Source organism: Anser cygnoides, chromosome 4, assembly GCF_040182565.1.
Source record: "Anser cygnoides isolate HZ-2024a breed goose chromosome 4, Taihu_goose_T2T_genome, whole genome shotgun sequence".
In the NCBI taxonomy this organism is placed as follows: domain Eukaryota; kingdom Metazoa; phylum Chordata; class Aves; order Anseriformes; family Anatidae; genus Anser; species Anser cygnoides.
In genome coordinates this window covers 34,041,161-35,053,938 of record NC_089876.1, presented here as the reverse complement: position 1 = coordinate 35,053,938, position 1,012,778 = coordinate 34,041,161, and the positions used below count along the sequence as shown (strand labels likewise).

At 40.3% G+C, this 1,012,778-nt stretch overlaps 15 protein-coding genes, 4 long non-coding RNA genes and 1 other non-coding gene across 65 annotated transcripts; 11 read left to right on the top strand and 9 right to left on the bottom strand.

Moving 5' to 3' along the window:
* Window positions 1-3,225: 3,225 nt before the first annotated feature.
* Window positions 3,226-229,766, bottom strand: LOC106042458 (uncharacterized). The gene is made up of 8 exons (XR_010831078.1): window positions 229,233-229,766; window positions 223,105-223,315; window positions 109,868-109,967; window positions 53,502-53,568; window positions 43,363-43,499; window positions 37,424-37,612; window positions 21,146-36,526; window positions 3,226-5,971 (listed from the first exon to the last, which is right to left on the bottom strand). It is a non-coding gene; the product is annotated as an uncharacterized lncRNA (long non-coding RNA).
* Window positions 10,988-21,706, top strand: LOC125184568 (uncharacterized). Of its 2 annotated transcripts, none has more exons than XR_010831081.1 (2): window positions 10,988-11,037; window positions 20,933-21,706. It is a non-coding gene; the product is annotated as an uncharacterized lncRNA (long non-coding RNA). The 2 variants fall into 2 exon arrangements; XR_007168787.2 differs by lacking the exon at window positions 10,988-11,037 and adding an exon at window positions 18,796-19,189.
* Window positions 229,767-269,429: 39,663 nt separating the features above from the next.
* On the bottom strand, window positions 269,430-274,759 carry SPRY1 (sprouty RTK signaling antagonist 1). Of its 3 annotated transcripts, none has more exons than XM_066995968.1 (2): window positions 274,603-274,759; window positions 269,430-271,674 (listed from the first exon to the last, which is right to left on the bottom strand). In XM_066995968.1, exon 2 carries the CDS (start codon window positions 271,617-271,619, stop codon window positions 270,654-270,656), a length of 966 nt encoding a protein of 321 aa, XP_066852069.1. In that variant the 5' UTR covers window positions 271,620-271,674; window positions 274,603-274,759; the 3' UTR covers window positions 269,430-270,653. The 3 variants fall into 3 exon arrangements, with proteins under 3 accessions (XP_066852069.1, XP_013046818.1, XP_013046817.1); XM_013191364.3 differs by lacking the exon at window positions 274,603-274,759 and adding an exon at window positions 273,157-273,565; XM_013191363.3 differs by lacking the exon at window positions 274,603-274,759 and adding an exon at window positions 272,785-273,012.
* A 23,062-nt stretch (window positions 274,760-297,821) lies between these two features.
* Window positions 297,822-488,598, bottom strand: AFG2A (AFG2 AAA ATPase homolog A). Of its 5 annotated transcripts, none has more exons than XR_007168731.2 (17): window positions 487,978-488,598; window positions 487,594-487,718; window positions 486,834-486,991; window positions 483,074-483,132; window positions 481,406-482,035; window positions 478,961-479,090; window positions 478,239-478,295; window positions 477,242-477,365; window positions 475,689-475,944; window positions 463,313-463,467; window positions 456,228-456,437; window positions 445,195-445,248; window positions 444,714-444,793; window positions 431,467-431,593; window positions 334,198-334,362; window positions 316,545-316,701; window positions 298,027-298,164 (listed from the first exon to the last, which is right to left on the bottom strand). XR_007168731.2 is itself a non-coding variant. In XM_048078139.2 (17 exons), coding segments are annotated over exons 1-17 (3,018 nt in total). In that variant the 5' UTR covers window positions 488,489-488,598; the 3' UTR covers window positions 298,027-298,163. The 5 variants fall into 5 exon arrangements, 4 of the variants coding, with proteins under 4 accessions (XP_047934095.1, XP_047934097.1, XP_047934096.1 ...); XM_048078139.2 differs by having other exon boundaries at window positions 316,545-316,720; XM_048078138.2 differs by lacking the exon at window positions 316,545-316,701 and having other exon boundaries at window positions 297,822-298,164.
* Window positions 488,506-502,706, top strand: NUDT6 (nudix hydrolase 6). Its single transcript, XM_066995994.1, has 5 exons — window positions 488,506-488,536; window positions 488,595-488,900; window positions 494,010-494,065; window positions 497,890-497,944; window positions 501,395-502,706. The coding sequence occupies exons 1-5, from the start codon at window positions 488,506-488,508 to the stop codon at window positions 501,781-501,783; spliced, it is 837 nt and encodes a 278-aa protein (XP_066852095.1). The 3' UTR covers window positions 501,784-502,706.
* FGF2 (fibroblast growth factor 2) lies at window positions 497,309-530,072 on the bottom strand. Of its 2 annotated transcripts, XM_066996670.1 has the most exons (4): window positions 529,707-530,029; window positions 509,327-509,430; window positions 502,234-502,462; window positions 497,309-501,764 (listed from the first exon to the last, which is right to left on the bottom strand). In XM_066996670.1, the coding sequence occupies exons 1-3, from the start codon at window positions 529,891-529,893 to the stop codon at window positions 502,277-502,279; spliced, it is 477 nt and encodes a 158-aa protein (XP_066852771.1). In that variant the 5' UTR covers window positions 529,894-530,029; the 3' UTR covers window positions 497,309-501,764; window positions 502,234-502,276. The 2 variants fall into 2 exon arrangements, with proteins under 2 accessions (XP_066852771.1, XP_047934104.1); XM_048078147.2 differs by having other exon boundaries at window positions 497,309-502,462; window positions 529,707-530,072.
* BBS12 (Bardet-Biedl syndrome 12) lies at window positions 509,346-603,602 on the bottom strand. Of its 18 annotated transcripts, none has more exons than XR_010831449.1 (18): window positions 602,490-602,586; window positions 600,268-600,344; window positions 596,980-597,117; window positions 592,055-592,198; window positions 577,367-577,539; window positions 576,380-576,734; window positions 573,626-575,150; window positions 572,853-573,027; window positions 569,751-569,869; window positions 559,183-561,813; window positions 557,234-557,402; window positions 554,934-556,734; window positions 550,837-550,958; window positions 549,742-549,993; window positions 547,944-548,013; window positions 539,996-546,473; window positions 531,159-532,598; window positions 509,346-509,430 (listed from the first exon to the last, which is right to left on the bottom strand). XR_010831449.1 is itself a non-coding variant. In XM_066996669.1 (10 exons), the coding sequence occupies exons 9-10, from the start codon at window positions 569,855-569,857 to the stop codon at window positions 559,656-559,658; spliced, it is 2,265 nt and encodes a 754-aa protein (XP_066852770.1). In that variant the 5' UTR covers window positions 569,858-569,869; window positions 572,853-573,027; window positions 573,626-575,150; window positions 576,380-576,734; window positions 577,367-577,539; window positions 592,055-592,198; window positions 596,980-597,117; window positions 600,268-600,344; window positions 602,490-602,586; the 3' UTR covers window positions 557,423-559,655. The 18 variants fall into 18 exon arrangements, 1 of the variants encoding a protein (XP_066852770.1); XR_010831439.1 differs by lacking the exon at window positions 549,742-549,993 and adding an exon at window positions 537,741-537,896; XR_010831444.1 differs by lacking the exon at window positions 549,742-549,993 and having other exon boundaries at window positions 531,159-531,292; window positions 532,412-532,598.
* LOC106042429 (uncharacterized) lies at window positions 564,229-568,508 on the top strand. 2 transcript variants are annotated; one of them, XM_048078145.2, is made up of 5 exons: window positions 564,229-564,380; window positions 564,812-564,967; window positions 566,061-566,189; window positions 566,289-566,426; window positions 566,646-568,508. In XM_048078145.2, the coding sequence occupies exons 1-5, from the start codon at window positions 564,378-564,380 to the stop codon at window positions 566,733-566,735; spliced, it is 516 nt and encodes a 171-aa protein (XP_047934102.1). In that variant the 5' UTR covers window positions 564,229-564,377; the 3' UTR covers window positions 566,736-568,508. The 2 variants fall into 2 exon arrangements, with proteins under 2 accessions (XP_047934102.1, XP_047934103.1); XM_048078146.2 differs by lacking the exon at window positions 564,229-564,380 and adding an exon at window positions 564,403-564,520.
* On the top strand, window positions 572,029-590,134 carry LOC136790811 (uncharacterized). 2 transcript variants are annotated; one of them, XR_010831456.1, is made up of 5 exons: window positions 572,029-572,376; window positions 586,115-586,182; window positions 586,365-587,318; window positions 587,412-587,498; window positions 588,381-590,134. It is a non-coding gene; the product is annotated as an uncharacterized lncRNA (long non-coding RNA). The 2 variants fall into 2 exon arrangements; XR_010831455.1 differs by lacking the exon at window positions 572,029-572,376 and having other exon boundaries at window positions 585,678-586,182.
* ADAD1 (adenosine deaminase domain containing 1) lies at window positions 602,124-695,824 on the bottom strand. Of its 4 annotated transcripts, XR_010831454.1 has the most exons (22): window positions 695,339-695,583; window positions 694,926-695,135; window positions 693,329-693,505; window positions 690,858-691,025; window positions 690,239-690,307; window positions 689,597-689,722; window positions 688,568-688,691; window positions 688,182-688,352; window positions 686,843-687,069; window positions 685,098-685,335; window positions 684,478-684,610; window positions 677,436-683,579; window positions 644,425-644,604; window positions 642,608-642,749; window positions 642,362-642,496; window positions 641,710-641,931; window positions 634,728-634,830; window positions 630,631-634,066; window positions 629,485-630,028; window positions 621,308-621,491; window positions 607,852-609,138; window positions 602,124-607,480 (listed from the first exon to the last, which is right to left on the bottom strand). XR_010831454.1 is itself a non-coding variant. In XM_048078117.2 (12 exons), the coding sequence occupies exons 2-12, from the start codon at window positions 695,122-695,124 to the stop codon at window positions 683,466-683,468; spliced, it is 1,746 nt and encodes a 581-aa protein (XP_047934074.1). In that variant the 5' UTR covers window positions 695,125-695,135; window positions 695,689-695,824; the 3' UTR covers window positions 682,380-683,465. The 4 variants fall into 4 exon arrangements, 3 of the variants coding, with proteins under 3 accessions (XP_047934074.1, XP_047934075.1, XP_047934076.1); XM_048078117.2 differs by lacking the exons at window positions 602,124-607,480; window positions 607,852-609,138; window positions 621,308-621,491; ... (6 more) ...; window positions 644,425-644,604; window positions 695,339-695,583 and adding an exon at window positions 695,689-695,824 and having other exon boundaries at window positions 682,380-683,579; XM_048078118.2 differs by lacking the exons at window positions 602,124-607,480; window positions 607,852-609,138; window positions 621,308-621,491; ... (5 more) ...; window positions 642,608-642,749; window positions 644,425-644,604 and having other exon boundaries at window positions 682,380-683,579; window positions 695,332-695,585.
* IL21 (interleukin 21) lies at window positions 615,843-620,721 on the top strand. The gene is made up of 5 exons (XM_013191330.3): window positions 615,843-615,977; window positions 616,103-616,138; window positions 619,941-620,078; window positions 620,526-620,606; window positions 620,707-620,721. Exons 1-5 carry the CDS (start codon window positions 615,843-615,845, stop codon window positions 620,719-620,721), a joined length of 405 nt encoding a protein of 134 aa, XP_013046784.2.
* Window positions 673,096-676,566, top strand: LOC125184558 (uncharacterized). Its single transcript, XM_048078148.2, has 4 exons — window positions 673,096-673,502; window positions 673,612-673,650; window positions 675,152-675,289; window positions 676,079-676,566. The coding sequence occupies exons 1-4, from the start codon at window positions 673,365-673,367 to the stop codon at window positions 676,187-676,189; spliced, it is 426 nt and encodes a 141-aa protein (XP_047934105.1). The 5' UTR covers window positions 673,096-673,364; the 3' UTR covers window positions 676,190-676,566.
* A 128-nt stretch (window positions 695,825-695,952) lies between the features above and the next one.
* On the bottom strand, window positions 695,953-813,326 carry BLTP1 (bridge-like lipid transfer protein family member 1). Of its 11 annotated transcripts, none has more exons than XM_066996656.1 (87): window positions 813,190-813,326; window positions 804,708-804,837; window positions 800,982-801,098; window positions 799,093-799,171; window positions 798,351-798,415; window positions 795,009-795,195; window positions 793,763-793,844; window positions 793,068-793,261; window positions 787,473-787,552; window positions 785,531-785,681; window positions 783,623-783,779; window positions 782,879-782,957; window positions 781,894-781,985; window positions 781,141-781,258; window positions 779,869-780,024; window positions 779,050-779,147; window positions 777,864-778,042; window positions 777,618-777,724; window positions 775,281-775,489; window positions 772,992-773,219; window positions 772,274-772,411; window positions 771,739-771,915; window positions 769,337-769,465; window positions 768,329-768,448; window positions 765,961-766,238; window positions 765,010-765,260; window positions 764,285-764,543; window positions 762,976-763,819; window positions 762,060-762,130; window positions 761,194-761,367; window positions 760,755-760,875; window positions 760,053-760,199; window positions 759,555-759,682; window positions 758,902-759,104; window positions 756,712-756,909; window positions 755,832-756,043; window positions 755,377-755,528; window positions 754,424-754,574; window positions 753,168-753,320; window positions 751,671-751,911; window positions 749,915-750,063; window positions 748,605-748,824; window positions 747,603-747,761; window positions 745,901-746,076; window positions 745,185-745,360; window positions 743,801-744,507; window positions 742,642-742,881; window positions 742,116-742,209; window positions 740,597-740,647; window positions 737,437-737,643; window positions 737,078-737,316; window positions 736,276-736,520; window positions 734,787-734,892; window positions 732,366-732,463; window positions 731,882-732,067; window positions 730,768-730,936; window positions 730,079-730,290; window positions 729,651-729,849; window positions 729,023-729,082; window positions 727,822-728,048; window positions 727,126-727,326; window positions 726,800-726,930; window positions 725,237-725,360; window positions 724,137-724,246; window positions 722,519-722,609; window positions 721,918-721,980; window positions 720,045-720,289; window positions 718,922-719,137; window positions 717,345-717,525; window positions 715,961-716,153; window positions 713,674-713,835; window positions 713,419-713,558; window positions 712,200-712,401; window positions 711,573-711,776; window positions 711,280-711,459; window positions 708,564-708,701; window positions 707,964-708,224; window positions 707,156-707,306; window positions 706,722-706,879; window positions 705,999-706,191; window positions 705,599-705,816; window positions 704,754-705,005; window positions 703,979-704,182; window positions 702,314-702,508; window positions 699,276-699,410; window positions 697,996-698,161; window positions 695,953-696,651 (listed from the first exon to the last, which is right to left on the bottom strand). In XM_066996656.1, the coding sequence occupies exons 2-87, from the start codon at window positions 804,802-804,804 to the stop codon at window positions 696,435-696,437; spliced, it is 15,273 nt and encodes a 5,090-aa protein (XP_066852757.1). In that variant the 5' UTR covers window positions 804,805-804,837; window positions 813,190-813,326; the 3' UTR covers window positions 695,953-696,434. The 11 variants fall into 11 exon arrangements, with proteins under 11 accessions (XP_066852757.1, XP_066852760.1, XP_066852764.1 ...); XM_066996659.1 differs by having other exon boundaries at window positions 707,964-708,221; XM_066996663.1 differs by having other exon boundaries at window positions 716,057-716,153.
* Window positions 813,327-827,507: 14,181 nt separating this feature from the next.
* LOC106042448 (uncharacterized) lies at window positions 827,508-849,299 on the bottom strand. The gene is made up of 3 exons (XR_001211118.3): window positions 848,910-849,299; window positions 829,186-829,463; window positions 827,508-828,519 (listed from the first exon to the last, which is right to left on the bottom strand). It is a non-coding gene; the product is annotated as an uncharacterized lncRNA (long non-coding RNA).
* Window positions 849,300-849,902: 603 nt separating this feature from the next.
* On the top strand, window positions 849,903-892,134 carry TRPC3 (transient receptor potential cation channel subfamily C member 3). 3 transcript variants are annotated; one of them, XM_048078133.2, is made up of 12 exons: window positions 849,929-850,656; window positions 859,131-859,902; window positions 869,429-869,614; window positions 876,391-876,555; window positions 878,397-878,613; window positions 880,347-880,580; window positions 882,225-882,489; window positions 884,104-884,299; window positions 886,111-886,320; window positions 888,443-888,526; window positions 889,662-889,737; window positions 891,209-892,134. In XM_048078133.2, the coding sequence occupies exons 1-12, from the start codon at window positions 850,412-850,414 to the stop codon at window positions 891,349-891,351; spliced, it is 2,793 nt and encodes a 930-aa protein (XP_047934090.1). In that variant the 5' UTR covers window positions 849,929-850,411; the 3' UTR covers window positions 891,352-892,134. The 3 variants fall into 3 exon arrangements, with proteins under 3 accessions (XP_047934091.1, XP_047934090.1, XP_013046812.2); XM_013191358.3 differs by lacking the exon at window positions 849,929-850,656 and adding an exon at window positions 858,145-858,578; XM_048078134.2 differs by lacking the exon at window positions 876,391-876,555 and having other exon boundaries at window positions 849,903-850,656.
* LOC125184569 (U1 spliceosomal RNA) lies at window positions 880,682-880,850 on the top strand. The gene has a single exon (XR_007168790.1). It is a non-coding gene; the product is annotated as a U1 spliceosomal RNA (small nuclear RNA).
* A 33-nt stretch (window positions 892,135-892,167) lies between the features above and the next one.
* BBS7 (Bardet-Biedl syndrome 7) lies at window positions 892,168-910,837 on the top strand. Its single transcript, XM_048078135.2, has 19 exons — window positions 892,168-892,344; window positions 892,449-892,514; window positions 892,594-892,656; window positions 893,224-893,399; window positions 894,020-894,206; window positions 894,788-894,860; window positions 896,298-896,414; window positions 897,698-897,828; window positions 898,588-898,672; window positions 900,157-900,259; window positions 900,831-901,023; window positions 902,510-902,584; window positions 903,647-903,712; window positions 905,381-905,520; window positions 906,517-906,681; window positions 907,792-907,901; window positions 907,985-908,088; window positions 909,583-909,706; window positions 910,589-910,837. Exons 1-19 carry the CDS (start codon window positions 892,309-892,311, stop codon window positions 910,723-910,725), a joined length of 2,151 nt encoding a protein of 716 aa, XP_047934092.1. The 5' UTR covers window positions 892,168-892,308; the 3' UTR covers window positions 910,726-910,837.
* A 31-nt stretch (window positions 910,838-910,868) lies between these two features.
* CCNA2 (cyclin A2) lies at window positions 910,869-918,624 on the top strand. Its single transcript, XM_048078123.2, has 7 exons — window positions 910,869-911,420; window positions 912,092-912,207; window positions 912,570-912,793; window positions 913,372-913,576; window positions 914,553-914,666; window positions 915,187-915,320; window positions 915,773-918,624. The coding sequence occupies exons 1-7, from the start codon at window positions 911,006-911,008 to the stop codon at window positions 915,822-915,824; spliced, it is 1,260 nt and encodes a 419-aa protein (XP_047934080.2). The 5' UTR covers window positions 910,869-911,005; the 3' UTR covers window positions 915,825-918,624.
* A 501-nt stretch (window positions 918,625-919,125) lies between these two features.
* Window positions 919,126-924,215, bottom strand: EXOSC9 (exosome component 9). Of its 2 annotated transcripts, none has more exons than XM_048078122.2 (12): window positions 924,056-924,214; window positions 923,805-923,899; window positions 923,218-923,337; window positions 923,016-923,118; window positions 922,429-922,566; window positions 921,869-921,951; window positions 921,450-921,582; window positions 920,912-921,000; window positions 920,570-920,716; window positions 920,186-920,361; window positions 919,791-919,869; window positions 919,126-919,254 (listed from the first exon to the last, which is right to left on the bottom strand). In XM_048078122.2, exons 1-12 carry the CDS (start codon window positions 924,200-924,202, stop codon window positions 919,173-919,175), a joined length of 1,392 nt encoding a protein of 463 aa, XP_047934079.1. In that variant the 5' UTR covers window positions 924,203-924,214; the 3' UTR covers window positions 919,126-919,172. The 2 variants fall into 2 exon arrangements, with proteins under 2 accessions (XP_047934079.1, XP_047934078.1); XM_048078121.2 differs by lacking the exon at window positions 919,126-919,254 and adding an exon at window positions 919,271-919,385 and having other exon boundaries at window positions 924,056-924,215.
* A 16,551-nt stretch (window positions 924,216-940,766) lies between these two features.
* Window positions 940,767-962,879, top strand: ANXA5 (annexin A5). 3 transcript variants are annotated; one of them, XM_013191357.3, is made up of 12 exons: window positions 940,767-940,925; window positions 947,101-947,185; window positions 948,299-948,393; window positions 949,992-950,105; window positions 952,345-952,435; window positions 953,362-953,441; window positions 953,883-953,939; window positions 957,088-957,181; window positions 958,419-958,514; window positions 959,044-959,102; window positions 961,198-961,320; window positions 962,348-962,879. In XM_013191357.3, exons 1-12 carry the CDS (start codon window positions 940,917-940,919, stop codon window positions 962,408-962,410), a joined length of 966 nt encoding a protein of 321 aa, XP_013046811.1. In that variant the 5' UTR covers window positions 940,767-940,916; the 3' UTR covers window positions 962,411-962,879. The 3 variants fall into 3 exon arrangements, with proteins under 3 accessions (XP_013046811.1, XP_013046810.1, XP_047934082.1); XM_013191356.3 differs by lacking the exon at window positions 940,767-940,925 and adding an exon at window positions 941,130-941,370; XM_048078125.1 differs by lacking the exons at window positions 940,767-940,925; window positions 961,198-961,320; window positions 962,348-962,879 and adding exons at window positions 941,130-941,370; window positions 959,205-960,226.
* The last annotated feature ends 49,899 nt before the right edge of the window (window positions 962,880-1,012,778 follow it).

The following is a 1,012,778-nucleotide window of genomic DNA, read 5'->3' as shown; positions in this document are numbered from 1 at the left end:
GCAGGGATTTCAGAGTTTCACGTGTTGGTAAGGCTGAGCAGGTCACTACAGTTCAAAACAAAGAGGTCCAGGACTCCTATCCAAACAGCTGTGGTTCATATTTGAATTTTAGCCTGCTGGATGGTGAAAACCTCAGACCTTGTGTTCCCCAAGGAAGTCTTGCATAAGCTTTGGTCTCAGTTAGTGAAGCATAGAGAAAGTAAAAGGTCCAGAGTGCAGCTGACTTCGGAACACTGAAAGTAAATGGTCAAGCTTCTCTCAGCTATGTGTATGCATATAGCTCATGTTAACAGTAATGGGACTAACGTGCATATTGATGGTCAGCTATATCCACAAAGTAAGCAAATTAGGAGGAGCCAAGAACAATCAGACTTTGTTATATTTTAGAATTTTGCCAAAACAATAGCTAGTCCAAAATTATTTTATAGGTTAAGCAAATCTGTCCATCTGCAGTGGGATTTCATCTTCCCAGCAGAACTTACTTGGTTATTTACCAGCTTTTCAGTAGTTCAGTTCTGATAAGCGAAGCAAGTCTCCAAGAACTCTTGTGCAAAAACGAAGCAGCTGTTTACAGAGATGAGACATTATGGTTGAGGAAGCCTCCTGGGAGCATTGTGACAGGCACAGCACTTACAAACTGCAGAGATGTGAGAAGGAGGGAATTATGTTTAATTTTGTGATCTCTTCTGCCTGGTGGGAAAGTGGTTTTGGAAGACTGGGAAATTCATATGAATCTGATTTGATAGTTGGAGGACAGAAGTTCTTTATTGACAGCCTGGGTGGTGCTAACACAAATGTGCCCCTTTACACTTCACTGATGGGTTACAGAGAGTACTTCTAGGGAAGTGACGTTCATCCTCCTTGTTTTTAAACCCCTGGGTTGTCCCTGAGTCTTCAGTAAGCAGTTGTTTTGAAGGGATTTCTTTTGAGATATTGATGTCAGTAAAATTTGGACGGAGGCCTCTAACACAATTTCCACAAACTACCATTCAATATAGCCATTAGCTGTATTCAGTTGCCACTAGCCTGTGTTTGACCAAATTTGCTAAATGGAGGGTTGCGTTCCTCACAGTTAGCTGTGGGATTCAGCCATGAGCTGAATTAGCCAGAGATTAACAGACACTGCACAGTCATTTCCCTGATAAATCTATAAAAAACATAGCCAGACCTTCAGCAGCCCATCAGTTATACCTCAAGCCATTCAGCCTCCTGCTGTCATTCCCCAAAGAGATTGTCATCATTAGCATAAGAAACACAGGGGCAAGAGCAGAATTTGTGCTCTTGACTGAACTATTGCTATGAGACCTGTAGGCTAGAGGAGTCTATTTCATGTAGGACTTCATGGGATGACTGGGGAGTAAGAAAGCTCTCTTCCATCTCTTTGGTAGAAAGGTGCTGTAAAGAGGAAGATGTAAAGAGGAAGATGTGCCTGCTTTATCTCCATTGGTGTTTGGAGTGGCATGAAGCAGAAGATATGAGCAGGTTCAACAGATATTTGTGGTATCTCTGGGAAAATGGAAAGCATAACTACAGTTATAACAGTATATATACATATATACAGTTATAACTACAGCTAATTTATCACAGTTATCATTGGAGAAAACACTACAGATGGTTCTTGGTAGTTTCTTTTTCCCTGAATATATCAAGGGTTTTGTTTTGTTTTGTTTTTATTATTTATTGTTGTTTGTTTCTTTGTTTGGTCACTAGTACGCTACCAAAAGCAAATCAGAAAGCAAGTGCCAATAAAAACTGTGACCTGCACATTTTAGGCAGGGGTTGGCTGGCTTTGCTTGTGGCACAGCCTCCATCTGTTTGTCCATTTAATAGAGAACATGCAATGCCCTTAAAAAAATTAATGTCTTTATTTGAATGAAAAGCCCCTGGAGGACGTGATTTAAAACAAAGCAGTACCTAGCATCAAGGATGCTGAAACACCTCAAATAAACAGCCTTTTGGTTAGCTTATGTATGTATACACACAAACATACATATATATCTCTAGGTTTTCAATTCCCCTCTCAGCTCTTTCCAGGGTCCCACACTCCACTCCCTCCATCTGCATGAGCTCTAGACACCACTACTTGTGTCACACATTCTGTAAGGAACAGCATTTTTTCCCTGCAAGTCTTTATTATTGTTGGTGCTGAGATAATACTTAGCTTTTCCAAATAAAACATAGGCTCTCCAGAGCTAAACAACTAATACAGACAGCTAGTGGGGTAAAGGTCCTGTCTCAAAAATCTTCAAATATTGCTGAGATTGTTGTTTATGATTTTTGTTCAGAATATGCCAGAGTGTGTGGTGGCTGAGGATGAAACAGTAATAAGGAATGTAAGCTCATTCATTTAAAATTATTTATCATAATAATTTATACTTTTGATCTCAAGTCCCTAGGGACTACCCCACCGTTACTAATCTGTATTTAGTGCATGCTACCAGCTTTTTCCACATTCAGAACTCTATCAGATCTGTACAACAAGGTAACTCAACCCTGGGAGACCAGCAGCCTTTTGAGATTGGTGACAAAGTTATCACCTGCTTAAATGCTTTGTAGTGAGGTGATCATTCTTACAATCAAGACCATCAGTCCCAGAAGTAATTTCTTAAATGAATCAATGTGTCTAATATTTTTCTGAAAAGTAGTAGTTTAGGAATTAAGTCAGAAAGCAACTTCACTTGTAGGGGACTTAAACTGTTGCAGGTACTCACAGCAAACATTACTGGACATGTCCCTGGTCTTCTTCTTGAAGACTTTTTTAATGGATTTGTTTCTTTAAAGGGAGAATGTAGCCTTTTGAGACCACGACTTGGAGAAGTAGGACCTATTTCCAGCTTTGTCAAGCACTGTGATCATGAAAAGGTCAGACATTCCCTTTTCTTTCCACTCCCCTGTTCTTCTGTGTTACTGGTGTGGCCATGCCTATGAAGCACAAGGTAATACTTCTAATTTTTCAGCAAGTTGGAAGAACTCCTGTGGTTTTTTTTTGCCCCCATAATCACTTTGTTATATGTTAGTGATCACTCAAATCATGTTCTAGTTTGAGGCTGGTCATGGATATTATTGCTTTTGGCATTAATAAATGGTTTTCTAAACAGCACATTTAAATAGGGAAACAGTTATTTCTTCCATGTCAATGAGAACAGAAGGTAACTTACTTGAATGTTTGTGAATTCTTATATTCCATTCAATTTTGTTACATGATTTGTCACATACTTTTACTATTCACTCTCTTTTGACTATGATACCTTTCATGTTATACCTCTAAAACTGTTTCTGTTTGTTGATTTTTTCAACACTTGATTTTCATTATTTACATACCATTTTATGAAAAATCAATAAACACAAAACTTCTCACTAGTTATCAGAATGCCAACATTTATTATAATTAAATATTTATTCAATATATAAAAACTTTTTTCCACTTAATACAAAATTATCCATCACTGTAGAACAGTAACTTCCTAGACAGTGAAAGAACAAACCAAATTTTATTTCTGAAGAAAAAAAAACTTCATAAAACTTCATACCTTTAAACAATCAGAAGTGTTGGCTCCTCAAAGCAATGGATTGACCCATTCTGAGCTTGCTCAATGTCTTAGTGTCACACTCAATTTCGACAAAAACATCTACTTGTATAAAAGAACAAAACAAAACACAAAAAAGTACACTATCACAGTAATTTCTAAATGCTACTTTCACAAACATCGATGGATGCTTTAAACTTTCAGCTCCTGAGTTGTACCAATTATTAACTGGTATGTTGAAGGATTTGAAAACTTCACCTGGAGCAGAGAAGCAGGTCATTTTGTTGAAAAGAATGACTTCGGGAAAACTGAATGCTTCTACAGAGGAGGTTTGTAAATAGGTTCCTGCCTTGTTTCCTTTCATCATTTACAAACAAGATTACTTTCCAGATGCAGCTAAACTGATTACTGCTTTTAGTTTGTGTGACTAACAGAAGGGAAATTATCACTTACCATGAACTGAAAAGCATTGGAAAAATAATGATGGCTCTATTATCGTAAAAAAAAATATAAAAACTGGCCCGAGAAGACTACTAACTTAGATCAACCACCCACATTCATAATGGTGTTTTTCTGTTTATCATATTTACATAAACATTCACTGTTTATTTGTAAGACTTCAGTTGGCACTTCTCGTACATCCTAAAATTTCATTGACTTCAGTGGGTATATAGCCAGCTCAGGCCTAATGTTTTGAATTACTCATTGTGTATTTATTTCTATCTGAATGAAATTCTGGTAGTATACCTCCCAGTCTAAGCACCAGGCAACTCTTTAATATTTACACTGGAAACAGAAATCCATAATCAAAGGAGAATTTCTGAAAAGATTAGGCCATGTTGGAAGTTCTGGTCTTAGTTACAAAATGATTCATCAATTCACTGCAGTTTTGAAGCTAATATAACAAACCTGAGGTCTGAACCAAAGCAAGTAGCCCAAAGTTAGCAGTGTTTTTTTCCTTCCTATAATCTCTGCCAATCCCAGTGAGGCATGTTTATTACAAACTTTTACAAATTATATGCTAACATAAACCCAAGGCAAATCCTTGTCTGGAAAAAAGTTCTTGGACTACTAGTAGAAGTCTTCTAAAAATATAACTCAGAAAAGTGTATGACTTGAAATAGAGTCATTTCAAGGGTAATTTGGGTTGCTATGTCTTCAACACACAGATGAGAAATCTGTGATTTCTGGGCAGATTAGGTTTCTGGCTATTTTTTAATGTGTTTAGATTTTATGAAACAGCCCTTGGAAATACTGTTAAAGCTGAATCAAGGATTAAGCTTATTCACTTCTCTTATTTCTGTCAGTCTTCATTGTAGGAGAAAGACACTCATGGACAACCTTCTGTTTAATCTGATTTCACTTATCACAATGAGTTTCATTTGCAATTTATTATCTGTTTGGATCCCAGTTCATGCTTGTGCAAAATGGTAGATTATTATTTTCTTGGTTTCTTCCGAGATGTGTATGGTAAGTGATTATTTAGGGCACAGTCTATTTTCCTGGATTTACACTCCAAAATATACAGTTTTCCAATCTAGATGCACCTGCATCTAGACGTTCTGTATCAATAACACTGTAAATAGGTATAGAAATTAAACCTCTTCATTTGTGCCTTTCTGCTCATCATTTACCAAACACTGAGGCAGGGTGTGAATATAGACCATGCTTGGTGCTTTCTGTGACTTGTTCACAAACTCATTCAGTTTCAGCCTCAGAGAAGCTGTAGGAGTCTCATGTTTCTTGGTAAAAGTTGGGTTAGACCATTACGATTCAATCATTTTATAACATTTATGAATCATGTGGTCTGCAAAAGTGTATCACATAAATAAGAGACTAGCTCCAGTCCCAAGCTGTCACAACAGTCACAGAGAGGAGCACTGAAATCCATGACCATGGGTAAAGGGGTCCCTGCACTGATGTAGACCTAGCACAAAAATCATTTTTTTTAACATTATTCTAAAAAATCATTGTTTTTAACGTGTTATTCTAAAGGACATTTGAGTTGAAAGCACATCAAAGGTCTTTGAAGCTGGTGCCCTGTGTCAGATACTACTATATCACAAAAATCCTTTCATGAGCTAATCAAGCTTCAAAGCAAAAGCAATGAATTTTTTCATCTGGCTGAAGCAGTTCTTGACTGGCAGGCATATCTTTGAAAACTGTCATCATCTTCTGCCATTAGATAAGTTTATAACATTTTTAAAATCTGTGTTGTCATCAAATCCCACCACTTCTCTACTGGTGGTTTTCAGAGAAAGTACCATCAAGAATAAAATATTTATTGTGGAAATATTACTCTTACTCCTCTACAAGAGATGATCATAGCAAGGCCTTTTGAGTAAGTTTCTAAAACATTTCAAAACATTGAGTTGGAAAGAACTTCCATATTTATTGTTGCTTGGAAGTCTTCCTGCAGCGTCTTCTCTGGCCTTTCCGTCACCCTAACAAAAAACATGAGCATGTGAATGCAAAACGTGATATATCCCTGACAATTTTCATGCTCTGTCTCTCTTCACAGCTAGGACATTTAAGAAATTAAAAAAATAAAACAAAATACTTGACATTTATTGAAGGGAAGAGGTTATGGAATTATGTCAAACAGAACACTAGGAGAATAAAGCCTGCCAGTAAGTTTAACTCTTTCTACAGTTTTATTGCTCATCATAATTATTAACATCTTTAGTTAGAACGCCATTTGGATATCATTAAAATAAATGCAAACGATCTTGGATTGTCCTTAAGCTTTTTTTTAGACATGCTTTTTTTGTCACTCAGCTCACTAATGAATCATTTTTATGATAGAATACTAAGGTATGTACATTAAACAGATTAGCAATGTCCAATGTCCCATTGAGCTAGAAATAAAATTGCACAGGTTTATTGTTATATTGCAAAGGACTTGAAATAAATGCTTGTGAAGAAAACTGCAACTTCATTTAACAAACACTTTGCAGTGCATCCTTAATACACTACATTCACGTTATGAACCTGGGCCTTCTGGAACTGAAGTCAATCTCAGTTGGAGCTTTGCCTTTAGTTGGGTTGCAACACCCTCTCCATATATTTTTACGTCCCATGTAGCAACAAGAGGAGGAGACAGGGAATCAAACTGAAAAAAAGTCTCAGACCATTTGAAAGTAATTTGTTCTCTGCCTGCTAAACAATCTGAGACAGTGATTTAAATTAATCCACTTTTTCACTGAAGCAGGGTAGAAGCACTTGGTAGGGTATATAACAAATCTAAACTGTTGAAAACGTAACCACCATATAAAAAGTAGGAATGAAAAATTGAGACAATAGTTTCTTAAATTGCTCCTCTAGATCCACTAAAGGATATCCGATTGCATACTCACCAAGGCTTTTGCAGTTCTAGCTAATTACTTCTTCCAAAGCCAAGAGATTAGGTTGTTTTTTTCATACCACTTTTCTAGAAGTACTAATTCATCTCAAATTGATTTCATCCTTAATGTAGCCAGATAACTAAATGACTTCCTTGCACAGTTTGCCAAACAGTCTTCCAAAGCACACAAAGTCTCTCTGAATTATAGATAAGGCTACTTAGCTAACAGTACATTTTGGCACATATTACAAATATGGTCCCAAAGGATCATTTTTGTTATGGAACACAACACAGTCATGATTAATAAATTGCATCTTTATATAGCACGTTTTGAAGATAATGGCAAATAAGCAAAATAAAAAGTTAACAAAAGACAATATTCTTCCCTCTGCTTGCATGGGAAAAGGAATTTGAGGAAAGAACTTTTGCCTCTTCGTCTAAAGAATAACACCAGGAAATCTATGTGGTAGGATCTTTGCAATCTTTTTCAGTTTCCTTCCTCTATAAATATTTCCTCCCATAGTGGGTATGTGGGAGAAAGATCAAGTTGGAATAACTCCCTTGAACATCCTTTGAGCAGGAGTGCTACTTGCTTTTGGGGGTTGGGTTTCTTTCATTTTTTTGCTTTGATTTTTTTTTTAAGTTCAATGCAGAAGTGATGACTGAGCAGATTCAATGAGCAGTCTGTGTACCCTCAGGGAAATACAGACCCACAGGACCTCCCCAGTGGCTTCCAGTCTTAATAGGACTGAAAAGTCATTGCTTTGTTACTGTTATCTTTAAAATGTTAAACTAGAAAGTGAAGATTTTCTGCCAATCTGAGCCTAAAACTGAAGAGTCCAACAGTTTAGGTCTGGAATAAAATACATCTGCTTAGCATTTGTGCTTCCTGCTGGAAATCTCATTGCAAATTCTTCCAGAGCAACGTTCCACAGACATCTGTAGCCTGTCATAAATGGAGTGCCCCTCCAGCCACACGTTCACACAAACATTCAACTATGTGCTCTCATGAAATAGCAGGAGAATGGTACCTCTCCGTGTGATATGAGTTTGGTTCAGCACTGATTCCTCACTTTGCCAGGCTGTTACAGCTCAGCTCACTGCAGAGGTAGTCAAAACAATCTGATCTCTCTGCCAATTTGCACATATGGCTTTCTCTGTGCTCCCTGTAGAAGTATACAGAGTAAAGGATTTTGCTGTTTTTTTCCTTTTATTCATCTTAATAAAGTTTTTCTCATCAGACAATGGTATCTTCCATGATTTTTCTGAATTTAATAGAAAAGTTCTGAAAAAATAGAACGACTCACTGTTATTTCATTCTGTATACTGAGACAGTGTTCATTGTGGTATGGGTGAAGAAAATGATTTTCACAGGTCTCTGGCTTGATATTCCATCCTCATATGTATATGACCCTGTGATTGAATACTGATTGCACTAATTTACTTGAATGATGCAGCTGTCCCTCAGTAATCCTAGCAGTTTGCGACCATCAAGTACCTGCCTGTCAATCTGATGTACTCTGTGTTAATAAAGTACTCATTGCAACAGAAACCTGAGTACCATTCCCTCCTCTGCCAAGGAACATTTAACTAAGTTGATCGATCAGTTGCACTCTCCTCCCCATCCCTCAAAGTAAGCAATACACACTAAGCAAAAAACCTCAGTAAGATCAGAAGCTGGGAGCCAGAGACATATGCTTTCAGGCCAAAGAGGATTTTTGAAAACAGGTCCCCACTTAGGTGAGTGCTTTAAATACTGGGATGGGATTTCCTTTGGCCAGTTTGAACATGTTTAATTCAAAGACCAGATTCACGGTAGAGAAACCTAAGTAGAGTAAAATGCCTTACTCTAAGGGATACAGCTGACTTCTTGCTGTTTTTCTCTGGAAGAGTTCAGCTCGCTTGTCTCCAGTGACATTACTCTGAGCTGACTTAGCTCTTCCCGTCCGTTCATTAAGGAAGAGAAGTGCCTACACTTGGAACAAAAATCCCTACCAGCTGGCAGGATGCCTTCAAGTTAGGTGTTGCACTAGCCAGCATTGTATTCTTTGCAGATTTACCCCTGAATTTCTTGCATGTAAAGCTGCTCTTTTTAAATATTAATTGATTAAATAGTAATTAATTAGAATTAGCTTTCACTCAATATTCTTCAAGGTAGTTTTAAGATGCAGGCACCAATAACAACTGGCTGTATTCAGAAGAAAAATGTGGCTTACACTGAAATCACAGTTAAGAATAGATGAGATACATAACATTTCTTAGTTTTCCCCTATGCTAACATTTTCTGAATAACTACTATCTATGTCCAACACATTTTCTTCTTTTTTGTTCAGTTAATGTTCTGTGTTTTGACTTATACATGTTTGTCCTGTAACACTAGCAAAAGAATCCTGTTGTAATTTTGATAATCTTTTGCATAAAATTTCATTTTAACTTAGGATGATCATGACAATAAAATTTTGAAAATGGCTTCACTGAAGTCTAGTTTTAGGTAAGCAAATATTTTGTATATGTCCTCATTTCCAGCTGAAAGCAACACTGTTACCATAAGAGGGTTAAATTCATGCAGCTAGTGCCATACTTAAATCTCTACAACTAACTTGGAAAATTCTCTGCATAAGCATTGCACGCGTAACATCTTTTAATTGATGTATTTGAAAATTAATTTGACTTATGATAGCTTGAGTTTATCTGGTACCTGAGTTTTTCTTAAAATTCCTAGACTCTGACAATGTAATCAGGTGTTTCCATCATAATCTTATCCACTTAAGTAAATCAAAATAGAGTTTACCAACATTGTTTGGAATTTATCTTTCTTTTACAAAAGGTTTTTTGAGGGCATAAAGATATTTAGTAGGGCCCCTTGAAACAGACACTAACAGGCCGAGCTCCAAAATTTTACCTTTTTTACATCTATAACTTCTCTTCATCTAAGAAAACACACACACACAACAAGACCCACAATTTGATGCTCTGCTTATGTCTGGCAAGAACCCTGATGGCAGAATTAGCTTCAAGAAAGCAAATGTCGTCTTGAAATATTTCTTAGCATTTTTTGTCTGATCCATAATTACACGCCTTCCAATAAAAAGGAAGAAATAACTTGTTGTGTCTGATGATAGCTGAGGTCTCAAATTCTTTCAGTATCAATAACACTTTCCTTCCTGTATTTGACTTCATTCCACCTCATGCTGACCAAAGTTTTTGGCAGTGAAAGGACATGTCAACTTCTGGACAAATCCTGCATGGCTGTGTATGGCATAATCTACAGCTGAATGGAAATGAATAAGTAATTATCAATCTTTGAAACAATGGCTATGTAAAGCAAAGTATCAGACTTGCAGCTTTTTCTAGCTCCTCATTAACAACTCAGTTAAAGTCATTTTGGGTGAATTAAAATTGCTCCTCAGATTACACATTTCTATTAAGAAAAAGGAGGGGGAGGGATAGAAAAGGGGGAAGATAGGAATTCAGGCCATACAGGTCTTTTCCTTAAATGAAAGACAAGGCATATTGTCTAGTAGTTGGGATAGATTACTGAATATTTTATGTTCTTTTTATTCCTGCTCTCTTCCTATGTCTTCCTATGTGAGTTATGAAAGTTTGGGGCAATTGCTTAATGCATAATTTAGGTTATTAAATAAGAGATTTGTCTTTCATAAAGATTAAGCATCTGAATGTTCTTCACGTAGATCTGAGCACTGGGTTTCTCCGTCAGCTCATCTGTCTCTCTCTTTTCCAGGAACATAACTTTTCAAGCATGCATTATTTTCATATCTTCACTTTAATTCTCCTGTCCTTTAGTTGCAAAAATACAAGCAACAAAAGACTAATTGCCATTTCCACCAAACACTTTGAGAGTCATAGGCAAAGAAAATATGAGTAGAAAGGATGAATATTGCCAGCTGGTGATCTTTTTTTCCCCTTCCTGGCAACAAATTCCTGTACTCAGACTGAGTGGATGCTTACACAACAGTTTTTTCTGAGCAAACTTCTGAAAACACTGCAATTTGCCAAATGTGTCAGAAATCACTCTATGTTCATCTAATTTCCTTTTTTTATTTTTTTTCTACGAAGACAACAAAAAACAACTAACAATTTATTTTCTCTTGATTTCAGTGGGACTGAGAGGCAGAGATTTTCATTTTTCCCCCACTATTTGGAAAGGTAGGCCAAGGGGATTTTGGACATCATTGTTTATCTATCAGATATTTAAGAAGGCTGGGATTAAGACTGGGATTTCAGAAGCAGTCAATACTGTCCTAACCTTGTTTCTGTGGAAGTCACCAGTAAAATTTTTATTAACTGATGGCATGAGAATCATGGTCCTTTGGGGAATCTCTCTCTCTCTTTTTTTTTTTTTTTTTTTTTTAACCCAAATGCAATGCCTTTATTTCTTTCAGCCAGGAGGGACCTGACCTAGTATACTCAGCCACCCTCAATACACTTCTCTTAAAACAACAGCAGGCCATCAGATGAGTTTCACAAAATGGTTTTCTGGCCACAATGTGCAGTTGTTTAAATAGCATACTTAGATTAATCTTTAGCACAATTAAGCTCTTGTCTTTCTGGACATTGTTGATAAATACAGCGGAATGATTAGATGACAGATTAAAATTAAGAAAACTGAAAGTCAGGTTCTTGCTTATCTCTTTTCGCTGTAGGTGAAGAACTTTTACATAACTTGTCAATTAGACACCATCTAAATATTAAGGTACCTGTTCGTGTTCATGTTTAGAGAGATATCTCTAATAGCTATGAGTGACAAAACTAATATCTAAAGAGATTTCTGAATGCTAACAAATGTGCATTAATATTAGTATCACTGGGCACATGGCATTGCTAATAACACTTCTCGTGGCCTGCTGCGAGGGAGGTGAGGTATTTGCTGAGGTCTGCTTACCTGTTCTGTAAGACGGTAGCCTAGATCACCAACACCCACCTCTTTTCCTTGTACTGCTGACATGTGTCCTTTCATGCTGTTTTAAAAACACAGGTAAGGTTCTGATAAATTTAATGTGTGTGAGTCATCTGAAGGTACATTTTCAAAAGTCTCCTCAGCTGCTCAGATGAAAAACCCATAAAATTTCCAAGGCCTCCTAAGACATTAAGTCTGAGGCAGGCATTATTTCAAGAGGAAGAATTGGATAGGGACCACAAAAAGAAGGTTAGCAGGTTTTGCCTTCTGCACAGGTCCATCCCCCTGCATACCTCATCACTGAGGAAGGTGGTTCAGGTTCTAATTTTCAGAGCCTTTGATCAGAGAATTAAACTGGAGTAAATATCTACCTATTTTCTCATCTGTGTTACATCACATGAACTAGCAGCAAAGAAGATATGGTCTTTCATTTTTGAACAACTGCAATGGATAGCACTGCAGTCAGAAGGTTATAAGTAAAATTGACTAGCTGAAATAACACAAGAGTGTCACTACAATAAAATATCGATTCACTCCCCCTATCTCCTTATCCTTCCTTTCTAGGCCATGCCTACAAATAACAAATTAATGGGACTTCAGAGAAATGAATAACAGTCATATTTTTAGAGTAGTTAGAGGAAATTTTTTTAAGTGTACTAGATAAAATGCTTTATAAATGTTGACCTTACTGAACAACTAAGAAATTCTGCCAGGAGTGTTGTCTGTAGTTGTTAGAACAGTGTATAAAGAAAAGGTTTAAATTTTGCAGGTATGTGTCTATTATGTAAAATACAGAATATATGTTAATATTGCAATGTGGTATTAACCCAAGTATATGTTAAAGTTTAGAGACATGATGAAAATTTAAAAGTTTTGATTATGAACTTTGGAAACCATTCTTGTAAATATTTACCCCAGGTACAAGTATGTCTCAAGAGTATTCATAATAATACAAGGTGTGTGTAAATTTTCTAAACAAAATTCTCAATTTGTTTTGGATAGTAACATCCTTGGGAGGAAGGAAAGAATTTAATTAAAAACATATATAGCATTGCTATTCACAAACTCATCCAAACAAAACAAGTCATAAATCAAACTGGTTTTGTTTAACTCTTGCAATATGTGTGACAAACATATATACACCCCACCCCCACAAAAAAATAAAATAAAATCTTTCAGAACAAAACATTACAGATAGAGGTGAAAGATATTTCTTGACTAGAAAATGAATTGAAAAGTGGAGTGAGGCTGGGACATGCTAAACCCTTTTACAAACTCAAATCAACTTCTGTGAGTAGCATTGTTCCCAAAACTGGGGCAAGTGAACTACTTTTCTTTGAGGTGAAAATAGGTAAATAAATAAGATTTTGAATTTTTAAACAAGCTTTATCATTTTGAAATAGATTTACATTTTTTAAAGTGTAGATCTTTTGAAAACAAATTAGAAGCTCAGTATTCTTGAATACACAAAGACAAAACAAAACATTTCAGTCTACTGCAAAGGAAACAAGCATTGTGTTTAGAACATAAGGAAGTATTCTGATTAACTGGGAGTTGGTTTTGAATTCACTGTCCAACGTACCTGACCTCCCCGTCATCCTTATGTCCCCACAACAGAACATGTCTTCCTTCCTGACTGAACTCTCCTGGTCTTTATGATGACCCTCACATGAAAACATTCTTATTCATGCCGCTCTAGCTCTGTCGCACCGTATAGGAGAACTCATAAAGATTCATCACGTATAAAATTAAGCTAATAGTGCAAACATGCAATTATTCCCTAACTTAAACAGGCAGCTGCAGCTTTCTCCTGTATTTACATTTTTTGGCTAATAAGCACATACGGGTAATGTTGACTCTTGCTGAACTTTGGAAAAAAAATATATCCCATACAAAAATCCATTTAATGGAAATTATTCAAGTGAATCTCCATAATATAGATTTTTTAGGTTTAATCCATTGTGATAAGTCGAAAAAAAAAATTGCATGACAATTGGGTCAGTGTTTTGAACATCTGAATGGCAGTAAGTAGAAGATTAAATCATTTAGAACTTTTATATAGGTAACATGTAAAGGCAATCTAGCTAGACATTTAGCTGCAATAAATATCACACCTTTTCCATTTTGTTTCTCATTTGACTTTAAAAATTTCATCTGGCAGTATTCCTGTAATTACTAAGCAATCCACAATAAAAGTTGCAATTCTTCAAGAAGAATATGTGATAATAATACCTAATAATGCAATTGTATTCTTCCTTTAAATGCAAACAGACCTTCATTTTAAACATGGACCACTTGACAAATTTCCATAATGCATGCATCAGATATATTACAATGCACTTTGGAAAACTGCCAAGTAGTGATGCATTTAGGACTTCAAAATTAAAAAGTCAATTAATTCTGAAAATGCGATTGCAAAATAAATCTTCCATCTGTGAACATAAGGACCTCTCTAGCTCAAAGAGGTCTTAGAATTATCAAGTTGCTTACATTTTACAGTCCATGCACCTCTTTTGGAGATTGCCACTCTTTAATCCTTTCAATTTATTAATACATGTAACTATAGAAATTAACCAAAACATAGAAATAGGTTTTTTTTTTTTCTTTTTAATTATTAACTAGAAAAGGGGAAGGTGTTAATACTCAGTAGTGATTTAATTTCAATGGTTTAATAGGAAATTACATCTCATTAGGAAACCTATAATTGCTATCACATGAAGTAAATTCAGTAGGTATAGAAATGGGCTTGATTTATCTTAAAGGAAAAAGATGGAATGTTACTATTAGCAGCTACAAGAGTGATCTTCTTCCATGAAAATGACTGTATTAAGTCAAAGCCTTTTAGTTAACTTAGTGTTTAGTGCCGGAAGGTGAACATACTTCAGCATGAGTATAGCAAAAATTTTGAGTTTTTGATTAAAAATAGTACACATCCAAGTAATTCTCAAATACCTTATGCATGATAACACTGAATTGGTTATAGGATATAGATTGTTCACTATTAAACACAGTTTTTGAATCCAATACTGTGCAATGTACTGTAAATGTGCTGGAGAGAACAGACTGATAAAAAAATCAAGAGCAAATAGATTTTTGACTGAGACAAAATATAGAGTATTACCACACTCAGGAAGTACAGGACAATTAAAATGGAGGGAAAGGGAACCGGAAGAGGAAAGGAAAAGGGAAGGGGAAGGGGAAAAGGGAAGAGGAAGGGAACAGGAAGGGGCAGAGGATCATGATACAGTAGAACAAACACAAGAAAAAAGAAACACTGGAAAATCTTCAGCTACAGAAAATTGACATATCTCCATGGGACTTGTACATGAGCATATTAGTTGTTATATTCTTAGTTTATAGGAGACACAGGAATGGAAAGGATTTAGATACTCATGACAGATATAGAGTACAACAAAGAGCTCAATAATACAAGAGTGAAAATAATAGATCTAAAAGAAATGAACCCACTGCCACCCACAAAGATAAACACAATACTGTGAATTTCAACATCATATTTGGACCAAAAAAATAGGAAAAGAAGTTCTATATTACTTAACGGGCACTCACAAGTCCCTTTTTCTATGTTAAGTCCTGGGTAAATTCCCAGACATCAGGAGTCTAGGGAATACTTCTGCATAGCTAAACTCTAGAGCAAAGCCCAAGGCCATCTCCTGGCAGGACAGAGACAACAGATGTCAAGTCTATCTGAGAGTGGTGTACATGAGAAGCCTGCCGATGAGGGTTACCTCATGTTAAAAATAGCTTGAGGAAAAAATTGGGGGTTTTGGAAGGGATAGATAAGCAACACGTCTGGGAGGAGGACTGAATTTCTTACATTGTTCTTGGTTTGAGGGTTGCAAGGGGCTGTGGCTTCCATGAGAAGAGAGCTAAGAACCTGGACATCACTTAAGATAGAGTAAGTGGCTAAATGGGGTTTTAGTCTGTAAGTAAAAAGTATTAAGATGATGAAACAGGTACTGGTAAGACCACTGAAAAAAGAGTAGACTGTCATCATCTTCTCCAAGACAGTGCATTTGCTAAAGCATCTGACAACAGGCTCCTTCAGAGCGGATGGTCTTTGCAGTTTTAAGTCACCAGTGTCTCTGAACAAGGAAGTTTGTGTATGCAGATCTGACTACTCTCACATGCACATAACAAGCCAACAGTCTAAGTGTTTTGCTCAGACATGTTACAGATCTGCACCTACATTAGATGTGTACACAATGCAAGCCTAACTTTGAGAATCTAGCCCTTTCACACTAAGCAGTTTAGTACGTCTCTTTTCACTGCCCTCCTCTGTGCCTTATCCCTACATGAAAGCAAAGACAACATTTGGAACTAAAGTCACTAAAAACAAGTTCATTGCTACAGTTCAAGCCCATGTAAAACTACCATGCTGTTGCCTTGTGACAGCAACATAGTATGTCCTGAATGCTGGTTTTAGTGCATTTACTCTTCCAGAGCATCACATATTTGAGTAAATGGGCTAACGTATGATGCAGTTCTGGTCTCATCACAACATGTGTAACATCTGGGAGAACTGCCACTCGTCAAGCCAGCCAGGGCCCTGCTGACAGACAAAGTGAGCATTATACTGAAATGCCATTCCTCAGCTGTTTGCAGAATTAATTTCCCTGTAGAATTTTCTAATTAGTTGGCTCTTTCCAGCCCATTCCCCACAGAGGAAGCAGAAAGGAAGCAAAAGGCTAGCACCTGCTCCTAAAGCTCTGGCTGGGAAAAATAAAAAAAAAATAATAAAAAAAAAATTTAAGGATGACATATACAGTAAGTATTTAGGCACTAGAAAGTCTTCTATCCATGCAGCTGTGGGGATGAAGTAACTCTGTTTGAAAGCTTAATGGGGATTCTTCTGTGGGGAAGAATTTCCAGTGGCTCACATTCCAGACAGTTAACCACATTACCAAGGGGAAGAAAAAGGGATTTGTTCAAGCGTTAAGAACTGTCTTTAAAAAAAAAAAAAAAAGGCCACCCTGATCTGAAGAAAAGACAGACATATTAATCCAGGCCTGAAGATGATTTTGTATGTATCACCTATGTGTTATTTTTGATCACTTTATTTTCCATAATTTCAAATTAAAATCCATTATATGCTGGAATGCAATGTATGATATTATCTCAGGGGTAACGACTAACACCACAGAGTTTGCTCCTAACAAAAGTGAGTCACTGGAACAAAAGAAATAACACGGTTATTGCTTTGAATTCACATGCAGTGTGTTATTGTGCAGGAAGAATACATGAGAGGTATTTCATGGAAAATAAAAGTAATAACAAAACAGTCCAAGAAAAGCAGTTTGCATTTTTGACTACACAGGCTTTTTCATAAAACAGTTTATGATACTGAATATAAAGGGAGATGATGGTCTACTAAGGGTAGAAAACATGATAAAAAAGCTCCCTTACTATGGCTATTAGAATAAGCCAAAATCACTTCACTACGCAATTTTCACTGTCTTTTCAAATGGTAGACCTTACAAAATATGTTTGGATAAGAATGAAGGTTTTAGAATAGGGATAAGCGCACCATCTCACTAAATTAATTTGCTGTGTTTTAATCAGCACAATGTGTGAATTAGGCCTTCAGATGAGCAAGAGTTGTCCATTAATAAGCTAGAGGGTTATTTTTTGTATAGTTGCAAAACTTCTTTGAAACTTGCTTTTAACAGAATTGAAAGATGTGAATAAATGCATGTATATAATTGGAGTACGGGTATGGGGAACCAAAAGACTTTTTAGTTAATAATATAATGATTTCATGCACTAAGATGCAGTCTACTTCTTTATAAACTCATCATTCTCCAGTACAGCTTTAGAAAAACAAATGCTACAGGGAGTGTAGGTAGGACTAAAGGTTGTGCTAGGCCAAAAGAGGGGAACAAAAAGATAATATTGCCTGCCTGGGACAAATGCCCAGACCTTGATCACCACTCAAAGACAGTTTTGAAATAACGTAATTAAATAAAAAGAGGAGGTGCAAGGCAAGGCTATTCTTTCTTCTAACTGACAATGCTTGGTAACATTTTCTGTTATACTGTTTGTCTGTGAAAAATTATTGTATGACTGGCATTTACCCTTGTCATATTAGGTGGTGGCAACATGTTTTTCTTATAAGTCTATAATTATTTCAAGTGGTCTTCCCCCTAGAAGCCATGTTCAGGAGGAGAATTTTAAAATTAAAAAAAAAAAAAAAAGTAAGCAACGTTCATTTATATTCCTCTGAACTGGTACAGCTAAATTCATCTGCGGCTTTGAAAATCTCCCGTGATACTTTAGTCCAGCCCATTAACTGCACCTGTTCTTTTTTTCTTTTCTTTCTTTTTCTTGGCCATTATTTCCCTTTCAATAACAGGTGTCTGGCTTTTTAAGAATGCATAGAATATTTTATTTCATTACTGTCTAGGCATTTCAACTGAAAAAAAAATCAAAAAATCCTCATCCCATTATTTCCCACTTTGAAATTCAAAATAAACTGTGGAAGAAGGAAGAAAGGTTGTTTGTGTTTGGAAAGAAAAGAAAAAAAAAGAAAAAAAAAAAGAAAAAAGAAGAAAAAAATGATAACTTACAGAGAAACACAAAATGAAACAGTAAATCTGTTTTCCACAAACAATGATCTAAATTAACCAATGTTATGGTTTTTTTTTTCTTTGACAATATAATTTCTTAAAGGACAACATTTCACCCAAATCATTTTGAATTGCTTCTAATTTAGAAGTAGACTTTTAACAAATAGAAACATATATAGGCTGCAACAGGCAGCTGTTCACCAGAAGAGCTCTATCCTCAATCACAGAATTGAGTTAAATTTAAGTTACTTGGGGATCACTCAAAAAAGCATGCTGTTTTTTTCTTTGCAGGTAAAGTGATAGAGAATAATGGTTTGAGGAAAGACAGCATTTTTTCCCAAGTAATTAAAGTTCACAATGTTTTTTTCTAAATGTGAAGTCAAGAAAACAAGCTAAGGAAACCTTGGTTGGTTTGAGGAAATAATCTCTGCTTATTTATTACACAACAAAATTAAACATATATTAAAAATAAATATAGTTGTGCCAGTGACCTTTAAAAGAATGTTTGAGGATATTATATTGTTTGTGCTCTATTTTGCATTCAATTAGTTTTAATTAGTTTACTGTAAATCTAAAACACACAAAGAAAAAAAGTCTGTAGAAAGGAAAATAATTTTTTTCTTTATTTTTTCTTTTATTTTTTCTTTTTTTTCCTTTTTATTTTTTTTTCTGGGAAACCTCTAACTTGTTGTAAAGAAGAATTCTGCATCATAGTGATGACTCAATCCTTCTTTCTCTCAGTTCCCAAGAAAAGAACAAAGGATAACTTCTGTGCCTTCCCAAAAAGTTTAGAAAAATACCACATAGATCTGTGAAGGTAAGCACTTGACTCAAACACCACAATATTGTTTCAAGGAACCATTTATTACTGTGAGTGCTATTTTAATGCCACCATTGTTTGTTGTTACCTATGTTTTAGGACATCAAAATGTCACCCATACAAAAAAAAAAAAAAAAAAGGACAGAAAATTGTCTTGGTTAAAACTTTGACAAGTATCTATCACCAGTGAGCACAATATAAGCAACAAAATATAATTTGTATGGTTTGATATCATTTGGGTGACAACTTTCAAAAGCCTGGCTTTATGGCTTGCTTTCCCTTCTTCTGTCTTCACCTGGCAGATTTTATCTGCCTGCTCCAGAAGAAGCCTACAGAGATACAGTGGTCCTCCACACTTCTGCTCTTTCTCTCTTGTGCTGTCCTCCCTCCTTTTTTTATTTTTTTTTTTTGCATCATCTCTTTCTCCATTGAGATGGCTCGTATTGTTTTCCCTGAATGTGCTCAGCTGGTCTAATGTTAAATGACATGTGGTCAGATCCTAAGCTCCTGAGCAGACTCACTGACCGCTTCTATTTACAACACAAGGTGTAGCAGCCAGAGAGGCTAGCAGGTTGTGACATGCGTGTTAATATCACTTTACTTTTTCATATCCTTATCTCTAACACTAAATCTATGTAGCTCAGGATATGAACTGCAAATGAGAGATAAGGAACATCGTAGTGCTTATCAGGAATGATGGAATTTGAGATTCTGAGATTCTGAGGCTTTTTTTTTTGGGGGGGGGGGACGGGATTTGGTGGTGGATTTTTTTAATGAGAGGACTGACTGATGTTTATCAGTTGACCCCTGTTTCAGGTAATGAAGCAGCTGGCAGGGAGCTATTTATACTGATTAGATTGAGTGAACTGGTATTCAGATTAACTTGTGATTTCCCCAGTATTATTTGTACAAATTCTTTATTACTCTGGATAATTCTCCACTTCATGGGTTAGGAAGTGGAAATGACATCCTCTTGGATCACCACTACCAGCTCACCATCTTTTATTATGTGAGACAACATGATGGTCATAGATTAACCCAGCCTCTTACTATTTTTTTTCAGTAGTAAAATTAAACTCCTGTGAAATTTGGTTTTCTGTAACCAAACAGCCATAATGCACAGCTTGACCATCTAAGAAAGATTTATGGTATTGAGAGTAATCAGGATATTACTTCTAACCAGTGTTTCTGTGGCTAAGACAACTTCTGTCTTCTCTCAGAAATTGGATGTTTCTGTAACCAAAGCAGTCTTCAAACCTTACATGTGCTGAGAGTCCCAAAAGCTCTCCTGCTCTGGCTGGAAGGAGTTATAAATATTCTTTCCTTCTCTCTCCATAGTTAAGCTCATGGCCTGCAATATCACTGTGTCTCTTTCCTTTTTCACAAATAACCTGTTCTCTCTCACTGTTTTGTCTCAATTGTCTGCTACAAAAGATCTTTGCAGCAGTCCATCAGAGGGGCAGATTCACAACCAGTTTTCCAAATGCTGCCTAATTGCAACTACAAGCACAAGCCCAACAGATCCTGAAACTACAGATGAAATTTTCTGTACAACAAGTAATGAGTTATCACACATGTAAACTAGGATTTCTGCTATACCAGTGAACACATTTTCATTGACATTTCCTTTTCCACCCTGAGTATGAAACCTCATATTTCACATATCTGTGTAGCAGACCAGGTTGGGTTTCCATGAATGGGTCGCACTATGTTTTTTTAATGTTATTCAATCTTCTACAGGCTGATATCCAAACCAAGCAACTGAAATAAAACATGGCTTCCTTCCCCGAGATGGTTTCATAGCCCAGCTCTCCAGCTTTCTCTCCTACCACAAACATGCAACACAATTGTGCAACAGCCTAGGAAGGAATGGTGAGATCAGAGCCGTGACTGCAGACATCCTGACATGGGGATCTGGCAGCTATTCAACACAAACACAATTAGAAGACTTACCCTTGCATGAAGTATTTGCTTTCTTGATAGTCACCAGCCTTAACCTCTAGGAATGCTTACGAATCAGATAGCGTTCCTTGAGGAGGGCGAGCCTTTTCAAGCTCGTCTGTCTTGCTTTAGCCAAGACAGACATAAAGAAGAAAAATTCCACTGCATCATGCAACTTCTCCAAGTGAAAGCGCTTCAGAGGACAGAAGAGTTGTGGTCTCAAATCTCTGCCAAGGATTCAAGAACCAAAGATCACATGTTACTTGTTTCTCTCTCCCTCCATTATGATCAGCAGGAAAAAAATAACAGCATAACAGACAAACCTTGACATTCACAGCAAACGTGAAAGTAAGGGACTCCCTAAGTCCTGCTCATTGGCTTTATGTTACAGGAGGCTTCTCTGGCAATGGCGATATCATAGAATGATGCATTTGTGACTTTGCATATCTTAGGAAACTTGGAGGATGTGTGCATCTGTGCAGCTCTCCATGACTTTGTTCATGTTTTTAGAAAATGTAGCCTATCGTACATGTGTGTTACCCAACCTACAATAAATTCTAAGGTATGACAACAGCAGTATTTTCATTGGTTTATTCCAAATAGTGATAAACTGGGGGGGTTTCACATAGATTAAAAAATCTTAAAAAAGGCACTAACAGCCAACTTTATATAAAATAACTGCTAGCAAATAAGTCAAATGTCCATCTGGTACAGCAGTTACAAAGGGAAATTCTTGTTCTGAAATGCCCAAGGAGTAATATTATTCTCACCTCAGGCTGTGCTGGTGACACAAAAGAACTGCACAGAAGTAGTACCCAACCTTAGAAGTGTAACATAACAGTACTGAGGAGAAAGTTACTTAGTGGGATTTCCAAATGATGCAGTGCAAAGTGCCATGGGTACTGCAGTTTACAGACAATGGAGCAACTTAGCCAAGCCAAGTAGAACACCACACAAAGAGTATACTGCTGGATTCTTATGTAACTTAGTTCATCCTAGATATCTCTATACAGCAGAATTTCCTCACAGAAAAATTTGCAGTCTATCTTACTGACATAACATGAAGCAAAATAATCATAAAAGAAAATGGTAAGGATAGGTCTCATGCAGAAATATTGGACTGAACTTAGAGCTCCTGAACTGTATGACCTGCTCAAGCTAACCCGTCACCTCAGTGCGCAAGCACTTATTCAAGAAACAACACTGAATTGTTTTACGCCCTTGAACAGCAGCTTAACATCTGCAGGAGGAAAAGTTGTGCATTTTAGCTTCCTTCCCAAGGGATTAGATGCACTCTTCCATTGTTAGTAACTTTCAAATAACAACTATTTGAAAAGCAGCAGAGAGTGCCAAAATATCAGATGTCTGAATCCAGTCAGAACGAGATGCTCCCAAAAACATTTCTAACACTATGAAATTTCCTCCCCTCCTCAAATATCCAGGGAATTTCTTTTCATAGTACAAGGAGAATAACAATAATGCCTCAGCCTGATATTAATGGTCACACAGTTCAAGTAAAAGAGCTGCCTTGTGTTATTAGGGTGCACATGAAACAACCAGATTATGCTCAAGAGACAGACTGACTATCATAGTGTTGGTATTAAAGCAGTGGCACTAAGCAAGCAAATACAGCAAACACAACTTATTTCTGGAGTAGCTCTGTTGACATCTGCAGACCTACCCAAGCCTGGCAGTCATCCCAAAATAAAAAATTGGTAACCAAGTATGAATGGTTTCTGGTCTTGACTTCTTGTAACTCCACTAAAGAAGCACAATATAAATCTGCAACCCTGTATCCGGGCAACAATTGAAATAAATCAAGAAAATGCTTGCAGCCATTCCGGATTGAAAAAAAAAAAAAAGAAAGAAAGAAAAAAGAAAGAGATTTCAAAATCTATCAGTGCTTACAAACGAGGATGTTACTTTCCCTTTTCTTATCCAGAACCACCCTTAATTGAAAGGATCAGTATCTAAAGCAACTGGTGCTGTCCTGTGCATGAATCCCCTTTGCACCTCTTCCTTCTTATTTCTTCAGTGTTTTTATTAACATTAGTGACTTATCTAAGTATTAGAATGTTTGGCTGCTTGGAAGCTTATCAACAGCAAATTTTATGGGCTGTTTAGTGATGGAAACAGGAGGAGTTGGAGCTCTCCCTCCCCTACTCCCTCGATATGGAAGTCTTCAAGAAGCTGTGGAATGTGCTCTCTGGTATTTTTGGTATCTTTAAAGTGTCAAGAGTGCAGAATTTCTCTTGTCAGTTGTCACAGTGTGACTCACAATTAGAGCCATCTGCTCTGCATTCACCTCCCCAGGGGCACCGCTCATTTTTCACCAACTTCCTGTTGTTGACAGCACAGTTCCTCCCTGTATCACTCTCCACCAGCACCCATACTCCTCACAGACATTGCAACAGGCTTAAACAGATTTCCCTTGGGAAAGCCTTTAGGTTTGTTTTGCTAGTGGTTGGGGAAAACATAGCCTGTTGAGAAAACCCTGAAGGCGGAGGCTGTTTCTAAAGGAACTGAACAAATTCCATTGATTTCTTTTTTTCCAGGAAGACTCCATTGTTTTCAGACCTCCTTCAAAAATCTCAACATTTCCCTAACTCCACTTTAATTTCAAGCAGCAGAGAAGCTTGAAAAATGAAACATTATTTGTACTAAGTCCTTCTAAATAACACATGGAAGTGGACAACCAACACTATCTAAACACTAGGCAAGCAATTTTTCAAATACTAGAAATAATTTTGAATAACAAAAATCTGATGGGCAACACACTGTGTTCCATTTTCCCTCCATCCAATTAAAAATAAAAACAAAAAAAGTCATGCTACAGACTTTTCACACCAAATGCTTCTGCTGAGTGAGGCTAACTACCCCATGCACAACGTCATGCTGATGCAGTTATACAGTTGCTGGGCTTCATGTCTGGACCACATAGAAATACCACCTACACTGAGTATGCCTAGATGACCTCAGGTAGAACTGTATGTTGCAGATCTACCCATAGCATTTTTGCCTTTAAAGCCCCGTGGGCTGGAAGATTGTTGCTTAGGCTCTGATTGATTGTAACTGCAAGTGTTGGTCACCTATATAAGCAAATATTTGAGTGACAGTAGCATTTTTACCCTTTCAAGACTTCCTACACTAAGGGCTAGATCCATTTAAGCCATCAGAAGGCTACCAGTTCAGGGAAATAATAACTAATCTTTCAGGGGCCACTCTCTTGGACGTGTACACATGGCTGAAACTGTAAGCTCCCATGCAGTGAACGGAGAGAATGAATGGACATCTCAGAAAAGGAATGAAAACAGGCAACTGGTTAGGCGTCACCTGTCACTCTTTGCCCAACTGACTTAATAGAAAAACAAATTTGAGATTCTGCTTTCCATGGGAACTCAGTTTTCTTGATATTATCCCCAGTACTGCAGGAGCACAAGGTCTTAGATATCGTCAGATACTGTAATCATTCTTCTTTGTTAGGCCTGGCTTTGATCACGTTCTTCTCTTTTATGTCTACTGCATAAGGAGTAGCCTAACAGAAAACTCAAAAAATCATCATAGTATAAAAAACAACTCCCACAATAGACCACAAACTGTATGCCCAGAACACTTTTGGCTGAGTCCTTTGGGCAGGTCCTGGGCCCTGTGCCTGACCTGACACTGGTGATAACCTCTAATATCTGTCATGCCCATAAACTGAATAACTGATGTCATCTTATTTTGCACTACATCCTAGCAATAAAGATTAGTTGCATAACTTCACTGTGATTTGCTGGGTCTTTCCAGAACTAGTGGTTGGCTTCTCCAAGGAACAGGCTCTCTTATATATTTACACCCCTCTGAACACAAGTTTAGCAGACTTCAGATCATGATGCATCTGCATTCATTCAGTCACATCACGTCAATATGATGCACAGAAGCCTTTCATTTGCTTTCTAAATCAGGATAGCATAACAGCTGAAATATTTCTCACTGACCCTGTTCTTCAACACAAAACTGAACTTTTCTTCATTATTTCAACATTCTCTTCACCAGGATTCTATTTAAGGTCAACACAATTTGGGCCCTGGATCCACACTGCTTAAATTATTCCAAAAATATGAATCCTTGCCAGTTTAATCAAGAAAATATGTTCTAAAGAGAGATAAAACACATCCTCCGTTTAAAAACACATTTCCAAAAAGCAACTCTAAACTCATCTCATAAAACTGTTATGAAATCCCTAGGTCCTCCAAACATGAGGACAAGAACTCTCTGCAGACTAGAATATTAGTTCATATTTGTTGGGTAATCTAATAAACCCAGACAGGGAGAAATTGGAAAGAGAAAAATGAAGGATTCTATCAGTGCTGCCTCAGATTGCTCATCTAGCGTGTGCCCCAGTTATCTGTACTGAAAGTTTTCAGTGTTTCACAGCTGAATTGCCACTCAAAATCAGCATTCACTGAGGCTATGAAAACCTTGATTGTAAAATATCTCTGCTTGCAGGATCAATTTCAGACCTGCCTCTAAATGCATTTGCCACTCAGTACTTATGGTTCTGATAGACTGATGTGCAGTCCTGTAGCATATTCTTTTTACAAATGACATACCTGTTGATCTGGCCACTGATTAAACACAAGCCTCCTGGCCTTAAGGACTCTTTCTGGTAACTGGTAAGTATAGACAGATATCCATTCTCTTGTGGTTTAACATACAGTGCAAAACAAGGGCAGGTATTTTCCAAAATCCTCCCTGTTAAACTTTCTTGTTCTCCTTTCCAGTTCTTCCACTGTGGTAACATTCTCCTCACTTAACTGTCTGAAGGTGGACTTGCACTGACTGGGAAAGATGTTTTGCCATTTGCAAGGCTACCAGAATTGGATATGACAGTCTATCCCCCAAACTTTATTCTTATTATCTGTGTTTCTGTTTCCTGTTCATTATTTGACATACACTTGTATTTTCAGCCCATTCACTGTAGTAGTGTCCAAATGCTTTAATTATGGAACCATAATCAAGGCTTCACAGCTAAATAGGTTTTTCTTCGCAAATAAATTTATGTTTGCACCCGAGGTCATACCTGCCAGAACTTGAGAGTTTTAAAAGTAACATCCAGTCATAAAGACTGAGACATACTTTGAAATTTAATGGAAATGCACTCAGTTAATAGTGTGTTATATAAGGGCAAAATGGTAATAAGGTTGATTTAAAAAGTAAAATTATACTGAAGGACCTCTCTTTTCAAGTAGAAACTGTTTAATGTATGAAAACTATTGTGACTGAAGGAATCTGGTTTTGCTCTGAAAACCTCAAGCATTACGTCACAGATAGACCTGAGGCCTAGCATTTTAATAATTAATTTCATAAAAGATCCCAAGAGCAATAGAAAGGTCACAAAAGCTATTCCAATCCATGGGCAGTTAAGCAGGAGAATGCTTCAATGCCCTTTAGCCTTTGAGTGTGCTGCAGGACAGGGGAGTTTGGTGCTAAATGACAAATTGAGTTAGAAATATTTGAGCCATAAACCATAGTAAATCTTTTAGCACTTGAAACACCATGTGACACTCCAAACTGAGAGCAAATGAAGTGTTAGTCTATGCATGTTTAAAATGCATGGAGGCTGTGTTTACTGGATTATCCATTTCTTAACTATGTCTCCTTTAGGAGTCTACAAGCTGATGTCCAAAGTCCCACCAAAGGAGACCTTTTACAGAATGGTCCTCTAGCATGGTTTAAGAAAAAAAATAAAATCAAATGCATCTAACTGAAAGCAAAATTATTTAGGTTGCAAAGTCAAGCACAGCCAAATTAGGAAGTGACAGATTTATGTGTGCCTGCATAACCTCTACTCAGCCCTCTTGTAGGTCCTGTGCCCTGAGTGAGGCAGAGGTCCTTTGGAAAAAATAGTATGTGATTATGCAATTAAAGACTATATCTTAACATAGAAAGGGGCTAAATTAAGGTTTTGCTGGCAGCTATAAATATGACATTTCCTAACATTTAAGTTCTGGTCTTTGCAATATTAGCACAGAATTTCTGGCAGGTGACATCTTTGGATGTTTTTTATATATAGGTAAAAACTAATTCTAGTGTGATTCCCTAGCTGTTTCTATGACAGAACAGCTTTCTAGTTACCTGAACTGAAGAATGATTAAAACTCATCTGGAAAAGAATGCTCTTCCTAAAATAGGAACTGTTATGGCCTTGGAGTAGGGTCAACAGAAACTTAATATAAGTTGGTTCTTCATCCTTTGTTTCCTGGCCATTGCTGAAGCCAATATGGAAATGACAACACTGAAACAAATACTCCTGCAGCCATGATCTGAATCGTACCACACACATTCTTCTTCTTGTGTTAATTACTCCAGTAATAAAGTCCTCAAACTAAATTCAATAGCAATTGTTTCATCCTACTCAATTTTGAATGCCTGCTCAGAGTTTCTTAGGAAGATTCATTTTGTCAGGAACCTTACAGATTACTACCACAAGCCTCCTGATCAATATTATGACACATTTCCAGGAAGAAGAAGGTCTGAAGAAGCTGGCACCAACACTGCTGCCACTTCTTCACAGCAAATCCTTCTAGGCCTGTCCTGTTCTGACATGACTCTTTCACAAGCAAGGAGAGCACAAGCATTTCTGCTGCTTCATTCACCAACAACCTTCTTGCTCCTCTGCTAAAAGTACACAGCGGAAGCCAGAATAAACTTTGAACTGAATTTAGGTCAATGTACTTCTTGTTATTTTAATCTTTCTCTTCTTTGTTTTATGGATTCAGTCAAGGAAATTAAATATTAAAAAAGCATGTTAGTGCAATGCTAGCTGAGCCTGTAAAAGTGCCAAATTGATGAATGAAAAGTTACTACAAAGTTGGCCACACTGTACAAGTATATGAATGTATAAAGTCATCACCCTTCAAAATAACAGAAATAGAATAGAATTCTATCCTTCTAGAACCTGAGTCCTTATTTTGCACATGTGGCATTTTTGGTTGAAAATTTAGCACAAACTCTGTATATTCTGACAGTCATAGGAAAAAAAAAAAATGCTTCTTGCCGTAGCTCTTCAATGCCAAGCAATTTCTTACCAGGAATAAATATTTATAGATAATACATACAGATCTTAAATACTTTAAAAAATAAAGGGAAGGGGGGGAGACGGAGGAGGGTCCAGATTGGGAAATATTTCCATAACAAAAGTAACTCCAAAACACCTTGGATCTCTAAAATATTGTGTGCTCCAAAACACTGTGGCAAACAGTATAGGTGTAATTAGGACACTGTTGTCTTGACAACATCATGCAGGAAATGTAAGACTCTTGATTCATGAAAGAAAATAGTAGCACTATTCTTTTAATTCAGAATTACTCAAGAATCTCAGGACTGTCACTCGAAATGAACCAGCCAAACATCTATCAAGATGAACAATACCTTTACTTTGAGAATACAATGTTAAATCCAAAATGAAGGTATTCTCCACTGAGGGAAAACAAGAAAAAGGGGAAAAAAAAAAAAAAAAGAAAAAAAAAGCTATAAAAGTTGTAGAAACTATTCTGGATGTTCTTTTTAATATATAATTATCACAATGAAAAAAGATCCTGGGGTCTGTCACCCGTCACCCTTACCCAGAGGGCCAGTCAACCTTTCCAATTGGTTTCAATTGGCTTCACATCTGTCTGTATCCTCTTGTGTTGCTAAATGGAAAAGGAATTAAGGAAAGTTTAGGACTAACAGCTGGACTTTGCAGAACAGCAAATCCAGCTTCAGAGCTGTTACCAAACTGATCCTTACAGGACAGAAGGATATCCTGTCAATGAGGACCAGATGGAAGAATGGCAATGAGGACTGTATAGCAGATCTCAGAAGTTATCACAAACTATTCTATACAGCACAAAGCAGACAGGAAGCTCTAGAAGCCTCTGGGCTCAGATGCGAAATTTATAAAGAACTCAGAGACCACTTCTGGGTGCAAACCAGTACCAAGCTGGCTCCCACACAAGAAGCCATTTAGTTGTAGCAGTGAAATGCTGCACTGTGGTGAGCAGACGTAATGAAAAAGAAGCACTGGCTGCCATTTGAGGAGCAAGAACTTCAGTCTGCTAAAGAACAGCTTGTGAAAAGGTAGAGCTATCAGCTCTGGGGTGTGTGACATGCCCAGCAGGCAGCTTGACAGAGAAGTCCTCAACTTTGAGCATGTTTTCACTTCAAAAGATCTCACTTGAATGCAAGGATATATGCTGGCAACAGCAGGCTCCTTTGAGGTACCTTTCCCCTTCTAGACATATTTACCTAAGAAATTTCATGCACAGAAAAGAATGAGTGAAAGGGAATATTCAGATACATGACAGAAACAGGGTTTATTGTTATTTTTTTCTCAGCCAGCACTTTGTTTTCTTTTACTCAAAGTGACAGTCATAAAAAGCTATTGTAGCTGAAGCCCACTAAGAAACAAACCACACTTCTCCTTGCAATGCAGAGGGTAGGAACCATTATGTTGTTAGTGTGCCATTTGGAAATCATGCAATGCATCCACTTACTCCTCTATTAAATTAAAGCATTTCCTGTAGCAATCTAGGCCGGATAAAGAAAATAGGTGCTATTATAAAAGCCTTGTTTGACTAGCCTTTTTTTCTGCAGGCCATTAGAAAATGGTAGCTTATACATTTGAATTGCAGGACCTCTTACCTCCCATCCATTACCAACATGACATAAACGCAAAGGGCTGCCCCTGAAGCCAGAAAAATCCCTGCAGATATACAAGTTGTAAATGAGACAAGGATTTGTCTGTAATGCTTTCCCCAAGTTATGTATTCCCTGCACTGCAGGTTCCTATCTCTCTGGCTAGTCACTCTGTTTTTCAGCCTCTGCTCTTCCTGTGAGACCCTCCCGGGTGTCTGCTCCTCCCTGCATTCGATAAGGAGATTATTTGGAATGGAAGTAGACAAGCACAGGTGGTCAGGCCACCTGCTATAATCTATTCAGTGTTTTTGGACAGTATAAGATGGCTTGGATTCAAATTTTTATTTCCTCTCTCTCTCTTTTTTTTTTTTTTTAAGCTAACATTAGCTTTCAATTAATTTATGCAGGGGTCTGAGAAGAATTATCACTATTCCATTGGCTCTGGAAAAGCAATTTGCTAGAGTACTGTACCCATGACAACAGGTTCTTCCTCTGCATTATTTCCAAACCTCTGGCAGGCCCAACAAAAGTGCAAACCAAAAGCTCTTTTAAAGGTTCATTCCCTATCTCTCTTTCCCTTGACTGCCTGACAGCTCCACATGCCTAATTGCCCGCCTGCTCCTGCCAGTTCCCAAATGTTATGTAGCCATGCACAGCGTAAAGGAATATCTCACTCCCTCATTTGCCTGTATTGCAGTCAGGCATAGTCTCAGCCTCAAAGGGCATCTGCGTTAGCGATCTACTGTGGCAGAAGGTTTCTTTTTAGTGCCAATTTGCCTACCACCCATACTTGCATTTTCTGGCATCTTCTCAAGTTCACCACTGGTGCAAAGCTGTTTGCCTTGTGTTGGTAGGGTGAAGTTGCACATGTGGGCATTAGTTGTATGTCCCCAGTGCAGACACCAGTACTCCATCACCTCACTGTCTACACATGCATCATGCCTGCCTGGGACCAGCAACTAGTGCAAATTTCATTGCCTATGGAGACACAATATATGCATAAAGTCCTGTACGCATAACAGGCTACAGTTCAGAAGAGTAAATTACAAACTTACATGTCAAACAGTGAGATTAAAAAATATAAGGCTCAGGGTTTGGTCAGGTTCTTGGTTACTCTAAAAATAACAATAATAATAATATAAAAAAAATGCAGTGTTGGTTCAAAAGCAGTCACATTTTCCATGAACATCACTTGTATAGCAAGACTCAGTCAGATATTCCCAGTTTAGCCCAAGAGGGGAAGGAAAAATCCATTAATTGCATGAAAATCTACAAAAGATGGCTGAGCATCAAATGTAAATGATGCTTTATAGAGTTGGAGTCTAAATTTGAATCAGCTGGAATAACCTGAATCCCAGAAACTACACTGACAAGGAGTATGGAACAGAAAAATATGTTTAAGAGCCATACTCCAGTTTGCAGCCAGGGTAAACAAATATTTCCTCAGCTTATTACACGTTCAGCTTTTATAATCACAGGAGCACTTTTTATATATTCAGCAGAAACATTTATGCCAGATTTTAACATATATCAAGAAAATTTTGGTTAAACATATCTGAATAACTTTTGCTTAAAGTAAGGTTGGGTTTCCTTGTCATGCATATCAAGCCTACTGCAGGAAACACTAACAAACCCTGAGGTCATTTTATGGCATGCATCTATGGGAGCACAACTAGTAGCAACGAATGCAAAACAAGCCTTTCAGGTGCACTTGTCATGAGTGCTCTTTGGGGTCTAGCAGTTAACAAAGAGCAACAGTTTTATAAAGTCACTTGAGAAGCTGAAGATAGAGTATTTATTCCAGAGCTGATATATAATGTTAGACAACTTGCTTTTCATCTCAGTATTTGTTTCTGCCTGCACAAACTAGGGATAAGTTTATTTTCTTCTGTCAGCTTTGAAAGAAAAATGTCTCGTCATATCGTTATTCATTACTGAACATTGCTTCATTTGCATTTATATATGATATCCCTGTTTCTTGAGGTGGTATTTTGCAACATATAAAGTCAGATGCATGCAGTGTTTCATTTATGTTGTACATATAACCTTTTCTGGGATCCTGCAATTTGCCCCCAGAATTTACTTAACCCTTAGCTCTTAAGTTGACAAAAAATTGGACTCCGCAAGCCAACAGTGTAGACCTAACTGAAAACAAATCTTTAGAGTATACCAATAATACAAAGGTTTACCTGTGGTTATGAAGGGAATGTACGCGGACTCTTTCACAAAGAAACACTGTGTATGCCATTCTCCTCAAGAGTGTGTCTTTTATATCTTCAGTACCTACAGGAGTGATCAGGAATGCACAGAGTTTGCATTCCTTCAGATACACTATCTGAAAGTGTTGCCCTTTGTTTGCTTTCCTTCTGTTTTGTTCTACTAGTCCTTCATTGTAAAAGAGACCTGTTTATACATTCCATTTTTCTTGGTCTTCTTGGCACCTTGCAGTCAAACTCTACTCCAGATTGATCCCTTGATTTACAATGTAGTGGAAGTACAGTATATGTAAGATTTAGGAACAGACAAAAAAGCATACTCGCCATCTGATGATTTCATTTCTAGCTTTCCACCACCTTTTGTTATTTCGGGGTATTTTTTCCTGGTGGGAACAGGCGCATTCAGCTGTTGTTTTCATGCTGAAAGTTTGTGTGGAAGCATTTCCCTGTTTTTTTTTTTTTTTTTTTTCCAGACATGTCTTTCAGCATGTTTCCAAAGGCTTGGAATCAGCACATTGTGTTGTGACATGTGCATACTTGACATTGCTTTGTTCTCTGACTTCCTTTTGCTTGCAATCTTTAGGAAGTTATTTCATAATTAGCAAGGAATTTTGAGTCAATGTTATTGCAGACCCAGCATATTGTCCTCTGCCATCTGCAAAGAAGAAAGCATGGAAGAGCAAGGGGAAGAAAGTAATTTTAGTGTTTTTAACTGGTTGAAACACATAGCATTCTAGCTCCAATTCACTGCTCAGAGAATCATAGCTGTGGCTGCAGCCATTGGAGAAAAAGAGTTTTGGTATTACTACAAACATCTGTAACTAAAGGAAAAGCTAGAGCATTACAGCAACTGTCCTTAGTTTTGACACAATTTTTCTGTGTTGTGCTCCAGTTTTGTAATTCTATCATTACAGAGCAAAAGTGAAAAGGTACCAGTTTTCCTGAGAAATGTATCTAGAATTAACTTTTTCTTCTCAGCTTGGCATCTTTATGTAAACAAAGGCTGTTCATGTAGCCTTTAAACAGAGATGATATAAAGTAAATATCAGGTCTTATTTGGTCTCAGTGGCAAATATATTCATTTTTAGCTGACTTTTTGAAAAGCAAATCTTATGGTGTTATTTTTCTTGCTGAATTTTAGACCACCAGCCTACTGGAGCGCAGACCAGACATCAATTTGTTTTGAATTGTTTCCCTGTCTGGCAACCACAGCTGAAGAAAGAGAGGAATGGCACCATCGTGGGAATGAGAGGACATCTTGAAAGCTGTTTCGGAAAAACTTTGAAAGGGAAAGCCCTGCTTTCCTACAGCCCAGTCCAGCACCACATAACTGTGCCTCTTGAACACCAGGTGGGACTTGGGGTCTATGTAGGGTCTATTCCTCCAACACAGGATGTCCTCTGCCCAGGCACTTTCCTGCAGGGGCTGGATCCATTGCCTCTGTGAAAGACTGTGGTCCTAACAGAGGCTGACATCTGCCATAGGTGTCTATTTATACTTCACATAGCAGTACTGAGAACACCATTAACATAGTAAAGGTACTGAAATTCTTACCATCATGCTACAAGAGTAAGAGTAGCACTAGAAACTGCAGCAGAAAGCAAGCAATTCTAAGTACATACCTAGGTTAATATAAAAGAGACCTTCTCAACCTGTAACTCTGTCTAGCTTATTTCTGATACAAATTTTGTTATGCCTTCCAAAGCCCTGAAGAATTAGCCTGATGTTCAGCGATATAGAGGTCTACAAACCTCACTGACTCCCAAAATTAGACTCTCACTGCTAAGTGCCTGAATGTGGAAAGGAGTCAGAGACATACACCATGATCAGCTTCTTACACTTCAGTGAGACATCTCATACATCATGGTGTAAAGCACATATACTGGACCTTGCTGAACATTAGCTCATTCTGGATGTAAACACTCAAGTTCTAACATTTTGACATTACTGCATAGTAGATGTATGATTTATAACAGCATCAACCAGGCAAATTTAGTTTATCCATTTTGGAGGAGGTAGGGAAAGAGTATTCTAGTCAGTATTTTGAGAATATTTCTCTTTAAGTGCCATAGAATACACATTATATATAATTCAAAACACATCTTTTTTTGTCAGGAAGCCTTATCTTCCTGTTGAAATGGAGAGAGTCTTCCTTAAATTAAGTGAAAGTGTAATGAAACTACTGCTTCAGACTTCAAGAACAGACTTCAGGAAACGCTTTTTTTTTTTTTTTTTTTAAACAGATACCTATGGGAGCTCAATGCATCAGTAATGAGTCTCTGATTTCATTGTGCTAAAGTCTCCATCTACTCCCCTAAAAAATATGTCTTGAGTATGTCTACACAGTGCACTGGAGCATAATACAGAGACACCCAAATAAACAGCAGCTAAAATAACTACTGAACTGGATGCCATAGAAGTCTTTGGCTTTGAATAGAAACACCAAGTCCATCAGAGTAACAGCAAGTCCCAAATACTGAGTGATTATTCAAATAGTGAGCAAGACAAAACAATTTAGATCCCAAGCTTTATAATGCTGCCTAATCTCTTTCATTGTGAACTCTCCCAACGAAATCTGTATTTCAGATTTCAGTAGTAGAGGGCAAGTACATCTGAAAGTCTGTACAAGAATCACTTGCAGTGCAACAAGGAACAAAATCTAAAAGTATATATTTGCCAGAAACACAGTGATAATAATGGGTATAACTAAAGCAGAAGGAAAGGAGATTATGGTGTAAAATCTAACACAAGAAAAAATAATCAACAACAATAAAATTCTTCCCTAAAAAAGAAGGCTTTTTTAATATTGGAGATTTGGGGGTTTGTTTGTTTATGGTAATAATTCCCCCATGATTCGTTTTCCTAACTCCATAATCTAAGGATTACAATGTATGGAGCATAAAATGAACTAGAGCAAAGAGTAAATTGTCTCTCCCTTGCAAACTTGTTTTCAGTCATTCAGTAAATGTTTTCTATCACTGGAATTTTCCTCCAATACAAAGGACATTGTGGCTCCCCACTCATGATAGTTGTCCTAATTGGAAGTTAATATAATGTCCTTTCCTGCATGGAGAACACCGGACAATTCCTTACATATTAAATAATTCCTTTGGTAATACATTTTCCACATGCGGACACCCAAATTGATATGCTAGTATAGTAGGTAACTGCACATAGCCACAGATAGATTCACAATATTCCTCTAAAAACTGCTCAGTTTATTTATTTCTTTTTTTAACAGAACATATCAGAATAATCTATCATTTTTCAGCACTGGTGTCATTTATTAGTGTTATCTTAGTTGTACTACTTTCCTTGTCACATCATAAGTTAACCTTTCCTAATCACTACCCTGGACATTTACCAGGCTTTCCCTGGGGATATGTTTAACTAGAGACACGATTTTCCTGTTATTATGTACTCCAGGGCTCTGAAAGCTCATGTTGATTCTAGTCGGAGACTGTAAATAAATCCATGTGAGTCTGATGCTGGGGAACTTAAAGCATTAAGTAGATATGTGCCTAGTTTAAATGAACTCCATAGTCTGCAGAGTGGTAAGAGCCCAATCCTTGAAGAACCCTGCCATTTACTGAACAATGGAAGCCCTCTCTTTTGGAAGCTTAATAGAAATAGTTTAATGTCGCCCTCCTTTCTCCAAACACCCAGCAGTCATCATTCCCTAGACACACTTCATTGGCTGGTTAAAGCACTGTGGTGCTGTGAAGGACCAAAAACAACTGCTGCATAATCCCCTTCAAATCTGCACTGGACTTAAACTAGGCACTGAAGCATCTGCACAGCCTAAACGTTTTCCCTATCAGCAGTTTTCTATGTCCCTTCTCTGCCGCTTGCCTTGCGCGTGGATTAAAGGAGTGTGGGACACTCTCCTAAAGCTGCAACCAGATGCTTAATCCTGGCACCAACAAGCAACAAAATGGTAGTCAGAGATCCTGGAAAAGGAAAAGCTCCTTTGTAAACCACTACAAGGAAACACTTCCTTTAAAGAGAAGTAATTCATGTGATAGACCATTACAAATCAGTACAAAACTAGAACAATACCTTGAAGACCAAATGGCCTGGTTAAAAAACAAACAAAACAAAACAAAAAACAGCCAAACAGCCAAACAGTAATCGCCAGTTTTCATTAGCAGAGATACTGACAAAACAGAGCTGACCATACAACATCTACACTCTGAGGGATATTTTTCTGCCTTAACAGGGCAAGTTATTGCCAATACATCTCAAAATAAAGTTTTCTGAGTATAGGAGGGGATCCAACAAGAGACGTCCAGCTGTGCTGAATTAAAGCACTCCACTTAAAACATCCCATCAATCACAGAGCAGGAGAGTGCTGACGTTATTTGTATGAAATGTAAGAGTGCTATTACTCACCTGCAATTAAAAAGAATAGTTTGATTTGGTTTCTTGCCGAGAGTTATGTGAATATTTTCCCTTTTGCCAGGTTATGAATTTTGCCAGCTTCCATAATCTGAAGGTAGCATTCCAGGTTCTGACTAAATCGTGAACAATGACACGATACAAGTCAGAAAATTTTGGAGGGAAAATCATTATTTTTCTGAAACCTAAATTATAAATCCATTTTATATACCTTTTATGTATCTATATTCTCTGCAATAGGCTGGTCTGCAATGTCAAGAAAACACAATTTTAATTGGCACGCTTGTTGGCACAGTTGACAAGAGTCCAAGATCTGTATGGAGACTGAATTATTCTATCCTCCCTAGATTTGGACCCTCAAGGCATGGATTAAGATGAGACACTAATGGGGCAGCATGCAAAAGCTTGTATTACTGAGACAGATCTCCTCCATGGATAAAAAGAAATAGAAACCTTCAAACTTACAATTCTAAATGAGAACAAAGCTACAGATAAGGGAAAGGGGTCAGACAAGGATCTAAGCAAAGATTGGTAATGTAATGAAAGCATCAGAGCCATCTAGAGGGGATTTTGGCTAGATTACATCTTCCAGCATTAGGAACAAGAAGTCCACAAGGCTCTGAGTGCAGGCTTATACCATGTCTGGCAACGTGAAACATTTCACATGCGTTAAATGTGAATGCAATTTAAAAGACAGAAGACAAGCAGAGGCAAGTAAAGAGAATTATTCTGAAGATGGAAACTCTTTGGGTAAATGCATTTGATTCTTTTTTTTTTTTTTTTTAGCTTCAAAATTACAGTTTTCTACATATTATAGCAACTCTTCTTTTTAGCTGACATTGAGCACGTCTCCTAACAAATTACTAGAATTTCACAACGTTCATCAGGGTAAGCCCAAATAAAAACTTCGGGGCATCAAAAAATCCTTTTTTCACTCCCAGAAACATTTGCCTGATGATTTCCCTCACAGCAAAGAAAAAAAGAATAAAAAAAAAAAAAAAAGGAATACTCACAAGAATAGAAAACATAACGTGAGAGGAGCACCTGTGCAGCCATCTTAGAGCGATGCGTTGATTCAGCTCACAGGGGCATCAAAGTCAGTGAGCCAGGACTGGAGCACTTAGCCCTGGGTATAAGTTTCAGCTGCATCTTGGTGCTGAATTAGACAGTCATCCAGGTGTCCATATGCACACCTTTGGTTTCTGAAGGAAGGAAGTCAAGTTTGTGAGCCCAAAGGAAGCTGCAACATGCTTCAGTGAGGCCCCTGTCTGAAGTCTTTGGAAGATTCCACACAGCACTGACCTAACACAAGCAAATATAGCCAAGAAACACGATCCATGTGTTGCAAAAACAGGCCTTTTTACTACCCACTGGAGAAAAAAAAATACATTATACTGTGTTCGTTTGTGAAAATATATCTCAGAAAAGTAGGTATGCTGCCCCTTGAGCTTTCTAGCCCCATTTTCTCTTCAACACATGGCTGAATTCTCATGCAGAGCAATTGCCTGGAGGCCTTATTTCTGTAGAGCACCATGTTATAATGCAGGGAAAGGTTATCAAAAATGCTAGCAGGAAGTGCACATAAACAGTTTCCTTTTGTTGCATCACTCTCTCTTCCCCAAGGTATTCTGGGTCTTTCAGTCTCAATTACAAGAAACCATTTAAATTCTTTATTCATAGAGTTGATACTAAAAAGCAATGACTAGTCAGTATCTTACAAAACACATGTATTTTTTTCATGCAAATCTTTATATATCAGTTCCTTTTCTTTTGTTTTTTACCAATTTCCTGAACTTCTTGAGGATGCTTGAGGAGTTAGATAACACAAAATAACCTGTCTTCTCATAGAAGAAGGAGACAGAATGATTTGAAACTAGCTTATCTTAGGGTCATATCCTGTTATTGATTTTTTCAGTGCTCCCTATTGATTTCAGAGGTGAGTTCCACATGCAGATCAATACCAGGATATGGTCTTTATTAGTATACTTCTGGTCATTTCACTCTACACTAATGCCTCAAAACATATGGAGCTAATTATGGCATTCAACATTAGTTTGGCCTTTTTTGTCTTTAGAGAAGAGTTAAGTCTTAATTTGGTCAACAAAATAATTTGAAAGGATTGTTTGGTGACTTCTTGGTCATTGGTCCTTTAAAGATCCTGTGACATATTTCAGGGCAGGACTGAACTACAGTAGCAGAGACACATGGATAAGCATGTCCTTTGACTAGCCAGTAGTTGCACGCTAGCACTGGTACAAGGTTCCCAGTAGCAGTTTCAGACAGTGTTTTGACAATGAGAAACTCCCTGCATTGAGCCAGGGGTCTGATTCTTCTGATCTAGTCTAATATTTTAATGACTACACATACTAAAGGGATATATATTGGGCACTTAGATGAAAGTTCACCTACTATAAATTTCTGAATGCCATCAACACCTTTTACTTAAGGGGTCTAGAAGAACCCTTAGAGAACTGCAATTTTCAAATGGTTCCAGAGTTTTTACCTTCTAGGGCTCAGAGCCTCAGGTGATCAAGGGGAAAAAAAAAAAAAAAAAAGTCAGTATGTATTTACAAACTAGCCACCACCATGAGGGATGAATTACAACAAAATTTTGCCAATTGCTATGGTTCATAGTTAAACTTTGGCTCCCAAGTTGCAGTCAGGCACTCTGCCACCCAGAGCCCTAGTGGCTGTCTGAGAGCTCTACAGTGGAGTGCGGCCTATCTGTTTAAAAGGGGCAATGGCAGTTTGGAAGTTCCAGTTTTGATACAAAATTTAAAGTGCACAAGAAGCAAGACATGAATTGTCTTTAAAGAGATGGTGCCTTTTCACTTCTCTTTGTCCACAGCATTTTCTTCACAGATGGAGGCATGGAAAGTATTAGCCATTGGGCTAGGCGAAAGTTCTCCCTCTTCAAAAATCCAAACTTCTACACTGAGTTGTAACATTTGCAAAGCTAAAATTCAATCCAGTATTAAAAAGCAAAGTAAATAGAACCCTTCCTATAGTCTACTCTTACATTATCCTTCTATACTCTGAATGAAGCACCAAAATATTAATTCCCTGCATTCAGAAGGCCTTTTAAAAATAAATAAATAAATAAATAAGGGCAGAAAAACAAATAACCTTGTCATTACTTCTACATTAGAGCAGAAAACAAACAGTTGAAAACCTTTTTCATCTATTATATGGTCAGTTCATCCTTCTATTCAGATGCAATAAATGGACAGTTGCTTATCATATCATAACTACTGCATAAATCTAGGTATATTTGATTTAACTGAAGAGACCAAAGGAACAAATGAGCAAAGAAAAGAAACCAGAGGGAAAACAGAGCTTCACCATTTGCTCAACTGCCTTGGAGCTATAGGAAACGTCAGTGCTCTATTGACTTTGCTTCTCTTGTGCTCATTTACATCACTGCAGGGCCTGGCCTATGTTTTAAGAAAATACTGTTCTTTTTCAATTGTTAAATAGTGACAAAGTCCAGGTGACCCTACCACAACGTCTGAGTGGTTTATGTCAAGCCTGGAGACAGTGACTCATGAAGTCACAGATGATCAGTTGATAAATGTCACCGGTATCAGAAACTTGGCCATTAACATGAGTGATGTGAGAACTAAGAGGTTAAGTAAAAGCTACCTTCATAATGAGTTTGTGATACAGAAAAGCAACATTATGAGCCAGGCTTGGATTTTTGTTTTTGTTTCTCATTTCCCCTTAAGGTGGATTTAGTTTTGTAACTTTGCTTGTGGTTAAATTCTTTGCAAGGTTTTTTAATGCAACATACATTTCTCACCCACTAGTTGTCTGGGAATAGTCTACAAGAAATGTTACAAAGAGGTTCAGATGAACCATGGTGTAGAGTATAACTTTTCAATACTACTGCAACAATGCAGTCTGTTTGCAACAAACTGCTAGGTTTTGGAATTACCATAGCCTCAAAGTGATTCAGCAACTGTTTTTGGAAATGTTTGTAGTACATGTACTAGTATGTACTAGTTCTAGTATAAATGTTTGGTATGTACTGCATTAGTACATAGTGAGTTCCCTTACCTGCAGTTAAACATAGGGCTAAGGACTTTGCTGAAGCGGGGCCCTGACAAAATCTTCCAAAATGACTTAAATATCCAAATTTTACCTGCTTAAATTTATAAGCATGAGATACTTTAGAGAACCATTTTGCATAGCCTTCTTAGTTGCAATTCAACAATTCAACATGTCACTCAAGTCATCATGTCAAACTGGCATTCCACTTTAGGCACAGACAATTTCCTAATCTTCACTGGTTTAAAGAAAAAAAAAATTACGATATAGAAAAACTCAGGGAGGACCCTTTGGTTTTTAACACTCAAAACCTCACAAACTCTTTATTAAGATAGTTTACAACATTCAAATAGAAGCTAACGTTGCACAGTGGTGATGACTATGTAAGAAGCATACACACTTCACTTGCAGTACACTTAGGACACCATACCTTTTCAGTCCTCTCTCTTTTCTCCATCCTCTTATCAACTACACTTTGTTTAAATAAATAGTAATAATTTAAGAAAAGAAAAAAAAAAAAAAAAACATTTTAGGCCATTAACCTTACAGCTAGACTTAGCAGAATGTGATGCAGTCATTGAAGGATTCAGAAAAGGAAAGAGAAAGGGAACAACAATTTTCATGGCCTACGGAGAATTCAGGCATAACAGAGAACATCCCTTTCAAGGTCAAGTATTTAATATTCAGCACACTAGTAAAGGTTTCCCATTCTCTTTCAAGAGCATAGTCTAAAGTATAATCGCTCCGATATCCATCAACAGATAATATGGACCATTAGCAGAAACACATTTTGCAGAAATAGATCAATTACTGTAGTATTTCATTTTGAAATTTAATTAGTATTTACCAACAAATACAGAGAAAGAAAAAAAGATGTTTCTCATCAGTTTTCCTGTACAAAATTATTTTAATTTCTTTAGCATACAGTAAGAATAGAAAATTAATCAAAATCAGAATGAAATATCTTACACGTTATTTTCTCAACCACTTCAATAAGAATTTATTTTGGTGGAATTTCTGGTCTCTTGGGAAATGTGGAAGTTTTGTCTCTCTCTGGTATAGAAATAGGCAAGGAAAGCTTTAAAATATTGCCTAGACATTATTTTACTCTATGACACCCATCCTAATTCTGATCTTTCTCAGTTCCTGAAAGCAGATTCATTTACTCATCCCTTCCCTTCAGCAGCCACACTAGAGCCACACACAGCTCAACAAGTGCACTTGATACTCCCCCACATTTGTATTTTCTTTTATCCTTATGGTCTCCACAACCTGTCTTCCTTCCCCAGTAGACGCCCATGTAAGAGTTCTTACAAAGTCTGATGTCCCCAGTTTAGAGGTTAGCACAAACATAGGACAAAAACCAATGAATACAAGTTGTAACACCAGAAGTTTAGATCAGATATAAGGGAAAGTTTTTAACCACAAGATAGATCACTGGAACAGGTTGCCCAGAGAGGCTGAGGAATCTCCATCCCTGAAGATGCTCAAAGTTTGACTCAACCAGTCCTGAGCAACCTGGTCTAGTTGGACCGTTATTGAGCAGGGGGATTGCACTAATTCTCTGGAGTTCCTTTCCAGCCTAAGGTATTCTTTGTATACATTCCCTGTCTAGTGAATTCTTTCACTTCTTTAATCACCAGAACAACTTAATCATAATCACCAAATATTTCAATAATAATACTGAAGGTAAGTAGGCAGCAATGCTGTACATGCTTTCACTTTCATCAAAGGCAACAAGACCCCCCAAAAAAATCAGACAAGAGAAAGCAGATATCTTTCAAGAAGCGGGGCTACAGATCATCTAGCAGGCTTCTTTACCTTTTTCTGCAGATTGGGGAATGGTGGCTGCTGAGTGATGACCCGATGAGACTAATAACATATATGCTGACAGATGCTCTAAATAAAGTGTCAAAGGATGATTTCCAGAAATACCGTGCAAAAGTACTGGGGATAATTGTTATCTGATAAGTTACTGCACATTACCAATTAGCTGTATATGAGATACTGCATCTATTAGATTTCCTTATTTGTAAACCTCCAGAAGACTCTGTAATTGATAGTAGGAACATATCATTGATCAAAATGCCATTATCTCTGTCTAGAATAAATGCAATGAATTAACAACATAATAGCAAATAATAATAATAGTATATTAGACAATATGAATCTCATAGCAAAACCAAAGGAATGAAATACTATGCTTGGATTTCAAAGCCAAATAGATGCCAAACTTTTATCCCAAAATGATAAACTGAAGATGCAAATACATTTTACATGAAAAAATTAGAAATTGCTAAGGATCAAAATTAGACTCATACCATGCCATTAAAAGGTAAACATGCTGCCTTCTTTCTTTAGAGTAACAATACTCATAGCAGCCAAAATTTTTGAAAAGGTATCTTATACAAACCTCCTGAACTTGTTCTTAGACTTCAAGGTAAAATTCTTAACTCTTAAGAATGAAAACTATAATAATGTTCAAATTTTAACTACAGAAGGCAATATAGTAAAATACAATGTTTTTGTTTTTTGTCGTTGTGTTTTTTTGTTTGTTTGTTTAAAAATCCTGAAGTTGTCTGTATTCACTGATTTTACTTTTATTCATTTTTAATCACTTTTTGCCTGAATTCTTTCCAGGGTCAGCAGTAATTTCTACCACTTGAATAAGGTAAATCAGGAATCTAAAGGCAGAAGAGGAGTAAGTGCAGAAGAATGAGGTTTTTACCACAACCTTCTCCCAGTTATCCACTCATCTTTCCATGTCACATTCAGGGAGAGCAACTGCAACTGTCACAACAGACTACTGACAAGAAAATGCTTACAAGAGATTTCTCCCACCACTAAACTTCTGTCTGCAACAGAGATCTTTTAAGGCAACATAGAGACAATTTCCACATCTTACCTAGAATTTTTAGTAGATCAGAGAGGCTGAGTGGTTGTTTTACGAACTCTCCACCATCATCATCAACCCCAAAACAAAGTCCTGGATTTCTATCTTGGACTTCTTGAAATTGCAGCGCCGGGTAAATCAGGTACCTGCTGGATTCAGAAATGATTTGACATTCATCATTTGAAATGAAGAACTGCTATTTGGCTAGAAGTAATGGGAGGCATATTCTAGGGCTAGAAAGGTGACTTCTAATTGCAGAAAAGAGCCAATATACAAATCTTGTATCCTTTGCAAGCAAGATACAAGATTGCAAGATGATTACATTTGGAATTAGTAGCATGCAATCCGTTTTAGGTATCCCTTCTGAAATTTCTGAGCATGTATCACAATGCTAAGTAAAAAAATAAGAATGGTTTACCACACTTACAGGGAATCAGAACTGTCTAGCTAATATCAGGAAAAAAAAAAAAGAGAAGAAAAAAAAAGAAGTAGTAGAAGTAGAGAAGCAAAGAAGAGTTTTCCTTGTGAGGAGGAAAAGCAAAGGAGTGTATTTGAAAGAAGATATAGGATCTGTCAGATGGGCAAGCTAGAGCTGGCTTTCAAGTGAAACAGGACATAACTTCACGCTAATACATCTGTATGAAAGCCACCTTCTTTACAAGGAAACCAACAAACATAAAAGCTCATATTGTCATTTGTGCTGATTAGTTGGCTTCTAATAAATGACCTGAGCTGTCTGCAACACTAGAGCACTCACCAACTTGAAACTTTTCCAGAGGCTGTTCTGTTTATTTCTGTTGCACTCAAATCCACTTAACATGGCACAGTAATAAACACCTCTTTCACTTAAGTTGTCCTGATAGCCAATAGACTTATTGGCAGGTGCTCTCAAAATATAGTAAATAGTTGTCTGTCTCATCCACTAAGAAGCAGACCTCACTCTATGTGCAAGTCTGCCACGTCTTCCTAACTTACCTGCTGTTTTACTGCTCTCATTTTGTTCAGTTGTTAGCTATTAACCACAGACAGTTTTTCCATACATTTTTAAGCATTTTGCATAATGCTTAATTATGCAGCTACAAAAGACATGAAATGTCTCAAAGTTCTAGTTTAGTAATTGTCATCAGAAGGATTAGGATGGCTTGAAGTCATAAAGGTCCGTTCTGAACAGAACTGCCATGCTGGAGTTTAAAGTTATGGGTTTAAATTTAAGCATGCTATGGTAGACTGATCTACCAGACGAATGATATAACTTTATGATATGACCAGTGGTTTCTGGCCTAGCTAACATGGGATAGATGAGACCATTTACAATTGTGTTGTTGTTGTTCTGTCTTGGAATGAGATAAATATAGTGAAAAACATTCAACCAGATCCACAACACCTGACCTTGATTTAGGACCAGTCAGATAGCGTATGTTTCAGGAGTTGTAATGGCAGCCTATGTTCTTGTTTTTCGTTTCTTTTTTTTTTTTTTTTTTTTAACAAAGTAGATATGAGAGGACTTCTGTTAACAGAGGCTCCTGACAACAGAGTGCATATGTCTCTTCTTACTCAACACAAGGATTGTTACAGGAAGGCAAAGACAAATTCAACTCCTCACAATATCATTTCATTTACACACTCTATCCAAAGAGCCAGCTGAATAAAATCAATAAAGAATTGATCTAAATCTTACATGAGATTCAAACACTGTTGTAAACCTGTTTTTAAAAGCACTGATTTGTAAGTGTTCTCAGATTATTATTTTTTCCAATAAACTCATGAATTTAAATTTGAGCTTTAAATGAGTCCAAATGAGAGCTTGCATGCAGCAAAACCTTTACCCCCATTCAGTTTGACATAAAATGTATAAATATTACAAAACATCCTCCTTTTCTGTACACATATAATGATCTGGTCAGAGAAAATTCTGGCAGTAATTTTCAAAGGACTGTTTCCACAAGTAGTGGTGATGCACTGCTGGTGGACACAAGAAGGCCAGGACGTCAGAGGACCTGCTTCCTCTGAGACAGCCCCCCATCTTAGTCCAACATCATCAGCTGCCTTGTTGGAGAATTGATGCCAGTGGATCTGGGGATGCCACTTACCCAACACCCACAGCCAGCTGCAGAGTGAATGGTTTCTTGGGGGTATGCCCTGCCTTAGCCATCCTGCTCTGCGGCCACCAAAGATATCTGCTACTTAGGGTATCAGAGCCCCACCCTGGAAGGAGGGCTTCTAACCCAGGCTTTCTCTGCACCTACCAAAGCTCTTGTGTTATTTGCCTCAGGGAGCAGGACAGCTCTGTGGCTGTCCATCACTAATTTTTATCATCTGGGTGAAGCTAATCAATGAAGACAAAGAATGGAGTAGCTGTTTTAACATTTTTTTAGTGGGACTACTGTAGTCGTGAGTTACCAATCAACCCCTGTAATTATATATAATATAACATATAATTTCCTCTCTTAACCAATAACATATTTTCTCTTGCAACCATTTAGCACATAGTGAACTCATGCTTTTAAAAAAGACACAGAGATGACTGTCTTTCAAAAACAATAGCCAGTATAGCAAATGAATGGCTACCCCCTTTTGGTAGATACAAAGCTCATTTCAAGAGGGAAAAAAAAAAAAAAAAAAAGACTATAACAGTTTCATTTTAGTGCCATAATAAACTAAAGTTATATTGCAGTGGTGTCTGCAGTGCCTAGTAAAAGCAAGCACCCCCACACCTATCAGGGTAGATCCCTGTCTCCACATAAATGCTTACTAAAAAAACTAAGCCACCTTAAAGGAAGGATTTTACTGTCCTCCTGCTAAATGGTCTTCATAAGCCATTTGCTCAACTCAGTCCTGTGTCTTGTCAAGAACACTGGCTGTATACGACACTTGTCAGCATTTGTTCTCACCTTCCATTCAGTTGTATATTTTTATATATTGACAGCTTCTATCATCAAATGTAATGACCTCTTTTAGACAAAGAAATAATTGACTAATGAGATCTTCTTTTATTTGCCTTAACAAACCAATTTCTCAGCAAGCCCTCAGACCATTAAAAAGCACGTTCAGTTTATATATAGCAGGAATGTGATGCAGAAACCATCTACACCTACGTCACCAGGACAGGTGCATAAGGATGAGACACAGAGGTTACTGACTTTAATATATAATCATTATTTTTATCTTAATCCCATTTATTTCACTGCCTTCAACAAAACCATGTCTTCTGTTTCATACTATTTTTGTAGTAAAATGTAATACATTGCACTAAACAAATTTCTCAATGAGCCTGAATCACATCTTATGCACAGTCATTTCCTTAGAAACATATTTTCTATTTCCATTCTACCAAAAAAAAAAAAAGTATCTAGTGGTTGGTGAGACTTTTATCCAACTTCCTGTCAAGCATTTCTAATATTCCTTGTCTTCTACATTAGCAAAAATTTTCTTCTTGAAACTTACACAAGGCAATGCAGACCCTGGGAACATTCATGCATTTGCATTGGGACAGTCACCTATAGTTATGCATACCTCAATAGTCAATGATACCAAACAAAATAAATGTACAGAACATAGATAATAGTTACTATGATTATTGGTTATGAGATGAAAGGAGTAATTTCCATCACTAACAGGTAATCCAGTTTCTGAAAGAATGGCAACTCTTTAATACTAGCTACAGTTAAGCAAAACGTACTTCACAGACTTGACTCAAGACTTTGGAATCATTAAAATCAGAACAATGTATGCTACTTTAGAAATGTATTCCCATAGTAGCACAAACGATAAGCACTGAAGTGTCACAGATCATGTAGAAGATATCTGAGAAGGATGTTCACTCATTTTGATATATGGGTTATTTCATCAAATGCGGATTTTCAGTAATAGCTTTTGAAGCTGCTAAGGAGAATTTCCCAAGGGAAGTGCACATAACTATACTCGTTCTCAACAAAATCTTTCTTCTGTAGGGCGGGGAGCAGATACAATACTTGCAAAGACAGTTTTGTAAGAAAAGCATTTCTGTTGCCTGTACCTGTTCCCAGCCAGTAGAACACAGCTTGGAACAGGTCTCTACTAGACAGCAAGGGTGGAACGAGGTTTTGCAAAACAAAGAGTTGGTTCCAGAAAGGAAGAATGTGCTGTGAATAACTGATCTACCACAAAAGAAAAGGAAATGGAAGGAGAGGTAATTTCTTCAGGCTTTGTTGTAATGCTAATTTATGAGATTAACTCTCCAAAAGAGGAAACATACCTGCTGGATGGTACAGCTTGTATAGAGTGGAGAATTTAACATACATTTAAAACTCAGCAGCTTCGGTGTGTAATGTTCTTTGTTATATCACTCATGGGGTCATGAGAAAAAAAAACACTGAACAACCATACTAAGCTGGAAGTCAATTTAATGCCTATCTCCAGCTCAGTTGTAAGGCCACTGTAGAGCACAATATTGGCTTATCACACAATACTATCTGAGATGGACAAGAATCTGGTTTGCACCAGGCTATTTTCACACATGCACACACACACACACACACACACCATGTTGGCAGCAATTCAGATCCCAATTGTCTCAGCTGCATTTGTAATTTGTCCACAGAAAAAAAAACACAACTATGAGCTTATACCCCAAGGCCAGCCATAAAGAGTAGAACTCAAGGAAGCAGGTAGAAAAGGGCTCTCGTACAAAAGACAACCTCTACCCGATCGGACAATAACCCTTCCAGTCCTGGGACTCTAACTGGCACTGAGGAGATGGCCCCAGGATGTGAGGATGAATTGCTTACACAGCACGATGTTGCCCTGTGGAGCATACAGGTAGGATAGGTAACAACCCTTCCCTGGGAATTTTCTTGGTGGAGCAGCTACATGCTGCCCCCATGTTACACAACCTTTGCACTATCCTTCAGCGTGTGAGTTTGTCAGTCTGGCACAGAGCACTACGTATACGTCACCTCACAGCTTATCACACCTGCTGGCAGAGGCTCTGGAGCTATACCACTCCCTTGAATCTTGCAATTATGCACAAAAGTGGATATATGTTGCTCACCTGACCTCTTACTTGCTTGTTGGAAATGCAGATGACAATGCACAATGCAGCTTCACATATCTTATAGATACAAAACTAGCTGTAGAGCTACAGTATACAATAAATACTTTTGATTCAAGACTTTGCATTTTTCTCCGCAACTATTCAGGACTGGCAACACTGCAGAAAATGTGTCACCTATTAGCAAGAATTAGCTTTAATTAGTGGAAGTGTACCTTAAAAAAAAAAAACAAAAAGGACCAAGAGAAGTAATGGAAATGCTCTATTAAAAGCTGAATTCAGCCACCAGAAAACTATCTTGCAATTTATTTTGGCTACACCTGAAGGAATCCTTACATGTGTTCTGTATTATTTTCCTACAATGTGTACCTGTTTAGCAAAAAAAGGAAACACATTTATTGTTAGTTAACAAACCAGACTGACTTTTTGCCCTTCTACTTAACACAAACAGACAAGCTGAATTCCCTAAAACAGTTTATGCAAGTTTCAAGGCAATAAATTGTACTGTTTTATCTTTTAAAACACCTGAGATCTGAATTCACCCCAACCTTTTTCACAGTAGTACAGAAGCCCGAAGGCTGGCCTAGGTAGTAGGTGATCTTCATTTGTTTCCAGAACCTCCTTATTAGTAAGCACAGGCTGTGGAAGTCTTTCTGTGCTGGGTTCCTTTCATGAATTTGTTGTTGTTGCTGTTTGGTGTTGTATTTTTTTCATTTGAGACTCTGCAGATCTTTTTATTAGAAAGTCTGTGGCCACACAATTGTCTCCAGACCACCATAAAATGTCAGGAGACACCTCCTCAGAGCATGTGCAGCTATCCTGTCTCAGCTTCTCCCCAGCTGTGCTCCTTCATGTAGCTTCTTCATACCACGCTCACTTAGCCAGTGCATCACAGAAGCTCCCTAGGTCTCCAAGTACACAAGCCTATTTGACCTAAATAAATACCCAATTCTGCCACCTTTAAGCAGACCACAAATTTTTCCAACACATTTCTTTTCGCAGTGTAGCAGCACTACGTTCAGTAAAGGTGGCAGAATCCAACCTAAAGAGGCTTGTCCATGCACAGCACAGATGGACGACAGCTTTGCTGGGAACTTCCTCTGAAAGCCCTCTCCAAATTTACCATTCTCTACATCTGAGCAATCAATGACTGATGAGTATAACGCCACCCTCATTTTTATCACCATCAATAAAGCCTACTGTGAACAGAGCTTGTGCTGCATTACAGACTTTCTAATTATTTGTTCAGCACTTCTCCAGTGCTTGAGATCTGTGTAACAAAGCAAAGCCTGTGTATCCTATAGCCAGTTGTTACAGGTTATCTGAAGTCACTAAAATTTTCTCCCTGTGGAGTTATACATAAATATCAGATTTTACAGACAAGGATGCAAAGTCCTAGCCCTTTCATGGGCTCTCTGCTTTGAACACTAGTTTGGCTATTGGGTTGAAATTTCATCTACCAAGAAAACACACACATATAAAAATAAGTAAATAGTATTTTGTCTACCTTACTAATATATTGTAGATTTTTATTTAAACATCATAAAATAAGCTAGACTTCATGGAGAAGTATAGAGCTCTTTACTCACATGTGTAACAAAACAGCCTCACAAATGATTATATCAATTATAATAAAAATCCTACACTCTATTAATTTAAGATAGGAAATATAGCACTAAAGGAAGATAACACCTCCTACTGTAACTCCTTTCCCTGAAGACTGTACGTACTCCACCTCCCCCCCCCAAAAAAAAAATACAGTTACACCCTTTTTATTTTGCTACCTAGCACTCACTCACTTTACAAATTTATAGTTTCCTTATCCCTTTTAATTCTAATCTTTTGTTTTTCCAAACATTAACAACAGTTTCTTACTGGTACATAGAGTTTTTGTTACAGGTGTGGTGGTATCAGTATGGCATAGAAAGCACAGAGTTATGAAAGCACATATTGCACACAAAGAGCAAAGACAACATAGATTTGCTTCATCTCTGGCCCTAAGGCTTCCACGACCTTTCTCCAGTCCTGTTTCTGTCACAATCACACTGCTTCACCAGATGTACTCACCATTGCAACAGACCTTTTCTTGAACAGTAAACATTTAGGATGTTTCATGGAGATGGCTAGGGGCTTGCTAACAAGAACGAACATTTTGAAGAAATCATAACACTATTACAATCAACAATCTTTGCCACTAACTTCAACAGACTCAGGACTAAGCCCTCTCTTTATTTATGTTGTTGTTTTAGTGATGTGTATCACGGAGAGGAGATTTTGCTAAGCAACCAACAAAAATCGTATGCCAGTTCAGTTTCAGTCAAGACTTTTCCCTAATTTGCATAAAATTTGACTCAAAATTTGAGTTTCTGTGGAGAAAATAAATCAGGTAGGTTTAGGTTTCACTAGAAAAGTTACTCTCAACTTTGGTATGTCACTGTTTGCTTAAAAAACATTCTTTCTGAATTCCACCACACATTTTTTTCCCCTCTAAAGAGTTTTAGGTCATTCTTGCTAGAGACAAGTAGATTTCATCAAGCTGCAGAACTACTTTGATGGTCTGGAGTGTATTTTACTGGGTCATGGATTTGCTGCCTATGATATTTGCTTAAGGAGCATGTCATCATATCTCAAATGATAACAGTACTGTCATTTGAGCACTTTTATCAGGTTTTGCTGTTCTGGCATTCAATGAACCATGAAACTCTTTACATACACTTTTAAATTATTACTGAGGCAAGTGAATGAAGTCAAATTTGTATTTTGGGGTGCTTTGCTGTTTTTCTGGCTGCTAGTTCTCTGAAGTTTCAGGCTGTGGCAGCTGGCAGTAGAGCTTTCCTGTCAGTTTTCTTTTCCCTATAGGTATGTGTGTTTCTGTGTGTGGCTTGGTGTTTCCATGGTAGGGTATTTTTGGTGGTTTTTTTTGGTTGACTGGTTGGTTGGTTGTTTTTTTAGGTTTGATTGCTTGGCTTTTGTACTGTGAGCAGATGGATTCTTATTAAGACTGGGTTCTGCCATCATGTGAAGATGCAAGAACCACAGCAAAACGGATGAGGTAAGACTATAGGTAGCAGATAAAAATCTTAGTTAAATGTGACACCCCCTGTACTGAGAATCTTTAGCTTATGCTAAAAGACTAATGAGTGTGTCTAAAAACTCAGAAATAATTTAGAGTACTACGCCACCCCATCCCAAGGTTGCCTTTAACTGACAAAAAATCTTCTAGTCTCTTTACCTAAGAATATTCTGAGAAACCAGCAGAATAAGGAAGTGGGGTTTATTCTGAATAAAACAACATCAAACTATATTTATACAAAGTTAAACAGGGAAGGCATCTCTCACTCTAGGGCAGCCAAATTATTTAAAAGGGAGGAGGGGAGAGCAAGGATCATAACCGAAGTACGTGCCTTATCAAAATTGTCAGGGCTTTTACATTCCATTTCCTTGTGATAAGCCCCTTGTGCTGAGCTGGTATTCGGAAGTGAGCCCAAAGGGCTGACTGATAAGTTTACATAAGGAAGGAAATAATCAATTTAGGGCTGTTACTGAATGAGCTCTTATCATGTTCATTTCCTCACTATTGCTTCTCAAGCTAAATATTACATGTTTAGGAGCAACTTCAAAAGACTTACCATTCTAGCCTCTGCATTTTATTAAGGAAAACTGTTTCAATGGCATGAAGCATTTGCTTGCACCACAAAGGGTACAGTTCACACTTTGACAAACTCTCATTTTAAGACACTACTATGCTGAAGGAAGCAAGACATTCTTGCAGGGAGGCTACATTTTACCAGCCTACTGTTTAGTATTTCATGCACAGAAATGAGATTTTAAAAAGCAGTACACTCATTTTCCTTTCCACCTCTGTGAGTTTCCCCCCTTCTTTCTATAATGTATTTTGTCTAACTGCTTTAGTCTACTTTTTCTCCAAGAAGTGTGATTTTTAAGACCTTGATGACAAAAGCATGATTTGTGGGTGTACATGACTTGTCATGCTGAAATTAAAAAACGTGGCTCTTACTTTGAGTCGACATTAAACTGTTAAAAAAAAAAAAAAAAAAGCATCTGGTGAGTGACCCACTATAGCCCCTTTGTCTACAGTAGCTTTGCAGGGCTCCTGAGAGGTTCACTGAGAGCAGAATTGTTTCCACAGGATCAAAATACAGTTAGTGGTAGAGGGTGGGGAGGGAGAGTCCCAACTTAAAAAAAAAAAAAAAGGAAGGTAGCAATTAATAGATTTTGGCAAACTGGTTGTATCATGAATTGGTACCCAAATGTAATGCACTTACAGATTTAATAAAGTACAGCTGTCATATGACATTATACGGGGATAATATTTGTTTCTCCATACTTGATCTGGCTCATACCTTGGTCACAGTCAGTACTGAGCAGGATTTACCTAGGTCTTAGCTGGGATATTTATTTTTCCACAAACACAGATTACATTTATATTCTAACATGCTTATGACTGGACTGTGCCCAATGATTTAAAAAAAAAAAAAAACACAAAACACTGAGATGCTGTAACATTTTCACTGCTATAAAACATTCTTTACTGGCATCTGATTGCTCTAGCAAGTGCTGTGGAATAAGCCAGTTGTGGCCAATTCCCTGTGCCAATGAATTTGACAATGATACCATGAACAAGCTGCAACTAAGGAAAAGGTCAGAAAACTGTGCCTTGGAATGGTGTCTGAAGTGCATTCGCATTTAGAACCAAAATATGCAGTTTAACAGTCCATTTGAAACGAGGGGAAATAATAATGGTAATAAAGTGCTGAAATCTTGAAAATGCAAGCAGAGAATGGGGTTGGGTTTTGGGGAAGGGGGTTGTTTGTTTGAAGTCACAGGTTAAATTAGGGACTAAGTGATGCTTTGCTTTTAGGATACACATGGGGTGTAATCCACAGAAAGCCAAAGTTAGGAAAATCTCTAGCAAGATATGGCAAAGACTATACCTGACCCTTCTCCATCGAAGCACATCTGCTATTTGTCACCTGAAAATTACTGGATGTAGATTCGGTTAAGAACTTAGTTGCCACCTGATAGTCACTGGCTTGAAAACCACAGTGAGAAAGACAGAGTTCTCTTCTGTTTCTGGTCAACATGGATATAGGAAACTCACCATTAATTCTTCCTTAGACTACTGCAGTGCTTCCAAAGCTGGAGCCAGATTTCATGTTCATCAGGAACTGCAAAAAACACAGAAAGCAACGGACTTGGTATTTAGTAGAGCAAGTAACTAGGAAGAGTCTTCCATTAGAGTCTGTCCTCTGAATTCTAAAGGATACAGGTTGTAAGAGATAACCTCTCAAAATGCAATCTCAAACTTTCCAACTTGTGTTAGGCCTCTGTGGAAGCGTAGGAATGCAGTGGTTTTGATCTGAGCTCATGCTCAGACAGGAGCTCAATATATAGCAAAAGAGAAATTCTGGCAGGTCCTCTTCCCTGAGGGACTTTCATTCTGGAATTTACTTCTTCCCCCGATCCAGTACAGCCTGGATTTTTAGACCATCAGGGCGCTTCGTAACGTTCATCCATTCCACTGTGAACAGCCTCCTTCCCAAAGCTACCATTATCAACAGTTGCCTTGCTCAAGTTACAGCACTGTTGGATCCAGGTATTTCATTCTAGCACATTTGTAATTTACTGGGGTAGATTTATTTATGGAGTGGACCACTTCCCTCCCGGAAAGGTTATATACTTTTCACCACCTATAATGAATATATAGTTTAATGAATTCATCAAGAGCCTGATCCAAAGACCTTGAAATGAAGGGGCATCTGTTCAACAGTTTGCTGCCTCTAGAAAATGCAGAACACTCAGCTTGGATTTTATATAACACAAAAGATGATGCATTCACATTTAACAGCCAATTTTAAGGAAGAAACTTAATGCTTCTCTCTTTGGGCCCCATGATGTATGCAGTCTCTGGATCTCAGCTAGGCTTTGATCCAAAACTCTTGACCTAACTCTTCGAGGTACAAATACTGCTGTACAGAAATTGTTTGATATGGATGTTCTCTAAAACTTTTCCCAGAAAACTCTCAAATAAAACAGGCATTGTACTTCAGTAAGTAGTCCTATACTTCTGAAGAATGGCTGACATTAATTTACAGAGGGCAACAAAGTTGTCCGAGAGTCATCAGGTGCTAAAGAGATAGGCAGATCTTTCCTGTTTAGTACATTCAGTAAGATGAGAAGATCATTGAAACAACGTGGTAATGAGTAACCAATTGTTTTGAGCAAGACTTCCCTTGGTACTATGTCTGTACACTTTATAAATCATTGACAGGTTTGCTATGCAAGTGGTCCCTGTATAATATATCCCTTGTATAATCTGAACGTTGGTTTCTCCACGCTCAGTTGATCTTTCCACTGCAATTTGTTGCAGGCCTAATAGCTGCTTAAATCATTTCTGACATCTAAAAGCATAGGCCAGAGCTAAAAGCATAAACCAAAACTCATAGGCTTAGCTGCAAAATTCAGGCTCCCACAGCTGAGTGTGCAAAAATCTGCATTAGGCTTCCGACGTTGTCAGTGCAGCGTGCTCAGAACCTCCAGAGCAAGTTTACTCTAGTAAGTGTCTAGCTCCAGTTCCTAATGTCTCAATTCAGGGAATCACAATTGGAAATTCTGGCACAAGGGCTGGGACACTGAAAAGAGGGTTGAAATTCTGGATTGAGTAAAATCTGTGTGAATTCTCTAGATAAGATTACAATTCTGTGGAGTGACAAGAACTCTGCATGGCCCAGCACTCAGGTATTCACACTTCTCTAGCAGCTGACCACGATGTGAAATCTCAGCACTTACTGCCTACACAGTCTCTTGGAAAACATGGAGACTAACTGTCAGGGACTCCAAATGATCGCAAATGATCCAAATGATGTCTTCTCTGAGTCATCAAAGGTCAGATTGCTAGCAGCTGTTTCGTGGAAATGGAAGCATGAAAATGGTAACAAAGTAGAAAAAAATGGAAAAAGACACCCCATTACATACATGCAGAAAACATTTTTGAGTGCAATGAAACAAAGGTTCTTTACTATATTAATCTGTGTAGCACATGGAGTTTCATCTTGTAAGGAAGGGAAGTGCTCAGACTTGGTTTGATTACCTCCACCAGCTTTAATATGTAAGTACAGCAAAGCTTGATCTAAAAATCACTAGTAACACTATGCACATGGCATAAGTCATCACTGGTCTACACGTGTTTCATTTCCATCTTACACAGGAGTGCTAGATGGGTCGTTTAACCTTTTGGATTCAGTTTGTCTGTGTAAAAGGGCTATTAATATTCACTTTCCTCTGGAGGATATTCTTGTTATTGTTGTTGCTGTTACAGTTGGTCATTATTACTAAACCAGAAAACTTTCACATCAGTAACACGAGCTTATGTCACCTGCTTAGGATTGCTGGGCTGCCACTATACTTGTAGTTAATCATAAAGTGGGTTGGCTTTTTTGTCTTTACTGTCTAATGAGAAACTAAATATATACCTACTCTGGGCTGATAACACTGGATACTGCGTGCACTTGCAGACCCTAGAAACAGAAAGTTTAGTCAGATGGTAACGGATTTCTGCAAAATACTCTGGATTTACACCAAGAGGAATGAAATTGAACTGAACTTTTATTAAATTGGTCTGTGTTTTGCAATCACAGGCTTACTAGCCTACTACCAAAATTTGACCTAAAAGGCATAAGTACCAGTGCCAAAAATTGTATTCTGGCCAAAATAAATATTTTACTTTCAGTAAATACATTTTCGCTTTCCTGCCTAAGACTAATGTTGAATTACAGCTGAAAAGCTCAGAAGCCTTCTGCTTCCAATGTAAGCTACTAATGAACATAAGGGACATTCTGCACCACAGTCCAAGAGCTAGCAGGATCTTCCAGTAAGAGTCTAGGAACTCCATAGAAGCATGATCTAATGGAAAAAAATATGACCAAACGTAATCCCCAGTAGTAACATTGCCTATATCTGTCATTTTCAAGAATCATTTTTACTGGCGTAACATTAGCTAATCCTTGGAGTTCTCAAGTGTGCCTACAAAAGTATTAACAAAAAGGTTTTAGAAAAACATAGCTCAAGGCTCTGCATAAAATTGCAGATGATAGCTTTTATTTTATTATTACTATTAGTCATTTATTGGAAAAATGGGGCACTTCATTTGCATCAGTAATTTGCTCTGGTACCCTTCAGTGTAATTTGATAAACAAACACACCGGAAAAGAACATGCAGCAAAATGAAGATGAAGATGGTCAGCTTGGAAATTTTTAACTTCATCATAAAACTGATATCCCCAGAGCAAATCAATAGTGGAATTCAGTTTGAATGTCTACCAGCCCTTTAAGACCTCTTTTCTTGTATTCTCATTTTTCAGTATGCAGTAATCTGTGCAATTTGAAGTACTAAATTAGGCATCTGCATTCTCAGTGTTAACAATGCAATTCAGGAGGTCACTCCAGCCACGCTCTTAAGGCCCACATTCAGATTCCCTCCACTTAAGAGTATCATTACAGCTGCAAGAGGCAGTTATGCAGATCACTCATGGTGTGGCAGGAAATTGGTCACAGCATGGTGTACATTTCTCCTTGTTATCATTATTTTCATTCACAGAAACAATTTAATAACCAGCAAAGGAAGAAACTGCCATAAGCTTTAGGTTGTTTTGCCTAGTATCTTGGCTCTGAGCATTGAATTTCTGTCACTAGGTGATATGATAACATTAGTAAATAATAATAATAATAATAATATGATAAACATATCCAGAAGATAGAAGAAATACAATGTCTACCATAACTGCTCCTTGAGTTTCATTTTGTCTTTTTCTCACTTGTATTATGGCACACTACTGATTGTCTGCTTTCTTGTATGAGTCACATCACAAATTATATCATTTATTCTTTCAGGTTGCTCAGCTGATACCATAAACCATGGACAGCAAAGTTTGCCTGACACCTTAATGTAATCAAAAGTGCCCAGTGGTACAATTGTCTGCCTGTTGACTGCTCTGCCTATAGGGCATTTAAAGCAAAGAAAACCAGTGTGTTTGACTGCATTTTTTTGCTTCATTTCTACTTGTCTCGTCCCTCCATACCTCTACACCTGACGCTTTCTCCCACTTTCTCTTGCCTACCTTTCCACTGCCAGTGTAACCTCTTTGCCCTTCCCTTTCCTTCCTGCTCAGTCTCCAGTGATAAATGGATCCATTCTGTTCCTAAGCCTGAAACTGAAATCATTACCATAAAACCCTGTAAAAATCATGTAAGCTCTTTTAGGTATGTAGTTTAGGTATTCTGCAGGTTTTAACCAACAACCATAACATCAAGTGCCTGCAAAAATGCAGAGTCCAAGTGAGCATGCAGATCTAATTAAACATGCATCTAAATGAAACAGAAACAACAGAAAATGTACAAGAATAGATTGAAACATCAACTATGCATCACCCTCTTCCCCTTATCTGCCCCATCCAGTCCACAGATTTGGGTCACGAAAACGTTTGGTAAACTTTCTTTTGAACCTGTTAGCTCATCAGCTTTTTATCGTATTTATTTCTTTAATTTAACTGCAAAATTTCATATTTTTAAATTCAATGAGTTGTAAACATTTATAATTCAAATGCTTCAGATTACCTCCCCCCCCCCCCCCCTTTTTTTTTTAAGAAGTTTTGTGTTCCTAAGGCAGAAGATATATAGATCTGCCTTCAGCAAATTATCCTGGTATAAGATGAATTTGCCCTAAGGAAGCCAGGTTATAAAAACATTTTTCAGAAGTACATATACAGTTTCCATGCATTATAATTCTGGGTTACACTACATGTTTGTTTTTTTTCTTATTTGTCCTTGCACAAAATGCTTGTATACAAGTTATTACTGCACTGCTTCTGCATGCAATTCTTTACATATTTTTATTTGACTAACAACATTTTGCAAATTATCAAATATTATTCCATCACACAATGAAGTTGGTGAAAATCTTTTTTTTTTTTTTTCCAAAATGTGGGCTGCATTTACATTGCTTGGTTCTAATATATTTTATATGTCAAAAGTCATAAAAAATCCTGTAAAAAATAATGTTCAACAAGACTCCACAACAATTAGCTGATACAAAAATCAGGAGTTAAGATTTTTTTTTTAAATGAAGTCAATGTTAATCAGTTGTTGTGCTGTCTGCTTCAAGGAATTCAGTTTGAAATATAATGCCTTTCAAGGCTGTATTTTAGAAATATTTTCCCACAATTTCCGAATGATGAAAGAAGTGGACACATAAAAAAGTATTCTTCTCCAACTGTTCATGTACTGCATGTTATGGCATGACCTCTACTTTCACTGTTCACTCTTTATTCTGTAAATAATAGATAATTATACATTATATAAAATTATAATCATTGTTAATTTGTCATTTTCAAAGAGTATTTGGAAAACAGAGCTACCTGTGCAATATATTTGGTATTACACAACTTCTGTTTAAGAAGAATATGTGGAAACTTTTACTATTATGGAAAAAAAATATGCAAAAGTAGAGTGTCCATTTCTAAGCCTGACAGAGGAGAAACTCCTTTCCTAACCCGTGATTCATAAATACACCATAAACATCCCTCTTTGTTTCAGTGCTTGTATACTTCCACTACTATTTAGTGGAACAATTTCACATGTGACATTTCTGGTTTTGTCCATGACTCACAAAATGGGCAAAAATACCAGAAATCCACAACATTCACTAGCTATTTAGACTTGTTGTTCCTGAGCAGTTTTTCTGCCTCTGCATACACTATCACAAAGCCTAGGAACAACAACACTGCTGTGGGTTAGGAAGTGTTTACCGCCATTCTTGCAAGCCTCAGTTGTGAGGCTGTGATATACGAGTCTTCAAACTGCAGACTGTGCCAGGGACAGCCCAAGGAGTTGACCTAATTTAACTGTGACGAGCAGAAGTAACAGGAGCAAGGAAGTGGGGAAGTGAAGCAAGCTGCTATGTCTAGTAATCAAAGGATGTTGTTGCTTTCAGCTCACAAGCTATGGCACACAAAATGCCACAAGAAAGTCATTTTCCTGTTTGCACTGGGAGAGATGCTAGAGGCAAAGAGCCCCAAGCCCTGCTTGATGATACCCAAGCATCTCTGACAAGTTTTAAAGAATGACGGAAAAGTGAGAAATCGGGGTCTTGATTTTTCAGGTATTTAAGGTCTGACTTTTGTTAACAAGAATGTAGAACAGAAATGGTGTTGTTTTATTTTATTTATTTTTTGTTTGTTTGTTAAATCAGATTCTGAATCAATACTTGCACCGTTCCAGCAAAATGCCACTGGACTTCAGTTCAGGAAACAGAAAATACCAAAATGCTGATAAGTAGTGCCTCCAAGCATCTATTAAAAGTCCTATGTTTTATATATGTCGTTATATATTACTGACATTTTATATAATATCATTCACTGGAATAATGGCATTATCCATTCGCTTCTTGCTTGTCTTTCAGAAAGTGAAAGGCATAATTCTAATGCCTTTAATAACTTTTTTGAAATAATGACCATTGGTTTGTACCTGGAGGAATAAGCTGAAACGCCTGCCTTCGCATGTATTTATGGTTTACATTCAGCTCTTGAAATGTGGTTCCAAACTACCAAACCCACAACAGCTGGTTTCAGAAACTAGCATTTCATATTGTTCAGTATCAAGCATTAAAGCACATTAGAGTATGGAAGGAATGCCATGAATGAACTGGGTTCCTAGAGTCCCAGGAGATTTGTTTCAATTTCTAATCAAACTGGTTCCCAGACTTAATTCAATCAGCCTTTATTTTTCCTACATGTTGGCAGGAAAAGGACTTTTTTTTTTCCAGAAGCAATTACTGTAAATATAGATGGCTAAGCACTCAAGCAGCATATTAACAATTCTAAATCCTTTTCTTCTGCTGTTGATCATAAAAAAACCTTCCTTCCAAGCAATTGTAATGTCTCTCTTTATGGCATAAAATGAATAAAGAAAGGCCAACTGGGCTAGAATGACTGACTTTTTCATACTTACACAGATTGAAGGTGACCTTTTCCAGTGTTTCAGACTCTCTTTATATCTTTAGAAATAACTGGAGACTATTTAAAGCTTATCTTATGGTTGTGATCTTTTGAAGTGCATCAGCTATATTAGAAGTGAAGGAAGACAATGAAGGAGGGGGAATGAAAAGAACTGATACTGTGTTACCACCCGTATTTACTTCAACCTCACTTGGAAGAAATTTGTCCAGTTAGAGGATAGTGACTTCCCATATTACAATCAACAAGGGAACCCGACTACCTAAGTAATTCTGACTTTCACTGCTAAAAGCAGCGTACAACTGCTTTAAATGTTAATCATGTGGTGACATGACATCCTTAAGTGTTGAAAAGACAGCGGCCCATGATAATGGGAAGTGACACACTGCAAAGAGAACCTATTTGCAGCTGGCAAAAGCATTAGGTTTGAATAATGGACTTCCCAGATAAACCAGCAGAGACAACTGGAGCTATATAAATACATATACGTACACAAAAAGAATGGGATTGAAAAATCACAGGATATAGGTTAATTTTAAATCAGTGCAGAAGCTGGTTTCTAGTTCTTGAACTGCCAATAAACTACACTAACCACATAACTATGACCACAGCTGGTACCATAGAAGATCTGTTCAGCTCTGGAGACAAACTTGTCAGCAATCCCTGGCAGAGAAAAGGAGGAAGGTTACCAAAAGGCAGCAGCTTTCCATTCCCAGCACCTCTGCAGAGAACCTTCTGCTTTGCACTACACAGCATTTTGGTATATTTGCTTGGGTTACATTTCCTCTTGTTATCATTTCCATGGGCATGGGAAGCCTCAAAAGACCAACACACACTTTTACCCATACACAGTGCAAAGTGGCAGTAAGGGCCTTTTTACAGAAAATTTCCCAATCATCTTAGTTTAAAGGCTTATACTTAGAGAAAAAAAAAAAAGAAAAAAAGAAAAAAAAAAGTCACTCCTTCATAATTCACATTAAAATAATATTGACATTATAATGCAAAACCACACAGGAAAGAAATATGGAGACGACATAAGAAGAGACAGACCTTGTCCCTTTTGGGACCTCGTCTGATGTTGAAAAGATAGCAGAAAGGCAGTTCTCAGCTTTCCTTCCCCTTTTTAAACTCAGAGCATCCTTATATCCCTTCAGCATAGCTTTTAGTTTAAAGAATAATCCTACAGTGTTTTCACACCCAATGAAAAGACTGAATATAAGTGTGGTAAACAGACTAAAAAAGATCTGAGGAAGATATCATCAGGGGAAAAAAAAAAAAAAGCATGACGTTTACATTTATACTACCATTTTTGCTTCAATGACCCAGTTTCATTATCTTTTATGAAAACACCCAACCTTTCAAGATTTTTTAAAAACTTTTAAAGATTTATTTTGCTAATTTATTAGCAGGTATCTACACTGATTTTCTTTCCTTACATGAGAAAGTGTTATGATGTTCATCTCAGCTTCATTTAATAAAAGTCTTCTTTCTGGTAGCACAAAGTGTTGGGACATCACCTAATGCCTAAATGCCAAAGAAGAGAGATTTAATTTGCAGGTATTACTGGGATTTACTCATGTTTTCTTCTTGTTTATTCAAGCAAATTTCTGTAGTATTTCCTTATTGCACATTCTCATTCTATTTTATCATCGTAAAGTCAACTCGTCACATTTGAAGCAGAACACTTAGTTATTTATGTGATTTTTTTTAAATGCTTAATTAGATGTTTTAACAATGCCTAATTGTTAGGCAATAATTTACAGTCAGGATTGATTACAAAGGAAGCTCCTAGATCACAAAGGCCCCAGTGCTTTTGAATGGCTTCTCTGCGATTTTGTCCATGCATGCTGCTGTATGCATAAAGGGTGACATCACTCATCTGCATTATTGTGCTGTACATTCATCAAAGTGCTGATTAGAATCTAAAAGTTCTCATATAGCAGTAGGATTTAGTAATTTGTAATCAGATACATAAGAGCGAACAAAAGGAAGTATCAGGGCTTTCAAAGGGAGTTTGTGACCTTCTTGTGTAGGTTCTGGAATAACTTTCCCCGTTGATTTTAAATTGTACCTGAATGGCAATATTAACCAAGCAGCTAGACATATATTACAGGTGAGGGAAAGTTTTCCAGTCAAATATCCACTGTGTAATTACACTGTAATATTTTACCGTGTATTTAGGAATATTAGTACATGAGAAGGAAGAAAGACATGAGCAGCTTGGTACGGTGAGACTGTAAGGCTCTCAGTTTGTTGTGGCTAACATTTCTAGCAGCGATTTTCTCGTTCCATGAGGGCATGCTGCTGCATTGCTGCTGTGTTTTTTAATTAATTTTGGGCTATGAAAGCTTTTCGTTGAGCAATAACAAGGACTACAGTGAACATGTGTGGGATACTATGTGAAAAATGTAATGCTAGCCAACATTATACCTCTGTAGTGTGCATGAACCCTCTTTCTCTGAGGACATGTAGAAGGTTGCAAGCTACATCATGATAGGAAGCAAGCCAAGCATTTTATTTTTATTTCCATCAAAAAGAAACCTATTTCAATAGGGTATTTGTCTCCCTTTAGACCCAGTCTCCTACCTGCATAAAATGTCAATAAATCATTCCATACTTGACTATTCAAGCACAGAGCACATCCCAAGGAAAGTTTACAGTTTCAAGTCAAGACATCTTTGTCAATGACCTCAAGGCTCTCACGGATCCCAGGTGGAACACAGCTCACCAGTTCAGTTCTCACTTTCAGCCTCCTAGGCAATACCTGTTATTTCCAGCGTGTTATTAAATTACTGCTCTGCTTACAAAATGCAGATATGTTTAGACAACAGGCAGGGGTCTTTACTCCCACCCAGAGAAGCCTGCATATCTCTTTTGAAGCCACCGATAGCGTATTTGGGCACAGATACTCAGGTATCACCTGCTGCAGCAAGATCCCAGTGCCACAACACAAATCTGCACGAGCCCCTGGACTTTCCGTCCCACATGGAGGCCTGCCAGGACCCCACTCGGCAGCACGGGGCCGCTTCAGACCGCTCAACATTGCCTTCAGCTGCAACATCTTCTCAAGGGCTGTTGCAGCAGCTGGGGCTTGCCAGAGTTCACAAATGGTTTAAGAATCCCTCCCACCTCACCTCGGCGATGTCCCAGGCGTGCTCCCCCTGTGAAAGGCAGAGCCGGGGGGAGCTGGGGGCCAGGCTCCTGCAGCTCGGCAGTGCCAAGGAATTCCCTCCTGCATCAGTGGTGCAAAGGCAATGGATGCAAGCCAGGGGTCTAGCTCAGAAACTGTTCATTTTAGATAGCGGTTCTCCCTGTGCACTCCGCTTCCGTTAAGTGAAAAATTACCAGGTGTTAGCTAGCATTCAACTAAAAGTGACAAGGAACACTGGGAAGCATTTCCTTCAACTGACTGGATACCGTGCACTTTTCTGAGGTCTTAAAAATTTAGTTTCAAGCAGTTTTCCTCAAAATGCATAAATGTCTATTACTGCAGCTTAGGGGACGGAACATTCCTGCTTACTCCAGAAACACAGTTACTTGTCTGCACATAGCTGAATTCTGGCAACACAACTGATTTCACCTATTTACAAAGATTTAGTTCACACTGTTAAAACAGATCATTTCAGTAGATCGAGAGAATAAGAATTTAAGAATCCAGAAGAAAGGTCCCGGACAGGGGCTGTCTGAGTCTGCTGTTGTTTTCCGCTGCAGCCTTGTTTTTCAGAGCTCTGCCAGCACTAGCAGCTTCTGCTCACAGAGGGATCAGAAAATTATTATTTTTTGTTCATGATTATAAAGAAAGTGGTTCCCTCTCTCTAGCCCATTTTCTGCCTTGTTTCATTGTCAGTAAAACTTCATTGACAGCAAGCAGACTGAAAGGGGTGCAAATGAATGCTGATTCTGCCCTGCTCCTTTGTTTCTTGAAATCCAGCCAAAATCATCGCGTTTCATATATCCCGAATAAAATCATAAATCCTTCCCCATGGGGAGCAGCGTGTTCCCCTTGAAAGTTGGCCTGTGGTTGCAAACCACTTAGGGAATATAGGCCAGGTTTCTAAGGCTTGCTCTGTAACTGAAACTGGGGCATGCCTAAGTTCTTTGTAATACATAACTGTTGTTTCCATTGCTATGAAAATTTGCATATTTCTTAAATAAATTTCCTCTCTGTATTTATATATGTACTTAAAATGTTGATAGCTGAGCTGCCAGATGCTATAGATGGTCCCAGCTCAACTGGACATACGGAATCTATTCTGCCTTACGCAAGGGGAGGATGTGACTCTAAGTGTAAAATTTCAAACCCATTTTTATATGCAATGTTACTTATGCTGAAAAGTTGTTGGAGATTACTTGGGTCTGACCTTTATGATATATTAATATGCTTTTGCCTTATTTTGCAAAGAGTTTTATGTGCAATCTTCACCATATAGATAACTATAAGAATGTGCATAAATTCCCATACTTCTCAGCTGTAGATGTCAAATGTCACACGTTACTGTCTTGTAAGTGTATTGCTTACATTGCAGGACAGCAAGCACCACAGTCTAAGTATGTAAGCCAGCATTTTCACTTCCATGACCATACTCTAAGCATCCTGATTTTGCCTTCACATGCCCACCATTTCCATCACTATACCCAGGTTTTCATTAGAGCTTCTGGTACACTCACTTCTCTTTCAATCTAATGTTCTTAATATAGATGACATGTGAAAAGTAAAAATAATATTCTACACTTCTTTAACATGGTAAGTAGTGGCAGAGTAATACAATACAAACATTCCAAGTTTCTGTTTCAGACAATAGACTGTCTCCTACAGTCTCAGTGCAAAAACATACATTTTTCTCACAATTTTCATTATTAATCTTCTCCTAGATGGTATAGCACACAGTAGATCTATATGTTCATGGAAATAAATTTCAAGAGGAAGAACACTTTGGTAAAACATCCTTAGGCATTGGAGTACTCTTGAGGGAAATCACATAAATCAACATTTTTCTCTATATACATGAACTGTTCCCAAAAAAATCAAGAAATGGCCACTCTACTGAAATCCTGGTAATTATCCTCATATAGCATCTGAAAGCAATGATCTGTCATAGCCCAGAAAATAAGTGAAGCCCAATAAATAAGCAGTTCTTGCCAGAAGACAGAATGTTTTTCTAAAACCTCTACATGCTGTTTTTTGACTGGTTTTGTACAGCAGGTTCATTAAGTTATTAAACCCTTTCTGTGAGTTAAAGATCTTCTGGTGTTCCTGACACCAACTGGCACTAGGTGCACACCATGAAATTCCCATCTCTTTAACTAGGAATACCTCTGTTTCCTTTTCAGTCTGCATTGCAAAATCAGCAGCAACAGCATGCTGTTCTGGGTCCGTGTTCATCAACGATTTGTGCCAGTAGCTCATTCAGTTTCAGAACTGCCATGGTTTGTCTTCAAGTAAGGGGAGTTTGTTCTCTTCCATGCTTTGCCTTCTTTTTTTTTTTTTCTTTTTTCCCCTCTTCATTAACTGGATGTGAAGTAAAATGCTAAAGCACTGTAAAATCCAGTTTATTATAATTCAAAAATACCAAATCCGGTAATAACTATCTTACATGCTAGGACCCTGAAGTTGTGTTACAGTATTGCACAGGAATAGATTTACCAGGTTTAGTGTCAGGAAATTGCAAAAGTGGTTTAAAGTCACTGTTGCTCCAAACCCCAAAGCTCCACCAGATGCAGGAAGGTCAGACTCAAATAATTTGGCCTATTTCAGTGCTCCTATGTGCCCTGGAAGACAACCTTTCCTGCTCAGGATTTTCCAGCTTCTGTCATGGGACTCAATTAAACAAACATCAGCCAGCCACCCTCTGACCTTAGCATACATCTCTAATGATCGCATTATTTGTCCATCCATAAAGTGAACAAGTCTAAGGCCTCAGTTGTCATAGTAACTTGGATAAGGTGTCAAAGAGAAAACTGAAAAACTGATGTTACACAGGCACCAAACAGTTTTTCTAAGAAGCAAGACTCCTTCTAAAAGGAACACAATCTGAAGAATACCACAGCCCTCTGCGATACTTTGCCTTTCATGCTCTCTACTGTTACAAAATATTCACCACAGAAACAAACTTCTCAAAAGGCAGTTTTCCGATATAATTTAGGGAGTCTCCTGGACTCATATGTATCAGAAACTGCTAGCCTAACTCAATTACAATATTTGGTATCCTATTATGAACTCAGCAGAGCCAAAAATGGGGTCAAAGGAGAGAAGAATGAGAGGAGGATGAGGAGAGAGTGTGGCCATCATGGCTATGGACAGAAGAAGCAGGAGCAGTCACTGCAGAAGTTCAAAGTCTTTTCCCACTTGAGTTTCAAAAAGAAGTTGCAATTCATTAATTCCTGTGTCACAGAACCCCATAATCATTTGCAACCACTATCAACCATAGAAAAACAAACTGTAGCTTTGACTAGCATTCACGGGAGACATGGGATAGACTTGGGGAAGTTGCTTTACGTTTCCCTGTCCTGTGAGATGTTTCTGTCCATGAAAACTCCTCTAAAAGCTCATTTTGTGATTTGAGATGGAAATGGATATCACTGATTCCTCTTCCCCTCGTAAGTCTCCTCTTGCTGGACACTTACCTCTGAATAATTCTAATAGATTAAAAAAAAAAAAAAAAAGAAAAAAAAAAAGAAAATTCAAGTCCTCCTCACAGACCACATCAACCTATTAAAATTCTTTTGGGAATGGTTAGTTCTTCACAAGCTACCTACTCAGTTGCTCCTTCCTCTTTCCAAGAGGCATTGGTGCATCTCTAGTTGGCATCTAAGACTGCTAGAGAAAAGCTAGCCTAGAGAAAAGCTAGCATGCAACTTTCTGTGCACGAGCACAATTAAAAGCATCAAGGCTTTGCCAAAAGCAGAGAACAGTCATTGTGAGACCTTAGACACATGCACTGAAATGAAAGTTCAGAAAGTGTTGTCACAGATTTTTTATTAAATTCTAGGTTATGCTCCTTTGCTTAAATTGGGAAGGCCTAGCCCTTGACCTCTCCCCTATTTTTCCCAGCTACCCAAGTGCAGTGCACTGCTCCAGGAGAATCATCTCTTCATTGCCACCATGATTGTCCGGCCTATCCTCAAAGACCACGGAAGGCTCCCATACACAACTGGGAAGAAAGGAAAAAAAAAAAAAAAAGAAAGAAAGAAAGCCCAACCTCAACATAGCAACCCAAGAGAAGGGACAGGTATCTGAACCTCTGTCACCAAAGCCTGAGCTGAGCACAATGCGCCCTGCAGGATGTCCCATTTTCAAAGCCAAATGTGAGGAAGGACTTTCCTTTGCTCCTGCATTCCACAGTAATGCCCAGTGGCTGTCTGCAGCTCACTCACTCCAGCAATTACAATCTCTGATTAAACCGCATAATAACTTAGCTAGCATTTGAAGGGCTGGGACATAATTCTTATAAGCATTATACCCCTTGTGTTCTGAGAAGGAAGGGAAAATGACTGTAGTAATCCACCATTGTAGAGAAATGGGATGTCTGGTTTAAAAGGTATTTTACGCCCTCTCTTTTCCTGGCTCTCTCTACTTGCAACATCTCTGTGGTGAATTTCTGAGTTGTATGGGCTGGTGGTTTTATTGCTTCCTAGCCATAAATAACAAAGCCAAGTCAATTTTTTAAACCTATTACCTGTAAAACAGTGTCAGAGATTATAAGATTTTTTTTTAACTTTATTTATAAGGGAAATTAAAGTCTTTTGCCCTAAACACAGTCTCTTTTGCTGTGGAAATACAACAGTTGCATGTCAGGGCCATCTTGTGTTAGCTACATGAGCTCTGCAGGAAAGGCTACTTGCTTTTGCTGAATTATGGCAAAACTGCCAACAGAATAAAATCACCTCAGCACTGGTGTGCAAATAACTTGTAATAAAGCAATCGATTAGCAGAGTACAAGAGTAACTGTGGACAGTGAACAACACACTGAGCTTTAAGGGAAGTGCCATGGCAGTGTGTTTAGCCTTCAAGCTACACATTCTACACACATCAACAACACGTAAGAGACTAGCACATTAGATTCATATGCTAAAACTGCAGACCTCTGGGACCAAAACTCTCTCTTTTATTATTTGTTAACATTACCGAGCACAAAAGATCAGTTCTCGAACATTAATTCCAAATAGAATAATATTGCACTAACAATGTGTCATTGCCTTACCACAGTTCATCTGATGACAAGACAAAAATCATTGCACACTACCTGGTTGAAGACAAACTAATGGCTATGTGCTCTTCATAGCCTGACCTGGCTTGAGCTTCACATGTAGAAAAGCCTATGAGGAGTTCCCTTACAGAAAGGTGACAGATTTGTGCTGTGCGGGGTCTCTGGGCAGATGCCAAGGACCATTCTCATTTTGGAAGCAACGGATAACAGTCCACAGGGAAGAACTGTATTGTAGCTAGCTGTTATGTACAGAAACCATCCTTGAGGAGCCCAATCAAGCTGAAATAAAACTATCAAGTTCTATGCTAAATAAAAAACACTGAAGACCCCAGAGAAGAAGAAAAAAAAAAAAAAAAAAAAAAAAAACTGTTCCCATCTCAGAGAAAATGAGATGGGAAAGGGGTAAAAGAGAGGAGGAGGAGGATACCAAGAGAGGCAAACTGGTGCTCTTCCAGAGGAATGTGAGTCAGCATTGCCTGCTGTTAAGGTCTGTGGATTATTTACCACAGCCTAGCTAGCCCTTAAACAACAAGAGAGCCCTGAAGTAGACACATGATGAATTTTCTCTCTCAAGTGGACTACTTGAGCTACACTCCTGTGGTTTTTGAAACAAGAAGAGATACTCCAGCAAAGACCAGTATAAACCATATCTTAAATTTAAATATTTATATTTTCTATATATTGCACTTGAAATTCAGGCTGCACATAAGCCACAGATTTTTGAGAGAAATGAAATAGTTATCATAGTTCAGAAATAATGACACAGAATTTAGCAAGCACTGAAGAGCTGCTTCATACTATTAAATCTCATCTTTAGAAGAAAACTGCATGTCATTGACTGACACAGATTATAATACTTAGGCTTAAGGGGAAATGAGATGATAGGGCTCTTATATTAATTCTTAAGTGGATCTGCAGCCAAGTACTCTAAGGAAAAACACAGTAAGTCAACTCAGCATCTGCAAGATCAATATAATTCCTTAAGAGGAAAAAGTTCTGTGTTTAACTTATTTTTCTCCCACAGGGGACTGTGTCAGACTGTTGCAGGAAGCAGTAAATTGCAGAGTTTGTGGACTCTGTTCAGGCACAACAAGAAATCATTGTAACTCAAGTGATGAAGTCAAAACTACAGGAATCCAGTGGAAACTATTTTTCATGCTCTGAATTGCAGCTAGAGTTGTGGCTTTAAACTGTGTCAAATAAATGGCACTGCTTGAGACCCAGATCTGCATAGTCTTAAGTACCAAGCTGAATCCAGCTCTTACAGATTTTAATGAGTCCAAGAATAAAAATCACTTTTCTTGGGACTAATTTGTTTCCACAGAGTATTTCATGACTCCAGGAAAGCTCCTTTCTTTCTCAATAAGAGAGACCTAATCCCAAGCAGCTGCTGAATTCACATTCGATTAGTGTGGGTATGGCAAAGCACTTAACCCACTCTCAGCTCTTACACAGATCCTCACAGCACTTTGTGTCCACCCCAAAAAGATTCCAGTTCACTGGACTGAATTCCAGATTCTGAGTTTCAGTTTACCAGGGATGCAGGACAGGCCTGGGGTGTGAGACCTGTTACACAACACGAAACTGTGTGAAGGTAAAAAAGAAACCTGGACTTGAGTGCTGATCAAGAAGATACCATAACCAAGTGGTGTTTAGGCTGGACGTCAGTCCTGGGAGCCAAGCACATGTAAACAACTTGTTCCATCAAGAGTTTCGTTTGCCTCGGCCAACATTACAGTGGCTCAAACTTCCAGTTTCACTTCTAAGAGTTTTTCAAGAGTGCTGCTGCTACTTTTCAGACCTTTATCTCCAGTCTTACACCTATGTTTCCCTCACCTCTTCCCAGTGGCTTCAAAATCCTTCTCTCTCTAGAAAGATCCATAACTTTTCTGAAGAAAAACAGCCCATCATTCATTTCTACTGCATGTTTGGAAAACAGCTGACACCATCCATCGAACAAGGGCTCTCTGCCCTTCTAAGCTTCCCACTGGAAGAATTACAGACTCTACAGACTGTAGTGGCAGACACTTCAGAAGCAATGTTCAGTAATAGTAACAACTATACTTGAAACTGTGAAAAAGGACTAGATTGAATAAAGTAAGTTTTAGAATACAAATTCCTTAGAATTACTAGCTATAACTGGTTAGAAAGTTTAGTCGGATATAATAAACCACAAAGATTTTTTCCCACCTTCTCTTGGAAGACAGTTTTGATGGGCAGGTCTCTACATTGCATTGCACAAGTCAACATGTGCTTTATTACTACTACAAAATCTTCATTCTTGTTTCTAGCTTTGAGGAAGAACCTGAGATAAGATGTGAATATGAAAAGCATTTCCACTACTTTACATAAATTATATCCTAACCAGGTCATACAAGTAATAGTTCTGGTTTGGAGGACTTGAACATCCAGGGGAAAGCAGAGAACTGATTCCAGTTAAACTAAATTTGAATCTTCAATTTCCCTTTGCATTATCAAACATAAGAAAAAAAATATACCCAGCACAAGTTTAATTTCTAGCCCCATTCAGAAAACCCCATATTCATCTGTGGCAGACAGTGCACACCCCTCAAGTTCATACCTGCAAGCTATGGGAACCAGGAGGCCTGCTACCTCGATTTTGCACAGGTGACTTTCTGGCCAACAAAGTGATAGATGCAACCTTAAATTCAAAAAGGGGCTGAACATTTCATCCCAGATCTATGCCTGTGACAGCGCTCTTTGTACGGCAGAGAGAATGGAAGAAGGAACACAACATGCACAGTTACTCTCTGAAGAACAGCCAAACGGGTATAAACTGCCAATGTCAAGTGAGGAATAGGAAGCAGAATGAAGATGATTCAGGGGCTAATTAGAGAGCGGACAAAACCTCTTTCTATTTTCCTTCCTCTGCGTAGCTCTTCCCATCTGACTCAGAAGGGTGGGTGACCAGCCATTTAAGTACGCCCAGACCACTGAGGATGCAGGTCACCTTGGTTCGCAGACTGCTGGGCTCCTTGTCGCAGCGACATGCGTGGCTCTCATCTGCAGAAAGATCTCTCAGGTTGGGAGCCTTCCCAACCCCTTTCCGGGTAATTCTCTGCTTGGAAGAACCAAGGCCCAGACCTTCCTCAAGGAAACAGCTCTCATGATATACTTTCCCTTAGCTTATGTGGAGGTATGGAGGACAAGGGCTTCTTTATGTAATATAAATAAAACTACCAACAGAAACTCAAGCACATCCCAGTGGCAGGAAAAGGATTCTAATCTGACATTCTGATCTTTGACGAGAACAAGATAAGCACCCTTTTAAAAATGTTTATTCTAATGCATTCAATGTAGGACAGAGCCTCTCAACTGATCCATTTTACAGTACACATGATGTGTATTTTGCCTGATAGCAGATTTTAACCTATGTTATTGAGGCACCCATCACATCCAGACTTGATGGGACAATCTCAACACGAACAGTCAGTGAAGAAAGCACCTGATGGATTTGGTCAAATGAAGTCTGTGGCCAATTTTAGAGAAGAATTAATAAAAATAAAAAAAAAAAATGGCCACAGGATTTCTCTTCCCATCTCAGGGAAAAGAAAAAAAAAAAAAACAAAGAAAGAAAGAGAGAAAGAGAGAGAGAGGGAGGAAGTATGGGAGGAAGGATGGAAGGATGAAAGAAAGAGAGAAAGAAAGAGAGAGAGAAAGAGAGGGAGAGAAAGAGAAAGAGAAATAGAGAGAAAGAGAGAGAGAGAAAGAGGGAGAAAGGGAGAAAGAGGGAGAGAGGGAAGGAAGGAAGGAGGGAGGGAGGAAGAGAGAGAGGGCATTATTTCAGCCATAAGGGAAGAAAAAGAGAGAGAGAAAGAGAGAAAGAGAGAAAGAGAGAAAGAGAGAAAGAGAGAAAGAGAGAGAGAAGAGAGAAAGAGAGAAAGAGAGAAAGAGAGAAAGAGAGAAAGAGAGAAAAAGAGAGAAAGAGAGAAAGAGAGAAAGAGAAAGAGAGAAAGAGAGAAAGAGAGAAAGAGAGAAAGAGAGAAGAGAGAAAGAGAGAAAGAGAGAAAGAGAGAAAGAGAGAAAGAGAGAAGAGAGAAAGAGAGAAGAGAGAAAGAGAGAAAAGAGAAAGAGAGAAAGAGAGAAAAGAGAGAAGAGAGAGAAAGAGAGAAAGAAAGGAGGAAAGAAAGAAAGAAAGGAGGAAAGAAAGAAAGGAGGAAAGAAAGGAGGAAAGAAAGGAGGAAAGGAGGAAAGAAAGGAGGAAAGGAGGAAAGGAGGAAAGAAAGGAGGAAAGGAGGAAAGGAGGAAGGAAAGGAGGAAAGGAGGAAGGAAAGGAGGAAAGGAGGAAGGAAAGGAGGAAGGAAAGGAGGAAGGAAAGGAGGAAGGAAAGGAGGAAGGAAAGGAGGAAGGAAAGGAGGAAGGAAAGGAAGGGAAGGAAGGGAAGGGAAGGAAGGGAAGGAAGGGAAGGAAGGGAAGGAAGGGAAGGAAGGGAGGAAAGGAAGGAAGGTTAGTTTTCCAGGACAGTTACCTATGAATTCACATTGGAGCAGAGCAAGGTAGAAGAAAATCAGACTCCAGAAGACTTCTTGGATCATGATTACAAGCCCATCCATTAAGGAGATGAAAGAATTGAAGGGCCAAAGGTGACTGATGAGACTCTGGGGAGGCAGAGGAGAATTGGTGCTCAGCCACAGCCTCCCAAGGGTGCCTCAAAAGGTAGTGCTGCTCACCAACCCCCATGCCAGGTGACACGCAGACACAGAGCAAAGAGAAAGGCCACACCACAAGCTGCAGGAAACAAACAATAATGTCAGACAGGCATGGAAGCACAAAAATACTGTGAAACAATCCTAGTCACCATACCCGCAACATCACCCTTCCCAAGGCCGTGGACTGGTAGCATGTTAACGAAGAGGAGTCTGAAGGACAGCAGCGAAGTCACTTTCTGCATGTTTAGAAATTGCCAAGCCCACACATCGTTAAGAAGTGCTTGTTGGACAAAACAAGAGATCAACGTGGCATTATAGACCGGATGGAGACATCACGATAGTGACTAATAGTGGGGAGAGGAAAAGCCTTCAGCCTGAGGACAAGCAGATAGCAAAAAGATGCCAAGGGAAGGGGGCTGTACTCGAAACAGCGATCTAGGAGCGTAATCTTGGCAACCACACTCTGGGGGAGCTGCACAAGGGAGGGCTGCAGTTGTCATGGAAGAGACACAAGGAAGAGCCTAGTCAAATATTTTAGCTGGATAAAAACTGCTTTACCATTAAGTTAATATAAAACAGAGAATCTACAAAAGTTACAGCACAAGCATAGGTCAAGCTGAAGACTGAACTCAGATTACGGGTGACAGGTTGGACCATGGCAACATGCACTGTGGTCGAGAAAGGAAATACATTCCAACTTGGAACTGGGCAAACGCATCATTTCACCTCCCCTCCACCCCTCCACGTTTTTGAAAGAGCTAGCATGGAGTACTTGATAGCTGCTGTGACAATTTCCTGGCATGATCTTTAGTTGCAGATGAAGAATGTCGAGGCTTAACTAAATCATCTTCAGAGAAAAATTAAAGATAATGGTCAAAAAAGCCCTGAGGAATTAGTTAATTCAATAACTCTCCATACAGTGTCGTGATTCCAGTGCTTGACATCTTAGTGCTACAGGAGGTCAAAGGCCTGAACACAACTGCTGTCTGCTTCCACATGAATGTGGAAATCCTCCCTTTGCCATAACCTTAACTTCCTACTTCTTGCTGTGAAGCTAACTGACCTGGCCAGAAGACAAGAATTCCTCCTCATGAAAAACACTGAGGTTTTGGCATTTGCCATTCAGACAAAAATGAGGGATTTCAAAATATTTCACCACAGGGGAAAGAATGTCTGTGAGCTACTCCAAAGAAGCACTGAATGCACTTGTCTAGTGGTGATTCAAGTCTGCTCTTCTCAATTTCTGTAGCTGACTTTTCAAAGAAAGAGGGGAAAACATCCAAATCTTCCTTTTGGATTCAGCTGTTCCTCTGAATAAAATTAAAATAGGAGGCTGAATGTTTCCTTCTCTGTTTATGACAGGCCATTATTTACGCATTCTTGAGATAAACTATGGGAAACATAAAGCAGGGTGATTTCTAACTGAATCAATAAGGATGAAAGATGATGAGAATAGTTTTTGTATCTGGTATACAGAGCATAGCATCAGTTAAAAGCTGCACAAACTGCCAAGTGACTTAATAACCAGACGTACTTGGTGCACAGTCACTGAGTACAAACATGTCATGTACAGCTGACAGAGAAGTCGAGGCAGGAGCTGAACACCTATATGTCATGGAGTATCTTGTGGGTACAAATCCATGCACCACCTGTGCAGGGGGTGACAGAAGCACCTCAGTCCTGATACTTCAGTGGCACTGCACGTGTACTTGGGAAAAGCTCAGCCCAGAGACGGTACAGTTGGGATTAGCCAGGAATATCACTAAGTAAACGGTTAACATTATCTGTCTTTGCATCCTGTATAATTGTGGCATTTAGCTCAAGTTGTTGGAAAGGGTCTGAAACCAATCACATTCTGGTTAATCTTACTTGAGTAACTGCAGCTGGCTGGCCGGAAGAGAATTACTCTAAGATGAATTTGTAGTGTCTTATAATAAGGGTTACCGTTACCCAGCAAGAAGCATTCCTGGGCCAGCCTTGCCCCATGTTCTGAAAGACTGAGGAATGCACGGGAGGAGGAGAAACTTTTTATTTGAATAGCTTCCGAATTTTTTCATGCTTTGCCTTGGTCCTCCTCTCCTTTTCCCAGCCACCCTGTTCTCACAGCAGTCGAGACTCTCTAGTGAAACTTGCTTAGTTATCTGGATATTTTTCTGGATAAATTTGCCTTGTGGCTAGAGAGATAAGAAATTTTCTCATTTAAACCTGTCTTAGAAGATATCTGTAGTAAAAATGAGGCTACTCTGTTTCACTACACACCTATCCAACTGAATAACTCCTGCGTGCTTCTTAAACCCAGAATACAGAAGTACATGTGGTTTTATAAGGTTACATAAAAAGTTATAAATGTCTTATGTAAGTATTTGTCTTGTTCATAGTCAATGGGAACTATTTGTACATGTAAGGCAAGCAAGATTTACCCTGTAATGGGTAATCCTTTCTTCATTTAATAAATAATCCTTTGTTTACTTTTCCTCAGTTCTCAAAGTCAGTCTTCAGAACCTAAAAAAACAACCCATGACCTCATTACCTTCTCCCATCGTGGTGCTGGAAGCCTAGGGATGACTGAGCTTATGTTAACATGCTTGCAATAGCAATTAGCCTTTTTTCCTCTCCTTTGAAACTGGTCTTCTGATGAAGGCTGTTCAGAGAACGGTCATGATGTTTTATACATGATTCGAATGCAAATCTCTTTCACCTGAGAACCCAAGGTAGAAGCTTCCCCTGAAAAGTGTAGACCTTGCTCCCCATAAATATTATGTGAGGTAGCCCAGAGGAGAGTTGTCTGCTACTAAATCTACTGCTGGCCTGCACAATGCTGAGTAATGCAGGTAATGCTGACAGGAGAGGGAGAGCTGTGCCTGTGTGTTCAGCTGACCCAAATGGGGCTTGGCTGTGTACTCACACCCACACGCAAAACCTGGTTCAGAAGCTCAAGCAAGCACGAGTAGCTCTGACCATGGTGCAGGCACAAGATTTACCCTGGGCAGCACCCAGACTGCTGAGTACCTTCATTTGGGCACACCAGCTAGTTGCCAAACCTAAAATTCAGGAGAAGGCCAACGTCAAGGCAGCTTTTAGCTGCAGGTCCACTAAGGCCCTATGGCTGGTATTTAGACTGCAGTATGCCTCTATACAGCAGAGACAGGGCCAGTACGGAGTCAAAGGGCCTGGCCTGGAAGAAGACGATGACCAAAAAGAAAGGTGCAGCGGCTCCAGAGAGACGTGCTTGCAGCTACAGGGCTGGGAAAGCAGATTGTGGGCTGTCCCATGCCCCTGGCCAGCTGAAGGTGGCCAAAACACTTGGAGGGCAAGTAAGTGGGCACAGCTGTAGGGGCAGCCTGTGGGGTTCTCAGCCATACACTGAGAATATGGGTCAGCCCTACCACCTGCCCTGCCTTGCCACCCCACGGCTGCATGCAGCAGGATTGGACATGGAGGAGAAAAGATAGATTTCAAAACAAGCAGGAATTTCAGGATTTATTTCAATGGCTGCTATTTCTTTTTTGTGTGTTTCACCAGCCTATGGCTTTGCGTGACTTAAAGTCTTCCCAATTTCAGACTCTGAAACCTCCCCACTACACATCAGGGCCATACCCTAATCAGCTCCTTCAACTTAGAAAAATCTGCTGTAAAGGGGGAAGAAATTCTGCTTGGACTAAATTATTTCCTATCCAAATGAAAGCCCCTTAAACAATGCAACAGCATTTTACTATATATCATCGTAAATATTGACATGATTTATTTTAAAATGGTTATTAAAATTAGGTTCCTAATCCCACACTGAAGCATTTAAATCAATGTCAACCTTTTCCAAAATGGCAAGTATTCAACCAATACCCCCTGAAATATATGGTGGCCAGCACTTTTGAATGTCAGGCCATTAATTTATGTGTCTATCTTTCAGCATCCAATTTTGCTTGACCTATATTTCAAAGATGTCTTATAAAAGCTGGAGAAGGAAGAATTTTAAATTCTGGCAACATTACAGCTGTAGCTATCAATGCGGACTTGATTTAGTAATAACATTGTTGTGAAACAGACCATAAGAAGATGTTGTTTAAAGTGGGACAAAATAATTCATAAGGCTCCTTTTATTTTTGGTAAATTATGTACAGTGCTGCCTGTATTCCAGTTCCTGTAGCATACTTCCTACCATCTGTTTTCCATTTTTCTTTAATTTCCATTCATGCCCTTTGGCCTATTCCCTGTGTTCGGAAGAAAACAGTAATTAAAGTTGACATTATCTCTGTGCATTTTCCAGACTACATAAGTTGAAGTGTTTTTTTTGTTTGTTTGTTTTTTTTCCACGTCCTTATACTCTGGCTCATATCTTTTACTACAAGATCAACCCTACTGTACTTTTTTTTTTTTTAAGGATCAACACATAATGACAAATTACAGACTGTCATCAACCACAGTAATGAAGAGGTCTGATTTTTACTGCATCTGAGTTCTATCATTCATTAGCACAGGTTTCAGTAAATAACCTGTTTTTTGCTAGAGTATAAAAAATATCTTTAAAAATATAGAGCAAAGTAAGACTAGCATTATATTTCTGACAAGCTCCTCACACTATCAGTAGCCTTCTGAGGTGAAACTTGTTACATGCATCATTTTTGTCCCACAAGCTCAGAATAATTATTCATTTTCCTATTTTGTATTCATTTCAGGTACAGACAAAATGACATCTTTTTGCCCATATGTAAGAATAAACTCTGAATAAAACATCTGCTGACCTAAGAGACTGTCTCACACTCAAAGTGCTAATCCAGGACCTGCTTTTACTGAAATTGTTTGTTTTCAATCTATAATAACCATAAGTTTTATAAGTCTGCTTTGTCCATAAAATTATACACAGTGATTCAATAATACCAATGCTTTTGTCCATAGATTAGCTAGAAGGTAAAGAAATACTGGAGCGTTGTTACTTGAACCCAGCAGTCGCAGCATCCAAAAGGGCATAAGTGCATCGGTGTGCAGGGAACAAATTAAAATAGGAACCTTGCCAGCTCTGCTGCTTTAGGAGATTTCTGCAAGGACAGAGAATGAGAGAGACAAGCATGTCCCCTTCTCATTATGTACATTCTGTAGGACAGAAGGACTTTGATTCTCCAGATTCAGAGTCATTCACACAATAATAAAGGTAAATGAAGGCTTTCAGCTGACAGCTGAACTTGCCTTGGAATTGAAGATCTGCGTGATCTCTCTCTTGTTTCTTAATTTTCAGTTTTTAGTATTAACAGTGTCTAATCATAAGGTTTGCATGTAACATAACCAAATCACCATCAGAACTTTACTTAAGAACAACAAGTTACTGTGTCTTTCTCTTGCAAATCAACATTTGACTTTCAGTTAGTCTTATATTAAGCCGTATTTCATTACAATCGTGTCAAAACACTAAAATACAGCCTTTCTTTGACACTGGAGTTGTGTTATATGACCACAGTCTTGTGTTTTGTGGCTGCCTTTCTAGGAGTCATATATTTTAAATCTGATATATGTATAAATCACTTCTTGGGAAAGGGAAATAATATCATTAAAACCATATATATAAACTCTTGAAAGATTTCCTCAGTAAATACTGTCTTACAACAGCTACAGATAGTACACAGAAAATACACGAAACGTATAAAATGTGTTTGCAATGTACCAAACAGTTAACTGAAAATACCTGGAGGATGCCCTCATACCAGCCTAAAATAAAAGATAAGTATAAATTCAGAAGCCGTGAATTAGCTTCTCAAACACATAGCAAAGAATGAACCTGCCTTCTTATTTCAACATTTCTATGTGCCACATAAAATAGTTCAAAACCCATAAAGCACCACAGAAATATTCTCAAAACTGTAAGGTAGAGCATATCTTCCTAAAAAGGGAGAAAAAATGGTGACATAAAGAATAAGTTACGAAATTATATGAAACAAATAAATAGGATACACTGTACTGAATTCTCACTGAATACCCATCATTAATGAAGTCATCCTTTGGATAGAGATTTACATAAATTATATATGCACACATGAATGTGTGGGTGTGTTTTCCTATCAATTTTGTGGTTTGTTTGTTTGTATTGGAAATATATTACCATAGTATTTTAATGATAAGAGCTTATTTTCTAATACTAACTGGGGTTCTCCTTAGGAGTAAGCTGAGTTTAAAGCCTAAAAAGGGATTATAACTTTCTGTCAAAGAAGCTGTTTTCCATGAAACTAACAGTATCCCAGCCTGCCCAGTGGAAGAGTTCAGAGCTGGTTAAAGGTCCAGCCATCACACGGCACAATGACCCGTGTGATGATCACTCAGATGATCACTTCTTTCTGTTTTCCCACCCCTTAGCAAACTTTATAACATCACAGAGAGCAAGCACGACAATGACAATAGACAACTTTTATCATCATTCACATCCCTGCAAAACAAGCCACTGGTACAACCAGCCTGAGACCCCGTTCAGATGAGCAGGAGGAAGGTCTCCCTTCCCTCACCGCTCATTCAGTGAATCACTCCACTCCACCATTTCACTTCAAACCTCTTAATTCTCCTCCCCTATCATCTTGCTATCTTCTGTCTGCTCTTTCTACATTTTTCATTCACCATTTCATTTTCACTTCACCATTTTGTTTTCTGAGTTCACTTTCCTGATGTGCTGCCAGACTGTGGCAATGAGCACACCGAAACAAGGATATCACCATGTCACTGGCCAGAGGTGAGCTGCAGATGAGGAACTCGTACTCTGGGTACTTCCACATTGATTACAAACCTTTTGCTTATAGCTGGTAAGATCCAACCATTCTTCCATTGCAATAAATTTGTTACTTTCCTCTAGCTCATTTTCTTTTAGCAAAATGAACTTCAGCTTTGTTTGACGTTTAATAAAAAATAATAATTTTCTGAGTGATCTCTAGAAGGTCAGACAAATCGAGGGCCATGCCATTTGTTGATTCCTCTGTGCTGATTTCAGACGGCTGTATACGAAATCAGTGTAGTTAAAAATGTAGAGGTTTGTTGTCCTTCATTTTAACGTGGTTTAATTGTTGTTGGCAGGAACAGATAGCTAAATTGATAACATTGCCCTGACAACCAGCACTGGGCTTGGGAATAGAGTCTTCCAGCTTCTGATGTCAGCGTTGCCTTCAGTGGAACTCTTAAGATGCTCAAAACTATGCACAGTAACAAGCATTTCCTGTGCCAAAGGCACAGGTATCAAAAATTAAAATAAAATAAAATAAAATAAAATAAAATAAAATAAAATAAAATAAAATAAAATAAAATAAAATAAAATAAAATAAAATAAAATAAAATAAAATAAAATAAAATAAAATAAAAACAAATCCACTATGGCTAATTTTTCAATGTAGAGGTAAGCATATTATTTTGTAGTCTCCTATGTTGCAGCTGATCTTTGGAGTTAAGGCCACGTGCTATTCATTATTTGCTATTTTTTAAACTTGTCAAGAAAATCTGTCAGTATAAATCATAACTCTCTTCATACCATATATGAAGCTTTGTCAAGTTTATGGATAGTGAATTGTGATGTAAAATTAATCTTCAGTGTAGAGTGTGAGGGTTTTAACTTGTTTAGCTTGTTACCAAAAAAAAAAAATTGTTACCAAAAAAAAAAATTGTTACCAAAAAAAAAAACTGACCAATTTCTTTGGTCAGTCTTACAAAATGTTTTTCAGAACTCTACAGAGAAAGATGTAACTACTGGAACTGATTTCCTTGTTTCCATGTTCCCCCAGTTCCCTGGTATATCCTTTGCATATTTCATCTTTCCTCCCACTTGTTCAAGGACACACTAAGCACTGTTGATGTCTCTGCTCTGATTAAAGCAGAGTGTAGATTCCCTTCAAACATGAATTAGTGCTACACAGAATGAGGATGTATTTAACTTCTTAGAAATACGTCTTGTTTCTGCAATATTCATTGCATCCAGATCAATAAATCATTTAAATCCTACGGGACTGAAACTTCCCGAGGTACAGAGGTCAAGCTACAGTGGAACTAGCAAATACCAATTTCTCACAGATGTGCAATTAGAACATCTGTTTGTGTCCTCTATGCCTAATAAGATGTTTATTCTGTTAATTGTAGGCAAAACATAGTTAGCCATTGTATTTTTGTTTTTGTTCTAACACGAGAAACATCCTATATTCAACTTAAACAAGCCGTCAGCATAGCAATTAGTCACTGCCATATCTTCAACAGAGGGTATTAAGCCTGGCAAAATTTTGGATCACAGATGCCAGTTGACTCAAAAGTAGTTTGCTACAGTTTCTGCCGTAACGAACAAACAGCAGAGACATGTCAGTTCACTGAATCACCTTATTATGTTTAAATCCAATGAGTTTCTGTTCTGTAGATATAAAGGGAAGCTGGTGAGATTTTATACAGCTGTTGATTTCATATGAGTGAATTAAAACTAATCTGATCTCTCTTAGACTCCAGTCTTGAGAACATGTACGTGTATTTAGCTTCCAGGTTGTGAGAAGTTTGCGCATTCTCATCTGTAAAGTTTGCAGCCTGACAGCATTTGCATCATACAAAACAAATGAGAAGAAGTGTTGTAAATGAAACTCTATCCATAGTGGTAGATGCCTGGAAAGTGGAGCCAAGGCCTTTGAGTCTATTCATGCAGGACGGAGGTATTACAAGACAGAAGAAGGAACACCAGACTGAGTCCAGAGTCTTCTCCAAACTCCTGTTTACTTGTGACAAAAACTTGGCATGCTATTTAAGTTCCCTTTGTCTCGGTTCCTCTGTCTATCTCTGCAAAACCAATTAAGATCCAGAGAGGAGAACCAGTTTCTCTAAGTGCTAAGTTCATTATTATTGCTCCTTTGGGGGCACAATTCCCTTACTAGAGAGGATTAGGTTGCCGGTTGTCACTTATCAAGGCTAACAAGACACAAACGTAGCAAATCCATGCGCTTTTGCTACCTTTGTTGTTGACAAATAACTGCAGTGTCTTAAGAGGATGCATGGTCTAACTGGCTTTGAACTGAAAACCAAAACTTCCATTGGCATTTTTGCATGAAGGGAAGTACTGTGCTGACCCGAAGTGCCCAAGGCAGCAATTGTTGAAAGCATGCTGATCTTCCTACCTCTGCTATCACCACCCAGTTCAGAAGGTGCCTGACTGAGACATCAGCTCCTGACAAACAAAGCTTCTATAAATCATCTTCTGCTTCACCTGCCCTCCTAAAAGCATAAGCATTATTTTTCAACCAATTATTTCTCAAATGCATAATCATTAGAAATGTCAGTAAAATAATAATTCGAGGGTGCTTCCTGTTAACTTTGTTAATAACCACATCCTCTGCTAATAAACACCTAGGCCTTTGGCCTCAAGTTTATTTAGCCCAGGATATGGGTATTATTACCTCATTAAGAGGAAACACCCTCAAGATATTATTTAAGTATCTCCAGAAGGAAAAACAGCTGAATGAAAGGGATGTATAGGCCAGCTATTGAAAATTCACTGGGTGAATTTTAAAACATTCTGCAGCAACCAAGGCAATTTTACATGTAAACCATCAAAAATTAGATTTACATTACATAAAGAAACAGCTACTTCTTACATTATAGCATGCAGTTGCCTGCGTGTTTACAGGAACAAGCTGAAGGCAGGGGAAATTAAGGGAAGGCCATTATTAAATTACCTGTGCACTGAGCATTTATTAATAGGTTGATAACTATTGGCTTTTCTATTGTCCTCCTTTGCTCTTATGCTGGAAAATGTTGGAGATGCTGTGCTTTACTTTCCCCAGCAGAAAAGGCTGCTTTTAAATGAAACGTGATAAAACTGTTCCTATAGCACTGTCCCTTCAATTCACATGCTTAAATCTCACCATGTGGTTAAGTTTTTATAGAATCTAAAGCTGGGACTTTAAGTATTATCATATCCTTTTCAATGGAAAACAATTTTTAAATATCTTAGGGTCTATTTCCAGTACCATTTTATATCTTCAAATACCGCAGCATCATTTTACACATTTCTCTAGACAGGCACACCATTAAAAAGGTGGGGTGTTTTTTTTGTTTGTTTGTTTTGTTTTGTTTTGTTTTTTAATTCTTAGCAATGAAAAAGTAATGATGTCAGGCAATGATATGAACAGTAAGTCTTAGCTCCTCAAGAACAAAATGTTTTATATATTTTCAATGCATATTCATTTGAAGAATTACATAGCAATATTTCAGTAGAGACAGGGACTGAACAGATGCTCTCACTTCACAAATCACATTTTGAAAGAAAATTTTTAAAATACTGACTGCAATACTTAGCAATGTGTGTGAGAAAAATGTCTACAATTTGCAATGTGAACGCCACTTTTCATGAAATAAGGACTTGAGAGTCACAACCGGGAATGGAAAGTGCTAAGAAACAAGATTAGTTCAAAGAGAACTGTATATGCAGTATACATCAATTCAAGACAATTGCTTTAATCTGGCATAGCTTTATGTTCAAAAAATACATTTAAAAAATCCACTAATAATGACCAGCGTCAAATCTGCAATTGAGAGAGGCCTGTCTCCCTGCTTTATACTCTTGTTAAGTCAGTAAAACACAACACGGAAAGTCAAGCCCACTGCCACCCACAACATCCTCATTTACAAACTGATGAAGAACAGCCCAGATAGCTGGACACAGGGGTGGACTGAAAACTGGCTAAACCGCTGGGCTCAGAGGGTTGTAAATCAGCAGCATGATACCCAGACGAAGGCCAGTCACCAGCAGGCATAAGATGCCACAATAATTTCATCCTTGTTTACAAACACTAAGTCTTAGAGTTATTATGTACAATATTCAACTCATTCACACTCAGAGGTCAATTCTGTAGTTGAACCAAAGACATCACAAAGGATTCCTGGTGACTATTTTACTCGTTATATGGCAGGTAAATACAGTGACTCTGCAACAGTTTGGTTCAAAGATCAATAGTGAGAGCCACTCGGTATTCCTGCAGTTACTGCCTCCCCATTTTCAACTGCAGCTCACTCAGAGCTCCCCAGCCTCAGTGTTCACCCCACTCCCTCATCAAGCATTTGGAAAACAATTAAAATATAAAATGACTAAATGGCAAGGGTTCCTTTATGCCATAGCATTGACAGAATAATGGAAACTTTACCTTTGATGTGGAGGAAGTCTGAGGATGATTTTTACTACAAATAAGTATAATGGCTCCAAATGGTTTTACAAATATTTTACTCATGTTCAAGGGCCAAGAAAAGAAGTATCCACTAATACTGGGCTTTTGCTTTCTCTTCTCCTCCTTTTCTAACAGAGACTCTAACACAAACATAAGCCTAACTAGAAAAACATAAATCTTAGTTAAAGTTTTATTCACATTTTATAAAAGCTTCCTTGCTTTGTTTTTTCGTTTGGTTGGTTGGTTGGTTGTTTTTTGTTTTTGCCTTCCCCACTGTTGGGCCTTCTGCAAGCTTTTTAGGGTTATTTTGTATGCAACTGTCATAGAATAGATGAATGGATATAACAGAAAAGACATTGTATTTTGTATCTCAGTGTTCACAATCTGAAAGTTAAAAAAAGGAAGTTTGACTATTTTTTTTTTCACGCTGGCACATAAAAACTACAACATCAGAGCAGCGGAAAAACTCAGGGACATCTTTTGTTGACTTTGGAGAACCCAACAGTGCTGGAAATGAGAATGATCAGTAAAACGAAGCTGAAAAGGGCAGCAAGGGAAAAGAGACACAAAATGGAAGTGGTTAATTTGAAATACCCACGGGATCTCTGCAAGGGACTGGTTGCCATGTCTGCACGCCTCGGGAAGGACTAAGAACTTGTGTTTCTCCTAGCACACAAAAAATTTCACCAATCTGGCCATTAAGGAGAGGGGCGGAGGGGAGGAGGGGTTGACAGGATTTGCAGAGCCAGCCACAAAGAGCTATTTTTGCAAAAGCAGAGGTTCTACTACAGGGAAAGAAACCAAAAACACTCTGACCTCTAAGCTCTTCCTGACTTACTCATCAGTGTTTATGGCACTAGGGACTTGACAGAGGCTTTCACAAACTATGTCACCATCTTCCTAAATATTTTTTCCAGAACCACACAGCCAGGTGTTGTAAACAGTGACCCCACCATCCACAGATAGAATGTGATCACGGGCAAAGAGTACTCAGGAGAAGCCACTTCACACCACAGGTCCTGCATAAATGCAAGTGGTGAACACAGTAGAAATGTCATTTTAAAAAGAGTACAAAAATGTAGTTTGGAGAATGTCACTATCCATCAAAATAGAAACTTTTTTTTACAGCACCTGCCTCTTCAGCACCTGCCTTCCTTTCTCCTCCACCCCCAAAAGGAGATCATAATTTCATTTTGATTTTAATGCCTTAATTGTGTAGTAATACATATACAGTAATTTTTGAAAGAAAAATTGATCCATTTTTGAAAACATAAGGTTTAGAATGGTTAAGACACACCTTTAGCTTTCCTAATGCAAAATGTTGGAATATAGTACTACTTATATTGAAAATGGGAGGGTTTTTCAATAAATTGGCCTTGTAGTAGTGCATTCATGTAATAATACCAGATGCTATGAAATTATGCCAACTCTGTTACAAGACATACATTTTTTTCTTTCCCTTTTTTTTCTTTTTAAGGATTAATATAAACCTATCAGGCAGTTGCCATTAAACAGACAAGGAATGTTTTTCTGAGACCATCATTTTCATTTATTTATTTATTAACTTTTTGTAAGTTTATCTGGGGAATGCTATATTACCCAATTTGAATTTTACATGTATGCCAGGAATTACCCCTAAAGGAATTATGTCTCTCAGGAATTACCCCCTAAAAGATGTCAAAGACTATGTCATTCAAGATCACCTGCGTGTGAAAGCTAGCTTTGGAAGACATCTTAGCACATAACTTCTCTCTTACAGAGACAGGACTACCACAAGGGATGTATCTGCTTTGTATATGCAGCACTGTGCATTACAGCTGTTCTGCTTATTGCATTAGTTTGCTGTATTATTTAAAACTTTAAAACTCTCCTGAAGATACTGCAGCATTTCTGCAGATGTTTCAATGCAAAGCAGCATGCAGAGGATCTGCCTGTCTGTACACAGGGCCTGACATGCAGTATGACAGGCACATATCAGCCTCAGCACAGAAATTAGCATTTTGATTGTGTAAGTACTTTTTGCCTTCATTTTCGGTTTCTGAGCTTGGTATGATTCAACAGGAATGAAGTCAGGCGATGTAAGGGGAAGCCAGAGGATGATGCCATTATTGCAGGCTAACTTTGATGCAATTGCTCCACAGTAATCATGTATTTTACATATGGACACAGGAAGGAAGGGAAGAAGGAAGGAAGGAAGGAATCATCTTATGTTCTTCTTAAAATTTAATGATTTGTTAATTTGGACACAGGCTGCCCTGAAAGGAAAAATGTTTGGAAAAGAGAAAGAAAAAATTCAAAGCTAGAAGACAAAACCACTTGACTGCACTAAAATTATGAACCCGAGTATTCGTAAGACAGATTTAAGTGAGCCCATGAGGAAAACCTGAACATAGGGTTGCTCAAAATTCAGTCTGCCACTTCTTTCTCTTTGGGGCTTCCTGAGCTTCCTGCATTCAGATCAAATCATAAGTTTTTTGTTTGTTTTTGCAATTTCAATACAGATCATTCTGTGGGGAGAAAGAGCCACATCCTGGCTCTCCCTCTAGAGCTGATGCTTTCTGCCTCAAAAACTGCAAAACAGAAAAACAATTCCTCCCATTAGTTTCCCCGTGTTTCCATTTTTTGCATGCATGCAACAAATGAGTTCAGCATTTCTTGCAGCCTCGGCACGTTGACCTCCCATCTGAGTGGGGGGAAGAACCTCAAGTATGCTCAGGAGGCGGCTGAAGCTCATGGCTCTGCTACCTGCGCTCCTTCTCGCTTGAGCAGCACCCACCTCCAGCTGCCTCTCTGTCAGCATACCAGAGCCCTGAAGGAATGGCATGTTTGTAAACTAAACAGGAAGAGGAATAAGCCAGACACTTACATCACCTGACAGATGTGTTTCTCAAGCACGCAAGTTTATTTAAGGCTTTTTCATGGCGTGTGTTGACCCAAAGTCAATACATAAATGAATAAACAAATAAAGGGGGGGGAAGAAAGGAAGGAAGGAAAGAGGGAGGGAGAGAGAGAGAATTGGTATCATGCTCAACATGTTTTGCACCCTGTAAAAGGGAATTAAATGACTCAAGCTCCCCACCCCCCTCTCCCTTTATGTCTGGAAGTGAGCCCTTCTGAAATCCTATAGCTACTGGCAGCACAGCCACACATAATAACATGGTAGCAACACATAAAACTGTCAGTCTTCAATGGAAATGGATGGTTAGGCTGAGGGGGTAAACAGACTAAATCAATTTGAACATGCATGTTAAGGACTGTGAAAGGGCAGAGTTTAGTGCTGCTAGGCTGGAAAACATTTGTCTCTGTCTCGTTGTATTTCCCTGCCATTCAGCGGCATCCACCCACAGGCCTCTCACTTGGCTCCAGTCAGGCTCCATGGCTGATTAATGGCAGCTGGAGGTGTCCAGTAATTTCCTCACCTAATAATAAACTACAACCCAAAACAGGGGTTCCCCTCAGGCCCACATTTAACATAACTCTACTTACTACCAGGAGAAAGCCAATTACCATGTGTCTGCTCACGTCTGTGAGATAATGCACATTTAAGTGGCTTTGAGAGGTTACTTAGCTGACTTTGGACATATCATCTTTGTCTATGGCAGAATAAACAAAGCTCAGATAACATCTGCATCACTCTTTCAAAGGAACTGTAAAAGAGACAGAAAAAAAATGTGGGGGGGTACATCCTCACAACTGGAAAATAGTCTCCTCTAAGAAATCTGAACAGCAACATGACCTTGAAAACAGAGCGACTTTCTTTCTCTTATCCTAATCCCAAGGTCACCAACACACACAATTACAATTTCAGTGGCTGAGGCTTAAGCAATCAGTCTGGCTCACCACTTCCTACCCAAGGGTGCCCAATAAAGCATTTTATATGAAGACACATCCTCAACAAGAACTTTTCCGGATTTTGTTAGCAATTGAAGCAAAGCCTTGTTACTGAAGGAGTGGTATGGATTTGTGCCTTCAGTATTATGACTACAAAGACAATATTGTTTACATGGGTATCATACTAATTACATAGTATTACCTCTACATTAGTAACTGTACTGATCTAATCATCATCTAGTCATCAAATCATGAGACTTCTTTTTAATTTCCTCCCTTTATTTTTTTAATGTTACTTAAGTGTGTGACATTTTAACTTATATACAGTTCCTTGACTGAAGGGACAGAGATTTGGCTGACAAATGATATTGGTATTCAAAGCATGATATAATCTATTAATCCATTAAATGACAAAAGTTTAACATGCAAAAATGCATGCAGGAATATTCCATTGTACACCCAGCAGACCCCCCTGTAGTCCAGGTGCCCTTGTGACAGTATTATGTATTTTCCAGTAACAGATTGCACAGTTTCTTTTCCCCAGGATGTGACTGCAAAGTCGACAAAACTAAGAAGCTGAAACTGTGTAATGTGTATACAGAAATGCAAGTAAATTCATGGGTGATACGTATTTATCTATACAGCACCATCTTAGACATAAATAAGAGTAATGCCACAGATTATTTCATCACAGATTTCAAACTCTCATACAGATATATGAAATAAATAATATAGAATATACAAAAAATACTGAACTAATATTCAGTTTATATTGTCTTGTATGTCTTGCAAAAAGAAGAAAGAAGCCTGAGTATCCCATTTTCTTGGTGCATGGACTATCACAAGCAATGCACATGCCAACATTTTTGCAGCAGTTCTTCCTTTCTATAGGGACAGGATATACTTGGTGCCAAAAAGGAAGTAAATGGTGTTCCATATGGCTTGACAGGTCCTTACAGTTCTTAATCTCTGTCAAAATTTGAAAATGAAAAAATGCATGTGTTTATGTGCATGAGTGTGCTTCTCCACAGGAACAAATCTAATTAACATGTGCACACTGAGGAAAGATTGTCAGACACAGACCACTGCTGGCAATATCTGGTCACACAGGCAACTGCTGGCACTAGGGGATTAAAAGGTAATATAATGATTTCTTCAAAAGTATTACAACAGCTTGGGAGGAAACCGATTTTCCAGACATCTGTGCAAATGGATTTTCCATTCTCTTCAAAGGTCTTTTTCTATCCCTTCCCTATCTCCCCTCCCTGAGGCACAGATCATCAGAAGGAAATTTAAAACAATCCCGGAGACTGTTTTTATGTTATTCCCTATATAAAGGCATAATGCCATTTCTGCCATAGATGTCACTACACATAACCTTGCAATATATTAGAAACTGAGTAAAAAAACAACAGTGAACAAGGAAGCAAACTCAGATACAAAGGCAATACATTAGGAATTGGTGTTTTCAATCATGTTAGAGCTAAGCCATTTCACAGAAGGTGCTAGTTCTAACCAGTAAGTTGCAAGCAAGGCCACCTTCAAGCAGCACTTTCTAAAGGGCTGGAAGGAGACAAGCTATTTTTTTCAAGAGCAAAACATCTCGTCTTTTTTCACTGTTGTTCTAAAAGCTGAGGCTCATGTGTAGAGTCTACATCTCCTCTCAAAGAGGAATACCTACATAAAATCTCCATTTACAACACTTTTCCCATCTCAAAAGCCTACATATGTGGTAGGTCAAACCTACATGTTAGTGATTACAGGACCATAGTGGAAATTATGCTTTCCACAGCCACAGAATTAATTCTGTTTAAAACCACAAATGTATTAAATTCAAAGCCATGTGAAAGATCGTCTCCTTCAAAGATACACACACCACACAGCTTATTTTCTAAGTATATCTTAATCTTCCTGACTGGTGAGGAGACTTTCTCTCACATTGGACAGCAGAAGGTAGGTACAGAGGCAGGTATAGCACATTTCCAAAGTTTGCCTCAGGAGTATAGCAATTTTGCTTACATTTGCCTCAAGAACAAGCAAGTACAACAGTTTAATATCACACAGTTAAGCAGCTTCCTAACACAAATTGCAATCACCACACTACTAGAAATTACAACAGGGACTCCTTTAACTAGCAAATGAGCTGTATAATTACCATAAACCATGTAAGAATTGAATTTGATGAGCGTTCTGACATCATCAACAATATAGATTTATGGTGGCTTGCTATTAGCACTTACTGTATTATGTTTTGTATTAAGGAGCAATAAATACTTTTTCTCTGTATATTAATTATATATTTTACATATGTTTAAAATAAATGCTTTGCTTTCTCCACATGGGACAAGTATTAATATACTCTGTGTTTTTCTTTCAGTATTATGTCAAACAAAACTGGATCAGTTCTGTAACTGGACACATCAGAAGCAAGCTCAGAGAGCACACAATGCTGCCCAAGAGAAGGCTATTCAGTGTTTTGCAGATGTTAGCTTTCACCTGCCTCTTCTGCGGTTGCCTGTCCCCGTTGATCACAGTCAGACAAAGCACCCCAAAGTAGGCTGCTCCATGGCACATGGTACCGATTCAAAGAGGGGCAGTTGAGGGGACAAGAATCTCTCCACAACCGGCCATCTTCTGTCCCACCTCCTTCCCCTAGGCCAAGGGCAGGCTTCCAGTCCTCAAGGGCAACAGAGATGGGAAAAAACTGAAGTAGACACATTCATTCTCCACCAAAAGGAAACCATTCATAAGCTTATTCCCTGCATTACATCTACAGAAGGAGGTGAGACCCAAGTCCTAAGGTGCGGGTGACTGCATTTCAGGTCATGTAGTCTTAGATGAGTACACTGCCATATCTACAGCCAAGCTAGTTGTCTCAGATCCCCCTCCAGGGTCAACAAAGAGAGATGGGAGGTTTTAAATACATGGTTCACTTGATCAGTTTTCAGCTTTAGCATCAACTACACTACAGAACCAGCCTGTCCTATAGCAGAAGTCCCCGTATTTCCCCATTTACTGCGAAAGGGGCTGAGTACAGTAAGTTGAAAGATGTTAGAGATGTGCACCTGGTCATGTTACTCCTTTACCTTTTCAGCTAACCACGAGCAAACCTGGTGATCTCACTCCTTTCCTGGATCACCACTTCCACATTCAACAGTTTCTTTGGCCATACCTGTGCTTTGCTCATGAAAAACAATTCTCTTCATTCCAGCTCATGGTTCTGTTTCACATTTTTGATGGCTGCCTTCAGCTGCCAAGGTGACCAATGAATCTGAGATATTAATGCAGTCTCTGAAAAATTATAAAGGCGCTCCTTTTATTTTATAGGTAATAAATCTTAAGTGAATGGTTGGAGCACATTGGAGAAAAGATATCTTTTGTCGTAAAGATAAAAGAAGCCATTTGATTCTTTTTCTGTCCAGATATATACCAGTAAAACTATCCAGATAAAAAAAGCTTCTATCTTACCAGAAAAATAAAAAAGGGGGAAAAAACTAAAAGCAACTTTTACCCACAAAGCTTCCAGTGATTTTTTTTATTTAGTTTTACTGCTGGTAGTATTTATACAGCTAAAATAGTCCCAGATTCAAAACTCAGCAGCAGAAGTTTTGACCTGTTAATCTTGCATACACTGAGGCAGCGCTGTAACAGTTAAACTGCACCTAAAATTCAAGTCTGATTTACTTTTCTCTCCAACTTCACCTTTTCCTGATTTCATAAAATATCATGTACTTACAGAATTACTGATTTGTCAGATCACAGCTCCTATGTGACTGCGCTCAGCAAAAAATGCAGAGCAATTAACTACCACCCCCATTTATTTTGGGGGACAAGAACTTCCAGTCCTTTCTTAGACAACAGTGAGCTACTTTACATTATTAATCAGTGAAGCCAAAATTCAGCATGATCATATCTGTAGCCTATTTCATAGGCCACACAAGTCCTCCCTATAAACAAGAAAAAGTTTATGGGTAGAGTTATATTTTCTATTATACTAATTGCTATGTTGGGAAAAAAAAATCTTCCAGGCACAAATGCCCTTTTTAAGATCTTGCGAGTTTTTTTCCCCAAATAAATCTGTGCAACTAATAAAATCTGCTTCTCCCTTCTTATCTTTCCTCCCTGATATCCTTTAAACATCATATCTATAACAGCACTGAGCTCTCCTATATATTCTCTGACTCCCTCTCCTCTATCAAATGAAATATAAACTGCACATCTTGCAAAGCTACCTCTGCATCCGCATTCAAATCCCTTCTAAAACAACTCTTTTGCCATGAGGACTGCTAAAAACATAGGCTGCTGATGTGCTGTGACAGCTGGTCTGCCTCTCCCTGTATTTAGATTGTTGGTTACAAAAGGCCTGCAGAAACTGGTTTCTCGTTATATGTTTTTCTGGTTTTGCATCTAGTCCAACAGGCCTCTGGGCTCATGACCTAGGTTCCTAAGCAATATAACTAAACAAATAAATAATATTAATAAAGGTAGACTGGATGTTGCCTGGGCCATCTCTGTGTGGACTACATCTTGGGTTATTTGATTTTATTTTTTTTTTAAGGACAAAGAAAATCAGTTGGAATTAAAGACCTCTCTCTGTACCATAAACCTGAATGTTTCCAAAAGGAGGTGCTAGTATAACTGTAAAGGAAAATGGCACAAAAATATAATGAATTTACTTGGGGTTATTAACCTAACTTGTCACGCCATCCTTTCTTCTTCAGAATCACACACACATAGACACTGTTCAAGAAAAGTTTTCTCTACCACACCTAGAGGAGAAAAGCACACGCACTGTTCTGGAGATTTTCCCCACAACAGAGCCCCTTACTTCAAACTTGATCTAATGCCCACCACTGTCAACCACAATTTTCTATCAGGCTTAATACACACAGGGTTCTTCGACAACTGTAATGGAATTATTGGGGAAGCGATGTTCATCAGTTTGGAAAAGACTCCCCAGTAAAAAGAACTGGGAAATGCTAAAATTTTGGCATTGAGTTGAATCTGCCTCAAAGATGGACGCAAGCTCGCTTTTGTTAATTTTATGTACTGAGGCTCTGGTTTACAAGTCTGCCTTTGAACCCAAGGATCTTGCAAAGCTGGCCTGTGCTGGCAAGGGGCTGAGCTCTTTAATGACCTCCCCAGCTCCTTCAAACGCATCTTCTAAAGCCATAACACTACTCCTTCTGTGCCCAGATTACGTGTTCCCATACTAGGGAAGGGGCGAACAAAGTCCAAAAGAAAAAGGAAAGCTGCTCTCCTGTCAGAGCCTCGGCTTATCTCAGCAGCCCCCTATTTTTAACTCGATTGCAAACGATATCTGTGATCAAAGGGCCAGAACCCCTGGAGGAGCTTAGGCGAACAGCGTGGTGGCCGCAATTCTTCCTGATGATTTGTAAGCAGGAAAGGACTTTTGACATGAAAGACAGCTTAAACAGCACAAGAATAGCAATAAACCAGCTGTAAAATGCTTAACATTGCCCTTGAACTAATGCAAATTGTTCCAAACAATTTTCTTTTATTTTTCATTCTTTTTTTTTTTTTCCTTTTTGCAGTCCCTGGATGCCCTGCTGGGACATTTAAACCGTCACATGCTCACCATACAAAAGCCTATATAAGTGGGGAAATACAGTGTACTAATGTGTTTAGAATAAGGGAACCAAACAAGGTCCACAATTCAGATCTGCTGCCTTCCTTTCTTTTGTTCGAGGAAGTGTTCATTAATGACTAGCTTGTTTTGGATACTGACTGAGCTTCCAGACAGAAATGTTGAAGGGTAATTTATTGGCTTAAAATACTCAATTAAGCAATTGAGGAGCTAGCTAACAAAGTAAGTAGAAACTGAATATTCTGAAAGTAAATTAGTTGGGTCACTGAATATTCTAGGTGTTTAGAAAATGATGGTATTTACATTCCGAAATTCAGCAATATTAAAGAAGAGCAATAACAAATGCTAGAATATAGAAATTATATTTCAAGGGAGTGCTCTCTACCATAATTGCTCCCCACAGAAATTATACTACACAGAATCCTTTAAAATCACCTTTAAAAGCATTCTTTTTTTTCCCCCTCCACATGGATCTATGGTAGATTTTTCATTTCAAGCAATAACACATATCCTTATCACCAGCGATTAGTTATAATCTTTTTAAAAAATCCAATACAGCATAAAATATAACCATATAGCAGTTAGAGACAGGAAGGACCAATGAGATCATTGGTCCATTTTCCCAAAATGTTGAGTATTGTGATAGCTCTGTAAGGCAGGTATATCAGCTTTTACAAAAACACCAGTAATTAGAAGTAGTTTGTTGCGTACATGTATTTAATACATTAAAATTCTCTGGTAGATCTGTTCTCTTGTTTCTATTTCTTCCTAACAATGACTGTGGCCTTAGAACAACACCTTTATTTTCCCTCAAAATCTTTTTCATTCCTAAGGTCACTGTATGAAGGATTCACAGTAAGAAATGAAGAAACATAATGGTAAAAGATATTGTATTTCAAAGAGTACTTAAGTATAGACTTAACTCAGATGGAAGAAAGTGGAGTTTAAACAGACATTTAAAGTCAAACTACGTCCAAATCTACAGTTCTGATTGGAGTCAGGGAGAGTAGGGCATGCCTAACTCTTTGCAAGGTTAGCAAAGGCTGTGGTGGCAAATGGGAGAGAGAAGTTAGATTTTTATTTAAGATTTTATTTACTTTTAGTTAAGTTAAATTGGTTAGAAGACCTTAAATCTAAGTTTAAATTCAGAAAAAAAAATTACATTCAAAATTCTTCAAAAAACATTCAAAAAATACGTTCAAAAAATTTCAAAATCATAATTCAAATGAGCCCAGGGACACCAGAACATCTATGGCCCCTGTATGTTATTATTCTATGTTATTGTTCATTTTCCCTAATTACCTTATTAATCAAATTAACTTCAGAACAGTATGGTAAGAAACACCACTGTTTAACACTACAGGTGAGGAACAGGAAGAGAGAGCTGTGCATCCATGGTCATAAATTCATGAGGTTTGTGACCAGCCTAGGATGTGACCTCAGGAATCCGAGTTCCAGTATATCAAGCCATATTTCTTCTGATTTCATCCCCTGAGGATTTCCCTAACAATAACAGGATATGCAGTTTTGCTAAATCTGTGTAGATTGGGAACCTCTTCAGCTCTTATTTCTGGTGATGCTGTAACCACTCCCTTTCTATACTAAGCACTCAGGGCTTGGACTAGTTTTAGCTAGCATTGTTTGAGGTCCTGAATGTAACCATTAAGTAAAGTATCTAAAATGTTTTTGACTCTCAAATATGATGTCAGTGAATACAGCTGATTAACATTTTAAGACTCAGACTCAGTCATTTTTCTTTGATTCTAACGATCTTATGCTCAGCAAAAAACCTTCTATTGTTCTATTTTATGTAAAATTTCAATAACTTAAGAAAAGCTGCAAACATTTTACTGACTTCCGTTGTTCTTACTTTGTTTCACTTTTTTTCCCCCATGGATACGTTATGAAATAACTATTAAATTTGCGAAGTTTTATAGCACCTTGCCCAACTAGCAAAGAAAAGTCACTGCCTAGCTTTGTCTCTGTTTTCCTTAAGACTAATTTTTTCAAGTGTTAGAGGTTAATAACACTTATTTCATCCATTGCTTGGATCTAATAAAAGCAGTGGGGCATAACATTCTGTAAAACCAGGCAATAGAGGAAATAACACTAATGTTAACCTCTAACATAAATGTAGTGGTAATTACCCTGGTCTACTTTTAAAATGAATGCCTTTTGTAGTCTCCCAAGTGGCATAGAAAAAAACTCCTCTCTCTCTCTGTTCTAGTTTCCCAGATCAAGAGCAATCTATGTTATCCATTCCTGCTTTTCACATACCCTTTTTATGCCATACTTCACAGTAATAGACCAAGATGTCACACAAAAGATAGGCACACTGATACAGATATAAAAGGAACAAACAGTGATAGCTACCTTTAATGTATGTATTTAAAATGCAGAGGCAGCTTCCTGCCAAAAGGCATTTCCCCTGCTTTTCTTCTGCCTGAGATTTAAACAAATTGGAGTAGCATACACTAAAAGGCAAATGATATACTTCAAATTCATTCATAATGGCATAACTGAGAAGATTTCTTCTTGTGACCGCTCAGACATATACTATTATTTTATTCATTAAAAATAAAATAAAATTGTATTTTAAATAAACTTTTAAAAGCTGTCTTGTATAGCTTTTGCCAGCTTTCAATCACAGATTTCTAGGTTGGAAGAGACCTCAAGATCATCGAGTCCAACCTCCGACCTAACACTAAGTACTCCACTAAACCATATCGCTAAGCTCTACATCTAAACGTCTTTTAAAGATCTCCAGGGATGGTGACTCCACCACCTCCCTGGGCAGCCCGTTCCAATGCTTAATAACCCTTTCGGTAAAGAAGTACTTCCTAACATCCAACCTAAAACTCCCCTGTCGCAACTTTCGCCCATTCCCCCTCGTCCTGTCACCAGGCACGTGGGAGAACAGACCAACCCCCACCTCTCTACAGCCTCCTTTAAGGTAACTGTAGAGAGCGATAAGGTCGCCCCTGAGCCTTCTCTTCTCCAGGCTGAACAAGCCCAGCTCCCTCAGCCGCTCCTCATAAGACTTGTTCTCCAGACCCCTCACCAGCTTGGTCGCCCTTCTCTGGACTCGCTCGAGCACGTCCATGTCCTTCTTGTAGCGAGGGGCCCAAAACTGAACACAGTACTCGAGGTGCGGCCTCACCAGAGCCGAGTACAGGGGCATAATCCTTTTGGGATAATCCATCAAGTGCATGAATACTCTTTGTCACCTAAAAGACCCCGTTGATCCAAATGGGACAGCCCCAGTCTTTGCGTGCTGATAGTACATACTGAAAGTAGAATTTCACCTATACTCATACATTTTTTCTCAGGATTAACCTTAATTTCCGTGTGTCTTCATGCATGGTAGGAAAGACCATAACACTTAGAGGTCTAAGTCATTACATAATACCTTCTACCCTAAAATGGTCCTCACCTAATGGCATTAATTTTATAATAGATATATCAGAAACAACAAAAGGTTAGATGATGGTAATTTAAATGTTTCTAATTTAAATATTATGCAAGAAGATAAACAAAATGGAAATTATTAAGTATTATTCTTACTCATTTTAGTGTATGTGTTGATATGGACCATAGGACATTTTACACTTCCATGTTACATATCTTCAAAAGACTTTTCTGTGTTTAGGAACTCAGCATGCTACTGCTGATAGATACCACAGGACTAAACTAGAACAACACATTCAGTTACAAATATACTATCATTGAAACAATGCCTAACCTCTGGTTTCAAGAGCACAAGATCCAGTCACTACTATAACTATTCCTGTTATAATAATAATTCGGCAGTCTGCACCAAGGACCTCACAAACAGAGCAGAATGTCACTGGGCACTCAGATCTTTGCTCTCCTGTTGCTAGTCTTAGCATACATTCTGCTAAAGCAAAACAAAATTAAATCAAATTTGGAAAAAAAAAAAAAAAGAAAAAAAAGGTGGAATTCCTATTCCCTCTGCTTAGACCTGCAAGCACAGAACTAGTCACACATTTCAATTCTTTTCAGTGAAAACGTAGATAAGAGTAGATCTCTAAGGTTTAGAAAATTTCAAGACAGAAAGAAAAACTTGTATTCTGTCCTGCTGTGTTACAGATGCACAGCATCTCTGGGAGATCAGACTATAAAGCAGAACACAGGAGGGAGGTTAATAGTAATTTGCTTTGGTGGAGATTATTTTCAAGGTAACTGGTTATTTTGTTTCACCCTCACATTTGCCAAGGAGCATCTAAGGAATGAAATGCACACATGCAACCAGATTAAGGACCATCTGCTTTAAGGAATATCCAGCAAAACACACAGATTCAAATGAGTAAAAGGTGTATGGGTGTGTATACATAGCTATGCACATGCATGGACACACCGATAAAGTTATATAGGCAGAATACCATAGAGATACCCTCACAGCTCATTTTCAGAGAGAGGTTCTATGAAGAAAGAACAGACAAATACTTGCCTGCAATGATAGTGTTGTCGTTTTCTGGGACTCACCTAGAACTCTGGACCACTGTTATAAAGAAATGCTCTCTTATCCCTCTCTCCGGCTTTGAACCATTAAATAATGCTACAATTCAGTTAAAGAAAAACTGAAACACTGTGACCACATGTTGCAGTTCTCCAGAACAGTTACTGTACTGTACTTCACTTTCTCAAAATCCCTTACTACCTGTTAGGACCACCAGACTCAAGAGTCCTGAATCTGGTGCCAAGTATTTACTTGGTAGATACAACTTAACGACTGATGAAGATGATAAGGAGTGCTGCAGGCAGAAGACTTCCTGGGAATGTGCACCTTATTACTATAGGTATTAACTAGCAGAGTGGACAGAAAAAGTTGAGTGAAGGGTGATGGCGATTGTAAGCATATTGGCAAATATGCTCGAGTAAATTAAAGGAAAAACACAGAATGATGGGTGAAAACAAAACCAACGCAGAGTAGTGAGTAACTTCTGCAGAAAGGCCAAAACTTGGAATGGAAAATGGGAATGAAAAAGGTTTTGAGGCACATACCCAACTTCTCTGAGTAAGCTTAGATACACAGCATAAAGTCAAAATGGAGAAACCTGGATACCCATCCAACCCCCATGAGCTACCTGGTACAGAGGGAGACTGAGACTGTTTGCTGTGCTGCCACACTAATAGTCTTCAGACGCATTACATTCACTGAATTCTTTTCTAATAAGGCAAGACAGCAGAGTTCTTTTCTCTTGACATTTATGAAGCCTGCAAAGTGGAAACAATCAGTACTTTGTCAACACCTGACATTTAGCCTGACCTTTTTTTCATAATTATATTAGAAGGCTAGACTGGACCCGAGAACATTTGGAAACCAGCTGGATTTATAAACAATAAAGTATACTTAAATCCACTATACTGAACTGAGCCAGTTCAGCATGGATTCCTCAAACCTTAGAAGACATATTCACAAAATTGCAGCATTGTAAAGCACCTTTTTAAGGAAATGGACCCAAGCTCCATGCACAAAATATAAGTACAAACAATCTTTTCATCACTGTCTTCACAGACTGACTTTGCTTCAGGAGGTACAATCGTAAAGGGAAAGCACAGTCTTCTGAAAGCTTTGCCTAAAACCCCCAAGACGCTTTCTGGATGCTAAGTCTCTCCCATGTAAGACATGGATATGACTGCACGACAGACAAAAATCATTTCTAGTGATTGATTATTATGTTATTCATTTATATATTTTACTTATTTCGTAACTTCATTTTATTTGCAGGTCTCCTGCAAAACATGCTGAAGTGGAAATGTGGAAATATGTCCAACAGCTTCACTACATCCAGGAACTGATTACATCTTTTTGCAGAGAAACAACTCTTCACACCTTCATTACTCTGTTTCAGGACATGTTTGGACACACCAATGCAGATATCATCCCTCCCTACATCACAGACTTTTCACTGTCTTCCAAAAGCAGAACTGTAGTCTGATTATCTCAGTCCTCTACATCATTACCATTTACTTTGCCAATAGCTATGTCTGTGGAATCTCATCTCTCCAGAACTTCCTTGTTAATTAGGGGACATTCTCCCGCACCTTGTTAAAAAGGCATAACCTGAAAGGAAGGAAGAGAAGATGTCCTGTACTGGAAACATGGGCTTCTCCCTAGCATAGGAAAAGCTATGCCCCAAAGAAGTATTTGAACAAAATAATCTTTCTAATGCAAGAGAAACAATATTATCATAGTCCAGCAGCTATGAAAGAAGGTATTCTGCTGTACCTGCTGTGAACAAGGCCCCTGCTTTAATTATGTCTGAAGCTTGGTGGCAAATATCCGATCCCCAACTGAAGGAAAGAAAAGGAACCAGTATTTTTTTTTCCCATTCATTTGTTGGCTGATTATTCCAAGTCTTTGACACTTTGACCTTTTGTTCTTTATGAACGTGCCCTGGGTGTACCTATAGGGTCAATTTAAACTGGCCAAGAGCAGTTAAATCTGGCTTTATACAGTGCTTTAAACACTCTCCACAATGCCCAGTGCCTCCCGCCCTCCCTCCGTTCTTCCTCTCCTCTCCTCCAGCACTGAAGGACAGACCCCAGTCCTAGCTGTTGGTGAGAGCCAAGGACTGGTGAGCATATTAAAGATGCAAAGTATTTCCTTTGTGACTAAACACAAGTACAAGCATCGCTAGCTGCTATGAGACTTACTGCATACATGACAGCAGTGCTGGCTAGTCACTGATCCCAGAGATGAACTTTGTTGATGATCACAATAATAAAAAGGACTTAGAGAGATACCAGTATGAAATTGTTGGCCTCTAAGGAAGCCCTCTGTCCAAATGCAATCTGCAGCCAGCTTTTGGGGACAGATGTCTCATTAACGACTTCAGAAAGCACCACAGAGGGAATAAAAAGAAAGGGAAATTCAGGATAAGGTACTTCAGAAAACATTGTTTCAAAAGCCTAATTGCACTGAAAGGTTTTGATCCTAAACATCAATTGTGCATTATATATTTGACATCGTTCAGACAATTCCAACTGCCCTAATTGAAGCTGAAAGGAGATACTCTGGCAAACTCTAGCTAAAGGATTGAAAGGCAGGAGTGTAGGAAAGCTTAGGAGAACAGTTTTGCTGCCAATATTAATGTTCTTCTGTGAATTAGATACACAGGGAGCCTTGGGAAACAACATTTCTAAACCAGCATCTGACTGGCATGCCCAGAATTAGGCCCGAAGAATAACCAATTATACTGCCCATGAAGCTGTGCTAAACAGAATCTATGTGGCAGGACTTCTGTTATACCTGTGTCCACAACAGAAAAATGCACCATGTTTCAGAACACACAAGCAGAAGTGCTAAACATATACATAAGCCTTTTCAGGCCTATAAACCACTGTACTCACTCCCTTTTCTGTTTCTATTCATGCTCCCTCCATTTTTTTCTCATATTTTCTCCCATGTGTTACACTTTCCAGGTATTTCAGGCACCTTTAACGTCCACCACATCCAGTGCATTCAGAGGAGCCATATACTTCCACTAAACATTTCCACTCACAAATGTATTCAGAACAGAGTTGAGCAGCTGCAGCAACTCCCATGCTACTAATTCAATGTAATTTAGCTTTACTTTGTAAATAAACACCTATCCCCTACTCAGATAAGAGCCCTGCAAATAAGTAAATACATTAGTACATTAGGTTATGCACCAATACACTCCAAAAGCAACTGTTCAGTGGGAGGAACCCATTACCATCCCAGTTGATGAACCACAGATACAGTAACTGACGTAACCCAAATGACCCAATTTCTCTCTCAGTCAGATAAAAGAGTTATACTGCTGAAAGCCTTGTGGGAAAGACGAGATGGAAGTTCACAAACAATCCTATGACTGGTTACTGGCCTGTTCTGTAGCAGAAAAAAAGGGAATGCTAGGTTTGATTCATCAGCATTATGAAGAACATCTTCATAACTCACTATAAACGGCAAGCCTGTAAGAGGCATCGAGTGAAACTTTCTCTGCAATAACCACAAACTAATTAACTACCCTCCAAAAAAAAAAAAAAATGCTAGGAAAGACTAGAAATTAGGAAAGACATGAAATGGTACTTAGCGTACAGATCGAGATTTACATTAAAATGGATGGAAATGGATGGAAATTGGATAGTTCCGTATGGAACAATACTGAAATCACTAAGCAAGTACCAGTGACCCAGCCCCTAGTATGCAGCCTGTCCAAAGGAGCCTAGTGCTATGCCCAGGCTAGTCAGAAAGGGGATTTGAATCATTCTGTGTTTTAGCTTTAAATAACCATGACATTTGGTATTCAACAATTGAGCAAAATAATCTTCATTTAAAAACTGTTTATAATTTAAAAAAGGGGTTATTTAAAATTAAATTGTTGGCATTCGATCTGTGGAAAAACATCTCAGTGCTGGGTTTTCATCTATCCTGTAAGTCTATCTTCAACTGTCCTAAGTAAAACTGTGTAATTCAACTGTCACTCATTTAGGAAGGTGGGACAGATCTATTACTGGACTCCCTCCTCAGAGGCCACTGCATATTGCCTTCTCTTCCGATCTGCTGTGGGATTTTCTGGTGCATACCCTATGGGCATATATTCCAAGAGAATTACTGTATTTATTTAAACAAACTGGAAAAAAAAAAATCTGTTAAGGCAAGTAATGATGAAAAAAAGCCACAAGTTTTCTACATCTGTTTTAGTTACACATGGTAACCAGGGAGATGAAAATATCCACGGTCTTTGGTTCTGCTACTCATAACAAAGTGCTTCTGCTTTATACACTGAATGGTTTCATTTGATTTTTTTAAGAGACTGAAAATAAACATGATCTCTATGCACAGTTTCCTCTGTTTTCAGGAACTATGACCTTTGACTCCTGTAAATCTATTTAAAGCTAATGTCTAAAGTTGTGTTGTTCCAAGGATGTACAAAATATACCTAAGATTTATGTAACAATAAATCTTTTCTGGGCTTTCCTTTGTCAATTTTATTTCATTAACCAAAGCCAGTAACCAAAAGAGCTACACATCCTCTGGAAGCTATCTAATGTGTTATTTATTTTTATTACAAACAAGTATTTGTTTGTATCCCATATTAATGTTGAAAGCAGGTGAAGACAGTTAGGATTTACTGTCACCCACACACACATGTGCAGTAGCATTACAAACAAGAGTTATTATTACAAGAACTTGTTTCATGCCATGATAGGCATTCATCTCTGAAAGCAGCCCCATTAAAATAATACATGAAGTGCATGCTACTGCAGATAGCACTCTTGAAAACAGTGTTTTCTGCCTTCTGGAAGTCATGGGAAACATTACAATATTAACATTTTAAGATTCAGTTTTTGAGATCACCTTGATCCTTTTATTGCACCCTTAAAACCAATGTGGCTGCCTCCATCAGCCGCAGCTTAACACCAATTTAAACTGTTTTTAAAATATTTTTCTTCAACCAGAATTACTGAACAAGAACTACCTCCAGTGGTTTGGACACACCAGAAGTTTATGAAAAAAGCCTGGCATAATCATCATAAACAGTAACAGAACTGCAGTTTCAGCCACATTACTTCGTGCTATATCACAATGTGATGGGAAGTATTATTTACTTCCAGAAACAAACATTCTGAGAACCACACATGGGATCAGAAAGAATGGGGTTGAGATACTTTTGTGCTTGTCTGCTTCCAGAGCAAGAGCTCCTAAGTTCATCCAGAATCACTGGTGGCATGCTGAGCTAACTAGCACATTAGCCTGCATGGCAAAATCATACCGCTTGGCAAGCGGAATTGGCTAGAGGGACACAGTTGGTTATTTATACATATATAAACTATTGCTTTAAAACAACTCACTTCCCAGAGACGAGGAGAAAAAGAAAAAGAAAGAAAAAAAAAAAGAAAAAAAGCTAAACTGGGAGAAGTTACAAAGGAAAGAACAAGTGAACCAGCAACTATTTAGGAAAAAGTGTATGATATGGGAAAAGACCACAAAACCATACACAAAGAAAGACAGTGTCTTGACTAAACCACCAGCTGGGTCAAAATTAAGACAATAATGGAGGAGAATAGATACAGTACATAACTCATGGAAAAATAGCAGTCCGCAATCCATAGAAATCGGGAGTTATACACAGTGCAGAAACCTGTCAAAGAAAGCTTAAAAATGAATGATAGAAGTGTTAAGGACAGCAAGTGTTGTGTTTTGGTTTTTTTTTAATAAATCAGCCAAAACAACAAAATAAATCATCTTAGTACTGAGATCAAGGTCCACCATAGTTAGCAATGGTTAAAATGTTAATATCAAGGCAGAAACAGCATAAGCCTCAAAGCTGGGGGGAAAAAAAAAAAAAAAGACATCACTGGATGAAGTTTAGGGTCAAGGTAGATGGTATCAGCTACCTATAACCACATTAAAACCAATTGACTCCTAGAAGAGTTGGCTGACTATACATCTGGCCCGATGAAGTAATTTTAATAAATCTTTTAATAATGGGGAAATTCAAGACAGGAAGAATGCTAACGATTTGCCAGCACCCACAAAGGGCAAGTTGGATGACCCAGGTAATTACAGGCTGGTTAGTGTAACATCTATTTTAGGCAAAATAATGGAAAACCAATAAGGGATTGAATTGATAAAGAACTCTCAGATAGGAACATAATTACTGCCAGTTGGCATGTTTTACTGGAAAGCAGATCTTGTCAAATATATCTTATCCCATTCAATCTTTTCAGGAGATTATATGTTTTATTAATGGAAGTAACTGTACAGATACAATAATCTCGGACTTCTGTAAGACACGCAGTTCTGATTTCTTTAGCATTACCCAATGTCAATGAGACATATCAATGGATTAAGATGTAGCTTAGAATCGTTTGTCAGTGAGGAATAACCATTGAATGGAAGATACCTGAGGGAGGTCTGTCAAATTGGTATTAGGTGCAATGCAATTCAACATTTTCATTGGTGATCTACTAATATTAATTTCTACTGACCTCCATAGTGGGACTTTCACAGAGACATGTATTTAGGCCATTACAGACCTATACAGTGGGATGCTAGATCTTTAAAAGCAGGAATAGAAAGGGATTTAGGCATGAGTGTATAAATTTAAATTGGGCTTGATGCTTTAGCAAATATAAAGAAAGAAACCTTAGATATATAAATGGAGAAGTATTGAGTAGAAGTGTGTTTTAACCTGTAGAGCTGATTAATCCACTGCAAAATATTTGCTCACAGTTTTGATGTTCACTTTCTAAAAAGAAGATAGGAAAACTGGAACAATTAAAGGGAAAAAGCTACAAAAATGAAGGCTGGATAAAAATTCTTTACACTGAGATGGGATACACTTCAAGACCTCACTTTCTTCATTTCAACTGACAATACTTGAGCAGAATAATGATATATAAATACCTTCGTTGAGAGAAAATACCAGACACTAAAGAATTATTAAATTTAGAAAAAAAAAGTTTCAAGATCCAATGTCAAGAAACTGATGCTGGACATATTTAAATTTAAATAAGGTATTTTAAGCTAATTATTTACTCCTGGAGAAAAAGGAAGGGGAAGGGGATGGGGAAGGGGACGGGGAAGGGGAAAAAATTCTCCATCTCTACATATTTTCTAATCAAAATTAGTCTTTTCCAGAAGATATGCTTTAGTCAAACATTATGTTACTAATAGGGTTCAATACAGAATCAACTATCAGAAGTTGACAGATTGTCTTGTTGTGCTTCTTGTATTAAGCTATATAAGCATATGAGTGAAGCAAAATTGTTTTTCCAAGCTAGTTAGGGGAAATACATAAGAGACTTGAAAACTAGGTATAAACCTTATATTGGCTCATCTCTGCATCACTGAGAGGTAGACGCTAATTGCCATTGATGGTCCTTTTCTAAGGATGGCCTGGTGAAAAGCTCCTACTGTGCTATTCCTCAGAGAATGCTATGTCAGAACTTAATTCTGTGTAATGTTTAGATTCAACTTTCCTTAACTTGTACTGGGCAGGCACTAGACCCACTGAAGCCAATCAGTTCAAACAAATCAGGGCTTGTAAATAGGGGTTTATTATCTTTGATAAAGCTGTGGCCCCCTTTTGTTCACAACACCCCCTTTTAAGGCAGTTCCTATGTTCCCTTCTGCAAAGGGAATGGGCAAATGGCTGTGCTAGGTCCTACCACAGATTATGTCACTTCCCAGAAGGACCTGCAGGACGTACTGCTGAACGGGTTGGTACCATACAAATATCCAAACATTGCCTCTCATAAGTGAAGGGGAGGAGTTTCATGTAAGATCTTGTCTTCAAGCACGAAATTACAGAATATAGGAGCTTTTAATTAACAACAACAACAACAAAAAAAAAACACTTCAGTACTATCTCACATTGCATCTAAGAGGACATTCCCAGCCTTTTCTTCCTACCACAATAATGATTTTTTGTTTATCATCATTAGGCAATGGATGTTCAGGAAGGAATTGTTCCTGACTTACAGGTCTACAAATTTCAGAGGACATAAATAACACGGAATAACAAAAAGGGGTCTTTTAAAGTGCAAGTCGCAGATGAAACAGGAACCTTAAAAAGATTTGAGTATAAACATATAAGGCAAAACTTACAAGCCAACTCAGGCAGGCTGTTCTGTTCAGCAGGGATGACATGAAAAAAAAGATGGTGATAATATGAGAAGCAGATGGGTTTGGGAATACTGGAGGAGCAGATGGGGAGGACCGGGAACAGGAAGTTTGATGTGGGAGGACAGCTAAGGAGGGCAAGCTGTTCTTACACGCAAAGCTATGAAAGTGGTGGCAAGCTGTTTAAACTTGACCCTGTTAACAGATAAGGAGCCAGTAGAGAGATACAAAAGAGGGATACAGTGTGATCAAGCTAAGCAAAAGCTAGGCAGATGCATTTCATGGTCACTGGAAAGGGTTCTACTCGGTTTAGGGAAGCCAAAGCAGTGGATGGCACATGGAGGACATGTAAAAAGAGAATCTGCGGGAACCAACATCTATGTTGATTTTAAAAAAATAAATCAGTTGGCTCACACTGCAAGAATTACTCGTTAGATTTGGGGACAGATGTTTAATTGATGGAAATCAGAGGAGCTATATGAATTTCAACGGAACTATAGCAATTTACAATTACTGGCGGGTTTAGCCCTGTTTCTCATTAACTAACAATATATCATCAACAAATAACGTACTTTGTATATTTACAGCACTAAAGGACTATTATTTTTAGACTAACAAAGTTATTTTCTTTTCAAAATGAGCTAAGTTAGCTGATGTTTCCTCCCGTTCACAATTCTGCTGCTACCACTGATGGCCATTTTCACTGGCTTTAGCATAGTAAATATTTGATATTTTCTCAAGTATTATGTCATTTCTCAGTATACAGCTCACAATCTTGTTGCTTAAGTTTATATGGCATGCATTAGTCAATTGGAGATTGACATACGAGTTTGATTTAGGTTAATAAATATGAACCAGAGCAGAGGACGAAGAATTCAATTTATAACCACTAAGATTGCAAGGAAAATACAGCCGAGAACAATGTTGGCATTCCTCAAAATAGCAAATATAAGTGTGGTTGTGGTTAGGAGAGGGAAGTCAAAGGGGAGGATTTTCCAAAGTAATGGAATAGAAATTTTACAGTGGTTTGTCTGGTCCTTCTATTCAGAGAGTTTTTTAACTGCCTAAATAAAGTAAGTACAGAATTGTAAGTACAGTATTTGCATTCTGAATAACCGTTTTTGCCTGAGGACCTAAACTTATTTTATTAAGCAAACGAGCAAATAAGTAGCAAACACATCTAGAAGATAAAAATTAATTCTAGCAGAATGTTTTCAAACTGTGAGGCTACATCATATGACCACCTAAGAGGCCTTCCACCTTGAAAAAAAAATCAAAATCTGAATATTTTCTCCATTTTGGTTTGTTCTTTAAAAAATTTAAAAATATATATCTTTGATTCATTCTTCCAATCTCTGCATTAGCAGGGAGAATTTTACTGTACTTAAAGGTTTTCATAATTGAAAAAAAAGGCTTCACCAAAAACTACTGCCTGAAATTTCTCCAAAGTTGCCTAAGATAACTCTTCATATGTACACACAAACCACAGACGTGAATGTATGAAAGACAAAATTCTCCTCTGTGTCCAGCAGTAATTTCTAAAAGGAAAACAGAGATCAGGAATAAGGAGACAGCTGCCTAGAAAATGGACATTTTTTGTTTCTCTCCTAAACTATGATACGGGGAGTTTCTTCATTTCTTTCCCCCACTTTCCCTCACTGGTCTTAACATCTTACTCTGTATCTCTGTATGTTGTACAAACATACCATCTAAAAAATACCATTTTTTTGCCATAGTCTCATCTAAAAATACAGATTTTAGATCGAGAATAACCTGATTCGTTATCTTTACCCTTACCTATGTAACCAGACCAGGTAAATTTTTCCTCCTTTTTCCTGGTATTTTTATTCCATCTCCTTTAAATTTTATGTCAAGTCTACTGCTGTCTTATTTCTTCTCAACATGCAAAATACAGCTGAAGTCTGTCTCTTTGACTGTGGTGGGTTAACACAGGTAGGCAGCTAAATATGACAGAGCCACTCACTCCCCACCCAGTGAGATGGAGACAAGAATTGGAAGGGCAAAAGCGAGAAAACTCATGGCTTGAGATAAAGACAGTTTAATAAGTAAAAGAGAAAAAGGACAAAACAAAACAATGTAAACAAGTGATGGAAAAAAACATCACTCACCAAATCAGCCAAATGATGCCCAGCCAGTCCCTGAACAACAGCAACCCCTGGCAAATAACCCCTCTCTCTGCCCCTTCCAGTTTTATTGCTGAGCACAATGTTACATGGTATGGGCTATTCCTTTGGTCAGTTGGGGTCAGTTGTCTCTGCTGTATTCCCTTCCAGGTTCTTGTCCATCCCAAGCCTACTCGCTGTGCGTGGGGGCAGAGTGAGAAACAAAGAAAGCTCTGATGGTATATAAGCATTGTTCAGCAACAGCTAAAATATTCATGTGTTATCAACACAGTTTTGGTCACAAATTCAAATCATAGAACCATACAAGCTTCTATGAAGATAATTAACTATCACAGCAAAGAATAGTACATTGACTCATCAGTTTTGACCTTATCAACCTTCATTTTCAGAGCCCTTTCTAATCATCAGTTGCAGACTTAAATTTTAGCTCCTTGTCATCAGTTATATGGTACTATCTTCTTGACTCTCCTTGTCAAGCTTTGTGCTACCATCCACATTTGCTAATGTTCAATTTTGTCTACTGCTCTTTCTGTCATTTGCAAATCAGTTCTATTATCTGTTTTGCAAGTATCTTCTTTGGATAGAATAAGGCCTTATGTGTGTTTCTTTCTCTACTGATATTTAATGCCCCCTTAAAATCTTGCCTCCTCCATGTTGCTCATCATTAATTGAGGTTAGTTGTATAAAAATCACTGGATTTGTTATCCTAATCTCTATTTAATTTCTGTTCTTTTACAAAACCTTAGTAGATGCATTTGAGAAGACACATGAATGGGCGCTACAGAATCATTAATAAAATGAAAATAAAGAACATCACACCCCATACATACACAGATATATATTGCTAACAATGATGATGATTATGACAGTGTTCAGTTAAAATCCCAATGGTAAACTTATAGCTCCTTAAATTTTTCAGATCTCAAAGACACAATTTTTATTTGGGTCTAAAACTAAGCCAAATGATTCACTCCCACAGATTTGTTACTGGTAACTAACCATATACCCATGGTTACATAGTCAAATAGAAGTGCTCAGAAGGATCTTTTAAAAAGACAGTTCTTTTCGAAAGAGAAACAAAGGGTTACTGATTAGCAACAGAGCAGCAACTCTGGTCGGGAAATGTCTTAAAGTATTAATAACCAAATACACCTAGATGAATATAAAATAACACATCTGCTCAAGCCATTATAAAGTCATAGAAATACATTTGTATTGGGCACTTACAGTTTCCTGCTTGTCTTCTTCCTGTTCCCCATCGATTCCATAATGTATTGGCATTGCTGAACAAGCTCTTGGGAAGTACAATTAAACAGAGTTTCAGAAGCTAAAGAGGAGGAATACAAAGAGAGCTTGATTTAGTTTGCAGTAATGGCAACAAACAAAACAAGAAAAATACTTAGTGTAAGAAGTGTTTTTCTACGGAAATCCTAGCCGTGGTCATTTTGATTCTAGCAAAGGATGTCAATATTGAAGTAGTTCAGCTTAGTGGAAACATTTAATTCTCATGAGTGCAGCATTCTAAGAGATCTAGAATGTCCAAGCTAATAAATATCTCAGGTCAAATTAAATAAATCAGTGTGGCAGCATTGTAGGGATTTAATTTTATAATCTACATATAAGTTTACAGTACTGCAATAGACTTTCCCTCATTTATTTATGCCTGTACCAACATTCATCCATTTAGCAACTCATAATGTAATCAAACTAGGAAAACAAAGCCCTGCATGCTACATTAGTTTTCATTATACAGCTCAGGATTACATTCGGCCTTTGTATTTCTAAATACTACCCTATTCGGGGTACCTGAACAGATCTGTTATAGTAGCATTGGCCTTCTCTCAGTTGGTGGGAAATTAGAGATTTATCTAAGTCCTTAAAGGCCGTTAAAAGAAAGTTGTCCAATCTTTTGTGGTAAGAACAATGTAGCAGGGAGAAGATGCCAACAGAAGAGGAAGCAAGACCACGGATGCACACATGGATGTGTGTGCTGAGCATGACGCTAGCTGCAGACTGCACAGTTTGACTGATTTCTGGGGATACAGAGCTGCTATGACAAGGTATCCTTTCATGGTGACTTTCAGTCTGTACTGCCACACTTTTACCTCAACTCTGCTGATTCCAAATCCAAAGAGATAATGTGGGACTGACTATGTTCAATCAACAGAAACTTGAACATAATTCATAGATAAAATGCAAATAGAATTGGATGTAATGGAAGAATACATGAAAGTGAAAATTCTTAATATTCTTAGTATTGAGGAGCATGAACATGAAAGATGTGACTAGGTTATAAAAATTAACACCAACAAGACAGTTTAAAAACAAACAAAAAAAATTTTAGGGCACGTTTAAGGCCAGACAGCTAGAGATTCATGCCAACTGCTACGTAGTTTGTTTGCCCCATGGCAATCCCTTCAGTTTCTATTCCCAAACTCTAGATGCCCCATCAGATGTGACCTGTCCTGGAATATTAACATCTCCCTCCATTTACCACATTTTACAAACAAGTCAGCAACAACAAATTCCCATAAATTTCATTTCTATAGAACTCACAAAGGCTAGAGATTATGCTGTGAGATGATAGCCACTGATGCAAAAAGGCTTCTTCAAATAAACTGTCAGATTTATTTCAGACATTCAGAGTTGGCAACCCATCTCTTGTTAGACTCTCTTCCAATCCCATAAACTAGGAATTATTTCTGACTTTATGTTCACTTGAAATTTTGGCATTTTGATGTATACATCATGGGATCTTTTTCTGTTCTTTCCCATACTGATTATTGACTCATATTGCCTGAATTTTTGCTACAGCACTTACATTTGAACAACAGCCATAACCTAAGAATAGGCACAGAAGTCACCTTTTCCTACATCATCCTAGAGATTTGGGCTAGAACTGCCAATAATTCAACTCCTTCCTTCTTCCCAACCCTATTTATCTGCCATCCTATGACTTCTCTTATTAGTAAAGGGGTTCTTCTCACCAGCATCCTTGGGAAGCAGTATTCCTGCACACTAGAAATGAAAAGTAGTCTGAAAAAAAGTGTGTTAATACTTTGCACTACCACCTGACCATTTTTATACAGACTTTCTGGGAGAGATGGAGATAAGTTTCTGCATGACCTAAATGCTCCAGAGATAAATTGAAAGTTAACGGTAAGATACCATGTCTGGAATACTCTCTCTTGTGAAGTGCAATTTTAATTTCCTGATCACTTTCCTCAGTCTCATATAATGCAACAGTCAGTTTTTCATAGCTCAGCTAGGTATAGTCAGTCAGGTTTTACTCTCATTATGTTTTTCTTATGTTGTAGTCTATCTGTTTGAGCAAATAAACTCATCGCCATCGAACACTAGCAACATTTAAAACGTCTTTTGCAGCAGCTCACTGCAAAAACATTTGGGCAGTAGACTTTATTCCTGGAGTTCATATCAGAAATCAGTCTCTTCTTCTGCATTCATGTACTTTACACATTCTCCCATACAAATGAAAAGTTAGCAACAGTTGTGAACACTGTGATAAGGTAGATGATAGTCTTTTCAGACTGTTTCAAAGATTTGGGGAGGACATCTTTGCTTTATTTTTTATTTTTAATCTCTTTTTTTTTCAGGCAAGTAATAGGTATCAGACCTTCCCCATCTCATGTGCACAGGATGCGAATAGGTTCTACAACACTCTAAGAAGCAAAGCATAGGAAGGCCTAGCGGCAGGGAGAAAACGGATCAAGGAAGAAGCTGGCGTTGCCCACCTGTGTGATACTCTGTATGTGTCTTACATCTCAAAGACTGCACAGCTAGATAGTTAATGTGCATTAACATTCACTCTGCTCAAAAAATGCATGTTTTTTAGGATGAGGACACTGGCTGCTGGAAAAAATGCATGCTTTGGAGAGTGAAGGCATTAACTTCCTTTTTATGTTTGCTATTGTAATTATACTGTCCTGATTTCAAATTAAAGACACAATAGCTTTTGCTATTCCACTATGTAATTATAGATTTCTGTAAACATTCTTTCCTTTGGTGGTTTGCTCTGCGCACACACTTTTTTTTGAAATACATAAAGCAATCAAAATAAATTCTGAATCAAAACAGGGAGAAAACAAATGGCGCCTCAAATATTCCCTTAAAAAATAGCTCTGTGCATCATCTGCAGGCACTTTTGTCATCTGTTGCTATAATAACCACTTTGATTACACGAACACTCACCAAACTGTGCTTGGCTGACTATTGGGCACTTCCCAGCAGCTAAATGAATAGCTCTAAAGTACTGCTCATTTCCAACTCAATACCAGATTTTGTCCTATCATATCAACAGCCACGCAGCCAAGAAACCGAGCTTTCTTGCACATGGTCTCCATGGTGTTTATGTGTTTCTTCCCTAAACAGACAGATGCAGATTAAGCAATGCATGTCAATCTCATTATGAGACTGTGAAATGTGCAGAAAGTTTGTTACACACTCATGCAATCATACACATTGTGAACATCCTGTTTATTTGGACTGTTCTCTGATGATTGGCTGTGGTGTTTCAGCACATTACTGACAGCTGGGAATTGCTCCAATGGAACATGCTTTTCCTATGACAAAGATCCAGAGAGCAGCAGTAACAGTAACATGTGTCTGCCCATTATTTCAGACATAAGGGGGAAAGAAAGAAAGAAAGAAAGAAAGAAAGAAAGAAAGAAAGAAAGAAAGAAAGAAAGAAAGAAAGAAAGAAAGAAAGAAAGAAAGAAAGAAAGAAAGAAAGAAAGAAAGAAAGAAAGAAAGAAAGAAAGAAAGAAAGAAAGAAAGAAAGAAAGAAAGAAAGAAAGAAAGAAAGAAAGAAAGAAAGAAAGAAAGAAAGAAAGAAAGAAAGAAAGAAAGAAAGAAAGAAAGAAAGAAAGAAAGAAAGAAAGAAAGAAAGAAAGAAGGAAAGAAGGAAAGAAGGAAAGAAGGAAAGAAGGAAAGAAGGAAAGAAAGAAAGAAAGAAAGAGAGAGAAAGAAAGAGAAAGAAAGAAAGAAAGAGAGAGAAAGAAAGAGAGAGAAAGAAAGAGAGAAAGAAAGAAAGAGAAAGAAAGAAAGAAAGAAAGAAAGAAAGAAAGAAAAAGAAAGAAAGAAAGAAAGAAAGAAAGAAAGAAAGAAAGAAAGAAAGAAAGAAAGAAAGAAAGAAAGAAAGAAAGAAAGAAAGAAAGAAAGAAAGAAAGAAAGAAAAGAAAGAAAGAAAAGAAAGAAAGAAAGAAAGAAAGAAAGAAAGAAAGAAAGAAAGAAAGAAAGAAAGAAAGAAAGAAAGAAAGAAAGAAAGAAAGAAAGAAAGAAAGAAAGAAAAAGAAAGAAAGAAAAAGAAACTGTCACAGCGCAGCCCCTCCAAATGAATAGCACACTGGTTGTCTGAGTTGTACTTGAGCACCACTAGACAGGCCCTCGACGACCTTTGGAGGCCATCTGAGATAATAAATCCTTGGACCCCCAGTTCCGGAATGCTTTGGGCAAGGTCAGGATGGCAAATTTCCCACTTCCACAATATCAGATGTTACGGTAATTCCTTTTAGCTAATGTGTAAGAGCAAAGGAATGTCTTCAAACCTCATCTAGGCCCTGTGGAATCTGTTGAAAATGCATGACAGCTGCGGGCTTTGGCTGAGGTCTGCCTGTGAATATATGAGATTTGGAAGCCTTTCAGACAAGGAAAGGAGGGAATGACTGTACATTCAATGTGTACCATTGGTCTCCCGCCCTCCCTTCCCAGCCCCATTTCACACAGCATAGCTGTATCACAGCTCTATGGCCATGGCTGTCATGCATTCTTTACAACTCAGTGTCGCAGCTAACATCCAGCACAGAAAAATACGGATGTGCACGTGCATACACCTACACACACACAAAGAAAGGGGGAAAGAAAAAGAAAGAACAATTTCCCTAAGGTCTGAGAACAGGAAATCGCAAAGCTCATCCATTTTTTATAAAATGGTAGACAGCAAAAGTAAGCGACTTTGCTATGTCCGGATGCCCAAGATGAGGAATCCCACATGGATTCACTTGTTACCTGTTCTCCAGAACCCAGATAAGACACCAGGTCATGCTAAAGATCACGGCCCCCTCTGACATTCTTACTTGCAAGAAAAAGTTCAGGGCCTTTTACACACCTATTTTCACATCACTAAGAGTGGGTATATTTATCTCCTTTGCAGTCTTGTGCTTTCCAAGGACTTCATAGTCTTGGCTTCTCTGACATGTGGGAAACCCTACTTTCTGTGTGCAAAAATTGCTAAGATACAAAGCAAAGAAAGATCAAAAAATTGCTTTAGAGATCTACCTCCACTATACATAACTTTTCAGTGTAGTAAACAGCCCAGACTAACACAGGCTTTTGAATGTTTCTGAACCTCAACGGCGTGAGGAAGCTCCCAGCACATGGGGTCTTCTTCAATTACTGTTAGTACTCCACACAGTGTTTCATAAACTTTATTATATTGCATTCTACCATGAAGCCACCTGCATATACAGTGCATCCATCTTTTACACTGAAATTAGCAAGACCCTGTTTTATGAGCAAGAATAGCCATTACATTTTTTTCAGTAGTAGTAGTATAAAATGAAGTAAAATAACAGATTCAGCAATATCTGAATGCAATGCACTTGATGATGAGAGACTAGGGGCAAGTGCTTTCCCCAGTTTCCAAAAGGGATCTTTTGTTGTCAGAAGAATCCAAAGGGATCTTTTGTTCCCAAAAGCAGCACTGAAAGGACTAGTTAGAGAACTTGAAAGCAGATCTCAATATATGTGTGGGCGTGCCTTACATGCCATGTAGCAAAGAGGGAAGAGCAACTGGGAAATTAGAAGTACATTAATTATAAAGACTCAAGTTGGCACACTTGTGGCTTCTTGCAAGCAGCTGAAAAGTACAGTCAGTCTAAATTTATCAGCAAAGACTGCTAACAAGAGGTAATGGTGTCTGGTAAAATCTAAATATACTGAAAACTTTTCCCATTTTTGTCAAAAGGAGGAGGGGTAGAGAGGTTGTAATTTATCCCAGATTTTCATGGGAGTAGAAGAGAAGACAATTTCGTTGATCATTTTAATGTAAAGGCAGTTGAAAGGACTGATTTAAGCAGAAAGATAGAAGAAAAATAATGTTTTGGCTACTTTAGAATGCCGGTCCTGAATTAGAGAACTGTAGCTGCTTTGTTCTACCATATATCTAACAAACATCTATCTACACGCATGTAGCTCTACAAAATGTGTTTTAAATGAAGGACAGTATAATTATCAAACACTGAAAAACAATGTCATATTTGATACCGCAAAATATTTCAAATCCCCCACATACACATACTTGGAGGATTATAAGCAGTATCTACAGATGTAACCTGTTCAGGTTTATAGAAGTCTGCACCTGCAAAGATAGAATTATCTTTATTCTTGCACTGATCACTGTGTTAAATATCACCTAAAAACAACTCCACTATCTAGCACTATGCAGAAGGAAACTCTCTGTTGGATGATCACTACCACTTTCTAATTCATCCAAATATGTCTGAGGCCCATTTTGCACTACATTTAGCTAACTGAATATTACTAGTCATTCCTGTCTCTTTCGTCTGCTCATGATTTTCAGAGCAAACAATATATTTTGAGACAAATTAATCGTTCGTTTATTAATCTGCCTTTCCTCAGCTGAGGATGCTTGATCTCACCTCATGCCACCTTGGATAATTCTTGACCTCCATTGCAAACAGGCTTAAGATGTTCTAGTTTTGATTCAGAGTCATTGTAAAGGATACTGTATGTTGCAGTGCTGGACCATACAGACACAAACAGTTGTTTTATCCAAGCATACAAAAAATATCACAGTACAATACTGTCTTGAACACACAGGTGTCAGTATAAATTGTATACTGTCCTAAATGCTTTAATATTTAATATTTGTATATATATACTCAAATATACATAATTGTATACTCATACATAGTTGTATACTGCTTTGGTAGGTAAGACACACTTTCAGATTTGTACTCATAGGTATGTAGAATCAGAATAATCAAGGTCGGAAAAGACCTCCAAGATCATATGGTCCAACTGTCCCCTAACCACCACAATCAGCCACTAAAAAGTGTCCCTAAGTGCCAGGTCCAACCTTTCCTTAAACACCCGCAGGAATAGTGACTCCACCACCTCCCTGGACAACCCATTCCAATGCCTGACTGCTCTTTCTGAGATGAAATTTATCCTGATTTCCAAGCTGAACCTCCCCTGGCACAACTTGAGGCCATTCCCTCTTGTCTCATTGCTAGTTATCTGAGAGAAGAAGCCGACCCCTAGCTAACCACAACTTCCTTTCAGGTTGTTGTAGAGAGCAATAAGGTCTCCTCTGGGCCTCCTCTTCTCCAGACTAAATATAAGTGTATGTATAGAGAGGAGTTCCTGTACTTATACAGGAGTTCCTAAAGGAGGGGCCCATAACCTGAGTGTTGACCCATAGCATTGCAAACCAGACAACAAAGTGGTCTCTTGGAATATGTTTCAGACATGTCTTAGATTTTCTTTGACAACATCAGGTCATACCTGAAAGTCAGTTCACAAGCCACAGTGTCATCACGCAGGTAGAGGAGTTAAGAGGAGACTCCTGTGGTTTTGCATTAGGAAAGGATTTTGTGAATGACCATTTGCACAGCACTTATTTCAAAACACTGAGTAACACAAATGATGGGAAAGCAAATGGAAATATAGCATGCCAGGAAAGGAGATACTTCATACATTGGTATGAGACTTTGCTCAATGATCCTCCACCACTGTCTCTTCCCTTCCCAACACATCTGGTTCAGAGGAAGGACAAAGACAAGTCATTTAGTCTCTTCTCTGATTTTGTTAGTTTCTCCTTCTTTGAATGAGTACTGTAAAGTGACATGATTTCATATACAAATTGCTTACATGTTGATTTTGCCAGCAAACACTTAGTCAGGGAGCCACAGACACATAGTATTTCTTAATCTATTCCCAGATTTTCTTCTTTTAACTGTGCACAGAAAACTGATCAGATCATCAAGCTGGAAAGTTCTTATCACTCACCCAGATGGAATTTTCTCTGGAAAGACAGAAATGAGAAGCTCTGAATCTATCCCAAAGATAAAAAGGGAAAAAAATAATAATAAAAGAAGTCTCTTCATTCAGTGATCAATAGGTCTAATGCACGTCTGCCAAGGGAACATCAGCAATAAAATACATTTTGCAATTGCTATAATCAACATGAATCAACCACACCGATTTGTTTTCTGAAGCAGCAATATTTCAGAGCTGATGTAATCTTAAAAAACAAAGTCTAATTGTTCGTTTGTCATGCCCCTGGATATAGAAGTCCTCCAATCATCAGCACAGGAGAAAGAAAACAAGAAATGTGTGAAGAACTGGTATAGCACCAGTCATTTGAACTTCCGTTTGCTTTTCCCAGTTTTCCTGGGAACACGTATCGACGGATCAGTTTTTGCATTACCAGGATAGAGTCCTTTATATGTAATCCTTATAAAATATTACAGCAGACTAAGAAATGAACCAGAATATTACCCTAACACTACTGTAATGGTTGGTGTTGTTAATGCAGATTATTGTACCACATTGTTCTTAAGAAAAAGGGAATGACAGTACACTAAATCAAGTACAATTCTCTTTTTAGTGTGAAAAACTAGCCACACCTTATTAATAGACAAATTCTCCACAGATATTATTAGTCTGTCTACTGCATTAGACATGGTTTGTAATCCTGACTCTGCTTAATTGAGAGTTTTACCCTTGATTTCAGAGGGATTTTACCTACTGCCCCTGCTTTTATGCAAACTTCCTGACCCCTGGTAAAGTGTGTGAAGAGCCTAAAGCGAAGGAAGAGCTCCGTTTTGAACATGCTATCAAGCTTCAAAACAATCTTTCTAAAATTACAGCTACTGGAAGCCTTCTTTCCACAGGTCTATGGACATGCTAATTTTTTTCCCTAGTAAATTATCAGACAATCCCTCCCACAGTCACAGCTGATTTGCTTCCATATTCAATAATTTTCAACAGAGCTTAATCAATTCAGCAAAAGAGAAGTTGCATTAAAAACACACAGAATTCATGAGGATAAACTTTCTTTATCAAATAGCAGAGGATTACTTGTGTGATCAGTGACTCTTTCAATTATATCACTGGGGCAGATTAAGCACTCTAACTCAACAATAAAAATATAGAATAAATCCACAGAGTTACCTTTGTCTCAGGTAAACTCACCTAGAGTTATACAACTGTCAAAGAAATCAGAATTTCACCCATTCTTTAGATTATAACATTTCAATAATGTGTTTGCAATGTGATAACAACACTGTTTCAGAGCATCCATTTTTAAGAACATGATAAATAATAGGTCCCACTTCTGTCCATTTTTTCAAACAATGCAAAGCAGAATTCAACTTGCATGCTAATACATAATAAAGACGGTAAAAAAGAAAAAAAAAAAAAAAGAAAAAAGAAAGAAAACAGCTACCAAAAAAAATATATAACACCAATATGGGCATACATATTCAACCTGAATGCCAGAGAAGCTGCAAAGTGCTTCACCACAGCAGCCATTCCCCTCTACATAAGATTATTTTCCAACGTTGGTCTACACAGGAAACTTGCACATGTTTAACAGGTAAAGAGAGTATAGAATCCTCTGCTAGGAAATATTTGCTGAACATCAGGTGATGCCAATACTAAAGAGATGTGTTCTGCCAAGAAGACTTCCAAGCGTTTTTTCAGTATTCATTTTCTAGTCTGCATTTAGATAGAAAAAAAAATCTCTCTCTAATGCATAAGTAGAACAAAACTGTAGCAGCCTTTCCAAACGTCTAATTGTATAAATAGTCATGATTCCAAACTGCATGTAATAATTAAAGTAGCATGTTCTACTTCAGGAAAATCCATTTTTTATATTGGACATCACCCTTGGTTACACCAAGTGGAAGAACATTTCTGCTTTCTGTTACACATGCTTTTCATTTGGTATCTAAAAGTGATACTGCCATATGATATATAAGCAAAAGAGCAAGTGGGTGGAAAAAGTACTTCGGAGACTAACATTTAAATCTTCAGGGCCTGCTCCTAGCACAACAGAACCACTTTTAATCAGTTTATCCCAATGCTGACCTGAGAAGATTGTCTTGTTCTGTCAGTTCCTAGGACCTGTCCACATACCCGAGAGCTGCTCTGAGAGCTCCTTGCCCAGCACAGGCAGCCCCACATCCCTTTACTTACTTCCCTCAACCCAAGGACTCCATCTTCTGCTGAACACCTTCATTTGCCCACATTGAGCAAGTCTGCACTGAGTAGACAAGATGAAGCATACCAAGACCATCTCTCAGCTTACCTGTGATATGACACAGAAAGAATAGGAGTGGCACCAGGCCGAGAGGTCCATGCTTAGCAGGACCTCCTCACACAGAATCCACAGCTTCTCTTGACACCAAGTTTCCCAAGGGACAAATTGTCACCTCCACTCAGAAAATTTTGAGTGAGGACTGATGTAAGCTTTTTTTTTTCCTAACGCTTGTCTCACTGAACTGACTTATTCTAAAACTAGGCAACACTACCAACAGCATATATACATTCTTGTCTCTACAGATCTAGCTGCACATCTAACTCTAGACAGACTTGTTTACATAACCTACCATTTTTTCAGTAGAAGGAGATAAGTAAAGTAAAATTTACATTACATTGTACCAAATGCATTACTGTTAACAAACACAGTATCTTGGGACGTAAATTATCAGAGGCTTATAAAAGAGTATTTAAAAGATGTGGCTTGGAAAATACAGAAATACAGAACAGGAAGAAAAAAATATCCACAGTAATCCCAAAATAAACATGGCAGCAACATTTGCAAATTGGAGGCAATTTGCAAAAGACAAACTTCCTTAGGTAAAAGTACTTACTATTCAGGACGGTTTAGGTTTCCAGTAAGCAGCTCTTTTGAGATCTGCTTTTATAATCATTCCTGCCTCAAAAAGAAATATTATATTTCTAACAAACCTGTATCAGCAAAATCATGTTGTCTACAAAGTCTGACCAATTAGCTGGGAGGCTGTAATCTGCATATTCGCTCTTTTCAATTGCATTGTGTCATTTGGGCCTTCTCCATTTGCAGGGGACACAAACGAGAAAAGTTTTGATGTATGCTAATTGATGTTTGTCCAAGCATTATGAAGCAATAATCCACAGGAGCCACAGAAGCTTTAACAAGGCAAAGTGAAGTGAACAATCAACATTTTCAGTAGATTACTGCAAGTCCACACCCCACCAAAACCAACTTAGAGCTTGTCTTCTTGCCACAGTGATTCTAGAAATACAGAATTAATAATGCTTCCTATTAATCCTTTCTATTATGTAGCCCTGCACACTGGCTCACAAACCAGCACACAGAGCCCATAACGCAAGTCTCCATAAGACCAAAGCGTGTTTCATGGCCATCTTATCAGCTGGTTTGTACTAGTTAGCTTTAAGTTGGGAATGAACAAAACTTTTTGGAATTGTTCTTTTGGACTAAAGTGTTTTTGTAGAATATGAGGGAAAATCAACCTCCAATGATGAGGCTGCGCAAATTCTTATGCCTTTGATTGCATAACAGAAAGTCATTAGTATACACGTATCTTTTCCTTTTCTAAACAGGGCATGATATACTGACAGTTCAACAGAATTTTAGTTTAATCTTCTCTTCCTCTCCCTCATGGCACAGTGGATTTTCAGATCAAACGCTATTGTGAAATCACAGACAAAAACATGAGAAACCAAACTGACAAAAATCTGCTTATGGCCCTTTTTTAAATCCATTTATGTGCCAATGCTTTACCTTTTTTTCTGTAACGTCGCCATTTTTAGTCATAAGATCATAATTTCAAAAGAAAAAGGTTAGCCCAACAGTTATTCATATAGTCTTGCAGCAGGTGAAAGAAATTATTAAATTATTCTTAATGACAGAGCAATTAGGATCAGACCTCATTAAACTCAGCTGTATTTGGTCTGATATTATCAGCCATCTAATACCCTAGAATTACATCCTTGTATTGTAAAGGACTTCAGTCGTGCCAGAGTAGGATGAGGCAAAAAATTATCTTTGTTCCTCAAGACCAGCACCCTCATTTATGCTGTGCCTCACGTTCTCTCAGAAAAGCAAACCACACAGTACCTGAAAAGATTCAAAATACATCTACCTTAACACTGCTATATCCAAGATGGTTTCACATCAAAAGAGGCTGGCAAGAAGAAAAAATATTCTTTATTGTTCCAGGTGTTATTACTGCAAAAATAGGGGCAAAGAATGCCAGAAACTTGCCAGAAACAGCCAGAAACAGCTGTTCAGCTACTGTACTTCAGTAGCTCTGCCAGAAGCTACCCCTACACATCTCAGCCTGATCAGAAGCACTGGGACACTTCATTGTACTGCTCACACAAAGCCACAGGGGTCTTTTCAACAACCCACTACTCAATGGGCAGAGTAATTCATTCATGGTCCTCCTCTTGTGTAAATCAGGAAGAAAAAAAAAAAAAAAGTAGTCTTTTGATATATTTTAATTTTCAGACTTGATTAAAAAAAAAAAAAAGGAAAAACAAAAAGGAAAAACATGACCAACAGGAGGAAAAAAAAAAAAAAAAGAAAAAGAAAAAAAGGACAGCTTTAGAACACCATCTCTATCCAGTCTTTCAGTCTTCCTTTTTTGGATTTAAGTAGGAAATCTCAAGGAAAGTAGATAAATAAAATAAATGAACTATACTTCATTTTGAACCTGTACATTTGGTGATGTTTCATTTTAACTCAAGTGACAGCAAGGTTCAAGTTCAGAGAACTGCTAAATAATGCTAGAAGTTAAAGGTAGGAAAGATCTGCTAGACTGTTCAGTCCTACCACTACCAGTGCTCTGTGTATTGAGGCATGCTTTCTGTACTGGTAGTGATAAAGGGTGCAAAAAGTACCGGTTTTTGTCATTTCCTTGGGCATTTACTCTTTAATTAGAGACAGCTCAGCATTAACCTCCATACAATAGCCCTTTAGAAGTTATTGAGGATGAAACTAACATGCCACAAAAAGAATTTAAGAGGTTTCTACATAAATTAATCTATTAAATGTAGTAAAAATGGTAAACTTCTATTTTTTCAAGGTTTTAAAAATAGATCCTATATCAGGAATAAGAGTCTTTACTGAGTTGCAAGAAGGTTCAGAGACTTTACATAAAGAGTATCAAATCTAAAGGCTTTCCTTACATATGCTCACAATGGTACAGCACTTATTTCACAGCATTATAAGCAAGTAATCTTCTCAGTTACCAGGGATAGAGGGAGTTTGTGGGTTTGGCATGCAGCCGAACAGGATATGAACTGCAATGCAACAACAGGCAAATAAGCAGCGTTCTCGTTACAAAATCCTTTAGTTCCTGAAGCTAGACCTCATAGCCCCAGAGACTCCCAACACTTTCATACAGGCATTTTGGAGTTAATAAGATACTTCTGGTTTGATGAGTCCGCAGACAAAAAAAAGAAAAATAAAAGCTCTCCATGAAGGCTCATCTCCCATCACAGATCTGTTATGACAGATCCCAAAACACCGTCACTGTAACCAGCACTCTGAAAGGCTGCTCACCACTGGTCCCCTAGTTCACAGTTAACCCTATTTGACTGCACATAGGAAAAAAAAAAAAAAGACATAACTCCACGCTTTTACTGAAAAATAATAAAAACACTGGTCAAAACAAAAATTAAAATCCATTTAAACCAGCAAAAGAGTTTTAGTGGGGAAAAAAAGGCTGATCCATAGCCAAATGCTCTGTTAGAGAACTGGAGAGTGTAGCTGGCCTGAAGCATGCATACCCTGCTCTGCTGCCTGCTAAAGTAAAAATTATGTTTACATGTACAGACAATGAACTCTGCACATAGAGTTCAGACCTTGGGCTTTCAACCCTGCCATCACAAGGCCTCCAGATCCCAGCTAGAGAAGCAACAGGTTTAGATGCACGAAGCAGCAGGCTGTTACCACAGAGGACCAGCTGTCAGACTAACTGCATTCACAACAAGAGCCTACAGCTCTTATCCTTAATTGTTGTTTTAGATAACTGAACAAAATAAATTCTGTCCTTCCCTTTTTGGGTATTCACAACAAAAAGCAAATGCTACAAATACTCACTTATCTATTGAAAGTATGACAGGTAAGGTCTAAAGGGTTCAGTTTTGTTTCACATTTTTATTGCATTACACTTACATTTCACCTCTGCATCTCACAACAACCTTTCAATTTTAGATTTAGTAAGATAGCTCTGCATGAGTAGCTGTATGCAAAATACCTTATTTTGAATCCAGATCCTTATTTACAATGGGATATTTTCTACTGGAGATGGAAAGAGAAAACAGGAGTGGTTTTGATTTTATGAATTGTCTATGGCTAGGGTGTTATTTTGCAAATATAAAATCTAGAAACTCCTAAAAGCTTAGATCCTACTCTTGATGATTTGTGCTTGCAATTCAGGATTGTATTTAAGATGTTTTTTATATTCAGGGATGGACACACTTCTCTTTCTCTACAAAGAATATATATTGCAAAAAGGAGGAAAGAATTGTATCTTCTACCTGCCTTCTACTTAAGTATTCAGGTACTCACAAGAGCTTAAAATGATTTCATATCAGGAAGTACAGAGGTGAAGTGCTGCATTTACACCACTGAAGCTGAGAAAGCCAGAAGACTTTATGGACTCTCCCTTGCACAATGAATGTCACCAATACACCAACATAAACTTCTTAAGCAGAACTGTCCTGCAGGTGATAGCCTGTAAGTAAGTGAACTACACACTCACACCATCACAAGCACTGGAACTACCCCAAATCTAAGGCAGTGTAGAAGCAAAGCCTTGGCTTTGCACATACCGCATGGTGACAGCACTACCAGAGTAATACATCTAGATTTCCTGTTTCCTTTTTGTTCTAGTAGAAAGGACAACTGATGAACTGATGAAAAATAACTGAGACATCCCATACCGCAAGGGCTTCTGAAGGCCAGGTCATTTGTCCACAGCCAGAGCAGGCGAGTGTCAAAAGATGTGATGTTCAGGCGCTGTTTGGATGCTTGCCCTGAGCAGATGCACAGCTTACCAAAAGTGCTTAAAAGGCACTTAGGAAGAACACAGCAATACTTTTGGCATTTCTGCTTTCTGCCTCAGCCAGAAACAGAAACACAAAGGGAGCCAAAAGAGCTCATATACAAGCATTTCAGTACCTTACAGTTTTGTCTAAAGACTGGTTACAAACCCGGAGAGGCTCAAGGTGTGTGTGCTAGCCACCATATTTACCCAGGGTGATTTGCTTCTCCTCACTGTGGGATGGACTCACTAACCAGTTTGCATCACAGGCATCATTGCAAGCATCCCACTGAAATCTAATACCTCATCAAAATCTGCCTACAGAGACCAGTAGAGAAAAACCAAGAAAAGTACAACAGAAGGACAATTTCTTCGGAGAGTCACATTTTTGTTTGCTCTTTATTCAACACATTTAACCATTTCCATGACCCACAAATGTCATGGTTTTTCTTCTTCATTCAATTTCCCTTTATTCCCACCGACTGGCAGAAAACATCCCACCTATTTTAACAAGTCTTAGGACAGTGACATTGATATCCAGAATCAAATCATTTCAAAGTGGGGCCACTTCAAACTATTGCTCACCTGAAAACAAGCACCTTTCATGATGTGCCCCCTTAGTAAAGCTCTGTACTGTACTCAGAGAACTTCATCACTGCTCAGGGTTACTAAAGTTCACCAGCAGTAAACATACTAATAAATGTATTGACTTTTTTTTTCTTTAAAACATAAAGATCCCAGAGAATGATAAAAGAGAGTGCTTCAGTAAAGGGGGACAGTTTCCTTCTGAATGGTTGAAGCAGAACCTTCAACCTTCAGAATAACTGAGGTGCAATGTATACACTTAATTTCAGCTTTGTTTAGCTTTCTTAGACTCCAAGCCACCCCACTACAAGATCCTTTTGTTTTTAAAACTTTGGGTAATAAAAGAACCATCCATCAGCTGTCAGGGGAGCTATCAGGAAGCAAGTTTCTAATCCCCACTCACGTATTGCAGGCGTTTCCTGGAACACCTGCACTGCCAGTTTTCAGAAAAACTACTGGGTGAAGGCAGAAAGCTTTGTGGGGGCTCAGAGCAAACCACGTAAATAGCAGCAGTGGCAAAGCCACAGGAATTTGTGTGTGCGCACGCACATGTGTGTATGTGTATTTGAGGACTCTAGACAAATTTGTTCTGGGATCAATATGGTTTGTGGATACAGCCTTTTCACCACGCTACCCTGCTGTTTTCCTGGCTTTTGGTAACAGATGATAATTGGATACACTACCCTAGAGTAGGAAGCACATAATATGAGAAAGCTGCTGTTAATTCAACACACAGGTCTTTCCCCGAGCTGGGGGACCAATGGTTATGAGCCTCATTACAGATGACTGGGGGGTTACAATTTGGCACCAGCTTTGGAGATTTTATCATCTGATGCTAGTCCTCTTAGGAACAAAACCAAAATCTTCTGAATGCTTATGCAAAAGACAAACTTAGCACAAAATTTGGTTTTGGGTTGTGTTTTTTTTTCACTTTTTTTTTTCTCCTAGTGTGGACCTGAGTTTTTCAATTAAGAAAAGTGACTGACAATGTTTACCTATGGCCAAGGATGTGAGAGGCCCAGGTTTGACTTCACTCAAATCAAAGCAGACATTTCCCCCGTACCACAGGCCAGCTACCATCCACACCCCTCTCCTGAAATTAATGCATCTTACTGCCAGTCTTATTCACTGCTGTTGGGGAGAGAGCAGTTATGGAGGGAGATGGAGGGCCATAAATTCAGAGAGCAAAGAGAAGGTAGCATCGTGTGTCTTAGATGATACTGCAGAAAATAGATAGCTCTGTTAGCAACCATTCTCTCACCATGACCATCTCACCAGAATCACCAGAAGCACATACAATGAATGAATGATGCTACTCTGTAGCATAAAACTGCTTGCCTTTCTACAACTGCATACCTTGGGTCCAAGAAACCCAATTCCTAGCCCTATTCTGATTGTCATTTTCTTTCTATTACACACTTTAAATTCAAAGTTGCTATCTATGGATCACCATTGCTCAATTGGGATACTCCTGTTTGCCTCTCGGATCTTTCAAAATTCAGAACATGACAATCATGTAGCATCTGCAAAAATAAAAATACCCAGGATAAACACTTTACTTGCAGCTGCTAGTTCTACTGGGCACTTTAATTCCTGGTGCTAAACTTAGTACAATAAAAAAGGGAGTTATAAGACATCAACTTCCCAAATCTACCCTGAAAAGTTTAAAATTGATCTAACAGACATCGCGCTTTGCATTACGATTGCTTCTTTAACATGTGTTTTTCAATACTTACAAAGCTACAACTGTAATTACTAGTCCATTACTACATCTGACTGCTCCAGAAAAAGGGCCACGTGGAACTTGCCTTTCTAAAGCAAAACCCAAAGGCTTTGCCTAAATAGTTTGTACTTGCTTAACTGGCTATATCTTGGACTAGCAAAATACATATTTATTTGTTTAAAAGGAAAAGAAAAAACACATAAAGTAAAAATAAAATGAGTTTTCACAATGACCAAGTTTGCATCGAGATATCTTCCCAAAGATATTAAAGAAAGTTCCAAGTCTTACAAACACCATTTTTTCTACAGGAATCATGTTACCAGATACACTTAATTTACCCCAGTTTACATAAGAGAAGAAAAACATTCCAGATATCTATTTCAAGTAAATTATAAAAATGGAGAGAATGGATTTTTTTGCCTAGCATTTTAGGATTTTTGAGATGGACCTTTTTGAACTATCTACCTGATGTCTGAAGAATGTCTATAGAAAAATATTCTCCATTGTTTTCTCCAATCCTCCTTTATTTTCAAGGTGCTTGATGACTGATAAAACCTGCACAATTTTTGTTCCAATGTATACCAGTGAGTCTGTTTAAGTGGTTTCAAATTGTAAAAAAAAAAAAATAAAAAAATCCCAAATTCAGCATAAAACAACACGGATGAGGAAGCATTAAATAAGATCCTCTAAAACATGAAATACCAGAAAAGAACGACTAAACTGACCCCTAAAGATTAACCAAACCCTCACACACATTGTTATTCTTTTCATCCAGGCAGTTAGGCAAAATTCAGGATGAGGTGGGCTGTTTCAAGGAGGAGGAAAAACCAGCGGTGGAGCCAAGTGACTTTTATGCAATCCTGCTTAATTACAAAGAACATGCACAGCCCTGTTTTCTTGCTGAAACACAATGCCAGTTTTGTTAGACGTTTTTCTTTCCCTTTTGACGACATTTGACAACAAGTAGCAGACATTTTGATGTTTCCATTCATGTCTTTCTATGATAGGTTCCTGAAATACCAGGAAGACTTTTCTGTACAACTTTCTTACATAAAGGAATGTCTGCTTCTCTACTGACATGACTACACCCACTCAGCAAGTCTAAAGAGATTTATCAGCTAACATTTTGGGTTCCTTGTATAATCAGTTGTGAGAAACAAAGCTCATGTCATCCTAAGGTAAAACCTAACATAGGTCAAGTGAATGAATCAGTCTATAAGTGTCTATAAAGGAAGCCTAGGCTAAATTTCTGTGAGATAAAGGCTACCTTTTTTTTTTTTTTTTTTTTGAGAGAGAGAGAGAGAGAGAGAGATTGAAAGAAGAGAAACATTATTCCCGGCTTTGGGAATGGTCCCAGCAAAACAATGATGCTGTTGGATTAAGATTCTTTGTCAAACAGGTACTGGATAGATAAAGTTAATGATTATGCCAGAAAAATGAAAAGTCTTCAGTACACAGCAATAACCCAGCATTTCTGGTGTCCAGGATATCAGCAAACCATCTGATGGGAGTCATCTGACTGTCGTGTTAGTATTGTGTAGGTCGATATCCTGTCCCAATTGTAAATGTTATTTGTGGTACAATCTCCTTCTCGCAACAGCCATTTAACACTTTGGCTTCCATGGGAAATAGGTAAGAGAAAAATCCAGAGAAATATGAAAACATACAACAATGTAAAAGGAAAAGCACTACCCAACTTGAGGAGAGCTAGAAAATTGATTATTCATCATTTATAACATAAATAGTACAAATATGCACTTACACTATATAAATGTCGACACTATTGGGCTCCAAATCTTAGGACCTAGTTACAGAAAACAAGTCCTCTGCAGAAAGAGGCAGTCCCTGTTTAGGTGGGGCTGTTTATCTGTCCCTAATTATGTGCCTATTTTTCATTACCTCCAGAGCTGCTGTTCCAAGGAAGAGTATGAGTCGAGCTGGCATACTCTATCGCTCTTATAAGAGCTTCTGGTTACAGCTTAGCACTTTAGAAAGTGAAGAGACAGACTAAGACTACCAAAGAAAATGAAGATAAACAAGCAAAAGTTGTAACTAATAAGGAAATTAAAAACTAAGATCAAAGATAAATAGTTGCTTTGTACCATCTGCAGTGTGACACTATATTCCAACACGAGAAACCATCGCACTACCAACCAGTCTCCTGTCTGATGCTGAGAAACACAGATGTTCTGCATCACCAGCTTTCCTAAAAGATGAATCTGCCCCCACATTTCACATAACAGTGTTTTGTTGTTGTTTGTTTGTTTTTAATGGCAAGAGTCATTTATCCTGGACTTTTCTGCATTACAATTGAAAAAGTTCTTAACTGAGTACATAGTGTTTGTGTGAACTTGTGCCATCATTGAGGAGTCCAAACTGCAAGCTACCTGTAAGCTACCTTGACACACCAGAAGCTCCAGGTACCTCAGCCCTCCATTCGGGTATTATTTGACATTTTCAAAACTGCTACTGACTTTCTGAGCCTCATGGTTCACCCTACTTTTCCCCCAAGGGGAAAAAGACAATTATCATGTCCCTCAGAAAGGCACATCATGTTAGCCAACTCTGTTCTACACAGTGATCCTGTCTGAAGGATAACCAACCCACACGTTGCACCAAGCACACAAGTATGCAGCCCACAACAAATTCCACAAGGCGGCACAGAAAGGTTAAATGTCACAACACTGAATCAACCAACAGCTTACAACTTTCAAGGATGCACTTACCATGCTCAAGATAACCCATGCTGCTCTCATAGCAAAGAGAAAGAGTGTTTCCAATACTGAAAGCAACTGGACTTTGGAAGAAGCACATAATCCTAGTTTGCATGACAACTGAAGTGAAATTCTGGTTCTGATGAAGACAATTGGACCTTTCCAGTTGATGTTATTGAACTGGAGCTGACATTCCACCCTAGAAACTTCCCATTGAAAACATACTACTATAAACTTTCTTTCCTCAATCACATATTAAAAACAACAACAACAAACAGAAGACTCACAGCAGATGAAACAAAGGAAGTCTCAGATGTAAACTGAAGTGTGAACTCAGATGTAAACTTTTTGTGCAAAATGTCTCATGGTTAGATTCCCAAATTCATTTTCTAATGTGTTAAAGAAATATCCTGATTTACTAAAATCACCAAAGATGCATATTTAAGACTCAAGCCATTAAACAGACGGCATGCTTTTTCTCTGATCTTCTTATCAATGTGAGTTAAGGTTAAATCTCTTACGTCTGGAAAGACAGAGAGCAAGTACAAAAATTGCTTTTGATAATCACTTATTGCCTACACTAGAACAATAAGTGGACTGTGTCATTACTTGGAAGAGATGAACTGATTAAAAAGAAAGAATGACTGTATCATTAAAAGCAGAAGAATTATAATTCATTAATTATTTTGGCACTGAACCACCATGTGTTGCATGCTGTATCTTGCATCCTCTGTGTTGTAATTTAGATCCTCAATTTCAATATCATTATCAGGGGGAGTCAAGGGATGCCATTGTATGTTGCTTTACATCTCCTTTCATTTAACTGGCAAGTACTGTCCAATCTTTCAAGAAATGCTAATATTTTTAGTTTTAAGCTGCTGTTTTTTCTTGAGAGAGCTGTTACAAGTAACAAGGGGATTTGTTCTCTGCTGTAGTATCTCTAACTAGAATTAATTCTTGGGATAGAGTCATTGCACTGGCATTGCTCTTCTAGCAGCATAGGAAAGAAAACAATGATGAGGGGGAACATCTTGTATGCTCACCAGTCACACAACTGGTGAACACAGTCTTAAGTAAACTAAGAACATACCCAAACTCCACATCACTGATTTCTCATCCAGCAGGAAACTAGCTTGCATGACCAGGAACATCTGCTACCACTCAGCCTTGGGATGATAAAACTTATATAAGACACTATCTTATGCTGTCAACAATTCTGTTTTTCTTTCATTATTCAGGTACTGGCCATTGCTAAATAATTACAGTGGGATTTTCACAAAGAGCAGGAATGTAACCCTTTGCTACATATATAGATTCCAGCATATCCTCTCTTCTGTGATAGCCCTGACTCCTTAAGTACGAATGCATTTTATTCACATTAATATGTAAGACAAAAATCATCCATCCCTGGCTGCTGCTCCCACAGTTACGCTGGGGCTGGATTCTCAAGAGGAATGTTGATTTGGAAACTTGCATAGCACACAGGCATTTTCAGCATTTTAGTACATGCTGCTCAATGCTTTCGTACTGCTTTAGAGGCCAGCAGAAAGACACTGTATTAGCTGTATTCAGGCCTCTGTAGAGCTGAGTTTAAAAATCATCAAATCTGTGTTGAACTAAATATTATCGTTAATAGGATATAATCCTTCTTTCCAATGGCTGCAGGAACAGTATTTGCAATCCAGTACATTTTCTATCTGGGCTTTTGCAATAACATTTATTATTACTCTACTTTAAACATGAAATTCAGCGAGAGAGGAGGGATCTACAACATTTCAGTCTAGGCTCTCTGACTGCATTTACATTAACTTTGTCATTCATATCAAAAGTATAGAGTATAATGTATACTGTAAAACATACTCCAGAAACGTACCTAATGCACTCTTATCACTAAAGGGTGTTGAGTCCCTAGCTCCAAATTAAATACAATACAGCACAGGCACCAGGTCCTTTGTGTGAACTTTTCCACTTTCCAGATCCACTCCTACTGGGATTACTAACTTCTAATAGACACAGCCTGTATCTACAGACTGCTGAGAGCAATCTCCTATTGGCAGCATATGTGAGCTTCCCTCATACAGACACAATAGACACTTAACAGCCTTCTTCCCCACCAACCAGGTCACGTGTGGTGGGAGCCATCACACGTGATTAAACAAAACACAGAAGCGTACTGATTTCACAGGTAGTGGCGAATACTACGAGCAAAATAGATGGCACCCTCTGCTGTACTCTCAGAACATTTTCTGAATGTATTTGTTTAAAAAGAACAAAAGTTTTTAAAAGTGATTGGGGTTTTGCACACCACTAGCTGAACAGCCGGTGTTATGGCATAGTCACATGAACCAGTGTTTCCTTTTGCCCACTCCGTAAGAAAATGTTCCCTTGCTTGTATTTCTACTGCTGCCCTTTCTACCTGGGTGCTTAACACATCCTGCTTAATAACACATCATTTAAGACCTCAGAGAGCCCAAAGACATTTCACTGAACCTTGCAGCATCATCTTTTTGCTACAACCCTACCTGTGCTGACGTGTAAGTTCAGGTAGCCCACGTAAACCAGTTGCCTGACATCTTGTTCAAAGTCATCCTCCTCCCACTGTGAGCCCTTCTCTAAAACAAAGACAAACCACAACAACAGCATGCTCTGCTCCAGAGCTTTTCAATATGTGATGGCACAGAGAGGGTCAGAAAGCGATCAGAAATAGATCCCGGATGATTTTCCATCCTTCTTCTTTGTCTCTGCTTGTGAAGACTTTTCAAATACTTGTAGCAACATACAAAACTAGATATTGCTTTGCTTCTGTTTAGCTCCCAGCAAACGACAAGAAGCGAGGAGCACCCTGCATCTCGGCACCACAGAGCACCAGAGCCACCCGGCCACTTGCTGCCCTTCCCTGCTGCTCTCAGCTGTTTTCACTCTTACAAGCTCCAGTCTCTGGTTTCAGCTTCCATGGCAGGCTTTATTTTTTAACAGAGCAGTAATTGTACATGTTAAGCATTAGAAACAGCAGCCCATTAACAATGTGAAACAAATCTGAGAACTGAAATGGCTATGAGGCAGCTAAACCCAGTGCAGCAGCGTGGTTAGACCGCTCCAGGTTTAAGTGCTCCAGAAAGAGGTAATGAATGGTTCTCAGTGACGTGGCTTATTCTACCAGAAATTTGCCAGGCTTCCTGGAAATGATGTGCATTTCAGCAAAGAACTTTAATTGGGATGGAATAAAAGAGATGACCACCACATAGTTACTTGTGCAGTGTGGAGAGACAACCTAGGAAACACTCAGTACAGCATTTAGAGTGCATCCTCCTGAGATGGCAAAGATAGCAGTTCACCTCTGTGTTCTCTGCTAGGAAAGGATTAATTCTGAAGCCAGGTTCTCCCTCAGTATAGTGCACTAACCACAGGACTAACTATTTAACTACTCTGAAAAGTCTTGCTCTTCCTTCAGGAAAGACAAAATAAATAAATAAACGTGGCTTGGTTTCACCCTCATGGGGATATCTTGGTGACAAAAAATCTGAGAGGCTAGATCACTGTTTCTTCTCCATCTGTGGCTTCCTTCTTTTACTGAAAGCCAAAAGTTTCACCAATCACAGTGATGCAAAGGTTCCAGGCCCAATTCAACTCTTCATGAAGTGTGAGTGGCCAGATGACACCGACATGTAAGTGAGATTTGTTTCATCATGGCTTGCTTTGCCCTTTCCTCCCATATGCGTGATCTATACAATTCCCACGTGGCACAGGGTCTGCTAGTTGTATAGGCAGTGAGAAACTCCAGCTGGCTTATCCTGTAGCTGCCTGCTTCATCATCTGCTTTAAAGTCCTTCCACAGGACACCAGTTCCGGTGTCAGTTTAATTCCTTGATCTTCTTTCAAAACAAACAAACAAAAAATAACCTAACTCCAAAAATCTGGAATACTAAAAATCAGGAAAGACTCTTCTGGATTTCAGAGAACTTAAAACCCAAGGAACTGGAGAGCTGAGAAAAACTCTTCTCTCACAGGAGCTCTATCAAGCCTTGGTATATTTGTCAAAGAGAAAAAAGATGAAGGTGGTGTGACAATCTCACAAAATACACTAAAATTCATTCAGGATCATTAAACATAAATGCACAAAATCCATTTCAGGATGTATCACTAAATCTGTGTCCTGGTCTGGCAGTCTTCACTAGAAGTCACTATTGACAACTGTTGGAAATAGCATATTAGGCTACAAAGACCTGAGGTCTGAACAAGAATGGCAACTCTTTTGTTAAATACTTTTTGAAACAACTATATCCTCAATAAATAAGCACTCATACTACTCTACTAAATCAGCTCTAACCAAGTGAATGTTTATAACCACGGCTAAAATAAAAATATCTCAAGATTTTAGTCCTGAAATTACAGAAGTGTTACAGATTATATGAACTCAATAAGGTCTTCATTATTTTTATTGAATTGATGCTAGATTCTAATTAGAGTATCACAGGAATGCTTAACTGAATAAAATAAATGGAATATAAAACAACATTCTAGAGAGGATAACTCTTAGCATCAAATGACCATCTTACAGTCTTCTTTTTTGACAAATGCTTTCCACAATTTTTCATCTTTTAACACTTCCCACAGATTGCTTATCCTACCATCTTTAAATTTTTGTTTTTACAGCTTTCCACTTTCTTTTTGACACTTGCTGCTTCTTATAGAAAACATTAAGTACACGACCTTTAGCCATCTCAGCCTCAGAACAGATCCTTGAATCATTGCTACAGTCACAATAAAATAAAATAAAATATAAAATATAATATAATATAAAATAAAATAAAAATACCACCTCAGGAAAAAAATAACAAAACTAAAACAAACAATAAAAGATTCTTTAATCAATAATTCTGACATAAAATAAATGACAGTAAATGGAATGACACAAGTACAACACTATTAGGAAATCAAATGCAAAACAAAAAGAATCTCATTGACTTGATGCAGCCTTGTAACATACAGAGTCAGTGAGCTGTGCAGGATTATTTTGAATGTATGTACATGAGTTAAAATCATACTTTGTTTACAACCATTCATTGAATATATGAAATAGAGCTCACTATCACAGGCTGTCTCATGGTATAGCATGTTATATTTAAAAAGCAGAAAACTGTTTTTTGCAGTTGTTGGTTTATATATATAAATATCTAAAAATTATATTGCCTTATATTATTTATTGCCTTATTCTTTTTAGTTCACAAAGAGCTGCAGAACAAAACAAATTACTTTAGATCTATAAAAGTAATATTTTTTTTATTTTTTTTTTAATCTTTCAATTTGTGACAAAAAAAAATCAGTTCTCTCCTTTTTTTCTGCAAGTCAGCCTGGAATAAGGAGTGTTGTCTCAAATAAATGTTATTCGGGAAAACTAATATAAAAAAATCAGTGTTATTCAAAGACAGCTAACCCGTGGATTGATTAGTGACCTGTCAATACGCAGCCTGCTCTGCATGACATTTGAAAAAGTATTTCAAAATTTCATTTTAACACATACTCCACTAGTAATGAAAAATGTGCTGTCACTGATAAGTGGCCTTACCAGAAGAGTTTGTGGTGAAAAGGCTTTGAAAGAAGGAAATGGAAAGGGTATGGCCTTTCATTACATTAGGTAAATCTATTTGACCACAGAGAGGCTGAGACTCTGCTGCTGAGGTTACAAGCTAAACAGGCCATCAACTTAATTAATGTACGACTTTTCAACCAAGGGCACATTTTAGCTACACCCAACGATCAATGTAATTCCTTTACAAGGTTAACCCTCTGCCATCAGAGCCGACTTTGGCAGGTAGCCCGTGAGCAGCCCGGCACCACTTGCGAATCTCTCCTAAACCACCTTGGGGGAGCAGCCAGTTCTCAGGCTGCGGGCGGACAGCTGCAGCCAGCTGCACGCCGAGAAACGCAGCCCCCAGCCAGGCTGCAAGCTCCGTGCCAGATGACTCTCTTCCCTCGGAAAATGGTGGAAACAGCAGCAACTCCACTGCCTTCAAAGCCTGCCCTCCCCTCCCCTACCTCGAGACAGAAAGGTGGCCAAAGCTGGGTGATTAACCAGAAGATGTTTCCCACAGTCTTCCAGTAAGCACATCCTGTACTCTGATAAGTACATTATCCTATTCTTCAATTCTGCCTTAAAATCCCATTCTTCTGCCTGACAGCTCCTGTCTTGCATACAAATCCAGTATTTTGGATTCCTGGTTGGGAGGCTGTCACTGGGCTTTTGAGGATGGAAAGTGTTACTCACGCAGAAGTCTTGTTGTGAAACCTGAAACCAGGTGAAAATTCACCGTTTCCTCCTTCCCTCCCTCTCCCCACCCCAGGGGCTCACACCAGCTCTGCAGAAGCTTTTGCCAAGTTTTGGGAGCATTTGAGCACACCTGGGTTGAGCCTCCAAAGCCAAGGATGTGTAGATGTTGATGGAAATTATGCAAAGCAAATGCAACCCTCCCAGAATTTCACATCACCTCTGCTGTGCTCCTAGTCACTCCTGCTATAGTTGACACAGCCTCCCTGGTCGGATGAATAGTGCTTTTAAAGCTGTATTCTGATCCACTTTTGTTCTTGGCTAGAAACACATGCAAAACATGTGCCTTTCTCTGCTTGCAAATAGTTTCATAAAACTGAAGTTTGGTGACATTAAGCACAAGAGCACCATTAAACCCAAACCACCTCTATGCAGTAAAGCAGTGCATTTTCTATGCACACCGGGGACCTGGTCCAAACAGGGCTTGGCTCAATTGGCCCATGGTCACCCTGTGCCTCACTTCTCCCTCTGGAAAGCCCTGGACTGGGGGCCCACAGCAGAGCCCATGTGTCCTGGCTCTTACCACTTACATTTCATTCTATCTTCACTCCAAAATACCGCATCCACTAACTCTGCATGAAACCTATAGACCATGTTTAGCCTACAGTATCTACCTTTTTCGGCAAGATATTCAAGTTTTGATTTGTAGGCATTAAGTGACAGAGGCACAAACCCATATTACAAAGGGCACTATCTACATAGAAGTTACAGACGTGATAACTATAGCTGAGGCATGGGTGCTCACCTCTCTTCTCTCTGAGACACTCACTTTCAGAACAAAACACATGTTTGAAGAGGGTGAAAGGAGGTACACAAGCCAAAATGAGAGAGGAAATCCAGTGCTGTGAACAGAATTTGCTTATGCTATTAGTCATTTATGAAATAATTAGTGTTACTTACATGTTATCTCTACCGCACTGAACACAAACACTGGGATTGTTTCCTATATTTCTCTCTTCTTGTACAGTATTTAAAAACAAAAGAGAAGTTGGGGCAATTTGAAAATCTTTTCTCATCTGCCAGCATAGAAGAATCCCACCTTCCTACTCCATTGCCAGTTGCGTTTCAGCAACCAGCATCAGTTTCCTTTTTTTTTTTTCTTTTTTTAAACACCAGCAACTGTTTTCACAGAAATGATTGATGGTCAGTTGCCTACTTCTGTACCTCTTCACATTTTGGGCAGGGAGAGCAGTTCAGACCCATCGCTTCCTTTACCTTTGGCTGTTCACTGCTCTGCCCCCTCTACATCACTTGTTCTCACTTACCCTCCCGACAGCATCAGCAATAACCCCTACCTCTCCCTCCCCTCAGGATCACTACCTACACTTTCCACAGCAGCAGGAAGGGACACAGTGCTTCCACTGTGCAGCCTCACATCACAAGGGCACAGCCCACCAGGCAGAATGTGGCATGGGGCAGGTCCCCAGTGAACATCCCATACACAAAATGCAGGGAATTACAACATGCCTTACTCTTATAGCCATACTGTAACTCCAGGTACTTTTGTCTCTTCACACAATTAAGTCTGCTTTAGCTTGCCACCTTTGAGAAAAGGGTGATGGGACTTTTGTGCCTGAGGAGTGATGCTTGCCTGGACTAGCAGTGCAACAGCAGCACAATCGATGATATCAGACCCAGAGCTGGGGTTAGATCAGCTGCAAATGACAGTTTTTTAAGGATTTCCTGTCATAACCTCACCTCCTTTAAAAGCACATTTGCATGCATCTGTCTCTCTGTGTGTCACTGAGACTGGCTTGGTCTGGGAAAGCCAGGTAGCAAATGTGATCCCATTTGGAGCCAGACCTTTCTTTCTTTTCAACATAATAAGAATGGGTCAGACAAAGCATCCTGATTTACTCAGGTGGAGGGATTTTTCAGAGAGGAATGGAAAAGGAGTGGGTGTGGTGGCTTATGCTAATTATCATCTATTTATTTTGGGAGATAAGCTACTTATACATGGTATGTTTGGTTTGGATTAACTTGGGCAGACACAGAATGACTGTCCACAGTTTGACCTTGACATGAGTAACTGGCCTTTGGCAGGGAAGGGGGACATTGACAGATATTGCCTGAAGAAAGGAATCAGTCACAACCCCAACTGCTGCAGAAGTTGCTCTGGGCAACAGATCAGTGCTGAGAAACACTGGCTGGAAACGGCAGAGGGGGCAGGGGAAAAAATACAAATCGTGGTCACAAAAAAGGGAGAGCGAGGAAGAGAGGGTTGATGTGGGGTGCAGACACCTCCTGTTAATATCGTTTGGTTTGGAATGACAATGTTTGTACCGAGCTGAACTCGAGGACAGGAAGAGGCAGACAATAGCACAAGGCTGCTGCATTGTTCATCGAATGTGCTCTTTTCTTTCCCCTTGGCTTACCCAGCTGATCATTATGTAACCAATCAACTGGGCTAATTTTCAACCTGTCCAGGATATTCTCAATTATGTATTCTTTACAGAATGTCGTGGCTTATTTTTAAAAGGTCCAGAATATTTCCTGTGATTAATGTCTGGATTAGTCGTTGTTTTACATGGTATATAGACTTGGGTAACAAATCTTAATCCCAACTGAAAGGGCAGTTCAACATGAGCAAGCTTTTAATTTAAGTATCTTAACAAAGGGATTATATATTCTTCCCCTTCCTTACAAATCTTCAGAGGAAAAATACAGCGATGGCAGATGAAGTGGGGCATGAAACACATATTGTTTTCTGTTCTGGGAAGGTCTGCTTAAAAACTGAGCAGATTTCAAAATGACAAAACAATTTTTCCTGGCAAGTTCGGTATCAGGCTTTGTTTTGCTAAACCTGATTATGTACTTTGGCTCCACAGCACAAGCATATGTTCCAAACCAATTTAGTCCCTGCTCAGAATGAGTCTCCTTATTTGTCCAACAGCTTCAGAAATCATTTTTTCATGCTGACTTTGAGTGACCGTTTAGCACACACTGCAAAGGTATTCCAGGGACAACAGACCTCTGCAGCAACTGAATGTCCGATTCATGCCTCTTTTTTTGCACTTCTGGTCAAGCTGCTTTAATAAAGCTTTCCTTTTTCTTTTTAAACCTGCTAGCTGTATCACACAGGTTCCAAGGGAAAAAATCTCAGACTGCATTAACTATACAGTAAAACATGGCAGACATGGATAAAAGGGATTAAAAATATATATATATAACAGCCAGGATTTCAAATATAGCCCTCCTTTCCATGTGTTAACACAACACAGAAGTCTTCATATGTGCAAAACTCAGAATTAAAGATAGAAAAGATGCCCAGATCTATGTAACCTTTCCCATATCCTCTTGCAAGATTTTGGCTATTCTGAGACACTTCTAGTGCTCTGTCCAGTTCAGCTTCTAATTCCTGAATGAGATTTGTGTGCTGTCTTCAGGCAGGATGGACCAAAGGAGAAGACTGATGCACAGGTTTCACTAGCCAGAACCATCCCTCACAGTCAGCAGACAACTTTTTCAGATTCAATGCATTCTCATATTGGCAAAGCTACTAAAATTCTGTCAAATAGTTTTTATCTTTTGCAAAGGCCCATTCATCCACACTAAATATTCCCCTTCACTGTTATTCATGTATTTCCCATACAGTAAACATTTACTGGGCATCTTCCACTCTGAGAGATATCTGAAAGAACACAACACAGTTGTACTTGCTATGAGAGCAATGCATCTTAATATGGAGACCCAAGAAAACCAAACTAACAACCACTAGCACAGTCGCCTGGTTTGACTAGGCAAAGGAAACCAGTCTCTCCAGGACCAACAAAACAGTCCCAGCGGAACTGGATCTCTCTGCGTGTAGAAAATCACAGGGCACCAAAGTGGCTGGCACCATTAGCCAGCTTTGCTGTACTTTCTGGCCATGGTGACTATCTTTGTCAGCTTAGGAAAACCTAGACCGGGCACTTTACCAGAGGCTTAAGACTCACAGTTGAGCTGGAGACTCCTTCCCTGGCAATTTCATTGTCACAGCAGCGTCACCACTGGACCTTATCGGTGGGTTGGACAGGCCACCCAAGATAACCCATAATAGGCAGGCAGAAGCAGTGCATACCAATGCTTTTAGCTACGCACAGTGACAGTGAGCAAACAAACTCTATTTAACACTTAGGCCAGTGCTAATATGACTTGGCTAATACAAGAGATTAACCTCTCTCTGCTGCAAATCGCTCTTCCTGCAAAGAAAAAAAAGTATACCAACTTGCATACCTCAGGCAAAAATTTTAAGCAATAGTGCTTGTTGACAGATCAGCAATATAACATATCACACTCAGCTTTCCTTGCTCAATGGGAATGACAGATATTTCAGAGTTTCTGATTGTCTTTCACCAGGACAAGCAGCCCCGGCACAAATAAGATTGATTCCTTTGCTTTCCCATAGAACTGTTTCTGGAAGTAAAGGTTAAGGTGTTCAGCTCTACTCGCTACTATAACAGGTGGACTAAGGAGTCTCTTATAAAAAAAAAAAAAAAAAGATTACTAAAAATATTTCCAAGGGTACTAAGAAGTCTAAGTCTCAGTGTCCCAGATCTCTATGATGGAAGGGGAGAAAGTCCTTAATTAGTACCAGATAACCTGTGGGTACAGGATGGAGAAAATCCAAAACAAGTCCTACCATCCTCAGCTCCACAAATCTGGGCCCCATCAAGCTCTTGCAGTGTGATCTCCAAAGACTTCAGGAAAAGCCATGTAGATTACATGGGTCTTCTGTAAAAAGAAAATCACTCAGCATATTTTCTTGAAAGCCACTTACTGGTGGCTGGTCACATTTACAAGAGATCAGAATAAGGTGTCTAGAATAACAGTCTTCAACAGCAGTGCCGACGCACATCTTTGCAGGAGATTACAACTTTGATTAAAATTTCTAGGCCTCCCTCTGTTACCCACAATGCCTTCTGCCTCCAGGTGCTGAGCTGAGGGGTACAGGCCTGTCATACTGACAGTTTCTCAAATGTGACAGGTTTCTGCTACTCATGCGTGAACTCACTCCAGGATCTTCTTGTAATGTTATCAGGCCGAAATAAACTCTTTTAGTCTGAAGTAATGGATTGTGTTTCCTTAGGCTCAGGAAAGAGAGGCCTGGAATAGATAATCTTTTGTGGCTGCCATGGCAGTCCCACCCAGGGCACCGTCTGGGGATATGACAGGGCTTTGCACTCAATCAGCATCTAGCTTGCGAAATCTGGGTGGTCGACCACACAGTGCCTGCTGCAAAAGGGTCAGCCTTTCCTCTGGTCTAGGAAAGTCCATCCCTGAGCTGTGGCTTCTCCCAGAGAACAGTATTTGGACAGGCCAAGCCCAAACTGATCTTCTGTAGCAGGCCATCAAAGGAAACAGGACTAATGGGCACTTAACTGTCTATTAGGTCCAACAAGGTTGCACTCATGGCAATAGTCTCAGCAAGCTGCAAGTAACCATGGCCGACTTTTCTCAAGTCCACTGTGACATGACAGCACAAGCCAGCTTCATGACTTTTCTCTCTTAAGGCATTATCAAAAGAGGAAACGTGCATTCTCCCAACAAAGCAGTGAATTATCTCAAAAAGCCATCTAATCAACACACACTCTCCTGATGAAGTCAAAGATCTGTAGTTCCCTCATCCTCTGTAAAGAACTGGGGCTGTCAGGATCCTGAGGGTGCCAATAGGTTTTAGTTACCCTAACCAGTCTCACCTGTCTCACTCATGCACTTTCCTATGGGCCCAGGAACCCCACTAAAACTAACCCAGTGGTTAACGTCACTCCTTGCCCACACTGAATGTCTAGAAGCAGCAGGAGTCAGGCTGACAAGTCCAGTGAGGACCAGGAGGGGACATGGTTGGGCACAGGTATACCTATGACATAGCTAAAGCTCACCTGTCTATCGGGTCCTGACTGTCGTATCTTGGGACATGAAGTGTTCCTTGAGATCTTCCAGAATTAGTTCAAAATGCCAAAGTCACTTCCAGCCCAAAACAAACCTCTCAAATCAGACAACAAAAGTGAATTACAGATATATGCTATTTCAGTTCTCACTTCTTAACAGCTTTTCTTTTAAAAATATAACAGAATTGTTGTCACCAAGAATATACGCTATAGTGTTATGTGCTCACTATGTGTCTACTCTGATCAGGAGGACACTAACACAGCAGCCCATTTGTCAGTCATTGAGTTTTACCACTTCGTTTTCTAATCAGTTCCGTCAGTATTTTGAGGAAAGCCTTTAGGTGACCATCTTGGCTCATTTTCACACTTGACAGCATCACTGAAGCATGGCCTGTGGAAGTAGCCAACACTTGTCACAGCTGCCTTTTTTTTTCTTTTTTCTTTTTTTTTCCTCTTTCCCAAATTCTCAATTTTGATGCTGCCATTGGGCTGCCATAAAGTGTAGAGGCAGCTTGTATTTCTTCACCTGATGTTTGGTAGGCATTCCCGATCCATAAAATGACCACTTGCACTTTTTGCCCCAGACTCTCTGAAGGTATAAATAACTCATGCTCCAACGTGCATAAGAGTATAGAAAATTCCAGTAAGTCTGACAAGAGGTTTACCACCTCCTTATCTAGGCTGTAGTATCCAAAGAGCTAATTGCATTAGGCAGTCCTCAAGCAGCTAGCCCACAGCCCGAGTTACAAAAGTCCATTGGTCTGACCAGAAGTACTCAATGTAGACAAGTAATGATTAGCAGCTCTAAGGAACAAATACTGTCCAAGTAATTCAGAGCTGTCATATTGCATTTATCAATATCCCACACAGTTTCAGCTGGTCTTGTAAGGTTCATCTTCATCCACGGCAATTGCTCACTTTTAGGGTCAGAGGCAACACCTTGCTGTAGCCATCTCCAGTTCTGACAGGACACTTTAATATTTTCACAATACAAATAAGAAAGCCGTTGAGGATGAGATTTTCTAATGATAGTTTTCTCTTGGATGGATTGAAGGACAAAAAGGAAAGAGGAATGTTATTTCAATATCATGGTTGTGGTTATTTACAGATATCTCACAATAGATATTCCCTAGCTAAGTTTGTCCTATAGAGTAGATCCTACAGAGTAGAAGGGTTGACAGCAGTCAATTTAATTAGTTTTCTTACATGGAGTAACTACATTTGTGCATTAAAGTTCCTGCCTAGCAGGTTTAACGGCTTGAGATTCAAAACCTGTAGGACACTCAAGTGAGACAGTGACACAGAAGTGGAATTTGAGGACAAAAGCAATAGACCAGCCCTAGATGAATGACACCTTCTCCCACCATTTCTTTTAATTTACCTTGAATAAAAGGTAAGGATGAACTTTTCACCAGAAAGTAATGAAATTTGTCAAGACGGTGTATGCAAGCATGAGACTGTACAACTACGTGCCCTATAAACTTAAGCACAGTTATTTACATTCTGCTTGTTTTAACACTTTTGTTCAGCTGCTTGTAACATCAAGCTTTTCTTTTTGTTCAGATAAACCCATTTTTTCTGGAGTGTTACTACCATCCGAAGACTTTACTGCATACTTCATCGGTAGCTGCATTCCAGTTCTGAGTGAATTGCTTCTTCCAAAGCAACTGTGTTTAGCCAGCATGAATTGAGAAGTGCTAGTGTAAGGTACAAGACATGGCCTACCTGAGTACATTCAGTCAGACTGTAAGGAGATGTGAGGTCTCCTAGACTACGACTAAAAGCTTTTGCTCAAGGAAACTTGCTCAAGGCCTGCTTATGTGAATAGGCAAGACGGGGTTGTTCAATCTAACACCGATTTTCCACTTTCTACTGCTGTAGCACTTAGACACAATGCTCCCTTGTTAATTAAATGCAATTCCACTCTCCACCAAACACATATTTATTTCTAAGCATTTGTTTTTAAGCAATTCCAGGAAACAAGCCCTCTTGCCTGTTCCTCCCCCTCCATCAGCCCATCTCCCCCTTCCATTCACCGGAAAGATGTCTTTTAATTCTGGCCCTCCACGTATCTCCAAGCTAATCCACAAACAACTGTGCTGAGGGGAAAAAGCATGACAGCCCTGCTTGGGGCCCAGGGTGGCAAGCATTGCAGAGACCCTTTTGTTGTCCCCCAGGTAGGATGTTTAGCTCTCCATCCACAGAGCCTAAATTCCTTTCTCACCACACCCAAGGTCATTTTAATGAAAATTCCAAAACCCATGCCAGGGGGATAGAATTGCTCCTAATCCTTCAGCAACACGTCATTTGATCCCCAGGCCCACTGGGGTTATTATTGTGTGTCTGCAGAGCACAGCAAAGCAGACAGGAGTAGAAAAATGGCAACCACTGCAGGAGATCTGCTTCCCGTTCCCAACCTTTCTTTCAGATGGCTTTTTTTATTTTCCTCCTCCAGAGCACATTCACTGCCTGCCAGTTTTCAAGGGATAATGCCATGTTTTAAGTCACCCTCTGCCATTCCCTAGAAGCTGCACAAGTTTTTAATGAAATTAATGAGGAAGTTTAATTTTAAAGGCAGATTGTTTCCTCTGGTTTGCATTTTGAAAGGAACTGCATGTCTGTGTGGTCCACGCCTTACAGTACTGTACTGATGTTTTACATCTGTGCTCAAGCAATGCTTTAGCATCATGAACAACAACACAAAAACAAAATTAAAGCAAAATAGCATTTTTGGCAACATATGTAGAGGAGGAAAAAGAAGCTAGTCCAGTACAACTACATTTTTTTCCTGGAATTCTTCCCACATTGATCCAGGGGCCTGTGTTTTATACAGACAGCTTTTGGTAGATAAGGTTTAATTCTTCTTTGGTTTACTTTCCCCCCCCATGGCCTATCTGAGCAATACTTCCCTTTCCCTATCATGCTGAGATCTGGAAATCCACCGTGTCCCTGCCTTAGGATGCCCCAGGCCTCACACACATCTGCCTGCCTGTTCTTATTAGCACCACTTGCCTCTCTGGCACAGAGATTTCAGACATTTCTGCCCCTGCCAAGATGCACATATATAAATTAGCAAGTTTCCTCTCCTAGATTTAAATACTTGTAGGGTTGGGCTCACTAGCTATTTACTACCCTTTCATCTCTTCCCAAAATGTGAAAATTTCCAGTGTGTTTCCTACGAGGAAATAGGACAGGGAATTTCCTTCCATAGAAGCAATACTCAACTTACATAAAGGCTGTGACTGCTATAAAACATACTACAAAAATGTTTACGATTTTCAGTAAAATTTGCCCACTTCTTTTCTGCTACCTTTCACTTGAAAATCCCAAAGCTGAGCACAGCTGAGATGGGTATCATTATATCAAAGATGAAGTGGTAGCACAAGAAATGCAGCTGCGTGGCCAAGGTCACCAAGCATGCTGTGGTTGAGACAGGAACAGATAGCAAAGCTTTCAACCCAGGCTAGGAATGTATCCCGGCTTTCTCTACACCTGATAGGGACTGTAAGGGAGCAGTACCTCGAGCAACTCCTCTTCCAAATAGCTGCCCAAATCACATTGCTCTGGGATGAGGGGTAAGCAGAAAGCTTTGCTACTTTTCTGAACACTTCTAATTGTTTCACCGAATCTGCAAGCACTTAATTTTCTTAACTGCAGTCAGCTAATAGTGCATTGGCTTCACTCTGAACTGCTAAAGAAGCATTGTTCCTACAAGCTATAGAGACGCAGCAGTTAAAGGTACTTTGTCCCATACCCTAGAAAGTAGCACATCTGAACCAAGAAGCTAAGCTGCTCCAACTGCTCTCCTCAGTACAAATCCCATAACGTGAATGTTACCTTTATGCAACTGATCCTATCCCTCATGCCACCCCCATTCCTAACACGTGATAAACTGCAGAGGAACAGGTTCAATTACATTGAACATTATTTTATTCATTTTTTTAAGCCAATTCAAAATACATACTTGCCAGTATACTGGCAAACTGATGCCCTTTATGACAGAGGCCAGAAATTATTATTGGATATGCTATCAAATAGACTACTGTATTGTTACCAAGGCCTGGGGAAGTCAGTTTATTTCCCTATAAATTTTCTTTAAAACTCAGATTTTTTTAAAAAGGAGGTTGAGTCACATAAATATAGAGATTTTAAAATATATATATAAATAAAAACTACTATTTTTACCTTTTCTTTTTTGCAAGAACTAGTAGCTATCTGAATGCCCACCCACCATCACATCCTTTGTCCACATATGGAGCTCACCATGCATATTATCTCTCCCTTTTAACTTAGTTTCATTCACTACTAGCTTTTCATAACAATTATTATCCTGTAAATCATTCTTGTTTTATGTGATATACTTCACCGTTAGCTGTAAAGAAATGGTAAATAGGGCCAAATCTACTGACAAACCAAGCTAGAGCCAGGAATGATGTAAACACATTTGCTCTGCCAATCCACCTTCTTCCATCCTGACCTGTCGTACTTTTGTTATTCTAGGCCTGGGCCCGATCAGAGACAGTTCTTTGTGCCAAACGATTAGGTAATCACACTCACATACACACAAAACTTAATGAAAAAAAAAAAAAGAAAGAAGGAAAAAAAATAATTAAAAACATTCATCAGATTTTAGTTTAAAAAAAAAAAGAGCAAAGCAATTGACAAAAGAGGAGAGGAGAACACCACTGGGGATGACATGTAAAGAATAGGTGGATTTGTTTTTTTTTATGTTATTTTACCTATTTCTTTTTATTTATTGGGGGAGGGGGCAGTCTGGCTTATGTTATCCTGTAGCCATTGTACAGGATGTTAGGAGACTGATTGATTGATCACAACTCAGCTTGTCAATGACCAGCATTATAAAGGTTGATGTATCCCCTGTGGAGGAACTGTGCAGACAGACTTGACTGATGGATTGAGTATAGCAGAGTCCCACACTAGTCTGAATTGTAAAGGTTAATGCCATACCACACAGGGGTCCTCCTGATTGATAGGATGTTTGACTGGTTGGAGCCCAGTCCCACAAGGATCACAATTCTGGGGGTTTGTGGCATGCTGAATTCCTCAACCCAACACAAAGCCAGGCTCCAGTTCACATGGCTTTCTTACATGCTAATCAAGAAGGTTAATTCATGACAGGTGAGGATTGCTGCAGCTTTCTATTTGTTAAGTAAAATGAAGAAATGATTTAATGTGGCACCTATCTTGTGGACGGCTGCACAGTTTTGGAGACAACGTCTGCAATGTCACTGCTTTGTTCACAAAGGTGCATTATAAAATCACCCAGGAAAACTTGGAGTAGTCAAATCTTTCCTCAAATCAAGCAGTCTGTCTTTGCAGACTGAGTCTTACTGTTGAAGAGAGCCCTTGAGCCTTCCACATTGTCTCAACATAAAACCGTATACTCTTGCAGAATTAGGATAGCTAATACTGTCAGCTTCACGCTTTTCTACCCTACTGCATTCATGCCAAAATAGTGAGAAACAGAGGTAGGAAATAACTGTTTACACACACTAACCAGATATTCTCCCAAGATCTAGTACACTTTTAGCATAAGGACATTGTAGTTACTTTAAAAATAAATAATAATGTGGAAGAAAATTCCAAAATTATCTATGCCATCCTGAAGCATGAGTTATGTAGCAAGAAAATATGTTTTGGAGCACAGGTTGCCTTTCACAAGTTTGGGCTCCAAAATTTTTTGGATGCCTTAGATCTCATCATTTACTGCATCTACTACGATTATGAAAGATGATTTATATTTTATTCAGTATCTTTCAGTTTTAATACATAGTTTTCTAGCACGCAGTCAAAAAACAACTAGAACCTTGTTCCTTTTCAATAATTTCCCTATCTATTATTGTGGTTTTAATAAGAAACAATGTAAAAAATATATTCACTCAGACTGGGGACAAGTAAATTTACTTACAAACATAACAGTCTATATGTCCTCCAGATATAAACTCCATCTCCAAACTGACAAAACTCTTCTACTGCCTTGATTTCCCTTTCTTCCTTTGGTACTTCGTTTCTCAAAGAAGAGAAGAGTCCTGAGGTGTAGTAGGTGTAAACCTTTAAACAATGTGAAAGCAAAAGTACCAAGCTAGTAGACTTTCACTGTTTTCCTCACTTCTAGAGTAACTGAATTCCCATGGAAAGTCTCTGCTCTACATGTTTCCTGATGTGCGTGATGTATTTTGTATCTAGATTCTTCAAAATCTCAAAGTGATAAAAGAAAAGTGATATATGGCAGCACTGCCCGTTATTGGCAAAGAAACAGTGCAAATCAAGTACGGATATTTCATGTATATTGAAAGCACAGCAATATATTGAATTCCTTCAAAATAAGAAGTAAAAATAGTCATCACAGACCTCATACAGAACAGAAAGTGCAGGCTGAAATCAGAGCTAAACCCTATGTAGCCTCTGAGGTTACCTAAAGTCCCGGTGTTCTTCCTGCTGGTGGGGCCACTGAGGAGAGAACAGGAGGAAATCCCCACCCAACTTTTTTGGGCCACTCCATTTCATACAAAGGAAAAAAGAAAAGGGAAAAAAAAAAAAAAAGAGAGAAACTGATAAAATGGCAGGTTGGAAACCACAGCCGTTCCCCCAGAGGGTAGCACACTCTAGTTGGCAGAAGAACAGCTACTACACAAGTAGTAAATGGAATTCTTCTACTACAACAGAGTGAAGCACTGCAGGCCAGTTTGAAGAATAGGTGTAGGTGTAATCCTTGAACAGTTGCACAAAGAATCAGTGTCTGCAATTGACTGTCACCTGATGACCAAAAGATAACTGCAGTTAGAAAGTCTAAGGACTTTAGCTGGAGACCCAAGAGAAAAGGAGAAAGATTACATGTTCTAAATGGAAAAGTACCACTGCTAGGAATCAGTGAGGTAAAACTAAAAGTATCTGTAATGAACCCACAAACCTTTTGGCCTGGTTCATCATTAAAATGTGTTTCTGTAAGCCAGTTAAGTCCTCTGGAGCAGAAATGGGGGGGGAAGGGGGGGGGGGGGGGGGGTGAATCCGGGCATAGTTGATATTAGCATGAGAAGATGCACATATTCCCAGTTCTGACATTTGGAAATCCAAGAAGGAATTATTTTGAAGTCATCATCCTCAGAAAGAAATAATTACTGTTACTGGAAATCATGCTTTCTGTAACCTCAACTGATGTGGCTTAGATGCATGTATTTTTAGGAACTTTTATGATTTAAAAGACAGAAAAATATATACCTAAGTATATGCAAGTAGGAAAAACCTTGAATTCCATTTTGCAAGAAAATTGTTCTGGAAACAGTTATACCTTTTTAACCAAAGGTATCTTAACAGCCTACCTTTAATTTTAATATATTCCAGCATGTGTCATGCAGAAGGAGCAGGAGCATTAATGGACATGGAAAAGACTGTGGGCAGGTCATACATTATTTGTACTGAAAGCACTGAATACTCACAAAGGAAATGTGACAGAATCTATCAAACTGCGTATGACTTCCTTGCCGTGAGTCAGATAGATTTTTACCTCCATGATTTTATTCCATTCCTCCCACTGTTAAGAAAAAAATATCTTCTCCATTTGTGGATAGAAATAAGCATTAGTTCCACCCTTGACTCATACCTTGCTTTCCCGACTCCTTGCAGCTGAACAGTCTGAAGGTACACACAGCAAAGTGTAACTAATTGCAAAGATTCACTTTGCCAGAGTAGTTCAGGCCAACGCTTACCCAACATACTTTGCATCATTCCCTTGCTGTAGACACTGCTCTTCCCTCCTACACAATTATGTTCCCCTGTCAAGTTTTGTTTTTGTAGCTGTGTTATCTTCTTCACTGGAAGATCTGATATAGCAAGAAGAACTCTCATTTCACATACTACTAGACAGTCCTGGCACAACCAGAGGCTTTTTTTTTCCTTTTGTTTTTCCTCTCACCAATAAGCTTTTGAACCCTTCTCTTTCCCAGACAATCTGATTCTCAGGCAAACTCTAGCAGCTGCAGGCTAAATGCATATATGCTTCCTCCCAGCTAACATGCCATATTGTCTAGAAAAATTGCATTCCTTGAGCTGTGAGTTAAATACAAACAAGAGGTCTGGCTATTCATGAGAGTGCATAAACCTTGATTCTACATCTTCTGCCTGGTTCAGAGGCAGGATTTAAATCCAGGTTTCTAAAATGAGCCTGACTCTAAAACCTGATTCTCCTCTTATTTTCATTCCACTTTGTATAAATATCCTAACATTCAGTGGATACCCATATGCCATATGAATGAATACCTTAACAGTGATGTTAGCCTCCCTTACGCTCTCCCTCTGGCCTGATCCCATATCTTTTGCCTAGGCATCTCTTACTACCTCTTTTAGTCAGCAAGATTTTTGCCCTTAGGCTGGATCCACCCAGATTGCAGCCTCAGGTTGATAAGACACGTGGATACCTAACTTAGAGCTGCAGATACTGCAGGGTAGGGGGACACCCAAATCCCAGGCTGTTTAGCCTGTGTCTGTCTATGCTATAGCTTTATTTCCTTCCCACCCATCCTTTCTATCAAAGAAAGGATGATCTGTAATATGCCTTCAGGACGAAAATAGATGAAATTAGTGGTAGCAACTGGCATTTTTGTTAACTACAGTCCTAAAAATGCAAACGGGTTATTTCAACCAACTGGTATATAGTTGGAATCCAAAACTTCCTTTCACAAATACCAAACAAACAAACAAAAAATGAAGCTTTTATGCTTGCTGTAAAGAAAATTAAAACATTCTTCAAGAAATAAATTCCTTACTACATCTCACATTGTTTAATGAGGAGTTTTGTACTGAACATGTTTATCGAAGGGGGGTCTCCAAATGGCATTTGGAAAGAATGCAGCTAAGACCTGGGTGGGGAGTGGGTGGCCTCCCTGAAGATATTTTTCCTCTCTATTCACGTAGCTACTGTGCAATCTTCCTTCCTGGAACTTAATCACCAAACTAACAACAGAGTTTCCTCCCACTCTACCCCAACACATTACACAGTTGACCATTCCAGAAGATGTTACTAGGCAAATTATATTTTTCTTTCCTCTTTATGTTCATTTCCAGTATAATCAGTATAATGTGGGGAGATCTTCACTTAACACAAACTTGGGAAGTCTGGTTTTCAGCCAGGACACATTTGCAAATAGATAGCATTGGGAACTTCCGCGCTGGGGCTTGTTTTTTTTTTTTTTTTTTTTTTTTTTTCCAGAGGAAGTACTTCAGAGAAGTAAGTAGGGAAGAGTTGCATACAGTTACCTAAATAAACACTGGAGGAAAGTGACAGAGCCTCAGGGACATGAAAAAAAAAAAAAAAGGAAATGATTTGTGGATATGACGCTTCCATTTAATTTGTTGCACACCTCCTTCTTGTACATGACTCCCACTAACTTAATGGAGATCAAAAGTCGTGGTCATCTGTGTGCTGCCTGAATCTCTCTCTTATAATGCATATGGTGTAGATGTCCAGTCAGTCCTAAACACCATTTCAGCTTACACATGCTCCTACCAGGACCCTTAACACAATCAGGACTCGCATCACAGGACATTGCTTGGTATCTGGTCTCTCTAGCCCAGTTTTAGAAGATCCCTGAAGTGGGACACTAACAGTTTACTTGACAATGAGTCCTCTCTTTGCGTGTCTCTAACCAGTTAAGCCTGGTTTTATAATTGCCCTTTTACAATGCTCAATTACAAGCCAAGGAAACGAGCAGAGGTAAAGCAGCGCATAAGCTTAGCTCCCCTTGGCAATCCTGAAGAGCCATATATCACGAGAAAGAGCCAGAACATTACATCACCATCTCAACATATGTTGATGCAGGCTCTGACAACCTCTTCAAATCCCTGTTTTTCCCTGTGTCATTATACTTGAGTCTCCCTTTACAGTATGGGAAGCACTTACTGGCTTCGTACAGTTGGCACACTTCAAGTCAGGTGAGATGAGTGGGAAAGGATAATACCTGCTTTGACATTGCACTAGTTGAGGCCTAACAACTCTGTGCTCTCAAGATTTTGGTGGCAGTGCAGGTATGAACTGGCAAAAATAAACTTACCAGAAGTTCTCAAGCAGTTATGCTATTCAGTGGCAAATGAACAAGGGATTTTGGAGACCTAAATGGTAACTTCCTTAAGTATGCAAATAAGGGAATAGAGAAGATAAGAATTGAAGACTGCATTATAAGGTCTGACCAAAGGCCCACTGTTTGTAATGTCACATCTACAACAGTGATCAGTAACATATTAATAGCAAAATATCAGAACTGGAAAAATAACGGTATTTTCCTAGTATTCTCTCCTGGACCTGAATGAATTACAGGTCAGGGTCTTCTAGCCAGAAACAAAACCTTAAATGTGTTTTCCTCCCATTAATTTGTTCAAATGTTTTTTCTGAACTGATATTGCAACATTACCATTGGCAAGAATTAGAAAAGAACCCATAAGTCCTAAACTGGCTTTCCTTATCATGAAATATTTTACTATGTCCCCAAAGAGAATTAGACAGCCAAGCTAGGTAGTGTTAGCTCATTTGTGGTCAATGACAAACAAAGGGAAGCATGTAAAAAAAAGAAAGGTGTTTTGTGTTCAGGGTAATGTATTTTCCCTCTGTTGATCTAACCAGCAAATAATATTTCCACACCTTAGGCCTCATGTTATGATAATAAGATAGTTATTGAGCTTATGAACTGCCTCATTTTTCTGGTGGTTGGCTAGGTACATTGTGTTTCTTTAGCTTAATCACTTAGGCACTGTAACTTTGACATCTGTAAGCAAGTCATGGGTGCCCAAACCATATAAAACAACATTAATGTTTGCAAATTTAAGCAAATAAATTTCCAATGTAGATTTTAAGTCAGTCTGTGAGGTCTGTCTGCCTAAGTAAGTATTCTGGATCCCATTTTCTGCTTTCCTGCCACTATGATGTCCAAAAGAGCACCAGAGACATAAGGACATTTCTCTTTGACCTTGCATTATATGTTTGTGACAAGATACAGGGGGGGGGAAAAAGAGCTCTGTGCTGTGCAGGATTTTTTAATTGTCTTAAATAGTTTATAGATCAATGCTATTAAAATGAACACTGCCACTCATAACTACAATTTTATTTTGTTGTGTGTCAGCTTTATATTAATGTGAAGGCATAAAACTTGCACAAAATGTAGTCCTTAAAAACATTGTATGGCCTTAATTTTCACTTGGAGAAGAAGCTCTTCAGCATCTTGCAGAGATGCTATCAAAAGGAAAGTGCTGGAAATTCTATTCCGGTCTGGAAATCCCATTCCCAGATGACCAGACTATGTGCTTCTGAAAACTTCCTATGGTTTACAGTGGCATCTTTGAAGAGTAGAATGAAAATGCTTCTAGTTCTCTAAACTACTTTATGTCACCCCATCAATGAAAGCCTGAAATCCTATTTTAGGAATTCATCCTGCCTCTTCAATCCTAATTCTTTGCTTATGAGGCTTCAGCTAGCACACTCCCTGCAAATTGTTCAGGTCATATATATATATATATATATGTATGTATGTATGTGTTTAGAAAACTAACATTAGCAATGTGTCATACTCTCCACTGTGAAAGGTCTGTGTGGATACAGTGAATGTTGGTTCACCTTGGCAAGTTACTTCTTTAGTACATGGTATGTAGAATTAGGGCAGTGATGTATGTACGGCTGTTCACGGTTTCTAAAAGCTGGAGAAGCTTGCCATGGGCAAAAGTATGGTTCTACTGTTGCAGAGTCCTTGAGGGCTCTGACTCAATTAAGATTCCCCCCACACCCACCCACCCACGATTTCTAGGGTTCCTTCCAGGAAAGATAAGATCTTCCTTGGAATTAGATAAGGAAGTTGGTGAAGAAAAAGAATAATGGAAAAGTGGCAAAGCAATAGGGACAGCAGCCAACACACTTAGTAATAATGAATAGAGTTGGGTAATTATTCAGTTATTTTTCCAGAAAATATTTATTTTTCACCAGAATGGCAAAAAATAACTCAGACTATACAAAAAAACTGTGACCAACTTGTTTCTGAACTCATCAAATATTTTTAGCTGTTCAGGGGGAAGGAAAGAGTAGATAAACACAATAGTTGTTACTCCCTCCTTTTGTTTTGTTCACTTAAACTTGGGTTTCTCAAAATTTACTGTCCTTCCTCTGCTAAAGGGAACCCAAATTAGGATGCTCATCTTGTGAGGAATACATTTCTGGCTATGGATATTTGCAGTTCATCTTGTTGAAACTGATACACGTTGTAAAGCTGAGACAGCAAAATGAGGCAAAAGACTTTTCAGCTTTTGCTTTGGTTAATCATTCAGGGATGACATATCACTGTCCCAGGTCTTGTTTCAACAGGTAGGTGGTCTCCCACTGAAGTAACATCGAAGAAGACCAGAGATTAAGAACAGCCTTGCAGTGAGCACATTTGCTCTTGGAGAAAAGGGGGTAACAACCTGCACCAGTCTGGCAGATAAGTCACACCTGGACCTCCCACAGGTCAGGCTAATGATCCAAGTCTTCTCACAGTCACAACACAGCTTTTATGAGTCCAGTCCTCCATTTCACTTTCAAGTCCCCAAAGCACTTGTGTCGGGAAACGCAGTGGGAAGGGGAAGACTGGCATGCATACATATCGTTTCATATTAAAGAGGAAGAGAAGGATGGTCAGGTACCTGATCCACACAGAACTTCATCAATGTGACAGCCAAAAACATTAAGCCCCACCTTCTGAATTGTTGCACAGAGGTCAGTTGCATTTCCTCATAGCATCCACCAAATTTTAAGCTATATCTACTCATCAGAAAAGTACAGTAAATGCTCAGAACAACAGTTGTCAGGTAACAAATTTCCATTTCATTGAAGATTTTGAAGTTTAGTTTCATTCCCGTTAGAAGCAAAATATCTAAGACTATCAACATTTTGCTTCATAATATCAAAAAGGCATTTCAGCCTTCCTCATTTTCTTCAGAACACTTAATGGGACCGGTTTCACAACCTGCTTCCGTTTCACTGAAACTGAGTTTTCTGAGAGAACCCAAATGATTCTAAAAGGGAAAACAAGTGAAAAAGAGCATCTCAGCTCTATTTCTAAGTTGCAAAGCCATCTGTCACTAACATTAGGGCAGATGAGGATAGTTGTTTGCTACGTATTCTGGCAGCCTTGCTACTGCACAGTCTGGGAACAAAGTCTTTTTATAGCTGCTGTACATGTAATGAAACTACATGGTTGCCCCATAGGCTTTAGCTAAAAAGAAGCACCAGTGGGGAAGGAAAAAGCAAAAATGACCTCTATACAATTGCTTTTCACAGTCACTTCAGTAAACAACTTTACTTAAAGGAGTGGCAGCAGGAAAGAAACCTTTTATAAAAATATGTTTATGTATTAACCAAAATCAAATTAAAATGTACACTTCAAAATTAGGACTCTGTTCCTTGTGTTGCACTCAGATAATCAAGACATGGATATGATACCACAGGATGCAGAACCATAAATTTTGTATCTTTGCAAGTCTGAAACAACTGAATACTGGATGTTTCAGCCTGACGTCTCATTGAAGATTTCTAGAACAATGTATGTTATGAAAATAATTCTTCTAGATCACCTGCTACACAGTTTTGAAAAATAAAAGTATTTGACAACTGTAACTTGTACATAGCTCACATTCAGAATAGTAATATTCCTCTCCTGAACTGCTAATTCACCAAACATCACTAACTCCATGCCTGAGAGAACGCCAATTAAAACAACTCTAAAAGAGGAAGAAAAATAGTAAATATATATATATATATATATATTCTCAAACTCCAAAATGCCAAATTATATCCAAGGCAACAAACAATGCAAGGTACTCAACTACCCCGTGAGTATTTCCACCCACCAAACTCCTTCACAAGCAGCCTCGCTATCTCTTTAGGAAGTCTGTATTAAAAAATAATAATTGCAGAATTTGCTTTAATCACAGAGGATTGGGTAAGATTTCAGATATACTTAATTTATGAGTAAAGAATGCACAAGTGCCAAAGCAAGACATCTGCAAGAGAGTGTTAACATGGTAAGATTTGTACCATTTACACCAGGTTTTCCTTAGACACAAGGATCCCATCTCACGTATGTAACAGGTCAATTGTTTGGATAATCCTTGGCACCTTTTGAAATCTAGTCCTGAAGTCACTGATCTAATCTCTCTAGGAAGAGGGGCCTACAGGTCATATTCCTACAAATTCTCTTACACTGAAGGCACAGCTCTTATGAGGCACAGCCAGGCAGAATGGATTTCCTGAAGCCCAGGAAGAGATGATACTACATAGATAAATCTGTTCATCAATGGATCTGGGAGGGTTCCTAAATGGAAAGACAGCAGAAGGACCCAAAATACAGGGATGGAATTTCATTTTTTTTTACAATGATCCATTTGGCATAAACTCAGTTTAGCATGATAGTTACAGCTAGGGCATTCGTCGCTATAGTGCTTGTCACTAAACACTCATACTAAAATTGGTAGGAACGTTTATGCTTGTAATAGAATTGAAAACTAATTTTTTTTCCAGGAAAATCAATCATATTCACATTTGTAAAACTGTTTCATGTCCGTCCCACCAGCTTATTTTGTACACTATACTCCCATACGTTTGAACTCAGTCCCTGTACACTAAAGGCTACTATTTGATCAGAGAAAAGACAAGTCCAGTGCTGAATGTTAGTCACAAAACTTGCAAAAATTCAAGCAGTTAGACCATCAGTGTCCCATTGCTGCAGTTTTTGTGACTCATTATGAAAGTCTGTCTGCACCTACCTTAGTGGCTGTAGGGTTGTGTTTGCTCTGGTGTCACTAGCAGCCGTGCTGTTAGCTTCTACAGGAGACCCAAGCCTCTCATTTTCTTTCCCTGAAAATTTTCACGAGGAGTTGCTAACTCACTTTCTCTATACTTCCCCATCATTACGTTTTTCCAATGGTCCCAAGGAATAGAGGTGATTACTATTAGTTGACATGAATTGACTAATCTTGCAACTTGCCTTAGTCCCAGTAATGTGAACAAAAATTGTATGCGTTCAGTGTCATCTTCAGTAAAGCAAAAAATATGAGCACCATCACTGTTAGATGAAGCTCTCAAGTGGCAAGAATTAATTTCTGCCCTTAGCTATGTAGATTTTCTCACAGGGGGAAAAAAAGCTGGGGTGGGGATGGGGGTTAGAAAAAAAGAAAACAGAAAAGGGCAGTCTCTGATGCAGAGCAGTCATTAGCAGAGAACTAGCCTGAGTCACACACCAGCCTTTAGAAAAGTTGGTTGATATTTCTGCAAGCATTATCCACATACTCTTGCCATCTATAAGTGAGAATCACCTCTGTTTCTATTTCAGATGACAAATGACAATGACGTTAAGAACTAGACTCAAAAGGAGTTAGCTCTAATTTTCTGTGAAAATATAATTTGTATGTTTTTTCACATTGAGTCTGAGAATGCCAAATATCAGGATGACTTGACAAAAAGACTGGTTCTTCCTCCTCTCCAAGAACTCATTTTGGGAAAAAAGAAAAATGAAAAAAAAAAAAAAAAGACTTGTTTCCTCCAAATGTAATTCTTCTTCCCTAAATCAAAATACTATTTTTTTCTTCCAAGTCTAGAGAACACTTCTCTTGTGACTCCCACCCACTTGAAACCTCCCAACACTTGTTGCAAGGACACTAGCATCCAGATTGTCATAAAATAAGTAAATAATGCCGCCATACAATGATCCTTTTACCTTAAAGATTAAAACCACAAAAATATTAAGATTAAAACCACAAACTTGACACTGATCCTCCTTTTTGTAGTTTTCTTGTTTTGCAAGCTACATGCTAACATGACTCCTCACCTGGTTGTCCTTATTCATGCAAGTCTCTTACTCTTGTAGCATGACTGCAAAATTATTTTCATGCAACTTCCTTACAAAGAGATATTTTGTTTAATTAACAGACATTTTGCACTTTGGTCATATCCTAAAATGACTGCAAACCCTGAAACCACGGACAGAGGATAGCTACCAAGTCTGTGTGACTGGGCTGACATACACCATCTGATAAACTGTCAGAATTACCTTTTTCCTCTGCATCATTTCTTCCATAGTTAATACATGAATTCTTTGTGTTCAAACAGTTTTTCAGAAATCCCTTCCATTGCAACCTCCCTCTTCATCAGAAAGTGTCCTGAACTTTGATGAGTCATTCATGCAGTAGAAAAACAAAATTGGGTTCAAAGCAGTAAAACAGCAAGTGCCATGTCAAGAGCAAGATACTGTGACTTGACTGGTTTATTTATCAGTATCAAGCGCAATTGCTAGTCTCAGAGATAACATTATTGAAATTCCGGCTCTGCATGAGCAACGTGCTGCAACATGTTTCCTAGCACAGTTTATCACCAAGTACTTCTTACAAGCAGTTCAACAGACTTCTGCCCAGAATTGGGGTATTTTCACTTCCTAGATTCAGAATTTAGGGTTCCAGAAGCAAAATTAGAGTCGGAAAACACCCTTCCCCATTTTTCCAAGACAGAAAATCATCATGAGTGGAACCTCTGGATCTCCAGTTCTGTGAGTGGCTGGTGCAAAGCGAACAGTGAAGATTTTCATTTAATTTGAATGAAACTTTTCTGATTATAGTAATTCACTTTTACTCTCCACAAAATGAGCTATTATTTGCCTCTAAAAAAAATTGAGCATCAAGAATTCAAATACCTTCACTTTTATACCTCTGACAAGGGATGGCTTAGACCATTATAGATGCTCCCAGGAAGGAGTATTTCTGCAACAGTGTTTTTCCCCTCAATAACTGAGGCTTCTTTAAGAAATCCAATAATTAAAAAAATAAAAGAATAAAAATAAAAATGAAAGTTAAAGCTGGGGAGAAAGAGTATCTTGGAGGGGAAGTGAGAAGAAAAACACACAGGCTTATGCAGCCAGCCATCTGCAAAGCTGAAGGTTTCACAAAGAAAGAAAAGCCTCCACTGTTCCTGAATCAATGACTTCCCATTTACAAGCTAGCTGTATAGAAAGAGATTCAAAATGGCTCTCAAGGAATTCATGCCAACCATGAGGTCTGTTTTCTTTGCTGTATTCCTCCACCACCACCCCCCTTTCTTTCACAGTCACAAGGATGTAAGTATTTATCAGTCCTGTACCCCTGCCAGCATACACTGGAACGAGTCAAAGAGACCTGGCATTGAATCACAGGGATTTGTGTTGCTAATAAATACAGCAGGCCCCATCCATTGTTGATTAATTTTGACTGAAATCTAAACACCAAACAACAATCACTCTTCTGAGCTGCTTTGGTACCCATTAGTTTGTTGTGTTTATTAGACAAGACTGTATTCTTTCAAGTTTATTAACAGCAGATTAGAGAATCTGCAAACAAATATATATGTTTTATTATTTAAAGGTGTGGGCACCATACACTAATATTTTTAGGACTTGACAATAAATCAAAACAAAAATCAGTGCATCGCTATAATAAGCAAGAAAAAAAAATCTTAATGTTGAAGAGCAGCACGGTGCCAGCCCTTAACATTTTTTTTTCCATTTCCATTTCATTTACATATTCAGATATTTCATTTCACAAGATGCAGAATAGCACCTCTGGAGAAGTGCATAGGCCAAAATAACAAAACAGAACTGGAGAGGAACCATAGAAATTACATTAGTTCTTAAGGCAGTTCATAGTAAATAGCAGGGTTTGGGTATTTTCATAGTATATTTTGTAGCTTTAAAAAAAAAAATCCTTTACACCCTGCATTAAGTTTCAGGAGATGTTTTATTTTCCAAATCAACATAAGAGCAAGCATTCCAGTTGAGCTCAGCAAAAACAGATTTCACTAGTGAACATTTCAATTTTTCCCCCCCAAGATTTTGTCAGGAAACGAGACAGTAGGGATGCTGCAAAAGGCCCTGTCAAGTTGCCTTAGTTCCTAAATACATGGTCAACCTTACTGTGACCTCTAACGGAGCTGAGCACACCCAGCCAACTAGTGTCTTCCCCTGCCTATGGCATACTCATAGAGCTTTCTGAATAGGAGGAGGTACAATCTTGGCACCCAGCTTGTAAGCTTAGAAAGGTTAAGCTTCCACCGCACCGAGAAAATGATTGCTTTTCCAAGCTTGGAGTTTCTTACAGCTTTATGAACTCTTGAAATACTGCATTCCTCTGCCTTAAAGCTACAAACACAAAGGCAAGCAACCTAACTGGGCTTGGTTAAATAACTGGGCAGGTTACACAGCCTCTGGAGGTGATACCATATTTCTAGGATTATCTACACGCATTCTCAAAACAAAATACAGAAAACTGTAAAGAACCTCTCTATTGAAGTCAGATAGAAAAAAAAAAGCTTTGTCTAGGATGTGAGTGGTCACCGCAGAAGAAAAATAGGGAAATATTCATCAATTTTCTACTTACAGTATCCATTCAAGACTCTAAACAATACAAAATGATGTCCCTTCATCTCTTGACAGAAATAAAAAACAGGGTTTTGTCTACTCATATTTTAATTCATAGACCAATAAAATATATAAGATTTTTCACCAAGAGGGTGGTTGGGCACTGGGACAGGCTCCCCAGGGAACTGGTCACAGCACCGAGCCTGCTGGAGTTCAAGGAACGTTTGGACAATTCTCTCAGACATGATCTGACTTTTTTATTATTTTTTTCGGGTGGTCATTTGGGGACCCAGGAGTTGGAATCAATGATCCTTGTGGGTCCCTTCCAACTCAGATATTCTATGTTTTTTGTCTCTGTCATAAGTTTGATTTTAGTTATTTATTTCTCTTCAGATATTCAGAAGCCTTTGAGTTTAAATGCCAATAAATTAAAGTGCATCATTATTACTTAGATGGATGACAACACGAAATTACCCTCACTGTTTTCTCGTATGGCATTTTAACCCAATCAAGGATCAAACCAAGGACAGTTCAAAAGAATTAAAATACAGCCTTCTTTGTTTGATGCGTTGAAGTCAAATAACGATTTCTGCCTCAAGGGAAGCATGATTCATAACCATTAGTTAGAAATATTTTAAAAAAAACACATACTATTAGAGTTTGCAACTTAAAATTTCTAGAACCAACAAAATTCCACTTTGTTTATATCTGTGCATCCTTGACAGGGTGGACACTAAAGGTGTGACTGCAGCTACTGGAGACAGCTCTGTGCTGGCTCTACCTGAGGTGCTAGGGCAACTGTGGGAGCTGGGGGTTCAGACTCAGCTCTGAGTTAGACTCCAGAATTAGAATTGTGTCAACACTTTCTATATTTGAGAAAAAAATAGTATTTAAAAGGTGAGTTTAAAAAAGTGATTTTAAAAGTTTAAAGTGAGTTTAAAAGGTGATTTAAAAGGCACTTGTGTTTTTAACAGCATAATGTATCATTTCTCCTTTTCTTTAACTCAGTCTAACTTTATTATGATTGCCACTGTATATCAGACAGACATTTTCACTGGGTGGGCTTAAACTCCTAAATCTTAAATTCATCTAAAACTCAGTAACATACCATTTTAAAAAGCAACACTATTTTCCAATAAGAGCAACCTTATGCTTCTAACAGAAAATTTATTTTCCCATAGTGTTGTCTTCTCACTAGTTTTATGAGAAATTTTGGACTGACCTAATAAATAACCCTTGATAAACAATCCAATGTTTGTTCTGCAGATCAAATAGCCAAGTACCCAAATAGGTTTTCATTTGATGGACTCTCCCAAGCATTATTTCAATATGCTGTTTTCTCATAACAATATACCATTGCCTGTTATTGATGACCATAAACTCATCCAAGAGGAAAAGTCATGCTGATCTTTCCATGGCTTACTAGTTTTCATTGTAGATTTAAATCTTATAATTTATTAATCTAGAGATGAAGGGTATCTAATAGAAACTTTGTGGGATTTAAGAGGTTGTTTTGTATTAGTTTTCCAAAGATAAGGAAATCTTTTGGCAGAATATCTTCCTATTGTGTTGACGAACCTATCTGCACAATCAGATGTGTATGTCACTACAGACAAAAACTCATAGGAGGGCTTTGCTTCAAAGGCTTATTTGTTAGGGTTTTTTGCCATCTCCACTCTGGCTTCTGCTGTATACAAATCATCTCATGTGTTCTTCTTTAAGATGGTCAAACACAACCATTCCTCCAGCTTTTCCAAAGTTCTCATAATATGTTCTGCTGCCAGAGACTGTAATTGCCACAAAGAGGTTAAATTGCACAGGAAAATAATCTTTTCGCATTTTCACTGGCACATGACAGACAACCTATACAGCAGAGTCCAACATACTTCAGTTAAATGTATCCAAGTAGATGTAAATCTAGTTTTAAAGTGGTTTAAGTATCTCCAGTTGATTTCAGTTGAAACACTCTTACTACTTTTACTGGTATAACTTCATTATATTTACTCCCTGTAAGCCATCCCACTAGGAAGCATTGGTCAACATCTGTATCTCTATACAAATTAGTAGGAAGTTCCAACTGAAGCCCACAGCAAAACTCCCCAGAAAGATTCCAGAAATTCTAGATGTTATGCAGTGATAGTATGCTTTCTGTACTGACATGGTAACATTTTGACATTTACATATGAGAAAAATGTAGAAAGATAATACCAAGTCACTGGCAAATTCGGAAATGACTTGCCTGGAGACAAAAGGAGGGAAGTCACCTTAGCGCTTTAAAACTTTGCCAAACTACCAGAAAATTCAATTGTGACTATGTTCCAAAGATTCTTGAAGAAGTTCGTAGCTTTCAGCAAGACAACATCACATGTGCATTGCTGGTTGCTTGCATCATTGTTCAGGTTTATTAATATGATTTTCAAATAGAACTGTGCATTTCACCCAGACAGCCTATGCATTTAGGTCTACAAAGCTGTCTTACCAAACAAAGTGAGTAGGCTGGATAACTAATAAACTCTAAAAGACCCTCTGATCAATGCAGTGCAGGAAACACACAGCCTTTCCAAAACCAAAGCATTCTTTAATTAGTTATTTGGTCCTAGACAGTCTGTATACATTTACTTGACAATGTTTACCGTCTGTAAATGTTCGGCAAAGCAGACAATTTCTTCAGACAATACATGAGTTTCAACAGACTAATTCCCTTAAAAAACAGTCCCCCTAACTTGAAGGAGAAAGTCTTGTGCTAAATTTATCTTTCTGAGCTGCATCTCAGAATCTGTTATCACGTCAAGAGGAATAAATATATTACAAATCAGGCATCTTAGCAGGTTTTTCAAGCAATTTCCAAACCAGGCATCTTGTCTTGAACTTCCTTTCCCAGCTACTCCATGTAAACATACAATCATCTCTTGGCTAAAGTCAATACAGTCACAGAAGGACAGAGGTCCAATAGCTGAGTCAACATATGAATACTGTATTATTAATTATGACAAAATATTTATGAGAAGACAGCTCCAAATCTACTGCATGGCAGGGGACAACGATGAGGTTACACTTGCAGGATTTTGGTTACTCAAGAAGCCCAACTGACTTGATTATAACAACAGTTCTGTTGAACATTGTCGTGAGTACTGTATTGGTTATGTTAACCTAAAAATAACACCAGGTGGAAAGCACCCCTGCTCGGTGATATCCTACTACCACTAATGCAGCAGATTGTTTCTAAAATATTTCTGTCATACAGATGATTCAAGTACACCTAATTTTAATTTGTAGATATTAATGTTCCTGAGCCATACTTTCAGCCTGTGAGTCAAGATAGCCTCAAACCTAAAAGCAAGCCAGCTAAAGTCACTCCATATTACTCAGTTTGAGCTATTATCATGAAAACATTCACACGTTTTCCTCCCCTTTTCTAAATCTTTACATTGCCTGCTCACTGCTTGGAAGATTGCTCTAACTTTCCTCCTAACAAAATCACTGAAGACCCCAGGCTAACCTTGAACACCAGGTTCCCAATAGCCCCTCTAACAGATGAGATGTATGTAAGGATAACCTGTGTTAGGCTTAAGACAGTGCTATGAAACAGAACGGTTCTCACCCACTAATGGTTTTAGAGTGATTTTTACATTTTTCTACTATGCAAAAGAATTTGGCATGCACAGCATCAATTTTGAAGGAGGCTAACGCTGCTAATGAAGGATTTTCCAAATAGCACAAAGGAAGCATTTAATTACATTTGGGCCTGTTGAGCACCCGAAGCCTAGTAAAACAAGTCAAAAGTGAACTGAGAATAATAAAATGGCATCTGTGTTTCACTTTAATTCCCTGAGTGAGATGGGGAATTTGCATAACATTTTAACGTAGAGTAAAACTGCAGCTCTTGGGGTTAACTCCTTTCAGCAACGTGCTAATGAGACGAACACCTTACAGCTAACCATACTAATGATCCTATGTAAAATTTTAAATAGGGATAGGATTAGACAGGAAACTCCTCTTTTGCATGGTGAATTTGGAAGATCTAAAGAGATTTGTAGTGCCTGCAGAGGCGTGGAAGTTAAAGCCCAGATATAAGAAATACTGAGCTCGTTATTCAACTGAGATGGCTACTGTAGCCCTGCTTTATTCAGTGCACGTGTTATAAGAAGTAATTTTAGATGCTGTCTCCAGGGATGTTTCATATGTTTGGTTCATTCTTATGTCTCTTAAGGTTATACTTCCTCACATACTCTTTTCTCTTAATAATATTAATATCTACAGCTTGAAATACCTTCATTCTTCTATTAATTAAAACTAGCAACTGTTCAATTAACCCCAACATATCCCATACAGTCATGCATTTCTAAGCCACCTAGCAGGATCTTGCAGTTGGAGACAAGCTATTCACATCATCCAGTCTTACTATGGTAACTGCTGGAAAGTAATTCACTGAACTTAGTTATTTGAGGGTCTGTTCACAAAATGATACCAAAACATTCATGAAAATTGTTTGTTTACTGATACCAACAAGTATTTTGTAGATACCAGTTTTAAAATTAACTAACATATATGTTTGTTTTTTTGTGTGTGTGTGTTTTTTTGTTTTGTTTTGTTTTTGTATTTGCTTTCAGATCTACAAGCTAGCACTACTTTTAATTTCTACCTTTAAAAAATCTCACTAGAATCGCAAACTGGGGCACAACTGCATCATATTGAGTCCATTTTTGAGACTTCTTTGCTCAAAAGAGGATTTAAAGGTCATCTTCCCAAATTTGTCTTGGTGCGTACACCTATCCAAAGAGTTTGAGGATTTGGTAGTTCCATTTTTTTTATATATATATAATGGGTACTTTTCCCATGAAAATGTGATTAAATGGGCAATGATGTCCAAACATTACTACGTCATTTGCAGCATAATCACACAATGACCTGTTTTATATCTTAACCTAGGAGTCTGCAGTCCCTGTACAGTCACTGGAGAAAAAATCCTCCAAAAGATAACAATGCCTTTTGTATGTTTAGAGGTAGACTGCTGTTCCATATTACTTCACAAACTCTCTTACAGGGCATAAATAAATTTTTACTTCCTTGTGTTCCTGCCAACCACTGCTTTTCTTTCAGCACTGATCATTATTTCATATTTCTGAATGCCAGCATCCTCAACTTAAAATTAATAAAAGACCCTTCTGGTATCTGTGCAATGCTCTGTTCATCTTCTTCTATGGTGCTGCCCCCATGAAGAACTCCTTGAGGCCAATAGCATAATTCTCAATCCCCTTCTCCAGGTCATACACACTACAAATTCTTGCAACATAATATGATCCATTGCTGTTCTCCAAATATCAGGCATCATCCTGTGCAGGTTATCAGAGCTGGCACAGTTCCATGGGCTGTTCTGCATGCTCTGAGTTTCACATGCCTTTCTCAGGTATCAGTACTTTTGTATCATGGATTTTCTGTCAAGTTCTAGCACATTTCAATTGCTTTCATTAGTGTTAAAAACTTTGAGTGTTCATTAGCAACCCCAGGAAAGTTATGTTCCACAAAACAGTCTTGCATTTTATCAGACACTCTGTTAACCTCCCAAAATTGCAATAGTGGCTTTTCAGCCTTAAAGCATTTAACGGCTTGGGAAGGCCTTACTGTCTGTGCTGTCATTATTCTTCAGACATTACAACACTGTTTTAGTTTGCTTCCTTTGCCTAAAGTTACCAGAGGTTTTAAACAGTTTTCAGTTATTGCAGCAGAACTGCCTATTGTCAGTGGCCATTACCTGAAATACAGTTGGAAACATTATGTGCTTTTTACTTGTCATCTGTATCACCAGTCTCAGTGGTGGTAGATGAGGTAACTGCTCAGTTCTTCTGAGAATATTTATCTTTGGTCACTACATTTTTGCCACTGTGTATTTGTTCAGTAATCACTCAAAACTTTTGACAGAAGCCTCTCTATGGTGTACCTGTGCTCCACAGCCATCGCTGCTATTTAGTGTGGTTACTTGCACAACAAAACAGTTACCTTCTGCTGAAGTCTCTTAATAGCTCTCCCCAGCAATCATCTATCAGATAACCCCTTTCATCACCCCTGATCTTTAAAAAGAACTGCAGTCATGTCAGGTTTAGACTAGCTACCTGTAGAGGTACAGAAAAGGAGTAACAGAAGTAAAGAGATTTTATTAAAGCTGTGTCTGTAATATGCATACTAACTCTACAGATCTCTTTACAAAGATATAATTTCATACCCTTAGATTTTCATGCACAGCAGAGATCTTTAACCCCTGCAACATCTAATTGCAATGGCACAAAACCAGCCTCAGAATGGCTTAGAAGCAGCAACAACCTCTGGAAGTTTCAAGGCTTTGTAGCTTTAAGGCCTAAATATTTTAATTTCTATTGCTATTAGTTTCAAGATTTGTAGATGCCTGTCTCAGCAGCTGTAAAAAAAAAGCAAATACTTTTCTCACTGTAGATTATTTAAAGCAACAACAACAAAAAAAAAATCACTATAAGTTTATTTGAAATAAGAGTTAATCAAGTTTCTCAAGTTATCGGTGTTCTTTGAGTTGTCCAGAAATTACTTTATTGGGATGGAAGGACAGAAGGCAAGACTTCAGAATTAAACACTAGAATGAGAGTCATTTAGGCAAGTTTACATCTGAAGTTGTTTCAGTTCACCAAACAACTCCCTCTACTGAGCCTTTCCAGCATGGTGCCACAAAACAGGTAAGGTACAATTTGCTGTCTGACCGCAGTATGATGAACTCAATAAGCAAAATCAAGGGACAAAACAGCAACACACAAACACACACACCCCAGGGACTGACTTAAGTACTCAATGTACTCATCCTTACCTATTTCAGTTATACCTGCACACTGTGCTACCCTGGCAAATCCACAAAGAACCAATACAGCAAATGATTTACTGCCCAAGTACAGATTTCTTTTTAAAATTAAAGTTTTTATCTTTTTCTTTTTCCCTGTCTGTAAACACAGTCAGAGTACTTGTACACTATGCTGCCTCTGTCTGGAAGAAAAAAAGGAAAACTTGGAAATTCATTCAGTGGTCTGTAATTTATATGGTTTCCCTCTGGCACTAATACTCTGACTAATGACATTCAGAAAGACACAGTTCAATGTAAAAAAAAAAAAAAAGGCTGAAATTATATCACAATCAGTACCTCACAGGCTAACAAACTTCAGACCTCTATATTTCAATTAATCACAATCCATCATGCACATTGGAAAAGGTATTTCAGGCTCCATATCAGTCACCATAATTAATTTAAAGAATTAGACTCATGACAGGCAATATAATTAAAAAAGGCAGGCTTAAAAGGAGTTGGATAGAAAGATTGTTGTGTTTGGGTTTTGGTTTTTCTTGTATTTTTTTTTTTAAAACAATGTCATCTTCCAGTAACTTTCCTGTTTCATCCTCTTCCATCTCAGCCTCAGAGGTTACAGACTTTGCTTCAAAGAATTTCTTGGCACTCTTATAGTCATAAAACAAATATTCTATAACTTCCAAGATCAAACACACTTTGGTGGGATGCAAAATAGCTACCTCTGCTCCAGTTTGGGCAGACACGCTTGTAAAGTATTGAATTTTTGCCTCTGCACCTGAGCAGCACATGATATATCATGAAATATGCAGGTCTTCATTATGTTTGCGTTTCAAAAAGATTGCTGTTTGTCCTTCCCTACAATTAGAACTAGTATCTATTTGAATCTGCTTTTCCAAAATGAATCAACCATATGCAAAACATTCATAAAGAACCACTTCCACTTCAGAAACTCTAAGATTTCGTCTAATTCCACTTACTCCCATTTGATATCGTAAAAGTTGCTGTCTCCTAAGGATATTGTTACAATATGCTGGAGTTTTTGAAGAAAAGATGGCTTCTTTTTTGGGAAGAGCCTTTTATATTTAGGAAAGAACATTTGATGATTTGTGGTAGAGGATGAGGGGACAGAAAAGATATCAATACAAGGAAGAAAAAAAAAAGACAAAACCCTGTATAGGTCCAAGTACAAATATTCCCTCTCCATGTTTGCCAGTAAAAACTGGACAGGAATAAGTCTAAGGGTGAAAGGTATTCAGAAGCCTTAACATTAAGCAAAAAGAAAAGATGAAGACTTAAGATAAAACAAAGTAAGCTACACAGGGATTTCCAGCAATTGAAGCCATTCGTGTCCCAAGAGTACTTCTTACAGACATGCTTACATTCAAAAGACACGCACATACATGCAAGCTTCAAGATGAAGCAGCAAGATTAACACAAGTATTCCCAAAGGACTGAATTCCCTGCTCCAAAGGTTGGAGAGAAATAAGGTCTCTAAGCCATTCTGCATCATCTTCTCTCTGTTGCTACCTAATTCTGGGCCAATAAGAAGTAAATACAGTCCCTGCATAACACATAACCCGCAAGCGCTCCTCCCACTCCCACTCTTTTTCCTTCCTGTAACGCAGTGACAGACATCACAAGCTCCCCTTAAATCAGTATAAATCTTCCCTTCTTTTGTTAAGGCAGCTTCCCAGCTGCTCTGCACTACAGAGAGCAAAGCCACTGGAGCAAAGACTAAGCACCTTGTTGACCTACTGTTAAAGCAATCGGGCATGCATCAAACAGGTGCGTGGTCATACTAGAGAGACGGCATATATAGAAGGAGGCCACACACCAATCTGCAAAGCTGTTGTCCAACAGTTCTCTTCAATAACTTAGGCTGTGCTGCCAACACTTTTGGCTACAACAGCAGGAATCATTTTTAAAAAAAGAATATGCATATAATTAGTCAATTATAATCAGAATACTGTGATCCCGTGGAAGGGACAAATGCTGCAGTGCCATTAACTCCTTGTAACCTTTCAACAGAAACCAGGTGAACTGAGTTACCTCCAGTATTAGCTCCTAAAATGTTCTCTTGCAACAGGCATGGTAGGTTCCCAAATTCACTGGGCAAGGTCAGGGTCTTAATAGTATAGCATAATATATGTAAATCTTTCTGCTCTTTTTTAAAGACCAAATTCAAACATGCTAATTACCAAATCTAATTACCAATATTTAATGTAATAAGTCTAAAACTATTACAGTAGCTTGACTTTAAAAGTAAAAAAAAAAAAAAAAAATTCAACTTTGTAATGCAAAATGAAATCAGACAACGTTTTATGAAGAATTTTATATTTACACACACATGTATATGTGTATTTATGTACACAAAAATACATACCACTCTGTTTGTTCTTCTAACATATAAGCTCAGAATTTTGTTCTATAGAAAACACTGCCTTGGAATAGAAACATTTTTCAAGTTTCCAAACTACCACAAAGCTCAAACACTGTTTCCCAGCATGGTTTCTGCAGTAATAAGTGCAATGGAAAAAAAACAAGGAGAAAATTAAGAAGTTAGTATTCAAAGCAGTGTTTGAAAAATACACAGTGAATGAGTCACAGGCCATGTTTTTGAACAAAAAAATAGAAAACAATATAGAATTCAGTAAGAACTGATGTTTTGTATGATGTAGGAATTAAGGAATCTGTAGGAAAAAGTATGGGCTAACAATTCTGGCAAGTATGGGCTAACAATTCTGGCATCTTGTAATTTGCTGCAGAATAAGATACTCAAAAGTTCTTTAAATACTATTTGTGAGCAAGAATACAGTCTCTGAGAAAACATACTTATTCCCGGCTTCTAGCATTTTTCAACATAATTCTAAATTATGCAACTATAATGTGACTTCCTCTGTCTACACCTATCAAGGAAAAACAAGTGCAGTTCGGTATAGATTATTAACCCTGTTTTACAGTTTGGAAAATTGATATGCAGAGGTAAAGTGAGCTACTAAGGTCAAAGACAAACTCAGCAAGCAAGAAAAACAGAAAGAACACCCAGTTCTCCTGACATGGGATTTGCTGCTTTGTCAGTTGTTGCATACATGTTAAAGTTCTGCTTTTTTCTCCACGGTGACTTATTCCAGCTATAGAATAAGGTGCTCATTGAGATGACAGATGTCCAGTTAAACTCCTCAAGGCTGATTTTTAATACCAGTAATCCTCAGTGAGTAATTCTACCAGGGCTACCAATACTATACTAAAGGACACTGTTGCCACCACATTTTCTGAACAGTAAACACTGCAGTGCCATTATGGCCATCGTACCACCACAACTGGAAGTGTTGATAATCCAGGGCTTGGAAAGGCCATCTGCTTTGGAGATTGGTCACACACTCTTAGTACATTAAGTTAATATCTAGTGCCATCCTATTCCATATGCCCCTGAACTCTTTCCACAGGTTAAGGGGATAAAGCTAATACACTGTACTAATAAATAGGCTTTACAAGTCAGGAGGATCTCAAGGACTGGCAAAGGGAAAGCTAACACATTTAGTAATAATTAGAAAGCATTAGATGAGGAGGGATAATGAGACAAAGATTTGGATAGACATGAGTCCCCAGCACTCAGGTGAGCTCTCTTCCCTACATAATTTTCAAGCTTTCTTCAGAGATTACTGATAGGGACTTACAAGCAAAATTGTAAGGCAATTTAAAAAAAAATACTGCTTTCCATATACAATTAATGCCATTTTTCTATATTACAGTAACAGCCAAAGAACAAGGAGGGCCTATTGTAACGGGCCCCCACCAAATAAGACCATCTTTTTCCCCTGATGAGTTTACAATTCAAGTAGACCAGACAACAGACAAGGGGAGGTACACATCATCACACATCCTACCAGCAGTACACAGCACCTGAGGACCACAGTGTTAATCTTTCTGCTGAAGGTGATCCATACCTTACCCCTGAGCAGAAATGCTATTTTCCTACTTATTCTATCTAACCGCATTGTTCTGCATGGAAGGTCTCTGAAAACCCAGGATCCCAGAGCTGCTCACCCTCAGCCCATTTCAATTGCAGTCATTCTTTAGAAAGCTGCATCAGAATTATATCTTTCATATTTTGTGGTGCAGGACAATGAATCACGCTACTCTGTCTTTTCAGCAGTCTATGTTTCTCCATAGCATCACACTTTCCAGGAGCTATTGAAGTTCTGAAGAGACGACTGGCATTTAGACAACAGAATATTGAAAAGGTCAGGGCTGTGCGGCACAATGCAGCCATTCATGGGGCACATCAGCTACTGAAATGCCATTCCTTCTTTCGGATGACAAAGGCCACAGAGCACAACAGGAAACAAACCAGCATAATTGCGTGCCTTCACAAACTAACAGGCTTTGATTTACTTCATAAATCATGAGGTAGGAAAGATCATCAAATTCTTTCAAATGTGGCTTCTTGAGCTTTCAGTACTCACCACTGTCTGCTGAGCACTGTAAGCCAGTAGTTTCTTGTCATCTTCATCACAGACTGCTTTGGTTCCCTACTGCCCCTTCACTTTGGAGGCAGGACTATCTCCTCGCACCTGTTCGCTCAAACCATGTTTAACCATAGCCAGGTAGCCCTGGATTGGGTATTTAGGCTATCCTGCTAAAACCTTCCCAGCCTAGTATTTCCTATTCAAGCTCTCCAAGGAGGAAGGGATACCAGTATAATCTCTTCTCTAGATAGGCTTAAGATCATAAATCCCCTTGAGATCTTCCAGTAAAAATGCATGTAGACAGCTTTTGCTCAATTCTTTTGTTTCTGCACACCTCAACTGACCTACAGGACTAAACCTACTAGTGGTGCTAATTTTCTAGACCTCACAAATTTCCCGATTTTGAAGCACAAGGTTCTTCATTTAAAAACAGAGTAAGAAAGTATCACCACTTTCATTAAGAATTGCTGATTTTTTTTTTTAAATGTCCTTAATTTGTCAACTGCACTTCTGAACAAGGCCAAAAAGCCTCCTCTCTACACAATGCTAGGATCAGTCCACAAAAATCCTTTCTTTTCATTCAAAGTTGCATGTTGAGTCAAAAAATCCCTTTCAACTCCCTCAGCTAAGCCTCCCTTAACAAGAAACAGATGTCATTTGCAGATGAGATTGAGGGTAGCTGATAAACTAGGAGGTGAGGGCTCTGCTTGCCTAATTAAGGCATGAAGTAGGATGTTCATATCAACAACAATCCAGCTACATTCACCGCAACCCAGACCCTGTTTGGAACCACCACAGAAATTCTATGATTCACGGACTTCCCTGTAAAGTTTGTAGCATTTCTTATTCTCTTGCATAGTACACTTGAACTTGAAAATAAAACACTTTGGTATTTTGTTCTGCAATACCTCACTAATCAAATTAAAGCTAGACTCCAAGGCAAAGTGAGACAACCTCAGTACAATTAATAGACTTTAGAGCAGCATATGCTTTGGCCACAATTTCTTTTCATTCTTTCACCAGGTTCTCACATGTAACTGCAAAGACTACTGTGAGGAAAGGCTCTTAGCATTTCCAGAAAACAAGTCAGTAGTATGAAGAAAGATGTCCTCTTGCCAAAATTTGGTGCCAAGACAACCATTCCATTCCTCCTGCTCCAGAACCACCCTTGCAACATATGTAGGGGAAAAAAGATTACCAGTCCTTACTGACTTTCTATGAGGCTTCTTCACCACTTTTGCTATCATTTTGCACACATGAAGATGAGAAAACATTTAAGACCAAGTTTGTGATCCTTCTTCATTTTTCTCAAGACATTGGACATACAACCTAATGGTTCCACAGACACCAAATTCCTAACTAAACTATTTCCAGGGAAGCAGTGTTGTCTGAAGAATTGCTTCTAGGATAGTAGAATCATAGAATATCCCAAGTTGGAAGGGACCCATAAGGATCATCGAGTCCAACTCCTGGCACCATGCAGGTCTACCCAAAAATTTTTCATCCAAGGTTCTACTAATCTGTTTAGAGTATCTCTAACAATCCTTTAGGAAATGACTAACAGTAAGCTATGACTTCCAGTGAAGAAGTTTCAGTAAAACCACTTGAGGAAGAAAAGATTCCACTTTTGTCTAGATTTCTTGATTAAAATCCAAAATTAAATGGAATTAACTACATAAAAATATTTAAGTTTAGGCTGGATTACTTCAGTGTTTTGCAAAAATATTGGTTTCCTTCAGAACAGTACAACTGTAGGCTTTCAGGTACCCACCTGCTAAGTCTTCCACGTGTTGTAAATGGCAGACACCTTGATGCAGACCATTAACTTGGATCAGAAATCGCTCCTGTTTTATTGCACTGTAATCAAGGTTTGGTGCCCTTATGAACAGAATGAAACAGAACTAAAACTCATCATGCATTTTTATTTAACTCTGTATTGAGATTATTAGAATAATAAAAATTCTGTAAAGAATCAAAACCATGCTGTGACCCTCACTACTTGAATTCCTCTCTAAGCACATACTAGAAACCTAAAAGCTGCAGGTTTATTTTGTTTCTTTTATTAAACCTCCTTCTAAATATTTTGCAATTTAAAGTGTTAAAAGACAGCCAGTATAAGAAAGGCAACTGGGGTTGACATTTTCAGTGTCAAATATTTAGAGCTCAACTGTCCAAACTATAGCAGGACATACAGCTTCCAGTAATGCACAGCACTATTCACTCTCAAGAAAGCTCAAGAAAGCTTTAGGAGACTGCAGCATACTTACCATCTGTGAAAAATTGTACTAGGTTGATGAAATTCTTTGGTATGAAGAGACAATAGCAGGCAAGTAAAGTTAAAAAATGGTACAGATGTGCAGACGCCGAAGAAAGATTTGTTTTTCTCACACACAATGTCACAACCAGTTTAGACTCCCAGCTTCAGTAAGCAAGATGGACAGGGTTTTTTTAGGATACCTTTTATATGTTTATCTTAGTTAGAACTACATTTGAAGTCTGAAATAAAAAGATTGCTTTGGGGCAATATATTTCAATTCATGTGTCATAGTTCCACAGCTGAAGAATGTGTTTTGGTTTCCATAGTCAAATTTATATTTCATTTATAACTCAGTTTAGCATGATGTTTATCTGTTTTCACATTTCATGTCCTTACTGAGGTAGCTTTGTAAAATACACCTGTCAAATTCTCTCCTCAACCTTAACCTTCCTCCAGATGTAAACTGAATGCACTGCATAAAAGCCTATTAAATGAAGCTAGAACTAATTCAGTAAAAAGACCTGTGACTGATTAAGATGCTTTTCATTTCCCTTGGCTTATGTGGAGAGTAAAATAAGAAAAACAAACATAGAAGATAACTGTGCTCTGTTAAAAGACAAACCTTAGTATAATAATTATCTAGCAGTATTGAGTGCCACAGCAGGCAAGAATCCAGTTAGTATTCAGTAATTATGTTCCCTCTTATTTATAAGAATTATGCTTTGACATAGGTGAAAGTCATTTAGAAATGCTCCCATTCTCCAAGGCCCCAGCTATATTTATAATGCTGTGTCCCATATTATTTCTCCTGGTGTTATGGCAACGAGGGATAAAATATTTAGAGAGCTATCAAGTTCTGACAAGGCCGGGCAGCAGGCTCTGCATCACCACATCATATTAAATCGGGGAAGGATGGGTGTGAGTGTGAGAATGTGTACACGTGTGTGCGCCTCTCTGCACACGGAGGCACGTCTGTCAGGTCTGCAAAAATAACAGGCACAGAAATGGTAAAATGGGAGGATGGAGAAAGGGGGCTAACGAAACTCTGTTTGTTTCTTCTTTAAATCTCCTGGCTAGAGGCACTTAATCATAGTATAGATTAGACTGTGCTGACTCATTTAAAAAAGAACTTGAAACTCAAGAAAGCTCACTTCTTTCCTACTTAATTTTATTGTTATTATAATAGAGTGAGGCTAGACTTACAAGATCACTGAAAGCTACAGAAAGATTTCTTTCTACCTCAGTAACTGAGAGACTCCTGCACAAGTTAATACCTCTTTTTTTATTATTATTTTTTACATGTCAGTGAACACAGCAAGCTGATGACTCTCCCAACCAGGTTGCATGTACTATTGAGTATGTTTTTAACTAAATGAACATTCACATCTTGAGCCAACTTCAGTTTTCCAGCACACTCACTTTGTACCAGTCAACAGGTTCAGATCTGCATTCAACCACATGGCAAGTGACTTCACTGTGCTAACGTCAACAGATCAGCCTGCACTACTGCATATGGAGCCTAACCAATCAATATTGCTGCCACCAAGAAGCTGAAGCAGGAAGATTGCCCCAGCAGTTTGTTTTTTATACCTCCTCAGTCTCCCAGCCACTTCAGGCAGTTAGTTCACAGGATTTCTTGAGTAAATTTATATAACAGAAAAATAAGAATAAAAAACACTGACATATTGCCAAGGACCTTCTAGGCTTATCACTGGACAAGAAGCTTTAGAGATAAGCTGAAGAAACTCTGCTCTGAATAGTCAGAAAAGGAGAAAATAATACTAGCTGTGAAGCAGCAAGCTGGATGACAAAGTGGGACAGTCCAACTGCCCAAAGCTTGTCTTGCAGAACAGACCAGCCCAACTGGCAACCCCTGCTAAGCATCTTGGAACCCTAACTCTGAAGATCTTGTGCATTGCCTCTGGACCTCAACCTTAATTTTTGGTCCAAATCTTAACCTTGATTTGGCCAACCTCTTTTCAGTTGTTTGTGGGGACAGGACAAGGGGTAATGGCCACAAAATGGATCACAGGAAGTTCCACACCAACATGCGAAAGAACTTCTTCACGGTGAGGGTGACGGAGCACTGGAACAGGCTGCCCAGGGAGGTTGTGGAGTCTCCTTCTCTGGAGATATTCAAGGCCCGTCTGGACGCCTACCTGGGCAGCCTTCTCTAAGGAACCTGCTTTGGCAGGGGGGTTGGGCCCGATGATCTCTCGAGGTCCCTTCCAACCCCTACAATTCTGTGATTCTCTGATTAACATGAGCAATTGGCCTTTCTGGATGCCAGGTATATTAACATACCCTCCTAGAGCAATAAAACAGAGCAGTGTCACAAACTCACCAAATGGTTGAGGTTGGAAAGGACCTCTGGAGGTCATCTGGTCCAACTCCCTGCTCAAGGCAGGGACACCTAAGGCAGGTTGCCCAGGACCATGTCCAGACAGCTTTTGAATATCTCCAAGGAGGGAGTTCTTCTTCACAGAGCCACTATCCTGTTCAGGAAGAGCTGAGGTTTTATTCTCACTCAGGCTAACTTCTGGAAGTAATTACTAATAGATGAAACCAAAATTCAGCTGAGCTGGTAAGTACTTCAAGTTTTCCAAAATTAGCAACTGTCATGAGTTTTGACACGACAGAGATTCTCTGAAGATTGGGCTTTGACAACTGTGCTGCTCAGTTACAGCCATGTCAGCAATACCACAAATCCATTGCCATCTGCCATTTCTAAAACCTGCTAGAAGGATGGGGTGTTGTGAGGGGAAGAGGAATTGTCTTCTTTTTGTATGTTACACGTGTAGATGTCAAAATAAGTCATTGTGCCGTTCCAACACTTACTATAGAGGGGCAACAGGACAGAGCAAGAGCATCAGGACTATCCCCTGCCCAGATCCCATTCCAGTTTCAAACGTTCACACTGCCTCCATTCTCCAGCAAAAGCTGTTCAACCTTTGCATGTAAAGGAAATTTACAATTGCCTCATAATGCATCTCAGTTTACTGGCTACTGAACTTCCAATTGTGAAAATATTCTGTAAGCTGATAGTAGCTTTTGTAATAAAAAGAAAGAAAAAAAAAGAAGAAAAAAAAACACTTAATTGTTCTTATTCAAAAATATAAATGTAATACATCTCACTCCCTGAATTCTTGTTATAACTGTCTTATTACTTAAAAGTATAGTTATTTATTTCACAAGTCATGGGTTATGAATCACAAAGGTGTAAAATTCCCCTTCCCACCCCCAAAACAAACAAAAATGGAAAAATGCAAAAGGTCCTTAGTTAACTTCTGTTTTTAATCCAGCTACAAATACTAACAAATAAGGGGCTCTGAAACCACTTTTCCCTTTACAAGACACCTTTCTTTTGGTTGTCTCTTCTTTAAAAAAAAAATAAAAATACAGAATTAAAACCAGAAGACCGAGTAGGAAAACCTGGGTTTCCAGTTCAGTTGATAAAGATCTTCAAAACAACATCCTACGCTTTAGAAACAAATTAGATATTTTATATTTAATACATAGTGTACTCTGAAAACATAGAGAAGTATGTAGACTTATGCAAAATGACCTCGCAATAAATAAAAAACACTGTTCATGTCATGACTCCATCAGCAGTCCGTGAAGTATGTACACACCACAATATTTACACAGCTCATTTGTAGCCAGATGGCTCCCTGCTGAATACCAGAACATAGGCTCTGGTGCCCACCCCTTTCTCCTTGGTGAGGGAAAGCACCACCAAGGGCTCTGGTTTTGGCATATTGCCTCTGCAGCACTCATGGGGAAGGACAGGCTTGTACCACTTCTTCTCTGACAACGTAGGTCACCCAGATGAAATGGGGAGAACTAAACTGTTTGCCTCCAAAGACTATTTTCAGAGATTTGTTTCCCTTCAACTACCTTCTGTAAAGAATTAAAACTGATGGATGAGTGAAAGTAGTAAGAATGAACACAAGACACCCTAGTGGGTCAACTTTATTTCAGTGTAACATGACTAACTTGCTAGTCTTCCGTCAAAAGGGACCACTGACCTCAAAAGAGAAATGTATGAGCTCCCATTAAAAAGAAATGGTATCTTTGATAGGGGATCTTCTAGGTAGGGATTTTTGAAACGTGTCTGTATACTTCTTTAGTACATTAAGAATTTTTCCTCGACAATCAGAAGCCAAACTTTAGAATCTATTTTACAAACCATTTCAAAGCACCTTGTTCATACTGCAGAGAAAAAAAAAAAAAAAAAAGAAAAAAAGAAAAGAAAAAAAAAGAGAAAAAAAAAGAAAGGAAAAGGAAAAAAAAAGAACAGGAGGAGGTGGATAAACCAGTGGAACTGAGACTGCACAAATAGGTCTCATCTGGATCTAAGTATATCCAGATACACGCTAAGTGCCAATTCCTTAGTAAGCTTGATAATAAATCTAGCACACAAGTGTAAAAACTACATACAGGAACTGAGACTTCTTCCATTAAGAAGTGGACTGTAAGCACATACAACTTTTTTTAAAACCACTAAGCAAATAATAAACACACACCTCAGCAAAAAATAAACAGCAGAACACAGCTCTTTAGGATCCCGCTGCTCTGCTTTTACCCAACTGTTTTGCCTTAAATTACCTTTTACCATTGTCTGAAGGACTTAATTGTTTGAATTATTCTTTTTCTTTTTTTTTCCCCCCATTATTTTTTCCCTCCAGCATCATCCAGCTTGTATAAAAGACCCATTGCCCTCTTGTGGCTCTGTTACTTGTGAGCAGACTCTTTTCACAAGGAAGCTGAATCTGAGAATAGCCCATCGCAGACTTTTTGTACCTCTTAAGATTTGCATCATGGAAGGAAATGCTGGCTTATGTCCAGTTCCGTGATTTACTGTAACCTTCCAAAGGAACATCCAGTTGACTAGTACAATTTAGTAGTCATGCCAAAAACAAAGAATAGCAATATTTTTGGCATGTTCTTTTTCCAAACATCCAAACATACTGAGAGAGATTGTGCCTGTTTGCTATTTCTGCATTCAGAACCTGAGATGCTGTGTTCAGTTCCCTTATTATTCTTATTTGAAGTCCCATTTTTGATGTGGCTCACTGATGTGTCAGAGACTGAAACCTCACTACTGAAAGGACATTATTATTCCCTCAGATCAATAGAAATGCGATTACATTTGATCATATGAAAAAAAAACCACCACACAGAATGCATGGAAATATTCACCAATACAATGCACCAACCATGTAAAGCACAAAAAATGGGCAGCAAAACAAAAAGTAGAAATCTGTCTTTTACTCCCAAATAACCCTGCTTTTGCTGTTTTATGGTTTCTAATCAGCACAAAGACTCATGTCAACCGGCATTAAAAGCTGTTATTCAACACTTCTCTCCTTCTCTCTCACATCATATCAAGCAAATATCGATAATTTGCTCTTCATACCTACTTTCTCTGAATGAACCCTCACACAGAATCCTTCACCTTCCCAAGAGGGTTTCCTTCACTGTAGCCATGAAAACAGCAAGATCAAGTGGAAAGCAATAGAGCAGGTTATTTTTTCTACACCTTTTGTAGAACAAGCATGTCAAAGAACTGAAATGAGACAGCAGATAGATATAACTGAGAACACCAGTGTCTATATATTATCTCCACAGCAAAACTTCAAAAAATATTATGACATCAAATACAGTGGTTATCAGATTTCTAGTCATCTTGTTCAGTTACAACTTAGCCGTACTTAATCACTATGACCTACCTTTATGAAGATCATAAATTACTAATCTAAGTTGCTTTACTCTCATTAGCTGACCATTTTTACAATAATATATTCAAGAACCATTGCAATGTCTGGATTAATCTGTGAGGCAAATTTAATAAAATTCCAAGTCATCTTCCTAGGTAAACTGAGAAGTCTGAGCTGAAAAATGCCTGGAACTTACTGGGGCAAAAGAATCACTGATTATTATTTTTCCCTTAAACTTGTATTCCATTCACTGCCCCAAAATTCTGGCTGCACAGCAGCAGCAGGTGGATAAAAGATTTCTGTTAGCCAGATTGAGCTCAGGAATGTGGAAAATGAGCCCAAAGCATAAAATAAAGAATAATTAAAAAAAAAAAAAATGGAATAATCGATGAACCTCCAATTCATAATTGGCTAGTGAAGTACATAGGATACAGGATGTGCAGCTTTATCTGTTTGTGCTAGCACACCTCAGCATCTGGCTGTCATAGTAGATGTAAATTTGGTGGCAGATGTTTCCAAGAATCCCTGGGGAAAGGCTGTTTTTGTAGTTAGAAGCATACAGGGAAGCTTGTTCATTTTGCCACGTTTCTGTCACCCTTCCATTTTGAATCATCACTCTTCTCCCCCTTGTCTGTCTGTCTTGGACAGGACAAGCCTCTTGGCAATGGCTGACTGCACTGAATCTTCTCCAAAAATGTCCTCACTGTCCCAAGTTCCTAATCTTTCCATACTTTCTCCAGTTTCATCCAGAGACCACTGGCAATAGCCAAGGCCTCCTCAAATACTGCACATTCAGGCACAGCCCAGATGCAAACTTGTGCATCAAACCTCCACATCCACGGGCCACAAGTGATATTTTGCCCTACAGGTTGCCTCTAGCATTGCATAGTGTCCCTGAGAGGATCACACACCTCTTACACACCTTAGCACTGTTCAGCATTCATCAAGTGGGAATTGGCTAACAGCCCAGTTGAGATGCAACAGAATCATATCAACAACCCCTTCTCTTTACCCATCACAGTAAACGTATAAACCACAACTGACGTATAAACCATTCAAAGTTACATTTCCCATCTCAGTCTGCCTGCGTTGCTACTACCTCCCTCCTTGCTCTGTGAATACAACCTTTGGGAAAACAGCTCCTACAATCCAAATTCAAACATTAATATACAACCTTCTTCAAGCCTCCTTTCATTTAGGAACATCTATCTATCCCAAACAAGAGAGAAAGCATATCTAACATTCTCCTGACTCAGGATAAGAAAAAGGTTAGTTTTCCACAGAATACATAGACCACATACTTGTCTGCATTTTAGGTGCCTGATTATACCCACTTCCCACGTCCAACTCTAACCTGAAAGATGGGGGAAAAATACATTCCATGCTAAGAATGACTCAGCTCGTACATTTCAGTCCTGAATGCAGCTTTTGACAAAGGAATCAAAGAATGTTAGATACCAGTCAGTGCTACTAAATCAGAAAATTTATTTCTATCATTGAAAAGAAGCCTAGCTTTAATCCCTAAACAAGCAAACCAATTTGGAAACCACTCTGTACCAAGTGGGCTGAGCACTTTTCAGAAATCTAGCCCATCACATCAGTTGTAACACATTTACTTCTTCATTTATTAGGTGCCTTTTTTTTTTTCTTTATTTTATATCCCAGAACCTTAAAGCTCAGTTCAGTACCACTGCAGATAGCCATGACCTTTAGCCAGGATGAAAGCCATGAATTCATAACCTACACACAAATGACATCATACTACATTTCCAACCCCTGAAGGCATGTGGTCCCCCACTTGGCACTCTCTTGTTGGAGCTCCCTGCCCTCTGGCTCTTGCACAGCTGTTTTACTCACAGTCTTGGAACTAAACTGAATTTCTACTACTTCTGTGATTACTCCTAACTTTCTGTTGCTAGTCAATATGCCTTCTAACATTTACAGACAGACACCATGACTCAGTTGGTTTCAATTGTCCTGTAGAGGTATGGTAATGGACAGGAATTCTTTCAGAAAGTGACAAAGAACTAAGATTTATGAGCGTCTTCTTTAGTTGCAAGAAGAAATTAGCTCCTTTCAGAAAACACTTAGTTTTATGGAATCGTGCATTGAACTTTTCTGGATTTCAGATCTGGCCATGCTACTTCTTAAGTTCCACTGCAAAATCCTAGAGCCAAGTAGCTGCAATTGTGAGCAGCTTTGGATTCGTATCCCAATTCTAACTTAAATTATTTCATTTGAGCCAGCTGGGCCCATTTTACATCCAACAGCTAACTAGACCTTTCCATGTCATGAAAATATTACACAAATGCCCGTTAGTGTTTCCCAGGGGAGAATACTCTCCAACAGTCATTAAGAAAAACACTAAAGAAACATCATTTATTTTCTAGTACTTTTAAAAATACAACCACATCAACTCAATAGTTACAACCCAACCTGCTTTGAGACAAGACCAGGTAAGTCTTCCTCCTCTTTTCCCCCTTTCATTTTGAAGACGTGGAGGATTACCCTATTGCCACTCACCACAGGCTCTGTGAGCTTCACAGAACCAACAGTCAGAACTTCTCCAAAGCCAAAACCACAAGACCCTTTTCCTTCAGCATGAGGACAACATGCCTGTAGGGCTCTCAATAAGATGGCCTGAGGCATATCTTCGAGCAGTACCTATTTCATGCAGGAGAGGGCAGTGATATACATATGCACACGGTTAGCAATTAAATGTATGTGCAGTTGGACACACTTCTTTCAAGTGCACGACTCTCCTGAAGACTCAGAAGCTATTCATCATCATGTAATTAAATCAAGGGAGATGTCACTATGGCACACAACCACCTCATGATGCAGACTCAAAATGAATGCAAGTACTTCAGTGCTAAATGAGAGGAATAAATGCCTGGGGTTGAAAAACAATTGTAAAAGGTACAGGATATTCAGGTGGGAGAAACAGATTCTGCTTGGGAGCAATCAGAGATCCGCATCAATTTGTCATTTCTCTGAGAGCTGACAATTCAAATTTTGATTTCATATAGGCACCCACAAACATGATCAGAACAGCAAAAGGGAAGGAGCTTTGTATCCAAAAGCTGAAATCTGCAAGATATTTTGTCATTGGATGCAGTAAAACCTAGTCATCTAAACACCAGCATGGATCTGAATCTTGAACATATTTCAATAGCAAGTTAGTGAGACTTGGAAAACCTATAAAGACTTGTTCCCAAAACACTGTTTACTGAACTTTCAAGAATATCTCTACTTATAGTTTTGGAAAATATTCAAACTTCTCAAGGCTGAAGTAGATCCCAAAGATGTTTATCTGGATTGTAATTTGGTTGACTCTTTTTTCCCCCTCCTTTTTAATACAGAGTTCATAAAGAAAACCTTAAGAAAAAATAATACTCCTTAATATAAAGATCAGAAACTAAAAAGCATGATTTAAAGTGGACTAATGTGCACACAGAAAGGAGTACAGATAAGATAAAACCAAGCAAATGGTATTTGCACATCCCTCATGTGTCCAGTACTAGCACCACCAAGATACATTAAACACATATCTTAGGGTAACCGATAGCAATCTGCACAAAATTTCATTTAGTAACAAATTTTGTATTCAGCCAGCCTACAGGGGAAACCTAACAAGCGCACTGAGAAGTCCAGTACATCCCACAAAACATCTTAAGGGTAAAGCTTCACAACTGGGGGAGGCAGGAAAACCTGCTATGTGGGAGTGCTCACCTGCTGCTAGAACAAAAGCAGGCCTGGAGACAAAACTGCTCCCTACAACTGAAAAGAGCTCTAGAAAGAGCATTGCTCAAAACAGAAGCAATCAAGAAGAGAAACTGGAGCAGCACCCTGGCTTCCTGGGAAGAGCGGGGCATGGACACGGACAAGACGGGTGAGTGCCCTGCAGGGCACTGCCAAAGCAGGGCAGCGTTCATACAGCACGAGTCACTTAAAGGTTACATATTCAAAGACAGTGATCCAGTTGAGTTCAGCTCAGGAGTCAGAAATTAGTATATAGTCTTACAAACAAAATACAAATATATATTCTTCTGTCTGAAAGGAGCCACAGCAAAGGATAGGATCACCTACACCATGCAAAAAACAGGAATGGAGTAACTTTGCTCAATGCCTTCCTGTCTAGAAACAAGAAGCCACTAGCCTACCGACCAGGTCAGCAAGCCCTCAGAGACATAAGGTTGTAACCAGCTAAAATAAGTGGTTGAAGTTGTTCTGAAGCAAGCTTAGGAGATTGGGTACCATCTAGGTATACCAACCCCTACCACCAAAAGCACCCAACCCTGAAATGAGCAGCCCCAGTTGAACCTGTACTCTTCCTTTGGGTATGCTCAGTATTCCTTCCACAATCCAACTCAGTCTCACATTGCTCAACAAACCACCCCACAGAAACATCACACAATGTACCAAGAAAGATACCATCGCAAATTCTAGGCAAAGCATCCCTTTGTTAAGAGCCTAGGGGGAAGGAACTTCTGCTCAAGCAGTTTTTGGGAGCAGAGGGTGATCTGTGAATGGTACATATGTTTGCAAACAGGTGCAAAGTGCCTGCGCATCACCCTCAGGCATAATAAAAACCACCCCAACAGACATGTTATCAGCATGGGCTGACAAACAGGCAAAGCATCTGGCACCTCCAGCTGCAGCATCTGGGAAAGGCAACCAGGGGGCTGAATGCCAGCTACTCGCCCCATGCTGCTAATGCTGGCCCCTAAGACTTGTGTGCAACCCATACACATGGATGGTACATGCACACAGAGCAGAATACCATAAAAATAAATTAATATTTAGCTAATGTAAGCAGCCTACTTGTTTAAAGAGAAGAAAAAAAAAAAGATGCAATGAAAGAGCAGCTCAAGTATACAAAGAGGAAGAGGACATTAAAAGATCTCTTCGTTTCAGTAACTAAACTGCGGTAACTAGAGCTGTATCAACAGTACCTCTTAGTGGCCATAGTAATCTGCTACCAAAAAAGGGAACAAGAAGGAAAAACAAGTCATGAGTGGAAACATTAGTGAGCTCAGAAAAAAAAAAAATAGAAATAAGGCAAAGTAGAAGGATCTGGTACCCTACCCGGAATAACCTTGGAGGCAGTGTTTCTAACAGATTGTTTTTCCCCCTTCATCTTTTGACAAGATGAATGTGAACAAATACAGCTCAGCCTATCTCTGTATGCCACATGTACACACTTTCCACAAGTCCTGCTACCACCATTCCCCCAGGTCTTGAAAATTCATGTTTAACGTGTTTAAAAGAAAAGAAGCCATTGGAAATATTTCAAATATGTAAAGAAATTTCCAAACCAAGGTAAACAATCTTCATATTCCTTTCCACCTGGGCTGCAGAAGGGGCACATGGGGAATGGGACAAGTATACATTTACAGTCTATCTAGATACTTAAAAATAACAAAGCATAAAGTTATTTTCAACACCCCCACACATCATTTCTGCAAGCTGTGAAGGGCTGCCAGAGAATTAGACAATCAATTTCTACCTAGAAAGACATGGACTCTGAAGAAGGTGGAGCCATGTGCAAACTGTCCATGGGGCCAAGAAGCACTTTTCTTTGCCTACCTGGATCATCAGTATGCAGATCATGAAGCACAAGGCATGACATCCAGAGCACATGGCTAAGGCAAGACCTGGAAGCATAAAGAATAAAGAGTGCACATACTATTTTGGGGAGATCCTGAGTGTACACTACATTACAATTAAAGGAATGAAGAAGGGAAACAATGAGAACCCAAGCTAAATCTTCATGGACATAATCATGCAAGTGCTGGAAAATACAGAATGAAACAAAGCCTGCAGCCACCACTTCACCTCACCAAGACAGCCTAGAGAAGAGGAATGGTATCATGTAACATCGTACAACCTTGATAAGCTTAACATTCATTCAATTTAATATAGGAAATAAGCAAGTTCACCACTGACTACGTCTAAAATAGTACCCATTTGGTATATAGGAGTGCTCAAATGTCCTCTACCTATCACTTAATTGCAAGCTGGTGTGCTAAACTTCCTCTGACTCTACATCATGCCTGTAAATCTTCCAGCCAGTCATTAACTGCCTGGTAAAGGGCTGGCACCTCATATATTGTCACTTAATTATGTTATGCTACATTGGGCTTCCTAGGAGGCACTCATTTAGCACAAAAACACCTCTAAAGAAAACCATGTAGACAGACCGCCCGAGCCAGAGACGACGATGAATGCTGCTGACAGGGGAATAGAAATGGCAAGTAAAACTGTCTTCGGAGCGGAAGGAGGAAACGTAGCAATGGGGAAAAAGAAACCAAGCATGGATATTTGAACCATCAGATAAACAGCGGCTGACAGGACATTTTAGATCTGGAAGGAGGGGGGCAAAGGAGGAGGAGAAGTGCACCAAAGTGGAAACAGAAAATTACCCTCCTGAATGAACGAGATGTGTTTGGAATGAGTCACAGGGGAAGGCAAGTGCAAACATCAGCAAGTCAAGAAGCTGACTGCGCGGTACCTTGCTCCTGAACCCAGTCTTCAGAAACAAGAGACGGCTGAATAAACACAATGAGAAAAAACAGCCTGTTCTGAGCTCCTACCTTGGCAGTGTTGAAGTTAAAATGCATTTTGGGCACAGTACTACAAGCACAAGGAAGACATCGCCCCTACTGACATCACCACAGGCAAAGGACATCCAGCACCTCACAATTGTCCTTCCTTCTTACACCAGGGGAAAGATACAGAAACTAGGAGATGCTTCAATGTTTGTTTTTTTACTATGGAAGGAAAAATAACCCTGCTGTTGTACAACACACACTGTCTTCAGAACCTATTTGCCATCAAAATCCAGACCAGCAAAAATGAGCAGAAAATAGCCATATAGCCAGTGAGGGATATAAAACAATGTATGCGCTTCAGTCATTGGAGCCACTAGAGTCTTATAACACAACGCCTTGTGGATGCAGCATTTAAAAATAAGTCTACAGGAAGGCAGGATTGGATCTTTTGCTACTCCAAAACTGAGAAACATTTAGACCATTTAAGATGACATATGGCTGCAGATGAAGTTTTATTCCTCTCCTCTGACTAATTTTATTTCTCCTCCCCTATGTAAACATCAGCATTTCTCTCAGTCCCAGTGACATCCACCTGGCTGGAAGTCAGTACTGTTCAAAGCCCTGTTGCAACTGCTGTGTTTGGCAGCTTTACACTGAAGTCTGGTGTCATTCAGCTACATCAAATCATTGGACAAAGTCAGGAGTTATTTGGAAATTGCCAGTTTGGGCCAATATACAAATAAGTTCCCTCCCCTCCCCCCCAGTAATATATTTCATTCGACATCACCAAATTTCAGGTGGTCAGAATTTAGGTTCAAAAAAAAAAGTTTCATGCACACATATCCCTGATTTGATTGAATAAATTGTCATTTTTCCCCATTTTTTCCATTGATAAATGATGCTTTCTACTTGTGAAGAAGTCTAGCTTCTTGACAAAGTGCAAAAGAATGAGGTAGGAAGTGAGGATTCTCCCTTTCATCTCCCAGAGACCTCGCAGGAAAAACATCCTATGGAATCCATGGACAGTAAGAGATTAGGGACACCGCTTGTCTATAGGAGACCAAATTATTTACTACCAGATCACCACATATCAGTAGTCTTCCTGGTACTGAAGATGTTCACTGAATAACTTCAGGTTCCTAGGTGTGCAGTTGACCAGTCACTGTTAGGCACTCAATGGCCTTAAGTGCTACTTAAACAATTACCAAAACTGCACTTAGAGGATTTCTAAAACAAGAGGCAGCTTCGGTGTTTACTCCTCCAGGATGGAGAAAATAAGTGAATGGAAACGTATCCTTTTCCTTTCCTTATCTTCACATCGCTTGCCAGCAAAGGTCAGCTACACGCTCACAAACAACCAGCTCATACAATCTGCGATATTAGCGAAACCTTAGTCACCAGTTCCAGTTGCATACAAGTATAAATAGAAGCAGTGCCGTGAGCCTGTATAAGAGCTAGTCAGGAAATTATACCACCATTTCCCAACCCACACAAAAGCATTTTAGGAAAATGAACAATTTTCAACTTAATTGGAATTTCCATTTTGCATACAAAGTTAAATTTTGTTTGGTTTTGGTAACTAAAGCCTTTCCTCACTTCAGTAAGTTTCAGCATTTTTGAAGACAGCCTAGAAATTTAACCCAAGTGGAAAAGTTTTCATTTAAGTTTCTCATTTTATCAGAAAGTTTATTTCTCTAATCCCACAGACTTTTGACCAAATTAACCAAGCAGTCTTGCAGAAAAAATCCATTTCAACATACAGGACTTCTACCTTCTTACTTAATTATTGCACATTCAGCTCACACTGTACTGCCCTCATCCAAAATCAGAAATCTGAGTGTTTACCCTGGGCTTTTTTCCTAGTATTATTTACAAAGGTTGAAATCAATTTGTAAAACTTACTCTAAACCAGTGCAAATATGTTTTGAAACATTCATTGTAAATGTCATCAAACAATGCTGATATCAACATTTTGGACAGCTTTTTACAAGTACTAACAGTGCACAAAATCTGAGAAGATTAGTATCTCACTGCAAAATTATAGGCAGATGACAAGGCTTCAGATAAATTACAGCAGCATAAATTCGTACTGTTTTCAGGTCACTGAGATCTCTGGGCACGCCTCAGAACTGTCTTTTTTCTTTTCACTATGGGGATAGAGAAGAGAATCCCCATAAGGTGCTGCATGCAAGAGTTTCCAAACCTTTGGATAGATCTACCTTTATTAAAGGTGCATTGAGTTAAATTCTGAACAGGGAGAGGAAAAGGAAAGATAATTGGAAATAAAAAAGGTAGTCATGATACATAGGAGGTGAACTAACCAAAATTTTCATCCCAAATTTGAATAACTTTCTCAGATCTCAAAAGAGTTTACCATGTTGACTGCTTTTTGGTTCAATGTGTATTCACCCTGCACTACAAATACAGGTATAACATACAAATATGGCAACTGCCAGTCGGACTTTCTGTCTACCAGAAGATATTGTTATTTCTGTGTTCCTTTGGGGGAGAGAAATGTCCATTAGTATCCACTAGTAACTGCTAAAGATTGCACTTAATTGAAATCTACAAGTTTTAATATTTTGAGATGTAAGCCATCTGATCTCATCTGTTTAATTTTCATCTCCATTTTGGTAGTAAACCCTGATCTACAAACCTCCCTCAAAATTAGCAAACTCAGAAAGGAAGCAAGAGAAGAAAATAAAAGTCAGAGCAAGAAACTGGGCAGATAGATGCTGTCTCTTCTCCCTCTGTCTGCAGCCCAAGCTCATGGATCCCCACCCTTTTCGTAAATTAACATCTAAGCTACCCTGAGCTGCAGTCAAGACCATTAGAGGGAGCCAAATGTTTTGGCCCAGCAACTTTGTAACAGGATGGGATCTTTAGACCATACACTTGTTGGGCAGGGACATACACTGTTAGTGGGTGAAATTCTCAGTGTTCAATGCTCAAATTCCACTGAATTTAATGGAGTTACACCACTGATTATTTGGCCTAGCACAACAGGTTTCCATTTCTTCCTTCCTTAGGCAGCTTTTTAAGTTCTCTCTTCCTCTTTTGGATAAGTTGACTTAAAACTAACGAACAAGACCAAAAAAATGACTATGCTGAAAAAAACAGCTCCAATCTACAAGCTAAAAAGCAACCTGCCTAGGAAATTTGGGAGAACAGCAATCCAAGGCAGTACCTCCAGAGGTACTCTGCTCAAGACCAGCTGCTGGAGGACTGAGATGGCAGCTTGAAGGGCCACAGTCTAACCAGCTCTTCACCACTTTTATCAAAGATGGCAAGAGCATGTGTTCCCCCCGCCACATAACCTACACACCACACCCCAGTGGCTATGTGAACAGCAGCCACCTCCTCACAAGCCCACTCAACAGTTCCTTCCAGAGGGGTTTTTTCTGTCAACATTTTATAAGTCACTTTGGAGACACTAGCATGACACATAATACTTCACTTTGTAGTACTTTGTCCCAGCAGAATAAGCTTTCTTCCTGAATCCAACAAAACCTACGGAGGAAATACTTTTGTGTTCTTTCCTGTGCTATTTTCTTAACTATACTTAACCGTAAGAGTTACCTCAGTAGAAAATTTTCCCTCATGGAAAATCCAGACCCCACTTCTATGGAAAGATAAGAAGGACTATGATGTTAAGTGACATGAAAATAAATAATCTTCCACAATGCTTCCCATAAAGTCTCACCGTGCCTGTTAGAAGACCAAATAATATGAGTGGAAAATAACTGACCTTAACTATTGGCTGTGATAGATACACGTAAAAGAGTTTATTCAGTTTTTATAGAGGGCACCAAAGATACATTTAAAAGAGATTTAACACTTGCCAAGTTATGTGTTATGTAAAACATTGTTTAATTAAATACACTCAGATCATCTGAATGGGGGGGAGTTATTGAGGGAGGGGGGTTGGAACAATTGTTTTTCTTTTTTTTTTCTAATCAGCAAATATTTTCACTCTGAAGATCATTAAATTAATCTTTACATACAGATTGCTTATTTCAAAGCCATGGTTAGACTATATGTGCTGTACTTTACCCATATATTTATGGTATTCAACAGAAAGCCACGTGTCCCTGTATGAGATCACATTTTATTAATCCATGTTGAAGAAGATGCACGTGTTGTTTGTGTAACATAAGCCAAGTAATCACTTAAATTGCACCATTTTTCAAAAGGGTCCTATATCACTGTATCCTTGGAAGCTGAAGATCTACTTTATACCAAAATGCGGTTCAGTCCAAGTCTCCTTGTCTCAGGACTCATGCTCAAAACAATAAACTTACTTCAAAAACTATTCCTCTATCGTAAGTCCTATTCAAGCACACCAAGAGGATAATACATTTAATGTTACCACTCAGGAAACAACATGCCTTATCCCAGTAAATCTGGGCTCAAAACCTGGAAACAAAAAGGAAGCAGGGAGAGCTCTTAAATCTTTAAAGATATGTGAGACAATACTTGCTATAATAAACACAACTTGCAATCATAAATAAGCCTTTGGTAGAAGTAATATTTCACTATGGATTCAGCAAACTCTCTAATAACCAGACATTTACATACTCCAAAAGCCTATTACAGAGTGAATGAGAATGATGATTAAGTATAGAAGATTATTAAATACTGTCTTTAACACAGTCTAAAGAGCACTACGTTCGAAGATAAATGTAAAGCAAGTTTATAATCAATTTATTGTGTTTATCTGTTCACAGCATCAAATTCTGCTTGGAAAAAAAGTGCATCTGGAACCCAACAGGGGGATCACCCAGGAATATCTTAATGTAATAGAGTAATTGTATTGTGTGCTTCCAGAATTCAGGTCAGTACTTAGACAACAGAGATTTTGGGGAGCTTATATTCAGTGGTCCCAGGATAAATATACTAACCACATTTCTGAGTCTATGTTTGGAGAATCTTCCATTTTGTCATCAAATTAATCATAACAATAATAATTTCTAGCAATGTTCCTACTCGTTCACAGCTGAGGGTGGCATTTTTTTGGTGAAATAAATCTTACATTGAGTAGAATGTACAGGCTTGTACAAAAGTATCATCACACAAAAGCAGAAATCTATCTATACTCAAGTTCAAAATGAACGTCTGTGGGAGACCAAGTACCAGACCAAGGTGTAAGCCTCGTAGCCTAGCGTCTACACTCCCACATTTCTACAAAAAGCACAAGTGAAACAAAACATGCACTTTCCATTCAGCATCATGACCTTACAAGGACTGATCCCAGGGCCCTTCTCAGCCCTTGCATCAGAAACTACATGAAATGGTGAGCCATGGATTACGGAACCATTCTGCCAGAACAGGGTGGCTGGAAAATCTGTGCTACAGCATAGGTCTTGCGAAGTCCCACACTGACACGTACCCAAGGGGATAGATCAATTAAGCACAGACCTAGCAGGACACCTGGAGACATTTAAATGTATATAAAATTATTCTTCTGAAACCACTAAGGCCACATTTAAATGACTAGTGGTAGATACACAACTGAATGTCTCTGCCATGATTAAACTCCACAGTGCAATCTGGACCAACAGAATTCAGACTTGCATAAGCAGATATTTCTGCTGTTTCTTTCCTGTGACATAAAGTGTCATACCTTGCCTTCTACCTCAGAACTCCAAGTCAAGTAAAAAGCTAGCCTAGGTGCTGGTTTTTCCTTTGCTAGAAGAAATTTCAGACTGTTTATTTGCATACAACCTAGCAGAATACAGACCAGAACAGAGAGATCTCTAAAAATCTGACACTGACACCACCTTCTGCAATGGAGTTGCAAAATCCCACTCCAAATCACAGTTTCTGGCATTCATTTATTACCACCAGCCTTCCTTAAAAATAAATCCCACCCCCCCTGGGTTTTTAAGACAGCAGGCCAAAGCGTTTTGGCTCAAGTCTTCCCAAAAAATATGTCACGTCTGAGACAGGCACCCAACAGTTGAACATTTCATCCCAAAGTGTGAGACGTCTGGCAAAGTTCCAAAAAGCTGTGCACAATATTACAAGAGAAAACCTTAGGGGTCACCAACCTCACCTATAACACCTACTGTGGAAGGTGACTTTGAATGAACTTAATCCTGTCACGCTGGTGGTTGGGAGATTTCCCACATTCTCTTGGGGAGGTACTGTGACTGCATCCAATATTTGTGACCCAGAAGGCTGCCAGCACACTGTATTCTCCACGATGTCCCCTACCAGAAGATGTATGCTAAAGCCATAGCTGGGACCTACAGCTGGGAGACAGCCTCAGAACAGCTTTCTCCCCCACCCTCACCCACCCACCCCCCTTTTCAAACCACTGAATATTGGCTTGAATTTTCTCGTCAGAGGAATGCGAGTGCTGCTTAACAACTGGAAGACATTACCCAAGGAGGATGTGGAATCTCTATCAATGTAGCCTCTTCAGAACAGGTCAGACAAACATCAGTCAAAGGATTTGGTATAGCTTTGGGGAAGGAGCAACCCAGGGAACTTGCTAGAGATCAAAGCTTCCAGCAACGATTGCTCTAGGTCCAGGATACGCAACAAAGAGCAGAGAAAAATGTTCTTGCATTAAGTTTATTGAAATAGAGCTGCCTGAAATGTTCATGTCAAAATCAAAACCAAGCTGAACTTCTCCAGTTTAAAGCTCTGCTCCACAGCCAAATAGAAATACAAGCCTATCGTGCATGAATGAATTCTGAATGATTTGAGCTGGCTTACAGGTTTACAATGAAAATCAAGCACCCCTGTGCAAAAACTAAGAGTTTAAAGTTTCACAGAAAAAAAAATAAAAAAGCTTTACTTCTAAAACTTAAAAAAAAAAAGGGGGGGGGGAGTCTTTGGGGTTTTTGTTTTGTTTTTTGGTTCTTTTTACTACCTCATGACAAGCAAACTCCCCTCAATTTTGCCTAGACACAGTTGTATTTTCTACAGCTTGCGTGACCGACAAATCTTAAAGAAAATTTCAAGTACAGCAAACTCAAAATAGAATTTTGGAGAAGATCATTTTTGTATGGAAATCATCAAATCAGAGAAGATTTTTTTCACCCTGTTGTCCTCCAGAGCTTGTACTTTGAGCATGTTTTCCAAGAGCAACATTGGTTCTGTTTGCAATTCGTCTCTCCAGTGAACATTTTTAAACTTGAAGAAGTGGCAGGGGGAAAAAAAGGAGAGGTCAGAAGACAAAAATGTGAACATATTTAAAACAAGGATTCTATAGCAGTGGGACAGTTCAGTTTTGTGTGCATGTATTTTAAAATTTAAAGGAAGTCTCACTTACAAGGCAAAACCGCTAGTGGTATGAATTATATGGCTCCAACTTCCTCCAGCTTGGCAGGGTGGTAAGAGCTCTGCGGAAGGCAGCCACTGTGGTTTGACTCTCTCTCACTGATAATAGCCGACCCTCCCTCCGCCCCCTGAAAACTCAGCACTAAAAATAAGAAGGAAGCAAAAGGAGAACCATTTCCTTGCCAACACCAGTAGCTGGGAGGCCTGGAATGATGCCATTAGATACCCTGCTATTTATTGCCCATTTCCACCCCATAGGAAGCTTGGGGAAGTAGTTGCCAAAAGAAAAAAGACGGGAGAAAAATAAACCTTCCTGTTTGGCTTAACATTTGACAGGACAAAGTCAGATAATTCTAGCTCTACATTTTGCACGTTCTTGCCCACAGTTGTTTTCCTCCAGAGGCTCCTTGTAAAAACAAACAAGGATTTTTATACATCAAGGCTTTCAAAGCAAACACAGGAAGTATCTTCTTCAGTCTCCTACACGGTCTTTTCTCTACTTCGTTTGCTGCTTCGCTTTCTTCACTAGACACTCCTGTTCTGGACAGCACAAAACCTGGGCAGTTACTGTATATACTCATGAAATCAGTTTCCTTGAGAAATTACTGTTTTATCAATACCAAAAGCACTTCAAGTCAGACTCAGTTTTAATAAATTGTCTTGAATCAGAAACATGACTGGAGGAAAGGAAGGGGAAAGAGTGGGGGAAAAAAAAAAAAGCCATTTCTGAAGAAATTTGCTCTCTCCTCTTTGTCCACTTCAATGATGATTCAAACAAGTCTCCTGTCTGCCCAAAGTAGGTCACATCTGCTAGGCTAGAAAGGCTTTCTGTCGACATGCCTCAGCATGTCTTTCTTAAGTTGTTCCACTTAAATTAAATATTACTGAGCACCAAGGCAGACCTAGTCAATCTAAACTAGTAATCTAGGGTTTCCAAAGCCTACTCCACTGAGGACTTGCCATTCACAATCTATATCAGAAATGACAATAAAATTCAAGACTTTTGGAGGCAATTTTGAGGTGAGGGAAAATGTCATAATGTGTATTTTTGAACTTGCCAAGTTGTTTTCTCCTTAATTCTTCATCCAAGTAAACTTAGTTTAGGAACTTAATCCAAGTACGTAGATATTTCCAGGTTAATCAAAACTGCACTCATTTAATTTTTTAATGAATAAACTGTTTGCCAATAAAAAAATCCCCAGCCTCTAAGGGAGGGAGACAACCATCCTTCCAACATTCCTTGCAGTTCAGGGTCAGTCTTACAGCTATTCACGTGGCTGCTATACCCTCCTTCATTCTTAATCCCCAAATAACCCAAGTCATAAAAATGTTTCATTTCTACAGACAGACACACCCTCTGATGAGTATTTACCTCAGGGAACACAGTAGCTAGCCCTTTTGGGGTCAGCATTGATCCTTTCTGAGCCACTGCAGATGAGTAGCAGAGAACGCCCCAGCCCCATGTCAGATACCCAGGTACTCTCCATGCTCTCTGCCCCAGCCTCCTGACCCAGCCGGACTCCAACGCAGAGGAAATCCAGGCAGTGACACAACTTCTCCAGCCAGTCACCACTGTGGGTGAGCAGGACTGGGCAGATCAGATCCCACCTGCCCCAAAGCCTAGAGATGCTTCAGTACAAAAAAAATGCATGCAGTGGGAACACATGGAAATACGTCATTAGGACAGGGTGGGACATTTACTTCCCGTCCTGCTAAAGGTTTTCGGATTACAATGACAAATTCTTCCACAAGAGGACAAAAATGAGGAGACAGAGCGAGAGAGATCTCCCTCTCACCCCCATTTAGGAAAAGAGGCATCCACACAGAACGGCTACAAGCCCAGTAGTCATAGATCGTAACAGTTAAGGAGCAGGAACTTGAGAATCAAGACCTCATGTTTGGCGTGCACATCTCCTGCATTCCCAGGAAAAGCTTTACCCTCCAGGGTATTGGCTATTCTGAGCTCTCTGGTCTGGCTTTGCACAGGAACGCAGTGCCAGATCCCAGAATTTTTTCCTCGCAAAAGTTTCATCCAAAGTGACAAGTTTCCATGAAAGGTTCTGATGAAAAAATGTTCTCTTGGAAAATTCCTAGCCAGCTCTAATCGTCATGTTAAATCATGGCCTCAGATTTACAGCACTTTGCTCCACACATGTTGACTGGAGCCTAGTAAAACTGTACCGAGCTATGGTTCCTCCTCCACCCCTCCTCTGGGACATGTAAAATAGTGCATCCTCTGGGTCCTATAGAAACTCCTGGTCAAAAATGCAGTACTTTTTTTTTTTTTTTTTTTTTTTGGGGGGGGGGGGGGGGGGGGGGGGGGGGTTGATAACAAAGTCATGTTATTTATTGGTAGCAAAGCATCCAGACCCAAGTCTTCGTAACTTTCCCTTTTGTATTCACCTAGTCCTACCAAGCTGTTCTCCAAGCAAGGCCATCTCAGCTGTCCTGTGTGAATGGTGTGGCAACGACCTCACAAGCATAGGAGATTTTCTGTTGCTTGAGAAGGGTTACAAGCAACTCAAATTCTTCCCTTGCTTCTGCTGTTTCAGAAGAGTAGTGCTGTCTTCTAAATAAGCAGAGTCAGTTGAAAACTGCAGTGAATCTCCCTCCAATGTAGTGCACAATATGACTGAACTAATTCTGCAAATTCAAATATTTGAACCTCAATTCCCAGCTTTAATAGAATTTCTGCCTGCATAGAAATTAAGTCATTTTCTCTTGGCAGTTTTCAACATCAAGTGAAAACGACAGTTTTCCTTCATGAGCACTAAAGATCAGAAGGCAGTCTAGGCCCCCACACTTTTACATTTTAGGAGGATTTTTTCCTGTTCTTTGTAAAGCTTGCAACCTTGCCCTTCACATTCCCGTTATTTCCTTCTTTTAAAGGAAAACAGCAAGGACTTAGAACAAAGATAGCTCCACTTATATGCCATTCTTACCATAAACCCTGGATTCATCTTAAATTTGGGCTGAAATATGGTACAGTTGTCATATTGGCACTAGAAACTAATGATCTTCATGACTTCCTGTGTGGCAACAGGCAAAGAACAGACACTGAAGGCTAAACTGTCTTGAATTATCTCATATTTGAGGTAGGCCAAGTGTAAGTACATGGACAGTTCCCCTGGAGCAAATGAAGTGCAGTAATGTGTTATTCCATGGCAGTACATTTGTATGCTAAGCCCATACACTTGTAGCTTTTGATCAGTCAAGACATAGTTGATCTGACTTTGACAAGAAGTAGCCAAAGGAAATGTGAACCCTCAGTCTCCAAGCAGATTTCTTCTTGCCCGGGTATTACAATCAGAATTACTCATTCTGAAGCACAGCTCCAAACCATCAGCCTACATATGAAATGTAGCAGCCTACCTGGAATGGGAATAGAGCCATTCAAGCGTGTTGTACAGGCAACACTGTCAAATTTAGTTTCCTCTTACTTTAAGTAGTAAAGACTTGTGACACCAGAGCTGTAATCAAAGTCCTCTGATACTACTAAATTCAGAGAAATCACAGTATCAGTAAAGAAAGAGCTGCTATCATATACATCTTATAGATGTACATGGCAATCGCAAGGGCATTGTGGTGCCTCCCAGTTTCTGTGCATTCAGATAGAATAAGGCAAAGAAAAAATATCCGCCTTCAAACCTCTTTTCCCTATACTGTCAAAACATCAACTACTCTGCCATCTTATCCTCCCCAGCTGAGAGCACACTGCACTTTTACAGTGTTTGTACTTGCTCTGCTTAGAATTCAATTTCCTCTGGCGATCTGCATGCAGGCAAATATTGCCAATGGCACTAATGTATATTTGTTCTTCTTGAATTGCATACAGAAATATTGTTGCTATGCGGCGAGCACAAAACAATCCAGAAGTCACCTGACATCCTCCATCAAACATTTCGGAGTCATCAAACTTAATTTCCCCTTTGTGCAATAAAACACCGAGAGGAAGCTTTAATAGATTGTATTATGTAACGGTTCTATAAAAATAGCAGGCCAGCGCTGGAGCACTTCCTTCCTGAGGCCCAATAACCTATGCTGAAAGGATACACACTGGTCTCCCTGGCAACCATGAGAGATGACACTAGGGGAAAAGCAGCAACAAAAGGACCATTTTTTGCTTAGCAAAATAAGGTCTGGCTTCAAGCTTGCAATACAGTGAATGCCGAGTGCCCGACAGCGAGAGAACCGGTTAATAATTCTGCTCAGGTCTCAGTGACCTTGCAAGGCTGTTAACACTTTTCACTCCTTTTTGCTCTGCCTGTTAAAAACAAACAAACAAAAAAAATGCACACACAAAAAGCACCTCAGCAAGTAATACAGTTTGTCTTTTTTAATTTAAAATTAAGGAAGAAAGTTGAGGCAGGGCTGTTAGAGTTTCATCTGCTTGCATTTCCAGAAGCCATTCTCTTTCTTCCCTCCATTTTGTGTAGATGGCTGGATTTTCACGTTTTTTTCAAAAGACTCCTTTCTGTTCCCAAGCTCACCATGTTTGGTACCCCATTGTCCAGCAGACAGCTGTTTTCGAGACCCAGCCTTCGCATATACCCAAAAAACACACTCCCTCCCCAGGAAAGGTGATACAGCACCACGCTGAAGGCAGAACGTGGTGGCCCAGACCACGTAACAATAAGGCCGTCTCCCTCGCCTTACTCAGCCCTCCCACAGCCCCCATGCTCCCACGGGGAACCACAGAGAAAAGTGACAAAATGCTTTTTGTTTCAGTCCAACCATAAAGGCTGGAAGGTTCCTTGTGGCATAACCACATGAGCTTATTCTTGCCACCTTCAGCTGACCCTGGCCCATTTTTAACCCTTGCTTGCTGCAGCAGCTCCAGCTGAGGCAGTTCTCACACCACCAAGTTGCTTTCTTCACTTGCCTCTCAGAAACTTCTGGCACATTTGAGTATTGCGTACTGCAAAGCAGCAGTGGTAGTGAGCAAACATGCATGTTTCTGAGAGGGGAAAAAAAAAAATCAGTTGTTTTCTCCGAAATCTGGAAAGCAGCTGTCTCCTAAGGCTCATTTTCACCCTTTATGAAAAATTCCCTTCCTCCTTCTTGTCAGTCAATAACAAGGGAGGAAACGCATTTGAACAGGAAATGTAGTGGTACATAACTCTCCTGCTGAGCAACCATACCATCTTGAAGTGATCCTGCGCTCCTCACGCAAGAGAGAGAAATATCACACATTCTGCAGAAGGGGAAACCAAGCAATGGGGAGACGAGGTGATTTATCCACAATACCTCATTACTCCAGAGCAGCAGGAAGGAGAGGAATCCAAAGCCTGACTAACATCTACCCCTCAGCAGTATCTGTAGCACTGACATACCTCACAGGCAAAACATAAAAGCATAGGTTATGGCCATGAAAGTGCCTCTCAAACTGTCCATCATTCCCCCTTCATCTGTAACAGTCTCCCTTGTGATTTCAAAGAAAATCTTTGCATCCTAACATGAACACGATAAACATTGCAACTCTTCTTTGCAAAGGAATTCACAGGTGTGAACCACTGTACGACATTTGGCATCACTCCTCACACAAAATAACTACTGCACCTAAGAATGAAAAGGTGCATTATAACAACAAACGTAGTCTCCTCACAACAGCTCTCATTTGACATAACACCCCAAAGGCAGTGCAACAACATGTTGCAAGTAACAAGAACTTCACTATCCTGAGAGGCTTTAAGAAATTTTCAGATCAGTAGTTTGCCTATGAAGGGATTTGCTCCAGACAAGCAATGTGAAAGAGCATGCAACATGTGCAAGAGCATAGTTTGGTTTTGATTTAGATTTGGTTTGGGAATTTTTTGTTGTTTTGGGGTTTGGGGGAGGGAGGGCTTTTTCTGTTTGGGTGTTGTTTTTTTTTAAAAGGGCACAGACTTCCATCACCAGCCCTACTCACCCATAGACGCTCACACTTTAATATGTAATGGATTGGTAAGTCATATTACTAACGGATGCAAAGTAAAAGAAAATCAAAGTCCTGTGGAGATGGTCTCTAACCAACTGAACTGTGAGGTCACTATATTTAGTAAGGATTGCAAAAGGGTGTTTTAAAACAAAACAAAAAAACACACAACTCCATATCTAAATCAATAAAAAATAATTCATTTTTAGCTTTATTAAAAACAATGAAATCCCCTCTGGTGCCCTTAATCTTTCCATGTCTGCATTTACATATATATGTTTATATTAGGCTATATTTTAAACTCCTGAAAAATAATGTTACTGTGGTTTTTTCCTCTGGTTTCACAAGGCTACAGAGAGAGGCAATGTTTCAGACGGGAGCCGTCCCCATTACAGAAACAAACACAGTAAATGATCTTTCTTTATGGTACCACAGACTCTAGAAGTCTGCTTTTAACATGTGCTGACACCGTGCCAAACTTTTTAGCTACAGCAGCATAAAGACAGAAGAAAACTTCCCTCTAATTATGTTGCTTAATATCAGGATAACAGCAAGATTTAGGGCACAGACTTTCAGACAACATTTGAAAACAAGTTCTTAGCAACTTGTGATCGCAAAAATCCTAGGGCATTTTTAAAAGTAGTATTAGGTTGTTAAGCCCAGGTATCCTGGCTGGAATTTCATTTCTGGTCATTATAGTTCACTTGTTTAAAGCATGTCTTCAGTTTTCAAGTGGATATTTGGATATTCCTCTTCATTTCCTTTTAGAAGTGAAAAGGTGTTTGCTGTGGCTGTATTTCAGCAAGGGATTAAGTCACCCCTACGTGTTACCTACTTCACGGGATCATTCACATTCCTCTAGACCTGTTCACACTGGGTGAAATTCTCCCCTGTGCTGAAGGCCAGCACACAGCCAAGGCATTGCATAAGTATTTAAGGGATTAAACAAGATTTGAGGGGTGTGTAGGCACTGCAGCTGGATAAATTTCCTTCAAGATGATTTAATTCTGACACACTGACCCTTTGAAATACATACATGAGGCCTTTCTGCAGTGTCCGGCTTAGAAACTGGTGAGAAACACATGTTTCCATCACCTTCAAGGAAGTTACACCCACACATGCCCCTGTGCATAAATTCTACCCAGTGTGGTACGGGGACAGGTCACCAGGGTAGTGGTGCGATGCGCTGTGATTCCCAGTCCTGAGGCTAGCTCTGACAACTTGCCATAGTAAGGTAGCAACAGACCACAAGGACAACCATTGCAGAAAAGTTCAACCCCATTAACTCCAGCTGCCGAAGTCAACAGGATAGCATGGGATGGAGCCACCAAATTGCAGAGCAGTGTCAGTGAGGGAATCTGGCCCGGAGTCCCAAGAACTAGAGAGCAGAGCACTAGCACGGGTGCGATAGCAGCACAGTGCACGCGTTCATTGCATCCAGCTGCACAGGTAGCATGTGTGGAGGCTGACTGGGTGATCGCTTAGCTGCTCATCGGCTCCTGCTCTACCTGCACTTGCTATTTGGGAGCTGCCAGCTAAGCAGACAGATTTGCTGACTTTGGTTCAGGCTTCATTAACTCAGAGAGAAAGCCCTCTATCTATCAGAAAAGCTTCACTCATTGCTAATCAAGCAGCACCTCTCATTTTCCATGCTACTAACAGTGCCCACTCATGCTCCTGATAGGGCGCCACTCAGACTGAACTTGCTTACAGCCTAGTTACTTAGTTACTACATTAATTAAGCACCTAAGTACCTTAACACATTAGGATTTAAAAAGACAGTATGAGTTCACTGGACATTTCCACTTCCGAGTCACAGCAAACAGCACAGAAAGAATTAAACCAGCTATAAAGACCTCAAAAAACATAACCCTCACATAAGGCAGACTATTCATTAGGTGTAAGTTCAGAGTCCAATTCTGTTTGAATTTTAAAGGCAAAAACAAACAATATATGTGCTTCAAAAAAATGTAAACACAATAAGGGCAAATTCGCAATGAAAGAACATAGTAGCTCCATAGGAAGCTGAATTCTCTGATATTTTTAAGAAAAAGCAAGCTTTAAAACAAAGTATATGTCAGTATCAGATCTTTCAGGTTTGCTTCTTGATCCTTCTGCAGTCAAAAGGTCTCACCTGATTAAAGCAGGTGCTCATACAGTAATATTTTCTAATTTGGAGCAAGAGGTTATGCACAAGACCATAAGAGCTACCACACTGTTTCAGAACAAGATATCTATGCCAACACCTTGTCCCCTGATAACAGCTGAGAGCAGATGGATAAAAAAGAGCAGAACTGGGTGAGCACAGATACCTCCCTGGCAGTCTCCCAGCAGCCAGCCATTTGAGGATCAGAGACTTCCTGTGCCAGACTTCTTTTTATCTGTTTAGTCACCCTCAATTAATTTCTCTTTCATGAACCTGTCCAGTTGACCCTTGTACCTATAAAGCACGCTATCTGGTTGCTTTAAGTAGATAGACAGGTATCCACGGTATGCGAGTCAGCAGCATTTTACTGCTACTGAAGGAAGGAAGCTGCAAACCAAGAGCTTTTGCAAGACTGCATGCTTAGCAGCTCACGATTGCACCACCACCACCCCCCGCCACGCAGGCTACGTGATGGAATCAACAGGTAACAAGAGAACTCGATAAGACAGGTGAAATCTGCACATCTAAATGCTGCAAGTTCATAGGGACACAGCAGTTGGGAGCCTGAAAACAACTCGGGATTCAAGTTTTATAACCAGATAGCTGAGCTCAGCCTCAGAAATATCTTAATGGAAGCCGAAGTTTGCAGGCGCATCTCTATTTAAAGTGCTATAAATTTCACAATGGCAAGATTTATCGGAGGACAGCACAGAGAGGAATTACTTTCTTAGGTCCAAATCTAAGAAAGAGAAACCAGTCACCAAAACCACTGACTAATAGCCTTTAATTAGTCCTCCATTAGAAACCTGGTTGTGGTGACACAGTAAATGAAGACAAAGAAATGAGGTGGCATAGAAACGCTCCAGACACACCACTGTGATTTTGAAGCCAAAATTCCGCTGATTCTCATTACAGAAATATCTCATAAAACTAGAAATAAATCCACAAGAAGCATCAAAGCAGAAGTTACTGTCTCCTGGCACTTCTGAAAGATTCACCCACATTCCTCCTTCCTGTTGTGCCAGCCAGAACTGCAGCACTTAAGTCTTACTTGAGCATCATAAATAGCCCTTAAGTGGAATTGAAGTGATGCAAAGCAACCGTGCAGACCCCTTGCACAGGAGGGAATTTTACCATCTGTGCTCAACATGGAAACCAGTCAGCACTGCATCTGCTCAGTGGGCCATCTTCAGTCCTGCAAACAGCAACCGAACAAGATACTTTTCTCTCTAGATGTCTTTTCTGAGGTGAAATTTATTTATATATATATATCACCTCAGAAATATTATATATCACCTCAGAAACCTTATATATATATATAAGCTAGTCATCCTATGACAAAAGATTACTGCCTGTTTTATGAATTCAAAATGAAGTAGAGTAGAAGGAAGAAGTTGAAGACATAGAAAACCCCTTTGGAAATAGCTGGAAAGGTCTCCGAATGGCAGCCCAGGCTTTTGACTACAGAAGTACAAAGAGATTCTTGCAGACCTCTTTTATTTATTCTGCATTGGGCAACTCTGACTGTGAGACAGAAATGGCTAATCCAGGCCTGAGAACTGAAATATTAGAGGAAAAAGCAAGTCATAGACACCTAATGAGATCCTCCTAACACATATACAGAATAAAACCTGTGCAGATCGCCTACCATCTTCCGTTTGCCCTTAAAACAGGCAGAGAAGTTTCTTGCTGCCTGGAAAAGGACAGGGAGGGAGAGGTCACGATCTCACCCTTGCTCTGCACCAGTGCACATGCCTCATTCTTGGTAGGGATGTTAATGCTGTCTCTGATTTACACTCTCCAGAGACCCCTGGAAGGAATCTGCCTGAGCCAGCCAGAGCACTGCAAGGATTCCTACAGCATGTAATCCAGTAATATCATCCCAGAGCCACAGACAAGCCTTCTACATGCAGACCCGTTGCTCAGGAATTCATGCTCTCTAAAAATAGAAAACCTTACGCCTGCAAGCATATCGCCCTGACACACGTTAGCTTCTGTCACCAGCAGCGTTGATGAATCTGCTACTTCTACAGCACACCACTGGGAATCTCCCCTAAAAGTCAGAGAAGATGATGGAAAAATCCAGAGACATAAGAGAATAAAATTTCTCTACTTATTTTGTTACTTTTCCAGTAAGTATTCCATTTGTAGCAAATATTTTGTGTTTTGACGGGTGCACAAAAGATGTCTCATGCAGAGACACAGTTTCTTTCTCTCCAAGAGCCTGCACCACTGCTACACAGGTCACATTCGCTCAGGGGACAGCTGTGCTCTGCATATCATCCTTCACTCTCATGAATATATCTCTGCTGAAAATTGCTATTCAAGAGCTGAGGCCACTGCACTAAACAGTGCACACAGTGCAGCTCTCCAGTAAGGGAAAACAAGCTTTACACATGCTGGGGTCTTGAACAGTTATGCACCCAAACCTATAGTGAGTGGTCTTCTACAGCAGTTTATGACAGCAATAATTTATAGACTCAAAATATGGCTGTATTGTTTAGTGTAGCAACAATTAAGACAAAATGGCTGTATTTGGAACAAGGTACACTGAAATAAAACCCACTGTTTTTCCAAACTACGCTTAACTTCAGTTTTTAGCTAATTAAGATGTTCAGAGTGTGATTTTCAGTTTGGTTTTCAAGTGTACTACCCTCTCTTTTCACCTCCATGATTCTCTCATAAAGAACTGAAAAGAAATTCTTAGCATTGTTTTCTTCCTCTCTTTCTAAATCAAGCAAAACAGAAAATAGATTCTTCCAGAAAAAAAAAAGTGCAAAATGAAACTCTCTGTGTCCTGAGGTAGACTGAGAACAGTCTACCTAAAAAAGAAAAAAAAAAAAAAAAGTCTCCACTATATCCTGGCTGCTCCTAAGTTGCAGGTTGAAGTTCTGTAGGCCCTGTGGCATTAGCTGGGATTTCCTTTAGGCACCCTCTGGATGAAATTTAATTCTGTCTCTGAATCACAATTTTAGATGTGACTTTTTTTTGCTGTTATGTAACTGGCACATCAAGGCAAACATTTGGAATAGAGCTATGAGTGCAAGCCACATTTGTTGCTGAATAAACAAAGTTATTCCTACAAAAAAAAAAAAAGTGTACTTCAAGGTATAAAACAATTGTGGTTTTTTGACCAGAGGAAAAAAAAATCCTTAGCCTCTCATTTGGATAGATACCTAGCAAGAAATACCACTGTTGTCTGAAGCACTGATTAAGGCCAAAGGCAGAGAGCAGCTAGGAGATAAGCCATTAGTCTGACCTAGCAAATCATATCCTTTGTTCATCATGTTTCCTGGGGATTTGAAACAGCTCTTCCCATTCTCTCAGAAACCAGATAAATAGAGAATGATGGCTTTAGAGCTTTTCAAGTGACAATAACAGGAGGAAAGGCAGGCCTATAATAACAGACTTTAACAAGGGTAGTACAGTTGACATAGGAACCCATATATTGGCTTATTGAGCAGATTCCTCCCCCGCAAAATAAAGTTTCCTTCTTCACATGCAACTCTAGTAAAGCTTTAGTACTTCCTATGGCCACGTCCCTAATTTAAAAATAAAAATAAATACATGCTGAAAAGGCAAAGCTACAAGACAGGGTGGGGAGATGAGCCTCATTTTTCAGCTTTAACCGTTTCATGAGTCTTACCTGATTTCAAGTGTCTGATAAGTACCTGATACCAATTTTTAAGTATTACACTGAAAAAAAATAGGCATTAACAATGCTGCATGTAAAAAACACTTTCTGCAGTTAGAGAATAATAAAGAGCTGGAACAGAACACAACAGTCTGCTCCATTGCATCTGTTCTTACTGGTATTACACCATCAAAGCAATGCTACACTAGCACTCAGAAGAAGTGGAGATAGTGTGTTACAGCTTAATTAAGCTAAGAGAAAAATTATTTTCACTTTTCCTCCAGATGTTCCCACACTCACCATATAAGATGAACAGAAAACCCACAATAAGGTTTGTGGTTAGAGCAACAGTAAACCCATTATCAAATTTCTCTGAGACTGTTCTGGAAGTTTACGATGTAAGAGTAAAGTAAAATTTTATGCACCTCATTAGGCATATCACACACCTCTGAAAGTAAATATGACTAACCTGATTTGGGACTATCTGGGAGAGAAAGGGTTCACCAACCATAGGAAGAAATTTATTTTGCATGGTATTATAAATGAACTCTAAATTCTGCCAGCTTATTTGGACAACTCTTACATACATAAACAGCCCTCATCTTTAGTTTGGTGCCTTTAAGTTCAACACTTGTCTAAATAAATGTTGTATTCTCAAATACAGCTATACTGACAAAAAAATGGTACAATATTCCATGACACTCGACAGTTGGATAAGGAATCCTCTCTACAATGCTTCTGACAGCTACTCTGTGCAATTCAACAGATTTATCACATATTTCTGTTTATCTTTCTATAACCATACAGAAAGAAAGAAAAAACAACAAATTTAAAAACTCCAGCTAAAATGCGGTAATCTGAAGTTATTCCTGGATTTTGGGCATGTAAGAGAGACTGTAAAAACATCCTGATGGTTTGTAGTATTTCACCCTAACAGTTGCAGAACAAATAAGAAAATAAATTAGCGCTAGATCAAAAGTTGTGTGTGTTTGGGGACTTTATGGCTTTTTCCCTTTTAAAACACAAAAGACACTCCTCACTGTAAGGGAAGTTTCACAACTTTGGAGCACCTACAGATCAGTCAAGCAGAAAAATACATGTAAGATGTCCAGAACGCTAGACTGTATGGTGGCTTCTACCAGAATATATACCAGCAAATGATCTCCAGCATTTCAAGGCAATAGGACTTAAATCCCACCAGTGAATGGCTGGATAGTTCCCAATAAAATATAAAAACAGCCTCCTTTCAGAGTTTGTCCAGAAACAGGCTTGAACAAAGTCAGTGAAGAAAAACACAGTCTCATGCTGTGTATTTGCCTACTTTTAAATGTCTTGTGCCAATGGGGATCCCAGAAATTATTCTAGGAGATAGGTAGTTTCCTGAAGCACTCTTGTTGGTTTAAACAAAATTACTCCGTTTTTGCTCAACTCAAGATTCACATAAACTAAAAACCTCAGAATAATTCTCAGGTCAAAACCACGAGATCCAAAGGAAAATGGCTAATTTCACATAGTTTTGATACTGAATCATATGGTAAAGTCTCACACAGTAGTTTTTAGGAAAACGTGTTTACCCAAAAGTGGATAAACAAAATCTGTGAGGAGTTCACCCACAACTACACTTTTAAAGAGTTCATTCTTGGCACAGACGGTGACACCTCCCTTCAGCTTGAATGGAAAACTCACCTGCTTATGCCAGGACTAACTTTGGTCACTAGCATCTGCAAACATACAGCAGAGGATCTGCTTTCCCACAACTAACTGAAGTTTTACACCTTTGTCAATTCACCCTTTTTGATGAGGTACACAGCAGCAAAACAGCAGTCAATCAGGATGTGGGCTAGTTTGTTTTCAGAGAGATTCAATATGCAGCAGACACTGTGCCATATTTAAGCAATAAAGAGCACTGCTTCTGTCCATCATAAGAACTTGTTTGGAATTATAAAGACATATGGTATTTTTAGAGGCTGAAACAAACATACTGACTCACAGTCACCACTGCCAATTGAGAATAAGGCACATTTACTGATGCAACCAATGTTCCACTTCAATCCGCTTTCCCATCAAACCTCAACGTTTTATTTTAGCTGCAAAAAGGTTTATTAAAATCCTGCAGCCACATGATAACTCTCTCAACTGAGAAGTGTAGTGTGAGGCTTAAAAAAAATAAATCGATGCAATCCTGCTCCTTTTAAAAAACACCCTTTCTGAGCTGCATTCGGCATTCTGCCAAATTCATATTTTCATTTAATAAAAGCACCATAAAGTCAATACTACAGATGTTTCCATGATTTTTACACAACCAGAATCAGGAGATCTGAGATAACATCTCCAACTCTGTCACCAACTGTAACTTCAGACAAACTACTGAATGCTTTGTGGATTGGACTTATTGTTCTTAATTTGCAGATAATAACAATTTGCATTTGTACCACAGTAGCATCTTCACCCTCTTCCCCACAAGCCTAGGTTTTCTATTACATGAGAGTAAGAGACAGCCACAGCTGACAAGCATATGTTTGTTTACCTACCCTTGTCAGCGAGAGCTTGAAGGTTAAATCCTAATACTTACACTGTACGGGTTTGTGGTTTTTTTTTGGTGCTGCTGTTTTAATTTGTTGTACAGAAGATGATGAACATGTTACAGTTATCACTTGGTTGCAAATATACCTCTTAGAGTAAGAATATCTTTGCGAGAAGTTACCTAAACTGGGGTCCTCAGTCTTCCCTAAATATTCAGTGCTCCAAGCAAAACATAGCCAAGTGAATGACACCCTGCTGTTCTCCTAGATGACAGCAAACAAAAAGCACAGGAAAAATTTATACCGTAGTGAATCATATGCATATTTTGACTGGTGGAAGCTCTGCCAGAGAATGGAAAGAAAGATTAATTTAGTTGGTTTATCCCTTCCCTCGACCTCCACACAGCCTAAAACAGTGCCTTCTTACAAAGCCTGCCCACATCCTGGCTCCCCTCCAGGAAGGCACTGGTGTATGCAGGCTGCGTATCAGACAGCACTTTGTCCTCGCCAGGATGTGGTCTGCCTTTGTAACAAGGCCTATGCAAATGGATGCCCAGGAGCCCTTGCAGCCGACTGTGGCGAATACCACTTGTTCCTTCACCAGACATAAATGAACTGTAACTAGCTCAAAGCAGAACAAACAATATAAGAAAAGAAGGGAAAACATCCAGATTTAACCAGATTAACGATAACAGCTCTCCTGAGGAAAGACTCCCTGAAGAGGAGAATTCAGGAATTGTTAGCAGCCATTAACCAAGTTTCTAGTTCATGACGTGCCATGCAGTGAAAAATACAAGTCTGTGATTTCCGTTGTAAAAGTATTTGGGAGGATTAACTTTGCAGAAGACACACTGGCCACAGTGCAAACTGCTGTCCTAAGTGTTTCGTATTTGTTTTGCATCCGCAGCATCCTACTAAAAATAAAAGCAAGAGGCAAAAAATGCATACACCTGTATGGAGCTTAGCTACAAGTGCACAGCTGAACCACTGAAAAGGTCACCATTCCTCTGCTGCACTAAACTCTCTTGGCTCATCTTGAACCCTTCTTTCAGCCCTTTCACTTAGCCGAGAATACTCAACTTCAGAAAAACTGCTCCTTCACACAAACCACAACTGCAACACATGCATTAAAAGAGAACAATGAACAGCAAGGAATTTCTAGTGTTTTTCCCTCAAACTTTCTTACTGTAGTTCTGCCATCACTCTGCTAAGGCATGGTCTTTGGAAAAAGATGAAAATCATTAATGCTGTGACTCCATTTCTGAAAGCAGAGACATTAGGGTGACTGAAATCTGAAGTACTAATACTGTACTGGAAGAATGGGTGCTGGCAGCAAGCTGTTACCTCATCAGCAGGCGTAGATCTTGCTAATTGCTTTCAAGCTGGATCACAGAGTAAAAAAAATTCTATGAAAGCTGTAAGAAACAAGGAGCAAGCAGACTAGCCTATCTCATGAGTAACACAAGAAATTCACCTCAATCCACATATGGACTCCATCACCTTGAGTAGGAAAAGAAAGTGTCAGTGGACCATTAGATCCAGATATATCACGTTCCAAGTGGCACTCTTGGAACACATTAAAGGACAGTTTTGTCCTAGCCAGCATGGCTGACATGGAAATGACTCTCCTCTCAGAAAAATACCAAGCTGTTCAGCAAGTTAAGGACTGGGACCCAAGTGTTAAAGGTCAGAGACCCCCTGCTTTCTTCACATGTCTCAGGACAACTAATGAAGAAAATAGAAAGGGGAAAGCAGAACAGTTAAGTTTTCTGGGCCCACTATATTTGCAGCATCCTCAGGCAAACAAACTCAAATGCCATCCTGACCCCAGCTGTTCCTTTTCCGTGGAAGAACTGGGGACCATTCATCTTCCTTAACTTTTGAGAACAGTTTCACTGGCAGCCAGACAGCAGAGAAAGTGCATCCAAACCACACTGACAACATCCATGAGCACGCACCAGCATGCTTTCTGCACCACGCAGCTCGAAGGAAGGTGCTTCTCTAATCAAGAGATCTAGAGCGCAGCAACTAGGGACACTGCCCTTCAGATTTCTGAGCAATGCCTCTCCATGCTCAGTACAGAAGGGGATCAATAGCACTTCTGATTTTCACCTACTGTTCAATGACTGGGGATCTTTTTTAGTCTTAAATGCTCGCTGCTTGCACAGCTGTTAGCTGACAGGCAAGTTGCAGCTGAGGGTCAAGTCAGCAAACATAGCAAAGGCTGATGGTAGTCCAGGACACTGAGTCAATGCATCAGAACCTGTTGTAACAGGACTTCCAGCCAAACCTATTTTTCTTTTTAATCTCAGTTATAATCAACACTGGGGTTACGTGATATTCCAGAACACCCTTCCAAAAAATTAACTTTAGGTTTATAAATCTTTCTTACTCACTTACAAATCACCTGTGACTGTCTACAAAGATTTCACTCTGATAATAACACTTTTCTGTGTTATAGCACAATCTCCAACAACTTCTTGCTTCATGTTCTATTTCAGCTGCTTTTCTCTTCCCAGAGCACCACCACCTTTTTCCCCCAGCCAGTTACCTTCTGTTCCTAATGGAGATAGGGTTAAATTTACAAAGTGTTTTTATCCTAATTACAAGCCTTTCAGCTAGTACCTTGGTTTTAGCCACAGCAGGAAATGATATGCAAAATATACTTTCATGCATCTGACAGTCCCCAAAACTACCGGTCATATAAATTCTGCCAATTTACTCTAATTAAAGCTAAGCAGTGTCGTGTGTGTTTAAACGGTCAATCTGTCTTGAAGTAATTATACCTGAAGGCAGGAATACATCAGGGTTTCCTTCTCTTGGAATTAAACTCAGATGGGCAACTGAGAAACAGTCAAGGGACATTTGCTAATGATTAAATCCAAATCACATCTCCTTTCAGTGTTCGTACCAAGTACAAGCTGCTGCATGGATGCTGATGGATTTGTGGAGGAAGGAGGCAGATGGTACAAGGCACTTGTCAACACCACATTGCCTACACAAGGCTCTCTCTCACACCCACTATTGCGGAGGCTTGCACTATGAAGCAATGCACTAGGGAGTCAAAATGAGACTCTGAGACAATGTAATATATGTTCACTCCCAGTGATAAGATTTCTTGCAATTCTTAGTCATTTCATTTGCAATGTAACCGCTGCACTTACTGAGGATCTGTTTAATTCATCTTTATTGTCAACTCTGACCACCAGCACAAAGATGAAGAAAGCCCTCTTCCACATCCAGTGTGGAGTTCAGAGCTCCCTCTCTCTGCCTCTGGAAGCTCTCAAGTCTTTGCATTTCATTTTGCCTTGTGAAGTCAGCTGAGCATAGAGGCCCTGAGACTGTAAACAGATTCTTTATGGGAAGTTGTCCTTTTAAGGAGACAGCTTATACAGAAAAATGCCTAGGCAACATCAAGTTTCAATGTAAGCAAAGTTGGAAGAGCATCATATAGAGCTCCCAGAGGGCAGAAGACTGTTAAAGTCCCACCTTCCTCTCTGTAGTGTCAAAAGAAGTCTGTCAAATTTTGCCTTTTTTTTTTTTTTTTTAAAGAGAAGACTAAAAACTTCTAGAAATAAACAACCACATTGATTCAGTTAGCTGAAGGGGTTGGACTGCTCCATCCAAATCCTCCTTCCTGTTCTCACATACGGAGCAGGGAGCACAGAAGGCACAAAGAGAATGAGAAAAGAACAATCATTAACCACTAGCTACACTTACACAACCATATTTTCAGTGCCACTCAACAGCATGTAACTCCAAATTCATAACGCTCCCGGCTGTGCTCAAAGACTGTTAGTCAAAAGGATGCTTACTTCAGCCTTCTGGGAGCTGACTAATTGAGCTTTCTCTCTCTGGGATCTGACTATCCCATCCTGTCACACGGGAAGATGATTATGAATGACAATGTGAAGAGTAACTTTTTAAAAAGGTGAAAAAAATCTGACTTGAATATTCCACCTAGATTCCCATCCTTTGCTGGTTCACTGAGGTGATGTCAAGATTCCAAAAAGGAGAGGGACATACCAGCAGAAGACAGTCTTCTTCAGTGAGGACCAAATTTGCTGCTATTCAGGTGATAACAGGCCTACAAAAGCTTAAATATATATATATATAAATGTTTAATCTAAGTGCAATTTCAGCCTTCAGAAACAGCACCTGAAAGAAGAAAATTATAAAAAGAAAGTCTGAAAGACCTATGCAGCTTTTATCTGTAAGCTATGATTTGACCATAAAAAAAAAAAAAAAAACACCCCACACATAAGGCTTTTCATCAAACTTAGGCTTGCAGTCCTTTTTCAAAAACAGGTGGTACTTCAGGTCCCCTCTTATTCTCCCTGTATTCTTCTCGCCTATTTACCTATTTTACACAAAAACGATTTTATTTTAGTTGGATTAAAATATTAGTACATATGCCTATCTTTATTCCTTTATTATAATAAATTCCAGCTATACTAATCACAACAGGCCAGTTCTTCTTCCTATTCCCTGGAACTGGTCCTTTCCAAAAGTGCCAGAAGCATATTTCTTCATGTGTACCTAAAATAATCTGTTGGTAATTATCCAGCAATATCCTGGGTTTTTAAAATGCAAGCATAAACACAGCAGATATCTTTCTATGACAGAATTCACTGCTTACTTTTTTTTGTTAAAATACTTTTAGGACCTTAACCTGCTAAAACACCTGGGGTGGAGGGGTTGTTAAAAGTTACTTTGGCACTAACGAACTGACAAATAACTAGTATGGCGCACAAGAGAGAAGAGACAAAACCGAAGAACACATTTGTCCATCATCAGAGTAGGCAAAGCAGGAGCAGCTGTTTTTGGAAGATATTTTCTTGAAGAGGTACCTCACAACAGAGTACCCAAAACTGCGCTTTCCATTCCAGTCTCTGTGGACTTCTGGTTGCCAGATGACTGTTAATCAGTACTAATTGCGAAGATGGGCACTAGGATAGGAATATCTGTCCACCATGAAGTAATCTGAGCCAGTAACTTCATTGTAGCTGATGTTACTGGTTTCAGATCACTAGCAGAAGGTATGCCTGTGGCCTAGCAATGAATAATGATAGAACACTGAACTTATCTCCTGAGATACCTAGTCTATTTTAGCTCAGCTAAAAACAGATGAACTACAACTTTTACAATCAAACCTGATTAGCCTAACCCAAGCTTGTTTCTCACTCACAGCTGTCTCGCCCTTTAAAAAGGGGGGGAGAAGAAAAAATGCCGATTAAATATCTTCATAGAGAATATTTTAGATTCCCTTCCTTCCCCCTAGCAGGGATAATGTTTGTATCTTCATCTTTTGGACATTTTCCAGAGTGCTTAACTTTGGAATTTACATGCTGTGCTTGCCACAGCAAGTGTCTCTTTAGACTAACGCTATATTGGTCTACATACTGTCACTCCTCCTTTTCCCCAGAGCTCGCAGTAATGAGTGGACAACTTCTTTGCAGTAATTGTGGTCTGTCAGAAAAAACAAAGGAGAGGAAGTGTGTATCATTTGGCTGTCTGCTTAATTTTAGCGTAACCATTCCATTTTTAGGTACGCATAGTCTACAATAGAGTGGACATATCCAAGTTTAGCACACAAAGCTCTAAATAAGACTGTTACTTTACAAAACCACAGCACAGAATAGCAATTGTTTCTAGCATGGTAACCGCAGTGATTGAGAGATGCCCAAAGTAACTTGTTTTTTAAAGGAGAAACTTCAGTGCATGGTGGTACGCTCTGAAACCACACATATAAATGGATTAGGCCATGAGCACAGCAAACAATAGTTCCATTACTTTGGCTTAAGTCTGTTTTCACAAAGCTAGACAGTACTTAAAAAAAAAATCTCCTTGCTCTTTCCAATATCACTGGAGGGCAGGGTCAGGAAAGAGATATTTTCTGCAAGCGCACACCAGGATATGCTAATATTATCAAGCCTTTTGCTTTGTCGTCAGGCTATTCTTATTTTGCTTCTAATGCTACATGAATGTTTGACTGCTGTTTTCAGTCCACATAACAGCTATATTACTGGAGGTTCCAGTCTGTTGTTTTTCTTCGAAGCTAGGCTTCAGTCTTGGTTAATGTTTGCCCAGAAATATGTAATTGCGGACTTCCTCCTCATAAACCGTTCCAGAGCACCGGCTGCCATCCTTCCATGCTATTATTATCTCTGTGCCTGCAGGCTAGAGCAGGGTGTGCTCTCACATTTGAGAGGATAGATAACCCTTTCCTTGCAGGAAAGGCACTGGATGCCTTTGATTGCTGCAGCTGCTACTAAAGAAGATTACCTGAAAGTTTTGTCAGTGTAATTTTCTACCCCTAGATTATAGAATAAAAATAGTTTCAGCACAGGCCTAATAAGTCACAAATAGATCTAAGGGAACCTGAGATTAAAACAAACCTTTCAAGCCATCTGCTTCATAGCCATTGCATATACGTTTCTGAGCTTCTTAGTTCTCTATTCTGCCCAATCGTCCACAATTAAAAAAAAAAATCAAGAAAAACAAGCCCATGTTCTATATTTTTCCTATATTGTTAAATATTCTCATGTACAGCAGGAAAGAAGAAACCTGGACTACTTTCTGTATAAAGCTCAGATTTTCAAACAAAAAGCCATATAATTCAGTATAAGAAACATTTCTAGGGAAAAAAAGGAAGGAAAGGAGGGAGGAGAGGAGGAGAGGAGGAGAGGAGGAGAGGAGGAGAGGAGGAGAGGAGGAGAGGAGGAGAGGAGGAGAGGAGGAGAGGAGGAGAGGAGGAGAGGAGGAGAGGAGGAGAGGAGGAGAGGAGGAGAGGAGGAGAGGAGGAGAGGAGGAGAGGAGGAGAGGAGGAGAGGAGGAGAGGAGGAGAAGAGGAGAGGAGGAGAGGAGGAGAGGAGGAGAGGAGGAGAGGAGGAGAGGAGGAGAGGAGGAGAGGAGGAGAGGAGGAGAGGAGGAGAGGAGGAAAAAGCATTTATTCATTTTATTTTGGACAAATTATTCAAGCCAATACAGTGCTATAAATGCAGTATCAGCAATGACAGTAAAGCCTCAGGCATTAGTAGATAGGTAGGTGATGTTCAGAATTTAAAGTGGTGAATACGCCTCAACAGAGAAATCCCAACACATGTTGAGCTCCTCAAGAGATCTTTAAAAATCTATCCTCCCATGAGCCTTACCCACATCTTCCAAGGATAACATGGAGATATAGAGGCAACATTATGTAAAAATGACGAGGTTTGCAATAGAACAACCTCAAGAAACTTGAGAAATGAAACTGATGAAACCTGTTTAGATACTTTGTAGTTGACAGGTCTTCTAAGGTCTTGCTCAGATCCCTGCTGATGATACCCTGGCATGCTTTCCAGTCCTGACATTCCCTCTTTGCCCTCAAACCATCCAGGTCTGGGACCTGTTGGAGTGTGTTGAGGCTCACATCCAGTCTATTCACCTGGATTGCCTCTAAGGAGAAACAAGGGGAAAGGGAAATTCAGTTTGAGCCCAGAATCTCACCCTGATAAAGACTGAGGGCATGTCTAGCACATGCACCTAGTCCCAGAGACTGGGAAGCCTTCCTGTTTCAAGTACTACAGCATAGTCTAAGATGTTCACTGTCCTTGAACAGGCAGATCACACTAAACAGAGCAGATCAGGCAGAACTCACACACACTAAACAAGATAAACCTGTGTCCAGCTCCTCTGCTCAGAGAGATTAGTGGATATCTGAAGTGCAGTGAACTAAGGCAGTACCTCAGGTGGAGCAATGGTCCAGTGAAAAGCCTTTGCTTTCTTCCAGATTAAAATTCGCTGATGAGCAACAGCTGGAAAAAAGTTTTTAGCAATCACATAAATCAAGAGGTATCTTTATTTCTGACAACAAATGGCTATGAAGCACTTGATGTTTTTAGTAGCTTTCAGATGCCTCTTTTTCCTGAGCTCACTGAAGACTACACGGCAGTTCAGAGAAGGGCGATGTTCCACACAATGTGTTACTAGAGAAAGGTACCCTAAAACAGAACAGAACAGCAGTGACAGCTTAGAAAACTTTAGAAAGACTTACTGCTAAAAGGCAGAGGCTGTTTTTGGAAGGGAAGAAGGACTAACAGAGTCTCCGGATAACAAATCGGAGTTCTAGAGACATTCAGAATGGACTCACACAGAGAAATTAATGAAGAACTAAGTTTACTCAAACCCAACACCATTTGCCATGCAAAAGAAGTCACCTAGTCCACCTGTACGTGAAAAGGGTTCTAGGCACACATACAATGGAAACTGTTCTGAATCAGTAGTTGCTTTACAAGACTGACAAACCCTACAGAATTTAAACACTGCCAGCCCAGACAAGTATCTATGATAGTCAGCCATTTGTTACTGTCTGCCCTAGGATACCAGGGTGCCAGGATATCACACAACCAAAACCTTTGGGGTAAGCTGCCATCTTGCAACAGTGTAGTAGATGTCACAGGGACAAAAAGCAACTGCATGCACAACACACAATACCTCAGACATTAGTCAGGAACTGCTATCCAGCTTGTCTGAATAGCTCGATCGTAACTATTTGCAAATCTTTCTTCATTTCCCATTAATAACTGCAATTTTAGAGGTGCCTTTTAGTGAAATGGTGAACAAATTCAAAACTCTTAATTATAAGGGATTTCATGCTAAGTGACACTGAAATCTCAGACCACTAATACTGAATGAAGCAGACCCCCGCTGAGTAGTTCCTGAAAGAGAGATTTACAGCTGCATCTCACTGAGAGCCTGTATCACAAGATAAATTACAGTGAAATGCTATATCTGGACAGGTTTGGTGGTTTGTTTTTTTGTTTGTGTTTTTAAGTTTACAAATCAGTAACCTCTGATTCCATTTCACGAAAGACATGCTATTTATTTTTATTCCTTCCCTAACTTCAGTGACTTCCCTTAACTCCCGAGGAAAGTAGACTATCATGCTTAACTTTAAAAGCTTAATTTACTTAATTGCCTAGCTTAGTTTCAACCACTAAAAACAAAGGCTAAGAAAATATGGTGGTGTTTGTGGACTTTTTTTTTTTTTTTTAGGAAATGTCTGCTGGAAATTATCCACAAATTTACCAATAAAATTAACACACAATAACTGCAAGTTGTGCTTCTGATCCCAACCATCCTAAGTCGCTGCAGTACCAGATATGCGAGCATTCACGCACTCATGAGCATGTATACACACAAGTTTGAATTAGATAGCACAGCTTTGCTGCCTTAGTTGGCCAGAAGAGTGAAGACTTACACCCATTGCTCATTAATGCTCTTTAATATTCAATAATGACAAATGATCAGGATAGCTCCACTTCTTACCTGAGAGAGAGGTAAATTCAACAGAAAGGAAGCATTTGGATATGAAGAACTATTTTTTCTCACAAAGCCTTCTGCAACTTTCCAGTAATTTGCATGTTTCCACGTATAATGCAATAATTGAAGCGTTAAAGACATCTGCATTAGAAAGTTGAAAATCACCCTATGAAGTCCCTCTATAAATATAAATATTTGGTTTACCAAATACTCAAAAAGGTCAACAAGAGTTTACTTCAGGAAGGAATTGTAAAAAGAAATAGAAGATGAACTACAGGATTGGGCCTCTGGCATAGAGTAACCAAAAATTAAAAAAATAACCAGAGTAAGATCACTTTTGAACATGAATTCCAACAAAACCAGCTTATTGCTAGAAGGCAGTTTAGCTACTGAAGATTTGTCCTTGAATTCCTGTTGAAATCAATCCATAAAAATCATATTAAAGGATTAGGCATCAAACATTTAAGTGTTGATGTGTGTAAGAAATTCTTCACTCAGACTGCTGACCTTACATTCTTAAGAGGATCTTTTGCCCCATAATAAAGTGTTCACTGTCAACAGTAATTCTTGTGTTTCGTGCATCTGTTGACAAAGTCTGAACAGGAAGCTTTTCTGCAGGTAAAACTTGCAAGTGCTGTGCTCTTACAGGGGTTTTATACAAAGCATGATATAGGATTCAGACATTTTGGTGAATGGCAAAGTACTAGTCTTAATATTTATGCTACAACTGAACTGTGTAACACACACATTAGACATTTGCTTGAGAAAATTCAAAGTACGCACACTGAAGCTTGGGGAGCTAACAGCTATCCTTGTGCATCTATACTTCTGTTACCATATATATTCGTTAGGCATAGATGCACTCGGAACAACAAGCATGCAGGAGAACTCAAGAGCATACAAGCAAGTGCTTACATTGTGTCAACAGTCCTTGACTGATGAATTACAATAAAAGCGTACACTGCACATATTCTTATAAAAATGCTCTATTAGGTGTCTGCAACACTGAACTCACAGAGCACTGAAATCACCCCTGTCCATAATGTCCCTAATAAGCATAACACTGAAGGACTGTGAAATTTTGAAACACAAAATTCCAGCTGAGCTTTCACAGCACTGGTGCTATTCCAATCTGCATGTATCGCATACCTATACATGCTCAAGGTGCACAGTTCAGCCCTTTTTGCCTGCCAATATATGCCCATAAGCCACCTGTTTTAGCAGGGAGCTCAAAGCAAGGAGAGAGGCCCAGGAGAAACATTTCTCCCTTACAACTGTCTCACCAATTTCCAACAGCACATATCCAGAGAAGGGCAAAAATCTGCACTACAACTGCTCAGTAGGCTGCAACCAGAGAAGAAACAAACTAAATCAGCTCACTGCAAAGAGGATTGCACTTCCTGCAATTCCTTGTTGCAAATCATGCTGCCCTGACAGGATTGAAATCCCTGCAGAAATGCATGGAGCAGCGAGGTCCACTGTAGTCCCTCAGTCTGTCAGTATCTTTAGTGGGGAAAAGGTGACATATTTTATCTTCCCTAACCCTTCTGCCTGTTTACAGAAATCTATGCTCTGCTCTCTACTTGCTAGAATTTCCAAACGTTGCATTACTCACAGAAGTTGCATCACTCCACATTAAAACCCTCGGCACATATGCATCATTTTGCATGCCATATGTTTACTTTCCACATGTAAATTTAAACTATAAGCACTCAGATACAAAAGTTACATCAATTTAATCAGAGTTGATATTAAGAAAGGTTGAATTAGCATAAATTGCCAAACAAAAATACCATCTTCATTTCTCTGCAGATAATTTTCTAGCAGAACCCTTGTGAAAAAGTCTTGCACAGTGATCATGAAATTTACTGTGAGAAGACAGAAAAACAAATACAGAGAAACAACAGTTCTTCACATCTTTGGGTGAAATAACACTTCGTGTACTTTTCCCCAGCTCCCTAACTCACTCTAGGTACCCTATATTAGCCCCAAAAGCATCTTTTACTTTTCACAGAATAGTTTACATAGGGAAGGACACTTGGAGGTCATCTAGTCCCACTTTCACCTCAGAGCAGGTCCAGTTAGATCAGGTTGCTCAGGAACTTGTCCAGGAAATAATAGATGCAGTATTAAAGCACTAGAAAAATCATGAAACATTTCAAGGGAATCATTTTGGAAAGTAATTAAGTTAACACATGGAGCCTGAATAGGAACACTGAGTTTGATTACAAATCCCACTCCTACTGCTTTACTGGCCCACCACTACCTTGAAGCATGGGTCCTGAAACTTGGAGCTTCAGATTCCACTCATAAAACTAAGAAATCAGGGAGGGAGAACAATCACAGCCACCCCTGCACAGCACAGGGCGGTTTCACTAACAAGCACTGATGCATTTTGGAAGAGCATTCTTAAGATAGATGCTATTAATCTGAAAGTGAAGAGATGCCTGATTCAAAACAGCATTTATGAGGCAAACACCAACTGCCAAGCTACCTCACAATTTGCTTTTGTCAAGGAAATACTTTCTCAATAAGAAAATCTTGCCTCTTCTCCTGAAAGGCAAGAGGCAAGTGGGTTATGCCAAACACTGCCTGGTTTATACTGAATTATTTCTAGCACATCTAGTGAAGCATTGCTCAAAGACAAAGGACAGAGTTCAGGGTAACAAGCGATCAGTCACGTCTGACACATACTGTATTTCCACAAAATTACTCATCTCTTTGAGGTCTGACACGTGTTAAAGGATTTTTCCTAATTCACGCACAGAAGCCTTGTAAATAAATGGCAAGTGTTCCTATGACTAAATAGCTACTTCATAGATATTTTGACATAAGTGCTCATGGAGTTTCCAATAATGCCATCTTCAAAACAAAAAAATACGCACTTCTCCTCCTTTCACTTGTTTTTCAGGAAACCACATTTTCAGACTTCCTGTAGCTGACACAGCCTGGGTTAGTCAGGTGGTGTTGTATGGCAGCCCACAACTTAGGGCAGAACTCGGGCTCCCCATGGTGATGCACCACAACATACCAGGTGAGAAAGCTGACTAGAAAATGAAGAGGAGCTTTGATTTGTTTCCTTTTTTTTTCCCCCTCCTTTCCTGGCGTGACCTCCAGTTAAACAAATTGGCTGCCAAGTGAAATAGGAAAGATGCTCTGAGCTTAACTGTGTGGTTAGCACATCACATCTTTCTAGGAGTTACTACACAAAGCTAAATCCAAAAGAGGGATTTGGGCATCTCTCTCTGGTAATACTAACTGCCTTCAAGTCCTGACCTATCTAATCCTAATCCTGAGGGTCTCTAGGTTTTCATCAGCAGATAAATTCAGAATGTAACTCTCAAGACACCAATTTTCTCACTTCCTCCTTCTACAGATGGCATTTTCAGGCTAACTTCTCTTCTTCCTACTGCAGTCGTGAGCCTTGCTACAGTAAACACGTTGGCTCCAAACACAAGAGGAAATCTAGCCCCAAAAAATTTTCAGGAAAACTTCCTGGCATCAGGTATGTAGAGCAGGCATCCCCAGCACAGCGTCAGCCATACCATGCAAATGTAACTCTAAGGAGTCATTTTATCACAAATAATTTCAACAGAAACATCCAACCAATAGATTTGTCCCGTTATTAGAAACGGCTTGAAATAGTGAATTGTTCATTATCCCAGGGTGCTGAGAGGGGAGATAGCAAATCTAATCAAGTCCCCACAGAATGCAATCACCTGGAATCCCAATTTACAATTAAAAACTTTAGGAATCACCACCTAACAGACATTTTTCTACCTTTCAAGAAATAACAATATGTCACATTAAACACAACCAAATTTTCATCTCACTCCTCTACAGATTTGTACAGTCATCAACAGAGTTTTCTCCCTAGAAGTGGCGACAAATGAGAGACACCATTCAGAATCCCTTCACATTTACAGTTTGATTTCCACACACTTGTGTGTTAAACAGTAAAGGGGGTTGTGACAAGGGCATTACAGCCAGATGTCAAGTTACCTTTCAAATATCTGTGTATTCAATTCTTATTAATTATGCTACTGTAAAAGTCATCTGAGAGTGTACTCACTCCCAAAGTCAGTGCCATTTCAATACTTGGATTGTGCACCTGGAACGGATGGTCTCCACCTGGTCATTAATTGTTCTCCTTACTGGTTAATAACACTACTTATCTGGGACTCATGTCCCTACACACTGGTAGAATTGTTCCCTTTCTTTTTGTATCTGCACATCTGCCAAAAAGCCACCGTGTACTATACAGCTTAATAGCTATTGAGCGAGCTACACCCATTGCTCTTCATTTTTCACTAACATGCACATTCTCTAACAAGTAATCTGCTCCTTCACTTAGGAACTCTTTGGTTAAAATAAAAAATAAAAGACATTCCTACATTCCTTGACAAATCTAGAGCATAAAGGGCAAAAGCAACACAAGAAAAAATGAGCTTGCCTTCTCTTTGTGTGGATATCTACTGCATAAAGCCAGAATGCTTGGCCTGAGCTGGAGAGAAACACTGTTGTGGCACAAAGCAATTTCGTTTCCAGGCTAGTTCAGTCCTGCTTGGTTTTACCCACTTGTGTTTGTGGATTCCTACAAAGTGAAAAACTCAAAGCTTATACTCAGGCTAGACTGGCACAGTGAGAAAAGAGAGTTAAGTGCTTTCTTCTTTCTCTTAGTTCAGAGTTTTCCTTTTTTACCTTGCTCCTCCCTTCCAAACACTTTTCTCCAAAGTAACTGTGACTCCAAAGTACATAGAAAGGTTTAAATGAAATCCTGCTAACACCCTGACTGTTAGAATGACTTAGGCTGCAGAAGTATTAAGCCTACATGCTTTAGGAGGAGACTGGATAAGTTCTTGCTTTGCTATATGATTTATTTGAACAGTAGCAGACCTGGAAAAAAAATTTTTAAAGGTAACATGGGCAGACATTATATACAGAGGCACTTCAAAAAACTAATATTATAATATTGAACAAACATGGCAATGCACATATTTGTTTTCTTATCCAGACTCTTTCCTGTATCTTTCTGCGCCCAAGTCTCACTGGCATCAAACCGGTGGCCACTAGCATAATCATGGGCATTAGTTTGCCATGTAGGATATGCTTCAAAGTTCCAGAATTAGCTTGAAACACTACAACTCCATTTCTCTCAGCACATGAAATATTAGCAGTCAAACTGCTCTTAGCACTGAATAAAATGCATAAGGCACTTGGCTTTTGTTAACAGTGCTTATTTTGGATATGCAACTCAAGCAATGGTTTGGATCTAAATTCACAGTAATCCTCAGTACAAAACTAGGCTTAAAAAAGTTACTGAAGTCCAGATGCTAAAATAAAGCCTTCGGGAACAGCCCTGATTAGCTGGTGGGGCGTAAGTGCTCTGTCCTTGGAATAGCTTGGCAAGGAATTGTCGGAATTCCTCCCTCCTCTTTCCTGGGGGGAGTGGATGCCATAACAGCTCCCAGAAGGACGACACTCCCTTCCTCTCGCCTGCTCAGCTCCCTGCAGGGAATGGGTCCGGATTTGCTATGCAGGGTAGCAAGGGGGGTGGGACATATTCTTCTCTATTCACTGGACATGCCCACAATCTGAACCCAAATTATTTACTTGTAATGTTGCCATGAAAGGAACCACTTGAATTTTTGCTGCATTATAAGGCTTGTGTAAATGGTTGCTTTTAAGTGCTCCATGAAGGCAAAGATTTGAGAGATACTTCAAACATATCTTCCACTACAAAATCCCTTTTTTAAGAGCAGTCACAGACTAAAATCCCCAGATGCAAATAACCAAAAGCAGTCCTGTATTTTAGATCATGGAGAACTCCAGACTCCTTCACACAAAAGATTACCTTGACTTGTGGGTTGGAGGGTTCAGGGGAGAGGGATCCAATAGCTTTTTATCAACGAGTCGAGAGCAATAATGTTTTGTCTCAACACACCAGAGTCTTTCATCACCCTGTGATTGCTAGCATCATCTTTTCATTTTGGTACCCTCTGTTTTAGGCACTGGATTTTTTCGTGTGGTTTACCCAAAACATTGGCATCACAGTTGTAAACTCAGAGCAGAGATCATGAACTTAATGCATGGAACAAGGATTACCTGTACAGTTTTATCTTGTTCTGACACCACGCGGTCTGGTGATAGCACTGGTCTTCTCAGGCTAATCAGTTCAAGCTTTGGCTCAAGTCCACAGGCATTTACTCATACGAGAAACCTTGCGGGGTTACACACTATGGGCAGCACATCAGGGTCCTTTCATTACACTGCTGCATTCATCTCCACGCTGCGTGTCTCAGAGTATGCAATAGCACTGGAAAAGAATAGAGAAAATTGTAACGTACTAAGTAAAAGTTAAAAGTAGAGGACAACTTCTAGACAAGAAGCAGCTAAGTAAATTGGGACACACCAGCTGGCTAAGAGAGCATAGAATCAACATCTAGAAAATTATGAATGGAATGAAGTGGTAAAAAAAAAAAAAAGCAGGAGGTGGATATTATTTACTGTATCTAATAAAGGAAGCTAGAGAGCCTGTTTTTAAACTGGCAGCCACTTAGAAAGAGAGGCCAAGGGCAGTGCTTTTTCATATAAAACAAGAAGTGTGAAACTCAGTGCCACAGGGATTTATCAAGCAAAGCAACCTACAGGTTCAAGTGGAGATTAGAGAAATGGATGAGGAATATGTCCAGCAGCTGCTACCAAGCACAGCAGTCTGAATGCAAACTTCAGACTAGCACATGGCTATATGACTCTGTCGGAAGCTAAAAAGATCACTTCAAATATATACCCCTTTTCTCAGGCTCTTTCCCACTCCCTCTCTTGCTGGCCCCTGCTGGAGACAGGATACTCAATCACAATAACCTTTGATCTAGAATGACAGTTGCTCTGTTCTCATAAATTTCATTACTTGAGTAAGTTTCACACTGAACTTTACAGACCATTGAATCATTTTCAACACTTGTTATTACAGTGCGTGACAGGATACATTCCTTCTTTCATGATTTCTCATTTTCTAGAGATGATCTCAAAGCACAAAACCAACTCCCTCTATACAAATTTGCATTCAAGTAAATCTTAAGGAGACCAGAGAAAACCTCTTGAATATTGTTTGGGTTTCACATATCAATGATGAAGACACAAACAACTAATTTAAAGCTTCTTACTTGATCCATTGAGCCCTGCAGCCTTTGCAATGGCCTTAGGTTGCAGCTCTAGTGCTAGTATCCCATTACAGACATTCACCGTAACGTCTTTGGCGCTTCTCTTGGCCAGGAACCTACTTGGCACGACAGCTGCACAGAGTTTGCTGGAATCCTCCGGGTTTACAAGGAGTTGTTTCATTTGAACATGGCATGCTCCTTTTGTTTACCTGCTGTTTGGTCTCATGGTGCAACCCGCCCTTCTTCAATCACTTCACAATGCTTATAACACAGTCAGAGGTTTTGTTACCACAGGAGATTGTGGTTTTCACAAATTCGAGCAGGCAGCTTTTGTTGAATAATTCTCATACACAAAAAAAAAAAAAAAAAAGGCCACAGACCAAGTTGCAGGTTTTCTACCTTCCTCTCCACTCCTATCCTTCCAAAAATCGAAACGGAGGAACCACACACTATAGCAGGTTAAAGAAGAGGGCTGAGCAGCTGCCTGCCACATGACAAACACCCCAATACCTGTGATGTGCTACACTCATGGGCAAATTGCTACCATAGGTCATCTTGTGTTTATTTGCTCCTCAGTGCTTTCTCCCACCATAGCCCTAGAGAATTTTGACTAAATATTGGGAAAAAAAAAAAAAAGCTTTAATCATGAATAATGGAATTCCAATTACAGTCTTTGAAGCATTCAGTTCAAAACCATGTTCAGTTCTCCCTTCAGCTTGCTATTTAAGTAGGCCAACCCCTGTCACCACAGTGGGCACACTGGACTGGATATGAAGTGATCAGCGCAAGCATAAAGACCAGTATTAACTACAAATTCCTCTGCTTTCAAGGAACTGTTTAGCTTAATGATTAAAACCTCATGAGTGCTTGAATTGTGTGAACACCTGTTAGCATACTCTGGAAGAGAAGGTATTTGCTTGCTTGTTTATTTGAAAACTCTAAGATATATAGTAGATAAAGGAATTCTATTTGGTTTTCAAAAAGGCAGTTTCGGGAGGAAAGTACAAAGCTCCAGTACAAAATCAGCACGTACAGTTTCACTGTTTAGCTTTTGTTCATGCAAGATTTCACTGTCCTGTAGGCGAGGTAGTCAGAACTGCAAGTACTGCACCTTTAAGTTTCCCACTGCTCTGCTCTTGTAGGTAGCTGTACTAATACCCCCGCATCCCTGCATATCAAGGAAGTCTGCACACTTAACCTGTAAAAAAAATAAAAGAAAAAGAAAAAAGAGGGAGAGGACCAAGATAATAAGGAACTAGACTGCCTTCACAACCTCAGCTCTACCCTTACATTGCACATGTGCATTACTTTTTGCACAAACAAATTCTTCAGCAATAAAAATAGTGGTCGCTGAAAGACTTTTCCCTCTTTGACAGTTACATCCAGGCAACTTTCTGCCTAAAACTCACTTTGACTCTGGATCTATTTTTCAAAATTTTCAAGAGGTAGCCCCCCCCCAGGCATTTGCATCCCTGTTTGGGGAGGGGAAGAAAAAAGTTTAAAAAAAAAAAAAAACCATGCTACGAACTGTCACATGGCAGAGAACAAGCCAGGAAAATATCAGCCCAAAAGAGGCAAGTTTTAGAAAGCTGAAAACAGGGTTACAATAGGATTGCTTATATAATCTTAATTATAGAGGATGTTTCTTCTATAACCACAACGGCATACACATGGCCTACAACTACGTGTTAGAGAGAACAGTAGCTATTCCACTGGCTTCTCCCTGTGCCTAACCCCCTTCTTCCTGCATTTTACAGGGCAGAAGAAATTCATTTGCACCCTCTCCCCCCAAAATGAAAAGGTTAACTCTCATTCTAAGGAGAGACGAAAGTGTTATCACTACTACAGAATGATATCAATCTAAATAACCCTCACACTCAGTAAATCAATAGGATTTTTCTGGTTGCATAAGAACAGCAGCCACACAGTGTTTGCACGGGGAAACAATCAATATGAATTTCATCCAAATACGGAACTGACAACAGCAGGGGATGTGACCTAAGGAAGGAGATGGGGGAGGGAAGGGGGCTACACAAGAGGAGAAAAGGAAAGCGTCAAAGGCACTGGAGTCAGGAAAACCCTTCCAAGTTTTAGTGCCTCAGCGACCTCCATTCATATCTTGAGAAATGTCAGAAATCAGGAAATATTACTTCAGGTTGCATGCTTCTGTCCTGGCCTATCAAACATGTGGAGTAGTAACAGCAAATTACTGGAAACTGCACTTTGAACTTAGCCACTGGCAAGGATCCCAGGCAAACAGAAATGTAAAAGTTCCTTTCCTCCGTGGGGCCTCTTGTATGGGGGTGTCCCCATAGACGTTCAATAGCTGGTTGCAACAGGTTGGAATGAGGCCCTGAGCCAGAAAAACAAGCCCTGACCAGTATTATTTCCTACTGCCTATGTTGTTTATTAAAAAGATGTTTTGGCACATCGCTCCCAGCTTTGTTGTGCTATATTAGAGGTTTGAGTCCCATCGAGGAAAAACTGGCACCATTTTCACAAACTGTTTACTCCTCCTTTTCTTCCAAGATTCGGCCTCGTGCTTCCCTGTATGCACGACTATAGGTGTGACCTAAAGATATATTTGAAGAAGAATTAGAAACAGCCAGACTGGTCGCTAAGCAAAGACTCTGGATTTCCTGTGATTAGAGAGGTAATTAGTCTCTAAACTCTATCAATATTTCTAGCACAGACAGAAGAAACAACATTTTTCCACACATCAGACTTCCATAACGCTGTATGAAAAAAAAAAAAAAGCTACACTAAAGTGCTCAGGAACGGTAACTTGATGTTATTAACAACCAAGAGAGTGCCGAGTGAGTGCAGAAAGGCATTGTAGGTTTCCCCTTTCCGGAGGTGAAGTGATCAAAAGATTGGTCTCTTTACAGTCTGATATATTTCTAAGAAAACCCAATTTGCACAAGCAAATAAACTAGCTCATTATAAAACTAAGGGGTCAGCCTGAGTCAGATAAACTCGAAAGTTAGACAGCTGAAGAAACAAACTTTTATTTAAGCCACAGCACAGGTGATCCTAGGAGGAAATGGTAAATCCCCACAGATCCACAACTTCCACATTGGGCCATAGAGGGCAAGGGGAATGGAGGTGTGGGTAGAGTATTTGCAATTTTCTGGAGGCACACAGCTCACCACACACTGAATCAGGAACAACAGATTCCAATTCTGCATATGAAGGGGCAAAATAAAAGGCAAAATGCCATCACATGTTGTAGTCACAACCAGTAAATCAGATGTTACTGCTCATACCTCACCACGTTTCTTGATCCTACAAATCATTATGTGTAATTTTTTTTTTTTTTTTTTTTTTTAAAGAGAGCAGGATTTTCCTCTTCTTCCCTTCTCCCCCATCTTGGGGGGGATGAGAGGAAATAAAATAAACCTTGCTCCGCTCACTGCTTTTGGAGATTCAAAATGAAGAAAAGGCAAGAAAGGGACCATAGTAAGAAAAAGGACCATAGCATTTGCCAGGTATTTAGTTTCTCCATTTGTGTTTCCTTGGTTTGCCTCCCCCCTCACAACTGACACCAACTCCCGCCTTAAGGATATCTACACATATCCCTCCCCACAATCATCCTGAAGTTTCATCTAGTCACTCCTCCTACAGACACCAGCCTAGGGAGCAATGTACCCTCAGTCAGGTCCACAGCTGCTGAACCCAAGTTCCGTTTTTCTTTACTGCTGAAGGGAAAAAAACATGACCACATCAGGACTGGTGAAAAGGAATGACCAAAACAAAAAAAAGCCTGAACATCTTAGCAGCTATCAAGAAAAGATCTTTTTTCCAGTAAGTTTAAATATAACCTTTCCGGAGGTCAATCAGTAATGTTTTATTGAGCTTTATGGAAGCTTAGTATGGAGTTCATTCTCAAAAGGAAGAAACTTGTATAAGAAAATAGTACACTAAACCTCACAGATGTTTCTGTAGAGGCTCCAGATCAATAAATCCTGTTCCCAATGAGACATGCAAAGGCACTTACAAAAACAGAGTGCTCATGACGGTTTCAGCCCATTATTATATGTCATAAGGACAGCACTATTTATGCCGTGCTCTGAGCCTCTTTTTCTTTTTTCCAGTGACATTATACTGCAGGCTGCTACAAGAGTAGTTTTCCTGATCGCACTATCTTCTATGCAAAACTTATAATCATTGTTTAACATAAACTTGCCACATCTTCAGTGGGAGAAAGCAGTTTACTACGTATTAAGTTGAAATCTAATTTTGCTCTAAAACTAATTCTGCATTTCTTCTTCACTTCCATAGTTAACACATGGAAAAAAAAAATAATGTCTGAACTACCATAGACATGTCTGTACAAAAATGGCATCATTAGATCCCCAATCCATGACACTAAATGTTATTCCTTGACACCATCTCAAGCAAAATGATGTCCTATTACCTAAATAAGGCTAAATATTTTGTACTGCTTATACAGCAGAGGACAGAAAAGTTTTGACATTTTATAAATAAATCAATGATTTGAGGCATTTGCTGGCTGTCTTGAATGTAAGAAACATGCCACAGCTGGCAGTAACATACCTCATCTCAGGTGTTAACCATGCCAGAGCCCAGCTTCCCTGTTTCTTCTGCATGCATTTGCTTCACATACAGTAAGGAACTACATTTCAGAGCATGCTTTAGTACCTGTGTGCCATCCTAAATCTTTGATATGCTATGTGGTTATGGCATCTAATAGGCTTTCACTGAGAGCTGTGTCATCCATAAAATTGGGCTAACAACTTTCCCATTGCATACAAGCAAATTCTACTTTGTGGTGTTTTCCCAGGAACAGCTCTAAGTAGTTAATGCTGGTCTGGGCTTTGCTTGTTTTTAAACTTTATTAGCAGTTTGCACTAAGTGGCACAGGTTTATTGACAATAAAGCTATAAAGCAAAAACTGAAAGCTGAGTTATTCCCCCAGTGCTGAATTATGTATCTCATGGATCAGACCTGGAGCTGTGGGTGAGCAGGTTAAGTAGGAGTAAACAGGAATTCAGTGAAGCATAGTTTTGCTGAAGAAAAAAAAAAAAAAAGTTTTAAAGCATTACCCACCTTCTGTACTGCTTGGACTTCACGGATCACTGAATTTATCCCAGGGAGTAATGTTAGATGTCAACACAAATTCTGCTGGTTAGCTCATTGCAACACGTAGTAGTTGAAGTTACAGCTGACACATCATCAAATGAGAAAATCCACTGAAGTTGGGAAGAAGGTTTGTTTTGAAGGATGAAAGAAGAAAAATTACCGGGGTGGGGAGGTTTGGTGGAGTTAGGCCAATTTCAGAAACTGTATCATTAACCATTTTTCATTATTACAAGCACTGTTATGAGGGTACTGAGCTGTCACTTCTATCATGGAGACAGTATGCATGCAAGCAAAATAATTCTTTTCCCTTTTTTTCCTTACTTTTTCCCCCTTTAAAAAAAAAAAAAAAACTCATGCTGTTATTAAAAGGTCGGAGGGGAGTGGGGGTAGCCAATATTAAAAGGGTTTGATAGAAGTTGCTCAGTCATTACGATTTTGTTGTATTCTCTCCCCCTGCCCAGCTCAGATTTGGAAGGACTCATTTCTTAAAGCCACCTTAGTTTTCCCCCACCTTTTTGCATTTATAGTAGTGATTATTCTAACATTTTTTGTATTTTGGAAAATTTACAAGACTAAGATATCCTTACCACCACCACATTTCATTTTCCACCATCAAAATTAGTTCTGACTCCATGTAAAATGTACCTATTGCCTGTGTACTTTTTCTTTTTTGCTTAGTTTCAGCACAATATATATATATCACTTATCTCCTAATTTCCTGAATATGATATATATTTCCTCATTGAAGTCACATGGCAACACAGTCTTACTCTACAGCTACAGCAGCTTTGGTCTACCCTGCCAGAGGCATCAAATTACCAGGAATGTCGAAGCCCTTCGAAGGGAGGAGTGGGTTAGGGGGAGAAAGACAAATACTTTTAAGATCTTTCCAGAGAGCACGTGCTGCCCTGAGACAAACACTGAAGTACGCAGCTCATTCTGCTTGCAGAGAGAATGGATGGAAAAACAAGTGGAATGGTGGTTTTGTATTCAGGGAATGGAAGTTTTCAGACAATATTTGTCAGTAGAGTTGACTGACAATCTCCCCAGAACACATATGGAAGAGCCATCCTAAATACTGGAAGACTGCACATGGTAACAACACAGCCCATGCCACACCAGGCAGCTGGCTTCCCAGTTATGTCACTTTTCATGCAAGGTCAAGGGATCACATTCTGTTCTACCTTGCCCTAGTAAGCAGATTACGAGTACCGTAACTTCACTGAGCTTGCTAGAACTGTATCATAACCATAAAGGAGAACAGGAGAGACCAATTCCCTTTTGGAAGGAAACATTCCTTTCTTCTCTAGCAGAAGAGCAGGCTCCGCACGGTTTGAAGCACACAGAGGAATGGAACAAGAACACGGTCAGAAGGAAAAATAAGCAGGGTGGGGCAAAGGAGGGGGGAACATGTAAAAATCACAGCTGATCCCCTTTCTCCCATACACTAATACCTTGAGGAGTTCAAAGGTTTTCCATGCCTATGGCATTTAGCAATTATAATCGCACAGTAAAATACCTAAGGTTAATGAGTAACCTCTAAAGGAAGTTACTTCACATAATGACAGCAATTTCTCTGAACTAAATGTTAATAATCAGGCCTGTAATACGGTGAGAAGGAAATAGTGGGCAATTGGCAAATGGAACTCTGTTACCTAGTAACAAGTCCTTAAGGTATGAGCCTGAAAAATTTGAGCAGGCAAAACATTTCCAGGCAGGCAGAACAGCGTGGCAAACAGAAAGCATTCTGTAAAACCAGCGACTGTCCATGGCATGGAAAGTGGAAGCAGGTGCAGCAAATTATTTTGCTAACAGGCAGGCTGAGGTAGAATTAGCTAATGGCAAAGTAAAGGAAACACCGCCATGTAATCAGCAGTAAGAGCAGGGCAACGAAGTTCACGTTACTCCGTGCAACCCATCAAGCAACAGCACTGAAGATAAACTGGAATGCTGTCACTGGTGCTTATGTTGTTCATATTTAGCCCTCCTGCTCCTGTGCCCTTTCCCTGCCTACCATGCTAGGAGCAAGAGCTTTGCCGTGGCTTTGGGTGCAGCCGTGTGCGGTGCTGTCAGCGGAGCACTGCTGAGTCAGCCACAACGCCCCGGCTGCCAGGCTAGGGAAACTGTTGCAGAAGGGGTTTCAACACCTTAGCTATAAATGGGGCAATAAGTGCTCTGATCCCAGTCGGGGTTATTGCGGTTTGTGATGAGGAAGAGCGTCAGGATGACTGTCACACTCATACACACAAAACAGGATGTCCCAAATGCTCCTTTATAGCGATAAACATACTGGCAAAGTTGTCTAGCAAATCCATCTCCTCTCAGACACAGTTAAGGAAACCACATATCCTCATTCTCCATCTCAAAATCCTTTTGGTCAAGTATAGGAACTGCACAGGAAAAAAGAACTTTGTCAACCTCCTTCACGCATTTTTTTGTGATAAGCAAATACCACATTTTATCTCAAGCTGGACAAACCAGCTCTTCACAGAACAGTAGCAAATCCCATGTAAGCCACAGCTAAAAAAAAAAAAAAAAAATTTTACTACAGCAGCCGTGCTCTCCCAAAGCCAGCCCTTCACCCATTCTTTGCTGACATGCTCAGAAGAGAGCACAGAACCATCCAAACACTGGGATGTGTATATTCACTTTTGACTCTTGATCACTATCACTGATTAAAGCATCATGAGCAAACAGGATAATGAAAGAGGCTTCATCCAACCTTGCCTCATAACGTACAGAATGCTTATTTCCAGAAGAAATTAATTTTAATCTATTAAAAAGAAGCTATGGAACTAGGAGGTAGTCTCATTTTCAGCCCCTATGTCCTAGCTGAAGGTTTTATCTAACATTTACTGGGAAAGAAAGTCTGTTTGGAGTTACTGGCCAGGTTGGTACACCCTTATATAACTTTGTTGACAGCAAATGTTTCTAGAAAGTGTTGTGATAATGGTAATATTGCTAAAGTCTCTGCACAGAAGCATACAGCAGCTATTTTCTTTTGTAAGATGAAAAAAGGTATTATTCCTGACTGAGACTGTTGATTCATTTACAATCAGCAAGTGCGGCCAATTTGTTTATTTGCTTGTTTTAGTAAAATCCAATCATAACTGGCCTCACCGTGTTTTCTTGGTGAAAGAAAATCCTGTTCCCGATTTTCTCCTTATCTTAAAAACAAACAAGGAAATTTGATTTTAAGTTGTTATGTTAATGCAAAGGTAAATTTGATTTTTAAAATCCACAAAGGCCAGGAAATTCACAGTTAAACTTAGTTCTAGTCTGTGAGCAAAAACAGTATTTTCATTTCACGATCACAAGTCTGAAAAATATAGCACAGATTAGTGTTTCCATGTTAATATAAACTGAGATTTGAGACAATCCCTGAAGGAGATGACTCTGGAAAAGGAAGCCGCAGAGAAGCCAGGCCATTAACTTGAGAACTGGAGAAGGACAGGACCGTTCTTCTTTTGGTGATGCACTATAGGCTACAGTGGCCTATTTCACTTCTTTCAGCAGATTTCCTTGCAAGACAAAGTTTTACTTTACTTTTGAAGAGAGATGACACTCTACGGGCTAAAGTTAGGCAACAACGTGGAGCTAAGTATTTAAATAATTCTGACACTGAAAACTTGAGATCAGTCTGAAATTCAAGTCCCTCCCTAAGAGCATTTCTCAGGAGCAAATACCTGTTTAGCCTTCAAGTGCTACGTTTACCACACTTGTCCTTGATTAATCTGATCTAACTTCACTGGATTGAAATACCCAAATCAGCTGTGTCTCCTTTTCATCATATTTGGAATCATAAGAAAGCTAGATAGAAATGACCAAAGAAAAATACCCTCAGCAAAAATCACATAAAGGCCATTTTAAACAATCAGATCATGAGATTATTTTGCTGGTACACAAAGCAAAGGAAGACCAAGTTCATCGAACACTTAGTCCTAACCAGGTATCCATTCCCAGAAAGAGAATGCATTTGCTCCTCATGACATAGAAGTATATTCCTAAATCATGAAGCTATTGGCACAGTGACACAGACTGCTAATAAACATGGGCCGAGTCTCATGGCAGTGTAGCAATGTTGCTTCTAATACTTGCACAGGTTCACCTTGTTACTTTACCCTAAGTCAACAAGCCGTATCATGAGTATGAGGAGGATGGTATTTGGTGAACAAAAGTCACTAGTCACCAAGAGCACACAGGTGAAATATCAGCTACAAAACCATAGAATTATACATACAGAAATAATTACAGATTTGGCAGTTGCTGTTGTTCAGATATCTAACTCCAGGAACAGAGAAGCTGACTGCTTTTCAGGAACAGTCAAGTACCACCTTCGGCCCCTTCACAGCACCCAAAACCAGAAGCAAGCAGAATCTCAGGGCTCTTTCTAGCTTGTTCCAACAGAAGCCAATATTCAGCACTGCACTCTTTGGATATTTGCCTTCAAGGAAGTCAAGGGAATGGGCAAGAAAAAGGTGGGTCTCACATGGCCCGTGAGCACGAAGTGTACTTCACGTGCCAGGGCAACACTGAGGCATCTGGCAGCAAGGCCAGGCTGGCACAGGGGCTACTGGGCAATCAGAATCCGTGCAAGGAAGCAAGACAGCAGGAGCTACTTAAGCCAGTGCCACTAGGTCATCCTGGGACATGGATGCATACACAGCTTTGTTCCTTTCCATTATGGACAGAGCAAGGAAGCTCCTGTGGAGCTGCTGGCAACACCACCTGCAAGCTGTTCCTGGAAGAAACAGAGAAACACACTGAGGTGTGCGGTTTGTAGCTTGAGGCATCTGGAAACATCTTGACTTTGGCAGGCTGCCTGTAAGGTCAGGAAAGCTGGCTGCCCCTCACCTAGAGGGTCACCAAGGACAGGCTGAAGCAGCTGAGGGGCCATGGCTGCAGATATTCTCACTTTGGTATTTCACAGTTAGATTCATAAGATGTGTAGCCATTCAGAAAAGGAAAGTTCAGTCATTGACATTTTTTTATAATAACAACCAAAAGCTGCTGCTAAAAACCTGTCGTCCCTCTAGTACGTACCCTCAAAAATTTCACCCTGTAGGCTGACAGTAAAGATGTTCCAAGCAAACTCAACAATGAACTCTTCCCATACACCTCAGCCTGATCCTGCCTTTGCATACGCTGCTCTTATAGTAGAAGAACCTCACCGACATTCATTCTCAGGCGACTCCTTTTACACTTCTGTTAGGGAGATCAGAAGGAAGCCTCGTGACTTATAATCCATAGTTAAAACTACAAGAGCATAAAGACAAGTTATCTGACAGAATGAAAGTTAAATAAATACAGGTGCCTTGTGGTTGCTACTTGCTGATCTGGCAACAGTTGTTAGTCATTTCATCAGAAGGCCCATCTGCAAGGATCTGAGAGTCAATTGCTTTGATTGCCTGCCCTTTATGTTGTCTGGCTCCTCTTCACTCAGCCTCAAGAACCAATGAAGGCTTCGGGTAGTAACAGAAACCTATCCAAGCCATGCTGTTTTGCAGATGTTTAAAAGATAAATGCACAAACTGTGAAGGAGCTCACACAATACATGGCAGACGTTTTGATTAACTGTCCTAACTAGAAGTCATAGACTATAGGCTCTCCTAGCATGTGTTTTGGCTTTTAAGAAAGGAAGTTAGTAATGGGGTTTTCTGCAAGTGTCTGTCAGTGGGATAATTTAGAGGCAGCTCAGCCCACTGCTCTGCAGCGGGTGAAGGCTGCACTGTCCTGGAAAAGAGGCAGTAGTACTGTTGGGAGAAGTGGGAATCAGATCCCTTTCAGGGAGGTGTTATGAGGACCCCGGGAAGCTGCAGCCACCACTGGGCTCAAGTCAGCTTCTGGGGAGCAGCTCCACAGTTACTCCACAGCTTCAAAGGCATTCCTTCTCCTTGTTTCAGTCTGCTCAGTGGCCTGGATACCAGGGTCAGGCACACAGCCCTGGGTTCAGCCTTTTGGGAATTACAAGGGGAATGAACAACAGGCAACAAGCAGAGCGTGAGGTGACACCTGGGACTCTCTTCACAGCATGCTCAGGCTTGGAGTTTTTTCAGAAAGCCAAGCAATGCAATGGTTATATCTTCACAACCTTAAAATCCAGGACAATGCTGTGTTAAACAATTTTGTGCCAAAAAAGTAAAACCATCACATTCATAAAGTACCTCCACAAGTCCAGCAGTGAAACGGCCCCATGCAGTGAATGGCTTATACACGGGAAAAGGTCACATCCACACATGCAACTTAGATGCTTGCTGCTGAACTTCTGTCTCTCAGATTTCCTGTACTGAACAATATAGGACAGCCCCAGACACACACTAAGCATTGCAAGAAGCGTTGGCACAAACTGACAAAAACCAAAAGAAATTCAAATTCAAGGCTGAAGCGCTTTTCTTACCTCATCCCATTGTACTTACTTATTTCAGCACATAATTGCTAACATCCTTCATTGATCTGAAATTCCTGTGGATACAATAAGACCAGCCACGGATGGATGCTAGCTTTCACTTTGAGTTTATGTGCCTTTGTTACAGCCCCTAGGATCAAAATGTATAAAGCTTTCAAAGTGTCAGTGACCTAAATACATTTCTGAAAGCCGTGAGTGTGTTTGTGGGCACCCCTCACGATGCATGCAGCCCATTTCCTGCAACCACACCAAAAGCCTTAGGTTCCCCTGCACACAACAACTCCTCTTCCCAGACCCATTTGTTTGTCTTTTTCCACTTACAGTCATAACATTATTTTCTCTTCCTCCTGAGCTCCACATTAGCTATGGTTAACTGTCACTGGACATCCCACTTCTAAACTCTGTATGCAGCCCCATCTGAGGAGATTGGTGTCAATGCTTGGAGGCCAAAAAAAATCAGTGGATCATAGAGGCTTTATTATCCTGAGACAGAGGACAGATGTACATCTGACTTTTTTTTCATATATATATATATAATATATATATATATATTTTTTTTTTTTTAACTCCCAAGGCAAAAGGGAGCCACTGAGATTACTGTATCATACAAGAGTGTAGTGGAATAGTACTGTAGCATAAAAAAGAGGAACAAATTGGGAGATGCATACAAAAATTTTCACATATACTTTTCATCAGGAAGAGGAAAGATGTAATAATATTTCCCACACCTTTAAAAAAAGGACCAGCATACTATTTTTCTATTTCAGTATCACACTTTTTAAATTCTATTGCAGTGCAGGTTATTTAAACTTGTTTAAAAAACACTCTCCAAGAAGGACTTTATGGTTATTTCTAATGGCCCAGAAGAAATATATGATCTATCTAGCTGTGTTTGAAAATGCTGAACTCTATCTACGTATTAAGAGCATATCACACTGAAGGTCGAAAAAAAATATTTTAAGGTTTTTATGTCACTTTCCAAGAACAACTCAGAAAACATTAGTGAAAACCATACAAAAAACGGTGGTCTTGGGTTTGCCTAAGAGAACAACAGGATCTGGAAAAGAAAGGGGCAAGGAAGCTATGTGGATACAAGAGGTCCTTCCAGTAACCATTTAGGAAGGACACTCAATTTCTGTATGCAATATCAATACATTTTGTTGAGATGGAAATTTTTAATGCACAAACATGTCCACATATATAGCAAATCTATTACCCAGATAAGATAAAACCAAATCAGACCAAATTCTCAGGGAAATTGAGAGAACCTCATTTTAAATAGCTGCTCACCCCATCCATCCCCCAGAATCAATCTTTAAGCTATGCAAAATACATTAAGATTTGGATATTTTAAAATAGTCATCTAAACCTAAACTTATCTAAACCATGACAGCCCCTACAGTGAGCTGAAATGCAGCAAAAGCACAGGTTTATTCCAGAACTAGTTTCTGTGGTTTCATGAAGACTTTTTAAGCATTCACCTCAACCCCTCTTTGGTTTTGAAGTATTATTTACTAAGATACCAGACTCCTCTACTAAACACAGCTTCGTTAAAACTCCCATTTCTTTTTCTTGCATCAACATGGTTTGGGAGAGGGACACAGCTCAGATCCAGGCTTCCTCGTGGCTAAGTGCACTCAGCAGCAGCCAGGAAAATGGGTCAGTGACTGACAGACCACTGACCCTGCTCCAGGCTGAAACGCAGGATGTGTCCTAATGCTCGGGGAACCAGAGGGTTTGTTTGCTGTCAGGGAGGTGAGGGTTATCAGCACGGCTCTGAGCCCTTCTCCAGGGAGCAGAAACATCCCCAACCTGCAGTTTGGGGCATTTGTGACCTTAGGAAATGCTCCAGAGCCCTGGATGGTCTCTCCCTGCTCCTTCTTACAAGGCTATCATAAGGCATGTGTATAACCTTCTTAGCTTCCCACAGAGTAACCTGGATGAAGGCCTCAGCTGCATCCCCCGTTTGGGAACACACACACGAGCCCAGGGACACCATCCTTCCCCACAAGGCTGGTTGGAGAGGTCCCCTGGTTGTCGCTGCCAGACCTGATGGGGCTGTATGGGCTCCATGAGCCCACAAAGCGCTGTGATGCAGGAAGGGCAGCCCCCACCACCACAGCCCTCTCAGCCATTTCTGAGGGACACCACCACCACGCTCTTGGCATGAAGACAGAGCCACAAGCAGATGTGAAGGGCTTTTTGAGGCTCACGACAGTGGTAAATTCAATATCTGGAAAGGAACAATCAGCATGCCAGGCAGTAGTTTTATGGGAGATGCTGGCAGTTGTCATCATCTTTCCTCCCTCGTTCCCTTCTTCTCCCTCCTCATTCTGCCCCAAACCCATCCCCCTACCACTCCACTTCCCCAAAAAAGAACCAAATTTCACACACACGCAGCAAAAATTCAGGGCACTCTGAAGATGATGTATTGACAGCGTAGCGCATTTTCCCTTTTGTAAATTCTGGGGAAATCCTGCCTGGGAAAGTGATATATGGACAGCAAAAGACCCTCACCCTCAAACCTAATTAGAAGATTAGAAGCCTTCACTGTTCAGCAGGGTTTTGAGAGGACAGAAGCCCAAGGCAGCTGGATGGGAATATGAAACATACTATGCTCCAGCAGCTTTCTCGTATTCTTCCTGTGACCAAGATCCATCTGTTTATCATCAGCTGCAATACAGTCTGAGACAAAGTGCATTGTTAATAGGGTGTGTTTGAGAGAAAAGTCACAAGGAAGTGCCCAAAACTAAGTGATTTCTGAAAGTAATAGCTACAGAGCATATAACAGCATATAACACAGTAGCGCTGCTCTAATGGATATTTTTCTTCAGTCATCGCCATTAACTGTGTGTTTTTGCTGGCAAGATTAAAAAAAAACAGAAGTGGCAAAGCACCTTCTGTAGTTAAGAGACACTAATTCTTAACACATTTTAAGGTTTGTAAAATATGATACATGAACATAGCTGCAAAATAATAGTAATATTTAAGAACAGAGTAAGCAGGAAAAGAACACAGAATTTACCTAATTCAATGGAAGATGTTATCTTCCTTCTAAAGGACTATGGAGATTTTGGACCCCACAAAGATTTCAAACCTGTTAATTACTTTATCCTTTTAACAGGTAAAAAGTGAAATAACTACACAGGAATTAATATTTGTGGAACTATAAAAACATACATGCATACACATGTGCACCAAAATAAATGGTTAAAAAACCTCATAAAACATGGTATAACCAGGCCAATGCATGCTCAAGTATTTGAAAAACTTGAATTCTAATTTTCTTTTTTTTTTTCTTGTGAGGAAAATTGGAGTTGCAATAGAGCATCAGAACAATAGTTCCCTTTGTCTATAAGCTTGCCTCCAACAGTAACCCAGGCCAGCATTTCAGAGTATGGTTACTATTCCTCAAGGAATAGTCTTATAGTACCTTGTACCTATGATAGTACATACTAATTCCAAAGTATTAATTAGTTTGAATATCCTTCACCTCCCAACTCAAGTTCCTCTGTCTCTAAAATATCAATATGAAGGCATATATGACTAACTCTTACTATTACTCAGTAGCTAGAGATAATGATTTTAGGCCACAATCCTACTCTATTCATCACTGTATGAACAGGAGAAAGAACCACAAGATTGCACCACTGCACTTCACGGAAGCACTGTGAACATGCAGCTGAACAGATTCCACTGAGGGATGCCCCACTCTCGGATATTGCCCCACAGCCTGGGTATCAGATTCTCTACTGCTGAAAAACAAAACAAGAACATCTCAGAAGTAGAACAATTTCTACATGAAGAAGTCAAAAAGTCAAGGTCTATCTAAAAAACAATTATATCTGCATATTTATATATATATAGGTTATATAGTATGTCATACACTATATAACGTGTTTATAATATAGTGTGTTATTATATAAATATGTGTCAGAGTTCTTCCTGTGGTCACCTATCTGCACATAGCTATTGGCTTTTTATTAAATGTAGTGGGTGCACATTACTACATGGAGCAAAAAGCTGGACGCCAGGGAAGTAGAAGCATGTTAAGAGGGAGACTAAAGCACACAAAATGCTATCTAACCTGCAGGAGGGCTTAAGTCAGCTCTCCTGAAGGCTCTAACTCAGGAATAGAGACATCTTGCAAGTGGCACACCCTTTAGTTTAAATCAAAGGTTATAGGGTGGATTTTTTTCCCTGTTGCCCTTGTTTCAGCTTTCAGAAATTTAACTACTTTCTATGCTATCAAAGCATTCATTCATCATCTTGATTTCTTGCCCCTCCCATTGTAAATGTTATTCTGACTACATTTTACTAACTTTTGTACAGTTGCTCTTCCTAGCAGGCTCACCAAAGGTTGTCTGGAGGAAGGTAGGCATTAGAGTAAGTCACGCAGGTTATTTCATCTCGTACCAGAGATCTTATATGCATGCTTATTTTATAAAATAAAAATGCATTTTTTTTTATAAAAGATAACTAATAAAAATAAGTAGTTTCCTTTTCTATATGTACATACAAATGAAAGATGGATTTGTCTGCTAGTAGAAGCTTGAATATCTGAGTTGAAAGTCAGGACAGAAATAAAAGCTCAGACTGGATCTTTTCCAACAGGACCTAAACCCGGAAGAATTACAGTAGTCTTGTGATACAGAAAGAAGTTATATAACACTTGCCATTCCCTTTTAGTAATTTCCACAGATTACTTCAGTTTGTTCTATGGACATGTTCTGTATGCAAGGCGATCTACTTTTCAGGTTCAAGCTGCTATTTATTACTGGGACAGATGACCCCAGCAAAAGAGTCACTTTATTTCCTAAATTCACGGAATTTAAAGCTAAACAAGTCTCTTGCATCACTTAAGATCACATGGTCTGTACAACATGCCATTCAATCTCTGTTCATCCCCGTAGTTTGTTTGGTTTAAGCAACTCTTTCAAATAGGCATGCAGTGCTGATCTGAGTATTTCAAGATACTGGGTGTCACTTTGCTTGGTAGTTTATCACTTGGCTTGGTAGTTATTAAACCTCACTGGTAACGATACGTGCCTGACCTCCGAGGTGTTTTTTTTTTTTTTTTCAAGTTCAGCCTTTTCCTGCTAAAGTACAGAGCCCTTACGTACCTATTTCCTCTCCACAACAGTGCTTAAGCACTGCAATCAAGTCGCTCCTCAACCTTTTTTGTGATAAGCTAAATAGATGGAATTCTTGATCTCTTTCCCTCCATGCAAATCTCAAGCTTGAAAGCTGGCTTTCTTGCCACTCTTCAGTCTGTTAGCATCTACTTAAAAGCACAGGCAGGCAGAGCGTGCTGTACTCCAGTGCCAGTCTCACCAAGGCTGTATACAACCCACTTCACCACTGCGTTGTTCATACATCAAAGATTAGATTAACTCTTTCATCCCTTCTGAGCTCCAAATCATTTCCCAGATACATTTTGTGGGATACAGCTCCCATTCGGGAGCCAAAACCTCAGCTTTCTGCTCCTAGGGGAATAACTTTGCATTTGAGTACAGTAAGGCACATTTTGTCTGAACGGGAGCAACTCCTTAAGCTATCCACATCACCCTGCAGGACAGTGCTCCCTGTGCTGTTGCTTTCCTTTCTCCTGCAGGCCCTTTTAACAGGCCCAAAGAGAGGCCATGGCTTACAGCACACAGGTTATGGCTAACCAGGGGAGAAAGTCTATGCTGTGGCATGCCAAGGGGTCAGTATCTGGGACAGGTGAATTGGAAAGTGAATATAAAACATCCTTGCTCACACGTGTGGGAGATGCAGCTGAGTCCTGACTGACTATACCATGGTCAGCAGAGAAGACCTCCTTTTCTAAAGAGGTAGAGAACAGGTTTAGCATTTCTTCACAAGCCCTAGTCCCTACTCATTAGTCACAGACTCCATTAAAAGCACGATATGAAGGAGAAAAAGACTACCACCTCACTCCAACAAACCTGTGAAGACATGAATCTGACCCAAGACATATCAGTCACTTGTATTTGTCTATAGTTTTCTAATAACCAAGGAATCTTCCTCACATCTCATGTAGCAGCAGTATAATACTGTATAGACATGGTATTGCCAAGAAAGGGGCTGAGTTTTCTCGCAATGAGTTTTGCCATTTAAAAAAGAGCAAAATAGACAGCAGTGTCCTGCTTCAGTGAGGCGATACACAAGGAGCTCTAACAGTGTGCCTGGTCTCCCAGCAGGCCTTATTCATGCAAACAAGCTCATTAGCTTAGTCAGGATGTGTCACAGGATGAAGCAGAAGTGAAGAAGCCAGGGCACTGTCAGTAAGCACTGGTAGCCTTTTGTGGTGAGGGAGTTGAAGAGAAAGGGAAAAGGGAGGAGAAGTCAGTCACTTCATGAAGCGAAAAGGTTGCCCAAACCCTGTTCACTTGCTTGGGTTGATTATTCTGGCTCAAACTCCAAAGTGAGTTATAGCTACCCAGAAACAAATCCCAGCTGCAGACAAAGAGAATTCCCTGTTCATTTTATGAAAGGCGTTTAATTGGGGCTTATTTTTAAACAGACCACCTTTCACATCCCGTTGCAGCAGGCTTGACACTTTTCCCTTCAGCTTCCACTTGAATTGCCACTGAAGCCACCATTAAAAGGCAACGTACTTCAGATTAAAGGAAATAATCCCTGATTTACTTTGTATTGCAGATGACTTCTGGAGGAAAAGCACATTCTGCCAGCTGTTTCCATTTCATTGTGCTTTTTTGTTTTTGAAAGAAGAACATTTGTTTTCAATTTGTCTATAAATAATAGAGGAAAACACAGCTGAGGGGCCCAGTGTGATTTTTATAGAAAGTTCATTTTTAGAAATCTGATAAGCTTATAACCACATATGTTTGAAATCAGAGTAATATAAAATACAGAAACTTAAAAAAACTACTTGTCAAGCAATCTAATATTTATTTTATCTAGCACTTAGCAGCATTTGTCAAATATCATGTGTTGGGGGAAACTTTGGACCAAGAGTCTGAAAGCACAAGGAAATATCTTGTAGATCTTCAGCAAGATACTGACCCAGAAGACTCCCCAACCCAGAAGATACTTAACACGTGAGTAGCCCCTACAGAGTCAAAAGGTTTGCTTGCCTGGACAGCGTTTGAGCACGATGCTATGTCAGGACAGACGACTATTGCCTGCTGTTTTGAGAAACAAATGGAGACAGAGCCTGAACTGCTAATCAGGTGTCTGCCACCAACTGCCTGCTGTAACCTCAAGGACTGTCTCAGGTCCTCCATCTGGAAGATGGAATTAGCAGAATAGTATTTAACTGTCCTGAGGTCAAAACTGTTGGGGGTTTTCCCTAGCTTGAGAGTGATCTTGCAAGCCAGCACAAGAATTACTTAGCTCATGTTTATCAAAATGAGTCATGAAAGCAATGGACTACACCTCAATTTTACTCAAACTGCTTTGGTATGGACCAGACATAGATTACCAATGCTACTGATGACATCTGTTCCTCAGCCCTACAGCCAGCACAGAAGTAAATCTATTTTCAGATGAGTGGGGAAGCATAAATAAGTCCTGATGACAACTAGAGAACAACAGCAAGCCAACTAGTCCCCTTATTTTACCTATAAAACCTGTATCAAAATAAAAATGTCAGGAAGAGAAAAGTTATGCCAACATTGTACCAAGAGAAAATTCCCCAGCCTGAAGAATTTTGACTATTCGGTATGATTGCTGATTTGTAATAGATTGCTGTACTATATTCCAATACAAGGAGAATGGGGCAAAAGGGGGAGGAGGGCAGAGATATATCTCCGATATAATAGCATGGATTAGAATATTAAAGTCTCTCTTCCCAGTCCTAGTACTATAAAGACTGTTTGTAATCCTAGTTTGTCCTCTGTTTTGCTTAAATATAATCACTGTGTGTCATGCCCATGCCATTTAACTGATATACTGTAAAGCTGTTCTTCATAATGCAATGTTGAAGAACGTTTCAGATCTGACTCAAATAGTTAACCTGAGTAGCTGAAGCCACTGGAAATGCTGTTCTTGGAGAAAGGCAGTTTTCTGCTTGCATCATGGCTTGTGAAAGCTACAGGAAGCCATTAATAAACAGAAAGGTTTTATTACAGAGACTCTGGCTGCTACCTCATAACATTTCCACAAAAGTCAGAAAACCCAGCCTGTTTCTATCAGCACAGTACCTGGAAAAGATACAGCATATAGCCTAGAGAAGCTTCTAAACCTTCACAGGAGAGGTTGAATTTCCTATACAAGGACGCACGCTCTGCGTTAAAGGAGAAGCTAGACTTCTGGGAAGTTTCCTGTGGAAGATTTGAGGTCAAAAAGGAAGGTCACCGTGCATCAGACCAGCTGGCTGGAGCTATCTGTCCCCTGTGGGGAAACCTCCCAAGAGCTTATCGGAATGACCAGGCGGCAAAAAGAGGAGACTACCGAGGGGCTCAGGGAACTACAGCAATCATCTCTGTCCTTTAATCAGTGTCAAATCCCTGCCCTTAAGAGCAATCACCGGTACAGAGGTGATTATTCGGGGGCCTAAGGGGAAGAAAATGGGGCAGTGGCCACTGCCACCCCTGATTGGTAAGGCAAACCCTGCTTACATGCCTCTGAGAATTGCTTCCTCTTCTGCTTTTGTCTAGGTAGCAAAGAGGCATTATTTCCTAAAGTTTTAGTGAGCCCGTGGCCACCTAGCACACGCAGCAAAGGTGTCTGTTCTTTCCCTATGGCCTGTGTAGTTGGCAGTATGGACTGCAGATTATATCACATCTGGACTTTTGGAGAGACAGAAGGGGAATTGCTGTGTCCACAGCCTTCTCAGCCCTTCCTGCAGGTGCTCTGCTGGCAGCAGGCTCTACTGCTCCCCAGGGAGGCAAGCAGTGCTCCTTACTGCAAACGTTAGGAGACAGTAACTTGTCATTTCAAGAGTATGTTCTGTTTTCAGATAAACACGTGGAACAGGCTGCTTGATGAAACAGGACATCTTCACAAAGGAAGCCAGCACAGCTCTCAGTGGACTTCATCTTGATTGTGCTTGCTTTGACATGAGCCAAAAGTAACTTCACTGAAACCCAAGGGAATTATTTTTGTAAAGTGCACTAGGGTAGGAGGTTGCCTAAAGGCCTTAGCCCCTCTTAATCTAAAAGCAACGAATTAAAAAACACCCCCCATAATCTCCGTCTTTGTAATATATTGATTCACATTGCCCACATACACACCCTGGGAGGACATGACAGATTTGTTCCCGTCATCTTTTACCACTCCTTAAGGAAAATATGTAACCAGCATCCCACCTGTCACATACTGAGTCACCTCCCAGTTAAACACGTTTCTTATTTGGATTTTTTTTCCTATTCAACAGATAAACATGTTTCATTTGTCAGTACAGCTCACTTCCTCAGGAAAACTGCTGAAGGTTATGCTCTAAAGAAAATGCTAATCATCCGCCAAAACCCTTGCTGTAAGGCACATGCTTATACTGTATCCCTGGAAACAATAAAAGGCACGGGGACTTATTTCAATCAGATGCAGTGGGGAGGGGGTCCTCTGATGCTGAAAAGGAAAGGGAATAACTCCGTTGGCTTGCTGACCAGTTTTGTCACACAGAGTTAACATCCTGCTGTCGTGCTGTAATTCTAAGCGTGCTGGTTTTACGCACCATGATGCGATTTAAAGCGTGTATGGAAAGCTGCTAATGAGTCACCCCATCGGGCTGCTCTGTGCCACAGCAACAGATAAGCTCCGCGTGCACCCAAGCTGTCTGTAAGACCCCGTGGGTGCTAGGGCCCCAACCCAGCCAGGAGAGCTGACAGCTCCAAGCCTCACCAGTGTGCAAGGCTTGCCACAACACAATGCCCTTGCTCCCCTTAGGAAACTGCTGCCGTTCCCCTCCCCAAACCATCCTAGCACCTCCCTTCACTGCAAAATGCCACTGATGTGCACAGATTTTGGCTCACGGGACCAAGGGAGCTAACAATTAATGCTCTTGCAATAGGGAGCTCCTACAGTGCACGTTAGTGATGATTATAGGACATAACAGGAATAGTAAATGTCCAACAGTATTACACACACCACAAATGAATTTTATTTATCAAAGTGATTTTTGTCCAAGAATCTTCATATTCCAAGCTTTCTCCACACCTTTTGGGGTATTCTCAGTCCTTCAGTGGGCACAAAACATGAGGCTTATTTGTGCACAGAGCAGCAGGAACAAGTTTGGCATCGCCACTCTCTTAGCTTTGTGCTTTAATCAAACTCTATAGAAGACCGAGGAGGCCCAGGAACTGGCCTTACTATCTCTAATGTCAGGAACTGATTACAAAGGCACCAGTGGCTCTTGTTCTTGCCAATACAGCTCTAGTCTGATAGAAAATTACTTGACTGAGGGCTGGTTCAGAAAGGAGCCATAAACTGATAATATCCACATTACTACAGGAACCAAGAACTTAATCTCTGATGGTTATTTCCCAAGGTAAATATTTAAATAAACTAACATCTAAAAAATAATAAAATGTAATTAGAGATAAGCAAGGTTATAAACTTTATTCCCATAAAATGCAGGAAATTTTGTTTCCAAATCCCCTCAACATATGATGGGATTAAAAAAATCACTATGATAGAAATGGACATTAGAATCTAAGAACATATTTCCTATTAATAGCAAAAAAATATTTCTTGTAATGGGAAGCTGTCAACAGACACACAGCAGCAAAAAAGGGTTGGTTTATTTTAGCACTGTCTTTAAGGAGCAGTACCCATTTGGACATCCTGCCTATTTGCACCTGCTTACAGTATCCAGATTGATTTGCCATAGTAAAATACTCCAAGTCACTCATAAAAGATGTATCTCCTATCCAATAATCTGGGAAGCATTATGAATGTGCAGGCTTCTTTGTTCTTCCCTTTTTTTTCTGTCTTTTGAGATGAGAAAAGCGTCTATTTTATTGCCCTAAAACTTCAATTCAAATCATTATTCCTTTATTTGAAAAGTAAGAAGTTGCCATTGCTGTCTGTTGTGTCCTTCCTTGACACTTCCTAAATCCTTCAAAAAAATTAACAATTTAAGAAAAAAAAAAGCATTTTAGACTCAAACTCAGGCATAGAGATTGCAGTGAACCGCAGCCAGGCAGGGCAGTGAGACAGAGCATCAGCCTGAGCCTGCAGGCTGCCAGCCCTGTCATCAGCCCGAGCCTGGGGAGGAAGAGGAGGAGCAGAAGGGAGCAGAGGGCTGCAGCAGGTGCGGTGCTTCAATTCACAAGTGTGCTGACCCTCCATAGGAGCATGGCAGGAATTTCAAATGGGATTAGCCACCCGGACAAGGGAAAGGTCATGCTTGACATTTCCACTGGAAATTCTAATGCAAATAGACCTCTGATACTTATGACATTTTTTCACACACATCTAATAGCCATACATATGTAAAAGGAAAATGATAAAATGTGATGACTAATTTATGTAAATCTCATGAAGGCAATAATGTTAAGGGCTGACTACCTAGAAACATTAGTCAGGCAAAGGAGCACAATATTACTGGATTCTTCTTGTATTTGCTACCATCTGAAATGGGTTTATTTTGATAGGGCTATTTGTTTAGCTTTCAGAAAGTGCTCAATGCTGCACAACAAGCAGGCTGCAGAACCCATGGTAAGGAGCACAAAGTGATTTCTTGGCTTTATTTTGGATGGCTTTGGGTTTTGCAATGGGGAGAGGAGGTGGGAGTGTGATGGAGGGGAGGCTCATTTTGCTGTCTGCAAAGCCAGTAACTTTCAGCCTACCTCTGACTTGAATTTTTACGCACTGTAAAATCCTGTCTGAACACCCAAGGAATGCACATATCTTGAGTCAGATACCAGTGCTATTTGTGTATGATACTTGCAATAACATGAAGGTTACATAGAAAATGGATTTGTTAAAACAAAGCCTTACCTACCACAAGGAGCCTTAAGAAGAGCACTAAATCATGTCCAGCTGCTCCCAAGCACTACAACATCAGCTTGCAGTTACACCTATTTCTACCATTTATCTTTATAAACAAGTTTCCTGTCACTGTTTTCTTTCTTAGCTGCCAAGTTAGGCATTACACAAGTGCCCTGGTTACTCTACCTAAAGCAGAAAGTCAGAGGTATTAGGCTGAACAACAGGAGAGGGGTCTGATATTTTGGGTGACACACCTTTGCTGTTGCCCTACAACACTAACTGAACAGCACAGCAAACCATGGGAAGTGCACTGTGCTATTTGCAATAGTCTCCCACCACAGAAGGAAGATAAATAAACCACAGCTAAATATAAGCTAGGTGGAGAGAACCCAACACCTTCAGAGGTCTTACTCAAAGTTTTGCTCTGATTGCACCTAGGTACAGATTTTTTACCCTGTTTGTTAGCATCATTTACTGTATTTCAATGCGTTTATTCCTGCACTAACATAATTTAAAGGGCAGTGCCTCATATTTTCCCTGGCTGAGGGTGGGGAAAACATTTAAGCTCCTTAAAGCTTGTTTATTTTTCTTGAGGCTAATTACCTGCCCGCAATGACTTAATTTTGCTTATTACAAGTTTTAAAATGACAAGTTCATCTGAGACCGGAAAACAGTGATACTTTTGCAACAGTAAAAGGCCACAATCCTGTAAGTACTTATGCATATGCTTCACGCTTTGCATGTAAATAGTCCCATTGACTAAATCCCAGTTCTTTGAAAAGAAAGAAAAGACTGAAAGAGAATCATTGTTTTCCCAGGCAAACAGTTCGGGAGAAGAAAGGAACAAGATAGAAATATAGAGAATTAACTCATTTCCCTTCTCCTACCACATGCACATATACTGAAGCTTGTGAAGTGATTTCAGGTATCTAACATTTCTCCTATAAAAGTAACCTGTTTTGTCAGGGACTTAATGTTTTTACTAATTCTCCAGGGCAATTTATTTAGTCAGATCTAATATGGTACAACTTTAAAAGATTTTGAACAACCAAAGAAGCACTCCATTTGATGTTCAGCCTCCCTGACTGATCCTGATGATATATATATTTTTTTTTGGGGGGGGGGGGGGGGGGGGGGGGGGGGCAGGGGGAGAGACATGAAATGACTCCTTCATGAAGGAAAACTTTATTTGAACTCTGTAGAAATGAAATAATCCCATGCTTCCCTTAAGCTTCCTGGTTAGATCCATCCCCATTTCTTCTGCTGTGGATGAGCCCAGGTGTATTGCTACAAATGGAATCACCCCCTGCTACAGCTGGCAGGACCGATGAAAACAATATTGCTGCTGTCAATCCAGTGGCATGAGGGCTGGGCCCAAATTACAACCTGGCATGAGCTGAAAGTGGGCTTGGACCTAGCAGTGAAAAATGATGATAAGCAGCCCAGCCAGAGCCACCTCCAGCTGAACACAAGAGAAATGCTGAGTGCTACTTCTAGCCACAGAGGGGAACAGCCCGTCCCCAGCAGAGGATGGGAAAGATCAAGACTGAGTCTAAGAGAAGCTTGTGGTTTATGGCTTTCCTGATCCAGGCAGCACATAGTAAGAGCACTTCAGCAGCCAAGTTGACATATTAAAACCCATGTCGAATCTGCAGCACTGGAGGCAGGCAAAGTAAGTGTGTGCCAAGTATGACACCAAACCAAAAGCAGGTGACCCTTGTGCACCATCAGTGAGTAACAAGGCACAAGCTATGACTTTGCAAGCGAGCACCGCCTTCTGGGAGGATAGAAGTTATTTTAGGAGGACTGTGACCCTTGATTTAGGGCATGAAATGACCATGTATTGATGTGGGTTAGAACATGACTTCCTCTGTGAACATCTTACCACAGATGCTGCAGAGAAGCTAGGTAAGATAGCCCACATTAAACCCTGTACTGCTGTGGTTAGCTTGCTGAAACTTCAGCTGGCTTGCATATCCCTGTACTACGATGCAGCCAGAAGTGCTGACATATATTTAAGACCCTTCACTTGTAGGCATACCGTGAGAGCTGCAGGCTGTAGCCCAGCCTAGTGGCCCACAAGATGTATTCAGCGGGTAGAGGGTTGTCACTATCGGTGGAAAAAAATCTGAAAACATGCACAGATAGCTAAAAACAACATTGCTAGCAGACGATAAGATGCCCATGACTGTTGACAGTGGCAAAGACGTTAGTAAGTGGAAATAGCCTTATATTGCACATGCGTGGGTTCCTCTACAGGATGATAACTAGATACACTGTCTTGCCCAACAGTGGGTCATGCTTTTTCCATTTGATAAAAAGCACCACTCCTTCTGAAGTTTCTTCTGCCATTATCAAACTTTCAAACCTGAGTAACTCTCGTGTTGCTATTACTGAGCCTGCATGAGAGATTTAACAAGTGGAAAGAGTGAAAATAAATTTGCTAGCATGAATTTTCCTATAACTGCTCTTCATCAGATTCTTGTAATAAAAGGATCCTAGATGTGCACAAACTAAAAACTTTATTAAAGCAACTTGGAACAGAGCTACTGATTCAAGGTTCTTTCTTTTTTACCAGATAACGTGCAAGTTTATCTATTGCCGACACTGTCAGTCAGCCCACCACAAGCCAAGCCCAGACCCCCTGACAAGTTATCCTGTACAATACTCTTAATTTATCAGGCAAGGGGAAAATGGAAAAGGAACTTCAGTAACAACATTACCTACTGTACTTGGGGAACAGTTAGAACAGAAAAAAAGTGTAAAAGCTCTTCCAGACATCAACTTCATGAAGCGAGTCTCGCCCCCCACTTCAGCACAAACTCCCTCCTGCTTTCATGTCAAATGCCGAAATGCTACATAAACCCCCTGCAGGATAACAGTGTCAGGGATGACCCACAACTCTCCAAATATATTTGATCATGCAGGTGCCTTGACAGTGAGCACTTCAGAGTTTACCTTAGAAATAAATAAAATACATTGTTCTTCAGTGGTTGAAGAATTGATTGATGGGTACTTTTGAAAGACTGTGAAAACACATGGATATTCTTCTATGGAGAAATATGTAGGAGTGAAAACCTTCATATACCCTCGTATTTGGCCTAACTTTCATTACTTAACAAGGAGCTCTTAAACAGACTTTGAAGTGAAAAGCACTGTGAAACTTAAGCACACACAAGAAATGGCGACATTGACATTGTTTGTGCAAACATGATCTAACCAATTTGTATGCAGCACACAAAACATATACCTAACACACATGTACACACACTGCACATCTTGGATCACACACTCAGGTATTTATTTTTTTTTAAATATAGCATCCCTGCCTCATTTTACATATGTTTAGTGGGAAGGTTGGACTCCCACTCCATGCCATCCCGTGTTGAGGCCTAGTAGCACAACACTCAGGCCCCACGGTGATGGAATGATTATTTACTTCAATGTTTTTTTCCCCATGATGCTGCTCACCCCAGTAACCACTTACTTCACTTCCACTAATTGGTCTTAACAACCCCTGTGAGACAGATATCGTTAACATGCAGCTTTTAATGGTGGAGCATGAAGCTAATTGGCTTCACTTCGCAAAATTCCAGTAGGAGTCGGTTGCCGCCATGATGGCCAGCAGGTGGCCTGACAGAAAGGCACACATCCCTCACCTTCCTCCCCAGGTTCCTCCATCACTTGCCTACTGCTGTTAACATAACAAGCTGCAAGTGCCAGCTCTGAGGGTCTGTCATTAGCCTGAAGGACACCACAGCAAGGAAGGGATCACCAGCATCAAACCCATCCATCAGCTTAGGTGCTCAGTTTGAGACACCTGGGAAGCAGCACTTGAAAGAAAGGCGCTCCAGCTACCTCAGTGGCTTCAGAAGTGCTGCAAGCCAAGCATCAAAAAAACAAAAAACAACCCACAGCGTTATCTACCACCTGCAAAAAATGAAATTTTAGTGACCAGGAATAGGACATATAAAACTGCCCAGAGAAACAACCATTTGCGTTATCCAGTCTCCATCCCTTCTTGTCCTGCACGTACCTGCCACACCTTTATGTCCCAGACGTGCAATCTAACACAACCAATGCCATCAACTCATCCTCTGTGCAAAAGATGGATGGTGTTCAAGCAGCAGAGTCCAGGAGTAGCCCCCAGCCCCACGTGACGGGGACATCACAGCCAGGTACCATTCCCCCTGAGCCCAGGTTTTGGGCAGCCGCAGCCCAGGGAACAGAGCTCACAAACCACAATCGTGATGCGGGACACAGCCAATTCAATCTGCAGATACGTGCGCTGTTACCCTGATGGAGCAGCAACAGTCAGAGTTACAAAGCTGGTGATGAATCAGCGAGTCCAAGAGAGTTTATATATAAATATATTTTAAAATATGTTATTTAAGGGAGCAGTATAGCATGCATCAGTAACGAAGGGATTGTGGCAAACAACAAATTATCCCCTGTAGAAAGTTCCAACAAAATTTGGTAATGACAAAACCCAAAAGAAAAAATTCCATCAAGGGTAAAAAAAAAAAAATTAAAAAAAAATAAACACTAAAAGCCTTGCAGAACAGTGATCTTTCCTCCTTTAACTTCTACAGGACTGGAAGCCAGATGTATTTTTTTTTCCTCCATTTTGCCAGACTGCTGAAAACTAAGCCATCTTGAACACATATTGAAAACTTAATTAAAAAAATCTTCTTGATTATTGCTTTTGGATCACCAAATAACCTACAGGATAACAGCTTCTCTCCTATCTCTAAGTCAGTCTAGAACAAGTTGGAGGGGAGGGAGGGAAGAAGGTGGGCTTGAGGTTGGGCTTATGCTCAAGGGTAGCTTACCCATTTCCTTTCTATAGGGAAGAGACTTTTTTCCACATTAAGTAGATGCAGTATGTTTTCTCTTTAGCAGAAAATAACAGACTAGTATATGATTTATATGCTAAGTGAGGTATAATGTACATTCAAATTCTAGTTTTTTTCTTTAGTAAAAAGAAAATCTGTAAACCCCCCTACTTTTCTTCTTACTGCATTTTACTGAATTTCCTTTACCTTTATTAAACACACTTATCTGCCTAAAGAGGAGGCTTTCCAGTTTTCTTTCTGAGTCTATCAAAGCTGCTTTTCAGAACAAGAGGCATCATTTCCTCCAGGGCCTGAGAGGGTCTCCCAAGAAATAGTTTCTCCAGCCACCCCATTGGGGAAACAGAGATTCAAAGCCCAACACCAGCTGAAGTGTTTGGGGTTCCTCTTTATGGGCAGGCTTCAGCTTACCTGCCTGCACAACCACATACGAAAATGCTGTCAAAGAGGAACAAGGAGCAGCTTGGCCCCTCACCACCACCAAGCTTGGGAAGGAGCACACAGCAATAGGCATCGTTGCACGAGATGAATATTAAAAAAAAAAAAAAAAAGGGACAAACACACAATTTGTTTTGCAGTTTATTAACGGAAATGTTTTCCTATAATTAATCACGGTCCAGAAAGCTGCTCTATAGCACGCCGTGCCTCCCTGCCCCCAGCTAGCCCCCATGCGGCCTGAAATTTTGCAAAGCCCTGCATTGTTCTCCCTGACACCGGATCAGCCAACACAAAAAAGCAACTGCCAGCTCAAAAGCAATCCGGCGATAGAGCCTGGTGCTATCTAATCAAGGGCAAAAGGTCACTTCCGAACAACTGGGCAATAAAAGATTATTTCCAGCCGCAGAACAGAAAGGCCCCATGGTGGATGCTTGAAAGGGGGGGGTGGAAGGAGGGCAAAAGGGCTCCCGTCTGTGGGAGGAAGTGCATTGAATACAGCCAGCAGACGGGAACCATCTGGCTTTGTGAGCAGTCTGTTCTTGAGGAGAGAGAAAAAGCCCCCTCAGCGGGGCCGCTGACTCCGTGCATCGATTCAAGCCGCCTCCCCCCCGCCCCAGCTTGAGAGCAGCTTTCCCAGGCACGGGGACTCGGAAGGGGAACTTTCCCAAGGGGCAGCCACATCTTATCGGGGGCCAGCTGCAACAGAGGGCTCTGGACCAGGCAAGGCTGTTTTCACCAGCTGCGTTTTTAATAGCAAAAGAGATTTTTAGCAGCATCCCCTCAAAACACCTCAGCACTCATCCCCACCATGCCTGCACACCGGGCTGGATGGACATCTCCTCAGGAATTAACTCGGAGCATGCAAATCGCCTTCATCCAGAGCCCGCAGAGGAGGAAGTCAGGAGCACTGCCAGTGCTTTGGGAAATATTCTCCTTTCCAAAAGGCAGTGGGGTGGTTGCTGCACTCCTCTTTACAGCTGGCTGTGGGTCACCCTGGCTCATCTGAAAGGAAGCTGAGTTCAGAGGTGCAGCTTGATGTTCATTGGTTTCTAAATCTGAACCTCTGAGCGATTGCCCCAGCAAGCCCAAGGACTGGGGCTCGAGCAAATATCCTCCAGCTAATCCTGTTGCAGTAGGGGGGAAACGAAGCAGTTAAATGTCCAGTTTATCAACAGAAAAACAACAACTGAGCCTTTGTCCTAACAGGGTGCATTAGGAAACCGTTTGGCAAGGCTCATATGCATGAGAAACCAGGGCAGCTGGGAAACACTGACGTATGTTTTAGAGAGAGCCACGAAGACATCGGATGAGAAAAATACTCCTTGCATTGATTTTCTCCAAGGTCAGCTTCAAAAAGAAGAACTCAAGAATTCTGAACGTGTCTGACAGAGCTTGACACTTGAGGGTTTCATTAAAAAGTAACCCTCACCTAAAAAATCCTCAAAGCAAGAATTAAAACTCAGAAACGTGACAGAACAGGCCCTCCACCATAGCCTGCTTGTGACAGGTCAGAAAACAACATGACCAACATCATTTTGGCCAAATGGCAAAACCAGGGCTGCAACAGCTGCAGTATTTATCATAAGCTAAGTCACAGGGCAAAAACACCAGCACTTCCACTACAGTCTCACCAAAACACTAGATATCAAACAGATGTGGAACCACACAGAATATAATTTGGAGACGAGGCCAAAAGAAAAGCCTGGAGTTAAAATGGATCACTGTATAGTGCAATTAAAAAAAACAAAAAACCACACATAACCAGTGTCACTCACCCACCCCTTACTCCTTTTTGCCATTCAGTACCTCTTCTCATTTTTTACCCAACTAAAAGTTTCTAATCAGGTAAAAGCATTTTTCTCTAAGGATTTTAAACACTCAAAAAGTATTGGAAAAGCACAAGCAAAAGCCTGTGCCTCCACTTTTCCTATTTCCTCAGGAGCTGAGCAAAAAGCACTGCATGGTTAATCAGGGCAAGGTATTCAACCCACGCAGCATACATGGAAATTGTGTTCCACTCACTGTGCAAACCCTGTGGGGAAAACAACCTGAAGGCAAAGTGTGCATATATATATTATATTTATATACAAATGTGTGTGTGTGTGTGTATATATATATATATATATATATAAAGCAGGCGAATCTCAGGTCAAGTCTGTTGCTGCTTTGATAGCAATGCTTTCAGCACTTCAGAAAGTAAAAACACTTATTGGAGTGATGAAATTCTGCCTAGAGGAAGACAACTAAGAAAACACATCCCCATAGCAGTCCCCTTACAGACAAGGCAAAAGTAAATGATGAGGTTGTCATCAGGAAGAGCACAGCCCCAAAATCCCAGGGCACAACCTATGATGGGAGTTTACATAGAGCTTTTAAGGAGAAGCAAATTAAACCTTTCCTTGAGTGCCCTAAAAAAACAATAATAAAAAAAAATCCCCAAATGGGTGCTTCCATACTACAGCTGTGCAATATTCATATTTCAGTCACAATCAAGACAAACATCTGGAGCAGGGGGGCAGTTTCTAGTCCCAAGTACAGTAACAAAAAAAAAAAAATCATTTCAGAGCCACATCAGCATCCGTTGAGGCCAGAGCACGCCCCAAGAGCCCTATGCTAAGCAGCCACCCTGGTTTCCACTTAGCATTAATTACAAGCCTCTTTCTTAGATAGTTTGGCAGCTTTGTGGTTCAAGGAGGAAAGAAAAAAATATATCCTATTAAGTGTAGCCCAGCAACCCAAAGACTGAAAGATGGGAAGCTGTTCCCAGCATGCACAAGCAACAAAGTTGCACTTAAAAATAGAGGGTTTAATTGGAAGACGCATTTCCAAAGTACCTTGCTTTCCGGGGGCCACCTGGATGGGGCAAGGTACGCTATCAAGCATTTAATGCCCTCCAACAAGCAGCTTCCCATCCCCGGCCACATACAGGGCTACACTTACAAGGTTCTAAATGTGTACCCTTTGTATCACAGAGGCCACCCAAAGGCCCTGTCCTGGACAGGGATCATCTCTGGTTACGCACCAAAGGAGTAAACATACATTCATATGGCAAGTACCTCAACGTGGTCTCTCCAGAAGATGCAGAACAGGTACTTTGCAAAAAGCAGATAGTATAATTCTCATACCAAATAGCTGAAGCTTAACCACAGGTCAAAGGCCGTTTTTTTCACCAGCACACTATCTGAAGTGTGCTACTGCAGACTCTAGCATCATAGCATAGATTCACCAAATATACACCAGGTGCTCCAGCGCAGCTCCAGAAAAATAGAAGACAGCAACATGATTCCTACAGCTATACAGTGACATATTAGCCCTCTAAAGTAATAAACAACCCCCCAAAGCTTAATATTGCAGATCTTGTGGAAGGCCCAGAGGAGATCAAGACAGACTGTGAGCTGTATCCAGAAGAACAGGCCTAAAGCTTACCCTTACATCTGAGCAAAGGCTCTTTTCCTAGGTGTGGCTCCTCTGAGATGAATTTGCACCTGCTGATTTTGTGGAGTAACGCAGCTACTCCCTAGGAGCAGAAACGAGCCTGCGCAGGAGCCTCTGATTGCTCACAGCTTTCAGGGCAGAAGTTTTCCATTTCACACTGAGCTTTCAGATCCTGGAGCACCAGTCTACCTTGTCCTCAGTATCCTAACTTGCTTAGCCAACGACCCACAGGTGCACTGCTTGATCTTGCTGACTTGGGATCCTGCAGGGTTGTACCCTGAGGGAAATACACTGCAGTAATCTACTCTGCAGATTAGGCGTGCAATCACTATTTCTTACATCCAGTTGTAAATCAGACGGTTTCCTGCCTAGGCCTAGATAAGAGGATAACCCCTAGGCTATGCACCAGCTGACAATATCAAGTCCTTTTGTTAAGGAAATGATTGCAGATGACTAAGTTCTTTCACCTGTTTCCCTTTGCCAGGTAGCATCTCTGCTGTGTGCCTGGACTGAGCTAAGCTCATGGAGACAAGCATGAGAAACTATTAGTCCCCTAGAAAGTGGAAGTCAGGGGTGTCGGGGACCAGTAACCAAGTGTGGGCATCAGGGTGCCCAGCCAGAACGACAGGCCAAAGCCGGGAGCAAGGGCTGCCCAAGTGCTGAGACAGCTGCTGAAGCTAAGGCTCAGGTCCCATGGTGGAGGAGCTTCTCCAAACGAGCCTTAGAGAGGATCCCCTGTGTCCCCAGCAGGGGAGCTCCAAAAGGACAACTACCCCCACCCAAAATGCTCCCTTTATAATGAGCTTTTAAAGCAGTCATCTTTGAGGCCATAATTTTTGTACCCAGTGGTTCCCTTTCCATACTACCTTCTTACTAATGACTCCAGAAAGCATAATAAAAATACTTCATACAACACAAATACATGTAATAAGTTGGAAAAGTCCCTTGAGATCATCAAATCCAGCCATCACCTAGCACAACCAAGTCCACCCCTAAACCACGTCCCTAAACACCACATCCACACATCTCAAATACCTCCAGGGACAGCGGCTCCACCACCTCCCTGGGCAGCCCATTCCAATGCCTGACCACCTCCTCCATGAAAAAAATCTTCCTGACATCTAATTGCTTGTAGTGTGTTGTTTATTTTAAGTACAGGAATGACACGGTAACATCTCATAAAGTACCCATTATGTCAGCATTAGCTGTTCTGGGGGGAAACAGGCAGGAAGATGGGATGGTTTTCTTGTTGTCCCAGAGCAAGGTTGAGATCTGAAGGCGGGCCTTCCTGGCTCAGGCTTTTGGTTCACACTGCTTCTTGCATACATAAAGTATAAAATACCACTTTATCAGGACACTGACTTTTTCCAACGGAAGGAGTAAGAGTGTAAAACAGGTTCCACCACCGCTTATGATCAGGCTGAGGAGTGGGAATTGTTTCTCTGGAAGGAAGGCCTGGAGTCTCAGGGTCTGCTGGCCTCCCCTTGCACTTGTACCTCTGCCAAGGCTGGAGTCGGGATGGGGAATTTTACACACTGTTTGCCCTTCTGACTCCGATGTGTCATCGCACATCCTCATCCAACTCACCCATTGTTTCTGTGTTGTCATTCACACTTCTCCTCTCTTCGGCGCTCGTTGCAGAGCAGCTCTGTGGGGTGCCCACCACCGTAGCTGCAGGGCCTGGGGCAACTGGCTCTGTCCAGCAGGCTGCGATGTCATGTCTCGTAACCCATCAAAAGCACTTTGTTTAAAGCAGAGAGCAGATGAGATCATGAGACGTCTTAACTATTCTGTGCTTCTGGCATACCACCCACTTATCTGGGAGGCATTGTGAAAGGATATTGTAAAGGTTACGTATAACCAAAACAGAGCAGGCAGGCATTCCTCTGCCCATCATTTGTTTTGGCAAATTTACATCCTCTTTGAAAAACACGATGGAGGCATCATTTTCTGCAGCAGAACATCATGTACGAGCGAGGCTGACAAACAGAACGGTCTGTCCAAAGTCACAGAGGAAATTTTTGACATGTGAGAGGAAAAACTTTGTTTTATGTTGACTGTGTATGCAAATATCCCCACATATCATCTCTATGCCCACAGAAGGCAAAAGCAGCGAGAGGACGGGGTTATCTATCATACAGGCCATGTCATGGGACATATTTTTATCACGAGCTGTATTTTATATAAACACTCCAGAAGAGTCAGAAAAGTGTCTCTTTGAAAATATGTCTCAAAAAAAGTCAGAAAGCGAGCCAGAGGCAGAGATGAAAAATGCAGGAAAAAAGAACTTCATTGAGTTTAAGTGGCAGTGGGTGGGAGTCACCTCACGTAACTCCAGCCACCTAGCTCTTAGGCATCTGCTTTCATCTGCAATTCCTCCACAGCCATCAGAGCGGGGTGCCTTCAGCAGCAGGGCTGGATCCCAGCCTGCACAGCACTGCTTTCACAAAGCCCTGTCTTGCTGGGGGTCTGGCCAAGGCGATGAGCAGGTCCAGCTGAGGGACACCAGCCCGGATCCTGCAGTCTTGCCCCTCCATGTTAAGTAAGAAGAAGTATTTGTAGTGCAATGGCAAATAATTATTCAGTAAGGGAGGAAAATATATTATCTCAGCACTTCTAAGTCAAGGTGCCAAGAAGCACTGCATTTCCTCAGCATTATCCTCTGCCAGGAAAAGGTAGGAGAGTTGTCTGAAAGAAAATGAGTGTGTGTATTTATAACCGAAAAAAAAAAAAAAAACCACTCCTTACTCCTGTAAGAGAAGTAAAAATGCAGTAGATGCCTATGGTGTCGAGTTCCAGCTGGACACAAATTGAAAAAATTAAGGGTTATAATTATTCTCTTGATTTGAAGAAATAGTCTTTATTGAACACACATAAAACATACAATCACTTTTTTTCCCATTGTTTTAATTATCTTCACTGAAACTTCAAAATAAAACATTAAGAGTATTAAGGTTTACAAATCTCAAATGCTAGGCATGTAGATAGACAAAAAATACATCAAAGTGCTCCTGTTCACTTGCACCCCTGCAATTGTTCTGTTCCTCTTGTAGTGTAAGCCCTATACATCAGGGTCAGGACTTGGCTTTATCTTGACTATTCCAAGTTATAAATTAAAGGCAAGATGGACTAACAAGGTCAATATTTTTAAAAGCCTGTAGTTAGTTTCCGAAATCCATATGTAGAAACTGAGTTAAGCTTGATTTTCAGAAATTTTCAGGTTGCATCATCCAGTGAACAAAACCAAATTTTAGGTAATCCTTCATGAGCTTCACTGCAGGCTCCCATTTGACAGAGTACATTGAGCAGAATTTGCAGCTAAACCTGATGCACTTGTTTCCCTATTACCTGTGGAGCTGCTGAATCTACATACCAAGTGCATTTCTGTCCTCTCAGGTGGACAACCACCGGCTGGCCTATGTAACCTGCCCATCGGCACGCTCCTGATACAGCCGTGTGTAAGTCAGGAACTTCTGGGTTCTTTGGATTAAATCCCATTGGAAACAGGAATAAAGCAAATAGGAGATGGGCACCCTCCCACTTTGGCTGGTATTTCCCTTAGACATACAGTGTGGGCGATCCTTGCCAAGTTCACCAGCACATTTGGAAACCTTGGGAGTGAGCATCAGGCGGGGACGATGAAGGGCACCTGGGGTGGGTTTGAACGGAGCAGGGACCGCTCTGCTGGGGCACCCCGATCCCTGCAGCTGCAGAGATAACCCCAGGTCACCCCAGGCTACTCCAGCTTTTCCTCTGGAGAACTGGGACAACAACAAATAAACCTGAGACAAGTGTGGGTACAGGAGGGGCTTATGCTGCTAGACAATTAGGGAAAGGTAGCTGTAATAGAGAACTGCACTGTAAATGTAAGTTACGTGTACAAATTTATGTTGATGCTACAGCAGTTCACATTTCCCTAATGCAAGGGAACGAGATTTACCAGTGGTAGCAGTAAGAGGCAAAATTATTGAACTTTTCTAAAATGTATTGTAGTTCTCAAAAAAAAAATAAAAATAAAAAGGAAAACCGCTTTTTCACATCTATCTCCAGTGTCTTCCTAAATTATCAACAAGGAACTGGAGAAAGAAGGAAATTATCACAATCACAAGAACAAAGCTACGAATTAGGCAGTTTTGCAGCTTGGCTTTAAGACTCTGCCCAAAATTTCTCCCTCTTCTTTTCCAGAGCTCCTGATGAAGATCAGCAACAGAAGGCCCACCCATTCATCTGTCCCAGCTCTGAAGAAAACACATCCAAAGTTTCTGCCACGTTTACTTCCTTTGGGGATTGTTTCTATTGCAAGATTTACAGTCAAAAGGATATCACCTAGGTCACAGAAGTAAGAGCTACAACAGGAAGAAGGAGAAACAGAAGTGGGTTAATGAGTCAGACAGTTTTTCCGATAGCCTTGCAGATGGTGAGAACAAGAAGCAAAAGCTGTGTTCACAGTTAAAGCTAATGAAACGCTACACGCCTCATAGGAAACTCAGAAACACAGCCATAAACTGCAGAATTGCTTCTCATTTTTTTCCCTTTTTTTTTTTTTTAGTACTTTCTCAATTGTTCAAGTTCATGTGGATGGTGTGCATGTACAGAATTCCATCAGGTGCTGCTAGAAACTTCTCCTTTTTGTCTCATAGCCCTATATCCATATGTGTAGTCTCAGTAACTACCTACAAAGCTGCACCTTCAGGCCAGGAAGTAAGGAGAGAGAGCAGATGACTGTCCTGGAGCCTAAGATCTCATTTAACACAGAGAGGCAGCCCTAACGCTAAGGCTGCAGCCTCCAGCTATGGCACTGTGTGAAGTTTTCCCTGCTGCCAGAGACAAGCACCAGAAGTCTCTTCCCCTGGACCTTCAGTCCAGGTGCCCTGTATTTAACGAATGGCTGCATCAGCATTACCGACAGAGGCAGCAGCTTCTCGGGCCAGCAGTCCCACCACCAAACCCTGCCCTCGGTTGACAAAGGGACAAACAGAACGAGAGCCTGCCTTGGGGCAGGGCAGTGTAGGAGATGCAGGGTTTCACCCAGAGCAAAAACATGAGCAAGGCTCCTTGTATCAACCAGGAATTACTGAAGCAGGTTTTGCCATAGCAAACTTTTCCATCTCTCCTCCAGTTTTTGCACACATAACGTCTGCAGATGCGAAACGCAAGAGGGCATTTACATACTGGGCAACTACTTTATGTGCATGCACGAATCTCCCGCTTACTCAGGAAGTTTCCACATACGCAGCAAGGCCAAATAAATAGTTAGCTCTACAGGCAAAAAGAGAGACGTCTGTGCCAGCACGTTCAAAGGTCCATTTTTATTTTTCCCATCTTTTCAAAACTTGCCCACATACTGCCTCACAGCCTGCAACATGCAGGCACAGAGCTTACTTCTGAGGCTGGCAGCAGGTGACACTTATCCTGATGTTAACCTCTTCCCTGCTACCCGCGAGGAACTCAAGCATCCCGATTCAGACTTTTCCTCTCTGCCCCAGCCGTGTGCAGTGTATTTTTAGATAAATACTAATAATGATGCAAGAGAAGCTTTTTTTTTTTCCACCTTCTTCCTAGGTGCCCACAGATAATTATCAAGATAATGATAAACAAAAGACACATATAGCTTTATGTGGTAAAACAAGCTTCTGTATTTAAGATAAACTTTAAAGAACAAGTGGTTTCCTAGAACTGAATATACATAAGAAAATATTTAACCATCCTACATAAATGTCAACAAGGTTTGAGAAGTGTGCACCTAATAAAGGAGATAGAGGATACAATAAAAAGGGGCCCTAAATCAAAGAGCAGGTTCTCGACAGTAAACACTCACATACTGGGCTGACTGAGACAGGCAGACCATCCAGGCTCTGCTGCTTATCCTTCATCATTTCTAGCAACCAAACATCTCCTCCACTCTGCTTTTTCCTTTATTTGTTTGGATGTAAATTTGACCCATCTCGCTAAGGTTACGCCTGGGACCGCATCCACAAGACGGCATCTGTACTGGGAGCTCAGGGTCGGCTTCTGCCTCCATTTAAGGGAGGGAAGGAGGGAAGGAAGGGAAAAAGGAAGGAAAGAAAAAGAAAGAAAAAGAAAAAAGAAAGAAAAAACGCAGAGCAAACATTATCTATTGTTAATTACCTGTAAAGTAGGGCTTTAGCCACTTCCCCAGCTTCTAAGAGCTCTGAAGTGAAACCTGAAAGAAGCCACCCATTGTTTCCAATTGTGCAAGAGCCAGGAGCAAATAGGGCTCAAATTGCAGCTCTGAAAGGCAACAGGAAATTGGCATCCCGGTAATCTGCTCCCGACTATTCATAGTAACAAAGGCTACATTCCTCCTAAAATATTCACCATTAGAAACCCAAGGCTGATCTATTTAGTAAGGCCCACAGACTAAATCTGTGGAAATAAAGGTTTTTAATTAGAAGGCCATAGGATATGGCTCTGGTTTCCAGCCCCGCAAGTAACATGTATTACTTGTACCTCCGCCTCGTTTCCCACGTCTCCCAATGCAGGCACCCAGAGATCAGGATCACTGCCGTTCTCAAATATTAAAATACATATATATTAATAAACGTGGACCTGTTTGTTACAGATGGATCGCACTGCACAGTGTGCTGTACCAAGAGCATTTTAAATAGGTCCCCGTGTTAGGATTACAAATTTTTCCAACCAAGAGTAAAAACATTGCTTCTAAATCATCATAGTCGGATGCATGCACGCACACAGCCTGTGGCATGTTACAACATCCAGTGTACAAATACCCTCTAGAAAGTGCTACAGTTTAGACCTTAAGCACTTTCACCGTTCATTCATCTCTCTGTATGGAGGAATGACTTAACAGTAAAACACCACGCTGCCAGTCAGACGCTAGTGCCTCGCAGCGTGACACCACGCAACCCTCAGGTCTCGGCTTTCCCAGCAGCAAGAGAGAAATATTTCCCACAGAGCTGCTTTATCAGGCATAGTTCATTTAAAAGAATTTAAGTACAAGCGCAAAATGCTTTGAGTTACTTGGTAAGGAGGTACTATTGCACTTTTTGCCACCTGAACAGATAAAGTTATCCCCTATCAAGTATGTTAGAGTTGTCAGCAGGAAGAGCGAAGCAGATTAACAATTACAGGGGATGTTATCTGCACCTGGCAGCAATGATGGATGACTGTGGAAGCACCACAGCGAGTGTGCCTGCTCCAGTGTGAGGCAAGAGATGGAAAGGGGAAAACAAGCCCATGGACTCTAAAAATCAATATTTGAGAAAAAAAAAAATTAAAAAAAAAAAAAGAGAGAGAGAGAGAGAGATGTGGAGTCTCCAGACAGATTTTGTATAAGTCTATCACTTGCTCCTACAGTGATCCTTTGTTTAATGCAGAACTGATGCATTTTCAACTATAATATGTTTCCATACATTCTCTTGCAGGTCAGTAAGCTCAAGCCTAGGTACCAGGTACTGCCAAACTTTGGCAAAGCTCATATCCAGATTTGAACTTTGGACCAAAACAAAATCCCAAGATCCAACTGAACTGTATTTCCCACCCTGACTAACCAGGATCACCTTCACTGTGACTCGGAAGAGAGACAGAGCATGCAGAAGTGCATTAAACCAGCAAGTGCCTCAGCAGCAGAGCAGCACAGATGGCTCATACAGCCAGAGCATTTGTCATCCAGAAGTCCACACAGTGTAAAATAATGAGCAAGCATACAGTTATTCTCTAAAAAGAGGGGGGCATGACATGACAGGAAATAGATTGTGATAGGAAATAGATTTTTCTGAAAACAGATTTTTGAGCAGGAGCAGCTAGGAAACCTCAATGTTAAAAAGAAGGTACCATGCCATCTCCTAAAAATCAAGTTGGGGAAAAGCCATGGAACTTTCCCCTTTCTCTCTGGCAACTGGTTTATTCATTTTCATTTTAAAGTGTCTTTCTCAAAGTGTGCAGATTCAAAAGCATCAGATCGAACACCACAAAAGTAAGAAATGATGCTTTTGAAGGGATCTTTCCCATGTCAGATAACACCAACTTTTCTTCCTGCTTAACATGTGGAAGAGGAGCTCTCACAACACTGGAAGAACTGTCATATGGTCTGGAAGTTGAAGTATTCTCCAGAAGATGAGCAAGGCAATTTAAAATATCCATTAAGTAGATAACTTTAGCATGTAGTTAGGGTATCCCAGCTGCTTCTCCCAGTTACTTTATCATATAAAGTAGGAACACTAACACTTACGAATCTTAATCATTCCTAAGACAGTGTGTGGTATGAACCATCCCAATTAATAAAAACAAAATAAGAAAACAGGAAAACACCCTACCGCCAGAATCGAGTCCGTTCAGAACTGCTTGCTGTGACATGAGACACTAGTGGACATGCACTGATGTTTGGCAAACTTAGTCACTGGTGTAAACCCGTTGGCTTCGTTCAGAAGAAATACTCTGCATTATAAAACCAGTCATACTACGGTAGCAGGCCCGAAGGGTCAGGCAGTATGCGAGCTCCATTGTGCTCCCTATTGCACAAACACAATAAGGTTCAGCCCTTTGGGGTAGAGCCTCTGTCGAACATTTGTGCCTTTTGACAATGTGTTCTGTAGGATATTTGTTTTCAGATTCATAGCACTGTACATGTATACAAAGGTTTACAAAACAGGGCGTGCTGACAGTGCAAGAGAGGCACGGCTGTCACGCACACCTTTCTCTGAGGATTAAACAAATGGATGTTTCTTCAAAACCAAGCAATTGGCAATAATTACATTTTTGAGCTGAAGATTGCTAGTTTTGTAACATGCATGACAATGTCATCCCCTTGGGATTGCACACTGCTTCCTTTCCTTTTACAGTACGGGCTTAGATTCCATTCCAAATGCACTGTATCAAGAATACTGAAAGATCACAGGGATTTTCTGGTCCTTTCTGAAGTAAAAAGTAAAAGGGTTTCACCCCTCTATAGGTAAACCTAGTAAGGTTATGTGTGGCCTACAGGAAATCTGTCCCACATTTGTATTTACTAATAAGTACATGAGGAAGTGTCTCATCTAAAGACACCTTCACCTGGAGAAGCGGGAGCAGCAGCTGCAAGCATTACACCGGGAAAATGACGGCATTGCATCTCTCAATCACAAATGCACACCGAGCAGCAGATATCACTCTGGGAACTGAGCTTTCTTCCAACTGTATTGGCTTCTGATATGGTGGCCGACATGTACATATTCCTTTTCAGCCTTTAAGAAACACCGAGTCTGGATTTACCTGTTAACACTACAGCCAAAGCCCGCAGTATCTAACAAAATGCACTTACCCAGACATAGCCAAGTACTCCCAGTCCAGCTGAAGAAGAGAGCAGATCCGTAACTATACATTGCTACCTGTACACATGAAAACAAAGTGCACACACAGTGAAAACACAACTGAAAAGTATAATGCTTGCAGGAATCAACACCTCTGCGGTGTTTAGAGAGGGCCTGGGCTTTGGCACTGTGGTTGGTGGCGGGGATGTGCTCTGAAAGAGCTCCCATCTCCCTGCTGCAAGGGAGTAGTCACAGCACAAGGGAACACAAAGGGCCCAAATGATCCTGTGTTGGGATTTCACAGCACTGATGCAGCACCAGAAAGCAGATCCAGGGGCTGTGCTGACCACCTGACACACAGCCCAGCCCTATTCCCTGCGGGACAGCGGCACATCAGCCCCAGATACTGGTTACAGTCCGAGCCCTCGCTCTAATGGGGGAGGCAGAACATGATGAAGGCAACTTTCTGGGTAGCTTTGAAGTTTTTCAGGTAGATCCTTCCAATAAGTACAAAACTTCACATGAGCCCCCATGGCCATGTAACCACTGGCAAGGGTTGAAGCCACGTCTAAGCTACTCCCATCAGTGAAAGCAAGATGAGAAATAACCGCAGCTAGGAAGGAGAAACATTTAAGAGCTGCCCTGAAAGCGGCTTGCCCAGGGATGAAGGCTAATCAGAACAACACCTGTGCAAACCACGCACTTTGTAAGGCTGGTAAATCCAGTTGTGTGATAGTAGGACAATATTGTACTCCAGGTTGTTTTTTTTTCAAAGCACTACCATGACTGACAGAAATGCTCCAGCTGGAAGAAAGCCAACAATTAATCAGGATTCCTCAGCATTTGGAGGTAATTTCAGCAGAACAAGAAACACAGAAGTATCAGTGAGTCCTGAACATTCCTCCAGGACAAAAATCTATTACTTCATATAAGTCCATTAAAACACTTCATGTAGCCCGTTTAATCCCTCTTAACAGATTTGCTTTATCACGGGGAGAGGAGCTAATCCTCTCCCACCTGTCGTTACGATACAGAACCATAAACAAGAGCAAGCACTCTTCATTTCTTAAGTACTATTCCCCCTCGGATAACACTATCAGCCACACTAGCATTAGCGTAACGAAGCTGTCTCTAGCGGAACACCTTAACTCTCCAGTTCTCACCCTAACAATGTATTCCCGCGGCAGGGAACGTGGAAACTTACCATCTGTTTCCAAGTCTCATCTCCTACCACCGGGTTCGAGATGCTAGGTAAACAGAGACTGTTTCCAGCCTGGTGAAGCTTCCCTTTTCCCTTCCTCCCAGATCTTACACCGAGACATTTCGGCACTCTGCCGCGTACAACCAGATGGCCAGCTTGCTCACATCCATCAGCAACCTATACAACTAGGTTACTAGGTCAGCTGCGCTTCTTGCCTAAATACACAATTCTTTTATACCACCTACTCTTCTTTTTTTCAAAATAAAAACTATCAAAGCTATCTGAAAATGGCTAAGAAATAATTTTCACCTACATTGTTACAGCAGCTGGACCGCGGACACTGTAGGCACCGTACAGATGTGGAAGAACGGACCTGAACAGCACACTGACAAAGTTTGGACTGAAGGACTGAAATCTACACTTCAGTCTCCCAGTTATCAGAAGTCCCATTAGCATTTAGCAAACCTGTTCACCCCCTCACAACAAGACGCTGTATCTGTAGGTGGTCATTCCACTTACTGTACTGTAGGCAGTAGAACAGATCACAGTGATTGATGCTTTGGGGATATGTGAACTAATTACTGTCCCTTCAACGTGCGGAGGCTTACTTCGTGCATCTGTCAGCTCACTTACCACCACACACCCACCAGGAAGACATCCATTTGCCCTCACACAACCCTGGTTGGTTCTACACTGCAAAAAGCCATCTGTCTGCCCGAGAGACGTCACGGCCACTGCCATACAGTAAGGCAATCATCCCACATCCTGACAGAGCCAAAAGTGAACTCAAAGAGATGGATGTAAAGTACAAAAGGTGCAACATCTCAAACAAGAAAGGAAAGGAAACAAATGAGCTATTTACTTCTGCTTCTTCAGTGCTGCCTTCTCTGGGTAACACCTGGCACTTAGAGTACTGCTTCAGACACACAGTGAATGGTTATCACCTAATTTCTGCATAGGTCAAAGTTCCTCTTAAGAAACAACACTCTTAAATTATTCCCAACTTCAGTTAGTAAAGACTACTTAATCTAACTAGAGTATGTTTTTGTTTATTTCTTAGGAAATCTGGACCAACGGGGTGATGCAGCTCATAATGGAAGATGGTCACAGAAAGACTATGTGCGAGTGAGTCCTTTGGGCTTTCTTCTGCTCTGCTAAGAAACAAACCCTAACAAAACCTCACATAAGCCACCTGGCTGAAAAAGAGAGAGATAGAAGTCAACAACATAAATAGTTTTTTTGGTTGGTTGGTGGTTTTTTTTTTTTTTTTTTTTGAAGAGGAGGAATAATTAACACCATTCAAGCAAACATACTCAACACAGAGCTGGATTGCATCCAGTTAGGAAACTGCAATTGGCTCGGTATTTCTGAGTGTCAGTACACAGTCTTAAAAATGGCCCTATCTGACCAACGGTGACTGTTTGACAAGGATTTCATTGTCTCCCGAGGGCTGTTTGCAGCTGCCACTGTTAGAGAAGTATCAGTGATAAGGAAGTAGTGCTGAGCAAGTCATTTACTCCTCATTCTTCTCTTGGCTTTGCTTCATCTCACGAAGAATAAATTGTGGAAGGCAGATTATATACATATACTGCTACCCCACAAGGCTCCTCGTCTGTAAGTTTTGTCACATTTATGTGCAGAACTGAGATTGAGAGAGCAGTATTACCAAGAGCATACTGTAAAGCAAGTTGTTTCTTAGATGTAACATTATTATGATTTCGCTGTGTACCTCACAGAAATTATACATGCTCTTTAATAAAGAACGCATTTTTTGGTCAGCTTTGATGCAGTTAACTACAAAAGCCCAGCTTACTCCAATCATCAGCACACTGGGAGTTAGAACAGCTTGAGCATGGCAATTCAAAGCAGAAGACTTCAAAACGCAATATGACACATTTGTCACATTATTAGTGTTCCTTAAGTGGAGTTTCTCTAGAACCACTTACTCTGAATACCATGTGGAATTACATCCATTTAATAAACTTTTTACTTCAAGAGAATTGTGGTGTTAGCCTTGACCCACATGGACAGAAGAATGAGGTTTCCCCATTCACTCTTAATGAAAAGGGGTTTTGTTGAGTAAGTGTTAAATGGCCACAAGTAGCTGTGACACTTGGGTCACCCTTAAGAGCCTTTAATTTAAAGGCAGAAGGTGGATTCAGTTGACATTGGGAAAACTTATCGGAAGAGAAACAAATAAGCCACGCATATATATGTGCGCACACACACAAATCTCAAAGCTAGCAAACTGCAGCAACCCAAATTCTACTTTATATCATAATTTAACCAGCCAAGAAGGTCTATATAGGAAAATTTAGAATGTGTTTACATCTTAATTTGGTATCCTTTAGGAAACTAAACCTGAAGTTATGGTTTCCGCCTCCACAACTACATTTAATGCTCTGGTAAATAAATAGGGCCTACACCTCTTGGCACTGTTGAGCACAATGCATACATTCAATTGCAAAAACTTACTTGATCAATGGTTAGCAAACTTAAAATTAGGGAAACTAAACTAGAGCACAGACTAGTGGTTTTGAAGTATCAATAGGAAGTTACTTGCTACCTGACAGACCACCTGACCAGAGGAAGAAAATAACAAGAACCCAGAATATACAAATGTAGCTTACAACCTGTCATTGTAACAAAAGAACTCACGAGCCATTTTCATTAATTAATATATTTTCTGCATTATAGTTAACATATGTACTTTCTTCGTGTCATCCTTATTTCGTTAAGTATTGATATTTTGTTATATTCAGACATGAGTACATTTTCAAAGTCTTTTGCAATAAATATCATAAAATAATAGAGATTCACATAATAAATATTCTTTACAATAAAAAAAGTTTTAACAGACTTTTGTCTTAAAAATAGTTGGGATTCAACTTTGTGTTTTATACATAAAATATACAAAAAAGGACCACAATTTGTGGCTAAGGCAATAAAACAGGGAGCAGAATAAAATTATAAAGTACAGAGCAGAGCTAAATTCACTAAACCAGAGGATCACAAGAAACATTAAAGATTCAAGAACGTTTAGGTGACTCAATGACACCTGAAGGCTGTTTGGATATATGAACACCACCAACTTTAATATCAACATGATACTGATGGACTATAAAACAGGAGCAGGAAGGTGGAGTGAGCAATATCCTTCAAAGATTTGACAGCAAGAGAAACAAATGAGTACAGTTGCAGCCATAATGTCTCCAATGTGAAGATCTACATAGTGTAGCAAAAACTCAAGTTAAAAAAAAAAAAAAGCAAGGGGAGAAACAATCAGCTAGCTCTCAGGACTGAGAATATTCCAAAAGTTAAGACAAAAGAGGTGGAGGCAAAAAAAAAAAAAAAAAGCAGGCTGCTTACAGAAGAATCAGGCCTTTCATTTGGTAAAGCCTTTATTTTACATCCCTCTCCAGGAAGAGCACACTCAAGAAGTTATTTCACAATCCAGCTCACTCATGAAAAGTTACTCCTTGGTACCCCAGGGGGTTAACGACAAAAAAATTGCTGAGAAGGAAAAACATCTTTGGGAAGATATTCAGAGCAAGAAGCTGCAAGAGCCCAGCGAGCCCTCACTGTCTCTGTCAGGAGTGGTTCAGTTACAAACTCAGACGACCCTGCCAAAGTGAGCGGCAGACGCAGATACTAAGTCCACACTTACCAAAGAGCAGCAATGACTACGTAAAACGCTCCACACTCAGTTGAGTGAATACAAAGAGGAGAACAAAGATGCAAAGGGAAGAACTTGTGTATTTGAAGTGGAGGGAGAAAGCAAAAGAGCAGTCTCCCCACCCCCCTAAATGGGGGAAGGAAAAAAAAGGAAAAAAAGATCAGCTACAACCTGAAAATCAAAGTTGGAGGAAGTAAACCTCCCTCCGAAAATCATGAGGGCTTGCCCTGACCCCGGGAGGGGCAGCTCTCCAGTTTACAATAGACAGTGTTGGAGTTCTTGCATCGGCAGCCTGGACGATTGACGCGGTCGTAACACCCTCGACACAGTTTGAGGCATCCTTTTGCAGGAGGGTAGCAGAGCAAGCAAGGCAAAAACAAGGACATTGCTCCCATGCACAGGTACCTAGAACAGCAGTGTGACTGGGAGCAGGAGCAGGGATTATCCGCGTACGAGTCCCCTTCATCGTCGTTTGAACAGTGGTAGAAGATCCCTTTGACCAAGCACATGCAGGTGCCGTACTCCACCATGCTCTCCGCGGAGCACAAGCACTGCCGATTGCAGGCCAAGCAGGAAGGAAGGGCCCTCGGGGCTGTGCACTCACCACATTTGCACTTCCCACACTGTTCGCAGATAAACTTGTGCTGTGTCAAGTCCTCTTTCAGAGGACCCTTCAGATCATCTACAATCAAAGACGACTGCTTGGGCTGTGTCCGGATTGTCCGGTCGGACCTGTGGCCTGAACCCGGCCTGGATGGAGGCGACCGGCCCAGCAGTCCTTGCTCTGAAGAGGCGCTGCTGTTGCTCCCAGAGCTGGCTGCGCTCCCCGTGCTCGTTGATCTGCTCAAGACCGGGGCCCTCACGTTATGCTGATGTGCCACATGTCCCACGTGACTGGGTCTGTGTTCGTAATTATTATTCACATTAATCGGTATAATTTCATGAGTCCTTTCATGCTTCTCTTGCCTTGGTGCTGTCCGCGGACCAGCTTTTTTCACCACAGATGGACCTTCGGTGTACTCGTTGCTGCCCCTGATGGCCTTGATCTGGTCCAGCGACAGGATCGTTGTTGGCTGGCTCTCTCTTTCATAGTCCAACCGCTGCCGGCTGTCCAAAGAGGGCTGCTGAATCACTACTAACGAACCACCACCGCTGCTATGTTGACTTTGGGGCTCCATCTGTAGCGATCTCTACCTCTGGCATTCAGCGGGAACCTGGCATGCATCTGAAACCCTAGAATAACAATAAGAAGTCAGAAAGTGTAAATAAACATTGCGTGTGTACATATATACATACAGACACAAGATCAAGCGCAAAAGAGGAACAAAGAACAGGATACTTTTTGAAAATAAAAGTGATATGGCAAACCACAAATTGCCCTAGCCACCTGGCGCTGATCTCTTTCAGCAGGGGATTACAACAACGCTGAGGATCTGGCCAAAGTCCAGCAATGGGGAGAACCTGGGTATGGCATCATAGGTGAGGAATGCTAAGGGAGACCCCTTGCCATTAAAATTACAATTCAGAAAGAAAATAACTATAAAAATCAGCATTAACCTGCAAGCTCACTTGGCAAGCCACAGGAACCAAGTGCTTCTCACTTGCTACCGAGCTCAATGTCTAATTAGCAATAGCAATTCTGCCTGCCCCCAAAACTAAGTTGGAAACCTTAAGGAGCAATGCCAGGCTGCGTTCTGCAGGGCAGAATAAAGAGCACGCACAATTCTCACTCTTCTGGCTTAATCTGCAGCATCAGAAAGCTAAACAGATTTGCTTGCTAGCATGCTTTGGTAAGTATCCTTTTTAAGGTGAGGTACGTGCACTATAGAGCCTTGAAATAAGCACTGTCAAGTGGATGAGAAATTCTCCGTAAGGAACTCAGCATGCAAATCTCATAAAACTAAAATAAGGGTGCAAACAGAAGCAATAAGGGTGCAAACAGAAGCCTGTTTTCAAGTATTTTCTGACCAAAGGGCAGAGTGTGAAAGAAAAACAGGTAGAATAGAATAAGATAAATTAAGTGTCAGATAAGGACTTGTTTCAAAAAAAAAAGCTAGGTACTTTTAAAAAACAGAATTAAAAAATGAAAAACAAAGAACAAATAATATTTCCCAAGATAAACTGATTAAAAGCTTCTGAAATACAAATTCTTCTATTCAGTCTTTTTAACTATTAACACACAGGTTGCCGATCTGGAAAACTGCAGTGACAGTTCTGTACCCACACGAAAACGTACATGAGACTACCTAAAAGCCAGATTTATAGAGAGAACCCATAAAACAAACTGTTTTCCTTTACCGAAAGCCCTAGACAAACTCCCTGCAAGATGTCACGTACTTTTACCTGAAGGAGCAACGAGATGAGCGCTAGGTGATCGAGCACTCCCAAAGAACCCATCCAACAACCGCGGAAACGTCTGTCTCGCCTCTCCAGCCCGCAGGTGGCACGGAGCTGTTCGCAACGCGAGCGACGCAGGCACCGTGGGCGCACGGAGAAGGACACAGCAGGACTTATCCTAGCAGGGAGTCATGCGTCTGTATCGCTCTGACCGCTGTAACAGCTTAGTACCAGCTCCTACCTATCAGGACGCAAAAGTCTCTGTGCTGATCCACCAGCCGAAGGATTCATTTTACGTTTAATGTCACCTGTGAGGGCCTCAGGGTCACAGGCTTAGGAAGAAAGCAAGAGAGAGAAGCAGAAGGAAACCGCACTCACTTCTGATTCACCCGGCACAACACGCGGCGTCCCTCCCGAGCGCTGAACGCAAACCCACAGCGCGCCAAGGCCGAACGAAGGCGCAGGAGGAGAGATTTACAGCCGCACCGGCCAGGAGCCGGGCTCCCGGGGGAAGGCAAAATAACATCCCACGGAAACGCGACGGACAGCCAGTGCCATCTTCGGGGCAAAGCGCGGCACCAGCGCCGCGCGCAGACCGCCGAGCCCGGCCGCGGGGCAGGCAGAGGGCGGCAGGGGCCGAGGGAAGCGGCGAGGAGGGCACCCCCGGCCCTCGCCGCCCCCCGGCACACGGGGCCGCATGAGGCAGGACGGGGCGAGGGACCCGGCGGCTCCGCACCGCTCCGGGGCTGGCCGAGCCCCGGCCCCGAGCTGCTGCGGCGGGCGGCGCCCCCTGCGAGCCTGGCGGGGCGCGCAGCTGACGGGGAGGAAGGAAGAGGAGGGGAAAAAAAAAAAAAAAAGGAGAAAAAAAAAGTTATGAATGAAAACAAGGGCTTCCCCCCCGCCTTCTGCGGGGGGAGGGCGCAGCCCGAGGTCGCTGCTCCCTGCGGAGGGCGGACTTCCCGGCGTTTAAAGCGCCAGCGCACGGCGGCACGGCCGCTGCCGGGGCGGGGAATCCCCGCAGACGGCTGCGGGCAGCCGGCACGGCTCTGCACGGCTCGGCACGGCTCGGCACGGCTCCTTCCCCCCCCCCAGCCCCCGCGGGGTCTGTCCGGAGCCCCACGGCCGCCGGGCACCACCGGCCGCTAAGGGCCGCCCGGGCTCTGTCAGGGCGCCGCCGCGGACCTCGCCCCCCGCCCCGCTCCGCGCCGCCCGGCACCTGCTCGCCCCGCCGCTTACAGGCGCAAAAAGCACGCCCCGAAACCAATTACCTCCTTAATGACGCCGGGAGGCGCTAATTGCGGCGGGCCGGGCTCCCAGCCCACCCCGCCGCCCCTCGGGGGTCGCCTGCCCCTCGCTCCCCCGCGGCTGCTTCCAGGGGCAGCGCTCTGCCCGGCCGCCCGAGGCGAAAAACGCACCAACAGCGATAATAAAAAGTAGCGATAGCGATAGTAAAAGCGGTAATAGCGCCGATAAAACAGCTCGCGCCTCGCCGAGGCGGCTCCGCGGCTCGCTCCCGGCACCGGCGAGGGCTGAGCGCGGCCCCGCAGCGCGGGGGGCAGCCGGGGAGCGGGGCTGCGGGGCCGGCTGCGGCCGGAGCCGTGCGGCGGGCGGCTGCCATGTGCTCGGCGCTGCCGTCGGCGGCCGGGTGACAGGCTGCGAGCCCGGCCGCCGCCTCGCCGCCAGGCGATCGGCGCCGGCCAACGCGGAGCGCCCGCGGCTGCAGCGCAGCGGCTCCGGGGCTCGCCCCGCCGCCCCCTTCCCTCTCCCTCCCTCTCCGCCCGTCCGTCCCCGCACCTGACCCGGCCCCGCAGGCGCGCAGCTTACCGGAGGGCGAGGTGAGAGCCTGCCTGCCGGGGCACATTGGCGGCCCCGGCGCGGAGTCCAGCCCGGGCAGTGCAGGCAGCCTGGCGCCGTCCCGCCGCCGCGCCGGAGTGAGCGCGGCCGCGCTCCGCCGCCTTTCAGCGCGCAGCCCCCGCCCGCCGCCCGGCCGCGCCCCCGTGATGCCGATGTGTCACCGCGCGGCGCCCCCGAAATCCCGGACTGGACTCCGCCCGCGCACGGCTCCAGCCCGCGGGGGCCGCGCCGCCCGCCCGCCCGCCTCCCGCCCCGCGTCCCTCCCGGCACGGGGCGGCCCCGCGCCTCCCTCCCGCACGGCTCGGCCCGGCCCGGCTCGGCACGGCCCGGCCCGGCTCGGCCGCGGGTGGCCGCCCCCGGCCCGGCCAGCAGGGGGAGCGGGAGCCCCGAGGGGCCCGGCCCGCACGGAGGGGGCAGGGGTGCCAGGGGCAGGGGTGTCGGGGGTGCAGGGCTGGGGCCCTGCCGGTAAGAGGGAAGCCGCTGCTCGGTGTCGAAGCTCGGCGTTGACCCGCCTGCCTTGCAGGTTCCCGTCACATGTTGATCAGTGGAGGAATCGCAGCGCTGTCCTCACAGCCCTCATTTCTGTGTATGTGCTACCTATCGCGTGGCCACAGGTCATTTAGAGGCAACTTGAAGAACGCGGGAAAAATGATATTAAAAGAAATCAGCATTTTGGGAGTTATTTCTAAGAATATGCGACGCACTGGGACATGCGAGGCTTTTTAGGACTTGGCTAACCATCCCTAAAGTCCCATGTTTATCCAAAATATTCTAACTGGCTTTTTGCAATCTCTTACAGGAAACTGAAGATCTCCCACCTTTTGTCCCAAATTAAACACACACACACACTACAAATAACTCAAAACTGCTTAAAAGGAACCTCCATCCAAGACCAAATAATCCTTACAAACAAGAAAATACCCGTGCAAAGGTATTCTACTGTGACATCCTCTGTCCACCCAGATCACACTCACTGTCCCAGTGCAATTATTTTTCATTAATCTTCACCAGCCTTGGAAAGAAAATAGCCAAACTACATTTTCCATTTCCATCACTATACAAAAAAAAAAAATTTCAACAATGTATTTCTCCATGAAATAAATACAGATGAACTATCAATTCTGATATATCATTCTGTTGTATCATCTGATACAGACGAACTATCAATCATACAGATGAACTTCCCATCACAGAGGCTTCAAGTGACAAACATGGCCATAAAATATGCCAGTTCATCATTAATTTTGCAAGGGGGATTAGAAAATGTGATTTCTCACCAAAAGCACTCTCAGACACACCACAAGCAGAAAGCAAAAAAGTAACTTCTGGAATTTCTGAAACCCACCTGAACCCTTTGGAACCTACCACTCTTCCAACTAACAGTAATTCCTACTGAAGAACAAAAATAACCAGCAAAAATTAACAGAAGTTACTACGGGAGTGTAGCGCTTCGCTGTGCAAATCTATCATCTCCCACTATATTTTAGCTTTATTTCACACACAAAAAAACAGCCCTCTGTTTTAAGTAAAGATGAAAAAACAGCATTATGTAGGTGTGCTACACGTACTAATTCTTGCAGCGGTGTCGACAGGAGGAGCATCGGCGGCAGCAGTAGGTAAACTGCAGATAAACTGCAGATAACCGTGCTGCTGGGGTCAGCGGGGCTCTGCTGCACGGCCAGGCACACTCGCATCTAGCAACCGACTGTCTTCTCACACAAGTCAGTGTGTTTCTTTCCTAGGAAACTGCTGTGAAAACATTGCTTAACACCTTTTAATGCACATCTCCAAAGCGGGTACTACCTTAAAAAACTATGCCAAGCGTAACAGCTTGATTTTAGAAATACAATACTAGGCTTAAATGGGTCAGTAAAATAATCAAGAATCCTGGCAGCGGTTTACTATCACTTGGCACCAGGACGAGCACTTCACTGAAACGAGGCAAAACCCTACAGCTAAATCAGAAGGCTCTCCACAGATTCAAGCAAACATGCCTGCATCTCACGCAAGTCATCTCATTAGATTTTTCTTGGAAATGATAGCAGTAAGAAGCTTTTGTTAGAAAAAGGAGAGCTAAAATTCTGGAGAAAAAGTTGGCAGCTTGGAAGAGGACTGACACACCTTATGACTACATCCTGGCACAACCTTAATTTGAGCACTGACAGACAGACGGGAATCCAAACTGTCCTCCGAGGAAGCCTCTCTGTTCTACTGACAATAAAAGAAGTCAAGAGAGACCAGCCCTCTGTGCCCAGCGCTAATCCTCATGACAAACCTCCCAGAATTAGGTCCAGGAGACTGAATGACTGCTGATAGTCGTGATTCAGTCCCCGTTTCCGCTTTCACTTTGAGGATCATGTACAGGAGATAATCTCCATGTTCTGCAGTCGTATACTGCTTCTCCCTTGTGCAAGCTTCAGGGTGCCAGAAGACATGTTGCACAGAATAAAAGCAAAGCCCATGGTTGTTCCGTTGGTTTTTTTTTTTTTCCTTTTTTCCTAATCCACACCCAGAAGCAGCTTTCCTAAGTCACTTGATTGAGCTTTATAGGTAATGAACTACACCTCTGTGAAGATGGATTGAATAAATCATGGTCCTCCCACTATCAGTACTTAGTGACAGTGCTGCTGTGTTGCATCCCACCTGGGAATACCTTTGTATTTTCCCCTAAGCAGCATCTCCTGGCTCCTGCTAGGGCACAGCTCCCAGCTGAGAACGGGGACACGTACCCGGTCCCAGACGTTGGCACCTCATTCCGCCTCCCGAGCGGTGCGAGGTGGCTTGGTTTGTGAAAAGCAAAATCTATCCTGTCTATCATCACACGCTATCATTTCAGACCAAACAGGTGACAAGGCCTATACTTGAAGGCTTCGATATTACTGTTCCCGTCACTCATCTTCCTTGGTGATAACTATCTTGAGCCAATATGGCTTTGAGTAAACTCAGCACAGAAAGCGTCTACCTTTGCGCAAGGTACTTGTCAGTTAATAACCAGCCTTCACAGCTGTAACAACAATGCTGAAGTTATACGGGAATTTAAAAGCGATTTAGAAAACAACAATGCACGTTAGCATTTATAGCCGGATACAGTTATAAACAAAACCGCTGTGCCGGCCGTCTTACCCCTAGCACGCGTAGGCCGCGTTCCCCCATGCTGTGCAGCCAGAAGCCTGCCGGGGCAGGCGCTGTGAGGAACAGCGGGGCTCTGCAGCTCCCAATGCCTTCGTGTGGCAGAAGCTCCGACGGTGCACTTTGTAGGTGCCAGTGTTGGAAAGCTCAGGCCCCACAATGTGCTCGGAGAGCCTCAAACCGAGCACAGGGAGACAGCATGCATTCTTTAGGAGAAGACCGCTGTAATTGCGGATTTTTAAGATAGTAGGCCTACATATATATGTGTGTGTAAATAAAACTACCATAGCTGTTAGACATTGCTGTGATATTGTGGACACAAGTATTGTGGACATTTTCTTATCAGCTCATTGAATCACAGAATCATAGAATTACAGAATATCACAAGTTGGAAGGGACCCACAAGGACCATCGGGTCCAACTCCTGGCTCCACACAGGACCACCCCAAAATCAGACCCTATGTCTGAGAGCATTGTCCAAACCCTTCTTTAACTCCTGCAGGCTCAGTGCTGTGACCATGTCCCTGGGCAGCCTGTCCCAGTGCCCAACCACCCGCTGGGTGCAAAACCTTTTCCTAACACCCAGCCTGACCCTCCCCTGTCCCTGCTCCATTTCACTGAAAATGCTGGCAGTCCTGGCTGAAGCTGGTTGATGCGTGGGATGAAATAAAAGTATGCCACAGAGCTGAAGTGAAAACTATGCCTGCTGTGGTGAAGGCGCGCCCTGAAAGACAGGGTGAATCATTTCAGAGTAAGAAAGAGAAAGTGAGGGATGACGGGAGGTAGCATTTCCGATCACACTTTCTGCTCGACAGGTTGACCTTTATCTGAGATCAAAGGGACCCGTGGCTGGGGATTTCTTCAGCTCCTGTGCAAGGAGTGTTCTCGGGGCGCTGCAAAGAAGTGCAGCCACATACAGCTGCTGCTCCTTGCTGTCAGTGCACAGACTGGGGATAGGCGCACGGGAAATTCTCAGTTGCAAATATAGTATTGACTTTTCTCTTTAGAAGATAACATCAGTTTTTCTTAGAGACGGAAGAGATAGCACAAGGCAGCAGCCAGGTAAGCCTCTGAGAACAAAGGGACAAACCTCGACGTGAACCTGCTTCACGAGCATTCAAATGTTGAATCGAGGTACAGGGGGAAGTGCTGCAGAGCGAGGGCTTTGCTCTGTGACCACATTTATACACCAATGCCCAAATAATGACACCAATTAAAAAGAAAGAAAATTCAAAGGTTTGTACAGTACATTCAGAGAACGCGCCTTCTTTCCCTGTCTCTTGCACCAGCAGAGACAAACCAATGTTTTCCAGGCATATTCGTCCCAGACATGGTCAGCAGCTGGAGGTACAGGGTTCTGTGCTGGGGATAGGGGTTACTGGTAGGCATTAGCTATTTACAGATCACTGAAAAGTCAATTCCATAAACAGGGATTAGCAAGAAACACCAAGGCAGGCTGTGGCTCAGAATATATATCAACTTTTGGCCTTCCCAAGTGGTAGTGCTTACTGCTGTCTTGCTTTTGCTGTCAAAAATGTAACCGAAGACAACTAGCATGGATGGAAAGCTGTAGAAAAGACAGCACATCAGTGAAGACACCGAGCAAGAGGCAAAATTGCTCTCCAAAGCACAGGGCACAGTGTGTCTGTTCATTGCTTGCTGTTCACTTGTCATATAGGCAAGGGGTCTGTTCACTTTGCCCCTGCAGATAGCCACAGCTATTTGCTTTCTGATCAAGTTTCTTTCTTTCTCAGAGAACTGTCTCTTAAGACTTCACGTTTAGCTGCTGTACTAATTATCTGGCTTTATACAAGGCACTCTAGTGAGGTACCAATGATGTCTTAATTACTTTGTATTCATTTTTAATTCTTTCAGCAAATCAGCTAATTAATATTGTTTCACCTGTCTGTATTAAAAAAATCCTTGTGAAAATGGAAAATTATCATTATTGCGTAACACAGATAATCATTTATACACATCTATTGTAAATGAAATTATCTGCAACTCTTTTATTCCTGTCTGAGCAGTAAGCAAACTACTTTTACAATCCATTGAGACATGACTCCTTGCACAGAAATTAGAATAATCTGTTTCATTTCAATTTTCAGCTATACTGAGGGTTCACATTTGTTGAACTGCTTTATTACAAGTACGCATACCGTAGTTTTAAAGTTGCCAAGTAGAAGGAAACGAGGTTCTGTGAACCTGAGAACAGAGCTAAATGTTTAAAGCTCTTCTTTCTTACGATTCTGGATTATGCACATTTCACAGTGTCTTGGTCCTGACTTTTGGTGTCTCCTTTGACCTACCTCTTATTTGAAGGTCTGAGTGCTCAACTTCTACAATTTTACCAGGTGAAAATTTAGTCCACACATGAGGTGAGGAGGCTTAGCAAGTCCCAGCTCCCAAGAAGGAAGCGACAGATATTGAACATGAAAGCCCATTACTATGCCAGAGGGCACAAAAAATCCAAAAGATCTCATGTAGTGGAGTAGCTCTCATTTCTCTCCTTTGAGACAGATCATTCCAACAGGAATTATATTTTTGAAAGGTGCTGGGCTCCCAGATCATGGCATCAAATCCAAATCCCAGTCTCCCCAGTTTTATTCTGCTGCATCTTTAACATACAATTGAAATAAGAAAACCCCAACATTTATGTGAAGACTGGACTGTTTCAGTGCACGGAGGGAACCTGGGTAATTTGATTTCTGCAACCATCTGAATTTGAGTAGGTTCTCTAAGCCTGCTTTTCCTTTTCTCTTGCTGCCTGCCACAGCTGAGTTAGGTAACAAACAGGTAGAGCTACAAAGCTTCTCACAGCGGGATTAAGTACTGTAGGTCTAGCTGTGTATGTGCTGAGAGCTGAGTGAAAGGAGGTGGCAGTTTTAATAATAGCTGATAAAAAAACTAGCCAGAGGAAATCCACCATGACTGAATAATAGCCTTTCACTTCAAAAACAACCGAGGAACAAACCTTTCCCATTTCTGTTTGAGAAGTGGCCACTCCCCGGGTGTGGACTGCATTATCAGAGGAAGAGAGAAAGCTCTGTGCCAATTTAAAGACATTGCTCTGTGCGTGTTTTTATTATCTAACCACTTGTGGAGACTCGGGTATTAGTACATCAGCACATCTCTAGGAATGCCTACTATTTGTCAGGTTGTGCAATCTGTCATTGTCAGCCGAAGGAGGGCTCGGGAGCAGCGTTTCTAATTTGATTTGAAAATATACATGGAAACCTGAGACTGCTTTTAGCAAGAACGGTGGGGTTGGCCTAATGAACACAATCTCTTTTGTTGTTCTCCAGAACAGTGTGTCAACAACTAAGTTTAGATTCCCTCCACAGCTGTAACAGCTTCTGTAGAGAAGCTGTAACTTATGTCTATGTCACATTCTTGGTTCTGCTTTACCAATTGGAAGGCATTTCAATGAGATTTTAGAGCACAGCCTTCGACTCGCTGGAATGCAAGCAGGATTTTTTTTTTTCTCCCCGTGGATCCCTAGAAAAGAAGTTTGTGCAGAGTGATGATGTTTTTCAGTGATACTTCTTCCTCTGCACCATCACACAGGTGTACAATACCCAATGGTGCTTATGAAAGTGTGTATCCAGAGACCCAGTTCTAAAATAGACCTGGCATTGTCATTGAATTGGGACCAAAAACTGGCTATAGGAAAATGAAAATGCTACTGAATGTCTCTGCAGGCAGAGATGCATGCATTTCTGGCTGCAGCATCATCCCCTTCAACAAATAAGTATTTAAGGACTTGACTTATCATGGAAAAAAAAAAAAAAAAGAAAAAAAAAAAAAGAACAAACTTTTCCTTCACCCTTTTATGGTTGAAAAAACATGGAAAATGTCTCTCACTGCCACTCTAAAATAGTACAAAGTCACTGGCAGTTTGCTGCATCCCAGTAAGAGAATGATACAGTATTATTTTGCTATTAACCTGTATTTATCCTTGTCCCATTTTCTGGGTCTTCTTTGAAAGACTGTATAGTGCATTTGGCAATTCAAGTATTAAGTGCCAAGATATCCCTTGTGTGTTTGATGTGGTTTGTTGCACTTTGCTTTCAGTAACTCAGTGAGAGCTTGCTAGTCACATCTTGAAATTTTGCTCATAATAACAACTGTCTGACAAGGTATAGTCAGTGCCAAAGGCCTGAATCTGTTCCTAGGGAAATCAAATGTTAATCTTGGTTTCTTTTGGGATTCACAAAGTCAGGAGAGTTCTGTATTTTGGGAGTAGTTTGTCTGTTTGCTCTTTGCTCTATGCCTATACATCCCATATATACAGAAATATCAACCCTCAAGAGTTTTTGGTTCGAAAAAATGAGATCTCTCTCCCTGAAAGTGACTGGGAAATCCCTGACAATAAAGAACATAAAACACATGTGACAGTGCACATACTGTCACGTTACTGATGAAACCCTTCTTGTTCCCGTCAGGCTGGCAGGCAGGCTGTAGCTGAGGCAGGAGCCGTGCTGCTCCCGCCGACAGGAGCTGATATGAAAGCCTGCACTGCCTCTCCTGCTGGCTGGCACCCAGAGGAGCATGTACAGACACACACCAACACGTGTACATTATGACACCAAAAACTGGGGGGAGGGGGGGGGAGGGGTGTCCCTCTTTCAGACTCCCTCCGTCATGCTCTATTTTGAAACCACCACAGCGATTCTTCTTTCTCGGATTCATTAAACATGCTGCTCTCGTGAAGCCAAAGAGCTTCGATGTATAAAGGCCACGTCTCCTGTTAAACATATGCTGTTTAAAACATCTCAAAGCCTAATTAGGATCTTGCATCTATTCCTTCCCAAGTTCAGGAAACAGAACTTCAGTAGTTTTGAAAGATACGCAGAAAATAGTATAATACCCTTCCAAAGCACTGCAATAACACTACTTCAGATGCATTTTTTTTAGATCATTGCTATAATACCCAAGTATTTACAAGGGTGGTACTGTACTGTTGCTTACAGCTGTTAGCTTAGATTTACAATGGTATAACCTGGCCCCCAGGAAGGATCTGAATAAGTATAAAAATACAAAGTGTGCCCAGTTGAATGATTAAGAGCCTCATCCAAGGGAAGAAGTGAAAAATAGAAAGTACAGTGCCTTTTCCAGCGTTCTTACTGAGCATGTTTCCAGTGCTTTTTATGTTAGCTTAGAAGCGTAGACATCATTGCCTGACTGAACTCAGTGTTTCCTGTCCTATTTGCTAAATAAAGAAAAAAGAAATCTCCCTAGTGGGTTCTATTTTTTTTGTGCACAAAAGACTAGACAGAGACCTCAGAGTATTCAGAAAGGTCTTCTTCAGCTTCAGCAGATATTGAGGTCAACTGCTCAGCTGCTATTTAAGTCCGTACCTCTTAAAGCAAGTGCAACAGCTGCCATCCAGGACTGGCTTTCAGCCCCATGGAGGGTAATTAGCAAAACATCAGTCTGTAAGAACTTAAACACCACCCCGTTCCTACAGCACACTAAGCCTGCTTTTCTAATTTTTCTCCAAATGCCCAATCTATATAAAATTTAAAAAGAAGCCTATCACATTCTTATGCTGATAAGATACATTTTTCAGTATGTTGCTACTGTATTCTGAATTTTTGATGCAGGTATGGTACAGGTTGCTCATCAGGACTGTCAAAATTCAGTGGTACTCATATTTTATCACATAAATGCTGCAAAGCATGGAAAGTAAATAGAGAACAATTTTTTTTTGGAACTGGACTGGTGTCAATGATTATTTTTTAAAACTGTTTACCAATCATTTCTTAACTTGCTATATTAAAAAAAAAAAAAAAAAACTTTAAGTCAATTACTAACACTTCTGTAGACTCATTAGCTCCTGTAGACCTAATTTCCAGGGTGCCACGTGCTTTAAAAGTCAAGGCTCAGCTCTTCTTAGGAAGCCAAAGAAAGAACCAGTTGCTTACAGAGTTCTTACCAAGGCAGGAAGGGAGAATTTCTATCATCTAACCTCCTGAGGCAGATCTTGAAAGTGTTGTTTTTTTACTCTTAGCAGTGTTATTGAAACGTACTGCCTGAGCACTAAACAGTACCAAGTAAATTCTATGGCTGTTATCGGTCTCAGTTGCATTAAATTACTGATACCACTTTGTATACTCCAGTCACAGCAATAGTTAATATGGAAGATAACTCAGGTGAAAGGTAGGTGAAAAACCTTAAAAAAAAATAGAACTTCTGTGAAAGAGTTTCTTCCTGAATCATAGGAAATATTTGATATTTAAAATAAGCTTGGAGTTTCAGTCAGCCACTGAAAGAGTTAAGAGAGCTGAATCTTCAACCATCCCATACCCACATGAATTGCAAACTAGTAGAAAGTGCAGATCTTTTCTGTGGTTGAGAGGAACAAATTAGTTTATCATGGCTTTCCATCATTCCAGGAGATATCCTCCCACCACTCCACTCCAAAGAAAAGAGAGAAAGGAAGAACCATGGCAGAAAAAGCAAACAGTTACTTGTTATGTGGACAGCAAACGGAGAAGGCATGCAGAAGACTGCACATCTGTGAGCAGCAATTAAAAGAGGAAGATCAGGTGGATGCCTCACTGAGGAGATGCTGAGAAGGCTGCAGAGAGCCATGAACCACAGAAGTGACTGAAGTGGAGGTGGAAGTTAAGTGACAGTGAGTTTACTTGTTAAAAACAACTCGCCACCAAATTCACAAAATATCTGACTAGGATATTCTATCAGCTCTTACACATCAACAATAATCTTCGGACCGATCAGGTTAAAAATGGGCATTCAAAAATGTCGGGGGAATTTTCAAGTATGAAAAAAAAAACACACCACCACTTACAGGGAAAAAAACAACTTATTATACTGACCTCTGGATATGATATCCCTATCACGTCAAAGGAGCAACATTCAAAAAGGAGTATGGGAACCTAAGAAAGAGCACTGAAAGAGAGTCTTTCACTTTGGAGTAGGAAGTAGGAGTAGGACTGGGAAGTCAGTCTCGGGTACATAGACGTATCAATAAAAGCTTATTTAATCTCCAGCACGTTTGTAGGTTCCCTGTTAACTGATGCTGGGAACTTCTGAAGGTATGCATTTTCTAAATTACATACCTCTTTACTTGTACTGTTAGTTACCTGGATACCAGTATGTATGCTAGTTTGTACCTATAAAGATGCAAAGTGCAAGAGATGTAGTAAATAGGAAACACTATTTCAACTTTGCTCACTGTGGAACAGGTAAACTGCTGACAATACAGGCAGTACAGACAAAAGACTGTTCATTGGCTCTATTATAAGTTTAGCCATTGAATTACAGGAAAAAAAATCAAGATTTTCTCAGTGCATGTCATGAGAGATCAGCTTGATTTCGAGTGAAAAAAGGGGCAGGCAACTTCAGTAAACGTTTTTTAAAACATCAAGTGTATTTTAAAGGCAAGTTGAAGAACAGGCTCCAGACCAAAGCCTTCAAACAGGAGGCTCCAGTCAGCATTTGGATGCACGTTTTCTTCCTCATCCTTGACAAGGATTGCAGATGCAACGCTCCAGAAAGAGAGCCCGTATTTCCTGATGCCCTTTCAAGCTCTGAGTTAAAAAAACAAACAAACAAACAAAAAAAAACCAAAGACGGAGTTCCCAGTGCTGTGGGCTTCACTAACATTAAATGCATTTATTAATATTGGTAAAAAAAAAAAAATCAGCTTCACTGCAAATAAAATGAATGTGCATCAAATTAGCTATTCAAAGCCTGCTTAGAATTCAACACCAGTCCATCGGGTCTTGAAGCACGCCCGTAATGAAAGCAAGGCCCACGGTTTAGGACATGTTATTAACGTTTGGTGCTAACCTGACCAGTGCATTGTTTTATCTAGCTCCCAATAGGTTTCCTGACAAAGATCATTACCAAAAAGTGAACCTCTGAGGGAAACAAAAGAGAGGCCTTCATGAAGTACTTTACAGTTGTAAGTAGGAGCCAGCTCTTACAACATTCAATACACACACGTTGTTTTCAGTGGAAGTTAGATTGTGCCTCCTTTTGCAAACCCAAATGCAATGTAACTTTTTGCAATACACTTTTTCACAATTTACTTTTCCTGAGGTGAACTCCATACCCTTAGCAGAAGAGTGGTCTGACCACAGGCAAATAAAAGCAGAAAAGTGAGATCCTGATACCCCCATCCAGTTCCCTATCACACCGGTCTCCCACTGACTCGACTCTACCAGAGTGTGCGCCTCAGTAACAGCTTGCAGACGTTACTGTATTACACGCTTGCTTGGTGAAACGTGCCATCTTTCACATCACTTCCACATGACAAATATTCTCAGCACTGCTTTCCGCTCTGCTGAGCTGCATACAGGAAGAGGATCCTTTCTGACAGCAAGTGGCAAAGTGAAAGCGTAGCAGCGCACAAGGAGAGGGCAAGGTGGAAAGGGCACAACAAAAGACAACGAAAGCTCAGCAGAAAGAGATCAATAGAGTTGGACTTGTCTTCTTGGCGGTGATTCACTAATTCATTCCACATTTCACAAAAGAAGCATGAATAATTTCTCCTAAGGTGCTGAAAAAATAATGCAAAAATAATTTGCAGCACCTTTGCACCACATATCTAAACGCTGCGCTTCAAACTGCTGTGCTCCCAGCTACTCCCGGCGAGAGAAGTGAACGGCATCTATGTATAAAAGAGGCTGTGGCTGAGCTCCTGGAGGAGAAATACCTCTGCGGCAGGGCCTGTGTTCTGTGTTACTAGCAGTCATTAAAGTAATTGCTGGTGCTGTAAGCAACGGGGCAAACACAAATTGATAGGTACTGTAGATGCATCTGACAGGGCCATACACACACTAGGCTGCTCCCGTGACAGTGCTGCGTCCAACTGAGAGCAGTGTGAGTACTTTTTAACATAATATCTCAAGATCAATGATTAGTTATGAGATTAATACACCCAGAAGCCTTTCGAGTTGCCACTTGATGTCAAAAGTGAAAAGAGCTTGCACTGGGAAGTCCACTGCTAGGGATGAGGCACCAGAAATCCCTTGTGCAGAGGGGGTTGTTTCACCAAGAGACCTGCCAAGGAGAAAACCTCCATTACTACACTTAATGCTCCATCCTAGCAAGACTTTAGCCAGACTACATTCTGTTCTAACTTTTTCTTTCGCTGTTTCCCCACCCAACTTCATACAAATTCTTATAAAGGTTATGTACAGACTTGTACAAAATTGAGACTGACACTAGCTGTTGGAGAATTTCCCAGAGCAAGTTTAACAGAGATTATATAACATGTTAAATCTTTTTTTTTTTTAATATAAATGTTATTATACTACTAGTTTCTTCTTCCTAGCTTAACCCTCCAACCACCCTTTCAAACAGTTAATTACGTTTTGTAGAGATTAAAAACCCAAGGTTATTATACGCATTCTGTTTCCAGCCCTTACATAACACAGGACAAATGTGTTACAACTGGAGGGTCTTAGCAAGTCATAACAACCATTATTCTCTTTCCATATTTATTACTATCAAAGTCAGGGGTGAGGGGGGTGAGGAGGAGCAATCTTTCCTTTAATTGATATAACAGGAGAGTTTAGAGCTAGTACAGAACTTTATTGCTATTCTCTATTTTTTAATCAGATATCTTAAAGTACTTTACAGAAGAGGGAGAATGCCTCAGGGGGGAGAAATAACTTCCAGAGGTGTCACAAGAAGAGCAGGCTAGGGCTGCAGTTCAACTTCCTTGACTCCCAGCCCAAAAACCTTCCTACAGAACCACAGTTTCCAGCTGTGGGAAAGTAGCCTGGGTAAAATAAGAGAGCTTCCATTGAAAAACAGTCTCAGTTTCAGAAAAAGAAAACATTTCATAGATGGCTATTTCATTTTATCCCATAGAGAAGAATTTTAACATCATGTGTGATTGGGAAGCACAGTGCAATTTTCAGGAGCTTAAGACATCAGTGGAAATGTAAGTTTAACATATTTCATGCAGATGGATGTGTTTTAACTCATGCCATCCCCAAGACCCAAGGAAGGAAATAACCAGGAGGCTGAAAAACAGACAGCTCAAGACTAACATGGGGGAAGATAAACGCATGGCTTGCACGAAGCAGAAAGCACTTGGAGGTATTTGTAAAGGAGAAACGATGAAAGCTGCAGACCTCATGTTGTTGTCCTGCTGTGACTGCCCTTCACTGCAGTAGTCCCTGCTGCTGCCAGATAACTGTAGCTCTCACAGTGGTCAGACAACATTTTTGCCCTTTTTTTCTTGCCTAGGAAGCTCTCCTCCTGTCCTGTGAGGACCTATTGGTCAGTCTGTCTGACTGTCTGCCTACCAGAGACCACTGAGTGGAACCAAAATAACTCAAATTGCTCCAGTGCATGGCAAGGTGTGCCAGAGGAGAAGTTAGCCTGAACACATTTTGCTCTTACCTCCAAGCTCCACGGGCTCCTAACTAACTTCAGAAACCTTGATAGTCCTGGTCTGCACAGCTCTGTTTCACTTCAACTCTTGTTTCCTCTGTGGTCCCCCAAGATAATATAACAGGATAAACTCAGCTTAAAATTGCAAGGCACCGATAATACTGAAAGACACTGACTGTTCACAAAAAATCAAGCTGAGTCCAATCCTGACAGAACTAACTTCAAGATACAGAGCACATCTCTGTGCAAAGCCATCTACAAGATGCCCTTCCCAAATAAACGCTTTTGAAAGCGCACCCAAGGCAGAGTGAACCACACTTTGTTCTGGAGGAACCGCCAGGCGAAACTCTTCTGTTTTTGTTGAACGTCCTTGACGTTCACGTACTTTCATTTTAGATACCATGATAATAGGAACCTGCAGTAACACGGATTTTTCCTTTTTAATCTACAGTGATTTCTTTTAATGGGGTTGGGGCTTTTACATTTCATGTTTAATATAAAATGTGAAGGCTAAGAAAGAAGGCAAGAAAGCCTAAGGGTTTACCAACAATCCTCTCCTCTCTGTCCTCCAGCTGATGCTCAGCATGAGGCTGATTTTGTCATCATACTGTACCAGCTTCTTCCTGAACTCACAAAACATACCAGATTAATTTGAAATAGTGACTGTGTCCATGCCAGGGCGGATGCTGCATTGCTGGCAGGGGAAAAAAGGGGGATTAGAACTGCAAATGGTCTAAAGCTCGTTTGGTCACTGTTGCAGAGCTTGCCAACAGTGAAGGCCACAGAAATGGCCAAGGGCACTGCCTCGGTTTCTCTTGAAGTCGCTGGGCCTTCCTGCAGCACGGAGCACAGCACAGGGATGCTGCTCTTCTCGGTGCTCTGCTCCAGCCCTGCCTCCGCAGTGAAACACGGCTGCTCTCTCCCAGGGCAGGGCTCAGCTCCATCTCTTCGGGGTGCTCTTCTGGGACCCTATTCTGGGTGTCATGCAGTTGAGAAGCAAACTGTATTTCCCTGATTCACAGGACCCGTGTTTTTAACCTTCCACTGGCAACTGCCTATGGTTCGAGAGAAAGCTCTTGCTCACCTTCCTTTCACAAAGGTCTCCGTCTTTGCCCTGAGCCAGCTCCTTTCCTTTGCAAAGGGACCACGACTCTGCACAGTTGTCCTGTTCTCCTCAACTGTTCTTCTACAAAAAGGACAGAAACCTCTTCTGTCCTTCCTGCCTTGCAGCGTGTCTCCCCCACCGCTCCTCCTGTCTCATGCAGCTTCTTAGCACACCAGCCTCCAAGCGCCTGCTCTCCCACAAGCCAACCACCCTCTGTCATGTTCTCCCAGGGGAAAACCAAGCAGCGTCACATGGAAGACAGCAGGGAGGAACAAAAGGGTCAGCTGAAGGTACAGGATCCTTTTGATGGCTACAAACACTACTAGAAAAATAAAACCTCTTTGAGTTTGTTAATGTTGCTGCGGATTTTCCTTCTTCTCCATCTCATTGTTTTTTATGTGGGGTTTAGAAATAAACAATGAGCAGACTGAGAAGAAGGAAGTTTTCCACACGTGCTTTCTATTAATTTCTCTTCCTCTCCACTTTTTCTTAAATTTTACTCCTTCACCTTTTCCATCTGTTCTCATTGAGAAAAAGGGCAAAGTCCCCCCTCCTCACTCACACTAGCTGATACTAAATTTCTGAAAAATTCAGACAATTCATTTTAATTTTTTTTAGAAGTTTTTGCAACAATGCTTTCCCCTGCCAATGTTATGACAATATTTACAAGAGGAAAAAAAATCTGTAAAAAACATTATTTCATTCCATTCTAGCTATAACAGGTACAAGTAACGCGTACAAGTAAGCCATCGTGGTGTTCAGGTTGGCTGAGAAAGGGTTTTATTATATTCTTTAATTACCCTAAGTTAAGGATGACATCAGGAGTCTGGGGACTGGCTTCCACCCCAGTAGTAAAGGTCCATGAGTACGTCTGCAGGCCACTCCTCTGTGGACACAGAGACCAGTTTTGGAGGAGAGGTGAGAATTTCTTTTTCCTGGAAGACGGCAACTGCAAGGGTGTTCTTCCTGCTCCAGGGGAAGCAGTCAACAAGAGCAATGCCGAGGCTGGGGTTGGCCTAGCAGAGCTTAGTCTTTGATGTTTAAAAAAACCCCAAAACTGTAATGTCTGACACTTCATGTACAGCTGAAGTAGCTGAGAGAGTCAAGCTCCAGAAACACATCTGCTCATCCAGTGCTGATGAGGTTAACGCGATCAAAGCCAGACTCCACTTAGTGTTTAGCAGTGAGACACGTCCTAACACAGGGCAGGGTGACTACAGCCCTACTTCAGTTCACAAGCACACTGGAATCAGCATCAAAATAACACAAATCAGCCTTTGCTCTGATTACCATCAGGATTCTTACTTTGTCTCCCTCTAACTCCATCAACCCCCACATTTCCAAGCTAAAATCACTGTTTAATTTTGGGGTAATCTTCCTCATTCACGTTTATTTTCAAATTCTTCTCTTTCTCTTCTCCCCCCCCTCCATCCATCACTGCTAACCAAGAAAGGCTTCTCATGCTCTGCTGATTCAGGTGCCTACCTTCTCACCCAGCAGCCAAAAATTCAGATCCACAGCAGTCAGGTATGCGAAGAGCAGCTCTCCCACCATCTTCTTTTAAGTCTCCCTGGCAAGAGCAAGAAGAGGCCTAACAAAGCTGTATGCAGCCAATTGTGTTATCAAGGCACTTGGCACTGCCAGCTGATCCTTGATTACTATTCATCCCCCAGGAAAATAAAACACCCTTTTGTAGTAAAGTGTAACTGGTTACTATGAGGCACTACATTAACAAAAGCAGCTTTTTACCAAAATTACAGATGATGAAAGCCTGGAAGTGGAATTAGACCAAGGCAACCAGTTGTTTCTACACGTTTCAGAGAGAAAGCAGACAGTTTAACCAAGATTTTCACAATGCTAACAAGAAAGAGGTGGATGACTTCGGTTACATGTCTGTACAAAAAGTGGTAGCGAGTTCTGTAAAACAAATTTACAGATAACATTCTCTGTTGCAGTGACTTTTCTGTTGTAGCATCCAACGTGTGTCACTGCCAGCACTAGTAACCTCAGTATTCACAGGGTCTCTGTAGTATTTTTGTGCTTTTCTTGAAATCCACGCAGCAGTTTTTGATAGGCTTTTACATTTCCACTTTTCTAAGGGTACTGCTTTTTAAAGAGGATAATTATCTGAAAGGCAGCACTTACAGGGTAGAAGGGTAGAATTCGCTGGTTTGGTGGAATAATCCCCATTTAGGTGGTGAGGAAGCATTCCAGAATATTACAGGTTTTGTTCGTGTGCTAATCTACTTAAGCACCCATTGGCCTTCACCCCCCCCAGCATGTGTGCTTTAGGGATCTTTCATTTCCATGGCCACTATCAATGCAAGAGCTCTCCATTAAAGCCGCAGTACATGGGTTTAGACTCATGGCAGTGCAGCACGCTGACTAAAGGGACATTCACCCCAGAAGAGCTATATGGCTTTGTCCCCTCACCTGCCAAATCCTGTTCTCCTTTCTGCATAACCAGTGCCTGCCTGTACAAGGCTGCAATAGGACGTGCAAGTGCTGCACACACTCGTGCTACTGCTTGCATCTTGCATCAAGCACAACCAACTCTCAGCTAACACGGCAATCCAAATACCATGAAAATACCTCACACTTAATGCAAATGAGGCCCTACGAACACATTTCATGTCCTCAGGTTTAGGAAAGCTTGCTGACTGTAGGGGTAGCTTTAAACCGCATTAAGCAGAGCAAGCTCTATGTAAGCAGCTGCCCCTGTGTGAAATTTGAAGCTCTCGCCAGTGGTGTGAAGAAAAGACATGACCTCATTATTCCACAGCCCAGATAATCCATTCCTGGATAAAGTGAGAGCTGACAAGTGTTTCACCTTGAAGGTTATCAAAGCCCTTTCCACACTCTGCTGATGCGGAGGCGTTCGCTTCCCCAAACAGGGATGTGAAAACTGCTCAGTGTTAGCGAAGGAGATAAAAAAGTCGGGGTGGGGGGGTGGGGTGGGGGTTGCGGTTAAGACCACACAGCCGTGCCACACAGGTGCAGGTACGGAGAGGAAGAGAACAGCAGCATTTCCAGACCCATTTGTGCACACGGGATATATTTCCACGGGTTGGTAAAGTAGTGCTCTCAGCATTTCGAGTTACCGCTCTCAGTTCCCGCCGTCTACCTCTGGGCACTTTGTCTAGATGAGTGCCTTAGGGGCCTCTCTTGACATCAGCCCCCACCCCTGCACATCCACGAAGGTACTTCAGCTCTTAGCTGGGATAAATCACTTGCCTGACCATCTCCCAAGCCACCTTCAACGACTGCCGAGGGAACAGTGAGTGATTCCTCTCCTCCAGCTGTACCCTTGGGTGAATCCAAGCTTTACTGCCACGGCTTTCGCACAGTCACATGCAGGCAAGGCTCTAGCCTCAGATTTCTTTGGAAGGCCCTGTAATCTGTTTGAGCGATGGCTCCGCACTAGTTCAAGAGGAAGGAATGTCATCTGGTTGCCATTGCCTTCTCCTGCAACACCTGCGTTCGTGCTGGAGGCCTGCCATGCAAACAGGCCGGGGCTCTCTCCCCTCACCGGTACGATCTTTGGCAGACTAGCTAACAGAGAAAACACACATCTCCTTCTCCTATCAGAACGCTGGAGCATTGGGTTTAAGTCTGCAGGGAAGAATGACACAACTTAAAATATTTAGCACAGAACATGTAAAGCCCTGGAGAAAATGCATGGCTTAGTTTCCTACAGAAAAGACTAATAAATTAACAGGTAGAAGTTGCAGAAAGAGCAGACAAAACCCAACATTAGGAGTGGGTTTCAGATGAAATATTTATCTTCCAGATGTTAACTTGCCATTCAAAAGCATGCCCAAATACTGCAATTCTACATGCCTCTTGCACCCACTCTCTAGGAAAAGCTCTTTATTGAACTGCATACATTAGATCACCCACAGCATTTTCTTTCATGTCAAAGAAAAAAGAGGCATCAGCAAAAGCAAAAGATTTTGAGGTTCACTATAGATAAAAATGATTGTAATTCAACACAACCAAACAACAACACCAAACACAAATACAGAAGGGTCACAACGTAAAACAACATCCCAGTTGCAACTCTCCTGAGAGCCAGTTCCACTTTGACCCAGACCTCGGGATAAAACTCGGAGCAGCTACAAGAAGCTGTACACGGCCCATGTGGTGACTGTGCCCGGTGCCCAGCACGGCACTCTGGAGCAGCTGGAAGGCACTGGCTGGTTGTCCACCCTCCCTCACCTCGTCCCTCTGTGCCTGCTCGCTCCGCAGCCAGCTCCCTTTGCAAGCCCCTTCCCACAGCCCCGGCTGCATTACCATGGCACAGAAGTGAGAAGGAAGCACACGCAGTTCTGTCCCAACTTTGTGATCACAAAAAACGGGGCAAGTACTTTATGGCTGCTTTGTACAAATTCTTTCAGGGGTCTTCGCCATGGTTTTGACAAGGGGTGACTGACTTTTGGGCACTCGCACGTCCCTTCGTCTTCCAAACACAATTCCTTCTAAGTTCACTCCTTGCTGGCAATTAAAAATTGAGCTACCAAAACCACTGAACATTTGCTTTTCTATTTTCAACACTGCTTCAGCCACCCAATCCATACCTTTTCTCCAGGAGAGCCAGAGACAACCAGAAGCCTCACGGCCAGTCTCCTTCACAGGCCTGATACCTGCCTGTTGCAATAAGGAGCAATAATTTTCCTACCCATGAACTTGCAAGCGTTCATCAGTTAACTTCAGCTTACTGGACGGCACACAGCAAAGCACCACGCTTCACGTTTTGGCTCTCTCTGTACCCCCTCCATGCCCCATCAGCACGGGGTTTGAAGCTCGCTTCCCAAAGAAACACCATCCCCACGCAGCCTTTCCACAGCACTAATCAACCGATGCTAAGTTATAGGAGCATTATGTTTGGCACGTGCCCAGTTCCTGGAGGAGAAGAACCACACTTTGACATTGAAAATAAGTAAAGAAACTAAAAGGAAAGAGCCAGAATACACAAACCAGAAAAATCTACTCTAAGGACACCAAACTCATATGGGCTGACAAGTCTGAGTTCCATGATTTTAAATAACCGTCTTTGAAAATGATCTTTTTTCTGTCCCTGATGTTCTCCCTTGCACCTGAATTAAGCAAGCCTTTTGCTCTATTCTCACTCGGAGACTGCAGGAGAATTATCCGCAATGAACTTCATTCCTTCCTTTTCCAGGATTAAGAATTGTATACTGTACTTGCAGAGCAAATCTGTTTTATGCATTAGGGAAAACACAGGGCTGGACTTTTTTCGAGTTAAGTGAAGACATTTTTGCATTTTGATCATAAATATTCTCCCGGTCATTTTTTTGCAAACCTGTCAAAAGACATTTTATGCCATTTTGCAAGACGTTGTTATTGGAAGAAAAAGTTAAACTCTGTATTTAAACAAAATTTGCCTGAAACATTGAAAAACTGATTTAATGTTAACAATTCTGCAACTCAAGCAGTATTTGGGCCAAAAACTAGCTCCAAAAGATAATGGCCGACAGGAAAAGAACTGTGCTTCTAAAGAATGTAAAGAAATAAGTACAGAAATCACATCTAGAGGTAAGGAGGGGATGGGAGAGACACGTTCTTCTTAGATGTGTTCTTTTCTGTTCACCAAGCCTCTGTTGTTTTATTAATAACAAAACTCACAGAAACACCCAAACAACAATAAAGGTGGTTAACCCAGCAGGAGAAAGAACACCTACCTTTGATTTACTCTGAAGTGTCAAAGTATTCGGGCTTATATGGCCTCATACTGCAAGCAAACTGATTCAGTGCCAGGGCACGATGTGTTCAGTAAAACATACTGTGAAAAGTTCAGCTCTGAATTAAAAACCACTCATTTAAACGATAGGTGAGGAGAAGACACTTTTGCAGTGCTCTGTCCTACAGTGCCCTCATCAGTAAATACCAGTGAGTTTGAGGGTGCAAAAGTGCTCACTGGACTGCGATCTCCTGGCACATAGATTCAAGCCACATGCAGTAGCTGTTTTGCTGCAGTATTTTCCAAGGAGGATTCAAAATGATTATGAAAGGACTATGTTGCTGATGAGACTGGATGAAAGCTGCACTCCAAGAGAAATTTTCAGTTATTTTCCAGAATTCTGATAAAAAAGTTTCAAGTTTCTGTTCCTTGATAAGAGTGATCTATCATTAGGAATCAGAAGGGAAATCATCATCCCTTCCTTTAAGTCTTGTATTATCTGTGGCTTGCGATGGGGTAAGATTTTCAGTGGCATTAGAATAGCCAAGCCTTCCAAATAGACTATCTGGGGGCAACAGAACCCTTCTGGGGATGGATTTCACACATTTGCAATAACTAAGTTTTTTTAAATAATGAGCATCTTTGTTTTTTGGCTTTTTAACCAAGTTCCACAAACCCAATGAGTAGCTTCCTACATTTAAAATTACTTCATGCATGTAAATATGTATCAAGAGATTTAGTATCATGGGGAAAAATATGGTACCATGTGGATAAGAGGATAAAAGGATAAATATTTGCAGAGATGGTGGTGGAGTTTTTTGTTTGTTTCCTGAGGCACAAGCAGCAGTCATGGGCCAGCACACTCTCTCTCTCTCTCCTATCAACCTAAAAGACAATGTGTAAAAATCCCTCTGATGTCAACAGAAGTCCACTTACAGGAAGAGCAGCAAGCTCTTACCTGCCCCTCTCTTTGTCTCAGTTCAGATTCTCACATTGGTGCATGTTCCCAAGCGATCTCAGCACTTCCCAGGGAAGGCAATCCAGTTCTGCTACTCACCTGGAGCATCACTCAATGCTACTTTTAGGATACAAAATCACCAACAGAATTTTTTTGTTGGCAGTAAAAACTACGATCCTTCATTTCTTCTTTCAGGAACACGCACTGAAGGAAAGTTTCATTGGATTTCATTTTTAGAAACATCTAAAATGTAATTGTTATGATAAATGGTTCTCATCCTGAGCTTCAAGATGGAGCATACACAATTTAGAAAAGAAGGATACAGTAGTTTCAGATACGACCTTGATTTCCAAGGCAATTTTTCCAGTTAACCATTCTTTTTTTTAAATCCCTGTCTGATGTACTATTAAAGACTCAAACAATGACAGAAAAAAAAAAAAGATAAAAAAACAAAACCTGAACATACATCAGATGAACTAAGTAAACTACCTGCTTTTCTACATCCTCTAATCCTTTTCAGTGGTATGAAATTAAATGCTATTTATAGCAACAAGAGGTTAAGCTAAAAGTTATAATAATAATAATAATATATAATAAGATTTCTTTTTAAGAGCTACAAATTGTGGGCACAGTGGAACTAAGGAGAGAAAAACCACAATCAAGGCCAAGAGATTACTTCTTAAATTTCATATTGATACTATAATTAAATGTGGTAGAAAACTCTCTTAGACAAGTATATTCCTTATAAAAGACAGAAATTTCTAAATAATCATATCTCATTTGCAAACAGATATATAATGACTGCAAGAAAGAAAAGTCTTCACAACCATCAATAAACAGACCCAAAAACAATCTTACACTTGGTAAGGCCTGAAATGATGAAATGACTTCTTTTTCACTCTGACAAGTAAAAGCAGGATTAGGCTAAAATTTTGACTTACAAATTCTTTTACTTACCTGCAAAACACCAGGGAAACAGAGATTTACCCACTGAAATGCAAGGTTTAGTCACCTTTTTTGTTTTTATTAAAGTTCTTATTGGTTTTGCTTTACTTTTCCCTCTAGTTTTCATGTCTAGAATAGAAAAGCTGCCTTTCCACTGCGGGGAAAAATGCTGAAAATAAGTTTGCTTCATTAAATCTCACATCGAATGCAGGAGTAGCGAGCCCATAGGGATCTGTCGCTGTTTCAGCAGGTGATATAACAAGAAATAAGTCGAAAAGTTTTTATCTGTCCCTAAACTATTTTGTGGTCATTTATAACACTTTCTGCAAGGAGGTTTTCTTATTCATTAGGAGTCATTGGGATTTCCATTGGCCGGCTTGAAATTACCAATCACCACCCGTATTTATTTTGAGAGAAACAAACAACAACAAAAGTCTTCTGTTGATGCCTCGAAGTGGTTTCAGGTTAGCCAAGAGTTGGATGCAATTCACTTTTCTGAAATGCAAAGGAAGCCTCGTGATGTACAATTTTTAATGTGCCTGCTCTACAGTATGTGTAAAAAGGAGTTGCTTAATACCGAAGATAAACGTTTCACCGAAATCAATCAGGATACCTCCGCTTTCTCTTGGAAAGCTCTATGGTTGGCAAGCCTGTTTGGCAGCTTTTCTGGGATCATAAATCAAAAGATTCAGAATAATTTTCAGCATTTTTGTAGTGAGGCCACTCCCCAGGTCTCTGCCTCGCTGGGATGGTCCCTGGGATTAAACTGAGGTTAAGGCATGAACAAACGAAGGCAGTCATGACATTCGCTTCTACTCTTTTAGGGCCGAGAATCCACCAAAACCTCAGAATTTGGTAATTATTTTTTGACACGTGGTTGTACACTCAGAAACACTGAATTACACCAGCACTCTTACTATTTCTAAAATGCAGATTATACCATTTGAATTGTAAAACACACAAAGGTTACACAATTTCTGTTACACTCAAAAAATCCAAAAGGGCATTTATTATGATGATTCCGCATTTGAGTCAACTTTGGACACTCCATGTACAATACAAAATTCTTTAGCTCTTGACAGCTTTACAAAGGAAATTTGCTATTCACACTATGAGCAGGCATATGTATTAATTTGCCTTTCAAAGTGCGTGCAGTCCACTTTGCTGCTGATAATCTGCATAAAACTGGATTAAGGAATCGGGAATTCTTGGTGTCACGACTGTCAGTGCATACCGAAAATGCCGTCCCATGATAAATTTGGCATTTATGTCTTCCTGAAGAGCTAGCAGGGCTGCTTCTCTACAGACTGCTGTTATCTGCAAAGAAACAAACAAAAATTGCACCGTATTATTATTATTATAAAATGTCTAAGTTGAAATGAAGAAGGCAAGCACAAGAATATCAACATGCTCTAAATGCCAGATACTTACAAGGACAGAATTTCTCCAATACTTTTTTTTTTTTTTTTTTTTTTAAGTAAATGAAGCTGTGGGTGATTAGCACTTTCCAGAAACGTGATAAAGCTCCAAATTCAAACCACAGTAACGTTACATTTCATAGAAGAGGGCACTGCAAATTACTTTAACTCAATAATCGTATTACCTTGCCTTAAACTCATTGCAACACCTGATAAATTAAAACCCCAACTAGCAGCAATACATTTTTCTGTACCCAAAGCACAAGAGCAGATATTCCCAGGCTCTGTGGGCACTTTTCCTTTTAAACTTAAAGCTGGGAAAGAAGTAAAAACAATTAATTCAGCAAGGAAGGCTCGAAGGAGAGGGGTGCGTGGAAGGGGAGGAGGGTTAAGGTCTCATACCCTGAAATGTGTTTTTAAACTCTCCGGACTTCAGACAGCGGAAACAGACTGATGCCAGTGTCATTCTAAAGACACATTACTGTGGTGAAAAGACCTTGTGGAATGAAAAGAGATATTGTGATTTCCAGTGCAACAGGGAAAACAGTGATTGATATTGACTGCTCCCTTATATCTGTAAATGAAAGAGCCAGCTGAAACACATTTGTCCAGCTATTCAGCATATTTTCTCTGTTTGTTCACTTACTGAAAAGAGTTCCCCTGCTTATGCTGTGCTAATGGTTGCCAAAGCCGTTTAGTAGCTTTTTAGAGGATTTAGCAGCATGTTTAGGAAGCTTTCACAAGAAAACATGCATGGATTTAGATGGCTTTGTCAAGCTACAACAATATTACTTTTAGTTCCGTGCTGCTCTAATGAGCAGTGAAGCTAAACACTCCTGTTATGCATTTTAATGCTTTTCAGGACTTTAGAGACAGATAAAGGTGGAAGCAGAGCTGGGACTTAGTGCACCAGCTTCTTACAGAGAGAGGCAACGCATCCTTCTACAAATAATGCAGGTGCTTTGGTCCTTCCGTTCGGGTTTTTCAGAAAGCAGACGGTGTGACTATTTCCTACTTGCTAACACAAATACAAAGCTACTTGAGGAAGGAAAAAATGAAAAAAAAAAAAAAAAGGAAAAAAGAAAAACCAAAACAAAGCGTGCACACACACACACAAAGATCAGCCCTCCCATTCCAGTTTAAAACCAAACCCAGAAATCTTTCAGAAGGGAGAAGAGTGGTGATAGAAAAACAGATCCCAAACATCCTGGACTGCAAAGCTGTGCTGATCCTTGAAGGAGGGGTCCGTTTTCCCTCCACAAATACAGCACTAAGGGCACGTTTTCCACAATATGAAGAGGACCTTCTGTGGGTTTTCACACGCAATATTGAAAAAGCCCAGAACACAGCACAGCAGGTTTTGTCCATTATGCCTGCTCACAGAGACCGCCAACTATCTGCAGCACCAAAATGATGGTGCAGGGTATTACCGCAGCACAAGACGTTCAGTTGGTGGGTGCTGATATATTTCACGGAAGGAGAAGCGGAAGGAAAGACTGTCAGGCCAGCAGATCCAAAAAAGAAGGAACACCAGCCAGTCCTATCTCTTCCTGTTCCATTTGTACAATGATACTCTTAGGAGGAATTTGCGCATAAGCCAATACTGCTGAGGATGATTGGATGTTTCCTCTGTGCTCTGCCAAGAGTATCAGCAACCGTGACCATAATTAACCTCCACAGGATTTTTTTCTTTTAATTGTATTCTTAAAGTCTGAAACACAAGTTCTGTGATAACTGAAGATGACTAGACACAAGAAAACACCAGAAAAATGATATTCTTTTCTTTGTTATTCAGTAGTATTTAAGGGAAGAGGAAGAATTTTAAGGCATCAATTATCATTCTCTCTTTTCCTGGCTGCACTCAGAATTTTTGTGGACTACATCTTTCATATATTATTCAGTAATAAAAGGCAGGCAATATGGCACAATGTTTGAAATTTGGGCCCTTACACCTGGTCACAGCAGTCCCATGGCACTGTTTCCATTCCTTTGCTAACTGAGGAGATGAGGTTTCTTAGGTAAGAGATTGAACAAAGCAGGTTTAATTATTTTTCTTCATTCAAATATGCAAACTCTAAAAAGAAAAAAAAAATCCTCACAAGTGTTTTCACTAGCTAGTAAAGCTAAATCACCTGTGGGAAGCAAACACAAGTTTGCCTTTGTCTAGCCAAATGGAAATGGGACTGAATTCACCTGGTGAAATCTGCTCTATGACTGGGCTGAGGCCCACAGTTTTTAATAGACATTTTTTGTCACAGTCACATCAAGACATTTCATACCAGAACAAGCAAGAGAAGGGTTTTAAACTCTCATTTCTGCCTAGATTAAAACACAATGTAAGCCGGGTCAAGTGAGATAAAGGGGAAAGGTAGCAGAAAGTACTGGCTGGGACTGACCCACGGCTGTGCAGCAGGATGTGTCCTTTCCAGGCTTAGCGTCACTCCAAAACCAAGTGTTCCACCTAGATCACCAGTTTTAAAACCTCGCAATAGATTTATCCTCAGTGAATTCATCCAATTACTTTCTTAAATCACTGCTCCTTTTGGCCTCCACAACATCCTGTAATAAGTGCCACGGTCTAATCATGCACTGTATGAAAAAGCACTTTTGTTTGTCTAGAAGCAGATAATTTCAACAAGTACCTCCTAGTTCCTGTCCTCTGAGAACAGTGATTCATCTGCTGTTCCCTGCTCACCTTCCCCATATCATCGATAGTTTTATAGCCTTTTATCTCATCCCCTCTCAGTCAAGTCTTTGCAGGCTGAGGAGCCCTGGGTGATTCAGTCCCTGCGGAGCCCGTCCATGCCTCAGACCAGCTGCCACGGCTCCTCTGGCTCTGCCCTAGCCCTTTGTGGCTAGAAGGAGCCATGCCGCAGGGCTTCTGGGTTGCGCCAAGATGATTTTTTCAGAAAAACTGTCCACAACGCCTCCAGTATTTTTTACTGAGCAACGATGTCTAATTTAGATCTTGTACTTGTGAATTCGAATCCTGGCTGACTTTTTCTCTTCACGACACTTATCGGCATGGCTAGCATCTGCCTGCCTCTGTAAGTGCACGCTGGGAAGCACCATTACCTACCTGCCAGTTTTAAGATAATTCTTAATTATTTTCAAATCCAAAGGACCACCATTTTTACCTTTTTAGTATAAAAAGACTTTCAGGCCTCAGGGTGCTGTAAAGGATAGAAATGACGTCCTAGTGCTGTTCCACATGAAAAATTGTACCTCAGACCCCTGAAGGACAGAATAGATATTCTTGACTGCATCTGAATATAGAGTGGCTTTCAGTGCTGGCTGTTAGAGCAGTAATGAAGACATTAAGTGAATGTCAGAAACAACACTGATTAAACAGCAACAGGCCAGGCAGCAGGTAATTAAGCAATAACTACCGAGGTGTGGGGTGTAATTGCAGAGATGAATAGGCAGCCAGGTGTGGCTGAATACTGTTGAATCTCTGAATACCATAATATACTCTATTTTGATTGTTAATATTATTACCAATGAAAATTTAACAAACGCGATTCTCATTTTCGGCGCCATGAGAGCAAATTACTGACCTATGCATTAGTCTGCTATCTGGAATCCTCTCTTAGCATGGAAATAATTTGCAATGCACGTTTAAAAAGCAGATCATCGGGGTTTTTTGGTTAACAACAGGAGCTAAACATAAGGAATAATCTGTCATCTGATTGAGCGCTTCCAAGATCAGAAACTAAACAGCTCAAGTAGAGTCCTACTTCAGAGTCAAAAAGGGAACTGTGTCAAGTTATCCTGGGAGGAAGGGAGAGCTCCAGCACGCCATCCGAACCGCTCACCCCCATCAGCAACCAGCAAAGCCCCACACAAGCTCACAGCTATGGTCCAAATAAAATTGAGTACCAAAAAGAAATGGATTTACACCGAGTTATTCTCTCCTCCCCATTTCACCCCTGGCAACAATAAAATGCCCAGTGCCAGCTACAGCTCCCTGAATAAGCAGCATTCAGCATAACCCATCTTTCTCCTGCTGCCTGATTCAGCCAGGCTGACTCTCCCCCCTCCTGGCATTAAGCACCAACTGTTTCTAGGGGACTGAAAGTCCTTTTCAGCTTCTTTGTGTTTAAAGTGCTCTAAATAGCTTTAAAGAATCTTAAAAAAAAAAAAAAAAAAAAAGGAAAGAAAGAAAGAAAAAGAAAAAAAAAGAAATGAGCTTCTGTGTTAAAACCTTAGGTATTTTCAAGAAAGTGGTTTTGTTCGTGCAGGGTCTGTGGGGAACACCTGTGAATGTCGGCTTTAATTGGGCTGCAGCTGGTGTCGATTGTGTGTGCAGTCACTGGCAGACACTGCCTGGCTGTACATTGTGTTTCATTTTCCTTTTTCCTTCCTTTTTAACTCGCTCCTCCACCCCGCCAGTTAAAGTTGTAAGGGGTTGTGTGTAAGAGGGATTAGGAGCCTGCAAACAGAATAGTACCCTGTGGTTTGTGAATAGCGCGAATTGTGGCGCTTCCTGGCTGCAAGCTACCTGCGAGCCTGCGTGCCGGTGGGGTGCGTGCTGGCCAGGCTGAGCGGGTTAGCTCTCCCCTCTGCTCCGGGGAGAGAAAGGGGTCCTGCACGGCCTTTTAACAAGACTTGAATGGCTCCCGGGTCAGGACATCTGCTTCTCACTCGGGCAAATTCCCGCCCGGGTCAGACATCCTGCTTAGCTCTGCTTAGCCCGAGCTCGAAGCCGCTGGGAGCAACGGCCTTGTCCCACACCAAAATGGGGGTGTCTGGGGGCTCTTAGGGCCCAGGGATTTAGGACCCGATTTGGAAAAGAGATAGCCATGGAAGCCTTTCCAAAGCAAGAGCAGGAAATCAACCAGGCAGAAACTAAAAGGGAGCAGTAGGGGAAGATTGCTGTCCCTACTCTAAAGCTGCCCGAAGTACCTCGGCTCGGCGCCATGCCAGCAGCTCACAGCCTCTGCACGGGATTGGCACAGGGCTCCGGGCAGTGCTGGGCACGGACGGCACCTACCCCTGTGTGTGCTTCCACGAGGCTATCGCCAGCCCCAGCAGGTCTCTCCGTGGTGGGGAGTGACCCCTGGGACATGGTGCCCCCTTGTCTGCCCCTTCCCCGTTGTGTGGATGCAACCCACTGCCAGCTTGCACCCCTCTGTTGTGCCTGCGCTGGCACAAGGTTGGCCCTTCCCCGATCTGGGTCAAATCACCAGACCATCGGAAAACCAAACCAGAAAAACCAACACCAGCTCACCACTATATTACTGAGCTTCACTCTGGTTCAGCACCACCACCCCGCTTCCAACAGGCAAGGCAGCCTGCTGCCGGTACCGCAGCACAGCGCTGGCTGCGCGAGGGAGATGCACTGCAGATAATGCTTTCGTACGTGGTACTGCTTTTGGAGATAAAAATACTCTTTGGAGATATCACAATTACCATTTTCTTCGTGAAAACAGACTTAAATTGAGAGGATCTTAAGTCGTGAGAGGTGGACTTTTTGAAGCATTTCAAAAAGGCTTCAATTTAGTATTTCTCTCATGAATCAATTTTCCTGTTGTATATATTTAAAAAAATATGCAAATACATGATAACGTGCCTTTGTTCTCTTCTCTGAGAAGAGAAAGTCTTATGGCTACTACAAATCTCGTTCTGCCTAGGAGAAAAAGTTTCCAATACTAGGAAATAATCGATTACTCTGCTATAAATTTTCATCTAATCTTTGAACAACATAAAATTGACCCTATATATATACCTCTTCCTTCCACCCACATCTGTGATCTGCAGAATTAACTCAAATGGATTCTATGTTTGGCCATCCTGCAAATGGAAAACAATCTCTTCTAAACAGAAGACAATCATAGTATATTAGCTTTTCATACAGTACCCATTCATTCCTCAGACTCACGTGCTGCCCCTATCACTGGAATTTTGGAGGCAATTTACTGAATATCCGATTGTCACTTTACATGGCTTGCAACAGCAATGCTAAAAAAACCAAACACAAGTGTGCAAGGCACTCACAGGCCATGTAAGTGCCTCAGTGAGATAGATGCTTCTTTGATTTCAAAGCAGCTTTGTTTTAAAACATTATTGCTTTTCCTGAAGTTAAAGCATATACTTCTAGTCTGGTTCTGTATTCATGAACACTGCCTTGGAACAGATGAGTTCCTATTTGTATTGAAACCATCCTGTGCAACAAAATACTGTAAACTTTTTTTTTCTAAAAAGATGGACTTCCTTCTTCCCTGTTTATTAAAGAGACATTCAATATGAGCTGATATTGGATAATCTACTTTAAAACAGGTCTGTAGTAATGAAGAAGCAAGCACCTTTGCAATTCTTAAATAAAGAGGACAGGTATTATGTGTATCTTGTGTCTTTGATCCAACAAACTGAGCAAACAATCTCTGCTATTCCTGATTTCTTTCATGAGAGGTTGTTAAGGAAATGTAATTGAACAAAACCAGCTCCTTTAATGACATCTGTAGGTGACCTTAGTTTAGAACAGACAAGCTCAAGTCTTCATTTAGTATTTAATGTACAGTTTGCTTATTTATGTAATTTCACAGATTGACCATGCATGTGTGTGCCCAGAACCTACCTGAGGTGCTGCACAGGGACACTAAGTGGCCATGCCACCTGAATACACCCAACCTGACCAGGACGATGGGTCCTGCTCAGATCTTCCTGTGGTGGCCACAACTCCCTTGGGAGGCTGCAACAGAGACCGTGTCCTCCTCTTGGTCTCGGCCAGGAGGTCCAGGCTTCAGGTTCGCCTCATCTACCTGCTGTCACAGAGCTTGGCACGTTGGTGGGGGACTGAGCCAGGCAACTGGCCCTTTGCTCTTGTGGGATGCAATTAATGGCCACAAAACGCTGCATGTAACTGCTCTCACAGGACCAAAAGCTCAGCAGGGGCTGTGCCTGGGCAGCAGACATTATCACGTGTATCAGTAGCTCTTATTATTCTATAAAGCTTAAACACGCCCAGAGAAGAGAAGGAAGAGATGAGGTATGTAGCCAAAATTAAGCATATGTATCATAACTATAGCACATGATGACAGCTAGAGAGAATAAACTGGAGTCTTCAGTGGTACATGCTAAGTGTCATCATACATACCTCTACTCATCCCGACATGTTCTAACAGAGCAAAACTTCGAATCCATCTGTAAGCTTTCTTTTTTCTTCTTTCCACTCTCTTAAAAATATTACTAGATGTGGTACCCTTCCAAGCAATATATAAAACATGTAAATTCCAATTTAACTTTTGTAACTACAAGCCCAAAATGCAGCGAGTTTCCAAAACGTACTATGTCGATATGGATCCCATCACTTTGGCAGAGACATGGCATAGCTACACCTTTCACAAAGGAATTCCGTAACAAAACGAGTTTTTACATGCTGGGACTAAATATTTTTAAACAGCACTCTCTGCCAACTTCAAGTTTCAGCTATATTTGTGCAACTGAAAAAAAAAAAATCACACACATGTTTCTATACAAGATTAAGCTGCATTTCTGGTTAACCTCAGAATTATTTCATTTTTATATAAACATTTAATGAGAAAGTTTAACTTCTTCCCTTCAATGAGGAAAAGGAAGCCAAGCCACTAGAAAAACAGAGTCTTTCTATATGTACAAATACATATGTGTGTGCGTGTGTGTTCATTTTAATTAAAAGTAATTAACAGGATACTGTGTTCTCACTCAGAGTACACTGTTACTACAGAGGACCTGTACATACAGTCAATGCTATTTTGCTGAATGCCGCTAGCAAGACATTGAATTATGCAACTAAAATTTTAAAAACTAAAAGAGTTGGAAGAGACCATTAGCTGTACATGTCATAGGTTTCTCTCTAGAAAAGCAAAACAAAAGAAAAACAACAAAACAGATTTGGCAGCTTCTACCTTATGAAACCTATCACAGTATGGGTATTAATTAGTTGTTTTGTTTGCTTGCCCTCTTTTCAGATGTTGAGTTACACAGATATGAGCAGATACATATAGCATATTCCAGATTTCTTGCACTGAAAAATAATTCAAGCTTTTGCTTCTCAAGCCAGCAATTCCTTTCCCAGGTTTAACCTGGGAGAGTGGAGAGGCCTTAGATAGGAGCTATCAAAGCAAATAAATGCAGTTCTGCAAAGGGAATTGGGAGCAGTGTGCTCCCTTCCCTAAAAATATTTTTCTCATCAGTAGAACCCAGCCAGTCTAGAACTGTCTTTCAACTCATTTCAGCTCCAGCAGCATTTCTATTACATTATGCCACCATTAAATGACAGCTAGAGCCCTAAACTTCTAAAACCACTGAGCAAAAAGAAAAGCAAAAAAAAAAATATCTTATTTGTGGGTTTTTAAACTCTCCCTTTCATCCTGTTTTTAGACCTTCCACTGTGACAAATATTGTCTTTGTCTAGCAGGTTAACAGCAATTGTACTCGTAGTTACTTATGTATGAGATATCGTACTACAATACAGTAAATGCAAACAAACTCATCTAAGAATAATGGCCAGAAACTCTAGGAAATCTTCTGAGTCTCACTGTTTCTATCAGTTGGATAGAAAACACAAAAATCATATGATAATGAGAATAAAAGAGAATGTAATACTTTTTTTTTCTGTATGGCTACTTAGACGTGCATACACATCCTGAGTTGAGGCAGGGAGTGGGAAAAGACATTTGTTGTGTAGGGCTTTTAGACTGCAAGATGAATAATGTCCTTAATGGACGCTCCCTTGCTTTTTCATTTATTGGGTCTTAGTTCCTGAAAGGTGCGAGATGTCTCACGTGGAGTATCTATTTCCTCGGCAGAGTGCTAGAGGAATTTCAGACTGTTTCTAAGTTTACCTCTTGGAGCTTCCCATGGTACCCAGCTGCTTATGTTTCCCAAGAAAACTGGAGGACTACATGCCTGTTTTCTAGGGAGGCAGAATATGACCGGGAGTGCAGTTAGACCTAGGAAGCAATGCTCTCAGCCAAAGCTAGTTCCCTCCCTGCAAGGTTATTACTCCTTAAGGAAGAAGCAGAAAGGCTGGTAAAGAACTTAAAGTAAGTTTTAAGTCAAGTTTTGCTTGTGCAAGAAAAGCGAAGTAGTAATTAGCAAGAAAAAACAACGACAAATAAGTGAAACAAGAATAGCAAGGGAGGAAAGATATTTTGAGTTATTCAGACATAAACCATTTAATACAATTCTGTTGGCAAGAACAGTGCATTTGCTAACTACTTCTAGTTTCAATAAAAAATTTGAGCAATTTATCTCAGGTATATCATTGCTGTGTCGACTGAATCACTGAGCAAGTGTGGTGAGGGATTCGTAACGCCATCCAAAAGCAGGAGCTCTCTCCCAAGTGGCACAGCTTGTCCGTAGTGTGGTGGGCACCTCACACGCTGGGAACAAGCCAAAGGACTGAGTGAGGCAACATGAGATAAAATGCTCATCTGTAAGAACCTGTAGCTGCCACTTACCTTCAGTGAAAAGGTATGAGTGACTGGATCAAAATGGCATCTGCTTTTGCATTGTTAACATTAAAACATGTCATCTGAGTGCTCTCCTGCGGCTGAAAAAACTGAATCCATGTCACGTCTGAAAGTCACTTCAGTATTCTGGGTAACCAGATCTGCTACTCCTAAGATAACAGATCTGACTTAGCAAATTACTTCATTTCTTCTCCTTCATACTCATTCACAAAATCCTCCTCAGTTTGTGCCATGTTATTACAAATACCTCCCTGGTCTCTTGGGTTTTCTCCCTTTCCCTCTAAAAGAGAGAGTGTTTTAACTCCTGTCTGAATACAGTAAAAGATGATCAAAAGAAAGAAAACAGCACATACAGGATGCTAGCACAGAAGCACTGGTTTGCATACTAAACAAAAACCAAAACGCTATTTTCTCTACTCTTTGAAATTATTCAGTATTCTAAAGATCAAGATACGCTCTTAGGATTTCCTAATTGATAATAGATGTAATACATTTCATGATATCTGGAAGACTTTGTAATACTAATGATCTGCTTTGTCTGGTATGAGATAGTCGTAAAGATGTGAAGTGTCACGGGGAAGTCGGATTTCGTTGATCCCTTTTTCTCATGTAATGCCACACAACTACCTCACCAGCCCAGACTGGTGAAGACGCTTGTTTTAGGCAAAAGCAGCGATACGAAGTGCCTAACCTGCTTGTTTGCAGGCTGCATCAGGAAGTGCTGGCTGTACAGTGCAGCTGTAATGCACAAAGTTGTGCTTGTGCATCTGCGACTTACCAAGCATGGTAACGACTTACAAAACAAATCCCTAACCCTGCAAGATGTGGTGTGGATGTGGAGTCACAGCGACCCTCTCCAGCACTGAAGTCATCTTCTCTCCCCACAGACCCAAGCAGGGAAGAGCAGCCATAGCACCACAGAGCCCTAGGACAGCGCAGGACTCTCATTGTCCTTCGTTAAATGCTATTCCACTAAACTAAAGCCCACGAATAACTCGTATCGTATCCGTAATCCCATGTATGCCACAGGTTTCACCTCTTTCGATATTTCACTCAGCTGTGGATCATTCAAAACCCCACAGAAGAAATATTTCAGCATTCATACTCTTTTTTTTTTTAATGAGGACCTTCCACCCTCAGTGGACACAGTATTCAAACCGTGCTGCCAAATATTATATGATGTCCTTTCCAGAGTTAATTTTTAATTTCCTGACTCTACTGCATGAGAAATTTTCAAATTGCCTTGGCAGTCACTTGACAGCATGTGCAGACCTAATTGCAGAAGTGAATGCAGTGTCAGCCCAAATGCAAACCTCCGGACTAACTGAAGAATTTCTGCAAAATTAGTTGGTTGGTTAAATTAAGTTCCAGAAAGCATTGCCGTCCAAAAAACCAATTGCAAATATAAGGTAAAGGGCACAAACATTTCTTGCCACAGTCTGCCATGCAGTAAGGGGAAACAGGTGTCTTAAACACACCGCTCAAAAATCTGATGATTTTCCATTTTCATGTTTTAATGCCACAGTTCCAAACCCAGAGATGCTGTGAGTGGCTATAAATCTTGGCACCCTCTTCATTACGAAAGAATTTCCCCTGGTATTCAGTTTTCTTTGCTTTACCTTAAGTCACCCTAATCATGCTGACATCTACTATCGATGATTATATTAGCTCTAAAAGATCCTTAAACAAATGGAAAGGACTGACTTCCACTCCTAAAGTTCTGCTTCCAATTTTCTAAAGGAAATTAAATAATGTATAAATCAAATGCTGGGCGCAGGCCCAGGCAGCTGAACATCGCTTTGTCCTTTCAAAGTGAAGAGGAAGTGTCTGCTACAGAAGGGACAAGCCAAGAGAAATAAAGCTTAACCTCAGCTCCATGTGAAAGTGATTTGGGATAATCGAGGGAATCTGCAAAGAGGTTAAAACTGGGACCACATACTAACAGGAGAACTTTACATGGTGATCAAAAACCCATCAGGAGCTGACCTTCACCTGGGGGAGCTGTGCGGCCCCGGCAGCTTGTTACGCTGCAGTGGAGCATGAAGGGCAGGAGGAAGAGGAGATGAGCAGGAAGGGGAAATCTATTTATAGCCAGTGTTTGTCATGTCATGGTAATCTTATCATTTTTTTCAGGTTGCAAGATTCATAAATAAGTACTGCCTGACAACTTTACAGCAAGTCAGCTATGCAGTAAATGTGCATGCTGCTTTCCAGCTCTTCTTTCACTAAATACATACTACTAGGGCTATTAAGGCAGCCACCAAGGGACTTCTTAATTTATGTACTAGTGATGGACTGCTGATCCTTCTCTTTAACACAGTATATATCTAGAAGGGGGAAAAACAGTAAAAATGTGCTAGATATTTTCCTGGTATTATTTACTAAGCAAGAGATTGCTATAATTGCCACAAGGCATTTCATAAAACTATTGGGAACAGATGTATTTCGTAATATGATTTCTCTATTAAAAGAAGATCCTGATCAAGTTTACATGGTTCCAACAAGAGTTTACACTGACATTTTTGCACACAGAAGAGTGGTTTTGAAGTCCGAGATCAGCCCTGGACTTCATAATTAGGGTCAGCATAACCCTATTCGCATAACCCAGAATTTGATGGAGAGAAAAAGATGTGACATTTAGCTGTTAATGCTATAACTACATACGTTCTTGGCTGTTTACAAAATCTTCCTCTCCTTACCATCAAAGGCTACAGAATATTTTAAATGTCATGCAAATGGCCCTTAAAAATAGTCTAATACCTATGCTTTCCTGAGAAACCAGCAAAATTATTTTCAGCGCTGTCATTTAGCAGTTGTTTGGTCTGTCACAACAGTAATTGGGCAGCTGGCAAAACAGGGATAGCCACATAACAGTTACATATACATATGAATTCAACAAACATCCTGCTTAGCTGTTACAAACATGTCAGGAAATGCTTCACAGCTTAAAAAAAAAAAAAAAAAGTAAATCCTCACACAAAACCACTCTTTTTTTGTTTTTCCCTTTTAAAAAGTAGTGTCTGTAAACACACTGTTATTTTGTAGATTTGTTTTAGATTTGAAGTACATAATGAGTACTACTGCATTTTAAATGTCAGAACACAAACTCATCTGAACATTAAGCACACGTGATTCAGAAGAACCAAGAGGTTTACTGGGTTCAAAGACGTATAATTTACGAACAAGTATCCATATATTTTATGATCACTGTAAAAGATTAGGCCAGGCTTCAGGAGCACTATTTTAGCACAGAGGCAATTCAATCAACTGCCATGAGCTGGGAGATTCACCCATCCATCTCCCACACTACCTCTCTCTCAACAGAGCCTGTGCTAATGAAGAGTTAGCCCGTGCCAAGGCTGTGTTTGAAAGAGCAAAGCAAGCAAAGGAACTGGGGCTTTAGTGGGACCACAGGGCTTTATACAAACACTTCTAGAATAAACGCCTCTGTAAAGACCTCCGAGTTTCTCATCACTTTGTCTCTGCAGGTTACCAAATATCAATAACAAGAAGGAAAAAAAAAAAAAACAACTTTAAGAAGGATGGGAAGAATAGGAAGTTTTCACAGAATGTGGTTGTTTGCCATCCTTGAATTTAAACAAAACCAGACGCACAATATGTTACTCACGCATGAGAAGAGGAGAGCCAGCAAGGGAAGGAGAGACTTCTCTCTCTCTTCCTCTCTCCTTGTTTCAAGAAGCATCCTTTAAAGCATACAAGCATATGCTTCGGGCTCCACTGACGTCAGTAAACACGACTGAAGTAAAGCACATGCTTAAATACATTCCAAAACACTTATCTGCTCTGTATAATTGGAAGCTAAGTGGAAGCTATAAATCAGTGACAGAACATATTGAATCAACAAACAAGACACTTTTCATCTTTAAGGTGATGGTACTTACTGGTTCTGCAAAATCTTACACTCATTACTATCCATTATTAGAACAAGAGACAGTTTCTAACACAAGACTCATTCAATTAATAAATTTAAGAATGCTGAGACATTTGCACCGGTAACAGAAACAAATCATGATTAACACCAGTGTGTCACATTTCTTTGGTGCTTTACATCTCAAACACAGCATTAACTTTAGTTAAAGTAGTTACAGCTAGATTACTGCATGCAAAGCACCTACCAGCAGTAGCTGCATCCTGGGTTCCCAATCTCTGATGTGGTATGCAAAGATCTTCTACAAATTACCATCCTTCATTTTCCTGGTCACCCGAATCCTCTGTTCCCAAGGCGCAAACCATTTGCATTTCACATCTACACATGCTAAATACCTGACTCAAGAGGCCTGTGGCTTGCATGAGAGCTGCAATGCATGCAGGGCACAGGCAATGATAAGTGCCACCTCACCACGCACTCTTCCATTCATTAAAATGGAGTTAACCAGTGAGGATTTCCACCTATTATTTAAATACCGATGTCTATGGTAAAAGGAAAATGTGAAGAAATGTGAAGGTCTAGTAGAAGGCTACGCTTTGCCACTGAGGCCAGCTGGATAATTTTGCTCCATTTCATTAGATCCTGTATGGTTAATGTCTGTGCTATGGTAATTGTCTTTATACAGGTACTTACTCTTTAAAAATCGACTGTCTGCCTACTGGAAATAACAAGGCTTACCATGACCTGCAGTGACTTTGAGGTTGTTACTGTCTGCATGACCGTTCATTATTTAAGCATGGGACATTGCCTCTCACGTCTCTTCTCGTGCACTGAAGAGCAAAGGCAGCCTGACCCGAAGCTGAAAAATGTTAATGCATACTTGAAACAGGCAAGAAGCAGCGTAGCTCTCACTAGAAATACAATTTGCTGCAAGTGTGAGGTTGCAGCCTACAACATAGTTTGCTGCATGTGCATTTATTTGACAATAACATGTGACTCACTGAAGTAGAGATCTCCCAGAAATGGAGCACAGCCTTTGTACCGGCAGCCTCAACTACGCAGAGGCCTACGTTGAAGCATCAGCTTCGCAGCAGCAGCAGCAAACTACATTATACACTTGTACCAAATTGTATTTCTAGTGGCATGGGAAGTTAACGTTCTCCTGTATATTGCTTTGTGAGTTATTAGTACCTAGATCCTCTGCATGGTTGAAAGTGTATTAATGAGCTGGAAGACATAATGATCTAATCAGAAGAGATCAGCAGTAATTTATCCTGCAGATGATTTACATGCAGCAGCCATGTGTGTTTGTTTATGATCTCTACATCTGGCAAGGAGCTTTTGACATGATGGAAAGCTGTGGTAGAAAAATGCACTCTGTTCCTCACACCGACTAATTAATGCTCTACTTAATCTCAAGAAAGGCACTTTCAAAATAAACACTAATTTTCAGCAGACTGTAAAAATAGGTAACAACTGAATCACATAGTATAAGGACTAAAAGCTATTGTAGCAATCTTACAAGCACCAAAGGAGGTGATTTTTAACTCCCACAGTACCATTCTGAGAGGGTGTGCACTCAGGTACCCCTCTGACACTGCAAACAGTACATTAATGTTTATTTTTTTTCTAAAAGAGAAGTGTAAGTATGCATTTTCCTCTTGCAGAAGTTTTCCTTTTATACTGTTTCAGGAGCAACAGAGCAGAGACGACGAAAGCCTACATTATAATCTGTAGCAATCTCAAAAACTAGTAAGTGATGGCAGAGCTAAAACAGTCCCCATCACTCACACGTTGGGCATTAAACGATGGTTGGCATCTGGAAAGTAACACTGCAGGTTGTCACCCTCCGCATTTTACTGACAAGTGATCGCATAAGCAGGAAATCACGTTTTCCACAGAGAAATGGAGGGGAAGAGCAGCCGGTGCCCAGGTGGCCCCACCGAAGGCAGTGCGGGGGTGCGGTGCCCGGGCGGCCCTCGTGTCGTGGGGCTAGGCCTCGCTGTCCTCAGCTCCCACCGAAGCCATTCCATGGCTTTGAGTCACTTCGGCAAGGCCTTGTCTACACAGGATGTTATTCTGGAACTGCGACCACATTTAAATTCACGCCCTATCTCATTCCAGGATAACTTCCTCACGTTGACATGCCCTTAGAAGTACAAGAAAGAGCATTCGTCTGTGGCTGCATTTAGCCCTAGGCTGAAGTCTCACGAGGTAACAGAGAATAGAGATCTGGCTTTATCTTATGAACGGTGCTAATATATATATCACCACCCTTTGGAACGACACCAACTTTTTCTCTCTAATCTCCCAATCATTTCCCACAGAAAGCATGTACTTTCTCCAGCCCAGGAAAGAAGGCAAGGACGTTAGGAAAATCAGAGGGATTGCAGGGCATGGAAAGCCTGTGTGAGCTGCCTCCAAGAGCAGATTTCTCAGCCCAAGACACCGGAGCTACAAAATGGCCTCATTCGGTGACTGAGAAACTACTGGGGTGGTGAAGAGAAAACCAGTGTAGGCTACAGGTACTGAGAAACAAAGCTGCAGAGCCTCAGGACTGGTCCCTGGCTGGAATTAAAGGTAAGCCAGGTAACACTGATAAACTCGGAGGAAAAAAAAAAAAAAAAAAAAAGTAGAGATTGAAGCTTTTCATGTATATTAAAGTGAAAATGTCAAAACATGGTTTCTTCTGCCACACAGAACTACCACCCTTCCACTCCTACAGCTGGTGTACAAAATTTGTAACTCAGAAGTTCTCAAGTACTCCTGAACTATATTAGAAAATGCATTTTTGCTTTCCTTGCAGGTCAAACCGCTAACCATATCCCACAGAGCTCATCTGCCCTCTTCCTGTCTCCCCAGGACAAGTCAGCAAAGAGGCTCAGGTTTCCTGATAGAGGCAGTGAGGACCAAAGCACCTCTCCGACAGGACATCACAGCAGGCAGATATACCCTGGGGCGTACAACCGGGCAAGGTCGATAGTGACAGGAACAGGAAGGTGTCAAACTGAACCAGCAATTCCCTAAATACTTTGGTTTCAGAAGAGGACAATGAAGGCTGAAGTCTGCAGAGAAGTGCCAGCCTCTGCTGCAGCACTAAGTACCCGTGAGCAAATGGCATAGAGACTGCCAGTTTTCTCTGCACCTCCCCATCAATCCTTTTCTGATAAAGATTTTAATTATTTTTTTTTTTGTGGGTTCCTAGGTCTGTGAAGCACATTCATTCCCCTTAGATTAATTCCTTCTTTTCTTTTCTTCTCAGAGAAACAAGTTACAACTTCCAACCACGTCAGGCTGCAGCTTCAGTGCTGCAGACTCCTCACTCACCCACTGTGTCTCTTTCCTCAATTCCTCTCTATCTGATTTACTGTTTACTTGTGGAACATATGGGAAACATGCAGGGAAAGCATGCATCCGGGTTCATGTTCAGAATAAATACTTTTTATGACTATTCTCATGACCTGCAGCAATAGACTAGATTAGTCACCCACAACTATGTATAATCATACAATCATTTAAATACGTTTTCAAAACAGAGTACGTTTTAAGATACAGATCAACTAAATATTCCTCTATAGACTCTCTAACACCTATTTCGTACAACTTTACTATTTCCACCTGAGAAAGCGTTATCTTCCAAGAGTTGAGTTCTCCCTCAAAAGTACTGTGCAAAAATAGAAATAAATGTGAAAGTATTCGTGCTACCCAGTCGTCTCCGTTTTCTTAATGAAAGAACAATGAAGAAGTAGAGTACATAAAGACTGAAAATTGATGCTCGTGCTGAAGTAAAAGTGCCATTTATCAACATGTGCAAAGTAACCTTTTTTTTTTCTTTTTTGATTCTCTTCCCATTTCAGAAAACCAAACTCCCTCTCATTTCAGGTTCATCCAAAAGCAGAATTGCAAACATTTTCTGCTGAACAGAGAACAGAATATTTCCCTAGCAGAATATGTCATTTAATCCGAAAGCAAACAAACAGCAGTTTGAATTCAACCTCACCCATTACACTTAGCAGCAGAATTGAAAGGAAATCTTGAAAAGGTAATTTTGAATTGAAATACTTAAGATCTTTTTAAGTCAAAATATTCTGAAATCTTCTTCTAAGGTTAAAAAAAAAAATAAATGACAAAAAAACGAAAATCATAACTGCTTTTTTCTTTTTTTCTACATAAGCAATGAGACAGCAATGGCCTATACTACTTTAGTTTATTCAGGATTTTTTTTTTTTAATTATTATCATCATCCACCTTTGGACTGAAGAAAAATCTGATGTATCTCTTTTGTTTTGGGAAACGGTCCTGATAATCTTTTAAGTGTTGCTGCACACGCAGCTGCCAGCAGTAAGAGCGCCTGTTGCTCTCCCCACGCCATCCACCACACAGAAGCCAGAAGCTCATCTGCTACAGGAGAGCTGGAGAACATCTCATCAGCCAAACTGCTTGATTCCATCGTGCTATAAGGCTTAACCAAAACACACGAACATATTCCTTTTCTCACAATCATGCACAAAAGATGAAAAAATAGAGAGATTTCATAACGGAACTCTGCTTTTAGAGCTCTTTTTTGTATGAATTTGAGGGTGAGCATTATTTCTACAGGCAAATGTTGGAATACTGTAGTAAACCTTTAAAAAGGAAAGGATTTTGTTTTCCTTCTTTTTAAGAAATTCTTTCCCCATATGTTTCTGAGACAATGTGCGAGGCACTCTAAAGTCTTTCTGTCTCACCACAACAGTGCAGTTCAGCAAAATACTTAAGCAAATGCTCAGCTGTAAGCACACTTAGGAGTCCATTTACTCCCAGTCAGTGCAAAGGTTTCTGAACCAGAAGGGACTTGCCCTCTCTTTTTAAGCCAAGCACATGGGTAACAGCTTTCCTGAACTGAGGCCTCTCAGTAAGTTAGTTGTCAGGCACACATGGATGCGTGGTACTGACCATGCTGCTGAAAGAGTCAAGTTGTTCTTGGAAGAGTAACTGGTCGATCTCTGCTGGCCGGCTCCTTCGCCAGCTCCATCTGAACTGAGAAAATGTGGTATCTGGAAAATTATTTGAAACAACAATTTCCCTTCAACAGGTTTGCTTGCTGTTCTGTCTGTTTGGGGGACAGAAGACTGAAATGAGAAGAGTCATTACTTGGTGAAAAGCAAAAAAACATTTTCATGTATGATTACTTACATTAATATGTATCATTTTACATAGTACATCTACATATGGAATCTATTATTATTGAGGAAATGTTTTTTTAATGAGGAAGACTGAACAATACTTAAGAGAGAAAATGTTCAAACCAATGCTAATTTGCAGCAGAAGTAACAAAATATTTTAATAAAAAACAGTAAAAAGTCTGGCCTTCATACCCAATACCCGCCCTATCATCCTATGTTTACACCTTAAGAACAGGATTCAGCTCGTGTGGGTTTTCCAAGCTTTGCAAACTTCCTAAGCCTAAATTTAAATTCCACCTCTGTCAAAGAGTAGAAAAAGAGTAAGAACAGAGAGTAAGAGTAAGTAAACAGAGAGTAAGAGTAAGTAAAGAGTAAGAACAAAGAGTAAGTACAGTTTTTCAGCTCTGCAGAAGAATAGAGATAGCTCGTCAGACTTCTTTTTTTCCATGAAAGTATTTTTACTACCCCTGCTTTCTTACAGAGCCTGTGCCTGCCCTCCATCCCTAGTCCCAAACTCATGAAGAAAAAATAAATAATAATAATAAAACGATTTAGGTAATACAATCACTTCTGTATAAATGTAGCTAATTATATTCTCAATTGCTGAAACACTGTTTCCTCTCCCTGCATGCTGGGATTAATTAAGCTTTCCTTAAATGCTGTATATGAATTAAGAAGAAACAAACAACAAAAAACCCTCACTATTTTCAAATCAAAAAAATCTGGTGTTAAAAGGCCTGGCAGGCTAAGCATTAGTACAATAAAACTGCTGGCTTTTCAATGGTAAAAATAAAATGACTAAAAGCTCTGTTGTAAAAAGGGGAGACTTTCGAGAAAGCCCCTTCACAGTAGGAGAGAGATACTTTCTTTCAGGAATCATATCAGAAACAGGGATGAATTATTACTATCAAATATAAGCCTCAAAATAGAATCCCTCTGTTATCGTAGTGCAAATATTAATGCGTATTTGCTATTCCTGCCAAATGTTATCAGCGTTGTTCCGACTTGCAGGGAACAACCTGTTCTGTGTGGATCCTGACTGGACTAGGACTGGACTAGGTTTATCATTTTAACACCAGCAACGTTGTTTTGTTCACCTTGAGAAACCACAGCACGAGTGACGCTCACCAGGGGATACGGCAAGGATCTGCACTGGCTCGGCAGGAAAAGCCTCGGGAGCCCTGGCACCGTGAGATGAGCAGAGCAGCTCCTGTAGTCCCCGGTGCTGCCACTGGCCCTGGCATCTACCGTAACTTGCCCTCTTTATTTACCTTCGCACAGACAGCAGTTTTAAGCACTTTTTTATAGGCTCAACTGCTGCATTACTCTTCCCCCCCTCCTCATTTATTTATTTATTCATGTTCACTCTGAATTTCCAGCCATTTTCTTTGCTATGAATGTTTCTTTATATTGATTACAATTTCCTGGAAAATGCATGCTTGGTACTAATAATCCCTCAGCTTCTCCCATATTAACCCTGCTACTCTTTTCCTTATTTTCTGTCTCTTTGTTTTTGTTTTGCTTTAATCCACATGAATTTCTTCAGTACCCTCTGCTTTATTAAAACAGACTCCTTGTTTAATGCATGGTAAGTCTGCCTTCTCCCCCCCCCCCCCCATTTAAATATTTTATTTTTTTAATTTAGCAACTTTCAAAGCTTCCTTGCTATGTTGTCCAAGTCTCTCTTTCAATGACATGGTGTCAAAATGGCAGTGAAACCAGTACCAGCCCAATCTACACTGGTTTTGATGGGGAACTTACTGGGAACATCCCACAGGAGGCAGGTGCTGAAACAGATGAGTGTCCTGCCAAAGACACAATTTACAATAATGCCCCAACGGTATTTTGAATGTAGATCCTGATTTTGAGTCTGCACATTGCAAAAACAGTCCAACCTAGTATACAAGAAGAAATAAGGCAAACGGACTAGAAAATTATCCTCAGTTCTTACAGGTGATGATACCTCATAACGCAAGGGGCTCAAAACCACAACTCTGAACTAAAATACCTCATGTATAGGAAGAGGACTGGATCATCATCTTTGTCATTGCTGTCCTCTGCTTAGACTTCTCTCAAGTATAACCGGCCGGCAATTTCTTCGAGAGCCCCTCTACAGGGAAGACCAGCCCCAGCACCGGGCTGTATTTGGAACTGGGCATCACAACACAAGTGTTTTTCCTGTTACGTCGGTGGCCCATAGATGCTACCACATACAATGCTGAATGCCTTCCGAGCCTTGTGTAACAACAGATTTCAAATGATAAATCTGAACACCAGCACCGTTTCAGGCTTTGAAATACAGCTTACCTCTTACCGAATATGATGTGTCGAATTATGAAATTCACAAGAAAGAAGAAACCTCTTATATGATCCAACCATCTCCCTGCAAGTCCAGGGCTGTTTCCAATGAAATGCAGGATTGGCAGAAGAGAGATTTATTGCCACAGTTTCTTAATTCTATATTTCATACTTCAGCAAGCCTTCCTATCATGTTCCACATGGTGCTTTTAACAAGTTAAAAGCTATCAGTTTAACAAATAGTCAAAAGTAATCTAAAAAGTTAAACACACTCGTCATCACGACACACAGTGCTAAACACTACTGCTTATTTCCTGTGATGCTTCGTAAAAAAAAAAAAAAAAAAAGAAAAAGAAGACTCGAGGCAGGCTGCAGGCTTGGCATTTCCTGTGAAGGTCGGCACTCACCAGGGTGCACCTACACCAAAGCTGTAACTGAAACAACCCCATCCATGGCACTGGCACGGCATGCACCTGGCAGCTCACCTGAATTTACACTTCTGGCCTGAGCCGGTGGCTTATTCCCAACCTACACATCCTTGGAGGTGATTCCTGCACGTGAAACTGGTTTTGAAAGAAGGTCTTGGATGGCAGGAATCCCACAGAGGCAACTAAAAAGAGTTTGCTGCTTCAGAAGGATGTGAAAAGAGTGGCAGGTTTGTTAATAGTAAAGCTGTCCTCGAGCGTGCCTACAGTAGCATCAAGGCTAAGCTGAGCTGTGCTCAATTCCAAAACGCTGGTTAAAAGAAGAGCTATTCACCTCACCACTGTCTCTCACAAACACACATAGTCACGGCTCATATTAGAAATCTGCAAAAAGCAGTCCTGAAAGACCTGGAACTTGCAGTGCATTTACAATGACTTCGCTTGGGACTAAATGAAACGGGGAACATGTCAACTCTTTGATCCAGTTAGAACATGAGGAGTTTTCTTGATCATGGAGACATCACTTTGCTGTATCACAGCCTAATGGCACAGAGTGTGTTGGGTAGTTCATGATCAGCCGGATTGACAGAAATGAACTGCTAGGAAGTGATGGGCAAGTAAATGGCAGCAATGGAATGCCTTCAAAAATGCACCTTACCTTGATACATCCTCTGTTATTCCTGCTGTCTAGTTAATAATATACATTAAATTAGAAGACATTTTAATCTTTAGGAATTAAATAAATAATCCTTGGATTTAGCAAGCTTAAACATGAACTTGATTTTCAGTGCATTAAATAATTCCATTGGTTACAGGGGAATTTTTATGCACATGGAGATCTCAGAAATGCTGTAGGGTAACAACCTCAACTTTGACTAGGCCAGAAATGAGCTGGTATTAAAAGTCTGGCTTTGGCTGAAGTGATGAAGGTGATGAAATTCAGCTGAAGAGTTAAATGCAGATTTCAACCCCCCCCTCAAAGCTTTGAAACTGGGTCAGACCAATTTCCAATTAGCAGTTAGCAATTATGCAGCAAATCTCTTCCCCGGTGCAACACGTATGAAAGAAAGGCAGGTTCACAAGACAGTATGTGAGTTTCCTGGTGGAGCTGTGGCATCCCTTTGCACTTCTGAGACAAAGAAAACAAGAGCAGCAACATGCTTTCCAAAATGGAACAGTATGGCTTCAAATAGCTAACTAGAGATCTTTTTAGTTCATGTTTATGATTAATTCTTTCTTCTCTAGGTTTCATGTACAAACCAGATATCTTGGAACAGAAACCTGATGAGTTATTTATGAAATCTGTTGCACATACAGAATTGGAGGAAGCTGACTGTTGCAGTACATATCCAGTCAGCTGGAACGCATATAATGAAAACATTTTTTGGTTCGAAATAGCTACAAAATGTAGTACATCTCCAGGACTACCTGGCTGGATGCTTCATTTGCAGATTTTGTTCCTCCACCTTTAATAGCAAATTCATTGCATGAGCTAAGCGATGTTCACTTAAGAGGAAGAGCCAGTAGACTCACCTTCAACGCTGCAAAGACAGACCTGCATGTAACTAAGTGCTAAGACATTTACAGTACAATATATAATGTCAAACACATTGTCATCCAAACATGAATTTCTGAAAAATCCTAAATCTTAGTGAAAGAATTAAACCTGTGGTAGAAGCCCCTACTATGCCTTCATAAGTAAGAAAGGAGACACAAATATATATATATATATATATATATATATACACACACGAATTTCTTAAGGGTAACACAAGGAGGACACAAAATCCAAATGAACACTGTTATTATATGAGCAGCTCAAATGAATGCAATGATAATGCCCTCATGATAATAGGGCCAATTAATCTTTAAAAAGCCTCTAACAAAAGTTGAAATCTTTTTCCATAACGTAAGAGCAACTTTTTGGCTGTTGTTATAGATCCTCCTGAGTAAACCGGTTGAATTGCAAATACGGAACATTATCTCAGGATAATGAAAAGAAAAACATTTTGCTCAGCACTGACGTTTATCGATCCAAAATAGACATTTTTGCTATTGTTTGAAGTAAGGGAAGTAATTAAAGTACGCAGAAGCATTCTGATACCACCACGCTATTTCCTGTCCGTGTCAGTAACGAAACGCCTGTCCCACCGCCATGCACACTGTTCATTAACTCTCTGCAATAAACATTGTACTTCCATATCACACATCTGAAAGTGTTCCTAAACTGTCAAGTTGGGCAAGAGCATTGCTCTATGCAAAAACAGCCAAGTCCAGTCAGGAAGCAGATTAATTTGAAACCCTTAATTAATGACTGAACATTTACACAGCCAAGATTTATGAGTTACAAGGAAGTAAGTCCAAAACATAACACTCCCTCCTGCATGCAAGCTCTCTTTTTAATGATAAACAATTAGCCTAGGGTAAGATAGTGTCTGAATTCTCAAGTTCACTTTCTTCCTCCAACTTCCAAGCATTGACAGATGATAAATTGATTTCATGCTTTTTTTCTTCTCCACCTGGTCTTACATAAATATTGTTGTTAATAAACAGAGGTTAATGAATGCAAAATACAGATTTTTTTTCAATATAAAGAGACCAATAAGTTTCAAAAGATGATTTTTTTTAGATCACAAGAATGCAAAAACAGTATATAGAAAAGAAGAGGAAAAGAAAAAATAAAAGATGATTTAAAAAGCTGACTGATCCAAAAAAGTCTCAGTTTTTCGTCCTTGAGTTTTCTTCACTGGATTCACAAATACTTTTGCAAATTTAGTAACACTGAATGTCAGGAATGAAAAGTAAGTTTTCAGTTTTGAACATTTTGATTATATTCCATTGTGGATCATAACCACTGTAACACTTTCTTCTGAAGAGAACTGACGTTTTATTATGAGGAATGCTTACTGTATGAATATTAAAACAAGACTTCCCGTTCTTCTTTGGAAGTCCTCAGGCCTCAAACTAGAGAAGTCATAATCAGGAAAGGTTTTGTTCACTCTTGTTTATACCAAATTACTGAATGCATTTTTTTGCCTGCAAATTCTGTTTCGCTAATAAAGGAGTGCGGTTTGCTTCTCCCCCCCAGATCACATATCATGTAAATAAGCAAAAATGACCACAGAAATGGCAAGATCCTATAGAGCGATAACACGTCTGCTCGCACAAGTCTGCAGTGTGCCTGCATCCCCACAGATATGCTGTACGCCCCCCGACAAGGAAACTCCCCCAGACACCTCTCTTCATGTAAACAGCCACGTCTGCAACCACTGACCTAATCAAGAATGCAAGCACTATATGGGTTTGAGTTTTTTGGTTTTGAGGTGTTTTTTTTTTTTTTTTTTTCCTCCCCTTTTGCTTCCTCTCAGCAAAAGAGAGTCATGCACTCATGCAGTGCACGATGTGAGCCCCAAGCCCCCACGGGCCAGGCTCACTCCCACGTGCTCTGGGCACCCCCATTAGGTGCATGACTTTTGTTTTGCAAAGCAGAACCTGATGCTGCAGCTCTGCGAGGGAAAATACTTTGCACCTGTATTGAGAAAAAATCCCCAACAACCTGACTCCTGACTTCTTCTGTTTAGTCCTTCCTTCCTTCTCAGCTGAGCGAAGAAAACCAGTCCTGGCAAGTGACAGTGGCTGCTGGAGAGAGATCAAGTTTTCCTGACACGGACTCACAAACACTTGGAAACATGCAGTGCATATACCCAGAATCTAGCCTAGGAGCTGGCTACATTATTTTTCCCCCCTCTTCATCAGTTTTTCATCAAACGGGTGCTCACTGGGAACAGTTCCGGAAAAAGACAAAGCTGGTTTATCCCAGTAAAACACAAAGAAAGACAAAAACAGACGAGACAAAACAGAAGACAGATCGCTGCTCTCCCACCCCTTTCCCTCCAATGCTATGCTTCACTGTGCAATGTAAGTAAAATAGTTATAGCCTACTTTTATGACAAATTAATTTTGTTTGCTAGGAAATGAAGTATGAAGCCAACCTCTGTAAATCATAACTAACCCCCTTCCCTAAAAAATGAAAAACCAACAACCCACCACCAAGAAAAACCCATCAAACAAAATCCAGAGCAGCCTTTTTAAACTGAGCAAAATGCTCTTAGTTCTCCTCCCCAACAATGGGGATGTCAAGACCAATTAACTACTGCAGTCATCTGGGGTTTTGTTCTGTTTTCTTCCACTGCAAGTGGTCAACCCAGCTCCCATGGCTCATTTCTCTACACGCGGTGTCATAAACAAAGAAGACTAAGACCTCAGAGTTGTTTTCTACCTGAGTATCCTTGATGTCTTCATTACTCAAAGCAAGGAGACAAAAGCTTAGACTGAGAACTAGGTAATAGTTTGAACCAGTTTAATTAAAAAGCAACATGGTCCACAGGTCTGCATCTACCATGGCTAATAATTTGCTGCAGAGCTATTACTGTGCTGTTTCCATCTGCCAATAACCATTTAATCCTTCTGCCAAAGGCAATCTAAACCTTAATGTATTTCCATATGTATTTTAGGGAAGCCATAAAAGATAATTTGGAAACAACAATTTCCAATTTTTGATATACAAAAATTTGAGCTAGAGTAGCACACACAGCCATCAGCATTCCAGCAGTGCTAAGAAACTACTTGACAGCTTCTACTCCAGGCAATGGCTTGAATGCTAAGACCAAAGTTTTGTGCAAATGCAAAATCCTTGTTAGGATCCAAGTACAAAACACAAAGCCAGCTACAGATAGCTCCCCCTAAAGTGCCTTCCTCAACAGGGCTGCAACTCTCATTCTCAAGAAAACCCAGGGTTCAGGCACACTGTCAAAACAGAAGTTACATGAAAAAAGGGAAAATTTTCCTGTTTGACGATGTAGGTATGGCTGCAAATACTTGAAGGCTGCTTCCCTCTTCCTGCATTCTGCATCATGACTATCTTAACTGCTAACAACTTCTCAAATAATTTCAGAATTACTGCTGAACAGCTTAATCTCACCAAAGAACTTGAAATTCCAAAAAAGGAAAAGCAGAACGAAGCCTGATATTTCAAATATTCCTTCCCCCTGAAAAGAAAAAAAATAAAATAAAATAAAATAAAATAAAATCATGCCTAATCAAAACCCCTCTGAAAGAAATGGGATGACAGCAAGTGTGCAAGCTTATGGTTGATACCCATTTATTTGGATGGGAACGATTAAAAATATCACAGTTAAAATGTTAAAAACGAACAAACAAACAAGCTTTCCAGTCACTGTAGTGTTAGCGATCATCTCTCCCAAAATAAACTCAACACTTACTTTATTGCAGTGAAATTTTGCTTCTATTATATGACAAAGCAATGGAAGCAGAATAGTTGGTGCATGTTCTGTACAAATGTAGCTTTAATAATGACAGGTTTTAAGCCTGAAATTCAGTATATCTAATGTTCAAGATATTCACAGTCTAATTTAGGCAGACTTACTGATTTTATTATTTTTCTATTATTTGTTTATTACGAGGTTCCAAATTTTCAGAAGAAACAATTACTTCACCGATGACTGCAAAAGGCCAACATCTAATTTTATGTTTACACAAAGATACCACTATATATTCAAATATTTCAGTTCACACACACACACCTCTCCAATCTTTGCAGTTCAGTGAAGTGTAAACAGTTAGCGTTGTTATTAAAACACACGTTCTTCATTCACAGGAACAATACTCAGCTAGATTAATAAGCTTTTATTCCTGGGCTCTATTATTCCTCTGCCATTCATTAACATTTCTTCCACCTTGACGGCAATTTAGCTGGCACAGCACCAGAAACACAAGTAGGTCAGCACAAGGTGTTCCTCTGTATAGTTTCACAGGTTATAAACATCCTACCTGAGTTAGCCTTCAGGTAGTGCATTTAAATATTCCTAGTGCCAACTAAAATAATAATGAGAACTCTCCTGGATATTATTGTCCAAGAACTACCCTTGTTTACAGAGGACGGATTCTGTTAAGACTGACAAGGCAATTTTACCAGAGAAGCAGGGAGCCCTCTGCAGCTCTCCTGGCCAAGCTGATGCCTGAGATGATGCCTCGGTGCTGTCTCTGTGGGAAAGCCCCTTGCAATCCTCACCATATCCAACGAGGGAAACGTACATACATGTAGAAAAAGCTAAACTGAACGCTGACAGTCAGACATTACATACTATTAAAAGTAATCATAACAGAGATTTCAGCCAGCCAGGCACGCTTTAATCTCAGGATATGGGAAATAACAATAGAGATGTAAGAATATTTACTTCCCCCCCCCCCCCCCGTTTATGAAAAAGATGAATACAAAACAGTTGTTTCACAGAAAATGATATAAAAAACTTTGGACAGATCTTTTGCTAATGTACTAAGACACATTCAGTATTTACAACAACTCGTATACATTAAGAATCTGGCCCTGAAGTTGGGGCATAAGAGTCAAGGGTAAAGATTTCACTGTCTAAGAAATGTAATGACTTTTTGCTGACTTTCTCTAATTTGTATGCCTTGTCTTATACTTTAGGACTTGAGTTGAGTCAAACTCAAAGCAGCCAGCTCCTTTCTAGCTCCATACTCGACTACACATCATAACTTACAAGATCAAGTGTCAACACTACAGGCTTAAATCAGAAAAACAGATCACTGGGAGAAAACGTGTTGGATTTATTTTTCTTCCTTTTTTATTTTTAAACATAAAGGCAAATTCTAGCACTCTGCACTGATATGAGCCTTTATATTATGTAAATGAAAATACTTCAAAAGGTATAAATAAATCAATGTTTTCAATTCCTTCCTGATGACTGCACATGCTGTTTTGACTCTGAACATTACATACCCACATTTATGATTATTGGTGTACGGAAAGTGTGTGATATAAGCCACTGAAGAATAATCCCTGCTGTCTGATTGAAAAGAAAAAAAAAAAAAGAAGAAGAACAAGAATGAATTAAATTAGAAGTTGCTAGAAATAACTCATACGCAAAAAATAAAACTAAAAGAAAACAATAGCAGTAGCCTAAAGAGACATTTTTTCCTTCAGGAATGAATTCCCATCTGCTTTTAAAGAGCAACATGTTTTTCCATTACTAGAATCACAGCCAAAAACAAGACAATAAAGCAGCAAAGCCACAGGCAAGAGTAGAGGGCAAGTGAAGCTGGCTGACAGAGTATCAGTCGAGGTCCCTCTTTTATAAGCCTCTGCTGTAGTGACAGCTGAACAGCCCCCCGCTGTGCTGGCAACACACTTCCCTCGCTATCCTCAGCAAAGAGGAGCTCCTGGTAACTCTGCTGCATAAAAGGTGCCCTGGAAAAGTGAGGGAAAAGGAAAGAGGAGGAGGCAAACGGTGTAGCCAGCAGGCCACGCTGAGCAGCGGCTGTCCCCTGCAGCCTTGGCCTTTTTGGTGAAATTACCACATTTAGCAGTAGCTCCCTAAAAGCTCATCACAAGTGAGCAGCTCCGCCGACTGAGGATTGCTTGTCCCGTGCACCACAGGTGCCCGTGTTGCAGGCTCTCCCTCCAGACGGGCGTGCAACACAAATCAACCCTTCAAAGGCACGGCAAGCATAAATGCAAATCCAAGTACCCGTGTACAGAATCTGGGCGGACAACACCATTAAAATAGTTAACTAAGACTGAAATTAGCTCTAAAGGTCCCTGCACCCCAAGGGGTTCGGCAATTACAGAATCCAAACGTTCAGCTCTTTGGACTCAAATCCCAGGTTTGAGAAGCAGGCTAAATTTTATACCAAAATGTTGCTCGGTGCACACTCAGGGGCTCATTTAAATTCCCTCTGGCATTTTCCCCAAGTTCCTCTAAGGATGGCTGTTCTTTGAGCTGTTTAGGAAGCAGTGTCGATGGTATCCTCCTGAGCTGTTAATGGGTCTGACCTTTTCAGAAACGCTAACGTCCCTTCAGCCAGATGCATTAAATCTCCTCTGCTTGATTAAACTATTAGCAAATCATTATCTCACTGAAGGATAAAATGTTCTTTCCCAGATGAGCAAGCCATGCATAAATTTCAGTGCAAACACTCTTCTGTATACCAAGCCCTACGTTTTACATAAACATGCCAATTTGCGACCCCGTTTTATATATCCATGTGATGAAAGCATACAGGAGGAACACAGATCTTTTTTGGGTCTCGGCTGAGACAAGACGTGATGAAAATCAGCCCGCTTAGGGCGAACAACCCCCAGCCCCATCTCTGCAAAACGCGGGAACGGAACCAGATCTTTCTGCAGCGGCTACAGAGGAGAACGGGGAGATGCGGCGCAATGCCACGACACCCTTGTGCTGATGAGTGATTACCCAGGCACTCACACTGCCCTCGTTCCCAGTCTGTCCAAGCACATTCCGCACGTACGAGGTTCTTGCGAGACCGGCAGTAAGCAAAATCCCATGGGAAGTCCTGTGTAGTTAGTTATTTCCTTTCAAGTGATTCATCCCGTTTATACCAAACACTGACACTCGGAAAACATTTTGAATGCCAGGTATTTCCTCACCTTCCAGCCACCTGTGCCAAACACATCCTTGGTGCTGATAAACGTGTGTAGGAAGGTGGTGATCCCTGATTACCCACACTGGATGAAGGCTGAGCCTCTTTTCCACACCCACCCACACAAAAATGTTCACTTTTCAATGAGTGATATAAATTAATAGATCCGATGCATCAATCCAAGAGAAGCTTCGGAGGTTCATCTGAGGCCTTAATCTTGCTGCGTTTCAATTTGATGGTGTCCTTCATTTTGAAAATTGCATTTCAGGATAACACTGTACCCTAGTGTGAGGATAAGCAGGACTCCTTCAGATGGCAAGGCCATCCAGAAGTGTCCAGCAAGAGTCACTTCAGCCACAGATGCTTTAAATACCAAAGCATATTTTCAAATTACACATTTCTGATAAGATACAAGAATTTTTTTTTTTGTGTGTGTGTGTGTGTGTATATATATGTATCTTAGAAGGTCAAAATTTGAGGGTCCAGTCCCAAGCTTGACATCTTAAGCACTTTCAACATCTGTTGAAGTCTATGGGAATTGAACATGCTCTGCATCTAGCATAATTAAGCATAAAAGGAACAAACATCCTCATGCTTAAAAATGAAAACCACGAGCTTTAGCTAGGATATGATTTCCAGAGTCACAGAACCTTTACTCTTGCCTTTTTTTTCCCCCTGAAGTCTGTCTTTGTAGGCTGCTATATAGGACTAGATCCATTGCCCTTAAAAATGTTAACTAGAAAGCTTTTCCCTTAAGTTTGGAAGATCTTTTCCTTCATGGCAAGCTAGATATAAAGAAAACACATTGTAATTTGCCAGATGTCTTGTTTTCCCTATATCTAAGCCCTCCCTCACCTTTATTTAAGATGCACTTTAGGAAAGAGAGACTGTTTTCTTCCCGATCTCTTAAAACCTTGTTTACCATCCCACACACCTATAATGGAATACATCCTCACTTCTTTTGCAGTTGGTGTCTTCCTGTGTGAGAAAGAGAGGAGCTTTGGAAGGTTGTCGTTGGTTTGGGTGTTTGGTTTCTTCAAACTTATAGTTTAAATATGTCAGTATCTGGTAAACAAGTACATGTATGTTTTGAAATAAATATTTTAATAGTCAGAGGCTTCAGTTGATTAGAGCTAGTGTGCTGCTGCAAAGATACTTTTTTGGCATCAAACGCGCACTCATTTGAGCCAGAGCAAACGTTCGTTAGCTTTTTTTTTCCTCTCTGTGTTCCCATTGAGAGTTATTGCAAAGTGAGAAAGATATTTTTTACATTAACTATTCTATTTCGACTAAGAACCAGTGAAAGATTTACAGGTTCCCAGGTTCCCGCTTTACTATTGTTTCCTGTAAGCATGGAAACTGATAATACTATAGAAACAATGTCAGCCTCTGCTTTCACCATGACCTGCTTTCCACCAATTTAAAAACAGTCAGTCCCATTAGCTTATTTTTACAACCACACTTAAGAATATTACAATGATATCCAGAATATTTAATGTTTTATTATTTCTAACCAACTTTAAACTCAAAACAACTCAACACTTGGTTTCAGTTTCTACCTAAAACCTCCCTCTCTGTACTGCCTTCTCTCCTGGAACAAAAACATAATCTGACAGGGGCTGACATAATAAAAGAAGGTCCCTCACTCTACTGGGTTTATTTTCCTTTTTATTTACCATCTACTTACTAGAATAAAATATTTCTACAGTGGTGAAACAGAGTCTAACTCCCTTGCTCATCCCTTTTCACAAAGTAAACTCCAAGGATTTGAGGTAAGGAATACCCCTTCCATTTCATTTGTAATTATATCCTTTTTTTTTTCTCTTCACAACACAAATCTAATGAAGACATCAGTCTTTGCATATATAAAGGTTGGTGTCCTTCTTCTAGGCCATGTTCCAACTTCAACCTTTTTTCTAACCTTTTTAAAAAATTTGAGATAATGTATAATTTAAAAATCACATGACAAGCAATTTCCTATCAGATTCTGTCCATGTGATTGTGTTCTTTTTTACACAAGAAGTGCTTTAGAATCACAGAATCATTTATGTTGGAAAAGACCCTTGAGATCAAGTTCAGCCACCACCTGACACTACCAAGTCCACCACTAAACCACATCCCTAAGCACAATGTCCACACAGCTCTTAAATACCTCCAGGGATGGGGACCCCACCACCTCTGGGCTGCCCGTTCCAATGCCTGACCACCCTCTCTGTGAAGAAATTCTTCCTGATATCCAATCTAAACCTCCCCTGGTGCAACATGAGGCTGTTGTCTCACGTCCTATCACTTGTCACCTGAGAAAAGAGACTGACGCATACCTCATGGCAACCTCCCTTCACGTAGTCCTAGAGAGCGATGAGGCTCCCCTCAGCCTCCTTTTCTCCAGACTAACACCCCCAGTTCCCTCAGCCACTCCTCGTATGCCTCTGAGGCATACTGAGACTATTGGCATTTTCTATTGTAACAGAGAGCAGCCAATAAGCATGAAAAACCTAAACCGATCCCCAAATGAAAAAGCTAGAGCCCCTTAGTTTTTAGAAGGCCCATCTTGTGTAATGCAAGCTAGCTGTAGTGACATCGTGACAGGAAACTAATCAGACCCAAACAACTCACTTTACTTGCACTTCGTTTCTAAATGCTCCTGTGCTTGTATCTTTAATCATACTTTACAGAAACATGATAAGAAATAAACCAGATAAAACTCCTCAACGTGAATTATAGCAGTGAAAACGCTCTAGATCATTTAGCTATCATCTGACTGAACAATCTCTGGATGAAGACATCTCAAAACTATTAAAAATAATCTTCAGTTATATAATGGTGCAATTTTGCTCAAAATAAAATGCAGAAACACTAGAATTAATCTTATTAAAGTTTTGAGGCAGCAAGACATTTGCTGCTTTAACCATTTTCATTACTCTCAAGGACTAGAGATTTCTCCTCCATGCCTACCAGAGCTCCTTGCTAATGCCACCGCGTCAGGAGAGGAGAATGAAGCCGATGGCATGGCACAGCACAGCCTCTAGCTGAACCGTGCCAGGCGGCAGCTGCCTGGGCATGGCCTTCAGTGGAAATTTCCTAGAAAAAAAACAGGGGCAAGACCAGCTCTGACTGTTCCACCACCACACCGGAGAAACCCACTGGCCAGCATGTGAGAGCTAACAGGCTGTACGGTTACTGCAGACCCGTCCGTACAGCAAACAGACCTACCCCTGTGCAAGGCTCCCATTGCGCTAACGAGAGGTTGAGGCAGTCCTGGGAAAAGGCAGATGCCTTCAGGGCACGGATGCAGCCAAAGAAGTTGCCAGAGTGGGTGGATGGCATGCTTCTTGGTGTCAATATCAGCTCCAAGGCCAAACCTCGCTATTCAGAAACTTCTGAAAGCTATTTCTCACCGTCCTGATTTACAGATTTCAGGTATCCATGAAGACGAGCCTCAAGCACCACTGCAAAGCAGAGCTATCAAGATGCCAGCATGCATTTCAGAAGGGCCTAGAAATAAAGATCAAGTGCAAATCCAAATATTTCTAGAAAGCTGAAGCTTTGTTTGACCTATCCGCTTGGTATAATAAAAGCTAACTGTATAGATGTTGCTCCCCTAATACACTTTTTTTTTTTTTAAACATTAGACTTCACCTGCACTTGAGAGAAGGGAATTCTAATTTACCCTCATAAATTATCTTCCATCTTCTCTCAAATGAAACAGTGGGAAGTAAACACCCTATTTTGCTATCTCGATATATCTTTAACGTACTCATTAAGATAAACATACATCCAGCAGGTGAATAGAGATAACTGGTCATAAGTGATGACAGGCAAAAATATACACATATCTGATCTGAAAAATTGCCAAGTTGGAAGCCAGATGCGTACTAAACTATCCACTTTACTTGCAGTTTATTCAGCTCATGGTAGGAGGATTCAACATATCTCTACATGAAACTCCCTATTTATACAGCATCTTCTAGTCACAAAACTAAGCATTTTCCATTCCTTTTCCAAACAAAGGGTATAACGGTGGAATGGGAACTTGCCATTCAACAGCGGAAACTATTTCTAAAGCTGGGAAGCTGGAGACACTAGGAAGAAAAGGCTTTAATGAAACTGGCCACTGTGCGTGCCAACTGTCAAGACTTTTTATATATTCTTCCAAGGAACACTGACTGAGGCTTTTTCTGTGTTTACTCTTTACATCCCAATTATTATAACTCTTTGAATGATGCCAAAGAACAAAATTCATGAGAAATGCCATATTAGAAACAGGCAGGCTTTTTTCCCCTGCAACTAGTCTGTACTTGTACTCAATGACCCATTAACTTATTTTTGGTTCTGTAGAAAGCCAGCACCAAGACATTTGCGACTCATTATCTAAGCTAAGCACAGGAATTCACCACTAGAGCCTCGGCTGACCCAAATCCAAAGGAAATCCCCATATGCTTGGAATTTCTGAAATACAAGCATTACAGTTGTTGCCTGGTAAGAAAACAGTTTCCATACACAACGGAGGATATGTTTACATTTATGTTTTTGGAGGCTTATAACTTGGACAGAAGCAGACAAATTTTCCCAGGACAGCAAAACTCTTATCACTGACATCGGGGTAAAAACCTAGTAATGGTTCAAGTCACTACTCTTCAGCACATAGGCGGTATAGCTGCAACAGTTCCCTAGACCAACTTTTAAGCCTGCAATAAGAAGTTGATTACTGCTTTCTTTTTTTTCATTATAAGATCCCACATTCTGTTGCAAATAGAAGTCCTACACAAAAAAGTTTTGCTCACTGCTTTGCCTTTGAAGTCCTACATAGAACAGCTTTGCTCACTGCGTTGACCCCATTCATTTGTCCCCAGAGCACAGTTTGTCCTGTGCTGCGGAGGAGGAAGGCTGTAGTGGATTTGACTTTGGTCCCTGCCCTTACACAGCTTCCTGGAACAAGCCTGGAGGCTTGTCTGGACACCACAGCTGCACATGGCAAGGTCTGACCCCATTCCTTTGACTTGGAGAAGTATTCACAGCAGTGTCCTCACCAGCCAGAGGTTACTTGTGGGCAGTGCTGCATCATAAAACATAGCAGCATTTACGTGGTAGCTAAATGAGCAACGTCTTCCCTGGAAGACATACAGCATATCCAACGGCCAGTCGGTTGAGAAGGGCCATCAGTGCCATAGGAGTCACGCAAACGCTTCAGAGTCACCCTCTCTTTTGAACCAAGCCAAAGATTTAGCTTTGCCCTTGTAAACAGCATACAGAAAGATGGAGGAAGCTAAGGAAAGCAAATCACATTTTCCACTCTGCTATGGAAAAAGTAAAAGGTGACTATGTAATTAGAGATGGTACGATAATGCATTCGCTAGGACTGGCTACAATAAGGTGGAAACTTTAACTCCGGTATTTCATACCTTTTAAGAGGTCGAATTGGCAACCTTAATGACATTTTCTGAATTTTTGAAGTAATACAATTACTTTCAATTAATCAAAATGAAGAAAACATGAAATATTCTTTCATGAGGCACTGCCATGAATAATATTCAGGGACCACTGTGCTGACCACTAACTATAATTACCAGGCAGCAGCATCTGAAGAAGTTTCGCCCCCTACCCAGGACAGGACATCATAGCCTGACAGCCATTGTCAGAAGCTGACTAACTGACAGCAATGAGCTATAACAGCAAGTGCTGCTGTGAGCTCTTGATTATATGGAACAGGAAAATATGAGCCTCAAAGTGACCGGTGACTCCTTTGCAATTCCCTTATGCTGTCTGAGAATTGTCTCTCCTTCCTCAATCTGAATCTGTTTGCCACAATCCTAAATCATAGAATGCAACAGGGTCCCTCCCTGGGGATGCAGGGAGGCCCAGTTGAACTGTGTGGACATCTGGGAACACTTGCCCCCATCTCCTTGCACTCAACCTGGCACCACACCCTTAATAGAGCCACCTTACTATGGCTCACCCTTTCCCTGGCAGCAGTACTCTGATGGAGATCTTGAGAGAAAAAAACAAAAACAAACACATTGTAGTCTGGTTTCTGAGCAGAAACACAGAAATCACAGTATACATATCACAGTATATATCTGTCAAAGTCTTTCTTATAATTCTCCCCGCCACTTAGAGTAGACTCAAGGAATAATACCTGGATGATGCTCTATTTCAATTTTAAAAATACCATTTTGTGCATTGACTCTGTGGCCATGACCATACAGAAAGTTTTACCTCTGCTCCTGAATATTTGTGTGTGTGCTGAACGAGTTCCACCAAGCAGACTTCCTCACTGACTGGCATAGACCGAAACTGAAGTCTGAAGATTTCCTCACGAGTGGCTGCATCTGGCAACGGCACATAGATAATTCTGTCTATTCTTCCTGGTCTTAGCAAGGCCTGCAATGAAAATGTCACAGGAAAAGTTATAACAAATGACACATCACATCAATAAAGTAAAAAAACATAAGTCGATTAAAAACAATAACAAAAAACCCCAAACAAATAACCAACAATTTCAGCAGAAGCAAAGAACTGCACAAGAACAATCAAGCTTATGTGCACAAAGGGGTTGTTCCCTTATGCAAAAATGAATCAGTCACTGAAAAGACAGTAATGCTATTCAGCTTGTGAAATATCAGTTTATGGAAAAAAGGCATCATAAAGGAACTATAGTCATTTTCCTAAAATAATAATTTTAGGCTTGTTGCAAGGTGTGCTGGAATGTTAGGACTTGGCAAAAGGACAGGTGGCAATGGACATATCCCAAGCTCAGATCTTCAGTCAAGACAACAAGCAGAGGAAAAAGACATTGAAGTAAAGCTTACATTCTGTATTCATGTTGATTTATCCCATATTATTAGTGCTGTATACAGAAGAGCAGATTACTCTGTTAGGCTTTCACACGCAGTAAGGTAACGATAGACAGAGGTCAGAGATGTTTCAAAAAGGGAAAGAAAAAAAAAAACAAAAAAAACCACCACAGACATGCAAAAGCACTGTAGTCTAACACCTTTTAGCATCAGCTTTGGACTGTCAGAAGAACCTTTCTCCTGTGCCACAAGAGAGTTGAAAATTCAACAAATTAATAGTTACAAGGTAAGGCCCCAACTTTGCAGCCTCATGTGTGTATATGGGACAATGACCACAAAGGGCAGCTTTAAAGGGTTCAGACTGGTCTGGAGGAAAAATCTCTTCTCTAGGGGAGAAGTGTGGCCTTGGGGCAGGTCACTGGGGAGGCTGCAGAAACTCTGTCCTTGAGGTTTTTGAGGCTTGGCTAGACGAAGCCAAGCCCTCCCTGGCCTGTGTTGGTCCCGTGCTGGGTGAGTGGGGGGGCTGCAAGGCCTCTGGAAGCTCCCTTCAACCAACCTGTCTGTGATTCCATGGTTTCTGGACTAGCTCAAAAAGTAAACGCTATCTATATATAAAACAATTATATCTGATATGTAGGAGAAGCCAAGCTCTTAGATTTATGAGATGAGAGGAAGCTCGTGTCCCTGTATTTCTAAAAATCTCCAAGATTTTAAAAAAAACTGTCTACAGTAAAAAAAATTAAAAAAAAAATCCTCCCAGCCTTTCCTACTTGACATTTGAGAAAAAAATGTGCATTGCAAATGTGCATAAATAGTATTTAAAAAGTATTTTTAAAAACTAAACAATGTTTATAAGATTCAGCATGTAACCTAAATTGTTTTTATGTTATGGTTCTCCCTTGGGCAGAGTAGTTTGAGTTCCAGATGACTAGAGATATTGCATGGCTGTCCTGGGCTGTCAGCCAATAAGTCTTTTCCCAGCCTGATCATGTCAGTGAAAGTCATGCTGAAAAAATAGTAGGAAAGAGCTTTCCTTCCTGCACAGCATTGATCAAGTTAACACCCTTCCTAGAGTTTCTTTAAAAAGACTGTTGTGGTGCTTCAGAGTGGAAAAATGTATCCTGAATGTTAAGAGATGTCTTGTTATTTTTAAAACAGAATGTGAAAACGTTCAGCAGAAAGTGCACGGCTCTGTTTCATTGAGCTACGCAGGAACAGAGCAAGGCTCCACAGGGAAGACTAAAGGCCCGTATCTAGTCCAGTACCCCATCTCTGGCAATGGCCAATGCTGGATCCCTTCAAAAAAAAAAAAAGAGTGAGAAGCCAACCATCCACCCGTATTTCCTTATCAGACGGTGCTACCTGCCACAGCACTCTTAGCCACTGAAGAACTCGACACACTAATGGTAGCGCAACCAGTGTGTAATTTGGTGTCTAGGCCATGCATTTATCGGGATGTTGCCATTTTTTGCCAACACACTTGAAAGAGAAATTTACATGTTTCAAGACTAGGCTTGGAGGGAGCGGAATTATACTGCAATTGCATTCTGCATGCTCTTAAGGAAATGCCCATAGCAAATTCTGTTATTTAGAAGAAACATGAAATGCTCACAAGAATACAGTGGTACACCTCTTTTAAGTCAAAGCAGGTTTAATCAGGAAGCCTAGATAATTAGAACATTTTCTAGAGACAGCTTAGCTCACACTAATGAATGACCAAGGCTGCACAAGTGGGACAGAGAAGTGTTTGGTGGAAAGAAAGTCTGATCAGCTGGGACCGAGAGCTGGAGCTAGCAGCTTTCTGCTGAGATACAGTCTCTTAACAGGATGCAGCACCCGATCTTACAAAGCACAATTACAGATGTCAAAAAATTAATATTTTTTTTTCTCAGTTATTTAAAATTGGGTTTCCTCCAGTTTGTCCCAAATGCTTTGTGTTTTCTATATACGGTCTTAGTTGGAGGCCCGAGTTTAAAACATGCTATCATTACTTTTTGTTACAGTCAGGCCTAGGGACCTTATCCAAGACAGCCAGATGTGCTGGGAACCCTACAAAAAAAGCACAAGTCAGCCTCTGTAGCACTTCCTGCTTAAATAGACATAGACAAAAAGGAGAGGAGAGAAAACATTCGGTAACCTGACTTGAGAGAAGAGTCAAATTTCCTCTTACTTCCAAACAGAAAAACAGATTCTGCCGAGAAATGGTCTCCACCAGCCCTCATGACAGGACAGGCAGATGGGGAAACCTGGAAGACCCTGGGCACTGCCCAACTGCTCCTCGCTTCGCTGTTGCATTGCTTTTCCCTTGGGCAAGCTCCAAAGGAGCTAAGAGCAGAGGAAGAGGCCACAGGTGGGCTGCAGAGCTGGTGTGCTGCCCGCTGGTCTGAAAGCGCACAGAGCAATGTCAAGCCGAGGCCATTCTTGTTTGCAGGCCATCATCTCACCCTCTTGGGCTAGATGTTGAGGCCTTTGGTCTCTGTGTACTGCTCACAGACTTATTTTTCTTTTTTGGCCTAAATAACTCAGAAATCAGAACTGAGCTGCACATAGAGGTTGGCACTAAGGGAATAAGATCTTTCTTGATGTTTTTGCACACTGTTGAAGTTTCTCCTGGAGGAAAATGAGTTCTTTCTAGGTTGCTTAGCGAAGCCTATTGTAGGATTTGGTGCAGACATCTGCAGTACCTTTAACACTGAGGCCTTTATGGATGGTGGCACCTTCTTCCTCAGCGCCACTTTATCTGCAGAAATAAAGAAGGTGTTTGGAGGTGGCTGCTCCAAGTGCTGTGACTGACAGGCCGTTCAGGAAGACGGACTTCCCACCTTGCAGCTTGCTCATTGGAAACGGCACAGGGAGCAACAAGCACACCCAGGTCACCTCAGGACCACCCCACAGCCCTCAGGGCGCAGCAGGCATGGTGGCATGGGAACCCACCATTGACCACAGGCTGGAGGTGAAGCCACCTGCAATTGACCTTCGCTGCTGAGCTGGAGGAGGAGAAATTTGGCAAGATAAGGTGGCAGCAGCAGCAGCAGGAGCGAGGCTTGGCTGTCTGTGCAAGAGGAGAGGAGAGGAGAGGCAGCTGGGGGAGGGTGAAGAGTTGAAGTGGGGCTGCAGGTTCGGGCAGATATGAGCTGCTGGGAGTACAAAATTAACTGCTTGCGGCTGGGAGATGCAAAACTGATTTGAGGCTAGGAGCACACAGAAGGTGGGAAGTTGATGGGGCCAAAATTAATTGATGTGTGCGCAGAGCTACATAATTCACTGATGTTGAGATGTGAGGGTTGCATAATTTATGTAGGCCAGGAAAGGGCACAAAATTAAGTAGTTGGGGTTTTGGTAGAAACCAGAACGCTTCATACCATTAAGCAATTCTTTTGCAAGTTTATGTAATTTTTTTGTTGTTACCACAACAGTTATGAAAGGGGTCTGAGTGCCCACACATGGAAAGATTACTAGTAGTAAATATACACAATATTCTTCAGGGGAGCAACAGGGTTCAGGAAAGTGAGATAACCATCACGTAATACGTGGTATCATCAATAGTAAAAACACACTTTAATTAAGAAGAAAATACTGCCCTTTCAAAAAGAAATGATTAAATTCTTTAGTAATTAAAAGAGAGCATTACTTCCAAATACAGCATTGGAAAAGATAGCCGATTCAAAAATGTGTATTTTGTGTGCAATTATGAAGTTAATTATTTCAGGAAAGAAAACTTAAATATGTAAAGCCAAGGAAATATTTGTGGTTCCTGGTAAGAATGGACTAGAATTAACTTCAGGGCTTTGCTAATTTTTTTCTTCTTTTCCTTTTCCTCTTTTTTTTTTTTCCACACATAGTTTTTTCAAAGAACGCTTACCCATTTCAAGAACTACATTGTCAAACAATGCAGAATTGTAACACTGACAGAAGCATGCACAGATGATGAGCTTTGTCTGGGATGGACAAAAACGCTTTCCTACTGACACACTTCTTCAGCCACGTCTACACTCACCAAAATTTTCTTGATTGGATCTTATAACAAAACTACATGGATTAAATACAATTACAAAAACATAGCAAACTGACACAATTTTCAATAGCAAAACGTAACTTGCATAGCAAAGCATACGCTGCAGAGGAAACTGCAGACTGAGGTGTGTAAGAGAGCAAGTAGGTTCAGCAGGTAACGGAAGTTCACCTGGAAAATTAATGTTACTGCGTGTTGTTCTCTGCTGCAATCAATCTCCGCAAGTAAGAACAGATTTTTATATTAAATTTAAGGCTTTTCCTTTCAAGTACATGCTTTTTTTTTTTTTTTTTTTTTTTTTTTTTAAATACGGGACCTACAAAATGCAACTAAAAGTTTAATCCTGCCCTTACAGTCCATTGGGATTAGACTACAGATGAAAATGAGAAAACTGGAAATAACAGAGCAATCTGTTTCCTTTGTAACTAAATCCTTCCAACTTGAATTAACAATTGCTGTTTATGAACCCTGGTTGTGGTCCCTATTTACACAAACTCCTGATTATGAGAGGTACTTTATAACTTGTAATCTAATTTAGTAATGCAAATCTTTTGACTTTCATCATTACACTACTTGAACATATGTAAAGTATTTAGAAGTAAGTTCCTGTAGCCTGCACAAGCCATAACTGTTTGTGAGATCCTTTCAGTGTTCCTGCCCACATGTTAGGACAGATGTATTGCAAGCGGGGAAAGTATTGAGACAGGAGAGACTAAGGAAGTGAATTTGTTAATAACGATGAAAGGGCCTTCCTGCACCATCATATTCATCTCTTGCAGGATTGGAGTCAGCTCCCATGATGGTGTTTCTCCTACCGTTTCAAAGCTCACCTTCGTGCCTAATATTTTCGTTCTTACTCTGTGCCAGGGCAGGTCAAGATCCCAGTGCAACAAGCCAGGAAGCGCTTAGCACTTCAGGATCATCAAAAGTTTCAGGTAAGGGAAGCTCATCCATGCTGTTCATTAGACATGCTGCTGGAATCTCTTTGCAACTATGGATTAACTAAGTAAGGTTAGAAGGTGCTGAGGGGAAAAGACAGGCAAGCAAAAATGTTTGAGTATCACTATTAAAAACTATGGCCCACTGGAGAGCCAAATTTTATTGTTCTACAAGGTTTTTCTTCCCCCTCCATCTAGCACAAGCTTCTTCAGGAGGCAACCTTGAGGTCCTCTGTTTCAGGTGACACACTTATGTGCTGTGTCACAAGGATGGAGTCCTGTAATTACAGGCTCCTGAGTCAAGCGATACTGCTTTTTTCTTGCTAAGAGCCCCTTTCCCCACACTCTTCCTCCTCCCCACTTTCCTCCTTCTGTGCCAAAGGCTGTCACCACCTTCAGCACATGCCAACATCTCTAACCAGTTCCCCTCTTTGATGACTTGTTTGTTGGTCACCACCCTTGTACTTCTCCCAAGATTTGTGCAGATTATTCTCTGTTCTCGTTACACAACATCTACAATTGCACTTGGGGTGGAGTAGTTTGTGTCTTTAACTTACGGTATATCCACTATTTAAAAAACTTCATTTGCGAACAGATTTTTATTGCATATTACTGAAGACTAAGTCCTGCAAAATGCTGCATTTTCCTATTATCAGTCCCTATACAAAGACTTCACCTTCTGCATAGATTTCTAAAAATCAGGCTATACAACCCTTCTGTCATGTCAGTCTTGCTCAAGACCTGGAGCATTGTGCAAGTTGACAAGAAAAGACATGATAAGTTTGACAGCAGGTGTTCAGGAAGAATGTGCACTATCAAGTGGCAGTGAGCACAGCATGAACATTTTACTCAGGCATAAACCATAAGTACTAATTAAAGGCAGAGAACAAATATATGGTTTGATATGCCGACAAATAGTAAAACAACTCGGATGATATAAACTGTTTCCCTGTTCGAGTCAAAACCCAGATGAAGCGATACAGGGAGTTAACCATCTGAAAAATAAGTATGTAACCTGTCCTTGACTGTTAAGCAAATGCCCCTGCTTGCGTAGGATTTGTCTGCTTGCTTTTCTTATCCTCCAGGTGTAAAACCAGTAGTTTATCTTTTTACTTCAACCACTGATTTTTACCCGTTTGCAGTTCATGTCATCAGCAGAGGGAACCTTCTCCGTGTAATTCACAGCATACTCTGAAATTGCTCTCTTTGCTAGCTACTGACAGGAAACAACACCTTCAGCTGTCATTACAGATTGTTCCCTTAACTTGTTACAGCAAAACTGAGCTTACCCTACAGTTCTAGTAAGCAGAAAAATTAAAAATTCATCTTTTCCTATGAAACGAAACTTGGCAAAAGAACTTCTGCAACTCAACAGAAACCACTGGTGTCCCTTGTTTGAATGACATACCTGGCTTCTGCAACTTATCCAGCAAATCAGCCATTCCCACTAATGGTGGTGAGTTGAAACAGGTAAGAGTGTTACTTAAATGACTAGGTTTTAATAGGCATTGCTAAAAGTGAAAGCATTTTGAGCCTACACACGGCCAAAGCATTCAGAGCTGCTTGTGATTTGGAGCTATCTTCTCTCCCCCACACCTGCTGTCAGGCACGGACGAGGTCCCGCTGCGGGCTGGATGCCCGACCACCGCAGCCACGCTCCCACCAGGAAGCCAACCCAAAATGCCCTGGCACCCAGCGATGCTGCCAGGAGCCTGCTGTCTGCTCTGCAGCCCTCACCAGGCTGTCAAATGCTGGGGTTTCGGGCTGCTCCAGCTGGGAAGTAGCTGTGCCTCTGCCTTTGGGGATATGGCACCAGGCATGCAGCGCCAGGGATTATTCAGCTGCCTTATCTTGCCTATACAGCTCGGGAAAGAGGCTCCTGCTCCCTCCTGCCGCCTCCTGAGCTCATCTCCCACAGCCCCTCCTGTGCAAGGGGCACGGGTGGCAGGGCTAAGGCCTCTCCGCCATCTATCCAAACTGCTTGCTGACAATGAAAACAGCAGAAAAACCGTGCAAAAGCAAACAAAGAAAACCACCCACCAGCCTTGCATTTCCACGCCTGCACAAAGTTGGACGCACCAAAATATCCCAATCTTTTTTGATCAGAGTAACAACATCATCCCAACCGCCGTGCATCCCAGTCCTGCCGCAGAGTTTGATAAAGATAGCTAATTCAAGGGGAATCGCAGAGAAAGAGGGCTTGAGGAGACTTGTTTCCTTGCAGCAATGAGACCATGTAAACACAACTGCAAGGAACAATGTGCTCCTTGGCCTATGCAGACAATACCAGAGCACGTTTTTATGTGTTTTTGTTCAGATAGGATTAAAATATCTCAAGAAACGGCGTTTCAATCACTTCTCTTGGCAGAAACATCTGCAGGCAGATACTCTGCAGCTGCAGAACTAGTATCTCCATGCTTTTTTTCCCTGATATTTCAAACAGTTAAATTGGCCAGTTGGCACGACTTACTGCAGTGCTCATTGGGAGCCAAGCTTTGCCCAGGCCTCCATCTATAAAAGTCTAAACCTGTCAGTAACACACCACATTTTCAATGCAATAAAAGCAGTGCAAATCCAAGCAACCCTACTGATATGATTCCAGATACTCCAGTTCGCCACAACAGAAATTCAGCTCAAAAATCAAGCTTCTTGAGTGTATTCAGAGACATGGCAAGCTCTGACAGCAGAATCAGGCTCTCCTCTGCTCTATGTTGTCAATACGGTCTTAGAAAAACTGAGGCAATTTAGCACATTCTCCACAATCAGCCCATACTTTCAGGACAACCTAATACAAGTGTTCAAGCCATGAACTCTTTGCAAAAAAAGGTGCTTGGCTTTGCTGCTTCTTCTTGCTCAGGCTGCAGCTCCCGTCCCTTCCTTGTGCCCGCGCAGGGCGGCAGAATCTCAGCTCAGGGCTGAGGCTCTGGCTTCATTTGCAAGGCGAACCTCAGACACAAGCTGTTGTTCTTGCCACATGGCAAATCTAAGCAGCCTCACTGCAGTGGCGTGAGGAGAGAGGATGTCCCAAGTTTTGGCTGCTGTCCCGCAATGTTAGTAAGAAGCAGGAGCGACCTAGGATTTTGCCACTTGCTGGGTTGCACGGAGAGGTTTGTATATGGACGAGGAATCGCAGCTCTCCTCCCTCTCCTCTAAATGCTCTGCAGCGCTTCCTCCCTGGTTTCTAACAAAATGATTTTTAGTAAAGTTAACTGAAGAAAAAAAAAATCTATCATCAGCTAATAAACAATGTAACACACCCTCTTCAGTGTATGTTTACATAAGGGAGTCCTCCATGCTCCCGTCTAAGAGGTGCAAAACCTCAGGAATGTCAGCTCTTTTTTTTTCTTTTCCCTCTTTTTTGGGGTGGGGGTTTAATAAAAGAACCCCTTTAGAAAAGATAACAATTACATGTAATGGAACCTGGAACCAGACTCTTTTGGCAATTAATCACCCAGGAGCCGTTGCAATCCTGCAGGCTGTTTCTGACAGATTTTGAGAGCTTTACAGGAATCACTGGGATAAGATGTGCCTGGGCTGGCTCCTGACAGGGACCGATCATGTACAAAGTGGATTGTTGGTTTGGGTTTTTTTTTAGTCTGTACTTTCATACACACACACACACAAACGTGTGCACCCGTATGCACATTTATACAGAATTCTCTCTCTACATACATGTATGCGGAACAACTGCAGAACTCATTCATTAGCCCAGAGGCAGAAAGAAAGAAAGAAAGAAAGAAAGAAAGAAAGAAAGAAAGAAAGAAAGAAAGAAAGAAAGAAAGAAAGAAAGAAAGAAAGAAGGAAAGAAAGAAAGAAGGAAAGAAAGAAAGAAAGAAGGAAAGAAAGAAAGAGAAAGAAAGAAAGAAAGAAGCCTTTTCTTCCTCTCAGCAAAGTAGAGCTATCCATCACTTAACAGAGATACTTCCTGTTTTCAAGCAGTTGGGAAGGCATGACTTCCAACCCAAATACTTGGCTTGGCAAACTATTCCTGTGTTGACAGATGCTTTTATAACCACTTCATTCCACCTGAAGTTTCAGCATAAAAGGAGGTGGTTTTTTTTCTTTTCTTTTTCTTTTTTCTTTTTTTCTTTTTTTCTGAGGGAGGAGAAAGGGAAAGCAGAACGGAGAGGAAAGGGAAGGAAAAGGAAGGAAAATACCACAGTTATAACAGCTGGATGACAGAGGTTAGCATAGCTCTGACAGATGTTACCATATAACCTCAAAATGACATGTTAGCGAAAAAAAACAAAACCTGTTCCTTGTAGGAAAGAGATTTTTGAACTCCTGCCAAAATATTACAGTTCTCCTCAGAAGCTTTTGAAAGCCATAACAATGATCTACCACATAATACAGTATTTTCCACAAAAAACCTATGCCATATTACCATTGCACCGACTGGGTAAACTATCAGCACTGGAGGAGATTCTGTTCAGAAGAACAACTTCTCCTGAAATGACAAATCACACAGCAGGTCAGCTGCATCAGGACCTGCCTAGCAGCACCTTTTCCTATTCTGTGTTCTGTTTTCGTAGGATTCATAAACAGAATTCGCTCTAAACACTTCTCAGGATTGAACACTTCAGTGCGTGACAAACAGCACTAAAAATCCATTGCACACTGAGAAGATATATTTGTGAAGTTGCCCGATCCACTTTACATAACCTTTTGTCATATCGGTTTCTGTACTGCTTACACCTGGTTACTTTGGTGACTATCCTACCACAAAAATCTTGATGACTTTCCCTGGCTTGTGACCAAATTTTACAAACCTGTCTAACAAACTACAGATAAATAAAATGTACAAGAAATGTTCACAGACCAACACAGGTATGCGAAACAAGCTGCTTCTAAAAAACAGATCAGCAGGGATGGAAGCAACATCAGTGAAACAATTCAGAAGAAGTTTCAAACGGAAATCAATAACTTTCCATCATTAAAGCCAACACTATGGCAGAAAAAAAATAGTTTCTGGTTTTCATTATTTGAAAGATGTCATTTTACTATCACGGAAGACCATTTGAAGCAACGAAGTAGGTACTGGTCACAATAACTGTAAGCTCATGGAAAAGTCATTCAACTTGTAGAGAGAACAAAGTCACGAAAGAAGAAGAAAAATCACTCATTTATTCTTGCAATTGGAAACCAAGGTGATCTCTTTAAAATCTTTCTCAAAACTTATTTTCCAACAAGACAAGGAGCAAAACAAACAAATCTTGGTTTAAACCTCTTTCTTGGGGAGGTGCAGCCCACCGGCCCCTTACTAACACACACATATTAGGTACAATCCAGCTGCCTACTGCCATTTGGGACCACCTAAGGCATCCAAGATATCTCCACAAAGCCAGCAGGTATTACAATAAGGCCTCCTCTCTGCCAAAGGGGATAGCTGTTTGCTAGCCAGGAGCTCGCTGAGCATAACAAATAGCTCCAGATGCTTGCGTTCAGGCCACCCAGTCCCACTTATGCTTTTGGTATAGGAACAATCAGAAAACACACTAGGTTTTTAACTCATTACCTGATAGTCCAGATGTCTGAACACCAATAAAGCCCCCTCCCCCTTTCAGAAAATGCACTCTTAACTAATTTTTAGTTATAACCTGAGGAGAAAAAAGAAACAGATCGGTATATACAATCAGAAAGAAGCTGCTAACCAGCATCCGCAAAGAGGCAGGCACATGGTAATGCACTGCTTGCTGCAGGGTGTCTGGCAGCAGACATGCAACGTGAGTCTTCAAACACGGCCACGCAGCTGAGGAGCACCTCAAGGAAGACGGGCCCTTTGGGAACAGCCAGCTGTGGTCATTGAGGATGCCGCTGCCCTCACAGCGCAGGTGACATGGCTCCAGAGGCTGAGAAAGTGCGGGGCGTGCAAAAGAACTGCACGCTCGACTACAAAACCCCAGATAGCAACATGCCAGGATATTAACATAGTCAAGACACGGCCTAATTAAGAACAGCAGAGTGCTGGCTGGGTCAGAAGCCAAGATACTCTGCTTCAAGAAAAGGCCTCGGCAGACATGCCTTCTCTTATTATTGCAAGCAGACAATCACTGACTTCCTCCACCCGGATGCAGGAAGACAACCTGGTGGTTTTCTCCCTCAAACAGGCAGAAACCACTTTGTGTGTTGATCTTAGAAACTGGTGGGTGGTGCTGCGATTACATAAATTACAGTGCTTACTGTAGTTGTCAGTCGCAAGTGACAGATACAGCTTGGACTCTGGGATTAAAATATGTACTTCCTAGTCATTAGGCCTGGAGCACTGCTGATACAAGTCCCGAAATCATTTTACAGGTCTGCCAAGTGTTTATAGACCCTAATAGATGTGAAATATTGGATGAAAAATTTTGGTGCCAACCAACTCAAGATTTTGCCCTATATTGGCAGGAGTTCCCTCAAACATACGCGAGATTGCTGACCACTGTCCACCTGGCTTTCTCCTGACTGTCCCCTACTTTTTAAGTCACCTGTAATGCTTCCATCTCCAAGCACTTTTCAATGGAGGAATTATTTTGGTCAGCCCCTTTTACATCATCTACAGTCAGCCGGAAGGCATTCCTGCCATGACAGACAGTCTGGCATCAGATCTGGCTTCATTCTTACCACATATCCTAGATATTTCCATCTTCATTTCTGGATAATTTAAGAGATTAAGTCTTGTTCAACTCCCTGACGAATCTCAGTATTTGTTATAAATTCATTTCATTTAATGCCTAGTATTTCCCTGAGGCATTTACTTTCAAAAGCTTTTAGACGTCTGTCTGTACCTTTGGTGGATTTCCAGCTTTCAAATCCATCTGTTAAGGTGGAAACAAAATTTCAGGGGAAGATTCATAGATCAGTTTTAAACTGTAGATGCTCAAAACCTGCATCTTCTTTATGCTGGTAAATGCAGCTGCTCTCTTACTGATATATATTATTATTTCTTTCTAGACATTCTGTTAGTTCACACTTAATGCCACGCAACGTGAAGATGCCTGTTCTGTGTACGGCTTGTTTTTGTGTTTTTGTATCACATTATTGGAGTTGAAAATTACTGTGGTTCTCATTATGTCTATTTGGTTTTTAACTTTTTTTTTTTCCCTCCTTTGTGCATGAGTGTCTGTTGGTCTGCTGGATCTGGGTTGCCTCGAAAATAACCTAGCTGTGGTTTCTGTTAAGTAACATAATGCATGATCTACCTGAGTCAACCTTTTCTCTCGCACTCTTTTTTCCCAGTTAAAAGAACAGTGGCTCCAAACAGCAGAGGTGAAAGACTGCACCTCTGCTTGACACCATTGTCTGCATGAAGCAGTATTCATCCTGTCAATACATACTTCAAGCAAGTAAGCTGCTCCTTGATCTAAAGCCTTGATGAGGCAATTACTTCTCTTAACATATCCTGTCATTCCAAGATGTTACAGAGTCAATCCTGATGGACAAAGTCAAATATTATCTTTAAATCTAGGAATATAATCTAGGTTATAAAACAGTGGGGGGGGGGGGTGTTTTAGATTAGTTTTTTCCTGAGTTATGGTATGGATTAAATCCAATCAGCAAATGATCTCTGTTCTACTGAACTTGAACTGCCTTTTTTTCTGCCTGAGACAGCACAGGAAAAGTCTTTTCTACCAATGGAAAAAAACACTTTTTCTACTGACTCAATACTTAAAAAAATTCAATTACTTTTATCAATATTTTTTTTCAACATCTTCTGGAGACTGTCTACATTCATAGCTTTCCCCGTTTTTAGCTTTTGTATCAAGTCTTTCCCTTCATGCTGTGAGCTTAATATCTACTTAGAGATACTTTATTTGATAAGACTGATAGATTACTGCACTGCTCAGCTGTTTAGTATTACCATTGCTTATTTTCATCCCTTTTTGTTATTAAGATTTGTTTTTTCCCTAGTAGGCCTCTTGAAGGATATAAACATATGCTGGTAAAGGACTTCCCAATCACCTTCTTAATGCTCATTTACGCTTCTCTGATAAGGTCACCTATGTATCTCTTCTTGTAATGCATTTACTCGTGAATCATTTATAAAATTTTTAAGATTATCTAACTTACAGGTTTTTTTCTTTTTTTTTTTTTTTCAATTTCTGAAGGATATTTCTAAACATTTAATTTGCACAATTTTCTCAACTTTTACATTTACAAACCTACTGTGATGTCTTAATGCTTGGATGTCTGGAAAGCTGTATTTACTATGCAAGCTATAAAACTGCCACGCAGAAAGGACCAAAACTGAACTCCTGAGGTGAATTTTGGCTCTTCAGAGAGGCTTTCTAGTTAAGTGTTGAGAGAGTATTACTCTTATTTAGTTTACAGGTGTTCAAATAGGTGGAAGCTTTCTAAATGAACAAGCCTACACTCCTTATGGAATGCAAATTTTGGAAGCCTCCATTAATACCCAAACATACATGTTTATAAGTTTTTGCCATACCCAATCTGTATGGTTTTGTTTGTTTGTTGTTGTTTCCAAATCATACAATGAGAAGCCATTTTGGTTGTATCCTGCTGCCAGTGTCACAGAATCCCACTCCACAGCACTGAGGAACTGTAATCTATTAGCCAAGCAGAAAAAAATACTGGATGACACCATCATCTAAAAGAAGCTCTGTGTTCTCCCTATCAAACCTAATGGGTGAGTGATTGCTCATTTGCAAAGTGGAAATGGGAAATAAAAATACCTTCAGTGTTCCTAGCTAAGATCTTCCCTGAACCTGATGGCATTTGATCTGAAAGCTTATTAAGTGACTTGCTTAGGAGTCACTTTGAACGACAAGATTTATTTGGGCTCTAATCATTGTTTAGAAATAGATTTGAGCTGTAGTCAGTTTAACATAACCGTTTGATTACTTCATTCGTCTTTCTGTAGTTATACTCAGAAGGTGCCATGTAGGCATGCAACGTATCATTTAATACGAACAACAGCACAGTTCGGGATACAGTTAGGAATAACATGCCCTGAGTTTGATGTTGCCCAAAGGCAATGTGGCTTGTAAGGAGACATCTATCTTTATTTTCTATTGATCTGGATTTCCCAAAGCATTTGCAAATTGCAGGAACTGTATCAACAGACATCTGTATCAGACATCAATACTCAAAGCTGACCGCTAATGAAGAGAAAATCTGCATGATTACCCTCTGGATACGGACAACTCTTGAACTCTAATGTTAGCAAAGGAATGTAAGAAAAAAAACTACTTCATATTAGTAACTACATCTCTAACAGAGTGCTTCAAAACCATTGAGATTTCCTCCCACATATCTTTAATTTTTAATATTATCCTCATATTCATTCTTCAAGTTTCTGAATCCACAAAGCTGTGCTTTGGCTGAAGGCCAGAATATGCAGGATCAAACATTTCATTTTAGTCAAGCTGCTCAGATAGAAAAATCAGAATTTCAGATTCTTTCTGGGGATGCAAAGATATAACGTTATTTGTTTCAACAGCATATACATGAAGAAATTAGTTTATGGGAAGTCCACGTCAGGGAACTCAGCTCCTCTCATGATGAGCACCAGAACTAGAACAATGACAGAAGTGGGGAGAACTGCATGCATGTTCCCTGAAGGCTTGCACATTTCCACAAAATCCAGATTTGGCACATAATAAATCCCAATGAAGAATTGCCACAGTCACAGGCTCTGTGTAAACAGTACTCTAAAGTGCACACATCCGCAAAAGAAGTACCCTCCAGGGACTTAAGGGGACAACAGTGGACCCAAACAGAAGAAGAAAGTCCTTTGTTGGCCACTGCCACTTACGAAAGCGACCCCATTTTGAATTTATCACACACCAGATACCATCGGGGGGAATTAAGTTGGTCTAAATTTAGTTTTTGACACAAACCACATTGTTGTCACAAGACGCCATTGACCCATGAGGAACTCCACTTAATGGAGACAGGGGTCCTGGTATACAGTAGTCAGGACATGCACAACCATTTAGTACCCTAACAGCATGTAGAGGATGGGGGCTAGGTAATGACACCATTTTACTGTAGACTTCCAGGCAGCAAAATGCACTTGGCTATGGAACACCTTTGCACACACAGTGGCAGAAGCTCCAGTTCTTGAAACTTCAAGACTGAACAACCTATTAAAAAGATTTCTGCACAGAATGTTCCTATATATATGCACAGCACATGATGGCATTTCCCAGCAGTTACTCTTTTAATCTATATCTGCACTTCCATATTTTTTCCAATGCAGAAAACAGGAAACAGTTTGCTTTTCAACAGGCATTACTTAAGAGATTTCTTTGCGCTGTAATTTCTGCCACAAAGGGTGCTGACAATGAATCAAAAAAAACTGTTTTTAAACATAAAAATGAAGATAACTAAAATATAAGCCAAAATAAGTTGCTCTCAAGACAGAGTTTGGGATTATGAATGTCAGATTTTGATGCAACTACAACTTCTCATCTGCCCAAGGTAAGTTAAAATTCAGTTGTTGATGATGCGTGATTTAAATTTTCCTTTGTAAAAAACACTTGGCTCAATATCTCTTTTTGAAGGCTGATATTTTAAAAACAGTATTTGCACAAAACAGAGAACATAGTTTCAAAACTCAGAAGCCTTCCATTCCTAAATGCAGCTATCAAACAGCTAGCACTGGAAAGTAAGCAAAACAAGAAATGCCTCTCTACAGTAACCTACCAAGATGGGTGTTAGTGGCCGCACCGGAGAATTTCCTCTGCCACACAGAGCCTCAAGCTGCAGCAGTACTTGAAATCTCCACAGATTCCATACTTGTTTGTGGTACACCTGCACAGAAACCAACTAGAGCGTTTCATAACTTGCAGGGCTTCGGACTTCCTGGAAGATTTATTGGCGAATGTGACAGCCATCAGCCTCTCCAAAACCACACACATCCACCCTACAAAGATGACGGGGGGCAACGAATCTCCAAGTTAACATTGTTTTTTATTCCACTCTGCAGATAGGAAACGCTTCCAGAAAAAACCTCTAAGGCCTTGTACACAAGGCAGAGCCCGCCCCTGTGGCACAGTACTTCACATTTTATTTCCTCACGTATCAGTTCAGCCCGGAGACTGACAAAAGCCCGCTCAGCTACAGCTGCGCACAGCTGCAGGGCCCTGCGTGGCGAGCAGCCCTGGGCCTCATCACTGCACCTCATGGTAACCCAGCAGAAGCTCTGGGGCCTTCTGCAGTGTCCTCTCAAACACCAGGCTACACCTGCTTTTAACTTGCTGGGATTTCACTATTAACCACCCATTTAAGAGGATCAGTGGTAAAACACAGGTGCACAAGAGCCCGAGCGCAGGCCAGGCTGTGTGTAGAGGGGGCAGGCACCATATGCCACGATGTTGGCAGCGTGCCCCAGCCATGCACAACTGTTGTACCACACCTTGCTTTGTCTGCAGCCCCAAAACATTATTTCCATCCTCCTGCCTACCAGCATCTCTACTCAATTTCCTACCCATAAATCTGCTTAGCCAGACTGAATGGAAAAGGCTGTCCTCCCAGCCTGTGCCACTGTGACAAAAAGGCCTCTGCATGGTGCATGGCACAGCCAGACCACACCTGCACAATGAGAGACTGAACCCACCGTCCTCTGTCTGCACAGATCTACGCTATAGAAAAACACTAATCTATACATTCATTTATTGCTTATTATTTATGAATATTTATTATAAACAAAACTATTTTTAACAAAGAAGATGGAGGAGGCGGCTAGGCACTGGGATCAGAGAGGTACTGTTAATTGCAACTACGCCCTCGTACATCCTCGTAAATCAATCTAAATGGGACTTCAAAGCATTTACTGAGCAGAGGAACAGAAGGGCTAATTACCAAGTCCCAAAATTTTTTCCAATTGTTTGTTTAGTTAAGATTTTGGTATCACATCTGACGTTTCCTTCACAAAGAAGGTAAGTTTCAGTTAAAATACATATTAGAAGAAAATAGCATATGCCCAGAAAAACAGATTTTACCAGTGATTTCAAAGTGAAAATACTTCCATTTTATGAAGGACCACATTGACTATCTCAACCTATGGAAATCTATGAAAAGACAGCTTCTCTCAATTATTCACCTTCCCTTCTTGAGCTCAAACTATAAATGCACACAAATAAAACCATTTTCTAAGAACTGAATTTGAATTTGTTATTGTTAAAATGTAATATAAACACTACTTACTGCTTAGAGATCCATGCAGATAGTAATAGACAAAGTAAGCAGAAATCATTCAGATCCATTAACCCAAACCTACCTAATTCAAAATAAAACAGTATGAAACAACTTCTCATATTCATTACAATACTCACCACAAAACTATATCGAATTCATCAAATGAAGGACTATTGCTCACATATTTTTGAATGTGAATTGATAAATAAGGAATGAAATAAAAAGTGTCCTTTGAATTTTTATCTACTATATATGTGACGGACACTAAACTGTCATAATGCAGATGATGTCACTATTTATACTGACGAAATGAAACTTGACACATTGTAAGTTGTATCAGAAATAATTCCTTTAACTTCCTCCACCTTTTTTTTTTAAATTAAAACAGGCTATTTGAATATCCCAGAAGAGTTTTTTCTTTCTTTCCTTTTTTTTTTTTCCCCCCAATTACATATTTCCTGCTCTTTTCTCATCAGGTTTTCATTCTTGTGAATTTCAGTGTAGCAGCTTTAAGAAGTAACAATTACAGCAAAAATGTTTAATTACCCAACTAGGTTTTAAACAGTACCTGTGGGCACATACAGTCCTCACATGAAGTTACTTAAAAGTAAACCCACAGGAATTATTGTTAAATAATGGTATGATTATCAAAGAAAATTATTCTGTGTGAGTCATTTTACATTAATTACAATACATTATTTGAAAGGTAATGTAGATGCAGCTTATTCCACAGTGCTCCTAGGAAGTTTAATGAGCGGTCCCACCAGGAACAATAGGCAGGAACTGGACCTACACCGGGCACGTGACAGAGCTCTCACACAGACTAGCTGCATGTGCCAAATCCATCCTGCATATGCTGAAGTCGACATCAGCCTTGAACTTGGCAGGAATGGACTGATGCAGTAAAACTAATGAAAATCATTTACAAGAGGCTACAAACAGCTCTAAAATATTTAGAGAAAACCATGGAGTTGAAGAGCTGACCAGATTTCCAAATCCCATTTTCTAATGCTCTTAAAATACCCACTTCACTTTTTAAAACTCTCTCCAAACAATGGTTTGATTTAACAGTGCTCTCTAAAAACCTGAGAATTAATTCAGAAGAAAGCTATTCATCTACCATTTATAACTGATGGGAGAATATCACTCAGGTAACATTAACAAATGTATAAAGTAAAAGAGTAGCTGTTAATCTCTATGATTTTCACTCTTCCAGGAGGAATCTGGATCATGCACATGCTTTTCTGAAGACAAAAACCTCCTCTTCTATAGCAGTCATCATTTTAAAATGAGATTTAATAATACACACAGGTTATATATTACTCACATGTGTAATACCATGTTCATGTGTGTTGACCTCAACTAGAGTCATGATTGCTCAGTTTTGTGAATTAGACTACAGAGATACTTTTTTTTGTAGAGCTTGCTTTTGATTATTATTCATAGTGAGCTTCCACTACGTACCCAAACTCCACAGTGCAGAGCCTATTGAAGGGGGAATCGCTGTAACTATGTACACCCACACTTGTTAAGAAGAGCCACAGCCTGCTGTAGCAAGCCAGCATAGCTCCACTGGCTTTTCCTTGCACTTTAATAATATTTAGGGCAGCAGAGAGGCTAGTTCCAAAAATTAAGCAGTGGCCAGTAGTTTCTCTGTGATATGAGTCAGCAAAATTTATATAACCTCAAAATAACACAATTTGGGCAGTTGAATCTTACTGATAAGTCCATCACTGACTCACTCAGCCACCAGAAAATTCCGAAACTAGGGAATGATCTTTAACAAACCTTGATCAATCCACAAGAATTAAGGACAGGTCTATTCCACCCAGGGAAATTAAAGTCCAGGTCAAAGAGCTTCCTTACCGAGGAATCCCAACCAAAATGGAAACCGGCACTAACTATTTCTACCACAGAAGAAAAGAGCTTGGAGTTGGAGCCAGACCATGGAGGAGCAAACAAGAGAAAAGCAGTAAAACAAAAGAGCACAAAGAGAACAAAAAAAAAGCCAAAAAGAAGAAAATAGAGTATTTTCCATTAAGATCTGTCAAAAGAGCCAAAGATGTCAATAAGATTCACACACACAAGCAGTTCTTGAAAGGATCTGCCATAATTAGCATTGCAGCTTGACAGTGAATGAAAATGAACACAAGCAGTTAGAACTGGCCAGATTTTTGTTTCCCTTCATTTCCTCAAAAAGACTTTAGGCTAAGAACTCTGGGGTCAGAAAAGCAAGCAAAAGACTCCGAAATGTTTATATGGTGCCTCCCTGCAGTTTCTGCTTGGAGACCATAAACCATGCAAGCTTCCTGGCCAAGCTAGGTCCCTCGGGACGCATGTGGCTGTCCTGGCTGCTGTGCAATCCCACACAGTGCCGTAGGGACAAGAGACAGCAGCACAGCCCCCGAGCGTGGGGACACCCAGCACTGGCCCTGAGCAGAGAGGTGAAGCACCAGAGCTACAGCACCTAGCACCATATGGTAACTGCTTTCAAACCAAAGTACTTCTCCCAGTGAAGTAGGTATTTTATGTAAACGACACTTTGGTTAGTCAAAACACTCCTAGTTTTTCTATTAAAACAAAACGAAGCAGAAAACTGATCAGAAATGTTGATTATTCACATGTTGATCATTCATTCACTGAATGAGATCTTACTCTTTTACCACAAAGAGTTGCTCTTGAAGGAGCAACTTCAAAAAGTTCTCTGCCATAAGAGGAAAAGGAAACCTGTTTTTCTTCAGTCATACGGCTCTGTACATCTCAACTATTCTTAAACAACCTTAGGTATGATAAGACACTATCAGGTCCTCTCCATGCTAAAGGGAACTATTAACTCAATTAGCAGATGGTTTTCTAGCAACAGGAATGGTAAAAATGTCTAGCTTTTGCTATCCAGGCTAGCTAAGGTCAGATCATTTTAGAAATTATTCTTGATATTTTTTGGTCTATGGAAACTATTTGCTCATATTTTACTGATAGCAAAATTGTTCCAAATTATTCCACATCAACACGGCTTACCTCTTAGCACAGAAGTTCATAAAAGAAAGCACAGCAGTCTAGTATATAAGACCTGATCTATATAAACATAAAGAAAAATTAATCTGAAAGATGAATGGTGTAACAATGCCTATTCTTCAAATTCCTTTGATAAGCACATCCTAGCACTCCTCCGGGGAATAAGCCCAACCTTCTCTACCGTCTAAACATGTTACCGTTCAGCCTCTACTATCTTCTACACATAACATACAATGACAGGTTATCCTTGTATAGTTTGCCACAGCATTAAAAGCAGGACTTGGGAAGGTAGCCAAACACCTGAGGCTAAATCCCTCGCACATTAAAATTCTATTTACTATTACCCATAAGGCTATTTGATATATAAAAATGCAAAAGGAGGTCCATATGGAATTAAACAGATTGTTCGTTTCTGGGCTTTTCCTTTTTCCTTTTTTTTAACCTAAAAGAACTAGGTCAACATTTTCCAGAATTGCCCAACATGTCTAAACTTATGCAAAAGGAAAACTCTTCCCACTATTACTCTTGTTTTGGGGAAGACAGTACAAAATTTACAGGAATTTTTCTCATTTGAGTTTTCAGAAAAGGAAGCACAGTAGAATAAACCTCCACCACATGGAATAATACAGATTTTTATGTGAAATATCAGTAGACATCTACGACTGGAGCTAATAAAACAGTAGCAGTCTATTACATGGGCCACTCACCAGAGGAAAATGAAGTATATATTGCGCCTTTGGGTTTCACGGTTCTGTTTTCATTTCAGAAGTATGCAGAGAAACCTAGATTCTACGAGACATTTAATGTACCAGTTACAAGATCCATCTGCGTGATTTTACCAATATCGCCTTCTACATCAGTTCATTCCAATTTGCTTAGCCACTTGACACCCAGCTCCATGGATGCCATTGCTCTCCACTCCACATTGCTGAGTGCCCCACTCTCACCTTTTAGTCCTTCGGGTGATATGGGTAGGAAAACCAAAATGTCAGCAATGTCAAAATAGATCACATCCAATGACTACTGGTTAGCTACCAAACTTCATTAAGCCTCTAGTGTACATGGAGAAATCGAGGATTACTAGAAGTCACACCTGACCAAATCCAGACAGGTATTTCACAAAGATGACAAAAGGCACCTAGATGACAAAAGTCTGAAATCTCCAGTGTACGAGGGGTGACAAAGTTCCACAATCAAACCCCAGTATTGAAAAGAGACCAATATCAGTACGGGCAAAACTAAGCACTTGAGGGAAGAGCTCATTCCCCTGTTAGCTTTGTCCCAAATATAAATGTGGTATTTTTGCTGAGTTTAAGAAAGCTTGAAGCATCCTTTTGAAGAGAAAATAGCAGGCAAGTTGGAAATATATTTTTTCATTGAACGTAAGCACCTGCTGCAGATCACTTCCAAGAGTCATGCCCCACTTCTTTTCAGCCCTGGTGCTATACAAACACTTGTTGCCTCCACAACAGTCAAAAACCCAGAGTGTGTGAAAGGGAACACATCATTCCCAGTTTGTACCTTCCTTATTACCAAACATTCATAGAAAAAACACAGCCTGTAGAAATGCCAGTGGGTCTTACAATGGTCAGACTGTAGTTAACGCATGTTAACAACGTCATGGGTAGATACCCACCTTCTGTGCACTGCTATAAATTACATGCAATTGATTCAACAGTTTGCATCCAAAGTGTTTTGGGGTGTTGGGATTATTTTAAGATTTATTTATTTATTTTTTCAGCACACTGACATTCCAGCTGATAGCTCCGGAAGTATGTTCACATTCCGCTCTACTTAAAATATTTAAAAGATTATAGTAAGCAGAGGAAAAGGTAACAGATATGGGTAAGTATACTGAATCATGTATCCACATTAAGTATTGCTTACCTTTGATGAAGAAAGTAAATAATTAGGTACACTTAAAGCATTTTTCTTCCGATAGCTCAGAACGCTGTTATACAGGCAAAAGCTTTTGAAGACTTTAAGAAGGGAATACTTAAGATTCATAATTGCCCTGTTCAGGCAAGATATCATTGCTACAAAACTGAGCATCTATAAACACAGTACCTTAAACTGATTATTAAACTACAATATTATATACATATAAAAACTATAAATAAATATAGAAATAAAATATAAGTATTATATATAGTGTGTATATATATATAATATTTATATATAAACTATAAACTATTGATTAACAATAATAACAGTTTTTCCTGATGGATGGCCACATAAATAGAACTGATAATTTTGCGAAACCCAAAGTATTTTTTCAGGAATGTGCTCACTTTGATGAAAGTTTTCTTCAAAACATTTCAGGGCTTTGTTTATATTGAGAGAGAAGCAATGGTATCAACATGCAAGTCCAAGGCCCAAAGAAACCTTTTCTTTTGAATATTCCAGTGATTTTTTTTTCTTATTTAAGAGGGTCTTTAAGTATTGTCATGACCATAAACATCTTAAGTGTCAAATTATGAATCCCTGTGAAATAGGGTTCTTCTGACTAATTATAGATTCCAGCTAATCACCCTGTGCACCACTGATAATTCAGGGGAGTTTGAGGTGCAATTGTTTTTTTTTTTCTTTTTTCCATGAAAAAAACACCTAAATAGAGAAAGTGATTAACACCCTTAAATCTCTAAAAGGCTTGACTAGTGGTGTGATATAGATGAAGAAAGTCCAAACGAATATAATTTTATTTTGTGTGGTCAAAAAATAAACATATATAGTTCTGTCATAGGGCTTTTTCTCATTTGATCTTGTTTTAGTGGCCAGTTCCCCTGAATTATAATTCTCCTTGGTTTAAAGCTCATTCTGTACAGTGGCTCATTTAAGAAAGTTTTACTGAACACAAGGGGGGCCGTAATGATGGAGGAAAATTTGAGTAAAGAAAGAAATACTGGAAAAGTTCAGAATAAAAACAAGTCATCAAGCACAGATATTAGCTGCTAGGGCTTTACGAACCTTGTGACACCTTTTAGCCTTTTGCCTTGGATGATTTCTGATTGTCTAGGATCTACTGAAAGCACTTTTCAGCTCCTATCGACACTTGGCATTGTAGAGCCTAACGCTGCTAAAGGATTTGTAGCAATATTTGTTTTGTTACTGACTGACTTTTCATTTAAGACCCTGGCTTTTTTTTTTTTTAACCTCTCTAACCTCAAGTAGCATCTCACTAGTCTGCAATATTTTGGTGTAGGCAAAAAAGATTATTTTATATACTTGAGTCATTAAATGATTAAAAAAAACACCCCACAAAACCAATTAACATGAGAGCATGATTTAAGACCAAGAAAGAAACATCAAAAGACATTATAACATTGTTTGATGCTCCTCTCTTGGCAATAAGCTTTCCCCCATTTCACAAACAGAGGGAAAACAAATGTTTCCAGTTACACGTATGCTCGCACACTGTTGGCTAAGTGAGGCCAGATCTTTCTCTGTTAACTACATTGGTATGCCTTAGTTGCCAACTGGCTTTGAATATTTGTCAGAAATAAGAGGTTCCTCCTGCAGCAATGCCTAGATAGTAAGGGATGATTATGAGATGAAAACATACCAACTTGGACATGAAAATAAATGGATGTGAATACAGTACAATACAACATTAAGAAATTTATTCTTGTATAGGCCACCACAGAACATTTCATTCTCTTTGAGGAGTTAAGGCACTCACACAGCAATAACTAGAAACTACAGTCTTCTAGGGGTAGTTAAAACTCTGGGCTTCATTCAGAGGAGAGTAAAACATGAATTACCTCCATTGCTCTTAGGAGCACGTGCTATCAGTGAAATGAGGACTGGCTTCTTAGGGCATCCCATCCCATCTTACTGCCTACTCCCATCCCAGTCACCTCCAGAAGGACCATAGGGCACTGCAGGAATGCAGGAGCGAGACCCTTTTTGTGCTCTTTCCTCCAAGATAACTAGAAACACTGGACAAAATAGTCATGCTGCTTCCCTCCAAGAAAGAGGTAGAAAAAAATCTAAACAAAACATTTTATGCTTTGTAACATAAATTGGAAGAGTCACACACATCAAACATTTCAAAACTATTTCTTAACCATTTTAAAGAATGGTTTCTGGCTATAAAATTGTGCATAAATTAAGTGGAAAAATAAACAATTAAGGCAGTACAGATATTTACAAAGAAGTAGATGTAAATACATCTCCACGGCAGAAGAAATGTGTACAGAAAAAAATCTGGAAGGTTTTCTCCTCTTCAGACTAAAAAGTAGAGGGATGGCAGAGGGAAGCAGTCAGGAGAATAACTGGAGAAATATAATGAGCTATAGCTGTTTTCTGAATATCTTCACATATACAGGATTATCAACACACAAATATGAATGAAAAGGAGTTTTCTACAGAATAAATTATTACATTGTTTACCACATTGCTTGATATGTCCCTCTGCCTTCTACTGAAACAGAAGATTTTTGAAGTAGGTTTATGGGTGCTCTTAGTCTTTCCAGTAACACAACGATATACATACAGCCTTTGACAAAATGGTGTATGGCCATGTAAATGTATTTACTCCCTGACTTACAAACCCATTTGGGTGTTTTTACCCCCTTCGGAAACACAGCAGCAGCATGGCGAATGACTGAGATAAAGTGTTTTTGTGGATTATCGATGGCCTATCACATCACCACACAAAACATGGCAACTGCTTCTCCTTTTTTGTGCACTATGATGAACCTCAGTAATCACCTTCCTCTGTGTACCAGGGAACATCTTACGGTGCCTGGAAGCCACAAAAGTCTGGCAAACCATTTGGCTCTGCTTTAAATATTATGCAGATTACAGAGGACAGAGAACAAGTTCTACTTTGTAAACACAATTAACAGCTGTTCAATCTGTACCTTTGCACCCAGGTTTTTCATTTCTACAATTTAATCTTTGTTCACAGAATGGCTCGGGTTGGAAGCGACCTTAAAGAGTTGCACAACTGTGTTCTACTTTTACGTGTCAGACACCAAAATCCACGCTCTTTTCCCTAAAATCTTTGGATTGCCAGCAGTGGGCAAGACTTGCTGCTGGGTTCCAGCATAACCAGTCTGGTTTCCAAAATATATCAGCACCCTGGAAGACCACTCAGAGCTCAGGGAAGGTTAAAATTAAGGATGTCAAACTGTCATTCAGGAAAGTGTTTAAAAGCCAGTGAAAGACCCTATTTAACATAAAGGACTTAAAACACTTAAGACCAACCATGGTCTAAGGAGAGGTTTAAGATCGCCATTTTGAGAATCTTGTTTCTCTTCCTCAAGCCTCTACAGCAAATCTGCTAGTGCTCTAAGCTCTCACTGGATCATCTATTTGAGAATAAATGTCTCAGGAATGACGTGGGGGAGTTCTAACTTAAAAAATTCAAAATTGTGTAAAAAAAAAAAAGCATAGCAGGCACCATATAAGAACACAGAAGGTTGCCACACGGGAGGTAACTCTAGCTGTCTGAAAGGAGCAGATGCAATAGCAAAATGGCTGAGCTGCACAAATAGCAAAATCTACCAATTATCTTGTTAATATAGACCTGATGGTAGCTGTAATAAGTGATTAGCAGATATATTAAGTACAGTATGGTCATACACAGCCTTTACTTCAATGGTTATAATGTGGTCTTACAAAGAACCTAAAGGCTTTCGGTGTACCTACAAGTCTAGAACACTACTAGCCACCTATTAAGTCTGTTAAAATGTTTTAGATTGATTTCCCAGTGCCTAGAATGCTGCCATCTAATTTTATATTGAGTTAATAGAAATGAAAGATCTGGATGTGCAATTCAACATGGAGGTTTTGGCAGTTGTAAACTCTTTCTCTTGCTCTGCCTGGTTTAAAACTCTGTCTCAAAATAGAAAACAAATGAAATAAAAACAACCAATAGCAGAATCCACAAGCAAGGAAGAAGAGACTTCAACAGGCTATGAAAAGCAAATGGTTTTCACATGCATCTGAATCAGAGATGTAGCCACTTGCTTCAAATTAAGCAATGGGTCTCTATCCCTACTAATCAATAAAACAGTTAATTATGATAACTTCAGCACATCAATCAATTGCTTGAAAAAATGTTCTCCATTCAAAATCAAGTACAATTGCCTCTAAATCCATCTATGCACTTGCATGTATCACCTTGGAAAAAGAAGAAAAAGTAAAAGCAGTTTGCTCAGGCAAACCCCATGGACTTGAGGTTTAAAATTATGAGAAAAAGACTATTTGGCAATGCTAACAGTCTCACTTTGTTTTGCTCTGCAACTTCCTCTGTGTAGACAAGATAGTCCTAACTGATGTTTGTACAGAACACTGGTAATCTTGCCTATGTGCATAGTATCAGGCATGGGTAAAATTAATCCACAGTGTGTGAGGACAGACAAGAAATTTAAGTAGGCTTTTCAATCCAAGCTGCCTAACTGAAAGAAAGCAGTCATTGGGAAAAAATATATTTGGAGTCTCCAAGTATTTCTTAGACATAATATAACTCCTTTCCCCAAAACAAAAAGCCTTCCTTCCATATGCACCTTCTATTTTTGTACACACCCTTCCTCACTTTTTAAGTAATACTTTGGCACTTTTAAAATAATACTTTGGCAAAGCATATGAAAAATTCAAAAATAATTGGTCAGGTTTTGGCAAAGCTTAAAAAGTATAGGGAAAGTCTGGAGAACAGAAAGCTGGGCACATGATAATGATAACTTTGTTCTCGTACGTAGGCTGAGTTATTCATAGCCCATAATTTGGTGTATGCCTGCATTCACAATTCACAGGTTTTATACAAGTGTTTGTATTTCTCTAGAAATGTCAAGCCTAAAAGGTTTTTCATTCCAAAATAAAAGGACATGAGCATGAAGCTGCAACGTACCTGTTAACCGAAATTTGCTTCCAGCAAGGTGTGACTTCGAACAATTATGTGTACCTGTTGCATGTCATTCCTCTGAAGAGATGCCAACCCCAGCCAGGCTAAATCTCTAACACGCTGTCAGAAGCAAGGGAAGTTTCTGCATTAAGCACAGACAACACTATCCTGCGATTTCCTTCAGCTACAGAGAGCAGTTGTGCACTAGCCGGGAGGTGGCTGGCATCACCTGAGAGGATTGTTTGTGTCTCTGCATTTCAATGGCCAAATTTGGAGATGTCTATCAGTAAGTGGGGATGCACTGGTGTGGCATTTGCCCTTCCCATGAATTTGGCTCTGCAGTCCTTTACTGACCCCACAGATGTTAGTGCTTCTACTATTTTCTGCTTTTCTTAAATTCTGTTTACATATTAAAATAATTATTAGTAATTTAAATTCAACTGACTATTGGATACAGCATGCAGGAAGTGTTCCACATGGCACTGTCAAGCAAAAGGAAATTCTTATCTGAAGGGAGTTAAAGGCAATGGGTACAGAAAAGTCAAATATCTTTTGAATCATTATCATAGTTTGCTTAACTACAATAAATTTCAAAACTGTGAGTAGATAAAAATCAGATAGGTAAGTTATACCTAAATTTCACACCACATTTAAAATTTTTTCAAGGTGCCTTAGGAGTATGAGTCCCAAATACCTGACGCAGCAAGCCCTCCACTCTGAAAGAGTTTGAGCAAAGTGTTTTATTTTATTGAATTTTCACCTTCAGGGAGGTTGTATCATACTGAATTAATAATCCAGTATAAAATATCTTTAAAGAAATGGATAGAGCTCAGGCAATTTTCTGGGACACCTTCAACACAGTACAAGTTGCTAATAAAGTTTCACCAGGTGGATGACGAGGGGGAGAGAGTAAAAGAAGAATCCTTACAGGAAAATCAATTTTTAAAACTCATTTTGAGGATAACTCATTCCTGATTGCGTGCAATCCAGCAATATGCCACAAATGATCTTGGGTTTAAAGTGCAGTTGAACTTCAGAAAGGAGATGGACAGAGGCTGGAGAGATTTATGTGGCTATAGTCTGTTGTTGGTTTTACTGTTTGCTGGTGCCCAGCTCTGATTTAAGATGTGCTGAGCAGGCTATATATAAAGTAATAATAAATTACTGTTCTACATGGAGATTTATGTGTCAGGAGCCCAGAGCCCAGAATGCATGCTTAATGAGTTTTATAAATCTATATAAATAAATAGAAATGAAGTCACACTGCGGGATGTCCCTGTCTTGTGTCTCTCAATACTATCTAAATTAAATATTTTAGGTTTATTTTCAACATGTATATAAAGAAACATGCTAATTATCAGCCTGCAAGATCAGCTTGGGTTTTGAAAGCCAATTAAGTTCTTTGTGGGTTTATTTTTGTCAAAAAAGTCAGCGAATACAACTCTAAACATACACAGGAAGCATATCTGCTGCGTAAGACGAGATTTTTACAATTACTTTTCTGACCGTAAATACACTTACTTCATTTCTTCTTCCTAACTCTACATTTCCCATATATGATTCATGGTGTCATGCCAAGGTCACCCAGGTCCTCAGTATTAAAAGGTTATATAAACACGTATCTGGAGGAAGCAAAATGAATCAGATAGGCAGCAGACAGAGTGCAGGCTCGAGCAGCTTGAAATTGCTAAATGGAGGGAGGGAGAGTTAAAGCCAGATGACCAACATTAAAAAAAATTCACTTTCATTTGTAACTTCACACCAAACACAAAGAAACACGGTATTGCCAGGAAAGAAAATGAGCAGAAAATGATTCACTTAAGAGAGCGCTGTTTGAGGGGAGGAGCAGGGAGGTACAAAGGCAGCCCCCCCAATATTTGCCCCTCTGGAGCTATTTGACAACCTCTTAGTGCTCAGCTTTCTTGTGCCATTCCCCAAACCCAGCACCTAGGCAGATCACTGCTTCAAAGACCTGGCAAAGACTTGCGCTTGGATCCCAGTCTCAAACTGCAATTGATGTTCTGTTGGGCAAACTACTCCATAAATGAAACAAAATCAGAAGATATAAAACTTACAGTCAGGACTAAATCCTTTTCTGTGGTATTTCTGTTAATCCTATTATCCTTAGCTACAAGTGCTGGCATTAGGTATAAAAATGCTGTTAGAGGGATGGTGCAAGACAGTATCGGACAATCAGACTAATAATTTATATATCCACATTTTCAAAATACTGTAATATTAACAGCAACAGTTTACATTCATAGCATCTCTACAAACTAAGGCAGTTTTACAAGTGTGAAAATTGTGCAGCACAGTCTTTTAGTGCTTTGTCAGAAGCATCCTAGGGAGTCTGGTCAAATGAGAATTAGCATCCATTTTTTGCTTCTAGTCTCATACGTGTGCAGCCTTTTAACCCTCCTACACCTCAATCATTTTCTAAGTTCTTACAGACTTCTAAATGACTGCCACAGAGTAATCAGCAGCAACTCCAGCTCTATGATAAAGCACTGAAGTGGAAAAGCAAGAGGCAGTGGCTGGCTTAGTAATGAGCTGCTGGTGAGCAGGTTGGATAATAGCACAGTACTGCAGGTCAGCTTTGACTCGTATCACAGAAAAAAGGCAGACCTGTATTGCAGAAAAAACATCTTGAAGAGTGATCAGGCTAGCTGTATACACCCTGGCCCCAGGTACCATCCAATTCAGACAGGTGAGTTTGCACTTTGCCTCTATACTGAACCAAGGAAATCCAGGCAGAGATGGGGACACACAAGCTCCACTGCAAGCCAGAGCAGCTTGGGCAAAGCATCTCTGCAAACTTGAGCTTAAGCCTCAGCGCAGGTCATGGTGCTGCTCATGACTGCAGATGCTATGTTAAAAGCACAAGCTGCTCCCTCTCTTGAACTAACTACAGAGAACCATTCTTCTCCACCGAGACACTGACTGAAGACGAAAAGGCCAATAGTCACTCTGTCTCTTCTGCATGGATAAACCAGGCAGAGAAAGAGCACAGCCAGAACACTTGAAGACTCATGCACACCTATTTGAAACTTGACAAGCCGTGGAAATAGGTCACCCAGTGTGCCTGAGCACTGTTCTCAAAAACCCACTTTCCATTAGAAAAGGAAACTCTCCAAGAAACAGAAGCAACTTGTATGGGTAGTCTTGGTTTGATGACCATCAGAAAGATTTTCATATATATGTTCCCAGTAAGCCTCATTTTTCTCTCACTTAAAACAATCTCAAAGTATCTGATAGTCCCAATAGGTCCAAAACAGTTACTGAGTGTTAACAAATAATACATCTGCATATACACACAGACACTTTTCATGGATGTGTGTAATACCTAGTATCATTTTATTTCTTTCACTGCCTTTAAGTAGACTAAATTCCAAGTTTCTAGTAGACTAGAAATGGGAGAGGAAGAAAACTACTGTTATTCCTACCAGCCAGCAATCAGGAAGCTAAGGATGGTCTACCACTCCCAGACCTAAATTTCTTAATTTTGTTGGTTTAATGTAGCTGTGAGCTTCTCAATACAACTCCCTGAAGTATCTTAATCTGCTTTTCTGCTTGCCTTAGCACGGCCTTACTGCAATTTCTAGAAATCTAACAATCCTCAATTCTGCTTCATTCTGAATGCCTGTTCTTTCTATTACTCATCAAATAAGATTCAAAGCATAAATGGAACAAGGTGGCAGAAACTAGCTTCCAGCTCTAAATTCCTGACACTACAAACCAAAGTCTGTAATTTATAGTTTAAAAAAAAAAAAAAAGCAATGACTTCTTGTTATTGTTACCTTTATTTGAGAGGTTACAGCCAAAAACTGTCCAAATTCCAGACAGTGCAGGAACAGTCACACTTTCTCCTGCCAACTTACAGCATGTTAGGACAGGAATAATTTTTTGTAAGAGGACAGCATGGTTGAGGCTTTTTCAGAGCAACATTTTTTCAAACAGTAAATTAAGAAACACTATCTATATTCACTGACAAACTGATAACCACACATCTGGCATGCAACCTGCGTGTTCCCAGCCGGACCAACACCCATTTCCTCTGCGCTTGTTCTTGTGCTATGGATCATCTTTGCTGTAAATCTTGAGATCTGGCTGATGTCCTCCGCTGCAAGTTCATTCTCCCTTATAGTTTTTCCATATTCCTAGCAAAGGCAGCTCTGCTTCTCCAACTTCAGTGAAAACCATTTCCAAAATCCTAAACTCCTTTTTACCAACTTTCCATTCCTCCAGTTCTAATCCCCGGCTGTCTCTAACTGACTTTTTCCACCACAATCTTTTACATGCATTGTCTGATAGCATCTTCCTCACCAATATTCAAACTATCTTTCCCTATCTTCCGCTGACGTCATCTGACATCAATACAGGTGTGCATGTTTGTCTCCTCAAGGCTTGGCTGCAGGTATCCCTTCCACCAATTTCTTACATTTTCACTTCCTGCAGCAGTCTTGCTGCTCACTCTCTTTGTTTTCTCTCTCTTCTCCCCTTGCAAACTGTCTTTAGTACACTGAGCTGCAAACATAAACACAACTACTATTCTCACACCGACTACTCATAAATTTTTCTCTGCTTCAGTCTTTTCACTGTCTTCATCAAGCCAAAATCTTGAGCAGCACTTCAAAAAAACCCTTGCAGAGCACCACCATCAGCTCAGGAGTGACACAGAGACGGCACTGATTTACCTCCATCACTTTCCCACTCAGTGTGAGCCAAAAAATTACCCTGTCAGTCAACGTTATAACAGGAGCACTTCTGACTTGGCCCATTTCCTGAGTTCTTCATACTAATGTGAAATATAAACTTTGCAAGTTCTTTCTGCAAAATATTTCTAGAATAGATCTATTCTTTATCAAAATACCGATGCCTGCCTCACACCTCAACCCATATTGCAGCCCTCCATCACTGACTCATTAGATGCTTGGTGTACTTAAAACCAAGCACACACACAGATCAAAATCTAAAACATGTTACATGCCCTCCAACAGTTGGACTTGGGAGTGCTTTTTGCCAATAATTTTATCCTGCATGTCCTCCAAATAATTCTTTGGATTCTTCATGGCTATGAAATACACACACCCACATCAAACCCCACAGTCCTTACAAAACTTGGTCTGTTGACATGCTGAGGCCAGTCCGTGACGTTGTTGTTATTTCTTCTGTTTTCACCTTTCTGCCTGTAGCCATTTGTTGTCTCAAGCCCTGTACTGAGATTATCAGTTCTTCTGGTCAGAAACCGTATTGGTGCTCTGTCTCTGAGCTATGGGCCCAGGTCCTCAAATGAAGTCCAAAGGCACTGATTGCCATTTGGTAGATAAAGAAAAACTACAGTTTCGGCCCAGCTACAATATTTCAAAATGAATTAATGTGTAGTTCTCTCCTGTGCACTAGCTTACCAAAAGCCTAACCAGAATCTGCATTTCTGAAATTTCTGCAGCCCTTTAATACCTGTGTTATGCCTCTTTTTCCTACTGGCAAAAATATAAAAACGAAGCAAGTATGCCACTTGGTTAGTGCTTCACGCTAATTAAAAGCAAACAAATACAGTTCTCTAAGCATAGAACATTTTCAAGACGTCTTCAAGAACATTATGTAAGCCTAAGAACGTTTTCAAGAAGCACAAGTATTTACAAAAACATCAGAACCTCCATTTTATGGATGGAGTAATGCAAGGTAGAAAACTCAGTTAGTTTCTACCAGCAAAATCACACAAACTGAACAACAGTCTTTCAAATATAACCCCATGTGATGTCTCTTCATTTGGTCTTCGATGCAGATAGGCTTTACCCAACAACTTAAGCAGAAAATCCTAAATAGTGCAATAGGAAAATAGAAAACATTTCTACAATGAGCAAAGGGGCAGAATGTTTTGTGAGCAAGGCAACTGAAGAACAACAAAGCTTAAGAGTCTCATCTCTTCACTTAGACTGAGCGACCAGATGGATGAAAAAATACCGTCTTGATGTGCTGATTCTGATCAGCTTCTTAGCCAATGAATATTAGCAAGACAAACTACTTAGTTTTAGTTAAAGTTATTAGCCCATTTCATACTGAGGGCTCCTAAAGCATGAGGCACTGCGTCACCGTCTATGGTACTGTATCAGCCGTCTCCAGGCCAGAACCTATGTTAATAGGATTATTTTGCATAGGTAACATAAATTAAGACTTTCAAGCAAAACAAGTCACCTCCCTGTTACTGAATTTCATGTAGTCACCTTTCAGCACAGAGCTGCCACTCAAAACTGGCAAAAACTTAAATTAAGCTCATGAGAACAGGGACCGGGGGGACAAAGAGAGCTCAGCCTGACTGCTGGGGATGCTCTGGGCACCTCCCACCGACTTGTAAAAGCAAAGACAAAGCTGCGCTGTGCCTTAAGGAAGACTCTTGAAGTTTCCCCTTCCTGACGCAGCACCCGAGCGCACACCAAAAGCGAGCCGCACCCGGCCGCAGGCACTGCTACGCGAAAGCCTCCAGCTGCCTCCTGACAACGCCATCAGGTGAAACAAGCACTTGGTGCCCTAAATAAACAGCGCTGGACAAGGGAGGGAATTACTGACATTTCCGGGTTTGGAAAGAGACGTCTGGAGCCTCAGCTCCCTTCCAGGTCAGACTGGCTGCCGCCTCGGATGCTGACAGGGACAGGGAGAGCCACGACACTCGCCTTGCGGTGGGCGAGGGCCGGCCTGACAGAGAGAAGCAAAATCATGTTTCTGATACCTCTCAGGCTCCTGGGTTAGAGAAACCTGTTAGCCCAGCCGTGCGCTGCTGCTGTTATTTTATCGACAGGATTAAGATCCTTATCTCAGCTGAGCTATTTTCTTCAAGTTGAAAATCTACATTTGTTATGGAACCTGGGGAGGAGAAATGGTCTGGAAAGCATGGGCTTGTTCATGTGTGCTGGGTGCAGGCTGCCGACTTCAGGCTGGCATTTCCACCAGGGATATGGCACGCACACGTGCTCTCCTGGTCTGACGGTTTTGAGCTGTGATTGTGTAATTTAAAGAACTACTGAATGAACAGAAGCTCCCATTCCACTCAAATCCAACTTCTCTACTCAAAATGCAGGTTTAGTATGACAGGAAGATTGAAATGGAGGAAAAAATGAAGTAGTTTTCTAACCTCAGAAATGAAACAACCTACTATGTAATTCATTCTAATAGCACTTGCAGATGAAGACCATGGCATTCAAACGCTTTTTGGTGTTACTGGGAACCTTTTGACTTCAAACTGCACAGCCCTGACATCTCTACCTCTAAGAATTAGCTTGAATGGAAGAAGGAATATTCCCCGGAAAATAATTTCCCATTGAGAGATACATCCCTCTATACTTTCAGTTAGGGTCAGGCTTCCCACATAACCTACTCAGCAGGCACAAAGTTTCTTCAAATGATGGAGGATTAACCGGTGATCATTCCTACCTCTCCACATCCCATCTCCTCCCAGTTTCCTCTGCAGTGTCTCTCTCTGCTCCTCACCCTGGCGATTCCAGACAGCGGCCGGCATGGATAGCGGCTGGCACAGATGGCGGCTGGGCACATCAGGTTCTCTCCTTGCTCCCAAGAAATTGTTTAGCAGGAATCTTTGGCAAACTGAAGGCCCTCACAGAATCAACTACAACCTCTAATCTTCAAGAGTAATGTAACTTGGTATCACAAACCCAAATGCACAGAATATCACAAGACATTTTCAATGTACTGATGTATTGAACTTTTCACGTGTCATTTACAACCAGCCTGTCATTTTTCAAGTTCATTCAAAAGGGGTGGGTGTGTGAAGACCCCTGTAAAATGCTGAACACGTGCGACCTTATATTTTTTCTCATGCAATGTAAACCTACTCCTTAGCTTTATGGTTCACTATTATTGTTATGTAGCTGATGTTCTTTTAACAGCTCTTTGAGACCATCTATCCTTCAACGATTATTTACAAAATTCAAGCAGTGCCAAGAAGCCTGCACCCAACAGCTGTTACGATGCTCTCCCTCTGCTTATCTGACTAGGTGTCACCTTCCTGAGTCTCTTGCTGAATCTAGACAAAAGATGTGTGGAAATGCAGGCTACTGCATTCTTTCAAGAGTTTTCTCCACTAAGTGCAGCAACGGTTCAGAAATGCGTTGTATTGAACAGAGAACAGGAAAGCAAGCAAGATGCAGCCCTCACACACTGTGTGGCTTGTCACAGGCAGCAAGGCTGCCCCTGTCCCTAAGTAACTCGTTGAAGGACAGTTTTGTCTGAGTACTTACCTTAAATTCAGATTCTATTTACATTACCGTAACTGTCACTGCCAGAGCACAGACTTCCTGAGACAGAACGTATGGTGGCTTTAATGAGAGCGGAATAATTACAGTCTCACACCAGGACCGTAAGGTGTAGAAGAAGAGTCTGGGGGAATAGTCTTGCCCTGCTGTCATGCACTTGGGACACCAGTTTCCAAACCACGCGGCTTTCTTTGGAATTACAAAGCCTTCTGAGCCTTTGGTAATAGGGGTATATGGGTGTGAGGCAGGCAGGAGAATTTTCATCTAATGGTCAGGATAGAAACTGCATGCACACACTTTTTTCTAATAATAATGACCTTTTTTTTACTTTTTGACACGTGTGGAACCAATTTCTTTCTTTTGCTTTGTGCTGTTTTTAACATGCCACCACTCTTGTATGGTTTTCCCCTCAGAGCTGTCTTGACTTGATGGAAGTAACACTGCTTTAAAAAAAAAAAATTAAAAAAAAAAAAATCAATCTCCAGTACTCCTTCTCTGACCCAGTGAACCTCTTCTGTAACTTTACACCGGAGAACAGCCCTGCTCTGTGTTTCAATCTTATTAAATGCTTTTAAGATTTTAATCATTCATTCATTGGCTGCTAAGTGAATATTATATCCCTTTCCTGTAGGCAATCAGATACCGTAATACTTTAATGTTAAAACTTGTTACTGCTGCATACAAAAAAGTAACAAATAGTTTCTTATTTAGTGCTGGATTGGTACCCAGAACACCACCTAACTAGCTGCAAATATCCCAAAGGCACCTTTATTAAAAGAGCGGATCTGAAAATACCTGAAAACAAAATTGCAAAAGACAATGGCTGTAATGAAAAAACAGGCACGGTTTTAAAACAATAGCTAACAGTTGTGTCAGAGGATTTTTAGAGGTGAACGCTAAAACTCTATCAGTGCAGTATGATGACATTTTTAAGTCTTAGCGGAAAGCTCCATTACCGTTGCTTTTTGTATTTTTTTCCTATTTTGGCAGTTCTCTTGGTAAGTATACTGTTTGGTTATGGTATTGCAGCAATTCCTGCAATGCACAACAGAGAAAAAACAGTGCAGATGATATTCCTGATAAGCATGTTAGTGCTCTGTACCGCCAAAGAGCAACTTAAGAATTTAAGTAATTCTTCTACTCTTTCAGACTCTACTCTTTGGCAGCTGTGAGGGACTGGAAATGGCTTTAGATGAATCACTAGCCTGGCTACTCTTACACTCCCAAAATTTGAAAATAATCTGACAAATTGGTCAAAGGGCTGTGCCCAGCACAGTTTGGTGGCTGCTTCACCAGCTGTGGAACCGATGCTGATGCTCCTCTCCTCGGTGTCTGCTCCCACCCTACATCCCCCTGCTCCGTGCTGCCCCAAGCACTCATGTGCACCACGCCGGGGGAAACGGGGGCTCAGGCTAACGCTGCTAGCTGCTGCTCTTCGGGTCCGATTCCTCGCCACACACCACCAGGAAGGCATGCAAATACACATGCTCCTGCAGAGCAGGAGGCAGCAACGGACCACTACTCAACATGCAGTTGTAAGCTCTTGGTGCATGCTCAGTTCCTTTTAAACGAGTGCTTATTTTAATAAAAACATGATTGCCATCCCGGTAAGATTAGATTGTAAATACTGAAACTTTCATATTACCATGATTTAACTAAGTTTTTTTTTATGAGGAAACGTCAAAACTTTCTCCTGACTCATGGTTAAAACACTTGCTCTGAATTAAGCTATGATTTGACACAGAAACCAAATAAATTATGGAAAAATCTCCTCTTTCAAAACTTTGGTTTTGTTCTTTCCAGGCTTCTTCAAACCTCCAAGGATCTGACCTCAAGCGCAATAAAGTCAATGAATTTTTTTCTACTATCTTCATCAGATTTTGGGTCTGGACCAAAGCAGTTTTTTTTTTTTTTTTCCCCTCCATAATAGTTACAGGCAAAATAGACAGAATAATAACCTGTTGACAGGTAATACTAATTTACAGCCATATGAGAGACAGAAGCTTTGCACACAAATATGCTGTAAACTGAGCTCAATACTATTTGCAACCTATACGGTTTTATGTCTTGGGTTTCTTTACAATCATAACAGCAAGTGTTTTTTTTAAGACAAGTTTTCCTCCAAATTATTACATCTTTTAAATCATTGGGTATCTCCTAGTCTGTCATCAAATAATACAGAACACAATACATGTATAAGAAGTCAGAAAGGAATCCTTTAATACACTTTTACCTAGATGGTTCTGTCAGATCGTGCGCTGCAGGTTAATGAGATAAAGAGGCACATGACAATTTTTGAATGAGTATGTTTTAAAAAACATATTTAAAAAAAAACACACAACAAATTCGTGCTACAGAAACAGATATCTGAGTTAAAAGAAAGGAAGACGGGGGATGAGGGGGAGATGGGAGAAATCTTGGCCTACCAGCAATTCCAGCGTAAGATTTTCCTTCAGTCCCCCCTAAACGTTCATTTCCCTGCCATTGGGTATTCCATGAAAACAAACAACACTTTGCATTAGCTGATTTTAAATTCTGAGTAAGTATATTCGTGCAAGAAGTATTTCTTGGCCATGCTGTGTACCAACAAATAGCATTTCTATATATCATATTGCACTACTGAATTACAAAGCAAGTATTGTTATTTCTCATTTTATGCTAAAAGGTAACATCCTTCATACCTGATACACCTTTACTCTGGCAGCGGGGTCACTTTACCTTTCCAGAAGCTGTTAAACCATTACAAACAGAAAGGAGCCATAACTCTTGGGGAAGCCTACAGCATCACTTACAAATAAACACCTTCTTCCTCACCTATACATTATTTGAGTTTTTTGTATGTACATATACCTGCATAGTTTTGATACTTAGAGAGTTACATATAGATGGAAATTCTGTTTTACAGCCACTACAGTTACTATATTTAATGGGAAAACTTGGGGGAATAATGGTATGATCCTGTGGTTTTGCTGGACTGATTTGTTATGTGCCCATCCAAGAACACGAGTCAGTTGGGCCGCAACAGAACAGTCCCTGTGAGCTTCACACCAAGCACACACCAATTTTTCCACAAGCGAACGAGGGTATCGTTAAAGCACCCTGCTAATCCAATAAAGGGCATTCTTTCAGCTGGGAAAGAAAGGGACCACTCAAAATCCCTTCCTTTATACTGCCTGTTTAACATAAACAGGAAGGATGCAAATTAGCGCAGAAACACGATACTTCACCGTCTCTATTTTATTGTAGTGTAATCCAGCCATTATTTTGCAATCAGAAAGGGCTTTTCACCATTATTACTGCTGGAAGGTAAAGTTGGTAATAAATTCAACATAAGCCATTTTGAAGGCGATTCTCTTCTTGACAGGCAACCAGTAGAGCCATCTCAGAAAGCTGAAATACCTGTTAACTCAAATGTAAACATCTCATCTATCACTGAGCGTCGCTAGGCTTCTCTTTTGTACCGGTTCACAACGTTGCACCAATGTATTAATCTGCACTAATGAGCAGGACATCTTGAACAAGTTCACGAGCAACACAATTGGAGGGAAAAAAAAAAAGCTATTGGAACTACACATTGAAAAATCCCAAATCAAAAGGCCAGCAACATGGAAATAGATTTCATCTCTAGAAAAACAAAAAAAAAGACACTTCCGCAAAGCCAGGCACTGTAAAGTTAGTCCCATTTGAGAAAGCTTGAATAAACATTCTCAGCCCAGTATTTGCCTTTCTGCAATTATTGACTGCAATATTTTGAACTTAAACATCCACATATAAATAGTTTCTGTTTAATCAGCAATCATATAAAATCAAAATGAAAATAAATTTGGCGAGATACCAAAATGAGAGTTCTAGCCAACAGCTACACCTACCCTGCAAGACATACCAGTGCAGACTTCCAGACAGATTTACTATTTATAACTGAAACTCACCTTGAAACAACGCAAAGTAAAGATGTAAACTTAACCTGAAAAACACACAGACCTTTAAGGAACCACACACGCAGCTTTTTTTTTTTTTTTTTTTCCTCTTCAGCAAGCTGTTTTGCAGGACATCCTTTTGTGAAAATACATACACAGAAAAACTGTACCAAGAGGGGCTCTGAAGAATTTTGTGGCTTGATTTTTCTACCTGTAATAGTCATATTGCCACAGCAATGGGAGAGGTATGAGCAATTCTTTAAACAGTTGTTTTAATTCTGATGCCAAGCCTTTTGGTTAGGAAGAATTTTTCTGACTGAGTTGAAAGTCTATCGCAAGTACACAGAAAGACCTAGGGCAAGAACAAAGGTGCAGGGCAGAAGCTAGTTTATTCAGGCTTGTCAAGTTAAATCTTGTAAAGTATGTACACATTTAATTGTTTTCATCATTTATATATGTTTCAAGTACGGAGGGGGCCTCCCGAATCTCCTTGGGTAGAACGCGAGCGCGGATTCTGGAGGTCCTGCTTGCTCCGTGAAGAAGTCATTCATTTCTGGCACAACCTGAGGCTTTAAAAGATCTTTTTGTCACGCTAAAAACCCCTATGACTTGGAACTGTTTAATTTGTTTCAAGCAAAAATCTCTCAACAGCAGCCTGAACTTTGCAGGCAGCCTTAACGTTGGGTTAGACACATTATAAGGGATTAAACAAAGCAATAAAGTAATGGGGAATAAATGAGGGGGCAATGAGCGCGTAGGAGACACACTGTACTTGAGAAAGCATTATAAACCAAGGTACCAATTGCAATAACTGCAGTAAAACAGTTAACGAAAGCACAGCACAAGTCTGGTTTCTCTCTTTTGTTGTCACTTATTTTTCTGAATGACTGGATTTGCTGCCTCTTTTCTTCTCAAAAATGAATGATTACAAAAGGGACACCTGGAAAAACACGGATGTGGTCTTTTAGATCCAGCCCAGCTCCCTGCAGCCCCCCATGCACACTCATCACTGCCCAGGCTCCTCCCCACCTTCTTTCTTTCCTCAAAAGCAGTTCCTCTCAGCCACAGGAATTCCAAGCCATTCTTTCAGGTAGCTCAGCCTCACCATTTCTCCTTTCACATGTCAGGATGTGCCATTCAACAGAGCTTTGTAGGTACATGTTGGGAGGGTGTTGTTTTTTTTCCCCAGCATCTGTACCAGGAGTGCACACAAATGGTTTAAGAACAAAACAGGGAGCAATCTGTACCAGCCTACCAGGTCATCAAAGACCATTTTATTGCTTTTACACAAAGATTTTTCCCTTCTGCTTGCTTTTTGTCCTTGTTTTGACAAATGTTAGCCACAAGAGATCCCAAGGAAAAGAAGAAAAAAGTCCCTTATCTCCATTCACCAGCAATACTATTTTAGACAGAGGAACAACAACCTCAGAGGAATCTCAGTTATACAGCTGAATTGAGTTTTTTTCTTGACCAATTTTTGGGCAAGTCTCCCATCAGCTTCCCTATACCCAAGAGGGAGTTAGGGTGCTTACCCTACTCCGTAACCTGGCTTGCCTTCTACAGCTAAAGGAGCAAGCACCCACAGAGTCCGATGAGAACAGCAGTAGCTGAGGATGAAAGAAGCAGTATTACCACACGCCTAGGATGCTACTGTGAACATCTGAGGGCAAGACGCTTGTCCCCAAGTATGTATTTGAGTTAGTTTCTCGCAGCAGGAAATAGTCAGCAAAATAGCAGGACTGATACGTCATCCCATGGTTACACAGAATTCAATCCTTGCCGTGTGGCTAAAGCAAACAGAATTCAAGGAGTAGGATACATCACTGAAATCATCATTTTTGTCCTTAATGTCCTTACCTGACAAAATTTTAAGAAAGTGACTCTTGGAATAGCTGCAAAATAACAAATCTGCCTCTAAGAGGTTACAACACTGGAAAATATCAATCAGTTTTTTCTGTGATAGAAGAGATGGTCTAATTTTATATAACCAAAAGCTCTGCAACATCCACACGGACAACAGGATGCAGTTTAGGCATCACGTCCCCTTGTCAGGGATGAAAAGGATGGCCTAACTGAGAATCACCTGGTGAAAAGAGAAGTTTCTGTATAGTCTGCTGCTCTAAAAAAAAAAAAAAAAAAAAAAAACATAAAAACATTTTAGACGTTTTGATGAGGTCACTTGCTTCTTTCCCATTTGGTGATTTTACAAAACAACAATTACGAAAACATCAGAGTTTTGCAGGAAATGCCAAGAGATCAAATGTACATTGAGAATCATACTACAGCTCACTGGAGGTACTACTGGGACAGGTGTTTGAAACTACAGCTTCTTTTTCCTTTAAGAATACTGAGGGGAATGTAAGGTCTCTGAGCCCTTTCCCCAAAATGCAGCTAATAAGATTATCAGCTTGCAATCCAACACTGAGGCAAAACAAGTACCAAAACAACCAGAAATCATACCTGTTGCCTGCAAAGCAAACACTAGGCAAGCTCTCAGCCTCTTGTGGAAAGGTTCCTCCGATGTAACCTGGAGCTGTGCTTTATGGCAGAGCACACTAGTCTCACGTGGTCCTCAAAAAGCATTCCACAAAAGTCCTGAAGAATTAGCTGGGTGATTTCTACCCACAATGTTACTCAATAATAAGTATCACATGGCAAGCATCAACAGCAATATCACTCACATTAATTGCTTACTTTGCAAAGAAAAAGCCGTTTGTTTTCCTTTTTCATAACAACTGAATACTAAAAAGGGTTCCTTGTATCATGTCACTCTTCCAAAATTGAAAATAGTTGCCAAAAATATAATCTGTATATCGTTAGTGAAAAAAATTTCCTGGGGGAAAGGTAGTGTGCATGTAGTTTCCGCTATCTACCACATGGAGTATTTAGGAAACAAACATTCTTTCCCCTCTAATGACAAAACAAGTTATGTGAGCAAGATGAAATGATTCGTGAGCTTGGGCTTTATTCCAAAACCCCTATGTATTAAACCCAACCATTAGCTGGATCATCGTGCCTGTTTTCTAAAGAATATAATAGATGGAAATCTGCTTCTTAAACTGTTTTTCATGTAACAGGAAACAGACAAAATAGCATTGCAGCAGCATTCACAGAGGCAGGAGAAAAGTACTGATCTTGAAGTCAGAACTTTTCCCTGCTGAATGCTTTTTGCTTTAACAAAGGTTGAAATCGTGGCACTTTCAGTAACAATGCACAGCCTGGTGTACATCTGTATTATGCCAGATTTTGTTAAGGTGCATATAAACTACAGACAGAAACTTTCCATTACAACCTGGTACACAAGGCTTTCATGCAGGCGAGTCACACAAGCATAAAGAAGCTCACAAACTACACACAAGCAGCTATGTGCAGTAGCATGCACACAAACAAACACAGGCACACGTACACAAGCGTTAAAATTTTACAATGTTCTTTAAATACGTTTTCAGAAAATGTGGCTTCTACCACTTATGACGGAAAAAAACCCCACACATTTCTGAAGTTTTATGCTTCTCCATTATTTAAAATCATTTTAAGGAAAGTGAAAACTTCACCTACTTTCACGTGTAACATTAAAAATAAAAATTGTTTTCTTCTGAAATTTGGTGATAATGGAATGGGGTGATTAAAATATGCACCTCACTGCAAAACACAGGTTCACTTCCACAAAAATAAAAACTGTTCAGTGGACAAAAATCAATGAACTTCTCGGCTATGATCTGGTAACTTCCTGGCCTCGACATCCAAGCCACCAATGCTATTACCCTCTTGAATAAACACAGTGTTTGGAAAGGTTAAACCTGTGAGGTCCTCATCGGAAAGTCCCTGAGTAAATTATAACATTTGATGATGACATTCCTGTGTCTTTTGGAAGCAGCCAGGGGAAGTAAGGGTAGGTCATTACAAGCCACTTGCCTTTACAAGCGGCTGTAAAAGACAATGAGGACAGGAAGCTTCCCACCGAGATCAAGGTGCACAATCCCCAGCTAAAAATAAACAAGCACCGATAGTCACATCTGCTGGAAAATATCATTGGAGCCTGAATTCCCAGGTGCCAAAGCAACGGGAAGAGAATGCTTCAGTTCAGCAGGCTCCCAAAAGACCACAAAATAATAATTACAGGGATTGGAAATGATCGGTGGTCGTGTTAACACTGCAGATAAAAGTATCAGAGAGCTAACTTGTCTTACCAGGAAAAAAAAAAGGAAATGAAAATAAAAATCACGCTAAAAGATTTTAAACTTATTCTTGTCATCCGCTAGCTCCCAGACACAAAAAGCTTCCGATCAAAAGTAATAGGAGCAGGAGAAAATCATAAATTTCTACCCCTCCTCCTCAGGTATCACAACTGTGAAGTCTCCCAGGGCAAATTAGATGATGGCAGTGCAGCCCCACCTAAAAAGCTTCTGACATTTATGATCTGCTTTAGTTGCCAGTGAGCTCAGGAGCACAGGCAGCAGGCTGTAGGACAGCAGAGCAGGCTGCACTTTTCCTCTTTCAGGAGATGGTGATCTCTTTCCTCACTTAAGCTCACTTACCTTTAGATACTTAAGTCACCAAATTAGCCAGCACTGGACTTCGGACACCTGAGGGCTCCAAAGCCTTCAACAGCCATATGCCCGTGCCGAGAAATAGGTATTCTTTGCTGAGAGAACAGGGTTGCCATAGCTGCTGAGATCCCCTCCCATCACACCAGTCATGGGCAAACAACCAGGGCCCGTGGGCAGGCCGGGCACAGCTGAGCAGCAGTGGCAGGAACGATGGAGAAACTCATTTCTGCCTTGAGGATTGTTTTTCTCAGGGAGCAGAGAGATGTCAGAAGCTAGGAGCAAAGGGGGAGCTTGGGGAAGCAGCAATCCTGCTGCTCTCCAGCTAGTGAGGCTGGTGGACCAGGGAGCAAAAAGCCTGGAGGACACAAGTCGAACACCAGGGGAGGTCTGCAAAGCAAGCTCTTGACATGCTCCAGCTCCTCAAGCAGGCAGAAGACATGATTATGTCACTTATCTATTTTTAACTTTGTGGAAAAAGTCAACCTCAAAAGCAGCTTTAAAAAGGAAACAACAAAGTCTTACGCAAAAGGCGAGCTGGAGCCCCCTCTCCTGCCAGTCCTCGCCCTGACCTGGGGGATGGCCGTGCCATCAGCAGGCTGGCTTCTGCAACGTGCCTGTGAAAAATGTGACTACAACCTGAGTCATAAAATTCTTTCCTATCCTCATTTTTTGACGGCTCTTCCTGCACAGAAAGGCCTGATGATAGACTGGAGACTACAGTGGGAATAGCGGAAATTCAAAGTGCTCCAAACCCCAATTCTGACGCCATTAATGCATACGTTTCTTGGACCTGAGGCAGTTTCATTTCATTCATAGATATCCTAGCAAAGTTTTAGAAACAATGGACTGGAAACCATTTCTGGCTGTCAGAACGAGGAAAGACTATGCGCAGGAACGTACCCTGAAAGCTGATATAAAGATTACCTAAACAAAAACAAGACCTGCGACTAAAATACAGAATGAAAACCACTCCAGTTGTGGGAGGGCTGGAGGAGCACTGTGCTTCAGATGAAGCCTTTATAATGTTTTAATTACTCACATTGCACGATGTGCTGCTTGAAGCCTTCTGCTCCAAAGAAGAAGAGCTTTTCACATGCCCAGTACTCCTCACCTGTGTGCTAGGTGGTTCACTATCTCTTCTGGTTCAAACGGCTTTTGAATAACACTGACTTTTTCAGTGCCACCCCGGAACAGCTACAGGTGACACAACTGTTGTAACCACACGTTTATTATGTAATAACAGAATTGCAAAATTATACAGGTAACCTGGTTTGAGAAACAGAGTTCCTACATTCTAGGAATCAGCAGGAAAAAAGAGCTAGTGAGCAAAAACTGGTAATTAGGCTTATTTTGTTTTAGTCTTCCTTCTTGTTGATAACTATTTCCATAGGACTCCTTCCTGCAAAGTGTTAATGGCTAATACCTGTCACGTCCCGCAGACTGTCGCACACCACAACCTGGGAGCTATCACACGCATTCTCTTGGACACACTTTCCACATGATTTGAATATATGCTACCCTTAAAACTATTCTGGCATGACATTAAGGAAGTTGTGGCTCAGGTGGTAAATCCAGGACCATCTTGAAAGGAAAGGCTCGTAAATTAAGCTAGATTCAAATTAAACGGGAAACCACTGGTTGTTTAGATTTTATAAAAACTACCCCTAAGAACAAAAAGCATTTTAAATTCCTATTGACTGCCTAATAGCAGGAGGTATATTCTGGTTCCAGAGCACTCGTTGTACAACATAAAAAGCTCTTGCATATCCCACGCAAGACAAAGTTCAAGCTGCAGCAGTCCTACAGCCCTGTTCCGCCCCCGAAGCAGCTGGGTTCTCCTGCAGTAAGCAGCGTCCTTGGAAGTGGCAGTCCTGCACTTAATGCAGTAGCACTGTACCTATCACCCTTAGGGTGTTCAGCTCAAGGCCCAAGCAGCGTGTGCAGTTATCACGTAGGTGAGGTACAGCCCTACCATTTTCTCTTCCTTTCCTAAACTCACATTCCCTTTGCACCTCCTCCCAACACAGTCAACAAAAGCAACAAAGCAAAAAGCGAGGTTCAGTTTGGCTCCCTCCTGCCTGCAAAGCATTTTTTTTTTCAAAGCACTATACAGCATTGAAACTATCTGAATCCAGTCCACTAAAAATGAGGTACTTCAGGTGTCAATGCAAAATGAAGTTCATGAGCTGAATTCTTTTGTCACTCTGCTCCCCCCCCATAACTTTACTTCAGTAGGATTCAAATCTACTGCATATAAAATGTTTATGATGACATTACTTTGTTGCACAGAAGAGCCCTTTTCAGCATGGCCCAGGGTATCAGACTCCTGTATTATCTAGGTAATAGATCACGATTATCACCCAGAAGGGACAGTAACGCTCACATAGGAAAGAAACAAGTTACCAAGTATTCTGCAATACTGCATTGCTTTAAAACCATAATAATTAATTTTAAATCCACATTAACAAGACCCATAGTACCTTGATAGACTATTAGCTGAAGATGCAAATGTAGGGAAACGGGTCAAGTTTTTTTTTTTACACTTAAGATTTTTGCAGCAAAAATCTCTGCAAACTAACTTTGTGCATGAAAACTCCCCCCATGGAGGTTTTACAGACAAGCCACAGGAGTTTATTAGAACAGTAATTCATTTCAGTGTGCCCAAGCAGTTCAGCTTGATTGCCTTCTCGGACCAGTTATCGTCTCAGCTGCTTTTGTTTATTTATTTATTTTGGACCAGATGCAGAAGGAAAATTCCTTAAGCCAGAATGGCTGGGAGGACAGGCCCTTTAGTTCAATTGCTGTGCTGATGGAGATCAGACGTACAGCTTTGGGGGGAAACATCTAATTTCACGTTTTAAACACCTGCATAAAAAAAAAAATCTGAGTCTGATCAGAGGAATCAGGGGACTGGGATTTATGAGTAAGACTGTCAAGAGTATAAGAAACAGAATACAGTATTTCCAGCTCTCTTGCCAAATACGTATTACGACTTCAGTTCATTTTACATAGATTCAAGCAAGCAAAAAAAAAAAAAAGAGAAAAAGAAAAAAAAAAGTCTTACAGTCTACAGAAACATCAGGGATTAAATGTCAATAGCAAATCTCTCAGTACTTCCTGCCACTATGCCAAATAAAGCCTGCTTCCAAGCCAAACATCTGCTTTGTCTGTCCCAAACAGGAACTCATGAGAAGGAAATGTAGCACCCTTTACCACTGTGGTCAAAAGACAACATTTTTAAAATTCCACTTAATTCAACAATTTACCTGTAAAATCTCTGAAAAAGTATTAAAAAAAAAAAGGCTATTTGTATTCTGTTCCTCAAGGGCTTTCATGACCAAGACATCATTCATCAATCATGCAAATGCTGTACTGGCAAGAATATCCACCCAGGCTAATGTTTTTCACAGAAGCTCTCATTCCACATACATTAATTCTAAAAGAATAAACCAGACTGACATTTATTATGTGCACATGTATATAGAGCCCTCTGTCTCTTTTGCTCTCTAAAATATGAGATTATACAAAAATCAGGTGTTCCAATGACATTAACACAACTCTGGGAGTACAGCTTTATCTGTGCCTATGCTATCAAGCCTCCGCAATAACTATACGGGATCACATATCTTTCCTATTTTCCTGCTCTTTGCTCCAACTGAAGAGTAATATTATAGTATACCAGATTATATTCTGCAAACCAATGCTGCAAATTACCATATATAAACATTTTTCTAGGCCAAAAACTCTAGCAGACTGCAGCAGAGCTCCCACAGCACAGCATTCTGATGTTCCAGGCTGCGGAGGCTTCCTGGGAACCGCATTTGAAATTTCCTGCTGTCATTTGTGAAGGCTGACAAAAGATTGTCCCCATAGATAACAAGACAGCATTCTTTATGAGGAGCTGGGATCTTTTCAAATGAATACAAGACTTCTACAATTACAGGTAACGTACTGTACTCCTCCCTTTAGAAAGAAAATCCTCTTAGATGCCAATACAAGTGGAGGCAAACTGTGAAACTTGGTACGTACTGTGACAGTGAGATACTCTAGAAATTGTTCCTGTGCATTTTACAGAGCTAAAAGAATTCAGATATATTTCTTTCAAACAATTACATATCTCAAGCATGAAAATGCCAGTCGATGACATATCCAACAGTTCAAAGCAAAAGAAGAACTGTAACAACATATACCAAAATATTTGCCATGTATGTTTGAGCTGCTGCTCCATTCAGCTGAGCTGTACCAATTTATACCATCTGACAATCTTGCCAAAACATTCTTTGCATTCCTGTAACAATGTGTATATGCGATTAATTAATTCCCACATCACTTTGTTGAGACACTCAAGTCGGCTTTCTCCCTTTGGAGGCAGGAGATGCGTAGACTAACAAAACTTACAGAGCCAGGAAGGGGCAAAGCCCAGCCGAGCACTTCTTGCTTGCCTTAATCCTGTGATCGCTCTCACAGAGAGATCACAGGGCACTTAAAGCCATGGAGGTAAAGGACACAAGCTATGTTACTGTTCAGAAAATATTTAAAATTTAGAATAGCATTATTTGGTTATGAACATCAGAGTTCAAAACCACGGTGAAGGCACTGCCACAGCGTGAACAGTAAAATAAGGAAGGGAAACAAGAAGGAAAGGAGAGACAAAACTGAGATAATCCACCCACGCGTGCACACACACAAAGGAACAATAAATAAATCCATAGCACTATCAAGAAATGAATAAAACAGTTCAATACATTTACCAGCTGTTATGACCTTGAGGTCTCTTTTAAAAGAGATAGTGAGTTCTCCACACTGGAGGAAAGGAACCAGAAGTTCAAGTCAAATTACGTTTTAGATATGAATGTCTGCAGATATGAATATGTCTATATTCACTTTCTTTCAGGACTGATAAATCAGCAATGAATAAAGAGATCCTAATTCTTTTGGGAATAAAAAACTTTTGTTTTTCTCCTAATAAATACTATTGGCATTGCTATTCAGATATTATAGAAGTAAATGGCAAAAGATAGCCGCTAATAGTGAACAGGTTTTCAATAAAGAACAATATTTATTCAGTCTGCATTATTTAAAAAGTATTTTGTTAGGACTTGTTGGAGTTTTTAGTTGTTTTTATCTCGTAGATCTCTTATCAGTTTCAAGCCAAAAGTCATGTTTCCACATGAAATACTAATAGTCTCATTTTGCACTAGTGGGCATGCTGCATTGCAACAAGCTGCAGCTTGCTGCCAAATGGAGCTTGCATTGCTGGGGACATGCTACATTTTTAGGTCAACATTTGAAAGAAAAACAGCTGTTAAGCATCTCTGTGCAATACACATGGATTCGATGGGTAGTCACCTTCCCTTTGCCTCCTTTAAAACTTCCATTGTACTTACTAATCCTTACATGCATTGAGAGTGCAAGGATTGCTGAGATATTTCTTCTTAATACGGAATACTCCGTGCATCAGCTATGTGCTGTTGGTGGCAGTGCTTTTCTCTGTTCTTGATCTAGATAATACAGAAGCAGACAGGAAACAGAAACTGAGAATTGCGAAAGAACTGTTAAGTGATGAAACATTTTTAAAAAATCCTTCAGGCCTTCATTCCCGTTTCCTCAAGTTTGCTGCTACGCTGGACGTAGGAAGACAGGGAACTGAGCTCCAAGTCGGACCACCTGGTAGGCTGCTGAAAAGCCAGGAAGGCCTGGGAACCTCTGTATCTCAGTGAAATGAAAGACCTTTTCCCATCCAGCCATCCTTAATTGCTCAGTGTATTTCCTGGCGATCGCAAAGGAAATGAGTTGCTGCTCAATTCACTAGAGCCCTGTTCTATAGCTCACTTTAAAAACAACAAAAAAAATCAATGAGGGGGAAAAAGGCATGAAAGAGTAACCAAGCAAAATCGGTAACTGGACTTAAAGAAACTCAGATCTAATTCTTAGGTTGCTTTTAGTTTCCCATATGGTTTTGAGCAGATGCATTTTACCTACCCTACCACAGCTGCTCACAGTTTCACCTGTTAATGGACTTTAGCCATCACAGAAACTGCAATCCCCACAAATATTCTGATGGAGAGTACCATGTACATCTGTAGGTGCCCTCCTTACATCCACTCACATGCCTTCCACTCGTTGTTTGTGTCTTTTCTGCTACTTAGATTTATTTTTGTAAAGGAAGGTTCCATGAACATAGTCACACAGCAGCTGCCTGACAATTAAGGCTGCAAGAGCTTGTCCCTCATAAAGAACACCTGCAATCTCTCTAAAACTTCCACAAGTACACAACACCGTACGTTGGCACATGCTGGAGTGAAACCAGGCATGGATTTGGTGTTGGAACCCCAGCAAAGTTTCCAAGGACACAGGGAAAAGCAAGCAGACCTTTAGAAAAGTCAAGCAGTCAGTACTCTGGGACCAGTGTTTATGAACTTACCTTGCCATCAATCAGTTCCCATCTCATATGGGAATTTTATTATCACAGTTCTTTGTGAACCTAGTCTTTGGGGTATTTCCCAAGGGCGTTCCCTTTTAATACAAAAAACAAGCACAAAAATGAAACAAAAAACTCTGACCAAACTGGAAATGAATGAGAGAACGTTTATTAATTCTCTGCACACGAGAGCTAAATTTGCAAAAGTGAATAGTTAGGAAATCTGGACATCTAAAATTGAATTAATTTTTGTGCATCTATTAACATGGCATATATTGAAAGACTTGGTTTTAGATGTGCTGTTGCTAAACTCATGGATTCTCTCATTACTGTCAGCCAAATAAAGCATTTACATCTTACATGGCTTTTCCCCTGAAGTATTCTCACATAATGGCGGGTAGGAAGAGGCTATTATTTCCAGTTAATGAAATCATCATCTAATTTATTTTATCTGCTTTTAGGAGACAAAAAACATCTGAGGAGCAATACTTTCCATATGACCTGAGCATCATCCACTTGCTAATTCCTCAAGTGTTTGAGTAAAGCATCAGACATAAGCCTCTGTTAACTGGGATCTGGCCAGTTACCACACATTAACTATTAGGAGCTTGCGAGGGGAGCAGCGAGAGGAGGAGAAAGGGAAAGAGGGAGACAATGAAAGAATAGAAGAGAATGAGAAGACAGCGACTCAGTGACTTAGAATATATTAAACTGCGGTAAAGTGTTCAAAAAAGAAAAAATAAGTGTTAGAAAACATGAATGTGTTTCGTTAAACATAGCAAGTAACTTAAATCCTGTCCCAGGAGGCACCAATTATGCCCCATCCTCTTCAGCAACAGTGTGGTTTCAGCAGTAAATTCCTGTGTTTATTTCTGGAGGAAGGGTTTTCTCCAACTGCTATAAAATACTTGTAAAAAGCTTCATTTGAGGAACACATTATCCTTCTGCAGCTGGAGTAGCAAGAACATCAGCCGCAGAGACCTGATTTCAGACACAAGGAAACCAGCACATCGGAGCCCGGGTGACAATCAAGTGCAATAAATAGTTAATCATTAGATTGCCTTCCCTCCTCCCTGCTGCTGGCACAGTTTCACTCTCTGTTAACCACAGGGGGCTGAGTAAAGAGACAGCTCTACCTCTTACACTGTCTAAAGACAAGCAACATACATGCAATCTAGAGTTTGAACGTGAAGAATAAACATCCTGAGCGTCTCTAAGTTTTGGATTGGCCTCGTTGTCTAAAGGAGGAAGGTAATGCAAATTACCTTTTCCAAACCAGTGTACAGTTAAGAACAGACCTGTTTTGTTTGGTTCCCTTAGTTGTAGCAACTTCTGAAATACAAATACAGCTGATCCAGCAAAGCTTTAAGAGCTTCTTCCCTGCTTCCTTCTTCCAGGCAGCGTTAGGATTAATTCAATTAGCTTAAGTAGTTTCAGTACACACAAAATATTTTAGATTTACTTTGGTTATCAAATACTGAAAAAAATCCAGAGATACCACTACGAATCTCAACCACAGCTGCAGTTTGCCTGACATTTATTAGAAGTCACAACACAAAGGAATGGAGCAAAAATGTACCCATCCTCTTGAATTGCTGTGCTCCATTACAGGCTACAGAACTGGAATTGGCAGGACAACAAAAAGTGCGGCTAAAATACTTGGAGCAGGAAAGGAGGAATGGTTATTTCACAATTCAATCACCTTTTTAATTTCCAGTTTCTTATAGTTAAGTTCCCCGTAGCTGAACAAACACCTCTCCCTTAAAAAGCGTGCCTACGATACTACATTTGGCTGCTCACAATTTAAGGGTACTTACTACATAAGGGTAGTCCGACCTTATCCCACCTTTTAATTGGTATTAATTTTGTCAGGCCAAAATGAGGACAGTGATTTTCTTGTAGCAAGAAGCTTGCCTATACTTGTGCTGGTAAGAATCTAGCTTGTTTTAGGACCTAACAAAATGAGCAAAATACAATGATGATAGTAAAATACACACTGAAAACCTAAATTCCATTATTTTACAGTAATTGCAGAGTACGTTTGTCATGTTTTTCACATGGTAGCAGAGAAACAATAGTAAGAAAAAGACACAGTTTGGAAAGATGTAGCTGGTATTTCAGAGTAATTAAGATTGATGGAAGGCTTCCAAACGAGCCCGCTAATGTATCATGCACAGCCTATTAAGCTTGACACAGTAAGCTTTTTCTCATGGCCTTGACAGCAATGACTATTTAACGTATCTGGTGTGTGCTGTCCCCTAGGACCACAAAATAGTCTTTATAAACTGTTAGGACAAACACTGACGTGCATCTAACTTTGTTTATCACTGAAGCCAGGCCAAACAGTGCTAATTGGAGTTCTTCTGCTAAACAATGTTTACGCGCTAATTAGTCCACTTCCTAAACTAAATGTTCCAAGAAAAACTAAGAATATGTGGCAAGCTGCCACCGAATTGCTGTCTCATCAAGTGTGTTACTTCACAGACAGACACAGACAGGTAACAAAGGGTAAATTCAAAACGACAAACCAACTTGTGTGGCTGCACAATGTGCAGAAAGCCTCCACTACCTGAGAAAGGAAACAGTCCCACAGGTTTAAATCAGATGGGAGGAAAGCACTCGGGTCACAACGTTGAAGAAAATACACTGTTGTACCCAACAAGAGGCAATGGGGGACGGGGAAGAAGGCATCAAGATATTAATACGCTGTATCTTTATTGCAAATACATGATACTACTATTATTTATGGTTTAAAACTACTTAAAAAATTAAAAAAAATAAGGAGGATATGTCTGCTAAATGATTTGGAAAGTTAATCATTCAGATCTTTGAAGACAGCAAATCAAACCAGTCAAACAGCAAACAAAATCTGGTGTGTTGCAGAGACAAACTCAAGTCCACTTTCGGGGAGGAAGGATGGTTAAAAGACCAAAAAGACTGAATCTCCAATAAGGGCAAATGTTCACAGCCCCACATGTGGGCAGCTCCAGGAGCAAGGAGGGGACAGGAGGATGAGGCAAAAAAGAAGAAAAGCCATCGACAGGGAGACAAATTGCAAGATCGAAGCAGGGAAGGAGACAGAATGGTCTCAAAGGAATTATCCCCCGTCTCCTTTCCAGGATGGATGTGGTTATGAGACAGTGGCCTCTGGAACACACATGTTTTTGTTTACCCTGCACATGATCAAGTTTTTTATTATGTATATTAGAATAATTTAAACAAAGCGTCAAAGAATTTGGATATGAAGGTTTTCAGTGCTATTTTTTTTTCGGAAGATTAAGTCACAGGTTACTTGCACAAAAACATGGTAAAAGTAGAGATGTTTTCACGCACTGCTGAGAGTTCCAAGAGCATTCTTCATGGCCCAGGCGGTCAGTGCAAGGCTGAGTACAAAAGGATCCTGGTCTCTAGACACTACTGCATTATCAGCATCACTGATAATCACAAATGTCTTTTGCTCTGTTTAATGAAAGGAGGAAAAACTCCTGACCTGGAATTTCAAGCTAGCTTTGCAATTTTTGTCTTCTGACCCCATAGTCTCTGACCTGCGTTTCATTTCACTCTGATGCTGAAAGACTTCCTTGTGCAGTTAGAGCCGAGTGCCAGACACGCAGTCTGATCTGGTCCGGATCTTCAGCAACCTTATCTCCAGCCAGCAACTTCCTCTGCAACTACAAAGGAGACCTGAACCACCTCCAAACAGAAAGGAGAAAAATCCACGGGCATGCCTAACTGGTCCCAGACACCCCAGGAGCCTCCTGGCTTCCCCTGCCTGCTCCATGGGGCAGCCTCTTGCCCACACACCTCGGGCTCCCTCCTGCCAGCCGTGCCTATTAAACACAAACCAAAGTCTCTAGAGGGTCCCTTTCCCTTCCTACACACAGCCTCAAATAGTTTTCTCCTCTATTGCCAGGTACAACCTGGCAAGAGCAGCTAGCTCTGAGTGGTCCCTCTCTCAAGCAGGGAGATGTGGGGAAGAGGGAGGGGGAAAGGCACACATACCCCCAGCTGCCGGGAGGGGTAAGCGCCGTGCCCCAGCTGCGAGACAGAATTCCCTTCAGGATGTGCAGAAACACCAAGTGGCAAAGGATAAGCACAGTAGACAGGAGGGAGCCAGAAGTATGATCCACTAACCAACATCTGACCATTTCTAGAATGCATCTGGGAGCTGTGCCTGAGGCATCGTGCAGCGATACACCTAACTTGGCTGGCCAAAGAGGCTCCCTCAGCAACAGGGTAAGGCTGCAGAACATCCCTCCTGCTGCAAATCTTTCGACACCGCTCTAGAAAAAACGGTGGTTTCTCCTCCCCGTGGCTTGATCTTTTCTAAACCATACGATCTTCATGTGATCTTTCCTAAATCACACGTTGCCCCTTCTGGAGCTGCTTTCTTTTTTAGCTCATTGGTTTCTCAGTTACCAAAAACCAAGAGCGCTGTAATCCTTAGAGATTATAATCATAAGAAAACAATTACTCCCAACTGCCAAAAGAAAGCAAACAGCTCATAAGCTATTAAAACTGTCCCTTCAAAACCTCCAACTGAAAAGACCAGTAATTTTCCTTATTTGTTAACAGGCTTTTATATGAACCCACGTTTTCTCTTTAATTCAGTTCTTAATCTTCACTATTATTAAAGGACTACGTTCCTTTTCCAGTGATGGGGAAATCCACGCAGAACCCAAGGCTACGTGGTTAATTCACAAACACGTCACGTTGCTGGTAGAGGAAAACGCAGTCTCTGCAGCTTTGTTTATGCCTGTGGATGCCAAAGGATATACTCAAAAGGTACATGTAATCAGCAACCTGCAGAGTATAATTAAGAATAAAGGACAATGTTCCACACATGGTATACATTACAAATGTAATCAGCTTCAGAAGATTTCTTTCTTAAAACATGAAAACCTTGAAAAAATTCATGCCCTCAGTATAACTGAATTTGTCACGCAAGTTTTACGAATGCTCCCGTGATTGGCAATCATGATTTATTTTGCCATTTCTTTATAAAGCAAGAATATTGTTTTGCCTGTACATGTGGTTGGAAGAATATTTCAGAATTCGAGCAGTTACTGCTGGGGATCTAATATTCCTGCCGAACCAGGAGCGGCGCACAAATCCAAATGTCAACTATAAAGCAGGCTCGGTGCTATTTCGGGGTAGTGTATGCTCAAAAATGCAAATGGAAGCTTCTGCATTAGCGTAACTTTTGAAATAAAAGTAGCAAGAAATATTTACCAAGAAAATACAGCCCCTTTTAAACTCTTGGGGTGTGATTTTCCGAATACTTCAGCCTGCAGACACACTTTTGGAAAAGCAGCATTCTGGAGCAGTCCTGTCCTACAGCTAGCAGAGAATAACAGCAATTAAAAAGAATAGTAAAGCTGTCAGCAGCTCCCTTCTTATTCAGGCCACTGTGATTTCTGTCCTTAAGAACACGTCCTCACTATGAGAGAAATGAAAGAAAGAAAGCTGAGAATGACTGTACATGCTAAATATTCCCGAGCTCCGGTAGGAAGATGGCATGTATTCGTGTTACTTCACCTCACAGCAACCTCTCCCTAGCACCAAAGTCTGCCATCGTAGCAGGTGGACAGCCTGCTGCAGATTTTGGGTGGGATATGTATCAGAGGGAGGCCCCAGAGCCTTTCCCCCTGGCTCAACACAGCCTGCCCCCCTCCCACACTGGTGTGTTTGAAGCAGCGAACAGCTTTTTACATCACTTTATAGCAAAGGGCACGTTTCAGCAGACAGCTCCTTGCCTCTCCGGATACACGTGAACCTCCTCCTGATCCCCACAGGGGAGGGACGATGGCTTGGATGGAAAAACGAAACAAAAAAGTATCCCTCAACTCTGAACTTTGCCTCGGGCATGATAATGAGTGTTTTGAACTTTTACAAGAACGTTAAGGATAAAGGACAGAGAATACAGACTGCTTTAACTCTCCCCCCTCTTCTCCAGCTTGTCTACAGAGACATTAATGGCTTCACTAATCCTGCTGGGACACTTGTATTCCAGGATTAATGCTCCTTACCCTGTTCTGCTCGTACTTTGTACACAGCAAAAACAGAAGAGAAGGGAATCTTCCTCCTGACCTGCAAGTGTCCCTGTGAGGAGTTGCACTGGGACAGCCACCACAGGATAACTGCATCAAAGAGCTTCCTTGGAGGATAAAGTCTTTATCTCTGCTGCTCATTTGTTCCTTTCCTGTTAACTTGAAGTGAAAAGAAAAGCTAAGTGCAGCAGTTCTCCTGACTGCTAGTTTGGGAACCGTTGGACAGCTCAGGGACTATTACATCTATCGTGAAAATTTTCTTTCTCATAAGATAACAACTTTTTATGATTAGGTCATGTAGTTTCTGGGCCAAATTCGCCCACAGTTTTCAGTGTAGACCCAGTAAATCCAAAACATCTGGGTGGATAAAACAAAGTCTAGAAGTTAGCCTCCTGAGCCTCAGAAATACTAATGTTTATCTCTACATGCTTATGTACCCTAACACTCAAGATAATTTTTTTTAATTACAACTTATTTTCCAAACTCAGATTGTGGGAGAGACTTGCTTTTTATTGACTAAACTAGAAAAATTAAGACGTATCTGTTACTTAAAGTGGGAAACAGCTACTGTTTCCTTCCACTAAAAGAGAGGTCTGATTCCACCATAATCTGACAAGATAGAGATTCCTTCTCATCACTGCAGCTGTAACACCGTAGATTGTCAGATCCATCAGATTTCTCCTGCAACATCTGTCAAGAAGTAAGACATTTACTAACGCAGAACAGGATTTGCTTAGCTGGGTCTTAAGCTAATAGAAGTATGGAATTGTAAACAGGCAGTGCTTTAGGACAAAACATGTCAAAGGAGCAGAATTTAAACAATGACATGTAAGGAAAAATGAAAAACCAATCATTTTCAATTAGACTCAAAACATGTTTAGTCCCTGTTGCCCCCTGCCAATAGCTACAAGAAATGAGACACATAAAAGTGTCTCCTTTAGCAACTGCAAAAAGTAATAGTTAATAGAGGGGAAGCTTTATTTGGTGCAATGGGTACAAAGTAAAGGAGAAAAATTAGCTATTTTCATGGGAAGCACTCTCACAGTTTAAAAATGCGTGTAATTTCAAAGCAGCCTTATTTATCTAGCTCTCATAGTAGATCTACACAAAGACTCTACGTTGGTGTTCCTTACCAGGAACTTTAGGCTGACACCAAAGAACGAGTAGTGTGCTATGGCTAATCTCCTGTTTTCTTCAACCATTCAGCCTGAGTTTTAACTTATTTATTTCTGGTAGCCACAAGCAACAGTAGCAGACAGCTGAGATCCAATCTTCCTTTTCTAATGAACTGTAGCAAATGCTGTCCATTTGATCAGAAAATACGGGGCTATAAAGAAAAATATTGTTGTATTTAATAGTCTAATTTGTCAGCACAGAAGTTAAAAAAAAAGTATTTACAAAGTAAAAATGCTCTTTCCATTTACATCACTTACTGAGAAGATTAGATTAAAAAAAATCGATGCTTACTTTAATATCATTATGTTATGATCATATCCATAATTGTTTCCTAAGGTTCCCTCTGTTGGCAAAAATAATGAGATTCAAAAGTACAAATAAATGAAATACAGTTAAATATCTATATGAGTTATACTGCTATGAAGAGAAAAAAAATCACATTCTGAAAAACATATACCTTCAGATACATCTGTAAACAGGATCAAACGTCCAAATCAACACAAGAATGTATTTCAGCAGTTGGCCCAACAAATTAAGTCACCATCTCTACCATGAGAGACGTCTCCAGTATATTCCTACAAGGTTCTTAATGAGCTTAATATCTCAAGTATGGGAAATTCTGCAAATGCTACAGTTGCAGTAAATAAGAAGTAATATAGCAATACCGTAAATAGTAAATGGAATACAGTAAATAGTAAATGGAATTTTTACAAGGCATCATAAAAACAAAGTTATTTCCATTCTGCGATTTATCTTTCATGCAAAGCTTTAGCTGTCATTTAAAAGTGGTAATATAAAATTAAAATTGTCATTTTATTCTTCAGGTATATATATCCTACAGGCCAGGAGGGAATCGACTTAATAATGCTCTTTTCCTAATACATACTTTTTCTTATGACCTTCCCCATCCAGTTCAAGTCACTGTGCTTGCTTTCTCCACAGGGATAGCTCTATTTCTCCCCTTGATAAATACACTAGTTGCATCAACACTGCAGAGCAAGTACAACAGTTTTCTACCTATTGCTGTAATGTGCATTGTCCATGAGCACTTGGGGAATTAAACAGCGAATTTTTCCCTCAGGGCTGAGGCTGACTGGAAAGGAGTGACTGGATACAGAAAGCCTTTGGCAAGCAGCTCAACCAGGAAGGTTACGAGAGTGGATAAAAAAACAGCTAGCCAAAAATAATGCTGCAAGTCCACTGCCAACTTGCAGGGAACCCACAGTGTATTTTAACTGATGTCATGAGTTACCTCTCTGGATACGTGCACGTTCCGTGCCAAAATGGGCAACTGAGCTTCTATGGAAAGCAAAGTAAGACTGCTGCCCACTTGTGCCACCACAAGTTCCTTTCCATTTCTCCCTCTAACTTTAATTCACTAGGTATTGCAGCGAGGGGTAAGGAGAACAGGATGGCATCACTGCTTTTGTTATCACAGGAACCCATTACCCACTTCAGAAAAGGATCTGAACAGTCAGGAGACAGTGATAATGCGCATTTAAAGCACAATGACTGCTTTAAGAGGCAGAAGTAAGGAAGAAGTCACAAAGAACAGAAATAAAAGGATAAGAAACCAAGGTAGAAAAACATTTCAGAAAAGAAAAGAAGAAAGATTTGATGATATAACACAGCAACTGCCAGTTGAAAACAAGAAACACCAGGAAAGGGAAATCTGGGAAGGAAGTGCAGGGGGAGAAGGATAACAGAGAGAAAAAAAAAATGCAACTGAAGAAAATTTGGGGAGTGGGTAAAAGGAATCAGAGAAAACACAACTTAGAAAATATCCAAAGCCTTGAAATTTGGAACAAACCACTTTAAAAACAAACAAAAACCCAACATACGAGTCTTTAGCTTCCCGAGATGTGTTTTACAGTGACACTTGTCCTGAGCCCACTGACGTGTTTTGGTCTGGTTTCATCAGGCCATTAGGTTTATGTCATCGCACCACATCCAACGATAACTAAGCACACATATTGTCCCTACTGCTCGCCTACGTTACACATATCCATTACAGGAGCAAAGCCACAACGTTCCTGCTTGTGCTATGATTGAAGACGAGTGGACAGAAGAGAGTGAAACCACCAGCATCATGGCAAGGTAGGCTGTGGAGCACCCTCCCACCTTCCACCACCTGTCTGAGACTTCCTGAGGCAAAGGCTTTTCTGATACTAGCAGCAAAGAGGTGATCAAGAGTCCTCTCTCAAACTGGATATACCTGAACAGGATCCAAAGCCAGTTGCTCTATCACGTCAACTACCTAGTGTCTAGACTGGCCCTAACTCCAGTTAAAGTTTTTTTCCCCCCCACTGGCAGGGCATAATGCTTTTTTCCTGCATGGGTTTCCCATGCTGTTTAATACACCATAAGTTCAGTTGCAGCCTTCCAGAAATTCAGAGGAAAAGGTCGGCCAACCAAGATACAAATAAATCCATCAGAAGCTTCATTAGTTGTAGTTGCTTGTGGAATTGCCAGATTTAGCTCTAGGAGGAAAGGACGCTGGTGTGGAAGTTGATTCTGTTGCCATGAATTATTTTCAAAATGCCTTTTTTAAATTTATCATTTATTTTCACTTTTTTAGGATAACTATTTTGACTCAGTACCTCCCTCATCACAAAACATTAATTTGTAAAACCTCAGATAGCAAATGATTGCTGAAACAGGAGCAGAATCAGGGAAGACATATAAAAAGCAAAAAAAGAAAAAAGAAAATACGTTATGATTGCAAGCTTCCTCAAAGATGTTTGATTTTATCAGATATGACAAAATGAGAGGTAGCTAATGTGAACAGGAAGGGAGGGACACACTAAGATGGAGAAATACAGTGCCAAGGAAAAGACAAGAGGAGGAGTACAAAAAGAGAGGGAGGAAAAGCAGACTAAAGTTTGAAACCATGAAGTCAAGAGAATGAAGAAAGGTCAAGCTGAGAGCAACAGAGAATTTCAGCTGTTGAATAGACCAGTGTTCACAAAAGGAGCAAGTCAGAAGGAAAAGCATCATTAGTGGTGGAAAAGGGCAAGATGTGGTTCAGAGGGAAACAACTGAGAAAGATCTGGAGGGAAAAAAAAACAACAAAAAACACACAAAACACAGTTTGGTAAAGATTAACTGAAGTGATTGAACTGAAAGAGCGTACAGGAGATACCAACCAGAGAACAACAACATGGCTCAGGGAAGAAAAAAAAAAAAGTATTCCGGAGATGCAGAAATCTAGTTGATTTTGACCTTGGTAATGGAGAACTTGTTTGGCATATTTGAGAAGGGTCTCAGAGAACTTCAGGCATCAAAGTACAACTTGGTGCCCTTTCACAGGGCATGACTTTGTCAAAACGTCTTTCTGACTTAAGGAAGATGAAGTATAAAGAAAGACTCTGAAATAAATGCATTTTGAAATTAAAAAAAAAAAACCAACAACAAAAAAGCACAACAAACATGTGAACTCTGTATCATCACCCTAACTGTCTGCAATTTTGATGTTTCTGAAATAGCACTCCACTGCTTTTTGCTTTGCAAGCAAATCTACTGATACAGACCATAAGCAGGAAAGCAAATAGATTTTGAACACGAGGAAAAAAGTGAGCACAAAGGCAATTACACAATGCCCTTACATTTATAATTTTGTGAGAGTTCAGTCTCAGAATTAGGGTGCAAATTCAGCAGCTACTGTCTGAGAAATTCAAGAATGTGTCCTTTCACCAGTGAACTGAAAGCCTGATCTGACGTTTCTGAAAGGACGATGCAATACAGACATCAATCTTCACTACTTAATGCTAGGATTGATGCAACCATCCAAAATGCACTTTGTAACTCTCCCTTCAACAGGATACAGGAAAAGTACTGTCTCTTATGAATCAGCTGACACAGGAAAAAAAAGATAAGGTTCCTGGCATACATACCACTCTCTAGGTCAAGAGAACACATGCCTGAAAGCTCTTCCATTTTTTTAATGTATTTCTCTGCAAGCCTTGCCTTTCTTACAGAGCTAGACCATGATGCCAATAAGAATGCGATTACCTATCGGTAATTAATCTGCTCCCATAAATTGCCCTAGTCATTTATTCTGTGTTTGGGATTATAACAGGTTGTTGGCTGATCACTGGAAAATGGTATTTTCCTAAAAAACAACAACAAAATACAACAACAACAACAAAAACTTGTAGTAGTTTATAGTAGTCCTTACATCATGATCAACATTTTAAGAAATGAAATGGCTCTGAAACACTGCTGAATCTTTTGAGTGTTTCACTTGACTCCCATTTCACAGAAATCTAATGAACTACATAAAGAAATCAGGCTTTGGAGGCAGAGGAGAAGAGTGAGAAAACATGCATTATTCCACAGAACAAGACGTTTAGTTACCTACAAAAGAGGTAATTGTAAAATTCTAACCAGTTCTAATTAGTTCATATATATCTTTTATGCTAGCTCAGAACTATTTCCTGATATTAGTGTATTGAATACATATCTTTATGAAAACCAAAAGGAAAAAAAGCAAGACACATAGCAAAATAAACAAAGAGTAGAAAGTACAGTGCCAGCCAGAAGGAGATGCTTATGAAAGAGCTGCAGTAACGTTTGCAGCTAAGGTCTAATTAATACTTCCACTTTTTTTTTCTTGTGAACTTCAGTATGGCACCAAATCATGTTTGAATTACAACCTGCTGCCATTTAGGTGGGCTTTCATCCTGGCAAGCTGTACAGCAGACTCAGAGCCCTTGTGAGGATTTCACTTCACTATGAATTAGTGTTTAACATTGAGAACGCCTTTCATCATCGGCATGTACTGCCTTCAGGTGCCTATAAATTCCTCTCAGTCTTTATGTAGCACTTGTCTATCAGACCATGTCATCAATTTTACTGCAGGCAAGAGGCAGCCACACCTCTTCCTGAGACACAGACAACACAACAATTACCACAGCCACTCTTGCATTATCGTTTCGTATCAGCTCATTGCCAACTGCAAATCACCCACGACTCGCTACGGAAAACGCATCGCACTTGCCAGGCTCCCTTCACAGTGCTGGTGCTGAGCTGTGAGGCTGCGATGGTCTCAGCACCACCAAGCAAACACCTCCCTCTGACGCCACGCACAGAACGCGTGCATGGGGTAGCCACGGCCCTTCCTCTCCCTCTCCATCAATATGCAGTGAAAAACCACCTACATTCCAGGACAATGATTTTTTCTTTGGTTTATGACTTCACTATTTGCTTTTTATTGACTACATCAAGCCTACATAGGAAAAAATAAAGATCAATACATGCTATCTGAATTGAAATGAATGGGTAATAAATACTTACAAAAAATAGGGCTTATCAGCCTTTTTAATGAAGTCTGTACTGCACTTGCTTGTAAAAAAGTTATTTTGTAAAGATGAACTTCCTGAAATGATGGCTTCTCTTGTGAATGTTAAAAAATAATACATGAACACAGCTATCCCTCCAAAGACAAGGCAACTCAGAGATGGGATAGTGAACGCTGAATGTTGAGGGTCACTGGCTTATTCTTGCCTACAGTCAAGAGCAATCTGAAGCTGTAGCCATCACCTCGTAGCTGCTTGGTTAAATGTGCTGGCTCCAGCTCACCAGCAGGGATGAATTCATTCATACTACCCGTCATCAATGAGCTGAGGGATTCCTCACGTAAACACAGGGATAAAGAAGAGGGAGACCAAAGCTTCCGCCTGAAGATATCACTATCCACCTAAATTCACATTTCACATCTTAATTCTGATCCCAGTTAAAATTTGTGCTTCCATTAATAAACACTCAGGTCCTAGACTTGAATCCTAAACTTAACACTGCCCACAGAGACACATTCCAGTTAACAATCAGCATTTTTGTGTTTAACTTCTATTCCTGGCAAAGGCAGTTCAGCTAGGCCAAAAAAATAGATAAAATTAAACAAGTAGCCTTATGCCAGAATGATAATCTAAATACAGGGGATTATAAAGGCAAACTTTCCCATTTGTTTGACACCTAAAATTGTATGTTGTAGGAAGCAGTCTCCTCAAGTTCATTTTAAGACTCACTGGCAGAGTTGAGGGAGGAAGGCAGAGAGATAAGATAAGGTTTATTTTTTTTCTCTGTTGGTTTGTTTTCCTTTTTCAAAATTTAAATTAAGTTTGGTATAAAGATTTCTTTTCCCCCAAAAGGGACAATGAGATCAATGGCACGTTCCTGTGTAGGCCCCAGAAATGCTTCTCACTGGCAGCAAGACTCAAGCAGGTCGGTCTAGGTCAAACCACCCGACGAATGCAGAAACTACAAAAAGCAATGGAGTCGCTGAATCTCAGTGCAATTACTGCCCTTCCCCTGATACACCACGACCGACCTCATCACTCCTAACCCACTGCAATTAACGTCAAGTAAAGTGAATTCAGTTAAACCACCCTCACGGTGCAAACCACGACGCTTGCTTTGGCACAGGAGAACCCACTCATGATTCATTTATTTTATCTCCGCAGCAACTTCAAGCTCTTGGTAGGAAAGTCATGCAACCTGATAACTTCATGGCTTGTGATGCCAATCCATACTTTTATTGCGTACAGTACCATACTGCAGTAGTCATGGGCAGCAGCTGATCTGTGCTGCCAAACACCTTTTTTTCTGCGTCATGTGCAAGTATTTCAGGAACAATTTCAAGGCAACCTGCTTCTCTCTCTCTCTCCTGTTTCAGTAGTGATTGTGTCCCCTGTAGAGAAGGGACATCCTGCTGCTTTTCCAAGAGCACACCCTAGCAGCTATTTCCCTCCAGGTCCCCACTGCAGGAGGGAACAAACACAAACCATCAAATTATTCTTACGAGACAATTCAGTCTTCACACTGCTAAATCTCATTCAAATGTGTATTTTGTTTGTCACTCCTTTGATTCTGTTTTCATAGGAAGGAAGTAATGATAAACAAATTACCACACAAAAGCATGTGAGCTCTGTCAGGTAGTTTCAAAGCTATTGACAAAAACCAGTCTATTCACTGCAAGCGTCCCACTTTTACAATCTCTCTCTCTGATCAGGATGCTGAGGACTAATTCAATCGTTTCCGATGGAAAAATAGCTGGTGGGCGTGTTTAATTCCCAGAGACAATGGTTTGTCATGTGGAGCTTTTCTCTACCTCCATCCCTCTATCCCCCGCTTTTTTTTCCCCTCTAAGGACTGCACAGTTTGCTCTGAAATACCATAGGAATACTGAACTTCCACAAAACCTACTTTAAAAAAAGGAAGAGAAAGGAAAAGAGTTTGGGGAGGAGGAGAAGCCTTTCAGTAAGGCTGGGACCTTTGTACTACTTAATCAAGGCAGGCTGCTTCCCACGGACAAGTCCACAGTATGGGATAGATAGTAAATGTCAAAAAACATCCTGTATTGTAATTTGTTAAGTAATTCAAAGAGAATTTTGTCTCACACAGGACTTTAAATTGGAGTATTTCAAAGCTCTTTCTTAGTAACAGGCTAAAAACAGTAGACCATGCAAATAAACAGCAGTGCTGGTGAGTTTGCAGCAATTCGCACCCTACTTGAAGTCACTGGCACTAGGCCAGCCAATTTGCTCCCTGTTATTCCAGCTACGACAGGGCTCTTCATTCACGTGCCACCAGAAAAAGAGCATGTGAAATCTCACAGCAAAGGTGTTTTAATCTCACAATAGTACTGGCACTACAGTTTCAGTACCTTTCGCAGACCCTCGCCAAAGCAAAATTTAGTGTTGTAAGCCAAGCTATTCCAGTCGTGGTTTAGAATCTCATCAAAATAGTACCCTCATTGCCCTTTTTTAACAACACTGTTTGTTGGGAATGGAAGAACCATCTAATGCAACTTCACCAATATTTCTCTTACGTTTCCAGAGGTGCCCGCTCTCTTTTGCGATTGAGCGTAACTGAGGAAATAGCCTGAGATTTCAGACATGACAGATCTGAGCCCAAATCAGAAGGCCTCCTGCTTTCTGAAAGCTACTTTTTTTTTTTTTTTTCCAGCTACAGCACCTTTACGTTGTTTCCATTAAGGTAAGCTTCTAGCCACAGCCTTGCCTTTTGTTGGATCTCTAGGACCCATGGAAAAGTGTTGGTGAGCCCTTTCAGAGTGACAAGCCTTGTACACCAAGTGTGCCTCCCGTCTCTGGACAGATTGCTACCACAGAGACCACAGACTCACCACTGGGAACGAACAGACAAAAATTAGTGAAAACGTTAGTGAACACAAATGAAAAGAAAGAATTCTAGCCATCCATCTGAAAGCCACTGCATTCCCATCAACCTGGCAATCTTCACAGCATGCGTTACAAATACTGAAGATTTAAGAGGGAGTTCCCTAAACTGTCATGATAAAAGACAAAATTTTTGGAGGAGAATTGGACATAATTTTGAAGTCGTTTTCTCTCCCATAATCATCACAAATCACCAGTGAGAATCTGAGATTTGGAAAGGAGTGGATACATTCTTCTTCATTTTTGGCCAGCAATAGAAATGGATACAAATTTGGGAATTTGGTCATCCACTTAATCTTTACAACAGAAATGCTCCCTTAAAAAGGCAAATTATTGCCTACAGATTTTCAATCCAAAGTACATTAGCTTAATGCTTCTAAGCAAAATTGGAACAAGTAAGCAACTATTTAGTTGTCAACATCTGAGTGTTCACCATTAGACTTTATACTTTATGTTTATAATTTACAAAAAAAAAGTAGTTGAAAACGTTCATATTTGAGGTATAACGAATAAAAACTTCACACTTAAAAAACATTAAATTGTGATCCAAAATCTAAGATGACACAGTGCATTCAGAAGAGTGGTTGTGATGCAGGCATTTCCAGAGCATTACTTGTGAGATTCTAGACAGTTTTACAGGGCTGGAAACCTTTTCATTTTATAGTATTCCTCAGAGCAAACATGGTAACAGACCAGCTAATGAGCCTGAAAAATTACTTCCATTCAAGTTACACACATAGAGATTTTAAAGAGGGAAGAGCCACCCTGTTCTTTTAATATTAGCAGTTTTATACACCTGGTAGAATTGCAATACTACAGTCTCACCTTTTAAACTGCAGAACAACCTGCACAATCGCAGGAGTGATTTCCTTCCTGTGGGTAACATTACATGAGAAGTCAGGTGCATACCGAAAGGGCATGGATGATTAAAGCTGAGTAACCACAGCAGAGAATGCAAGAAACTCCAGTCGAAAAAGATGCTACTGGAAAGAATTACCACTAACAAGGAAGTTACTATTTTCTTGGTTTTTCTTCTTAATTTTTTTTATACAGGCAATATACAATAATCAACTTGGAATTTCCATACAGCAAGTAACTCCTTAAAAAAAAAATCACCTAAATTCTGAACATCCTACATAAAAAATAATGATACAGATCCCTCTGAGTGAATATTTAGACAGTTAGACCAACAGCCTCAGAGCTCAGCAGGTTGCCTTGAAATTTCTTTCATAAAATACTGGCTACTCCTTACTTTTTAAGTTGAAAACCTATAAAGACATTTCACCGTGCTGTCAGCAACTTCTGCTCCTGTGACTGGCAGGCAAAGGGAGCCAGTAACCCAGAACTCAGACATCATGCTCCAAGTTCTAGGCCAATTGTGCAAGAGGGGAAGCTAAGAAGAACTCGTGGCTTATCACCTCTCACGCCCCAGGAACTTTAGCTTGCAATTGCATCAAGCAGACAGCTTTTCACTTCAGCAGCCTCTCTTCCAAATCCTCCTGGCTCTGCAAATTCTCATACAGAAGGGCACAACCCAGTGTTATGGTACAAACCCACAAATGACTGATGACTGAAGAGTTTCCTTGCTGTTATCTCCAGGTAGTGCCCAAGAAAACACGAAGCAGAGCTCAGCCCTTCACAGTGCAGAAGATACATGCTGGATAGAGTGTGCTTCAGAAGTTTAGGTCTGAGAACCCAGGAGTTAACATTTTTATCAACATCTATGGCTCTGCCACAAGTGGCAAGACAAAGTATAATGTAGAGCTCTCACAACCCCCTTCGTCTTTGCTCTCCAAACATGCACGTATATGCACACCATTAGAGGACTTTTTGCACTTTTGCAGCTTTTCTTTGTTTCAACTCCAACCTGGAGGAAAACCAAAGCACTCTCCTTCTTCCCCACTCCTCTCCCCCCAGATGATCTGCTTTTAATCACTACTAACATTTAAAACAGACATTAGAAAGGAGAGGCTACCCCTTTATAATTACGGAGCTTGATAATTACCTGGTGACTTGTAACAGACCCGTTCTCAATGCATCTTCCTTCCTCTCTCCCTTGATAATGTAATCTAATCTCCTGGCTATGCTTTCATCTGGCATCCAATGCTGCTCGTTGTTTATCAAACAACAATCTTTTCTTAGGTAATGACAGAACAAAGGCAAGGAAGAGCAACTTTGGTAATACTACAGCACTTACCACTTCAAAAGTAACTGTGTCAGTATAATTTACATTGCCTTTGTGCTTTTTATTTTTATTTTTCCCCTTAAAATCTTGTATTATCTTCTCTATGTGAGCCTATGACCTCCCCTCAGCCCTTTTACTGGACTCTACGTATTTACATGTTACAGAAGCTATTTAGCTAGATGTCAACAGTGGAAGTCAAAACTGAAAACATGGGTCCTAAATACAGAAAGCCAAAATATGCCATATACGTCTTCATATTTGAAAGGAATTTTTACTGAAAGCAATTTCTATGAAAAGAAGACCATGCGCTTTATGTTATGGGACTATCACAAAGTCTTAGCAATAATGTGCAATGACTATTTTTTTAAAACACATTTTCCTCTCTTAATAACACATTTAGAAATTCTGATAGACTCTAAAAATTAAAGGTTAACTTTCTCAAAAATCTTATACTTCAAGCAGATGTCAGGTTGTAGAAGTTTCTGCTTTGGATTTTCTGGGCCCAGTGATCGTGTTTCCATATATGCTCGTACTCCATATGCCATGTGCCTTAACTTTCAGTAGGTCCTCACATCCACAAATCAGATGATCTCTGCAACATCTCATTTGTGCTATGTTCAAGACAATTCTGACGAAGAACCAAGGCCCCAAAGCCTTTATATTTTGACAGTCTGTAACTACAAGCACTATAAATGGTATCACAGCACTAAAAAGCAGAGCTGCTCAGCAGTTAGCAGCTTTGTATTGAACCAGACAGAAATAGCTGGGTTCATCTGTATAAATGGTACCTGCAGCCCCAAGATAGTCCTAATCACTGAATCCCAGCCTGGTCACTCCTACCATAAGTCTCTTCTACCGCGCACAACAGAAAACAATTAAAAAGTAGATCTAGCTGAAGGAAGAGAGAGATGAGTGTGAGCTATGCAGATACATACTACTACTGTAACCTAAGCTTTAAGATATTTGTACCAAAAAAAACTTAACATTTGCATTATTATAAAAGAAACCTCCTGAGTACCACTCTCCAAGTCTTCACAAGGAAAAGTGTATCATGCCCTGGCCACATATGGATTTATGACCGATTAGCTTTATGACATAACAGCTTTATGGTGCACAACACTCACCCAAACTAATGTTAGTAAGACGATGATAATACACTATTCCTGCTCACTTTTCATGTGATTTGTACACATTCGGAGAGAAATTCCATCCTCCCTAACCAGTACCTGCAGTGCTCTGATGCTGCTCTCAGACGATGTAGTGGAACCACTTGCTTAACAAGGAATGAACCAATGAAAGATTGAGATTAATAAATTAATAATAATAATAAAAACACTGAAAAACATGGCTGTGTATGAGTGTGAGGATGCCTCCAAGTTCTGATGCTGTTTCAGTCTGATTGAAAACACCGCCCTGGCACAGACAAATCAGGTCAACTCCAGAACTAAACGTGGGCAAAACGGGACAACATCACTGAAAGCCAAGTCTAGGACTGGTGTACACTTCGGTAATTCATCAATTAAGACATCCATTCCCTAAAGCATAGGAGTCCAGTTACCTAACAGCACTAAGTTAACCCCCATTATTAAAAACAGACAAACAAAAACCTTTCTCCTGAGAACTTTTTGCTTGCTTAGTGAAGTTGAAAGAAGGCAAAAGAAAACAAAAAAGCTGTGCAAAAAGTAATTATTATCCTTCATTGCAATATGATTTCAGAAGCCTTTATAATAATGGTCTTTGCAGACATTCACATGGTTATAAGGAAGCTCACAAGGACAAGCCGAAGAGTTATGTCAAAGCTCTGCTGACAGAACAGAAAACTGTTCCGATTCCACAAAAAAAAGAAAGAGCTCAGGACCTGGTTATCCAACTTAAATTAATTGTTAAAAAAACACCCTTAGTATATTTTTCAATTGACAGCAATTTTTGCAAAAAGACGAGGTGCTTCAGATAGGATTGTATGATAAAACGTGGTAAAAAAAAAAAGCCATGCTGTAAGAAATAGCAGTTATGAAGCCATTTCTCAAGCACGCGAAGTGTAAGCTGTAAAGCTGCAAGCTGATTTCTTCAGCGCCACTGCTTAACTGGGGAGCTTTTACCGACTCAGAGACATCATGCCTCCGGCAATGCTGCGAGAAAGTAGGGCACGCGGCTTCCCCTGCGCCGCTCCGCCATGCGCAAAGGAAGCTGTTGTAACACAGAACAGGTGTGGAGCTTTGACTCACCAGCCACGCACGACTTCCCATTACACACCCATCACTTACGGGACCACTTATATTGTCTTCTGCCACGAGGTTAGGCTGGAGGTGAAAGAAGCCATGCCACATCCTATCAATCTGGCAGCATGCACACAAAACCTGTCTCCTTGCATTTGTTATATGCACAGACCCTATACGTGCTGTCCTCCCTCCCCACGTGCTCCTGCTCTGGCTTCTTCTGCATCAGCAAAAAGGAAAAAAAAAAAGGAATAAAAAAGACACTCAGAAGCTGCTAAATAAATGGAATGGATCCTAGCTAACAGAGAAGTTTCATCAGCATGCTAACTATTTAATTTCTTCCCAGTCACTTGGCTAGAAGAGTACATAAATCAGACAAATTTAGGTTGCTTCTAAAGGTACTAGTTGTAAGTGGTTACCCTACCAGTTGTGACAGCACCAACACTGCTGTAACTGGGACTTAGCAGCTTTTGCACCTGAATCTTTCAGCACAGTCCTCGCACAGCAACTCCACTTACACCCCTGTGGCAAAATACTGGGTCATGCAAAGATACCCAGGGTAATTCAGAACAAGTTAATTCAGGCACCAGTCACGCAGTTTGATTAATGCAACCCTCAGACTAACTAAAAACCTGTTTCTCCACAACGCCATGCGAACAGCAAGGCTGCTGTTGTTGCAGCTGCAGCGCTCCCTGCTCTAGCTCTCTCAGATCAGTCTGACCGTGGCAGGTCAGACACCTTCCTCGCTCTGCTTTGAAATCATCTGGTTCTCCACCTGAAGAGCGCTTCTCAGACTGGTACAGACACCAAAACAGCTTACACAAGAAGTGCTGCCAACCCATTTGTCTCTGGCAAATGCTGTAATTTTTAAAATAAAAAATATCTACCTGTTATTCAGTGCACGCCAACTGCTGCCAGTAATAAGTTCTATCTTACAGCAGGGCAGTTGCAAGTGTTAAAACACTTCTGCATGTGTTTATCCCTCGTAGCCTTGTGCATTTACAGGAGGGAGAAGCATTTAAGAGCCAGGCAGAGCTGAGCCATAAGCTGGGTTTAGCTTCTGACAAAACAAGACGATAAGACCACAAGAAAGCAGACCCTCGGTAACAAATGACAGGCAATAACAGAAAGAGGGCTGCGCCTTCAGCCCAGGCACGAGGCGATGGTTGCACCCAAAACTCCGGTGCTGGAGCAGCCCCAGTTGGAGCCCTGGGCACTGCTGCAGACCAGCGGGAAGGCAGGAGGCACCCCGCCGCCCGCAGCATCTCCTCAGCCGTATCCGGAGGGAGAGGGAAACCCCAAGCAGGTCTTCAGCCCCTTCCGTAGCTCTGCAACACAGAAATGGCAACCAAGTATTTTCCACGAATGTCAGCCACCCAGCGGATTCCTGCTGCTCCTCACGGCGCGCACCACTGCCAATAATTCTTGGTAAGCACAAAGGTTAGCAAACCTGCAATACTTATTGAATATTTCTCGTAAAAATGACAAGCTACAAGTGAATCATAGCTTTATGAGCCACCCATTACCCCAGTCTATAAGAAAACCATCACAATTAGCTTTCCCATTGCTGTTTCTAACCTTTCTTACCTTTTGTAATAAAATTTTAGCGATTACTACTTCTTTTTGCTGTAAGAGTCATACTATGATTTTGCTACAAAAGAATATTTATCAACTGATGAAGTGTGTGTTCTAGAAAATTAAAATTGGGGTTATTTTCTCAGTTTTCTAAGAAAGTACTGTAAGAGCTGAATAAGGAAAGGTTATTTTAACCTCCAAAGGCTATTGTTCCTTTTTTCTCCCAAAAAATTGTCTGGAGCCAGACAACATAAGACTGCTGTGCCCTGGGCTAGAATGGAAGGGGGGAAGATAGGAGGGGGTGCCTGTTTACAATTACTCCATTCCTGTTTTTAATGAATCTTTCTCAATGACCACTAAGTGCTGGTTTTGTTCTTTGGAACAAGGGAGCTATTACTGGAGGACTAAAAAAAGGAAGGAAAAGGGAAAGCAAACGGAAAGCTGCCAAACTCAAAGGCGTTTCAAACATTTCAGCTGTATATCCCGGAGGTAATCTGCTCCACAGGCACAAGACTGTCCCTACACATTTGCAGTCTCTTTTCTTCCTCTTCCTTGACGTGCTAAAAGGAAACAGCTGAGATAAAGGGCAAGCAGATAGTCTTAGAACTCAAGTAAAAAAATCACAGGTACCTACTAAAATATGAGGAATTGCATTATTCAAATGTGGGTAATTAGAACTTAATCACTATCTACATTTGGCTTCTACTGCCACTTGCAAATGAGTTTTCCAGAACCACACAGGCAGACTTAAAGAGGAAGGGATGGGTCACCTTTGTCTCACACCATCTCGTCGCCCCGTCACCCTTCTCAAGAACTTTGTCTCCTATTCCAGACAGCTATTGCTGAAATGCAAAAAAAAGAAAAAAAAAAGGCAAAATCCTCACTCTGCCTCCCTGCTGCACATGCATACCATCCCTCCCCTTTTCAGGGGCCAGAATTTCAGAAATTGCGATGTTCAATACTGGGCCAATGATTTAAGCTGAAGGACCATCAGTTTGCAAACCACCACAGCCAAATGTGTGTGACTTCACTGGGGAACCTGAGCATTTCACTGAGGAACCTGCATTTCTGTTTTTCTTCCTAAGCTGGCAAGGTTGCAAAGCACCCTGATAAGCAGAAAAGAGATTTTGGATTTAGTTCTTATTACATCTTAGTTAAATATCATCCCTTCTTCCAAGCACTGGGAGGAGTATACCTTACTATAAACCAGAAACAGCCATAAAGACAACTAATAAATCTTCCTTCAACAAAGTTGTTTCCAAAAATATGGCATAGACACAAGAAAATGGCACTACATGATTTGTTTTGTGTGGTGCAGTTTAAATACTCTATTGACACATTTAGAAAAACCTCCTTACATCCACAGAATTTGAGTAATGCAGCCACAGCAGATTCATGCCAGCAAAACCAGGAGGTAACTCAGCAAATTACCAGGTTTTCTATACGTGTAACTGAGCTTTCTTGAAAAGTCAATCCACTTTATTAAAAATGTTGCTTGGAAGAAAATATTTTCCTTTAATTCTTAAAAAAAATATTTGAAGATACTGTATGATGTGCCATATGACTGTCCATTATAAAGCTGTCTGGGTTGGACAATTTCAATTCACTAACTGCTCATCATTTATTTCATTATTTTATTTACAAAAGATACTGATCCTCTACTGTGTATGAACCTGTCCAAGTCACACAGACGTTAAAACATCCTGCCTGTAATCTCACAAGTCTGGAGTACAGCTCCTTATTGCACCATTTCCCATATCTTCAGAAGCCATCAGATAGATCTGGGCTTGTATAAACGTAAGTTGTACGTGCCTATACTGTATGGAGGTATTTGAAGCTAAAACAAACGTGTGTTAACATTCACCTGCTGCACACGGGGTGAAGAGGGAAACAGTTCTGCGCTGCTTTTCGGCTTGCCTATTCACACTGTATAGAAGCAGTTTTTAGTTTTGCCCATTAATCACAGGTGGGGTATTGCAGGAAAGGGATCCGAAAGCCACTAACACGGCAAAGGGGAGAAGGTTCTTGGAAAAATATTCAATATTTCAAAGCAAATGGAGGGAGGAGGCAGAGGAAGGAGGAGGAAACAAAACAGGAGAAAGTCGTTTACCTCAAGGTCTGTTTTTTATTATTTTTTGTTGTTGCTGTTTTGGTTTGGTTGTTTGGGGGGGGGGTTAGAGAAGTAACTTATCAACAAAAATTGTTTCCTTTCACTGTATGAGTTGGACACAGAAAAAAAGTTAGAAAAGGTTAAAAATGCAATAATAGGATATCTACTCTGGTGAGTAGATATGTTTGCTTGAACGCAACTAATAGGCATGCACACGTGGGATTCCTACCAAACAAAAGTGAAATAGTTTATATTATTTAGCATCTTGGTTAATTATATGCACTTTTTGCCACAGCTCACCATGAAGGATTTGGCAATACTTCTGCAACCAACATAATAAAATAAATAATAAAAGAAAAGCTCAGAACAACATATTGTCTCACAGAGTATCATATAAAGTAAGAAACCGTTCTAAACAGAAAGTCAGCAGTCATTTTTTCACAGCAGTAGTACCCATCTTATTTTAAGATCTTACTTCACACATATCTTCGAAAGAGAGGTCGTCATCAGTTAAACTTTACCTGTGTACTTTCATCCTTCAACCTGAGGATGTACTTACAGACCTGGAACTGCCATGGCTTATGTGATGATAAGAGGTTGCATTGCTTTTACGTTTCATATGTGGCAAGGCAGATGCAAGCAAAACTTGAGGCAGTCCATGACTCACATCAAGACGGGTAAGTTACCACATGTCTACCACAGCACACACAGACGGATGTGCCATGCCATGGAACAGCTTCCACAGTGCAGCTGACCACCTCTGCTGTTGTTTGTGTACCAAAGCTTTTGGTTTTCTCTTTGTGAGGACCCTGCAAGCTGCAGGAAGCAGATGAATATCTCTGCTACAAGGACTTGCATTCATTTTAAAATGTAGATGTGACAAAACACATTTATATAATATTTATTCTGAAAATCTGGACAGTTTTGTTATCTGGATAAATAGAAAATCCATTTTGTAATCTGGCTAAGATGCTCACCTCGGTGATGCTCTATGGCAGTGACTGCTGTGATAGCTCTCTGATGCTGTTTTCTCCACATTCAGCCAAGATTACAATCATAACAATAAAAGACCCGTTCCCTTATCGGAAAGTTGCTGTACTCCCCACGCGATTGAGATTGCTGATCTCTGAACCTCCTCCACAACATCGCATCAGCGCTGACCACATCGCTCCATGTGCGAGCACAGAGCTGACCTATTTTTATATCATCTCTATACTACTCGGCGTATATCTCGGCACTTTGTTTGTTTTTTGATTGTTGCTACACTCAGAGCAGATATTTTCACTGGCATTGGGCCATCCATAAGTAATCCCTCAAACAAATACACTGCGCTCATGAAATCGCAGACGGGACCCTCTTAACATACACACACAGGAGAACAAAATAAGGCTGCAGCTGCCCATGCGGTTCTGGTAAACTCCCAGCATCTGCCTTTACAACCTTAAATTGGCTTTTATCAGATTCTATGTGTTTTTTAAAGCTTAAAAGAAGACTCCTCTGCGAGGAAAAGCAGAAAGCCTGTCACGTGGCACACCGCTGACAGAACAGGAACACGGGGTCACTGCCTCTTACGGTGGGCAGGGACAGGGTTTTTCTTCTGCATTTTGCATGGTGCCCGACCCAGTAGGGTCCTGGTCTGTGACCCGGGCTCGCAGCAGCCTTCCTGTACACACTGGGGGAAGGAGCCAATCCACAGACCAGACACTTTCCATCTGGATGAGGAGAACAATTTGTGGTAGCAGGAGGATGTTGCTCCGTACACGGACCAGCCACCCGAAAGCCCCACCACAGCCGCACAGCCTGCGGATTGCACTGCTGTTTGCAAGGCAGCGGAGAAATGATTTCTTTCAAGACTTGGCTTCTTCCTCTGGCCCCTAAGGAGGAATGTGGTCCAGTGGTTACCAGCATCACAACCAAACACAGATCTCTCTGAAAGGCTGGGTGACTAAATGGATGATATTTAAGAGCTCTAGTGCAGTTACAATTAGACCCCTGCTTCTCCACAAGTATCTAATATGACCACAAGCAACATCTCAATCATGTCATTTACAAATAGGGTGAGCGCTCCCTGCCTGCCTTCTGTCTGAGATACTGTTCCACAGCGGCCATAAAATGCAGGGAATTAACATTCACTCAAGAGATTAATATGCAAGTTGCTTTTTTTTAATTTATTTTTTTCCCCAGATACTTTGCCCTTTCCTTTACCACCAAGGACAGTGGGGGTGCTGCTGTAATCTCGCCTCTTTCCTCTCCCCAAACCCGAAGTCTAGCTCTGTGCTTTGCAGACGAAAGACATCATGGAAAATGAGACTCTGCAGTTAGCACACAGAAAGCAGTATGTTGTCCAGACTACCCAAAATACAGAGAAGATGTTTGGAGAATTTTCTGATAAGCTCATTAAATTTGCTGAGCCAATACATTTTCCACAGCCAAATCTAGGTGAATCCTCCCAGGGAAAGCAATTCTCCTGTTTGGACCATCACCAATGCTCCAAAGATGAAGAGCCTGGAGTTTTTCACAGACTTGATTTAATCTTGACAAATTATTCCTTTTTTTTTTTTTTTTTCCTTTTGAATTCTCAGAATCAGCTACAACACTGTCGTGAAAACTTACAGAAACAAAGCACAAGCACAGAATATTTCATTTAGTGATTAACACGTGACATTATTTCCTAGCAGTATCTACAGGTTTTGGTACCACAGCAGTCAAAGAAAGAGAACTGAGGCTTTTGGATTTCTTTCTTGCCTGTTTTACCTTTACAAATTTTATCTTGTTTGTTTTTGGGGCTTGGCTTGCATCACTCAGGGAAAAGATATAGCTACATCAGCAGAAAATCTCCTCCTCTGCCAGCTTAGCAATGGAAACAGAGCTCACGGACAACCTCAGCTGCAGCCACACCAGCGGCACCAGACCCATCCGACTGCTCCAGCATGCTTACAACTGTGCAAACCTCGACAGCAAACAAGATCCAAGCCTGATTTTGGGCTGATGGATGGAAATCAGTGCACTGCAGAGCTTTATTTCTAAGTCACTTAAATTTCCATTAATTCAAGTTGTGTAATTTGCATTAACTTGCACGAAAGAGCAACATTAGTTTGAATTTCTTTTCACATACAACATTGCTACTGCTAGTCTTTTGCCAGCTGACATTTCTCTAGGAAGCATATCTTGTACAGAGATTAAAGAGAAAGAAGGAAACAAGGGTATCTTAAAAGGAAATTCCCCACATTGTTTTTCCTCTCAGACCATAAAACAGGATGAAGATGATTTCAAGATTAAACACACTATATCTTTAGGGTGTCATTTACAGACCAGATGAAAACTGAAGTGCAACTGAGAGCACAAAGACAAGAGACGGTTCTTCACAGTATTTTCATCAGAGATTTTAACTGACGAATATGTAAAGCTGCAGTTAGCAACCTCAATTTGAAGGAGAAAAATCCATCTTCCTGAAAATTGGTTTACGTTTTCCACGTATTTTGGAAAAAGAGCAACCACTTCATGTGTTCTGGAGAACAGTCTTTTGCCTATATCATACGGTAAAAACTAATGAAAGGGTAAAGAAAGAAGAACCAGTGATATGGCCCAGCCTAAACAGTGTCATGTCAGACAACAGCAGTATTATTGTGCTATTAACTCTTACACAACTTACTTTCTCTTTTATTTCCCACACTTCTTTCTTTGCTTTCTCCTGTCACCAACAAGCATTTGGATACCACCTGTTGTCTCATTGTATAAAGCACCTTTACTGCAGAGAGAAGTGCAGTACTTCAAAACGTAGCCATAACGGCAACACCATCTTCCTACTGAGAAAATAAATAAATAAATGTTTTCTCCTATTCGTTCTTTTCCCCCTTTGCCATCACTATACAACAGGGACTTACCATTCAAGTATCTGTTTAGACAGGATATCTGCTTAGACAGGATTCTTGCTGCTCATACACAAATGTATGAGGAATAATGGGCAGCCAGGGCGTGCTGGCGAAAATCCTGCAGTGCTCCTCAATAAGAGGCTGATGGAGAGCAGGCAGAGAGGGGAATGGAGGGTAACCACTTGCTACCACAGCAAGCAGCACTTGCAATAATCACCAGTGACTTAAAATGAGGCAAGGTGTAACCTTTCCATCTTAACACCAGTACTGCTTGGAAGTTAGTGCTAGGAGATAGAGATGCAAGTCCTTTTCAAGACAAGTGCAAGTGGCCATTATGAGCATGGTTTCCCAGCAGCCTTGCATACATCTTGCCTTTCTTCAAGTAGAAAATGCAGGGATCGTGCCCAGAGGGCCCACACTTTTGAGTTTTACTTTCAAAAACCAAAACAGGCCCATAAAAATCCGTAAGAACTTCATCTTCCTAGCCAACTAGGGCTCAAAAGCTGCACCACACTTCTCTAACAGTGCGGGAGGACTGCTAGAAGGAAGGAGAGGCATCTCCCTCGCTGCCTTTCCCTCCGGACCACAGCAGCTGTGCAGCGCTGAGGAGTATAGGAGTGCGGATGGTGCAAACAGCACGTGCAAGGAACAGCTAGGGGCCTACACAAAGAGTCATTTCCAAAATTACTCTTTAAGACACTTCAGCGAAGACGCAAAGTTTGTTGTTCTGAAGAAGTATCAAATGAAAACTATTATCAAAAGAATTTCAGCCCCTTAAACAAAGGTTAAATATTTCTAACTAATTTCAATAATTTCAAAGTCAATTAAAAAAAAGTCTCCATTGCCTCTATTTATAATCTTTCTCTTCTTTAGAGGCAAAATAAATTTCAAGAATAACCAAACTGTCAGTATGCATCAGAAATGGGCCTTTGATAATACAATCTTAATTAGTTCTGACTTGATCTCCGTTGCCTTTTATCAGCCTTGGCCATCGTAAGAACTCCGCAGTTCCATGACTGCTACACACAAAACCGGGACAAAAAGTTTGGTGAAAACCCTTACTCCTTGTGTCCACCCCCCGCCTCCCTATTTTTTGCAAGTGATTTTGAACAGGAAGAATAGCTTTACAAGGAAATTAGTACTTGCAACAAGCACAAGTTCATCCTGACCTTTCAATTCCTTTTAACACAGCTGCATTCTGCAGATTTGTTTTTCCGTATGACAATACTTCAGATTCAGTGGCAAAGCACCACACAGAGAAGTCTCCTTGCCGAAGCTACGACTTTCCCCTGATGGCTTATTAAAGCCAATCCAAGCCAGAATAATAAAAAGTAAAGAAACAAAACAAATGCAAACTGTCATTTAAAAACATATATTCTTAAAAGGCTTTAGGGGTATCATTTATGAAACACAAAGAGATTTCCTTCTTTAGCAGTGTTCCAACACATTACTCTTTCGTGCTTACTCCAAGACATGAATATACTTGCCTAAAATGTCAGCGAGGTATTTATACAAAGGCAACTCTTCAGAAACCTATTATTGTGAATACAAAACAGGAAGTACAGTAATACCACCAGTGTATGTTAAATAATGCTTAGTATATAAACTGTGCTCTTCAATTAATAAGTAGTGTTAACCCCTTTAGGGGAAAGGGAGATGTGAAGTGTGAACTGAAAATACTGACTCATGATAAAACCTTTGAGTAGTTTTCCCACAAGGTTTTTTGTTTCACTGGCTTGTTTTTTTTTCTTCCTTCCCATCCTAATAGGAGAACACAGAGGCCAGAATTTGCAATCCAAGACGACGACTAATTTTCTAAATGAGAAAAAGCAAGGGTTGAAGTGGGGGAAAAAAAGCATGAAAATACAGTAAAATTATAGTACTATAAAACTGTCACAACTATTTACAAAAGGATGCAAACAAAAATAACGTATAATAGTGAACATTCTTCAGCCACTTAGCTAGTATCCTACAAAACAGCATGATTAAAAAGTTAAAAATGAATAAAAATATCTTTTTTATAAGCATTAAGCACTGAGTTAGAGAAACATATTTTTTATATAAAAAACCAACTAATTAATAAAAAAACATATTACCCCATTCTGAGGCAGACACTCCAGGCATAAAAGTAAAGCTCTTTCCCCACACATGTGGAATAACAAAATATTCTTAAATAGACAGACTTCTAGAATACAAGTAAGGCAACCCAATCACCAGTTTGTTCTTTGCAAAACAGCCACAGCTGCAGTGAAAAAAATAATCAAGAGCTTCCTAAGTACAAAGACGTGAAATAAAACCACATGCAAATCCCAGATGGGCAGAAATCAAGGCTCCTCTTCTCCTAAGGTCTGACAAACCTATATGTGTTTACCAATGCGTAAGAACATCTCTTCTGCCACAACTCAGTCACACAGTCTGCCTTTCTCTACTGTCTTTTACGTGCACAGTATTTTGAAATCTTCATGCAAGCTAACAGATTGAACTTTGGTTTGACTGCCATCTGCTGATCCCATGTTTTGTGAACCTGAGACGTCATTTGAAAATGTGCACAAAGCTTTCAAAATGTTCAATGTTTTCTCCTTCCAGATCTTAGTTACAAAAAAAATGGAGAATTAGAGGTAGAAGGTATTTATGTTTAAAGACAAAGTAGACCAACTGTCCTGATATCTGTTATGCTTTTGCTAATTTTCAGACAAACAACAAACAAAACCTTAATAACCGTGTGCATGAATACAATGACTACAGAAACAAAAGCATCTAACAAGTCCATCATGACCATGAAACAGAGAATCAGGTACAAGAGCTGCTTCTTAAAGAAAAACCTAACTGTAGCAACTATTAAAAAAATAATGAAAACATAAAATAGTAATAGACTACCTTCATACTCCTCTGCAAGGGTGAAAATCACAACAATCTATTTGGCCACAAAAATATTTGATATTATATAAAGTCCTAGTTTCATTGCATTCAAATGAAAAAACAAAACAAAACAATCTCACACACAAAATACAAATTCACTTTCAGGACTCTCTCATTTTGCTGTTTTCGTTCCTTCAAAACAGCTTATACTTCTTGAAGAGCTGAACAGGTTGCTGATCCTGAAATGATGAGAATACAGTCTGAGACAATACAAGATGAGAATACAATCAAACCCACCAGCCCATTTGGAAGTGACCATACCATGGATGAGGACAGGACTTCAAAGGATTTTTCTAACCAAAACTATTTTTAACAGTATAACACACCATTATGTTCATATTACTAGTGCTCAAGGATGAAACTGAAGTAGTAAAATGTTTATTCTCCTGTTCCATGTAGGAATGGCTGTCTTGGCTACACAACTTTAGCTTCTATATGTGTCAGCAAGTAGAAAAATCAAGTGAGCATATGTATCCAAGTAGACAGCGTTAAAACCAAAGGGGTTCAGAATTGCCAAAAACAATGGCTGTTTCAACCCAGTCTGTATCCATGGTATATTTTTGCCTGATTTGATACTAACCCTAGTCACCTTTTTCTAGTTCCCAAAATTCCAGTTCTGCAAACATTTAAATATCTGCTTAGCTTTAAAGTAAAACATATGCATAAATGATTCCTGCATTGTAAAAAAAAAAAAAAAAAAAAAATGCAATCTTTGACTTATAGGAAAAGAAAACAGTTACAAAGGTTTGAGTGTGGACTGAAGGAGTTCCAACAAGTTTACCAAAGTTCCAGGTTGAGATAGTCTGTAACAGTATTTCTATAAGATCCATCTGAATAAAAAGTAAACTCATGGAAATCTCACCACAAAAAAAAAAAACAGGCTGATATTTGCATAAGGAGTTTAGATTTTTCTACAAGCCCAGAACTTCAGGTGGCATGCCGGGTACACAAATGCTGGTGATTCTGAATGAAACCACAACTCTTATTCTCTTAGAACAGTACTAATTAAAATAATTTCATTTAAAATGTATTCAGTGTCTCAAAACATTAATGGTCCAATTCAAATTTTGTCTTTTCTAAGAACTTAAATTACTTGTGTTGTCACAGCATTGCTGGTAGATCACATATAAACACACAGCGTTTTATGGGAATGTGTCTGCTTAAACAATTACTTTATTTGTGAAATGACATCTTGTGTGAAACATATTCTGTTTTCATGTTCAAAACAATGATGAAACAGATTCCTGTTCTCTGTAAAACCTGCAAATGATCTAGTACCAAACGTGCAAACAAGGCTTTGATGTTGGGCAGGGAGGGTTCTTCGCTTTTCATTCTCTGTCCACTATGCATAAAAGTAACCCAAAAAAGAGCATACTTGAAAGCAAGAGGATTCCCCTTCAGTCATGACTCTGAAATCTCCTCAGACATAGTGGGACTGCACAGTCATAGAAAAGGGAAGGATTTTGTTTTTTGTGAATGTTAACCAGCAATATTCTTGAGAAGCAGTCACAGAACAGCACCTAATGTCTCAGTTACAGTCTCTACAGCAGTTACAGTTATTTTGCCTTGCTTTCATCACGATTGTGATCACTCTTATCTAGGATGCACAAAGGATACAGAGATCTTCAATACGAAGGTGTCATTCCTCTACAGCTGCTGCTAGCTGTAATTGCAGCAAGGAGCACAGCCGATTTCCTCTTCACACCTACCCCTTGTTCCTGCCCTCGACAATGCTTCTAGGAGAGCAGGCAGTTGAAGCAATAACATAAAATACCTCCCTGTTCATGTGCGAGTCTGCATTCTGATAGTAAAATGCACGAACAAGCATGACCAAAAAAAACCAATATACTAGTTATTTTCTAAACAACAAACAAGTGCATTATTTAGCATACGCCAGCGCTGCTGAAACTAGCCAAGACAGACGTTTCAGTTAAGAAATCAACTGTTCGTCTTGAATTCTGCTGCACGAAACCAAGCCATTAAGAGTAAAATCCTGTGAAGACAATGTTTCTGGGTGAAGAATGTGATCTGCACTCTAGCTCTCCCGGGGACTATATTGCTTCTAACCGTAGGCAAGGAAGTTCAGAGAAGCACAAAGAGGAACCAGTGGGGAAATTTAGGACGAAGCCAGTTACATTTCCTCACACCCACTCTAAAGGCATCATTAGTGCATGAAGACAATACAGAAGCTCAGATATCAGATCAAAATAGTACTTAAACACTAAACCAAGTATTTAAAGACTTTAACACACTTCAATGTTTAACGTATGAAAGAATGTGCTCCAATTTAAAAGAGAGAATTTTGTAAGCTAGCGCAGAGTACTTGCATTCCTTAATAAAACTAAAATAAATGGCCATTTTATAAGTGCAGTAACATGTTCCAAGGTGTGTGTTTGCCAATTACACACACCTCATATGTTGACTGATGAACACACACACCCTGGCGTGTGTTCTTGCTTACATATCTCACGTGCCTCCCTGTTAAGTAATGGAATAAGACTTGCCTCGCAAACTGGCTAACGCTGCCTCTTCTCGCTCAGTGACTTCTGCAGAAAATATTCACGGTTAAGAAAAACAACTTCTGGAGCAGAGTTAAGCTATTTACAATCTTAAATATACTCTCTCCGTCTACAAGACCCAATTCTGTGCTAGCCTCCATCTGCTGTGCCATTGTCAGGTGTGCTTTTTCCCCCCAGACTGGGCTGGCATTCAGCATTTTTCTGCATGCACTGGAGCCCACCATAGAGACATGGTTTTTCTTACAAATACCTTTTTCCCACACCAGCTAGTTGCCCCCACTGGCTGGCTGTTTCACTACTTCCACCTTCACGAAAAGATGGCCACGCTCATGTTCTCCACACAACGACAAGGTAGACTGTGGTATGAAGACAGCCTCCTTCTAGAATATTTTTTCCCCTTTAAGAAAACATATCTTTTTTTCTTGTTTTGTTTTTCTTCTACTTGAAATAGCATGCTTATTTTGAATAAATGCTGACTAGTGTGCAATTGCTCTAACAGAAAAGCATGCTTTGTAGAAAACAATAGATTTCTCAGCCTGCTGGAAGCCAATCCATGATTTTTTTTTTCAGTCAAAAGACTTAACTCCAGAGATATAAACACCAGAACATGCACCTCACGTGGTCATTTCTGACAATAAGACAGAGTAAAAAGAAAACACATTGCCATGCTTATTGTTTTTCTTCCCTTCCTTTTCGGAATCCTTGTACAACAGTGTGAAGGAATTCAAATTCTCTAAGTTCATTATACTGTGCGATGCTTTCTCTCTCACTCTGTTTTCAGCAAGTCCAGCTGTGCTTCTCAGGAACTGTCTTCAGATAACAGCATGCACTGGCAGGTTAGAGGCCTTTCCTATGTTACCTCTCTATAGAGACACAATACAGATCCTTTTGTCTCATCTATTTTTCCTGTATAAAATTTACATCTCATTTATCAAGGTTAATACCAAAGAAATGATATAATACAGGAGCCATGACTTTTGATGAAACAGTTATTCAAAGTAACAAGGAGGAAGACTGAGGGTGAAGAACCCTAAAACAACCTCAGGAGACTTCGCAGCCGAACAATATTCAGTGAAAGTAAATGTGAAGTGATGAAGATGAGAAATTCAGTCTTCCGTTCACGTGTAAAAGGACAGGCTCTCAGACGACCCATTACCGCTTAAGAGACAGACTTCCTAGTTTTAACAAACAGTCATGAAAACTTCAGCCTGATGCTTGGCTGCAGTCAAACAAGCAAATCAAGTGTTCAAAATTGCATACTGCTAATAACAGAGTAAAGAACGAAAACAGAAAGCACCACTACGCACCCATACAAATCCATGTTTCACCCAATCCTTGGATAATGTATGCAGTCACTCAAATGTATGCATTTCTCTCAAAAAGGATATAGCAAATCTGGAAAAGGTTCAGGAAAAGGCAGCAAGGATGACCGAAGACATAAAAAAGCTTTGGTATAAGGAACAGTTGGCTTTCCTCTCATTTTGCATAGAGCCACCTTGCTCACCTATTCCAGTTTTTCAGAAGTTGACTTATTTTAATGAAAGGATTACATAACTTCATAGCAAGGTGGAAGGGTGTGCACAAGTGAAAGGTAAAGTTTCAGATTTGTATATCAGCTACTTTGAGAGCCAGCTGCTTTGCTAGAAACAGAGCACAGAGAAATATAGAACTGGGAAACAGAGGCATAGTTTGGAATGAAAAGCATAAATCCTGTGTCTTCTGTGAGTAAATAAGAAAAATTATCATCAGCTCTGTTTGGAAATACGCTCTAAAACACCCACAGAGCTGTTTTGTTGTTGTTTATTGGTGGTGGTTTTGTTTTTTGTCAGTTTTTTTTTGTGGTTTTTTTTTTTTGACTTGTCGATGAAACATCAACAAGAGCACTGCAGTGATGTTTCACTTTATCTCTTCCATCTGTGAAGTGATAGGTACTTACTTTGCCTTCCCCTCTCTTAGCAGTGTTCTGGAAGGTATTCTGGCAAGCGACACAGAAGCATATTCGTATACACATGCCATAATGTCTAAGCCAGCAATGGCTGCAACCCTCTGAAGAAACAGCCCAATGTTTCAACAGGTTTATTTACCTCTATTTATCATCATACTTCATTAGTTCTCTGTCTCTTTGTCTTCACCTAAAAAAAACCCTCTGGTGGCATTGGTACAAGTTCTGTCATCCTTTTCTATCATCTTGCCAACCCAGTTTCCAAACACAGTTTCCAAAGCAAAACTCCCTGTGCAGGAAAAAACAAAGCAGATGTGGGGAAAAAAAGAACTGGAGGGGCATAGGAATGAAAAAGACTTGTTTTACAAAGTTACAGGTGTTGATATGAGTTTACAGGGAAAAGATACCAGTAGATAGCAGTGTGAATTTAATGCATACAATTAATTTCATAACAGATTTTTCTCTTCCCCAAAATATCTTTTTATAATATAATTGTTATGTTGGAATAGTAATTTAGAATGAAGATATTAATGGAAAAATGAACTATGCATCCTATCTGAAGTAGCAAGAGCTGTTTTAAACTCTTTTTTGTATGCCTGGCATAAACATGCTTCTCTGTAACACAAAGCTTAATTCACCATGGATGGTGTGCACTTGCAATTACAACAAAAGAAGTAACTACACCCTGTTTAATTAAATTCTTCAGCTAAGTAAGAACGTGTAACAGACTCAAGCCCCAAAAGGAGCATTCACTTCAGATTTTCAGAACTGAAGAGTGGACTCATATCAACCGTTGCTTGGCACCACCGAATCAAAATACTCATTTGACTTTTAGACACTTCTCTCTCAAGCAGCTTCAAAGACCTTGTAGTTTACACGATTTTCTAAGCTATTTCAGAAATTTAGGAAACACTTGTGATTTTGAGACAGTTTCTACAGTTGTAAATACATCAAATACATGGAGCTTCAAATAAGCTTTTGTTATTAAACTACATTGGCATATGCAACCCTGAGGTACTCTGGTGACCTACAAAGTCATCCACCAAGCTTGCACTGATCACAAGAGATGTTAATGTCTCATTTGGATGAGAACAGAGCCCTAGCTTTATGCTCCTGCACATATGCATAACAAACCTTCCACATACCTTATGAAAATGATATACTATGAATCAATGACTCAGATTGTTCCTTTTTTCTTTAATACTATATTATTACAGTACTGCATTCATTTAGTTTGATGTTAAGTCTTTTTTTAATAACTAAGATCTTATAGAAAGAACACGTTTTTCTTATACAAACCCATTCTCTTTTGTTGTTATACTTACTGCACACGAATGGTATTTCTACTTGTGCCTAAGCAGTACATGTTAGATGTGCAAGACATCAGCTTTTATCACTGCTGGAGCAAATAAAATGTAAAGTTGGAGCTCTTTCAACATGAAAAAAAAAAACAGCTAGTGGAAACTGCCTACGAAGTCCTATTTTTCTTTCTCCCCGTAGAAATTTCACAAAAAAGATACTACTCATCAACTGAATGGGCTAATGATAACATCCAATATCCATAAAGAACCTTAACCAAAAGCTTACCAATATCCTTACCGAGAAGCAAGTGCATATCAGCTAATCCCTACATTCAACAGCTCTTCGGAGTCCCTTGCTAATGTAGAAAGTTTGATCATGTTCCAACTTGCTCATTATAAAGCTCTGAGGTTCAGAGATTTTCTAAGCCTAAAACTAAAACATAAGAGGTCACCACCTTAACGTGTACAAGCAAACAGTGAAACTGTACACCAGCCACCTCCTGCTCCTTTCTCCCAGCATAGTCCCAAGCTGTACTCAAGGGAGATGAATACAAAACCAGGGGTACGGACAATGCTAAGCCTTTTGCTTCACCATGGCTTCCATTTTTACTAAAACATCTTTCACTCTATTAGGGGAGAGAGAAGTATCAGCACTTAATATTATGTAAAATGATGGGTGACTTCTATAAGGTCACACATTTAGTAGTTTATGCTATTATGAGCTTTGACCTTCTTGTCCTTTCCAAACTGGCTGACTGCCTTCAACTGATTTGTTTTGTAATGTTCCAGTCAAAACATTTCAGCTGTTGCATGAGAAGGAGACCAGGAAAAATATGTCGCTTTGTTTATAATTTTAAAAACTTAATAAAATGACTTCACCCTAACCTTTGGAGGGAGGACTTGAGAACTGACCACGTTAGAAGGATTTGAAACATCTTAGTTTGAAAAAGCTTTGTGAGGTTTCTTGACATTTAGCAGATACATTTTCCAAGTTTTGACCACTGAAAGACTGAAACTACCAAGACTCAAGGAGTCTGCAGGCCATGTTGCATCCAGGCTCCCAAAATTACAGCAGGAAAATGACCTCTCCTCTCATTCGAGTTGCCTGAATCTAGTCAAGCAGGAGGAGGAGAAAGAGGATACCAGAGCTGACACTGAAAGGAACAAGAGATAGATATGAGGAATGAAAACACCGAAACCAAGAGTTTGAACACTGGGGCAAAACCGAGGCTCATTAAGGAAGGACTAAATATGGGAACCCAGAAGGAAACAGAATTGGAGAATCCTGGCAGGGCAGACAGATAAAGATGAGATAGAAGCCTGGGGAGATTATTCAGATGACTGAGAAGAACTACAGATTTTGGGAGAAAGACTGTGAAAAACAAAACGCACGCAAGAACAGGCGAAAAAGTTGACATCAATGGAGTAAAAAAACTAGGAGCAAGAATCATACTGAGGATAGATGATAGTTTGCTGAAGGTGAAGAGGTCAGGAGATAAAGGAAAAACAAACCAAGAAGATACTGGATAAAGAGAGAGAAGGCAAACTGAATATGGAGATGACACAAGGAAAGAATATGAGGAAAGAGTTACGGCTATGGAACATTAGAAGAAACATTACTACTGAAAAAGTCATTTATCTACCTATTCCTATATTCTCAGAAAACATCTCGGATAGTAGGTGAAAGTCCCATTCTTGCCTAGTAGGCACCACAAAGACCAGCAAAGGAGTTGAATACTGTTGTCGATTTACCAATTATTTCAAGCAAACAAGTTTTCTATGGCAGACCTAGAGGGTCCTGTACTGCTGATAACCATGAAGATACCAACAGGATACTACACCAGGGGCTCTGGATGCTCACTCCAGAAACTAGTAATTGTTCACCTGATTTGAAACAGTGTAAATCAAAGCTCTTAAAAGTAAGGAAATTTAAGTAGTAGGGCAATTAAAGCAGAGGCCATCATAATGACTTGTAAAAATAATTTTCTAAATTAATGCAATTTAATTAATCATGCACAATGAATAACACTTTAATTAAGGTAATTAAAGATGGCATGATGATGCACATGCACAACGAAGAGTGAACGGAGGTTGTACACGCAACCTCACCTATGGCAGTTCTGAATTCACAAGTGCTCAACAAGCACAACATGCTCTGTAATGCGATTTTAATATAGCATACACAAAAAACTACATGCATACTGCACGCTTCATCCACAAAGAGGAAGGCTGGGCAGAAGACCAAGTGCAAACCAAGCCCTAAATGGGTCTGTGGCCACAGCCCAAGTACGCTAATTGCGGCCATTGCTCTAGCTCTGTAGCTCAAAGGACCACACTAACATCCTTTCCAGAGTCATTCCACAAATATTTAAAAAGCAAGTCCTCTTGGAACATCTCTTCCTTAACTGTTATCGCTACCCTAATGAAGCTTATTAAATATAAAGAGACTAATGCCGTCCAACACACTGACTGTGAAATACGCCTCGCTGCGCTTTGCTCATCTGCCATGGAGCACTGATCCCCAGCCACACGTCACCGAGGCCTCGACAGCTCCTGAGGATGCTTCCTCAGGAACCGAGCCAAGCCCAGCACCCCAGCTGCACCCTCCTCCATGCGACCCCAACACTTGACATGAGCAAATTGGAAGGATTTAGCAGGAAGAAGTTAGCATCCCGTGGGCTGTTCTCAAGTAATTCACATAGGAAGCTAAAACCTGTGCCTTTAAAAGCAGTTGCACAACTTTCAGGGGTTAAAACTCACTGTACAGGTACATGAAACTTCACCATAAAATTGGTATTGCTTCTCTAGATAAAGGTGCTTTGTTTCGCACTAAACGCACATGAAGAATACAGATGACCTAACGCAATGTTTAGGATTTTATACCTCATTTATAGGTACTGCTCAAATCCACTTCGTTTTTAGAGGTACGATTCATGTTAACCCCAAAACATATGTTCTCATGTTCTCTTAGCATCATTTTCACGATACAATTGAAAGAAACACAAAACCACATAACGATCTGGTATCACCGTTACAGACTCATTGAACTGAGGATGGTATTCACACACAGACCAGCCTGAGAACCTTTCAAATTTCCTGCTTTGTTAATAATTTGGACGCTTTCTGACCTGTTGTGCTCCTCATCTGGACTTTGTGAGGCTGGGAGGTACGAATAAGAACAAACTTTGGCCCATGGCCCTTACCTTCCCTTTATTTATTTATTTTTGTTTTTTTTTTTTTTTTTTTTACTTTTCCAAATGAAATAAATACGCCTTGATACCTTCAAATCAGTTTTCTGGCACGTGTTGCAGAGAAGTTTACGGAAGTTATTAGTGATGCTAAAATACACGACTTTGTCAATGTAAGGAATGCTTTCCGTTATAAAGAATAAGAGCAGGCATATTTACTTTTCTGTTCTATTTGAAGTAAAACTATTATATTTTTACATACACTGTTTGGTTGTATGTTTTCACAGACAAAATAAAGCCAATTTATCCTGGCCCTATACTATATCTGTTAAAGGAGAAAATATGCAGCCCAGCAAGTTTTCCCTCCAACCCTTCTTTTCAGGCAAGTAATAAATCTTGAGTGAAAAAGTCACTGTGCTCTTCAGCTGTCACCACTAAGATTTTGTTTTTTAAAACCAGAGCAGCCTTAAGGCTGATTTACTACTCAGTCCTCCACACTCTGACAATCGATGCTGGAAACAAAAATCAGTTTTGCACACCTGGAAATATTTTATTTGCTGTACTGGTGAGAAAACAAAGTTTTCATCAGCGAGGGGGGTGGGGAGGAGAGAGCTTCAGGTGAATCTTAAAACCCAGTTCTTGACTTAAAGAGAAACTTCATAAATATGCCCACGAACACAGGAACTGCCTCAGCATTCAAACAGGGTGGTAAAGCTCTTTAGGGATTCTCGGTTCGCTCTGCAATCCAGCCTCAAATCATCAACTTAGAGGTCTTTGGCCAGTAAACAGCAGTGCTCATCATCTGTGTCTATTTAGACTTTTCAGTTTGGCAGGTGAAAAGAATTTGTGACAATTTTAAAATCATTTCACTTACTCTTTTGCCTTTCTTTTTTTAAACAAACTTATAAAGCTCTTAATCACCCTAAAATGTAAACAACTTATATTAATAGTGGCAAGATTAGACTCTGAGAAACAGCTACTTTCCAGAGCACCTCTTGGCCCTGGTCAGAATTGCAAGTTTAACAGCATTAAGGGTAAAACCCAAACACATACCAGAGAAAACCAATTGAAAGAAAATGTGATGGTGCCAAGATTGTGAAACGATTTCAGAATATCAGATCCTTTTTTCAATGGCATGTAGTTCGATATCATTTTTCCCTAAAGCTTCATTTTCTGAAAATTTATTATATGCTCCAGAACAATCTTGTCTTCAAAAGAAATCCCACATCTTCTGTTATTTCAAAGAACCATGCTTGCACCTGGGCAAAATGATGTAAGCACTCTAGGTGCTGGCTGACTAAAAAGTCACAAGACACAAAATCTCTCTCCTCTATTTTTAATCCCAGGGCTTTAGAATAATATGAGGAGTGCCCTTTGACGAGCAGAGAGGCATTTCAGTGTTTAAAGTAAAAAAAAATAAATATATATATATTTAAAAAAAGAAAAAAAATAATGCTTCAGCAGTATGGCGAGGCATGGTGATTGCATTTACATGCTTTGATTGCTATTCTGAAATACATTCCCACCTGTCCTATTCTAGTGATGACTACAAAGCCCATATACAAATGAAGACTGATTTCAGTAACATGATATCAGGCAAGGCATGTAGTTTAAAAAATTACTTGTTAGTTATCCCCAGTGGTCCCCAGAATGGACTTCAACTCTAGTAACCTAGCAGTACCAAATCAAATAAATAACAAGATTTCACTCTAACTAACTGGTGTTTACTTGGTACTAGTTTATCCAACTATCATGAAATACTTTGCCAAGCCTTAAGTATCCCAACGCTTTCTCCTTCTAAAAGGCACCCAACTCTTGTGCCACTGGTCTTCCAAACCTGGATGAAATCAGCATAGAGGCAATACTGAGAAGTGGCAGCCAGAGGCATATCCCAGCTCCCCAGGTAGGACTCAGCTCACCTGACTGCTTCTCCTCAAACCAAACCCAATGCAGAGCACGATGAACAGGCAGAAATACTTAAATTTCCCTCTCTAGAGTCCTAAAGCCGTTTAGCAGTTCTCCTTCACAATTCTACGTACAATTCTACCCATGTTGAAGTACCTAAAGCAGCAGGGAGAGGTAGGATGGTTTGTAGAGCTGATAGCACCAGCCTCTTCTCAGAGGTACACACCAGGGCGAGAGGCACAGGTTGCAGCAAGCTACACTGCTAGATAGAAGGAAAAGAAAGAAACACACTCTTCATGGTGAGGATGGTCAAACATGGAGCAGGTGCCCAGAGAGGCTGTGAAATCGCCATCCTTGGAGAAACTCAGAGGTCTCCTGGACGAGCCCTGAGCAACACTGAAGTTGGCCCTGCCCAAGCAGGAGGTTGGACCAGAAGACCCCCAGGGCCCCTTCCAACCTGGAGCTATGATCTTGGACCAATCTTCAGGGCAGGGGGTTACAGAGAGGAACACAGCACACAGCTGGTGGGTAACGCGGCTCCTAACTCCACAGTCCCACACCGTATCTGGGAAGACTGAAATCCTACCAAGTCAGGCTGTAACATAGGAAGGCCCTTTCGTAAAACATATCTGACCAAAACGGTTATCACAGGTAGGTAAACATGTAAATGTAAGAATACAGAACACGGCAGTGAGCTGAGTTAGTGCCACTGCATCTGACTGCTAAGCATGCTTGCAGTGTCACCTGCTTTATAACAGCACACACACATTGCCAGACAATAAGGAATAAATATGCAAGATTCTTTCCTATTTCTTTTAACTTGTAAAACGGCAAACCTAAATATTTGAATTTCTTCCATAAGCCTTCAGAAAGACAGAACTTTGATGTTTTTAAAGAGGAAAGATTATTTACTTTTGCTGCAGGCAAGAAATTATAATTTCTTTACTGATTCTGCCAAATGGCTCTATCATGCTTTTTTTTTTTTATTTTCATCAAAACAAGCCACTTTAAGTTAAGGTTGTCCCAAAGCTACACAGTAATCAACATTTTAAGGGTCAGATCAACTTGTTGAACCTCTGTTTGACTTTTCTGACCAAAAGAACTCATCCAAAACCCAAATGAACCACAGGGGAAGAGACTTTTATTCTCTTTCCCCATACTTGGCAGTTGCTAGGAAGAATACAGGCTGCAGTTTTATTCTGTTCACATAAGCAGAACAGACAACTCAGTATCCACACAATTCTTAAACTAAATAAGCTGAATTCAACCCCAGTGACTAATACATTGAAGCCAACAGGGCTTCTCTAGTGCTTCTCTGCAGAACAGCATGGACCCAAGACTTGGGGGTGAAGGTAGAGAAAGAAAGTAAGGAGGAAGGCTGGGGAGTACAAAGTTTTTGAAAGCAAAATAAAAGTGCAAAAGGAGGCAGCAAAAATCCTCTGTGCTGGCACAAACCACAGAGCACACGCTCTTATACTAGCACGCAGGATACTTAAAGATGAGAAGCCAAGTTCCCCTGCACTAAACCAGCATTTTTAAAGATCCAGTTCTTCGGTATTCACTGTACCAGTACAGTTTCTGATTTGAGCCCACGAACACCGATGAAATCCAGACCATCATCGATCTAGAGACAATGGGCAACACTGACAGCACAGCATCTCGTTAATCTTCGTTTGTCCTATCACATCCTGTCATTCTTATGCAAATAGAATATTTGAGGATACATCTTTTCTGCACCCCATGACGAGGAGAAGTGAAGCTGTCAGGAGCACCAGGATGTCATCCTATACCACAGGCCATCACTTCACTCAGCGCCTCGTGTTTTACATCTCAGCTAATGTGTTTGACATTCAAATTTGACCCAGCAGGTGGTAAAACTATCTGATGCTGCAGCAGCACGCATCTTGCTTCCTCTGCTGAAACATTCACCAAGGTCCCCGAGGATCTGACAGCCTCCCTCCCTTCATTACATACCCTGGCTAAGGGAGATCGAAATTCTGCTGAAGAGGAGAAAGATATCTGCATGGGCAGATAACGATAGCAATTCACCCTTCTCACCCAAGAATTAAGCCTGATATTAAAAGTCTTGCAAAACAGAGGTACCATTACAAGAGAAAAAAAGGCCACAAAATCCTGTTGAACTGGCGTAGGTTTTCTTCCATGGAAATCTCTTGGACTACACCAGAAAGTTCATCCATGTATGTCTGCATAAGACGTTTAATTCAAGCTAATCTAAATATACATGGTGCTCAAAATATTTTATGTGATGTTTGTAGCCATAAGTGAAATCTCTTGTTAGGCCAACTGATATCTGAATAGAGAAAAGCTCTGAATAACAAGCAGCTCCATAAAACTACTGCAAATTTTTTTTAGGCATGAAAAATCACTCTTGAACGTAGAAGTCACCAAAAATAAAAATATTTTTCCTACTATTGCTCATCAATTCTACGTCTAGAGTAAAATAAATAAATAAATCAAGAATAGAAGGGAAGTTTTACTATTATTACTGACTCAGAGTGTTTTGTTTCTGTATCACTTTCAAAGAGTGTTCAGAACATCTTGTTCCAGAATCTCTCTCTTCTGGTAGAAACTGCTCTTCCTGCATCATACACGGGATGAAAACAGTATGTGCTGGTTTTGTTTTCTTACAAAAATAAAGGAAACTATCCCCAAGTATTTTCAGCATCGCATGAATGGGATGCAAAGTAGCTAAGTGCTACAAACACAGGACACAACTTGAGGTTGAAATAATATTTCAATTAAATCATGACATCTTAGAGAAATTTTCTTATTAACAGACATTTGTAACAAGTCAAAACAAGTTTAAAATTAAACATAACTCTATAAAGGCTGACTCAAAACTACTCACCATGCAAAAGCAACACAATGTAGTGTTTGCAGAGATGACGATGCCTGCACTAGGCTCAGGGGAATACCCTTACATGTGATATTCCCATGTGCTTTTCTCAAAAGTGCATAAGATCAATCATCACATATTTATCAATTAAGAAGCAGACATAAATGAAGATTGAATCAATTATTACCAATTTTGTAAGTATTTAAAACTTACAAAGCATGCACTCCTCAAACATTTCTTGGTTTCAAAAATCTAAAACATAGTCACAAAAAACTATACCCAACATATTCTCAGTACCTGGAAGTAAAGACTATGGATTGCCTTGTGCCTTTATACAACATGTAAAGTTCATACATTAAAAATTACCGTACAGTCACAATACATCTATGCAAAGAGGACATTTATTTATTGTACTACATTGTTGAACTACTATTCAATACAAAATTTAATTGATTTAATAAAATTTTACACATTCAAGGGCATCACTATAAACCCAAACTGAAAGACTGCCCATTAAGTGAAGTTCATAATACAAATGCTTTCTGGTGTCGGTCTTTTTTTTTTTTCTGGGGAAGAAAATGTGCAACTATTGCACTGGTGTAGCCTGTGTGGCCTGGATGAAGCATGATGAGCATTATACCAACACAAATGTAATTCTCCGCTCCCTTTAAACATCAGTGTAAACCCCTTCTCCGGATTGGTGAAATTTTGCTCTGTTATTCTGTAAGTGAACTCTTTCTGCAAAGTTATCAGAACTTTTTTTCCTTTATATCTTAGCAAAAATAGTATAAAAAATATCTTAAATACCCGTTTATGGTTTTTCGCTAATACAATTTCTATAATCACACAACTTGCTACTCTGAGGGGCACTGTCTCACGCAGCATGGACTTTTTCTTTACATTTAGGGTCAGGACTAACAGCTTTATTGGGGTTAGAATCTACCAGCCTAACACTGCCATACGAACACAAGCGTGCTGTTTGTTCTACGTTTCCTTTCTTCCAGCCCTGTACCATGGGAGTTCCTTAACACTCTGCAGGGACACATATGTATAATATTCTTCCTCTCAGCCTCCACAATGCCTAAAAATCTTCCCTGTGGTGGCTACTATAGCTTGTTACCCACAGAGCTTTCAGATGTTGATGATAAACGCAAGAAAGGAAAGAAGGTGGAGTTGACAGAGCGGTTGCCACAACATGTTATCTGTTCATCCTTCCTGGCTGCAAGTATCACTGGTGCCTTGATTCAGTGACACTGCAGGACCTAGCTCATCCCTGTGTAAGCCCATCTCTCCCCTGACTGGGCCACCTATTCTGTGATATGCTATCCCTCCCCATCTCCTGGCTTTTAGTTAAAACAAAGTATTCCTAGAAAACTGGATATATCAACAGGTCTTTTCAGAAGCAACAGCTCCCTTCATCAACGCCACCACGTTCAGATGCACAGAAGTCAAGTTTTTACCATCAGATGAAAATAAAAACTTTCAGCCACGTCTTTAAGAGATCTGAGTTTGCATCAGTGATGGAAATACAGTTGACATATACCTAGAAAATTCTAACAAAAGTGAACGTTTATCAGGACGCTGTCAGCTGGGTGGCTTCCTTCAGTTCAAAAGGAAAGAGGCTGTGTTCAGGAGCCAAAATACAATTTTATTTTTCCTCAAAACTTCATGTGTAAATGAACCTTACCTTAAAAGCATGCATTTGTACCTATTTTATGCCTGAATGCTCCAAGACCAGCGGAAAAAACACTATTCCAGAAATATCTTAAAATGGAACATGGAAAATATGTATAAAACTTTTAAGAAACACTATTAAAGATTGGGAAAAAAAAATCATTAGCTTGTCGTCAAATTATGAATGTTGTGAAGGTGAAAAGCTGTAAAATAAAGAACCTTAACAATGCAACAAAACATATCTTAAAGGAAATCACTCCAGACCGGTCCGTCTGCTGCACTTAGCTGTGAGAAGACCCAGCAGTGACAGACTGTTTTAAAGTGGATTTTCTAGAGGGCTGCTGGGTTGGTTTTGTGTTTGGAGGCCTTCTGCTGTGTTACAACCCTTTCGTTTTTACAAACTTGCGCTCCAGCAGAGCTGCTGTGAGACCTAAGGAGAAACTGCGCTGTCTGCAGTTGGAACCCCTACTGCTGGCAGCAGGCGAGTGGCACCAAGGAGATGCTTAATCTCTTGAAAGGAAGAAACTAATGAAACCGACAGTCCAGCAAACCCTTGCATAAACAAACACAACAGAAGCAAAACCCACAAAAGCAGTTTGACAGAAATGTTGTTGCACAAGTTCAATGAGCTTGATTTAGGAATAATTTCTTCTAGGAAACGGATACTTAGAATACGGATATTCACAGAAGATTTTGTTTCTGTTAAAATTTTGTAAGAGGGAGAAAAAAAGGCAGGGACATGAACCTTTCCTTTGCCTTGTCACCATTTCCCAACATCTATTCTTAACCATTAATTTATTAGACAACAGTTTGGAGAGTAAACAAAGAGAATTGAATTATTCCAGAAACTGGTCTTCTCAAGAGAACAGTATATACCACCCTGCATCTATTTGTACCTTGTCTATCATGTCCGGTCTGTTTGTAGCTGCCAAAATTGTCACGTCCTTCAGCTGCTCTATCCCATCCATTTCCGTTAGCAACTGAGCCAAGACACGGTCTGCTACATTTCCAGCACCTGAAGAGCTGATTGAAAAACAATTAGTATTAGCATTAGTTTGCCCTTCCCAGAAATTTGGAGAAAAGGAAGAATACATTTTTCTTTTCAATTTTCAGAAGTGTTTCAACAGAAACTTAGTTTCTCTTTATTTTAATTCTGATGTTTATTTTCATCTTAAACAGCTGAAGGCAAAATAATCAGTCATATGAAGTGAGAAAATGCAAATTAGAGAATTAGTCCTTTCTCAATAACAAGCCATCTTTCAAAAGCAACTGAGGTTTGCTACTTTCTACCCTGCTGTATAGGCTGTAAAGATTTAACACAATGTGGATGTCTGGAATAAACATTTTTATAACAACTGAATCCATGCAGATTTTTTTACTAGTCAAACAAACTTTAGTTTTCAGCACCATCCAAGTCAGTGCTTACACCAACCCATGAAGTATAAAAATTAAGTAGTTATGTATTTTGCAGAGTTGGTCTACGTTTTTGTATTCTCCCCATCAAACGAGTAAAAATTGAGTGTTGACCAACTCCTTCATAATGGCATTGTCAGTCCTTAGGTCAGTTGATTTTCCAGATACCAGGAAAAAAAACCTGAGAAACAGAAAGTTCCAGTTTTGAAATCACCAATATGTGAAAAACCTAAACAGGCCAGACATAAACTATTTTAAGCTTTATTTATTTATTTTAGTCTGGAATTAACTCTGGTAATGTCAATGTTCACAGCAAACTGCTTGAATTACTTAAATATATGTAGCAAAACACATTACAGAAATAAACTCACTTTCATTAAATCTTCTAACATCTTAAAAAGAATAAGTGATGTACCACCTTCTTCCTAGACATTTATCATGTATGCGTGCACATATATATGCACGTGTGCGTATGTATATTCACATGAATAATGAAGGATGCAGAAGACATTGCATAAATCACACCAAGAGACTAAGGACCTATGTTGCAATAAGTAATAAATCTTATGAACAGCTGTGTTCTTTACACTATCCCATCTTCCTCATTCTCCATAAAGAGGCTTTATTTCTGAAATATTATAAAAATAGGTGACTGCACGTCATCTCATGTTTTACTTTTGAAAAGGTGCTGTGCCTAGGAGACACTGGGACTGCACACGGATAACTGTATATGCTCAGATACAGACGCACTACACCAACGATGTATGGGTGTTCCTTTCAGCGCCAAGCTCTAGGTACATACAGATGAAACTGTGTGTTTCACTATGTATTTATGGAAGAAGTGTATTACAGCCTGCATTAGCTATAGGAATAATGTAAACAGGTGTCAGTTCTCCCCTAGTCAGAGAGGTGGTGGAGGAGGGAAGGACAAACAAAAAAAAGAGGAAATGAGAGAAACAAAGCAAGAAAAGCTGAGAAAAGCTGACCCACCACCAGGACCATGCTCAGAAGGAGCAGGATGTGTGCCTGCTGTGGTGCCAGGCTGTGGGCCAGCATCCCCAAAGCTCCTCCTGGCGCCCGGGGGCTGGAAGTGAAACCCCCGTGAGCCTGGCTTTTGCCCCCCACTGTCAGCAGCCACAGGTAGGGCTCCTGGCACTGCTCAGCCATCAGCTGCCTCCACACACCTGTGCCATTTGGGGGGGAAAAAGCCCACGGCCACGCTTCTCCCTTTGCCCTTGGGAAGGGGCTGCTGGCGCCGCTTCTCTCTCTGCGTGCTGGGCAACTTCACTTTTTCCACCCTCAAACGGACATTTTCCAGTACAATTTAACAAAATAAGTCTCCTGATTTCTGAAAAGCAACATTCATTCTGAAATAAGCGTTCAGAGCTTTCCCAGTGGATGTGGCACCGGAGGCACCCACTTAGCCACAGAGCTGCTGCAGCTTCCCAAACACCTCGGAGGCGAAGCAATAGATTTTCTCCTAATAATCTCTCCAACTTTCCCGTTCTACAACTGGTTCTGTAATTTTCCAGAGCAAAACAGTTAACCTATCAGACCTAGCCTGGAAAATATCTTTGAGGGGTTATAATAAATGTTGGCTAACAGAATATTTAGGTTGCTAAGAAATATTAGAGAAGGGACTTGGGTTAGCTCGTTGTCAGCTTTCTGGTTTGCTGCAGCCAGGTTAGAAGCTCCCGAGCGGGATCAGAGCATTTCTAACATACCCCTGGGTCACAGCCCCATTGACTTGCAGGGGGCTGCATGTGATAAAACACTTCAGGTGTTGTGCAAGGATAGTAAATGCTTTTCGAAGTACACTGAACTTAAAGGAAATTAAAATCAACTTTGTAACATAAGCTAGTCTCAGGAGGGATTCAGGCCTCCCATCCTGCACAAGTTTCACATTCACTCAACTTTATACCCCGTGGATCACACACAAGAAAAAGCTAAGCAAAGGGAAAAAAAGTATTAAGGCTGGGACCAAAATGTTAAAATTACATGAGATGATCTGAAGCTAGAAGGCTTGGGGGGGGGGGAATGCTAAACTTTTTTTTTTTTTTTAAAGGAAACAAAGGAGAAATGCTTGTTTATAAAGAGAGGTGGCTAGAACGGATATTACATCTTTCCCCAATATAAACGTTTCTCTTACAAGTATCGGACTAAAAGGAAAAAAAATATTTACTCTAAAGAAAACCCCTGCTGTTACAGGGGAACGTATATTGCAAAGGCTTTCACACAATTAGGGTATAATCAGAAAATTGCAGTTAAGCAATAATTGATGGCATAATACCCAATAAACAATTAAGGGGAGATACCAGCACAATACTAGGGGCTTTTACAAGGGTAATACTAGGGGCTTTTACTAGGGGCTGTTAAAAGGAGTAAGAAGATTTTAAAACCACACAAGCCAAAAATACCAATAATAACAGCAGTACCAAATGAAGACACGTCTGGATCTGTGACCAGAAGTTTTCAATTTTAGTGATTTTATTTACATAGTTCACTAAGCCGTCATACGATGCACCATATTTAGCACAGAGTCTAGAGCAAATTAGCTTTTGGCTTAGGAGGATACCCCATGAAATCAGGGGCAGGCACGCGTTTACCGAGCCAGATCTCTTTACCAGCCGCTCAGAGCTGGAGCAGCGCAGCACCGCGCGCCGAGAGCTCTCGCGCTGCCTAAGCCGTTAATCTGAAGGGTGACATGCAAGTATGCATTTTTCCATTTTCCCATGATTTCCCAGCAAGGGTTTCGAATTAACACAGGCAATGTTCATTAAGGCTGCCTGGACTTTTGACGCAAACAGCAGTCAGAGCCACAAATGATGATTAACCCTCCAGTCCCAGGCTGCCGCTGCCAAAACCAACTTCCAGCCGAGCGGCGTCTTTGCCCCCCTTCTCTCTACCTGACCTCCGTGCCTCGATGTCATCATCACAACCGCATGGAAATAGCTCGCAAAAGGCACGTATGGGTACAAACTAATTTCCTGTCAACACGCCGCCTACAAATCCCGGCGGTCGGCATCAGGAACCTTACATAATCCACGCAGGGCCATGTGTGCACGGGCGTGTGCATGCAAGAGCCGTGCCCCGACCAGAAATACCTTGAACTTCAAAATGAAAACGTGTGAGGAAAGAGGAGCCTGGCTGCTTCACGCGGGCCTGAGAATTTGAAATAATCATGTAACAAAATCCATCAGTCTGTGGGCTACGTGCTCTTTTAATCTTTTTGCCAACTCCTAAATCCTCGATGAAGTAGTTTTAAAGGCAAAAAAAAAAAAAGGTATTCATTTGTACTAGTTTACCGCATCAGCCAGAGCCAGATATCCTCCCCTACACGAGGTTCCAGCTAATGCTGCAAGTACCCCAAGAGCCCCAGGCTGAGCACGCCTGCGCTCCTGCACGCGCTGCCCTCAACCAGCAGAGAAACTTCCCGAACTGCCGAGCCCACCAGCCAAGACTGCCCACGGATTAAGACAGGCTCTTCACGGGGAATAGGGAAAATGAAACCTCTCCTCAGTATTTTATTTTAGCTGAAGGCGCTTCCAGTGTGCATTCTGGCAGAAGAAAACACACCTGCTACAGCATACCAAAGCGTCACCGTTAACCTGAATTAATTTTGGCCTTGTCTGCTGGAACTGAGAGACCCGGATCCCAGCTCCAAATTGCATAGAGCAGGTGAGGGCCACCCACAGTGCCCTTTCTTCTCATCTCCGGCCTCATCCAACGCCCATCTAACCACCGGATTCAGACGTCAACAGGCACTGTCCCTCCCACGTGAACACCTTAAGCCACTCATACTTCTTCCCGTGAATATAAAAGCAACTGCGACCTGATTCTACCACTGCATCAAGGAGTACGTACCTACAGCTCATCAGCATATCCACAAGGAAACTGCTTCCAGACACAACTACATGTATGCAATCCTCAGATCTCAGTGCTACCTTTCTTGTTACAGGTAGTTTGCTGACTGAAACAGCTTTCTTGTTTTGTACATTTTTACTTGTTTAGCACCCTTTTCTTCTTTTCTCCCCTTTATCTAACAGATTATTTTCGTATTTGGAAGTAGAAGTACAAGAAAGCAGTGCTTACTATTTCACCTCATGATGAAATGGCACTGCAAGCCGATGCAAATGTACATTTACATCGGCTGAAAACCTAGAACACTTCCAAAGCCAAGACAATGAATGTTTTTTTCAGAACAGCAGATGTTATTTTCATTGGAAAATATATTTAAATCCAGACCTCCAATTAAATCCTGTCAAGGAGAACCAGCGACTCTCCATCTGCTATTGACTTCAGCGACGCTGAAGCCCATCTGAACACCTTCGGTACAGAATCAGGACCTTAGTTCAGTTACGTTGTTAAACTGTAGGCGTGAAAATGCAGGAACTATTCACACCGCAACCTTCTGAGCACTTTTAAATTCACAGCAACTGTGAAGCTGGGAAACCAGAAGGAAGTGTGGGAGGCCCCATCCCGAGGAGCCCAGCGCTGCCCAGATGACCCCACCTCAGGCAGACCTGAGGGGCCGAAGGGGCAGGCCTCAGGAGATGCAGCCAGGATAAATTACTGCAGGGGGATTAATCTCCACACAGCTGAAATCTGTAACACAGGCTTTGTGAGAAGGGAGTGCAGCCCACCCTCTTTTCCAAAACGTCCTCTCAGGCAAGATTTACACACAGATAAAAGCTGCCTTTCTTATTTTTCTCTCTAACAAAAGAATTGCAATAACAATCAAAATTTACTGGTTTTAAAAGTACTCTTGGACATGATATCATCTCAAATAATTCCTTCCCTGGAATCTCTGGAAATAATTTCATATCAAAACAAATGCAAAACTCATTGACACGACAGAACGGCTGGTATCAAAAAATGAGCACGGGTTGAAGCTGAGCTTTCTGGCAGGGCTCTCGGCCTCCCCACAGACGAGGGAGGCAAGACTGTCCTGACGAACCGAAGCCCCTTGCCATCATGCTGCCACACCAGCCTCGCCTCACCCGTACCATCTGCAGGGTTTTATTGAGTCTGACATTTCTGTCAGGGCTTTGCAGGGGTAAACTGTCAGCAAGGAGCACCTGCCAAGGCGGTCCTCTCAGTCCAACTGCCACGGCCGTAATTAACTGTCACGCTGTTTTATTTCCTTCCCTCACAAAACCCAGTGAAATACAGCTTTGGCAGTTCAAGGTTTTCCACAGCATTAGAAAATATCTACTCCAATAGCAATACCAGAAAAAGAACGATAATGGCAGCATCTTGCCTGATAGCAAATTTCAGTCAAAAATTATCAGTAGGGCATTCTGTCCAGCTGAACGGACACTGCCGTGCCAGTTAGAAAAAGCAGGCTCCTCCACGCAAATATCCCTCGCTGAAATAGTAATTCAGTCAGAATATTCTTATCAGTCCAGACAGGGTGTATTTTAGCTGTGAACTTTGTTTCCCCTGAATGCTACTGGGGCTTCAAAACTGAAACCTTATTAAATATACTGGGTTTACAGAGATACGCATGTTTACATAAGCAGTGCAATATCACTATTTTTCCTATATAACAGCTTTCTGCCTCCCCCCCCCCCCCCCCCCCCGAAAATCAGAACACCTTTAACATCATATACTTATTTCTGCTTATCTATCATAGAATCATAGAATTATTAAGGTTGGAAAAGACCTTCAAGATCATCTTGTCCAACCATCACCCTACTACCAATGTCACTAAACCATGTCTCTAAGCACCAGGTCCAACAAGCTGCAAAACCATCCTCCAGAATTACTAATTGATTCTTCTACACACATACACACACAGCAAATGAGGTATTTCATAAAACAAAAAGGCATAGCAAGCATACTTAGGCAAGAGTAATCATTATGAAAACACTGGGCCAAATTCACATCTGGCACATGTACAGTACAACTCCCATGCATATTATTAATTCAGACTGCTACAGATGCTAGAGGCTTGGATGTTATTAAAAATCTGGGAAAGAGACACAGCATGCAAATTCTGTGCATAGTATTATCAGTTAAATCACAGAATGGTTGAGGTTGGAAGGGACCTCTGGCGATCATCTGGTCAAACCTCCCTGCCAAGCAGGGTCACCTAGCTCACGTCTCACAGGATGGCATCCAGGCGGGTTTTTGAGTATCTCCAGAGAAGGGAGACTCCACAACCTCTCTGTGCAACCTATTCCAGTACTCTGTCACCCTTACAGTAAATTAAAGGGTCCTCATATTCAGCCAGAAATCCCTGTGCTTCAGTTTGTGCCCACTGCCTCTTGTCCTGTCGCTGGGCACCACTAAAAAGAGTTTAGCCCCATCCTCTTGACACTCGCCCTTCAAACATTTGTATATGTTGAAAAGGTCCCCTCTCAGTCTTCTCCAATATATTGGCTATTCATAAAATAATAATAATAATAATAAAGAACAACTATTAAGTGCTAAAACAAAAACCCACTCCCCATAGCAGGGAATTTTCCTGCCTGTATCATCAGAAAAACCCTGGAAGAAGATAATTCTAAACCCTTCCCTCCATCAGCACCCTACAATTAGATGTAGTCATATGTTACATGCACCTCTATCAGATTTTAACCACTATATTGTTCTGCATCTTCCCTTTTTCCTCAAGACCTAGATTCAAGCCCTACAGAAAGGACATCTTCAGAGGAATAATGGGGGAAGTCACTGAAATTCTGAAACTGGGTAGAACATTTAACTTTATGGTTACCTCCAGCCTCAAAATGGTGTGCTTCATGTCATTTGGTCGTTAAAGCTTTAGAAAAGCACTGAAATATAAAAGAATTCTTATTCCTTGACTGACCTGCAATGTCTACACAAGCTTCCTGAAAAGAGAACATGAGCTTTGTGAAAACTGGAAATAGTGCTCAGCTGTCAGGAGGTGACTTTATAACAAGTGGCCAGACTGCTTTAGCTACATCCTAATTAATCTCCATGTTCATACAAGCAGCCTCTTTTGCCCAAATTTCTTATTACTGCAGCTTCCAGAAGTTTGTGAAGTAGGTCCAGAAAAAGGCAACACAATTAAAGGAGAAGAGGAGCCAGTCTGCGATGGATTTGGAAGCGACAGGCTGTCTTCCAGAGGGCTTTCCTTAAGCACATTACCAAATCCTTAAGTACTAGACGGCGATCCATGGCCCGTTCCCATCTGCCTGCAACCAGACACACGTCTATGAAAGATGGACACGGGGCCTTGCCTTCATCTGGCACCGGCACCATCCAGCTGAAACAGGACGATGCTGACATCTAGAGCTCTCTTATTCTTTTAACAGTCGCCACCTTAAAAAAAAACATGCACCTGATACACAGTATATTTCCCATTTTCTTTCTTTCCGTTTCCCTCAACATTTCTCTTCTGTGCATTCCTGGAAGTTAATCAAGTTGAAAACTGTAATCAATCACGTCTACCAGGGAAGCTAGAACAGTTTAAATTGGAAGCGTTACAGACCTAGAAGTAAGTAACTAGACTGGATTTCGTTTCATTATAACAGTATTTAAATATGAGAGGCTTACATTCACCTGGAATAAGTTTCATTTATAAGTTTTAATGACAATTATGTTCTCCTTTGATTTCATTTAAAAAGGCATTCAATAATTATAGTCCTAACCCTGCCAGCAGTTGTAGCCTGCTTGCTGGGCCCATTGCATGGGCAAGCTGAACATAGCCACAGCCAACACCACACCAGGAAGCGAAGTGGCCACCGCTTATGGCCACTTCTGATCCCCTTAGTCCTGGTATCTATTTCAACTGAGCCTCTGTCAGGAATCCAGACAAAAGGCTCAAATTCATGTCTTTGGTTGAAGCACCTTGCTGCAGGTCAGCCTTGCCACAGCCCTTCTGGGCACTGCAGAACACGCTTACCTACTTAATGGACTTGATTAGTTCCTCTAAATCCTGTAAATATATCCATGCATCTGAATGATTGCAAGAAAAAGATTTGTAGATCCAGTCCTGCTTCCACTGATGCCAATGCAAGTCTTACTGACTTCAACTGGGCACAAAGCTTCAAATGTCAAAATTACAACAAAGGCTGGCAAAATTACAAATATATATATATATTACACACAGAAAGAAACACGGATTTAAAACACATTGTGATAAAGGATTATTTTTTTTTGCTGGACAAGAATCTTCATGAGTTTGCTTCAACAATAAAGGGGTGCAGATATTTATCACATATACATAACATATGGGTAATGGTATCCGTTAAAACTGCTATTCCAAAACAAATCACAAGCTTTACTGTGCAATTCAGTTATTTCAAAACTTTACTTCTTCACCATTTGTGAAGGCCTAAAGTAGCTTTTTTACAGCTTTTTTCCCCAGACAATAATTGTTTTTGGATACCAAGTACCTTATAGAACTCAGACCACAATCACAAATTTTCCAGTGCCTCAACTCTCCATCATATCCAAACAAAGGTGGTATTGCCAGGAATCAGCTGGTGGTCCCTGATTCAGGGACAACCAGTGCCAACGTAAGTCAGAAGATCAAGCTCCCTGCCTGACATAGCCAGTTGCTAGCATCAGGTCCATCACAACTCAAGTACGGCACAGGAAAACTGCATTTCTTCCATCTACTCTTTGCTCATATCCTTTGGCCTTTGCATACGTAATGTCAGGGTGACAATACCTCCTTCAGCTCTTCTGCTGGTGATTTATCAAATGCACAAGCGGTTTTCTGCTGAGAACCTGTAGCCTATCTAATACCATTTTGCTGTATCCCTGCAGAGTCCAGCCCATAGACTTCACCTCTCCCATGAGGGAGGCTGCCAATTACACAAGAAAATTTGCATAGATACAAAAGTGTGACTGTATGTTCAAGCGTACAGTGTAAATATGTGCTATAATACTCCAGAAAGACAAACATCTCGGTTTAAAATCCGAAAATTTATCACAGTCCCTGTTAGAAGTACAGTTGCCATACTACAGAAGAGAAGCTGCCATTCTTTATAGCTTCACCTAGAAGCCTGCGTGCCTCAAAAATTCAGATGGCAAATATTTTAACACCTGAAGTGAAAACAGTACCTCTTTCAGACATTTTGAGCATTTTAATTTGTGGCTTCGGAATGTAGCCATGCCCCCACTCCACTGTACCCCATCATACATGATAACAGACATCCCTGGAAGAGCATCACCATATTGTAGTTTCAGTGGGTTGGTACCAAAGCCCTCTCACTTTGTCATTTCTACCTTCACTCCAAAAAAGGTTAGTATTGTTCATCTACCAACTTGTTTCGGCCTTCACTAATCAAATGCAAGGTACTGATCTTTGTCCCTTGTCCTTTATTTTCCACCTTGGAAAACTGTATTTAGCAGTATCACATCTGCCTACATTTCCCATCTTACATTACAAAGATTTGCAGTTAAAGAGGAATTTTTTTTTTTTTTGCTTCTGAAAAACAAGAAAAGGAACAAATACGTCCATTGCCCAAAAATCCTAAAAATCCTACTTGTATAAACAATGTCCCATTTCCAAAGCACATAGATTTCTTAAGTTCAGCAAACAGACTGTCTGTGCTGCATTTACACAGAGCCATGTTCATTCATCACTTTCAAGTCTAATTACCAAGCCATTTCCCTCTTGGCAACCTCTAATGGCCAGAAGAATTAGGTTTTACATGGTCAGGATAGCAAGGAATAACAAATACCCATAATTCTTCGCAGCTGTGCAATTTGTTAAGAGTCTCGAGCTCTGAGCGGGGAAGGGATTACTGAGAGGCAAACATTCCTCCCCGTGTGCTGCTGTATCTGGACCAGCCCTGCGAGTCTCCCTTCAGCACAGTCTCTCCTCCAAAGAGTTGTAACATCAGCTTGCAAAAGTAAGGAAAAAAAAAGTCGTCACCAGCTCATGGAACCTATCACTAGTTACAGCCACAGGAAAAATTTACAGGACAGTGGAAAAGATTTCGTGCATCATGTAGCTCACCTCTCCCAGCACAAGACTGCTCCTCGCCGCACGTTAACCCATGAAACGTCAGTTTTGTTTGAAGCATGTCAAGTGGTAGGTTGCTGAGCTTCTCCCATAGGACCAATTCACAGTGAAAGAGAATTCACCATCTGAACTCTTCCTAATTTTCAGAGGTTTTTCCTGTCTTAATGTAATCATTTTTCCTACTCTAAATTCATTGCGTACCTCTACTTTCTCCCCATTTTTTCATCAGTAGGTTTATCATTTCTTCTTTAGAATCAGTTACAGTAAATGTCTTCCTTTTTCCTCACTGTTGGTCCATTCTCTTTAAGCTTCCTCTAATACCTCTACGTAAACCAGAGTGAAAAATCTTCCGAGAGGTCTTGGATATATTAGGTAGAGTGTTAGATGTTGTATTAAAATTAAGGAATTATGGCTTGGGACTGAAAAACAAGTAAGACACTGTGGCAGATCTGAATGCACCTACAGTGTTTGCAATGGCATGTGCAGTGACAGAGACTCTGCCACATGATGCAAAAGAGACATTGCACATCATGGTGCAAACAAGAAGATTCCTCAGCTTTCTTGATCTACCTGATATTAATTTGCATCTGCTGATGAGATGGGATTGTTTAGTGATCTCTATAGAGGGTTGGGAGCAAAACGTTTATGTTTTAAACCCACAAGCTTTAGTCAAATCTAAACAAGTAATAATGGGTTAATGAATATTTGGCAAAGTGCTCTGAAGAGTATAAGCAATTACTCAATGTTATTCCACATCTGTATATCAGATCTGAACCGTGCATACAACTACTCCCACAGCTTAACAGTTTATGCTTTTCTGTATCTCTGGACACATCCTGTGAGGATCAGGAGAGGGTACCTACCCAGGAAGTTCTGGGATGCAGTGCATTTTCTGCACAAGACCCACAGCCCACAGAATCCTAAGTAGGATTTAAACTAAGAGGTAAAACTTTTCCAAAGTTGTATCCCAGTTTTTCACTGCCAAGATGGAGAAAATCAATTCAACCAACAGAGGGAACAGGGAGACAATATAAACAGGTGTTTCCTTGAAAACTTCAGTATGGTTAGTAATAGTACAGGAAATGGATCTCCAGAGGCCACAAATCGTTAGCATCTCTAATGCATTTGCAAATTCCTACTGTGCAAAGTCAGCCTGTAAAAAAAGGCCATTTCTAATAAGTGCCTTGTCTGGTTTCCTACACCATTTAATTTCAGATGAATTTTATGAGAACTCTGCTACATATTTTACCTCCCATCTGGTTCAGATTTGACAATGAAATATTTGTGTGTCCCACCCTGTTCTTTTTAAAGCTCCAAAACCAGATGTCTCCAGTGCAACATGACTGCAGCAGGTCATACCACATTCTTCAGCAAGCTGTGCCAGGCCTACTACCCCCCACAGACAGTTCCAGGTAAGGTAAAATTGGGTTATTTACCCCCTAAAAGAATAAAACAAATAAACAAGCTCAATGCCTTTAGGGCATGGGGTGAAAAGGCTGATTAAAACATACTATGTCTTAATTCTTCCAGAAGGTTTTATCTTGATGAAGCAGTGTTTCTGAAAACTAAACACATGAGCATTGCAGCAGAGGGAATTTTTTTTCCTATTGGCTTGATTCCAGCACACATTTTTGCAACTTCTCTATTGTGAAAAGCAGGCAGGTGTTTCAGTGAATACCACAGGGTGGCTAGCGTTTCTAGGAAGTTTACCAATGTCACAGTTGCATACACTGCATATGAGAAGGATGCTGATGGGGACGTCTTATATCAGCTTTTGCAGTTTCGACAGAGAATGTTTTCATTTTCTTAGTAGTTTCACAGGGCAGCTCTATGCTACACAAGATGACATCTCCTTTTAAGTAAACAATTCTAGTTGCTGAACCATCAGAATGACTGATGTCTTTAACCCATTTTTGCAGATACAAATGGCCCCTTCAAAATACAAAGGGATCTGTGTGGATGCCAAGGTAGCTTCTTTTCCAGAAACATGATGGAAAACTGATGCTCCTTTAAACTAGATAAATACTTTCTACATGCATGTATGTCATAGTTCTTCATGCAAATCAAACAAAACAGAAAAAAATACGTAGTTGTTCACCAGAAAAAGTATTTTATGAAAAAAGTGTCCCCCAAGAAAGACTACTTCCATAGCTTGTCAAATCTTAAATGCCACAGCAGCAAATAAAACCTGTTATAATACTGCCTCAGACAAAAGCTTAACACCTCTCATAATCAACAAAAAGCAGGATATTGTAAGAAGACTGTTAGCTGCTTGCACAAGAATCCCATTTTAAGGTAACACATAAAAGGACATAAGCGCTCCTAATTTTTTTCATGAAGTTTTTCCCTGTCTAGCAAAATGCTTCAATGTAAGTTTAAATTTAAGCATACGAGTAGTCTCTTTGGAAATCCCAGAGTTATATAGCATATGATCATTTGCTTTGCTTGATGGAGGCACTATATTAGGACAGTGCAACAACCCTGGGAAAAGAAAGGAGTTAGTTACTGGAAAGAAACGCAAGTTAAAACCACAAAAAAGAGCCAAAGGGCATGAGAACCAGTAGAATCCTTCCTGCTAATGACATGAGAAAGGATGAACTCCACCAACTTACCTGTTTATGCCAAGTGAAATATGCTTATACTTAAGTCACAAATGTTACTCTTCTGCATGTGGAATGAATTTATTTAATAAAATAATTCTAGAAAGACAATATACTTGTGATTGCACAATGTACAAGTAAATTATCAGAGAATAATGTCTGTGATTTTTGTAGCAGGATTACTTACCTTCCCCTTTCAACTGCCAACGCATCTATTTCATCAAAGAAAAGAACTGAAGGAGACACCGCTCTGGCTTTCCTAAAGATCTAGAAAAACAACAATGAAGCACTCAGTTTTAAGGCGCTGAATTTTTTTTTTTACATACTGCTATCACCCCCTGCACACCTCAAAAGCTACAGAACAACAAAGAACAGACATAAGCTTTATGGTCATTTGTTTTAAAAACAGATCTTTTATTAGCTATTCCTGATCCTGCATAACACAGGCTTATAGTGAAAATTGCTACAGGATCCCTAATTTGATGGGCATCACTAGGCCAGTGCAGCATTAAGTTAAACAGCACAAAGATCCCTTCTGGTTATTGTTTGGTCATTTAAAAAACTTAAATCAAAAGATTTTTTTGCAAAATTTAAAGATAACCTTATAAGCACAGAAGAATTTGAACGCCAAGAAAAGTGAACATCATGTATAGCTTGCACTTTCTCACCTCTCTCACTGCTCGTTCAGACTCACCAACATATTTATTCATCAGCTCAGGTCCCTGTAAAATAAAGAAAAGACGTTTTAAATACATATTATATTTACATCCCAAATGACTGTCAAAATCTGCTAGTGTCACCTTACTGATAAACTTACAAGGAATTTTGACAATTTGCCACTTGCAAAAGTCTTACTTGTGCATTTTTCAGCTTACATTCCACCTATACCAAGTTTTCTTCCATTTATAGCACTGCACATGCAAGTAACTATGCCTGTAGGTTAATCCTCTTACTATAATGCTTACCTAGTACTTTAATGAGAAACAGCATTAATCAAAAAAATAAACACTTGGGGGTTCTCAGGAGTTGTTGGATCAGCAACAGCAACAAGGGGGCTGCAAGTCAGCCAAAAAGATGATTTACAGAAAAGCATTTACTTGTACACTCAACATGCATCCTACCTAGCCAAGCACTGAAGCAGTGACTTAAAACCACGTTTAACAGCACTTTTTTGAATCAGACAACCTGCAGGTCCAGAGAGGAGCAGCTGCCATAGCTGCACACCTGAAACCCATCTATGAGGCACTCCATTCCCAGTGAGAAAGCTGTTCAGTGTCTTCACTGATTTGCATTCCTCCTCCTCTCTGCCAAGCACAATTATTAGTGCCAGCTGCTGCGGTGCCTGTTTATACTCACAGCCCTGTCCACCAGGAAAAGACCGGAGACCACAGGGTCAGTGCTGAAGTCTTGAGCAAGTACTTACAATTACAAAAAGCAAAACAATGGAGAACTCTCAGAGCATTTTCTGTTTTGCTGTATCCCGTAGGACAGGCTGCTAAAATAACGCTTCTTAATGAGGCTAAGATTCTCATGGGATTGGTAATGACTCATTGACTTCAGCCTGGTTTGCATCAACATTGACCTACAGCCATGACCAGCGATGATTATCCACTGCCCTGAACAAAACGAGCCAGTGGCTTTGGTCTGTTTTCCAGGGAACAGGTGCCCTCATAATTTCACCAGCAGAAACAACGTCCTTCACAGCTGGAAAACTGCACAACCTTCCTGTGCTTCAGTGCTATGAGCACCTTCGGGCAATGCTCTGCTCTGAGCAGTAAGGCAGCGTCAAACAGCAGTTATGCTGGAACCAGGAATGTGTGGCAGACATATACCAGCAGTGACAGAGCTTCTGGCACAACCCCTCTTCCAGCAGGACCACCTGGTCTTTGTACCCAGGTGGGCAGAACACAGATTCTTTACTCCGAAAATGTAGCACACTGTTTTTTTTGCAGCCTCCCCTCTCCACTCTCATTTTCGACCTTGCAGTAAGTTAGCGCACTGACTTTATCCTGACACTGGCACCACTGGAAGGCACCTCTGCAAATGTTTGGGAATAGATATATACTGTAATAAGAAAAGCATAAGTTATGTGGTATCAGCAAAGCATACTGGCTAGGCCACATTATTATTTTTTATTTTATTTTATTTTTTAGTGTTGGCCGTTACCATAGGGCCAGGTGAGATACAGCAGCAGCCAGCTGTAGCATACCATACAGGTAAAGCCAACTGTGTAAGGGCTAAAGAAGAGTACCGTATGCCTTGCCAGTAGGAAACAGAAATGATACAAGTGCTGCTACCTTCCGCATCCATCCTTAAAACAACTGCTGCAGTAGCTAAAGTTAAAATGTCACCTGTAGGCTTTCAACAACTTCAAAGTCTACTGGACGCCTGCATAGAAACAGAACTGTTCAGATACATAACTCAGGAAAGAAGAAGAAAAGGAAAAAAACAAGGTAAGAAGGTGAGAGAGTAATGCAAGGCCTTTTCTTATATTCACCGTGAACATCAAAGATGAGGAGCAAGCAGCCGTTTGTGCAGAACAGGCTTGTAGCCTCGAATAGACAGCATCCAGCTGCCCTGGGCCCTTGCCATTCATCATGTTCATTGCAGATGAGAAATGTGATAGAGTGGGCCCAGCAACTGCCGAAGTAACAAGACAGCAGCTTTCACTTTCTGTCTAGCTTTTTGTCAAACCTCTGCAGATTCTACCCACGATTACAGATTTCTCCTACTACCTTTTTCTTGGAGCTTCTCTCTCATGCCCTTATTCCCACAAACTGTCTTCATCCACATCAGCATTCTCATGGAAGCCAACATCATATACATCAGAGCCAACAGTGTACTCCTCTAGTATGACAAACAACATCAAATAGTCTGACATTTTCTCTTCTTTTGTCTGAGCAAAAAATACTTAAAACCAAAACTACTCCCTTTGTGCTTTAAGGTACAATATAATTTCAGATGCATGGAGTTTTATTTTTAATTACGCATTAAAATATGATCAAGGCAACATCAAAGCAATACGTACTGTTTAAAATGTTTCCAAAGAGAATTATTTTGAATGCATGGTTTTGCTGTAAGCTTTAACATGAAGTTTTTCTCTATTTTTCTCTTCATTAAGCAGCAACTCCGGGTGAAAGACCACTATGTATTAATGACCTGTGCCTCCCTATGGAGAATTTTCATCAAAGTTGATTTGAAGAAGGTCTCATAGTTTACCACTCACCAACAATACCAGAACTGTCGTTCAGAAACATGTCTTTTATTACAAGCAGCTTGGAACTCCTATTATACACGGCAATAAAAGGAAAAGACTCCAAAGTGAAAGAAAGAGCACACCAAAGAAGAGGAATTGGTATACGTTTCACCAAATGCAAACACTTAAAACCACAACACAAAAACTAGAAACGTTCAAAGAAGCTGGATGTAGGAACTGAACTGGGTTAGCTCTGGTCCAAGCCAAGCTGAACGTCTGCCTTACCCTGTGTGAAAACAGGTTGTCCTTTAGCTGAGATTGCTGGCCGCTCTTCCCAGAGATCGGTCTGTACGCCAAGCAGCCCAGTTGCCATCACCAAGCTGCTGGCTGACAGATAAGCACTGCTTCCAATTTTCTGAAAGTTCACCTTCTCTTTTCAGGAAACTCGTTTAGAAGTTGGAGACCATTCAAGAAATGCCAGGAGATTTTTTATTATTATTATTTTTCAATGCTTTTCTATTGCTTTAAAAAAATCAAATGACATGAACCGCACTTATTCAGCAAATTGACAGTTGGTGAAACATCATTTTTGGCCTGGAGGTGACCATAATGATTCCTTTAAAAGCTGTTTACAGCTGTTGATATACTGACCTAGAGGTGCTAGTAACAAATGGTACAGTTTAATGATGCATAGCTCTGCTCTCTTCTGCAAGAAGGAATCCTCCGTATGAAAGGATGTGAAGAAATAAAACCTGTTCCTTCTGGTCATTTGCACAGTGACTCCAAAACCAGCAAAAGATTTGGAGGAGGAAATTGGCAGAAGTAGCTGTAGCTTAGCCATGCATATAAGCATACCATTTTTGAGCTACAACCCAGAGAAATAGTATAAAATCTGCCAATTCAGGCACGCTGCATACTGCTGAGTTTTGTTTATTCAGCCTCAAAATAGAGAGAGTAGTTTCCATGCATGCTCTGTTGAAAGACTATCCCATCCTCCTTTATAAGATGCATTCCCCTTCTGTCATGACACCTCCCACGTGTTTATCTTCTGGACTGGGTGTTGATTTTTCTCTTATATTGGTAACCCTTTTTATATATATAAATTGGTAACCCTTTTTATATATTATAATATATAAATATATATTTATACATATAAAAGAAAAACATCCTTACATTTTAAATATGATCAGAATACACTCTTGAAAGACTAACTGCTCAAAAGATAAAACCTCTGCACACAGGCTGCAACACGAGATAAGCTTATGTACACACTGTTATGACAGAAGTTCTCAGTATTTTTAAACTGCAAGGGCAACATCTGGTATCCCTGAAGTTAAAGAGTATCAGAGAGTATCAGTAATTTTTCTAATCAGTGCTTAAAGCCACTTGGGGATTTTTTCCACCTGAAAATACTAGGGTAATGCCTTTCAACTGATAAGAAACTTTATCAGTGACTTTCCTCTCTGTTTTTTTTTAACCTGTTGTGACAATCAGGTAAGTTACGTAGTTATGCTTGTAGAAATTATTAAACAGACATTAAAATATCAGTTGAATAATTTGTTTAATTTCAAATTAAGTATATAGAAACAGAGCTCTGCACAGTGAACCTCAAAAAAAAATAAAGCTTCATGTCAAAGCAGTTCTCAACTGCTTAAAATGCACACCTAGGGCAAGGTTTATTTGCCCACATGCAGACATCTGCATCTGAGTTAGACATTCACACTAACTGATTTGGACAGACAGACATCTACCTTGCAGATGCGATCCACATCACTCTGATGTGCTAATTTCTCAGCCTGCCAGAGTAGCGCCGACAGCCAGCTTAGATGAGCAAAGCGTGATCCCAGCCACCAGCAGTACAGCCTTCATGGAGTTAGATGCAACATTGCAGCTTCCCCCTCCCCAGTTTCATGATGATGCAAGTGAGATGACCTACTGTCACATCAGCAACTCATTTGGAAGAATTCAGAAATTAGTTATCTTGGTTAAGCTGCATTTTAGACAAACATTTAGTAATAAAATGCAGTATATTTGCTTGCTAAGAATAAAGCCTCCTTCTTCTCTTTAATGCTGTTTAATGACTTAAGCTGCATCGCTCAGACTCTCAGCAGCCTGTAAACCCCAGGCTCAGCGCACTCACCGTTTTAATCACTTCCTCTCCCTCTGCCCTGCATACCAAAGGACCTTAAAAAAACTTGTTGGCACCTGTCTGTGTTTTAAAAACTTCAAATTAGACAGGTGCTTGTGGGCTCAAAGTATCTCTGGGAATAGGCTGGCAAAAAATTGTGAACTGTGGTCCTTGCAATTAAGTTTCTAACAGCAGCGCCATCAAACTCCTAAGGCACTTTCCTTTATCGACTTGTTTGCCTTCTGTCTTGATCAGCAAACTTTAGCAACAACCTGTCTGGGCTTCTTCATGTAACAGCAAAGCCAGGATTTGTAGTCTGCATTGAACTGACAGGAAACACTGAATAAAATTCATGGCACATTTGGAGAGGGCCCTGTTGGGCACAGCCGCCATGATGATTTGTCAGGACTCGGCGCGGGCACCGGCACCGCGGTATCAAGTCAGAGGAGAAATTGTGTCGGGGCAGAGTTGAAGCAGACCCAACAGCACCCCATCCCACCCACCCCAAAGGCCCCTTTGCAAGTCACTCATGTCCAACACAGATTTTCAGCGCCCCTTCCTATTCAGCACTGCATTTTCCTACAGCGCCAGCCCTCGGGCCCAAAGGCCGCCATCCACTACTCTGTTTAGGACCAGGCTTGTTACCAGGAGGGCACCATCCACGTGGGATCAACAGCAATACAGTGAAAAAAAGGCAGGAAATCAGCCGTCCGTGCTGCAAAACATACCCAGAGCCATACTTCACTGCTCCAGCAGCGCCCGATCCCGTGACTGCCATTTTGCCACATCCCGACTGCTGACAAACCAGGCAACTTCAAGAGGGGGAAGCTACGTTCATTAATCTTGCAAGGTAATTGAGAAGGGAGAAGGAAACTGAGATGGGAGATTATTTCCAAATCATTTTCTGTCTGCACGTTCACTGTTGGAAAGCTTAGGGTAAGAATGGAGGAACGCCTTATTTTCAGCTGAGTAAAACATGCAGATAGCCTGAGCATCAACAGTGTTCATAAAGTATCTCCAATCGCTCTCCCTTGTGAAAAATGTTAAATATTAGAGCATTTTCAAAATATGTTGTCTCATTGTGTGCTAATTAACTAGCATGTTGCTGTAAATGTGTTACTACACAAATATAAATATATGCAAATAAAATTTGCAAATGTTATCAAACGTTTGCCAGTTTCCCATAAAACCACAACGCTTCTTCCTTTTTAATCTTATACACATCTCTCAGCCAGTCACAACCACCCAGCTTTCTTATTTCATGCTTCTGCTCGCAGAAATCCCTGTCAGAAGGCTAAACTATCTTCCCAAAATTCAGTGACAGTTCTTCACAAAGCAAAGCAGGCAGCCTTTCCAAGCCTCATTAATCTGTTTTAACTGCCCCAGCCAAGAGCTGAAGGGAGAAGCAGAGGAAACTTCAATTGGAAAATATTTTGACGTAATTGACCCAGATGACAAACTAAACTTAAGCACATGTCAAGCACGGGGAGTGGTACAAAAGCATCTGCAGGGTGATACAGGAAGTTAAATCAAGCCAAGGTGAAGTCAGAGCTCCGAGAAGAGTGTATATTTTTGTAATTACTGCTAATTGAAGAAAAGAAAAGATGCCTTCGGCCCAAACTCTTAAGTAACGGAAAGTAAAATGCTGGGAATAATTTCTAACCTTTTTATTTTTGTCTATCACAGTTGGAGCTCCTAACAAACACAACTAATACTTTAGAGCAGTACAGTACATATCGCTTGCTGTTAATATCCTTAAATGTTACTTACCACCATGTTTTGTTTTGTTGTTGTTTTTTTTAAATATTGCTTTCATGTTTACAACAATTATTGTGCCTCACTTATAGAGCTGAATTCCAAGAGATTTAACTTTTGGAAATCTTAATTTTCTGTATGTCTAAGCTGTTTTTCTGTCAGTATCACTAAATGAGTTTTTGCTTTAGTTTTGTCTTGAAAGAGCAAAATATTAAGAAGCACTGAGCAGCAAGAGGAAAAATGATGCTCCTAAAACCATTACAAACATATACAAGTTGCATAATTTTTCTTGGTATTTATTTTGTAAACTCGGGTAATCTGCTTGTTGGACAGAAAGCAGAACTCAAAATCCTTTGTTGATACAACCCTGAGCAAAAGCCTCCTGATATTAGCAGAAAGTCTCCCTCTGACTAAGTACAAGGTAATGCCGGATACCATCACCAACAAATATCCCTTCTGGTACACTGCATCTTGGGCAACAAAAGGGGCAAAAGGATTTTCCAATCCCCATGGCCCTTTTGGGACTGGCAGCCAAAGAACAGCTTGTACCTGGCTGATGGAATTTATCTGGGTAGGTGCTGCAGCGGTGCCTCATCAGCCTTACAATATAAGAGCAAGCTTCAGGTTAATACAAAAAAGTACAATGGCATTGTTGTTAGTGAAGTTAATCACATAGATATCATAACAACGGAGAGAAAAAAAAATAATCAGAAATTGTCTCTCTGCAAGTTGTCTCCCAGAAGGCTTACAGAAAATCCATGAAGAAATGTAATATTCATTAGATTCTTAGCACAACATAATGATATAGGATTTCCTAAAAATAAAAAAATCCAAGAGGTCAGCCATAGCAAAATCTAAACAAACAAAGATGCAAGACAAATGCTGATAAAATTATCATCATTGTTTCCCAATCTATGGAATACAGCAAGATATGGAAGTTTCCTCCCCAAAATACTCTTACAGTGTCACCTTAAAATCCCAGATCTAATCAACATACTTCTCTAAAAAGCAGCCAGCTATAGCTGACCCTAATTGCAGGAACTGTCAAAAAGTACAGAGAGAGAATCACCAAGTAAACAGTGAAATGAAGCAGAAAAATCAGAGAAGCAATGCAGTAATATTCAATTTCAGAAAATTAGATCACATCTAAAGCAAAAATGTCACATGTAGTTATATATAACAAAGAGGTGTCATCAGCCTGGCAGAAGTTGAAAATCACATCCCCCATCCTATTAATATTTATTGGTCTAATATCTGCGTACAATTTTATTTTCCCGTTGGTGAAAGACACAAACTACATCTCTGAGGAAAATTACAAGCTTTTGGGCCTGCACAAGAGGAGCATGAAGAAGGACAAGAGTGCATGGACAGCTGATATGAATAAGAATTCAGTCAGATCAGAAATTGTCAATAAGTTAAGAGTGATGTTCAACCACCAAAGAATGAAAAAATTATCTTAGTTCACTCCTTCATCCAGTCTCCTATTTGCTTATCTCCATGACTGCAAAACACCACAAACTCCCAAGAAGTTGAGAACAATTCAGCTGTCTTTTGATAACAGATTTTGGGGAAAAAAGTATCAAGATGATCACTAAACCCCTGGAAAAGCCTCAGTGCTATGAGAGATATAGACAAAGGGGTGATAGGAAGGAACAGAATGAGCCATCTCCTGCAAAGCAGTTGACAACCTCCCTCCCAATAAATTTAGCAGATATGCTGTAAGGGAGACAAAGAACGACAGTCCAGTAAAGGAATAAAAATACATGATTCCCCTTAGGAATTATATGCAAGATTGCTTTGTAAAAACAAACAAGCAAAACAACCGCTTTTCTCTGGAAAAGCGAAAGGTCACCGATCTTGATGAAAATACAGCTATAAAAAGGTTTTGGCCAGATATCAAAGAGCATGTTTACAAAAGGGCACATTCATTGTAATACTAACCATTCAAACTTCACAATAGATTTTAGGAGAGAACAGGATGCAACGTCAAACATCTGTTATCACATTATTTTCTTCGTCTCCTCTGCCCAGAAATTACATCTAGACTTTGCCTATCTCCCAGACTGGGTTAGAGAGAAGTCAGACGCACGCTGTTTGACCACGTCTCATATGGCATTGTGACAGCCATCTGCTCCTAAGACATATGGAAACATCACGTTTTAGGAGATTACAGACATGCCAGACAAAGTACCTTATTTAACAGGGGCAGCTGGCCAAGCTGGAGAGACATTGCACAGACACATCTGGACAAGGAGCGCAAAGCCCTCCCGGAGCCAGGGAGATGCCAGCTGCACCCCAGTGCCACAACCAGTCGAGGTGAGCGCTGTCACCCCTTCTGGAAAGGGACGGACTTACTGTGTCCACATAGCTTAAACGTGGTGTGCATAGTGGGGCCACCTTCCAAAAAAATCACTGAACCAAGTAAGCAGTTCCCTCTCAGGTTTCAGACACAGGGGAGAGAGGTGGCATCCAGCCATGGACTCAGACCCATCGCCAGAGCAAAGCCTCCTGCCCACATCGTATCCCTGCCACGGACCAAGAACCTGAGCCCCCTGAGCTATACTGCGAGAGCACACGTCCTACTGGCTGTATGGCAGACACTTTTCATCAGGATTGCTTATTTAGGGCAGGACCGACTGGAAGGAAAATGCAGGTCTGAAAAGTAAATTATCACAAACAGGCTTCCATTTCAAAGAGCCTGATATCAGTTCCAGAGATGGATATTTGAGACACAATGCAGAGAAAGGGAAAATTAACAGAACCGCTAGCTAGGAAGAAAAATTCTCTCTCTCTCTCAAAATCATATTCATCTATTTTGGATTTATTGCAGGAATACATGCAGTGGAAATGAATTCATGCCTGTTGTGCTTTAAGAAGTGCTACAGACAATGATGTTTAACACATTTAGTACATGATGAATGTTCCCTTTTCTGTCCAGGAAGCAAACGTGAAGTTAGGGAAAGTGGGCTGTGTTCCCTTCCTGGAGTCAACATATCCAAGGCTGGATACACTCCAGAGATGTGCCTCTTAGAACATCTGTACATTGAATATTCGACCAGTTCCAGGCCTAGGGATTTAAGCCGACAGGGAATAAAAGGCACTTTCCCCGAGCCAGCCCTTTCTGCTGCAGCTCATCAGGGATGGGGGTTTGCACCCTAAAGAAACGCTGCATTGCTGTATAAAAGTATTTCATATCAGTGCACCTTCCCAATCTTTTATGTATGGATGATACAGCTGCATCAGCTATTTTCAGCGATTAAGTTAGACTGATGAATAGTGCCAACATAGTGCCAACACTTAGTTGTAACTGTTTTTTTTGGTGGTGTTTTTTTTGTTGTTGTTGTTTATTTTGTTTGGTTTTGGTTTTTGTTTTTCAGATCAAGACTTTTATTTCCTCCCCTTTCAGCCCTCAGTGCTTTGGGCAAAACAAAGAAAGAATGTTTCCTTAAGCGGTGCAGGAGGAAAAGGTTACCTTGTTTACCAGTAACTGGAGTACAAAGACCGACTTTGTCTTCAGGGAAGAGGCAGGAAAGCTAGCGTTTCTTAAAGGCTGAGGTTTCCAAGGCTGCTCTTGTTGGTGTGACCATGACCCAGAGGCCTGTCTGCAGCACCAGGAGGCAGAAGCAGCGCAGGGCTGCTGGCTGCAGGGTCAGCGCAACCGCCTCTGCTTCCAGAGCTACATTCACAATGCAACTGAAAGGACAGGCAGAGGAGGAAGCCGCGCAGGAACTAGCAACACAGAGAGCTTTGTGAGGGAAGAGATGGTCAACAGAAAAGAGTACGTGATCGCACTGTTGAGGAGGAGATACTTTTAAAAGAAAAATACTTAAACAAATGTTTTTTCTTGCACTTCATTAACATTCTGACACAGCTGCAAGACTACCCCATGTGGAATCGCTCTACTATCTTTTTTCCCTCCTATGCGCTGAAGCTCCACAGTATTATTTAATAACTTCCATTCATGTATTTTCCATATGACCCGCAGCAATCAATTTCATAGGCAATTTCTCTGTGTTTCTTAATGCTGAGAGAACATACCACTTATCCAAGAGTACTCCAGATATAACTGATTTTGCAAACTTTCTAAGAAATAATGGAATAGAATGATTTCCCCTGAAAAAAGACTAATAGGGCAAGAAAAATCTATAATATAACACGAGTAGTAAGACAAAGAAAGCAACTATTCTTAAGGAATAAAAAGGAATGTAAGAGTTGAGATGGTATTATTTCCATGCCAGCAATTATTGTAGCAAGAATATCTATCCACTATCCAAAGTTGCATTTTGCTACCATTGTTTTAAGAATTTGTTTCCATTAAAAAAAGCTTTTAAAATAATGCTAATAATTAATATTTTTCACCAGAATAAGAGAAGCATTTAAATGCCTCTGTATGGCTTACCCCTCTCATTAAAAAAAATAATAAAAATAAAAAAACAAGTGTACAGGAAGAAAGTAGTCCTCTTCACAAGAAAACACAAACCTCATTTGATATTTACAAGGGATTTTTCTCTAGCAGAGGTAATTATCAGAAATGCCAGGAGCCACTGGATTCTAGCACTGAAAATTGGTAAACTGTCAACTGTTATCTCAGAGTTAAGAAACCATAAGATTAAATGGCCTACCTTCACTGCCAAGAAGTTGAGGCCACTTTCATGAGCCAAAGCTTTTGCTATCATTGTTTTTGAGCATCCAGGAGGTCCATAAAGCAGTACGCCTTTTGGAGGCTGAATCCCCATTCGGATGAAGGCTTCAGGATGTTTGAGCGGCCATTCAACTGCCTGCTTCAATTTCAGCTTGATATCTTCTAGTCCTCCTATGTCTGACCAAGATACCTGCAAAGCAGACCATTTTGTTGAACTCACACAATGGAACAAAATTAATAAAAATTAAAAATAATAAAATGACAGCATGATCATACAGGCAACAACACTTTCTGTGATCATTAGTGAGTCACGACTCAGTTTTCTCTCTCTCAGTAATTTCTAAATTACTTTGTTGTCTTCCTCAAAGACTTAATGAACCCCAGAAGGTTTTACCTAGTGCTGCAGAGTAAAGCCCTGGTCCCAGCTGCGTGACCCCACTAAGCTGAACTTTTGGCAATTCTTCCACTTGCCAACATCACCTCTCTTATATATGACTACAGATTTGACTAGAAGCTTGAAAATAAACAAGCCACCAAACAGACAACTATCTACAGAAATAAATAACATTCAAACACAACTGCATTTAAATTTGCGCTGCTGAAGACACAAGACAGGCTCATCAGTGACACATTGGGAAACCACCAATGCATTCTATCCAAAACAGCAGATGGATCTAAAACCTGCTACACTTCTCTATCTCTACACAAGCCTAAGAACTTACCCCAGCCCTTTCTTTGTTCTGTCACCATCCATTCCTGTCCACCTCAAACAGTAAACATATCAAGATGGACCTAAATCAAATGATCTGGTGTCTTAAAACACTCTTCCAAAAATTTGTAAGATGTAAGTCACCCTTCAACTACAGAAAGACAGCTAAACTTGCAAGGCTGGCAGAGTATAACCAAGACACAATGCATCACCTCTCGCCTGACTCTGAAAATTGCCATCACTCCTGGCACGTCCCAATTGCTATTTGCCTAATACCATAACAAACTGGAAACTCAAACTGGAAAGTCCCTGAACCAGGCAATTCAGTCTACTACTGAAGAGGAAGAAAAAGAACGTTTGTGAGTGGTGCAAGCACTTTTGTGTAAGTACAAGCAAACTGCAAACCAAATAAAACTTCTCTTCAATTGTCAGTCTTTGACATAGAAGAAAATTACAAAGATAAGGGAGAGTAAACACAGAAAATCAACACATAAGGGTCAACCCCTCAGAAGTACTCTGAGATTAAAGGCTAGCTGGAAGGTGAGGAGCTGCTGATCTGCTGCCAGCAGAACATGTTGTCTCTCATACTGGGAACATGCTACAGGAACTCTAGAAACAATCCTTGTATTTCTTCTTAGTGACTAACAGCTTCTGGTTCTTTGGTTCTTAAATAAATAATTACCTTATAAACCTGAGGAAGTAAGAAATATGTAGAGCTGATAGCCACTGCCCACTGAGAACGATCTGAGTGCAGAGGGTTATGCCAAGGGTTGAATTCCTTTATTGGGGGGTGGGGGGAATGGGACAACACTAAAATAGAAATGAAATAAATTCAGTAAGGTCAGAGCAAAGAGAAGACTGAATCAGATACAGCAGAGTAACCCAGTAGCAGAAGGGCGGACAGGATTTTAGGATTTTTAGTGGGGGCATTATCAAAGTGGCAGGCTAGTTCCAAAAGCCAACTTTTGCAACCTGCCAATATTGCTTTTTGAATTGCTGTGTCAAAGTAGTATTGTGGGGAAAAAAATGCAAACACAACACCCTTCTGTTGCTGTTCCGTAATACCAGCAAGACTAGCTGCGCAAATCAGATTAAAGGAATAGAATGAAAACGGGCCGCACACAAGTCTCTAGTTTTGAAATAAAAGCATTTGTCTGAATTCATCAAAAACAGTTAAGTGAGAAACTCCACAACAGTGAGGAAGGGAAGAGGAAAAGAGAAGCACAAATTCATATCACCTAAAATTGACCTCAGTGCCTTGGGGTTCCAACACAGTTGAGAGTGAGAGAGAGACAGAGCTTCACAGAGCAACTCAGCCCGATTATCAGCTGCCTTTCAGAAGTCCCATACGTGGTCATCCCTCACCCAGCTTCTCCCTCTTTCCTTCAGTGGGAACAAACATCATGATGAGATGTCTAACTCAGGCACCTCAGTTAGGTGCCTGAAGTTGCAAAGAACCCTCCCTTTCTGCCTAAATTTTCACAATAAGAGGTAATAAATGCAAAAGAGATAATAAATAGAAAATAAGAGATAGTCATTCCTATCATAATGTCTTTCTATCTAGACATAGAGATTTTGGCAAACACAAAGGAAAAACTTCTTAAAATGAATTAAGACACCAGGAATTTCCTACAACTTTCAGCAACAGTGGCAAAATCCATTAGTGGTACTTTGCACACAAAAAAGCCAGGGAGAAAACACCTACATGTTGCTTTCACCCCATTTCAAATATGCAGACTATCACACAAGCCTTCTGAGGTGCTACTGAAATGACTTTTAGGACCCCCTACATGTCATTTAGCATCAACAAGAGTGACAGAAGTGGCCATACAAACAGGACGACTAAATGTGAGCTTGCAAGGTACAAGTTATAAAAGAAAATAGTTCACCAGGCAAAAATTCAGTCAACTTACTTTGAATTTCTATAATGCAGGGTAGAGTTCAAAAAAGCAGTGGTATTAAAAGCAAAAATAGCTAATAACACACTACGTTCACATTCTGGTCAAGTCCTAAACAAAGTACTCGTCTCCTCATTTTAAAAGGATATAGAAAAGTAGGGAAAAACACCACAGTCCCCCACCAACAATGCACTCTGAAGGAAGAATTCAGTTGGATTCACACAAGGCAGTATATGCTCGACAGAACTAGGTGGATTGTTTTTGCATACCATCCTGAGGAACTTGCTGACCGCAATTAACCCAAATTACGGTGCACACGCTGGAACGGCCAGCTACGCATCTTCACCTGCACACGACTGAAAGGAAAGGTCTCGCAGCACAGCAATGAAGTGTGATATTCTGTCACTGTGGAAATGGTTGCAAAGACTAGCCTTAGGGCTGAGCTTACACACACGGAGACAGTGCTCTGCTACAGTCTGTAAGACACCAAGATTTCATTACTGCCATAATCTTTAGCTCTCCCTAGGTCAACAGAGCTCAGAATATGATGCAGAACAGCAACTCCCCGGAGGTTGTTCACCAGCAGCAGTAAAGAAATAAAGCAGACGTGCAAAGGATGTCTCATCCAGAACCTTTTGGCTGCAAAGACACAAATCTGAGTGTTGAATTACAGTAAAGGGAACGAAGCGGGCAAGAAAAACCCATAGCACTCTACAAAAATTTCAGAAAGACCCATAGGAGAGGGAGGAACAACTACAGCACAACTCTCCAAACCGATGAAATATTAACTTCTGATTTATAATGTGCATCCCCTTTCTCCTAAATCCCTGCTGCAAAAAAGCAGCCTTCTAAAAAGGTTGTAACACATAGCAAAGTTCAAGAAAGGTTCTGTAAAAACAGAAAACGAGATCCCACATGGAACCGGGCAGACAAGGGTTTTGCACGTGTCTTGGTCACCAGCAATGCGCACGGCAGTCTGGACGTAAGCAGAAGGACAGGGGAATGTTGAAAGGGAAAGCACAGGGAGAAGCACACGGTGACACCTCCACCTCAGCAGCTCCTCTTCCTCCAGCACACAGCTGCACTTTATCTGCCACCCCAAACTCACTTGTGGCTGCTTTCCCCATCCATAACTTTGAATATCCTTGGAATAAAAAAAGAGCTCAAGATGTGTCAATGACAGTTCTTTCATTATCCATATAACGTGTGAACAACACTGGTCTTACAATCAAAGGGCAACACGACAGGTTGTGAATCACCTAAAGTGTGAGTTAGTAACAAAAAATTCCTAACTAGCTTGCCATAGAGCACCTTTCAGAAGCAGACAGCAGAGCGTTCTGTAAAGGTTAGCACATATCCTCCAAAACCAAGAAGTAAAGTGACTTGCACAAGGCCACCCAAACCACTCGCTTCTATCACATATCCTTGTTCTTTAGCTACTACCCCAAGTATATGTATAACAGAGGTTTTTTCCAGGTCTTAAACAAAAGACTGCAAGAGGGAGATTTAGCTCAGCAGCCTCCTAAACAGTCAAGCAGTTAACGCTCTACTCTAGGACCTAAGAAGTGAAGATTGATTCAAAAATTACATTTTCTTTACAGCCTACTTAAAATTCTGCAGATTTCAGAGAACAAGCTCTGCGTTGTCTAAACAATTTGGAGTTCATGATTAAAACAAGTAATTATTTTCATTCAGTATCAGGTGACACCAGCCTCAAAAAACATAAATGGCAAAGGTGTCAAGACAATATGGGATGGAGCACTTGTACAAAATGCCTTTACCTGTAGCTTTAAGTGACTTTGCACTCTTCTTATTCAGTTTGCATATGGCTACTTCAAATCAGTTTAAAATGGAAAAAATAACAGCTTCTCAAGAATAGAAACTTAAAAATCATAGAAGTCTCAGCTTAATTCAGCATGCGCATCAGTGGATTTACTTGTCACCAACTGCATAGCCTAAAAGCCACCAAGGGGGCTGACAAGTGAATCATGTATATATAACAAATGGAAAAAAAAACAGAGGATATTATTAACGTAGATCAGACTTCTGTCTGCTATTTGGGAAAAATCCCATAGCTGATCAGTTATTTCATGACTGAAAATATTTTCAGATCAAATTTTTTAGATGACAAACAACATTAAGGTCAAACTTCAAAAGATGAAGGAATGCAATCCCTGATTTTCTAACAAATCCACCCATACAACCAACTGTCTAGCTGGATAGTTCTGGGACAAGGAGCGCAGGCAAATAAAAACCTATCCTTAAGGAAAGAAAAAATCTGAAGGTTAATCAATACAGGATGACTTCACAAAATACTATGCAAGCAGATCCATTAACCAGATACATATACATACATGTTTCTTGAAGAAAGCTGGACTCCTATCTCATTCATGCTTTCTTTTGCTTCAACCCCCCATCATATTTTTAAAAGTTTGCTAAGAACACAACAGATTGGCTACATAAGGGAGCCCTGTGGGTGTAAATTACTGCAGAGCACCTACGCAACATAGCACAGTACAGCAGGTTAACAGCCAGCTAGGAAAGTGTTGGGTGGATAAGTGGAAAGAGAGGTAAATTAGTAGAGAGGAATTTATTATGGAAATTAGGACTATAAGCAACAGTTCCACAGCAAGTGAGCAATACTGAGGTTTCCCAGCACGTGTTGCAGACATTCAAGTGAACAACACAAAACAGCAAAGTGTTCTAGGACATAGCACCACCAACATGCGATGCTGTGACTAATTAGTGGCCCTGCAACTGCATCCAGTTAGCTGTTAGAGGCTTGATTTCTACTGAAACCAAGTACTTCAATATCCAATTAACAAGTGTCAGAGCAATCAGTCAAACACGTGGCTTCAGCCAGAGCAGTTAGGCACGTAACCTTGACTAGTGAGGCAAAACTGAGTCTATAAAATTAGATTAAGACATACCTAGGAACCATTACTAGAAGCATGCAACATAAAATTTTGCTTACTCTTCTTAAAAATGTATCCAAGGAAACAGAAACCGCACTACATTCTCTGCTACAACACTTGTCCTGTAAGCACAGAAGGAATCTGCACTATGTTGTTACCTTCCCTTCAACAAAACAATGAGTCTCAGTAGTATTCCAGTGACTCAGCTGATGTTTAACAAATAAAAGTAAATGACATTTGAGGAAGCCACTGGCAGGATAGTTTAGTGGCGAACTGTCATAGCAGGTTGACCTGGATTCAGAATAGATTTCCTTGAGACCTGACTTATGTATGTCATCATTGCCCTGTTTAGCAGCACTCCATCCTGCTCCAAATGGGTTGATATGGCCAGAAGGCACAGCACAGTGATAATGACATGAGCTCGAGAGACAGCAGCAAATTAAGCAACAAGAGATTAGTAGCTCTGGTTCTCAGCAGAACTAACCAACCCTTGCAGATGCTGATGGCACTACACCATTTCCAGGAAAAGCTGTCTGGGGCCGACACAGGCATTTCCACCCAACACTTCGCTGCACAGCACGGACTCTTAACAAGCCAAGTGTGACATCCGAGCTGGCTGCGTGCAGCATCCTGTTCACAGATTTCATTTCCCATTCCTATAGTTTGGGAGTGAGGGTCTGTAGCTGTGCAGCCCAATTCCCAGATGACTCATCATCATGCAGTAAGACAGAAATGTTTTCTTCAAGGGGTTGGGGAGCTGCTGAGAAACACCAGCACAGCTGCTTGCAGAGTCAAGAGCCAGTAAGAGCAAATACAACATTTTCTTTTGCTCAATCTTCTTAAACCAGATCAGCTCCCCAGTTCTATTTATGTTGTGTCTGTTACTGAATTACTATAACATAACCGAAAGAGTTGTCAGTGGGGCAATGATGACTGAAGATGGCACTGCCAGAATGTAATGAATGTTCATGTAATGACAGTCCCTGATGGGTAACTGCTTGGCAGCGATCACCTACCCACAGCATCCAGCTCTGCCCTCAGTTAAAACCTTGTGATCTCACTGAAGACACTGAGGTCACAGCAGTAGGAACTGCACATAAAATTACTCAACTGCTTTACACAAATCAGAGCAATCACTCTTCATAGCATCGTTTCAATACACTTTGATTAAAAATGCTAACATTTGGTTTCTACTTAAATTTGTGTCTGCTTTGCAAAAGGCTCCAACTCATACAGCTATTTAGGATCTGCTCAGAGCAGACATCCTAAGCTTTTTACTGCTTGCCCCCTCAGCACATAAAACTATGGATCAGGACATATGCTTCTGCACTACCAACTCTTTCTAGAGCGTTAAAAACTCAAGTTTTTGTAAACGGGTTTTCAAAATTCAAACTAAATAAATATGTAAACAAAAGGATGATGCACAACATTTATTGGCAACTTGAGACTTCCACTCTACAAAATGACTCTCTTTTGGTAGGACATTTCAATGCGTAACTGTGACTCTAACAATGTTGCTAGTGTACTGCAAAAAATAACTTACTTTTGGCACATCAACTGCCACCTCCCTCATGGCGCTGGGCCTGACATCATTCATCCCTTGCAGGAAGTCATTGAAAGCAATCATCACTGACCCAGCCACCTCGTTGTCTGAGGGGTTAGCTCGCTTCCCCAGAGCTCTCCGCAGCGCGTACAAACCTATTAAAAACAAAACCCATAAAAACATGTAGACTTCATCCTGTTTCTCACAAACACAAAGTGCACAACACACAGCAGCGTTGGAAAGGAAATGATAGTCAAAAGCATGTCCCAGCGCCGGGCCTTAACTAGGTCAAGGAACATGCAAGACACTTCTGATGAGAGAGGAAGAAAAAGGGGATCTTATGACCACAGACAGAATATAAACTAAATCAGTTCCAAAAGACAGAACAAAACAGCCCTATCCCTGTGTTCCTGAGATGAAGCTAACAGGACAAAACCTGCACATGGCCATACACTGATCCAAACGTTTTTAAATGACAAATTGGGAAGAAGGATAATGAGTATTTGAGACAAGTACTGATTTAACACTTGCAAGATACCCGTAAACGTGTCCATTCCTCTATTTATTAGGACTTTGTTTTCCCCTCCATTTGCTGCTCTTAAAAAAATAATGCAACTGATGTGATTTCTGTTACTTTCATTGGGATCCTGTTTTGCTACCTGGTAGGATGCCAAATACCATTATTTTTCTTGATATGCAACAAACACTCCCTCTTTTCTATACCTCTGCAATTCTGAATGGCTCTTCTTTCCTTTCCAGCCATCAGTGCACTTTCCAGATGTACGCAGGCATAGCTTTGACCTTCTCTTTCATTTGGCCAAACCACTGACACACACCATTTATGAATCTTAACGCCAATTCCTAGCTTCTCCCTAAAATCCAGTCCTTCACACTCTGCAGAGGTGGCCCCCACTCACCCCACAGCAGCCCCAGCAGTGCCACCTGCAAGCTCCGTGCATTCAGACCAAGCAACCACAGCCCCCGCTGTGCAAGACGCCCAGAAGCACCATGCTTTTCCCACTGTATAATTACGCCTGTTAGGGTCTAATACAATTTGGAGTTGTATTGCTGCTATTTCCAACCCAGCCCTATGACTTGGAGCTGTGAAATGTGTGATATATTAATGCGTGATGAGTATAATTCTATATGCAGGCATGCAGACATGTACACACGCAGACATGTAGTACACAGCCTGACGTGTGTTACAAAAAACTGGGGCAGTTAGTACGGCACCAGTTTGCCTTGCATGACCATAAAAAGACAAACATTTGCTAAATCTTTTCTCTATTTAACCAGAGAAAACATCAATTAGCGCTACATGAAAGCACAATAAAAGGGATAAGCCGTTTCTGAAAATAGACGTGGTTTTAACTTGCAGCAGATTATTGTCTTTTTTCTGCAGAGGCACTGGTAGATGGGGACATACAAAGTTTCTGACAATGACAGGAATTCTGCATTTCCTACAATATATACAGCGTGTGAAGAGATATAATATCTCCCCTGTGCACCGGTACAGCTGGTGTCTCTCCATAAACTGCCAATTATGACAGAGTCAGAGCACCTGCATTCAATACCCAGGCTCTTAATACAATAATGAAAAAAAAAGTTTGCAATTCAGGTTTCCCCTTGTGCAGAACATCCAGAACTAATAAGATATATAAATAAAAACATTCCATGAGGCCAAGTAGAAAATGAAAATCTGGTCACCAGAGGACATGCATAAAATACAACTCATTTTAACAACCCAGACAATTTTCATGGTTCTTCCTCCCCCACTTCTTCCTTCCTCCAAAACAGTTCATTTTAAGCCAACAAAAGTGAGAAGACACAGATTCATCTCCATAGATTTAAAATTTGCATCCAAGCAGATAACAAAGCGGGCAGGTTATTCTAGAGCCAGAGCAGCAATGCCATGGAGGGGAGGCAGGTACTGGGGGCCAAGTCCTACGGTTTGGTTTTGGTGAAGTCAATTCATTTGGCACTCGCATCTGAAAAAATGAAAGAATAAATAGCATAGCATGAAGTTAAGGCATAGAGAAAGCAAGTAACTGATCACTGTTCCTCATTTCTGTACCTAACTGTTCCATCAAGTACTAGTTTAGCACAAGGCCCGTCTGATGAATTTTAATCGCCTCATGGTTATCTTCTTCTCATTACATGAGGAATTCCTAACATGAACAAGTTTATTTCAAAAAATTGAGAAAAAAAAAACAGGTAAAAAGGCACAAAGAGAAGATCACTCTTGAGCATTGTGCTGCCAGTGCTGCCAGGAGCACCCGAGTGAAGTTTCAGCCATCAGCAGCGGGTTTGAAATGCAGCAGCCCTGATCCAGAACAGGAATAAAGAGGTCACAGCTTTCCAAACAAAGCCTGAATTAATTTCAGCATGTGCACGCACACGCCATTGCACAGGTCAGCATTTAATTGAAACAATGTTTTACATTAAAACAATAATAAAAAACAGATTGGAAAAGAAAGCATGATTCTTCCTGTTTCCTCCTGTTATCATAATCATTCTTTCCTGCACTTCAGACTGACCTCTACCCAGAGGGGGAAGAAAGTCTTATTAACAGGAGAAGGATACAGCCAGTGGCTTGCCTGAGGGGAAAGAAAACACATCCTTGTCTAGAGACACTGAAAGATACGTGTAATGTAAGGAAATGCGGGGCACGGTGCAAAATACGCCGCTAGAAGCAGCGCACAGGCAAGGGAGGTGAACCACCAGAGCGAACACAAGTTGATCTGCCCCACAACACACGGAGCGGCTCAGCTTGGCCATCTGGCTCCTTTGGCATGGGGATGTGCTGTCCGGAGCACGTGCACCGCTGCAAACTGGCTCTGAGCACGGCACGGTTCAGCTTCGCTTGCTCCTTTTGAGACCCAGCTGACCTGAAGGGATCGCTGAATGCCAGCAGCCTCTGTCACTGAAACGCCACTCGGAAAGCAGCATCTGCAACCGTGAGCAGCGCTGATGCTCAGCAGAGTATAAATGGAAAATCCCAGTTTACAAAAAAAAAAAAAAAAAAAAAGGAAAGAAACAAGCATAATAAGTCATGCATGATTACCAGCAATGGAAAATAAACAATCTGTTCTAGTCCGGCAACTGTGCGCCCTACCTCACTAACTCATCCTGCCTGTCTAGAACAGAGGAAATTAAGTGGACAGAAGGGGAAAAGACCAGCAGAACGCCTTGTCCTGGTACAGCTGGTCCTCCTTTGGTACCGGGCTGAGTGTGAGGTAGATAGCATTGTTCCCCTGCAAGATTTTCCTGCTCATAGCTTGGCTAAGTGTTGGCACATTAGATCATAATCGCAAATGCCTGGGTCTAAAAATAGACTCCACCACGCTGCTGCATTTGTCAGTCTGTGTATAATTACACCCTACTGTAAATAATAGAAAGCATCCACCCAAGACAATGAACATTCATACTTTAGGTTTCTAAACCAAATAACACAACACACGAGGAAATCAACCAAACCAAACAAAATCATTAATCACGCTTCTTTCACTGCCCATCAGCCACTTCTTCCACAAACCCGTCTTGCCTGGACTTACTCTACCAGAGGCATAACACCAGCATTTGTAAGCGGCTTCACAAAAATGGTAATTTTCATGCAAGCTTGTTTACAAGAGGAAATGTTTCTTCTTTCCCTGCTAATCCAGCATTTCCCTCCCAAATTACTCTGGCCAAGCCCTGGAGACACATACCATTCCTTGCTGTGACAGCTTTCAGATCCACCACCGTGCTCTCCTGCCTGGCTGTAAGAGGAATGCTCAACAGCAAACAAGAGAGATTTCAGCTCCCTAACGGCACTGCATGGGGCATCTTCCTCTACTTCTAGGCCTTTAGACACCGTACTTCAAAATTTAACAGTTTTATGCATAGAAATGAATGATTCATATAACTTAGAATCTGAACTTTAGACACCCTAACAGGGGTATACCTGACTTCACAAGCAATAGATACAAAAGTTATTCCAGTGCTTGATAATTTTAAGATAAGGATCTCTTCTCCTTTATTATTTGACAAATTATGCTAGGAAATCTTTTACAGAACTTCATGTATCACTGACGACAAATCGCATGTATTCTTGAACATGTAACCTCATAAATAAATGGAGTTTATAGTCCTTTACTATGATATCGGATGGTCAATTACAAGAAAAAACCACACGTATCTTGTTGCAGGAACCACCACTCACCATGGGTAGCTGAGGTGTGTTCTGCCATTTGCATCCTAAGAAACTTCTATAATTTAGGAATGTTTTCTTTTGTTTGGTGATTGTTTTATTTTGTTTGTTTCAAACACAGCAATAAATTTATTGAGGAACAAAAAAAATACCTGAAGATAAGGCTACTATAAATATGTTTTTAAAACTTATTTCTTGTGATTTTATTCTCTACGTAAAAATGCATGCCCATATAGAAATTTTTCAGAGAGCAGAAACCCTGAGCTTTTTTTTTTTTCGCTCTCTTGTAATCACATACTGCAATTTGTCTTCAGCTGCCAGCGCTGTATGGTAAAATCCCCAAAGAACTTCATATACTGTTTGCACAGGAAAGATAATGCCCTTAAATCCCTTGTAACCATAACATTGCAAATTCCCTCAGCTAACCTGAGCACTGATCTACTGTAGGGATTGCGTACGCGATTTATAGCCCTTTGTGAGGAGCTCCGGCGTTTGCTGGAACATGTCTGTGGAGCTGCCTGCAAGTCGCTGGGAGGTGCAGCAGGGGAGGGAAAGGAAGGAAGGAGGAACTATATTTTCAAAACTCCTTTCATACAGGAAACAGTTTATTCACAGATCAGATACGCACACATCATTTATCCTAAGGGAATGACAGCGCAGGGAAGTAACGAATCCCAGACTGCCCGTGTTTGTAGCCCGCTCTCACGTGCAGCGCACCTAAGCTAAGGTGAGACCCACGTGTGCAAGAAGGAAAACAAGGCCTGCCCGCCTACCTGAACAGCAAGACGCCACAGAGAGCACCTAAATGCTGGTCCAGTTGTAACTAGGATCACTCTCAGGCCAGGATACAGCTGGGAGTTAGAGTGGGGAAACCAGTGAAAGCTGCCCTTAAAAATATTCAAGTTCTGCATCCCAAGAGCAGCATCCATTCAACACAGATACCTACTGGTCGCCGGTTTTACTCCTGCAGGACTAACAGAGACCTACAACTTGAGTTCATTTTACCAGAGAATCTTTTGTGAACTTTATTAACTACAAAAAGAACTAAGACTGCTCTCAAACCCTAAGTTTGCCATTATATATTCCTAGAAACCATTTTATCGGGAGCCTGAGAGGGAGTGAGAAAGCCTTGACCTTTTCTGCTACTGCACCATTTTTACACAGACACATTCTCTAGCTATAGCCATGCTTGAAACACAGGATGCTTCTTTCTCTGCCTGAATTGGCACCAGCTATGGGAAACATCATTCTTGACGCAGATACTGAGAAAACCTGCACCTTTGCAACCTGACGATGAGCATCGACTCCGAACAGATCAGTTGGCACCTTCCAGGTGCGAGGAAGATGGAGCGAGACAAACCGCTCAGTCCCTCCCCATGTACTGCAATGAAAACAAACCCCCACTGATTTTAGTACGGGCAGGGTCAAAATGTATTTGAGACCAAATCTACTACCATCACTGTTACATTTAAAACCAGACTCAACACAAAAGTAGAAAGGAAAAAAGATGCATACTAGTTGCTTCACAGAGACAATGCTGTATGTGAGCAATGAGAAACCCCAGGGGCAGGAACGAGGTGGGCACATCCCACCTGGGCTCCACGCGCTCCTGCTGGCCATGTCTGGCTTAAAGCTCGCGAGTGCTGAAGATGAGGATTGACTGTCTTGGTCTTGTTACGCTGCAAATCAGTGGGATGGAACATGGCGTGAGAAAACTCAAACGTTCCAGTCTAAATATCTATTGCAGTGTTACATCTATATCACGCCTGGGTTTTTCCCAGTCTTCCCAGTCTGGGTTTTTCGCATTTTAAAGTCCAGTGTTCTGCCACTTCAGCAAAAATCTCTCCGGTTCCTAAGAATGCAAAGAGATGGCTTATCAAAAATGTAAGTATTATTAATATCCCCTTGAGTTTAGAAAACCATGTTTTCTAAAGAAAAACCATGAAAACCATGTTTCTTTATACCGAAGAGCAAGAGGCCCTTCCCCACATCATTTTGAATGGCCCATGGGAATCAGGATTCAGTCAGAGAATGCAGTAGTAGGTAGTTTGCAACAGCCCAATCTCAACCTTTTTCCACGCTTCCAAAAAACAAAGTAGACATGCTGTTTTCAGTCACTTTCCATAAAGGAATAAACTATAGCATGTCAGGCAGTGCTTTCCCTTCATAATCTGAAACTGTGACCAGTTAATTTCAAAACAACCCCAAATATGCCCTACAAAACAAACAATCCCATTGCCTTGGCCATCCAGTGCCTTTATCAAAGTCTTCGTTTTCAACAGCATCTTGGGTCCAAATTCCTACGCTTAGGAATATAATCCAAGAAAAATATTTACATTTATTGCACACCCCCGGCAGAACTCTTGCCCAAATTGTCTTGGGAAAGGCTCAAGCTGAACCACGAACTTCAAGGCTTAAAGAAAGGATACAGCTTCGTGCTTCCCTCACACCAGGCCACTTCACTGAGACCATGCTGAGCTGAATGAAGGGCTCAGCTTTGCCTTACGAGGCCAAGAAGCCATGGAGTGAATGCAAAGTTTGTCAGACAGAGGGGGCAGCCAGCGGCTGGGTCTCCGGGCATGCAGAGACGCACTTCAATCGCATTAGCCCAAGCAGCTCATGCTTCCTGCAGATGGCCCGTTTACCTAAACTGCAGAAAAACACCATTGATTAACAAAGATGGTCCTGGATTTCAGGGGAATTTGCCTCCCCATCGATTACGGTGAAGAACAAAAAACCTAGGAGCCCTTCAATTCCTTTTTCTTTGTAATGCCAGAGGGCTAAGGTGTAAGAACAGGTCTTCAGGGTGGGTTGGAGACATTTTTTTTTGGTTCATAAAGGATGCAGCAAAAAGTGTCTCAGAGCCAGCAAAAGTACAAATACAGCACCCTACTGAATGACTTCTATTTTTAAAGATCTAGTAGCTATATATAACCAATATTCAGAGGTACAGATTAAAGAGCATAATCGCTTTTCATCCTAGCCATATTACTTATCAGAATGCAGGGGCAATAAAAGGGCCAAGTGAATATCTAGGACAGTAGTACCTCAAAACAAGAGGACTCAACATCATGACCTTAAGACAGCAGACTATGCCATAGGTCCATGTGAGCTGCATGGCTTCCCCAATTCAGCAGGAATGCTGACTTACACTGGTCAAAAACGCAGCTCGATTTCTTCTTTCTGTAACATTTTGGTAACAGCCAGCTCATGTCAGTGAAGTGTTATAAACCTGAAGGCGAAGCAAGGTGATGCCTCTACCTGTATTGCAATCGGGCAACTTCCAAAGCTTTGAGGTAAAGCAGAAGGATGACTGCTGCTTTCACAGAAGTCTGAAAGTTACACTGGTCGCAATGCAGCATCCTTACTGGAACCAAACTGATGTTATTGCAAGAGCAACCACAATTTAAACAAAGACATTTGTTCTTCCTCTCCTCATGATGCTATCTTATCACAGTCCAAGTGTTTTATATCAGCACACTGAAATTATGTGTAGCGAACAAGGATGTTCAAGATAAATTCTAAGAGTTACAAAGCAAATACTTCCTCTCTCTGTAAACAATATGACTGAACCCACTTCTTGAAGAAATCAAGCTATATTTATATTCACTCTCTTGAAATGCTACAGGCAGCCATAGAAGGATAAGTTTATAATAAATTGCTATATTTGGAAACCTTTGTTGCTAAGCATCTTCTAACATTCAGTACAGTTTATACCATTCATGTCCCTGCTACATAATTAACATTTCATATGTTTTTGAAAAAAAGTGGAGTGCTTATCTTTGTTGTTGAATTAAAACCATTATAATTTTTTTAGGGAATTAATAAAAGGCTGTGTGGCCAATTAATTAAAGCAGAAGCAATGAGATCTCACGGGCATACAAATGCTGACATTACATGCAAGGATAGGGCAGAGTCTATCTCCTGAACACTGCCTCTGCTTGAGATAAAACAATTCAGAATGCAGCTGTTCACACTAAAAGGTAGCCTACTAACCAATTTAGGACACGGGAAACCTCTTCCAGCCTTGAGAACATGACTCTCCCAGCTGCACACATAAGCAAGCCCTTTTCTTGGCAAGAATTCTGTGCATGTCAATCCCTCAGAGGGCACTCAAGCCCTCAAGAGTCAACTCATCGCATGCTGATGTCCACAGGATATGGACCAACGCCTGAGAAGGGATTTGCAGGTTTTCCATATTATGCTGTTAACCTTTCTGAAAGGTTACAGGAGGAAGCAACGTGCAGCTAATGGTGGAAACCACAAGCAAATTGCCAGGCAGTAGAGAAACTCAACAAATCACAATTTCTCCAAGGTAGTCATTGTAGATAATGTAACCTTGAACAGAGATGAGGCACGTTAATTCTGAAAAGTCTTTCATCAAAACCAGTGACACTTGCCATGTCAGAAATATTTTTTTTGCTTTTAGCTTTGACAGACTGATCGTAACTGCTCAGTTATTTGTAAATCCAACAAACAGTATCTTACTTAACATGTGATAGAGAGACACATGTACCTTGTGCAACGTCTCGGGCTGGGATACACATACAGACAGAGCTGATGCCGGTCACCCTGCTGTCAGCTCTTGCAACGATACCATAAGCTTCATAATTCTTCATAATTTTTTCATACATTCATGTAAATTTGTCATTTCATTTTATAAAATGCTAAAACTCTATCTTCTGTAGCAGCAAAGAAGGTATTGAAAGAAAAATCCACAAACACTTGAAATAATCAAAACAGTGAGTGCTTAACCGATGATTATGACCATCTGTACTTCAGTATTTCACAGGTGCTTGGTCACAGTAACCTGTTTGGAAAAATCCAGTGCACAATGCACTGATTCTCAGGTTTCTTGACCTCCTTTCCTCCCATTGCCCATTCCAGCATAGACAGCACTGCAGTTCCGTATGCACCATACACACAGGAGCTGAGAAGCGTTCAGTGCAAGCTGAACTTTAAAAGCTCCTTAAACTCCTTAATCACTTCCATGAAAATGCACTGAGCTGCTGAACAGAACAGACAACTGGCCTGTCTGACCCCAGAAGTATTGCTAAGCACTCCTTGCATGGAAGAAAAAACAAGTCCTGCCAAGAAAACAGTTGGAATATGGTTAACGCTACAAGAGCTATTTACTTTTCATTAATCCATGTTCTTCAGAATTGTATAGAAGACAAACAAAAGCTTTTATAACGAAGTATCTTCGGAAACCTAACTAGTGACGCCAAAGTGAAAGTTTTGGCTGCCGTAGCCCTACAATTACTCCATTTACCATGTCATATTAATTTCTACAGCCTTGGTTTATATAAGCAGTATATACACAATATATATAATATTGCGTATAAAAAAAACAGAGTTGAAGTATAAAGATAAGGAAGGATGAGTCCTTTAAAAATTATCTAAACTTTGTATTAAGAATATAAACATATTTAGCTTGTAAACTTTCAGGCGTTCCAGCCACAAAGAAATTAACTAAAGATGCAAATGGGGTAACTGGGACTCCAGAGTCTCCCAACGACCAATGCTGCAATACAACTGGCAAGCACAATAATCTTGTGCTAAAAACTGAACGGGTATTTCTGAGCTCAGAATTCATGCTTCTAAATTAATTTCCATGTTTTACCTGTACTTACACGCACATCATGAGTGAAAGTTACATTTAACTTGAAAAACTTGTGAAGGCACCCAGCTCAGATACTGCCTGAATATCAAACATCTTGGTTACTCAGAAGCACGCATCAGCAGTCCTAACTATATGTTTATATCAGGTTTTATATTTTAATATACACGAATATTACGTTCAATTCTGAGCACCACATTACCAAAAGGTTATTGACAAACTGGAGGGAGTTCAGAGAAAATCAACAGAAGTTCTCAGAAGGCAGGAAGGACTTATTTATGAGGAAAGATTAAACGAGCTAAATATTTATAGTTTGGCGAAGTAATGAATGAGGAGGTAGGGGACATGACAACAGCCCACAGATATCATAAGGGTGTAAACACTGCGGAGGGGGGCTGGACGCGTTATACAAGGATGCAAATAGAAATAATGGGATAAAAGTAAACAAGGAAAACTTAGGATGAATATCAGAGAACATTCCTGGACAGCAAGCCATCTTGGCCCACGGCACAGTTAGTGAAGCAATAGAAGCCCATTGCTCACAACAACAAACAAGACTAGACAAAACACTGGAAAACTTGCCATATGGAATAACCCTGCGCTGCTAAGGAGAAATATTGCTTCATAAAAGCTAGTCTTTTCTACGTTTAACTCCAGTGAAAGTAGTAATATTTTACAAGGTGTTGAAAATTTAATATAAAAAAAAATAGATTTCGAGAGCTTAAATGGCGAAGAAAAAACCCTACTAAGAACATTCCTTAACCACAAAGCAATTTAAATTCAGTGTGCGTAATGCTTCCAAATCATGCTTATGCAGTTTTTTGAAAAGGAAAAAATACATGTCGGCTGCAAAGAATTAAAGCAGCTGGACTGTGTTTTCCCCAGCAGAGGTCACTCCAAGTTAGCAAATGACAAGGAAATGTAACAGCACAGACTCCAGCTTCAAGGAAGACTAATAAAAAGGCGACGAACCTCGTTCCGAGCACTGACTTTGGATGCAAAGCTCCCAGATGACAGCGTGTCCTGCAGTCAGACACCACTAGATGCCAGAGCTTTTGGATCTACACACAGCTCAGAAAACACGTAACATTCAATTTACACAACATTCAGAATTTATTGTCTAAAAAGCCCTCATGAAGTGGGTAAATATCACCTATTTGCAGCCAGATGAAATCAATGTGTGCATGCATGAGCAGCGCCTAGGCTGGATTGTGTTTGGAATTCAAGCCACAACATTTTCACTCAAAATTTTACATTACATGAGCTAAGGGTTTACTATGTCAGAACTGTGACACAGGTGGACTGACAGACTCCCAAAAACAGAGGTAGGAAAACAAAAAGGGGTCTGCTCTGTTGTTGTTTGTATACATTTGTTTTTAAAAGAATGTTTGGTATCTTAAAGCAGAGCTTAAAACACAACCCTAAGCAGCAGAAGAATGCTATAAAAATAATGCTCTCAGTCCATACAATTTTTTTCCTCTTGATCCATACAAAAGGCCAAAAATTCATATTTGAGAACTATCCCTTAAAAATTCTGGAAACTGGCAAGCAAAAGCCTTGCCGTTCCAGGTGCCATCAGCTCTAATAAAACTTCCATCAGCTTAATAGTTAATTCTGATGCAAGAATTAACTGAGCATTGTGCCACTGCCAGAGGAAGCTGTCTGGGTGCCAAAGGAAATAAAAGTAACCAGCACATACAGCAAATACATATTTGCCAACTACAAGGGAGCAAATATGCGTAAGCAGAACTGAAGAGTCATATTTTGACTAGACTGCTTTAAGCAGCTGCTCATGGGCAGATTTAAGGTCACTTAAACCGCGCCGACGCATTCTAGCAAAATATAAGAATTGATAGAGCGCACTTTTAGTATTTCATCCAATGAAAACAGAAGTGAACTCGTGTTTAAGTGTTGCCTGGAACATAGCGAACCCTTGCTGCGTGACGCGTGGACAACTCTCCGGAGCTGTGCCTGCACCGGAGGCCACGGGAGGCTTTCCAGCCCCCAGCTCGGGCTGCACGCCCCAGCTCCGCTGCCCAACCTCACCCAGTGCACGGGGTCCCACGGCACCGCTCACAAGTTCCTTGTCTGTAGACAAATGACACAAAATACAGAAGCAACCACGCAGGCTCATCGCTTCTGCATCCTGGTGATCAGGACCTGCAGGACAAGCAGTCCAGCCTGAGACGCTTGGGATTTTCATACAGAAGGGGGAGGCTGGAGTACAAGCAGAAAAACTTTTAGGGGTCAGTCAGTTAACTCGCTAAACCTTTGGTAAACTGAGACACAGCTAGCTATCTGGTGTGCTAGGGATGACACATGGGAATCCCTAGTCTTATTAACATTTATTTTTAAAATTGATGAATACTTAGAAGTGTTTTCTTGGTCTGCCCAGGAGCAGCTGGTTTTCTTCATGCTCTATGCTTGGCTATGTTTCCTTCAACACAAAAATTATCAGGTCTCATCCCTTTAAAAGCCATTACTAGACTGCGGATTTTTATTTTCTTAAACAAAAGAAAAAGACTAACAATGAAGTAAGATTCTGAATAAGATATACAGCCCCTTACCTGCTTCCTTGCACAAGGCTGCTAAGTCTGCACCCACGTAGCCATGCGCGCTATCAGCCAGTTGCATCAGCTCTGCAGCTGTGAGCGAATGGGGAACTTTCTTCAGAAGCTTTTGGAGTATGTCCAGACGGTCTTGGGCATTAGGAATCCCAATTTCTATTTCTTTATCAAAACGGCCGGGTCTGCGCAGCGCTGCATCCAGAGCATGGGGACGATTGGTGGCCCCAAGTACCACAAGCTGCCCTTCGCTGCCCTCCTGAACACGTCAAATAACACAAAATAATTAAACTAAATTAATAGTCATGTAGCTTATAAGCATATTTCCTGCTTACTTTTCACAACTACTACACACGTTAAATCCTGATGCTAGGTCTCAAGGAACAAAGCAAACATTTCCTAATATACACCCCACAAGTGATCCCACCCAACCTGTGCCCACAATGTAGCACTACCTTAGGTTTTATGTACATACAAATAACACAAAAGAAACTTTACCCCAAGATCCCCTCATCCCAGTGTATCCCACTCTAATTCCCAAGAACTTGCTTTCCTGTATCAGGAGAGTAAGCACTGAAGAAAAACAGATTAAGTGTTTGAGCAAAAAGGCAGTGCTGGCACAAGATCAGAAAGGTATCAACAGGCCTTGAACAAGCAAGGCTGGGAAGCACATCATTTAAGGTATAAAAACCATCAGAGACAGCAGGTTGTAAAACCTCCTGTAGGCTCAGCAGGAAAAGCAAGGTCAAAAATCCTAAACAATTTCCTCAAGCTCTGCTTTTTCACTGTTAAAGTGAGGCAAAATCAGGTAGGTGGCTTGCAGAGCCATTCCGGTTTTGAGAATGAAGTACTTCTCCATGGAGGATGCCCACCAGTCTTGGCCATCAGAAAATATCTTCTGACTGTGAACAATCCCAGACTGGTCGGCAAAAACAAGTATGCAGGGAAATAGCAAGAAGTTTGCAGATTAAATAAACAGCAGAGACTGCTTTTTCACACCGTGGACAGAATTCTTTAATCCTTCGTGCTAACAATCAGAAAATAATAAATGAGAGATCAGCAAACTTTATGGCCTTAATTCATAACGCACAAATGTCAATTAATTCTATTATTTCTTCAGTAGGCTTTTGTTTATATCCTAGATTTCACTATGGCAATCGTAAAATCATCGTTTCCTTCAGTAATGCAGACTGCCTATCATCAGAAGTGTCTTGACTTCTTTGATTTCAGACCAATCAAAGTCTCTGGCTTAGTTCAATGGTAGGCTATCACTAAAATTTCAGTTTTATCTCTAAAACTACAGAAGTTGGAGAAGGCAAATGAAAGGCGGTGAATGGAAAATTCACTTCTTTTTTTTTTTTAATTTCACAGTTATCAGGCAACATTCCCTTCCTATGCATAGCATCCAAAAACCATTAGATTACTATATAAAGTTTCACCTAAGGCTATTTTCTTTTCCCTAGATGATGCATCTAAAATTGGCTGCAGTATAGAAGCAAAATTATTTTGCTCAGTTAGTCCCCATATGCATTAATTGTCTCAGTAAGTCTACTTACCGAGCCAATGCCATCCATTAATGTCAGCAAGGAAGCAACAACTCTCTTTTCAACTTCATTCTGAGCCCCTTCTCTCTTTGGACAGAGTGCATCCAACTCATCTATAAATATAATGGAGGGGCGACTGGGAAAAACAAAACAAACAAACAAAAACTTCAGTAGCTCACAAGGACTTAAAACATCAAGACCGAGACATGCAAAGCAGTTTAAGGAAAACACCCAGGCCCAATGAAAATTAACAAGCACTCCACTCCCTTAGGCAACTGAAAGTTTCAGCCTTGAACGTGGCACTACTCTAAGAGATAACTACAGTAAGTAAGAAATTAGACAACACCTTAACGCTGACCAGCCTGCGTTTCTATGCCTCTCCCCCAAAGACTCAACACTAAAAATACTGTTTTCATAAGTAAAAAGTCAGCATTTTGTTTGCCATCTCCACAAATGCAGGATGTGATAGCATTCTACTAATGTATTGTGAACAACCACCACCTGGAAGTCTGAAGTCTGCCTTGATCAGGTCTAATAATTTTGGGCAGAACGCCACCCTAAGTCAGAGGCACGCTATACCCAGGACTAACACTAGCTCATTTAGAGCCAGCTACCGTGTCTCAGCTCGGCACTGCTCTGCTCTCCAAAAATAAAACTAGACAGAAAAATTTGGATCCGGGTGAAACTCTGGCTTGTGCTTCCATCTGCCGAAATAAGTGTACAATGCACTAATGATACAGACCGAGCAATCCGGCACCATCTGTAACAGTCCCTGAACCAGGGCAGTGTCCAAAAGCATTTAACAGCCATACTAGAATTTCACTGCTTTCCTTTCAGTTAAGTACTATATAAATACATTTATTTCCTTTTAAAAGCCACTGCAGGAAAAAATTACAATTCAAAGATTCTTGCAAATGTTTTTCTTTTAAAAAACATCAACGTTAACATGAACGCTGGAACCAGCACCGCAAATAAGTCAGCGTGAATACAATTAGTGAAAAGAACATACCGTAGAGAAGCTTCGGCAAATATCTGACGTAATCTTGATTCAGATTCTCCATAAAACCTACAATAATTAAAACATTTTAATAAGAAACTTTTTTTTTTTTAATTGGTATTTTCCAGGCAACTTGGAAAATTACTGCTCTTGTCTGTTCCAAAAAGCCACAGCACACCCTTTCAAAGTCTCCAGCACATTTATGAAGCACATGCAAATCTACAAGAACCTTCATTTCCGCAAGGACAAAAATTAAGGTACAACTGGGCTCAGGCAAAGATACAACTATTTTCCAGGTGGCAAAAAAATTAAGGAAAAATCTTGTATCTTCTGATTCTGCATCTGTATTTTTAAAGAAACAAAAAAAAATACTTTGCTGGAGTCATCAATCTGTGCATTGTCGCCTTTGAATTTCAAATACTCTTTAACACGTCACTCCTCTGGTTGCAAAAATAACTTAACACATTACTGTGAATGCAGTTTTAGCCCTCTTTTTAATTTAGTCCATGCCTTACCCAAATTTCTAAGCCAAATCCAATGAAACTCTTTGATTGCAAAAACAAACACAACCTCTACTTGAGAGAACCCTTTTTCCCGTTTGTTTTTGACTCTTGGACAGATATCCCAGAGCCAGTTCTACAGAGAGGATGATGGATCGCCAACGGGTAGATGCCAGTACAGATTTAGGGCTAATATATTTGTAGAATTAATGAAAATAAATTGGGTGGACTTACTTGCTTATTATTTCAGGACCGTTAATAACGGTTACATGAGCTCCAACCTCATTTGCGATGGCTTTGGCAATCATCGTCTTCCCGGTACCTGGAGGGCCATACAACAGCACTCCTCTAGGAGGAGGGATTCCTTTGAACAAGCACATGCACACAAACAGAGAAGAAAGTTACTTGTGATAAATGCCTGACTGAACAAGCTCCATTTGCACATTACACTGCCCCGTAGTTATTACTGATTAGAACTTGAACTCAGAATTAACTTCTCTAGCCAACATTATTCTTACCATTGTGATTAAATGGTATGCCTTCAGGGGGAACAGCCCTCTGCACAAAACATTTGTGGCACTTAGATGGGACACACATCTAGGTTTTATACTTCTGAAGTCCAAATGATTTTGTTTAAAGTGCAACAATTTAAACTGTTTTATTTTTTCAGTTTTAATATGATCATTTTCCCCACGTTTTGTGCTTTTTTTTTCCTGAAAAATTATTGAACTAACCACCTAATATTCATGAATGTACTTAATAAAGTTACTTGTGACTGTTACAGTGTCATTATTAAAAATTTCCAACAGAAAACCACTTTTTTCAACAGTCCAAAAGTTTCAGAAATACTGTGAGGCTTGATTGAAGTACCTAGCTACACCTTAAATACTTTGAAAAAAGATGAAAAATACACATCCGATCATTAAAAGGATGAATTTGCCTCTTTACAAGCAAACGTTGAGAGCCAAAACAGACAGAAACATTCATGCACAGAACTTAAAGGACAATGGAAGAACCAGGCATTCCTGGATATTGTTACAACTGGACAGAAACTACAGATAACTGCAGAAAAGTAAGATTATGATCCCAGGCCAACAGCTGGAAAAAGCATTTCAAACCAGCAGAGGCAAATTAAAAGGGCACAAAGCCAAAAGCAGAAAGCAAAAAATTAAAAAGCAAAAAGAAGAGACACACTTTGGACAAAGCATTGACCCTGCCACGGAAGGCAGTGCTGAAGCATGACCAGAGAAGAAACATCAGCTGGGTGCTGCAATCGAATGATGCTTGCAGGAGAGGTTACACGACAGCGGTGACAGGGGTAGGTCACCTGGTGAGGACAGGAAGCCTGAATCTTAAGAACTGCTTTACTTGAAAGGACAACAGTATCTGCTAATGGATAGAGGCTACCAATAAAGTGTCTGTACAGACATGTTACTTCCTAACAGTCCATTACAGCATGTGCTGCTCCCTCGTGTGGCGTTTCTGGTGCTGGCAAGAAATGGAGCTGCTGAACCAAAGGTCTTGCCTCCAGCGACATCCTCGCTGCCTCACCTGCGGGCAGGCAAGGGCTCACGGCACTTGGATGGCTACCAAAAGCTTAGCTGGCAGGGAAGCATCATCTTCTCTCATGTAATTAGCAGAGAATCTGATCAAGCCCTTTTAGGACAAAGGGTGAAGAATGCTGATGCTGAAGCAAGGCTTCTGCCAGCACAGAAACACGTGGTGGTGCGGAGGCTGGAGGTCAGAGCACGGAGCTGGACGACGCGGGGCTGAAATCTCCTCGCACCACCCCACTGACACCCCCGGGCCATGCCCACGCCACGCACACTGAAAGAACCACTCGTGACTCATGGTCATCGCCTCCGTGGTCACTGCACTCACCTCCTCTTTAACAGGTGTGTGTGGGAAGAGGGGAGGCAGAGAAATAAAAAGCCTCAAAGCCACGATACGAAAGAAATATTTATAGGCAAGAGCCCTGTCTCACAGCAATGCACACCGAGACAAGTACAGTGAGCAGACGTGCCTGCTTTATGTGCATATCCTTTTGTAATAAATACACGGTACAGTTTTATCTTTGTCACAAAAGTCCTCTCAGTTCATATATATGTTAGATATAATTTAAAATATGGCAGCAGTACTCATATTAATTTTTCAACCCTGTAATTCCATACTAAACTCAGCGAGCAGTTTGGGTTAACAGACTCGAATACTTCCTTAATATTTTACAGGAACCCTACAACAGACAGGGATAAAGACAGCAGAAGAATTAATCTGTCCTAATTTTTATCAACTTTAAAAATACGTCATTAGTTATCTCTGCCAAAAAAAAAAAAAAAGGTCTTAGGAAGCCACAAGAAACATATGTACCTTTCAAACGTCCAAGTACAAAACTCTTTGCTGTTTGCTATAAATTCTGCTTATGCATACCTGAGTTTTCCTGGAGATACATATTTCTTTCCTACTGAATTATTTTTCACAAAGCTAATAATTACGTCTCCATTACATCCATACAGTTTAAACAATAAAAAAGTTTGACATTGTTTGGACACGCGAGTGTACTGAATTAGTGTTACATAAAATCCAGGGCATATTTCTGGAAGAGTAACTTGGTTAAAAAAGAAGTCATGTTAAAGAAAAAAAAAGGATCAAATGAAGGAAGCCAACTCGTAGGCATCATACCGTAACTCTTGAACAGTTCGGCTTGCTTCATGGGCAGTTCAACTGTTTCTCTAATAGTTTTGAGCTGGCTGCTTAAACCTCCTATCATATCATAGGTAACTCGGGATTCACAGTCACCGTCGTCTGCTACGCCGGTCCTGGTTTCAACAAACTGGATTCTAGTTCTCGAAGAAATGTAATAAAAACTGTCTGTGCTGCTTGCTGCTCCCGCCTTGCCAGGCGGCAGGAGTCCCTCCCTGCCTCCTGTCCCGGCCGGCTGTGAGCCATGGGGCAGGTCTGCACCAACCCCCGGGCTGCCAGTCAGGGCTCCCTCAGCAGGGCCGTGCCCGCCGGATGCCACGGCAGAGCTGGGGGGAACTGGTGAGGCTGGGTCCATCCGCCTGCTCGGTGTGCTCACGGACGCGGCCTCGGGGTTATCGTCCAGGTCCAGCCCGCTGAGCTGCAAGGACAAATCTAGCGCGCTCGCCTCCAGGTCAGATTTCTCCAGGTCTGGCTCCTGCGTTTCGCTGGAGGTGGCCGGGGCGGTCAGCTCTGTGCCATCAGTTCCTTTCACTCTCATCACCACGATGTTACAAAGTTTACCATAGAAAGAGAAAGCCAGAAGGTTTCCTGGTAAAACCACTTTCCCATCTAGGATAAAGAAAAAAAAGAAATTTCAATCTATTTTGGCAGCAAGAACTTTAAGACATCAGAATGCTTTCTTCTAAGTAAGCCTGAAGAGTGCTACAAATTAACCTAACAGAAGGTGGTTAGGTAATTTAAAGGTAATTTCAGGTAATTTAAATGATCCTTCCATACACAAGCCGACTGCACTGGATAAACATTTGTCATCATACATAAACTCTCTACTAAGCTCATCGTTACTTGGAGTATTTTTGACCTTCATATAAACTGAGATTAGGGAATTAGTGCTGCAAGAAGTAAAAATTTTGTATTTGCTGTGTGCCTCATAGGTTCACAATATTGCATGTTTAGCCCGAGTCTTGCCCTAAAAAGGGGGAGGTTTTAGCCTTTGTGTTGACAGACAGATTTGGAAATTGGATCTACTAAATGCAACCTACAGGCACAAAAAAAAAAAACACGCCAAAAGCAAAAATGTACACAAGATGTATTATTTTCAGCCAAACTCATGAATTTGGAATCCAGTTCATGTTTACTGTTTCTTAGCTTGTCAACAATGTTATTAATTCCTGAACCAGAAGATTACCACTGAGGACAAAAACTACACCTCTCAGTAACAATACCGTGAAATAAAACTTACCTAGTTTTATTTTTTTTCCTTACACATATCTACCACACAACGAAGAGAAATTTTGGTTATTTACTACCAATGTAGAAAATATTCAGAGTATGGGATTTCGTGCTAATACTGATGCTTTATCTTGTTTTTAATGCATAACATTGTACTCTTGTTCTTCACAAAACAAGTGAATTCTGGAGTGCACCACATTATCAGCCAGAAGGCCAACAACAATAGCTAAACAACTAACTGGAAACAGCAATAGGTACAATGAATAAACAAACAGGATTAAGGCAAGTTAGATGTTTATAGCATAGTAAAATGATTTGGCCAAAAGACAACAGATCCCAGAGAGAAGTGTGAGCAGACAAAACCTGACCTTCCACTACAAATTTAAACAGTCAAACAAAATGCAAAAAAATTTATACCTAGGTTTCTCAGCAGGCAGACAGACATTTCCTCAGCTTTAATACAGGCATCTTTGTCCCTGTGATTGGAAGAAAAAGGAAAAAAAAACAAAAAAACAATAACTACTGCAAAAACAAAACAAGAGTCAATATCACTGAGGCACCTGATGATAAATACCACCTACTTTTCATGATACTATTTACAGTCTTTGGCTCATATCATAGTCACACAGCTAAAAAAGAAGCACACATATTTAACTTGTTTCATTTTTTCCCCATACAAAATGCTGTAATAATCAATACAGTTAGTTATATTTACTAATACAGACTATACGTTTCTCATCTCAGCACACAGAATGGCCACTGCTACGTTTACAGATCAGAAAGGTCTCTTTCACCCCCGCAAACACACATACGTATCATCTACTGATTAAACTGGCACCTTGAACATTTGCAATACTGTGCATGTCTTTTAAACACTGCACATCCACTGTCAGTACTACACAAGTTTTCTCCACAATGCATTTTCTAGTCTTCTATTTAATGAAGACTAAGTGACTCAGGAGATCTTAAGCCCCTTCCCGAGCCAGCCCTGGCCAGGCGCACAGCATTTTCTGAAACAGTCTCATCGCTGGGATTTAACACATGGCTGAGCACATGTACTCTTAATCCAAAGCAAATGAAAAGTAAAAGCTGTCTCATATGAATTGCTTTCACTGGTGTTTATATTGACACATTTTACATCACATACATGACTCACTAAGAGCACAGATGTCATTAACTCTCCCTGCACCTCAGATACGCTGCAACATCACATGTGGTCGTACAATCACTTTTTCATGACAGTTTGTCCATACAATCTTTATCCTGTTTCATCGGAAGCTTTACCTTTTATTAAAGCCATTAAACCATCGTTATAATTCATTAGCATTTATCCCAGTCAGCCAACCTGTAAGCACCTCACACATCAGCCCTTCTGTTTTCACAAGAAAAAGAATGTTTCACAAGGCCCATTCTGCACATGGGAGTCTCCAGCCTCTGTAAGCTCTTTGATACGTGTAATGAAGTGTTGCACAGAGAGGTGAACAGCATCATCAAAGGCATTTAGAGCAGCTGCAAATAAACTTATGATCAAAAGAGGGAGCTCTAAACCTAGAAATAAACATTAGTTTCTCAACTTTAATGATTTGAGGGAAAGCAGGATATTATGCTAATTTACAAGAGAGCTCTCAGTAAAATCACAGCCATTCCTGGCAAATAAACACACACTCAATTACATTGTTAAGGTCTGAGGTTGGGGGTTGATTATTGACTTGGAAAATAGAGCTAAATTATGCATGCAAGCAAATCCCCAGAGATAGTAATTTTCAGAGAATAAATTACACCTGTAAAGTGTCTAGAAAATTAGGAAACACTGGAATAAGGGTATTTCCATTTATTCTTTTAATAATTAACGTTCTTATCTGATAGGAAGTTTGTTGATTTACTGTTAACTTAGGACAATTAGTTCACTATAATCTACTACAATAGCTTCAGGTAAATTAGCAGGCTTAAAACAGACAATTTCCTGTTTCAATGTTTTCTCTCCTTGATTATACCAAGGAAAAATAAAAGCCATTCATATGACTTTTAACCTGGTGGTATACTACGTATAATAGCTCTAGGAGCCTGACTCTTGACACAAAATCCTGCCTGAGAGGAAAACTCTGGTTTTGGAACACTTTCCAAAAAAATTACCCTAACCATAAATATTTCAGAAGTTACATACAATTCCTCTGATTTCATACTTAGCTTATCACAGATTCATAGAACATCCTGAGTTGGAAGGGTCCCACAAGAATCATTGAATCCAACTCCTGGCTTCACGCAAGACCTCCCCAAAACCAGACCCTCTGTCTGAGAATGTTGTCCAAACGCTTCTTGAACTCCAGCAGGCTCGGTGCTGTGCCCACGTCCCTGGGGAGCTGTCCCAGTGCCCGACCACCCTCTGGGTGCAGAACCTTTCCCTGACACCCAGCCTGACCCTCCCCTGTCCCAGCTCCATGCCGTTCCCTCGGGTCCTGTCGCTGTCCCCAGAGAGCAGAGCTCAGCGCCTGCCCCTCTGTTCCCTTCGTGAGGGAGCTGCAGGCCGCCATGAGGCCTCCCCTCAGCCTGCTCTGCTCTGGGCTGAACAAACCAAGGGACTTCAGCTGCTCCTCACACATCTTCCCCTCCAGACCCTTCACCAGCTTTGTAGCCCTCCTTTGGGCACTCTCTAATAGTTTTATGTCCTTCTTATATTGTGGTACCCAAAACCACACGCAGTGCTCGAAGGTGAAGCTGCACAGACCAGAGCGGGACAATCCCTCACCTCGCCCCGCTGGCAGCGCTGAGCCAGATGCACCCCAAGGCACGCTGCCAGCTCATGTATTTCAGTAAAAGTCACAGCTTTAAAGAAGGGCTGCCTTGCATATTAACATGGCAACATATATCTAGATTAGTATTATTATTTGATTTAACACAGCTATTATTTTAGTTTTTTGTTTTTTTTTTTTTTTAAATGACCCAAGTATTTTCAACCACTAAGTAATAATAATCAAACTTCCTCTAGGACTAAATTAGCCATAACAAAAAGCTCTAATTACAACATTGTTTTCATTTTCCGGTGAGAAGGGAGGCATGGAAGGTAAAGCATGCTGATTACAGGGAGTTAGTATACAATCTGCAGCCACGTTAACCAGTAAAAGCGTAATTTAAGATAGGCTGGTTATATTACCAATGAAAGCAAGGCTGCCTCACCAACATTTCTGAATCAACCTACTGGAAGACAGCATCTCCCCTTTAAAATGGACAGTCACATTCAACAACGGAGGTTTGAAAAGGAAGGGAAGTTAACTTATAGAAATTAGAGGTGTTAGTAACTTTCAAAAGTAATTGTAAAATAATTTTAGTTAGGAAGTAACTATAACCAAATTCTGCATTGACCAAAACGCTGATATGTGGAATGTTATGAGAATGACAAAGATGAGAAGTCACTCAGTAGATTAATAAACCGCTGATTTTTCAGAGCCTTTGTGATTTCAAGACAGCTTTAATTTGCACCTTCTGCTCCCTATCATTGATAAATTTCAAGGGAAAAAAAAAAAAACAAGAAACATTTGTGAGAGTTTCCAATCCGAAAAAACATTCCAGTAAACAGAAACCACATACATACAGTGGTGACATTTTGAGGGCTCTCCCCAACCTGTCAGCCAGTAAATTGTCTTAACAGTGACAGGACTTGTCGTCACGAGCTTTTCAGATAGCAGTTAGCAGCGCACTTCCTAATGACGACAGCCACAACACAGGTTCCTTCTGGTCCTTTCTAACCTGGCATCATCCTCATCCTTTACAAGTGACTTACAAGTATAAAGAATCTACCTTGATCACACAGTTATACACACCTGCCAGAAGCCTGATCTCTACTTCAGGAGGTGCTAGGCTAACATCACTATTAGTTAATTTAACATAAAATGAAGAACCTCTTGAGACTAGTGGTCTTGGTGGCATTACAGTCTCACAATATCTCTACCGCTCAGCTGAGATTTTGTACAGCAGCTGAGCCACTCTTCAGCCCACAGAGGAGGTATCAGCCCCCAGTTTTTAAACTTCAGCACAGATGATTGAAGGATTAAGGCATATTTGACTTTGTATGCATACTAATTCCATCAAAGCAAGAGAGAAAAGTGGTGTCTTTTAAGACCGCAGTGCAAAGCAGATACCTCACGGTAGGTACATCAGTGGGCCGTGACAAGTTCCATACCTCAACTTCACATCAACCTCTTCTGCCTGGATAACTGCCCCGGTCACAGGCTGCACGGTGACAGCATCACCCAGATTTACTTTCAGGCTCTTCTGCGTGGTTTCACTCAGTCCAACCTTGCCGCCTGGAAAGCCTGTGGTGGGCCAAGCAGTGCAGACCTAAGAAGGGTTTCAAAGCAAACAGCAGTCAATTAAGAGACATTTCCCCCCAGTTTTCTGTCCTCCAGTTAAAGTAAGCGATGTTTTGTTAACAAAAACATGGGCTGAGGAAGGACGAGGATTAGGCTGCAATGTGGTTCCACGGAGAAATAAGATACTAGTAAGCACTTTTCTAATTATTTTTCTGAAAATAGCTTTCTAAAGGGAAGCGATTGTATTCTGCCTATAAAGGACACGCAAAAATTCCACGTGAACTTTACAGCCATCCTGCAGATGACACAAAAGCATACGTTGTACAGGCTAGAAAATGGTACAAACCGATGAAAAACGAGGAAGGTCTATGCTCATTTTTCACAATAAAGATGTATGTGTTGGTGTAAGTAACACACACCTTCGCATAGACAACTTCTAACCTACTTGCCAGGATAAGCAGTGTGGGTTTTTGCCAGTACTGCGAGGAAACGTGGCACTACACCGTAAGAGATGTGGAAGAGCACGTTGGTCGTGTTTCTACACGCTTGGTGGATCGAGGTCCGAGCTGACCGGCGGGGATACGGGGCTGCCTGTTGGGAAGGACCGCGGCCGAGCAGCTCGGGGCTCACCTCCTGCCTCCCCTCCGCGGCGCTGAGCAGGACGGGGCGGCCTATGCATGCACCTGCCGACTTCATGCTGCTCAGCGACAGCTGCGCCAGGCCTGCCCGCAACATCTTCGGCACCTTGTCGTCCCCTGAAATCCCCCGGAGAAGACACATCACCGCTCCGCACCCCAGCACGCCCCGCACCACCGCGCTCCCCAGGCAGGAGCCCTGCCCGCAGCCCCTGGGGCCACACCACCACGCGACGGCTCGGCGCGTTCCCTCCGCTTTTCCTTTTTATTTTGTTCATTTTTAAATAAAAACCAGCCTGCCCAGGCCCGCCCCGGCGTGGCTTCCCGCCTGGCGGGCACAGGCGGCTTCTCGGGGCGCCAGCCCCCGGCTCGCCCCTACCTGCCTCCACCGCCCCGGCGACGCCGAGCACCAGCGGCCCGCCCTGGGCGCCGCCTGCCCGCGGGGATCCGCCATCGCCATCGCCGCCCGGGGCCGGCCGCCCCTTGCTCCTGCGGCGACAGGCAGCAGCCATGCCGGCCCGGCGCCCAGCCCTTCCGGAGGCAGAGGCCGGCACCGCCCCCGGGGCGGCCGCTTCCCGCTGCGCCATGGCGGGGCCGGGCTCGGGGCTGCTGCGGGCGCTGCGGGGGGCTCGGGGCCGGGGGTCGTCGGCGGGCGGCTGGGCAGGGCTGCGGGGGCGGCCCGACAAGTACGGGGGGGTGAGCGTGGAGCTGGCCCAGCTGCCCCGACCCCGCCGCCGGGAGCGGGCCGCCTTCGGGCGCTGGCTGCGGGGCAAGTGGAGGGGACCCGGGGAGAGCGGAGCCCCCGGGGGGTCGGGGCTCAGGGGACGGCCACGAGGCTGTTTGGCTGGTCTGAGGGGAATGAGGTGGCTTTCTGTGTGTAAACACCACATAAAGGGTCGAGCTGGCCATGCTCCCACGCCTGCCGTCAATACTAACACGTTTCTTGCACCCGTTGGGTCTAAATACAGCCAGCCACATGGGAACCCATTTTGTGAGCGATAGAGCTCGAAACCAGAAAGCACGTGGCTGGGGCGGCCGCCCTGGGCTGGTTCCCCCAAATCTCACGCCTGACTTGGTGGCCCCGCGTCTGTCTTTCAGCCTCGGTCGCCCAGTGGCAGAAGGAAGGCCGGGTCGCCGTCTGGCTGCACATCCCCATCCTCCAGAGCAGGCTGGCGGCGGTGGCCGCGTCGCAAGGCTTCACCTTCCACCATGCTGAGTCAGGCTCGGCCACCTTGACGCGGTGGCTGGGCGAGGGGCCCAGCAGGCTGCCCGGGTACGCCACCCACCAGCTGGGAGTCGCAGGTGAGTCCCACAGGGTGCCCTGCGAGCACAGAGCATCAGCAGCCATGAGGGAAGTGGCTGCCTGCTGTTGGGTTGCTTCACCAAGTGTTTCAGTCATAAACGTGCTTCTGCAGCCATCTAGAAACAGGCCGATCCAGAGAGAGGCTTCACAAACTATTCCAGTCTCTGAAACTATTGCAGTTTGAGAAAATAGTAGACAGGCCAACAAAGAGAGAAGTTTCTCAAACTGTTCCAGTTTACAGAATTCTACCAGTCTGAGCAAATTGTGGACAGCTCAGGGAGAGAAAACGTGGCCCTGAAGCTTTGACTCATGAGTACTGCTTTTCGTTTATCCTTCTGAGGCATCTCAGCTTTCACCTTGCAGGTGACAGGGGTTGAATTCCTTGGTTCCAACTGTTTAAAGTTTCAAAAAGTAGCTACAAACTTCTTAGAAGAAAGTTCACCTCTGTTCAAATGTTCCCTGCCCATAACTGGGTGCATCTACTACATGCATCTGCCTAAACTATGCTTGTTTAAGGCCTGTGAATAGGGTAAACTTGAACCAAGAGGAATTGCTCAGGAGGTAGCCCAACTGTTAGCAAAAATTGGAACAGTCCAAAAGAGGCTCTGAACTAACTCGTAGCTGTGTAACAAATAGATTTCACGAACATCTGGACACCATACTCTTACCCATCTAGACCTCCCACAACCAGAGTTGGAAAGGAACAGCTCTAAAAACTAAGGAAACTCCCAAGGAACAAGATAAGACAGTTTCCCATTTTTTATACAGCACAATACAAGGAGTGAATACTGAGCCAAAAATACAGTCAGCTTGAACGCAGCCTCACCAAATTTGCATGTTTTTGCCGTCTCTCTCAGCAGTCTTGCACAGATACACAGCTACCAGTCCCATCACTTGGCAATTTCCTGTAATCTGGAGGTTGGTTTGGGCCCTGCCACCCTGGCTATATAGCATTCATGAGCGCAGCAAAGGCGCAGCAGAGGCACAGCAAATCTTGCCCTCTACAAGCTTAGCTTGTTTGGCCTTGGCTACGCAGACCGTGTGGGACACTAGTTCTTCACTGAGTGGTTTTAAGTCCTGTAAGCAGTTCTTTGAAAAATCTAGCTCGAAGGGACTCTAAGAGCTGGGTTATTCTTTGCAGCAGCAGATCAGGTGAAAGAAAGCTGTCAAAAAATGCCTTCAATTACACAACTATTGTTCAGTACAAAACCGGCAGAGGGCAGCATAGATGCTGACGGCGGGCTTGGCTTTTTTCAATGGACATGTTAGAGCATGTTTTCCTGAGGTATGAAAATCTCACCATTAAAATATGTGGCAGTAAACTCGAGTAAGGTAATGCATTTCCCTAGAAAAAATCACCCTATTAGTCTTTATATTTCTTGTATATTTGAGGAAGTATGAATAACTGAAAGGGGATTTTCCTGAAGTAGGTTGTGTGCAGCTGAAAGTGCTAAAAGAAAATCCTAATACAAGTGTTGTGGCCCTGATGGTTATCAGCAAGGGCGTACTGTAAGAAAAATCATAACTGAAAACACTTTCCAAAAAAAATGCACTTTCAAAACACCATTTGTTGTTGTACTTTTGAGATAAACTTTGATTACAGTCTGTGCAAACAGGAAAAAACTCTTTGAGAAAAGTTTAATAAATGGAGGTATATGGAGTTCATATTTTTTTTTGCACAGATTTAAGTATTACACAACAGATAGCTTATATACTGTGCTACTGCTTTTCAAATCTGTACATTTTTATTAATTATTGGGATTATTTATTTATTTTTTTAACCAAGAGGTGAAGACTTCAGAAAGGCATTTGGTCATGTAAACAGATTTCTCTGTGTGAAATAATGACTACAATACTTTTTATTTTCCGGTTTCGTGCACTATCAGTGGGTATGGAACACGTAGCAGGACTACACCAGGTAGCGTGGATACCATCTGGCACGTATTTATTCCATTATCTTTCTACCTCAGGAGACAGAGCCTGGGTAGTGGAAGTGTTTCATTCTATTTGTAACTCATTTTATTGAAATATTGAATTATTTAAATATGTTCACACTTCACATTGTAAGCGTGCATGTGCCAAACTGTAGGCGTTTTTATTTCTTGTGCAAAAATCTCCATGTTTAAGAAAGTTTCTGCAATCAAGAGGAGCAAGTTTACCAATGAGTCTTCACCTCTAAGCTGTGGCCAGTCACAGTACAGTACGTAGTCCCTTGAGCATGCTACAAATAGAAAGGGAGGTTTCCTCCTTGAGGGAGGTTTGCAGAGAGGTCTGCAGGAAGCCAGACGACAGGTAGCCAGCCTGCGCTGCCAAGTAGACCAGCAGCTGTTTTTGTACTGTCTGGAGTTTCCCCGCATGGTGAACGCGTGGTGAATGCTCCAGGGCTCCTGCCTTTCCGTCGTCACGCAGCCAAGGGATGACAAAGGTGTGAATAAGCAAGGTCAGGTCTTATTTTGCCAGACGAGATCAGAGTCGCCAAGAGAGAGTAGCAAATGTTACTCATAGGGCTTGGCCATTATTGTTTAGAAATAGTGGAATGTGTGATCTGTCTTCCAGCTGAGTTACTGCATCCGTTTGTAGGTGGCAGAGTTCTCCAAATGTGTAAAGGTACAGAAAAGCTGCCGATGGGGTGAAATGATTAAGATGTTTTTGAAAAGCGCTTCCCAAATTCACTGCCATCCAGGGAGTGACACATTTGTAAATACGCTCCTTAACAGTGGCACGTTGAGGAAGAAGTGTAAAATGAAAGGAAGAAAAGTTAAAAGTCATTCTCTTCTCCCTCCTGTGCAGTGAAAGCCTTACAACATGGATATGACTTTCATTGTTACCTACCTTAGTCTAGTTGTTGAAAGGAAGTCCTTGTTGTTGAGGTGAGAGAAGGGTCTCCACACAGGTGCATGACCATCAGTGACCTTGGCCAGCCCTGTTGCTTAAGGAAGTAGGTAAAACAAGAGCTGCACAAATGTCAGACTGGGGGAAGATAGCCTTAGGGGGTTAAGGCTGTCCAAGGAGCCACAAGTGATTAAAAAGAAGGCCTGAAGCTGTTTTACACAGCAATAGTTATTCCTGCCTGGTGATGTTTATAATGCAAGCTGTCACGTGCCCTTGCCTGCCAAGTGCTCTTCCGTTAGGAACATCTTTTCACACCGATCGTAAATAAAAAGGTAGAGTGAAGATGTTTTTCTCCACCATTACTGTCTGGAGTCGTCTAAGGGATTTTTTAAAAAATATGAATCTTACCTATTTCCAAAGAGCAAACAGTCAAAACAAAGCAGTGTTGTAATAGCGAATACTTGGTTAGGCTACAAGTGCAGACCTCTCCAGAAAGCCATCCCGGAGCTGGATGATTTAAAGCTCTAGGTACCATGTTTGTAGCAAGACTGAAAGCTTTTAAAATCACGGGTCAGATTCCACAGCCAAAGTGTGATATCACTGATAGGAAACACGTGTGGCCCAGCAAGCTTCAGCTGGGGACTCCTGAGTTAGACTTGGGAAGATGAGAGCAGAGAGCAAATCCCATTAGTGGCTTTTCTCCTCGCTTTGAATTTAAGCAGCATCTAGCAGAGTTCTTGGATATCTCAGGGAATCTCACAGCCAAAAGTTATATTCATGGGCATCAATTTCTAGGGAACAAGGGAGAGAAAAGGTTCTTTCTGTTTGATTCAAACGGCAGCTTTGTGACTTCAGCAGTCCTTGCTCTCAACAAACCATTAGTCTGAAAAATGGCTTTTCTATAAAATAATCCCTGTAATCACAACATGCATCAAAGCTGCTCCTGCTTCCCTTTCTCCCCTCTTGTAATCAGTACAGTACTTGACCCTGGGCATTGCTAAATATTTACAGGAGGAATTAAAAAGTAACAAATGGGGAGGCAGATAAGTGACTACCCTCTTAAAGCACGTCCTCTGGCGTATCTTGAAGGAAGACTGGTATTTCATCTTTTAAATATTCCTCCTACACATAAGCCTGCCATTTGTTATTTAAAAACCGGGATTTTTTGAGCTGGACACTCATTTCTTAATAATTCCCTTCTGTGGAAGTATTTCTCCATAGCATTTTAAATGTGTATATCATCAGACCTATCCATACGCTCTTCCTTTCGCTATAAAATGATAGAAGCATTTTTTTATCATTACCTACTAATTTGAAACGCATGCCTGACTGTTGTGGAAAGCTGCCACTGTGCTCATTCTGCTCGCCACAGCGCACAACCGTAAAATCTGACAAAATGCCTGTTTTAAAGGGAAGACGTTTTTCAAGTATGACTAATGAGAGTGACATGATGATTAGACATATGAGCACTTGGGTTTTAAAAAGGGGGAAAATCATATTCGGTAGGAGAAATTCTTGGGCTGAGCATGAGGTCAAAGTGAAAAGCTGAATTTCTCAGTCATACATGCTGGTATGTAGAGTTTTTTAAATCAAGTGAAAGCATTTTTCTACTCGGGAGCAATGGTTTTTAATTAACAGGCTTACTGTGCACTTTCTGTCATCAGTTGTCGGATGGGCAGTACATGATGAATTCATAGGTAGTCAACTATCTGAACGTTTTCATTATCAACACAGCCCACTGAGTCAAGTAATAACATTTGTTATTAACCAGAAAACACCCAAGTCTTCATTGCAGTAGGCAGGGGGTTTGTGATGAATTCCACTGGAGAAAAGTTCTTGCCTATCGTGTCTATTTGGCCAAAACCACTGGAAAATTTTCTGGTTTTGCAAGATTATAGGCACAGCGCTGCTGAAGAAAGCAGCTTTGCTAGATTATTTGGGGACATCTTGATTCTAGCATTCTTTACTGCTGATAATATTAACATATGCAGTAATCTGGAACTTAAATGTGGGCAGTATTTATCTTGGTACTGCTAACTTTGAATTTTTATACAGGATATTTAGTCTTTTTTTTTTTTTTTTGTATTTTATTGTGTATCAGTTTTCCACCGACCAACTGCCTTCCACAAATCATCCAGGCAAATCTTGCCAACTTTAAACTGAATATCGTTAGGGGTTTGTCATGCTTTATCAAAACATGTTAAATTAACACATTTTAGGATTGAACATAATCATCTAGCACTTTAACCTTATTCAGTGTTTTCTCTTTTTAATAGGTGCTGTTTTAGATGAAAGCACTGGAAAGGTGTTGGTTGTACAAGACAGAAATAAGGTAAGTTTGCTATAGGATTATAAGATAGAGAAGTTCGTTTATAAAAGCCTGCTCTGCAGTATAAAATGAAGGTCTTTTTATTTTCATTCCAGTCCAAATTTGTGATAGTTAAAAGTTACTTCTTTGAAGTGGTCTTTTGTAACACATCCATCAACAGATTGCTGTATTTGCGTTTCAGATTCAAAAAACCCCACACAAATAAATGATGGACTTTGAAAATCATTTTAGAAGAGATGATCTTAGTTCTTTTAAAAGCAAACATACTATAAAAATTACTTCAGCATATGATTTCATGTTCAGAACAGATCTTTTCCTCCATGTACAGATTTTTAAATAATTTATGTCTCAAAAATTATTTCAAATTTTCAAGTGGATTTCAGACAGTTAACTGGGCCATGCAAGCGTAGCTTCAACGCAAGTTTTCATTTGGAAGCAGACCCAAGAATAAAGCAGTTCCCTTGTATGAAGTTTCCTCCCTTCCAATCAACTAGACAACCACAGTAAATATAAAGTGAGGAGAAGAGATCATTCAGAGGAAAAAGAAAGTGTTCAGTGACAAAGCTGTGATTCAAAATGCTGTCATTCTGGTTAACGAGTAAATTGTATGTTGCGGATTACTGTTGCAAGGGACACAAAAGCCTATGCAGAATTTAAGCATGCTAAAACCTTTTTTCTAGAAAAGTTGGTTTTGAGCAGTAATCCCTTAACAGCAAGAAAGAGTAGAATGCGTGTCACACAGTGTTCTTAACATGATACTCACGTTGTCCTAGAGGAAAAAAAAAACAAAACAGTTCAAGTGTTCTAAAGCACTAGCACACCTATACAAAAGAATACCTAGTTCCTCAAAATAATTTCATTGATGAAGATGATGAGAGTTTGGTTTGCAGTTCCCCAGAATACCATGAGGATGCATCAAATCACGGCCTTTGTACATGTCCGAGCTCATTCTGCCAACAAAGACAGCTCCGCTCTGCTCCCCTTCTTCCACACCACGTATGTTAGAACAGAGCCCAAGAAACACAGTACGTTTCTTGGGTTCATCGCCCAATATCCTTTCTGCTTCAAGTTTTCTTTTTTCTCCTGTAACCGACCCAAGAGTCCCTAGTCTTGCGTTTGGACCCATGCAGACCTCTGGAAAACCCCCGTGGCTTGAAGCAGATTTTGGGAGATTCTGGTTTTGTTTGGTTTCTAAAATTCCAGGCATATCTGTGGCTTTAAATAAGCAATACCATGGTTGGCCATGACCTGGAAACCACCTTTGTAAAGCAGGTGTAAAGATCATTAATTTTACACAAACTGAAGTGCTTGACCTCGCTCCAGAGGATGCCAAACCAGCGAGTATTAGCGTGGTGGCGGTGGGTTGTGTGATGTGGCTTGAGGTGAGCAAGCCATCACGGCTGACGCCTTCCAGCCTCTATCAAGCTGGCCCAATTTAGCACAGCAAGTGCACAAAGCTCACTAGCTCATCTGCAGTTGTCCGTGCTAGTCTAATTAAAATACACTTGCTTTACACTGTGCTTTGAGTAAATGAAGGAACATTCACAAACGAATTAAGTGTCTCTGGTACAACGAGGTTAAATGCTATTACAACATGGAAACAATCAACACTGGTATGTGCTAATTGAAGTATACTGGGTTGCATCGTTTTCATTTCATATGGTTGTATCTAAACCAGAATCTCACTGGGTGGTTTTACAGCCTTTCCTGAAATAACTACTAAAATATTTTTCTTAGAAACCAAATTAACCAACGCTTCAGTTCCTTGGTAACTACAACACAGTTAATGAACTTCAAGGAAAAGGCATGTCCAGTCACTCAATTTGTAATGCAAGAGTTCAGAGGAAGAGAAGCATTTGTTCCCAATAAACTACCACTTTTACGTAGTTACTTACTGTAAAGTAAAATTTCAATGACTTGTATATAGCAGGACCTTCAAGCTTTCATTCAATAATTACCGATTAAAGCATAAATGCAGCTTGCAAGATACAAGCTCCAAAAATGGTTCTAGTTCTGGAGAGTCTCTCTGAACGGAACAGCACGCAATGGACTTCAGAAATACTGCATTTGTTTTTCGCTATAATTTCTGTGTGGATAAAACCAAAAAACGGCATGCTTACTGTTCAGTGAATACCTTAAATAAAGAGGTCTCAAAGAATAAAAACAGAAATTGCACATTCTGCAGATTTAGAAGGAAATAGCAGCTTCCGAAGCCTGTGAGGTAACACGGACGTTCAGGTTTAACTTCCTAACACAGAGTTTTTGTTAAAGCTCACCCACAGCCATTTAAGAGCAAATATCTCCGTGCAGTTTTACAGTGAGACATCCGATGTCCTATTCAGGTTCTAGGTCCAAGTCCATACTCACCAGAAATCGCCTCCTTTGCCTCTGGCCCCAAAACGTAGCAGGACCAGACGTGGCACGACTGCCCCCTCCAGTTCAGTCTGAAAGCGGGGATGGTGTGTTCCAGGTGAACCATCTCAGCTTACTTCAGCTTACCTTTCTAGAACACAGCTGGTGACCCACTTGAAAGGAGAAAAGTGGTTGCTTCTGACTCCCCTCCTTACAGCTCTTTTTACTGAGTGGACAGAATTAAGTATAAAAATCAAGGTGTACGAATACCCATACGTTTCTTGTGCAGTGAGCAAATATCTCAGTGCAGGATGGTCCTGTCCTCCCTACCCCCCACTGAACAATTTCCCTGAAATGGTGACTCTCTTAATAGAAATTATGTTCTGAAAGCTTCAGAAGTTTTAAGTTTACATGCAGCTTTATAATGCGAGCTAGCTGAACTTCAAGAGTTATTTGGGTTTTATCTTCAAAGGACAATTCCACTGCATACACAGAAAGATTTCCAGGAACTGAAATCAAGTCTGAAAGCCAGCAAATATATGTATTTTCCATCTGCACTATTTTTAACTTATTACTCTAAACTCCTATCCAAGCTCTTTAAGAGTGCCCAGGAAAAAAACATTTCCAATGTAATCAGTGGGGTTTCAAAGCACTGGAAGGCTCACAACTTCCCCCTCTTTGCTGCTTGTTCAGGAAAAGCGACTTTTTTTTATAGAGTGTACTTTTTTTCTGCATTAGTTTCTAGTTGAAGGTTAACTTCTTCCTGCAAACATGTTTAATATTGAAAGGAATAAAAAAACTAGTATGTAGATGTAAAGGTAAAATCTACAAATCCGTGAGGAGGTGTAGGAACTGAGACTTCTTGACGAATATTAATTACAGCATCAAGTCGTATTGTTTTAATGACTGAACTTTATTGCAATTCAATAAATGCTTCTATACACAAATCACACACAAGGCTTCAGGTTTTGTTCCATAAAAACAAATGACAAGTTATACAAAATGGTTATTACAGACACACAAAGTCATCTTAAAGCCAGTGCAGTATAGAACAGTACTACAATCATAATACCTGTTTGTAAGATTAAATATATACACTTTTTTTTTTTTAAAGCTAAAACCATGGAAGTGGGATACATCAGTGATTAAATACAAGATTATATAGTCTATAGCAGCTTTTTTAAATATTCAACTACTCTATCTAGTTATCTAGCAGCAACGTTGTCTAATGATTGTTAGACAGTTTGTTTTCAATCAGTAGATGTTTTGTTCCAATATTTCATACAGACTGTAGGTGTCTCTGATCATCACATTAGCAAGAACAAAGTAGTTCCTACCTAAAGCCTTACTGACATTTGTAAGGGTAACTATAATACTGCAACTTCACCAAAGAACTTGTGTGTTAATCATCTCCTTCGTATTACAGAGTACAAAATAGGCTGCATACTACATTAACATTTTTTCCTCCAATACAGACTGTAAATGCATGGAAATTTCCAGGAGGTCTGTCTAATCCAGGTGAAGACATTGGTAAGTCCGAGGATAACAGGTCAGACATCAACAGAATTACAAAGATGTTAACAGCACTGAAACACGGTGACCCACATCACTCCTACGAGGACTCCCTTCTTTGAAATAATGGCTGACAGGTGCAGTGATGTGATCCTATGACCTTAAAGTTAACGGCGTAACATCACCTTCAGGGTAGAGCAGCTTTATAACATTTACGCTTTTCCATCAGTTCTCTTAAAGGAGGGCTTGAGGCCAACTTTTGTTTTGTAGGCTTGTTGAGTATGTTGCAGTAAGAGCCAGAAGCACAGAGGATTAAGATAATCTGTATATAACCAAAAATAAAACTGAAATAGCAAGCTCTCAGCTCACACTGCAATCCAGGGCAGTGAGCTCATTGATATACTGAGCAAAAATTTCCAACTTTCAATTTTTATGTGCAAAACAGCAATAAATACACTTGCTTAGTTCCACCCTTGTCCATTTGTTTGTTTAGACCAAGAGCTCTTTGGCCCAGGACCAGCATCAGTACAGGTCCTGACCCCTGGGGACACCTCCTTCCAACCAGAGGCAGAAGGCACTTCTGTATTAAAAACAGTGCTGATTTGAGGAAAGCCGTCATTTCTACCTAGCATAGCACGGGTGATGCTGAATACAGCAGCTGCAGTTACGTTCAAAGGTGAATGAGCAGAAGTGTATGAAAAAATAAAATTGTGCTTTCTCCTTGGATCGCACCCCTTAAAATTAAGATTCGAAGACTGGTTAATTCTCCAGTTACACTGCAGTTACTTGGCTGGTCTTGTTTTCAAAAGTTACATTTGCTCACATTAATTTAGCCCCACATCAGTACTCAGATGTGAAAATATTCTTCCAATAAATAAACCATGGCTCAAAAACATTTCCCAGAGCAATGCAGCAGCTCTGCCAACTGGGTATTGAGACCCTAATTCCTGAATCTGGTCCATACCTTAGAAATCTCTCCATGCTGTCTTAGCAGTAAACCTCTAGCTGGAATACACAAACTCTCCACACATTGTTCGTTACTTCGACACATGGAAGAAGTTTCTGGCTAATGTGATAGATTGAGTTGTAGTGTCTGTAACTTCTGAGTCACATTTTGACTACATCTTTTTGTAAAGCACAGTGGCAGAAATCATAATTATTTGCGCAACAAAGCAAACACACACAAAGTAGTGGAATGGCTACTTCAAAGAATCCCAAATACTGCGCTTGTTGCCTAGCTGTGTCACCTTGAGAGACAGAGAAAGGATCTACGCCAGGAGATAGCACAGGAATTGTTATACTGCAGGAAGAGAATAACTAGCATGGGCAACAGCTTCACCAGGGGAATACTGTCGCTGAGTGTACCAGTGGCCATCCCTCAAGAAACAGGTGAGATTATGGATGGAGCCTGGATGTAAGTAGTAAGAAAGACCTGGGAGCAACAAAGCTCTTACATCTCCCCTCCTGCCACTATTTAACAGTATCATAATAAATGTTATCATTCTTTGCATCACATTTTACAATTACAAAAAGAGATAAGTTAGTGAAGCATAAAATATAACAGAGCTAAATTTTCCTTTTTTCATCACTTATATCAAATCTTACAAACTTGCACTCACTCAAGGGCCTAAATTTCAAATTACAGTTACAATGCTTGAAAAATCCTGTGGTTATATAAAGCAACAAAATATATGACTGCCTACTCTAATGAGCATGAACTGATTTGCACAAGTAATTTGAATTGCTTCATAATGCAGATTAAGCAAAGAGCGAAGATATTTGCATTTGCCTATTTCTGAAATTCAAGCCCTAGTGTTTCTTCTAGTTTAACTGTCATTAAGTAATCAAATATATACATTTAAATAAAAGCTCAAAGCAAAAGGCACTTTGTCTAAAAGAAAAGCTCAAAGCTTAAATGAAATCCCTACCTTCTTTGACCCTTTACATTTAAAACAGTCCTTTGCCTAATAATAAAACCACCTGCCACAGGGAGATTGCTTTGTAACTGCTCTTTTACACCAAAGGACTGAAGGGGCCGCTCTGGGCAACATAAAACACAGTCCCCAAGTACATTCGTATCTTCCCCCATATGCAGTAGCCTTTTAGTTAATACTGCAGAAGTCACAAACATAAATCTGCAGACACCATGTATTAATGGGTGTCAAATCCTACAAAGACCTCTGTGTATTTGATGTTAACTTTATAGAGATTGTTCCATTGCAAGATAGAAGTTTATCTAGTGCAGAAGTATGTGCAGGATCAGTTGTTTGGCCTCTGTCAGAGAAATCATTTTGTTTATATATTTATTGCCAGCTACTGGATGTGCTGAAATCATTTTCAGGATTTGAAACTGCACCTGAGAGGTCTGTTTTTGTCACCAGTCAGGATGGTGGTTTGCACAGGAAGGATAATCTCTACGCGGTCTTGTCAAATGCATTTTGCTTTCTGAAGCTAGCCAACACACTTATGTCTTACCAAAGCCAAACTGAAGCAGGTAACACTGCAAAACAGCTGTATATGCAGTTATTACTTAAACAAGACACAACTATGAGTTTACTTAGATTAAAAAAATAACCTAGTTAGTTTTACCTACCAGTAGCTACACCAGGCAAGTAGGATTTGACAACTACAGTGAAACTGCAGAATTTTGGGAAATAACTGGAATATCAAAAACCTTATTTGGGCTCTTCAACTTATTATTCAAGAGTAAAACTTCTCTTTTGAAGAGTACTGGATAGCTGGGTAATTTGGGGCCTTAATTGCAGTATGCAGACCCTTAAAAGCTCTGAAGTTACAGCCTAGTTTTGTAATGAGAAATGTTAACGTTTTCATCGCTTTGGCTGGCGTACACACGATGTACACACACGCACCATGTTTTCTGCAGGAACATGGTACATGTTATACAGGCGTTATGGCCTATTTGAAATGTCACTAGACCGAGATACATTTTGAAAAGGACTTGGTGCCAACCTTCTTCAAACACTATTTTTCCCCATGTTGTTCCACCTTGTGGCAATGTGGAATGACAGTACGTGATCTGATGGAGTGATCTGACACACACAGGTGGGTGTTCAGCTGCAAAGGGTCTGAGCCTGCAAGAGGACAGATACAAGGAGAGGGATGCGGGCTAGGCTGAGAGGACTGACAAGGTGGTGCAGTGCTGCCCTGGGGTAAGAGATCAGCGGAGCCAGCGACCATCAGTTTCAAAACCATACCCTGTACAATATTATGGAAAGCTTTTCTTTCATCATTTTGTAGGATATACACAAGAAAGGCACGTAGCAATTAGTTTTGTTCAGGGACAAAAAATTAGCTTATCCTTGTGTTGAAGCAAACAGGCTTTATGCTTTGAAAAGCTTATGAAGCAAAACAGAGGATGCTTTGAGTTAGAAACGTTCTGCGATCAAAAGGTTTAAAGAGTGCTAAGCTATTCTTGTGTGCATTGTAAGAATTGCTCTCTTCACCCAGGAGACACAGCAGTTCGAGAGGTTTTTGAAGAGACTGGCATCAAGTCAGAGTTCAAGTCCATCCTAAGCATAAGACAGCAACACCAGCACCCCGGAGCCTTTGGCAAGTCGGACATGTACATCATCTGCCGCCTGGAGCCCTCCTCCTTCAACATCAACTTCTGCCAGCAGGAGTGCCTGAGGTGTGAGTGGATGGACCTCGATGAGCTTGCCAGGACAAAGCACGCTACTGCCATCACCAGCAACGTAGCTAAGCTGTTACTTTACGGATACCGGGAAGGATTCGATAAGATTGATATAACCATGAGAGAGTTTCCAGCTGTTTACACAGGCCGGTTCTACAAACTATACCACAGGGAGCTGCCCGAGTCCTACAGAAACATGACATGATAGCAATAGATTTCACATTTCCTTATATTAATAATTTAGAATTTTTATTTTAAGAGTTATTTAGACCATATTAAAATTATTCATGGACCATTTGATTTTAGGATGAAAATCGATATTTATTCTCTAACAAGCTATAAAGATATAAGTTATTTTAAAAGGTAAATATTTCTGCACACGTGCATCAGATTAGTTTCCCTTTACTCTGTAAAGTGAATGTAAGGTAAATAAAATAGCTCTATATAGATCTCTAGCAGAAAACAGAAATGTTATTGATCCTGAAAATATATTTTCCAAGTAACTTTACCTCCACACACACTGGCACAATAGGTTTAAAGAGCAGTATAAAGACAGTATAAAACATTCATGTTTTAATCTTTCTGCAAAAGCAGCTAGTATCAGCAAATAATTGCTTCTATTTTTGCTAGCTTGGAGAGGCGCAGGAAACTCTACCTCAAAATGTAGTGTGGCGTATGTTCAGAATCTGCCATGGAAATCAGCTTTTAGCAGACATTGGAAGAAAAAGGATAGCTTTCTGTCCAGGTCCGGTTTTTGGTCCAGGCTTGTACTGTCCAGTTCTTTTCAGTGCCACATACCAATCCGAGTACTTCCGTGATCGGTAGGTGTTATAGTTATTAGATTCCAAGCGCTCAAAAAAGAAACATTCTTCTGTCGCACATTTCTAAAAGGGAAAAAGAAAAGGATTATTGGTATTTCATAGCAACAAATCAGGTGGTCTGATTCATGGGACTAACTTATCCAGAGAATAACTTAACAACACATCTGATTTTAAGAAATTTGTATTGTTTCATGTTTAAATTGAGATACAGTTATTGTTAAAATATTATTTAAAACACCTACAAAAAGAGTTTATAAACTATGATTCATTCGTCATCTTTAATAAAGACAAAGCAGATTCTAGTTTATTTCCACTGTGTACTTCTTTGTTCCTGTCTGAAATTTGGTCAGTTAAATGAAGAGCCCTATCCGTTGGCACTTACTGACAGATCCTGAATTACAAGCTTAGCACATTTTTGTTACCAGCACTCAGAAACAAACAGTAGCAAGCCTGCATGCATCTGTTCAAAGTTTTACTCGATTAATACATTTTAAAAACAATTTTAAAAAAAGATCAGACCTGGCAAACAGGTATATATTCCACACAGAAACCAAACGTACTCCACTCCTGTTTAGAAATACATCTACAGAATTATTCTACTTCTGGAAGTAGGTCTTCAAAAATTCCTCTACTTGGGCTAAATTAGCATGCCTTCACACTTACAAATAAAAGAAGGTGGTTCTTCTCTCAAGGGGTAGAAAATGAGCAGTCGGGCTCCTTACTACGGGATGTTACGGTTTCCCCCAGCTTACAAGGATTCAAGTGACTTTTGAACAAGTTGATGGAAAAGTAATTCACTGAGGTTTACTAAATACGTAGAAACCATTCCTGGCTCAGAAGGCCCCAAAACTGAAATTGGTTGGAGGCTGCGAGGCTGCTACAGGGAATTGCTACGTTTGCCTTCTCTTCCACTCTGCAGTTGGTCACCATCTGATAGAATACACTCAACTGCACGTAACCACTCAAAAAGCAAGCCTATTAACAAATACAGTGAGATACCTGCACATCTCTGCACGCAGCAGAAACCACTGCTCCCTAACAGTGAACATACTGAAGAGAGTCTTAATTGGCAAATGATCCCTTCGTATCAGTGAGATCATTTAAGAAAAGTACCATCTATTGCAAGAACTTAACTCACAAATATTCTTGGATAGTTATAACAGCCCAGGGGACTTAAAACCTAATGGTTTAGCTATGGCTAGTATTCGTGGCTGTTCCCAGTCAAGATAAAACAGGGAAGTTTAATCAGTGTTTAACTGCAGTTATCCCATAGCATACTGACAACAGCAAAAACCTCGTCAATGGATAACATTGCTCTAACAGTGAAAGCAGTGCCAAATTTCCCTGCAGAACCTACACTTTAAGCAAGAGAAATTTTCTCAAATAAAAAGATGGCTGAAGCCCAACACTGCAGTAACTTATTGGGGGAGCGAGGGAGGACGTTCTTTTCATATAAACCATCTGTCAGCCCATCAAGTCAGTCGTACTCGTTTGCCTTGAAAACGCTTCTGGGAGGGCTGGAGGAGGAGGAAAGCTAGCTGCAAAAATGAGAGCATGTAAAAGCCTGGAGAGAAAACGGGAAACGTGAGGAAATTCCCAAAATGAACAGGCTGCTTTTTGCTACAATCTAATGTTTATATTCATGAATGTATCAAGTATCCAACCAGAACTAAAAAGTGAGCTGGGAAGAACTAGGCTTCACAGAGAATGCATGAAAACATGCAAGAGTTAACTCCTTACGCATGCCAAGTTTCTGTTGCTACGAGCAATTAAGTCATTCAAATGCAGTCCATAATAAAGTGATCTGTCTCCAAACACGTGCCTTCAAATGTAAGTCTTGGCAATAAAGAAATAAAGCTATTCCAACCATTTTCAGATATGAATTTTGATCTCTAAGAAAAAGAACTTGCAAGAAAAATATATATATATATAATTTCTCATGCCTGTAAGTCACTATTTTAACATTTAAAGTAGCAGAAATCGAATAATTTTAATATGATTTCTATTTTAAATAATCTTTCTCAAGATAAATTATATTTTAATGCCTTTCGCTCTACCAGTGTGAAAACAGATGCATTAATCATCTCAAGCCACAGTGATCCAAGTCTGAAATGGATTATAGCAGCCTTAGGAGGACTCAAACTGGGTAAGAAAAAGACGCACTTAGAACCAAACCAAACCAAAACTTTGAGCAGAGCTCAGTACAACTGCCCAAACTGGAACTTGAGTCAAAAAAAGAAGGGCTGGGGAGCACCTTGTTTTTGCCTCATCAACCCGGGGGTGCTTCTGGAAGCACCAAGACCAGAATCCCTATAAATACTCAGAAGCACTGAGACCGAATCCCTATAAATACCCTGTCATGCCCAGCTTCAACTGCCACTACCAAGGAAAACCACAGTGAATTTAAGCAGGCACTTTGCAGATTCAAGTGCAGACGAAAGGCAAATTTGCACACACCCCCCTGCGCACTAAGTCCTCAAAGTACACAACCAGAATTCAAAGAAATGCATCATGCTTATTTCACCTTCTTCATATTTCTCAAGTTTAAAAAGTAAAATAGATTCAACTTCCCAAATGCACATTCAGGCAGTTCATAGATGTTAGAACCAAAAAGGGTGAGAAAGAAAAAGAAAAAAGGAAAATGAAAAAGAAAAACATATTTTCTAGGGTTCATAAAGACAGTTTGCAAGGTGCCACGTGGTTCACTCTGGCCACTAAAGTCCTAATTTTTCCACAAAGCACACGTGACACAAGTGCCTTGCTGTAGTATGTCGCCACTGTAAATGTTTTGACACCAGAGCCAGCGTTTAGGTGACAAATGAAGGTCCGTGCTTCACGAGCCATGCGTCCCTCAGCGCTCACCAGAGGTGACAGGGAGGCAGGAGGCCCGCTGCCCAGCAGGACCGGGATGCCAGCCACCCCCTTTGTTAAACACGGCCACTGGCAAGCAGCTGGATACCCATGTTTACATTTTTAATGCATGCCGGCCCAGCAGAGCAAGGTTTCACAGCTCATCATGAAACACCCGAACTGTACAGCCCTTTATGACAGGGGTAGGCAAACGGAAAATACTGGGGCTGCCGCACGCAGCAGCGCTCCCAGCGAGGACTGCAGGGCCTCCCCTTCCGCCAGTAAATATTTTGTCTACTGCCAAGCAAGGCCTCCAGCCAAAAGAAGGCCGAGCGAGCAAATAATAAAGCCCTGGGCGCAGGAGTGTTCACCAGCAGCAGAGCTCCTCGCCCTGACTCGGCCGCGGCTGACATCGTGGCAGCCCAAAGGGGAGGCCGCTTCCTGCGGCAGGATTCCCCCTCCCTCCTTCACACAGGTTCGTTTTCAGCACAAACTGCATCTGCCTCGATATCGAACACTGTAGGCATTAACTGGTTGTGACGGTTCGGACGCTAATTAGGAATTAAAATTCCTCACGCTCGTTCCTTCTCAAAACTGAAACCAGAGGGAGGTTCTGGTAGCCTGGAACTACCAGAGCCGATGGATTAGAGAAAGGCTGTGATCAAATATACCCTTTAAAAGTATAAAAAGATGAGGAAATGAACACTGCTGTCACAATATTCCTGTGCCACATTCTTAATCCCTAGCATCAAAAGAGAAAATCTTCCCTTCGAGTCCCTTCAGTCTGACAAAGCCTGCCTGGTCACAGCTCAGCCACATAAACACTACGGATGGACTGGACAGGTCGCATAATTAAGCAACAAGCTACTTGTGAAATACAGAAGTCAGTCAAGATGACAATTCTTCCTTTCATGGGAAATTGATAAGTTTCTTCATAAAATGAAATAATTGAAAATGTTTGATTCCAGAAAGTGAAAATATTTCAATTGGAATAATTTAATGAAACTGCAAAGTCAAAATGAGATACAGTAGCCACATTAGAAGAGAAATGGTGCAATTTTTCCATTAAAAATCTCATTAAAAAACTGAATCTGTTAGCAAACACCACAAACCAGCTTAATTAAAAGTCTCATTCAACTCTCGAGACAAGAACATGACCCACCATGCAAGAAGTGATATGCTGCCTGTGCAATAAACCATTGTGCAAAATCGAACTAGGAACAAACCATGAAGACACATCGTGACGCAGTAATTACAAAGCCATCCAACTAGAAGAAAAACAAGCCCGAATAATAATTTTTCAAGTATTTATGAAGATGTCAGTATGTTTATAGAACAAGGATACTAGACAAATTGATCCTTGACACCAGAAAGTAATAAAAAAGAAGAAACAAGACAGACATTAAAAAGTGTTTACAGAAGAACAGCAAGCCCACCCCAAATTATAATTGATTGCTGGGTATTAAAAAGTTTGTTTCACGTAGCGGAAAGCTGGCTTCCACAACAAAGCAACACGCAAACACAGATAAAGAGAGCTTGCTATTATCCAAGTGCCAAATGTATCTGGGACAAGAGATTATCTGTTTTATCTGATGTTCAAGTCAGTGTGCAACTGCGCAATACCAAAGAGATTCTTAATCACAGCATCCCAAAATAACAGACCCTCGAAGATCGGCACACTGTTCGTTGTGCAAGGTCTCTGCAACATGTCAGTGTATGTGAACACAAAATTGAACAAGGAAGAAACATCGGCTTAGGCTAATGTTCTGATGATTAAAAATGTTACCAGATGAGAAAAAAAAAATACAAAGGAGGAAATGACCAGCAGTTTCATCACAGAAATTTGTGAAGGTTTCATAATGTTTAGGATTCTTCATTCCACAAACAAATGTACCTCTCAAATGTTCTCTTAATCTAAAAGTACACTACTGAAAATGACAGATGGAAAAGCACAGAATAGTACTTGAACGACTACTGGAATGGAGAACTAAATAGGTGTTTAGAAGTGAAAGGTCAATACTGTTTTAAAAGAAATAACCAAAGATTTCAGCAGATACAAACTCATGTGCACTGACGAGATCACCTCACCACAAAGATTTCCAGAATACGCTCTTACAAAGCTCTCACTGAAACACCACTCCACAAACTGAAAAAGAAATCCTGGCAATTATTAACAGTTCCATGAACATGTTTATAGGCAGAAAACAGTAGAGGCACAATTGGCCACAAAATGTTGGAAGGCATATTACAGAATTCCTCATGGAAAACATTGTCTGCACTTCAGAGAATAATCATGAAATTGCAGAAGTATTCAGTAGATGTGAAACACAGGCTGGATGAAGAACAAAATCTTCTTAGAGTAGAGAGTTTTCATCTACGAATAGCAAAAACAAAGAGCTGCAGGAAGCAATGTTTGCAGCAAATATGGCTCAAGTCATATTTGTTTCCAAAAGCAAACAAATAAAATGAAGAAAAAAAAAGTTCAAATGAGAAGCAGAACGTGGTAACTTTATGAGACTTTAAGAGAGTAATTCCAAGTGAAAGGCTCTCTTAGCCTCTGACATGACTCTCCATGACCTTACACAAGGTGTGCAGAAAAGCCACTGCATATAGCTGTAACAGAAGCATGTTCTACACAGCACAACCAAGAACCACTATGCAGCGGGAGGCTGCAAATCCCAAATATAAACACGCGTGACTGTTTGTAATTTTGCAAATGATGCTAAATGTCTATTTTGACCATTCGCTGCTGCTTGGGCTAAGGAGGGTGATTTGAACAGGAAGCCGAACGCCAGCACACCAGTGCCACAGGAAATTCCCAATTATCCTTAATTCAAGAATAGCTCTGTGGAGCACTACTCACATTTTCTTCAACTGAGCTGTCACACAATGTCCAAGTAAATAACACTGTAACTTGAAACAGGTTATTTAACTGTATTCCCAGGCATAAACAAAATCTGCTTCCAGGAGCAGGAGACGGTGCGCTACATGGCTGAGCAGCACACCAAGGCTCCAGCGCACATAAAGCTGTTGAAATGTTTTGTTTGCCTTCGGACTTATTGCACTTAGGGAGTGCCTGAGCTGAGAGGTAATTTCTGTAGCCCTTTGCAGGGAGAGCTGCAGTTCAGCTGGAATTAGTAATTGGCTTTATCATTAACACCCGTTCCTCATGTTGTCAGCTGGGACTCTCAGAACCCAAACGTGGCCATCTTCCAGATACAAAAGCATCGGGGTTAATTTAAAACTAAAATTCTAGTGGGACGCTCCACAGTGGTATTTCACTGGACACAAGCATTTAAAGTTTGTTTGTATTCAAAGCTATGAACATGCACAAGAGATTTACAGCGTCTGTGTCTCGTAAGCAAAATGACTGTAACTGCAGCTCTTAAAGCACGATTTAAAATCTAGCCCTAGGAGATCTTATTATCATTCAGATTCTGCTAAACACTGGCTTTAAAACACAGTTAAAAATTAATGTGATAGCAATAAAAAAGCATGGAGTTTAAACTGAAATTAGTCTCATTGGACTAGTTTTAATTAACTTATACTTTGCAAAAAATGTATTTTCTTGCCAATTCTCTAGTTTGGAGGTATGTGATCAAAAAAACTTGATTCTCCACAAAAAGTAAGATGAGAAAACAATTTATATAGATTACTACCAAACAACAAAAGTCAAAGTTTTTTAAAAATTGGCTTTACTTCAAAAGTCTTTATCATCACTTTATGTGAAAGTAAGTGGAAGATAAAAAAAATTACTTTGGAGGAAGCAAAGGGAGAGACTTTATTCTTTGTTCTCATCATTTCATTTCCTTCCCCAGGTGGTCACTATGATTCTTCTCTCTCAATGCCATTCCAGTTAAATCCTGCAGCGTGCTCTGCTGCTTGTAGGTGAGGGCAGAAACAGCCATCTTTTCCTAGGTCATAGTTCAATTAATTGACAAGTTTTGCAGAGCTAAATCCTCCTGATATGACACACACGCAGTAGCTCAGCAAGTCATGCTGCAGGAGAGGTTACTCAACACAGAGAGGAGGACCTCACCATGCGGATACAGAGATACATTCAGAAATGCTGCTTACCAGTGCCAGCAATCTGCCATCCTCCTTCATAGCCAGAAAGCGATTTGCACTTACACCTTTGATCGACACCACTCCTCTTTCTTCTGCTTGAAGTTGCAGTTTGACTGTGAACAAAAAAAAAAGGACAAAGTAAATTTTCATGTAAACAGTGATATTTCAGCACTTGACAGTGAAACCTATTACTTCCAGTTTAAAACCAGAGCAAGCCCAAGGTAGCAAGCAATCCTGCAGCAAGGTTAGCAAACTATCTATATCTAGCTTTCTGATCTCATTTTCTCAGAAAAAAAAAAAAGCCTATTACAAAGTAAGTAGTTATTGTCAAGTTGGCAACAGTAAGTTATTCTCCTATAATGCATTTGACATAAAAGCAATTAAGAAAAACCCCACAAAATTCCTTAAAGGACCTCTTATGGCACCATTAACTGCTTATAGACGGGAACTTTTCACGTTACTTTTCTTAAGGAGATATTTCTCAGTGTTTATAGAACAGCATCAGAGATGGGATGGATGCTGTAGGAATTCTGTATGGCCGGACCGTCAGTGCTTACAGGCACGAGTCCGTATGTGCCATGGTTAAGGCTTAGGGCCACTCAGGACCACACCCCCGCGGGAACTCACTAAATGTTCCAGCAGTACCTGACAGAAAAGTGTCAATTAGTTTACACTATGACATCCTACGGGTGGTTACGGTAAGAAAACAAAGAACTGCAGGTGTAAATGAGGACAGCAAAGACACAATAGTTGGTGTTATACAAATTAGGAACGTGAGAAGTGGACGCATTTAAATCAGTTATTTAAAAAAAACTCTGACCAGCCATTTCTTGAGAATCTGTAGGATGATACCCCCATAGCTTTTAGCTAGCGCCTATGAATCAGAACAAAATTTGAACTGATTTTTTTAGTCATGAGGCAAATCCAGTAGTTTAGACTGACACGCACACACTTTCCCCTTTGCCTGTGGCCTGTTTCAAGCTGTGACGATAAGCTTTCTTCCCTCCTTCTTCTTCCCTGACTGCTCACATCACTGCCCTCAGACCAGCAGACGCACCAAGCCTGTCAGTGGCTGGCAGAGCTGAACGCGAGCCAGAAGTTGCACGTACATTGCATTTCTGCCTCACTTTGACACACGCGTCTGTGACTGCATAGCTCCAAGTCCAGATTTTTCAACCATTAGCTACACAGGCCTGAGAATACAACAATACAAGAAACTACACTGAGTACCCCAGAGAAAAACACCAAGCATCTTCTACATGCCTCAGGTACTTGAGGCTCAAAAGCAGTCGAAAGGCTGTGCTGGAACTTCCATTTTTCTGGGGAGAGAACGGAGGGAAAGGAAGCCATGGGCACACTGTCCTAAACCTCACAGGAGGTACCGCTCTATTCCAACCATTTTAGAACATCTCCCCCTGAAAAACCTTACTTTGATTACTTAAAACATCTATTGAAAAGGGGAAAAGGCGCATACAGCAACTGCAGCAGGTACTCTGAGTGCTTGCAGCTTTACATGTGGTCCTGCCCCCTGCCCTCAAAGGAAAGCTAAGCCTGTTCCCCGCAGCTCCAGTCCATCGAGATAGCTTGCACAAGCAGCATGATTCAGTCAGATTTCTCCTACAAAACAAACATTTCAGAAACAGCAGAGCACAAATGGATTTCCCAAACTCCCTAGCTTTCCCTCTATTCTGGACAGCCACTACTTCCAGACCATACTGGAGCCACAAATCCTCCTAACAGCTAGAGGCACTCCCAGATAAATACAATTTCTCTGCACAATGCTGTGCTTTCATCCACACGCACTGAACAGGGATTTTTAAGAGCAACAGTACTCCCATAGCAGGAAGCACGCTCATTGCAACACAGGCATCCGAAACGAGGAATAGTTGAGGAACAGCTTCTCACCTTCTCGGGGCACGAAAAGAGAAAGGACACTTTTGCCAAAGAACTGCCACAGCTAAAGAAAGAAGCACCAGGGTGTTGCAAGCGGGTGCTGGCTGCGTCCCCGTCAGGTGTCAGAGTGAAGGATGTGACTCAGCTGGAGGGAGGCTGGCGGCATTTCCAAGCCAACGGGATTGGAACTTACTCGTTCCTCTGTTTTCATTCCAGAAATTATTTTGGGAATTAGTATTAATACTAATAATATGAAAAAAATTATCTTTGGAGATGCAATGCAGAGATCTGACCACGATAAAAGCCCAGAGGGAGGAAATGACAGCTATGCTCCGTTCACTCGGAAGCACTCAGCCACAGCCTTGCATCAGCCCGGGCTCGCTGCCGCGAGCCTGCAGCCCCTGGTCTGCTTCACCCGCGGGTCTGGTCTGCATGGCAAGGTTGTTTTTGTGGCTCAGCAGGGCAATTCTGATGGGCAGCATGGGTATACAAGCTTCATTCGCCTACCTGCTTTCAGGGAGGGTTACTGGTTCTCCTATGTGAAGATGCATTATTATAAAGCCTCACCTTTTAAGCTAGCAGTAAACATTTGAAATGATGGTAAATTTTGGAAGAACTCCTGGAGAGTCAGAGGGAGGTTGCTGCTTATTTGACTTTCTGGTCTGGGGGGGGACATGCTTTTTGCGGCCCAAGCGAAAGACTTCTTGTTTTATTTCTGCTTTTGCGAAAGACAGGACTGGAGCAATCCCAACTGTAAGAGTATCAGAAGATGAAACCTTCTGGATATCTGCTGCAACCCCTTTGTCAAGCTTTGTAATTATTCCATTTGATCTTTCTGTAGGTACGGGCAGACATAGGAGTCTCTAGTAAGCCCATTATTTTTTTATATAAAACTGAAGCCACACTAACACAAACGCTGCACTATAAAGAAGATAAAATGGTCTCTTACGAGCTACGTGCCTGCTGCCATTTTCTGCAAGAAAAAACAAAACAAACTCAGAATTCACTAATAACACTTCCGGGGAATACCGAAACCGCAGTCATAAAAAGGTGGTTGAAATGTTTCGTTTCACCCCAGAACGCCACATCCAACACACAGCTCTCCCCGTATCACTAGGCCCAGATCAGACTTGTGAACAGCTTCAAGAGCAGTCAGCGCAGCTCCCTGCCTGCCGGGGAACCAGAAGGTGGAGAAGTGCTTTGGCCAGGGACTGGGGGAATGGACTTCCGCGATGTGCCCAAGCACACAGCTTTCACCGCAGGCTTAACAAGAAACAGCTGTGTGAAATATCTGAAAAGCAGCATTAATTACTGGAGCATGGCTATATTACTCTTCGTGACTTTCTCTTGACAAAAGGAAAAAAAAAAAAAAGCTCAGTAACTCCTACAATTTCATACTGGGCCAGAAGTTCACATTCTGTAAAAACAAACATTTTAGAAGTTTGTAAGGTCTGTAAAAATATTTGCATAGCTCAGAGAAGCAAAAAGTGTTCTGCTTAAAAAAAAAAATATATTAAAATCCCGTAGAGTCAGAAATGCACTGCAATACTCATTAAATGCCCCAAAACCCTAACCAGTTTCTCTGGATTTCCCTTTCCAACTTGAAAAACACATGAATAAGCTGAGCCAAAGTAATACCTTAAATCTTCCAGGTTTCAGCGTTATTTTAAGGATTTATTAATGCAGCAGTGCTACGTTGATCTGGAGATGCCAAGACATAATACACGTTTGCTAATGAAATACGTTTTGACCACGCCATCAGCCCCAGAAGCAACTCTTTTAGGCTCAGCTAAATGCAACTTAGTGCAACAGAATGCTTGACACTGATGGTCTGCACCTCTTACAGCCCTAAGGTCACCAGCAGCAATGGTTCAGACATGAGCCATCATTTTAGACCCAGTCACAACGTTTGTCTCCAGCATACCTGAACCTCAAAACCAGCTGCATGAAGACCTTTAGAAACGATGGTGGGTAACGCTGAGACATGACAGCAATCACCCTACACCTTAAAACTGCAGTTACCAGCTGCCACGGCAGGGGAGATTTCTTTCCCCCTTGACAAAAAATAGATCAATTAAGGAATTTGCAACGCAAAGAAGTAGCACTGAGTGTTGTGAAACAGCGAACTGCCAAGTGGGGGCCCCAAAGGCACGTTTTCCCAGTTCTTTTTGCAGTCCTTTGGGAGGGCCCCCCTCCTGCACAGCATCACGTATCTGACTACTCACATCCGTAGCGCGCCCTTTAGTTTGCGAGGAATGCCAAGAGGTATCTTTGGGAAGATACAGAAAATTTTGTGTTAGAAAACATGAATGGAAGAAAGATGAAGTTAAGGCACTGCACTACAACAGATGAATTTGAAACCTTCTGCCACAACCTTGTTAAACTTGAAGCCAAGATTATAAAAGTATCCTCAATAAAACTCCTCTGAGCAGTTTCCTTGTTCCTGCGTTTAGCATAACCTCAACACTTTTACCTACACAAATGAACTGGCTAACAAACTGCCATGCGTGGATATAACAACACGGTCCATAATATTGCAGTGAAGATGCTTCCACAAGACAAGATGGCAAGCCCAGAAGAAGCCACAGTACTGCTCTCTGATAAACCAAACTGATAAAAGCACAAATAAATAAATAAAGCCTTGACATTGTATGACAGAAAGATAACTAGCCACAAAAAGACAAAATTAAAGTAATTGATAGATATTTATTACCTTTGGGACAGACTGCAGCAAACATGTCCTTAACCAGAAAGTTGTTTCTTACAGCAATACCTGGCCCAAAGCAAACAGTGTTGATAAACTTTCCAACTGTAGGGAAAAGAACTGTAAGAAGGTACACGATGAACAAATCTCTCCTTGCTCACCCTACAGGTGATCAGGAGATCCCTTCACACTGCTCTCCTTGGAGCCACGTTTTCCAATTCTCATGCGCCAAAGTAAACCCAGAGGTAGGGTGCCATAAGCTGGCCACAACCCTTCTGCAGTTACCTCACCCAGACAGCAGCAGCACTGCCAAGCCCCTGTAAGATCTTAAAAAGATCTTCAAGTGTTCATCACAGGGAAACATGCAAAGGAGATATTTTTTTTAGTTATGGGTCCAGAAATTTTTATTTCTCTATTTTTATTTTCTCTATTTATGTCTTTATATTTATTTCTCTATTTTTATTTTTGTATCTCCCAAGTTTTGCAAAAGGATTCCCATATAAAAAAACAAAAAATCTCAGTCTGTCATCCTCTGGAACTGCGAAGTGCTTTCCACAGGCAGACTGCATTCAAATCCCTTCTCCAGCTGCTCAGGGTGGTGCATCCCATTTCCAAAGTACGGCAATTCTGCACTTTATTGGCAGCTGAGCTGAGAGCTAACTGAGCCTGAGCTCTCCCACAGGGATCCACAGCAACCTCCGCATCTCGATGCAACAGACAAATGGAGAACGTAGGAGGGTGCTGTGGAAAGTGGTTGTAAACGTACATGAACAATAGCTGAGCCAAAACACAGGAATTCTAGGTCCTATGAAAATTCTGACCACATTCATTTTTGACAGGACATTTTTCCAGCGGGTCTGACTGGGAAAAAGGAGCCCTAACCCAGCACCCAGCTGTCTGACATGCACATCCGAGCCATCACTAAGGGCTTAGTGATGCCTTCTAGAGCTGTACGGGTAACCTCATCCTCAGAGCTGCCAGTACTGATTTTGATTTTGTTACATGACTCCTTGCTCATCATGCTATCTCCATCTCTATACAGCAGATTATGTAAGCAGCCATTAACAAGGAAAACACATCACTCTGGATGCGGCTTGAGCGCATTCCACAAGTATTAAAACAGGACAGAGGTGGGACGTTGTTAACACAGCCTCTGCGTGTTGTGAGAAGACAATATGTATACACTGATGTATATATACACAAATGATTATACAAGAAAAAAACTAAACTTTGTTTGTTTGTTTTGGCCAGCCTCCTTTCCATTACCACAGGAAATGTTCAGGTGCACTCTTCAACTAGTGACACTCAGGCAAAGGGATTCTCACTGGCATCTGAAAGATGTGAAAGACAGGAGGAGTTAGTGGCCTTTTTTTTTTTTTTTTTTTTTTTTTTTAATTCTAAGGCAATCCAAAGAGACCAAACCTCTTCAAGGCCACTCCCTGATGTGCATCTTCAGCAAGGTCAAGAATTTCCCCCCCCCACCCCCCAAGATCAGGCCCAGATCCCATAGCAAGTGATGTGTTACTGCCCTGCAACCAGCAAGCAGAGACTCCTGCAATTGTTTGTGTTATTAGCAGACCATGGACAAAAGATTATAATTGCACCTACGTGACCAAGGATGCATGGTCAGGGCAGATTGACAAGTTGCGGGTTAAACTGGCCAGTATATCTGAGAAAGGGTTGTAAATGGGCATTTATTTCACAATTACGAGAAGCTTTTCTAAGAATACGAAAGCTGAAAAGTGGTATTCAATAGCCCTGTGGTTGGCAGGGCTTCCATCACATCTCTGCACTAACTGCATCTTCCCCACACTTGCTTAAAGAGCTCAGAAAGAATTTCCAATTCAGTTCTGTGTAGTCCAGTAACGAGCTGCAGGGCGAAGTAGCACAACGCAGACAGAAAAGACGCTTGCAGATGTGGAGAATGCAGCAGCTGTGTACATTTTCCAAAAGGTCTTTTATTGTCCTGAGTGCCAGAACTGAAATGTTACGTGTAAGATGAAAGCTCTTAAAGTCCTTTTACGGGACTTCTCCTTCTCCCAACCCCACAAAGGTTCTGTAATGGCCCAGACCAAATAATACTGTACTGACTTAAATGATCCCAAATGGTCTCATTACTCTGCATCATGAAGGGGTCATCCAAAAAACTCCTTGAAAATCTGTTTGTTTAGAAGGTCTTGGCAAAATCTAGCAACCTAATAGTTCAGAAGGAGGGAGGGAGCTGCCCATTCTGGAAGTCACTCGCTGCTGAGCTAGAACCACCTTTCTCACGCATTCCCAGTCAGACGTGTGCTGGCAGCTGCGGCGGAGCAGTGCCGCCAGCCTCCTGCATCCCGAGCTCCTTGCCTGGGGCACGCACTGGGCGCCACGGCGTGTGCTGTTGTTTTGCTCAGAGCAGCTGCACTGGCTAAGATGCCACAGTATATCACAAAGGAAGAGGGAAAGCAAGGGTCACAGCAGGGAAAGAAAGGAACAGAAAAATGTTAGGAAAAAAAAAGAGAGATGTAAAGAGCAAACAGCAACGAGAAGGGGCAGGTAGGCATGCAGTACCTGAGGGTGCAGTACTGCAGCTCGAGGCAAAGCCCTGCACCTCAAGGAAGTGGGATTTGCGATGTGTTAGCCACAGGGATTCGTAACATCTCCTTTTTCCTACTGCTTCACAAGGAAATGGGAAATCTGCCTACTACACCAGGGCAACCCTAAAATAAAAGTATGCCAGGAGCTCCTGGCTTCGGTTACACTTGCACAGCAAATGAAGGTGTGATTAAAGCCTAAGCTACTCCTGCACTACAAATCAACCTAGCAGAGATCACTGCAGACTTGAGTGCAGGCATACCCGTGGCCTCACAGAACCGCACCAAATGCAGGTCCGACAGAACCTTATCTACCCCCACCTCCTCTGTCACTTCACGGTGAAAACCCTGCCACCACGTTTTCACTACAGCCAAACACACAAGCTAAACCCGAGCTCATGAGGGCTCACTGACATTTCCTGCAGTCACACCTCGTCCTGCTGCAAGACAAATTCATGGTGCCCCCCGCACACACACACGCAGAAGATAGTTTCATGCTCTGCAGAGTTTTCTCCCCACCCCAAAATGCTGCTCCCAGGGCTGGACCAGGCAACTGGGATGTCCGCTTCCAGCATGGCCACCCTTCCCTGGAGGACCCCAGACATCGCCCTCTGCCTGTCCCAGACACGAACATCAGGGTTATTGCACACATACAGCTCTCCTTATTCTGCCTCTCTCTCACTTGAGCTGCCTTCTCAACACAGGAGGAGAGGGAAGCTCCTTTCATGACTACATCACTACTAGCTCCCTGGGAGAAAGCGATAGGAAGGACAACGCTTCACCAAGGGGAAGCTGGGCCCCAAAACAATGGCCAGCTAATGCTCCAAGAGCTTATGTGCACATAGTGTACATCTCGAGAGCAAACACACAGTACCCAGATGCAGCAAGTAACAGAGCAGCTCAGGGACCCTGGAAAAAGAGGAGGAATCCAACACTGCCACAACCCTGTTTTCACTAGTATACAGCTGCTTTGTTTGAACTGCAAAGGTCATGAGCCAAACACCTCGCTCTCGGTTTACAAGAAGGGAGAGTTTCTGTACCCCCCAAAAAGCCCCAGGCTGCACGTCCCTGGATCAATGACTAGTATTACTGCAGCCTCTGCTGCTACGGAAAAGCTAAATCGAAGCCAAAGGCTCAGGGCCCATCTCCAACATATTTGCAGAGGCCCTGTAAGGAAAACCCTTCCACGAGGCCCCCGAACGACACCGCCGTGGTGAAGCTGTTGCGCCAGCCCCACGCCGGTTGTCCTCCTGCGGCTCAGAAAGGAACAGAGCAGCGACGATTCTGCTGCCTCGCTGCTGTGGCAGTGGTTCACCTTTGGAGGGAATAAATATCAGAAATGCGAAGAAGTTCAGAAAACAAGGAGCAAAATAGCAGTGGACGATGTGTGGCTAAATGCAACGCCCTCCCGCGTACTTGGTGGCAGAAGCTGCCGATTCCTTCGTGCTTGGCGCAGCTTCTATCCCCAGCCAGGTGCTCAAGCGAGGAGCAGTCGGGCATGCTTGCTCCACACCTAGCATCCTAAACCCTCCCAAACCCAAGGGCAGGTTCAAAGACACACGTGTACACACACACACACACACAGATTAATACCCCCCACTTTGGCATTTCCAGAGCCAGGCAAAACTGCCCTGTGGGTCAGATCCAAACCTCAGCCCACGTGCCGGTGATGCCCACTGAACCTTATTTCTAGGAATTAGAAACATCTTTGGCTGCATTTCTCCCATACGTAGCCTACAACCCTTTCTGACGTGCCTTTCTCACAGGCATATTAATGCCTTCCGCTGGCCGACAAGCTTTGCATACAAGGCATCCCCAGTCCGGAGACTGCAAACGTGAAAGCAATTCTCTGCTCGCTTTCATAGGGTGGTTGTAAAAGAACCCCGCCACGGGCAGAGCTGCTGAAGCAGATGCCGCCTAAACCCCCAAACACGTGTGCAGGGCAGACAGGAGAAACACGCGTAAACAGCAAGCGAGCCTCGGCAGAAGAGGCGGTCTTTTCAAAAACAAAAACCACAGAACAGCCACCAAAAAAACTCGAGCAAACGAAGTGTCACACCGAGAAACAGTGAGTCACGCTCCCGTACAAAGGCACATTTCTTCGCTTTCGCATGACAGCATCCCAAGTGTATCTTTTTCCTTTTTGCGAGCCAGAGGCATAAAACCACTTGCAGACAGACCTAAGGCCTTTAAAAACATCCACAACAAAAATATACACTCCTGAACTATGAGCACTCTGAAAAGTTCCGGTTACACTTAAGAGTAAATCCAAGGCTTTAAACGGAATAACAACTTGTGGAACTGGGTATCAAGCCCTTAAACCAGCCTACCACACAAAGCGGGCATTCACAGGCCTTAGGAGCTTTAATCAAAGCATTACAAATACTGAGCACAATGAAAATTATTTCCTTGTTCAGGTTCTCCATCTATTTTCATTCACACCCCACCTCCGATTCCCACAAATATCTGACTCTACCTAACCTATCACACTGGGAATCCTCCTCAGGAAACACCGATTACCAAACGCGCAGCATCCTCAAACGCTCCCTACAAACTTCAGGTAACAGATGGTAAAGTCATCCTGCAGAAGAATAATTTCAGAATAATGTGACACTTCTGGAGTTCCCATGTGCTGCTTACAAAACACAATTCGAGTATTTTGTGCTGCTGAGTCAAGTAAACAGCGATCGCTTGGCATTACATAAGGATTTCAAGTGCCAGCACTGCAAATGCACCATCTTATAAAGGTATTCTAAATACTTAGCTGCCACTGTTTGCAGTCTCCTTGTCACTGCAGATGAACTGAGTGCATCACTTCAAGTCAGGAGGTCAAAACCAAGCAGAAAAAATTGCCAGCTTTACCAAAGAACCATTACTGGGTACTGGTAATAAAGCCCAACCTCTAAGTACCAATGGCTTTACCCCAAATACTTGATGGAGAACAATGTTTTAGGGTTTCATTATCAAACCCATGAATGCACGTACACACGTTTTTTAGGACTTTTTCTGAAGGACCTGTTTTTAACAAGAACAAGGTAATTCTTCACGTTTCTTTAAACTGCTTTCTTTAAACTTTAAACTGTGAATTTAGCATTCACAAAAGTAAATGGTAAAATAACCACTTTCAGTCGTTCAGCTTTAAAGCAAAGCTGCTGTAACAGTCTAGCCCACGTAACATCACTGAGTAATGTCAGCAGATGCATATGGAACTTGTAGAATTTAAGCTCTTTATGCCTATCTTGTGTTCACTAAAGTCATGACAGCTATGAACTGTCTTCCACTTGCAGCAAAACAAACACACATAAAAGCAGTGACAAAATGAGGTGATGCAAAGAACATCACTCGGAAGACAGAGAAGGTAAAACACAGCACTTTTAAAAGGTATTTTTCAGTGCTCACATGCTCACACAGTAAGTATTCAGTAGCACACAGTATTTTAGGGATGTCAGAGCAGTGGACAACTGATTCAGATGAGATGAAAGGGAAAGGCTGTCACAGCAGCAGTATGAGACAGATACCTCATATGCAGCAGTATGAGATAGTACCTCATAGATATAACAAGCTTCAAGTGTTACAGATGGAAAGGAAAAGCTGGATTTCAAAAATGCCAAGAAGAATCATCAGCTGGATTTCAGGAGAGTCTGAAACAGTGGTAAAAGAGGAACTGCGTCATGCATTCAGGGTGCCAGGGACACAGCACAGCTGAAGGGAGGAGGAATAAACAACAAGCTGATAGATAAGGAGCTGAAAAGTTGCCCTTTGGAGCTATTTGCTCTGAATCCAGCCAAAAGGGTAAGAGACAGTTACCATGTTGGTTTTTGCACTTCCCCAGTCTCCAGTACCGATGAAAAGATGGCTTACCAGAATCAACTGCTGACTCTTCAATAAATATTTGTGAGAAGTCAAGTAAAAGCAATCAAAATCCACACACATGCACGCGGCATTTCACTGGTGCCTGTTCACCTAGTTTGCTGCAGGGACAATGCAAAGACAACGCTGAGCCCAGAGCCTTACTTCATCCTCCATCTATTTTATCCCTGTCCATCAGGCTGCGTACCCACCCTATGCTGGCATTTAAATAACGCACCCTCAGGGGAACAGCGCGGGCTGCACACCATGAGGCCAACAAAGGACAGCAGCTGTCAATCACTGCCAACCCAAAATAACAGCGAACCAGAGTCTTCACAGAAAGACTCATGACAAAGTCACTTCCCTGTCCTCCACTTCTTCCAAATAAAACCCCAGTGTGCACTGCTTATTCTGAACACCGTCATATCATACTGGAGGGGACACAAGCACTGTCCTGACGGGAGAAGAGAGACTTCACAATCTGCAGCCTGTAAGAACAGGCCTGCTCCGCTCACTGCTGCTTCAGCCAGCCCACTACCACTACTGTGTGGGTTTCAGTCTGTTTGCCGGTTTAAATCTCCACACAGCTCCTAACTTAACTGCAAAAAGCATGTCCCCAATGTATCCTATGGCTACAGGCACCACCAACAGCACCGTCTCACCTTGTGCCACACCAAGCCACCAGGCAGGCCTGATGTCTCTCCCTCCAAACAACTACATTTTCTTCTTGGTGATAAGTTAAAACTGCAAACACGGGACAGCACTGTAGACCACTTCAGCTTTTATTAATCTTCTAAGGACATGAACATTGTGGGCCTTTTCTTCCCCTCAATTTTCCCAAATAAACTACATTTCTGTCAGTAAAACGTCCATACGGATCCTGTAACCACTTGTAAAACCATGAAGTGAATCCTTCACATATACATATTGAGAGGCAAGGCCAGATGCATGTTTAGCTGTTCATCCCAATTGCTCCACTCAAGTTACTGAATGCCTATGGACTGAATCCACATGCTATTTCCCAGAAACTGCTCTGCCTGACACGTCTGTGCAGCAGGCTACCCTAAGAGACCTGCCAGCACAGATGACAGCCTCTCCCCATACATCTTCTATATGACCCTTGCTGCCTGCTTCTTCACACTAAAGTATGCTTTCGTTTTTGTATCCCTCTCTCTTAGGTATCCCTCTTAGGTGTTGATACCCATAGATATCAACAGGACTGTCCTAGGGAAGCATTGCACAAAACTACTCTACAGGTGCGAAATCTACATCCAGAAATATCAGTCAGTCCTGCTCTTCCCAGAGCTGTGGGCCCATGCAAACACTCACTGTAAAACAGTCCTAAAATGACTATTCTAACCTGAAACATAACAGAGGTGCAACCTCTGGCCTGCTGGTAAACTCGGTCGTAGAAGTGGTGCCAACTATAGCACAGCTGAAGCTGGGCAAGGGGAAAGGGAAGAGACCACCCCTTTTAGCAGCAGAGACTCCTTAAGTCAGCCAAAGTATCTAGCCAGAGGACCTCCTGGTCAAGTCAGCACTGACAGAGTAACAGGTGACGTTCAAATACAACACTGAGGAAGGAAAAAAAAGATTAAAATAAAAGCAAAAAGCAGAAATTTGAAATACCCAGGAGACTTGAGTACTTACTCCCCAGTATCCAGAATCACCAAGAAAAGATAGAGTCTGCCAAAAAAAAATGGTGCCAGTCTCAAGAGGTGCTACCGACATTTCCCCCAAGGCATACCACACAGCGGCCAAGATGCTGTGCCGCCTGCTTCCAGAGCCTCACCTATTTTGCCAGTACGTTTAGAGTGTTAAGGACACCCTTTATCAGGAAAAATAACCCCAGGACTACACCACACACAGGATGGCAAGAGGACTTGTTATTAATAAAACACACTGGTGCAAAAACTTTTCCATGGGGACACCGAGCATCATGGGCACCACACTGGTCAGCTGGAGAGCAGAAAGGAAAGATCTGAGAAACAGACTACAGGTATTTCAAGCTGTATCGCAGCTGATAGCTCTCCTTGCTTTTACAAAACACACCACCATGCAGGATTTTATAGCCAGGAGTATCAGGATTTTGTGACTTTCACATTACAGCTGGAATCCAGATGACTACCGTTTTATGAAACCTGCTCAAGTCTCATCAGAAAAGGTAAGCTACAAGCTCCGTAACACAGGAACATCACCCGACATCATATTGTTATTGCAAATGACTACAGAGTCTAGTTCCTAATTTGCCTTCTCCTTCAATCCTTAATATCTTTCCCCTTTGAATGACTCAAGAAATGTGGTTTTGAGCTCTAAAAGTCAAACATGAGTGATAATTTCATACAGGATCACTCAACCAGAAGTGTACCATGGTAGTTTGTGTAAAATGACCTCCACCCAGCTTTGTAGACATCATCTCATTTATACACTCGGACGAGCATATCAGCCTCTAGTCAGAATCTGACCCTACCCTGCATAAACAAAACAAATACATAAGATAATAATCCTGAAATGGCATCAGCACTCCGGACAGTCACCCTTTAGATATTTTTATTGAAAAGTCAGGAGGCAGCAGAAGAGGCAGGCAGGAACTCCAGTTTACCCACATATTGTCACAAAACAAAATACTGAAAAAGATAAATAATGTCAGCCACTTTATTTTGAAATGCACCGTCTTAAATGGATACTAATAAGAGTAAAGGTTATTTACTCCCAATCAGACTTGAAATGCAATCCCATTACAAGCTTCTGGGCTTCAAAAGTTGTGCCGTAAATATTTCAAATATCACTTAGTATAAATATCCAAATCAGAGATTTCATGCAACTATCTGCTTTTTCAGGAACAATAATTTGAGCATCCTCAGGATTCATTTTTTTTTTTTCCCAATTACACTACGGTTATATAGCTCATTCTGGTTTTAGTAGGTAATTATGCCAAACACGATGCTACAAACAGTCAAAAAGCTCCCCCATTTCTAGGGTTATACATCAGTAGTACAGCTGATCACCTCCCAAGTATTTTGAAACACACAGCCAGTGATCGGAGAAGAATGCTCCCAAGAGTGTTAAAAGAAAAAAGCAATGATCAGAATACAAATTTCACAAATCACAAGTTACGGATAGATTCACTGATTTAGTTCTGACTGCTTGAACGAATGAGGAAATACCAGAAAATATTTTTCTGGGGAATAAAAACAAAGAAAAAGGGAAAAAATACTGAGCTCAGGGAAAAAAAAACTTTCAAAGAAACTGTCTCATTACAAGTTTCACTTCAGCACGTTAACAGCCTTAAATGTGCTGAAACCACTGGATAATTACTTTTATAAACTGCTTGCCACATATGATGGCAAACTAAGGGACCTGGAAGTAGCTTACAAAACAAGATGTCAGTGAAAAGATGACGATTTAAAATTCAGATTGAAAGACTAATTAATTGAGGAATAATTAAATGGAATTCTGTCCCCCAAAACAGGGGTGGAGCAGGTCCCTGCCTTTCAGAAAATACAATAGGTGTACGTATTCTGTGGAAACTGAACAAGAAACTAGGGCATTCTTCCAGGCTTTTCCTGTGACTGTTAATTCAACTGCCCAAACCAATGCTAAATCTCTTCTTGCCCACTCAACTGCCTGTGCACTTGGCACTCCTCTTGCTTTTATTACGGAAGATGAACTTGAACACCTTTTAAAAAATCCTTGGTAATATACACCAAACTTGCATTAGGAAAAAAAAAAAGAGAAAAAAAACAAACAGCTTTTAATTCAATAACTGCAATTTTTGCTCTTGATCTAGTAAGTCAAAAGAAATCACATATAAAAATCACTACTAAAATACTTGACCTTCTGTAAAATGTTTTTCAACGTACCTCCACCACAAGATAAACTTTTTAGGACCAGCTGCAAAATTCTGAGCATTAGCCAAAAAAACAAACATTAGCAGCTGCTTGATCTCGTTTGCTTGATGAGCAATTCAAGAGTATGTAGCTCTATTTTATCAAGTTGACAAACATCCGAAAGTCTTCACTGTGTCTTCACCAAATATTATACTTGTGTAGCTGCAGAGTTTTTACCAAAAGCCTTAATATATCCACAGAAGGGGACCATAAAGATAGCTTTTGCAAAAATTTGCATTTCTGTGAGTACCTCCATAATTTGAGTGTATTCTGTCAGAATCCTACATATTATCTGCATTAGCCATTCATTATAGCTGCGTAATGGCTACGCATGAGTTGGACTGTTTTTTCTGTTAACATGAGTATTTAAGTACCTTAAGCACTCCCAATCTGTAAAGCCCGTAAGAACTTTTAAGGGCTAAATCCTGCCCTCTAGTGTACCCGTGGACAGCCGTGCCCTGGGAACCTTCCATGCTCCAACCAGCGTTATCCAACCCAGGCACAAAACAGGTAGGAGACAGGACAACTCCCTGCCTGCCTGGGGGCATGTCTCATTTGCCACACTCCATCTTCAGAGCGCACCCGCTACTCAACCACACACCTCTGGGGTAGGTAAAAGTTGCCCAATTTTGAGTAAGAGGATTAGCAGACGTGATGACAGATGAGGGAACATCCATCCCATCCCTTGGCAGCATGCTTGCCTCGGTGTGCCAAGCCAACGTAGGCAGTCTGTCCCTCATTTAATTATTTTACCTTGCAGTGCCGTGGAGAAAACATTATGCCAGTATTTCAATGACAAATAAAGTAAGCCAAAGACACACACAGGAAACATACTCCCAACTTTCCTGCATGCAGGCTCTGTGCTACCTCATTCCCTAGAGTCAACTACATCTGAGAGCCGGGAAGAATTTCTGTCTTGAATATGTCGCAAAGCATTAGTGTTTGGCACAACAGCTAAGGTCTGTGCAATAGATCAAAGGTAATGCAAAATAAGTCTGCTTTCAGAGAGACTTGGGTAGAAGCAATATATTCAGATGTTTAGATTTAGGGCCAGATTTTTAAAAAAAAAAAAAAAGTCAACTCTCACCTACCGATAGGATTTGGAACAGGATGCCCTGTTAATAGTTCTGGCCACGTCCATGGACACCAAAACAGGAGAGATCTTCTGAGTCCTAAATAACTTAAGCAGCTATATAAAACTCAGCATTGGGTACTGAACCATTACACTAAACCACTTAGCTCGTTTTCTTCCATTTGCATGATTTTCCAGTAAGTTTTGTATCTTCCTCACTAAGCTGCTATGCTCTAAAAGCATATACTTCAATATATTATTTTAAAAACCTTTAGAGCTTAACCATTTAAATGTTATGATGCAAATAACTCATAACATTAACAACTACTTACGAAAAGAACTTTCTTCAGAAGAAATTTTCCTGGACCAATATTACCCTATTTTACATTTTCTTGACATATTTTTGGAAAGGTAATTAGGTACTGAGCAGAAAGAAGGTATTTCAGACATTTGCAGGGTTGATAAAGCTCACGCTGCTGAATCCCTTCTGAGTGACTGACTGGAGCCTTGTCATCTCATTAACAAGTGGACGAAAATGGCTCAGGATTCCTTGGATGCCTTGTTTTATACTTGTCATGAAATAGAGCAGCTTGAGAAATTATGGAAATATACAAATGCCGACCATTCCTCAGCGAGGGAAACTGAAGGGAAACCAGCTGTGCTATGAGACATTTCATAAAATGTATGGCTAAGCGCTCCTTTCCCATTCCCCTTGCTTTCCCCCGTCACCAGCACTGCAGTCTCTTCAAGGCAAACACCTCCGGAGAGTTTCTGAAAGCCTTTCCAAGACGACTGGCTTCTTTGTACTTCTTCCACAATATAAACCAAAAGTTGTTGATCAACAACAAGACATGTTTCTTTGTTTTGCTTTACACAACAAAACCCTAAGGAAGTGCCTTCTGTTTTCTGTTTGTCTGAAACATACCTCTTTGGGGGAAAAAAACTCAACAGAAATCCCTCGGGTGTGTCCAAAGGGGCACTTCACTGATGTCACTGCGCAGCATGCATCTGATGTGGCAATATCGACCATCGCAGATGTATTGTCCTGCTCTTTCGCTGCGTGAATCATATGACTCCTCTCCTCCAGCACACAGGGCATAAACTTCCATTCCTCCGTTTCACTGACGACGCAATCATGAATAAACCCAAGTGAATGGGGTGAGTGTAAAACAGTCAAAACTCTTGATGCCAAGACATAAAACAGACTATATACTTCGAACAAGCTGTCCTTAGTGTTTGCGGCAGAACGGGGGAGGCAAAAAAGGACATGGATAATGGAAATTTGTTTACAGTATTAGACTTGGGTCTGAAACGTAGAGTCATTCACCTTCTAAAACAAGGGTTCCCTTTAAAAGTAAAAATGAGGACGTGCTAATCAAATGCTATTTTGTATAATTACTTTGTAATAGCAGTTACCACAAGAATCTCTCCTAACTGTCCTTTAACTAGTTTTCTAAACCAAATTCTCGGCACCCAATACATTTCTTTTTTTTCAAAATCATCTTATAAAACCTTTTATTTAAACCTAGAAAGCCTTCATGATTTGAGGTGTATATTTTCTTTGCTAATTTTTTTAAAGTCTTTTCACATTGTCTTAGATTTACGTCTTCTCTTTGCCATCTGTCATGCCAACGTGACCCGCCAGGAATACCACAAGATTTCAGAGGGACTTCCACAGAGCAGCGTTCACCAGATCAGAGTTCAACACTGTACAGATTTGTATTGAATGACGTACTTAAAACCAAGATGCTAGAGATGTGACCAACGTAATGTCGTAGCAACACGCCTCACTGACGTGCCAAGCACTAATTTCTCTGCTTCTGAGAACTGACTTCTTCCAGGAAAAAAAAAAAAAAAAGCTGTTTTCTGATAGCAAGGAAAGGAGGAGGGAGCGGGACTGTCCCCGAGCAAGTGTCCCTGCAAAGCCTGATGCCAGGGAAAAAAGGAGAGGAGCAGCTCACGTGTGGTGGCATTCCTGTGCACATAGGCAACTGTTGGAAGCAAGCCCCACCAGGTGGGAGAAGTGGCCAGCTGTACCGTGCTTACAAATCGTTCTTTTTAACAAGGCATTTTCTGCAGATGACCAGAGAGTGAAAAACTAAGGAGTACCTGAAGAGCGCCCAGTAGCTGACTTTCTGCAGAGCAGGGCAGAGGCCACATCAATTGTTAATTACTCAGGATTTCCTTTACCTGTTGCCACCATTCACTAAACAGGAAAAAGGGTAGGAAGAGAAAGGGGTTTCAAAAAGAGAGACAGGCATCCAATGAAAGAGGAAAAAATACAAATCAGCAGATAACAGTGAAGAAACAGAGAAGAAAAAGGTAGAGATACAAAATGGGAGTCAGAAAGAAATGACAGGGAAAAAAATAGAGGAAATCAGAGAAACTTAAAAGGGAAAGGCATAGGATGGAATCAGTAAGGTATTATCAATACCAGAAAGATTTTCAAACATAATTCCCTACTAGGAAAGCAGCATGAGAAGGCAGTTCAAAACTCTAGTATCGATAAGGCTAAATGGGAAAAGAAAACACACATTAGAAAGACTCAGGAACAAAAAACTAGAATTGTTCAGGCAGAACAATAAAAATAAAAGGGGGGGGGGGTGGGGGATGATGATCACGGTCAAGCCTTATGATGAAAAAGAACGACAACAACATTCAGGGCAGCTTGGCCCAGCCAGGGCAGCACAGAACAGCACGCAGGGCTACTGGCCTTTTTCACCACAAAAAGCAGAGCACTGTACAAGGTAAGCACCTGGGAGCACTGACAGCATCTGGAGACCTAGCTTCAGTCTCCCATGTACCCATGTCATCGGCTTGCTTTGTGTCAAATTTCCAGCAAATTCTCATAGCTACTTCTTGTGGTAAGAAGACCTGTTTTATAAACCAAACACACTTCTTTCCTCTAAGAATTTCCACATTTCCCAAATACAAAAAGGTAAATCAAGCTGAATATATTACTGTGTGCTTTCCGGCACAGACTTCATCCTGCGCAGTAACTGACCGGTACGCGTGAAGACCAGACCACTGGCTGGTATGTGGTACATTAATGCCTTGCTTTAGGCACCAACATTGGGAAAGTCCATGTGCAATAGTTTACAGCATTTTTTTTTTTTTTGGAAATAGATATATTTTGTTACTGTTCATGCAACATCAAGTAACACTTCCCTTTAAACCACTACCTGAGAGAGACAGAAATGCAAAACACGCTGGATGAAATCTGAAAGTTTCCTAGCTTTTCCTAAGAATATTAGTCAGACTAACAAGGGATTGTAACTTCCTCTGCATGTACTGTTCCATATATATCTTCATCCATCCCATCTTACGTAAAACAATTTTACCAAAGAGTCACAAAGTAAAATAGCCTCTGACTGAAGCCCAACCTAGCAATACTGTTATTTGGGAACAGTCTGTTGCAATACTTCTTTGGAATTGTACAAAAAGCTTTTTTTTTTCCTTTTTTTTTTTTCAGATGCGCAATGTTCTAACTGGAAAGGAATATGAAGAGTCTCAGAAACTTCTGCTGCCTTTTTATCCACCTCCACACATCATTCTCCTCCTCGTCTCTTGGAGTTTAGCCCCACCTGTGCATCTATTGCTCAGAGAACAGGTTGGAAACAGACCAAGAGTCACAGTAAGACATTTCACCTGCTCTTTAAGCCAAAAGCCCACAGGCAGGCCACTGCCTGGTCACGGCGCCCACCCTGTAAAATAACAAATTGTCTGAAAGCAGGAACTGCACTAAGACAATCAATCAGACAACTAAGCAGCAACCCCTTGCACCTGCTTTGAAGCCAACATGCATTTCAAAAACTTGATGTTACATCAACAAAAAAAGTCCGTGCTGAATGTTTTCAAGATACCCTGTGGCCTGCAAAAGGCATCTCCCTAACAGCCACCTGCCCCGTGCTTCCCTGCGAGACCACCTGCCAGGGAGCGGGCCGCGGGCAGCGCAGAAGCAGAGGCGAGCTCCGGGCACGGCCCCGCGGCCGCAGCGCCCGCTCAGCCCGCGGGCAGCCTGCCTTCCCTGCTCGGAGCCTCCTCCCCAAACACCAGGTGCCAGGGGACGAGGTGCTTCTGCCGGAATCCGCGGGGGTTAGCTGCGTTTTGCGCGTCCTTACGAAGGAGGCGCGAAGAACAAAGTCACGACACGCAGTGTTTTAAGCCCGAAGGGTGCCCCGAGTGCGAAGCGACGCTTACACCGCTGCTCCTCGGAGCGCGGCGAGAGTGGTCCTGCAGGAAGAACCGCACCTCCGCCCCACCCCGAGGCACCCAGCACGCTCCCCGCGGCAGGGCGGGGGAGGCGGGACCCCCGTGCCCACTGCACAGCCTCCAAAAGCACGGAGGCTCCCGGCTCCCGGCTCCCCAGCAGCCCCCCGGTCGGGGCGGCTCGGGCACGGGCACTCACTGTGCGGGTCGCTCTTCTCCCGGACGCCGTCCACCCTGCCGTCGGGGTTGATGCGGAGGAAGAAGCCGCCGTTCTTGCAGTACAGCCGCTTGGGGTCCTTGAAGTGCCCGGGGGGGAAGGCGCCGCCGCCGCCGTCGTCGGGCAGCGCCGGCAGCGTGGTGATGCTCCCGGCCGCCCCCGCCGCCATGCGCCGGGCCCCGGCGGCTCCCCGCCGGCCCGGGCGGCCTCGTCCCCTGCCGCGGCCGTCCAGCCTCGCCTCGCCGCCCGCCCCGAGAGCTGCGCAACGCCGCTGCCGGCCGGCCGGGACGCCCAGGGAGGCAGGGAGGAGGGCCCGGGCTTCCCCCGGCGTCGGCCCCGGCCCCGGCCCCGGGCCCGGCCGCCCCGCCCCGGGGAGGGGTGTCGCGGGGCCGGGGAGGGGCGGCGGGCGGCCTGGGGCCGGGGCCGGGCCGCTGAGGGCCCCCGGCACGGGGCAGGGGTTGGTGGGCCGCTGGGAGAGGCAGTGGCCTCGCTGGCTTCGATGGCAGCGTGACAGGACACGGGCCGAGCCGCGGAAGCCACCTGGGAGCCGCCGCCCCGCTCGGGGGCACTTACCGGGGCGAAGCTGGTTCCGTGCCCCTTCACCGGCAGAAAGCGGATCGAAAAGGGCAGCACGACAAAACCCTGGCACGGGCCCGCCAGCTGCCGGACCAGTGTTTCTACACCAACTGAGCACTTAGTTTGTAAAGCACGAACCCCTCGAGTGTGTGTTTTGTGCCTGAGGCTGGCACCACCACGGCACACACCTGGGAGGATGCAGAGCTTTGTTTCGAGACCCCTGCTTTGCACCCTCGGTCTCCTGTCCAGCAGCAGGGCAGTCCTGCTTGCACCTTGGCACGCTCTCCCACCTCTATGGCAGCACAGGCAGCCCTGGACAACGCCAACCCAGACAGCTACACCGGCCTTTTCATTGCACAGAGCCAACATACCGCAACCTGCGCTGGGAAACAAACACAAAAGCAACACCCGCTGTCCTGCACACGCCATTTGTAATGTTGTTTTTTTGCTAGCACGTATTTAAAGTAATTTCGTTGCTGGTCAGCTTCCTGTCCCAACTCTGACCCTTCGCAAGCCGTAAATCGTAATTCTTTACCAGAATTGGTGACAATTACGCTGCTTCCCACACCCTCACTCCAGAGGCTTAATCATGATGGATGGAGCGTGCAGAGCACGGCGCGTCCCAGCCCGGGGCTGGCACAGGTTCACCCCTGTGTCAGCCAGCCGCCCCTCGCAGCACCGCGGGCACAGCCAAGCATCACGCGCCTGCCCTCATTCTGTCCACGCGTGGGGATTTCAGCCCCATTGCTCATAGGCATCCCCCCTCTCCTTGTGTTCTCCAGGTCTTGCTTCTTGCTGCCTGTCTGCTTCTGACGCTTTCTGCCATTTCTCCCTGAAATCCAAATGTTATCACTGTACCTGAGAGTTTTAGATGGTCAAACCAATTGCAGAGATGCTCCTGGTTTCCTCCTGCTCTTCTTTTACAAGAGAAGCTGTAATCAGGACATTTTGTGTCCTTGCTCTATAAATTCTTCCCAAGTCCTTGTCTCTTTCTCAGAAGGGAGAGTTGTTCACACAGGTGAAGGGAAAGGGGAAAGAAACATTATTCTTAAGCCTGTAAGAAGTTCAAACAACCAGCCAACCAAACAAAAACCCAACCCAACAAAACCACTTTTCTAAAGTCTGAACATTCCTGGATTCACTTAGCCATTCCTGACACTCAGCCTCCACCTACACACAGAGCAGGCCTTTCATAGCCCTCACGCAGCTCTGAGCACTGCCCTGGGAAATCACATTTCAGCACCTCGTCGGCCAGCACTCCTTCGTTTGGCAAGAGGGACATCCCTGTACCCTGGAGCAGCGCTGCCTTGGCTGGCTGGAAGCCCAAATGCACATCTCACAAGACAGGGCCCTGATATTTTTCAGATTCTTCCGAGCCCTGGTCCCCGTGGTGGGGCCCAACCCAGTGGTGGCAGGATGGATTTTCTTTAATCAGCTCAAATTACCAAATTATCCTTTTAACAATTTGTGCAGCTGTAAGTGGCTACCAGTAAAATTACAGAGCTTAAGAGCTCTTTGGAAGCTTGTCACTGGACCTTCTATCTGTAGGGTCTCAAAATAAAAGACAAGCTAAACGGAAGATCATATTCTCTCAGGTATTTCCACTCACCTCAAGATCTGTCTCTCTTTTATATATTTTTTCATTTCACACTTTCTAATGGAGAACATACCAATTTTTATTTTCTCCATACTTATTTCTTCTGCACTCCAACCTTGCGATATGGTCATTAACATTTCTCTTAACATTGACTAAAACAATTTTGGCAGTAGCATTTTCCTTTCTTGTGGCCTCGATCACATTACCCCCACCACCACCCTTCCTCAACTCAGATCTTGTGCAGAATTACACCCATAGAGCTACTTCCCCTCCACCCAAGCCATTAATTATCCCTGTTTTCAACCCCATTCATTCTCATTCTCCTGGCCTGCTTAAAACATATTCCATGTTAGAATGCCTTGAACCCTACCTTCCTTCTACATTCCAAAATAAATCTTAAAAACCTATTCTGTAACCCGTTCCATTTATCTAAATTACCTACCTTTTTGTGTTTGCCTTGCATTGTTTCATATGCAGCTAGCTTTTTAATAGCTTACCCCTTAGAGAGACAAACCTGTTTTATCCGGTGCTGCCCTCATGGTTTTGGCTCATACGGAACACAAGGCACTTCATAAATGGGACAGACAGCCCATTCTGATGGTAGATAACCGTGGGCCATGTGTATGTCCAAACATTGCCTTTATTCAGTACACAATGCTTACATTTTCTTGAGACCCTCAATAGCATCATACTCAGAACACCTAAAAAAAAAAAAAAAAGAAAGAACAACTAAATTGTATTGTTAGCCTAGTTACAGAAAAAAAAAAGAAGAGTAATTTTTGAGGTATTTCAAATGGGGGGTAACAAACTCCATCACTTTTATTGCTCTAGTTTTTAATTTTTAATCCGAAGTGCAAGACTCACGTCTACAACTTTCCCAGACTTTCCAGCAGATCCTGTCATACCACAGCCCTAAGAAATTTCAATCCTCTTTCATGGAAGTTGCTTCAGCCACGTGTCCTTCAGCCTGCTAGGACTGTGTCCCCACAGAAACCCACACAAGATGGTGTTTGAAAGGCACGGTAAATTAACCTGCAGAAGACCTGATTTACCATGGAATTAAAATAATTAAAAATAAGCCCACCCTGATTTTTGAAAAGAGAGTTAAAACTCCTGGAAAGCAAAGGCACAGATGAACACCTCCGCTCATCTATGTTCCCCCCACTAAGACATAACATCAGGTGGTTTGTGTCAACACAGCAGGCAGGAAATGCTTCCAGGTATTAGAAAAGGAGCACCAGCCCCAGGCTGTCAGTCCATCACAGCAGTTCCCGGCTCTCTGGGTTTCTTGGCTTCACAATCCCTCTCTTTGGTACACATCCAAGTAACGATTAGCCAAAAGGAGCAAGATAAGCTGTGTCTCCTTTGAAATTTTCCTGTGTTGTCTAGCACTCAGCCAGCAGTGGAAAAACTCCCTCTCACTTTGCTGGCACTACCAAAGCTGAATGCCGCCCACTCAGGCATTCGTTTGTCAAAGGCAACAGCCCTCCAGAGCTTGCCACTCATGGCCAAATCTTCTGTAAGCAACCTCGACTTCAGTGTTACGCTAGGTTTATAGGACTGGAGGAGCTGCCAGACCCCCAGTAACACCGCAGCAGGTCTTGTTCGGAGCAGGTGGTAGCCTACACATTGTCTGGGCTTGTGCAGTGCCTCCGTTTGGATGAGCCTCATGCTCTCCAATCATCAATATACGTCAGTGCTACACAACACACCCTCTCCTGAATCTCAAGAATGCTGTGATAAGAAATCTTACATCCAGATGAGATATAGCTGGATTTCTCTGGTCACAGTTCTTTTAATTCAGTCTCTCTTCATTATTCCTTAGCATTAAGTAACGCTGTTTTTTCCTCCAAATAGCCCTGAGGGAAGAGGAGCTTGCAAAGTGAGAGAACGGCATTTTGTAGTTTGGGTGTTGTGTGAAGAAAAAAGTTGTGTTAAGATCAGAAAGGGGAAAGAGCACTCAGGCTCCCTCACTTGCTCTCTTGTTCCTTCCCTCTCCCTCCCTCTCACTGTCACCCTACTTCTTCTTCTCTACAGTTCTCTGCTCCCGATGTCTCCCCTAGCTTAGAAAAAAAAAGACAAAATGTGTGGTGTGGATGGCCCCTGAGTAAATCCACCGGAGTGCTCCCTGTAAGCGGAAGATAGCCTTAATGTGAGAGAATGGCTTCGTTCAGGCAGTCCAGACAGATACCTGGATAGGAGAAATACAGTAACTGCCTTCATCTTCTAGTGAATTGTTCATGCTTAAAGTAACACACATGGGAAAAAAAAATACTTCTTAAATATAATTATTTCCTTCAAAGTCTGAGCATGTGTTTAAGAATTCAGTAGCAACTTATTCCCCAGAGTGCTTAACTCTTTCACCATCAACAGCTGATAGTTATTTTCTGGGTCAACATCCCCATTCTCAGGAACTTAACCGCATGCTTCATCTGCTTTGTATGATGGAAGCATATAGCCACAAGTGTCTTTACAACAGACTGAATTTTTCTTCTATGCACTAATTACAGCAGCAAGCAGCCTCATTTTTTGCTCGCCTACTTTTGTAAGTGCAGATTATGACAAAAAGTTACTGTATTTTAAGTATTAATGCATATTATTAATTGCCTGAGAAAGTCCTCATGCACAGCCACTTTTTTCTTCTATGCATGTTCAGTATCTCATTTTCATTTCTGAAGATTTTATGGCACTATCCATCAATATTTGTTTATAAACAGAGGCTTATATCTTCCCTTTTCATCTTCTTTTCTGATACAAACAACAGAAAGAATTCATACATCCTTTCTATTACAAACCTCTTACTGTCTCTGTTCCAGTTCAGAAGAGTACTTCAGAAGAATAAAGCACCAGTGGGCACTTTGTCTTTCTAAAGTAATGATTTCTGAATATATGCTTACTCCAAATATGACCACAGACGGCCAGAGCTTTGTTTTGGGCTGTCTTTACAAATGGTTGATGTTGGAAACACGACAGGCCAGGATGGCTGAAGATAAGAGGACTAACAAACCGATGAGGCTTAAATTGGAAGTAAATCAAGTTTGTTATGGTCCAAAATGATTGCACTTGGAAAAAGAACTAGACTGTCTAGAAGCACTGACAGCTGTTGCAGATGTAAGAGATATAGTAGTGACCTCAACTTATGAGAAATAAGAAATAATGTTCTAAGTAGAAATATTATGGAGGTTAGAGTTCAGAATTAGTACAATCACCATTCTAATGTACATATAAACACGTGCATTCTTACTCTTTCTCTGTATCCACATTACATATAGCAATCAACATAAGAACATACACATCAGCAAAATTACTCTGGACTAAGAAAATAAACAATGTCAATATAAAGTCAAGATTGAAACTACATAGGAAAAAAAATACAGTTTTAAAAAATACCCTGAAATCAAACATGATGGCCTCAAAGAATTTGAGTTAATGTTGGATTTCAAGGAAATCCAAATTTATTACTGTGAGATACTCCTGAATGGGAACAATCATAAAAACACCTCTTTCTCGCAGGACTGCATTACAACCATAAGATCATCATTTATGTATCACTCCTAACCCGATGCCACTGGAAGGTCAGTGGCTGAAAGGTCTCTGGTCCCGCTGTCCTACCTCCAGGACAGTGGTGCCCCAGCATGGGCTATGGGTGAAGGCAGTTTAAAGACCTTTACATTAAGTTAGTAGTCCTGCGAGTTGTCCCAAAGAAACTTATCTCTGCTTATGACTCAGACGTGTTTTAGCTTCATTCTATCACTACAGGGCAGAGAAGCTGCTTGCTGCACTGAAATGCTTGGAGCCATAAGACATTATAGGGAGATCTTTTTCTCTATAGCAGGGGAAAATCAGTGCTTGTAAGGCAAGTACAGAAATACAGCAACTGTCTGGGCTTTTGCTTGTTTCTGCATTTAAGAAACACATTTGAATAAAACATACAAACATTTAAGAAGTGGATCTTCACATAAACACAGAACAGTTGAGGTTGGAAAAGACCTCTGGAGGTCATCTGGTCCAACCACGCTGCTCAAGCAGGACCACCTAGAGCCCGTTGCAACAATTGGACCATACTTGGGACCATTGTAAGGATTTTCACTATAAAGATTTCCACACCAACTATAGACTACTCTGAGAAAATGTCTACCTCATAGTGTCATACTGCCCAGCAAGTGATCAGGAAATAGTGGAAAATCTACTGCAAATTCTTTTTCCCCTTTTAACTGAGGTTCCTGTCTTGTAAGGTTCATAAAACTCAAAAATTCCATCTGGGCTAATTATGCAGAATGCCAAGTTATCTACAGGATATAAAAATATAGGTGGAGGTGGGGAAAATATTCTTTCCATTCACTGGTATGTTATAGGAGAAAATCAAACTAAATTAACAGAGGAATACAGCAAAGACAGACTATTCCCAAGGAACAGGAGTTACCACATTATGCAGCTTTCATCATTTCACATTTGAGGGCAAGGAGAGATGAGATCAGCGATATGTTACAAAATAATAAATGTTATTTTACTGTATCATGGATTTAGTTTCTACCAGTTGTTCAACTGAAATCTTGCTCTGCATTATTACTGTAGAACTTATTAGCTGGCAGGTAGAAAATAGCAAGAATAAAGAAAACAAAACCCCAAATCACTCTCTTGGTAACAATCTGTACTAGCTGATAGTATTCCAGAAGGAATGTCACAACAGCTTTCCAGTTTGTTTTCTCTTTGTTTCAGGACTGTTTCCATGGATCCCCAAACCTAGGCCCCTGTGAAGGGCTCCCCAGAGCATAATGCCATGTAGCAGCAGGTCACAGACCAAGCATCACATGCAGAACACAAACACAGCTCCAGCAGCACTGTCAACACATTAAAACTATTGCAAATACAGTTCAGAATACTAGCATACTAGTACGTGTGGAAAGAGAGACAGGCCCTGGAAATACTCTTAGAAGTGCAAAGAAATTATGCAGTCTCTTGTGCTGCATTAGCTTTTAGTTCTAGCAAGGGAGACCTATTCTGAACGAATTTGAGGAAGCATTAGTGCTGGGGTGGACATAAGAATTACCATTTCACCACACCCCAATTCATCCAGCCATGCAATAGCAATCTTAGGTGAAGAGCTTTCTGGAATTCTCCCTTCTCCTTGCTATAAAATCATTCCTATACATCTGTATGTATACCTCTACTGCACATGAACCTACACCTCTTACAATATCTGAAGTTACAAGTACTGTACGAGCAACTTAAGCCAACTGGCTCTTGTGAAATCTTGTTTGTTTCTTGGAGAGACACTCACAGCATTTCTTCGTGGCAGCTTAAAAAACTGTAATCTTCTGTCCACATGCCAAAACAGAATTTGTTATCTGCCAAAAAAATGACTTTCCCAATACTGTCCAGGCTATTATCTCAAACCTGACCCACAATAATTAACTTCCAAGCATCTGGGAGGTTAAATTGCTCAGTGATCTCTCCTCTTGTATTCAGAAGTGATAGGTATTACATGAGAATCACTATTTACGTTACATTCATTTTTCCCTCGGGAAATATTAGAGAATGAATTGAGCTTTACTGAATGCAATCTTCCATCAAACACTTGATGGAAAACTTGTGAAAATATGGCTATCTTTGAAAGCAGCCTGAAAAAAGAGGTTTAAACTTTGCTACATAGTTCTTATCCCAGTGATAGTAAATAGATGTGCAAATGGATTGTCCTTCTTCAAATCAAAGGGCCTAATTGAATACCCTGTAAAGATTCTGCTACTTACAGACACAGCAGATAATCTGGGAAGTGGCAGGAGAAGGACCTCCTCCTACTTTACTGGTTTTATGTTGTTTTTCCTCTGTAGAAGCTGTATTACCTGCTCGAAGAACCACCAGTGAATGCTAAACAGGAAGTTTGCTCCAACATTACTGTGGCCAGCTACCAGCTCTGCCTTGTTCAGCTGCCAGCCATGAATTCCATTCATTTCTTACTTCGGATGGCATTTGGGAAAACGCTGCAGATCTCTGTAATGCTGTAAATACAAGCAAGAAAACCTAGCCCTACCTTTAAAAGAACACTGAAGGTGCAAACTCCATGCAACAAAGACTCAGGGGTGAAAAGTAGGAATTACAGGTGCCACTACCACTCTGAATCTTTTATCTGAAGCCTGGTCTGTTAATGTTGGTAATCTGCCTCAACCTAAACTCACAAGTTCTCTACTGACACCCTCAGTGAGTTATCAGCTGATAATGCAGAGAAAGCTAGGCCCGCTGGCTTCGCCACAGATTACTCTATGACATTAAAAGGTTGTCCCCCGCTGTAGTGAGCAACAGTAGCGGGGGTCAGCATACGCGTGTCAGCAGTGTATTTCAGAGTCTTTCGACAGCAGATGAATGGAAAGGCTCTGTAATCCTCCCGGGACCCAAGAATGAAAACTACAAGGACACTGAAATAGGCACAGACATGTCTTCCTTTCTCTTCTTTGATCCACCCTCCACCCCCAGCCTGTCTCATCTCCTCATCCTTTGTCCCCACCCTGTTCCTTTCCCATCCTCTGATTTCAGTCGCAGGTTTCTAGCCTGTTTCTAAATCTTTCCTCAGCAACTCATGCCAAGCTCTGTCCTCTGGATTACTTTTCACTTGTATCTCACCATGGCTCCCAGCCATCTGCTCCACAGCTAGGTTTCCTTTCCCCACTTCTTAATTTCTGCCTCTGTTCTTGAAGTTCAAAGCCCATTTCTCTCTCTCCAACCAATCCTCACAACTCTATAGCTTACTTGTTTCCACAGAGTTTTTCCCTTTCCTTTCCTCTAGCACTTTTCCTCCTCCCAGTAGCTCCCAACTCCCCATTTCACTCTCCTTGCACGTTGGAAGCCTCCAGTCCCATCAGATTGTACATCACCGTCACGCTGGTGTACCTGCCTACATACATTGGGTAACACTGGAGCTTCCAACCAGCTCTGCTGGGAGCCCTGCTCCTCAGGCCACCTTCAGCCCTTCTCCCCCAGCACAAGCCAGCCCTGGGCACCAGACACCACTCCACACCATCAGATCACTTTGGGTCCTGCCGTCCCCAGAATGTGAAGGAGGGGTTCAGAGGAAAAGGGAGGCTGGTTTGGCCTGCCTGATATCTCCCTTTCAACTATTTTCCAACTCTTCAGTTCTAGACAAGGCTGTTCTGAAGCATCTGTACCAGTTTAATATATATATATATATATATGTGTGTGTGTATATATATATATTAATTAAAAAAATCAGTCACAAGGCTTCCTCTAAAATTTTGTGGAACTAGATGAAATTTTAACTGTTCAGTTTCAAGTTTGCCTGAACTCCAGTCTGACAAAAAGGCAACAAAACTGAAATATTTTTTAAAACACATCTCTTATTACAAAACTCTTTCTTCTTTTAAGAAATTAAGATACTATTGCACAGAATTCCTCAGCAACTGCAACCAACCACAAGCTAGTGTGTAATCCAGGAGTGCTTCACTGCAAGGAAAAAATAACAAAAACACATTTGGCTAACTTTACTGCCATAAATATGAAGGGCTTTAATTCTGACTAATCACACACCTTGAGTCATTTCACTGTAGTCAACAAGTACCTTGTAAAAACAACAACAAAAATCAGTAAGCAAATAATGGTAAAATCCTTTCGTTAAGACCAACAAGTTAAATTCAAGTGAGTATATTAATTAATTAAATGAAATCAAGGTAGTCATCTAGCATTTTTAGTTCATATGTTTGCATACATACATTATACATGCAAGGATACATACAGATGAGTACTCGAGTCTTTTTTTGTAAAATTTACTGGGCATCTTGGCCAAGAAGAATGATGGATTTTAACTGTTATTTCCATTCATAATTGAACTGCAGTTTCTCAAAAACATAATCTCAGAGTTTTTACATTAAAATAACAGCAGTTTATGAATCAATTTACAGGCTTTGTCATCTGCTGATTCACTTATTTTAGAAGACCAAGTCAATATTGATGATTCCTTTAATTGTGTTACACATACTTTATGTCAGTTTCTCCTAGTATGAAGTAGGGCTTTTTGTTTATTAATTTCTCATCCATTGTTGCATTTCATACTGTTGTTGTTGGAATGCCAACAAATAAGGACACTCACCTCCGAGGTATTAGTCTCTTCTTATGACATCAGTGTGTAGGCTGTACAAAATCGAGGGATGTTAGTCACTCACACCATCTGTGTGGGCCTGCAGAAAGGAAGATGTAATCTCTCATATGGTGAGTTTTATACAAAACAGCAACAATCCATATTCAGCTGCGCAGATGAAATGGATCCCTGGAGGAACTCCAGTCTGCCAGAGTGTGTGCTTGTGCCTGTCAGCTGTTGGGGGTAAACTTTTTAAAACGCAATGACAGAAAACCTTTTGTTTGTCCAGAAAATAAATTTGAGGGTGGTCGCAGTCAGTTTCACAGACTACAATTAGTCAAACACAGTTAGTCAAACTGTGTTGGTATTAAGTTGCATTTTAAAATTTCAGAGCCAACATCCTTTCTCATTTCTACTGACATAAGAAAATTTGCTCTGGAGTGATTTGAATAAAAGAAAGAAGAAAGTGATGAAATCATTTCTTCATTCTTTTTAGATATTTACTTCCCACAGTTTGAGGTTTTGTCTTCCCTAGCCTCTCTGAAGCTACCATCGTGCTGTTCCTCAAAGTGGGGAAAGCTGCGTCTACCACACAAAGGAAAAGTCTAAATGTATTGTTAGCAGGTCTATAAAAGTCTCCCTGCATAGCTGCATGCAGAAGGAGGAACAGGACATGCACAGCATATATCCCCAGGCCACCTCACCTATTTGTTTAGAATTTATGATAACATTCTTTTTTTTTTTTTTTTTTTTTTTTTTTTAACTCATGCACTTCAAATAGCGCCTCTGGAAATCTAGAAAGCATGATTAGTCACTGAACAATGGGTCTTCCTTCTTCCTTATGTTGTTAGCTACACTTTTGCCATTTTTTTTAACATAAAAAACTCTGATATTTATTTTCAGATTAAGAATAAAATCTTGTGTCCAAATTTATTACTAAACAGAGTTATTTTCAATCTTAGGAGATAATTATAATTAAATTTACTTCATAGGAATTGTTAGCTTGATTACAAGACTCTTTAAGTCATTTCCTGTCACTCTTCCTTAAACTCTTACATTCAACATCCTTGAGCATAACTTTCAAAAGAAATTATTTGGGAGAATCTCCATTTTGCCTACCATTCCCAAATGCCAACTCCCATGTTACCTAAATTAAGCATCAATAAAGCATTTCAGCACTCTAAAACTGGAGACAACTTGAGCCTCAATCCAAATCCTTTAAAACTGTACTGGACTCTTTCGATTGATCACAATTGGTTTTAGGACATTTCAGACTTCTCACTAGAAGTCCCGGACCTATACATCACATCATGTATGTGAAATAGCTTAGTTCTGGGTCGGCAAGGACAGTAATGTAAATACAGGACAGAAATACTGATTAAATGATTTGCATAAAAGAATTATAGTCAGCATAATTAGTAGCTTTATCCAGTCATTTTTAAAGCAATTATACTTAGCAGATGGAAGTAATTTTTCTGAAGGAGAAAAGGAGGCCCCTGAAATTTCACGAAGGGGTGAGCAAACAATCCTTAGCTGCCACATGTCCAAAATGCAACATTCTTCAACCTAGTGTTCTGGGAAAAAAAGCTGTGTGTTACTACATCATATGTTAGGAGGTGACAAAGATGAATAGTTTTGATTGTTAAAATTAATAAAGCGGGCTACCCTTGTTCTTTTATTCACATACAATATAAATCAGCAACAAATAGTCTCTATTTTTATTGCAGTCTCTTTATGTCAACTTTTTGTAATGTCTATTAAAAAAAATTAGCATGTATTGTGATGTTTGAATTACTACCATGTGGGATAATTGGAAACATAATTATAGTACCTCTCCGACACAAGGCTTTTTTTCCAGTATGGTTACACGCAAGAAAGGCAGATCATGCTGTAAGCAATGAGAAGAAAATACTGGAACAAACTGTAAGCAATTAGCTTAGTTAACTATATGGAATTGGCCAGAATTCAAATGTGGTACAAATAAGTATGAAAAAAGGAGCTGCATTTGCTCACCTCATGTCTGAATTTGATCTGTTTGCCTTAGCATAGAAAAGCAGTAGTAGTTTGAGTAATTTAGCTGTAATCCTTGCTCTGTCAAAGTTAACTAGACTGTCAGTGACTTCAACCTGAAGAAGATCAATCTCAGAATAGTTAAGAATTTTCCCACTTTTAAAAGCATTATCTTCAATACATTATAAAGTAGATGCAGGGCATAGAGATCTGATCCCAACTGCCTTTTAAAGAAAAACATCCATCAGATCTTTGCTATGAAACTTGGGTGGAATCAGGATTAAGGTTCTAGGCCACAACAAAAAATTACATGTAATAAAGGAACACCGCACCATTCCAGATGAACAGAAGAAAATTCTACTATAGCATACTTCTGTGTTTTAAGACAGATCAAATCTTGTTGAAAAAAATCTTTATAGATGTGCAGTAATGTAAAACAACATTAAGAATAAGCACAACTCAAAGGAGAGTTACACATAGCAAATGAACGATGATCATAATGAAATGCATGAGACATGCTTTCACTCACTGGAACACATTTTATGATTTTCTAATCTATCTATTCTCACTAGGAATCACTGCACATAAAAAGTGCATGGCTCAAAACCAGAAAAACTCATAAATTACTTTTTAAGGCACAGAGTTTGTGAGAATGAAAAAAGGAATATTTTTCTTAGACATTGTACCTGTTGCTGGCCCCTTCTGAGGATACAGCTGCCTTTTGCGTGGCAGTTGTAGCATTCAGTGGGTTAGGGTAGAGATACAGCCATAACAACTTTCTTTCCATCTCCCTTTGGCGCGTGGTTACCCTTGTTAATTCCCAGTTCCTAAGGGTTAGGAATAGACGAGACTTTTGATTGCAGGGACTATAGTCACAGCCCATGGAAAGTAGAAGCAAGCAGAAGTCATTTGGTACACCCAATTCCCTGCCCAGGCCAGAGACACATCATTTTTTCAGATGAGACGCAACCCGGCATTCCACAAAACAAAAACAACAACAAAAAAACGTTAAGCCTATGACACAATGGAGGAAAGAGGTTAGTGCTGAGGGCAAATTCCAAATATTTCAGCATGTTTTCCTGGATCGTCTCTTACGTAAGCCACAAAATCCAGTCTCACAACAGCCTGCTGAGAGCAGAGGGGAGTGGGCTGGGAGCTCACTGACAATACCAGGCACATGTGCGCATACACACAGCCACCGCACGCACAAGGCAACAACAATTATCTAGTCCACTGCAAATGTCAGCCAATTTATGTAATATCCTTTTACTCAGCATTTCGTATTCACTTAAGGGTGAAAAATCTCAATAAACTGTCTCGGGGGCATTGAAAGTGGGGGAAATTATTTGGATTCAAGTCCTTCTCTGATCATTGCTGCTGCTGGCTGCTTGATAGCCTATACATTACTTCAGTCAAACAACCAGTGAACAAGCAGGCATTTATTTCATAAGATTCACCGATGCAATTGGTGTTAACATGCTCTAATTGTTATTAACAACAGCTGAGCAGCTGTCATTTTAAGTTGACTAAGCACAATGGCTCTGGGCTGCTGCTGCTCATGTTATCCCATGAGGCTACTCCAGAATCCAGTTTGCCCAGAGAATAGCTTTACTGATGGTAAGGAGCCAGAAATTACAGACTGGATGACCTTAGTGCTATGACTTCCTGATTTAACACACCTAGGAAATAAGGGAAGAGCTGAGAGTATGAAGATGAACGGGCTAGATATAAATAATATCAATGTCTTCCCCACAGAACCTTTTAGTAAACAAATATGTTGGTGGTATACGTCCACCACCTTCAAACAGGACCAAGTACCTTACCTGGTCAGTGCTTAAGAATTACTTAGTAGATGGGTCATGAAATACAACTTTTGTCACTGCACTACATTGCTTTTCTATTATTTTTTTTAAGTTACTTTCATCTGAGACCTCCAGTTCCCTGTACTTTCTAGGAAAGTGAGCAGCAACAAGCTGTTACAAATGCTGCGTCTTTTTTAAAACAGGAAAGAAGGTGGAAGAAAGCACTTTCCCTACTCGTCACAAAACAGAAGAAATTTCAGTTTGGCTTACAATTGGAAACAAAAGCTGTTGTGATCAAACCAAAGCTTACAATGCACATCAGACATCAGAATTCTGAAATTAAATCATATCTTCTCACAGTATTGACCAAAAAAAAAAAAAGAAAAAAAAAGGTAAAAAATAAGATTAAAGTTCCAAAACCAAGCACAGAAACTCACAATGAAATACTTGTTACTTCTGTAATGATGTCATAAGGGTAAATAAAATAATCTATGCAGCAAGCACAAAAATTTAAATTATTACGTTTGGTTTTACAGTAATTGTGTTTACCACAGGCACCTTTATTGATTTAGAATGTCCATGGAAAATTCACTTGATTAGTCTTCCCTTAAAAGCCATTGGTTTACACTCCTCATTGAGGCACTTAATTCAGTTTTCCTTAATCAAAAGTTCTTAGTAACCCATTACATATTTAGGATTATCTATACAAGGGACAGCATTTTTTAAAAGTGATGAGAGTTCCAAAATTTTGTAATGTTTGGTGTACTAGTTTGTAGCTGACTGGTCAAACCATTTTCCTGCAGCTATTTAAAATCTTCATGATGAAGTACTCTGTTTGTTCAGTCTCATAATGGATCTGATCTACATGAAGAAAAGTTTATTTTGGACAGTGCTGTCATAGTCATCTGTAATTCTAATGAGTACTTGTGTTTTTGATGGAGGAGGAAGATTTACCATATGGATCTAACCTCCAAAACAATGGTTAGCATCATTCTCTGAAAGATAGAGGCGTGTGTAGGCAATTAAAAAATAAATCTGGTTTACATGAAAGAAAATGTCCTGCAATAATCTTAAACATCATGTCAGCATCCATTTCATTTATTTACAAGATTTGAGATCTTTTCCTGGCTTTTCTTTTTCAGTAACTGAAGTTTCCATTTGTTACTTTTGCTCCTCCTGGAAATCCAGCAGTAAATGATAACAAAAATTGTTACTACAAATACTTAGATGACTTTGCTGAAAGAGTGTTTACTTCAAGCATGTACCAAGAGACATCAGATCCAGTTTGGCTTAAAGCTTCTGTCTAACATTAGATGCAAAATTTTCCTTTAGATAAAAATGAGATATAGGATATGTTACCAAAAAAAAAAAACAACACAACACCACAGGAAATGAGAAAAAAAGAGATTTAAATGTTACACTTCTTTAAGTGTAAAAAGATTAGGTGATTCAGTCTCACCATATTATTGTCAGTGATCCTTTATTTAAATGACAGCAGTTGATATCAACTGAATATAGCATTTTCAAGAACAAGAAGCAGATTTATAGACGTCATAAATGTAGCATATCACTGTGTGCCATTGTGTAGTATCTCTAAAAAGACTGAAAGCTCCAGACTTGCTGTAAATACCCCCTGAATTCTGCAGAAGTCTCTTTTGACTGAAATATGGAGCCAGTATTGAGCCAATGCCTGGTGAGGTGCCCGCTCCAAGAAACCCCACTTGTAGGGAATGTGCAGACACCACAGATCTTTGAATACACAGGGGAGTGGCCGCTAATTTCTAAAAATAAGGTTAACATGTTTCTCTGCCACAAAAAATACGCGAGGTCTGATGGATTTCTATTTTGCTTTCAATTCAGAATTTGTTTTATTTAGAGTTGTTTAATTTATAATTATATCATGCTGGCTGAATGCTTAGTTGTGTTATGGAACCCTGCCCAGAGATCCTCAATGCTGCAGCTTTTAACAATTTTTTCGCATTTCACAGATAGTCTGCATTTGCATTTTTCTTTTTTTAGTTCCTTTAAATATTAATTATAAGATTTAAAAAATGAAAAAGAAAGAACAATAACAGCAGTGGAACAGTTTTAGGCTTCATGTGATTAATTGCCTCTAGAATGTATTGTGGAACTGAGTTGCTTTAGTTTAACACAAACTCAGCAGCATGCAGATTATCTTGTCAAAATCTAAGTATAGTTTGAAATATTAGCAATATTGAATGCCTTCAGAGTTATGCCTGACATAACAGAAACGTGCTGTACTGCAACAACTACAAAGCCTCTCATAAGGAATAGCCATTTATTGTTAGTCGCCAGAGTGCAGTGGATCTCTACTGCCTCAAACATACCTAAGGCAACAAGCAGACTTGTTGGCTGAGGTAATAAAAACCTTTGAAAACCTACTTCAAGGAATCGGGTATGGGCTTACATGGTTAACAACAGATACAGACTGCTGGAAAACTAGAAACATGGGAATGGTGATTTTCTCCCTGATTGGGAAGAATGACAATACAACCTTTCCCGGAGCAGCTGTTTCTGAGACTGCACAGTCCATGGGCAGCTCCCTGTATGGTACCTTGACATTCCCACTGAAAATCCAGTAGTTTGAAGAGGTCATATGGCTCCCACAGGTGTCCCAAATATCACGAGTAGCCAACTTCTTGTAATAAACTTACGTACTGAAAAAGAAAAAAAAGATTCATAATATTCTATAGCCTGACATATGTTACTTCACATAATACATACTTAGTAAAACTGTCTTACATAACTCCATTTGGGGTGAAATTTCTTCTACAGGACTGAAAATTCCTGATTTATTGCAGCAAACTGCAAGTAGCCCAAGTTCCTCTCAGAAGCAAGTACTGAGATCTTGATCCTAAATACTTCATACTTGAGATGTTCCTGGGTTTGGCCTGAAGTCCCTCACTTTCCTGCCAATTTCAAATATGATTCACAATGGAGTTTATTTTCTGATCTGTTGTAGTCACAGGACTTTGTTAGATGCAGAATACAGAGGGGATTTTAAGAAAATTAATTAGAAGAATTTCTGAAGTTGGCACGTCCAAAAGGATTTTAGAGGCTAGATCAGATCATGAGGCCATCATTTTTGTATTAATCCCTTCCTTCCATGCACATTTTGGAGGCGTAGGAAAAATCCTCTCTTGCCTGATTTCTAATACGGAAAATTACTCTTGTAGAAACAAGCTCTGCCATAGAAGATATGCTTAGTTTGATTCTCCTGTCAGTAATTAACAAGAAATTAGAAGCTAATAAGAGATGACGACACAGTAAGGCAATCCAAGAATAAATCCTATACCACTTGTGATTCATTCCGAGAAAGTTAAATTTCAGTGGGACTTTTGCTATTGTTCTCACAGGACTGCAGTGAGAAACTCCGTGATTTCAAGCCAAATAAAAACGAGTAAATAAGTGCCTTGGAGCCACAAAGAATCCTTCTTTGGCTGCTGGCAACAGCACAGCACAAAATTAGCCTCTGCTTATGACGTTCGACCAGATGGGTGTCACCCAGGTGGAACAGATGACACATTAAACAACAGACAGTCTCTCACTCTCTCATTTGACCCCAAAAGAATGACAACACTCAAATTTAAGGAAGAAATTACTATTATCTGCTATGCATATTATGCAAGTCATCCCGTGTACATTTAGAAATAGATACAGAGCAGATTGTGTGATATAGGTGTGATATAGGGATTTTAACTACATTCATTTACCCTACAGGTATTATGGAAAGGTAAGTTGGTGGCCTGAGCATCCCATACAAAATAAAGCCATTTTGATCTGTCGGTAAAGAGGTATTCGGTTGCACAAACAGGAGGAGGGAAGATTATTAATTCAATTAAAAACAAACAAACAAACAATGAAGATATAAAGTGCTGGGAAAGAAAAGATACAGGCTAAAGATAGAGTTACCTCAGAAGATGTGCAGTGCTTTTGCCTTTAAGAAGAGAAAGCAGCTGATCAATGCAGGTGGGCTTAAAGGAAGTAAATTGATAATGCATGTGGGAAGTACATTTTTCTGTGGATCCCACAGTTCTGATATGGCCATACAGCATAACAGCTGATCAGGCTATTTATCTGATTATTAACAGCACATTACAAGTATTTTGCTGAATGAGGCCCCTTACCGGGTCAGATCCTTGTCCTTAACGCTGTTTTGGGGAGTGGAGATATCCCAGTAAGGTGACAGCTCGGCTCCTGGGGATGACAAAACATGCACAGGAGAAACTCAGCGCAACACTGACCATGCTAGGAGACCATTTGCTGTACAGTGCATACAAGTCTTACAGGGTAAGTGAAATTTCAAACAAAGCTGGATTAGTTGAGTTAGAAACAGATTTAAACTCTGAGATGTCAAACCAGGTAACTTGTAGTATATTTTCTCCTCAGGAAATTTTTGTTGTTGTTTTATTTTTTTTCCAGATAAATGTTTTAAGTAAAACTGGTAGGTTTTCAGGGCTTCCTGCTGAAAGCAATGAATTCGTAAACAAGGGGAGCAAAATATGGTATGAATTCATCCTAGAGGAAGCATAATTAAGAGCACTTTATTTTTACAGCCCAGAGTATAAACCTTCAACAGCTAGAAACGTTTGCTGTTTTTCAAAGGCTGAATATTTCAAAAAGACTGTTTTCCATCCAGTATCACAAGAGGGAAATAACCAAGACCAAAATAATGTCTCACAGATTTTATTTTATGTATGAATCAACTAGTCTAAAGGAAATACTACCTTCTTTGACTGGAAGCATGGGAGAGTTCAAGGATACAGTATGTATTTTTAAAGAAAAAACTAATACACATGTTTGGAAAGGAAAAGGACAAGACTTAAGCTCCTGGCAGTACTTGCAGACATCCACAGACATTTTGAATAGAGGTATTCTTCTGGGGGCTTTCACCTTGTCTGAAGGTTTTGTATTTGTTCCAGGTCTTGCACTGTTTATTTTAAAAAGTCAAGTTATTCTTTCCTACTGCACTGCAAACTAGAACATTACTCCTGCTAATTTTGGGGACTCGAGCAAACAGGGTAGAAGAGCCAGGCACAGATGAAAGCATAATTCTAAAAAAGTAATTTAAGTTTCCACTTTAAAAAGAAAGAAATAAACAAGGAGAAGAGGTAAGGATTTTCCTCAAACCTGCAGCAATCAAATTAGTTAAAGTCAGTACAGAAAACACGACAAGGGGCAACTTTTTATGCTTTTGTCAGACCACGACTAATGAACAGAGATCTGACACTGAAGATTAATATTAAAGCCATAAATAATGATCTTAACTAAAGTAAGTGATCACAGATTATAGGGAATCATTTAAAACACATTAAAAAGAATTAGTGAAACTCCAAACACACACACAAGAAACACATACGCTGCAGTCTCAGTTCATTTCCATATGATTTAAAAAGAAGACATTCATTCCATCCTGCCAACTATGCCAATTTGTATGTAGAAAAACCATTCTGCTGTGCTAGGTTTGCGCTGTATGTTATATGACTTTTGGTAGCTCTACTTGGCACACTGTAACTACAGTGGTTTAATCTTCACCCTATATTCCAAAAAAAGAGCTACTGTGTTCATTGTCAAGGCTTACTACTACCCTCCAATAATTACTCTGTCCTGTTATAATCCTTACAGAATACAAACTTCTGGTAGCTCTGTACAGGCAAGCAAGGCAGAAGGCTTTTAGACAAAATCGATCAGCTTTATCAGGTTTGCAAATCTGAAAATGTCTTTGAAGGTGAAAAAGCCGAATCTTAGATGACACCAAAACTTTCATTACTACAATAATTCTGGCTTGTGGCATTATCCATGGCCTCATTCTATTATGCGCTGTATGAACACAACCGAGTTTCTTCTCTACAGAGTTTGCAGTTTTAGAAATAAGAAACAGACTGATAGAGCTGAATTAAGATTGTCTCCAAAGCTGATCTCTACCTGACATTCCCTGCAGGGGACATCCTTTTACCACTAAGGATGCCAGGCTCTTACTCCACATCACGTTCTTCAGTGGAAAGGATGGTTTGACCTCCTGTATCTCTGATGCAATTTTTTTTCCAGGTCATCATTAAGTACTTAATTCCTGTTGCTGTCAGAGCTTATTAGAGGTTCATCACAGAAAGAGCTGCTTTTAATGAATGTTGCACTCCTCATCAGAATATGCAGTTCACGATTTTACATTTGTTTCCCCTGAGAAATAATCAGAAAGTGACCCTTTTCCAGCATTTGCAAGAGTGGGGAAAGACAACCATGTTTTTGAAATAACCTGTTTGTTAGGGACCGAGGCTTTTACTCCCCCGAGCAACGGAAACTCTACTGATGTTTTTAATGAAAAAGGGATTGATTCCTGTATTACTTTACAACCAAAGCATGATTCCCCCTTCCCCTTCAGCCTCCTGAGAATAACATATCACTGAAGGAACATCTTGTCACACATGCACATCAGCAAAAGCATCTGTAAATTCTCGTTCAAAAACTGAATTTGTGGTAGAGGCTCATAGCAACACATAAAACAGAAAGAAAACAACCTGACTGGCCTTTTAAACGAAAATCCAATTCATGACAAGTCCTATTTTAACTTGTTAACTGAGGTAATCGGACATGAACATTTGAGTGAGGGCAGGGAACAGAACATGTTGTTTGTATAATGCTTCTTCATATCATGGCCACCTGTTAAATTCCAAGTATCAAGATGTAGGGCAGTCTAACATCCTATTTTACATATAATTAATTAAAGCAGCACCTCTTGGCACATACAGAAGTCACGTACTTTTAAATTAGCTCCTGTATTTTGGCAGACCTTCCTTAGGCAATTTAGCAATAAGTCTGTTTAATAATCAGACTGGAGCAGATAGGAGACACTGGAACAATCAACTTTAAGTCAGTTCCTCCAGCTTCTGCACAGTTACTCATTTTTGCCATGACTTGCCACTCTCCCAGGCAAGTAAGGATCAATATACATTATCTTCTACTAAGGTTACAAGTGAATTAATGCACTCAGTTGCAGGTGAGGACAATAAAATCCTTCCTTACCTGTTGCCTCCAAACACCACACAGGGGGCTTATAGTAAGTTACTAAGAGCGTTTCTTCTGGCCTTGAAGCTCCTCTCTTCTTCCATAGTTTCACTGGTCTTCTGAACGGTTGTGAAAATAACCTGGAAGGCAGAAGGTTATTTTCAAGAAGGTGCTCTTCAAGCTCTGTTTGAAACAGTCCCTAGAATCCATCACTGGAGCTGAAATTTAAAAGGTATTCTTGTATTAACCACATATACTATTTACTGCTAATTACTGAGCTGACATTTGGTAATTCTGTTAAGTTTATTTAGAGCACTGTTTTGAGATGTCAGACGCTTTAAAAATAAAGGCTAGAATAACTGCACAGCCAGGTTCACACACCTTTTTTTTTTTAATAGTTAATTGCCTGGTATTTCAGATAAACAGAGATAAATTTGGGATCCTTTTCCAGTCAAGTTCTCTTACCGTTGATTCCAACTGAGTTTCTTGGCTTCTGGCAACCATCAACTTACTGCCACAGTTAAACAGCCCCAGAAAACAAGAACATGAAGAACTTGAATAATAGGCTTGGGATGGTTATTTAAACCATGCTTACATAAACTAAGAGATGAAGGGAGTGAGAAGCAGGGTACTGAACACTGACTACCTCTTACATTGAGTGAGGCATACCCGAGGAACTGGAACGCTGGTATGAGCAGTGGCAGCAAATGAAATACAGCAATTAATACCCAGAACAAGACCTAATTCTTTTCCATTTTCTGTGGCTTTTATTTTTTTTTTTGGCAAAAGACTGTTCTTGGACAAAATTAGGATTTACTGATAACAGTCTGAAAAAAGAGATAGATGGTCTTCTGTGATGCTAACTGAGAAAGTATGTCTGTTCTGCTGCAGAATGCCTGTATCATAGATATATCTGCTTCCTACAACTCCTCTAGAGTTACTTTGGCTCTCTAGCATTAAAAAACAGATGTTTTGTTTTGTTTTTAAAGTCACATTTAGTCAGTGAAAGCAGTGACAGATTACACTTTGGAAATAAATCACTTCAGCAACTGTTCTGTCTTATTTTTAGTCATCTCTCAAAATCTGCAATGCTGGTTAAATATTTGGTCTCGCAACATAGCAGACAAAAGCTGTGAATAGCACTAGACTCCAGCCTACTGATTGGAGCTGAAAGTGGTCAGGGAGCAATCTTCCCACTATTTCTAAATAAAAACTGCCTGCTGTCTTTTATGCTCTTGCAATAATTAAAGAATAATCCTATTGTTTGGAGTATCACTGGGTCCCCAAGGAAAGAATTCCTTTCCATCTAAACAGATTTTTACTTTTTTTATTTTTATTTATTTATTTCAATCTCTGCAAGGCAGATTCCTCCCACTTGATTCCTCCCCTTCACATGTGCTCATTTGCCATCTGTGCATGATCATGGCCCAGCCTTTCCTTCCATCCCTCTGAAAAGCACGCAAGAATCCCTCTCACACGTCTCATATCCTTGTTATATCCCCTGAAACAGCTCTAATGTAACACTACTGACCTGGACCCTATGCTGTAGCAATATTTCCTACCTGACCCTGGAGGGCAGACCTACCTGGGAGCCTTTTTACAGTATATTAGATTTAATAAGCAGAGTATATGTACCACGAAATATATTAGCACACATTAAATAATAATAATAATAATAATACAGGTGTCTATTCACCACTCACTAGAGGTACATTTCCCACTCTGACGGAAGACGCGTATTTTGTAGAGACATCAGCAGCCAGCAATCCAGTTACCTTTCAACTAAGCATTTAACAGAATCATCCTCCCTAAAGGTGCAGCTCTGTGAACAGCAGCCTTTACCTCAGTGGTGCAACATCTCCGTACAATGCAGCAACCTCAGCTCTCATTGCTCTGTTCTACCTACATGCCACTATCGAAAACAACACCTCAGGTACCTTCCCACTGCAAGAGCTGGCTGCCATGCAGGGATCGTGGCCATCAGTGAAAAAACACGTTGCAGTTTTCCTGTGCCTCCAGTGGAGCAAGCTGTCTGGCAGCATGACCCCTATATTGCAGGTCCCGAAGGAGAGGGACACATGAACACGTGGCTGCCAAGGACGGTGCTGGCGAACACTGGGGCGGACCACCCACAACACAGAGCTGGGGCCACCTGGGGCCTGATGTGCAGGGAGAAGTGAGGGATCTATTTAATCCACTCACTCTGGGAAGCACCTGTTCCCCTGAATCCCACTGTACATCCCCACTTTGACTGCTCTAAGGACTGCTACAGCTGTTCTGCAGGGTTTCAGCCTGTAAATCTATGCACTCGCTAACCACTCTCCTACGTGGTCCTGCCAAACCACCAGTCTATTATGTAACATCCCTCCTCACTGCTCAGGATGTTCCTCATCCTGTCCTCCGAGGGGATTCAGTGCTTTGAACTCAAAGGCATTAATGTAAGGAGATGGTGAACGCTGTGGCCAGCGCTTGGCTCATACAGATCACACATTAGTTCTTCACTGTGCTTAGTGTTTACCCTGACAATGTCTTTGAAAAGCTAAAGCTAGAAATTCCCTTCTAAGAAAAACTGGCTTTTCAGAAGCCACTCAGCACTGTAGACACGTGACTACTGACTTCGTTGCTGTTCCTCTGCTAAGTCTTGAAATGCACGCTACATGCCCGGAAAGGGAGTATTTGCAGGGGAACAGAAGTGCAGTTGTGCCTCAGACATTGCTCCTCTGCTTACACGCTCCTCTCTACTCCCCGATGTATCTGTAAGTATTGCAAGTATTTGCCAGAGGTTCCAGCTCTGATTATGTCCTCAGGGCTTGCTGTAAAGCACGTAACCGTTCCAGCTCTGCAGGGCACTGTGCGATACACAGCGCAGAATCTGCAAAACCTGCGTGCATGGACAGCCACAAACACTAACACCAACTGCAGCTTTCAGAATTGAAACAGCAAAAATAACAAGGCTTTCATGAACATAATGCAACAAACAGAATCACAGTGCTAGCACCGCTGTGGGTGTTTCCAAATTCTAAAGAAACGGGTATTACTAATGGAATAACCAGATAGAAAGCCAAAATAGATGGAGCAGAGTGTTCTTTTATTTCTCCACCACTTAGGATCAAAACCAGTCTCCAGTCTGTCCACTTGCCTGAGTTTTTCTCACTCTCCCTTCAACTGCATCCCTACAAACATCAGGTTTTGGAGTATTTTTATCTGCAAAGAAAAATTCCACTGACTGCAGATCTATCTACACCATGTTGACACACTGCAGAGAAAATGGTCTGGTCCTGCACCTGCACAATAGCTGATGCAGCAATGCTGGTGGCAAGTGGCAGAATTTAGTTTGAGATTTTTTGATTTTCCAAATGTGTGTCATACTAACTGCTCTAATTGTACTCATGTGGAACTGATCTCAAGAGGATTGCTGATCTAGGATCTAAGAGACTGGGGAATAAAACTGGAATACAGTCCTTCTGCTTCAAAATGCTATCAGCAAATTATATTTCTACAACTGAATTTGAGGAAAGAGTTGTAGAAATAGCACTAGGGATGACCACGTTCTGGAAAGTACCAAAAGCTTAAAGCTTAGCTTAACTCCCAAGGCGAAGAATTAACACAAAGAACTTGAGCAAGGGGCAGAGTAATAACACAGTGCCATGCTTTTGAACATCCTGTCACACCCTAATCCCTTCAAAAAAGGAAACATATCCCATAAAACCTGTGGCTTTGACACACACAAAAAAGAGCATTTCTAGTTGGTCAGGATCGGATCCATGTTTTAGATTCACTGTAGAAAAACTACTGAACAATTTAATATTCCCCGACAGAAAAACTACTGAACAATTTAATATCCCCTGACAATCTCCCTTATGTACGTATGTACAGAATGTATCGCTTGTAATGTCTCTGTTGTTAAAGGTTCAGCCAAAAGTACCTGTTATGCACAGCACTCCTGGCAGCAATTCAGGCTCCAGTAACGGCAAGCACACCCTTTAAGTGGAAGCTCAGACCCATTTGAGTACAATGCTGGCATGTAACAGAGTGTTACAGAGTTTAAACACAGTAAGTTTTGTTTTTTGTTTTGTTGTTTTAATCAATAGTGAGACATTTAATGCATTCATTACCTGGCAGAGCTGGTGCAATTTTAGATGTCCTGCCTGAGCTGCTTATGGGAAGCTGACCTACTTTTCCCAGCAGAGGGCCAGTTCTTGATGCCAGCCTGCTGCAAGGTCCCCAGTTACTTTGATCCACAGCGGCCAGCCTTAGAGAAGGAAAATTCTTAACATCACAGGGCAAGACGCACGCTGGGAACATTTGTTGTAAATCAAACACTGGCAGGAGTAAATCAAGAAGTTCAAAAGCAAAAGAAGAGGTTAGCCAGCTTCCATACATAGACACCAGAGTAAGCTTATTTCTTATTCAGTTAGATGATGCTATTAATAACTCCAAACAGAGATGGGAGGGGGGAAGCTATGGGTGCTTAGAAAGCACACAAAAATAATTTATACCTGGTAGTAACATTTTAAAAAGTTGTGGATTTTTTTTGTTTGTTTGTCTGTTTTTGGAGCCAGTTTGTCAGTATCAGTTTCTCAAATTTACACAGTCTCACTAAGGACAGACCCCAGCATGTGAAGAGGGAACACGCCAGGCAGGTGGTGTTTCTAAGTAAAGGAACAAACCATGTTATTCCCACTGAATGAGGAACACAGGACAGCAGACTGATTTTTGAAATGTTGATCTGGTAAAAAAAATTCCACCCCAATCCCCACATTTGAATGCACTCCACAACAAACCGAAGCGGAGCTAGTGCAGCCCGGAAGAGCTCCCCAAACAGTCTGCTCCCACAGCCTCCCCCCAAACCCACCCAAACCACCGCGGCCCGATGCAAGCCAGCCCCAGCTATCCATGATCCCACACTTCCTGGCTAAGGAATGTGGAGTTTCACCTCTGGTGGAAGATGCCCAGCACCCCCTGCCTGCCTCCCGGACTCGGGCTGGGCAGGGCAGGCAGCACGGAGCTGGACAAGGCAGCGGGCAGCTCACGGGTGGGATGGCTGGCTGGGGCAGCAGGTGGCACCCACCAGGCTGCTGCAAGCCCCAGTGGTGCATTCAGCCTACTGCGAGCACCATACCCCCTTAAATACACACGATTTACTGCTGGTTTTCTGTGTGAGCATGTAGAAAGTCCATTGGGAAAGAGAGGGAACCATGGCAGAAGTGATTTAAGACACAGCCTGTCCCAGTTCTCCCAGGAAAACAGAAGTACAACAACAAGTAGGAAGTGACGGAGTGAGGGTGCCATACACCTGAACCCTGAGTTAACTCCGCTTAGGGATGGGCACACCTCTGTAAGGACTGCGGGGTTATTTCCTTCACAGAGCACACACATACGTGCTATCTGCGTCGTTAGCCCTTCTGCTGCTAACCTCCACGGCAGCCTCAGAAGCTACAGCTGACAAGTGCCGAAATACTTCAGCAGAGTCACACTAGTGGTAGCGTCCTAGCTGCTCCCCCTCCGTGCCTACACAGGATTTTCTCCACTCCGAGCAGCACACTGGAGAAACCAGGCACCTGGCTAGGACAGGGTTTCAGCAGGGAGCCAGATCCTGTCCACTTCCCGAGCCAAGCCCTTCCCTAAAACCTCTTCTGCCTTCCAATACCCCAGGCACGTCGCAAGCAAAAACTTAGCTCTTCCATCACACCATACCCGACACAAACGACCTCTGTGTACCCTAGGAGGAGCATCTGCCAAGAGGGAAGCTGAAATCGCCCGTGGCAGCTGCTGGAGTAATTCCCGTGCTGAGAGTCATGCCAGACGCGCACAGGACCCAATTCTGCGTTGCTTCTTTAGAGATGAGGTGCTGAGGAATCCACACGTGCACACCGTACTTCACATTGCCTTGAGGGCAGCTTGCATGTTCATCCTCTGTGCATATCAAAGAAATAATGTTGAGTAATCCAGGATGCAGTATCTAGCTAATTTATAAAACAGCCCATTTTGTTGGCCTGTAGAAAAGCAACTGTTAAATAATCAAAATATAACGTCCGAGGGCTTTTGAGAAAACCTCCGCGTCGCAATATTTAAATACACTGTTATGTACTTTTAAACAGCCTGATTGGAAAAATTACATCATTTGGGATTTTCTCAACATTTGGTGCGTCAGCTCTCGGTGTCTTAGAGCCCTATAAATAGACATTTGGACCACTTCAGTACAATTCATGTATGATTTTTTTCCATAATCCACTTAACTCTATTATTCAAATAGAGTGCAACTGGATCTTTTCTTGGGAACAGGGATTATGCAATGCTAAGTATAGGAGGTTCAAGAAAAACAGTATAAAGCCAAATCTGAGCTGCAAACATTTGAAAAGAAGCAGAGTTTCTCTGTATTTATTTATATGCTGGGCTTTGATTTCTTTCTCACCTAACACTCACTAGCTCCTTTTGCCTCTTTTGATCTACCAAACCGTTTTTCTCTCGTGTCTTGGTGTATCGAGAGCGTGGCCGAGCTCTTACACATCAATTGTCCAACTGATTAATAATGAAGATGTAATCGGAGAATGATTACGATTATAATTAACTCGATCCTTATCCTGCAAGGAAGTATGGTTTAAAATTAAAATTACAAGTCTGTACGTTACTGAAGAGATTTTGCCAAAACCCACTGGAGTTTGTTAGAAAAACAAAACATTTATGTTTTCAAATCAGAGATGACCAAATACTGTAAGCGTAGCTCTCTACACACAGAAACTATTTTCTCTAAAATTTCTGACAAGTAACTGCAATTCATATGCTCCCTTAGCCTCTCTAGGAGCTTTCCATTTACACTAAATTAGAAAAAATATTAAATTCAGCAATGAGAACTCTCAATGCAACGTTTACCATAGAACACTACTTTCATAAACACGCCTACATGCATCTAAAACATGTTTGAGGATGAACTTCATTATCTGTGTCTTTCTTTGCCTTGCATACTGAATAGATCAGTTACTCGCTTAGTGTGAACCACTCAGGTAAACAGCACCATGCAAGACCTGCATATGCAATATGCTAGAATATGTACAGTGTAGAAGAAAGCTCCAGCTTAAAATGCATGTAGGTGGATTTTCTTCTTACTAAAAATTGAGTTAGAGCTTCTCGTCAGGTCAGGGCTCAAAAGCTGTTTCTAAGGATCCCAATTCCATCCCACGCTTAAGCATAACTGAGAATGTCAATTCTCAATTAGCAGCTCAGGATTTCACCTCTCCTCACAGCTCCCAGCTGTGCAGACTCCCAAGCTGTCTCAGGAAGGGCAATTTTTTGCAGAGCATGGTGTAGGCTATGGAGCTCTGTGTTACAGAGATGAAGACATCAAGGGAAGGATCACAGGGATTTGAGGTAGCTGATGGCTCTTCTCTAAAATGGCTTCTGGGGTGGGGACCTACAGCAAGGAAAGTAAGCCCAGAGGGAAAAAACATCCACTTACAAGAGTAAATGAGTAGTGAAGGCTCTAACAATCAAGTTACAACCCCATTTTCTGTCCGCCTTTTCACTGATGCAGGATGCGGAAAACATACACTTAGCCATCCCGTTTCTTAGCTCTCACCACCACAGGACTGTCTGCCACCAGCAATTAAAAGGGGTAAATTCACCATTTTAATGAGAATCAACTCCTAAGAGCAAGAATCCGCTTTAGTAATGACCATTTCCATTCTTTTTCCATCCTGTTTTCACCTGACTCATCAGACGCTCACTGTGTAATTCAAATTGCCCATATCAGAAAAAAAATATCCCTAGAATTACGTATCTCTTTCTTGCAACAAAGTGCCACTTCTGAATTGGTCTACTTTTAGATGTTAAGTGCAAAAACACCGTACCATGGTTGTGCTTCAAACATCCCGGGAAGATTAATTTTCAGTTTTTAGCCAATAGCTGATAAAACTACAGTTTTCCTCTCTGCAAGGGTAACTGAAAGAACCCAAATGAAGTAATCTAAAAATCCAACTTGCTATGTAAACCAAACTGCGTAGAGATACATCCACTCCATAATACCAAAAGGGGGGATTCAGCCTGAATTTATATCAAAACCATAGAAGTTTCAAAAGACAGATATTTCAAAATGGAAAATATATTGCCCATACAAGTATGCGAAAGTAGGATCTACCAATACAATCTCTTAGCTTAAGCAGAAACAGTCATAAATTATCATAATCATAATTATCTCTTACACTTGTGACATACAGAAATGAAGAGCAAGGTAATAATTAAAAATTAATTACATCTTATATAACTCTCATATCACACAGACAAGTATGAGAATGTTATGTAAGAAATTCCTACCCTTCTTTAGAAGTAAAAGACATTAAATAATTCACAGGATACAAGTCCCAGTACCTTATACGGGCAGCACACGTTCAGAATAGGAGTTTATCCATTTGAAGCAAACTTTTCTCCAACTCGACTTGACAGATACTGCCTCTTTCGACTTGACAGCACTCCTCTTTCTAATGAGAACAGAACGGCACATCTGCTCTGCTGAATGTTACAGACATCAGACTGGATTAATCTATCCATACAGACAATATCATTAATTAGAAACGCACAGCTGTAGTTAGAGGTTAGCCCACAAGTGAGTTTTGTTTGCTATTTAACTCATTTCTAGAAATGGGAAATTAGATCTACCTTGTTACTGTTTCACAGGCAGATTTCCACTGTTCCACACGCTCAAGTCATAACCACACCTAAATGCTTGCTCTATGACTTGATGAAGAAATGTAGATCGTACCTGGACTTCTTCCACTCACTGACTCATGGACTTGTTAAAAAACAAAACAAAACAACAACAACAAAAAAACAGCCTACAAGTCCTACAAAAACATAAATTCACTCGACGCATGTGAATTTAACAGCTGATTACTTTGGGGACCCGAGATAATTTCAGCATCTGTTTGAAGCACCAGCAGCACCAGGTCTAGAGCTCTGCGCCACGCCTCTGTCTTGGCTGTAACGTTATCATAAACCCTAAAACCCTCTGCACTGCCTGTGAAAGGAACAGGTCCACCTCGGAACATACCACCCATTTGAAACTCTTTCAGTACATATGCTGAGGGAGAGCCACAGTCAGTTGCTTGTTTGAGGTGATGCTCAATTAAGGTCCGTGCCTCAAAAAGCGATGCTGCTTTTGCGGTGTTGCACATAATCGCTGAGAGGTACTGGCTCCAGCCACTTGCTAACGCCTGAAGCACAACTGATTTATACTCTGCTGAAGATGCTGCCAGCCAAGGGCCGTGAAATTCTTTCACAGGCTTTTTATTTGCTAGCTTTAAAGACTGCTCTGCCAGCGCCTGACTGTGACTCAGGCATAAGAGCTCAACTGCGCCCCCACCGAGGAAAACCTTCCCGTCACTGAGAGCGTGATGCAGTCGGTACACAAAAGTCCAGAACTGGTCTTCGACGAGCTGCATCTTTGCAGGCACGGCTGTAGTAAGCACGGCCGTGAGCAGGGCGATCCCTCGCACCCTTATCCTGACGGGCACCAGCTCACCCAGGTCCGTCGCACGCCCGTCGCTGGCCGTCCACAGATCCAGCTGGGCGCCGCTCCCCGCGCAGGAGGCGCTCCGCTGGGTGAGGTACGTCACGGGCCGGGCTCCGCTGACCTCCCCGAAGGCACACAGCACCTTCTGAGCCACAGAACCGATCACCAGAATCTTGTTCGCCACGCACCTTTCCATTAAGTTTTCGCACACGTTCCCTTTGACCAAAACTAAGTTCACTTCAGAGCGTATTAGAATATCTAACGTAGTATTTAGCCACACGTCTCCTGGTCTGCCTTCCTGTAGGTCAGGACGGTCCAACACGGTCCTTACGTTACGTGGCTTAGTAAAACCTAGGTGACGATACTCTTCCGTTAGGTCACCATCCATCAGCAGAATCCGAAGGGGTTTGTCTCGAAAGTGTTTGATAATTGTGGCTTGTTCTGGTGATACTAAAGTGACAAAACCTGGGCAAACACAAGAATAGCTTTCAGGCAGACCAGGTAAACAGCATGTCACAATTTCTGCAATATTGAATTGGGAAGAGCCACTACATTCTGCTCTCTTGTGTTGATACGCAACGATGCTTTTAAGCAATTTCATGTTAGGCTCATTTCCATGGCTCAGAGCTCTTGCCAGGTGTCCTAAACCGTAACATTCACATGGATGTGCTGACTGTCCTGAGAGGCATACCCGAGAATCATCGAGCTGACTCGAAAAAGGGCTTGTCGCTAGAGCACCGAAGTATCTGCTATGGGTTAATCTTTTCTGCTTGCAGCTGGATGCAGTAACACCACTTCCAGAAATCACAGATGCATTGTTATCATCTGCTGATCTGACGGGGGAAGCTATTGATCCAAAGCCAGCCAAAGGTGAAACCAGGCCCTTGTTAAAATTACTGTCAGCTTCTTGATGGGAACAAGAATTTCTTGGAACAAGTTCTTTTGATGGAGAAACTTCTTTCTGAAAGCACAGAAAAATCTGAGGATTTAGAAAACTGTCACATGCAATCTCGTAAGTTTTACTGTTAGAAGTGTTTGGCCTAACACTGCTAGAACACAGCTCTTTATTTACATCATGTACTGATATTTGAAGACACTGGACTTTCTCACAGCAGGAGTTCAACCCCTCAGACATGACCGACACTATTGCTGAAACAGGAACGTTCTGCTGGAGACACTCCAGGATGGCATTGCTCCATGCACCAACAAGAAACAACAGGGTGCTCATCCCAGTTTTAAACTCCTTGTTTTGCGCCTGAATGGTTTCATTAAGAAGCTGTCCGGCAGCACTGGTTAAGTCCAAACTTTCTATCAGTCTGACAGCAGAACAAATCAACATGCTTTGGTTGGTGCTTTCATCCACAATGAATTTACAGGATTTCACTGGCCCCAGTAACGTTCTTCCAGTTGATGCCAAGGATGAGAGCTGCTGAAGTCCTATATGTCTTCTTGAATTCACATCCCTGAAAGCCATGGCCAGAGGGCAGCATCTGTGAACAGAACACAAACTTATTGTCCCAGCCTCACAGTACTCCAGAGGACACATCACAAAATAACTAAATTAACAGCTGAATACTGAACAGAGCTCTTCTGTGAGGCACTCTGTATAAAACAGTCCTTTATGCTGTGCATTTACTATGAGATACATAGTTGCTGAAATGATGCATTACTAAAATACCATGGATTTTTTTTTTCTGGCAGATAGTAAAATGCTGTTAATTCCAGTGGTTTCTTAAACGTGAAGCAGTCCAGATCTTACAGAACTACCAGTTCTCTCATGACTTGCTATCTGGAATTTCAGCTGTCTTCCTTAGGGCAAAAGTTCCCTAGGGCAGAACGGACAACTGCATGCAAAACTAAACGCTCCCTACAGATGCATCTTGGTACCAATAGCGATACCACTGAATTTACCCTCCAAATCTGGACAAACATAAAACTTACTTTATTACGAGTTTATTTTATTCCAAATTCTATTTATTCATTTAACATACATAAATACTCCATTTAATATGCATGAAAAGGAATGCCGTCTCTTTATACCTCACAAAGCAAACTGCCAAGACTTCTAGGTTTTCGTGTACTACTTGGTTTTAACGTGCCAAAAATACATCTTCTCTCCCTTGAAATACTCCCCATACCACACTCCTGTGGCAGACCGCATGGATTAAACTAAAGCGCCTTTTTTTTTTAAAATGAAAAAAGTACACACACTAAGAATTAAAGTCATAGCTCTTACACCTTTTATGTTCAGATTCAAGTAATAATTCATCTCCCTAAAGGTCTCTTTGTAGAACTGTTGTAAAATCAAAACCTCTTTTGCTACCCCACTTAGTGAAAGGCCATCCAAATACTAACTCAAATGAAGACAAAGCAGGAATTTAAAAAGTCATTAGATTTAGGCAGTCAGAAATAACCACTGTGTGCTAACAGCCCCAAAGTTCTAGTCCAGCCTGAACTGACAAAAAAATTCTCTTTATTTACTAGAAGTATCTTCAAGTACCAAAATAACCATTAATCAAGAAATTTTATTTTTTTTAAAGTTATCTGTAATCAGTACTTTTGACTTTGAAGCTGCACTGAAAATCTCCATCCAACGTGCTTAAGGTTTTTTCTGGAAATTTTTCTTGGCAGTCTCTTGTGACAACAGTCTCAGCATGCTATGTATCCATGTGAGTACTCCCAGTAATACTGTTTTTTTAAAAGCCTGTTTTTTCTTAATGGGAATCTTAGTTTAATACCACAGCTAGTTTGTTTTGAAACAGACAAACAAAAAAATCATCAGCCCACAGAATCTGATAATGAAACCTATTTCCCCTACTTCCCTAAAAACTCATTCCAGTTGAGTTCTCATAAGGATTTACTAAGACAGTGGTTTTTTGACATCACTGTTTCAGAATTCAAGAAGTTCTCAACTACTAATGATTGCTTCTTGGAGTGTGCTTGCTTTGACAGAAAGAGTAGATAACCAATTTGTGGTTCTCTTCATAAAATTTGAGAAATAGTTAAGAGTAACTACGTGGACACGCCAAATAATGCTGTGTTGCTCTCCAGAGGCCCTGGACACCCAGCTCTGTGCAGAAGGCCATGCTGCCGCTGCGTGGGTGGGAGACACGGAAGGACTGCTGGGAAGGGCTTTCCATTTTCCAGCACAGAGAACTTCGTGCTCTTCAGCCAGTTCCAAACAAGGGTTCAGCTCAGCAACACGTGCTGCTGTTGTACCAGTATGGCATCGTTATCTCGATGAACGTGGAGCCAGGGCTGGTTATGAGCCAGAGCAATGTTTGTGCAGCTCCTTCTATCAAAGCCATGTGCTGCCACCAAATCTCAGTGCAGCCAACTACAAGCCACTTACCCAAAACCTTCTGAAATCGTAGCTGAAAAACGTGCCTCTCACTTTCACCTTATATTCATACAGTAAAACTGTCGCTTCGTTTGGGATGCCAGCCCATACTCCTGTAGGTATGTAAACCTGAACCAAATGGGCCAAGGGCTTGGCTGCAAAAACAGATTAAGGCATGGCACATGCTGATGGGACAGACTGTTTTTATTTCACTGCTTGCACAATCCGTGGCGTGCGTGTTCTCGGATCCTGTGATACTTCCCCACTTTGCCTTACGCACGTTACTTTGGCAAGCTCCTACTACAAGTTAACACGCGGTAGGAACCAACAGACCCCAACTTCAACTTTTCTCCCTCCCCGCCATCCCCTGACCTCTTACCTTTTTCCATCCCGTGTGAGGGTGCAAGATAACGAGCGGGAGGGGGAGGTTTTGGGGTCAAAATGAAGGGATCAGCCAAGGGAGAGGGGCACCCGCCACCGCCATGAGCCCAGCCCCCCCCCCTCCCCGCCGTTGCTAGGTTACCGGCCCGGCCGCCATTTCCCTGCTACCCACCCCGCCTTCGCGCTGACCTCACGAGCCCTCCGAGCTTCCCATTGGCCCGGGCTAGGGAAGGGGGCGGCCCCCCGGCGCGCCCCGGCTCGCTCATTGGTGGTTTCTCGTGGCGGCGCTGAAGCGTCTTCCGCCCGGCGTTGGGAAGCGGCAGCGGCGGGCAGATGGTGAGCGCCGAGGGGCGGGCGGGGCCCGGCGGCCGCGGAGCGCTGAGGGGCGCGGGGCGGCCGCGTTATAACTGTGTGGCCGTTAAACGGGCGGGACGGGGCTGGGACCCGCCCTGAGAGGCCAAAGCGACGGGCAGGAGGTGCGAGGGGCCTCAGTCACTGCCAGAGCGGTCACCTGCAGCCTGCCTGGCTCCTCTCTGACTGGCGATCTGTTTAAAACATGAAGGCCAGACGCTTCTTCCCTCCTAACAAAGTCTCCAGCTTGGTTTCTTTCTAGAATCATCCAGGAAAATGCACAAGAGACCCAGCTGCAATCTACCAGTTGCCATAAAGAACGTCTCACTTTCCCTACAGCTTCACTATGGCTGTTTACACGAGTTGTGTTTTGAATTTTCTCGAAGGGGTGATCTCTCATTCTTCTCTTTCTGAAGGCATCCAACTACAGGAAACCTGGCTTAAGCACAACCCAGCGGAAGAAAAGTGGCTTGAAACCTGAACTTACAGAAGAGCAAAAGCAGGAGATAAGAGAAGCTTTCGACTTGTTTGATACTGATGGATCTGGAAGCATCGACATAAAAGAACTCAAGGTTTTCTCACTGTTTTTCCTTGGATGGAAGTATCATTGGTCACAAAATCGTAGCTGCTTTTTCTGTGTGCCCAGCCCTAACTTGCTCTGTTTTAAAATGGCTTTAGTGTATGAACAACAGTAACGGCTTGCTCTCATGGCTGAATTTGGGGTGTATTTCACAGTTATCACAATACAGAGCAGGCAGGCTTCTCTAATACATGGACAGTTGGCGAGGTAGCTTTCAATATCTGAACATGTGAAATTTTTGGTGAGTTGGCACTTTCCACTAGAAAAGTGTTCAGCAAGAAAATTTCTGCCCTGCCCTGTATTTCCACTAGATCATATAGGAACAATGAATGTTCACAGGTCAAATCTTCCTCAAGTTATCTGGCGAACCAGGATTGGGAAATTACTAATAGTTTTATCAGTACTGAAGTCGTTGTTATAGAGCTTGGTTTTAAACAACATTAATATTAAGCACTACCTGTCCTTACAGTAGTATTTTGTTTGTGTTGTGTAAGCCTCAGAAAGTCTCTTTCCTTGACTAGCACAACACTCACCCTTTGATTTGCTGAGGCTGAGAAATTTATGGAGTATCGTCAGTTGCTTCCCCATGTAGCCAAAAGTGCCATGAACTATACATCTGGATTTCTTCTACTCGTGTACTGGATTGCCTAAGTTAACCACATGTAATCAAAACTAATAGGCATTCTGCCCTAAATGTCAGATGAAGTGAAATCACATCCCTGATCTCTCCCTTGGTGTCCCATTTTGAGAAACCAGCCCTTTTAGGAACTAAGCTGAAAATCAATCTGTAGTTCAGAGATGTAGTTGGAACTTTTACGTAATTCTGACAAAAAGTTTCCCTTAGTTTCAGAAATAGATCCATGTTCCCCATAAATCCAAAGACAAAATAAATCTTGAGTCTTACAAACATCAGACCTACACTACTAGTAACTGGAAAGAGGAAACAAGCAAGTGAGAGCTGTCAGAAGGTCTTCCTTGCAGTGAGCTGTCATTATAGTTTTGGATGAGGAAATTAAATGAGCTTTAATGCAGCTGCTGCCACTAGACTTTTGGTAGCCTCCTAACAGAATTGCTTTTTGGCACAGGTTGCGATGCGTGCCTTAGGCTTTGAGCCAAAGAAAGAAGAAATTAAGAAAATGATAGCAGATATTGACAAAGAAGGAAGCGGCACCATTGACTTCGAAGACTTTTTGGCTATGATGACACAAAAAATGGTAGGAATTGTTAAAAAAAAAATCTTGGAATAAAAAATACCATAAAGGGACATATCAATAGCAGGTGTTTAATTCATACACATTGTACTTTCATTTTAGAGCGAAAAGGATTCAAAGGAAGAAATCTTGAAAGCTTTCAGATTATTTGATGATGACGGCACAGGAAAGATTTCATTTAAAAACTTGAAAAGAGTCGCCAAGGAGCTGGGAGAAAACTTAACAGATGAAGAACTTCAGGTAAATTCTGACTTGCCAGAGGTTTTCTAGTAGGAATGGACCAATCCTTGTGGGAAATTCATGCCTATACAAAAAGAGCTGAGAGGTTAGAAATGTGCGGAATAATCAAATACAGAGTCATGGTTTTGTAAGAAGTACTTCTGATTTGTTTTGTAATGAAAAGGTCTTGTGTTTAGAGTCAAGCCCCATGCCTGACCAGGTGTACAATATGTTTTGTAGGAAATGATCGACGAAGCTGATCGAGATGGAGATGGAGAAGTGAGCGAGCAAGAATTTTTGAGAATCATGAAGAAAACTAGCTTATATTAGTATTTGTTGCCTTGCTTTATGGCTGCTCTGAAAGATAACCGGGAAAAGACTTAAAAAATGGGTTTGTCTCCTCTGCATATTATATGCCAAGTCTGAAACGCCAGAATTTTGGCTCATTCTTCTTTTTCAGCAAAGTTAATCCGGGAACGGGGGCTTCAGTACCCAAAAGAACTGTTCAAGTGAGGTACTGCAGAAATGAAAAGGAAGGATGAACTGAACCTGCAAGGTAAGGTCCCTTTAGCCCTGGCCCCCAGATCAGGATGTCAGTGATGCCATCTTGGATAAAGAATGCTGTGTCCTAACCATTTAACTGAAAAAAGTGAATGACATCTTGCCTAAGACATGAAGGTTACCACTGCTGCTGGGAAACACCAAGTCTGACTTTCCTAAGGCTACATAATAAAGAGATTAGCTTGTAGCACCTTAAAGAATGAATGTACAAGCACAGTATTTTTATTCCTTTTAAGGCTTTTAGGTTATCTTGTGGTATTTCTGTCCTTTTGTTGATTTCCGTAAAAGACTCTGAAATCAGTTGCATATTTATTTCTGTATGAAACACTGTATTCTCGTGGCGATTTGGTTTTGGACCTCAAGGGAAGCAAATGTAGGCAACCAGTTTTAGTTCTTCATTCGGAGCAGCGTGCCATCAGAAAGTGTTCTTTTGTTTAACTATTCCAACATCTGATCTGAAACCTGGTTTAAATGAGGCTCGCCTGCTTGGAGTATCAAAAGTTTACTGTATAACCAGTCAACATCTTGTGCCATTGCTCTTACTCCCAAGATTTAAGTACCTGAGGAAGGCTCAGGTCTAGGGCATGCTATGGTAAATTATTTCCCTGGCTATTTACAGTCAAGTTGCAGGGAGAAGTGGCGTCTGAAGTGAAAAAACAGCTCACCTTAGACAGCTGTGAAACAGTGAAGAGATTTAGAGCCACGCAATCCAAATTCTTTTCAGACGTCATTATTTTTAATTAATTTCTAAGGAGTATTTTCATTTTCTTGAGTATTTTCTGTATATGCCCTCACTCCAGGACTTAGCATCCATGCTACGACGACATGGCAGTGACGCACAATATGACATCTAACCATGCCCTCCTGCAAGGAGGGTTTATTCTTGGGTCCTGATTAGACAATCAGCTTCAAAACTGCAAGGAAATCCTATAACCCTTAGCTACCTCTCTCCCTCTAATAAGCTCTTTGAAGGAGAGTTTGTTACTGCTTACAATGGCAGCCAGGTAGCGAAACGTCAGGAAAGGTTCAATGGGAAGAGGAGGGAAAGGACAGAGTTTCACCAGTATGGGTTAAGATCCCATCCCTCTTTCCTCCAAACAGCTCCAGATGCTTCACAGCCACTAGCAAGGTTTGTCTCTAGAGAACTCTGTAGAAGAAAGGAAGAGACAGCTCCTGGACTAGCTCCCTATTACAGCTGCTTCTGTAAGGGCCCAGCAGGGGGAGAATTAGTTTCAGCAGTGGAACAGAGAAGTGTTCATTTACATTTCTTCCTGGCATACAGATGCGGAGCTGGCACATTCTCTCCAAGTCCTCCAAGTTTCATGCTCTGAACTACACTCTCTGAATAAACCCTCCTTAACCTATACAGAAGTAGGCTTAAACCTGTGGGGGAACAGGGATTGCATAGGGCCCTAAAAAACCAGAGATCTATCTGTGAAGTCCCCTAATTAACATGTTCGGTGGCAGTAGATGTAACTGTACGCTTTTTTTAAGTGTCTGTTAACTTTGTATAGTGTGAAATAAAACTGTTTTGCAAGTTAATGATGTTGTATGCTCACAATGAAAACTAAATTTTTCAAAAATAATTTTGAAGCATTAAGCAGTTTACCAAGTACGTTTTTGCTTTATCTTCTCTTTCTAAGAGATAAATTCCTAGGTGCTACAGTCTATCACATAATTCTTCTCCCTCTTCCACTACGCTGATTAAAAGTTTCTAGTACTAACCACTTATAATCAGAAAGGGAAATGTCAAGTTCTAGTTGATTATGGGGAATCCCAGCGCCTATTAGAGTGACTGTACTTCTTTCAATGCTGCCACAGGAAGAGATTGATGACTGTTGTTTACCTACCTATGATGCATGTCACGGCTCTCTTCCTGTTCTAATCCTGTTACTTTTCTTTTGAAAGTAGGAAAAAGACACACAGTCATACCTACTGAGGAGGAAATTTTATTTCTGGCTTGCACATTAATCTCTCGAGTCTGGAATGTTGGATGGTGCCTCAATTAGTGCAGAGGTTGCAAGTGGTAACGTAACAGAACAAGTGTCTCATGCTGCTTTAGTCTGCGTTATGGCGAGGGATATCTTGTCCCCCCTTCAGCCACAGACACGCAGTAGGAAGACTAACAGCAACACCGACAGCAGCCCACAGCCGTGCTGTGGTTCTCTGCAAATGATTTTTAGTGTCACTGTGAATCCTTCCCACACCTTCAAAAGTGTATTTGTTTACATCTTTATACATGGTGGAGGAAAAGAAGCGTTGCTGAGCCAAGAGCTGAGCTCAGAGTTAGGCTTTTGTGGGGAACTGAATTGCCCAGTCAAGTAATTCACCCTTTTACTGGGCTGGAGACACTCGGCTCGATGAGTTGGGAACATACCCAAGCAGATGTTTTTCCTGGCTCTGTTATAGTGACTGCTCAAGTAACTTACCCTAAATCAAGCAGTGTCACTAGACGAGGTGGATTACTTGCACCCCTCTCTTCCCGTTCACTCTATAGTAAAAAATATGCCTAACGCAAAAGCTGGGGCACTTTTAGGAGACTTGGATTGAATTCCTTTGCACTAAAGCACTGAAAAGGAGGCAAAGCAGTGATCTGGGTTTCCTTGCATGAAGGGACCCGTCCCTCAAGGCACCTGAAGCCAAGAGAAGCCGTCACTGTGGGTGCAGAGAGCGGCACGTGATGCAGCGGGGACGGCTCCAGGCCTGACCAGAGGCAGGTGGCCGCAAGCCCTGTTCTTTGCCCCCCTTTACCCCTTGGTGGTGACAGGGAGGCTGGGTTCTTACCTGCGTGTGCAAGGTCCCCTCGGATGGACGGCTGCAGTACGTGTTTCCAGCTGGGACTCTCCCTCCTGCCACGTCAGTGAGGCTGGGTTTTCAGTTTGAGCGCTCATGCTGGTCGGATGCTGCACAAAAAGGAAAGTGGAACCGCAGTTTGTATCGGCGAGCATCTAAATATCAAAGCATTTAGGGATGAGAGCTGCTGGGGAGATAACGTTGCAAATCACTTCCAATGAAAAATGTCTTTAAACAAAAATGCACTGCGTTTTTAAGAAAATACAAAGTAGTTCAAGAGAAAAATAATTTACTTACAAATAACATTACAAAATATGGCAATTTTAAATTAATCTTTACTGCTACCTCCCCTGTGCAATTTGAAACTCTTCATTATCTCTCTGTCCCACAGTACAGAGAAAGAAACCTTCAGTTAGCTTTGGAAAACAAAACAAAACCAAAACGCAAGGTGACAGTCTAATTTGCAAGGACGTTTTAATTAATCTGAGCTGGCAACTTCAGACACCGGACTGTTGTGCTTTCTCACATTCTTGAAGTCAGTGCAAGGAAGGAACTGCTTCCCGGTGCACCCGTGCCAAACGCGTGTAAAGCAGCATGCTAGCCAGGCACAGGTGCCTGCAAAAGCTCGAGGAGCAACCTTTCATTGCTGGAGGTGCCCACGGAGTTAACTGGAAACGGGTGCTATCGCTCACATCATTAGGTACGCATCTGGGTTTGGAGGAATAAACACAGGGCCGATTTCTAACGAAAAACCGATCGCTTCTTTTTAGGTAAGCCTAATCTTGGTATTAAAAACAGGGTGGGGGAAAGTAAGAAAAGAAAACCCTGGTGTACTTTCACATGCCAAGAACCCTATGAACAGTTAGAGCAGGAGCCTAAATATCTCTGCATCGATGAGACACTTGATGTCAAAACATTTGCCATTTACAGTTTTGCAGAACAACTCTCATGTCCTGCAGACTGCCCGCTGCGGTCACACCACACATCTGAAGCATTAAGAACCCGTTCCCTGGGAACCTCCTTACTGAGCTGATACACATCGAACGCTGACGCAGTACCTTTGCTTTTCAGCACCTCTGGACATGGTGAGCAGAGTTCGAGAAATACTCAGGCAATGGAAAGTGTTCTGGGCCAGAATTCACCATCACCACACGCAGCGTGGAAACGCTGGCAGAACAGATTTTTCTGACATGGGTTAATCTTTCTGTGAACCTAACTCACATTACTATAAGACCTAAATTCATTCCATTCGCTGCTTGGTGCTTTTTGCAGTCTTTGCAAGCCTACTGGCCCAATGTAGGCTTTGGGTGGTGCATGTTTTTGCAGACATCCCTTCCCCCAAAATAGCAACGTCAAAGCCAAATCAGGGGTGTTGAGACCGCGTCCCAGTATCGTTGCTATCGGCCTTCCTGCTCACTCAGAACTTATTCTCCCTGCTACAATTTGTTTAAAAATTATTTCCCTACCCAGATAAAAAATGAGAAAGAATAATGCTCCTAAGATGCTTCAACACACAAGTTTTATTTCAAAATTTGTGACGTGCTAACAGCAACCAGCCGCAGCTGCCTGATGCAATTTACAGCACTCGGGCAGAGAGAGGAAATAATCAGAGTTACTGCGCAGCCATCCTTCAGCACACATGAGCCACACACAGGGCTCGTGCATCCCTCCTGCAGCAGGGACCAAACAGCCTGCTTGGCCTACAGCCTGGGGTGATCCTTGACATTTGAGGAAGGCATTCCTATGAGAATAATTCTGGAAAAAAACTCCTTTTTGCCATCCATATACAACTATCAATAGCATACCCGTGAGTGATCAGTGGAAAATGACACAAACACAGAGCCTGGGCACGCCCCTGTCCGAATCACCCCAGCAAACGGGGCCACGAGCCCCCTTCGCTTCAGCCCAAAGGCACCAGGAAGGTCTCTGCTGAGTGGGCATACAAGTCTCATTTCACTTCTGACTTTCTGGGCATTGCACACGCTGCTCACCTCCAGGATGTGCTCCTACGTTTTTACTTTTAAGGAAAGACGCGCAAGTCTTTCATCTCTCCCCAAGGAAGTAAAGAACAGAGATCTGAGAGCGTGACACAGTCTCGCTAGAGGGCATCCAGTTACTAACATCTAAGATGAGTGATGCTGATTTCCCTCCTCTGTGGCTTTTAATGACGATCAAAAGTAGGCTAACAAACACCATCCAGCTGGGGCTTGAAATATGTGGTTGGATGCTTTTTTTAAAAAAAGAGAACACAACAGTTTTCACACAAGTGCAATACAAAATACTGTAATTATTAGCTGGTTGTTCAGAGCTAAACCCCCAAACCACACTTTCTGAAACTCCCACTCTGTATCAATAGTTACAGACATGCTCTTAGGGGAGCAGGGAACTGAACTTGCCTTTCACACAGTCCCCCCGAGTGCTCTGCCCACTACTCTGTAAGCTCATTTTCTCTTTTGGGGAATACTGCTCTCAAATGGAACCGCTTCAAGCAGAGAGACAGAGACAGATCCATTGTGGGATGCTTGTGGCCTCCTCCTGGGATGCAGGAAAGTTGGAATGACAGTTTTGCTTCGAGTCAAGAGGAACAAGGATTTGAGAATTAGACTCTTGCCCCAAGGTGAGTGTGTCGACCTTTAAGAGAATGTCTACGCTGGGATGAATGTGTCTTATCTCAATGGCCTTTTGGGGGTGGAGAGTGACCCAAGAAATAAGTCTTCAGGAAACTGCCTGGCCACAGCTCATAAGCAAGGCAGATGGACACCTGCCTTAAATTAAAGGCTGCTCAGAATATCTGGGGCATAAGAGCTCGTACTTATCTACTGCTGCAAAAAGATGGGGGCCCCATCAGGAAAAGACACGGAGTTAGGGTTGGTGCAAGACAGAGAGCCTGAGAAGTCTGACTATCCAAAACCTGACTTATGTGTGCCCGATTCCTTAAGCAGCACAGGCAGACAGAGAGCCTTAAGCCACGTCTCCCTGCTGAGTCAGGAGCCCAGCAGAGCTGGCTAATAGGAAACGTGCTCCCATGCAGTCAGCAGAACATGCATGAGCGGTTCAGACTTGATCACAAATAGTAGGGACTGGGGCACCTACCTTTAAAAGCCTCTGCCCTTCTTCGACCTCTGCTCTTTGATAATTTTAGGGGTCCACTGGCATAGAGTTCGAGACCTAAAACTGTAGCTGTCAACTTCTTTGGAGGTCTGGTTGCCACCAACACAAACTTGAAATTGCTTCAGACACTTTTTGCTGATCTGAATGACATTTGATGCTGTGAATAAGAACAAAGCAAAATTGTCCAACCTGAGTTGCAACCATGAAAGATGCTTGGCACAACCAGAGGCACAAGCATAACCTTCACATGCATTTACTCCCCCAATGTTTGATGCTTGTGCTTGGACGTGCATGCTGTATGCACGTATGCAAATCTCACCATCTTGCCACTACTCGAGTTCCACATACTTTTGATATGCAAAAAGTACAAATGCAAGCATACATTTACAAGTATCCTTAGGAAAGAGGGCGGATTTGCTGTAATATTTAGGATATAGGATAGGGTCTGTGCACTGTGGAGTTAGAACGGAGCAGAAATCTAGCCCTTACTTTCCTGGAGTGAAAACCCGGAGGGTTACCTCCACAGACAAAGTTGAGGCAAGGGTAGGATGAATATTGCCACTCCAGTGCTATAGCTAAGGACCCCAAGGCAGAACTTCAAAAGCAGAAGCTTTTGAATAGCTAGCTTTGGTAGCTGTGGCAAACAAGTCCCTACAGCACAGGCAAAGGCAACATCTGCCCTGTAGCATGAGCACGTCAGCATGCGGGGCTCCCAGATGGGAAAAGAACTTGCCACGTGAGCCAGCTGCAGGTACCTGGCATGGGAAGTCCCAGTACTGGCTTCGGGGGCTGCAGCAAGCTGGTGCAGTCTCAGCGAGCTAGCTCTTCTTCTCAAGGCCGCTGTATTCCCTTCGGAAGTTTGATTGGTTCTGGCTGGTGACAGAAATCTCACTACAAAAAGTACAATCCTCCCCTGCTTCCCTCAACATTAAATACATTTTAAAATAGGTTTCCATAGGAGACGCATAAAATGGCTAGCCTAGCCAGCTTGTCAAATTATTTTAGAGCACTCTGCCTAAAATATAGCTTAGCTCAAATAAAACTAGCAAAATTTACAAATCCACACTATTGTATGAAGTTCACACTACTGTATGATTTTATTTCCTATTACGGTTTCTTCTTCACCTGCCTGTACTCAATTTCCTCCACAAAGAGAAAACAGATGTATGCTTTCTTGTAAATTCTTTCAGACTTACAAATGAGAACCATGAAAGATCTAAACATCAAGGAAAAAATGATTGCAAACATTGCAAGTTTGATTTATAAACACAAGAAGGTATTTCACTAGGAACAAGCCACATTTACACATATTTTTTAAATGTCATATCAGATCATCTCGATTTCAGATTCTCAAAATCTGTGTTCCCCATTTTATAAAAAAGAAAGCTGATGGGTCCAGATGTTTCCTCTTTAGATAGCCTATGCCACGATCAGACAAAGGTGAAGTCCACAGAAGTGTTGTTTCCACACACCTTTTGAATGCTTTGTGTCAATCAGTTCATACCATTTAGTCAGCTATGCAAGGTCAAAGATGATGGCTGCAGAGTAGCTCATTTTGGAAAGGGAGATGCATAAATTTATCAAACATTTTCTTTCTTTGCCCTCCCCCCAAAGTTAATAAAATAAATGAAGCCCAGGTATAGATGAAGTCCAAAAGAGTAGGCCACGAAGAACTCCTCTTTCCATCTTAAAAAGCTATCCATCAAACCAACATCTGGTTTTTTTCAGTTCATCGTTTCAGATTTCTGATGACTTTTTCTGCAAGTTCAAGTAGGCAGGATTGGTAGTCCCATGTTAAAATCCAGAACTTTTTGCAGTGTTTCTCCCTGTGACTGATTTCCAAAACTGTCAATTACTCAGTTCTTGATGGCTAATTAGTTACACAAGCAAACAGAAACCAGCTTTGTATACAACACTGCCAAATGAACACAGCAAACAAAGATTTTTCAGTAACTTGTTCAGTGCTGGTAGTCCAAGGTGTTACTGGTAGACCTAAAGGTGCATTTTGCAGAAACAAACCAAGATTTTTTTTTCCAAGATGAAAAGAAAAATTGAAATATGCCAGTGGATGCACAGTCTGTCTACAGCAGATGTATGCTTTTGTAACTAACATTTTCTGAAATTGGTGCAATTATTTTCTGTGAGCAGAAAAGTACTTGGAGTTGAGAACAGAATTTGGTCAACGTATCCCTTACCTGGCAACTTCTCAGCTTTCTCCTCCATATCAGGGACCAACAAAGTATTTAACAAAACGGCCGACAGTCCTTATTTCTGTTCATGCTGCAAAACAAATAAATATACATTGTTGAATCCTGGTAAAGTAGGTCACAACATGGGGGGAGTAAATGCTTCGGATCCTTGTGCAGAAAGCAATTTCACTATTGCTTATGTTATTAAAAATAGTAATGTTACAAATCCAAGAGAAAATACGAGTCGAAAACGCTTAGGTATCAAAATTACAGGAGCTTTTCCCAGAAATATAGCAACTTTGAGAGCGTGGTGGGAAGACGCAAGTATTCTCGTTCTTCCTAGTATCAAAACAAGATGTAATACACGTATTAAACAGGATATTATTTATTACGTGGGGATTTTTGCGTGAATATTCAGAATTCTCCTGACTATCAAGTGCCATGCAGTACTATGACTCACTAAGTCAAGATCTAGGATGGTTCAATCCTGACCACCTCCTGCTAAGGGCTGAGCATCATCTATTCCCATTGCCTTCAACAGGACCGAGCGGTGCGTAGCACTTCTGCAAAATTGGGCCCTAGACAATGAAGGCTTTAGGTATGGGCTTCCTATTTCCTGCAGTGGATTTGTGTAGGTGGCCTTGTTACCAGAAATCCATACTCCTACACAGCAATTTCTGACTGTGTTTCTGCAGAAATGACTATGATGAAAGGAATGAAATATTTTTTAAATAAAAATCATGTGTTTGTTTCTCCAAACCGATTAGAGTGTATCTTGCTGGCGAGATGAATTTATTCACCTCCTGGGTGGCAAAATTAAGAGCAGGATGGAAAACAAGAGGATTAAGAATTTCAGAGGCACCGAGGCACGGGCTGTTGGCGCATGAGGAGGCGAGAGCCCGTCTGTACTGTCCCATCTCCATCGCCAGCGGCTGAGTCACTGGCCCAGCCTGCAAAGCTCCTCGCTGCTGCATTTCGCAGCCAAGAAAATCCCACATCCTCCCAGTGGGTGTAGGAAACGCAGCTACGGCCTTTGGATGCGTCGGCACCAAAAACAAAGGGGAGATTGTGGTGTGGGCCATGTCCGCGGGCGTGGGGCCAGTGCCCCAGGACCTCATTTCCAGCAGCCCAGGTCTTGGGGCACGAGAAGCCGTCTGTGGGAGCTGGGGCAGGTCCCCACGCAGGGATCTGCCGTGGCCCCTGGGAAGTGGCCTCTCCTGTCCCACCCCAACCTCTTCCTCTGCTCTTTCGTGAGGGGCACGATACACCCAGCCCTTGCCTGTCTCCCCCATGCTTTCACCTTTGGGTGCGAGGTCTTACCTAGGTCAAGCCTTGCCATGCTGCTGTGGAGGTCACCAGAAATGCTCCTCTCATTTCCCACCCATCTCAGCTCGCTCTCAGCCACTCCCCGTGAGCAGAAGATGCAAGAGGTGGGTGCAGTCAGCCAGGGTGACCCGATCCCAACTGAACACTGCCAACGCTGCTTTAGACAGTGGCTCCACACACATACTGCTGGGAGAGCAAACCAGGATGGTGCTCACGGATCGGTGTTATTTCCTTCTCCAAGTTCCTCACGGCACTTCCAAGCTCACATTAAGAGTGTTGCTGCTCTGCGCAGACCGCAAGCATCCTGGGTCAGGCAGCCAGAGCCTGGCTCTCCGGTCTAAGTATTGCTCTTTGGAAAGAAAACACATGGGCAGACTGACATGGGTTTGCCTGGCTGTCTGGGCAATTGCTGCAGACAAGAGCTCCTTTGAGAAGCTGCTCCTGTAACGCTGACAAGAAGAGACCTGTCATCCCCAAATGTGTGCTCGTGCCCACAGGTGGCGGCAGAGCTGGCACCAGCAGGGATTGCCTTAGGAACACAATTAAACAGCCCCCGTTAGCCCTCTGCAGCACGAGCCATCCCACACGAAGTCTCCAATGGCTTAAGAGCTCGGCAGGGGCTTCTCCTTTTCCTCCGGCACAAAGCTGCTGCCCCTGCACCTCCCTCCAGCACTGTCTTCCTGCTCTGTTTGACCGCTTGTACTTTTCCTAGGAAGGTCAGGAAGGGAGTACCATGCAGTAAACAAAGGAGAGAAAACCTTTTCTGGCATCCATGCCCTGTCACATTTCTTCCATGCTCACATTGCACAAAACAGGAAAGCACAGGCACAGGAAAACAGCTACATCTCAAGGGGTAAAATAAACCATCCTTTCCCAGCTCCATCTCAGCAAGCATTCTTTGACTAGACCAAGTGCCCAGACCGCGGGCAGACAAGAGAGCCTGCCTTTGTAATCCATGCCAACAAAGGAGGAGCACTTTACCACAACCAGGTCACCACGTGGATGGTTCAGCACTGGATTGCAACACCAACTTCTTCTTCAGAGGGGGCATCACACGGCCAGCTGTGCCATCGGCCTGGCTGGGGAGGAGGCAGCTACCTAGGGAAGAGCTGGTCACACCATGGGCTCCCCCTTCCTTGGGCTCATCACACTCACTGTGAAGTAAAACATTTAATACCCAACGTTTAATACCGATGACAGCAGGTTTGTTTTACAGGTACTTCATAGCTACCGCCTAGGATATTTCTGAATGCCTATGGCTGCGTTCTTGGGGTGAATTGGTTTTTACAAGTTGGAGTTGGAAAGACTGTACACAAGTAAATAGGATGTGAGCTGCTGCCTCATTGTCCTTAAGTTCAGAAGTTTACAGTGTTTTTTTCAAATGACCCCTGAAAACGTAAAGGTGGCAGATGAGTTCCCTGTAAACTAGAAAATAATCTGTTTTTAAAGACTGAAACACTGATTGAAACTGAATCTATACATTTAATGGAAAATGGAGGCTAGGACAGTATTTTTTGTGGCATAGTTGCCATCCTGAAACTTTCATAGTTCAAAAGGTGGCATAAGTCTTTGACAAAAATGAAATCGTTTGACACTTATTTCAGCAGTTTCCATTAAGAAATTGTCTCGTTCAAGGCACCATCTGTTTAAAAACATTACATCAACTTCTGTAGATTTTGCTTGATAACGCTCACCAAGTTCCTAGCAACTACCACCATTTATTATTTGCATATGAGATTTTAGGGACAGAAGCAGAACAGAATAGCCCCGTGCCCTAGAAAGCCTTCAGCCTGAGCAGAAGACAACTGATCACGAACAGTACAGCAGAGAACACATAGGGCAGCGTCGGCCAGAAATCCAAGGAACATGAACATCCTTCTGATATTCTTTTCTTAAGAAAGAGTTTTCCAGTGCCTCTGGGAAATCTCTGAAATTGGGATGCTTTGGAAATATCAAAAAACATGTACTCTAAACATGTAACAGGAAAGCCGTAGAGCCTCAAAGCACAGATCAGCAAGAGGCAGAAGGGAACATACTGAGACTGAGTGGGAGATGCTAGGGAGGCTGTGAGTGCAGCACAGCCAGCCTTGGATGAACAGACATTTTACTTGCATTCAATGCAACAGAGCAGTGAGATATCACAGAAATTATTTAAGCAGAGCGATAGGCTTGGCAAATTGTCTTTGCAGCAGCACACAATGACTGAATGAAAGCCAAGAAGAATCCTGCAATAGCAGATACACGAGAAGAAAGGTTTCGTTCTGTGAATAAAATCTTTACGTTACTGAATAAACACATCCAGATTTAAGCATTCTCTGGATTCAGTGCTGTCTCTGTCAAAGATGATGCCCAAGTTGGAAGTCTGAGTGAGAAGCAAGATGCTGAGGCTTTCGTACTCAAACAGCAAGTACCGTCAACTCTCAGGTGTCTGTGGGTGCCCAATCCATACGCCGTGCTGCAAGTGCAGAGGCACTGCAGAAGTCCCTGAGCAGAGCCAGCACACTGAGGCATGGGTGAAGCAAATGAAGCTGTACAGCTCTCTAGGCCTGGAGAGGTCCAAACTCAGTTTTTGTGCTGTTAGGTAGGGCTGCTCTTAAATCACCAACTTGCGGCTTAGTCAGTGTGATGCCAAGCCTCTTGGGTGCTTTTGCCCGGAGCTGCTCAGAATTTTGGGTTCCGACAGCACTATGGAAAGCAAGCAAAGGCTTTACAACCACGTGGAGTCAGCGTGGGTCTGGTGGCATATCTGCAACGACAAGCCTTGGTGGGCACCAGAGCGATGCCTGTGGAGACACGCAGGTGGCTGCTGTGGAGCCGACACGCCGGGCAGGCTGAAGCTGAGCCAGGTGTGACCACCTTGCTCCACCTCCTGCAGATGGCCACACACTGCACCCTCCGATACTCTGTCTGCTGCACGGTTCTGTCACAAAACGGGCCTCCCAGCCCCTTCTTCGCTTGGGCTGCAGCTCAGAGAGACTAGGGGTAAGCGCTGAGACACGTGAGCTATGCTGAGCTTGGGCTCACCAGATACTGTCTTAATCACCCTGGGGCTAGAAGCACCCAACATGACACTGACCTAGTAAGCATCTGGGATGGCTATGGTGTCAGGGACTGAACGTGCCCTCTTACTGTCTCGTGCTGGGTCACGTCCTCCACCGTGCTTCCTGTACCTCCCTGGGTCTAGTGCTGGGGAGCTGTCAGCAACCACAGCGCTATGACTAACGTGACACCGCGGCACGCTCGTGAGAACGGTCAGGTCCTCTCCGAAGCCAGACAGCCTGGCAGGTGGGACAGGACGGGCACAGCTCTCCCGCTGCCTCAGGAAGCCTGTGCAGCACGCAGCGGGGAGCTGCGAAGAGGTGTGGGCAGCAGCAGCAGCAATACACATGTAATATGATGGAGCACCTTGAGAAAATTTACAGCAAACTGGAGAGAAGTATTGCATCGGGGTTGCTGTGCCTTTTGCAAGGCTGTCCTCCCGGCCACATCCCACCCCGGAGGCCAGCAGCTCCCTGCCCGCCCGCATCCTTCCAGCTCAGTGAGCCGGGCTCTTTCTCCAGCTCATTCTGCACCGCCGCCTCCTCCCACACTGTGAGCTGCTTCGCTGCACCTCACCTCTGCCCTACACGGATTTGCACCAATTTCAAGAACCAGGTTGTTCTTGCAAAATAATACGATCTTTCAAAATAGCACTGGAGGCTTTTTCACCCGTGTCCTTTACGGTGGCGAGCTGACCAGATATAGCTACTACTGAACTGACGTGACGGGGTCCCCTCGGGGTGCTGCAACCTGCTGCTCGGTTTAACTGGGTTTCGATTTGACCAATGCAACCCACACGCGTATGCTGCGGGGCAAAACCCACTGCTGGCGGATTACTGCGGGACGAGCTGCAGCTGATTTGGAGCACATCCCCAAATTCAGAGCCTTTCCTTCATAGGTGATGAAGGAAAGGGATTTGGCAGTTACACAGGCAGTGAGTAACTACATAAGCACTCAGTAAGAATCCCTGCCTAGAAAAGCGTAAAGGAACCTCACCCCACACCCAGCTTTGGACGAGGGATGGGTGAACTGAAGCACCTTCACACAGTGAGATGGGCAGCCGAGCAGAGGCAGGCACCAGGTGCTTTTAGCAGGAGCAGATATGCTTGTTCTTCAGAGTCCATACTCTTACAACTCCATATATACCTCAAGATGCACTTCCACTTGTTTGCCCCCAAAGGGGGTCGTGGCGCTGGGTAGGAATATTTACAAAGCATCCACAGGATTTGGAAGCACAAGTTCTGCTGACCCTCACTATGACTTCTGACGGTAAATATCTGCAACACTTTTGAAATTTTCCTTTAAAGGTTAAAAACTGAATTCTAAAAGAGATTTAGATTAATTTTTTCAATTGGCTGAGAATGACACAACAGAAAATCACTTTAAGTTAGAAACAAGAGCCATTGACCAGACAGTGATGGAGGCGTGGTATATGGTATATATACCACATATACAGATACCTAAACCATACCAGGAAAACTAGGGCACAGGGGAGTGCTGGAGAAAAGAAAAAAAAAAAAAAAAAAAAGGGAACCACGATGGTCATTTGAGCAAGGGACCCCAAATCCCTTTATCACTGAAAAACTGAAAGGCATGAAGGTATAAGCCACCTTCAAAGAGGCGATGTACTCTGCATAGTTAGGTGATTGGCATCTCCCCCCTCCTCTGCTTTGCATTAACGCTATCTCCTGCAGCAAGGACACACCAGTCCCAAGGGAGCTCCCAGCCTTCTCTCAGGGCAAGTACCAGGACTGAAGTCCCTGCTGTAGCTTCTCCCAAAAATAATTTTACATAATTTCCCTGTTTCTCCCACTCCTCTCACACAACTTACGAAACTGTGAAAGAGTCGCTGGCTGTATGGCAGCTGAGGGCTCCCCAGCAGAGATCTGAGGGAGGAAAACTCTTTTCCTCCTAGCAAGGCAAGACATTGCCCTCTCTCACTCTACGAGGCAGGTGAAAGCAGGGCTCAGCTCATTTAGAATGCCTCCAGGCTCAGAGCAGAAAATGGATCTCAATTGCAAAATTACTACTTGCTAACACATCATCTATGCATCTTAGCCCAGGGTTCTGCATGCAAATCATTCACAAACCAATACTGGCTTCTGCAAATGATAGTCATCACCAGTTTTTCCCCAAGAGAGACCACTTGCCCAGGAATGGATCATGAACAGTTCCCTTCACTCGGGAAGTCTGCGTGGTTGCAGTGGCTGGCACTGGATGGCTATGCCACACGCTGTCATTTCTTACTCTTTATCTGAGCGACAAGCTTTCTAGTTGAAGGACTGAAACACCAAGTGAGAGCTTACAAATAACACATCCTCCACATCTTCTCAGAGATCTCGTAACATGTTAAAATTCAAAAATGCACAAGCAAGAACACAGGGAAATAGTACAGTTTTCTGAAGCTAACAGCAGCGATATAATTTCAGGGACTGGCTTTGGAACTGGCAAGCTGAGGGTTTTGTTCAGCACTCTTCAACTCATTATTTCTTGAGCATCTTCAGCGACGCACATTTTCTGCTTTATTCTTTTGTATGTGTATTTTCTGCTTTATCCATTTACGTGGGCTTTCTTTCAAAGTAGTATTAAAGATCGAGCACAAGACTACATGAGCTCCTCTCATCCACTGGCTCAGGCCAGCATTACACATTTACGCAGTACATTTAATTCAGTTGTCAAGCTTTCCATTTGACCTTTGAAACACTGGCAGGCAGCCTCGGTCTTTTTGCAGCCCCACATCTGTCATTAGCGACTCAGCAGCTCATTGGATACCCTGTGAAGTCTGCAGGCATGCAGGAGAGCGCGGTTTTCAGTGATTATTTTCCATCAATGCTTTTTACTTCCTTTTTAACTCAAGTAAGTCTCTTATTAATGAGTAAAAGATGGAAGTCCCTGATAATTTCGTCAGCAGACCAGACAAGGTATGTTAATTATATATATGAAAATCGTGCTGCTAAAATGAGGCATACCACGCCACCTTATGACTGTATGTCTTTAAAAAAAAGGGGGGGGGAGTTGTTCTCAATGTTTTTTTTTAAAGACCATTTGCTGATATTTAGTGGCTAATAAAGTAACAATTTGCAGACCTGTTTATGAATGCCTGATACACTTGTATCATGGCATAGCAATTGTGGCCAAATGCAATTTCCGTGGCATAACTGAGAACACAATAGCATGAGGAGAAACAGGATCATGGACATGCTCAGCAGCTTGTGCCACTTGCACGATTCAGCCATGGGTGGCTACTTATTTTGCGTGGCTGTAGAAGTGCACGTGAAAAACTATTTTTGGCAAAGATTGATCTACTATAACAAAAGGATTTTAAGTGGTTAAGAAGTGTTTTTACATGGAAGTGTAAAACCTTGGGAAATGGTTTTGAGTACCTCCTTTTCATCCCTATCTCTTAAAACCAAAATTCGCTCAGGTATGAAGACAAGAGGAAATGGAGGAAAAGAGAGGTTAGTAGTGAGATGCTAAGGGTGAAAAATACTGGTTTTAGAGGAGACCATAGAGGCATATACCACAATACTACCTATGGCTCTGCTGCAGTTGAATTTAGTCCTTCCACATCAGGCAGCTTGAAAAGGAAATGTGAGGTACAGAGTAGAGCAGTTTCAACATGACCAGAAGCTGTCTGGCTCTCTGGAAACACAGGAAATTGCCAGGGAAGAGCAGTATGTTTGCAAAGCCAAGCTTTTATAGTTAAGAGCAGCAATAACTATTTTTGGACTTAAATAAAGTCCCTTGTTGAGTATCATTACTAGTTTTTAATCGCACAATTTTAACAGATTTTTCTATACAACTCTTGCTACTGACAGAAAAAATTACTCGCTCGATTTAACTTCTCATTCTTCGCATTATTTTGTGTACTATGTAAATACAGCATAAGCTTCTGTATATAAAAGAAATAATGTTATGAGGTAAGCTCATCCAAATCTCCTTCTGACTCCTTACAAACATAAACCCACTTACTTGCGAACAGCTGAAAAGCAGCATAGTATTGTTTCCATCTTTCTCTCACAACACAAAGCCCAGAGAAAAAACAAAAGCAACACAATCAAGAAAATCAGCAAGATTCTCATGCTGAGAGCCAAATCTTTCCAAGCCTGCATGTTTTTGTACCAACTCCTAGCACAAGGCCCCATTTTCCAAAACCTGTATAGCTCACCTCTTAATCTAAGTCCCAAGTATCCTAAGCTAGGCATCCAGAAAATGCACAATTTCTGGCTCTGCATTGCAAAATTCTTGGTCTTTGCAGCTTTCTGAGCATTACAAACTGCCTGTGAGGGGAAGCAAAAGGGCTTCTACAAATGCCTTAATAGAGGAGGTCAGTGGAGGATAAGGAAATCAGGGTAGAATTAATTGCTGGGATGAGGGGCAGGTGGGAGGGGAGTGAGAGGACACAGCCTGACTTCAGCATTCACAATGTAGGGAGAAGCTGAAAGCCCCTCACCATCAAACAGATATTGTCCCCTATGCACAGGCCAAAAAGTTCTGTCTTGTGCACGTACACAAACAAGAAGCTATGGTTACACAGATGACAAAAAATCCCCTCCCCACTCTTTTGAGGGAGTCTGACTCATGATTTTCAAATTTTTGGGGACTTTTAAAGACTTTTCTCACAGTACAAGCCATAGCCACAGCCTTGAAAAAGGAAAGGTGGGTGGGAAGGGCATAAACACACCAGCATCACGAAGAAAGGATCTGTAATGCTGTCAGGGCATTTCTTAACTTTGTACAAAGGATTCTGAACTCTGAACAAGCTTTTTCGGGGATTTCTTTTGAGGCAAGGTAGAATTGCTTCACTGATTAGGTTTCCAACATTTAAAACAAAAGGGAAGCCTGCACTCCCTGTTCAGAAATCACGCGGACGCCTGCTCTTTGTGACCAGGGTAGCTGGGATAGCTTAATCTCTTTCCTGAGAGCATGAAGTTTTTCATCCTCTGGGTGGACCTGCCTCAGGAGGGACGGTTGAACTGGCTCTGCTTTGCCATGCCACTTCCCCTGTAGCACAGACACCTCCTGTCCTCTTTTATTTATGTCTTTCTTCTGCCACTATTTTTTTGCCTTATTTTTCTCCTCTTCTGCTCCCACCACTGTGGAGCCCTGCCAACTCCTTCTCCTGTCCAGCCCTCTCTTGCCTTACCCAAAACATCTGCCTTCCAGCCTTCTTCTCTGGATCTCTCTTCCTCTGACACAATTGTTTTTTTCTGCTAAGGAAATTACAGAACAGGTTATTAAGGGGATATTAGGAGAAACTCAGTTCTGAAGTCACAGCCAACTCCTCCTGATGAAGAAGATATGGTTGGCCATGCTACCTTCAGCCACAGCAGCCTTGGTGGAAGGTGCTTCGGGCAATTTCCTTGTCAACCTCTAGAAAGACCCTACCAGCAAGATGCTTGGGGTTTGTCACCTGGCTGTGTTTGAGGAAGGGATTTTCGTGATGCTAGCATGGATGACACCCTCCCTCTCCCTCAGGCGAAACATGGCAGTCATGTTCCAGAGCCGTTCGAGGCTCTCCGCGAAAGAGCTGTGAAGATTAAATACACATGTATATTCTTGTACTCAGAAATGGGTCAATTATTGTAAGTGAATTTTAATAACAGCCATAATCACTGAGCTACCTGACATGACAACAACTGCCTCTGTGAGCCACAAGCAGCAAGTGCTGGGTAGAAGTAAGAGTGGGCATTTCAACATGCACTGGCTGCGATCTAGCCTCCAAAGCAATGCAAACAAAAAAATCCACTCCCTTTCTTCCCCCTAAAAGTAAAATCATTACTTTTTTTGTTTAGAATAAATCTCTCCAAAGCAGGCACTGAGCTTTTAGGAAAAACATTCCCCAAGGACAATTCCAGGTTCTCCCAGCAGGTCTTTCACTACTATCTTCTCTTGAGATGAGATGAGATGAGATGAGATGAGATGAGATGAGATGAGATGGGATGGGATGGGATGGGATGGGATGGGATGGGATGGGATGGGATGGGATGGGATGGGATGGGATGGGATGAGTTCTCTGCTACACATGTTCTCTTTCATGCAAATTTTAGGAATTTTGAAGCCCGCGTCTGCACATCTAAATTAAAAGAAATCAAGTACACTATTTAAGTAGTTAAGTATCTGGTCTGTAGCTGGAGACTTCTTCATTCAGATCTTGTTGTACCAATATTCTTTATTTTCTTTTTCTATTGTCTTCCTCACTGCCACATCGTCTCAGTATTGTATCATGCATTCCTTTTAGCAATCTTTACCTAGAAAAAACAACCACCTTCTGGTTTCTGCAAAACTTCATTCCAGTAGCATGTGTGCTAATGACCTGTGCTCGTTTCTCATCTTTAATAATCCCTAAAAGTTATGTTCCTACCCTAAACAATGCATTACTCTTTTTTCTTTCTTTCTAATTTAGCTCCTTTGGCAAAGGTTATATGTGGTTGATCAGATGCGTAGTAAACAAATGTTACTGTCAGTCTCAGTTCACTTCTGAGTAAGAGAAGCCCCCACAAGCCAGCCGATGTACCAATGTACAGGCGGAACCAGCGGTTAGACTGATATTGTTTTATTTTAAGAAGCCTCTTTGCAGACCCACTTGCTTCCTATACCAAAGAAATGCAGCACTGCAGACATGAGCTTTTCTCTTCAAACCATTGACAAAGGCAAATGGTTTAATCATTATATTTTTCCTTTGCACAGCTTTCATTTCAGAACTGACATTTGCATTTTATGGATGAGTAATTCGGAGGGAGAATGCACACTAAAAGGTAAGACTACAGAACAGTGTCTTTTTGGCTTTGGGAGGACTCTAGTCCTTATTTAAGCTGATGTTTCTGCTTTGTATTTCTATGCTGAATCTGTCGAAGCGCCCATGTGCAGATCAGTGTATTCTGGATTAAGACTGATGGGTCCCAGTACAGTTTGTCCATTTTTATTTTTCCTTGTGTAGGTTGCCGAAGAGAGGAAGAAGATCTTGTGCTGATGATAACTTCTTCCAAATTTTTAACTTCTAGGATGTAAAAGCAGATTTTTTTCCAGCACGGAAATTCTTCCTGCGTATTTCTGATATGGAACTATAGTCCAGTGGATCCTGTAAATCTTTCTTTTCCTAATGTAAGTTTGTCTAGACTAAATATTAGACAGGGCTCTGCCTCTCACATGCCCTTCCAGCAAAGCCTTTCCTCCTTCATTATTTAATCAGAAAAGGATTACATTTAGGAAACTGCAAGAGGACCCCTTCCTTAGTCAGCTTTGACCAACTCTTCAAGACACAAGACTTGAGTCCTGTAACACCCCTCCATATCCCATAGTTTTAAAGATCCTCCTCCTTCTAGTAGAAGCTATACCTTTTGCTCTTTAGGCCTTGGCTTACCTCTGAAAAAATAATTCTTAATGGGAGTTGGCTAACTCAAAATGAAATCCTAGTGAAGATAAGACAGGGGATGGTTTTCCCCTAAGCTAGCATTAGTGTCTTTGGAGTGGCGAAATGATAATATCAAATGGTTGCACAGTATTTTCATGCTTCATGATTTCTGACGGATACAAATATGCAGCAAGCCTCCGTGCAGTGTGAATCAGTAGAATTGCATAGCCCAAACCTGTCTGACATCCTTAGCTACCCACACAAGTCCCCTGATCGTTAAGCACCCCGGACTTTTATGCTGCTCCCAGGTATTAAGCAGGAGCCCAGCCTCAAGCTTCTGCACCCTGCTGCAGCTGACATGACAAAATCTGCTTTGGCCCTGACCGTGTTTGCCCCAGGCCGGTAACATTGCGAGCAAAAACTTCCTCAGTCATCTCCAGACGCTTTTGCAGCCTATCCACTGGCATCGGGCAATTCCACTGCTGCTTAGAAAGAGCATCTTAATCGAAGATAGCTGAAGCAAAGGCAAACGGCCACCTGGTATGTCCCCGAATATTTCTGCGTGGTGGAGGACTCCCTAAAGGGCAAATTTTTCCATTTCTAAAAACAAGAATCCTGCTCTTCTTATTCTAGGTCACTCACAGAACCACACAGATAACAGATCTCAGCAAAATGTCACTGAAGATAAAGTCCGGGGTTTTCAGAGCAGCACTTCTGAAGGTAGGCACTTTATTTAGGTGTTGACATGCAGGGCACAATTTTCGCACACAATTTCCAAGACTTACTTTTGAAAGCATTGGCCCAAGTAGTACCATTATACTTGGATATTCAACAGGCGAGCAGTCTGAGTGTTGAGACAGGGAAAGGAAAACTGCAGTGGTCAGTTTTAACGGTGATTTGCAAAATAGGATGGAGCAGAGGCCACACCACAACATTGCTATTTTCTGACTGCCTGTGACCGCTCAGGACTGAGTCACCGAATCCACAGCTGCCCGTGCAAAGCAGCCAGCTTGTGGGCTGGAAACAGCAGGTCGGCTTTTATCCCGAAACATCCATCCCTTTTTGTTCCCTGCTCCACCAGGACTGAAATCTTTGTTGCAGCTGAGCAGCTGGCAGATAAGAAGGCCTGAACACGCACAACATACCACATGCAGGGGAAAATTCTGCAAAACATAGTGCTGATCGTTGGCTGCATCGTAGCTTCTGTTTGGCACCTGATTGGTGCTTTCCTACCATCTCCTCCATGGTTCAAAAGCCAAAGCTTGGGAAAAATTCAACACTCACTATCTTCATTGGCCAGCCTATAAAATAATGGCCTTTGGCTGAAAAAAAATAATTATTTCTGAGCCATAATCACAATATCATTTTGTTTTTAAAGAACAGTTTAGCTTCAAAGCTCCTGAGTCCATCTCTGACCATGGGAGCTGTGCTGCGTCCTGGCATGCAGGAGGAAAAAAATGTAGACGTGTTTCCACTTTTCTCTGTGCTCACTTGAATAACTGGACCAAGGTCAAACAACCGCAGACAGAAGGAAAAATGATCACTGAACAGAAGTGGAAATGTGAAATACGTCAAATGATACTCTTTTTTTTCTGTCGTCAGAGGTGCTTGGAGATTGTGGCCACCAAGAAAAGAATAGACAGCCTGCAGAACGGGAGATTTCTGACGGTGAAGTCCTATTGGGGTTTTTTGGGACAGTTACATATAAGACACCAAAGGAATGGCTCAGAACTACTATCCCCACCTACAGTGTTTCTTTTCCTCTTCATTTACGGTAACGATGTTCAGGCAACAGTTTGGTTTTTTCAGTTCCCACTTACTATTCATTGTGAAACTTGGTAAGATTGGCCATGTTTTAATGTGACTCCACAAGTATACAGATAAACACATTTTTCTTCAACAGCTTGCTTCTATTTACAAACCTATCGCATTGTTTGGGTCATTCCTTAAGGCACATAGCATGGTTAGCATCATTCTGTCCTAAACTTTCTGCTATTCCTCTCACTTTATTACTATGTATAGAAAACATACACAAGTGTTTTCTGATACTTTGCCGAACAGCTTAAACACTGAGTATCAAAACTGATTGCAGAAATCATCCCTGGTACTGCAGGTGACTTAGTGACAGGCATGATTTGGAGCAAAGGGCAGATCTGTAGGAACAAATACTAAAGTAAAACTCCATGTGACAAAAGCAGCAGCAGTACAGCAAACTACAAAGATCAAGTGACAATCTGAAGTATTGCAGAGTTTTTAATGGAAGTAATTAGCTTGAAATCAAAGTTTCTACCTTAAGCCAGATTATATGTGCAAAGGAAAGGGATTCGTTCGGTTATGCTACAGAACCTTTCCAAACTGCACTGCACTGCTGCTATTCCTTTTACTTAGTAGCTGCAAAATAATTTGTTTTAGGTTATCTAGGACTTAAGTTCACAGAAGAACACATTTAAGTTGACTTCACAGTCATCAAAGTTTAGTGGCTTTAATGAATTCAACTGAGAACTGCATGGAATATCTGAGTCCGAGGCTGATAAGCAAAACTTGACCTTCTACAATACCAGCCAAGTAAAAACCCCTCTTAATGTCACTTCCAGCTGCAGTAGATAGATATCGTTTTTAACGCAATCTTGAACAAGAATTTTTGATGTCTGACAACTTTTTCAATATCCGGGAATTACCCACTGCTGGAAAACTTTCCAGTGGCTGAACGTTGCTTTGGTAGACAAGATTGTCTTTGACGATGGTTAAGGACAAATTTACAAAGTATCTCTCTCTATACTGAGGAGCAAATTTTATCCTCAGAAATTCAAGTGTGTGAGCAAATCAGATTTTGAATAACAATCTACTGTATGGGATTGCAAATTGTAAAATGGTACAAGAGAGAGAAGATCAGCCTACATTTCTATATTATAACTTCATTAAAAGAAGATATTCTTAAAAACTCCCGTTATGCAGTCTTGTTCTTCACTGTTCTTTCTAAAACGCTGCCTTATCACTGTTCACATGCTTGATATTCTCGGTGGTAGCTCCAGCGTCCAGGTTTAGTCATAGCTTATTCATTATTTGATGCTGAAGGGGTACATTTCTAAGCAAAAGACATCGCCTGGGCACCCATAAAAACAAGGTGTGAATGTCCTCATGCTCCCTTAAGCCACAAAACAGCCCAAGTTTGCACTTGCGTTTTGAAAACACTGGCAGTGAACAAATTGACATCAGCATGTGCCCAGTTGCTAGCACTTGTGACCACAATGCCCAGTGAGGCTTCTGAAGATGCAGGTTTTGACACTTGCACATGTAGAGTTGTTTACTGACAGCTTCTGGATATCCCAGCTCTCCAGTTGCTGAGGAAAGGGGCACTGACATGCACATGAGAAACTGCCAACACCCACCAAGAAACTGCAGTGCTCGTGGTGCTGTAGCTGTGATGACTTATGGATGTAAGTGAATCCAGGTTTGGGAAGGGAAGCTGTGGCTTGCCAGTCTGACTGAAGATCTCCCACTATTTCTTTTCAGGCTGAACAATTATTTCTGCTGTTGCTGGTTTTGAACTCAGTGCAGTATATCCAACTCCAATAATGGCAGCAAATTCCCCTGAACAAAACACACCAGTTCTCTCTTCCACGTGACAGATCTTACCCACCACTTTTGCTGCCTTACAGGATAGTAAACACACCTGACGTTTGCTGTCTAGGCTCACCTTAGCATCTTTTTTCTAAGCTTTGTTGACCTCCACTGAACAGACATGCCGCCTTCTAGCAGTGTTTTGAAAAAATCACTCCACAAGTGGCACAAACACATTTGACTTAGAACACCATTAAGTACAAGCATAGCAGACAGACATACAAAATTACCTGGGAAACTGAAGCTTGGAAATGTGGATGTGGTACTTGGAGAAGCCTGGCGTGTCAATTCCAGGGCGAAATCTCAGCTGCCAGGTTTCCCATCTCACATGCCAATGTCATGCCCCCAAAAAAAGGACTGAGGTGGCACCAAAGGAGTACGTGCATTGTAATGCAAGATATCTAACACATTATTACGCTTCACTGGGATTTACCAATTCAACATAAGCTAAGTAATAAAATGGCCACAGCTGGTCTAACCAAAGATCCAGTTCCCGACTTTTAATAGCAGTCAAACAGCAGAGGAAGAAGAAGCACAGTACCCGGGTGTGCTGCTGAAGCTACCCAACTCATTTAGCACTGAGATGAACCACAGGTCTCATACCCTCAGCTATCACGGCTCAGCTAAGGGCTGTAACTGCAGACAGTCATCTTGCTGTGCTCTACCTTTTCATGGCAAAACTCAGACATCCAAATTGACCGTACGCAGAGCAATGCTCATGATTAACAGTCACTATCTTATGCATAAGCCTGGCTAAGCATTCATTACATTCTGAAACAGGACTGAGACTGCCATTTCTGCCCCTAAGAGATGGGCATTTACTGGTGTGAGATCTCATAGTCAAAGAACACACTGAAGGCATGAAAGATACTGGTGTGAGATCTCATAGTCAAAGAACACACTGAAGGCATGAAAGATACTTATCTTTTTTTCCCCCCATGATATATCCAGCTGGAAATTCAGTTATGGCTAAGGAATGCTAATTTTTTCCCACATGAATACAACTACACTAGCACACTAGGAAGAACGCCTCTGAAAAGCAATTTCCTCAGAACAAAGCACACCAGCTCTCTCTTCTGTGTTACAAATCAAATCTATCACTTTTGCTGTTTTATGCTAAACTTGGTCGATAGGTACTTCAAAAGTGTATCTAACAAAGTGTGCAGACTGGTAAAATTAGGTTAAGAGGCAGTTTGACTGGTTGGCAATCCTTACAAAGTCTGTCTGGGGAAACTGCCAATGCATATGCTTTATGTGTGTTGCAGATCTCTGTACGTTGTTGCTGCCATTGTGCCTCTGCCAACAGAGAAAGTTTGCCCTGTCAGCGGTGCTTTTGGCCACACTTGGTGCTGATTCCTCTTCATATTTCCACCTCCCACCAGCTTCACAAGAATTAATCAAAAGCCATTCATTGAAAGCTTTCACCATACAGCAGTTTTTGATTTCTGCTCCACACAGCCTTCAACAAAGAGTCAAAGAGCAGGACCATTTGACCTCATGTGCCCTTTTTTTTGCCATCTCCCAACACCCACATCAGCACTGCCAAAATTATCACACCTCGTTCATGATAGGTCTTCATGGCAGCTTTTGTTTTGCTAACTTTTGCCACCCTCTTAAACACAGCTCCTCCAGAAGTCACCCAGTGCTGCACTGACCTGCAGGATGAGTGCATGCAGGGAACATGCCCCAGGGGCTGCCAGCTGCAGCAGGGCTCAGGAGGAGCATGGGCCACTTCTCAGCTCCTTTGCAGCGATGCTTGGTTACTTCACAGTCTTTTTGGAATAACTTTGGAAAAACACCTGTTAGGGAAATGCAAAATAAAGAGCATTTAAATACTGCATTTAAAGCTTTTGTTTAAATCCAGTGCCATTTGTTGGGAGCTCAAGGAACTTCCCTCACCCTCCCTGACCAGTCCCCAGGACAGGTCTCCAGAGGGCTCCCGCAGCTCATGCACACCGTTTGACTTCCACCAAAGCTGCTTTGTGGTCCTCCTCTTGGAGGACAGCGAGAGAATATAATAAAAGTAGACCGAAAGCCCATGTGAACAATGTGTGTTTTCACCTGGATTACAAAATGCTTCCCCCCGGTCACTACACAGAAATGGGAACATAACCTCACACCGCACCAGACTTTCGGTCTGATTTCACCAACGCGGTCATGAATTTGGGCGAAGGCAGGGAGAGCGCTGTCCCTGAAACCCCAACATACTGCACGTCAGCCAACAGCCCACCAAATCCTGCACAAACCCTGCTTGCCAAGGGAGTGCCTCACAGAGGCTGCAGAAGCTGGGGACCCAGCCTGAGGGGACTGAAACCCAGCAGTGCCCAGCCGAGGGAGCACCAGCAGCCCGCTGTACCGGGCACAGCTTCTGCACCCCAGGGAATGCACTGGCTCAGATGGTTTCTTTTTATCTGTTTTAGGTAAGTTACCAGTTAGCCTAGCTGCTTGGACTCTCACCAAGGCCTTGCCCTTGGTAGTGCTAAGGCAAAAACTCCTACAGTGTTAAGAAGCATCTCCTTTCACTGGTTTTAATTGTGCTGTATATTTATTGTGTTACTTGTTATAATTTCTTATACATCTACTTAAATTTTCCAAAATAGTCTGTAGTCTCAAATACTATGCTATACGTTCTTGATGATATAAGCAAAAATAGCCTTTAAATTTACCAACAAAATAAAGTCATCTCCCAGAATGAATCAATAAAACCGCTAGGCCATTTTCAAGTAAAGTGATACCGCATTGCCAGAATGACAAGCACAGAAGTGCCTCACAGATAATAAACCAGAACTGAATTTGAGAAACCTCACACAGACTTTCTACAGTGAATCATCTTTTTTTTCTTTTTTTTTTTTTAGCTGGGGGTTGAAGAAAGGGTGATTCATTCTATTCTGAAGTTGTTTTCTGTTTCAATACAATACAGCTTTGTTTTCTGCAACATCTTTTGAGCAATCTTGGAAGTGCAGAATAATAACCCAGTTATTATTAAATCATCCCCAGCAGAAGACAAAAACAAGTCTAGGGAAAGGAAGAAACATTTTCCCTCTGAGATTTAGGAATAAGTGGAGAATCAACGAGGCAGACGGAGACAGAAAAATGGTCAGTATTAGGTGAGAACTAGAGACATGGGCTTTAAAAACCAGTGAGGCATCTGGGGCCGTTTCCTAGCCATCAGAGGAGTGCGGGGCTGGTGACACAGACACGCCAGACGCGTTGCAGGCACCGGCCGGTGACGCCGCAGCTGCACGGGGTGGCAGGAGCTGGGCCGAGGGGAAAGGAAGCGGTGGATGAGGACGCACCGATACCATCGATGCGGCACGTAACGCTGTGGGAGCACCAAGCCCTGACATGCTCGCAGGGCCGAAGTGAGCAGGAGCATAAACTGCAGGATAAGGAGGAAACAGAAGCTAAAATAACAAGCAGTAAGAGGGATAAGCCAGGTCTGGGAGAGTATCTCTTGCCCAGACGGGGAACCCTGACTTCGAGACTTGTAGCAAGGAAGCTGAAAGAAAACCACAAGCCCGCCAGCATGACTGCAGGCTGGCGCTAGCTGTGACTAATGCCATAGGTATTTTTATCGATGCTAAGAACATGCAGGTCCTGGGTCTTGCAGCAGGAGGTACACACAGGGCAATGAAGCCACGTACCTACGAATCTCTCAGCTATAAAGTCATTAGAAAAATATTGCCTGTACTTTTATTTTTCAGAGCCTTGACTAAACCGACTTATTTGGTGAAATTATCCCAGGAAAACTGTTTGTCAGGAAGGATTTCATGGAGGAGAAAAGGGTGGCTTGGTACCTCCATTGCAGCAGCCATTCCCAAAGGTGCTGGAGAGGATGCCTCCTGGCGAGGGCAAGACAAGCAGGCAGGGGCTGGGTAGGTGCAGGTGCCCAGCCAGGAGCTGCCCCTCTGCCGCTGGGCCCTGACTGCATCCCGCGCTCTGCAACCACCCAGGACTGTCTTTACCCACTTGCAAATCTTAAGAAGAAACCCAAATTTCAAAGAACCTTTTTGGTCATCTAACCCAGGGCTCAGCTCCCCACGGGCAGCTGTCTCCTGCAAGTGCACTGCTGAGTCACAACGCTGTTTTTCCAGACACGAAGGATGTGAGACTCTGCTTCACCTTTTTTCTCTAAGACACCCTCTATAACCTTATCTTCACCCCTACAAACTGCATATTGACGTGACCTGTGCAGTAAGTGTCCTGTACCAATCTCAGACCCCTGGGTGTTGTTCTTACCTCAGCTGGTGACATCCAGCATGGACAAGACCACGTTCACAAGCACGAGACACAATCTCAGCCACATGGCTCCCCAGCAAACAACTGCCACCTCACATAACCAGGAGAAGGACATTTACTCTTTGGTGTGGGGGGGAAGATGCCAGAGGGCCCCAGTGCTGCCAGTGTAATGGTAAAAGGGCAAAAAGCAAGAAGTAAAAGAGTCTTCCTCACACAAGCAAGAACAGAAGGAGAGGGAGGAAAACTCAAGGGAATGGAGGTGAGAAGAAAATTCCAAAAACAGATCAAGGTACTTCTTCCTCCTATCAGAAAAGTCCCCCTAGGTCTAACATATAGTTCCTTTCTTTCCCTTTAGCCGTTTATAATGTGATCACGTTCACACCTGTGTACCTTGCAGACCCTGGAGAGCAGGGCTGCAGGAGAGGTGTACAGCAGCCTTCCTTTCCTCTGTTAGCATTGGCCCGTGTATGATGTTCCTGCATCTCCTGGAGGGCCGTGAGCCCTGGTTCTTGCTTTAGATTGCCTGTTCTCAGCACCTCTTGTGAATCAACATGAGAAAGAAACACCAAGTATAGATGTGGGGAAGACGAAGTGACCTCTCAGGGCTCCTTCCAGTCCTCTCCTAAGACTATGTCACATCCCCAATATTTCCAATGATGAATCCTTTTTTCTGAACGAGAGTGGCAGCAAAAACGTCCTCATGTGGGACCTAATATTTCTCCTTTTCAACCCACATGTAAGCAACAATCTTAACAACGGGAGGAGTTTGAAGAGTGGCTAGAATGTCATTCAGTTAGTTGCGTTCCTCTTCAAACCTCTCAATGTACAAACTCAGAGAATCACAGAATGTTAGGGATTGGAAGGGACCTTTAAATATCATCTAGTCCAATCCCCCTGCCGGAGCTCAAGCACCTAGATCAGGTCACACTGGAACACGTCCAGGCGGGTTTTGAATCGAGTCCAACTCCTGTCTCCACATAGGACCACCCAAAAATCAAGCTGTAAGCCTGAGAGCACTGTTGAGCTCTCCAACTAGGTACCTGAGGATTACTTAACCAGCGGTGCATGTGGGCTGAGTTTCTTGCACTGATGTGATGTCTACGCGACCACAAGCCAGCTGCTGGGAACCTGGCTCAAGACTGATTTAATTCTAGCACGAAGTAAGCTCCAGCTCAGTTCCACCCACCCTTTGCAGTACAGCACTGCCCACAGGATTGCTGCAGCTCACAGACTCCAAGCCCTGCTTATTCTACTGGGCTGTACATCAAAAGTTAGGGTAACCCCCTCATCAACAGAGTCAGGGCTTCTGGAAAGGAAGCTGTGGGCTACTCTTCTCTACTCTTCTCCTTTTCTATGTCCTAGATTATGTACTTCAGTTAGGTCCAGTCCTCAGTCATGTAACAGATTAAATATTAATGGTTTAAATGTAATGCTGGGGCTTTTATTTTAATTTTTTCACTCGAAGCTCTTGGAAAAAGGAAAAGAAGTCACTTCCCCCTCTGACAGCCCAGGGAAGACAGGAGTGGCACAAAGAGCATGGCCTCTGTAACTGAGTGGCCCATGAGGTGCTAGGGCATAAACCACCAGCACTTAAAAACAGTTTGCACAAGATTTACCTGCTACAGCTTCTTCATTATTTTTAAACCTTTTACTGCTCATTTATTCCTTGTGTGTAATCTATTAGGATTAATTATTGATCTGCTCAGCATTACACTGTGAACGGAGCATACGGAAAAAGCAGCCCAGGAGAACACGGGTGTTTGTGCTGCTGTCCTCCACATTGAGTCACAGCAAATAAAACAACATCTGAAGCCTTGAGTGTAATGACCTTGTTAGCTCCCAGCTGCTCTCACGCACAGCCATGCAGCACATCAGCAACGGTGTAACCAGTGAGGAACAAAACACTATTTAGAACATGGCCACTTGAAAGGGGGAGGTTTCGGGTTATTTGCTTCCCTCCTAGATAATGGTCTATCAAAATATAAACCGCCCCACCCTAGTTTCAGAACACCAACGTGCAGTCCTAAGGTGGGGTAAACCAAGTGCATTCCCTCCCTGCCTTTTTTTAATAAACATTACTATTGATCTCCATTTAAGCAACAGCAGTTAAGCGAAACAAAACAAACAAAAAAACAACGTGAGGAGACCCACCTCAAAGAAAACCTTTCTTGCTATCCACATACAATAAATATAATCTATTTTTACATAAGATAAGGGCATGTTCCTGATATCTGCGTGTAGCTCAGAACCATGAAGTTACACGATGGTGAATGTAACTGCTCGTACTGCTGTCTGTCTGTCTCTCCTTTGGAGAGATGCTCAAGCACCTCTCGTGGCTTACCTGGAGGGGAGCAGACTGCGTTGCACCAAGGGTTTGGACAATGCCTGGCCTGGCAGAGGTCCATGTAAGGCAGCTTCCCTGAGCACCAACTCTTTTTTTCTAAAAGGCCACTGAGCTTACTCTGCATTGCTGCACTCTCTATAAAGAAGCAAAGAAACAAAATGTGGATACACTTCAAAAAACCGTTTGATAGCCTCCACCTCCTTAGATTTCTAAAGCAAGTAAAGTACCTTTCCATGCAAATGGCTGATTGCCACACAAGGCACTCTCCAGAAGAAAGCTCAGCCATTTGTCCAAGTTAAATTAGAGAATGGCCACCTCCTAGAGACTTATCTTGGTTCCTAAATAAATCCATTACATCTTTCCTCTAAGCATTCACATTTCCTTAAATCTCTACCTTTGCAGGAAGGACTAAGCATTGATTTTATGTTTTGTAAAAGGAGTGTGTGGATTTTCAGTTGAAAGACTTTAAGGCATTTCGTTATTTACAAGTAAGAAATAAGATGATACTCTGTGCTTTAATTTACTTCCTACTGTATCCTCTTCATAAAATAAAGGCTATACGCCTTCACAATTTTCCATTTACACGGAATTCTACCAGTTTAATCAAACTGAAACATAAGGTACTGTTATGGTCCTTGTACCTTCAGATTTCCTTACTGATAACCCACATACTATCCGTTAACCCATTGCATCATTCAGAAGAATAAACAACTTGGGCTCATCATACAGGAAGTTGAACAAAAAGGAAATAGAAAATATTAGTTTTCAAATATATATTTTGACCTCTGCACAGCTCAGACTGATACATTTTCACAGATCAAGGCTATCCTTCAGAAGAGCCTACTAGGTTCACTAGAGACAAAAAGCATTTCCTATTTTTATTTTTCGTCTTTGAAAACTTTCACATGTAAGCCATTTTGTTACCCCAGTCCCATCCCTAATAGATGGATCTGGTGGTTAATAAGGGTAGCAAATTCGGACTTCGTATTCTCTCATATCAAGGTACTGAGAACCACTCAGGCTATACCAACATGAGTATGCACTTTTCTACGCATCCTCCTTCTGGTTTAGCCATAGTGCCATATGCATGTGTGTCCTCTTTTCACAGACTGCATGGACTTGGGAAGTTAATTACTTTAACATTGCTGAGATGATCACGAAGGCATTTTATCAGCTTACAAGGCTGAAACCAACTGAATATGAATTGGGTTTGTATGAATTGGAATAGCGTGGTGTCATCGCAATGTACTTGAAGAGCAGATGTCTTCACCCATAACTCCTCTTTTTTTTGTGCCTTTAAGATTTGGGATGCTGTTACCTCCTATCTCTAAGGGCAGCTTTTTGTGTGGCATTTTCTAATTAACAGACTATCAATGCACCACAGTTGGCATGGTGTCTGAGCCCTGGGGAAGAGGGACAGCCACAGCATGAAGGCTGGCAGGAAAATCCCTGGTGCTCCCCTGAGCATCAGCTCTCATGCAGAAATGGCTAGAGATATTCCATACCTTCTGACGCCATGCCAGACCATGGCGTGACAGAACCAGGTACTTCTGCAGTGCCAGCGTGAGAATGGAACTCAGCGGCACTTTTCCTTTGTGTTTCCTGTTACGGTCAATGATGAAAAAAAAAACAAACCCTTACCAGATACTAGATGGAAATTTTAACAGCACCAGCCAAGGTGAAATTCCACCTAGATTCCCCAGTCATCGTTCAGGCAGTTTTTTTCTTCGGCAACAGACCACCAGGAAGAAGGATGTGGCACACTTTCTGTACTTAATAGAACTTGCTGATATAGCTATACTGTACCAACAGCAGACAGATAACCCATGGTTCAATTCTTCCAACAGAATGTATTAAAACCTTTTTCTAGGTAGAAAGAGCTGTATTGATAAAGGACATTTTCTGTCGATGTAATTACATCAACACGGGGTGCTGTATCTACTAGAAGTGCCCTCAGCCCTTCCTTATACCTTCCATACTTGTGTTCTAGAAGTTTTATAAGTGATTGCAATACATTTACTGCAACATCTATTTTCCATTACACAAAGTGCATACCACTACTGCTACTATAAAATACTCTAGGAATCAGCTCAAAGCAAGTCATATCTTCTTGAGGCCTGGGACTTTATCCAGGCAGCATACTATGCTCCTAATTGGAGTGGAACAGAGAACTCCCAAAAGGAGCCGTTTGGTAACTCTTCTTCCTGTATTGTTCCTTTTTTTCCCCAGCTAATTGGGAAAACGATTTTTTTCCTTTTTTTCTTTCTTTTTAAGTAAGTTTCTGTGGGCTAAGGTGGCTATTGTCCATTCAAAATTGAATTAGGTAATAAAACTCCAAATACATTGTATTTAGCACCGCACCAAAATACCTTATTATTAAAGGTAATGTTAACACACACATAAACAATTAAGATAGTGTAAACTTCATAATAGAGATTACTTTTTTAATTTCTTCAATGCTTTGCTAGACTTCATTACGGTGTGATTATTTTTCTCAATAATTTACATTGAAATCTAAGAAATGGGATGTCCAGGTTATTTCTAAAGCTGCTTGTGCAATATATCCTACATCGTAAGCAAACCTTCTTGCAAATGTATAAACACTACTTTGGGTTAAGTACTGGTTATTTTGTCATACACATCATTTTGTTCATATTAAAGACTGTTTTTTTTTTCAGGCACATCCATAAACCTTCCATGGGTTTGAATTACATTATTTGAATCCTAAGTTACTGCAAGGCTGCTCATGAGCTCTGACACTGATTGCTGCTGAAGTTACTGCAATAAAGGAATGCAACCAATAGATTAGTTCTGAAATTCTTTCAGGGACTGCCCATCAAGAAATCAAACACAGGCAGCAGATTCTTTCTGGGAGCACTTGGTGGACATAGGAGAATTCCTTGACATCTAGAGGGGAGCCACCTAAGCACTGAGCCAGTGAAGCTGCTACTGCAGAGGTCAGGAGCAGAAATGCCACGTTTCGCCCTGTGCTGTCCCTGTGAGTGTGGGCAGGCTGTGCTGCTGTGTACCACAGCCAGCCCAGACCCTGCTGGGCAGCCAGCCTGCCTGAGGTCCTCTGTGTGCATGCACTTACATGGGGGCATGCTGATACACTTGACTTTGAGCCCACCGGAAACAGTAGTTTTTCTCCTGGGAAAGCCCCAGAAGACCTCACCTTCCCAAATGTCGAAGTCCTACATGCCAGTAGCTGATTTATTCTCTGCTTTCTTTCTGTACAGCATTAGCACAAGGAAATAAACACTTGTACTTTGCACACCTGCTCACCTTTTCTGATAGATGAGTTTTCCTCAGCTGTAAGATATTTGCCATTCTTGCATGATGCTAAATGGAAGCATTGGCCCCTGCAAGTAAAACATGCTTAATGAAATATCGCTCACCACAGCACTGGACACTACGTATTTTTTTAAGTTGCTTTTGCATCCTTCACTGTAACCCTGGTGTAAGTTAGCTACATAAGGAGGTGAGAGACAGCAAGAATGTGTAGGAAGTTTTCATCCTCTTTCCGTCACTCAGCAGAAGCATCTACATGGTTAGCTTCTGGGGATGTTAACTGTATTTACATTGCTGACACTATTCACAAGTCCACTAGAGAGCAGCTATGCCTCACATTTACTGAGGTGTTTGGTGTTTTTTTTTTTTATTAGTTTCTCTGGCATTTATTGCACTTAACACAAATGACTAATCAGACCTGAAAAGCTTTCTCAGTACTAGACTGAGAACTGATGGAGGGGTGGACTCAGGGTGCTCTGATTCATACCAACGTAATCTCTCTCTCTTACTACCGATCTGGTCTTGTTCATACCAGTGCACAATACCAGTCTTAGAGAAAGCTTGGTCCATATTCTAGTTTGGGATATTTCCTTTATACTGAAGAAATGCAGAGCTGGGTTAGAGGCTTTTCCTCAAGCAAGCCTTGAGAGCCCCATATTGTGGCCTGCCCTGGACTCCTTCAGAAAGGGCAGGAGTACAGATTTTTTGGAAGAAGCCCACGGCAGCCATGGCGCTCGCTGTGCTTCCAGTGCCTAGCCTGGCCTTTCTGATCAGGGGTTAAAACAGGAATCGTTAATAGATAAATAAAGCTCTTATATACCCTTTCCACTGTGCACAAAGAGTGCTGTGCAGGCCCACAGAACTAGTATAGCACAGCAGTCCAAATCAACCTGTATTAGGCCATCTTCCACTAAGCTTACAGATGTTAAATAACACTGAACAATGTTTTGCCTAAGTAAGAAGGTAAGCTTTTATCAAATAAAATATTGGCTTCTCTTGACTATTAATGTTTGAAAGTAAAAAAGTTAAATTTGTCTTTCTGTAGACATCAGTGAGCAGGTTAGATCTAAAGACACTTCAAATTCCAAAAGGCACACAATTTAATTTCTTCTAAACGAAGAAACAAAAGAAGGAAATAACTACCTGTCATAATAGCTGGCAAGTCCAGATTCCCTAGCCTGGCCTGGTAAGACAATGAAACGTGCTCTGCCCTTGTTAGAAACAAATAAGCATCACTGAAGTAGAAGGACACTGCCTTTTGTCCAGCCCCCAGACCTAAGCAGATACACATGGGCGGTTAGGGTAAAGGGCCCACACATTCTCCCAGTACAAAGTTTCCCAGTTAACCTTCATGCCTAAAATTGTGAGGGTAAGGACTCATTTCCGAGTTTCTATATGCTGAAGGTGAAGTTTTCCTTGTATACTTAAGCAGTTACTTATTTGTCCTCCATTTTCTGGAGTACTGATTACCCACTGCATACAACCGTAGCATTGTGCCCCACTTGTGAAAAAAAAAAAAAAAAGGCAAGCACAGCTATGTTTCAGAGCCACCAGGCATGCGTATTAAATCATACAAGACCTAAGAAAGACAGATAATGACTGGTAAACGTTAGGCTGGTCACCCAAAACAGGGTGAGCATGGGCCCTTTTTGTTTACCAGAAAACACTTGCAGGGGCACAAATCGCACTGCAGTTACTGAGATGATCAAGCAGAAAAAGCTCACTTCAGATTGAAAATTCTGCATCAGACTATGAAGAAAGATTTCTTTCCTAGGTCATAAAAACAATTACAAACAAAACTTCAGAATGAAGTATTATAAACAGAAAACTGAAATGCTCACACAAAAGTGTCAGCATGAAATATTTTGCTGTTTCAATTTATTAGTTTTTACAGAAATTGGAAAAATCAATAAAATCAAAGAGAAAATGCTGAAGTACAGAGGTAAAAGGGAAAACATGTTTTGTTTGATCCTTAAAAGCATCAAACCAGAACTAGCAATAAAGGAGAAATCGAGGCAGGTCAAAGAATGAGTAAGGAGAGTTTCCATGGCATGTGACTATGTCAGAAGGTAAAATAGTTTAATCTTTGGTCAATTAAAGATGATTTAAGTGAAGTGAATGGTGGCTTTTCTCTCAGAAAAACTTAGCATGGCCAACTCAGAAAATGCAGAGTGCAATGGGAAGAAGAGAACCAGGAGGAAAGCTACAGAGCTTACTGCTTTCTGCAGTACGCAGAAATACTCCAAAATAATGTTCATCTTTAATCTTCTCCTGCAGCTCCGCCACAAACAGCAATCTGAAAGAACATCGTCGGACTCCTTTGATCTCCAGTTACTGTTTTGGAAATTGCATCTTTGTCTCCTTTCTTCCTTCAGGCCGTTTCTGACATTCTCATTCGAACATAAGCAAAGAGTTCTCAGCTTTAGTGTTTCCACTTCCCTTCATGTTGTCACCCATTGTGTAGCAACATCAAATACAATTATTTTGCAGACTCTGGAGTTCAATCAATATTTCCTTACTGTGTGGTGCATGACAGACACACAACTACAGAAGATCAAGGTGGTGTGGCTAACTGTACTGTTGCCTGTGCACTCTCTGACCAGTCTAATGCAAGCTTCCTACTGATTTAAGCTCTTAATATTTTATTTGCAGAGGGTGGTGAGGCCCTGGAAAAGGTTGCCCACAGAGAAGCTGTGGATGCCCTGTCCTTGGAGGTGTTCAAGGCCAGGTTGGACAAGGCCCTGGGCAACCCGATCTAGAGGGTGGTGTCCCTGCCAATGGCCGGGGGATTGGGACTAGATGATCTTTAAGGTCGCTCCCAACCAGAGCTGTTCTATGACTCTGTTTTGGCTGTGGTTGGGCTACAAGTGCATACACAGTTGCTAGAGTGGCTCTGCAAATGACAGCAGTAGGTGAAGGTCTGGGTTGAAGGTAAAGGCTAGTTAGGACACTGTCACATCTACCCTCTCCTTCTCCTGCCTGCTGCTGTCACAGCCCTCCATGCCCAGTGGTGCAGAGACAACCGCCCTTGTAAATCAAATGGCCAGAATGATCAGAGTTAAAATGAGTACCCCGAAAAGGGGGAAGAGGATGACAGAAGAGGTGTAGCCTTCTAGGCTGTGGGGTAACAAAAAATACCCTCAAAAAAATAAAAAAAATAACAATATGAAGACACCGAGGGGCTTCCACTGTTACCTCAGTCATTTGCCCATGGCCTACAGCAGCGTTCCTCAGCTGGTGAAAGCACATCTCACTGGGAAGGCACCACGGCTGCCGCAGGGTCTCTGTACCCAGACCACTGGGATGGCTGGTCCAGTCTACCAGCTCCCTACCAGAGCATGGCTCATTTTTGGCTGCATCAGTGAGCGAGTTTTTCCCTGAAAGGCAAACACAAAGCTGGTGGGTGGCTGGCACTGTAAAGAGGGGGAAAAAAAAGCCTCCTGTGGCTTTTGAGCTGGGTCTTCAACACTGGGGGATGCAGTCTGATGAAGGGGAGATGTAAGCTGCTGCTTCTGCTCTGCAGCACCCTACATCCATGACAGTCCCGGGAGAATGCCTGGTGAAGGTGTGCAGCACTGGTGTATCACTGTCTATCCCTGGCAAGCAACAGGCTCGTAGGGTAGGAGGACAGCAGCCCCAGAGAGGCAAGTGGAAAGGTAGCGTAGTGGCTAAGAAACCACCTAAAAATGCTGCCAACCAAGCATCTGAAGAACTGCAGGCTTGGTTACACAGCAAAAGAGAGAACAGGAATACACAGTTTTTGCTCGAGTTCAATTACGAAGTAGTTGTGTAATCCTTGTGATAATTAGAGGAACAGGATATGGACTGAAAATCCAGATATATGGAGAGGAATAGTGAATCTTAACATATTGCACCTGAGTAAATTTTGGATGCTCAAAAGACGGTTGGTTCTTCCTTGGTTGTCTGCATTTTCCACATTTGAAATAATTATGTGGGAAAATATTTTCAATAGCCTCCACTGATTTGGACTAGTGTCTTCAGTGCATCCTCGTTTTTCTCTCAGTTTCCTGTGAGTTAGTTCAGACAAACAGCACTGTCTGCTCAAGGAACCCCATGTCAAGTGTTAAGTCTGCCCATAAATAACAGGCAAGAAAAACATCATTCATACAGAAAAGTAACTTCAGACTGTAATTTTATTATTTTCCTGTATACTTATCTGCAGCTGTAGCTACAATAATTATTGGCTCAGGTTTCTGGAAAGAAACACAAGCAGGACAAGACATTTTCCAGTAAACAGCACAATATTAAGAGTAAAAATTTTTTCCCCTTTATGAAAAGGAACAGGTCTATCAGGACCAATGACCAGGACCAATTAAAATCTAAAATCTATTGTTTTCTACTGATGTTTCGATATAGAAATTACTTAAAATTATTACTATGAATCTTGCCGGTCCTCCCTGAAGTGAATTGATAGTGGGTGGTCACACTTTCAATCTCTGCTTACACAGAAGTATTATATAATCTTTGACTAATGCTTCCAGACAGATTTTTGTACCCCACAAATGCAGAGTAGTTATTTTTCACCTAGGTAGTCTATTTTTTTTTTTACATTTTAGCAAGAAACTTTGTTTTGTGAAGAAAAAGAACATGCAAGGTACATTTGCTTTCTATTCAGAAAATAGTTATTTGATCAGGTTTTTGATCGTTTTAAATACGTTTCCGTAGATTCACTTACCGTGTTTGGGCACAGGGAATGGTGTCTGTGCTTCTGGGAACTTACCTGACAGAGGCAAAACTTGCTGTTAGTCTGTGTGGTTCTGCTGCTCATGGCAGAGAAGGGATCATGATTTGCCAGTATTACAGACTTGGGTATCCATTATTGCCACAGCTCAGCTTTCTGGGGATTTACATGATGGTAGGTGCTCACCAGAGCAGAAGGCAGCAGACAAGGAAGAGACGGGAAACCAGGTGGGTCCATGACTCTCACAAATCCAGTTTGGCAATGCAGACATGGCGCGTTTCTTCTACAACTACACAGCACAGAGAAGCCAAGAAATATATTTTCCTCTCCTTCGAGTTCCAGCTGTGCATACCTGCTTTGTCCTTTGCACCAGCATTAGCGCATTTCAACTGGCAAAGAACTGAATCAATTCACGGGAATTAGCATTAAACTAAACTAGGAAAGAAAAAAGCACGTTAACTGATCTAGTGATGAATTATGTTTGTATGTGTGTGATTTCAACTGCTTCTGCTGCAGATCCATTAGTCTTGCATTTGCCTTGTGTATAAATTTACTAGTGTGTTTAGACCATCTGAAAGCCCACATATATTGCATGTTATCCTAAGTAGTACCAGTACCATGTTTTATTCTAAATTATCTGACTTCCCATAGCTAATTTCTCTATTTATCTTCACACTTGAAAAATACTTTCTTCTCACCCGCAACTCCCTGTATTTAATTTTTATTTCCTTCTTAGACCTTAATCATAATCAAGAATATCTTGATTCTCCTCCCTTTTAAGGTCAAAACAGGTTCACAGCATATCTTAAAACATTTCCATTATTGTTTCCACTGAATGCAGGGAAAATATGTTGACTTCATTAAAAAAAAAGAATAAAATTAAACCAGAGATAATTTTCATAAATTAGATGTACAGATTTCACAGCTCAGAAACAAGGATGTCAAACGTGTCCAGCTTGTATAACCTCCTACACAGAAACCACAAGGTTTCAACGATAAGTCACTGAAACCACAGCATTCAGCTTTTTATCCAAGACTGCCTGTACCGAATGGGTGCTGCTGCTTCAGTGCGATGACTGATCACACAATAGTTTTTCCAAGGTTCGCTTAAGGTGCTGACCTGTGAAAAAAAATGAAACTCATTATGCAAAGCAACTGTGCTGTGTAGCTTTTTACATTTCTTTCTGTGTGCATATGAAAGCTATAACTGGGGATGCAGGCACATACATTCATGTCTGTTATATGTCTGGTTATAGACGAAGGCAGAGAGAAAGGCTTCTGAAAAAGTTTAGTGAGAGAAGCTTTTTATTTCAGAGATACTGCATTTAAGTTTTATCTGTTAAGGGCTGTATGAGGCAGTTAGCCCTGAGCACTCCCTAACCTCCTGTAAATAAATCTGCTATTTCATCGTTTAAGTATGAAGTCATAACAAGGTGCATTATATTCACAGAGTAATTCATGTATGAGAAACAGGATAGTTAGCATTCTAGACTATATACAGATAATAATTCTATTCTACTCTAGTAATTCTATTCTATATAATTCTAGATCGGTATAGTTGCAACCACATCAGAGACTTTATTGGTATAACTGCCATAGGGAAAAAAAATTAAAAAAATCAGCAAACCAACAATACCTGCCTGAGTGAGAAAATTATACCTGCAAGTTTTAAATAGAGACCAGTCTGCAGAGTTTAAGATTTCCTAAATCCTCTTCCTTGAAATGATTCTGTCAGAAACCATATTTCAGCCACAACTAAAGGACTTAATTCTGTTTGCACTGGCACTGAAGTGCTGTTCCTGGAATGCTGTTGCTCAGTGATACTCACTGGCCCCCTCAGCCTTGTGTGCTAAGGAGGTACTTGTTGCGTAGGCGATCCATGGTTTTGATCAGCAACAGAGCCAGTAGAAGAGGAGTTTCTGACTTCTAGCAACTCACTGCTATTTGTAAATCTGCCAGTTGTGCTAAGGAGAAAGTAGAATTGATAGTGAAATGATTCTGGTTAAAACAAAGCAAAACAAACTCTCAAGCTGTTTCCGAGCGGGATTTTTAACCTGGATCATTTCATTGATCCAAGCAGCTTTAACAGAGGTTCCTGACAGTGTGATACACTGTGATGCAGAGCCACAACTGTGGTGGTGACCTGGAGTAGCAAGTTCTTTAAATGGCTTTGCAGCTGAAGAAAGCACTTGCATTACTACATCCAGAGATTTACAGAGGTGGCTCTGGCCTCAGCCTTCCCTCTGGCTATGCAGCATGATACTGCAGTGTCTTTTCTGCTGCAGGAGCTGAAGTGTAAATGGCATGTGATGTCTGATCCAGTGGCTCGCAGCACTCATCGCAGTGGTGTACATAGAAGCTGGTCTGCAAGCTGGTATGTGGAGTCACTTCAAGGGAAGGTAGACCACATCCTCCAGTGCATTCTCACGCTGCTGCTCTGCCCTCACCAGATCTTGCTGTACTACAGAAGCGCCCTAGCATGGTATGACATGACAGTTCCTGGGCCTGGGAAACAAAAAACGTGGCAGGAGAACAATGTTAATGAGTTTACAGAACTTTAAACCAGCATTATCATTAAATAATTCTACCAACAACTGAGTATGCACGTAAACTTTTACACATATATGAAGACTGGTTCAATCAAAAGACTGCAATATTTTCGTAATACATGAGAACCAGAAAGTGAAACTAGTTAGAAATAAAAGCAGTACTCAGTCATCTGCTTCTACCAAGACATGCCCAAAGGTAAAGCATAATAAAAAGTGAAAAGCTGCATTTGATTTTAAAGATAACTTAATGTAGAATGTATTTGTAAGGAAGGTAAAATTCAGTGCAGACTTGATGGAGAGGAGGGGAAAGAGGCCATAGTCCCTCACCATCTGTGCCCCATCGTTTGCTCCAGACCACATAACAGAGGAACAGTTGTACAGCTGCAGAGATCCCACACCAGCACAGCAGCCTCACTAAACCTGGAGAGTGACTTCCAAAATAATCAATTCAAGCCTTTAATTTTGATAGTGAAACACAGGCTGTAATGTCATGCTGATCACGATGCAAAGCATGTCAGGCTATAGGAATGTCCAAAAGCCAGCGGAGTAGTTACGCAACTCACAGGTTGCCAGAGACTGCAGCATACTCTGCAACAGACTTGTCCATCTTGAACCTGTAATGGTTTGGTTTTAACTTGTTTGATAGCGCTGATACTGTAACATCAAAGCAACTCTCTTCTAACTTTTGTTCCCTCTCTTCATTAGCATTAATGAATGAACAAAGGCAGCACTTTGTATTGTGTCGTTCTGCTTCCTCCATTCACTGTCCAACAACTGCATATATCTCTTTTGATTTTTCTTTCTGAACATTTTGAATGAACATGACATTTACTTCTGGGTTTCAGTACTACCACATCACTGCTTTTCACACTGCAGGCCATGCTGTCTCTTACTGGAGTTGTCAGGAAATGCGTTACATATAGAGAGCAGTTCTGTGGTAGAAAGATTGCATGCTGCTTGACCACGTTTCCTGAGAAGACCTGCCACCAAGCAGCAGAGCTGCAGGAGAATCCATTGTTGCAATACCAAAGAGGAACACTGACTTTTCTCTTTTTTTGCCTCCACTTCTACTTACACCTGTGTCTTTAAGCCAAAGATCTACCTTCTGCCCTCAAATTGCTAAAGAAACCGTAGAACCTTGACTTCCTGTGAATTGTTGCCTTGTCTTCTGAAACTGGCTGTCCTTTAGTAACGGGCAAAGATTATTAGTAGTACTGTAAATAAAAATGAAATTGCCCTATAAAAGCTGGAATACAGCAGAAGCACAGAAAAAAGCTTTAATCTCTTATCGTTACAAAGATTGAAGTGATAATGCCCCATGCAGGAGTTTTTAGCTGAGATGTGAAAGGACTATATGACGTGGATGCCTGCACTGGCAGAAGACTAGACTCAGTGACCCAGCAAGGCTCCTTCCATCCTACATGCAGAGAAAGGTGTGACCCAGCAGGTGGGAGGCTGCTCCAACATTAAAAGGAAGACTTGCAAGCGTGTGACCACCAAAGGACAGTTCTTCTCAGTATCTCATTCTGTGCATAGCTGGCCCAGGCTTGTCTCAGGCTCTGGATGACAACAGGGTGTCTTCTCGATACAGCTTGTCATTGTTAGTTGATAAGGCTGCAAATACATCAAGAAGATTATGTGCATAACAATCATCATTGGGCTGACCTAGGAGCAGGATGCACCTGGTATTTAACATATATACATTTACTGTTAACGTTAAATTGTTCTGCTTTATAGTCAGTCACCCACTTTTGCTGAACAAGGGAGAACTAAGACAATAAAGCCTTGTACAAAGCAAACGAGGCAGTACAGGAACATTTGCAAACAGCTTTGCATTTCTCTAGCATCTTCACTAGCTGAACCAGTTTCCAAAGCCTAGATAAAACCCTGAGCAGGGCTGTGCTATATTCAGAAAGATTTTGCCTGTTCTTGAAAGCTGGTTCTACTTTCCATCCACCAAGTCTCTTTCATTCTTACACTGCTTCTTTTCTGTTACGTGGCACTGTATCTCAGCCTTAACTGCAATCGAGAACCACAGATTATAATGTTAATGTTGGTGATGTTTGCAACCAGAAGTGTAAAATAAAGATTTTTAAATCTGGAAATAGCTAGAGGCTGAATGCAGGCATGCACACAGTACATAGGTACCAGCTCACAGCTCCCACCACAAACTGCTGATAGGGGGCTTCCCTGGCGCTCACAGAAGTTCTCTGCAGACAGCAGAAATCCGTCCAGTGATTTCTCTGTACTATACAGCAGGTTATATTTTTATCTTCTCAATGGCCTTTGGCTTTGAAAAATGAATGGGACAGATATGATTTTTTTTTGGCTTCAGGATTGCAAACTAGTTGTGCTCCAGTTGTCCATCTTCTTTTATTAGTTCAAAGGCACTAGTGCTGGGGCTAGTAGAGTCTCATATTTAGTCCTCACGTGGAAGACATTCCATGCATTTGGGGAATTTCTTGCTCCTGAGTTTGATCTGGTTGGGCAAGTATGGCAATGGAAGTTTTACTGTATTTCTCATCACAAACAGGAGAATAAGAGAGTGATTCTGTTCTTTTAGTGTTCATAAGCACGGAAGAGATGGAATACAATACAGATACTTTAATTTGACTTGTCAATGATGTACTCTACGATTTTACTTTATAACCCAGCCAGGCGAGTGCTTGTTGTACTCCTTTCCTTGCTTTCCAGCAACTAGAAATTGTCTTGAACACTCAGCTCAGTGTAATCATCCTTCCATGATATAAGAATCTTCCATAATAAAAGCTCTTGCTTGGCATTCCTTTCACGTTCAACACATTCTTTCAGGACAGAAACCCACAATCTCCTGTAACAGCTGTTGTTTATTCCTCTAATTCCTTCATCTGCTGCATGGGACCTTTTATTAGCCAGTGTTAGGCCCACCTCTATATGGATTAGAAATTGCTTATAACATAACTGTGGAGAAGCATTATGGAGAATCTCAGTGGTTTTATAGTGCTACATGTAGTCTGTTAATTTTTCTGTGTCTATGCACCACATTCAGAGTTGTAATTATTCTGATTTTTATAGTAAATAAAAATTGGAGTTAGTAATATTTTTTCCCTGCTTTTTGTGGTTTGATTTCCTCTTTTCTAAGCAAGGCTAAGATGGAAGAATTATACAAAAGCTACAAATAAGAAAATAAGATTTAGAGATGGCAAAATGGACTTGCAGAGCTGTCACAAATATTTTGAAAAATAGTTTTCCTTAATCTGATATACAGAGGTCCTCTTCCAAGTCTCTCATTTTCCAGCATAACTCTCTCCCCTACATTCCTCCCATGTCGCAGACAGTATCTACATGAAATGCCACATACATAAGTTACAAAAATTCTTTGAAAGCAGCCCTGTGAGTTACAGGCTTCTTTTTTGGCTGAGCCATAGCAATGACTAAGCTATGGGAAAAGCCTCCATTCAGCTACACTGTAAAGGAAAATGTGGGTGGGGGGAACCGGGCTTTCATTCAGCACTTAGGTGTGGAGTGGCAATGTCGCAAAGAGGAAAGAGGAAGACAGCCTCGTGGGCCAGGGATGGGAGATTTCCACTCTGCAGCCAGCCCTCCAGGGCCAGGCAAGCGATGGTGTGAGAGAGAGTGTCATTATTTGACTCAGCATGTTCCTAAGCCACAAAAGAGAAGTGACGTATACACAAAGCATGTTGCTTGCTCTTATCTGATAAGAGGGATATCAAGGAGTTTTCTCCACTGCCTAGACATAAAGGAAGTTCTTTGTCCTTATATTTCACTTTCTCTGTCAGTGTGCCTTTCTTCAAGCAATTATTGTGCCTTTACAGCCTCTAACACAAAACAGAAGACTATATGGTTTTAGGGAAATGATATGCAAGCACCTGCTACCACATTACCAAATACCTGTTGTTTAGCTTCCCATTCTAATGGCTCCACCAGCTTTATAACTGATTTACCATATAATGGATTTAATTGAGCATTATTTCAGATAGAGCCATCTCACCAGTATATCTCCAACAAACCCACGGATTATCCTGCTGGACCAGTAAATGAATGAGGTCTGCCGTATTTCTGTGACGCTTCTGGGTAGAAAGTGATAAAGCTTCACTTACTGCCTGCTGCACAAACTGCCTCTGGTGTTGTGGTACAGACATTCCTTCACACAGAAGGTTTCATTGTAAAATATGCAGTCATCTTCACCACCATCTACCTTTCACATAAAAAAATTTCATCTCTAATACCATAAAGTGCCTTTTACGGTGCAGTACCATACAAAAACAGCACACACAACCTGCCAGCCATCAGCAGGGTTCTCCCTTAGTTTGCAAACCATTAAGTAAACCTAAATGTGAAGGGATAGCCACTGCCCAACAACATAGCTTTGCTAAAAGGAGAACCTTGCAATGATACAATCTCCTCAAAACAAAGAGAGAATTTTGTAACAGTTCTCATCACACTTGAGCTTGGTTCAGCGAATTTAAATCTGATTTCGTCTACCATTATAACTTCTGTCTTTCCTAAAGCAACAGCAGCTCAGGACCATCCAGGCTACAAAAATGCTAAGCCTCACAATTATCTCACTGTTTTTGTTATTCATATTGTATCTCCAGAAACAGCGGTATTTTAAGACCTGATCACTGCATTAGATCCCTAATTATTACAATTTTGGGAAAACATGAAAGATGAAAATTAAAATGGCTGTTAGCTACACAGGTATGATTCTACTATAGAGCTGTAGGATCTTGGTAAACGTGACTGTAAAGGTCAGGGCCAGTATCTGGAAATGACTCCCAGAGATACAGCAATATCCAGAATGCATCTGTGCATTACTCTTGTCCAGCAAACCACCAAGGACCAACAAAAACACAACATTAGTCCATAGTAGGTGAAGCATTTCTAGCTGGTATGATAAAACATTATAGCTACTGCACAATGAGATGTTGGGACCTCATCCAGAATAACATCTACCATTTCAGTGAAGAAAGATGAACTGGCGGTGTGCAGGGCAGAACTGATGGGATGACTGGGGAAAGGTACGCTAACCGACCTTGTTTTGTCTAGCTCAGGGTCAAAGAAAGTATGACTGCTCTCTCTAAGCTAAGCAAATGAGGAAGCATCGGGCAGGGGAGAAAATGACTTAGGTTGAAGAACAACATCTGCATAAGAACAGAAGAGGCCAAACAAACAGTCAGTGCATTTAGGCTGGAAACAAGAAAGCTCCTGAGCTAAATACAGAGAAATTACACACCAGCCACAGAGGTAAACACAACTGTTAAATAATTATGATACATTGTCATGGCAGGGGACAGGAGCTGATGCCCTCAATGTTGTCCCTTCAAGTCCTGCATTTCTGAAAATATAAGGAGAGCGCTAACCAAAGTTTGTGAGTGGTCCTGAAGTTGCCTCGTCAATGCCGACTCTCTGCAGTAGCATCTCTGCATGAGTAATTGCCAACCATCTAATGAGGATATGGCTAACAGAGGCAATCCCACATCCAAATGGAAAGTGTCCAACCTATCAGTCACATACAGCTGCATAAAATAAAAGTAGCCAGGGCTAACACTATCACCTACAGTAGCTGGGTTCAAAGGAACTCCTCAAAAGAATTCAAAGTTGAACTCCTGACAACAAAAAGCAGCAGCATGCATTACCACCAGCCTGCTCCTTTACTATTAACACTTCTAATGGCATAGACAAAAACTGGACTGAGAATACAATGCATCTTGATAACCTACAAATGATGATGAAGGTTCAGTTATGGTAAAGAGGAGCAGACTTAAGTACAACCTTCTTGTAAAAACACTACTATCAGAAGTCATCGCTCCATGCCCTCAGCAGCTTTACACCTTAAAAAAGGTGCTTAAAAAAGCAGCTTTACACCTTAAAAAACACCTTACCCTACAATGCTTCACATGAATAAGATGGGGAAAAGGGAGACAAATTCATGGTTTATCAAACAAAATGTCTTTATTGCTGCTGATTTCCATTAATGAACCTTAGCTATAAACTAACGCAACTCTGGAATAAAACCTGAGACACCCCCCACTTCACAGTCCAGCTGGGCTGCTTATCTAAAATGATTTCAAAGTACGTCCCTCAAAAGTGACATGCAAAAAATGATTGCACTACCTTTCCTTCAAGAAATTAAAATTTAGACTGTGATGGAAGAAAATTTTTCTTCTTTCTTGTTTCTGTTCTCATTCTTCAGGATTTCTGTTCTATCAGGTGTGATCAGCTATCCCTTTCACCAGGAGAGATTTTGTGCATGCATACTTGAGAGCGTGAGTGCATTTGTGTAGACACATACACACCTATAAGAATTATTCCTTTAAGCTATCCAGTTTCTTAAAGATTATAAATGGCTTAAGCACAGAAACAGTGTACAGTGAATAAACATACATATACAGAAGACAAACTCACCTGAGTATGCCAGATAAATCTCTCACCAGCTGAAATGATCATTTTGACATGAACAGCCAGAAATAAGTCATCCCACTTGACTGCCCAGATTTACCAGACAGGTAAACACAGAAGCATTTTACACAATGCTAGCTTATTACACTAGCATTCTAGCTAAAGACAACATTAAATTGAAGTCCATACACCGTAGATTTTGTAAGGCATCGCCACAGCCACATGGAATCTCTGGACTTTCAGAGCCCAAGATTTAGGACACTTAAGCACCTTTTTATTCACCATAGTGAAGGTGTCCAGGTGACTCTATCTGCCTTCTACTAGCTCTATATACAAACCTTTCAGTGGTCATACCACAGTGTTTACAACCATTTATTAGTGATAATACGTAACAGCCACTTAAAGTCATTTTTCCTCCTTGTGATGAAATATTAGGAACAGTGATTTTGAAATCATCTGATTCCTAGAGGTGGCAGAACAGTAAGTCCCTAGTGCCCACATGGAGCCCTTCTGAGAACAGTGCAGCCCAGTGAGAGTGACAAAAATTGGGCTTGGGCTGGAGGAAACTGATCTAAAAAAATTAAATTAAATAAATACATAAGAGCACATTTGAGAAGAGTACCTTCAAATACCTTTAACTTTCATGGAACTCATTGAGGAAGGAGGCATCTGTGGAAGTCCCCATAAGAGAGCATTCCTTACCAGCATTTGTTGGAAAAAAATGCTGTCATTAGTGCATCATCTTTCAAGTAATAATCTCAAAACTATTTCCTCAAAAGCAGCCTATGTACTTAATTACAATAGGAATTAATTTTGAAGGAAATCACAGGAGTATGCCTTATTTCTTAGATCATTCTGATGGTTTTATTCTGGCTTTAAATTTTGTGAAGTATATATTCTTAATGGATTTCACACCAAACAAATGCACTTCTACATTCTCAAAAGAGTTCTCTGGTCTCACTGTCATATCTACATTGAAAGGGTTGCATAAAGTTGCAAAACTAACCTCAAGCCTAACTGTGGCAAACTTAACTGAACATTTAGCTGCCATAACCACTGGTCTACTGACAGCCACAGAATGGTAACGTCCTGAGGAACTCACCGGGATTTAGCCCCTGATCCTCCAGTATCATTTCCATCTGGGGAATGGACATGGTATGGGGATTTACCTCTCCCATGGCAATGCATCTCCTTGAGCTCAGACTCCTGCAAATGCTTTTCACACCCCAATGGACATACTCTCTAAAATGCTATTATAATATCTGGAATTAGATTGAAGTAAATATAAAGTGCAATTCAGCTCGCTTGAACGCTAAAATGAGCTTTTACTCACAGCTGTCACAGAAACCAAGCACAAATGTAAAAGTGGCAGTTCACAGACATCAGGGGAACAAGCTACACATCCTTTGGAGCTATAAAGTAGGAAAAATACATTAAAATTGTTAAAAGAAGTCCTGCCATATTTCATCAGCATGAAATGGAGCTTCAGTTGGATTGGAGAGGTTCATTGCTGCAAGAAGCAGGAAAAAAATGCAGAATCTTTGTTTACCTGGGTCTGTGGTTTCTAAGTACCTACTTTTTACTACGTTCATTTCTTGACTCAAAGCGAAAATGGGAATTCACCCTTTTCTCTTTTTTTCCTGTCCAATGTGCAGATGGGGCACATTTTCATTCACTCCATCAATCCCTGCCCCCTACGCACAAGCTCACATACATACACCTAGCCAGTGGAAAAGAAAAAAAGGTTACTCATTAATCCATTCTACAAAGCTTTCCAAACTGAAATGGGTGGGTTTTACATCTCCAGCAAGGAGCAATATATAGGTAGCCATGCAGCATACCTGAGCATAGCTCAAGCATTCATCTTGGATAGCACAACTTTGCTCCTAACGCATTTTAAAACAAAACTCATCAGTATGGAGAGGATGATTATTTTCTGTGTGCTCTTCTTCTGTTCCAGTATGGTTCTGACTGCAACTCCACAAAAAGCAATGAAATACAAACAGCTTGTAAAGACAATTGGTCAGTTAGAAGAGGTAGTGAAAGATAAGGTAAGAAAAGTATTTGTCCTAATACTGAACTTATTTTCAAGCATTAGATATTGCTTAGAATGTAATTTTTGAGGGATATTACTGCAATGTTAAACTTTTCTAACTTAGATTTGTTTTTATTGTAGGATGTTGAATTCCTGCATACACCAGAAAACCCTGTGGTGAGACTGCTTTAACATTTCCTTTTAATTATATCAAATTTATTTTGTATTGGTTAATTCCACTGACAAATGGCAGATGTCTTCTTTTTTGTATCTCTGACCTAGAACTCTTAATGCAAGCTAGTTTGAAAATGCTTTGATAAAAGTTTCTCATTCCTGGGTTTTTAATGTCAGAAGTGTTTATATTATGCAATCTTAATTAGTAGGTTACTACTCTGTGTGTATTCTAGCACACCCACAGATTCCAATTTGTACATATTCCTTTTATTCAACGCTAAGAGTAGGGGATTCGTACAAGACCTACATGACTAGCAATGCTCTTGGGGACGCAGTTTTGGGGAGAGGAAGCGCCTCCAGCTACCATGAGCTCCAACCACACTAGTATTATCGCTGCATGGAGCCTAAAGGGAGCCCCCCTTCCCTCCCACCGTAAGACCGTATTACATAGTGCTTCCTTGCATGTAGTCCCACTGGTTGCTGTGAGACTGCTTGTGGGCAAGGGTTGTGCTATCACGTAGAACAGGAGAAAAAAGTGCATTCTGCAAGTATTCTCTTTACATTATGACTAGTTAAAAGAACAACTACAGGTCTCTGTAGATCCCTTTTTGTACACATTATTTACTTAGACATTTTTTAATGGTGATATTTGGTGTAACCCAAGGTTAGGAACTTCTTGGTAAGTTACATTAGACTCATAGAAAGTGTGTTTATGCCTAACAGTGGCAGGATACGGGATTTACACCAACATTAAATACTAAAACCAGTAACATATTAGCTTAGAAACTAAATGCATTCTACCTTCTTTTGGTAATCCCAAACACACAACGAAGGTCCAAAACTAGCCACAGCTGATATAATGTAATACTTCTCCTGTTATCTGCTGTCTTAAATTTACCCATTATGTTTGGTTTTGGGCACTGACAACTATTTCAGAAAGCAAGCAATTTTGATTGGCATATAAAAGTATTCACTACGTGTAGTTATTAAAAAAACAACTTGCAGAGTATAAAGCTATTTACGCAGGGCTTTAAACTTTCTTGCAAAATACTAACAAGAAGAAAGGAAAAAAAACTCACCTCATTTCACACAGGTTTCATTAGCCTCGTCCTAGGGTTTACAGTTGGGCGCGTTTTTTACTTGCCAAAAGCATAGAGAAGCATGACCAAAAAGATTGCTAGAAACAACTCATTGCTAGAAACAACTGCAATGCAAAAATGTAATGCACCCTAGCTAATTGCTGTTTTTTTCATTAATACTCTTTCTAACTTGTAGTGTCAAAATGAAAAGAATCAGATGATTAGCTGTCATTTTACTGCAGAGTTTGCTACTACCTCCGAAACAAGCAAATAGAGCCAGTGACTAATCGCTTCATCAGTGTTTTTTTTTTCTCTCTCTCAAAAAACATGGTCACCTCAGGAAGGAAGACAACAGTTCATTTGCAGCTTAGGGCTTTACAGGCTGCCTCTGGGAGGTCCTGAGTACCTCCATCATAAAATATAGGAGATAACGAATTCAGGTATTTAGAAGGTACTCAGTGTGACAGAGGTTTGATCTCTGATGAAAAGCTAACAGTAGGAATTACCAGCAATCATATTAATAAGGTTTTCATCCTGCGTGGTGAAATTTGCATTTACTGAGTTGTCCAAATGCTTATCTATGAATTGCAGCGTGCCAAAGTTGCACTCATAACTAGGTAACTGGGTAAATTTATACCTGAATATACGAAACTGGATTTAACAAGAAGTCTTTCATGTAACTGTATTTCAAATATCAAAATATTATTTATATGACAAGCTGCTTATGCCAGATTTGAATTTAACCTTGAATATGAACGAAGAAGACTACCTTTTATAATATCCAAAATTTAGTGGTTTATCACTATTGGTTTTGGCTTCCTTGAGCTTCCTGTGTGTGGACTGTTAGCCCCACTTCAAACCCACACCATTTCCCTGTACACTCAAGTGTGAAATTATTAAAAAAAAATACATTAGGAGGTAAGAATAAAACAATAGGGGACGTCAACTCAGGAGAAAACACGCTGAGGTTGAGAAAGTAGTCTTGAGACTGAACTGGTTCAAGACAGGAGGGAGAATACGATCTGCTGCTGGTGACAGCTCTTGCAGCTGAAGCCAATGGCACAATGCTCACTTACATCACATCAGCATCTAACCCCGCTGGTTGCTAGTTCAGGAAGTACAGGCTTTTCAGGGTAATCTGTACAATTAAGAGTCTCGCGCAGAGCATTTCTGCAAATTCTCCCTGACACTTACTTTGCACGTTTACCTAGCGCCCCTCAGACATCACCAGCAGCCCACATTTTGAATGCCTCTTCATCAAAGTGCTTAATCCATTGCAAGACAAACAAAATGCAGTCCTTGTGGCCCTCTGACTGTCGGCCTGCTTACAGTTAACTGTTAACTCAGCAAAAGAGAAAAAAAAGCAGCATATATGAGAAATGCTGGTTTCTCAGCTCATCACGGATGAGGCACAAAATGTTTTCAGTTTCAGCTGGAAAATCGATCTCTTTTAAAAAGAGTGTTTTTTTTTTCCAGTAAGCAAGTCTGGTTACGGTAAGAAACCTGAAACAAACATAAATGTGTGGTTTTTAATAAAAATAAAATGTATCTAACCAATATAAGATGTTGCTATTAACATTTGCTATAGGCAACATAAACGGAGGTTGCCTTGTCCTTGCACAAGCAGCGAACTGCTGTGGCATCTAATAAACCAGACGAGATTCAGCTTTGGTAGCAGTTGGTATGCAAAACAAAGATGATGTCTTTGGAGCCTTTCTAACATGCATAATCAGCATTTCTAAATGTTTCTTTCTTTGGAAAATGGAAAACATGTTAGAAATTGGCTTCAGTAAACACTGCTTTTCTTTCTATATTGACAATAGGTTGGTTTTGGTGGTATTTTCCACAGTTGCGTGCCCAGCAAGGAAGACAGCCACTGCACAGGAAAGGAAATTCTGGAAAGCTTGTAGTCTGTTAGCATAATAAAAATTAATACGTAACTGCAGCATGAAAGGAAAAAGGCAGTTGCTCTAATTCCAGATAATTAGCAGCAACAAAAGAATTACACCACCATCATACAGCATACCAAGTGATGGCTTCTTTTTCAAGTTAGACAGAGATGATGCTCACTGGCCTTGACTCAGGTTTAACGTGGCTCTGAACTTCCTGCAATTTGGCAAGACAATTTGAGCTCGGAGCCTGGCTCCTTATCCTATCTCTCATCCTCACTCTCTCTTTTCTCTTAAGTAAAATTACTAACTTCAGCGCTTCCATGTGCCATGTTATCAAGGGAGAATATTTAAGTAGCATTTTAAATCATGCAGGTCTATGTCAGTTCTAATTAGTAAGTAGATAATATGAGAAATGGCACAAAAATAGGAAAAAAGAAGTATATTCTCAGGTGTACTATTGAGGAACAGCCCTGAGAGAGATTAGGAATATTTTTAAAAGAAAATATTCATGCCTGTGCTTGTGAAAATCTGCTGCATATAATGGGATCTACTCTTTAGTAGCATTTTCTTTTAGTTAATGTAATGATCAAAATCCAAAGGGAGATTTTAGGCATTTATATGATGAGGAAATACTTAAGCAATTATCGAAGAACAGGCAGATAAAGGTTAATGATCTCTTATACTTCTAAAAGTAACTTAAAACAATTAAAGGACCGTTCAATCTTCTCAATGAATACCTTGCATAATTAAATTTGAGCATAAATCACAACCTAACACGTGGAAAAAATGCTGCAACATTCATTTAAAAATTATTCCTTGTGTTCTTGCCCATAGGACGAATGCCTGTTCACAGCTGTGACCTGCTTCCAGAATGGCACACTGAAATTACAGCCAAAGAACAGCCAAGTAAACTCTAAGTTCATCAAAACAGTTAACATCTTGAAAAGACCCATTCTCAAAGACTCTGGAAAGGTAGGATCTCCTGACAATGCTCATAATCATGACCATTGCTCCCTACTTTCTGTAACAAATACCACCTACAACAGTGAAATTGTAAAAGCCAAGCATGTTAGAAAAACAGATCAGTCTTTTATTACTTTGGAAATTAAAAATATCCATTGTTCTGCACTTCCAAGAGAGACATTCACTCTGTTCCTATCAGTCAGTTGTGTCTATGCACTTTAATAATGGCAACCATGTGATGTGCAGGACAAAAGGATTGGGATTACTGCAAAAAATGTGAATGAAAGGTGTAGTTATTATGTTCTTTCCCTTTATGAAATAGCCTGTCTCTCAGTTCTTCCATTTGTAAAAAGCTTTGATTACAAAGATTACTGCTTGATCAGTACAAAATCTTTAAATATTATTTATGACTATGATGAGCTCTTTAGAAGTGGCATGAATTTCTTTATATTTCAGCAGTGTGAGTCTACATGTGAATCTTACGAGAAAAAATCCCCCAAGGAGTTTTTGAAGAGCTTCTCAAAGTTGATGAAAAAGGTAATCAATCAGAGTTGACTCCTTCTGGTTTTTGATGTTTTGTAAACAAGAACCGATGTCTGTATTTTCCATTATTCCTAATGTTGCGTTGTTTTCACAGTTTTTCAAGGAGTAATGCAGGACACATGAGACCTGAAGGCTACAGAAAATCTACTATTTAAGGCAGACACTATATTATTTAAGACAACGTGAAAAATGTAAATATTTTCCATTGCTACTGTGCTGTGCTCTGTGTGTGTGGTAAGTGAAAGCTTCTCCCCAGTATGAAGGAGGCTTATTTGGATGGCTACTCATAAGACAGATGCTATTTTAAAAGTGATCCGAGCCTCACCTTACAGTGAAAATTACATTGTAATTTCACACAAATAGGTTCACATAGGGGACTTAACTATAACCTTATGCTGAACTAGAAATACATGAGATGGCTGCTATTCTATTTTTGCATTCATCTCGAATGAACATCATACAGAAGTGTCTGAAACTTTTTAAAGAAAACAAAACAAAAAATTATCAGAGGCTTTGAAGCCTCACGAAGTACTTACTTAGATTGATTTCCTTATTTAAAACAATACCACACACACAACTTATTTGTAAGTTCATAGATTGTATTTTAGCTAACTAGAGAAAAATATCCTGCATTTAACTCTCACAGAACTACTGGAAAAACATTTACAGATTATACAGTATGATATGGGTCTGACCTGTTTCCATGTTGAAGTTAATGGCACATTTGCCATGGGTTTCAACTTGTTAAGTCAAAATCTCCACGCGGGGATGCAGAATTTTGGGTGGAAAAACATATCTCTGGAGATGGAATTCCACCTAGGCTCCTTCAATTTAACAGGCTAAATGCAGCAGAGGCATGACTGGCTGGATGACTGGCCACTGTAAGAGAACCAACAAATACAGTAATTGATGATTATTCAGAGTGAAGCAGCCCAAAAGCATATTGCTCTTTCTCAGAATATTTTACACTTATATTCATGCACCATAACACTATTCTTTCTGTTTACTCTTGATTCATTTTAGTGGTTTTAAATTGCTTTTTTTTTTTTAAACTGTCAAGTTTTTGTTATGTGGAAACTTCACTGTTTGCATTTCAGCGTTTTGAACATTTCTGCGGAAGTTTGGCCAGAGATAGCATTGAATTATTACTATTTTTAAATAAAAACAAGTATCACAGCCCTTAAAACTATTTCTTAGTACGTTAATTATATACAACAATATTCTGCTTGCAATCATTCTGTACCTCGAGACTTCCATTTACCCCCCAAAGAGATATTAGCCCCACAAGAAACTGCTCTTGGAAGGGAGTGTAAAGACTTCCAGTAAAAATTAACCTTTCATTAAACTTTCTCGTTACTTAGTAGAAATGTGGTATAGAGAGGAAACTGGAAAAATACATTGAGTGTTATGACGGAAAATTGCAAGCTTAGTTACCTCCAAAAATAATGAGGTACTAATAAAAACATTTCCATTCCTACAAATGTTAGCCTAAGGGAAAACTAATACAAAAAGCTTTTTTTTTTGCCTCTACATTTTCACTGTCCTGAAATGTGCATCTTTTCAAAAACATATGTCGAGAGGAGGAAGGAAGATCCTCACGGCAACAGTGAACAAAGTTTCCACAGTGAATTCTTTTTTTGCCTTGCATCTCCTTGTTTCTGGCTGATGACAATTTTGATCCAGATTGTCTTTTATATTTTTGTTTCAAAAACCAAAAAATGTTTTTCTTCCGAGTAATGTTCTATCATATCTCAATATTTCCACATTATGGCATGAAAATTAATATTCTAAAACTGAACTGACACTTGGAATTAAGCTACTTAGTTTAAATAGTGTCCTGTACCCTTTTATCTCTATTTCTCTGACTTTATTATGCATAACATCCCTTAATGACCAACTGGTAAGCAATATGCAAAGCTGCTGCTGTTACTGCAATGGAATTTAGAGAAGTAGAGAAAGTTAGGAAAAAATTGAATTTCTGATTTGGATCAGAAACTGAGGAAAATATGAGAGAGAATAGTTGAATGTTTTTTTTTGTTGTTGGCTAGAAAGCCAACAAATAAAATAGCATTTCTCATTCACTTCATGGCCAATATTTTAGGGAAGGACCTTTATTTTTGTACCAAGTATACAGTATATATTTTTTATTTGTAAATGTTTTTCCCAGTAATTCACAATGTGCATTCAAACCAATATTCTAAAAAAGCCCTTTAGAATTCTTGTTGTGCAGGTGAAATGGAATTAGCATGCCCTGTCACGAACATTGTACGTGACGTATTTATAAGTAATCATTATAAAGCACTGAGAAGCAGCATTTGTACCTGGGACAGACAACTTATTAGAGAAAAGCCTTTAAAATTGCCTCACCAGAATATCATAAGCTAATTAGTTACTCTTGCCTACACTGAAACAATTGTTGGGTTTCTGTACACAAGGCAGCATGTAATGAAGTAAGTAATGTAGCTATTTCTGTTTAGTGACTTGCTCCACTGTTTTTAATCTTGAATCTTATCACACCAAGTGGTTAAAGGTTGCTTGGTTTGTGTTTGTTTTTTTAAATTATTAAACTCGTTTGTAAACTAAGACCATTTCTTATACCCGCAGAACAACTTAATCAAAATGCTATTCATATGACTGAAAAAAAAATAGTGAGAAGCTGTAACGAATGTAACTTAGAGAGTTAATTGTCCCAAGATGTTGGAGAGAACCATATTTACTGGATAATCCAGTCCACATATGTATTGGAAAAAATTAATCACAACATTATCATTGTTGATCTTAGTTAACGCCACTTCTGCGAAGCATTAGCACAATCGCTCTGGAAATCTCTGTACACTTAGACTTGCATGATGTTGAGGCCTTGTATTAACTTTTTGATTTGTCAAAGCTATGAAAGATTGAGTGTATTATTCAGGGGTGTGCTATTAGAATCCTAAATAAGAAACGTGAAATCAGTGAAGGACAGATCAGTCTTCAAGACATCATCTTGTTCAACACTGGTCTCTGGCGGAACTGAAGATGCCCCAAGAGGAACCCACGATGTCGGAAGGACTGGTTATCACAATTTCTGACCTGTAACAATCTTGATGTATTTTTACTTGTAAGATGAACTCTCTTTGTACTAACTGCACTCTTTACAGAAACGATCCGTGTTTCTTTAGCTGAGTACATAGAGTAAGTCCTAAAAGCTCATTACCTCCCAGGGAGGTTTAACAATGTATTTATGATTTTGGTCATAAGTGTCCTTTGCAGGCACTTCAATATGTGTTTTAGCATGGTATACACAACTCTGTATAATATATACTTTTCCTGAGAAGATGCTTTATTTTTATACTAATTGTCTCATTTAATTTAATTATTTATTGCATTTTGTGAATGGAATGTTCATACTAAGGACTATGTGGTCTGATTTATTTATATGCCTGTGATATTAAATAATTTTAGCTAATATGATTTTCTCTTTTTTGTTGCTTTTTGTTTGTTTGTTTTTTAAAAGAGCTTCTAGCCATTCCTACCCTCACAATAACTCATAAGACCACTCAGTGAACTTCATTAGCCTACTCTGTCATAGATGTTGTCAGATCAGATCAAGGACACATACAAAGTTTTTCTTCCCTCGAAAGTAATGAGTATGTGGCAGTCCACAAGATAAGGCATTTTTATTACCCATTACATATGGATTGAAGTCTCCACCACTACAGGGTACCTTCCAGGGGAGCATGGTGTTCAACACACAAACCTGCATATGCCCATATAGCTTAAATTTTGTTGACTGCATGAAGTTCTGATTGCACATTTAGTACTGTCAGAACATCCATGCTTTCAATACACAAAGTAAACATTAATTTACTGATTTAAAATTAATGAGCAACTGTTCTATACAATTGTGAAGAAGGGGATGCTATTTTATTATTATTTTTAATTGTGCCCATCTCTCATTTAAGAATCTTTTTTAAACATTGCCTTTTCAGACTTAATAAAGTCCTTCAGGCAAACTCACAGCACGTTCGATCACTTCACTGAGATTTCCTTAGACTGACATGAACAAAAATCCAGTAACTTCATGTTTTGAGTCTACACAATTCAAATACCTCATTTGCCTGATTAAGAAGTGAAACACCTCAAAACACAACGCTAGAAGTAACCCAGTCTGTTTTTCACTGTTCTCTCTCTTCTCCCTAACTTTTCTCTTGCTTTGAAATGTACATTCTTCCTTTCCCATTCCAATTTGATATGTTGAAGTTCTCAAAAAATGAGCATTTTCTGCTATTACACTTTATAAGGATAGCTATAGTTCATCTTTTATAAAAAGGCTTTTCCCCTAAAATGTAACAGAAATGGACTTGGATCCAACACTAAAGCAGAAAACTCTAACAAAGACAAAGACAGATCTTCTTTTATTCATGAAAAAAATCCTTCAAAAACAAACATGAAAAGAAAGCATCATAAAACTTCACATTTGAACTGATCCAGGATAGAAGTAGATATGCAGGACAATGTTGCTATGATGCGTCTCCTGAAGACAGGCAGTTCTGCTCCTCCCAGAAGATATTTTCCTCTCACAAAAGAGCCAGCAAACTGACTCCCAAGGTGCTGCATTAACTAGATGCATCCTGCTGGCTCCTTAACAACTCGGTGGTGCCAAATACCTGAATTTGAAGCCCAAAGCACCCTGTAGAAGTCTTCGAAGGGAAAAAGCAATAGGATTGGGTCTAATCCAAGCAATCGCTCCTATCTTTCCACACAAGACAATAGTGGGAGTCAGAGATCCTGGTATTCACCCCAAGTCAGCTACAAGTCAAATCTGAGTCAAATATGCATATATCCTTTTATTTCCAGGTATAACATGAAATTTTGAACATACAGAATTCTTTTATTTCTTACTTACATGTCTCAGTATTTTCTTCTACAGCTATAATAACATTAAAAAATGTAACAAAGAAAACATTTGGAGTAGGCATTTCACAGAATCATTGAATAACCTGAGTCAGAAGGGACCCACAATAATCATCAAAGTCCAACCCCTGGCTCCACAGAAGACTACCTAAAAAACAGACCACGTTTCAGAGAGCCTTGTCCAAATGCTTCTTGAACTCTGCCAGGCTCAGTGCCGTGACCACTGCCCTGGGGAGCCTGTGCCAGTGCCCGACCACCCTCTGGGTGCAGAACCTTTCCCTAACACCCAGCCTGACCCTCCCCTGTCCCAGCTCCATGCCGTTCCCTCGGGTCCTGTCGCTGTCCCCAGAGAGCAGAGCTCAGCGCCTGCCCCTCCGCTCCCCTCGTGAGGGAGCTGCAGGCCGCCATGAGGCCTCCCCTCAGCCTGCTCTGCTCTGGGCTGAACAAACCAAGGGACCTCAGCCGCTCCTCACACATCTTCAGATCTCCAGACCCTTCACCATCTTTGTAGCCCTCCTTTGGGCATTCTTTAATAGTTTTATGCCTATGTTTTTTTACTCCAAACCACACACAGTGCTGGAGGTGAGACCGCCCAGCGCAGGGCAGGACAATCCCTACCCTCACCCAGCTGGTGATGCTGAGCCTGGTGCACCCCAGGGTACGGCTGACCCTCCTGGCTGTCAGGGCATGCTGCTGACTCATATTCAACCTGCTGTCAAGCAGGACCCACAGAACCCTTTCCACGGGGCTGCTCTCCAGCCTCTCATCCCCCAGTCTATATGTATATCTAGAATTGTCCTGTCCCAGGTGCAGAATCTGGCACTTGCTGACCATACAGCTAGTCTTCAAGGTCTCCCTACTCATAAGGGAGTCAACAGCTCCTCCTAATTCAGTATCATCTGCAAACTTTGTTGGTATGCATTCAAGTCCTGTGTTCAGATCATTTATAAAAACACTGAAGAGAACAGGCCACAAAGTGGAGCCCTGGGGAGCCCCACTAGTGACTGGTTGCCAGCCTGATGTAACCCCATTTACTATAACCCTTTGAGCCTAATTTGTCAGCCAATTGTTCACATGTGATATGATGATTTTATCTAGCTATATGTCAGATATTTTGTCCAGATGGAAACTGTACAAAACAGTATTGAAAGCTTTGCTGAAATCCAAAAAGATCACATCTACTTGTTTCCCTTGGTCAACAAGATGGGTGACCTTGTCATAAAAGGAAATTAACTTAATTAAATAGGACTTTCGCCTTGTGAACCTATGTTGGCTGTGACCAACGACTGAATAGTCTTTCAAATGTTTCTCATTAACTTCCAGAATAACCTCCATAATTTTAACAGGCACTGAAGTGAGACTGACAGGCCTGTAATTACCAAGGTCTTCTTTCATACCCTTCTTGAAAACTGGGGCAATATGTGTCCCAGTCAAATGGGACCTCTCCAGATTCCCAAAACAATGGAAAAATAACTGAGAGAAGTCTTGTGATAACATTAGCCAGTTTCTTCAGTAGCCTGGGATGAATCCCATCACGCCCCACAGACACTTACGTGCATTCAGCTGGAGCAGCAAATCCTGCACATGTTCAGAGTTGGCTGGGAATTTATCATTCCCAGAGTCATGGTTTTCCAACTCAGGGTACCCGGGGTCCCACAGCCCATTATCAGTGTTGAAGACAGGCAAAGGCGGCATTAAATTTCTCTGCTTTACCTATGTCCCTATTTGTGAGGTGACCAACCTCATCAAGTAATGGACCAATGTTATCTCTGGTCCTCCTTTTGCTGTTACCATATTTTAAATATATATACATATATATATTATATCTATATATATGTTTGCTTTTAAAGTCTACGGAAACTGAAAAATAAATACAGATTAAATATATAAGTTTATCTTTTCAGAAATATTATTAGTAGCTAATGTACTAAGTGTCTCTCCTGCGTGCAGCCAACAGTGTGTGAATAAGAACCTTGGCACTGCATTGTGGAAAGCAAATAGCCTGAAGTCCTGTGGCAAGGCTATCTCATCTTCCTAAAAACGTATTTCATTCACGGTCTCTTAACTCCAATTATAATGACATAGGCATCACAGAATCTGAAAGAGATCTCACAGCTTTAAAACAATACTTGAGGCTTCCAGTACATTCAGAACTATTTGCTCAAGCAGAGAACACATTTACGTTACGCATTGTATGGGCATCTGCTCTGCAATAGAGAACAAAAGAGCCTCCAAAACCAAAGACAATCATACTAACACTAGAATAACTCAACTATTTAATCCCGCTGAGAAGTCTAGGCACAATTTTGCCCATATTGACCCACATATCTGTGCATTGACACTGCTGTCGGAACCTTCTTTCAGATTAAGAACATCTCAAATACAGTAGTTTGTACTGCATAGACATGCTATACTCTTTCTCTCAGTAGGTTTTGTTTGTTTTAAACACCCCCATAAGCATATAGTCCCAATGGCTGTCGGGTAGGGGCAACAAAGCAAGTCTGTCCTATAATGTTCTTGCTTTTCACTTGTGCTGATGATACATATATTGTAAAAGGAACAAAGTTTAAAGAGAACATCTACTCAAACATTTTTTTTTTTCCTCTAAACTAATAATCTGAATTGCTGTACTGCCACCTGTTGATAATTTTATGGAAATTCAGAACAATTCTACATAACAAATAGATGAGCTGAAAGAATCATTCTCATGGCAGTATGCTTTGATGTGCACTACATAGAAGATTATTTTCTTCACTTCCCATTTTATTTACCCCATTTCTGCTTACACAGCTGAATACTTCCCAGCATCTTTTTCTTGTCCAATTACATTACTGTTGTAAGACCATGAAGTACATGTTTAAAAATACCAGAGTGAACGCAACCAAACAATTACTCAAAAAAAGTTTCTATTTTCTAGGCTTCAGAGATGTTAAAAACACCAAAGATTAGGGCATTACTCCACTCATGCTGGATAATTTGTTTATTTATGATGGAAGCTTTCTTTCCCAGCAGCTACTTGCAGTGTGGTCTGTGGGCAGTAGCATTCCCAGATAACAGAAAACATCAGAGACAATAATCCCTCCAAATGAATGAATATCTCCAAAACGTTTTTTCTGGAGCAACACTGATCACAATGAAGATTTGTATGCTATGGCAAGAGAATACCAATGCAGTCCTCAAAACTCATTGCTGGTACCAACTTGCTAGCAGATAACTGTTTATACGTACATATATAATTAACTGAGATCATCTAGAACATGTCTCTCTGTATTTTCTGTACATTGAGTTTAAGACTATCTTCCTAAATTATGAACTTTAAAAGGTTAGCAGGGAATATTCTCACTGTTCTTATCACTGCCATTAGAAGGGAGTAAGATTCCTACTTCTGAATGTACATAAATGCCAAATATTCATCATATCCTGCCTTTATGCAATTTGCCATCCTTATGTCCAGCAGCCTCCCCTGTGATTCTTCAATCACAGCAGCGTAAGGGAGATGTTGTTGGCACAACCCCTGAATGCTTGTTACACCAACAACCGATTTGGGAATACCATTTCCATAAAGACAGTCATCTCTTCAGTCAATCCTTCATGCTCACCACTAGCAAGAGGCAACTTTGGTACTGCATTGCAAATTTCCACTATTTCCAGTGCAGTTCATAACTGCCAGCAGCAAACTGGTTAACCGCATAGCAAACAATAGGAAATGTGATAAAGCACTACTCAAGGTATCTTGAGTCACATCACATTACTCCTAGATGCCAAAAGCTGTATTCTGATCACATGACATGCAGACTGGTGAAGGACAGATTGACAAGAGACTTGAAGAGATCAAAAGCAAGCACTGGTTTCAAATCACAAGAGAAATAACATGGACATCTTAAATATCTTACAAGGAATACAGAGAAGTTGCAATTTTCCTCTGAATATTTATCATGTTCTCAGTGCTAAGTTACAAGATTGTAGAAAAACTCACCTTGCTGTCTGTGCTATGACGTATGATCTGTTCAGTCCAGAGTTGCATGGTCATCCTGAGAAGGAGCACCTTTGACAGCTTCCATCTATCTGGTGGAGTACTCTCTCCACTCCATTTAGCACACAAACACTGGCAAAGAAAGGTGTAACAGCTTTCTTGGCACAGCCACCTCTCCTCAATCACTATCAAGTCCTTCCTCTGAGGGGAGGTGAAGGAGCTAGCACTAAGTGCATGACTTGTGAGCAATCCTGTTGACACACTGACCACGTGTTTCTTGTGACACAGGTCCCAAGGCACCCACTGCACATGGTGGTCTCTTAGGTCACCTTTTCAGCAAAAACTTCATTCATGCCAACAAGAGGTGTGGTGTCGCAGCTGGAGATGGCAGGCAGGGCATCTGTCCTCCGCAGAGATCACCATCACCCAGCAGGAGACGGCCCTGCCACAGTTCCACTGACCTCTCGCCAGCCGCTAAGTCAGATGAACTGGGGCCAGGACTTCCGAGTAGTTGTGGAGGAGAACCAGACTTCAGCACTACCTTTCCCTTTGGAGAGAGAACATAGGTCATTAATCAGCTAGTTTGAGCCACACTCTGGCACTGCTTGTGAATGCAGCCCATGACCCTGGTCAGCTTCCGGAAGACAGGTTTTGGACTTCTTTTGACCAGGACTTAAACCTCCTTCTGGAGAAAGGATGTGCAAGGCACAATTTGCATGAAAGCCAGGTCTCACTCTTCCATTTCCAAGCCCTGCAGATTCTCCCACCCACAATGCGCCATCCTGCAAAGAGTGCACTGATGCTGACTCATTATTGTCTTGGAGGAGTCCTCTCTGACTAGCGCTTCTTTACCACCGACCCACAAGATACTACTTAAAACCTCTGATTTACTTTTTTTTTTTTTTTTGGTAGAACCTCTTGACATGCAAAAGCACTCTGATGGAACAAGCACATCCTTTGGGGCCATGGAGATAGCTTTCCTAGCTGAGCTTCTGCTGTGCCAACCTTACGTCCATATGCAGGCTGCCAAGACCAACTTTTCCACAGGATGGGAGGCAGCCCTTACACACATGTACGCTCAGCACCCCAGGCTGCAGTCCTCCTTCACACACCTCCAGTTGCAGAGTACTGAATGCACTTCTCTCTCACCTTTCTATTTACAGACCATCAGCCGAGGCTGAATCATGTTGCAGGTCCTCCCTTCTGGCCTTGGCCATGCAGTCCATCACAGGCAGCACCACAAAGATCCTGATTACTGTAAAAAAATATTTTTGTTCCTCACCAGCCATATCCCAAGCAGTCTATAAATGAATAAATTTGAGATGTCTCACATCTATGAGGAGTAGTCAGCATTATTTGAGTGTTCTACTCCATGCCAACATCACCCTCCTTATTTTTACACTTCTTATTATATTTCACATTTATGTACTTTTCACTAGTATCCCCATCCCCTTCACTTCTTCCACTTTTTGGTCCTGTGAGTACCTGGTTTTCCATAAGTCTACTTCTCTACGCTTTCTCCCCACTTTGGCATGGGACATTCTCTTTGTTTCTTCTCTAAACACAACAGAATCCATGAGCTAACCCTAAGGAAAGTCAAAGACAGAACTAAGATGTAGGACACCCCATAATGCTTCCCCAGACTTCATTTTCTGCTCAGACTTCTTGACCGGATACGCTTTCTTTCTACTTAGTAAGATCCAATAGACTTCTAACGCTTTATCAGGTTTCCTTCCGAACATACAAACCTCTCTGAATTCACAGCACAGCATGGCATAAGTTCCACACAATGCTTAACTCATTGCACATGAGCCTTTGATTTCATCTTGGCTGCTACTAGCTTTATTTTAGACTCTCCCATTTCCTGTTCTGGGAAAGATAATGTATAAAGGATTGTTATCTACTCATGCTCCGGCACACACAGACCAGACCTCTAGGATACCCCCCTTTCAGGTGTCTCTTCTCTGTGTCAAGTTCCAGCCTATTTGATTGCTCCGTTTATGGAAGCTTTTCCTTAGTTTTGATCATAGTTGTTGATCTCCCGCCATTTTCCAGGTCTGGTACACACATTTTTGTATTAAGATCTGGACAAAACATACAGATAAATAAAAAAAATAAATAACTGAATCATTTCGGTTGGAAGGGACCTCTTAAGATCATGTAATCCAACCCTCCAGAAGCAGGGTCAGGTAGAGCAGGCTGCCTAGGACAATGTCCAGTCATGTTCTGAGTACCTCAGACAACCTGTAGCAGTGTTTGACCACCCTCAGAATAAGGGAGGTTTTCCTCGTTTTCAGATAGTTTCATTATGTGCCCGTTGCTTCCTGGCCTGTCACCGGGCACTACCGAGAAGCGTATGGCTCAATCTTCTTCATTCCCTCCCATGAGGTATTTCTACACAGTGGTAAGGTTCGCCTGAGCTTTCTCTTTTGAAGGGCAACAGTCCCAGATCTCTCATCCGTACAAAAGATGCTCCAGTCCCTTACTCATCTTTGTGGCCCTTCACTGGACTCTCACCAGTAGCTCCATGTCTCTCGTACCGGGGAGCCCAGAACTGGAAATGGCACTGCAGCTGTGGCCTCTCCAGTGCTAGGCAGACAGGAACAATGGCCTCCTCCCTTGACCTGCTGGCAATACGCTGTAATGCGGCCCGGGACACTGTTGGTCTTCTTTGTCACAAGGATGTATTGCTTGCTCAAGTGCGGTAAGCATAGTGATGTTTTCTGTCCTGTTCTCTATTATTTTCTCAATTTCTAATATTTAACTTGCTCTTCCGGCTGGTCCTGAGCCATGAGCTGAATGTTTTGTGGAAGTTATCGGGTTACCTGCAAGTTTCATTCATGTGTGGTTATGTGCAGCTCAAAGTCTGCCGTTTTACATATGAAGCAAGGATCTTCCCTGCACAGACATTCACATGACTTTATGTCATTCAACACTGAATTTCATCATTCCTTTGTCCAGTAAATTCTGCAAGGTCTTTCCAGAATTTATGATCTGCCTTTGTCCTCACTACACTACCACACGTGAACTTTCCCAATGTTATCTCTGTTACAAGAATTGCCTTGCATTTAGTTCTGTCTTCTGTTTGCTACCTTTTAACCAAATAGCTTGCCATATAATGATTTTCCTTTCAAGCCTTAGAATTATTACCTTTCAGGAGATACTTTTGTCAGTTTTGTCGATCCAAGTGACTAGGGCAGTCAAAACACCTTTATCTATATGACTGTTAATTCTGTCAAAGATTTCCAATGGATTTTTTAAGGTAGGGTTCTTCTTTCCTAAAGCCACGGTTACTCTTCTTAAGCAGATTACATTTATTCACGTACCAGCTAATTCAATTTTTTTCTCGTAACATCTGCTAATTTTCCCAGTTTCCCCATGGAAGCTCTTTTAAACACTGGCTTCCCATTTGTCACCATTCAATTCTCACATATCATGGCATCTTGAAGTGCGAGGTTATATACCTTACTTAGCAGTTCAGCTACTTGGGAACTCCTGGGTGAATACTGTCAGTGGCCTGCTATTGTTTGTTTTAAAACTCTGTCCCATAGACACTTTTAGCCACTTCAGTTTCAAAGAGATCTTTTGATGATTTCCTCGTGAAGAAAGTTGCCAACATTCTCACTTTATTCCAAAGTGAACCTTTTGGCTTCTTCTACACAAGTAATGAACTAGTTTGCCTTTGGCAGTCTCATCTTCTTTTATCAGTCTTTTTTGTACTTGATCATTATCTTACAAATTCTTGGAACATTTCTTTCTCCTGATATATGTGAAAAAAAAGATTCAGTATTAGTTTTTGCTAGATGTTTTCTTTTTTTTTTTTTTTTTCTTTGGGGGGTAGGCACCTGTTATTTATTTATTCTTTTTTTTTCACATTACATCTTCCATTTTATCTTCTTTTCTTTTTTCTTCATTGAAGGATGTCAGCAGCCTTCCTTGCCACGCCAGTTAGCCTCATTAGCTTCTCCTTCTCTTTTGCCTTTTTTAAGACAATGAACACATCAGTGCTGTGTTCACAGTACGGTGTTCCCCTTCACTAACTGTATAACGACCTATCAGGATTTCTCCTGCCCTTTTAGCTTCTTTGCAAAGAGCTTTGTCATTTCTATGTCACTCTACCTTTTGAAGATGAGCTTATTCTTAAACCTCTCTCTACACTGTTTCATGTCCCTTCTCCATGCCAATCATTGATTCTCCATCTTCTTTCATTCTTCTTGTTTCCCACATTTGTTCTCCACCTCCAACTCATTTTGTTCCTTCTGTTATACTTTCTCCAGTTTACTCTTTCGGTTACACTTTCTCCACTTTCTTCCTTCTGTTATGATCCCTCCACTTTCTGTTTTCAAGGATTTTCAGACATTTACACAATGTGTAATGCAAAACAGAGTAAGCTGTATAATTTTATTAAAATGGAGAAACAGTTGAACGTACCTTTAAAAGGGTCAGCAGGCATTAGTGTTAAACTCCTTATTTATCTCAACTGCTGTTTATCAACCACTGCAAATTCATAGAAAAAAATAAGCTTGGCCATGAATTCACAGCAGCCTCTCTAGGCTGAACAGCACTGGATCATACACAGGAGAACCTATGTACAAGGACATCAGAAGCATTTTCATTTTTAAGCCACAGAAGGAAGGAGACCACTTACAAAACAGATGTAACAGAAGACATAGGGTGTTTCATATCAAGCTTATCGCAATAGATCAGGCAAATGTGTTAACACTACAAGGGTGCAGCCTTCTCCATCCATTCTTAAAACCTTAAACCAAATATAGATATAACTAATGAAAAAGCAGGCAAGGATGGAGCTGGTTTACAGTAAGACAGGGACTGACTGGAGGACAGTATCTACAGGGAGTAAAACACAGAAAAACATGTGAAGTTGGTACATCAAATCTAGCATTTCATCAAATCACGAAGCAACTCGAAGTTTACGACTGCCTGAATGGGTGGTAACATACAAATGCAAAGACCAAATCATGGCACAAGAGGGCAGCAGGCAACTGAAAACGGCAAACAGCCCTCCCTGCCTTTAACACTTTGTATTTTTTTAAATTTAATCTCTCTAACCCCCCACATGTAGGGAAATAATATTCAGAAATATAACTTCACTGGAAAGAGCAACAATGCTCCCATTTCTGATAAATAATTAATGATCAAAAGTTACAAATTTGTTTTTTTCAATACAAACTAAGATACTTTAGGATACAGGTACCTCCTTCTTAGGAGAAAAATCTAACATTTACCTGCAATGGCCTGAACTCAGTGGAGCAGATCTGATCATCCCAGAGGACAATTTTCTTGGGTTAAGAGGACAATGTCTACACAGAAAATATTAACTGCAATAGGCTAAAAACAAGGAAGAATATGAGTAAAACAACAGAAAACATTATTTTATGCATTAGGTATTTTTAAAGCGTATTGTCGTTGTGTTTGAGGACCTCATAAATAATTAATCTGATCAGTATTATTGTTATTCCCTATTTTACAAACAGGGAAATAATCCAGGCACAAAGCCATTAGACGGCCTTCCCAAAGCCTTATATGCACTCTGTATCAGAGGCATACGGTAAAGCCAACTGAAGCTAATGAATCCAGCACTGCACCTTTGCCAGGTATGGAGGAAGACACCAAGTGTCCACATTCCTCCTAATGACTCATGTAGTATCCTACGAATACTTTTCACAAGGGGATGAGATACTGTGTTCAGACAACGTGCACTTGGTAATGGCAAAGCCAATTTTAAATTCAGGTGGAATACGTAGCATCTGTAAGGAAATAAATTACCATTTTCTACAGTTTTGCTGCCTCTGACACCTATTATCTCTCTTTTCAAGACTGCTTAATAAGTGGAGTATATAAAGACACCAGTAAACACGTCAACAAAGGAAGAAACATCTGGCTTAACTGCTGGTATATTACAAGCAACATCAAGAAAACTAAAGGCCATCTGCCTGGATTCTGTGAGCAAAGAACACACAGGAGACCCAGAAAGCCCACCACAATTTACTCTGCCACTTAAACACATTCTGTGATGAGAACGAACATTTTTCATTTTTGCAAATTGATTTAATATATATTTTTTTAAGTTCATTTTGTGGAAAATACCTTGATATCAAGTTTACTTTAACTGAAAACAGACATGAACCTACATGGAAATACCACTACGAAGTTTTAAGACAGTCTGCTGTCGGTTCCCTGTTGTGTTCTCTTTCACAGAGACAGTTCTCCAGTTCAAATGTTAACTGCTAAGTAATTTCTATTTCCTCTTCCCACATCAACCTCTTTCCCAGCCCTAATTTACTCCCTCCCCGTTCGTTTTCACTCTTTCCTCTACCCTCCTTCTCTCCTTAGATAAAATCAGTTTAACTAATGGTGCATGACATCTACAACCATTTTGTGTTAACACCTGATAGGAGATAGCATTAGCACATCTTGCCCAACAAAGTCACAAGTCCTTCAGGGTTCAGAAAAGCACTGAAATTATTCTGTCACCACCGCACTCTGCTTTTGTAAGAAAGTGAAAATGGCATGTTAGCAATACATAAAACCTTTGCTGTTGGGATACTGAACAGCTAGAAAGAATCTGTTGTCATTGCTAGCTTCTTAGCTAAATACAGCCTGTTAAACAATCATAATATGGTAGAAGCCATCTGTATTTTGGAATATACTCATGAAAGCTCTGAAACATCAATGCCATACTGGATGATTAGGAGAAATAGCACTTAAAACCAAATATGCATATAAATCACAGAATAACAAGCCGAAAAGAGCTCTTTGCTATCCCTGGAAGCACTGCACTCTCCTTCTAACAGCTTCTAACACATTTTCTCTCTGACAGCAATCATGAGAGCCTGCCCAAACCAAGTGCTAATTTTCGCAAGGAAACACAGCTGGCCCACAGTCGGCACGCAGTGCGCCGGGGCAGGAAGTGTGGGAGGGCTCAGTGGTTAGCACACCTCCAAGTCAGCGCTAAACCTGGCCTCCAAGGTGCTCAGCGCTGCAGTGGCCACCCTTGGCACGGCACAGCACCGCTGCTCTCTGGCCGGGGAGCTGTCAGCCCACTGCTGAAATGCCCACCTAGTGCCTGCAGCCCAACAGTACCTGCCAAACATTCCTTATCGACCTGCTGCCTGCCTTCTTGATAGACACAACGTTTCTGCTCGCATGCTCAGTTTCTTCCGGGGTCCCACGCTCTGGCAGCGAGCTGCTACACTCTACCCACCATGGTTTTTCAGTTCCTATGTTTACAGCAGTATTTTTAGACAAATGTACATCATCAAGTTTTGTTTGGAGACACAAGCATCAGAAATTCTTGTTCCTCCCCTAACCTCTTTCAACTCGCTCAATCCCAACCCTTCACTGTTGTCTTAGCTGGGCAAATGTATCTGTGCCACTGCTCTTCAAACCTGATGTGGGTCAAATTAAAAAAAGCCTTGGTCCCTTTGGAAAAAAAATGAAGTATTTGTGAGGGATCAGTTGGGTGGTATTTTCTTTTTGACTGATCCTTTCCACCATGGCCCTGCAAACAGCTGAATAAATACCAAGTAACAATGTGGTTTGGCAGTAATGGTGCTGAAGAACAAACTACTTACTGCATCAAGCTCCTGCTGAACTGGAGCAGGGTTCGTTTTAATCCATTCCCAGTTCTACCCTCCCAGGAACCCCACTACAGTTGCATTTTTTGGGTGGGAGGCTTGGGGGAACGTGAGGGGGCAGGTTACATTTGATCTGCATCTCATTTCCCTGGCCCAGAGAGATGCACTGCACAGCCATGTGAAGCATTACAATGGCACAAACAGCCAAAGGATGGGATCGAGAATCGAGCATCCAGAAGATGAGCCCAGTCAGCTCAAGGAGTGCTCACTTGTCCTCCTTAAGCATAAACGTTCTGCATCATAGTAAGACTTTCCTTAAAAAGACTTTTTACAAGGCAAACTCAGAAGTAGAACAGGCTGGGAATTTTTTAGTGAAAAGTTTTTCCACTGGAGGATAACAAATTTGTTGAAACTGAAACTTTTCTTTGCAACTTTCACTGAAACAGTTTGACAAATCTTTCAACAATAACCATTTCTCAGGTCCAGAGTGGAATTTCTGTTAAAAACAAGAGCCAGCGCACCAGAGCAGACACCAGCTTTCTGGTGTGGGGCATTCAATAGGGAAGTGACTGCTGGAGTTGGGGTCCAATCCCTGTTCTGCTTGATTTGGCTTGTGTGTTTGGACATGCTCCACCATCATCCCTGAGGAGGTGCCTACTTAACAGGCTAATGAATGCCATGGATCAGCATTTTTTTAAATTAAAATAGTTGAAAGTGTCCAACTTCATTTCAGCGTGACATAGGGGAAAAAAATGTTAAAATTGAGAAAATGGCATTTCTGTGAGATGGGAAAGTATTTTCCAGCTAGTTCTATCTGGTTCTCATAAGCTTTATCTCATGGTTGACACAATGCTCTGGCAAATTTCCCAGTCTGATGTACGTACCTTGTTTACCCTTTAAGTAAAATGCAGTGGGCGGCACAGTGATGAATGTCAGACAAAGAACAGCTAAGGTCTAACAGCACCAACAGCAAATCCCTTTATGGAATAAAACAAGCTGGAGGTTGAAAAGTCAATGGGAGAACCAAAGTGGATAATAATCTAATTTAAAACTTCTCCATGAAAGTTTCCATATGAGTATCAATCCATCAATAACCCATTTCACAATCAAAAGCACCCAAGGTGTTTTCCCAGCCCCCACGGATGTCCTTATTTTCCACCAAGACGAAGCACCAACACAAGTAATTCACTTCAGCACCAAGTCAGATATCAGCAGTCACATGACTTTGGATAACTCATGCTCAGTTTTCAAGTTAAAGAACAACGATTTATGCTTTAAAATATATCATAAACATATTTCAAACTACTTCAAACTTCAGACGAATAGCTCCATACCTATGGAACACTATTTTATGCTTTTAGTCATAAACTATGATTAAAATCGTGGTTCTTTCTGTTGTTCTATTTGAATGTTGCCCATGTACCAAAAATTATCCAGACATGGGTGACTTGCTAAACATCTCACAGTTCACATAATGCAGCATACACATGCCCCAAATCCTCTTAACCCTAGAGATGGATAATTAAACAATTTACGTGAACATGCCATATTTCACTTGTCACAGGCACACTCTTTTACTGCCTCTCCAACAGTTAATACTGATTAGTTAGAGAGCATCTTTAAAGAGCTAGGACTACACTGGTAAATAAACAGGACAAAAAAAGATCAATATTATGACGTGAAAAATAATGAAGTTGGCAGTATTTTACTCATCATGTAGCCAGTGTCATTTCAAAAACAGCATTTTTCCTTTAAGCACTGTCACCAGGCCCACACATAGTCTATAAGTGGTGTTATACAGTAAGTAACATGATCTTTCAGTTTAGTCCTTAGTGCAAGAAATTACATTTATATTTCTGTAATTATTTCTAGCAGATGTTTTGGAGATCTCTCTCTCTAAGCTCAATATCTGAGGATGTGTTTTTGTAGGGGTAAACTGAAATACTGGTAGAGGGGAATTTTCAAAACAGCATGGTTTTGAGCCAGCTTGACTTGTACACTCTTCAAATCCCACTGCAACAACAGTTGCAGAAACAGTAATTCAGTGCTACTTACCAACTTAATTTTTTTTAATTCTTTTGACATTATTGAGTTTTTGGAGTTCCAAATTTCCCCTTTCACCACACCCAAGTTCATGGATACAAATAAAAATCTGTCATGTTGATGGGCTCTAGCACATCTCCCTGAACGCAGACAGTGGTTAGATCTCAGACTCAGACTTGTGATAACCAAAATCATACCAGATGTGGCCCACTTCTCTTATATTTTTTTATTTACATGCATTTTTATCGATTTCAGCTGTTTTGCAACACAACAAACATGGAATAGCAGCTTCCCTACCACGCTTGCAGTTGTGGATTGGATGACAGTTTTAAGACCTTGCTTGTAAATCCAAATTGGATGTTTGTTTGTGTACCTAAGCCTTTTAATTGATTTCTAACACTGAATATCATTTTCAGACCTGCCCAAGAGTAAGTTCTTGTCTCAGCTATCCAAGTGTAATTCAAACTGCCATTTGAAAGTGAATTCAAATGTGGCATACAAAAATCATTTCCAAAGGAAATTCATGCAAAGTGTTCCTAGCCTCACAAAACCCTTTTCAACAGTATTAAATATGTTTGTAATACTCAGATTCCTCCAAACAGACTGTCCAAGTCATCAAACACAAAAACAGTAACATACACGTTACTAGAGCTGCCTGAAAATATTAAGAAGGCAAATTAAGAGAAAGCTAAATTGCCAAGCTTTCTAACACATCTTGATATAAGAGCAGTAGGAAAAGCAGTAGGAAACCACTGGGAGATCCAAAGTATCATATTGCTTTGTCTCATCTAGCAACACGTGTATTACATGATTACATTACAGCCATTATGACACCTCAGAAAGAAGAAAAGCAGATGAAAGAACATTTAGGGAAGCAGCTTTTAAACTAGTGAAAAACTCGCTTGTAATTTCAAGAGTTTTCAGCAATTTCAGTGATTTTGTTCTTTATCAAAACCACAGCTCTCTGCATAACGGTTGTTCGCTGTGAGGCAGGATCTCCTATGTGTTCAGCTGTTTTATCTGTGCTACATTCCCATCAGCAAAGACTTCCTCTCCTCTAGACTACATGCGAGAAAGAGCAAGAGGGGCTAAGAAGAGGTGAAGACACAAATGCTGACACGCCTCACAGAACAGGCACAACTGAGAAAGAGTGGTTGTTTTGTGGATTGTGTCCTCTTTATGCCCTAGCATCTTAATGAAGGTATCTTATTGAACACTGTCAGTAGTAGTTTACTACTCTAGTAGTTTACTAGTTGGACAAAGAATACATGTCCAATTCACTTTCTCTCACTATGTACACAAAAGATCTGTTTTAAACTCACAGCATGATAATTTGCTAACGCTGTTTGGCTTGTGCCTGACACTGCCTCTGTGTGCCGTCACTGAAGAATAAATTAACCACCTCTTTCAATCAGTATTGTGGAAGTAATACCAGGTGGACTCATTTAATGTTTTTATTTGTCCTGTACCAACCGACCTTCCTAGTAATTACTCTCTATTTACTCCTGATTTTGCACTCTAAGGTTTTTAATTCTCATTTTATCCTGCAAGATTTAAATGAAGGGAATAGGTTCTCACTGGCAAAACAGAAGCACCATGGTCAACATCTCTCAAAAAAGCAAGTCTTAGTAGTGTCAGATATACAGCAAACTGGGATAATTTCACCTGACAAGAGAAAGTTGCTTAGACGTCCCTATTACAGCTACATGGATTTCCACTCTAGAAGTTAAACGAACCTGGGAGGTGGTCCCAAGCAGGCCAAAGGAGGCTCTGGATGGAGATATTGCTCGTGTCTTTCTCACTACCAGTGTGCCAGTGGCTTAGTAAGGCAGGCTCAGGAAACAACCTGATGGGATTGCCCCTGCTGTTTCCATTGATTGCATTCTCCATAGAGGCAGCCTCAACAGATGTATGCCATCACACACCACTTCTGGTCAGAGCAGACTACAAGAGGAGGCTGAGCAGCGAGTTAGCTGTGCTGGCTGAAACTCCCCAGCCTTGTCAGTTAAGGGAACAGCAGCTCACCAGGAACCAATGTGACATTTTGTGCCTTTGGAGGAGGAAAGGGTAGAAGGACTGCTGTCTTGTCATACATCTCACTTCACATATATTATTTGCCATTACAATAGTGAGCTTAAACCAGAGACTGTAAAAAATTAGTAATATGATTTAGTTGTTTCTTTAATTGTTCTTTAATGGTGGGACCATCTCATCTAAAGGCTCTGGAAAGACTATTCCAAGATCATCAGCTTCATTCATTTCTTCACTGAAAAGGTTGTGGAGCATTGGAACATGCTGTCCAGGGAAGTGGTTGAGTCACCATCCCTAGAGGTAATTAAAAGATATGTAGATGTGGTGCTTAGAGACACGGTTTAGTGACAGACATGGCAGTGCTAGGTTAGCAGTTGGACCTGATGATCTTAGAGGTCTCCTTCAACCTAATGATTCTATGATTATCTCTGGGAGAAACCAAGGCATTGGTTTTGGATGCTTTTACCAAAAAAGGGTCATGTCCGAAGACGTTGCATTCAGTAGAGGCAACAGAACAAAATACTGTACATCAACTGCTCAGTAAAGGGAAGCTTACCTGATGGTAACTGCTCCTGTGCAAGCCTCTATCCTATAGACTGCAGCAGCTTAACTCCCAGTGGAAGGAGAAAATGTCTGACTGCCTGAGGGTATCTAGCCATGGCTGTAGTGTTAAGCATGTACGAGTTCTCAGGCTGAGGGTTTTCTTAGATTTCGGTGATTGCAGACAGGCTTGACAGACTGGTATCCTGGTATAAATGCACTGCATGTTTCTTGACTCCTGTAAGTGGATATGAAGCAAGAAACAAAATTTTTATGACATGGGATTTCAAGTTCCACAATTTCAAACTTCCCTGGCTGGTACTACGATCTAATTAGAATTCTATAATTCCAAGGAGAAGTTTTCTCCCTTCGTGTATCTGTATCACTCTAGTTAAAAGTCTAACCTGACAATGAGCTGCTAAGATAACAGGACGCTTTGTGAGACAAAGCTTAGCATGTAGCCCCTCAGCAGGGGATCACAGCAAGGATACATGCATTCAGGAAGCATCCAATGGTTAATGAAAAATAACGTATCCTGAAATCTCAGGCTGAAATGCTCCAGTGTGGAGCACACTTGGCTCTACAGGGACCCTTTGCTGACTTTCTAAAGCAGCCCAGTCAAGTGTCAGTCACCTTTACACCACTCCTTTAAACTACCATCCTCACACCTGTGTCACGGGGGTTCTTCTGCTTCCATTTACTTCTCCCATCCTCAGCAGCAGGCTCTCTGACTGTCAAGCTCTGTCAAACTGATTTCTAGACTACTGTCTCTGGCCTTCCTATCTGCTATAATATCCAGCCCTCTAGCACAAAAGAGAGGAAAGCAGCAGATTCGTGAGTTAGCATGTGCATCACAGTGTAAGTAATGTAACTGTCAAGTAACAGGCTGCAGTCTTCTGCATACAATCCCTCACCTTTTGGAGATGCTAGTACATCAAAAGCTGTTACACATAATAGCACAGATAAGTCTATTGCTTCTGGTAAGAGTTATTTTTCCTCACAGGAAAAGCTGGGAGCAAAGGAGTTGATTTTTCTCTTCCTCTCTTGGGAATTCACCTAGAAATCATTAAAACACTACAGACACAACATACGAGATGACTGAAACACTGCAGGAAAATACTGTAGCCATTACTTTTTTGCTGTGGAGCAGCCCTGGGACAGGTTTGTACAAGATCAGGGGTAATGACAACCACCTTCTCTGAAAGCACTGGGATTTGATTCAAGTGAGAACAGCTGGTGCTCCATGCCATAAAGAGAACATACAGACTAAACCCTGCATATAACAGATACCCATATTCAGCAGACAGATGAGGAGGCACCAGTAGGTGGTGCCCTAGAACAGGTACTGCAACACCTCCTGAGGTTAGCTGAGCACCACGCAATGGCTCATCATCCTCAGCAGAAAGCAGTTCCTCTGCAAGGTGCTCTTCTTACCAGTTAGTGTCCCTGAAAGTCAGGAGCAGATCATTTCGGTTTCCATAATTATCAATTTCCAAAGTACCAATTCACTTAATGAAAAAAAATGCTTTTATTAAAAAATTAATCATAGGAAAAGCTTGCAAACAGCAAAGCTCCTTTACAAGAAATCCTTCAGAGAATATGACTAATGTACCTGTACTTTTTAAATATTATAAAACACTGAGTCAAGGCCTACTCATTTTCTGATTTTTTTCTTTTGTTGTTTTCTCTTTACAAACTTTCAATCATTTTCTGGATGGAAAAAAACATCAGACTAGTTTCTGAATACAAGTAAAAGTCCTTTCACTTTTAATTAGAATTCAGGATTCTCACAAGTGCTGCAGTGTAAGAGGCCCCTGTTGCCTACAGCAGGAAGAGAACTGCTTTTCAGTGCACTGCTTGGTACATCTGGAGTTCTCCCACATCCAGTGAGTTTGAACCCACTTCCAATGAGCTTGAGCTTTTCTCTCTGCATCCACTGATGTACAGAGGATGCCCAGATGCACACAGATTTAAAATAAATGTTTGAGCCTTTGCATGTATATATTGACAAGAAAGAGGCAAACTCTTTTCAGTGTTAATCACTGCTTGTGTGCATACTGAAGATTTAGTCTGTGAGCTCCTAATCACTGGTAAAATGGCAGTTACCTGAAGCATATTTTAGCATGGTTTAAACAGCTTAGTATTAGAAACATAGAATGGTTTGGATTGGAAGGGACCTTAAAGATCACCTAAGTCCAACCCCCCTGTCATTAGTACTCTCCAATTCCTCAACATTTTTGGGATTCTATGCTTCTGTACGAATAATGAATTGCATAGAAAAAGGAATATTAAAATAATATTAACATGAAAAAGAGAAGAACTCAAACGTTATTGCTTGCCAATGCGTTTCCTGTGCAGACACGCTGCAAGGGCTTTAATTCTGTATTTTCTGAAGAATGGCTACATTCATTGGGTAGTAACAATGTACCTCATCTCCCCTCCTAGGAGCTGCCAGAGCTGATCAGCTTTTCAGTCTTCACACCCAGATCCCTCATGCCAGTGCCAGAGCCCTCCTCAGTAACATCCTTCTGCCCAGCTATGTCCACCAGCCTCCCCACACCCGAAGGCAGGCCCCAGACACAAGCCCTCACCTTTCTTGGAGCCCCAAGCCTCCTGCCGCACCCTGTGCCCTGCACCCTAAAGGCATCCCTCCGAGTCTTGTCTCCCCACCGCACGAGCACCGCTTCCTCTCCCAATCCCAGTTGCTCTCCCTCAACCCTCCACTACATACCCCATTACTGTTCCCAGTCTGCTCTCCTCTGCAGCCAGGGATAGCTCATTTTCTCTTCTCTATCTCAGTCAAGCGCAAGGAACACTTCAAGTAAGATATGAAGAGCTTGTTTCCTAACTCATCGGCCTCCAAAAAAGAATACAACTTCTTGGCGCTAAACCATTTCTGCAGAGAGGGAGACTGGAAATAAATTGAAAGGAAAAAAAAGGTTAAAATATTTAGGAACTGAAGAGTTTTAGTTTCATCTTATAGGACAGTTTGAAATATTATTGAAAACAATGCAAATTTAAACAAAGAATTATTTTTTTTTCCAATATTGTTTAAAATCTCACAACAAAGTATGGTGTTTTTTTTTCCAAATTTTTTTCCTTAGAGCTTTTTTTTGATGATTCATGCAGATAGTCACTAAGGTAAAAAAGACTCTATTTAAACAATCATTAAATAATACAATACTTTGTGCTGGCCTTATTTTATGAAGTGGCAGACCCATTTTTGCTTGCTGTTTCAACCACACAGAATAATGACTTTTCACTTTTGTAGTTTCCAGTTTCAGCATTAAATTAGATAGCCTAGCCTACTTTAAGTTCCCCATTAATGAAAGAATAATCCATAGAAAACAGTGTGTGAGAAATTCAACGAGTCTATAATAATAATGACCTATAATAATACTAATTACGCTTTTGCTAACTTGTGCTGAGTATTTATGCTTCCTGTTTAACATCAGAAATTTGTCTCCCCCGGATCTTGGTTTCATTCTTTGTATTTTTCTTAGGCATTTAAATGGAATCTTTTGACATTTTTGTTTAGCCACATACAGCTAAGGTTTTTGGAGGCACAGTAATAAAACTGCTTTATGAGACAGCCATAAAGTATACAATATCTTATAAAATATTCCTCCAGTTTCTTTGAATGTAGAATTTGAACACTTATTTTCACAGATATCAGACTTTGTTATACCTCATGCACCAACTGGAGAATTAAGTCTCACATTTAACAAAGGGATTTCCCCTTTCTTTCCCTAGGCACTAACCACATGTAGAATAGACATAAGCTATCGATTACATGGTCCCTGTGTTGTATACGTAAACTCCCAGTGAATCAACAGGACTGGAAAAAACCACAGCGCCTTGCAAGGAAGACACACAGGCTTGCCTGCTAGCTCTATGATCTGACTGCTGGATTGTTGGCTTTTTTCCCCATCTTTTTAAACTATAACTATACAGACTCTGTCATGTAATAGATCATGAAAACCAGAATACGTTTAATAACCATTAGTGAGCTCTTTATTACCACAGAAGCAGTAATCACTAGTAAGAAAGAGCACAAGAATAAAGAAGCAGTGGTAGGGAAAATCATTATAATAGAAAACACTCCAAAAATAACATCTTGAATGTTACTAGAGGACCTAGGTTGGGAAGGTAGCAGTACTGCCCCTCTAGTCAACAGTCCCTGGATGAGGTACTACTATCTCAGTTTGAGAAAGCCTGCTAATGGTCTGAAGGTGGATATACAATTGGCTGACCAGGCACTGTTACAAGCACTCTTGGCACATGAGAGACTTACAGCACACTCAGGACAGCGTTATTCTGCACAGATGTAAAATTGTGCAAGTACTCCTAGTAGTCAAAACCAGACTCGCTCTCAAGATAATGCTGCATAGGAAGAGTTTCGGTAGCGAGGCAAGAAAACCCAACTTTTGCTCTCTACCTTCACTCTAAGTCCCATGAAATTCCTTGATAAAGATTTCTTATCACAAGCTTCCAAAACCTGACATAATCAGTGTAACAGAGACCAGCAACAGACCCTCAAATCTCCTACTCTTAAACTAAAGGCAGTGAACAAATCTCAAGTATGAGATGTCACTTTGAAGACCGTTCTGAGACACAACACTTTTTTTACCCTTTATACAGCACTGTAGTGTTCATATCACATACTCTCTCTTCCTCTTGGGCTATGAACTGGAATTTAACTTTGGACCTTGACAGACAGAGCAATGACATCTACCTTCAAGAGCTGCTTACAGGATTACGCAAACTTTTACACATCAGTACACACATTAGTGTACACATGGAGTAATTTTACAGATTAGCATTATCACTGCCTAGTTGCTAAATCAGTAAGTTGCAAACAAGATAACTAACCGCACCTTAGATGCTGGTGTATAAATTGTAATTTTTACCTTTGCAATCTAAAAGTTAAATGTAATAAAGTAACAAGATTTTGGGGGGAATGAAGGGAGATTTCCTCTAGAGGGGTAGGCTTTTTCAGAACTACATGTCACCCTTACTACTATTGTTAAAGCTAAAGTGCATTATTTTATCACCAATTCCAGTGGGGAAAAAGAGAGCCAACATTAGAAGATATTTCTAAGATAAAATTTCCAAAGCTGTACATTACAATGAAGCAAATTATCAATGCAAAGCACTTCTTGGTTTCTGTGAGATCAGGATTAGGGCTGGATTATTCACAAGTAGGCACAAAGTTCCTGCAAAAAGTAGTGGTGAAATTTCATTCTCAGGTACTCACAAGGAACATTAAAGCAGGACTCAGCAACCTCCCCTGGTAACAGGGGAGGCAATGTCATAGCTAGAATGACAACATGGGAGTTTCTAAACCACATCCCTGCTTAAAGTCAGAGTTCACCACACCAGGCAATCCTACAAAAAACCTGTCAGGATTGGACAGAACGGAAGAAATTACTATACAGTCATCTAGGAGAGCAAGAAGCATTAGACTGTGCATCCAACTGAACAGGCATGAGAGGAAAAACCCTGAATTACCACAAGCAGGGATATACCATACACCATAGGGGGAAACCCCTGTGTTCTACATATGAATCACATCTGTTAATAATGAAATTATAACCCAAACCACAAAGGGTATTCTGTGTTCACTCTGACAAACTTTTTTTTTCTAATTAAAAAGGTAGAAAACGGGGTCATAATGGTTATTTTTCTTGCACTCTAAGAGAACACTGCCTCAATCCCACAGACATGGAACATGATGTTTGTGAGGTACTAGTAGATCAGGCTTTAGCATGGGAAGACAAGCTAGTATTTCAAATGAGTATTCAAAACAAAACTCTAGACAGTTTTCTTGGTGCTTAAATCAAGGATAACTACTTAGCCTAAAGTAACGGACAGAAAACAAACAAACAAACGAGAAAGCACAGCACCCTTCACTGTACTAGAGCTACATCATTACCTGAATCAGAAGCCCCTGGTCCTTTACTCATACACTTTTTTCTTCTCTCACATTTGGTGGTTAAGCCACAGGAACGGCTGCTCTGTGAATGCCCTGGGTCACAGGGCCCTGACTGGGGTCTCTACATATCACCGTAACCTAAGCTGTAAAGTATTTGCAACACGAGGGAGAGCATCTGAAAACTCCAATATTTTTAACTATTTTTTACGTAATGCTCATGAACACAGCTGCAGAGAAAACTGCTGCGGAGAGCCTCTACATGTCATGGTCCTAACTGATTCAGAACATTGATTCTATCCTTGGAAAATGTAGCCTATGAAATGACACAACCTGTCTCCATTATCTTCTTAAAACACCTCACCTGCATGTTGTGCTCCACAAGCTGAATGATTCTCCCGAAATTACAGTCGTTAATGGCACGAGATACGCAGCAACGTCTTATTTCACAAACAAATGCACAAAATTTCAAGCACTGAAAGATTCAAGGTGAAAATCTCCACCTGAAATTTGATGCAAATTTCCCTTACACTCTATTTCTGTATTACTATTTACCCTGTGCACTATCAATTTGGATCTATCAAAATAACAGGGTTTCTCCAAGAACCTACCAACATAGTTGAAGTCTAGGTTTAAAGTGGAAAAGCAGTGGACTCAAATTTTGAAGCCTCAACCATATTTTTGAAGAAGTGATATTTTTTCATTTGGGAATAAATGCAACAAGAGAAAACAAAGCAAAACAAAACAACCAACAATCAATCCAACTACCACGATCTTTTGTAACGGTGTTTCAAGAAAGCACACTGAAGACTATGCAGTTCTCTTACTACTCAGTATTTTCTACAGAATTTGAGTCATGTTTGATCTTCCACATGAAGAATCACAATTGTTCCAACATGACAGTCACTTCTGATGCTTTTGGCATCTACTAAAGTAAGAAATTTGGCATAACGTCTACAAAAATGAAGAAAAGAGGTGCAATATTAGGACAATCCTAAAATTCAATAGCTCATTTTCATACCTCCTACAAACTAGAAAATGGATTCTTGGATTAAAAAAGTCAGAAAAAACCTCTCGTGCCTTCCTCTAGATGTTGCCATCTGAACAAATGGCACCTTCCCAGGAAGGAACTCCTTTTCTCCTGCCATTACTTCTTGCCTCTACTTAGTAAGTTTTCACATTTTCTTGATTTTTTTTTCTTTAAAGACAGGTTTTAATGTCTACTATTATCAGGTGGTATCAGCTGCCTTTTAAAAGGTATAATGACTTGCCTCTGCGATCGAGGAACGTGATTTATTTTTTTTTAAATCAAACCTCTCATCAAAAAGGGAAGAGAATCACCCATAAATACACGTAACTGTAACAGCCTCAATCTTCAGATGTTCATGCTAACGACAAAGTTTTACAGTCCAGTACCACAAAGGGAACAGGACGACCCGTCAGCATTAAATCTCTTTTTAAAAGAGCCAGAATAAAAACCTGAAAGTAATTTCATGTCAAAATACATTTTGAAAATAAAAAAAAAGCAAAAAACAACAAACCAACCTATACCACACTTAATCACAAAATCTTTTGAAATAGGAGTTGTTTCACAGAGGTAATGTTTCATTTCCTTCTGGAAATGTCATGAGCTTTTCCCCGGGGTACTCGAAGGCTGATCAAAGCCATCCATTTTGCACAGAAAGCTTATTAGAAGAAAAGACTTCTAACAAAGTAGAAATTACAAGCCAGTGGCTAAAGTCTACTACTTTATTTTAGTATCTGGCTCAAATTTCCATACCTCCATTTAAGAATAAATAGCTCGCGATAGGTCATACTGCCCATTAAAGATTGAAAAATACTACAGAAGAATGATGTGCAATAAATATATTACACAGATTTAGCATTAAAATAATAGCAAACATCTTCCAAGAGTCTAACAACATGATCACATCTTCACTTCTCCTCCTCTAGCCTCAGTTTTTAATGAATGCACTGGATAGATATGAATCCTTTATGCCTATTGTGATAATGTATGGCAGCCGTTTCATACACTCTGCATCTATGGTGTAATTATCCCTCTACGAAATCCTGAAGCACCCAGGAGAATTGTGTCCTATTTGTATTGGTAGTACTAATGGGTGATATTCTGCATCAGATTGAAGTATTTTGCTTATCTCTTTTCCAGAGATGGAAGGTGCCTTGACATTTTCTGTATGCATTTTTCCCCACCCACTCTCCCCTCCCGTCCCAGGCTCTCTTCTGCTGCAGTGCTGCCTTTCAGGAAGCACCACCTTAACATTGGGATGTAAACATCTGGTCCATTCCATTGACAGCTCATCCCATAGGGAAAACCATTAGGTGAGTACAATCTAGAAAGGTACAGTCATTTTTAGACTTGTTGCAGTGACTGGTATTCTCTGTGGTTAAAAAGGGAACTTTTTACCGATAACACGTTCACTGTTCCCCACTTTATCTTACGGAAGCCAGACTTCCATAACACGGAAGAGCAAATCCAAAAGATATTTTTCTTAAAAGCTTTAAAATTCAATAGGGATGAAATGACACGTTCAAGGGCCTCTCTGCTCCTACTCATTTATATGAAAACCTTCGCATCACTAAAACATTTAAACTTGGGTCTGAACAGGGCGAGGGCGCGCAATACTTACTCTCTCACGCATTCGGTTACGGAATATATGACTGAAGTTGCTATGATGCATTTGACACCAATAAATCACTGTCAATCTTTCCTTCAGCAAGACATGGAAAGTAAAAAGTACAGTAATTTGAATAATGGTGGGAAGACCAATACCCAAGCAAATTTCTCCATCCCTCTTGCTTCCATTGACAAATTTGTCAATAAGAAACCCCAGAGAGCAAGTGAAAACTCAGCACTAAATTTTCAACTTTGCTTTCCACAATATCGTCTACTGACCTTCATACCTAGCGATCGAACAGGAGAATCATGCAAAATAATTATAGACCATGTGCACAACTCGTATGCAATTTAAACTCAAACTCTGTGGTTTAATAGACTTCTCATATTCAATCAAGATTGCAAAAAATAAAGCGAGACTAGAATAAACTCTAATCAGATCACTGTGGTCCTTTCAGAAACCTCTAACAGCATGATCAAAGTTTCAGTTTCCTGAACTTTTTATTACTGATGAGCAAACAAAAATGGTAATATACAGATGTAGTGAAGTTACGGAACTTGGATATTGTAGTCCACTTTCCTCAGATTCTAATTTGCTGCACCCCCAAGCATTTTTTCTCTTGTGAAAATCAGTCATGGTCTTCCTGCTACTACACTGTTCAGTCCTGCCTCTCTGAGAACTGCTTCCAGAGCTGCAGAAATGTAGAGACACTCTTCTCAAACTCCAGCAAACCTAGCAGTGCAAGACTTAACACCTGAGCCCTACTGAACGCAGTGTTTCTAGGGATTATTGCCCTTCATTACTTAGGAGTACTTTCGATGTAATAAAACAGCTGTTCCTCTCCTTCTGTCTTTATAAAGGTAATACAATGTATTTGGATTTAATTTGTCATGACTGAGCATTATTGTAACATGAAAAACTAAATGTTTAAACACATCACGTGTTCTGGGTCTGAGGAGTTTCACATCCCTCATTTTGCCAGGCAAGTACTCTCTGCTGCTTTGGAATTCAATGCTCCCAGTCTCCAAACTGGCTTAGCACTATAGAAACTTGCTCCCCCCATTCCACCACAAACCTTGGAAAAACTTGCTTTTACCAATTTTTCAGGGCATTTTATGTCGTTCTTTAGGCATTAAATTGTGGAGTTACAGTATAATTTATGAGTTCTGCCTTTAGACCAAGTGATGACAGCGAGCTGATATGGGTGTTACACTAATCATCCAGATCACAACCTAGCTAGAATGCACAGCATCTCCTTTCCAGCCCACGCAACTGCATTTCCTTTCTGAGAAAACCAAGGTACAGGAGGGAAGGTGACGCACATATGGGTCTTGCACGGGTATGGGGTCATGACGTGGCTGGGGCACACATGCAGATTTAGAGGCTTGCGCTCATTTAAAGCTACCATAGGACTTGAATTATGAAATAGGCTACTAACATGCTACAATGTACAAACTCTGTATCATTTTCTACTGAGGTATTTATTTCATTGTAATTTTTCCACATACTTTCTACTTCCGCTAGAATTGGGTGCAAAGAATATCCTAGATACTGCTATCTTGCACAGACGAATTATTTGGTGGAAACTTTCTTTTAGCCTTTCACAGCTATGAGGTCATGTCCTAGCCTTTTGCTCCAGCTCAGCACCAAAACTCTCCCCTTTGTTTGCACAAAGGTTGCAAATAACACCGCATGCAGCTAATGACTAATCTAGCTGCTTCTCATCAGTCTCTGCTCTAGGCTTTAGACAGGAGAACCTTCTTTTCGATCCCACAAATGCCCATTCCATTGCTTTTCTGCACTTCATTAGTGCTCAGGTATCAGTGTCACGGACCCTTTTTACTATTGCTGTGGCTAGCAAAAGGCTTCCTCAGCCCAACAAGCAAGGGAAGCTGGGTCACAGAGAAGCTTCAAAAGAGGGAAACTGTCAACACAGACAAAAATCAAAGGAAAACACTCCTTATTTCATTGCAGAAAAGACTATGGAGCGACCACGAATGACCAACTGTGGAAATCACCTGTATGAATCAACCAACTTCTCTAATGACCCAGCAGCAAACACCCTTACCTCCCAACAACTGCACGGGAACAACTGTTCAAGCATGCAACAAATCACCCCCAGCAAACAGGCTGCTTCAGACAGTACCTCTCGTACTATCTGCTCGAGGGCAGGAAGGCTCTGCAGGAGGATCTGGATAGGCTGGAGCGATGGGCTGAGGCCAACTGTATGAAGTTCAACAAGGCCAAGTGCCGGGTCCTGCACCTGGGGCGCAACAACCCCAAGCAGAGCTACAGGCTGGGAGATGAGTGGCTGGAAAGCTGCCTGGCCGAGAAGGACCTGGGAGTATTGGTTGCTAGTTGGCTGAATATGAGCCAGCAGTGTGCCCAGGTGGCCAAGAAGGCCAACAGCATCCTGGCCTGTATAAGAAGCAGTGTGGCCAGCAGGTCTAGGGAAGTGATTGTGCCCCTGTACTCAGCTCTGGTGAGGCCGCACCTTGAGTACTGTGTTCAGTTTTGGGCCCCTCGCTACAGGAAGGACATGGACGTGCTCGAGCAAGTCCAAAGAAGGGCGACCAAGCTGGTGAGGGGCCTGGAGAACAAGTCTTATGAGGAGCGGCTGAGGGAGCTGGGGTTGTTCAGCCTGGAGAAGGGGAGGCTCAGGGGCGACCTTATCGCTCTCTACAGTTACCTTAAAGGAGGCTGTAAAGAGGTGGGGGTTGGTCTGTTCTCCTACGTGCCTGGTGACAGGACGAGGGGGAATGGGCGAAAGTTGCGACAGGGGAGTTTTAGGTTGGATGTTAGGAAGTACTTCTTTACCGAAAGGGTTATTAAGCATTGGAACGGGCTGCCCAGGGAGGTGGTGGAGTCACCATCCCTGGAGGTCTTTAAAAGACGTTTAGATGTAGAGCTTAGCGATATGGTTTAGTGGAGTACTTAGTGTTAGGTCGGAGGTTGGACTCGATGATCTTGAGGTCTCTTCCAACCTAGAAATCTGTGATACTGTGATACTGTGTGATACCTCTGAGCCCAAGTTCCTGTCATCCCAAGGGCTTTAAAAACAGAACAAAAATGACACTCTTAACCTAAAGAGAATGTCAGAAATTACATCGAAAAAAGCTTGAGTAGAAGTAATGGTAAAGGATTTGGCAGAGCTTTTAATAGTCTTAAGATAAGAGAAGACTTTTACCCCAACTTAAGTCAAAAACACATGGAAGGAAGAAGGATCAAAAGAAATTATCCTAAGTGCAGAAGCACCTCTACAGCTAGAAATGACCACAGAGCAAGATCACACTTTAAGTAAGACTGTAAAACTGAGGTCTAATTGCTGAGAAAGAGAGAAACAGTTTAGGCGTATCCTCCTGCCAACTTATACAAAATGACAGCTATATAGGCAGAATTAGATAAAAAGAGGGTTCCTCACTGAAGGGGGGCTCATGTGGCCTTAACTTTGCAATGGGTATGGTCTGCCTGCAGGTAAAAAAAATACTTTTGCTTCCTCACATCATCATCTGAAACTTCATCCCTGACAAGCTGCTCATCTAATAATGTTTTTAGCATCCTAGAAACACGAAAATTTCCATATTAAGATTCCATCTACCAAATTCATTGTGATTCCATGACTATTTTATTTACTGTATTCCATGACTGATTTCACATTCATTTTACTGAAAATATCCATACACTGGAGTACTTTGTTTTTACTGGAACTGGTTCCTTGAGCTCTTTTTGATTCCTACCTCCTGTCTAGGGGTTAACAGTCAACTATGACGCCTGGTGGGCAACAGCCAAATGTTCTTCCACGCTACGGAGAACTGGCACACAGTACTCCCCCAGCTATGAAATATACCCTATGCAAATACACATGAATGCTGCGCTTTGAGATCCTGATGGTCTGCTAAAATCTTGCCCTTCTGGATTGCTAAATTCCAGGAAAATTCTGCAAAGTGGGGCTGCAGAGCAGGACCTAAAGGAGCTGCCTCCTCAACTTCAGCCTTCTCTTTCTCATGCCTATATTGTCACGACTGTCCACTCAATACACAGATGGAGAGAGTGGTACAGAGTCTGCTGTATTTATTCTTCACCACAACATATATAAAACAGCTCTGTTTTTTTCCTTTTTTAATGTTGTTGTATTTAGAAGTATTTGCTTTAAAAACAACACTAACACCAAGGCAAGGCAAAGATGAAATGAAACAAGAACTCCAAACATTACTTGCTTTGGACTCAGACTCCAGAGATCTGTGGTTATCCTGAAGTGTTTTTCATACTACAGTGTGGGATTGCTAAACAGATCCAGAATATCTAAAAAGTAAAACACTTCAATGACATTGCAAGCATACAAAGAATCTTTGAATTTGAAGATGATAATATACACATTACCTGATTTACATCAGCTGTTCTGTAAGTAAAGAAATACAAAATTTTTGCTGGATTAAATTAAATATGCCATTGGTATCTGCCCAAAAATTCACACAGGCAGATACAGGTGAACGAAGATCTGATGAAAGGATTCTGTTGAAAAGCGTGCCCATTTCTGTGGGCACAAGAAAATAACTATGGTATTTTATCTGGTGTTTGACTTAGCAAGATTTGGAGTTACCGTGTTCAACTCTCACTATGAGCACTAACATGATTCAAGCAGTCCAATGTCATTGAGAACGACTGAACAACGATGATTCACAGTTCATTAATTCAATGGAATTTCAATGAGGAAGATATAGCTTGTACCCTACGATAAGTGCACAGTGTGGTGGTACCACTCAGCCTAAATACGAGAAGTACTCCAGAATATAAGTCACAGAAAGAATAGATAAGAAAAGTTATCTTTGCTAGCCCTTCAAAAGCAGCTGGGTGAAATTGCACCTTCCGTATCTTCACTTCACGAAGAGATGGACATCTTGAAAAGCTTATCAGTCTGTTAAAAAACAACAACCACCACCACCAAATACCAGTAACAACAAACCACCACCACCAACAAAACATTAACCATTATGGCACAAATAGGATGTCTCAGAAATAACCTGCAGGATTATTATATATACTGCTTCATATTGTAAGTGGAAGCATCAAGTCTCTACAGGGTTACCTAAAAAAAGCTCAGTGCTAACACTTATACTATTCAGACCTTGATCAGTGTAAAAATTTAGATTTGATCACTATCCTGATGAATTTATAGCAAATCGACCGATTTGGTGATTTTTCTATAAAGAAAACACTTGGGTCACAGTTACTGGCTTTAAATGAACCATACAGTGAACTCCCGTGCCTCAACAGGAATAAATAAACAGGAATAAATGCGGTGATCTAGATAGGGGAAAAAAATAACAGTAACAAAGCATTGCAGACACGTGAAATTCAGCCTATTAGAGCTTTTGTGTTAGGAGTGAAGCTGGCTTTGCTCCATCTATTAGTAATGAAACCATTTTCAACATGAGTGAAAGGGAAAGAACCAGGAACATTCCTTAGCTCTGAATAAGCCACTGACACCCACTGAGGATTTTCCTAGCAAATGATATATTTTTCTTTGGTTTAATGTTCAAATTCAAGTCATGCCAGGCCACTAATACGGAAATTTGCCTTCGTAAACATCATTAAATTTGCGTTTTTAATCATTATTTCTGTGGTGTAATCCTTAAACTCCCACTCTGAAAACTGAAAGAAATCGCAAATTTTTCTTTTTTAAAGTTGATAAATGAATTTATCTACTAAAGCAGTACCACAAATCTCACGTGTTGCATTTGGGACAAAATGGATGTACTAATGTGGCAGAACTTTAAGTGCCATATATGCCAAGTGAAAAAGCAACCATAGCCTCATTTGATCAGCCTCCAGGATTCACTGACCATCATTATGACCATGAAACATGACCATGTTTCACTCAGCATCATTATCAACAGTGAAGACCACAGGATCACTGAAAGGTTTGGGTTGGAAGGGACCTTAAAGCCTATCCAGTTCCAACCCCCCTGCCATGGGCAGGGACACCTCCCACCAGACCAGGTTGCTCAAAGCCCCATCCAACATGGCCTTGAGCACCTCCAGGGATGGGGCATCCACAGCTTCTCTGGGCAACTTGTTCCAGTGCCTCACCACCCTCAGAGTAAAGAACTTCCTCCTAATCTAATCTAAACCTACCCTCTTGTAGTTCAAAGCCATTACTTCTTGTCCTATCCCTACACTCCCTGACAAAGAGTCCCTCCCCAGCTTTCTTGTAGTCCCCCTTTAGGTACAGGAAGGCCGCTGTTTGCTGTAAGGTCTCCCCAGAGCCTTCTCTTCTCCAGGCTGAATAACCCCAGCTCCTTCAGCATGCCTTCATAGGTGCTCCAGCCCTCTGATTATCCTTATGGCCCTCCTGTGGACTCACTTCAACCACCATTTTAAGGGTCCTGTTACAAACAACAGCTGCAAATAATCCTTTCCAACCCTGTTTCAAAAACACCTACTGCATCTGACACTTTGACAGGACCAACAGAGGATGCCCATGAAAAAAACTTCTCCAGTATACTCTCTCATTCACCTGTGATTTGTGGCTTAAGAACTTCCTGAACAAAAGGCAGTATCTCTGTTTTTGAAGGAATAAGATTGCTACTGGAGGTATGAACTTGTCTAATGGCTTTCTGAAGCCATGAAGATTTTGGTAGTCACAACATCCTGTATCAAGGAGTTCCTCTGCTTTAACTACACGGAGTTGGAAGAAGGAAACCTTGGTTTCATTTGGAACCCAGCATCTCAGTTTGTTTCAGTCCCTTTTCGCCCTCTGTAAGCTTGCTGACTTTATAGGCCTCTAATATTTTTCCTAACTTAAATCTCTTCTAGCTTGAAGAGACATTTACAGTCACTTTAACTGTCTCTTGCATTTTCGTTCCATAGCTCATCTGCTTTGCCATCGTCTGTATCAGGATGCAAGACAGAAACACACACTCTTCAAGATGTGGGTGCACCTCACATTTACAGAGCTGTTTTGTTCTCCTTTCCTAACAGTACCTACCATTCTGCTTTTTCATTAATACCAAGTACTACAGTGAGATTTGAACTTATCTACTCTAATGCCAAGATATCCTTCTGGGGTGACAGCAGCTACCTTTCACCCAAGTAAGATCAGAGCAATTTTTCTAAAGTTCCATAGTTCATATTTATCTACATTCAATTTCATCTCATATTTCACTAGTCACTCAATACTATGATATTCTTCTACAGTTCTTCAGTGTCAGCTACCATTAATGACACAGCAGTCTGTCACATTTGCCTTGTTCCTTTTACTCGCCATTCCCATTATGTATCTATAAAGCAGCGAAACTAGCACAATCCTTGTAGGATTTCACTAGTGAACTCTCTCTGCCAGGATACCTAATCATTAATTCCTTCAATTTTTGTCCTTTGAGCAGTTTTAGCTTCATTTCTCTTTGAAGCCTGAATAAGGAATCTTGTCACCCACCTCCTGGAGACCCAAGCACCTATGTTAATTGCTTCTTATTGGTAAATACGCTGAATTCAAAAAACTCCTCCCAGATTTCTGGACTATAACTTCCCTGCACAAGGGACCTATCGTCTTTCTCCTTACACATCATATTCATGAACCCATTACTTTATTATTTTACAGAGGAAAGCTCACTATTCTACAAGTTCCCTAGACCCCTCTTGCAGCTTTTCTCAGAAATGCACATGAAGTTTGCCACCATCTACTCCAACGATCAACAAGTTCTAAGCATGACATTCCTCACTGCAGTTATGAGCCCAGGCACTCACAGCTTGAGCTCCTTCAACATGTCGGTGGTTCTATGCCTCCTCTACTCACCTTCGGAATACACTTTTTCCTTCTAATAGGCTCTCTTACCTAATATTTTAACCCTACCAGCTCTGCTAGTTTGTTTTTTGCAGAGTTTTCTCCTCGCAGAGACTTTTTGGTTCATTGTAGGCATTCATTTTGAGCCTTCAGTACAACGTTTTGATAGATAAAAATGCTTTTGATGTAATGGTAAGGTAAGCATAGGTACCAATGGCAGACTGACTTGGAAGAAAAGACATTTAAGATGGCACACGAGCCATCAGCTCTTTCCTGTCCTGCACCCTATCTTCCCTTCCCCATCATGATAGACATCTTTTGCAAAATATGCTCCTCTTCGCCCAAACACAAAACGAACATCATCTCTTGTATATGATAGGTGTAGACAGTCACCTAAACATTTACTAGGAAGAAGGCAATTACATTTTTGTTGTTGGTGGTGTTATTTTGCATTTTAACCTCATTTTTAGGCCACTAAGACCTAATAAAGTTTTATTAAAAAGAGACTTCACATTAAACATGAGTTGAAGTGTTGACATCCCCAACTGGCATCCAAACTACCTATATAGTCACATTATCGGCGTAGCTATGATGCATGGGGCAGATGACAGCCAGCTTCTACAGAGAGTAGGTGAAAGGCTCAACAAAGTACCTTCATCAGCGATGGCACCATTAATCCACAGAGGCCAACGCAGGGCCGCTACTTCACATCTTCACTAATGACCTGGACAATGGGATGCTGGTGTGCTCTCAGCATATCTGCGGCAAATAAAAACACTGGGAAGAATGTCTGATGGACATGACAGTTGTGCTGCTATTCAGAGGGACCTTGACAGGCTGGAGAAATGCACCAACAAGAATGTCACCAAGCTCAACAAAGGGAAATGCAAAATTCTGCACCTAGGAAGAAATAACCCTCCCCAGGAAAAAGAAATCTAAAGGGGATCTACCTAGGTGTACAACTATCTCACAGCAGGAGGAGTAAAGAAAATGGAGCGAGACTCTTTGCAGTGGTGCCCAGTGACAGGCCAAGAGACACAATACAGGAAATTCCACTTAAACAGAAAAATTTTATTTCTTAATTTGCATTTTAGTATTTTAAATTGTCAAACAGTGGAACAGGCTGACCAGAAGGGCTGTGGAGATGAAGCAGCCTGGAGGTGCTCAAAACCTGACTAGCCATGACACTGAGCAGCCTACTGCCATGAGCAAGGGGGGTTGACTAGACAATGTCCAGAGTTACCTTTCTAACCTCAAAAATTCTGTGGAAATAAACCCTACTGTAATAGCTAGCTTCTATTTAGTCACCTGTCCCTTCCCCTTCCTCCCATGTCGCAGCACCTGTGGTGTGAAGACGACAGTCAAATGCACAGCATTTCCTTCCATTCCACAAGCTGTAAGGGAAGTAATTTGTTGAGCAGGTAACAGTCAAGGAAAATGAGCAAAGAATGGAAGAAATGCTATTTTTGGCTTGAGTAGAACTAGTGCATAGATTCACCTTCTTCATGGCAACTGAAATAAGGTTACGCACAACCTTTTCTTAAGAAGCTTTCAACTTTGTTAGGTTCTTGAGATACATTTGATATTTATTACTATTTCATTACTTTGTTCCTCTAAGAATTAATTTATAAGGCACAGGTAGAAAAAGACAACACTGTTCAGCATTTCTTTGAGACACTGGATAAAAGAGACAGATTAATTTACTTCCCAGCAAATACCGTGTTTAGCCACTGCTATGTTACATTCAACTAAAAACCACACACAAAAACAAAACATGAAAAAAATAGGAAGAAACACGATGGCACATGCAGATCACTCTAGGCTCACATAGCCTTCCACACTTTAGGGCTTAGAAGTACAGCAGAAACAGGTAACCACCTAGCTCTGAATTTCTGAACATCTCCTTGCTCACAAGTGCATATACCCTGTTCTCAGAACTTTTGAATAAGGGGCTCGTACACTACTTGCCTCTCGCTAGGTAAGATGATGGAGCCAGGTTATTTTCAGAGGTGCCCAGTGCCAGGACAAGAAGCAATGGGCACAAACTGGAACATTAGAACACAGTTCTACTTGTGCCGACTCTTATTTACAGTGTCACGAACTATTTAGTTGTCTTGAGCAGACCAGAAAAATGAGTAAAAACGTTATCTTCCAGACACCAAAAAATTACTAAGTCCTCAGAGACCACAAACAACAGGTTCGGGTGTAAAAGAATCCTCTTTATGACTATTACATAAATCATCTAACAAGAGCAATGAAATGGAATTCCTTTTACCTCTGAACCTGGAAAAAAAGTTGAGATGACATCACCTTTTCAGTTATTATTTCATTACAGAAATTCCTAAAATTAGATATCAAGAAACTAGACTCCATGTCACACTTCCTCAAGCAGAATGGCAGGTAAGTTAGATAATAAGTGAAAGCTACACTATTCTCTCTAAATATTATTTTTCACATTTATTTTTTTCCTGGAGGAAAATACCCAACTCATTTCTGGAGCTAGGTTAACTTCTAGCAAAATCTTTCACTAACTATCACAAATACAGCATAGAAGTTTAAAAATGCTATTTTCCTCAACTTACATTACAAACTGCATCTATAGGGACTGTAACAAGCATCCTTTCATTACTGAACAGATGGGAGTCTTGCAGCAGCAAATAAAAGAAACATTTATTGGCAAGTAAAGAGACTGATTTTTCATCTGCATCTAAATTAAGTCTTCATTCTAGAAGGATGCTGTTTTCAGGCTTTTGCTTACATTCTAAGATATATTGAAGACAAAAGCAGCACAGCACAATTTTTTTTTCAGGATTTTAAAGATCATAGCAAAAGTAAGGGCTACGAAGCTGGTGAAGGGCCTGGACCACAAGTCCTGTGAGAAGAGGCTGAGGGAAGTGGGGTTGTTTAGTCTGGGGAAGAGGAGGCTCAGGGGAGACCTTATTGCTCTCTGCAGCTACCTGAAAGGAAGGTGTGGGGAGCTGGGGGTCAGCCTCTTCCCACAGGTAACTAGTGATAGGACTAGAGGGAATGGCCTCAACTTGCACCAGGGAAAGTTCAGGTTGGAAATTAGGAGGCACTTCTTCTCAGAAAGAGCAGTCAGGCATTGGGACGGGTTGTCCAGGGAGGTGGTGGTGTCACCATCCCTGGGAGTGTTCGAGGAAAGGTCGGACGTGGTGCTTGGGGACATGGTTTAGTGGGTGACATTGGTGGCAGGGGGATGGTTGGACCAGATGATCTTGGAAGCCCTTTCCAACCTTAATGATTCTATGGGAATGGCAATACCCAAGTTCATGTCAGCATTACACTGAAAGCAAACCTAACACTACAGAGAATTAAAAAAAAAAAAAAAAGTATTTGTGCGATTCCTTAAGAAATCAAGAATGTGAGCAATAAACATTCAGCGTAAACCGACAGATTTGATGACAGATTATAGTCAAATTTTGAATGATACGATACAGGTCATTTTCAATTGATAAAATCTATTTGCTTTAAAAGACCAGTGTGCTGTTGAGAGCTAGAGAAGCTTCACCAAAGAAAGCAAGACAATATGTGAAAGACAAAAGAAGATACAGCCTCTATTAATCTGATGATCACCAACCAGAAACATGATCTTGGAGTTACAGTGCCATGCAAAGGTCACTTCTGTGTGCAGCTGATGTCAAAAGAGCAAATCTGACATCATAAAATGAAGTCATACAGACATACAGAACAAACCAGAAAATACTATCAAGCCACTGCATTAATAAATAAAGATCAGCTCCAGTCCCCTCATCGCCAAAGAGGAATAGCAGAACTTCAAAGTGCTCCCAAGAAAGGCAACGAGAACAATCAAATTTCTGTTCTGTTGTACAACAAATAAGAAGGGCACGAGATAGTCTAGAAAGGAGATAATTCTTGCACGCAAAGTTCTACAAAATTCTGTGTGTCTCAGTACAGACAAGACCACTCCCTGCCTCTTCTACTACGAAAACTTAAAGGCAGCGGCATCGAACAAACTTAGCAGAACCAGGACCAAAACACAAGCAAAGCCACGCTAGGTAGACTCCACTAGTGGGGACCATGCCAACCATTTATGCTGTAGATGCTAAGAGTTTGCTTGGCAGGGCCTGGATATCCACTGTGGGTTAGGAAATACAAAGGAACCGCTTCTGAGTAATTTCTCTGAGCTGAAAATAGCTGGCACTCGGGAAGATTCTGAGGAGCATCATATGCCCCAAGAGTCTGACTGTGGCCACTCCTGCAGAAAGAATAATGAATTAAATTGATACCACCTGATGAAACATGGCTCCAGAATTTAAGGAAACTAAACTACTTCTTGTCATGGTGTTCCTATTTAGAGTACTTCAGAACAAATCCTTTGTATCTTCAGAACAACTTCTTTAAATTCAACAGGGTCTGTGCAGACAGAAGGACTGGCTAACATGGACAGAACAAGACGAGCACAGTTTCTGATCAAATATTCCTCCTGTGCTTACGCTTCCAACACTCAAGCAGGAACTCACATCCTCTAGGAAGTACTAGAATACTGCAGTGGCTGTAACTGTAGACAGAACAATTTAGTGTGGGTAAGCCCCTGATCCTCTCCAGTAAATCCCATGTAACTAATCCAAACCAAGTGGGAAAAGTGGGCAAAAAGAAAACAATCAAAAAAATGAACTTTAAAAGAACAGATACATTATCATAAAAATCCCTATAAACAATGTTGAGCCTTGGTTACTGCTCACCAACACCAAGATTGTGGCTCAATAGCTTTTGTCCCTATCTAGTGATGAATCTAGGCCATCTGCTTAGCATGTGCATTGTCACAGCATCCAGTAAGGTAAAACAATATTCTTCGTTTGTGGTTTGTTAACATCCTGTTCTGTTATAATCTGACACTGGCCTTTTGACCTAGCAGGAAAATTTTAACTTTCACTTCACCATATATTTCTTAAATCCAGAGACTGAGAACAGTTATCTACAACTCTGGTGTGTGTCCCCTTGGAAGGATTTTGTGTTTTACCTGTGTATACCTGCCTCCTTCCCACTGTAAAACAGTAACACTGAAAAACAGAAGTCTCCCTTCAGTTGTTTTGTGTTTTTTTTCAAAAGCTAGAACGAGAAGAGAAAAATGAAAGGATTTCTGATTGCACCAGTATTCCTGAACAGATAACTGCAGAACTGAAACATATAGCCAGCCCTTGTTAAAGCCTGTTTATAAAACCTGAGCACTAGAAATGCAGAGAGGAATCACTCTGTGGCTGACTGCAAATTGACAACGACCTGACACTGAAAACTTCATACTAAGTCCCCTATAGCACAGTGTATCCCCACTTGGATAAATACTAACTACAGAAGTAAAGCAAGTATTGTATTATCAGTGCCAGGAGGTTGAAAAGTAACTTATGCTACTAGTGCTATCATTCTATCATTAAGTGACACTGCGTCATGGGGCACACACCCACTCTGTCAAAGAAGGGCCTACACAGACCACCTAGACTTCTTCAAGGGACCACTACAGCAGTTAAAAGACACAGTAAAAAAACCAGAAGCTTTAAAATCAACAAGATGATTCTCTGTAAATTTCCCATTTTTTTTTTTTAAACTTATGCAAACAAAGGCTGAGAAGCCACATAGAGAGCAGCATTAACCAAATCAATAGTATCAGACAATTGTATTTCCTCCTTTTAGATTGCTTGCATGGCTAAAAAGCTATTATGATTGTGAATCCATCTGTAAAAGCCAGCTGGTGCTTACACGTTGGGAGTTTGAAACTGGAAGCTTCCCATTGCAGTCCTTGTCCATACTGCTAATATCTAGCCTGCCTTTCCCTGTTGCTATAAAACCAGGCTCAACTCCATCCCCTCTGCCATAGCCAAGCTCACCACCACCCATGCAAATACAGAGTCTGGGCAAAGACACACTGTCTGCAGCTCACGCTAATTCCCCCAAGAAAGCATTTTGGACCTCCATCTACCTACCTCTGTACTAGAACCTTAAGCTGCTAACAAGTTCTCTTCACCTGAGCGGACAGCTTGCTTTCTCACAAAGTAACTAGTCAGAGACTAGCCTTACTTGGGTAAGGCATGAAGTCACCTGCCATTCGTGGTTCCAGGACACAGGGTGGTGGGGAACGACGACACATCCTCTCTTTGATTTATAGGTCAGAAAGAATTTCACTTAGCTCATCTGTCCCAACCTGTCTGTTTTTGCACATGCATGATGACAGCTGTCATGGACACCGGACAGTGGCATATAACGTTGAAGAATTATCCTTACAGCCTTTCCTAGCTGGTTATGTTTGTTACCTAACAAGCAGTATTTAAGAACACAGCTTGGAGCTCTACATCACACAACATCTCACCTGAGATAAAATCCAGTAACTGTGTTTTTCAGCATAGCAGCTTAGAATTTCTCTAGAGCACCTCAAAAGTAGTCTGTGGTATCTTCCCGAAGTATTTGAAGGAAAAAATCAAGGTCAGACGTTGCATGGTGACAGCAAATGGCGCAACAGGTTTCCATGTGGGGATGCTTACTGGTGAGAATTTCTTAAGTTTTTGACACCGCTCACCAAACAAGGGTCCAGTGAGATACCACAGATTGATTCTTCCCTGAAAACACTGAAGTATTTACCTGCTTTTGAAAGGAAAGTATTGAAGAAAGCACTCTCATCTCTCGCTCTGAAGTGTCCTTAGCCCTTAAATGGCCTCCCCTGATCCCCAATGAAACCAAGTACAGTTCCAATGAGCTATCTGGAGTGTCTGACAGATCTCTCTTTCTTCCCAGCCACAACAAAGAACCTCTTTGTCTTAAGCCCACCAGGGCTAATACACTGGTTTCCAAACAGCTAAGTGTCACCAATGCTTACTCCTAAAGTTAACTTACACCTAGAACGTCACCTTAGCATTTAAGAGTTGGTTTACATCAGGAGTGCAACATCTTTAGAAAACATCTCCAAAACAAAACAGAGGATTCATGTCACTTTCACTCTGCAGTTCCTTCCTATCGCGCTGCACCAGTAATAGTTAACCCACAGTGACACCACTCAAGAACAATGCTCTGATTTAATTTCCTTTCTTCAGAATACCTCCCATTTTGCTTTCCTTTGTTTTAAACAGAGAAATACACAACATCTATGTCCAGAACACACATTTCTTGCTGGAAACCATAAAGAACAGGAACTTGAAGGACCTACTCAGCTTCCCACCCATATGCCAGCAAAATCAGTGGGCCAAACTCACAGAGCTGTGTCTCACCAGCAGTGCATTTCTATCAGTCTCCACAAATTTTCACCTACAAGGAAGTGTGAAACAAAACTAGCAGAGGTTAACACTTGTATTGTTTTGCGGGTGTATCAGGAACACTTTTTTGCAGATTTCTGTGTGTACATCTAACTAAATGACAATTGGTAAATAAGTTTTGATATTGGCAATACTTAGTGTGGAGACAGCTCTTACAAAATCCATTTGGATCCAAAAGGAGAAAACAAACAGGATTGATCATTCTTGTAAATGTATGCAAGCCCTCCTGAAGACAGGTTATGCCTACACAAAAAGAACCCACTGAAGTTCACCCAGAAATCCTGCAAAAGTTAAATTATTTCCTGTGTAAATACAGCACACCATCTTATTATGTATTAGGTCCAGTCCTAATCTTTACCTTTATTAATCAACCCTACTTAGACTAATTCGTTTTCTCACTCAGTCTTGCAATTACCCTGAATTTTACCATAAAATGGCAATACTGACTCTGAAGCTCATGATCTTAATAAGTTTACTTTCTGAAAAGGAGATTTTTTTCCCTTGTCACTATTCTTCATATTGTGATGTCCTAATTGCATTATATTTACAGTGGCCAACAACTAAACAAGAAAAGTTATGAATGGGCAACAACTACTTCATACCATTACCTGGCTTGGCTTTTTAGTTATTTCACATTCTTGTTCTATAAGTTTGTAGAGCAATTCTTACACCAACAATTATGTGTGCCACATACATATTTTAGCACGTTAGCTTGAAAGTCACCACCCTCATGTGACCAAAAAAATGCTGATTTATAAGAGGTCCATAAAGATCTGTTGGCCATAATACATGCATGTGGAACCCATTGGTTGGATTGTTAGTAGGTACCATCAACTGTTCATGTAAAAAAGCCAACGAAAAGCCCCATAGCACGACACTTGTAACTGTCTACTGCTTAGGCTTCAAATGATTGACCACACTTTGAACCTGATGATCCAGCCAGTTTTTCCATCCACTCTCCAACCCCCATCTCCACAATCTCACAAGGCTATCAACAGCAACTGTACTTTCTAAAGTTGAAATAAGCAACATTCACCGCTCTTCCTCCACACACAACCAGTCAGTTCATTACAGAATGCAGTCAAACTTTGGCAAATCTGTGCTGGTGCAGTCACCTTCTTGTCCTTCAGTTCTCCAAAGCCTTACTCTGTAACTTCCCCAGGGACAGTGGTGACACTGAACAGCCTCTACTTCTTCAGATTCTTCCCCTCACCCTTTACTTTTTGTTGTTGCTCTTGCTTTTTACTAGTCAATGGATATCCACAATCACCATTGTCTTTGGCTGTCTGTATTTCATATACCAATAGAAATGAATAATCAGAACACACTGCTACCAACAGGAAATCTGGTAATGGTGAGTTATGTCAAATACTCTGCATTTGGTAAAATTTGCTTCAGCAAGTTCAATTAGAGATGGTCCTCAACATTTCAAGAGGAGCTTTCTCTCAAGGAACCTCATCATCAGCATTCAAGAGGCATATGGTGCAGAAATAATGACATGCGCAGAAAAAAATGGACTGAGCAGACATGCATGGTAAGACACCACTTCTCTAAAATGACAGTCAGGCCACGCAGATCTCTCTACGCTGTTCAGGAGCACGCACTTAGCCAATGCTAATAGTGGCAATGGTGAACACTAAAGCTCCCTTAAGTCCTTCACCTCAAAACTTTAACTAAATCCACACCTATCAGGCAAATACAAACAAGACAAGACTTAGGAGGATAGAAATTCGTGTCAGATAATTTCTAATGAAAGGTTTAAATTTACTTTCCCCAAGGAAAGACTAATCTATAATTACAGAATCACAGAATTGTAGGGGTTGGAAGGGACCTCAAGAGATCATTGGGTCCAACCCCCCTGCCAAAGCAGGTTCCCTAGAGCAGGTTGCCCACGTAGGCGTCCAGACGGGCCTTGAATATCTCCAGGGAAGGAGACTCCACAACCTCCCTGGGCAGCCTGTTCCAGTGCTCTGTCACCCTCACCGTGAAGGAAGTTCTTTTGCATGTTGGTGCAGAACTTCCTGTGAGCCATCTTGTGGCCATTGCCCCTTGTCCTGTCCCCACAGACCACTGAAAAGAGGCTGGCCAAATCCCTCCGTTTCCCACACTTAAGATATTTGTAAACATTAATAAGATACCCCCTCCATCTTCTCAAGGCTGAACAGACCCAGGTCTCTCAGTCTTTCCTCATAGTGGAGATGCGCCAGGCCCCATATCATCTTTGTGTCCCTCTGAATTATTAGAACAGTTTTTATTTTTTAGAAGTGGTCCATACTGACGTTGGTCCTTTCAATGAACAATGACTTCAAGAACAGGCTTTGTGAGGAGATTCCCAATTTTCAAGTATTTTCAGATCCATTTAGTTAAGTTTGCAAAGCCAAAAGCTTTGTTGTTAAAACTGATATTCTTGAGGGAAAAAAAATGATTTCCCCTTTTACTGGAAGGAATTCCTTGATTTGTTTTTTCTGGTTTGCACTTTCTTCTGAAACAGTGGGTACTTGCCCTTATGAGGGATGCTATTCATCTAGCTAAAACCACTATTCTTCTAATCCAATATGAGAACTTCTTGCTTCTTATTTTACCCCTTGCTTCACGTGTCCCTGTCACACAAGCCATCCAAAGGATACTTTCCTGCACCCTCTACATACCAGTCAAGATGTTATCACATGCATTGGTGAATCAGCAAATTAACACTATAATCCTATGAGAATCAAGCAATAAATTAAATTCATTTAAGGATTTCTCCTGCCTTTTCTTATCTTTCCTTATAAACACAATCATCAACTCACTCCTGTAAATACTAATACGTTACGGAATTCCTTGCATTTATCTGAAAAGTGTTCTACTTGCAGTATCTACTAAAAACGTGCTGCAAAAGAGATGCAGATTCCTGACTGTAACTGATATTGCCATGGTTGTTCTTGCTCAACAGGAGATACAGCAGCCAACTCTTTAATAGTTTACAGATTTTGAGTTTTAGGATCATGGGGACTTTGGAAGCAAGTGCTGCATCCTACATGGCATACTAAACCCTCACACTTCAGTGCTATTAATTTTTTTTTAAGCTTCTGTTCTTTCGTTATTGATGTAGCTCCTTCTATAGAATCAATTCTCTATTTCTTCAAGGCAGGTGGGGTCATGAGGCTCTGCTATGGCTTGAGTGAAGAGAAAAACTAAGGAAAGGCAGAAGAAGGAAAGAAAGGGCTATCTTCTTTTGATGGCTTAAAATCAAATGAAGAACAACTGCTACTCATCCCTTTATTCAAATCTTTACTTTGACATGTTTACATGCATATCCCTACTGAACAGAATACTAAAGGGGATATTGCTTAGTACTGTGAGATCTGTAGACAGAGTATGATCTCTACTATTCCAAACTCTATAAAAGGGGCATAGAAAACATGAAGAGTGTTAAATCAACAGCCTGTAGTCACAAGTTGATGGTTAACACCTTCATAAGAGATATGAACGCTGTTGTGGTTCCTAGAACTCTTATTGACAGTAATACTGTAAAAGCGTGCCACTGCAGTAGGAGTCTGAAAAACTCCTGCACACGAACTAAAATATACCAAACAAGCCAAACACAATGACTCTAGCTGAATACCACTTTGTTCTGGTGATGGAGAAAGGAGGCAAGCACCTTGATGAACAAGTTGTCTAATACCTCAATGAAACCACAACTTCTCTCCAGAATTCACCAGTCATCAGGTTTGTAAGGAAAAATTATGAAAAAAATTGCAAGCTTTCAGTTCAGAAAGACACGCAAAAAAAAAAAAAAAAAGAGCGCCAAAACTGAGAAGAGTCAGATCCTATGTAAAATCTTTTCCAGTCTTTGAAGTTGTGCAGGTAAGGGGTTTAGTCAGTGTGATCATTATTTCATTTACTTTAATTTCTAAAAGAGAAAATGAGTCTTTATTCTTTTTGTTAGGCACAAGTACTACAAAAAGTATAAACAATCCACTACAACAGCAAGACATAAACATTCTTCTTTCCCAGCTCCCTCGATCCACAACTATGCTTCCCTTTAACATATTTGCATTACTGCTAATTCATCTTTTTGAACATTTAGGTAAGGCTTTTGATATGTTCCTTGAAACTTTTTCATTATTATTTTACAGTGTTTTTAAATGTCATACCATAATGTTGTTTTAGCGTATCAATATTTTATTTAGAAAGAAAATGAGATATAAATCAACTAACCTTTCATAACTGGGCATTAAAAACAAAAGGAAAGAAACACGCTCTTACATGGTCACTGGTACCTGCCCCTGCTACTTTTTTTTAAGGCAGGATTTTGAAGTCCAGCAGTGCCAGCACTACTGTATCTTGTATGATTCCAAGGCAATTTCCTGTTAAAATACAATCAACCCTGTAATGAAGCAGAGAGGGCTGTATAAATCACTGTACCTCTGAATAAAACCCCAGGTAACTCCTTGCCCAGGAGAATGTAAGAGCTCAGATGGAATGGAATTACTGAAATCTGACCAATGCAGGAAGTCCAACACCACCCAGAGAGGAAAATCAAGTGTATTTAAAAGTTTCAGGACAGCATCATATTCTTATCTAAAACAGCTATCCGTTTTTTGACAGTATATGAGCCACTAGCATACACTGACCTACTGGTCTGTAATAATCTGGAAGCTAGCACTGAAGTGAAAAATACAGAAGTAAAACAAACCCCATTTAAAAAGGCATACAGAGAGTAGAAACAAGGAGAGATAGCCTAGGCTGGTACAGAGACATTGCCTGAGCAGCCAGGAATAACGTTAGGAAAGCCAAAGCCTGTTCAGAATTAAATTTAGCCAGGGACATCCAGGGCATTAGGAAAGGGTTCTACAGGCACATCAGCGATAAAAAGAAGACTAGGACAAGAATCTGGGGGGTTGGTGGATGAGAAGCCAAACATGAGACAGCAATGTGCACTTGCAGCCCAGAAAGCCAACCATATCCTGGGCTGCATCAAAAGCAGAGAGGCCAGCAAGGTGAAGGAGGTGACTGTCCCCCCTCTGCTCTGCTCTTGTGAGACCCCACCTCGATTCCGGCATCCAGCTCTGGGGCCCCCAGCACAAGAAGGACAGGGACCTGTTGCAGGGAGTCCAGGGGAGGACCCTGAAGATGATCGAAGAGCTGGAGCACCTCTCCTACGAAGACAGGTTGCAAGAGCTCAGGATGTTCAGCCTGGAAAAGAGAAGGCTCTGGGGAGACCTTACAGCAGACAGCGGCCTTCCTGTACCTAAAGGGGGCCTACAGGAAAGCTGGGGAGGGACTCTTGTCAGGTAGCGTAGGGATAGGACAAGAAGTAATGGCTTTAAACTGTAAGAAGGTAGGTTTAGATTTGATATAAAGAGGAAATTCTTCATTCAGAGGGTGTTGAGGCACTGGCACAGGCTGCCCAGGGAAGCTGTGGATGCCCCATCCCTGGAGATGTTCAAGGCCAGGCTGGATGGGGCTTTGAGCAACCTGGTCTGGTGGGAGGTGTCCCTGCCCATGGCAGGGGGGTTGGAATTAGATGGGTCTTTGAGGTCCCTCCCAACCCAAGCCATTCTATCATTCTGCGATAAAAACAAAAAAGATGTTTTGGACACAGACCTATTCAAAAGTAATAATATGACTGAGAATTATTGGGAGGCTCAAACCATCATGTCAGCATCTCAGTGACACACAGAAGACCACAGCTGACTTACAACCTTGGTGAGTACCACGGCCACAAGCATTCTGCCATTGTCCCTGGGGATTCCTTATGACTACTTGTGGTCAGATTTGGTTGTCTTGCACATATACACCGAAGACAGAACAGTCTTTAGGAGTGATCTAACTACTTTGGGAAACACTTAGCTAGCACATTGAAGATTAAAACTTCTACGCAGGACAGGTTCCCAAAACTTAAGGAATAATGCAAACATGAAGTCGTGTGTTAACATTAACTGAGTGTGTGCTGTTTCTGGAGGTTACCCATATAATCTACATTATCTCCCCCTCACAGAGGGCATCTGATAAAAACGGTCAAAGCAAGATCCGTTGCTTTCTCCTTCTGGACCACAAAGCCTACAGCAAAAGGTTAAGGGAAAATTAATCACTCAACCAAAGTGAAAATTCCTGTGTTGGGGCAATTTATTGAATATTGCATATTCAGATCTTTTCTTCTTTTTTAAGTTCTCCATGACTTGCAGAAGAGAACAGTAGAACACTGGGAAAATACAGCAATAACCTAAGGCTGGTTGGGCTGTGATTTCAGCACCGATGCAAAACCAAATACTCCAGCACAAAGGAAGTGCTTGGAGCAACCTCTAACCTAAACTACAGTAAAAGCTACTCCAGAGATGCTTCAGATTCAGAATCTCAAATTCAGCTGTTCCAAGTGTATTTCCACAGAATACTTTATAAAGAAAAGGAAAAATCTCTATAATTTTATAGAACTGAAAGAGCAAAGACTGAATAGCATAGAAAACAGCGAGCAGCAATTGTAATTTAATTACAAACAAGAATTTGTTTTGTGCCCAGTACTGAAGTATTTCTTAACGCTTTAGACTGTCAAAACACATTAACTTAAACCAAACAACTAAAACCCTTCAATAAAATGACCTAACTTTACAAGCACTCTGGTGGAAAGTTCACAACCTATTGCTCAGCAGCTGAGCTCTGCAGCCATAACTCCTGTTTGAAATCAGTTGCTATCAAGATTAAATACAAGAGACAAAAGATAAACTGCCAGGAAAGGTTGCAAACTGCATGTCTACTATATATTGCAAGCTTCAATACCTACTAAGACTTCTGTATGACTGCATGCATTAAATGCTTGTACTTATTTCAAAACCAGGAAATGAAGAGTTCTCCAGGAGCTGGGATCATACTGCTGATTAACACCAGGTTAATGGTTTGTGGACAGTTACATAGACACTAAGAAAAAAATTACAGTAATGTACTGTATCTAACCCAAGCAAAAGCATATTCTAACTGACGCTGGACAGAACTGCCTTCTTCCCCAACACACACGTTATATGGTCAGAACCTACAGAATTGTTTTCCACATGCAGTTTTATATGCAACAGATGATGAAGCAGTCACCCACCCAGACCTCCTCATGCTGAACGTTACAAAGCAGACCCACAGTCGTGTACAAAACCCGAGTTTATCGCACATGGCTTCAGCAGCAAAACGCATGAAGCAGAAGCAGTGTGTTTCACATAACATTAGAGACTTCTGGGCAGCAGGGGGAGTATTTAGCTCAGAACTACACTCAGTGAAGAAAACGATCAATTTTAAACATTGCTCATAGCATTCCCAAGATTATCAGGCAACAGTGCTTTGAATCAGGAAAGAAAAACAATTCAGCAGTATTGTGCAAGAGTCCAATGTCAAATGGACTTGGTTTAACGTCCCAAAACAAAGAATCCTGCTAGAGGTTTTTTTCATACACATTTTATAGTGGATCGTATGAAGACTGACCTATGCGTCTCAGCTTACGTTAACTGTCTTTGCAAAAGATGACAGGTAAAACCACCTTCAAACAGGAAGCCAACTTTCTTCCTGTTGTTTAATCAACAATTACTAAAATGAGACTGTTTCTTTCTTCTGCACTTCGACAATGCCCCAGGATTTGTGGAAGGCCAAATATATACAGATAAACAAAGTGGTTAAATCTTTAGAACATTTTGTGTGCCAGTAGTGTACTCTATGGCTTATTCTATGGGGGAGTGGGACAGCGCATGAGGGAAAAAGTGTTTCATGCAGAAAGCACAAAGAGACTGCCAAAAGTGAGTGTGGGCTTCTCTTTCCCCAGTGAATGTAGGTAAAATCCCTCTTGCTTTAAAAAAATTCCAAAGTGTCATCAGGGGAGGAAAAACAAAAGTAATGATTCTTGCCATACAGGTAAAGCATATGAAAAAATGTGTAATAAAACCTCTTTTACATGACGCCCCCATCTTTTTCCCTCCAGAAAGAAGAGTATAAATACACTAAACAGCTTAATGACAACTTACCAGCTCTCATTATCTATCACAACTGAAATACTAGCATACAGACAACCAGAACACTGACAAGATGTGCAAAGTACTGATCTTCAGCTGCCTTTCGGTAGTAATGCTTATGACTACAGCTTATGGAGCACCTCTATCAGAGAAAAATGACACTCTTACAACTTTAATAAAAGATTTAGAAAAGCTGGGAACAAGCATGAAGGTAAGTGGATGGTTTTCCTGTATTAATTCTTTACTATTTGTCTTTTCTACTTATTTTTGTCTATGACCTTTGTTCACAAAAATTAACTTTTTCTCCCTCTTCTCTACAGAAGATTAATCTTGAGCTCTACACACCAAATGAGAAACAGGTGAGTTCAAGCTTTCTGTCTTCAGAAGGACTGCTAAGATATGGCTATTTTAAAGTTATGTGTTATTGAATTAGACCAAAAAAATTCACTTATCAGAAGGCCCGATACAAAAGACAAATCTGAGCTGTCTGAACTTAGTGTGAGGATAGCATAGTTTCCTAAAAGACACTTCTGCTTTTGAATTGTATTCTCAAACATGAACAGACTAGTGTACACTATTACCTTCTTGGTCTGTACAATATATATCACTAAGTTGTGTTACATTCATTTTGCTTAATGCACACTTGAATACGCACAAAAAATACTTTATGAATCATTTAAATGTTGTATTATATTTGCAGGAGGCAATATAGTTGTATCAATACTAACCCAAGAACAATTTTGAAAAAGAAGCTAGACTTAGAAATGGTTTTAATAAAATATCTATATGAAATACTCGTATTTTATTGAAATAAGATGCAGAGATACTAGTAGGTTCTGTTTAAGAAGATACAAATCTTGTATATCCCATCAATAATGGAACTCAGTTATGCTCTACCTAATTATTTTCAGGAGCAAAACTTAACCAACCCAGCTTAGATATATTTAGCTGTACATTCATGTTTTATGGTATTCACTTAATACCTAAGACTTAGTTCCACAAGAAAACTGTCATCGTGGCTGCTTTTTTTCTAAAGTATTGTGCATCTGAGCACAACAGCATTCTAAGTACAGCTGGACTACAAGCTGTTCATCAACAGGCTGCTGATCTGTACTGATTTTCTTATATAGTGTGCAAGTATATCAACTAATCCTTATGCAAGTTAACTACTTTGACCCTCCAATTAAACTTTCAATCCAAGAGAATTTTCACTTAACAGTAATTTTGTTTGAGTAAAGATTTAAAGCCAGATTCTGCAACCACTTCCTTATCTGAGTCATTTTTCTCATATTCTGGCAAGATCAAGATGTAACTACCTCAGAGCTCCAGTGCTCAAACGCATATGTATGAGGCTGATTAATAACTTATCAGAGTGCCTGAAATAGCTTTTAAGAGTGATGTGTAAAGATACTTACCCATATTCAAAAGTGAGATTGGATAAAACTAGAGAGAGCAACCAGAGTGCATTGACTGAAGATGGCGCTAAAAAGGCTCTTGTAAAACTTGAGAGGTTTTACTATTAATTAACCCTTTTCCTTAAGACGTGATTTCCACACAACTGGGAATAAGTCTCAGTTTAGGAGCTAATATAACAGCTTCACATTGTCATAAGATACTCCAATGTTCAAAATGTCCCACAAAGATTGTCTGCATTTCAAAAGCTACAAGAATATAACAGAGGACTAAGGCCACGTGTAAAAGCTTAAAATGTGATTTTAAGGGGAAAAATGAAATACACATCTTCTAAAAAACAGCCTAATTCCTCATACAAGGATAAGAATGTGCAATTAAAAAAAAAAACAAATTCAGTTGTCCTCAGTAACAATTTTACATATCTATTGATTTTGATGACTGTTTTAGGAGTGCAGCTGGCAAACTCTACAATGTTACTTGAAAGAAATAGTCACCTTGGAGAATGAAATTGAAGATGAGGATGAAATTGAAGATGAGAACGTATTTAGTGTTAGGAATATTGAAAAGAATCTCCAAAAACTTACGGTAGGTAACCTTTTTACCTAATTATAAAACAAAACAAATAAACAAAACCACACGTTTTAGTGCTAGTGAAAAACAACATTAGAGTCAGCATTTTTATGCCTCGAGGTTTGTGTGTTATGGTTTCTAAAGCATTCAGGATTTTGTACCAAAATATGATAACGTTAGACTATTTGACAACATCTATTGATGTAATAATCCAACACAGTAAAGCAGGTTTGAGCCATAGTAATTATGCAAGTCAATTAAAAAATAGGAAATTTGTTTTCTTTGCTGAATCGTGTAAGGCACCTCATGCTTACAAAAACTTGTTTTTAGAAGGGTAACAATTATTTATATAAGCCATGGCTTAGAAAACCATGCCATAAACTTATGACTCTAAAGGGCCCAATAATAAATGTAAAACAAATAATACAGAAGTACACTTTGATGAACTACATAACTAAACTCCATGGCTAAGAGATCCTTTTATCACTTCAGAACTCCTCCTCAGGCTACAAATTAAGATTTGCATCCGCTGCAGTATTTATCATAGAAAGTGCATGTGTTTAGCTTGTAATATTTTTACATTTAAAAGGATCTCCCTTATAAGCAGCGTCCTTCATTGTACCATCCCTTAACAGCTGCCCACTGGAAAAAAAACAAAACAAAACAAAAAACAACCTCCTGAAATATTAAGGGTTTTTTTTCTTCTTAAAAGAGAAACTTAGCACACAAAAATTGACCTATCATTGTCAAAACCAGCTGATAACATAGCTGTCTCACCAATCAACGAAAATATCTGTATTGCAGGACCTAATTCCCCCAGGAACGGGATGCAAGATCTGTGAAGCTAATGACAAGAAGGAGTTTCCTGAATTTCACCGAGAGCTGACCAACTTTCTGAGATCTATGCTAAAATAAGCAGATGACCATTTATATTTTTACTGCTACGTTATTTATTTAAGTATTTAATTACAAATAATTTATATATTTTACCCTGGGGCTAACTAACTTGCTGTCCATTTTGGGACCACTGTATGCTCTTAGTGTGGGTGATAACGTGTCTGTTCTAAGATCACATTTGATCCTTTCTGTAAGCCCTACGGGCTCAAAATGTATGTTGGAAAACTAATTGGTTCTCACTTTGTCAGTAAACTTAAAATGACAACTATTTATTGAAAGAATTGTTAAAAGTTACTTGTAGATGGTATTTAATAAATTTCAGTAAATTATAAAAATACGTTTAGAGTCTTCTTTATTATATGATATTGTCTTTCAGTGGTGACTCACTAATCTGCTTTTTCTTAAAAAGAGAATTTTTAAAAATAACATTACCAGTATACAAGTATTCACGTACCATACTCAAAACAGGGCACCTGCAGACAATCCAAGGCTTTCCAATTTCTTAAAAGTGATATAAAATACCAGTTTATGCTGGCATACAGCATGAAGAGGTGTAGCATGGAAAAACAGAATAAAAAGTATGAAATTCCAAAAAAAAAAAAAAAAAAGAGAACCTCCAAGCTCCAAACTTCTTTGCGACTTGTTCTACTTAGCCACACAGTCTTTCTCCTATATTTTTTGCAGGATACATCTCTCATTGTTGCAAGGAAAATATGTGGTACTCAAAAATCTCCAGACGCAGGGCAACATTACTAAAACAATAAATCACCTGAAATCACAGCTATACAAGTAACTTAGGTGCCAACATCACAGAACTCTTACATAGCCAATTCTTTCCAGCAATGACTGACATAACATTGATGATTAACGTATAAATCCAAGTGAACATACACTACATTCATTATTCACAAAAATCTTTTTGTGGAACCTCGGAAACGTGCTTACTTGAAATGAAGATGGAGTCAGTCATGTGACACTGTAAGTTTTATGCAGAAGGAGACTAAGAGGAGCATCTTCTACAATCCAAAAACCACCACGACATGCTAACAATGCAAATTGTAATGGATGAAAGTAAGCCGTACTACAACAGTTATCATTTTATCATTTAGTCTTTGATGTGTTTTGCTGGTGGGTGTGGTATGGAGTATTTCGAGTCATACTTAAAAACAGACTAACAATGGAAAAAACAGCAGTTTTCTTGAGTGCTGCAAACAGAAAATAAGCCTTAATGATAGCTTTCTGCCAAAAGTTGGAAAATACTTACAGAGCTGATATCTGTTGCTCTACTTAACTTCTCTTCCCACAGTCAAGTGCTTTGTCCCCACCCACAAGGACTCTGAAAAGCAAAATACTGTCAGTCATCCTAGCCACAAACAGATCAGCTCCACCCTCTTCTCAATCAGATGCTTTCCAAATGACAACCTGTAATAACAGTAAGACCTAAATACAGCAAGACACAGAACATCAGAAAATAAGCAAGAAATTTGTAACAAATTCTTTCTCCTTTGTCAGCCTTTATAGAATACTAGCTCTTTTTACATGATAAAATCTTAAAAGCAGCATGCAAAAAATTTTAAAAAAATCTTTAAAACAAAGTGGGACAATATTAAAAGACACAATAAGCACTGAGCCTATGAGACAGCAGTAAAGAGAGCCTAGTCTTAAAAACACCTGTAAGAACCTAAGAGTGACCTACACGATACTACTGATGGACTACTGAATACTACTAGCAGTTCTAGGGAGCAGAGGCTGGCACCTCCCTCCCTGCTTCCCCTCCTCAGGAGATGCAGAGGGCAGGGATGTCGCCTGTCAGCCTCCTCTTCTCCAGGCTGGGCACCCCACGTGTCCTCAGCCTCGCCTCATCTCTTCCCACTGAGCTGCTCCCCAGCCACTCATCTCCCAGTCTGTATACCAGTGTCTGGCATTACTCAACCCCAGGTGCAGAACCTGGCATTTTCCTTTGTTGAACTTCATGCTGTTGCTAACTGCCCAGTGCTCCCATTTATGTAAAACCTTCTGCAAGGCCTCTCACCCCTCCAGGGAGTCAAAAGCACTTCCCAGTTCAGCATCAGCAAACTTGCTGAGGATGCACTCCACTCCTGCACCCAGGTCACTGATAAAAATGTTGACCAGGGCTGTCCCTAAAATTGAGCTCTGGGGAACACCACCAGCAGCTGGCCACCAGCCAGATGTAGCCCCATTTAGTACATCCCACTGAACTTTACCATCGAGCCCGTTCATCACCCAGCATAGGGTGAACCTGCTTCTCTCACAGTTGGACAATTTGAAGAAGGATGCCATGAGAAAACGGTATCAAAGGCCTTACAGAAATCACGAATATTATGTCCACCACCTCTCCTTCATCCACCAAGCAGGTGACCTTGTCATAGAAGGGATCACAGAGATCAAGTTACTAACGCAAGACTTTCCCTTCATGAACCCATGTTGACAATGCCTGGTAACTGCTTTCTTCTTCAAGTGCCTTTTGATTCATCCCGTGACAATCTTTGTAACTTTTCTAGGGACTGAGGTTAGATGAATAGATCTGTAGTCCTCTGGGTCTTCTCTCATGCCCTTTCTGTAGATGGGTATAATGTTGGCTAGCAATCTAAGCTCTTCGCAAGTCAGTAGTTGAAGGAAGTTATTTATCTCACGTTAACAAAATGCACACTGAAAAACTATGTAAACACAATCATGACATCCTGTAGAAAAACTAAGGCAAAAGGTAGTGCAAAAAAAACCTTAAGAACTAAATGTTACTACTTAGACCTAAATTTCTTTTGCCATACATACACTTTATGATGAAAATACATACTTTCTTTTATGTACGGATCAACCGATGTAAGCAATGCTACCAGAAAAACACTACAGATTTCAAAGACATAATACAAATACTAGTATTGGTATGTTTAATGATTAAGTATTTACTTAACTGAAGCTACAAAGGCCTACAAATATGTAGACTATTAACCAGCAATTTCTTGACTGAAGTAGGTTTCCGAGTAAATTTCTGATCAAAACTTAACATTATGATGAAGATTCATACTCAAGTTGCTGTAATTTTTCATTCCACATGAACGAAAATAATAGTCTATTTTAATACCTGTAAGTCTTCAGCATCTTGAGAAACCGTACTCTAGACATTCATTTCTAAATTCCATTTCTAAACAAAAAAAGGCAGTGAGAAAGATTACAAGAAAAAAAAGTTCTGTGTTGATTTTGTTGCATACAAAACAGTAATTATTGTTTCTAAGGGTTCTTAAAAATTCAGTACTAATATGATAAGAACAGTTTTTCCTGTGCGTTATCCATGCATATATTAAAATACATAGAACTTAATACTGAGCTAGAAAATAGAACAACAGAAAGCAAGTGTAGCAAACAACAACACAGCAGAATCTTGCAAAAAACTATTATTTTGGGTCAAAGACAGACAGCGGTGGTCACTACATTTCTGCGTGCAAAGAGGTTTAGACTGCCATGACATTACTGTATGATACGGCTGGGTAACATGGAGTTTAACAGAAAAGGTAAAAGCTTAAGCAAAATGAAAATATACTGCAGGCAAAATGTCAGTTGGGCAAAACTGACAAAGATTAGTTTATGTTTGTTCACAGAATTTCTAGAAAAAACGCACAATGGATTTCTCACTGAAATGCGTATGTTTGCAAACACAACATTTGAATACAACATTTATGAAGATCTGGCCAATGAATAGATCTAGTTTCTTTTGATGAAACTAGAGGTGTACTTTCCTACCGGTTTTGCAATACTATCACCAAAGTCCATTCAATTGCCCTTTGACCTACTGTTAAAAAGTAAAAAAAAAATCTTATATGATTATCAATACTGTCTTATCAATATTTGTAAAATATTGACAAAAGTTCTGCGCACAATAAGTAAACTCTCCCATCTATCAAATGTGCAACCGATGGTAGGTAGTATCATATACTTTAGTAGCTGCAGGATCAGCTTCTCTATTTGCCTAATTCCTAAAAGAAATCTCTGAAGAAATAGAGTATTATACTGAAAGCATCTGAAAACGCATACCAAGGTGAACTTCAATATACGTAACTTTTCCTGTAAATTGAAAACAAGCAAACAAAAACAACAACAACAAAAGACCCACCTCAGTGGAATCCCATACAATACAGCTTCTGAAAGTAAATCAATAAATAAATAAAGGCTCCCAAGTAGCCATCACATTATATGGGCCCCTCCCAGGGCTGTCCTGGCAGGGCCTCCAACCGTGGTTGCCCAGCCATGAAACCCATCAGGATGAGTCAGTGAGAGCAGCTCTCCTTCTTGGACTAGGAGGGTTCACTGCCTAGGGCTGTGGGACACATAGGATGAAGGGCATGAGCATTTGGAGATTGCACAGGACTTACTATAGGATGTTTTGGGGGAAGAACCAAAGGCCTGAAAACTGAGGTGTTTAGGTGATCTGGGGAAGAACAAACGTGCAAAAATAAAAGGGTAAGGAGATAAAAAGAGCCACTCACATATAAACAGTATGCTTGCCAGCACGTCTTATGTTTTGCACTTAATCACCAGGGTCTGTTGTAAAATTCCTCACCGACACATTCCTGGGTGAGGGCTCTCCATTCTGTGTGTGTGCTTGTGTACAGCAATCCGCATGCCCACATACAGGGCCACTGTGTTGTCAGAGCAAGTGCAGGTGTGCAAGAGAGCATGTGATTGCCAGCAACAAAGAAGCTGGACAAGCTGTCGAGTAGACCGAGGGGCCTAGGAACAAGGGTGTGAATGGGGCTGTAAGGGACAGCTCTGTGTAAGAGCACCTGTGTATCTCTAGGGCCATGAGCACAGGGGGTCAGCTGTGTGTGAGTGACAGCATAGATCCAGGGGTGAGAGCAGAGAGGGGCCAGCTGTGGGGAGCGGGGAAGTCCCACCAGCCCTATGACTGCACCTGACAGTCTGTACCAGCAACAGGCACAGAGCTCTAGCCTCTGACACGTGCATCTCCAGATGCCAGAAAAGGGAGAGTAGGGATCTAGGGGTAACTACTGGGCTGACACTGTCTGCACACAGGTGCTGGAGGAAGCCACCTTGTACATATCCACCTTCTGCCCCCCAGACCTCCTTCTCCAGGGAGAGGCTGAGCTCCCACCCTGAGGCTGCTGGTGCTGTCTTCATATGAGTGCTCCTGTGTGCCCGTCTACAATCACTGGGGCTGGCTATGGATGTATGTGGTATATTTGCCTGCCAGGAATACATCTTCAACTACTGGAGGTGCAGATGCAGCCTTGCCTCTCAGCATCTTGGATCCAGCGTGACTTGTTTTTCCTCTAACAGATATGGCATCCTAGGTACCTGGAAACTTGTAGAATCATCTCTACCTATGTAATTCCAAAAAAAACTTCTGTAAGAAAACAAACTCACAGGACAAGTATGTGCTTAAATTTACTAGCTCAACGTATGCTTCATCTGCTGCTAATTAAACAATGAACAATCTAGGTATGAAAATTTTATCCATGCAGTTGTTATTACATAACATTCCAAGGATACAGCTATCATACACATCATAACACATCTTATTCACAACACAACCTCTCTCTTTGTAGAACCTAACTTTCACAGATGTTCTAGGGTGCTGTTCAATTAATAAAAAGTCTTAAGTACACAAAGAAATCTAAGTTACTTGTACATATTTAACCCTTCAAGTTTAATAACAGAAAATACCTTGGTGATGTCTCAGAAGAGGTCTAAATCCATACAGAGATACTGTCTGAAAGTATATAAAAAGCTAACACATGGACAAGGAAATTTAAGAGAGTTTTAATACCTCCTCCCCCCTCAAGACAGTACTACAATCTAACCTGGAACATGATGGCCACTGTCAGGCATTCTTTCAAAGGAAAAACTACGTGGAACAAACATTACGTTGAGCAGGCATCCCCTCAGGAAAAGAAACAAAACCCCAAACCCTACTAAATTAAAAGGTTGTACCAGAAAACAAAATAGCAGAATAGGTCAAAAAGGTCAAGGATAGAATAGTTACAAGTCAGTAAGTTTGACAGAGGGCCCTCCGTCAATTGAACATTTGGAACTTGAAGTTCACTGTAAGACTGCCTCCAGTGAAGACTCCATATACTAGTTAGAAAAACAGATTAAGAATAAAGCACTGAAGAGTTTTTTTGTTTTCTAATTCTTTTACAGTAACAACCCAAAACGTAACTACAGCACTGTATTATTACTGACGTGTGAAAACTTTTATATAACAGCTTCCCAAACTTGTATGAAATACAAACATCAACGTAATGAAAACGTAGTATCTAGTATAAGTACACTGGTATTTCACAACAAACAAAACCCGACTTTTATAATTAACAACAACTTTTTAAACATTACCAAAATATTACCATAAGATTATCATAACTTAAAAGAAATCAATTTTCCTCTCAACAGGCAGTATTTTTTAGATCATTATAAAGACAATTTTGCAAGGACGAATGAGTGCAGTGATGAAGTAATCTGCGGAAGGAGGTGTCCAACTAGTCTCACATCTCACAGCTGTTGGGGCAGCCCACAGAAGTTGAAGGAACCTTGTTTCTGGTAACTTCTATGCTACACCCCACTACTCTTGTTTACAGCTTTGACACCTTTAGAATGCTTTAAACCCACTACTAAAAATAGCGATTGTCAGAAAACAGTTGATAAGAGCCTGATAATTCAGTTTGACATTTGGAAGTACACAAATGACTTTTTAAACCATTCTACCACCAACAGTAGGTAGTGAACTACAGGACACTCAGTGAATGTTAAATACAAAAAAAAAAGAACAATTCCACCAAAGGATGCCTACAGATAAAGTACAAATTGTCAATGATTCTCACATTGATATAGTTTTTTGTTTGTTTTTAAGAAATTCCACTTCTACTGATTATTTTTTTCTTCAAAGACAGACAGTTATGAAAAATGCAGGGGAAAAAAAAAGAGAAAAAGAGACTGATGCACAGCAATCCTGAAACTAACAGGAAAAACATGTCAGTGACTCCCCCGGGGAAGGGGGGGGGGGGGGGGGGGGGAGTGATGAGGTGATGCCGGGAGGTGAGGCAAACCAAAATAGACATGCAATGTCTATTTAGATACTCCTACCTGTGAAAAAACTGTGTTACACTCAGCTTAATACATGTATTTAAACTGATGATAGGAAGCTCTAGAATGATTTTCTCACTGTGAATATGAACCCAACAGTTAAACATTTTACTAACAAGAACTGCATTTCACTGAAAGAAATCACACACACTAACTTCACACGCAATCCGCCTTGCAGTTAGTCAATGAACTGTTCTATATGCGGAGACTTCACAATCCAGGATCCATAACCATGTTGCTCTAAGTAGCTGTGCAGCAACTTTTTAGCTTCTTGATACGATTCAGACTGAACCTAAAAAATGAAAAAGTATTGTCTTGAGATCCTTCAAGATCCATGGTCCCAGAGATCTGCATTCTTCAACACTGTCACATAATATGCGTGAGAACAAACCTCATAGAAAAAAACGCGAACAGATTTTACAATTCCATTACTTGCTGACAGTGAAGTAGTGTTACAGAAACTAAGAACTTAATATTTGTATATTTTGGGGCATTTACTGGAATAGGAGAATTGTTCTGTTAAATACGATGTGATCTTTTTTTCCCCAGCATCTTTTCAGTTCCGATATAATCTTTACACAGAAAATACATTAACATTCAATGTCACTCAATGAACAAGAATACAGAGGAGTAAGATTAGACTATGTACTTCCAAGCAGGGACATGTGTGAGTAAATTTTATTTACAGCAATCAAAACCCATAGTGGCTCCTTTAGGTCATTTCTCTGTCTTTTTATACCACAAAGAAAAGCTTAGAAATTAGTGATAATAAATGATTCCTACTTTCCTTTCCCTCTGCAAAGTAAGAAATCCTACACAAAAGCACTCTGTGGCAGAAAAATATTTATGTATGTATGAACTGAATATAAAATAGTTAGATTAAAAAGAAAAAGACAAAAAAACTTCCAACATGAAACTAATCTTACTGTAAGCAAAATGTCAAGCAGCCTTCAAATCCTGAGACAAAATATGAAAGATTTTCATAGAGGATGCGTCGAGATCAATTTCACTTGACTTTACTTGAATACAGCAATTTCAGAGATTCTTAGGCAAAGATTACGGGCAATAAAGGAATCCAGATGTTCATGTGAAGTCTTCCACAATCCATAAGATCACCCCAGTCTACCAAAGCAGTTTTGAGAGAAGCCTTTCAGAGATTTAATACATTTTTTCCTCCCTTACCAGCTTACCTTAGCTTCGTGGTATGTAGCAATTCGAAGTAAATCATTTCTTTCTGCTTCCTTAGCCAGCAATTTGAAACGACTAAGCATTGCCGCCTTGCAAAGACGACTTGCCATGTAAGTACCACTTTTGAACGGTGAACTACAGTTAAAATGACAAAATGCATAGTAAAACTCAGTAAGAGGTGCCTAACAGGTATATTGCTCTGATCATGATTGCATTTTTTTTGCCCCAACGCTTTGTGAATTCAATCATATGATGCTGCTTCCACTTTGAATGAGCAAACCTAATGCAGGTAAGAGAATTTAAAATAAGCTAAGAACTGTTTACAAACTGGAATTCATAGGAACTCAGATGCTACTTTGTTTCATGTATTCTGAAAAGTAAAGTATTCACTACAACTAAATATATATTAATTCATGTTTCATATTTTGTTATGTCACCGGATTGTTAAAAGATATCTAAAATTATATCTAAATATAGGATGCACACACTTAATGTAGGAGAGAATCTCTCACTTCGATAACAGTGTAGGCTCTACGCATAGCTTAAAAACTGAACATTCAAATGAACCAACACAGAACAGCAAGTCTATTATTTTCAACATAAGGGAGAATAAAATTCTGACCTTTCAGCAGTTTTTCCACTTAATCCATCCACAATCTCCACCGATGCATCTGACAGCGACCAATTCAAACTAAGAGACCTGTGTTTCATATCCATCTGAATCGGCTGTGCAGCGTTCACCAAATAAATATGAGATCTGTTGACCACATAAAGCATGGGAAGCTCTACTGTGAGTGCATCATCAATACGCTGTTTTATAGCTATTTCTAACCCTCTTGTGTCCTTGCAATTTCCATTTCCTGTTAAAACAAAACCAGTCACATGTAAGAAAATCAACAAATTTTCCATCAGTTGACATTATATCGATTTTTCTACAAAAAAATGTTCAGAAAAATCAGTCCCAATATTTCTGTTCTGTTTTGAATGGTGAGCTAGTTAAAATGACAAAAAGCATAGTAAAACTCAGTAAGAAATGCCTAACGTATATTGCTCTGATCTGAGCAAACTGAAAAATTTCACTTTTTTTCCCCCTCTCCAGAGTCATCATCATTGGATGCTCCCTTTTTTAGAATAATTAACTCTTCATTAACTTTTCACCTCACAGAAGACACCATTAAAACAGAACTTCCATGTTCTCCATTAGAAAATACACTAGCTAATGTGCTCACATTGCTCCATACTAAAACATCTTTTTTAAGAAAAGAACCCAGACTTCTTACGGTAGAACCTAACAAACCTCAGATTTCAATTACACACATTCAAAAAAAACTACTTAAAGAAACATTAAAATAAACATATTTTGTTTACTTTGCCTACTTAAATAAACATATTTTGGTCCATAGCATCTCAAGAACAGTCATAAAATGTGTTACTCTTCTATTTAATACATATTATAGATTATTATGCTTACTTTGAACACCACTCAAGTGAGCATGAGGAGCTTTTTTATTGCTTCTTTTAAGCAAAAGTGCCCCAACTTCCTTACAAGGAACATGCAGTTATTCATCAATTATCGCAAAATCTTTTGAAGAACTTCAGAAACCTTCAGTGTTAGAAAAGGAAAAGCTGACACAGCTTCAATGTCTGGGCAACTCAGATGTATGTGTACTATGTCAATACTACTCAGCAATACAAAGGCTCAGAGAAAAAAAAACACCTTAAAAACTCGAGGATAATACTCGTTAATTTAATTCCGCCTTATAAATAAAAACTATTGAAATGAGTTCCGATAGCAGCATTGTCTTCCTGAACGCTACAAAACCTGAGAATTCAGCATTACCCTGGTAATCCCTATTGCACAACAAAACATCTATTTGCAATAACCAATATAAAGTAGTGAAATAAAAAGGTTATAAAAAAAGACAAATACTTTCTCATATAACTGCTAAGGTAACCCAGGGTGAGGCTTACCCAGAATTGAGCATTCTGATATTCTTATGAATAAGAATTCTTATTCTTATTTGTCACACTTATTTGGTATTTTCTTAATATTTAAAACTTCATTTGTTAAAGAACAGTATTGAATTTCTGGTATTACTCTAATGCCACTATACTAATAAAGGGAGGGCCATCTGTAAAACTAAAAAGAAACGAAAGGACAAAACAATGAGACTAATCAAGTTTTACATTAGGCCATTTCCAAGATAAGTGAAAACAAAACAAAACATATCCAGTAGCTTTTAAGAAGAAAAAAAAAACAGCTCTGCAGATCTTTAAAGAACCACCATTGTTTAGTTCATTTTTTATAAAATATAATGAAAGTGGAAGATGAAGACATACAAAAAAATTGTGATTTGTTGAGCTTACCTACAAGAATACTGTTGATATAAACTGGTTCAATGAAGTGACTCAGCAATGCCCCCTGAATACCAACCACTTCCCATTTTGTTAATTTGTCAGTGGCTGACATGCTCCTTGCTCTAACAGTTTTAGGTGGACAACAAACCGAAAGGTAAATCCTGCCTTGTACAGCAACATGGAGACTCAGTTCTTCACTAGCTTCATAAGCAGACATAGATTGGGGATTGAGATGTCTAAAGTTAAGACATGAAAAGGAATTTTAGTGAGGAAGTAGTCAAAAATTATTATAAAGTGGTATCTAATGCTGTTTACCCCAGAATACCTAATGGATTACTTGTAACTTTCTCTTATATATATATATATATATATATCTTTATCTTTATCTTTAAAGTAACTTACTTTGTATATAAACTGATCTGCCATATTAGAATAAGTTATTTCCGAGTTTGTCACAGTAGTGTACACGCATTGACCAGAACAGACCAAAAGCGAGAGAAAGAACTAATGGTGGATCTGTGATCTGTTAACTACCACAGAGCAGCTGGCAAGCTGCATCCAGTCTCGCTAACTATTTCCTTCTTAGAGCAGGCTATGACGCAGAGAAAGTGATCTGAAACCTTCTGCAATTCTTGCAGGAAGGATTCCCCCAGTCAGCACAACTGACAAGGAACTGACTGTGACGTCCAGTCCAGAAGTCTACCTTCTGAGCATCAAAATAGGGTATGAAAGTACCCGGCTGCCTTGTTATTCCACTGCACCACTCACTAACGTGGAAACAAAGTAATATTCTTCATTATAACTTGGTTAAGCCATTGAATGCTGCTGTTAAGTCTGGAGACTATTACAAAAATTTGAGGAATACAACAGAAGTTAGAAGTATAGAGGTAGGCACAGAGGCAGGTATACTCCTTTTCTGTCACCTCTCTTTTCTACAAAGCAGAGCAGCTTTGTAAAGTTTTTTAAAGTACGCAGTCCAAGACTTTTTATAGTCTAGTCCTGGGGTACAAAGGATGACATAAAATTACCACGTTTGCTTCCTCGATGGTTAAATTAATAGTATCTCAGGGTGAAGGGTTAAGAGGTAAATAGACGATCTGTAATAAACAGCGTATCATCCTGAAGTTATAACCAATGTAAAAGTTTTGTGTATCATCATGTTAAGCTGCATCTCAGACACTTATCACTACCACCCTGTACACTAATGCTTCCAAAACTTGAAAGAATACTCAGCAGAGTCCCCCACTATTAAAAACACATAATGATGCCTATTTTTCGCACTCACGTTTGTCAATGTGAACAAACTCATCTTCCATTACAACACATCTGAAAACAGCTGGGTACTTACAACTGTGATTTTAACTGCGCAGATCCTTTTGGCAGCTGGTTCATATAGAGAAAGATATTTGTATTTTGTTTTAGGACAAGCAGCTTTGAGCCAGGCGCTGTGCAAAATATGGATTTCTCTGTGCGTGCTGGATTTTTATTATAGAACAGCATAAGATGTCTATAAAAATATCTAAAAGAAAGTGGTAAGTAACAAGCGTGAGAAATGCTAACTTGTTCACTAATATGTGGACATTCACATTTAATTTACTTTGTCCTGTATGATTTGATCATAATCTAGAAGGTACTACCTAAAAACATGCAAAGGCACTTATATTTACCTTAGGAAAAGTAAAACTAAGAACTGGATCCAAAAGAAGTGGTAACTATTGGTACACACATTCTCACCTAAGGAGAGAACGCCTTGCAGTAACGATGGCATGGCTGTCGTGTAACACTCTTCCACAGGGTTGATAGTCCTTACTGTAATTACATTCTCCTGTTCCTAGAGCTACAATTTCATACTGTCCACCTAAAAAGAACACATTTATTTTTATGTAATCAAGGAATTGCCTTTTTTCAAACTTTTCCTTTAAAACTAGTTAAACAGATCCAAGAATCCATATTTTCAGTTTAATGAAGGTATTCATTTAATAATCTCAAGAACTCTGACACTGAGGACAGCACCATCATGCTTAAAAAACGCGGGGAGCACAAGTAGTATTTGGCTGGGGGGGGTTTCCTTAATGCAGGTGGGGCAAGCCATGTGGAACAGGTTACACACATGGGCTGTTGAAGAATGCTGATGGAAGGCCTCATACCTGCTGAAGGCAACAGCATACTTGAGCACACGTGAAAACAAAGCCTGGAACAGATTGTTTGATGTTCCTGCAGCAGTCCAGACAGAGCACTGCTCATGTCAACATACGTTATCACACATCAGTGCTTCACTATACAAAAGGTGACAACGATGACACTGATATAAGATGACAAGAAGTAACAGTGACGGTCTACTGTACAGCAGCACGTTTCACATGGCCACGACCCAAATTTAGAATCTCTTTCAAAAAATCACTTAAACTCTTAGTGAAAAGACTTCCCCCACATTTCATTAGCCCCCACATTTCATTAGCCCTGATCCCTCTTTTTATTCTTTTAGCCGTCTTTGAGGCCCACCTCGTCATTTCTACCTCATTCGATTTTCTCTCCTTGGACCTCTTTACTCATCCACCGACAGTACTCCATCAGCTTAAGAGCAACACACAAGTTCTCCTTACATAGGATATTTGTGATAGAGCCATCAGAAGAGAGCATGTCAAAGGAGAACAGCTACCATTTATAACTATTTATGAGATCAGAAACACATTAAAGCAAAGCTCTCTGGGAACACAGACTAGGCTGCCCAAGCCCCTGTACTCAGGATTAAAGCAGACTTGCCTTTTTCAATGATGAAGGCAGCCAGTGAACTGCCACAACTTTGGTACTCCGCGTATTTGGTAGTCAGGCTGTTAAATAGTCTTTCCAGCATTTGTGAAAATTTTTGATATATAAGCCGTCTTCCTTCTAAATAGAACAAAAAAAGCCAGCAAGACACAAATTTGCAGGGGAAAAACAGGCAGCAGCAAGCACTTCCCAAATTATTAATCGAAACCCACAATAAAAGCACTACCATGAGCATACATTGTGATTCTGACAATTATAAGGATGGGCATGAATAAATGAAGGACAAGAATACCTTAACACTTTATGGTTTTACTAGTCATGACAAATTGGGGATATGGATTAAGATTGACCATCTACTGGAAAGAGCATTTAAAAAAAAGGACAGAAATACTGTTTCTGTCACAGATTCAAGACTGCAATTCAAGCAATTTACTGAAGTTGCATTTATCAGCCAGTTGTAGAAGCAATGGTCAGTCTCCCACTTCAGTGACTAACTTGCAGCATTCTTCAGAGAGATGTCTAAAACAAGAGTAACTTCACACAGGTCACCCGATGTTTTAGGAACAGCATTAAAGAAAAACAAGAGCATTTGATGGGTAACCTGAATCAACATAGGAAAACAAAACTATTCCTTACCAAAACAGATCCTTGAAACATAAGCAGACTTTGCTGGAGCTTCAGGCTCAACAGGAATACAGGGAGGACCTAAGAATTTAACAAAATTTCAAACTGTGGTTGACATTACAGATTTCAAAACATGGATGACACACTATTTCCAGCAAGCTAAACTTTCCTATTCTCTACAAATCATTTTTCTGATTCTGAAATCCTTACAAGCATAGAACTGTTTAGGTAGCAACCGTTAAGAGAAGGCAAACATTACGGTAGCTGAATTCTTTTGGAAGTAGTAACTTGGTGTTTTTAATTTTTTTCATTAAGAGTTCTCAGCCACTTAGGATCAACTTCATGTTGCTGTAAACTCATGAGCAGCAAAACAAGTGTAACAGCAACAAATAGATTCCTTCAGTAATTCTCGTCTTTGTGCTACAAACTCCGATGCAACTCCTAGTATATAAAAGACAAAGGGAAAAGACAGTTTCAGAACTGTATGACAAGTAACGCCACTCAAAGGATCCAAGAGAACTGACAGAAGCCACAATACAGAAACACTCCATAAAGCTACACAGAAATTTTGCATAGAAAACCTTTAGGCAAGGCTTTTCAAGTTCTGTTTAGGTACTGCTAGAGTATTTACCTGACTTGTCAGAAGTCATTGCCCCTGCATACTCCAACTCAAGTATCTCATCAAGAGCCAGTTTAGCTGCATTGAATTTAGCTTCCTTCTTGTTTTTTCCCAATCCAGTCTTGTAGCAAACACCATTCAACACAGCACAAAAGGCAAAATAAAGACTTATGACATTGCCTTTAAAGGAGAAAAAGGCACACAGTTAGTAAATCTATTTAATGTACTTTTATCAATAGCCATCGCCGTGTGCTTCCAGCCCCAAAAGCCAACCATATCCTGGGCTGCATCAAATGCTGCATGGCCAGCAGGGCAATGGAGCTGATTCGCCCCCTCTGCTCTGCTCTTGTGAGACCCCACCTCGAGTCCTGCACCCAGCATGAGAAGGACAGGGACCTGTTGGAGAGAGTCCGGAGAAGGGCCACAAGGATGATCAAGGGACTGGAGCGCGTCTCCTATGAAGACAGGCTGAGAGAGCTGGGATTGTTCAGCCTGGAGAAGAGAAGGCTCCGGGCAGGCCTTACAGCAGCCTTCCAGTACCTAAAGGGAGCCTACAGGAAAGCTGGGGAGGGACTCTGTCACGGAGCGTAGTGATAGAACAAGGGGGAATGGCTTTATACTGGAAGAGGGTAGGTTTAGATTAGATATGACAAAATTCCTCACTCAGAGGGTGGTGAGGCAGAGGCACAGACTGCCCAGGGAAGCTGTGGCTGCCCCATCCCTGGAGGTGCTCAAGGCCCGGCTGGATGGGGCTTTGAGCAACCTGGTTTGGTGGGAGGTGTCCCTGCCCATGGCAGGGGGCGTGGAATTAGATGGTCTTTAAAGTCCCTTCCAACCCAAACCATTCCACAATTCTATATTCTATGAGAAATTTTCATGACAAAGAGTAAAAAGGATTTGTTTTAAAAGAGCTCTTTCCTCTAACCAGATCAATAGTGACGGTGCCCTTTGCTACATAATTTCTGAAGAGAACAACAAAACCAAAAAAGATCAGATAAAACTCCCAGAAATAAACTGAAGTTAAATGAGTTTCACCTTCAGTAATATGAAAGTAACTAAGAAAAAGTCCTATGGCTCCGTAACAAAGAGGCACTTCTACTACATGGTATGGACTGGGTAAATATTAAAAGGGAATCAAAGAGATCACATTAAAAAAAAAATTCAGCTCAGGAATGCTATCAACTAACTCGCAAATGCAGGACCTATATTTTACAGAGGAGAAATGTAGACCTGAAATGGCTACAAAGACCTCCATTTAACAACAATTAACAGGCGTTTCTTTGTAAGAAATTGTGAAAGAAAAGATGAAGATCCACAGAGACAGAAACTGGAATACAAAAGCGTATCATGTCTGGTTGAACTCATCATTCTTTAGATGAATAGTGGACTTCCAAAAAAAGGAAAAATATGTCTGGTCTGGATGAGGTAGATTGAAGTCCTCTGCAGAAGAAATTACGAAAACTTGTTAGCAGATGCACTGTAAGAGGGGCAAACACAATTTTAGGCAACGCCATGTAAGACCACAGAGGTACAACTGCCCTTATGCCCTTGTACAGAGAGATCTCACTCCGAATGTTATACACAGCTCTGCTCAACATAGAGCCCGAGCTGGAACGAGAAAGGGGGAAGAAGACCAGGGAAAAGGACGCCTTCTCTTACAAAGAATACGGGAATGCCTGGGTTTGCTAACCCTGCCCGCTCAGACAAAAAAGCAAAAACAAAATATCAAGACAGCATACAACCGCTGCACCCCAGAGAAAGAGAAAGATCTGCTTACAGTAAGTAGAAGGCAAGAATAACATGCAAAATTGGGAACAAACTGGCCACGAGGAAACTCAGTCTGGAAGTCAGAAGCAGCTTCCACTGAAATCAGAACAGTACTAGGTGAGCAACAAGCAGCCATGGGGATGTGAAAGCCAACCTCTTCTAAGATGAAAAATGATTACGGTTCTGAGAAGAAAATGCTTGTGACAGCAAGTGGATCTGACTGCTGGCCAGGACTTCCCTTCCTGGTTCCTGCACAAACAGAGGCAGGACCAACATCGGTATTGCTCCAAGCACATGGCAACAAAGGGCGTATGTTACAGCTAATGTGCACCCAGACAAGACGTAAATGGCTTCACAAGGGCTGAACAGTGATTTCTTTTTTTAATAAGAAAGCCAAAAGACATACTAAGCTCTTCTGTAACAGTAACTGCCTAGGAAGACTAACTGCTTGACTATACAAGATAAAACAAAAAGGATGTCGAGAAGTAGCAGCCAGAACTTCATAAAATTAATCTGATCAAATTCTGTGGTAATTAATTATAAAACGTGACTGTGTAGACAGTAAAAGGGTAAACAAAAAGCAACGTATGTGGCAGTAGTTCAACCAACACTTTAAAAAAAAATATCTGTATTAGTGCCATCAATTCTAGCCAGAGAAACTGAAATCATCTCTAGGATAAGGAAACACAATTGTATTTAAGCAAAGAAGTATTTACCTGGTGTGCTAGTTTCTTTCAATTCAAGTTGTACACAGTGCATTTGTGCAAACTGATACAAGGCAGATACTGGGTTTATTTTACCCTGCTTGTATGTTTCAATAAACTCTGCTAGCACTTCCTTTGAGGGAAGTGCTGATTGTGGAGGTATACGGGGTGGTTTTGACAGTAAAGGCTCTGGAATAAAACCAAAGAATAAATTTAAGAAAAGAACTGAACAGCCTCCCCAACAGTTTACATATGTTTAAAATAAATTGTTTTTAGACACTTCTTCAAAGAAAAACCAAAAACATTTGCTCTAGAACGGTATTGCTTTGTATTGAATCCTTTTAAATCCATTAAAATACAAGCAATCCTGACATGGCTTGCACCTCCTCTTTTAAAAGCACCAACATGCTTACTGTGAGTACTAAGTCCACTAACCTCTGCACACTGACAGATACTACACGTAAACACAAAATATACTTCAGCCCCAACTGCAAACCAGAGATCAAGTGAAAGTTGCTGATGGCACACTCAGAACAATCAAGCATGTGGTTTTTCACACAGAACTAGCAGTGGAACTCCCTGTCATATGACACCATAAAGCTGCAGCAAGCACATCCATTCAAAAAGCAAGTCACTCCTCAGAAGAGAAGCCACCCCCTACAAACTGCTGCTTAACGCAGGGACAGCACCTCTGGCTGAGAGCAGCCCGCCCTGCAGGGCCCCACCGTCAGCCACACCTGCGACCAGGAGAGCAAGGTGGGGAGGGTGCTCTGTCTGCCCCAGCAGACCCCCCACATGCTGCAGTGGTCAAAGTGGAGCAAGTCCTCCAGTCCCAAGAGGCTTTTCTGCATTCTGACAGGCATCCTTGAGGCAAGCTCACAACTCTTGAGTTTCATTCAAAAGACAAATTCTTTCCAAGGTGCACAGTGAATCTGGAAAGTTGTCTTTGAGCTCTCCTCTACCATAACCAGCAACATTTCCTGCAGCATCTAGTGCTGCGAAGACTGCTCTGGTCTTTAAAATTAAGCAAAAAAGACAACGTTAAACCTTTTTCCCTATATCAGCTCCAGGATAGATGGGATTTTCAGGTTCAGGGCTGCCATACACTCAACCACGAATTTGTGTCTTCGAGCAAATTAAAAAAATAATAAAATGGTATCTCAAAACCCCAGTCCCATAAATTGGTTCCTTTTCCCTATTACAACTATTTGAAGAGATAAAACTCCAAATGCATCCAGTGACATCCAAGACTGCAGTTAAACTTTTCTCAATGACCTGTTAAAATTTTTGCAGCAGTATCTATCACATTAATTTAGCAACCTTTGCAGCATTTTTAATGAGAAACCTGGGATTTGAAATTATGAAACGCTACAGACTACGTAGTCACTCTACCCTAAAATAATTTTCTTATGCTAACAAATTTGCACTGCAAAAGTAATCCTGTAAAGGAGGAACCAGTTCAAGCAGGTGCTAAAAAAGTCATTTGAGAAAATGCAGGGATAAGAAAAAGCTGCAGACTCCAAAAATGATAAAGTCATAAAAGTTACTCCCAGTAGCATTAACAGGTCATTACAACGGCCATTCCTAATGAATAAACTCAAAACTATACCTGGATTTTGTGCCATCTTCCGAGTGAAACCTGGTCCCCTATACCTCTCAGAAGGTGAGAATTTTGGCCTTACAGCCACAGACTTTCCTAAAGGCTGCTTTGTAGAAGTCTGAGCTGGCAAAGTCTTCTTTTGCATCGGGTCACAGGTGGGTGCTGCGGGTGCTCTGGCACTTTGGAAACAGTCACTGTTGCTAGCCATTTTTCATCAACCTACATTCAATAATAGTGTTATCAGATGTTAAAGGCACGCAACAAACTCGTTTTCTTAGCTAAACCATTCCGCAGAAGAAATCTTACACAGAAGACACACCCCCTTTCCCTACAGACCAAAGAAGAACCGAAACACGTCCTCCTTCCAATTCCTCCCCTTTGGCAGCCGACGTGACCAAGCCCAAAGCCACCTCACCCCACACCTTCGACAACGATTTGCGGGGTTTTCTCTCTCCGCCACCCCCGGGAACAGGACAACCGCCCAGCCGGCTCTCAAGGAAGCTGCAGCAGCGAAGCAGAGCCCCGAGCAGAGCTCTCCCAGGGCCCGCTCAGCGACGCCCCCACCGCGAGAGCCTCAAAGGCGGCGGCGCAGCCCCGCCATTTTCTGGCGGCCGAGGCGCGAGGGAGGGGCCGGGGCCTCGTCCCGCCGCAAAATGGCCGCCGAGCAGCGGCCGCGGCGCGAAGCCTCCCAGCCACGCTGCGGCGGGGCGCGGCCCCCGCGCTGTCTCGCCGGCTTCCCGTGCCGCGGGCCGGGGCCGGGGCAGGGCGGCACCTGAAACCGCCGGAGCGGGGCCCGGTGCTTCCCCGGGCCGCGGGGCCGCCGCCCTCTCCCTGCGGCTGGGCGCCGCCGCCGCCTCTTGTTCTTTCCTCCCTGCGGGCGCCGGGAGCCCGCGCCGCCTCTTCCCAACGCCCTGAGGGGAAGGGCGGCCTCCCGCCCGTGAGGGGAGGGGGACAGACGCCCCCCCCCCCCGAATGATACTGGGTGCAAAGTTACACTTAAAACACTTTTTTAATCAAAGAGGTTGAACAAAAAAAATCTGTACAATAGTTAAATTTTAATACAAGTGTAATAAACTTAACGATTTTTTAGCACTTAGGCAATCACAGTTTCATAAGTTATGTATATATATAATTTACACGAGTCTACATTGACAAATCAATTACCAGTCACATCAACATAGGGTTTTGTGTTATGGCAAATAAAGTTTCTGAAAATTCACAGTTAATCTGCAAATATTTTGAAGATGCAGGAATCATATTGCACACAATAAAACAGTGGAGACTGAGGAGCAGATTTACAGTGTTCCAGCTATTCCTTCACAGAATGTACATTGGTCTTAATCATGCAATACTTCAAATACAGAATGGTATCATGTACCACAGTAAACAGTTACTCACAATGTAAGTTTTAAATAGAGTAGCAAAAAGCTGTTAGGTTTCTCTTTAAACCATATTTAAATTCTTACAATAAAACACTTCGATAAAATCAAACGGAATTACGGTTGTCACATTATAGTTTTAGTATTCTTCTTTGTCTTTTCCTTTCTTTTCCTTTTCATCCTGTAGTGCAGTACCAAGTTTCTTTATAAGAACTGACAAAACTTTGTCCAAAGGATCCATGACACCACGCTGCAGCCACTTAGGAATAGTAGTCCTTGCATGGTGAAAACCCAGCTTTTGAAGGATGTAGTCAACGCCAACAGGATCAATTTTTCTCCCAGTCCAGGATATTAATCTAACAAAGCAACAACAACAGCAATAATAGGCTACTGGATCTTGAATTTACATAGCAACTAGCATTTGTCTGGCATTGTTACTTCTGCCCAACAGGCTTCAAGCTTAATATATACACATAGCTGAAGATAACCTACTCTCAAAGGAACAGGATGCTCAGGGAGATAGCAATTTGTTTGGCCTGGGTTGATGTGTGTTTTGATATGAAGCGAATGAACACTTACATGCACTAGTAGTGTTAGCAGAGGTTAAAAAGCAAACAAACCCTGACAGAAAAAAAGTCAGTTTTAGGGATTAAATGTGTGTATTGAGAGCAGTGGGTTGCTAGTATATATGCTGTTCTCTTGTGTTACGCTTAAACTTCTATATAGCAACTTGTACATAGTGTTGTGTTTTTTTTATTTTAAGGTGACTGCTGAAGTAATAACTAGAACTACCTAAATTCCTACTCTGGAGAAAAAAAAATCTTCCCTCTTGGCATGGTAGGAAGGAATTTGTTGCCAAGTGTCATCAAAGTATACATGTGAGGAAAAAAGAAAAGGAGAAGAGTTAACTTGTCAATACCTGAATTTTTCAAATAATTCATATTTATCATTAACATGCAACTCAATTTTTATATTATGCAAGAGTATAAAGGAAGTTCTTCTGTAGAATTGCTTGTAAGAACAGAAAGACAGCCCTTCAAAAGAAAAATGGTGAAATACATGGAACAGGCTAAAGTTGCGCCAGGGGATGCTTAGGTTGGATATTAGAAAGAACTTCTTTACCGAAAGGGTTGTTAGGCATTGGAATGGGTGCCCAGGGAAGTGGTTGAGTCACCATCCCTGGAGGTCTTTAAAAGACGTTTAGATGTAGAGCTTAGTGATATGGTTTAGTGGAGGACTTGTTAGTGTTAGGTCAGAGGTTGGACTAAATGATCTTGGAGGTCTCTTCCAACCTAGATGATTCTGTGATTCTGTGAAAACTGCAAGGTGAGAAGTTACATGGTAGAAAGTGAATGAAGGACAAAGTGAAAAACGGTCATCTGTGGTTCTTAATGAGTTTAATTTCATTGTCCTGATTTTGAAGAGCCTTTGAAGATTCTTTTAACCTAAGTTCTAAGCAGTTTACCTTCCAAAAGTGCAATCTAGAAGTTAATTAATGTGATAATTGCATGATCCAGCTTTTGTCATGTCCTGACCATCTTTCATACCAGCATTAATAGCCAAAGATGAATCTCTAACAGCATCCATGTGATCAATCCTCTTAGTAGCTAAACAGAATCAACTTGGAAACGCTTGTGTTTTGAAGGACAGTACCCACAGATAAAATGCATAAAGAGATTGCAGATAAACATGGTCGTTACCTGAGCGTGGGTTCCAAATGCCAAGTATTGCACATAAATTCTCTCCAGTCAACTGTAGTGTAAGTAATGCTTTCCTCTGCTTCCTTCTCAGTAGAGCTGTCCTCAAGTACACCAACAGAGTTTTTCTGCCCTGGACGAGAAGCTAAAATGCGAGGAGGAAAAATAGCTACAAAATGGAGATGGGGAAAAAAAACACACAACAAATCATCAGTCAGTCATGAGCATCTCATTTGAATCCTCTTTGGACATCTTAAAAGAAACACCAGAGCAAATCTCAAACAAGAGAAAAACACCTTATGTTTCAGCTTGCTACTGTAACACTTTTACAGAATTTCTGGCCAACATTTTTGGTTTAAACAAAGTGCTAATAAAATATATGAAAAAAACTGTATTGTCATTGTTTATTCACATTAAATTTACAACAACCAAAGTCACCGTTTGTCACACTTCACGTATACATCAAATTCTGTTGTCTTCAATTCACTCTTCTTAGCAGAGACCACATATTCTTTAAGAATGCATGTGCCAAGTTTGAATGCTGTAACTAAACGTGTTCATGTGTTAAAGTAAAGCACTCTCAAGTCACAAAAAATATGTCTTGAAAAGAAACTCCGCTATGAAAGGACTGCCATGAAAGTAAGGTAGCCTCCTGAAACTGTTTTCATCTGCATGTGCCATCTTACAAAAATAAACACCAGGTGGCCAAATTGGAGCAAGATTACAACTCCAACTAGCATAAGATCGTCAGGAGTGGGTAAGGAACAAAAATCCAGGATCATGTTCGTTCTCAGCAGCATGCTGCACATAGGTGCAGTGTTGGAGGTGCTGTGCTGTTTCTGAACAACCAGTTGTGTGTACACAACAGAGCCACATGCCAGAGATACCAATGGAGCACCCTGAACAATGGTGGCATAGCAGCATGCTGGCAGTACTGGGTTCTTAACTCTGTATGCAGCTACCCTGCTTCCAGTCTCACGGGGCCTGACTTACACTCAGCTCAAATATTCCCGGACAACTCTGCGCTTTTTGTGTAGTTAAACTTCGCTTACCAGTGATCAAAAGAGGTAGCTACCTTTTCACAGCACTAACAATTTCACAAACATTTAATACTACTTCTGTTGATTTCAATAGAAGCAATTTAGGCACTTTATTATTATTATTTTTAATTAAATAATTTTTTAAACAAGTCAACTGTATTTAGAAAGTATGCAAATATTTACTATCAAGTAGTCTGACAATTACAGACTGTCAGGCCAGTCTTACCACAAATAACAGCTTACCTTTTTCTTTTTCTTTTAGATAAGCAGACACCAAGTCATGTAGAAACATAATCAATTCAGCATCCATAGTTACGCAAATGTGGTCTGTAAATTCAGTTACTACACTGCATTCCACCTTTGGTTTAACATTTGTATCTACAGTCAGATAAAAATAGTATTAATGCATTTTAAGCACATGCCACATACAGAACAGTACACAGAATTTCAATACAGATTACTTGCAAATGTAACTGCTGGTACCGAGTAGGCTTTTCCCAACAGTTCTGACTGCAGTCTGAAGATAACATTTTGAAAACGAGAGCATAAAATTTAGGTTCCTATCTCATATTCCCTTCTTTCAGAATGACCCTTCTCTAACATTTTATTGAAAGTAAATACCAGATGGATTGATGATGGGAAACCAGTAGATGCTGTCTACCTTGACTTCAGCAAGGCTTTTGACACCGTCTCCCATAACATCCTCATAGGGAAGCTCAGGACGTGTGGGATGGATGAGTGAACAATGCCATGTGTTGAGACCTGGCTGGAGGGCAGAGCTCAGGGTGCTGTGATCACTGGTGCAGTCTAGTTGGAGGCCAGTAGCTAACAGTGTTCCCCAGGGCTCACTACTGGGTCCAGTCCTGTTCAACTTACTCATCAGTGACCTGGCTGAAGGACAGAGCGCACCCACAACAAGTTTACTGATGACGCCAAACTGGGAGAAGTGGCTGATCCACCAGAAGGCTGTGCTGCCATTCAGAGGGACCTGGACAGGCTGAGGAGTTGGGCAGAAACTCCTGATGAACTTCAACAAGGGCACGTGCAGGGTCCTGCACCTAGGGAGGAATCACCCCCAGCACCAGTACAGGCTGGGGGCTGACCTGCTGGAAAACAGCTCTGCAGGGAAGGGGTCTGATTTCTTCCTCCTGGTGACCTTTGATCCCCGGTGTGGTGCTATTTCAGTACTAGTATGGTCTTTTATCCTACTAACCAAAAAAATCTGAGAGTGGAAGGAGAGTTGTTTGTATTACACTGTATTACAATTTCCCATTTCACTGAATACAGCTGAAGTATGAAAACCGCAGTACCCAGATCTTCTACTGGGTAACACATAACAGCTTACTTGTTTAAGATTTTTCTAGGCTATTGTTTAGTGAGTTACTGAAGTGGTCCCTATTTATATCTCCTCCCACCTGGTTTGGTAAGCTAATGAACTGACAAGATATCTGTATTGCCTTTCAAATAAATGTAATTGTTAGACCTCTGAGCTCCTTTCTGACAATGGTATGGTGGAGTACTTTTTCAGCCTGGAACTGCAGACACCCAAGGTAACATGGACTGTTTCTAAGGGCTTCACAGAATTGATCTAAGAGAAAAAAGCAAGGCAACTGGCAGCAAGTTTGAATTAACTGTACAAGAGTCTTCATCTCCACTGGAACAGTTTTAGGAGCCTGCAGAGAAAGACTGAGAAATTACTGGCATACTGCAAGCACTTTTCTTGCATCACAGGAATAGAAAACCTTTTTCTTTCAAATGTAGCCCGTGTGTCGATCTGCTCGAGGGCAGGAAGGCTCTGCAGGAGGATCTGGATAGGCTGGAGCGATGGGCTGAGGTCAACTGTATGAAGTTCAACAAGGCCAAGTGCCGGGTCCTGCACCTGGGGCGCAACAACCCCAAGCAGAGCTACAGGCTGGGAGATGAGTGGCTGGAAAGCTGCCTGGCCGAGAAGGACCTGGGAGTATTGGTTGATAGTTGGCTGAATATGAGCCAGCAGTGTGCCCAGGTGGCCAAGAAGGCCAACAGCATCCTGGCTTGTATCAGAAACAGTGTGGCCAGCAGGGCTAGGGAAGTGGTTGTCCCCCTGTACTCGGCTCTGGTGAGGCCGCACCTCGAGTACTGTGTTCATTCGGTTTTGGGCCCCTCGCTACAAGAAGGACGTCGAGGTGCTCGAGCGAGTCCAGAGAAGGGCAACGAAGCTGGTGAGGGGTCTGGAGAACAAGTCTTACGAGGAGCGGCTGAGGGAGCTGGGCTTGTTCAGCCTGGAGAAGAGGAGGCTCAGGGGTGACCTTATCGCTCTCTCCAGGTACCTTAAAGGAGGCTGTAGCGAGGTGGGGGTTGGTCTGTTCTCCCACGTGCCTGGTGACAGGACGAGGGGGAATGGGCTAAAGTTGCGCCAGGGGAGGTTTAGATGTTAGGAATGACGTTAGGAAGAACTTCTTTACCGAAAGGGTTGTTAGGCATTGGAATGGGCTGCCCAGGGAGGTGGTTGAGTCGCCATCCCTGGAGGTCTTTAAAAGACGTTTAGATGTAGCCCTTAGTGATATGGTTTAGTGTAGGACTTGTTAGTGTTAGGACAGAGGTTGGACTAGGGGATCTTGGAGGTCTCTTCCAACCTAGACGATTCTGTGATTCTGTGATTTAATTTTCTTAGCTTACCTCTGTAACACTAATCAGGAGCAGCAGCTGTTGCAACATTTTGGGGTTTAATTTGAAGGGAAGTTGCCTCTATTCATGGTGTTCATGGTCCAGGAATATGGCAAATTGTTTTCAGCCAGTATCATCTTACTGACCTGTGCTTGCTAGACCATTATTTATTCCTCTACCCCAAAAAACTCTCTTTCAGCTCAAGGACAGATTTCTCTATAGAGAACATAATAGGATGGAAGAATCTTGTGTGCATTTGCCATTTATGGAAGCTTAGAAGTAGTTGGCAGGTTAAAAAAAAAAATCCTGTAGATAAAGAGCCTCCTGTGATTTTGTGAAATGCCCCCCCCCCGCCCCCCCCCAAAAAAAAACCAGCCAGACTAGCTGCAATATTTCTATTCATTTTTCTTAGCTTTTTTTTTTTTTTTTTAATTTTCACACTGATTGGTCTCTAGACTAGATCTTCACTTTCTCATCAGAATTCCCTCTGCATTTTAAACTGTGTACTTTCTTGCACATCTGCAATAATTTTCAGATTAAAACCTCTTTTCTTATCGGCACAGTATCTTTGTATTTAAACCCTTGTTCATGAGAAACAGCTTTGGGTCAAGAAATGCAAATGATTTTTACTGTACCTTGTAATGATGGCTCTTGGGGCTCTTGAACATGAATAGATTTAAAATCCAGCTGCATTCTTGGCAATGCAAAGATGGTTTCCGTTTCATGATTGTAACTGGAACCGCCTCTAAAGCCACTTAGCAAGCTTGAGCTTTTCACAGTTGTGCTGCTCTCTGGGTTATTAGCATCAACATTTCGAAGCAGGTTTAACTCTACAGGGATAATGGGAAATACCTTAATTCACTAATCCTTGTTAAAAATAAATTCTGTCAGCACAGAGAGTGACAAATTTTCATATTAGTAGTGGCACTTTCACACACTGAAATACATCTCATAATAAAGAAGCGGGGAAGAAATAAGTAAATAGGTTTTGGTATTAAAACATATAAGTACTTCTAAGAATCATTTTTGTTTGTTTGTTTTGTGGTGTTTTTCGTTTTGTGTTTTTTTTTTCAAGCTTACAGTCCAGATTTTATTCAACTGACCACCCTATCACAAGTTCGTTCTAATAATGAACTTTCAGTTAAGTAAAATATAGACCACGTTCAAAAGCATGCCCTCTGTATTACGAAATATGATAGGACTTAAAATGAAAATAAATGTTTCCAATGGATACAACTAAGACCTAAATTCACAGAGGCAGCATTGATATAAATCACTATTGACCAGGAATCTGACTTTGTCACGATACTTATAGCATGGCACACATGCAATATCATCTGAATTACTTAATTAGTTTTCACTTGTTAAACTTGTGACAAGACAAAAATTTAAGAAAGTTACTAGGTTGTAAAACTGTTCATTATGTCCTTTAACCAGCTCTCAACAGCATGGCTCCAAAAGGTCAAATAATCAGATGTTGTTCTTGTTGATGTACACAAACACTCTGCATGTAGCAAAACAGAGCTACGTAAAAGCATTTAACAGAATGTGCCTCTGCTTGTTAACTTCAACCATTACATCCTGTTGTGTCTTTCAAAAGGTATAAATATTAGTACAGTATATTGATAACTTGAAAATATTTTTTCAAGACAATGTAAACTGCTCATTTCTGACTACATACCATATTCTGCCATTCACCTTTCACAGAAATTCAACTGATTTCTTCCACTGATTCTATATTTTTTTGTGAACACAATAGCAACAGCTGTATTTTAGGATTTGGTTTTGAGAGTTTTATTTTCCAACAAAGTGATTTAAGTATATGATTCAAAATGTTTTGATTCCTAGAAGCAGTGGTCACAGAAGATTAAAATATATTCCCACTTTAACTTCATCTGTTAGTTCTTCATGTACAGTGAAATTACTAAATACATCCTCGTGTTAGAAAATCAGAACTGGACAACTACATGCAACAAGAAATACCCCTGCATGGGGTGAAAGAGGAAAAAGCAAAGGATTAAAAGTGGAACTACTGCAATACCACACATAACCATCCCATTCACTAACAGACCACTTTGGCTTTACTGCACAATTTGAAAAAGGTCTTCGCTCAGTAACACTTCCAGCTGTTCAGCATATTGTCATGTTTTATTCCATAGTTTACTGTAAGGTTCTTAAGAAGAAAACCGTTATTTCTAGCTCCCTTCTTCATAGCCCACTTGAAATATAGCAGCTTTTAACAGCACAACGTGTACTGACTGACAAGCAAAATCCCAAAACTTAATGGACATGAACCTCACCTTCATTCCTCGTGGCTGTAACGTAATTGAACCACTCCTTCACACTAGCAACTCCATGTGGGGGATTTTCATGGCGGCGCCTTGTTATCTTTGTGATTGTTGCCATTGGGCTTTCGAGTGCTCCGCATGGTTTGGTGACCATGGTGTTATGGCCCAAATGAAAGTCCAGTGTTTGTACAATGTACGTAGAATGTTCACTAGTACCTGTATTGAAGATGTGAGGGATATTGGGTTGAGAGAGAAGAAAAATGGAAAAAAAAACTTGGTAAGGGTCATAGGGTTTTTCATATCACTTGCACAGGTGTCTACCATGAATAATTACTAAGCCAGCAGCATGAAAAACCTCATGTAATAGTTCCAAACAACTGAAAAAAAATAATTTCTAAGTAGCTACAGACAGTAAAAACTTCAATATAAAAACAAAAATAAGCAATAAGACCTCCAATATTCATCACGTAGAAATGTAGGATTCTATAAACACAGACATGTGATTAACCAAGCAAACAATTCCCTTTCTAGATATATTATCAGGGACATATTTAATATACTATAATTATACAATGATATACTTTGCATTTTACCACAGATAATGAAATGGTGATAAAGATGGAGAGGGAAGAGATTATTATTTTAGGTAAACAGTATATTTTAGGGAAATGATCTCGATTCAGAATTCAAAGAAAATAAGTTTTCCTTGGATTTATTCTGATATACCAATATATTCTTAAAAGTTCATTTAAAGGATTTTAAGAGATAAGGAAATGGTTTAAATTACCATCTTCCCAAACTTTCTGTGCTTCTGTCCAAAATGCAATATTGGGTTCTTCAAGGTGAAACAAGGCCCAAGATTTTGAACGGAAATTAGGTCCATGAAAACAAGCCAGCGTCATATGGTTTCCATGCAAACTCATGGATCCTCCAAATTGCATTCCATCTTCTGGCAACGGCATCTGAAATAAGGATATATGGCACCCAGACAACACCTTCAAAACTCCTGGCCAATGACGGTGATGGGCTGCATCCAACACTAGAAAGGAAACACACAATGGCAAGAACAAACTTCAGGAAAGAGTAAGATACAGAAAAGTTTGCTGCCATAACTCCATATTTTATTAAAAACAGAAGTATGATTAGAAATAATGAATGGGATTTCATTGACATTGTTTCATCTTTGCCATCTAGGGTCATTGTAGTTTATGAGAACCTGAACAAGCGTACTTGGAAATCTGACTTGTTGCGTTCAGATAAATGATGTCTTCAGCTCACAATTAATATAAAGTAAGCATAGCACCACACAGCTACTCAAAGCAGAAACAATTTTTATGAAATAGACTTCATAAATTTGCAGTTTTCAAACTGCAAGAATATTTTAACAAAAATACACATTTTAACTAAAACCTGAAAAATGTTATAAGTTAGTTCCTTCTTGTACCACAGGTATAGCAGGATACCTGAGATGTGTGTCCTCTTCATTGAAAAGCCTCAATTTAAAGGGCATAAACATATTGAAGAAATTATTTTAAGTCAAATAGATGTGCTTACATGCATAAAGTTGCTCAGATTATTTTGCACAATTGAAACATCCAAGCTGGAAACTATACTGTTTTTTGTACCACTTACGTTGTTCATGTGAGCTTCTCTCTAAGTTGTTGGCCATTGTCTTTGGTGGGAGATAAGGAACTGGTCCCCAGGTAGACAAAGCTCGCTTGCTTGTGTCGAACTGCTGAGTAAAGAACTCCTGGAGTTTCATTCCTATTTTTATTAGGTCTGGTGTGGTTGATCTTGAAATCATCACTTGGAAGATATCCCATTTCAAGTCCCCATGGACAAATATCTCACTAGATATTAAAAACCAGGAGAACATTTGCTGTTAAACTATTTCCTACTGACACTAAAAAAAATAGACCCTTTAATTTCTCGCAGACTTACAATTTCAGTTACCAACATTGGACACATTACATACACACAGAATTCGGCATTGCCAAACATGATAAACTTGAAACACAGCAAACAGTATTACCTTTTATCAGAGATGCTTGAGTCCAAAGCATTATACAGATTAATTTTCCATTCGTCCTGTAGTTTAAGATCTGCATTACTGAAGATCCCCATTAGGATACTGGATCCCATGTAGTCAACACGTGCTTCAGTAGAACCCATGGTAATCTGAATTTTATGACTGGGCTGTTGGTTTGGGTGCTCAGAAATATGAGCTGAAATAGAACAAAAGCAACACAGAAATATAGCATTAAAGGTAAGAAGATCAGTTTTACCAGAAACATCACCCTTATGCCATCCTCATGATACAGAGAGACTGAGGAAGCACTGGTTTCTTCCAGATGCACGGGAAGATCCTGACACTGATTTACAGCAAGAACACCCAGTCTCTTTCCAAAACCACTTTTCCTTTTCCCACACCGTAAGCATTTGGGAAACTCTAGGAGGAGCTGAAATGCTCTCAATCTTTTCGGTTGACATCTGTCCAAACAGCTGGAAGGAGCTGGAGGGTCGCACAGCTAGCTGGTGCAATTTTAGAGCAGCCCTGACACTGAATGCACTCCTGATCAGGAGGCTATTCCTTCAATTCAAAGTGTGTTTCATAGTCAGAAAGCACAAATAAGAATGCAAAGTCTTGATGCTGCCTACTACCAGGTTCACAAAACAGGAGAACTGTGTCAATGCTTTAGCTTTCCAAAGCTATTGTCCAGAGCATATACTAATACCAAGCAGCTTTCCAACTTACCCACCATCTCCAGGGTGTTAACATCTATGGTACCTCCAACAACCCCCCCTCTGGAGTCCAACTGGGATCTTCCCAAACCAACAGACATGCTAATTTCCCGATCTCTGCTACTGCCCACAGATAGGCGACCCTGACTTTTCAAACCACTGGTGGTCCACCTAGAACAGAGATGAAAATAAACAAAAATTTTCCAGGCTTTCAAAAGAAAAACAGAAAATTATTTACTACTTTGCAGTAAATATGGGGCTTTATGATAAAGCATCTGCCAGTATTCACAAGGGGCTTCATAGTTCAAAACTGGAAAAGTTAGGAATTTAAAGTTAGAATACAACAGGCTGTTAATGGTCAGTGGTGATTTTTTATTTTTTTTTTATTTTTTTGCCCCCAGAATAACAGTGTCTGCTACAGTATGCTTGAACTTGTTTTATACTTACGTCGTATTGCCCATTACATTGCTCATATTCATTTGGACATTTAATTGTTTCAGGTTCATAGCAAATACAACTAGTGTTTCCCATGGTGTTCCTTGGGGGCTTCCAGCTTTATTTGACTTATTAAACGGAGTTGACGTTTTTGAGAGCGCATCTAAACAAATAAGTAGGCAAAAATTTAAATGACTCCACATACTAGGAAAAACTGGCAGAATATATACATTGAAAGACATTAAAAAAGGACAGATTAACACCCTATTTAATGAGCACTACAAAGCTACAAGTAAGTATAAGAGAACTAGACGATCTGTGGTACACGTTGTTTTAGCTGTAACAGAAATTGATGTATTTTACATGTTTAGTTTTACTAAGATCTTTTAGAGAAAAGATTTTAAATTTGCAGTTCAGCATGCAGGAGTATGTTTTATATTCTTTAACTGATTAAAAGTATACACAGAAAACAAATTATTAGTATTAGAATATTCAGGTAGTGATTATTTGCACAAGTGCCAAGTCAAGAGTTCAAGAATTAGGGTTTTCCTCACTCTTTCCTCACAAAAACCCTAGAGATACTCTTATAAGATTGTGCAAAATTTCATATGAACTAGCCACTGTACCAGTGTGTATCCTTCTCCATCTGTCTTGTCTTAAAAACTGTTCACATACTAATATCTTGCTTTCTAAATAGAAAAAAATAACTGTTCTTTCTTTTCTAAAGATATTTTCCTATAGTAAAATATAAAGTAGTAACAATTTTTTTCATCCACCTGATGAAAATATTTAGAAAAATAAAAAACAGTTGTCTACTAACCTCTCTGAGGCACTGAAGAATCAGACACACTCCTGGATCTTGTAACAGCTGGAGACTTTAAGTTATGAGATGCTGTCCCAGGTGACATACTACTACTTGCACTATGTTCAGTAAAAACATTAGGTGATTGTGCCATGTGTGTAAACGAAGCAGATTGGCAGGGTTGCTCCCACGTCCTACAATATGCTTTCCGTGATGATTCAGGAGAAAGATGCTGGCTTACCCCTTCAATTGAATCTGGTGTTCCAGGACCAGATGCTACTGGAAAAAAAAGACGGACATGAAAGGCAGCAAAATTATTTTTTTTTGTTTAATAATACCCTCCCACATACTAAACAGTGTTTGGAGAGTTTCAAAATAAGCGTCATTTGTCATAAATACAGTTTATTTAATGTATGGATTATTATTTGCTCCATTTCTTACTTCTAGATTTGTTTTTATTAAATTCATTAGAATGACTGCATATGGAATTATAATACATTTCTATTTCTGCATTCGTATCTAGTCACATATGTAATAATACAAAAATAATATATGTTTATGCAGTTCCTACTATAATCCGTTGCACAAGGTTTTCCCTAATAAGATGCTGTATCTTACCTGGCAGATTTATTGTTTGATCACCTAGGAAAAGCCGTCTAGCAATGCTTCTCCTATACCATGCCCTTGGGAAGGCTAGAATCTCACTGAGTCGCCGCATATCATATTTAAAAGAAGCAGATCCTATGTCACAGACAGCTGAAAAAGAAAATACACATATACGCAACTGTAAATTCTCATTAGTGACAGGTTTTGGTAACCAAATGTAATTAACAGGCCTTCAGTTGAGTCAAATACTTCTCTACCCCAGCAGTACAGCCTCTGCTGTAATGAAAAGCAGTTGCTAAAACCTGCAGTTTTACTGAGGTGTTGCAACTTCTCCGAATTCAGAATATGATACGAACACATTTCTTGGAGAAAAGATGTAATCTAAGAATATAAATTATGTTGGATTCTACTTTTGTAGTATCTGCATCTTAGACTCTGAGGGCTTTAATAGCAGATTAATCACAACCATTCTGCTATTTGCCCATTAACTCAGGATCCCATGTGCACTGGGAAAAAATATCATAAAAACCCACTGTTACTTCAAGGTTCTTTGAATGTTCAGGAGTCCAGCTCTCACTGCAGCTTCATAGGGAATTGCACTACATAGTAATTGCACTACACTGTCCACTTCAGTTTTCTCCGTGGGGAGATGGCTTGAATATTTCTAATTCTTATAAAGCTTAAAAAAAAAAAGTGAACATCTGTAAAAGACTGTCTTATTCAGGTAACAGAAAAGAGCTTTGAAATACCTGTTTCTGAAGAGAGGACTATGAAAACTGTTAGTGATTAACAGACCAAGTCCATCTGAAAACCAACTTTGGAAATAAATTTAGCATAAAGTTAAATAACATTGTTTTACTTCTGTTATAAAATGTATAAAGAGATCAATCAGCAATAACAATCCGAGTTTGCCCACTGTTCTGTGCTAAGGAACAGTGACATAAAAGAGCATTCATACCTGGGCACTGGGTGGCCTACAGAATTTCATTCACTTGTTTCTGACTCCTGCATGCATAGACTTATTGAAGCTACACTGTATAGACATCACGGGCATACTGTGATTGCTTTTTGACTTAAGCAAGTTAATGGAGCATGTTTCTGTAACACTGTTAGGTAGAATTCCACTGTTTTCTCAATCTGAAAAGCTCAGAAACCCTGTACAAAAGGCTCACCATATTCCTTTTTTGTGATTTGTAGTCACTTCAACTGATTGTTCTAATAAACGTACTCTTTTGGATTACTAATGCTCTTTTTGATCACCTGAAATGTTCACAGATTAGCAATGGGCATGTGGAAGCGAAACGGCACATTTAGTGTTTGAGGATTTCAAAAACACTATTTTAAATGATGCATGACAGAGAAGAAGGAATTGGAGGGCAGGCACAACAAGAACTACAGGTGTAGTTAATACAAAAATATTTAAAAGCTAAGCAAGCTACTGAGTTTGCCATGGAAAAAAAATCTCATAAATGAGAATTTGCCTTTTACGTAGTTGTATGTTATGACACTGCAGTCATACAGACTTTTGGAGTGCCCAGGAGATGCATGTGTAGATGGCCAACACTATTCAAAGACTCTAGTCTCTCAGGCAGAAGGGTAATGTATACTAACTATGGGGTGTTATATCTGAATAAAAATAAACATTGTTCCAGAAGGTGGAAAATAACCACTCTTTATTGCATCATCTTAGCATGAGAAAGTTGAAATACTACAATTATTACTAAATAGAGATTTAAAATCACTTTCTCCTGATACTATCCAACAGAAATACTTGCAATACAACCAGAATGACAGGTAACTTAAATCTGACTAACTAGAAACAATTTAGGCTTCATCTCTGTTAAGGGATGACCCTCGCTAACAACCAAATGCCCATCCAGCTGCTCGCTCATTTCCCTCTTCTGTTGTAAAGGGAAAAAACAGAAGGAAAGCAAGGAGACTTGTGGTCAAAGTAGCAAGAGTTTGAAGGTGAAAGCAAAAGGTGTGTGCAAGCAAAGAAAAAAATATATATACTTCCCACTGGCAGGCAGATGTTTAGCTATTTCTTGGAAAATGGTGACTCAGGACAACTAACAGTTGCTTTGGAAGACAAATGCCATAGCCACCTACATTCTCCCTTCCTCTTAGCTTTTATTGCTGAACACAACATCCCATGGTACAGAGATACCTCTTTGGCAAATTTGGGCCAGCTGTCCTGGCTGCATTCCCTCTCAACTTCTTACCCCCCGCTAGCCTACACACTGGGTTGTGCAAGAAACAAAGTGGGAAAGAGAATAAGCATTGAAGCTGCGCAAGCACTGTTTAGTGATAGTCAAAACATTAAAGTGTTAACAACACAGTTTCAGCCACTAATCCAAAGTCCACTACATGGGCTACTGTGAAGAACATTAATTACATCCTAGCCAGAGCCAGTACAATATCAAAATATTCAAGGGTACGTATAGCCACTTAGCCTGATATCAGAGATGTGTTTGAGTAAGCCCATTTGTTTACATTAAATGAATCAGGAGAATAACAAGGTGGATCTGCAAATAGGTACTCCAAGTACACTACTTAAATAATGTATCAAGCCCTACTTCATTCAAAATGAACAAAAAATTACTGCACACTTACAGGTATATGGTTCTTATATAACATCTACAAAAGCTGCTGAGCATAAAGTATGTTATTAGAACAGCATTTCCCTAATTAGCTAAATAGATGAGATTAAAATGAAAAAAGCACTTACCAGATATGTTTATCAAGGTAGTATCTATCTTGCTTGTAGCTTTACTTGCAGACTGACTCTCGAAAAAGGAAGAACCTCCTGAGCGCCTTATTCGTGACAAGCTGACTTTCACAAACTCTAGGTTAATGCTCAAAGAATCCTTCCGACCAGTGACCGAAGTTGATTCCTCATCCACATTACCTAGAAATAGAAAGGAGAGAGTTTAATCTTCCACAGCCTTTTCAACCCTTCAGTTCAGAAAGCCATGCCAAACTTACTATGTTCACCAAAGCAAATGAAAACTTGTACTGTACCTAGGGCTCCTGATCCAGGAGTTAGAACAGTAACAGCAGACTTCTGTTTTCCAGCTCCATACGGATGGAACACGTAAAGGGAAAAGTCAGACATGCAGGCAGTAAAGCTCAGGCCCGAAGAGCTGCTGCTAGAAGTAGTCAAGTCTGACTGACTGCTGCTGTGGCGTGTTCTGCCAAGAGGACTGCCTAGTCCTGGTGATGAACCTAAAGTCAATATTTTTTTTCTGAAAGTTAGTTTTAATACAAAAACATTTTCAAACAGGAAATAATACTGATAACAGGAATATTAAACAAACCAAATGCACACCAAATTACGCCCTTGTAGTAGCACTGTAACTTAAATATTCTGTGTATTGGCGGTAGCCTTTTATAACAGGTAACTAAACTTGTTTAACCAAGGAAAGAAAAATTCCAGTATACTGTTATCTGTGCAAGCTTTTACCAAAAGGTAAAGAACTGATACAACGTGAAGCAACCCTACTGAAGTGGTAGTACATAAAGATAAATGCAACACAGAAAAATAGCCATATGGTCTGTAAAAGATTTTTTTTGTTCCAATTTTAGACAAAAGAACATTTTATTTTTGCTACAAGCTGCATATAGTATAGCCATTCATGTATATTTTACCTGGTGCTCCAGATTTACTAACTGAATTCTTTGAGCCACTCTGTGAAGTACTGCCACCAACTGACACATTTTCTGAGGGGTACATTGTACCTAATGTTTCCAGTTCTCCTCGGTTTGAAGAGAAAACAAGATCCAGGGATGGCAACTTGAGCATACATTCAACTCTTGATACTGGCAAGCAACTGAACTTGATTTGAGAGGGCTAAAACACAGAGGAAATAAAGCACATTCAACTTCTTTATAAAGCATATAAAATACTAAGACCGCTCCAAATTTGGCTTGTAAATTTATATATATAAATTTACGTCTAAAAATATAAGCTAATTACAACCTTCCCAGGCTGGTTTTAGAATTAGTAAAATAACTCTATACAAGTCTGTATAGATACAGGGAATCCCTCCAATAACAGGAGTATTATTTGGAAACAGTATTTAGAAAACAAACACAGGAATCCTGCACGCAGCATATGACATGTACATACCCCTCTCTTCCTCCTCCCCAGGTCAATTCATCGTTTCACCTTATGGAAGAACTATAATTGACTCATTACCTTGGCTAGATGAGATTACAGAAAAAGTTGAGAGGAGCCACAGATTGTTGTGGTTAATTTTCCTAAGCATAAAACAAGCTTTTTTACAAGATGTTCAATTTGGGAATGTAATCAAATTTGTACCATGAAAAAATGTTGTTTTAGCAAAGCAGAAAAAACAGCAACATGCAGATCAAGCTCAAGTGCGCTGACTCAGTCTGGAGTAGCATTACTCCCTCTGAAACAAACAATTCTAGACTCATCAAATATGAAGCAGTATGAACATGTATGTAGATGAGCACTGTACATTCCTGTATTTTCACATTTACCATATAAACTGAGAAAATCTCTTGGTTTGTAATGGTACCTACAAATAATGGGCGTAAATACTAGTTATGAAAGATATTTTCCAAAAAGAAGTCCAAGAGAGGCAAGGAAGATGTAAAGGTTAAAAATGCTTGGAACTCTTGTGATTTCTCAGAATAAGTCATTTCTGTTGGTCTCCATGGGACTGAAAGATGTCAGAACTTCTACTGAAATAAGTCTTACCTATTATCACACTAGACATCAGTATCTCAAAACAGGCGCTTGAAAATATTTTTTTAACTTTTAAAAAACAAACAGAAGCAAAGACTGTCTCAAAGACTGTGACTGAAGTTACTTACTATACTAAATGATTTAAAACCTCACCTGAACTCGTACATAAACCACCACATCTACAGGGAAGGATGAATATGCTGATGTTGATGACGATACTAACGATGTCGTGGACTCTTCTAACTGATCTTGTATATCGAATTGTCCCATGTCTTCATCTTGTGAACTAACAGCTTTTAAGAAGCACAAGAACTTGTTAGAAAGTGGAATTTAAAGAAAATACAGCTCAATGCCATCAGAACACAATAAAGAAATGCTAGAATACTAAAATACGAAGATGCAACTTACCTGTATAATTCCTTTCAATCGGTGTAATTGGAATGGTTTCAAGAGCTTTCTCCAGAAAGTCCAGTAAGCATGGGCTAATCACCATTTCCTCTGGCAATGACTGAAGTGCAACCCATGCGTATAGTTTAGCAGTTTTCACTCCACCGCTTCCTTTCCCTTTGGCTGCAACATTGAAAGATAAATTTGTCTAATGTAAAACCAATTAACTGTAACTGATAAACATTAGAAGATACTTCATAACTAACAGCTGTTTCTTCTAATTTTCAGCATCATCACCTGGAAAGGCATAAATCAGATCAGTTAGAAAAAAATTCAACTGTAAGATTTTGCTAAGAAAACTGTGTAAAAAAGAACTACTAGTCTGTCGTGTTTGAATTTAATTGCATTGTGCTTGTTCTTCATGAAGCACTCCTACATTTTTTTTATTTTTAATTTTTAATAACACCGAAATCAGCCACACAAAATTCTTCTCCAAACACAATGCAAAGTAAACAGAGCTGACTGGAAATGAAAGATGAATTAGGAAGAGAAAATAACATGAGTTTGGGAAGAATGACAGTTTAAACAGAAAAAAAAAAAAGACATTCAAAGATTAAAACTGTAAATGGCAAGTCCTACCACATTTATGCAAAGAATAACTGAAGATTCTAAACCTACATTTTTTAATGCTTGGATATAACAAGACTATAACAGAAAAGACTTGTCTTTTAATTATGGAAAAGGCTAGCACTTGGAACCATGCTCATTAAAAATATAAAGATATTTTTGGCAAATTATTCACAGAAGGTATTAGAACCAGCTCAATTACTATCTGTATGAAATGCCACAATTAGAATGAATAGAGACAAATTGTATCATTTATATTCAAATAAGAGATACTGATTTGAAGCTCTCCAAATGAAATATAAACATTGAATCACTAAAACAGAGATGAAAAATACTTTTACTTTGCTAAAATAAGCAGCACTAAATTTTCATGCTATGTAAACTATTCTGTGCAGTCCCTCTGTTTAGACTGTCCTATCTTGCCCTTATTGCAGACCAAAGACACCAAGAGAAGATGGTTTCCATTGGAGGGGAAAAGTAATATAAATAATAATAAATATAATGTATTAAAACAAACCAAAACTAATTATTATAAAAATAAAATACATAGAGAAGCAAACTAACTGCAATCCTTAGTTTTGGGAGACACTCATATCATCCTACAAGTGTAATTTCCAGAAGTCCTCCCAAATCTAGAGCTTACAGATATAAAACTGGATATCACATGATTAAAATTAAAAAGGCAAATATTGGAATGAGAATAGATAAATACGCAACAAAATTGAGAAGTAGTATAAACCAAGATAACACAATACTCAGTAATTATGAAGAAGATGGCCATTTAAAGGAGTAAGAGCTAATGGCTAAACAGCACGGACAGCTGAGGAAAAGTGTCACATTTCACTGTTCTCTCCCAGCATACCAGTTATTAATTTTTCCTGCTTAACAAATTTTGACAAAGTTTTGACTTTGTTTTTAAAGTGATACTCCAACGTCAAAGGTGAGAAGAGTGAATGTCTCAGAGGTTGGAGGTGCAATCTACATACCTCTAGATCTGACATGATGTAACAACAGGCTCCTACTTGAAAACAGGAATCGTTTGAGATAAAACAGAAGTTTCAGAACTCATGTTATTTCAAATCATGGTTATTTAATGGACTGCAACAGTTGAGGAAGCTAGTCTGGTATTTTGATTAAGACAAATATCTTTAATACAAATACTGCTTTCTGGAGTTGGGTTATTCCACATAGTACTGACAAAACTCAAAATCCCAGAAAGAATTTCACACACTACTTGTTTGGGGAAAAAGCAGTGGAAAACTTAAAAAGTGTTTTTCAAATATTATAGTGTATGAAAGCAAGGATTCATCTGATTTATTTCTTTTTTCTTGGATTATGAAGAATAAAGTAAATCAGCACTCACTTTTTATAGAGATACTTAAGCTTTGCTTTCCAGTAACAAGCTTTACTTTGTTAAGTGAAAACTGGGAGAAGGCAGTACAGTCTTTCTCTGTGACACGGAGTCTCTAACAGATATTACTGAGACTGGTTTGTCCAGAGATTTCTAAAAATGCAGCCTTATGAACTGCATTCATGCTTCTGGGATCAGGTTTCTGCAGTCAAAGTTAAGATTTGATAAACATGTTTTTCACTCATGTCCAGACAGATCTAAAGCTGGTAGATTATATGAAGGAAAAATATATATCCATGACAGTTTTAGAAGGTTATTGTCTATAAGTACCTGATGGAATGGGTGGGGGTTGGGGAGGAAGTAAGGTGTTAGTCTTGCTGTGGATAGTGCTAGATAAAGGAGGAGATGTGGCAGTATCTTTCATACCATACAGCTTGGACTCTTTGGAAAGGGTTCTTGGCAACGAAGATCCTCGAGAAGTATTTGGCGATTCAGTCTTTAAAGTCTTTGAGTTGTAGTGTAACTGAAAGCAAAGAAAGATTAATGTTCTTCATAGCTGAATTCTGTACAGCAGTTTTATGCCACGCCTTTCTATTTTTTTCATTATTTACAAAAATATCATTGTAAGATATGTTACATTCCAATTCATGTTCTACAGATATAGCCAGTGCACAGAAAGATCTGAAATCTTTGTACAAAACACAGGTAAATTATAAAAGAAAACAAAAAAGGAAACAGAGCAACAGATGAAATGAGCTATTTCTCTGTAAAACCTTACACCTCCTGTGCAACCAACTATTTTTCCTGTCCACAAAGCTTTCTTTCTGTATTACTGCAGGGTGAAACTAATCCTCTACTAAAAGTCTGCATACACAAAATAGCAAAAAATAAAAAAGAATAAAAACAATTCCAAGCATTCATACCTCCCATATGTGGATAATACACTGTCAATAAAATTACAGAACATAATAAAAGCTGTAGACAATCTACAGCTATTACTAAATTTGACTAAAAGCAACAGGCAGGACCTGAGGCATAACTCTTATCTCTGAAAATAGCCTGGAATACTAGAAGGTGGACGTACAAAGTCTTTCCAGTAGAAGACGACTAGAAAAACAGGCTATCTCATCTGAAGAGCATTTGATTTATGGCATTGAAGCTTCCATGCAGCAGTGATCTGTTTTTCCTGTTCTTACTCCATAGGATTTCAAATCACAAATAAAAGAACATGTCAGCTTTGTATGTTATGTAGGCCAACTACTAAGCTGCCCTTCCTGAGTTACAGACACCAAGCAGATACATCTTTATTTTAAAAGAGCATAGAATATAAATTCCCTGTCAGAGAACAAAATATCCAAGACAAATGCTTAGACACCAAAACATAAGTGGAACTGAATTCTTTTCATTATGTAGTATCACAAACACTGTTTGTACAGAGCTTCAGTTGACATAGCTCTATTTGTGATGGTACAAACAAGCTTTTGTTTTTTTTTTCCCTCCCTAAGAAAATGAGGGAAAATCATCAGTTTTCAATGTAGTATTACAGGAATCATTATTTCTATCTTAGCAGTACCTACAGAGCTGAAAAGACTTTGGTGAGTCGCTCTGCATCTATGAAATTGCATATACTGCACCAATGGATACACTTTGAAATCAGATTTTGGCAGAGAGAAAGACTCAAGTGTTTCCCTGCTCAGTCATACACTGCTTTTACCTTTACGTCCACCCCAGGAATGTAAAACACTGTTGTTTCCACATCACTAGATTTTGTCTGTAGAGATGATGGCACTTTCTTGCCAGCAAGTAAGTGAGTAGTAGATGCATAATTAGTTTGAAATTTCTTCTTTTTCGAAGGAGACTCTTGATCCAAACTTCTGGAACTCCGATCATAACTCCTAAAATAAATATATTGGATGCTATTAACACCAACTTAATATTCTTATTAAAAACATTATATTTTCTGGTAGTAAAAAACAGGGACTTCTAAAACAAAACATGTAGTATCAATTACCTAAGGAAGCATATCAATATCCGCTTTCTTTTTTATTTTCAGTGACCTCTATTTCCTTTCTGTCTGTCCACTCTGGTTTTACTGTTTTTATTACATGATTATTTCCAGCAGCAAAATCTACTAAACTGTTAAAGTTGAGAAAACTTTGAAATAAATTAAAGATGTCCAACGCTCTTTACTCTTACAGTCAATTTCATCTACATTACCCTGCATTATCTGAGAACAACTCCTTGATTTGCAGAAAGCTTAGCAATTTTTCTTCTGTGCAGTAAAGGCTGTCTTCGTATAAATATATATTAGAATCCTTTTCCTTGTGTATCTCAGAAAAAAATGTCATGGGAAGAGAAAAACTTGCTTTATAATTAGAAATCTTTATGGATCCCTATTCTATGATTTTATATCTCCTATGTATACATCCTAGTAAGAAAAAGAATTTCTCAATTGTTTCTATTCTTAGTTAAAACAAGTAAATCTCATTTCTTTATACTATACTTACTAAGAATTATCTTTGCTGAGAAGTAATGTGCTTCTTAAAATTCACAAATATGTAAACACCATATCAAATTTAGAAAAAGAATGTAATGCTGCCACTAGATTCCCAACCATATACACATGAAGAAATGAAAGCATTTAAAAACTGAAGATGAGATCAAAACTCATTAAGATCAGAAGAAAAGCACTCATGTCATTTCACCTTATATGGTTTTAGAAAAAAAAAAAAGCATTTAACTGAACAAAGCAACGTGAGAATATTAGCACGCTTTTTCAGGAAAGAATGGGAGTCCTTAGGGACCAATGAGGAAATGCATAGCCTACTATTAGTCAAACCATTATGTTTATTCATGAAGTTGTAAAGTTACTTCTTTGGAGGCTGGAAAAAATAAATAAGAATCAATGTACTTGGAAAGCCTCAAATTTTTTTTATGGAAAATAAAATGATTAAAAAACAAACCAAAGGGAAAAAAAACAGAGGAGAGGCATACAATGATTTTTGCTAAAGCAGTGCAACCTCCTGTGCCATACTCCGGCATGACAATTGCAACCTGTCGTGATGCTACGTAGTGACTGTTACTTGGAATACACTGGTAGTAGAAAACTAATCTATACATCTTCTGTGCTTTTCAAACAGCTCAGTGCTTAAGAATCATTAATTACTTAATCATTAATTATTATATGGCAATAACTTAAGAGATGGAAATATCAGGATGAATTTATCAGCTAAAGCAGAATAAAGTACCAATACTCTTCTTCACGAAGCAACTATGTAATAAGACTCTTACCTTCGTAAACTAATGTCATCATGTTCTTGCTGAAGTGTTGTGGGATGCAGTACACATTTTCCACAATCAATTTCAACCCTGATATCAAGTTCAAAGTCAATATTTCTCTCTGTGGTTGTGCCAGTCATACTTCTGTTTGTAGGTGTTGTTGGCCAGCGCTCAGTGAAGAGTTGGTGGACAGCAGCAAAGCCTGATGCTTTCTTGCGGGAGGTACTCCTGCCGACACAATAATGGATTAGATATTAGCACAGCATATACCTGAACAGGTGGTAGGAGGCACTCTAGACTATGTTCACACTAAGTGTATGACATTTTAAGAAGTTTTCCGGAGAAAGCCTTATCTGATATACAGCAATACAATGATCCATCTTCTATTGATATACTACTAAGTATCCTTTCTTAGGCTAGGGTAATACAAAGAACTAAGCCATTCTTAGCTTAAATTCTCAATCAAGAAAAAGCATGAAAACGTATACAATAGATTTTTTTTAATTTTTAATATGATGCTCACATTATTACATCCATTTTGTGGAGCAATAATCACAGAATATACAAGTTGGAAGGGACCGACACAGATCATCAAGTCCAACTCGTGGCTTCACGCAACACCACCCCAAAACCAGACCCTCTGTCTGAGAGCATTGTCAAATGCTTCTTGAACTCCAGCAGGCTGGGTGCTGTGACCACTGCCATGGGAAGCCTGTCCCAGTGCCCGACCACCCTCTGGGTGCAGAACCTTTCCCTAATACCCAGCCTGACCCTCCCCTGTCCCAGCTCCATGCCGTTCCCTCGGGTCCTGTCGCTGTCCCCAGAGAGCAGAGCTCAGCGCCTGCCCCTCCGCTCCCCTCGTGAGGGAGCTGCAGGCCGCCATGAGGCCTCCCCTCAGCCTGCTCTGCTCTGGGCTGAACAAACCAAGGGACCTCAGCTGCTCCTCACACATCTTCAGATCTCCAGACCCTTCACCATCTTTGTAGACCTTCTTTGGACACTCTATTAGTTTTATAACCTTCCCACATTGTGGTGCCCCAAAGATTTTTTTAGCCTTCAAATTTTGCATACTTAAATTCAATATTTCAAATGCATTTTTGAAATTTCCACGTTATTCCTTAGGACCATTACTTACGGTGGTTTCCTATAAAAATATGCCCTCTCTCTCTCATGGTCATCCTCCTTCTCAGAATCCTCACTGCTTGATGATAAGCTGTCATCCCGACGTCCTTCTTCAGGCTGGAAGGGAATGCCAGGTGAGAAGACTGCTGGAGTTTTGGGTGAACCAAATACCGAACATGAGCCTTCACTAGTAGATGAGTAATGGGAGGGACCATCAATAGTTACAGACAACAGGTCCATTTCTGTCTCCTCTGGAAACTGATTGTAAAGAGACAAAGAGTAGTTACATTTCTACAGGTATTTCAATTAAGAATGCATTAGATAGCTCTGGAAATGAAGAAAAAGCAAGAGTGCTATGAGAAACTCTCAGTCCCAAGTTCCTCATAATGCAGTGATATCAGGTATAGAAACTGCAAGATGGATTATGAAGAAGAAAGAAATGAAAGCTTGGTGTGGAGACATTTGCCATCACCTAGTGATTGAGCTCAAGCTGTTAGCTAAAGATGTGTCATGCTCTGATCAATTCATACAATCAGAAGGAATGGAAACATTTCATGTAAATTGTAAACATATTTTGAAAGAAAAGAACAAAAGGAAAAATCATCATCAACCTTGTAAAGGGGTGAAGTATCTAGAAGCGTTAGTGAGGTGTGCATGCAGAATGCTAACACAGAATGTACGGTCTCAATTTGCAATTCTGGGCTGATCTCCTCCTCAACATCTTGAACAAAAGTACTTTGACAAGAAATGAACTTCAGGTCACTTTTCTAAAAGGGTCCTATCTTTATTTCTACCATAAAGAACACCACAAGGAATTTTCAAACATTAACTTCTTTAACATGTATGTGAAAAAATATCTAAAAAAATAACACCAGCACTACCTATACAGTCTTATTATAGAGCTACACAGTCATCATCTGCAAATTCAAATGAGAACTGCGCGGAAGTTAAGAACTGGCATTACAATGTCAGTAAGAATTTGGGGTATGAGAGGGAGGAATATTCAACATTTGACACTTCTAAGTATTTGGTAACATTTTGTTACACCCACAAAACTTAACCTAACTGGGCTTTTTTTATTATATATTTATGTATATATATATAGTTTATTTTATGTATTTTATATATATAAAAGGTAGGATAGCTTTAAGGAACAACAAAAAAAAAGGCAGGATGGTGAAGATATTTAAATGTGCAAAGCACATTTCTACATTTGATTTCTCCTTCCCTCTCAGAAACAAGGATTTATTTCCTAAAACGATAAGGTGAGTTGGAAGGTGTAAAAGGTATGTCGCTATCTCTAAAGTTGTTTGGGGGTTCTTTTTTGTTTTTATTTATTTAAAGAAAAAAAAAATCAAACTTTGCTGTTGTTATCCCTAAACAAGTTTGTTTTTTTAAAGCATGTTAAAAAATCTATTTGTTCTCTATGTGTTAAGTTTTGAAACATTTCTTGCTCACTAGGACTTGAAAATGTCTTTCTCTGCATTAAATACAGGAATTCCAACAGAATAAAGTGTGAGGAGACATCCTCCCACCTACCAGTTATTTTGTACTGGTGTTGATGACTGCAGTCTTAACACAATGCAACAGATGAGGACACCTGCACATGCTAAAATCCTTCCAAAGCACATCCAAAGTACAGACATATGAACAAAAGTCCAGTAATTCATTTTTAAAAGGCTACTAAGTTTTAGGTGTACGCAAGGATAGACCCGGAAATGTCACCAACAGCCTATCATATTCTTCTGCTTACTTTACGTATTTAAATACTTCTAGATTTGATATACATTCTGTTTAGCTGCATGCTAAAGAGATGGAATACTGAAAAGCAGCTCCCTGCAAGATAAATTAGTTCTCTGGCAAAGATTGTTCCTTCTCAGAAATACCTGAAAATACCCTTCCCCTGGACAGCTGGATTGTTGTGCAATCCCCAAAACTGTTTTATTCAACTTAATTAGAAGTGAAAAGAAAAAGAAAAATTAAAACAATTGCAGTAATCTCAGCCATGAAAAAACAACATAACAGGAACATTTTTAAAATAAGAAAACATAGCAACTGAAACAAAATTGAAGATTCAACAATCAGTCCCAGACACACAAAAGGCTACACCCGTAGGGCTATAGCAAACTTAGTAATACCTGTTTCCAAAAGTTTAAATATATTTAAACATAAACACTGTTAGATGATTTTTGCACACATCTAGTAAAAATTCCAACAGAACTGTATTATTATTATGCCAACCTAAAGAACCCAACAACAAAAATACTAATATTTTCCTTAATGTTTCAATTGATTGCATTGTTAAGAACTCCAAACACATCTTATCTTCTGTCAAAACAAACCTATCTTCCTAACATCTATCATTTGAGGCGCACACACACAAAAACATAGAAGCAATTCAGGTCTGTCTAGGTGTACCCATCTCATGGAACCTGTGATCAAATGGCATAGGGAATACAATTGTATGGCATATAAAGTAATTCTTACAGAATCTTGGATGTTGAAAGTTACTCTTGGCCCAGGAGATGCAGCATCTACCCGGATATCTGGGAGATCTTCACTGTCTCCTAGTCGAGAGCTACAAACAAAAAAAAACCACAACATCTTGTTTAGTTTTCCTACAGGATTTTACATTCATGCAAACATTTACCTACACAAATACAAGGCAATAAAAAAGCACAGTCAATATTTAAGATTTTGTTAAGAATACAAGTATTATAACTGGAGCACTTATGAAATGGTACACGAAACGGAAAAAAGGAGGGGTGAAGGAAAGAGAAGGCAGCTACACATTATTTGGCACGTAGTCTATTGCTAAACAGTATCTGCCTTATTTACTTATGTAACTTTTTTAATCCTGAGCCAACATACAGAAATTATAGAAAAAAGCAAGATACACATGATCTACCACATAGTGCATAAAACACATTGGCAGATTATGCATTTTCTCATTGAAGTGAAATGAATTATTTGGCCTTACATACATACTACTATTCATTCACAACCAAAGTACTTAAGTTTTTCCACTGCTTTGTTTCTTATCATCCTAGCCAGAAGAATAATTTACAGAGCAACACAAAAGCCTAATTATATTTCCTATACAACTTCTAGTTCTCTTCAGGTAACCTTGTGAAAAGGTAGAAAAGTGGGTTTCATCCAACAGATCTTGAACTAGAACATTCATATCTTCAACTCTTACTTGGCTTTAATCATCAATTATGCTAATTAATTCAGAAGAATGATTTCTTTTCAAAGGTACCTTGAAAAATGAATACCTTTATTTAAAGCTGGTTTTTATTCTGGAATTTCTGCTGTCTGATATTTTTCACACCTGAATTATTTATAAGTTTCCGTTCACTTATTTAAGTGTTCAAATTTAAAACAAATTTCTACAAAGAATTACTATTCTTATATTTAAAAAATATCAAAGAATTCTAACATTCATCTCCACCTTTATTTTAAAATCTTTTATATTTAATACATAATTACACAGCATATCTTTTAATTCCAAACTCTGAACTCAACAGCTGGATCTACAGAAGCAACAGACTCAAATGTGGATATTCTAAAACCAATGCAAATACTTCACTGAAAGGTGTCATTATGCAAGTGCAGTTTGCTCAGCAGACATTAAATGATGAAACAAAAAATGCACATATTATATAGGCAAGGAGACAAACAGCAAGTTATCATTCACAAACTAAAAGAATGCCCCTTCCCTTCTCTCATTAAAACTGCCCTTTTCAAAAGTAGACAATCAAGAATCAAATGTAAAAATCAAATTTATTTACACTATGCCTTTTTTGCCTTATATGCAAGTTTTCTTCAATATGTCACAAAAGCAGGATTCTATAAAAAAGCCCTGTGGTTTTTTTCTCTGTGTGTGCAAGTAGAAACATTTATTTGACATGCCACATAAGTCTGCCTAAGAGTGAAAAATTACTTTTTCGAATGAATTTGTCCATCTTCCAAAATGACCTTCTCCTATCCAGTTCAACCACATACAACTCCTGCTGTATAGTAAGAAAATTCTAATGGCCTAAGACCAATAGTTCCTCTTCCACGTGCTGTTGTTGCCATCACAGATCTGAAATTCCCAGTTTACCTTGTTCTATCCATTCTCTTCAGAGGTGGTCTTCCTGATGCTGAAATACTCTTTGATCGGCTGTAGCTGGGTTTGTAGCTGAGACCCCATTTGTCTTTCAATGAAGCAGCCTAAATCAAGAAGAATATTTAAATGCAACGCTGAAGTTAGTGAGAAAGAAATTCTGGAAAGCTGAAGTCTTACTTTATGCAGGTGTGCCAGTAAAGCAAAAAGATATTTTTGTTCCATAATAATTAAAATGCATCTCTATCCAGAGGCAAAGATGAAAACACTGGCAAATGCTGATAAACTTTCACCTTGTACACTTGCTGGAATTGGTAGAAAAGTATGCCCAAAGTTAATAATCCAACCACTCTGACAGACATCCTCCCTACATACCACCTATAACAACAGAAGAACATGAGCTAGAATGAGAACACCTGTGACAGAGCCGCAAACAAATTATTATTTTACTTCCCTCTTTAATGAAGCATAATACTTGAAGCTGATGCACTAGTGCATGCTGAAAATAATGTTCTGTCACTTTTGTTACCATGGTCTGCGGTGACAGCCACAAATTTGTGGACTAGCTGCAAAAGTTGTTGCTTTTTTGCGCAGTTTCTTCTACTGCCTTAGTAGCTTGTTTTTATTTTTACATCACTTAATTCTAGAAATTTAATGTTCACTTATATATAGAACTTGCTTAGAGAAAACATACATACCAAATGGAATACAATACGTATCTATTGCTTGCCCAGGCTGTTAATATGCTTGCATTTGTATTCATCAGTCCAATAAAGAACCATTTCAAAATGCTCTAAGAGTGAAGGCAGGCTACATCTTCAAATACATATTTTCTGATCTTGTGAATGTGCAATAAACCCATCTACATTACAGTACTTGTAAAATTTCCATCTTTCTATCCCTGTTATTATAGGGGAGAAAACACCCTTTCCCACCTCCTCCTACAGCTAAAAGGGCACCTAAATTGTTTGATATTCTTAATCCTTTTCTTAATCTTTTTTTAAAGCATTTTCATTGTTGTTGTGTTTTTTTCCCCCAGAAAAGAAATATGCAATGCAAGTACTATTATATTTTTGAAGTCAATTCATCCTGCTCACCCTCATACTGGATCGACGCAGCTTTTTTCGCACATCTCGGCGGATATCGTTCACAGCCACTGATTCCAGTTGCTGATAGCGCTGAATTTCTTGATTTATGGTTCCTTCACTTGCACCTAATTTTCTGGAGAAAAATTATGGGAGGGTTATCTTAGAAATATGTAGCACTATGTTCACCATTTCAAAATCTGTGTTGCAATGATGTTCTGCTTTCCCTGGAAAACATCCCATTTTCTCATTTTTTTCAGTAGTTTCATCAGTGCCAAATACAGCTCTAGAAAGATTTATCCTTGTTTCATCACACAACTTTTTGTCAGGTACATTTTGTCCTTGAAGAGGACTTTTTGATTTTAATGTTTTGGTCTCCGAATCAATTAGCAATGTAGATAGAGGACGCAGAACAAAGCAGCATGCACAGAGACCACAAACAACAGTTCTAACATTATGCTAACTAAGGTGTAGAATAAGAATGGCTATGCAACTCTCTTATTTCAAAAAGTACTAGCTGTAACACTAGATTTAAGAACTTCGTATATACTTTCAATCATGTGACAGTTGTTTAATTACACCCAAACATAATGGGCAAATCTGAGACTCCTCAGCAGAATGAAGAAAAGTCCTTCTGTTGTAACAGTCCGAAGTCCTGTCACATCTATGAGAGCCTTCTACAGTAGACTACATTCTGAAGAAAAACAAAATGCACACCACTGAATAATTTAGAAAACTGTGAAGTTTCTGCTATTCTCAAAGAATCACACTTTCTTGTAGCTCTTGTACACTGAGAAGACAGAGAGACAAAACATAACTTTGATTCTTGAACTCACATTAGAAGAAACATTTAACCTAAAATCCAAAGTTCAGATATGAGTGCTCTCTGGTGGATGCTAACAACTCTTTTATTCCAAGTACAAAAAGTAAACATCTCCACTTTATTATTTAGCACAATCACCACGCTCTATATTCCCAACCCAGACAGATAAATAAGTAAGTCTTAGCCTGTCTTAGATGACAAAAAAAAAAAAAAAGCCCAAACCATGACTGAAAAATACTAACATTCACAGATAAAGAAATTTTACATAATTCATTCATCAGGGTTTTTATTAAGTACAGCATACGTGATTTAATTTTAAAGTATCACATACACTATACAAAGAGTTGATTATAATGTTTCTTCTTCCAGTGAAGAAGACTAAGCTTATTACAGTTATAAAGCAATACACTTTGTTAAAGCAGTCACAATAATAAGTCAAGGAGTAACTACAACTTTGGATCAGCAGGAAACTGACCATAATCATAGCTGTAACGGAGAACCAGAAAGAATATAGACTAATTTGACACTTGGGAAAGAACTTGAGAAATTTGATAGAGTACTTGCATATATAATTTTTTGTTACAGAATCAGAAAGGACATTTTGTATTTATTAAATAAAGAAGGGAAGAAAAAAAGCAATTCACACTTGAAAATCAGAGTGCTGCAAGATACGTAAGGAAAGAAAAGAAAAGAAGTCAGCTGCAGTTTGTTATTCCCAAACTTTGTGTGAGTTAAAGCAAAATCCAACTTACTTTAAGTCATCAATAACTTTAGCTTGCTCATTGAGTTCTCTAATATCAACTAAACGTTTCACAAATTTTCTTCCTCGCTGTTCTCCAGTTTGGATACTAGAAGTTCCCTGCCGTCGGTGATCAACAATTTCCTATTTAAAATGAAGATTTAGTTAATGCCCTCATCAAAAATTGGACATGAACATGATTCAACAGTGAATTTCACACCTTAAAATTTGGACTAGTGCATGCAAAAGAATCATTTCAACTCAAAAGGCAGCTGATTGGAATTCTTCCAGTGATCCAAACCCCATCATTCAGTTAGACACACTATAACTACTACATACATGTCCCCATGAGCAGGATCTGCCTGCTTTCATATGTGATCTGCTAGACTGAAGAGAATCACACTTCGCTGACCCCCACAGATATTCTACAGGAACAGAGTATCGATGGTTTGGGGGGCTCAAACCCAGCAGGTGATTTACAATCCGCTGCCCAAATGTTAGCTTGCGTGCATCTCCATATAATGAACCTCCACCTGATTTCTAAACAACAAACAGGAACATTAGTGTTCTGGGATGTTTTCAACATTGGCAGGCAAGAGACGTTTAAGACAGCCATTAAACAACACCTGTTAAAATAGCTTAATGTGAAACCAAAAAACAAGGTTAGCAGCATATTGAGTAGAAGTACCAAAAAAAGTTCTCCTAATTTGCTTATGTTAATAATTTACTATCAAAAAGAACTATCTATAGTCACAGCTTTTCCAGTTCAGGTTCCTGAAGTTACGTGTCATATTTCCATGTTTCCAAATCCAAATTTATATATAACAACATCAGAAATACATTCTGTGACTTCTTGCCTTTGAAGTATGGTGTTAGAAAGATAACACTTTTTTTTTTTTTAGAACACAAGTTATATGAGCCATAGAGACTACCATGTTATGCTCAAAAAACTCAAGACTAAGACCTTTCCATGTGACTGAAATCTTTGTCAAGACTTCTTCAATCAATAGGACTTATTTTGGTTGATTCACTTACTGCATGTATAGTAGGTGACATAGTGTCAACTTCATCCTCATCTGACAGATCAGCTATGTTCACAGAGTTGAGGTCAGCAATATCATCAATATCTTCTTCTCCTGTCAGTGTTGTGAGGGTGTTGCCTAAAGCATTCAGTCTTTTTCCAATGTTTGGATCCATATGAACATCGATACCACACATCTTCCATAACACATTCAGTGTCCAGGTTCCAGCACTACTACTTTCTGTAATTATTTAAAATATATATATAATGCTTAACCAGTTTATCCTCTTAAAAGAAAACAAAATGAAAACAAACAAACAAAAAAAATCCCCTGCAGTGAGTTTTGTATTAGTTAGACAATACAGCATTTGTCGGTTATGAAGCTCTGTCTTTTCTGTCCACTTGGGAATAACTTTGATGAAAAAATAATCTACAGCTGAAACGCATGTTTTAACTACTTCATAGATACTAAGTTAATATTTCTTAAATATATATATATAAATATGTATATATTATATACACTCAGTAGAACTCAGAGTTCAGAACAGGATTTCTAGCAGCAGGAAGCCTAAAGGATGTCCATCAGCATGAAAAAACAGTCGCTTTTTCCTTTCTTTTTAAACCATTTTATGTCCTTTAACAGTGATGCTCGAAGATGTTATATTATACATATAATGTGTCTGTCAAATACCATGATACCATGTCTTCCCCGGATTTTTCTAATGAGTGCCACCATGAGTGAGTGTCATCCCAAGCAAAACTACGGGGATAGGAGACATCGCAGGTTCAACATCTGGGTAGACAGATGAGAACCATCAAGCAGCAGATATGATGACTAAGACAGACAGTGCCAAGTATTTTTCAAGACTTTGAGGATTGTCAGAACTCAGCAGGACAGGGAGTTTGGGAAGACCAGGAGCTGTCTCTGGAAGAACAGCACTGCTGTTATAAAGGACTATCCTCCAACCAATGGGCAAAGTCACGCACCCTGTGTTTCCCTAGAGGTAAAAATCTAAAGCCAGTGTTACTGACTGGACTTAAAACCTGGAATAGCAGAGCAGTTCTACAAAAGAAAACAAGATACTAAGGACAAAAAAGATACACAAAAAACAAAAGCACCAATTAAATTACAACATGGTTATTGAAGGATTTAATTTTCATGATTTATGAAAGCTTTATTTATACAGGAATTTAATTATTTTAAAAGTATATTACCTGCTGCAGCTTGCCCTGTTGTCCTAGAACATACTTCATATGTACCATCTGGTACAACACCTATATACAAAGCACATATACTGGTTAGGCAGAGTCAAAGTTGCTTTAGATCAGCCTTTCAAAATTTCCCCTCAAGTCCCTCCACAACTTAAGTATAGTTGGTATTGGATTGGAGTTTTAGTTTTAATTCCCACTGAATGACTTCATTCTTATTTGGTAAAGTGAATTTATGTGGTTACATCCAAGCTTCTATCAACTTGAAATTCTATATAAATGTTTGAAACTTCAGTGTGATGTAAATTAAGATCTATATTAGAACACTAAAAACTTATTTGGATCTTACGACATTACATAAAAGCTATACATGTACCTCTTCCAACATCTCAAACAAAACCAAAAAATCAACACTTGTGGAAGACATACAGTAACAAATCTCTTAATAAAGGAAAGCAACATATTTTAACAGTAATACAACCTTTTAGACTTGTATTATTTTGCTTTCAACAGGCCAAAGTCTTTTCTTTACATTTATGGGGAAAAATCAGTAGTTTAAAAGGCACAGCAAGTGGTAAAAAAGGGGATTTACATCTGAAATACTACTGTGCAGTATGAAATCACAGCCACTTACATGCATTCATGACTAGATCTCCTCTTATTTCTGGTTTCCAGTCATCCCAACTTGTCTCAAAGCCGTCAGCAAAGCGGATACAGAAGTTTTTAAAGTGACCTTTGCTAACTAAGGACTCTGAGGAGCAGGCAGTGATTAATGTGCTTTCAATGGTCAGGACTAAAGCAGAGCCAGTGTCAAGATCTGCAGTGTGGTTAGACTGGAAAAAGAAAATCCGAGAGAATTGACTGAAGATTGCAAAGTTAAAGTGATGTCGTATATACATTTAATAATGTTTATCTTTCCTACTTAGAAAACCAATCCTGTTCTCATATCTTCTTGTACTTTTTCCTTCTCTATTTTTCCTTTTTCCTCTGCAGAAAGTTTCAAAAGCATCACATCTATCCAAACAATGTCTTGAATTGCTGCTTTCTAGTAAACATAATTACCTGAGGTGTGTTTGTGATTGGCAGGCAAATTCCTAAGTCATTGACAGTCAGCTGAAGAAATAGGGTCCCAAAAGCCTGCGCAGAGGTTTGCTGGATTCCAGGCAGCATATCTACTACTTCTTTTGTGGCCATATGAATATCTTTATGCAAAGCCATTCTCTGCTCATTCCAGTTGTCATATGCAGCTTTGTAATTCAGCCAAAACAGCACAGCTTTACAAAGAAAACAGAAATGCTTAATTGAAATGAAAACATAACAGAAAAATGCACATTCACTAAAAAATCTTCTTTTTTTCAATTTTAAGACTGTAGATGTGCAACAATGGACACGAGTGCATATACAAACACATGCACACACTGAGGATGCACTGAAGAGGCTCATGTTGCAAAGGACAAGACTAACACTAAAATACAGAAAACAATGCTGTTCTCATATATAGAAAATACTTACAAAAGTAACCTCCTCCAAACCACCTGAGAACTAATCACTCAGCAAATGAAATTTTTGACATTAGCAATTATTGATCTGTTGGCATGCAGTAGATCTCCTCAATTTCTCAGCTAGTTTATTTTACCAAACATTTTGATTTGGCTTGAAATAAACTAAATCATCAATAACCAAGCCTCTTTGCAAAAAAATGTAGCTTGCTCAGTATGAAAACAGATTCGTAGCAATTGTCTCTTCCATACCTCTATCAAAGGCCACAGGCTGAGCAAAAACAATTGGTCTGTTCAAAGTAATAAGGACAGCTTCTCTATCTGATGAGCCACTGATTTCTTCTCGGAGAGCATTTCTTAATCCAATTCTTGTCTTAAAATATGCAACTTGATGAAAATCTGAGCCAGCTTCTTCATATACCTTAGAACATTCAAAAATGGGAAGGGGGAACGGTTTGTGACAGGGAGAAGGAAAAATAAATTACTGTATTTGACAAAATATAAGATTATAACAAGAAGTAAAAAACTCTTCTTTCCCCTTTTTCTTTTCTATCCAGACCTCCTTTGAGGATATTCAGTTTCCTCCTATTAGATTCTAATCAGTGTTATTTTTCTTATTTATCATAAAATGTTAACTAAAGTAACTATTTATATATCCATATCCTTTATGGAGACAGTACATTTATAGATGCTAAGACTTGTATTTTTTTTTCTAGGCATCACAAAATATTTTTGTATCATAGAGTCGGCGATTAGAGGTGCAAGTGGGTTTAAAAATGAAAGAGCTAAAACTGTCAGACTATGACAGACAAACTAGGCCAGAATGTAGGTCTAGCAAACCTTGGATCTTATCCAACCTTATTACTTCATGCATGTACCCTAACAATGATAACAATATCGATGAAAATCTTGAATTTGACTCTACAGCAAGGCCATTACTGCTACTAACAACTAGTAAATTTTAAGAGTATTAATAGTATGGAACAAAATTCCACAGCTGACTCCTTACTACTTTGATGCCTGTAGCTGAAAATTTTCTATTTCTTCTGAAAAGCTATCTTCAGCCACTTCTTGACTCAAGGGAGAAGATTTATTTTAAACTATTTTAAAAAACAAGAGTATATTCAGGAAGCATTTCTATAATTGTGCACTGCAGAATGCTTAAGTTTCTATCAAACAAACAAAAAAAAAAAGACAAAACAAGGAAGCCTCCACAGTTTATACTCACTCCATAGCCTGATCAGAAAAAAGGAAAAAAAAAAAAAAAAAACCAGCAGTTTAGGACAGCCTCTTGGCTTGGTTCTGTATTTTTAGGATCACGCTCTGTTGGGTCTGAACACCACGTGGAAGGATGTTGAGCACTAACCTGATGTTTAACAATCTGTCCTAGCGCCAGATTTAAATCCACCTGGCATTTCCCAAACAGTTTGAGGTAGCTGCTACTTCCAGGCATTGCTTTGGTTTGTAGTCTGTTTGAGAGTTCAAGTTCTATCAATCCAGTTTCAAATCTCACAGCTCGCATTGAGGGAGTTGTAGCTGTCACTTGAATTCCCTAATGAATAAGGAAGACAGTTGTTAGGATCTGGTTCAGAGAAAGAAAGAGAAGGGGGTAATAAAAACAAAAAACTCTTTTCATTGCGCAGCCAAAAAAAAAGAGGAAATAATGATTTTTCCTAATTCATTTTTTATGCAATGCCACTAAGCTATCTTAAAAGATTACAGGGACCAAACTTGGAGTTAGATCTTTTTCTTCATGCAGATATTCTTGATGCAATTAGCTGTCACGTAGAAACCAAACTATTCAGCCATTAGTAGCATCTAGAACCACTGTTTTGCCATTATAGGATTACCTTAAACTGTAGGCTCAATGAGTAAAGAAGAATTTTTGGTTTTTCTCCATCAGTTGTGCCATCATGTTCATTCCAAAGAGGTATTGGCTGCTCCCCTCCTATACACATCAAATATTCACATTCAGAGTTCTAACACAGAAAGCACTTTAAGACATGTAGATATAAAAAAAGATGACGTTGAATTCAGCCTCCTTTCAAACAGTAATTTGCTAAAGATTTCTAAAAACAAATATAGGTTGAAGACAGAAGATGTACACAGGTGCAGATTCACCTCATTAAATGTAGCTAACAGCCCCCTACTACAAATGGTCAATTGTCTTAAAATCAACACTACCCTAAATCTTACAGCAGGAACTACTGTGTTCATTAACTAGATTTGCATCTGTGCAACTCCATCTTATGTAGTATGCAATCAGTATTTTAGTGCAACAGAAAGCGTATTTAGAAAATCCACTTCAGTATATTATACTAATTGGGAAGCTCCAGCCATGTAAATTACTCTGTTACAAGCTGGAAGAACAAAAGCTGTTTTTTCCCCAACATCGTTCTGCATTCTGCATCCAGACCCTGGGTCTGGCTTGCTGGCACCCAACCATGTTCCTGCTGAATTACCACAGTACAGAAGGTAGCAGTCACATTTCAAACAACATCAAGCTGCTATTCCCAATACAAATTTGTAGTCTGAAAAAGCAAAGAACCAGCAAATGGTAATAAATCCCTCACATAAAAACAGAGAAGAGACTAAACACTAGAGACTGAGGAATCATGTAAACTACATCTAATATACCATTCCTAATATACCACTTCATTCTCCTCCATAAAAACTGTTCTAATAGAATAATGGCAGCTGTTAAAGGTTTATTCTTCCCCCACGTGTTCTCTTAGTACGCAACGCTGACATTTTGCTTGAAACAAACATCTGGCTGGGCAAAATTAGTTTCTTTCTACCATTCAGAGATTCTGACATGTTCCTTTTTCTCCACTGCATCTTTTAACCCCCCTGAGCGTACGTCATCTTGACCCGCAGATTTCTTTTATGTATATTTGTGTGTGTGAATACGCATACACATACAAACCTGTACATCGGTGTGTATACACACACACCTTTCATTTAGTCACCACTTTCTAGATTACCTTTCCTCATGATGTTTCCAACTATTAATGAATCTTTCCACTAAAAAGCAGCTATACTTCTATAATAGTTTTTTAAGATAACTAAAAAAACTATTAAAATTCAACTACTTGAAATTCCACTCCATTTCTACTGTTCTTTATTTCTTTGCTTTTCTGTTCACCTTCTCATCTATTGTGTAATATCCATAGTAAATTTCATTCACGTATTTTTTAAACTACCAAAGGATAACTAGTTTGTAAAACAAAGCTTCCAGTCCTTACATTTCCCTTCAGGGTAATCCCATATCAGTTTAAAAAAAAAAAAACAACAACAAAAAACCACACTATTTTATTTTTTTCTTCCTGTCTTTGGGGTGACAGAACTTGTTTGCTGAAGTGAAATAGCCCTGCATGGCACGAGATTTTTGGTCCTCTTTCAGTTTTGGAGGGTTTTGAATTCTCTTTCAATTTTCAGACAGATGAAGTCTCTAACACTAACAGCTGGAAGCGCTTGGATTTTTAAATGCTGTGCAAATTCTGATTCAGCCTACATAAAAAAAACCCTCCACCAGATTATGTAAGAAAATAAGCGCTTTGTAACTTTGGCTGTCTACTCAAACAGCTGAACACAAATATTTCCATTTGATACTGAAAAAGAGACAGCATCAAGTGATTTTGCAACTGTTCTCTGCTTTGGTTTCTATGACAATGCTTGTTTCTTCTGAAACATTTTTGGAAAAGATGAAATAAAACTGCCATTTCTGCAGTATACAGCATGACAGACAAATCACCCCAATGAATAGCCAAGTGTCTTTTTCTTACAATACTGAAACATTCTCTAATAATAATTAAAAAAAAAAAAATCAAAGAGCTAGGAATAGGGAGATGCTGGAAAAATACCAATATCACTATTGGTATTTACTATTTTCCCCAGACACAGCTGTTTTCCTTAAAATAACATGCTGAAATTATTTTACATAATGCAGTAGATTATGACCTTTGTTTTGCAGGGGAGCAAAGTGAATACAGAACGTAATCATGTCTGTCAAAAGCAGACAGAGAGGCTTGTGTCCAGAATAACAAGTTACCAGGTTTCCCAATAAAACATCCTGACTCTGAAATAGATACAAAAACTTCCAGAGCCTCTGTTCTTACTTCAAACTCAGGCTCTACTGCTTCCTTCTGTTCAGTGCTAGATGCAAAGTAATGGTGCCTGTGAAATAGCTTATCTAGACAACTATATAATGTTGCCATCAAACAAGGGTTAAGGATTTTATTTAAAAGTTGTTTTTAAGTGTTTCTGCTTACCTGAAACCTTCTGTATGACTTCATTTACCTCCTTCATGAACACTTTTTGCACAAATACTAAATGATTTAAGAGATCAGTTGTGAGATTATGTTCAAAGGAACCAACCTACAGAAATAAAAGCAAAACAAAACTTTAAAACAGTTATCATAGCTATGTTTTCTTTCTTTTTTTAAAAAAACTTTCAGGTATATATATTTTCAATCCCAATCGTAACATTATTGGCATTTAAAAAAAAAAGTTTTGTCTTGCAATTTTTCTGCTGTGAACACCACAGGAGAAAACTGAGGGACATACGCTATTATACAAAAAAGTTTATTCTCCTGCTTAAGTTTAGCTTAAACACCAAAATGCAGGAGCTCACTAAGGTTCAGAAAAGTATGCAAAATTCTACTTAATTTCAGATAGTAAATCAGAACAAATATAGAAGTGAGCTGTCCACTTCTGGAAGTCTATTTTTCTAATTATTACAAATGAACAAGATTACTGATATCTACAATGGTAAACTTAATGTGTCCAATCCAATCTTAAAGAATATTCCTAAAGAACTAGAGTCTTCCTGAGACTGTTTAAGTTTTTCATTAGATTTTTTTTTAAAGAAAATCAAAATATAGATATTTTATAAAATTACTTGGGCTTGGCTTTTGCCTTTGCTAAGCAGTGCCTCCCTGCTTAGATTTACACGCTGAACTAATTCAGGGATCTGTGGGTATTTCTTCAGCCAGGAAATAACCCAAATGGGTTGAACAAAGAGCAGCACCCATAATCTTCTCCCATATGGATGCAAACATAAGAAATCTCACTCACAAACATGCTAAACAATTTTTTTGACTGAAGAAATACAGAAAAGCGCCACTCTTCCCCACCAGATTAGTTTCTTTTAAGCAGCAAGATTTTCCTCTGTGAAAAGTATCTGTGCATATTGGTATGCAAATAGAACTTGTGTCTAACATCGTGTACAAACAGAAAATTTTAGATCATTCACTGAGGGTGTATATAGCTGCTCCTTTTATCTATGCAGCTACCTAAGCATAAAGAAATAAACCAATTAAAATACAAATCTTTAAGTATCTTTTGCACAGTGTATGACAATTATCTGATATAGAAGCATAAGCTACCAGTTTAGAAGTTTTATTTGAATCATCAGCGTACTACGCTTTTATTCAACCTGACTGATGAGAAATATTCATTCCAAAAATAAAAACAAAAAATGTTACTAAATAAATCTTTCTTATTTATTTGCACAAAGTAATATATTCAAATCCTCCAAATATAGCGTTCTTGACCGTTTAATATGTCAGTTGCTCACCAAACTAAGAACTCAAAGTTCTCTTTCTATTTCATGCAATAGCAAATGTTATATTTGGATCAACCCGTAAACCCAAGAGTTTTAGAGAAGGCAGATAATTAAAATAAGATGAAGTTGCACAGACAGAAATACAACAGAATGGAAATAACTTACCAAAGCTGTCTACTCTTTTGAACACCTACCTCAGCCACACAACGTAAGTAGTTCCCTTGTAGATAATAGCCCTGTTTAGCAGGTAGTTCATCTATGCTCCATATTTGGTCTGAGTAAGTATCATGTTCTTCCATTATATATTTGCCTGACATAGTGACAGGAGGAAGGTTAAGACTTGCTGAGGGAGGAATGGTTGACATATCAGTGGCAGAGACTTTTGAAGTGAAGCGCAATCTGTGACTTGGAAGCTCAAAATTAAATCTTGTCTGGGCACCTGTAAAAGGAAAACAGGGAAAAACATATGATCTGGCAAAAGAATTTTAATTATTTTAAATTTAAGAACACTTTTGGGATGATAAAAATCTGAAGGTGTTATTAAAGGGCACATATCTCTACAGCTATACATATCCACCCACAAGATTCTGGGTTCTCTTAATTTTTAAAGAAAATGAAGACTTGACTATACTTTGACAGAAAAGTGAGTCTAACTCATCTGTACTGAGGCCCTGTAAGAGTATTCTTGACTAGCCTTACCAATCAGAATTTAATTAATCAAGCATCATAAACTGATTTTAACAGAGGGAGAAAGCCATGTATATGAATGCATGCATTTCTTAATCTGATCTTGTATTCTGCCTTCAACAATCATGTATTAAAGCAGGGTAAGTTCTCTCTATGGCCCCACTTGATTGAAGTTCAGATTAAAAAAGCCAACAGCAACAGAGTCAAACCTGTCAAAATGACTCAACGGAAATATCCAGTCCTCTTGGATTCTTTTTTCAAGACCAAATGAAAAGCCATAACGTTTCTAAAGTGTCAGAGAGCTGTTACCTGTCATTCCGTGACTCCTCATTCTTCCCATCTTATATTCCGCCTTTAAAGAGGGCAAGAGTGCTGCTCCAATAGCTATACCATCTATCATGGCACTGAATTTAAGAACTATAGGCTTCTTTTCTAAGCCTTCTGGCAGCTGTGGAAATTCATTTGTTTCAACGGGTGTTTGATTAATACTCGTTGGAGTCTTTTCAGAGGGCAAAGGAGTTGCAACGTCTTCTTTTGTAGGCTGGGGACTAGATACCAAGACAAAGATCACAAAACACCTTGTTATTCTAGCCTGACTCTCCCACATATGCTCCAAGTAGCACAAGGCAGTTGGTGGTCTTTAGAAATGCCAGGCCAACATCACTTACGCAGTTGATGGTTGCCTGATGAGATCTGAAATCTGCTTGGAGAGCTGGTGAGAACTGCGCACCATCATGCTGTGCAGCGTGGCGGGGTGCTGAGGAATGTTGATGCTGATGGCTCCAACCTTGACCACAGCAGCGTTGTTTGTTTTCAGCCCCCTCTGGGCACTATACAGGGCCTGGGATTTGGCAATGCTGCATTTCACTACAGTTCTAACAGAAACGGAAATAGGACTTACTTGCACACCCTTTAAAATAGTTACAGCTTTATGTTAAAATGGGTTTTTTAAGAGTTGTTTGAATACTTAGAAATTCAGCTGATTGTTTATAAACTACATACACATTACTTTTTCTTCCATTTTACACACACAGATGCACTACATGCCACAGACAACTACATTATAAGAGAACTACAAGGCATGCATTGCAAAAATACCTGTTAAACTGTTATTCTGGCATAACAAAAGACCAGTGGAATTTATGCACACTAGGCACAGACACAGACAAATTTTCACATACAGAAACAAGAGCCTTCCATCTCTATTCCTTTTCAGGGATATACCCAACTCATCCTTTGGGTAAGATGACTTAGTAAAATCTGACTTCAGCATCCAAAACAGTCAATGGAAAAAATACTCACTTAGCAATGTGATATACATAGTAAGTGATAAATGGCTTAACAAATTAATCCTGATGTTTAATAGACTTCACATTTTGGAATAGTATGAGTCAAAACTTGATTTTAATGTTATTTGAACGAGGATTTGGTCCACAATGATTACATAAAATAGAAATTCAACTGTACAAAGCTGCCAGTTGTTGATTGCGGAATGAAGTTTTGGCATTATCAGATTTCACTAAACTCCTATTAAAAATGACACAAGGGGTAACACATTGTTTCTCATTTCAGGTTAATTACTGGAGGGCTGCCCAATGGGAATATATTATGTAGCCAGCAGAGAGAAAAACAGCCTCAGAGAGAAAGACACACAGTTTTGGAGATGCAGAACTTTAGCTAAAATGACCGAAAAATAGCCTCTGTAAGATTGCACCATTCAATTGCACCATTCAACTAAAGTTTCTCAAATACTAATTTAATGGACATAACCAAAGTAATTTTTCCATCATGATTTAAGCTGTTATGTAGACAGTTCAGTTTCACGGTGAAAGCTACATTATTCTATGAAGTCTACTCCCTAAGTAATGTTTCCTCTGTGAAGCCCTAGCAAAGGGCCAATTACTGCATGTTAAACATTGGCTAGCCCAAAGCACCCCTGGTGTGGAAATCCAAAAAAAGCCACCTTCCCTCTGCTTACAACAAAGAAGTCCACAGCACTATTGGGCAACCACAGGCCTATCAACAGTGGATTAATTTACTGAAGATCTAGAAACATGTTCAGATTTTCACATCTAAGTGCAGATATGAATTAAAATTTCATGGTGGAAGGTCAAGTAGAAATTGTTTCGATTTTTTTTTTAAGAATTAACATAAATACGAAGGAGGAATGAAATCTTAATTCACAAGTATTTTCAGAAAAAAATAAAACTACCTAAATATATACTGAAGAAAAGGACAGGCTTATTTTATTCCACCTCTTTAAAAGAAAAAATGATCTCTCTGTTGATGTTTCCGTATTTCCTGCACAAATCATCTCCTCCTGTTAAGCTTCTGATTGAACTATTGTGGCAAATCAAGAATACGTATTTTTTCTAATCAATAATGCAAAATAGTACCAGATTAACAGTTGAAGTGTTTAGGGTTTGATGGACAACTTTCAACTCATGGGAAGCTGCAAGATCTTTTCCTGATGCATACTGGATAGACAGTGTAGTCTTAACTGTGCTTTGCTTAAAAGTTAAAAGCAAATATAATTGGAGTTAAAGGCTGTACGGAGTTTATAATCAAATCTGAAGGTATGAATTCATGCCACTTTAAGCATTTCCTTAATTAAAAAAAAAAAAAAAAAACTCACACCAATACAGCTGTCATGGAAGAATCAGATTGAAAAGAATTTCCTCAGTCTGGACTTCCCAAGTATTCAGCAAAATTAACTGTGCTTCTCTGCTTAGATATTGGCTTATTTCATGTAACTAATGAATTTCACTGTGCAGTCTACCCAAAGCTTACTTCCATGACAGAACAGAATGCAGACCTGGGTGGCTGTGTATTTATTCTGAACGAGCACTGCACATTACTTATCTGTAGTTTGCTTACATATGGTGATACACCTATAACAGACCTTGTTGAATACCGTTATAAAGAATAATATTTAAGATACGGACAAGGAACACATTCAGAAGTAATCCTATGTTCTTACATCAATTCCAGAAACGACAACTCTCCGGGTTAACTCGTGACCAAAGGCTTTGTCCCACTACAGAACTGGCTACAAGGCCTCCACTCAGCCTACCCGTGTTAGGGAACTATAAGAAGAGGGCTTCTAGCTTGTCCCATGTACCAATTCCCACCTTGACCACTACTCCAGTGAGACCCTCCTCTGAGCTTAGCATCAGGAAGGAAGAAATCAACTAGAGAGAAAACACTGCATTTTTTCCTGAGGAAAAAAAGAAAAAAAGACACCTGCATTCACACATAGGGAACTGGGGGACATGAAAGGGTTCACCTTCATTTGCAGTAGATGCGCAGGCACGATTTTAAGGAAAACGTTTGGTTAGCACAGCCTAGTCAGCATAGCTGGTAGCTTAACCCAGCACTGAGGTATGTAAAGACAAAAGAAGTGGTCCTGATCAAATCACAATCAGTATTATCACTCCAAGCAAAGAAGTTTCTTACCAAATTAAAAATAAATCTAACCTCTCTGGTCCTCCACATTTATCAGCATTGTTTCACCTCATTAAAATAAGCACAGAAGCACATCTAAAGAACTGAACAGTCAGTGAAGCCGTTCTAGTGTTACAGTAGTGACAGTACAGTGTAATAATGTCTGCCCCTAAAGCTAGATTGTTAAATGAAAACTGAAAAGTTGGGTTTTTTTTGGACAGATATTTGCAGACTACATGAAAAGCTTATCTAGCTGATATTAGATGTTAATCTAAAATGTATTCAAGCAACATCTGCCTAGACAATCACACACACTGGGAATGCAGCCATTAGCTACACAACACAGGTAATCGCAAGACTATTAAACATTATAATATGACATACAGAAATTCTTGTTTGGCTGTGCTTGTAGGAGATGTAGGAAAATCCTCCAGTCTAGAGATGAAGATTGGAGAGAAAGCAAGAAAAACAAAAACAAAGCAAATAAAGAATAAACATTCATGCAAAATTAGTCAGTTAATTATTTGTAACCCACAATATGACACTTTCAAAGTTAACAAGTTGAAGGTTTGGGTTTTGTTAGCTTTTGTTGTTAAAGATTTAATCATTATTTTCCCCCTTTTCTACCATTCCTATATAGAAGTTCAGTAAGATTATAGCATAAAACAGACCTGAAGAACCCCAGCCATCTTCAGAAACATAACATGGCTGTCAGATTAGAACTTGTAATTATCCTTCTGAAACACATTTATCAGGCACAATTTATCTGGGGGTATTAGTAAAATTCTGTACTATTTAACTTAATTATAATATCTTCTAAACTAAGCAGGAATAAATAAAAGAGAAAAGAAAAAAAGAGAGAGTCATGTTATTTAGCCCCTTTTCAACAACATTATTAATATCCTAAAACCAGATCACATACTGAGGGTTACCCAACTAACATTCAAATTGTGTGAGGGTGTTCTATGTTACAAAGATTTGTGGTTTAACTGTTGTTTTGCAACACAAAGAATTCAGCTAGAAACGAAGAAAAATTAATGCACAGCTTTTTTAAGTCTGTGTACCTGGCAAAATAAAAACAATGTGGATGCTGAGTAAGTCATTCGAGATGTTCATGCACAAAAAGTGATTTTTCTTTTCTTTCTCTAATTATGTCATTTACATAAAGGGTGGAGAATGAATATTAGAATGGTAAAAATAACAAAAGAATCATGCAACATGGGAGTTCAAAAAGATACCTATTTGAGTAACAATACAGATCTTAAATAGGATTAAACAGTGTCATTAGGTTAAATATTGCCTATAAAATCTTGTTTTGTTTAGACAAACCTACAAGCTTCCAAAACAATTAGAAGCATAGCAGAAACAGTAAATACCAAAGTTTCTATGTATACATCACATGGAATAAAATTGGTGCAGGAAGATCTGACTGTATGATCATTTATATAAAAAGACCCATTCCCTACATTTTTTCCAGTCATGTCACCCATTTACACTGTGAACCTACAATCCTACAACTTACTAATACCTTTCACTAGAAATAAAAAGGAACAGGAGTGTTCCCGTTTATAGAACCACAACTAAAACTTCTGTGATTGGGCACCCTAGACTGAAACCTACCAACGTCCTCTAGGCCACAATCCTCAGCTCACTCAGAGATACGCCTTTCATAGAAAAGCTTCCTGCCAACAGGCACATGCCATTAGCTTCAGGAGGCAAACTCAGGCCAAGCTCTGCAACAGCTGCATGACTGTCAGACTCTATAACTTAACAGATTCTATCTAGAAACATGTCTTCAAGGCTTCCTCCACAGTAAGCTACACAGCTTTACTGTCACACAACTGATACCACTTCTAAGCATTGCTACTTGAGTTATTTTAAAATCATCAGGCTTCATACTTACTGAATATTTGGGGTGATTCCCTCCAGCAGGACAATATTGACACCTCCTATGTGAGCAGTGGCACATGTCTCAGTCATTTTTTGATGCAGTACATCTTTAAGAAAAAAGATATTAACAGTACTTGATTCAGTATAATACCTCCAGGTATGCCTACTGCTTTCAAAAATACAGTAGCAACAAAGTAATTCAAAAATTAGAGTCTTGGTAATCACATTATGCTATATCAAATTTAAACTCTGGCCAGAAGAAAGCTTTTGAAAACAAAAGGAGTAACTTCATCTTCTGAAAGAATTTTCTTCACTAGTCATTTTCTGAAAATCCTGCATCCTTTTAATTTTCTCAGCATCTTAGCAATAGTTTTTAAAAAGAACATACTGACTGTTATACTATCCACACCCAGACACAATGTACATCTGTTTACAAATAAAACATTACAAATACATATACAGGTATGCACAGGCACACATACAAGGTAAAGCCGCTACTGAATTTAACTACAGAGTACATCTTAGTTCATTTATCTCACCTTTCATTTTTTCTTTCAGGGTGAAACTGCCATGGATTCTCTTCAGCTCCGACTCCATTGTGAGACCCCCAATATCCGCCTCCAGGTGGGTTCGATTTACCATGCCGATGCCAAAGACTATGAGGGTCACGTGCTGTGGCTCCGAAGTCACCAGGCTGCGCTTCCTCTGCGCGTCTCTGCCATTATCCTGCTCGTTCTCAAACACAACTCTACAAGCAGGTTCAGTTGGGCTTCGAACACCTACAAAAACACAAATCAGTAATTTAAGGATATTTTAGAAGAAATCCTTAACATATCTGATTTACTTTTGTGTTTGAAACCAAAGACCATACATCTTGCACATAAAGGGAACTCTTTAGGCAAATCATTTATTCCATTCTAATAATGTTGGCAAGTGAACCAAATCCAAGACACAATGGGGACAATAATAAATGAATAAATGATGTGGCTCCTTTGTTATTCATAGACATTCTTATGCACTTTATTTACACATTCATTTTTATGCCATTTTATTGTTATACAGCTCCGACAGTTTCCAACTGCCCTGTTTGTGTTTTTTGTTTTGTTTTGTTTGCTTGTTGTTGTTGTTGTTTTCTTCTTGTGTTTTCTGTTGGTGGGGGTGGGTTTTTTTTGGGGGGAGGGGGGTGTGGAGTCTTTAATTAGATTTCCTTGATCTTTTTGGATCATGTCAGAGCCCAAAGGTGGTTGTTATAATTTAGTTTGGATGAGCAAGTTTTCCTTTTCAATACTCAGAATAAAAACAATATAATAAGAAAAGTTACATTTTCTGCAGGTATCATATTTGTGGGTACGGTATTCTGTACAAGAATGATATTCCTGTCTTTAACAAACTCCCATTTCAGTATGATACACTTACAAGAGTATCAAGGGACTGAACTTAAAATCAGTCGATTAACACTTACTTGACTAAGTCTGAGACTGAAAGAATCAAAGCGTAATATAAAGCTGGGAAAGCACTTTGTCTTTGTACACCATCTTGGTGAGTTAACTACAAGATCCTCAGCCCCACCCCCTGCTCCTTTGTTCAAAGTTAGATGAGGTAGACAATTTTCAAAAACCCCTTCTGGTCATGCTGTAAAAGAACAGACTTCTGCAAACTCGGGCACTCTAAATTATTTGGATTCGTGAACTGGTTTACCTGTTGGTCCGAAAGTTTCTGAAGACTTCTCTAAAATTCCGGTTGGATCAGAAATGAGTGAATAGAAGTTCAACAGTTTATACATATTCTGCCAACACTCTGCAGAAGGTTCACTCTGTTCTGACACAGTAATAGAGTCAGAGTCATCCATATGAATAGTCACATGGTCAACTACATCTTTTGAACCTTTCCTGGACACTTTAGAAGTTCTTCTTTCTGACCTGCCCAGGGAATTCTTGTTTCGAGATTCTTTTTTATTGTTCTCATTGTTTGTTCGTTTGCTCTTGCTGTTGTTCACCCTGTTACCTCCATTAAGACTTCCTCGAGAGCTTCGGCTAAAATCAGAGGAGCGGAAGTCTCTGTGTTTGCGGGTTTTAAAAGTAGGTGTTGGAGAAGCTGATCCAGCTGTGTATCTGCTAAGCTTGATGTCCGTCTGCGTGGCTTTGATATCATCAATCATTGTACTGAACTGATGAATGAGACGAACCAGTGCCATATCCACGTGCTGGCTTATGGACTGGCAAGAAATTGTAAAGTTACAGTGAAAAGTATTGTAATAGCGTTTATTCAGGTCGTGAAAAGAAAGGGCATTGGTGGAATTATGAGGTGTGCACATGGATTTCTCCATTACAACAGCACTAATACTGAAAGTTTCCAACATTAAAGCTGGTTTGAATTCAAGAGGAGGAAGGTTGACAGCTCCTTGCCTAGGAAAGAGAAGATAAAAGTTACACTTTGTTTCTCTTCATGGCTAGCATGGAGTCAAATACTTTTTACATGATGGTACATCTGATTTACCAAATCCAAAGTTTCACTTCCTTTAGAGTATTACATTCTTAACACAGTTTAAATATTTAAAACGAACTTTCATACTTCCACACTGTGGAACACACACTGTGTGTTACTAACACAATAATCATTTAGTTCTACGAAAACTTAGTTTGGCATGCAATTTTTCTATCATAACATTAAGTTATGATAGAAACTTATAACCCAAAACACTCAAGGGGAAGAAAAAAAGAAAAAAGACTCAGCATTTACACTCAAAATAACGATCTCGTTATAGAATTAATCACAAAATAGCACTTCATAGCCTTTCAAATTTCTCCCACTGTTATTCCCACCTGCACCCCCTTCCCCACCCGAATCTCCCCTTTACAAAAGTAGGTGAGATTCAAAGACTTGAAATTTCCAAACCACTACACAGGAAGATAAAAAAGAAAATATTTTAACAGGAAGAGAAAACAGACAAGATCAGAAGTAAAAAAGAACTGCTCCTTATTCTGTGGAAGAGTTTTAGAACTCCATTTGACTTCTACTTCACAATGAAAGCCCTTATTTATCTTCTTTAACCAATACATCTACTTTCAAATGCATGACATACCTTCGAGCTCGTTTGCTTTTTCTTTCCTTTGCTGTATCTGAATCAACAATATCTGCTCTTAAGCAGTCCAAAGTTCCTGAGAAAGAAAGGTACTCTCCAAAGTACATTCTGTAGCAGAGTGGCATTGCATCCTGAGACTGAATTCCCGTGTAACTTAGAAGAGGTTTGAAGACAACCTACAAAACAAAATCCACCAATTTATTTCTCACAGTCTAGATTATTCCTATATTCCCCTTTCCCCGCTCCATCATTTGTTGATCTGTAATATTTACAGTAAATTAGCTATGTAATATGGAAAAAAGATATTATTACAGTGGTGTAAAACAACAAACAAGGAAAAAAATGAAGTTTTATGTACTTTTTGAGCAAAAAGATTGACTACACAGCAAGCTAACATTGAGCGCTTAGCTTTAGGAGTAAGCTTTCTGCAGTATAGTTGAATGTTCCCCCCAGTAAAAAGTACACTGGCGAACTACGCTGTTCTCATAAATGCTCCAAACGTTCTGTGAAGTTATTAAATCATGTTCCATTATTCACCATTAACAACATTTGCTAAAGAAACCTCAGAGGTTTCTTGAACCTTTCCATCTTTGCATAGGAATGCATAAGATAAACACGTACAAAACCAGGATAACACTCATCGTTTTAGGATTTTAATAAGTAACAACTAGTTTTCTCTTATAGAACTCCAAAATACATCTGTAAACCACCCCTACCTGTGCATCTGCTAGCTGGACAGCAGGAAACCCCTGGTTACCCTCTTCTACACCTGCAATGTCATCCTGACTGGTGCTGTGCTGTGAGTGTGTGCCATCCAGGGTGTTCTGGTCGCTAGACAAAACGGTGTTGAAGTCTGAAGCAGAGGGTATTGTAGGAAGATTTGGTGCAACACCTAAAAAATAAATACCCATGGAACACTAACACCACAGCAATTTTCAACACCACCAACTCTATAATGAAAACTCAAAGTTAATTAATGCAGACACACATGCTATACACATAGGACATCAGACTCCTGATCTAGTCCATAACCTCACAAAAATGGCATTCAGGGTATCAAGTCTGATATTGTTCAAAACTCATATTTGAAAAGCAGAGATTTTTCCTCCTTCCCACGGCCTCTTGTCTGTATTGCACTCTACAGGGTATTTAATACATGTGTTTCAGCTGCAACAAAAAACTAATTTGCCTGTACCATCAAAAAAAAGCAATGATCAACCACAGTTACAGGTAATTACTTCTAGCTTTCAATGTGCTGTCTGTTTTCTATTAGTCCCAATGCAAGACCCGCTAATTAGATCTTTATAGATTAGTCTTTAGAAAACATGCTCTGCAATACTGAATTATTTGTGCCTTGAGTCTGGATTGGACTGGCCTGCATGAGACAGAGCTGCTCTGCCAGTGTATGTTCAGGCTGAATCTTCAGAACTCCAGTTTACAGCACTTATCAGAGAGCCACGGCTACACGTGTTCACAGAAGAATGATCTGGATAGATCTGTGTCTGAGTAAGAATCACTAAGTCTAATTTCAGGAGTGTAAGCTTGTGAACAAACTATGACAATCTCAGCATGAAAAAAATATACCTTTCTCTGAAAGCAAAATTGAAAGCTATACTTCTACCCTGTGATTCTTTTTGCAGAAAAGCACATTACAGTTTTCAGAAGGGCCACACTGGTTGAGCAGTAAGTAAAGCACAAAGATGTTTTGTGGAATCAGACTATTTGTTCAATATTGAAAACAAACAAGAAGTGGTCGAAAGACTGTTAATCAAAGAAAAATTCAAATTTAGTGTTGCAGAGAATAAAAATTGACGTTTGAAAATTATAAATGGCAAGCATACAATAATAATAAATAAGCTGCAACAAGTTGTTAGATATCTTTCTCCAGTACACTTAAGTGCTTCAGTAGTGTATCTCTCCTTTTCTCCATTCCTTTAAACCTGATGACTATTTCCCATCCCTGAAGATTAGGGAATAACATTACTCTCAACATAGCTAAAAAATGTTTATAATCTGCTTCAAAATTGAACTGAGAAAGATCAAGGATTCCAACGTTCAAAATCTTCACTGCAAAAACATCATATGCAAATTACAGATGAGAACTAACTAACAAAATGCAAGGAACCTTGCAACTAAGGATGATTGTACAGCTTACCTTTTCACAGCTACACATGGTCTTGGCAATACCATTTACAGATGTAAGGAAAAGAGGTTTTTTTGGAGTGAGGGTGAGAGAAATGAAAAAAAAATGTTTTAATGACTTCTTTCCATTTTTTGGTTTGCTGAGAAGTCCCACAAGTAGTTTGTATGTCTATTAAACTTAAGCCACTTGCTCTATTACTTTCAGAAAAAGAAGTAATAAACACAGGAACAGCCAACACGGAGTCATATCTTAAATCCAGCTGTTAACAAGTATACCTGTTGGAAGACTGTTGTGTCCAGATTTGGTGGCTGGACTTTCCTGTACTACGCTTCCTCTGTTGCCCACGGCATTTGACATCCAGTTATAGAAACTCACGGAAGATGGTTCAGACAGCAAAGGATGTTCAGATAACATATCTGTGGCCACCATATTTCCTATACAAACAAGTCAGAAGCTTTAGCATTTGTTGAATCAAAGTCAGCAAAAGCAGAAACACAGCACAATTTTTCTGAGAATACACATCTACTATTAAAATGGTAAGGCTAGCCCTCAAGTTTTATTCCAATGAATTATGGGTCAGGAAGAACCCTTACAAATTATATATGCTACCACAGAACTTCCACCGTGACACTAATAGATGTTGCACTACAAATGTCATTGCATTTGTTCACTTCTACCATAATTAGGCCAAAGAACTCATTAAGAAACCAAAATACCTTTCTTTCTCTGTATTTCATCCCCTGATACCAAAAGAGAGAGGTTTTAGAGAAAATGCTAACTTACCCGTTTGTCTTTATATAAATAGTAACAGTGCATGGTGAACAGTAACACAGAATGTAAAAATTTCAATACATGCATTTCAAATTTCTACAAAGCACATTTGTTTGAAGAACCATTATTAAAAATAAGCAAATTACTGTTATATACAAACTAACTTACTGGAACATTCATTTTGGTCCACTTTTTGACCTACTTACAAGGTCAAAAACCACCTAACAAATACAGATTGATCACTTAATTTCCTTATTAATTCAGAAAGACTCACTTATGTAATTATGTATCTACATATATGCCCTCAGAAACTAACAAAGCTGTGTAAAAGGAAAACATTTTAGTTCATTAGCTGTCATATTTTTTCCTAATCTGCTGTACTTGATGTTTGCTTATACATAACTATATGGTGCAGTGATCTGTAGAAAATATAGTACCTTTTCTACTTAAATCCTTAAAGTCAGCCCTCTCTTCCCCTCCCTCCCACAATTTCAGCTACATCATACCTGTTCTTGTTAAAGAACTACTTTTAACTGCAGTTGTACTTCTTTGAGGAGTTCCTTCCAAAAGATTATGCAAGCTAGGAAAGCTTCCAGTAAGATAGCTGAGCAGACTCTCTTTTCTTGGACTTTCCTTGACTGCCATGCCAGAACGGCCAACATGCACTGGTGAATCCGTAGCTGTGTCTCCACTAGTGTAACTTAAGGAATGATATGGATGTATACCCTTGTAGACAAAACAAAGAAACTAATGAAGTATTGTGTGAACTGTAAAAATGGAAGTGAAATTTGTTCTGAATATAAGATTGGAACACAGTAACTACAAAATCTCATTCCCAGAAAGTTTAGGCATGTAGCATTTCACTTGGGGCAGGTTATATGCCATACAACTATTGTGTATAAAGCTAGCAAAATTATTTTAATACTTGAAAATTAAAGTGCAAAAACAGTTTAAAAAGCCACAACATGTAACAAGTGAAATTGCAGATGTGTAGAATTCATCTAAGACAAATCTCCAGAAGAAACAATACCAACCACTGACTATAAACCTCATTTGGATTTAATCTTTCTTTGAATCCCTTGCATCCCTAGTATAATGTAAGTGCAACCTCCAGGAAAAGCAAAGAATGGAAGCTGGTGACTTCTGGCTCATGCTCCACCTAAAGGCATGCAACTGCAAAAAGGATCTCTGCCCTCACAGTTGAAGAGCTGGACTACTGGGCTACTTAACCCTAAGCCATGCAAGACCATCAGAAGAAAGAAGTGAGCGGTATCAGTGGATGGCTCCCTGCTGCAGAGGACAGAGGCACACATCCGCTGAGCTGACTTATCATCTAGAGAGGTTTGCTGTTTACGGGGTGCTCTGCAAGACAACAAATGGCTAAAAAGAAAATCCACAAACTTTCTGTTCAGAAACTAGAAATAAAAATAAAATCTTGCAGCTTTCTGAACATCTTGTGGAAAAAGAAAAAAAATGATTTTACTACAAATTATTGAAGTGCTTTGTCAATTATATTTTGTGTAATGAGAGTTTAAAATTTCACTTCTGCTCCCATAGATTAAAAGCCAGAAAGCCAGTAAAGTTAATACACATCCTTAAATGACGCACATTTATGTTGTTTTTAAGTGGACTTTGAAGGTAACTGGCAAGAAAACCAATAAAGAACAGATGCAGAATATATATTAACTAATCAAACACTGCTTTCATGGGATAAGGAGCACACAAGCATTGCTTTTATGGGATAAGGAGCACACAAGCATTTTTTTTATGGGATAAGAAGCACACCCTCCATGTATTAGTTATGCTATAAGCTTACCTTTATTTTCAGAACAGAATCACTGTGAGTGTGAGTCTTGGATAACTTCCTCATGATCTCAGCACCAGTTACAGGTCCAGAAGAGCCACCAGCAGGTGGAGGACGATTAGCTGTTCCTTCCAAGAGCATTGTATGCTCACTAACAGTAGCTGGAACCAAGCAAACAACTTTTCCTCATTTGGATATATTATAAGGAACCAAGATTGTCTATTAGACACATTTATTTACAAGCAGTCATGAACTTCCAGGTTCTGACACACATAACTGTCCAGGGAATTCAAGGGAATTAAGACATACAAGAAAACCTCAAACACCGGCTTAGTGGAATTTGTTTGATAACACAAGTACAAATCTTTTTGTCCTTCCAACGCCATACAATTGTTGCTCTGTGCTACAGATCCAAAATAAACTTGCTACACTGCTCTGCTGTAGGTGAGCTGATTTGCACACAGAACTCCTGCGTATCTCTCTCTTTGCAACTAATCCCTTTCTAAGAGTCCTCACAGGGGCAGCATCCACTGCAGGATTGCTTTTAACCTATCCCCATGCTGAGCCCAGTCAAATCTCACACCTGCAAAAATAAACAGGTACACTTATTACTACGTACTACTGTTATTCTCTGTCTTTTCATAGCTGGGGGAATAAAACTTTGGTTCAAGAAGACAAAGATGCTTCTGTTACCTCAAATTTCAACACAGGGGAGCCCATACCTTTTTTGTTATTTTAGAAGAGCTGCCCGGAGAAAAAAAGACAATTAAAACACAAAAATGTAATTTTCCATAATGAAACAAATTTCACTTTTTTGCCGCTTCTGGCATGGCTGATCATTTTTTGAATTGTGGCATTTCCATGTACCATCAATTACTTCTACAATTAAGTCTACACAAGAAGACAAAATTGCCACATACAATGTGGCAAGAAATTCCTTCATACAGTATAATTAAAAAGCTTCAAACAAGTACATCTTCACTGTTGTTGTCTTTAAGCTCATGGCTGCTGCTGGACTCTTAACCAAAAACAGATTCTTCTCCTGATTTTAACTATTTTTTCGTCAATGTTACGTAACTCATATTTGAGAAAAGAAAAACAAATACTGTATTTCTGAGAACAGTAACACTGCTCATAGATGCTAAAAACACAAAATAAGTCAGCCAACTCAAGACAGCTAAAAAGAGCATTCTAGCAACATATATTTGTGTCCTTCCTTTTTGTGGTTCTTATTTTAGTCAGCTCTATATCAAACAGAGAGCTGTATCAGTAGATTTTGTTACAGTGGCAACGTGTAAGTTGGCAACAAAAATATACCATAGACAAAGTAGTAAAAATGGGAAAAAAATAGGATTTATGAGAATATGTCTTCACAAAGGTAAGAAGGTAGATTTGAAGCTACTCCTGGAAGACTTCATAGAATTGTGTTACAATTCTAAAACAAGATCAGAAGCTGCAAAACAAAATCCTAATTGCAAGCTAGCAAATAATAAGGTCGATGTATTTTCTGCTGTAAATAATAAGACAAGGCATGTGAAGCAAGAAATGAGGTCTTCTCTTTTGTTTTTCCTCAAATGAGTGACAATTACAACATTACAAAAATATTATTACCAGCAGCTTCAAAATGAAGATGATTATATAAAAGAAGCTTGATGATTCTAAGAAAAGAATATCATATATTCAGGCATTAGAACGAAGTAAGATACAAATGCTCTGAGAGGAGCTACTTATCCCTATGAACTTTTAGAGGGCAAAAACACTAAAATACCTGCATCAAATTCAAACTCTGCTCCATCAGCACTTGTGTCACTCTGAAGACCCCCTCCGTTGTCTAATCCAAGCCCATCCTCATTCTCGTGGCAGGCATTTGTCTGCAGTTTCACTGGCTGAGCTGGTCTGTGTAAGCTGACTCCTTTAAAGGCTGGGGTCACCACAATGAACTTCATCCATTGCCTTGCCAGTGCAACTAGACCTTTCTTTAAGGTAACTAGGGCAGGAAGGCCATCACTCTTAAAAAATGAACAAAAATGCATTTTAACAAACTGTACATAAAAAATCAACATTATAAAAATATTTTTTAGTAGATAAAATACTCCCATTCCTAGCTTATGATAGAACTGTGCTTGCACCACACAGTACCTGTATAAGTAGTCACAGGGCTAACAGATAAGAAGAACTATAGCTTCATTAAACACAGTAAATACATTCATTTACAATACATTCAATCCTGAGGATCTAGCCCAGTGGGCCAAGAATAAACAGCAGGAAACAAGATTATCAAATATGAAACAAGAAGTGCTGAAGTAATTATAAGGCTTTAAACTATAAACTAAAAATCAGAGCAGCCCTAGAGTGACTGTAGAAACAACTGAAATTAAAAACTGAGTATTTTTTTTTCCTTTGTTGGTAAGCCGTCATTTAAAAACATAGAACTGAGGTAAAAACAGGGATTGTTTTGATTGCATCACTGAATAGTGCTTAAAAAAAAAAAAACACCCACACCTTTATTTTTACCACAAATCAAACAGGGCTATTTCTGCCACAAATTGTGCTATTTCTGATCACTGGGCTCTCAGTTGAACACAGGGAAAAACATATTGTTGAAATCTGTCAGCCATGCAAATGGATTATGAAAACGATGCAAAATCAGGGACAAACACTCCTCCTTATGCCCAATATATGTGTCCAAACAATTATTTACCATTACAATTCAAGTATTTACATTCTAAAGCCACCAAAAAGATTAGATCCTTAAGTCTTAAATTTTTTACAATTCTAGCTTTTTTAAACCAGTGAAGTGCCTGTATTATTAAAATATTTCTAAAAGACATGAAGTCTAGTTCTCAGAAAAAAATAATTGAAATATAACCTAATTCTTCCATGTACTTGCATCAATAACTGAGATTTCATTTTAAAACTACAAATTTTTACTACTTCACTCTTACCTTTAAGAAAAAATGAATTTTATTAAAGAGACCATTAAATAAAAAGGCATGTATTTAAAATTGTTATGATTTCATATATATTTGCCAATAAAATAGCTAAACAAAAATCAAGCATATACACAGGCCACAAGAAAAACAGCAGACCTAAAAGTAAGTGACATGTGAGAAGCCATGTCTTCTTAGCAAATGAAGTACATATACACCAGTTTAGGTTTATTACCTTGTTTTACAGCTTTCCTTATGCAGTTACCTAATTGGAGATACTAGAATTGGTTTAAACTAACATGCTGAGTTATTTACATGTTTACGGGGTAACTCACCATGGTGGCATCCTCAATAATAGAATAATTTGCTTGGTGAAGGTAATGGTGCAGTATATTACACAGTAAACAGGAAGGATTTTCTTGCAAGAAACGAGCCACTTTGGTTAGCCTGTTGTACTTGCTTCTCAGGGGAAAGTGCACGCTTTTATTCTAGAGTAAAATGCAAATATTTTTCACACATGAACGTACTCGCAAACAGAACATGCACGTGAATTATAATTTCAGCTACGATAGCACAAACCTTTAACTCCATTTTGAACTTCTACAATAAAATTGACACATGGATAACTACCATATTTTTAAAAGTGCTATCTGAAAATAATCATATTTGAAGTTTGTTTATTTATATGCAGTAATAAAGCTGGATTCAAATCCCACACTTTTGCGAAGTTACTTCTGGACTAAAAAATATATTTGCTAAGCTAGCTGAGATTTCCAAATGAACTGTTAATTCCTAGTTAGATAAAAAAATACTTCTCTAATTTGGCTTATTGGTAGAAAAAAGAGTAGAAAAAAATAAAGGGAGGTAACAATAGGGGAACGCTGCAAAGGGCCACTAGTAGAGCATAAAGCTAGTATGACACTAAGCTCTCAGTCTTGCAATACAAGATGGGATCTCACCAAGAGGTATCACTTCTCAAAATCTTCCCACTAGATGGTGCTAATTAAACAAACAGCAGAAAACTGCCTACACACACAAAAGCTCCTTAGCAAATCACACTAAGACCCAATTTTTATAACAGCTCTACCAATAATAGTTTTCAACAATGAAAAAAAGTCTATTTTGCTCTTCTCACTAGAATTGTTCACCCTCACTTTGCTTTCTCTAACAAGTGGATCTGATGAGCGCAATAATTCAATACACTGCAGGGGCACAGAAGTTCACATTTTCTCCTAAAAGATACCCTGAATATTTCATGATTCAAGCACACTTTCATATTTCGTAAGATGTATCAGATATCAAAGCCATACTTCTTTCAACAGACTGAATCTCCAATTAATTTACATGGAGATGCACACCTGTACGAAGCACAAGACTTCATCACTAGTAATAGCTGGTTTTTTTTTCCCCACTGAAATTTAGATTCTGTGCAAAAAGCACAGGCAGTAAATTCTTGTAACCAATTCTTGAAAAACTGTCTTAAGAGGCACTGTAAGTTTCGGCAAAAATATTCAGACCCCCAAATGAACATGTATTACATATTACACCGCTCCGTTCTGATTGGCCTCTTGATTTTAGAAAGGTCATTTACCTCTAGTGCTTCTGTCATTATGCAACCCATAACAGCACAGATTCGCAGTGTTCCTTCAGTTTCTAGCTTATTTAAAGATGACTTCACTTGATCAATGGGAACAAGCCAAGCACCAACTGCAGGAGTTGCAGTACTCAGGAGGTTCAGTTGCCTAATTGAGAAAAATAAGAAGCATTAGGTATTCACATTCAGCAGCAGCAATTAGCAAGATTTTCTACTACTACTACGAACGACATTCAAATAGGTGGAATATGAGAACATTAATTGAATCCCACATTAATTGTTATACAAGGTATTGTGATGAGATTTTGCTGAAGGACTGAGGCAAGAATATTAGGGAAAAAAATCACAAAAAGACTTTCTAATTTATAGTTATATACTGACAGATAGGAATATTTAGTTTGTTGAATTGTATGTTTACAATGTGCTTGTTCTATACACATACAAAGTTTCATTAAGTTTGCTTTGACCTTTAGAGATGCTTAGTATCCATTCTAGAGTATATAACAGAAATTTTCAAGTGTTGACACAGAGTATGAAAAAACTATCTTAGAAAGATTTATTTGAACCTTAGAGTGCAAAGTCAATAAGATCAAGGTTTAAGCATTATGTTGAAGACCAAAGCAGTGAGTGGTTCTCTCCTAATCAAAACAAATATTCTCACTCACACCCCTTGCTCTCCTTCATACATCTCATTCTCACTGGAAGTAATTTATTTATTTTTTATTATTTCTACCATATCTAAGTAAAATTTTTCTAGCAACACTTTCATATACATGATGGCAGTTACAAATTGAAGCAAGAACTACTGTGATATATGTAAATTCCAAAACCAGAATTTCCAGAGAAGCTTCAACAATTATTGAAGTTACATTCAGAATCTACCAAATACAACTGTAATTTACCAAACCAGAATTGTTATTTTCTTTCTCTTAAATCAGATAGAGTCATACCTTGAAAATACATGGGCTGGAGAACGCACATTGGTAGGAGCTGCAAAACTAAACCAAATTTCTTTGATTGTTAGCTTCATGCTGCAGGAGTCAGGCGGAGGAGGCATCAAGGGTATGTCTTTTTTCAGATCATCAGATTCAACCCCTTCATCCTTAAAAAACAAAACATAAAGTCTTTTACAAAGTATTAAAAGGCACTAGCCTGCTGCGCACTGTTCACAAAAAAATAGTTTCATATCCATTTAGGCAAAGAAAAATAACCTAATGCTGTTCATCAACTCTCCCAAGACAACACTAACAGACCTTAGAGAAAGCTTAAAATTTAATGCACAAGAAAGCAGTTTGAATCAGTTGGTACAGCAACAGATCTGTCAGTTTTCAGTTTTATACTAAAAATCGTAATCGCTTTAAAGAAACACAACCTAAGACCAATCAATTCAGCCCAGTATACATACCTGCTCATCTGAAACTGAGTTTCCATTAATATCTGAAGAGGGACTTATTCTATCACAAGGAAGGTTATCGTCAGACACATCAGTATTATAACCACTACCAGTTGGAGAATCTGAAGAGTTATTTGATGCAAGCAATCCACCTCTCTCTGTAGCACTTGATTTCCCCATGACTCCGAATGTATTATACAATACCGCACCAGATTGTCTTCCTCCTAGAAAAGCAGACACACTACAGCTGCAAATGTTTGCCACACACAAACTTCTATAAGTTACATCCCACAGAAAAAAAAGAGAAAAAAAAAGATACGCTTAACAGGATAAACACATATGATTTTGGTTAAACAAGATGCATTACCAATTTTACGTACAACTTAAAAGCTAGTTGTAGAGCTTCCTATAGTTTGTTCCAGGTAGATGAAGAGTAATCACAATGCATGGAGGCTGCTTTTAAACACTATTCCCTGACAAGAACAACTTGAATGACAGAAAATACATATATGCTCTTTTTCTTTATGAAGCCAGCTTTCCTCCTGAAAGCAGAATTCCAGTCCTACATTCAGACACTTAGTGTGGGTATGATTGCAAGGTCAGGGTTTAAATAATCAGTGAAAGCACAAATTTCTACCTTCACTTTAGCTTCCAGACCTGTTGAAAATAATGTATATGGAATTATTTCATACACTGTCATAAGCAGCAAGGACTAAAAGCTCCTGTATTATAGAATTTACTATGTGATATAATTTATGTACTATAGACATATTATTTATTATCACCTATATTCATGTATTTGAAATCAAATAATGGCTAAAATAGAAGACCCAACAACAGAGTTGTTATCAGTTTCATAATACAAAGTAATACAAAGCCTATATAGTCTTACCTTTTATAGTTAAATTTTCAATTCCACACTCGAACATTATCCAACCCCACTTCTCCTGACTAGGACCGATTCGAGTTACATCTGGTACAGCTTGTTGGTCTGTTTCATCCACAAAAGCAAACTCATCCAACTCTTCCAAAGTAAAAAGAACTTTTGATTTCCCAAAGGGAATAGCTGTTATTGCACAAGTTCCAATATCTTAAAATAAACACATTTAGCATTCTGTTACAAAATGGAAAAACTTCATATCTTCAAACAGCCCTCAAGTTTACAGTATCTACTTGCAAGTAAAGTATTTTGGAATACTCTTTAGTATTCCTGAAACAGGAAGAAAAAAAAAGAAAAAAAAATCAAAGTACAAGCAAGAAAAAAAAAATGTTCACAAAGCCCAAAACCCTTCCTCCCAGAAAGTTTATTTTATTTGGTCAGGGTAATTTTTAAGTCTGGAAAAGCAACAACGGAGCAACTCGAAGTTCAAACTTTTAGACGTTACCAATCCTAACATATCTGCCTTCTTCATCTTTTTACAGTCATGGTTCCAAATATATGCGTACAAACAAGCTCTTCAGATTTTTATCTCAAAGTGCCTATTAGCCCAAAATTTTTATCAAAAACATTCTTAATAAATACCTAAAGTTTAACAGCAACAAATAACAGTAATACTGACAGTGCTCTTGGATAATATGTTTGAATAGAAATGCATTTGGTATTAACTATAGCACAATGAATGGATATTCTACAATAAATTTCTGAATTTAATTCAGAGACTGCTTCTCGGTTGGAAACATGCCTTTGTCTATACTGGAAGAATAGAAAGCAATAAGTCTCACTGATTCCTAAGAAAACACTGCCTCAAGTAGTTTTTGATTCATTACGAACCTTGCTGTCTAAGATCCAGGAGGGGACTACGCCACCTTCATTTCTTTGATATTAGGATGTAGATTAAATATAAATCCTTTCTTTTAGTGACATTTCTGAAGGAACATTTTAAGAAAATTTATACCTGTTTCCTATTACCTCTCACACAGAGTTAAATGTCAAATATCTGGGGAAAAAAACCACACTAAGTCAACTTATATTCTTTCCATACAATTCTCACTCTGTGCCCCCAATTGATTAACAGCAATCACTTTCAAAGCATACATGAAATGCGAAGTTCTCTAGAAAGACATTCCTCAACCCTTTTAAATAGAAGTAGAGCTTTTTCGTTACAAGTCAAGAATTACCTGGCCTTCTCAGAAGTCTGCAGTATACCTCACACAAGACACTACAGCTGACATTTCACCCAACTAAATAAAAATTGAGCTAATCCCTTTTATCTTCTCCAATTTATTTTGTTTTCCTCCAGTTTGATTTGCTCACTCATCTTTACACAGGCTTTTTTGTTATGTGGTTTTTATTCATACTTGTTTCACAGAGCATTTCCTCATGTCCTAAAGACTCCTGCTCTTCATGGGACACAGTAAAACATGGCGCTAGCTGATACAGATCGCATCAAAACTGAGTCAGATTTAACTTAGAAAGCAATAAAAATGTCAGCATGTAAAAGGTACTCAAGACTTCTTGCCAAACCACAACATAAGAACAGTCTCTACTTTTGCTTATCTTCATCTTTTCCACGATCAGAAATTATAGCAACCAAAGTTAATTCATGAGCTCTTGAAGGCATTTCCTTAACAAAAACAAGAATGAACACAATCACGTAGATCTCATTTTCTGTTTTATAGGCACTATTGTTAAAAATCTACAAGCTGAAAGTGCCAGTACATTCATGTTATACCTATCTTGAAATAGTTAGAAAGTACTAAGAAAGCTAGTAAGTGTAATTCATTTGCTGCATTGAGTGAAAAAAAAAAACGGCAGCTGAGAAGGAAAGGAGATCAACTGGAAAGAAGGGAGCCTAGACATGAAATTTTATCAGTCAATCTTTACCATGCAACCTGTTTGCCGCAAAAGCCGCTTAGAAATCAGTCTTGATGTTTTCCCTCTGTCTACGTTTAAAATCATCATATTAGTAAAATAACAGCAAACAATTCAGAGTAACCATCCTAAACTTCTTTTTGGACTATTGCATAATCTCTAGTTTCAAATGTCTTTTTATCTGTGTTAATAAAAAATGAGCTTAAGGCAAACTATCACCACTCGCTTCTATTAAAAATGACATTTTCACAATAAAAAAAAAAGGCTTACCTGTCGTATCAAGGCCTCTAAGTTGTCCGTGAACACGATGGATGTTCAACTTAGCAGCAATTTCTTTTCCTTTTTCTGCTCCAGCATTGGATCTCAGTGAGCCAGAGGACTGGGGCTGCATTTTACTGGCTTGGATATAACGATCAAATGTGACAGAATTCCTCCCAGTTTCTGCATTGTTCGAAGACTCCTCCACTATACCCCTTTAAACACATGGGAGAAAAAACAATTAAGCAACTCTCTGATAGACATGCTACTCTTATTTACTTTTTTAAAAAAAAATTTGAGTGACATTAAGTGACATAAGCACAGCAGTATTAAGAATTCTTTGTAAAGTCAGAAGATAATTATACTTTGGTAGAAAATTACTGAAAATTTCAATTTTATCCTGCATAATGTGACTTAAATCTTAGGTTCCAAAATGATTCTGGAAGGGTTCTTCTACTTCTCAAAGAAACTGCAGTTTTAACTAGATATTAGGTGTTAATTTATAGCATACTGAAGAGACATTTTATTGTTTAATTCATTCATGACTTTTTAAAATACTTCCTTTCACAACTGCAGGCTATATGTCAAAAAAAATTGTTAACACTAAGTCTTTTGGCTAACATAACAATAAAAAAAACACCAACAGTGACATATTTTATTCTTACCTATTCATACGAACTTGCGTAGCAATTCTATCAAAGCACAAAGCTACTAATGAAACATGAGTCACAGTTTTACCAGAAGAAACCCCTGGGGATTCATCAACGGACGCTTGTAGTAAACACAGGTTCACCTATATGTAAAATTTCCCCGAAGAGTAAAGAAATTTAGAAAAACGTGTTACATTAATCATACATCACAAACTTCTGATATAATCTTGTCTTAAACTTATGAGTAAAATCAAACTTTTAAAGATAAAACCTCCACACCAAGATGTAAAAACATCACTTACAGACATTGCAGTCAGTTATCTCTATAGCAATTATTATTTAACTTGCATACCTTTACCTACCCTAAGATCGAACATCTCCAAAACAGTCTACCCTACTTATCACATTAGTTATCTATCACAAATACATAACTTCACTTACGCTTTCCAGTACACACAATAAGGGTAATTTATGAGTTACATGTCTATCAATAACCTAAACAAAAATTCTTACCTTTGGTACACTAACGTTGGCCTGAAGGCCTTTAATTGTCACATTATCTTGCTTAAGTGAGAGATTTGTCTGTGCTGGTCCCTGGTTTGTTGTTCCCATAGTAGTGGCATCTATTTTTGTTCCTCTAATATCCTGCTTGGAAGATAACTTGGAGGGGAAAAAGGTGGTAACACTTAATAACTTATTCTCACTGAAACTTGGAACTGCTAAGCTGAAGTGTTGAGCAGCTCTGAACTGTTCAGCAGCACTGAACTACAAAGAGATTCTGACTGCATTTAAAGCACAATGCCATCATTTCTAGAACAAGGACTGTAGCACGTACAGGTATGTTATGTTTAGATACCAAAGGGTAGCAATGCCATTCTAAAATAAACTTTCTAATGACCAGATTTCAGCTAAAAGCTTGAGTTCTACATGTATCAGTTATACGGAACAAGTTGTTATGAAGTAAATAAGTAGTGTCAATTATACTGTGAAGTCTAAGAAACGCCAAATAAAAAATATATAAATTTAGTCATTAACTTGGACAGAAAGAACTCTTAACTCAGTACAACTACCATAAAATTCTTTTCAAGCTAGATTAATATAGCATTTAGCTACCGTACCTCAAAAAATTGAATTCAATTAAATCTTTTCCTATGTAAAATAAAGAAATGACTATTCTTTCAAAATTTTGGATAATTTTCTTGTTCCCTTCCTTACGTTTTCTGAGAAGCTTGTTTTGCTGTTCTGTACAGCATCTTGAAGAACTTTGCAGTGCAGATCATCAACAATAGCTGCTGGGTGTCGAGAGCTCGCACAGTGCACCATTGCTTCTATATACCTGTGAGAGGGAACAAGCCCACAACAGGACACTTAAACTTCCAGTTTCACGTAACACACCATCTGTAGTATTTAATTAACACTGCAAAGAGAAAAATTAAGCACAGAGAGAGAAAGTGTACTTTCAAGGTCACAATGACATCCTTCTAGCTTCTTTATAGGACAAGCAGAATAATATTCAATGGCTGCAAGGCACTGCCGTTCCATCAGTCATGTATTTTTCAATCCTTTTACCTAAACCTCTGCTCAGCCTAACAGTTTTGAGACAATTTTTAGTATAACCAATTAACACCAAAGTAGTAAAAATAAAATTAATTACCTGTCCAACGCTTCTGCTACAAGAGGAGTCAGAACCACATCTACAGTTCCTTTTACTTCTACTATTGCTGTTGTCCTTGTCTGGAAGACTGGGTGATCCAATGTCCATTCTTCTGTTATTGTTTCATCATCTGTGTTTTCTGCAGACTTCTTATCCAAAGGAGTGTAAGGTGTACTAAACAAGTCAAATACATGTTAATAATCCAGACTTGTGAAAGAAATACAAAAGTGTACATCACTAAATGCTTGCATCTTGTATATTTTTTTTAATACTTTAATAGGACTCCAACAGTACCAAAACATTAGTCTTGGATGGTAGGCCCAAGACTAAATCAAAATTCATCCAATTCAAGGGAAGAGTCTACACGCATTAAAAGAGTTAACTCCTTAATAATGAGACTATGCATAATAAACTGATGTGAGGTTATAGCCACATATTAGAAAATGTTCCTTGTCATGAACAATGTATAAACAGGTCTTCAGCTTGTGTAAATTCTCCTGAGGCCCTCTAGGTATCATTTTAATACTCAGTAAAAGGCATACAATGGCAGTTTTGTTTTTCTGCATAGCTCAGAAAGCACAAAAACAATTTCAGGGCAAGGCCCTTACTGAGATTCAAGTTCAGCTTTAGGCAATGCAATGGGCACTTTCTATAAGCACTTCCCAAAATCACGTAAGTAAATTGCCTTTGTATTTCATTTTGACCAAAACCAAACATTTTGTAATAAAATACCCTGCTTTGAAATAGACCTGTACTAAAACTAATGCTACAAATCAAATTTTGAATGGGCTAGCAAGAGCCAAAATACTTTACTAGAGTATCAGGAAAAAAAATGTTATAACCATGTTACACAATTTTCAACTTACTTAGATGTTGATCCTGTAAGCTGCATGCCTCTGTCCAGTAACGAATTAGCTGTGAGACCCTGCTTAACAATCTAAGAGAAAAGTACAAAGAAATATATTACATTCCTTCTATATATCAAAAAATACCCAAGGAATATTCAAATGAAGATTCTCCTTACAGTTTTTTTTTTTCTTAAAAGAATCCTTCATATGCACATACTCCAATATAGTGTAAAAAAATAAAACTTTGCAAAAACTTCATAATCTAATCTCAAGCCATTGAAAAATTTAAATCACAGATGGACAGTCACTAATTGCTTAAAAGGGACTTCAAATAATATTCTATGAAAGGACTGCATAAACATATAAAGCTTTTGCTACAAAGTGATAACAAGATGAAATTCCAGAGCTTAGACACCTGTTATCTATCAAGTCATTTCCATTATGTTTCATATATTTCATTTCAGTTCTTTCCTTAGAAAGAACTTTCCTTGGAAAAAAAAATGCAAACGTACAAAAATAATTTTATCAAATTATTCATTTCAAATTTACTCTAAAGTAACTCATTTAGCACTCAGCATGTATTCTGTCAGTATTAAATGTACTGCTACTAAAATTTCTTTATAATATATATTTTAAACAAAACTCAGGTAAATATCCTTCAGCTGTATATCATTCAACAAGTAGCATTTCTAATACAATAATGATAATTCAGAACACGCATCCTATTCACATAATATAACAACCATTTTCTTTTCCAGTCTCCCAGCCACACAGTTGAAGACTTGAAGTCAGAATTCCAAAGTATTTCTTGACTAAAAGCCAGGAATTTTCACGTGTCTCATGACTTTATTTATACAACATGTATATTAAACAATTTGAACTTGTCTTGAATTCTTACTTGTTTCTCTACTCTTCCTTCCTCTATCTTTCGTACCTTAAAAGTTGGGATAGAAAGCTGCTCAAAAGATGATGAACTTTCTTCACTGGTTGGCGTGTCAAGGTCTAAGGGGCGATGTAATGAGGATTTTGAAGTTCTTTTGTTAGTTGGATGCTTTACCGACCAGTTGATCACCTGGAACTGTGTAAGATAGTTTTGATAACACGCCATTACAGGCTGCTGGGAAGTTATTTGCTCACTTTCTACAGTCTTTTCAGGTTCCATGACATACATATTCTCAACATGCTCATCTTCTCCACCTAGAGCCGAAACAAATGAAGCCTGTGAAGGATGAGTCTTAATTGGCAACGTTTTAATGTCTTGACTCATTTCTCCATGTACAGTACTTGTTAAGGGCCCTTCCACACTGTGATAAATAGACCCTCTACTGTATTCAATTTTCTGAGCTTGCTTTTTTCTCTTCTTCCTCCCTGGATAAGTTCCTGGTCCTTCATCACTACTTATTGGCTCAAACTCTTCTGCTGCAGAAAAGTAGGCTTCACTGTCAGCCATTGACATACTAGAATCCATTGAGCGGTACTGGTGAAATGAATTTGAATCTGCAGACGGTGTATACGGAAAAGAACCAAAGCTCCTCCTCTGCTTTGGGGAGTCCAAGACATTCTCATCACTGCGAGACACATCACTGCTGAACTGCACACCAACTGCAACAGGCTGCTTGTCTCCGTAGAAGGCTGCTGTGAGGCTCTTGGTGCTGCCGAGCCGGGTGGAGCACACTGACGCCTGCCGTTTCAGCGGAGACCTCATGGGAGACTGACCAACAGGCCTTTCCTGGCTGCTAGGGGATGCAGGGCTACCCTCTGCACCCTCACCTGCAACACTGGAAAAAAAAAAAATACAATGGACGTTTCATTTGCTTATTTTATTCCCAGTGCTTCTCTTTACATTATAAGAGCTGTCAAATGCTATAGTGACTCCGTGATTTTCTGTTAGTATAGCAACTATTTTCATAACGCTGATGGCATATTAAATTCTGCCACTTGCTAGTCCGCTTGTCTACGTAAGAGGAGATATAAACAAATGGTAATGGCAAGTGTTATTGTCTTACATGCTGGGTTTTCTACCCAGATCCCTATTGTTAGGGATACTTTCTACCTAGATTCCTATTGTTATTTTTATAATTGTCCCCTATTAGTTATCCAAATTTGCATTCAAACTAGGAAATGGATGTTGGCAGTGCCATTGAAAATAACTAATACTCAGTAAGTTGCTAAATGTAAGGTGTGTTCTGTATTAACATGTTCAAGAGTCCAATTATACTCCCACCCAGACAGAGACCACTAACCTTCCACGACCATCTTCTCTTTTTGCACCAGACAAGAACTCCTTCTGTCCCAAGTGATCCTCGGTAGTAGAAGACGGGCTGTCTTTCTCACCTGCCAGCAAGGGGAGGGCAGCACTAGAACTGCTCGTTTCCTCTGAAGACGATGAGGAGCTATGGGAGCGCAGTGGCACTTGTAGGCTTAGATGTTGTGCTTTTCTTTCTATTTCTATACCCATAGATCTACAATCCCAATCTTTTCGTTTTACACCATTTGCTTTGCCTAGGATCATGAAACAGGAAAGAAAAATTGAACATCTGATAACACATCTACAATGGCTTCTTTTCCACCCATTCAAATAAAATTCCTTATTAAATAAAAGCCCTGGTTTTGAAAACGTAGACTAGCATATTTAATAAAAATTAATAAAATCATAGCAGCAAAACATCAAATTCTCTTAACAGACTGCTTTCTAGACAAGTAAAACAAATGCAAGTCAAAAAGCTTCTTTTTACTCAGAAAGGATCAGCATGTTGATACAAAAATTCAGCATGTGAAAGTTTACTCACTATTATCAAGGCCCTGTCTGCACTCGGAAGGGTCCATACCACTACAGGCCCTCTTGCACAAGAACGCAACATATACTGCTCATTAACCAGAATCAGATAGACCACAAAAACCAATGTGCTGTTAGCGAATTATACTTTTGGGCAAATAAGAATTAAGTTAGAGAACAATGCATTCTCACCATCCAAAATTTTAGGAATCTCCTTAGTAATAATCCATTCTCCTGGCTGCAGTAATGACTGCCCATAAAACATATCAGATTCTGCACTTGTACTTGAGAAAGCAGAGCTGCTTGAAGGTGTCAGTTCCTCAAGTTTGAAAAAGTCTAGTCCTGTTAACGTGCCACCAAAGAAGCGACAACCACCAAGACAGCCACACTTGTTCTTGCTTCTCTTATTCTTCAAATTATCATCAGGCCACAAAAACCACAATCTACACAAAGGCAGAAAAAAAAAAGAAAAAACAACAATGAGACCACATCAGATTTAGTACATTTAAATTCAGTGAAAATCAGATTAAAATCTGTCACACTTATTTGTAAGCTCCTGTTGAATTTAGCATGAAACAAGTTAAGCAAGATTTCTATCTGAAACACAGGTGTCACACAAAATGAATGATTAGCTCCAGAAAGGAGCAAATCAAAAACATATGCGATGCTGATGCAACTGTGCTCAGGCACAGATTATATCCACCTGCCACAATATACATTAATAGTAACAACTCGTTCTCTCAGCACAGAAGTAAGCACTGCAAACACTCCACACTTGCGTGTATTGCTCATGCCAGAGGCAATTGCTCTTAGGGGAAACACAGAGTCACAGTTAGACCAGACATCTTATTCACAGCTGCTCAGCCTGTTCAGAAATCTGTAAGGCCTATTTTCATTCCAGCTTGAGAAAAAAGGACAAACTGAATTCCCTTCCTCTCCATGACCTTAATTTTGGGAGATGAGGGAAAACAGACAGAAAAGTTTTGCCAAAAATAATAGTTTTGTATAGACCGAGCACATTCAAACCACCAACTTGATAGCTAAGTAGTCAACATACTTCAAAAAAAAAATCCATCTTTAGATGACTCTATTAACTTACACTGAAAAACATTCAAATCCATCTCATCCAAATCAATCTCTTACCTCTTTGTTCGGTTATCATGTGTCTCCAAGAAATGTCTCTGTACTTCGTGTTTGGAAGGATGATCTGCAGCTAAAGCAATGTCAGCAGTGATGAGCCCCAGGTTGACAGATCCAGCTTCCAACCAGTACGCCCTCCTTAATACTGGCTGAAGACCAGTTCTGCAATTGTTCACCTGCTCAACGTATTGTCTCAATTGTAAGTCTTGAATAGCAGCACTTACACCTTCTCCAACAGACTGGTTGTGGAGGTTGCAGTTTGCAATACGGATAGTACCCATCTGAAAACACGAGTAAAAACATGAAGTTTGAATACTTACAAGTGAAGCAAAGATAAAGTAGCCTTAATCCAGTTAACACATCACCTATTACAACCCAGGAAAGTCTCAGTAAACTACTCTCTCCAAAGATGACATGGGAACAGCTTTTTATATACAAGCACAGGCATACACACGTAAGAAAGCAAGCTTAGAAATTAGCTTCAGACAGTTTCCAAATAACAAAGTCTGTACTTGGGAGTCTCCTGTTGTAAAGGGATCCAAAGAGAATTCCCAACTGTAGACATGTTATAATGAACCTTTAAAAAATTTAATCATTATTAAATTCTTTGGTGTAATCATAAAAAACAATATATCTTCAATTTTTGAATTTACAGATCCACGATTTATTACTATAATTTAGACTAAAATATAGATTATATACTTCAAATACACAGCTGTATTAACTGATGGAACATGGACATTCAACTCCACAATTAATGTACACCTCAGTGAGAGAACTAAGTTAAATGGTGCAAAATTCAAGATACAAGAAATTCCAAATCCTGAACCTCAACTCTGATCCTTTGTGTTATAATACCTTTGTTTCTGTGATCATATTCTACTTCTTTTATTGGTATAGCTCCAGTAATTTTGTGGAACCAAACAGGAGGCTACCCTCTCTCCTGTATCTGGAGTAGTTCTTGCTTTGCTCTCACACTTAGCTGTGGAAACACATCACTGTACAACCAGCACACCTGCCCAGACAGAGTCAATCCTCCCCGACATTAGGGCACATAAAAGATGATGTAGTCCTGCCACACATGCTTAATTTTAAAACTTTGAATTATATGAAGTTTCCTTCAATTATTCTTGAAGGTGGATGAAGCTCCCTGCACAGCTTCAGTCATCTCCAAAAAGTCACCATGAAGTACCTGAATTTTTCCAATTTAATTTTCCAACTTTTGCAGCTGTCCTTACTTGCCCTGTGAAAAGAACCCACCCATGGAAGAGCTATTCATAGGGCTAATATTAAATTATTACTTCTCTCCTTTGTTACAAACTATAAAAGAAGCACCGGAAATCCTTTTTTAAATATGAATGAAACTCATCAGGGATATAATTTTCTATAGTGGTTCGGGTTATTAAGCAGCCTTTGAAAATACTGACATTCATATTTATGCCTGCAAACACAGTTGATATTTGTGCTGATGCTTTATAATAGAATCAAAAGATTTTGAAGACTGAAATGCTTTTTTTCTTTTTTAACTGCCACAAGGTAGCAAGCCATTCAAATGACAAGATATCACATCACTCAAAATGTATAAAATAATTGCTGCTCTCCTTCAGTTAGATTCTTGCTCATAATGTGAAGCTGTCCCCAGAGTGTCACGTATTAAGCCTACCTTTTAGAACTGAATTTATTAATGGACAGCCCAACTATTAGTCATTAGCAGTACAATGCTTTTCTCCTTTTCTTGTGTTACTGTACTTTACTGTCTCTTAACTTTTACTTAGCCACAATTTTCTCTTACATAAGATGAGAGAGAACATCAGCTCTTCTCTCCACATCCTTTTTTGAACAGAGACACCATGCAGTATTCCAGATTCAGTCAGGCAGCAGCACTAATACTTCTCCCAGCTCTACCAATTATATATCTTAATTCAAGCAGCTGTCTCACATAAGACAACCATGAGTTATCGCACGGTGACTTGCATACATTCCTTCTCAAACATTTCCAGTTGCTGAGTTAGTAACTTAAAGTAGAAGTTTTTACTAACCGTCACATACAGACACTAGTGTTTATATTGCCCAGTATTATTTTAATTTATTACACCAGTCTTGCAGCTCACATTCTTATTTTGGCAGACATCTACCCCGCCTAACCATTTTCCAATATCATTAATGAAAGTATTAAATATGACCCAAATTGACCTACTTCTGGCCCAGCCCAACCATTTTAACACCAACCTTGTACCATTTAGTTTTGAATATTCTGCTTAGTCCACTGCATGTAGGCAGGCAATAAAATCAGGCAGCTATTCTATCAAAAAATACGAAGAACTCTACTGACCAAAATATTTTAATTGCTGTAAAGATAAATATTTTTTACCTTTATATTGGTGGCACAGCCATGTTCTACCACATACAGATCTGCTCCATCCATGGCTAAGCGTGTCATAGTGTACTTTAAGTCATCAGATGTTGGGCATGGCCCAGGGACACAGTTCATCTAAAAACAGAAATAGATTTAAACACACATAAGGAGTTTAAACTGAATTTTATTTCTTATCCTTTTATTTATGTTCTGTTTAACAGAGGCCTAAAACTAGAGGAATAAAAAGTTACTTATTCCGCAATTGCAGCATGAATATGAGATGGGATGTTCCGTCTGTCCAGCAACATGAGCAGACCCACCTGGCTCTCCTGGCTTCCACCAGCAAAAAGAAAATTAAGCCCCCTAATAGAGAACATCACATAAACTGGAACCTATACATTAAAACAAGGAGGAGGTCAAGAGATGAAATTCAGGAATCATACTTTATATATCACAAGCCTCCTTAAGTCTTCAAGTGATTGCCTATATAGATTCCAAGAGACAAGCACCAAAAGCAGAATTCACGATGACAGACAAATTGTTGTCTGTTTGCTTGGGGCATAGCAGTAGGAGTCCCGTGTTAAAAAAAAGGTCCGTGGAAGCCATAAGCTGTTGACTTAAGTCCCTCATCAAAGCACAGTTTCATCAATAGAGGGGATAGAGGGGATAGAGGGGTAAGGGGGAAGAAGTGTTCAAGGAATGCAAAGGGAAGTATGATCCTTCTTTCTTCAGAGAAACTGAAATATGGCATGTGCCTCTTAACTGTCACTGTACAGGTAAGAACCATGCATGACTCCTGCAGGCATTGTTTCTCAAAATAATTCATACAGCACTAAAACATGGTGTAAATCCACAGGAAAATACAGATAGAATCGCTTTTCTTTCTAAAACACATCAATTATCAAAGAGGATATCCAATCTGAGTACATATTCCATGCGTCTTTATAACTAGGACTGGATTTGTAAATTGTTCCAAAGAGCCTGCACGAATATAGTGAGCAATTAAGATGGATGAAAGGTTACCTTAGAGTCACAAAAACGACGATCAATTCCATGTTGGCATATCATAACAGATTTTGGTCTTTCCAGTTCAAACTCACGGCACACTACATGAAACACAAAGGTCTGCCCCCATTCCAAAAGACATGCAAGCTGTAAGGAAAGATGTTGTCTAATAGTAAGTATGCAAACTGAACTTAGAGGATTCAACAGATTACTGAAAGAACATCACCAAAGGTCAGAAGGTGAGCAAGAATAAAATCAAACAGAAGTCCCCACCATATCATTCTGGCTTCATTACCTTGCTTACACACAGCCTACGGCTAACTCTAAATCATGTCTTAATATAAGAAAATAGCTTTATTCTTATGGTCAACCAGTCTCCTCATTGTAAAGACACAGCTCACCTTATTTCACCTCATAAAACGCCTCTAAATACCCTAACACCATTCATAATTTAAATGTCAGACTTCCTTGCATATAAGTAACAAGGTTACATTTAGAAAGCATAGGAGGAAACTGGCCAAACAGAACACTGCTGAATCTCTCTGGATCTGGTAATTAGCCAATTGCTGATTTAAATCTTTTATATAGTTAGCTTATTCATAAAGGAAATGAATCATAACTGTCTGTCTCTATTATGAGAGGGAAATGGGTTTTCTTTGGCTAACCAAAGGAAAGGGCACTTTAAATCAGGAGTAATTTAACTGGAATTTAATATAGCTATGACTGTCCTGCGCAAGATCTCTCTTTCTCCATTTAGTTGTATACCTTCACAAATTCTTGCAATACATCACACTGGGGAAGGAAAAAGACAATGACCTTGAAAGAGCAAGTTCAAGTTCTGCTTCACAGCCGTGCTAACAAGAAAGTAAAATAAAATTCCTGTATTAAATATAAAATTGAGAATGGCTTTCTATGGGAAGAAAACCATCAAGTTCCATCAAACATTTAGAGGAGTCCTCTAAATCTTATAATACTTTTGATTTACTAGGTGTAATCTTGAAGCTTATAGCACTGGAGTAAAAGCAATAGCTTGTGTAAATCAGTAGTAGCATTTGGGGAAATACATTTCTACAGAAGTCTGTACATGCAGCACGAAGATATATCTGGACTCTCTTCTCTAAATTTACTGAAATTGCTTGTAAGCCTGATTTTTATTTTATTTGCTGCAGAAGTCTTCTACTGAAATAGTTGTTTAAAGCCAGAAAATGCCTTTTTTTTTTCAATTAATAAGAGGATGCAGAAGTGCCTTAATAATCAAACTTTAACCAGGAAATAGAATTTATGTATTTTTCTCACGTTTCAGAACATAGTGATAAAACAACCTTTTCTAAAGATCTCACAGCCCACATCAGAAATAAATCAAAGTGATTTGTCTAATGTGTGCTTGGAGCCACTACTATATATTGAAAAATGAAAGCAGCAAAAATGGCAGGAACTAAAAAGTAGTTAATACTAAGACTGACCTAAGAAACTTGAACACTGTGAAAGCAAACTATGTTCCAGTGAAACCAAGCATCAAAAGTTATGAAGCTACTAGCTACTCTTCTGCTGAGGTTTGCCCATTCTGTCTTCCAACAGATCATCTCATTTATCTCCTACTTTAAAACTTGGCTTTGTCAGTAGCTTTCTGTAAAATGCCAAAACTTCATCTGCAAGATAAATCCTTGCCAGCTGCTCCATTTGATATCCTTCTTACTGGTAGCATCCCTACAAATAAATGCCTACATATCTGCATAAACCTTACATGTGAGGGATAACAAATTGCTTTTCAGACTGCAATCACAACTGGGTACTTCATTTGCCCTTCCCAGAGTGTTAACCAGTAGGGTAACAAACCTGCATCTCCAGAGTTCAGCGTCATAAAATCAAAGTAACCTGAGAGGAAGTCAAAGACAACTTATCTTAAAATCTCTTATCTAAATTTATTCAATAGATTTTTCTTTCTCCTCTTTGTCATGTTACCTAGTTTATGGCTGAAAGGGTCTCAAAACACCGGCTCTGTTTAGAATAGTAGTATTTATTCTACAATTAAATCACTTTGAGTACACACTGATACTGTGGTTGCTTTTCTAATCAGTATTTAAGTACATTAACTTATATAGATGTAACATGCAGGTGTTTACACAGTGACAACAGTATTTGCTCATACTCTGTTACGATCACCCTTTCAAATGCTCATAAAACACCAGCCACCCTGTTACATCTAGATGTAAGATGACCACCAGATTCAGCTCATTTGGTACCTTCTATCCATAGAAATGGCTGTATTTTCAAACTACAAACTTAAGGTTATTTAAGGCATCGGATATATGTTAATGCATCCAATTCAGCTGAGACCAAATGCTTTCCAAAATCCATGCAATGCCAGTTCTGCAAGGAAGAAAAAAGGTAATACTTCATAGCGAATTGCTAGATGGTACCTGTGGTGCTGTAACTTTGGCTGTGAGACTTCCAGCCTGCACATCTATCAGCCATGCATATTCCAAAGTATCACTTCCAAGAGGCAAACCTTCCGCTGAAAACATCGCGTGAGCACGCAGCTGCAGACCTGACAGACTAATGTGTCCCTCTCGAAGAACTTCATCCACTGAAGGTCTCTGTTAAAGACAAGGTAACATTTAAGTTACAATTAATATTTTCAAGAGTATATCATTAGAAAGTGCAAAAAACTGTAGTCAGAGATATTTCGCACACATTCATTTTCACCTGTTACATCCTGTTGATTTTTCTATGATTCTATGATTATACATTTAGTCTGTCCCAAGACTTCTCACCATTAAGCATGCAACAACATATATGCAAATCCTATGGGTGGAAGGGATCCTCATCTAACCCAAGTTTGTTTTAACCAACAGCAACCATCATCAACTTTTCCTTCCCCAAAATTCAATTTTAAGAGCATTACAACTTCCCCAATACATACACACCCACAAAAACACCCAACTGGACTGCTACCTGATAGTTGTCATTCAGAAACAAATTCACTGGAGACAGTACAAGTTGAAGCATTGTTTCTCTAAAACCTTTCTTCATCTCAAAACACAACCTTTCCAAGAAAGCTGTAGGGCATTCAGGACCATCTGGACTGCAATGCTAAAGTAAAAATCAAACAAAACCATTTCAGAAACTGAAAACACACAACACTGTTGAAATCGTCACATTAGAAGCAAAGCTGTAACCTGGAAGTGTGCTAAGTTTCCTTCAAGTTGATACTTAGAAAGAAGCCCATGCAACTTCAAAAACTTTTCAACAATTACATACAAACCCATTTGGGTGAACCCAAACCTTTATCTAGACTATTATTTAAATTCCTGGGGATCCCTCACAATGCAGCTGTGCAAAGCAGGATGCACCATTAGAGGACAGCATTGTTAATTAGCAGAGAAATCATAATGGTCAATCCAAAATAATGAACAACTGATGACACAAATCAAGTTTATTGAAAAACAAAGTCATTTTAAAAAATCTCCAGTTCACCTTCCAGATAAGCAAAACCAATCACATCTCAAATTGCTTTAGATAGCCACAACCATAGTAAAGAGTAGTCAGACCTTTTAAAAAGCACCTCCCTAACCTAATGTTCCAGGGAGTTACGTTTAACTCCAGATTACGAAACTGGAAAAAAAAACGCTGCTTATAGCAGCAAAATATTTTAAGATTCTAACGCACTTACCACTGGCAACCGCCCATGCACTTTGTACAAGTTAACAAGTACAGTAATATCCCAGGGACGTAAAGTAAGAGGGTGAACTGGCTTGACTGAACTTTCATTTTCCTTTTTGTCATTTTCCACTCCAACAGCTGTCCACCCAGAGCTTGAAGACGTAGAGAGTGACAAAACAGGGCTTGAAATAACTTCTTCAAAATCAGTGTACATGTCATCTTCTCCAAAATAATTTTCCTGAGAAAAGGAATTATTTACTATGACCATAGGGAAAACAAACTAAAAACATACAGGCAAATAATGAAATACAAATCCAACCTTCTTCTGTACGTTAGTCCTCCCTAAAATAAGCCATATATCTACAACCTATAGCTGAAGAAACATAAATAGTTTTATTTTATGAAAAATAGGTAAGTTAAGCGAGCAAATTCATGCCATGTGCTTTGCAGAACTGGCTCTTAACAGTTCCCAAAGCACTGGTATTCCAGATGCATGCGGTACAAGTAACTGTCCTGAAGCACTATTACTGACATTTTAAAATACATTCTGTGCTCTTAAAGATAAAAAACTTCAAGAGAGTAAGAACACAAAGGAAGTCACACTTATCCACACGGAAATTTCTGAAATTTTGTTGCTCTTCCTGCCCTCAAAAAGTTAGCCTGATATAAAAGTAAATGTAATGAGCAAATTAAGTCTCTCAAGAACAATTTTTTTTCAATGATGCAAATTATATTTTCACATTAAGTCAGTATGTGGCAAGTGCTGGGGCTTAAACATTCTGTGGAGCAAAATCCTTTCCAAGCAGAGGTTACGACGTGGACACGAACATTGCTCCCACCTTCGTTCTGAGAAAGTCATTCAGTCCCTCAGCCTCTCACATTGACAGAAGTATTCCACCTATTACAAACCCCACTGGTGATTTGTGAGATACGGACCAATTGATACTAGACAGAAGATCAAACTGAAGCAGATTTGAATTTTGCAAAGTGTATTGCTTCCCTCTTCCCTTTTCTGTGCCTCATTTGCCTGCCAGACTTCCCCGTCCTTTTCTAAGCACAAGTCTACAAAGCAAACAAGCAAAGAGGAAGTGTGCAACGCAGAGGAAAAAAAAGTAATTGCCAAGTATCCATGTCCTTGAAAAAGGTCTGCAGAAAAGGCAGGCGTTATTAGCCTTGAAATGATGACTGCCCTGGACACATGATTTTATTATCTTGTACTGAGTCTCCACAGTATTTTTCATGTTAATAAACTATGTATGAATTAAGCACTGCTCAGTACACAGAACAAAATCTCTCTGAAGTTAAGCAAAGCTAACTGGCTTTGCTTTTTAACAAAGGGAAAAGATAAAAGACAGTGTTAGGAGACAGACCATGAAGTATTTTTACTATGCAGACCCAGCAGAGGGTGCTATGAACTCTAGTAACTTACTCCTGGTACCTTCTGCCAGGGATGCAGAGATTCACACATTATTCATTCCAAGCCAGTAAGCCATCCAGTACGGAGCACAGTGCGCTACACCACAAACTACCTCCAAAGAACAGAAAACTTTTCAAAACTGCACAAGTAATGCACATACAGGAATCTCCCCCATGTGTATTTAAAAAGATCAATGAAAACATACTGACAATAACAACTGAACCACAAGACAGGAAAATAAGCATTAAAGAAAACAAACCTAGATATCTACTAAAAGATGCTGCCAGCACAGCTGGACAAACAGATGTAAACAGCAACAAAAATATTAAAAAGTACAGTAAATATGCATTTTCAAAAACGAGTTATCTAAACTTTCTCTTGAGATTTAGAAGATAAAGGCCAGTTTAAAGCTGAGAAATCTGCACTTCAAAAATTAAATCATCATAGAATCAAGGGACCTAACATAGCACTGCTAACATATATCTCCAGAGGAAATGAGCACTGCAGACGTGAGCTTGCATGGAAATACAGCACCGTGCTCTGTAGAACTTCACATGCCCTAAAGGCACAGGTTCTAATACATCTTTGCATAAAAGTAGTTGTTAATGTAAACTCGTCATAACCATGGATTTTTATGATCCTATACGTTTATATATATAGAACTCCACAAAAGGAAAATTATGTTGATACAAGTATCCACATCTATACTGCAAGTCTCCTCATAAGCCTGTGCCAACTGAACTTATCCCAGCCATGCCCTATCACCAAAGTCATTCCAAACAAGCCCTTATGAAAATTTTCATCTAAGTACATATTCTGCAGAATTCTTATTTTTCTGTTTCAAACGAACCACTGCTGTTTCCTACATGCTTACATGCTTACCTTTATAGACAGAAAGGCTTTGAGCAGGGGTCCGTACAGGGTTATCTGGGAATCTGGGGAGAGTTCCAGTTCCACGTGGAGCTTATCCGGTGGCAGCTCTGAGGGGTCGAGGGGAAGGCGGGTTGAAGCTGTGGGAGATGAAATCACACTCTCAGCTGTTTTCTGTGATGGCCTCAGCACAGATAACATCGTTTCTTCCATTTCTGACACTTGGGAGTAAAAGAAAGAAGAAAACAGACTTTGATTATGATGATGTTAGGCTTCTAATGGATGAAATTCTACAAATACAAACGGGTAATAAATATACAACTTTTTGCAACTTTCTAATTTGGATTCTATAACTATGTTAACGTAGCTATGCTACAGAACAGGTTTCTCATGCTTAGTAGCTATGAGAAGACAGGAAAATAGAGAATATTTTAGTCAACATGAACTATGCAAGAGAAAACAATCCTCCAAGTTATGAAAAAAGATCAATTTATTTATCTTGCTTTTCAAGTTAAACAAAGACCTGCTTTTATTTCAGTGCAGTGGATTTCCCACAACCACATATCTATCGCAGAACAAACAAAAGTGATTACAGAGGCAGGCACATTTTAGAAGTTGTATTAGAAATGTATTCTGAACCAACGATTTTGTAGGCCAGAATTTCCCCTCAAATCAACTACTCTAGTCACAAAAGAGTTCAGAAATTCAAAATTCTATTTTCCATTTCTTCTTTTTCCTTGGAGCAAAACAGAAGTGCTTTGTCTTCTTTAAGTGAGGAAAGGCCAATAGAAGGAAGTGAATAACTGGAAGTGATTGCCAAGAAGCGAAGAACTTTATGGGAAAATGATATAAAATTGTTGCTCCTTATGGAGTTAGACTTCAGGTGCTAGTTTAACTGGAAGAACCAGCACATGCAGAACTACACTGAATACACACATGTAGCCAGCAAACTACCTTCAAGGCTTTAACCTACCATTTATTGCCTATAATGCTTGTTCAGTGCCTGCATTATGTTACAGAAGTTAGCTAAATGCCACAGTGAGAACACCACTTATTTGGAAACTGCACCTCTTTGTTATGCAACATATTTATTCCCCAGAAGCTTAGTGTTCTGTCAATTGACACAGAAGAAAGCACAGATGGATATTACTGTAACAAACACATTGTGTCAGCAACACAGGATCAAATCCAACTGTAGAAGTGAACTCAACTTGATTCTTTGAAGGATTATTCCTTGAAGGAAGCTCCAGGTGAAATTACCTGTGTATACACAAACTTCCAAAACCAGGTTCAATTGCTATGATTACAAGTGAATGGTTTCAAATTTCAAATATGCAAATTTGACACAAACTGACAAGAGTCTCAAAAGAGCACTTAATAAACATCTGCAAGATGAATCTTATTTATCCTGTTTCATACTCTAAAGTTTGAGGTTTTAGATTTGAATTGCTGGAACTCAAAACCTAAAAACCCTGTTTAGTCTCCTGTCTTCTAACACCTGCTCATTGAGGCATATTCAAATTAGCTCTCATTATTATTAGAAAATACCTCTCTCCTTCCTCAGTTCTTCTTTCTTTATTCTCAACCTGAAAGACTTTTATATAACCCCATAACTTCTTGCATACCTCCCTCTGCACTTAAAATACTTGAACGCAGAGATAAAAGTAAGGTATTCCGTAGCTTTTTTTTTTTGCAAGCACATATATATATATATATTTCACCTTTAGAACTTCAAAACAAGCATTCAAACGTTTTCAAAATTTAAATTTAAATTTTGAATTTTGAAATTATTGTTAGACTTGTTAGTCTAACACTCCTACCTGCCTGCCATGGTTCACTTCAACAGTGCTAGCTACAATGAAATCTCAGAGTTCCATATACATAAATGTAACATGATGTTACTGTATCTCATCTTTATAGTTTTTAATATTAAAATCATAAGACAAATGTCATAACATTCAGGGGAAAAAAGGCTTAGAAGGTTTAAGTACTATAATACTGCACAAAATACTGTACTTCATATCTAATATACTAAGTGATACTTTATGCAGTAACCCATTTAAGAGATCCACTTTGCTAAGGACAAGGAGAAATTAACTACAGACAGTATCCTAGTATCCTCTTTTTCCACAGGGAACTGGGACACTTCCTGAAATTTTGCATTGAAAGAGATGTTGACAGGTTTTAAATCAAAACTAGTGCATTCTAAATATTAGCATTCTCCCATTTGGAAAAAGAATAGTACAGTTCAAAATCAATTTCTGTAAATTTAAGCAGTTAAACCCAACCCAACAAAGTTGCAGCACTTCCTGAAATGAAACATGCTAAGAAGAAGGTATTGGCACTTACAGGATTGTTTTAACTGCTCATCTGCCTTTTGAGGATAAATTGGGTGCCATGAGTAGTCAATTGTAAACACAACACTCGGGACTGTCCAGCATTCAACCCATCCAGCCCTTTCAAGGAGAAACAGCATACTTTTATTTGAAGTACAAATAATTTCCCATTAACATGAGGTTGTTTATTTTACTAACAAAATAAGTAACTATCACAAGGCAATATAGATACATAAACATATATCAAAATAAAACTCACTCTTCGTGAGTGATGTTGCGCCACTTGGGTTTGCCTGTTTTCTGACCACTCTGACATTCAGCAGAAATGCAAGATTCGGGATTTATTTTATTAGGCTGACAATCTTTCACCAACATAAAAAGGGAGTATTTACTAGGATGACAATCTGGTAGATACAAGCGAAGATCAACATCTTCTCCCTAAAACCAAACATTAATAACAGAAGAGTTTATGTACATTCACTTTACATATAATGCTGCTCATGCTATTTGCATGCTCACATGTACCATCATCTTCACTTTAACAGGCAAAGCAATGCACAAGTCTCAATTTTCATGTGATTGCTGACCACAGCTCCCTCCAATCTGTAATAAAATCCTAAGACCTTTGTAGTTCTTAGCAGTTTCAAGTCCAGTAACTTGAACATTAGAACACATCATAAGCTGTAAAACACAGGCGCATGGCTCTCAGGGATCCTTGTTCTTCTGTTGTTCAACTCATAATGCAAAGTTAGTGACTGGCACAAGACCATCCCGCATCTTAAATAAACCACACTTTTTTTTTCTTTCCTCTCTTTCAAAAATAACCTCGCTTACTTTGCTATCAAATTATACAAACTTAACAATATCACCTTCAAATAGTTTTTATTGTTAGTAACCCTACACTGCTTCTATTTTAGGGAAAACAAATCAACAATTACAGTGTTCCAAAGAATTTGTTGTGTATGTAAAAAAAACTGTGAAAAATCTGAGGACATCTTTCCAAAATAGTTTCAGTTACCCATTCCAGAATTCTGTTTTTATCTTTAAACATGTGTTGGACTTTCAATCTCTAAGGAGAACAGACTTCCAAGTGATAAAATATATATATATATATACCCACAATATAACTATATATAATAAATATACATACTGTATGTGTGTGTATATATTATATATAAATACTGCATGCATATATATATGTTTGTATGTACGTGTATATAATGAAAAAAATAAAACAGCCTATGATTGGATGCTTCATGTAATCAAGGCAAATATATTTACTTCTGGGTTAGTTAAAGAAAAATTCTATGAACAGAAAGTGAAAGATACTATTTTTCTTTCAGGAAAGAGTTTATGCAAAAGTTCCTAACTGAAGAAGAAAATGAAGTGAAACTATTTCACATTTAAAAGACAATGGGGCTGGGCAATGAGGGAAGAGAACTTACCTTTAAAGAGAATCTAGTATTGCATGTAGTTGGAACAAAGTCAGTAAAAGGCAGAGAGAAAACAATGTTTAATGTTTCTCCACAAGCTGCTAGATAAACTGTGAGAGAAGAAAAACAAGCAAAACGCTGTTAGAATCACTCCCTATTTTGTTCTCAGGCAAATTATCAAACAGAGAGGTAAAAATTAAGGAAAAAAATGTTTGTGAACTCATGACAAAGGAAACTGCTATGCATTTAGAGTATCAATTACTATGTTACTATGAAAGTATTTACCCGCCACACCTTGTCCCTTATATAAGGGCATTGTACAAGGAAACTGCAAGCAGAAGAAAGTCAACTGCAACTAATATCTCATGACTTTCTTTATTGCTTCACACACCAGTTCTTGGACAAAAACAGAACACAAAAAACAACAACAAAACACAGGGCAAGTTCCAGGCTTCTGATAAAGTAGTGAGCCATATTTTTAACAATAAGACAAAAACATGTTTTTTGATGCTTTCAGCTGTCTTACTGAAGATGTCAAGATCTCATGGTTTCTGTTTACAAGCCATCTGCTGTATTAAGTCAAATGTTCAAAGTGTCCTCAAAAATGAATGCTAAAATGTGATCTAGAACTACATTCCCAAGAAAAGGTGTATATATTTGTACAAAATGCACAAAATAAGTGAGGACATACAGCACTAGAAGGATGGCTGGCTTGTGCATAACAACAGTAGCAAAATGGGCGGTTATCACTGAACGTGTTTCATAGTAAATATCCTTCCATTTTTATCACTTGTATGTACACTTCTTTTGAATTAAAAAAATTGACCTCACCATTTTCTTGTTGTTTGGTGGAACAGTCAATCCAGTTGTGCTGATTTGCTGCCCAAATCATTTCAAATTGATGAAACATGACTTTGAAGTTCCACATATAAGGAACAAATGAAAAAATGTCAGGTGCACTATCACTGGACCAGTCTTGGATCAAATCTAAAATTACATAAAGTAATAAAAGATAAGTTAGTAGCAATCAAGTGAAAAATTTCTTCTTCTAGTTAACCTGGCGTTTCATAAATTGTAAATCTTAACCATTTGTCCCTTTATAGAAAAAGGAAATTCTGTGAAAATTAATATAACTATATGCAGCATCACATCCATTTCTCAGGCAGATATTCCATCAACACTTGCTCTGAATCCATCTCTTATTTCTCGCTTGCTTTATAAGCTAGAATGCCATAGGTTTAATTGTGCTTTCTAGTTCACCTTTATTCAGCAGCAGTTACCCATTTACCTATAAGCACTGGACTACCAAATAATTTCCTTTGGTTTTCCCCTCAGATACTACGAACATGTACATGAGTCATATATCCCTACCACCAGGTCTAATACAGCAAACAATGTTGCTGTAGAAGCTCAGGGGTTTGCACTGCACATGTTGGTACTACAGCACTTTACAAAGGATGACTCTGGCCCAACTAGGAGGATAACTTTATTAGCATGGCACTATGCCTGCACTAATTAATCCTCCATCCAGCAGGGCTAATTAGCACAGGTAGTGCCACATTGATGGGGATATATTCTTTCTATTACTGCAGCTGGAACATTCAGCACAATTTGGTGATGCAGGGCTGCCTTGAGTACATGTATTCTTCTTCACAGCCAAAATCCTAAGCAGCAAATTACTTTCTCTCATCATCTGTCAGCCACAGGGACATGACCTAAAGCCTGAATAGTTGAAACTCAGTCAACCAAAGAAGAGAAGTATCAGAGAAATCAACATCCTCGGTGACAATTATTAAACAAATCAATAGCTCTGGTAAAATAAATTAATTTGAAATTTAGGATGACTTAACAAAACTGCAGATCAAATTTAGTTTAGATGTTAAAAAATCAATTATTCAGTATCTCTATTCATATATAAGATTACTGTGCAATTAGACAATAACAGCCCACAAAAGATATCAGGAACTTTGTCCTCAGAAATAATCTGTTGTCCTAAATATGTGAAAACACATCACCTGCCTTTGTATACCTTTGTAAAATTTGAAGAAATTATAAAGAAATAATATTTAATTTCATATATAACTTATTTAATACAGCACATACCTGTGAAGAAGCTTTTCTGAGCAAAGATAAAATGATATGTTGCTTTATAAACCTCAAGTTCACATTGCCATGTCTGTGGCATGTTCCATATCCGGGGATAACTGGCATTAATATGAAACTGTGAACAAGATATTAAAGCATCAGAATTATTTGAAAACATGACAATGCTTGACCCTGTAGCTCAGCAGTTTTCACACATGTACTCTGCTGAATAATTAAAACACTTTTCCTGCTGGGATGAACAGAATGCCTCTCCAGTTCCTTAATAATTTAATCTCACTCTGTCTTTCGGTGTTTGAAGGTCAAGTGTTAGTGTATTCATTTATGTGGAAAGGGATACTACAAACTTCTGATGCTGCTCAACAAATATACCATCTGTTGCTCTAGATGTACCCAACAACTGATATGATGCTCAAAAATTAAACATTAAATTCATTACTGTAGTAAAGTCATTTAAAAACTATCAATAGAAATAATAAATATACAAAACAAGTGATGCACAACACAATTGCTCACCCCCTACTGACCAACGCCCAGCCAGCCCCGAGTAGCGGCTGCTCCCCCAGTTACATGTACACAGTTACGTGTATATATATAAAGTTCCTTAGATACCAAAGTATTGTAAAATAAATTTAAAAGGCATATTTCTGCACTGCCTATGATCCTGAGGAACTGCTCTATAGACAGAAAAATATGCTCTTTATTAAAAATTCTTCGAAGGCTGAAGCTTTGTGCTTAATAATGTAAACTTACAGCCAGCATTTCAGCTTCTAAGAGAGTGCGGTACTGCATACTGCTGGTCGCATCAACATGTAGAAGCTGTCCTTTAATTGTAGGTGAATAACCTAGTAGATAAAAAATATAAAACAAATATTCCAATGTAACAGTTACACACATTTTAAGAAGTTATAACCAGTGATTTCAACAGTCTCCTAACAAAACTAAGAAATATCATGGTGGAAATTAGCACTGTGATAACTCTGTCTTCTGACTTCAGACAGTCAAGAGATTAACATGTTCTGTCTGCATATAGGAGGGATGACAGAAGTCTCGCTGGGTCTGGAAAGGCTTGGGTTCTGGAGATCTCAGCTTAAATTGCAGAATGCATGAATGAAAATTAAATATATAAATATATTCTCAATCAAGAGAACAAACAGTTCAGCAAAAGGGCTTCAAACCAGCCAACAAAATGAATAAATCCAAAAACAAACCCTTAACTTTACATTTATCTTATCTTCATCTCCAACTTTGGAATTTGCTTTATTTAAAAAAAATACTGCTAAATTATTAGTATGCATTTCTCAGCATGATTCAACAACTACACTAATCCTACCGAAGATGTCTTTCTGCTTTGATTTGACATTGTATATGTAACCTGCTTCAACAAACACATAGTTTAATGATGAACTTTCTAGTAATTAAAAATTTTCTTTTGGTTTTCTTAACCCAAATAAATAATGAAAGTGACTTAATTATTTATATACATAAATGATTTAATGACTTGCAATGAAACATACAAGGAAATTCTTCTTGTTTCCTTATTTAACTGTATGTATATATTTATATGTATATATATATATTTCTTTGCATATGTATGAATTATATATAACTTACATAAGAACATATATGTATCTTACAGTTAAAGGTAAAACACTGCAAGATGCTCACACTTACGTGAATTAACACAACTGCTCAGGAAAAACATTAAGGAAACAAATTACACTTAGCCTTAACTCACCATTTTCACCTACTGTCATGGGAATATTTATCTCCAAATATGATCCTGCGCCAACATTTACATGTACAGCATTAGTTTCCTACATGGTTAAAAATAAAAAAATAAAAAAAATAAAGAAAAAAGTCCAAGCGTTATTTCTAGGCCGTCAACATCAACCAGTGTGTACTTTATGCCTCTAGCTATCATTATCCACACCTAGATTAAAGAACCTGATGACTGAAGTCTTTCTTGTCTGCCCAAAAATTACTAATGAACTATGTGCAATGAAATCAGACATAAAGTCACACTAAACCCTATTTATAAGAATAGAAACAAGGAAAAAATCCAACCCCACCACGTATACGCATTTTTTGTTTCCCCCTTTATTCTCTCTCCCCAGTGATATCAGGTATTCACCCAATATCAGAAAAGATTATCTCTTCGTCAGCGTGAGCTCCATCCTAATGGAAGACTGAATGCACAGGAAATGTCCAGATGAAATATTCGCATGACTGTAGGAGCTGGCATAGCTTAAGATATAGCTTCAAGGCTAAAAGAAACTTAAAATAAGCCAACAAATATTAATGCCTTTCAGCCAATATTTCTCTTTGAAGTGTTTACACCTAATCACAGAAGATTAGTACAACCCCTACCAGCTTTTAAAACATAACAAACACCTGAGACAACTAAAAATATGTACAGCCAAAAAGCACACTGTAATCACAGTAGAAAAAATGATCTTCCAGACAAGACTTCATTATTCACCCTATTTTTGGTAAAAAGCAAATCAATGGTGGCATCTGCAATTATATTCATCCGCAGCTCAAAAGCGAGAATCTGTCTTGGTTTCCCAGGCTGAGCGATTTCTGAGACTTTCATAACTTGGTAGTCTGGCGGGAAGAAAAATTTCCACAAGCAATCCCTAGTGGGGAAAAAAAAAGTGTTTTTATTCACAACAGAAATATATATACATTTATGTATTTATTTAGTTTACTTAATGATTTTCCACTTAGTTATGCTGCTGAGTCTTAAGACAAGCAGTAGACACTGGAAAAAGACTGCTTATTTGGAAGACTTCCTGATGACGAGACTAACTCATTACCAAAATAAAACTCCAAAAATTCCAAATTGTAAGAAATGCCTACTGGATGAAAGCAGTAAGTCAGACCTTAAAAAATTTAGAACAAAAATACCTAACTCAGATGGCAAACTATGTCTTTCTTCTTACTCCTGATCTTTGGTTTACAAATCTACTACAAAAAAAAAAAAAAAAACATAATAACAAGTAATCTGTTTATGCTTTGGTTTGTGCATAAATAATCAACGTACTGTCAGAAATAAACAAAACTTTAAAATGCTTGGGATTTCATAATGGGAATGAAATGAAGCCTACATTTCCACAGACTCATATCTGAACATGTAATTACATGAAAGGAAAGCCACAGTGATGTAGTACAGACAGCTTAGCTTCTTTGGTTCTCAAGGGGGAGGAAGCAAGTCTTTAAACAGTTTCCGTGCACCCAGCACCTGACCACTAAAGCAACATAAACATTAAACAACAAAAAACTAACAACACAACACATGCACACAGTCAAATCTAAAATAGTGACACCTGCCCAGGGAAACCCAACTCATTATTACATGAAGGAACAAAAATAAATATTTTTAGAAGCCCTTCTATGAACTGGGAGAACAAAGTCCACAGAATCTCTAAAGATTAGTGATTCTAAAAAGTTAGGCACTTTCCAAAGTTATCTTCTATCTATGGCATGACGACAAAGTTTTCCCAGGTACGTACCTATGAACTCTATGCACATTACATAGGCACCAAAATGCCTTTTGCCTAGCCAGTTAAAATTATAAAAAACATATCATCAAAGATCCAGCTTTCTTGGTACTATTTCTTAAAAATATTGTTAATGATTCACTGACTTCATGTTCCTAGCAAAGCACTCTTCTAGAAATTGGAGTTTTCTCTTAAGTTCAGTAAGACACTGTTGTATCTAATGACTTCTCTTTGGTCTGCCACCTTCACACTCCTAAGAGACAGTTAATCAAAATAGTCTCACAGGAGAATTAACAAAGCCAAGAGAAGTATTAATCTGTAATTAGTGAGGGAAAAAAAGGGAAGGCACTGATTATGCCATTTTTACTTAATAGTCCTTGACTCTCTAAACAATCCTACAGTCTTCAACAGAAATATTCCTATGTGAAATATAGAAGGCTGAGTGAAGAACAGCAATAGAGCTCTGGCCTAGTATTTTATCACTAAAATATCTAGATAATAAATACTTTGGAGACTGCATCAAGTAGTTCATTCTCCCAAGCAGTGATAAATGATAACACCTCATTTTCATAGCCAGATTATTACTTTCAATTACAAGATTAAAGCCTTAAGTATGTAACACTTGATAACTAATAAAACTACTTAACAAAAATAGGAACATTGATGATTAATTAATAATAAAAAATCACTAGCTTTACAAGGACAACATCCTAAACAACAATGAATTTATTAATCCTAAACGATTGTGGCAGAACTCTTCTTTCAGGCTCCCTAGCCAAACCCCTACAAATGCCAAGACCGAGCAATCACATACTGGAAACTCTGGAATGTTTCGTAATAGTAAGAGATATTAAGGATAAAATTGAAGACATAAATCATCATAATACCTCTGTCTATCTGCCCAAGGTCCATAGTTGAAATCTGTTCCTTTTCCACAAACAATGTCCAAACCCCAACATGGTGGCAGATCCTGTAATTTGCTATCTTCATTGTTTGCTTCTCCATCATTACTTTCCTCTGTCTCCTCTGGTACAAGACCTATATTACATAATATAATAAACAGATTATCAAAGGAAGCTGCTTCAAGTTAGCATGAAAAATGTTCGCTAAGCACAATACAATTAATGTATTCTGATGTCAGTTTTATTTGAGACCACTATAGTACAGAGTTATCAAGCCACAATTCAATACCGACTCACATGGGAAGAGCAAGTAATGACCAAAAATACTTGAGATTTTCTGAAGTGCTGCTCACTAATGTTAGTGAAATGCTGGCATAAACAGCAGTTTTATCTGGTAAGTATGCTTTTTACCAGTACAGGCTTTCGTGTACCCACATTCAGTTCCCAGTCCTACTTAAAAACTAAATTTTGATGACCAAGTAAAAATAATTTCCACAGACAACACAAGAAAATAAAAAGAAAAAATATACTACAGTAGACCCAGAATTACTAGTAAAAATTCAATCAGTTTTTCAGCAATGATCCAAAGTAGCCTCCTATCCTCTACCAATAAACATCATTACTGAATGATTTACTTTTTATTTTATTGAATGTTTTACTTTTTATTTGTTTTATTGAATCTGTTCACCTCCAGTACTGTGTGCAGTTCTGGGCACCACAGTACAAAAAGGACATTAAACTGTTGGAGAGTGTCCAGAGGAGGGCGATGAAGATGGTGAAGGGCCTGGAGGGGAAGACATACAAGGAGCGGCTGAGGTCACTGGGCCTGTTCAGCCTGGAGAAGAGGAGGCTGAGGGGGGACCTCATCGCAGTCTACAACTTCCTTGCGAGGGGAAGTGGAGAGGCAGGTGACCTATTCTCCGTTATCACCAGTGACAGGACCCTTGGGAACGGTGTTGAGCTGAGGCAGGGGAAGTTTAGGCTGGACATCAGGAAGAGGTTCTTCACCTAAAGGGTGGTTGCACACTGGAACAGGCTCCCCAGTGAAGTAGTCACTGCACCAACCCTGTCTGAATTTAAGAAGCGATTGGACTGTGCACTTAGTCACATGGTCTAAACTTTTGGGCAGACCTGTGCGGTGCCAGGAGTTGGACTTGATGATCCTTATGGGTCCCTTCCAACTCGGGACATTCTATGATTCTATGATTCAGAAAATGCCTTAAGTGGATTCACAGTAAAAGCTTTTGCAAACAAACAAAAAAAACCTGCAAAATAAAGTGGTAACATAATGCACTGGATTTAAAGTGAAAAAGACAGACACTACAACATTCAGAAATAAAGGCATCAAATAACCTTTAAAAAAAAAACACACCAAAAAAAAACACAAAATATAGTAATAGGCAATAAAAATATAAACTGCCCCTTTTGGAAACCTGCATCATTTAAGTTTACATCTTCAAAAAAACACTTGTTTTAAGTATCAATATTCATTGTTGCACATTGCATATAGACTCAAGAAAGGCACCGCTGACTGAGTGCCTACATCTATATAAAAATACTCGTCAATAAAACCATTTGTTCTACATGTAGTTATTTCACCCTTGGAATTCCCCAGGCCTCCTAGACGGACCGGTCTATATGCTGACAAAAATCATTAAAGAGAAAACGTTTCAAAATTTCACAATCACCTAGTTATGAAATGCACCAGTCTCCCATTTGTTTCCGAGAAATTTGGGGAGGTGGGGGACTTTCTTTTTTTTAATTTGCAGAAAAAATTAAGTACAAACCTAGGTAGTAATACTTATGAATGCTTTTATTCACTTCAAAACATTACAGTAACTGTTTCAGTATGAAAAGAAATTATCTAGCAAGTGCAGGTAATTAAATAAACAACCTTCACATCCCTTAAAACTTTAACAGAACGTACCTGGTTCATCCATATAATAATAGATATCTACATCATTGGACTGCATTACCACAAAACCTTCACCCATCAGCCTCGGTGGTCTGTAATGGAAAAAAGTGCAAAGATTAAAAATAAAAACACTGAGATTCACCTTCATAAATTCAAATAATATTACAAGTTAAACATAATGGAAGAAATAACATAGGTCAGATTCACTTGTAACTTGCATGTAGTACTTATTTAAGTATCATCAATAAAATTGCTAACTGCATCAAACAAGCCATTCTAAAAAATATTGTACTGAGAGTATCTGTATAGACTTACACAAGTCTAGTACAACTATTATTTTTAAAAACTGAGAAGGTACAAAGGTTTGTGGAAAACCTCTTAGTGATCAATTCCTCCAGGGTCTTCCAATTCAGTGGAATGTCACTGCAGACCATGTTGCATACATTTCTGCTCAATAATGCCAATTTAAAAAAATAAAAAAAAAAATCAAAGATTGCAAAGTATTTTACAGGCTTGAACAAACTGAATGCCAATGCTAACCCACAAGCAACATGTCATACACTTGGAAAAGCCTTCTGATTCCAAGAGATTTCAGCAGCCATGCTGAAAAAAGCTACATCATATGTCTACAAAGAACAACAGAAGGGGCTATACTATGCATAGTTCTACGTCCTCATGGCAAGTACAAGCATTCATGCAGTTTTGTCCACATATGAGCAGGTTGAAGAAAAGTCAGATCCAAGCAGGAAACCACACAGACACATTAAAACCCATTTTCAGAAGTCACCTATGTGCAATTTGCCTTTATTGCTGAACCTCTGATGCCCATTATGTTCGCTGAACAAAAAGACCTGTAGCGCTGGAGATACACCGTATATGGCATCCAGGAAGGTTTTGTGGGAAGGACTCCAATTTGATGCCATCCCTAGACAGCAGCTCCATGTGTCTATGCCACTCTTGGCAGCAGCCTGACTTTAGGGTGACTACAAGAGCCACAGCTACCTTATCTGCTAGGCTTTGGTCCCAAGGCATGACCAGAAGGGTAGGTGTAGCACGTGGAGGGGCCCAGCCCAGTCAGGGCACACACCACAGGCTGTCTGGATGCAGTTGTTTTGGAGTCCATTCCAAGTGCAGGTTATAACTTCAGTTACTCTCTTTCCCTCCCTATCACTGCTGCTCTTCCAGGTCTATGTGCTACCTAAATTAAATGGGCTTCTGAAAATAAACCGTCAACGCTCAGTCTGGTCTCAAGTCTCCCCTCGACAAAGGCTGCTGTCATATTGCATTGTCTACCCCAAATTGCAGAAACCATTTGATCATTACATTATTATTACTACATAAAATAGCTTAGAGGTTTAGTTAACTCATGCATTAAAATCACAGGTTCCTCTCTGCACAAAGACATTTCTCAAGCGTCATAACCCACAATCAGCTACCAAAGTTCTACTTTCACTGTTTCTTCTTCATCAAGAGTTCCTTTCTCCTTGTCCTACAACACGTTCTTTCACCTGCTAATTGTTTTCTTACTAAAATAGCACCCAGAACCAGAGGGACAAGCCTTCTTCAGTAATTAGACCATTAGTTAAGAGGGGAAAATAAACGCTCTCTTCTTCCTTAATAGCATTTCCCTCAAAAGGACCCAAATGCTAAAACTAATGAATCAAACACTTTCCCTAACATTAGTATGCTAGCCATACTATGACACATTTCTCAGAGTATTACAACATATACACATTCATACATTATATTTTATACTCCTAATAAAAACATTATAATGTGAAATTTATATTTTCGCTGCAAGACACATCTTTCTCACTTTTCAACCACTTCTATATATTTGCACTTCTTATCAAAAAGAAGAAAACCTGATGACAAAAATACATGGTCAAAGACTGTGACCTGGCAGAAGCATGTTGCTCATCGCACCGCACCTCATCTCAAAGGCAGGAAAGCTCGGGGAACATGGCAGGCAGCAGACGCAGAGCCCACGTACTGCTCTGCTTCATAAGCAGCAGAGTGAGAAAGTCTAAATCAATTTTACTGTAAATGGCAGCAGCAAAAGATGAAATACTTCCTATTCATTTTAATTTTCCAATTAGTTGTTTTTCCTGTGTAAAATTGAATTGGCCTCCCCAATGAGATGTAAATATAGCGAGATCTGGAAAAACAATTGTTTAGCAGTTCCTGAATAGAACAGGGAAGAAAAGTACTTAGAGATTTATAATAATAGCAGTTTATGGGGGGAGCTCAGTTCATTCCGCCTCTGCTCCACAACGCACACGCTCGGGCCAGCAAGTCCAAAAAGCTCACCGCTGCTCAGCAGCACCAGGCGGTCACTTCAGCCTCACAAATTTCAAGGAAGCCGCTCTGCTTTGTAATGCAGGAGAGGAGAAGGTCACAGCGTAACAGCTGCCTGCCTCTGCCACACAACTAACTCCTCTGAGCAATGCCACCAGCTGCTATTGTCTGGCTATACCACCTTAGCAGGGCACCTTTTGTCAGGCAAAGTTTGTGTCTTATTTAAGAAACTTCATTTCACCATGAAGGTCAACCAGCTGCTCTGTGAGGTGGCCTGTGTATGATGCCAAATTTTACTTTTCTGCTCTATCTGGTATGCATTTTGTTCTGTAAAGTACAGAATAATACACCCCTCTCACATGAAGTGTGCTCCCCGCTCTGACAGCACAGAGAGTGAATATTTTCATACCACACACATTTATGTCAGACTATACAAATACATTGGAGAAATTACATTCCTGTTTTAACAAAACTGGGTGTAGTTGTACGATATGAATGCATACAGCACGCCAAACACCTGTTTACTTCTGCCTTACCAACAGCGTTCACCTATACAGACTTAGTGTTGAGATTAAAGCTTACAACAAAATTGTTAAGATTTTATATAGAATTATATATAAAGATTTTGAGCTAAGCCTTCTTCAACACAACCTGAATTCACCAAGTCCACGGCCTGCCAGCCACTGCCACTCGGCTGTAAGAAAAGCGGGAAGTGTTGACAGGAAAGCCTTAGCAGCTGAGATAAGGGCCAAACCCTCCCATCAAAGACCCGGGCTCACGCCATCCTCTTCACCTTTGCGCTGCTCCACTTTCTGCAGAACGCCTCTGAGCTCTTACACTAAACAGAAGTGGAGGAGGAGAAGGGATTAGCACATGGTAGCTGGACACTTTCCTCGGTCCTCCTCCTCACATTCTTCTAGAGCGTATGTTTACTGGGTCTTCATACTCAATTAAACCCTTTTCCTCCTTGTTCTTGTTTCGATCTGTCTGAACTCACTACACTTGTAAACAAAAAAAAACCTTTTTGCCTGTTCAATGTGTTTCTTACAACCCTCGTTCGTATACAAAAAGGAAAGTTCAGTTCTGTATTGTCGTGTGTCAGTGGTTTGATTCTCTGAAGGACACTATGAAAATACAGAGTAGGTAACTCAAGCAACTTGTCATTTTACATTACCAAGAAGTCACAGGCCACAGCAAACAACAGAGCAGCCAAGAAAACCGGTCTTTTCTTTCATAATACCTTTGCTTATGCCAGTCCTAGGATGGTCATATGTTAGGGTGACAAGTGACAGGTAGTGAACCCAGAACTGATTCAGATTTAAGACCAACATGCATTTTTCTTAACAAAGATGAATTCCCTTATCAGCGTTCACTGCACAGCCGTGCACACAAGACAACAGCACTGCTTCCTCTACCAGTATTCTCAACCTAAAGCACACCTGAAACTATCTGCAAATAACATGGGAGAGGAAGACCTAATGAGGCCATCTGACCTGATCTCTTCTCCTCCCTCAGCAGGAATAGTTAGTTACACCTCGCCCGACTGAGGTGGCAGAACCCTAGAAACCCCACCACAGGCCATTCACAAGGACGGGTTAGATAATCATCTCCTCCACTGTCATTACCATCATCATCCAAGACCATTACTTAATATCTACCTGAAGCCTTCACTTTGAGCATGCTGACTTACTCACAGATCTCCAAACTCATCCTGACCTGCTTTTCCTAGCACTTTTTTTTAACTTGTGTTTCGGAGTATTTATTTGTAAAAAGTGATGGAGGTGTTGAGGATTCCTTTATAAATCACTGCTGTCAAGGCTGCTTTTTGATGTTTGTATTAATTAGTCGGTCTGCTACAAATTTTGTTGTCACTTAACCGTTTTCTATACATATATTGCCTGCAGGAATTTCTGAAAGTTAAGACATGGCTTAATTTTTAAGCCAAAGAAGCACAAGAGGGCAGGCTCTCAAGATTCAAAAGCATTCCCATTTTTCAGTGAACTGGGTCATTTGTTGAATCTGCAGTAAATTAGGGCACATGTTTTCTGCGCACATTATCCTTCAGCCATCAGGAGCTGTAGGGATGGTAATAGCATAAAAGGAAAATACTTAGCGGAAGCACGAGAAAAGGCTAATAGTTTCAGTTTCTTAATCCTATTTTGTTTTAATGTTGTTAGCTTGTTTTCATTATTAGTTGGAGAAGTTTCCTTTGTTGTCATGTTTGAAGAGTGAGATTCTGTATATACCCACTGAGTATTATTTAAAACTGAAAAGATATAAAGGTATTTTATAGGTGGCAGGATTTGGCTGATACAAATCTAACTAAGGTAAAGTCAAATGAAGCACAGTTTACTTCGAAGCATCATAATTAATTCTCTGGATACTGTTGCTTAGAAGCTATATAGATAGATAAAACCATTTAACATGAATACATATATGCAATTGTCCAAGGATAGTACGCATTATATACCTTTTGTAGACCAAATAATACCTGTGAAAGTCTTTGAAATTTAGCATCTTTGTCCAAATTGTCTGTTGAATATATAATTTTATAACCATTGAATAAGATGATGTTGAAAATTCTGGCTATGAAATTCATACCGTATCGAGAGTATTAATATAGTATGCACATGAATGTCTATCTGGTTCAAGTGTAATAAAACCTGAAACCTAGTGTCAAAATACGTCATGCAAGCACCCCATTTTTTGGTTGCTTGTGTTAGTATTATTTAGTTTGTTAAAGCTTCATAAACCTGGCTGTCTAAGAACAGAATACGAAGAGGTAAAAGGATCAGCAATCTGCCTTCAGAAGATAACCTCATTTCTACTACATCAAATATTGTGCTGTTTTTCCCTTTTTTCTTTTTTTTTAATCATTTTCCAAACTATATGCAAATCACCTCTACAGAACTAAACACCTTAAATCTTGCATAAATACTAAAATTTTACTGTTGTCAAAGCCTGCATATAGCTATAATATCCAAGTGAAGGAAAATAATAACTAAATACAGAATACTAATCATAATAGACATATAATAAATATAGATATAATAGACAAAGACAATAAAATAGACATAAGCATAATAGACAAAAAAATCTGCAATGACAGAAAACCAACACTTTTTTTCATAAGCAAATAGTTTCAAAGATCCAACATCTAATAACTTCAGGGTGTTAAAAATGCCAGCCACCTAAACCCACTAAGAAAGTCACAGAAACACAATCAACTTTTTCTTGATTTTCTTAAAATAAATTATGAAATAAGGAATCTGAACAACAACAACAACAACAAAAAACAGCAAAACTTACTCATCATTTTGAAGACCAACATATCTGGGACTCGGAACCAGCATGACTCTAACATTTTCCAATTTTCCTTTCACGATATGCATAAACTGATCAAGGTGGCTCGAAGGTGGTTTTGTGGTATATGTCAAAAAAGCATCATCAAAGTTAATACAAAGTGTTTGTGGCTGATAATGATTCCCAAACGCCAAGCGACCCTAAATTAAAAAGAAGACCCAATTGCTTGTAATACACTGCTTATTGCATATATGTATAGATAATTCACCTATAATAATACAGTTTAACCACCCGTATGCAAAGATTAGGGACCAAAATCTTGTCCTTAATCTGCGCATAACTAAAATATTACCTTGCAAAATTCCAATATTTTATATCCTATTATGTCAGTAAGCTTCCCTGTTTTTGTGAGGCAGCATTAACTCTTAAGCAAAATGGCCAAATATCCCTATTAAAAGATGTATGGAAACAAACAAAAAAAAATGTGTAACACCCATTACCTAGCTTAATTACGTGATATTCTTGAAATCATTACAAGCCTAAGAAACAAGTCCTTCCCAAAATAGAGAACATAACTTTGTTTCTATGAGCACCAAAACTATTATAAATCATGATGGAAAACAAAAATTAAATAGAATGTAAAAGAAAAATGAGTCACAAGCCTGATTTTTATGAATGTATCAGGGACTTGTTTGACTTACCGTGCTCACATTGACTTTAATGACAGGAATAAGCGATCTCCATGAGGAAGAAGGGTCTTGAGATTCTGTTTTTACTTTAACACTACGGAAAAAATTGTTTTTATTATTTTCTCTTTTCTGCAGAAGAACTAACCAAGCTTTTTTTCTAGGGATCTGCAGTGCACAGCTCTTGGGGAATACTTCTTCCCATGAGGGTGCCTCCTCTCAAGGACCTGCTAGCAGCCTACAGACTCAGAGCCTGGAAGCACGTGCAGTTACACTTTGGTGCTGGTGTATTGTGAGCTAACACAAGTAGAAAACAAACATGCCATGTTTTAACACAGAGCAAGTTAAATACATCTTCCTAAGGGGAACTTGGTCTGTTCTAAAAACACCTGAAATACTCCTTTTAAGTCTTTGGTGAAGGATCTGTCACTTCCCAAAGGGAGAAGTCCTTCATGCATGTGTTGGTATGGGTGTTAAAATAGAAATATGAAGAGATTGGCTTGAAGGCGCAGCCCCTACCCAGATTCAGGACTGTCACAGCATGCTGCAAGCAGCCTACTACATAATTTCGTAACACATACTGGCCTGGCCAGCAGCATTGGAAGGACTCAAGTCTCATTAGAACTTCTCTCCTCCTGCCAATAAATCAGTGTGATGTGATTCTGCCCAAAGAGAGGCTTGTGATTGAATACCTGACACCACTACAAATAACCTAAATAGAGAAACTCTGTACGTCCACACCATGCTTTACGGGGTACCCAGAAAGAGGAAAAAAATAATTGTTTGTGCATCTACACACACAATCACACACCGCTAAAAATGGAATGCAAATCAGCCTGAGTGTAACGCTCAAAAAACATTTAGTCCTCCCAACACCATATGGATCCTCACATTTTGTCTATTCAGTGTCCTGAGGGACTGTTACTTCTACTGAGCAATGCTGTTATTATTCTGGAAGCATAATCCTTTTCAACACATCCTCCCTTTCTACAGAGTGCTTCAAATAGATTTTTCAACCTTTCTCTGATCATTAAGCAAGGGGTATTTGGTTTGTTCAGTTGTGTTTTTTTTTAATTGTTGTGGTAGAAAGTCTGAGGGAAGGAAAAACATTCAGACTGTCAGGCCTGTCAACGCAATTTCTCTCTCCACTGTGCTTCAACTGTTTGGCCTCCAGAGCATATGTTAACAAAACATTACCCAATTAGTTCAGCACTTCACAGAACAAAGCATCAACAAAATAGCAAAATGAATAATAATTTACCTTTCAAGATTGGCATGTGTTCTTTGCCTTCCATTCACTTGTGCTTTTTCATCATCTTTCTTTGCTGGAATTATTGTGGGATCCAAGCCAAATAATTCTTGAAGTTGTCCATAAAGTTCAGAACGGTTGTACACGTGAAATTCAAAGTCATTCACCATGATGTACAGTCTTGTTTCTGCCTTTGGATCTAAATGAATAGTAGGAAAAGAGTTCCAAATTCTACCCCAACATTTCCTTTAAGTATTTACAGTTTTACAGATAGGTACATTTTGCAAAAAACTATCTACGTGGTAGTTAACAGCTGCTGAACTACATATTAAGAAACAGTTAGAAAAAAAGAACACACAAAATATTTATGCCATTCCAAGCAAATCAGTGAAACTTGGCAAATAAAGCAGTTGTATACAAAACATAAAACCCAAAGGGAATTTCACCCTTTGGTCACAATGCAAAAATAAATCCAGAAAGGAGCTGCACAAAATGGTAAATGAGGGTTATTCAGTCTCATATATAAAACCAAAAAAAAAAAAAAATCACTTGACACACACCACTGAATCCTCAGTGCCAAACTGAGAAGCATCTTCGTTTTATAGAGAAACATAAAGCATAAATACGGAGAATTAACAAAAAGCATACTTATTTCATGCAGTCAATCAACATTTTCACGAATTCAAGATTTTAACTGTAATATCAACTTGGCTCTTTAATACATAAAAATGAGTTTAACATCTGCTGGTTGCATATAGAGCTGTTTGTGACATACTTTCACCTTGGATAGTATGACCTAATTATGTAGTTAATGTGAGGACAATGCTCACACAACTTCCCCCTGATTACCTAGTTGAAAGAGTGCCCACTACACATTTACCCAAGAGATCTCAATTGCTTTAAAAGCTGATCTGGTCTTTCTAAGCCAAACACACTTTAGGTAACTGAAACATCAATGCTTATCACAGGAGTCAGCAATTGGGGATGAAACTGAGGGCAACATTTCCTGCAGACACTAGAACTGAGAAAGGCAGAGCTACCACTGCTGTAGTCAGGGGCAAGAGAAGAAACCCAGCAGTCCATTGCGTTTGTGCCCAAGAGCCAATGTTTAGAGATCTCGACTTTACTTGTCAGAGAAAGGGACAAACAGGAACATCATGCAGGGGGAAGTGCAAAGTCCTGCACCTGGGGAGGAATAATCCCACACAGTACGTGCTGGGAGCCACCCAGACGGAACGCCTTAGTGAGGCCTATGAGTATTTCAGGATACTTCACTAGCCTTCTCTTAATAAATAATAACAAAAACCCAACTCTTCTAACAGCCTTAAATATGTCAGAATGAAAACAGATTGAGGTCACATCATTTCTGTACCAGCAGGACCAAGTTTATCACCACTATTAACAACAAATTCCCATTCCCGCTCCATTTCTCATCATAGCGCCACCAAGCACCTCAGATGCAAAACTTCAAAACAAAAAAATAAAACGAAACACAAAAACATGAACTAATCATTACTGCTTATATTAACCCTTCACAAGATGTTACTTTTTCCAAGCAAAAATCTTAAAAGACTTAAGGTTTGTGTTTTTATAAGAATCTGGTGGCATTTTTAAATATTTAATAGGCCCATTTCAGTCTATGCATTTTCCTATAGGAACATTTCATATCTATTCTGTTTTTCCTTTTATGAGGTATCTGAAACAAAGGTATGTATCAGTAATGTCTAGCTACAACAGGTTTACCAATCACTTTGTGACAGCTGCAATAGTAATCCTCAAAGAAACCAGAGAAATCCTTAGCATGCAATTTACCAGCAGCCTTAGCAATTTGGTTAGGTATTTAGGTTGTGATGAAGCAGATTAAAAAGTATGGGGAAGAATATAATACAACGGGCTAAGAATTTTTGAAGATTTTAATTTTCCTTTTAAAAATGAAATAATCTCTGATAAATAGTTGCAATGTAAAGTAAGCAAGGTTATTTTTCCTAAGAGAAAGCAATTATTTAAGAGAGCACTTTATTCACATTACTTTGTTGTCAAACCGATAGATCTCTGACCTCCTCAATTACTTGGATTATTTGTCTGCTAATTATGCAGTCTTAAATGCCAGCAGAAATGGTTAAAGTTTTGGAACACTGCCAAGCAAAAACACCACCAAAGACAGACACAGCTATCCTTACTGCAATAAGTTCAATGCGTTTTTCATTCTGTAAGCCACTAGAGAAATACGTTTTAACCAGCAGATGGAAAAAATTCTATGAAAACCTGCTGGATGATAACCTGTGGTTACAAGAATGTAATTAACTTTAAGACTAGCTTCTACTTCCTGAATTAGTCTTCTTACAGTATAAAGAATTTGAATTATGTAATGTCTCGATTTAAAAAAAAGGTGGGCAACTTTTCCCAATTTATATCAATATTTTGAAAGGTGTCTCATATTTACCTGCATAACGTGTACGCAGTACTCTTACCACTGCTGAGCTGGTCCTGAAAAAGCTACAGCTGTATAAGCTTCCTGGGAAATCTAAGAGGCATCATGCCATCAGAGGCCATTCCAAGGGAGAGAGGCATAGCAAGGGGAAAGAAGGTCTTCCAAAGTTCAGTCACCTTCTCAATTAGTGCCCTCCTCAAGCGGCATACAAATGCCACTTCTGGACCTCCTTGAATTAGCAATGGAACTGTGACACTTGAGAAGTCAAGAGAGGCAGCCCTTGAGACACTCATCCAACTAGATTCTAATCCTATAAATGTCTAAGCACACATCACAAGGTTATTTATGTTTTCTCAAAGTGTTCTCTGCAGATACAATTAATCTCTTGTATCCAGTGTTATGCCTCCTTCTTCAGCCATAGATAAGGAAGAAAAATAAATGAGTTTTTCCCCACTTCTGCACTTCTATGACCACAGATGTCATCAAGACACACGGTTATCAAATAGTAAAGAATATCCCTTATTGTAACACTTCTGCTGAAATACTGACAAAACAGCAAAACTTGAAAACTAAAATCAAGTTTCAGAACCTCAGAAGTCTCTATTTGTCATGGTTATAAACTTCAATACCGAGTCAATTATGCTCAGACTACAGCTAATGAAGGCTACTATTAAGATTAATAGCATTGTCTTGAGAAGGCCTTGAGTCCCTGACTATAAATCCTTTATTTATTTCATTGTGTTGTTCTAATCCACAAATGTAGGTGAACCGGTTAAAAGAACTCATACCTTCTGATGTTTCGATGTACTTCGGGTACATAATAGCAATTGAACTACATGCACGCAATTGTGCGAAGGAAATATTTTTGTGTAGACTACCTGTAAACTTAATTTAAAATTTTAAGCTTTTTTTGAGATGCCTACCATGCTGCTTCTGCTTAGGGTTGTACATCTTCCACCAGCGAAATATGATAAATCCGTCCTGGATTCTAAATTAAATAAATTAGATAAAACAGAAGTTAAAAGATTAATAATCCAAAGTCCTCTGTGTAGCTGCACGATGTTCTGCCTTATGCACTGCAGAGATCTGCAATTTCAACAGTGTACAAGCAACAGCAAAGCACAGAGAAATGCGAGTCTCATAGTACAGTATTATACAATTACCACATTAGCTGAACTTGTATAGAACCCTATATCCATTGTCTACCTAAGGTTGTACAACTTTCATGATAGGAATCAAAGTTATAAGCTATTTGCTAGTTAGCAGTTCATGAAACAAATTATTCTCGCTTCCAGGCTACAAATGCAAAACTACTTGGCCCAAGCAAATCTTCAAGACTTAAGCACAGAAGCGTGGACTGAAAGCCATTAATTAAAAACAGTTCTCCTTTAAACTCTAAAATGTTTTCTTCTACACATATTAAGGGCCACTAGAATCTTATTCAGTACTCACTTCCAATTGATAATGCTCAAACAGCAAATCAGCTAACAAAATGTGCATCTCTAAGAATGTCAAAACACTTTCATCAAAATAGTTTATTTTTAACATTTATGAGTGTACGTACTACTCATTTGTAAAATGGCACTTGGATGTGTTACTTCGATATACACATTTCCTGTATTTAATATCAGTATTTAGAACAGTGACTCCCTTGGAAATCTGTACCTGATAGACATGTCTTCTGTGATGAAATAGATTTCCCGAACCATGACTTTTCCAGACAGCACAGAGAACGAAAAGGAACCTAATTTGAGAGAATTTACAGGGTGTTAGTCTGAAATTGTTGATATTTTAACTTCTGAACAGGAGAATACAGTGGTCAATTATCTGAAATGTGTTTACTTGGTATCTTGAGCTTCAAAAACACATTGACATTCAGAGAAGGGAAGTCAGAGATGCAGAACACACGCGACAAGTACAGGGCTCTAAGAGGTTTGGCATCATCCAAGAACACAACGGACCATCTGAGAAACACGAGTCACTCAGGAACACCCAAGTACCTCACAAAACTTGTGAGACAATTTAGGCAAGCTATTTTGAACAGTTTTCCTATCAAGCTATTGTATGCAAGAACAATGTTAGAGAAATAAAGATTCCTGATTGAAGAATTTTTCAAATTTTAAATACCTATCATGTTTTCAGTGCAATTGTTTTGACAAATTGTGTTTACAGCGGGAAGGGATTAATAAGTATGAAAAGATCAGCAGGTAGTGCAATAGCCCATAATTTTCCTAATGCTTTTCATTTCACTCGCAAACATTTAAGTAAACCATGATTTGTTAAAGCAAAAAACCACCATTAATTGATTGAAGCCAAGCTGTTAATCATGGGATTTAATTCATGTTATGTTCTTCTTACTGATTAAGTTGATAAAGAACACCATATATTTGGCTAGCTACGTCCAGCTGTCTTTACTTAATAGCGATTTCACATAGAAATTATAATAAAAGCCTATAGATCAAGTGTAGCAGCCAGTACGATTTTCAGCTATATTGCTGTTCAAAAAGCTGGATTTGAAGATAGTTTGGATTACAGTTCTTAAATTCTTGAGGACATATGTAAATTAATGCAAGGGCCTCTTTGGTAGGTGGGTATGGCAGAGGTTGTGGTCTTTGGTTGTTTGTTTTAAAGTTATCACTCCATTTATGATCAATAGTTGCAGAAAAAGTCCAGAAGTAAAGTAGTAGCCATTCTGGAAAGCAGAGAGAAGAAGGCATGGAAGAATAAATGAAAGTCAGAAGTGCAGTCAGAGTGAGGTTGTGGGATACAGCCCTCTGTGACTCAACATCAGATATTTTTGTAATGTGGGTGAGTGCCCAAGTGATTTGTACTGACCTGTTTTATTCAAAAGTGTTTTAAAATTATAAAAAAAAGAAAAAAAAAAGTTAATGGATTTTGATGGAAATGTTCTAGCCAGTATAAATTCAACATATCACATTCCCGGTATGGACTAACATCATTAGTTGTTCTGACAGCTTATTTAGAAAGCAAGGACACTGCTATAACAAGGAGCCAAGCCTTGAGACTCCACCGTGCTCCTTTGAGCCCAACCAGTTTCTCTGCCTGTTTCAGATGCCATATAACCAGCCCCAGAGGTGTGGGGGAGTGTGAAGCTGTGCTCCTGGACACCAAATCACCAGGCAAAGTCAAGCGGCTGAAGTAGGCTCCTTGGGGCCAACCTTCTCCTTTTAGGAGGTGGACCGTTATAATATAGGGCTTTGAAAAAGGTAATGGGAAATGTACAGGCTTTACATACATAAGTATAAAGACCAAACAGAAAAAAGTACACCTGACAGTAAAAATCCATCAAGTGAACTTTAATACAAAACAATTAGACATCAATGAAAAAGAGGGTGTTTTCCTACCTACACCAGAAATCATTTCCTGAAGCATGTCATTGAACTTGTTTCCTTCTTAAATTAAAACCATACTGATAATTTCCAAATTACTGTAACAAGGGAAAATGGAGTTTACCTCCACTTGGTTTTCAGCAAATCAAAGTATAATTAAAAGCAGTAGGTAAAAGCAATAGCATTACAGCAATCGTAACTTACCAATATGGATGTAGCCATGCTTATATAGCCTGTTAAGAACCAATGTTAAAATGAGTCCAATGTTCCGGGAATTATAATAAGTTAGGTAGATAATCCATCCACAAGACAATATTGTCGCTGTTGAAAGATTAAAATGAATTAAAATATTTTCAAAGCATTCTGACCCAGATAAAAGCCTTACCTATTAAGACTATAAAACCCTTACCTATTAAAACTATAAAGCATAATGTTCCTCCCACTCTCAAAAAAAAAAAAAAAAAACTGATGGGGCATTTTAATGGGTGTTTTCAGAAAGAGGGTATGAGAAAGGTGTGAAAAGGGTAAAAAAGCAAAATGCAAAGTTCAGAAAAGTACAGTCTTTTATTCCCCTATTTGAAAAACTGGCCTATTGAGGGCAGGCGACAGGTACCATACGTTTCACTGTCATCTCCTATCACCCAAGCTGATAAATTTCACAGATCAAATCATAGCAAGCATTATACCACACAATCATTTTATTTCAAAATACCTGAAGAAAATATGATCTACAGAAGTCAAATTACACTCCTTCTCCATCCTTCTCCAAACCATGAACTGTAACTTAAATTTCCTGAACACAGAAAATTTTACTCTCACACCTGAAACTATTTCCTAAGCTGCTGGACCCTGAGAGAAACAGACCAGTCTTTGGGATAGCAGAAATCTGTCAGCAGTTTGAACATGGAATTTGATGGGGGGGGGGGGGGGGGGGGGGGGAAGAGGAAAAAGCAATCTAGTGAAAAACATGCTAAAAAAAAAAAAGAATTAGGTCTGCTAATCCCCAAAGTAATTTTCACTTTAGTTGATTAAGAGCTGGTAACCTATTTCTAACTGCAAGGGTTCTCAAAGATTCCAGAAGGACAAACCCAAAAGCAATGGGGCTGCCAGGGAATGGACTACTTCTAACTCTCACTCTATAAATTATCAACCTGCAAGTCCAGAGCAGAATAGGGAATAATGCAATTTTTGTATTTAAGGTACCTCTGTTCATTATATTAACTGACCTTTATAACAAAAGTTTTCCTTTTATATATATTTTATACTTAAAAACTCAGATTTATTGTGCTTTTTATGGGAAAACTGAAGTGCAGAAAAACATAGAGGTATGATGTCTTCACTCTGCAGAGATTTCAAGTAATTAATAAAAAGTTTACAAAAACAACCTGTCCATTTACTAGACCTTAAAATTTTTGCAGTCATCTGTTCCACCACAGTGCCTGCACTTTGTTGAAAGACGAGGAAGAAAAGGGAGAAGAGAAAGACTTGTATGACTTTGTCTTTTCGTTACTGGAAAATGGATCCAGTCTGACCAAAATTGAAGCAGCACATACACCTGGGCAAGTAAGCTGCTTGCCATGTAAAACAAAACAAATCTTAGGTCAAAGCTCTGCACGGGTGGTGATTCCACAGGAACAAGGCATGGAGGGTTAAAACTAAACTCCAGTAAAGAAAGTGCTGCTGGCATTCAGAGAAGGCATACTGCAAGGGCAGCATTTACCTCACCTTGCTTTTAGATGAGTAAGCTGCTCTATCAGTGAAGGAGAAAGGTGGCATGACTCACACTCAAAGGGTCTCATTCCAGTCGTAAAACTTAATTTGAGATTAAAGTTCATCTAGGCACTTAACCTAAAGCCAAGAAGGTCTCCTCTCAAGGTGACATTCTGAAGAAAATCAGCAAACTAATACACTTTCCAGGCACCACGGTCCTATCCATTGCCTATATAACTCGTCTCACATCTGCCCCAAATTTTACGCTTTTTTTTTTCCCCACTCACCAAATTTGGTCTCCACTACTAAATGACAGATCCTATAAACTCTATTAATCTCATTAGTATATTCCTTGATTTTAAAAGCCTCTTCACTGCAATTACATTTTTGGAAATTACATTTGAAACATTTTACTACATGTGATTTTTCTTAAACAGATTGTTCTAGAATTGCGCAACAACTCTTTGAAGAGCATGTTCATTTCTGAAATTCATCACCTCTTACTTGAATCAATATTTAGCTGTTTCAGGATTAAACAGAAGATAAACTGTTGACATCTTTTTTTGTTCTCGTATAACAGGATGCCATAGGTCAGCAGATGAAAGCAGGGAAGGAACGACTGGTTGAAACTGGGTCAAGATTAATAAACATTACTTTAATGCCTTTGTAACCAAACTTCATAATAACAGGAGGCTACCCAAAATTTTCTGTTTATGTCCTTGTTTTTAGAATACCAGGCACCTTCTTACAAATAAAGAGATCAGCAGCTCCCCAAAACTGCGTAGATGTACATAGATCGATCTGCCCTTAGAAAATGGGAACAGACTAGATTATGTCTTGAAGTTCCACCCACTCTTCCTTGGAACATAAATTTGTAAGTTTAATATGTTCAAGCAAATAAGAAAGCTAAGCAAAGCCTTTGGTTTGATTTATAGTTGTTAAATGGAATTGCTTATGTCCTACATACTTCCCGAGTAGTATTACTAATTGTTTGTTCTGTGAATCCAGTGCAGAAAGTGAAAACCAGAGAAAGAAAAAAAAATCTGCAGACTGCCATTTGACACTTTTATTCTTTGGTGAAAGACCTGAACATCCCTAGGTCTTAATTCAAAGCTTCTGGAGACAGAATTTGTAGATCTGTTCCATGTCCTTTCCATAGTTTATCACGAGCAACTACTGGCATGGTGACTTCTCTTATTTTCATCTGGATTACACTTAAACTTTACGTTGAGTGCAAATTTTCCACTTCATCATATTAAAAGTGAAAATGAATAATATTCTGGAAGCAGCCTCAGCTATCTGCCGATATCCATTTCATTCAACTTGGCCCACTGAAAAATAATTGCAGTGCACCAACAGCCAACACATACACACCCAATTCCCAAAAGTCAAAAATGAAACTTTTTCCTCTGCTGCCCTTTGCTCTGGGTCCAGGAATCAAGGCTGAAAAGCAGGTATTACCTATTCTTGGAAAAGTCTCAATTCAACGCACGTCTAATGCTTTCATCCAGATCTGAATGTAACTCAATCGTTATTTTGCTCTCCCTGCCCCACTTGTTTACATATTCAGGAAATAAGAGTTGCTACACACAAATATAAACAACAGCACCAACAACAACACCAGTGTTATGAAGACTAACTTAAGTCTAACTAAGGAACTTTTACAAAAACTACCTATAACTGAGAACCCTATCCTGAAAGGCTTATTTTGACACACAATTTGGTGTAAAAGTTATGTCATGAACGCAAGTATCTTTATACCATGATTCAAAGGATGCATACTGTATTAAATACCTGTAGAGTGAAGTTACTGTATCTGCCTGTCGTGTGCTACAATGCCAATCCTGTTATTGCATTACAGCTAATCAACAGCTTATTCTGGTGTTAGAAAAAACTTATTTTGCAGAGAGTTCTCACTGAGCTCTTATTTTGCAGAGCAGCAGTTGTAGAGCATCATCCTTTGCACACTGGACTTCACTCCCAAGTGTCCCAGCAATATTAGTATTGGAAACAATACTGTATTTTCTTTCTGAATTACTTAAATAGCATTGTCGTACATCACTAAGCAGTTATATGGCAAGTAAAAATCTGTTTTCAATGCTTTGATGTCTTTTGGCAAGAAATTCTCTACTGGTATAACAACGTTTTGAGAAGCGTGTTTAAAAGTACACACAAACAAAAAGACCAACACTTACCCAAAACAGAATAAATTCACCTTACCTACTAACAGCCAAACAACATTGGAGTCATGTTCTGTTAGGAAGTCCTCCAACTGTGTGATACTTGGGACAAAACTATCATTTTTCCTTTGATCCATTGCTAAACTGTTGTTGTGTCAGCACCTATAGAACTGAAGGGAAAAAAAAAAAGAGTAATAAGAACTGTACCATGTGGAGAACATTAGGAATGTTTAACGTGGTGTTAACAGTCTGCTTCAAACAAATATGAATACATTTTATTCCTTCAATAGCATCTTTATGATTCTCAGCTACCCTTTTTTTCTCCTCTAGAGCAGAAATGTTTCCACCCAGAGCAGAACACTCCTATCTGCTGAAACGAAGTTTCCAGGCACGTGCTTCCCTAAAACAGAGTGCAGATCAACAAAATCCCAGACTATGCTCTCTAAATTTAGTACTCTGACTGCCCTATACAGCATATAATAGCAAACAAGTTTAAAAGGCTGTTGCACCATAGCACTAAGTTAAAAGGCAACTGAACATAGAAGTAAAATTGTTAAACATTCTAAAAATGTAACACGAGACTAAGTGCACAGTGTTCACTTAGTAGAGGTTTGTTCCGTAAGATGTTCCTGTCAGAGAAGCATTAATTGCAGTTTATTTCAAGATAATTGCTCTATTGCACTTGTGCATTAAGAATCTCTCGACTCAGTGCTGTAACTTAATCCCCCAGTAACTCATGTCTTTTATACCACTTCTTACATGCAGAATGGCAAACAGATCATTTGAAAACAAAAAGGACACATGCTATTTCTTGCAAAGATGAACCACTCCCTAAAGGTCATTTCTGTTCAAATCTCTGTTCATGTACCATTACATTTCTTAACCAACTGCGTAATTCCTGTTTTTTCCCCCCAAGTGCTTACATATGAACTTTTCTCCTCATCTTAACGGGTGACACTGGAGTGAAAAGGCGGCAGTTCTTCGTACCAACAAAGGGGCAAAAGTCCTAGCCCAGCACAACGATTCAGAAGTTCAGGTTTTAATTCCTAAGGGAACAGAGACCTATGGAAGTATTTGTTCACGTCTGATGGTTTCTTTAAGCAACTAAGTGAGGAAACCTGATTTCACAGAATCACAGAATCATCTAGGTTGGAAGAGACCTCCAAGATCCCCTAGTCCATTTGTTTCTGTAGGTGAGGAAAGCAGTACATAAATATCTCAGAATCTGGGGGCTGCAGACTGTTTATGGATACATGCAGATGCCCAAGAGTTGAAAGGTAATTAAACCTGTTACAAAGCTTTTATTCCCCATTTGTGAACTGCACTAAACCAATGTTTAATTCACACACACACAAAAAAAAAAAAAAAAAAAGTTCAATCCCTCGTCTTGAAGCTGTCCCAGAGCAGTACAGCTCGCTCAGCAGAGCAGCAGCAGCCACGCGGCTCTCTGACCACGCACCCTCTCCCCAAGCAAGTGCCTATACGGCCACACTTGTGCACACAGTAAAACTCAGGGATGAAAAATTCGGCTGCCTTCAGGTATCGCTGCTTAACGCAGCACAAGGTTGCCCTCAGGCATTGCTGCTTGAGGCAGCTCTGGGGCTTTGCTCCAGCACCGCCATCCCGCACCCCACAGCCACTTCCTCGCACGCTGGGGCCAGCGGCGCAGACCCCTGCACTCCTGGAAGGCAAGGATCACGGGTGGTGCACGGCCAGGCAACCTTCAAGAGCAATGAAATATTTCCACAACCTCTTAATCCGGCGTGCCCATTAATTCCCTCGCTTCGCGATGGATTTGCATCGGCTTATAAAAACTGGCTACATCATGTCACTGTTACATGGAGCGCAGAAAGCCAGTCCTTCTGATCTCACGCGCTTATTCAAAACATGCACAAACCATCTTGCAAGTGGGTTATATTAATTAAATGTGATTAACAGGGAGTAGCTCAATTCCGTAATATTCAAAATCATCCGGCACTATTTTACTTGCATTACTTTCATTTGAAGTTTTCTCCCTTGGACATCACCTGTCAAGCCTTCTTACAGGGAGATCATTCTGCTTTGTTTCTTTTTTTTTTTTTCTTTTCCTTTTCCTCCCCTTTTTCTTTTTTTAAACACCTTCCAGCTCTGGCAGCCTGTCTGGCTGTCAGCCTTCAACCCTCAAACAAATCCAGGTAGGTTTCGTTTCCTTTCCTTGTGAAGTCTCTGACGCTCTCCATCAGATGGGGAACACAAAACTAAATGTCATCGACAAGATCTTGGGTTTTGAGCAGCATAAGCATTTAGCTTAGTGATATGGTTTAGTGGAGGACTTGTTGGTGTTAGGTCAGAGGTTGGACTGGGTGATCTTGGAGGTCTCTTCCAACCTAGATGATTCTGTGATAACATTTCTGAAATAGTCCCTATTTCTAAGTGTTAGCAAAGGAACTAATATTTATCCAGGTTTTCCTGTAATAAATAAATCCATGCCATCTCTCACTATTGTAACTTGAGAACAAAACATGGAAGAGAAGCTGAAAAAAACTTGCCTTTAATGCATTTGTCTCTCCTGCATCTGGGTAAGCAGTACCTCGAATTAGGAGCCGGTGTTTTGAAGTAAAACAAGTACAGTCCCACTAACAAGCACTAGCAATTTGCTCCCTACCGCTTCTGATAAGAGAGAATAGAATGGGGAGGAAAGATGAGGAAAGTACTAAACAAAACACTAAACAAACTACAAAAGAAAAACCACCAGGCACTGCCTCCAGGAGTGGTGACAAAGCAGCCGCTATGGTAGCTCCCCTACCAGCAGGACTAAGCAGCATGACACACACATATTTTTTAAGAATACGTCCTTGTTTTAAAGGGACGTTACAATGGCAAATTAAATTATGTAATGGTACCGTGATTTGCTTTAAGACATTCACAATACCCTAATAAAAAACCCACATGCCAGCTTGTATTACAAAGTAGATGATGCTCCGCAGGCAGCCTCTAGGAGCTTTTAACCCGGGAATGGCAAAGGAACCGGGGAAACTGAGACACCAAGCTGTCAGCACAACAGGGAGAATTTGTTTCTTCCCTTCAAGAGAAAAATCAAACCCTCCTTTTGTGATCAAGACCACTGTGGAAGTGTTGTCAAGTGGTCAGGATCACCTTAGTGAACAACACTAACAACCCTAAGAAAGCGACTTGTGATTTTCCTAGAAATTTATCTATTCCTAATAAATTTCCTGAGAAATTATCACCAAAATTCTTATCAATTTAGGAAATTACATGTTTCCTAAGATACTTCCTAAGAAATAAGCTAGTGTTATACACCACTGAGGCAGGAAATTGAATGCTGTTATGGCTCTGTAGGACTGTGGCAAGACAAGACTGCAAGCAATGGGATGCTGATACTGACCTGCTGAAACAAAGACTGCGTTCATCACTTTTTGCCGTCACTAGCCCAACCATAAGATGGATATCCTTGGAAGTTTTCTGGAATATTTTTGCTATTCACACGCAAATAAACAAGGGAATCCCGCATCAGACAACGTTTGCAAGTTTTGGAGCTCCACCACAGGTCCTTTGAGGCCCCGGCCCGCTGACGGCACCCCCTGCCCTCAACTGAGGCACCTGAGAAGGAGGAGGAAGAGGATGGGAGCCTAAGTTTCCAGAAACAGGCAGCACGACCACCTGCACTGGATGCACATGTGTCTCAGAGGACACAGGCACTTAATCCATTTTGATTACGAAGCAACTGCACCTCTAAGACTTAGGGCAACAGACAGCTGCAGCAGGCAGAGACTTCAGCAGGACGAGCTACCGATGTCGTCCCTGGGCATTTACATGGTGTGGAGGATGCAGAGGCAGGATCAGCAGCGTTAGGAGGCAGAGATACAGCCTTTCCAGGACAACCATGAGCTACTTTCTGTTGACGGTCCTGCTCCTACCTGCCTCCACCCTCCATGCCCTCTGCATTGTGCACGTGGCCCAGCTCTCTGCACACATCCTTCCTCCGTTATGCTCACCCCAACGGCAAAACTTCTTTGCAGTCCACAGAATCGTCTAGGTTGGAAGAGACCTCCAAGATCACCTAGTCCGACCTCTGACCTGACACTAACAAGTCCTCCACTAAACCATATCACTAAGCTCTACATCTAAACGTCTTTTAAAGACCTCCAGGGATGGAGACTCAGCCACTTCCCTGGGCAGCCCATTCCAATGCCTAACAACCCTTTCGGTAAAGAAGTTCTTCCTAACATCATTCCTAACATCTAAACCTCCCCTGGCGCAACTTTAGCCCATTCCCCCTCGTCCTGTCACCAGGCACGTGGGAGAACAGACCAACCCCCACCTCGCTACAGCCTCCTTTAAGGTACCTGTAGAGAGCGATAAGGTCGCCCCTGAGCCTCCTCTTCTCCAGGCTGAACAACCCCAGCTCCCTCAGCCGCTCCTCATGAGACTTGTTCTCCAGGCCCCTCACCAAGCCCAGCAGGGAGTTGCTCCACCAGTCTATCTCCTGCTCACACTCCCTGATAGCCCTTAACCTCTCCACCTCCCCCTTGAGCTCTGCCACCAGGCTGAGCAGGTCGTCCACCTGCTCACACCTCACACACGCGGTGTCTCTGCCACCCTCAGAGGGCAGCACCACAACATGGACTGGGCACTCTGCAGAGACACTGACTGGTGGCTTGGTGTGCCTGTGGTTTCAAAGCAAGCTGCCAGTGTGTTCTTCTGAAGGAACAGCACACTTGACAAGTCTTAGGGGAGTACTCTGGAAAGCATGAGAGTGGACGGGAACGGATGGGAAGCTGACCCTTACCAGCCCTGCCACTACCAGACAGAGCACACGTCAGTGGGGAAGAGAAACCCAGAAATCCACATGCATCTCTGCACTTTTTTACAGTATGTTCTCAAAGTCTCTACTGTTTTGTGATGATGATCCCTGAAAACAAGCCAGAATATGGTCCAAAACTATAATGACCCCCCCCCTTTTTTAAAAACATCTTTACTATTCCAAATGTCACTTGTGGCTTGCATCAGCTGCCTGGTGTGCTACACACAGAAAGTTGTGTGACTTCTCCTGAGAGGAAGAAAGGAGAAGCAGTGGATTTCGGGGCACAGCAGTGGCAGAATCGCACCACTCATTTATTTTCACATCAGTCTTTTAAGATGTTGTGTAGTCACCCTTCCGCAAATGAGAACGAGGAGAGAGAGGAGGCCCAGCCCTCGGTTTGTGATGCCCACACAAAATACTTGGGGCCTGCTTTCCAGGTGCATGTTCAGATTGAATTGAAGATGTGAGGGTTCGATGTTACCTAGACTTGCTCCTCCCGGTCAGACAGGCATTCTTTAGAGAAGAAACACACACTTAACAGAAAATGTACAAGTTTTAATTACTTGAGTCATGTATTATTCAAATTTTATCAGTACTAAAAGGATGTAATTGATGGAAACTGAGTCATCTGACAGTCCTGGGGGATGTGCTTTATTTCCAGCCTGCTCCCAGTATTCCAACCTGGACCAGGCTCTCAGCAAACACTCCATTCCTGAAAAAGCCACTCACTCAGAAGCACCTGCATCAAGCCTTTATAAATATATTTCAGTTACATCAAATACATAAACTAGTGTTAACTTCAGCATGAAGTGCTAACACTTAGCCTGAGGAAAAAAAAAAACTGCTAGAACAAACCAATAAAAGTTACAGAAAGCACGCATATATAAAAGGGGTGACCCCCCAAAAAAATGAAATTGAAGCCCATCCAAAAGTGGATGGTCAACACAAAAAACCGCTGCAGATCCCGTCTCACACTTTGGCTTCATCATTCAGGCGGCTGGCTGGACAAAGCCCCCAGCACGTGAGCTCTGCAGGGGCAGGGCAGGAAGATGAGGAGCTGGCGGACCCGCTGCTGACAGAGGCCTTCCAGCATCCTCTCCGCCTGGCGGAGAGCTGAAGCCAAGGGAACAGCAACGTGGCCACAAGGGCTCTGTCCTACACCTGCAACTGAAGATGAAAGCAACAGGTATTTTACTTGGTGCCTGGGAATGTCAGAGTAATACTGGTCTCAGGCTGATAGAAAAGGAGAGGAGAAAAGGAAATGTCTTTTTAATCCCATCCTTTGGAATACTCCTTTTTTCTGGCACACCTTGCAGAGATGGCTGACTAAAACAGTATCCAAAGATGTGAACAAAAGCTAACATTTCATAAGGCTGAGGAAAAAAAACTTCTATACGGTTACGAAGCAAGTAGTGAAATAAAGGATGCTGCCAATCCCCTTATTATTATGACTGGAATTTATGGGGGAAATAAATGGGAGTTAAAGTTTATCAGGGACACTCCTCAGATCTTCAGTTCAGAGAAATCAAGTGTTTACCAAGTATTTGTTAATTTGAAAGCAAAGCAAAATCTGCTCTCTAAAATAATGTCCACATTTAATTCCTTAAAAGTTAACTTCCAGTTGGAGGACACAACTCCCAGTTTCTGCAGCATTTACAATACAGCGGAGCTGCAATTGCGCCCAAGACATAAGATTAAACCAGAGGAGGTAAATTCCCCTAGCCTAAATAAATGAACTTAGGTAACACACACGGATGCTTCACATCTCCACTAAGGGAGCCATGCCCACAACAGGTCCTTAAGGCAAAGAAATGTCATTTCCATGTCCTACCCACTTTGTCACTTTCTTTTAAAGGGTCTCCAGCAAGAGCTGGTACCAAGTCAGAGCCTCACGTAATTCAGCGATGTTCGACAGCAGTCTCACAAATGCAAACATAACTCAGCTGAACTTCCCTCCGAGGGCACGCGATGTTATCAGCACCTAGGCGCACATTCAGCGCATTTTACAAAACAAAAAGCTGCCAACCTTGGCGTCTTTCCCAAAGTATTCCGGCTAGGTCTGGAGACATCAAGCCAGTCCCAGACAGTGTAGGAAGCTCAGTTAAGACCTTAATCAACAAGTATGGTAAAGGGGAAGGAAGAGAAGTCGTTCTCAAAGCACACACACACTAAATAAGCTATGGGATAGCACTTACACAGCAATTCTACTATCCGAAGCGTTGCACTTGCTTCACATCCTACAGGCAATTGAGGACTGGCATCATTTTCAGTAGAAGAACTGAGATTTGGGCCCAAGTTCCTACCCCTGAGCCAGTGCTTGAAGCAACGGTAGTGGTAAACTGTAAACAAGCTGGACGACTGCGTTAATTGCACTAATGAAATCCTGCTCCGACCTCAAGCGGAAACGGCTCAACTCCAAACAGAGCAGAGCTGGGAGCCACCCCAGTCAAACTGCTGTGTGGACAGCATTACTTACACCGCATTTGCACTACAGGAGCTTACCTTAGTAAATAATGCGTGTTCTTAGAAAATGAGTTAAAATTAAAAGTCTTCTTCAAAGAAGCTGTGAGATACAAATATGATTCTTGCAGCAGTCTACCTGATGAGATATATTTTATCTAACAGAGAAATAGCAACTACTAGAAAAGCATCTACATTGCAAATATATATAACGCTCCTTGAGGAGGAAAAAAATCTAGTTTGAGTGGTTTAGACAAGTACCATTGTCCAAAAGGAGTAAAAAAAACCTTTTACATCTACTGATTCAGGGTCCAAAAAATCCAGTGATGCATTTTATTTCAATCCTTTTGAGAACACTGATGCTCTAAGTACTTCAAAATTGTAACAAAAAAATGAGTTACTGTAATAGATGATTTCCCCTCCTTCCCCCCACACAAGAACAGACCATTTTTGTTCATTTATTTGTCAAAGTGCAGGACACAAATCTTAACACAAGAGGAATTAAAGAAATTCCTGGTGTGGCAAGCAACACACCCCTTGCATCACTTCACTGCTTGTCAGGCAGTGCCCAGCTGAACTTTGGCTGCTTTTTCACTTACTTTTACCTCAAATTAAAAATAAAAAATAAAATGCCTAGCCACGTGTCCCAGGCTTCTTCACGGGAGGGGGTTGTTTTGCTGCTAACATTGCTAGTTTTGGCTGCTGAGGAAGAAAAACCAAGCAAAACCAGCAAAACCACACCAGAACCTAAATGCTTGTAACAGTGGGGATAAATAGAAGTTTCTGTTACGGATGCTCCTCTACTTAAGGGGTAAAATCCCTGTTGGGGCTGGTCTCAGTGAGGAGACTGACTTCGTTTTTTATGTGTGCGTTTGGACCAGAGCTTTGTACCTCAGGAATACCCTACGAAACTAATACTCTTTACCTCACGCGTGCATTTTTCCGGCATTTCTCCAACTCCTCCCTGACACACCGCCGCAGCTCGGGGAAGGGGAGAAGCCTGCCAAGCCGCACAGCCCCCAGGCAGCCCCCCAGGCAGCCCCCCAGGCAGCCCCCCAGGCAGCCCCCCAGCCACCTGCGCTACCACCCCTCAGCGAACCAGACCGGGCTGTTCGCTGGGGGCTGCGCCAGGCCGACCCGCAGCTTTTGGGGCGGCAGCAACAAGTGCTCGCCCCGCGCCGCGGCCGCCCTCACGGCCCCCCCGCCCTCACGGCCCCCCCCGCGCCCCCTCACCCCCCCCCCCGCGCCCCGCACTTACGCCATTTTCCTCCGCCGCGGCTCCACCACGGACCCGGAAGCGGCGGCAGCCCGGGCCTTCCCGCACCTCCCGGCGGGCACCGCCCCCGCCCCGGCCGCAGCGCCGCCGCAGCCAATGGGTAAGCGCCGCCGGGAGGTAGGGCCAACGGTAAGGGAGAAGGCGCGATACGGGGGGGTGGAAGGGGCCAATCGCAAGGCGCGGGTGGAGGAGTGGGTGGGTGTGGGGGGGAGAAACCACGCCCTTCTTCCGCCCGGCTGTGGGAGGCGCTGCGCATGCGCAGGGCGGGGGGTGACTCCGTGCGGAGGCAGGAGGCTGGGAGAGGGCGGGGCTGTGGGCGGAGGAGGGAGGGCGGGGGGGGGAGAGGGAAAGGGGAAAAGGAAAAGGGAAAGGGAGAGGGAAAAGGGGAAGGGAAAGGGAAAGGGAGAGGGAGAGGAAAAAGGGGAAGGGAAAAAGACAAGGGAAAGGGATAAGAGAAAAGGAAAAGGAGAAGGGAAAGGGAAAATGATATGGGAAAGGGAAAAGAACAAGGGAAAGGGATAAGAGAAAAGGAAAAGGAAAAGGAAAAGGAAAAGGAAAAGGAAAAGGAAAAGGAAAAGGAAAAGGAAAAGGGAAGCTCTGGTGCTGATATGCTCCTGGCCAGGAACATGGCGCACAGGGCTTGCTTGAAGAAAAATCTGTCCCCCTCTGCTGCTTAGAGGCTGTTTGTATCACAAGGGGCACCGATGTTTGCCTTCTCTGTGAGAGAAACTTGGGCTTTCTTCTCAGGAAAATCTTCTCATGTTTGAAAAACAAGACCGAAATTTGTTCTTAAATTTTTTAAGTTACAGGGCAGAGTGTGTCCCACAATCATACAATCACAGAACCATCGAACAGCTCAGGTTGGAAGGGACCTCAAAGACCCATCTAATTCCAACCCCCCTGCCATGGGCAGGGACACCTCCCACCAGACCAGGTTGCCCAAAGCCCCATCCAGCCTGGCCTTGAGCACCTCCAGGGATGGGGCAGCCACAGCCTCCTTGGGCAGCCTGTGCCAGTGCCTCACTGCCCTCTGAGTGAGGAATTTCTTCCTTAGATCTAATCTAAACCTACCCTCTTTCAGTTTGAAGCCATTCCCCCTCATCCTGTCATTATCCAATGGAGCAAAGAGTTGCTGTCCATCTTCTTTGTGAGTCCCCTTCAAGTACTGAAAGGCCGCAATGAGGTCTCCCCGGAGCCTTTTCTCTTCTCTAGGCTGAACAGCCCCAGCTCTCTCAGCCACAACAACCAAAATCCAGTCAAGACAGAAATTGCTGCTGTCCTTAGAGGGACACCACAATCTAAGCTACCGAGATCACACCCCAAGAGCCTGGATTGCTGGGCCATAAGTGCGGCAGTGACCAGGAGGAAGCGCAGGGTCTTTGGGTCTGCATATGGGACAGATCGAATCAAGAAGAGAAGTTGTTCCAGAAAGTATTTTCACAGAAAGGCCAGCTTAAGTCCAACATGCCACTGAGTTTATGTAACAAGTTAATACACGTGTGTATTTATAGCACAGTCTCTCTAACAGTATGCTTCCTTTCGCCTTACGATGGCCTGCAGTACTTCTGTATAAAATGTCTTTGGTCCCTTTGCTTGTGCAGCAGCAGTAGGAACTATTTCCAAAACTGATAACAGGAGCAGTTTTAGCAGTCAGAGGCAACAGCCTTAGTCCACATCCAGGTTTGTGTGTCTTGGAGCCCAGTATTTAGCCCCCACCGTTTCCACACCTGAGAGGTCGGTGCTCTTTTGCCAGCGTCCTTGGAGCCGGGCTGGACAAACCCTGTCCCTGCGGGCTCTCTTCTTGCCCAGGTGGGCGCCTGGGGCTGCGCTGACGCCCCTTGCTCCACAGAGCTCGGTGGCTTCCTATTTTAGCACTGACTTGAGGTTTGTGGATTCTCACAGCACCCCTGCCTGATTGCCTGCTGCTTTTTTGAAGATTGCATTTTTTTTGGATGTTTGTCTGCGTTGCTGATTTCCATCAACAGTTTCATTCCTTCCATTGCCTCCCGCGACCTTTCGGGGGAGTGTCCACAAATGAGCTCCTGATATTTTCCTCCAGCTTTCTGTTTCTTCTCTCTCTTCTTTAAAGAATTTTCCCTTAATTTTCTTCCCAATAAGTAATGATGCTGGATTGCTTCTTTCACCTCTTCCTTCTATACACTGATGCTAAATGATAAAATATATTTGACATTTGAAATTTATTTGTAGAAATTACTTTTGAAAGGGTACACAAATAACCAAAGGTTCAAGATATGTTATTTGCATAAACAAAAGCTCTCGGGTAACAGAAGGGAGGAGCTGATTAATTGACTTTGCCTTTTATAACCCAGTCAATGAGTCAATGATTCACATCTGAAGCACCAAGAGAGCTTCTCCTCACACATCCAGCCATTCTCGAGATGGCTGGAGGCTAACAGATGAAATACACAACGCGCTGTAATACAATTCAGTACCTTAAAAGTCATGCAACAGGATGATTGTCACACCTAGATTCAAATTTCCATGGAGAGGAGGTAGTTCAGGGGGTTCTTTCACCACATCCTCTCTGGGCTGTACCAGAGGCTCAGCCACTTTGTAGGGGAAGCAGACAGCTTGTGATGGCATTGCGCACACGCACGCAGCACAATCAGCCCCGGCTTGGACGCTGTCCCTGGGGCATAACTTTTCAAGCTTGCCCAGATTTTTCTCATGGTCTAGGAAACAGCGAATCATTCATGCTTAATTCTTTTCAGCGAATGATGTTGCGTCTCCAGTTATCAGCATGGGAATTGACAAGAGATTTTGTAAATGTTGTCTCATCATATAACTTTCAAGTTGAGGAAAATTATAACCCTGTCCTCTACACTTGAACTTATTTTAAATGAGGTGGCATTCCCATTTGCCTCAGAATGTTTATTTTTATGCCTAAGACTCCGAGTTTTTTTTAATTTGTTTCTGTTTTGATTTTTTTTTCCTTTTTTTTTTTTGGTTGGTTGTATTTGTTTTTTCTTGAAAGAGGAGTGGTTGAGTGAAAGCACCATCTCTAAATTATCTGTACCTCTTCTGTTTTTCAACCAAAGACATTTCTCCAAACATTGTTCTAAATGCTGCCAAGTCTGTTAATTCATGTTTTGTCTTTGGTTAATGCCACTCAAGGGTCAAAGTCAAGCTAATTTTGAGGTTGTCAGAATGTATTTATACAAAAACAAAAGATCCTGGGTACATGACACTATTTAACAACATCAAAGATGTGACTGGAAACTTTAATTCCCATTTCTTGGACTTAAAATTTACCTTTTTAAGGCAGCTGGGTATTACCGCCGTTTCCAGGGGAAGTGAGCAGCCACTGCTCCAGCTGATGTGACCTTCCAGCCCGCAGGAACAGCCCCTCTAAGGATCAGCACTGGGCACATCAGTGCTCCTCCAACAGAAACATGACAGAAAGTCAAAAAGAAAACAAATTAAGCAAGCAACACTTCACTGAGCTGCCGTATGCAACTGCTTGAGCAGCAAGGATCTTGTTTCCCCCTTCAGCCCACTAATCCCGGGGGTATTTTCCCCAAGATCCAGGATCCTCTCCCCAAGCAGCGGGCAGAGAGGGCAAGGAGCCAGCCCAAAACACAGCTGCAGAGCCTCCAGTCCGTGCATCCTCCTGCCCCAACCACCACCACAACCCTTCCTCACCCCAAAAAGCATTAGGGGCCTACAAAAGTCCTCTGCCAGGAGGGTGGGCAGGATCACGCACCTGTGGTTGAGGAGCTGGAAGCTGATTCATTGTCATCAGTCGGTTTAAGAGACAATTCATTTAATCAGGAAACTGTAAAGAGCCTTCACAGTCTCTATCAGATTGAAAAGCCTTTGTCAGACAATCCTCTTGCACTGAGCTCTCTAATGATATATGGTTGGGAAATTGTTTTCCTGATGCTGTGCTCAATATCACAAGAGGCTGCTGAAGTGCAGATGCGGGCGTCTCACATCTTGGGTTGGGCTCACTTGGACTGAGAGCAGCATGGTAACCAGCTCAGAATTTCAAACATTTCTTTCTCCCAGCTCTGAGAAAATTATCACAGATCAGTAGGGAAAAAGCGGGATCTGTGCTTTATGAAACTACATTCTGTCTCCAGCTGTGCTTCAGCGAGTGCTTTGAAGCCGGTGGAGCAGTAAGCATATGAACAGAAGTGCTACTTGGTTTGTGCTATCTCTAAATGACACCAATGTTTACTGTACGAGTTCATTCTCGATTGCATTCAAAACAAACACTGAGCTTAGGCATAAATACTGTATAAGTTGTATAAATACATATCCAACTCCTTTGTACAAAATATTTGAGACGCTCCCTATAGCATAAGCCAAAAGCCAGCAGCCAGTGGCCCAGAAACACACCCGTGCCTTAGCTTAGTAGCGAACTCTTAATTTCTCTGGTTCTTTTCATTCGAGGATAAAATCAGAGACACTCATTTCAACAAAACAACAAATATTAATACTTTGTATTAAGTATATAATTTGCCAGAGCTGGAAGTCGCTTGTTACCAATTACAGAATTAACTTAGTTCATACTTGACCTTCAGTACTTGCAGGGTCTTAGTTTTTATTGCAAAGTAGCTTCATCCAAGTAGCTTCACGGAAGGTTGTCAGCCTTTCAGTGGAAGTTGTCAGTCTCCCATTGTATCTGAAAACTGATTCCAAAACAGATTCCCTAGAAGGAAGAAATCCTTCTAGCTCTGAACAGTTCATACCAGATCTGTGCTCCCAAATCTTAAATGAATATAGGAAACACAGTGAAGGTTAAAGCTATTCTTCAATAAATCGCTAAAAAAAATCTGTAAGAAAATATTATTTACTCCACATGCTGCCATGTTCCTCTACACTAAATAATGTAGTTTTAAAGTCAATCAGCAGTAAGTGTGGTGTATTAAAGTTGCTGACAACACACGGCTATTTTACTTTCTTCAAAGAATCATTTTAGCAAATTTTTTCCTTCCAATGTCATTAGCGAGTGTGATTGTAAACCAACACCTATAATAAAATCTGTATTTTAGACAGGTACGGTTCAGCAGAATGTGCAGAAAAGATCTCGTGCATCTCATTCAGACCTCTGTCGTGCAGATTATTCTGTGAGGAACCAGGCATCAAACCCTCTAAAATGAACACTGATTTCTGCCCATCCAGGAATTAGCTTGCAGAAGCCAAAAGCCTTTACCTACAACTTGTTAAAATTCTTCTATCAAAACCGTTTTCAGACAGCATTAGAAATCATATACCCGTGAAGACACTGTTACTTTTAATTTCAGAAAATAAGACAGGTGAAAACATGCAAACATCTAAAGATCCCATCAAACCCATCACCATGTCTTGGCAATTATTAAAACACACTTGAGTGTCCTTATGTGGCACCTGTACAGGTTTTTCCCCAAATCCTTCACGTGGTATGTTAAAAGCCCTCCTTCCTCAGCTTTCCCCCACATCACTTGCTAGGCATGCACACAGGAAGCTTAATGGTGCTGCAGCTTCCTTTTTTGGTGCAGATTACAACTTCCTTACTATTAAGGAGATTGTTGCTATTAAGGAAGTTATTGTTGTTATTACGGTCCCTGAGACTTCCTTCATCCTGTTGCATTTTCCTGCGATCTCTCCTCTGAACCCGTTAAAAACCTGTGCCGGGCTTTGAGTGTGCATTCTGATGGTGTACCATTTCCCTGCTCCCTGGCATGGCCACCAGCATTATCATGTGCACTGTGGGCAACATCAGTGTCCAGCGCTGTGTTATGCCTTGAGCCTTTCTCCTGATTTTGTTTCTGGCTAGCTGCGTTATTGGTTTAGATTTGATTTTATTGGGTGCCTGTAACCCTACTAGTACTTGTTGGGGAACTATAAGCAGTTCTTTCCTTCACTGTTCACATATCACAGCTCCACATGTCACTTTATTGTCAACACGTTCTTACTTTGAATACGAAAAGTGGTCTACAGAGGTCTACAAACTAGAAGGCCCTCCAGGGGCAAATTCTGGCTAGATCTAGCACCTGTTCTAGAGGAAAGGTTATCAATCATTCCCTTTCCAGACCATGGAGCCAGGACACCCCAGGAGAACACGGAGCACAATTCGGAAACCTCTTCCAGCAGAAAGGCACTGGGCTTGCCTGGTTGTGCAGCTCCCGCTGCAATACTGACGGGTCCTGGCTCACAACAGCACAGAAGAGAGCAAAGCATTTGGTCCCTGCTAAAATGGGACCACATGCAGGGAATGCAAAGGGAGGAAAGGGAGGAATTTGTTACATAAAAAAAAAAAAAAAAAAGTTGCCTAGGAAGTTGTCTCAAGTACAACGGACAGTGCAGCTGTGTCTTGCTGATTACGTTTTATGTTGTTCTGCTGGCAGTAAATTTCATGAGATTGTAGGTTAGCTCTAGTTTTTGTTTTTGAATTTCACTTATTTTCAGTTATTTCTGCTCTCAGAAGAAGTGCGTTGTACCAAAACACACTATTAGAAGTCTTTTTGTGCTAGATGTATAGGCAAATTGTATATGTTTTTTGTCTAAGTAATCTAAAACCTAGTTTGAACATATAATAATCACTCACCAAGTAAAGTTTCTTTTTTAAACTGGAGCCTCCATTACTGGCCCCAGTAGTTATCAGGAAGAATGAACTGGCACACAGCAAGTGGGTGTAACACTGTGTTGCCAGAGAAAGAGGAGAAAGCACAGGCTTTTTGGTGGTTCATGATTATTTTTAACTTCAATTTCCTTTGTAATTATTTCCTTTCCTGGATTCATAAATCTGCAGTAGCCTGTTACATAAATCTCATCTATCCCATGTTTACAAATAATTCTGACTTAGACTCTGTGCCTTTTGCACTTTGGAAATTCCCACAGACTTGGAGTTTGGGTGTACAAAGACGTACGCAGGATACCACCCCATGTTTAATACTAGCTCTATACAATAAGCCTTTTGTAAGAACAAATACCCACCTACATTTTTTTTCAACCTCCTCTAGCGTTTTTGTTGGAGAAGCTACATTTCACTTGCTGTCTTAATGACTGCTGTGTTGTAGGATAATACTGAGACTTTGTGGGGGTTTATTCCTCTCATTGCTTGTTCATTTTTGTTTTTAAGAAAAGAAGGGGTGGGGGAATCCAACAGTGAGTTCTCCATGCACAAATATAACATGGATTTTAAGGGGTGATGTACTTGCGCAAATGAGGGAATAATCACACTTAAGTGCAGTTGTTATGAAAATGAGTTAGAGGGGAAAGAAAAGATGACAAGGAAAAAATAAAACGTATACTGGAAGGAGAAGAAAGGTATCTGTGTGAAAGCAATAATCACAGCACTGAGAACCAGACCAGAAGTTCTCAAAATGGTGCTCACAGAGAACACGTGAGGCAGTAGATAGTCGGCTGTGCAACAAATTATAGTGCCATACAACTTACCCACGTTTGGTGCTTGAAATCCTTGTGCCCTGTGTAACCAGTGGCTTTGGAAGTTGCCCGGGAGATCCTCTGACACGCTGTACATTGGTAGTGTCATCTGTTCCTCGTCTCCTGGGACAGCTGCCTATGCAGTATTGGCAGTGAACACACTTGGGTGGAGCAGTGCCTGCTCCTGTCCGTGGGGGAAGTGACAGCCATGCAGGCATTTTCCAGGTCTTCTGAGAATCTTCTGGGATAAAAGGGAGAAATACTGGTGAAACATGGTCAAAAGTGTGAGAGCAGTGTCTTAAATTCACTGTAAGTACCTCCACACACCAAGGCAGTAGCATTGTATTGGAAAGATAGCGCAGCTTACAGAAAGTCATAGCAGCCATGCTTCTCTGCCCCTCGGGAAGCTTCACACAAGGTGCAGAGCTTCTCACCTTCAGGGCTTATGGCACCTGAGCAAGGTGACTTTTAAAATGCCACTGAAACAGCAAGCAGTGACAGAAATAGCAGAGGAGCAGGTTGAAGACTCCCTGTGTTCAGTGAATTCACTGACCCAGCGGTGCCGGGTGAGGAGAGCGGAGCAGCTGGGGCAGGGCCTGCTCCCGCTCTCGGCGAAGGCCCCGCAGGGTCTGGCCGTGAGCCGAGGCAGGACACAGGCCCGTCGTGTTCCCCGGGCCAAACACAGTTGACAGGATCACTGTGTAACCAGACCAGAACCCCGGTTACCCCACGTCGTTCGTAAAGCAGTACAAATAAATGTGCTGGTAGTAATATGTGTTGTTGGTAATATGATGAAAACTGACCAGCAGTAATGTTTAATAATAATCTGGCAACCAGTGCTAACACTCAGTTCACAACCTTAGGCACGTTTGATTTTGAGGATTTTAGCTAATAAATACTTCACAAATTGTATTTACAAGCACTAAACAATTTATAAATAAGCAACTTCTCAGGTTTGCTTTTGTTAAACTGTGTAGCTTCCCTGCTTGTACCCTGAACATTGTATTGCACCCTGAATTGTGGTGATTGCCACTGTGCAAGGCTGGGTGCCTTATATAAGGCTTTTTTGCCTTTTGCTCTCTTCATTTTATTTTTCTCACATGTAACTGGAAAACGATAGCTCAACATTCTCTGTTTGCACGCTGTGTCCTCTCTGCCTACCTGAAGGTCCTAAGCTACCCTTGAAAACAGCTCTCACCAGCAAGTATCCCTGAACTAAGGGTGAAAGTTATTTAAACTGCCAGTGTTAAAAAGACAAAACTGATAACTATTTCTGTGCTGTTTCAAAAGCTGTTATCTCAAATGCCGGATGCTTCTTCTGACAGTGGTGAAAACAGTTTTCCCCGTTATGACAGCAGGTTTCAGCTCAGGGTGAAAGGGAACCTTTCCGACCACAGGCTAATTCCCCAGCGCTGGAAGAACATAAAACAAAATTGAACAGCAAGCTAACTACATTTATTTGAGAGAGCAAAAGACAGCACAGCTGATCTGCTTGGATTGGGCTCTGTCCAGCATTTCAAACATTCCCACATTTCCAGGTCTCTGAGCAACGCAGTGCAGGAGCAACACATGGATGCTGGCTCTGGGGAGGCAGTGAAGTGCTGCCTATCTCCGAGCAAAAGGAGCTGCACCATTTCCCTTTCAGCCTGCGGTTAGCCTCCTTCCCAGGGGCCAACAAGTGCACAGGAAAAAAGGGTTTGTCTGTAGACTTACCCATTGCCCAGGATGCAAAGACAGCTTTATTTTTAAGCAAGGAAAGAGTCAGTAACACTCTGGGAACTGGTTATCTCTAGGGTGCACTTTCAGGAAATGTTTATGCTTTTTTCCAAGCAGAATAATTAAAAAAAAAAAGCGTTAGGAAATCAGCACAGCACTGATCCAGAGAGTTTGTAAAGGGGGAGATCCGCAAGTTGTTTGCTTTCACCTCTGTTCCAGTGTCCATCCTGTTTCTTAAGGGCTCTTCATAAACATCTGTAAATTCTCACAGAAATAAATCATATTATTCTTTCCAGAGAGATGTTTTTTTGTACTTTAGATAACACTGTGTTGTGAAAAATGTGACAACAATGTGTCAAACATTAACACATTTTCCCTTAGATGCCCAATAGGTAGCTAAAGAAACAGCCTTTTACTATTTTGTCAGTCAACAAAACAAATCTAGGCTTTTCACACAAGTGCCAACAAATACCAGGTTTGCCACGAGTCAAAAAATAGTAGAAAACTGTTAAAAAGTCTAAAGATTCACTTCCTAACCATTGTATATTTCTTTAGTGAACTTCCCTTAGAGATGCTACTAGAAGACAAGATGTGACATGAAGTTTCAGGGAACACTGGAGGTTTTTAGATTTCTGCTTTGAAGCCTTTTTACAGAGTTTACATTTTATTATTATTAAATTTACATTTGCAAGGGACAGGGAAGGAGAGCAACTGAAAAGCAAACTTATTATGGAAACTGTTTCCAGTATTAACTGTGCAGTATAAACAACTCTTCTCGTACCAGATTTTACAAGTACAACTTAAAATTCTTTAGAATGATGCTTGTGCTAAATTGACAGCATTCCTCTGATTTTGACCATATTGGTCACTAGTTTTGCAGACTTAGCAAGAAGGAGAACTGCTTACTTTAGCACCAGCACTTCCACTAAACAGCAAACCTTCTCAATTTTGGCTTCGGCGCACTGTATATGCCAAGTTCATATTTCAATCCAGAATGAACATTTGCGTCAGTCCAGAGTCAGCTCTTGCTGGCAGGGAGCAGCCCTGTCAAAGCTTTAGATCAAATGGTCACCCCCCAGATGTATTTGTCTTTGTCACTGTCACCCACAGACACTTCCTCTGAAAGCCAATGGCCCGGCAGCGATGCAGCTGACTGCAGAGCAGGGTATATCGTTCAGGCATTAAGATGGCGTTTGACTGGCAGAGCCCCTAGAATCGCCACTGTTTTTAACCAGCTCTTTCAATACTTCATATTGACTCTGGACCTAGCCCCAAACCCACTGAAATCGATGGGGATAGGCCCTGACAGGGTCTGATGACAAATGATGGAAGTGATGGATTTGGTACAACTATCTGAAATCATGTAACCCCCCTGAGGGCTGACTTTTTTTTTTTTTAATTTGTTCTCCATTTTCTTCATGATTTTCTTTTTTTGCCACCTGCTGCTGTGTCTCTCACCACCCCATCCCCAGCTCCAGAGCCCTGCACATCTGTGGATGTAGGCAAGTTTGGGATGGAGGAGGTTGATGCTGAGGGACTGGAAAGATGCAGTGAGAGTAGGGGTGAGGTTTGCCAGCTGCATTGCCAGTCTGTATTGCAAACAATCCTAGCCTGGCACCCTGACATGCGGGGGTGTTTGCATTTTGGGCTCAGAAGAGTCTCTGCAAACAAAGCATTTTCTTTTCTGTGCTGTTTTGTTTTTCTTGCCTTAACTACTGAGCTGTGTTTTAGATTTTAGATTCAGAAAGTAGAAAGTTCCAGCAAGTACTTCAAAAGATTATCATATATCTGATGCTAAAACACATTCTTTTACACTCTGTGCTAAACCTCTTATAAACAAACAACAACAACCGCAACAAAAACAGCAACTCTCTGGGCTGTGTGAGTTCTTCCTCTGTCCTCTTAGCTTGGTTCAAGTAACAAAGTGACTACAAGAGCCCTCCTTCCATTCAGCTAGCAACTTCCAGATGACCTTATAAAAACTTTGTCAGCACTTTACTGTTGCACAATTCCTGTAAAAGTCAAATGCAATATTGAACTAAACGTATTTCTTTTTCCTTCTCAGGTGCAAATGCAAAAGGGCACACTCAGACAAACTATTTTGCATAATTTCATAGACTGTTTCAGTAAAAGCTTTCATAAAGAATTGCGGTATCTGCTGAGCTACCTTGCCTCAAACATCAGCTGTATGCTTTTCAAGCATTTAAGTTGCTGCTTCTGTAAAGTCTCTGTCTTTATCCAGACTGATAAGGCGTCTTTATAGCAACTGCTATTGATTCCAGTCTGCCAAAGGTAGCACCGGCAGCAGCGTTAGGCCACCATCAGACAACCTATCTTCTCTCCTATTTGTTAGCAGCTATCTGCAGACAGTCATATCCTCACAGTTCAGCCAGGGAACAGAGTATATGAGCTCTCCTCACCCACTCCAGCACAAAATCAGCTGAGTTACTTGACACAGCCACGGCATCAGTTTCAATTAGATCAGCTGACTTCTGCAAAGCTGTTGATGAGGAGCACTCAAGTGATTTCTTCCACGAGCTGAACTGTACGGGTAATTTCTGGCAGAGGAGGAACAAGCAGCTGTGGATAGCTATGTCTTAAGCTACCTCCATCTTTCCAGCAATGATTGTCAGTTCACAGCTTTAGTATAGGAAACGCTTAAATTACTGTCAGGAGTTAAAACACAGTACCATTTTCTCAGGAGTACATAATAATATCATGGTTCACCAGAGGTTTCCAGAGCCTTCCCTGACCATACCTTGTAGGTTCATCTCATTTTCTCTGCAGCTTGTGAAAGAGAAAAGCATATGCAGATTTCCACATTTGCTATGCCCCTGAACTTGTGAATTCACTGGCCTTTTTGAATTGATTTGTTAGTTACTGAAAGTTCAGAACAAATAAAAACTAGAGCAAAAAAAAAGAAGAAAAACATTTTTCCACCTTTGTAAGATTCTTAGAAGTTAATTACCAGTTGAAATTTAAAATTAGGAAGAAGAAGGCCAAACAGGTTATTGTTCTTATTGAACCATATACAAAGACTGAATTTTATTATGATACAAAAGGAAAGAATTTGTCATCATTAACTGTAATGTTTTTGGGAAGGAGGTTAGATAGGAGACTTAGCATCATTAGATGTTTTTATCTAAAGATTTCCTGCCTCAAGTAATTGTTCTGAAGAAGTAAACACACAGAGATTATGCGATTTATTCTCTTTAATGAAGTTCTATGATACGTGTTGTTTTGTAAGCTCATTTGAAGAATTTTAACAGAATCTCTGGGTTTTTATTTATGTATTTATTTTGCAGAAGCTTTGCAAAACTGTGACCAAATAATATGTTTAATGTTCACTGTGTTGCTACTAGCTTAGTCCTTTGAAATCAAATGAGGCCCCTGGTTATGTGATTCCTTTCCATATTTACCAGTGGCACAACACAACATAACACTGACACAACAAACATGGTTACAAATATATTTTTCTGTGATGTTAACTAACAGCAATACCATCCAACAATTCTTATCGGAAAAGTCAATTTTCAATTTTTTTCATTTTTCAACCAAATTCTATTAAATTTGAATTCTTAAAATAGAACCATAGAATCATTAAGGTTTGAAAAGACCTTTAAGATCATCTGGTCCAACCATCACCCTACTACCAATGTCACCCACTAAACCATGTCCCTAAGCACCAGTTCCAACCTTTCTTTGAACACCCCCAGGGACGGTGACACCACCACCTCCCTGGGCAACCCGTCCTAATGCCTGACTGATCTTTCTGAGAAGAAATGCCTCCTAATTTCCAAACTAAACCTCCCCTGGCACAACTTGAGGCCATTCCTTCTAGTCCTATCAATAGTTATCTGCAAAAAGAGGCCGACCCCCAGCTCCCCACACCTTCCTTTCAAGGAGTTGTAGAGGGCAGTAAGGTCTCCGCTGAGCCTTCTCTTCTCCAGACTAAACAACCCCAGTTCCATCAGCTGGTCCCCATGGGTCTTGTGCTCCAGGCCCTTCACCAGCTTCATAGCCCTTCTCTGGACATGCTCCAGAGCTCCGATGTCCTTCTTGTACTGAGGGGCCCAAAACCGAACACAATACTCAAGGTGCGGCCTCACCAGAGCCGAGTACAGGGGAACGATCACCTCCCCGGTCCTGCTGGCTACACTGTTCCTGATACAAGCCAGGATGCCATTGGCCTTCTTGGCCACCTGGGCACACTGCCAGCTCACGTTCAGGTGAGCAACAATCAGCACCCCCAGATCCTTTTCCTCTGCACAGCTTTCCAGCCACTCCCCCAAGCCTGTAGAATTGCATGGGGTTGTTGTGGCCAAAGTGCAGGACCCAGAACTTAGCCATGTTGAACCTCATCCCATTGGCCTCTGCCCATCAACCCAACCTGTCCAGGTCCCTCTGCAGGGCCTTCCTACCATCTGGAAGATTGACACTTCCCCCCAGCTTGGTGTCATCTGCAAACTTACTGAGAGTGCACTCAATTCCCTCATCCAAATCACCAATAAAGATATTAAAGAGGATGGGCCCCAACACTGACCCCTGGGAACACCACTGGTGACCAGTCACCAGCTGGATTTCACTCCGTTCACCACCATTCTCTGGGCCTGGCCGGCCAGACAATTTTTAACCCAGCAAAGAGTATACCTGTCCAAGCCATGGGCTGCCAGCTTCTCCAGGTGAGGTTAATGGGGTTCTTCTCTGTGAAAACTTGATAGAATAATTTTGCTATGTGGAACACAGGGAAAACGGTCGGTATTAAGAAAATTAGGATTTCCTTTTCTTTGGAAAGTTCTAGTTGTCTACCCGTCCTGCGGCCTAAGGGCTTAAATTTGCCTGGAGATTAATCTTTGTGTCACAGATGGGCCTTCTGCTTTCTACATTAAAAAAAAAGAGCCAAATCTCACTGAGTTTGAAGGTTTCTCTGGCTGCCCCCAGGCCTGCCACCAGCACGTGTGCCGGCCCTAAGCCCACTCCCCTCAGGCCTTGTAACAGCTGCAGCAGGGATCCCGTCCAGCACCCCAGTATACAACCCCCGTCTCTTCCAAATATTGCAGCCGAGTAGCAGAGACTTTTTCCTTCAACATTTGGAATGTGTATGTTTTCAACTTCTATGGGAAACCATGAAGAAATTTCCGTAGGTACCTTTCCTGTCAGCTGAACTGACAAATGGTACTTTTATCTTTCTCTTTTTATCTGGTTGTACAAAATTCTATTTTTGAATGCAATTTTAAAGAGTTTTTCCAAACAGATTTATCCTCATATCCTTTAATAAGATGTTTCTCTGAAGGATTCTTATCAGAACTTATCTGTTCTTGTATGGCAAGCATGGCCTATTAGAAATTAATTTTAAACTTATTTTCCTGATTGGAGCAGCATTTTAGCAGCTATTACTGGTGCAAGTAGCATTCTGTCACCAATGAATTGGCTGATTACAGAATTTGGGATGTTCACAACTGGAAAAAATCACTAATGCTGGAAGGCATGCATTGCTGATGGTCTCAAAACTTGTCTGCCCCAACCAATTGCCCTCCAGAAATCTCTCTGATTAAAGACCACAACATTTGGCCAAGTTCTTTCTGTACACACAGAGGCTTTTTCTGCTGAGGAGATAATCTGTCTTGTGAGGGACTAAATAACGAGAGTTTCACGATCATTATCTGTATTTCCTGCTGTTCTTTGTTCTCGTGGTATTAATACTTTCCAATATCATCTGATAATTTACCTTCCTCAGCTTCCCCTGCTCACTGTGAGATCTGAGTACCTTGCAGGGTATTTCAATCTCCATTTTCTGATCTGTTTTTCAGCATGCTTCTTTGCTTTTGGTATGGTTAACCTCTGGTCAATAAATTAAATCTACTTTTGTTTTCTACCTTAAGTGTAGAATCTGATCCTCTACCAGTGATTTGACCTTTGCTGTTCTGCAGAGCAAAATGAGACTAGTTTTTACTGTCTTTATGATGATATTACTTCTCACCTGTAACTCTCAGCAGACTTTAGCAGCGTGAAAAGTGAGGGGAAGTAATCTGCCATTTCCTTTCTCACTGGAAGATTTAAATACTGTTTGCTCTTCTGAAGAGTCACAGTGGAACTGCTGGTAAGGACTCTGTAATGATTTGCCAATGATTTTTCAAATGCTTCCATCTTCTTCAAATTTTCCTTGAATGCTTTTTCTTTTTCCACATTTACATATGTGGAAAACTGAAGAAAAGAAAAACCACAACACTTTTTATAACTTAGGAAAGTATTTGTTTTCTAGTATGCTACGCACTTGAAAATAAATTCTTGCTAAATTTAAAAAATAAAAATAAACATATTCTTTTTCTAGAAATCAGTGTGATACAGCTCAGCACAAAGAACTTTCTTTTTCTCCTATAAATTTATACACATCTTAGGGGGATAATACCAGAATGTGACTTTCTTAAGCATTTTTCAGCTGATTCTGCAAGAAATATATGAGGGCTCATGCAATGCAACACACAGAAACCGATGCCTTCTGGAATTCCTAGTCTCACTGAAACAATATGAGCAGTGAAGGTTTAATGCACAGCATACAAATGCTTGCTGGCCTGGCAATGAAATTCAGTGACTTCGCGCACTGCCATTTACGCTCCTGCTCCAAAGTGTCTGTGTAGGACCTGCACTACTCCATGAGAGTGGACTGCATGGGAGAAACTTGCACAAGGGTGGCAAAAGAAGCTGTACAGCGAAAGCCATACATCATTCCTTCGTTTTGAAGAGCATAGGGCTCTCTGCTCCAATTTGCCTCCTTCCTTATTCTCAAAGGTATCTTAGAGAAGAGGGAGCATTTGTTCTGTGTCTTTCTGAACAATGAGCAACCCCTTCTATTATCTGTTTAGTACTTACCAGATAAGTACTTATCTGTAAGATACCAGACAGTGTGTTTTGGGACAGCTACTCTCAACTTTTACATCTGGGCATGTGAAGGACAGTAATGGTGGTTCCGAGCACAAACATTCTCAAGATAAAAACAATTGCTTGTGCAGTGTCTTGAGATTACGTTTGCAGGATCCAAAGTAATACAGTTCCCTGATCTCTGAGGTAAGACTGCTTTGGAAAAATACAATACTTTGAGTTGTTTTGTTAATAGCATCCAAGCACGCAGGTGGGATGTAGCTCTCCTCCTACAAAGCAAAAATACACGAATGATTAATAAAGGGTCTAGAATTCAGGGGATTATTCTGCCTGTGACTTAAGCCTGAGGAGGATCATTATCACCAGCCAACAGAGGATCTAAAAATAACCCATGGAGCTGAGTTTAAAGCATTAGTTTAGCCCTTCAGTAAAATTCAGTGCATTCTGTTAGTGTGGTTAGAGGCAAATATTATCTTAAAGCAACTTATTGTTTTCTTCACAGTGGCAAGGAAATAAGCGTTTCTTATTATCGGGATGACTGACGTTATTTCAGCCCATCCCTAAGACTTGTGGCAGAACAGGAAGAAAGAACGAGGCAAAGCTGCAATTCCCCAGCAAGCATTTTTTCTCAGAAATGTGAAGGAGTGGATGTATTAATTCTGAAAAGCCTGACTAAAAGTTCCGGAAATCGATTCACACTGCCCGTTCATGGGCAGGTAGAGCAGAAGCAGCAGTACTGCTGAGACCTGCCAGCACGTTTCCAAGCTGCCTGGAGGTAGTACTGGGAGAAGATCTCGTGCTCCAAGTCATTCAGCTACTGCCCCAAGGTTGCTAACAGAACTGTAGGATAGGACAGGACTGGAATCTTCGTGAAGTGGGTATTTGCCTGCAGAGAACTAACTAAGCTAACTACCAGCTAGTTTTGAATGGGGGATTCAACAACCATTAGGTGGTAACAAATTCTTGTCACTGAAGTCTTCAGCCAAACTGGAGCAGGTGACAGCCCTCGTACACCTCCACTTTTATGTATCTGGCGGTTGAGGCAGGCAGTCTTTTCTTCTACTCCAGATTCTGAAGGAAATGTTTTTTAATAAAAGTTTATTTTATATGCTTCTGTAAAGGGTATGCACATATTCTATTTGGCCAAATATTTTGCATCTCCTTCAGCTAGTTGTTTAGCATATAATGTAAGTGCTTGTGAGCTTTATCAGATGGTAGAGTTACACTGTTAATCTCTGTGCATTCAACCCCATGCCTGGTAATACAGGTCCTTACATTGTTAGTGAAAAATGTTTCCTGCCTGCCAATGAAAACATACAATATTTCTCATGCTAAAATAGTGATATTAGCCTCAAAACTTTGATAAATGCATATGCTAAGGCAAAGCAGTCCAATACCAAGCTGCTAGGACTGCACTCATTTAAAAATAATGCTTGAATAGACTAAATCTTCTGACTTACTAATTCAATAATTTACTTATTACTAATGGCTAGAAAAATTGTTTCACGGTTCTTAAGAACACTTAAAATCTTTCTGTTTATATTACTTGTCTAGAGATAGTGAAGCAGCCTGATACTTCCCTACTGCAAGCAAGATGTAAATGAAAAAAAAGAGCTAAAGGAAGAGACTTAAAAAAACTTTTTAAGCGTAAAAAGCTGTATCACTGTGCTTGGATAATAACAGTATAATAGTCCATCCAGTATGAATGTAATTATGTATATACCAGCCTATTCAGGTGGATAAGAATGAGCCTGTGCCTGAGGCCCTGGAGGACTAGGCCCGAGTCAGTGAGGTGACCACCTTGCTGGTTTTGTGGCCACCCCTTAGTTTCAGGTTCACCGTCCTTTCTGCTGCTCCCCAGTTATTACTTAATATTCGCTGGAGATAGCTCAGGAGAATAGGACTGGAGGAATTACAGACCAGTCAGTGGGACTCTGATAATGGAACAAATTATAAAGCACTCACTCTATATTCATCCAGAGGATAATAAGGGGATAAAATCAGCCAACGTGGACTCATCCAGTACAGGTCAAGCCAGGCTCTTCTGTTTCCTACATGCAACACCTCGTCTAATAGATAAGGGTTAACCTGTAAGCATGGTGTAACTTCACTTTAATTAAGACCATTGAAACAGTCTTACATGTTCAGGTGAGTGTTGAAAGCTCATATTCAAAAGAGTTCCAAAGCTGGGTCTTGACTGTGTCAGACCTGGATGTGGACTTATTTAATGTTTTAATTAACAACCTAAAAGCATAGGGAGTGCATTTATGTAACAGTCTTTCCAAAGAAAAACAGAAGTTTCTCTGTGTTTCAAAAGAAACATAGCATGTAAGTGAGATACTCCATTGTACTCGGAACTCAACATGACCTAATTCAGAACACAATACTTCCACATTTGAGTACCTATCTCAATCTCAGAAAGGATTAGGACAAATTGGACTGGTGAATGAGTGGTGAGAGGTTTAGAAAATAAGGGCTACAAAGGAGAGTTGAAAAAACTGTTTTTTTTTGTTGGTGGTCTTTTATGTTTGCTTGTTTTTCATAGGAAAGTGAAGATTTGGAGAAAGAAAGGTGACATCAGATGGATAAAAAGTAGTTAAAAGAGCATGGTGACCATCTGTTATTCTCTACGCCCTCAAGAATAGAACAAGAATCAATCTACTTTCTTTATGGCAAGGGAAAAATCTATCTCAAATATTAAGATTAACTTTCTAATTGTGTTTTAGCATTTAGCAAAGAGATTATTTATAGAATCTATGGAATCTGTATTACTGGACATGCCTAAGAACAGACTACAGGTATCTGTGACGGTTACTACGCTTGATCCCAGCTAACGGAACTGATGGATTGGATTATACCTAGTACTACATTTCTAGGGTTTCTGAGACCTCTATTTAATGAATTAGACCTTAATTTAAATGTGGTATCTTGTATTGCACCTTCTAGTAATGTAGTGACCCACAGGTATCATCAGCTCCAGCTACACTACATTATTACCATAAAATGGTATCGAATAGTTTCCTAGGTAAGAAAGTTTAATGCATAATTAATAAATATCTTGCACTCTAGTGATGGATATATACTAACATGCATTTCCACAATCTGACTGTGAAACTCTTATCATGTTTGTAAACCTATTTACTTCACTGCCTAAAAACACAGGAGAGAAAATACATTTTAAAAGTGGCCAGCACTAAGTGGAGTGAACTGCACACATTCAGTGTTTCATAATCTGAAGGACCAGTTGTATTTACTGTTATTGCAATTACAAAACAGAAACATATTCCCAGAAGTGTTCCCTGGAATAGAGCAGGGCCTGTTAATACAGCAGCAAGATGGCCAATCCAAATTCAGGGCAAAAGAAGTTGGGCAATGACCCAAATATATTTTTCCTGAGCTGTGAATTGGTGAACGAGAAATGAGCATTTTGGTTGAGATCAGCTCTCACACGGAGTGCTTTATTTGCCTTATCCCCAGCCTGTCCTGATTTTAATTGTATGTCAAAGTTATTTTTTATCCTTGAAAATTAATGAAAACAATTTAATTTCTCATGCAGAGATAAAAATGTGTACATATTTTATAGCAACTAATATATATATATTTGCCAATGATTTATTTAAAAGCTCATAAAATTAATGGTTTTGTTCTAATAAACAGCAAGGAACAAGACATAAAGCCCTCGAGACCCCGTATTCCCTGGCTGCACAGAACTGCACAGATGGAGGCAAGCCTCACATAAATTTCTGCAACCTGAAAGCTGTAGTAAGCCTTAGGTTTAACTACAGTCTGGAAGATGGGAGAGGTTTGCAGGCATATGCAACATCAAGGAATGTAATTCTGCTTACCCACAAGGTCCAAAGAAACAGATTGAAAATGCAGAAGGCATTAGGCCAGCAATTTGAGAATCAACCTCTTCATGCAGCTGTCTTAGCTTATTACCCACAATCGTCTCTGTTATCCCACTTTTATCATCACAGTTTTCAGAAGTGACTCAAGTTTGTGCCTGAGACATCATCAGTCTGAAAGTGACCACTTTGCTCATTGTTTTCCACCTCTCCCAAAATCTTGGGTGTCCTATGACAGGGAAGTTGCTAGCTCTGACAGCTTATGCCTTTTTGTTGTCCTCTCTCGTCTTTTTATACCAGCCAAATACAACTGCTGTTGAAAACGGTTCCAAGACTTTTTTCACTGTGGAGGAGATGATCTGTCCATAAACTTGTTATGAAATTAGATTTTGAGTTAGATTAGATTTATGAAATTACATTTTGAGTAGTGGGTGCATTGTAGGAATTATGTTCTTTAAACTTTTTAAAAATATAAAGTATTCTGCAAGCATTAAAAATCTGTATGTATGGCGATCCAACCATTCCCAAGCTAATTCTTGCACAGCATTGAAAGGTCTGAATGAAAACATTTTTAAGCAGCAAAAATTCACATACGCTCAGGTCTCCTTTTTGTACTTTGCTCACAGACCTGCAAGTGCTTGCCTTCCTAAGCAATGCCCACTCCTCATGTCCATGTCATTCCTTGCAAGTGAAGATCTTCGCCTGAGTGTGGTATTAGCAGAACAGAGGGAGCTAAATCCTGCCAGCTTTGAATAGAAAGGAGAAGCAGCTTTGTACTTGGGGCCTGGTAGGCAGTCAGAAAAAAGGATGAGAAATGGAATCCAAAATAATCTCTTGCACAATAAATAGATAAAGAAAGGGAAAAAAAAAAGTAAGGAGTTTAGTTCTTGAAATGAAAGTAAGAGAAAGTGACTATTCATTTCAGTAATTCCAAATTTAACAGAGCATTTTTCTTTAAAGTCAGTCATCAGCAAACACAGGTGTGATCCATTTGCAGTCTCCATGTCCTACAACAAGTGATTACACAGGAATTAGTCTTGTGCAGAGACAGATTTTAGTAGGCTTTAAAGCAGATTTTGTGCTCCAGACTTCTCCAGACAAGACTCAAATGTATCCCTTTAACACCTTAAGTGAGAATAAATCTTTTCTGCCACATACAATGGCCTCACAATTAAGCAAAGCCGTGTTTTGTTGTCCCTATAGATATAAACTGCTGTTTATTTCTGTACATAAACACTGAGGACAGACGTACTTTATCAATAAAAAAATAGGATTTTGAAGCTAAACTCATTGGACTGTCTCTGCATTCTGTGACGTTCAAATGAAAGATTTCTGGAAGTATAATTCATTGCAAGTAGACCGTTGATACAGAAGGAAAGTACCTGGTGATTTTCTGTTTTTGCCATTTTCATGGTGAACAAAATTAATATTTAGGGTGGGAAGAGACAATTACTAAAGATAAGTTACAACAACAAAAAAACACATCTGCCTTTCAGTATGTCAGTACAGCTTAGGTGTTGGGTTGGTGTTTTGTTTGCTTATTTTTTGTGTTTGTTTGTTGTGGGGTTGTTTTATTTTGTTTGGTTTGGTTTGGTTTGGTTTGGTTTGGTTTGGTTTGGTTTGGTTTGGTTTGGTTTGGTTTGGTTTGGTTTGGTTTGGTTTTGAGGACCCTATAAAAGGAAGCTCTCAAAAGTTTTTCTCTACTATTTGGATTTTAGAAAGAAAAGCTGACAGCTGCTGCCCTGTAAAATCTTCAGCAATTAGATGACCTGAAGTTTCACATACAGACTTGGAAGTGTTATACAAAGATCACTTCATACCATAGCCAGTGCAGAAAAGCTTATGATGTTGGTATGCATTTTGTAGGGAATAGAATTGTTGCCATTGCATTCAGAGGAATATATTTCCAGTTCTCAAATGGTGATATGTAAAGTGATTTTTCTAACAGCAGTTGTTAAATCAGGGAAACATAAAGGCTCTATTTGTTGCCTCTCAGCTGGCTGCGAAACTTCTCTGTTTCTACCCTCATTCAACACACTGGAATACCTGACAGTTAACACCCTGAGTGAACGCTGGCAGAATGATTCTATCAGGGCAATTTTCTCCTGCCTGTCTAAATGCCATCCAGCTACGCTATCTCTGCATCTCTGAACAGCAACAGAATGGTAACTAGTAGTCTAGACTGCATTTTTTAAATGTTCAAAAGAGATGTAAGGTGTTTGAATATGATTCTACTTTGCAAATACACTGTATAATTTTATATTTGAAAGGAGCCACGTACTGAAACAACAACAAAACACTTTTGAGTGGTCTGATGAAAATTGCCACTTAAAGAGTATTCAAGCACCCTGGAGAGCTTATAAAATAGTATGACACCAGAATTTTCATGCAATTTCCAAACTGATCATTGGAACCTTGTTCTTGTTATCAGATTTAACTGGAAGTAGCCAACACCTTCTCAAATCTTTCACTATCAAAAAAGAACATTGCACATTCCATCCAGGGAACGTGATGCTGTACAACTTCCCTTTACCTACAGCTGACAGATATCCTGCTCAGATGCAAATGTTGAACCAGACGCCATCAGCATTTTCCCGACATACCAGTCAGAAGATGGCTATCTCATATACTCTCTCTAGGACATATGGTTCTATCCCATCTTCTTCCTCATGTCCTCTACTTGTGTTTTTCTTGCTTCCTTATCCCAAGGAAGTGTCCAAGCCTGACAGAAATCAGAACTAACCTTGTGCTAACCTATTTGGCATCTAAAAATCAACTTACAGCAATGGAGTCTAGTATGGTTGCTGTCTCTAAGTTCTTAATATGGCAGTAGTATGTCTGTGATAATACAAAAGAACATAGATAAAGCTGGAAAAACAAAACTTCTGTTCCAGTTTTCTATGATTCAAGAATGGATTAAGTGCAAGCACCATTGACAGTAGCTGTTTTTTTCTTCACTTATGATAGCCTTTGACAGATTTCTTTCCATTTTTGTAAATTCTTCTCCTTTGTTTCAATTAATAATAATAATAGAACTGAGTTTGACCAAAAAAAAAAAAAAAAAAAAAAAAAACAAGAATTACCATAACAAATTCCTCCCCTTCCTAGCAAGGATGCCAGCTCAGAGGCTGTCAGACAGAACTGTTCTTTTAAAACCTCTGCATAATTATATATGTATATAATATATATATATTTAAAACATATATATATATACATATTTTTTTAAAGAATATGAGAAAGAGAAAGGAGGACAGCACAGACGGAAAAGGAAGTATCAAGACTAACATAAATATTTGAGTTGCACTTCTTTTCATCTTACTAAAAATAAAACATTTAGGAATAGATACCAAGTGTTTGGAAAGTGAGCTCTGGACCCAAATAATTCCCATAGTGTTTCAGTTCTGGTTTTAATTCTGTCAACGTTTCAAGATTTCAAAATATGATTTATTAGTAAAAAGGAGCAAGGCACAATTGTAAATTGAGTGTTAACAGTTATACATTATAAGTACTAGTTCTGTTATGATATCACATAAAATCCGCATTAAAATACAGTGACTTTGGCACTTCTTTATTTCATAAAATTCGTTCATCTCCATTTTTTTTGCTAATGAAAAGTTATATTCTCTGTCACAGTAAGACAGAGATTGTAAGATTTACAATTTCTTTAAGAGCTTCCACTTAGTCACTACAATGCACCACCAAACCTCAGGGACCAAATATTGGTGGCTAAATTGGAAAGCTCTTCTTAGATTCGCTAATGTGGACATCTAGACTGAGTGTTTGGAGGAGACTCTCTTTCTTTCGCTGATATATAAAGAAGCTAGGAAGGAAGACTCTTAATTCCTTAAAGTGGATACCAGAAGCTAGGCAGTGTAACAGTCTCCTTTGCTTCTCTTACTGCTCACTGCAGGATGTCCAGCCCAAGCTCCGAAGTAATTTAATAATTATGATGTAAGCGACTTGGAGGCAGATGGATTCTAAAGGCTTTTTGCATTTATTAGTGTGATAGCTTTATAATTTGTGCCCTGAAAAAATGATGTGCACAGATCAGCTGTACAGTGCTGCGTTACTGCACGGAGGTGCTGTAGTCACTAGACCACGATGATGGTGTTCAGCAGGGGACCAGCCATGGAAAATGAATTATTTGGACAAAGGGTTAATATTCTGCAACAGCTTCCTAACAAAGGAGGAGAGAGAGGTGGGTGGAACACCTAACTACTTTCAAGACAGCTCCCTGTAAATTTAGGGAGAGGATTTTGTCACACCAACTGGCAGGCAGGCAACCACACTAGATGCCCTGCCTTGCGCTTTCTCTAAGGGCATGGACCCACCACAGAGAAGACAGCGGAGAATGACATAATTCTGAGATATGTACCTGATCCAGCCCTGCCTTCACCTGCAAAAACATTTATGTTTTTTTATTTCTTAATGCTGAGTTAATTCTGAGAAGAGGTTTTATGGAAGTGAGCTAAGTAGGTTTGTGGCATTGTACTTCCTGAATGATAATAGAGACAAGTGATCACTGAATTGTGTCTCATTTTTCACAGGGCAATTTAGAAGAGCAGCCTCCTCGCCTGATCTTGTTTTAGCAAAGCAGGCTCGAAATGTGACTTAAATAAAATAACTCACTGGCATCACTTTTCCCTTTAAGATTTCCAAAGAGTTCTTTTTCTTCTCATTCAGTCTCATTAATAAATTATTGTTATTCTGAGGTCGTCTGTAAACCAGACTGCAGCACTGAAACCACAAGGTTACACAGAATAAATATGCTTTAACACAAATCTTGTACTTTAAATATATGGAAGTTCAGAAGGACATATACACTTACTTTTAATATCAAATTTGAGTTTGGAACAATGCCCTCCTCCCGTCACTTTTAATAGGAACATGGAATCTGCCATGCTACATTAAGGCAATGATCCATCAAGCCCAATATTCTCCACTCTGCTTGGCAAATGCAAGATGCTTCAAAGGAAGGCAAAGTGCCCATCGTGCACTTGGCCAATTTTTCAGTTTGAGTAGGCCATTGTGCAAAAGCCACTCCATTCTTCACGTCAAGTCCTTGTCCCATATGGCTACAAATGTTAAAGTAATCAAGTGACATGAATGACCCAATGTACCATTTTAATAGTATTTAAGGTTACATTTATGCTCTGATCTGGTCTGTTTCTCTTGAACTGTCAACTGGTCTTGTGTCCAATGCTCCTCACATTCATTCTTATTACATCGCCACTTTCTACTACACCTCAACCCAGTAGCTAAGCAAATCAAGTGTATTCACAAGTCCTTACAAATTTACATATACTAAAAAGTCAGTTATGATTTGTAAATAGCAATTAAGGGACATTTCCATTAGCTGCTCGGCATTACAAACCATTATGCACCAATCAGAACGTTACAGAAGTGCCCCACTGATCCTTCATTTGAATTATATTCTAATGTTGGACATGAGTATCTTTTCATTTCTGAGGGGAGAAAAGGCTCATTACTTCACAGTTATCACCTGTGCTAGTAAATTGCTGGCTAAGGGACATGTTGTGTTGTGAGATACTAGAAAACACAAGATGTTTTCATTATTTCTTTTGATATATTTTGCTTATTTATTTATCATTTTATAAACATAATATTTTTTTTCTATTCTTGTTCTCTGCTCTTTACCTTCAGGATTTCATTTACTGTTTTAGGGCCTGGGATCTATTTTGCAATGTTTTCACTTTTCTTTTCTTCTCACTGTTTTGGACTTTGGTTATAACTTAGTAATCGGGGTTTGTCAAGCCATCTCAGACATGTTGGCTAGGTCTACTCTCCTACAAGAGTATCTTATATTCTGGACAACACACAGGTATCAGAAGGCCATAAGCAGTACTCTAGTGAGTGGCACATTTTATATCTATATATAGATTATATGAAACAAAATGAATCAATATAATTTATATTCTATACTGTTGTGCTCTGACTCCCTGCAATAGAGGAAAGTGGTCGCTATGACATGATCACGGTATATGCATTTAAAAAGCAGAAGCAAAAATCTTTCAAGATTAACTACGTGGAAAGAGACAACAAATGGAAACAATAACTTTTTTTTCTCATCTAGGCTAATTGGGGGTATAGCTTCTCTTGTTTAACACTGCATGACAGCGTATCTGAGGGATCTGATAACTCTAAGGGAGACAAAAAATATAGAGGAGACAACTCTCATGGGAGACAAAAAGTATAGAGGAGACAAATGAAGAAAAGGTTTATACAATACGTGGAGTGGCTGAGAACACAGAAGAGAACAATCACAGCTTTGGCTGAAGGCCAGCTAAACAATACATTGAATGTAGCAAGGACTGATCAGAATGCCCAGGTAACATTTCCCTTAACATCTCCCTTCCCAGTTTCCGACAAAACTCATGGCAATGCCAGGTACTTGCTGCCAGGGCTTTGCTGCTGAAGTGAGCTTCAAATGCCTGGCTACTAATAGTTGTTACTCTGCTGCGTGGGGATGGCAGGGTAGGGGGGAAGAGGAAAGACAGGTAAAGTAAAGAAATGTAAGGAGGAAACTTACTTGGGTATGGGGAGCTTTATTTGATTTTCTATGCAAAATTTCCCTCTTACTTTTCTCATTCAAAGTTCCTGCAAAAATCAAAGACATCCTCGTGCCATTTATCTGGATATCATTTGTGGTTTTCACAAAACTGAATGCTGACTATTTAATTGGCTCAGCATAATCAGACAGTGGGGAATGTAATAGGGCTACAGGGAGGCACTATTAAGGAAAGTATCCAGCAGCCCTTTCATGATCTAATGAGCTGCATAGTGATAATTGGGGAGGTGGTTCACAGGGAAAAAAGGAAGAAAATGCCCAGACACTGATCCTTTCTTCCCTCCATTCCATCTAAATATCTACTTCATTTCTGTGGTAATGTCATCTCTGAAGATGACTGAACCAAATATTGCCTTCTCCGCAAAATTTTTTCATTTTTTCCTGTGCACCTCACTGGTTTTGGAAAAGTCATTGTATCATCGTAGAACTTTGCTTGTGTTCACAATTATTTTACCCTTCCCTTTTTAAAATGCTTAGGTTTATAATTTGGGGTCATTTTTATCTGATACAAGTATCTGCATTACAAAGTGTCAAGAAGAAAAAGCAGGTAAGTCAAGAAACATTGCTAACACTCATAGATGGCTGAAACACCGTTTCTATCAGATAGTCATACACTGATTTGCAATCACTCCTTTCCATTTTTGAGTGTCATAGAGAATGGGTAACACAACAGATTCACTCTTATTAAAAGATTTGCTCAAATTATCCTGAATTATGTTCAGCACTGCCTGAATCTGAAAATAGACCGTTCTAAATGGACAAATCTAATAGCTGCTTTTAAGTGAAAGTGGTTTCACTGTTAAGAAGTTAAAGGATTCCCCTTTGATGGCTTATGATATAATTTTGAAAATAGGAAGTGTGAGGCTCTTGAAATTATTGCATCTAATACTACAGATCAGTTATTTTTTGAAGATTACTCTTATAAAAGTGTTTTTATTAATTTCAGAATCCGATTTAAGCCGTATTTTTATTTCTACCAGTTTTTAAAATAATCCTGTATGTCCTTTAACATGGTATTTTTACACCCAGAATGTATATTTGCATGTGTTTTTAACAAACCCTTGAAAAAGCCTTTGGATCTGTTCCATGGCTTTCACATGATGCCCACATCAAAGTCCAAATTACACAAATTCCCAGTTTTGCAAAATTTCTGACTTGCCAGTTATATGTTTCTATCAACAACTGTTTCATCTCATAAAGAAACCACTTGTATCGCTTTTTGCTCATAGACTGATATAGATAATCAAATTCCAATTTTTCAGTGCTTGCCTCTTGCTATTAAGAAGAAACTTTATTTGAGCTCTCTAGCAGTACCAAAAGCAGTACCCTTTAGTTGAATTTAGAAGTCCAGGAGGGGGGCATTCCTAGACAAAGACTCCTTTGTTGCATTCAGTTCACACTCAACTGCTAGTGGAATGAAAAGTACTGAGGGAAGTGGAAATACCTCTACTGTGGACATACAAATGCTTTCTACATGAAAGACATTTTCTTATGTCTGTCATGCTATTGCAAAATGGTTCACATTCTACTGCTCTTTTGCTGAATAAGCATCTCTGGTTTCATTTTGAGTTTTAATGGGAACCGTAGTTACTATTTACTCCTAAAAAAACAGGACATAAGGCTCCTAAAAACCAGGACATGTGCCTTTTAAAAATTAATGCAATCTGCAAGGGTCTCTTGAGATTTACTTTTTCTCCTTGATTTGTCTGAGGTACCAGTCTGGTTAAATTTGGCTGTGTTCTAAAATCCTGGGAAAAATTCTTCCATTTTTTTCATGAGCTTGGGTTACCGTTTTTATAAAAAGAAAAATGGGAAATTCAAACTCCATTGAAAGTGGCTGCAACATAGACATTGATCTGAACTCACCAAAAAGGTGACAACATCCTTCTAGGTTTTCTTTCCTAAATAATTCCTGAAGTTTGAAAATGAAGTCCTGAGAATACTGGTAGGGGAAATGTGGCCTCCATCTCTCTGTGTCAGCACCTGGTCACACATGCAATGGTACACGCAGACTGCTGGAAGGCAGCAGCACTGAGGTTCTCTAACCCTACTTCTACCTTTCCAACCATCTTCCTCCCCAAAATATGTATTAATTGAATAGGACATCTACCTGTTACTGACAGCAGTGGAGTTTTGCTGATTTTCATGGGAGAAGATATTGTATTGTCAGTAGATTTTGGATAAGCTTCAGGGAATAATGTATAAGTACAGTCATATCTCTCTTTTTTCACACTTTCCCTGTTTGTTGCTTGGAAGACAGTTGCCAGCAAGTAAGTCTGTTTGCACAGAAACCCATTTCTTCGTTTCCAATTTTTTTTTCTGTTATTGAGCACTTCTAAGCTGCTAGAAACTTTGGCATCTCCTCACTCCATTTTCTGAAAAGTGTCTTCTCTTACATACAAGGAGGGAAGCTGTAATTAAGGTACGTATGGGAGCTTATTTCATTTTATAGCACAGAATATGTACATGGGATCCCCAGCCTTGTAGGACGCGTGAACTTGGTGGGAGTTGAAGGTATTGTGTGCTATGCAAAAGCAGACAGCTGGCAGCTGGTGGCTGCTTTTATCAGATGTGTATGTAGCTTCATTGTCTCTCATATGGGTTCTGATTACTTCCTATTCAATGTCTCAGAGCACATCTTACTTCTGAGATAAGATGTGCCCTCTTCATAATAAGCTTATTACCAACAGGCTTAAGACTAATCCACCAGTTGCCATCATCATCTCCTGGTCACTTGGGAGTGATGATATTCAAAGTGCTCTGTGCTTCCCTGTGCACTGAGCAGCAAACCGTTTCAAGAATAAGAATTATCTGGGAGAGTTGGAAGCCTGATTTTTGCCATACCAGATACTGAACTATTTTTTCACTTAGTTGCAAATGACTGGGGAGCTCTGCAGGAGGGTGTTTGCCCATTCACAGCACAGCTACACTACTTAACGGGATCTTCCTTCAGCCTACTCCCCTTGCAGTTAGTTGTCCGTTCCTCCAATACAGAAACAAAGAGGTTCCGACGACCCACTGGGTTGCTGTCACTCACGTGGTTAGCAGCGGTGTGTTATCGCCTGTCCCGCAGCAGTTCATGGAAGGAAGGATTATATTTTCAATCAGCACACAAAACACTCTGCGCTGCGGTTTTTGCTTCTCTTCCAACAAGAGGAATCTAATGCTTTGAGGTACATCAAGTAGTTTGTACCATATGGTATTCATCCAGGGGCTCTGATGTGATTTAAGAAAATTAGGCAGAAAACTATGACAGAATCAGGTAATCTTCCAACCCCAACCACCAGCCATCCTGGGCTAAGGAGCTTTCAATGGTGAAAACCGGGATGGAGGATTTTCTCCTTCTCAGGGAGCCATGCTTGTCACTCAAATTTGTCTTTTATAACAGTAAGCTGCTACTTAAGTTTCTTTCTTTTAAGGTGTCACGAGAGTAAATGTGCTCACAAATTACAATAAATTTCAGTATAAATTAAAAAAACAACTTGAAAAATCTACTTGTTTCTGAATCTAAAAAACATTGTGAACTGTTATAGTTTGTTACATGGCCTGTTTAACATGCTATTATTTGTATGATGTCCCGCTTCTCCTATTCTCATCCCCACAGTGACTCAGATCCTGCTCCCCCAATTAGAGAAAGATTGAATTGTGTCCAAATACATTCAGACTTAATTACTCGCACTGGACAGAAATCATTGCTAATTTGCTAAAATAGGAGCTACTCTGCACTCCATACATCCACCGTGACACTCAATCTCATTAGGTGTTTACAGAACGTATCCTGCAAAAATGGAGGGCGAGGTAAGGAGTAAGCAGAAGGGACAGCCCTTCAGCTGGAGGTCCCTTGCTGAAATATGGTAAAACATGGCAGTGGCCAGAAGGTTTCCCCAGCTGATGATGCCCTGCATGAGGTTGAAGCAACCACTGTAGCCCACATCCCAAAGGCAAATGTCTGTCTTCTTTATTGGTACCACCGGCACGCTGGAGGGCAAGGTCTGGAAGCCAGAGATGGATAACAGACGCTGGCTCCGAACCCCACTTCCGTTGGGTTTCAGGTAGGGCTGAATGCCTAACTACGGTCTGTGCCTTCAGAGTGTTTCCTTAGAGTTGCACACAATAAATCAGTTGTTGTCAGAAGTGGTCCCTCCAGAGCAAGACAAAGCATCAGCAAGATAAAGTGGGAAGCATGGTGCTACTGTTTCCCAAACGGTGTCCCAAGGATTTCCATGAGACTTTGATTTGGGGCTGTCAATCTAGCAACTCTCCTCAGAAATCTGTCTGAAAAACAGGGTGTGTTCAGTTGTGATTTTCCCAGTGAGCCTTCCTTACTCACACAAAACTCAGGGGTTTTACACTGAGCAGTGATGAAGAGGAACAAAAACCGAGTATGACAGAGCCACCGGGATGTGTACATGTGCCTCCCGATAACAGCCTTTCCTGAGCTTATCCCTGCAAAATGCATCATCCTAGCAAAACTCCTGAACTTTACAATTCCTGATTTAGCATTCACGTGGGGAGCGGTCTCATGATGCCAATGCTGACAAAATTCTAGGGGATCACAGCTTGTGCCTTGCCAGACCTGGCCCTTATTACCTGTATCTGGGGCTAATTTGAGGCACCACGGTTCTCTTATTGTTCTATACTCAACTCGATGACCTTGAAGAGAAAGGGATGCTAGTCCCACAGTGAGGGTCAGAACACATATCAGACTTTTTAAAATGCAGGACTGGGGTAAGGCAGACTAAGTGTATTCTCTAAATTCAAGTTGATGAGGATTCATCAGTAACAACGATCAGAAATGGCAGTCCAGGCATATCTTACACAGCATTCAAGTCAGTGGATGACTGAGATTTTGGTATCCTACATGAGTCCCTGCTGCTAATGTTACCTAGTGCTCACCCTATAAATATCACGTAGATTGTCTTCAGCTCAGACTACTTCACTGTCCAATTATGGAAAAAATAAATAAATCAAATAATAAACTGAAACACTGAATACACCCATGTGATAAACTTTTCTCTGTCAACTGGCAAGGGCGTAGTAGGATGCATTGTGTTCATTCACCCATATTTGCAACACTGTCAAAAAAAACATACAGTTGTTAAAGATGTTGTCCTGCGACAAAAATTTTACTTATCACATGGTTGCCAGCAACCACTTAGCAATACGGTTCCTGTTTGCATTTGCAAGGAGTATTGAATGAGACAGGGACAGAGAAACTAATACAAGGAAGAAAATCCAGCCTTATATAAAAATGATAAGTAAAGCAATTCTTACTGCATAGAAAAGTGTACTTTTTCAAGTTTATAAGCTATATACAGTTTTCGGGGCAATGTACAGATAAGGGAATTGATTCTGCAGTCCCTTTCCTAGTAGCACGTTCATTAACTTCCAGTTTCTACTAGAATGAGTGAAAGAGAGGAATAAAACTACTCATATAGGTTCAGGATCCTGTGGATTTGTTCAGAGGTGTGCAAAGACATTGGATGTGTTCAAAGAAGCGTCTGGCTTGCCTTAGAAAAATGGAAATAACAGGTGCAAATATGTAAATGTACACACAGTTGCCACTTAATGTAAAAATAAATAAATAAATAAATAAATAAGGATATTTGCACATTTTGTGCAGATAGACATTTTGCAGGCCTTAGGAAATGTAGCTAGTATCTATCTAATGGTTTTATTGGCAGGAGACTTCAGTAGCCTTTTTAATATCATAAAGTAGACCACATAATACAACTGCAATACCCAGCTCTGAGAGCCTGGTTTCAAGTGGGTGATTTGACAGTATTTTATACCTCCCCCCACATTGCCTGGGCCCGAACGACTGCACAGTGTGCATGAAAATACAGGCTCAAGCCTCAGGAATTTATCTTTTCATCTAATTTTAAAACCTTAAATCATAATATTAGTTCTGAGGCTGAGATCTGCTTACAGATCAGTGACATCACATCACTCTTTCTTTTTTCTTCATGCTGATTAACCTGTTTAGACTTTCATAGAAGTCCTTGGTGTAGGAGCTAAATGTCCTTGAAAACACTGGGTTCTTGGCAAGTAGGCAAATTCCCAGTATGAGGCAAAGAAGGCCAATTTTGCTTTCATTACACTGTTGCTATTCCCACCAACTTCCCAATTTTCATGAAAGTAGTACACACACACGTTAGAGAAGGGTTCTGTGTACTGCACGACCTGGATTCTATTTCTAGCATTACCGTGAGTGTCTTTTTGCCTCTCTTTACCCATCTCTTCAAGCAAATAAAGAAACACTGTTTTGTCTCTTGAGAGAAGATAATCTGACTTCTTAATAAAGCTGCAAAACAATCATTTGGCATAATCGTATGACATACAAGGTTATTCTGCAAAGGAAGTTGTTACTAGAGGTTTCTTGTATATTGCCGAGTCTTAAATCTAAATCACTTTGCTTCAACAAGAAGGTTTTAATGTCAACAATCCACGTTTCAACAAGCAGGGTAAATTTATCTTCGAATTAATATTTTTTAAATGTGCCTCTCAGAAAACTTCTGCCACAAGAAACCCCCCAAGCATATTCATTAAATGACCTTTTTCCCCATCACTTGTCACAGCCCTACTGATTGGCATCTCCACTCAGCTAGGTGCTTCACAGATCTGAAAAGCATTACTGCTATGCTAGTTTAGGCTAAAATCTGAATGTATTTCCTGATATGTCTGGCTCATGAATGCCAGCTGTGATACCTGTTATTGCATTTCAGATATTTACGCCATTCATTTGCCTACTTTAAAGAAACTGGAAAAAAAAAGAGAAAGATAAATTTGGAACTCATGTTTTCAACAGTGTTTCAAGGAAATTTATTACTGTCGGTTCTTTAGACACCTTACTTCTATTTATAAATGCTATTTTTGATGACTCACTTTCAGCTGAAGAATACTACCAACAGAAATTTTTAAATCTGAATTGTATATTTTTCATAATGTTGAAGACAGAAAAATTCCAGCAGAGTAGCTGATCCATGCAAACAAATCCCCATTTCAATCTTACTTCAACCTGTCTCAATCAAGCCACCCTGGTGAAAAGGAGGGCCTGTATTCTGGCTGCAGTACAATTGGAACATGAAATACTTATGGATTAGTACTATGGATTTAATGTCCCCAACAAACCAAAGCATGAAGAACCATCTCGCAAACAGCACCTTTGGTAATATCATATTGTATCTGCTGTGCTTCACTGTTTGCTGTAAATCTGTCAGGCTTTTCTATCAGTCTCTGTCCTTACAGTAGTATGCTTTTTTTTTTTTTTAACTCTGTCTAAGCAACTTCCAGGAAATGTTTTTCTAAATTAAAATGACATCACTTCAAAATCCTGTAAATTCAAGTCAGTGTTCACAAAATGTACAAGATTGGCATTGACTGTACAGTCTTTAACCAGCTGTAGCAACAGACGGCACAAGCCTTCCTGCATTGGTCTGCCTGGTATTTCACTCATGTTTCATAGCTTGGTTGCATTGACATCTGATACTTCGATAACATTAAATATTTTGGGGACGAATAATGATTTTGGAACACAGGACTACTAACATTATTAACATTTTCAAAAATGTGTAAATGACTCATGATCAAAAGTCCTTCTTCAAGAACATTTGGCCATGCCCTGAATTTTGAAGGTGCAGTTTCACTAGACAGGTTCCTTGCTTGTTCTGGTGTTTCAAAAATGTAGCTTAATGCATCTTATTTGTCCGAATCTGGCACTTTGACACAGCAATGATTCTTAAATTCTTACCATCAGGTAAAGGCAGCAATGGCTGAAGTCTAATCAAAGATTCTCATATCCCTGTGCTGATACTTGTTCTAGTAGCAGCCTGATTCTTCAAACTGGGGTAAATTTTCTATATATAATTTTAATATGACTGAGGTTGTTTTCCTACACGTTTCGGTTGGGAATACAAAATAATTCTAAGACTATAACCATACAAAGTGCATTTGAGATATATAATGCATTCTCTTCTTGCCATCCTGATTGTTTTTTTGGGTCGGATTTCCTTCAAATAAATGAAGAGAAAAAATTCTCCACCGTTATTGGGCTGGAGAGTTCACATGCAAGCAAGTTCTGGCCAAAATTGACCAGAAAGCAAGCAAAGCAGGAAGGGCAGGATGAAGAAGAGCACTTAATCGAAACGCACGTTAGTAGCACTGCATTTTGGCTGGGCGGCTTTGGAACAGTATGATGAGAAAGATGATTTGGTCATTTTTTCTTGTATTATCCTTCTCCTTCAATATCAAGACAAAATGTTCCCCTCTATGAAAAACTTGACCAGCACTTCCCCTCTAACATGGGCATTGAGGAGAACACAGTGATTGTGGTGAGGTGAAACAGATTTGTCAGAAGTCCATGTTGCTAGGGTATTACGCTGTAAAAAAGTTATCAGACTTTGGAAACAGTTCAGGTGAAAGTTCTATGGGATGAATTATATACTGCAATACGTAGCATTGTAATTGCTTGGAGAGTTATCAGCAATTTACCCCTCAAAAAGGAGGGATGCATCAAGAAGGCTTCTGCAAGGATCCCTTCCAAGTGCAGTATCTTAGTGGCTTGGATAATTGAATAGATAGTAGTCATTAACCTTTACTGTAGAAACAGCAAACCTATTTCTCTTTAGACAATACTCAAATCATGAAAAATACAGTCTGTAGAACACCTAATAAAAATTAGTGATATGAAGCACAACAGACAAAGCAGCAATGTGACTTTCTTACAGCAAAGAAACAACATTAAATAATCCTTTTATCTGTTTCTGAAAAGAAAAGAAAATAAACTGTGATATGTGGGAACCTCACTTTGAGCATACATTTGGGAAGCAAGAGCATTTTTCATCTACTTTCAGCTCTACTTCTATACTTTGTTCTCAGGAGAAACTGTAGAGGCAATAGAAAGCACATTTGTGTAGCCCACTGTGAAAACAGAGGAAAACAGAATACAATACGGGCAGTATCCTTGTTTTAAGCCAAAGGGCCCCTGCCAGAACACCAAGTTTGATGCAAACAGATTGTTGCACGCCTATATTCTATAATGTATAACACTTATTTGTTATGTATAACTAGCCTAGACACCTAGACTGTCCTAAAGGAATAACCCCAAGTAGTTCAAAGTTACAGTAGCTGTATAATACATCAGTTCCTTAGAAAGCAAAATTTCCTCTTTCCATACATACCATGTATGTCATTCCAGTGAAGCTAAATGGGCTTTTCATGAGATGAAAGACATAAAAACCCACCTCCATAAATAGTTTAAAATGCAAACTAATTAAACTTACAAAAAAAAATCCAAAGCAGTTCTTTCTTCAAAGTTGTAGCAGACTAAATCATCTTTGTGAAACCCATGGTTGCTTTTTCCTTTGCTTCATCAGTACAAATTTTCTATGTATGGAAAACAATAAAGGCAAAAGGTTGGCTGATCCTGAAAAGCATACAGCATGAGGTAGTGAGCATTTGGTACTGCGTCTATTTACTGTTGCTCAGCAGTGAGAAATCCATCTACGCAGTTGCATTTGGATTTAAAGTCCATTTTCTCTGAAGTAATTGGAAAACCTGCATGAATTTCAATTTCACCGGGATCGGAGTTTTTGAATACAGGTTCATGCAAATTCACGCTGACGGCCACAGAATGCTTTGAGAAAGTTTAAAGCGAGAGAAAAATGTCACCCCGGCAGTATGCAGGTAAAGGAATAGCTGAATTGTATATGTAAATCAACACATGTAGTTTCTGTGTACCTACTCTTCTGCATATTCTGTGTATGACAATACCCATAGTCTGCCTTGAATTTAATGGGGTTGCAGTTTTGTGATAAGAGTATTTTCCCTACCGCATAATGCACTGAAAATCTCGCAGAGATGTAACATGTCTCTGTACAGCAAGAACCTTCACGACGGTTATCTATAGAGTGTAATTAGCTCTGATTGCATGCAATAGGCATCTTCACATCCTCCCACCGCTGTTACCTTTACACCACCGTAGCCTCAAATCAGTCACTCAGGCACTCGGAATACTTTTGGAAAGCTGGACTCTCACCAGCGGCAAAGCCAGACAAAAATCCGCTATTTTCACTAGAAAATCTTACTTCGACTACCCCGAGGGCAGGGCAAAATTGTTTCTGAGGGGAGCGAGTTAGCTTTTGGGGGACTTTTCGGGGCCGGGCACCGCTGTGGGGCGCGGGCCCCCCAGGCGCGGAGCACCGAGGCAGCCGCCGCCTCACGCCGCCTCACGGCGTTCCCGCCCCTGGCTGAGGTGCCGGGCGCTGCTCCGGGGGTCCCCCCCCCAAACTGTCGCCGCCTTCCAGGACTCCCTACAGGGGCGAATCCAGCCTCTTAAAACCAGGGGTGCCGCTCGATAACGGGCGGCTGCCGCCCCGCCCCGGGGCGGCCGCTGGGCGGGGGCGTTGCTGGTGGTGGCCGCAGGTGGCGGAGGCGGCCCCGGCCCCTCCTCGCCCGGTTCCCGGTGCCGCCGCCTCAGTAGCGATGGTGCCCTAGCGAAGGAGGATGCCAGGGGGAGGAGAGGGGCAGAGCCGCCGCCGCCGGGAGCCCCGTCTCTCGCTCGCCTCCCCGCTCGCCGGCACCCGCCGGGCTGCGCGCCGCGCCGCCTCCCGGAGCGGCGGCGGGAGGAGAGGGCAGAGGGGCGGCGGGGGGCTTGCGGGGAGGGTTTTGGTCCCTCCAGGTGCTCTGTCCGCCGCCGGGCAGGGCTTTCTTTCTCCGCCTCCTCCTCCTGCCGCCTTCCCCGGTGCTGCCGGGCGAGCAGCAGCAGCAGTAGGGGCCACCGACCATGTCCAGCAAGAGCCGGAAGAGCAAGGAGCAGGGGAGAGTGACCTTCCCCCCGCAGCACCAGCAGCAGGACGAGGAGGAGGAGGAGGAGGAGGAAGGGGCAGAGGAAGAGGAGCAGCAGCGCCGGCGCCGCGGCTGGAGAGGCGTCAACGGCGGGCTGGAGCCCCCTCCGCCACCTCAGCGCGCCGTGAAAACCCTCCGGGAGCCCTTCGGCTACTATCCACCGCCGCCCTTTGCCAGCACCATGTAAGTCGGGGCGGGGGGCGGGTTAGGGGGGTGCCGGCCGTCAAATTCCCCGGGGCAGCCCCGCCGAGCCCGGCACCGGCACCCGCACCCCTGCGCCCCGGCACCCCGGCCCCGTCGCGCCCCCTGGCGGCCATTTCGCGCCGCGCCGCTCCGCGCCCCTCCGAGCCGCCCCTCACACCCGCCTCTCCCCTGCCCTTTTCCTCCTGTAACGAGGTGCCCTGCTTAGATCCGCAGCCCAGCGCTTTCTGAAACTTTGCTGGCTGTTCGGGAGCGGTTTGGAGAAACGGGGGTGTGAGCACGTTTGGTTTACCTTGTCTCCGTGCGGTGTGTTATACAGCTCCTTCTGTGCCGACCACCGGCGCGGGTGCTGGGAAATCCAAATTGTTGGCTCGGCAAAGGTTTACACAGCCTCGCTCACCTCCCAGTCCTCCTCACACATTGCTTTTGTATCTTTTAAAATAATTTGGGTAGAGATGAAAACCTGACTCCTCACAGAAATCTAGGACGCCTGTGCTGGAAAACCTGTTTTTGAGATACGTTTTCTCCATCTACATTTGATGTCTTAAAGAGTTTCAGTTCCTTGGTTCCTTATATATGAATAGCACCCGCAACTAGGACTTGCTGTCAAAGGAATAAATTCAATTTTACTAATAGGAACGTTAACTTTCTTTTCTCTGATTTACTGAATGTTGCCTGCGTATGGGTTCACTCATTTTGTAACGCGCTGCAGTTTAGTTAGGCTCCCCTCTGAGGATTTCTTGGGTATTTTATACTTGCAGGACAACATTTGATTCTTAATTAAATATCTTGAGTAATAAATAACAAATGCTTTGGCTTGAGTTTTAAGATAACATAGCAAATATAGAAAGAGCCTTAAATAAAATCACCCTAGAGATGACTGTGAAGTACAGGAATATTTAGAGTAGGGCTGAGAATGTGATAATCGCAATTAAAATGGTTTCTGCCATGCCGGTGCAGAAATTCTGCACAAATGCCTTGTACCCAGCCATCTAGACCTCAAGCGAAGGAATCTTTCACCTGCGTATAGCTGCCTGAAAGTTAGTTGTGCTCAAGTTGTTTGTCTAAGCTCCCTCTGTAGTCGATGGGATGAGAGAGGAAATGGCAGTGGGTACGCCAGCTTAGTCATTTATCTTCTTCCTTGAGGTGCCTGTCTTTTCCCATTCACCATAAAAGGAGCCTAGAAGATTAGTTCAGGCTCAGACACTTAACTTTTGTACAGCTGGAGCTGGGCAAACGAATTGTTAGCCTTCAGTCTTAAATTGCTAGATCTCTTTTTGGTTAGCGTCCTCAGAACTGTTGCTGTATTCTTTTCCTTGACAAATTGATGCCAACAAGGACTGAAACTGGAGTTCAGACGTATATAGCTGTGCGTCCTCAGCCTGTAGTGAGCTGTGTCTGGTGGAGTTTCATACCAGTACATAACCCTTGTGAGCCTGTCCTGGGGGTTGTCGCAGCAGTGACAGCAAGCTGCTGTCCTCTGGGTTGATGAAATGGCTGTGGTTGAGCCATGCAGTGGAAGTGACAGGGCATCAATGAGAGACCCACTGCTTGTCACATACCCATGGTCATCCATGGTATAGCACTAGGCTTTTTCTTCCAGAGTAACGTTTTGTGTTTGCTGCTACAGCCTGAAAGTGTCCGTAAATAGGATGGATGAGCACCAGTTTGCTTGTGATGTGCTCAGATTGATACGCCTAAGGCTTTGGTGTGTGCAGAATATGAGAGTCCTAGACTGGAAGAATTTGTGATCTAAGTATTCAGCACTGACAAGTGGAAGGGGAAGGAGGCAAGAGGATATGAAGTGGTTTGCATGGGGAGATACACTTAGATGATGTTTGAAATGTCTTCACTCTGAAAGCTTGTAACTTGTGCAAGGTACCTGTCAATGTACATTGGCTCCCTCCTGTGCCAAATATTGCTAGAAAAAGTAATTAACCTTGGATTTCCACCAAGACTGCAGACTGGATGTAATGCTTCTATTACACATGGTACGATATGTCCCAGAGAGAAAAACGTGGACAAAAATTGCAAATTAAGTGTAGTGGGCATCTCACGCCTGACTTCCTGAGACTATCTCAAAACCATAACGAAGTTTTCATGAGCAGAATGAGAGAACGCAAATGAAGGACAGTGTAAAAGTGGCTTTAAAATTGTGTGCTGCTGCAGCCCTGTTTGCCTGGTTCTTTCCCGCTGAGGCCTGTTTGCCTTTTTTGATATGCACGCAGATTCATTCTCACCAAAATGCATAACTTTTATTTCCACAGGAGTTCAGACAAGTGGTACTTTTTGGTTGAGGAATTAGTGGTGAGTAATGGTAGGAAAAAGCTCTGCATAGTTTGGGGAGCGGGGGGAAGGAACAAGTTCAGTGTTGTGTATACCTCCTCCCGATATCTCATAGGGCCTTGTTCCATTTTTGACTGTAGCTCTTTCCAGTTCTGAGCCACTACTTCTGTAAGCTGACATGAGGGCATTTTGGATGATGGATTATGTCATTTCGGAGCAGTGGGAGCACATAGACTGGGGTCAGATTTTGCAGCTGGCCTGATTTATGTTCTGTTCTTCAGCTGAATTACCCTGTCTCTTGCAGACTACTGCCTGGGCTTCCCAGAAGGGAGAAAGAAGCTGACATTTAATACATTTTACGTGTGGTGCGGAGATTCCCAAATTGTGTGAAACACATGCAAGCTTCTTCAGAGTGCAGTATGCAAAGATGTAGGAATGTGACACCATTTTTACTGGTTGAAAAAAAAAATTAACCAACAGCCTGTTTTGGCACGTGACTGTAGCAGGGTTTGGAGGGACGGCAAAGGCCTCGTTTGAGTGAGGCAGTGGTCTGGAGGGATTGCCCATCTAATGCGGCCTGGGGCACTGCATGTGGAACAGCACAGCCTCTTTGTGGTGGTAGCAAAGCACGTGTTTGAGATCGCTTAGTTTAGAAGATCTCAGGAGTAATGAGCTAAAACGCTGCTCATGCGTATGTGCATGTCTGAACGCTTAGTTCTGGGAGTAAGGCAGTTATCGTTCTTCAGTTTTAAAGCTGGGATCTCAGAGGTTACTTCTGGCAGAACTAGAGGCACAGTCTGTGTCTGCTGTGTGGCAGGTGATAGTGTATGGCTTCTGAATCTGTGCATGCATTGCTGTTTGAGTGATGTGCTTGTCTGATCTGCCTGTAATCACTGGCCTGTGCTTCCTTTTCAGGGCTAGAACAGAACCAAGATTGCTCGTGTTGTACCGCAGGTTAGCAGTGGAGTAAAATGCTTCTAAGTCATTGATGCCAGCTTTTATTGCATTGAATAATTCAGGTAGAATAACAGCTTGTTCTTCAGCGTGAATGTTGTAAACTTGCTGTTTAGGTTTGGGAAGGCCCAGAATGAAACTTCTTTCTCCAACTTTTCTCTTTTTAAAAATGGCTTATACAGTTTGCAGCATTAAAAAGTAGACTTGGAAGCGTGATTATAAGTCTTCTGAATTGCTGTTCATAAGATAAACAGCAGAACACAGGCAAATGTCATTTGTCCCACATTTCTGTCCTTCTGCTAGAATTCTGAAAGCTTGAAAGTGAAAAGAGTTGGGTAGATTAACAGAGTAGAAATCAGTGACTGAAATAATCCTTGGTAGAAGCAGAGGAATCATAATGCTTCTTGAGTCCTTAGTCAGTGTGCTACTCAGGTTTCTACTATTGTACTTTAGAAATAACTACATCCAGAGGAAAAAATAATCAATTTCAGGAATACTGTCCAGTGTCAGGCAACACTACAATGCGGTACAAAGTCGTAGTGAATGTGATGCATGCAAGGCACAAAAGACAGAGAGGTCATTGCTTGCTTAGTGGGGAAAAGAATACCTCTCTTTTTTTTTTTTATTGCACATATAAAGGTCAGGCTTTTTAGACAAAACATTTAAGGTAAACTTAAATGTATTAGATACAGAATAGTTAAGGAAATAAAACCTGCAAGAACATCCTTGTTTTATTCTGATAACTGAAAGATTGTGAAGTTTTCTGTACAGTTACTGGAGTTCTTCCATCTTGTCAGTGAAGCCATTTGGCTCCTCAGAACAGCAGCAGAACTGGCGCGTGCTTAGGGCCAAGGGAAACATGCCCTGATGGGGGTGAAACTGGTGTGCTTCAGTTAACATCATTGCTTTTTTCCAATTCCATCCTTCTTATTTGAGCTGAGCAGCAAACAGAGGCTTGAGGCTTTATAGACCCCTTTTCTTGCAGTGAAATGTGAAAAACACGGGTGGGGAAAAAATGGGGGGGGTTCAGCTGCTGCTTCATGTCAGCAGATGGAGGCTGAATTCTGCTCTTTTTTACCTTTGTGCTGCATAGTATGTAGCATAATTACACAGCCTGGGTACTAGGACTGGAATTCACGTAACGCTGCGGTGCATCTGTGGTGAAGGATTAAGGTATAATAACTGGACACTTCTCTTGCTTGGTGGTGTTCTGTTCTTGTTTGCCACAGATTCTTATTTTGTTGTTTTGGGTGGTTTTTTTTTGGTTTTTTTTTTCCCAACTATTGGCATCAGGCAGGAAGAACATCATGCTCTCCATCTCTTCTTTCTTTTAATATGAGTTGTCACCTCCTTACAGAGTCAGGTTTGAGAAAATGAGCTTTAAAAGCTCTAGAAAATAGAACACAATTAATACAAATTTACTTCTATTTTAATCTCAGTTTTAAGCCACCCTAATGATATTTAGAGATATGAGTTGACATTTTGTTTTGATTACTTAAGTTGACAAATGCAGCATACTTTTTTTGATTAAAACTTAAGTATTTTTTTCTTAAATAATCCACTTACACCATTTTCTTGATCTTTTGGGATAGCTTAAAAAATCTTAGTTGTAAGAACAGGAAAGCAGAAAATGGAATAGGCGGCCCTGTACCTGATACTTACTGCATGCAGTGCTCTGGCCAGAGCTGCACTGCCTTCAAGGTCTTTGAATTTGCTGAAGGAAGAGGAGGAGGAGACAGAAGGGAGGTATGGATGACCCTGACAGTTTTCTGTCTGTATGTGGAGCTGTACACAATTTTTTGTTCTCTTCATTTTTTTTCAGAAGGCCTTGATGATATTTTAGTCATGAAAACACCAAGCAACTTTCATCTTTATTTTGATAAGATATTGCAGTCACTTCAAATACATCATTTCTGTAACAAGATTTATAGCTAAGGAAATCTTCCTCATTGAGAAGATATTCCAGTGCAACACCTTTGGAACGATGTATCTGTTTATACAGATGTCAGATGAGTCACCTCAGTCAGACAATGGATTTTGAAAGAAAGATAGATATAACTGAAAATAAAAGTGGCATATTTTAAATTATACTGAAAAATTATACTGAATATATTGTTCTGTATTCCATAAAAAGACAAATGAGATTCAGGGCAACTGTTCAGAGTCTTAAATCAACAAATCAGCATGAGTCTGTCAGTTCCGTGTTTATTTCTTGGTTTTGTATACTCACTTATTTTTTCCTGTATAATATTATAGTAAACAAATACATTTTTGTAGCTTTATGTTTTAGGAGGTGGAAGAATGGAAACCTAATAGCATAGCAGGCAATAAGGTCTTGTTATCTTGTTTGAAAGGCAACTATGAAAAGACTATTTCTTGTTACACTTCTTGATTTTGTGGGGGGAATAAGGCAGTAGCATACTGTGGCAGTTCACTATAAGCACTCTGGGCTCAAGGCATCATATCTGAATATTCCCGAATGTGAAATATACCCGAGCTTTAGGTATTAAATCAATTCAGTGTTTAGCACAGTCACAAATCCTGTCTGTTATGCAAGATAAATTTTCATAGACTTAAGGAAGGTGGTACAAGAACAAGGGGAAAAAAATATCTGTCATATGTGGCAAAGGAGTTTTGGCACGTATTTCAAGAAGTAAGTACCATTTAGCATTACTTACACTACAGTGCCACCCAGGTCATTTCTGGCAGTCTGGAAATACCAACCACACATGAAAATACAAAATGTAGATCCACTGCTACATCCCAGGGGGGCGCTGCCCTTGGTAATGAATCTCCTCACTTGGTCTGAAATGGAACTTCCCCTTTGTGCTAACTGCAATATTGTGTGGGGGCTACCTTTTGTGGTGCACAGAGCTTTGATAAAGTGCTGGAAATGTAATATTTTGCTAAATTTATTATACTTGCTGCAGATAGCTGAAAGGCCAGGCATATTCTTATAATCTGAATAGAATTAGATAAGCCCAATGAAAACCAGGAGGGCTGACATTGCAGTGTATGGGGAAATCCAGGTATGTCAAAAAAAAAAATAAAAAACCACACGCGTGCGCACGCTGCATTTGAGAGAACATTGCTCACGTGGTGGGTTTCAACACATAGCACTCAGGACATCTAACTTTTAAAGCTGTCCTGCACCTTCCCCTGTGTTCTGTTAAATGCATAGCCTGTGTGTGCCCAAGGTCTAAGTGCTGTTATTTCCCTTGGTTCAGTCTTTTTGCAGACTGACAGGGTTTGCTTAAAAAGCACTGTTTATTATTCTGTTTTGCTCTCAGTGTTTATGTGGACCCCCGTTTTCCAGTGCACCTTACTTGGCTTTTGCACTGAGGGCAGAAGGATTAATTTCCTCTGCAGTTTTTCTGCATGGCTGTTTATTCTCATATCTGATTTTTTTTCAGTGAGGTGTATAAATTCATTTTCACAGTGCTCCTGTAAAATGGGAGGCAATTGTTCTTTTTCTTATAGATGAGGAACAGAGGCACAGAGGACTCGAGGCCCAAATTGGAGATTTATAAGGCCTGTTTGTCTCAGACTATGTAGCGCTTATACATATACATATATATATATATATACACACATGTACACATATATTTGTGTTATATGTATTCTAAGCACACCCTCCATTAACTCATATATTTATCAGCTGCATTGATGCCTCTGTGCCCATCAAGTCAGCTCAGGTGATCTATGTCCATGCAGTTAGTGGATTAACTGAAAGCAGCTGAAGGCTGTCTTCCCAAATGCTGAGCTGGACTAGAAAGGAAAGGGGGACTGCTGGTAGGCTTCATGTTTATCTGCAGGCAGTAGCCAAGGAAGGTTATTGTATCCTAAAATACCTTTTCAGGTCTTTGACCTGTGCTCTGGCAGGCAAAAATGCTTTTGTTTTCCCCTGCAGCTGTGACCTCTTCAGCCTGATCCCATCTATTTTGTTGTTTCAGACCTCTCCAGACAATTGCTTCTTGTTGTTTTTTCCAGCTAGGTAATGTTTGCTCCTCAATCTCTTAGCTCAGGCCTAGTTTTCATGCCAGCTCCTGGACTCGCTTCTCTGAAGCTCTCTTTTTCCTCTGTAGTTTTCTTCCCTAGCTAGTTCCAGGTTATCATCTGATGCGGCTATTTTCTCAGCCTGTTCACATTTGTCCCTGTTGCTCTTAGCCAGTATTTTATTTATTTATTTTTAATTGCCTCATAGATCTACTTTCTTCGTTTCTTCAGCTTTCCCAGTTGGTTCTCAGTTCCCTTTCCTAAACAATCTCACATCACTACACCTCGATTTCTTCTTCCCGGTGTAACCTGCCATCCCAATTTTTATTCAGTAACTCACTTTCCTATTTTAGGGGGGGGTCATAAGGAGTTATATTACAAGAATGCTTGTTTGTTTGTTTGTTTTGTTTTTAATATATGCTCCTATGGTGACATTAGACAGCTTCTTCCATTCAGCTCCTTGAAAAGTAGATGCTCTAATAGAGGTAGGCCCCACATAGCGTGCAGCATTGCAGAACTCCAGTTGGAGTGAGAGCTGATCCCATCTAGATAGGATAGTACCCAAGGTCTGGAATCTGTGAGCAGTTTAGTTACTAGTATCCAGAAAGTCTGCTCGACATGTGTGAACTTCTGTTCTTCAAAGATATCTAACTGGACCACGCTCACCTGTGAGTAGATCCTTCCAGATTTGTTTAACGTTTCTAGTAGTAAACACTAAAAGGCATGAGATCAGGCTTCACTGCGTGTTGCTCAGCAAAACAGTGGGAAGAAAACTTGTCTTCACCTCTAACTTAGGCAAAGTACAGTATGGCAAGTGTAAATATTGCTTACCTTGAACCATCAGCTTGAATCCCTATTTGGGGTTATTGATTGCTATTGAAGGTGCAGCTTGGTATAGTAGATGTGTTTACATTTTATATATAAAAGCGTCTTGGGAGGGATTTCTGAAGAGAAGTGACATCTGATATTGAAGAAAAAAAAATTGACCATACTAACAGAACAGAAATGGCCTGTGGAATTGAACCTGTGAGTGCCTTTAGATTGCATACAAAATACCTGAAGGCAGAAAGATCCCTGAAGGAACGCTTCTAGTTAATAGGTGGGCAAATGACACAGGACAAAATGAGGTACGTAGCTGTTTTTGTAGCCTCGGGAGAGGTGGAAGCTGCAGATAGCCAACACTGAAATTCTGTGACCTTTTTATTTCTTCCCCTCATTAGGTACATTGAAGAAAGTCCATCTCTGAGGCGTATGACGATGATGAGGGAAAAGGGAAGGCGGCAGGCCATTAGAGGCCCGGCATTCATGTTCAACAACAGAGGCACTAGTCTAACTGCTGAAGAAGAACGCTTTCTGGATGCAGCAGAGTATGGGAACATACCTGTGGTGCGCAAAATGCTAGAGGAGTCAAAAACACTGAATGTCAACTGTGTTGACTACATGGGCCAAAACGCCTTGCAGCTTGCTGTAGGGAATGAACATTTGGAAGTGACAGAACTTCTGTTAAAAAAAGAGAACTTGGCACGGATTGGAGATGCCCTGCTGCTCGCAATCAGCAAGGGCTACATTAGGATAGTGGAAGCAATTTTGAATCACCCTGGCTTTTCAGTAAATAAGCGACTGACTCTGAGCCCTTGCGAGCAGGAGCTCCAGGACGATGATTTTTATTCCTATGATGAAGACGGCACCCGCTTTTCTCCAGACATCACTCCCATCATTTTAGCTGCCCACTGCCAAAAATACGAAGTTGTGCACATGCTGTTGATGAAAGGAGCAAGGATAGAAAGACCTCATGATTATTTCTGCAAATGTAATGACTGCACAGAGAAGCAAAAGCATGATTCTTTCAGTCACTCTAGGTCAAGAATAAATGCCTACAAAGGACTGGCCAGTCCAGCTTACCTGTCCCTCTCCAGTGAAGATCCTGTACTCACTGCTCTGGAACTCAGCAATGAGCTTGCCAAGTTGGCCAACATTGAAAAAGAGTTCAAGGTAATGCTGGTTTTGTACTTCTCTCTCTGTTATTTTTTCAAGCTGATGGTACTTTATAATGTCCTTAGGTGCTTGAAATTGTTTCCTGCCTGAACTTTTTCAATTGCAAATGCTTTTATATTCTTTCTCGCTCTTGATTTTGAATTCTCAATACATAAGCCTTTTAAAATAATTTTTAATAAATAAAAGTGCTTTTGTGCCTGCTGTGCATGGAGAAAAATGGAGAAAGGCACAGTGTATTCTGATAAACTTGCATTAGATGAAAACCAACTTTGCTGTAGCAGACAAATACTGTTTTAGTTACAGATGCTGAGTAGCATAAATGCAGGGAGTAGAAACATTGTGCTTTTCTTAAGCCTACTGCAGCACTGACCTTCTTCCCATTTTGCTGTTTATACTAATTTTTGAATGAGGTCTCCAAATTGTTAAGAACACAGGAAGGATTTTTTAATCAGTCTTTTAGAAATGTCACTTGTTCACAACTGGTTGTTAAGCTGATTAAAGATGTAGCTCTTGGTACTGGTTTAGAGCTATATCTGGTTTAGTATGTCAGCATCTTGACTTTTTTTTGATTTGCACTTCTGTTTAGTACCTTGAAAAGTACAGCTTTCCCCGTGTTGTAAAAATAAAACAAAACCACAAACAAAACACCCCAAACATAGGAACCTTAGCCCTCGTAGCAGCAGCAGCCTGCATGTAATAAGATAAGCTTAGCTTGGGGAATGACAGATTGTTCTCAGTGAGTAGTGATATTAATAGCACTGTATCTAGCTGTAGCAAAAATTTTAATGGGGTTCTTCAGGGTCAGTGTTGGGTGCCACTTGTTTAAATAATATCTTCATAACTGATCTGAGAGAGGCAAGAGATGCATTAATCTTTTCAAACAACAGCAAACATTGCTAACGCTGGAGTACTCAGAAGAAGCATGGAACAACCTAGAGGACAATAGGCAGAAATGAAAAAAGTCAACTTTATCACAGGAGAAAGCATCAGATTTAGACGCCTGAAAAAGAAAAGCTCCAGACAGAGCTAAGAGGAAAAAGGAAGCTCCTGTGTTGAGGAAGATTGAAATATTACCACTTGCTAAGGAAGTATAAAAGTCAGCTTAAACCTTCTTTTCTTCCTTTGCTGAAGGAACCTCTGGATACCATGCTGCGTATTGTGTAATTTGGAAAATGGATTGAGTATTTACTGAAATGTATTTATTCAGGAGTATAGCAAAAATGTCAGTTTTTTCTTATCGTCTGCTGAGAAAGTACTAAACTGGGAAAGCTCTCTGTGAATGTAAAATTGAAGAGTTGGAGATTTTTGTATATGCAGAGCTTGTTGGCTTGTGTGCTTCACACAATGGATTACAGTTACATGCCTCACTTAGAGACCATTATAGAAGGTTAAATCTCTGATGTGTGCAACTCAGTCTGGTTTATCATTAATTTCTTATCAACTAGGCCAACAACTGAAGAGCCACAGGGTGTCCAGAATCATGTGCTTAAGATGGAAACTTATGGGGCTTCTGAGTAACGCTTCAGCAGTTGGGGATGCAACTTTTTTTTTTTCCTCCCAGTTTTTTAGGGAGAACTTCTCTGGGTTGACACCTCAGTGACTCTACTACCTATCTACTTTGTGATACTGCATATAAGGTGTGACTGTAGCTGTTCAGAAATACTGGTGGGTTCAGGGCCTCAACTGAAGCATCACACAACTTTGTAGGCTCCCAAAATACAACCTCTGTCACCAAATGCTAAAGTAAGGCAAGTCTTATGGTGATTTTTTTTTGTTTTTGTTTTTGGGGAGGATGTAGATGACAAGAACTGAACAGAAAAATTTCAATAAAATTATAAAGTCATGAGAAACTTGCGTGTCCTTGGCACTGATACTATTGATGTGAGTTTAGTTTAAGAAGTAGAATGAAATTTTGAAGGAGAAAAAGCAGCATGTTTCAGTTGGGCTTATTTCAAAATAGAACTTAAGTTGCTTTAATTTTTTAAATATTACATTGACACAATAAAAATATTTTGATTTTTTTTTGTTTTTGTTTTCTTGAACTGTTTAGCCTCTTGATATTTTGGGGATGCCTAGAACCCAAGAAATCCACTACTCACACAGATTTTTCCTTTTGTGAATACCACTTACACAGTAGCTAACCTTCCCAGGTGTACAGTATAATTCAGTTTCAGTCCCTATTGTAGAAACTTCCTGGCTCCTTGTTAGGCTGGGAATTCTAGCTTTTTACCAAAATGACAGCATTCCCGTGGAAGTACTGGTTTCCTTGTTGGCCTCCCATTGATCACTTTTCCCTCTGTTTCTTATGAGTGTCAGGGCATTCGTCTGTTCCCTCACCCCGGGCAGAAGGGGTGCTTGTTTGTCTCCGGCATCTGTTGTTAGCTGCCCTTCTTTGGAGGAAGGGGGAATGGAAAAGCGAGGAGGAGGAAAAATGAGCAAGGAATTTTTTCAGCATCACTGTCGCACTCAGTCCAGGAAGGGCTGGAATCGCACAACTGATGAGAAGGCTGCGTGTTCCTCTGGGGCTGTGGACAGGTATTACGGGGCTGGTGGCAGCATGAATGTTATACAAGACGCTGTGCTGACAGCTGCAGAGGTAAATTTAGGAGAAATCAAGCAGTGTTTCTGTGTCTGACAGAAGTTGATTGTGAGAGCTTGCCACGTTTGATGCAATTCCAATTTGTAGCTGTATGTTCAGTGCTTTCTTTTCTGTAGGTACATCATCCGAACGTGTTTTGCTAATAACTGTGTGCATTGTCATGTCCCAAGGGAGAAGGCTTCTAGTCTGACGTTTGCACACCCTGCAAGGAAGAATGACTAATAGACTGTTGGTGCCTTCTCCTTTAGTATCATCATGGGAAATGCTTAATTATTCCAGCCAAATTCTAACCATTGCACAACGCTGAGCATAATTGTTTCAGGGGAGAGAAAAATGGACAAAATCACTTTCCCACAGAAAATGGGTGGATGGATCTACTTAAAGGGACTTCTAATGACATTCATTATTTATTCCTACTATCTATGGCCCGTCGCATCACCTCTGCATGCTTCCAGCACTGCACTTCCTGGACCTGGAGCAGTCACACAGCAAATTCCTCTCTAGGTGGCTTTCCCACAGAGGAAGAATATGAGGTGAAGCTGTTTAAAAATGCCTGAGGACAAAGCTTCCCAGTATATGCTTGCTGAACTGAACTTTACATCTTCTGCGTATGCAAAGTCCAGTCTGCTTCTGTCAGTTAGGATTTGCACTAACAAATTCTGATGTTCACGTGCAAACCAGCGTTTGCACAAGTGCATTGAAGATGTGGGAAAGTAGCTTAAGACATTCATTCAGGACAGTCAGTTCTCCAATGCAATTAAAAAACTTAATTATGTCAATACCAGGTTTACCTCATGAGAAAGGATTCAAAGAAACCCATGGACCCACATTTTTCTTGGAAGGTGCAAGCCATGTAGCTAAAAAGTACTGAAAAGGAGTAATAAAAAAAAAAGTAGATGGGAAAACGGGAGCCCTGAAGACCACTTTACTCTTTTTTTTTCTGTCCTTCCTTACTTTGTACTTCTTTGTGAAATCCTTGTTCTAAGCTCCAGTTGCTTGTTTTGCTACTCTTCATCTATTTCGTTGTAGAGTTTCTTCTTGATCCTGTTGCTACTTTTTGTTCTTGGCTTCCACTTATCTTTTTGTTTTCTACTATTTAGTTACCTTCTCAGATTTTCTTGTCTCCCTTGTAAGTGCTCTTCTAATTTTCTACTTTTTTCTTTTTAATTCTCTAATTAAAAAAAAAAAATCTGTCATCCTCCCCTTAGGTTTATTCTTGGGCTTTCTAGTCCTGGTAAAATTGGGATAGCTTGTCTGAATGTGCTGGTGACTCCTCTTTAGGTCTGGAAACTACCTGAGGGAGCAGCAGAGATTATCAGTGCCTGGCAGTCAAAGCAGCAAGATGGTGTTTTAGTGACTGGTATAACAGCATATCGTACCTCTGGCCAGAGCAAGAACTGCAGCGTTTCTCTTCCCTGCTGATCTCAGTTCTCATTACAGCAGGATTTCAGAAATTTCAGTTTTTGTCCAAGTCAAGACTGCTACCAAATCCTAAAGAAAAATCCCTTCACTCCGCCATACCTATTGCTTTCACACTAAACATCAGTCTATAAAAGGAGCTGATTAAATTCTCTCCTGTCATGTTTTCAGGAATGTTTTACATGTAGTAGAGATAATCAGAAAGCAGCAATGCTGATGAAGTTCTGTGTTTAAGATTCGGGACCAGAATTCTGCATCGCTCCAGGCTTCTTCATTGACTTTGATGTTTGTAAGTGATTTTATAACCAACGTGCCTGCTCTGAAACAGTTTTCAAGGTGTGCTGAAACAGATGATTTGATTCTGTTCTTTTGTTGAAAAAGACAAAACCCATTAAGTTAGAAAACGTTATGGAGTGACATTCTGCTGGTATCTGTCTTTATGAGTGGTTGGAGACTTCTAAGGCGTGCTGCTTTGTACTTGAGAGATTGGCTAGAGAAGCTCAGTCTGGAGCTATATCTTGTCTTAATGTAAACAAGCATTCATAACAACAGTTGGAGAATTAGGTTTTCGAATCCCAGTAGCACCACAAAATGCTGCGTGATACAAATATTCCAATCTTTTGTTTCCTTGTTCTACTTTTAGCAGACCCTGGCCACTGCACTGATATGGATTCCTGAAGTTAATTGATATTTACCCTCTTCCTTGAGACCTTTGAAAATGTTACTGCACAGTGATGGGAGAATTTCTAGCAGTCAGAGCAGGTGATGGAACTTTTCTTTGGAGTGACCAGAGAGACGCAGGGCAAGGTGACTGAAAAGCCACGTGATGGTGTGTGTATAGCAGCTTTCAGCTAAATGCAGTCCTGTGGAGGCCAGCTCAGTTCTGTCAGTGAGAATTGCACTCACTGATGACACATCCAAATTCAGTCGACCAGAGCAAGTATCACAAAGGTCCTAGCTCTTTATATATCCTATGTATGGGATAAATCCTCGTTCCCAGTTCTGCTAAAAGCTCCCACTGAAACCAGCGGAAGATGTGGACGTGCATCTAAAAGCGGCACTTGTCTCTGTTCCAAGTAAATTTACATAGTGTTATCTCAGCTGAACTAACAAAGACTGTTCAAGCTTAAGCTACGTTTAGGTCCAACTTTCAAATGACAGGGCTCAGGTCCATAATCATTAGTGCAATTACGTCCTTGATTTGCATATACAGTTCCTACAGTTATATATGCAAACTGGCTAGCAAAGTAGTTGATCTCAAAAGGGCCATTTAATACTTTATGCTTAACATGCGTGTATGAATAATTGTATATGCTGTGTTTGAAATAGTCCTGCAGTTGTGCATAGTCATGAACTATGGTGCTCACAGAAATGTGCCTTTTGGATAACAGGAAACAGGTACATACATTTTGCTTGGCTACATGTAGTTACTTGTTACATTTTCTTTAGAACAGTTTAAAATCTTATGGATGAAATCCGCTTAAGATTTGTATTCATTTGATTCATTCTTTGCACATGTTAATAATTTCTTTGTACAGAATTCTGCATGAACTCATGAGGTGATCTTTAATATTGTTAAGGAGAACAGAGTACGCAGAGGTGGACGGGCTGAGGTCCAACGAGTGGTATGTGATGAACTGGCAGTGAGGCACGGTTCTGCAGCTCCACTCGTGAGCAGTTGGCCATTATCCACTGGTGTCAGCTACGGTATCTGCGAGATATGGAATACAGGCTGATATTTTTGATGTTACAAAGATGTCCACATAGTCGTTAATTTTTTGGAGAGAGATCGTTTAAGGTGATAAAGCTAGCAAAACCAGCTGAGTCAGGCTGTGACTTCGTTGAAGAAACATTTTGTTGATCAGGGAAGCAGAGTCCCCGTATTATCATGAAAACCAGGCAAAGAGCCCTGCTGTATAAGCAGCTCTGTTAGTGCATTACTCTTGGTTTGGCATTTCCCTGAAGAGTAGCTCCACTTTAAGGAATTGGCAACTTTTGCAGCATATAGTAGGGCTTTTCAAACATGGGCTTGGATGCTTCAGAAAAGGAGTGCTGGTGGCATCATTTAGGACGAGGAAGGGATGAGTGATCTGGTGGCTTTGTTCACGCTCACTGTCTTCTCAGGAGAAAGCAAAGGAGTGTGTGGATGACTGAGACCACAGATTCTGCTTTCTGCTGTTCATGCAACACCCCAGAGGCAGAAGATTGCTTGAGAATTGGGTCCTGTGATTACAGTGTGGATAACATTTGGCTGTTTAATTCTATGAAGCAATCAAATATCCTGAGAGAAACTTGATTTTACTAATAAATAAATAAGTAAGGACCTGGAGAGGGAAATCTGGCAAGTTTTCCTACTGTAAGGTTCAAAGCCTCAGTTGGATGCTAACAATGCACAGACTGGTTTTCAGTTCTCATAACAGCATCTGTAAATATTATAGCCTGTATTTAATAATTAAATTCACAGAATTAAGCTTAATCCATCGTATGTCTTACCTTGCCTAGCAAAAGCATAGCTTTTATAAGCAAGTGATCTATCCACCTATGAAGAATCACTAGCACTGTTAATTTTTTCAGTTGAAATGTAGGTAACTCTTGTATAGTAGGCAAATAGTCTGTGCAAAGCAGCCTGGCCTCCAGCAACCAGCAGGGCTGTTCACGGAGCAGATAGGTGTATTTTCTGGAGTGCCAGATAGCAGAGCCTGAGCTGCGAGGAAAGAAGCTTTGCACCCTCTGCCAGGATGAGTCAGGAGGCCTGATGTAAACGTGGGAATGAGTCCCTGTTTGTGAGAGAGAACGGCGAAACGAAACATCCTGTAGTTTGTTGAGACAGCAGTCTGCATGTGATGCTACTGCCGTCACAATTCATTTCTCTTCTTACCATAGTAGCATGATTTTTCACCGCTTTGCTGTTTGCAGGCAATATTTCACAATTGTAGCTACCAGTAAAAATGTATTCTGCCTGCTTAGTTCGTGCTGATTGAGAAAACTGTGTTCACTGAGCAGTTGCTCTAACTGTGTGTGACTGTAGCAGAAACTTACTTTGATGTTCACGTTTTATGAAAGTGATGCCAGGTATACTTGTGTACCTGTGTGTGTATGAGATTTGGTGACAACTTACATGCAGGGAAGTAAAATTTTATACTGGAATTTGTTGAAAAGTTACTTCTTGGGAATGTAACTTCTTGCGCAATGTTTCTGTGCTCTTTTAAGGAAAAAGAGGATAACTAAATGGTAAAGAAAGCAGTGAACCTATAGCAAGAGTTACTACTTCTCCTGTTTCTTCACAGTTAGCAAAGGAATGAGGAAAAAATATTTTAAGACGGGATGAAGATACATCTCACAAATAGACAGCACATACTCATTCATCCAAGGACAAAATTAGTGACGCGTCATAAAGCACTTGAATAATACAAAACCATCCAAACTAAACTTTATTAAACCTTAATGAGATGTCACCTTTGAGCATAGGATAAATAATACTGAAAGAGGGAGCTCTTTTTCTCTGGTAAATTTACAAGTGCCTGCAAATTCAGGTGAGAAAGAACATAGCTTCTTTCAGCTTTTTGGTTTCTTTTTATATAGTACTACTACTGAAGTCAGTGAACTTCCTGTATCTTCCCATGTGCCATGAGTAGTGATTTTACAGCTACTTTATAGTGCTAAAGGAAAGTGGATTATCAATCTTATTCCTGTTTGGCTAACATTATGCTGCATCTGATTTTTTTTTGTGGGTTTTTGTTTGTTTGTTTTGTGTGGTTGTTTTTTTTCTGAACTATTTCAGTAAATGCTTTTTCTAGCTGTAGTGAAAATACGGAAGCAACTCCTGTTTGAAATGGGAAATTGAAGGGGAAGTTTTCAATCACTGATGCATAGTAATTACATTTTGAAAGCAACTTCATATAAACAATGCTAAGAACATATGACTTAGGTAAACTGAAGGCAAGGTATTGCTTTTGCCCCTACTATGGTTGTCTTTAATCTCTGCTTTGTCTTCACTGGCAAAAATACTCATTTTCTTTTTATGCTGTCTTGCTAATGTGATAAAGAACCTGTGTGTGCTTTTCTTAATATCCTTCACAAGCCTGGCTCTTAAGAGTTTATCTTTATAGTACTTGGCTTCTATGATGAAACTTTCTTTCTTGAGTAGACTGGCTCCCTCTTGTCTCTTCCAAGATTGCTATTGAGGCTGGCAGTTGCAGAGCCCTCCTCTGCAAGGCCTTTAGCTATGTAGGATTTGATGACTAATAATTTTCACATCTTTTACTTGAAAGCCTTCTCTACCTTCAGACCTCCACGCTTATAAGTATGTGTAACTCCCTTGACTCGCTTTCTTACCAGACTTTGCCTTTTTGAAGTCCTAAATCTTGGATGCTTGCTTATCCTTTCACTGAATTTGATCCTGCACCTTGGTATTTTTATAATTGGTTCTTCTGTGCTATTCCCCTTGATTACCAAAAATTAAACTAAAATAGCTTTGTTGGTTCAAAGTTGTTCAAGCTCATCTATGACCAAAGAAAATATCTGGGTCCTGTTTAGGTCTATGATTAGGACTGCTCGTTTCCAAGTCTGTATCTGGGATGTCAGTCTTCCATAGTAAGATAATTCCTGGTAGTATTTTTCTGTATCCAGTAATGTTTCATTTTGATTTGTATCTGAATCTGACTTACGGGATTGTTAGCTGATTCCTGCAATTACCCTATGCAGCTTCTTTTCCCAAAATAATTTGATGCGAGTGAGAGCATGTTAGTTCCTCTATCATGTTTTATAAATGCTAAGTTAAAAATTTAATAAAACTTAGCTGTACAAGCAATGTACTTAGGCAAAGGGGAGGAAAGTTAGGTTTTGGGGGAAGAAAAATTGATTTTTTTTTCACATGATGAAGACAGAAGTTTTAATGAAGTATTTTTGGGAAAGTGGGAGCCACAAAGGAAAAATCAGTGTCTCCAAAAGTGATTTTAAAAAAGGTAGTGATTGAAAATGAACAGTTCACTGATGAACAGTGAACACGGGAAAAACAAAGAGACAGAGGACTCAGAATAGCATTCTGATGGGGAAAAATGAAGAAAAGCTGTGGAGTAGTCAAAAAAGAAGGTTATGCTACTTTGAGCTGGATTCTGAAACATTTGATATAACAGGGTAAAACGGGTACAGTCAAGTTTCCTCCTACAGCTATAGCTTTTTGTGAGGAGTTTGGAGGCTGCATCACACAAAGTCACGGAAATCTGACTGAGAGGTCACAGATATGCATGAAGACTGAGGTTTCTGACAAGGTAGATATCAGATAAGAGCTTAAACCTAATGTCACAGCGGTGGTGGAAGACCTACAAGCATAAAAAAAGTACAAACAAAGACTCGAATTTGCATATTAAACTGTTAGCTTAAGCTTTTGAAAAGTAACCACAAGTGTTGCTTATAGGGAAGCAGCACAAAGGTACATTTTTTTTTCCTTGCTGTTGATTCAAGCCTGTTCCTCATGGGCTGTTTTCTCTAACCCTTCTGTTTCAGAACGACTATCGCAAGCTGTCTATGCAATGCAAGGATTTTGTGGTTGGTGTTCTCGATCTCTGCCGAGACTCGGAAGAAGTGGAGGCCATTCTGAATGGGGATTTGAATTCAGAGCCAGTTGAAACGCAGCGACACAGAGCGTCACTGAGCCGTGTGAAACTGGCCATCAAGTATGAAGTCAAAAAGGTGAGTGCTTTCAGACAACATAATAGGAACACCATGTCATCTCACTGTCCCACAGGTGTTATGAACTGATGCTCTGTTGCATTAGAGGCAGCCATAGTGTGTGTAATCAAGATTCTCACAAGGCAGAAGCTGGCAGAAGGGGGCTACAATGAAGGAGTTTTGTTTAATCTATATTGCACAGCTAAGAATTGGCAGGAGATTTTAATGACATAAATCAGCTGTGTTAGCGGGGTTATGCACAGTTGATCAGATTCATCTAGTGATTAAAAAAAAAGCAGAGACAGATTTTCACTTAGTGAAAGTAAAGATATATCTTCCTGCCAGTCTGTGATAATATCTACTCAAAAGAGAAGGCTGTTCTTATAAACGAGTTGGTTTCAACCAAAGAAAAGACCAGGAATGTTCATTATTGCTTCTTGTTACCTTTGCTTTCTGACTTAAATAGGGCAGGTAAATTCTGGAAAGTAGATTTCTGAAAGTCTGACAGCTTTCTACTCGTGTTCTGTGAACACATATGTATTTTTGGAAAGAAAGGACTTCCTTTTACTACTTTGAAAATGGAAAAAAGAACGTTTAAGTTGCCGTTAAATATATTTTTCTTCCATTTAGTCTAAAATATGACAGTAAATCAAAGAGCTCATAAACAACTGTGTGGATTTCAAGAAGTGGTATTACGGTGAGAAATCTTGAATGATTTACTTTGTGTATTCCTTTAAAAAAATTTAAAAATCAGTCCTGAAAATTAGGGAATATGTTTGTGGTTAATTCATCAGTTACTTTCAGTTTGTCATTTATGCACTGGTATTTGTCAGCATTTTTAAGGAATGTGAGTTCATTAAAATTTTATGAATGAATGTTACGTAAAGGACAGTGGAGCTCAGTCTCACACATTTGATGTGATGCATATCCATTTGTTGTAACAGTTTTTGATATGTACCCGTGTCGTTCTCTTCAAGATCCCACAGCACTAGCACAGAAAATAGTTAATGTAGTGTCCTACTGTGAGAAGACTCAAGAAATACAGTGATAGCTATGTATATTATTTACAGCTACCTATTTACATAGTTACTATAGTTTCCATTCTTAACAGCCATTATACTTTCATCATCTCTGCAAGAAGTCTTTTGTCTTTCAGAATAAAAACACTGTATTATGTGGCCACCTGTTGAGCCAATCTGCCATATAAAATGATTTGTAAGCAACCTGCTAGATCAGGTGGGAAATGGTGGTGTTTATCATGTCCCCAAAATATGGAAACAAATTGTAGACGGATTCCAAACAATAAATCCTTGTTTCTGGTACAGAATTGTTCTACAGCTGATAAATGCACATTAATTGCCAAAATCCAAAGCAACATATATAAAGTATTAAATTAATTAAAAGAGTGGAACAGGGAAAAATAAAAGCACATAAGCATATAAGTTGTCATGTCTAAATAATGTATGGATTCTTTGTTTTGTATTTCAGTGTGTACCAAACCTTTTCTGAGATTCACGTCTCTGCTTTCTTGCTGAAGACCGTGGCTCTCTTCTGAGAGTTTGTTGTTGCTGATTAAATTCATTGCTGAGCAAAGGGCCACCCAGGTCTGTTAAGAATAGCGAAGATCTACATAGTGCAAAAAAGACAGTTCCATGTAGCGAACTTGTTCTCGTCTCCTGCAAGAGATTAGTTATTTGTAGATGAACTCAGGGTTTTGGCTCCAGTTCCTGACAAATACAGTTCCGACTCTACAAGACTAATGATCGTGGTGGGAGGACATAAACAGATGGTGCAGGGCTGTTACCATATTCATACACGTGCTGTTCTGTCTAAGTGGCCATAGCAGAGGGCATGGCAAAGATCAAGCCAGGACATTTCTCTGCTGCGGTGGTCCTTTGATGCTGGGATTGGCTCCCTTACAGCTGTGGCAGATCATTGCAATGCTCTGACTTCAGAACAGATTCAGATGTGGGAAATCCACAAGGGGTACTTTGAACCCTGAAACTATAGGAAGCAGGCAAGGATGTGGCTTATGTTTCTTAGGTTGCAGTATTTCTAGCTATGCTTCTGGGTCAGGAGCACTAAGTTCAGTTCACCATTGCAAGACAGGTAATGCAGCCAAACGGAGCTGCAGTTCATGGAACGGTTAATGAGCAGAGTGTCCTTTGCGGAGGGAGGAGAGACGGGGAACAGCGTATGACAAGTGAGCAAACGCTCTCAAATGTTCACTGCTGGGAAATGCAGATTTTAATTCTGTTAGTAATGAAATTCTTGCACTTAATACCCTAGGCACTGCACTAATTGAAGCCCATCCTGGAAACAGGTTGTGATTTTTGGTGTTAAGGTTCAGGTTGGAACTGCAACCCCGACAGTGAACATCTAAGGGAATCAGAAGCCAAGAAAATTGGTTACAAGTACCGTGCTCTGTGCTGAATTGTTGCTGCAGTATTACTTTTAGTATTGTATCTTAACTCTGTAGACTGCCAACACAATTTCAGAGAACTTGCTGACATAGGGCCACATTCTGCAATTTTTAATCAGAATGATATTTCCAAGTGAAACCAATAAGGTTTGAGTAAAATTACAATGTTTAATTTTCAGACACTGAAGTTTCTCGTTGATAGGAATGAAAATTGGGAAATCTCTGTGTTATGTGCTTGTGTATCAGAGTATGCGAGGATCTGCTCCTGCTAGGTCCCAACTCAGTCATTAGGATGTTAGGAATAAATAACATTCTAATCACCCTTAGTCATACAGAAAAAAAATATTTACATACTGATCATTCGGTTCATGGTCATAAAACAGAATGCGCCTAAAATGTTACAGTCAGTTACACACAGATAAAATTAAAGCAAATAAATTAAATTTGGGAATTCCTTAGTGACCAGATACAGGCCTCATGCGTCTTTATTGTACACTGGGGTTTGGATTGGGTCGTAACATATTAGACAAATGTAATTAAGTAAAATCAGCATATGTAATGAAAAATAAGAGACTGCATGGAAAGTAGGATGAGAGAAGAGATGCAGAAGGAAGAAGGTTGCAGGATCATATGGCTGGTAGTTAAAAGGTGACGTGAACTACTGTGCTGTGAGGAGATGAAGCAGGGGGGCAGGTGGATATGCAGGGGGAAAAAAAACAGAAGAGGTTGCAATTGCTTTCAAAATAAATAAAAATCAAATACTTTAACTGAGACAGAAGGATGAATTGCTGAGCTATTATGGATGGGACAAGTGACATGAGTTGCTATGAGGAATTGGAAGTGGTGTGTATTCTTGCAATTACCAACAGTTAAATACATTGCTAAGATGTTTAAAGAACCCTTAGACTTATTTCCAAAGAAGAACTCGCTGTAACCATTGGCATCTTAGTCGCTAACTTCTCCCTTTTCTGGGGAAAATTATAAGCCAGGCAGATCTCCTCTCGGCGTCAGATGAGAATGTTGATAGACCATGAGAAATAAACTAGCACACAGCTCTGGATAGATGTAAGAGGGCCCTCAGGCTGATTCATAGCCTTCGGCAAGCTCCCTTAAACCTCCTTTTCTGCTTTTTCCGATTTCCTCTGGCAACAGGAGGAATAACGTGGGTGTTTCTTTTCTCTCCTCTTCCCTACAGTTTTAAGTCTGCTTTTTAAACATGTCTTTGTAATTTGAAATTATTATTTATTTTTCTGTCTTTGCCCACAGTTAATCTGCTGAGGTATTTGTCCTTTGATGGCCTGAGTTGAAAAGGAAACGTATGCTCCCAAAGAGGAGACAAGAGTATGTCAGAATGTGTGCTTTACACAAACAGACAAAAAAGTCTCCTTTTTTCCTCCGGCCAGGTTAGAAGCTTCTATGGTACATAAGCTTCAAAGGTGACAGCCTATTAAAGAGAATAAAAATACAATTCGAGTTGACATCAGTTTCTGAAGGACTTTTAAAATCTCTTTTTTTGTTTGTTTTTTGTTGGCCATGCAATTATAGGAACGAACTGTGTTTATGTGTGATCTAACTGGCTACCGAATCATGCACCAAAATACTTAGGGACTTCTGTTTTAAAGAAAAGTGGATTAAAATATGAAAATTACTTCCCTGTTTCAAGTACATGCAACAGCTTCAATTTTTTCCTCCTGAGAGATTTAAGGTTCTCTGTTCTCATTGCCAATGAGTTAATTTTATTTTTTGAAGAAGTCTGCCCTACTGTATGCACTTATTAATGAGTTTTGGAATATGAATGGAGTTTTGCAGAAAAGACCTGGCAAACAAGTGTATATAGTACATTATGATCTCAACAGAGTACAAAGCCTAATAAAATTGATATACAACATTTACAGTATTTTTTAACTATAAGTAACTCGTGTCAAATCTCACTGTTAATCCAACACGGAGTTATCAGATTTATTTTCAAATCCTTTTTGTGATACCAACTAGCATTCTTCAGTCCAATTTACTAGTAATTGGTGATACCAACTAGCATTCTTCAGTCTAATTTACTAGTAACTGTCAACCAGTTTGACAAGTAGTTACCTGATTTCTTCAAAGGGCTGTGATAACTAGGCTTTTTACCCTTATGCTTAACCAGTGTCCCACATGCTCTTCTAATGTGGCAGTCTCACGGGACATGGCATAATTACAGTAATACTGATAACGATGAGTGTGGTAGTACTTCAGAAATGGACTTTACCAGAAATGTAAATATAACAGGAGTGCAGGCACTCATAGCGCTATTTCCTCCAACTCCTTCCGCTTCTTCTGCACGCTCTTGGTTGTATGACGTGGGAGTGACTGTATGGTCTTTTCTTTGCAAGTATCCCATTGCTTAATCCTAATGAATTACGACAGTTCTTTAAAAACGGGGCAACACATGTTCATCCTTCAACTTAACCAAGAGTGTTCTCAGTAAAATTAAGCTTTAAGCATATCAAAACAAGTGCAGTAGGTGGCCACAGCTTTTTTTTTTATCATTCCATAATTGCTTCGATAAATATATCCATGCTGAAGTCTTCCTGACGCTGCATGGGAGAAAGTTGGAAGTTGCTTGTTTTTTTGTTTGTTTGTTTGTTTTGTTTTGTTTGTTTGTTTTGTTTTTGTGAGTACTGGATCCGTAATATTTGCCATTTTAATATCTAAACGTCTCAGTCAGTGCTTGCTTTCAATTTTTGGACACTTAGGGAGGAATCTGTGGAAACTAGAGACTAATGAAACTTGTTTAGTGAAACAATATAAAAGGCTCAGGAAAGCAAGTTTGTTTTGTAATAACTGTCTTGAGAAGAAGCTGAACATTAATCTCAGGTGCATTTTTCTGCTTATCTGATTGTCTTTTCTTGAGTAGACCCTGATAAATTCACTTGAATGCCCAATTTCTTTGTCTTAATGGTCTTAATGTTTATCTGGCTTATTTGTGTGGTTGTGTGGGTTTTTTTCTTCTTTTGTTTGTTTGTTTTTTGGGTGTGTGTGTGTTTTGTTTTTTTTTTTTTTGTCTTAAAGCACATGGTTACAAAAGTGCTTGATGATGTCTTGGCCTTGCTTGGTTGAAGTCAGTTGAAATTTTATCATTGAAATCAGTGGACATCAGAGTCAGGTCAAAACAGAGTAAGCATATATTTGACAGTTGTCTTTCACGTGTCCATGTTTGAGTACAAGTGGTAGCTGTGCATGCTTAGACTACTGCAATCAGAACATTTTGTTTAAATGCTTAAATATTCTCTCAAATTTAAGTGTGCAGATTTGAAAATATCAACCTTTGGTCTTTATATCAGAAACTATATTTATTCAAATATTTGTACAAATGTACTCTTGTGGTTTCCCCAATTCTGTTTGATGCTTGCTATAGATTGTATACACTCAGGATCCTCTAGAGTATTAAAGTAGTATAAAGGAACAGTTACTTTTCAAAAATGTGCAATTTGAGTATTTTGTATTTTTTAGCTGAGGTAGTATCAAAGGTATGAACTTAAAATAGAGAATATACTAAACTATGCAATCTATTGCAAAATGCAATCTATTAGCATACTTAGAGCATCATTAAAACCACAGGAGCGTCTTTTCATCTGACTCACAAAATAGAATTTCCTTGAGTCACTGAATAATAACTGTTATTTTCCACAACAGACCAAAATGTCTTGGTAGGACCTGGCTTCTTACTGTATTTCTAATCCCAGGCGCATCCAAGTAGAAGCGGTACCTATCACCATTGATGCTAGTAAGAGAAGAAACCCTTTCATTATCCATCTCTGTGCCTTTGTTGAGGTTTAAAATTCTGTGCTATAGTTTCGCTTCATTTATTTCTTGCCTTAGTAAGTTTTAGACTTAAAATGTATAGATGGTTAAGGAGATATTTGGAGCCTTTGTAGAAGAACCAAATCACAGGGCAGTGATGTTTGAGGAAGTGGATGTGCAGAAAGGGAGAGGCTCAAGGTGAATTCTGGGTCCCCCAGAATGTCTGAGCTCCACTCAGACTCTGCATGTACCTTGGATCAGCTGGATTTGCTGAGAAATTGTTGGAAGTTAGCACTAAAGCTCAACTCTGACTCGATCCAGTTGGGTATGCAAAGTTGTTCTAATGATGTGTAAAAGACTTCCGTTGTGATTGCTGTCCACGTGTGTGACTCTGTCCTCAAAATGCTTCTTTTAATGAGCTCAGCAGTTTCTTTTTTATTTGTTAACCATTATTTTAAAGGAAAGAAAAAGAGGCGTGGTTCTTAAGGTCTGAATTAACATCAGATATTTAAGGTTTACTGATCCTGTACATAGCAGTCATATAACTCATACTATAAAATTTAATGTGTCTTGGTTTTCTGTCTTTTTTCTGCAGTTTGTGGCCCATCCAAACTGTCAGCAACAACTACTGACTATCTGGTATGAAAATCTCTCAGGACTGCGGGAGCAGACCATAGCTATCAAGTGTCTGGTTGTGCTGGTTGTGGCGTTGGGCCTTCCTTTTCTAGCCATTGGTTATTGGATTGCGCCATGTAGCAGGGTACTGACTCTTATAAATTGTGTATCCTATACTATTCTGGGTGCTGTTTTTAAGTTTCTGGCTTTCAAAATTTAAAGATGTGCCTGTAATTCTGTTGTTTCCAATTTTTAACTGATTAATGATATTTTTAGTCTACAGCAAAGAAATGCATTTCACTCCTATGTTTTCCTTGCAATTCACTTCAAAAAGGAAGTTTGCTCATCTCTTGCATATTTCAAGGGAACCTGGTGTTTTCTCTGGGTTAAATATTTGTTTACTTTTAAGATAAATGTGTATGAAATAGTATAATTGTTGTTCTGATTATTATCTGAAATGTTGTTTTCTGTGCTTATCTTTAGTGAAGATATTCCTCACAGCTCCATGTCATAGAAACATTAATACTTTATTTTTTGGTAGCGTCTAATGTGGAAAAGTAACATTTGTGCTTGAGCTTTAATTCTCAGTACCAGAAACACCTGACATTTTTCATAGTTCTCATGTCAAACAAATGCAGTGTACCTTCAGATGGGTTATTTGATATTGTAATTTCAAAATGCTTTCTAAAGGTCATCAGCAGGAAAGGAACCTGGGATTGTTTGCACAGGTAGTAAATGCTGTTTAGTGTGTGCTGGTCTGCTTAGTGCATAGTAGCTGACCCCAGTTTCTGAAAGCCATTCCTTGAAATAAGAATGCTACTTACAGTTCCCCACCTGCTGAACTCATTTTTTTTTTTTCTTCGGATACAATGCTGCTGATAATGCAGCACTCCACAGGGGATTTTATGATAGTGGGAGGGACATGCCAACTCAAACATGCAGTCGTGCCCGGAGGTCTCTGAAGAGCACTGCTAGGGGATCTCAGTTCCATCTCTGTGTCTGAGCTGATGCACGCGTTGCTGCCTGTGGTGCAGCCTCACTGGTACTTGCCTTCTTTGAGGGCAGGGCTGGGGGAATCCAAGCAGCATTGGCAACGTTAGACCTTCACTGTCTAAATTAAGGACGCTGGCAGTATCGCCCTCAGAGGGATGGACTTGGCACTTTTGACCCTGGCTTGCAGGATGAGGCTAGTACAGATGGAATCACAGACTCTTCTTTTTTGTATAGCGAGTAACAGCAACAGGCCCATTGCTCTTCCCAGCATTGTCTTCTAGAGTCAGCTGTTCCTCTCCTGAGCTACAAAAGGGCTGCCTATGTTGTGTGTATTCTGTCCTAGCAGGTGCAGATGTTGAAATGAATTAGCTGAATTTATTTGGAAGTAATATCTCTGATACTTTCTTTCTTAGTCCACTGTGATGGAATTGTCATTAGTTTTAGTAGACATTTGCAGGTTATTTGTTTGGGACCTTCTGCTCTGAAAAAATGTTCAGTGGATGGAAAACAGTAGCCAGAGATGAGAAGATGAGTCTGATTTTTTTTTCCTTAGTTAGGTTATAGTCACAGACAAGCTAATAATACTTTCTTGTTTGTAGGGGAAGTGTTCTGCTACTTGGGGCTTTTATTTATTTGCCATAGGCTTGCTCCAGCCCCCCATTGGCATCTGTGGGCATTAGATCAAATTTTTTCTGTGAGTGCCAGTGTACACTTGTAACTCCTTGGAGTGTTTCCCCATAAATATTGCCATTTAGAGTTTATGGAATAACATAAACACACACTAACAGGGCAGTATAGTCCATGAGAGTGCCTTTGAGAGAGTTTTGTCTGAAATGGTAAAGCACCACAGTTCAGGGCACTTGGAAGAGTATCCTTTTAAAACAAAGTTTCAGACTGTTCTGAGCACTGAGTGCCATAAATGCTTCTGAAATACTTGACAAAAGAGTTTGTTTCTTTGAAAAAAATATGACTGCTTTCATTCTGCCTTTGCAGCTTGGAAGAATTCTTCGAAGCCCGTTTATGAAATTTGTGGCACATGCAGCATCCTTCATTATTTTCCTAGGCCTGCTGGTGTTCAATGCTTCAGACAGATTTGAAGGCATAACAACGCTACCAAATGTCACCGTTACTGATTACCCTAAGCAGATCTTTAGGGTGAAGACTACTCAGTTCACCTGGACAGAAATGCTGATCATGGTGTGGGTACTTGGTAAGTATAATGCCCCTTCCATCTCTGTCACTGTTTGCCTGAAGGTAGAAATTCTAAAAGAAAGGAGAGAAGCCCAGGTCCCGACCCTTCGCTCTAGCTGCAGCACAGTTAAAATTAAGCCCTCAGGGCAGATAACAGTACATTGGAACTGGTGAAAGCATCTCTGTGCTGGCCCCTCTCATAGCAGGGGGTAAATACTTGTTTGTTGATTGGCAGTGACTTTGCTGCAGTTCAGTAATTCTGGCTTTTGTAACAGGAGCACAGGCTTGCTGAGGAGAACACCACAGAAATTTCACTTTGGTTTTCTTAAGTAGGATCAGCAAGTGTACTGTGCTGCTCTGTGTGCAAGAAGGTGACCTCAGTGTTAATGAGCTGGTGCATCAGTGCTTGTGTGGCTTTGCTGCTTAGGTAGGGTTTGGAGAAATCACTGATTCTACCCGTGTCAAGGGGCTAATGAGTCAGTTCTCATTACTCAATATTTTTCACAAAAGCTAATCAGCTGTTGGTCTGATTGAAACTATGTACGGCAGAAAATGCCGTTTTCTAGCTTTTCATCAAAGTTAGGTGCTTTATGTAGGAAAACAGCTACTTGATAATGTAGCATTCTCAGCTTTCAGAGGCTGCAGAAGAGAAAGGGAATACTTCTTTGGCTGCTACAAGTTCCTCGCTCTGCCTTTTGAATCATCTGTATCTCCTGGCTTAAGCACTGCTAATGTCAAACTCTGCTAGGGTATGGAGATTAGTATACCTGGTATGCTGCCTGGTGGTAATCCTATTATATCCTGATGGAGAGCAGCCTCTTTGTGTGACAGAAGGCAAGGACTGAGATTTTGGTGGTCTTTAGGACTCAGTCACTGTGAGAAATTTCTTGGACACTCAAGAGACAACCAGCCCCAAGCCAATCCAGTCTGTGGCTGCTGTGCATGTGGTTGGGGTGACAGCAAAATTACAGTTTATATTGGAGAATCCATGGCTCAAGTCTGCAGCAGAGCAGTACTCCCTCCGAACTACACAGCCAGGGAATCAAGGAGAAAGTTTGTTGTCTTTTATTTTATTCTTGCTAACAAACCTTTTTGAAGTAAGAGAAAGTCTTGATTCACAACAATTATATCTCAAAGTCTTGATCTGGCTGTGACCTGGATTAATCCCACATGAACGAATTTCTGAGGAGGCGTTTGAGTAAAAAAGCTGAGTTACAGCCAAATTCCACTTTCTGTGCTGAAAAGCATCTTATTCTGTAAAGTAGAGAACCAGTATTGAAACTGTGCCATTTATATTTGGGCAACTCTGTAGCTGGGTTATTGTGCTTCTCTATGTTAAATAAATAAATAAATAAGTAAAAAATTCTTCTGATTCATGAGCATTTTATGAATGCAAATGGTAAGGAAATGTGAGGTTCTTTTTCCACATTTAACATTTTTCTTCTTTAGAAGCCTAGCATGTTGTCATGTTGTTGGGCTATAACACTTGCACTGTGAAGTTGTGGCTCTATACCATCCTGTATGGAGACAGCTGAGCTTTATCCTTGCATATTTATTTATGTTTTGCCATTTGATCAATCCTGTTGAAACCAAGACAGCCTTACTCAAGGCGTGTGACAACCCTGTGACACTGCAAGTAAGTGAATTTTTGTTCTGCTGGTGCCACGTGGTTTCATGGAATGGGAGAATGCAGGAAATTTAAATGGAAATGGTGTGGCCAACTTTGCTATGTTTTGTCATTTCTTGTTGCAGGTATGATGTGGTCAGAATGCAAAGAGCTGTGGCTGGAAGGACCCAGGGAATATATTTTGCAGTTATGGAATGTTTTGGATTTTGGGATGCTGTCCATTTTCATTGCAGCTTTCACGGCGAGGCTTCTAGCATTCCTGCAGGCCACAAAAGCACAACAATATGTGGACAACTACATTGTGGAGAGTGACCTCTCTGAAGTCACGCTTCCTCCAGAAATAGAGTATTTTACTTATGGTGAGTTTAAATTTTCTGCAACATGAATGTTAAATTAGAAAAACTAGCATTTGAAGCCTTAAATTGAATTTTTGCTTGTGTTTGTGTTCATAGCATTGTATATGCTTACCTGGTAGGGGAGACACCATGATCAGGCCGGTGGTTTTCCCAGGGCGAGGCTCATCCCCTGCATTCCGGGTGTGCTGACCCCTGCGATTTCCCCAAATGTGGGAAACTCGACTGCATAATTTGGGGGGTGGGGTGGGACGACTGCATTTGCGCTCTCCCCTGGCTTTTTTGGGGGTTGGACCTGATGATCTCTCGAGGTCCCTTCCAACCCCTACAATTTTGTGATTCTGTGACTACCTGTTTCTACCTCCCTATTTTTCATTCTATACTATTTAAACAACAGTTGTTATGATGCTAATTTGGCAAATGTTTACCAAATCAAACAATGTGCATAAGGACAAAAGTTCAAATGTAACTTCATTATTTAACTGCCTTTTGTTGTAACTATTTATACAGAGCTAAATTTGACTGTCTTAATTTTAAACATTTGCAAGCTTTATTTTATTCTCCACATAATGCACAGCAGATACAATGTTCATGTGATTTTTTTTTTTGCTTGGTTCAGTTGTTTCAACATTGTAATTCAATATTTCATGATAAAGGAAGGATGCGAGACCCAGTAATCTGTTCAAATAGAATGGAAGTAATAAACAGTTGGTTATTGCAGTGCAGAAATTAGAGATGTGATGAATTTCTATTTGCAGCAGCAGCAAAGGCTGTATTTGCTCCTGACGGCTCCTTCGATATATTACAATAGCAAATTTGGTTTTGTTGTTTACTTTAATTGCTCTATAATCAATTTGAATTTGGATCTATGTAAATACACACTTAGAAACGTGGTATTTTGATATCAAACGCTTTCAGTCAGCAGTGTTGTGCTAAGATGGTACAGTAATTCATGCAATAAAAAATTTATGATTCTATATAAATATCTATATATATGATTCAATATAACTATTGTTTCTGTGTATATTGTGGGTAAAAATCATGATCCTACACCCTCTGCTATCTACTTTCAGTGGCAGTATTGTCTGTGACTTCAGTGAGGCCTTGGTTATATCCTAAATTTTTAACAATGGCAAAAGGTTGGTGTGGTTAATGAGTGAAATTGTTCATCAGCCAACACTGTTAACTTCTCATGAATAAAACCCCCAATATGAATAAATTTCTGGCCTTAGCATACTGCTTATTTACATAGCTAATAAAACAGTAATGCTAAGAAAAGCAACAAGGCATTGTTTATTCTTATTATAGTTTAGATTAAAGTCCAAAATGTAGAAGAAAATATTGTGTTTTTTCAAGTATAATTTTTCTTCTAGTAAAAGGTAATTTAGTTTATTTTCATGCTGTGTTACTTACAGGAAATAGGAAGAGAGTAGCAGCTGCTAGACTCTTCCAATATTTGTCTTTACTAAATTCAGACATGTTTACGGCAAATCCTATCAAGATTTATTTACAGATTTTTAAGATTTACAGATATTTAAGATTTAAGATATACAGATATTTATTTACAGATATTTATTTATTTTGTATTTTATTTACATTGTGATAAAGGAGTAACACTTTGTATTTACCTCTGTATTTTGTATCTTCCAGCTAGAGATAAATGGCTCCCATCTGATCCTCAGATAATATCTGAAGGCCTTTATGCAATTGCTGTCGTTCTTAGCTTTTCTCGGATTGCATATATCCTGCCTGCAAATGAGAGTTTTGGGCCCTTGCAGATTTCACTTGGAAGGACTGTTAAAGACATCTTCAAATTTATGGTCCTTTTTATTATGGTATTTCTTGCATTTATGATTGGAATGTTCATACTGTATTCCTACTACCTTGGAGCTAAGCTAAACCCAGCCTTTACAACGTAAGTATGCAATAATGTTTAAATAAAAAGCAGCTATGAAATTTTGAGTTTACCACTAAGGTAACAAAGTCTGAGGTACTATATGCTCTCTCCTGCTGTTAAAATTAAACTGAAGACAACGGGAGTTTGTGAGAAATCAGGTATCTCAGAACCTTAGAAAGCAGAATACAAAAGACCAATTCTTTCCTACTTGAATAATGGAAACTGTCACTGCAGTCTAAAATAATTGTACTAGTATATTGTGGTAATCATACAGGCTTGTAGACAACTGACTGCAACAAACGGTTATTGATTTCTCCTGAATGACATTTTCCTAAAGCAATTGCTATAATTGTGATCTCCATCTGCGCTCTGTCAGACTTATGTGATAAACAGAGAGATTCAGCCTAGGTGTCAGTGGTAGGTCTCCAAATAACACTTTAGTTTTTCAAGAAAGGGACTTACTGGTTATGTAGATGATGTATTTCTATCTTAGTTCAGTACTGAAACAAATCTATAAACTGCACTGGATTCTTTTGGATCAGATTTGCAGTCTACATGGTAACTTCTTATCGTTAGGTGAGTACAGAAGAAGGACAGTTATGTTCGTTTTCATGCAATGAGATGGTTTACTTGCCATGATTTTCTCTGAAGCTTTCATTTTTTTCATTTCCTTATTTATTTTACTTCGTGACACAAAGTGGTGCTGGAAGTGGAAACTACTAAGGGTATTACAAACCAGAGGTAGTTCCACAGGGTGATAAAACTCCGAACTCTTCCCTTTTTCCCATGTTCATACAGGAGGAGGTGTGACTTCCTTGAACACTGTTGCATTTTAATGTAGCTAATTCCATGACTTTTCCTTAATTTGAGTATGATTTTTGCACTTTTAATTTATTTTACAGTATTTGATATCAGGTGTCTAATATGCATAATATTTGAATGCTTTTTACAATCATAGAATATTCTGACTTGGGACCCACAAGGATCATCGAGTCCAAGTTCTGGCTCCACACAGGACCATCTAGAAATCAAACTATAAATATTAATTGCTTAAACAGCAGTGCTATTTTAGTAGACAATATACCCATTCATATAGCTGTGTCCCAGTGATGTGGAAGTCAGCCAGCAGCAATGTTACACTGATTTCAACAGCAGTCTTGAGCGAATCCTATGAGATCTCTTTGGATTCTTGGTTTTGTTGCTAAACCTGTTGCTACCCATTTTGGAGTGCATCCTTCTTAATGGAAGGTTTAATCAGAAACTATTGAAAGGAGTGCAGTGGTCTTCTTCCCATCAGTCCCATTTTTACCTTTGTTAGGACAGGGAAGGTCTGCCCCCTGCAGAGTTAGACTGGAAAATAATGAGAATATCTTGAAACCTGAAAATATGATGGCTTTCTAATTCCTGTTCTTTTGCATGCTTTATCAGTGTCACACCTATATTATCTATAGATGGAGCTCAGTGAGGAAACTGAGCATACTGTGAAAAATATTTTCTTGCATCTTTGTTGTTTTGATCAGTTCTCTACAAACCTGATCATGGACAAGTTGCTTGAGATTGTTTATCAATTACTGTAAACACAGTTTATATTTATTTGTGTAGTAGTAATAATATTGTCTTTTTTTCCCTTAGAGTGGAAGAAAGCTTCAAAACCTTATTTTGGTCAATATTTGGCTTGTCTGAAGTAACCTCTGTTGTCTTGAAATACGATCATAAGTTCATAGAGAACATTGGTTATGTTCTTTATGGCATATACAATGTAACGATGGTGGTAGTTCTGCTCAACATGCTGATTGCTATGATCAACAGTTCCTATCAAGAAATTGAGGTACGGTTCTGTTCTCAAATTGTTCTCTCTTGTTATATTGAAAAAGGGCAGAATTATTAATTATTATTTTAGTGATTGCATCTTTTGAGTGATGCAAAAGTATGATCAAGGGATTACCTCAGTAAAAGAGATCACAAAAAACACTGGTTTTGGACTGACTCAAACAACCCAGCCAAGCTGCGAATCCTTGCAGGATCTGAACAAGTAGTTCATCTTGCAGCAAATGTATGCGTCTGAGGAGATGGCATCCATCCAGAAGTCTTAAAAAACTGATGTTCAAATGAAGACTGCTGTGAAGTAGAAAACAAAGCTACTGGGCATAACATTTTAGACATGGTTAATTCATTCCCTGTTTGCTTAGGATGCTTATAGCATGTTTTCTTTATGTAGTGCACTTCAATCTTTGATGGATCATTAGGATATGGATTAAATGTATTTTGATGTATTCTTTAATGGAAACCTGGTTTTCAGTACCAATCTTTAGCCTTTTTAGCTAAACGTGCAGGAGTTAGATACTTCAGTCCTTACACCACTCCTGTGCACACTTTGTTACATTTATATGCCTGCCTGTACTTGGAGTGTGATGTAGGTGTTTTATCTTCATGGCTGTTGTGACTGAGTCGCACTTTGCAGTGTTTACAAGCTTTGCTTGTAATATGTATTTTTTTTCTGCTTTAGATACAATATTAAAATTTGATTGTAGGTTTGCTGAGCTTTTCCATATGCCCTGAAACACTGCAGCAGTATTTCTCCAAATCTACCAAATGACTTGGTTGAACAAATATTTGAATTTCAGAATTCGAAGTTCTTGGCTGCATTGCTTATTAAAAGAGAGATGCCTTATTTGAGTTTCAGTATGATGATAAAGTATCTTCATTTTTAAAGGTAATTAATTAAAGCAGGGTAATTAGCATACATCTCCACTAAAAATTTGGGAAAATTCAAATTGGAGAAGATACTTGCTTTTAGAAATCAAACCCAAGTTGCTGAAATGAAAATAAAAGGATTATTATAGTTTTCCAGACCATAAGTCCTGATACTATTCAGAGTACTACATTCATGCACGTGTGCACACGCATCAGCAGGAGGAAAAAAAGAAGAAAATCTCAGACTTAGTGTACAAATTAATATGATACTTCCAGTACTTTCAGTGACTTCTGGGGAATGTCAGGGAATTCAGCTGGAGAAGGCTGGTTATATTAAACCAGCTTTTCAACTTTGTAGTAGACCAAGTTGAGCCTTGCAATACTTCAGTAAGGATGTACCAGGACAAAATGGGTTTGTCATTTTTTAACAATTTATTCATGACAGTGAAGTTCCTATTTTGTGTGCTCTATTATAAATCAGCATTACTTTTCATGCTCTATGTGAAAAGCTGTGAGTACTACCACTTTAAGCAACGTCTGCCTTGAAGCCAATACTTTGTCACTTGTTTGAGTACCAGGTTCATGTGACCAACTTAAAGAAAAAAAAAAGATTTAATTAAAGAAAAGTTTGACTTTAAATAGCAAGGAGTTTATATGGTAGCTTTCAATTTCACTCAGTGCAAAAATAACACTTGTTTAAATTGTTCAGATGCTTGAACTAAGTACTGACAATGAGATGTTGACATAAAGAGACAGCTGAAATTTATTTAAAATAGTCTTGATAGAATGGTTACATTTTTGCAGAGCTATTGGGATTCTTACTAGCAAGCAGATAACATTTACATGAAAACAGAAAGAGTAGATATTTAAAAAGAGTTTTATTTGGGAGGAAGTTTTTTGCATTTCATTTTTTAAAAAGTATATACTTTTTTTTCCTCAATACAGGATGACAGTGATGTAGAGTGGAAGTTTGCCCGTTCTAAACTTTGGTTATCATATTTTGATGATGGAAAAACATTACCTCCACCATTTAGTCTTGTACCAAGCCCCAAATCTTTTTTCTATTTTGTCATGAGGATCGTTAACTTTTCTAAGTGCAGGAGAAGACGGCTACAGAAGGACATTGAAATGGGAATGGGCAATTCCAAATCTAGGGTAGGTACTGAAATCTTTTTATTATCATGAAGGAATGTATTTCCATTCCAGCATTTTACTTTTCTTTAAATTTCAGTGTGTAAATTGTACTTCTGATGATAGTACAGTGATAAATGTAAGCATTTATATTTATAGATCTGTAATTCAGATTGTTTTGAACCAGTATGTCTAGGCAAACAATGGCAATAAATTTTCTTAGGACAACAATGTCCAATGATTAGAAAAACACAGTTAAATAACTGACTCTTCAAAGATGCAATTAATTCTCACAAGGAATGACCTAAATATTGAACAAAGATGCTTTCATCCTCCACTGGAAAGATTTTTAGTTCAGGATGGAAGAAAAAAAAAAAGGAGTCAGAACTTTTTCTTTCGCTAAACCAGGTAAACAGAAAATGCTGTATGATACGTACTTCCTACTGCCACAAGCTATGTTCTTAACAGAGGACAACAGGAAAGAGGCAAAATAGGCGGTAATAATCTTTAGCACTTCCATGACATTCTGAATTTAGGTATCTAAGTGGTTTTTTACAAACATTAATGAATGCAGTGTCACAACACCCTGTGAGAATTGGATAATTTCTCCGATTTTTCACGTAAAAGAGGTTTCATTTGGCTTTTTCTTTTTTCTTTCTTTCTTTTAATAAGTTAGGCTAGAGGTCCTGTATATTATAAGGACTCAAAACTATTTTTGAAGATACGTTTTGATTTGGTTTACTGTAAATTACCAGAAATGTCAAGTCCAGTTACCTTTTAGAAAAGATCTTTTCTAGAGCCTGGATGTTTTGATCTGTTGGTGCTACTGAATCTTCCATAAAGAAAATATTTTCTCCAGTTTTCTGTAGGCAGTGAAAGTAGATACATGTTTTCTAAAATGTCAATTTTAATCCGTTTAGCTGAAAGCACTTCTTTTTGGTACTAACTACTCACTCACTCTCTAGTGCTCCAAATGCCTGAACTTCAGAAGTTCTCTGTGCTCACTGTTCAGAAGATGTGTTTAAAATAACAAAAATCCTTGATTCCCTAAGATATGCTATTATAACAAAGTGTTCAGTAGCACTGCCATATCATACAGCAGCAGCTTAGACTTTAAAGTCACTAAAGAACAAAAATTCTGTCTGAGTCACTGTTGAGACAAGTCAGGTTGAACTAGTTTTGTTGAACTACAAACCAAATAATCTTTCTCTGGGAAAGGCAGCCCACAGCCTCTTCTGAGTCAGGCTGAACTGGCACAGTTTTATGCTGTGTACAAAGATAAATCCTGGCCCAGTCCATGGATTGCCTGCAGGAAAGCGGGCAGCCTGGAGTAGGTAGAAACACCCCACTCGTGGCCCACCTTATGTGACAGGCTGTGCGCATTATAGGCACAATATACGTGACACAGAAAGCATCCAACTTATTGTGTAGGTGCAGGCTGACTGCACTTTGTTCCCCTAGCCCACCAGAGAGGTCAGCCATCATTGACTGAATGACTAACTGGTCACACAGAAAACTAATGACAGATACAGATTAGGGCCTTCTGCTATGGATACACATTTTTACTTCACGCTCACCAGTGCATCTGAGGTAAGAATTAGGTCCCTGAGTTGGTAGTTACAAACCTTTGGCCTTCATCACAAAAGCATCTTGTCCGAAGTGACTTTTCCTGTTTCTCACTCAATGGTACAAAAATAATGAATTATTTGGGAGCTGATGACTTTGTGGTGGAATTTGCTGATCTGTTAATAATTGAACACTGACTGTTTTCTAGCTGTATTACTATTCCTGATAATTGTGCTTTAGAAGAATACTTTGTACTGAGCAGGAATGGTTTTGAGCATGTATTTGCAGTTAAATATACGCCTAAGTGTGTGGATGTTAAACACAGAGCACAACAGCTCTGTTAAAGCCAGACTCTCTCTTCTTGCTATGGTCACTCATCCTCACCTCCAAGTCATAGTTCATTTCCTCAGCTGTGTAAACATAATTGTTTTGGAGCTGTGCTGTGAACAGGATGGCTAAAATAATCATTTTTTTTCAATTTATAAAATCAGACATACCAAAGTGGTGGTGGGGGTCAGAGGGGCTGATTTCTAAATGTTAATTCTATCACGTGTATTAACTTTTTCTTATTGTTTTCTAGTTAAACCTTTTCACTCAGTCGAACTCCAGAGTTTTTGAATCACACAGCTTTAACAGCATTCTCAATCAGCCAACACGCTATCAGGTAAGTACATCCGCTGGTCACTGTTTTGAGTAATAAGTGTGCGAAGGTACTAGCAGAATGATTTTTTGCCTTCATGAGATAAAGAAAACATTCTGTAGAAAACAAACCCCAGGATGCTACTAGAAAAAAAAAGGCTGTTGTTGTTCAAGCCTGATTATTGCAAGCATTTAAAAAAACTGACCCAGACAAAACTTAGATCTCTGACGTCACAGTTCTGAAAGTCTAGGAAGCAAACTTTGGAAACTGATTTCTGGGAAAGAGCTATGGAAGCATTGGACTGCCTAGGTTAGCATTACTTTACTTTCCTTTCTTCTCATGATGTGACATTCAGAAATTCTGCAGATGGGAATATTCCTGTCTAGTAAGAGGAGCTTGCTGGATATTAACTTCCTGTGTTCTTTCCTGTTCAGAAATAAAAGAGTAAATAGAAGCTCTTGTTCCCCTAGTGAGCATGTGGAAGGTACATAATCCATCTGTACAAATTATGTAAGGCAAGTTACATTAATTATGGTAGAACAGTACCAAGAGTATTAGTAAATATGAGGAATCCTTGCAGTTGCAGTATAAAAATACAGTTTTCATGGCTGATGTTGCACTATCATACTGTTGTGTTTTTTTTAAAGGTAAATATCTATTTATTACTATTTCAGACAAATCCTAACGTGAACTGAGTTTAACAAAGAGTAGACCTATTCTGAAGCTACTTAAAGCCTAAATTAGGTATGCTTAGACACCATGCTACCGTGCATCATCAGTTTGCAGCCCGGTGGTGCATCTGATGACTTCGTAAAAAGCGAATTGGTGACAAAAAGCCAAACTTGCTCATTTCCACTTGCTAGCTGCATAGAAAGAAACAAAATTACATTCTATATTTTCCTGTTGTCCTGTTCCATCCCAACAATTGTGGTATTTTGTAAATTAAGAAGTAACTGGATGAGAAAGGTGCTTATTTGTAATGACAAATCTTTGCATGCCACCAAAAAAAAAACCAAAAAAAAAAACCATACAAAGCAACTGCTTCATGTGGGGCTAGTCGTTCTTTCACTTGCCTACCTCTCTCACAACCTCAGAAGGAAAAGTGAATAGTTTCATTATGTGTGCCTAACCTGATCATATAACTGTTTTAATCTGGCAGCAAATAATGAAAAGACTGATCAAACGTTATGTTCTGAAAGCACAAGTGGACAGAGAAAATGACGAAGTAAATGAAGGTAAGAGACAGCATTTTCCAAATTCCAGAGAATTTTTGTCTTGTTTATTTGGAAGTATTACAGTGGTGCATGGAGGCTTCAGTTAAAATGAGTTTGCCTACTTCAAGTGCACCGAACTCACGTAGGTAGTAATGGAGTTACCCCTGTGACAATAAAAATAGACAATTAGGACTGAAGAAGTAGAACTTCTGAGAAATATTATGGGCTTCATCTTACAGATGGAAAACTGGGGTACACACGTGACACACCTGCAGTCACAGAGGAAACTTGTGAGGAATCACTCACAAAGTATTCACGCTTCCACAGTCCTTGTCAGAGCTACAGGATATCTTTCTCTCTGTTTCATTTAACTGAACACACAATTAACCAGACCATGAACCACTTGTGTTCCCATCTTTGATAAGCTGTGTGGAATACTCATCTGTTGTTGCACATCATTTTGAGAGGGGAAAAAAAAAAAGCTGTGTACTTACCTGTATGGCGAGGAAAAAATGAGAATTGTAGCCACTTTTTTTAGTGTACAACCAGACATCTTTTGAGAGATGATGTATCTAAGGTTTGTGTCTGTGTCAGAACTGCAGGGCCTTGGGAGCATCCCTGGTGCATGCTCCCATTGAGCTGAGACTAAGGCATGTCCTGTCCTTGCCTGGGCAGGCCCCCAGATGAAATAATGAGGGTGCACGCAGCATGGAGCTGACTGCCACCAGTAAGACACACCTGCTTAGCATGAGCAGTTCTAGTCTGGGTAGCTGGGATGATTTCAGTGTACCAGAAACACTTACCCAAGCTGCTCTGCGGGCAGGTGTGTGCTCTCCAACTGGTGGGAGTGATGAACAACCTGGGACAAGAACAGCTTTTACTGGCACAGATGGATCAGGCAATTGCACGCATATATGATGTGAGGGGCGTTACTAGCCTGGCCTCCACTATTGTTTCCATTTAAATGCTGTTTTTGTCCTTGTGTCAAATTCTAACAACTTTAAATTGGTTGACTCTTTCTAATTCAAAGGTTGTTGGTAAGGAAGAGGAGAGAGACCCAGAAGCTGTGAGTTTTATCGCCAGCTCTGCCACACTTTTCCTGTGTGATCTCAGCATATCACGTCAGAAAAAAACCTCTTTGCCTTTTCTCTCTAAAATGGGGGTACTAATATTTACCAGCTGTTCAGCAGTGTTGCTGTGATTAATGCATTAACCTATGTAAAGGGCTTTTTGAACCCTTGGTGTTCTGTATACATGTGGAGCACAACACTGGAGTATCAAAATACCTTTGGTGCTCTCTAGGGGTGGACATGTCTCAGAGAATGAGGAAGAGGTAAAGCCTTCTGCCCCACCCCACCACCTGCTCCCATGGACATTTCAACCAGCAGGGAATAATTTGAAGCGGGCACTGATGTGACTTAACATTATTTAAAGAACACTAAACAGACTTTGCTAACAAGTGTGTGTGTGTTTGTTTTTTTTTCCACTACAGGTGAATTAAAGGAAATCAAACAAGATATCTCTAGTCTTCGCTACGAACTCTTAGAGGATAAATCCCAAGCAACAGAAGAGTTAGCAATTCTAATACATAAACTCAGCGAGAAACTAAATCCTAATATGTTGAGATGTGAATGATTCAACAAACGAACCGTGGCTTCGACTACAGCACAACTATTTATTGGCAATAATATTTCAGTATCTTATACTTGAAAAATGTATTGTAGATTTTTAGCACTCAATAACTTTATGTACAGCTTCTCTGGAATTTAGTCTTAGGAAATTTTATTAACACACCATAAAAAGATTGCTGTCTTAATTTTAATCATCTAAAAGTAAGAACTATCCAACTTTTTTTTTTTGCACTTATGCATTAAGAAGGTAATTTTATGAGTTGCTGATATTTTAACAGGTTTCTGAATACATACTGAAACTTCTTTGCACTAAATTTGCAAGAAAAAATTAAAATAATGGCTACAGTGTAGTATTCTGTTCCTTGTATGAATAGGACCTTTGATAATACAGTAAATCAAGTAGAGAGCAGCGAAGGGTTACTTGAAATCTTTATTCTTTATTAGCGATGCTAGTAGTATGTAGAAGCTGAGACCTCACGGTATGATTACAAGGAGTTAATGAAAATCGGGTAAGTGTGACTGTTAAGTGTAGTAGCACTGTCTAACGCCTCTGTACATACATGTACCTGCCCTCCCGTTTCTTAATTCAGCATACTGACTTTCACTCGTAAGGACTAGACTTGTGTTTTTTTAATGACTTTCCAAGGTACCGCGATCTCAGTCTCTTCACGTGGTAGAGATGATTTTTTAAGATCCCGACTCCGCGCAGGGCTGCCGTTTCGTCACCCTGTTCTGCCCCACGCCTCTGCTGCTTACTTGTTAAATAAAAACCTCCATTTTTTCCTCACCCGCGCCGTTGTCCCGCTGCTTTGGCACCGGCCTGGAGGGGGGGGCTCGGGACCGGGCGGGGGCGGCCCCTCTGGAGGCTCCTCCCGGCGGCGGCGGGGAGGCGCTGAGGGGAGGCGGCCGGCGCCATGTCGGGGGTTGCCGCGGTAACGGCGGCTGGGGCGGTGGCGGCGGCATGGAGCTCAGCCTGGCCCGCGTCGACTACCTGCAGGTAGGGCCGGCGGGCTGCCCCCTGACCGACCGACCGACCGCCTGCGGGCGTCGGGGAGGGGAGGGGAGGGGAGGGGAGGTGAGTGAGGGTCGCTGTGTTCGCAGGTGGGGGTCACGGCGCAGAAGACGATGCGGCTGCTCCCCGCCTCCGGCCGGGCGGCCACGCAGAAGGTAGCGGGGAGCGGGGGGCAGCGGTTTTGGGGGGCTGGGGAGGGGGGGTAAGGCATAACGGTGTGCTCTGTTACTGAAGGTGGTCGTCGGAGATCAGGATGGGGTCGTTACCTGCTTCGGCATGAAAAAGGGAGAACCTGTGGTAAGTGTAAACGGTCCCTTACATATATATCTATATCTATATCTTTAACCTGCCTTACGTGGTTTCAGTTCTTTTTCCCTTCTGTGACCCAAGGCTCAGCTTAATAAAAAATTATCCTTTTATTACATATATATTATTCCCCTTTTGAGGTTGGTAGCCAGTTCGCAAAGACTCTACAGAAACGGAAAGAAATCTGTATGTCCTTTGGAATAAGAGTGGAACACACAGGAGGGAGAGAGAGCTTGTGGCTGTTTGTTTTTAAGGAAAACAAAAACAACAAAGTGCTTTTTATAGCTACCAGCTGTCCTGCAGATGAGTAATGCTAATAACAAATCGTAATTTATTTATTATTACAGCTTTTTGTGCTTCTTGACTTAAAAAGTGGTTGGTTACTTTGCAGTGCCAAAGAGAAACATACGGATGATTTTTCTCTGTATATACTCTGCAGTATCGATAGTTTTGCCAGAAATTTTAAAGCAGATTTATTACCCTTTTTGTTAAAAGATGACCGTAAATACAAAATTGTGATTGCTTTTCTTTTTTTTTTTTCTTTTTTCTTTTTTACAGCCAGTGTTCAAAACACTGCCAGGCCAAAAAATTGCAAGATTGGAGTTGGGAGGAGCTCTTAATACGCCGCAAGAGAAAATTTTTGTGGCTACAGGATCAGAAGTTAGAGGTTTCACAAAAAGAGGAAAGCAGTTCCTTTCCTTTGAAACTAACCTCACTGAAAATATCAAAGCTATGTATGTATAATATTTTGTATTTGTTTCATACTTGTAGCAGATTGTCAGCTGATAGTTTTATGATTTTTTTTAACCATATTGTGTACGTGTAGGTAATGCTACGTGTCAGTCCAGCTTTAGCTTGTGCCTTGACATGAAGGAAGGAATTTAGAAAATTATTGTGAAGTTGAAAAAGGTCATGCAGGCTTGGGGCTTTTCTGGAGGCCCTCTAATCAGTGCAAATGTAGATGAGCATAGCTGGCGTTATTGGCTTTGTGTATTATGTCCCTGTACCCTTGCTGTAGAAGACCAGGAGCTACCTTTGTTGTTTTTTTTTGTTTGTTTGATTCTTTGATCTTGATTTAAGACGCTTGCCTTGTAATGAACAGTTTGAGAAAAATTAATATGAGTGTATTAATGGCATTTCTGTAAAGATATTCTGAAGATTTTACGTGTAGATAAAATATGCAATTTGAGAGCTATAGAAATCGCATAATCTTAGCATTTGTAAGAAACTTTTTATTTTAATTGAAGTAGCTTGCAGGGCTCAAAGCAGTAATGTATGTGTATTACTATACCTAAAAGAATATCACTGCAAATATTCTGGCAAAACACTACAGGAAGTGTTTTCTTTTTCTCAGGCATATTTCAGGAGCAGACCTCTTTCTTTGTGCGAGCTATATCTATAACCATTACTGCGACTGCAAAGACAAACACTACTACCTATCAGGAGATAAAATCAATGATGTTCTCTGCCTTCCTGTAGATAAAGTGAATTCCATTACACCGGTACTCGCATGTCAGGATAGACTCCTCAGAGTTTTACAGGTTAAAATACTTGTTTTATGTATTGATGCTGTGTTATTGGATTAATACTTATGGGAATCAGCATGGTTTAGCTATAAATACGTGCATGTTGCACCCTATTTGGCAGTGCTATTTATAGTGCTGGTACTTTTTTTTTCTTTTTAATAGAAAATCATGATTGTAAACTTGCAAAATGAGGGTTGATAAAACTCTGCTACGAATAGGCTTTGGAAGTCATTATGGAAGTAGTTAAAAAATGGGTCCATTTTCCACTTTTACCTAGAAAGTGCTTACACAAGGGAATTAAAAGTATAATTCATTGGAAAATCTTACTTGCAGATTACTTTTGTAGCAAGTCTGAGTGGTGTCAAATGGTAACACAATTATTTCTTACTGACAGACGTTCTTAGATTTTGTCATAATTTTTTTTTATTGGTAACTTATTTCAAGATCTTAAAAAAAAAATTATATAAACTTTACTCTGCTTTGGCTTAGAAATGCTTTTCCCACAAGGAAATCTGTAAAAATGAAAGATAGCCATATATATAAAACTGTTTTGTTTTTGTGCATTTTTACTTATGCAAGATAGTTCTCATCTTTAGGGATCTGATTTACTGTATGAAGTCGAAGTCCCTGGACCACCTACTGTTCTTGCTTTAAACAATGGAAACGGAGGTAACAGAATTTTGTATGTACACTCTACTAAATAATGTTCTTTTAGTGTGTTTTTGAGATTTAAAAGCTTCTATTTGTTAATGACGTTTTTCCTGGATTTTGAATCTGATTTTAAAAATGTAATAGAAAACTATGTGAAACCATTTCTTACATATGTATTCTGTCTATAGAACAAAGATACAGGATAGTGCATCTATGTAGATCTATTCTGATTAGATTGGAATCTTGTACTATATACTTAAACAGAAATGTTGAACAACTAGTAAGTTTTCAGGGAAAAAAAAAGTTGGAGTTACTTGCATAACTTACTCCTATTTAGAAAAGTGGAGGACCAAACCCACTTTTAATAATAATATTGACTTTTTTTGTTGCTGTTATTGTAATAGAAAATGTTCATACATGGAAAATAGGTCAAAAATTGTGTTGACGGTAACAGAAATCCTGAATTTGAAGTTTCCTTTTTCATGCAAAAGATCACTGTTTCTGAGTCAGAGTTGCAGTATTTCTACTCATTAGGCAAGAGTGAGAGGCTCTAGATTAGATTTGAGAGGCAGAGGGAGGAGTAGTACAGTAGTTTTAGGTTGAGATGCTGGCAAAATTATTGTGGAGGTTTGGAAGTAGGGATTACTTCTTCTGTTTTTATCTGTTCTGATTTTGATTCTCGTGTTGACACGTGTGTATTTATAAACATACACATAACAGATTCTCTCTCTCTCTCTCTCTCTATATATATATATATACACACACATGACTTTTAATTCTAAATATTATTCACGTTTTTTGATTGAAAGCCTCTTAGTGCAGCAGTGAGATGTAAGGTGATCTCGTTGTGTAAAGAGGAGAACTGGACTTCTGGGGTCTTGCCAAAGTGCTGGGATTGGGTTTCTTGTACATGTGGATTTTCAGGACTAGAATCACTACTTCCATCTGTCCCTGGATGGATGAGAATATTGAGTAGAGTTTACATCAGCTGAGACTGTGGAAGGATCAGGCTTAAAATAGTTTGATCATCCTTTTTGGTAATCTGTTCTAACCTGATATAGATCACTTAAGTGTATTAATCTGGTGCTTAATTTAGTTTCTGTTAGGTTATTTGACAACGTTCAGGTCTAGTTTTGGAAAATAGTTCTTATTTGCTTAAGTCTTGGTACAACATTCACGATTAGATGTGTGCTCTGAATGAGCAACTTCTCTAAAGGCAATTAAATAGCCTATTGTTCCTTAAATTTAAAGTATTGGATTATGAATGGTTTTTAGGCAGAACTCCAGTACAGGGGCAACATTTCTTTTAAAGCCTGACAATTCCGTTACACTGTATTAATATTAGTATTTTCTTTTTCCCCAGATGGGATGTAGAGTATAACTACACAATATTTTCAAACCTTTTAAATAGGTGTGCTTAATGGTATTTATTCTAAATTTGATTTATGATTTTAGGTGATTCTGGAGAAGAAATTGTATATGGAACTTCTGATGGTAAACTAGGTCTTACCCAGATTACCGGTTCCGCTCCTGTGCATAAGTGGGAAATAGGAAATGAAAAAAAGAGAGGAGGTATGTTTCTCAGGTTTCTCAGGAGGTATGTTTTCAGGCGCAGCTGGGGTTTTATTACAATATAATAATCAGGAAATATAATTCATAGATCCTTAGGAGGTATATTGTAGTTTTGTTGATATGTGATATTAATGAATAAACTCTAATTCTTCTGATAATCTTATAATTCTAATCGTTTTGTCTTGCATTGGGTTTTCTGTACTTCGGTATACTTTTATTTTTAAATATAATTTTAAAGTGCCATTTGTAAAACAGTTTATTTGTATGATCACTTGAGGTTTTTATAATTTTGGTGACTATTTTGAATGCAAATACACCTGCCAGATATTTTCAGATATGCAGTGGCCTTCAAAGTCCCTTCAGATTCAATGTTAGCATCTTCTGTGGAAGATGTCCAAAACAAAGCCATTATTAGGATTTTTGTCTGAAGATGGAATAAGGCCCTCCTTAAAGCTCCGTAATGTGATGTAACTTGTTAGGGCATGGTGCAATATTTTCCCCATTTTAGCCTTGATATGCTGCTTTTGCAGCATGTGTTAGTAGTTATTCCTTTGTAAAGGAGAGCAGGGATAGATGTTTTTTCTTAAATTTAATGATCTCATGAAATATATTGGTAATCTATTTTCTTAAAATGCCTCTTAGTATGTCCTTGCTTTTCATATGGAATAGGAACGAGTCATAAAAGTTAAATTCCATCTCATTTTTTGTACAAAATCTTGTGCTGCTTTCTCCTTCTTCCAGACCCTATCTTTGTGTCCAGTCCAGCCATGATTAGTTGTTGTTGTTATGGCCTGCTTGTGGGTTTTTCCACTAAGATGACATGTAGCAGCACAAACTTAACCCATGTACACACAGGCCTGAACCCTGTGTCTGTCTCTTCAGCCAGAATTAGAATTCGCAGCAGTCCATTTACGAGGGGCTTTCTGTCAGCTGTAGGAGGCTGACTGCTTGCCTCTTCAGCTGGCAAAGTTGGACAGACAAATACTTAATCCGGAGAAAAATTTAAAGTGGGGTGCTAAACCCTTCAGAAGTGAGCTGTTTGAACAGTAGAAGGGGGTCTGTTCATTGCTTCTCACGAGGGAACTGTAGTATTTTTGGTTGCCTTAAAACCCGCTTCATGATCGGGAACCTCAGGCACTCATGAGAGACTTCAGCCCTCTAGTGGACCCTTTCGGAAATAGCATCGATAAAGCCAACCAAGAATTTCTGTGTAGTTTAGCCGGGATATTACTGTGTCGTAAACAATGAAGACAAAATAAAGACTTTGTTTCCTTTTCCATTAGGTATCCTGTGTATTGATAGTTTTGACATTCTGGGAGATGGAGTTAAAGAATTACTTATTGGACGAGATGATGGAGTGCTGGAAATCTACAGCTTTGAGAGTGTAGATGAGCCTGTCCTTCGATATGATTATGTAGGCCCACATTCATTATTCTCTTCTTTGCTGGAAAAATTAATTTCAAAACTCTGGATTTCAAAGCTTCAAGTATTTACAAGATTACTACTGCTAAAATGTATTTTTTGGTTTTTGCTTTTAATTTGATATGCTCTGTAATGCTGACACCACAAACTTTGTAGCACTATGCTAATATTTAAGAAACAGAAATGGAAATGGTCTTGATTACAGCAAAAATCAAAGTTGTGTGGAGGATATATTAAAGCTCTGGCTCTTCTAACTGCTAAAGCTACTGAGTGAAACCTAATACGGTGCTTCTCTCTCAGGGGAAAAAAAAGGCAACACCATATTGCATGTGGTCTGTTTTGCTTATAAAATAGTAATGTGTTAGCTGTTAGGACTTTACTGAGTGTAATTTCTTTGGTTTGAATTGTTGAAATACTGGATTTGATCCACAGTGATGACTTCAGCCTTCAGTCAGACTGCTAATTCGTGCTGCAAAGATATTGTCCATCAGGGTTTTGCTTTAACCTACCTTTTACTGTCTGTGTCATGCAGAGTAGAATCAGAATGCATTTCTTAAAAAATCTAGATTTATCTGTAATAGTTACCAGCTAGCTTACTCCTTTGTGGATCTAGATACTCTGCATCTATGTAGGTATTTTGTGGTGCAGGTAAAAGGAGGAGAGAAGCCTTTAAAGTTCCCACAAAAAAACCCACAAACTTCTAAAACAAGTGCAGTGATATTTCTTTCTGCTTGAATGTATTTATTTGAAGGCTTTATCAGAGAGCATTGCATCAATCCAGGGTGGCTGTGTAGGAAAAGATGGGTATGATGAAGTTTTAGCATCCACGTATTCAGGTAAGCTTTGTATCATTTATTCCAATAAGATATGGATTTGGTGATGTGATAAAAATGAAGCAAACTGTGTCGTTAGTGCAGCTCGTATCTCAAAATTCTGTCCTGATGGGAACCGGGATAATGTTTTGTTGTAAATAGTAAATTCAGAGAGATCTTTCCACTTCAAAAAATCTTTCCTCCACTTAAAATATATTTGAAGATATTTATAATGTGTTCTACACTGTAACACAGTGATACGTTATTCTCTAGTGTAGACTGCTGCCTATGATGACATAAATGTCTTATGTCCGAAGGAATTTGTTTTTTTTTGTAGTATTAAAAGTGTTGATAGATATGCTTTTTTTTTCATTTATCATTTTTCATTCATTTCAGCTTTTTGGGGCTCTGCATAGAAATGATTTTGATTTTAGTAGAAAGTAGAGCTTCTGCAAGTGAGGATTTTCAGCAGCCCCTCCCAACTGCTGGCCTGTCAGAGGCCATAATTAACAAACTACATATGTGAACTGCTGGGAGCCAAAATACTCGGTTCCCTGACTTGAGTTGTCTTCAGGGCTAAAAAAAATAGTCTACTGAAACCTCTCAAATTCAAAATGATGTATCGTGCCAAGATACAATTCTCAATCACTTATAAAAAAAAAAAAATAAAGGTGTTCAAGTTTTTTGTATTTTAATAGTCTAAGTAGGATTAAAAGGTGTTTATATGTGACCTGGTATGGATTATTTTGGTATGACAGGCTGCAGCAATATTGTGGCTGAAGTCCTTGGTGGCTTATTTAGTGCCTGTGGGAATGTTCTAAAAAACTATCAATCACAGAAGAAAACCCCCGTGTTCACCTGTGGGTTTTCACAGTGTTAGGCTTTCTTGTTACTTAAACTGGATAGCTAAGGACTGTGGGCATATCAACTTTTAGGGTGGATTTTATTCATTAGAGGAGGTAACTGGAGCTAGAAACACCTATTTAATCAAGTCAGCATATCGTATGTGAGGTTTCAGGACATAGTCAATTAATTTTTGCTTTTGTAAGTAAGTGTAGTTAAGAAAATCAAAAGATTTTTTCACTTCAGCCAGCAGTGTTCTATCTCAAAATGCACTGTGCAATATGTAGTTTGCTGTGTTCACATTGCACATCTTTTTTTATTTTCAACAATAATACTGATTAACAATAGCAAATTATTCAAGGTATTAGAGAAGGTTTTTTCAGAGGTGGGAAAAATGAAACTTATTAAAAAAAACTGCTATAGAGGTATTTATTGCTCAAAGTACTTTCTGAAAAATGATAAGTTATGTTTTCCAATTTGTAAATTAAGACTGACCATAAAATTCTTTGCTCGTTGTCTAGGTTAATCCTCCAAAACAGGGTAAAATTAAATCTTGATTCTCTCTACCTAGTGTCAGAGATGAACATCACTCTACGTGTATAAAAGCTGAGTGTAGACTTTTCTTTAAAGCTTATAAGGAATATAAACTTCATATATTGGTTTAGGCTGGCTGACAGGACTGACTACAGAACCTGTCCATAGAGAAGGTGGATCAGGTGAAGAACTAAAATTAAGTCAAGAAATGCAGAGCAAGATTTCATCCTTAAGGTAATTTCACTAGAAATAAATTTAAATGGAAGAATTGAAGTGTTAAAAGCTGAGCTGTCATCTTTCCTTCCTCTCTCATTAGATTTTCTGTATTATTAGTGTATCTAGAAGTAGAACCAGGCCTTCTCAAAGTAGAAATGAACAGCAGTCTCATCTCATAGTTCTTTTCTGTCTTTCCTTCGGGTGGTGAGGTTGTAATGCCGCCTTGTTCAGTTTCAGCAGGATGAGATTCCCTTCTCCCATGTGATCTATAGCTTCTAAATGATGGGAGGAAAGCAGTCACTAGTGTATCTTTAAAAATACGTTGCCCTCTTGAAGGAAAACGTTGCTCCTTCCTGTGGCTCAAGGAAATATATTTTGTCAAAGTTCAGTAGAATCTACATTTTCATGTTATGTAGTTCGTTTTATCTTTGTTACGTATGTGGAAGGGGAGTTACCGGTCACTTCTGGTTGGAAAACAGTGGACAGAAAAGAAACATGGTTGCCTTGCAAGCATAATATACTTAATTTCTATTGTAGCTTTTATTGCTAATTTTTTTTGAAGACATTATACCTGATTACTCTTTTCTAGGAATGAACTGGAACACTTACAGATGAAAGTACTTCAGGAGCGTGAAAAGTACCAGCAGTCTTCTCAGTCCAGTACTGCTGTTTCTTCAGTACCTGCATTTAGCGTGAACGATAAGTTTACATTAAATAAGGATGATGCTAGCTACAGTCTCATCTTGGAGGTGCAGACAGCTATTGATAATGTCCTAGTACAGGTGAGCATGTTTCTATTCTTGTTGGCTTTCTTGATCTATAAATAAAACAATCAGCCTTCCTGGTTAAAAAGCCAGGTGATAATAGGTTAAGTATATGTTTGTGTTTAACTATCTGAAGAGTTATAGGAGGGAATTGATGTGAATAGTCTTGCAATCTTGAAGTAACTTGTATATTCTTGTTATGGAACAAATGCAACTTAAATCTTTAATGAACAGAACAACATTAATTTGCCAAAGTAGACCAAAACACGTGTGGTACTACCAGGTTTATATGTAATTTTTGTGTTTACTCTTGCATGTCCCTTCTTATTTAAATAGCAATTAGCTCAGTAACTATTAAATGAGGGGTGCAGCTGCTCACTAGCTTTTTAAGTACATTCAGTAGTGGAAAATTAGTCTTGAAATGGTATGGGCCATGTGTGCACTTCCAGTGTGGAACAGCATTTGATCTATACGTTACCTGTGACAAATACTTCTGGCAAGTAACAAAAACATAACAAAACATCCTGCTGCTGCATCAGCTGAAATAAATGTTACCTTTGGTACTTAGAAAGAATAGTGGGACTGAATTAACTTCTTTTGGGATATGCATGGAGAGAAACCTGAGAAAGAGGAATTTGTTAGGTGAACTTGCCATAACAAGTGTAAGAGAACTACTGTATGCATGTATTTTTAAGTTTTTAATTAAAAAAAAATAAAGATGTTACTAGAGCAATGCTAAACTACAGCTAATGTGCAGGTCTATATTATCTGCAGTTTCCTTACCTAAGCAAGGAATAATGAAATCGTTTGATCTAGGCCTGAACTTATTATAGGTTTTAAAGCTTAAGGCTTTTTCTTTAAAGAAATAAAAAGTTCTGCCCAGTATTCTTCTGCTGTTGAAGAAGGCAATAAAACTGTTTAATTTTTTTAGGAAGTATGTTGTCTTTTTATCAGTATTTCCTGGCACTTCTGTGAAGTTACAAGGCAGTATCGAATCAAGTAATTAATCATTTTTAAAACACTTCAATCTTGTTTTCAAAACAGTGTTAGATTTCATTTTAATTCCAGTAAAAACATACCTAGATCAGAAGTGGTCTGTGTCAGAAGTATTAGTGTAAGTAAAAGGATTGTTAATAGTTATCTAACATGATCCTTAGTTTCCTGAATGAGTGCTGTAATCCCCTGGTGAAAACAGAGAAACACTTCAGCCCTGAGTATACTTCATGCAAGTCTGAAAGATAAAGTTGCGCATCTTATATTGACGTTGCTGTAAGCCACCCACGCAAGAGTTCAGGGCACCATACAAGAATAAGAGAAAGATCATGTTACTCAGGGATTAAATTTTCAGGAGTAAGCTGCATGTCTACCAAGCTTTTATCACTTGCACATAGATGATGAAGCAATCACCCTTATTAAAAGAACTGATGACAGTTAGAGGATAAGTGCATTAGAAGCTATGCAGGAGCTTAAGCTCTTTATTTTTCTTTCTTCATATGTTCTGCAGAGTGATGTCCCAATAGACTTGCTGGATGTGGATAAAAATTCTGCTGTTGTTAGTTTTAGCAGCTGTGATTCTGAGGTAAGTGAAACAAAAGAGATAATGATGTTTATATAAATGATATGATGAAAGGTCTCAATACAGTATATGAAAAACAGAATTTGTATTTATATATTTGTAACTTAAAATACATGGAACAAAACTACTTATTTGGTAATTTGGGAGAGCTTAATTTGATTAGAAATACTGCGGAATTAGGTGTTCGTGGCAGGTCTTGACACAGAGCAAAGCAAAATAGGCATGAAAAGGATCTGGGAGTGACTGCTGTTGCACTTTTTTCCTGCCTAATTTGGAATGTTGAAGGCACACTCAGTGTTGTTCTCCAGTCTTTGTCATTTGTCAGTATCCTTTGTTTATTTCAAAGCAATTAGATGAAGATCATCATATTTTTTATTTACTGTATTACGGAAAAACACTTTAAAGCGTGAAAATTTTGCTGTGAGAAGAGTCGTGTGTTTGAGTGAATTTTTAATCTAATAATTATAAGCTAAATTACTTATAGAATTATTTATGATGCTTCTTTGGGGAGGGGAGGCAAGCTGGGAATCGAGAAACTACCTTGGAATTATGAAAAATCTTTCCTAATGTCTTTAGTAATGGTCCACTGAAGTATTCTGGTTTCAAGAACTGAATTTTGCACATCATTGGTCTACCCTGGAGCTTTCAGAAATCAAATTTTTATTTTAAGTTTCTTGTCATTCAATTTAGCTTTTTATTGATTTATTTTCCTTTATGTTTTCTTACTGATCTTTAGTTTTTGGATGTTGGGATAATACTGCAGATGAGTGGTAAGGCTGACAGATGCATTCGTCAGATGAAAAGTTTCTATCTGTAATTTTTGTGGTGGTATTTAGGAATAAAAGAGACTTCAGATGATTTGTGTGTATACAGAGAAATTTTTGAAACTCTGTCACCATTAAAACTAATTGGAATTTTCAAGGGAACTGAAGGTTACAGTTTTCACTTTTAACTTGTGTAAAATAGCTGTGCATAAATGCCAAAAACTTTACGGTACGTCTTTGGTTATAAGAGACCTGTTTTGTATTATCTTTCCTCTTTTTTCTCTTTTTTTTATGTTCACAGCCCAATAGCAATTTCCTTCTTGCAACTTACCGATGCCAAGCAAATACTACGAGACTTGAACTTAAGGTAAAGTGCTCCAAAATGTTTTCCATAAGAAATTCTGCTGTGGGATGGAGAGATCTTCACCTGGACTGACTACTTAACCTGAGCAAATGATCTATCCAGTTCCTGCTGCTGCTTGTTTCCTGAGAAGTTTCTAGTCTGGGGCTAGTATTCCTTTATATTTGTGTATAGAGTTTCTAAAGGCTTCTAAAAATGTATTACTTCAGAGGACAGCCTGAAATCCTTTGAGTGTCCCTAGAAGGAAAGCAGTTGGGAAATCCCCAGTAGTGAAAATACTTGATTCTGGAGACTGTGTGGGACTGAAAGTGGCGAGGTGTGGGAAGGAAAGCTCTGGCACTTTTTGTCCTGAGAAGTGTTTGAGGGAAGTTACACTGACCAGGGAATATATCCAGTATTTATATTTTGGAGAGGATGCAAATCCTGTAGTTCTGTGCTTATGCTAAAGGTACGTTGGTGTTGGGTTTCTTTTTGACAACACGGTAAATTGAAAAAAAAAAAAAGTCTTCACAGTACATTTAAAAAAAAAAAAGTTTGGTTACCTTCCCACTGAAAACTTTTGTAAACTTGCTGCAGTGCATAGTGCAGCCTGTTGTCAAAACACTGTAGTACCACTCCTGCACTTGGATCCTGTTGTGATGGATCCGCTCTGCGCGGGTTCTCCTGCCACCTCACCTCAGTACACTGTGGATGCCCAGGAGTGAGTTACCCAGCACCTGCCACATGCTGTTTATTTTTATTTATTTATTTATTTCCTATATGCACATACAAACTGTACAAAAACCTTGTTGTGATGATTTCATTTTCAAAAAGGACTCTCTTTACTAATTTATTTTTACTAAAACGTATTGAAGTGGATGTCTCCCAGGTGACATAATCAAGATTAGAAAGCACACCTGTACTTGAACTCCAGTCTGGTCTTTTTTTTGTGTAAAGCTGTTTCAATAGCTCTTCTGCCTGGTTTCAAAGCTACCCAGATATGTGGGATACTGTTTCTTGTTGATTCTGCCTGAGTTATTGGCACGTGACAGGCTTCTTTGCGCAGCCTGTGCAACTGGTCTCTGCACATAAGCAATTGTTGCAGTGCTGCCTCTTCAGAGGTACAGAGAGTGCATACTGTCTTGAGTGTGTTCGCACATCCTGCTTATTGGGTATTCTGAGAATTGAATTTAAATCCGGTCTCCTCGTTTTCGAAAAACAGCTCATGGGTAACTTTGAGTGTTAGGATGAGATGAATGGTGTATAGACAATACCTTTAAATTCTGTTGACACTTTAAATTTCTTTTATCATATTCCTTAACAGCTATATGATTTTTTTTTTTTTTTAAGAAAAAAATAAAAGGTAATAGTAATGGGGCCACTGAAGAATTAAAAACAAGTCACGGACTCCTTATTTTAACTAACCAGAAATAAGAAAATAAAAGCTACTGCGTTCAACTATTATGACAGCAATTCATTAGACACCACTTCGTCTAGTTTTAAAACATTCTTGATCTGCTCTTTATATAGTGACACTATCAAGTAAATGTAGTACTCTTAAATATCCTTGAAGTACTGCAGAAAATCTACAAATTTTCTTTAATATGTTTTGAATAAACAACAGTTTTCCAAATCTTGGTAAATCAATCTATTTCCTCTCGTTCTTTCTTGCGGTTTCTACTTTTTCCTCTTCAGATCCGATCAATTGAAGGACAGTATGGAACACTTCAGGCATACGTAACTCCAAGAATTCAACCCAAAACCTGCCAAGTTCATCAATACCAAATTAAACCACTTTCACTTCATCAGAGAACTCATTCTATTGACCGTGACAGGTATCTGCAAAGAGAAATTGATCCTTTTTTGTGTTGAAAAACTAACACAGTCCAGTCAAAATGCTTAACTCTATACACGTGTGTCGTTCCTAACCTACACTTCTGAGCCTGTATTGGATTTTATGGGTTTTATGTTTTTTTCAGGAAAAAAAAAAATGCAGATTTAACAGGTTCCTGTTTTCCTTGCTGTTCTTAACCTGTTTTCAGGTTATTTTTCACTTTGCTGACCTGGGCTGTAGTGCAGCCCCATGTATTAGTAGAGCTGAGGGTGTGGTAGAAAGGAAACCCTCCTGTGACAGTAACCGCAGTCTTTTCAGTTTCGGCCTCAGTCTCCTCTCCACCCCTTTCATGTAATTTTTTCCCATAGTTAATTTGACTGCAAAATTGAGCCAAGACTTCTCTTCCTTATCCTTGTGTTTGGAATCTACTATTTTATGCAATTTCTACTTGATTTCCCTATCCTCAGTTAACATCTTGTATTGCTGCCAAGGTATTGCTTGCATTAAAACAAAACTGAAAGATTGAAGGACTGATACCAAATGCATTGACTTGAAATGCAAATGTGTTCCTTCATGCCTTGTTCTTGATATAAATGTTACATCTGTGGTTTACAGCATGGGAGACCGTTGAGGCTTAGTCATATTTTCTATGTTGTTAGTTACTTACCTTTGACATAAGTTTCAGGTTTAACAGTTTGAAATGGGATATGCCAAAAGCTTCCAACTGGTTTGTTATCTAGTTCTGACGTGCCTACTGTGAGATAAAACCTGTGTGTACACACAGCTCTTAGTCTTGAAATACAGAAAACTACCTGTATGTCCGACCTGTGCTACACAACTGCTTAGCAAGGTTCCTGACTTCATGCCCTGTATTGATTTAAGAGACAACCACTGGGAACTAAACTCTTTTCACGTATGGGTTACCAGTGCACTGACAATGCACATCCTTTGTAACTAATAGATTTTTATTTTTTTTTTTACTTTCATGATGTCATAGACCAATGAACACACTGATGCTCAAAGGCCAGTTCAGTTTCGCTGAAATTCACTCTTGGGTTGTGTTTTGCTTGCCTGAAATCCCTGAAAAGACTCCAGCTGGAGACAGTGTCACCTTTTATTTTCAAAATACCTTCCTGGGAACCCAGCTTGAAAGTTCTTACAGGTAAAATACAATTAATAAAGCACAATGCGTCTGTGCTTGGCTTTTCGTCTTTTTCATTCTTGACCAGTCTGTGAGTACCATTTCATGCACATACTGCTGTTGCCCTCTCCAGCAAAACTCCTGTTAGTGAGAACAGGAATCTTTTATAGAAACCATCGTCAAATATTAATTAGGGTGAGCACTATCCAGTAAGGTTACAATCTTTAATAGGCTTCTCCTGAAGTTGCTCCAAACCCAAAATTGCCAGGCAGGAAAGGCTTGATATGTTTTTAGAATGATGGCTTGGGTTTTTTTGGAATTTGAAGAACATAAATAATGAATATAGTGAAGTTGTTTTGTGATGCGTACTGTTGTTTTTTTTTTTGTACTAAGGAGCAGAAATAACTTGAAAGGCATTTAATATTCATGCAAACAAAAACATTAATAAGCATTCAGCTGAAAAGCTATTTTTGCAACTTAGATTAGACTGATGTTTCATGTGTTCAAGGCTAATATTCTGCTCACAAATGGATTAGTTATATCTTCCTTCTGCAAATTATATACTTCTGCCTGGAAATGGAGCTGCAGAGTGGGGAAAAATAATTATTGTACTTAAATGGATTCCAGCTTGCATCCAGTTTAATATATGTATTGTCTACTCCTAATGTAGAAAGTTGTTGGGTTGTGGGCTTTAGGAGGGTAATATGTTTCCGATTGATTATTTTCCTCCTTTCTGATGTTGAAGCTTGCCATTTGTCTTCAAAGTATTGCAATGATAAAACTTGGGAGGAATGAATACCATCAGAAGTCTTACTTGTGTAACCTTAGTGCCATGTGTAACCTTACTTGGGTAACCTTAGTGCTGTAAAACTGCTTTGTCTTTGTATAAAGATGCTGCTTTGTCTTGTGTCCTGGAGCAAATGTCCTCTGAGAGGATTACAGCCTGAATAGGAAAGAGAAGACTAGCACAGGTGTATACAGCCACCTAATGTATGGAGAGTCATTATGACCTATGTGGAGGCTAATTAATATGAGCATTCATTTGTAAATCTTACATCTTAATATAAGGACAAGTCTGATGCATGCGTGTGCTTGTAAGTTTGTTCATGTGAAGTTTTTCTTCCTTTATAGAAAAGGTGAGGGATGTTTTAAGTCTGACAACATTTCTACAATATCCATCCTAAAAGATGTGCTTTCCAAAGAGGCTACGAAAAGGAAGATTAATCTCAACATATCATATGGTAAAACTTGCTTAGGTGTTTTATTATCCTTGGTTTCATTTTATATTCTCATAAATAATTTTTTTTTCCTGACTCTGTGCTAGATATAAATGAAGAATCCGTGAGGCACACATTAAAGCTCATCCACCCCAAATTAGAGTATCAGCAGCTGTTGGCCAAGAAGGTTCACTTAATAGATGCTTTGAGAGTAAGTATCTGAACTCCTGTGGAAGGATTTTTGTGGGGATTATGTTGTCAGATACCAAGCTGTATAGCTAAAGTCAGATGCATGTCATATGGGTATCTGTTCTGTTCCTATTCCCAGGACATGTACTTCAATTATCTGGGAGACAGCCTTCTCAAAGTAAAATTCCGATTTGTACCATATAACTAGTGAATAACATGTAGGATTACTGACTGATGTTGAGGAGGCTTAAATCAGAGAGTAGAAGGCAACCAGCTTTGCCATCTAACATAATTTTTGCTTGCTGTTATTTTCCAGTTCCATCTTTTGTCTCTCTTCACTAACCTTTAAAAGTGTTTTTTTTTTTTTTTTTTTTAGATCTGGAGGTGATCATTCACGCTAAATAAGTCTTCCTTGCTTGCTTTGTAATGTCATCCCAGTGTGTCGTAATTTCTGAAGTTTCTCCATCTGCTTATTAATCTTTGCTTATTTCTCTCCTCAGTGATTAGTCTCTGGGAGGTACCACTTAGGCAGCTTGTCGGAGTTCTCCAACAACCAGGATTTTATAGTCAGAAACTTGCTATCATCTCTTTTGGTGTATTATTTGGCGTGGGTTTGAGAGAAAATGGACAACCAGTTATCTCTTGTCTTTAGGTGGAATCAAATACTAATTGTTGGAACTCTTTAGTCAGTAGGAAAAAGGACTACCAGTGATCACTGTGTGTATCTTTGTTATTATCGCTAAAAGTGTTTTACTTAAGCTTGATTTGACCAAGTGGGAAGATAATAGAGAATTTATTTTTAATGCATGTTTTGCTTATGCAATAATAGTGAAGTTGAACGTCTTAGAGAAAGTGTTTAGTGCTTGTAGTTTCTCTTTTGGTCAGCAAATTTTTTTTGTCACTCACCTTTTGGATAATAGGCAGTAAAATAATGTAGTGCCTGATGAAAGCCATTACCCCAGTAGACTCGAGGTGCGTAACCTTTAGTCTAGAAAAGAACGGTATTTCTGTGGGTGGCAGCAGGACTGCCCTATTGACCATCTTAAATTGATCTGACAGTAGCCAGGGGCATTTTAGAAGAAGTCTTCAAAATCTTTTGCTCTCATGAGTTTGGTGATGCTTCCAGAGGTTACTTTTACCTTCAGACTTGTAACATGTGTTACACCTTCCAGGAATATACTTTGCCTAAAAATGAAGGCATGGTGAAGACTTTGAGCCTTCAATAGGTGTGATTCTGTAGGGACAGAGCTGTGGAGCGATGCTGTTTGGCAGGAGCTGGAAGCTCTAATACACGGAATTTTGCAAATCGAGTGTATGAAGTGACAAGTAACATCTGGCATTTCGTTAGAAGACCTAAAAAATGAGGCTCTTTGAAAGTAACTCTTGCTGGTTTAGAAGGGGATTGTCTTGTCTCTGAAGTACTTCCTCTTGTCAAATCAAAGCTTCATTTCTTTTTTACTTTTATGTTCTTATACTTAACTGCCTTTTGATTTTTATGATTTAAAATCTCTTTGAGGAATTACAAGTTCATGAAGGAAATGTGGACTTCCTGCTGCCGAAATACCGCAGTATTTTGGAAGAGGCGGATCAGCTGCTTGAGGAGTACAAGAAACAGCCTGCACATCTCGAGAGACTTTATGGTTTGTTGATCAGTTTGACTTTTTGTTCTAAATGCAAATTAATGTCCAGAGAGCACACTGCCCATTACTGAAATAGTTACAAAGTCAGCATTAGTAGAATTGAAACAACTTGGTAAGTGGGCTTACAAAGCTAAGCTAAGGCTGCATGTCTGCACAATATAAACGTGTAAATGATCATGAAACTCCAAAGTTAAAGGTAAGGCAGCAAAACGCAGCATGTATTAAAACTGGTTGTTTTATGCCACTGTTAACTTGGAACTCTCTGAAGGTCTTCAAGAATTGTTCACCTGAGAATTACTGAAATTGATTTGTTATCGTGAGCATAGTACTGAGAAGTATGAGGATTATTTGCAAGAGACTGTTACAGTTTCTGCTGGGCAGCATTTTTAATTTGTATGATGCTTGGCTTTTTGGACACAATTGAGAAACATGTGCGATTCCAGGATGGCATTAAGAGTGTATACAAGTTAAGTGAGTGATTAAGTTCTGGGTGGTGAAGTGTTACAAAATAGCAGAAAAGCAGAACAATGCAGGTGGGATGGAAAGGGAGAATGTTCGGAGAACCTCAGATTTAGTGCAGGAAATTGTGACCTTTTGTGGTGTTCTCCATGCAGCCTTCAGCTTAGGGAACGTCTGCCAGACGCTACCTGTACTAAGCCCATGTCTATGCAGTGTGAACGTAGTCCTCCTTGCATGCCCCGTGAGATTGGCTCCCTCCTCCTCAGTGTCTCAGATAATCAGAAATGCCCACTGGAGAACTACGATGGTTTGGGGTTAGTTCAAAAGAAAATCACTGTTTAAAGCACGTAGTTTGTAAAAGTTGTTTCTGAAGCCCCAGCGGGGTAGAACAGGTGCGATGTCCCACCGTGTGTCCCGTTGCAGGCATGATCACCGACCTCTTCATCGACAAGTTCAAGTTCAAAGGCACCAACGTGAAAACCAAAGTGCCCCTCCTGCTGGAGATGCTGGACGGCTGCGACCAGGACGGGCTGATCGCGTTCTTCGAGGCGGCGGCCTGAGCTGGAGCACGGCTCCTCAGCCGCGCCACCGCGGGACGGTCGCTCCGTGTCCCCCCCCCCCCCGCGTTGTAGCGCCGCGCCCCTCCCGCTCCCATAAAGCGCCTCGCAGCCCGCCCGGCCCCGCCCGCTCTGTGCGCGCCGCCCCCGGCGCCCATTGGCCCGTTCAATAGTCGCGGGCCGCTTGAACGGCGAGAGCGCGGCGCCACTCCGGGCGGCGGCGGGACGCCGGCTGCAGCCGCCCCGCGCTCCCCGCGCTCCCCGCTGCCGGCCGCGCGGCGCCATGCTGGCGGAGCAGGAGACCCGCGAGGACCAGGAGAACGTGCCCCCCCCCGCCGCCAAGGGGCCGCTGCCGCCGCCCGCCGCTGCCCGCGTGGCGCTGGGCCCGCTGCGGGGCGCGCAGCAGGGCGGCGGGCGGGCGCCATTTTGCGGCGGCGGGGAGCTGTCAGCCGCGCCCGGGGGCGCCGGGGAGCACGGCCCCAGGCGGCGCCAGCAGCCGCAGCCGCAGCCCTTCAGCGTGTACCGGGATGAGCCCGACGGAGAGCAGCGGCGGCGGGGCGGCCCCGCGGCGCAGCGGCGGAGGGAGGAGGAGGAGGAGGAGGAGGCAGCGCTGGGCATGGGGCTGCGGGCCGCCGTCGGGGCCCTCGGGGAGCGGCGGCCCCTGGCGCCTCTGGGCAACGCCATGGAGCTCAGCTTCGGTACGTGCGGGGCGGGCGGGACCTGCCGGGGCGCGGGGCGGCGTGGCGCCGCCGTGCTGCCCGCGGGGGGCAGAGCGGGAACCCCGGGCACCGCCGCCTGGCCCAGCCCCTCAGCTGCTGGCCGCGGGTTGAGCCTCCCCCTTCGCTACCCGCGTGGAGCTGGAGGGGTTTTACTCCGGCAGTGCTTGATAAAACTTTCTCCCTGTAACGTCCTGTGTGGGCATTGGAAGCGCTTCCCAGCACATAACAAGCGGGAGGCGCCGCAGCAGCCTTCTGCAGTGCCCCTGTGAATGCCCGAGGGCTGGCTTCGTCGTGCTCCAGTTCTGCATCTACGGAAAGTTCTGGTCCTCCTGACCCGTTTCCAGTCTAAATAGTTGAGTCCTTAAGATGCACATCTAAGGAACAAGGTAGCAGAGGGTGCACTGAGCACTACGTATCTGCAAAAGCATTCTCCGTCCCTTTATTCCTAGGGGAAAGAAGAGCAAGGGGAACAGGAAGCTTCTTGCAGTAACCTTTTGGCTTCCCTATAGTCTCCTCAACTCCAGTTGAGTGACAGCCCAAATGCTCGTGGAGAGCCCCCATCCACACGTTAGGGGACAGGGTAGTTCCCTGCACTGCCAGGGAGCGGTCTGACGGTGCCTGTTTTCATGTGGCTGTTATCTTCCATGTAGATTCTCCAAGTATTATGGATATTTCAATAACCTCAGAAGTGGAAGAGAAAAGACCAAACGTTAATAATGTGCCAGACTATATCAGTGATATCCATACCTACCTTAGGGAAATGGAGGTGAGATGCCGCCTGTTTTCTTGTTTGCATGCAGCTTACTGGGGGGAGAAATTTGGGGCTGAGTAAAGAATCTAAACACTAGTTACTGCTACAGTGACTAAAGTAAAGCTTGGTGGAAACAGCTAAATACTGTGCTTATTGCTGTGAACACAAGACCAGTTTCTTGTGATAAAATTGGCTGTGCTATGCACTCAACACAAGTTAGGAAGATTACAGAAACTGAAGTAATTGATGCTACATTTACCATTGTTTACTTCTGACCTGTTAAAAATCTCTTTACCTGTGGTAAATGGAGTATAAATAAGTGTTTCCCTACAGGCACTTCGTCCAAACTCAGTCTTGTCTGTCATCTAAACCTACAGGTGAAATGCAAGCCTAAAATAGGCTACATGAAGAAGCAACCTGATATCACAAACAACATGCGTGCTATTCTTGTGGACTGGCTGGTGGAAGTTGGAGAAGAATACAAATTGCAGAACGAAACCCTGCACTTAGCTGTAAACTACATTGATAGGTTTCTTTCTTCAATGTCTGTTTTGAGAGGAAAACTTCAGCTTGTGGGTACTGCAGCTATGCTGCTTGCATCGTAAGTGAAATTCCTTAGTTTAAAAGTCTTTCTGCTGCTCTCATATAGGCAGAAATCTAGCGGCTATCACGTTTTTGATGCCTGTAGTTGGGTTGACTGGGGAGGGCTTCACACTAGGTGAAAAGGCAGCAGTTTTCTACTTCTGAGCCTGGCAATCTATGTGAACACCTGCAAGCACGGTTCTGGGATATCGTTGTAGATTGGCCTAATGCAAGGATTTGTTATTTCTAGCTACAGCAGCAAAGGGCTTCTAAATGGTATTTGAGGGAATGTGCACAAAGACATAAAAGAAAATTTTGTCTGCATCAATTATTAGTGTAGTAGGTTCTTCTGGAATTTTAGTAACTCTGAGTCCCAAATGGCTTAGTCCTAGAAAAGCAGCCTATTTTAGCACTCTCTAATTTCAAGTTCTGGTGATTCAAGACCTACTGAACTGAGTGCAGTAAAGTTACTCAGTAAGTGTACCTGACTACTTCACAAGTCAGAATTTAATTCGGCATGCTGGTTTTCATTAAATGTTGCTAGTTGCCTGATTCTCTAGTACCTAAATATTTGCTTTTAACTGTTTCTCATGGCAGAAAGTTTGAGGAAATCTACCCTCCTGAAGTAGCAGAGTTCGTCTACATCACGGATGACACCTACAACAAGAAGCAAGTTCTAAGGATGGAGCACTTAATTTTGAAGGTTTTGTCGTTTGACTTGGCAGCTCCAACAATCAACCAGTTCCTCACTCAGTATTTCCTGCATCAGCAGACAAATGCTAAAGTTGAGAGCTTATCGATGGTAAGAATTACTAGCTTGGTCTGTGCAGCTTGAGAGTTATGTAATCATTAACGCACCTTACAGGATCTGTATTTGTAGAAAACAAATGGCACAGGGTTCTTCTGTCCAGACTTCCTCATCTCCTGGTATTTTTACATGTGTGTGTGTGCACGGTGTGCTGCATGCTCCTCCAGAAGTGGTGCTGCACTCCTGGAGACAAAGGTCTTGTTGCTACTGCTTGAGATACTCCATTAATGTTGCGGTCTGGCACTTGGCCGGGCCCAAGCATGAATGCTTACTCAAAGCAGGCCAAGATTGATGAATTTTAATCCAGGGTTTGTTTCACTGCTGGGTACTTCCCTCGTTCCTATCTAACATTGCCACACATGCACCCGCCCACCCATTTGGCAGAAAGGACTTTTGTTTTTCCCTTAACTCAAAGTGAGCTCTAAGTCCTGAGGCTAGTTTCCCAGCAGAGCACAAAGTCTCAGCTGAAGTTATCTGACATCCTGACTGTATCGCAGGTACCAGAGCTCCTAAAAGTGGAAGCCTTTGTCTCATTCTGCAGAGGTCAGACCAAACTGCGCCCTTCCCTCTTGGTCTTAGATGCCTCTAAGAGAAGATGCGGTGCTGGAAAAGCATGCATGAGAACAGTATTTGACAGTGGCTAACAGAAGATGCTAAAAGAAGTATTTTTGATTGTACTCCTCATGTTTTGTTGCTGTTTAGAGATGCTCAGAGCCAGAGGTGGCTTGGTGCACTCGCTCTCTTTCTGTGCTGCTGCCTGCTTTTATCGGTGTCAACCTTGTCTTGAAGAGAGTAGCGGCATTAATTGAAAAGAAGAAACCTGTGGGCCAGCTCTGAGCGGAAACTTGTAAAAGCTGTTCCTCCACTTGGTGGCAGGACTGGAAGCTTAATTAATGGTCCTAGTGAAGCTGTTGAATGCTCTTCTACTTCCCTTCGGAAGCAGATGATTCTTACTCTTGTCTTCTTGCAGTATCTGGGAGAGCTCACTCTCATTGATGCTGATCCCTACCTGAAATACTTGCCGTCAGTTATCGCTGCTGCAGCGTTTCATCTAGCAGGCTATACGATCACTGGACAAACTTGGGTACGTAGCACTATGCCCTGAGCCTTTGCACATGTGCTTGGTGTATTATGCGAAGTTCTGAGCGCTGGGCCCAAGTTGTGCTCTCAGTTTGGGCTGCAGCAGTCGCAGCCGCTCCACACCAGTAGCCTTTTAACGAGGGATTGCTTCCTGGGGTATTGGAAAAAGTGGGGAGCCTTTCCTGGGAACACAGAGCCATCTGTGGAGGCACTGTTCTGGGGATCCTCCTCAAAGCTGTAAGCAGCTTCCTTGGGATGAGGAAGGGGGCAGAAACCCTGCACAAAGGGGGCAAGGAATACTTCAGCTTTGCCTTGTAAAGAATATGAGAGTTTCAGGATTACCATAAATCTACAGGAACTGCTGACATCTGAGCAGCAGGTATTAAGCTACTCGGTGCTTGGCAGAGTCTCCTTATCTCAACCTACTAGGACAGCACAGTTTTAATAGGAAGCTGAAAACCTCTACCAGCTCATCTGTGTGACAAACGTCCTCAAATGCTCCTCTTGCTTTTCTTTTCTCTCAGCCTGAATCTCTGTGCAAAGTGACAGGCTACACCCTTGAACACATCAAGCCTTGCCTAGTGGACCTACACAGGACCTACCTCAAAGCAGCACAACACACACAACAGTCCATACGGGAAAAGTACAAGAGTACAAAGTAAGTATTGGTAGGGCCGTGCAGCAAGCCAGTAGTTATGCTGGAGTTGCTGTAGCATGTGACTGCTTAACGAGGGCTGGGGGGGGTTAACTGAAGTCGAACCAGGCCTCTGTAAGTGAAATGGCAATGAGACTTCTCAAGGCTTTTGCCCAACACTTTGCTGAGCAGTGCTTCCTGTTCAGCAGGCCTCCCGGCACTACCCAAAGCGCTGCCTGAGCGGTCAGGTAGACACTGGAGGAGTTCTCTTGAAATTCCTGCAACTGGTGGGCAGGAGTTGGTACCTAATGCTCCTAAAAATCTGTGTTGGCATGGTGGCTGAGGAGCTCCAAAACGTTTCCTGCTGGCTGTGCCTTGTGAGAATTGTGCTTTGCTGCAGTATCTGTGTTATTCTTTACAGCAGAGAGCACTTGAGCAAGATTATATCCTGCATCTTTTTTTTCCCTCCTCTCTAGGTACCATGGAGTATCACTTATTGACCCACCAGAGACACTAAATTTATTGTAATGATCAAGAGACTGATCTTTTAGAGAAATGTATATTACAAGAAAATGATGTACAGTTTTAAAAATGGTTCAAAATTCTAGGTGTGATCACTCAAAATATTAATACAGGTTCTGATGAGCTTAATTATGAAGTTAGTTTTATGTGGTTTTAATGTAAATCTTTTGTACATGCAATCTTGTTAAAATACTTTGCTGTGTTGTAATAAGAATGTTGTCTTCAAGCGCAGGATTAACCATGCAGACCAAGTGAAGTCTGAGATGGCTTATCTAAGTAGAGATTAGACAGTACCACTAGCAGTGCGTTATTATTATAGTAGGGCTTGTTCTCCTTCCAAGAGTGACTTGGACCCCACAGCAGTATTTTGTACTGTCTAGTTAACGTTGAGACTTAGTATAGATCCAAAATGTGGCTTAACAGCTGTAATACTGGAAGAAACTGTATAGCTACGAGGAGAACGCCTCCCTGAAAGTGACTTCTGCGAGACTGCCTAGGATGTGCCATGATTTGTATTTAATGACTGCCAGCTCTTCATCAGGTTGGGTGCTCTGCTGCAGGGACTGCACGGCTGGGACTAGGATATGCAGAAAATATTCCCACTAACGTGTTAGCTGTCCCCCCAGCCCGTCAATGTCTAGTAAGAGCACTGTAGCCACCAGCCTGCTGAGCTTGCACCTCTTCAGAGCTGCAGTACGTGAACTGCTGCTCTGTGCCCCTGAGAGGAGACGATGTCCTCGGGGGTGTGCAGGCTACATGCAGAACGGTACAAATTCTGCACATCCTTCTCACTGGGGAGGGGCTCCTCTGTGGCGTGCAGCAAAAATGTAAAGCAACTGGTCTTACTCCTTAGTTACTAGTACTGTTACATGAGCAAAGTAGCACATAATTGTCACTAGATGAAATGGACGACTACCTTCAACCTGTATCAATGGAGTGAGTGATGTGCCCCCTACCCTGTTCTTTGTGTATGTAAAGTAGTCAATGCATGGAAGTGGGTTTAACAGAGCCATTTCCAGGTTGGCAAATAAACAAATTTTACATCTGATATTAGTGGTCTTGCCAATACCTTAAAATCACTGAGTGTTAGTACTGCCATCTTAAATTGGAATTCATTTCTAGATCTGTGGAAGGGCCGAAACCTGTGCCACTTTAACTAAGAGTTGATTCAGCACTGGGCATCTGCACAGCTAATGGTAGCAGTATGAATTCTACATAGGTGTGAAGCAGTTTGCAAGGGCTATATTAAAAAAAAAATAGTAATTTAAAAAAAAATACCCAGACCTCCATCAAGTGGATAGGCATGAGTTATGGTGAGACAATTTACACGCCTTGATTTGGTAACTAAGAACCTGCTGTCCTGCCTCCCCCCTGCTCTGCAGTCTGAGCCCTTCATGGACCAACTCAGCTACAAAACTGGTCTATCCACGGGGCGGCAGCTCATCCGGTTAAGGCAGACGGATGCAGCAGAGGCTGCCTTTTTGGCTAATCTAAGCTTTTTAGAACCTGCTTTGTTCTAATGTTTAATGAAGAGCCACATTTCATGGGGCTACCATGTTCTCTGGTAGTTGTCAGCTTAATTTCAGTACCTTGCCACTGGAAAAAGCTAAAACTAGTTGGGGAAAAACTACACGGTGTATCATGTCTGGTGCTTAGCATTGGAAATGCTCTAACTTTGCAGGAGAGGGAATTGGTACGTAGCAGAACATGTGTGCCACAGCTGTGACAGCAGCTGGTGACCTTGGAAAGTCAACCTAAAATGGTGGCTGGCCATCTACTGGTAACAAACTGTGGAAGATGAATAGTTTAAGGAACACTCATGAACCCTGGAAAAGAGCACGTATTATTACTGAAGTGAAAAGGCTTCAGTTCATGGTATTATTATTTACTACTTAATGAAATGTCACCTTGCTCTGTTTTGGATGGAAGCCATTGTACTATTGTTCTAATAGCACAGAGAAAAGTTCTCCCCTGCTCCCTAAGCTTTGTTTTCAGCATACAGTGTCTGATACAGCTTCCTCTACAGCCTTAAAAAATAAAAAAGCCTCAGTCGTAGGCTGGCCTTTTTGCCCAGTATGATTATGTCCCTTCATCTGTATTGGCAGCTCTTGCTGCTGCAATATCATTCTTCACAGCTTTCATTTTCTAAACCTAATTTTAAAGGAAATTCTAGCTCTTGCGACTAAGCTTTGTCCAAAGAAGCCCAGGCTGTGAAATCCCAGGCTCTGCTGTCCTAGTGTTTTGCCTATCCACTGTAAGTCCTCTGCTTCCTTTCAAAATAAAGCCTCTAGGGAGGTAGGGTATAAACTGTTACATATGAAGAAGAGAGAAAGAGCAATGGCAAAATATATAATTCTTTTTCCTGAAGAAGTTTAAGGTCTTGTGGTGCTGCAGAAGAAGATCTTCACTCATTCTCATGCTCTTGGCAACAATTTTGGATTGGAAGAACTGACACTAAGCAAATGCACTGGTTTAGCTCCTGGAGGGGCAGGGGAGAACAAATTTTTTTTTTTTTTTGCATTAAATTCTAAAAGTAACTCTGGGATACAGTATATGTGACTGTAACTTTTCTCTTGCCTGTATTTCATAAAGATCTATGGTTGTATGTAAAATAGTCCTAACTGCTCTTGTAAATATGTGCACGTTTCTAATGTGACTTGGTCTTCAAACAAAACAGGCAGGTGAACTACTGTGGAAACCTCTTCTGTTTTGCCTCATTTTAAACTGCACAATTCTTTGAATATAGTTCAAGAAGCATTCATGTCTGTTGCATGTAATATTTAATTAAACTTTTTATTAAAACTTACTGAAGTATGGGTTGCCTGTATATGGAAAATGTTGCCAGCCTCCTGGGATTTGGCCAGACATCCTACCCTGTCAAGCACTTGCCTTTCTGCTGCTTTTTGTACAAAGCCTTAAGATACGGAGTAACCAGGGAAAGGTCACAGGCACAGCATACTACTTCTCCCTATGAAGACCGTTCCAAGGAATTAAATAATTCCACGCTGTGTTAACACCTATACTAATCAAAAGCAGCTATTCAGGGCATTAAACTAGAACTGTAATTCCTCTTGACTAGATACAGCTCACTTCAGAATTCAGTAGTTGCTGAGACTGTTTTGTTAAGAAAACTACGCATCATACTCCTGGGACCTGGGTGTTCTGTGCTGCAGCTGGGTGCTACCAAAGCATTTCACTTACAGAGACTTTATTTTAACCTACACAGAGTAAGTTTATAAAATATACATAGAAACAGGACCAGACTGGGGGGGGAGGGAGGGATTATCTACAAAAATAAGTTCAGAAATAACAAACCAGATCATTTATTATACAACATTACTGAAGGAGAGATGACTAACGAGCAGTTCTCTTCTTTCTCCTCCTTTTGTTAAATGCTTTCTTACTTGTATTTTCTTGTTTCAAGGTGGTCTGTGTTCTGTGAGCAAACAACATTTTTAATCAAATAAATGTATTGTTTTATTTCAAAGGAACACGGGTTGATCATCTGTAACTGGGCACCCACTCACCATGCTCAGTGCAAAGTTCAAACGCTTCCTGGAAAACGTTCTAAATACAACAGTGAAGGTTTAGGCTAGAGTAGAGATACAGCAGTAAAACTAACTTCTCTGAGATACAATTTAAAGTTAGCTGTAGCATAGCCTGTAAAGTCTCTACAGCATCTGTAAGGAGCATCTGATTCAGATCCATGTGTATGCTCTCATTCCCTTTGGAGGGATTAACATCAGTCAGGTCTCTGTAACTACCTCAGACAGCTGCAGGTCAGCTGGGCGACTGGCCTCCAAGAGGGGAACAAACTAGCCCCGATTTAAAGTTCCTCACTGCTATATAATCCCCTTGAACAACTAAGACCTTTCTTGGCCTTGCCAAAGTTCTCAGCACAGATTGTCATCGTTCTGTTGTTGGGTATTCCTTACCAGCTCCTTCCCCCTCTTAATTTCACCTGACGGTTACCTTGTTTTGTTTGGTACTTCCTGTGGTTCCAGGATGACAACTTCTTCCTCTTCACTGTCAGACAGCACAATAGGTTCATCTGGAAGGAAAAAAAAAAAAAAAACCTGATCAGTTTCTGTAACAAGTCCTGTAACTAATAATCACAGCATTTTTAAAAAGATATTGAAAGGGGAAAAGCAGGCTCACAATTGCTAGTGCTTAACCCGACGGTCTTGCTATAGTACAGAGAAGTTTTCTTTTGAAGAAAACAAGACCTGTCCAGGTGAAGTCAAAGTAGCCAATGAGTATAACTCTCACACAGAGCTACAATAGGGACATCTTGCACTTCTTAATTCTAGACTATTAACAAAGTGGTGTTGTAAGTGTAAGCAGTATTGAGACAAATGAATACTCACCCTTAGCTTTGCTTATTGTACTTGTGTCCTCCGTTTCCATTCTCTGGCATTCAAAAGCGGCAGCATCGCTTTCACCCTCCTCTTCCCTCTCCGATTCTTCAAGGTCTCCCCAGGAGCTCTCTATTCCTTCCCCAATTTGGGCTGTCCCAGGAGTGTGCAATATTGGTGTGGCAAAACTGCAGCAGTTAAGAAAAATTTTGGAGATACTAAGAATTAAGTTACCTAAAAGCAGTTAGAACCAAAACCAATACAATGTTGATATTCCCTCTGACGGCTATATGGCTACCCTGAGCTGGGAGAAACCTTGGGTGTTTAGCTGCTAGTGGGACTAATGCGGGGAGGGGGAAGCCTGCTTTTTTCCTGGACAAGAAACAGAAAACATACACTTCTGAAGGAGGGTCAGCTTTAGTTATGATTTCTTCTGCTTGTTCTTCCACGTTGTTGGTGTCTACAGCAGCACTTTCCATTTTGAAGGCAGTGATCTTTTGATTTGGTATAGATTCTGCAAAGCCGAACTTCCCGCCTTCTTTCCTAGTCAATAATGACAGACATTACTTCAAGGTTATTTCACATTTATGAATGTTTTCTCTCAAAGTTCAAATATACAAATACTTGCTCTTTAAAACAACTACAAAGAAAAACAATTTGCTGTTCATATTACAAGTTAGCATCAATTTTTAGTGTATTTCTTAAATGCTCGTCTCCATCCCTTCCCAAAGCACTCACCTAACTTTCTGGTCGTTCTCCAAGGCTTTCTGAATTAGTTCTGTTATTTCAGCAACCTTAACGGCTGTTATTTTACTGCATCTCAGAACCTGTTTGTTACATACACAACAACAGTTTACAATCATGAAAGCACGATATTTTTAACTAGAGCTGTAGGACAGATCACAGGAGTAACACTTAAAATATGGTATCTAAGTAAAAGGGACCGGATACACAACGAGGTGATCCAACAGGTTAATATAACAACCTCTAGCTGTGCAAGAAGACGCAGTCTGAATTTGTTTACAGCCTCCAACAGCCAAATCACAGGGAAAAAAATGCCTACCTGACCAAACAACGGTCCTTTTCTACATCTGCTCTTCAGCATAGATGCACAGTAGCACACCCTTCCACTGGGTCTAAAAATACTTGATGTTTGCCAGTGAAATCTGACAGCTGTTTCCTTAGCTTCACAATATTAAGGATATTACAATATCAAGATTACAACCCAGGAAGCAGTTTACACCTGAGACAAAGACCGGTCAAGGAAAAGATTTACCTGATCCTTTAGTAGCATAATCCCTCCGCTGGACTGGATGGTACAAATTTCACGATGTTTATTCATGGCAATTACAAGGAGGCCGTCCATTACACGTTCTTCTCGTTCGCTTGGATCCACCAACAAATATGTCCTAGAATCAAAGTTTTAAATATAACGCAACAATATAAGTTTGAAGCTGAGTTTGACTCCCCCAAGAAAGTTTTCTTATCACCTGTGAAAGCAGCTGGCTACCAGCACCACACAGTACACATACATATGTCTGTGGCTCCTCACTTCTGATAAAATGCTTTAAGAAATCTGTCTGTCAACATGAGTTGCTTTTTTATCTACAAATCTCTATGTTTAAAATTAATTCTGCAGAACTGACAATAAGTTGTTTCTGTCAAAAAAAGACTTAAGAAAAAAAAACACCTTACCCCTGCTGGAAGAAGGCAAAACTGACGCAAATAGGCATGTGGTGGATACTCAAGGGGACAGGATCACGCTCCTCAGGAGAATACTTGGAAAAGAATTAGCCCAGAAGACAACTGTTTACAAAATTCATTTGGTTTTAAAATGATGTATTGCACAAGAGGTATTTGAAGAAATAACAAGCAAGGAAAAAGACAAACATTCATCATCTAAATATTAACAATCTTATTGCTCTTCTTGTGTAATCCTGTTTACTACCTACATAGGCAAATTCAGCACATTCATCACTCTAATACATGATATGGTTGAAACATTGCTCGTCCGTTAAAACAGTCTGTAAAATACCTACCTTTTTACAATTAATGTTGCCATAAATTGAAGTTGATATAGTTTTACAGTCAGCGGGCTTGCTTACTACCCTTTTACATTTTGAATAGGAACACATGCACCCCCAAACTCTATGTTATCTTGGAGTTTCTCTGCTTACATCAACATTTAATTCCTTCCTTTCAGACAGAAAGGAACAGGTACCCGAGATACTATACTGGGATCTAGTCTGACTTACCACTGTCACTTCCTCTCCTTGCACAGAGACATCTGGTCTGCGAAAATGACAAAGGGCTACTATTGCTGCTATGCTAGCAGCATCAATAATGTTACCGTCGTGATTTAACAGGTGCAGGTCCACACGGATTTGCCAAACCTGAGAAAAAACAAACGTAACTGCTTTGTAACGAGTAAACGTGATTCCAGAGAAGCTATTGCTTTTCAAGACACTTTCAGTTTTTTGAATCATAAAAAGGACCAACATATATTCTTTGGTTATTTCCTTAAGAAATTAGCATGGAAAATCTTGGTATACGCAAGACACCCAGTGTGCTAGATTTAAAACCTGGTTAATTTGACAAGACACACACAATAGTTAAGTATCACTTAAAATTTGTTTTGCAAAGAAATATTCAAGTGTGCAGGATCCCAATTATTTCAAAAATTCTGTATAGATCTGTAAGTTAAAAATTCCTATAGTCAGATGGATCCTTACATTAACCTGAAGTCTTAATTTCTAGTTTTCGAAACAAAACAGACCACCTGAAAAACTGACTATACGTACCCTTTAGTTTAAAACCATTTGAAGTTGATAGTTTTTCATACCTTTTCACCAGCAACAACGCAGAGAGATTCAGTATCTATACATTTGGAATTTCTCAGGCATCGCTCTATTAATCTGTTCAGTTTCACCAGTAACTCAGACTGCCTGTTAAAACAAAATTAACCCAAACTGAATATGATTATCCTGCACACTTACATGCTTCAGAACAGTGGACCTTTTATAAGTCTTAAGAAAGATACATACCTGCCAGGCTCAAAACCAGGCGCAGCCATAGGTGACAGCTCAAGGTTAAAGAACAGTATCCCTTCTGTAGCCCGATTTGGCTTTGGGGGCACAAGTTCACATGATACTTGGCCAAGAACCCTGCAGAGGGCAACAAACCACTAAGCTACAGAATTTGGCAGGAGAAAAACCTACCGCTAGAAACAAAATATGTACATTTGGGCTTTTATTTTGTATTTCTCAGTCAAGTCAACATGTTTAAGTTATAGTCAACAATGGAGAGAACTAACTGCTGAGATCAGAACGTTCTCCTAACCTTCAGAATTAAAACTGGACATAAACGCTGGGGAATCGGTAACTGAACATTTATGTAAGTGCATGTATTTCACCCTTCCACATACACAGAAGGGCGTTTGATACATGGAAGACAATAAAACGTAACAGAAGATTGCTGGATAAAGGGATGCGAAGTTACACTTGTTATCCACCCGTATTATATAAATTATTTGTAATCTGTGGTCTGCACCCAAACACAGCCCCCCCCACCCCCCTGCGGCCCCCACTTCCCCACGGTGCCCCTCTCGGAGAGCCGTGCCGGCCGCAGCCACCTGGTCCTGCCCAGCTCCACCACGCAGCAGCCGCGGTCGGGCCCGAAGGAGATGCGCACGTTCCGGTAGTCGTAGCACTGCCGCCCGTCCAGCCGCTGTGGGGAACGGACACACACAGAGACACACAGACGGACAGGGCGTCACACACACGGACAGACAGACATGGGGGGGCCGGTTACCGCGGCGGCGGCCGGCCCCGGGGCGGTGTGAAGGGGCAGGGGCAGGGGGGGTGAGGGCAGGCGGCCCCGCACCTTGCCCTCCCGCACGGCGCGCAGCAGGAAGCGCCGCTCGCAGTTGGACAGCGGCGGCTCCCTCATGGCGGAGCGGCCGTTGAGTCGCGAGGCCCGGCCGTTGAGTCGCGAGGCGCGGCCGTTGGTGGCGCAGCGCCTCGGCGTCATCAGCGCGCGGCGACCGTTAGGGGGAGGGCAGGGGGCGGGCTACGACCGCCTCGCGCCCCCTAGGGGCCAGCGGCTGCCCGTCCCGCCCGCGCCTCAGGCGGGGCTGTGGTACGGTTACGGCCGCCGTTTGGGCTGCCGTCGGGGTTTGCCTTCGCCCATCGTCTGAAGAACACCCTTTCCTGTCGTTCTGAAATGCGGCCCGCAAGCGAAAACTCGAGGCTTCACGAGAGGCTTTTGTGCTTAGTTTGAGCTGGAACAAGAAATTCCTTTACTGTGTTTTCCCACCAACATTACTAAAACACAGACAATCAGTCTTTTCTCACACAGAATTGTTGAAATATCTTAATTGTACTTTCTTTTTAAACCTTCTTGAGACACAAAGTTCTAGACAAACTAAAAAGTGAGGCACGCTTCAGAAACTTCAAGTTTGTGTGAGTGAGGACAAGTGCTGTCAGATTCTCCATGCTAGTTTTATATTTTCATTAGCAATAACTTCAAAAATACTTAGTCTAAGAGAATACTGACATGAGATTATACAGACTGCCTTGCTCCGTGGACAAAAATAAGCAAGTATTTTTTCTAAATGGTACCACATACGAAGCAACACTAAGGAACAAAATGATTTAACACTGGCAACTTTTCCTGTAGCCACAAACACAGTAACGTTTGGAGCAAGATTCTCTCTCATTGCTGCTATATGGACGATCAGATATTTTCCTTGGAGTCTGAATAGCAGGCCTTAGGTAGAAAATTCTGCTTCTGCTTTTTTCATTGCTTAAATTTAGTGATGATATTCATTAGTGAAGTCTTGGGGTTAAATTCTGGCAGTTTTGCAATCACTGAGGGAGAACACTGCACTAGGACCAAGTTTGCTCCATATTCATAGTCCTAAACCCTGCTGTGCTTTGGCTGAAACAACTTTTTACATGAAAAGGAAATGTTAGGTACTAATGACTTGCAATCCCTTAAGACTTGATAAGAAGGAAATTATTTTCTAAGAGTTAATTTTAATAGAGTTCATTTTGACTTGTGTACAGTTGGAAAACTCATATACAAGTAGAGTTTCTAAATCACTGAAAATAAGTATATTTGGAGTAATTTCATTTATAATTAGCAGGAAGATACAATGTGTAAAATAAAGCTTGGTAAACACTGATGGTCAAACTTTGGTAAATATGTAAATTGAATAACCAAAAAGAGAGTCTTCTTAAAGAAGTGAGATGCAACTGTAAGCTTTGCATTTCAAATGTCTAATTTAAACTTTTTGCCTAGTGTATCACTGTAAATCCTTTTGTATCACACCGATACTTTTCCTTTGTTTTACCGAAGCCTTTGTAATGCTTTCACAGAAGTTCACTACAAATTTCACTTCAGTTGTATTGAAGAAGTATTTCATTTGCGTGCTCAAGAAAAAAAATGTATATATGTATATATATATATATATTAAGCCTTGAAAAGAAATCATCGTGAGAATGATTTTTTTCTTCCACTAGAGGGACACATGCATTCAGTTAGAGGGGTGTATGAGAATACATGGTTCTGTGTTATACTTGGAGCTGAACTGAAGCAGTTGGAACGTGTACGTGCACTTTAAAACAATATCCTTTAAGTCATGTCCTCCCCATACACATACACACACACTTTGATATTACAGGTCTTTTTTTTTTTTTCCCAAAGCGGTTGAGGCTGAAAGTCTCAAGCTTTTCCTCATACATCCAATGCTCCAAACCATTAATCGTCTTCATGACGTAAAGGAGTACAGATGCAGTCACAGAAGTGCAAACAAATAAGAAAGGAAAGTGGAGTTACTGTTTGTTTGTTTGTTTGTTTTTACTATTAGTATTTTTATTAGTACTTATAATTAATATTGCATAAAAGCGTTTCTTAATTTGTGATGAGTGCTCTTCAGGCTGAAATGCTTGAATTGGATTATCTTACCAAACTGAACCATGAGGGAAAATCACATTTGAGGACGGAAGAAAAAAAAAAGAAACTGCATCAGAATCTCAGCATCTTGACTGCAAGCCTCCAGCAACCACGCTTTATGGCCTTATAAAAATAGATAAATAATTGATCTCTTTTCATGGTAACCTTAACTGTAATGTGCCCCATGCTACTTAGCTGCAGGTCCTGCTCTCCACAGTGTCTCCAGTATACACATTTACACGTGTGCGCAGCGTGATGCATACAGTATTCAGCATATAAAATTGCTTGGGAAGAAAGGCTTCACATAGATTGAATAATATCATTTATCATTTGATTTTATAAAAGCTTCTGAGACCTTGAAACACATCATCTCCACTTGAGTGGGAGGGTAGGTAACCACTGCGAGCAGAGCAGCCTGCAGAAATAGGACTGGAACAGCAGATAGCCTGCTGAGCAGCTCGGTGCAGGGAGGCACTGAGTATTCTGGCCCTGATCCAAAGAAGCACTTAAACAAGCTCTCTATCTGAAGCACAGCTGTAAGCGCGTTTGTTCCTTATTTCTTAGAGGGAAGGTGTCACAGCTTGTGCATGAAACATCAAACATCTTCACCGTTCAAATGGATTTCCATTACTGGGTATGAATTTTAGGGCACAGCTGTGGAGGCAATGCCTTCCCATCCGCGTGTGTGGTCACAGGGCAGAAACGTGAATGGCGGTCCAGCTCCTCTGTTGTATCTGATTGTCTTTCTTTCCAAATGAAGGTTGATGCTGCTGGTAGCCCCGTGTCCGTTTGCTTAGAGGGGAGGAAAGGCCACCTCTTGTGCAAAGAGTGCCTGTCCCGCCTTCCAGAGCTCTTGTTAGAAGTTTCTATGGCCCCAGTGCCCAACTTCACAATGAAAGACCCGTACCGTTTTGTTTAATCAATGAAGAGCCAACGGCTTTAAAAGATTTGTCAGACGACTCCTCTTGGGATGATGTAGACAAATAAACTGTGGGGTGAGAGAAACACAAGATACAATCATAAGTAGTAAATTGTTCCTGAGTTTGCAAAACAACAAAAGTGACCTGTACTGCATACACCTCGGTATGCTGTCCTAGGAGGAGGCTACATCTCCTTTTAATAGTGTTTTGGTTACATGGTTAATGGTTCAAAAAAAAGCAATTTGGATTATCTAAGTGACTTTTGTAGCTGCTAATGTGAGACAAGTAGTTATTAGAAAGAGCACGATGGATGTGAACTTAAAACCAGACCTGGAAGCTGTACACACTTGCTGCTGTTTCTCCTGTATGTGATTAGCAGCAGAGATTTTCAGCAGTGCCAGGAGAGGAGGTGGAAAGGAGTCAGAGAATTGTATTTCTAAAGGTCGGCAGAGCCTGCGAGCTGCACAGTAACTGGTCGTGTGTGTGTGCCCTGTTAATATTTATGCGGCATTAAGGAGACGTTGAGGCAACTCTTTGTCTTAACTAATGGCAATGAAGCATTCAGAGGTACCCATTCTTTTGCAAAAGATCAGCTGCCTTTGCTAGAACAGGTTTTACTGGTGCCTTGATTGATTGCTGAAGGCAAATTTAGCTATTCTGCTAAGCTTTGCTAAGCACATACTTTTCCTCTTTGTTTTTTTCTTTCTTTGGGGTGACTGATGTACCCAAGTTAGTCCTTTCCACATGATACAATCGCCATGATACAATTGCCACGTTAACACCGGACATGGGATGAAAACTCAATATTTTCCTGCCAAACCTGAGAAATGCCTCCTGAAGCCCAGCTCAGACTTGCTGCCCTGCTCTTCAGCTCCAGACCCTCTGAGAGGAATGGGCCTCCTTCTGCCTCAACGCCCTCGTGTCTGGCAGGGGGACCCCAAGCCAGCGCACAAGATGCTGCCTGGCAGGGAGACGTGAAGGGGCTTGTTAAGACATTGCCTGGCACTTCTTTGGGACTTCTGGGGCCTGCCCGGAGGTTTTCTGCCCAGCTGCGGGCACAGCTCAGCACCCTGCTGCCTCTCAGTGAGGTGCCCTCTTGCTCTCTCTTTGCTCCCTAGTTTGAGGGTAAGTCATGACGGTCTTTTCGTAAGCCCCCAATGAAACGATCTCGCCAAGAGTGACTTAGGGTAATTTGTCTGTAGCTGAAAGACTGGGTAATTTGGGTAATTTGTCTGTAGCTGACTTTGTAACTGACTTCCTAAGGTCTGCGCTAGCTGTCCTGTCTGCATCTATTGCCCTGGCCAAATGTGAAATCACTGAAAACGCTTCAGCTCTCAGAAGACTGGATATTTAGCAGAAGAATTAGAGGTCTGCAATAAATTATTGCCCAAAGAATAAGCATGGAGAAAAGATGATTTTTCAGTGATCTACACCTGTCCTATATTCACATAATTCATTCCAACTCAGCTGAATTCAATCACCTCGTACAAGGCTAAAGCTGGGAGGGAAAGGTGCTGCCTCTGGTCTGGGTGTGTGCTGCTGAGGATGGTGGTTGGCCAAACCCCACCATCCCAATCCCTCAGGTGGGAAACTGAGGCATGACCTGCCTCTGAGCATGTGGAAAGTCAGGGTTACTGGTAGGGGTATAATGTGACCCTGTGGCAGGAGCCACCCACTGTGGGCTCAAAGTTTGTGATTTGGCCGTCAGGTCTGGAAGACACAGTGTTTTCTTCCTGCGTCCTGTTGCTGCTTGAACGCCAGGTGAAACTGCGTAGGGGGTAAGGAGTGCTCACCCCAACACGGGGTTGTTTTGCCACGTGGGTGGCTGGTTACTGGGAGAGGAGTCGAGGAGACTTTGCTTGATGAGCCTTAGCTCATGCTGGTAGCACTAAATCCCCAAATATATTCCTTTTTGACTTCCCCTTTCCGCTGCCAGCTCTGTAACAATGTCAGCCTCCAGGGAAAACCTGACACTGATGATGCTTTAGAAGGTAAAGACTTCAAGCATAAGCAAATACCCATGTCAGAGGCAGAGCCACCTGATGTGAGAAGACGTGTAACAGCCTAATCTGCTTGCTTGTCTTAGCCTGAAGCTCTGCAAAATGAAGTATTGCTTGGGAGCTTCTGTAGGAAATATTTCAGCTTTTAAAATAAACAAATAATTCTGTAACTGCAATGTTAGTTTAAGGAGAAATTACATTCAAATTAGTCTTTTTTTTTTTTTTTTCCCTAAAATCTGGTATCTTCAATTTAGCCCAGTTCTTTGGGCATATTCTGTGCATGGCCTGGTTTCTCACTGACCATTTGAAAGCCGTTTTGCTTGATGCCTTTTACAAGATATCAAATTTAAAAAGCTTTGCTTGACTGAAATCTGCCTTGACTATGCAGATACGGACTACTCGAAATGCCAGGGGGTACTGAAACTGTATCCATTGCTAGTGAAGTGGAAGAAACCAAATGCTTTTATGATCTGTAATGGTTTCAGTTGCAATCTATACTGGAGTAACCAGCCTTATCTACAGGCTTTACTGTTTTCTCCTTATTTGTTCATCATTTTCCACACTACTGTAGGATTTGCTAGTGTGTAGTTTCTCTGGCATGAAATCCAATTCCTCAATGTGTATCACATGAGCCAAACTTACATGCAAAGTCTTGCCTAGGACTGTTGACAAATAATCAAAAAACTCAGGACTTTTTTTTTTTTCTTCTCTCTCTACTGCATTTTTTTCCCCTCTATTTACTCTACTTCATTTGGATCAGGCCCACTTCCAGCTCAGAAGCCAGCTTTCCTGATTCAAATGCAAACTCTTGGCATGAGATGATCTATCGGAGCATTTGACTTAGTGATTACTGTCAGGAACCTGCTCGGTTGCATACTGAAAAGGTAGCGGGGGACCTGCTGCCAGGGGACTCCTGGAATAAGGTTTTACCGTGTGTCAGGATTTTGGAGGACTCGCGTATCATCCCTGTCATTCCTCTGCTTCATCGCAGACTTTATACCTGCTCAGGGGAGAGCTTAGACCCTCTCCTCTGCAGTATCAATCCCAGGGCATTGCCACTAGATGTCCCATTTTCTACATGGTTAATGCTGCTTTAAAAATCACTGGTGTTATTTTGTTTGGAGTATGGGAAGGGGTGTCAGTATATCTGCATTTACATTATTCATATTTTCGCTTCCTCTTTGATGATTACTGTAGCTATTTTTGAACAAAAGCGTTGCTAAGAGTGGTTTAGTGTTAACTACACTTCCTACAGGGGCCGGGACTGGGAACATGGGTCTGACACAAACTGCCGGCATCCTTCTGTCACTGTATTCAGCAGGGTAACTCGTGATAACTTGTTCTGGAATTACCGTGTAGCAGTGCTGCTGTGCTGGGATATACATGTGAATGAAATCCTCGTACAAAAACCAAGCTCTTGGCTCTGCAGCTACAACCAATGGCAGGTGGTATTCAGCATAAACTAAACTTTGTGGGTTCCTTTGAATTTAAAGCAAAAACCAAAGCAATCATTTTGAGGCAAAGCTATGCGTAAATTCTGCTGTGTGCTGCACTGTGTGTGGGTCTGAGCAGGGGGTGGGTCTGAGCCTCCGTGCAGATGTATGGGAACTGGGCTGCAAAATATAACCGGTGCACACCCCGATGGTGACATTCACTGCTTCCCCCGTGCAGATTACACGCACTAGGGCTCCAAAACTAGGTGGACACAGCCAATATGGATTCTGGCCTCTGGATCCCAAAGGTCTGCTTCATGGTCTTCTTGCCATCACCCCTGGAAGTTTGCCCTGAGGCCCCCTGCAGTGTGCACGGGAGCTCTCTGCGGCTGCGACCCACAGAGCTGCGATGGGGTGCTTGCCATTGATGGCTGCGCAGATATCTGCGTGTCTGCTGGCTTCCTCCTGCGGTGAGAGGCACAGCGGCCGCTCTCCCTTTCCGGGAAGTACCCTGCTGTGCTCACCCTCTCTTATATCCTGCCTCTTAAAGCAGCAGTTCAGCAAGGTGAAGGAGTGCTTGCAAGTGGGAAAGGGAAGTCCTAATTAGCCATAAATATCTATTTATTTTGGCTGAAGGAAAAAAAGGTAATTTATGGCTGCAGCTGTCTTCAGCAAGTAATATCATACAAGGAAGCAAAAGAGTTTGGTGTTAAATGAGTAAAATACATCTGTTCCTGTTCAGTAGTCTGGATGCAAAGTTTAGATGTGCTGGTTCACCCAGTCCCATCGCACAATGTGAACTCACCATCTTTTCCCAAGGCAAACAGTGTAACTTTCCCAGGTATATAGATGCTATAATGTCTCGCTAGAGAAAATCAGGGACACTGCCATTCAGGCTCATTTAATTACTGCACTCATTTCTGATGATAACATCTAATATGCATCTCTAGCTGTATGCGGGCTCTCCTTAATGCATAATTCTAGATAGTGCTCAGCACTTACAGCTCCTCCTGGTATTAATTTTATTAGACAGTTGGCAGGGTTGTGCCCTAATGCCTTTTTTTTTTTGATTAAGTTTTTGCTACTGTCAGTTTTCTTATGAATTAAGTTTTGACTTTTTTCATGGCAACTGTCTGAGGGCCTGACCTTTGTTTATTTTTACTAATAACTCACTCCTCAGGTAGTGCCTTGAAGCCAGTGACATAAGTGACACTTCAGTGGCACGTATCATTGTGCTGAACATTTTATAAAATGAATTCAGATGATTCTTCATTAACAGCTGCCCCTGACTTCTCACTGACACCTCATAGACGAAATTTCTGCAAAACACATGGAACAACAGCAAATGCTTTTCAAAAGGCCTATGTGGTGTTTGAAGGACAAAACTGGGACCTGTTACACTGCCTGCTACGTACATGTGGAAGAGAAAGTTCTTGCTCCTGAAGATGTTGGTATGAAAAGCAGAAATAAAAGGGTTAAAACTAGGATAAAATGTACAGAGGAATGCTTTATATATGTTCCTAATGACAGGAGATAACTGAAGTGTACAGGCAGGAATGAGAGAGCTAGTGAAATTACAGAAGGAATAAAAAGGTGGGATTGTCACAATTTATCACCAGACTGTCTGGGGTTAGCTTTGATAGTTGTTCTTCCCCTTGGCTGTTTAGCAAATGAGAGCTAGAAAATGATGACTGTTAGAGCAGCAAACTTCTAATTCTGTCTTGAGCAGAGGTTGACGACCTTCCTGAAAGAGCAGACAGTGGACCAAATAAACATCAGGGACAGCCAGGATACCAGCACGCAGTTTGTATGCCGTATGACTGCTCCGTGGGAAAATGTCTCATGCTTCTGCAAGTCTGCTGTTGGACAGCCTGATGCTGCAGATCCTGCCTCTGTCAGTGGGCTGGAGGGCTTTAAAAGGGTTGGAGGGATCAGAAATCCCTCCCTTTTTCCCTGGTTTTTCTCTGGTCGCACCAGTCCAGAGCTGAGAGTTGTGCAGTTTATGTAGGAGCAAGATCTGACGTGTATCAGTCCTGGAAGAAGAGACTTGAAGCCTTTATGGTAGCCTAGTAATGGATCTTGAAAAGGACTCTTACTTCATTCCTCTACTCTGGAAAAAAAAAATTACAAAAAGCTGTCAATATGATCAAGAAAATCAGATTTTCCCTTAATTGCTGTATGTGAATAATAGCTACGTATCAGTTCTTACAGCAGGCTGGGGAGAACTGCTTTGAAATGACCAGAATTGCAGCTTGCATCAGGATGCAACTTATTACTATGTTCCCACCTCTATTTTACTTAAAGATTCGCTGTGATTATTGCTACTGGGAGTTGGTGGTGTGCTACTGTAATTAGTTTATGCTTGAAAATGCAAGTGAAGATGAAAACGCTACCAAAAGCCTCCAAGATGCAGAGGCAATGAGGCTTTTTAGAGCAATACTGCCACAGGCATTACTCCCAAACTAGTATTTTATTTTCAGTCAAACAAGTAGTTTAGGAAGAACAAAAATATTCTGTTTTACAGTCAGCTGTTAAAAACACAATGGGGGCAAGAAGTTTAAACTGCTGGCTCTGTTGGCTACACATAGAATTTACCAGAAGTCCATTGCATTTGCCAGCTTGCTTTGATAAAACTTGGGCCCCTTGAATCCCTGAACCATATTATCACCTGGAAATCTCACTTTCCATTAAAACAAACAAAGCCCCCAAATACCCAGCAGTTTTGGCTATGGATTTGCAGCATGATCCAGGTAGCTATGAAAGAAACACATATCATGCCACTAGAAACCCAGTGCTGGATTTGGACTGCAGGGCCAATGATCCGCGGAGGGAAAATCCTTGTGCCTGGCAACAGGAGAATGCTAAGAAGTGCTGTGTGAGAGTCTTTTAAATTCCTCTTGAGGAGAGCCTTGGCTTAGGGCTACAGCAGGCCCTTCAACCCTGTATGAGAGTGAGCAAGAGAAGGTTTATGGACTCTCATCCTGTACAAGGCTACACCTAAACCCTCACATTTGTGTGCCTTTGTCCATGCATAAACCTTTGAAAGCCTTGCTCGTCTTTTAAAGTTCCAAAATTGAGTAAAGAGAGTGGTTTTAATATGGAGTGTCTGTGAGCACAGGGGTGATGACTTATCAAGAGCAATTGAGAGAGAACATCTATGTGCTGACAGTTTAGGTAGATTTATCCTAGTTCAGATGTCAAAACATATGCAGGGAAAGGACTTTAGAGGTCTCGAGTTAATTGCTGGAAGTGTTCCTTCTGTTTGCGGGAGCTGGGGGATTTATAAGAACTTCTGGAAAGAAAGAAGTAAATTAAGATCAAGGGAAATGATGTAAGCTCTTTAAGACACTAGTGCCTCCTGATAAAACCGCGGGGTTATTTAGGTGGTGGTGTTGATTGCACACAGACTGAAAATGAAGCACTCTGTGATATGGGTTTCTGATGAATGGCGGCTTGGAATATTGAGATCAACATGTTTTAGAAATGTAATGAAAGGCTGAAGAGAAAACAAGCCAATGTAAGCTTTGTTTGGTTTTGCCTCCAGATTTATTTCCTCATAATTAAAGTAAAATGTTTGTGGGCCTGATTCTGCTCTTACTTATGGGAGTCAGTTTGTGCTGTTTCAGGTGAGAACGGCCATGCAGAGATGGGAGTGTGCTTCTTCTCCTGACACCTTTAGAATAATTTATGGCTTCTTTTTCTTTGCCAGTGAATATGTAAACCAAGGAGGCAGCTTTCCGTGGCAGAGGCCCTTCAGCAGTGTAAAGAAAGAAAGAACAGATCAGTGCAAGTCAGTAGCTCATGACTTGAAACCTGGCTTCAGTTACCAGTAACCGGCTGTGACCTTGGTGAAACCACTGAGCCTGAGCTTACCTTTATTCTCCATTTGAAAATGAGGATAGCAGTGCTGCTGTATCTCAAGACTTTCATGGGGATGCTAGGTAGGTCCCTAGACAAAAATGAGGTCTCATTACAGGACCTCACCTAGAACTGTTTGTGGAAAAAAAATGCAAAAGGCAAATTTACTTAGTGATGTTATGCCAGTTCATTTCAGCTAAATTGACTCTTATTTCTCTTCTCCATAGAGAGAGACATACACTCAAGGCTGATTTTTTTTCTTCTCTCATTTTTTTTTCAAATTTCCATTAAGCTAAACCTCCACCAAACAGAACTGAATGTTTTTCTCTCTGCTTCTCTTTCCGAAGTATAATTAATGGCCGAATTGGTTAAGGGAAATATGTTTCTGAACTTGCACTGGTTGCTCCTGATATTTACTTAGTGCTATCTCAAAGGTTTGTAGTTACTTTTAAATTCTTTACACAGTGCTAGAACTTCCTCCTTGGGTACAAAAGGAGTGTTCTGCTGTTATTGATAGAACATGTCATACATGCTCTGTGTGTACATGTGTGTCACAAAGTTATCTGCTCCTGATAAAAACTGCAGTGCAGATCAGCCAGAAATCCAGAAATATAACCAAAGCACCTGCCTCCTTCTGTCACTGTTCGCCCTGGAGGAGTCAGTCCACATTCCTAGCCATCAGGGATGGAAATTCTGTTTCTTGGGGAGAATTAGGCAGCCTGGACAGCAAGCCTTGCTTTAGCATGGTGCTGTGGGGCTGTCCCGGTAATGAAGGCAAGCTTCCAGGACAAGTGTTGGAGTCTGGCTGAAGTGATTTAACTGTATGAATTCAGATTACTGCATTGATGACATCCTTGTGACATATCTTTCTATAAAGACAATTTCAAAGAAAGCTGTACCTCCCCTGACTAAAAGAAAATGAAACCTTTTTCCAGTAAGGTGAATTCAGCTGGCTGCTGCTATAACTGGTATGAACGCTCCTAGCTCCTATTAACCTTCTCACATTGTACTGGTGTCCCAGGAGAAATCAAGATCCTGACAGAGCACTGCTCCGTAATGGGCTGTGGGTCAGAAGTAATGAATCACTTACAGGAAGGTGTCTTTGCTGGAATATAAACCAATATTTAGTCTTGAAAGCAAGTCTCAAAGTGCTTTGAAAAAAAATTCATCTTCCCCTACTTTGTACTCCTAGGCTGTCCGTCAGCAGCCCCTTGATGCCAGCACATGCAGCATGAAATAATTTATAAACTTTCTGTCAGTAATAAAATCTGAACCTTTTCTCCCTGCCTATAAACAATGTAACCCCTCTGCCCTCTCCCTTATTTTAATAGTGCTACTGTTCACTCTTTGCCTTGTACCTTCCACCCGAGGTGCTTGAGCACAGTGAAAAGCTCTTTTCATTTGTGCCAGCAGTTGAACTGTTTGCTGGGCTTGTGTAAGCATGAGGGGAAATGAGGCTTTGAGAAACTGCAGTCCTACAGCATTCAGTTTGGAACAGAATTTCTTCTCTGTTAGTATCGATCAAAGGATGAACATGAAATTGCACTTTCCCCCCTCCCTCACCTTTGCTTCTGAGTCGTGGTTAATCAAGCTTTTTTTACTGTTTCACTTCCAAAGAGACATTAAATTGTGAAAAGCATCTAAGATTGATCTTCAGTTATAACTTCATAATGAAACCATAACTACAAGCATTAAAGTCTGCTCCATGAAGTTTCCCAAGCCTGAAAATCTTCTTTGGTAAGCCTATTGCCCTTCAGTCCTTCTACAATGGGCTTTTCAAATATTTTGCAGAGGCATTTTTTTTCTTGAGAGAACATTTTATCTGGGACTCTAACTGTCCTTGGCCTTCCTGTATCATGTGTAAATGGTTCTTATGTGATTATTGTGCTCTGACTGTGAGGTTAACTGAAGGGCCTTTTCCTTTTTAGCAGCCATCTGATACAGAGCAAAGCAGATTTGCCTATGTTGTGTCATATAACACCTCAGAAATATTGTTGGGAGCAAAATGATGCTTTGGGGCAGGAGATGACACACAGTGGAAGACTGCTCTAATACCGCAAACTATCCATCCCTTTATTTAATTAAAAACAAACAAACTTGAAGCTATTGCTCTTGCTGCAATCCAGCAGCATGCTCTTGACAGTAAGAGGTCATGCTTTTGAAATGAACTGCTTTTGTGCTAAGTTTTCATCCTCTTATACTTTTACCTTGTTTCTGGAGAAAAAAAAATCATGCAGATGCAGCCTAGCACTACAACCAGTCTTCGAAAACTCTTTCCAGTCCCCTTTTAGAAACCCCATGCCAAGTTAATTATTTGACATACCTGGTGGGTGTTACATGCAATCGCTGTTTCCCTTTTACAACTATAACCACTCTGTTGTGTAACTGTGGCATGATGGCAATTTTAGACTTTATACAGTGGTCAGCACCCAGGAAAAATTTGCTTGCTTATTTATTATGAACAAATATACCTAGACTACTTGCACATCCAAATTTCATACAGAAGCAAAAAGGTTTACTGAGCTCATGCTTCTTTGGGTAGTGTGTACATACTATTTTTGTCCTACATAATTTGCAGTCCTGCCTGCAAGCCAAGGAGTATAGGTCATACTGAGTTTTTAGCTTTATTTAAGAGAAAAAAAAATAAGCAGAGCAAAAACTTTGGAGAACAGAAGGTGGCTTTTGAAGCCTGAAAGTCTTTCGAAGCCAGAACACAATAATTTCCTCAGAGTCCTGTGGCCTGTTGAGATTGAAGCTCTTTCAGCTACCCGTCCTGAAGCAGAGCTCTTCTTTGAGAAGCAACAGAACCCATCTTCTTCCGGTAGAGAAGTGTTTCACACGTGAAGATGGGCCCTGGGTTAGTCTTCTGTCCTCCTCTCCCACCACCTCTTCTGCAGGATGATGCCGTGAATAACCACAAAGTATGGTTTCAGACTTGCCATGTGTTCCACAGGCTCTCATCTCAGGGGAACAGAAATACTCAGCGAGCAAGCCTTGATCTAGATTAATCATCTAATTCTGTTGTTATTGTGCTGTTTTGCATTAACGTGTAGCTTTTAAAGACCCTTTTCAAGAGCTTAGGTCAGGGGGGCGGTAGGCTCTGACACAGCAGCCAGTGTCTCCAAAGCACAAAGCTGAGCTCAGAATGCATCCCCAGACTGACACAATCCCATCCTTGTCTCCAGAGGAAGTGCAAGGTACCTAATGTAATCTGTGCTCCTGAGTTTACTTCGGTTTTCTGCCTGCTCAACAGTTGGTTGCCCAACCAAAACAGTCTCAGCTTCAGTGCGGTATTTCAGCACGTTTTTTCGCTTTGAGAGCATGATTTTGAGACCAGCCTCAGAATTTCCCACTCTGTGGGCAAGACCTGGGCTTGGAAGCAGGGCTCTGCTGGTTCCCAGTACTGTGTGTGTTAGAGCTAAATAAATCATTAAGGCATTGCTACTCTGATTGTCACCATATTTCATTGTTTTTTATTATTCCAGGTGTTTACAACCCTGGGCTAAGGAAATATTGGCATGTGCCAGCAGCACCAGCACTGGGAAGCGGACTGTTACAGCCTGGTGCGATCCTGCTTGTATGAAAATCTGAAGGACAAGGAAGGGCTTGGGTGGGTGAAAAACTGCTTTCACATGTTTTTTTTTTTTTTTCTCCTTGTGTGAAAATTAGGCTTTATTGAAAAAGAAACAAACAACCCCCTAAATCTAAAAGGTTATTTCTTATTTTTAGGTGAACACTATTTCATACTAGAGCAGCGGTCAGGTTAAATACATGCCTATGGTGTCCATGAAGGTCCTGTATCTGATGTCAGGGGTCACCATCTGTAACTCTTTGAGCCCAACTTAATTTCTTTTTTTTTTCCACTGAAGGCAGTTAAGGCAGTTCCCTTCCAGTTATGCACTCGTGTCTTCTTCAGGTTGATTCTGGTTTTGCTGGTACAGCTATTCTCATCTCTTCTTGCATTCAAATCAATGCAAAGGCTAAAGTTCTGTGGTCACTAGATTTTTTCAGAAATCTGCTTTTGGCAAATGGACCGGCAAATTTTAATAATCTAATTTCATCCCCCCTCTAGGCCTCCTCACTCCATGAAGTTGTGCAAATATTTACTTGCTTAATCATATATTGGTGACATTTTAGTTTGGCTAGACGTTCTACTCCTAACTTCATCTGTTGGCAACAAGACCACTGTTTTCTGCTCACTTTAACCTTTTCCGTTGCTACAGTTGCAGTTCATTTTGCAGCAGGTATTTCAGACCCCCTCCAGAGAGGGAAAATAAATGCTCTGTTCTCACATCCAAGGTTCTTTTCCCTGTTCTTTGTGGATTTGAAATTGAGAGGTTACCTTTGGCTGAATGTTACCTCATGTTTGGCTGGGGGTAAGACTACACACAGGGTGAAATAAGTTACTGTGTGTAATCTGCTCAAAGGTAGAAGATATGAAAACTATTTCAAACACCTTGAAATGAAAGAAGGTAAACTTCCTCCACAATAAATGAGAAGCAAAGTGTACACACACTTACCTCAAGGGAAAAAAAAAGTTAATATCCTCCCAAATCCACAACCTCCAACACAATATTTAAGGAGGAAAGTGGAATTAAATACATCTCTATTTGATACTATTTGATACTTTTCTTAAATTTGGGAGTTGCTTGAAATCAGTAAAATATTAAATCATGCATAGGAAACAGAAGTCATATGATCCAGAAAAATCCACCCTCGTAGCTCAGAAGGTATGAGAAGAGCTGAGGAGAAAGCAAGGTTTTTTTCTTCCTTTTTAATATGCTATTACAGACACCAAAATTTTGCAACGCTTTGTTTAATCTAGCAGAGATTTTGTTTCATGCTGCCTAGTTTAAACTATGCCTGGAGTTACAGAAAGACAAGAATTCAAAGCTTGTATTGCAGCTCTGTGGGAGCCAGGAGGGGCTTGCTGCAGTGGAGGGGAGGGAAGGAGAGCGAGGACTGTTGTTTCTCCCAGGCGGTGCAGTCGCATTCGAGGTGGTCAGATGCTAACTGCTAAATAACTTGTTAGACCAATATGTGTATATTTTTCTATTTTTTTTTCAAGAGCTTGTTTTATTGTTTGTGAAGCTTCATAGATACATTTATATCATTAAAGGCAATATCCCTATCTTTGTGTGTTTGCTGTAGTAGAGAGATTCTACAAACCTATTTCAAAGTGAAGAGGATTACAGCTCTGTTAATTTCTAGATATGTCGATAATTGTTCACACGATACTGATAGAGCCAATTACCCAACAACTGCTCCTTATCACACATCTGAGTCACCAACAAAGTTTGAATTCCATTTGGCTGTGCTCACACCTGGGGCTTTTGGTACTCTGTGTACACGCCTCAGTCTAATCGATACAATTGTGGAGTGTGTTAAAGAGGGCAGTTTTATGTCGTTTTGTGGGTGCACTTTCTAGATGGCAAAGCTTGAAATGTGATCCCAGCGTGACCTGCATCTGCTCTGGATATAATGTGTAAGAAGAAAAGGGCTTTTACTCTTGCAGAAGGGTGTGTGTGTGTGTGTGAGCTAGGCTGTGCTTAAACTAAAAGCAACCAGTCTGAACTTTAACCATTATTTTTGAAACTGTTTCATAACTCACTGTTTCCTTAAAAACCTTGATCCTACATTAATTCATGTGTGCACTTCTAGACGCATAGTACAAGGAACTCGCTATTCCCTTCATTTGTCTGTCATCTAATCTAGATTGCCACTTCCAATGGATTAGAAGCAAATGAGATTTTAGTAAGAACATCAGGCCATTTTATCAAATCATTTGGCTCTTGGTCCTGCAAATAAAGCCAGCTGGGTGGATCTCCTGTTTTTCCTGAGCTGTATGCACTCTTCTGGGACAACAAGAAACGATGGGCAAAAGACTGAAGTTTACATCATGATCTGCAATTCTGTCGGTATTTTCAGAGCAAAAAAAACACCACTCACTTTAAGACAAAAGTGACCACTGCATGTTAAAAACCTCACGTAATGAGGTTGTGCCTTATTTTGGCAGAAACGCTGAATTCCATTTGTGTTGTAGTCTCTTTTCCTCCTTTCATCTAGCACACAGCTGGATTGCATTAGACTGGGTAAGCTGCAAGCTTTCAGCACCAGACGAAAACGCTTATCGAGCCGCCGTGCAGACGGCTTCCCCCGTGTGTCCCCTCCCGGCCCTATGTCCTCTGCTCCCCGTCCCCTGAGGCGGTCCCTCTGTAACAGTGAAAACTGGAGAGGTAAAACCCATCATCGTGCTCTGGCGCTATAACCCCGTTACAAGGCTGGGCTTACTCTGTCAACCCACTTTACTCGGAAGCTAACTGGACTAAAACGCCTACTTTGAAGCCCTGGCACCCCGTTCGCTGGCGGGGCGAGCCCCGAACCCCACCGGGCCCCACAGCCTCGGCCCGCCCCGGGCGGTGCCGGCCCGGCCCCCGGGCGGAGCGGGGTTGCCTCCCGCCTCCACTCGCCTCACTGCCTGCTCCTGGAGGCTCCGGCTGTGGTGGTGAGCGGGCACGGACCGTCCTCATTCGCTTTCTGCTGACTCGGACTCGGTCCCGACCCGGCGAGCTGCGAAATGGCGAAGGTGGGTGCCGGCCGCCGTGAGGGGAGGGATGGCCGCCGCCCCGCTCGGTTCTGGGCTCCATCCCTTTTCCTTTCCCCCGCTAATTTCTTGCCGCTCTGCCTTAAATCAGCCTGGCGGGGGACGTGGAGAGGAGGAGGACGGGGAAAGCGGCTCCATCATGTGAGGAACACGTCAGGCACTACTTTATTATTTTTTTCGGTTAGTTTCCACTCATTTGGCCAAGTTTTCGGTGCCGCGTGTTTATATTGCGCCTGGGCGTTGGCGCTCTCCGCTGGGCGAGGGAGGAGAAAAACCCAGCGGTGCTCCTCCTCGTCGGGCCCTCCTCCTCTTGCTTTGCTCTATCCCGCTTAATTTTTCTGAAAGTTTTGCAGCTACGAGACCAGGACATCGCCTGAGCCTTTTTCCTTGTGTCGGTGTTATGTTTGAACCTGGATGGAGGCTGGCAGTACGAGGCAAACTTGTTTGTTTTAGCGTTGTGTCAAATACATCTACCATATGCTCCGAGCAGTACAAGGGTTGGATTGCTTATTTATGGGCTTTGTACGGCTGTGGAAAGGGGAAGCCATCAAATTGCAGGACTGCCTTAGCAAAAGTCTGGGTGATTGTGCAATTATGTACTAGTAATTCGGTGGCAGGTGAACTAGGTGATCCTCAAAGGTCCCTTCTGACTGAGCTAATCTGTTCTTATTCTGTCTGGATTTATTTTTAAGAGAAAGAAATTAGTTTTCAAAAAAGTTATTTTTAACAGTATTCTGCTAAATTTTTTTTTTTTTTAGGTGTAAAGAGGGGATTCAGTTTTTTTATTCAAGCATCAAGCGTGGTTTGTTTAGGATGCATCTTAGGAAAATAAGGACCCCTACCTAAGTCTGTGCAGGGCATCAGACCAGAGATTTACCTGAACAACCTTTTATTACTGTCCATGTAATGTTGCATATGTGTTTGGGGCTAACTTCCTTTTAGTAAAAACATGCAAATTTGCAGTTCACCTGTAGTCTGTTCCACAGACACACTAGCTCTCAATCTTTTTAAAAGGAATATTTCATTCTTTGTTAGTGTAAACCAGCTCTTCTTGTCCTTGTGCAGCGGAACTTTCTGCTGCCTGAGGTGACGCTTGAGCTACTGACTGGGGTGAGTTGTACTGGGCTGAAGTCACTGGAACTATGTAGTCTTGTACCAGGTAGGTCCAGCCCTCCAGTTTCCACGTTCAGATGGCTGCTTCCCACTGATTTAAGTAGCGTTCTTTACCTGTGCGATTATGCAGCCAAAAAAGAGAGACTGAAACAGTGTTAAAGCTTTGCAGCTTGTAATTAATAAAATTAAAAAAAAAAACAATTGAAGAATAAGCTCTGCTCCTCATGGCAGGTATCTGTTCCTAATTTTATTGCACCATGAAGTTATGGTAAGACGTGAAAATACACATCAATTAATTATGAAATGCAGAGTATCAATTGACAGTAGTTATTTATACGTGCAATTGAAGGTTCAATGTTCACTAGACTTTAGTACACTGTGCTGTCAAGTCTTTTTGTAGTCTAGATATATCTCTGAAGAATAAAACCTTTGAAGAAGGTAAGTTATCTTTGGAGTCTCTGTTGCTGGTTTTGCTCAGGAAAAGGATGGCAAGTGCTACGTGTCCAGAAGAAAAGGTTCATTCATTTTGAGGGAAAACTGCAGCATGCCATAATGTGCTGTACAGACTGGTCCCTCCGTGCCTGTGTTTATCTGCTTTCTTTGGAGAAATGCTGCAGTCCTAACAAGGCGTCTTTTCTCACACATCTGTGTACGTAGTGATCTTTGTTAATACATAGATGTGTATGAAGAACTCTTCCTGCTTGCTGAACGATCGTCTGGAAGTGCTGCTCTGTGCTTGCTAATTCGGAAACCGTGAAAGAAAGCACCAAGAATTATAATCTGTATGTTGAGGACTGGCCTGTTTTGGGCTGCTACTCCCAAATGTTTCCCTGCAATGAAGTTGGGACCGTATTGTGTGTCTATTTATAAACTGGCAGGAAGGTGGAGGTGTGGCTGCTGTGTGCAGTATCCGCAGCTCCTGGTCTGCCAAAGTGCGCGTGTGACTGGAAGCACAGGAGTAGTATTGCTAACTCCAGTATTGCTTTAGAGGATTATTTCTCACATTCTGAAGTACAAATGCCTTTTTAGAGTTGTGTCCTGAGCAGTTCTTTGGCTTTGTTGGGGTTATTTGCGAGGACAGGTTCTCTGACAGTTTTTGCAAATGTCACTGCGTTGGTTCCCAAGTTGCCATTGCTTGATCTTATCTTCTCACTCTCTCTTTTCTGCTTCTGCTTTTTTTTTTTCCCCTTTCTTTCTGTCCTCGTTATCTTTGGTATCTCTATGGTGTATTGACTCATAGTTCAGCACAGCTGTTGTGCAATTCCGTCTTTTTGTCAGAAGTGCAAATATAGTAGGGCAGATGTGAATATGGTCTGCTGACCAGAGCTTACTCCTTCCCTTTAAGTGGGCAATCTGAAGCATTGCTAAACTTATGGAGGGTTTTTATAGAAGTCTCTTTAAAGTAGTTAGATATTCATACTAGCTCCATGGCTCTATGCATCCACTCACAACATCACTTATGTCCTGTTGTTGTCCTGTATGCTGTTGAAATTTTGGTAGGGATGTATAATCTAATTCTTATATGGCATTGGCTTTAATACATAGTTTGAACAGGGCTCTGTGTGGTCTTCAGTGACCACAAAGGCTTTCGCTTTGCCGGTGGACACTGTGTTGTGTTTTATCTGCGAGATGGGAATGCTCATTTAAAAAAAAAAATAAAAATCTCAAGTTAGTCTTTAATTTACTCTTAACTCGTGACCTTCTGGGTTCTTTCAGTGTTCTGGAAATAGCGTGCCTATTCTGTTTGCCAACCTGTGTGCTGGAAAACATTCTCCATTTCCATTCTCAGCACTCCACAGTTTTCCTGTGCCATCTTGTAAACAGGTGGCTGATTTAGGTAAAAATCATGTCACATATCACCTGCTCTGCACTAGACACTGGCCTTTCCAGTGGTAAATTGATGAGACCCTACTTCTGTTGCTGCTGTGCAGCATCATGAAAGGGGGTAGCTTGTCACGTATGGGATATCTGGCTGGTATGAACTTGCTGTGAGAGCGTACAGAGCAAGGGCAACTGGAAATAAGTCTGAATCAGTTCAAGTATGCTCTTTTGTTTGCTGATAATGAATGCTTTGTATTGAACAGTGGCTAAACGTCTTGTGGCTAGGAAATCTTGTGTGTGCTTGGTGGGGAGAAATTAAAAGGAACCTTGTTAAGTGGCTGTTGTTGATTTTGCACGTTTCCTTGGCTGTTGCCAGGGTATGTGGCCACATGACATCAAATTGTGAAGCAAAGTTGTCTGTTGGGAGAAATTAAAATAGCTGAGGTGCTGGTTAGAAACTATTTGCCTGGTGAGATTGCATCTTCCTGTTCTTCTGCAAGCTGTTGTTAGAGCAGAATAAATATAAAAAAATCAATAGCATGAATTTCTTTGTTGGAGGGGCATGAGCTCTAAAGCTAGATCTTCTCTTGCATTGAGAGTTATATGTTTATATATATGTTATATGAATATATATATATATGTATTTTACTTTTCTTTTCATGCTAACTAGTGTCTTCATTGGTCCTGTTGGTAGCTGCCTGTTTATTTCTAGTCTATCATCTCAAATTGTCCTTGTGCTACCCGTGACTGCTTAACAGCAGGCAGTATATTGGAGTATGTAGAAAGTGAAAAGTGTGGGTAGGTTTGGGGTGTTACAGTCCTGCAATATTCTTTCTGTTGAGGCCTGTTGTCCTTCTCTTTGTTTTACTATCCCCAATGTGGAGTGTTGATATTTACTAAGGGATATTTACTAAGTTAATATTTACTAGTGTCAGTTTCACGTCTGTCCATAGGTGGCTTCTGAAGGTGCTTTTGGACTGCAGGTTGGACTCTTTTTTGCGCCTGCAAAACTGTATCCAACATAGTCTTGTACGAGCAGTCCCTGCCGATGGCAGAGTTGCAGCACTATTTCTGATTCGCAAGTTGCAGCACTATTTCTGATTTGCAAGCTAAGTGCCTCTCAAGTACTGCCTGAGGGGGATGGTTTAGCCAACCTCCAGTAAATGTGTGTTGGAAGGGAATGCCTGGAATGTAAAAGGTACATCAAGAAAACTGTTTTTAGGTTACAGCTGCACCAGAAGTATTTCAGGAACTGTTCATCAAACTTAGTATATGGTAAGGATTTCCACTATGTGCTTCGAAAGAGAGCAGAAAGTTTCTTAATAAAAATAAGAAGGATGATTCAGAGTGACTTTTAATCTGTTTATGCACAATGTTTGCGCATACTTGCTCTAAAACAGCCACACAGCGATGTTGGGCCGTTGTCACGCGACTTAGGAATCACTTCAGGAAATGCCCCTTGCTTATAACAAAATAAGCAAAAGAAAACTTTAAGTGATTGTTTTATCCAAGACCTATTGACCAGAGGGTGATTTTCAAAGGAGGATTGCGGTAGTTGTATAATACTCAATGATATGAAAGCAGTAGGAAATACCCTTCTAAATAACCCCGTTCTGGCTGGTACAGTAATAACGGAGGAGGAGGAAAATAGAGGCTTTTCAGACTTTATCTGTTCTACCAGATTAAATTCCGTTTTATAAATTTGATACCCAGATCCTTGAGGTTTCTTCATTATAGCTTTTGGAATAAGCTAGGAAAAAGACTCTAAGTACATATTACTGTAGCTAAATTTGAAGTGCAGCCTAAAAGATTACTTGTAATGGGAAGAACAGGCTGCTCCAGGGGAATTGACATGTTTTTAAAATAGGCTGGCTATCGGAAAACATCTACCAGAAGGAAGTTTGTTGTTGCTCTTAAACACCGTGGTACTTTGTGTTCTGGATTTCTGATGTACAGTGGGGGTAAGCCTAACCCATCGCTACTGCAGCAGCGGGAGGGATAGGGATTCCCTGTTGGCAATAACACACCCGTGGCCTGAGAGGCAGCAGTGCTTCCGGGCAGTTTCTGGTACGTGCTCACCAGTTCTTTTCTCTCCGTGCTTTTCTGGCTGACCCTACCCTAGATGAGTAAATTGGCTTGAAACCACAGCACTGTGAGGCTGAAATTGTTAACTCGAGGGAAAGGCTGTGTCACAGAGGCCAGATGGCTCTGCTGCCTGTGAAATAGTCTGGTGTCAGTCTCAGTGGAAGTCTTGGCATTTCCTTTTGTGTTCTTCCTTGAGAGTGGAAAAATGCCCTGCCTGCACTGATTGTTACTATAGTATGCCAATACCTACATTAAATTTTCCTTCTTCAGCTGTTGGAAAGCCTCCCTATTCCCAAAACCCAGCTGTTTCCCCTTTTGGCTGTTTCTTGGCCTTTGTAGTTTATAAATTACCTATATGTGTATAGCACAGTAGGTTCTTGAACTGTCATGTTTAAATAAAGGCAAGACTGTTCTGTGAGGGTGATGAATATCTTTTTGTGTTTGACTCAAGCAGAAAGTCCCTGAGGAATCATTTTCCATGGAAACCTAGTGGAATTCTGTTTGTGTTTGGATGGGCTCATCTTTTATCTTTCATTTGAACTGTTATTTCTTTTTGGCTGTGAACTACTATGAGCAGTGTAGCTGAGTAAAAAGGTGCTTACGCCGAAAGAAACGTGATGGAAAAATTGAAGGTCATTGAGGAGTTCAGTAGGTCTCGTTTGCAGGGTGATGGAAAAAATCAGTGTGATACTGGTTGAAACCTCCATCAGGCTTTCCTTGAGGGAAGGAAGTTCTTATTTCCCAATGTGTCTTGGGTCCTTGTATGGCTTATCTGGCCTACGTGATTTGTGCAGTTAATTTCCCAAATGATTCCAGGAAATGATAATTTCTTAGTCATTTTCCTGCATTCATGCTCCAGTGTTGTGAGAACCAATCCTGCAAACTACCTTTATGTAAATAAACCTGAACTTAGCTGGTCTACTGCCGAACCTTTCTAGTAGAGCTGTGTTTAAATACCCACAAACTGCTATTTAGACAGACAATTGCATAAAAAATGTTAATGGTTTTTGGATCTTGGATTCAAATCTAGCCTGAGCTCATGTATGGAGAACTGTAAGATGCTGTTATCTTCTATTTCATGTTCTATTTCATGTTTTTTTTTTCCTCTTTTCCCACCTTTTTTTTTTCTTCCCTCTAGTCCACAAGAGGCACCGTGACAGCATTCTCTCCTTTTGATGCCAGAGCTGATGCAGAAGCCCTTCGTAAGGCCATGAAGGGAATGGGTAAGAACAATATATTTTATGAAGAAGAAAGAGCTCTCACTCCTGCTTTGAAAACACCCTTTCTGAACTCATTCTTTATGTTAGCAGATGAGGATAGGGCATGTGTCCACATGCTATGGAATGACAGCCCCGGGACTACAGGAGTCTGGGCATGTCCTAGTTCTGACTGTGTGTCTCTCAAGGGTGTTGATTTTTAGATTAGCACAAGTTAAAAATGATGATTTGGACATCGCGCATTTAAAATTTGATGCTCCACAGGCTTCTCCGCACATGCGGTTTTATTGTGCAGTAAGATAGACTATGAATTTTAAGGGAACAACTGTGGGGAATTATCACAGAATAGCAGAAGCTCTGTGCTTGGAAAAGGGGTGACAGCTCTCTCTGTCTGGAAGTGGCTAAACACGGGGCAGTTATTGTGACCAAAGAATACGAGCACACAGAAGGAATGTAGCCTAACAAGTGACCTGTAAGCTCATGCTGTAGCTTTCTACCCCAAAATTTTTCTGCGAGAATAAATTCTAATTTGATACTTTCTTTGAAGCTGCCTGTGGGAAGAAGCAGAGGGGAAGGAAAAACAGAATACAGTAAACCTCAGGTCTATGGACAAATTCAATAGAGCTAGCAAGGTGCTATGTTGTGAGGATAAATTTGTAAACTACTGCATGTAAAACCAATAATAGCTCCACACTTCCCTACTCTGGGGTGTTTTTTTTGTGGGTTACTGGACTGTGGTTTTCTGGGAGTTGACAGAGCATTTATTCTGAAGTATATCTCTTGGGGAGCCTGAAAGCAGGCCTGTTTATAGAATAAAGATTGTGACTAACTGTTTTATACCTGATGGCTAGGGTGCTGGGGGCAGTGTCCTGGAACAGGGCACTGATGGAGAACAATGCGTATTCTCCTGTCATGTTCTTGCTACAGCAGAACACCAGACCTGGTGGCTCAGCTTGATGTGTGGACATTTGTTATTTAAAGGATTTTGCTGTTTATCAGTAGATTTTTATTTTCAAAGTGTCTTTCTTTGTCTTTTTAGTTTGTGTTACTGCTGGTTTTTGTTATTGTTTTTTTTAGAATGTGCTTGTAACTGTTGTTGTTCTTTCTTTCTAACCTCAGGGACTGATGAGGACACTATTCTGAAGATCCTTACCAGCAGAAATAATGCTCAGCGTCAAGAAATTGCATCTGCCTTTAAAACACTATTTGGCAGGGTGAGAAAAAACAAACGAACAAAAAACTCTAGAAATGAGCTGAATTTGGCCTATGATGATTAGTTAAAACCATGAGGTGGATTCATCGTGCTCTCTGTAAAAGATTCCTTGGAAGAAAATATAGTTCAGTTACTGTCTCCCCCATCTCCCTATAGAATGATAGAACAGTTTGGGTTGGAAGGGACCTTAAAGGTCATCTAATTCCAACCCCCCTGCCATGGGCAGGGACACCTTCCACTAGACCAGGCTGCTCAAAGCCCCATCCAGGCTGGCCTTAAATACCTCCAGGGGTGGGGCATCCACAGCTGATCATCCAAGCTGAACAATGCCAACTCCCACAGCCCGTTTTCAGAGGAGAAGTGCTCCAGCCCTCTGATCATCCTTGTGGCCCTCCTCTGGACTCTCTCCCACAATCAACATCCTTCTTGTGCTGGGGGCCCCAGAACTGGGTGCAGGATTCTGGGTCCAGGTCTCACGAGAGCAGAGCAGAGGGGGAGAATCACCTCCCTTTTCCTGCTGCTTTTGATGCAGCCCAGGACGTGGTTGGCTTTCAGGGCTGCAAGTGCACGTTGCTGGCTCGTGTCAAGCTTCTCGTTCAATCAGTGCCCCCATGTCCTTTTCCTCGTGGCTGCTCTCAATCCATTCTCTGCCCAGCCTGTATTTGTGTTTGGAATTGCCCTGGCCCAGGTACAGGACGTTGCCCTTGGTGTTGTTGAACCTCATGAGGTTCACACAGGCGCACCTCTCAGGCCTGCCCAGGTCCCTCTGGATGGCATCCCCGTCCTCGTGTGTGTCAACCACATGACACAGCTTGGTGTCATCGGCAAACTTGCTGAGGGTGCACTCAATCCCACTGTCCATGTCACTGACAAAAGTATTAAACTGCGCCGGTCCCAATACTACCCCCCTGAGGAGCACCACTCATCACTGATCCGCCTGGACACTGAGCCGCTGACCACAACTCCTTGAGTGCAACGATCCAACCCCATTGAGTGGTCCATCTGTCAAATCCACATCTCTCCAATTTGGAGACAAGGGCATCATGGGGGACAGTGTCAAATGCTTTGCACAAGTCCAGGTAGATGATGTCAGTAGCTGTTCCTCTGTCCGCTAGTGCTGTAACCCCATTGTAGAAGGCCACCAGCTTTGTCGGGCACCATCTGCCCTTAGTGAAGCCATGCTGGCTGTCTCCAGTCACCTCCTTATTTTCTATGTGCCATAGCGTAGTTTCCAGGAGGATCTGCTCCGTGATCTCCCCAGGCACAGAGGTGAGATTGACTGGTCTGTAGTTCCCTGGGTTTTCCTTTTTTTCCCTTTTTAAATATGGGAAATCCTTAAGTCAGGCTAGGTTGGAATATTCCATTTAGATTATCATGAAGAAGTGGCTTTTTTTCTGCACATTATTAAAATACACCATAGGTTTTTGTGCAAAAGCTTATATAGCTTCCTATTAGTATGCTTCTAGTACTGATACTGACCTCATCCTCAGTATGGAAGGAGTTATCAAATACTTTGGCTCGAAGTCTGCCACGTAAAGTGATAGCAGGAAGAGAATTTTCTTTACAGAATTCATTACAGTACTGTTTGTTCCGCATTAGGATCTTGTAGATGACCTGAAATCAGAACTCACTGGCAAGTTTGAAACACTGATGGTATCTTTGATGAGACCAACGTATATTTTTGATGCTCATGCACTGAAGCATGCAATCAAGGTAAGGAGAATGAAAGAATAGATTGAGTATATCATATACAGTGTTTGTTGCTCTTCTGTTGTGTATAGGAATGAACATTCAGTTAGTAAGGGAAATGATGATAAAGTTGGCTTTTAATTAGTAATGTTATACTAACACCTGCTAATATCACTAATGCAATTGTTTCAATTAAAATTTGCATAGCATAAGACTTGTTCTGATTTAGGTTTAACAAGCAGATCAGTGGTGTTTTTAAATTATTTTTTGCTGCTGAAGTCCAGTGGACGCTAGTTTTTCTGCTGTGAGCAACCTAGGATTTGTAGCTGTACAGCTGTCTGCATGGTCTGCAAATTAGTTTATAGCATTTCATTAATGTGGTGGTTTTTGGTTGTCTCTTGTTGACTGTTATTTAAGCGTGAGAGCTTTTAGCACCTGATGAAAACAGTCCAACTCCAAAATTGGTGGGCTAGCATGCCTGTGTAAACTCCCATCGAGCACCAAAATTATTAGGGGATGTTATCTGTGTTGAATGTGTTCTAAAAGCTCCCTCCAGTAATACAGAGACAAGAGTTAACAAATCCTGTCAGTGGTACTTTTTTTTTTAACATTTCTCTCTTTGGTGAGTGCATTTATTACCTTTCTGGGAAGGCTAGGTAAAAAAAAAACAATTTGCAGTCTGTATGTTCAGATATCTTAGTGTGTTTTTTCATGTGTTCCTATTTTGTCCCCCTTGATCGCACCTGTTTGATATCCCCAGGCTGTGGAAATTCAGGAATTGGATGTCCCTGTGTTGTCTGCAGAAACCTGTTGATTAAAGTAGATGACATTGAAGTTGACTGGTGTCAGCTAGTGCTTGGTTGGGTGATGCTAGCACTCCCCAAATCCTTGATGAGCAGCTGGTTAATATGTAGTCAGCTGTGCAAGCTAGTGATTATGAACCCATGACCCAGCAAATAGTGTCTCAGACAACAGAAACTGTAATCCTGGAAATTTTTGTAATGTCTTTATGTGCACTGGGGGAAGGGAACATGGCACCTGACAAATAAACTGATAAAAACCTTGCTGACTGAAAGGAATGAAAGTATTCCCAAGCTTCTTGTGTTGACTTAAGGGTCAAAGACTGACAGGGAAATGACAGAACAGTTGGTACAGGAGGAAAACAGAGATAATGGAACAAGAGCGTTTTTGTTCTTGTTAGTTACAACAAATGGTATTAAACACAGGATCATAGGATCTCAGTGAATGTCTCTGCACAGGACGAAATGTTGACACTAGCTGCAATTCAGCTAAAGTGGATAAGAGCACTAAAGAAGATGTGGCAGCAGGAACTTCACTGCAGGATGACAACTCAGCTAAGGGCATTGTCTGTGCTGAAGATTGAGTTACCTACTGCTGCTGCTACAAGGCTCCTTAGAGGACTAATGTAATAGTGCTTGCCTTACTTGTTGAGTAGGCATATTCTTAAAACAATCTATTTTGAAAATGTTTACATGTATCTTGTTAGATTTATATTTTGAATATCTTTGTACACAGTATATTGATTTTTTTCCCTATAAGAAGTTTTCTCTATAGGAAGAACTGTAAATCACAGAATTGTCTAGGTTGGAAATAACACACCACAGCAAAAAATAATAAAAAATACACAGAGTGAGGGCTCCCTTTGGAGTGTAACCAGCAATGGCTTATTCTTATAGGCAAAGTAGACTCACATATGTGGCAAGAAGATATTGCCTTGGCTTTTGTAAATTTTATCCTTGTGAAAGCAAAGAGTGCCTGTTTTGGCTATGTATAATTAGAGTGCAGCAACTATTTGGGGGCCTGGGTTAGCAATTCTATTGTAAAATGTGTTTGCTTACAATGGAAGGGATGCTGGGTGACTGTCCATCTGTGTGCTAATCAGTGAAGGGCAGTGTGTGAACTAGAGCCGAGATGGAAACTATTCATTCAGTTACTGTCACATCATCGACTGTAACAGTGAAGAACGGAGGTATATCTGGGTGTACGTGACTGTGGAGAGGCTCATCTGAGTCCTGCAGCAGTGAGCTTCTTTTAAGTGTTGGGTTGATTTTGAAAACAATCATGCCAGAATGGAAAGAAATTTATCTTTCAAAGCCTCCCAGGATAGACTAGATATTACCAGAAAATATTTTTTCTTTCTTTGATCCAGATGTATGAGGTGATGCTTGCCTTTGGTTGTCAAAGGGAATACTTATTTTCCTTCTGTTACTCAGTCAGCTGATTTCTTCTTGCACCCTTGTAGGGAGCAGGAACCAATGAGAAAGTGTTGACTGAAATTCTTGCCTCCAGAACACCTGCTGAAGTGCGGAATATTAAACAGGTTTATCTGCAAGGTAAAGTTCAGTATAAAATTAAGTTCTGAGTTCTCCTTTCAGTTTTTTCAAGATGATTTTAACACATTTAAAAAAAGACCTATCTGTGAACTGAGGCATGTATCTAACAAGTGAGATTTTGTTCTGCTGAGTTGGAAACTTTGTATTGCAAGAAATTAGGGTATGGATTGCAAGCTAAAATCCTTTTTATTTTGGGGCTATGACTGGGATATGCAGTGTTTGGTCTTTTTGTGCTTCATAGTTAGAATTCATTCAAATGTATTTCTTTATTCCACCCATTTTTTTCTTTCTTTTGAATAAAAGAGGGTTTTTAAAAACTGGCATCCCATAAAGAAACAGGATTTTTTTATTTTATTTTTTTGCTTTTCACTTTGTTCAAATGTATTGTGTTTTTTTGATTGTCCATAGGAGTACATGCTCTCACCCTGTGAATGCATGGGTTACTTTTTTAAGGCAATATTTAATTCAACACTTTTGTATCTATGCAGATTCCTCCCACACAAGAAATTCTCATATATTAATAAAGTTCAAGACAAAACTTAGAGTTCCCAAGGACAAAATTTTTTGGATCGAGACTTTTATAAGCTGCTTTCTGTTAGACAGTTGTGAGACTGCCATATTTCTGTATAACTCCAGATCTATATGCTCTTTAGTTCCTTAAAGAGCTGAACCAGTGTATGTCATTCTGTATTTCAAAATATTTTAAGTAATCTGTGCCTGAAACTGGGTGTGAGATGGTACCTTTCCATCTCTTTTAGAATAATATTAGGTTGTAAGGGAAGGCAGAATATGTCCAATTGTTAAAACTGTTTCTGACAAACGATTCCACAAGCTGTGAGTCAAATCCACTTTCTGCTTTTCCCTGTTTTCTCATCAAAATAGTGAGGAAGTCTGTAAGGTGGTGAATGGGTGTTGTTCTTTTGCAGAATATGAGGCTAACTTGGAGGATAAGATCACAGGAGAAACATCAGGCTATTTTCAGAGAATGCTGGTGGTCCTTCTGCAGGTCAGTATCTCTTTGTATGCCTACGTGTGTGTATGATTTTCTCTTCTTTTTGATGTCTGATGTACTCTTGTTACTTTCTGCTTACTGACTAGGGTTTCTAGATAGACTTGGTGATAGGCAAGATTGGTTCAGAAACTGAATAACTCTCCCTGAACTTATGATCTTGAGCTCTGTAATGAGCCATTTCCACAGCTCTGGCTTGAAAAGCTTCTATGATACTTCTGGGTATAGCAGAATGCCTGCTGCATAGGTTTTTGAAGGTAATAAAACAGAACGTTTATTTCCTAAAGACACATCCAAGCAGAAATGAAAAGTGGGGCTGTTTTTGGATAAGGTGCATTAGGGATTGACTTCTCACAGCAAATTTTACAATCTCAATATATTAGGTAGGGTTTATTTTATTCACCTGTCAGCTTAACAATTTTTTATACTTGTTTTTAGGCAAATAGAGATCCTGATGGCAGAGTTGATGAGGGTCTTGTTGAGCAGGATGCTCAGGTGGGTGAATGATTTTTTTTTGTGTGTGGGGAGATGGTATTTCTACAAGTTACCTCAAAAAGAACATGCATAAATATAGTTCACATGTGAGAGAGAACTTTTATGATTTTGTGTGCGTTTATTTTTTCTAATACGTTTTGCTACACTTTTATATGTTTTGAACAAAAGAAGTGACAAAAGGTGAAATGTTGTGATCAAGACTTCTGGCATTTCTGTGTTTCAGTGTAAACCACGTCTTGTTTTATTTATTACTTGTTGAGGTGCCTGAACAGAACAGTGACTAGGTTATAAGAAGAGAAGGTTGTAATTGTTGAGGCTGTGTGATGCTGAGGCCTTGACTGCTGAAAAACTCAGCAGTGTGTTACTAGTTTATTGTTTAACACCTGATTTGGGCTTCTCTCTAAATTCAATCCTAATGTAAATGTATCTTGTATCATATACATGTCACAGAGAAATATTAATGCTATTCAGTAAGGGATACATCCAGAGAGGGTGAAATATTAAAAAGAAAATATTCCAAATACTTTGTGCTACTGTAACAAATTGACAGTCCAAGAATTGTCCTCTGTGGAGTTTCTAGGGACCCACCCATTGCCATTTGTGAGTATTTTCCATGACTTTGTCACTGATCACTAAACCTATGTTGTACCCAGGAAGAGAAGTACCAGCAATAAACTTGTATCCGTGAAGTCTTTTGCAGGATTCTGTAGGCTTTGTTGTTGTAGTTGTGGTCAATATTTCAGAGATTCAATTACAGAACTAATGGATGTTTCTTCTCAGTTGTTTCAGATAGCTCTGGGTTAGAGATTTTCTCTCGTAAATTGTCAGTCAAGATGAAAGAAAATGTATGAATTGTTCAAGGTGACGAGGAAAAACAGGATACCAGATCAATAAAACATTCTCGTGATAGCAGGGCAAGACGGAGAAAGAGAGAGACCTGTGCCAATAAGATGTATTTTGCCAATCCTTTGTTATGTAAATTCAGAAAGCATCATTCTCCTTCTATTAAAACTCATACTGTGAAAACTGGAGCCTGGAGATTAAGGAGACACCATACCTAAATGTAGAAAAGTAGTTTTCTAAATGGTCTCTCTGGTTTGTTACGTACGTTTGGCTTGAGCTGGGACCCATACAGAGAAGTGTTTTGTCACATTTCTCGTAGCTGTTTTATGCAAAGATACTGTTAACATAGCTGGAATAGATTCAGAGCATTTTCTAATGATTATTGCCAGGTGCAGGTGATCTGAATTGAGGCAGCTGACTGTAAAAATGCAAGACTTTTTCGCTTCCAGATGTTTGCCTTGATTACTGCGATGTTTTGGGAAGGGTATGGTGGCAACCTTTTTACTCAGTAGTGATTATTTATTTATTTATTTATTGTCTTTGATCACTAAACATACAAGTTAATTCAAAGTGGTTGGGGAAAAGGCATTTGAGGTGGTATGGATGTGTAGGGAACTTGTAAGATTTTTCTGAGAAAACTTAAAGGGGGAAGTGTAACTTCTTGCAAGATGTTTTGTGAATATCACTTTTTTAAGTTATACAGTTGAAGTACATTTTAGGTATTACGTAGTAGCAAGGCCAGTGAAAGTTTAATGCAGTTTAGCTATTTTTATTATTATCAACTTTGTTCCTGACAATGAGATCAATATGAATAGCACCTGGCTTAACGCTTGTTTCCAGTTTCTTCGTAAGTGAACGGACACGTCCCTGCTTGTAAGACACTGCCCTGATTTAACACTTGCTTGAACTGTTATTCAGAACACTGCTTAAGACAGTTACTACACCACATTGGTGATTCAATTTAGGGGAAGAACTTCTTTTATTTATACATGATGGTGGGAGAATGTATGGAGATCTGTTGCTTGCCATTAAGAAACTCTAAGATCAGGCTAGATGATCATGCTTTAGTTTAAAGACGTTATTTCTAAAACTGAACGTTTGTAACAGTGCCTTTAGTCCATGGGAATATAAGGTGGGAAAATGCAGCCTAGTTGTTAGTAACTGTTAGAGCTTACATAAAATGCCATTCACAGCTTCAGGTATCTCCAAAGAAATGCATTCCTGGAGTCTCTAAATGCTGTGGTGGGACATGGATGGAGAGTGCTGGTATTCATTTGAAGAGCTTAGCATATATTTTAAACTAAATATCCTTGCAATGCTTTAATGGCCTTTTTTCCCCCCTTTTGTGCTCTGTGTCATTAATATATCAGCAGTCACAAATGCACTTTATATAGGATTGTGGGACAAACATAAATAGAAAATTGGTAGCTTTGCAATCAAGTTTTACAGTACGGACAAACAGCTGGCCAACAGCATGGCTATGCAGGAGATTTGGTTGAATGGGTTTTTCTAGGAAATATTTGATTGTCTTAGTACAGGTGGTAACTTGTTTGCCTGCCTTCTATTCACTGAGGAGGGAGAAAAGAAGCTGTATGCTCTAATATCTAAAACCTTTCTCCTTACATTGTGTGATGTTCAGCACGCAATTTGGAGAAAGGATTCTGAGTTTCATCATTTTTTTTCCTCTGTTGTTTACGCGAGTTTTTGGAAGCATTTCACTTTCCTGAAGTTTGCTAGTAGCCTTCAGACTAACCTGAGGAGCAATCACTGTACTCTAAAATGATTAAAATCTGTTAATGGTCTAGTTTTACATTGGTTAAGAATTTAGCATCTGACAAATCATGTTTCTGAGGGCTTTAAAATCCTTTTGCCCCTCTTTTTTGGAAAACTTCCTCCTGGGCCGAGTTAGCAGGGTTCTTCCATTGAGATGAGTCATAATGTAATAAAGTTTTGCCAGTTTGATTTAAAATAGGGGAAGGGGAAAAAAAAGGCAGTATTAGGAATGGATTTTATTTCTTGGATTATGAGTTTCAGAAAACTTGAGGCTTATGAAAGGGACTACGTACCCAGTCAGTTAGTGCCTTAAGCAGTATTATTTATATAAATGCTTTTGCAGTCAATTTCAGGCTTTATCATTTATTTCTTTCTAAAGTCAGTTTAGTATTTGGCAATTTTACATCTTTTTTTTTTCCTCCAGCTATAGCTTGTTAATAATTTTCCTTAGAGTAAGTTGAATGGAACTTTTTAACAGGATGTGCAACCATATCACAAATGCTGTTGTTTTAATCTCTTCAATTTACAACAGGTCTTGTTTAGAGCTGGGGAGCTGAAATGGGGAACAGATGAAGAGAAGTTCATTACCATCTTGGGAACCCGAAGTGTTTCCCACCTAAGGAGGGGTAGGTAATATGGTCCGTGTATGACTGAAAACTTCTGCCTGAAGTCCTGGTGTTACCCAGGTGGTGGTAGAAATGGTAAAAGAACCATTTCTGGTACTGCATTTGTCAAGTCCGGTAACATTTATTCACTTCTTCCCTCTACTTTATTTTTGTTTCCTATAATTCACTTCTTCCACAGCAAGAAGTGATCTGCTGCTTGGAGTGGTGCAGTAGATCTGAGGAACAGCTGGAGTACTTCTTTCTGGATGCGTATTTATTTTTTTTCCTTTTGGAAGAGGTCATGGCAATAAAGTGATTCTGAGAGCCTGTTATGAGTCACCACAATCTGATGGAGATCAGCCCTGAAAAGATCAACCCCTTTATAGGTGCATATTCTATTAGCTGTTAATAAAGAGACAATAATATTTTTCCTGTTCCTCATCAATTCAAAAGTCTGTTTTATTAAGCTGCTTAGGGCATTGGGATTAAGGACCACTAAATTTTGCTTTGGTTCTCTAGTCTCTTTGTTTTTCCTTTACCTTTTGGATTAGTTGGATTTTCAAAGCTAATTTGATTTGTGATTTTAAATATTTATTTATTTTTAGTGTTACTGGCATTAAAGCAATCCTAAAGTTTGTTTATGTTCATCCAACATGTACTTAGCATGATAGAAATGTAATGTTTCAACGAAAAGTTGTCTTACCGATACTTATGAACACAGACTGCCAGTAGGACAGCTTGCATGAAGTTAAGTGAGTGGGGTAGCTCAGCACAGACAAGATCTTAGCTTAATGATAGCTATGCTCTGCGACAAAATGCTTATCACTTCGTACAGCTTCCTATCTTCCCTCAGAGGGGAAGGATCACCTGCTGGCAACCTTCTGGCAATATTCTTCCCAATGCACTCCAGGATACCATTAGCCGCCTTTGCAGCAAGGGCCCATTGCTGGCTCATGCTCAGCTTGGTCCTTGGTCCCTCAGGACCTCCAGGTCCTTTTCTGCAAAGCTGCTTTCCAGCTGTGTGGCCCCAGCATGTTCTAGTGCATGGGGTTACTCCTCCCCAGGTGTAGGAACGTGTTGTATAATAACAATCCAGTAGGAAATAGACATTTAAAATAGGTCAGAGGGGAGAATGAGTGGACAACAGCATTTGAACAGTGGATGATCAGATACAGATGTCATTAACCTGTACTGAGAAAGATACTGGGGAAAAAATCTGACTATACATGTGACACTAAGCACACTTTCTGTTTTCCAGTATTTGACAAATATATGACTATTTCCGGCTTTCAAATTGAAGAGACCATTGACCGTGAAACCTCTGGTGATTTGGAGAAGCTGCTTCTGGCAGTTGGTAATTACAGAATTAATAAATCTCAAACTGGCCTTCTCTCTTTTAATCCCTCGAATTCTACCCGTTACAGAAGTGGCATGAAAACATGGTTCCTTCTTAGCAGGATCTTAATAGACCCAATTTTTGTGTTTAGAGAATAAGCCTCTACTCTTTTTTAACAGATGGGGGAAAGGGTGGGATGGTGGGAAGGAGTGGGGCGGGGAGTGGTGGTGGGGACTGCATTCTGTTCATGATGTGCACCGCCACCAGAAAGTGAGACAAAGCTCTGCCTTTGTATTCCTGGCATCTCATTTTTGGACAATGCTACAGTAGACTTGTGACTGGGAGTAGAACTTGGCTAGTCAGGTCTCTTCTGTTACAGCATTTTAACTCCTAGAACCCAGAGAGTTGTAGCAGAGGAACAGTCTAGCTGGCTGTGTGCTCAGTTGTCAGCATTGGAGAGAATGATGCAGAAGCACGCACCTTGTCTTGCCAGTGAAAGATTATCTCATGTTGAATAGCAATCAGTAATTCTTTGCCTTTTTTTCAGTGAAGTGCATCCGAAGTGTGCCTGCCTATTTTGCTGAGACTCTATATTATTCCATGAAAGTATGTATATGTTTTCCACATGTCACTTTCCTTCTCCCCTGGCTACTGTTCCTCACCCTTTCACTTGTTTTTCATTTCTTCTTTCACTGCAAATGCCAACAGGATACTGTATCACTAAGCATCTGCAAAAGGTTTGGGGTATGCAGATCTGGAACAGGCTGCAAACAATTCATGTGCCTTTCTTTGGGCTGATCGTAAGTTTATCAGACCATAAGTATTTGACTGGAAACATAAGTCTCATCAGCTGTTTTTGGACTTGATCATCTTACAACGGAAAACGTCTGGCTAGATCCATTGCATGCCTTCAGCTAGATAAGGACTACAGTGCCTTAAGGTGATGGATATGTTTAGGGAGTAAAGATGACCAAAATCTGAACTGCAGATTGTGTAGATTTAGTGCTCTTTGTTTTAGAAAAGAGTATTTACAGGCTGAAGGTGCAGTTAGCTTTGAAACACAAATTTAATGGCTGATTCATCCCATTTTGAGAAGGAAAAGTAACTTTTAAGAGAAAAAGGAAAGAGATCTAAACAGCTATGAAAGACTCTGGAGGGGAACCCCATCAGCAGAACAGCTGTGTTTCTGTTGTCCTTTCCTTCCCTTGAATAGGAAGAGATAAGCAGGAAATCCGTATTTTTAAATCACAGTGACTAATAGTAATTAAAACCCTAGGAAAGATGAGGTAGGTAGTCTTTTGTTTTCAAGCAAATTATCACCTTCCCTGAATATATTCCTCCCTTCCCCTGAAAAAGCACTGAAGTGTGTTTGTCACCAGGTGGTTGTGCTGATGAGGTGTCAGCATGAGAATTGATGAAAAGAGATGAAACGGTAGCTTAATTTTTAAAAGCTGCTTTACTGCTTTAATAAGCATCTGTTTAAAAAACGGTTCAGATGGAAAATCCAAAACATGCTACCAGCATGCTGAACTATGTGAGGAGGACCACTTTTTTCTTATTTATTTTTATTTTTTAAAGCATGCTGTAGAAAACTTTTTTTCTGTGGATTTAAGAAACTTTCTGATTTCTGTTGTGAAGAGCGTGACTCAAGTCTGTTGGTGAGATCCAATTTTTTTAAATAAAATCATTAACCTCTCTTTGTAAGAAAAAAACCATTATTTATAACTTTGGCAGAAGAGTTTTTTCTTGTTGTTTAGCAGTTTGACATGATAAAGTTCTACAATGTGTCTGCTTTCATGATAGGGTGGGGCAGAGCCTGGCTTTTAGCAGATTTTAATGTCAAATCCTACTCAGAAACAACTGGACTCACGGCATAACTTTTGAGCAGCTTTAGGGCATTTTTAGATGTAACCCAAGAATATTACAGCCAGTCGAAGGATTGAGTGACCCTGGACATTAGGCTGAAGATGATCGTGGGGGCTCTGCCAAGTCCTTCCTTGAGGTGCATTAGCAGGTCAGCATGTGAAAATGTGTATTGCTTCGGCTTGTGTGGAGTCTGACTTGTCTGAGCAGGAGGGGTCGGTGTGTCAGTCTGACACCGCTTGCTAGTGCAAAAACTTAAAATATTTAAAGCAGTGGAGATGAATAAAAGAGTTCTGTGGTTGGAAAGGGGATATGAAGTTTGTCTTCATAATAAACACACAGCTAACTTGTGGAATGGGTTGCTCTGCCTGTGTCTTGCTCTACAATGTTACATGCTTGGTTTTAGTCATTAGTTAGGATTTATGTGCCCCCTTCCAGAACTGACTGCACTTCTGCAGTCTGAGGCTTCACTGAGATGGTGATATGCATGTGATTCTGATTGTAGCAATCAGATATACTACTGTGTAATCTTGGGACTGGATTATTTTAAATTTATCTGGGCATTGGCAGTTGGGGTCTGTGAAGATGAAACACAAAATTAGAGGGCTGTGTGGCACTTTGCCAAACTCCTGGGGCTTAGAGCACCTCACACGGTTGGTCCTCTGTTCTTCGCATTGCAGCGTGAATGCCTTGTGATACTGTCCCAAATACTCTGTTGCAGAGTAGAAATGTAAAGCACAAGTGTTTTGAGACACCACTTGCTTGTTTTTTTTGTTGTTCTATGACAGTAACCGTCCATGACAAACTCATAGTGTAATATTTAAACTTCTCTTTGTAGGGGGCTGGCACTGATGATGACACCCTGATCAGAGTCATGGTTTCGAGAAGTGAAATCGATCTGTTGGATATTAGACAAGAGTTCAGAAAGAATTTTGCTAAATCGTTGCATCAAATGATTCAGGTAAAATTTCTGTTTTGTTGTCAGGGAAATTAGGGGTATTTAAGACCCAATTGTTTCCATCGTTTGTTTTTGTGGAAGGGAGGGAGGTGGGTGTGTGTAGGGCTGGACATCACAGTGTTCTCTGAGAGCAGCAGTGGCTGATCTGCAGTTTTATGAAGTACCAAGTAGTGTCATTTAAGTGGGAGACGTTTCCTAAGAAAAGCTGAAGGTTTCTTTCCAGTGTTTGCTAGGAGAGCAGATGTGGTTTTCTGAAATTACACTTACTCATTTTTTTCCATTTTTAGTTGCTGCTTCATTTCCTTTTTCTTGTCTGGGTTCCTTCTGATTTTCAATGCTTTAGAGAGGGTGCTGGCTCCAGAGAAATAGCAGTGGGGTTGGGAGTCTGTATTACCATGGAGTCAGAGCTGAAATCTCTGATTGTGCTGTGTGGAACCTCTAGCACTGTTTAAGGTGGAAGAAATTTCACTGGAATCATTATCTGAATCATAATCTCCTTTGAGTGGGTGGGAAGGAACAGGAAGGGAAAGAGCTAGCAGGAAATCCAGAGCCAGCGGTTGCAGGATTGTCGTGTACTTGCTGCAAAGTTAGACCAAAATGCCTTTTTTCCTTGTAATTTTTTTGGGGTATATTTTATTTTAAATGCTGCTTTCTTACCTTTTTTTGTTATTACTCCTTACTTGATGATCTGTCTGTTACAACATAAAGTTCTCTGCTTTTGGTGCTGCTTCTGGCTTCTCCTTTTCTTGGACTTTCTCGTTTGCAGTTGAATGCTTTTTAATGTGCAATAGGTAGCTCAGTTCTAGTGAAGCTTTCAGGAGCTTTTATCGTCTCTGAAAGTCTGTCTGTGTAAATATAGCTCCAACAGAAGAGGCGGAGAATTTTTTTGCATCATTCCTGAGCCAGGAGTAATCCAAGTGGATTTCCTGTGGGTGGGACAAATGCGTAATCCGTTAGTCTTCATTGGCAGCTGCTTTTCCTTGCATTTCTGTGGTTGTGACTCACGGTGACTGGTTTGTTATATTAACAGAAGGATACGTCTGGGGACTACAGGAAAGCACTCCTGCTCCTCTGTGGTGGAGATGATGAGTAATGGTGGCAGCGACATGAAGGATTTGTTGTACTCCAGCTTTGCAGCCCTTCAGTTAGCATGCCTAGCTAAGTTTTTGCATCTTAATGCTTTCTGGCTGTTTGAATTTATACTAGTATCGCACTTACTAAAAACGAATGTATTATCCAGCTGATAATCAGTCCCTCCTTCAAGTGCCTTCGGAGAGTATGCAGAAGTCCTCATCATGCAAGATGGGTCCTGAACACAGAACCCAGTTATTTGCAAGTGTTTTGCTGAAATAGGGAAAAAAAAATCTTGTATTTCCACTAATAATTTAAAGACCTTTTTTTGCTTTTATTCTCTACATTTCCACTGAATGTTAAGCTAGTTTTAACATTGCAAATGAAGAAAAGGTATCCTTTGTATGTAATATTTGAATGAATTTGCTGATCCTAATAAAACCAGTCATTGGAAATCTAAAGAACCAATAAATTTTTTCCCTCTCAGCAAAGTTGTATGTGGTTTTTAATGGGAAAAGATCCATTTTCCTTTTTCCTGATTCTACTACTTTAAACAGTTGTTCCATTTTTCCCTGCTAGTATGCAGATTTATAAGTATATATGATGTTTTCCGGCTGCATGTCATGACGCCTAGTACTAGACTTCTGTGATAGGGGCAGCTGATGAAGATCGGAAGAAAGTGATCCATACTTTAGGAATCTTGCATGAAAAAGGGAATGTTGCAGCACCACTCTGATTGGGTTAATGGAGCAGAGCACAGCACAAGAGAAACACCAGTCTGCTATATAAGCTGCCTTAAATGTGCTGCTTTAGTTTACCATTTATGAATGGCTTTGAAAATTAAATTGACGTGTGAAGAATAAACAGACTGTTTCATGCATTGTGAAGTCTAAACACCATGATTCTAAACTTAGCTTATCAGTTAGTCACATACAAGAGCTGTAGAAACTGCATGTTTTAAAGTCCTATTGAAATTGATTCTTCACAGATTAAGAGCTTTTAAGCTTTCAGATTGAATAAGTATTGAAGTTTTAAGATTTTGACATTATAATTGTGAATTTTTACTGTCAAGTCTCGTTAATAAGTACTTGGTTTCTGATGTAAAATATGACAACATCTTATAAGTAAATATGTCAACTAAAGCCTGATCTACTCTAAAACCTTGTTTTCAGTTCTCTTGCACACTTAGACGCTCTTGCATACTCACTTTCCCCCTCACGCTGTCTCCGTCTTCCCCACTTCTTTTTGTCCAAATTGGAGACTTACAGACTTAAAACCAGCACAAGTGATTTTCTTAGAGACAGTTAAGTGCTCCTCTCTGCTCTTCCTGGACAGTTTGCTGAACTTTCCATGTCACTCCCTGTAAGTGAGGATGGAGTGGGTGTGGTTTGTATCTCCACTTGTGTAATTTAAACTAATCTAAACTGGTGCTGCCATAATCCTGCCCTGCCCTGTTTTTCAGGCTGCATGTTCCTGTGACCCTCTGGTGAGCGGATCCAGGGCCCTGGGCTGACAGCATCCAGCCACAGAGGTACAGCACGGTGTCCTCAATAACTCACTGTGGTATATGGTGAGGGCTGCTGCTGCTGGATGGATGGGCTAGGAAAGTGCAGGATGAGGCAAAAAAGTTGTGGGAAGGCAGATGGGACTCAAGCTGGGTCGTCCTGAATTGCTGTCTGCTGTCACAAACTACCCAGGCTTATAAGAGCCTTACCAATGTTCATAAAGGGAGTCTTCAAATTTCTTTCTGCAGGTACAGACCCAAATTATGAAGTTTAGGTTGCATGTGAAGTCAAAGGTGGTGCTTGAAATCAGATTACAAGGATCTCATGACTGTTGCATTAATCAAATCTTTTCCTTTTCCACTTCTATCTTGCTCTGAGGGGGATGGAGGTGAAACATAGATGTAGAGAAACTACTTAAGCATAATGTACACAAATATGCATAAAATATATTTGATGCTCAATACAGGAAGACTTAAATACAGTCAGTCCAGACATATCTAAGCTGTTTGTATGGTTTGCTACTCGACCAGTTAGAGACCTTGTTTATCTGGGTTGTGTTTACCAGGTTGTCACAGCAGAACAGTGTAGTGCTTTGGAATATGATCAACTGTTTTTCAAAAACCATAATGTAATGGTAGTAGTGTTCAAGCAGTAATATTTTTATTTAGGTCTTTAAGTGTTTGGCAGAAGAAAAATCTATAGTATGTGTTTGGATTTTGTTTTCTTCTGTTTCCAAGGATTTATTTTCAGCATTTTGCATTTTTGCTTTCTGTCACGTCCTTACAAAATGCATTAACAGTGTGTTAGTCATCCTTGAATAACGTGGCCAGCTGCACACATTACAAGTTCAGCATGACCACTGCCTAGAAATATCTTGTGATAATAGAAAGTCTTTTTTTTTTTTTTTTAATGAGTTAGTATTTGCAGAGTTAAAATGAAGTACAGAATAACTGCTAGTGAGAAGCTATGAAAGGCTGTGAAAATGTCTCCATGGGACCAGATCTTCTTGGAGAGTTCTACCTAGAAATAGTTGTCTTCCTTGTCCATATGTTTATTGACTTCTCCAAAGATTTGAGAAGGTTTAAGGAGTGAGACTTTCTTCTTGACTTGAGTCTTCATGACTTGTTGCTGGTCCTTTTGTAGATTTGGTTGCATATTTTTTCTTGATACGGAAAATGGATCCTCTAGTGTTTGCCATGTAAAGAAGGCTCCTGTGGTGTTTCCTTCAACAAAAGGTAGAAGTGTCTTTGATAACTATTGTCTGAAGGTATTCCAGCGAAGGTTGACTGTTGTCACAAAGCTGCTGCTTACGGCTTAAACTGAGTGATCTAAACTACTGCCAGAACCTATAAATAGTAACTCTGAACAGGAGTTTTGTGTAGGACTGAGTATAGTATCGCTCATACACAAAAAATTATAAGATGTAAACGGTGCAGAAGCATTTGAAATTGCATTTTGAAATAGTTAAACAGAGATGACAAAGTCTGAGAACTTGCGCTTTCTCTCAGAGGTCTAATTAAAATGGAAAGAAGTTTATCCAATTATAAAGTTTCTAGTATTTGTTATATAACTTTCCTTTAGGAATACAAAATGTTGCACTGTATTGGAGCGTTCATCCTAAGGTAACTTTGAATTACGGCTGCCTGTGAATCAATTGCTCTCTTTATGGCAATTGTTAATTGTAGGTGTGTTTGTTTTTTCTCTATATAACTTCTGATTTTGATTCCTGAAGATTTGTGTTCATTTTCTGGCACGGTTATGAAGTCAAAGCCCTATCATTCCTGTGGAATCCCCACTCCAGTGCTTAGGCCAGGCAGAGCAGTCAGGTTTTTATCTTCCTCCATTTGGCATTCAGAGGGGTGAGGTGACCGGCGCAGAACGTACAGCTGCTCTGGGATGCTTTCATCAGAAATGGTAACTTTCGTCTCTGAGGTGAATCCTTTGTGACTTGCGAGTTTTAAATGAGGGGAGTGGTGGGAACCCTTCAAAAAGTGTTAAAACATGTTAGTGTTGAAAAGATCCCAAACGGAGTTGGAATGTGACCAAAAAGCACTTCATAGGCAGCTTGCCTGTTACATGCTTGTAGTTCATTATCACCAGTGTTGCTTTTCTGACTCAGAAATGAAAGGCTTCATCTTCTTGACTTGGTAAAGCTGTTGATCATCTCTTCACTCTTGTGCCTGTTCAGCAAAGCACCTACACGTGTTAAAAAAATCATGGCTGGCGGTGCCACATGAGGTGGGACACCTGGACTGGGCCTTGCATCCTTCCCTTCCCACTGCCCAAGGAGGGAGAGCTGCCTTCTCCTCTCTGCCGGCGGTGCCTGTGCCAGCCGCCGTGCGGGCACCGGGTGGTGCTGTGGGTCAGGCAGTCGCATGCAGCCCGCGGTGCTGCTCGGGGTTATTTGCTCCTCTCTCCCATCGCTTCTTTACTGGCTTTTGTACTTCTCCCAGATTGTTTTCTCTCGTTCGCTCAACCTGAAGCACAGGTCTGAAAAGGATTCATTTTTTTCCCCCCATATATTCTCAGAATGTTATAATATACTCTGGTTTTCAGTAGAGAATAAGAGCGTGCTTACGTGTGGGGAATAATGAGCAAAATATATTATTAGAAATAGAAACTGGATTTAGGCACAACACCATTCTTAATGTTGAATGCTTACCTTCTCCAACCTGAAACATACAAAATATCTATTATTCCTCCCCCGTCGCACTTAGGAGAAACAAGAAAATTTTTGTTAAACTCACACATTTCCAATTTGTGAGTTGAGTGGAACAGATTTTGCTGTGCAGTATTGTTTTAAATATACAGAGATTTTTAACTTTTGGTCTGCAGATTATTAACATGCTTTAGTTAAGTCTATGGCATTCTTTCATATCCTTCAAGTGCCAACGTGATTGGCCTGCTCTTTCTGGAGAAATTATAAGACCTTGGAGAATCTGATATTTTATATGGTCATTGTGCAAGTAGCAGGTAAACACTCCTTAAGGGAGCAGAAATGAGTGGAAAGACAAGTTGTTGAATTTTAAGCACTTGTGGTAACAGAGATGGCAATTCTACAATGGGATGACAAACTTAGAATAGGAAAGAGGAAGGATGCTGCAAGATATGGCCTAATCTAGTTTGCTATCAGAAGGCGGCTTTGGTCGTTTTCTACTTAACGTGCTTCAATTGTCAGAGGAACTGTATTCCTGATTATTTTTTGTCAGATCTGTTGCAACATAAATTATGGAGAGTTTATTTTGATGCACAGAGAAAAAACATATTTCTCCTACCAGAAGGAACAGTAAAACAGATGGCCTCAGGTTTTTCTGCATTTTTTTTTTTTTTAATGAGTTAAATGCTGGCGTACACAGAATATGACAAAGTTTCAGCCCAGGTCTGTAAAGAAAACATTCAATGTATATCTTCCACTGATACCCACGGGAAACAGGCTGCTAAATACTTCTACATTTGGAGTATGCAGTACATGAATTTCATCCACAGATTAGTCTGGTAGGTCAACTTTTTGGCTAATTTTATGCTTAACTTCAACAGATAGCAGTGTTGTGGCACAAGATGTCTGAGTCTTGGTCATGCTTTTACATACATCCATGAAGTGTGTCGTGACAGTGAGGTAACCTGAGGGAGCTGAAAACAGGCAACCTGTGTAGGTGGCAATTTTCACATAACTTGCAGTATGTGTAGTTTCTTCTTAATCTTCCTCTTCTCAAACCCTCTTTCAGTAATGACATGCTACAGGCTGCATATAATGAGGCCTACAAGGCACAACAGTATCTCTGAAATCTAGTGAAAAGTCGCTGGAAGTCTTGCTCTGTGTTAGTTACCAAGTATTCATCCCTTGTTAGACTTTCACACTGACTGCTTTGTCTTTGTGTGCTGACCAATTAAATCAGCATAGTTGCTCTGTGGATTCCACTAAAGTTTCATGAAGTATGTTCTACCTTTTTATTTGTGACCACTCTTCTGGCGTTTTGTATCTGCCTTCAAAGAGCAGTTCTCTAAAAAAGAAGGGTGGAGGAAGAGTTTATAGATCCTGACTGATGGTGGCACCACAAAGTGAATATGAATATTAAAAGAAAAAAAAGTAGCACACTAATTTTTAGCGTCATTCAGCAACGACAAGCTTAGGATTATCCAGTGTTGCCATTTACTTCTACTAACAAACAAACTCAGTAAGAAAATGAGAGTTTAATCTCACCTAACGCTTTTATTTTACTTGCCATCTCAACAGCACTGCTTGAGTTATACACTGACCTGTGCGCAGGCTTTACTGAAAATGGTGTCTCAGGTTTTTCCTTATTACACACAGACAAAATTTTCCTTAGCAGCAATATAGACCTAATTGTTGTGACTTGTGAAGAGAATAATGTGACCTTTTTTGTTACCTTTTTTTTTTCCTCCCACTTTATGCTAAGATTATAAAACATTTTGTAGATTCTGTTGTCTTCAGGAAATCTAACTTGCTGCTTCATGAAGAGCACAGGTAGTAAAACTGGGTAAAAAATTTCTATTATCTTTAAAGATAAACTAAAACAGCCACCTCCTAATGCCATTTACGGTGAAGTAAAAACATAGTAACATCCATCAGCGGCACCTTCTTGAAAAAGTAAATGAAAAACAGTCAACATGAAAGCTTAATTATTTTATCTGCTTAAACAACGTTTTGCTTTGCCCCAGAACCACTGTGTCACCTTCACTGAAGGCTGATGTATCTTCATCTGGGTTTGGAGTCCCTGTTTTTCTTTCCGATCTATCTTAGCAGGCTCTTCTTTTGCAGAGCGGGATCCAAGCACCACTCTCAGCAAGCATGGTTCAAGATGGCACTGCATTTAGGCAGAAGATAACTTGTCACAGTTTGCTTCACTCCACATGCAGGTAGAGCTCTGGCATGACTGTGGCTGATGAGCTCCTTAGAGACTGCAAGGATGCAGGCACTGCAGCTAGGAGATGTGGCTGGTGGAGACGAGGGACGAGAGAAGACAATGAAGAGACAAATGACCTGCAGAAGATCAGGAATCAGTATTTACTCTTGCCACACTAGAAGAGCCAGGGATGCTCGGTAACATTGCCAGGTAATAAATTTAGAAACAAACTGAAAATAAATTTTCGCCTGTTGTGATTAAATTGCAGAACTTGCTGTTACATTTGTTGCATTTTGAATGCAGTTTGGTGGTGAGCACCAACAGGACCCTCTTTCATTGGGCAAGTGAATTAATCTTTGTTAGACTCTGCACATTTTACCACTTGGGTCCCTGGGGAAGTTTTCAACAGCTGTTTCATAATCTGCAGACCCAGAATTTAAAGGTGCTCTAAACTCAGATGTGCACAGAATTATTCAGCTTTTTACTGACTGCTTTGCCAAGTTTTTCAGAACTGTAGCTAGAAAAATTGTCTGTTTTAAAGCCTTAGAATGCTATTTATTGTGGTGTGGCACCCCTGGCAAGACCAGCTATGTCTGAAGGTGACCTGTTTTGCACAGAGATCACACAGGAAATTTCTTTTTGCGTGTCTGCCTTTGTCCTTTCAATGTAGTTTCACATGGTTCCTTTGATTTACAAAATACATTGGTTCAGTCTGTGTCTGTGTGGAAGCGTTACTACAAAAAAGTATGTTTGTGTACTGGTACCTCCTACAGCCTGTGGTTAGTACATGCTGGAGAAATCCCGTAATGCTGTAGCAGGTGCTGCAGCGATGGGTACCGAGCAGTGCTCAGCATCTTGGATACTGACTACCCTTTGGCTAGCACAGAGACCTGGGAGGGATGAGGAGAAGTGGTTTTGATTTTATAAACATGCAGTCAGTCCTGCAGTAAGACCGTGTGGCAAAGCAATTACAAGACGATAGCCATGATTAGGGTTAAGAAATTGTGTCAAGTCACAGTACACTGAAAGCTGTAGTGTGGGCAAGTTTCATGAGAAGGAGGGTGATGGGAACAAGCCATGGCTTTACGGCACTTAAAGAGCAGTTTTTGATTGCTTTTCTTTCTCTATGATCCTCAGATAATGAAAACCTACTGAATATCATGGCTTGAAAATATTGCTTTCAGTATCAGACTGAGTAATCTGACTTTTATAATTATCTTTTTCTAGTAAGACTTGCATTAACAGAGAGTACATATTACAAAAACTCAGTATGAACAGGGAGAAATAACATCCATTCTGAACTGCCAGTCATTTAGAAGACCATTAGTTTACTGTTACGTACTTACAAAATAGAGCCTAGTATATTCTCTTGCAATAAAAGCCTATAGGTAGCCTAAGCAGCATAGGTTTGATCCACTATTATTATTATTTTTTATTATTTATTTTATTTTTGTTCCTCTGACCAGATTTCTGTGGCTGCCCTGTGATCTCATTGCTTCAGAAACCAAAACAATTGGAAAGTGGGACTGGTGCTAAAAATCTGGGCGTCATTTGTGTGAAAATTGTGATTTTAAATGCAAGAAGAGAAATGGTTGACATAAACATCATGATTATATTAAAACCTCAGGCTGACTTTGGATTTCTAAATCCAGGTGGATAATGATTTGGGGAATTAGTGAAATAATGGAGTGATTGGGATCCTGGTAGGTTTGAAAGGGTTATAATTGTGTGTTTGAGTCGTGGCCTAATCCTATGCTGATTTACTCCTGTATTGTTGATGGAGAATCCACTGACGATCCCTGGTGTTATCTTGTGTAGATGATGCAGATGTGAGCTGCTTCTTCAGCCTTCTGTATTTTCTTCTGAAAGGCTGGCTACCTGCATTTTGATCATGTAGTCCAAATTTGTGGCTTCTCTCTTACTAGTTGGGGTTTGGCACTCGTGTTTCCTCTCAGGAACACTTTGAAGGAGGAGTAAAGATGAGGAGGACTTTAATGCTAACATTGTTTGTAATTAACAGGACTTAGAAGTGAATAGCTGCAGTCATCATTGCTTTAGAAATACGCTGCCAACTTCAGAACATAATGTCATTGAAGAGAACCTCTAAGTCACAGATACTCAAGCTCAGAAAATGCTTAAAAGGTGCTTAAATGCTTAATATCTATCTTTGGACATGTTCAGAAATGCCTCAATTCTGTCATAGCTCAGTCTCTCCCACAGAAACCCAACCAGAATTTGCAACAAAGGTGTCTCTTTATCTGTCTCCATGACCCATGAGGCAGCCTTTTGCAAAAGAAAACTGAATTTTGTTCTTTCTGTAGCTGGGAAAAAGGGAGCAAAAATCCAAGTATCTTGTCCAGGTTCGACACAAAGCAAGTGAGTGAGAGTTTCCCTCCTTTCCTTTCTGGCATCATGGTTATTAAACAAAAAAAATGCTGACAACACTGCAGAAATGTTAACTGATGACACAAGGCATGTCAATACTGTGTGCGTGAATTTCTAATGGTCATTGCATGGGAACTCTGGTAGGAAGTATGGGAGATGTCAACTTTTGTCACCTCATCTATCATTTTAATGGCAATACTGTTACACGTAGACAAGAAAGAACTACTGAGCTGGAAAATATACTGAACTGGTACTTCTGCATGCAGTCTTATTCAGCTGTTGACTGGCATTGGTTCATCTGACTTTATTATATGCAATTGAATTCCTTCTCTGTAGTATACTTAACAGAGCTTGATAAAACTAAATGGGTGTTCTGCTCATGGATCTCTGCTGTGGGCAACTGGAAATGGATCTTAGCTAAATGATGAATAAACTCCTAAATCCTCAAACAGCACGTTCTATAAATGCTTATTTTTTGTTGTGTGTTTGCCAGCCGAGGGGGGTCTTGAAAACACTAACAGATAAGAGCAGAGTTTCCTGAGATGATTAATAATTGGTAGAAGTCACTCTGCTAAAAGTGGAAAAATAGCTCTTCTCCACCTCTGTGCTTTCTTTATCTCTGACAGGGACCTGCGCAATAGGAGCTGGCAACACTACCAGCACAGAAGATAAAAGTTCTTCTCATTTTTGATATTGATGGCGAGCGTTGAAACTGTGAAGACAGATGGAAATGCTCCAGCAAGCAACCGCATAATTTCAGCTGTTCAGACTTCACAACTTGCCAGAATATCTTACAGGAGATGCCAATAGCGCACTGATAGCTAGAAATTAGATCATAACAAACTACCACTTCTGTTATACAGATACTGTGTGTTATACAGGTACATTTTCAGATGTGAACTGTGAGATGTCACATCTAACAAGATGGCACCACTTCTTAATGAGATGGAGATCACTGAGAACTTGGGATCATGTAGGCTGAATGTGTGACTTCCAACATGCCTGAACACACCATTTGTGTAAAATCTCTTTGTAGGCTGGCCTAGGACTACTCTTTCATTAGACATGGTTAGCATCCGGCAATATTTTTTTTTCTAATAAAACCATCTGCTGCTCTTCTTCCTCTTCCTCTGGGCTGAAGGAGCAAGGCTGGGGTTTCTCCTTCCCGGGGCTCTGTGGCACCCCTGGCAGCCCATGCAGCCAGGGGTGCCTCCAGCTGGCCAGACCTGCTGTGGGGCTGCCTCTTCGTTCCCTTCTCCAGGGTTGCAGCCTTTCCACTGCGACGAAGCTCCCGGCCTTGCCATTCCCACCCTGGGGCAATCTCTTCTCTATACCAGTTTTCTGGGCTGTGGAGATGCTCAGGACCTCCCTCTCCACCCAGAGTTGCACACTGTGTTTTAGTGCTTCAGCTCCTGTGAGTTCAGGGACGGCACTTTGGTTTCTGTTTCCTGTAGCTGTTGGCATCAGAACACGGACCAGCTGGACAAGATGTTCTCAAATATGATGATGAATTTTTAAAATCTGTGAGAATCTGTGTCTATGTTTGAAACAGTGACTTCTTCACAGTAACTGAGAGCAGAGATCTAGCCAGTGGCAGCTGCAGTTCCTTGTAACTTCATTATGACTGGGGTGCTTTGGGCTAATTCACATTTAAATAATCTCATGAAATACAAGGGTGGCTCTTCGTGAAAAGGTAAGTGCAGATAATCAATATGTCCTTTCTTGACTTATGGTTGACTTCAATTTCTTTTGTATCTTTTCTAATATGCAGTCACGACTTACATTTTACAGAGATGTTTAGGCCCTAACACATCATTCTTGTTCCAGTATATGACTGTTTCCAGGACCTGCAGAGATGAAAGAGGGAAAGAAGTGAGAGGAGACAGGGGAAGTCATGAAGGCGGTGGAAGAAAAGAGGAGACATGGAACACATTAACTTTGACATCAGGTGGGCAGTCACTTTTCAGGGAGTATCAGGCACATCTCTTATCTGGGCATGTGTGACCACTCTGTCATCAGGATTCTCATCCCACCAGCCTAATCAACCTGACAACCAGGTCCTGAGGCCGCCTAAATGAGGTACGAATGCAGAATATTCTGTAGCATGAATATGCTACATGCAGAATATGTACAGTTCTGTGATTGTCATACAATGGTTGCAGGGAGCAAGTTGGCAGCATCAGGACCTGATGTCTGGTCAGTCTGACACGTGTGAGAAGGGTGCACACGGCAATCTCCCACCCAGTTTACACAGAAGAAGGAATTAAGCAAAGAAGGTGACAGGTTTTCTGTCTGGCTCTTGCAGTACTTTAGATTGCTTTCGAAGAGCCACTGTTTCTCAGGGGCTGCTCTCTAGCTTAGATACCTCAGCACATCCATTGCAAAACTGGGTGAAGAATGATATGTGGTGGTGCAAGCATGCCAGCTGTGTGTGTTTCAGAAGGCACCCCTTTCTGGGGTATGGCTAACTCTGATTTTGGAGTTCCTATGTCCTCCTTGGATTCAAGCTGAGGCTCCTGCCATACCATGCCGTGGTTTTCGGTGTTAAAAGGGAATAAGTCCTTTCCTTCACTCTGCACGGTCAACCATCTGGCTGTGTTCAGAAATGCCGCCATTTCCTCCCTCCACGTGCCTGAAGCTCCACACCCAAGCCCCTGAGATTTCTGCTGGAAGGAGCAGCAGCAGCTGCTTACAAGCTGGAGAAGAGGAGCTCTGCTGTAAGGCTTGGGAGGCACTTCAGTGTCCTCTCCTTCCTCTGGGTGAGGCAGGCAGACCCCTTTGGCTTGCACTTCCCTTAAGCAGCTGGTCGGGAGAGTGTGTTGCACTGCGCTTGCCAGGTCTTGAGAGGGAAAGGGATGATTTGTGTGGTACGCCTGTGGAGTGCTGAGCACAGCAAGCAGATGGGGGGGAGGCTGATGACTGAGCTAAAAAAATAAAGTTTTTTGGAGGTTGAGCCTCATAGTCTTGGGAAATCATCTCTGATGGGGAAAGGAAGCATGGTTTTAAGAAACTCTGTTTTTGCATGTGTTTTCAGACCTTGGCAGGCTACTGAGTAGCCAGAAAGAGGGTTCATCATGGAAGAGCTCTGCCTTCCAAAACTGGAGCTGAGAAAGCATGCCAGGAAGGAAAGGGACTCGCCATGACAATCCTGCATTACTTTATGGCAGTGTCACTCTCAAAATACTTCAAACATCAGCATTGAACAAGACAGCCCCACTGTTTTGGGAGGAGAAATGAAAAGGTTTCTGGATTGAGGGTACACAAACCTTAGTGCACACATTTACTTAATGATCTGAAAAAGTGTGGTTGAATAATCAATCAAAACTGTTGTTTTTTTTTGTTTTGTTTTTGTTTTGATGGTTGTAATGTATTTTCTATGCTAGTAATTTGTATTAGTTCCAGTGAAATACAATAGGCTGTATGGTGGTGCCATGGGAGACTTATTGTATTGCTTAGCTTACAACTTTCTAGAACTTTGAAAAAGATATAATTTAACGGGTGACATATTTCGTTTGCTCTGTGAAACTCAGCTCAATAAATAAGCGTGGAGAAAAATGTGAGGGAGAGTTCAGCGGAGAGCAAGGAAACATGATGCTCTTTTGAATAGAAAGTGTTGGAAAAATGTTAGGAGGTGTATGTTTGTCTGGATTGGTATACTAATATAAAAACAGCTGAAACACTCAGAAAATGAGATGCTAACATACTGGTACAATGCATAACAAGCAAGAACTAAGTAGATTTTATGATTAAATTTACAGGAACTGATGTGGTATATATTAAGAAAACACTTGGAAGTCAAAGACCAAGGTTTTCCTTCGCAATCCCTCCCCCCATAGGCAATTATATTTCTCTTGGGCTAATTAATTCCTTCTGCATACCATACTAAGATTTGGGAAAAGATCTTTTTCACCATACATTTTTAGTTTTTCTTAACTTATATTAATTCAAAAAGGTTTGCATTTTTTTCCTCCCTAAATTTGGATGAGGTAAATAGAAGTGTAATGGAATGATAATCATAAGGCTAAGAGAGACTTGTTGCTGGCTCAAATTAGGCCAAACCAGACTTTAACTTCTGAATTAATCACTCAGGGGACCAGAGCAAGTTAGTTTGGATATATCTGAACAGATTTCTTGGCCTGATTCTATGGTAAGTTAATGCGGAGTTAATTAATTGTTATTGTTTGTTGAAGAGTGAATTCATGATCTCTGAAGAAGAAGGCTTCTCCCAGTGATTTTGCACAGTAAAAACATGCTTGCAGCAATGGCATAAATGCAAAATGACTTTTACAATCTTTAGCAGAGTTATCAAATGCCAGTTGATCCACAGGACTATAATTATCCTGTTTTCAGCCATTTGGATTCCGAAGTTAAACAGAAAATCTGTGAGAAAATGCATATAAAATTGCTTGAGTCAAATTTTTTTACTGAAGGCTGGCCGATTTGAATTTCAGAGCTACCCGGCATTCAAGAGCTCTGCTCCCTGCAGGACACCTCGGTGGCATTGCGCTGTGTTGGGCAGGCACTGGCACAACAGATCAATGGGTAAATCTCAACTCTTACTTGACAGAGAGGTCTGCAGCTGGGTATTCTCGGAGAGCAAAGTTCTTGCATTAAATAAACAGTGAAATCTATTGATCCTGCTTTATGGATCTGCCCAGTTTGAGCTAGGTTCGTGAAGAAACCCGTGACAAGAACAGTACTCAGACCTGCCAAGAGGTGGGCGAGACTCCTGTGTGGCTGCCTGTGGGCAAGGTCGGTATGGGATCCTCAGCTGACAGCATGCTGAGCAGTAGCTGGTTCATCAGTGGTAGGGAATTCCAACGAGTGTGTCGGAAATCTTGCCGCTTCAGGGGGTCTTTGGCGCCTGCATTGGGACTGGAGGCCTGATGCCTTTTGGAGAAAAGACTAAAATGCATAATCTGGAACCCTGTCTTCCATGTGGGAACCCACATGATTGTTTTGTTGAAAATGAACCAGAGAAACCCCTGGTTTAATGGCGGCTTCACATTTATATGACCTTGAGGCAGTTAAACTTTTGTGTAGCAGAGGGAAAACCTTTATCAAGTTTCTTCTTTGTGCAGATGTATTTGTGTTTGTAAAGGCTGAACCCTGAAGTTTCTCCCTTCTCAGTAGCAGTGAAATGGGTGCCACTATTTGGTTTTTATGAGACTTTGTTTACTGTGGAAAGCTGTATGTAGAAGCGGAAAATGGCTTCCTGCAGATAAGCTGGGGCTAACAGATTTTCCAGAGCTTCTGTATTTTGCCAGGACATTCTGTAAAATATTGTCTGTCAGATACAGCATCAGGTGCACTTCAAACCTCCGGAGCACTTTAAAAGGAAAAGGCATAGCAAATGACTGTGTTTGTTCATGTTCCTTGCTTCTCTAATATGATTTGCCTCTGATGTGCTTTTCAATAAGTTTTTTAGTGATGTGGATTGTGGATCCCTATTCAGTAAATTAGTTTCTCAATAGGAAGCAGAAACTTCAAAGATTATCTTTTAGATGACTTTTTGAAAATACCATTTCTGTCTGCAATATGGACCAAACAAAAAATCAGCAAAAGCTGCATACTAGCCTGGCATACAGTCTGTGCTGATGTGACCTTCCAGATAATAACGACGGGCCTATCCTGCTGAGAGATCTTACATATGTATATTGTGCTGCTACTGTTTTTTTCTCATCCTACAGAGCAGGTCTCTGTTTTTTTTTTCCCTGTTTTACAAAATATTAGGAATTTACCAGGACATAGGAAGACATAACAGGAGTAGATAAGGCAGCACGTATGAATGGATTAAGGCCACAGTCTTGAGCCCCATTTCTTTTCTTGGACTCTTTAACACCTCTCAGGTACACTTTTATCTTCCTTGTCTTCCATCTGCCCTCAGCATTGCAGCTAACCTGCTCTGCCAGTCCTTTTATGCTTGTTTTTCATTCTGGATGAAGCCCTTAGGCAGGGAGAACGGTGTGCTGTGAAATGCTTAATGGCAGAGCCCCAGCTCCTGCCCCCCAGCACCACGTACACCATAGACCGTGGTGTTTCAGGGCACAGCAGTAATTGGCAAGCAGTCGGCTGCCCGTGTTTGCTGTGGCTGCAGCTGCCATCTGCACAGTGTAGGGGAGTTGGTGTATTACCTTCCCACTTCAAACAGAATCTCTTGCTTCGCCCATCTATTTCCTGCTGTAAGTCTTTGTGCAGCTGTCATGGCTTCATTGCTTTTTCATTTGCTCTTTTCAACTGGATCTCAGCAAAGCTCTATGTCTGCAGACTTGACAGCTTTCCCCTTTGGTGTCCATAGTATCTGCGTACGTGGTTTAATTCTTGAAGAGCTAACATACTCTTTCTTTCTCACCTGCCCAAATGACATGGATATGGGATGAGTGGCTAGGACACTGAATTTGAATCTTGCATGAACTTTAGATTGGAAGGGATCATATAGTCCAACCCAGGACTAGCTTTAATATTTGGTCAGGTTGTTCAGGGTCTTGTCCAGCTGAGTTTTTAATATCTCCAAGGCTATCCTACAGCTTTCCTGGGCAGACTGCTCCAGTGTTTAACTGCTACACTGAGGATATTATTTTTTATGTCTTGTCAGAATTATATTTGCTGCAGCTTGTGCCCGTTGCTACTAACATCTGTTTTTAAATCTCTTCTATTTTAAAAATCAATGATTGCATGAATGTTTTGTGTTAATTGGTGCTCAAAAATGGTTCATCTCTAGGCATGTCCACAAAGCACAGCTGCAGTGGAAACCCTAGGACATGATACCTCCCCAAGAACCTTGTGTTTTTCCTGTAGCCCTTGCCCTACACATGCAACATGCTTGTGCCAGGCCTGTCACATACTGCACATACCTAAGGCCATTATGTGACAGAACCTCATGATGTAAGTCAGAAGACCATGACTTAGGGCTGCCTTCCTCTCTGATTCCTGCCTATTACCCAGTCAGACAGTGCCTGTGTCTGGCAGCACACCCACACAAGCCGGCTTCCCACACTCTGCTACGCCTTTATTTGTGCAGGAACAGAGATCCTCCTCTCCCAGCCCTTAGAAAGTCCTGAGGCAGGTTAAGCATGACATTGGAGAAAAGGGTTGATATTCAGAAGTTTGTTTTGTTTTGTTTTTGCGTAACAAATCTTGCTATATTACTCATGAGTCTTTTCTGTATTAAATAGACTATTAGACTGTTAATTGGTACTTGGACTACCAACGCATTCTTAGCTCTGTATGTGTTCCCTTTGGCTCAAAATAATACTTTGGGCATCCTGATGTTTGCACACATCAGCTGTGGGTAGCGCCAGGACTAGCGTGGATGGCTGCCTTTGTGGCTCCAGCCAGCACCTGGCAGGGGTGGCAAGGAGGATGGTGGACATTCTCCAATGGAAGCACAACCTATCTGTGACTGTGTAAATTAACTTAAGAAATTGTCAGGTGAGCGCTGTGCCTGGCCCAGTGGTGCCTGATACTGCCTGAACAGGTCAGTGCTGCCAGCAAACTATGATGCTGATGACTGAAAGCTGAAGTGAGGGCTGCAGGCAATCCTGGCAGACCTTTGTCCTATGCAGAATGTGTGTTCATTTTATACTAGATCACTTAAGAGGTGGGGGAATGTCGCACAGAACCCACCTAATAATGCAGTGAATGTTGAAGCCATCACAAATAGCACTGCTGTGGACTGAGAGTGAACTCTGGATTCATTATTATGCTTTCTATTACAAATAAAAATGTAAAAACTTCATTGACTATGAGAAAATATTACCAAAAAAAGGCTTGTTCCTGATGAAATGTAAGACAATTAAACCATTTTGCTTAATAGATGAGTGAGCAGATAGATTTGATTGAGGAAGAAAGGAATTCAAGCAATTAATTTTGACTTTAAGCTTCCTGAAATGGAACAAATTCTGTGAAAAGCTTAAAAGAATCAGACCAGGTAATTTTGGAGTTTGAAACAGGTAAAAATTTTAACACTAAATAAAAGGGAAGAATTTCAATCAATCCTATTTCTTCCATCTCCTCCCTGCTGTTTTGTGGGGACCCAATTCAGGATTTTATATATGAATTTGCAATTGCTTAGAGGAAGAAAAAGTAGTTCATACTTTTTACTGGCATAAATTAACTTTAGGTTGCTTAGCTGTCACCGTTTTATGGATGCCACGTAAAGGTATGAGTAATACTGTAATTACGGCACAGTTGGAGAAGGTGGTGAGACAGTGACAATACAATGCATACTCTGAAAATGCTCTTGCTGGAAAAAGGATAAAGCTGCTTCTTTGCCCCCACATCAAAGTGTCTGACATCTTCAAAAAGGTCTGGCTGCATCTTTTTCTTTTTTCTTTTTTTTTTTGTGAGCAAATATGTCAAACGCAAGAATGTCAATAAGTTCTTTGTTGCCATATAGCTGCTGACTAGTTATAATCATGTGCGAAGCTTCAGTAAGCATTACTAATTAACAGAGAGAAATCACTTTCTGTTTGGTGTGTATCTAAAGCAGATTGCAAATAACGATTAACAGTCTTTCATTTTCTCCACTTGAATTTCATCAAGTAACTTTTCAAAAATTTGTGCAGATTCCTATAATGGAGCTGAGTAGAAATGATATCAATTCAGAATGATCACAATACAGAATGCTAATTTGGATGACAACTCTGTAAAGGAAGATAAACCAGTATGTTGCTCTAAATGAGAGAGACTGTATCCTAACAATAAATTGTAGAATATTTGAAGACTAACAGGACTTTTTTTCTTTTTTCTCTTGGGGTATTTCTTGTACTGCCCTTTTAAGCCTGCCTGTAAAAGCACTGTGCTCCTAGGATAGCAGCAAAAGGGTTATTTGCTGTTTTTCTTCTCTGTAGGTGACCCCCAACTCCATGTTATGCCATGTACAGTTTTTTTTTGATACACAGTTGGAAGTTCCTGCCAGAGTTGTCAGGAATAATCTGAAATTAAATTCCAGATGGAGAAATCTGTTTCTTTGGGCTGCGTGTAAAAACAGCTGTTATGGTGGTTCATTTTAGCTGGACAGCATAGGCAATTTGTTCTGGAATTGGCTGGCTGGCACAGAACAGGCATAAAGGGATCAGGACAGAGAGGTCCTGGGGAATCTGCAGAATTTAATGCTATTGGTCTGAAAGGATGTCACGCAAGCTGCAAACATTTCACAGAGCAATGAGCAGCTTGATCAGTTCTCTGTTTCCTTTCATCCACTGTGTAACGTACAGATTTTTCCTTGTGCTCCTCTCCCTTGTGCTGGATTTGTGTACAAGCTGTCTTAGTCATGCTATTTTTGTGCAAAACTAAGTCCTGCGTTTATGATTTCTATGAGCCCTTCCCTTCCCTTCATTAAGGTTGGAAGAGACCTTCAAGATCATCTGGTCCAACCATCACCCTACTGCCAACGTCACCCAATTAACTTTGCAGAAGAGGGCTTCACCCTCACAGCAGCCCTCCAGCGCAGGTCTTGCCTCCCAGTCCGCCTTAGGAGCACAGGGAAGGGAGCGAAGGCAAACGGCAGAGAAGGGCGCAGGGAGGCTGCCATGATGGAGGGCAGGGAGCAGGAAAGGAGGGAGCCTCGCATCAGCACGGAGATGGCGCTGCACAGCTGCCATTACGCGACGCCTCCTCCCTCATGCAGCCACCATCATGTGACACCTCCTCCCTCGTGTGGCCGCCATTTCATGACGTCTCCTCCCTTGTGCGGCCACCATTTTGCGACACCTGGTCCCTCACATGGCCGCCATCCCTTTCATCCTTCCTTTCTTCCTTCCTTTCATTCTTTCATCAGCAAAAGCTTATATTAATGGTTTTTGTTTTCCCCAGTTTTTATATTCTGGTGTGTAATTTTAGGAAAAAGATGATCTAGAGCTTGTCTTTTGACATAAAGTGATTTTCTAGAGAGCATGTTCTGTTACACTTGCTAGTGTACTGAGAATGTCATCCTGGCTGGTGTGAAAATATTGTGGCTGCAACATCCTCTCCATATTCTAGATGCTTATTGCATCCAGTGCCTTTCTAGTCCGAAAAGAAAAGACTTGCAGATCTGTAGCAGGTCTCTGTTTTTCTTATCACTTGAAATAAGACAGCAATCAATTATTTAATGGCTGGATTAGTTTTGTGTGTGTGTTGGGTTTGTTTTTAGTTTGTTAAAGTGGGCATATTTCCTGGTGCCTTAGAAAGTTGTGATCAAATATTCAAAGATAACTCATTTGCCAGCACTACAGAGGGAAGGGAGGAATGCTCTACTCTTCACAGTTAGCCTCTGGAGTTTGCATTGGAGCACTCCTGAACTTCTTCTATAATTCAGTAAATGACTTACACATTTCAACTACCTCTGGTAATATTCTGAGTAAAACTATGTTTCTAAAAGAAAGAAAGAAAGAAGGGTATTGGAAACAGATGGAAAGCCATAGGTAGGAACTGTTGTCTTATTAAAGAATAAATGCTGCCAGCATGCTGCTTTCAGTGAGAAGGGCTTCAGGAGGCTGAACTCGCTCACATATAAATAGCTGGGGTCTGGCATAATGGCCTTTTTAGCCCCCATCTGCCCTTGGGGACACTGGCTCTAGTGCTGTTAGTGTCAGCTGGCATGTTCTCCATTTAATTCTGTAAGGACTGGGCAAGTCAGTGGAAGTGACTGTTATAGAGATACAGGGTATTTGAAGGTATTGAGAACAAGCAGACGTTTGAATGAAAGGAGTAGAAATTAAGAAATTATTGTACTACAAACTATATTGTACTACAGAGCTCTAGCACAGTGATTCTCAAGTATTGTCTATCTCAGAGAAAGTACTGTGGACCAGTACCGATCACATGGTATGTTGTGAAGAAAAGCTGTCATCACTGAATACGTTTTGGGGGATCATAGCCTGGCTGAGAACAGAGTCACAGGGTTTCTCATGAGGTTGACTGAAAACACGCTGGATATAACTTCATAAAACAGGATGAAACTTGCCCTCTTGGCACATCAGCCTAGTGGAAACCCTGAACATTGTGACACTGAGTGTTTATTGCTCTTTAGAGGAACTGGCAACGAAGTATGGAATTAAGAGGCCAAACTTCAGCCTCATGTATATAAATCCTTTTGCCTTTGAGAACCAATTATAAGGTGCAAAAAGAAGATATCAACTTTATTGCCTAAATATCTTTCCAGGATTTCTCAAACTATTTTCCCCCAAACATCTGTCAGAGCAACATTCAAAATCCTAATGATTGTGCAAATCACTCATCCCTGGGTGTGATTTGAGCTGCAGAGAACTTTCATAGTAAACCAAGTTTTCTGCCTTAGCCTGTGGCTCTAATTATCTGCTGTGATGCATAACATAATACAACAGCTTTGGTGAAAAGCAACGTTTACATTTTGTATTGGCTTTCATGGAAAGAAAGAGTTCTTATCTTTCCTGTTTGCAACAAAATTTAAGCAGCATGACTTCTCTCTGCACAGTGTAGGAATTGCTAGCCTAGAAGAAAGGATTTGTTTGCTGTTGAATTGTTTATTAAGAATTTGTTGAAATTAAAGCCAAACAGAATAAAACTCAAATATGAATTCACAAATATGGTTTGTAATAACCTAGATTTGGAACTGGAAATAAGAACTCAAGCAAAAGGGGCAGGAGACCTGCAAGAATGAGTTTAGGAGCTCCTGGCAAAACTCAAACAGAAGAAGGAAGTATAAGGAATGTGGTAAAGGGAAAGGCCACTTGGGAGGAATACAGGAATGTTGTCAGAGTATGCAGGGATATGATGAGGAAGGCTATGGCCCACTTGGAATTAAATCTGGCAAGGAATGTCAAGGGCTTCATGAGGTGGTGGTTGTCAACCTTGTAGTGCCCTTCTCCTGGCCATGCCTCACCCATTTGGATATGGTAGCTGCCTGTGTTGTGGGCCTTTCTAAAGTCAGAGGAAGTGGCAATTGCTGCTCTCCCCTCGTCCTACCAGGCCACTCATCTCCTCCAAGCATAGATCATGTTGGTCCTGGCACAGCTCATCCTTAGTGAAGTAGTTCTGGGTGTTCCCAAATGTCATTGTGTCCTTGTGTACCTCAGAGTCATCTTCTGGCAGGTGTTTTAGGCAGGAAAGAGCTTCTCCCTGGAAATCTGTCTGAAGGCTCCCATTCAGGAGCTTCCTGGGAGTCTTCCAACCAACCAGATGGGAGAGTTCTTCCTGCACATGGTGAAGCAAGAAGCCTCAGAAATGGTGAGAAGGTTTTTCCTCAACACTAGAGAAAAGAGCAAGGGCGGACCTCAGAGTGACTCCCCACCACCACCATCACCACCAGGCCCTGAGCACCTTGGTGGCTCTGCACCAGACTCCCTGAGATATGCTGACACAGCAGCCAGGAGGAGGCCAGGACCTGCCCTCCCCTCTCCCTCAGGGCTCGAGGCACAAGAGAAGGCACATCCTCATGCCCCAGGGGCAGGGCTAAGCGTAGGGCACAGCAAGGAATGGCTCGCACAGCACTGGACCACCAGTGAGGCTCTGGCAGACCGCTGGCAGACCTGGCGCAGACCGGCCACGCCATCCTTTCCTGCCCACAGGACGTGTGGACGCTTTGCCCCCTCTCAGCTCCTGTCAGGCACAGAGCCATGCTACTTGCAGGGAGACAAAGCTTGGGCTGGCAGGGGAAAATGGAGGACCCCTGCGCTGCCATAACCATTGTTGCCACCATCTTTGAATCATAGAATCATAGAACCATTAACATTGGAAGAGACCTTCAAGATCATCTGGTCCAACCATCACCCTACTGCCAGCGTCACCCAACTAACTTTGGAGAAGAGGGCTTCGCCCTCACAGCAGCCCTCCAGCACAGGCCTCGCCTCCCAGCCCGCCTTAGGAGCACAGGGAAGGGAGCGAAGGCAAGTGGCAGAGAAGGGCGCAGGGAGGCCGCTACGACCGAGGGCAGGGAGCAGGAAAGGAGGGAGCCTCGCATCAGCACGGAGATGGCACCGCACAGCCGCCATTACGCGACGCCTCCTCCCTCATGCAGCCACCATCACGTGACACCTCCTCCCTCGTGTGGCCGCCATTTCGCGACACCTGGTCCGTCACGCTGCCGCCATCCCACGCCGCCGCCGCGCTTCCCGCTCCCGGCCACCGCCCGCCCGCCGAGCCCCCGGCGGTGGGCAGGGGCTCCCGGCGGTCGCCAGGCGGCGCCGTCCCCCCGCCGCTTTTCGCTTTCGGCTGGCTGGGCTGCTTGTGGCGCAGGGACCCAGGCAGGGAATGAGGAGCCGGCTGGAGGCCCGGGCACAGGAGGGGAGGCGGAGGGCAGTCCCTGTGCCCAAGGGGCAGCCGTCTCTCTGGCAAGCAAAATGGCCAGGAGAGCCAACCCCAGGAAAGGGGCCCTCAGACCCCCATGCTCCTCTTCCTTTGTGTGAGGGCATCTTTCAGGCCACAGACACCCGCTCCCAACATGGCCATGTTGGACTATGGCCATGGCAGGTCATCACAGGGGCCATCACAGAGGCTTCCTGATGTCACGGTGGCGTCTGCACCAAATTTTGTTCAGGGCCCTATAAAACCCCCTGTGCCTGGACCACCATTCACTGAGCTTCCAGGCACCTCTGGTTGTGATACCCAGTGATGGTTGAAGAGGTCCTGGAGCAGTGTCTGTCATTGGCTCTGTAGGACAACAGAGAATTGGTTCTCGGAACCAGAGAAGAAGCGGAGACAGAAGAGTGCCACTGGAAGAGGAGCAATGCCCATCACTGTGGCAGATGATGAGGAACCCATGGAGGTGGATCCACCTCAGGAGGAGAAGGAAGAACCACCTCCAACGCAGCTGATGTGACACAACAACATCATACCAGGGCTCCCATCTGCGAGACCACAACATCGTCATCGCAGAAGCGCCCGTAGTCCATGGGCAAGAGAGGCCATCCATTAGCTTCTCACAGGCTTGCGTGCAGGATGGCCTCCTTTCCCACCCCGTATTCCCCACCCCCACCTCTCATGAAGAGGAGGCATTTCTTCTGTACAGAGTCACAAAGAGCAGGCAAGAGTGGACTTGGCTTCCTTTGGGCTGCTGCGTGGGGGCAACAGGAGGCCTCCCTCAGAGGGCCGCGATGGGCCTTGGGTATCTCAATGTGAGAAGGAGAACACTGCCCGATGGGGGCTTGAAGGCAAAGCTGTGTCCTGCATGGCGGTGCCCAGGGAACAGCAGCAGATCAGTCAAAGCAGCGATGGAGACAAGTGTTCCTCTGAAGAACCAGAAGGCTTCAGGTCTGCCAGAAAGAAGCACAGAAGTGAAGTGTTAAGTTCATTCAAGATGCTTCATTAATGGTTCTTCACAAGACTGGCCAACAAATTGCAATGTTAATAATAATAGTAATAAACCAACAGTAAAATGACTTTCCTCTCTTACTTGGTGTCATTTTTGCTACTGCATCTGAACTGTGGCATTCCCTTCTAGTCTCTCCAGTGTAAGAAAGTTACTGATGGGTGTAGTACGGGCCCTCTCAGGACGTTTGAGGGAGTGAGGGACTGGAGCACACAGCATACAAGGGCAGGCTGGGGGAACTCCTTTGGTGAGAATTAAGGAGAGAAGGCTCAGGGCCGGACCCCTCTGCTGACTACAGCTGCCTCCTGGGAGGGTGTAGAGAAGATGAAACTTTCCTGTGCAACATGCTCTAGGTGACTCTGCTTGAGCAGGGGCGTTGGACTCGATGATCTCCAGAGGTCCCTTCCAGCCTCAGCCACTCTGTGATTCTGTGAACAACTCAAATATTATGGCCAAGAAACTAGATGAAGATGGGCTATTTCTTGTTATCAAACTGACATAGGGTAGCTTTCTTGGCCTTGACTTTCATTCAGTTTTAACATACATTTCACCGTGAAGCTGCCTTTTTGTCCCCTCTAGCTGTAAAATACTAAGAAATGATGTGACTGGAGGGAAGGCAGGAGAGTCCCAGGCTGCCAGCTCTTGTCGTTACTGGCTGGGAACTGCAGAAACAGCAACTGCAGTGATTTGGCAGTCTGGGCCTATTCTGAAGTGTGTTGCAGTCTTTTAGCAATTGCCTAAAAGGAATCAAAAGGTGCAAGCCAAAGATGGTCAAAACACTTTTCTGGAAGCCACAGAAAGCTGTTCTTTAGTATTGTTTTAACAGACTGGCAACTGGGATTAACTAAGGTTAGGTAAAGAGTCTTATCCAACCACGTAAGGAGAGGCATCCTATGCAGTTTATCTGTAAACTAGTGAAGGGATATTTTATGCATATTGCCTTTCGGGTTGCAAACTATCCTGAATCCCTACCACACAGCTTTGCTGTGAGAAAGAATCTCTTGCTGAGTCAGGGTGTTTCACAGCTCTTTCCTGCCCCCCATCAGAAAGGTTACAGGCAGGTGTTGGAAAGCGGGATGAACAGCATTTCTCTGGATCAGTGCTTGCTGGAGTTAGTCAGATTTGCAACTGATACAGTCTTAAAGGTTGCTGACACCTGTTAAAACTAAATCTGTAATGGGAAAGGGAAATGTGACACCTGCTGCATTGAGTTCAGCCTTTAGTGCTATCTTCTGTATACAGAAAGCCTGAATTGGAAATGCAAAATAAGTGCCAACAAAACTCATTAATATCCTCAGGCTTAGCCCTCCTGTAATGATGTGCCAGATCATTCCCAACACGGGAAGGAGAGGGGCTTCCTAATTAACATTTCCTGTAGGATTCGGGCTACTTTACAGTATTTTACGAGTTGAGCCTGCAGTTTGTAAATGGTTACACCCTCCTGTAAAGCTAATGGAGTCTGGTGCTTCACATTTGGCTGTGTAAAAAACAAATGCCTCAAAGCTTCGTCTGGTGCGGGATATTGTCATGGGGCATTAGCAGTTCTGCCTCGGAGTGCTTGCAGGGAAAGCAAGAGCTGGTGCTCGCCGAGAGCAGGGGGAGAATTTAAAGTAGGGAAAATGTAATCACCAGAGTGAGAATTCATCCAAAATCTGGCAAACACTGCAAGAAGGGGTGAGTTTTAGGAGCGCGGGTGATGAAGATACTTAGATAAGAACCTGGAATTTATGCGAAGAAACAAATGGGATGTTTGCTTCCAGGAGCTAAAATCCCTCAAAGACCTCACAGGGTGTGTTTGATGCTGCCTAGTGAGTGAGGACAACAGCTTAATTGGCGGAGAATATTAGGGTTCTGTGGGGAAAATACAAGGGATTTCAGAGCAGCCTGTCTCCAGCAGCCTGGCTGCACAGTGAAACAGAAGCAGCTCGGCTTTCCTCCGAGACGGAGACAGCTCCCTTTTCAGGGCTTTCAAAGGGGAGGTAGGAGAGAAAAGCAAGCTTACGTACAACTTTCTTTGACTAAAGAAAGGAAATCAATGAGTATTCATGCAACCAGGCCCAGGGTTAGGTTTACCGTGGTTTCAAAACATCTGTTCAGGTTTTGTTTTGTTCTTTCAAATAAATCCATGGGTTGCTGGGATTAATCCCAGGGTTTTTGCTCTGCTTAGTTCCATAATAAATGTATAAATTAGCTCATTCTCTAAATGTTCCTTCATTAGCAAAGAGTTCAATTAAATAGGAAATACCGAAAGCATGTTCACTCAAAGCCTCTGTTGCCCACTCAGGACTCATTCTGGGGGCTGCTAAACTCCCCTAGGTGGGAATCTAATTGCTCTGCATCTGCTGGGGTGTTATCGACACAGAGCAGGATCCACTCCAGAGCCTGCAGTTTGTGAATCGTCTATTTTTAATTTAATTTTTATCTTTTGAGTTTTTAAGGGCTTAGATTTGCCATATCTTTTAGGGGACCAACAGCTAAAGCTTACTGGGTGGCAGAAACGGTGCTGGGCGAGCACACACTGCAACAGAATGCTCTGCCTCCCACAGCTTAAATCACCAAAAAATGCACATTACACATTTCACACCTCGGGTATTACTGACTCAGATATTAATAGCTCAGCACCCAATTCATCATCTCTTTGTATTTTGTGTAGTGATTTACACTTGTGCAATATGGCTGTAAAGTATTTCAACTCTTTATGGAATGCAGTTGTGCGCTTGTAAATGATTATACAGGGTGTAAAGCATTGGAGAATCAGGGCAAAATGTGTGCCATTCCTCTCACCGTGCTGGTGCTACAAATATAGTTGCATAATCTTGAGATTAAAAAAAAAAAAAAAAAGCTTAAGGTGAATGCAGAAACCATACCGCTCATCTGCGTGCTATTCATCTGTAATAATTAACAGAGATTGATGTTTGTATTCTCCATCTGAATTTCATCTGCATATTGTTATCTGTGTTTTGTGTGCTTTTTCTTTTTTGCTTAGGTGAAGCATGCTTAGTGGAACATGATGGAAAAATAAATCAGTGGAACAGGTTCTACTCTAACTTACTGTTGCAAAAAGTGAAATATTTTATGGAACTTGTCAATTTTGGAAAAGGTCTCATTGAGAGAAAGTCTGGTATAACCTGGGCCCATCTAAATTATATCAAAATGGCTTTTTTCTGTTTTACTTGTTCTATTATATTTTATTTTGAAGCATTTTCAATGATTTTGTTTCTATTTCTGTAAAATACTTTTCCTCACCAGTATAATGAAATGCTTCTGCAGTTCTGATCTGAACTAGCAGTTCAGGAGTTCTGAAAAAAAATAATATTTTTTGGGCAAGAGGGTTAGCAGGATGTTACCATTTTCTCTTTGAATTATCATTCTGGAAGGCTGAGTCTTACTGGGTTCACACCCAAAGAGAAAAGAAACCCTTGGAGCTCAGCAGGAGTGCAGAAAATGCTTCTCCTTCCCTCATTTCCTCGCTCCCTGCCTCGTGATGCCAGCAGGCAGGGCTGAGCGATGGCTCTGCCGTCAGCCTGGAGCCCTTTGGGCCCCCCTGCAGCCCCAGCACAGGTGCCTCCTGTCAGGTGCTCTGGGCAGCACCATTTACTTGAACATGGCTGCTGGTGGTAATCGTGATGGGGCAAGCACCATGGGTTGATAGGACCATGCAGGAACCTATGGGCAAGCCATGTGGAAAGTGGGGTGTTCACTCAGCCTTTAATTTTGGTCTCTGTATGTGAAAGTGTCGTTTTCTTGCTATTTCCAATCTTGATTTTTTTTTTCAGATTTTTTTTTTTCCCCCAAGTGTTTTATTCCAAGTAGAATTTTTTATTTGGACAGTCTATAGCCGCAAAGAAAGGCTGAAGAGCATGCACTACTGATTCTCTGTTACTTTGCATCACACAATCATTTATATTTGCAATAAATGGCAATAGAATGATACTTAATACATATGTAGTGTGCTGTACAATTTTGGCATAAGTATAAATACATGATGTGCTGTGGGAGTGTGGCCATGGGGGTCGACAAGCCCCATGGTTGGTGATAACATCGGACTCTTTACGATGAGGCCATCAGGAATGTTGGAGTTTAGAGGGAACAAAGAAGGGTGATTCAGGAGACGCCTTGCCGTTGCTTGTTCTCCAGCCGTTAAGACATGGAAGTTGCTGGGGGTTTGCGGGCTGCTGGGCAAAGTTGTTGACCAATGAATAGTTAGTGGAAAAGTACTGCTGTGGGGCGAATAGTATAAGAAGGGAGCCTGTCCTCAATATTGGGATGCAACAAGGATAATGAAGTTATGCCCTCAGTAAGAGAGAGATGAAGTTACGTCATCAATAAAGTAGTAGCAGTTACTGATCCTGAAAGAACCCCGGCGTCCGTGTGGTCATTACGCCACAATGTGCAAGCAGAACTACGTCTAGTCTATGCTCACAACCGAAATGCTTTAATGTATGCTGTGCTTTTTCTTTATGGCAAGTTTAACCTTTGCCTTCAGCGACATGCAAGTATTGCACCAGAATGTAACAGCAGTAGGTTAGCATGCCTGGTATATCCTGGGCTCCAATATTAATTCTAAAAGTCAGTCCATTATGTATTTAACTACATATGTAATACTTGAGGTTAACCTTATGAAGAAGCCAATTAATGTGCTGGTTTTGCTAGTACTGCTGTTAGATTAATCTCTTCTGTATTTTTTTTTTTTGCATGATCTATTAGTCTGTGTTGTTAGAAATTTAAAGCTTACACTTTTCTTTCCATTAGTTTTTATGATTTCACACTAGTTGCATATTCTTTTCACTGGCATTAATTTTTCACAGGAAACTTAAATTCTGTATTCAGCTGGCAGATATTTTGCTGATTAAATGTTTACAGGGGAGGAGTGGTAACTTGTGACAGCGTGGTTTACAGTAGGTGAATTTGTGGGAACCGTAGCTTGAACAGGCTCCTTGCAGAAGTGGATGGTTAATGTTGAGGGAATTTTAGAGTGAAATTCTGTTCCTGTGAGGGCAGGTGCCATCTCTGCCTGCTCTAAGGAACTGTTCTGTAGAAAGCAGCTGCTTGGAGTTGTGCTTGTTGCACCTAGCACTTGGGATGGCAGTTTTTCCTTTGCTGATCGTTACTTTTCAGCATATGGGTTTCCTTTTCTCCCCTCTGCTGTAGTTCCGTAATTAAGATACTAGAGGCAGACGTTAATAGCTTTATTTCCCATTCTGCACCCTGTGGGTGGCTCTTTTAGTCTCAATTTACATTTTGCGTAATGAATTTGGATCTTTAAGGGCGGTGAATAGCCAACTTTCTCAAGTTGCAGGATGCTGCGTTTAGGAGATGTGCGTTGTGCATTTAGCCAAGGCAGAGCCCGTGTTTCCTGCTAGGGAAGCAGCAGGGCTTGCTTGGGCATTCAGCTCCGTGAGACACATTCCCTACCTCCCAAAAGCAAGAGTTAGCATTTGTTTTGCTTGAGGAGTGGAGATTCAGTAGCATCACAGGGAGAGGCTGTAGAGGGGAGAGATTACTGGCTGGTTTCTGAAGAGATGTGAGTCAGTCAGCTGTTACTAAAGCTACAAGCAGGGCGCAGTTTGGTACTGCAGAAGCTAAATAATAAAAAAAAAGGTCTTGAATGGCCTGCTGAACTCTGAGGCCTGCTCTTGGAAAGCAACGTGACTGCAGCGCAGGTGGGCTCCAGGGTTATGGTTAAACCTGGAGATAAATTTGGGGGTGTTGTCAGAGGCTGTGAAAACAGCAGCCATACAGTTCTTTTTTACTAAGAAAGCAGCAGCTGTGGGAACAATACCAGCAGATCAAACTGTTTTAGATCCTGTTGCTGTAGTATAGGAGGTCTTGACCCGTGAGCAACATTGGGGTTTGGGACAGAGCTCTCAGCCTGGTTATGAATTGGGATGACTAGTTTGTAGTTTAAAAGTACTGTGTTTAGGGGGCAGAAGGCTGTGTTTGGGTTGAGTCGGGGTTTGTAGAGGTTGAACACCTGAGTTTGTTGTTTGATCTTGAAAGGCATTCAGGGGCAGGATGGGGATTTGTGATGGCCACACTGTCCAGTTTGTTTTGTTACAGGTTGTGTCGGATGGGTGTAAAGGTAGGATTAAGTGAGGGTATGGGTTAAGGGTTTGGGAGTCAGTAGCCAGAGCAAGGTTTACTGGTGAATCACGTACCTCATGTAGAGTTGGGTTGGCCACAGTTTGGTGTGACACAAGAGGTGTCTTCAAGACATTGGGAAGGGCAACATAAGGAGACAACTGGTGGATGAAATTTTGTAGACAAAACCAGCAAGTATGTGGGAATTGAAAAGCTGATCATCTCGCAGGAAATAATACATCTCAGGCAAAGCATATTTTATCTTAATTCCATGTGCTTATGGGAAGAGATTTTAAAAGAATAAAGCTTTATGTATAAATACTTTTGTTTGAAACTTGCACAAATTTTAGTTTCTTTTCAGATGTGTTCTCTCTTCCACTAAAAAATGAATCTCAAAATGTCTGGGGGAAAAGATCTATGCAGATAAAAAGGACTGGCCATAGCATGAGGGCTGTACAGCTGAGACCAAGGGTTATTGCATTGATGAGAGAAAGTAACAGAAGTTCTGTGCTTCACAAGGTTTTGTTTCACATTTTTTATCTGTTTCCTTGTGGTTCAAATAAGTCATATCTGTCTTGAAGGGTCAGTAAAAATCAGTTTTGCAAGCATAGGCTGGTATTTCAAGAAGATAACATAACAGAAAAATCTCTTGTTCTCGCTGCACTGAGCATGAATTTATATATTATATAATATTAAATATATAGTATTGTTATGTTACAATATAATATATATAACATATAATATTAAATATTATAAATTAAACACACACTATGAATGTAGCATCCTTAGTTTCACTACAAATAGGAGCTGCTAATTATTTTTATGGGCTTGCATTCATTGTGCTGTGTGAGTGTATAGGTACAGGAGGGAATCATACCAGGATTTCTTGGCTATTCCTGCCTAGTTCAATATAATGGCTCGATTCCTTGGGGTGGCCCAATTCAGCTTCCTACAGAGCCGAATAGCAAGCTTAATCCTTTGCCAGGCAGACATCGGTTTATGATGTTAATAACTGCGTCAGTAATATGCATCTCTGTAGGATGCAGTTCTGTGAGTGCTGCAGAAAAGGGAATTGGCTCCTCCAATTCAACCCAGTGCCTTAGGCGCACACAGTCTTTCAATGTGTAGAATAATATGGACCTACTACTCCTTCCAAGCTTTAGGGTCAAGAGGAAAGAATACAAGGGAAGACAGAGGTGAATTTGCAGGCTTCAGAGAAATTTATATTTTTAATTGTTTAGGGTTATTGTAAATTCTATACCTATGAACTTTGTGCAAAATATATGCCTACTTTATTGAGAACGTTTAAGAAGTTAGTGTCCAGCCTCCAGTAGGAAAAGTCCCACATGTAAGTTCTGGCAAATTTGAAATTACTCTAGATTGGTGTTTTTAAGTTAGTACCTCATTTCAACCGTGTGTGTCCCCAGCTACCATTTACTGACAGGCTCATTTTTGTTAGCTAACAGCAAACTTGAAAACATTAGGCTTTTTCATTTCACCTTTGAGATAGACTAGAATAACATGTTCATCTTTCCAAAGAACTAAGTTCTTTGATGTTGAAACATGTTTTGTATATATAAATTAAGCTGATTTCTCAGGGAAAATCTATTCGTAGAATCAGTTGTAGTCAGCTTATTCTTTTTTTATATAAATTAATGTTGAATAATGGGAGTTATTATGCAAGGAGTAAATGCAAACGATGCTTTCAGTATCATGGAAAACTAGCGTTGCTTCTGAGAAAGAGAATGAAGTGCAAGGTAAAATGACAGCATGATGTAGAGTTAGAGGAACTTTAAGTTTCAATAGAATTAAAATCTTGTTCTTCTGACATGTTTTAACATTTGCAAGAAGAATAAAATTATCAGTTTCAAGTTAGGCAAGAGATTCATAAGTAATAATTCAGATGCATCATGTTTCAAGGAACTGATTTCTAACCAGACTGCCAGTTACCATAAAAACAAAGACAGACAATAAATGGATTACTAGTACTATTTGTTCCCATTTTGAATAGTGGTTTTTAATATATTAAACCAGTGGTGCTGTTATGCGATTAAAGTGTTTTGGTACAGGGAGGCTGAAGTCAATATCCAGCAATTAGTCCTCAGTCAAAGCTCCAGAAAGTCTGGATTTGTATAGGAGTTACTTGATTTTTGTTTCCTGTTTAAAACTGGAGCTTCAGTCAGAGGTAGACTCATAAAAGCATTCTTGATTACCCCAGGCCAGCCAGCACTAAAAGTAGTAAGTACATCAGGACTTTACTTTCTTGCCCCATCTTTATATTATTATCGTACAATGTTATCTCTTGTCTAAAAAATCAGAAGGTCAATCCTGGAAGCACATGAAGACACTACATAGCACAGTTAGGGATTTCCTGGTTTTTGGTGCCTGGTATTAATTGCTCATTCGCTGGGCTGCACAGACCCAGGCACAAGAAGGGATTCCTTACTAGTCATGAGCTGAAGCAGTAGGGAAGCGGGATGAGCATGGTTCGAGTGTGGTACATCTGGCTTGGGTTTCCCCAGCATCTATCATCATGCTATTTAAGCAGGAGGGTAGAAACAGATGAGCTTATTACATGAAGTACGGTATTATCCGTGTGATCATATACCCTTGCTTAAATGTAGTTGCCATGGATATGCTGGGTGGCAGCTGCAGGAGGAGTGTGGTTCAGATAAGGCTGCGGAAGGGGCTGGACCCATACAGGGGCAGGCCTGCACTTTAAGGAGTGTAAGTACTGAAGGGTTTTTTTTTCACATACACAGAGAATTAAGAATATTTAGCAAACTGTCTACAGTTAACTACTTAAGTACTTAACTGGAGCTTAATTTGCCAGTGGTCAGGGACAACAGCTACTTAGAACTTAAAAAAGGAAAAGAAGATAATTTGTTTCAGTGATTGATTCCTCTGATGTTCCCATGTTCAAATTCAAGTAATTATTTAGGAGAAGATGCTTCTGAGACATGGGGGAAAAAAAAGAAAAAGACCATAAGCACAAGTTAAGAAGGCTGCTACCTGTGAATACATTTAATTGTTTTTTAAAACCCAGTAGGATGTGTGAGAAATGACAGGTGCTTTACAGATGGGTAGCAGGTGCTGAGATAAGTAATTGCAGAGAGAACATCTGATCATCTTTATTAAGGGGAGTATTTTTCATGTTCTCTCCTGTGTGCGTTTTTTTGAACTTACCCACTGTGTAGATTTTTATACTGAGTTCTGCAGAAAAGTTGCCTCTTCCCTTTCTTGATCTTGGCAAGTCTTTTTTCTTAGTTTTGGAGGAGGGAGGCATTTGCTTTAGACTCATCAGTCAATATTGCTGCATGTTGCCTATACTGGCTGTCTATACAGCAGGGAAGTACGTATATTCAGGGCATGACTTTAGCATGTGTTTTTTTTGTGTGTGCCTCAGGATGAGATGAGTCTCAGTCTAGAAACTGAGCTTAAAATATCTTGAGTTCAAGAACCACTCTTCGTCTGTGAGCAAGGGCTGCTATTGATTATGTTGCTCAGGAGCCTCTGGCTGAAGAGAAACTCTCTGCTGGTGGGCCCTTGCAATTCCTGAGGTGGTTGTGCTGAAGGCTGCACTGACTGCTTGAGTGTGAGCAAGGTGGTTTTAAGGAGGGACTCGCAGCATTTGGCAAATCTGGTTGTTCTGGATTCTCAGATGTCTTTTGGTTGGTACTGAACTTTGCATCTTGATAATTTTTGTATTTGTTTGGTATTAATCCGTAAATTGTGTATTATCAGGAAATCAGAAATTCTTTAACATGAATTATTTTCTCTTGCTTGGAGGCATCTTTTCTCATTGTCTGAAATACCTAATCTCCCCAGGTTACCACAGCTCCCCTAATCACTTAAGAGTGATAACAGCTGTGAGAAAATACTTGTCTTCAATCTGTAACTATCAATACTGGTTATAATACTTTGGTTAGTATCTTGAGCAGACAAAGAATAAAATCTTCCATGAGCTCTGTAGTGGTAAATGTTACATTTTAATGAATGACGTGGGTAGGCCTTGGCTTTGGAAGCAAATAAGATTTAAGACCTATTAGTTCCTAAAACTAAGCCTCAGGGTAGAGATGTGCCTAGATGCAGCATAACTGTCAAAACTGTAGGATCTTAGCTTGGATTTTGGCCAATGCTGTCTGTATTTTAAAACTAAACAGCTTTCAATACTCTTCAAGTGCAGTTGGACTACACTTGCTTCAACTTTTGGTTGAAAAATGTTAGGTATTTCAGATGTTAATATATTCTTGCAAGAGAATGAAGCTAGAAAATATAGCATCACAAGTTGCTTTTTGTCCAGGAAGGCTAATAAATATGTATATAGTCTAACCCTCTAAGTTAGCTGGTATAAATACATTTGAATCCCACCAATGAGATTTTCTTTTGCTATAATGTTGGGAATTTGCTATCCTGCTTTGAGGCTTTCACTGTGGGATCAGCGAGACCGTCTGCTGTCAAGATTATGTCTGCAATTCCAATCAAAGTGAGCTAAAATTGTATCTCATTGTGATGGGCTGTTTTTGTAATTTCCTGACTGACACTTAAAATTCTATTTATTTCTTAAAATAAAGCATAGCAGAAGAGGCAGGGAGACTCATGAAGCATGAATTGAGATTTTGAGTGTCACATAGGCATTAATAGGAATAGATAGCTTGCTGTTCTGATGCAGCTAATTGGTATTTCTGGAAGGTATTTCTACACTGATTGAAATGTTTAAAGTGAAACCTTATAATTATTACTTTTTTTTTTTTAAAGCAAAATCACTCTAGGTTTTCGGCCTGTTACTGAAAGACTCCCCTCCCACACCTTGGGTTTGCAATACAGTAGCTACTTGTGTAGGAAAGCTTTTTCTTTGTACCATATCCAAGGAGGAGGGAAAACCAATTCCTCCTAGTTTTACGTCTGTATTTGAGAACATCAGATTGAGGAGGAAAAAAGAAAATTAAAGAAAAATCCTTGGTGAGCCAGTCCTGCTACTTGCTCTCATAGCCACCACATTGTACAATTCCCTTTGTAAATGTATTGTACTTTATCTTAAAAGTAGTTTACTAGTTTCCATTACCCTCTTTCTCAGCTTTTGCAGGACATCATTGCTCTGTTTATCAGAGACCACCTAATATTCAGTTTAAAATCAGTCACTGTGTTCCCTGTTCTTGGGCCAGTGCTGTATTGCAGATAAAGCAGCCCTTTTCCCCCACAGTATTTAATGTCGGCATATTTGTGAGAAGCAGTCACATTGTGCCTCCCACTCTAACTGACTAGGCTGATTGTACAAAGGCAATCTGCAACTCTCTTCTTGATGAGAAGCCTGCTCTGCTCCCCTCTTTGACATGCCAGTCCTTCTGTTTATCATTTCTAGCTTGGGTTCATATTCCTTGAGTATGAATGACCAGAACTGCATACCGAATGCCAACTTTGAAAGCATGCTGACAAACAAGTCACCTCTTATTTCTAAGATTTTTGGTGAGCTGATGACACTGGTTAAGAAAGATACCATATCCTTCCCCCCCATGCAGTGTAGGTAAAGTACATGTTGCTGAAGAGTACTGACTGGTGTTACTGTAGCACCTGGAGTTAAGGGCTTGATAATAAGCAGCCCACATTACATCTCTGACTTCTGAACTCTGACCTGCTATCCAAAGGAAAGAGGATGAAAGTAGTCACAATGTCAAAGGTAGATGCTTATATCAGGTTGTTGTTTATAGCTTACTGTGTGGTGTACTTGTATGCATTTCTCAGCCCAATACTACACAGGTACTTGAATGACTGAAAGAGATGCACTAGCAGCCTGAGGCAGTGTTAAATTGGTGACCTGCAGCTCTACATCACATTGCGCTTGGAGCTGTAGTGTTAAAGCTAGTCAGAAAATGTCTAGCTAAGCCATCTGCCCAGAAGAAGTGGATAATGAGGAAGAATTATGATATTTCATCTTTCTTCCCAACAGTTTTTCTATGTTAACTCAATCATTTAGCCGACCTTACCTTATGGCAACTGTGTGTCAGCAGCCATTTATATGTGTGTATATGTTACTTTAGTGGATTTGATCATCTCTCATTGAATTAGAGAGGTGAGGGAAGCAAACAGAAGTGCTCACATTTGTTTGGATACTTGGTATGAGACACTTTGGAAATGGCATGTTTATAAACTAAGCCTGATGAGACTTGCATGCCAGGGTTTGGTATGCATTGTCTTGACAACGTTTGCTTATGTTGCCAGAGATTTGGAAGCTGCTGAAGAAAAATGTATATGTCATTGTTAACAGACTTGTTGCTGGTTGCTGAGAGAGGGGATAGTTTTTTCTTTTTGGATTAGAGGGGCTAAATGCCAGTAGCCAGAGCAGAAGAGGCTATCTTTGATAAATGTGAGATATATTTGTATCATCAGTAAGCTTTCAAGTTGCAATTATAGCAATTAAATCAGATAACATAGCTTGTCTTGAAAAATAAGTCTAAGAAATGAATGTATGGCTTTATCTCCTGGTTGCCAGGTTGAGCTGAATATACTTTTCCCTGTAATTCCTGTTTTCAGAAATACGATCTGGCTTTTTAGCTATGCCCTTTGCGGAAGTGGTGAAGAAAGGAGTAATCAGGTCTTCCCATAGCGTTCAAGGCCCAGGTCCCAGGAAAGAGAGGCTGCAGCAGTGCCCCGATGTGTTCGAGGTGCAGCGGCTGCCTGGTGCGAAGGCCAGGCCCGGCCTAGCTGCTGGGGCAGCCCATGGCCTGGCTCAGCGGGCCGGCCGCTCACCCCGGGGCAGCCGGCACCCCTCTCACCGGCGTGCCTCTGCTCTTTGGCACAGGGTTAGCCATGAAATCAGGACTCATTTTCTAGTGCTAGAATGGAGTCAGATGAACAATTGTGGTCTGATTGAAGTGATTTAACTTAGGGGTACAGGCACCATACTTGTGGGGCAGTGCCCATATGACTGCTCATACTTCATTTCTTTGTAGGTCAGCTTGGGGCTACCCCCAGCTCGGTGTTGTCACTCTAGCAAGGGTCGCTACCTTCCCCAAGTAGATTGCACATATTTATCTGACTAAATGTTCTATTAAAATGATGGTGGTTAATATTAGAATAGATTGCATTTTTCTGTCCTGTAACCTCATACCCAAAAGACACCTGATGTTACCAAAAAAAAAAAAAAAAAGTGCAACATTTTGCGTCAGTAATTAGCTAAATCATGTCAAAGAAATACTTTTTTTTTTTCCTCCTCTTTTCAACCATGGATGAGCCAATTTAAATTCTTCAGCACCAAGAGTTTTCTTGGTTTCTCAGCAGTACCTCAGTACCTTCTCAGGCCTTCTCATAGCTTAGTGTAGGCCCAAAGTACTAGACAGTAGTAAGAATGTATTTGTGAACAGGAAAGTACTGAAGCTCTCACTGGAAGGATCTAATTGAAAAAACAAAAAACAACCAGTCAGACTTAAAAAACAAAACAAAAAAAAAAAAACAACCTCAACATGATGAATACACAGATAGAGAAATGTTAACTAGGACATTTGTATAGATAATTTTGGAAAACTTCAAGGAAGTTTTAAGTAACTTTCTGCATTTCACACAGACTTTCTACCTGATTTACTGCAAAAGTATTACTGAAATTCATTTTGGGATGATCCCCCAACTCACTCAGATTTAACATTATGGACCAAACCCTTGCTCCTCAAAGTGTGTTGCTTCGTTCTACGGTGTGTTTTGTATAACAAGGTGAGGCAACTAACAAGCAGTAAAAATGATAAAACTGTTTGAATTGGACTGATTCACAAAGACAAGTTCAGCTCCCATTCAAGCAATAGAATGCAATCCTGATGTGACATAAAGGAAGATGTATTAAGGGAACATAAATATACTAGCAGTATGTTTTGTGTAGTGACTTGTTTATAGAATTCTTTCCTAAAATTTCAAACAAAGGATCATTCAGCATAACAAGGAGAAATGAAAACATGGTGACTGGTGATCATTTGTACTCCATTTTTCTTTGGGTAAAGATGTCTGACATGGATGTTAAAAAGTATAAAACTTTATCAGCTGACAATCATGGGCTAGTATAATGCTAAAATAACTTTTCTAACACTTCTAATTGGAAATAGAGTATAAAGATTCATTGTTATCAGAGGGTTATCCTCCGAACTCCACAAATGTGTGCTATGCATAAATTAGCACTTTAAAAAAAAAAAAAAAGGGAAGAAGAAAACAAAAACCAACCACAACCACCATCAAAAACAAGCTAAAAAAGTCTGTACCCAAACCATTTTTGTCTCAAAGTAGAATGCAAATCTTCATTTATTCTGGTCGACTATAGTTTTAGATATAGGTATAATAAAAATATGGGGGCAGTGCAAAATGCTAAAATAACATTTGTATTAATTCATTATTTCAAACACAACAGTTTCTAAGCATGATTTATCATGGTAAAATGAAAATTTATTGCAGACCCTTTAGACAAAAAGGGAGATAATTGCAGTCAAATGCATCCAAGAGATTTGAGATGCAAAGAGAGCTGACTGTCAGCTCAAGCTGAGTGCTATTTCTTCAAATATTTGACCAGAAAGATCTAGCTGTAGATCACAGCCAAACTATATGACAAATGGTAATGAACTCCTTATTCATTAGAATGAACGGTTCTCCGGGAGGCTTTAGTGATACAGAACTACTGTCCAAGTGTTTTGCATGCTTTGACCAATTATACTTTCATTTGGATTCACTAGCACTTCTCTTGCTACAGCTCAGAATATCTGACTACTTTTTTTTTCTTAACTAAAGCATCGCTGATTTTTTTCCTTGCTGTGGCTATAAAACTGAAATGATACGGTAAATAGGCTATGTAAAAATTAAAAAAAAAAAAAAGTAAATGAACACAAATTTAAATGTAGGAAAAAAAAATCTAGGAAATAGGTGTAGGCAATCAGGGTTTTCATGTGTTTTTGATAGAAGACATACTCACTGATTGGTAGTAGCATGATATGCATTTTTGTAGCCAGGTTCCTACAGAAAAGCACGCTTTGGATCTGCTTCTGCAATGTGTTTCCCTTGAAGGTGAGATGCTAGAACAGTTGTGGTATTTATTTACTTGTGGTTTGAGTGGCAGTGTGGTTTGTTAATCTCACTTTTGATGTCGTATTCACATGTACACGTGAATTGTATTTAGGGTGTGGATTCATTTTTCATTTTTGGTTTCTATTGCGTGAATCAGAAAAATCACCCCTCTTCAGTGTCAATCTATAAATATCACTGAATTCCAAGGGTTTGAATAAAGCCTTTTTTTTCTTTTTCTTTTTTTTCTTTTTAATCTTGTAGATGCAGTTTTTAAAACAGTCATATAGTTCTTTCCTCGTGTAACAGTTACAAGCTGATTCTCCATGCCTTGAGAAAGGGCAGACATAATCTGTAACAGTGGGAAGGAATTACCCATTTATTCTTTAAAAACTGCTTTTGGTGTCTGGATTTCAGTGGGTAGGCAGTCCTCTCCCTCCAAGGTCAGTTTTGATTTTGATCCGAAAATCCTTTTGTTTGCCTCTGTTTCATTTTTGCACCTCAGCACCTACATGTTTGTCAGAAGTATGAAGATGTATGGGTGCCTGTTTCCTGGTGATTGCTGGTGGCATGGAAGTTACAGTGCTGACAGGACGGTATGAACTTAGAAGTGAAAAGAGTGAAAAGACAGTGAAAAGTTGCCTTCTGGAAGTGAAGGCCATACCTATAGTTGTAAGCATCTCCACAAATGCAATATCTGCGTAGGCAAAGCAATGTCCTTGCTGCAAGCGTTGTAGGACTGATATTCAGATATTCAGGGACTAGAAGTGAAGCTTGGAAGAGGCCTAAAATTTCAGCTATGAAGCTTTATGCCCTCAGCATCTTTTATACCTATTCTGCTCTATGCTTTTTTTTTTAACTTTTTTTTTTTCCACAAAATGTGTATATGTAGTCCCAACTTACCCATGTTCAATCATTGAAAATTTATAGACAGGAAAGCCATCTTTGAAACTTCTTAAAACATCACTTGTCCATTTATGACTGGGGCTAGACCTAGCTGTTTGAGCAAGCCATCAGTATAAGCCAGGAGCGAGAGGCAGGAATGAGACCTTTACTGAGATGGAAATTGCTGTTAAGATAACAGCACAGTCACCAACAGCAGTGGTAATTGCAATTCTCATTACAAATTTGTCATCTTTCTGACCATCCTTATGCGAATTTTGCATAAACTTCAGTGAAATTAATTATAGTTTATATGTTCGGTATAATCTATTAGATGCTTTTCTCAAATGGTGTTGAGAATCATAAAACACTTTAAATCTGAACTGGCTCATCTCTGCATTACTATTGATTTCCTTTTCATGTTTTTTGTTACATCAGCTCACTTAGAGAACATACGTTATGCCATAAGCTTGAAAACCTTTTAAATGAAGTTTATGCATGAAAACCATTTAGTTTGTAGAAATCATTTATGCACATTTTCTGATGCTTCTGGAATTATTTCTACTAGAAGCCATGTTCATGGTACATTACTGGGAAACAATCAGTCTAGAAGCAGTCCTCAGTAGAAGTTTTTAACGTGTAAAGCTATGTTTTGGGTGAGATTTTGAAATATGGGTGAGGAACCATCTTTCAGAAGTTATTTTTAATTTGTATTCTTCCTTGACTCTAAAGATACTTACTTCTGTCAACTTTGGGGTTTTAAGAAATATATATGTTTTCAGAATATTAATAGAATAAACTTCATGAAATCTGAATAAACAGCATTATTTTGCATTTTTTTTAAGTATGGGAGGAATATCTCTGATTTAATTTTCTAGATCAAATTTTAATTAAAGCTCTAGTTTTATATTTCATCTGGAATGGCTAAACTAATTTCTCCATGCATTGCAAATAGTTGTAAATAATGCTGTGATGCATTTGCTGGTATAATCTTAAACAAACCAACAGACCACGTAAACATTGCATTTACAAAACATAATAAACATAACTGGCCAGATAACCTACTATCACATACAAGTTATCATAAATTTTATTATTAGTCTGTATTCCTTCATACTGCTTTTAAGTAGTGGTAATTAGGGGCAATGAACTGAGTGCTGAGACCATGTTTTTAGCTTGCAAATATTGTTGTGAAGCTTATTAGTGACAATGTTATACAAAACCAAACACCTTCTGAGAATAGCCATGTGTATTTAACTTCTGCATATCTCTTCTGACACGATAGCATCAACAAAGGTTTTTGTGACCAGCTAAAAAATAGACTAATGTTATCTTTAACCTGACCTTTTTGGAGAAAGTCTTTTCAAAGCATGCACTGCCTACATGGGAGCAGAAAAAGACATCTAGATGCTAAGCCAGCACTGTGGTCTTTCTAGAGGTTATTTCCTCCCCAGTTTATATTTTGAACTATATTGTGTTTGACCACAGCTGGTCATGGTTTCAGCATTACAGGCAAAGAAAAGCAAGGGGAGGTTGACCAAAAAGCTCAAAATGGGTTGTTATTGTGGTTGGGTCATTATTCAGTTGCTTAGGTGACCTCATCTTGTCCAAGTTACTTCTGCTGTGTCAAATCAATCTGCCAGAGTTGTCAGAAAAGTGTTTTCATTAGAATACCTCCAGAGAAATTAGTTCTGCAAATGATTGTAGACTACGAACAGTTGTGCTTCTCTGAAGAGAAGATCTATCAAGATTTTTATCACAGTGAGGACATTGCAGACAGGATCCTGACCTCCCTGTATTTCCACTGGCATTAGATCTTCAGGGGTGACAGCAGCAAAAGAGGATGTAATCAAATCTGTTACTGGCTGTGGTGTGTTATTACCATCAAGTTGTACTTCTTGTCTTTGGAATGATTTGAGTTAATCTAGTTGAGGTACAAAGTGGTGGTAGGCAGCAAGGCATGAACATCAGTGGGTTGTAGAAAGTGCTAGCTATAATAGGAGTTGCAAATGCAGCTGTGCAAGCAGGCTCTTTTGCATTCAATAACAAGGGCTTTGTAAGAGCAGCCGTAAATCAAGCCAAAGCATCAAGGATGTACTAGCAGATGGATCCACTGCCCTGTTTAACGGATTAGACAGGAAAACAAGAAAAGCAAAAATGGAAGTTTTCTTGAAAAATATTGCTCAGGAGCTTTTTACATCTGCAATACTCCATTCTCAAGGAGTCTTCATTTTTTTGCAGTGTTCCATTTGCCATTATTCTTCATGATTAAGATTTAGCATAACAAAAATCCATCTTCCCTCTCTGTAAATTCATGGAGTCTCAAGTGAGAGGGGTGTCGTCTCTCTGAATGGGAGGATAATACACTGAGACTGCATAAGAAATGGTTAGGCAGAAAGATGAAGTTCTGTGCCAAGAAAAAGGAAGTCTATCAGTTTTTAAACAAGTATCTTACTGAGACAGATGTTGACTTCCTGACTGACTTAAGTTTAGAATTCTTCATCCATCCTGATATTGAAGATTAAAATTTATTTGGCTTTGCTTTGGGGATGCAGGCGCACATGCACACACACTTCAGCTTGCAAACAGAAAACAGTATTTGATGCTCATTTCTCAACCTGTTGAAACTCATGCTAAAGCAACTCGGAGAGATTAGTGAATATTTGCTTTCTGTCAGTCAAATGACCAAAAGCACTCTAAAAACAATATCTGTTCATGTAAAAAATTAGTTGAAAAGATTTGCTAAGTATTTATGGATGAGAGGTAGTGTAACAGTACCATCACAAGTACTGGGGGGAAAATCCTTTAGACTGCTAAGCCCCTTAGTTACTCTTTTAAAGCCTCGGTTGCTTTCCTTTTTACTGGAAAATATAATATGAATCATTGTGAGGTGTAAAGGCTTCCAAATGTCTTTCCCAAAGATCAAATCCCATCTACCTACTTCACTGTTATTGCATCATGAATTTTAATTATCTTGACTTGTAATATTTAAAGTACAGGTAGGATTAAAAACAGTCTCTGCCTTTTAATTTCTTTCTGTGCTTTCCTCTTGATTAGTTTTGTTCAGTTGTTGGATGGATGGAACAGTTAATTACATCCATAAAATTCAAACCTATGTGGTATAACCAAGCAGAGCAAAATTCTCTTCAGAGGAACACACAAACTGAACGCAGGATCATATAAATATTGTGAAAACTACTGAAATACAATTTTTCATTTAATTAGGTTCAGAAATCCATGGGAATATACTTTAAATTAGTAGTCAGTCTACTGCTGTTCTGCTGTAGTGTTTTCAATTGCAAGAACTTGTCATTCACATCATAGTAAAATTTCATGCAAAATGCATGTTAACTTTGTTCTTTCCAGTAAAACTTGCATAACATCACAAAATCACTTAGCTTCCTTGCTTATTGTTTGATCTGCAGACAGAATTACTGTCTGTAATGTATTTTAATGAGCTTGATACAAGGCCACATGGCCATCACCCCCTCCCCCCCCCTCCATTTGCATGCATCCTACCCCTCACAACATGAGATTTTGGAGGGTAATATACTCCAAAGTGAAGTGATAATTTTTGGAGACTATTTTTATAACAGAGAAATGCTATTAACAGTCCTGTGGTCTGTATATTTGAGCTGTATATTTGTTGGAGTCAGCTGCTGTAGGTTGAACCTCAGACCAGGAGGATTAGGAAGATCTTGCTCAGGCATAATACAAGTGATTTATGGCCTCTTCTTGAGAATGGGATGCCTGTGATGGGATGCCCAACGCTACACTAGATTTTTGTTATGAGGTGTGAAACTGAAGAAAAGGTCCTTGCTTGAAATATTTTAAATGAGTATTAGTCACCTTGGGGAAAAATGCTTGTGAACGCTTGAAGGGAAAAATCTATTTAGTCTCTGAGAATTTCATTTCTGGCATTTAGGAAAGTGTGCAATGAACTGCACATATCTAATGAGAAAAATATCATTGGGAAAAAAAATGAGTGACTCAAAGGTGTTGTCGAGACTTTCAAATACTAGAAAGTACCAAGTGCTGTGAAAACCTTAAGTTTTATTTCAGATTCATTTGATTCAATAATGCATGTATGATAGAAATATATATCTGCCTTTCCATGGGTTAGTGTGGTTGGTACAGTTTCCTATAGTGCCATGTGGACATACCTATTCTATGCTATAAAATGCAGCTGGTCCTGAATCCTCTATTTCTAGCCTGAGAGATTGTACTGCAATGTCAGCCAGCAGGCAAAACCTTTGTTTCCTCTACGTCACATTGCATGTCCAGTGTTTCAACACTGGCATTAACCACCCACTGAAACATTTACCTTTAATTACATTAACAACCTCAGATGCTGAAATTCAGGGCACTGTTGGATGTTAAACGCTACCTGCCCTGCACTTCGCTTGCAGGAGCTGGTATGGCTCAGGGCAACGTGGGCTCTTAACGCTAATCAGCTTTACAACCCTTGTGAAGGGATGTGCAGTTAAGTGTTTTGTAGATGCTGCCAAGATACTAAATATCTGATAAGGTGCAGTCTGCCCTTGGGGGTCCATGCTCTGCGTCATCAAGAGACAAATGGGGCCTTAATAGATTTCTTCCTTTTAGACTTCAGCTAAGGTAGAATATCATTATATATTTACCATGGCTACCTGCAGCAGTAACAGCTTTGGTAGATGTGTGAGATGGGGTAAAGAGTGGTAAGAGCAGCAACTAAATCTACAAGGTAAATATATACTTCTGGCTTAGTTTGCAAAGCAAATTGGCATAGGTTTTTCATAGGTAACTCAGGTATTGAGCAGGACTCTGGGTAGGTAGGGTGACCAGGAGAAGCAGAATTAAGTGGGAAAAGACCTTATGAAGGATAAAAGATCTTACAAGTGGAAAAAGTGAAGACTTGTGGTTTGGAGTTATCACCCAATACGAAATTTAGGCTGGCAGAACAAATGATTGAAGACCCAAAGACTCTGTACTGCTGGGGGAAGAGAACAACAATGCACCTCAGAAATACTGAAGTCCAGCCAGCAATGAACAAAATCATAATGGCTTTCAAAGGTTTCAAACATCTGCAGTCTGCAAAATCACTCATAACACTCAGAAGAAAGGTTTTCAAAGAAACTTTTTTATTATTATTTGGAAATATCGTAACAATCTTTTTTTTTCCCCTTCAAAATAGTTTTCTACCCATGACAGAAAAAGGAACTGGAGAACAGCAGCTTACTGAGTGGGAAGGGAGCGAAGCTTCTATTTACCACTTAAAGGTATCACATATTGATCTGATGATAGCAAAGTTTCATGATTACACCAAGGATCGCGATTATGTGGAGGGAGAAAAAAGGAAAAGAAAGGAGGAAAAATAATACAAAAGATGCTTCATAGGAAACACTTCAGCTGATTGATACTCAGGCTATTCATTTGAAAGCAGCAACTGTCTTCTGCCAAGTAACAACCAAGTATGATGAGCAAAGCTAAACCTAGACCTGGATAAAACATAGCGAGAGATTCTCTTTTGAGAGAACCAATGTGTTTCAGATGGGAACCAACCTGACAGCACCTGATATCTGTGGAACCACTAACAATTTCTTTCTTTAAAAAAGGAATCTGGATTCCTTTTAGAGTTTGGGTCTAGATTCATTTTTCAGTACTTGTTTATGAGCGTTGGATGACTCAACTCAAAACAGCCAAAAAGCTGTCGGTAACGCAAGTTCATTGATGTGCGCATACAACTTTCAAAGTACAGCCCTGCAAAGGGGCATGCCTTTTAAAATGCTAGTTAAAATAGTTGGTCTCCCTTTCTTAATGAGCCAGATCAGAGACAAAAATAGGGGTACCTACTGTGGCAGACTACTGGCATCTCAGCAGGGAGCTGAACTCAATTTAAATGAGCAGGCAGCGTGGCTTTGCCAGCACAGAGCTCAGCACAGGTTAATCTGTTTGGCCTTATCGCTGCTGTAGTCACTCTGCTTCTGGTTTCCAGGCTAAAGACAGCTTGGAGATCTTTATACCCTGGTACAAACTGCAGTGTAGCTGTCAGTTTCTGAGATCTGTTAATAAATCTCTCAGCCTTTTATAGCCAAGGAGCTGTGGCACTGGCCTGGGGGCTGTTTCCTCATGTGCAACATCAACCAAATTATGGACTTTGATGTTTTGTAAGTCTCTGTGAAAACTCAGAAGGATGCAAAACAGTGTGGCTTTTGTTATTCAGCTGTACTTGTGCTGTCACCAGGTGCAAAAAATTGTCTTTCCTCCTTTAGCTAGGGCAGCAAAAATGAAATGGGCCTTCTTGGATCAGGTTGCTTGGGAATCAAACTACATTTTCAGTTTAGGATGTAGTATGTCTCTTCAAAAATTGGTTCCAAAGATAAATGTGTTAATTGATCCAAAAAAGGCAATGTAGGGAGCTTGACTGTGACTAACAAAGATTTGCACTGACTGAGCTTTGCTTTAGCTTCTTTTAAAACGTTGGAGACTTGGAACAGCACGAAGGAATCCTGGATGTTGGGAAGGTGATGAGGCAACAAGGGAGATGCATTTAATTGGCACGTGCCTGGGAATAGGGTTGGTCTGGCTACTAATCATACTGACCAGCACACCTTTGGATACTATCACCACTGTTAATGGACACAGCCCCTGGAAAGTGATATCAAGTTTACTGGTGACTTGTCAAACCTGCTGTGCTTCCAGATGGAGGAAAAGAGAGAGACTTGTATTTTATTAATAAATGCAGGCTATGCAAATAAGAGACCACTGAATTAAACTGTGAATGAGCAGTGTTCTGTGCTCTGTGTGCCCAAAGGAGCAGGAGAAACCTATGGATACTACAGCCTGGAAAATAAAAAACTGTTTGTATAGCTGAGCTTGGACTTCTGCAGTTTTCTTGACTTGTCAGCCATTTAAAACTTTGGCTTTCATATTGACTCAAATATTTTTATATTAACTTATGTTGGAGTTATACAGGACTGTTGCTTATGACCCATGCTTTAAGGGGAACCAATGTGGGGCAGGATAGCTAGTTAGCATAGAACTCTAAGACAAATGTGACAACGGTTGTGGAAAAAATGTATATTGTGTCCTATCTAATGATTTGTAGTTCTCAGCATTCTGTCAGTGTCTGGACAACTCAGATGGCAGGACTGAGGCTCAGTGATGCTCAGTACTGACGCTTAGCAAGCTGGGATTACAGGGCTGGTTTTGTTAACAACTTGCTTGCTTTGTTTATTTGCTTGGCTTCGAAATACCCCAAGGAAGTTTTCCTGTTGCAGTGCCTGTGAAAGCTGATTTGCAACGGACAGATAAACAAATATGCTTCATGGTGTAGACTTGTTGAATGAATGACAGGCATTTAGTAGTCAAAACAAGCAGCAGGTCAGAAACAACCTATTTCTGTATTTAATGGTTAGAAAAATGTCTCTGAAACTTTCTAAACGGTTAGAAATCCTTATCTTGATATAAAAGCAAGACATTTGAGTAAGAATCAGCATTATTTGTAATATTATATTTAGCTTGGAAAAAGGTGGCAGATACAAGGTGAGATCTTACCAAACATTCCCTCTAAGCACAGACTGCCTGGGACTGGCTGATCCCTGTGATATAGCCTCCACACAATTTACCTAAACTGATGCTGTGTTAATTGTTGAGACTAGCAGCTGAAGGAGGAAAAATTATTCAGGGCAAACTAGTTAAGTTTAGGTGCTTTCCTTCACCTTTGCACTCTTCAAACATGGGGAAGAAAGTGTCTTTTAAAGTGAAGAAGTTGTTAGTCATTACAGCAAAGGATTGCTTCGAAGGAGTGAGAGCTGTGTGTAATACAGCATATAGCCAGTATTAGGCTACAGTTCTCAGAGCATCTATCTGTCTTAAGACGCTAAATCTGACTTACCTTTGTTGGGGCTTCATAATTCCTCAGACATCTTGCAAAGAGGCTGGAGTTTTGCCATTTACCTTTCAGCTGTTTTCTCTCTTTAGTCTTACAGAGTGCTATGGTACCTGTTTGACATCTGCGAAAGAAACCTTCATACTGATTGCAAACCTTCAAACTGCTGCAATTTCCCCCCATTCCCCACTCCCTCCTCCCCTGCCCCAGTACAACATCAGTACCGTCCAGCCTTGTTTTGGTTTTCCTCTTGAGAAGCTGGTAGAGTTGGCTGCCATCTCGCACGGCCTACCGCAGGGCCTGTACTTTAAGTGGCTGTAGGAGTGCCTGGGCTGTCTCTCTCTCCAGCGGCAGCTTGTTGGCCTGATTTATGATTCCCTGTTTAACCATAAAGTGCTGGCAGTGAGTTCCCGTGTCGCTGATGGATCTGCCTGTTACAGACGTCTTTTTCCCAGGCAGATGGGATATTTGTATTGCCTGGACACTGCTGGCCGGTGTTGCCAAATAGTGGTGTTAGATATCGCCACTCCTCACCTCAGAAACAGAGGGGTGATAGATGATATTGTGGGTGTATTTGGCTCAAGTTTACATTTTGTGACAGTCCTGTAGCTTTGCCTTGGTGTTGTAAATACTCTAAAATGTGGAAAGTAGTGATCCGAGGCCTCACCCCATGCGGGTGGACTTTGCAGGTGGTGAGGAACGGTTATGCAGTCCTGTGAGCCCTCTTCCTTGCAGCTGCTGTCGGTCGGGTAGCCAGGCTGCATTGTCCTGGAAACACATCCTTCTGTCATGAGGCTACTGAGAGAAGCCTGCCGATATTTCATCTGCTCAGAGGCATCCCCAAGGCCGCGTACACCCAGACACTGGGTTGCACTGCAAGTGCTTAAATCATCCTGGGCCATGCCTGCGTCTGTTTCTGGCTGTGCATGGGGAGAGGTTATGAGTTAGCTACAACTTAAAAAAACAGTTTGGGAGCCAAAGCTTTTCTCTGGTTTGTCAGAGCTATTGAATAGAAAGACTCTTGGCACACTGCTCTTAGGGCGAAACAAAAAAGTAAGGTTTCTCTGAGACGAGAAGAACCTTCAGGAGATGCTTTTCTTATTCTTAAGCAATGTGTTTCATTGCCAGTGAGAAGCTAGTTTCTCAAAATAAATGCATGTTTATCTTTTAACAATTATTATAGCTGAATTGTACCAGTGAAGTATTTTTCCAGTTAGGGAGTTATAAAATAAAGCAGCAGTTCAGTAAATGGAATAAGAAAGAATGAGCATAACAGTTGAAAAGATAAATCATTAGAAAGAGAAATGCTCATAATGCAATGTTTGTTTAGATTTGGAGGAGCTAAAATCTTACTGGCATTGAGTAATAATGTACAAACAAAAGCCTTACAAATTTCAATTCCAAATTTTCAATCTGATTACACATAGGAGAGAGGATTTGAATACATATGTTTCTTGGTATAAAAAATATGTTTTTTCTTTTTCTAGAAATAAAATACAGTACATGATGATAGTCAATATTCAGTTCTCTTTTATTTATGCATGGGCATAATACCCTGATGTTTTCTGGATGTCTGCAGACAGCTGTTCCTGCTTCTGGCTGAAAGCACATAGTGTAGATGGGGATGGGACAGGGATGAGAACTAGTCTGCATTTTTATTGATGACTTGGACAGGAGCAGGAGAATGGCCTTTTTAATCCTCAGAGGAGACTAAGCACTGAGGAGACCACAAATAATAAACCACAAATAAAGCATATGCTTTATTTTATTTATTTTGGTGTTCAAAATGATCTTGACAAACTGGAGGTGTAGTCTGAAATGAATATAATTTTATCAGCAGGTAAAAACATGAAGTGCTGTGCTTAGGAATAATGATGGCATGGGGAGAGCTGGGTGGGTTGCAATTGTACAGAAAAAGATGACAGTTTCAGGTGGAAGACTGTAAAAAGAAAAAATTCCCATTAGGGGATATAAATGAGATGTATAGCTTCTGAGGTAGAGGAATGAGTTCTTCTGCATTATTCAGGCTTCTCCTAGAGTATCACATATGAATTTCTAAAGTATTTGGGCACCAAAATCCAAGAAAGCTGTATAGAGAGAGGAAGAAGCTGTTGGAAGTGTAGAAACATGACCTGTGAGAAAAGATTAAGCAAGTGGATATTCTTTAGCTTGAAGAAGTAGAGGGTTGAGAAGATCTGTCTTTTGCACATATTTAACATCTGTTGCAGAGTGGAAGGGAACAGACTGTTCTCACTGACTGCAGTTGGTAAAGCAAGAAAGAACAGGCTTAAATTGAAGTGGAAAAAAAATTAGATATGCACACTAGGAATTTTCAGCAAGGATATTGAAGTGCTAGCATACATTAGGAAGACAGTGAAATCTCTGTCATGTTGTCTTTAAGACTAGGCTGGAGAAATACATCAGGAATAACATATGTATGGCTGGTCTTGCCGTAGGGCACAGAAAAGTAATTCTTCCCTTCCAAAAGCTCTGCATTTGGCCCTACAGTCTGGTGATTTTTCTGACTGCCTGTGCAGCTTTCATGTGTGCTAGGCAATAGTGTAAATGATAAACTGTGCCTTTTTCATCCTGTTTTTCCAATGGTGAATATGAGAACTTTACAGCAAAGGCAGAACTAACCAAGTAGTGTTTAAACAGAAGCTCTGTTTCCCGCATAGTTGCTAGATTTGTTCTGATCAACGCACTTTCTAATACAACGCATTAATCAGCCAGAGTGGTGAAGAGAAGAGTGAGAAGGCCGGACACCACTGTGTTTAGGTGGCAGAATTTATGGCCTTCTGCCGCAGAATCATCTTTCTAGCATCACATCTACACATCCTTGGTCCCCTCCTCCAAATCTGCTATTTTCTCTAGTTCCTGGCATTTGCCAGTTCTATCCACTTACCAATGAAGAAACTAGAATTGCCTGTAATGTCAGCAACCACATATCTCTAATGGCTTTTTTAACTTGTCTCATAAAACTGAAATGGAAATAGTGACTCCAAAACCAAAGATTTAAATGCATTTAATGCACTTTGTAACAGGGCAAACATTATAGTCCTTGTCATCTTTCCTGATATAAGTTGCATGTTGCATTTGAATTTTAAGTTCTAAAGGTACATGATATTTCTGAGCTGCTTACTTGAGAAATATAAAGACCTAAACAAATGAGCAGACTCTGGTAGAGTTTGCATTCTGCCTGCTCGGCGCTGGTACCTGCTTGCAAGTCTGTTGTAGGAGTGAAGGCTGCATGCTTCCAAAGATCTGAAGATTCTTTAAATCAAATAAAATGGCTCCTTCTGTTCTTGAATTTTTATTCCTTGCAAAAATGTGGGTTATTTCCTCTATGCCTATCTACCTACTAGGTAAGGTGGATTTACTATTTTATTAGGATGAGTACCTTTTGGAAAAGTACTTTCTGGTGGTAGAATTAATTTAGCATGAATATTTGCTGGCATAAACAAATCTATTGGGCTGTGCTTTCCATTTGATGGATAAAGTGT

Coding starts and splice junctions, on each gene's coding strand:
- BBS12 (XM_066996669.1), bottom strand. CDS start 569,857: ATGAGCGCTCAAACTGAAAACCCAGCCTCACTGACGTGGCAGGAGGGA. Junction 561,814..569,750: donor AGGGGACCTTGCACACGCAG/GTAAGAACCCAG, acceptor TTCTGTTCACAG/ATGCTGCCCTCTGGCCATGG.
- ANXA5 (XM_013191356.3), top strand. CDS start 941,344: ATGTTTGAACCTGGATGGAGGCTGGCA. Junction 950,106..952,344: donor CACTGAAGCATGCAATCAAG/GTAAGGAGAATG, acceptor GCACCCTTGTAG/GGAGCAGGAACCAATGAGAA. Junction 952,436..953,361: donor TAAACAGGTTTATCTGCAAG/GTAAAGTTCAGT, acceptor GTTCTTTTGCAG/AATATGAGGCTAACTTGGAG.
- ADAD1 (XM_048078117.2), bottom strand. CDS start 695,124: ATGGCTAGCAACAGTGACTGTTTCCAAAGTGCCAGAGCACCCGCAGCA. Junction 689,723..690,238: donor TGTTTCAAGGATCTGTTTTG/GTAAGGAATAGT, acceptor TGTTCTATTTAG/AAGGAAGACGGCTTATATAT. Junction 685,336..686,842: donor TATCAACAGTATTCTTGTAG/GTAAGCTCAACA, acceptor TTGTTTTAACAG/GAAATGGAAATTGCAAGGAC.
- BLTP1 (XM_066996656.1), bottom strand. CDS start 804,804: ATGGATCAAAGGAAAAATGATAGTTTTGTCCCAAGTATCACACAGTTG. Junction 778,043..779,049: donor ATACTAGATTCTCTTTAAAG/GTAAGTTCTCTT, acceptor GTTTGGTTTTAG/GGAGAAGATGTTGATCTTCG. Junction 696,652..697,995: donor CATTTGGAACCCACGCTCAG/GTAACGACCATG, acceptor TTGCTTTGTTAG/ATTAATATCCTGGACTGGGA.
- TRPC3 (XM_048078133.2), top strand. CDS start 850,412: ATGTCCAGCAAGAGCCGGAAGAGCAAGGAGCAGGGGAGAGTGACCTTC. Junction 876,556..878,396: donor GGATTGCGCCATGTAGCAGG/GTACTGACTCTT, acceptor CTGCCTTTGCAG/CTTGGAAGAATTCTTCGAAG. Junction 889,738..891,208: donor AAATGACGAAGTAAATGAAG/GTAAGAGACAGC, acceptor TTTCCACTACAG/GTGAATTAAAGGAAATCAAA.
- LOC125184558 (XM_048078148.2), top strand. CDS start 673,365: ATGTGCAAAGTACTGATCTTCAGCTGCCTTTCGGTAGTAATGCTTATG. Junction 673,503..673,611: donor AGCTGGGAACAAGCATGAAG/GTAAGTGGATGG, acceptor TCTTCTCTACAG/AAGATTAATCTTGAGCTCTA. Junction 673,651..675,151: donor ACACACCAAATGAGAAACAG/GTGAGTTCAAGC, acceptor TGACTGTTTTAG/GAGTGCAGCTGGCAAACTCT.
- CCNA2 (XM_048078123.2), top strand. CDS start 911,006: ATGCTGGCGGAGCAGGAGACCCGCGAGGACCAGGAGAACGTGCCCCCC. Junction 912,794..913,371: donor GCAGCTATGCTGCTTGCATC/GTAAGTGAAATT, acceptor TTCTCATGGCAG/AAAGTTTGAGGAAATCTACC. Junction 913,577..914,552: donor AAGTTGAGAGCTTATCGATG/GTAAGAATTACT, acceptor GTCTTCTTGCAG/TATCTGGGAGAGCTCACTCT.
- SPRY1 (XM_066995968.1), bottom strand. CDS start 271,619: ATGGAGCCCCAAAGTCAACATAGCAGCGGTGGTGGTTCGTTAGTAGTG.
- AFG2A (XM_048078138.2), bottom strand. CDS start 488,488: ATGTGGTGTTTACACACAGAAAGCCACCTCATTCCCCTCAGACCAGCC. Junction 487,719..487,977: donor CGCCGGGGCGGTGGAGGCAG/GTAGGGGCGAGC, acceptor GGGGGATTTCAG/GGGACGACAAGGTGCCGAAG. Junction 298,165..334,197: donor ACAAATATTCAGGAGCAGAG/GTAAAACTTTCT, acceptor GTTTCTTTGCAG/ATAACAGCAGTCTGTAGAGA.
- NUDT6 (XM_066995994.1), top strand. CDS start 488,506: ATGCTCCCACGCCTGCCGTCAATACTAACAC. Junction 488,901..494,009: donor CCACCAGCTGGGAGTCGCAG/GTGAGTCCCACA, acceptor TCTTTTTAATAG/GTGCTGTTTTAGATGAAAGC. Junction 494,066..497,889: donor TTGTACAAGACAGAAATAAG/GTAAGTTTGCTA, acceptor CCTCCAATACAG/ACTGTAAATGCATGGAAATT.
- IL21 (XM_013191330.3), top strand. CDS start 615,843: ATGGAGAGGATGATTATTTTCTGTGTGCTCTTCTTCTGTTCCAGTATG. Junction 615,978..616,102: donor AAGAGGTAGTGAAAGATAAG/GTAAGAAAAGTA, acceptor TTTTTATTGTAG/GATGTTGAATTCCTGCATAC. Junction 616,139..619,940: donor ATACACCAGAAAACCCTGTG/GTGAGACTGCTT, acceptor TCTTGCCCATAG/GACGAATGCCTGTTCACAGC.
- FGF2 (XM_048078147.2), bottom strand. CDS start 529,893: ATGGCGGCGGGGGCGGCCGGGAGCATCACCACGCTGCCGGCGCTGCCC. Junction 509,431..529,706: donor GGAGAAGAGCGACCCGCACA/GTGAGTGCCCGT, acceptor TTTTGTTCACAG/TCAAACTGCAACTTCAAGCA. Junction 502,463..509,326: donor ATGGCAGATTGCTGGCACTG/GTAAGCAGCATT, acceptor TTTCCCTTTTAG/AAATGTGCGACAGAAGAATG.
- EXOSC9 (XM_048078121.2), bottom strand. CDS start 924,202: ATGACGCCGAGGCGCTGCGCCACCAACGGCCGCGCCTCGCGACTCAAC. Junction 923,900..924,055: donor GCGCCGTGCGGGAGGGCAAG/GTGCGGGGCCGC, acceptor CGTTCCCCACAG/CGGCTGGACGGGCGGCAGTG. Junction 919,386..919,790: donor GAAGTACCAAACAAAACAAG/GTAACCGTCAGG, acceptor TGTTGTATTTAG/AACGTTTTCCAGGAAGCGTT.
- BBS7 (XM_048078135.2), top strand. CDS start 892,309: ATGGAGCTCAGCCTGGCCCGCGTCGACTACCTGCAG. Junction 894,207..894,787: donor GACTCCTCAGAGTTTTACAG/GTTAAAATACTT, acceptor TCTCATCTTTAG/GGATCTGATTTACTGTATGA. Junction 897,829..898,587: donor CTGTCCTTCGATATGATTAT/GTAGGCCCACAT, acceptor ATTTATTTGAAG/GCTTTATCAGAGAGCATTGC.
- LOC106042429 (XM_048078145.2), top strand. Junction 564,968..566,060: donor TCGACATAAAAGAACTCAAG/GTTTTCTCACTG, acceptor TTTTTGGCACAG/GTTGCGATGCGTGCCTTAGG. Junction 566,190..566,288: donor CTATGATGACACAAAAAATG/GTAGGAATTGTT, acceptor CTTTCATTTTAG/AGCGAAAAGGATTCAAAGGA.